The sequence below is a fragment of the Molothrus aeneus genome, chromosome 5 (genome assembly GCF_037042795.1).
Source record: "Molothrus aeneus isolate 106 chromosome 5, BPBGC_Maene_1.0, whole genome shotgun sequence".
In the NCBI taxonomy this organism is placed as follows: Eukaryota; Metazoa; Chordata; class Aves; order Passeriformes; family Icteridae; genus Molothrus; species Molothrus aeneus.
This window is the reverse complement of record NC_089650.1, coordinates 23204565-24357997: the sequence shown is the minus strand read 5'-3', so window position 1 is coordinate 24357997 and position 1153433 is coordinate 23204565. Positions and strand designations below refer to the sequence as shown.

General features: G+C 38.4%; 14 protein-coding genes, 1 long non-coding RNA gene and 4 other non-coding genes across 36 annotated transcripts; 12 read left to right on the top strand and 7 right to left on the bottom strand.

The window, feature by feature from the left end:
• The first annotated feature begins 143328 nt into the window (after positions 1-143328).
• Positions 143329-143400, top strand: TRNAD-GUC (transfer RNA aspartic acid (anticodon GUC)). The gene has a single exon. It is a non-coding gene; the product is annotated as a tRNA-Asp (tRNA).
• Positions 143401-143508: 108 nt separating this feature from the next.
• On the bottom strand, positions 143509-143580 carry TRNAD-GUC (transfer RNA aspartic acid (anticodon GUC)). Its single transcript has one exon. It is a non-coding gene; the product is annotated as a tRNA-Asp (tRNA).
• Positions 143581-144029: 449 nt separating this feature from the next.
• TRNAW-CCA (transfer RNA tryptophan (anticodon CCA)) lies at positions 144030-144101 on the top strand. The gene has a single exon. It is a non-coding gene; the product is annotated as a tRNA-Trp (tRNA).
• Positions 144102-150848: 6747 nt separating this feature from the next.
• Positions 150849-171986, top strand: TMPO (thymopoietin). 6 transcript variants are annotated; one of them, XM_066550178.1, is made up of 9 exons: positions 150849-151236; positions 158803-158929; positions 160563-160718; positions 161894-161994; positions 166551-166670; positions 166779-166874; positions 167420-167530; positions 168712-168803; positions 170082-171986. In XM_066550178.1, exons 1-9 carry the CDS (start codon positions 150994-150996, stop codon positions 170377-170379), a joined length of 1344 nt encoding a protein of 447 aa, XP_066406275.1. In that variant the 5' UTR covers positions 150849-150993; the 3' UTR covers positions 170380-171986. The 6 variants fall into 6 exon arrangements, with proteins under 6 accessions (XP_066406275.1, XP_066406277.1, XP_066406276.1 ...); XM_066550180.1 differs by lacking the exon at positions 166551-166670; XM_066550179.1 differs by lacking the exon at positions 167420-167530.
• Positions 171987-176656: 4670 nt separating this feature from the next.
• SLC25A3 (solute carrier family 25 member 3) lies at positions 176657-189092 on the top strand. Its single transcript, XM_066549557.1, has 8 exons — positions 176657-176757; positions 176911-177067; positions 181667-181788; positions 183971-184150; positions 184268-184449; positions 185156-185328; positions 185784-185894; positions 186004-189092. The coding sequence occupies exons 2-8, from the start codon at positions 176917-176919 to the stop codon at positions 186162-186164; spliced, it is 1080 nt and encodes a 359-aa protein (XP_066405654.1). The 5' UTR covers positions 176657-176757; positions 176911-176916; the 3' UTR covers positions 186165-189092.
• On the top strand, positions 184622-184861 carry LOC136557392 (small nucleolar RNA SNORA53). Its single transcript, XR_010783765.1, has one exon. It is a non-coding gene; the product is annotated as a small nucleolar RNA SNORA53 (small nucleolar RNA).
• A 2642-nt stretch (positions 189093-191734) lies between the features above and the next one.
• IKBIP (IKBKB interacting protein) lies at positions 191735-200086 on the bottom strand. Of its 3 annotated transcripts, none has more exons than XM_066549554.1 (4): positions 199869-200075; positions 197517-197745; positions 196712-196829; positions 191735-192783 (listed from the first exon to the last, which is right to left on the bottom strand). In XM_066549554.1, the coding sequence occupies exons 2-4, from the start codon at positions 197708-197710 to the stop codon at positions 192028-192030; spliced, it is 1068 nt and encodes a 355-aa protein (XP_066405651.1). In that variant the 5' UTR covers positions 197711-197745; positions 199869-200075; the 3' UTR covers positions 191735-192027. The 3 variants fall into 3 exon arrangements, with proteins under 3 accessions (XP_066405651.1, XP_066405649.1, XP_066405650.1); XM_066549552.1 differs by lacking the exon at positions 191735-192783 and adding an exon at positions 193750-195825 and having other exon boundaries at positions 199869-200086; XM_066549553.1 differs by lacking the exons at positions 191735-192783; positions 199869-200075 and adding exons at positions 193750-195825; positions 198603-199027.
• Positions 200087-201410: 1324 nt separating this feature from the next.
• APAF1 (apoptotic peptidase activating factor 1) lies at positions 201411-230277 on the top strand. Its single transcript, XM_066549551.1, has 26 exons — positions 201411-201548; positions 201826-202015; positions 203241-203438; positions 204443-204626; positions 207569-207681; positions 208200-208331; positions 208737-208975; positions 209918-210085; positions 210879-211010; positions 212858-212971; positions 213526-213704; positions 215097-215223; positions 217151-217276; positions 217862-217993; positions 218665-218790; positions 219841-220002; positions 220271-220399; positions 221168-221293; positions 222188-222307; positions 222952-223077; positions 223431-223556; positions 224974-225093; positions 225423-225548; positions 226301-226426; positions 226864-227010; positions 229992-230277. The coding sequence occupies exons 1-26, from the start codon at positions 201411-201413 to the stop codon at positions 230133-230135; spliced, it is 3750 nt and encodes a 1249-aa protein (XP_066405648.1). The 3' UTR covers positions 230136-230277.
• A 15730-nt stretch (positions 230278-246007) lies between these two features.
• ANKS1B (ankyrin repeat and sterile alpha motif domain containing 1B) lies at positions 246008-654614 on the bottom strand. 6 transcript variants are annotated; one of them, XM_066549544.1, is made up of 26 exons: positions 654466-654614; positions 608747-608827; positions 604954-605110; positions 596193-596489; positions 588693-588768; positions 586442-586543; positions 578164-578274; positions 574959-575134; positions 554599-554739; positions 537552-537717; positions 514626-514762; positions 501132-501312; positions 459156-459736; positions 457150-457222; positions 435349-435455; positions 408512-408610; positions 398679-398831; positions 295409-295516; positions 289984-290163; positions 278760-278834; positions 273442-273570; positions 269210-269281; positions 258497-258583; positions 253781-253918; positions 249070-249237; positions 246008-247932 (listed from the first exon to the last, which is right to left on the bottom strand). In XM_066549544.1, the coding sequence occupies exons 1-26, from the start codon at positions 654597-654599 to the stop codon at positions 247822-247824; spliced, it is 3840 nt and encodes a 1279-aa protein (XP_066405641.1). In that variant the 5' UTR covers positions 654600-654614; the 3' UTR covers positions 246008-247821. The 6 variants fall into 6 exon arrangements, with proteins under 6 accessions (XP_066405641.1, XP_066405642.1, XP_066405643.1 ...); XM_066549545.1 differs by having other exon boundaries at positions 278760-278831; XM_066549546.1 differs by lacking the exons at positions 457150-457222; positions 459156-459736; positions 501132-501312; ... (9 more) ...; positions 608747-608827; positions 654466-654614 and adding an exon at positions 438166-438183.
• Positions 654615-669577: 14963 nt separating this feature from the next.
• Positions 669578-717253, bottom strand: BLTP3B (bridge-like lipid transfer protein family member 3B). Of its 2 annotated transcripts, XM_066549678.1 has the most exons (22): positions 717085-717253; positions 709871-710017; positions 703988-704150; positions 702844-702882; positions 700266-700357; positions 698537-698726; positions 695450-695590; positions 694676-694846; positions 693202-693382; positions 691737-691820; positions 689415-689597; positions 689195-689313; positions 687284-687425; positions 686287-686480; positions 682856-684354; positions 682204-682379; positions 680754-680890; positions 679922-680072; positions 675685-675941; positions 673466-673574; positions 672359-672528; positions 669578-671640 (listed from the first exon to the last, which is right to left on the bottom strand). In XM_066549678.1, the coding sequence occupies exons 2-22, from the start codon at positions 709891-709893 to the stop codon at positions 671515-671517; spliced, it is 4347 nt and encodes a 1448-aa protein (XP_066405775.1). In that variant the 5' UTR covers positions 709894-710017; positions 717085-717253; the 3' UTR covers positions 669578-671514. The 2 variants fall into 2 exon arrangements, with proteins under 2 accessions (XP_066405775.1, XP_066405773.1); XM_066549676.1 differs by lacking the exon at positions 709871-710017.
• Positions 717254-721334: 4081 nt separating this feature from the next.
• Positions 721335-722955, bottom strand: LOC136556965 (uncharacterized). The gene is made up of 2 exons (XR_010783720.1): positions 722826-722955; positions 721335-722633 (listed from the first exon to the last, which is right to left on the bottom strand). It is a non-coding gene; the product is annotated as an uncharacterized lncRNA (long non-coding RNA).
• A 94-nt stretch (positions 722956-723049) lies between these two features.
• Positions 723050-732294, top strand: ACTR6 (actin related protein 6). Its single transcript, XM_066550416.1, has 11 exons — positions 723050-723266; positions 724105-724222; positions 725926-725994; positions 727326-727449; positions 728225-728360; positions 728451-728507; positions 729169-729267; positions 729431-729509; positions 730202-730373; positions 730942-731080; positions 731878-732294. The coding sequence occupies exons 1-11, from the start codon at positions 723199-723201 to the stop codon at positions 732005-732007; spliced, it is 1191 nt and encodes a 396-aa protein (XP_066406513.1). The 5' UTR covers positions 723050-723198; the 3' UTR covers positions 732008-732294.
• A 1760-nt stretch (positions 732295-734054) lies between these two features.
• Positions 734055-746433, bottom strand: DEPDC4 (DEP domain containing 4). The gene is made up of 9 exons (XM_066549984.1): positions 746349-746433; positions 744414-744840; positions 743742-743893; positions 743009-743195; positions 741230-741456; positions 740254-740396; positions 739935-740060; positions 738632-738710; positions 734055-736286 (listed from the first exon to the last, which is right to left on the bottom strand). The coding sequence occupies exons 1-9, from the start codon at positions 746431-746433 to the stop codon at positions 736069-736071; spliced, it is 1644 nt and encodes a 547-aa protein (XP_066406081.1). The 3' UTR covers positions 734055-736068.
• A 122-nt stretch (positions 746434-746555) lies between these two features.
• SCYL2 (SCY1 like pseudokinase 2) lies at positions 746556-781097 on the top strand. 2 transcript variants are annotated; one of them, XM_066549821.1, is made up of 19 exons: positions 746556-746702; positions 750495-750698; positions 754610-754767; positions 758663-758807; positions 759448-759597; positions 760217-760438; positions 761298-761414; positions 762753-762878; positions 764351-764527; positions 767795-767806; positions 767939-768061; positions 769287-769400; positions 769847-769979; positions 771736-771854; positions 772474-772574; positions 773125-773191; positions 773304-773390; positions 774496-774615; positions 775211-781097. In XM_066549821.1, the coding sequence occupies exons 2-19, from the start codon at positions 750522-750524 to the stop codon at positions 775859-775861; spliced, it is 2799 nt and encodes a 932-aa protein (XP_066405918.1). In that variant the 5' UTR covers positions 746556-746702; positions 750495-750521; the 3' UTR covers positions 775862-781097. The 2 variants fall into 2 exon arrangements, with proteins under 2 accessions (XP_066405918.1, XP_066405919.1); XM_066549822.1 differs by lacking the exon at positions 767795-767806.
• Positions 781098-792590: 11493 nt separating this feature from the next.
• SLC17A8 (solute carrier family 17 member 8) lies at positions 792591-817512 on the top strand. 2 transcript variants are annotated; one of them, XM_066550019.1, is made up of 12 exons: positions 792591-792706; positions 799294-799546; positions 801618-801736; positions 805073-805187; positions 805652-805739; positions 807597-807683; positions 808608-808747; positions 810228-810377; positions 811919-812051; positions 813339-813449; positions 814805-814932; positions 815566-817512. In XM_066550019.1, the coding sequence occupies exons 1-12, from the start codon at positions 792606-792608 to the stop codon at positions 815902-815904; spliced, it is 1764 nt and encodes a 587-aa protein (XP_066406116.1). In that variant the 5' UTR covers positions 792591-792605; the 3' UTR covers positions 815905-817512. The 2 variants fall into 2 exon arrangements, with proteins under 2 accessions (XP_066406116.1, XP_066406117.1); XM_066550020.1 differs by lacking the exon at positions 810228-810377 and having other exon boundaries at positions 792606-792706.
• A 21784-nt stretch (positions 817513-839296) lies between these two features.
• On the top strand, positions 839297-869406 carry NR1H4 (nuclear receptor subfamily 1 group H member 4). 3 transcript variants are annotated; one of them, XM_066550345.1, is made up of 9 exons: positions 839297-839381; positions 847361-847723; positions 852975-853115; positions 856832-856965; positions 857479-857577; positions 858129-858228; positions 859178-859324; positions 867981-868094; positions 869168-869406. In XM_066550345.1, the coding sequence occupies exons 1-9, from the start codon at positions 839297-839299 to the stop codon at positions 869404-869406; spliced, it is 1422 nt and encodes a 473-aa protein (XP_066406442.1). The 3 variants fall into 3 exon arrangements, with proteins under 3 accessions (XP_066406442.1, XP_066406441.1, XP_066406443.1); XM_066550344.1 differs by having other exon boundaries at positions 852975-853127; XM_066550346.1 differs by lacking the exon at positions 852975-853115.
• A 6529-nt stretch (positions 869407-875935) lies between these two features.
• Positions 875936-884935, top strand: GAS2L3 (growth arrest specific 2 like 3). Its single transcript, XM_066550506.1, has 8 exons — positions 875936-875953; positions 876933-877101; positions 877490-877608; positions 878316-878457; positions 881031-881094; positions 881759-881897; positions 882741-882848; positions 883565-884935. Exons 1-8 carry the CDS (start codon positions 875936-875938, stop codon positions 884933-884935), a joined length of 2130 nt encoding a protein of 709 aa, XP_066406603.1.
• A 42884-nt stretch (positions 884936-927819) lies between these two features.
• ANO4 (anoctamin 4) lies at positions 927820-1115117 on the top strand. Its single transcript, XM_066549687.1, has 29 exons — positions 927820-928008; positions 983274-983480; positions 998864-998974; positions 1004359-1004495; positions 1009222-1009380; positions 1034448-1034548; positions 1034805-1034906; positions 1037660-1037704; positions 1052221-1052352; positions 1061845-1061951; positions 1063809-1063864; positions 1064392-1064513; positions 1070875-1071009; positions 1071754-1071850; positions 1072372-1072432; positions 1080070-1080152; positions 1085479-1085619; positions 1087630-1087794; positions 1091757-1091793; positions 1094181-1094292; positions 1095319-1095376; positions 1098063-1098160; positions 1100547-1100689; positions 1101687-1101839; positions 1103088-1103235; positions 1105643-1105762; positions 1108514-1108619; positions 1111437-1112289; positions 1114467-1115117. Exons 2-28 carry the CDS (start codon positions 983411-983413, stop codon positions 1111626-1111628), a joined length of 2991 nt encoding a protein of 996 aa, XP_066405784.1. The 5' UTR covers positions 927820-928008; positions 983274-983410; the 3' UTR covers positions 1111629-1112289; positions 1114467-1115117.
• Positions 1115118-1118592: 3475 nt separating this feature from the next.
• Positions 1118593-1143951, bottom strand: SLC5A8 (solute carrier family 5 member 8). Its single transcript, XM_066550151.1, has 15 exons — positions 1143619-1143951; positions 1141430-1141495; positions 1137477-1137528; positions 1135899-1135966; positions 1134898-1135052; positions 1133363-1133503; positions 1129264-1129393; positions 1127759-1127847; positions 1126345-1126457; positions 1124969-1125036; positions 1124565-1124651; positions 1123266-1123459; positions 1121988-1122091; positions 1120203-1120288; positions 1118593-1118724 (listed from the first exon to the last, which is right to left on the bottom strand). Exons 1-15 carry the CDS (start codon positions 1143949-1143951, stop codon positions 1118593-1118595), a joined length of 1818 nt encoding a protein of 605 aa, XP_066406248.1.
• Between the last annotated feature and the right edge of the window lie 9482 nt (positions 1143952-1153433).

Here is a 1153433-nt window from a genome sequence, read left to right as displayed (position 1 = left end):
TTTATCCTTCAGTGGGAATAAAATTGGACTATAAGAATGAAAGATTTTAATACATCTCTATTACAATATGGTCTCCTAATTGGTATTGATCTTCCCTGTGGTACCTGAAATGAGAGAAATTATTTCAGCAGGATTTGAGCTAACAGAAATGGGAAATGGAGAGAAAGATTGACACCAAACAAGGTAGGGGAGAAGAGTAGGGACTGGCAGCATGTATGGCTTCATCACCAAATAAAGAAAATTATTTTTACAAGGCGAGCGAGTATAAAACAATCTGAGATTGAAATGGAGATGATAAATACCTTTAGTAGGAAAGAAATTTAAAATACCTATATATAGAGTATGGAAAAAAATTAGGAGTCTCTAAAGAGAAAAGACATCATTTTAGTGAGCTAGCTAGGTGAACAAGCTTTAAGAATGGATTTGGTTGGGAACTTAGCTCATGTCCAGCAAGATCCAGTGAGGTGCTACAACACCCTGTTGGAAGGTCAAAGGCTCTGGAAAAGAGCCAGTGCCAGAACCCTGCCAAGAAACACCTCTGCAGGTGGCAATGTCCTACAAAGAGGTAAGATTAAAAGAATTCCTGAGATTAGCTGAAGCATATCTTGTCATTTTTATTTAGTTTTTCTTGCCTCCAGTTCATTCTATGAAATAAAAAATATCCTAAACTCCACTGTGTCAAAAAAGCAGAGACAGACTCATCTAATGCAAGCAGTGCTTGACAACCCAATGGGCTGCATCCAAGATAATATTGTTTGCTAATAATACAATCACAAATGTATTTATCTTGCAACAGAGCACCAGGTAAGTAATTAATTAAAAAGCTGATACATACAGCTTTCTTAAAATGGAGAACAGCATTAGTTCTGAAATGTAAGATTTGTAATTTAGTAAGGATATTCAGCATTCTGTGGAAAGCCTGGTTGATTGCACTTTTTCAAAAGACTAATCCCATCCTTGTAAACAGAACAAGGTAATAATGAGGCTCTCTGTCACTGTGTCATAGTAGAACACAAAGGGCAAAACTTCATTACACTCTTTGACTCCCCTTCCATCAATATGAGAGAGATAAACAGAGGGGCCCAAAACATTCCCATCAGTTTCTGGGTGTGTTATTTAGTTGTTTGGTAAAAAGTGCATTCTTTTTCTGTGATGGTGGAGGGAAACCAGTGGGACAGGAGAACCCACAAACATAAGCAAAGTGGACTGTAGATAATTTTTCACAAATGGTATGCAGTTTTGATGTGCAGGTCTTAAACAACTTGAATAACTTGAATGAGGCCTTTTTTTTTTTTTTTCCTTTTCAGCCTTATTTGTATGTATTATTCATCCACATCCTTTGACAGTTGTGGAGTTACTTGAAAGACAGTACTGCAGCTAGTTGCTGAGTTTTGTCTCTGAATTATTTCTCTTTGCCAGGTGAACTTCAGAGTCTCTACGTTATTTGTGACTGATGTGAATGCAAAGGGACGGGAAGGAGTTTTGGCATGAACACTCAAAAATGAGAAATCACATTTTGCAAAGAGTCAGAATACTACTTTTTTATTCCCCCCCCCCCAATCAATACAATTTCTGGCTAAGCAAATCCTTGTTTCTGGGCCCTGACATCCAGCCAACAGAGGGAGCACTAGTTTAATTATAAAACCCAATCTCCCCCATTGCCAGTGCTGCCGCTGGCTGCACAGATAAGAAGGTCATTATGAAAAGCTGTGCAAGCCTTTTCCCCTAAGAACTGGTGGAGGACAAAATCTTTGCCAGTGGTACAAAAAGGAAACCTTGTGAGGAATCATTTACAAGACATTGTATGCATGTGGCACAAAAAAAAGGGACACAAACATGCACACACACACAAATATGAAGCCTTGCCCATTAAAACAAATGGTGTCTCCCAGGGAGCAGCCCAATCCTGGAGTTCAGCTGCTACCCATGAACAAGCAGAGCCCCCTGAGCCAGTGCAACCTTGTATTGGATCTGGGGCCATCTGTCACCTCATTTATTAGAACTGGTTAAAAAAGGGATGAAATTCTTTGCAGAGTCCTTCTGGTGAATTTTGGCTTTTTTTCCCAGTGAGGACTTAATTGCAAATCTTATTTATCCAGTCCATAGGTCTGTCACTCTGCATGGTAATATGGCTGTAAACTGCAACTGTGGGCTGAAAACCAAACTGAGCTAAATGCATCTTTGGTTTTTTTCTTCCTAAAAAAGGTCTTTAGTATTTACAGGCACTTGTACTTTGAGATTTAAACCCCCTCAATGTTTTTCATGTTCAGGGTTTATTTGCCTGCATCCTTAACTCAGGTTTATTCTTTCCATAGTTCTGAAGGAGAAATTAAATACATCAAATCAAGATATATACATGTATCTCCTAAGAATTGAGTTTGTAAGAAACTGGGAACTTTTAATTAGGAAGTTCTCTGGTCCTAAAATCTACTAAAGAAATGAATAGGGACACTTTTCACAGAGGAGTTGCAACATTATAGGGAGACAAACATGGCTGTATCATAAAAGCCCTGTGGACACACTCCTATCTTTTGCCTGGGTTTGTGGGGGTTTTTGGGGAGGGGGGGGGTTTGGGTGCAGAGCCCTGAAGAAAATAACACAAGTAGGGGAATTAGGCCCTGAGGTAGTGAGACAACTGAATATAGCCAACACTGAGCAAAAGCTTTGTTTTATTTGGATTTGTGGTGATTCAGAAAAACCTTCCCTCCTGCTGATTAAAGGCTTATTTCTCTGGCTTCTCTAGTTTTCCAGTCTTTCCTCTCTGTAAAGACTGGAAGAGCCCTTAAAAATACCTGGAAAACATAAAACAAGAAGCAAAAATGGGGAAGATGCAAACAGGAGGTTGATAATGTAGGATGTAACACCTAAGAATAATGAAAATGGCAGAGACAGCCATATATGGATTAAAAAGAAAGTAGTCTTCATGCTAAATTTTTATTTCTTTTTATCACTTATTCAAATTGTTTCCCTTCTCTTATGTTTTGATTACATTCATATTTATTCTGTAGACTGATCTGACTTACAGCTTCTCTGGCTTGGTTGTCTAGAAAAATGATCAGAGGGCAGATGTTTTTAACTCTGGAAAGTTTTCTTCCACACACATTTATCATTCTCTCTGGAGACCAAGGATACAAGGAATGGGAGCTACATCCAAGCTCACTTTATCACCAAAGGACTCCTAAGAACTGCACACATTTCCAAACAAGATCTGGCTGAACTCTTGACTGACAGGCTGGAGCTGCTGTTTGATATCAGTGTATTCAGTTTCCTGCTGATAAACCTGAGCTCTAATGTGGTGCTTTGAAATACCAATATAGACGTACTTTTAATTTTTTTTTTTATTTTTAATATCTCCTATTCAATTTCTGACCTTGCTGCTATTCCATTACAGTTTTGGGCAACAACATACAACAACATGAATAACTGAGAAGTGGTGCTGTTTATGTAAATCTTCTTACACCTTCCCCAGAAAGGATTTTTTCAGTATACTTTCTGGATAGTATGTTCAGTTTGAAATAGTTAAATGTAATCCATGTATTTTTGTGACTTTGTAAAAATGTAAGTAGAAATCTGCATTACAAGGGGGAAAAAACAGGGCTAGAGGGTGAAGGGAAGAGGATTGGTGAGTGGAAGAAGTTGTTTGTGAGATGCTTGTTACACTCCTGGATCTGAGCATAGTTAGAGGGATGAAATAGCAATGCAGTTTAGACACCCATTTGAAATTATGCTGCCCTGGCACATGGAGCATGGGGCTGCTGAGGTTGTCCCCTGAATTGTGCTGTACTTAGGAGATGGTCAAAAGCAAGGAAGATCAAGGCTGTGTGCAAGGTCTTCCAGTGTTACGCACCACCCAATGGAAAGCAAGAACGCCAGAAACTGAGGCTAGCCTTGAAAAAGCACTGAGGACAAATGTGAAAACACATACTTTTGTGCCCGTGACCCTTACCTCTCATCATTTCCTACTGTCAATTTCTTAGTACTTTCTTTGCAAGAAAGCAAACTTACTTGAGTGTAGAGCTCAGAATGAGCTCTAGGAAACACTTAAAAAAATACAGCCATAGCTTGCAAATATTGCAGATTCAGAAAACTATAGCTGAAAAGGTTGAACAGTTACAAGGCAATTATTTGATATCTTAGAATTTGAAGACTGCAGGTTTCTTAAATCACATTACACCAATATGTTATTTAGGAGTCAGTGTCATCCCTAGAGCAGCTAACTTACCAACATGACCAAAAATGTTATGAGGAAGATGTAAACCCCAGCCCTTTACCCAAGGGGACTTCCTGCTGAATGTGGACTTGCCAAGCTGCTTTCAGCTTGCATTGTTGCAGTCATTTCTAACTAGTCTTGTAAATTTTACTTCTGTAAAGTGGCCTCATGAATCCTCTTTGCACCACATAAATAGCTAGTGTGAGAGGTCAGCACTCATATACACTATTTTGTTCTTTTCCACCTTGTCTTAACTCTGCCATTTCAATCAGCAGCCAGCAGTAGAAATTTTTTGATCAAACTGAAAATCCTCACATTTAAGTGGAGTTTGTTTTGTGAAAGTTGAGGGAACAGGCTGAGGAGTTAATACACCCACTCATCATCTAACCTTGACACTGGCTCACACAAAAGTACAAGTGAATAAAACTACATCATTTTCTGCTAGTTTCTGGAGGCTTTGAGATCATTGGTCCTGGGATTTGCTTTGACACTCCAGCTGTCGCTAGCATACTTGTGTGATTATTGTACATAATAATTGATTTTGAAAGATTCATATTCTCTGCGTTTTTTTATTGATTGGTAAGGAGCGATTTTATTGAAGGCAGAAAAGTACCTTAAGCTATTGAGGGGATGTGAAAGTCAATGCAACTATGGGTACAAGAAGTCTACTGGGTCCTTTTTGATAAAGTTGTAGACAGTCAAAGCTGGTACAGAGGGAACTTTCCTTCCACACTGTGAAGGTAATGAGAAAATCAGCTAATGATTTCAGACAAATCCTCAAAGCCTTGGACCTTCTAACAGTATAAAGGTTATGGAAGATGCACTGATGCTTCTTTATTTTGCTTGTTTGCTTTTTAACTCCTTGAGTCCAAAATATGTTCAGGTAAAGGAAATTCCACCTTTGGAACATATACTGTACAATGGAAAGTCAAAATTGCTAATGGTAGTGGAGAAATTAGGTGTTCAGTCTAGCTCCCTGTAAGTTTAATTTCATTTCACAAGTCATTAATGCTAGTCTTCTCTATGGTTTCTGATTCAGAAACAGTCACCCATTCATTCATCATTCATTGTTTAATAATAAGCAAAGTCTGTACTTGATGTTATTCAGAACTTGCTTTGAACTGTTAGCAGTTACCACACAATTGAAAGGCCATAACTTCCCTATGGTTGTTCTTTTAAAGGGAAATAAATTACTTGGTTTTAACTTAGTGGTGCTGCCTGTAAAATATTCAGTTAAATCTGTGAGCAATGGAATACCCTCCCCTGTTGAGGATGAAGAGCCAACAAACACTGCAACCATGCAGCCACTCTGTTAAACAAATCCTCTCTGGCTCTCTGAAGAGAATGTGTTCAACAGTTAAACCAGTTAAAATAGGAGAGAGAGCTCATCTCATTTTTGCTAGCCCTTGTAGTGGAGCTTCGAATCATGCAGTAATGCAGGAAGAGGCCAGTAACATGAGGACAAATATATCTGATGATAATTTATGTCTTCAGGCAAGCTCATTGCTGAGAAATGAGAATAGGCATGTTCAGTTTGTAAAGGCCTAGAGAGCTGCCTCTGATGAATGAATAGCGGGGCAACATCAAAAGCACGTTCCTTGAAATTATGGAACACCTGATAGAGGTTCCTGCATCCTGGAGGTTTCATGATATTTGAGAGAGGTTTTGTATGGAAAGTGAGTCGACCTGGTATTCATAATTCACCACTGATGAGCCATGATCTACTGAGCAAACAAACTGAAGATAGCAGGCCCTCAGCTCGCCATCAGACTTGCTCACTGGCAGGTCGAAGAATTACAGAATGGTTTGGGACATTATAGAAGGGACAACTTCTACTAGAGAAGGTAGCTCACAGCCCCACCCACCCTGGCCTTGAACAATTCCAGGGATGCACTATCCACAGCTTCTCTGGGCAACTTGTTCCAGTGTCTCATGATCCTCATGGTAAAGAATTTCTTCCTTAAATCCAATCTAAATCTAGTCTCTTGGAGTTTAAAACCATTATCTCTTGTCCTGCTCCTACAGGACTTAGTAAAAGTCTTATTGTATTGAACGGCTGCAACAAGGTCCCCAGCATCCTCTTTTCTGCAGGCTGAACAACCCCAATTCTCACTCTTTTTACAGGAGAGAGGGTCCAGTCCTCCTGTTATTTTCTTCTGAGATTTCAACTGGAATATTCCCTGAAATTATTTTCTGTGATATTTTCTCGTATCTTTCAAATCTTGCATCTTTTCTAACTCTGTTTTTTCCTCTCTCTTTATCCAAAAGCTGGTCTCCTTTAAAGAATGAAGTCTCATTTCTTCTTCTTTCAGAGTGTAGCAGCATTTTGTGGCTGCGAGGGAAGCATTTGTCTGCAATGGAAAGATGACAGATATAGGCAGACTGAGCTGCAGAGATACATGGATATAGCTATTGCCCTTCCTAGTGGCTTGATGAGTTATCCCAGGTGATAGCTCTGGGATTATGTATCACTGTGACTTTTTGGCAAGGTGATGATTCTATAACAAGATGACATTCTTCTATTTGTATTTTAATTCCTTTGTCTCATCCAGGATATGGGGGAAACAGGGTGGACCTATGACTAGAAATCCATCACAAGTATTGCCATACAGATTAAAGTTTACCACAGTTTTGCAAAAAAGTAGTTCCTGGATGTTTGCATGGTTTAGCTGACAACATGCATGCTCCTGGTGATTAAATCCCAGCTGTAAAGCCCGTCCATTATAGTACCCTATAGCTGATAATTGTGTCTGGGTGCAGGTGTCAAGAGCAGTCTGAGGCACGTCCATGTACTTTTTCATCCTTTCATTGATTCCTCAGCACCTAAAAAGCCACAGCTGCTTCCATTTCAGGGGATGTACTATAGTTCTTTTAAAACAGTGTGACACAGTTCAGTAGCTGGAATGGGCTGCAGAGCTGGGACTGCTAGATAGCTTGTTTTTAATTTTCTCCACAGGAAAGAGTAATGTGTAACTTCTCAGCAGAGTAACTGTCACAAAGAAAGAGGATAGAATAAAAGACATATTTTGGCTCATGTCAAGATAAAACCGAACAAAGAAAAAATCTTTTTTGCAGTTCTGTCTTTATAACTCTGAAACTGAATTTATATCAAGATTTCTGGTTCAAATGAGAAGCCAGCCTCAGATGGTCATTGGAGATTTTGGAACAATTCAATCTTTCCAAGAGTTTCAGTGTGTTGATTTCTGTATTTTTATTCAAATAGGTCTCTAATTAATACTGTAAAAGACTCCTGTAAAGACATCACTATCAGCAGAGAGTGCTGATGCAAGCATAGGGAAGAATAGTTAATTGGGGAAGAACTTCATTACACTTTTTCACTTTGCAAACTGCCTTTCACCAATACCTGGGTGGCAATCCTAGCACTCGTGGGCAATGGCTAGCAGGGCACACTGAAGCAATAGGGACTTGACCTCATTGCTTTATTTGCTAAAAATGTTTTAACAACTGCTTTTAGACATTCGGCTGGCATTAGAAGTAGTGATTTCTTTTTAATTAAAATCTCTTAAAAACTGATGTGACAGGATTCTCTGAAAAAAAAGAAAAGAAAAAAGAAAAGAACTGGAAAATTAATTAACTAAACTAGAAGGTCAGTTTTAAAATCCTGCTGCAGCCTAATTAAATCCTAGACACTGACATTTTTGGCTAAAGATTGCAACCATAGTAATTAGTGTTGCAGGAAATTTCCATATGCCATTGTGCCAAATGAATGAGAGTATTTCATAATTGTTCCTATAGGACTTCTTGCAAATAGCTGGGAGGGACATGATCCTATTGTAGGAAATATGCAAAGGCAACGTAGTATTTTCATTCCTGTAGTAGAGTCTCTCCAGGTCAGTAGTGTGAAGAAGGGAAAAGTCTGATACATGATAGGAATATTATAAATTACTATTATTATTATATTGGCCTCTCCTTATTGTCTATTTAAAGAATCAATCACTACCTAAATAAATAGGGCAAGCTGTTAGTCAAAAGGCTGTGGATAAATACATGCTGAACAAGCAATTAAAAATCATAATAGCGAACAATTTTATATGATAAAACAAAAGATGCTGCTAATTATTTTATTTGCATGTATTTTAGTTAGCTCCACAGAGAGATTTCTTTTTTCTTTTTCAATCATTAACTTTTTCAGGACTGCTAAGGATTTGTTAAATGTCAGGCAGTAAAATTAAAATGTCATTATATGACATATGGGTCAAGTAGACTTAATAAACTTGAACTACATAATTCCACATTTATTTCTAAATTTTTCTTTTCTATTGAAAAATATGGTGAAAATGTGGTAAAAATATGAAATTTTTTTTGTACAATCCATGTGGATTTTGAATAAAATGGGCAGAGTTATTAAGATATTTCTCTTCTCAGAACATTGTGCAAACTCCACTCAAAGGGAAAAAGACTGCTCCCTTCCTGAGAGGCACTTCTACAAGAAGATGATTTTTGTAGCTTTTTCTTTGACAAATCTGTCTCTGACAAATCTTCAGAGAAAATTAAAATACCAGAATAAGAAAATTACTGACATACCCCACAAATAAAATGAGTAAATATAAGTGACTGCTTCACATGAGAAACGAAAAGATAATCCTGCCATGCGGAAGGACCAGCCTGAAGAACTGGGAGCCCTAGGTTTGTGGATCTTGTCTGTGTGCCTGAAATGGTGCTCTCAGATGGCCCAGCTTCATCTTGTTCTAAGGCACTCCTCGTTATTATGTCCCTCTTTTATTCTCCACAAAAGCGTGATGATTAGCACTTGGAAATAGTTGACAGCCTTCTCTGTGGCCAGTTAAACTGCAAAATGCTCAGCAGTGAATCACTGTATGAGTGAGGAGAGAAACTTTCAGAGTGTCTACAAGCCCTGCTGGCCTAATGTCCTCAAGTCTCCACAGTCAGTCTGCAGTTTCCTCTTTCAAAGACTAATGTGATGGTTGGTGACTGACTGCAGCAATCAAAGAGCATTCAGGTGCATGTAGAGAACAATTTTCTGGTTGATCTGTTCTTTCAGGTGAACTCATTCAGTGAAGTGACATTTCAGACTTCTCTTAGAAAATTTCGGGGTTTTTTTTATTTTTATTTCAGGTGGAGAATATATGTTTGTCAAGCTATTGTTTCAGGCTCTATGCAAACTTAAGTCTTCTCAGAGTAAAACCTGGCATAAGATTGAGGAGCAGGTGGGAATAAACTGGAGTCATAATGGAAGAATTTCAGACACACACGGTCCTTTAAAATTCAAAAAGCGGACAAAGGGCAAGTGTATTTCAACTGCCAGGTGATCCAAATTTTGCACAGGATCTTGAAGTTTTGGGAGATTTACATAGGGGTCATTCCATGGCATTGCCAAATCCATAGTCTACACTAACAATTTTTGAGCTATACTAACAATTTTCCTATCCAGCCAGTCTCCCCTGAACTTCAGAATGATTTTTGGCTTTGGGGATGGTCCAGCTAAAGTGATGCAGGGCTTCCTACTCCTGGAAAAAAAAGTAGTTTGAGAAGTTTTTTAAAAATGTGTTCCAGTGCTAAATACTGTATAAACATACACCTAAATAGAAATAAATTTGATAAGCCCGGGTAGATTTTGCAAATATTGTGGCACATGTTTTTTCTGGGTGCAATAGCATTGATTTTTCCTTTAGGGAACTTAGTTCAGCAACAACCTCCCTCACTACCCATGAGAAATGAGCCCATCATAGCCTCTTCTACGTTGGTGGGACATTACTCTCTCAATAAGCTGTAAGGAAATTTGCTCTTGTGGCATCAAAATGAGCTGTTGATCACAATATATCATTCATTTTCCCAATAAGGCCATGGTTTTTTATTTTACATCATTAGTGAACATTTTTGTCCTCTTCTAGGAATAACCCTTCAGGCTTTTTTAAACACTCAGACAGAGGAAGAGGCTATTTTCTGTTCTTTTCCCCCCAAACATTTCTGTCCCACATTTCTGCCAACATTTCAACTACAGGACAAAATCTCAACAAAAGTGGCCTTGTGATCTTCTGGGATACAAGAGTCAGATTCAGGACCAAATCTGGGGCAACAAATATTTTTTCCAGTGGCAAATGTTGCTGTTTACTTGATTTTGCTGTTGGGAGACACCACCGCAGGAATGCATTTAGGTCAGCCAATTAGCAATATTGGATTAGAGCACAGAGCAAGGAAATTTTGTAATAGATCTGCTGTACAGTGCTATGACAGGTACCTTACAACTCTGAGGTTTATTTCCTCAGCCTGAAATGCCAACACTGACACTAAGCCATCCCTGCATCATACACAGTTTATAAATGATGAGGGTACCTATTCTGTGTTATAGGCTTTGAAGTCTGGGAGGAGAAGAGAGAAGACTGTGGAAGGGCTTTGACAAGCACAATTTGTCTTTTTGCAGCTTTCAGAGCACCGCAATATATTTTCACAAAAGACCTGTTTATATAAAGCTGTCTGAAAACATTTTCAGCACAAGTGTATATCTAATGCAGGCACGATGGTACAGTCTCTGGATTTTGAGTGCACATTTAAAATGGAAAAAACCTTTCAGTATCTTCAAATAGCAGCAGGTTGCTGGATAATTTACATTGTACCTCATGCAGGCAGACATGAAATCCAGCACCCTGAAACTGTGCTTGCCACACACTGAATGCTAAGAACTTACTTGTGTTTGTAGCATATTTGAGAAAAGAGGCTGCTAAACTCACTGAGCAACAGTCCCTTTCTTGAGACAGAGTTCATCCTCTCTAAAGGCTTTGGAACAGATGAAGCTGAGCTAATCATCAAGAAACCCTCTAATCTCTATCATTACTTAGGTTTTCATGTTAGTCATTGTGACAGCTTTTCCCCCTTGTCACCAGGGGGAGAAAGCAGCGGTTGGCGCTCTCTGGCAAGGCTGGAGCCATTCATGACAGGCTGAGCTTTTCCAAGTTAGTATTCAGGAGCCATCCACAGCCAGGGAACAGAGACACAATCCCAGAAATGTGTTGTGAAGGGCCTGGCACAATGTGGGGCTTTTGTGGCATTCCTCTTGGCTGACTGTCAAACAAAGGTAGAGCCAGCCATTACCAAAGGGTATTAATGTGCAAAGAAATACAAAAATAAGCTGGCTACTTAGGGCACTAACTATTACAGGCAGAGAAATAATACAATAAATCACTGAAATGAAGAAAGAGTGGCAAGAGGCACTGAAAACAGAGATATTTTGTCACTAAATTGCAGCATTAATAGCGCTTTGAAGCCTCACATTTAAATTGCCTATTTCTGACACTCAAAATGCACATTAGGAAAATGATGCTTATTTTATAGTTACTCATTAAAAGGAAGGGGATAAATAAGAAGGAGTTTTAAACCATAAATCTCTTTCATAACGAACAACAAATAAGAACACGTGGGGCAGACAAATAAATGGATAGTGAAAGAAAGATTTTTAAAATGCTTTTGTAATCTGGGGTGTAAATGAGCAACTGTCTCATCTGATTGAGGATAAGTAATTTTTAGAAGGTCTGGGTATGATTGCAAATCCAGGAGATACTCATATGTTACTTGATAATGAAGAAGAACTAGAAATAACAGAAAAGGTTGTTTCATTTCCTTTGCAATGATTCAGGCATTGTGCAATTATACTATTTGTCTCTTCTGTACATGACTGCAATGCTACATGTATTTCCCCACCTACAGATATATCAACTTTCCTCACCTAACAAGGCATAACTCCAGATTACCTCTGAATAGCCTGTATGACAAATTCAAGGAAAGAGGCAGAAGGAAATTACACATCACTTTGGCATTTAGTCTTCCTGGAAAGGTCTTCATGATCACCTATGTAACTTCCCAGCACTCCTTAATGGCTGCCCAGTAGCCTTCTGCTGCTTGACTATTTGCATAGCATCTGCATTTATCTAATCTTTATTTATATTTTAAAGACTGCAAAGTTACAGCTCATTTGCAGTGCTTCAGGATTTGAGTATTAAACAAAAATGCAAATACAGCAGTAAGCCCTTAATGAGATGTACCCAGCTCATTTTTTTCAGCATTAACTCCATTCTTTATCTTATTTTAGCATCCACAGTATAAACTATTCATCAGGTCCAAAACTTCATTTTATTATATTGCCAGCTTCTGTCATATATTTTACAAGTTTAAATTCTAATTTTATCCACAATAAGAATAATAATGATGTTTCAAACTGGCATTTATTGTCTGAAGGAAAATAGCTCAAATATTGTAACAAACCATCTTTTCTTCTGAGTTACTGAGCTAAAATGCAGTGTTACAAACTTCTGGGTTTGTGGTACTTGACTGCTACTTTGCACTAATTTGAAAGATGATAAAGTCACAAGGTAAGGGAAATGCTAGTTCCACACACTTGTGGCCATAAAAGGAAATCCGCTTGAGGCAATTTAAATACCCTGAGGAAAATTCCTACCTTTGGATGTATGTGAGCATACACCACATTTTTATTTTCTAATTTTAATCTTCTAATGACATAAACCAAACTTTTGCCTCCAAGAAAAGGCAACATGATTCTCTGATTAATGCTGCAGTGTGGATAAAACCCTCAGGCCTCGGCCACAGAATCACTTGTGGTGAAAACTGTGTCTCACCCTAGGAGTTCTCCTTAGCGTCCAGGTGTGCAGCAGCTCTTCCCCAGAGCTCTCAGAGACCTCCTTCACTCTCTTCATTTTTGGGCTGGATTCCCAGGGCTAAGGAGAATAAATGAAAGGGAGTACTTATAGTATTGGTATTTATTTTTTTTCAGTAGTAGTATTTCTGTACTAGTATTTTATTTTTTTTTGGTCTCTACTGACATAGCAATTGCCCTGGAGAGAAGAGTGTGAGGTTCTGGATGCCCATAAATACAACATGTAAGGACCATCAGGGGTCACACCCTCTCCCCATCACTGCCAACAACATCCATCTTTTCTCACCACTTTGATAGCAGTGTGAGAATGATCCATAATATAGTTTGCTGACACTGCTGCAGAGTCATTCATGCCCAGAAGGATGATAAGTTCTTCACGTCAAGCTTTCTCAGCATTTCCTCCACGATTATGTGGTCTGCAACAAGGACTATCAGTCTCTCCACCAGCTTTGGGTGATCAGGTCTGTCTCTAAACATATTGATGGTCCTCACTCTACTGCTTCCCCTCCACCCCCCCCCCCACCCCCAAAATTAGGAAAGGAAAAACAAGCTTTGGAGCTGAAAAAATACCTGAGTGTTCTGGGTTTCATTGCTGCTGCTTCTATTGCAGCAATGACACCACCTAAGCTTCTATGCCAAAGTCAACTCCACTGTGAGCTACAGAAGCCCTTATTTTTTTCTCAGAAAATGTTCCTGGTTCAGTTTCAGCTTAATTTTTAGAAAACTACGGCCTCTTTCCTCCTGTTCCCTCCATGCCTCATGCTTAAATCTGCGGGTTTGTACCGATTGTAGTTATGATGAACAGGCTATGCTGTGTGGGGTGCATATTGCTCTGAGTGCCTCAGAGAAAATTTTTATTTACATTCATTACAAGCAAAGTCTATAAGGCTCTACAGGTTTCTCTTTGCAATTTTAAAATGTGTATATGTAAGTTACTGAATTTTATACCCAGGTTGGCTCTGATGGTTAATGTGTTTATTTGAGAAACAGAGTGCAAAACTTTGTCACTGTGACAACTTTTACAGCATCTTTGGTATCTTGCTTGGGAAAGAACAAGGTTTTGCAATATCAATTTGTTGGTCTTAAAATCCTCAAGAATAAGATTTCATTGATGCATCAACAATAAAGCTGATCATATAATATATATGTTAATATAATAATATCATAAATATTATAACATCAGTAATACAATAAAGATGGTAATATAACACAGTCCTAGGGTTTTTTATTTCCAACATTTTGTTTGGATGCCACAATGTTTCTCAAATTTCACTGTGGAAAATTTCATAAGTGTCTTGTCTTTATTGTTCGTTCATTTGCACTAAAGAATTATCAGCTTCACAAACTTCTTTGTAGCTCCCAGCGGAACTAGCACAATTATAAAGTTGTGCCAAATTGGCTTCTTAGCAGAAGGTATCTATTGGAAGAAAACAAATCCCTACATTAGATTCCATCATGAACAAACAAATCGTTTTAATTGGCTGTGTAATGAGATGGCCTTTTGTAGAATACGTGCTTGGAAAGTTCGCTGTTACAGTGGATGTCCCAAGTTCTGCACAGGATGAGCATGACAGCAAAACTAATTGTATGAAATACAGCACGCCTGTGTTTTGGCTTTTGAAATGTAGATAGCTCATGCATGGCTTTTCATTATCTCTTTAGTGTTTTTCAATAATTTATCAGACTTTATATTCCCACTATTTTACAAAGTTATGTACTTGGAGTTTTATTTCTTTAAGCAATAATGGCAAAGTGGTGTACTGCAGTTATAGGTCAGCTTCATCTTAAAATAATTTGTATTTCTCCAATTCCTTAAATATAGCTGATTTTAAACAGACAACTTCAGGGTTTCTAAGATACTATGTTTAGATCACTTAATTCTACTGCAGCCTTTCTGTAGATTACTAATCGTGCCAACCAGTGGGGCAGGGAAAGCTCCTACCTTCAAGGTTATGGGATCCAACCCCACAATAACTTCATAGCCCTTTGTAAAATCTTTCTAATCCCCTCCTTGTAGTGAGCATTGCTGGTGCACACAGCAGCATCCAGCCCCACAGCACAGCAGAAACGAAAATACAGACAGTGGCAAATTCCCCAGCTATTCCCAAGGTCACAGATGTGGGCACATGCATGCAGGTTGGACTGAGTGAGAGGAGAGTTTTAGGATATAATTGGAAAGAACAAAATGTCCTGTGACCCATCTGCCCTGTGATTTTGTTGATGAAGCAAGTAGTAAGAACTGAACTTCTCATATAGTTGTGTGCTTCAGCTGCCATTTTCATAGGAAAGATGAAAAAAGTAGATTGGCTTTGAGTTATAAAAACAAGTTTTATAAATGCATTTCAGAGTTCTTATGCATTTGAGTGATAGGTAGCTCTTACTGGGCACTTTTTGTCTATCCTCAGGCTCATAGAGATTGCCACATGGTGACGTGGCTAGAGCTTGAAAAGAGGTCACAGAAAAAAATCAGAAGGGTCCTTATAGGATGTACAGAAACATTTTATCTGTTCTTCAAAATCTAAGCACTAAATATTTTTTGTCCTGTTAGGTTTATCTTTCTAATGAAAAATTCTACTGATTTGTGCATTGTACTCCCTTAAACTTTGATTATGTAAAGTGTATCCAAACATGCTCACACATCTACTACTGCTGAGATCCCTACTGTTGAGTTAAAAGGTATCAGCACCAGCCCTGCAATGGCTTCAGTGTGGTTTCAGCGTGGTTTCAGAAGACATGACCACAAAATAATTCTCAAGTAAAGAGAAATATTAGAAATGTCTAAATAAAGAAACTGTGTCAATGGAATTAAAAATCAAGCTGTAATTTTAATGCAAGTATTCCATCTAATTTTTTTAGCATTTTCATAAGGTATATTAAGCTATCATATTTCTCTAGTCATTATGAACAATGTATCACAATTTCTGTAACTTCTGCTTTACTATATGTTTTTTATACTTTTCTATACTCATTTTCAATATCTAGAAGATATCACCCCTGCTTGGACTTTCTTGCCTTCTCAAGGAGCTGTTGTTTAACATTAATTAAGCAAATAGAAAGATATATGTGAATCAAGATCTTTAAGATCTTTCACTTCAGTGGAACTGATCCCCTGAGAGTGTTAAAAACATATAGCTGAAAGCTCATGAATAGTCCCCTTAACATGAAAGACAAGTAGCTGGTGTTCATTTTTGGGTGTTCAACTTTAGCCTAAGTTCACGTTAACAACAAATTGTTTTTCGTGACTATTTCAGTGCTATGTGAGAAATGGGATGGCTTGCTTCATACCAGTGCAGGAATTGGCTTGAAGAAAAGAAGAAAACAAAAAAGGAGCAGGATGGGGTGGGTGGAGGAGAGGAGAACAGAGAGAACCCACAACAGCAACAACAAAATGGTACTGTAATGTTCAATAGCACCTTTTAAATAGACAGGTGAGAGATTAGGTGGGCCATAGAAGTGAGCAACTTTTATGGCTTTGAAGTGGCTTCAGGGTCAGTGGGCAGCATACTGCTGGGTTGGCTGGCTGCTACTTTTGCTGTATTTTACTGGTACCTTTGGTGCATTTGTTTGGGCGTGGGGGAGAAGTCAGAATTTCCACTGTGGTGTCTTTCAGAGGCACTGCATTCACCAACACTAAATATGTCCCCAATTTTATTTCAAAAGTAAGTACTTCTTTCTGTGGTAACTAAATGCAATATCAGTCATCATATTTATCATTCAGTTGACACTTGCCTTGACCTCACCTCTTCAAGCATCCAAAGTTTGTTCCTTTGCTTATCCACCACAGATCTCAAAGACTTTGCAAAACTTCAGCTAAGCTTCTTGCTTGAAATGCATCCGTGCTGATAAATTACTAGGACATGGGATTGCAAGGGATACTTAGCAAGTTTGCAGATAATACAAAACTGAGAGGAGCTGTTGACCCTCTTGAAGTCCAAGAGGCCCTGCAGACAGACCTCAGTAAATGAAAGAGATGGGCAATCACAACCATGGGAAGTTCAACAACGGAAAATGCCAAATTCTGTGCCTGGGATGGGGCAACTCTGTTGGTGTGGTACATGCAGACTGGGGAACGAGGCACTGGAAAGCAGTGCCATGGAAAGGGACCTGGCAAGCTGAACATGAGCCAGCAGTGCCCTGGCAGCCAGGAGGGCCAACCCTGTCCTGGGTTGCATCAGGGACAGCATCACCAGCAGGGCAAGGGAGGGGATTGTCCCCTCTACTGTGCACTGGGGCAGACTCACATCAAGTGCCAAAGGAGGGCCATGAGGATGGTGAAGGGCCTTGAGGGGAAGCCATATGAGGAGCAGCTGAGGTCACTTGGCCTGTTCATCCTGTAGAGAAGACTGAGGGGAGACCTCATGGCAGTCTCAGCTTCCTCATGAAGGGAAGTGGAGGTGCAGGCACTGACCTCCTCCCTGTGGTGGTCAGAGACAGGACCTGAGGGAATGGCCTGAAGTTGTGTCAGAGGAGGTTTAGGCGGGGTATTAGGAAAATTTCTTCTCCCAGAAGGGCACTGGAATGGTCACCCCATGGAAATGGTCACAGCACCAAGCCTGATAGAGCTCAAGAAGTGTTTGGACAATGCTGTCAGGCACACGGTGTGACTCCTGGGGATGGTCCTGTGCAGGGCCAGGAGATGGACTCGATTATCCTTGTGGATTACTTCCAACTCAGCTTATTGTGTAATGGTGTGATTCTGTGAATATCAAGTTGTGGTCTCCCTGCTGAAGCTGAAGCTGGACCTTACCTGGTGCTGGCATGGAGGAGCCTGGGACATCAGGGCACTTCTTGACCCCAAAAGATCCCAGTACAACAGCAGTCCCTGTTGCATCTCCAACACTTCAGAAGAGGCAGAAATCTTGAAATTGGTATCCAATATCTGTTGCATATGAAATTATATTTACAGGTCATTTAGATGTGTTTGCATGAATCAGATATGTTTGAATTATTTACAGGATGTGGTGGCTTCAAAGAACCTAATTAGAGTAGAGTAGCATGTTTTAGGACCTGAAAAGGCAAGCTCTGCTCCTGCAAGTAATTACTGCTCTAATGAACAAACTCAGGAGAGTGAAATGCATAAGCAGATTCTGTGGGATCAGTGCACAGAACATATTTTCAAGTCCAAGGAGCATGGCAGTGTAATAGCTGTGAAACTGTAAAAGTATTAGTGGTGAAAGAAATAACAGCACTAAAACTTTATAGTGCAATATAGTCTATTCAACGTCAAAGAGACGAAGAGGCATCTTTTTCAGTATGAATTAATAGAAAACCAGTATTTATTCACCTACGATGGAATTCAAATATTTGCAGAAAATACTGTATTTTAATTTTACAACAAAATGAATCATACTTAGCCTCTGTGCTGCTGACACACCTGCTATCTCAAGTTCTTTGTCTTCATTTCAGCAGTCACAAACTCTACCATAAACCTTAAGGACTTTCATATTCCAGAATTCAATTTATAGCAGTTTCAGTTACTATAAGAATTGTCCTTATGAAAATGACATACAAACACTCCCTACATATTCCTGCACCATAAATGCCACATGAATTCACTCATTTTTAAAGTCAATTCAAGATTTTTTGATCAAGAATGGAGATTTAGCCTTAAAACTTCAAGTTAAACTGTTATTTCTGTGCTTTAAGTATCATCGCTGACTATAAAAATTGTCAAATAAAAACTTAACTGAAAATTCTCCAGGGAAGTGTTTGAGTCAGAATGCAGTGTGTTCATGTGTAGTTATATTGTCTCTATTCTGGTGACAGAAAGAAAAATATGGGTTTTTTCAGTAAACTGAATGCATATCTTTCAAAAATCTTGCAGAGGATTGTTATTTATAGCACTGAGCTTCCATTTTAAGATGAGTATTTTTTATTTGTTTGTTTTTGATTGCCACCAATAATAAGGATGCAAAGCAGCAAATCAGGTCCTAAAATGGGCATTTTACCACTTTCATTCTTGTTGGTGTTTTAGGCAGTAATCAAGAACTTCTGTTGCGATACTAAGGCTGAAATTTGGACCAGTTCAGATCATTAAAAAACCCTGGTCCTAAACTTATCATGTCTGAAAAATATAGCCATGTTGGTGATCAAAAACCCCTCATGTGTGGACAGCTGTAAACCTATTTACTTATTACTGTTCCTAAAACCCTGCAGGGTGAAAGAGAAATGAAAGATATTATAGCTCTCTCGCTCTTTTATTTTTTTGTTTGTGGCATGTCTGACCTGCACCTCAGCCCTTCAGTTATGATTTCACTGTGCACCATTTACTACGCACAGGTAACAGCAGCCTACCTTGTAATCTCCCAATCAAAATCTAAAGACCTTCTGTATGTCAGGGATATTCTGTTATTAAACCCCAACATTATTAGTTTTTCTTTCCTTTTGACAACAGAAATAGAAACGTGTCAGTGAGAGAAACTCCTCAATTATATGGATTTTTTTGAAGGGCAGATCTGAGCCTTCTGGACCTTATCCTGTTTTTAACACTTTGCTATAAGTAGGGAAGAAGTGGCCTGGCTGGTTGCCAAATCCTCCAAATCCAACTTAAACACGCATTCACTGGCTTTGTCTAGACTAGGGGATTCATTTGCAAATGTTTGCTCACCCTTTCTAACCTGTGTAAAAATTCGGGCACTTTTAAGGCAGAATGCCCATAACAAACACTGCTCTGACCCATCTACTGTGTCCCAGATGTCTATGGCCCTGGTCAGCCAATGAAGCAGTGGCTGTGAGGGCATTGGGTATTACTGCCAGACACCAGTTCCTTGTTCTTATGCAGCTGAAAGCATTACATCAGTGGATTTCTCTCTCTCTCTGAGTGCAGCATTAGCTCCAGGTGCCACTAATCTGGTCCAAACTAAGCCAGCAGATACTGCATTGAGGCAGAGGAAAGGCATGGAAACCTCTGCACATGACGCAGCCTGAAAAAATTCTTTGTGTGGTGTCTGCTTGATCAGCTTAACAAAATCCATAGACTGTGGTGAGGGTCTTCTCTGGGGCACAACTGCAGGACTATACCTGGAGCAAATATTCAAGGAAAGAAAGTCCTCAAAGAACATGGAGACACATATATACAGTCAGGGAGGTGAACCAAAAAAAAGGCACATGGTCCTTTGTCTTGCCATGTGCGTGATCTTCAGGGATTTATTTAGGCAGAGCCAGACTGGGTCTACTGAAAGTCATAATCAAAGCCTGTGGGCACCCAGAAGCTGTAAACATTGAGCCGAAGGTCAGTTTCCATGTTTTACTGTGAGTTTCTAGTCTTCCTCTTGAAATCATGGCCCAGCTATTAAATTATTATCTCAGGGACTTGTCCTAAATGTTATAGGCTTTATATAGTCTCCAACCAATCTCATTGCCCTTAGGACCCCAGTATATAGAAACATCACTTATGAGGATGCTGTATAAGGTTTTTCTTCCTTATGGAGAACCTCACTCTTGTGAGTGGTAAGATGTTTGTCACCAGCCTGCAGAAACCCTCCTGCCAAAGAGAAAATTGCTTGCTGACTACCAAAGCCAGAGGAACAGAGAGAGGGGGATCAATGGAGGAGTGAAAAAAGGGAGAGGCCAGCCCTGAAATGGATGTTCTTTTCCGTTGTAAAAGCCATCCTCATTATTTTTGGAGTCCAAACGGTTACATAACAGGACATTCCTTTGGCCACTGTTTATCTCAATTTTAAAATACAACTTTCATAATGTCTTAGAGCTCAATATTATTTATAAACATAAGTGTTTGCATTGCTTCACCTCTGACCTAAACTTCAAGCTGCTGAAGTGGAAATTGGTTTCTGTTTTTAACTTGGTGTGATTTTTACAAATGATACTTGCTGGATTTGCTGAAGACTTGTTCTACAGATTATATCTTCTGAACAGGAAGAATGGGCCAAATAAAGGGAGGAGTGGAGGAAAAGTTGTTTCTTTGACAGACATAATTGTTTCTCCAACATGAAATTTTGGCTCATCCTCTATTTTGAACAGGTGGATGGATTCTTTGAATCCCTATTAAGAAAAAAAAAAAAACGTGATTCTGGTTCCTTACCTTGAATTAATTAAGGGTTTTCTTAAAATACTGGAACATAAAGCTTGAGTTGCTAAGTAAGGCACATGATTAAGTCTTGAAATATTACATTTTTCTGCTTTGCAAATATATCTGAAAGGTTAGCACCCAGTGAAGCATGTAGAGTCATCATAATGAAACAAAATCTGAGGTGCATCCATAAAGACTTTTTTCTAAATTAAGACCTGATGTTTAAGCAGGTGCAGCTTCCCCATTATGTGAATGGAGTTTGCCATAAACTGCAGTCTTGAGTTATTGACATTAAAGAACAGGAGGAACAAGCTTATCCTGTTTTAATTGGACTATAATACTCTCTTGTTAGAAAGCAAAGCAGCCACCTTGGCATCACAGACACAGAAATCATCACAATTTTCTGCTGCCCGGAAAGGTTAGGAAGCTGCCGCTTTCTTCTTTTCTTGCCTTTTGATCAGGTATTTACAGCAGAAACCTTACATTATGTTTCTTTCTCTCCCAACCCTGGTGATTTTTAGTACATTTTTTTCTTCCACAGGCTGTGAAGCCTGAGCTCTTTCCTGGAAGAAGAAAGTAACCATTGTCCCTTGGTGACTATTCAGGCGTGTCTGCAGCTTTTGTTGTTAAACCCAAATTAGCTTGACCTGAGCTGCTGGGCAAATTCTTGAAATGCCACACACTTAGTGTCAGAATTAAGAATCCACTTGGTGGTGTTTAATGTATGTAGGGGTTTTTTATGAACAGGTATTTATAGTTTTTATATAGATGATATCTGAAAAGGAGAAAATTGTTTGAGCATAAAGAATGTGACTGAGATTCATGGGATTCATGTCCTCCTCCCCACTGCCACTTACTTCCCATCTGACTTTTGAGCAAGTCATTTACATCTCTTGGCACCTGTTTCCCAGTGCACATAGAGTTTACAGGTACTTCAGAATAATTAATTAATAACATTAGTATTATTTCCTATCTTCCCTGTATTGTTCCGTTGGGATAGAGACCCTGTGCCTACACAGTAACTGGCAGGAGAAACTCTGCTACAATTAGTATTTGTATAGTCTAGAGTTTGTAAGTTTTCAATTAATGAAAGCTTGTTTGCCTAAAATATCCCGCCATACATGTGGATGTGACACATGCCCTGGCAGTGAGAGACCTCAGAAAAATGGTAATTTTCCACCTGTCACTCATCTTTCACCTGCCTCTGTTCCACTTTCAACTTCCTTTCCAGTGGTAAGTGGGGAGGCAATCCTTCCATTTATAGCAAATTCAGGCTACAGACACAAAGTCTGTTCATTTCCACTTTCCATGTTACAGCCATAGTGATCAAACACTTCTGCAGTGCTGCCTGCTCTGTGCTCCCCATGAGGATGGAGAATACTCAGGATTTCTTTGGAGTCCTTCAACACCTTTCAGGTTTGGCCCCTTGGCAATTAATGAATGGCTTGAAAGCTTGCTAGGAAATGTTCTTTAGCACTGCAGCACTTCTTCATTTAGTACTTTGCCAGTGAGTTGTAAAAATTTGCCCTGGAGACAGGGAAATGCAAATATAAATTAGATGGAGCACTAATAACATTACATTACAGAACAATGCAAACCGTTTTTGACACCCCACAGAGAAGAAATCCATGCATTCCTTTCTGAATCATCTTTATGGAAATTTCTGTAAACGTGGTGTTATTAAAAGAAAGTAGCAATTATTTCCTTCTTTGGTTCATCAGTTGCAGGGAGGGGGAGAATAGGCAGGGGAATTAATTTTGTTTTCTTCCCTCTTCTTCTCTTTTTCTTGCATGTCCTTGTCAGAGAGCTCTCACATGACAGGAACCAACAGGATGGAAGCCACCACTGGCGGAAGAGAGAAAGAAGGATGGAAGAAGTGTTCAGCATTGTTAGAGATGGGGCTCCATAGCTGGAAGTAGTTAAGAGAATAGCAGAAGCAGAGAAGGTTGTAGCTAATAAGGTTGCTCAGGAAGCCAAAGCTATTAAGACATGTTGACATAACATTTGCAAGCTTCACAGGGGCCATCGTTGTAATTTAGATTTAGTATTGATCAGTCCAGCATCAGGGCTGGAGGAAAACTGAACACAGTGCTCTTTACGAAAGTGGCGCTTCAGACACTGCCTTCTTACTAACAGAGAAAAGCAGAAATCCCCCATGCCCTGTCTGATCTGTGACTGCTGTCCTCTCCCTTGGGGCAGACAGAAAGTTGCAGTCACTTGGGCTTGGTATCATCTTTCAAAATTGCAGCTGCAGTCATAGCAAGGACATTAAAAATGTGCCTGTGCAATACCAGCTCAATGCAACACATCTGCACATGCTCACAGCTCCCTGCTAATGAAGCCTACTGGAGGTTTTGCAAGCATATCATTTAGGATGAAAACTGGCTGGCTGTGCATTACAGGGTGTGCTGGGGAAGGAATCTGGTGATTTAACACATGGTGAGAAAGCAGCTTGTGAGGCTCATTGGATCATTGGGGATTCCAGCCTTATACCTCAATTATATGCCCTCTCTTCTAACATTTGCCTTTAACTGTGCAACACCCACGCCTTCCTCTTTTTTCCTCTTTTCTCTATTTCTTTTTCCCCTCCTTTTGTTCCATCAGTGCATTTTCATGCCTTTCCAGTAAGCACCACCAGAGCAGAAAATACCTGAGGTTTACAGGAAAACCAAAGGTAATTTACTGAGCAGAACATTTATTTATCCAAAATGATTGTTTCACTGTCCTCTGTATGACTTGGCAGTGTTTAAATTCCCAAAGAAAATTGCTGCTGGCAGTTTGACAAGCGTGCAGGGACTGGGTTCTCCCATGCCAAACCCTGAATAACATGTACCTGGCAGGGGGAGATGATGGTGATCCACCACAACCCTCTCCAAGCCCCCAGCAGTCAAACACCTTTCCTGTGGTGCTGAGATTGGTGGAGATTTTTCCCCTGCCTGATTGACTTGAGGTCCAGAGCTCTGAAGTGAGTGCAGAAGTGGGATGGTACTATCTCCACTCCCCTCTTCCTAGAGCAAGAAAAGAGTGTCATTGTTCTGGGTGTGCCTCCACACTTTCTCCCTGATCAGGGACTTTCTGAGTCCTTGGCTGCTCACCACGCACAGTGTAGGTCTTGGTCCCTTTTCTAACACTGCCCAACACCATTTATTTGGGGATCCCAAACAACATGTCAGCTGTGTAAGGATTGAATTTTGTGTTCACAGTGCCTCCCTGAATGTCCAGCCCTCCATGGCTTGCTCTCCCCAGCTCTCCCCAGCCCCAGACATGGCACAGGGCACCTCTGGCACTGAGCAGATGTTCATGGTGCCCCGGGCAGGACCAGCAATGGCCTTTCCTTACACATCTCGCCTCACCCTTCTGGACTGCTGGCTCCGCACACATATCCTGTGCTTTAAAACATTTGATGTCCATTGGCAGACAGGAGCCACTGTTTGGTCTTAGGCAGCTGTGAGCTGCCACTGAGTCCCTGGAAACAGCTGCTGTTAAAACAGAGAAATCCCTGACACGACGTCAGCATTTAGTGATTAATACTTAGTGAAGTACAACCTCCCACTTCCTTGCCCTTGCCTGTGAAGAGAGATGAAGATCCAAAGACAGTGAGACCCATCTGGGCTTAGCCCCGATTCCTGGGGAGCTTTCCAGACCACTGCCACTGCCTTCCACTCCTCCAACCTCTACCACCAGAAAAAAGCATCTTCTCAGTGTCATTTCCAGCCCTTAGGTCTCTAGTGGGCCCAGGAAAATGAGAAATGTCCTTCTGAAGACACATAGAGTAAGCCAGGATTGTTCTGGGGACCTAAGGGGTGGCTCAAAAGTAAATTAAAACTTTTAATTAGGAAGGACTGATTCTCTGCCAATCCCTAAAGCACCAGGCTTCAATGAACCTTATGGGGTATTTTTAAACACCCCTTGGCTTCAGAGACGTGCAGGGCGTGTGGCCAGCATGCTGGCAGCCGTGGCTGGGAACCAGGGAAGGGGCCAGTGAGGAGCACCATGTGGCCATGTCCTTGAAAGAGCCAAAGCAGAGTATGTCAGTCACCTCTGCTCTGCATCTCTGCCCGTGAGCCACAGCAATGAATTACAGCTGAGTGCGGAAGCTGCAGAGAGGCAGGGACAAAGGCCAGTGGAGGGAGAGGGGCTGCCAGCATCCTCCCACCCTTGCATTGTGGTGGCATGAATTGGGGTGCTTGAGTGCCCCACAGAGAGGGCCACGAGAAAGATGCTCTTTAAATGAGACTTTTTAACCCTTTATGCCTCATCTCTTCACCCACAGTGCTCCAGCAAGGAGCAGAGACTGCCCATAAATTGCACTTGAAATCCATAATACCTCTGCACTAGACTGTCATGAAATGGTTACAGGTAAAGTAACGAGACAAAAATGAAGTCTGAAGAAGGATTTTTATTGCTTTTCAAAGGTCTCTTGCAAGTTGCTTGCCTTTTATTTCAAAGACAGTGCTGAAGAGTATAGAGAAAGCGAGGGAAATACAGCCCCCACATATGAAGTGGGGAAAAAACAATATTTTATTCATCACTCCTATTTATAATGTAATCTTTCTTACATTTTGTTTCAGTACACCTTTTGTAACCATTTCTCTACTGATTTTCTGGAAGATTATGCTAAATGTCAAAATGTCTCTTTGGGCTCATAAAATGATACCATAATAAAGCATCATTTCAACTTAGAATGGGTAAAACAACCTATAAAATAAAATGGAACATTTTGACATTAATTGAGAAAGTTACCAGCTTTTTTAGTTTCATCAGATTCATGTCAGCATTAAAGAAAAAATAAATTAGGTTACAGTTTATTACAACATGCGATGACCTTTAAGTAATTTTATAGCACTTTATGGTTCTGCTGCAGTCTTCTAATCAGCATTGTGTCTGAGGGAAATTATAAGCAGACGTTCTTATTCATCCAAAGTTCCATTAATTTGAATCCCTACACACCAAGAATTCCTGCTGCAGCCAGGTGAGTCAGCTTATAGTACAGTTATTTGAGCCTTGTAATGTCTTCCTGATGCCTTTTTTTATTTCACATTTATTAACTTTTGAGAGTTTCAGGCCTTTTTTATTGCCAACTATATGTGAGTAAAACCTAAATTTGGCTACTACAGCATTCAGACCTGTTCCTCTAACTTTGTACTCCAGTAAATAGTTCTGCTAGAAACTGCATAATTTTTCATCACAAGACTTTCTTGTACTCGCTGCCATTTATAGAATAAATGTACCCTCAAGGTAAATTTATACTGGCAGTCTTGATACATGTTTACAAAATGCACACTACACAAGCACATACACAGAAACACATGCTAGGATGGTGTTTTTAAAAGGCTATAAAATTATATTAGAAAGTCTTTGCAAAAAGGCACCCTGCAAGTTTTCTAAGTCATTTTTTGTATTTTTTTTAAGAAGAGAAAAATGCATTAACTAAATGCTTCTAGCTGAAATTAAAATGTCCATGATATATTGCTTGAGTATAGTAAATTCACCCCTTCTGTTTTTCCTATGATCTAGTTATAACTGTCTTAGAATATAAAAGAAGATACATGATTTAAATTACAGAGGTCAGAATTGAACATTCTTGAGAGTTCAATAAAAAGGAGAAGAAAATGGTGGTGAAAAGCTGGAAAACAAAGAAGCCAGCAACCAAAAAGTCAGTGAGGGACTGATGCTGCTGCCTTCTTGGTATGGGCTGGTAATGGCTCCTAAGCCAGAGGAAACCTCAAACCTCAACTGACTGCTTAGATCACTTTTCCTCCCAGCATATATCTGATCATTTCTCTTCATGTGTTGGAGCTGTTTTTATAAAGCATTGTAATTTCCACTGTCATACAACTAAGAGAAAATATTTCTAAAGCTTAGCAGTAAGAAGATGTTATAGTTTAGATTCTATTGTCATCTTTAATCTGCTGAAGCGTTTAATTCCTTTTGTTATAATGAAAATACTGTATTTCTTTTATCATGTCCCGAGAATTCTGGCAAAAATTATAAGTTTTCTCAGAAAAAGTAGTGTTTGACTATTTCTCTGATGAGGTGAAAGGCCAATTTGCTTATAGTTTCCATGCTTCATTAAAATTCAGCTTCTGTGCTGTGTAATGTGGGTAATATTAATTTTCTAAACATTGATGTACAGCAGCTGCTAACTAATTTCCATAATGGTTGTTCTATTCTAAGGGCATTAAACCTGAAACAAGGTGGATCCAAATGGAAAAAAATGTAGATGATTACTGGCCATCTGCCAAAAAGATGCTTGGGGACGTGAAATTTCTGGAATCACTGAAGCTTTATTTTGATCAAATATTCATATTCTGAGCCATGTGTCAACAATTTTACTGTTTAAAGACAAGGAGGTTGTGGATGGAAATATTGACACCATTCTTCACATGGGAGTTTGCTTTCAGACTTCTGATAGAAAAAAGAATGTATTGCTAAAGAAGAGTGAAGTTAACACTAGAAACATAAAGAAAGGTGCAAAAGAATCCAAGAATTTCTTCCCTTGGGAAAAGGCAGAGTGCAGGGAGACAGGTCATAGAAATGCACTCAGCTTTGAAGTCAAGCAAAACCATATGCATGACCCTTTGGGAAATGCTTCATGTATTTTCATTTCCACAGAATCGTTATACTGATGCCAGTAGACAGAACTATTTTTTTAACTGAGGGAGCCACAGTCCTACCTTAATAGACACACATGCTCAGGAGGAATCCCAGGCTTGGGGTCCTGAACTGGTAAACCAGCCAATACCTTCTGATTTCTTTCTCTTTGTCATCCTTCACTGTCTGCTCCCAAAACACCTCCTTCTGGGAGAAATTTATTGACAGAACAAGAGGACACAGTCTCAAGCTACGTTAGGGAAGGTATAGGTTGGATATTAGGAAAAAAAATTTCACTGAAAGAATAATAAAGTACTGGAATGCTCTTCCCAGGGAGGTGGTAGAATCACCATCTCTGGATGTGTTTAAAAAAAGACTGGATGTGCACTTGGTGCTATAGTGTAGTTGAGGTGCTAGGGCATAGGTTGGACTCGATGATCTTAGAGATCTCTTCCAACCTCATTATTCTGTGATTCTGTGATTCTGTGAAATTGCCTGCTGCATGCCATTCAGTCCCACCTGCATATTGTCAAATAGTTCACCAAAGATCCACTTGTGATCAGCAATGATTTTCTCCAGCACACTATTTTTCTATTCCTCTCTTTTTTCGCTAGTGGATTTGATAAGTGATCTTACTCAAACGTGTTTTAGCCCACAAGGCTGGGAGACCATGGTTGTAGGATTTGTCTTCATTACTACTCTAGTTTGGCTGCACATCTTGGTTGCACAGTGTCACACATGACAGAGGTGTTTGGGTCCTTCCCTAGATGACAGCAATCTCATTCCCAGGGCTTTTTGGCTTGAGTTTGTCAGAGATAAAACCCAATTCCAACACTGGACTGTGGGTAGAAATAAGGTTTTATACCTGCTCCTGAGTGCTCTAAATACCAGGGGATTGCATGTGGGAAATGTCAAATACAGCTTGAGAGTGGTCTATTTTTAACCTTTAATTCCCTTGCTGTCTAGGCTCCCCTGATTTCAGCCTTTCTCCCCCTCCCTTATTCTCACCCTAGCAATGATTATGTCAGCCATGATAGGATTCGGCTATGTGTAACCCAGAGTGTGAAAGTTTTCATGAACATCAGAAGCAGCTGCCCAGCTTGTCTGGGAACTAAACCCACTACTTCTGAATATTTCTGTGCCCTACCTTCCTTGTCAATGCCTTTCCCTGCACATGTGCAGACCTAACAAGAAGTTGCTCCACTGAACAACCTGGACAGAGCTCTGTGTGCCAGTGCAAAACATGGACTTCATACTCCCAACCCCTAATGGTGTGTTTAGCATTGTCAACCTGCCTGCTGCAGCAATGCATGCCAACGAAATCCCCATGACAAATACTTTCTTAAAGCTATTTTTGGTTCTTTGTCTTCTGGTTTTACAACATTAAAATGCCAGGCTGCATGCAACTGTGCCTCTAAGCCATCTCCCTCCAGTCTAAAGCAAGATTAAATCAAGGCAAGAACCATGTGATATTTCAGTTTTCAGTGACTTTAGTGACTTAACTTTCTGGCTCCTGAAGCCAAAAACTGAGTTTACACCTTTGTGGTTAATAGTCCTTAATGAATGTTTCTTTTGTTAATTGAGCTAACTGCCCTTTCAACTGGTTTATACTATGGCCCCTGTAAAAAGAAATGGGAAATGAAGATTTAACTAATAAGACTACTCACTCTCTTACTTCTTTATCTTGATATCATTTGAACAGAGGTGTTACACTTTTTTTACAGCTCTTTTATGAAATTAGGAGAAACATAATGATTCCCAGCAAAAATGTAGTATTTCAGGAGATACAGACATTTCTGTAAATAGGGACTATGAAAAAAGGAAAAAAAAAGTCTTAGCTTTAAATATATCACTGTAATGAAAGATTATAATGTAGAAAATTAGTGACTGTGTTTCACTAAGCAGACTGCTTCTCCTTTTCTGCCCTCAGAGTGGCCATTTGATTTTAACCCTGCTAAGAGCATCACATAAATAAAGGTATCTGTTGGGATGAGCCTGGGGAAAGGGCAGTGGGCAGGCAGGGCTGGGGACACTGCTCTCCCTCTGCAGGGCTGCACCCCCATCATTCTCTCCACATGCACAGGACTTGAGGACTGGTCCCCATTAGCTCTTAATACACCTGTTCTCCCCAGGGAAAAACAAGTCCAGAAATAGTACCCATGTTTTATAGGTAGGAAAAGTGAATTTTTGATGTAGAAAAATATGTATGAGCTGCACAGGCATTGTTTTGGCAGAGAACTAACAAGCTGGGAATGCCAATACCCTTTACAGGAGTTGTGCTCAAAGCAAAGGTGTTACCAACAAGAAGGAGAAGATCATTTTGTGTTCTCCATTAAAACTGTTTTTATGGTGCTCTCTGTTCTGTTACACATTTTATTAGGGTTATAATTTCAGTAAACTACATCTGGCTTTCCTGAGGGTGGCCCCTCATGTTAAACAGGCTGTCTAAAAATATCTCGGGTTTTTTTAATGTTCCTCCTTTTTATCTTCCTTTTGATGGCTTTTCATTTGAATTATTTCCCTTCTTTTTTTTAAAGATTACATTAGCACGTTTTCCCTCTTAATTCTATAATCTTTTCAACTCTAGGTTCCTTTGTACTTTGTGCTTTTATACCCTTTTCTTCTCAAGTCCTTTTCATGTTTCCTCCCTTTTGTTTTTCCCTGGGAGCCTTTATTGTCATTTTATTCTTTATTTTTAGTCTTAAGCTGTAGAGTAGGAAGTAATGCTAGGAAAATAAAGAAGGAAAAAGCTGCATAAGCCAATGTAGTAAAGAACTGAGCCACAGAACAACTTACAAATGAAGGCACAGTGGTGAAGCCCATGTACTTTGGTCTCTGTGGTGCAATACTCATGAAAAATAAAACAGTGACACTTCCTTTAACCCCCCCCCCCAAAAAAAAAAAAAAACAAAAAACCAAAAAAAGACCAAAAAAAACCAAACAGTCAAGCCAATAATCCAATAAAAAAACCTACACCTGTGTGTGACTATGACTTTGCTATAAAAATGGCCTGGAAATGGACCTCTTCCTGATGAGAATCAGAGCTAAATCCCCCATGCATTGAGATAAATGTATTTTTAAGGCACAGATGTGAGAAAAATTGCCTGGAGACTCCTACCAAGTGATCAGAACCTGACAGTGACTGATTTTGGCTTGTGTGGAAGCTGACTTACTGTTTTATGAGTTAACAACTTATTGTTTAAATGCTTTAATGCTGATTTATGCCAAGATTGCCTGCTTTGTATAAAGAGGTATAAAAACTGCAACCTTTTATATAAATCACATTCCTGATAAAGTCTCTTTTCAATTGAGGAGACAAATATGGCCAAATAATATTGGGAATTTGGCAGGCTGTTGCCACTATGAAACTGAACTACCTCTGTGCATCAAATTCCTTCCTCCTATTTTACCTTTTCACGCTGCAACCGAAATTGAAGGAAAATGGAAGTTAAAAAGAGGAGACTGAGCAGCAGCTCCCAGGGATGCTGCTGCATGGAGCTGAGTGTTCAGGCAGGCTCCCAGTCTCTCCCATCATGCCTGGGGAAGTGGAAGCTGAGGACACCCAGCACCTGCCCAGAGCACTGGGACTGGGCTCTCACCATATCTAATCTCCTCATGATGGCTGACAGAAAGACCCTTTCTTCTTGCTTTTTGCTTTTCTGTCCCCCCTTATGAATGGCTCCATCGGTGCTGTTGGTACTCAGCAAGCCCAGAGCCATGGGCAGGTCCTGTCTCCACTTCACTGTGGGAAGAACAGTGCACTTCACTTCTACACTCTGGAAAAGCTGTTATACCACAGCTTATTTCAGAGTTTTTGATAGCATTAAGTATTGTTAAGACATACATGAAAGTAATGCCACTGCTTCAGCATGACTGGGTGCAAAATCATCATCTGAAGCTATGAACTGGGAGGAAAGAACAGAATTGGGGTTTGGGTTAAGTCAGTTCAAGCATTTTCTCATCAGTGTTTAAACCATAAAGGTGAGGTAGGTGCTAGAAACATCCAAAGCAATAGGCAGCAGGCCTGGGCTGGAATTCACCCTCTGGTGTTTGGAAGGAGTCACTCAGCAGCACGTGTACCCAGCAGGGCAATGTGCAGGTACAGACAGTGTCTCATCCACAGGCTTGAGCTGCAGCTCAGGCTCAGGCTTGTACCCCCTCCACTGCTCATCCCCTTTTTGCACCAGGGCACTGTGGGAGGCACAAGGCACAAAATGCCCAAAGAAAAGTCTAGATGGCTTCCACCATGGATGTATGGGGAGGATGCGATTAGCCAGCTGCATCCAACTGTTCTATAAATATGTGCCCCCAGACAAAATTCATAAATAACTATCTAAGTTAAGTTCTTCCGTCAGAAACCCTGGCAGAATGATTCTGTCATAAATTTTTATGGAGACATAACCAGAGATGATGAGTTCTTGGGTTATGATGTTTATTAAAATGTTTATTGGGACCTTGTGGTACAGTAACAAATGGTATCATAAAACAAATTGGGCTGTTTCTAATCAGCAAAACACCACCAAACTGGGATATCTGAGAAAGATATATTTTTTTCTTTCAATTTCCATTCCATGAAAAATTGCAAATATCTTTCTTAAATTCTTCAATCAATTTGAATTTAGAGCACTGTATTAGCAAGGATGCCTTTTCTTATATCCCATATATATTTCACCATCTATGCTATAATTATTTTGGCCTACTTCCGAGGTGGCATATCCCTGGCTAAAATTTTCAACAGTCAGGGGTTAAAAACTCAGAGGGGACTATGGTGAATATTTAATATGTCTTTATGTTTTATTCAGACTGTAACATCCGAATTTTTTTTTATTTGAGCTAGGTGTTTAAAGAGTTAAATTCAACATTTTTGAGGATCATGTGGCTTACCATAAAATCTTGCAGCCCTGCATTCTCTGAGTCATGGTCCCCAAGCCATACCCTGTCCTTTTTGAGATGCAGGTCCATCTTAGCACATCTAGTTCTGAAGATGTCACTGATGTCCTCTGTGTTGGGCTGTCATTTTTCTTCTCTCTGCTTTCCTGTTTCCCTTCTCACAAACCTCTGCTCAGCCTGTCTGCCGAGACTGTAAATTCTTTTTTGCAGCATCTTTCATGGCCAGAGCTTTTGTCAGCTTTTCAGGGCTGGTATCATGGTGCCGTGGAGCTGGGGCAGAGCTGACAGCTCCAACTTGCTCCCCATGACTTCTCAGCAAGAGCTTGGGCTGGCAGAGCATGGTCAGAGCTAAGACATCAGAGGGGCAACGTAGGAATACTTTGCTCAGAGGTCAGAAATATTTATGTCAAGTGCACAGGCAAACCCACTGTGCAAGCAACACCCAGGCGCAGAGTAAGGATTGTGTGGAAAGGCACATGTTGGCTGGGGCAGAGATAGCAGGGACAGGAATTGCCAGAATGTGGGGAGACAGGAGAGAAGGAAGTGGACTGAATGGTGCAGAGGCCTGCAAAACTTCAGTGGTTTTTGGAAGCTCCAGAAGATTTTTGGTGGTGTTAGGTGGTGGTATAGGTGTGCTGTCTCCTCCTACTTTCTCCCCGTGAATCTGTGCCCTCATACAAACAGCGTGGGGAAGGAGGGGGAAGGTACAGACATGGACAGTGGCCTCGTGATGAGCCTGTCTGTCTGTCCATGCTGGTGAAATCTCCTCCAGCTCCACACCCTGACCCCAACTACAGGGCAGTGGCACATCCAGCTATGTAGGGAGGAAGATGAGAGTAGCTCAGGTGTCTCAGACAGCCTATTCCCATCCCTTCCAGGAGGAAGGACAGGCAAAAAACGGCATTTGTGCCAAAGCTGTGGAAGCCAGGGCCGATCACGATTTTACAGCCACCTCCTCTGCCTGTGCCCCAAGTTTGCCCAGCTGATCTGAAGGTGAAGGGATGATTTGAAATTATAAACTGTGTATGTGTATCTACACACAATAAGGGATATCTTATAGCTTTGGAGACTGTCAAGTGACCTGGGAAAATCACTTTAAATAACATGAGATGTGGAAGCAAATTTGATCTATTTATCAGCATTTAATCTAAACTTACTAATATCTGCTTCTGAACATCTACAGATGCACAATCGAGGTTTAGAATGAGTGGTGGTTTAGGCTGAGTGTATTTGTCCTAAAAAAAAATCATCTTTTCCACAAACAATGCCTTTGAATTTGTGGAAAGAAGGCTCATGCTCACCCCAGCATGAAGGAATGCTGAAGCTGCTGTCACACGCACTGTCACATCTCCAGCCACAGTCTTGCACGAGTACACAGTGCTCATTTTTCAGCCACAACTTCTACAGTTTCCTGCCTAACACAAGCTGTGAAAGGGAATATCTCCCTTTGACATGCAGATTTTCTGTTTACATATGTAACTTTTATCTTGGAGTACAGGAGGTCCATCCCCATCAGAATTTTATAAACCTTGCTAAGATTTTTTCATTCTCTTTTAATAACAGTATGAATAATGCAATGGAGGTAACTACAAGTTTCATTCAAATTTGTTGCAATATGTACTGTTTACATCATGCAATAGCTATTATAACATATAACAAAGTTTCCACAATTTTTCTTTCCTATTTTATTTCTAAGAGTCTGGAAGGCATTGCTGATTTCTCATGGGTCAGTGCACTGGCACAGTGGAGTCCTCAGTGGGGATTTTGCTGGTTAATCCTTGCAGAGATTTGCATGTGGTGACAGGGGCTAATCATGAAAAGGACCACATTGGAGAAAGTCAGGATGCTAAAGGCCTTTTTTTCCCAACACATAACAATTTAGTACTCTTAAATTATTAATATTATCTTGACAATGGAAAGGGATTATCCTGACCTATAGAAAATGGCTTTCCTTGTGTTTTGTCAGACAAAGCTCTCTTCAACCTCCCTTGTGTTCCACATGCACATTCACCACCACATCAAAAATTTTCTGTTGCAATCCCTACCTGTTAAAGCTTGCCTTTTTCCATGAGTCAGCCCTAGGGTGAAGTTGGGGAGATTTACAAAACTCATGTTGAAATTTGGCTAAAAGTTAGCGCCTTGTAACTTAGCAGAGAGGTCAATGCCATCAACCTCTCTGTAGAGGAGATGTTTTATTTTTCTTAATTTAAACAATACAGAAGTCAACTAGAAGGCTCAGACCTGGCCCAGAGATACCAGGTGAATATGTGATTAAAAGCCAAAATTTGATAATACTTTTTTTCAACAATGCAGAAAAGAAAGATCTGGGAAATCATAGCAACATTTGCCCCTGTTATTCTCTAAATATTTCCTTGCTATTCCAATTCAGTCACACCCATAATTGATTTCCCTGTCCAACAAAAGACAAAACTGGACTTTTTTCATAAAATGGAGGCAGGGGAGGGCAGGTACAAAAATAGGAAAATGCCATAGCTGTGCTCTGAGACACAAGATGGGGCAAGGCCAGAGCTTGCAGAGGAAATGGAGAGCTGGGGATGTGGCAAGGGGCTACCTGGTGTAGGTGGCATGGGGAGAGCCATGGGTGAGACAGACAGGATTGAACAGCTATGTTCAAGAAGGTCTAGAGGGGAGGAAGTGTAATCAGTGTTAATTAATTATGCTGGGTTTATTTTTACTCTGTTATTCAGTGCCCCAGGTGCTTTACTGGTGGAGAGGGAGGGCACACTAATAAATTGGTATTGTTGCTTATTATTGTGTACTAATTTGTAGCAGCAGTTTGTGGGCTTTTTTTTTTAAGCAAGTCAATAAAGATAATATTCCTCAAAGGTGTTTTCCAGATAAGAAGGCAGTTTATCAGTACTCCCAAATTTCATCCAGCTGTCATTAAGTGTGTCTCCTCTGCTTGTGAAGGGCTTTGTAGCTGGGTCAGGGCTGCTGGAGCCAGCTGCAAGGTTGCTAAGGGAACCGCTCTGTCCTGAGATTCTTCTTATGCATCAAACTTTCATCTTGAAAAATTTCTGCAGGCAAATCACTGTGAGATGAATGCTAATATGCTACACAACTGGGACAAGTGGGCTGAGGTATCTGGAAGGACTGAATCACATTTGTTTGATTTCATTTTCATATTAGGTGTGTGCACAGTTGCATATCCAAGAGGTCATGAATATATGGTATTACACGTGCATTTGTACTTCTGATACCACAGGGACTGTACCACAGGGACTGTCTTTAATAATATTTGGGTTGAGGGGGGGGACACCTAGAGTGTAATGGAAGGTGTCACACCAAAAAAAAAAAAAAAATCTATATAAAGGTTAAAAGAACAACCTTAATTTTGATGGGTTTGGATCAAGCTGAAGTGCAGTCAGTCTCACTAACTCAGGGGGTAAGAGTCACTCAGAAAAGCAATACAGGTTGAACTGCACAGCTCTTGGAGCTGAAAACTTTTGGACATGAATTTGAAACAAACTTGTCCTTGAGAAAAAGGCAGTAAGCCCTTTCATGTGTGCAGAGTAGATGGCATGTCTCTTTTTCAGGTCTCACCTTACCAGAGAGGTCCATAGGTAGATTAGTGCACTGCACACCATTTATCTGCCTCAAAAAGTAGAAGGGTTGAGTCAACCCTGTTGGAATTTAAATCTTTGTTTCCAGGGCGTCTGGATATTTCAAAGTGGATTCTGAGACTACTAAGTCAACCCCTCTGGCTTGGTTCATTATACAGTGGAGCGGCTTATAGTGAACTCTGACCTACAGTGAAACTGTTGAAAGTGAAAATCCAGAACAGCTCCAAAGATGGTGCTGGCTTCTGCAAGACTATAACTGGTTCATAAACAAGCACAAAAGTTGCAGGATTTAGTGCATTTTAACTATTCTTTGCTTCAATCCTTTTAACACAACATTCAAATTTTTATCTTAAATTAGTCTTGCATTGAAATGACTTATCTATGACATGGGATACAGTCCATCAAGAGAGGACCATTATTCCCTTTTAGTCTCAGAAGCTCCCTTGCATTTCCAGCAACAAGATAATGGGCTGATTTAAAATCAGTAAAAAATTAAAAATTAAATATTTAAAAAGAATCCTTGTCAATCAAGATCACTAGCCCTAAAGAATACAGGTTTGACAGACTAGTATAAATTGCTCAGCTCTGCAATTTCCAAGGCTGCACAGAAATCTGCTACAACAAAGTCCTGTGTTTGTGCTGAGGAGTCTGAGATTGATGCAGTTCATAAAGACAAACAGGTTACTTTCAAAGGCTGACTTACATCAGCCTTCAGCAGATTGTAAGAAGTAAGTTTTGACCTATATCAGGATTAAGACCTGCAGCATTCCAAATTGAAGTAAAGTAAACTTTGTTTTATATCACCTGGCTCCAATGAAAAATGAAGTTTACAGGCAGAGTCTGGGCATGTGCCTTCACATATGGAAATGGGCGGCATTGGACGAAAGGATTAAGCAATTGTTTAAAAAAACATGTTTCTTTCAAATTGTTTAATTCATAAAAGTGGCATTGTTGTTGAATCATGATAATCTATGAATATAATGGTTGAAAGGTTTGTAAGGGAAGATAATACCTTTTATTAGACCCAGCAGATAGCTGGAGAAAGCAGACAGCCTTTCAGCTCTGAGAGCCATTTTTCAAAGCTGAAATAAATGCAGCATCTTCAGTGTTAAAGGCAACAGTGGTCTGAGGTTAACTTTATTATGTTAAATAGTTAGACTATCTGGGCAAGAAAGTGGAGGGTACCTGAGGAGCAGATGGGTAGTGTGAGCAATGAAAAAGCTGGTAAGGTCATTAGCTCCTGGTGGGCAAAAAGAGAAAAGGACAGGTAATTCATTGCCTGTGAAAGATAGAGGGGTTTGGGGAGGGAATTACAATGTGCTATAAAGCCAATCTCTCCATTTAATCTGTAATTTTTAGTGTCCAGCTGGGGTGTGTATTTTGCTTCCTACACTCCTCTTCTGAAGGTGCTCTGCACATTTCCCTGGATGGTTAAGCCTGAACAGGCACAGATGAAACTGCTGCTTCGTGAAAGAAAGTTAAAAAACAAAATAAAACCCTAAGCTCCTGCTAACTGGAAGCTCCTGTCATTTACTGTTCATCTCTGTGAGTTTTTCCAGTGTGTGGTTATTGCACTTTTACTGCCATGGAAACAGCCTGGTAGCTGCCTCACTGGACAGTGCATAGTGTGTTCTGGTTTGTGTTTGTGCAGGAATCAGGGGTTCTGATGCTTCTGTGGTGGTGCATTTAACATTATGGACATGGAGATATGTTGGCAGGTCTCACATGTGTTGCTCACAGAGCCATAGGAATTTTGATTGGAAGAGTGCTCAATTGGTCCCAAGTCCTGCTTAAGCAGGTGTATGGCAAGCACCAAATCACATTTTGTAGCTGTGTCAAGCTAAGCAAGTATTGAAAACTTGCTAAGACAGAGATTCAACATCTCTCTGGGAAGCCTGTTCCACTGTTGTCATATGCTTCTAGTGAATGTCATTCCTGATGTCCACTCTGAACCTTTAAATCTGTGACTTGTGGCCATTGCATGTTTTTATGGCATCTGCTGTCTGCTAGAGGATTGTGGCTCTGTTGACTTGGCAATTCCCCTTCAAGCTGTTGTAGACTACTCTTGAATTCTGCTTCTATGGGTCCTCTTTAGCAGACTAAACAAACTCAGTTCCTTCAATCTTTTTTTATTGGCCATATGCCACAGGCTCAAGGCTGTCATGGTGCACTCCACCAAACCTTCCACAGCTTTTAGGAGGTGCATTCTGCATCATCATCCCTTTTGCTGATGAAAATACTGGACAGTACTGGCCTCATTATCAAACATTTGAGCACTCTGCTGGCTGCTCTCTTGACCTTCAGACACTGATTGCTATCTTTTCAGCCCGATGGCCCAGACAATCTTCAGTTCATTTAGGAGTCCATTTGTCCAGCCTATTCTTCCTCAGCTTCCAGACAGAAAGGATCCAAGCCCACATGAACCACTCAGTATCCACGTCACCAGTTCTTTCATTACAGACAGGAATCAAGCTGTCTAAACACAGAAGCATAAAAACATTGAAGGGTTTTTGCTGGAAGTAAACTCAAGATTGTACTGTCTAGGGTCCCGGTCAAGGCAGGGCTGACTTCGAAAGTGAGATCAGGGACCTGCCCAACTGAGCTTTAAATATGTCTGATTATTCCAGTGACCAAAATTGCAATTTCTATAGCATGTACTTTTGCCAGGCACTTTCAAGAAGTCTTTGCCTTCTTTATACTTACCTTTTGGTGGTAGAAAACAACAATCAGACTTCCCTGTAGCCTTTTATTCTCTGTGCCACAATCCTTCCGGTCATCCTGGAGACCCCCAAGACACACTTTTAAAAAAAACCCTGACACTTTAACATGTCAGGGGTCTTTTTAAACTATGGATATAGGTGTGGTCAAACTGGTGTTCTAGATGTGACCTCACAAGTGTCAAAAAGAGGGAAATAATCACCAGCCCACCCTGCTACCTGTGATCTTTTAATGCAGTCCACACCTCAGTCCAAGTTCAGAACTGTGATTTGCTCTGATAAATCTGTTGATAGCTCCTCATTGCTACCTGTCATTCCTGTGCTCAGAAATGGATGTGCTCTGTTATTTTTCTAAGGACTGAAGTGAGGCTGATCAGCCTGCAGTCATCTAGATCCTGCTTCTTGCCTTTCTTAAAGCTGGGGGTAACATCAGCCCAGTCATCTGGGATTGCCCCCAAAAACTACGATTTTTCAAAAATTATGACAAGCCTCACAAGCATATCAGCCATATCTTTCAGCACCTGCTGAGAAGTCCCATCCAGACCTATGGATTTTAATACACTGTTGGCTTCCCATATAGCATTGGTGGGTGCAGACATCTGGGAGCAGGTTTTGGCTGACAAAAAGCCATTGAGCAGCCTTTTCCATACTTTCCATCACTAGGTTTTCTTCCATTCAGAAATGGACTCACTCTTTCTCTGAGTTTCTTTTCACTTCTGACATGCTTGTAAAATCACATCTTGTTAGTTTTTATGTTCCTGTCCAGTTTTAAATCCAGCTGGGCTTTAGTCTTTCTGGTTTTGTCCCAACATGTCTGATCAGTACTTTTATACTTTTCCTTTGTTGTTTGCCCTTGTTTTCACTTCTTATGTGCTTTGCATTTTAGTTCATTAAGAAGCTCCTTGCTTAGCCAAGTGGACCTCCTGCCAAATTTCCCAGTCATGCTGAACAATGCCCTGAACCAGTGGTGCATGTTGAACTTCAGGAAATTTTCTTTGGGCACTGAAGTGAGTGAGACTGGAGGGGGTGGAGAGGGTAAGAGGGAATGTGCTGCCAATTTATTTTCCAATAAAGGAAATAGATGCCAACTTTCTTCAAGTGTGGATGATAATTCAGAGTTATTTTCAAGGCTGGGGTGTAACACAGGTTGCTGCATACAGTCGAGGGGATTTTTTAAATGAAGATACTTTGTATACGGTAGTGTTGTGGTTTGGTTATTATGGGGTACATTTTCACAGAATTGCCTTAAAGGTGATGATCCTTTTTTGGGAGATCTGGAGAAGGGGTGGGTTGGGTAGGTGTAATATTTCCTCAAAGGTAATACACTGCATTTCAGGTTCTGAGTGCATACCCCAACATTTTTGTTTTAAGTTATTGATTGGTGGATAAATTATTGCAGAGGTGGGTGCACTGATCTTGGTTTTGTGTGTATTCCATCTGTTCTTTATGCTGCTGCTTGTGACCAGGAAATTAGTGTTTTACAGAAAGTGATTAATGAAGCTGTGGTGGAAATCGATAGGTATTCTAGGTTTTCAATCCTGGTGATGAAGTTTGCTTAGATTTGTTGGTAGCTATTTAGAATCTCTTTTTCATGGTGACCCCTACAGCATACTGGGGAGCACACTGTTCTTCCAGCTGTGAAAATGTCTGAAGAAATGTGTGCTACTGAAGGCAAAGTTTGAGGGGCTAAGGGTAAAATGCATGAGCTGATCTTGGTGCCTGGTATTACTTCTCTCTACAATGCTCTTCTTCCTGTCAGCCTCTTTCTTGAGACTGTAAAATTGGATCCAGGACTCAGCTGTGGTCTCACTGGTACTAAGTGTGGGGAGACAACAGCTTCCCTTTCTAGTCTTGCTGGCTGCACCCTTGCTAGTACAGCCTGTACCTGGCTGGTTTTTGAGGGCTCACTGCTGAATCAAGTTCAACTTCTTCTTCACCAAAGTCCACAAGTCCCTCCAGCAAATTTTTCCAGTAAAAAATGAGGCTGAAAAAAGGGAATTTAGCACTTCAGTCTTTACCATGCCTCCTTGACACTAGGTTTCCTGTTCCACTGAGCCATGGGGCCCCCAATTTCATTTGTTGGGTTGTTTTGGTTTTTTTTGCTACCAAATTACATCTATCTGCCCTTCAAATCACCTGATAATTTCAGCTCTCATTGAATTTTCTTAATTCCATCCCTGCAGACTCAGGCAATGTCTCTCTGTTACCTCTGGGTAGATGTTTCTATTTCTTCCTTCCACACCCTTATCTGTTTCACTTAACCAGGAGTTTCCTGCTCATTCATGCTGGTCACCTCTTTATTTTCTTGACTTGCTGCTAGTCTAGAGACAAAATGTGAAAGAGGACTTGTGTTCAGAAGAAATCTTCCTCTAAGCTTCAAAATTTGATAAATTCAGGCCTCAAGTAAGAAAAAAATTATTCTAAGAACTTTCTTTTTGTTTTCAATTTATTTGATCAAAAGAATAATAATGATCTCTACTAAAATAAACTCTCTTTCTACAAAAAAAATGCAGTATGGAACTAAAAATCAGCCAAGAAGGCAAAAGTGACTCTCTTCAGAATGTTTTTGAGTTAAGACATCCAATGTTGAAAAACACTTTCTATAAACCTTAAAAAAATTGGTGTGGGAGAAACAGCTATTCTAGGTCTCTTACTTAGGCAGGTTCTTAAAAGTCTGCTGAGACATGCTTTATTTACCCTTGCAGTTTTCTTTCAGTTTTATTTAAATATAAATTTTATATTTTGAGTCTCAGTGGCTTGTGAAGATATTTAAAGCATATTCTGGTTTCACACCTAAAATAGTACTCATGACATTGTATGTAGGACTTGATTTTGAACAGTAAATCTCCTAGAAATTTAGTAATAAGTGTAAAAAAATTTAAAATACCTGAAAAATCAGTTATAAGCGTGCTTGTACCTTCAGCTAAATACAAGCAGAATAGAGTCATGCCCCAGCTCTTCAGTGATGCCATCCCACACCCTTTGTTCAGGATCAGGTGGAAGAATGGTGAAAACAGTTCCTGAGGTAATTCACAGGTGTCCCATCACATGCACATGCAAAGGTGTGATCTGTCTTATGGAAGTGAGAATGGTTCTCTGGTCTAAACCAAACTACTTTTTTTTCACATTCTTTAGGAATTTGTAACTTCTCAGGGGAGAGGAAGAATGAGTGATGTGTTTTTTTAAAGTTTATAGTTCAAGGTCTCTTCTGCTTTAAAGAAAACTCTATGAGGGAATGTCAGCTCAGGCTAAAAAAGCTAACAGCCAAAAAGAGAAACCTGTGACTTGGGTGAGGACCTTGTAGACCATGTTAGCAATACAGAGAGCCCTTGTATAGCAAGAGACTGGATTTAATTTTAGTCTGCACTATCAATGTTTCTACTTCTACTGTTTTCTGTCCTCTTGGTTGGAGAGAAATTATGTACAAAATGAAACACACATGTGCAAAACAGGAAAAAACAACGGAAAAACCCAGACATGTCCAGGACTGACTGAGGACAGAAAAAACAATTATTCAATTTCCATGTTTGTTACAGATGAGTGATTAATATCCTTCACTTTTGATAGGAGTATAATATAAAGAGACATATTGAGAGTGGTGGAAGATCAGGGACTGGCCGCCGGATATCGCGATGTTACGGGCAGACAGAACCCCTGCCCTTTACCGTTACTTAGCCCCGCATGTTGTTAACCGTTAACCGTTACTTACCCCGCGTGTTGTTAACCGTTAACCCCTGTTATAAATGACCCTGTCCAACCATTAATAAATGCCATTTACCGTCCACCACATTGGTATATGAGAGTACTTGGACCGAGTGGCAAAGGGGGTTGCCGCCGTGCCGTTCTCGATCCAGGCCGCCTTGCCTCAAGCGGAGACAACAAAGTGGTGCCAAAACCTGGGGGACGGGGGACACCTGGATGGGTTAACGGCGGCCACAGTGGCTGGACCAACTTCGGCAGGGAGGACACTCCCAAACCAGCGAAGGAGAAATGGAGTCTCTCGCGAAGGTCGTTTTTAAAGTTCATAGGCAGTGGGGTGTAGACTGCGAGCCAGGAGATTTTATCCTCATAGTATCGAGGCTCCTGCAAATTGGCGTTATTGGGCAGCCGGGGCATATTCTCCACCCGGAAGTGTGGGATAGATGTACCAAGGCCCTAGCCGAGGAGGTGATTTCCTCAGGCTCGGGGCGAAATCTTAAATTATGGGGAAGAGTCATGCAGGCTCTGCAAAAAGTTCGGCTGGGGCAGGAAATGTGGAAAGCCATGCAGGACTGTTTGCAGGCGGGGTCCCGTCTGGGTGTGGGGGAAGCCGCGCAGACTTTGGATGATCATGAGCTTGCTGAGTGTGGGGATTTACAGCCACAGGGACGCTCTTCGCGGCTTCCGAGCCCAGGCGCACCGGCTATGGGAAAAAAGCAGTCATTTTGGGACGGAGTGTTAGAGGAGGTGCAAGGCACTGCCGTTAACTCAGAGGCACGAGGTGCTGCCGTTACCTCAGGGTCTGATGGAGCCTGGGTGGGGCCTCTGCCTTATGCGCCACAGGATGGTGAACCCCAGAGGCAGGGGAGCATGGACACAGGCGTGGTGGGCAGGGGCAGAGAAGGTCTGCGGGACACCACAGACACGCACGAGCAAGAAAGAGGTGAAAGACACGGAGGGGGAGCTGAGGCAGCTCGGAGCGCGCGTATGAAAACTTCTTTTCATAAGAAACTAGCCTCCCCCGGCAGGAGACAGGGCGAGCCTAGAGGGAGGGAGCGGCCCAATGCTAGGAAAAAGAGGCGAGGTCAAAGCCTGACGAAAAGGTCCTGGAGCCCGGAAGTTTCCAGTCAGTCGAGCTCCGGGCCGGAGTCGGACTCGAGCTGGGACGAGTGGTTCCACAAGTGGTCTATTGCCGATCCCGATTCTGATTTCGATTCTGATGAAGAGGGAGTGAGACCACGCAAGGGTAGCCATCACAATCCTCCTGCTTGGGTCAAAGGAAAGCTAGGAAAAGAACAAGCTCCTCTTACTGATTGGAGGAAAATAAAAATAGCATGTGCCGAGTGGGCCCCATCAGTCATGCTGGCATCTCCTGTCCGAATGGGGGGGCCGGGCGGAAATCAGAGAACCTACACGCCAGTAAACCCCAAGGATATACAGGCAATTGTTAAAGCAATTGCAGACAGGGGGATTGATTCAGCAATGGTCTCCACTCTTATAGATAGTGTTTTTGGAGGGGATGACATGCTTCCATTTGATATCAAGCAAACATGCAGAATAATTTTTGATGGGGCAGGGATGATTGTTTTCAAACAAGAATGGGAAGATAACTGTGTAAGGCAACTGGTCTTAGTGACTGGGGCAGACCACCCGCTACATGGTTCCAGCATACAACGTTTAATGGGCACAGACCCAACTATGATCACCCCCCAGGCACAGGCTGAGGGCCTTCGGGCCCATGAGGTCATGACAACAACCCAAGCTGCCAGAGAGGCTATTTACTCCGCATCTAAAGTTATTGCCAGACCATCGCCATGGTCTACTGTAAAGCAGAGCGAAAGTGAAAGCTTCACACAGTTTGTGGACCGCCTCCAGGCAGCACTTGACTCCTCCGCTCTACCATCAGAAGGAAAGGGCCCTGTGCTAGCGGAGTGCCTGCGCCAACAATGCAATACCACTACCAAGGACATCTTACGGTCGCTACTGCCCGTGTCTACCATTGCAGACATGATTAGGCATGTCGTGAAAGAGGAGCATCTAGCCCCAATTCAGGCAGCTGTCCACACTGCAATAACTAGCATGATGGCATGCCTTAAGTGTGGCCAGGCAGATCACATTGCAGTGAACTGCCCTCAGTCAGGATACCCACCAACAGCTGTTCCCCCACGCCAGATGAAATCTAGGGGGCCATGCTGGGCATGTGGAAAGACGGGGCATATTGCTAAAGATTGCAAATCCAAAGATCAGGGAAACAGGAAGTGGAGGGGGCACCCAGGCCACACACAGCCCCCTCCCACCTGGAACATGAAGCGGCCCGGTTGTGCCAATTGTCAGTGGGGTGCAGAGCTCCCGCACCCACTGCCCCCTTCCATGGTCAACTTCACAGCTCAGCCAACAGCCCAGCCAAACCCATCCACACCCCAGGAATACCAAGAATGGCTCCCTGGGGACAAGGCCCCTGGGTGGCCCTGGCCATGAAGGCATGGGACCGAGACCCATGGGTGGCTTTTGCTGTGAAGGGGGGCAGACACCCACTGATAGTGTGGGCTGTTTGCCGTCTCTATAACAACCCTGATGCCCCTGCAATCTGCCTTCCCTTTTGGGTTGACACGGTATCAGATGTCACTGTTATTCTGAACATACACTGGCCTTCACAATGGAAGTTGGAAGAAGCGCCCATGGTAGGCGGGGTTGGAGGGCTGTCTCAGGCCCAAAAAAGCACCCAGCTTGTTGCAGTAACGCTTTGCACTGAGAGGGGACCGGAGAGAACCATCATCCTCTCCCCATATGTAATGTCCGAATGTCCACTCTTGTTAGGGAGGGATGCCCTAACCTTGTTGGATGTCAGAATGACAAATTTATTCTAAGGACTACTGCTGCATACCCACAACTACCCATCAAATTAATATGGAAATCACTGGACCCAGTGTGGGTCGAGCAGTGGCCCTTATCGAAGCCTCGAATGACTGCCCTTCTTGAATTAATTACCCGGGAGCTGCAGCGAAGCCACATTGAACCCTCCACAAGCCTGTGGAACACTCCCATCTTTGTTATACCCAAATGGTCTGGTGAAGGCTTCCGTCTCTCACACAACCTACGAGAGGTGAACAAAAAAATCCAGCCAATGGGTCCTGTGCAAACTTTGTTGCCGATGAATTCAATGGTACCAAGAGGACACCCCTGTGCAGTGCTCGGCATCAAAGACTGCTTCTTCTCCATCCCCCTGCACGACGAAGACAAAGAGCGGTTTGCCTTTTCCATCACCTTCCCGAACAGCCAGCGGCCCAACCTGCGCTTCCAGTGGCGAGTATTGCCTCAGGGAATGGTGAACTCCCCTGCCATTTGCCAAATCACAGTGGACCGAGCACTAGCGCCAGTCCGGCAGAATGATCCCACTGCAACCATTATCCAGTACATGGATGACATCGTTGATTGCCACGCCATCAATGAGCCAAGTAGACCGGCTAGCGTCTGCAGTCTCAGAGACCTTGAAAGCAAATGGGTTCGAAATTGTGAGTGCAAAGGTCTCAAAATCGATCCAAGCCTTTCTTTCAAAATGGGGCATCACTTTAGTACATGGTATCCCATAGCACCAGACAGGCCATTGTTGAACGGGCGAATCAAACTCTAAACTAGAGGTGATGGCAAAACCAGAGGGTTTTACAAGTTCCATTCCCCCAAAAGACCAAGCGCACATCCTGGCAACAGCTCTGCTAGCATTAAGTCAGTTCCCTAGGGGAGACGAGACAAAAAGCCCTGCCCAGAAGCACTGGGCCACCCGAGCACTGGAGGAAGGCCCACAGGTCATAATTAAAAATGAACTAGGGGAATGGGAACAGGGTTGGAGACTGGTACTCACAGGGCGAGGGTATGCAGCCGTTAAGAAAAATGGTAAAATTAAATGGTGCCCGCTTAAGTCAATCAAACTGGATCTTCAGGGTGAAACTGATAAAACTTGTGAAGTTTATTTTGCAGGACTGAATCCTTAGACAGCCCCGTGGCCCGTGTGCTCTGCTTCTTTTGAAGGCCGTGACAAATCGTCAAGCAGCCCAATGGCAGACCATACCGGGGTCATGAGAAAATCCATGGCCAAACTAAAAGAAAGGCTAGCACAGAGAAGGACTGGGGGAGAGGCTCAACAGAAATGTTTTCAGTCGTGGTTCAAAGTTTCGGAGGAATTCAATTGTATAATGGTTTGATTGCCTATTCGTAATTGCTGTTTTTAAAAGTCTTGTAAGTCTTGTTTTAAAATGTAAGTGATGTCCATCAAGTAGAGTTCGAACTCTGGCCAAGTTCTCGCTCTACTTGAATGGAAGGATTGACAATCATCCCAGAGGTTTTCTGCATCAAAAGGTTCAAAGGCAATTTGGAGAACCAAGAATCAGGACATGAGTTCTACAATTCTCTCTTGTTAAAGTTCATCAGTTGTTGCAGACTCTGGGATGATGGGTCAGTTTTGTAATGACCGGTAATTGTATGATTTCAGATCATCAACTGTGTTATTAATTATGTGTCTTACCTGATTGATTGATTTGTTTCTGATTGATTTTTGTCCCAAGCATCAACAGAGAAGCCTCTGCAAAAGTGCCAAAAAAACTGAGGAAGAAGTCCTGCAAAGATATTTTGAGTCATGGTTCAGTCAGTGCCCATGACTGATCACCCTTGGTTCCACCTTATTAGGCCCTCTTGCTGCAATGCCCCTGGCATCGATTTTGGGCCTTGCATTTTAAATAAGTTGGCATTATTCGTTAAAAATCAGTTAGAAAGAGTTAACATTTTGTTTGTTAGACACAGTTGCTTTGAGACGAGTTAAGGAAATGTTCATTGTTTTTACCAGTTGTCAGTTTTTTACCACGTTTTGGTTGGCTAGCCTTTATGTTTTTATAGCCTTTACACTTTCTATGTTTTTGGTTAGTTATAAGAGGTGGGGGGGAAATGTGGGAGATCAGGGACTGGCCACAGGATATTGCGATGTTACGGGCAGACAGAACCCCTCCCCTTTACCGTTACTTAGCCCTGCACGTTGTCAACCCTTAACCCCTGCTATAAATGACCGTGTCCAACCATTAATAAATGCCATTTACTGTCCACCACATTGGTGTATGAGAGTACTTGGACCAAGTGGCAAAGGGGGTTGCCGCCATGCCATTCCCGATCCAGGCCGCCTTGCCTCAAGTGGAGGCAACAGAGAGTATTGAGACAAATGGAAAAGGAAAAGGTTTCTCAGATTTGTCTGGATTTCATTTCAGTCTGCATTAACAATATTTCTACCTCCACTGTGTTTCTGTTCTCTTGACTTGGTGATATCCTTTCCTTACTACTAACCTTCTCCTCCAGTCTGAGGGCTACATGAATCTTCCCAGTCCTGTCACAAAAGTGCTGCTGGTACAAGTAAATGTCCACTCACTTCATGTAATACCACAAAGTGATTTTACCCCCATTATACCTACACTGCTTGGGAACAGAGTAGAAATTGTTCGAGTATTTCAAGGTTAAGCAAGCAGTGGTCTGCTGGCAAGAAACTTAAGTTCAGATTTCAATAACCATTTCCTTTTTGAGTTGACTGCCAAAACGATAACAAAGCCAAAAACTTTGAAGAGAGCAGAACAGATGGCATACGGGTTTGCAGATCTCTGCTATGATGCTGGTCCTAGTTGATGCCAAACTGTTGTGCCTTAATTGTCAAATGTGGCTACCTCGCAGAGAGGATATATCCTGAGAAACAGACCTTGATGGCAACCAAAAATGAAGGCAAAGTATCTTCTCAACCAGAAGTCATCTGGCTCCATTTTGCATTCTGCGAATTAACACCTCAGTGTCCATCATTACAAGTCTGGGGAATGACTTGGTCCCACTAAAGTGTTTTCAAGCAGTTAACTACAAAATATTGCTGGCACCAGTTGAAAAGTCCCTGAAATCAGCTAATTGCTTTACTCCCTTGCTGTGAGCTCCATGGGTTGTTCTGCTTCTCACACCATCCATCTACTTTTGGTCTTTCAAGCCTCAGCCTGCTCACCCGCACGGCTGCAGGAAGGTCAGAGTGGACACAGAAAACCTCATTCAGCCCCAAAACCTTTTATTAAAGTCTGCACGATACTCTTACAGATGAGCCTGTTGCAGACCACTTACCGACAGGACAAATGCAAGGAAGTCCCTGCTAGCAATGGGGTAAGTGCTTCTGGGATGCTTCTGGATCAGACTTTTTGGCAGCCCAGATGGCTTGCAGCAGGGTGGAAGTAGAAAAAGCACTGAGATTCTTAGCAATGAGGTGAATGAAACAAACCTTCCCAAGTATTAAGTGACAGAACAAAAGGATATGGCCTCAAGGAACACCAGAGGAGGTTTAGATTGGATGTTTGGAAAAATTTCTTCACTGAAAGGGCTGTCAAGCATTGGAACAGGCTGCCCAGGAAAGTGGTGGAATTGTCACCCCTGGAGGTATTTCAAAGGTGTGAAGATGCCTTGCTTAGAGGCATGGTTTAGTGGTGGGCTTGGTCACAATGGGTAACACTTGGACTCAATGACCTTAAGGGTCTTTTCCAACCTAAATGATTCCATAATTTTATGAATATACATGAGGGCCCTTGGAGGCACCACAGTGCCTGCAGGAAGAACATGGATGGTCATCTCTGCTGTGCTGTGTTGACCGTCAACTGAAATCATACAAGTGTCTGCCTGAAAACATCACCACATACTCAAGTGTGCTGAAAATCTGCCAGCGCCTCCATTTTAACTCAGAGTTACCTGAGAGCCTAAACAGACATTTCCAAAGGTTCTAAAAAATATCATGTGTTAAGAGAAATAAACCTCCACTTCAGGGCCATTGCACTTGTGAAGTAACCCAGCCTTACTCCTCAAGAAGGCCCCGGCAGATTTGCTGTGGTCTCAGCACTCGCTCTTCCCTTGCCTGTGATGAGCTCAACTACACCTGCAGCTGTATCCACCTTTGGCACAGCAGCTGGTGCAGAAGCCCAGCCTGTGCACTGCTTCCCTGGAGCAGTGCTCTTCAGGAAATGTTAGGAGCCACCTCTGTTCCCATCCAGCCACAAAGCTCTCTCTGAGAGCTCCTCTGGAGCTGTGCACTTAAAACTTGATCGCTACACTTGGTGCTGCTTCTCTCTCCTTCATCCCTCTCCAGCCATCCCTGCTCCTCATAAAGAGACTCTTGAGCAGCAAATTCCTCTCCCCACACATACACAAGGCACGTGGTTTTATTTTGGCTGATGCAGCAGAGATGACAGTGTGTTCAGGCCCTGCTCAAGACAGCTTAGCTACTCCTCACAGCTATCCTCAGTGAACACTAATGTTTACAGCCACATGATAATGCTAAGGAACAACTGTTCTGCTTCTTCTCTTTTCTGTTTAAAAATAAAAATAAATAATAAGATCAAGTAAGTAGAATGCAAAAAATTGTCCCTGCAGTTCAAGAGAGAGTTTTAAGGTTGGAAAGGGCCTCTAAAGGCATAGAACCCAGCTGTTATCCCTGCACCACTGTGTTCACCACTAAACTATGCCCCTTAGCACCATGTCTAGATATTTTTGGGTAATACCATCACTTCTCTGTGCCTTTCAAATTCTTCAAAAGGACAGAATTTGACTTTCCAAACTGACTGAGCCCTGCCACAGGTCTCCTATTCCTGCTTTTTCTAGTACTCAATAAATATACTAAGACTGTAACAACCGCAATACTTCCCTAAAATATGCTCATGACTTTGTACCCCACAATTCATCACGTCATTGCTTATCTACCAACAACTGCAGTACAGAACATATCAAAATTGTACGGTAAATCAAAAAGGGTAATAAATGACCAGTACCACTCTCACACCGACTACATGTGTGCTCCTCTTAAAAGTTTATCATATATTCACTCCCTATGTAGACAGCTGTGCCTTTCTGGTTAAATTAAAACAAAGACTGTTCATTTCCATCTCTAAAATAACACACAAAGCAAATTAGAAGGTAGGATAATCCTCTCTGTTAAAGAATTTGTAGATATGAGAAGCAATGACACACTGCACAGCCTGGCTAAGGTTCTGTATATTTACCTTCACAAAAGAAGCAAAAAATAATCTAATTACCTCCCAATTAAAATAACAATAAATGTTCTTATTTAAAGTTTTACAATTACCAAATTTTCTGTACCTTGGACTGTTCTCTGCCTTTCAGTGTTTGGCATGACTAACACCTTGGATACTGATAAAACATCATCTTTTAGAAAACCCTTTACAGATAGAGTAAGTGCATGCCAGATTTTGAGATCTTTTATTTGTCTTTCACTAATCTGGTTTCCTTTTAAATAGGATTTTTAAAACCCACATCAGAATATATTAATCAAGGAAATCCAAAATTGCTTTTCAAGCTTGTATATCAGTCCAGGCAAGAGGTAATTGCTTTCTGCATGAATTTTAAAGACCATTGCTTAGTGACAATGAGCGGACATTCAGAAGAACTATCTTAAACATGCAGGCAAAGAAAAACCAACAACATGTCAGCAGTCAGCAGTGCTCTTAGGGACTGAGAGGCGAAGTAGAATCCTCAAGGCCCAGCTCTGTCTGATCTGTCAGAGGAGAATGCCAGGGGAAAACACTGAACTTAAAAAATAAGTGATTTACAACCTCATTCTCATGAAATGAGTGTCACTGTTCTTACAGGCTAAAAAAGTGGTGCAAATATAGTGGGCAACTGAACTAAACAAGCAGTACAAATGAATTTCTATAATGTCAGCAAGTAAAATCCTGCAGCTGGGAATATCTTAGTCCTGCAAAGCATTAGGCTACCCTTGATATAGGTATCATGTATCTGTTGAATGAATTGGTACTTCAAAAATACATTTTTAATGTAGAAAAATGACAGGCAGGACTTGGAGATAAGAGAAAACATAAGGATTAATTTTGTGTTATTTTACCATCTTTTCATTTGCCCTTTGTCTGCCATTCTTCTCCTTCTCAAGGATTTGGGCACTAAAAGCCAGTGTAGTGATTAAGACTATTTTTGTGTGGTTTGTATAAATTTTTTTCTCCCCTCTATAATCTGTATGTCTCACAGACAATGCTTGAATCCCAAGCAATTACTTCAGTGTTGCTTTATCATATGTGTCAATAGGGTTTAATCCACTGCCATTCATTGAACTACTGAATCTGGGCTTGGGAAAAAAATTATCTTTTGTAAACCATATACACCAAACAGCAATGATAACCAAAACTCCCCTAATCAAATATTCCCCTATGGTCCTTTTGGAGCTTCTGTTCCTCAAGCTTCACAAGTCTTTTGCTTTGAGTCATTCCTGCAGCCCACCCTAATTTAAAGCTTCTGTATAACACAGAAGATACTTTATAACATATTTGTGCTGCTGCAAATTATGCTGATTTCTTATTAGTGCACCTGCAGATCTCTAAATCTGCTGTCACAAATGCCCAATGAGTAACTGAGAGCTTTGCAGCGTGAAGAATGAATTTCTAAAAACACAAATGTGTACCTAGTGGGATTTTCAAATGCCCATAATCACCTAGATCTCATTGCTTTTATAATTTTGTCTGTATTTTCAAAAGATAGTTTTAACTCTTTTTCAGGCCTTTAGGGTCAAGCTGGAACACAAACTAAAAACAAAGAGAGAAATTAAAATCAATTTTTGCAAAGTTGACGACATGTGAAACTTGGAACTTCTATTTAGGCACTGTTAAAAATGGAAAAGCCCTCCTTCTATTAAGCCATCTTGTTTACCTAATAAATAAACTATGACTTCTGGTTTTAGAAGAAATTTCTATTTTCTTACAGTTTCTCATAATATTTAAGTTTCTGCAGAGCTACTGCATCATTTATTCAAACTCACATAAAACAACAAAAGAAATAATAAGTACATAAATAATCAGAACAGTGCTTATTAAATCATAGACATTGTCCATCTGCTGATGGCAAAGAGCTGATATAACTTGATACAGCCTGGGGGCTGTACTTGGCATATATCATGACATCTACATTCTGCAAATATGTATATGTATAACTGGAATTTCTTACAACAAAAGAAACAGAACCATGACTAAAATTTTGCAGATTAGGATCATATAAAATGCATGGATTTTGTAGAGTCTCAAAAAGGTACATAACTAACTTGTACTGCTGTCTCCTGGCTAGTGAAGCCAGCAGGAGGCTGAACATCCTTTGGGCCACCAGATGTGCACAACCATAATTGCTCTGTTTGTAGCATGTCAGGATCATACCTGGAAAACTCTGGTACTTCACCAATGAATAGCAACCACCCCATTTTATTTTGTACAGAAAATGGTTCTGGGTTTCAGCTGACAGATCTTTCTTTTGACATCTCTTTGTGCCAGCTCCTTTTTCCTCTCCAGCCAGTCAGTGAGGAAATTGTGGATTTTTGGTAGTAACCAAGCACTGAATGAAAGAGATCAATACAATCAAGCATAAAATATCAATGCAAGTGACCATAGTGGTCTAATGTCACTCCTGCCTTCAAACATATCAAATATATGCAATATTTAAGACTGAAATTCTTCTTTTTATCATAGTTTCCCCAGGAAATGAGGAAACATATTTGCAAATACATTGCATCTTCATATAAATTTCCTTCTCTCTTTCTCCAAACCATTTTGAACCCTAAAGGTCAAATTTATTTAATAATAATCATATCTAATATGGTGGTCTGAAAACATTCAGCTTTGGTAAGAAGAAAGATTTCACTATAGACTTCACTCTACTGATTGCATGGAACCCTCCTCTTCCTACAGACAAGAGCAACCTCATAGTTAAGGCTACTTCCCCAGCCCTCTATCAGCATGCCACAGGAGCAGAGCTTACCTGAAACCTCCCCTTTCCAAGGGATTTGGATCACTCATAGAAGTGGAAAGATTTCACTGAGATCTACCACGGGAATTTTGTTTTCAACAGGCAGTTTTCATTTTCTGGAAATTTCAAACAAGTGAAAAGATCAGTGTGTATTTTCTGCCAAAAGAATGCAAAGCACATAATCAGAACAATCAAGACAGTGTAGAAAACATTGTAACATTAGGTACATTACTCCCACACCTCCAGGAGCACGATTTTATTTTAAATATTGCATTGCAAAGTATGCATAGAGAAGCTAATCCCCAATATTTCTTTTACCTCTTGACTGGTCCTTGCATCACCCTTCACTGATCCTTGCACCATCACATGATGGAGTGCAGCAAATTACATCCACCAACAGTCAACTCCAGATGCTAACAGCTACTAATTAGGGAGAGAGGGAGAACACTGCTTTGCTACCTGTTGCCATAGCATTTAATAGACTCTGCTCCCTCAAACCCCAGTTTCCCCATCCCTCCTGGCCCACAGGTGCCATTAGTAGAGAATAATGGTTCCCAAGCTGAGGTCTGCAGATCACAGATGAGCTGCAAAGCCGCACTTTGAAAGGTTTCCTAATTGGCAGCACACACGTGTTTTCCCAGCTGCTGCAGAGTATTATGCTCCTGCCTTAGCTGGGTGAGAGCAGGTATGTTCTCCAGCTTGTGAAAGGCCCATGTCAAGTCCAGCTGCTGCTTATTTGTCTGGGGAACTTAGAGCAGAGGAGTTCAATAGAGGAATTTCTTGTTGAGCAGCAGCAATATGTTTCTTCAATAACAAGCTGTGTCTAGAAGCAGTACTTCAAAGCTTTCCTGGTTCATGTTATGAACTTTCAATACTATCAAACCAGGACAAAACCTGCATGTTGTCATGTACCTTTAAAACACACTCATGGCATTTCTGAAATACAATTACACAAGACTTCTGTTTGTTCATGTGTTTGGGTTTTGACTGTTTGTCTGTGCTTTCTGAATATCTATTTGTACTTGGGGAAAGTGATATTTATTTGAAAGAAGCTTATTGCTGAAAGTCAAGGTCAACCTGTGTTATGGTTTAAACCCAGAAAGCAACTAGCCCCCACACAGCCAATCAGTCATTCTCCCAGAAGCCGAGGGAGAGAATTGGAAGTGTAAAACTGAGAAAATTCATGGGCTGAGATAAAGACAATTTAATGAGTAAGGCAAAAGTCATGCTCACAAGCAAAGCAAGGGATTCATTCACCTCATCCCATGGGCAGCAGGTGTTCAGCCATCTTCAGGAGATCAGGGGTCCACCACATGTAATGGTGACTGGGAAAGACAAATATCATCACTGTGAACATCCCCCACCCCTTCCTTCTTCTTCCCCAGTTCTGTATGCTGAGCACAATGCCATAGGGTAGGGGATATCTCTTTGGTCATCAAGGCCAGCTGTGCCTGCTGTTTTCCCTCCCAGATCCTTGTGCACTCCCAGAGTCCTTGCTGGTGGGTGGGGGAAGAAGGTGTGTGAACCAGAAAAGGCTCTGTGTAAGCTCTGCTCAGTAACAGCTAAATCAGCCCTGTGTTGTCAATACTGTTCCCACCACAAATCCAAAACACAGCCCCATACCAGCTACCATAGAGATAAATAACTCTATCCCAGCCAAAACCAGCACACCTGTCAGATGCTGAGTCTCCAAGACACAGAGATAGCTATTACTAGTATGTGCAGGGGCACCATGAAATCTTTCTTCTACAGAATTGGTTTACATGAGAAAGATTTATTTAGTTATGTGTTAAGAAATCCAAGGATGGCCTGTTTTTTTATATTTGTTCACCAGTATGGGATCCTGTTAGTTTGCTACACAGAAGATGGAACATACCTATTTCAAAATATCTATATTAATTCTATTTGCAAAGAATTTTATGAGAAGTACTAGTCACAGAGAAATACTAAAAAGACAGGAAATCCTTAAAAACTTTTATCTCTAGCAAAACAGAGACAGCATATAACTTGATCTAAAAAACCTGTTCTATTATTCTGAAGACATATCCATTATAAACATAACAGGAGGGTTCATCATATTCATCACTCTGCATAAAGCAATTTGCTACTCTAGTTTTTCAATGCATCAAATTTGTAACTTTGTAGATTATATTTTTGTATTCACACGATCAGCTAAAATTTACACCATTTCAAGAGAACATCTTTTTTAAAAGTTGTTGAGCAAAATATTACCATTCTCTAAAATTTATCCTGGATGAATTTTCCTTCTGTATTAAATGGGTAAATATGGCAAGAAATGGCCTTCCTCCTCCAGTGCCCAAAACACAGTTTTTATGCATAACTGAAGCTTTCTCTGCCATTGTAGACACAGTGGTATTCCTGGCAGTCACAGCAGAGGATGGAGGGATTGCCAAATTTCCCTGTCCGTTCTCTACTCTGGCCTTGTCTCCAGTTTCCACTTTCTTGCATGATCATTTCCTACACTCCTCTTTGTGTTACTGTAGCTACTCCTTCATTATCTCTTTCTTTATCTTCCTCCTGTTCCTCTTCACCTGACTGCACCTTCATTTCCCCACCTTCTCTCACATTATAAAACCATGGTTCCTGAGGCATTCCAGCTTCCCTCATGCCCTCTGTGGCATCACTGGTCTCTTGTTACATGTCCATGCAACACTGAGGGCACAAATAGCCACCACACACTGAAGGAAGCTGAAGCAGTCCGAAGAATATAAGCATGGGAATTAACTTCAGTGAATTGATTTTAAGAACCAGTGGATAACAACCCCTGCTTTCCTTCCCCAAATCTCAGACCCAAGTGCCAGCTCCCATAACTCTGTTTTTTAATCAGTTAACTTTGATGAAAAATTTAGCTGAGTCCAGCTCACTTGCCCAGGGGAAAAGGACACCAAAGTTAACTGCCTTCACATCCAAGTTGGCAAGAAAACTCTGGAGTTTCAGGAGATGCCTGGGCTATTACAAGTGAAAATAAGCCCCAGCAGTGAAATCCATTAAAGAAAATCTTATGCCATAGCCTTTCACTATCCTAAAAATCTCTTGCAAATGTTATGGAGTAGGCTGATGAGCTGTCAAGGAAGAAAGAAACATTGTCAAACTCACATCATCTCTCCAGATTCCTGTCTGCTGGGAAGCTTTTCCAGATGATGACAAATGGCCACTCTGCATGGAAAATGAGACTCAGCCACTGTCCCAAAAGTAAAAGAAAATAGAAAAAGGATCATAGGAAAAAGATCACCTTTGTAAAGTTCAAAACCCCTCCTTTACCCATTAAATCCCTGCATTTCTGCTGAAGGTTGTGGGTGCAAAATGGCACTGGCTGACTTGGGCATCAGCCTGGTGGGTTTTAAACTCTACTGAGAAGTAATAAAATACAGCTAGAAAAATCTACCAAGTAAGACAAACTTTTTACAAAATCTCTTCATATAGGTACCAGGACATTAATCCCTTAGAATATTTCCTCTCAATAAAGTAATGCTTGTTCCTGTTTCCACCTGACAGGAAACTGCAGTCAGGCAGTTATCAGTTATCCAGTCTCAAAGGGCTGGGTTTCAACCAATATAATTACCCTCCTCATGCCAGGAGCTCCCACTTCATCAAATGGTTTAAATTCAGGGGCCAGTCTCCTGTGTAGCAGGTGCTGCCATCCCATGATCTCAGGTTTTAAAAGAGCATGAACATCCAAAGTCCAGGAAAAATGATTTCTGGAGCATTGTGAGGAGTCATAATGCAATGGTACTGAGAAATGAAAATCATCGTTTCTTCACAGAAGTGAACTTTTCATCATCTGTTAATGCAAAGGAAATATTTTTTCTGCCCAGCTTGTTTGGTATTTTTTCCTTATGTTGAATATACAAGCTCAGTTTTCAATTAAAATGTTTCTTATTTCTGGTCACTGCTTAGAAATCAAAGAAATGCGCAGTATTGACTTAAAGGGAAAAAAACAATGGTTGACAAGCACAGGACTATCAAAATTAGTTTGTTAGGCTCCATTCAAACTGTGTTTCTTGCTATGCTAAGTAACCAATGTTGTTTAAGGATTTTGAAATAAAATTGTTAATTGTTTGCTTATTCTTTCCTCTTTCTGATACATTTCTGCTTTGATAGTCTGAGAATACTATGATAATTGAAAACCTTTCAGAAGATCTCAGTCCTACTCTAGAGTCTGCAAAGCTATGAGACATTTAAACAAAGTGAAATGGAACATATCCAGTTGGGGAAAGGCTGTTACTCATTACAGCAGGGATTTCAAGTACCACATGATCACCCATCTCCAAAATACTCATTATCTGCCTGAAGTATCTGTCAAAGTATATTTTCTCTATACAAGTTACTAGAAAAGGAAATCATAGAAACCAAATACTGTTGTTGAAAAATACTTGGTGGAATAGATAGAAAGGAAAAACTATCCAATAATGGGGTAAAAAAAATTAAAACAGAGAAAACGGAAAAAGTAGCTGGAGAATACTGTTTGGGAGTTATAGAAAAAGTTAAAGCAGGATACCAAAGCTGAAATGTATAACCAGGATAGTGGTGATGGCAACAAAGCAATGCACACCAAAATTAGGAAGTGTTCAATGTTTTTTGTGGGGGGAAAAAGGGAGATATACTGCTTAGAAGAATATATGAAAGTGTGTTTCATAAAAAGCATTATGGATTCTCAGATTTAAAGACTATTGACTCTTTACAGAGACTAAAAGTCTGAGTTGTTTCCTGGCAGTGTATGGATACAGTTTTAGGATACAGAAGAGATTGTCAAAGGTTCAAATTTGGAGTAGGAATATTGAGAACATAAAAGCTCTTATTTTTTACCAACAATGTACACTCATCATGGTGCTGTGCATGTCACTTGTGTGTAAAATAACCTAACATGCAAGGGCAGAGAGTGTCTGTGCATAATGAGGGAGTGGATAAAGAGCAGAGACAGAACATCTGCAATTCTTTCCCAGCTCTGGAAGCACAAATATATTCCCTCCATTGCACAGCATCAGAAGCACCAAACCTGAATATCCTCACACTGAAAGTATCCCAGAATTTCAAAACTGAACAAAGGGGGAAAGTAAACAGCATATGGAAGGAAATCCTTTTTTAATTATTGCAGTTTTAATTATTTCTGGTGGTTGCAAGTAACCCTAGAAAATACAATTTAGAAACATTTTCTCCTTTAACATATTGTTTAATGTAAATCAATGCTACTCATCACTATATGGTGCTAGTGGATACACCACCCAGCATGTTTTATGGTATATTTAAACCAGACAGCTGGAGAAATAGCCATCAGAGTAGTTATCTCAAATACCTATTGTAAAAACAGACTTAATAAAATAAGAACAAATAACAGTGCTGGCAATTACCCTTATCATGTGTATTCTGGCAAGAAAGGTCAGTAGGTTGTTAGTCTGTATATATATGAACTGATTTTCTCTAATACAGTTTCTCACCTGATTTCCCATAGGTTTTTAGAGGTTTTTTGTTTGAGGGAACAGGGGGAGGAAAAGTTAGGTTAAGCTGCACTCTGCTAGACAATAATCAAGTAACTAATATGAGAAGCTGGTCCCCCTACCAGGTAGTCACTTATGTTAACAAAGAAAAAAAATAACCTGTCAGAGTCTAGAAAGCTAAAAGGTGCAGTAATTTCACAGATTTTACAGATATGTACAGATGTCAACAGAGAAGTCACAGTCTCAGCTTTACTATCACACCAAATTTAACTATGAATTTAATATTATTTTTTTGTTATAGAACTATTCCAGGAAATATTATTTTGTTTTTTTCTTTTTTTTTTTTTTTCATATGGGTTCAGAGCAGAGCTAATATCTGCTGTGTGCTGCTCCAAGGATCCCAGTGCTCAATAACTCCAGAAGTATAATCAGATAGGAACTAAAGTAGTAAATACACTGAAATAGTTTAAATCACTGTACAGGTAATTCTCCTTTTCTCATAGTTCAGAGCCAGCTTTAGGGAATTTCTATGAAGATGGTGAAGGGGGGTAAAATAATATTGTTGTGTGAGGGGAATCTCAACTATTCCTGCTCATATCAGTTTGATGCCAGTGTCAGCAATAGGTACCCAGAGTGTGAAGAGTGATAGTAGGTCGGCAGGAGAGCACCTGAAGAACAGCACAGAGGAATTCCAGTCTTTCCAGCCAGTAGGTTACCTTATGGGGGCCCCTGAAATGCCTCTATGGAAGTGAATGTAGCATGAGAATCAAAGAAGAGGAGTTAAAGATGTGCACAGGCTTGCAGGGCTGTGATCCTAGTGGCATCACAGAGACACGGGGGGATGGATCTTTGCTAAGTAGGAGTGGAAGGATACAGGCTCTTTAGGAAGGACAGGCAAAGGAGATGAGGAGTGGGCATCATCCTCTGTGTCAATGCCCAGCTGACATGCATGGAACGCTGTCTGGCGATGGATGAGGAGCTCATGGAGAGCTTATGGGTCAGGATTAAAGGAAGCTCCAGGACAGGTGACAGAATAGTGAGGGTCTGCTACAAGCCACCTGACCAGGAAGACCAAGCAGGTAAAGTCCTCTATAGACAGAGAGCAGCAGCCTCACATTCACAAACCTGACCCTTGTGGAGGATTTCAACCACTCTGACGTCTGTTGGAAGGACAGTACAGTCAGGTGCAAGCAATCCAGGACATTACTGGATTACCTTGGTAATAACCTCCTTCTCCAAGGGATAGAGGATCCAGCGAGGAGAGGTGTCAAGCTGGACCAGCAAAGGGTCTGGTGGGGGATGTGAAATTCAAGGGTAGCCCTGGCTGTGGTGACCATGAAATAGCAGAGTTCAAGTTCTTTAAGGCAGCAACACAGGAAGCTCACTACACTGGATTTCAGGAGAGCAGACTTTGCCTCTTCAGGGATCTTCTTGACAGAGTATGGTCAAAGAAAGCTGGCCAATATTCAAGGATCACATTTTCCTGACTCAGGAACAATACATGCCAACAAAGAGGAAGCCATGCAAAAATGCCAGGGCATCTGCTTGAATAAGCAAGGAGGTCCTGGGAAAACTTAAAAAAATAAATTTAAAAAAAATTTTTAAAAAAAGAGAGAAAAAGAAGCCTACAGAAAGAAGAAACAGACAGGTAGCTTGGGAGGAATACAGAGAGATCATCTGAACAGGCAGGAATCTGGTTAGAAAAATCAAAGCCCTGATAGAATTAATCTGTCTAGGGACAACAAGCGCAACAAGAAAAGCTTCTATAGGTGCATTGGTGATGAAAAGAAGGATATGGAAAATGTGGCTCCTCTTCAGAAGGAAACAGGAGACTGGGAAACCAGCATACAGAGAGGCTGAGATACTCAATGACCTTTTTGCATTCTTCACCTACAAGTGCTCCAGCCACAGTGGCCAAGGAGCAGAAGGCAAAGGCAGGGATTGGAAGAATAGAGAACTGCTCTCTGACTTTGTAAGGAATGTGAAAGTGCACAAGAGTTAAAAAGGCCCTGAAAGAGGGCTTTAAACTGAAGATATTAGGAAGAAATTATTTACTGAGGATGGAAAAACACTGAAACAGGTTGCCCAGAGAAGTAGTAGATGCTTCATCCCTGGAAGTGTTCAAGGCCAGGTTGGATGCGGCTTGGAGCAACCTGGTTTAGTGGGAGGTGTCCCTGCCCATGGCAGGGGGTTGGAACAAGATGATCTTCCAGATCCCTTCTGGAATGACCCAAGCCATTCCAGAGTTCTAAATGCTTTCCTTAAAAACCAAAAGATCCCTTCTGGAATGACCCAAGCCATTCCAGAGTTCTAAATGCTTTCCTTAAAAACAAAAAAGAGTGTAATTTTTTTTTCCAGGTTGACTTTAAGGAAAATTAATCTGGATTAATTCAGGCATGAAAAGAATGTTGGAAAGTTGCAAAACTATTTTTCCTTACATATGCACTTTAATTCTGGAATAAGAATGCCCTTCTTATGTTTGATATTAATCCAGGATCTGTGTGGACAATTAATCCAGACTAGCTATCATAATTAATTTCCCTTGGTAGATATGCCCTGAACAAAAGAAATTATCTTTTCTTATAAATTGTAGACAGATAGCTCATAGATGCTTTCCCCATATATTATATATAAGAAAACTTAAGCTCTTCACCTAATTCAAGTTTATTTCTCTCTAGAATCCATTATAGTATAAATACTTGTCTGCATTTATGCTTATACTTCCTTTTTTTTCTTTTTTTAAGCAATGCTATGAACACTGCAGTGCATCATCATATTGCATGGGCCAAGAAATATCTTATGGTTCCAGGAAAATGAAAACTAATTCTTAAATATTGCAGCAGACTGACCTACAGGTACACAAGCTTTAATTACAAGTTGGATGAATATGTTAGTGAAATTTAAAAAAAACCCAAAGCATAAATCCCTTCTCAGATGAACTTCATTTAGCCCCTACACTATTCTGAAATTAAGACCTAAAATGGACTGGAATTTCACTAATGGTTTTTTGAAATTTATAGTCTATTTAAATATCTTTTTACACAAACCAAGCAAAAGCAGGCTGTTATTGCAGAAGAGCCTTATTCAGATTATATTCATGTTTCTTGACTATTTTTTCCTTGATTTTACAGAAAAGAGGCAAAGGAATTAGATGAAATTTGGGGAGCATTCTCATTGTTGTGAGGAAACATCCTGGAGGATGAATGAGCTATTAACATTCTCTCCTCAAGCAAGAAGCTGTCCCAGGAGATACATAAGAAAGAAGAAATAACAAAGATTGAAAAACAAATTGATGAAACTAGAGATGGCTGCAGACGTGCAAACAGCTTTTCACACTTTCACAGTTACTGTTTGAATTGAATAGTTTAGATTTGCAAATAGATGGAGAAATCCACTAATTTCTTTAAAAAATCCTTGTGAAAAACATATTTCACATTAAATCCAATTTTAAAACAAATAACAATGGTTATATTTAGTCTGCAAAATCATATCTTGTGTAATATTAAGGAACGTTGAGGGGACAAACCACAACAGAATTTGAAACATTGGTTTTAATATTTAAGCTGGGATTCATTGTTTTAGTGCTCACAAGTTAGGTTTCTAATGTTTTGCATAGGATTAGACTGTAAATCAGTCAAGTATGTTTATTAGCTTCTCCTCTACCCTGGTTTACATCAATTCCATGTATCAATACTCTTTGGCCTGGTTTATTTATCTCATATCAGTCCCATTTACAGCAATGAAAAGTCTAATTCATTACACAGAGGATCAGCAACGTTACAGATCATTATACATACAGATGTATTTAAACATACACACCATTATAGCAAATTTAGGAAATGAAAGAGCTTGGAACTATCAAAGCCTTTAGCAGACATAAAAATGCAAATATTTCATGAAAAATATTTAAAACCAAGCAGTGATTAAACCATATTGAGATTTGTCCTTGGTGAAACCTGCTGCTGCAGACACCCTGCTATAATTCTTTTTTTTCTCTCCTCACTGCAGGCTGCTGTTGATGTGTAGGTTCAAGTCATAAGCTTCAGCATTATTATGACTATTTCCCTTCTCACAAAAGACACCCTCATGCAAGAAATCTTCTCAACATCCCAAACTATTACAAAGAAACAATAATTATGGCTAATTACTCACTCCCAGTACACTTATTTGTGGTTTACAATTTCAAAGGAGTGAATTGAAGACAGGTGCATAAAATAGGCTTAATGAGAACATCAGAAAATAGTTGCTTTAGCTGTAAATCACTACTTTTACATTATGTATTTTATTTTTAGAAGAAAATGTGTTGCTCATAAAAGATATAAAATTAGTTGGGCTAGAAACTGAGGGTTTTTATTTCACCCCAGAAAAGGCATAACATACTACAGTGGTACTGAAAGCTTGCTAATGACATAATATTAATATTCACTAATACCTGGTGGGGTAAAGTAATATTGCTTGGCATTAGCTGTAACAAGCACCAAGTCCCACTGCCTCTCTCAAAGCAGAACTTCTATATTTAGTGCTTTCTTTTATGATGTAAGCTACACCATTTCTCCTACTATGATTCTTTTCCCCTCCCTAACTGAGAAACTGTTCTTTGCCCTGTCTCTCCTTTTGGTCTTCTCTTCTAAGCAGGGACACCACTCTCTTGTGCTTTTTCCTTCTGAGAAAATCCTTCATTCAGTATTAAGTTTCTGCCTTTGTTCTGGCTCAAACAGAGGTTCCCCTCTTTTATGATACATAATTTTCCTCCCTGTTTCATAGCCTCTATAAATACTGGTATTTTTTCTCAAGGCTCCCACCTACGAGCTCTTCCTTTTTGACTTAGCAAGGGGCAAAGCCTTAGGAGCACACATCCATGCCCTGCACTGAGTATAAACATTGATGTAGGATGAAGCCATTCCCCTCTCTCCTGCCTTTGTTATGCCTCATTTTGCAGGGAGTTTCTATCAGCTAGATGCTAGATCAGACAACACGAGACAAGAGACAGCAGCTGAAAGCAAAAAAGCTTTAACCTGTAGTGAGAGGCTTGCCTTTTAGCTGCAGATAATTCCTCCTTGCTTTCCTCATTCTCCTGTTTGAACAGCTCTGCAGCCTCAGGTCAGATTTGCAGATGCAAAACCAAACCTTTGTCATTGAGCAAAGGCCCGAGACAAAAGCATTCTCTTTGCCTTCCAAGGATAGAAATATATTTTGATCACAGTTAATCTGAGCCAGACTCAAAAACACTCCCCAAAAGATAGAAAACTCTTCTATTTTAACAGTTATACTGAATATCTCTTAACTTTGTTTCCTTTTGCTCATGTAGCTATTAATAACAAAGATTAACTTTGCTTTTGGGGAAAGAATTAACACCTTCAGAAATCATTGTGAAATTACTGCATAGCTGGGTGCCTACTTAGTTTCCTGGAGGTCCCAAGGCAATCCCCCTACTCTAAGGCAAGGACAAAGTATCCTAAGATTCAGGAAATACTGCCTGAGATTCCCTGGCTTGCGTACTGCTGTTCACCTGGGAGACCACAACACCACCATCTGGTCCTCAAGTTTATGAAGGTACAATGGCCCTTGATTAAAAAGAAGCAAGGAATTACCAGGAAAATGATGATGAGCTGCAGGCTGGTTTTGTACTCCAGCTGTGGCCCACGCACTCCCGGTTACTTGATGTGGCTGGAAGGCTTCCCCATTAATGCTGATGATGGATTATCATTAAAGCTTCCTGTAAACACAGGATATGTGTAGGTAGGTATGAGTGCAGGCATGTGTTATTTTTTCCCTCAGCTAGATTCTCTCTCAGAATAGTAAGCACTTGAGGTTTGATTTTATCACAATGCACTTTTCTGCCTATCTACAATCATAATACCCCTGAACTTCATGAGGTAACCCGTTAGATTTAGGAAGTACTTTCCTCAATTTGTCATACAGAGCTGATATAATTTGTTCAACATTTTCATCCCTCAGCATAAGTAGTAATGAATAATGTCCTCAAAACAAGAGGTAACATTTCTTAAATTATCATACATAATTAAAATTTCTAGTATCTTTTACATTTTATTCTCTCTGGAGGTAAAATTGGTCTTAGATTTTAAAGAGTCTATCCTCAACATTCAGTATTTGATAGATCCTCATTGTTGACAGTAGGAAGTATCTCTTTGCCTTGTATATACTCAGGCTTAAGTCACATCTTTCTAATTGTTTTTTCCCATTAATTTAACTGTAAATGAGGAAAATTTGTGGCATAATTTGGAAAATTGTTTCCTATCTGAATTTCTTATGGTCAGTATCTCATGGCTTACAGATTTCTGACTGACCAATAGTTTGAATGTGTCAGAAATTCTCAATGCAAAAAATAAGACAGAAATGAATACTGTGTTCCCAGCTGTTTCCTAGACTAATCTAAGGGGAGAAGAGTGTAATTTCATTATGTTTTACAGTGGTTGTATGAGTCTATCTGTAACAGATCCTAAAGGATTTACAGCACTATTTAGGTGCCAATACTGATAAAATTTCAGCAATATTCTTTTACCTCACAAACTACAGAGCCGTGCTATGTATATACCTAATATATGCTAATATGCTATGTATGTACCTAATATACTTCTTGGCATAGTATCTCTGTACTAAACACATATTCCTTCTTCAGTTCCCTAGCAAAAGCAAGCCAAATCCAAATTCTTTGCAACAACTCTTCAGAATGCATTTTGCAGATGTCATTGTCACTTGCTCCTTGTTTCTTCTATCAGCTGTCATGGCTACATCGGAAATGTGTCCTGTGCTGAAGGTTTATGCATACCTGGAAAAGGATATCATAGTCTGAAGCATGGGGATTGTCCCAGCATGCTTCAGAGGACAATCCCCTGAATGCAGATGTTAACACGCAGGAGTGTTGTGGGATCTCAGCCCAAGTGGCATCAGATTTGAGCAGTGTGCCCTCGGCTGCTGTGCAAAGGGTGAGCCAGCTCCTGGCTTCTCTGCCTGGTGCTGAGGTGCAGAAAGGCAGAGCCTGATTATTTGATCATCTTCTTTAGTGGCATCATGTTTTACTGTCTGGTTTACTTTACTGCGCTAAGGACATTTTTGTTTTTTCAATTTTTAGTACAGAGCTCCATCAGGAGAGAGAGTTCTCCATAAGGAAGGATAAAGGTTACCAGCACAACAAAAATTAACACTAAACATTGTACAGTGGTCTTTAATCTGTCCTTCTGTATGTTGTGGCCTATTAAATGTCATTCCAGTACTGTGTAAAAAGCTCATAGACTGTAGCTTTACATTTCCCACAGAAAGCCATGTTGTGGGTCACTGAGAAAAGCAGCTGAGGTCTCACAGCTACCCAGGATGGACAATTTCAGAGAAATGCCCTCATAGCCATGTCTGAGACAAGACACAAGATGTAAAGGAGGGTTCTGTGCTCCTCCAGGCCGCCAAAATACTCCTTCCCAGGCTTGACGAGGCCATCACACCTACCCAGATGCTGGGCAGATGCCCAGAGGGTGGCTCTGACCCCTGAAAAGCAGCAGCCCTTCCACTCAGGTCCTGCTTCTGCTGTGCAGGTTGAGTAAAGAGCCATGCCTCCCTGCAAAGGCACACCAGAAACCAAAGAACAGAAATATTTAAAGAAATCAAATGTAGCCCAAGAGAAAGATTTCCTTATTTACCTTTCAGGTGAGCATCTGAACCCAATTTTTTCAAAATTATTTCTGCCTGCATGTGAAGCTGTTAGCACTGGTGACCTAAAGGCAGGGGGGAAACAGAGGATCATGCATCCACAGAGCCCAAGACCAGGAATAAACACTGCAGCCCACCTTTGTTCCTTCATAAAAAAATTAGAGCCAGGCATTTTAAAAGTTGTTTTTTTTTATCAGATGATCAAATTTAAACAGCAGCTTGAGCTTGAAGTAGTCATGTACAGGAAAAAGTGGAATTTATTTATTTATTTATTTCTCTTCCCTGTGCCACTCAAGTGTTGTTTCAAACAGGATTATTTTGTCATTCAAGTTTCAAGGTTAAGATTTGCTGCTATTTATGACTCTAAAATCCTTCAAACCAGTAAACTACCACAGTAATTCCAGAAATATAATGAAAAAAACGAACTGAGAATTGAGAATCCTGTGGGCCACAAGGAATGGAATATATTAACATTCACCTCTAAATGCTTTTCTTGGTTGCTTATATATTAAAATATAATTATAAAAAAAACTCCTTGCAGCATCTATGTGATTGCATGTTGGTGTCCTTTTGAGAAATACAAATTACCCTTTATTTTTCTTCTCTGTGAGGGTTTGCAGCACAACAAAAGCACAGTAAACAGTGATGAATGGCTTTTCCTTCTCACTGGGGGAGCAGCTTTGGAGTGTCCACATGCTAATCCTGCCCTTACCTGGCTGAAAGATAAATCGGAGGGTGAAATTTTCTGACTTTCAACCCCTCCTCTAGCTGAATGAATCAGTTCTGTTCACATGTGAGTTAAAGTATTTTGTTTTCCTCTTTCATTTTTTGCCTTTGAAGAGAAAGTAAATTGCAACAGGCCATGCCTATTACTAAGAGCCAAAGAGAAAATGTTTAAATTAAAGATTGTACAAACATTCAAGCAGCAGTGTAATAAGCTCCATTTGGGAGGCAATGCAGCAAGTTTTGTATTTTTTATGTTGTTCATTACTTAAAACTAAATAACAATTGCTAGTTGTTTTGCTGCCATTTCATATGCTGGGATTTTCTCTGTTGGTGTTGAAATCTAGTATGATTTCAATTTTTTTTCTTCTTGACATTTTACTCTACTAGTTTAATATTGATCAGCAGATACATGCTGTAATCTCTACTTTCTGCAAGCTGTAACAGAGCAAGAAAATAAAAAAATCCTCTGGAAAAAGCCTAACCACACTGGTTTTTATTGTAATATAAGACTTGCATCTGAGACTACCACACCATCCCTCGGTTTTATTCCACTTTTTATCCTGAATTAATTACTTAATGATGGGAAGCAAACCTTTGCTAAAAGGCAATGTGGTGTTTAAATAGTTAGACCAAAATTCCAGCAAACTGTACTTACTATTTCTGAAAAGGACTGTAAAAGGAAGTGCCATCTTCCAAAGCTGCTATTTTGAAATATGTTAGAAACAGAGTACAGGACCAATTTCATCACCCGCCCATTTGTCTGTCTATACATTTCTGTCTGTCTATTTACTTCTCAGAAGCTCATTTGATTCTAGCCCTCAGAGAGAAAATTTTTCCCCTTAAAAGTGTTTTTTGCACCAAACACTTGTCACAGCCTCAAATGCTTAGATAGAGCTCCTGACAGAGATGCAGTGTTACTTTGGCTTGGTTATTAAATGGAATGCCATGAATGGGTGCCTGGTATAGCCTCTCTTTCGTGCAAGGTGCTGCAGGGGACCCAAGGACACTTTGTGCCTTTCATTAATGCCATGTAGGTGGAAAAGTGAAACTTCAGCACAAGCCAAACTAGCCAGAGGACTGGGAGAGAGGAAAATATTTCAGAATCTCTGCTGCCTCCTTGTTGGCTGGGACTGTAGGTAAGACATGAGGTATGTACAGGGAAGTTGGGGTATGTTTGGGTGCAGAACCTGGCAGGAGAGCCAGGGACAGATGGTGCCAGGAGGTGCCCAGAAGTAACACCCATTTAATGTCAATTACTTAGCAAGAAGGAGATGGGGGGTTTTGGGGTGGTTTATTCAGAAGTGAGAATTCTTGAAACTGCACAACTTGGAGCAAATATTCTTGAAGGCTTGTGGGGTCCCTCCTACCAATTTTATCTTCTTGTTGAAATCTCACAGCTGGTAATCCCATAAATCTTCTGAAAAAGAAAAGGTCTGTTTGTTTTTCCAAAGATTTTTTTTCAAATATTGCACTAGCAAAATTTCTTAGATGTCCGTTTCCTGAAGGCTGCAGTGAAAGCACCTAAAGAAAGCATTGTTTGATGTGCTACAAGAGATTGTGGTTTGGGAACTACTAGAATCAGTGATTTTAGGGAAAGAGAAAATGAATGAACAAAGACAATAACTAAGAATTTTTTCTAGCTAAAAGGCAGGCATGCCAAGAGAGAGAGCCAGTCCTTTCTGCCCTAGGAACAGCAAAGTCATTACTCACAGGACTTCTCTGGGCTGGAAATCACTTTAAAAATGCAAAATGCCTTGGCACAGTCCCAGCACAGAACAATTCTTGCAGTGAGGAGCTATCAACCTGCTTTGTGAAAAAGAACTTGACATTTGGGATAGTCTATCAACACCAAGAAGAATAAGCTGGGAGTGCAACCAAAAGCACAAACCCATTCTCACAAAGTACAGATGGGGCCTACAGAAATACCAAACCAGAAGGATTGAATAAGTAAGTTACTCCTCCCTCTCACCCTCTCCCCCTCTATCTGTGTCTGTTTTTAACCATCCTGAGCTTTAGAAATGCCAGCTTTTTTAATCTCTAAAACCATCTGTGTAGCTTTTCTCAGTGGTATCCTTTCACTTACATCCTGTGTCATTGGTTTGTCTGTCTCTCCTGATGTTGATAATGTTGTTAGCAGCTTCTCTTGAAGTATCCTATGAGCATACTTTGAATGACAAAGAGGTGTAGGGGAAGGACAGGCAAGGCAAAGCAAGTACAGAGCTGATTTATATAGCCTTGAGCATATTGAATAAGTTTAGTTCTGTCTTGGTCTATTTTTCTTCAGCAGCAAAATTTTTAACCACAGAGAATTTTGTAAGAATGGGCAAAGTCTCCCCAGCCACTGCCCCTCTGCCCTGCAGCAGGCTCCTCAGGGAGGACCTTAAGGCACTGTAGAAGTCTGGCTATTGTGATACCATTGTTGTTTATGCAATTATTTAATAAAAGTCTCCATGATGTTTTCTCAAGCTGCATACGAAAAGGGTCCTTTAGCTAACCACCTGAGACAGGGGATGCTCTTAAAATCAGGGTGGTTGTCATTTTTCTCTTTTTTCTGAACAACAAATTAATTGTTTTGTTGTCATGGAATCCTGATATTGAAATAATACTTCCTGATTAATAATAATTCCTTCCTTCTACACTTCTCTCTGTGTCAAGTCTTCCTTTTTGCAAAGACTAAGAGGCCCAAAGGCACTTAACCGTAGCCCACAGTCTAAGGGCACTAAAATCCCTTTATTTCCCCCACTCCTCCAGAAATCCACACTAGCACTTTTCCTTGAAAACAGCACATTTTGCTGGTTATGTCTCTCTGGTGCAGAAACTATGCTGGTTGTATGAGGAGTGGTTAATTCCACAGTTAACCTCTCTCGATCTTTCTGCCACGGCAGATAAGTAGGCCTCAAGATCAGGAGGCCAGGGAATAGGGTGGTGAAGCAGCTATCAGCTCTAAATATATATTATGTTTTGTTCTAGTCTCTTCACACCATGCCATTTCCATTCCATCCAGTCTGTATCATCAGCCCAATGACTTAACTCTTTCCAATCGATCTCCCTTCAGCCCTTGGCAAAATGAGCAAGTCAGACAAGTGCAGCCAGCCTAGCAACTGTGTCAGGGCTGGGCAGCCTCCTCCAGAGAGGCAGTAAAATGGGAATGGCAAAGCTGTTCAGAAGAACTTCTGTGCATCTTTGGCACTGATAATCCCTGCTTCAAGGGATTACAAAGGACAAGACCCCTTCTCAGCCTCTCATCCCAGCACTGGGAGGTCTGTGCGCACCTGGAGCAGGACTGTGCTGAGGTGCCAGCTGGGCAGAGGCAGCAGACAGCAGACAGCAGGAGTCCTGCCCACTGCCAAGCTTACAGGCAGCCCCTAGAGCTATCCTCCCATCCCTGTGGCACCAGCAGCTAGGACAGGTGTTAACTGCTGGATGTGGATGTTGCTCCAAGCCCATCTTCTTGCTGCTCCTGGCAGGTGTGGAGTGTCACACTGTGTCTCAGCCTGTATTTTCCCTGCCAAGAAATAGAGATTTCTTTGAGGAACTAATAAACTAGCTGCTTTCTGTGTGTTCACTTGGCTACATGCCAATGAATACATAAACAGATGAGGAGAGATTTGACCAGTGTTTTCTCCATCTTGGGTATTTCCAAGTGTCCTCTGATGTTCATGCTGACTGCTAGGAATCGTGGGCTGGTTGGACAGGCCAAGGACTCCTTGCTCTCCCTCCTCTACATGTCTCTTTCCATTTTGCCTCAAGATTTCTAATAAACTTTGGAAACTCATATACCTCATTGGCTAGGAAATATGATCATACTCATGTGAATGACTTACTACTAGGTCTTCAAACTCTGCTACCCAGGGAAGTCAAGGTTGGCTTTCAACATCAGGGACTCACAAAGGGTTTTCTGAGTCCCCTTTCACAGCAGTGGAAATTCGGGAAGTGACTTGGGGACTGACACCTCCTAAAATACAGTGCTCTTCTCTGTCCTCGGCAATCCATGCACTTTACCAACTTTCTTCCTAAGAAGTCTTATCCAAACAGGATAGTTCAAAGTTTCAATTATTGCACAAAGGGGCTGATGCTCAGACTTCCCAGTATTCCATAATTGGAACAAGCCCTTTTTGTCAACCAAGGAACAAAACCAAGGCCCTGAGACCTTGGTGTTCTGGCATACATAGAGTCCTTACAATCCTCCACTGTCAGAAGTCCATGATCTTTTTCCCTGCTTCCCATTCACCCCTGCAGTCTAGGTTTTTGCATGGAAAAGATCCAGCTCTTCTCACAGACATAAGAGAGTGCAGAGTTTCAACCCTCAAAGTTGCCTCCACACCGTGTCTTCAAACATCTGTCTGATCTTTCCTGACAATTCCATTGTTACAAGCCTCCAATTGTACAGTGATCAGCCATGTACTTAACTGGAATGTGCTGGTTTAAATACAGCTTCTATTTGCATGTCTGTCATTGTACTTCCACAACTAAGCATGAACAGAACGGTTGCTCAGCAGTTAACAAAACTGATTTTACTACCACAAATTCTTTTTAAAATTCATTAGAAATCAGGATCATTAATGTTTTGCAAATTTTTGCACAGCCTGGAAATCTTCTGCAATCACAATGTTGTGTTGGGCAATACAAATCCCATGCAACAGCTTCTGCAACTTTGCTGACTGGTCCTTCCCTCCTCCTGCAAAACTATGCTCCTAGCTCTGATGTAATGTCTCCAAACAAGCAGAGAAGGTAGAGTAGAAGTAGAATTTATAGGTGTAGAAGGGAAGGAAATGGGGCATTTTCCTGTAAAAGGCAAATATTCGCATTTTTTTTCTTGATAAATATTTCAGCAATAATTCATCTAGTCAAAAAAAGCGGAAAAATACAAGTGCAGAGAAACACAACTTTCTGGACTGCTATCTGATGTAGATAAGCAGCAAAACTTGTCCTGGTTTCAGCAGTGCAAACTCACCCAATTACTGATTGGAGGATACAATCAGTGTAAGACTCCTCCACTGACAAAGTCCAAACTCAGAGCACTTGCTGCTTGCTTCACCAAAATGGCATTTTATCTTCTAAATTGAAATTTCTCCCATTTGAAAGAATTTCTCCAGCTTAATACAACATCATGTTGCTCCCACAATGCTGATTAATACCTTCTTCTGTAGAGTAGGATGGAGACAGACAGCAAGATCCAAGGAAGTGGGGTAGAGCTGTGGTTTCCCAGCCATAACAGAGGGCAAATAAACTGTTCTTCTTTCTGTCAAGAAATCAAAAAAGGGAATGGAGAGACCTGCCTTGGGCAAAGTGACAGTACAGGGATGGCCTGAGAAGCGCAGAACAGTTAAGCACAGGCCAAAGACCACAGTTTAAAATATCTTTGACTCATCTTCTCATCATCTTAATTTTGAGCTTTCCAGAAGCCACAGGGGCTTACCAGGGATGCCCAAGTGACACCCCATCATGATCCCCTCCCATGTGCTGCAGCCCCATGCCACCATGTTAAGCCCAGACACTTCACCCTGAGCAACTGCAATCCACCACACTTGGTCATCTCAGGAGCAACACCAGCCACTTCATTGAAAAAAACCTGGTTCCTCAAGCCAAGTTGGGCTCATGCAGAGGAAGGAGTGACAGGCACCACACAAACATACAGGTGGCCAAAAGGAGCTTAAGTCCAAAGAGGATTTGATGTCAAAGCCTCCAACTGGAGTGCTGATGACTGGCTTATTAGTCAAAAACTCTGTAAGGGGCAAAAACTCTTACCATTCTTCAAAACTATGTGTCATAGAAAGCAATGGTCATGCTAGGAAGATTAGGGGAGGAATGTGTCAGGATCTGATCTTTCTACCTTATGGTTGAAGCCTGTATTGCTCACTCTCTTCAGACCCAAGGGTCCAGTTTGGCTTTTCAATTTGTAATTCACTAATCCAGATACAGCTCATAGAATATTTGGGATCCCCTATCAGAATTTAGTGATATTATCTCACTGATGTCCAATAGTTGTGACAACTTGTACATGTTCACCTGTAGGAGATAAGAGCATACAGGCACTTAGCAGTGAGAGACTCTTGGACTTGAGAGCATCTCAACAGTTCTCAGTACTGAAATCTCAGAGCTGGAATTCAAACTAAGGTTTTAAAACACTGAACAACTTTATTATTGTTCTGTTTGTTTTGTTAGCAGGAAAATGCAAGTTCTTTCATGTAGAGTTACTGATAACAGAAGCTGGCTAGTGCCGAATGCCCTGCTGAATTCACAGTGGGGCTTGTGGAATGCGATTGTATAGCAACAAATGCCAACTGCTTAATGTCTCACTGAATTGTAGATTTTTACTGTTTAATAAGAAGGAAAACAGTTAAGGTGGTTTCCACTTAATTTTGCACATGTATAAAAAGCATGGGACTGACACTGACAACATAATTCAGGAGGATTAAATTACTGTTTCACACTCCTTGCAAATCTGAGCCCTTAATAATACATACATTACCCCCATTTATATTATGCATTAAGATATAATTATTATTTAAAAAAGAAAAAGCAGATCAGATTTTAAAAGACCTAACACTTTTTTTTTAAGCAAATGAGTCTTTTTTTCCTCCATGTCTCAAGATTTTCCCCAAAAGGTGTTAATGCATTTCAAAAGAGGAATGACAGCAGTAGGTTCCTTTGCTTTGTACTTAATTTTTTTGTATGAGTCTGTGTTTACCATTTAAATTCAAGTAATTTGAATTAGGCTACAGCATGAGCTTTAAGCAATTCTGCATGGGTGAAACATGAGGAGGCCCTAGTTTGTTCAGGATTCCATCCATCACTGGGGTGGGAGTCACCTTCTGCCACAGTAGGTATGCTCAGCACGGTGCACAATTAATGCCATGGTGTTCTTCTGGATTTATTCAGCATTGCCTTCTGATGGGTTCTGCTCTCAGCAGCTGAAAAGTTACACCAATTTTATACAAACTCCTGCCGTTTTCACCAGCTCACGATTAAAGCGAACTGTCTGCAAGATTAAGCTCTACGGAAAAGAACAAGTAAAATAAATGAGAGGGCATCCAGCATCCTGCTAATTATTGTGCTTGTGCATGCACACACAGTCTGTGTGTGGGTGCATACGTGCGTGTATCTGACTTCTTATTAGCAGCAAGGCCACTACAGAAAGTACTTAATAGTAAAGTCATCCAGGATTTGCCTGTTTCATCTGATAACATCTTTGCTAGACTTTAACCTGTTGGACTGAATTATTCTAGGCAGATTTTCCCACAGGCTGTATACTTAGGGAAATATCCAATTTCAGACTGTTGGTTTGTTTCTTTTTCTAAGAAGAAGTTTAAGGAAAAAATATATATCCTACCCTCATCTTGAAAGGTTAACAGTGCATTTGCTACTCCTGTGCAAATCAACCCAAATCTGACCATGCCTTTCTGAGATCACACTCCAAGCACAGGAAAGCAGTAAAATTCCTGAAAGAGTCTGTGCTTTCAGGGCATGGGCCCCACTGGGGTGCCTCGGCATCGCCCAGCAGCTGTTGTCCAAGGCTGCTGCTACTCGGCTGGAGACAGTGACCAGGGCTGGCAGCAGAGCCCCCGCCTGGCTCGCTCTCAGGGATGACACTGCCCTCTTCAGCTAGAGCCAGGGTGGGCTGCTCAGGGATCATTGGCTGGGGAGGGGGGACAGATGAACCTGTGTGTGTCTGTGGTGTGTCTGTCTCGAAGAGTTGGGGAGGCACTTGAGGCTCCAGCACTTTGGGGCTCCTGTGCTTTCCCTGTCAGCAAGTGGCTGTGATGCCTGCTGCCAAGGCTCTGCGAGCACTGAACCACATAAAGGCCGTGGCTAACTCTATGAGCTTTTCACAAGGGTAATCAGCAGAGATCTTTAGTGGCTGAAATTAGCGACATCTCTGGACCACAATCCTCCTTCTTTTTTTCCACCTGAAAAATTAAGATAACAATGTCCTTTGATCTTAGAGAGGGAAAATAGAATTCAATGTTATTTGTGAGTCACCTGAAAACAATAGCAGTGCCTGCCACCAAAAAGCTGCTGATGGAATTAATAATTATGTATCCAGATCACAGCTTGAATAGAGGGCAATACCCGAGACATGGGGCCACGTGCTGAACTATGAAGATAAAACAGAATATTGAAAAGCTGCCCAGCAAGTGATCCTAATCCATCCCAGCCACCTGTGGGTAAAAAACATGTAGCTGTATGATGGAGCACTCATTGTAATGTGAACAGAATTCAATTAAACATGCACAGGCAAACTTGATTCTGGTATTTCCTAAATTCTAAGGGCTTGCTTTTGTAAACAGTAATTTCTTTTCCATGTGTATTTTTGAACATGATATATGTATATGTCTTGTGTACAAATACGGGTATGAATGCACATACCTGTGCATTTGGCTTTGTTCCCTCATTTGGCTTTCATCTCACTCTGGAAAAAAAGATTGCCTACACCTCGTGGGGAAGGAAGGAAGGGAGGAAGGAAGGAAGGAAGGAAGGAAGGAAGGAAGGAAGGAAGGAAGGAAGGAAGGAAGGAAGGAAGGAAGGAAGGAAGGAAGGAAGGAAGGAAGGAAGGAAGGAAGGAAGGAAGGAAGGAAGGTATACTCAACCTATTAAAGTGAACAGTATACAGCTAGTGATCTCCAGTGCTTTAAACAAAGAGTGCTTATTTGCATGCTCAGCCTACTTCCAAAGCCAGAAATATTACAAAATATTACGTGCCTGGACATATACTTACCAACCTGATTATCACAGCAATCTCAAAATCTTGATCACACATTAAATTGGTGCAACTGTCATGAATATCCTTAGGTGTACAGTTGCTGATGCCAATAATATCAAAGTTCAGCACATCTTTATTTTCCATATGCTGAAGATACCAGGGCAATCACTTTCAGCTGTAGAGATAATTCATCCTGTGCAATTTTAAGCCATCTCAAGAGATTAGTGTTTGCAGCACTCCTAAAAAATATCCAAATTGGGGTGCTTGGTTTAGCCACTTGGAAATTTAGTCTTGGGAGACATTTAACTCTTGGTTTTGCTGCAGAGCAGCTGTGGCAGATTAGCCATTTGCATCAGAAATGGCCAGCTCTTGTGGATAAGGCAGCAGCAACACAAAGGGGAACAGTTTGAAAGAACCCAAGTGCAGGACTTCCTGAATATGTAGCTCCACTGATTAAAAATCAGCAAGACATTCACTATTCACAATCACTGCCACGGTGGCCTTGCTGGGTTTCACAAGTTTCAGAGGGGAGATTTATTATTGACTTGATCCCACTTGTGTCATCTCTGCAGAATCCTGGTCAACATGCTGCAGAGCATCTCATCAGTGACCACCCAAACACTGCATGGACACCCTGGGGCGGCTGCTCACAGGGTGTTTGTGGAAGAGGACACCTGCAAACACACCCCAACCTAACGTACCATACTTATGGGAACTGAAGAAAATACCATCTCAGCATAATTTTTTTCTTGCAAGAATTCTCTAACCAGTAATGGTTACATTATTTCAGTAATGAAATAGCATTAATGAAAATGTTCCATAATAAAAATTCAAAGTCATTACTCTAAACACTCTAATGATTTAGGATTACTGAGCAATTTACACAAATTAATTGGAGGCAATAAGTTAAATGCAGTTTTCTACTATTTAATCAAGCCAAGCTTTTGGGTCAGGAAGAAATCACAAATACCTGTAGCAAACACATCCCTGCCTTGCACTCCTGATGTTCCCTCTAGCACTGGAACATCCAGCATTTGAAGCTCAAGTGACACATCAGTGCTGGACTAGTGTGCCTGTACTAGTGCAAATTACTGCCTAGGTAGTTTGTCCAAAGTTTTCCAGCAAAACCTATAATCCAATCTGTTTGTATAAAATCCTAAGGCCACCTTCATTATTGGGAAGAAAAAAAAAAGGAAGTAGCTTTTCTTTTGGACAGGAAGTAAGCCTTACCTTGTAAACACCAGTGAGGATTTATTATCTAAATGAGTTCTTCCCATGGTGAACTTCTCAATAACCTGCCTGCCAATACTAATGAAATCAACCCACCTTTTTTGTTTTGAGCAGTGCCTTTAAATTCCTAATTGGGTCCTCACAGCCGTGTACTATGCCTGACCAGTCAAAGCTCACATCTCTAACAAGTTTAGGCTTTCTCAAACTTTGAAAAAGAGTTCAGTAGCTATCTCTAAAATTGCTGAGGGCGATAAAGTTGAAAAAAAATCTAAAAATAGATCTCGTTACTTTATCTGCCTGAAAAAAATCTTGGTATACCTGACATAAATGCCCCCAATATTTCAAAGGTGAAATACAGACAATTCATTTCAAGATTCCTTATCAGAAAGTTCTTATCCCATGCTAAAATAATGAAAATATTTTTACACCTGAGAAATGAAAGTGGGCAGTGACAACACCTACAAATCAAGAATATTTTCTCAACCAGACAACTTCTGATTAAAGCAGAGATTACACTAGTTTTTGGCTTCACTTTTTATACCTATGTATAAATGTAATATCAGGGTATGATTTTACAGTTATTTGGGCCTTTAGTTGACACCCCCTTCAGCAAAGGATTAATAGATCAGAAGAAAATGAAATTAATCTAATGGTGATACAGGTTGTTTGAAACATGATGATTTTCCTGAGTAGCCAAACTCCTTATTCCATATGTTCCTGTTACAAAAGCATGTATAATGTGAATTAGAGAAAGAAAAGGAGGCTTGTATTCACATCTGGACTTCTAACTGTTACCATTTAAAAGGGCTGTGAGGTACCTGTAGGTACAACTCATTCTTTTGTGATCAGTGCATTTAGCAGTTTATTCATCTTAGGGAGAGTTTATTTGTTATTTTGCAGGCTGGACTTCACTGGAACTTTGTGGCTTTTCTCAGTGGAGCTTGATTTCCTGCTGTCTCTCTTCATCACCTTTCTCCTTTTGTAGATTCCCCTGCCATTCTCCTGCTTGTATCTCTGAACAGTGGGCATGCTTTTCATTTTAAAAATTACTCCTACTGTGAGCTCACTTAACGGGGTTGGACATCCATGATTTTTCTCTTCAGTGGGTCTTTCTGCTTTTGATGAAAGAGCTCAGGTTAGGTGTGTCCTGGTCATTGCTGCTTCCATCCAAAATGAACTGCATTTATCCTTTTTTTCCCTGGTACCTCCTTGTCTCATCAGTTTTGAAAAAGTCACTGTTTCTGGTAGACTGTACATGCAGATACTTTTTAATTCTCACTTTCCACCCAGGAGACCCACACACACACACACACACCATTCATGGCAAATACCTGCTGGGCCTGTTAGCCAACAAACTGAGACATCAAATTGGAGGTCCTGTGCAGAGAAGCATTTCCAGGCTTTGGACTATCATGGAGACACTGATGTCACCAGTTTTTGGCTCCTCACCACAGCACTTGGGTGCTTCCTCAGCAAGGCAGCTTGCTTCTGACAGCCCCTATTGGCACTTCTGGCCAGGTGTTGCATTGTAGCCACCCTGCACAAATCTCCTTTGATGCCCTAAAGAAACACCACTGCTGGTCTTAAGAAGCAGTATCACATATCAAATGACAGCTTGTGGTGATTCTTCATTGTGCTATATCAGGCAGTTAAAACTCGCAAAATTGGTATTGTTTTTTCTACCTATTCGACCTACCACTCAGTGCCACTCTGGTGGTAACTACAGCCTGGTAAAGCACCTTAGTTACCTGTGACTAATTTTTATTCTGCTCTTTTCATTCTTCCTTTATTCACTGCAAAGTCCAGCATGTTCCTTAGTCAATACTCAGTTGTTCTTCCTCAGCTTAACATGCTTGCACAGGATAAAATGCTTGATGCACTGCATCTCTCAAAAGAAATATTGGAGCCTTGGAACAGAGATATTATCCTTTCACCCCACGTTTTACTTATTCCATGACAATGCTATTTCCAGGGGGGTACTACAGTGTTCTTTAAAATGCATACATGTGGGTTTCATTTCAGATCTTTCAAAGTTGGGTACGTGCTCCTGGGAAAGCAAAGGTCTCACAGTAAGTACAGTGCACAGGAATCACTGTGATTAGGCAAGTTTCATTCCTGGGTATTGAGAGCTCTGGACTGTAATGCCCAAGTCCTAAATAGGAAATGAAAATTACAGTAGCAGTATGCCAAGTGAAAGTCTTTAATTCTCTTAGATATCCTCCTACTGTACCTGTAAATTTATTTTCTTTAAAAAAAAATCTTTTGTAACAATTAAAAAGGTCAAGTAAAATTAGAATGTGGAAAATGAAGGTTAACAGAAGAAATCTCACATAATAGTTCCTTCCTTTTCATCTTCATGTGTTCTTTCAGGATGAAGGTGAGGGATTATTACAGCCCTTGTTTGCACGAACATAGGTGGAATAGCATGGGTAGAGCCCTCTTCCACAGCCCTAGAGATGTGAGTTCAGGGCTTTCTGCCCAGGCTTAGACAACACCTCTCCTAAATAATGTTCTTTATGGGAAGACAGTTGACAGCTACATTATCAAACACCTCAAAGTACAGTGTAAAGAAATAAACTTGGAACTGTGAATTCTATGTTACTTGTCACCTCCAGGCCATATATTCAGACAGTTCTTTAGCTTATTCATTGGTTTCTGAAAGGTCAAAATTAAAGCTGGATGTTTCCACCACCTTAACAACAACATTAGAAATTTTGGTGTGATTTAAGGGCATCTAGCCCTGCTCTCTGCAGGCCTAGGATGCAAAATTACAATATTTTGTCTTTTGTACACCAATCACATTAAAAGTAATATTGGATATTGGTGTAGTGTCATTATTTTTGAAACCCTCTACTAGGAGGGCTTGGGACCACAGACTCCATTATCAGGCTTCTATATTACCCAGGAGGAAGTAACTACAAATCTAAAGGTATGAGTTGTAGCAGGGACAAGATCAGAAGAAGAAAAGCCTCTACTCCTCACTGTATTCTCAGCTGCTGACTTTAAATAGCCCCCATGGTAAGGGATCACTCCCTGGGGATCTGTGGTGTGTGGGAGCAAAAACATGTCTGAGGATACACACTTCAGAGAAATAGCAAGGAGGCCTTTGGGACCACAAACATAATGAGCTGAACTCACCTGTGTGACGCTGGTACAACCTCCTTGGATCAGAAAGCAAAGAGCTGCACTTTGCATGTTAGCACTGAAATTTGCTGCTCTCAAAGGATCCTGTGAGAAATGATGATGACATGGTATAAAGCTTATTTTGAAAAGAGAGGGATTTTTGAAATCTAGGCTAGAGGTTATGACAAATGACAGTGAAATCAAGATTCAATAGCTACAGAAAGATAAGAAAAGCTGAAGATGTGATAAAAGAAGAGAACTGTACAGTAGGAAGCTGACTGGTAGCATTGTACCTCATGAGGAAGCTAAGAATACTTTACTGCACAATTAAAGGTACAAAGGATAAAGAAAAAGTAGCTTAGTGTTCTTCAAGTCAAAGCTAAAGATGGTGTGCATGATCAGAAATTATATCATTCCTTCTTGGAAACAAGATTTAGTGGAGACTTTTTAATAAGTCTGCTCTGGAACATTCTGCTAAAATAAGCACAGAAAAATCAGGTTGTCCTGGTTTTTTTCAGAGATGCTCTTGTCTTTTCAAAGAAAAGCTTTCCTTGTCCTTCCACAAATTGTTATTGTCTGTCATTGGCCACTACCATTTAAAAAGCATGTTTCTCTTAAGTGCTTTTTGTTCACAGAGCACCTTGAACCTAAAAGAAATGGAGACCTTTAGAAAGCTAATGGAAGTTTAAGGAGCTCAACACCTGTGATGAGAAGGTTCTGGTTTTCTAGTTTCTCTCTACTCCCTTTTAAGCTACCTTTAATAAAATAATGTTGAATTGCTCAAAGTAATGTACACACACAGGACCCTGGCTTAACAATGCTTCTCGTCCTTTGTTTCTGATGTTTATGACACAGCCCTTTACTTTTGTTTCAGAAAGCTGAGAGGAAAAAGCAAGACTTACTGTAACAACACAGTAAAGACAGGAACCTGAAAAGCTGTACAACAGATTCAAAATAGGCAGTCACCTAATGACTGTTCCATTCCTGGATTTATGCTGAAATATGAGGGAGAGTGCCAATGCATTTGTTGAATGCATAAAATCTATGAGGCTGTCTGTCAGGTGGGAATCAGTCAGGAAGCCTGGAGCAAGGATACCCATAATTATGCCATCAAAAAGCTTGCAATAAGCAGCAGAATATTTTATTTGCCGTCAATCCTACAAAAAGTCTTTTATAACATCTGTGTCAGCAGATTCCAGGTCCCAAGAGGTGCCACATTTTGAAAGCAGCAGAGAACTCAGTAAGGGTTTGAGTTGTGTTTGCAAAGTACATAGTGTGGAAAATGTCACCTTAATGAAGTTGTAGGCGGCAAAGGATATTTCAGTTTTGCCTGTGTTTGAGGCATTATATCTCAAGGTGAGCTGGACTTTCATGTTGATGATGCTCATTTAATTTTCATTGTTAGTGATTCTCGTTATCTAATACTTGTATTTCAATAGCAGCTGAAGTCTTTGAACAGCCCCCTCTCACCCTTGTGCTCTTCAGTGTGCAAATGCATAAGAAAAGTCACCTCTCTTTATGTGCTAAACTGACACATAAATCCTGAGAGAGGATGTGCTGATGGGAGCTGCACCATACAGTCATTTCCGCCAGCAGAAACCCACACCAAAACTTCCACACAGGGATGATGTCAGTGTTTACAGGCTAAAGCTCTTCCCATGAGCTGCAACACCACGGCATACCGACATCGCCTCTGGGTACAAGCTGGCTCATAGCTGACAAGTGTACATCCTTGTCACATCCTTCTGCACATCCAGTTCAGGAACTAGCCCAAAGGAAGGCAGTATTTCATAATTAGCCATGGCTGCTGAGAGGCTTTACCAGGGTAGAGTGCTCTAACACAGCCAGGAAGTTCAGTTATCAATGCTTTTTACTGGAACATTTGTTTTGGCACACAAGACAGACATCGCTCCTTCTCTATCTGATATTACAAGGCACATCCGTATGAGTAAATAGGGATCATTCTCCAGCTCTGAGATGCACTGGCACAGCACTGTCATTTGTATGGCTACATTTCTTTGCTAAATGGGGGGTCACATCTGACCTGCAGTCAGGCAGGTCCTTAGCCTGTGCTAGCCCTCAGACTGTGTCTGAAACCTAGGAGGGATGATAACTGACACAGGTCAAAACCATGTCAAGGACCTTGTAATGTAAATTCCAGTATGGATAATCCCAGGCTAATATGCAGACCCATACCCTGGCCTGGTTCACTGCCATAGACAAAGCCATATATCAGTAGTTTAAAAATCTGAACTTTTCATTTTGGTGACTGTAAATACAAATATCCCACTGTACCTCAAAGAAGTTGGAAAACACAGTTCACCATTTGCTCGCTCTCTGAGTACTCATATCTCTTAATTTATTTCTCCTGCCTTGATAAACCACTCTGAGGTCAATAGTATCAAATTCAGCTAAATTGTGTCATAAAGCCTCTCTTATGACAATTTGTAGTTACGATGTAATTATCTTAATATTGTCTCTGATGAGTCTCTTTCATAGATAGAGGTTTTGATTGACTATATCTGTGCCTAAAAAGAAAAAAAAAAACAACAAAGCCATGCCTTTTTTCACTGACTGTTTCATATGGTGCCTGCTCTACTGGAGTTCTGTAAGTGGTATGTGAAGCAAAAGATTCTGCTTGTCAGCCTGCTGCACAGATCCACTGAAAATAAACACATCAGACATTGAGCTGAGCTAATGGCACACTTGCTTCTGGTTGCTCATTTTGTTTTGGGTTAATGTTGTGCTCCTGCACGTACCATCTGGAGGGAGGAAACAGATTTAATCAAAAATAAAAATAGCTGGTTTAGGCTTAAGTTTTTCTTTTGTACTATGAAGTGCAGGAAGGGAAAAGGAAAGGGTGTCATTTGCTCTGACCATTGAATAGAATAAGAGCAGTGAATGCCAGCAGGTCTGCTTCTCACCCATGAATCCAGCACTTCATTTGTTTGGGGGAAAAAGCTCTGCACACCTTTCCACTGAACCTCAGCAGTGCTTCTCAGTATAAACAATAGCTCATATTGTTGAGGAGGCTTATCGAGAAAGTTATGTCAGTAATGATGGGGATTTTCAGCTGGCATTCTCGGGGATTTGTGAAGCATTTGCTGCCGGTAAGTGTGCTGATAAGCTGCTTGCTGATTAGAATATTCTATCTGCAGTGCAATCGAGCTTCTGTTTCCCTGACATGTCTCCTCTGTGTCTTAAAAATACCAGAAGCACATCAACAGCTTATCACAAGAAGCTATATGAATTCAGAACATGATTCTTTTGCAAGATTGTTCAGGTTAGGTGTCAGCACAGACTGAAAAAACAAGGCACTAGCAAAAGGTGAACATAACAAGCATATCTCATAATCTTTCAGTTGTTATAGCCCTCATTCTCTCATTCCTGCACTTTTTGAGTATTTGTAGCCTTCACTATCCTGGTGTCTGCTTTTGACTGCAGACTCCTCAGGCCAAGTGTGCCTTTGTTTCAGTAGTACACTCTACCCACTAATGGCGCTGCACAGGCAGTAATGAGCAAGCCCATCACAAGCAGCCACAAATCCAAATATCAGCAATAGCTTGGATGCTCTGCTCTGTATCAAGATGCTTAAATCAGAATCACCTGATAGTTTATCTGAATAATCACACAGGGGACCTGTATGTTTAACAAGTCTAATGCAAATCCAACAGCAGTCATGCAGGAGACTTTCCCATCCCCATCATGGCATCTAATGACAGAAGAGCCATAAAGGACTGACTGCAGTGATGACTCCCACATGGAAAGCTGACATGCCTAAAACAATCAGCACTGTCTGGGTTCACTTAAATATTGTGGTAGACTGTGGGCTCTTGAAAACTTCACTTCTCCTTCTCTTAGTAGATGTGGAGAAGGCCAAGAAGAAATAGACGTGCACACTGACACACGTTTGGCACTTGTCAATGTTGTTTACAGTTGCAAATATAAAATGTCACCAGTGTTGAAGCCCTCATCTCAGGAGCTAATTGGTGCTCACTGTTAGGGCTTTCACTCTTTTTTTCTTCTAAAAGCTCTTAAAATTGGTAGAATTTTGCTTCAGATTTGAAACTGTTGTAATATCTTTGTAGTGTCTAGCGAGTGAGCTTTCCTGTGTTGTCTTAACAGCAAATGTCTTCTCTGCATTTGCCATGTATGTATACAGAAAAACAGACTGACTCAGCCAGATAGCTATGGTTTCAGTTTTATCTGCTGTACTTTATCTGCTATATGTATATTTTAAATAATTTAGGTAATTTTTGATATATTCAAATTCTCTGAAGCCTGTAGGGTGAGAATTCACCTCACTCTCTACCTCTGAGAGTCCTGAAGTCCTAACTCGGATATGTGGAATAGCCATGGGTTATGTTGAAATTCAAATAATCTCTGATCAATCCCCTCTTTGTCTTTTCCTTCAAGCAGAGAGACCTTGGGCCAATCCTGGGAGCAGTGAAGAGGATTTCCCCTGCCAGACCAGGAGGGATAGCCCCTGTGTTGCAACAATCTGGAGTGGATTCCCTTCTCTTCCCAGCCCCTGTGTGGAGCTCAGATGAGCAAGCTGCCCTGCCTGCTGCCTTCAGCCAGGATATGAGGAACACACAGACAGATACCCTCATATGAGGAGCCCACAACCAGAGCAAGACAGAGCCTATTTCTCTCTCAGTATAAACTCAAATTTCTTTTGTATTTTTGTTACAGAAACTTCCCTGATGCTGGCAGTCACACCCACACCACCTGAGCTAGGACAGATCCCTTCACAGTACCTGACAGGTGCCCTGCTTGACTCCTGGTACTCACCACACTCAGTCAGATCAGGATTCCTTACCAGTTCAACCCCAGGTTTCCCAGAACAGTGTCTCAGACATCCCAATCCTTAAAATAATTTAGTCATGGTGCAACAACAGCATAAGCTCAAACTGGTGCCTCTGAGGAAGGACCCTGAACATGAGAATCCCTGGATTTTTGTACCCTTACAGTCAGTCTGAGTGAGTCTGGGCTCTTCCTCAGCTCCTGCCATGTCTCTGAGTGTTTGGTCCCCCAGCTGGGCCACAAGTCCCTTGTGCCCTTTGTTGTGCAAAGGGTTGGCACCAGTTTACGGCCCCTTGCCGGGGCTCCAGCCACCCAGAGCTCAATCTGCAGCTCAAACTGCCACTGTAGCCCAAGCTACCTGCACTAAATCCATTCTTCAACATTTTTTTCCTCTCAGACTGCTCAGGCCAAAATTTCCAAAAAGTGCAATACAAATTTCTATAGTATAAAATATTTGGGGTCTGACTGATCACTGTTTGTGTTTTCGTTAGAGTATTTGTTCAGAAAAAACATTCAATACAGCATCTCAAATCCACTTTTAAAATATGGGTTCTGTTTTTGAAAAACTTTTAAATAGGCTCCATTCTAGTGCCATGGAGATAAAAACCTTCCAAGAAGTTTGGTTTTTTTTCCTCTGTGAAAAGTTTGTTTTATTTTAGCTAAGAAGACCTTAGAACCCCATGTATTTATTAGTGTATTTATTAATGGCAAGCACCTGTACCTGCAGCAGAGCTACAACAACAGCACCGATATACCCTGAAGCAATTTAGCACAGCCAAAGTAAGGGGGAGGACATGTCATCTCTGATTGATATGTAGACTTTTTTTTGTGGGAATAAAACTAGGACACCTTGACTGCACAAGGAACTTTACATACTCTGATTTTCTCCCTCTGACAAACATTTTCACCTACTCAGTGGCTATAAGAAGAGTTTGGGCTGTTCTCTGTATGCTTTTCTCATCTCACCTGAGGTCTGGAAATATCTGTGGAAAATCTGAGGGGGACTGACCTAGGTATAAATGGAATTCCTAACCATCAAACCCTTTCTTCCCTTTTTTTGTAGTTGGAAGATCAAGTTCACCTTTCCATTTGTAAGTTACCCCTACATTTGAACAAAAAAACTGCTTTTATTTTCTAGAAAGCAGAGGGCTAAGTCCACACTAGTGCTGAAATTCTGCATCTAAATGCAGGTATTTGTAAGCCCTGTTCATTTTACTCCAAAGCACCTGCAGGCTGTGTGTATTTTCCAGTTCAAACATCACCTTTTATTCGTCCAGTATCTGACTCTGACTCATCCAAAGAAGCCTCTGTCTCAGCCTCAGTGAGTGGCTCAACCCTGACTTAGACAGGAGCACAGTCAGGAGTCCCAGATTAGGGGATGTGCTCTTCTGCAGTGCTTGCTGCAGTGGAGGTACCCCAGGGATTTTCTACCTGGGACTCAGCTGAGTTGTTGCTATTACTCACCTGTACCAAAGGGGATGAACTCCTTGCAGTGCCTGACAGGCTCAAGGATGCCCTAACCCTTGCAGTTTGGACTGCCTCCCAAGCTGGGTTTGGATTAACTCTGCTCTGGGCAAGTTGTGTTCTGTACAGAATAATCAAATACTTGTTGGAAATGGGAGAAGGAAAGGTGGAACTTGATGCTCTCCTCATATGATTCAGCTCTTCTTTGAAAGCAGAAAATATGCAGTCTGAGGTCCCAGTTATCTATGAAGTATTTAGTAGTCAGTACCAAAGAAGAGCTTGGGAGCAAGAGCATCCTGCTATTCAGAAGCTTGAACATGCTTTTCACGTTAGCCTATCTCCAGAAAGGAAGAGCCTTCCTGAATACATGGCCCCTTCCTGCAGGCTTCCAAGGGACAAACATTCTTTAGACATGTGCACTATTTGGCAGTGTTAGCTGCTGTCTATCTTCATCTTCTCATGGTAGGGAAGAGAGGGGAAGAGAGACACAGAGTCTCCTTGGACTCCACCTCGAGGCAGATACATCTTTCCATGTGCTGGACAGGGAGCCTAGCACAGATGTTGGGAATGCAGCAAGGTGATTAGGAACAAGGCTGTGATCCCCAAGCTAACTTTCTGCCACCAGAATTTCTTATAGGGGTCTGAAAGCCTGTCCATGTTATGAATGCCAGATAATATTTTTATGTTCCATTTTTCCTGTCCATATGAGATGATTATTTCTAGACCCACATGACCATCAGTGTATATTGTCAGATTAATTTTCATGCAAATTGCATTCAATGAGGCTGTTATCTGAGATCTGCAACATCACCATGCACACAGCAATCATTTTTAAAAGAATAAAGGGCTTTTAGCTAGAATCTCATCAAATCAAAATTACTTGTCTACAAAAATTGATACTATGTTTCAGAACACATAATTGCACTTGCAAAACTAGTTACAAAAAATTAGAGCTGGGTTTTTTCACAAAGACCACATGAATTTAGCTCTTGTTTTGTGAATTGTTGGCAAACTGCATAAAATTTTTTTCACCTCAATGCAATTCACTGCTAGAATCTATTTGTCATATAATCCAAGCATATATTCTTGATTTATAGTTTGCTCAGAGAAATTTATGGCAGCACTCAACATTCTTTGTTGAGCTCTATTGGTTAATATTGATTGATAGTGCGTATCAGATGATAGTTTTCTGTTGCCTGATTAGATGACATTCTTATAGAAAGAGTATTCTAATGCCAGTTCTAATGCTTTTTAATCCCAAAATTACTTTTGTTGAGAATTCTCTTGCAATCATTCAAAACGTCACTAGATTTTCACCTATCACTCTTGCCAACTAACATGTATCATAGAGTATTCAAACAAGGAAAAAATTTAAAAAATGAGCAAGTACAAAAAATGAGCAAGTACATCTGGAACAAAATCTAATAGAATATGATGAATTTGTCACCTCCAAAAAGAAGCCCAAACTTATTCACATCATTGTACACACTCATAAGTTGTAATGTTTCTAAACTCGGGATTTAATAAGTCTCTAAAAAATAGGGGGATCAATTTCCTCTCCTCCAAGGAAAGAATATTTCTAAGATAACTATTCCTGAGCATACAGAGGCTTAAACAAATCAGCGCCCCACATTTTTCACCCCAGAGGCAGAGAGCAGGATGTGAGGACTCCCTGTATCTTGAACCCCCTATCCAACGCCACGTTGGGAGGCTGAGAGAATCCTGCCTCAGGCCGGGATGCACCGCGAACACGCGTGTTTGGGCTGCTTTAGCACAGCCCAAGTGTCACACTCGGATCGGAGGCAGCGCGCCAGGGCACCTGCGGCTCTGTTGCCGGGCCGGCCGCGCGGGGCGGGCCGTGGCGGTGCGGGCAGTGCCATGTGGAACGGGGCGGTGCGGGGCCGGGCAGTGCCATGTGGAACGGGGCGGTGCGGGGCCCTGGCAGTGTAGGCCGTGGATGCGGGGCGGTGCGGACAGTGGCGTTGCGGGAAGTGGATGTGGAGCGGCGCGGTGCGGGCAGTGGATGTGAAACAGAGCGGTGCGGTGCAGCTCGATGCGGTGTGTTTCGGTTCGCTTCGGTGCGGTATGGTTCGGGTCGGTTCGGTGCGGTGCGGTACGGCGCACTGAGGGCCGGCGCGCGGGTGCCGCAGTGCGCCACCGGCCCGCGTGGCCGCGGCGTGCGGCCGGGGCGCGGCCCGGCGGGGCCCCTGGGCGGCAGCGCCCCCTGGTGCCCGAGCGGCCCCGCGGCGCCGCCGCCCTCACGGCCCGGCCGGGCTCAGGGGCGGCTCGGGCCGTGGGGCTCCGCCCGCACCGTCGGTGCTGGGTCGTGCCGGTGGATGGGTGCCGAGCACTTGGCCCGCAGGACTGGGCCAGGCTGGCAGAAGAAAGCCTCTGGAGTCACAGTCACCTGGAAAACAGTCACTGAGGGACAAATGGCATAGGAGCCTTGTCACGGAAACACAGCATCCTTTCTCCTCAGAGCAGGAGTAGGGCCTGCCTGAGTTCACGTGCTGGACTTTGTCAGCTAATGATGCTAGACCCAGAGTGGGGCTTCAACAAACCAAAGGGTGGGAGGAAAGCATCCTGTGAAAGGGCAGTCATTTGTTGACCAGTCAGGCGCATGAGAAGAGTGAGATTAAAGACTACTGGAGGTTAGCTGTAATCAGATGTTTCACATGTTATTTGTTCAGCTGAACCGTGAAGACTCCCTGATTTGCCGCTGCTGTTGGGTTGGGGGTTTTTTTCCCCTAAATTTAAGTTCCTTTCCTCCAGTTAAAATTTCCTTTGTTTCCAACACAGGCTCTCCATTCACAAAGAGTAAAGTGTAGTTTCTCAAGGGACACCAAAGTTACTTGTTTTTCCCAGTGTCAGAATTTTTATGTCAGGCTGAAAGCAACTGCTAACTTTTTGAGGCCAGCCCAACATTGCTGCTGCATGGGTTATCCTTGTCATTCAGCCAGAGTCACCCTCCTAGAGGATGGACTTCTGCAGCAGTTCCCTCTGAAAGGCCTGATGAGCTGTAGAAAAATTGCCAATATCCAAGGACATCCATGTGCTAGAAGCCATATGCTGTGCTAGAAGCCATATGCTGTGGTTGTCTCTGTGCAACAGTTCACTGTCCCTTTATAGCCCTTTGTGCTTTAAGAAATCTGTTGCCATGGGCTTCTTCTCTCAACTGCCCTGAGCTTTCTGCCAAAGTTGTACCTGGTCTTAACTCTAGGCCATGGCTTCTTGCCCCTCTAGAAAACTTCTTAAACAGCTCCTGATTTTCAGTCATGTTTTTCTGCCTTTTATCCACCCTCTAGTCAAATTCTCTTTAATGTTCATTAAGGATGAGAAGTTTGTTTCTGTGAAGCTCCAAATATAAATATTACTAGTTAGAACTGTCTTTGGTCCATAATGAATGTAACATAAGCCTTGATCAACAACTTGTAGTCCTAGTATTAATGTAAGAATGAGCCTCCAAAAGGAGATTGCTGTCACATGCAATCTCCTTTCGTGGAAAGAAAAAAAAAATTCAATCTCTAAAACTTGTAATGTTTTACTACCAGTTGTATGAGATCCTCCATACTTAAGTTCTCTATAATAATGCAATTTTTATCCTTCAGTGCAGACAGATGCTTTAGGAATAATTCATCCTACTTTCTAGTTTGATTTAGTATTTTGTAGCATATCTCATCACTTCATTACTCCTCATTCCCTCAACTCCTTTCTGGAGTTTATCATTTGCATGTTTTCACACTCCTCCAGTTACTGATCATTGAAAAGGGGGTAGAGCAGAGTGCCATCCCTCCCCCTCAGTCCTTCCCACAAGAACTACGCACTGATTTCAAAGACTCCACTCACATGAATCACCCTGTTAATGCTCTGCAATGACAGCTACATCAGACTTCCTCTCATCAGTGAGAATTTCAGTGTCCTTTAGCACAATAACTACCCAGCTATTATTTACACATGAGCTATTCACTTGCTCTTCTTCCCAGCCAGCTCCAGCACTGCTCAATATAAATGTGACTTCCTAAGGCTGAACTACATTTTGCTTCCTAGTGTCCTTCATCTTTCAGTCCCTCCTAGTTGCTCTCCTGTTTAGACTATCCCTTTCCCCTCTCTTGTTATGTTTTCTTGTCTGGAGGGGAAAGCACTGCAGCCCTGAGGCATGATGGCTGCTGTGGGAGAGCAGCTCCACAACTGGCAGGGAAGAGTTGCCTGTGTCCCCACCTAAAAGTTTTGGGAGGTTTCCTAACAGCAAAGCTGGTGCATACTCTGTTTGTCAGTGCAGGGCAATGCCTGTAGATGTGCTTTCCTGCTGAGGCTGAATGTTGTGCATGGCACACTTGGCTATGCTGGGCTGCTCCACTGAGAGTAAAGCTCTGAGAGTGCAGTGTGGCTCTCTGTATCCTCGGGAGAGGCTCCAGTCCCAGAGGTCAGACTCTGCCTTTCATTAGGCAGTGAATGGGAAGAAAGTGAATGTCTCAGCTGGTTGCATTGAACATCACATCCCAGCACCCAGAGTCCTCCCTGCTACTCTGGGCTGCCAGCAGCTACCTCTGAGGCTGCCAGCACCAGCACTCTGCTCTACTTCCAGCCTTTGTAATTTCTGCTCAGGAGCCCATGGGGGAATGAAGCCCTAATACAGCACTGCCCAGGGCTAAGCAGCATGATGCAAAATTATCCATTTGCAAATACACATTCAGCTATAAACCACTTGGGGTTAGAAGCATCCCCTGGGAAACTGTGGAGAGTGTGTAAAGCTTACATCCTGCATAAGCAAGCGATGGTGGAGCTTGCAGGGAGCCTTAAGGCAGCTGAGTAGAGAGGGATCAGGGACTAATCATTAGAGGGAAAAGACAGTAGGACAGACCTGTGCAGAAGACCATGGAATTCAGTCAACCAACCCAATTTGGAGAGAAAAAGGCTTTCCTTTCCTCACATCCTTCCACTTCTGCTGCTATCTGCACAAAAGAGATCAGAAAGGCTGCCTCCTCAGCAGAGGCACATTGAACTGACAGTGTTTAAATTTTGCAGTTTGTGAATCCCAGAGGATTTGTGACATGTGTGCCTGCGATTTAGCCTGAGCAGCACAAGCAGAGCAAGAATAAACACGGCAGGTGAGTGAGAACTTGTTGGCTCTACACACATCTTCTGTGCTGCTGGGGTAAACAGGGTCTATATGACTTCCTAGGAACCTGAGTCATGATGAGATCCACAGAAAATGGTGTTTTGGAGGTTCCTGGGTAGGCTATTGAGCTGTCAAAAAGGCAACCCTTCAAAGTGATACCCATATCTGCTTCCTTGGCCACCTACATGTTGGCTTTTGGTAGCTGGTACTATACAGGTAGGGTATGATCAAGACTCAGCTAGTGCCTGAGGGACATTACTTCACTTTGAGCTGCAGGGGTGGCAGCACAGACTCTTGGATTGAATTTGACTTTGGATCCTAGCTGTGGTCTATTATATTCACAGAAACTTCCTTGAACTACTCAGTGGTATATTAAAGTTTCATTTAAAGGTTTATTTTAGACTCACATTGAAAATATTTAAGCATTCAGGAGAGAAAAATTCAGAATTCATTCATTTCTCCTGTCCTGGCTGTAAGTCAGCTTTTCTGCAGTGGGATTTCCAGAGCCTTATTATGTTTCTCTCCCTTCTTCTCTGTGCTCATTTGACTGAAGCAGATCCCCAACTTCACATTTACATTATTCACTTCTTTAGAGACCCATTTGCCTTTAATTAGCTTCACAGATTTGCTGGAGTCTTCTGTTAATGTACACAATAATTGGTAAGTCCTCAGAAATCTCCAGGAGACTTTTGGATAATCCAGACTGTGGATTCAAGGCCATGATGAATGAGTGGATGATAGTTGGTGGTGGGATAAGTCTTATGGCCTATTATCAAATTGTTTTGTATCCTGTAATGGTTTTAGTGGATTGGCTGACCAGAAGTTTGCTCTTAGGGAAAAGACACATCTTCACTAGACACATGTGCCAATATTTCTTGAAGACTTCCTAGTGAAAAAAATTAGGACCCTAGACTTCTCCAGAGGTCAATTTGTTTAGATGTTTTCTGTGGTCTCTGACTTGGAAGATCCAGGAGAACTGTGGTTATCATCTTCTAAGATTTCTGAGGGGATGAAAGCATGGCTTTGTATTGATGGAGACTGAGAGGGGGGACCTCAGGGCTCCACTGCTTCCTGATGGCAGTGAAGCATAAGGCTCAAACAGGGAATCAACATTCCCCTAATTTTTTACAGCTGAAAACAGTCTGGATCTTTTGATCTAAGTGACTTTGTAGTCACTGGTCACTGTGCTCTTCTGGGCATCACTCAATGGAAATAATAAAGACACTTCAGAGAGCATGTTAATTAGCACCCACTCATCTTCCAGCAAAGTAATCTTTTATGACTTCTGCTTTGGATGCCATATTCTTCATCTGCCTCACACCTTCATAAGATGTAACAGCTCTCAGGATGGTCTACATCTGCACTTGGATTTCAGATCACTTCCAGAAGTTGGCTGTTAATAGGCTGCTCTCAGACTTGGGTATGGAGCTATTTGTGACTATCCTGCTGCAGGACTGAAGTTTTAAATAATGAATGTACAACCAAACACACACAAATTCTTGGATATATGCAAAATAAATGCAGAAAATATTTGATATTTTCACTGTAATAGGACATATGTGAATACCACTCCATGATAAGATAACTGGGTCTGGTTAAAACATGTATTTTTCCCCATAATATTATCCTAGTGTTTGATAATTCATTTTAAGAGAAAAATATATCACATGAATTTTAGATATGCTGAAAATTTGCATCTGAGCACCTTTCTACATAGAAGTCCTTCCACAGCCCTTGAATATGAATTAATCTAAGTTATTTCCATAACACATTGAACGATTATGCCAGTGAATGAAAAGCACCTCCTAAAGCTGTCAATTTATGTTTCAGGTTGTATAACAGGAGCACAATCATACTGCAAAAGTTTCCAAAGCAGGAATACTTACATACAGTGTGCTGTGTGTTAGCCTAGTTTAAAATGGATTTTACTTACTCTTGTGTTGGTAAAACTGCACCTCACTGTAAATACTTCTGCAGTGGTGGAGAATTTCTTTCAATCTCTTTATTATCAGTCATATAAAATTCAGAAGAGAGACTATTTCTGAATTTTCCCATCCAAAACAATAATCCTGTCAGGCTCATCAGTAAATATTCTGAACATTACTCTAAGAAATTACCTGTGACACCTGCAGTATGTTCTCACATATAAGGAGCAATAACATTGTCACTAGAAGCAACTTATTAATAGTGCTTCTTGTAATGCAGAGTTATATTTATTACAGTTTTGTGCTACACTCCTATCTATTAGTCTAAAACCAAAAGCAGGAAAGTTGCTTAAAATATATCTCTAGCTGAAATCATCTGCATTCTTAATTATTAAATGCAGTTTTCTGAACAACAATGCAAACTTTGTTTGTTTTATAGCCTCCGGGGCTATCCTGTCAGAAGTTCAGCCCTGGTCAATCAGCTTAACCTACTTGTAGGTCCTAGGGATGAAGAAAATACAGGGAACTTTGTTTCAGTCTGCCAGCACCAGACCAGATATACTATTTTGTCCTGCAACCTCAGCTCTGCTACACAGCTTAAGAAGCTGAGATTAGGACTTTGTGAGTGGTAGGAGACTTGGGGAAATGGCAACTTTCTAAACGTTTATTGATTAGTTGACTTTAACCTTCCTTCCTGCAGATTCTGTTTAAATTCCTGATAAATTTCTTTCCTCCATTAAATTTGGTACTCTGCTGAGACATCTTTTCTCTTTGAAGATTTATGTCACTTATTTGACTGCCATTTACTTTGTTGTTCATTCACTTTATTACATTCTTTGGAGCTTTTTCTACTACCATTAAGTCTGCAAAGCCTCATATTCCAGACCCATCTTCAAAGATTAATTCCTAAGGCAAGTGAAAAATCCTACTGTCTGAAAAGTCATTCAACCAGGACACCAAAAACTATTCCAAACTTACCACTTAAAGAAGACATGATAAATTCTTCCATCAAGCGTCTAAGGAAACAGCTACCTCCTCTTTGAGGGATGTAGTAGCATGGCCCAGGTTAAATATCTAACATTTACCCTTTTTTCATAGTTACCACAAAAGATGACCTTGCTAACTTTATAAATAATCCCTGCTGGGAGCCCAAGAGGACCTGTTGGGAAAAGCTGAGAGGGTGGGAGGCTGAGAAGTAATGAATCCAGCAGACCTGCAACAGAGATTTGCCAAAGCAGTTTTGGAGGCAGCTGCACAAGAGCCAAAAGTCCAGTTCTTGTCTCTCACTTCAGGATGTAGGGTTAGCAGTCTCAGCAATGCTGCCCTCAAGGTTTGGCTGTCCCCTCTTAGACTCTGAGTCACCTGGGACGCTCTGTACACTCTTTCCCATCATCCCACTCCAGGTCCTGCCTGACCAGGAAGTTGCACATCCCCAAATCTCTCCTCTCCAGCCACGGAACCAGGACTGCAATCAGCTTGTCTTCCCAAAGGGAATATGAGGAAACACAGTTCTTCTGTCACATTAAAGCCCCCAGTAGTCGGTATTTTACCAAGAGTCTTCTCCTTCAGTCTCAACAGTCTTCTTACTTATCTTTGTATTCATAAATCTTTTGGCATAAACCCATTTGTATGAAAACTGTCTCTTCCATGGGCCAGATGGCCTTTAAGTGTATTTTAGTATAACTGCTGACCATCTGGGCAACAGGACAGAAATTACGCTCCTTTTCACATCTCTTATCAGTGCATCTTAATGAGGTAAAGCTTCTTAAAAACACCTATGATCAGATGGAACAAACTTGGTTAGAGTTTTCTGAGGAAAAAAAGAGCATATTCATGAAGAAGAGGAAGGTACATGACACCAAAACTGTGCGTCATCTATCATTGCTTCTTCTTCAATTTCTTCAAAAAAGAAATTGAAATTTGGCTTACTTTTGCACAAGGATTTTTCATCCAGCATCATGTGCTAGTTCCCAGGCTTCATAATTGCAAAAAAAATCTGGCTATCAAGTGTTACAAATATCTTAAATCAGGATAAAAATATTTTGAAAAGTATTTTATTCCTAAACACTAATCTGTCTGAAAGGGGCAGCTAGCAATTCTGATGGGTTCAGAAAAAAATGGTGAAATCAGAGAAAAAAAGTGACTTAAATCCCTGACTACCTGGGGAAGAAAAAAAAAAACAGGCAAACCAAAACAACCCTACAGTACGATAGGGTCTGATTTGTTGAAAACATTTCAGTTTAATGCTAAATAATCTATATTTTAAAACAGCAATACATGTAAGATATGATCAAGAATAATAGGAAGAATATATTTGTTTAGGATATTAATGCAGATATTTCCTGCAATTCAGCAATTTCTGAACAACAAAATGGGTCCATTTGCAGTGAGCTTCTGACCTGCAATATAGCTGTAAAGATACCTTTGAGATTTGTCTGTTCTCCTAGAGCTAATCTGCTGGCTTGATTCCTGAGGTTTGTTGAGGAACGTGATTGGTATTGCATGATAAACACTACATAGAGGGTTTTCTGAGAAAGAAGGATTTTGAGACAGAATTTTTCTGTCTCAAAAACACAATAGGGACATTTTAAATGCCAAGATTTATCAACAGGTAGGAAATAATAAGTAATCACTCAGTTCAGATTTCTTTAATGCCTTTAATCCAGCAATGGAAATTCAGGACAGATGTGTATGGCTGGGAAAAAAGGAGAAGCCTGATTCTTCAGCAAAGAATCTAGGTGAATCCTTCTCACATGCCATTCTTCTTGAAGAATATTTATTATCCATTTATTTGATGTGCACAAAATCTCTAAGATACCTGGGGGAAAAATTGGTTCTTATTTCAAACCTGATCAGAATTGAAATTACTAGAAAAAAAAGTATAAAAGAGCTTGTGCTCAGGAGATCTGTTACCTGATGACTAAACTGAAAAGATCCACAGAGGAGAAATAGAATTAGCCATAGACCTTCTGAACATCTGCCCAAATCGACCTCCAAAGCTTTGGAGATTTCTCTCTTCCTACTTAAATATGACAAGAAGAGATATTTCACACCAAATGTTCTTAACTCTGTCCAGCTTGGAGAAGCCCCCAGGGCCCTGCACTTCACCCATTCTAATTCTAAAGAACTGAAGGACTTCAGACTGCAGGATGACAGCCTGGTTCCAGCAAAAGTGTGGGTAGAGCTCTCACCGAGTTCTATGGAGGCAGAATTTCAGACTGAGGGTATCTGTTCCCATTCCTGCCCCACATGCTGCTGCTTACTTACATTTACACACGTGCACACATGCACACACTCACACACATGGCTCTACTGACATTGTACAAAGCCATACTACAGGCTGGAACATTACTGGCCGGGGAGAAAATTTGACCTTGCTTCCTCACATTTCTAAGGAAGCAAACTTCCTGAAATCCAGCGGAACCAGAATATCAGCATTCTGACACTGTTACTTTTGATTTGCATTTCAGCCAAGCCTTCTTTCCAGGTTAGCTTTTAAAATGGGAAGTTGGGATAGCAACAGTATTGCTGCAAAAGGACAGTATATCTGCAAAAGGGGAGGGCTTGTCACAATGAGCATGGGAGTCCTTCTGACCTGCGACAATTTCCTGCATCGGTCAGTGCTCTGACTTTAGAGTTCAGACCCACTGGCATGCATAAAACCTTTACAAGTTTTATTTGGACAAGTAATGTAGAAGCAGAAAATGCATAGGTTGTGTGCTTGGGGAAAGAAGAGGGTGTGCTGTTCATTGCATTCAAATTAGGCTGCCTTTATGGACAGAAGTCCTACTTGTGTGATAAAAGGCAGGGCATTTATCAATGTTCCTCTTCCCTATTGCTATTCAGTCCTTTATGAAACTCAGCCTAGGAACATCTGCTGAAACTCTCCTCCTCTTACAATGTACCTGCTTTAAATAAAAAGGACTTTGGATAGGGCTAAACCATTTTCTTCTTCCATTGTTAATACTGACTTTGCTTTCCAGTTTCTGAAATCTGTCTGCAGCTCACTGCTTCCTTTTCTGAACATGTAGTTCCAAAACCTCCTTTTTTAAGCAAAGAAGATTCACTTGGGGTCTGTCTCCTAGGATATTTAGATGAAGATTTAGGAAGAACATCTCATTTTAATCAGAACTGTGCACTTCGCATACAAATAAATTGTCATGTAGCAGTGAAGGTCTTCCTATTAATAAGAAAATGTATTAATGATAAAATGGAAGCTACTAGCACAAGAGGTTGGCAGACATTTAGATCTTATTAATAATTAAAGCGATCAACAAGTTGACAGTTACTCCAGAATGATAATCAGATTTAAATAGAGTTTTGATCTAATGCAACACCACTAATATCATAACCTGCAAAATAAGCCAATGAATAGTATTTATGTTGTAAGGCAGTCCTGTATGCAACACTTTTGTCAGGTAAATGCAGAAAAAACTCATTGAACTAATCCTAAAATTCATGGTTATTCAGTAGTTTTCTTGCATTTTCTGTGTTTTATTTCATTGACTACTTGACAAAAAATTCTGTTCATTAAGTGCAAACATCCCCACTCACAGAAAAAATATTAAACCAGCATATATCTGTGAAAAGGGCTTTAAAAGACGATAGAGGTTCTGTTAGTCTGAGGGTAATGAAGTTGCCATTACAGCTTTTTCACCTGTTTTTTATGATCTTTTCATAGATTCAGGTGGATTAAAAAAGGTATGTAGCTTTGAATTGCCAGTTTTCCCTCTGCAAAATTGGCTCCGTGTGCCTGCTGTGGCTTGAAACAAAACCCCTTCTGAGCAGGAATTCCAAATCTTCCAAATCACATTAGGAAGGAAGAACTTGGTATCAAAAGGCCAAGCTGTCACTATTTCTTCCTGATGACTCTCATTTAACAGCCATTAAAATGCAAATAGAACTATGATTTTCAGATCACAAAATTAACATTAACAGCTGGAATGATTGATTAAAGGTCATGGCAACTGTATAACTTAATTTCTTATGTAATTGTGTTCAGTTTTCTACAGATTGTTTGGATTTGTGAATTAATTTTAGCTGTTGCTGAACACTGACAGGTGCATTTATTAGTCTCTCTTTTTTGTTAATATCTTCCTGTGTGAATGATTCCCTTCTTTCAAAGAACAAGAAGCATACCCAGAGGGGACACTAAAATTACTATATTCAACCAACAGGTTTTGCAGCATATTAGCAGATCTCTCAGAAGTTTTTTATTGACCCAGACAAGACCAAAATGACGTTTCATGGGTATCTAACAAGTTACTCCTCCAGGAGTTTTCTCATGCATGTGTTTACAGAACAGAATACAAATGGCACTTAAGTTCCCAAGAGGCTTTGAGCTAACAGCTCAGATCCTATCTGAGCAGACCATCTTAGATATAACTTGCTTTATTGGATGAAATAAGCCACAAATAGACCAACTTTCATATTACTTTTGAGTCAAGGCAATGGCAGGATGAGAAAGGAAAGGTTTCAGACAGTATCTGCCTGTACTGTTCCTTTTATGTGCAAAAATGAATCTCAGTTGTAATTCTTATCCTACTGCAAGAGTCAGTCATTTTTCAAAGGCTTTTAGAGCAGGATCTGCAAATACTCATCATCTGCAAATGCAGCCAGAATTTCAGAAGAATTCAGTCCAAGAGTTTGAGCTTTTTTTGAACTCCACCTTCTTATTTCAGTGCTCAACTGAAAGCACTCTTGAAAAATAGAGCCCAGGGACAGGTGCTAAAAATTTCCAAAAATTATCCAAATGGGTAGGATTGGCGGCCTGGAAGCTAGCATAAGATCTCTTTCCCACACCCCAGCAAGAACATGACATTGGCTTCAATGCCTGCACCTCTTCCCAGTGAGAGCTCTGTCCTACATCATTGGTCACTCAGTCCAGAGTGTGCCTGCTAAGACATGCAGTTATTGTGTCTATTGGGAGCCAGAAGAGATTGCCAAAATATTTTAGTGTTTGAAAAACCAGGGGTGTCAGTCTGAAGTCAGGGAGAGACAAATTGGCGCAGGGATAAAACATGACATATTTTATTTTTTACCTGCCTTGGTACCTCTGGGGACAGATCTCTTTCAGAGCCATTGAGACTTTCTTGACTGATGAACTCCATGGACTCTATTGTGAAAGCACAAGGCAGTGCTGATGATGAGAGCAGGCAATGTGCCTGCTCCTATCCTCGGGCAAAGAGTAACTTCTGAGCCTTCTGCTCCTTGTCCTGAACTTTGTTATGGAGTGTTGGAGAGAGTTTGTGGAGAACAGGGGAGGCAAAGCATCTGGGTTGCATGTGCCTGCAGGCAACTTCCAAGCTTGTACTGGGGTTTGGGTCCTACAACTTTCCTTAAGAACTCCCTCTCACACCCTGCCCTTTCAGAAGGAGAAAAAGCAGATGCAGAACATGTGCACCAGGACAGAGAATGTTGTCATAGTAGAGCTTAAGCAATTCCCCACATGAGGGAAGATACTGGATAGTTTTTATTTTTGTAGGCTTCCTCACTCTTTGAAGTATGAAGGTTTAGCTGTAAAAATCCAAACTGCTTCAGCAATGCCCAAAAGTCTAATTGTTGTTAAAATCAGGAAACACAGATTCTAAAATTACCCTGTTCAGGCAAATGAGAGCAATCGGGATATAGAATGGTTAGTTTTCCACAGGCAGACAAAAGGACTGAAACAAAATTAGCCTTTAAAGTTTTGTCACAGAAAGCGGGATAATGAGTCCTTTTCTGCTTAAATGAACTGTGTGTTCTCACAGCAAAAGTCTCATCTCAAAGCTACATCAATGCTTTCGTTGTCATTATTCTCTGCTACCCACCTTCTGAAATGGCTCATACCTGAGTGAGAACAGAGGATCTTGACACTTATGAGAAGAAGATTTTACCTTGTGGGTTTACAACTAGCACTTGTAAAAACCTGAACTTCTGCCCTTGAAAGTCTTTGTTTGTCAGTCAAATACAGATTGCATGAGGAGCATGACAAAAGCAGTCCCACAGCCATTGTCCACGTAGTATTATCCCAGTACAGAAGGACTATCTCTAGTGAGGAGAGGATAATTATTTTCAGGCACACTAATTCGTGATTTCTATGGCAAAATTGTCAAAGCGGGGCATCAATATTGGTTGTAATGGACTTGACTGCTCCCACATCCCATCTTTTACATATGCTATTCAACAACTGTGGATAGAATCCTGTTGGGTTATACAACGTTATGGATAAACCAGCCTCTCTTCATGTGAAATTGAAATACATCAGTCACATTTCTCAGGATTTCATTAACATAGAGAGAATTTAACCCCGTTTAAAAATTAAATTTTATTGTCGTACAGGCTTGTTATTATATAGCTGTCAGAGAATGTTAGGAAACTACCACAGTGACTTTAGCTCACATCAGTGTAGATTATACACTTATGTTATACAACACCTAATTACATGTATTAGAACTATGTTTTTAAGTTAACTTTTGGAATTAATTTTTAAAATATCGATTATTAATATATAGGGAGTATTGATCTGTACAAAAATAGCTTTGAATTTTTACAATACTGCAGTTTGTGGATAAAAGGACTTGTACTTTTGCCTGCATGGAAATACTTGACAAAACTACACTTATGAAAAAACTTACTGGCCCAAGAATATTTTGTATTTAGTACCTAAAACCTTTGTGAGGGCACCTAAAAACATGCCTGAAAAGATATGGTTCAGAAACACAGCAAAATTTATAGAAAACTGACATTTCAGGATATAAGGTCAGTTCTGAATAACACAGAATTTTCTCTAAGTGCAGAGAATCTTTTCCCAAGATCAGTACTAGTGAAAACTACAGTTGTAAAATATGACTCTAAGAATCATGCCAATTCAATTAAAATGTCCTTTTGGCTTAAACTGTCTGAGTAAATGGTTTCTAATTTGCAAAAATGTTAAGGCTAAGATTATGCAAAAAGGTGCAGTTATGTATATATACATATTTGAACAACCAGAAGGATTAATTAGGTCTTAGTAAAACACACTCATGGAGCTTGAAATATGGGTGATCCAGACTCAGAAAAGGAAGTTTTTAATATCCCAATATGAAATCAAATAACATTTTGATATGCATGTTGACAATACCCCTTTTTCTTCGCCCACAATTTTGCTAAATTGCACTAGCACTGAGCCCTTGGCAAAAATGTTTCCTTCATTATGTAAGTGATAAGTAGTCAGATTATTATTCATTGAGATTCCCTGAGTGGTTTTATTTTTGCAAGTGCCGGCTTGCTTTGTTTGCAAAGTTTGTTAGTTGTTTACATTTGCAAGTGCCGGCTTGCTTTCTCTCTTTGTTTTGCCAATATATTCAGTACCTGTGGGTCTTCAGGGGGGAGGAGGGAGGAAGGTTTTGTATGACAGACATTTGGGTGGTTTTGGATGCTTTATTGCTTTTCTTCAGTACTCATATATTTCATATATACTCCTGCAATATCTCTCTAATTGAATTTGTAAGTCAGAAGTTTAAGTGCACTTTATAGGTATTCTCCTCTTCCTGCTACTTGTTTTCAAGGTAAAAAACCCATATTTTTGTTTTGTTAATAACGGTTCATATTTCTGTAATTGTTCATATTTTCATTTAAGGTTTTGACATTCTTCTGAAACACTAACTGAAGCCTTGCAACTATTTCAGAAAGAAATTAGGGCTATAAAATAGAAATATCTTGTCCAAATTTACAGGCAAAGTGAGGATCAGACTTGAGATTAGATGTTTCAGTTTCATTCCCATTCCCCTGAAGTCTGCAGATGATCTGCCATTGATTTCCTTTGACTTTTGACCGAGCTCTGTCTCTTCTCACTCTGATTTCATATGGTGCATTGCTGCAATCTTACTAGGGGTTATGAACTTCACTCTTTTCTAAATTGCAGTTAGTGCATGCCCCTGTTATGAGGGTCTTCAACTACCTGGTGAAATAAATAAATAAATAAATAAATAAATAAATAAATGAAATTTGAACTGATCCTTGAATGGATGGAAGCACCCCTGGCTTAAATGCAGGGTACTGCAACCACATCAGGTAATGTAGGACTGTGCATTTTGCTAACCACAGCTAACAAAGGCTGCTGAAGCTTTCTTTCACTTTGCTGATAATTCTGTGGCTGATTCTGCCTCTATGTGACAAACTGTTCTTGCAAGTGGAAAAGATATATGATTTTTTTTTACCCTGTTATTATTTGACTATGGATTTTTTGAGCGTATGCATTATTTCAAACATTATGTTGACAGTTTACTCAAAAATAAATTCCTGTCTGCATTTAATGCTTACTCCACAGAAGAGATTCAATGTTTGAAATGTCATGTTCTAACCCTTTGGATTTAGTATATAGTTTTCTGTGCATGATTTTATACCTTGATTACATATTATAACTTTTAGAATAGTATTTCTACTTTAAAAGCTTGCTTTTTTATTTAAATCCAGTGATCTAGGTGGTTTTTTTTTTTTTTTTTACTTATGGATTTACTCATCAGTTTATAAAATTTTACTTAAGATATGAGCTGTCAATAAGCAATCTTGCCAGAAATTCTTTTGACAGAAATTAAATTTTGAATAAATAATCTGGCTGGAAGTTTTGGAACAGCATTTAAGAGTTAAATACTAAGTTTGCCAATGCACATAGAAAACTTTTAGGGATATTTATCTGACCCTCCTACTTCTATGAAGAACACAAGCCACTGATAGGCTTCCGTTCTGGCTCTAAGAGAGAGTGTTTTGTAGCAGATCCCTCTGCAGATGGAATTGTAAAAGCTCATCAGAAGTAGAACTGAATCTTTTGACATCACAGACGTGATCAGTGTGATTTGATTCCTCTCTTCTTTCTAAGACAAAGCACTTGTAGGAGTTAGAGAAATTAAAAGCTTTATTCAGCCCTGTCTTGGGGAATATGAAGTGGTAACTTTATATCAATTTTTCATAGTGGCTCATAATTGGGAAAAGAGTGTATTTTTGTAACAGAGAGAGACAAAAGGGACAGGGAAAAAAGAGGGAAAATTTTGCAAACATTTGTTCCAAAGCTAGTAAGCCCCCTGTGTTTTATGCTTCAAGTGTAACTTTGAAGTTCACACTCTCTTAGTTGTATGCTTTCACTATATTTTGAACACTGAAAGAATACTAAGTAATACTGTATTACTTAGTATGTAATATGTAATACCATAACCAATTATTAACAATAGTAACAAGCAACCCCAAATTTGATTCATATGATTTGCCAATCTGACATCTTAGCTGTCAGTAAATATTCATGCAGTCAAGCTTCACTTCCACTGATGTTCAAAACATTGATTTTCACCTTTGAATGCTGAGTTATTCAGAAAGCAAACAAAAAAAACCCAACACATTTAAGGTTGATTGTTATAATTTTTATTGAAATGGGTGGTTGCCTAAGCCACTCAACCAGAAAGCAGAAACAATGCATGCGACTTACATAATTAACACCTGGCTGGAAAGTAGTAAATGTTTGTGAAACCTTTTTCTGTGCAATTCCAGTCGTGAAAACATATTTGGGAAGAAATTCTTAACCATTTAAAACATATGAAAAGTAGACCCACTTTATTCCTTTTTTTCACTGATCTTTCTCTGGATTAGCAAAATTGCTGGTAGAGATAGCCATAAAGTAGTCAATCACTCTTCTCATTCGCTTCAAATTTTTAAAAAAACAGGGTTTCTCCATGTTGCTTAATAAAGACTGAGCTCCCAAAAGACTTTGTGTCTCAACCTTGCAATTGGCATGGGACTAGGAGACACTAAAGCTGTTTAAAAAGAGGCAGCTGCCAGCATCACATAACCTGCCATGACCATCTGATCCCATTATGCAAACAAGAGGGTCCCCTGGCAAAGAAATCCGACAAGCTCCAGAGTGTATAGCTGGACTTCAGTCAGTAGCTTTGAATGAAAACAATAAATTGCAGAAAGGAAAAGGTGCTGTGTGGAGGTACTTTTCATCTGTCCTCTCTCCAGAGTTGGTGGGTGAATGTCAGTCCAACCTTTCCTGGAAAAGGGAGTTATTAATTACAGGCATCAAAGGATTGTCCTGCAAAGCCAGCATGGACCACATGCTGATCTGAGGAGTGAGCTGTCTTTGGAGTGCCTTAGCTGTGAGCATAGTCACAGTGATCTGTTAACTTGATTGTGAGAAATACCTTAAAACCACATCTGTTTCCTGTTAGGCTTTCACAGAACTGCTGACAGGGAGTGATGATCAAACTTCCCTATGCCCACTGAACTCCAGACAAGCTGATATAAACATTTCAGTGGGGAAATCAGCCACCCACTGATCCCTTCTTAGGTTCCAGCAAACAAATTAAGCAAATATAAAAGTAATAGGGGCATTAAACAATCTAATTTGAATGGAAAAGTCAGAATCATAGGAAAAGGAAAAGCAAGGTGTACTAGAGGTCTGGACTCACTGAACAAGATTGTCTTTTTCCTGCAAAGAACAATCTTATCTTTGAATTGTATTTCTTAATTCTATTTCTCTCACAATCCTGAAATTACACAAGTATGATTACCAGAGTTGCCCTGGAGTAATCCAGGCAATTGTCAGTGTCTTAAACAGACCTCTTGACAAATCCATCATTAGCATAATTTTGTACAAAAAGTTTGAATTGCTGTTAAGAACCAAGATGCAAATTCCTAACATAGAGTAGGACTTTTCCAGAGGAGCTTTTGCTTTGCTTCCAACCACTGCTCAGACAGGCTAACACTAGCACTGCAGAAAAAAATTCATTCTAGCATTTCATCAACATGCATTTTTACTTCTCACTGTCCTGATCAGTGAAGATGTTTTGTTTCTTTATGCAGCATGACAGGCATCTGGCACCTCACAAAAAAGAAAGATATAAGCAAAAGATCAAGACTCCTGCTGATGGAGCTTTTGAAACCCACTGGAGCACTAACCTCTGGCTCTCTCAGGTCATTAACTCAAATTCTGTTGCCACTTAAGCATCCAAAACCAGGCTGTGAATCTGTACTCTAAGTATGTCTAAGACTAGGCTCTGCAAAGAACCAATCCTCTTTTGCTTAAGGATAAAAAAACCCCAACTATTATGGAAATAACTAGGCAGGTTATGACAAATTTCTTGGACATGATATAGTAATGTTGCTTTCTTTCATATGAGAAATATGTTCCTCTGATCCAAAATAAAGCCTTCCTAAATATAGAAATGTCTTTGGTTTTTCTTTCTTCTCTTATTCGTAAGTCATAATGTAACAGACGCTGTTCTCTGTAGCTTCAAACTGAAAGATGTTTTGCACTTTCACTATTTTTTAGATTCTGAAAATGCTGCAGCTGGTGATTTTAAACTTTCTATTTCCTATCAAAGTTGCTGAGACTGCAGAATCAATCTCTGCAATGGTTACCATCTTCAAGTCTGTCCCAGATACCAGTAAACAGGTATATAGTTTTCTAGTTTTTCTGTTTATTCTCTTGTGTCCAGAATTAAGGTGAAAATTAGGCTTTCTTTATAGATTCACAGCTAAAGGTTTTTTCAAGATATTGTCAAACAAAGCTAAGAAACAGTACAATTCCACAGGCTGTTGACTAGAAGCCATTTATTGGATTAAAATTGAAGGGATTGTTTTTAAAACTATGAACTGCTAAGTGGCATCACAGCTACAGATTACCAGTGCAAAGTGCAACCAGAAATCTTGTCTGCTCTGAAAACTGAATGTGAGTACAAAATCACAGCTCTAGGCAGGAGAGCAGCAGTGAGAGAAGGGCCACAACCATTTAGCATATGACTCTCTGACACTTTAGATACTGTTTCCAACTTTTCTTTATAAGCCTGACAGAGCTTCTCTGAAAAAAAAAAAAACAAATCTGTCAGTCCACTTTGCAAACTCTGGTGTAGACCAAAAAAAATGAGAAGAGGAAATGGCAAAATAAAGAGTTTAATGGAGATGGTGGCAAGAATGGGGAAAGAAATGGATGAAAATATTCCACTAGGAAATGAAGGTGCATAAAATAGCTGTTGAAGCCTTTTGTTGCCTAGTAAAACACATAGTTGCTGCTGACAAAATAAAATAAAAAAATATTCCCTTTTCAGCCTTCAAGACACTTGGTCTTTGGCTTACAAAACCCCAAAACATCGTCTCCATTTTACAAGTTTTCAAACAAATTCTTCTCTATTTCATTTCCCATAGGGAAAAACAAGCTTCTGCCAAGGCATGAAGTATTTGATATTTCCCACATCTAATTTACAGTGCAACTAAGAAAACAAAAAGCCAGCTTCTTTTTGAAAATTTTCAAGCTTCCATCTCTCTCTGCCTTCCACTCTCGTTGCAGAAGGACTGGTCTCACGGATTTCCTGAGAAACTTGCCTCTGACCTCAGTGGTTGCAAGGTTTCATATTCCACCTCTTTTTCTCTTCTATTTACAGGGATTTTTGTCTTCTCTATCTGCTTTTGAGATGTTCTTATTCCTCCCACAGCCGTCAATAGGCAGGGAAAGGACATATTTCTGAAATGCCCTCATTGCCCACAGCCTCCCCATTGGCCAAAGAGAGGAAAAGCCACAGGAACACTGTTCTGCCTGCATCCATCTGACACTGAGTGGGAGGTGGCACAAAGTGCCTTGTGGTGGGTGCCATCACACGTGGGATGAAGGTGCAAGGCAGGCCAGGGAGCCGGTCGCCAGGAGCCTGCTGGACAATTTTGAAGGACCACAGGTCTGGTGTCCTAATGACACTTCCCAACCCTTGCTCAGCCTCAAAGCAAGGGTGCTGGGCTGGCATTCACTGGTGACTCTTCCTTTCACATATCTCTGCTTTGTAGAAGATAGTGTCAACTTCCTCTCTGGGGTGTCATACTTTGGGGAAAGAAGCACCATTTTCCTAAAGCAGCCTGGAGGGAAAACACTATTCCTGCATTAAAGAGGATAACTGTCTCCTAATCACATTCTTCCTGCAGAGCTGATGAGCCAAGAGCTGGTAAAGCAAAGGAAGACATTTGTCTAAAAGTTCAATTGTTCTCCGATTATCACATTTCTTGAAGCTTCCCTCAAAGCCTCAGGTATGGAGTAGATGTCAGCTCCTGGAACAGCTGAATCTCCATCCTGGCAGTCCTTCTGTCCACTCAGTTCTACAAGCACACATCACTAACAGTATCCCAGATCTTATGTGTCCTCCCATGCAGCCTGGTTCTTTGGTTTTTTCCCATTATTTAATGACTCTTGGATTTGACAACTATTATCCCTAAACAGAAGTCAGTACAGACACAAATCTGATGTGGACAAAGTATCAGGATATTGTCATATTCAATAAGAAATAAATGAAATCTCTCAAGTCACTTTGATGTCATTAATATTGGAAAAAAATGCTAATAGTAATAATTTATATGATGATTTTGCTGCATTTTCAAGTCAATCTATCTCTCTAACATTAAGCTGACGTGGCACCGTAAAAGTTACCACACTGAAAAATTCCAATCTCATTTTACATACTGTTTCACAATGTCTCTGGTTCATTTCTGTGTTTGGTGGTGATGTGCTACAGAGGGTTTCCCTCTAAGAAAATCTTCCTACTGCCTCCTAGAATAATTTTACTGGGCATTAATATCTCAACGCCACTTTAATTTTTGCAATTCCACAGGAAATACACTTCTCATATCCAAAAACCTCTCAAAAAATAAGTTTTAAAGGCCCTCCTTCTTTCTGTCCTGAAGTCACCCCCAAGTTTTACTTGTGGAAGTATTGTTCTTCAGTGTTTTCTGATCTTCCTTGATTTCATTTTTCTTCCTGAAAGCTGACTGTGTGCTTCTGTGGGGAGAGCATTTTAGAACTGTCTTCTTTGATGACAAGGAGAAAATTACTAGTTTGTTTGACTTACCACAAATAGTGGGGAAAATGTTACACTTTTAATTCAGGACAAGTCCTGTTGACTTCCATAAGAGGTTTGCAAAAATGTTAAATTAAAGGTACCATTTCTAGAATTCTGCTTAATGTGAGCCACCACAACATACTTGACCTAAAAGCTTGATGCTGAAGACTTAAACCTGCATGATTAGCATCAAACAAATGCACAGTTAATTCTGGAACCCTTTAATACCTGAAGGAGTACTCTGGGACAACTCTAATTGTGAATTGTGTCAATATGTAATCTATCCTGAGTCAAGGCCTCAAAATAAAATATTCCATTTTTATCCAGAGATGCAAACATTGATGTTTTTGAAAGAGAAAAAAAGTAATTTGAATCTTTTGTTATTTCAGTATCACAGAGTATTCCTGTGTCCCTGACAAAGGGCTCCTATATGATTTTGGGCAGGGCATTTAGACTAAAATGTTTATCAGTGATCACTATTTACCTGTTCCACATGCACAAAATGTGTAATGTGAATTCCCTGGGCCAGATTTGGATGCATGGCTACAGCTGTATATTAGACCTGAACTTACTCATTTCAGTAAAATCATTTACTTAAAAATGTCAGGCTCTGGGTATTTTGAGCAGGGTATGTAAGTGGCTGTTGAGTGCTATTGAGACTTACCCTTTCTGTATGACTGACCTACTGCATCAGCCAAGAACCTGAGTTGTGAGGCTGTCAGTAGATACTTGTTAACAAAAATCTCCTTATTATATACCCTTTAAAACATATTTTGGTAAAATGTTAAGGGTTTTAATGATCTGCTTTCATTGCTTTTTTGTAATTTGAAAGTATTTCCCTTTTTAAATAATTGACTTAAATATATCCAAACTGATGAAAGTCCTGTCAAAACAAATATTCACACTCATATTACTAACATCTGAAGCAATAGTTCCTTGGAGAAATGGTGACCTTATTAATGAATTTCAGTGATGCAAATGGTATCACTATGCTACTTCTAGGACTAGGTTACATTATTTTCTCAGAATGGTCTAGGTAATATAAGTCTAATTTATATTTTGTTTTCTGTCCGGCCACAGCTCAGATTTGTGTCATAACATACTATTCTGGCATGTCACTGTTTATGATCAAAAAATGTGGAAGCACCAAGTTTGGAAAGGTTTGATCAAGTACAGATTCACCTTCTCAATTTAGCTGTACACAGCAGCAAAGAAAAAGAAATGGTGTATTTCCCAGACAGAAGCTTGTGTACAGTGTGAGAGTGCCTGTCAGTATCAGAGAAGTAAAATGTAAGAGCACTTTAACTGTCTAAGAGAGATATTACAGAGTTAGGGTACACATTGTAAGACTAAACTGAGAATGCTTGAAAGTGGAAATGATCTTCAGGTGTAGTTCTAATCTTAGCTCTCTTCCACAGCAATACCAGGCTTTCAGTCCTCCCCTTTGTGTACCTTTTTATCTGCTACACAAAAGCGCTGGGAGCATTCTCTATGATCTGTAGAAGTAAAGCAAAGGATTCAAAGGTTGTGCCAATATAGGAATGAGATTGGATTTTTCCCATATAGAGCCATTCTGAATTCTCTGAGGGCAGGTATAAAAAGCTTGTTGCTCAAAACCAGTGGCAGAGTAGAAAGTGTATCCGTTCCTGGATGATTGCAGCATCAAGAAATATCTCAAGAGACAACTGTCTTCCAAAGGAGCTGATTTCCTCAGATGCAGTAAACACCATACTAAATTGACCCAGGCAGGGAGGAATGAGCTATAAACATGATTCCCACAATTACTACTCAAACCTGCATCAAAACAAGAAACAAAGATTTGTGGATAATTTCTTTTGCACAGTGATTTTCTGTTTGCTGGCCTGGCATATGGCATACCTGTCAGATATGTGCTGGTCAGCAATAGATAACAAGAGCAGGTGTATGAAGAGAAAGGAGGCTTTTGCAACATGGTGAGCAAAACAAAGTAAATAATATCATCAGGGATTTTAGTGTTTTGATTTTTCACAGTGAATACTTGTAAGGATCAGGATTCTTCAACTTTCTTATCTCATATTGTCTTCCAATGTTCCTTTTTTTAAGGAGTGAAAAACCCCAGTGTATGGATATGCCACCTTAATTCTCTAAGCATTCAGCATTTTCTTTTTGATCCGTGTTGGTCAGCTCTAATTTGCCAGCCAAGTCACCCGATTTGTGCTGTGTTTGTTTCCTAGCTGAATCCAGGTGTGAGTGCTCTCAGCATGAATACTGACAGATGAGTGTAAAAAATTGCTTCCTCAGAACACCTGCACCTGTCACTGTGTTACTTGTCACTAGATTTTCATTTTCTGAAAATGTTCAGAAATGTTAGGTGAATTTCACTGCAAGCAAATATAAGGAAGGAAGGGTGAATTCAGCTGTAGGAACTTCACTTCCCATTTTACTCAATAAGCCTTACAGATCCAGCCTGTGTTTTTTCTGGGGGGGGTCTTGAATTTCACAGAAAGTTTCAGAGAAGAGACACTGCAAAAAGTTTTATACATTTTAACACCAGAGTGTCCACAGACCTGAACCAAATAAACACCCGGCTTAACTTATCTGAAATGGGAACAAAACATCTCTCTTTCCTGCTTATTGTGGTCCCAATATGTGAAAGAGGAATAGTCTTTACTGAGAATTTCAGAGTTGAGGCCAAGATTGAGTTTATAATGAAAAACAAGTTTCGACCTTAGCAATGCAGAGCCAGTAGCCTCTCCATAATACAACTGTCAGTTCAATTTCTGTCAGCGACACAAACATGGAATTGAAATAAGTGTTAGACTAGGATTTGGATGAAAGTTTTAATCAGATGAGCACCTGCACTCCAAGTCTTATTAAACCATTGAGACTGAAATTGTGTGTGAAACATTGCCATCCAGTGGCTGCTTGTACAATTTCCAACCTGCCACGAAAACATTTCTGGAAGAGAAAAATATTGCGGATTATGTCATTCCTCTTCTCTTTCACAAAATGACAGTGGTCTCTGCATTAGCATCACAATTCTAGGCAGAAAATTCAAACAATTATGGGCTGAAGTTCCCTGAAGCTTTCATTTTAAGTAAACATTTGTTTCTTACAACAATGCATGGTATCAACATTTATGTTTCAGAAAAAAATTTCACTACTGCATCTGCAGTGTATCCATCAAAAGAGGAGTTTGCAACTAAGGGGAGAAAGCCCAAAGAAATGAAACATCAAAGGCCATGCAGCCCAGATCCTGAAATCACAAGAAAATGTTTTTCTAGCTGAATGGCATTGCCCACTCCCCTTTATGCCATACTGTCTGTGCCTGGGGTATTCTGCTATTTCCTCCTTTCTTGACAGACCCACTTCTGATTTTTTTCCTTATAGGGGTTTGAAACTTTTGAAAGCTGCACATGCTTCTGTAGGGAACTAACTTCTGCTTTACCAAAAAAGAGCTGGAGCATGACTGATAGTGACTTTTCTTTTGCCACCTTGTCACCCGCACTCAGCACTGATCTGATGGGAACAAATTTGGTCTTTATTAAGTCCTCTGTCCCTCTGCTACCCTGGGATTTTCTGACGTCCAGAATGAGGCACAGCTGCAAAAATTCAACCAAGGGCTTATTTCTGTGGAGAATACCACTGGTTATCAATAAAATCATCTGCAGCAGTAGCCACATTTTGCAATGGGAGTGCTAATCCAAAGGAAATGAGATTGAGTGTAGCTGTATTAGTTACTGCTATGACTCAGTTTGTTTGGCCCATACAAGGTGGAAATTAAGAAGCTCTGCTCCTATTCCACATCCATAAACCCACTTTTCTTACCACCACTTTCATCTGTTGTCCACCAGGTTGTGTTCTCATCCTATGCCTGTTGCTATGCCTGGAATCCCATGACCTGATCCCCATTAAGGAAAGCTGATGCTCACAAGTACAACCATCATGTCACCCAGCTGAAAAGCAGTCTTTGTAGCAGAAGACTAGAGCTTGTTCCTCACCTCTATAGAGTTGCAGCACTCAAGCTGGATGCTGCGAAAGGACACAAGACCTTTGAGAATAAACATTTTGCTCTCTGTGTCAGACCAGGCTGGATTGTACATGGCAACTAGGTTAAAGGTCACACTTATTACTAAAGATAAGAGGGTTAGTACAAAAATGTAATTGACTTTGTTAAAAATAAAAGTGACTACAGAAATTAGAATCTTTTAATAGGCCTGAACTCCCAAACTGTCTCAAGTTTTTCCTTTTGGAAGTCTGGCCTTGGCTAACCAAGCTCAGGAGCAATCTGGCAATCCTATTAAATGCTATCCTAACAGAATAAATCAAAAGGACACTAAATAACATGTAGCTCTGGGACAGATTCATGAAGCATTACCCTGTCTTATAAACATGCCTTATAGATTATTCAGCTATGCATCTAAAGAGTCAAATTCACCAAGCAGTAACCCATCCCCTCCCATAAAGAAGAGGAACCCATGAGTCTTGCTGTAAATCTGCAGAACATCAGAGGATTATAGTATTTAAACAAAACATCAGAGCCTTTCAGGTTCTCTGTTTTCTTTGCTTTGCTAATTAACTTCTGTGTAACTCATTGTGTTACCTAGCTGCAACAGGGATCTGGCACACTAATCCATCTGCAAGGTGACCCCTGTTGTGTGCTATGCAGATTGGGATATTGATATGCTGTTGTGGACTGCAAGACATATCTGTTTCTGTCCCTTGCCTGTCATTTGTAGATACAAAGGGAGGAATGGCTGAGTGTTTAACAAGAGAGTTTGATCCCACTGTGTGTCTAGGCTAATGCAGGGAAGAATAAGGCTGGGATAACCATCCTCACTTAGACATCATGGTGATTGGCTTCGATGCCATGCCTACGATTGATCTGTGCTCTGAGAGACTTAGTTAAATCAAAGCTCTAAATAGATATAGCTTTTGTCATTGTTAATTTTAAGACTGGATTCAGTGGTTTTTAGCTCCTAGGCTTATCTTTGCTCTCTCTGCATTTGACTCTATATAATCAAATTCCCTTTGGGAGCTGTGACTTACTGCAGTCAGACGCACTGCAGTTATGGAGGCCCATAGAAAAGATCAACACTTTTTATAAGTCCTCTGGACTTACTGTAAAAGCATCTGAAATGATGATCACTATAAATATTTTTCAGAGGGATTTACTCTGCAGTGAAAAAAAAAATGCAGGTGTTAAAGTTATTAGAAGTACGTCAAAAGTGTGCCACTTAATACCAGCCCAGAGGTATGTTTACCAATGATAACACCAAAAATAAGGGAAAAAAAGTTCTGCAGGAATTAGGATTTGTCAGGTTATTTCAGAAAGTTTGGGATCATTTGGTGAAAACCAATTTTTAGCAGAGAAGGCTGTATGAAAGCAGCATTTCAGCAGTCAAGATTCTCTAAATCCAAAATGTAGGAAACCTTTCTTGCATGAAATAGTTTGTTTCAGTTTCTAGTGATATCTTTTAAATAGTCAGTCAAAGATTAGAGAGTTTACTTGCCCTGGGATCCCAAGGTGACAGCAGAAGTGTGGACGATGACTTGTAAAACAAGTCATCTTCCACCTGCACAGATCCCGGGCAGAACCAAGACTTTCCTGCCATTTCCAACACACTATTTGAAATATACATCTGAACATATTCCTTGTTTGTACAGTGCCCCATCTTTATGCCTGCCAAAGAAACAGGAGTAATAACAGATTTGAGAGCCTGTATGACTACATAGAGATTGTTCTCATATGTATTCTACCCCATCAAAACATTACTACATATTCTTAGTCCCCAGCTCAAAAAAACCTGCCACCTAGTTTATTATTTCAAAAAGAGCTATGCACAGATTTCTAGTAATGACTTTTTCTCCTGCAACTGCTACAGTGGTCTTTTGAGCAGCCCAAATTTTGTAGCCTATTGGAGTGGGGGGAAAGGAAATTAAAGGCCAGAGAGATGCAAATTAATTCTCTGGAATGTTTTGAAGTGGGTTTTGAGTGTAGGTTACCAAGAATGTGCTCTTTTAGAGAAAGAAGTGATTTTTGCTGAGAGCAGTGAGTGTTACTGATTTACTGAAGTTGATATTGACTAAGCTGCCTGGTTACAGTCCCAGGCACAGAATTATTTGCCTTCCAGGCTGCCAACATTAAGTCTTTCAACTCATCTCTATTTACTTCAGACACAGTCCAGGAGGTAGGAAAAGAGACGCAGACTTTCAGAAAGTCAAGACACAAACAAACCGGGAAAACAATGGTTACATTCACTAGCAGTTACAGTTTTCACAGGTTTGATCCAGATGCTGCAAGTCCATGTCTGGATCCTACAGAAAAGGATACAGGGGACTACTGCTGTGTCTCAGAGAGAAGTGGGATGTCATGCAGGCAGTTCTTTGTAGGTTGTGTTTATCATGGGAAGACTGATCTGGTAGACTGAAAAAACTGGTGGCTTGACTTTTTCCTAATACTTAACCAAAGTACCATTTGCTGAAACTTCAGCTGCCATTTTCCTTGGTTTGGGGTGATGAGCAATGAAAACAATTGATCACTGTTCTCTTTCCTTATAATAATCTTTTAAACTTTACAGAGTTGAAAGGTTGTCAGCATTACTTCTCCCAATCATGTTATTTCTCTTCCAAAAGTTAACAAATCCTTTCCTCTTTCATTTCTCACAAATAGCACTTTTAAAATGCCTCTGACTATTCTCTTTGCTCTTTTTGGGCATGTCTTCCTTTTAATGTCTGGTGCTTTGACCTCTCCAAATAATGTCACACCAGCATTGCAAAGAGCAAATTCTGCTCAGTTCAGTGACACTCTTGCTAATACATCCCAGAGGGAGATTGATTTTCTATATCACAGTATCTCACTGACTGGCTTTTCTTCAGTTTGTGACCCAGTATAAGCACCAGAGCCTGGTCTGCAGCTCTGCTACCTTTCCAGGCATTGGATATTTTGTTCTTGATTTCATCTTATTATAATCTTCTACAACTTACTTCTACAAAACTCCACTTTGTTGACTTTAGATCATCAGTTTCTCCATCCAGGCTGGCTCTGCATTTGGTACAAAACCAACAATTACAGTTGCAGGCACTGTTTTCACCTGTAGAGATTCTGCTGCTCAGCAAGTGTCCCAGAAAAGCAGAACCAAAGCTGGAGCTGGCCTCTCCAGGACTGGGGTCCCTCATTAAGGAAGGCCCCTCAGGAGCATGTAGAGGAGAAATAGCAGTAATGATTGAGATGTACCACTCTTTATATTTTTTCTTTTGTTATAACACTAAGAGTGAAAAAAAATAGGAAAACTATCCAAAGCCCACCTTTGTTCTTCTGCTGGTAATGTCCCTCAAGGTCTTTCAGATATTAATATCTGCCCACAAACAAAGGACTGGGTCCCATCCATGCTCAGCAGGTCACAGCAGAACTGACCCCTTTTAACTGGCAGCCTTCTGTAAGCAGTTCACACGCTAAAGGAAGAGAATGTCACAGCCCAGGAAAGTCTCTGTAGCTCCATGGACCTACCAGCTAGAGACAGCACACTTTATTGTACTGAGTAGAACAGGTTGCTTTTAAAACACAGCTGTTGTTAAGACCTGTACATACTGAATTAGACCTAATGTATGACTTTTAAAAGTGATTAAACCAGCAGATTGAAAAATTAAAAATAATGCCAATGTCTGTATTCACCAGATCCTTGGATTTTAGGAGAATGTAGTTTCCATCAAGGACCACTAATAGAGAAAATATATTCTTGAACTTCTTGAAAGACACAGCTGGCATAATGTTACTGTAATAGGCAGGAATCAGTCTAAATTGCTGTCCCAGTGGCCAAGTGGTGCTGCTAGTAAAATGCCTGCATAGATACCCTTGTCACAGCAGATGACATGAACATTCCACAGTGCTGAAAGGAACATTCTGTCTCTCCACGCCCAGCAAAAAACAAAGACACTGTTTACTGCAGTACTTAATACATTTAAGTACAATACTCAAGACTGAAGAGGAGCCTTTTCCTCTTGACTCATCCTAGCTTCCTTATATTTTCTTCAATAATAGCTACCTGCAAGCATATCCTGTATATAAGAACTTGAGCCAAGTGTCTTTGACCAAGTGGGTCTTCATTTTATCAAGACAACTTATAAATAAAAAGTTACATATATACTTCTTTTCATTTATAAACTGAACCACAACCGAGTTTTTTCAAATTGTGTTACACTGGCCTAAGATCCTACAACTGAAAAACTATCCAGAACTGCATTTCACTTTATTACAGAGAACACCCCAGGCATGGGCAGGGAATTTCCCCCACTGTCTCTGTTTCTCTTGGCTGCTTGTAATTCACTCTCTAGAACAGAAGTAAAGTATTCACATATAATACCATTCTACTTTTAATTTCCAATAGCTTGCTTTGGAGTCTGGCTCTTGTTTGGATCACAGATTGAATTCTCTGTAGCTGATAACAACTGAAGTTCCAGTCCAGCCAAAGGAGAATACCTACTTTTGCTGCAGCCAGGGCCTTAATATGCCCCATGAAACAAGGACTCAGACACTTCTTGATATGCCTGCTTTGCACACACACCATCACTGCTTCTAGTTAGAATGAATATTAAGAATGGTGTGAATTCTATTTTATGGATCAATCGTTACTAAAAAAAAAATTACACGGCGTTAGGCAGCAGCCACTTTCAAAAATGTCATTATCACAACTGCTGGATTAATCTAAAAAGGAATACCAAAGTGATTCATTTGTATTAAGAGGGGATAGACTGCAGGCTTTGACTTCAAAAATCAATTTTTTCAGACACAGAAATAAAACAAATGTATTAAAATGCAGCAGCTTGTTACAAAACAGTCTCACGCAGTTCTGGTGACATGCTGTCAACACCACCAATGGACAAGAAGAGCTTTGTCAGTGCTCCTTTCCAGCCATCTGTACCCAGTCAGTACTCTGGGACCAGCAGCCATGGCAAACATCTCCTGAAAAATTACCCTGCAGGTTCAAATATAACAAAAGGCATATTTGCAGTGCATGGGGAGTTTCATTCTCATAGATCTGTGTTATAACTTTCTGGGAGATTCTTGTCCACAGGTGAGGCAACAGCAACAGCTGTTGTGTGTGGTGGCTCTCAGCCATTGCACTTCAGACTCCAGTACAGCAGCTTAAGCCACTATCATTGAACTCAAACGGTGCAAACTAATGTATCAGGTGTTAAACCAGCTGGGAAGCCACAACATACCAAATCCTGAGCCACACTGTGCCAACCAGTGCACTGGCTACAGCACCTCCTACATCCCATGGGCAAGGCGCACAGCCCCAGGCAACGCTTCCGAACTACCGCAACAGCTTTGTCTGCTGTGGCACTGATAACACTTCCTGCTTCAGACTCCTGTGCTATTTTGGTGGTAAGAGATAGCAAAGGCTAAGGGTGGATGGAATGGAGGTCAGGTTGAAGGCAAGCTAAACCAGTGTAGTTAGTTCCCTACCAGCAGTTCAGTGCGAGACATTGTTTTTTCTGTGAAAACACAGACTCAAACTGCATAACGACTGTGCCCTGCAGATATTTGAATTCTGTCTAGCTTTGATTTATAGGCTAAATACATTACATAACACACAGAATCTGTTACACAAAACCTGAGACAGAACTGTCTAATTTCATGCATTCCTTTCAATATAAATGTGCGAGACACAAAGAAAGACATTCCCAAACTTACTGGGATATGAGATAAACCTAAAGATACATTTAGGCCATGACTGTGCAAAATAAGTCTATTTTCTGTTGCAAATGTGATTAGACATGTGTTAAATATGTGGATATTGTTAGATATGGTCTGTATGTTAATAAATCAAGCAATAACAGACTAGCAGAGGACCTACCATTCTCTGCAGCTGGAGGAACTTTTGTTTCATTGCAGTTTGGCCTGATTTCACCATTTTTTTCATGTTTTTCTAGCTCCTACAGTTGCCCTCTTTGTCTTGGCAAAAATTCACCTACTGATTACTCTTATTTTGTCTCATTTTGAAACATACAATATCTCTCTCTGAGGAAAGAAGTGTACACAACCTGCAGTACAAGCAAATTGTGCAGATTGAAAGAAAGTGGTTTAAAACACAGTCACTGGAAGAAGAAAGTAAAAGAAGTCCTGGAATTCAAACTGATCATGAAGAAAAGCACACATGGTTTTGGAGAGCCTACCCAATAATAAATGTAGAGGACAATAAACAAGAACTTGTTAGTGGGATAGTCTTTCCACCTGGAAAGTAAACTGAAAAATTCTAATTTTAAAAGTGCAACTCAAAAATTAATGTTTAAAGATCAAAGACAAACCAAAAATGTTACCTTTCAATGTCATATGAAGAGTTCTAACAGTAGAAAAAGGGTAAAAACATATATGTTTATATATATATATATATATAAAGCCTATGACAGGAAGTAGAAGAAAATCCTCATAAAACATCATAAAACAAAGTAATCCATGTTCCTATATCCATACCAGTATCAGAGGCAAATGTTTTTCATCTTCCTTAAGCAATATACTGAAACTAAATCCTAGGTGGAAGTAGACTGAGCAGGACTTTTTTTTCATTAGTATCCCTGTATATATTTTTCCAGACAGGTTAATAACAGCAGCCTAGCTGAAATCTGTACAGAATTCTGATGAAAAGTTCAAGTTATTTTAAGCTGCAAGGATCAAGGTTTCAAGGTGGTCTTTTAGGCATAGCAATCTCCATCAGAAAACTGTCTTAAAATTTCCATCCACAACTCTCAGCTGTACAATGCCACAGGAGCTGGACATGCTGCTAAGGGTACATCACGTCAGCAAAATTCATGGCCACTAATTGCATTACTGGTGTTCCTGTAATTACTTCTGCCCTACTGTGGTAGAGCCTGTAGCCTCAGGATCTCATTACATTCAATATTGCATAAGAATATGAAAATTAGATGGTCAGGTGTTTACATTGTGTTAATAGAGATGGTGGCACAGAGTGCAAGGAAAGAGTTAGGTGGTAGTGCTCACTGATATAAAAGGTGTGCACAGAACAGTGGGTGTCACCCCAATCTTGGGATTTGCACTGAAGAGCTTAAAACAAGATTGTGTAGAAGTTTGGTCAGCAAATGAAATAATGTAGTAAAGTATTTATTTCTATTATAGTGAGCTGATATATCAAAACAAATATTTAATTTCAGTGATTGAAACAGTAAGGTGCACATCTGTTTACCCCATCTACAGAATTAAATTGAGATAAAACACAAGGGTCTACACTTTCCATGTTAGTCTTTGTCAGATCCATAAAAAGCAGACTTTACCAAGTTCAGTCAGCATGCCCTTCATGTGACTAATCTCAGCTTTCTACAGTAGAGTGTCAAAATGTGACCATACTTATCTATTTTTAGAAGTAGATATAAAACTGAGAAAAATCTGAGAAAAAGTAGATATAAAACTGAGCCTTATTGTGGTAGACTTTGAAGAAACACAATGTAGATATTCCTTAACACAAAAGGGCATATGAAGAATGTGGAGAAAGCACACAGAAAGCTAACTGCAGGCTTAGTAAATATCTTTTAAAGTGCAGAGCAGAGCTGTCTACTACCAACTTCCAGAAAAGCCCAGTATGTTTTGCATTGCTGTTCCTCCATTTTGCTCTTTTCCTCCATCCTTCTGTATCCCTGGTTAAGATCACAGTAATTTTTGACAGTGTGTTTTCCCAGATTCTCCTTTTCCTCTTGGACACATTTACCTTTGAGGAGTTGCTGTGTTTGGGATTCCATGTGTCTGGTTGACAGAACTGTACAAGCTGTGAGCAGGAATCTTGGTGATTGCCACAGCATGCACGTACCGTGCTGGTCCCTGTGCGACATCTGTGCAGCGCGGGTTCAGTGTGTCAGACACAAGGAGAAACAGAACTTGCACAGGTCTCTCTGCCAAGGACATCCTCAGCAGGCACGTGACAGTCCATCCTGATAAATTATTGCTTTTTTGTTCCTGTTCATGATGCTGCAAAGAGCCCGATGCATGTCAGTGTGAGGACAGCAGGACAAACGTAGGTAGCTGGTGACACCATCAGCTCTGAGCAACCTCTGTGGGCAGGCAGCCCCAGGGACCTGCTGCTTATCCCTCCTTAGCCAGGCCACCACACTGCCACCCAGCTGCCTCCTGCCCCTGGGTACTCCTGCAGCACTTGAAGGGGCCCATTCAGCCTGGTCCCCTTTCATCCTAACCGCATTTGGCCCAAAGGCCTGTAAGGCTAGCCTAGGTAAGGCCTGTGTGACCATGCTGCAGGCTCCATTATTGGTTCACAGGTCGTATTCATAGAATCACAGAATTATTAATGTTGGAAAAGACCCTTAAGGTCATTGAGTCCAACCCTTAACCCAGCACTGCCGTGTTCACCACTAAACCATGCCCCCAAGTGCCACATGTATATGTTTATTGAACACTTCCAGGATGGTAATTCCACCATTTGCCTGGGCAACTTTTTTCAATGTCTGACTATTCAGTGAAGAAATTTTTCCTAATATCTAATCTAAACCTGCCCTGGTGGAACTTGAGGCCATTTCCATTTGTCCTACCACTTGTAATTTAGGAGAAGAGACTGATCTTCACCTTGATACAACCTCCTTTCAGGTGGTTGTAGAGGTCAATAAGATCCCACCTGTGCCTCCTTTTCTCCTGGCTAAACCACCACAGCTCCCTCAGCTGTTCCTCATCAGACTTGTGCTCCAGCTAATTCACCTGCTCCATTGTCTTACTCTGCACATGCTCTAGAACTTCAAACTCTTGTCCTGTAGAGAGAGGCTCAAAACTGAACATGGTATTTGAGGTGCAGCATTCAAATCACTGCATGCCAGCAGCATCCAGCTCAAGAGGCTTTGTTGTGCTTCCTGCCTTGGGTTACATTTCCAGTGCAAGTTTTCATCCCTGATGCAAGTTACACTCTGTCCCCTTCCCTGCTGACACAAAACACACTCCACATGGAACAACTTTCATAGAATCGTAAAATAAGCTGAATTGGAAGAGACTCATCAGGAACATTGAGTCCAACTCCTGACCCTGCGCAGGACACCCCAAGAGTCATATCCTGTGCTTCAGCACATTGTCCAAATGCTTCTTGAGCTCTGCCAGGCTGATGCTGTGACCACTCCCCTGGGGAGCCTGTTCCAATGCCCAACCACCCTCTGGGTGAAGAACCTTTTGCTGGTACCCTATATAGGGTATATACATCCCCTAACTCAGTTTCGTGCCTGAACTTTGCTGAGGCTGATGGCTGTGGCTCCCGGATGTTATGTCAAAGAGAGACTAAGTCTCTGTCAATGCACACCTGTGACTGTGGTCACAAGGGTTTTCAGGATGAAGAAGAGACGAGAATGTTGACTCCATGATCGGAAGGCTTGATTTATTATTTTATGATATATGTTACATTAGACTATACTAAAAAGCAATAGAAAGGAAAAGTTTCTTCAGATGCTAGCTAAGCTAAGAATAGAAAAGAATGAATAACAAAGATCTGTGTCTCAGACAGAGCAAGAGCCAGCTCTGCCATGAGTGGTCAAGAAATCCAAACACCCACAGGAGACCAATCACCTGTTGCATTCCACAGCAGCAGATAACCATTGTTTACTTTGGTTGCTGAACTGCAGCTTGTCACAAGGAAAAATCCTAAGAAAGGATTTTTCATGAAAGATGTCTGCGACACACACCCATTGCAGAAATGCGATTTTTCATAAGCCCAGCTGAGCTCCCGCAGCCGCCCAGCCCAGCTGGGAACAGGGATGTCTCTCCTCTCGGTCTAGCGGGGGTGGCCGGCCGCGGGAGGCAGGCGCGGGCTGCCGGCGGCCGGGGTGGGCGAGCTTCCCCCGCTGTCCCGAGGTGTCCCCCTGCCCCATCGAGGTGTCCCCCTGCGCCATCGAGGTGTCCCCCGTGTCCGCGAGGTGTCGTCCCCGCGCTGCCCACGAAGTGTCCCCCGCTGCCCACGAGGTGTCCCCCCGCTGCCCACGAAGTGTCCCCCGCTGCCCGCAAGGTGTCCCCCCGCTGCCCACGAAGTGTCCCCCGCTGCCCACGAGGTGTCCCCCCGCTGCCCCGAGGTGTCCCCCCGCTGCCCGCAAGGTGTCCCCCCGCTGCCCACGAGGTGTCCCCCTCTGCCCCGAGGTGTCCCCCCGCTGCCCGCAAGGTGTCCCCCGCTATCCCGAGGCGTCCCCCCCTGCCCACGAGGTGTCCCCCCGCTGCCCGCAAGGTGTCCCCCGCTGCCCGGAGGTGTCCCCCGCTGCCCCGAGGTGTCCCCCCGCTGCCCGCAAGGTGTCCCCCTCTGCCCGGAGGTGTCCCCGCGCTGCCCATGAGGTGTCCCCCGCTATCCCGAGGTGTCCCCGCGCTGCCCACGAGGTGTCCCCCGCTATCCCGAGGTGTCCCCGCGCTGCCCATGAGGTGTCCCCCGCTATCCCGAGGTGTCCCCGCGCTGCCCACGAGGTGTCCCCCCGCGCCCGCACGGCCCCGCAGCGCCGCCCGGCAGCGGCTGTCGGCCCCGGCGCGGAGCTGCATTAACTCCTCGGGCTCATGTTGGTGATGATCTCTGTTCCTCTCTGCGGTCCAGCTCGGGTGTCCGTGTGCTGAAACACGGGCAGGCTCCGGCTGGCGGGTTGGGAGCCGGAGCGGGGTCTGTGCAGTCCACGGATCACCACAGGGGTCGCTTCTCTGGAGTGGTGCTGCTGGGCTTTGGACATCCGATGAGATAAATGAAAGGCTTTATACTAGAAACAGTAAAAGGGCAGAGAGCAAATAGTGTATTTAGCTAAATATTAATATTATTTATTAATATTATTATTTATCGTATTATTTATTAATTGATTCTGATTTCCATTCATGTCCAGATTTTGCCAATGAGGCTGGCAGGCACCCTCCCAATTCCTCTATGCTGCCCTCAGCCAGATAGGCAATAATTTCTGTATAAAACCAGAGGCAACATGTGACAGGCAGAGGGTACAGAACAGAACAAACCAAAGTGCAACTGGTCTGTACATGGGGTCATATCCCAGCCAGCATACAAGGGTGACGAGAAAAGCCATGAGAGGGTGCTGCAGGTCAGTGTCAGCACGGGGGACCATCTGTTTTAAATTCCAGTTTGAAACTCACATTGCTTAGCCTCTGTACTCAGCAACCAGAGTTTTCTGTCCCCACAGGCAGATACAAGTAGGTAGAGGAAAGTACATCAGTAGGTTTTGGATATGGTCCAGTGAGCCCAAGCCCACAATGGATGACCTCCACTGGAAACTGATCAATTTTATGTATTCAAATAAAAAAAAGGTAATCCTACCTAACCTTTCTAGATTATTCTCCCACAGCTGTGGAAATGTCATCACATTCTATTTATCTCCAGTGCAAAGTTCACATGACATTACATGGTATTCACAGCATTGGCTTTCTTTAAAAAACTTATTTGCATTCAAGGATAGACAAGGGAATATATGTGGCACTAAAATAGTAAAATATGTCCAACTGTTTTATAATTTGGGAGGCAAATATCCTTCACTATTGAGAAAAATGCAGAAATGTGGTTTAATTATCCCAAAATTAAACTGAAATTTGAATACAGCTCTCAATATTTCAGCCATAAAAGACCAGTAGTAGCAACACTTACACATATGTATGAATATTGTAGGCAATATGAAAATGAACTATTTAAATACTAAAAAGATAGAAGGGAAAGTTATAAAATTTTGAACATTAAAGGCATTCATTCTAGTTCCTGGTATGCCAGTATTAAATTCCACATATGATTAACCATTAAGAATCATAAGAAATTTTCTGAATAAGTACTTTCCAAACTTCTGGTTGAGAGAAAAGCCTGACACAGACTTTGGAAATTATGCATCCAATGAAAGAAGCAAAATCCAGATGAAAAGTGAGGAACCCCTAAATACTCTTCTACTTCTCCAAACAGGCTCCTACATTTGTAAAAAGATAAGAATACTTCTCATTTTAAAAACTAATATCACACCAACTCTCTCTTTAGACATTTATGAACTTCAGATTACCAGAAGAAGGGAACATGTATTAGGAACTGCAATTCTACACGTGCACTTTTCTCACATTCCTTTCCAGTTTCCAGCTGTACAAACAGGCATATTTTGGCCAATCAAGAATTAAAATTCTTATGTTATTGCCCAGCATAGTTCAAGGAATATCTGATAATCACAGCAGGATTTTCAGTGTGATTACTGGGGAAGCAGCACAAGGTTAGAATAAACTGGTGGACAGCAGCCTCAAGAAAGTGAGCAGCTCCCTTTTGATAATTATTGCTCCTCTTCTGAGCTTACTCCTCACACTCTTCCTCCTGGCACTTTATGAGATGTTTTAGATAAGCTGGGGCAGGTCCTGAAGCATCTTGAATACAGACACCAAAACAGTAAACTGCACTGAACACTATAGAAAGTGCTTATAAGAGACAGGAGGCCAAGTCTGAAAGACAGCACTGATCCACCCTGTATCAAGCAAATTTTCATTCTTTACTGATCAGAGTGACTAAATACTGAAAATTTCAAGTTCTAGTAAACACAGTACAGTAGCCAAGAATTACATCATTGTATCACTTTAAAAGAGAGTTAGAGCTTCAGGGGAAAAAATAAAGCTCATCCTGGCTAAGTCATACAAATTTATTATGTATGATATTATCTTACCATTGTAATTATAGGAGTTTAATCGTGTAGAGAATTATTTAAGTTACCTTTGTGAGCATCTCTCTTGTTTTATATAACTCTTCAGTATAAAACAATATTTAAAACAATGCTTTTCCGTTTCAAAATACCTTGAATAGTAGGAGGTTGTGGTTCGGCTGCCAAGTAAATTACAGAGATGAGGATGAGTACTCTCCTTGGGTAAGAACAAAGGAGACAGCTCAATAGCAAGCTTGTTCAGGGAACTGAGAGTAGTTATTTCACAACTTCTGACTCTAGATCTTTAGAGTCACTGTTCAGAGGAACAGAGAAGATGCTCTGCTTGTGCTTTGTCCAAAGGCAAATACAACAAGGTGAAACTGCAAGTCTTAAATGCAGCAACCCAGAGATGGAGAGAGTGGGACAAGGGTGTGTATGTACCCCAAAACTCCTGTAAATAGCATCTACTAATGCATGCATTCTTAAATTCCTTTCAAAAATGGTATCACTGCAATGTGGGATTTCTGTTTGGCTAGTCCATACCATACTGCTTGTCAGCATTTCCCCTTGGTAACTGCGGCTGTGTTTCTCATAACTTCTCTTTTCATGTCTGAAATAGGTAGGGTTTAAAAAACCCTGTGCAGACAGTTGAGAAAAAGGGAAGCTAATGCTGTATACATATTGTCCATTGTATAGTCACAGGAATTTTTCTGCTGAATGTAAAAGGCCTCTTGTCTTTCAGACTAAAAACTTCAAATTGTCACAGCAAAGAAATTTCAAAATCATGGTCTTCAAAAGTACAGATCTCTTTGTGTTTTTTACCTTCCCACAAAGCTTCCTCATGTTCCCCAAGCCTTGCTACACCAATGTTTGGGGTAGATGGGCAGTTCAGGGCTGAACACTAAGGATTTCCCCACTGCTGGCAGTCCTGAGGTGAAGTTTGTAAAAGCTGAGAACAGAAAAGCCAGGTTTGCAAGGAGCTGCATGCCAGGCTCCAGAGCTGTGAGTTCTCAACTTGCCATTGCTCCTTGCTCCATCAAGCTGGCAGATTCTCCTCATGCCTCCTCAGCAGATAGTTGTCCTCAATTTTTGCTAAAACATCTTCCCACAACACACTCCAATTTTGATAAGTCAGCGCTTTTAGATGAAAAGTAGTTCTACCTAAAAATAAACAACTAGCTTCAGCTTTGAGAGCTGTAGATTAGTTAATTGCATCAGCAAGTGCTGACTTTGAAGCTTAGATATAAACACCTTTTTCATACCCAACCAAACCCTGCTAAGAAAGGATGATTTATAGAGCAATGCAGAAGCTGGCACAGCCTGAGGCTTGAGATTAAACCCTACCTTAATACTGGCTGATAATACTGCATTCTATGACACCCAGAAGGGATGATACAATGCAGCAGAGAGAACCAGGGGCTTTTGATCATTCATGCTGTTTTCTGTTCCTGTTAATTATCTCCTAGGTCGGCGTGCATGTACTCTGCATATGCACCTGCTAATGGCAGAATCTGTTACAGTCACAGTAAAAACATTTTGCAATCTGACCTGAGTAATACGATAGGGCAATGCTATGTTTTGTTTCATAAAGAATGTTCTTCTATTTGGGCTCACTTCACCAATTACATTCAAAATGCTTTTATCACACTCTACTGACCCCTAAAAGTAAACTCTAAAATTCATAGCTAACTTCCTCTCCCATTTCAACAAAACTGGGGAGAGGCTTATGTCTTTTTATGGGAAGCTGTGATGAGATATTTTTCTTAGAAACAGTTAACAGTAACACCTGGAAGATTTAAAGTTCATGCCACCTGGCCACTATGTGGATTATATTCTCAACATCATGATTTTAAAGTAGGGGAAATGCATCAAAAGCAGCTGAATGTGTGAACCTGATTGTCCTCGGTTTTATGCAGCCCTGCACAGCAGAGGGAGCACAAAGGTGCTGAAGCCCTTGGTTCCAACAGGCACTGAAGTCTGGAAGCATGTGAAAATGCAGTGGCTTGATATTGACTCAAACACATAGGTTAGACATAGATGGTACTATGAATGTGAACATAGACTTCTAGGGCAGTGGTGGGAACACAGATTTAAAAACTCTAAAATATTTCTGTGAACTGCTCTGATCCCATTACTGTGGTTGTACAACTCTCTGGCTCCATGTCTAATTGCTGGATTTTCTCTTTGGATAATATGCAAAAGTCTAATCTACAAAGTGTATCCTAATCATTTGACATTCTAAATTGGTTTTAACTTCAAAACAAATGAAATTAAAATTGAATTTGGCAATATCATATTAATGATATGCAATATCTATTACATATATTATTCAATGTGCATAATATTTCAGAGTCTTCGAGCAGCAGACCAAAGTCTCCATATCACAAAAAGCAACACCCCTGGCATGTGAGGAGAAGGAACATCAGCACAGGCCCACAGGCAGGTGGTTACACTATACCCACAAGGTCCCACTGCCTCCTTCTACCAGCTGAGGCCAGTTTAGATGGGCAGCTGAATCCTTCTGTAGACCTTCTGTCCCACGACATAGCTCTGGTGACTGAGGGTGAGAGCACAGTGCCACTGATATAGTGCCATTGCTAATCCATAACACACTGTGTGACACAGAGCCATTGCTAATCCATAACAGACTGTGTGACACTATGCCACTGCTAATCCATAACACACTGTGTGACACTGTGCCACTGCTAATCCATAACACACTGTGTGACACAGAGCCATTGCTAATCCATAACAGACTGTGTGACACTGTGCCACTGCTAATCCATAACACCCTGTGTGACACAGTTCCACTGCTAATCCATATCACCCTGTGTGACACAGTGCCACTGCTAATCCATAGCACCCTGTGTGACACTGTGCCACTGCTAATCCATAGCACCCTGTGTGACACTGTGCCACTGCTAATCCATAGCACCCTGTGTGACACTGTGCCACTGCTAATCCATAGCACCCTGTGTGACACTGTGCCACTGCTAATCCATAACACACTGTGTGACACAGTTCTACTGCTAATCCATAGCACCCTGTGTGACACAGTTCTACTGCTAATCCATAACACACTGTGTGACACAGTGCCACTGCTAATCCATAACACCCTGTGTGACACACTTCCACTGCTAATCCATAACACCCTGTGTGACACTGTGCCACTGCTAATCCATAACACATTGTGTGACACAGTGCCACTGCTAATCCATAGCACCCTGTGTGACACAGTTCTACTGCTAATCCATAACACCCTGTGTGACACAGTGCCACTGCTAATCCATAGCACCCTGTGTGACACACTTCCACTGCTAATCCATAACACCCTGTGTGACACTGTGCCACTGCTAATCCATAACACATTGTGTGACACAGTGCCACTGCTAATCCATAGCACCCTGTGTGACACAGTGCCACTGCTAATCCATAACACCCTGTGTGACACTGTGCCACTGCTAATCCATAACACCCTGTGTGACACAGTTCCACTGCTAATCCATAACACACTGTGTGACACACTTCCACTGCTAATCCATATCACCCTGTGTGACACTGTGCCACTGCTAATCCATAACACCCTGTGTGACACTGTGCCACTGCTAATCCATAACACATTGTGTGACACAGTTCTACTGCTAATCCATAACACACTGTGTGACACAGTGCCACTGCTAATCCATAGCACCCTGTGTGACACAGTTCCACTGCTTATCCATAGCACCCTGTGTGACACAGTGCCACTGCTAATCCATAACACCCTGTGTGACACAGTTCTACTGCTAATCCATAACACCCTGTGTGACACAGTTCTACTGCTAATCCATAGCACCCTGTGTGACACAGTGCCACTGCTAATCCATAGCACCCTGTGTGACACAGTTCCACTGCTTATCCATAGCACCCTGTGTGACACTGTGCCACTGCTAATCCATAACACCCTGTGTGACACAGTTCTACTGCTAATCCATAACACCCTGTGTGACACAGTGCCACTGCTAATCCATATCACCCTGTGTGACACAGTGCCACTGCTAATCCATAGCACCCTGTGTGACACTGTGCCATTGCTAATCCATAACACACTGTGTGACACAGTTCTACTGCTAATCCATAACACCCTGTGTGACACAGTGCCATTGCTAATCCATAACACACTGTGTGACACAGTTCTACTGCTAATCCATAGCACCCTGTGTGACACAGTTCTACTGCTAATCCATAACACCCTGTGTGACACAGTGCCACTGCTAATCCATAACACCCTGTGTGACACAGTGCCACTGCTAATCCAAAGCACCCTGTGTAACACACTTCCACTGCTAATCCATAGCACCCTGTGTGACACTGTGCCACTGCTAATCCATAACACACTGTGTGACACAGTTCCACTGCTAATCCATAACAGACTGTGTGACACAGTGCCACTGCTAATCCATAGCACCCTGTGTGACACTGTGCCACTGCTAATCCATAGCACCCTGTGTGACACTGTGCCACTGCTAATCCATAACACCCTGTGTGACACAGTTCTACTGCTAATCCATAGCACCCTGTGTGACACAGTGCCACTGCTAATCCATAACACCCTGTGTGACACAGCACCAGTAGAGCAACTTCAATGGCTCATGAATTGCCGAAGGCTCTCAATCCCCATGGGACAGAAGATATGAATTATGAGAAGGCTGTGAGTTTGAGCCAGTGTTAGTACTCACTAATGAGCAATTTCCCATCTGAACACCAGGCAAAGGACAGGAGACATTCACTGTCCCGAAGTTTCCTGTAGTTCAGCCTACCCACAGAGGCTGTGCTGGTCTAAAGGCTGCTGTAGTCACTTTGGTGGCATTACTTATTTAGTAAAAGCTCAAAGGAATTTGATAAGCCTCTCTGGCCCCTATCATCCCTAAGTTTGTCACAAGACTATTTTCTTCAATTCCTACAAGCTGTGGCAAGGCAGTGTGTGTAGCTTAGGTGACACTCCTATGCCAAGGCACCTCGGGATGGTGCACAGTAGCCTACCTTACCCTCATTGCACAGCAAAGCTACCTTGTCTGCTGCAGCTGCTGCAACCATAAAGAAGTGCTTGCCCCAAAGCATACTTTAAACTCTATTATTACTTTTTTCTTTCTTTATTCAGAAATTTGGTTTTTTATCTCCCAGATCTCTCCTAACTTCTATCTGCAAGAGTTAACTACAGAACAATTTAACTATCCCTCTGCAACACTTTGAAGCTATTAAAGCATGCAGAGATTAAAAAAAGGGTAGAAAATCTGGTCCAGAGAATGGGAGAACTGTTGAAATTATGGTGCTGTGTTTTGAAATTCTCCTTGAAAGAAATACATTGCTGAGGATACCAAATATATGTGCTGGTTATTTAAGAACTCCCTGCTTACATATCTTTGCCCCGACAGTTAATACTTATATTTTTATTAAATATTGCCACTTTCTTATTCAAATCATGTTAAAACTTAATTGGCAATGCTTCTTTTTTACATATTTTTGTTTACCCTATTTTTCTCTTCCTGCAGGCCAGCTGGGTTTAGCCATAGAGCACCATTCCACTAACCTCGAAAACAACCCATTCCTTTTTATATCTTTATTTTTTCCTGTTATTGTGCTGTTTTATCCTGTTGAGTTTTTATTCCTCTCCAGCTACCATATAATTTTTCCTGAGCACCAGCATTATATAGGCTTGAATCTTGAGGTAAATGTAATAAGTCCAAAGAGTTTGTACAGGTATATCTGTGTTCTGAGGCCTTAAACTAGAAATGAGCACCAAATTTAGATCAGCTCCGTTACACAAATCACCATTTTATCTAATTTTTTTTGCTGGTATCCTGAGTATCATAGTATCCTGCGGTGATATATGCAACCAATAGAAGCCAGTTATGTCTGTAACACTCACTGTAGGTTAATAAAAAACAGAAGGAACACACTGAGATCTCATCATCCTCATCTGTGTCAGTGGTGAAGACCTGGTTGTAATTAGAACCCTTAGATCTTCTGAATGTAAGTGTTGAAGGGCTCTTTAGTGCTTTGGAAGGACTTGCCTGGAAGGATTTGAGATAGATCTGGAAAAGAGTCCTTCCTCCCTACAGCTTGTTAACTAGTACCATTATGGAGGGAATGTATTCTATGTTGATAAAAGTCTACACCTTCTGTTCTACCCAGACCTTTGAGTGAATATTAAAATCCTGGCTCAGCCACAAAGGGAAATGGTGAAATTCTTAAAAACATATCAGAAATGGTGAAATTCTCAGCCACAAAGGGAAGTGGTGAAATTCTTAAAAACATATCAGAATCCACTGGTACCTGATGAGCTAAAGGCTTTTTTCTGAGCAGAACAAAAAGTAATTACTTTAATAAAATGTTACATCAAAAATCTAACATGGGTAAAATAGTTGCATGCAAACCCTTAAGACATAAGATAGAAGGCAAGGACCTACATGTAAAATTAGTACATTTCCTTATTAAAAAGCTGCATTTAGTTCAGCCCAAGTTATTTATGTTTTCTGTTTTGTAAATCTTGATTACAAATGGCTTTTCCCTAAAGAATGCTTGACAATGCTTGATCATTTATTTGCCTTCCAATATTCTTCAAGGCCAAATGAATTAGCTATGTTTCCCTGAGTTAAAAATCAAAATGGATCCGTCTTGGCTCCAAGTAGCCAAGTTGCAAGAAAGATGCTGCCTGACCTAAATGCCCTCCACACTTGGATCAGAAGAATGAATTTTGGATGCTGACCACAGACTGACCAATATGTATTTGTAGGCTGAACATTTAGTTGTATTTGTAATGGCTGAACATGGATTGGCCTCTTTATAATTTGTCTTTCTATAATTTCCATTAACATTTTCTGTTTGTCAGGTAAAGCATTAGCATATGGTGACCTATAATACATTTGCCACATAGTGAGGCTAATGAACACAGAAGTACTTTATCAACTTCATCTATTGTGCTTTTACCAGTTGATAATTGCCATAATGGGGCATTTGCTATTTTGATCTTGTAGAGCATGAAGCCCCATAACACTCATACACTAATCTGGGCTCTCTATCAGTCCCTGCTCACATCAATAACTGTTTGCAAACTCTGTTCCAAAATACTTTGCCTCATGCTCTTTTTTTCCTGTGGTTTCTGCTGCTTCCAGCACACCAGTTGTGTGACTCCCCCCCTTTCCCAAACCCCTCCTCCTCTAAGACGTACTCCTCCTGTGAGCCCATCATACACGGCTGTGTAGAGGAGAAAATGATGCTGTTTGCAGAACAACAAAAAATCCTCTCCCACCACAGACTGTAGAAGAGCAAATAGTGGGTATAAAAAAGGTCAGCTATTTAAAGTACTTAAAAAGATGATGAAAAATGTCTCCCCTTCAGATAAATCTAGAAACCATAGCTAGATGCTTGATAGAAGAATCCTTCATGATAAAAATATTTCTAAAACCTTTTTGAGTCTTTCTTCTCATGCTACATTCTGCTACAAACCTTTTCTCTATTCCAGTCATTCTGCATTTGGATTAGAGTCATACAATAAAATTAAGTCATATAATATCTTTACTTGCTTAACAGCAGTCTCATCTATGAAATTCAGCCTCATCTATGAAAATGTATCTTTGCAATTTGCAAAGTTGGTAAGATGCTTACATATTCCAGAGAAAAATGGAGTTCAGTGACTTCAGCAGATACTATTAGGCATCTGCTGTACAAATGACACAGTCATTGCATAAAACAATCAGTCCAGCTGGCCAGAGTTCCTATGTCCTTTGGATATGGTCTTTGATGAATAGACCCTCTTATTTTTCATCTCCAATCTATTATTAATAACATTCTCTGTGATCATCCAGACACAAAGAATTAAGACAATAACTCTCTAAGTGAATAACTTAGAGTTAAGAGCCTTAGCTTGCCCGACAGAATAGCAGCCATTAAGCTTCTGCCAAAAGACCATTGCTTCAGACAGAAGGATGAGCAATTGCCATACAGGCTGGAAAGTGTTCATACATAGTATATTAAGCTAAAACATTCCCTTTTCTTGAGAGTTCCTTGTGGTAGCACCAAATGCATCAATTAAATTACCTAATGAAAAGAATTTCAATATAAAACAATATTCACTCAATGTAACTGTCTCTGTTGTAGTAATATAACAAGAATATAAATGAAAGTTTTTGTGAATGACAATCTTCTTACAGACAAGTTTAATAAAAAAAAAGGTCAAGGTAGATATTTCTATGTCACTGAAACAACAAAAATTCTAGAAACTATCTTCTTGAGATGAGGAGGGAGATACGAAACAAAAAACAACAATTTCCTTGTCAACTAGCTTTCCTTTATCCCACCTGACTTTGGACACTGCAGGCAGCCCAGAATAACACTCTGGTAGCCTCACACTGAAATGCTGCCTCTGTCACTCTCAAGTGTTGTGGCTTAGCCACAGCCAGCAGCTAAGGACCACGCTGCTGTTCGCTCAGTCCCTCCAGTGGTAGGGGGAAGAGAATGGGAAAAGTGAGAAAACTCAGGGGTTGAGATAAAGAGAGATTCTAACAGATAAAGCAGAAGTCACACACACAGGCAAAGCCAAATGAGAAATTAATTCACTGCTTCCCATGGGCAGGCAAGTGCTCAGCCATCTCCAGGAGAGCAGGGCTCCATCACATGCAAGGCTTCCTTGAGATGACAAACACCATCACCCTAAACATCCTCCATTGCCTCCTTCTTCCCCCAGCTGTATATCTGAGCTCCTCCGGCATGTGGTCTGGAATACCCCTTTGGTCAGTGGGGTCAGCTGTCCAGCTGTGTCCCCTCTCAGCTCCTTGTGCACCCCTGGCCTCCTCTCTGGTGGAGTGAGAATCAGAAAAGGCCTTGGTTCTGTGTAAATTCTGCTCAGCAATAACAAACAGATCCCTGTGTTATCAACACTGTTTCCAGCACAAATCCAAACCACAGCCCCATAGGAGCTACTGTGAAGAAAATTCACTCTCCCCCAGGCAAAACCAGTGCAAGTGCCTACACAGAGAGGGAGTGCTCACAGTGTTCTCATTAAGGACTGCAGTTAGGAGCTAAGACAGGAGCAGTCACAGTGTGGGCATATCATTGTCATGCAGAGAGGGATGAGGAATGCAGGCACAGGCACCTGCTGAGATCTCTGACTTCCTGACAGTGTGCATGGCACACCTGCTGCTGTTGGACAGCCCCGACACCATCAACCACCCCCATCCTTTTTTTGTACCATATCCATCTGTTTAGGACCAGCCATTAAACTGCCATTATTCATGCATAACGTCATGCTTTCAGAAAGTGACCTGTCAAAGGCAGACAGCACACTGCACAACAATCATTTCTTGCCTGAGTTATTTGAACACATGAAGGAAATACAGGCTGGAGAAACCAGAGTATCGGCCTTCCAAATTTCATATCCTCTTCACATGTGTTCTGTGTATATTTTCCTCTTTATAACTTTCACTACCTTGTCTTTTCAAAACTCATGAATCCTTTTTATTTCACTCACCAAAATCTCAAAGTAATTGTTTTACCACAGAGGAAGTTTAAATATGGAACTAGCACAAGGCAACACCCAAATTCAGAATGCATCCTGAAACACAAAGGCATTAGAATCTGAGATATGTATCTATCCACAACATCCTTCTCCCAAGTATCTCAGCCCAAGTTCTGCATCCGGTCTGCAGAACTGCAATGCTCTCCTGACCCTCCCTAAATTATAAGGAAACTCAGGTCTAGATTTAAACTTTACACACAAGCATGTGTCTTGTTAAGAGAACAGAAATATTACGGGCCTGGTAGTGCCTGTTTTTGAATTGTTCTTTCATTTGCAAATGTAGGGAAAACAGATTGCTAGACTGCAGTTACAGGAGGTGGCATATGATAAGAATGAAAGCTGTAGAGAATGTTCATAATTAATTCACCTACAAACATTCCCCAAACCTGTACATTTTGTATTTTAACCTCTCATCCAAAGAAAATATAATGTTATTCAATGGAATAGTCAAACTGCAGGAGCTCTCTCCTGTGCATGGCAAGGGTTTTGTTTTCTGAATAAGAGTGATGACCAGAAGATTGCTGAATGAATCCATTGCTCTATCTTCTGATACAACTTCTGCCCTGAATGTATGTCTTTTGGTCAGATTCCCAGACTGATCTAAAGAATCTCACAAAGCTGCATCCCTTAAACTTTTAAATATTCTACGGGGTTGTACCCATTGATGGACGATGTAGAAGTGATTTCAGGTTTAGGGATTGACACACCCCTAAGAGTTAAATACCTTTGTTCTTCCCTTCACATTTTTCACTTATCCTGAAATTATCCTTTATATAACCCAGATCATTACAGAACAAAAATGCAGAAGCTTGCATTCAGCATTTTACTGGAATTGAGACCCTATACAAAGTGTTTGTTTTCTCTCCTTTGTTTGAAAAAATGCCTTCAGGAAAAGATACATTCTGAATATATTAATCTCTATTTATTTGATAGGGAGGGGGTTTTTTATTAGTAGTAATTAACTACTATTAAAAACACTAATATACTTATTCCTTATCAGTAAATTTTAAAGTATTATGAGTTTACATTTTTAAGTCTCTATAGGAGGCAGAGTTCCTTTACAAATAGTTGCCGATAATTTTACCTATTTTAGCTCTTTTTGCCTGCAATTTTTACAATTTTGTGTATCTAAGTCTTTTAGATACATGCTTTCTGGTTTCTAAATATTGTTTTCATTCTTCTTTTCTTTTCTCGCACTGTACAGGTGTCTTTGGCATACACCAAACCTAGGAGTGCACTATCTATCAGGTTCTCTGATTAACCCATACAGCTCTTGACAGAGCCCAGCTGAAAATAGTCAAACTCAGCTTTTAATCATATATTATGAATGTTATGAATTACTTTCAATTCTTAATGCACAGTTGCAATAACTTTTGCCTTTCAAACACAGCTAAAAATTTCTTATATACTCTTTTGGCGCAGAAGCTAGAGTTATTTAAAAATTGGTAACTTCTGACTGGTTCCATTGATTTTAAAAATAAAAAAGCATTGTCCAAAACTAGTGAGGTTTATAGATGTAAACAAACATTCACTGTGGAAATGTCAGGTAAGGAGTTTGGTGAACAATATAGGACTTGTGCATAAGAAGAAACAAGATTTAACAATACTAAAGTCCATATCAAATGTTTGACTAACATGTTGGCACATGCAATATATTACTTATCTGATGTTGTGTTTCTTACAGGTTAAAGAAGTGTTCCAAGAACTTTGAGGTGTGCAGAATTATATACACTAGTCACAGCTCTTATAGTTCTTACTCATAATACTGTTGGTTGTGGAGTTCTTGTGAAAATCTGAATTAACCTGTCCGAAATAATTCTGAAAAGCTGAACTTTCAGACTCACTGGAACAATATGTTCATTTTTTAAAAGTTATCTAATAAGTTTGTTTAAATTCTTTTCTTTAAATAGAGAAGTATGTAGGGTCAGGATTTTTCCCATGTCAGACTGAGGAGAAATTTGATATCTTCAGCAGAATTTTGTCAAAAGTGTAAAATATTATTGATATTTAGCACTGAAACCCTTTCAAATAGCTCAGTCTTAATGCCACTTAGAGAACAATGGTTCTAAAAATATCTTCAGCATTTCTCTTTTACCTTTCTTAAACTATGTCAGAAAAGACTGTCGCCCTTTCATCCATGTGAACAGAGGAGCCTACATAATTTCTTCCAATATGAACAGACTCTACAGAAAATAATAGACTTTTCCATGTCTTCTTTTTTTTTCAAAGTTTCTAAAGTGCCATAATTAAAAGCATATCAGGGCGTCAACCTGAGAATGTTTATACAGCAGAATCAAATTGAAAAAAAGCACTCCCTTTCTCTGGCTCCAGGCAAGAGCTCTTGAATCCTTGCAGCTATTAGAGAAGAGGCAGGAGCATACATTCATTTGGGAAACCTACCATGTCCAGCAATGAGGACTTACACTGCACAGACAGGGGACTGGGATGGAGTGATGATGCAAGTTTAAACATTTTTTTCCTCTCAGTCAGACTTGCTACACTGAGAAAGGGCAACCACACAGTTGCCTCACTCTAGGTGAAAGGCTTAGCTTCATTTATTTGCAAAGTCCTCAAAAATGTAAGTCCTTGCCACACGCATAAACAGGGGAAATAAGAGTTTCCCCATTTCCTGCTCCTCTTTATCCTTCCTTTTCTCTATTCTGTATTCATGATTAATAACAAATGGACAAATGGACCATGGACTGGTTCAGCTCTGGTGAGAGCCCTCAGGATGCAAGTGGCAACTGCTGCCAAGTGATTAATTTCGAAACGGAAATTCTCCTGTGAGCACTCTCTGTAAGAGACTGACTGAGTTTTGCTGCCAAGTGAAACAGGCCAGTCCCATATTTATGACATTTTTGTAACTCCTTTCCCTTCCAAACACATACTAGCAAAATAGCAGCCATGATTTCAGATAAGAGAATGAGAGGGCGGGGAAATGAAAGATGTTTTCTCCTGCCATTTTGACCCAGATTGCAAACATTTCATTGTATGAGCTCAATTTGAGTAAGCTGAATTGCATTTATGAGATATTATTTTCTTTCCCCCCCCCTATTTTTAATGTAACAATTATATAAAACAGTGACCTCGCGTATCATCTATCAAACTAAGTGTGAGTCAGTAATTTTACTGACGGTAGAGTAGAGCGCTTCAGAATTCCACCAGAGGGAGCCAGTGCGATTGAAAACTTGAAAAGCTAAATTCCAAAAAAAAAAAAATCAAACCCAAAAAACACTTAGGGAAAGATCATTATGCTGTAAAATTGCAGACTGAAAAGAGATAAAGACTGATCTTCAGAAGCATCGTGTTTGTGCCTTTTGAAGCAAAATTCTTCACATGCAAAATAACACATAATTGAGATAACAACATAAATTAAAATTATATTTTAACAACCATGCTTATATTTTTTCCTCCAGGAAGTGCATTATTTTGCATTACACTACACTTTAACAAAACCTTATTTTGATCATTTATTATCACCTTGACAATGTCTCCCTCCCATTTTGCCCCACACCAACTCCTCATCCTTTTTCTCCTCTCTTAAAACGGGCATCACCAAACCAGTGGTTGCAGATCACCATCTCCCCCACAGCAGCTGGGACAGAGCTGTAAAATGTCCTGTGACTCTACCTAACAATGTATCTGATTTCTTTTCTTTAAACACTTTTTCTTTGATTTTACTAGAATTAAGAGTGTTCCGGTGATCGTCAGGCAACGTATTGCAAATACACAGTAGAGTTAAGGTCTGATCTCAAGTAGCTGTGCTCTAAGCACATACTTTGTCTGGGGAAAGATTGAACACAAAGTAGAAAGCATGACAAATGACAGTTTGGAATCTTCTACATGGTATGTAACTTAATGGAGCTTATATAAAGAGTGTCATTTCTGTTAGCAATCTTGCTTGAGTTCAGCTAGAGAAGAGCTTCAGAATGTGATGAATGTTTTGGGAAAAATAAAAAAAGAAAAATATTAAAACCCCCAAAGGTGCTAATAACAGTCAGCAAAAGGCAAAGTTGACAACTTACTTATTTTAACAACCAAACTAGGTCAAAGCTGCCAGCACTCTAGCAATTTGTTGTAGTGCAGGCTTCACTGTGCATTCCTGCATGAAAGTGTGATTTCCAAGTTAAATTCATTGCACATAGACTCATTTATAGTTTTGTAAAACCAACACATATAAAAGTCTCCCCATGCTCTTCACAGTATAACTAATGTCTTTGCACGTGCCTTTATCTCATGACATCTTTGTTGTGCTACCTAACCTCAATCTATGATGCTTCTTCCTGTATTACTTTCTGTGGGTTTGCCTATTCCATATTTTTCCTGCCTCTACACTTAATTTAGTTTTATTATTATCCATGATGACATTCATGATTCCTTTTTTTTTTATTTGAATGACAGTTGTTTACTTCTAGAATGGATATGATGTGAGAGTCAGTCCTGATTGTTATATTGTAACTGTATATCAGAGTATTTTATCTTTTCCACATTTGCCCCTAGAATTTTCCTTCATAGGCATTATGTGACAGGTCTATTTGGAGGCTAATCATTGACAATTTCAAGGTTCTAAGAAATACCATATTTCAAAGCTAGTCAGACCAAAAGTGAAATTTTTGAGTCTACTGCAGTCTTTCATCACAGCTAGAAAGTTATGATTGTACTTGTAGTCATTTGGTAGACATACTGTGGTATCCAGACCTACATGACAATGGAATACTTAGATTAGTACACAATCTATTTGGATTTTGGAGTGTCCTGTTATGTGTCTAAAGATTTTGCTGCATAAACCCACTTTTGAGATTACTCTGAAACAATATATCTCATAAACAAAGAGAGGTTTATTCTGCACACAAACTTAAATCTTCTTTGTTTTAATTACCAAGTCTTATCCTTCTGTTTCTAAGCAGGACCTCTCTCAGTTTTTGCAATTGTAAAGTTGAAATTATTCATTAAAACCAGCCAGCCTCTACTTTTCCCAGCTTTCATTTTCCAATGTTTATGGTATTTCTTTAATACATTTGTCTGGCAATCCCTTCTGAGGACAAGTGATGATAATGCAGATCCCCTCCAAGAAGGAATTTATTCTTATTGGAAGCATCCACTGGATGCAAACCATGCTATAGAAATAAAAATGGCCAGATCCAACTGTTGAGCTTTTTACCTAAGCAGAAAATGCAAGTCAGCATGGGCATTTCTTGTCTATTTAATTTCAAAATTCTTAGGACATAAATATTCAGGCCCTGAGATTTCTCCAACAAGTTTTTAAAAGGCTCCATTTATTAGGCAGTTCACATGACTCAACACAGAGGGGAAGCTGCCCAGCTGTGTGACTGCTTTTAGTACTGAAAAACCTATGCTAGGGGAAATAGTGCCTTAATTAAATAATAAATAATTAAGTAATAGGGGAAAGCCCCTTAAATCCCTCCTCCCACTAATCCCCCAGGCACTGATGTACAGTGTCACAGTCCTCTTTACCCAGAGTTTTTTCAGCTCTTCAGCTGTTAATTTCACAAGGGATGCCTGATCACACCTTCCCTTAAGAGATGTAAATGGATTTTTCTGATAACTTCTTAAACTTCATTTTAGCTGAATCAAAATACATTAGCACAGAAGGAGATCATTGAGCCATACAGACCTCACTACAAATCCATTACACTGGACAGAAATTGTATAAGGCCAAACTATACAGAAAGAAGTCCTTTGAGTTAAGATGCCATATGATAACTCATATGTTCTTACTGAAAAGCTCATTAAATCGTGTGCTGTGAACATCACAGAGTGAGGGTACAGACAAAAACTAAAAGGAAAATAAAACACAAAGAGCAGATGGAGTGTTGGATATGTGTGAATGGGCAGAAAGAAGAGCATACAAAAATAGCTGTGAAGATTAATCAGAATCAAACATTGTCAAGTTGCAGCAGCTGTTCAGGATCATGGCATCCTAAAGGCCACACCCAGTAAAGGGCTTCCTTCCTCATCTAGGATTTGTGGGTTTTCATTGATTTGGAAGAATTAATTTCTGCAGCTACAGGAGGCTCCATCACCGATCAGTGATGCACCTCAACATGCCAATAACAAGGTATGTTACTTGCCAAGGCAAATGGGTATCAGCACATGACTCAGGTGGATGACATCGAATTGAGGGAAGCAGGTGATTCCCTCAAGGCCGGAGATGTCCTTAGCAGGACTCTGAAAGGCTGGGGACGTGGGCCAGTGTGAATTTCTTCCAATTCAATTAAGGCAAACGTAAAGTCCTGCACCTTGGATATAATAACCCAAGCAGCCAGGAGCTGACTGACTGGGTAAACAGCAGCTTTACAGAAAAGTCCCAGTGCACAACAAGGGCAGCCTTGAGTGAGTGATTGCTCTTACAGCAACGAAAATTAGTGATAGGCTGGGAAATATCAGTAACAGCCTAGCTAGATCAAGGGAAGTGATCACTGCCCCCATCTCCTCCTGGCACCTGTGGCTGCCTATGGACAGCTGTGCACAGCTCAGGACAGGGTGAAACAAGAAAGATCCCAACAAACTACAATGAGTCCAGTGAAGGGTCACCAAATTAACAGAGAGCTGGAGCATGTGACAAACAGGGAGACACTGAGAAAGGTTGCTTTGTTCAGGCTGAAGGAGGTTACAGGATTATCTGACTTCTGTCTTCAGCTACCTGTTGGGAGGGAATAAAGAAGATGGAGCCAGACACTTCTTAGAGGTGCAGGGCAAAATGATCAAGTTGCAACATGGCAAATTCCAAGGAGGGGGGTGTGGCATTCACATTTTCTGGAAAAATCCCTTCACCCACGATTTTTCTCCTGGGAAGCTGAGAAGCCTCAGAGAAAAAAGAAAACAATGGTTATCTGATTTGCTTCTCCTGTCTTTTGCTCCTTTGGAATGTGTTTGGAGATTGTTTACCAACAGGTGATTGTTTTATTGGTTTCTGCTGTGGGTTGTTTTCACCCATTGGCCAATTGGGGCCAGGCTGTGTCAGGACTCTGGAGAGAGTCACAAGTTTTCATTATTATCTTTTTAGCCTTCTCTAAGTATCCTTTCTGTATTCTTTAGTATAGTATAGTTTAGTATAGCATTCTTTAATATATTATAGTATCATAAATAATAAATTAGCCTTGACTCCATGAGAATATGGACTCAGAGTCATCATTCCTTCCTGCCATGGGGCACCCTGCAAATACAATAGGGGGGTATGTGGAAATTCTTACCAGTGAGGGTGGACAACCTGTTGTGGCCAAGAGGTCATGGAATTTCCCATCCACAATGAGATTCAAAACTCATCTGGACATTTTGCAAGATGAGCTTCAGCTAAGCAAGCTGACGGGGAGGTAACAAGCATCCAGCCACAATGATGTGCTAGATGGCAGCCCTGCTCCTGCCTGTGGCTGTAATGGGCCTCTCACAGGTGACTTTCACCAGCCATGTTTTAGCAGCCTCCAGGGACAAGCTAAACACAGAGCTGATGCAATGATGAGGAAATGGTGCAACAAGATTGTTAGAACTGGACACATGAAATAACTGCATGTAGATCCTGAGGAGAAGATGGAGCCTCCACAGATCCTGGAGCATTGATCATAACTTCCAGTACCTGTTCTGCTTTGCATTTGCATGCCTCTGTGACAAATCAACAAGGAATGTATTTGCTCTGTAACTGCAAATCATTGTAGCCTCATAATAGTCCATCCACTTCAAAACAGCCCTTTTGCTGCACTGACTCACACCCCCATGTCTCTTCTTGCTTCCCTTCTAAAATATTTTTTTATAAGTTATCTTCTTCTTTGGGGTACATAAAGATGTCTGAAGCTCAGCTCCCTGACCACAAGGGTTAATGAACAGAAGGAAGTGAGAAATTGCAGGCAAAAAGATCTAAACTACATGTGTGTGATCCTATAAAATGCAAACAGGCAACGTTTGATCCACCAGAAAGTCTCTCAGCTTCAAGCAAACAATTAACATCTTTTGAATAAAATTTGAACGTGCACAGCAAGTGCAGACCAGCCTGGAAACACTGGTTTTGATCCTGCTCTGGGAGGTTTAAAGCCTATCACCAGATCATAGCCCTACAATATGTCTCATTACAATATATCTGAAGTCTTGAAATTGTTATGAGACTGTGGTTGTTATTTTTCACTTTCCAGGACAAAATTTAAATCTGTTGCATCCACTGAGAAACACATTGAAACATTTAAATTAGTTTAAATTCCCAGAAATGCATTATTTACAGATCACTTATATTTAGAAGTCTTCATAAAGGAAGCTGTTTGCTCTTTAGCTATGATTATCTGAAAAAGCTAAGCTGGGGTTCATTTATGCTAATACTAGCAGTAGTGGGCCATCAAAAGAGAACACCACTTGCTCCAATCGCTTGTTTATTATGTGGTGTTAATTCTTCATCTCAGAAGTCAGCAAAGTAAATATAGTTCCTTGTCTAATGTCACTGTCATACAAAATTACAACCATGTTTCTGCTGACCGGGTCAGCATCAAGCCAGATGGTCAGACCATGTCCTTCTGCCTTTTACTCTCAAATCTCAAAGTAGCTGGTTTCCATTTCCCTCGTTCCTTTTTTAGGTAGGTAAGGAGCAGGTGCTCCGGTTCCTTCACCTCAAGGACTGCTGACTCCAGCACTTCTCAGGTTCCCGTAAAAAGAAACTCTGCGTGAACGAGATGCAGAACTACAAACGCAAAGACACCCGAGCTGCCGGCGCTGCTCCGCTCCCCCCGCCTCCAGCCGGGCACTTCCCGCCCGCGGCAATTTCCAGCGATCCGTGCCCGCAGCTCCGCGTGCGGCTGCGCGGCGGGGCCGCGGCGGGGCGGGTGTGTGCGGAGCTGTCCCTGTCCCCATGAGCTGTCCCTATCTCTGTCCCGCTCCCCCCCAGCCCCACCCGCGCCCCGGGCGGAGCGGGAGCCGCCCCGGCGGGGGGAGAGGAGAATCCCAGCTCCTCGTTAGTATAGTGGTGAGTATCCCCGCCTGTCACGCGGGAGACCGGGGTTCGATTCCCCGACGGGGAGAGCTGCGCTCGCGCGCTCATTTTTATTGCTCCGCCCCGCGCGAGACATTTTTATGACGCGGGCGGCAAAAGGCTCCGCCCGTCGGGCGGAAAAAGAATACTCTGCGGCCTCCCCGTCGGGGAATCGAACCCCGGTCTCCCGCGTGACAGGCGGGGATACTCACCACTATACTAACGAGGAACTGCCTTGTGAGAGCTGGCTGCGGAACTGGTTTTAGCAGTAAATCCGCACAACCACGTCCCTTCTGGTGGATTATCAATGCTGTGCTGTGGGCGGAGGGACAGCAGGGGCGACCTCCGGCAGCGGGAGCATGGACCCACGAGCCTGCGTAGGGCGGCAACGGCGCGGGAGGCGAGCTCGGCACCACCAGAGAGCGAGAGCGGAAGACCCTTGCTGCTGCGGACCACTAGTGGGGGTGTGGGTGGGGAGAGGTGGCGTGCTTGCGCGGGAAGGCGGTAACGGAGCAGTGCCGAAGCAGAGGGGCCAGCGCAGGGGTGCGGCGGCGGACGGGCAGGGTCTGGGGCCGCGTCGGCCCAACCCGCCCCTGCCCTGCCCCTCCGGCAAAGGGGCTGCACTGCCGGCGGCCCCGGCGGCCGAGTTGTAAGGCTCTGATTGCCAGCGCTTAGCAAGACCTCGTGGCGCAACGGTAGCGCGTCTGACTCCAGATCAGAAGGCTGCGTGTTCGAATCACGTCGGGGTCATTAGATTTTTCCCCTTTTGTCAGCTTTTACCGCCTTCCTCGCGCCTGAAACCGAGGAACGTTATTGCTGGTTGGCGTTTTTTAATGTTTTCCCCTACAGCTTAAGGTCTCCTCTTTTGCTTGAGGCTGAGAGGGCAGCGCGACACAGAGGATAAAACGAGGGTCAAGGCAAGATCCCATTGGATAAAATTGTAATTGTTTTGTTTATGGCCTTTGTGTGTATTGGACTGTTGGATTACATGCTTAAACACAAAAGGCAAGAATGTGTCAAAGGTTTACTTTATTAAGGCAGCCGACTCTGTGGAAATTATGAGAAAGCTTCAGAAAGTTGCATAAAAAGAGTAACTTTCAATTTTAAAGGGGACAGAGGCCCCAAAAATGGAGATAGCATGTTTTCAGGACAGAAATTCACATAACAAGGAGTAAAAGTAAAGGCAGAAGCAGCAAACGGTCTGATGGAGCCAAGAGTTCAGAGAGATCTTGAGAACCCCACAGAAGAATGAAACCCTGAGAGGGAGAGAGAGGGGACCAGGGTGCCGGTGGGGGGAACCCTCGAGGGTGATGGGGGTAGGCTGCAGAACAGAAGAGCTTTCTCAGAGTAGCTATTTCCACATGCTGAGATTGACAGGTACCCATGGCAGAAAGGCACAGAGGGGACTTAGCTTTGATTTAGACATGAGATAGCAAGTCTTACTTTAGTGATTTAGACGGACTGGAAAGTTTGACACTTGATGAAATTTAAATGGGAGGAAAACAATCATTTGTCAAGGGCCTCAATTGAGAGAGAATGCCAGAGATACAATTCTCACTTTGTAAGACTGATTACTAGTGTTGTAAACCACAGAAGAAAATGAATACAGGAGTCTTGGAAATCATACTCAGCAGACTCCACAAATTATTTGGGGGTTATTAAACGAAATACATTGGCTTTTACAGGCTATTGTTTGTTCTATATACCCTTAAAACCTTTTAAATACAGAAATTCTGGATCTTCCTTAAGTGATTGGTTGCAGTACTTTGCTCTTCTTATGACTACAAAATTAGCATATGTAGTTTAACCCTGATGTCTCTTTTACCTTGACTTAAATCCAGCCCTCATGTCATTGCACTGGAGAACAGTTTCTCACTTCCTTTTTATAGGTACTTCTTACATATTTGAAATTTGTTATGCCTCTCTATAGATGTTCCAGCATAACAGACTATGCTTCTGGGCCTCTGATTATTTTATCGCTTGCCTCTGGAGCCTTTCCAAACCAGCTGCATTTTTAAGCGCTCAGAACTGGTCACAATATTTCAGCTGACTCAGATTTTACCAGGTCTGAATGGACAAGGAGGATTGCCTCACATGTTGTGCTGACAGGAATTCCACTTAATGTGGTTAGTCCTTTTTTTCTTTAATGCACAGTCTGTTAGATGGATGCATTTTCTATGAGATGCATCATCTGTTAGATGTTTCCCTGGTCCAACATAGTACCTTATCTCTCAGCCTCACCACCCACCAGAGAGCTGGATGTAAGAAGTGGCAGCAATCTGTTTGCATTCCTGTACCTCTGCCAAAGCAGGTGCCCCGCTCTAAACATTCCAGATTGTTGCCAGACAATATCTCTGGCTTGCAGTAAGGGTAATATCTGCTTATAGGAGTCAAAGTTTTCAGAGTGTGGTTTGCACTAGTATACCTGACATGTGCAGGTTGTCACAAAACAGTCCATCTCGCTCTGCCCTGCCCATCCCTGCCTGTGCATTTCCCTCCTTACACTTGGATCACATCTTGCAATGCCATTGCAGCAGCTGCCAGCTCAGCATGAGAATCTGGTGGCACAACTCCTAGTTCCAACACAGGAAAAGCACCAGGAGCACATGGCCTGGGACAGGATAGAGCAGGATCATCCCCTTTGGCAGCAACCACAAATACTAGTGGTTCAGTTTAAGATTTTGTCAGCTGTTTTTTGGGAGGAGAGGTCACTGTCCCTAAATCAAAATCATTTAGTTATGTTTCAAAACTAAATGAAAGAACTAAATGTGCCTTAGCTACCTACAAACTCTCCCACTCAATTTCCTATTGGTGAAGTGGGGATAATAGTTCCCTTTGACCTTACAGATGTTTTGTCAGGGTGACTCCATTAATTCTGAGGCATCCAAGGATGCCAGGGGGGTGTTTGTCTCTCACCAGCATTTCAACAGCCCATGTGCTTCTGTGCTTTTTGTCTCTTCCTGACTTTAAAATACTGCATTTTGTAACCTGACTGTTCTCTTAACACAGTTATTTTTTCATATGGAAATGTTACTAGCTAAATATAGACAAAAACTAAAATCCACTTAAGCCTCAAAAAACAGTGGAGCTGAAATAATAGCCTATATATGGTAAATATAACTATTGTATGTGTTTGACAGAAATAAATATCCTAATAATTCTGGTTTGGAAATTATTCAGCGTAGAAAATCATCCTGAAAACTGTCCATTTCATTAAGTATGCCAGCATACTTAAACAGGAGCTGACACTTCTGTTTTTAATCCTTGTTGGTATAGGCCTTTGATTATCATAAGATCAGCAGTAAGAGGTTTTAATGCAGTTGTACAAATTTCTTTCCTTGCCTGGGCACAGCCATACAGCGCTGGGCATCCCTTTATTCACGTGTGTGTTCACTGTTTCAGGTGGCACTGGCAGAGCAGCGTTCCCACTGGCTGCCAGCTCTGGAACTGCTCTAGAAGCAATATGCTCCATTATACTAAGGCATGCTTTCTTTCTTATCACTTTTCCCTTTCTACTTCAAAACCAGACAATTCTAATGAGAAAACTAGAGTTATTTAAAAGCCACCTAATTTTTCTTAATTAATCAAGATTGTGAAAAAGAAATACTTGATTCTAGAAAGTATAGTTATTCTATGCTATAATGATTAGACAACTGCTTATTTTATTTCTAGTAAAGCTTTCCAGTTTCTATTGCATTTCTCAAAGGAAATATCATTTTTATAGTGAAACCTGCCAAGACTGAATTAATACTTCATACAGCTTTTTTACATTTCCTTGTCAGCTCAGTCTAAGACAAGAGCATGTCTGTAACTCTTGTTTTAATGCCTTTGCTATGAATTTATAGTCGTTATGTTATCTGTTGTGAGACAAATGTTACAAATGAATGCAAATTATTCATCTATACTTCATTATAGGCCATTTTCCAGACCCTCCACTTAATTTAGGTTACTTTTTTGAAAGCACATTTATAGAAAAATCATTTTTTCAGCATACTGCAACATAAACCATTTGTCTTATTTTCATGGTTGGCATTAGAGGTTAGAAATCACAAACTTAGGGAAACTCAAGCCAGAAATCTGAGACAGTTTAAAAGGTATTCAGTGTTTTCATGTCAAAGATGAATGTATGCTTGAAAAATCTCTTTCTCATGCTCAGGAAAACTAAGAAATTCCAGACATTTGGGAGGGTCCTACAAAGGAAGGATTTTTGGCTTCTCCTTTCAGCATATTTCACATTTTTAGGCAAGCTTAGAGCACTTTTTTTAACCACTGGAAATGGCCATATTCTCACAATATTTTCACATTTTTTCCTAAACTTTGCTTTTGTCAGCATTTATACTGACAAGTAGGAAACTGTAACTACCTGTTTCTCAGGTAGAGGCAGGTATTCTGGTCTTCAAAAACCAGAACTTGCAGTTAGGGGTAAACATTCAAGTACTGGAAAGCTTCACAGAAGGCATGGTAAAACAACAGTTCCATGCTCCAACGTTTACACAGCAAATTATTGAATAGGCATAGGGACCAGAGACTTCATATTTGTGGGTTTCCCCCCCACACTGTAACAACATTAGAAAGATTTTTTGAGCTCATTCATAATGAACTGGTTCCCTTCATCCCTTTGACTGCTGCCTCGTGCTACAAAACGTGACTTCCTTTTTCCTTCAAGCAGAACAAACAATAAAGGTGCAGGTGTATTAAGGTCTAATTGTGGTGACACCTGCAGGTTCCAGTGTCAATTATCATGTGTTTGCACATTTAGGTGCTTTCTTATGCTACTTTCCCTGTCTTTGCCTTGCCTGGAAGATGCCTGTTTGTCCCAAAGTGCGACAGTAACAAGTGTAGAACCAATAAAGGACAGTTTTGTGCCAAGGACTGTTAGGGACTTGGCTTCCTAGAGAAGTCTATTGCTGCAAAGAAGAGTGACACTGAAGTATTGTATCATGCTTCTTTAGGTTTGGCTGCTTTGGAAGCAACTAGAGGTAACCAATAAAAGAGTTCCATGTCAGTGCAAGGCAGTTACATCAGGGTAACAACATAATAGAGAAAGTAATCCACAATAAATACACTTTTTCTTTATAGTTGGGGAAAATAACTTTCAAAACTTTAATGGACTGTAAAGACAAACTTTAAGCAATATTAATCAGAGCCACAACTTCAGTGGCTCTACAACAACAGTACTGGAGTTTGAACAAATAGCCAAAACATATGATATGTTTCTGCTATCTTTATGCTTCTGTGCCAGTTTCATCTGACAGCTAAAGCAGAAAAACACAGAGCCAAGATAAGACAAGTCAGCCCATCCATTTGTTTTGACCAAACCTGAACTGAGTGTAACTATAGGGATTTACCACTTCATACCATATTCCTGTAGGGTTTTTTTATGCTACATTTAATGCATTAAAACCAGGCCTACCATCAGTGTAGACTTCAAGCTCAGCAGCTGTACTTCTTTCCACTCCTGAACTGTTACTCACAAGAAAAGCCAGCACCAGCTGTATTGCAGAATCTGAACAGTACAGTGAGTGGAGAATTGTGCCTGCACTAAGAAGTACTGCCAAAAAACAAGCTGCAGGGCTGTCCTACCATTATTTTCTGTGGGGATGTTAGGTGGTGACTGCACCAAATTTTTAGATTGTATTTTCACTATTAAGTTTGGTTAAAATTTCCCAGACCCAGTTCCCCCTTATGCTGCTTTAAAACATTTTAGCCTTGATATGAATTAAAGTTATTATTTTCTACATTAGTATGATAGGTGAAGAACGTCTCTAAAGTATGCTGTGCAACTAGTTCCATACCTGGAAAAGAAGCAAATTCTTAAAGGTAGAGGAAAGACTATTTCCCAAGCCACCTAAAAGCTTTTCAAGGTGAAAAATACTATCTATGCTTTAAATTAGTACTATCAATTTTGAATAGGAATTAAATTTCCTTTAAGCATTTCCAAAACACCTTTCATGTAATACCCATGTTCCTGGTAAAATTTTGGTAAGATATGCTGAAAAATAGACAGAACCATCTAATTTGTTCTATTCAAGCCTAAAAGTAAGTGATAGCAGTCAATACACATTAATACATTACTTTTTACTGTGTACGTGTGTGGTGTCAATGGAGGAAGATGTTTCTACCCACTGTTCAGCCTCATTGCCAAACAAACGGAACAGGTAAAGTGTGTGCACCAAGAACCGAGCACTTTCAGATCCAAATTATAATGAACTTCAGATGACTGCCACCTCACAGAGCTACTAGCACAACTAGGCAAATTCAATGCCCCAAGCTAAGCTTCTCCCTCCTCTTCATTACTTTGTTACACCACATCAATCCTTCGGTGGGAAGAGTCAAGCTTCCTGTGGGTGGGTCCTTGATCTGTCTCGAAATTACCTACTACAAAAAATAATCCTCATTGCCTTCATCTAGCTGATATTGAGGCTATGGTAAGGTAAATAGGAACAACAGGCACCAGGACAGCTTCATGATGGAGCACACAACAGTAGTGGAAATCCCCAACAGCAATTTATAACTCTTTCTGGAATACAAAGAGGAGAAGGTGCAAACACCAATAATCCCGTTTCAGATCCATGACTGATGGGAGAACTAAAATAGCCTCATTTAAATCCTTATCTCGGGTATACTGCAAGGCAGTTGTCAAAAGCATAGGCTATGCAGTCGAATCTAAACACTGAACCCTTGTCATCAGAAAACAGAAGCAGCGCGCGTTCCCAGCCAGCAGCGTGTAAACACAGAAGGATTTAGCCCACTTGTTTAAAGATTGTAAAACTGCAGTCTTGAGCTCAATCGAACTCTCTCAGCAGGGACACACTCGTGACATTTTAGAAGTCGGCTTTACAAATAAATAAATAAAACAACTACCCGCCTTTCAAACTCTGCGGCACTATAGATGCGAGTTCGGGGTTTTTTTTGCGTTTAAGTCACCGCACCGGCGGCAGTCACACTAAGAGATTAGCTACCAATTTCCCAGCTGGATTCCTTCTGGAGCCCGCCAGCCAAAGGGCTGGGCGAGGGCGGCTATCCCGGGGGAGCAGGAGCTGCCGTGCCCGCCCGGTCTGCGGTACTGAGCGCGGGAGGCACGGCCGCCAGGCCCGCAGGTGGCTGGGGGCAGAAGTGGCGGCAGGTGTCGCGGCAGGACACCGGGATCACGGCAGGTAACTGGGATCGCGCTAACCGCCTCCCCCGCTGCTTGCGGCAGGGAGGGGCGCTCCGGGTCGGCGGGCACGCACCTGTCACCCGAAAGGGCCCCGGCGCCACCGGGACCCGCGGGGCGCGGCCAGCGCCTTCACCCTCCCCGGGCCCGCGAGCGCCGCCCCGCGCGCCTCTCCCGCCCGAGCCGAATTTAAACTGCGTTACTGTCCCTCGCGCAAAGCACCAACGCCGCTGCTCCCGCGCGTCCCGCCCCCTTTCCGCCCGCCAGCCAATAGCGAGGCCGCTTCGTTGTCCTCCCCGCCAATCAGGGCGCCGTTTATTGCTGGCTGGGAAGAAGCGCTCGGTGCGCGCGCCCGCTCGCTGTGGAGCTGGTCCCTGGCGCGGAGCAGACGAGTCCTCCTCCTCCTCCTCCCGCTCCCCCGCCCCTTCTCCCCGCGCTTTGTTGGTGCCTCTCCCGGGAGAGCGGCGGCGGCTGCGGCCGGCGGCGATGCCCGAGTTCCTGGCGGATCCGTCGGTGCTGACCAAGGAGAAGCTGAAGAGCGAGCTGATCGCTAACAATGTGAGCCTCCCGGGCGGCGAGCAGCGCAAGGACGTGTACGTGCAGCTCTACCTGCAGCACCTCACCGCCCGCAACCCGCCCGCCCTCGCGCAGCCCGACTTTTCCAGCGACGAGGAGCGGGAGCCCACACCTCTCGGCGCCCGGAGCCGCGGAGCTGCTGCCGCCGGGCGGGTGAGTACTGCTGCCTTCTGCCCGCGCCGCCTCGGCTTCCCGGCAGCCTCGGGCCCGCTTTCCCGCCCGAACGGGGCCGGCCGCCTCCGCCCGCCGGCCGCGGCTCGGGGAGCGCCACAACGCGCCGGGGTCCCCGCACGGGGTCGGGAGCTTCTCTGGCTCGGCTGAGGGCGGGACGGTCCCGCCGCCTGGGGAGAGGGGTAGCGGCGCTGCCGGGCGGCCGCCCCGCGTCGGGGAGCAGCTGGGACGGCGGGGCCGGTGCCGGGGGCCGCCGGCTGCTCCTCCAGGACGCGTCCCTCCCTGAGCGCCCTTTGAAGCGGCTGGCTCGGGGGGCAGGGGCAGCGGGACCGCGCGTGGAGAGTGCGACGGCCCCCCGAGGGTAAATTCGGAGACCTTTACTGTAGCTTGGCGAGCGGTGTCCTAAGGAGACTGTTTCGGTGTTGGAGGAACGAAGCAAGAGAACAGCACGAGGGTGTAACTTGCTCAGGAAAGGACTCCGGTCCGCTGTCGTGGTTGTACAGCAGCCACGCTACTCGGTGTAAATGCTTCTAAATGAAAGGATGAAGCTCTGCGTGAACAGCTGGTTTGCTTGGCTTAATGAAGTGGACTGTTTAGTGTAAAGAGAGTCTGCGTAGTGTAGATGTCTTGCTCGTACCTCTGAGATGTGTATTATAGCAAAGCGCCTCTGGTGCATGTTCAATTAGTCCCCTGTGCTTGTTTTTTTAGACTTTGCACATGTAAGGAAAAAAGGGAAGCTGATGCTATTTGAAATTTTTCTCTTTGGGAAGCTGTGATTTCTTTTTTTAATTTTTCATAAATGGACTATAAATTAGTATATCTTGAGAAAGCAATCTTGTAATTGATAATTGTAAGATGTCTGGTCTCGAGAAAAGGCTTGGATTATGATTATCAGCTTCCGGAGTCTTAATGTGTGTGATAGTGAAACTATTTAATTGTATCTTAGATACTGTGTTTCAAAGGTCATTAGTTGAGGGAGTGCCGAGAAACGGAGTCCTTTGAAGGTCTTTCACTTTCACGCTTTAACCTTCAAAAGCTCAATAAAACAGTTATTGAATTAAAAAATTGAAAACTGTAGCTTCAAGAAGAAGAGATCTCTAAAACCAAATTATTTAGCTTAACATCTGTCTGTTTCAGACACTTAAGTGGCATTCACTGAATGCAGTTACAGTTAAACAGACATTTTCCTGACTTACAGTGTTCTGCTGATAGCATTCATAAGGTGCTTTTGAGTAAAACTGGATGAGCTTGAATCTGACTTGTTTTATGCTTGTTGGAGGAGGAACATCTTAGAACTGCTAGTTCCTATCCTAGATCTGAGTTTTCCTTTCCACAGTGCTTAAGTTTAAACAATTATGGGTGACTTTTTTGATGTTTAGAGAATGGGTGGTACTCCTACACTTTTGTTAACAATATCTGGAAGGCTCTGCACTATTTATGCTTATCTTGTGTGTTAGAATCAGAGCACTGTATCATCAGAAGTTCCAGAACTTCAGCAAATACTCTAGTGCTCAGATTTGGGTCCGTTGTGCCCCGTGTTGTGTCGCCTTCCCCTTAACCTCCCCCCCAACAACCAACCCCAACCAAAACACTCAGAAAAATCCCAAACAGTACCTGCCAAGTAAAACACATTTGGATGATATGTGCTTGTTGCCTCCTTTGTGCTACTTGAGTAGTTCTGCAACTACTTGTAGCCGGAGTAACTGTTGTCCCTGTTAATGTCTTTTAGCATAAGCGTGTTTCTCTGATCTGCTGTCCTTCAAAAAGATTAGCATTCGTGTCTCCAGAGCAATTTGCTCTCAGAACAATTGGAAAGAAGAAGAAGAGTGAGGGAAAGCTGACATCCCAGGGGACCTGGATTCTGGCGAAAAACTAAAGCAAAATATCTTAATAAGAGTAAGAGAGGACAGGAGGGACATAACACCCCTTAGACATAAGGGGCAAGGGAAGAAGCTGGAACTGCAAGGATTTATGGAGAGGATGAATAAAATAAAAGCATGGGCTTTCCACCATTCCTCTCTGTGCCTGCTTGCCCTTCCCTTTATTGCGAGCACGTAGTGAGAAGCCTCTCGGTCAGAGGCTGCAGCCCGGCTGAGTTGCAGCCCTCGTGTGAGCAGGGCAGTCGGAGGGTGGGGCGGCGCGGGCGGGGTCGCGGCCCGTGCGCGCTGCGGGCCGGGCGCCAGGGGGCGCGCTCCGAGCGGCTCCTCCTGCGGCACCCGCGGGATCGCTCGGCTGCCTTAGCGGCCCTGGAGCGGGGCAGGCATCGCTTTTCTTAAAGTGCCTGGGAGCAACAAGTGCAAAAGAGTCATCTCAATGTCCGTGCTGCAGTCGCTGAAAGCTACACCAGCTCTCTTAATAGTGGAGTTAGAGCTTGGACACGGCTGTAGTCATGAGTAATTTTGAACTGTCTACGCTGTCATTTTAGTGGGGTTTTCTAAGTTCTGAACATTGATAATGCATTTAGGTGCTTTTTGACTATTGATAAAAGCTGTGCAGAGACCAAATCCCATAGTTTGAATTCTGTTGCAAATTATGTGTTTTGAATCAGTCATTCTTCTGGCTTAGCTCTATTCAGCCCAAGAATATATAGCTCACTTTGGCTACATATTCCTACCAGAACAGGAAGAGCTTTTAAAATCATGCCTGTTTGTACCTCAGTCTGATAATATTGTCTGGAGGAGCCAGCTTCTCCAGCTCTACTAATATTTTTGAGCAACTTTTTTGCTTTTTTACCTTAAGCCTGTTTAGCATAGTGGTATGTGAGGACGGTGACTAGGTATGCAAGACACTGTTTTTTCTGCAGGGTGAACCATCTGCATCTGAATGCCCCTTGTCCTGGTTAGTTATGGGCTGAATGTCAGCAAAGGTAGCTCACAGGAAAAGTAACTATGAAATCACATTTTTGCCTTTCTAGGACCATTATTTTAAAGCATGTACCAAAAATATTGTCTTGATGCTGTTGTCAAACAGAAACTGTTCAGAGCTTAGAATGCATGGATTATTATGACTGAGCTTGTTGTGTATTTCATGTCCTGGAAGAATCACTTCTAAAGCATATATTGAGTGATATTTTTGACCTTTAAAGGGGTTATATGAAAAAGATCAGTCAAATGTCTCCTGTTAATGAAGGTATGATGAGAATATCTGGACCTGAAGGGCCTGTTTGAAAGGTCATACATGAGACCTATCAGGTCAAGATGTTGGGTTTGATGGGGGGAAAGTTGTTTGTTTGGGTTGTTAAGGTTTTTTGTTCTAATCAAGTGCCAAGTAACTAAAGAGCCAGCTCCAGCTTTTCATAGTCAGCATGCTGTGGTTGTGATATCTGTAGCCGAGGTAACAACAGCTTCAACCCCTTCCCTATCAGGAAAGAGAAGTAATAGTAAAAGTGGTCGTTTATGAAGATTAGGTTTGTGGAAAGTGTACTGGATAGGTGAGGCAGTGTAAAGCATCTGTGTGTGCCCAGTGAAGGCAGAGAATCTATTTTGTGTTTCCTGTGGCTGTATGTCTTCATTACGACCTGCCACACAAACATCACACAGAACACAGTTTAAATCCTTTATGGCCTTTTAAAAAGCACTCATCTGCTGGCTGAGAGAAAGCTGTGAGCAGCAGGGATGAGATGACCAAAGTAATTCCCACTACAGTGAGAAGTCCTGCCAGGCTGTTCTGCACCTTCAGACTTTGAGAGGGTGTATTTCCTTCACCAAGTAACATGGAAATTAGTGTCCTGGAGGAGAAGGGGGTGGTAGGGTTGAGTCGTCCTTAATCTTATAGTTTATGACTGTTACTGTACATAGGCTTGGAAATTTTAAGTCTGGCACTTACTAATTAAGGTTAAAAGATAGTGAATTCTCTAAGTTGTGTGTATCAGTATCTTTGGAATTGCTGCTGCTTAATTCTCTTTCCATTGTTTATTTTGTCTGTCCTGTAGCTCTTGGTAAATATTGTCTCCAGGCCTTTAAGGTTAAAAAGTTCAGTAGGACTTGATTTTTAAAAAAGGAAATTCTGTTGCAAGAAATGAGTGTGTATGGTAGGTCTTTGTTCCCCTTGTACTTTTCATTCTATCTATTTCACATTATAAATCTATTATTAACAGTTTGCATATCCAGTTCCTTAACTTTCCTTAACTTCTTCCTTAACTTTCTCCTAAGAGAAATAATTATTTGTTACCAGAGGGAGCCCTGCAAACTGGAGAATTAAACAGCATTCTGTTGGTGAGATTTGGGCTTTCTTTAGCCTATCTTAACCTCATTCAGAGAAATCATAAATAAGCCCTGACCCTTTTTGTGTCTCGTGATGAAGCTGCACTGGTTTGGGATTAAGATCCTTGTGTATCCTGATGTAGATGCCATTTAACTTGGGATTTGAAAATAGTTTTTGGTGATGTCCCATAGTTGTTGGTTTTATTATTTAATGGCTTCTTCAGCAGTTTCTTATGCTTGTCTTTGGGACAGTGCCGGGACTAGTACAGGCGCTTATGAAGTTTGCCTAATTAACCTGGTCTCTGGCTGTTAATTTCCATTCAGCAGGAATGCCTAAGGTAAGGGGAGGTTCTGAATTCTGGTTGCTTGCATTGTCTGCTCTTCTTGCTAGCAAAAGGTGAAAGCTTTGTGTTGTCAAGAGATGACACTTGGAGAAGATGAACTTCATTTATGCTGTTGTTTTTCTGTGGCCCTAGTACTGAGAATGCTGTGTGGCAGCCCCATGCTTGTAATTCACTTCAGTACTTGTCTGAAGAGTTAGTTCCTAGGCAATTGGAAACCAAGCCTGACATGTACCACTACCAAATTGCTATCTCTGATGTGAACAAATCTCTCTCAAGTGAAGTATGCAGATAATCTTCCATCTTCTGTTTTCTAGAAAATAGCAATGACTAGAAATATTTTTTTAATGCTGTGAACTCTGGATCGGATTAGAAGATCTTCAGATAAGGATTTATTGATTTGGGTATATTGTTGCAAAAATATTTACATAGATTTGGGTGTATTGCTGCAAAAATAATTACATTATGGGCAAAGTGGTCAGTGGCACTACCTTGCATTGGCAAATTCTGCCACAATTTCATTTCAGGCCCTTCATCTCTGCTCCGCAGTAAGACAAATTCTGCTAGTGGTCTTAAAACAGGTAAATGAGATTGTAAATTAAATACAAACAAACCCAAAAAACCTCACAGTGTTAAACTTTTAAGCTATCTCTTTTGATCTCTCTCATGGTGTAGTCCAGCAGACAAGCTGTCATGATCACAGGAAGCATAGTGATGCATTAGACTATAATGGTAGTGGTAATTAAATTTAGTGTTGTTGCTGAAGTTGTTGCTGTCATACCACAGCTGAGGTGTGAGAAATTCTTCTATCCAGCCTTATACTTCTAGGGACTCACCTTGTGGTCCAGTGAATGGTTAGATGGCAGCTTTCTACTTGTACAAGGGAAATCATTTGCTCCTGCGCTAAGGAGAATAGGTGTTCAAAAGTAAAAGCTGTGACCTTGCAGAACACAAAATGAACACATCTGGCCCAATTATTGAAGAACACAGATTCCTTTCAACTTGCTTCATCCCCTCCCTACTCTTTTTCTTTGCTGAAACTGGCTGTTTTGATGATCTCTGTTTGTGACAGTAGTGCTAGAAAAAGTGAAATGGTATTTTGAAGGAAAAAAGCCACAAAGAAACCATGAGATATGTGAGTTTACTTGTGTTAGAGTACCCCGGTAGTCATTAGTTAGAGTTAGATTTCTGATGGCAAAGATTTCTGTAAAGCATCCAGAATGCTGAGTAGTTTTTCTTGTGTATATTGTTGTAGTCTCTTCTGTGGTCTCTAAGTGAACAAAGGTAGAGATACATTACATTAGGATTCCAGTTTCTCTGAAGTGTCATTGGAATGTTGATTTCCTGCACCATAGTAGTTTTTTTCTAAAATATGGACTAGCGTTGTGATTAATCCGCTTGGTGATGCGGGCAAACACCAGAGCTGTCATTAGTCTAAACAGATCTGAACAAGAAAAGCCAACTTTTTTTTCCGAACTTTTTTCTGTTTGGACAGTCCAGTAGCCCAGAAAAAACACATTGAATATGAAATTGAAGTTAATGCAATGTTTAACTTGACATAATGTTTATGACCAACATGTTCAAAAGTGAAAAGTGTCATGCAGCTGCAGGATTGTTTCTTGTGTATGGCTTAATTGCTTCAAAAACTCATTAGGAGTGGAATGACTGATAAAGTGAGTTGTAAATCTGTCTTTAGTCAAATCTGCTTCTTTAATGGTCCTTTACTTTCCTTGGACTGTTTGTAGTTTATTTCGTAAAATAAAGAAATGCCTTGATCCTTAGAGATTCTGTTGCTTTTCAGCAGCTGGTTTTAAGTTTATCATGCTGGAATACCCAGAAGCCAGAGGAAAATTTGGAGTCAGATGTATTTGGGAAACCCTCATTCAGTCCCTGCTTAGTTTTAAAATACCAAGATATTTGAAGCAAGACCAAATTTGCATGCAAACAAATCTTGAACCTGCATTAATAGCCAGATAGATTCTGTTAGCTCATGTAAATCATCTTAGTGTAAAAAAAAAAAAAAAACCCAAACAAATAGGCCTTCCAGACAACTGAGTTGAGAAAAATGCTAAGTGCAGAAATTGTTTCTGTTTATATAATACAACTTTGAGATACAAATATGACTTATTTCTAAGCAGTATCAAGGTCTTTCTTAGCAAAGAGCATGCAAATCCTTAGCATGCTTTTTTGTGTCTTACCTCTTCACTTTTACAATCCCTATTGTAGCAACAGAGGCTTCCCAAGTTGAAGTGTTATGATCACTCTGTTTGGATTGAACAGAAACTGCTAATTTAGGAGTAGCATCTCAGCAGATTATTTTGATAGCCATCTGCATGTGGTGATGGTGCATTGCCAAGTGTTCAAGTACTGTTGCCAGAGTTGGGTTTAGAATTTTTTAGAGCTACAAGTAGCAGAGGCCTAAGCAGACAAGTAGGATTTTGAAAATATGAGACTGTTTCTGATTTTTGCCTTTCCTGTACTCACCTTGTAATATCACGTAATCTCACAGAGAATGACAGGATGAGTAGGAATAGCGGTTTTGGAAACTTGATTGAATGTATGTAGATACTAAAGAACTTGTTCCATATCATTAGAGAAGGAAATGACCTATCAGGTAGAAAAATAATGTAACATACATATTTGTAGTTTTGTGTAGTGATGGTGAAATGGCCAGAAGCTTACTTCTCCAGTCACAGGAAAGCAATCCCTTTGCACTGTATGCTTGAACTTCAAACTAAAACACAAGACCAGAATGAGTGATTTTAAGAGGAGACTTGTAATGGGTATTTCCTTCCTAAGTAGAAAACCTTTGCATTTTTTCTTAGTAGGTGTAAATGTTTGTACTGTTTCACATAGGCTTTAGTAGTGATCATGGGTGAGAATCGAATTAATTTCTTCTGGGTTTACATGTTTAGTACTCTTATGTTTTCCTGTTCCCTTAGAAGAAAAAGATGTGTTCAGTATTAACTGAAAACACCATCTTTCATTTCTCTCTCCTGTTCCAGAAAGCCACAAAGAAAACTGACAAACCCAGACCAGAGGAGAAGGATGGCCTAGATATAACAGAGATGAGTAATGAAGACCTTCAAGAGCAGCTTATGAAGTATGGAGTAAATCCTGGCCCAATTGTAGGTAGGTCAATTAAACTAGCAGATATTGATCTGTTTTATTTCTCGCTATGCCTCACTTGGGAAGTTTCCCTGGTACAGTTACTTTTTATTACCAGTACTGTTGCAATCCTGCTTCCCACCTTGGATATTTTCATTGTACTGTTTACATTGAGAAGTCTTGAAGCATTGCAGTGGAGAAGTCTGCAGTTTGTTTCTCCTGTTCTAGGCCAGCTGGAGATGTTCCAGCTTGTGTTCTGAAGCTGTGTGACTCTTAGTTAAAGTTCAGTGCTGGGGTAGTTAGGTCTTCTGATACAGAGGTTTAGATCTGGGCCCATTTAAATAGAAAATACATCTTACATAATAACCTAATAATATTTAGAGCCAATTAAGAACAGGGAACTTCCCTTTCCCTAGAGCATTTCCTACTCACTGCATTGTGAAGTAATGTTTTCCTTTGCTAATGTTTTTTTCTAGCCTAGCATTCTGTCCTGTGTGCTGGCCTATGTCAGGAGTAGTCCTGACCCCAGCCTAATCTCCTGCCTTGGATACTGTCTGTGATGTGAGATCAAAGTGCCTTGCCTTTCAGATTGTGCAGTAGCCTAATGGCAAGGGAATTTGATTTCACAATTCTTGAAAAAAAGATTGTTCTTTGTAGTATGCAGAGCCTTCTGTGGAATGTTCTTGAATCCTAGGTGGATGGAAGTGTCCATGACTGAGCCTGCAGTCCTGTGTGTATTCAAAGTCTTGTCTGTAATATTTTCAGTTAGCTGATTCTGCATGCCTTTCCATTCATCCTGTACCTCTTGGATAGTACTCAAGAACCTGTGGAGTCCACTGGAAAGGCATTTACATTTGGTCTAATTTATTGCCTTTAATTCTTAGAGGATATGGATTATTCCTTGAAGGGCTGACATTTCTTTTAAATGGTGTTTTCCTCTTATCAGAAAACTTCAAAAGTTAGATTTTTTTCTTTTCTGCAGCTAACAGCTCAGGCACCAGTCACCTCTACAGATTTTTGCCAGCAAAGTCCAGATGTGGAAGTATGTGCTAGACTTAAAATGTTTTAGACAGCTGTTGCTTGTCCCAAGCAAGCCAACCTGATGGCTAGATGGCAGCAAGCAGAAAGTTCTGTTGTTGCTGCTTGCTTGCACCACCTCTGATGCTTATTGGACTGAATTTGCCAACAAGGCAAAGGCAGGGCCATTAATTCCAGGGCAGGGGAATTAGGAGAAGAATAGAGCAATCTGCATGGAAATAGTGCAACGGAAACAATTAAATTCACTCTTTTTTTTTTTTTTTTTTCTGTGAGGGAATAACAACTTGTATATTGCAGCATATGAAGTAGCATATCTAAGAAGCAGATAAATTCCCTTTCCATACATTTCCTTTCTGTAACTTTAAGTGTACAAAGAGGTCTGAGTTTATCTAAGAATTATCTTAAACTGAGAAGTTAGAGGTTTTAGAGGCAGAGTTGTGTACCTAGAGGTAGATGTGTGTGTATATATAGAGAAACACTCTGGGCCATACAAACTGATTAAAAATAAACAAAACATTATGTTCAAAAATTCCCATTGAATATATAACAGCCCAGTTCTATCAGTGAAGTCAGGAAATATTAAAGCTGTTTCTTTAGCATGTATCCTTCCTTGTTATAGCTACTACTAGGAAACTTTATGAGAAAAAGCTTCTGAAACTGATGGAACAAGGTCCTGACCTGAAGGCACCTGTGCCTCTCCCAGCGATTTCAACTACTGAGAACACCAGACAGAATGGAAACAATGATTCTGACCAGTACAGTGACAATGAGGAAGGTAAGACTCGAATGGAATTTGCATGGGAACAGTTCAAATTATACATGAGTAATACGTGCTGTAGAAATAACCTAAGGATGTATGATCTTGCTGTTGGGGGAGGCTGTAAGTTACTGCTGTGGGCCATGTCAGTCATGTACTTGATCATGCAGTACCAGCACAGTGATCCAGGTGCCTGTTACGGGAAAGGAAACCTTTTGCTACTGACCTGGTCCCTTTTTTCCATTTTCCCCAGACTGGATGGAGCCTGTAAATCCAATAGACAGGAGAACTGTGTATTGGGTGTCACAATGTTCTTTGCACTTCATACTTAATGTTCTTTGCACTTCACACTTTTCATACTACAGAAAAGAAATTTCCATGGACATAGGACTGAAAGGGTTGAAATAGAACTAGTAATTGGATTGATCTCCCTTGCATATTTGGGCTTGTTTTTCAACTTTTATATCTTGCACTTTTAAGGGGGAGAGGATGTTAGAGATTGATTTATTAATGTTTGGGACAGCCAAGAGCCCAGTCACAACTGGCAGCTAACTTCTTATAATTACATATGCTTCATATAAATACTGAACTGTTCACACACTGGGGAAAAAAACCTCAAACCCAAATATTCCCTGTTTCCCCTACAAAAAAAACTTAAATATGTTGGTGTAAAGCTATTAGAATTTTAGAAAAGCAGTGGAAATAATACATCCTTTTATTGGTGAGATGACTGCTAATCACTCTCCTTTCTACTGCATCAAAAATGGGGTTTTAGATAAAAGGACTTGTATTAGAGGAAACTAAGCTAACAGCTTCAACCAACATTGACAAGCTTCAATACCTTTACTACAATCAATAGTAGAATGGTACTTTGGTTAAAGGAATTATAATTTGATAGCAGTTTCTAAATGGAACTGCTGGATTTGTCAAAGCTTATCTGAAATGTAAGATTTTTAGCAAAAAAGGTAAATGCGTGGATCAGTGATTTGAAATAATTTTAAGGTTATTCTTCAAAAGTCTTTGTTCTTATACATTTAATAGAAAATATACCTGTTTCACAGCTTTTTAAGGAAATGATAACTCATAAGAGTTATGTTGCCTCTCAAAATGAATTTTTATTAAAATACATTTGGTTTCAACTAGTACAACAACAGTAGTATTATAGAAACTAGTTATATTAAAACTGGTTGCAGATCCGAAGACTGAGCTGAGGCTTGAGAAGAGAGAACCCCTGAAAGCCAGGACGAAGACGCCAGTTGCACTCAAACAAAAAAGAGTTGTTGAACACAACCAGGTATGTTTGTCATAGGGGCTCATGGAACAGCTACTAACTGCTGGTGATGTGCTCACTAAACACCTTACTACCTTTAACATCACATTTGACTAAGTGAGCCATGCTGGTTTTTAAAAGTTCTTTTAGAAAGCCTGTTCTAATATAGCATGAAGATCTTGTGAATTAACTATAGTGGCTGTTTTTAGCATGTCTGATAATGTTCAAAGTAATAGTCTGCTGAAAGCTGTCTGACTTGCCAGCTGCTGCAGCACCTCCTAGAGAAGAATAGTAGGCAACATTAACATGTTTAGTTTTGGAAACCTGGCAGATTAAGTCACGTGGGCTGATGGCTTTCTGTTGGATGCTCGTAATCAACTTGATTTAATAAAAGCAGTGTTTTCTCAAAAAAAGAAAAGTTAGGACAAAGAGGTGTGTGGGGGGTTTTTTTTGGCTTTTTTTTTAAACAAGGGTTTTTAAATACATACATATATATGTGTGATTAGATAGCTACAGATAAATGTATGCATTTTAAATACATCTGTTTAATGACTCATTTAAATGTATTGTGACGTAATGTATTTGGGTATATGCCTATATGTATAGGTGTGTGTATGTGTGTACACACATGTATGCTAGCTATGTAATATTTTTTCTTCAGCTATGTTTGTAGCAGCAGTACTAGAGTAGACACAAATTTGTTGAAAAATTTCTCCTATGAAGAAAAAGAATAGATAACAAGTGTAGATCTCTCACCTGTTCTCTACTTATAAATATTAGTTCTGCTGTCTTGACAGAAGAGGGATTTTACAGAATCACCTCTGATTTTTCAAACTGCTGAATACAGGGTTTGGTAGTTGATTGCTGATCTGTCCTTCTGATGTGAAAGCATCACTAAATGCCCTCTTCCCCAGCTTAGGATACTTAGAGTCTTTAGAGTGTTGTTCATCTGTTCAGTAAGTAGTGGAGTTATGCTGCAGTAAAGGACTCATAAAGAAACATTCAGTGCCTCAGAATCTGGCTTGTTAATTGCTTGGTGTATTTTAGCAGATCACGGTGACTTTTCTCAATACTTTGTTAAATGCCAGATGCTTGCTATTTAGTGTGTGTGTATATGTATAAACATGCTTTAGCTATGGATGTCTCTTTAGCAGGTGAAATGCTGCTATATGACCTTGAGTAATGCAAGACAGCTATGGAGATCCATAACTAGTTTGCTTATTTTAAGTTGGAGTTTTAGGGTGCAAGCTGAACAGATTTTACTTCAAAAAATTCACACACACACACATAGTTCAATGCACCAAGCATTCTTTATTTGATCAGGCAACTTCTGCTTATAATGGTCTCTCTATAATGAGCATATTAATCTTTAGATTCTTGTATTTCAAGAACCACTTTTTTCAAAATAGTTATTCTACCAGAAATTCCTGTCAGCTTCAGTGTAATAAAGATATTTCATTCTGTTGTCAACAAACAAAACTTGTAGTCTTCAGGAACTTGCTTACAGAATAAATGAGATTCAGTGAGGTGTTTTTGTGGTATTTTAAGTGATTATTTGTTTACTCAATTTTTTTGTCATCCAGTTTCACTATATTAGTATCAGGTCATTATTCTTTTGGCAATCTTACATGTGCAGTATAGATGCAATATTTTGCAACTTGTGTATTTTAATTGCCAGGAGTTAATCAAAAGAATAATCAAAAAATTACTTAATGTCAAAATTGCCAAATTCTTCAGAAACTCTCTTTGGTTTGTTAAACCTTTTACTTTTGATCTTCTGGTTGTTTCTTGATTGTTTTTTTTTACTGCAAACAGACAAAACCACCGAAAAAACCCAAAACAAAACAGCCCCACCCACCCCTAGTTAAATTTTGCAGCTGCTTGAAGCCAAGAACAACTTAATGCTTTTGGCTAGCAAATGTGTGTAGTCATGTTTTTTGCTGAGAAAAAAACCAGAACATGGAGATGATTTTTTTTCTTTTCTCCCCTTCTTCCTGTGGAATTCCACTGTAGGTTTTCAGCAATGTATCAAGGGACTATACTAATTTTGCAGAACTATTTCAACTGTTGTGCACTGTGTAGCATTGGCACAAAGATTGAGTGTCTGAAGCATGGTGAGGCTGAGCTGGTGGGCAGACTTGCTAGTTACTTCTAGGTCCTGTGCAGCACTGGTTTTATACCAGGTGTATGTAGCTTACAAGACTGTTTATTTGTCGTTTGGCATGGCTGGATGTAGCTGTTCTCTTGAGAAGAGAGTGCAAATAGATAGATAGTTATTAGGCAGACTGCTGCAAAAGAAATTGGGTGGGGAGGTTGAATATGGGTCTTATCAGTCGGTTAGCAGTGGAGGGCTGGATGAACTTGAGCTCAGCTATTTGTGTTTAATTACCTCTTCATAGGGAAAAGTTGGCAGAAAATCCTAATTTTAAAACCCCCTTCTAATCCAGTAGGTGAATCTAGAGTAGGAGTTCAAAACTGAGCCTGACATGTCATAGTAAATGGCACTGGTTAGAATGAGGCAGGCTAAACAATGTAAATGTTAAGGAGCAGTGCAGAACTCGTCTGTCTCCTGAAACTTTGTACAGTGACATTCTGCATGTGCTGTGTTCCCCTACTCCTCCCTGTATTTTTTTTTACTACCTGTATAGTAACTTGGTAAGTGATAGCTGAGGTAAAGTCATAATCTATAGCTCCACTGCTCATGAGTTATTTGACAGTTAGAAGCAGACACTGAACACTGCTTACATACCACACCATTGTAGTTTCTCTGGTTACATTACAGGGTGGTGGTGTACCCAACATGAGCATTACATTTTGATAGGGTTAGAGGCCTGCTCTGTTGGCAGTGAGGATAATTATAACTGTAGATAACAAGTTTTATTTCTTCTTTTTTGTTTTGTCTGTTGACTGTGTTCCACTGAAATCTGGATGGGTCTTATGCAGTAGATTCTGGTTTTTCCTAGACTTTTCATGCAAGAAAAAAAGTGAAAGTTGGTACTTAAAACATACGATTAAAGCATCTGAAGAAGAGAGGCAGTTATTAGTGAAGTGCTTCTAACTTTCATTAGGAGATAAGTAATTCATAGTCAAATAGTCTGGAATGGGGAGCTCGTGGTTACTAGTATGAGTGAATTTGCCTTCCTGCTTTCCTGAGTAGATTGTTGGAGTAGAAACACTCTGAAATTAGTATTTTTTTCTCTAAGCTTCTGAAGAACACCTCTCAAATAGAAAGTGTATGGGGTTGAGATGGGGAATTGGGATTGTAGGTTGCAGGAAGGAAGAGAATGCAGTGTCTGGTAAATATTTAGGAAGGGGTTAGAAGATGTTTCATCAAAGGTTTCTTAAAATTGTAAAGAATTTTGGAGAATTAGGCTGAAATCCACAATTCTAAAAAAAATCTGAATCTGTTTGGACCTGAGGTCTGCATTTGTTTTATAAAGTACTTCAGTGACTTTGGAATGAAGTGAAACACTTGTGCTCCCTCTGCTGTGTATGTAGTAGCTGTTATACAGAATTTGTCATAGAACCGTAAGGCAGCTCAGCTTCTAGTTTCACTGTCCCCTCTCAATTAATAAATACTTTTCAGCCTGTTCTTTTAACACCTTGTTTTGGGGCTGAAGCTGTTCTAGTGAAGTAATTTCCACTATTGAACCTATAACTGACAGTTGCAGTGTATAACTTTATTTAGCAAGGAGTGTAACTTCTAAAAACTTGGTAATACATCGCTCTATGAGGTGTTAATGTGCAAAGATAGAAGTATTGAAAAAGTAATAATTTTTATTTTTAAACTTAACCAAATAAAAAAGAAAATCGTGTATGTAATCTAGATGAAGCAGATCCACATCTCCCTTTCCATCTTGGAATTAGTTCTGAGGGGAATATTTGCTTTGAGCATGAAACTTGCAGTAAAGCATAGGGAACGATCTGCATTTGTTAATGGCTATGAAAGTTTGGTGCTTCATGCTGTTACTTCAATTTGTGAGAGATCTGTATCAGGCTTGATTGTTTAAACCTGCTGTTATGTGAAAAGTTTTAGTTTCATCCCTGTATGTGGAAACTTTTTAAGATCATTAAGTGTCTCTGCCTGCCCCCTGTGGCTGAAGATTAGCTCCTGTTGAAACATCGGTGGCTGTGCATAAACTGTGCCTAATTCTGCTTGAGAAAATAGAACCCTATCTGTGTAGAGAAAGAGGTGATGCTTTCTGCTTATGCACATAGATTTATTTTTGTATGTGTGTGTAGGCAGGAAATGTAATGGGACTGAAAGCTTCATGTCTGCTGTCCATGAGTTGATGTAACTCCTCATGTTGCTCGCTAGGGCAGTGAGCAGATCAGCAGTTTTTACTGTTGGGCATTATCTATTCAGTTCTGTATTTGAACAATATGCTCAAATATAAGTATTCTGGTCAATGCTACTAATCTAGCTAGCTATTCATTATTGAATGTATTAGGATCCGCAGTTTTTTGATTGTAGACATGTTGCTTCTGGAGTGTGCATGCTATTTTGGCTTTTGGTTGTGAGTATCTGATGTTTGGAGCTGGTTTTCATGTATATGATCATGTGTTTGATGCTCGAATAGACCTATTCTCAAGATGGAGTTACTGAGACTGTCTGGACAAGTGGATCTTCAAAAAGTGGACCTCTGCAGGCATTTTCTAGGGAGTCTACAAGAGTGTCAAGAAGAACACCAAGAAAAAGGGTGATGAGAGGCTTTTATAATAGACAAGCTTTTTTTTTTTCTCTCACTCTTAGGGTCCCAGTGGCTCTTTTATTCAATTGTTGTCTTTTGTTTGTTTTAAACAAACAGGTGGAAGCTACAGCACAGTTGCCTGTAGATGATGCTGTAATATCAGAGAGTACTCCCATAAATGAAACTGTATTGGCTGCAAGCGACGAGACCCTAGTAAATATGCTTAGTACATATGTTTAATTAATTGCGGTATTCTTCTGTAATATATCTTCACTGACAGATTCATTCTGTTTTGGACAAATAGAAGACTGTTTTAAGGAAAGTAAGACTATTCAGTAGTCTTTAAGAACACATACTCGGTATCTGTTTTAGTACCTAATACTCTTCACTTTGAGATGGGACTAGGTCAACACCTAGGTCCCATCTAATGTTGTTTGGGGGGGAGTAAGCTTTACAAGCTTAGATACTTTCTTAATTTATTTAAGTACATGCAGAATATTTGCTTTTAAGTTTGGCTTTTCTTGTGAACTAAATAACTTTTATGTTTCTAAATGGCTTAAGAGAAACTACTTGGAATGATAAGCAGTGTGTTACCTTTGCTGATCTTGGAGCATCTTTTTCATAACCTTCTTCAGTTAACTTCTAACATGCATATATTCAATGCACATAAAGGTTTTGTTTTTTGGTTCTGCCACCTTGCCCCTTTTCATTTTGTATTTTGGCTGTTTCTGAGTTTGAACAATTTTGAATCTCGGCAGGTTGGCAATAGGGTGCCTGGAAATTTCAAGCATGCAGCTCCTACACTGTCAGTCAGTGAACTCTCAGACATGCCCAGAAGAACACCAAAGAAACTACTGATGACAGCTGAAGTAAATAAATTAAACCTTAGATTGCTCTTGCTTACTCTCTGTGAACAAAATTCTTGTGTGTATGTGCTTATTTCTTAGTACAGAGGGGGTAGAGGATGTCACTGCCTGGGTGACACCAGTCAAAATAAACTAGTGTTGTCACATGACATAAAACAGAATATAAACTTATTTTCATCTTCCCCTTTCAGATTTGGGTGTGTGTGTGAAAAATCTGATTTTTCTCTTTTCCTAAGACAAATATGTTTTGATGTGTTATTTCTCCTTGTGCTGCTATTTTTCTGAACAAAATGTAGATTTCTTTTTTTCTTTTAAATTCTTTATAGCTCAAAGTAGAGTAGACTTGGGTTATCTCCCTTTGAGCTTGTAAATCAGCCTATTCTGAAAAAATGCAATGTGCCTTAATCTAGGGAATTAAGTAGTAGAATTACTTTAGACCAAATGCCTGAATTAAAAAAGTATCTGTAGATTCCTGACAGTTATCAAGAAAGAAAAGAATTCTTTTACTGTTAACCTATTCAGACTGTCAAAAATTATCTCTTGGAGAACTGTCTAAAGCACCTGCAAGTATATGTAGTTGTATTAATGTAATACTGTAATGTGGAATTTTACATTACAAGATGCTGTTCATGTAGTTCTAGATAAAGCTGCTATTAACACTTCATTTACAATACAACTGCAATGTAGACTTAGTTGTCAAATAGAATGTTGTGGGTCAACTCGATGTTCTACTCCAAACTGCTGATGGGGTTTTTCAGTCAGTATTTGACTGTACTGTGGTTTATTACAGCAAGAAGAGACAGATTGCCCACATCAGTGCTTTTTAAAACATATTGGTCACAACCAGTCCTGTGATCTGCTCAACACAGCCATGATAGAGGTGATGGTTAAGTTTTTTTGATCATCTACATCATTGGCTCGCAGGTGTATAGGATTTATACAACTTATTCTTTATCTTAAAGGAAACTGAGGTGATCACTGAATGCTTTCAGACGCCAAAAGTGACTGGATGGCTGCCAATAACTAAGGTTAAACTTCTAAAACCCAAGAAGTAAACTTCTTGAATGGCACTGGGTGACTCACTCATTCTTACAAATTGCACATGGTAGTGGTCACTGAGATAGCTATGCAGAAACTTTTTGTTTTGCTGTCTATTTGGCTTCTAACTGTTTTTGGTTTCCTAGGTGCTGGAGAGAACTGCAGAAGAAAGAAGAGTAGAAAGGGATATTCTTAAAGAATTGTTCCCTTATGAAGTATCAACACCTACAGGAATTAGGTAATTCTAAGGTTTATGGGGGCTTTTTCTCAGTTCTTCTAAACCTATTCAAGCTGAGAAATATCTTTTGATTATATTGATAGATTTCTGAGGAATAGTTCTTGCACTCTGGCTCAATGACATTTCGACAGCCACCTATTCTTCTGTTCTATACACATAATTTGTTACCAAAACAGCCCCCTCTCTATTGAAGTTGGAGGAGGGAGAACAGGGTGGTACTATAGTTGGAATTATTACTGGAATTTCTGGGTGGTGAAAGTTAAATGGAAAGGGCTTTTCTGTGGTAATGACTTGCAATATTTAAGTTTTTGACAACATGCAACTGCTTAGGCCTGCTGTAAATTAAGGAAAGATTTGGCAGCATATGTTTGAGTTTTCTTTTGTAAAGCAAGAAAGAACTTTCAGGTAACCTATTTTTTCCTTTAGGTGGTAGGCATATTGATTACTCTTAGTGTGAATAAGGATGGCATCTAGGAAAGGCTGTTACTTGTGCATTTGGGGGTTATTTTTGTGTCTTTATATTTAAACAAAAATTGAAGCAACCCTCTGGCTAATTAGGTAATTTAAAAAATACTCTGTTTAGAGGATATGAGAAAAAGTTTCCCCATGTTAAGATGTGAAATCATCTCCTGTGTTTCCAACATGTGAATTATAGCTTCAATTTAAACTGCAATTGCATAAACTCTTAACCATAAGGAGCATATATAGTACCAGTTGCTACTACTGTAGTGCATCTGCTGACTACTCAAGTTTGCTCTCCTGTTTTGAGGTCTAGTTAAATCCATACCACTTTTTCTTTTCTTTTCAATAAAAATCATGTATGTGTACTTCTTGTATATAGGAACTTGGCAGTGTACATGGGGTTTTTCTAATCCTTGCTGCTTTGTCTTTTGGCTCTGTGTATGGCTTAGCCATCAGTAGATATTTTATTGGCCAGAGATAATCTAATGTTTAGAAATCCCAGCAGGGCTGCGTAAGTAATGATTAAAAAAGTAAATAGAGGGAGCTACTTTCTACAGTTTGATTGCCAGCTATGATCCTTAGGACCACCCTGTGGATAGGGTGAAGGTGCATTTGAGGGTTTTTTAGAGTGTTTGCTTGAACGCTGAATTATTAACTTAATATGTCTACTTGTCAAGCTTCAAAAGTAGTATTACAGGTACTATATTCACCAGAAATAATTCTTAGTTCTTTAATTATACTAAAACTTCCCTATGTACTTTAGACTGCTCCTTTAAATATGCAGTATTTCAATTTGATATTTTTTTTCATTAACAGTGCTAGCTGCCGTAGACCAATCAAAGGAGCTGCAAGCCGGCCTCTAGAGCACAGTGACTTCATACTGGAGGAAAGTTACTCTAAGTATGCGCAGAAATATGGTACCTCCACTGACACCAAGTCGGAGAAACCACCAATAAAAAAAGAACGCCCTGTTGCCCTGTGGATAAAAGTTCTTCTCTTTGTTATTGTTTCAGTCTTCATGTTTTTGGTTTATCAGTCAATGGAAACTAATCAAGGAAATCCTTTTTCTAAATACCTGAAAATGGTCTCTCCGGGCAGGGGCAGTGCCGAATGAGTATCTTTCTGAAAGGCACACCCAATTTGATCTCCTGTTTTTTAATTGTAGAGAACTCTTCTGCCCTCTCATCGGCTCAAGGACTTCTTACAAATAATGTGATTGGAACCTGATAAATTGGATAAATGAAGAAAGATAATATTAAATGGACATCGGTAACTTTCTGGACTTTGGACAAGTAGGAGATCACTGCCATAGGAGTAACATTTTTTTAAATCTTTGAACTTTTTGTAGGCTTTATTTTTTTAATGTGGACATCCTTTAAATTCACTTTTGAGAAAATGTATATTTGTTTTTGCAAGAACTTGGAAGCTGAGAAGGGCAAAAATGTAGTAAAATGTGAAGCTGTGTTTTTAAAGCTTTTCATTTGTACAGAAAAGAAGTTGTACTTCTGTCTCTAGACTATAGCAGAGAAAGATTTTAACATAGGAAGAGGGAAATGCATTTCTTTATGCATTTTTTTCAGTAACAACATAACTGAATTTGATCTCTTAGGATGTAGAGAGAGTACAACAACCTTTTCTGTAGATTACTGTAACTTTTTAGTAAATGTAACTGTAAACCTGTTTGCATTTTTGTAACAGTCTTAGTATCATATTAGTAACTCTGTTTAAGTGTAATTTCATTTAAATGTATCCCTTCATTTTAGTGCTTACAGTGTTGTAGGATCTGAATGCAAATCTAATTGGCAAGAGATCTCTTAGAGGAACTTATTTATTAGTAAAATGTGTGGGAAATAAAAGCAACATCATAATAATTTGCTACTAAAATACTTTTTTGGGTCAAGATTGTTATCTGAAGCAGTTGAAATTCCAACATTAGCAGTGGTCTTTTTTTTTTTTAAAAAAAAAAAAAGCGAGGTCTTTCCAACACAGCTTTATGTGATTATCTTTAAATATTCATGTAGAGAAGTATTCTCAAAGTGTGAAAATTCCATATGAAGTTTTATTCTTGTATGAAGAGGGCATTGCTGCATTTTCTGCTAGTTTCATCTTTTAAGGTGAGATTTACTACTTTCATGCCATTGACTATTTTTCTCAGTGGAAGCATGCTGAAACACTCTCTATTGTGTAACTTGGTTGAGCAGGCAGCTGACTTCACTACTACCAATGAAGAGTGATAAGCAAAAATCTTTTTAAAGTGAATGTATACACTTTTGGTGTGCTTAAATCTGCAGCATACAGATGTTCAGTCTTATTGCTTGGTACAAAATTGCAATAAATCATACTACTTATTCTTAAAGTGCTACTTATAAAAAGCTGAGAACATTAGTTAATAGTCAATATCTTTTTACTCTAGGTACAATTATTGTGTAGACTATAGCTATGGGGAAGCTTTACTTTCTGTGAACTTTGGGACAAACATGGTAATTTGTAGCAAAGCAATAGTTTTGGGGTTTTCTTCCTGTTTAATGGGTTTTTTTTCCTTCTAAACTGCTTTTTTGAGTAATTCAAATAGCTAAACTTGTGTCCATCCTATAGGGAATTGTAACATAAGACATTCACTTTTGGTGTCAAAAATGGAGAAAAATAAAAATGATTTTAATGTGTGTGGATTTTCCTTATCAAAATAAATGCATTGCTGAAAGGCAGCAAAAGCAAGGCAAATGATGTATCAGTGGTGTCATTTTGTGCTGCTACAGTCTTCCATATTGAAAAAAAATTAAAAATCTGCTAATAAACTCAGGTCAGTTAATTCACCTGGTGGCAGGAGTATCATCATATTTGCAGTATCAGAGTTTTGCACCATAGTTCCTTAGCCTATGTCAGGCCTTTAATTTGGATGGGGGGAGAAGATAGCTTTCATTTGTTCTTCAATACTAAAGACCTTCCTTTTCACTTTAAATTATTTCTCACACCACTTTGCATGTTTCAATGTAAAATATAGCTTTCTTTCCTAGTTACATGAAATACTTTCAGTCAACCTCCTCCAGGGATACTACTAGCATCAAAGAAAAAAAGCATGCCACAATCAAAACATACTTCAAACCGGATTTTGTTGCAATTAAATGTCATCATTCTTTCATTTTTGCACTGTTTTGGAGAATGCTCTCAATTTCAGTGTTACCTCACAGCTGGTAGAATTTTCTAGAAAAGTCCTCAAAGTATAATCCACATCTAGTTCAGTTGTGGTTGGAAGGCATTGCATCTTCAAGACAGGAATTTTTTTATATTTCAGACATTTAATGGTGTGAGGTAGCCCTGAGAGTAGGATCTTTCTCCTGGCCCCAAAGATGAATTTTTCATGGTATTCTAAGAGTAACACATAGTAGGGCTATAAGCTGTATGTGCTTAAAACATTCTAACTACTGCAGTATAAGTTAAGCTGAAGTATATAATTATACTGTAGTCTTTGTATCAAAGTGCTGAAGCAATAGGCACTGATGTTCCTTTTTTCCCTTCCTTTTACACATTCTCACTTTTGTTCTATGAGTTCATCTTGTTTTTTAGACAGAGCCAGCTTTAATTCAGAACCAATGACAAAACAGAGCAACTTTATGGACTAGTATCCAAAATTCAGTTGCAAAAATGAGTGGAGTTCTGATGTAGTAAGTATGATTTAAGAAATTCCTTCTAGGGCAAGGACTACAACAAGCCTGGAAAAGGTTTGTGGAAGTTAATGGGCATGACAATGTTATTTTGAGTTTGGGCCTCATAATTGGTCATATTGCTCAGAATGTTAGGCTGAAAACCTGCCAGGTTTTGATTTCCTGTCTGAATTGGAGTTAACACACGGTTTGTATTTTCCCCTTTAAATTCTGTGTTAATCTTTCAACATGCATCCAGTCTTGGGAGCCTGGTATCAGGCTGTGGATCACTAGAGGATTTCACTTGCAGTCTTGAGATTAATCTTATAGCATCTGATCCATGGCGAGAGCATGAGAGCTTCAGTAGTGTCTAAGAGAATAGATTTTCAAGAAGGATCTTAAATTTAAATTCTGTGTGGTTTAAGACCTTAATTTGTATTTGCATAAGAAACAGCATGAAAGAACCTCTTCTCCAAGCTTACTTCCTAACAGCATGCTCAGCACTGCCCTACAGAATTATTACGAATCCCTCCTGGCCTTGGTCTAGGTGTTTTGTTTTGTTTCCTATAGCATAACTTACAAAACTATGGTATTAAAATGTCTGTTAATTACCTTCTTTGCTAGTTTTGTGGACAAGATATCTTAAAAAAATATTTTAACTGGTTTATGTAGATTCAAAGCAGAAAAGCCAAGTACAAAAAGAATGCCTTTAAATAATACAGGTCCCAAAGAAGACTCAGCAGTAAACTTTATGTAATTGCAAATGAAGCTGGTAAAATTGCATGGCATATCTTGTGCATGGTACATTTGACATACTTTGATATGGCTTAAGTAACATATTGGGTGGAATAGAGACAGGGATGCATAAATTTTGTGTTTGCAAAGGTAGATATTTCAGCATACCCTTTGTTGTCTGTTAATGTGGCTTTTATTGTGTGTTTGGTAAGTCTACCTATCTTTGTCTAGAACTGTGGAAACTGACTTGCTTTTCTTTTTCCTGAGGGAATTTACCAGAAACCTGTAAGTACTGTGTATATGCTGATACTAAAAAAAAAAAAAAAAAAAATCCCACAAGTTTTCTGTTCCACCTCACTTTGAAGTTCTTTGTTAGCATTGGTAGCCTGTGGTTAAATCATAATAACTGCACTGTCTTATTTATTTGTTCTTTAGGGGAAAAAAATGGTGATGCTTAAGAGATAAACCATATAATGTGTGGGGAGAATTTAAAAAAATAAATTAAAGAAATATTATCAGACAAGGATATCCATGGCAGCAATTAATTAGAATAGAGGTTTCACTACTTTTTGTGTTGAGAACATGTGACTGCTGTTGTTCAACATTGGAAGCTTGGATCCTGGTGAAGGAAATGCTGCAGGCTAAGGTTTCCCTTGGGCTGTAAAACCTGATCCATGACTGATTCTAGAACCATGGTCTTGTAGTTCTGATGTTGCAACAAGGAAAGTGTATATAAAGTACAAGTTTACAACCCAAGCAGATGCTGCTCTGCTAACGTGGTTATCAAAGGATGGATGGTTGTTTCAGTATCTTGTGTATTTTTGAAAACAAGGTCACCTGGGAAACAAGCTCCTAAGAGCTTTGATTTTGCTTGCAGGCTTCACCAAAATGTTAGAACTGTGAAAAGTTACTTCAAGATAGGAACTAGCCTGCATTTCCTTGATTGTATGCAGTGTGAGGTGAAATTGGGATAGAAATGGAGAGGGTGTATGGTGGGTGTTAAAACAGAAGGATACAAATGAAGAATATTCCAGAGTTGCAAACTGAATTTTTCCTAACCTCATAAAACTTGTATTGATTAAAAAGGTGGATTTAATTTACAATAGCTCTTTTTACTGTGAATTGGACAGAGGTTGACACTAGAAGGTAACATCTTTCAAGTCTTCGCCTATTACTACCTGCAATGTCTCTCAGAAAGTAATTAAATTAATCTAGGTGGTTTGAATTACAGGCTATTCCTATTTTATTCCTTCACATCTGGGAAAAGTGGTAGATATTTTTTGTGAAATTATGTTTCAGCAAGAATATACACTATCCCTGTATTTTCATGGGACTATGCTGTTTAGTAGTTCTTGTTAATACTACTGCTGTTAGAAGTTAATTGTCATTTAAAACAAAAACCAAACTCACAGTTTGTTCCAGAAAAATTCTACAGACAAACTCATAAGCATTTGTATAGTTGTGCCCACAAATTGCTATTAGATGTCTATAAATAGTCATCTACTCATCCTTTATAATTGGGAGGAACAAAGGTTTTCTATATGTTAAAAATTGGAAAAGTGCAAGGATTGTAATAATTTATATGCAGTTTCAAGGTAAGAGCCCAAATCTCAATCACGTTCAGAGGTTACTATCTAATTGAAAATAAGTGTCAGTGTTTGCCTTTCAAATAAAACATTGTTACCAAGAATTGTTTAGAGGCGAGTGAGTAGAGCAGAACAAGTAATGGCAAAATGAACAATTCTGGTTTGTTTTCACTGTTGCCACTGTCAATGAATTCAACAGCACTTTGGGCTGTCAGCTAGTTGCTAAATTTAAGAATTTGGAGAATGCAAGTTTCATTTGTCCTTTTCCTACTTGAGCAGCTGGAGTGTAGTTTATTCAAGAGGCACTTGACCAGCCTTGATATCTTTGACAGTGCTATTGGGCACTTTTGTCATTGTAGGACAGTCTCCCTGGATTCACAACTTCATTGTGAAATAGAGCAAGTAGAGCCAGGGTTTAAGGGCCTTCCTTGGAAGTTTGATAGGAGCCCCTTAGCTGACCAAAGTTGGGGTGCAGTCATTTGTCCAGAAGTAAGAGCTGGGATATTCAGCACATCTCTTGCTTTCCTGGCTTGTGTGTGAATGCTGTTGCAGAGCACCATAATCAAAAGTATATGATCAAAACAATGAAAAAGTGGAGTTATTGCCTCTTCAGTAACTGGAGAGCTGAACTTGTCTGTGCTAGTCTTGTACTATGTAAAAATGAGTGAAATCACCCTGTGCTGGTAAAGGCACACTTAAAGATAGGTAAGGCCAAGCATGGGTCCTGTGTTACAGAACATTCTGCTTTTAACAAACCAGTACGAAACAATTCTATGAGCAGCTGCAGCCCTTGTAGCATATGCTATGCCATGGTGCCCTGCAAGCTGACCCTCCGAAGGTGGAGCTCGGCCAGGGGGTCTGCAGACAGTGCTTGGTGCTAGATCTGACTTGTGCTTGGGCTGGCAGAGTTCTCAGCTGGAAGCCGGTGAGAGGGGTGAGCTTTTTGCAAAGTATTAATGGATGTGATTACCAGACGTGTAACCTGGGGTGATACCGAGGATTTCTTTAACTAATCTTTTAAAATGGGTGAGATGCTAGGGCTTGGACTTCATCTTAAACATCTCTTCCAACCCTGGTGCTTTCATGATTCGGTGTGAGTGCTGCAGAGCACGGGTCAAGGCCAGTACAGGGAACTCGCGTTCGGGCGCGTCTCTGGTTTGACATTGCCCGGGGCAAGGCTGCGGGAGGCACGTGGCGCGAATGGCAAGCGCCCCGAGCCGGCCGGCGATAAGGAAGCACGCGGTTTATCGCTGTAGGGCGGGCTCACCCAGCCCCAGCAGCGGGCCGCAGCGAGTCAGCGCCGGCGGAGCCGCTCCCGAGCCGCTCCCGGGGCACTGCGGGCCGGGTTCAGCCCGGGCGCCTGCGCAGGGTGGGAGGGCGGTGGTCGCGCGTGCGCGGCGGTTGGCGTGGCGCCTCCGCCAATCGCGGCGCGGGTCGTTGCGCGGCGGCCCCGCCCCCGGCGCGGTGAAGGACAAGGTGACGGCGCGGGGCCCGCGTTCAGCCTCTGCCGCAGCGGCTCCATCTTGCGAGGTGAGTCGGGGCGGCGCGGGCCGCCCGCCGCCGGGGACCGGGCTCAGCTCGGGGCGGCAGGGCCGCCTCGCGGCTGCTGGGCCGGGGCTCGGCGGCCGCGCCGTGGCGGGGTTTTCTGGTCCCACGTCGCTCTGGTCTTCTCGCCCCCCTCAGGTCGCCATGTTCTCGTCCATCGCGCCGCTCGCGCGGCACAACCCGTTCTACGCGCCGCACTTCCAGCTGGTGCAGGACGGCGTGAGAAAGCGCCCAGCGGAGCCCGCGGAGGCCTCCGCCACGCGGCGGAGCCTGGCGGCCGCGTCCGCCGACGAAGGTGAGAGGGGGACGGAGGGGCCGCGGCGGAGGCGAGGCCCGCGGGCGTGCGGGGCTGGCGGTGCCTGCGCTGACCCCGCCAACGCGGCCTGTGCCCGACAGGGCGGTGCAGGGGATGTCAGCGCCCAGCGGGGCTCGGCCGGGCCGGGAGGGGCCGGTGCCGGGCCTACGCGCCCGCTTGGAGGACGAGGAAGGGCACAGGCGGGGGAGGCGCTGGCAGTGCTTCCGCTCTCCCGGCGGTGTGTGCTGAGGAGCAGGAGGGATCCGGGTTTGCCGGGAAAGCACATTGGAAGCTTCTAGTGCGGAGTAATCACAGAAACTCCTGTAGATTTTGTCCTGGGGAGCAGAGAGCGCTTTTTCTGACTCTGCACGGCCTGCAGCCTCGGGCACCGAGGTTGTAGGCCTGTACTTCTTTCATCGGTGGAGAAGAGCAGTGACTGAAATCTGTGGATTCGAAAGACCATCTCTCCCATCCTTTTTCTCTTATTTTTTTCACCAGTTTATTCATAGCTGGGTACGTGAACATCTAGATACATTAGGCTTGCTTGCTGCTGTTAGTTTTTAGTTCTTTTTTTCTTTTTACTAGTTGTGGGATGTATGCCAGATAACTTGCTCTTTAAGATACAGGCATGCACTTAAGAGTTAAGTGTAAGTGCTTCCTGTATGTTTCCCAGTTAATTTGTCGACTTCTGAAGGTCAGACCTTGATGATACTTGCAGTACCACAAAATGGGTAAGGGTGGAAAGGACTACCATGAGTCATCGTCATCATCGTTACAGGTCCAGCTTCCCTGCTGAAGCAGGGTCATCTTGGAGCAGATTGCACAGGGCTGTGTCCAGATTCTTGAATATCTCCAGGGAGGGAGACTCCACAGCCCCTTCGGGCAACCTGTTTCAGTGTGTGGTCACTACAGTAAAGAAGTTCAGTTATTTTCAGATAAAACTTCCTGTGTGTTAGTGTCTGCCCATTGCTTCTTGTTCTGTCACCACTGAGAAGAGCCTGGATCCATCCTCTTGACACCCTCCCAAAAGTAGTTATAGACAATGATGAGGTCCACTTTCAGTCATCCTTTCTTGAGGCTGAACAGATCCAGCTCCTTCAACCTCTCTTCATATAAAGGAGGTGTTCCAGTCTCCTCATCATCTTTGTCGCCCTCCTCTGGACCTGCTCCAGGAGCTCCATGTCTGTCTTGTGCCGAGGGGCGCAGGACTGGGCACAGCACTCCCAAGTATAGCTTCACTAGGCTGAGTAAAGGGACAGGATCACCCTCGAGCTGCTGGCAGTGCTCTTCCCAGTGCATTACAGGATACCCTGGAGGAGCGGCCTTCTTGGCCACAGGGACACACACTGCTGGCTCATGGACAGCTTGGCTGCCCAGCAGGACCCCCAGCTCCTTCTCTGCAGAGCCATTTCCAGCAGGTTGGCCCCCAGCCTGTGCTGGTCCATGGGCCTGTGCCTCCACGGGTATAGGATCCTACATTTGCCTTCGTTGAACTTAATTCAGTTCTTTTCTGCACGCCTCTCCAACCTGTTGAGGTCCATCTGAAGTAGAGGTGGATATTAAAATTCTAATTCTTTTAAGCTGTCAGTAACTTAAAAGTGTCTCTCTGGTTTTACTTAAAAAACAAAAAAAAAATAGGAATTACTTTCAGCAAGCTGCCTCTTCTGAAGTACTGTGATTATTGAAGTATTTCAGTGGAGTTGCATGAACATTCATATGATATATGAAAGAGGTTAGTTTTACAAAGTCTTTGAGAAATTATTTGTGGCTTTCAGTGTAGTAATCCTGCTGCCAGCTAACTAAAGCCCTAAATCGCTCTTTGGTATGCTAAATATATTCAGTAGGTGCTCTTATTTCTTCAAAGCATTATGCTTAATCTTCATCCTGTTTGTTGGCAGTTGAGGTCAAAGGTGGCCAAAGTTTTTCAATCTTCATAATCTTTTCTGCTGAATTCATTATTTCATGTACCCAGCTGGTTCTCTGGCTTTTGTGTTGAGAACATAGCACGTTGTGGAAGATATCGGAACTTGCACAAGGTCACACAAAGTCAGTACAAATCACACGACCTTCTGAGATCAGCTCAGGGCATCAGCCACATCGGCGCTCAGAGACCAAGTATTTTATGACCCACTCATGGAATTTGTCCTTGTTACCGTGTCAGATTGGAAGCAGAGATATGAAATAGTTACAATGTAGCTGTCTCAACAGAGTAGATATATTTTTATGCCATATGTATAACTTGTGTACCATAAGGGTGTTTATCTTAAATCATTACCTGGGTATGTTAGAATGACTTTCCTGTCCTCTGTGCAGCATGTTCAGCTGTTTATTTAGAAATTTTTTAGAAAATTTGACTCTACTTCTGAAATAAAAATTCCAATATCATCTGTGGCTTTATTTTCCTAATAGTATTGTACCACTACAAACCTAGGCACCTCTAAAGAGCTCAAGCCTAATTGATACTGGCTTTCTTAATCACTGTACTTGAACACCAGGCTGACAGATCAGTCTGAATAGCACTGTAATCCAGCACATACATAAAACTCTTCTTTTCTCTGGCTACTATAAAGCTCTGTCCCTGTCATTTGAGGAGTATGACTTAAAATTACTGTGAGAAAGGCCATGTGAACAAGCAGTTCTGAGATCTGGCAGCATGTTAGCTGCTGCAGGGCTGTGGTGCTGTTGGCCAAAGACACAGCTAGACAGAGCTGGCCCAAACAGACCTAGAGTCTGTTCTCTGGTTATACCTGCCTGATCTGTGTGTGTTTAACCAGCCATGCTAGAAAGAACTGACTGTTTCTGCTAGCCAAGCTATTTTGGAGCTATGTGTAAGTCCCAGACCAGCATATTACAGTCTTTAGCAGTGTCTCAATTAAAAATAAGTTATTCTGATAACTGATTATTAGCTTTTAACTTAAGTTCACTATGGCATCTGTGAAACCTTATTTTTTGTTGTTCGGGCAATTTTTAAAAGTAAGGTAAAAAATATAAATACAAAATGTAATGCAAAATCTGGGACGTTTGTGGGAAGGAGTTCCTTTAAAAGTTATGTTAGCAAACTTATGAGCTGGATAGGCCTGCTAGTGTTATCTGCTGTTCTGCTGGTGCTGTTGAACATCATTGTCAGCTTCTGTTGATGTTCATAAAGGAATTCAGAACCAGAAAGAAGGCAAAGAAGCTCTACATAAGATAGGCTTTTGCTGTCTTTCAGTTTTCATTAGTGTTTCTTGGAGATACTTACTAAGTTGTAACACTTTAATGATTGTTCCATTATATTGAAGTGACACCAGTGAATTTAGTAGCAAAAGATTGTTTTTCTACTTTGAAGAATATTTTTTACATAGTGTATTATTTTCTGTATTCTTATTCAGTATATTGGATTTGCTTTTACATATTTTTTTAAATTTTGAGCATAGTAGCAGAACTGTGCTGCTACTTTCTGCTTATTTTTTACTGTTCATTGTAAATTTGAGTGTTTCTTGTTTGCACTCACTTCTAGCCTCTGTAGCTTCTTCAAAAATGAAAGAAGAAAATGGGCTCTTTCTTCCAGCTCCAGTAACTTTGTTGTATAGCAATATGTGAAAATTAATTATTCTAAGGTTGGATGGTTTTATACACAGTATATACACTGTATAGGACAGTGCATATGAAGTATCTCTTGAATAAATGTGATCTGAAAGATTCTTTAATGAACCTTGTGTATGAGCATTCAATAGGACGATAAATAGCAATCTGCAGTTTCATCAAGCTGTATACATGTGAGATTCTGTATTAGAAAGACAGTTTACAAAAAATCTATGTAAATAATCTGAGAAATACCTGAAAATATATCTGCATATGTCCAACACCAATATTGTAGCTTTTATAGTCTCTACTTAAATACAGAAGTTAAACTGTCATAGAATATTTAATGAGAGAAGCTTTGTCTTTTGAGTTCTAGAGGAATACTATTCTTATTTCCTGGATATAAGAAATTGTTGGGCATTGCAACTTTGAGTCATAATTTCTGCTAGTAACTTTTGGGATTAATTTCTGTGGTTTTAGTGTGCTCTGAGCCAAAACTTAAGTGTTTCTTCCTTTGCTTATTTAAAGGAACAAATTCAACTTGGAAGGCTTAGAATCAAATCTTTTCAGTCGAAAATGTTTTAATTTAAAGCAAAAGAATAATTTTTCATTATGACACTATATTAAAATAATCCAGCATGGGAGATTATTTCAGTTTAATACTTTAGAGAAAGTAGCATTTAGTTTTGTTTCTTTTCTGATCATTGTTACAATTTATGATTGATCATGTATATGTAATTTTTTCCAATTAACTAGAATACAGCTGTGCCTATGGCTCAAACAGATTCTTTGTCCTTTGTGGCCTTGGTGGGATTATTAGCTGTGGAACAACACATACAGCCCTGGTTCCTCTAGACCTGGTTAAATGCAGAATGCAGGTTTGTTCTGCATGTTGGTATGTGATGACAGAGCATGTTCGGTGTGGTATATTTAATTACTAATGAGATGGAGGCATAAACTATACCCTGGACATGGCTGTCCAACAGTGCATGGAGTTGATATAAAAGCATGGTGTGTCTTTATTTTTTGCTGCAGAATACAGTTGTGAATATGGCTCGCTCAAGTTTTATGCTCTCTGTGGCGTTGGTGGGGTCCTAAGTTGTGGCCTGACACACACTGGTGTCGTACCTCTGGATTTAGTGAAATGTCGTATGCAGGTTTGTATCAACTTCAACATTTCTTGAACTTCTGCTTTCTGTGTAGCCAGCATATTAAGAGTTGGCAGTAGGGATGCAATCTTTTGTGGATGAGAACAAGCAAGCAAACTTGAATTTATCAAATCTACTGCTGTAAGACTAGCAAAATACCACTTTGAAGAGAAGTAAAGGTATTATGGATAATCTGGATGCGTTATTTTTGACAGCATTTAAGGCACGTTTAACTGACTATATTTGCTAAAAGGCATCCACCACAATGTTACTCTGCTGGCTGGTTAGCTGTCCAGCATTATTCCAGTGCTTTTGGAGTAAGGAAATAGTATCTTTTGGATCTGTGTTTTTTAGCCTGGAGTGACATGCATGTGTAATTTGATTCATTAACACCATGGATATAAGTGCATGGCTTATGGATTGGATATTTTCTAATGATGTCACTTTGAACAGAGTGGCTGATACTTGATTTGATATCATGAAGGCCATTGATGTTTGCAACTGCTTTCCTTTAAGTGGTTTTTGATCAATCTGAAAGTTGCATTGCACTTGTGACACATTAAAATAATTTTGTGAACAGCCATGGATGAAAACATACTAATGGATTTATTCAGGCAAATCTGCAAGAATGCAAATTAAAGCACTCCTGTAAATTTCTGGAAATACAGTAGTTCATGATTTCCCTGTTGCATAGCTGATGATAAAAATGGCCATTTTGTTATTATAGAACTCCTGAAATTAGGAGGGAACTCTGAATTAGTCAGACCTCCTTGTCATGCTAGAAGTATGTGTGTGCTGTTCTTCAAAACCATGTTCTTTGGAATGGCCTTTATTTAATGTTTACCAGAGAGACTTTTTCACATTCTTGAGAGCATCTGAAATTCTGGTCTCAAACTAGGAAATCTGTAACACATCAGACATGCTCAGTGTGGGCTACCAGTTCTGGTTTAATATATGGTCAGGGTGGTGGTACTTCCCCTTCCCTCTCCAGCACTTAGAGGGAGCTTCAGGAGGGGGGTTCCATGTGGATTCCAGGTGTGATCTTGTAAAACCTGTCAGCATTTATCTCTTTACAGATCCAGTACAGAGCATGTTACTAATCCTTCCTAAGTTCTCCAGGAAGAAACCGTTTGCCAGCCCTCTCATGTCTTTTTAAGAAGAGGTCATCTTTGCCATGGTTTAACTGAAACCAGGACACCTGTTACACACCTCATAACTAAGCATGGTTCTGACTTGAACATAGTCCCATTTTACAGTGCCTGATTAAATATCCAATTTTCTAAAATGATGGCTCTTTCTAAAATATTTAGGTGAACTAGATCTCACGTATATTGTTCCTAGACTGCAAGACAGTATACCAGTCAGTGCAGGTTGGCATGCATGTTTCATAGCTCTTTCTGAAAGCTTTGATGGGCATCCAGTTTGATATCTTCCTTTTTATCCTTGGAGGAGCTGTAGGATGATGTCAAATATGAAAAGTAACAGTGGGATGTGACGTAATTACCTGTTGAAAAGTTCCTGCTAAATTACTTCCTTTCACCTGAAACAAAATTATTCAAGTCAGTCTGTGTTAAATTTCTGATAAATTAATAAAATCTCTCAAAATTTTATGGGCAGAAGACAATTGCTGTATAGCCTTTATTGCCAAGTCAGAGTACAAGTGTGGAAGTTTTTGATCACTCTTTGATCTGGTTTACTCCGTCTGTGTTACTCTGACTACATGGAGAGATCACACAGGAGAAACAACCTTCTCTGATTAGTAATCATGTGATCACTAGGTTTCTGGCAATGCTTGAGTGTACATAGGTAGAGTGTGTAAAGTAGATGAGATTGCTGACAGGACCCATTAAATTTTTTTAAAATCTGATCTATACATAGTTGAAGCACTGACAGTATTAGAACAGTGATTTCAGTAAGTTTTTTCATTACAGTTGCATTGTTAATTTGGAGAATTAAAGTGAAACAAAATTCAGTTTGGTGGTTTCTGAGTATTGAGGAAGAACATACTGGCTGTTAAAATAAGTCAGGGTTTGAGAGTAGCAAGTAACCATTAGTGTAACTTTGTGGTGCGTATTATAGGAATTAGAGGAAACCAGCTGTCTGAGGAATAGAAAAATTTAAAATTTTGGATGGGGGCGTGAGAAGGAAAATAGTAAGCTATATCAAACATTTAGCTCTCTGTTCTTTTTAGGTCGATCCACAAAAATACAAGAGCATCTTCAATGGATTTTCAGTGACAATCAAGGAAGATGGTGTTCGTGGCTTGGCTAAGGGATGGGCTCCAACTTTTATTGGCTATTCCATGCAAGGGCTTTGTAAATTTGGGTTTTATGAAGTTTTCAAAATCCTGTATGGCAACATGCTGGGAGAGGTAAGCCTTAAATGTTTTTTGTAAAGCTGTATGTCTGCAGCATAGTAGTATTAGTGATAAGGAGTAATCACAAAAGCATGACTCATTAATAAAAATGTGTGTTTCAATTCCTTTCAGGAAAATGCCTATTTGTGGCGTACTTCGCTATATTTAGCTGCATCTGCCAGTGCGGAGTTTTTTGCTGACATTGCTCTGGCTCCAATGGAAGCTGCTAAAGTTCGCATTCAGACACAGCCTGGATATGCAAACACTCTACGGCAGGCTTTACCCAAAATGTTTGCAGAAGAAGGCATCTGGGCGTAAGCATCCCTTCATTTTAATTGCAATTCTTGATTTTCAGTATGTTTTCTTAATGAAGAGCTGGTGCTGTAACTAGTTCTGGCCTTAGCTTGTAATACTTCTTGGTCTTTTGTATTTCAAGATAAGAACTTAACATACTTCAGGTGATTGTGCTGAACTGGCTGTTAATTCCACATGCTCCTTAGATCCATCTTTGTGAGTATCTTTGTGCTGAGTTCTGCTGGATAACTTCAGTTTCTAGCAGTTCCAGTCAGAGATACTCAGCAACTTTCTGGTTGTACAGTCAAAGATGCTTGAGTCATTGGCATGTGAGAGCAATATAACTGCATGTTAGCTTTCTGTTCTGATAGAAGTGGCTGTAGATGTACAGGTCATGTTTCACTATCAGGACTTGGCTGGTATGCAGACATTACCCTTACTGCACTGGTAGTATCAGTACTACATTGCTGCCGTGTATTGTAATCTGAAAAGGGACTAAAGCAACTGCTGTGCAGCCTGAGGATCAGGAAAATTTCAATTTGTGCTGCTGTTTGAAGGTAGTACTTAGGAATTTAAACAACTCTAATTTCTGTGGGATTGACAGCATTACAGGGTCAGTATATAGAAGTTGTATAGCAGCAATAAATAAGCTAATTCATTTCAGGTTAGAAATACACTTTCAATAATGAAGAAAATGAAACTGAGATTGTCTCTTCTCTGGTTAAGTTTCTATAAAGGTGTTGCTCCACTATGGATGAGACAGATTCCATACACAATGATGAAATTTGCCTGCTTTGAACGTACTGTTGAAGCTCTCTACAAGTACGTTGTTCCCAAGCCACGAAGTGAATGTACAAAAGGAGAACAGCTGGTAGTCACATTTGTTGCAGGCTATATTGGTAAGGAATCTTTGAGTTCTACACTTCATTAATGGATTACTGCAAATCTAGAGACCTGTTGCTTTTCAGAGTATTAACTGAAAAGTGACATTAGCAGATGTCACTAACATGGGAGAACTTCCCTGCAGCTTTGAAATGTGCAGGAGAAGTAACTATAAAATCGGTCTGTTAGGGGAAATTGGGTCTGTAATAGGAGACTTCTCTTAAGTGCTCCTATATGTTACCAGTATTGATGGCCAGATTTAAAAATTGCAGCCGATTTAAGTGAAAATTTGCATCTTTCTCAGTCTTGGGAATCTTTCAATGGAAGGGGGGGAATTTTCAATATCCAAAGATTCAGAAGTTTTTTTCTGGCTGTTTTTCTTCTGTTCAGAAGTTTCAGGTGGTTGTACTTAGTGTACACAGTAGTGGTACAGCTAAAACACCACAGAATTAATGTCAAATTATTCTTTCAGCTGGTGTGTTCTGTGCAATTGTTTCCCATCCTGCTGACTCTGTGGTGTCTGTGTTGAACAAAGAAAAAGGCAGCTCAGCTTCACAGGTTCTTATGAGGCTTGGATTCAAAGGTACGTTCTTTCTTTCATGCATTTTGGATCAAGTGTTTCTGGTGTTTAGGGGAGGAAGTATTTTTTTCATGCCATTTTATGCTGCTCACACTTATGGTTTGCTCTCCAGGTGTATGGAAAGGTCTGTTTGCTCGTATCATTATGATTGGTACCCTGACTGCACTACAGTGGTTCATCTACGATTCTGTCAAGGTTTATTTCAGACTTCCTCGCCCACCTCCACCTGAAATGCCAGAATCTCTGAAGAAGAAGCTTGGTCTAACTGAATAGACAACTCATGGACTGACTGCTGGCTGACCCAGTGATGAGTTTCATGAAACTTTTATATATTTGACTATGTAGAAAACAAACTATACAATGTCATTATTGGTTGTGCCCTCATCTCATGTGAGGGTTTAAATTCTACCACTGTCATTGCCTGAAATAAATGAGAAACGGAGTGCTTAGTGTCTGTTTACTACTGCATATGTAAGCTTCATTTCATAGTAGCAAATACCTCAAATACTCTCCTGGCTTCCCCCCTCCCACCCCAAAAAAGTTTTTTAAAAAATACCCTGTATCACACTTAAGAAACTAGAGAAATGTTACCCTTCCACTTAAAATTAGGTTTTCACTGTTTCCAGAGAAGTGCCAAGAACCTGTCCTTGCACTTGGAGCCCACTGATCATTTGCCTGTAATAAGCTGTTACTGTGGAACAGCTGAACTCCTGAATGGCTGAGATGAGACTGGAGTCTGATTGGGCATCCTAGTCATGATATCAGTGTTTCCCACAGAGATAAAAGGAACCTTATGCATACTAGAGCTGTTTCTGCCTTGGGATGGTCATCCCAACTTATGCTTACTTGACTAATTTCTGCTTCTGTTGGCTTTGAACCACACCAAAGAACTTGGCCCTTCTGATTGTCCTGTGGAATTAAACAGTAGTTGCTACCTCTTAACTAGAGAAAAGCTGATGTTAATAAAGATTTTCAAATATATTTGACTACTAATGGTGTACTTCAGCTTTACAATAAAATAAAAATGGCTTGTATTTTACTCTAGAGTTTGAAAAACTTGCCAGTTTTTCCCTACATTTGCTACAGCTGTAGTTTTTTATTTCAGTTATTTTTTTCTGAATTAGTATAATACTGAATTATGGTTGAACCATGTATTTCTGCAGCTCAAGGAGCCATGCCAGGCTTTTTGGACCTTGATGTGAAGAAATACATGCTCCTCAGCACACAAGAGGAGACAATTAAGGCAATGTTAAGGTATTTATTTTTGAATTTTTTTCTCAAGTCTTAGTGGAGGGAGATGGTGCTGCCTTCTGCATTTCACCTGTTCAATAACCCACAGTTGGTAATCACTACACCCTATCCAGTACTACTTTGCTCCCAAAGTAGAGCTGGAGCTGATGTGGTTTTTTTTGCAATTCTGTGGATAGACTGCCTTACAGCATGTGAGCTGTTTATACTGAACTTAGCTTGGCACTTATGTTACACTGCTTCTTCCTCTTGGCTCCTTCAGAGCCAAAAGGACAAATCAGGCAGGTGCCATTGGATATTCTAAATGTACTGACTGCTGCATCTTGCTGGAATCAGATGTGCCTGCTATTGTAGCGCTGAGCTTCTCACCCCCTGGGAAAATCCTCCAACACCCAAGATTTTGAATGATTATGCTAAACAGGAAAGCTGGGCCTTATTTTGAATTGTTGCCTTTCAGAATGCAGAGTAAAAGCTAGAACTACACCATTTCCCTGTCACCATGACAGTAATAAAGACACTCTTGGAGCAACTGGTATCTGCCTGCATTACACAGCAAAGTCAAATTTAGACCCTCAGTCTAAATAAAATACTTGTACAAGTACTTTGTTGTTGAATTAAAATTATCTAATGCTAAAAGTATGTAAATCTTGTTTCCACATCGTGAATGGGAAGCTCTGAAATTATTTAATGAGTCATTAAATACTTGTAAGAGCTTCCTTGGAGAAGAGCCCTTACTATGACTTGTATTAAGACTGTTGATGTTAAATCACATTTTTGAAGTTGTGTGTATGGTGCAGCTTGCTAGGAAAACTCACTTTCGTGTACTGAAAATCAGTTTCTTTAGAGGCATGTTTTTACTCAGTAGAATTTTCTTTCTTTGCTGAAAGTTCCTTCTAATCCTGGGGAAAGTGAAGAACTCAAATTTTAAGGCTGGCAGAAGACTGAGACAAGCTTGGCTCATGTAGTGAGGTAGTCTGTCAAGCAATCTAGTGCCGAGCTAAATTTCTCGAGACTCTTATTCTGTATGTGGAGCAAAATCGCACAATTTTTCTCTAGGATTGAGTCCATAATGCACAGTTGTTACAAATAGGTACAACAATAAGAGCACCTTAAGTCTGTTTTCTTATTGCTCACTGGTAGACCTGAAACTATCTTTTAAAAATGCTTAGATAATTATATCAAGGTAGACCTGAGATAAGACTACAAGGAGCAGCCTGCAGTTCCTCTTCTGTAACTGAGAAAGGGAAAATACACTTAGTGCTCCTTGCAGTGTTGTATTTCAGTGGAAAACCCAAGAGGGGGAGAGAATTGCCTTGCAGCTGCCAGCTTCATTGACATTCAGCCATAGGATTGTTCAGATGCTTGTTAGAAAAGGGTGTTGCTTAAAGGGTTGCCTGCTGGTATTTTAAATAAGCTTCAGTGGGAAAACCGTAGTATTAAAATACAATTTAAAAGGTCTTTGTGCATAATGCCTGGTACATTTTCTGAAGGTTGAGATAGAGCAATGGTGCTTTTGATGGATTTGCCCTTCCATTGCAAGTAAAGTCCTGTATCCAAAAGAGGTACCCCAGTTTAAACTTAGGTAACTCCAGACCCATCAATAAACCCCAAAGTGCTCTGTAAAACATGGATTATGTATATGCTGCTTGTGTATATTTTATGAAGGAGAAAACATACTTTCTTGCTGGTTTTGGAGCTGAGATGAGCTTTCTGGTTTAAAGCATACCATATATATAAATTTGGAGTAACAACTGCATTTGCACACCGTGTTTATATCAGGTTGTACTACAGATGAAATGTGCTGACGCTCACTGATACTTGCGGAAATGTCTGTTGCATATCATTTTAAAATGGGCTGTAATAATACAAATACTTGTAACTCATTTACATTTTTACATAGAAATTATGTAGTTCACAGTGAAAACAATAAACATCCTGCTTTTTTATAGCAAATATGAGTACCTTGGGTAGATGGGCTTAATAGCTGTGTGGCTTTGTTACAGAATACAATTTTTGTAACTCAGTGCTAGGGAGAAAGACACTGCTAGCAGAAAATTCTTGGCTAAGCAGATGTTCTGGTGTCTAAAAGTAGATTTTATTCTTTTGGGATTCATTTGCTCATGTAATTTTTCATCATTGATCATTTAATGCTGTTGCTGGCTTTTGTTGTTGTTTTTTTTCCTTTTAAATTGCTGACAAGTATACTAATTGGCCAGTTTTGTATCTGAAAGCTAAATTAAAAGCAAAGATGGCCTGAATGTCACTACATTTTGGGCTCAATGGGATGATCTGTTTTAAGTAGCATAGCTGTAATTTTCATTATTACCTGAATCACTCAATCATTTGATAAAATTGCAGAGTATCGCTGCATGACCCTAGAAATGAACGAAGGGGTTGTAGTTTCACTGAGCCGATACTCTCCCCAACTGACAGTACTATAACAAGGAGGCAAGTTACCTGCCTGCTTTAAATTTTTGAAAAAGACCTCACTCTCTGCTCACCTTTTCCACTGTCGAAGGAGCTCTCTGCCTCCCTGATGAGAGCAGTATAATTATAAAGCTACTATAAAACTTCCATTTTTTTAGTACAGTGGAGATGTGTGCCCGAAGGGCAAATAGAGATTTGTAATACCTGTGTGGATTATGGGAGAATTTCAGATCGCTCGCCTTACTCCTGAAGTCAGTACAGTGGTGTGACAACTTGAAATACAGATTATTCCAAAATACCTTTTTCAAGTAAACTTTACCTTTGTGACTTAAATTTTTTGCCTTGCTTGCAGCAAGAAAAATATCTGAGAGGATTATCCTGGGAAGTAAGGGTAGGAAGTCTGCACACATCTAAAGGGAAAGGGAAATGAAAGGTCCTGTAACATTTTTTGCATGCTTAACTTCCCTTGGAGACCACACACAGGACTGTACACTCAGCTTTTCACTGGGAGACGTGTTCTAGAATTTGGAGGTTGAAAGTGAAATTCACAGTTGTTTATCCTGGCTTGTTTTCTGGTTGCTGTCCCAAGGAGTAAGTACACTCTTTGCATGCAGACAGACCTCTGCTGTGTCAAGGCTGCTCAGATTAACTGTGCAGCTGGAATGTGTTTTTTTCCACATCACTTGTGTAGATGTTGCTCTACCGGTTCTCCAGTTCTGCCTCTCCAGATTCTTACTGGCTACTGACCACAAATGATGCATTCATAAAATTGAAAGCAAAGTGAATCAAGTGACTGTAGCCTGTGATGCCTTTAATCCACAATATATTTATTATGTAACCCTCAAACCCCTAAAGTGTATGTGCATGTGTACATACATTGCTTCAGGTATGATAGGCAATGCATACTTTACCATGGCTGTTCTTTAATTTTGCTGCCTGCTTCAAATGCCATTTGGTAATTTTCAGGAGCTCACTTAAGAACTGTGTGGAACAGCAAAGGGACAGGGGGTGGTAGAGTATCTGTGGACGCTCCTAGGAAAACCTGTCTTTTGACAGGTTTATTGCCATCTGTCAGGTGGCCTGGAAAGGGGTAGAAGAAAGGGGGAGATAGGAATGGACCTGTACCAAAAAGAGGAAAACTTTAAACAAAGTATTGGAGGTTGACTGTGGGCAAATGAAGCAAAGAAGGTACAGAAGACCAGCAACATGAAGCAGACCAAAATACATGGAATGCTGAATGAGGATGAAAATAGTGAGGGACAGGAATGCTTGTATCTTCCATACCATCATGAGTCTAGTAGTTGCTAGATGTTAAGGTATGGCAAACTGAAAAGTTATAAAGGCTTTACTATATACTTACACTTCTTGATATAATTTCATTTACAGGGATTTTCTGAGTTGCTGTATTGCTTCTAATTGATATTTATAGCCATTTTTATTCCTATTTAATGCATTTCTCTCCCCCACCTTCCTCTGCTAAAACCATTCCCACTATATTGTTACTGCCTACTTCATTTTCAAATGTCTCAAATCTGTTGTTCTGCAGCACCTAAATAGTCCCAGTAGTTCATAGCAGTAGCCTTCTGGGATATAAGCAGCTTCTCTTTGCTAATTCTGCTGCTCACTGTAGTATTTTACAGACTAAGAAATAATGAATGACTAACACTGTTCGGATTCCTGAGCAGACACTGTGACACTGGGATAAAGCCATCAGCAGCATTATTAGGTCTTTCAGAGCATTGTCCCTATAGAGCATTCTGTGTTTTAAAGACAGAATGGTGCTGCACAGTAATTTTGATTTAATCAATTAATCAGTAATTTTGATATAAAAGCCTTTTGTAAGGCTTTTATAATTGTAAAAGCCTTGCACAAAGCCTTATACAAATTATTCCATCTAAATGTGTGACAAACTTTCTGGAAGGCATCAGCAATATTTCTGAGCATTTCTTGCTTCGCTGCATTTACCTTGTAAAATATTATTTTAAAACGAAACTAGTTTACAAAAATCATAGAGTGAATAGAGACAAAGTACTACTGCTGTTGGACTACCTCTTATTTAGCTGGAAACCACAGTTCTATTCCTTCCTTTGCAGCAAGAAAGCAAAACTGGAATCTGTCATTCTTGGGTCCTGCTTTCTTCATGAAAGCAAACTCTAAAGCTAAGGACATAATTTTATACTTTTAACACTGTTTTATTTTACAAAACAAGCAATTTATTAAATATAGCATTTGTCATTCTTCAGAAAGATACATGCAAAGAGGTATGTTTTTTGTTCACATTATTATTTCTCCCTTGAAATAAGTATGATTTTTTCCTGTCCTTTCAAAGGAATAGGACAAATTTCAGGTTTAGGTGTGCTTCTAAACGAAGCCTTTAAATATTGTCTGTCTTCTCAGTACTACACATGATGGGAGTTAACAATTCTCAAACACTATTCTTTAGGCAGTGGCCTTTCAGTGATCAGTTAATGTCTGAAATCTTGGTTATTTCATCTTTCACATCCTTGATCTCGGTTTGAACTCTTGTTAGATTGGCCAATTTCTCATTCAGTAAAGCAATTTCCTTCTCCCGTTGTAAGACCTCCTCCACTAATCTTCCTATTCTCAGTGTTAGGTCATTTATTAAAGGCTCCAAGATGGCAAACTCCTTTTTAACTTTGTACATCTTAGGTTTTAAATCATTAGCAAATGTAACTGTCTTCAGAACTTTTGCTCTGTCACCTTCAAGATTCAAAAGTCTATTGGAATGCTTGTTAAAATCGCTCCGTAACTCAGACAGTGCTGTCTTAATTTGCTCTATTTTCCTTGCATTACTGGATGCCAGGCTTTGTATTTTCGTACTTCGGTCGATGCTACTGGTAAGGAGGTCACCTATGTTTTTTACTGTTGCCTTTTCACCTTTTTCCACTTTATCTTCTAGTGTTTGCAAAGAATCTGTCAGTGCAGTCATGTCTGAGACCAGGCCTGAAATGCGCCTTATGTCAGTTTTTACTGTCACAATCGTCAATGTTACATTTTTTGCTACAGAAGCTGTGTTCTGTTCAGCACTTGAAACTGCATGAAAAAGGCTTGTTAAATTCTTCTCCAGTTCTTCTTGTTTTTTAATTATGCTGCTAGACCATGTTTTCATTGTATAAATATCTTCCTGCAGATATTTAATGTGAGAAATTATTTGAAGATCTTCCAGCTGTTTCATTAAGTTCCAAGTCTTTTCACACTAGAGGGATACAAAAATATTTCTAGCTTAACAACTCAAAATTCAAGCTATACTTTAATGAAATATCTTACTATTCTGACATTCAAGTTGAGTGCAAACCCTGTTTCTAGGAAATCAATTTCTGTTACAACACAACTAGTTTTTTTTTTTTCTTGTCAGTATATTTAATAAATGTTAGTACTTCTTCTATTACAACAAAAAATTACAAGAAGGTGCCATATGACTTTCCAAGGTGACCTCTGAAAACACAAGTCATCAAATGGAATCTTTTTCCATACATTGGAATTTTTAAGTCTCCATAAAAGCTATTTTAGTGAAGGAAAACTCATGCTACTGCTGGATTTTTGTCTTGATTTGCTAGTTCACGCTTTTATATTTATTTTCTTATGATTGGTTCTTGGTTTTCAAATTTGAGAGGAGAAAAGGAAATCATCTAAGTGAAACTATCCAGTTCAATCCCCAATAAGTCAGGGTAGAACTTGGAGAGAAAAAAAAACACCAAACAGGCAAACTGAAACACATTCTATGAGGCTAGAATTAGTTTCATATAAATCCTCTTCTGGACATTAGTAGTAAAAATATCATCACAGAAACCAATATTTTTAACTCTTCAGTAGTGCCAGTCGTTCCTCAATAGCTCAGAACCGTTTTGCTCAAAAGCAAAAGACCAGAATTTAGGTTGTGGAAAGTTGTGCTTTTTTCCTACTTAATACCTCCAAGGATAAGGATTTCATGTTGAATCTCCTGCACATTCAGCTTTCAGTAGGGTTGAGGTTGATGAAAGATTAGGGATCACACCACTGTCACTTCCACCACCCTGCCTCAAAATGATACAAAGTAGAAACACTAGAACTGAAACACTGTGAAAAAAACCTGAAACTTGTGAAAAATATTTAAAAAGCATTTCTTTATATCGTAGTTTTTCCTAATAGGACAGGGAACACTAAAGTATTTACTCTGTACCCGTTCTGGAGGAACAGTTTATTTTGAATTAGATTATGCATCAGGACAGGGAAATTCACTACAATATATTTTTATTTTGAATATCACTGTGAAAATTCATACATAAGCAATAATTATATGAAACCAACACAGTTTTATAACATTGAGAAACACTGGTTTCATAGTCCCTTGAATGGACAGTGTTACTTGTTTAGTGAAGATTTCAGTGGAGTTCTAAAATTAATGTACAAACCCAGACTAATTTAAATTAGGTCTGATTAAGTCATAAATGTGTTCATACTGTTGTACTAAGCAATCTCCTTTCCAGAGAAGTACAAAATTATCAAGCCATTAAATCTGCAGACCATTTGTGTTGTCCCTGAGATCCAAATTTCAATGAACATCTATCAGGCCCACTAGGTAGTATTACATCATGTGTAAGTAGGTCTGTGGGTAAACTGCATATTCCTTGCTCCCAAGCACATAACTCCACTGATTTCATCAATTACTTTTGCAGCTCTTGGTTCAGCAAACTTTGGGAAACAATGTCAGTGACATTGTTAATTTTTTTTTCTTTTCAAAAGCAAAGCAATGTAAGATGTATCATGTAATGCCTAACAAAGAGCATCCTACAGAAGAAAACGTTAAAAGGTTAAAATTTGTTTCTAGAGCACCAAAATGCCCACCCCCCAAAAAATAAAACCAAACCAGGTGCTATGTAAATGCCAGCTTATAGAAACCAGAATACAAGGTTCTCAGCAGGTTTTCTCTAAGGGTGTTGTATCTGAGCTTCAGCTGTTAAAAATGTACTCAGTGCTTTCCTGCAGCACAAAACCATTATGGTGTACAACACTTCAAAAGCAAGGTACAGCTATCTCAGCTGAGAAATAAGTGATTAATTGTTCACTGTGTTACAAGTCTATGGAAAATAATACACAAAGTAACAACAAAAGAAACTAAGTAGTGAAAGCTAAATACAAACTAAAAATATGAACTTTTTCCCTTAAATCTAAATACTTGGCTTCAAATAATTTTTAATAAAAAAGATCTTTTAATAAATAAACTGAAAATAATCCTTAATTTAAGAAAATATTCCTTTCCTTTTTTAACAGAGTATTACTCTTTTGCTCTCTACCCTCTTTATCAACCTTTCAAGCTGTTCCAATGATCTTTAGATCAATGACAGTACATCAGCTAACCCTGACATAGATTTAAATCACATTATTTATAAAAAAGTGCTTTTTCATCAATGAAAAAAACCTAAGACCAAATTCAATTATCCTCATTCTGGTCATTTTCTAAGTGAAACCTTTCTAAAGTTACTTCTTCTGCTTTTGAAGATACTGCTATGTCAGGCCCTGTTTCTAGAACAGCTAGTTCAAGCTGCATTTTGATCAAGCTGCCATTGGACTGGAGGCCCTCAAGAGCCTTCTGCATGGCCACTGTATCAGAAACAGTTTTCAGCATGTCATTTTCCACAGCATACAGCTGTGTCTTCAAGTCCTCTATCTTTTTCTCCATACCAAGCAAGTCACTTGACAATCTAAGAATAGAGTGAATAGCATTTTCAATTGTTGGCAAATGGGTCTTGCACTCCTCAATTTTAGGTTCATAGTTTGCAAGTTTCTGATTCAGCTCTGTGTCCTTGGCTACCAGACTATTCTGTTCTTCTTCTAGCTTTTCAACTGACTTTGCATCCAAGTTCAACTTTTGTTCAACTCTAGAGAATTCATCATCTTCTTGCTTTTTTAGTGTTCTGATATTTCTGGCTGTACTATCCTCCAAATCTTTTACTCTTTCTGCAAGGGATTTAATTCTTTGGTCAACTTCATTGATTTTGGAAGTAACTTCTGTGTGTATGAACTTTGCTTCAGATTTTAAACCACTAGCATTTGTGTTCATTTCATCCAGGCTTCTTCTCCAGGAATTTGTAACATTTTGGAACTTCTCATTAATGCTCTGCATCTTTAGGGATAGAGTCTGTTCATTGTTCCGAATATCATTTATGGTGTTATGAAGAGAAGATATTTCCTGCCCAAACTCAGTCATCACAGAGATGGATGAGGCAGCTTCTTGCAGGATACTTTCAGAAGACTCAAGCTGCATTTACAACACAAAACAACGTCTGTGTCTACTTAACAAAAGTAAGAACAGAAAACCCTTTCCATTTATTAAGAGGTAATGAAGTCCCTTAAAAACCACTGTATTTGTTACAAAGCTCCTCCATGGTGATTTCCATGTTTCATCTTTAAAATATTGTTGATTAACCTAGCATGAAAAAGTCACAGAAAAAAAGCTATGTCTGTTGTTGAACTTCTATAGCATATATGCAATTTCCCATGTTTGGTTTCTTTTTGTGTCCAAAATACAGTAAATCTCATGCAACATTCTGCAATCTGAAGCATAGTATATAAATATCCAAATTACATCATGTATAAATGACATTATTCTGAGATCAGTGCTGAAACAAAATCACTGGCATGAGCCATGCCGTGCTACCATCCTTATTGTAAGGTATCAGGGATAATTCAGCAACCAACACAGCTTTTCTGCTTGGTAATGTCACACGTGGTAATGTCTTTTCTCAGTACTATTGTATTTTCTTATCACTTTATTATGTCTTCATATTATTAGAAGAGGTCTGCTACATAAAAATGCTGGTAAATTTTCTTCAAATCAATGTACATTAGAATTGCACACAAGAGAAGGCTGGTAAAATGAAACATGCATGTATGTCAGTTCTTAAAAATAGTTTAGTTTCTAAAAAATAATACTGAGGTACAACTACTGTATTCACATACTGGAACAATGACATGGATTGACATGCTTTGTCACATGAAATAGTCCCTAAATGCCTCTTCACGGCCAAGTAAAACACATTCTGAAAACTTGTTTTAAAACAGGCAGTTAAATTAACAAAATAATGATGAAGTAAGCAATGGCAAATATTCACCAAAGATCATCCAATTAAGATGTTAATTATTACCTTTTCAGAAATTAGGTTTACTTTACTTCCCACATCCATGATTTTTTCAGCTTCTTGATGTAAAAAATTATACTTTCTTTCCAGATCAGCAAATTGACCCGACTGCTGAAATAGAAACCTGCAAATTTCAAGTAAATAAACAGAAAACATAACTTCTTAATTAGTATATATTAAGTATTCCATGACTTGATTCACAGCAAATTGTTACTGGAGGGATTTGTGTTCACAAAATGTGCTAGATCAATACATGACCAAAAAACTCCAGTATCAAGACAGACCAATTTTTTTTTTTATCTTCTAAAAGAGGTATGACAGCAAGGAAGCATCCATAGATGTCTTTGCTTTTACACTGCATGCTAAGGTAACTAAGGCACTGATGCTGCTAAGAAACGTCTTTAACAAAGGTATTTGACCTTTACTTAAAGACTCCACCTGATGAATGGTTTATTACACAGTTGAGCAAATTATTTACAGAAAACTCTATTTCACTTCTGTCCATTTATTGCCTGTCAAATGAGCACTTCCTGTCAGCCTAAGTTGCTCTCCAGGTAGATGCAGTCTCCAAAGCAGATATTTAGAATTCATGAGCAAGGAACCTCAGGGTGATGTAATAGATGGAGCTTCTACATTAACTCACTGCACACCCATGTTTCCATGCTTGTCAATACTCCTACTCTTTCCTGGATCCTTCTGGCTCTAACAAGTTTCTGTAGACACTTAGCCCAAGCAGTCTGTTAATATGTAAATCATACAGCCCACAGAATACAAAAGAAAATACTAAAATCCTCTTTAGAGAGTTACCTACCAGCTCACCACCAGGCAAACAGCAAGGGAAATGATACTCAAACTTGTCTTTGAGTCCATCCAAAAGGAACTGTGATTATTGCTGGTCCTGGGACTTGCCAGCTTCCCATAATTACTGTGCCTCTCAGCCTTCTGTGAACCTTCACTGGTCTTGGATGAAGAAATACCTTTTTTCCTTGGCTTAACTTCAGACATTTTGTGGTTTTAAAAAGCAGAAGCAAAGGAGAGAGCTAGGAAAAAAAAACCCAGAAAGGACTAGTTTTTACTTCTTACATTTTAAATATCCTCAAACATAAGCTTTAAGTTCACAAATATATCTCCAAACATGTTTCTTTTGGTGCTCACGATGATTCCTAGTTATGTGAACTTTTGTAAAGTACCATAATACTTTCATTTGCTTTCCATATCACAGAGCACTGCTTTCATATTTTCTCCAACTGTGAACTCACTTTCCAAGCTTAAGCTAATTTCATGTTTCCAGAAATATTTCATCTGCTGTAGAATAAGCTATTTTAAATATGTATTTAAAATTACAAGGATTAAAAGTGTATTTCTGTAGCTGATGACTGTGACAATTTCATCAGCAATTTCACTGATGAACTTATGTTTTACCTGTAAATTTGAAAAAGAATTATTACCTACACCACACTAAAAGGGGAAAGTTAATTTTTCAACTTATAAAATAAAATTGCAAATCAAGCTTTAATTTAGTAGTTCTATTGTAATGATTTCATGTCATCTGTAAAATCACAAATGTTGGTTAACAAAAAGTCATGACAGAAAAATTCTGAAGATTCATGAAATCATGCCTCTAGAAAAAAGAAAAACTGTAACTTCCTCTTGATAAAATTAAGGTCAGAATAGATTGAGGTAATATGAATCTCTAGCTCATATTTTAATCATCCAAGTGAAGGACAGAGTGTAGTTTTTAAGCCTAAAATCTTCCACCATACTGCTCAAAATAGACTTGATCCTTGGCAGAGTTGCTTTAGCCTAATTTGAGACCAAACTATTGTGCTGGTTTTTTGGATCACTTTGCAGCACTGCTTAGTCACATATCAAAATATAAATATTTGGAGATACTTACATAGTCATGTACAGGGGTAAAAGACATTGTTTAAAATCTAATCTGTCATGCAGGTAGCTTAGAGCTGTTTGAGCCACAGTACTAGGAAGCACACTCTGAGCTTGAAGCATGGAGGAAAAAAAGTTTTTCATTTCCAAAAAATTCCACAAAAGAAAAACAAAACCCCAAAGAAAACCAAACAAAAAAGCCACCAAACCAGAAAAATTGTATTTTGAAGTTTTTAAAATATCTTTGGGTTCGAGAGCACATACCATGAAGTTAAAGTGGAGGAAAAAAAAGAGCTTTGAATGATAGTTAGGGAAAGAGTTTAACAGAGAAAAGCTCTGCTTTGAAAGGACGGCTGCAGCGCGCAGCCCGGTGCTGCACAGGGGCATGAGCCGCAGCTCCCCAGAGACCCTTCCGGACCGGTCTGCTCCCCCAGAATGACCGACCGCCCCCTCCAGAGTGACCCACATCCCCTCTGCTCCCCCCAAAGTGACCGACCGCCCCCTCCACTCCCCCAGAGTGACCGACCGCCCCCCTCCGCTCCCCCAGAGTGACCCACATCCCCTCTGCTCCCCCCAAAGTGACCGACCGCCCCCTCCGCTCCCCACAAAGTGACCGACCGCCCCCCTCCGCTCCCCCAGAGTGACCGACCGCCCCCTCCGCTCCCCACAAAGTGACCGACCGCCCTCTCCGCTCCCCACAAAGTGACCCACATCCCCTCCGTTCCCCCAAAGTGACCGACCGCCCCCTCCAGAGTGACCCACATCCCCTCCGTTCCCCCAAAGTGACCGACCGCCCCCTCCGCTCCTCCAGAGTGACCGACCGCTCCCCTCCGCTCCCCCAGAGTGACCCACATCCTCTCCGCTCCCCCACAGTGACCGACCGCCCCCTCCGCTCCCCCAGAGTGACCCACATCCCCTCTGCTCCCCCCAAAGTGACCGACTGCCCCCTCCGCTCCCCCAGAGTGACCCACATCCCCTCTGCTCCCCCAGAGTGACCCACATCCCCTCCGCTCCCCCAAAGTGACCCACATCCCCTCCGCTCCCCCAGAGTGACCCACATCCCCTCCGCTCCCCCAGAGTGACCCAACATCCCCTCTGCTCCCCCCAGAGTGACGGACTGCCCCCTCCGCTCCCCACAAAGTGATCCACATCCCCTCCGCTCCCCCCAAAGCGACCCACATCCCCTCCTGACCCACCTCCCCCCCAAGCCTGCTCTGCAGGACGCCCCCAGCCCCAGCAGTGCCTCCCATCTCCCCTCCCTGCGGCCGCTGTCCCATACCCGCCGCGCTGCTCCGGCCTCAGCTGCAGGGGCGGAGGCGGGCAGGGCCGCCCTGCCCCGCAGGCACCACGTTTACAGGCCCCGGGGCCCCTCCCCTGCCCGCGGCAGGCGCATCCCGCCCGGTGCGCCACGTCCAGGCCCGCCCGCCGCGGGCAGCGATCCCGGCACACACAGCCGGGGCTCGGCGATTCCGCGCCGGCGCGGGAGGCGGTGCGGGGCTTTGTTCGGTGGCGGCGGACGGCGAACGGACCGGGCCGGGCCGGGCCGGGCCGGCCTTTCCCCGCCCAGGCCCGGAAGGAGGAAGCACTGCCGGCGCCGCCTTCCCGGGAGCAGCGGCTGCGCCTCGGGGCTCGGCTCGGGGTCGGCGGCTGCCGGAGCTCCGCGCTGCCCGCCAGGTGAGCGGTGTACCGTAGGGACGGACCGGACCGCGAGGGTTCTGCCAGGGCAGGGCAGGGCAGGGGTCGGCGGGCGGGCGGTCGGTCTGAGCGCCTCGGTTTCTGTTTCGTTGGTGGCTGGCACCAGCGGCACGGTGTGAGTTAACTCTTTGTTTTGTATGTTTGTGGAGCGATTTGTTCTGTATTTGCCTCGCATGTGGCAGTGTTATTGTTATTATTATCCGGTTTTCGACCAGGGAGCTTTAGTGTCTCCTTTCCTTCGTGGTGCGGTGGGATAAAGGCTTTCTTAACTACGTAATTTTTAGTGAAAATAGAAAATTCTGTCAGCACAGCGGAAGAGGCACTCTATCACGGGCTTATCCAAAGGCAGCTGTTCTACATCTACCCAGCTCCTGAAGGAGAGAGTGCCGGAAAAGGCGAACGCTTCTGCAGGCACCTGCATGGGTGCTTTGTGGAGGAGTTTGGACTTGTTTATGGGGCTTTCCTGGCAGGAGGGTGATCGGAGAGGGCATTTCGATCAATTGGGACTCTCGGAGTCGCTGATCAGTTCTGGGAAACCTTCATGCCGTAGTCAATAGTTTTCACCTGTTTTCTTCAGACATTTGGTTTTTTATGATATGGAGGAAGAATGCGAGTTTGAAGTTGCGTGTCCAAATGCTGATAAAGGAAGGTATAGCGCACTTATTGGCAGTGTTGGGTGCTCCCTCTTCCATCATATGTCAGCATCCAAGTGTCCTTGTATGGAGTCTTGAGCTTGGAGACAACAATGCGTTTATCCCGTACGATGAGACCAGTCCTCTTTCTCGTCCTGTTGTCCCAACCATATGATCCAAGGACTTAAAAAAAAATTGAAAGATGTAGTCAGCAGGGAGAAGACCTTTCAATAGTGATATTTAGCAAGCTGCTAGTGTATAAGAAGCTTGTAGTCTTTGGTTTTGTAGTTCTGAAAGTGTTCATAATTATAAATTCATAGGAATGGGGAAAAGAACTTCTATTTTCAGAATTAGCTGTCCTTTGCTACTCTTTCTGATTTTAACACCAAAATTTATAAGCTGTTCTAAAACTTCTTTCCTCATGCTTGTAAGTTATGTTCCCATTCTGACTTGACTTCACCCCCTCTCCCCACTCTTTTTCACCTTGAAGAAATATGGATGTCAAGAGTAGAAACTATTTGCTTATGAATCGTCAAGCACTGGAAAATGACATCAAGACTTCTTATATTATGGATCGTATGATTTCTGATGAAGTGCTGACATTACAGGAAGAGGAGAGAGTGAAGCAACAGGTAGAATTCTCTCTCACTGCTATTTCTTTTCCTAGTTTACTCACATATTTTACCTATATTTTATCCTTTTTAAAAATAGTATTTTCTGACTATCTAATTCCTGGCTTTGTCAAATTCTAGCACGCATTATTTGTTGCTCTAAATAAGGTTAAGGGCTTGGTAAGTTAAAGGCTATTTCTATCACTATAAATAGTCTATAATTTACAGAGTGATAGATTAAATGATTTCTGAGGTTGCTTAGTTTTGTATAATACCTCTTCTATTTTTTTTTTCCTAGAATACACGGCAGGAGCGAGCAGCTATGCTAATAAACATTATTCTTACAAAAGATAATAATTCATATAGGTCCTTTTATAATGCACTGCTCCATGAAGGGTACAAAGATCTTGCTGCACTTCTTCAGGATGGCATCCCTGCCGTCTCGTCTGGTAACAGAAAGAGTTCAATGGATGGAATGACTTCCTACGGTCAGTGTAACTGCAGCAATCTCTGTGCTTGTGTGTGAACAAAAGCTGTCTTTTTATTCCTTAGAAAGTGACTATGTGTAATACCTGTTCCAATGAAAAAGGAGCAGTTGGTGCACTTGTTTGTTTTGGTAGTGTAGTAACTACGTCTGTTTCATCTACTTAATATGGCAGGAGAGTTACAATAGTTACAATTTTTATAGGTCATCTTGAAAGTGTTCATACTGAGTAATGCTTATTTTAAAAGGCAGGAGAACTGATGCTCTTACGGTTTTCACTTACAGCAAAAATGTTACAAGTTAGAGAAAGGAAGAATCTCATTTGTACCTATTAAAAGAAAAACTCGTAGTCTCCAAAATTCTGATATTTATCTAGAAGGTTAATCTGGAATCTCTCAACCTACACTTGATTATTGATTAGTTGATCTAATTATTAGCTTACTTAATTCTTTCCACCAGATCTTTTAGTTACCCTAAAAAAGTTCCATAACTTATACCTGAATTTTCATCAGGATCATCTTTGACTGACATGAAATAAATTTGTAGTTTCTAATGGGCAGAACCTTCTAACTGCATATGACTAACTGCCATATTTACTGGCACTCTGCATTTAATAAGTGTCAAAAGCATGTGGAATTCAAGGCTATCTTAGATAATCAAAGTTTATGAGTTATGTCACTCCATATGGCCACAAAGTGGGCAGATGAAGTGCACATTTCCCTTCCTGTTATGCTTTATCTCTTTCAAGTCATGCAATCTCAACTTAAATCAATGGAAGTCTTGCTTGGACCCCAGTGCTGTGCTGTGAACTGCCAAGGAAAGGCCCTACACAGCATCCTTTCTTTTCTGCTGCATCCACGGTGTGGTGACTTCTGGCTGAGAAAGTGATTTCTTTGTTGGGTATAGTGATGTTGAGCTCCTGTGTTTGCCACAGTTTCCATGGGAGATGTTAATTCTCTTTTCACTTCTAGGGATTAGTGTAACAAGCTTTCCTCATGCAGTTAGGTGGGGGGCTAGTTATATGCTAAGTAATTTATTTCGAAATAACAATATTTTTTTTAGTTTTTTTGGTATTTTGAGTCCAGCAGGTTTTAGGGCATTTTTATGGGACATGAGGTGGGGAGGGAGCCCACTAGGTATTTTGACTGAAGAGTTGTTTGGTTGGGTTTGAAGAGATATCACATTTAGAACTCATGTTTTATTTTGATGTTTCTTTTTCTTAACTTTAGTGAAGACCATTCTCTGCGAAGGGGGCGTACCACAGAGACCAGTTGTGTTTGTCACTCGACCAAAACTGGTAGATGCTATTAAAAAGAAACTGTACTGCTTGGGAAGCGACCCAGGTTGGGTCACAGTTTATGGAATGGCAGGCTGTGGGAAGACTGTTTTAACAGCAGAAGCTTTAAGGGATCCTCAGCTCTTGGAAGGTACTTTCAGAAAAATATCTGTATTTTTATAAATATCACTGTAGATCTACACATATTGGACATGTATGGTGCAATATCATATGTCACCTTGGAAGTGTTTTGGATTTCTAAATTTCTTAGGTGATTCTGAAATATTTGCTTGCAACATACAACTTTCATAACCATTTAGTGGTTTAGGACCACTAAGTATTCTCTTAATTTTCAGAAAAAGGTTTAGAATAGCTTTTCACCTTAGAATCTGCATTGGTTTATGAGAGTAGATGCATCCTTAATTAACTTGAAGTTGTTATTTCTGTTAGTGCAAAATAATATATCTAGTTGTATTCCTTTTGGGCATTGCTTGTAAGGTCTTCAGACTCCTCTCCTTGCTATGTGAGTTTAAAAAAATTTTGCTCTAACTTTTGCATAGATTTTAATAGTGAAAGGCATTTGTGGGTGATTAGTATTGCCTTAGCTTAAAGTAGGTTGTAGATGCAACTGTTTAATGGCATTTTTTCTATTTTATTTATTTTTCCTTGCATAGGACACTAGGAGGAGAAAGCAGGACTTGGCATTAAAGAAAATAATGATGTAGGGATAGATACTATAGCATCCTCTGCTGATTCTTCTAGATGTCTCCTTGATCACTGTTTCAGGGTTATTTTTACACCCCAGGTTTTGAACTCTTGCAGTTCTACACAGTTAAAATGTAAATGGTAGGTCAGAGTAGCAGGAAGATGGATGCAGAAGGGGCTGTGGAGGGATGGGAAGGAAGATGTGTAGAAAGGAGGGAGAACAGCATCAGTGATGGTGTGGAAATTCTGTGGGTACTTGCCCTACAGAGTCTACTCCTTTAAAAATAAACAGAGTGGTCTTGTAGAACCACCCTTTGGTGTTAATAGAAGATTTGCAGGGATGGCTTGCAACAGATTTTAGAGGTTTGTTGACTTACTACTGAAAGTTGCTATAAAATATCTAAAATTGTTTAAAATGTATAGCATGATTAATACTTTTTTTCTTTTTAGATTACTTTCCAGGAGGAGTTTACTGGATCTCTGTTGGGAAGCAGGACAAAGCAGGGCTGCTCATAAAACTTCAGAATCTCTGCAGTAGATTGGAACATGACTCCACTCTTTCACAAAGGCCACCACTGAACATTGAGGAGGCTAAAGATCGTCTTCGTTTGCTGATGTTGCACAAATACCCCAGGTGATGTCAGTAAAATCAAATACTATTCTTTTAACTGATAAAACTTTGCAGATTAACTTTGGTCTAATCATCTGAGGTGTCTGTGTTGTGGTTACATGGGTCTTCACATGTCTACATTGTTGGTTTTTTAACCGACTTCCTAACTAAGGCTAATAAGACTTCTATCCACAAAATATGCTAACCAGCTGTGCAGGAGTCATGTTTGCTTGAAAAAGCAAATAGTGAAATAATGAAGGTTTGAATAGTGCAAGATAGGAACAAACAACTGGAAATAAGGATTTCTCTAACTTTCAGTGTTCTCACTGTGTGTGTAGACCACTTCATTGATATGTGAGGATCATACAGCAGAAAAAAGGGTGTGTATCACTACAGAAAATTCTTCTTTCCAGAGCAGATGGTGTCTTTAGAAAGTGCTTGGTCTAGAGGTACCAAATGAAATCAGGTTTTCATGATGTGACTAGTTATTGCCAAGAAACTAGTGTCTTTCTTAGTCATTGCACTGCTTTTTTCACCTTTGAGCAATAGTTTTTGTTATTTGCTGAGGATTTAATTACTCTCTGGGAAAATTTGTACTAAACTAAATGAGCCTGCTTGTCAGTGAGTTATCTTGGGAATAATACTCCAGCCTTGTGATCTTTGTAGATAACATACTGGCATTTCTGTACAGGGGAAAAAAAAATCTTTAATTTGAAGAAAAGATATGTGAAATATTGACAGGTCCTCCAAAGGAATCTATCAGCTGAAAGTGCACTTTTCCTTAAAGGATGGGAAGTGGTTGTCTCCACTGACACATTTCCGTTGTTATTTCTTGTTTATTAACAAACAAAACAAAACTCTTCAATACAGAAGTGGGCATGGCAGGAAATAGAGGGGAACGTGCCTGGGAGTAAGGTTCATCGAGGGTGCAAGTATATGGGAAACAAAACTTCACTGCAGCTTGGGAAGAAGCTGGTTCTGTTTCTCTGGTTCTGGAATTCTCTTTGGCAACAAGAAGTCACTTTAGCTATACCTGGATTCAGACAGCCAACCCAGTGCATCTCTTGGGAATAAAGTGTTAGACAAAGAATTCAAATTTTGAAGCCAGTATGTTTCTTGGGATTAAATTTTTTTTACTAGTCAAATGAAAAATGGAAACTATGGTGTAGTTTAGAATAAGAAATTACAGAATTTAATCTCCTGTGATTGTTTTCACAGGGTTTTGTTTGTTTGGGGTGTGTTTTTGTTTGTTTTGGTTTCTCTTTGTTACAAGGTTTTTAAAATAATCCTAATTAGAATTTAAGTTTTGTTGGTGTGACTGGAAGAGAAAAATCACTTGTGCCTAATGAATGGGAGGACTTTGAAGTCCTCAGATTAATTAAAAACATATAATCAGGCTGTAATTCATGTCACCCATCATATTTTCGATTGTGAAAGTGCCACAAAACGAGCCCTTCATGGCTATGCTAGTATTCTTGTGAACCCTCTGATTTATCAAAAGGTTATTAATAGAAGAGTTGTATAAAAATGAGATAGGGGTAGCCAAGACTTAAATGTATCTTTGAGAATGTAGTCTGGTGTGTATGCACTTCTTTAAGGAGGATCAAATCCTTATTTACAGGCTTTGATGGCGTAAGAGCCACTTAGCTGAATAAAAATGCAGAAGGTTTTTCATGCTTCAGTGAGAATTGGACAACTTAACCAGTAACTAGTGGAGTGGAAAATTCCATCCCTTAAAAAACAAGCAAAGTACATGTAAACAATTTGTAGGATTAGGTGTCAATAGCTAAAACTCACTGAATGCAAATAACTTATTTCTTTTCATACATCTGCTTGCCAGCTGGTCTTTTTGACTTCTTGGTCCCTTAAACCCCTTAAAACTGTTTAAAAACAGTTTTCAGTAATTTCTCTGTCATATATAGGCAGGTGTAGGGAAGTCTACTGTGCATATTCTGGTGAGATTCCTTGTAGGAACCTACAAATGTGGCTGGCCATATGATTGGAATATGTAGTCAGTATGAAATGTCATTTATGTAAGAAGAGCCTTGCTATTCAAGACAATTGCTTCACAAGGGGGTTAGTCTCATATAGCTTTTGAAGATACAAGAACAAAATTGAAAACTCGAGTCAAAAGAAAACTTAAATGCTTTCTCACAAAGCTCATCACTAACCTGTGTCAGAGTTATTTAGTTTTATACAACTCTTTTCTCAATTTATGATACTTAGTGACTTAAAACCAGTAAATATTTCTGGTTTTCCTGGTGTCTACTAATGGAAATGTTTCCCAAAACATTGTTTGGACTTCAGTGGTAGCTATGAAATAATAAATGGTAAATACCTTTTTGAGATAACTGCATTCAGCTTCTTGCACAGTGTTTAATCATAGAATCACCAAGGTTGGAAGAGACCTTCAAGATCATCAAGTCCAGCCATCAACCCAGCACCACCATAATCACCTCTCAGCCATATCCCCTAAGTGCCACATACAGACACTTCTTGAATGCTTCCAGAGACAATGACTCCACCACCTCCCTTGGCAGTTTATTCCAGTGCCTGACCACTCTTTCACAGAAAATTATTTTCTCTAATATCTAATCTGAACTGCCCTGGTGCAATTTAAGGCCATTTCGTCTCATACTTCTGCTTGAGACGTGGCAAAGAGACCATCTCCCACCTGGCTACAACCTCCTTTCAGGTCATAAATATTGATAAGGTTCCCCCTGAGCCATCTTTTCTCCAGACTAAACAACCCCAGCTCCCTCAGCTGTGCCTCTTAGGACATTTTCTAGACCCTTTACCAGCTTTGTTACTGTTCTGTGGGCATACTATTAAGATATTCTGCATACTAATATTAAAAAAATTATGCAGTGATACTTTGTAAGTTATTAAAATTTATTTTCTTTATTAAAATGCAATACTTTATTTTAGCATTAATAGTTGATCTGAAGTATTTCTTCTCTCACTAGGTCTCTTTTGGTCCTGGATGACATTTGGGATTCCTGGGTGTTAAAAGCATTCGATAATCAATGTCAGGTACTGATCACGAGCAGGGACAGGAGTGTAACAGATGCTGTGGCTGGTAAGGAACACTTTCCTCTCCTGCACCACAGATTTTGTGTTTCTGTGTCTGCAGTTTGTTCTTGTGAGCTTTCAAAAGAATCTGATAGAATCTGTCTATCAATCTGCACACAAGTGGCAAGGTTTTAGAATTCTGCTTTGAAAAACTTTATGCTCTTTGTGAAACAAGTGTTGTATGTTATCCCAAAATTTACATGTTTTCATTGATGAGTGCAGTAATTCTCAACAGAAGAAATTAACCTCTGTGACACTGGCACTGTTAGACTGATTATCTCTACACTATTCACCAGTGACTGCTCGTAATGCATTCGTAATTATTAGCTTATAGTCTGTTTTTTTCTGTGTATATATCTCTAATGCAAGCTGATTCTGATAAGTAGAATTTATACTCTTCTTAGTCCTATAAAATACTATGCAAAAAATCATGAAGCTTTGCTCCAGATTTTGCTTGGGAAATACTTTGAATTTCCATATGTTTTTTTGCATTAGTTGAAATTTTTTCCATGTTTCTGTTTCTAGGCAATAAATATGAGGTTCATGTGGAAAGTGGACTTGCACATGAGAAAGGACTGGAGATTTTATCCCTATTTGTGAATATGAAAATATCAGAACTTCCAGAACAAGCTAACTCTCTTGTAAGAGAATGCAAAGGTATTCTAGTTGCTCTTTGTTGTACGATTTACCACTGTATGTAATTTTTTTTTCTTCTATATTTTGACTTAAAAATAGAGATGGGAACATCCTTTAATACTATATATGTTAAGTAAAATACAAGGGCTTGTTAAATATTTTGGGGTTTTTTTAAGCTTAGCAGAAGTCTCATGTTGATTTTTTGGGTAGTTTTCTTCAGTGTATTTTCTCTCTGCACCACAATTACACTTAAATGTGGGGAGTTTGCAAATGTCTACATGGAGCATTTATTTTATTTATCTCTGTTCCACACCTCAAGAATTTAATCAGTGTATTGGGAATATTACCTGTTTCAGTCACGTGACCATCAGCTGTTGGACTGTGTTTCTTGATGACCTCTAAATTTGATTTAATCTTTTCCTTCAGGTTCTCCTCTCGTGATATCCTTGATAGGTGCATTACTCCGAGACTTCCCAAGCCGCTGGGAGTACTATCTCAGGCAGCTGCAGAATAAGCAGTTTAGAAGAATAAGAAAATCTTCCTCCTATGATTATGAAGCCCTTGATGAAGCAATGTCCATAAGTGTTGAGCAGCTGGATGACAATTACAAAGACTACTATAAAGACCTCTCTATCCTCCCAAAAGATGTTAAAGTACCTACTAAGGTAATAAAAGCAGTGCAGAAACCTTATGATTTTTAGTAAGATACAAACAACAACCTTAAAGAATTCTCAAAATTTATAATTGCCACGTATAACTTCTACAGTATGTAGCTTAATAATAATTGCTAGATTGGGTAGATTTGTTCCATTATTGTATCATGACTTGTATTGTTAGTAGTGAAACTAAAAAAATCATAACTGAATAAACATATTCATACAGTTTAAGTTTATCAATGCTCTGACTCCATGATTTCAGAAGGCTGAAGAAATGCTTTATTAACCTATGTTATATTACACTAATACTATATTATAACTACACTAAAGAGGTACTATACTAAAAAGATACTACTTAAGAAAAACCTGTGACTGTCTCCTGACAGTCACGACAAAGCTTTGACCCAATTGGCCAATCAATCCAGGCAACATCACCAGAACCCAATTAACAAATCACTCAGTAAACAATCTCCATAACACATTCCATGTGTGCCAAACAACAGGAACAGCAAGTAGAGATAAGAATTGTTCTCTTCTTCTCTGAGCTTCTCACTGCCTTCCCCAGGAAAAATCATGGGAGAGAGAATTATGTCTCTCTCTTTTCAAAGAATGTGAATACCAGATAAGTTTAATCTGCATTCCGTATAATGTTCTTTAATTAGATTGTAATTGAGCTCACTGAAAGCTTGAAAACTGTTATGTGGAATTTGTCTCCTTTTATGGTCACCATAAATCAGCACAAATAGACAAAAGATAGGTTAACTTCTAACATCTGTCCTGTGGTTTGATATGAAGGAATTGGTAATTTATTGAATTGGTTACTCTTTGTGTCTATATGTGTTAGTATGCATTTTGTTGACAGTTAATTGGTAGCCTTTTATAATATTCATACAAATCATATTACGACTTGGTTCTGATTCTCTTTTCTGGTTTTGTGTAAATATTTTTTAGGTTCTCTGTATTCTTTGGGATATGGAAACTGAAGAAGTTGAAGATATACTACAGGAGTTTGTTAACAAATCACTGTTGTTCTGTGATCGTAATGGGAAGTCATTCCATTATTATTTGCATGATCTTCAGCTTGACTTTCTCACAGAGAAGAACCGCAACCAGCTTCAGGTAATGTGTCAACTGATACTTGCATTCAACTTTACTCTCCAAAGCTGGGCAGTTTGCAGAAAATGTTGCTTTGTTAAATGGTACCTTGAGTATCTTCATAGCATAGGTCCAAATTAAATTTAACTTAAGGCTGAATAACTAAAAATACTAATTTTCGACTTGAAACTGTGGGAGTATTTCTTCATGGTTACATCTGCAACTAAGCGACTAAACTGAGAGAAGACTCTATAACCATTATTTCTCTATCAGATGTTTCCAGCAGGAGATGTAATGTTCCACTGTTGGTTCCAAAGACATCAAGGCCCTACCAGAATATAAGACTACTTTAATGCAGAGAAATGCTTTTTGCTCCTTTTTATTCAATTTAAGGCAGTACTTTCAGGAAGATGACCTGTAAGTTAGGCTCAATTTCAGTTCTGAAGTACAAGGCAGAAAGAGTAGATATGAAGAAAAGGCAAGTTTTTTGTCTTGCTTTAGAAGGGTCCTTTTTTGTTGTTGTTGTTCTTGGTTACCCACATTTAAGATGAAGAGAGATTTGGTAGTTAATCTCAGTCTGAGAAGGAGGGTTAACAGCTTGCTTTTCTGTCCTTCAATATACAGAGAATATTCCTGGAGAAGTCCTTAGCAGTAAATTAGGTTAGGTGTACAGTTTTTGGAAGATAAGCTTTCTTATTTCACTTGTTAATGTATTACAATTGAGAAATAATATTATTCTTCAATGCTATTTACAATGTAATAATAATAAGACTTATAATTCCTCTGTGCCAAAAGTGTGTTTTTCTTCACTTTGCAGGAGCTACATAAAAACATTGTAAATCAGTACAAGAAATACTACAAGCTTAATACACCTGTTCTGTCTCAAGAGGATTGCATGTACTGGTATAACTTTCTAGCATATCACATGGCAGGTGCCAAAATGCAGCAGGTGGGTTCTGACAGGTGTCCTTTGCTTCCCTTTTTTACTCACTCTTACCTCTGCTTTTCCCTCCAGGCCTTCTCCCAGCTGAGCCTCTTTTCCCCTTGACTTTAGTCCAACTGGGTGAACACTCAACATAGTCTTTAGGAGGTCTTCTGATAATCACTGTCCCTTACAAAAACTAGTTTATTTCTACCCTTTGTATCTTGTCTTTTCAACCACTTCTTGAGAAGATTTTCTATTTTATATCATAATGGCTTCTGGTTTTCTTTTCCTTTTCAAGAAGCTTTAATAAGAAGTTTTTTCTCTAAACCTTTTTGAAAACCCAAGCTCTCTTTATTGTGTAATTATACAAGTAAATTGATTTCATCAAAGCATTTTATCAGTTAGTTACTTTATCTTTAGAAGTCTTGTTAGCTTTTTCCTCTTATGTCATAGAGATATGTGTGTAAAAATTCATTATCTGATTTCAATAGCAAAAAACCCCCATCAAGAGTTAGATGGGCAAGTCTCTTGTTTCCAGAATTGTCTTGGCACCTTAAAAAAATTGCTGTCATTTTTGCCAGCTGCTCTTTTTCAGATATTGAGCTATTATGAGAAGGAAATCATGCAGAAAGATTAATAATTGGTAGTTTCACTTGAATTTGAGTTTCAAATGTCTTGAATAATGTTTGGTCATGGTTGTTAATTGCTTTATTTCAGAAGTACTCAATGCTTTTCATTTGAGCTTCTTTCAAGATGGTTCATCTGACTTATCATATAATACACTTAATGGATTTATCTCTTATAGGAACCTTCATAGTTAATGTTGGTTACAAGTCTAGGTGTTTTGAATCATATTTATATCTTAGTATCTTTACTTTCAGTGTGTTGTGAAAATGTTTTTTATGGCAACCTTTCTACATTCTGTAGAATTAGCGTCTCAGAAGTCTTGAGCCCGGCTCATTGTGACTATATGCTTCCTAGAGTTTATATTCTATGCATCAGTCATTTTTCATTATTTAGAAATGATTTCTACTTGTTGGAAAGCTAATGAAGCTAGGAGATATTCCTTTTCTTAGTTTAACAATGATAATATTTTAGTTCTTGTGGTATTTATTGATTCAAAATTAGAATATGCTTTACACCTGTGCAGTGTTGCTGCTAAGCAGTTTTTTTGAGGAAGTCTAAAGAAAACATTGGACCAATGCTTGTTAAAGATGGTCATCTAACTAATAGGGATAAAGTTCAATGCTTTTTTTTTTTACCTGGGTCTTTAATAATATTGACAGACCTTGTGTGCCTCATGGTTTTGAGGACCATGAATGTGGAAACAGGGACTTTTCATTTGTGGGACAGATGTGAAATTGTAAGGGACTGGCTGGATCAGTTGAATGTTCACAAGTCCATAGGGCCTGATATGATACAAGCCGGAGCACTGAAGGAATGAAAGGATGTTATGGCAGGACGCCCTTGATCATTTACCAATGGTTTTAGGAGTTCCAGCATCTCTTAGGAAGATCAACAATCATTATTAACAGCGATCTTTGCTAGACTGGACTACAAGAAGCTTTTTCAGAGTTAAGTAAACAGGTCTCGTGTGCTGCAAAAGTCAAGAATTGCTCTGTACCTCCATCTCCTGTCTGCTTAGCTGTATCAAAGAGCAGTTTAAAATAACAAACTTAGCCTTCTGTACACTGAATTTTTATAACAGAACAATTAAGATGCAGGAAATGGGAAATTGCCTGTTTTCAAACAGAGACAGTTGTACCAAAGTATATTAAATACCTAATCTATTTCCTGTGTTTTTCTTTTTCCTCCTAAGTAGATTCTGTTGTGAAACTTACACTCTGATCTTAAATTTGTATTTCTTTTAGGAGCTCTGTGATCTTATGTTTTCTTTAGATTGGATTAAAGCTAAAACAGAATTGGTGGGGCCTGCTCACCTGATTCATGAATATGTTGAATATAGTTCAGTCCTGGATCAAAAGGTATGATAATAAAAGGTAAATGATCAGTTGTTTCCAAATATAATTTTCTATTTTGTAATTGCATTTTTTTGGATGTATGTATATGGCAGGTATATAGAACACGCATGAAACCAATATTAAATTGAACTTTAACTTGGAGAAGAAAAAAATAAGGAAATTCAGTTTTCTGTTTGTTTTGACTTCAGTGTGTAAGTGGTTGGCCATGGAACTCAATAGCTATAGTGATGAATACCTATGGGTGGATATGTAAGGTACTTTGCTTTTGAGGAGGTGTAGAATTATGCTGACCACTTGGAATAGTCTTTCTGATATTTCACACTGCTTATTGAATAAATCACTATGGCTAGTATTCTTTGAAAAATAAGGATATTGCTTTCTGAATAGGATACTAAAATATTTCAATCTACCGTATGTATTTGCTAATATAACTTAATAGAAAAATAGAGCTAAGGGCTTCTGTAAGAATATTAGCTGTATAGAAATTTTAAAAAGCAAGGAAATAAATCCTAAGATTTATTTTTTTCTGTGTTATCAAACGTCTGCTCTGTATTTAGGATAGCACAGTGCGTGAGAATTTCCAGGAGTTTCTGTCCTTAAATGGGCACCTTCTTGGCCGGCAGCCCTTTCCTGACATCATCCAGCTGGGTCTTTGCCAGCCAGAGACATCAGAGGTGTATCAACAGGCCAAGCTACATGCTCAAAGGGAAACAGGAACATTTTATCTGGAGTGGGTGTAAGTAGCTGCAGCCTGTCCGCTGATATGCTGATCCCTTGACCAAGGAAGTCATTTAATGTGCAACTAAATACCATGTATGGTAATAAAAGGATCTGTGTAAGAACTGCTGGGGTTTTCTCCTGGGGAAAGTAGGTGTAATAATTTTCAAGAACTTGTGGGAGAAGGGGAACTCATGTAAGGCAACAACTTAGCAATAATTACATAAAAATAAATTGAGTAAAATATTTACTTCTGTATTCAATTATTGTTCATTTTTAATAACAATGCAAAGATCACAATATGATACTTTGAATCTACTTTAAATAGTTTTATTTTAAAGTTAGAATTGTAGTGTCAGTATTTGGTATGTTAGTGTATGTTTTTATGTTTTAAAGTACACCGTGACTTTAAAAAGGAGAGCATTTGTGCCAACTTGCAAAGTTTTATAAAGTAGCAAGATGTGAAATAGTAATCTCTACACAATCTTGAAACTTCTCCAATTTAAGCAATTCTTTACTGTTACTGTATTTTTGGAAGTTGTTTAAGGAAAAGATATACAGATCTACACATTTTCACAGCCTTGTCCAATAGTTAGTTGACTACGTAACTCTTTGATTCTGTTTGATATTTCTCTTCTGACATTTGTAGTACTTGGTGCTTATAAAACAGAGTTAGTCTGTGGCAAGCAATTATAGCACAAGCCAGGCAGATTAGTCCCCTGTTTGAATATTTGGTGATTTTATTTAGCAAAACTGCTTGGAAATTGCACAGTTCAGGAGACAATATCTAGTTAGTTCAGGACAGAGATGGTTTGGTCATTATCACCAAGTCATCTCATTACAGTGCCAGCTTTCTGTGTTAAGATCTGGCTAAACAGGATGATTGTGATTGCTACTAACTCTTAAGTTTTTGTTGAAGTGAGGCAAGAGTCATCTAAGGTGAGTTATATCCTGTACCTAATCTGTGATTGAAAAGTGGTGATAGTCACAGATCTTATTTAACTATCTAGTGATAAGAATTGACCCATTGTCATGGAAATTAAGGAAATTTGTGCAGATCTAAGCAAATATACTAGTGTTTTTTAATATGCTTGAAAAGGAAGAGTTCTGCAGGAGAACAAGAATTCTCAGGAAAAAGTCTATATTTGGAAATGGCATATTTCAGATCATAAAACTGTTATCTTTCTTGGTCTCTAAGCTGCAACTGTTGGAGCACAATATAAACCTTTGAGTGAATGTTGGAATATGTGCTTCCTTTATTAGTTCAGCATGAAGGCTGGGTGTAGTGGGTTGGTTGTTTTGTTTGTTTATAAAGCTTGCTGCTCAAGATGTGTGAAAAAGTGTTAATCTTCTTAGAGATTATTTTGAATAATACAAAGGCACTCATCTAAATAATTGTCTTCCCCTGCAGAAATAAAAAATCCTTGAAAAATCTCTACCGTATGGTTGTTCGCCCGCATAGAGATGCAGTTTACCATGCCTGCTTTTCTAAGGACAGACAAAGAATAGCATCATGTGGAGCTGATAAAACTCTTCAGGTAAGACACCTGTGAATGAGTCAAAAGAGATGCTGTTTACCATTTCAAAAACATTTAAACAGTCCTATCACTTTTCTTCTGTTGCTATGTGGAAATATTTGGATCTAGGTTGTAATTGGAGACAAATGATTGAAAAGGATGTATTATTGCAAAAATGCCAAGTTGCATGTTCAGAATAAGTAAGCATTATATTCAAGAGCTGAATGGTGGGATTTTAGGGTTTATGTCCTCACTGCCCTAATGTGTGAACAGAAGATGATATGGAAAAGGTCACAGCCCAGCAATGCACCCCAGCTTATTTAATATTTGCTTGCATAAAATGTTATTTCCAGTCACAGTAGACCTTCTAAGTACTGAGCAGTAAGATGTTTTAGGTACAGCTTTAATATTTCTATGAGATTGTGGTGGATGTTATGCCACTTTAGTGTTTAATTAGTTAAATACCTTAACACATAAGAAATACATCTGTGGAGAAAATGCCTGAAGCAGGGGACAGTATTAAATTGGATACAGGCCCAAAGTGCTTAGAAAGCAGATTAGAAGAGACAGAGAGGAACGTGACTAATATAAATTTGCCAGCAGTCTGCCTGGAGGGGAGTCAGCCAGCTCTCAAGAAAACTAGCAATCAGCCAGCCAGTAACCTGGTAAAGTACCCATATTCAGACAGCCAAAGGTAAGGGAAAAGAACAGCTTTGCTGCAAACCTTTAGTATTGTTTTGGATGCTTGAGAAGTTGAGTACTAAGTTGCTGCTCATTTGGCTACTTACTGTGTTGTTACTGGGTTTTTTATTTGCTTATTTTATTTGCTGGCCTGTACAGAATTATGATCGTGGCATCCACATAGGAGATGCTGGTGGATGTACTCATGCTGTGCTGTAGTTGCTGTGCTGGGCTTCTGTACTTAATGGCCTCATTATTGACACTGCAGATTGCTTATCTTTTTTCTTCATTTTACATAAAAAAAAAAAAATAATCTGTGGATTGCAATTGCATTTAAACTAAACTTTCATTGAAGAAACAATAGGAAAATTAGCCATAATCCTTTTTTTGTTTTTAAACTTTGAGCTTATTAATGTTTTTTTCTAATTATGGCTTAAGCTTTTCAGTTTTCAAGGCTACTTAAAAAAATGATTGCTGGATTAAGAACAGATACTCTGCAGAACTTACTGTGAAGGTAGATTTCCTGTTACTTCAGTACTTAAGTTCCTATTTGAACAAATACCAACCATTTAATTGTCATTGGTATTTCTGTTCAATAAAAAAAAAATCTGAAAAGTTCTGTAAAGAACACCTTGTGGTCTGTTTTAATAATTAAGAATATGTAACCTAAGATGGAAAGGGACACCTGATTTCCACCCCCAGCCCAATCCACACTGTAAAGTTAAATCCCAGAATTTAAGGAAATGGATTAATATGTTGCACTTTTCCCCAACTGTCCTTTCATTGCCTATGTCTAACTTGAGACTGAAATGTGTGACAATTTTCCTGACAATTTTCCCCTATTTATTTTTGGTTTTTTGTTCTTCCAATCATCAATTCTGTTGAAATTCTTTAGACCTATGGGTGTCCCATACATATAAAACTGGAATTTGTAGTTCTATGAATATCTTAGATTTTGTTAATAGGTTGTGTTTTCCAGTTACTGTTAAAATAGGCTGTGAAAGGTCATGGCTCTTAGGTTAGAGTGGGGGTAGAACAAAAATATTTTGAAAAATCAATTTTCACTAATTCTCTCTCTTACAATTTCTATCACCCTTGCAGGACTTTACAATTATGTTATTGTCCCTGAAATTATGAATGCTTTCAAAAATCAACCCATTTTTTTAAGAGCTTGCATAAAGAGAACTGTTTGAGCTGATAAAAGAAACTTGTATACGTGTTTTCAAACTGTCTGCAAGTTATAAGGTTTTACTCTTCCTTGGTTTAGGTGTTTAAAGCAGAAAGTGGAGAGAGACTCCTGGAGATAAATGCCCACGATGATGAAATACTCTGTTGCACTTTTTCTGCAGATGGTGAATTTGTAGCAACTTGTTCAAGTGATAAAAAAGTCAAGGTAAGGGAATGAAGGAAAGATGATTCTTTTTTTCAAACTCATAATTTGAATTTCTGTTTAACCAACTCAGCACAGATTCTTAAAACTAAAGGTGTTTTAAACTGTTTTAAATATTATGTGGATAATTTAATACTTGACAAACTGAAAAGCCCCACTTGTTACATAAAAGAAAAGATACTTAATGTTAACATCATACATGCAGAATTAACCACTTATTTTATTTGTATCATCTGATGTTTCTTTTTAACTAGAACATATGTGAGTCCAGTCCTACTCATAACATGAGATGACTCTACTAATAACTTTTTTTAATGCTTCTTTTCTGTTATCTGTGAAATTGTTGGGATTTTTAATTCCTCATTATACTAGCAAAATCCTGTTGAAATTTCAGAATTTATCAGATTCTAATCTGAATTATGACCTTTCTTTTCATAATGTCTTGCTTCTTTATTTAAATATATAATCTTCCCTCTTCAAAATATATTTGAGGTATTATTAGAAATATTTTAGGCATAACTTCCAGATTTTAAAAACAATTACTTTAAATATATTTAAAAGTCTGTTTCATCTTTTAATTCTGCCTAGGTGTGGAATTCAAGAACAGGCCAGTGTAGGTGTGTGTATGAAGAGCACTCCGAGCAGGTCAATTGCTGCCAGTTCAATAACAAAAGTGGTCAGTACCTTCTGGCCACCTGCTCAAATGACACTTTCATCAAAGTAAGTGGAAAAGGGTGAGATTATTCTCATGCTGTTCGTCATAACAAGGTAGTTGTTGATGTAGAAATTTATCTAAACATGGCAAAGTAATGTTTTTTTAAATGAGCCTGGTAGAAGAGACATGGCAACAGATCACGAGTATTGGCTACAGCTCTGTTATCAGATTTCAGCAAGGCAGAATAGGAGTGTTTATACTCAGAAAAGGAGAATGGGTAAGTCCTCTGTTGGTAGGGCATGAAGGTGAGGACTTTGTCTGATGATAGTCAGTTTGTTCAAGACTAATTTAAGAGATTTCGTTTTTGTTGAAGTGTGTAAGCTACGTAACTCTAATTTAGAAAGCTGAAAAGGAATGAGGCAAGACACTGCTTTTTTCTCAGTCTGAGGAAACTTTCAGTAATTTTGTGCTGGTCAGGGGCCTTGTCTGCACTGTACAGAAATTTTAAACTAGATTTATGTAATTCTGATGTTAATAGTTTTCATGCATCTTACCAGATAGAGGTAAATTGTAGGGTAGGCCAGGGTGTAGCATCCAGTCCATGAGCATGTAAAACTAAGAAAAAAATAAAAGTGGTGTTTTGGTTGCCAGTGTATGATTTTGAGAAGAGCATAAATGATCTGTCTTTAAATAATTCATTATTATGATGATATTTATATGTTTATTTCTCTTACAGATTTGGGATTTGAATGGAAAATACTGTAGAAATACGATGATAGGTCATGAAAATTCTGTCAATCACTGCAGATTTTCACCAAATGATGAGTATGTTGCTAGCTGCTCGACAGATGGAACAGTAAAGGTATACAGTATATTTTTAAATCAGCCCTTTGTTTAGATGATGAATGGGCAGGTTTTGTATCAAATGCAAAATATGTGTAAGAAAATTCTGTGTCTGCAAAATCAGCTTTAATGCATTCAATCCTGAAACAGTTGATTATTGGTCCCATTTGTAATGCAGGATTTTGAAATTGGCTTGTCCAGTACTAGGAAAAAAGTCAACTGCTTGTAGTTGCAAGTAAATTCTAACTAGCCTCATTTTGAATGTTTTTGCCCCCTAATGCACTTTGTTAAGAAAACTTGAGTGGGGAGTAAAAATTCTTTACCCAGAAACAGTAGTATGTTTTTAGGTTAATTGAAAGTTTTGTTGTCTCTGAAAATGAATCATTAGGAGACATAAAAATTAAGAGCAATTTCATCTGCTGTTTTCTTGTATGCACTAGAAGAAAACTGGGAGGTTTGTGTTTTTCTGAGAGTGTAAGTATTTTTATTGCCTTTAGTTGCAACAGAATTATGCTATTTCAGAATTGCAATTCTTAAAACACTCTTATGTTTCTATGTAGTTGCTAAATCAGGAAGGAAGGATTGCTGTAGCTGTTTTTCATAAGGAAAAATGTGGTGAAGGGGACAGAAGTGTTCCCTAGATTTTTGACAGGTCCCTCAATGAAATTAAGGTGCAAATCTAGATGTGTACCAGATTTCTCATGGTGAGTAGATTGTTTACAGAGTTGCAGGGCAGGTGTTATTTTTGGTTTTATCCTTTTTTTAAGGAGAAGTTCAGGCAGCATTGTTGCTGGAATGATAGGAGGGAAAAACCCAAAGAGAAAGTTCTGCTACAGTGTAATTCTCTTTTTGGTTTGTTTTTATTTCTTAATTTTTCTCCTTTTTTTAATATATAAATAATTTGGACTTGTGAATATTCTAATGCTATTTGTTGACTAGGGAAACTAACAAGGGGCTTTCATAGTTTATTCTCTGCCCTTTTTTATTAAGAAGTAGTTGGGAGCTCTCTCCTGTTGTATTCTGTACCTACATCAGCCAATACATTGTGTCTATTTTCTGTTTATTCCAGCTTTGGGAAGCACGCTCAGGAAATGAACTGAAAAGCATTGAGATAAAAGATTTCTTTAAAAATGCAGATGAACAACCAGATGATGTAGAGGTTTTAGTAAAATGTTGCTCTTGGTCCAGAAATGGTAACATGATTTTGGTGGTAGCCAAAAATAAGCTTTTGGTAAGTACCTCACTTAAGTAATCTTTTGGAGGTAGTGTATTACAATATAGGTAGAAATTATGATTACAGATGAAAATCCAGGCCATTAAGTACTTTCAGATAGAAGTGTCTGATTTCAAGTGTGAATAAACAAAAATATGTGGTCAACAAACCTGTGACTAAGAGGAATACCTTTTGAATTCAAGAATGTAGAGTGTTGAGCGTATAAAATATTTGTCGGTAGTGGAGTCATCCAAACAGCGTTCCTATTGTAATTATGTGTTCACAGCTTTTTGACATCAACACCTGTGGTTTGTTAACTCAAGTCATTGTCAGCCATCACAGCACAATCCAATACTGTGACTTCTGTCCTGGGGATGAGTTGGTAGCAGTTGCTTTGTCTCACTGCTCTGTTGAGGTAAGTGTCTGCAATATACCACGGAAGGCTGCTTGCAATTCAAAATGTTACATTTGTCCTGATAGTTTCTTGTACGCAGAGATAAAACACATGCTGTTTTTAGCAGGCTTTTGGTGTGCTCCATTCTTTTTAATTATCATTTGCTTTTTAGATTTAAAATACCAGCTGGGAAATAATGTTTTAAAGTTACATGTTCATTTTGGACAATGGAACCCACATTTATCTAAAACTAGACTAGTCCACTAAGTGTATCTAAAGCTACTCTTGTACTCTCAGGGGTATTGCTAAACTCAAACCAAACCCTCTCTTCTTCTGTGTGCTAGTAAGAAGGAAGGAAACATCTAGAATAACTTTGAGGCTCCTAGCATGGCTAGAGTAGGTCTATACAAATATCAAGTTTGGGGTTGGGGTTAGTTTGGGGTTGTTTTGTTGTTGTTGTCTTGGGATCTTTTGGTTCTTCAGTCTGTACAGTCAAGTAGAACTTGTATTTTCTTTATAATGTGGGTTTTTTTTTCGCTGTATCTCTTAAAATCATGGCAGTCAAAGAGGCTGCTGATTCCATTTCCCTGACAATTGAAATCTGGTAAGCAGGCTCAGTTCTTGTTACATTTGATTTCAGAATAAGAACTAAGAAAATACTAGGAGACATAGTAATTAAGTGTCTTAGTAGTAAGTAAGCAATTAGTAAGTAATTAGTGTACTTGCACTATTTGCACTGTAAATGCATTTAAAATACTTTTGAGTTTTTGTTTCATATTTTTATTGTAGTTATGGAATATTAAGTCTTTATCAAAAGTGGCATATTGCAGAGGACACATGAGCTGGGTTCACTGTGTGACATTTTCACCAGATGGATCTTTATTTCTGACTTCATCTGATGACCAGACAATACGTGTAAGATAACTTTTCTTTTTTTGAAATATCTGAATTTAGATAGGTATTAAGTCACCCATTTAAGGAATTTTTTATTGTAAAATCATATATAAAATACATAAAAATATACTTGTGTATTTTTTGTGTAAGGTTATAGTTAGTATAAATTCAAATATTTGTTATAAAGTAATTTACATGTACTGTAAAATGTACTGGCTTTTTTATTTATTTACTGTTTATCTAAATTTCCTCTTTATATGATTTTTTAAAGTTTGGTTGCACTTTGAGAGTAATTATAACCTTCTATTTTGTTTTGCACTTTATCTAAATTGGGAATTTTGAAGGTTTTTCAGGATTCTAGCAGACTTGATATGTTTCATTGTTAGGTATATTTGCCTGTTAGTATTTAGGATAAATTACTGTAATTGTAATGTCTCATTAAAACCTGTGAAAATATAACTATATCTTACCAAGGTAGCCTTTCCCTTTCTCCCAAGTTAGCACATACATTCTTTCAATTTTGAAAGCAATTGAAATATAGAAATCAGTGGTTTTATATTTCATATTTATATTGTATTTTTATATTTAAATCTGTATTTTGTATTTTTATTTCATATTTTTTGTAATTGGATTTTAATGCTGCTCTTAGAAAATTTTTGATATTACAGCTATGACTCTAAACACAGGGAAGTCTTGTAGTCAGCCTGGAAAAAAAAGTTCTGTTTCATCTGTTGGAATCACTGTAGTAACTGCACAACTTTCTGCAGGATCAAGAACAGCAGAAGCATAATTTTTATTGTTTTAAAAAGTCAGTGTTGCTTAAACTTTATAAACCTTCTGTTTACAGGTGCTGTTACTCAGCAAGTTTTGTCTTGTTCTTTAATAAAGCTAATGAAACACTGTGTTCTTCCACAGATCTGGGAAACAAAGAAGGTGTGCAAGTCTTCTGATGCTGTGCTGAAGAGTGAACTAGATGTTGTGTTTCATGATGGTGAAGTGATGATTTTAGCCATCTACAATCAGAAGAATTTACAAGTAAGGTGTATTTACCGATATTTTAGTACGTTTGACTATTACCAGCAAATCTCAGTAGAAAACTGAGGAAGCACTGAAAGAACCTCTTGTTCTTGGCTTTCAAGAGTTGAATCTGTAGCAGATGACTCAGTGTGTGATAACATTTTTGTATCTAGAAACTGTGCCTAGTTTAGTAAGTGGAAAAATGGGGTTTAAGGGGAAATTTCTATGCTAATGTTGAAACTGAGTCTGGATGCAGAGGACCAGAACTCTTATCCCTTCATGGTAGGGGACTGTGGGCTCTCCAGGTGGCTCAGATGTGCACAGCAATGTGTAATGTGTACAGCACCTATAGACCAGGTGTTACACAGCAAATGATGTGATGCTCCAAAGCTCTGTGTAACAGCTGAAGGAATCATCTCAACCTGGGCCAGTGAGAGGTGTGAGCCCAGATTTGCACTAAAGGAAATAGTGGCTACACTCTCACTACTGTGGACCTGCCACACCAAGTGCTAAGTGCACCAACATCCAAAGTGGTTTATGAAAGTAACTCGTAATTTAAAGTCCATAACTGTTCCCTTTGGCATTGTCAGCTCTATGTTGTAATTTATTTCAGTTGAAATTTTAAAATATTCTAATACCTTAATTGCCTTCCTATTTTACAGCTTATCAATGGAAATACAGACAAAGTTATTATGCAGACAGCAGCTCAAGAATCCCCCATTTCCTGCTGTTGCTTAAGTGAAGATCTTAAATTTGCAGCTTTTGGGCAGGAGAGTGGAACAATAAAGGTATTAAATCCTAAATCTGGTTTGAAAAACAGTAGGAAAACACTCCTCTTTATGCTTTTTCTTTTAAAATAAATGTTATTTGGATGATGTTATACAATAATATTATTCAGTATAGTAACTCAATTTACATTTGTGAATTATGTCTAAATTAAAATAATTTAAAGGTAATGCTAATAATCTAGCTCTGAATTTCATTTTACCCAGACTACACTAATAGGAATTTTTGGTTGTTCCAATCTAGTGACTTAAAATCATGTGTTTGCAATCCATGTAATTTAAGAAAACAAGAACATGCAAATTTTTTTCCTCAAGTGTGTCAAATAAATGCAATTATTGTGTTTTTCGCTGTAAAGGTACTACAGTTGTCAGATGGGAAGGTTCTGAAGTCCTGGGAGGCCTACAGGACATCTGTGCAGCACTGTCAATTTACACCCGACTGTCAGACTCTCATCTCAAGTGCTCATGATCCAGTTATACAGGTTTGGGCAACATTTAAAAAGATAATGCTGTAACTTACTTAAAATAAAGGAATTTATACTACAGATAATGTAAACTCAGTATATGACTACTGTATTCTGCATTGCTCCATCCAGGGGCAAGGGAGTGTAGAAAGTGTAGCTTTTATTTATGCCTTATGTGATAATGAATATTACAGATTTTCTGGTTTTACTGCTGTGGATGCTAGAAAGGCTTTGAGAAGAGTAAAAGAAACACTAGCTGTCAAACAAGGTGTCTGAGCAGTTCTGAAATGAGGGTTTGGGATGCTGTGGGTCTGTCAGTGTGCTTGCTTCCACTGTCTTGGGGAATGATGTAAAAAATCTCTGAGCAGGCTGGTGTGCCCACCCTGTCCAGTGCAGAAAACCAGCTAGAAATAGAGTGGCTGCACTAATGTGGGCTCGAATTAGGAACCTCTGCCTCTCAGCAAGGTGGGTTTGCTCCAGGGATGCGTTCTGGTGTGTCTGTGTTAGCATTATCCACCTCAGGGCTGCAGGTCTGCAGTAAAGATCCGTGTCTCACTTAGAGCTTGCTGAGCCCTGGTTTGTCCTGCAGAGCACTTCAGAGTGCTGGCAGGATCCCTAGGCACGTGGTCCAGCTGCTCAGGAGCCTTCAGGAGCCCTCACAGCTGAACCTGGAGTTTGACCAAAACCTCCAAAGAACTCCTGGGTGCTGATCCTCAGCCTGGGATCCTTCTCCTGGTTGTGCTGTGGGAAGCGTTCCTGCTGGCCCTCAGCTCCCTCTGGTGGGCTGAGCCCCCAGGACTGTCCCTGCACACACAGCTTTCTGTTCACCCTGCTGCAGGAAACCTGCTCCTTTGAAAACTATGAAATCAGTCCTGTTTAAAATAAATTGATGCTTAATTGCTTCTGTAGAAAAAATTTCACGTAAATCATTTTGCAGTGAATAGTTGAATTGAAAATAGAAGTGTCATTTTGTTATAAAAGGCAAAGCAAAATGGCAGTTTATTAAAGATGCCCTTTAAAATATAAAAGAAATCTAATTTAAGTCAGCAAAATATGAGGTCTGCCAGGTGAAATAAGTCTATATGTTTGATGATCAAAAGTTTAAAACCCCAAACTACTGAGGTGCCTGAAAATTATTGGTTTGCTGCTTTTTTTTTTAATTACCAGTGAATTTTAAGTATCAAATTCACTTTGCAAATAAGATTATATGTGTATTATAAGGAACTCTCATATGTTGACCATTAAATGCTATGGCACCCTCAATCTTCAGCATCTCCGTTATGGATCACTTCAATATCTAACATTTTAATTAATCGCCACCACCATCATATGAACTTGTTATTAGTCCTGTTACTTAAAAATAAAAAGTTAGTTCATGCTTCTTATGTTTGCTGTTTCACTTTTTAAAAAGAATGTATTTGATTTTTATGATTAGGTATGGAATTGGCAATTGAGTGAATGTGTGTTTCTAAGAGGGCACAAAGAAGCAATCAAGGACTTTAGACTTCTGGAAAATTCAAAAATTCTCTCTTGGTCGTTCGATGGAACTGTTAAGGTGAGTAACAGGCTGTGAACTGAAGAAATCACATCAAACAATTTGACTCTCTCTTGTAACATTTGGTATTTCCTATATTTTGTGTGGGCACATATTTTACAAATAAATTATAAAGTGTAAGCTGACTTCTAAGACAAAATTGTGGTTTTTCTATTTTCAGTAAGATCTGCACTGTTGTATTATAACTATACCAGTGAGTATAACAAAATGTTGGCCACATTAGAACTATCTAGTTGAGTTTTATGCTTTATATATTGTTGTGTAAGATGTGATTTTACTTTATTACTGTGTTAAAAAAGTAACCATTTTTTTTCCTGTGTGTGTGATAGGTTTGGAATATCACTACTGGAAACCCAGAAAAAGATTTTGCTTGTCATGGAGGCGCTGTTCTTTCCTGTGCTGTTTCACCCGATGGTAGTAAATTTTCATCTGCTTCTGCTGACAAAACTGCAAAGGTTGGTTACCTTCTGTATAGAGATAAAAATGGTGCCTTATTTGTCCTGAAATGTAGTCTGTATTTTTAATTTTGAGGTAACTAGTGATTATTCAAGTTATCCTGTTGTATTTCTGGTTTTAAATTTCCTATATCTGTCAACATGTTACTAAAGCTGTTGCAGTCATTTGCAATTGATCTTGGATATAACTTAAGCCTAGTGGCTTCTGTACAAATAAAATGTGTGTTTAATGCACAGCTTTGTGCAGAGCACTGTTTATTTCTCTGTATCGATTTGTTGATAGCCTGAACTTCTTAATTTGTAAATTTAAGAAAAATTTCTGAAACTTCCAGTGAAGTTTCTGTTCATAGGTTCAGAAAAGGCAGGTGCACAAAGTGTAGTGAGCTGGGGCTGCCCCATTATGTTCCTAAAACATTCCATTAGGTTTCAAAAATATAATTTTCAAGTGATTGATTAATCCTATTTCTGTGAACAGCTTTAAACTTCCTTGTAAATATATAGGTTTCATTAAAAGGTACATTCCAAGGAAAGATACATATAGTCAGTTCAGTAATTCCTAGCAAATTCTTGTGTGATTCTGGTAATAAAAAAGAAAACCAGACTCTACAGTTTAATGCATTTACATAAATCCACCTAAAAATATGCATATGTATAAAAAGTCTTATGTACAGTTTAATGCTAATGCCTTTTAGAAGGAAATCATAACTGGTTTTGAACTTGTCCTTCACTCCTCTGTAATGTTTTCCATTTAGATATGGAGCTTTGAAAGTTCATCTGTTCTTCATGAACTGAAGGACCACGAAGCCTGTGTGCGGTGCTGCACTTTCTCTCCTAATAACAAACTGCTGGCCACTGGAGATGACAAAGGAGAAATAAGGGTACTGCTCTAATCTTGATGTTATTTTATAATTCCATTGATTGTCAGTTCAAAGACAAAAGAGTTCTTATGGCTTTTGTTCTGCAGGTCTGATTCCATAGCTTTGTGGTGAAAATAGCAAAGTTGGCCACATGAGGCAGTAGTTTGTAACCATATCGTTAGATTTATGTCCCATGAATGCTAAGAAACTGATTCGCAGGATTTAATAATAATTCTACTGTGAATTACATGTGTAATTAAATCCTCTATATAAGATACAGTTCTAAAACAGGATTTTTTAAAAATTATTTTGTCACTTCATGTAGAATATATATTTGCAAGGTGGTTGGTGGTTTTTTTTTTTCCTCTAATACAGAAAATGGATTTCAGGTTTCCTTATTTGAGGCATTTCTTTCCCTGTTAAGTTTCCTTCTTTAAATACTCTTTCCTCTTTTTCAGATTTGGGATGTTTTAACAGGTGCATTACTTCATTTCTGCTCCCCAGTTACTGTAGATGAAGGAGAGCCAACACATGGGGGTTGGGTAACCGACCTCTCCTTTTCTCCTGACAGTAAAATGCTTGTGTCATCTGGAGGCTATCTTAAGGTAAGCCTTGAAATAAAACAATACCCTGTCATACCTTACTAAATGGCAGTACTCTGACAATTAAGACTAATTCAATAAACAGACCTGAAACATTTTAGTTAACACAAAGCTGCTTCATTTTTGTGATGGTCTAGCACTTTTCACTTTTTCTTATATCTGCAAGTCCCCTGAAAAAGTCTTCTAAGAATTCAGGTTTGTTTCAAAGTCCCTACATTCAATTTAACTTCATATTTTCATTTGCAATGTACTTCCTAAACACCTTTAAAGATTCCAAACATTTTTGTATGCCTTAATATCCACTCACTTTTGACAGCAATTATGTTCTTTATGATTAACAGAAAAATACTCTATATCAGGCTTCTTTTTTTTTTTTTTTTGAGATACTGAGGTTTAAATTTTCTCATAAGTAGAAATCCAGAGGAAATTACAGGCGATGATTTCTTCCTTGAAAGACATTTTATAAGTAATATTTGGAGGAAATCAGTGTTTTCATCACTCTTTCATTGGTTCATGCACCTACTGGGCATATGGTTTTTGGGAAGGGGAAAAGGTAGCCTTTTTCAGTCTGTGAATGGTTTTTTGTAATTCTAAGTTTCTCATGAGATTTTGTGTTGGTTTTTTTCCCCTTGTGATAGCCAACACCTGTTATTAGAAAGGTATTATCTGTGTGTATGTGTGTGAAATGACAGGTGGCAAAGTTCTAACCTTGGAGGGATGGAATTTTAGCTGATTCTTGGTCAATCTCTTGGTGTTAGATATGCTATCAGACTAATTCTTTGGAATCAGTAACCATGTAACAAAGAGTTGAAATTTCTAAGTTAGTTTTGATAGCACCTTCTGATGTTCATTTTATATTAAAGAATAAGACATACTTTCTGTTTCTAGCTTCCTCCTCATTTTATCTTGTGGTTGCACAGTATGGTGCTGTAATGCTTCTTGGACTGTAGAATGATTTAGAATGTCAGGGTCTTCTGGAATTCTTCTAGTCCAGCCCCTTGCTAGAAGTGGTTTGCAGAGTTAGGTAAAATTGTTTAGGGCCTTGCCCTGTAAAATATTGTCCCCAGTCCAACAGGGTTGCCTCTGGGCCCTGTAAAGAGGGTTATCTTTAACGTGATCTCTGTTATCTCTAACCCTTTTATTAGCTGAAGACATCAGTTAGCCTCCTAAACAAATGTAGTACTCTGTCTTCCATGGCATCTGTTCTAGGTGTCCAGCCACCTCAAATCACTATGTGCTGGTCTTGCTCCAGTGTGTCAGTGTCTTTCTTGTACTTGGGCAGGGCCCCACACACAGTGACTGAACTAACAGCCCACCCAGTTTGTTACCTACTCTGTATTCCACTCAGCCAGTCCTTATCCCTCCAGTTTGGCTGCAGGGATGCTATGGCAGACCATGCTGTTGGCATGGCTAAAGTCAAGGGTGCTCACATCCTCTGCTCTTGCCATGCTCTTTGGAGAGAGACCATTTTTGTCAGCAGAAGTCAATTGGGTGCTTCAGCATGATTTACCTGTGGTGTATCTCTGCTAGTTGTTCAAGATCACATCCTTGTTTTTCATGGGACTTGAAATGACTTCCAGGAAACTTGTTCCATAATAATCCTGGACTTGGCAGTGAAGATTACTGACCTGTAGTTCCCAGTACCTTCTTTGCTCCTTGTGAAAGTGGGTATGGCATTTGTCTTTTTCCAGTCGTGGGACCATGTTCAATCACAATGCCATCTGAAAGTATTGTATTTCTGCTTCTACAGATAGATGTGTATAATGTGCCTGAAAATACACAAACACAGAGCCATTTTGTAGGGAGACACTAGTCAGGGAATGTCCAGAACATTTCAGGAGTCTGCACCCCTAAAGCTGGACTGAGTTGGACTCTAGAGTTACGTGATCAACACCTTTGAATGAATGAGTCATCTTAGTCACAGATGAGGTGTATCCACCTGGATACTATTGAACTTGCTGTGTGAGTGGTACCCACTGCCACAGCACCTGCTCACTTATTCAGACCAAAGGTTCAAAAGCTCATTAAGATCCATTTTTGGTTTGGTTAATTTTTTTTTCTTTTTTTGAGGGGGTCTCCATCAAATAACAGACACTTTAGGAACAGTGGATTTAATCAGAGCATTGTAGCTGTGTAGTTGCAAGTCTGTATTATGCACATAACTATAATGTTACATATTTCATGAGATGAGTAAGCTAAAAAGTAGTAATACCATCTGCTTTTCAATGTGATCAAAGCTGAAGGTAATCTGTTGTGATATTTTGCTGCAGCACTCAAATGCTGCCTGAATAGAAGGTAGAGTTCTTACTGGCACAATGGAATAACTGCTTTGTGCTGGATTGTGTTAGGTCCAGTTTTGCATTGGTCTACAGTTTCTCTGAGAAATGGGAAATTTCAGACTATGGTAAACTGATGGTTGCAGGTTTTTTGGTTTCTTTGTTTTTAGTGCTAACTGTGTATTCTAAAAATATTTATTGTAATCTCACTGAAAAAGAAGTCAGTCCTACTAAAAAAACTGCAAATTATTTCAAACATGTACATGATCAACCCTCTTGTGTGTCTAGCTAAGTTTTTAATTCAGCTATACTTTAAGTTATGTGGTAACATGTTTTATGTATTCATTTGGTTACATGAAAATACATAATTTTTAAAAGTTTGGACATATTGCAGTTTATGTCTATTGATTGCATTTTGTGATGGGGTAAGGGGCAGTACCTGAATTTATTTTGTATATTTTCTTGAAATTTAACAGCTTCAGTCTTTTTGAAGTTTCTTTTCATCTCAAAGCCTTATATTTAGTGATTAGTCCTAAATTTATTCTACTTAAAGATTGTTTTTAATGTTAACTAATTTGATGGACTCTATTTTTAATTCTACCTCTTTGGTAAAAGCAGTCAACAGGGTTAGCCATGCTAAGCCTGTTAACAGATTCTATTCTGAACTTCTTTCACCTAACTGAAAGTGTGTTTTTATTCTTTTTATAGTGGTGGAATGTAACTACTGGAGAATCTTTACAAACCTTCTACACAAATGGAACAAACCTCAAGTCAATACATGTGTCCCCTAATTTCAAAGTATATGTGACTGTTGATAATCTTGGCATTCTTTATGTACTACAGAGGTTCTGATTAGTGGTCTGAACACTGCAAAGATAACTAATTTTTTAAGCTGAAGAGAAAATTTTGCTTTGCCTGACAGTCATTTAGCTGTGAATTATATTTAATTGTTGTATTCATGTATATTTATGTGCTTTTATGCATGTTTTTTCAAATGAACTTGCATTTAATCTTGTTTTTAATAAGAATTATTATGATCCTTAAATCTTGATTTGCATCTTAAGTATGTTGCTTCCAGTTTTGTAAGGAAATTATATTAAGATTTATTCAAATTAGTTGAAATATTAATAGCACTGAAGAAAGAATAAGTGTATAATACTTTGAAATTATATTTTATGCTGAAGTTGATGGTTAAATGCTCTTCAGCTATGAACACAATTGTGCAAGATGCAAAAACCCCATTTTTTTGGTGCAATGCAAGGATTTTCATTTAGTACAGAATGGGAAGAAGCAGGGGCATTGTTCATTTGCAAAATGGAACCAGCCATGTTGGTGCTTGATGTTCAAACCAAATTGAGATGATGTTCAGTTTACAGCAGCTGTGCCTCCCACTTGCAGTGAGAACCTTCATGCTTCAAACCTGTGGAGATAAAGCCCACTGTAACATGGATGAGCTGTTCCTATTAAAGGGAACATCCCAAGTCTTCTTTTCTCATGGCAAAATATGAAATTCAATATTGTAATTGAAGTGGAAGAGACTGTGCCACATTTCCAGTCAAAGGATGAGTACAGCTAACCAGGTAAAATGAGAATGGAAATGGCTTAAAAGTTATGTGTTGAAAATTATAAGAAGGTGTGAATTTTAGATTTTTTTTTCTTTTGGTAATAATACTCAGTTTATACTAAGGAGACACTTTACTGTTGTCAGCTTTGTTTACATGGGACTCTATGCCCAGTTGATCTCTTGCCTGGTAATATGTGATTTTATGTTTTTTTTAAATGTTCTTTTGTAATTTTTACAGTCTATTTATAGATTCAATATAAGGTAGAAATATCAGTGTTTTGTACTAATTGTACTTGACAAGTGCTTTCTGAATAATTGGGTAGCAATGTTTTATTTGGTACCTAGTAAGCCTTTTTCTATTCAATTGCCTCTCAACTGCTATGAGCAACTGCACATTCATTAATATGATTTTCATATTTTTGTAGCTGGCAGTAGAACACTGTCTAACAACTTGATTGTAAAAAGTACAGTAGCAAGTATCTCAACTGGTACAGAATAATGAAATTTTTACTTTTAGTATTTTTTGTGTGCATTTCATAAAATTTAATAGGCATTCTTAGTATTTCCCCAGTTTTGACAATCATCAGTTTTTCCTCTTTTCCAACTTGAAATTCTACTCTTTCTAAGGTGCTGTTCAATACGGGTCAGTATAATCAAAGTACTGCTGGCAGAAATGTAAAGAGAAGAAATTCAATAGAAAAGAACATGATGTTTTGTATTCCAAGTATGTACAGTACTTAATAAAGATGATCCAGGCAATATTGGCCAAAGTTGTAAATGAATTTGAATTCCTGAGTCAGTTTTTTTCATACCTGGGAGGGAGGGGGATGGCTGCATCTTCTATTGGGTTTTTTTTTTTCAGTCTGAACATAATGCTGCTTTACAAACTGCATCAAAAGTGCTTTGAGAGGTGAGCAAGAGTATTAAATATGGATGTAGAAGAAAAAGGAAACGGAGGGAAAACGAAGTCTTGGAATATGTCTGCAGAGGTCAGGACAGTATTGCTTCTGGTGTCCAGTTTGTAGAGAGCCCATCAGTACCCCATGAGTAGCTGAGGATCAAAGGAGCAGGAAGCTTCTCTTAGCCAGTGTCCCTCTATCCCAGAGACTGTGCTCTCCTTACTGCTTAGGACCCTGTCAGGCTGAACTTAGAGACCCAACCAGGGTAAAAGGCACAGGAAAAATATTTCCCATGAGGAACCAGGGCAGAAAGTTCTCTTCTCTGAGAACACTAATGAAATTATGATGATAAGAAAAAAAACGGATCATCACAGTTTAATGCAGAAAGCAAATGGTGCATGAGCAGACTTCAGAGACAATTGCAATTTTAAAGTGACTAGGAAGCAAATAGGAAAGAAACTTGAAGAAATGTGAGATAAATATGACATTCTTGGATGTTCTGGAAGAATGACAGCACAGAATTGCTTGTTGCTGGAACTGAGGAAGCTGTTCTTCACAGAAGGTGATGTTGGGATGGTTGCATTCACATATGTAGAAGTCTGGAGCTGGCTAGTAAGTATTTGAAACTAAGGTGGAAGAGGAATAGTGATGAAAATGTCTGAAGAGCCAATAGATCTGATTTACAGGAAACATATGTAAAAATTAAAGTGAAAAATCATTGAAATAGGAGCCAGGGAAGCAACTATTGTATTTGTGGAGTGCCCCGATGAAGGAAGGAAGGAATGAATCTGATTCCATGTTCTCAGAAGGCTAACTTATTATTTTAAGATACTATATTATATAAAGAATACTATACTAATTAACTAAAGAATACAGAAAGGATACTTACTGAAGGCTAACAAGATAATGAAGACTTGTGACTCCTTCCAGAGCCACGACACAGCTTGGCCCCAACTGGCAAGAGCCAATACAACCCACAGCAGAAACCAATAAAACAACCACCTGTTGGTAAACAATCTCCAAACACATTCCAAAGGAGCAAAAGACAGGAGAAGCAAATCAGATAATTATTGTTTTCCTTTTTCTCTGAGGCTTCTCAGCTTCCTGGGAGAAAAAGCCTGAGCGAAGGGATTTTTCCAGAAAATGTGAATGCCACAAGCTTCTTCAATTTAAAATATTTAAGAAGATGGTTTACTGTAATAAAAAAATAAGTCTTGTTGTATGATCAGATTTGGCTGTTCTCGTCAATGTTACATGTAATGTAAAGGAAAAAAAAGAGAATTTGGCTAAAAGCAATTTTTATGTAGATTGAATATTAGTGTTCTCATTATCTTTTTTAATGTCAGATCAAAATGAATCAGTATATGTTCAAATTCAACTAATGAGCATTGCTAATTTTATCTACTTCTATAACTGAAATTATAATATGCTTTTGTGAAAACAATTTGTATACTTCCTATTAACCATGCCTATCAGCTTCTGTAGAAGTTTTGAGTCTCTTCACTTTGTCAATTAAACCTACAGCTCCTTCACATATCACTTTTCTCTCTTTCCTTGGGAATTGTACCCATGTGTGATACAGCTGCTCTAGAGGATGCTTTTTATTGCCTTAAAGTATACCATTCCTCCACTACAGTGTTCTTCCCCTCTCTTATTCTTATCTTACACAGTTTGAAATAGAATTGTGCACTGAGTGCCTGAGGTTTTTTCAAATAGATCTCTTGTAGTGCTGGAAGGGGATGGGTAGAACTGAAACTGGTAACCTGTTGCCAGTAGAGGACTATCCCCCACCCCAAAATTATTTTGCCTCCTTTTGAAAATTGTGCAGTGAAACTTCCCATTACAGAATGCCGTGCAAATCGCTGCTTTGCAGGGGTTTTTACAACTTTTAAATTCAGTGAAGTCTCTATATGGAGTCCAATTCCCTGGGTTTTATCTAGCCACAACAGAATCTGTCCAAATCACTGCTCTCCCAAAGTGTTTTGAGTGTTTTGCAGAAGCTGATGCCCTTGCAAGTTTCTGGGGAAAGCCAGGCTCAGAGACTCTGAGTGATTTCCTCTGCCCTCCTGGAACAGGACATCACAGGGAGGCTGCTTGCCCTCATCTCCAAGAAGGTGCTAAATCTAGAATGGCAGCAGGGCACAGAGAATTCAGGTATGGTTTTGCAATTGCTAGTAGAACTCAGCCTCCTTTTGAGCTCTTTGGTTGCCCTTTCTCCTTCATAGCAAGTTCAGGTTCCATGGCAATGCCCAGGAGTGGAAAAATCAGCCTTGGGGCTGTATTTGCCTCTGGTAGGACACTTGAGCTCTCAGGTGTATTTGTCCACCTTGTGCTTTCCTTCTTCTTGTGTCTACTATGAAGGCACAAATTTATTTGGGTTCATAGATAGTGATGGTGATGCCCAAGAGCTCTGAGGACTTGGGGCACCTAATTTCTGTCATGATTGCAAGAAAAGCAGAAGCGAAATGACCTTTACTGTTTGGAGGACAGGGAGAGTGCCAGATACTCTGAATACTTCCAGTATGAAGTGTCTTATTTTTCATTTTCTGTGCTCAATTTCACTTTTGTTCTTTCAAGCTAGGAATGGGGCACAGCTACTGGCTCTGCCAATGTGCAGTAAGATGTTAAGCTGAGGCTTGTTTGTGGCTGGAACTCTGCAATAGATTGACAGTGAATTGATTGTGTTTTTCAGCCCTTCCAAAGCTTCCGTGCTGCTATCCATGTCTATGATGGTGTTGATGTGAGCTTTTTTTTTTGGGAGGTGGGGGCCAGTGGGTTTGGAGCAGAGATGCTGGCTTCTCTTGGGTTTTAAGAGGCTGTTCTTCCAGATTAATTCACTAGCCTTCTTCTAGGAGGGTTTTTTATGAGAAACCTTGCAACCAGATTTAATAGAGGCCTAGGCTGAGACTATTAGGGTACATCCTAAAGGAGTACAAAGGAGTCAGATTTTCAGTCTGCATGTGTCATTGACAGCTTCATCACTTCCTATGTCATCTCCTACAGTTGCACTTGAGGGATATACCATAACTGAGTGATAATTGGACTAGAATTATTTAAGTTGCCTCTGTGTGTTTGTTCAGGAGGATGAGAAAGCTAAAGTATCTTGCAAGTGTTTCAATAGGCAGTTTCTCTCTTGGGCCCTGACTGTTTACAGAACAAATTACCTTCCTGAGCTTGTTTCCATTTAACAAACCATATGTTGTACATAGGAGAAGTGCTCTGAGAATGGTTAGATTCATGTCCTTCAGGCTAGAGAGGATTCTCGTTCTGTACTCAAGAGGCATCCTCTGAGTACTACTTTGGATGATGCAATTAGATTCCATGTGTTTATCTGGTATTTTTAATCTCTTACTGTATTAGCTTCCTTCAATTTACTTGTGTCTCTGATTTATTTTTAGTTTTGTTCATGTTTCTCTAATAATGTATTCAAAACTCATCTGAGTTTTGAAAATCATGATGTTTAACTCAAAATGGGGCAAAGACAAATTTACACATTCAAACTCCTCAAAAGTAAATATGATGCTCCTTAGGTAAAGCATGTGTTATTTCTAATGCATAAAGCACGTGAAGTATGTTTGATATTTAAAATACCTTTTATTTTACTTTTCTAAAGCATTAGACTCTTCTAATTCTTCTCTGCAACTGTATAGAAATATAATTTCCATATAACTTTTCTGTAGTACTTTCTAGCACATGGTAGCAGTGTTTTATTTCTAAAAATCATATTATTTGCCTGCCATATCCTCCAAAGATAGTAATAACTGTTCATATTCCTCTTCCTCATTAGTGTCAATATTTGGGTTGATAAGCCTTTGTAGCCTGCTAGTTCAAACTCTTACTTCAGTGCTAAGAAATCTTAGTCTTGACACATTTTGAGAGCAAGTTTTCCTGTCCCGGAGTAACAATAAAAACATTTCTTTTTGTGCTTCCCAGTTATAACCACTTAAATTCCTCCTTTAAATTAATATTGTCATCAGTACTGGCTGTTGTTTATAAGCCCCTTGGCAGAAGTAGTGTAGGGGAAAAAAGATTAAAGAAAGCCTGAGAAATATACTTCTGGTTTAATAGCCCTGAAATAATACCTGAGAGGAAAAGCATATTTTTCATTTGAGGCTTGGAAATGCTTAGAGTCTTTCTAGTAGAGAAGAGATGAATGAACAGACTATAAGCATAGGCCAGTGGAAATTTGTCTCTAAATGCAGATCAAACATTTTGATCCAAAGACTCCAGCCTGAAGCCAATAATCATGTCTTGATGGTTGAGCATGCAGCTGTAGATGTAAGTAAGGTAAGATACTTAAGGAAGCTGGTAGCTCCTGATTTTTTCAGTGTATTTGCACAATTTCTTAAAAGGTGCTGTGAATTTTATTTAAATCGGTACAGGATAGCAATATAGGTTTATATTTCCAGCTGAGATCTTGGAGAGAATGTGTGGTCTTAACAATATGTGCCTTAAATTTCAGAACTAGGAAATAGGAAGAGAAACAGTTTCAAAGAGTTTGAAAAGAAGAAATGTTGCCCAAATTTTACCTCTATTTGAGTATATGTTTAACAAGAGCATGAAAAAAGGTCACCTGAATGTGCCTGATTTCTCAAAATATTTAAAAAGATGTTTTAATGTCTTGCAGATGTTGCACTCTCAATTTATCAAACAAAGAGTTATAGTTTTTCTACTTCAAAAATTATAGAGCAGCTACTAATTTAAAAAAAATAATTCTACAGTATCAAGGATTCAGCTATTAAGTTGTTGTTTTGAGTTAGCAGCTCTTTTTTTATCATCTGGAGCACTGGGTTTGAGGGAGATCTTACAGGTACACATTCATTCAAAGAAATGGTTCAGGGGCCAAGCTGAATTTGTGGAAGATTGTTTTTCACGGTGAAATTGTATCAGTGAATACCTGCCTGAGATAGGTACAATTCAACTGAACTTCATGTGACCTGGAATTTTATTCACAGCGTATCTTCATCATTTAAATTTGGTTAAAAATATATTAAACACAGTAGGTGGCAATAACTGATAAGGCTACCAGTTTGACTGTTTAATCTCTTTTTCCCAGAAATATCTTTGTTGAAAGGGTTAAACTTTTGTTAGCTCTAGAAAAAGAAGTCTATTCCTTGAGCTATGGTCTACTTTTCCTCTTAAGCTTCTCCCAGGTGTGAGCTTTTTACACATTGCGGTTTCTCAAACTCCTGTACTACTCCTTACATCTCATTTTTAGTCCTTAATTAATTATGTCAACCTTCCTTCAAATGAGGGGTTCCACTGTTCAGGGTTCTAGTACTGGTAGTGTTAGGGGAAGACTTGCTGCAGCAAAGTTGGACTTCACTGTTCTTTTTTTTTTTTTTATCACAGAGTGACTCTGTGGAACGGAACATTTTCTCAGTTTGTTTTCTGGATCTCTCTGGTTTCTTCAGCATGTAATAGCAAAAAAAAAGAGTGATCTTTAACAAGCTGTTACATTTATGTGTTATATATCATAAAGCTATTTTTTTGCTAAAATACAAATTTAGGAAATTAAGATCATATTCTCTGAAAATGTTGATCTTTTCTATAGCTATTTTTATTTTGCATACAAATTACATCTCCTCCTTTTCAAAAATTAAACCACAGTGCTTCCAGCTCATGCAATTTGTCCATCCATTTTGCTTTACTTAATTTGCTCTTTATTTGGGTTCTATGATGAGTTAGACATTACTTTAGGATTGTTATGTATCTGCCCATGTGTTTGTTTTGTTTCTCATTTGGAAAATGAGAATTTGATCACAGTGAATACTTTGAGCAGTTAGCAGCAAATACCAGAGGCCTTAACTTTGTAAGAAAGAGTATATCATACTTTAGATATTTCAGCTGGAATTAATACCTATGATAGGAAGCAAGGGGCTTGGAACTTGAGTGTCTTCTGTTTAGAATGTGTTTTTAACTACATTTGAGTTCTAGCAAGATGTTTTTTCTATTGAAACTGAGATTTTTTTTTGTTATATTTCTAAATGGACTGTTCATTGCTGCTGCTTTCCTTGAAGGGAAAAAGAGGAATGTTCATAAACCCAATCAGAATGTCAAAGTGAGAACAGCTGAGTTAGGTATTGTAACCCAAGGACTTGGTCCAAGGGGAGGACTGCAAAAATTCTTCCCCAAAAGAAGTGAAGACAAGACTTGAGCAACCACTGTCAGAGATCAGTGGCACAGATAATCCAGCAGCAGTGGCACACTCAAGGTGTAGCTGTAGTGGTGGTGTTTCTGTGGTGACTGGCAGAAGCAGCACTTTTTTTAGCAGTGAAGCACTTTTCATTTACCATTTGAAATGCAAGGTTTGCTCTTGCAGATTCCTGGACTTTTCTTTTTCATTCTCCAAGCTGATTTTAGAGGCTGTGTTGAATAGGATGTTCAAATAATTCTGGCATTTCCTTAAGGACGTAGTAGAGTTTGAAAACTGGGTACCTTAATCCATCCTTCCTTTTCAGAGTTGTTTTTTTCCCGACAAATTCTTGTTACACTAAACAAATGAAGCCATATAGCAAACATTTCAGTAATCAGGCCAACATGAAGTACTCATAAATTATCACCAAGCAGCTCTAAATCTGTCATAAACTCTTAACTGACTGGCTCACAGAAATGTTTATGTAATTGAGAGGAACTATAGAAAGGAAGTTAAGTCTCCTTTTACAAGTTAAATCAACTACAGCGAGATGAAAAACACCCACACATTTGGCTTTGGATCAGCAGAGATGTTCTTCAAAAGCAAACCTTTATGAAATCTTTATTTTGAAACCAATGTCAATGTGTAAAAAATTATGAGTTTTCCAGGTGTCATTGATTGCACACTGCTTGAATATTCCTTGTACAACAGGTATCACCTTGATCAGGGAATTACAGATTTGGAATCATTCCAGCAAATAAATTTTGACATGGTTGGGAGCACAGATGTAATGTAGGATGTGTAAAAGCTGGAAAGCTTTGAAAGGGGGCCAAGAAGTCACAGTTCCACAGATGTGAAAAAAGCCACCACACCACCAAACCCGCTGCAGGAGATGTTATCTCACACGACATCCCTTTAAAAAAGGTGTAGAAGCTGCAGTGCAACACAGACAAATATATTAAGAGATGATGTTTATAATATTTTAGAGTGCGAATTATGAAGTATAAGAGCAACTGATAAGGGGTTTTAAAGCAAGAAGTGAAATACCAATAAGAAAAGCAAATGAGGGATTAATATTAAACCTATGTAATTAACAAAAAGAAGCTTATTCCATTGATTGCAGTGACACAGTTTTGAAATATGATTCAGTTTGGGAATTATGATTTCAGTTTGGAAATATGGCATTGGAAATTGATAATCTTAGCAGAACAGGTAGCAAGGATGCATTTATTCAAACTAAAGAATTTTGAATCACCAAGTCCAAATGATTTATAGCCATTTGTCTGCAATAGATAAGATGAAGAGTCCTTTGAATCACACCTGGTAAAATTCATCACACTTAAAAAAAAGTGAAATTCCAAAAGGTTGTGAATTGTTGCAGTTCTGTTGTTTTTAAAGAAGTGATCAAGGCAACTACTAACCTGAAGTCATTCCTGAGGAAAATAGTGGAATGACAGATTTGAGGTTACATGGAAAAATAGATTCTACTCATAGCAGCATAGGATTTTTCTAGGCATTACTGACTGCTGTGGTTTTTTGAGAGACTGGTTTTGGCAAATGTTACTGACAGATTTCTAATTGTTTTGCTTATGAATTTTTTTGCTTACGGTTTTTATTTTGTTCTTAACATGTCATTATCAATACATTAACTTTGGATTTCTTGAAGGATTTTGATTTATTATCACACCATATTTTGATCTAAAACAAACTTGTAAAATCATATACAACAAAGTAATTAGCTCTTAATTCCTACATCTCTATGCAATATGGAATGTAAACAAACATCTCAGGTAAACATTCTGTTTCTGCTTAAATGCTTCCAGATGTTCTGTGTGTTTCAAATGTTATGGGTTATTATAAAGCTGAGATGTTTATTTCCTTTCTTTACATGTCTCACCTAAAAATAGGGAACTTCAGAAACCGTCTGATAATGTTCCTTGCCTCAGGTCTGCAAAAGTCTGCTCTAGAGAAGGGATTGTAATGAAACACTAGGATTCAGAGTTTTTGTTGGTCATCTGCAGATCAGGAAGAATTTCATTCTTGTACTGTGTAATTTGATGTTTAATTCTTTTCACCTTCCTGTGAGATTTTCTTTAGGATGTGCAGTATTGAACACAGCTGATCTGTACCTTCAGGTGCAATAGATACTCATATTTTTGTTTCCTTTCAGATTGCATCATGCCAGGGCTAGACTTCTGGCTGGGAAAGAGATATCCCCAGAGTATTGGGCAGGAATTGGCAGAATTCCTGCCAATCAACAGATTGGCAGGAATATTTTCCCCCATATTTTTCTTTGTCTATGGAGCAGGCTGTATGTATCATGAGCTGCAATTACTTAGGTACATCTCTCTAGAGGGCTTTCTTGCCACATCAGAGGCTGGGGATAATGTTGGCACTGTAATAGCTTCTTTTCCCTAGTACTTTAACAACCAATTGAATTTTCCAGGTTTTTGAGGTACTTAGCTTAGTTAACTCTCCATGTTTTATGTAAGTATAACTGAGAAATGGCTGTGACAGAGAGATGGCCATGGTGACTGCGTAATGGCTGTGACTACGTAATGGCTGTGACAGAGAGATGGCCATGGTGAATGATCTAATATCTTTTTATACTAACTTCCACTCCTGCACAGCATTCCCAGACACTTGTATATTTCAGTAGATTCACTCAATTGCAATGCAGAATTATTCACTTAATCCATCACTGATACTTTTATAGACTTACATAGTGTCTGGGGGGTAAATTGAAGAAAAGAATATTAGTCTTTGCAACATTAACTCAAGAAAGAAGTAGTGCTAGCCTCAACTATATACATTAGGATATTTTTGCTTAGGACATGCCCAAGCCTGACATTCTGTAGCCTCACAATTATCACTATCCAATAATCACAAATGGAAGAATGCAGACTGCACTGCATCTAATGTGGTTTCTAAATTAGTGTGGTCTATTTCTTTTTTTTCCTCATGGTGTCACTATAGGATAGAGTTAATGCTCATTGGGTATTCTTGATACTGGAACATATTTCCATTTCCTTTGTCTCACCGGCTTTCTGATTTTCTTTTATATGTTTAGAAAATATGATTACAAATATACTGCCTTCAAATTTGAACACATTCTGTCAGGCACTGGCCTGTCCTTAACACTGAGCATGAATTTTTCTTTTTCTTTTCCTTTTTTTTCCCCTAAGGATTTAATATTAGAATTAATTTAGCTTTATATAAGGGTGTGGAGAATTCGAGCAGTTCTAATGACTTGAAAGTAGGAAATGCCATGTTTAAAAATACAAAAAGGCATATATCTTACAGTCAAGGGAGCTTATGAAGTTACACTTGTGACTGAATTCTTCATCACACATAGAAACTCTATGAATTGCATTGTCATTGTTGGTAGAGACCACAGTGGGCCCAACCTGCCAGCTCAAGCAGGGTCATCCTAGAGCATGTGACACAGGCCTGCATCCAGGCAGTTCTTGACTATTTCCAGTAAGCTTCATCTTTCCTTATGTTGTTGTAATGTGTTTTGAATTCAGCTTTTATGATTGCTAGAAAAAGCAGTTTTTCTATCCAAGCTCAGTGGCAAGAGAAGACAGGAGAGAGAGAAAGAGAGAGAATTTGGTTTAATTCACATACTGATAGCATGGATGGCATTTTTGTCTGCCTAGTTGTCACCACTTCACCCAGACCCACATTCTTGAATATATCTAGGTACCTGACTTCCACAGAAGGAAGAAAGATGTGGCACTCTATAAAGGTTAAGTAGGATTGAAGAGAAATTTGCTTGTGGTCTTTACAAGAGCAGGACCCAGCTGGAGATGCTCTTCCCTATTCATGCAGTTGGAGCACAGCCTTCCTGAGAGGCAAGGGCTATAGGCCATTTCTCTGCTTTCCCTCTTCTGCCTCTTCAGCAGGACAGTGGTGTTTGGGCTGGTTGCACTCAGGCTTGTAATGAGGGTGAGGGTGACTGTCTAGTCAGTAGGAACGAAATCATCCACCAGTTCCACAAAATCTACACCCAGTGCTTCACTTGTGGCCAGCCTCTGTCTAGCTCAGGTTATCAAGTGTGAAAGTTAACTAGAACCAGCACATGGTTAACCAGAATCACTGTGACTGGACAGCAGTAAAGTCAGTTTGCTGATTTAGCAAAGAAGTTGTTCACCTAAAGAAGCCAAAGAACACTGAACAATTGCAGAACTTTTCAGTAGAAGCCTAAGAATTATCCCCCTGTGATTTCCAGTGGGCTAAAATCCTGCCAGGATTTCCAGCCAGTTAAGAGTCCCTTTTTCTCCCACTCTCTTCAGATGATTTTTAAACATGTGATAACAAATATCCCTCTTCTTACATAAATGCCCACATCTAAATATTGTCTCTAATCCCTATGCCATGTCTCTTACTTATGTGTTTGTCAGTGCCACGCAGTTCCTTCCTGGAGGCAATTGTTCTTTGGGCTGGTACTTTGGGGATAGTTAACTTACTCTTTCTGGATGGTTGTCTTGTTGACATCTTAGACACCATCTTCCAGTGAAGTGTGAAGCAGGCCAGCTGGACAGCACATATTGAAAGAAATCTAGAGCAAAATTAGAGTTCTGCATGTGGCACAAACTGCCTGCTTTAATCTAGAATGGGAGATAAACTATTCCACAGTTGTATGTGCATTAGTTGTCTAGCATCTGCTTCTTTTCCAAAGGACAGACAAAATCTTCACAACCTGATGATTCCCTTGCCAATGGTTACCATTTTATGACCATGCCAGTTTTTGATACTGAGATATTGATTTTAAACTGCAAGGCATGAGTACCTTGTGGCTCTGCAGGAGAAGCAGCCTCTCACAAACTTCCTGGTGGAATACCAGCCCCAGAGATGCTGAGTGTTTCTTCCTGCCAGCTGTAGGCAGTGGCTTTTCTGGCTTTTAATAAACACCAGGCCAGTTTGGAGGGGTCACTGCATCCAGTCTCAAATGCAATGTCAACATCTGCTTTAGGAAACCCTCTAACTCCACAAACACAGACGTTCCTTGTTCTTTGCAGGACTTTGTGCAGTTTTAAGCCTTGTCCCAGCAGCAGCTTTTTTACTGTGCATATGTGGTGGTGCATTCCCTCTCACACTGGCCCAGACTATGATTTCAGAAATGCTTGTTAGGCCTTGGCCTTGATGAATGACAGCTCAGCTAAGCTCCTTGAGCTTATCAGAAACACTGTGTGCTCCCAGGAACTTATTTTGGCTAATGAGCTCCTGTATTTTAGTGAACAGTCTTGGAAACCTATTTTTCTTGCCTTCCTAAGAATGCAAGTGTAACACCGCTTTTACAATTGAACTTTTACAGAAAGTTACTGACCTGAATTGTGGCCAGGATGGAAAATTGCTGTGACAAAACACTCTTGCAACCCTGGAAAAAGTGGTTCTAAGTGAGACCCTCTGAGCTCTACTGGACTACAGAGGGCTGCAGCCAGGAATTTACTCTGAGCTGGACACTCCCCCGAGAGAGAAAATTCTGAAGTTCACTGTTTTTGTAGGACCACTGCCAAAAGCCAATGATGGAGCCTGGGTTGACACCCCCACTCCTCAAAGCCCAACTCTTCACCCTTCAGAATGATGCTAAAGGCATCCAACATGAGTACTTCACTGATCCTGAGAGGAATTTTTCACAGGTGTGTGCCCACACTCCTTTAATGTGTGTCTGCCAAGCGTGAATATAGTATTGCAAATCAAACAGCTGCTTCCCTTCTCCCCAATCCCCTCCAGTGAGAAAGGGACAAAAAGGCAGAGATTATGGGTTGAGATAACAATTTACTAGAGAAAAAGCAATGAGAGAAGGAAAACAAACAGTAACAGCAAACAGTACTCATAACAACAGTGTGTAAAAGAGGTGATTTACATACAGAAAGGTGCTCACCACCCCCACCCAGCTCCACATGGGCACCAAGACAAAATGGTGGATGTTACCACAGCCCAGCAGCTACACACTCTTCCAGAAACAAAGGTGTGGCAGATGCTCCCGCAGCTGGTGTCCTCCTTCCCCAAGCCAATGAGAAACAAGGATGCACAAACCTCCCACCCAGATTGTCTGCATGACACTGACTGCACTGACTGCCCTGCTCCATGTCCACACCCCAGGGGTTGTGGGCACGGCTTTGCTCCTCCAGAAAAGAGGAACAAAATGGTGCCATTTCTGCTGCAGGCTCACCTTCTCTTCCACCTGGAACCATGTTCCCCCATGATGACGTGGATGGTTTAGAAGAGCAGCCCAGCCACACCCACACACCTGTAGGCTCTGCCCCTCTCAGCAATGGTGAGAGAATGAACTGTTCCTTGCCAAAACCAGGACACACATGCTCTGTGAGTGCTGATCTCCATAATTCGTAAGTACATTAGATTCCTACATAAAGTAGGCCTGTGTATTACTGTTGTGCTCATTGTAATTTCTAAAGAAACTTAACTTGTTTAAATTAGGCTGTCAGTAAAGTGCTGTTAAAAACTTGAGGCCTAAGCCATTAATCAGGTCTGGCAAACACATCAACTCTGTGGCTCAGCAGGAGGGTCCCCCTCATTCCCTTTTATCCTTCCGCTTTTCCATCCTTAACTTTTTCCTATCCCCATCCTCCTTTGAGTTTGATTGATTTTAGGTTTTAGTCCAATTTTTCTCTGTGTGCTTCAACTATGTAGTTAACAAATAAACTTCATTGCACTTTCATGTTTTTATTAAACCTGCTTTAGCCGATACCTTTGCCAGTGATTCTTTGAGCAACACAAAACACCCATTCACAGCATATTAGAGACCTCACTACTCACATAATTCTCAAGACCCTTTGTCGCCCACATCTCATTTGGATTTCAATTTTCTTTACCTTCTCATGTCAAATGCAATCTACTTCTGTATCAGCTCTCTTCTTTTGCCTGTTCTCCACCTTCCCACTCTAAGTCAGCCATTGGAATTAACTATTGGTTTTCCAGCATCCAAATGCTCCAGCTTTTTCATATGCCCTCGCTGACCTGCCTCTGCTTCCCTTTTACCCTAGAGGTCAAGAACAGCAATTTTCCTGACTTTGTGATCTTATGGAGGTCTCTGGTTTTTCCCTGCCTTCACTCTTAAGACTGACCATTATCCCCTTAATGCCTATGCACTTCCAGAATACCAGGAACTGAAATAAGAAGTCATCTTTTAACCAAAAAAGACAAAAGATCAAGTGGTATCTCCTTTGAATTAGTGCAAGTTTGTAGAAGTCCTTTTGGATCTGAAGAAAGGAGTGCTGAACCACTGTCCCCTGCTAAGGAGACCCCATGGACTTCTCTCCAACTGGCTTACACTAGAATTGGTGAGTAGACAGATATGTTTCCTTCTAAAAATCCCAGGTTTCTGCAAATACAGAAGTGCCTGATGTGTGTTAATTATTATCTTTCCTTCCAGTTTAAATCTGCCTGCTGTGGGGGCTTCAGTTGTTCACTGCCTGTGTCCCAAAACCTTCACACTCAATTCTCTGCACTACCAGTCTTTCATCTGTCTCATCTTTCATCTGTCTCATCTTTCATCAGTCCTGCTAGTTATTGTCAGTCCCTCTTGCCCCAATTATCTCCCCCAAATGAGTTCAGCTGCTTCCTGTGCCACCTTACCTGCCTGACATCTCTTTGATGAACCTAGATCAAATTCTTCCTGCAAGGTGGCAGTTCTTCCTGTTGTTTCACACCTTTCCTTTACATCTGCTCAGAGTTTTGCTGCAGCTCCTGTCTCATCCTTTAATTTTAGGGGTCACTCAGCTGCATAAGAGGTGCCCCAGTTTTAATACCCTGAAAACCTGGCCCATTTGTACTTTATGTGCCTCAAGTGAATGTGTTTTAACATAACTCCTGCACAAATCTTTACAGGGTGTGATTAAATATGGGAAGTCAGCAGTTGAGTAGAGCATGGAAGAACCAGTTAATTGAGGACTTCAAAGTGTGATGTTTTTACCATCTGTAAACAAAATCTGTATTGCAAACCAAAATTCTCTCCACAGCAATTCCTAGGTTTCCTTGGTACTAGATCCAAAGCCCAGTGAAATCAGTGAAACAGGGTGGGGATCTTTCACTGATTTAGTATCCTTTGCATCAGGCCCCTGATTCCCCTTAGCAATGATAAAATGATACACAAAGCTGGGACTGTACAACTTCCTTTTATTTTGTGTGCTTTTATAGGATATAAATAAATGACAAAATTACAAAATTTATAACTGGAAGCCCAAGCATATTTACATAAGTATTTGTTGCAGTGAGGCTACTATTTACTGTTCTCCTATACAATTTTCCTTTTGGTACCATATTTTTAGTGTTATTTTTTTTTTTACCGTCAGTTGACTAAGTACATATCAACAGTGAATAAGCAAAAATATGTACAAGGAACTATTTTGTTCAAGTAAATTGAATACTGTATTAAAAGGATGTCATCACTCAGCGCTATGATTAGGTTTAACTAAACCATATACAGTTATCAGTTTTAAACCAAGTTCAATTATCCATTTTTTGGAATATACCAACTGATGATTCTAACTGAAAAACCTCAGCTGGATATGAAATAATAATTAAAAAAACATTAAGACAACCACACAATTTATCAATATCTCTATAATGAACTTCAAAATGATTCACAATTTGACTGGAAAGAACAATATACGTTAAAATGTCATTTTTCTCCTATAATGATATTTTTACTGTTATAATTTCAGTTCTACATAAATATACATCATGGTATTATACAAATACTCCACAGACATTAAAAAAATTAAAACACTTTAAAGAAAAAGTAAGTAAATCTCATTTAACCAAATATTAAGCAAATGCTTAATTATTTTGTTTCATGAAAACATTTTTATTACTTTGGAATTTTTTTCTTTTTCTTGCTGTTTTTATTTAGAAAATGTTTTGCAGTAGAATTTTATCAACACTCTTCCAAACAAGCTTTCTGTGACAGAAATCTTGATAGCAAAATCCATGGTTTTGACTTTTTTTAGAACCACTGAGATTATTTTTTTAAAAATACTATCAGAATTCATGGCTATAGCAATGTTGAACTGCATAAACTATATGTAGGTGTAGTAGAATGACCATTCCACTTTCATTCCAGACTGATCACACAGAACATCCAGTGCACTGATGCTACAACTCTTATAATTTTCATAATGCTGCAATAGCAGTCATTTACTTAACTTTAAAATAAACAATATTTCTCATAATTAATCTGGCTTCCTTCCATAAATAGTCATATGTTTTCCTATAGTACTTCTCTTCCATAAAAATATCTAATAAATGTTTTCTGTGCATTATTAATACCTTTTTCTAACCATTCATAAAACTCTGATCCTTTGCTACAATGCAAGAGGTTCTTATTTCTGTAGAGGATCAAAGGACATCAATGATTACATATAAAATCAGTGCACACAGAAATCAGGGTGCCTAATTTCTTGTCACTTTAATGAATTCTTTATTCAACACAGTAATTATTAATGAATTCAGTGGTTTCACAAATAATCTATTTATTAATTCTGGTTCTATTTCAATTAAAAACTGCCAAGATTTAAATAAAAAACCCAATCAAATACTCTACTCGTAGGCAGCATTAGTATTAGTTTAGAGACATTTTGTTTTTTTTTTCCTTTAAAAAGTAGAATTCTAAAACAAGAAATCAAAGAAAGCACTGTGGCAGAGTCACAAGGGAGAACTGCACGAAAAATAAGGTTTCTCACTCCTCTTGTGGACTTTAATTTTAAAAGTCTCCATATAGAATCATTCTTCAGTCAGTGCTGCAGGAAGAAGAACATCACCAGAAATGACTGTCAGCCTTTTTTGTTAGTTACAAGGCCACTCATACAGTGCAGTCTTCCTCTCTGCTGGATTGAAACGTTGCCATAAAGGAAAGGCTGTGCTGTGACTGCTTGGCGTGCAAGGCACAACAAGGAACAGGGGGACAGTTTTGTATCAGAAAATTGTAGTTTCATACTTGGTATTAATGCCTCTTTTGGCCTCTTGTCCAGGTTCAACAATCCAGGGTAGATTCGCAAGAGTCTTTTGTTCGGATGGATCTATCTGCTTTAAGACAAATGCAAACATACAGACGGGTTACCATCTCCGTGCACGGCAGCTTGAGCAGAGGGTTTTTCTTTAAACTAACAGGGCAAATCCCGAATTGACAAAGTCGTACAGCAGCAAGTATGGTGGTGTCTACACTCCCATGTACTCATGGCTGCCTTCTTCTTCCTGTTGAGATCAGAGCTGTGTTTACCCCCAAGCTATAGGGTATCATAGTTCATTAAAGCCACACTTCATCCTGAGAAGTCTGTTCGCTAATGAGACAGACGATGGCATCAGGAAATGTTTCTACTTAAAGTTTTATGGAGGAAGATTCTGTGGCAATGGATGACAAAGTGTACAGTCATACATTTCCCCCCCTCCCTTCCCCTCACCCAATAATTAAGTGTCATAGAGTACAGTTCTCACGTTATAGTCAGTCAGTGAATATGATACAGTGTGCGGTCATTTTTCTCCTTTCCCTCCCAAATCACCCTGTGCCTGTGTTCTCACTTAATTTATAATAGTTTTCATAATTTTTTAAAAAGGTCTACTGTAAAAGAATATTTCTGTCATCTCTGCACTTCAGGAGGGCACTTTTATGGCAATCAATACGTATGCTTCAATGAGCTTTGTTTCTTAGAAGTCTGTGATTAATACTGAAAACGAATATTGAATCCCAGACCAAAAAAAAAACAAACCAAAAACAAAAGAAAAAAGAAAAGGGTAAGAAAAGAAAAGAAGTTGCTTGGTCTGACAGGATAACTGTTAATTGATTTGGATTTGTGAATTGATTAGGATACATATGCCGTGATTGTATACAAAACAAGTTAGGTGATAGATTAAGAAAGTCCATGAAACTGCAGAGTTTGAGAGGTATGCATTGATTAAACTGAATTAATTAAAGTTCAGTAATTGCTATAAGACACAAGACTAACCAAGCAACATCTTAATCTGGAGAAATCTGAAAAAAACAGTTATTTGAAATGGCTGCCAGTGTTGTGGTGACACAACCCTGCCAGCTGATGAGCAGAGGTGGCATGATGGAGCATTTCTGACTCAAGAAGTAATTTTATTTGTACAGCTTCTAGTATATAAACTCTTAACTGTATAGCTGAATTTCGTTTTTTTTTGCATGCATTACTACCTTCTACTTACCACTGACTTCCGAATACTAACGCGTGGTTTGGGAATAGGTTTAGAGGGTTTGTTTTCAAAGCTTTCGGGGAGGGTTGAAGAATGACCCCCTTTTCGTGCCTGTAGTGCAAGCTGATAGGCCACCTCAAATGCTTGTCCTAGTGTAAGAATGATTTCATAAGCTAAATTCTGGAACAAAACAGAAACAGTTAAAAATGAGGTGAGGTTGAATTATTGTCAGATACATGAAGTAGGGTAGTGATTTGCAATGCAAATAATTAAAATCAGGCTGGTAATAGGCTCTTCAGTCTCTGTGATGTTTACATCTGTCATTTGATTTCTCATTGATTAAAAATGATCTAAAACTAATTTATTGTATTGAAAGTAATTACTTCTAAACCCCTTGAAAACGTCTTACTAAACATGAAAACATGAGTGGGTGAGTGTGTTGCCATCTCTTTTCAGAACAAGTACATTAACCTTCCCACCTTCCCAACTCATCCCATGTCTCTGTTCTCGGGATCCAGCCCCTCTTGCCCTGCTGCAATGTGACATTCGGCCTTGCTCTATTTCAGAACTCCGGTGCTGACCCTTCCTCCTCCAGAGCCAGCAGCCTGACTGGCTGCTTCCCTGGGCACATGCCTTGGCATGCTCTGTGCTCACCAAGCAGCACAGGAAGAGCTGCAGCCTGGGTGTGATGCTTTCAAAGGGACAAAGAGCCAAGGCTGGAAGTGCGTACTCCGAGTGACAGATGCAGTCGAGGCAGCTGTGCGCGCAGTCAGTGCACTACTTCCAGTGTGTGCTGCAAGTCCCGGGGAAACTTTCTCATGGGCTTGTTTTCTAGAAGTAAAACTGAGCTCAAGCAGTTGTGTAACAACACTCCTGTTAGCAAGGGGAAAGGAGGTTACTGGGCATAACCAAAAAAGTTAGGCTATTATGCCTAAAACCTGTTCAGTGTTATAGGTGGAATATTTTAGATCTTCTTCAAATATGGTGAAGAAAACTTGTTGAAATATTTATAAAGCATGAATGAGTTATCAGAGGGGTTGATATAAATATCTTTTCAGTACAGTTATACATCAATGAAAAAGCAACTGGGAGTTTCAAATTTGACCTTACTCTAAATGGCAATTGAAGTCCTATGGTAATTTTTCTTCAAGTTTGTGGGTTTGTTTTTGTATATTTATTTTCAGGCTCCTACTGGAGCCTATTTTTAGGCTTCTACTAGAGCCTAAAATTTCTGGGCTACTAACTCTGCAATAATCCTTAGAAGCCCTGCAGAGCAAAGGCAAGCCTGTTGGCTTGCCTCCATATGATGTCCTACAGTCTCCTTGGAATAATTCATAAATCTTTGATATGATTCAGATGTTACTCTCTCCTTCCTCAATCTCCATAGTCTATAGTAGGAAGCAATTCTGCATTTTTTGAACCTAGGCAATCCCTTAAAATTCCCTGATGCTTTTTCAAAATGAGTTATATCTTTACTAGTCAAGTCTAACTGTTAAGTTTGCATAAGCTACAAAGCAATGCAATTCACTAGGAATTACACTATTTTCAGCTCCTTCAATCATTAAAGCAAAGTTAAATGGACAAGCACTGTATTTCATGCCTTACAGTTTAATTTCCCTGAAGAATTTCCATTCCTTTTTTATCACTCATGTATACTGATATAATACAGGCTAAATTCAGCATATTTTGCTCATTATAAGAGCTTCTTATAAAGGTGCCAGTTCTGCTCTGTGTTAGGTCAGACAGAAAACAATTATACTCCTGCACTGGGACTTGCTCTCTGCTGTTACAACTACAGTCACAACAGCATGCCAGCCAAAATTTTATAGCTTCCCAAATAAAAATGCCTGATTTGATTGCTGTAGTCTCCACATTATCTCCCCTTTAACTTCAAGGGAAACTGTCCAGAATTGAAAAACACTGAGGCTGCAGTTTGCCAGTGGAATAATAAAAGGAAAACTAAAGAGCCTGTTATAAAGTGCTCTGCCTTTTAGCAGAATGCTGGCCAAGGAATTAAGAGCAACAGAGTATAGTTGTTAAAAATGTAGAGGATAATATAATTTCTAATGGAGTGTAATTTAAGAGGGATAAGAATATTATTCTAAAAAGAGATGTCTTTGGAATCAGCTGTTGTGACAGTAAGAGAGTGTACTATATCATGATGGGATTGTCTGCAGTGGATATTATTAATATTACTGAGGAATACATCAGCAGGACAAGGTGTAGGAATGGCTTGTTGCAGAATATGCAGGCTGCAGTACTAGTAGGACTGAGAAAATACACCACCCAGCTTGGCACACAAAAAGATCACTGAGACAAGGCTGAAAATTCGGGAGATAGGACCAGAGACAGACTGAAAGTTTGCCAGACTGAGCCATAATTTAGTTTAAGTCCTGCATCTTGTATAAAGCCACTATTATCTGTTTTCCTTTGTTGTCTGTAAAATTAAAAAAACAGGACTGCCTGGGACCTGAAAATCATAAGAAGCATGTAACTGCTTCTCTGGTTAATAAATATTTGAAATATAGCAAATAAAATAGAACATCCACTGTTCTGTTCAATATTTGAAATGCAAACTGAGCCATAACTTGCACATAAATTTCATACATTGTATACTGTGGTAGAGCCTTGACAAAGGGACGTCTGCAAATGGAGGCAAGGAGGGCTTTAAAACTGTACCTTGTGAAATTTTTAAAAAGTTATCTGGGAAAAACCCCATAAGTAAATAAACTTGGTTTGAGGAATTTCCCAAATAATAAATCCTCTTCTTCCCTCAACCCTTTTCCCCTTCAATATTCTTTAATAATGTCTCATGTTTCTGCAATTTTGATTGTAGAATTTGAACTCTGAGTTAAAGTTAAATGTACAGTTACTCCTAAATAGTATCAGTAATGCTTGTGGCTGCATGTCACTACACCAAAATACTTCCCTACCTATAAATAATATATTCTTGCCCACATTTCCTGAGAAACTGAAGAACCCAAGAGAGTGATTTTTTTTTCATAACATTGCATATATTGTATTACCAAAACATATATGGTTTAAAATGCCTTACATCTTATTGTGGATTTCTACCATTTTAAACCTTAATTATCTTAAAATGATTGTACTTCTACCCATTGGCAAATGGGGTGAATTGTTTCTATTAGCAAATGGGACAATCAGTTTAACATTAGACTTTAAATAGAAAATTTAATTCACATTGTGCTTGCACTCATAGCTGCATCTAGCATAGTTTTTATGCATCTAGCTAGGTTTTATAGAGCTCGTACTTGCATCAAAAATGCTAGCTACTGAGGGGAAAAAAAAAAACAACACAAAAAGATATTTGAGTAGGTAACACTCAGCTGAGGATTAGGTTGCAGAAGAAAACTAACTTAAGACAGTAAAGTTTCCATATTGCTTAAAATAGCCATTTAAAGTGCTTGGGATATTAAATGTTCCTCCTAAAGTACAGGAAGTGGGCAAAATGTAATTATTCCTGGATCACTTTTCTTCCCTTTCCAAAAAAGGAGATGAATTTCATCTGCAATACCTGAGTCCATATTTCTGCTTGATTACTAAACCTATAAATGAAACTGCAGTACTTCAAAACCTTTAAGTAGAATTTAAATAGACCAGGAGAAATAATAACCTCATATTCAATCAGTCTAATTTCAGTTGTTCACACATCACTAAAACCTATATAATGTAGCATCTTGTTGATCATTTTCTATCTATTTTTAACACAATTTCAAAGTTTTCCTACTCCCTGTGGATACTAAAATGTCAGCAGAGAATTTAAATAACAAAAGCACTCAACCAAAATGCTAGAATTACTCTAACCTACCTGTACATCTTGTTATTTAAATTCTCCCACACATTATTGCTATTTTCCCAGTTCCAAATAAAAAGCTGCAGTTCAAGGTACCCTGTTCTTTTGATTTAACTTATTTATATTCATATAAGCATGTTTCAAGAATTCATGCACATTATACTCTATTAAAATATTTTTTCTTGAATGAGTTTGAAGTTTTAATAGCACTTTAAATTTCTCTTGTGCACAACTCAAAGAGTAAGTTTCCTTGAAAGTTTTGGACTATAAATTTGGTGAACTTAGTTCACCAAATTTAGCTGAAAACTGCATAACTGATTAATTGGTATGTGTTCATGATTTCTTGAAACCATAATAGTTTGTGTGTCCCCACCTGAAAAATATAAGTATACGAAGAAATGACTAATTTTCCATCAATATAACAGGAGTTAAAAGGACTTTTGCTGAAGTAACATTTTGAGATATGTAGGCAAGAATTGCAGAACAAGGAAATAGGAATTAAATAATTAATTTGCTACTTTGAAAATAAAGGCAATCTTTTGGTGTGTACTGAGATTTCAGAATGGCTGACCAAACATACTTGTTACAAACTTTTGGAAGCCTTAGGATTGTAGCTTAGGTTATGAGAATTACATGCCCAGACTTGCATGAAAAGCTACTCACTAAGTTTACAGTTAATGGCTGAGGTGACAGAGGTGACTTATTTCCACTGGGAAATGAGATATCAAAGAAAATCCTTGCTCGACTCCAGAAATGTCCCTTTGCTATCTCACACTGATCTTTTCCTGGGGTAAATTAATGATGCCTTCTATTAATCACCACGAACACATCATGAAACTGTTGTAACAGAGCTAAGTAAGTATTATGAATAGAAAGAACTATTAAATGAAGTATCTTCTATCAACTGACCACATCAAACGCAGTGAATACGTGGCAGTAGTGGTGATTGGTCTTCAAGTCTTTAGTGATGTACGCAAACGTAGAAAGGTCTTCAGGGTCTTGTGCAGCACAGGAAATGTTACGGATTTCATGTTCAGCAATAATATTCTGTTTAAAAAAAATATTTTCAATCAATTTAAGAATTACATTTAAAAAGGTGCAGGTTTAGATTCACATTTGCATTGATCTACTGTACCAAAGTATTTCAGAAATGTCCTAATAAGAAGAGACTTAATATACCCCATGTGACATCTTACACAGGTATGTGGAATTTTGACCCTCTCCAATTGCCAATTGTCTGGTAGGAAACCATTATATTCTAGACTCTTCCCTATGAGACCACTTGTGCTTTGCAGTTTATTCTGGTTCCTTTGACAGAGACATCTTTCCTGGCACACAGGACATAACTTCATAAGATGCTGATATATAGTGCTTCGAAATTGTATTAATAGATACAATTTCAAAGCACTATACCAGCATCTTATGAAGTTCTGGGCTTTTGTATAAAGATCAAAATGGGACACTGTTTCAGTCTACTGACAGACAGGAATCTGCTGAAACCCAGCAAGCTCAATGGCCAGGTTTTTGCACACACTATTTGACAAATTTTAGTTATAGTTCTTCAGGAGGAAAAAAACCCCACCAAACACCCCTTAAAATTGAAACTGTGAGAAATTTAAAGGATTCTGATTACTAAAATGGTAACTACAGCTTATCTCCACTTACTGACAGCAGCATCCTGTAGGAGAGATGTGGGAAAATGAAACTGTTCATGCACTGAGCCACACTACTTGCAACAGCCCATGTAAGCTATAGTACACTACTGGGAGAGAGGGGGGACATGTCTGTCCAATGGAATAAAAAAAGCTGTCTTAAAGCTTTGGAGAAAATGATGAATACTCATTACATAAACTGCTGATATATAATTACTGTGCTCAGGCCAAGGGAACCATGAAGCCAGAGAAGATACAGCAGAGTGGCTTATGATGAGGCCTTCAGCAACAGACAGGTTTCAAGTGGTTTGTTTAAAGAGAAGAATGATTCGCTGAATAGGAATTTACTTAGGGGTTAGTTTATATGATTTCTTGAATTGTAGCCCTGCTGGCTGTAGCTCTGGCATTTCCACAAAAGCCCACAGTGACATATCCTGCTGCAGCATGACATCACTACTGCCTCATGGAACAGGTGACACCTGTAGTGTCCCAGTTCCTCACACAGCCACCGCTTGCTGCTGCCATGGTGACATCTGTCCAAGTTAAAACAATCTCTGAGCATACCTGGTTTTCCCTCACCCCTCTCCTTTCCTTCCTACCTCATTTCCTCCACTTCCTTTTTTAAATTTTTTTTTTTTTTAAATACATGCAACTAAGTTACTTCAGATGCTTTGCCGTATCTTCTCTCATTTGCTAAGTGGCAACTTTCCCCCTTGCGCATAGGCGCCAAGTTAATGAAAAGAAGTATTAACATATCTAATTGAAGAAATCATGACTTAAGAAAAATCCTAATAAAAAGCATACCAAATTTCAAATTATGGAAAAACCGAGATAAGGAAACTTTACTGAAGAAAAGAAATAATCCTCTTAAATTGTTGCAACATACTTGATTATTTCTGTTTAATGCATTATTCATAAAGATGACAAAACCAGTACTTGTGTTTCAATATGCCAATTTATAATGACATGTATAATCTCTGCTCAACAATTGCTTGCTTTTTATGTTACTTGAAGCATTTTATTTTCTTTGTTCTCAAATTGATAACTTTTACCCTCAATAAAGATTTTGATGAGAATTAGAATTATACCAAAACCAGGGATTTATATATCCACAGAGGGAGCTGTAATGCACTGTCATTGATGTAGTGTTGGCAACATTGTAGTTCAGAAAGCAGAAAGAATTCAAGCTTGGAAGGTGTTAAAATCATATGTGAAGTATTTATGCCAAATCATGAGCCACAATGTAATCACCTGAATTTATGCAGCATATGTGGACAGAGCTCTGCTATGCTGAAACTTTTTCTAGGTGACACAGGGATTTGCATTAATTATTTTCATGTTTTAAATTTAAATCAAGTGAATTTTAGAAACATACACATATCAAATCTACTTTGAATAATATAAAGTATACCTACATGAAATCTTCTAGATAGAAATTGGTAGTGAAATTGAGGTTTTTCCTAGCAACTCTAGGATGTCCTCTGTGATCTCCTTTCAAAATTGAACATTTTTCAGTGCATGCCTTTACTGTGTCCTACTGTCACATTTCAGTAGAGCATGGACTTATTCTGTAGGAAGTAGAAGGCTATGAACCAGCTTCCTGTTCTGGGTACATTCCTCAGACACTGACTGACACTGCACAGTTGTTCTAAAAATTGTCTTTCAGTTTGGCAAGAGAAACCTCCAGTGCTTCTCAAAAAGTGGGGAAGCTGAAAGTCAGTTCTGGTTCTGCCAAGGAAATACCTTGGAGAGACCAGGTTTTTGCTAAGCAGCCTTCCTTTTGCTTGCCTAACTCATGCCAGCCAATCTCCCTTCTGGCAGAAATCACCCAGAAGTTAGGGTGAGCTGTGAGCCACAAGAAAATTCTGTGAGTCTGCTTTTTCCTAAGCACTAATTTCTTTCTGGCCTCACTTGCAAAGAAATGGTGTCACGCCAAACTTCGAGGCGCCACTGAAATAGCTGTCATGGAATGAGGTCAGGGCCCCTTCCTCACCTGAAACTTTGCCTGCTACGACTGGGAGGACAAATTCTTGGCTTGGTGGCATAAAGGAAAAGGATGAGCAGCCATGAGAGCCGGGTTTTCAAGCACAGAACTGCCAGCTAGTTTTGTCATTGAAAACAATGCACTTCTTGCTAAGTGGTGCCCAGCACTGTCAGCTCCAAGCTCAAATGGAAGCAGTACAGGTCTGGACAGGCTCTCACCTTATACAGGGCTAATCTGTCTGGGTCTTGAAGGAATTGGGAACAGCACACTGTGGACAAGGATGATAACAATGCTTCTGGGAGAGTTGCAGGCTATTAGCTGGTTTTTACAGAAGGGAAAGGCAGTGCAAATTCTGAACTGGAGAGAAAACAATCTACTGCTTGAGAAAAAACATTGGACTGTGGCATATTTAACTCCATCAAATATATCTGTTGCACTACTAGGTTTCAGTGGGACATCTAGAGTCAACTACTGCAATTTGCCAACCTTCTTTCAGCTTTCCATCTTACATAAGACTCTATGCACTGTGCAAAGAGACACAAGAAGCTCCTTTTGTTCTCCTGGGATTTTTTGTAAACCTAAGGACACCGCAGTTACATCCTTTATGCTACAGAGGAGATTTAAGAGCTGAAATCAGTATTATCCAAGTTGGAGTTAATGCATTACAACATCCTGATTTATGCCCTATACATCAGAGAACATAAAAGGAATGAGGGTTGTAGAAGCTCAATTTTGAATCAATGGAAGGAAAAAGGAGCAGACAGGAATTCCTGGCTCCTCTGCTCTGGCAAACATGCCAGACTTGAAATAACAGTAATTTCACCTCAATTTTCCTATTATGCCATCTTCTAACTCTAAATATGGCTTCCAAACTCTAGCAGAAGTTCACAAAACTGCTTCCATCCACCACTTACAACACAGTTCTAGTTAAACTTAAAAACTGATTTGGCAAGTTTGAAGCATGCTGGGTTAGGTGTACTGTGTGGTCTGAATGCTCAGCAGCACAAAGCTGCTATATACATTACTAACCTGGTCAGGTAGCTGGGCTGTCAGATTTATTTTCTGTATTGCTTAGTCAGTTTTATTCACATAGCAGAAAATATAATTTCTTTCCCGTTCATATAAAAGCACAAGTATGGATTGTATTTCCTTGCCATTTTAGACATACAAAGAAGAGAAATTAATGCATTACTTTACTTCTCTTTACAGAGTTTGTATATTTTACTTTGGCTAAGCAATAATCCATTGCTCTATCCATCACTGAGTTATCAGATCTCTTAACTTCTGCTTTTGTGGTTTTGGTTGGGGTTTTTTAAAGATTTGGATGTATTTAGAAATGTAAGAGACAAAGTGCAGGAGCATTGCCATACAGGAAGATGAAAAAAAAAGGAATAGCAACTATTAAGAAGCTGCTGCAGTTCAGGTAGTTAAATGGCTAGCATCAAGAAAACAGTGGTATTTGAATGTCTGGAAAGGACATTCAAGGCTTGTGTTCCTTATTCTTAGAATGGCCGGCCCTGGATAAAACTGCTTCTTTATTCTTTATTGAGACAGTTTTTCTTAAAAATCAAATTATATTAATGAACACACACACACACACACACACACACACATACACATATTCTACATATTTATGGAACTGTGTAGAAAAGAATATGGTAAAGGATTCCACAGAGGCTCTCTGCTGAACATCTTCTATGATAAGCTTGCATATAAGAGCAGAATGCTGGACACAATGTTCTCCAAATAAGCCATTAAAGCTGCTTCACTTGCTCTCCAGACCGAGTTTCTGGAGAATGACAATTACATTACATCCATTTTGGGCAAGAGAAGAAAGGAGAGGAGAGGAAAAGGAAAAAAGGAGAGGAAAAAAAGGGAGAAGGAAAACACAAAGTGCAAATCTGTTCCCTCTCTGACCCTGCCTTCATAGGTATTACTATTTGTCCTAGTTGTGAGAAACAAAAGGTAATATTCAATAATTGCACATACCTTATTTGTGGCATCAATAAATTTGACTCCCTTGTAAGAGACAGACAGGACAATAGTTGGTACTTTCTTCATTTGTTCTGTAGACTTCTGAAATCAAAACAAAGATACTATTATTCTTAGAGTTGTGTTGCATTGCAATAACAGTGCTTTCTTCTTCTGATTAAATACCTAAGTTAAATAAATATTTTACTTTTTCTTCAGACAGTTGTGCTCTGGGTTTATGCTCTCTTGTAGTTACAAAACTAAAATAATTTTAAGTTTGTTGTGAGGATAGTAAAAATTCTACTTTTTTTTCTATCACAATGGGAAGAAAATAAAGTAACTTTTCCAGGATTAAAAAGACCAGTCATGCAACCAGTGTTTCCCAAAACATGTGTGTTTAGGACATCTATCTGATAAATCTACTGCTGCCTCCCTCCCCTTCTCCTGCCCTTCCCAGCTGTAAGAATCAACAGGACAATACCTCTTGTAGTACCATTTCTTTGCTGCAATTAGTTGTTATTTAGAAATATTTCCCTGTTTTTCCCTTCTTTGCAGCTGTATTTGTGCCATGAGGTATCCTTGCAGCCCGCCAGGCCTGCCAGTCAATCTGTCAGCCCAGTGCTGTATCTTGTCAGTCTGGCTGTCTGCACTTCCAGTGCAGCTGCTACGGGAAGCTGCTATACACATGAATTAGCACTGAGGCTTATTCTGCATTCCCTCAGTGCCAGGTTCTCCTACCTACAGTTCATGCCCTCCTATAAGATTGTTTTTCCTTTTATGCTAGTCTACTTCTGTGTGCCTTCAGCGTGATGCACACAGCAAACATATTTCCCACTGAACAGACTGGGAAAATATTTGGGGCAGATTTAAGTTCTCTGCAGAAAAAAAAAAGTTCTTTGGTTTACAGATAAAATTTACTAGAACAACCTCAAAACCAACAAAACAAAACTCCCAAATTTGGCATAATAGTTTATAACTGATTTGAATTATTTTAAGGTTGACAACAATGATGGACTAGACTATTCTACACATTAGACTATTCTATAGTAACATTCAGAAAATGCTTATTTATGGGATTATCTGCAAACAATCACAGAGATCAGTCAAATATTTTCCTGAGAGGAAATGAACTATTGACAGTTACAGGTAAACATGAAGAAACATCAGCACACAGAAGGAGAGTGTAAACACACTGAGAAGTCTAGAACTGGCACATAGGAAGATCATTAAAGCAGCTGAACAAAAGTAACAGTGGTGGCTTTGTATTATTCAAAAAAAGCCCACAGAAGCAGAGATAGAACCTTGAAAATACAAACTGTAACTAAAAAATATGTTTGAAAAAATAGGCAATGCTAACACTAGAGAGCATATAAAATAAACAGAAACTTAAAACAAAAACCCCCCCTGTGATCTTGTCTCCTTATTGGCTCTCGATCCTCCCAGAATCAAACAAGGCTCCATTTCTGTCAGCATAGAATTCAAAGCTACAGATCCAGCTGTGTTCTGCAATTAGTGTCCATGCAGGCTAATACCTCATATTAAAGTTTCAAGGAGAGCCCCACCCATCTGTGTAACAGAGAGGATTGTTGGATCTCTCTGTATCAAATGACGAGAGACTTGAGACAACAATCAAGTGTCAATTTACCCCATAGAAAATTCCTTTCACCCAGAATGCTCGCCACTTTTGAAAAATGAAAGCTTAAATGATAAAACTTCTTGAAGAATTTTAACAAATTCTGAAGAAAGACACTAATCTGATTTGCATGCCTCTGAACTTAGTGGAGTGGTATCCCTACCAAAAGTAGAGCAGGCAGCTACCTGTGTGTGTATGTGTGTCACTTTAACAGATCTTTAAACAGCTCTTTTAATAAAATTCAATTTCAATGCACAGAAAGCATGACAGTGACTGTACAGAACCTCCAGTACATACATCTGTCAGAATAACAAGCAATAAACCCCATCTATGCTCATACTAGACAAAATAGTCACAAATATGACAATATCACTTTAATCGTTTGGCGGGGCAGCAATCATTCACCTTTTGTCCTTTCAATTTAGTCCAACACCTACACACAAGAGAGCTTTCTTTTCTATTTTGATTATTGTATTTACCTTCATTGCCTTCTTAACAGCAAAATTCCTTTTTTCCAACATGCCATACAAACACAGGTACTAAGTTCACATATTTTAGTTTTTCAGTATAATTCCCATTGTCTGGTATTTGCCATAAAGGTGAAGCATCCTGTTGGCCAGGCCACATTGTATTCATTACCTCTTTCCTCTAGACCTTTAGTTTGTAACTTAATCATCTTCATCTGCTCCACATTCACCTGGGTTTGTCTTGACCAGACCTGACCTCTAGTATTTAATCAGGGTTGCAAACTGCCAGAAGACTGTCTCTGAGTGAAACAGTTCACCAGGATGCTATTAAATTACAGCTGGAAAATTAGGAAAGGAATCGGAGACTGATGGACATTTGTAATTTATTAAGCCAAACCATCTCAGCTGGTAAGGAGCACAGGTTATTCCTCATCAGCTTGCAAACCATACAAACCCCAGGCTTTGTGCTGGAAGGTGTTCTACACTGCAGTCCAGTGTAGAATCTGGGGTAACAATTCTGCACTTGCACTCTCATTGAAACAAACAGCTGGGCAGTGGAATAACATCCTTTGTTATTACAACAGTGCCATCAAGAAAAACATGCAGCTCTATTCCCTGGCTGGAGTCTCAGTGATACAGTAACTGAGGTCCACCAGATAATTATTATTTCCAAGCAGTCTCCAGGCTTCAACAGTTTTACGTTGTCATGGTGAGCTCACACTATTTGCTTGTTGTTCCTTTCTTTTTAATGAAGGAGTTGTCTGCCAGAATGAATTCAGAGATACGGTATGAATACCTTTTGCTCAGGCCCTGTAGGTGCTTTGGCTCTGAATTCTAGGATGCTGAGATGAAGTCCCACAGATTTCTTGGTCAGACATTTCACACCTCTGTGCAGGCCAAGTGGGCATCTCTGCCCATGTCTGTGCCCAGAATCTGAGAAGAAGGTGGGACACAGGAGTCAGTATTCCCTTTCCTCAGGCTTTTCACGTTCTAGCCACTGTACCAACTCCATGAGGACACAATGAGATGACAAAATATTCTTGTCCATCTGGTGTCTCTATGGGAAGCATATGGACTTGAGCCAAAGTTATAGGAGCCACAGCTAAAGGCTGGCATTGGATGTCATGTGCATGCTGACATATGGTCTCATGCTCCAAGGCATGTTCATACCATAGTAGCAGGATTAGATTTCATCTCACAAAGAAGTAATCATAGTGACAGGACACTGTCTTTGGGCAGTGCTCACTAGCCTGGAACTGGTCATAGTTCCTATGAACTCCATTGTTTGTGACTGTTACTGGCTCTTCATTTCAATACACTTCTTTAGGAGAATCACCTGGGTGAACAGCAAGCCTATCCCAGGCTCCTTGCCAGTGCCTGTTGCTGATCAGCTGGTCACCTACGTCAGGACAGATGTGCATGCCCCATCTCCATGGGTGCACTGCTCCTGCAGGCAGGAGCCTCTGTGCTGCACAGGCTGCACTGCCAGAGAGACTGAGCTTTGGTGCACCTCTGAAATCCTTGCTGCCAGACAGGTAAATGACTACGTGAAAGCAGGCCATGTATAATTCAAGAACCATAAAACAGGCTTGTGTGCATATACAGCAAGATAGAAGAAAGTAACACCATCCTAAATCTAATGTGACATATGTGCAGCTTCCCCAGACTTCTCAAAAGACACAGAGCATCTTTCTCTTCAGAACAAGGAACATCTGGAGTACCAGTCTTGTCTGTATTTTGATGCAGTTGCTGCAATGAAGCTGCTTCATCCCCTCAGCACCCACAATGCAGATCAGCTGAGTGGAAGAAGGTAGAAGGTACCCTCTGCATGACTACCTGGTTACTACAGTGACTGCTTTTACAATAAAGGTCTGAACTTAAGACTGTTCTGAGTTTGCATCTGAACCCACTGCTGCCGTTATGTAGGACAGTGGCAAAACCCTGCATAGGCTTGGACAGTGCTGGTCCCAATTTCTCCTTTTGAAATGGGTCACCAAGAGATGCAAGAGCAGTGGTGCTAGAGAGAGCAAGAGAGGGAGTGAAATCTTGCTTCTCATCTTGTTCATGGGTTTTCTTTAGTTTCACTGAAAAAATAAATCACTCTCCTATCCAGAGCCTAAACTTACTTTCATTTTATAGTAGTACTACAAATTGTCTTAAGTAGGTAAAACATTTCCACTTGCATATTGATTTTGGGTTAAAGGCTGTGCAGGACTTCTAGACATTCATTTAGAATATAAAATAAAATCCAACTAATTTGAGATCCACCCTGCCAGCATGCCTAACAAATCTAGGTAGTTAACAATGACTTAAGAGGCAGAGGACTTAATAAAGTAATATAAACTAGTGGTTTATTTAAAGTAATATAAACTAGTGGCTACTGTAATCACAAACCTATTCTCAGCTATCCCCTACATTGGACAGACACGAGTCGAATGAGCCTGAGGTGGGTTCTCTGTCGACACTAACTTGATTCTTTGCCCTTCATTTCCTCCTCCCATTTGTCATCGGAGGCTTCACACTATTTTTAAAAAGCAAATACAAAACCTGCAACCCTGAAGGGCCTTTAACCTTTTCAAGACAGGATTGTACCTCAATACCTTATTCTATGCATTAATTATTCTATGTATTCCTTCAACAATACATAGAATAATTCAACACCTTTGAATGCTCCTGCAGTGTACAAACAAACCATGGTATCTCTGAGCACACACCCACACAAAGCAGCTGAATAAGAAATTCAGAAACACACATAGAATGGTGTCCAAGTAAGATGTTAACAAATTCCCTTGATATACTGTAGCACATGGTGTAACACAGCCCCCTCTGAAAATCTTTCATCTCATTTATTTATTTTCTGCCAAGAGGAAAGGGAATACACTGGTACTTCTACTTTGCCATGTTGACCACTTCAATATACTTATACACGCATTTATAACTGGATTACTCAGCTTTCATACAGTGGCCAAAATAAAAGAGATTTACTTTAAGGTTTATATGTAATTATATTTGATATTGCAAATACACAGGAAAGAAATATTATTCAGCTATGACAAGTCACTAACAACCTCATACATAAATAAATTCCAAGTAAAAGTTTATGAGCCTGTAAAATCTTATGTCTTCATCTTGGCTTTCTACTTTTGCAAATGAATCTTCAGCCCTATATTGATTTTTAATATCGATATGAACATTCTAGCTGGCAACTCTATCCAATTATGTATTGGAATTCACTTCATTATAAGAATCTGAATATTTTCCCAAACTGGTAGCAACTGTTAATTCTAAATGGCATCAGACTGCACATTTTAAAACATGTGTTAGTACCACCTACTATCATACCAGTAAGTCTGGTATTTATTTAAGGCTTATGAAACTTTACTAAATAGTTCACAGAATCAGTGAAATCTCAGTTGGAAGGGAACCAGAAGAATAACTGAATCCAATCCAACTCCTGGCCCTAGAGAGGGCCACCCCCAAAAGTTACACCCTGTGCCTGAGAGTGTGGCCCAAACCCTTCTTGAGCTCTGTGGGGCCGGTGCTGTGACCACTGCCCTGGGGAGCTGTTCCAGTGCCCAGACACCCTCTGGGTGAAGAATCTATTTCTAATACCCAACCTAAACCTCCCCTGACACAACTTCAGGCCATTCCCTTGGATCCTGTCACTGATCACCACAGAGAAGAGTGCCTGTCCCTCCTCTTCCCATCATGAGGAAGTTGGAGAGTGCCATGCAGGAGCTGCCCTCAGTTTCCTCTTCTCCAGGCTGAACAGATTAAGTGTCCTCAGCTGCTCCTCATAAGGTTTCCCCTCAAGGCCCTTCAACATTCTCATGGCCCTCCTTTGGATGCTATCTTACAGCTTTATTTCCTTCTCATAGCATGGTGCCCAAAACTGCACACAGGACTCAAGGTGAGGCTGCACCAGCGCAGAGTAAAGTGGGACAATCATCTCCCTTGACCAGCTGGGGAAGAGGAGCTTGAGTGAATCACTTTGACAAGATCATGCAGGAGATGAAACTGAAATAAAAGTTTTAAGTCCACACATGACCAGTAAGTTTTGAAGCCAATTTGCCTTTTAACAAAGGCAAATTTACATACAATTATACGATCTGCCTTTTAACAAATACTTACTAACTTCTCTCTGTCCAAAAAGTTTAAAAATGCATTACTGACATAATCTAACACTTCTTGGAATAAAACTACATCTGCAATCCTCGTGGTACAAAACACTTTACTGCTCTCCAATTAGTGGATGCCTCCAAGCTACATTGTTAATATGAACAGTGCATTGCACCTGGGGTAATGCACCTAGTTGAGAGGGAGATATTTTTTTATTTTGCAATATCTCTGAACATTCCTCTGCATTCCAACTGCCCTTGAGATTCCTTTCAGCCAGAATTCAAAGACATACAATTCTCTGAACACATGGTACAGCATGATGTGGATGTGCATAGAGACTGAATGTTCATAAGATCTTCCACCACTATTTATTTTTTCCTTTTGAGTAAGATCCATGTGCCTGTTCCACTGTAGGCCCTCTGAAAGCAGTGGCCACACAAGAGAGAGGCAGAGCTACAAGTCTCCAAAGAGCAGAGACTGAAGAAACTAAATCCCAAAATAGTGTTTGATGCTGACATGGTATTTGCCCAGGGAGTTTCACCAGGAGGCATATGCGGACTTCTACTTTTGGAGGAAAAATGAAACAGAGATTGAAAAACAAGAAAGGGTTTAGCAGAAACAAGGAGATTGCCATCTAAACTCAGTTCCTTCCTTGCATAAGAAGAAATGAAAGGAAGAAGAAAGGCCCCAGATGCTGCCTGTTTTCAGTGAGTCAACTCTGCCTCACTTTCCAGAGATAAGAGAATCAGATCTTATAGCAACTCCAACTTTGACATTTTGGTCTTAAGTCAGCAAGACATTTCACCTGCTTTGTGAACAGAATTATATTGCTGGTTCCTCAGAATTTTGACCTGAAATTTAAGAACCTATTCCTAGCAAGAAAATATTTAAAAAGAAATATGATAGGAAGGTGGCAGGATCCCAGAACCAAATTTAAGTTCCCTTCTGCGGCAGTAAATATTTGCCTGGTTTAGACAGTTCAGTTGGTGTATGCAACATCAGTGATTTAACACAGCTGCAAAGAAAGAATCTACCTTGTTGCTGTGCTCATGCCAGTAAGTATAAAACAATCCCCTTCCCACCTGTCAAGGAATTCTGATGTGTAAATGCCAAATTAAGTCTTCTGTAGAGAACAAGTCTCTTTCTAGATCAAATTAACTTTAACCCTTGCCTTTATTTTGATGCAAACACATATTATTCTCCCTTCATGTTCCTATGATAAATTGCAATGAAGGCACCGATCTGATTGAAAACTCAACTTGCAGTATTTCCTATTTCACAATGAAAAAAACGAACTCTTAATTTCTTGAAGGCATCTCTCAAATATAATTAATAAATCTATTCTGGCCAGGACAGCAAGGTTTAATCTCCAAGTAGGAAAGGTCAGTTTATGGTGGGTGGAAATGGAGATAAGGAGACAGCGCTGTCCACTAGAGAGAGAGTTTGTGAGAGAAAATAGCTGGAAACAAGTAAGAAACTGCAAAATATAAAGGAGTGCAAATATATTAATAGAAAAGTCAAGTTCTTGACAAATATCCATAATTTTGCGTGGTTACATGATTCTGCAGTTTGGATGGGGGACAAAAACCATGTATAACCTTGACCCCAGTGTTGAGCTCCAGCTATTGCATCTGCATGACTTTCCCCAAACAAATCCATCATCTGCCCTGCTAGAGCACATTGCTGCACAATGCTGAGAAGCACAGTGGATTTCCAAGAAGAGTTATTAAGGTAAAGGTTCCCAGGTCTTTTTTGTTGTCGCTCTTTTGTTTTGTTCCTTTTTTTAATTATTATTATTATTATTGGTGGGTTTTTTTTACATTATAGAAGATTTAGGCTCTCCTTTTACTTTTAAGCTATAAGAAGGAGGCTGCTGTAAGCCTCTCTGCAAAGAGACGCAAGGGATATCCACATGACACTTCCCTGGAGAACCAAAACCATCAATTGCAATAATTGAAAGCCCTGGGAGCGTCTACAACTAACAGTGAGGGATCTGCAGTCAGCAAACATGTCATTTTTGTTGTTTCCCTGTATTTATAAATGATTAAGGAAGATCAAGATTTTTTTCACTGATACACTTCTTTCATCCTTGTGCACCTGCTGACTGCAAGACATTCAGTGAATGTCAACATTTTTGAGAGCAGCATTAGGTTAAAGATGGAGAATCAAAAGCCACACTGACAGAAAAATTAGGTACCTAATTGCATACATTCTCCATAAAGCCATTATGTGGCTGAGTCCAGAAAGATTAAAAAAAATTGTGGGGAGTGACCTCCACCTGGTACAAGTTTATATGCGACATACTGACCCAATACCCAACATGTTTCAGATTGCAGCAGGCTATAGTTTTGCAATATGTGCATGGAATAACAAATAAAATACCAGAATAAAAAAAATGTTGTTCTATCACAATAGTAAACCCTATGTAAAGGTCTTGCTGATTCTAGAGACACTGGACAAGTGTAAAGAATTCAGTACCTGAGAGCCAGACAAATAATACATTCAACTTTTCACTTCTCTTTCTTGTAAGTGAAATGTACCTTTCAATACATTTAAAGTAAAATGTAACTAAACAGAAACCAGCTTTTCAATGACAACCCAAGGTTACTTAAATACAGTAACAAACATCACAGCAAAATTTCAGGATGACTTTGGACAACCTGGACTCCCAATTCACTGACAAAAACTTTTAGGAGACATCCAGAGAGAGAAAGCTTTGGAAAAATATACATTTTTCTCACTGGGAAACAGGCTAAAATAATAATTTGTTCCCATTAAGTCAAACATTTTTGCTTTTGACTTGAATAGGAACATGATTAAAAGGATACATAGAAAGAATAGACGAAATCCTGATTAAAAACTGCTTTATTCAAATATCTTTGCAATGAAAAAAACCTCAAACCACAAAATAAACACTCTCACAGAAAAATTTTTTCAAAAGAGAATGTAAAAAACAAATGTACATAAAACCCCATCACACTATTATATAAGTATCCTGTATGTCACTATAGAAAACTAGTGCAACTGCACTATTTATATAGGAAATGTGTATTTTAAATTAAATCTATTTTCAAACACTTCGTTTTTTCAGTTGTATAATTTTAATTGGCCAAAGTTATTACTTATAGAAATATATATTAAAATGCCTATAAATTATTTAGAGTGCCTTTTTTGATGTTAAGTCTCCTAGTTCAGTCAGAAAACTTACTGAAGTTGTCATATGCTACTAGAGTGCCAAATTCTGCCCTAATTTCTGAACATGCATATGCCTGAAGAATCAAACTGCTAAGCCTGACAGTTTGAAAACTGGATTGGAAGATGGCATGCCTGCAGGCTCTATTAATTCCCCAGCACACGTGTACGTGATTGTAGATCCCTCTGTGTCAAATTGTTGGGGTTTATTTCAGAGGAGTTTAAGCCCAGGTAAGGAATGATTAGCATGTAATTAGCTGAAAAGCCTCAGATCTTCAGGCAGTCTATAATCGTGAATTACTGCCGGCCCTTAGCTAAACCAGCTTGTATGGAAGTCTGTGTGCTGCACACATGTAACCAGCAGGAAATGGTTGTCTGATTGCATGAATTTTACACATCTTCCAGCTTTCTGGTCTGAATGTCACCTCTAGTGCTCAGAGACATCTTGCATAAGAGACTCATGATACACAGAAGAAAAGATTTTGCTCATTCATCTGGGTAATTGTACAGGTTTGGTAGATTAGCAAACAATTATTTTCTTCATTAATTAGTCATGCCAGCCCATAATATGTTCACCATTGCTGGGAACAGGTGTATTCTTATTACAACTACAGCTGGGAATAAATCAGACTATGGCTTGTTTTGCATTTCCAGCAGCAATGTTTCTTGGAGATAGACTACTGTAATTTTCTACAAACCAGTATCAGGCCAAAGAGCCACAGAAAAACATATTCTTAACAGTCTGAAGGAAACCTATTTTCTTTTCCACCATGAGATGAAAGTGAGTTAGACCCCACTTCACCCTTTAATCAAAAAGCATATAAGTAACTAAAAATTAAAGGAAATACTCATGTGAGTAAAAATTATCCATAGCATTATGTAACTGTTGGATTAGCCCATATGTAAAAACCAATATGCTTGGTAACATGTTAAATATTTACTACTACATATTTAACATTGAAAAATCAATCTAGATTATCATATAAAAGCTATAAATTCTGTTTATAAAACAATTGAATATGGGCATGCTTAATTGTGTGGACAGTACTTTGAAACATACTCAAAGATTCATGAGAAACATAACACAAACCTTTGGGGTTTTTTGTTAGATACAACATGCAAAATAAAAAATTCTCTTTAAATTTTGGTATTACTTCAAATTAAGATATAAAACAGAATAGATTCCCTATTGAATATCAATGTAAAAGCAAGGAAAGGAAAAGGGTAACAGTACATTACAAAAACAAAAAGGGTACAGCCCAAGCAATCACAGTTATTTAATACTATTACAACAGAGAAGGAATAGGTTTACAAACTTACCCTCATCTTTGCACATGCATCCTGTGTTGACTCTGTGCCTCTTAACTCTTTTACCAGCATAGAACCTAAATACTAGAACAGAAATCCATTGAACTTAGATTAACCGAAATTCCAGAACCAACAAACATTTGCAGAAATGCACAAAAAAATGCTTTAAAAAACTACTGGTAGCAATCTATTTCCTAATGTATTGCTTTAGATCTTTCTTACTCTGCAGTTCTTCGACAAATCATTTAAACTAATATGTTAATCAACCCATGAAACAAGAATGCACAGCAACAAGTGTATTGAATCAGCTGGAGCATTTGAAACAATACCTGAAAGTCTTCTAGCTTATCATTTTAGTTACTGAAACAACAAATACTACAGATTCCATCTTAAAAAAACCCATTTGATTATAAAATGGAGAATTTGCTTTTTTTAGCTGCCATCTGCCAAACTCCTATTGTTATGTGTGCAGTCATGCGGATGAGAAGGCCAGCAGTGATCTTAACCTCAGTGTACTCAATTTGGAACTAATTTATGAGCAAATAGAGCCCGATGTCAGCAAAGAGAGACAATAAATCTGCACTATAACTAGCTTAAACCATTATTTTTTGCTAAGGAAAGGCTGCCCCTGAACCATTATTTTGAAGCCCTTAGTGATCTGGAGGAGGCTGTGTGAGAGGAAGCAGCAGGGTGCTGTGTCCTGGCTCAGCTCACCGGGAGGAACCCCTGGGAGGAGCCTGCTCATCTCCAGGGCTAACAAGGCAGGCAGTGCCTCAGTGACACAGCCCTGTGCTACAGGCTCCCCCTCACTGTGTCACTTGCTGGCACACCCAGTCTGAGCCCTCCTGCAGCCTGACAGCAGCCTCTGCTCCCCTGAGGTCTCAGCACCCCCTACACCATGGCTGAATGCGCTGCTCCTCCAGGGATGGATGGATGATGGCTGCATCATCCCTGCCATTCCCACCTAGCAGAGAGGGGTCTTGTTACAGCTACCTGGGCTGAACCAAAGCCACACCATGCTCTGCATCTCTCCTGCAGGTGCCACAGGCCTGCATACCTGTGGGTGTGTGTGTGCCCTTAGAGCTGCTAATTTCTGTATGATGTCACATGCAAGTCTGGCTTAACTGAGCAGAGAGCACAGCAAGGCCCCTCTCACCTGCTCTTCCCCAGACACAGAGGAGTCTCTCTCTGTATTCTCACTGCAGCACAAGGCCACGGCTTCTCTTAAGTCTCCAATTCTAAGTGAGCAACGTGGGAGCTGAAGATAAGCCATGCCACTGTGAGAGTATGGTAGGTAGGCTGCAGGAGGAGAGAAAGCACTGTGGAAGGATGCACCTTCCAGAGGATGCTGCAACCCACCACTGCTGACCTGTCTCACTCTACCAGAATGTCTCCTCTTGGAAACAGCCTAAACTGACCCAACCAGATGGTGAACCAGCTTCAGCTTAGACAAGAACCTATCAAAATGAACTTCAGTTACAGATGAAGCAAGCTGGAACTGAACACAAAGTGTAGTGGTTCGGTTCTCCGGTCTCCTGACCTAAACTGAGGTATTTTCTTTAAGGACTTCAGTTTACACTGTGTACAGCAGGAGTCTCTGACCTGCAAGAAAATGCATAAATATTTCAATGTAGACAGTAGCCAACACAGCAATTAGTGAGAAACACTTTATAGGGCATTATAAATGGGCCAGTGAGCAACCTCAACACTACCAGATAAGCACAAGCATAAAGGAATGAATGAAGGGCATTCCTAGAGGACCGCAGATGTGAAAGATTCATAAGCTGAGCAGCTGTGAGTCCAGCTGGGGCCTTGCTGGTGATGTGAATAGGGCTTTGGGCATTAATTTGATGGGACAGTTTGATGTTGCCCTTGAAGAAAAACAACATATTTAAAGCAAACTCTGAAATTAGAAGAGTAAACAAAACCATATTGAACTTAACTGTATTTTTCTCTGAATCCTGCTGTCTGACACATCCGGAATCTTTAGCCTTCTCTGGACAGATTGCAATTAATGTCTTCAGTTTTTTGGTTGGTTGGTTGGTTGGATGGTTGGATGTTTTTTGTTTTGCTTTGGGGGTTGTTTTTTTTTTTCCTCTCATTTTTCTAGAGACTACAGTAAAACAAATTGTTTTTTTCCTTGAAAGCTACTAGTTGGTCAGGCACCAGGGTAAAAAAGCAGTGCTTTTTGCTTAAGGCAGAAGAGGAAGAAAGAGAAGAGAAGGAGAGCACCTGTCCCATCTGCACAGCAGCAAAAAGCCTCAGCTGAAGGCATTTAGAAATGCTTCCCAAGATGGACTGTGGAATAGACACACAAATCACAGCAGTACCATCCAATTTAGTTGTCAGAAAAATCCGAAACTCTTGGAAGAAATTTTGCTTCCTTTTGACTTTCTGTGCTTTTGGAAACAGTCCTTCTCAAACACCCAGGGCATGTGGGAGCAATACAGAGAACATCCAACAGTTTAAGCGATTGATGTGACATAGAGTGAAAGCTACCCCAATTATAACTTAAAGCTGAGGTCAATACAACTCAAGGAGCTGAAACGAAGGGGTGACACATGGTCCTTAGGAAAGGAAGGTCTTTCCTTAATCACCACTAACTTGGATATTCCTGGTCATTCCAGCTTCATTTCTTTAATGATCCATCTTCCAATCTACTACAAAGGTAACATTAGATTATGAATTTACTGCTGGATCATGCAAAAAGAGAAAAGGCACTCGAGGTAGACATGTTCACTTCACTGAAAACTATGAAAAATATTTAAAGAACTAGAAGTTGCTAACCTTCCTTTTCAATCTGAGGTGAGCAAGGAGGTTTTGAACAGTAGGGGAACAAGACTGAGAGCAGGTGAGATGGTCCTTGACCATCGTGCTGAGGAAGACAGAGGTTCTAGTACTGTCCAGGGATGATCACTGCATGCATGGCAATTTTTAACCCCATGAGTGTCTGATGGAAGATACAGATGTGCTCCAGAAAGACAGGTCTGTAACACTCCTTCTGCCCCTCCTCAGAGGGAGCCAGGCTCTGTCTCACCTGCTTTTAGTCTCTAATTCCTATCTTTCCAGATATGCTTTAAATCTGACCCAGCAACCTCCAACTGTTCCCTAAAATGCAGCATGATTTATTGAACAGAGCATTATCCTAAAAAGCACCAAAGATCCAAGGCCCTTCAAGTGAAGAGGATCTCAACCCCACGTCCTGGACCAGCAGTTAACACCCAGCTATCATCCTAAACTCTCTGAAACTACTGAGCCCCTTGGTACATAAGCCAGCCATAAGGTGGCCACCTCCAGAGAGGACACAGAGGGGGCTGGCAGGCACCTTCAGCAGCTTCAACAATGCTTTCCAGCAGAGTCAGAAGGAGAAATGCAAGCATTTAAAAAGGTGGGCTGAGATACCTCTTCAGCTCCCCGGAAGCTCCAGTCCCCCCACCCTGGTGACAGGGAACTCAAGATTTCAGAAAATTGTTTTTCATTAAAAAAACCACCTTCCAATGACTCTCTGTACTGCAGGAGACCTTTCTCTCCTCCACAAACATTTATAACAGCTAGAGAAGACTAATTGTCTTTAGTTGTAGAGGGAAGCTCTATTTCTCCAGGAATGGGAAGTGGTAACTGCCTGCAGCCACATGGAAGTAAAAATAAGTATTTTTGCCCCGATGGAATTGACTGCTAGTGGTACTTCAAGTAGCCATCAGGTTGGGAGAGGTCTGAATGTGCCCTTGTTCCATAGATGAAAAACACTCAGGACCCTCACTTCCTTTTTGTCTATTGAGGGTGGGACCCTCACCTCCTTTTTCTCTATTTCCTTTCCCCAAAACACCAGTATAAAACTCGGGTGAGGTAACACTTTAACTGCTGTGCACACAGCATCAAGGTAGGTATGAGGTAGGTATGTTTTATTATTCTTCCATAACTACTGGACAGGGATTTGTAAGAAATGAAAAGTAGGGGTCCTTGCTCTCACTGTCACTTCAACAACACTTACCCACTTACTCATAGTGCCCTTTCTCTAACACTAATGCCACATGGACTGCAATGTATCACACAATTCATAGCAAAAAGGTACTGTGCATCCTTGTTTCTCATTTATTACGATTACAGTATTTCAGAAGTAGTGACCTGTCTCTCTAAAAGTGACTGAAAAAATATTATAAATGAAAGTAAAACACAACAGCCTATCAAAATCCAAGTTTAATATATCTACCCCAAATCAAAGCACTAAATTTATCAACACTTACAAAGGCTTTATAATCGCATGACTGGAAGATGAGTTTCTCTGGATGATGTTGCCAATATTGTACAGGCGTTGATGCTGTGGCTTCATTTGGAGGTCGCAAGGTAATTGAAGGCTCTCCCCAGTCTCCTGTCTGAAAATCACAGTAGTTCAAGATGTAAGAGTATGAGCAGGAAAATTCACTATAAAGTAGCCCTCCACTGTTGTGCTCAATTAACAAGGATTTATTTTCTACACACAGAGCCATGTTACTAAAATAAGGGAACACAACTCCTACAACATTTTTCATGATTTAATTTATAATCCAAAGTCATCTACTGTAGTGTTTAATGAGGCTTTAATTAAATCTCTTTGCTTTGAGAATAAAATCATTAGGCACCGGAAATGTTCCCTAAAAACAAGTGTTTACAATACATATATGAGGATGAGAGCACTTGAAAAAAATCATGAGATGCACAAAAATGCCTTTCACAAATTCTGCTATGTGTTTTACAAGATTTTCTGCACAGTTAATACACCTTCCATTATCCAGCTCATATAACCAATAACTAACTTTCCTAAATGGCTAAATAACACAGACTTTGCTTTGATCTGAAGACTTATTATACATTCTTCAAACACATGAGGCATTCTTTAATCTCTTTATGAATATTTACTTTGATCACCTTCTCTTGATGCCTCATTGTGGAGGTACTAACATTGTCCTTCCACATTCATCATTCTCATTGATATAGGAGATTGCCTTTCTGAGCTGTTCTCTCCCCTCTTTCCTCAAAGCCCTCAGAGAACATGGGTAGGAGTGCAGTTTGCTGCCAAATCTCTTGGCAGCACACTTTTCTTCCCTCCAAAAGAGCCAATGCAGGCATCAGTGCAGGAATGTCCCCAGCCTGGCAGCTGGTCTAGGTCTCACTTGCCACTGTATTTTGGGTCATGGCTCCATAGGACCTGAACTGACCTCTCCTTAGGGGCTCCTTCCACCTTGCAGGTCCATGCATGAGCTCACTTTAACTGAAAATGACCCATGCATGGACTTCTCCTCTTCCTAAGCCCTCTTTCCTTTGCCACCACTCTCACTTCTCTCCTATCCTTTCTGGTCTGGACTGCTGCTCAAACCCCCTCTTCTCACAACTCTGTCTTTTTGCAATTACACTTGTCCTTCCTGATCTTCCTTATTCTCCTGCCCCATTCTTCTCTCCCAAACTATTTTACCCTTTCCTACATGATAATTTCAGTTTGGCTTATGCTACTTCTTTCTTTACCTGCACTTATCTCTGTGTATTTTCTATATATGTCATATTGTTAAAATATATGTTGAAACTGACAAGGAATTGTTATCAGCATTTCACACAGAACACGGATAGAAGTTCAGACTTTTACAGCAAAAAGAAGTTAAGCATCAAAAACACATGAAAAAAATCTTATTGAAGACATTCAAAGTCTTGCCATCTATCACAATTTACTAATTAAGTCAAGACAGAGTAAACAAAACAAGTACATCATTTCATGTGTCACAAAATAACAAAATGACACACATTTGCACAGCTCTGCAATGAAAAGCAAGAGATAAATCTGGAAACATCAACATTACCCTGCCAACATGGCAAATTCAAGCAAGAGAACATCATAAAACAAGTCAAACCTAGTTAGTTACTGTTGGCACCATTAGCAAATCTACCAATTACACAGTAGTGTAATTTCTGTTTTGCCTAGTTAAGTTGCTTATATGCCATGGATATGACTTCAGCATGAGATGTTGAAAGGAAAGCAGCAGGAGCAATTGCTCCAATTTTTGGCAGTTTGTATCCACAAAAGTGAATCCTTCTGGCCGCTAATGCATAAAAAATTTCTATCTTATTTAATCTGAAGGGGGAATTTGATTTCTTTACAAGGCAGCTCTTCTCATAAAATAAGATTTCCATCATATTACAAGGGGCAAGGATCTGCATCCTTATTAGTGGAGTCTGTCTTTCACAACAAGAGAAGATGGATTGCACCCATGACAAATTCTCACAGTGTGCTCGGCTGCCTCTTATGAACTGTTCAAGGCCACAGCTAATAGACCACTTGATTTAGTTCTTCTTTTCCCCCTAATAAAGACACACTCCTGCATGTTCTGTGGAGGGAAGCAGAGCTCAGGAGGTACATCCTGGCCATTTAGCAAAAGGTTCCTATGTGGACAGGGAGGAAATTCAGGACAGAAAAGCTACAAAAGTTCATCTTTTGACCGCTGGTTTCTCTGCCACGGAAGCACAGGGATGGCCATGAGGCAGGACCAGAAATCCTACTGAACAAGTGACCTGGGGTAGTGCTCCAAACCCTTCTGTTGCACTGCTCAGCAGGTGGCTTCCCTCACATGCAGGAAAGGGACAGCACTGGCAAATTAAGCAGGGTACATAAAGAGTAAAGTGAGTACATAATTTTACAGTTTGTTTCCCTTTTGCACATTAAGCATGAAAAGTACAGAGAACTGCATTGTTTCTGCCTGGAAATAAAGGGCAGAAAAAGGGGAACAATGATTACCTCTTGTTTTGGCTCAATTTGATAAAGAAATGAGAAATAATCTTCAACCAGGCTAATAAAACTTGTGTATGAGACACTTAGAGCAGGACCATGTGGAGACCATGTTTGTATCCATTGAATGCTCTATAAATACAATCCTCTTACTACCTACTCCTTTGAAATTAGACAAAACAGAATTGCCAAGATTGCTATACATATCTCTAGGATGTTCTAAACATGCTATAGAGCTGAGGTTAGGGGAGTGCAGACATTCAGGATTTCTGCTGTTCCTGACAGACCACTGCCCCTGGAGGCCTTTCATGTACTTCCATGTGTCTTGTAGAGGAAGCAGTTACTAAGAAAAGTTTATAAAATTAAACACATAGATATAGATTATTATGATGGATGGAGAAGTATTATAAATAGGCAAAATTTTCTTTTACAGCTGTATCATTGGTGTTTTTTTAATGTTCAGCACAAGTGGCTCCTGGTTTCCTTTCCTTTTGTTTCTTACCAAACTCCTTAGACTTTTAAACAGTACTACTGTTACTATTCATAACTTATTTAGACTGAGTTGTAACAGGGTAGTCTCCAAAGCCTAGATCCATGAAGATGTTTAGAAGTGTAATTCCTATTACATATTCCCTATGCAATTTCCTTTCCTTTCCTCTTTTCTTTTTAATTTTTTTTAATGTAGGGAAGAAATGCTTTTAAACAAGATTTAGAGAGCTAAATAAATCTGTGTCTAAAAACCTCACCAAGAGTAAAGGGAGTTTCTCAGCTGACTGGCTCTGGTCAGATAGTGAAATTCTGAGATTTAGGATGAGATGATGACAGCTAACATCAGGTAAAATACAAAACAGGACCATCTTTGACCTAGAGAAGACTCAAAATCACAAGGCTCAAGTCGGGGTAGAAAAATATTAATTACTAATAGTCCTAAATCTGAGGAGCTGATGTGGAACAATTTATGGGTGATATATTGAGATTCAAGTCCTTCATAAGCACCTAATACACTTTTCAAGCAGTACAGAAACGTTAATAAATTGCAGTGCAAGACCAACTATAATGTTTGATTTAAGTTTTAAAAATAGATATGATAGGATAAGGATTTGCTGGTTTGAATATTTAATTTGCAATTATAAGAAATAATCAAACATTTAAGCTTATGTATTTTTTATGACACAATATACGGATGGAGATATTTATCTCTCTGATGAAGTAGAAAGGCAAGAGATAATTTCTTCCTCATCTAACTTTACAGCTCATCAGACAGCTGTGCAATTTATCACATGGATTTTTCTGTACTGCCTGTGGTTTAGTATTCTAACCTCCCTATGACTTTAGCCAGCACCTTTCCTCTCTTTGGCCTCAGCTAATTTGAAAAAGAAGATTTTTTGCTCCACATTTTGCAGATAAATTATTTATAATCAGAAAATGGTCTCAAGGCAGGTGTCAGAGAGGTAAGGATTCAATCCTTTTGCAATGACAACTTTTAATAGCCTTGGAGACCAATACCTTGTGCTCTTGCAGTGTTTACTAACCCCAAAAATGGGCAGATATGCAATTCTCAGTGCTCTGGAGAGGGTTGGATGCTTGATGTCAAATGAGCTAGAGAAACAGACTACAGCTATTATTTTCTCTACAATTTTTTCTACAATTGCTGCACATTTTCCTATCTCTTCCATTCTCTGAGAAGTGTATTTGACTCATATTAAAGGCACCTGGATGCAGAGATAGTTGCAGATAAGAAGTAACCTCAATAAATCTATAAAAATCTAACACCTCCCTCGTCTTTTTATAAAAATGTCACGTTAAAAAACCTCCGTGCTAAATGGAAGAAAAAGCCAAGAAGGCCTGGTTTTGAGTGGTTTGAATGTAGTTATTTTTAACAAGGAGCACATCTTATAACTTTTCACCTGTTAAGCCTTATGCCTGGCTATGGTAACGTGTATTAGTCACCATGACAACAACAAATTGGAGCACACATGGATAAAACAGTTCTGGCTGAAAAATTTATAATTATTTCCTGTAAAAATTTTAAATGTTCTGCAGACCAGTCGAATCCTCATTATTTGCTTGTGTTCTAAATCCTAGAGGAAGACAATTTTTTTAGCTCCTAAAATATTTGGCTTTGAAATAATGGAAACAGGTTCATGGTGTACTTCAGATTCAAAATACTTCTGATGCTCGGTGGCCAATATGACCCCTGTCTAGCAGAAATGTTCCAAGGAGGCATGACAGAATGAGGAGAAATCTACAGCTGCTCTCGAGTACTCTGCTGAACAACTGGCTGCCATCCTTACCACACTGCAGCGTGCATCACCAGGTTTGCTCTCACGTGCACAGCGCTCGTGACTGCCACTGAAGTGACAAAAACTCGGGGCACCATGAGTCCAACTCCCCCAAAGGGCCTCTGCCGAGGCAGTGTGCAACCTCAGCTGGGCAAAGCCTCCAGACCGACACAGGGAGAGCAGCAGGACACACGGCGGGGGCCAAACTGTGCAAACCGAGCTGTTTACACGGTTTCCCGCTTCGGAAGAGAGAGCGAACAGAAACACGAGGACCAGAATCCAAAGCTGCCCCGGGCCAGCCGGCTGCTGGCTGTGCCCCCGTCCCGCTGGCACGCACACACGGAGCCGACACACGGCAGCCACACGGCAGGACACACGGACGGAGGGACGCGCGCACACACGGCCCCGCACGGGGCCCACGAGGTACGGACTGCTCCTCACTTCAGCGACACGACACCCGAGATAACACCACGGCAACAGACTGTACATCCAGAGAGGGACAACACAGCCATTCATCGCTGTATCTTACATTATGGACCTGATGGATCGATGAGAAAGGATATCCTGCATTCTGGTTGGTCCAGATCTCACAGACCGAAGACTGCTAATATAAACAGAAAACTGTATCTCATCTTGTAAATAGTAATGCACTGCAACTGCCAAAAGGCAAGAATAATTAGGAAAAGGCTTGCAATAAAACTAAAGAAGGAAGTAAAACAGTTGTAAAAAGTAATTCTATTATTTATTGGCTGACAAAATATTTTTGGACTGACAGAAGAGAAACATAGCTTATTCAGAGACTTTAGAAGAGGTTTCAGACTGTGAGTACAAGAAAACAATTTAGTCAGAAGCACTAATGATGTAGAGATAAAGTTATGCAAGCATAAATAGAAACTGCCTAGAGCAGAAGAAATATTGGTTACTTTCAGTTTTTGGCAGGGAAGAAGTTTGAAGTCAACATCCCAAGTAAGTTTTGAGACTTAAATCTCTCTCTCTTGGAGACATTCACAGGGCAAAAGGAAGGGAAAAATCTGGCAACACGATTAACAGGAGAAATACATTTTCTTTATAACAATTACCAGAAATGAATGCATTGCAATTTAGTGAAGCAGCTGCCCACCATCTCCTTCCAACAACAGTCCCTTTGCACACTGAGATACAGATAATATTACCTTTGGCACTGACCATGACCCCCGTGTGTAGACGCAAGGTTTCAGCCTACCCTCTACATTATCGTACAGAGAATCTGTAGTAGCAAAGCAAAGTAAGCATGTTGTAGCATCTCTAGCAAAAGCAGCAGAACTAGGCAAGCACAGCATTCACCAGCATCTTTTATATATTTCCTTGTTTGGACAATCATCAATAAAGCATCTGTGGCACCTCAGCAAAAGCTAAGATAACATTTTACAGTAGCCAGGCAACTAAAACAAAGCATCAGACATAGGATCTGCCCACGCTATCTTCAGCAGGCAGCAACAAAAGGCAATAAACAGACATGAAAAATGCAACTGCAGCATCCAGAAGAGATAGCAATTAATATTTCAGTAATTTAACAACATCAAGAACGTGCATTGCTGGGTTCTGTCAGCACCAGTAGGAATTTAGCACAAATGCTCAAATCAACCTGAAGAAGTGCAAGTCTTCTCAAAATATGACTCTTGCTCTTACCTTTTGTAGCCTGTACCCTGGCTGATGACAGAACAAGTTACCACTTCTATATACTGTCAGGGAAGCCTGGCATCCTCTGGACTGACTACAGAGTGCTGCCAGACACCTGCTGGCTGTCTAATGTTGTTAATTGTCCCTTACTTCCTTCATCATCTGAAATGCATGAGCACACAACCCTTCCTTCAGCTTCAATCATTTTAATACTTTCATAGATGTGGTTAATTCCACCTCCCTCATCTTGTTTTCGAAGTTCATTGCTTCTATTTCCTGATGTGCAGGGCTCTACATTTTGATAGCATTAGCTAATTAAAATTTTGACTTTTTTTCAGTCTTCTATGTCATCCCCTGCAACTTGCTAGTCCTCCTCCATGTGATGAACACATAGTCTCAGTGCAAGATCAGCAGCAAAACACTGCTGCAGCTTCTTCTGCTGTGCCATCCTTAGGACACTGCACTAGTGGTTACCAATGACTTTTTCTGTGTATGTCAAGAAAACTGACTTATGGATGTTCTGGCCATACCCCATCACTGTGATGCCTATATCTGTTTGCCTCAGGTGGGGAAGATTCCTGAATAGGAATCCATGGCAGAAGATTGTGCCTCTGCTTTGCAAGAGAAGAGCAAAGAGAAGGCATTTCCATGCTGGTGCAGCATGCCCAAACATCTGGTCATCAAGGCAGTCACGGTAGTGAAGAAAACTGATGGCACTGCTATTTGTACACGCCGAGGTACCAAAAGCAGGAGGGGATGCAGCAGGATACTGCATGCTGGCAGATGTTTGATTTCTGCCCAGCACTGGCAAGGGCTTGCCATGATGCTGCCACATTGTGCAGCCGCTTCTCAGCACCATGATATTCTTGAGACAGAAGTATGCTCTTAAATGCTGCCCCTCTCAAGGACTTGCCTTTAGGGACTGGCATGGGGCCTCAGCCAGCTCAGCCCTTCAGCTGCCCCAGTGCTACCTCAGGGACAGGGAACCCCGGAGCACTTGTGTGCCCAGGCTTCAAGTTGCTCCATTTAAAAAGAGGGCAGTGAATGAATCCTCTCTTACACATGTCAGTGGTACCCATCCAGCCCCTCCCTCCCCAGCCCATCTTGTCCCAAATGGAAAGTAGTTTGCAAGTCTCTGCTTCAAGAACTGTTCAAGTGAACTTCCCCCAACAAAAAGATTTACCTTCAGAATTACAGGCTTAAAGGATTTAGGCTTAAGTGAAACCATTTTTAAATACAATCCACAAAAAATCAAGTAGACCAGCAGAGACTGAGAATTTCCCACAACTCCACAAATGCCCAGTCAGAAGGACAGCAGTGCAAAATTCATTACTCAGTTTTGCTTTCATTAATGTTTGAATGACTAAGGTACTGAAATGCAGTGCAGATGGAACAATAATTTATGGATGGTAATGAATTCAAATTCAGAAATCAACCTTTTCCTTGCACCATTGTAGAAATATTTAGCATTTACTATATACATAGTTTATATCTTTAAAGTACTTAAAATTTTTAACGAAATACCCAGGAGAAGTACCTAAAGCTGCATATCCCTGTGGTGGAGGGGAGGGAACCAAGGCAAGGAAAAAGGTTAAGTGATTATCATAGGCCAAAAAATAGGCAGTAGAAAGAAGAATGTGGATTAGGCTTCAAACACTCACAACTTTCAGCTCCCAAAACATATGCTCTCAAAAAAACCCTAAAGAATTCAATCTGTGCATACACTTCCACCACAGTAAACACAAATACACTTGGGCATCCAATACCACTGACACAGAGGTTCTGTGAAAAGAGTTTAACAAAGAACATTTTCCTAAGTAATGTGGCAAAGAAGAACAAAACAATAGCATCATCTATTGCCTGATTAGTATCAAATATGCCATTATCTTAATACTTCCCAAAAGATAAATGCTTACCAGTAAGGTCACAGCAAGACTCTGCTATCATATTCTCTTTGTGGTGTCCCATGCATAAAAGGTTGCCCTGTCTAGTCACGGTGGAACACAACCCTGACAAGCAGGAGGGGCAAAAAGGGTGAAAAGAATTATCCAGGGAAAACTTTAGGCTTCCTCCTTATAGACTAGGAAAACGTGGCTGATAATCTGAAGAAAGAAAGTAACTATAAGACCGATCATAGAAATAATAAGCTTTCTAAGGAGAGGAAGGTGGCAGAAAAGAATACCTGGACAGCACACACAGGAGCAGCAGGAGCCAGGTGGAAGGCAGGCCAGATGTATTCATGACAGCTCAAAGAGTTTCACTCAATGGCATGTTAGGAGATGTTAAAGATTTACCTAAATTAGGACTATTATATATAACTATCCTTGAAAATTCACAGAAGATACTAAAGCACCAAAGAAGGGCTAAAAGAGTATTTAAGATGGGAGAAAAGGAAGGTTCAGAAGGTTACAGCCAGCCTAACTGCAGGGACCAGTAAGTGACTAGAAAAGTTTAAAAATCCAGTCATCATCCCCTGGTTTTCATGATCTTCTGGCATCGCTCCTGCCCATCTGAAATAAACACTCAGGAATATATGTATGCATGTGTATATTTATATCTATGCATACATTATTGAGAATAACAAAGAAAAAGTTAATATTTCCTGCCATGTGCTACCAAGACAGTTTCTATGCACCAAGAAAAATTCAAGATGTTCACAACGAGGTCCTTCAATATGAATCATCTGAGATCAAATTTCCTTCCTGTGTTGGAAAACTGGCCAATTAAACCAGCAGCAGCAAGGAGAAGTACAGCAAGACTTGGGCACTGTGTGACTCCTGATGCAGCATGTTTCAAGGATGATTATTGGTATTTAAGCACAAATGGACTGAACATGTTGAGGCAATCTGCAAGGACCTGCTCCATGCTGTGGCTTGGAGGAGTGCCAGTGCTCTCTAAGGAGGATCCTGAAGTGAGGGACTTCTCGGAATGGGGTAAGAACTGAAAACAGGTCTGATGACCTACAGATCAGTCAGATGAAATTTAGTAGGATTACACAGAGAAATACAATAGCAAAGAAATTAGCAAAGTGATTTAGGTTAGGGGAAGTCAAAAAAGATCTGAAAGTTTCAGTATACTTCAAATTAGATAGAGCAGTCTTTCAAAAGAATAAGGGTATAAATCACAGGCTAATTCATGCTGCAAGGAAGCTCAGGAAAGCTCCACTCCAACTGCAGCTCAAACCAGGAGCATCTGTGAGATGAGACCAGATTTCTCAGGGCTTCATCCTGTCACGTCTTGAAAACCTCAAGGACAGACTCTGTGAACAACCTGCCCCCCTGCTTTCCTGTCCATATGGAGAGAAAGTTCCTCGTGGTGTCCAGAGTCCCTCTTTCAGTTTTAATACCCAAAGCCACATCTTCTCCAGCCAGGCATGGTTGTTCAGACTCTCCTCAGAGGGTAACTGCTTCAGGTCCCAACCATCTCAGTGGCCCTTTGCTGAATTTACTTCTCCCATATGAAAAACCTCAGGTATTTAATAAAAGTAGATGCTGCATCCCTGAATGTTCTCAAAGCTCTGGGAAGAGCTTGCCTTACTAGCAGAAATAACTGCAAATTCTCCTTCCAAAAAAAAGAAAAGAAAAAAAAGAAAAAACAAATCTTCAGAGATTTAGAGTGAAATTTGTAATTTGTATTTCTTTTAGAGAAGCAGAAACTCAAAGTATCACTTCCTATTAGAAGAATTACACACTGTACAGCAGTGTACTTCTGCTGCTCCTGAAAATACTTTACATGAAAATTTCCAGACAACATCTGGGCCCCTAGGACTGGCTCTCTTGCAGGCAAGAAGTGGGTGATGGGTGAGCTCCTCCTCATTGACAAGACCCCTTCTGCTGGTTCTGCCAGCTTCCAGTGTATCGCAGCCTCTTAGCCTTGCAGAGAGGATACAAGGTTCTGGACAACACCAAAAACAACCTCCCAACAACAAAAACGCTCTTTCAGAAAAGCACCCCGAACTCTAAGTACAGCTTTTTTCCAGCAGATCAAAAATGTAAAAGTTAGGTATTAGAATTCAGTTTTCATAAAATCTTTTCAATTTAGAGCTTCTAGTTCACAAGAGTGAGTGTGAAAAGCAGTAAATTAATAAAGAACGTTTGTCCTTTTTCTGGTGTGGTATTTACAGCTAAAGTCTGGATCATTAATACTGAATACAGAAGAGGCTTCCTCAATTCCATTTGCTAAAGCAGCTTGTAGGTATGATCCACCCCACATGAATTCAGTTCTAAAATATTAGCTTCTGTAAAATTCTTGAAAAAATTCTCTCTCTCTATTCAGACAGAAATTAAGAAGACTTCTTACAGTGTCTTTATCGGTTTACTTGTCCATTGCCCAGAGAAGTGTTGGGTACCCATCCATGGAAGTGTTGAAGGCCATGCTGGATGGGGCTTTGAGAAACCTGCTCTAGTGGGAGGTGACCCTGCTCAGAGCAGGGAGGTTGGAACTAGATGATCCAACTCAGTGATGGTTCTGATTCTATGAAATACACAATTAGCAAGGGATCTATGGAAGAAAATGAGCTGAAATTTACAGATCAAGATACAGCCATCTATGGTGTTTGCATCTGTGTGAATTACAAATACAACTGCCAGCAATAGATGTAGTTAAGCATTTTTCTTTTGATGTTAAATTGAAGGTCGTCACAGTTCAGTCATCTTTCCATATTAAAAATATAATGCACCAAAAATATGAACCTTAGGGAATTTTGTTTGGATTTTACTTTTTTTAAAAATAGCTGTCTATCTATCCTCCCAACATAAACTATTTTATGCTTATTAAAAAAAAGGAAAAAAGTAGCCTAAGAAGTAACAAGAGAATCTAGATGACCACATTTCTGTATTTATTGCTTCATAAATCAACAAGTAAAGAATTCTGTTATTTCATGAGTAATTTCAACTATACCTTCTTCACTGCTTCTTAGATAATCTCATTTTACACACCAGTATTCTCTTGGGCATATTTTTCCTCATTCACAGTAATATTTAAATCCTTCAAAAGCAGAGGAGATGAGAAAACAAACATGAAACAAGTAAAAAAAAAAGTCATACTGTGTTTTACAGTTACAAAACTAAAGATGACTATTTTAGGCTCCTTCAAACTTTCTATATCATCCTACTTAACCTGCAACATCCCTGTATGTCAGTTTTCCTAGCTGAAAAACAGAAAATATGATTTTAAATCACAGCCCCACAGCACACTGGAAATATAAATGCATTAATATCTGTGAAGTATTTGGAAGACATTGCTGAGTTGAAAGTATTATTTCAGAAAGAAGCAAAATTATTTCACAATTTTAATATAAACCTGCCTTTGCTAATTCTGGGGTTTTTTTTTGTTTTTATGACATTTCTCCTCTTCTGTAGGTAAAGAATCTGTTTACTAAATCCATTTAAATGATTGTCCCCTGCATATCAATCCTAACCCAGCAATGAATTATTGTATCTTACAAAATAATGTTAAAAGGCAGAATCCCAACAATCAGGACAGATTTACTTAACATTTACTGCGCAGCCATTACAACGACCTTACACTGAAGCCATCTTGCATTTAGGGAAAAAAAATTAAAAAATTTAAAAAAGCAAGAAACCTCAGACCATGTGAATGAAGCACCCAGAAAGGCTTTCAAAATTAAGTCTGAGTTCAGCAACTCTGGGAAAGAACTTCTCCTGTCAGCCTTTGTGAATAAATTTTTCAACTCTCTCAGATCTTAAAAGATCTCTTCTTCCATGACAGCTCTCTCGGGTGCCCTCATACGGGCCATGACTGGGTTTACCTTCCTAGAAAGCTTACTCTGACTCACTACCAGTCTGTCCTGCCAGAGGCAGACACAGGCTAGAGCTGTCTCCAGAGCCCCAGAGAGGCTCCTGACCACTGTCCCCCAAAAGGACAGACCTGTCCCAGCTTGGGCTGTGCCACAGGTTCAGGATGTGTGACAGCATCAGGGGACACCTGCCCCAGCTCTCCTGCTGCAAGGAGTGCCATGGGCAGGGGTGTTTCCTGCACCTCCCTGCATGCCTGCCATGGGAAAGATGGCTTTGTTCCTCACTCCTGGCCCAGGGCAGAGTGCAGAGCTCGAAGCACCACGGCAAGAGGTCTTATGGACCAGGGTGGCTAAAAGCACCATACACCACTGGCTGGTGCCACAAACAGCCAGTGCCTTGGGGCTGGCAGTCTGGAATATGCTTGCAGCTGGTACCTGAAGCTTCTCTCCTGCCTGGAGAATTGCAAATCCTACAAAGGTGGTATTTTGACTGATGTCTTTTAATGAACGTGGCTATGATTCCTTTAAACTGCCAAAGTTCTTCCCTGCACCTATTTCAGGGGTGAATGAAGAGCCCAATCCCTTCAATGGGACTCCTCCTCCTATCAATTTTGGTTCCAAAGTACTCAAGCTTTGCCTGCATGATTTCAGTTCTATTTTAAAGGTTTAGGCAATCTTAAGAACAACCTCAGCTATTTTAAACTACGTTAATTTGATCATACTAACCTGCAGTTCGCAGGCTCAAAATTCAACATCCACAGCTAATGATGACTCAGACTACTAATTTCTTCCTAGATTTTTTTTCTACTTTTTCTTTGGAAAACAAACCATCTCACAACCTCCTGTATTACCATTTTGGCAGTTATGATTTATACAACCAGACATCACAGACTTTTGGAGCTGGATGATCAATGGGGGAGTTGGATGACCAAACCTATTCCACTGGGGAATCTAAATTGGTTAGACTCATTGTTTATATCACAATCTTCTCCTTAGGGCACAAATAGTCTGCTAGGGAACTGTAAATGAAGGTACATGCTGGCCTTGAGACAAAACCACCCACATTAAGTAAATTTAAATCAGTGCTTCCTCCAGGAAACAAAGAGTTGTATTATTTACAAGCAGATTTGATTATGGTTTGGAGAACTGTTTAAACACATCTAAGAAAACAGATTTAAACTGCGGTGCTCCTTGTTTAAGAAATATTGGTTGATTGATGCAAAGATCAACATGATTGATGACTCCCTGTAACAGTTTAGTGGAAACACAGGCCATAGTAAAGATGGAAATATCCACTTTCATCAAAACAGCTTCAGATTTTATATTTTAAATTAAGGATAAGATAGTCTTATTCTAACATTTTTTAAATAAAATCAAGTTCATGAAAGCAATACAACAAATAAGTTCACAATACCATGTTGACCTCTCTCTTCAAGGCCATAAAAACAATCACTAATCTCATCATCCAGAACAGACCTAAAACTTCCAAAACACCACAGCATCCATTTATGCGCATTTGTGAACTATAGCATCCAGTACACATGCAGATTCATACAGCAGCATGCAAACAGCCTAGCAAAGAAAGGGTTAAGACAAAAGAACATTCTCAAAGCAATTCAAATAATCCCTCTAGATCATTCTGTATGTGAAAAGTATTGTAGCTGGGAAGCTGGACTGGTATCAGTTCAGAAATTGTTGCTGATCTGACACAAGCCAAAAGAACCAGCAAACTGCAAGGAGAAAGTTGCTAGATGAAAGAAAAACCCCAAAAAAACCCACAACATACAGAGCAGAAGGTTTATGTTAAATATCAGTTGGATCTCCTTTGCTTTGCAGAAACAATTATTTTACTTTTAATTTCAAAGAGGCTTTGGGGGAAAAGACTGAAGGAAATATAGTTCATTTTGGCAGAGCACACATTGTACAAAATAAATTTAAAAATCTATTTTTGGGCTAGAATGGTTGAAGAAATCCCTGATTAGCCTCTTAATGGGGTGAATCCAATTTATTGAGAACGATCACCAGAGGGAGTCATTGACTTTCCCATTAAAGTCAAAGGGAATTTTACATACATCAGGAATGCAGAATTTGGGGGCAGAGCTGAAAAAGACTTCAAACAGATTGGAGTTCAGGGAACAACACAAACCACGTTTTATGGATTTAATCTGAATCCATTTTCCCCTTTGGAGTCCCAAAGGATGACAGCTATATTCAATGGTTAAAATTAGAAAGTAGGCACTGAAGTCATCCATTCAGTGGGTACATACCCACAACAACAACAGAAAAAAAACCCAACCAAAAAAACCCCAAAAACCACAAGGAAAAAAAAAAATACAACCCCAAAAACCAATCATCCACTCACCCACCCAACCAACCAAAACCCCCACCAACAAAAAAAAATCCCTTAAGCACTTAATTGGTTGTACAGGAGTTTGGAGTGGTGTAAGTAATAACTGTTCAGTTTTCTCTTTGGACATGTATCATATCAGTCCTTCTGGAAATGCAGTATTCAACAACCCAAAGAAAATCTCCTGGTGTCATTTATTAGAGCATGCCATACCTCTTGGGAATATCAGTAAAACAAAGGAGTGAAACGGAGTCAGAAAGAATTGTAAGCATAGGGGTGTTTTTTTGTTTTGTTTTGTTTTTTGTCTTCAATGCTAGTGAGTAAAAGAGGTAGCAAGTATAGGGATTTGTAGCAAAGTGATAAAATGAACTAATTCGACAAATCAGTGTATTCAGCCACAAGCAAGTGTGCATTTTATGCTCAAACACCTAAATTTCATGACCTTCAAGAAATATTTTCATGTTAAGAACCTGTCTTTTCTTTGCTGGACTTCAGCTCAACCATATTCTTGCCACAAAGTCCAGCAGACTTTGGTTTGAAAACAAGCTCATTCACTCAGCAACTTTCTCCTTAATTCTGTACAAGAAAATTTTATAGCAGAAAATTAGATTAAAAAAGGGCAAGGCTACAGCCCCACCCAACCAAATGCAATTTCACTTCCTTAGAAATGTCCTCTGAACAAATGAAATTCAATTTCCTTCTGTGTTCCCAGGTAATGGCAGCACCTCGCTTTGTTTGTTTTTATTTAATTACTTCTTGTTCATGTAATTAGCTGACAGACTGCAGCCTTTTGTTCATTATGATACAGTTATTTGCATAGCTGTTTCCATTTTGAGGCTGCATTTTGGACAGAGCCTCTATTTTGGGTTGTGGCAGGCAGAGCCACTGCTGGGAAGCTTCATGCAGGGAAGCATGCAGCAACCTGGTCCTTCGTGGAATGAGTTGCTCCAGAAACTGCCCTGGCTGCCCATCTGCCTCTGACAGCAAATCAAAGTCCTGTTTCCAGCATGCAGCACAAGACCTGGCTGTCTTTCATCATCATAGGTATCAATGAAAACCAGTTGAGCTCATTCTAAAGCATTTTCACCAACAGACTCTCCATGCATAATTTACTGTGCTTTAGATTGAATATTAGAAAAAATTTCTTCTCTGAATGGGGTGGTCAGGCATTGGAGTGAGCTGTCCAGGGAAGTGGTTCAATCCTCATCCCTGGAATTGTTCAAACAACATGTAGGTGTGGCTCTCTGGGACATAGTTTAGTGGTGAACATGGCAGTGCTGAGTTAAGTGTTGGAGTTGAAGACCTTAAGGGTCTTTTCCATCCTACATAGTTCTATGGTTCTGTGGCATCACTCAGAGTATGCTTAACTTAAAGTTATCAGTACTCTTTCAGTGGTTGGATGCAAAAAATTTAGACATGGAGGCCACCTTAAGCTTTCTTTCATGAGCAGCTTGATTTAACACCCAGTTGAGTCTAATGCTATTCAAATAATTTTTTCACAGTTAAATCTTATTTTTAAATAATCAAAATATATCCCTAGATCACAGTTTTGCAGAATGCTGACCCTTTCCATTAATAAATGCAATCATCACTCTTCAAGTCCTCTGAGTTTCCAGCAGTGAACTGATGCAAGCTTACTTTTATCTACATTGCTCAGAATTTCAGGAATCTGCACCTTATTATGAAAATGAGGGGCAGAGTCAGTGCTGGGGGAAGACTGCACACTCTGGTGCACAGAAGCCACCTTCATCTCAGCCTCCATGCATCTAAACAACCTCAGACCTCTGCCTCTGAGGAGAGGTTGTACACCAACACATCAATTTACACTACTTGAAATATAGAGAGCTGGAACAGACAGCTTGGAAAAATTGTCAACCTTTGTTGTTTACAACTCAGCCTTCATATACAACCCTCTGCTGTGGTCAGGATTAGTCCTGTAACCAAGAGCAGCAAGGCCCAGCCTTTTAACGGCACTGGTTTTAGTCCTACCTGTGCCATCTGCCTCTCCAGCTTTGACCGGGGAATATCATCAAAATAGTTTTCATTTCTTCTTCTCCTTGCATCGCCCTGCATGATAATGTGGGGAACGTCCAGGGAGCCACCAGTAGTGAAAGTGCTTTGGCTAAGTGATGGAGACAACTGAGGAGGAGTGTGGTTACCACTGGGTTCCTGGACAGAGAAAGAAAAATGCAGCATAAGAAGAACAGCATACTGCTGACTTCAAATCACACATTTAAAAGTGCATTTGAATTTCTCACACTAAAAACTTATGGAACAATTCCTGCAGTAGAGGTTATTGTAGATGAACTTTTGAGATTTGCTACCTGAAGTGCAGAGCCCATGTAGAAGGAAAAATAGTTCACTGATTACATGTACTAGTGGCAAATTTCCTCCCTAAAAGCTCCTTGTGTAATATATACTCTCTCCTAGAGATAAAACAGTGAGCTACTTCTTGTCAAGGCCCAAATAAAGCCATTATTTAGGATTAGCTATTTGTAAGACGAAATGCATTCTCACCACTTCTGAGCAGTGAAAGTGATTTGAACACTAGCAACACCTCTTGCTGGAAAAAAAAAAACACATGCCCATTTACACAGGATAGACATTTTGTTGCAGTTTTTATAGGTCTTGCAGAACATCCATTTTAACTTGAAGTACCAGATATCAGACACAAGCTAAATACCAACTCCTGGAATGCATGAAAGCATCAGAGCACAAATATTTTACCTGGCTTTTCTCCTTACCTCTACTGGACTGTAACCTTGTATCAGTCTGTGTGCCATTACCACACAGAATTGATACGTAAGTGCCACCTAATAAATAAACAGGTGCTCCTGGCATATATTGCACCAGGATCTGCCACCACACTGCCCACAGCCAGGCATGGTGCTGTATGCTTGGAAACACCCAGTCTCATGCACATGACATCTCTTGTTCAACCAGCTACAAACTGGTGTCCAGGTCCAGTGTTCCACACTCTCTTGGAGCTCCATCAGCAGGAGCAGGGAGCTACAGTGCACTGCCCAGTGTGAGCAGGGAAACACTCTCACAGCAACTGAATGGGAAATGCTCCTCTCTCGGGATGTAGGGTACTGGCAGAACGTACCCGGGAGCAGGTTTGCTCAGTGCAGACCTTCCCTAAACCACCTGCTGCTGCAATGCTCTATTTCAGTACTCAGCAACAAGAGGAGACCTGAATATGGTGGAGCAAACAAAAACCTGCTCCAGTGTGGAAGGTAAAAAAGTTCTGCCTTTTTATTTAAAGAGAGAATTAAAATGGATGATTCATGCATTATTACACTGAGGCAAGCCCAGTTCTGAAAAGCATCAAGGTACTTTACTCCATGCTGTTAAGAAACAAGATCTGGTGTAAGAAATCAGAGAGTTGTAATCTCTTCCAAATAGAAAGTTCAAGTCATAGTAATGCCTGATGTCAATATTTGAAGTGTAGGAGTCTGTGTCACATTAGTCCTTGCAATCACAGTAATGGATTAGTATTTTTCATGTTGCCAACAAGAAAAATGTTAGGAAAATATAGTTCTTTAGCAATTTTTAATTAACTGGGATTTTAATTTTTTTAAAAAATTCTCTGGTTTTTCTATGATCTGAGACAAGCACTTGACATTTCCCAGGGCAAAGAAAAGAGTATTTTCCTCTTAGGAATAATCTTTTCCCTCCTTCACAAAAATCCACCTACATTTGGCCCAGTTAAAAGCTTCTGGAAAGCTGTATTCTGCACATGCTCAGTAGGTTTGGTGAGGCATAAAACCTTTAAAACCCACCCTCCCTGGGCACACACCTCTAACAACATGGTGCACACACACCTCTGCTCTGAAAATAACCTGAGTACATGGGCACCAAACAAGATCCTCTTTAGTGAGTGCTACCTGCTGCTTCAGCCAGGAGGGTAACCTCTCTCTGCTCTGATCAGGATTCACCCGCTGTTGCAGGACCACCAGTGTATCAAAGTGACAGATGAACATAGAGATTCCAGCCCTCATGGAGCTTTTCATATTTTATCAAACTGCTTATGAGGAGGAAATTCACTCTGAGATCTATATTGGAAGATTGCTGGCAAGGCAATACAGACAAAACTACCAACTCAAGAAGAAAAAGAATTACTGTGCCTCTGCATTATGGAACAGTATGTCATTGTACAATTTTATGCTATTTTCTCAAAGTTGTCCTTCACAGCACAGATGGATCCTCAACTGTGCAGCGTGTTGTCATCTACTCAGCACCGTGTTATCATTAGTTAACATGTAGTCAGTATTTTATTCTTGCCTCGTTTCATGGCCCCAAACCTCTCTCCTAAACCCTTTCTAAATCCTGCTCTGAAGATAAGATGATTAATATCGTTGTAGTCATGATGCTCATAAGTGCTTTACAAATGTCAATCAATTAATTTTCACCACACCTGTGACTTCTGGCATTTCATAATCACTACTTTAGTGTGGGTGACCAGAGACACACAGACAACAAAGGTTAGAAAGTACCACTCACTCAATTACAACATCTATTGCTCCATTTCCCAAGTGCTTGAGTTCCAAACTCCATGTCTGTTTATCTAATTTTCAGCACTGTGTACTCAGCACTTGTATAAATCAGACTCAAGGCTCCAATCAAATATGTAGATTGTCAGTAACATACAATTAGTGTCTGTTTAGGAGGCAATTAATTAAATAACACAAATTATCCAAGTTTTTTGTGGCAAAACCAGGTGTAAGTCTATAGTTTCATAGGTACATTTATTCCTTTAATCATGAGCCTGTCTCCCATTCTTCCTTCATTCTTCTTCCTCACTCCATACCCACCTTTTCACCTCCTTAAACAAAGCTGCAGACCAGGCATGGATACCCTTGCAGGTGCTCCCATGGCCTCAGTGCCACGCTGCTGTTAGTCACCAGATACCCATATTGTGTTTCCACCCAGCTGTGAGTGCAAGGACACATGGCCTGCAGGGGTGTCTGATCACATATTTCACTATAAAATCTGCCTCATTCCCTCTCAGACCTGCTGCTCATGTACACCTGGAACCACAGAGGTCAGGGCTGGAAGGGAGCTCAAGAGATCCTTTCCCAAGCTGCCTGAGCACACTTCATGTCCCACAGATGTTTGTCTAACCTGAAACCAGAAATTCTCTCCAGTGAACAAATTCTTGTCTTAAAATATCATAACTATTGCAACACTTCTTCTCCAAATTTTCTGCCGAAATTGTTGGTCCTTTAGTTAAAATTCCAGCATTCAGTGCTGACTGGGTGAGGAAGGGCTCCCATGAAGAACATGGAAACTGGTCCTGTAATTAAAGATTACTCAAGGAAAAGATGCATTCAAGGAAAGAAAGCAAGATTGCCTAGGTAACCCAAGATCCAACAATTTCTATACTTTTGTGTATAGAAAAGTATATTTGTATAGTGTCTGTGTCTATATATATGCAATAGATATATATAACATATATATATTTGAATATAGTATATTTGAAATCAAAATAGTGTTACACAGTAACACAACAGAGAATAACATATGTTGTGGATCTTTTTAAGATTTTAAGGAATTTTTGTTTTTTATCAATAGTTAACCTTCTACTTTGAAATATTTTAAAAGCTAATACAAAAACAGACAAAAAAGATGAAGCATTAGCATTGCTTAGCTTGAGCTGGGGAACTTAAAAGTAGACTTTAAATAAGAAACTACCTTTTCTACTGATGTAGAGCAGCCTTATCTAGTGGAAAGTGCTCTTGCCCATGGCAGAGAGGGTTGAAACTCGATGATCTTTAAGGTCCCTTCTAATGAAACTGTTCAGTGATTCTATATAAATCAATCTTACAGCAGCAGCAGATGGTTTATTTCAGCCAATTTTCAAGACACAAATTATTGTGGACTACAAACTCAACACTATGTCTTTGTTTCGTGTGAAATGGCATAGTAGCAGTTGATGGGAAAGAAAAACTCCATTCCAAATGCATGTCCTCCTCTTTGGGATTCTCTGTGAAGACTCCAGTTCCAAGAGGTGATAAATGACATTTAGCACTGGCCCGCATCAGTAACTCTAGCTGTGCAGCAGCAGACTACTTTTTATCATTTTGACTACAGATGGAGGACATCCAGTTTTCTCTTCCATATTAACTGAGAATATACAGTCCTGACCAAGATGTGGCCTGTGGAAACCTTCCCACTTGCTGAGTAGGAATTAATTATCCAGTCCAGAGTATTGAAGGCATTCAGCAAAAAAGTCTGCCTTTTTATCTATTTCTGTTTCCTTGGAGTGTTTTAACACCTGCCATGCATCAGGAATCATTCACAAAATACATAAATATAAAATACAAGAAAAACATCCACACATTTATGCAATGTGCCTTAGAGCACATTACAGATTTGTCAGACCTTTTTAAATATGGCATTGGGAATAGCTTGAATTGAGGGCCTGGATCTAAAATGTCTGTATGGGGCATCTGAGAATAAGCAGGGTGAAAACAGGCCGGTCATAGAAATTTTAAATACACTTAAAAATAAGCCCTCATTCTGTCTTTCTGTATTTCTATTTACACCAGGAAATTTAAATTGGGAGCACAGACACCCTCTGACATTTTGAAATTTAATCCCAAACAAAATTCCTGTCAGAAATGCAGCCCCATGAAAATAATAGGATCCAATCAAATGCGAAAGGTGTGACCTAAAATATCAAAATAAAAATGTTGCTATGAACTCTGTTGGAGAGAACCCAGTAGGAAGTGGCCGTCAGACCACAACTTGGTAAGAGTAGCAGACAACAAGTAAGCAAAGGCATTGGATTGGAGACACTGAGTGAAGGTAGTGTAATGAGAGGAGATTAAATGTGGTCAAGTGTGGAAAAACCCCAGGGACACTGCAACAAGGTTTCTGAAAGAGGGAATACAAATAAAAATTAAAAACATGATGAAACTTTTGATATACAGAGACACCTTAATGGCATTTTTATCTCAACACTTTCAAGATGTTCTCCTTAAAAAAAGCTTAAAGCATATGTCTGAAAAGTAAGTGCAAACATTTGAAAACATGAAAGGAAAATGGTAACTCTCCTGCAGTATTGATCAGCTGGGCTGGGAATCCTGTGGGCAACTGAAGACATGCATCTTTTACATCCCTGGTCCTGAGCTAGTTTCCTTAGCAAAGATAAGCTGATACTCTTAAGATTCTACTTATCTCATCCTAAGGCAGACATCTGAAAATGGATCATCCTGTAAAAATGTCAGTATATCTCTGCTGGCCACACGGGGAGGTGTGACAGAGCAGGTCAGCCTAAGGTGTCCATAATGTACAACTCTGAAGGGAGGTAAGTTGAACCACACTCAAAGCAGCCATTGTTTTCATGTGAGGCTTATTAAACCCTTGCTGACTTGTCAAGAAATGCAAACAAATGTTCATGGAGACTCACCCTGAGGGTTATTGACCGAGGTGGTTTCTGAGGAGGATCTTCGTGAAGCCTGTCTCCCAAAGATGCCAGAACACGCTTCCGGTGGCCAATCAAGCTAATTTTTAAGACCTGAAATAATATCAAAAATCCATCATTAAAAGAGCACATGGCAACCATTACCTGAACATCCATTCAGATTGAAGCCATTTTCTCTTTAAACCTTTTAACAAATTAGTCCTTTAGACAGGCTGAGCAGACAGGGAACTGTGCAAGGCAAACAATCAGCAGAGAAAATGAGAGGTGAGATCAGAGGAAAAACACTGTAAAATGAAGGAAGAAACTAGAGCATGTATAGGTGCGAAAAACTGCAAAAAAACAGACTCAAACATGAGTAAAGAGGAAACAAAAATGAAATGAGAAAAAGGCAGAAGAGCAGGAAGAAAAAAGGGAAGGGGATGAGAAGACTGGAGAAGGAAATGCAAAGGTGCATGCAAACAGTGAGTGATGAGGATTAAAGTGATTCATGGGATGGATGAGGAAAAGAGAGAGAAACAGCCAGTGAATGCTTAGAGGAGGCAAGAAGTGAAAAAAGGAATTGTAGTGTGAGTAAATGTTACAACTTCTAAATCTATTAACCATGCCTTTAACAGTGTTGCTAGGAAAGGCTTAAAACTGCAAGATTTGGCAGAGGAGGAGGGAATAGTTTCTCTCAAAGTCACCTTGCAGCTGGGAATGCTAAAATTGTTGGTGTGGGAAAACTCCATTTATTATGCTGAATGTTGTTCATACTCTGCCTGTTTTGAGAAGTGGAAGTCCTGTGGAGAGATAACACACTCTCACAGACATGGGGGAAACCTTGTGTTATAGAGAGGCAGAAGCCCTGCCCTCCCCTCCCCTCCTGCCAGCTAGAATGGAGCCATGTCCCTGTCCCTCTGTCACCTGGTGTGGTTAGCAAGGTAATGAAATAAATTCATCCTTTGCATTTTGGCTGTGGTTTGAGGGTTGCCCTTGGTTACCTGTACGTGTAGATTCACACAAAGTAATCTCCAAATATCTCATACAGTTTGTGTTATTATGTAGAATCATCCTTGTGTAAGAAACACCGGGTGGACAAACTTTTACCCTGAAGTTATATTACTTTATCAGATGCAAAATCTCTGTTGCACAGAAACGGGTCCATCAGTGGATACATTCACACACCTCATGCTTGTCCAAACTCCCAGAACACTGCCAAAAAGTTGCCCCTAATTTACAGCAACTACTCCTCTCATTTGTATTTCTCTGTGTCCTTGCCTCGTACAAAACCACTGCTCTCAGGCAAAGAGGGAGAACAGAAGCAGCCAGTTGGAAATTTTAAGTATTAGTGGGGAAAAAAGCATATTTCAATGGTATTCTTTAATGGCTACAATGGCTGTAGTGTAGAGTGTATAGCAGCACTAATTGTAGCAGCAAAGCCTCTGCTCTGCAAACAGCAGTGTCCTTACATAACTCCTCCAGACTGTACATGTGGTTTCATACTCCAGAGCTGCCTCCATTCCCTCTCAGAAAACAGTACTTCCCACTATATTTAGGACCACCGTGTGTCAACACCCTTCAGCTGAGAGGAAGTTCTCACTCAACCTAGAAAAAGTAATAGTCCCCAAAAAACCTGGAAATGCTGCATCTTAAATGAACAACTACCTCAGCTTAAGTGGTAGCACTAAGAACTGCAATTCATGAGAACAAACAAAACCCAAACCCCAGCAACTCCCCTGCTACATCTCTTAAATGCAGGATCTCAAAATACGGTACAGCAACACGCTGTCATTATTCCAGTATCCATGCCTACCCATCCACGTGCACGTTTCCTCTGTTAGACGTCTCTGTGCTATGTGATACTGTTGAACATCAATAACCTCTTTGCTGCCCACGCCTCCAGAGTGATGGGCTATGACATGGAGCAGATGGAGGCCTTCCTCTGAGAGGCAGCTCACAGGGCTGCTGCAGACCCTGCAGCTCAGCAGCGGGCACAAGCTGCGGTCCCACAAACCACCCTGCTATGTGCTGTCCTTTCAGTCTAAATCTAGAGAAGCACGAGCAAAGCTGAGATAAGGCAGCAACAGAGAAATGCCTGAGGCATGCAGGAGACTTAGTTATGTATTCAGTTTACACCGAGTGTTAAACAGAAGGGTGCACAGCTTATCTCTGTATTTAACTTTGTGAAACACGTGAATGAACCACAGCTGCTTTAAACATTACTCAAGTAATGCACTTCAGTGAACTTGCTTTTTTCATAATGCTTCCCCATCAACAAGATCATTTATCCAGAGATTTTTAAGCCAAGCTTAAAAGTTCTTTGGGTTGTTTCAAGGTCCTCAGCACTCTGACTGCCTTATTAGCTATATCAAACCATACAAAGCAATTTTCTTTGACTTCACAGAGCTGTCGAACAATGGGAGAGAACAAGGCATGGGTCTTGAGGGACTACACACATAAGAGATCAGCAGACAGGTCTCAATGACTGAATTATTTCAAAAACTGTTCCCAATTGGAAGGTAATAAAGATATTTAAACACCACAGGCACTGCTAAGCTTACTTCACTTTTTTTTTTCTATTATAATGGTGGTTGCCCCAAATGTGAATGGGAGGGAGTTAACGATGCAACCTACAGAAACATATGGTCCCCAGGCAACAGGCAGCTGCATCCCAGTCTCATCTGGAGCACATACTCCATTAACTGAAGACAGCTGTATTCTTCTGGAAATTACTCCCTAGCAATTTTCTTACTTGGAAAACCTGTTTCCCAATGTAAAATACTGTTTTCTGAAACACTTCTATATTTGAGTTATGATGGTTTAACAAACATCCTGAAACTCCGGAAACTCGTCCTGTGATGGATTATCCTTGACAGTATTTATCAAAAATGTCAAATATCACAAATATAGGTCAACAGTGTGGAATGCTACAGCTGCCTAAAGCAGTACCATAGAAATATGTTACAGTTGAAAGTCTTGCACTAAAACAGCCCACAAGTTAGCTTTCCTGGTAAATAATTTCTATAAATCAGGTTACAGTGAACACTGAACTAACACTGAATACAGTCAATACAGCGCACATAAGTGTCATGCAGTGAGGCATTTTGTCAAATGGATTGTAGCCCACTTACTACACAACAATGAAATGAGTGTGGAATCAGCAACAACATGTTGTCAAACTGTTCAGAGTAGCTCAAGGCTGTCCACAGTATGTTATTTCATCACTGGGACAAAAGGAAAAAAAAAAAGAAGCATGTACATGACATGCTTCTTTCCACACTGATGGCAGGATACCTGAGACAAGAATGATATTACTCCATTGCACGTATTTGATGTTGCAGTACAATTAAAAGAGAATGGGGCAAGTCATTCATCCAAAGCACTGACACATGCACAAAAATTTAATCTTATTTTTACTTCTGTACTCTGCAATGATTAGCATACAAAATGAAATTCCACTAGGAAATGTAAGAAATCCACAAATATAGCCAATGTAACACTTTGCATTTAGATCTCTGGCTTAGTTGACAGATGTTTCAAAAGATACATGTAGCCCAATAACTCCCTGATGACTGTGTATGCGCAAATGCTGGAATTAACAAGTTATTCCACCTAAAAATGAGCTTTATTTCTGCAACATTCTTCTGCCTGATCTTTTCTCTAATTGAATAAAAATATTCAATACTGTATGATTCTATTTTTTTTTCCAGAATATTACAAAGAGTACTGAAATTCAAGACATTAATTCTCCTTCTTTTGGAATAATCTGAAAAAAATTTGTATGGACTAAAATTAGGATCATAATAGCACAAGAGGTCTGGACTAATTGTGTAGCAGCAACTGGACACTAGGAACCACCTACAAAATATAAAATTGAAGAGTGATCAGAACAATGCTAGTGATTCTCCAGTAGCAGCATCAGACACCAGAATTCGAGGAAAAAAAGTAAATGCAAACCAAAAAAGTGGGATCTTCCTATTTCTGCAAGAAAACAGCTCAAAACACTTGCTAAAAATCAAAATATTAACCATTTTACTGCTGGTCATATTGGAATAAACTCCAAGCTATCTGGAATTACAGATTAAGGGATACTTTTGATTATTACCCCTCTCCTGCCACAATGCTGCCCCACAGGGCTAATCCTAAAACATGGCAGGGCCCAGAAGAGCCAGAAAGTGACCCCAGATCAACTGTACTGCTCACCTGACCAATGGAATTGAAAATTACAAAAGGATTAAACTTACTTGTATAAATTTTCAGCATCAATTTTACAGATCTTAACCACAGAACTGCTGTCAATGTTAACAGTTAAAACAAACATACAAACAAAACCCACCAAACTAACAAAAAAGGTAAAAAACCTCTATATTCTGCATACTGACCAAGATTACTTGGTGTAATAATTGGTATATTTTGAAAATTAAATAGGCCCAAGTAATCTATGATACTTAAACTCAAAGAGGGCAGGTTTAGATTAGATATTAAAAAGAAATTCTTTACAGTGAGGATAGTGAGGCACTGGAGCAGGTTGCCCAGAGGAGTTGTGGATGCCCCATCCCTAGAAGCGCTCAAGGCCAGGCTGGCTGGGGCTCTGAGCAACCTGATCCAGTGGCAAGTGGCATGTCCATGGCAAGGGGCATGGAACTGGGTGCTCTTCAAGGCCCCCTCCAACCCAAACCACTCTGTGATTCTGTGCATGCCCAGGGGCTTTAGCAGCACCAGACAAAGCCAAATCCAGTCAAATCATATCAGACTTCTATTGCATTTTTCCCACGGGGATACTTTATGCTCTTTCTCAGCACATGGCAACAGAAAAGCACCAAAGCATCCTGCTGGCCAGAGGCTTGCTGCAGCTCCTCTGGTGTCCACATTTGCAGGGGAAGCAAGTGTTTATTATGCCTAAGAAGACACCTGTAAGAGACTTGTTATTTCATATCATAATGATTTCACATCATAAGGATATGAAATATATGTCAAAATGCTCTGGAATTAATTACCCAACTGGAAACCGATGCCAGTTGACTTGATGACACAATTTCACAAAGGCCAATGACTGTCTTGCAAGTCCCATTTCTAGATGTTATCATGAGGAACTGATGTTTGTTTGGTCCCCTATCACTCAAATGAATTACTGAGATGCAGATTTCCATTTAAGGGCATTGAGAAGGCAAAGGCCAAGAATTTCCTCCAAGTAAACTAGCCACTGCCACCCCAGGTCAGACTGAGAGAATTCATTACTTTTTGTAGGGGTTCTCAGGAAAGACTTTGTCCTGACTTGGCCAATCAAGCCATTTTTATCATTAAAGTGTTTTCCAAATTTGCTAACAGAAAATACCAGGCGCTAGTATTTTGGCTCCACTAAAGGTAAAAATAGTAACAGTAATTTTGTGCTTGTAATCAATAAACATTAATATTTCAGTGAAAAAAAATCTATTTAATATTTCCTTTTAAAAACGCAGTAAAATGCAGTGAAATAAGACTTGGCTGAAACTGATAGCTGGCCACTTTGACTCCTGAGGACGCGTCTCAGGTTGCATGCTGGACTGTTTCTTAAAAACAATTTTTTAATTAAAAAGTTAAATACACAGCTTCTTAAGAAATAAGTCACAGTTCAATCATTTTACAAGCATCAGATGTAAAGATAAACATTACATATGTGCATTTTTGTCACATTAGTCTCAAACCCCTATAAATCAGAAATCCTAAAGATCTGTTGTACATACAAACACCAAGATTGTTACAATAATGATTACCTATTCTAACAGGAAGGGCTGAAAATATTATTTATGTGCAAAATGGCAAGCACTAAGCAGGTCTGTACATAAAGGAAAGCATTCCATTTTCACAGGAAGTAAGTAGAAAAAATATTAGAGAATTTGAAAGGTGGACCACATTCCCAAATGTGTGCTAGAATACAGATTGTTCCCTCCACTGAGGACTTGCATTTTCACCTGTGTGTTGAGCTAATGGTAGATCCAGTTACTGGTTCAGATCAGATCTGAAGAATGTGTGGACACAGAGACCAGAAGCACTTACTCCTTGAGGTCTTCAGTGTTAATCATGTGGCACTACAGGAGAGCAATTGCAGTACCAATATGTTATCCCACAACATTTTGCAGGATTACTTACACAGCAGATAAATTATAATTAAAGTTACTGGTACTATAACACATTTCATAATGAGCTAATAATTTATTTATCTATTTTTAATAGGCAATTATCAGCAAAGCACATTAATCTGTACACAAGCATGAAATACAGCTCATGTAATGAGAAATAAGAGATGAAATAAAATCTCTATAGAAAATTTTAATAGCTCTAAAATGGATCCTTTTTTTCTGATTTTGATCTATTTTCATTGCAGACTTAATTCCAAGCAAAAGGAAAAAAAACCCAAACATTCAAGCCCATTTAAAGAATGGGACACTTTTCTACTAAGTAAATGGCTTTTTTAAAAAACCTTCTAATAACACAGAGTAATAAGAGTTTTTACTGTATCAGAAGAAGCAAACAGCCATTCACTGTCTGGAGTAAAAAAGCAGATTACTCTAGCTCACCATCCTAACCAAGGCTGTCATGAAAAGGTAGGCTCTGCAATGTATGAATATTATCAGTTAATTATAAAGATATTAATATATTAGGATTGGAAATTGTTTATTTCTATATAATGCAATTATATAATCTGATAAAAATTGCAGCAAAAATAGTGAAGAACCTAAGATGGTGTAATATCTTCTACTACTAGAGTTTAATGGAAGTCCCTCTATGTTTTTTTTTATTTTTCTTTTAAATCAGCATTATTTAGATATAAAATGATTGCAGAAATACTGTTATCAACATACACAAGAAAAACCCAAACACTGGAGAGAAGAACCTGGACTGAGGATCAGAAGTAATGTTGTTAAAGAAATGCTATTCAGAACAGATCTAGCTTCTCAGTATATTTGCCAGTTACCAGATGTATGCATGAAGACCTAATTACTATTGCATCATAATCATTTCAGTTTAATGAAACTATTTTTCTGTATTGTAAAACATTCACATTAAAAGCATTGATTCCACTCCTGAATAGATATTCAAGCCAGATCAAAGTCCAAGCCAGATCTATGCACAGAGGCTGTGGCTTCATTCTGGCTCTGCTATCATAGAGCCACAGAATCATGGAAATCATTTAAGTTGGGAAAGGCCCTTAAGGCCACCGAGTCCAACCACAGAACTGAAACTGCCAGGTCCAACCATGTCCCTAAGTGCCACATCTAGATGTCTTCTAAATATCTTCAGGAATGGTGACTCCACCACTTCCCTGGGCAGCCTGTGCCAGTGCTTGACAATGGTTTTGGTGAAGAAATTTTTTCCTAATATCCAAACTAAACCTCCCCTGTTGCAGCTTGAGGTAATTTCCTCTTGTCCTGTCACTTGTAACTTGGGAGAAGAGGCCAGCCCCCACCTGGTTACAGCCTCCTTGTCAGGTGGTTGTAGAGGTCAGTAAGGTCCCTCCTGAGCCTCCTTTTCCCCAGACCAAACACCCGCAGCTCCCTCAGCCACTCCCCATCAGACTTGTGCTCCAGACCCTTCCCCAGCTCACTGCCCTTCTCTGGACACAGTCCAGCATGCTATGGAGTGGTTCATACTGGACATACAGCAATCCAAAATGTACTCATCCCTTACAGCAGTATATATCCCAGAGTTACGAACATGACAATGCATTATTGTTCTACTGGTAATGTTAATATTTACCACTTTTTAAGGGGAAAAATTGTAAAAGAATTATCATAATAAAAATCTGAAAAGTGTTTGGAGGCTTTGATACAAGCACTGGTAATGTCAGAACCCTACAACTATGAACTGACAGCATGAAGCTGAGGCCACAACCCATCCCAATTCACTGCTAAAATACAGGTGCATTGTCCTATAAATCTCATGAAAACTGTGTGGAACTGCTTCCTTAAAAGAAAGATCTGCAGAAAGAAATACCAGGGTTTGGTCCAGCAGGAGGGGCTCTGAACTGCAGTGGGAACAGTTGCAGCAGAGTGACCTCCCAGGAATCTCACTGCTGGGATCCCATTCACTCCAAAAATGGACCTGGGATATGGACAGGGAGCAGCTCTCTGCATGGCCAGCTCCTCATCTCCTTTGTTCCTTGATCACAGAAATGCTAACATTGGCACAAGTAAATGGGCTGGAAAGTACAGCCAGAGATGTAGGAAAGAAGAAGGGGTGGAAATTTCATTTTCAGCAGCTGCTTGTGCTTACAGCAGCACAAGCCAAACACAAGATGAACCCACTACAGGGAAACTGCAGCTTCTTTCACAATGGACCACCCAAAAGAGAAGGGCAGCTAGGATTAAAAAGACTGCAAAGAGACAGAAAGCAAATGCTTTAACAGAAACCATGGTCTATTAGCCCATGCATTTGAGTACTCAGCAGCTCCCGTCTTAACAACTGTAAGTGTGGACTGATCCTGCTGCAGAGTGTGGCTGCTTACCCCCAGCCATACCTCTGTCGTTGAGTGTTTGGCACACTGAAGGAAGAACACATTTTGTGACACGCTGGTGATAGGCAGCTTTAACTTTGTTTTGGGGCACCATGTGTTTTGCCATCCAGGAATGCCACTACTATCAAGATCTTAATTTCATTAAGCTACAGGGAATATGCACCAACAGATATGTCATGGTGTAAAGAGGATCCTCAACTATTGCTCTACCTGTACTGCAGGAACAGCCATCTGACCAATTTCATCACTTTTCTTCCAGCAAGGACACTCCCTAGAAGAATAAACTTTGAATAACTGATAAACTCAGTATAGGTTGTGACATACAACCTTAGCATAAAAATAATTAATAAAAAAATTGTCTCCATCTAATTATTTTTCCAGACATCCTTTACCATCTTGGTTTGTAATCTTTGCTCACTAAACAATTGTTGAATTAAATGCCAGCCTCTCTCCCCAAGTTTCACGTTGCCATCCACCTTCATCAACCTCACCCTTTAACACCAAATGGAAGAAGCTACTGCATACATAAAAGCTACCAATTAATCTCAACTCCAGCTAAAGTAGTCTACTGATTTCTTTCAGGTAGTCTGATTGATTAGCTGACTTTAAATAAATTAAGAGGAACTCTGACTAATCTACATTGAGTTTGGATTGTGACGCTGCTTGCCAGATTCTTAACCCCAAATCTTGTACACTTTCCAAATACATGATATGGCTTTAAAAAAGCTATTAGTTCTCCCTTATATCCTGGCTTTGTTCGTATCCTTAATGCTGTCACAACAGTATCAATGATAGTCCTTATCTTAAAAAAGGCAATGGCCACCATGGCAGAGCAGAATCATACATCACAGGCAGAGCCAGCATCATCCTGTACTTTGACTCTTAATCTGTGAGGAGGAAGCACCATGGGTGGGAAAGAACAGGCTCTATAAGCACAGCAGGATGGCTGGATTAACTCTGCCAGGGGCAGCAAGGGGACAGCAAAAGCATTTCTCAAAATATCTTTTTCTTTCATGCTTTGAGGTAAGAGGAGGAAGGAATACCATCAAAAAGTGGCATTATAAAAGGATACAAATAAAGTGGCAAAAAATATTCATTCGTCCATAGCTCAAGTAAATTCTTCCCACGTGGCTCTGAGCAACACAACAAATTCCAGCAGAAAAGATTATTGTCTGCATGATTTGAGAGAGATCGAAACCACAAGGCAGTTCAGATCTTACACATCTTAGGCAGATTCCTTCATTAAACATTCAACATTAGTCTGGCTTAAGAAAGAAACATTTTTGTACGTTACCAAATTAGAACAAAGCAAGCTGTACTGAAGAGATCTCCAAACAAGAGGCTGATTTTGTACTATGGTTAAAAAAACATAAACCAAACTCCTTAATAACACTGAAAACTGGCAAAGTTTTGGTGATCTCAAACTTCTTGTCCTTAAAGTTATTTTATAAATGAAAAAGAATATAGATGCATGCTTCTGAATCCACAGTTTGGGCAGATCCATTATTAATGAAGCATTCTGACAAAACCCACAAATGAATGGGTTGTCATGGGAAAGGCTTTCTTGCTACAAATTCTATTTGAATTTTCTCAGTGAGAAGGGCTGTACAGGACTGACTACTCATAGAGGGTAGAGCAGCATGTCTTCTACACCTCGACTCTTTCTCCTTTTTCTCTTCAGCCTTATCAAAAGCCCCCAGAAAAGCAAGGTTCTCTTCAAACGGATGACAAACATCACCTCCATGGCTCATGCTTTGATTTTCTTCTTTTTTATCCTACCTCCATCCAACCCATAAAATAAAGTCAAAAAAAGGAAAGACAGTTCCAAGAATTTTTCCATCAGTAGCAGTAACTTTTCCCACCAGTAGCAGTTACACCAGCAGGTCCTTTTTTGCAGAGTGCTACATGAGGGGATACTTGGACCTCCATGAAACCAAAAAGACTTATCAAACCTGTGGGTTCAGCTAACTGCAGGAGAGTTGTCCCAAGCTGCAAGAAGTCAGATGTCCAGAATCACATCTATAATGATTTCCAAACCACACTGAATGTTGTCAAGAATCTCTCCAGTCTCTAGTCATGTCTTTTTATAATTCTAAATATTGTAATTCAGCAAATATCTTGTCAGTATTAACTTGAACTTAGCTTTGGTAGCTTAACAGTTAGGCTCAATCATCTTAGAGGTCTTTTCCTACCTAAATGATCCTATGATTATAAATATCCTTAACGCAACAACTAAACCCTCTGATTCTTGAATTATGGTTTTTTTTAATATTTAACCTAAATGGTCACTTCTGTATCTCTTCTTCTGTCCTCACTGATTTCGGAAAAGAATTCATCATTATGAACAGTTTTACTTTCTTCTGCAAGTCATTTATTGTAACATGCATACAATTTTGCAAAACTCTCCTACCAAGAATAGAAATTTGTTTTCTTTTCCTAGTTTGTTTTAAGTGGACATAAAGAATACAATGTATAAACATATTATCCCAGGTGAAATATGAAGGGAACTGTGCTAGGGGACAGAAATCTACAAGTTTTTAAACACACTCCTCTTGCTACTATGCACAACATTCCTTTTTTTGTGTTCTGTTGTTGACTGATGTTCAGTCAAATACACAGTAGCTCTTGTCCTCCCGCCTAAGTTATTCCCCCATAGTGCTGTTCAGTGATATACTCAGAGCTCATTATATTCTCATGTGATCTGTACTTTCAAAATAAATCACTTTCACATTTCTTCAATTAAATCTTATATAACTGATTCAGCCCATTTATGCATTATGAAGATCATACTCTATTTTAATCCTATTTTACAAATGTTACTACAGTGTTAAATAATCACCTTTCAGATAAGAAAAAATGCCACGAAAATCCACATTTGCTTGGGATTACAGCAAAATAAGAGATTAGTTTACATGTATGTTTATATCTCTTAATTTATAGTATTAGATGTAATAGCCAGAGGCATTATTGTGAAGACAATTAAGTTTCTATATGATCTTGTCACAAACGTGCACTACTGTACAGATCACATTAACTCACTACAAGAAATCCTGTCATGAGCATTTTACACCAAATCACCACATGAACTGTGATTAATGATGAATCAGAAGAGTAGATTTAAATAAATAACAAGCAAAGAGAAAAAAACTCTTATTATGGACAATTAGATGATAATGTAACCTACATATTTGCTATGTTCTAATATGCAGCCACCTAGGGTATGTTCACATGACTTACTTAAAATGTATTTCTGAGTTGTACTAGAGAATTAAATAACATTTTGGCTTTTCAAATTAGTCACTAAGCCTAAATTTAGTCACTGTTAAATATAGTTTTAGAAAGACTACTATTCAAGCATACATCTCATTTATGTGGGTTTTTTAATTCTTCCTGTATTTGTGATCCAGATCTGGACCCAGAAGAGTGTAAGCTTTTTCTCATTTTAAGAATCCTGACATTTAAACTTACTTGTTCCTGCTGTAAGATCCTCTGAATCATAAAATATTTTCCATTCATATTTTGTGTCCATATTTTCCTTTCAAACAGATTTTTCACAGATTCTCAACTGCATAAGTAAACCAAATTTCTGAACAGAATTGTAAGGAAATGACTGTGTTGATTTAAAATATGCTTTTGAAATGTTATATTTCCACATTAAAAACCACAGGCTTACTTAGCAGTGGGAAGTTTCTTCATTTGCAGGAATTTTCACCCTAAACTTGGTCCAGTGATCTTTCATGAATGAACATTCTCCACAAGGAATTTACCAAGTGCTGATGTTCCCACTGAGCGCCTGGAGCCGGGTGCCCTCCCTGCCTATGGGCCCAAAGGACAGAACCAGCACAACTTTGCTGCAGGCAGGTGTTTGCCATCAAAGTGTGGCATGGATGGACTGGGAAAAATGCTTCAGATTCTTCACACTTGAAGGTCGAGAATGATACATAAAATTAGCAAAGCATTCTCAAATCATAAAACCATAGGATAAGCAGAGTTGGAAGGGACCCATCGGGGTCATTGAGTCCAACTCCTGGCCCTGCACAGGACACCCCAAGAGTCACACCCTGTGCTGAGAGGAGTGTGGAAACACTTACTGAGCTCTGTCAGGCTGGTTCCTGGGAAGCCTGTCCCAGAGCCCAGCCACCCTCTAGCTGAAAAGAAAACACTGCATGTACTGGCTCTTCAGGATATGAAAAGGCATATTTCAGTCTGGAAAACAGGGAGCAGAGCACAGTGCACTAACTAGCTCCCTGGAATTTCAAGACCATTCCCAGACAACAGCAATCAGCTGGCAGAGCCTTCTGGGGACTGACACAGAAGCTCCTGTTCAAAACCAGGATGCTGGTAGGTTTAGGGATGGAGGAGTTTGAAGCACAGTGGAATGCTAGAGTGCACAAATTTTCCTACCACCAGCCCAGTGAGCCCTTCCTGCTTGGAGCTGCTTCGCTGCCATCCTGCAGCTCCACTGCTGCAAACAGGGTTGTGCTGAATGCATTGCCGCATGCTTCGTATCTCTGGCTTCATCTCAGGCATCAAGGAATGCTCTTGTCTTCTCTCTAGAGAGAGCTAGGACTGTGGAACATTACAATCTACATTTGCCTTACACACCAACAGGAAATAAGACCTTGTACAGGCCAGGGATTCCTCCACATCTATGCCTGGGGAAAGCAAACAGATGACAAAACACCATGTGCAAATCATAAATGAAAAGATGGTGAGAGACACCACGAGTTACAATTAAGTACTAACTGTACAAGGAATTATATCTGTTGAGAACTTAAAATGCAAATGTAAAGTTTTGCTAATCTGCTCCATAACTGCAGATACAACCAACGCAAGCTCCTGAAATAATAAAGCAATATGAGAATTTGGAACCTACGAGAGATAAAATGAGTGTCGGAATTTTAAGAGGATGAATAACATGGGAGAAGAATAGGAAGACCAGAAAATGGGTCATTATAGTATTTAGATGAGAAATAGCTAATGGAAGGATTAACATTTTACAATACAATTAAAAAGCAACTATTTGAAGGATATCAGTAGGTGACATCAGAAGGCATTTGTGATAACCAGAGTAGATTATTTTATCTGTCTCTTCTGGCTGTTCGGGTAACTTTCCTATTTTGTTCTTTGCAAATTCAACTTCCTTCCCTCTCTGTCAACCTTCTCCCTCTCTCTCCACATCTTATTTTCAGCTCAAGAAACCCTAAATTCCTTTTCCTTTGCAGCTTTCCTCTAGGTCCCCTTCATTTCTTTACCACCCATCACTCACCACCCAGCTCAGCAACTTATCTGCACTTGCAACCATATTCCCACCTCCTTCAGCCAACCACTGCAGAGGTGACAGGGAAAAATGACAGCAAAAGACGAAAAAAATGACGAGCAAAAACTGCCAACCAGTGAATAAGGCAAAAAGTCCATGGAAAAATGGAAAGGAAGCAGTTGGATTAATAATAAAAATCAGATTTGATTTAATGGCATCTGCTCTCCTCCATAAGCAATGAAATAACAACTTAATGAACATTTTTAATGTATGTTTAACATCTATTCTATATGTTATTTACAGGATAACTGCTCAGGGTTGCAGAAAAAGACTGCCTCATTCTTCAGCAATCTCTGTCCTCATTTTGCAACTCTAGGATACCGTGGAAATGAAAAGAACAAACACCCACATAGGTTTCTATTCTTTCATGGTCTGTGCAGTCTTGTACAAGTGGTGCTGCAAGGAGAACTGCAACCACCTCCCCTCATCAGCTGCGACCTAGGACGACTGAGTTTACTACCACACATAGTAGGATTGCTTAATTCTTTATTGAGATAAAACATAGAGAGAACACAATGTTTTACCAATAGGAAGCATTTTGCAGAAGGGCTGGCTATTCAATAACGTTTCGAAAAAAGAACTGATTTTGTGAACATGGGCTCCAGCTATGAAATATTATTTGTACAATATTGCGTATCTAAGTTTTAGTTATTTAAAATCCCATGAAATCCCCTCACCAGGATACATTTTCTTACTGTCTAAGCCAAAAATTATTACTGTGTCATGATACAGGAAATACTTAGAAAAGATAAAAGTTCACTCTTGTATGTTATCGTTGTATCATTTTGATAAAAAATTTCATAAGCCCCCAGGAACAGGCATGTATGTTAAAATCATCTAGGGTCATCTTTAATAATTTACAAGCTCCAGTGGTTCAGAATTTCATTTTTTTAACAAAATATGGCATGTGTTTGTATCAGCAAGTTTCATCCCCCATTATCCATTTCCCTCCTACACCTTTCTAGTATAAAAACCCCTTCTGCTTGCTGACAGAATACTAATTTGGCTTCATTTAAATGCTAAAGCAATGTAGTCCAGCTATCCCATTTAAAACATATGTAAAGCTATGAAACAACTGACAAACGCAATGAAGAATGTCTACCATAAGACTTGCAAGGAATTATTTTTCAATAGGTGCTAAAAAGCCAAAAGCTTATCCTAACCATCTTTCCCCCCATATATCTCTTAAAATCAGGGAAGGGAAAAGGGCAGTATATCCCTCACAGCTCACCACTTCATATGACCTGATAAGATTAAAGGCCAGGTGATATATATACAGAATACATGTGTATATATATGTAGGTTTCTCTTTGTGCAAGGGCAGTCATTTATTCTTTAAAGTTCAAGCACATTTTTATTCTGCTTGTGTGATAAAGAAATGTGCATTAACAAAGCCTGCATCAAAAATAAATCGAGGGCGGGAAGAATTTCCATATATGAAGAGTATAAAAACTCTAAATACAGAGTGCTCGCTCTATGGATAAGACCTGGGCTGGCATCCCTCAGAGATACCTACTAGTGACCTTCATTTACAAATGTCTCAGACCACCCTCCTCTTAAAAACATAGTTTTAAGGCATAAAATGGAAAGTATAGTGAATCTTGCACTGGCCTGATTCATTGAGTTGATTCCAAACACTTGGTGTGCAATTATGTGGGGTTTAAATAAATACAACCACTCTTCAGTAAAAATGCGTGATGTGCGTTACCATCTTTGTACGTGCGCAATGGCTAGAAAGCAGGAAAGAAAAAATGTGCAAGAGACCCCTCATACTACTGCAGCAGAGCCAGCCACAACAAGCCTGAGAAACAGAGACCCCCAAAGCCTGGACTGGAGTAGCATCAATATCCTCCAGGTCAGAGAAAACAGGGAGGTAAGCCTCATCTTTCTGGGGTACACAACCAAGGAATTACTCATTCAGATGTTCTCATAGAGGCTCACACAATCTATTTTAAATTCAAAGTTGAGGCAGCTTCCTCCACCCCAAACAAAAACGCAGACACAAGCTGCAGTGCTAAAATGTTCCTCACAACAGCAGAGAATGTACATGGACAAGTGAGATAGCAAAACCTGATACAATTTACAACTGAGATTAAGACGAGATAAAAAAAAACCTTTTCTCTCTAAAACCTCTAATTCTTGAAAGGTTAAAAAAACCCCAGAGATTTATCTGCAGAAGAGTCACTAGTAAAAATAATTTCTTTCAGAGAATAAATATAACTTTTGTTGTGCAGGTTGCAAGAAGACAAAAGCCATTGTTGGACACACCTGTATTTCTAGATAGAATAATCTCATTTACAGTTCAGCACTTTAAAGAAACGAATATGTGGAAGACCTGATTGCAGTTCTAAACCGGTTTTGTGCAAAAGACTAATGCAAGACTGACATAAGAAGCTGACCCATATACTGAAAAATAGGATCTAAAATTAAATGGGAAAATGTACATCATTATTTTAACTTGGCTCAAAGTTGCACAGCTAAATCTCTGTGCAGCAAACTGAAAAGTTATCTATACTCTGCAGATTATTATGCACTCAGTGAACACACATTTAAATAATTTTTGCTATGTTAGTTACATTGAATTTTTCATGCATTTTAAGGTTGGACAAATGGTTAAGAAAATAATTCAATAGGTCAGGTGTTTCATTAACTTAAATATTAACAACAAAATCCTCCAAGCAGAATCAAAATGCCATTTCTGGTTGGTTTTTTTTGCCCTTGCCTGTGGATCCATGTACTTTTTGCAGGGCAGGAGAACCCAGTGAGAAGCCTTCTCAGCTTGCTGGAAGTACCAGGGTGCTGGACATCTGGGGCTGTGCAACCTATAAACACTATAGAAACTGCTCATGTTTAGATCCGAGCTAACACTTTATCTTTTGTCTACATTTACACTTATGTTCTTGGTCTGAGGCGCCCTGTTCCCAAAGGAATCTTCGCTTTGTAAGAATTTCTGAATGTACACTGAATACCAGCTTGACACTGTTTAATAACAAAGCATACACGCACTAGAATTTTGAAAGCACTTAAAATATTTTCCACAAGCTTATAAATTACCTGCCTGCAACGATCTAATGCCAGTGAAAGGTTCCCTTTCAAACACCACGTACTGGTAACAAGGATGAGAACCTGGTTTTCTTGATGTCAATGTCAAAATACCATTGACTGGAATGAAGCCAGTGTCTCACTTGGACATGCTGTACTCCAATAAAATAGGGATTACACTGCATTGCAGAACTGAAAAGGATGGGTAAAGTCAAAATGAAATGGTAGAATGAAAGCTGACCGTGTAAAAATAATAATTTCTTATTCAGCAGACCTACCCTACAAATATATTCCATCTCATAACTGCTTATACTCAGAGCTAGAAAAACATCCTAGGATTACTTTTTATTTCAATTTCAGAGATGGCCCAGTTATGGCGAGTAAGCAGATCCTGTATATTGTCTTTCACTCTTCTGATTTCATCACAAGTCTCAACAAAGTCTATCTGCTTCCCAAAACCACAAACTTTTGAATCTCAGCTTTGTTAGGAAGACAAATGCACAAGTCCCATGACTGCATGGACAGTTTTACATTATGTAATTTTTTTTCCCTATAGTATTTCAAGCCCTGAGGTTAACTAGTTTTTCATCACATAGATAATCACTAATTAAAGGACAACTGAACTTTCACATTCTACACACAGGAATAGTCTGCCTGAGCTGGAGCAGCCCTACTGTAAATTGCCACCTTATTACTGTATAAGGGCAAGAAAGAAGTCTTACAGAGACCAAATTGGACTTTCAGGCAACATGCATATTCTAATTAAGAGAAAACTCTTATTTCCAAACTTGACAATTTTTTCCTTTTGGTTCACAAGACAAAATGAACAGGGCACTTTGTAATCCTTCTCTGAAGCTTCAGCTTTTCACAACACTGGGTTGTCAACGATTCTAACTCACTGAAGTTCACGGAATTCACAGTCTCTGAGGGATGCAAAGAAAAGCTTGGACACAAGTGAAATCAAACTACAAAACCCAAAACCATATGCAAAGAGGAGAGAAGTTGTGTGACGTTATCTCTCCCTGACTGTATTCTGTGAAGGGTTCTGTTGAGACTTGGGTGTAAAGGACACTGCTGTTAGTGCTGATCCCCTCCTGCCAACCCACTGCTTCAGTGTGTGAAACAGAGGCAGATCTGAGACAAGCTGGGGACAAGCTGCAGTTTTGATGTGTTTCTCCCTTCTCTACAGGAACTCCGCCCAGGCTGTCAGTGCTCAGAGCACAGATAGCTCATCCCAGTCACAACTTTAATGATATGCTAAGATGAAGATGTTAGCAACTTTTACTAATAGCTGCTCTTGATCCTATATTGTCAACTCAACGTTTCCAGTCTGCTCTGTGAACACCCACACTTTTTTACAGCAGAAGCTTACAAGGATCTTGGGTCTCAATAAGAATGACACCCTTGGTGAAATTAAGACAACTGGACACATCCCATTTGCTAAGATTTGTCCTTGCATCTCAGGCATCCAGGACTTCTACCACTCCAGGGTAAAGTATAAGAGAAGACATGGGCCATAAGGATGAAATGAAAAAGGGCAGTAAACTGAACATCAAATGAGTTTAGAACTGCAGTGCAGGGCACAAAGTACAAGCACTCAGACACAGCCTCCTGCTTCACTAGATAAATAAGAATAGGGTAGAGCAAGGTGATTTGAGAAGAAAAATATGACACAGTACGTTTTATTCCACAGCATGCTAAAAAATGATTAAAGAAATGTGAAGAAGAATAAAAGACTTGTTCTTTGAGCTTTACTTTCAAATACAGCTATATAACACAGAACTATTCTGATACATGGCTGTATGCATCATTTCTATGTCTATTATCCAGCTTCCTAGGAAAAGGAAATCCAAACCTACACATTTTATCTTACAACAGCAGCACAGGTTTTGTGGAGTGAGAGCTTATGAATGGTAAAACACATATTTAGCACAGTGAAAAACATAGTCCAGGCTCAGGGGTCTATTCCCACTGCTTTTATACACTTCTAGTATTCTGGAAAGTTGGTAGAAGCATTAGGAGTAGAATAGACTACTGTGAAATGAGCTCACAAATTAAATTAAGAGAGGGAGAGAGCTATGAATAACTGAATCCCCTGAGCCAGAAGAATGCCATGCTGGAGTGTCACGGAAGCATATACAATATGTGCTTCAGTGCACCCACTTTGCAGTGGACCCATGTAATTTATTAACCTGACAGCAATGCCATACATACCCACAGGCTCTTCCTAACCTCCCTCCTGCCCATCAGCATGCTTCCACAGAGAACTGCCAAGGAGACTGACACAATGAAAATGCAGTGGGTTTGGCTGCTTTTCAACCTTCTATATACCCTGGAGACATAAGGATTACTTATTATTAGCAATTAAGAAATTTAATCCACTATCCTACATTGCATATGATCAAACTTTATTGTACTCTAGTGAGTCTTATCATAGTACAAACATCAGGCTATAAGCCCATTTTTTAATGCATTGACTTTAATTTTATATAGAGTCAACCTTCCCTGTTGCAATGTGGTCACTTGATTCCGTATTGCTGATGAGAGTGTGGCTCTCGAGTCTTTGAATAATGCAAGTGTATGTTTCTATCAGTGCAGAGAGGAAAAAAATACTAACTTGATTTCTCTTTCCTATTTTCTTTTGAACAAATGCAAACCTGTGGATTAACTGAAAAATTTGAGGCTGCAGGTGAAACTTGGCATACTAATAGGAACGAAAACCCTATCTTCTAAATCCTAACACCATGCCTTATTCATGAAATCATCCTGGATTTACTTGCTGTATCCACACAATCAGAATGGGTGAAATACGACCATTAAAAAACATCTACCATGTATGCAGTCTGGCCAAGCACTGTAAGAAGTGATTCACAGTCTTCACTCTCTGGAAGCCTAAAATCAGATGTTCCACACTATTTTCTTATAGTGGTCTTTGTTCTCATTAACTAATGATAATATTTATGAAGGTAACAACACTCTTTCTCATGGAATACTAGTTTAAGTGAAAAATTATTATGCTATATAACAGACATTGCATTTTCTGATCAAAGATATAAAGAAATTCCAAATCAAGGACTGTCCAACATTAATCCTTGTAAAAAAAGTAAAATATCTGATTGAAAATACATGAGAAAGCAGAAGTGAATTTCTAATGTCACCATCTACCACATCACTCCACTGCCTTCCATCCCAGGAAGAAGGCATATTTACCTGCCTCTGCCTTCCCAACACATACATCGAGGAACTTTCCCACCAACCATGGTATTCTGCTCAATCCAGCTCCAATCCTTTCTCCCTGGGCAGAAGACAAGAGTACCACAGACAAGTGCTGGTGGCTGTCATCAGTCAGGGTGCACTATTGCAGTGAGAAGAGCAGTATGAGAAGTCACCTGTAATTGACTGCTTTTATTTAAGCCAATATGCCATTCATCACACAGTGAGCTGTTCTAAAAAGGCAACTGGTGATTGACCAGTACCACCAGCAGCATCAATAACAGCACATTTTCCTATGGATTTTCATGCCTGTCTCCACAATCCTTCCCTTGGCCCACAGCAGAACTCCTCCTCTCTCTGTACCTCTTTCTCTGTATTCTTTTCAGCTTCCTCCATCCTCACTGTAATTTCAGCTTCCCACCTCGGCTTTACTATTCAACTGTGCTTTTTCCTACCCTCAACAGTGCAAGACACAATTTCCCCACCACAGAGAGGATATGAAAAGAGCTCCCTCTACTCACTTCCATGAAAGTTGTGGGAACTTAATACCTCTGAAAGAAACCATTCTTCCCGCTCAAATGGCCAAACAGTTTGAAAGATCAACAGAATAACTGCAAGACCATACTTCATTAGGTTAAAAGTATTCTCCAAAAGGCAACTTTAATGGAGTAAATCAGTGACCAAAAATGCTAAAATATGTGTCTTTTAATAATACAGTTCAGAACAAGAACATCAAATCTTATTTCTTATGTAACTTTACATAACTGCAGTTATTTAATTACACTCCACCTCATCAAATAAGAGTATCATACTACTCTTAATATTCTTTTGCTTAAAACCAAGAAGTTAAAGCACTCCCAAATTTAGATTCAATTCCATCCTTCTGCAACGATTAACACAAGTCAGCATAACAAAGCTGGGCTGTGCACTCGTGTTTACTTAAATGACATGGCATTCATGTAGAGTGAATGTCATTCCATGCTCCTGTCAGAACAGTGATTAATTAAGCAACTGTCTTCAGTGATTCTTCTCACCTTAGCATGCACATCCAGAATTTATACACAGCATTCTTTTGACACAGATTAGAAAGAGACATCTGATGCTTAGGAAGTGCAAGGATCAAACTGATTTCTGAGCTTATAACACATCTACACTAATATATTAAAGTATTTTGAAATCCGAAAAAATTCAGTTCTTTGATGATTTATCCACAAAGGAAAGCATTTTTACCGAAAGAGCCATACAGGTGACCTCCTATGCAGTGAAGAACCAAGTCATCAACCCGGCAGCTCAAATAATGAAAACATCAGGCAGGCAAATGTCCTCTGTCAGTATCATAACTACTACTGGGGAATTTTAAACAGCAATGAAACACAAAGCTCACTAAATCTGGGGAGTTAAGAAATTCCTACAGTCCATGCTAGTGTGCCTCTGATGATGATCCAAGAGTTCTCTAGACACTCCCAGCGCCAAGATAAATCAACACCGAGCTCTAACGCACTACACAACAGGTGCTGTCAGAAGAGGTGAAAGTGAGGTGAGGATGGTCAGACAGGCAGTGTGACCAACCCTGAATGTATGTTTCCTCAATGCATAACTTTCACTTGATAGGACATGAAAATGTAAAAAAAAAAAAAAAAAAAAAAAAAAAAAAAAAAAAAAAAAAAAAAAAATTTCTTCTAACTTTAAAATAAAAGACTTGTATATACTGAAGTCCTTATCCAGGATTGGTTCCATATTCCTTCTTCCTCTGATGATCTACAGAAAAGAACCATCCTTATTCATCCTTTTGACTCATGCTGAAGCATAACAGCTGCTCTTTTTTATTTATTGCAGCATCCATTTTCTCCCATTTGTCCTTTCTGTTTTCCTTTTATTTATTTTGAACTTCTACACTTACAGATCTAGAAACAGTTTTCTAAATGTTATTCTTTTTAACCCTATTGTGCTTTGGCTTTTCTTTTTCTTTTCTGCAACTTTTCAGGAAAGCTAGGTACTGTCAAAGTGCCATTTTGCCTTGTTTTATTTACTCATTGTTTTTGCTGAAATGGAAGCCAAAAAGACAAGGAACACTTTAGTTCTTAAGACACTGTCCAAGCCCGCAGCTATTTACTTATGAAATGATTATGGCAATGACTGTGTTAGAAGTCATTAGAGCTCTAAGGGAAAATGTCAAGTGTGATACAATACAGAAACTACAACAAAGCTGCAATATTACCCACAGCTGCAAACATTTCTTTGCACAGGTAAGGCACATTGAAATAAATTTTGCTATCTCTTCTATCCTGGTTTTGCCTGCCCATCAACTGTCCCTTGTAGGCTAGTCTTGGTCTCCATCACAGACTGCTAAATGCCCCATTTTATTTATATTAAGCAGGATCTTGCTTTGCAAAAAGAACCCCAACAAAACAACAAAACAGCCTGATCAGGACTACCGATTAATAGCCTTTTTAAAGGTAAAACCACCAGGGTAAGAAAATCTCTATGAGTGGAGTGGAGGTGAACTGCAACTTTCTGGAGCTGTATGTGAATATCTGGAACAAAAGTTGAAAGTATAACAGGTAATCCTGCAGGTTAAAAAGAGTTGCAGCTGCTAAAACTGAGGAAAAGCCAATGTTTACTCTAAAAAGAGCAGAATTATACACGTGATTTATTATGAAACTTCAGTCCTTGCAAGAAGGAAAGGTGTCAAAAATTTAGGCAAGGGTGACACAAATTGAAGCACAGGGCCAGGCACTGATCTTTTGTCTTTGGTTATTAGTGAACAGCTGGTTATTAGGTTATTAGGGAACAGCCTGAAGCTGAGTCAGGAGAGGTTCAGGTTAGATGTTAGGAGAAGGCTTTTCACCCAGGGGGTGTTTGGGCACTGGAACCACCAGGGAAATGGTCACAGCACCAGCCTGACGGAGATCAAGAAGCATTTGGACAATGCTCTCAGGCACATGGTGTGATTCTTGAGGATGGTCCTGTGCAGAGCCAGGAGCTGGACTTTGATGATCTGTGGGGGTCCCTTCCTACTGAGGATATTCTAGGGTTCCATGAATCCTACTAAAAAATGTTCAGCCATACCCCAATCACTAATTGGCTAATGCTGAAGACAACTTTCTTCTGAGTCAATATGGCTTCCACCACCAAGAAAGAACAACTGCATGTTTCTGCTTCAGTGTGACCACAGAAATCCTCCTTCATGTACTCAAAAGTCCTCCTGCATCCACGGACTCTTGTGAGACCTGGCATCTCACATAACAGGGATGAAGGTGCTTACCTGGACAAGAGTAACCTGACCTAAGAGGAGCAAGCATCAAGTCAACGGGGACTCCACCAGGACTCCACCAGGACTATGCTTTCCTCTCACAAACAGCAGCAAAACTGAGCAAGATGAACAGCAGTGACATTTTGGCCATGGACACAGCATCCAGCACCACCCAGTCAGTCACCGCGCCAGCAGTGGCAGCAGGTGGCATTAGCATTTACCCTGAAGGCAACTGCGACCATTCTGAATTTCCAGACTTGTGTGAGAAAGGAAGCAGTGCAGTGGCCTGGAGACCACCTGCCAGTCTTCTTGGAGGCAGAACTGGGCTGGCAGCCTGCCACAGGAAAGGAGCCAGCTTCTGCCCTGGTGACTGGCAGGTTTGGCCTTGATCCCTGGAGGAAAATGTATTGCTGCTGAAAAAGCAAGCCTGTCTATGAAAGGCCAAAAAAGCTATGAATGGACAATTATAGGTACACCTTATAAATCCCCTTATTTTGGTAGCACTTTACTACTTGTTTTGTACCTGAAAGAACCCATTTTAAGACACTAAATAAATGATACAGATTCTGGTGTTTTACTAAATAAATGGACATTCTTGGTAATTAAGCATTTATTCTACACAGTAGAAGGAAATATTCTAATGGACTGATTATATATTTTTTCCATGGTATGGAGCATATAAAAATAAGCAATTTCAATAATCCTTATTACTGCTCCAGTATATATTAATACATTTCAGATAAATCATTGCCTCCACTATCAACTCAGCTACTGCTCCTGCAAATAAAGCAATACCTTGTTACCTAGCAACGAAGCAAGTCCTTGCTATGGTGCAAAAAATATATATAAAAAAGGAAATATATATATTTGTATATTCCCGTCATTTCATGTTGAGAGAACATCCATAAAGAACAAAGAATAATCCACTCAAATGCCCTCAAATTCAATACTTAAGTAAAATGTTTGATCATCCACATTTCATGAGTATTTTCAGAAGCTCGGTCTTGATTAAACATGCATAACCTCTTGCTGACAATATAATATTCTTGCTATGTATTTCTTGGAATATTTTATTGCATACATAAGTACACAGCCATAACACATATAAGTCATGACAGGCTCTTAATGCTACATCTGATCTGTAACAGAATAGGAATAGGTATCACAGGGCTTGTTTAAAGTTCGTTTGCTTGTGCTAAATCAGTTCCTCTCCCATTTAACACAGCAGTGCATAGTATCGCCTCTTACTGATGCAATATCTCCTTTTAGGGTGCTGTCATTTGTACAAAATGTTCCTTGAGTTGCATTTAGAAAGAAAATGTACTAAAAGCCCCACTACTTTGTTGCTTTATATTTCATGTCTGTTTCTGACAGATTGCCAACATTGTGTGGACAAAAACAAATAAAAGTAGCTCAGGAGTGCTACTCATGTGGATGAGCTACAGAGTTGGGCAATGTGCAAATCTGACAGCAGCCTCTGAGCTCTGTGGTTACCAGCATGTGTCTGGTACATGCTTTACTCAGAGCTGAAAGAGGCAGCACAAGGATTCGTGGCCCCATGAGCACAAAGTATGAAGGTATATCCTTCCCTATGACAAGGACTGCAATTAAGCTTATGCAGCAGAGAGAATATGAAGTCATGAAAATTGCTGTCCTGAAGGCCTGCAGTTTCATTAGTAGGTTCCCACATCCAATATTGTCTAGGTCATCACATTGCCCCCAGATACAACATGAGATACATCTTAAGATAATGCAAATTCCACTTAAAACTTGGTGGCTAATCACATGCCACTACTTCTACTCACAAATTAGAAGATCAGTAAACACCATACAACAATTTTGAATGTTGCTCTAGCTAGCAACATCTTTAGGGAAAGCATTCCTGAAACATTCTGTTAATGTTCTCTTGAAACTTTTTGAAGTCACCTATCTCTTAGCATGCAAGGATATTGGCTCAGTTAATCACAGCACAAAGGTATACACAATCCATATCATGCTGCCTCGAACATCTGCTGCTGCTGTAATCCCTGATAATTCATAGCAAAAATATTCAGAAAATTGTATGCTTGCACCCAAAGGCACCTTAGTTTTTGTGGCCCTTGCCATTATCTCTGAGCTTTATATACCAGTTGGAAGTTTTTTGCAGCTTGGTGTTGCCCATTTTTTACTACTCTTGCAGTCTTGAACAACCAGGGATCACAGTTCACCTCTCAGAGGAATGTGTGGAGTTCAGCAAAATGCATTATGCATACAGAGGGGGCAAGGATGAAGTATCAGCCACTGCGGTGTTCAAAAGCCTCTTGCAATAAAGATTTTAGGAGTTAGTGTAACACTGGAACTTATACATATCAGAAGGATACAGCAAACATCAGAGACCGTACCCTACAGGCTTTGCATGACGAGGTCTGTGCATATTGTCTCTCCCTCTGGAACGCAGTCTTCAGTGACAGATGGCACAACCACTACCTACAGATGGCTCCAATGGGGGCTCCATAGCTTTGATAAATACTGCAATCAACTCCTAGGATAGGTATGGTTCAGGCAGCAGAGCAAACACAGGGAATAAATCCCTCAAAAATGTAACTGTATAATAATCACACACATAGTATTATCCTAAACAGACAGATGAAAGGCCAGGGCTGTTACTGAGCTGACAGAAATTCAGGACTGCTTAAGAGGAGGTCAGTAGTTTAGGATAAAAGTGTATGAAATGAGCATCACTCAATTTCTTATCCACTTTATCCAGAAAAACATTTTCACTTTCATCATGGACCAAGTGCTCCTGGTGAAATATTCTTGCTTTCCAGTGGGATTTTACTTTGGAGGAGCAATCAAACCTATCGCCAAACAAAGCCTTGGTTTGGTTAGTAGAAAACATCCTTGCCCCAGATGGATGATGCACTACAGTGAACAGAAGTATTTGAATCTACTACTCTAACAAAATCAAAAGTCATGGACTGATACTGAAGCTATTTGTAGCAGACTAGCACAATCTTTTCTAATCTTCTAGAAAAGGCTTGAAATAAGAGCAACTAGAGTGATTTCATAAAGGAACATTTGCTTTAGTTGAGCCAATGCCTCAGAAACCCTGCTCTCTCACTCCTTACTGCTCAAAAAACCAAAGATGACTTTGCAATATCTTTTGTGGCAACACAGAGCTACTGATGAGCCACATTTGCTACAACAGAATCATAGAATATTTTGGGTTGGAAGGGACCTTCAAGAACATCTACTTCCAACCCCACTGCCATGGGCAGGCAACCCTCTACTAAATCAGGTTACCCAGAGCCTCATGCAGCCTGGTCTTGCACACCTCCACTGATAAGAGTCCATAACATCTCTGGACAATCTGTTTCAGTGCCTCATCACCCTCACATTAAAGAATTTCTTCGTCATAGCTAATCTAAGCTTGCCATCCTTCACCTTAAGGTCATTCCCCCTTGTCTATCACTATGTGACCTTCATGAAGAGTCTCTCTGCAGCCTTTTTATAAACCCCCTTTGTCGTTGTTACCCGTCTTCAGCCACTCACACTTTTTAACATTTGGCATAAGAGCTTTCTACCAGGTAGCACCTACCAGAATGTTCTCATTGACCAAGCATTGCAATGCTATGGACACATACGCAATTCAGAACACACCAATTCCATACATTTTAGATATTCAGTTAAAGAATAGGAATATTGCATTTTCAAGCTGATGTCTGAGATGCAGTCTGTAAAAACTAACATGCCCTTTGCTCTGATTTGCATAGTCCATGTAATGTACGTACCTAAGAAAAACGTAACCATGCAAATATCTCCCTGATACGTTAGGGAGTGTGGGCTCGAGTTCCACACGGAGTCTTTGGATTACACAAGTTCCCCAGCCCGCACCTGGAGTATTACAGAGAACAATGTCTTTACAGAATCCTTACAAATGTAGCCCAGTAAGTCTTGTATCCCAGAAAATAAAATAATTTTACCCCATTAGCAGGCAGTATTTCAGTCTTTCATACCAGCCCTAGCAAAATCTAAACAAGAATATGACTACCGAATTCTTGTCTGTGGAAGAAGATACCAGGATACAAATAAAAACTGTAATAATTTAAACCTTGATTGATTATGGTCCAATTAATACAGTATCCAGAATCAGTCCTGAAGACCTGAAGTTTCTATTCCATTCTGCCATCACTGTTTTCCAGATTCCAAACACAAAACTTGCTGTTTTCAACTACTCCTGTTCACAATTTAGCAAGTTCCCTAACTTTCAACCTTCAAAGACTGTAAATACAGTGTACTGTAGAGTGAGGAAGAAGTCCTCTTTGTCATAGCTTTAAGAAGTAGGAAAAAAACTCCTTTATCTAATTTTTTTATGATGATTACTAACTCAACTTTTATCCCTTTTCAGATTATAGAAAACCATGACTGACATTGTTCTCTCTGAAAAACTGCTGTGTAGAAAAAGGGAGACAGAGACTGCTATAATGTCAATGTAATTTTTGAATGCATCACACAATCTTTTGTAGCATGTCAAAAGCATAAACAAAAACACTCCATGTGTCACAGTCTACAAAGGGTTTCACGTTTGATAGCATAATAATGCATGACAGGTCTCTTAATGCTTCCGATGTATCAGTAATTATGTAAATGCCTTCAAATTTGATTATACACTCGCACACATCATTAACGTTTGAGCCAAATTCAAGCTGCTTTATCCATGAATTCAGCAACATGAAGACCTTTAAACCAAACTCAGTTATGTCAGTTTTCATACTGCTGGGCTAGACCCTCTGCTCACCACAGCAATGTGTGACAAAGAGCGACTTGGAAGTTATTCTGTAATGCCCTAATCCTTATCTTGAATCTGTAGGATATGAGGATGCCTCAAGATTGGGTTAAGTTTCAACCACCTGCTTCCTCCCACGGGCAGGGAGATTTCAGAGCTTTGTCTCATCACTGGGGCCCTGTGCTGAGGTAGGAAGTCAGGAACAGGAGGAACAACAGGAAGCCAAATGGTGAGATCCATCTTGGAGACCATCGGTCAAAAGGATTCTCCACACGCACTTTGGAAGGGCAGCACCACCTCTCCTTTGCCCATGGAGCAGCACAAAGTCATCAGGGCAAAATATCAGGATTTGGTTTTGGGAATGGCAGAGGTGAATAATGAAGTACAAGATCCATAACATAAAAGTATAAACTTAGACTAAAAAAACAGGGGGGAAGTAGAAGAAAAAAAACAACTAAAAAACCAAAACTGCTAAAGTCCACTTAGTTTAGACATTCAAATCAACCTCTTTAGGAACACCTGACTGGTAAGGATTTGCTACATTCCTAATGAACTAAAATAATACTTCAGGGATATTATTAGTTTTTAATAAGCCCCCTCACTCTCTTAGTTATGTCATCACTGCATTAGGATCAACATAACAAGGTTTTAAGCAGAACTGGGCTGTAGTGGCTGAAATGAGATATTCTAAAAACAAGATTTATAAAAATGTGACACATCAGCCCCTAGCAATAGCAACAATACCAGATATAGCTTTTGTATAATGCATGAACACAGGATTACTTCCATGAATCAACAGTTTTGCATTAAAGAATAAAATCATCATCACATACAGATAACTAAAAATGAAGATTGCTTAGAAAAGAAGAAATTTTACTTTACATGAATATTTGTACCTCCAGTATAGAAAGAGATTATGAAGGTCAAAGAACAATCCTATTACTTAAGTTACATAACTCAAAGCAGGGTGCATGCCAGTGTAAAAACAACATGGAAAGATGACTGCTGGTTTGTGTTTATTCACTGCTTCTAACTCAGATTGTTTATTTTACAGTACTTCTGTTCTAAACTACTTTTGCAAAAGAAATTTTTTCTACTGTAAGTCAAGAAAGACATTTTTAAAAATCAATTTTATGCGATGCTCTGCAGATAAAACAGGATCTTTCTCTTGCAAAAATCCCAGCATAGATTACCAATCTCAGACATCAAAGAGTGAGCCACTGGGGAATCACCTCCCAGTCTGACCAGGCTACTGTCCTCAGCTGAGGTGATCTGACCACTATGGGCACCACCAAGTCCTCAGGCACCAGACCTATGAGATGGCGCACCGTACTGAGAGTCAGCAGAAGCAAGTAGCAGCTTTGCTTTACTTGTGGAAGTATCTAGGACACTGTTCAAAAAAGAAAGGAGCTTTTAAATTTTCTTGTAACTACAGTCCCTCTAATAACCAAAAACTGAAATCTCAATGCAGTCAACTGTTTAAATGGGGAAGAAGATTGCTATTTTGGGGAGCTATGATTTGCTCTCTAGCTTACGTTTTAAGCAGCATATTTAAATGAACATTAACGATAATTTTAATGAACATTAACAATACTTTTATTACAGAAGTGTAGGCCTGCAATACTACCCTTAAAATATCAAGGCCAAAGGATTTCAACAAAATTCTCAACCTAGGAATACCACTTGCTTGCATATACAGTAGAACATGCCATATTTAGTGAAATATACTTCAAAGGGAAACTTAACGCTCTTCAGCCAAGCTTTCCAGATCAGGACCACCTAACTTTAGTTTCCCATTTCCACAGCTGAGCATTTACAGAGAATATCAATTATACTAACACTTCCTCTAAAGGCACCTTTCCCTTTGAAAACCACATATCGAGTTTCCTCTTCAACATTTCATTTTCTTTGAAGTTTTAGCCGATTAATTGGTCAATGCAAATGAATCAAGAAGTAAATAAAATCATGTTAAAAGATGGCATCTTTAGCAAGACCCCACAGGGCTTCTCTCAGTGTCACAGCTCTCATGACTGTGATAGCAGCAGGAAGATTCTTGCTATCTTCCAAAAGGTACGTGTGAAGCAGGCCAAATGCTTCTTCACCACAGCGATAACTGAACATATTCCATTGCTTGTCCCTCTTCCCAGTATCCAGGAAGATTATTTCTGACAAGGTACCTGAGACATGCTCTTCAGCCTGTGCAGTCAACAGAATCAGTGGTGCTATGACAATTTTCACTAGCTGAGAACTGTGTTCAAAAGCTCTGAGTGCAAACCCTTCAGGGCATGTGACACTTCCTTCTGCCCTACGCTGCCCAGTGCGCATCATCGCTGCAGAGCTGCTCTGCTTAGCCCCAGACAGCTCTGTAAGGAACAAAAATGGTAACAGCAAGGAATGGGCACAGCCAAGAACTACAGCTGTTTGTTTCATCCAGGGCATGTTTCATCCAGGCAAGCCCAAAGATTATCCTGCACTGGTTGATGGAGGCTTATGAAAGGAACATGATGCAGACAGCATTAAACAATTAAACTTGCTATTACTGTGCTGTGACTAACACATACACAAAGTACTTAAAGGACAAGTATGGAGCTGTCTGGTGGCATGCTGAGATGGTTCAGTGCAGGCAGTGATTTGGCAGCACTCAAGTCCCACCATCACATGATGATTCCAAAATCTGTATCTTGTGCTAAGGGTCACACAAGTTAAAGATACTCATGCCAACAACAAAAATTAGGATCAACAGAATTCAAGCAAAAAATAACAGTTGTAATGTTTCATGTTCTTTCCATATTTTAATGCTTAAAGACGTGCAACTTTGCAGTATAGAGACAATATTAAAGATTTATTGTCATTTTGCATAAGTATGTAAAAGTGACATGGATAGTTAATTAATTAAATTAATAAGCAGTGGGGAAATCCCTAGGAAATGGTTAGTGCAACAGGTTTTTAATCCTGTCAACACCTGTTAAACATAACACTTTCATGTGAATTTTTAACAAAGATGAGGTTTGGAAGTTTTCTTATAATGTGCTTCTTGTAGAGCCAATCTTTGCTTCTGAAATACCCAAGCTGGGCATAACATGGATTAGTATTGAGAAGTGCTCACAAAAGCCTATGGAAATCCTTGAATTCTTGTTTCTTGCTAGTGCTAAGAGCCAAATCCCTACCACACTCAGATTTTAAAGAAAAATAATAACTTACATCCAGTTTGTAATGACTTCATTAAAAATACAATGAATCATACAATAATTCCCTTAGGTTTTGCTAAAGTATTTTTCTGTGGGACTATTCACTTTAATATCCACTTACCTCTGTGGTGGTTTATTAATATTGGTACAGAAAACTGAAGTTCTATGTATTTTGATTGTATAATAATAACACAGGTGCTTCACAGACCAATTGCATACTCATTAATAATGTACTTTCCAGGTGGCTGCACTATTAACAAAGTAACACTTTTCCAAGGTTCTATAACCATATATGAAAATATTCCTGGAAAACAAAAGCATTAACAAAGCACAACAGCAGCATAACAGCTCTTTGATTATGGGATCCTGAAGGAGATAATTAGCCAGTTTTCAGTTAACTTAAAAAATAAGTGTTTTAACTATTTGCAAACTGGCATTTACAGCATATCTCTTTACGCTGTGACATTATCTAAGATTGTATAAACAGTAAGAATTTACTAGATTATTTTTACACACATTTTTTATGATTCTTTTCAAAATTATGGAGAGCTTTAATATCACTTTTAGTGGGGTAAGATGAAGCTTGAGAACAGTGAGATGATCATGCATTACAACAGTAAAACTTTTGGAATTTAAATTATTCCTATTATACATGCATATACACATACATAAACACACATTTTAGTATTATATAATAATTCTTGATGAACACTGTAACTGACTTCGCATTTTCCTATACTGGTAATAATTACACCCAAACATTTTTACAGCTCACCAATTTACCAGTGGCTTGTACCATCACTGTATTCAGATACTTAAAGATATTGTGTGTAATAGTGTTCTTCACTGAACAGATACATGGAGAAGAAATAAACTATCTTCAGTATACCCACGGTAAAAGAGTCATATATTCCCACTGATATCACTGCAAAAGCCTTACTTCAAAGTACACAGAACCAACTAAGGCAGCATACATGCAAATACCCAGAAGCACTGAAGGTCTGACCCCAATCTGCACCAGGAGGACCAGTCAACTAACTGAAGAGTTCAGAAAATTATCTACAGTTGGACAAGCAAAACAAATGTTTATCACCTTCCCGTTTTGTGACATTTAAATGTACTGCAAAACAAAATGCTTATTCTTTGCTGTAGAGAAGCACTTTCTGGAAAAAAGAACTTCAAAATTTAAACAATGGTCTAAAATCTTCTGTCAAAGAGGCAAAACTCCCTGCTGACTTCATCTGCTATTATTGCAACTTTTATTAAATTTAGCCTTTTTACAGCCTCAGAACTTAAAACATTCTAAACAATAGAAAAAACTCTCTCAATGTATGATGACTGCAGGAAACAAGAACAGAATGAAGAACAAACCAATTACATGTAACAAACGTCGTATAAAACACGTTGGATTTCCTGCATCAAAAAGCTGAAAAAAAAGTAAGAAAAATGACATATCTTTCCTTAACATGTCCCAGTTTCTTGTTTCTAGAAAGAGGAAACTCCAAAGACAAAGGCCTGGGAGAAAGACCTTTCATCTCAAGCTTCTCAAGACCCCAGCTGACACTTATTTCAGGCACCACCGATAAGCCTACAGAACATGTGGTACATTTAGAAAAAACAGGATGGTTACAATTACTTAGTTCTGGACCAGCTGGAATTTTCAGTTGGTTTTCCCAAAGGAAAGGTACTCTTCTTTTAGCAAGGGATCATGCAAGCCTTGGAAACAAGCCAAGATATGAATATCCACAAGGGAAAAAAAGTACAATCTTAACTGTCCACAGAGTGAGTACATTCCAGTGCTGAAGACTGCTTTCTAACATTGAGCAAGTGCCCTCAAGTGATAGCACAGCCAGAGATTTTAGAAGGTCCTCAGATACACTGTCACTGCTCATTACCTCTTCTCTTGATCAAGCTGTGTTTCAGGCATTTGACTTTAACTCAAACTCAGTTCTCAGGGCACAGATATTCTGGGATTTGAGTCCTAATGAAAAAAGAGACCAAAGCTGGGTATTGTTAACACTGATAACCCTGTGTTCTTGTTATTCCTCTCGAGATACCACAAAGATGCTATCCAGCCCCAAAGGATGTGCCAAGCAGGGACCAAATATCATTTGCCTTTACAAAAGGCATCACAAAACTCTCAAAGATGTTCCTCAGTCTACAGAGTTAGAAATAACCCACCAGTAAGAGGCTGAAGGCAATAAGGAAGGAATGGAGGAAGAACAGATCCTGGGTTTTCTATGTGCTTGGGCATTTTCATGACAACAAGAACCTCTTTGTGATCAGAGGACAGAGAACAATCTCCAAGGAGATGTACCAGCACTCCTCAACCAAGAATGACCATTCCTTTGTCAAGGAAGAGAGACTATCTGCCTGGTGATTTTCTTTGGTTAAGGTTTGTTCAACACCAGTATCATCGCTTCCTTAGGCCAGACATAATAATTGCTATCTGCAGCTAACATGAAGCCATCTGAAATGTTGCAAGATACTTCACTTCAGAAAAATTAACTGCAGGGTGACAATGTCAACAAGATCCTTTAACACTATGCTCAACTTTGTCAGAGTGAATTCAAGCCAAATTTGAGGGTTTTTTTTAAATGAAGAATCTTTGGAGAGAGGAAAAAATGTTTCTACCTGACTGAAGGACTTTTAGAAAAATTCTACTGCTCCAGAGTACGTAAACAGAAAAGAAGGAAAACAACCACAACTGAACACCACCAAGAACACTTGGCAGTATATAAATCCGTATCAAAATCTGTATCAAAAGTGGCCATCAAATATGACCACTAAAATTGACCCAAGAATGCCCCACTGTGTTTACATGTAATCCATAAAACAAGACAATTTTAAGAGCAATTCAAGGTGCAGACTGATACTCTATTAGAGAGCTAAGCAGTAAAAGGTATGTGAACTGCAGTGCCCAAAATACTCAGCATAACATGCTGAAACCCTCTAATGAACTTACCACCTTTTGAATCTTTTCTCCTCATAGGCAAAAAAATACAGAAAGTCCATGGATAGAGACAGCAAGCAAACGAAGACAATGGAACAACTTTCCTTGCTTAATTACCTTGTCAAAGCCATCTTTATCTGAAGCATAACCCCTTGAAACTTGGAACCATGACTACTGTCTTGTAGACAAGCTGGCATAGTTGGCACATGGACTAAAAGACCAAGCACAAGCAGCCCTCTGTTATTGCCTACACAAAGGGAAAAATTGCATTGGATCATAAAGAGTGCCAGTATGGTACAATTTTCTGAAGGTGTTATTCTCCAGAATTTGACTGTGATTTCTTAAAAATAAGCTTGCAGCTCGTAGAACTGTGAAGACAACATTGAAAATGTGAGCTAGTATAAGCCAATATGTTCCCTAATGTACAAACACAAAAATCACATATCTCAGAGTAAAAACTGGTCAGTTCATCACAGCAAGTGTTGATTTGGAAGATTAATATAAAATTTCAACATTTAATAAGCAAAGCATTATGATAATAGGATCATCAGAAAAAAAAAATCTATTCATGATTGGTATTTGGCAAATGAGTAAGCGGGACCCGGAATGATGTCATTCACTCTCATCTCTGCTTTAACCTGTAGTCTGCATGCAGAGCAGGTCTCAGGACCAAGAGCCAAAAGAGCTTAAGTCCAAGGCTTGACAGTTTCTGAGTCTGCCCAAAGCAAGGTGGGAATTTACTATTTGTGAAGAATATTATTCGCTATGCCTATCACTAACATGCAACAAATAAATACAAAGATCCTTACCAAAATGCCAATTGTTCAATGTTAAAACAAAGCAAAACCTCCATCCTTCTGAGTGATGGAAACAAATTAAAATTAACATTTCTGAAATGGAATTCTGATTCCTTCAACAATAAAGTGTCTTTTTCTTGGACTGTTAATGAAATCATGACTGACCCAGGTCACAGCTCCCTCTTAAGTTCCTCAGCAGCAAAACTTTTGCCTAGAGCCAGTTTGCTTTAGGTTCCTACTTCAGTGCAGCCACCTTTGATGGCAGCTTCATTGCCAGTTCTGCTCCCAATTTTCACATCCTCTACCCTGCATTTTTAACTCCATGTGCCCACTTCCAGTTAGGGGTGTCATTCTTCCCTCCCCCCTACCCAAGAAAAACGCAAAGAGAAAAAGCAGCAGACCCTCAGCTTTCTGAATTAATTTTGGGGTACTGCATTTCAATGCCTCCTAAGTAGAATGAATATGTACAGTACATTTTAATTTGCCTTCTTTCTAGATAAATTTATATCTTCCTGACTATCACATCTCCTTTCTCTGGAAAAAAAAATATAAAGGAGCTCACCAATAGTACAGAAACAGAGCTTACTTAGAATACATCAGCGAGCTCTTCCAGATCTCATCTGTCAACCATTTGCAGAAACTCTTGAAATGGAACTTCTCAGGTGTGTAAAGTTAAGAGGGTGTGTGAGTGACAGCACAACAGCAGCTTGTATGTGTTATACTCACATATCAAGAAAACCAAATCTCTTAGTGAGCAACTGCCAACAGACCAAAATTTTCTGCTAAAATAACTTACTCTTCATTTTTTTCAGAGCCCCACTGAAATTTTTAGAATGCTATCAGAATGAAGCTTTAATTCCTTATCCTAATTACACACCATAGGACCAAGGCTTTATACTGAGCAAACAAGTATCAACTTCGCATGAGCGCTTACAATTTGTGATCACATTTATACAGATGTGATCACGTATCACTATCTTTATAAAGATATTCATACGAACAGCCTTCCACTGAGATTTTTTTTCTAGCAAGTGACTATATATTATATTTTGGCATATACAGAAGAGGACACAAATTGGTCCTTAAAGTGCATTCAAATGGCAAGTTACTATCCATCACGCCAGGGTCTAACAGCATTTTGTGCCTCGTAAAAGGAACAAGTTAAAACGTTCTCTAAGATAAGATATGGTCTATCAGTAATCCTGTCAGATAGACACTGTAGCCTCCTCATTAGCACCGCTGCTCTTAACGGCATGGAGTACACCTTGATTTTGGGCACGTTGGCACACATTGCCACTGCTCGCATAGCTAAAGGAATTTTGCAAGGCACATGGCAACATGCATCACTCCACATGCTAAAAATGCTCAGGAAAACTGTTACTGCACGTGTGCAGCAAACTAAATTCCAAATTAAATTCTCAGGTACCGTTTGCCTCCCAATACCAATACTGCATTCTCGCCGTACAGTACAATACCTGCTCATTTCTGTGTATTTTTCAAACATGAGTCTTTTCCGAGACAGAGAAACATAAACCATCATTCTGATCTTTACACACTTCTGCTTTTCATCCCTTTTGTTTTCCCCCCGCCATACAACCGTAACATTTCGCCCAACCAGCGTTCCTGAAACACCGAGCGGACAACCAGCGGTGCCGTGAAGGCGAAACCTCGCGTAGCAAGTTTCGGACCAGGGCACACTACGGCCAAGTTGCCAGACCCAAGTAAGCAGAGCTTTGCAGGGCGCACACGGACACGGCCCCCCCGACAGCCGCTGCTGCGGACCCTGCGCGCCGCGCTGCCGCTCGCCCGTGCGGCACCGGAGGCGGGTGCCCGCCTGCCCGCTCCCCTGGGGTTAATCACTGCTCCGGACGGCTCGGAGGGAGCGCACCGGGGCGGCCGGGGCTGCTCTGTTCCCGCGGCCACGCCGGCCCGGTGAGAACTCACCAGCCGCGAGCACCGGCTCCGTCGGGCGGCTCAAACTCCGTCCGCCCCGCCGCCCACCGCTGCCCCGTGGCCGCCTCCCCGCCGACCCCCGCCCGCCCCGGAGCGCGGCGCCCCGCAGCGCCGCCGGGCGGGAGCTGCCGCCGCCGCCGCTCGCCCCAGCGGCTCCGGCGAGGCGAGGCGAGGCTTGACATAATCCTGCTAACGCAGCAACCGCAGGCGCCGCCGGCTCCCGCCCGCCCGTCCCCCGGGGTCCGCTCCCGGCGCTTCCCCGCGCCCGGGGCCGGGGGGGAACGACACCCGCTCCGGGCCGCGCGGCGGGGCGGGGGCGGTGCCCGGTGGCCCCGTGCCCGGCCCCCCGTGCTCGCCCAGCACCTCCCCTGGCCCCCGGTCTCACCTAGGAGCGGCGGCGGCGGCGGCGGGCTGAGCTGCCGAGCCCGGCGGGGGCGGGGAGGGAGGGGAGAGAGGGGGGCCCCGACGTCTGCTCCGCAGCCGCTACCCCTCCACGCTGAGCATCTTCCCCGCGCCCCGCGGTGAGTCAGGCAGGGAGAGCGCCGCGGAGCCGCGCACACCGGAGCCCCCGCCGCCCTCCCCGTCCGGCCGCCGCCGCGCGCGCGCCCCCGTCGGGCCCCCCCGAGCCCCCTCCCGCTTTCCCCGGGGCCGCGCGCGCGCGCTCCCGGCCGCGCCGCCCGCGGGGGGGGGGGGAGGGGCGGAGCGGGACGGGCGCGCGCGCGCGCTCACCGCGGCTCGGTGCGGTCCCGGCTGCGGCGGGCGGGAGCTGCCGCGGCGCCTCCCCCGGCCCCCGCCGTTACTATGGATATCTATGGATATCGGCCCTGCGCGCCCCCGCGCACTCCGCGCGGGCGGGGCGCTCCCGCGCGGCGCCGCTGCCCCGGGCCTGGCGGCGGCCGCCGAGCGGAGCCGTGGCGGCGCGGGGACCGGGGGAGCCGCCGGCGAAACTCCGTCCCCGCCGCCGGCTGGCGAGCGCCTTGCCTCGTTCCCTTGGCAGAGCCACCTTTTTTTTTTTCCTTTTTTTTTAACACGAGTGTCTACATGAATCACATCCGAGCTCGAATTTCTGCGTTAATACGAACAAATAAGCATCCCACGGGATTATTTACTTCAGTGACTGCATCCCGTTAAGCAGCACCCGCGCTGCCTAATAAATGAAATAAAATACAAAAGATAATGCCCCTATAATTTAACTTTATAAAATGTCAGAAGACAGAGTTGCACTTTCAGTCCCCCATGGCGGCTCTTATCTCTTACTCTGCTTCCCTGAGGAAGTTACACACTTGATGGCTGAGCACATTATCTGACAAGCTCAGCCGGTGGAGACTGGAAGAAGCATTTTACCAGGTCAAAAAATTTTACTCAGTTACAGCAGGTGAATTGATAGGGAGGCTATGGTTAGTAATGCCTGCTGCATTTCTCCAGCTCACTCCCAGCAGATCTATCCAAGACATCAGCCAGGCAGGTGCCTCAGGCCCCAGTCCTGCCTTTGGAGGCTTTCTGTCTTCTGTGAAATAAAATCCTTAATAAACAACTGGAAGAAAAACAAAGTGTTTCTCTCTGGGCAGCACAGCTTTATACAGACAAGTAATAGTTCTGAAATTCAGTATCATTTTCAGCCCTGCAAGAAGAGCAGGGATGGATGATGCAGTAGCTGCAGATCCAGCACACCAGCAAGGCAAACTTTCCAGGTACAGAAGTTCATAGTCAGTCAGACTTCTCAGGGACCTCACACTGACTAAATGGAGAAACCTAATTCACCAGCCCTTTCATCTGACATGTTCAACTGCACGTGCTTATACAGAACTTCAAGCATAGATGGCTTTGAGCACCAAAATAAATCGTACTTGAGGCTCTGAGTGTATGTCCCTCAGAGCATTAATTAGGTCTCAAACTAATGCTAAGCTGCATTTTTTCCAAAGCAAGTCTTTCAAGGAGTAAATGATCATATTTACGAATGGTTCTCTTGGTTACAGAGAGTACAGATAACATGCACATAGCCACGAGCTCAGCGACGTGTAGCGGTTGGACTGACTCAACCACAAGATAGTGCTGACTTTGAATGCACTGCTCCGTGTGTGAGTAAAGGCAGCACTGTTTGCCTATGAATCACAGAGATCAACTGCTGATTATTTAAGAGTTGAAAGGAATGCTTAAAGTAGGAATGAAAACTAGAGATACAGTTTTCTATATCATAGCTGATTTCATCTAATTACTCCTGTCAAAATAATGTTGGGGAACTCTAAGCATTAGCTCTAAAGCACATTTTAGAATGAGATTTGGAAAATTATTTTGATTTTAACTGAGTACTCTCTGCTTCTTTGCAGAGCTCCACTGTTTCAATAAAATCTTATAGATGCGGTCTGGTGTTTATACAGATTTGATGTAGCCCATCTGGAGAAGGACTGAACAGAATACAAAAGTTTAGTTTCATCTTGAATCAGGAGAAAACATAAACATTTTGCAACATATCCTGAACAGAATTCTAAAAACTGAGTCTGGAAATATGAAAATGTCCATTTCAAAACATTTCTTTTTCATCTTTTCAAAACATGTCAATGCAGTTTAAATTTTAACGTCTACATTGTCAGTGCCACTTTTGTTAAAGCAGATGCTTTGGCAGCATTTCCTTAAAATGTTGAATGATGTTTATAGATTTGTCTATACTTTTCCAATACCTTGGGTCTCCACATCTCTATCCCTATAACTAACAAGATTTTTAGCACAGTCTGAACTTGCTTTGTCCTGGATTTTGTGATCTGCATTTTTAAATTGAAATCAGATCTTTAGAATAGGTGGGATGTGATCCATTAACAACTGTCTGAGTTAGGACAATAATTACATGGAATTGCTAAGCCAGAGGAGGAACCAGTTAAGGCTGTCAGCATGAGGCCAATCTGATGATGGCAGAGCATAGTGGATGTGCCAGCCAGTTTCTATACCTGCCATAAACTTCATTACTTCTATTGATTGCAACATATTCCAGCCTAGAGCAGCGCTCCATGGAGGAAAGAAGTGTGTAGCACACAGCAAGTCCTCGGAAAGGCTGAAGGATTCTAGCAAGATGGTGCAAGAAAGGACATTTTTAGACATTTAGAGGCTTAGTGAAGAGGCGAACATGAACCTGGATATTGTAATGTTTTGACAGGGAAGATCTGCATGATTTCACCACTAGGTACATCTCCCATTCAGCCACTCTGACCTTCTTTTTGCCTGGCTTCTTTTCCAGCCAGCAGCACTTCCTCTAAGGCCTGAGCACCTACAGGTGAGCAGGTGCCATGGCTGTGTCAGTGGTGAGTGAGCCAAGTCTGCACCTGCAGGCTGCCACTTGTACCTGGTGCTCACCCTGCTCCTGTGATGCAGCTGAAGAGAACGCTGGTCACTCGGCATCCTGACAGGGCCAGATAAGTAAAGAGAAAAATCAATGAAGTGAGAGACCTGTGTCATAGCAGGAATGTTCTTTGGGATACCTCTCAGTCTGTTTAGAAGATCTGTTACTGTAAAGGGAGAAAAAATTTGCCTCTCTCATGGGCAGGAACAGGCCATTTCTTCAGTTGGTGTTTTTGTGGGTGTTACAGGTTGGACTGAGATGGGGTGTGAGACCAGAGACTCTGGACACACTGCAGTCCTGGCTTGAGGGCCATGTGAGCCATTCTATGTTTCAACAAATGTGATCACTGTCTTTTCATAAAGGCAGAGTAAGAATTTATTTTAGCAATGGGAATCTAGGTAGAAGAGAGAAGGATCCCTTTAATGAGTTTTATAAAATATTTTTTAAGCTTCAAAATCTCGGATGTGTACGTTGAGGCCAAATTTTGTCAGTGGTTGTATGAGTGGATCTGATCACAAATATAATTTTCTTTTCTTAGAGGATCCCTGTGATTTTTCTTGAACTGATCAGCAAAGTATGCTGATGTACTGATCACAATGATCAAAGCCTGGCCCAACACTTCCTTTATCTGTAGATCTGTGGACCACTACAAGGAGCTGCAATGGCTTTCTCCTTTACAGCAATGGGACAACCCTGTCAAAATGTTTGGTTTTGTGAATGGCTTCATATTATTTTTGGGTGCCATTACACATTCCTGCAAGCTTCATCCATTGTGGCTGATTAGAGGCAAACTCCTAGGTGTTAAAAGCTGGAGAACAGTAGACAACATGTGATTCTACTGCCCTGGGAGTGGCTCAGGCTGAGCATCAGTGGTTCTACTCGGGTGTCTTCAGCAATTTCAGATGAGGAGCACAAATTGCTAACCAGCCTCATGGCAAAAGGCTACCATTACTGTCTTTGCCTGAATGAAACTTATCTGACCAGTAGGGCATGATAACGAGGAAGTCTCCATTCCCAGAGAATGGCTAGAACAGGATCTGCTTTCTTATATTCAGCTGGTATCCAGATATGCCTTAAAATCAGGCACACTGGGGAATTCCTCGTTGTGGAAACCACCTGTGGGCAGCAACATTCCATAGATTCTAGACATGAGTCACCTCCACGTGAAAGTAGCAGAAATTTCTTCTACAAATGAGATTGCAGAAATGGGAGGTTTGGATTATTTCTGGAAAAGGATCACCCTAACCTATAGCATAAAAGACAGTTTTAAATAAAGAAACCAGTTACCACATGCATACAGTTACTTACATGCAAGATTTCTCAGGCTTATCACCACACTGCACATTGATGAATAAGTCAAAACAGACCTAGATTTTGAACAAAATGTCCCCTAAAAATTATTTTTTCTGCTGAGAAACAATGCTACGCGAATTTCACAGAAAGTGAGATCTATTGAAACACAGGGAGGAAATCTGTTTTCTGCTTAAAATTCATTGTTAATAAACACTTGATTAGCTTCATACTGGAAGTTTTAGTCATACAAATTAATGTCTTTTAGCAATGAAATTTATTTCTGAAAATAAGTTGAAACAGCTTCTTCTTAGTAAATAGAAGTACTATATCCTGATTCTTCAAATAATGTCTCCAAAGGTTTGTGCTCATTTATTTTCTTTCACCAGTGCTGCAAAAGTCTGCATTATAACAACTCGATTCTTTTTTCTTAGAGATAAGTACTTGCTAATTGAACTGCTTTGCTGATGTCCCTACTCTTACTAGTTCATAGTCTATCAAGGGGTCCAGTGAGTTAAAGCAAGATAAAATTAAATCATGTTTTCAAGTAGAGAAGTGATCTTCATTAAAAAGCAAGATAAAATGATTGAAAATATTTAACCAGACTGCTTTTATAATCTTTTTCCAGAGCCATGTTGATTTTGAATTTCCTGAATTGGGACTGAGCAGATTGGCTTTATACCATAGGTTAGCAGAAGTACACATAAACATAATAATTTTCAGATATTGAGTAAAGAAATTGTTTACATATGTTTACTGAGAAAGCATCATCATAACATGAATCTAAGAGATAAACAGAATGCATATTTGAAAATTTTACTAGTAAATTACACTTGACAAAACCAGCCCCTCTAGCTGGGGTACGTAGCTGGGGTCCCTGTAGCTGGGAGCATACAGGTGAGAAGGGACACGTGGAGAGTTGCAAACAAGAATCACAGGAATTCTCTGCACTTGGTAAAATCTGCTTAGGTAATGCCCGTGCTATATAACTCGACAGAGGCTGTAACACTTGCACCAGGGCTGCAGCAAATCAGGACAAAGGGAATGCAATAACTGAAAATAGATGGAACAGCTGTGTTGGCTCAGTAAGGAGCAGGGACTTAAGTTCAAAGTAAGTAAGAAAAAGAAATTGTCATTTTTTGAACACAGAAAGGTAACAGAATGATGTTTTAAGCAGGGAAATCTTATAGGGAATTTAAGCCAGTCCTGCTAGCTTTATTTTCAGCTCTAGTTCAGCACTCAGATGATGGGATCTTCCTGCATAGGACAAACACTTCTGAAAGCTTAAATATTCTAGAGAAATAAAAAAGTCAGGGACTAGAAAGAAATTTAGGTATCATACTACATCCAGAATTGTCTTTATACATTTCTTTTAATTCCAATCTCAGAATAAGGAACTGAAGTGCCCCAGTTTCAAATAATTCATAATTTATTTTGATTTTTATTCTTAATATTGCCCAATGATAGAGAGCATTTAAAAGAAACGGATAAATTTGGACTATACAGTCCCTTTGGAAAGAGCAAGTTCTAAATAAAGTTGTGTGGGCATGCAGTTATTGTAGGAACCAAAGAGATAACTGCAGGTATCTTCTGGAATCACTGGAGTATCTGCAGGACCTGGTCCTATGGTGTGCTGGGGTTTGAGGAGACATTCTCACTGGGAAACATAAATTATGCCTTCTCCTCCCCAGACAATCTCCTAGGTCTATAAAGAAATAAAGTGTTACTAGAATAAATTTAGTATCTGAGGATCAACTGAATATACACAGAGGTCTTGTCCATACAGTCTCAAACAACATCTGGTTCTTGCTTGCTGAGAACTAACAAATATCTGGGTGCCAAAGGCATGGAGTAACTACAAATCCCCTTTACCTGCCTTTGAATGAAGTGTCAAGAACTGATCCTGGTTAATTACCAATGCTGGTGGTGCTTATAAACATGGAATGTGCTTATAAACATGGAATATTTGTAAAGTCAGTTTCTCTGAGAGCAAAATTTCCCTAAAAGAACCACATTGCAACCTGAATTGAAGCAAAAAAACCCCAAAAACAGATATAGAAATAATTTCTAGAAAACTGGAGAATATTTTCCATTAGGAATATTGATATGAATGTAATGTATAATCTGGTTTCAAGTAGGTTAATGGAAAGAAACAAAGAAATCTAGGAAAAGTACATGGATCCATTTTATTCTTGTCACCACAATGGTTATTCTACCTTTGACTAATTAGAAAAGAAAATAAAGACTTGAGTGAAGATATAATCCAATGTGTGATCAGAAAGCAAAGCAATGAAAAAGAGTGAAAATCTGCTCTTAATCTTGATTAAGAAATGTATAAAGTGGAATAATACCTCAGAATTATAGAACAGAATATTTGTTTCCTAGTAATGAGATAATTAACCATGGACCCATGGAGGGCATGTATGTGAATGTTAATGTGCATGTATTTACTGGGACAAGGGAAACAATAATAGGATATTGAAGTGAAGTAGGGAGACACCCAGCTCAGCCATTTGGTGGTTTTTATGTAGAAAAGGAAAGCATAAAATCATAGAAGTAACTTTGTTCTCTTATTTTTCCTGAAAATGTATAATTTTTAAAGCTTGGAAGTCAGAGAGGAAGGAATAAATGCTTCCCAGAGAGTTAGACAGAGAAGGCTACTTGAGGAAATTAATTTTGAGCTGGATGGTATAGTTAGTACAAAAATACCATGAGATGATCACATTCTAACAGAAAGAAAACTTGACTTTAGAAACACAGGCATATGCATGCAGATTGTATACCAACACTAAATACATGGCTTCAAATATATATATTTACTGTCACTGTAAGATGCATTTAGATGTTTTAAAAAAATCTAAATTCTGAATATTGCTATTGGTGTCAAAGGCCATGCTACAAATAATCACTGTGTTGTAATGGTGGTCGTATTATATTTGAACTATTCAAATATTAGACACAAAGAGTCTATTTCTAAGACTATTCAGCATAAAATTTCTCAAGATATTACAAGCAGATTGAGAGGTGGATTATAAAGTAGAGTGATCAGAAGTTGGAAGAGAATCAAAAGATATACAGTATCCTTACTAGGGGGTTTACAAATGCTGTGTTTTGAATAAGTAAAACAAAATTAAATATTCCATATTAATAACTTCTCTCCAAAAAAAAAATTATTGACTATCTTTCCAAATCAATGAATTTCTCACAGGATCTATAAGTAAGATTTCTGTGTTTTCCCAGAAGAAGAAAAAGAATCCCTTAAATTCTTTTACTACAGTACAAGAGCCCTTCTGAACAAATACCATGGTGAATCAGAGGAATGAGTAGACTACAAACTATTATAAAATGTGTCTATGAATACTGATCCCACATGAAAATAAATGGAATAGTTTAAACTACAATGCTACTATTTTGTTTTTGCCTGAGAATTCAAAACAAATGTCTGTCTATGACCATAATTATGGACATATTATACATGCAGACTATGTTCTGAAAACGTTTTCAGAATACTTTCTCCATTAAATATTTTTGGATTTCAGTTTCTTGTCATGAAACAATTAAAAGACATTTCAAAGTTATAGAGTATTCATTGAATGAAAAATCTTAATATTTATTATTTTAAGAAAAAAAATTTAAAATTTTAGGCATTAGTCAAAGACAAACCCACATTAATGATTCAGAAAATTCCTATCTTTTATGGCCAGAAGGTATTGCTACATAAAAAATGCAAAGCAAAGGTACAGTGACCTTTAGTTCTCTCCCCAGCATCAAATATAAATTTATCCTATATTAATATTTCACATGGCTACAAAAGAGGGAAATGTGTTCTTTTTCTGTATGAAGATACTGGAATGTCAGACTGTAAGTCAATTTATGGCTAGGGGCAGGATCTAAGGAAGCAGTCTCCCATCCCAGGAACACCTGTGTGCAGGAAGGACAGTAACACACCTTCCTCCTGGGCTCAGCAGAACAACAGCAGCTCCTGCTCTTCTGCGGTCACACCTGACTGACCCAGGAGGGAATTTCAGGATTCTCATGGCTGCTGCCTCTCTTAACATCACTCTTAATTTCCCCCCTAAATTGGCCTCTTCCTCCTCCTTGTTTGTAGGGGTCCCTTTAGGCTCAGAGGTTATTTTTCATTCACTCTGGAGAAGCACAAGGCAAACACTGAGCGAGGTGGCAATCACTCGACAGTGAGTAAAGACCAGGGAATTGTCGAGGGATGCAGTATTTCAAAGGATGTGCTCTGGCCAAGCCAGCTGTGCAGACTGGAGCTGAACAGAGGTGTTTGGAAAACAAGATCCATGTGGAAATATACAGCTAAGCAATTTCCATCCGGAGGAAAATGACATAACAAGAACTGTCTGCGAATAATTAAAGGCATGTCATAAAGTAGGCCAGATTTTTTGATTAATCAAAGAAGACTGAGGAACTCAGAACTCATTTAACATGCAGAGGGGAAAATTTAGGTTACACGTTAGGAAAGACTGTATAAGATTTGAACAAATAAGAGTTCATACGCAAACCAGAGTGTGCCATCACTAGCTGAAAGTGAAAAACGGTTCAAGAAGTCTTATTTTCTTTGGGGTTGTTTAGAAATAATTAAATAGACTCTGTGCCTTATAAGAGAAAGCACCAGGTGACCCCTAGAGGTCATCTCAAGACTGAGCAACTCTGCAGCTGCAATCGCCTCTGGCTTTTATAAAAGGCAACAAAACCACGAAACTGATTAATACCTTTGTACTTTATACAGTAACACTGTACTTTAACCACCCTCTGGGTAATTCAGACATCTTCATACTATGTATGAAAACCATTAATTTTCATAAATGGTTTGGTTGAAATACTGTTAGATTAAGGATGTTGGTGTAACCTTATAAACAGAGAGTGGTGATTTATGGGCATAAGTGAATAAAAAGCAGACTGAAAAGCCAGACTATGAAAGAATACATTTCGTTTTGTCAGCAGCAACGTTTTCAAGGCTGCTGTAGAAATCAAATCTAAAGTGTTATAACATAGAATTGTACATGACAGTGGCTACTTGGTCCCTAGTATTGTAATTTGCATTGTGGGGAGACAATCACTGCTAGCATGGTGCAAAGTCCAGTGCCTTCCAAATGACATTGGATGTTGCACATTTTCATCCATTAATAAATATTTCCAAGAAATTACTTTTTTCTCTCTTCCCTTTCATAATCCTGCATTTGGAGAGCCTCCAAATTTCTTTCTTATTTCTAATGAGCTTTTGTGGACAATGAGAGAACACTTTTTCCTTTTTAAAAGAAAAAAGTTTGTTCTTCCCAACTATGTATTAGTCAGTGGCAATTTTAGCAATCACACTTTTGTCAAGGTAAAGTCTTGTAGATGCTTCAACTCATTATTTTAAAATAGCATTCATAATTACCTATTCAAATTATTTCTTGAATTTAGCATGGTATTCTGCAAAGGCCAGAAGGGCTGTTAATTAGTTTTAAATTAAGCTGAATGTGATAGCTTTTATGCATATTTTTCCAGCATAACATTGTACGTATGCATGGTACATACACCAGTAGGAAAGCAGAAAGGGTCTCAATGACAAAAGTCTGTCAATAAATGAAGATGTGTCATAATTCTGTATCCATTTATTTGTGATAGGGAAGATAGGTAGAGTGGAGGGTGGATTGTTTAGCAAATTCAATTGACTGCCTCAAGGGAGACATAAGCAAGGCAGCCCAACCAGGCCATTTTAGATTTTTGTTATCAAAATTCTGGCAGTTGATAAAGTATCAGAGTTTAGCTGGCTGTAGGACTCAGTTTGATTCACCTGTATGATTAGTTTGATTTACCTGTTTTATGACAGTTTTTAATGTCAGTATTTTATATATATAATGTTTTAATACAACATCTGTATTGATGACACCATTACATAACAAATTACAAACTCCAAGAACAAGCACAGAAAAATGAAACTCTTTGGTAATCCATGCTTCTGGAAAACTTAACCTGAAATATTTTTGGTTCAAAAGCCTGAACTCTACCCACAGCTTTGGGGTTCAATACAGCCTCACCTAGAGCAGTCAAAGGGGTTTGAGTTGCTTTTTGTATAAGTTTCTCTCATCCATTCTATTTCTTTCATGTTGTTTCAGGCAAAATACCAGCAAGATAGAGCAGGTTCTTGAATGGATACTGCTTTTTTTTTTTTCTTTTTTTTTGTAGTCAGCAGAATCTGGGCAGGCCAGAAAGAGACCCTGATTATTTTTTTTTTCCTTTGGTAGTGCATAACTTTGATAGTTATTTTTCATTAGAATATGGGAAGATTCACTCGTTACAATCTATAAAGCAATGGCAGGTGGTGATAATGAAATGAGACCTTTCAGGGTGTCAAAAAAGGTAGCTCTAAGATAATCAGCATTTTCAAGTTGTTTTCCATTCTGGTGCAAGAAATCAAGCAGTTTACTATTGATACAGGCAGTTTTGTTGTTGATAGATAAACCTATATTTTGTAACATTTAAATAATGGATATATCAACAGGTATTTACTCACCAAACCACCACATTCTATCAAATAAATTACATATTTTAGAGGACAAAATCAATTTTAATAATATATTTTCTTCAGCTAAAATGACCTAACTAAAGGTAATCTTAAATAATCATATTGGGGGGGCTAAAATAGAAAATTCTAATGACATTTGTAATACTTTCAAATTTGTAATACTATTTTTTTATCATTCTTTCTCAAAGGTACCTTGCATTTTTTCCACATGCACAGTACTAGAGATCTCAGCAAATGAAGAATACCGGAATTACAGAACAGAATATAATTATTCCTTACCAATCTGGAATCTAGTATAGTGATTATAGTGACAAGGGGGCCATGCTACTGGAGCAACCTACCAGAACTTGAAATTATTCAAAAGCAAAACACTTCAGTCTGAGCCTAGAGAGGAACAGAGTCTTCTGGATAAAATAGAGTGGAAAATATGCTAATGGTTCTGTAAAGATGCTCAGTCTGGTTTTGGTAGACAATTAAGGTGAAAATAACTTGTTCCTACAAAACTACTTATTTTTCTCTTTGCTTTTCTTTAGAAGCTACTGCTCTTTTGGGATATTGTAGAAATTAATTCAGCTTTACTATTTTTGTATAGCATTCTATAAAAACACAAGTTGTTGCACTATCTGTAATTATTTTTTGTTATCCAGTGTTGCATAATCAGCAGTTGCATAAATCAACATCTCTAAATTCTCTCTTCCTTGTGTTAGCAGCAGGTGAAACAGTGGTCATTGGAATGAAATATAATGTATATTATTGTGGGAAAACTCAGAGTAACTTCTGACACCAATATGTTCAAACCTAACTATAATAGCTCAATTCCAGAATTAGAGTTCTCTTATGGGAAACTTCTGCTGAAGTTTTAAAAAAGTAAAATAAAGTATCTTCCCTTACCTCTTTTAGATGAATGGAAGCACACTAATCTTTCAAACTTGAAAAAACTGATTTCCTACTCTGTATTTTTCATATTCCAGGAGAAAAACTAAGTTTCTTTTCCACCTTTCCCTGTATTCTTTGGTAACTATATAACACGACTGTCTAGTGGCAGATTTCACACATTTCTTTAGTTAGGCCTATTTCCAAACATGCAAAAAACCTCCAAACCTGTAACCAAATAAAACAGCCTTCTGTATTTCAGTGACATACCAGTATATTTACAGCTACCTATCTATTGTATTGAGTAACAAAAGAAATAAAGAAAAGGGTGACAGCATCAGGATAAGATTCCGTCTTAATGAAAAATGCGTGGTCAGCAAGGAATACTTTGAATTAGGTCTTAAGCAGTAAGAGCAGCAGCAAGGGCTGGTAACATTGCTCTGAACAAAGACTTGCCATGAGCGAGAAGACCAGGCTAGGGCTGGGGTGGTCATCATGAACCAGAGGGATGACTTTCCAGCAAGGAAATAATCCCAAAAGAGAAACTGGATTATTCATTTTCATGGAAATATTGTGGTTTATCAGGTTTGGATAAATCAAAGGCAATCACATCAAACATCTGATGTTCTTCTTCTCCATGCAAGACTGCTGAGGAAAAAATTCTTTAGATCAGTTAAGTAACTGCTGTTATGGTTCTCCAGTGAAGGCCAGGTTTGAGATAAGAAAGGAAGAAAATCTTCCACTGAGAAGGAACAACGAGTAAGATGTTTCCCTGAGAAAGAAGTTCCTGATCCTGATGAAAAGACTGGATCAGTAAGACATTTTGTGTTGTAGTAGTGATTTTATTTAATCAAGCAAGACATTTTGTGTAGTAACAGACATGTTTTTTTTTTGTGTAGTAAGACATTTCATGTGTGTTAAACAAGGAGGAACTCCCCAGCTCATCTAAGTCAGTGTTACATGAGCATCATTTTCTTACAGCCCAGTCAGCTGTTCACTTCTGCCTGTCTGTGCTGAAAATGTCACTTGGCTGGCAAGTATCTGAACATAGTTGGTCCTGGAAATGGTGACTCAATCCCAAGCCCCTGTCACATCTTTCTTAGGGCTCTAAAGCATTGATTTAATGACACAGAAATCCCACCAAACCCATGAATGGCAAGGTAGTTAGAAAACAGCTAATGCCAACTTCATAAGCAACAGACTTTGTCTCTGATCTTTACAGGATCTTTTCTTCCAGATACCAGGGGAAAGGGAGTTGAGACTGTCCAAACTGACCACTACAGCCTACTGCAGCATGATTAAGGAGATTTCACAGCTCTGAATGAAAATTTCCTTATTTTTAATATATATTTGACCCCCTTGCATTCTCTCCCTTATAGAGCAGACATCCCTTGCAGTACACTGAGAAAACTAAGAAATTGAGATTTGTATCAGACATTTTCTGGGTGATATTTGCCTTCCTGATAGGCCTCTAAAAACTTCTTAAAATTCATGGGTGCTCAGAACTGACCCTACAGGATGAAAATGTTGAAGTGCTTTATAATTTTAGAAATTATTGCAGGTTACAGTCTACTAGAATGTTAAACAGCTTTTATATTTATCATTTGGATTGTGTAGCTGCCAGATCTTAGTAATAGCAGTCCTCTTTATTGTGATGGATATTGTGTAAGGAAAGCCCATTACACTGAACAAAATGCTTCTGGTTGTTTAATGAATGGTGCTTTTCCTTGTGAGTAAATAGCAAAGTAGTACACAAACCACAGGCCATATTATATAAACATGATACCAAAGTACTTGCAGTTGGAAGGGGAAAAACACTGTTAAAAGTTTCCAGAAAACACATAAATCTTGCTGATTGACTCTTATTTTGGAAAATTTATTTCACTTTATTCAGTAAATGACCTAAATTCTGTAAGTCTCATACTTTTTTCATTTAATACATCACTCCTCTTGTATCATTATTAATTTTTTCCTGTTATTTCTCCTTCTGTTCCTGCCTATTTGCCACATTTATTTTCTGCACCTTGCATTCTCTGATTTTCACTTAAAACTCTTAAAAAACCCTATTTTAATTAAATAAAACAAGTTTTAGTGATGTTAAAGTACACATAAAATGAGTAAATTACAGATAATTGAATGAAATATAATCTTAATTACAAATCAGAATTTATAAAAATTTCTAGTGAGACATCAAGGAATTTGGTGAAAATGTTCAAATGTTTTACCATTTCTACTAATTTACTAGAATTTTATTTATTATATTTAACTAGAAGTATTTTGGTAAAGGAATACAGACACAGGCAGATATTCCACCAGTACAATCAAAGGATGTGAGATTCAATTTCTGTACTGATAAAAAAAAAGTACTGCTAAAAATCATCAGAGCATCTATATAAAAAAGTTGGAGAAAGTTCAGCAGCAATGAGACTTCACAGTTTTTCTGGGAATAAGCACTGAAATAAACAGGACTGATCCTGTGTGTGGTTGCAGGACAGAAGATTAAGGTGGTGACAAATTACCAGCTATAAAGGGCAAATTTCATACATATAACATATTGCTGCAAACTCTGTGTTAGTCTGAAATGAGTTTTTATTACATCTTCCAAACCATGAGGAGGCTTAACCTCTTGAGAAATTTTCATTAGTTGTACAAAAAAAAAAAAGTCATCAGCCAGCTCCCTTTTGCCAGTCAAGGATTCTACTCAAGAAACACTGTGTAGCTGCTGCTTTGATCTTTGTCCCATTATTTCAGTTTCATGCTTCCTCTCAAAGAGTTTTATAATATCCACTTTATGACAAAAATAATTTAACTGCCAAATGAGAACTCCCCTGATAATTCTAGGCTTTCTGGATGTTTTTAAAAACATGATAGATTACAGCAAAAACTACGCTAAAACACACCCTTTTAACATCTGAAATAAGCAAGATAAAATTCATTAAAAAACAAAGGATTAAAATGGGCATCTGGGAAAAAAGAGCAATCATGGTAAATATGAGCAAGAGTTACATTAAGATCACCTTAGGAACAGTCTCTCAAGATTTGGTATAAATTGTAAATGTGAGAAGATGCTTGGTAGCAGTGAGAAAGTCTGGCAGGCAAGATGTTTCTACATCCAAGATACAGTCATTTTCTGTCCAAAATTTCATGGTAGAAACCCTAACAAGGCAATAGTCACAAAAGCCCAAACAGCAGACATTTGAGGCTCATAAATGAAAGGCCCAGATGGAAGCTGGACTTTTAAATTAAGGTATATAAGAGAAAAATATTGCGAAGTGGAATTGAACATACTTACATTTTTAGTATAAAAATCATGTGACAGGGAACCTTATGATTTTTTTCCCCTTAAGGAACATCAGCATAACAATATGTCCTCATAGGTAAGGGCTTGCTCATCTCTACAAACCTAATTTCCATCTGTAGTGCAGTCCACTGGCCAAATGAAGTATTTTAGGGTTGCCTCACTGGATCTCTAGTTTCTCCTAGATTTCCTAGTTTCTCCTGGTGTTTGCACTTGTGCTTTTCTGACATATCACTGTAATTTGTTTACTTCCCTAACCACAACAAGATATTGCATCAATGACTTTAAATTTCTATTTAACATCAATATTTCAGGTAGTCTTGCCCAAAAATTGATTCAGAGATTTAGAGCTGGAGAAAATCTTTATTAGCGTCCCATTAAATCTCTGCAAATTCAAGTATATTTCGTATATTTCCTAGGGGTTTTTTTCCCCCAGACTAGATTAAAAGGTCCCAAATGAAAAAGTTTTGGCTATTTTCACAACAGTTTTATAACTGCACCTGAATGATGCTTTATGTTACTGATACTGAACTCTCAAGTTTGGTTTTTTTCCTTTACTTTTACTAATGGCCTTTGGTGGCATTTATCCTTTTGTGAATAAATTTATTCTTATTTTGTATTTCAGTCATTTGCACACTATTATGTTACTTCTTGTGTAGGAATAGTTACACAAATATTCCAAAAAGTCTATGCCCTTAAACCAGATCTCTTGAATGCTTTATAATATTTTTATTTAGTCTCTGAAGACCAAGGTTAATTTGCTCCACTATGCTTCCTTTATTTCACTGACAATGCTATTCTCATAAAAATGTTTGATATTATTTTTGCAGCCCATTTCTACAGATGTGGTTCAAAACAAGACACCAGCCTTCCTATATTTATATAATTTCTAATAAAATTTTCAGTTTGGTTTAAATAAAGCATTTCTAAAGCTTAGTGAACCCCCTGCTTTATCAGATTGCCCAATAAATACAGTAGCATAAGAAACAAAAATCACAACACCTACCAAAAGTAGAGCCACTGGGAATTGACGGTGACAAAGTGATGGAAGAAGATATTCTAGAAAGTGATTACAAACAGATACTTCCAATGCAAATAGGTATGTTAGATCTGGAGAAGGCAGGAAGGAATAGACAATAATCCCTAAAAAGCATGCAGAAAGATCATATAAACTGCTGATAGGGAAAGCAACATCTCAATAAAAATCACACTGCACGCTATTTGTTGAGGGCTTCCTGCACAAAGAAGGCTGTAGAACCTTTCATGGCTTTCCTACTCAAAGCCCCATATTCATTTACGTGTCCCCTTTGCCATCCTACTGCTGTTCCCTCTTCCCTGTTTTCCTTCCCCTGCCCAGTGAGCCCAGAGATTCTATTTGCCCATGGTGAACTCTGGCTGCACAAGGGCAAAATAGAAAATTTATGTCCTTGACAAATTGACTGTTTTCAGTGTTCTGGAAAAAATAATGGGAGGGAAGAGGATTGGCACAAATTAGCTAGCTGGATGATAATAATAATAATGAAGTTTAATGGTCTAATAGTGACAGTTATTTTTGACATGTAGTGGACAGTTGAGGAAAGACAAATGAGGAACAAAGTGCAGAGCCAGCAATTTGTTACTTTGTTGTGCCTAATTACTGCCCACAGCTGATATGCTGACAGAACAGGGAGGAGTCCTGCTGCAACTTCTGGCAGAGGCAGAAGCTGTTTGATAAAAGCATATGAAGGGGCAAATTCTGGCAATTCTTGTAGCTTTTTTTTTTTAGAAGTTTTTCTATTTCTGCCATACGTTTGCATAATCCAAGTAAGTCACTTCAGTACTGCTGCTTGTTACAGAAGGGAAGGAATATATTCACCTGTCATACTGAAGAAAACACTTGGGATTTCCCCCAAATTGAAGATGACACAGAAAGACAAAGTGCTGGAAGGTGTTACCAAAAAAGTCATAATCTAGACTTGTGAGGAAATTGTAAGAGAAAACATCCTGGGGTTTTTTAGGACAAATCTTGACTGAAAACTTAATTCCTTGAGAGACTTAATACAATACTGGGCAAAATAAAAACACAAGGACACATTCCTTCATTCCTTGAGCCTTTGTTCAAGTAATTGGAAAGACTAAAGAAAAAAGAAGGTGTTATTGGAGCAGAACTCCTTGCAATACCACCCTTGCTGTACTGCATGTGTGGCCACTGTATAGGGGTCAGAAGGATACAAAATGCACCATTGAGCACAGACTTCCAAGGCACCTCAAAACTAGCCAAAGAAAGGTGAGCAGCAACAATATCCTGCAGTAAAGGCCTGTACATTTCTAACCAGAGAGAAGTCCTCTGCAGATGAGGAAGACATTGCTGAGAAGAGTTTTACTACCCAAGCATGCATTTACTACCCAATACTGCTCAGTATTAACTTTAAAATTAGATTACATCTCTTTATGCTAGCATGTGGACAGCAGAGTAATGCAGTGCTTTTTTTAAATGCCTAGGAAAAAATGTGATATATTTATGAAACTGTATACCAGATTTAAAAAAGGGGCTTTTTTGTCTTTTGGAGAGAAATAATATAGTTTAATGTGAAATGTTGGGGTTTTTTTTAATGGTAAAAGGAGTATACCATTGAATATAAATGGTGCAGTGACACAAAAAAATCTTAGGTTCTAATGTATATGCTCAGTATATGCTCAGTATGCTCCCTTCCACTTTAAATTACTTGGGATCCTATGAAAGAATCATAGATGTAAAAGTAACTTAGAGCTGAAGATATTTTGGTGTTAATTATACTTTAAAAAATAAACTCTAGCTTCACTGTTCTTAGCTGATAGTTAGAAGAATGCCTGTATTTGAATGATGAATTCATACAGGCTGAATTCTGCCTCTAGTTACTCAAGTTCCTTCCCACTGACTCCTTCAGACTCTGGAACTTGTTTAAGCAGGATATAAAGTGGTTCATGGAGTGCCACCAGGCCAATTCATTCAGGGGACTTTATATAATGTCTTTCAATAAGTAAATTATTTGGGGTCAGACACTGATAATTTCTTTAGATTTCAGCAACATTACCACTTAATCTGAGTGCCCAATAACCAAGAGAGGCAGAAGGTAAATTTGAAAAGCTTTTCAAAATCAAAAAAAATAGAGGTTAAAAAAGTAATCTTCTTTTTAATTTCATGGAAACATCTGATTTAATAATTAGCAATCATGTTATTCTCAAAATGCTACTCCTTGTAATACCTGCAATTAGATATGACCAATTATATAATATATTTATGTGTATTATAATTTTTATGTGAACATGTAAAGGTTCGCCTATGAGTAAATTATACAAAATTTCAAGAAAACTGTAATATGCAATAACAACTACACTAGTTAAATGACAAGGTATTTGCCACATTAAATGGTTATTGCATGATAATTACCAGAAATTATTGTAACTCAATTAAGATGTTATTCTTTCCCTATAAACCACTCTTGAGAATGGCTACAGCACATTTCCAATCAGCATCAGAATGTATTATTAGGCCTGAGGTAGTAAGGCAGGTAAGCTTCAAGGACTCCTGTCCAAAGAGCAGGAGGGTATTTGGATGTAGGCAGGGGCTGTGTCCAGGTCTGTAACAGTATGAAAACTCCCTGCATACAACACAAAAACCCCAACAAGTCTAAGGAATTTGTCTTTGCCAGTGAACTTTAGCCAAGTCCTGGATATGTCAGAATAAATTATGAAAGGCAAATACCCCTACCTTAATAGATAACTTACTCTTTTTTTTTTTCATTTCAGTAATGTACAGATTTTGTATAAAATTTACTGTGATAATTCTACCAGTATATGTAATTCAAAATACTTTCATGGCAGTAAAGAATCTTGAGAAAAATACCTTGACTTTTCCAGTTTCTATCCATGGGGAAACAACATAATATGCTTTCAGCAGAACAAACTCCTCAGTTTTGTTCATGTATTCTCTCTGTCATGTACCAATTAGCACTGTTCTATCTTTTCCCCAAAAGGCTCAGCTTCTTTGCTGGACTTCATTCCTTTTGAGTCACAACAAAAAGCAGAAGTAACTCCTAAGTTCAAATACACATGCCAACAATGAGCTACTGTTCAAGACAAGATCTGTAACCTTCAGATTGTACTCTTTCACTTCCCTTTTTCTTCAGCTGACTGAGTTAAGTACTGAGGTAAACTGTTATTCAGAGCTCTCAAACCTTAAACTGAGATCTGATTAGAAGGTACTCTGTGCAAACACACACTTGAAGCATTGTTCTGTTTATTTTTCGCACATCTTTTGGTTTTCGTGAAATAAAATTCGAGTTGTGGAAATGAAGAGCCATTCAGAAGAACAAATGTAGCTATTGACTATAAATACCCTAAAAAATCAGTCTGAAAATAATTAATGCATCCAGTGGCACAAATAGACCAGTTGTGTGAAATGCAAATTTAAAGAATGCTAGAAGTTATTTCTGATGCATCCACTAGCCTTCCACAACAATTTTATTTTGTGAACTACTATATGTAAAGCATTACTATTACTATTTGATACTTAATCAATAATAACTGAAGTATATTTGGAAACATTGGAAATTGCTAGTAAACAATGCCCTTTAAGAACAAACTACATCCCATAAAAGGGAAGCAGTCAAAGCACCAGGATGCATCCTAAATATAAAACCTATTGAGAAAAACAGATAATTTCCTACAGTGGAAAGCATTATCAGTTCCTCTCCACACTCCATTTAGCAGTCCCCTGTACTTATGATCTTTCTTTTAGAGCTCCCCTTTCAGCAGGGGCCCAGTATCTCTCTCTGGATTTATGCCTCCGAATGGCGCCCCAAAGCAAGCCAGTGGGAGCCACACGTACTTGGGAACTTGCTCAGCACTTTGCAGAACTGGAATCGCTGAAGAGTTCCCAGATAAGCACTGTGACAGAGTGAAGTATGGGTCACCATCCCTACAGAGCACCTCTGCACTGCCAACAGTGATACATGAAATTTTATCAGTCATTGAAATCACTCTAGGTTTGATTCTTTGGGTTTTGTGGCAGCTGGATATTGGATTTACGCCACATTCTCTCTCTTTACCATAGGAATTGTTTAGAATTGCATAACAGTCAAAGGAAAAGAGAAATATTTTGTGGGAAAACTGATTTAAAGGGATCAACCTCCCACTGATGTCCATGGACATGGACTCTGAATGGTCCCTTTTGGACCACACTCTCATCAACTTAGTTTAATTAATTTATTGCTTTTAAAAGGATGGGCAGTGAGTTCTAATTCATTACGTTTTAATGACACTTGCTCATACTTGGATCGGACATTCCAAATCAAAGCCTCTCCAAAATAGCTTAAATTGAGCAGCAGCATTATAAAGTAAAAGATCAATGGCTTTAGATTGGTAACATTTTTGAACAAATGAAAATCTCCAAGCTACTATTTGTTTTATCTGGAACTAATGCACATGCCATTAGAAAAACAAAAACAACAGCAACAAAAAAGTCGACAGTTGCTCTGTGGCTCACTGATAATTACTTTCCTTGCCTTTTCATGAAGATTTAGCACCACCATCATGCCCAAGTTTCTCAATTTAAAGATTACTTGGCCTGAAGATGCCAAATCCTTAATTCCTACAGGTGAGGAGGTGTCCATATTGCCCAGCAGTAATTCTTCTGGGTAACTACACTGTGTTAACAGGTTCTCAGGAGTTCCTAGATCAGGAGTCAGTGATCAACATTAAAGTATTACTTATGGTCTTGTCCGCAACAGCAGAAATGAAAAAATAAAGAATTCTAAATCAGGAACCTGAGAAGCTCTTCTGAGGCATATTTCATTACCATTTATTCTGAAAAATTCTCTGCTCAAGTTTTCCTTGAACTTCAAGGGGATTATGGATAAATCACGAGGAGCACACAAATGTTGCTTTAGCTTTCTCAAAAAATGAAAGCATAAATGAAAAGTTCTGTCACTGGGGGTAGGAGAGGAAGGGAAAAAGATGACTAAGCCCTGCAGTTCTGGCACATTAAGGGAAGGGAAGGACTGTCCTGAAGCAGGAAAACAATAACCTAAAAAATAAAAAGAAAAAAAAAGTTATTAAAGCACTCAGAAGAATTCTTTTTTTTATCTGACTCTTAGTTCAGTTCATAATCAGATTTTTTTCTATTTATTTCTGATTGTGAAGAACTGTGGTTTTTATATCAGTATTTTTTCAGTGGGTTCTTTTCTAATTCCAAAAAGAGTTCCAGGGCATGTATTGGGCAGAATGCCACCAAAAAGGACTTCAGTAGTTCCAGAACTTACTCAAGGCCTGGCCATGGCAGCCTTTCAAATGAAATATACACTACCATGCCTTCTTGCAGAAATTTCAGCAACAATCTATGCCTTTGGAAAAAACCATTCAGCTGCTAGCCTGAAAAGAGTTAGTTAGGAAACTACACAGAGCACCCTAACAGCAACTAATTTATGAAAAAATTGGATGAACTGCTAAGAATAAACAGACCTTTTTTCCTCAGGACACTTTTTCTAATTAAAAGTAAACCAACTTCCATTTCATAAAGGAGACCGGTTTCTTTAACAGCTATAGTTATTATCAGCCTCATTTCATGCTTGCAATAGAAAATTCTGTAGAAAGGAGTTCAGATGTCATCTCCAAGGAGACTAATTCCATAATGAGCTGATGGGTTTCAGGAAGATATCATTGCTTTTCCTTCCTGTTGCCATGTGCTTTGGATTGTGCTCATATTGAATTACAAAAAATCCCAGTGGTGACACTTATTCTGGAAAATTTTCATATTATTTGATTAACAACTAGAATAGAGAACTGCACTGTTCACACAGCTTTCTGCCAATCAGGTAGTACAGTGTGAGGAAGGAGGAACTATTTTAAAGTGCTCTAGAGTGAAACATCATTTTTCTACTTAGATCATGAGTTGAATTGATGGTATTATGTTAGTGCTTTGGCTGACAGTCTTTGATAGCCAGTTTCTCCAGACTTAAGAGAGGCTTTTGAAGTCATTGTGAAAGTGCTTTTGATGGCTGCTCCTGGAAGATTATATTGAATTGTGAAGTTTTAACAAAAACTGAGTCCGTTATGCAGTATCATGGTTTAACCCCTGTTGGGATTAACTCTAATCCAGCCAAAACCAGCACATGCACAGAAATGAAGTGTATAGATAGGATTATGGGAAATTTATAGAGGTCTGGGTTTGTTTTTTTTTTTTTAAATTTAAGTCTTTCAGCAAACGGAATATTTTCTATAAAAATGCAGCTCTTGTCTATACATTGAAGATTTTAATTGAAAAAGTGGTAATTTTCACTCTATGTAAAATTAGGCCCTACATTGGTCTATTTCACCCTGAGACAGGTTGTTATTACTATTTCAATCACCTTGTCAAGCAGTCCTCTCCACAACTATCACAGATTACTCCACATCTGCTTTGCTCAGAGAACTCCTTGATCCCTTCAACCTATGACCCACCCCATTCATTTATCTAATTTTTAACTATATGTAGACATATTCAAAACTTGGCAGTTGGTAATTCCAGCACAAGACAGGGCCTTTGATGGTGAGTCAGCTCCATTCAGAAGTCCTGTGCCTCCGAACAGGCATGATACAAGATCCTGATGTTTCATGTCTTTAAGATGAGGCACAGTTAATATCTCATTAACTGTTTCATTGATGTCCTAGCAAGTTACTGTAATGAATCCTGTTTCCAGGGGCAAGTTCCTTGCCAGTGTTCTCAGGGTGAATTACCTCAAAAACTCAAAGTCAAAATGACCTTTTTCAGTGCACATTTCCATACACACTGTGTGAGAAGCTGGACCAGATTTTTACCTGGCTGTCTCCACAGAATCATGATGTGTGTTCAGTATTTTGGGTCTGATTTGAAATACATCAAACATTTCCCTGAGACCATGAAAGCCATCAGAGTGCAGCCAAGAGAAATACCTGCTTTTACCTGCCTTCAGCCTGTTTTCTACCCAGTGAGAGTTCCACCATCAGGCACGAGAAAGATAAGTAACAATATTGTAGAAAGTCTCTAATCCAGGAGGTACAAAGTGCTCTAAAATACCAAGTCTCCCATTGCTGCTTGCCGTATAGGATTTGAAAAATTCCGTGCTACCTCTATATTTAGTAAGTAACGACAGGACAAGACTTCAATGTCCTTCAGTCCTCCAGCTGCTTAGGTGTTTTTCTAATGGTATAGCACCTTCAGAGTATTACTGAAGCAGGAAAACAGAGCAGTAAAACCAATAACATTTTTCCCCCACTACACATTTCAATCCTTTATCTGTAAATCAAATGAGACTTCTCCCACCTTTTCTGATTGGTTTGACCATTTCATCTCTTGTAACTGCTTCTGATCCTCATTTTTCCATTTGGCAATGTAACACATTCAGGAACAAATATTAATGCCCTTGAACTTACCATATATTAGAATAAAAGAAAAAAAGTCCAAGAAATACACTAGCAGAAAATTAACATAAGGTCACAAATTTGGTGCCATACCAAACTTTTAGAGATAATAAGATTTTCTTATACATAAAATGAAATTAAAACTGCACACACTTGAGACTAAATTATTTTTAGCTTTCTTTAAAAAAACATATAAATGCTATAAGCTATTGTTACATAATGATTAGAAATTATTTTCAGTAAACTTTCACTTGTAAGTAACACTTAAATTTGAGCCTTAAGTGTATATACATCATGATCACTAACTGGTACAGATATTGCTGCTTCACTTTGCTTTGGAGTTGGGGGTCATAAAAGTTCAAGCAAAGCAATCTAGAGTTTTAGCTGCATGCTATGTAGGTAGTTCTTCCCCTGTTTCATCACCATCTTGTGGAAATGGAAGTTGTTCCTGCATTTAAATCAGAGTTAAGAGGCAGGACAATGTTTTATACTTCAGGACTTTAACAGCCTTGTGTGCCCCTATTAGTCCTCCCCTCCTAATCATTCCTGCACATCTTGAAAGCCAGGCCACGAAAGGAACACTGTGGTATTTCAAATGACTCAGCTCTTTCTTCTCTGCCAACTTGTGCACCTATTTTGACCTTATTAACATTCTGGTCAGAATCCTTTTCCTTCTCACACAAAAAAGATAAAGTGAATGGAACCTGAAAGTACATGAATATGTTACACCCATTCCTTCTTCAGGTGTCCTGTCCAGACACTGCTAGTCAGAGTAGATTTGAATCACTTTTTAATGGGTATGGAAATACTGTCCTGCCAAACTAAGTAGCTGACCCAGAAGCCATATCTCATTAATACTATTTTGTATAGTATGAATAGAGATCCTTCAAGAACAGGAATATGTCAGAGACTTCCTAACGATATGTCCACTCCTGCTGTCATCAATTTAGTCCAAATTCTTGGAGAAGGAAGAATTGATACTACCCTATACCTCTTATTAATATACTAAGTCATCTATAAAATGACTGAGAAGTAGTATTTCTACAGTTGTCATAAAAGTAGGAGAAAAAACATAATTATAAGAAATAGAAATCTAGGTTTAGAGATTTCTTATTCATATTTCAAATTAACTGTTTATTAACCTGAAATGTGTATTTACATTCACATTTATGAATTTGCAGTCTTGGAAATATAAATAATAAATAAATTCATAAGACTAATAGAGCCTGCCTTACCAAAAGGATTCTAGGGGAAGTTAAATTTTTGATAAAGAGCAGCTGTCACTATAGCTAGCAAATTCCTCTAACTGGAAGATGCCATAAGACATACAATACCTGCTGAAAAATGGATACATAAAATAAAAAAGAACCCACCATGTTTTCAAAGGGATACAGGATATATCCTTGCCAAATTAAGTTCCCATGATAGAACTTAGTCTTTTACTGGTGAGTACAAATTAACAACATCTTTTACACATTTTTAAACTATATCATATGCAAAATTAAATTGATTGTGTGCAGGGATAAAATGTGCTGCAGCTGCTCAGTGATACTCAGAAATTTGTCTAGACCATTTAAATAGACTAAATATGAAAAAAACACATTGTACCGACACTCACATGGCATCAAGATGCTGGTCAGGGTCTAGTTTAAACATTTTGGTCTCATGACAACTTCCTGGAATTGATCATTCATCTCAGAGAGAATGGCTTTTCAAGGAACACTTAGATCCTTTATCCCCTGTATAGTAAGAAAGTGGTTGATAAATTTTCTTGTCCTGTTTATGAACGGCATCTGGTATCACTAGCAGAACACTGCTGGAGGAACGAAGAAACTTTATGTACTTTTTTATCTTGTTCACAGGGAATCAATTAGTAAAACTCTAAGTTATATCTCAATCACATGGTGTTTAAAGGGAAAGATCATTTCTCCAGTGTAATGCAATTTCCCCCCAGTTCAAAAGAATCTGATAATGGCAGCTTATCTTTGGCAGTTTTCAGCTGACAAAAAGGTTAAATATATCTCATTGAACTAGATTTCTTTGTGCCAATTCAAACACACATGTTGTTCCCTGCTGACTTGATCCTCTATGCCATTATCCTTGCCTACAAAAAGCAGGAAATATTGTTTAACACCTATTGGTCACTCTCAATCTTTATGCCATTTGCTAATCCCTTGTTCTCAGGATGCTGAAGAACTTTTAAGTGCATCTTTCCAATTTGTGGAGTTTTTTTGATTAACAGCATACTTTATTTCTGGCTGGTGCTATCTTCAAAGAAAGGACAGCCTGTCTGGGAAGGGTTAAAATGAAGTTACTAGTCTTACTACTTTTAAATCCTTTGCCTCTGCTTAGAAAGATGTGTGGTAATCTTTGAAAGGCTATTGTTAGACTGTATTGCAGGGAAAACACTAGAATAAAAAAAAAAAGAAACAAGAAACATTGTCAAATCTTACTCTTCTTCCTGGAAAATGCTCTTCAGTAAGGGAATCGGAAATGTTTCTTTCTTTTAGCACCAAGTACAGTATAACATGAGGTAAAAAAACTGGTATCAGCAGTTAATACCTTGCTTTATCTGCAGGAGATGAGAAAGGGAATGAAAAAGAAAAATCGTATTGCTTTAATAAAACCGAGCTATGCCTCCAAGTTAGCAGCTGCACAAAAGCAGAAAGGAAGAGTTACATTAGAGAGAAGAACAAGTCAGAAGAACTAGAAAAATGCCAGAAAAAGTCAAGAAAAGGAAGACTGCACAGAAAAAGTTTCATCCAGGAAAAGATACTGCATATGAAACAGTAGAGCTGAGCTCACTGAAGGACAGTGACTGACAATGCATAAACGTATTGGCCTTTCTAACCCTGTTCTAAAACCTGCTGAGGACACAAGACCACTGCAAGTCTTCTACTTACATGGGACAGACAGACCCTCCACTTATTAAGAAATAAGAACAAGAACAGCTATGATCCATGGCTGTACAAATATGCATTCATCCTGCACATTGCCTTTTTGTGTGCTACTTTAGTTTTCCAGTCTACTATGCTGTTACACCTCAAAGCTACAGTTCTATTACTCTGGAAGTGCATTTTACTGAAAAATGCCATTCAACTGCATATCCCCTTTAATGAATTTTATCAACAAAATCAAAACAGGCACTATAATGTGCAATAATTTCCTACCCAATATTAACCACTCAAAACCTAAAATCCACTTTACAAATAAAACACAATGTTCTCTTGGTCATGACCCCAAAGCCCAAGAGGACATCTGAAGAACCAGCGTTGCAGCCTCTTGAGAGCATTCTGACAGACTCTCCAGATTTGGTTCCCATCTATCACCTCTGTGTAAACACCTTTCTGATATGCAGGCACCACAAACATCTACCACATGAAATGAGTATCATTCTGTAATTTGGATACAAGTAACATCTTTCAGCATACAAACAGCAGTAATTTTTGTGAAACAGGGAAGCATGAGCCAAGGTGGGTCTTTCAGAATAAAGTCCAAATAAATTATAGCACCACTAATATCTGTTTCAGGCAAGAGTTTCATTATTCAGTGTTTGGAGAAGAGTGAAATTTCAAAATGTAATTTGAAAGAGAACAAGGGAACTTTAGGATATTTATTAAAGTTCTACAAGGGAACTTTACAGATATTTATGTTAATGGATCAATCATACCTAATCAACTGGTACTTGCAGTGTCTTCTGCCCAGCGGTGCGAGGTCAAATATTAGCTCAGAGAATCACAGAATGGACAAGGTTGGAAGGGATGGGTCATTTGATCCAACCTTCCTGCTCAAATAGGGTAATTCTGGATCACATTGCACAGGACTGTGTCCAGATGGTTCTTGAGTATCTTCAATGAGGAGGACTCTACAACCTCTCTGGGCAATCTGCTCCAGTGCCCAGTCACCTGCACAGTAAAGAAGTTCTTTCTCAGGTGGAACTTCTGTACATCAGTGCCTGCTCATTGCCTCTTGTCCTGTTGCTTGGCACCACTGAGAAGAGCCTGGATCCATCCTCTTGACACCCTCCCAAAAATAGTTACAGACAATGATGAGGTCCACTTTCAGTCATCCTTTCTTGAGGCTGAGCAGACCCGGCTCCTTCAGTCTTTCCTCATACATGAGGTTCCACTCCCCTCATCATCTTTGTAGCCCTCCACTGGACCCACCCAGGACCTCCATGCCTCTCTTGTACAGAGGAACACAGCACTGGCCACAGCATTCTGAGGCCTCACCAGGGCTGAGCAGAGGGATAGGATCACCTCCCTCAACCTGTTGGCAGTGCTGAAGGGCTGCGGAGCACTCTGGAGCATTGGGCACACCTCACAGCTTTGTGCCATCAGTGAATTTGCTGAGAAAGCATCTGCCCCCTTCTCCAAGTCATTGAGGAATAAGTTAAACAATGCTGGGCTCAGTATGGGACCTTGAGGGACACCACTAGTGACAGGCCTCCCACTAGACCCTGTGCCACCATCATAACCCTCGGGGATCTGCTGTTCAGTCTGTTCTCAATCCACCTTGCTGTCTACTCATCCAGTCCACACTTCCTGGGTTTGCCTATGAAGACATTGTGAGAGATGGTGCCAAAAGACTTGCTGAAGTCAAGGCAGGCAATATCCACTGTTCTCCACTCATTCATCCAGGTAGTTGTTTCATTTCAGAAGGCAATCAGGTTGGTCAGGCATGATTTACCTTCAGTGAATTCATGCTGACTATTCCTGATCCCACTTCTGTCATCCATGTGGACAGAAAATGCCTCCAGAATGAGCTGCTCCATTGTCTTTCCAGGGATTGAGGTGAGGCTGACTGGCCAGTAGTTCTCTGTGCCCCCTACCTCTTACCCTTTTTGAAAATCAGGATTTCCTTCCAGCCTGTAACAGACACACCCCATAATGCCACCTTTACTAGTTTCCCTTGTTTTTATTGTGACCCATAAGCTCTTGACTTGCTCATCATCCACCCCAAGAGCTCGATACATTCCAGGTGTTGCCTCACACAGAGGGTAACTCCACCACCACACCTTCCTTGTCTGTCTCTCCCGAGAAGCACTGGCACAACACTGCAGTCACGCAAGGATCATTTCCACCATGCCCCCATAACCACAACGAGGTCAAAGCCCTGGGACTGCCCATGGATCTGTAGCTCCTCCTGTTTGTTCCCCATTCTGCATGCACTGGTGTACAGGCACTTTATATAAGTGTTTGATGGTCTTAGGATCCCAACAGGGGTGGGGGCGGCAAAATGACACGCCACAGTCATGTCTTGTGGTTATGTCTTTGGCTGCTGATGCTTGCTTGACTTTAAAATTTACAAACTAAAACCTGTAATTTATCTTTTTTATGCTGAGTTTTATGGCCAGTGCAGGCATATTTTGACTTATCAGAGTATATGTCTATTAAAACCCCTTCAGTGGTTGATTTGCCAACATTAAAATGGCTGATTATAGGCTGATACAACTGGGAAAGAAGTAGCTTGCCAGATGGCAGGGGCTAAACACTTTTTACGAGATACAAAGTGCACTTTGATTACAGCTCAAGCTACAGCTTCATTTAGGTTGTCAGACCTACGTTCTGTGTTCAGACTGCTGTGCCAAAAAAAATAGACTTGTCCCACCAGCTGAAGCCACTGCAAAAAAATATCCTGTAGAAGTAATGCCTGGTCCTACCTCCTTCTCTTCTTGATGCATGAAGGTGCTAATGATCTTCCATGCTTTCCAAAGTCATCAGTCATCACGACTGCTCATCTATTCAGGGCAATCCATTCATGTGAATCGCACTGTTAATCACCGATGTTCCCACCTGCTCTTTAACATAATGTTGAGATAATGTTTTGAAATCTGTTTTGAAATAATTTGAAAATATTGCTAGCTGGGGGCAAAAAATTAAGGAATTGGTGGAGTTTGATTGTAACTTCAGGAATTTTGTTCTGTAGATATCTCAACAATCTGCGAAAAGATTCCTTAATGCGTCAATATCTGTTCAGAATGTTATGTAATTGTTCTTAAAGGCATTCCTCAAGAGACACCAGCATCCTAACATCCCAATTTCTAATGAAAGGTGGAGAAATGCCTGAAAAAGTTGGAACTTGGCAAAATTTTAATATAAGTAATCTTGCTGGATATTCCCTAAATAAATTTTTGCTGAGTAAAAAAGTACTAAAATTACTGTCTCATACTGGGACCTTATCACCAGGTATCAATTTATGACTATCACCTTATTAAGAGCTTAAAAAATACATAAACAGACTTTTGTGACCGGAAAAGATACCCTTTTTTAAATAATTTTTGGGTGTCACACAGTAAGTGGAAAGTGAAAAAACTACCTTTAATAATTAAAATAACTTGAAATGTATTTTGCCTGATCCCCTACAAAAAATGCAAAAAAAAAAAAAAAGATCCAGATATCTAGGTATACAGTACATGCCAGTATAGCTTAGAGAAAAAAAAAAATATTTTAAAATAATAATCTCTCTGGAGTGCAAATAGCAATTAATCATATAGTAATCTTGAGATTTCTCCCTTTTGATCCTATTCATTATCCATTGTCAAGTGAATTGTTCTTTCTAATTTTCCCAAAAGTAATTATCATTCAGTTTATTATAATAATTTTCTTTTTTGTTGTTCGTGTTCACATTTAACTCAGGTTTCTCTTAACTGCTTCCAACTGTCTATGTATTTCATTAAACCTTTTCCAGTCATTTTGCTCATTCTTTCAAGTTCCCAGTCTCCCACTGGAGAACTGTATCAGTTCCCATTGCAAACTTCCCCACAGCCCTGCCAGCACTCATCAAACCATTTTGCAAGCATCAGCTCCACAGACATGCAGATAATTTTGCCTTTGAGTATACATAGTCTTTAACCAACACCACTGACAATTTGTAACAAATATAGAAGCTGGAATGGCAGCCATGAAATACATTTCACATAGTCCACTCCAGAGTCATCAAACAGCAGTATTAACAGCTTGCTATTAACAGCTTGTGTCAGCTTTGAAGGATTTCAAATCCAAAAAGAAAGAGCAGGCTCTGTATGATGCTCCTAATTCCTCATCTTATCTAGATGCAGAAAATATGAATGTGTATGCATGACTCAAAGGAGTTCACTGTTGTTATTCAAAAACCCAATACCCTCATCAGCGTAGAAATACTACCATCATATATTCCCATACTACACAACTAACAACACTGAGGTTTAAACAAACACAACACTAAACTGTACCAGAATTATTGGGCAGGTATTAGTCAGGATAGTCAGCACAACATAAAGCTTGTTCAGAACCAGGGAGTACTGGTTCTATACAGTACTCCTGGTCCAATATTGTACTTTTCCAATATCTGCTTTTGCCCCCTTTAATTTCTCCTCAAAGCTAGGGACACAGTATCTGATAGTTGTCTCACAGAGTGGATGTACAATGCCTGAAAGACATCATTCTGCACAGCCTGCAGTATCCCTCCTTCTCCCTCACAGCTGCTGGAACAGATCATAGCTTCCCCATGGTCTTAGTGCACTGAGATCAGATTGGTTGGACAGTAGGAGTGAGAGGGAGAAAAACATCTTGCCTATGGCCCTTGAATCCTTGGTGACTCTCTGCCCAAAGATTTAAAAGAACTGTGGTAACTCAAGGCTACCATGATCCATTTCTGTTACCACCTTTATCAAGACAGCATCAAATTATTCAGTTCATTACTAATCCAATGATGTTCCAGTGATGCTCTTCTAAGATACTAATGCTTATCTACTGAGATGTGCTCCATGAGACATTTTCCACAATTATATATCATATCATATCTTGCTACAAGTCCTAAGCCTTAAAACAGGGGCATGGAAACAGGAATAATACTCTAATATTAAGAAACACTCTTTTGTCAGAATTTTTCTTCTTTTAGGAGAAAGAGGAAGTCTTAAGAGGAAACAGAGTCAATGCCTGAACAATGGAATAGATGGAGGTTTTACTAAGGATGTTTTGTTGGATTTCATGTTGATTCCTACTGCCACTTTCCCTCTCTTTTGAAATATTTATTGCTTATCTTTACTCTATTTTTACTTTCCACTCTTATTTCTCAGATGTTCAGTGTGCCACTGTTCTTACAGGTTCTGGAACAACAGCAAAAGTAAACCTGTCTGGGCTGTGCTCCTGTTAACAGCACTTTCCCTTTGGACAGTGATAAAGGAAGGCTCTCCTCAGGGTCATGACATTGGTACCATGAAATCAAGTGCATCTTTAAAAGTCTGCGGTGGCTTATCTCACCGAAGAGAAAAAAACATAAACCCCACTGTATACTCAGCAGTATTTATTCTCATTTTTCTGCTTCTCAGTAGTTTGGTTGTGTTTTTGTTTTTGTTTTTTCCCCCAGTTCTACACCCTTGAATGAAAGATTTCTCCCATCAAAACCAAAAAAACCCAACAACAAAAAAAGCTGTCATGGTCATGTCTTCCTTTCTAATGAACAATTTTTTAGTAGGCTTGGAGTTCTATTGAACTTTGTTTCTTTTCTTGCCCCTACAATTAGACAATAGTGATTTACAATTTCTTTTCTTTCTGGTCCAGTCTCTATGCAACAATGCCTTTCGGACAAATTTTCAAAATTTTACTGTTTTCTATTAGTGTAAGAAAGACTAAAATGTAACCTTGCAATTCATCAAAATTATTGCCATCTCAAATAAAAGCAAATGTGAGATCATTCAGAGTACTTGTAAAATAATTTCAGAAACAATTTTGGAGTCATCTGGGAAAAATGGCATGAAACTATTTAAAAATACCAATTTTTACCCTGAGGCAAACTGCACTGAAATGAAATACTTTTACTTTTAAAATGTTTTAAAATTTTTACCTTAACTAAATTGACTATTTCTGAATCTTATTTGAAGAGAAATGGAGGGAAAAACAGGAAGGAATAACATTAACAGTGCAACTGAGTAGAAGAATTCCTAAGATTAGAAAAGGAAATGTGCACCATCTGGAAAAGAAGTTTCTAAACTTAGGCTATTAGGTTATATGGTTCATGATTAAAATCTGGCAAAAGCCTTCTTTTCTCTGGCAGAACAGACAGTATCTTGACTCTTGAATAATATTCATGATACTGCTTCAGAGCAGGGAACATTAGTTTCTAGGGATATGAAGTTCTGGATCCCCTGGGAAGAGGCCAATCTCTTTATTGAGTTGAATACATTTCACAGATGAAGGGGAGGAAGAAGAAAAAGATCTTGCCTATTTACCATGGATGCTATCAGTTGGGAAAGCAGTTTGGCAGAGCTCCATACAGTGGGCTAGAAAATATCAATAACAGTTTTATTTCTTTGGTTGAAAGGACACAACTGTTTGAATCAGTCCCAGTAACTATTTTACTTTTTAATTTATCAATATTCATATTCCAAACTAGAGCAATTAAAAGATGGCTTTAAATGTATTAAAAATATATCTAAATTTAGAACTACTTTTTTTAGCTGTGCATCTGTTCCTTATTAATGAAATTATTCAAGACCATCTTGAAAAATTTAGGTATCAGAAGGGATTTAGGACGCCTGAGACATCATTTTGCCAGGCACTACACCAGAATTTCTTCTGTGCAAGGAAAAAAGGTGACTAAAATGAAAAACAAGTAATACCACTCAGAATAATGCATGAAGAAAGAAGATATTTTATAATTGCTTAACTTTACACTTTTACCAGAGAAGAAACCTTTTCAATCATGATGAGACAGCACAACTCAGCACAGAATACATCAGTGACTTGCAGCATTGCAGTCACACCAGGGAGGGGATTTGCCTTGTCCAACATACACAACTTCTGGGCAGAACAAATTAAAGCAAGCAGAGTGCAATAAAGCAGCTACATGGCTTCTTACTAGGTAAGTTGCCACTGTCTCCTGCAAATGCCCTAGAGGTTAGGGCTGCACAGAGTTCTCTTCCTCAGGGACTTCAGCTCCCTCTAAGGCTATGTTCTGTGTTTAGCTTGATTATTCAAGAAACTGTATATTTTATTGACATTTGGAAGACTGACATACCCTTATATTTTTCTATTTTTATAGATGATTTTGCAATAATAATGCCCATTATTTTCTTCTAGTCTTCTAAATTCTCAGTTCACAAATTAAAAATATCCAAGAGAAGATATCTTGCTATGTTCTACGTTCTCACCCTCAGATTCTAAAGAAATTACTCACAATGGTAGTATTTTCAGTTAAATGAATGCCCTTTCTTAATCAGTCTCCATGTACACAATAGAATATGAGCATAAAGTGGATTAAAAAAGGTGCATGTGGGACAATTTATTCACCTTAGAGACATTTGGAGAATATGTCTTTTAATACTTAATTATTTTCTTAGATTTCTCAGAGGCTGTGGAATATTCAGGGTCACTTGCCTTTACAAGGAGAACAAGCAGGCCAGAATCCCCTCAGGCCAGGACTATCAAAAATGAAGAATCTTTTTCTAAAACTGATGTGAAAAAAGATAAACCACGACTAGTGAAACAGCATGGTAGTCTAAAGTCTCAGCATGCAGGCTGCACACAGGAATTTTCAAGATCATGTATCTGATTGTGAATCAGGGGAATTAGTTCCATGAATTATAAGAGAAGGTTGGACAGATAAGAGATCATAACTGTTACATAAAATTTGTTGAAAATAATTTAGGAAGACTGGTGTCTGATGGTCTGTTAAAAATGTCGGCAATGCCTTCTTCAGGCAGAATGCAGAAGCTTTTTCCCTTTTGAGGAGGAATGGAGGTTTCTGATTTACTGCAGACCAGCTGGGTGCAGGAGGCACCTTCCTCTAAAAGATGGCAGAAAGCCATTTTTTACTCTATGTCTTGGGCAGCTGATTTAGCAGGGAAGGGAAGAGAATGAAGGTAAAATGAGCTAAAACAGCCAGGAAAGGAGCTTCTAGTATTTGAATGCAGAAATACACGTACTGCAGCTGTGGCATTACAGAGGCAATTAAATGGGTGTTCCATAATCTTAGCTTGAGTCACAAGCCGAATGGGATGTACCATTTTAAAATTCTGCCTTCATGTGCTACATACGTGAATAAGTGCTGTATAATAATGTTCTAGCTCCAGATTAGTGGAGACAACATGACTAAGCGTGCTATTTTAATCACCTTTGCAATGATGATTACTGTAAGACACTTCTGAGAATCTTTAATCTAAGACTAGTCATTCATCTCCATTTCTTTCTTGTCACAATCCACCCAGATGCTGTCTAACATGACCTTTCTGCTCCTATTTCACTGTGCTGTTTGCCAGAAGATTATTTTTGATTCCCATGCTACTTTGTAACAAATATGCCTTATTGCTGTCTTTATATAGACTGAAAAATAGTGGTTATCTCAATATCTATGATAATCTGTTTAAAGAAGTACAGTGAAAGAGATTGCAAAGGAAATGCTTTTATTTAATGCTGCTTCTTCCATCTGCTCTACCTTGGTTTTTAGAAAGGGAGAAAAGAAGCAGATGCAGGATGTTTTTGTGGAAGAACAGGAATTTTGGATAAAACTGCTTATTTACTAAAGGACTGTTGGTAGGATACCATCACTGCAAAGCAACTCACTGCAGAAATAACCTTTATATTCCCTTTGTGCTACCAAATTTGTATACTGATAAATAACAGCGATCCTTAGCTATTCTCTCAGGATGTGAAGCTCATACAGGAAAAAAAAAATTGCAAAACCTGCATTCATTTGATACAAGTTTTTGCTACATCTTTACTATTCATGTAATAAAATAATGCTGATCCCAAACTGGTGATCTCAGAGGGCCTCAGGTAAGCCAGCAACATCTTTTTATGAGAATTATGTTAAAGAGGCTTACCCAAAATTCAAATGGAGGGCTGTGTGTTATCTTCTGTTCTTTACAGAAAGTGTAGAAGAAGTGATGGACCAAAACTTCCTATATATCTGAGAGCTCCCATTCAGCTATGCTCCAACAGATGGCAGGGCTTCCAGGAATTTCTAGGGATTTCCTGCTGGGATCCTATGTAAGGTATGGTTGTCCCTATGCGTGAAAAAAAGGCAGAAGAACAAGCCATCATAAAGCATAAGGGATATCCTTGTGTTATTTTGCTAAATGAATTTATGTAATTTAAGAAAGAGAAAGCTATAATTACCATTTTTGACTGCTAGATAGTGTTGCTGATTTTTTAAGCACATCTCTATAAATAGCAAAATATAAAAGTTCATCTTGTTCTAAAGATAGCATTTGTTGTCAGAGCATTACCTGTTCTAAGTGGTGGGATAGCTCTGGAAAAATAACATGCATTTAATGGTTTCTATTAGATATTCAGGATAATAATTTATTTATTGGGAACACCTTCACAGAGTTTTGTGTAAGGTTGTCAGACAGAGCATCTGCTAACTACTTGAAATAAAAACAAGGCCATTAAGATATCCAGGTAGGAGAGAAATAATAGTCTGTGGAAACTCTGGCAATGCGCTGCCCTCAGATCTCTTTTTGTAGTTCCAATAAGTCTCCCAATAGTAGTTACTTTCTGAAACAAGAAGACTGAAAGCAGTACTTGCTCTATGTCTGGAAACAGGGAGTTAATTTCTACCTGAGATTACAGAGGTGAACAAAAATGAAGGTCAAATACCTGCTTCAATAAATCTGACTGATATTATTTAAGACACCACATTACTAGTTGTCTTGCTGGTAGCAGCAGCCCTAAAAATGCTACTTGAAAAGAGTGGCGAGAGATCATTGGCAATTAAGACATATAAATGAATGTTTCTGATGTAGCAAACTTATAGAATCTCAGATTATGTTGAATTAACTCTGTGATACACTTAGAGCTTGCTTTAAAATATATGTAACTTCCTTTCTTTAGACTAGCATATGTTTGATTTTAGTTACCATAGAGAAGGAACAGCCATAGTGGAAATGACAGACAATTTGAAATTCTTACATATTTCAAGTCTACAGAGCATTTAAGAATATTCTGAATTTTGAATTAGTCCCACTGAAGCATTTTTTAATAAATTTGGTTAGTTATGGTCAAAGTACATGACATTAAATGTCATTATGACCCTAATGGTGTTTGCAGTATAAGTCTGTACTAATGAACATATTCTTATGCATAACTTCCTTTTTAAATTATACTAACCACTACAAAACTGTGGAGTATGTAATCAATAGATTTTGTTATTTCTGTCTCTACCAAAAATTATTAGAGGTAAAGGGCAGGCCAATCAAATTTTAACAAAGTATTTCATTCCATTATGGAGTGTGTGAATTAGGTAATTGGGCCAAAAGTAACCAGCTTAATTCACCACGATGTATCAGCAAAACTGAACAACTGCCTTGGGGTATTAGCGCCTTAGAGTTTAAATTTTTAATCACTACATATAAATAATCACATGTCAGAAATATGCTTCTGATTTAGTATATAATTTAGAATAACAGACATATATATAGCTCCTAAACCTGTCCTAGAGTCAAGTATTAGTTTAAGAGCTGGTTCCTTTAAGTGGTACCAGAGTAGAAAACCTGTGAATGCAAAAATGAGTATACAGTTGCATCCAGATATTTTGGGCTGGTATTCAGTGCTGATGATATGAACTTGGACACTAAGGGATACTAAATTGCTTTCCTTAACTACAGCAGACAATACCTCAGAATTGCAAATGAGCTTTCCTCCCTCCCTCCTCCCCCAGTTTGCAAGATCTAAATATTCCCATGACAAAGTTACTTCAAAAAAAGTATGTCAAAGCACATTTGAAATGGCCAGTTCATGAGGTATATATCTACATGAGTGGAATTTCCAGAAATACTTACTTGAAAAAACGCTGACTCTACTGTGGCTGTGTTTAGACTCATTTTGAGGCTAGTTTTTGTGTGCCTATTCAGGCAAATGAGTCAAATAGCAGGACAGTTAACAAAAGAGAGAATAAGAACACAGAAAATTTTGAACTTAGAACTTAGTCATAAAAATTTATAAGTTTCTTTTAACCAGTCTTGGAACACAACAATACTATGTGACTCATAGATCCAATCAAAGCTCTTTAAAACAGCTTAGATGTTGAATTTAAAGTATTTGCGAAGAATATAAATACTAAAACTTACTCAGAGAAATTTTCTAATGAGTACATTTGAGAAAATTATAATATGTTCATGACAAAAACACATGCAGAAACAGAGCTAAAACTAATTAAATCAACTATTTCCCAGGAATTATTTGAAATGTCTAGTTTCACCAATATCATCAAACTTGTGAAATAAGAGTAATAATGCTTTAAAGCAAGAACACTATCAGTCCCTTCCAACTCACCAAATTCTGTGCTTCTGCAACAGTAGCCAACATTCACAGCCTTGCTTGTGATGATATTATTTACATTTGTTTTTAGCTATGACAGAATACAATCAGTCATTTTTACTTAGTTTCTCATTTTTATTACACTTGTTCTGAAAGAGTTCAGTATTGTTCAGTATTGTTACAACTACTGGAAGCATGCTAGATGACTTACAGTACAGACAGAAGAAAATTAATTTTATGTCAATGAGTTTATTCTAAGAATTTTTTTACTTTAGCTTTCTGGCAATTTCTTATCAGAAAACCCAAAAGAGATTGATTATTTGCATATAATCAATGTGTACTATGTATTTGGGTAATCATAGGGTCACAGACTTCTGTGCAAACAGATAATGAAAAAATAAAAACTTCACTTGTTCAATTTGATATTGTGTGTAAAAATTACTTACAACCCCTAAAACTGTTAATTTAGCATGAAACATTAAACATTAAACATTAAATCATAAGACTAAATGGATATGCAACATTGACCCAACAGTGTAGCTTTAGACCAATGATCTGCAGAGCTCACTTAACCCCCACTAAAATGATTTCCTACTGCTATGTAGTTGCTAGAAACAAAGAAAACAAACAGAGTGAGACAAGCAACCTTCAGATTTGAGATATGCTAATATTTCCCTAATCAAGAACAAATTAGTAATGTGATGGTGCTTTGAGAAGGAGCTGGAAATTCCCCCAGAAGAAATATATTCGAGATGTGCTCCACAGGAAAGAGGAAAGTTGTTTGGAAAGTCAGGATTTCAATTTGAACTTTGGGAATAATAGCCCACAGTAGGGCTTTTGAATGGTTTCTTTCTCTAACCAAGAAACTGTGAGGAGGAGACTGCTCTCCCTCAAGTCCACAAATCACAAACAGTTGCAAAGTGGAACAGCTGAATCAGTAGCTAAATAAAATAAAACAGATTTATTCGAGTAATTTTTTACTACACCTTCTGCAGTTTTAAAATTCACATTTGTATTTGAAGTAGATGACGTTGAGGGTGGCCTGAGAGATAAAGCAATGCAGGAAGACTAGGAGACATGATATCAGGTATATCATACAGGTGGAACCTTTTTGAATGAAAAGGTAAAGAGAGACAGAGAGGGCAGTGCAATGCACTGCAAAGATGATGATTTATTAATGCACTAAATTATTAAAATGGATGTTAGTTGTGAAATGTGAAAACCAATTGCTTCTATAAATTCAGGGCTGTTCTGTAATTCATTCTCATGATTCAACAATGGACATAAACAGTAACATGAAAAGCTGCCAATAGATTACTTCTCATTTCCTCTTCCTTTTCCAGTAGAAGACAGAAGTATAATATGAAGAGCAATAAGCCTATTTATATATATATTTATATATATTTATCTATTCTTATATTCTAATAAGAATATATTTCTATATTTCGTATAGAAATAAAGAAATGGTTTCAGAGAAAAACTAGTCCTTACTCACTAGCAGCAAAACTGTGATTCCCCTTGGTGCTTTGTAACAGTCCTGACATTTCTCAGACAAAATGAGTGAACCTGTGCTTACCTTTCCTATAGTCATAGCAGAATGAAGTTACCAAGAATTGAAAGTTCAGGATATCTTGGTAGACCTACTTTTATCCCCTGAATAAAGGCCAGCCACACTATGCTGGATATGTGGTAAACAGCCAGGCATATGCCACTTCAGGCTGGCATGTCATCAGAAAAGCACAGTGTGGACACAAACCCGGGTATCATTCTCTAAGAAGCAAAAATAAATAAAATACTTTAAGGTTCTAAGATACAGACACCCGCGTTTGTATGACAGCAGGAAGGAACGGAGTAGTTTGAGGCTTGTATTTTTTTTCTAAGTTCTATACAAGCTTGGAGGAATTTGCCTTCTGGAGGGTATGGATTCCTCCAGAAGCTTCTCAGAGCTTTTCAGTCTCAAAAAGCAGAAGCAGGATACTCATGGAATATCACATGTTGCAGAAAAAATGGACTGTTATTCACGTTGAAAGAAAATATTTTTCCACATTTGCTTTTTTGTTCTTTTTCCTACCAATTTAACAGGGGACAAAATTTTTTTGCTTCTCTGCAACTTCAGATTTGATATACGATGCACTTGACAATTTGGCTGTTTTCATTTCTTAAAAAAAGTGATCTTAGGAGATTATTTTCTCTCTATCTTAATTTTTTTCCTGCAGTATTTTTTTTTCTTGTTGCTACTGATCCCCTTTTTTCAGTACTGTTTTGATATGCTGAAGATACAAACTCTATGGAAAGTCAAAGGGGTTCACATCCTATTTTTGTTTACTCTTTTCCCCTTTCTTATTCTCCTGGGCTTTTGAAATTCAGGCTATCTTCATAATTCCTTGCACAAAAGGAGGAAGATGCCTGAGTCTTCTGTTCTTCTGAAACCTCAGTTGCTATGCAGCTGAGCTCTCTCCTGGCTTCTGCTGTTGTATGACCATATGTAATGTCTTCTCACTTGAAAAAAAAAAAAAAGAAGACAGGTATGAGCAGGTTAGCAGTGCTATTGTGTATTCCATTTCTCATCAAGTTTTAGACATGCAACAGGTAAAAGATTGGCATTGAAGCCGCTAATTCAGATCCTCTGGGGATCTCAGTCTTGGTATTGATAAATCACCTTTATGGAAATGCTCCTACTTAGAGGACCAAATCAGGGTACAGCAATAGATAATGCAAACCTGCCTGTTTGATCCTAATCCAGAAGATCCTGTTTGCACTGGTTAGCATCAGTTACAGATTTAGAAGACCTCCTGGCCTCACAAGCTTATGCTATCAGTATTAGTAAATTCAGCAGACAAAGGCAAACTTAAACCAGCATGGGGAGAAAATCTTGATAATGTGAGGTGGCCGCCAAAGTATTTACAGATTGAGAACTAAATAAGCAGCTGTTCCAGTGCCATCATCTAAACATGTTGATCAATTCATTACTAGTAGAGAGACCACAAATAACAAAGTAGGCTGCTTGCTTTCTAGTACATTGATTTAATGTTTTCTATTTCTTCTTTGGAATACTCACATTCTGCAAGGCATTTATCTTTTGCAGTAACAATGAGATACCATCTTTATTCTAGGAGCTAGCATAGTTCTTACATCACAAGTGAATATTAAAAACCATCAGCTTAAAGTGAAACACAAAACTAGGAAATGGTTTATAAAGGGTATTGTGATTGACATATGCAATCATAGAGAGACATTAATGAAACAACACATCAAGTCCTGGATGCTGTCTGCTGAAATTAAAAATATTACATCAATTCCCACAAAAAACACACACCCATAAAAGCTGTGACATTAAAAAGCAAAATACCTTGTCTGGTGGCTTCACTTTTTGATAGCTCTCTATTTCACTTATAGTAAGCTCTCCTGCAGATCCAGAGAGGTGCTTTCACTTCCAGGGGTGCTCTTCCTCTTGATCACCATTTTGAATGCTTTCTGAAATACCTGCCCTCCCCTCATGATACAGGAGATTGTTCTTTGGTGCTGTTCAATAACATGGTAGGCTCTGCAAATGCAAAAAACTTCACAATCTATTCCAAATCATTTAGGAAGAAGCAGATGTATCAGCCTACCACAGAGATTCTTTTGCTTTCCAAACTTAGAAAGACATGGCTTAGCATTTGGTCCCATCACTCCTTGTTGCTGTGACCAACATCTGAATGATGCCTGGAATGCTTGCAATAATAAAGATGAGATGGTCCTCCAAGATGTAAGAGCCACTGCACCTCCTGCTTGGTTGTGGGTTTCAGAAAAAACAGCTTATATAGTAATTACTGACACGTAAATAGGTCTACTGGTCAAAAAGAACCAACACCACCTAGAAATACTGATAATACAGGTTGCAAAACCCATCTAAGTAATCAGAACTAATTCATTAATTCTCAAGAGGTAAGCATTTGCCTCCTCCTGGCTCAGGAACAACCTTTGCTGAAAACCATCCAGATGCAAAAAAAGTCATATCCTCCTGGAATCACTGCTATAGCACAGGAGAGGGAACTGGGTCGGAGTCTGAACGAAAGCAGAAGTCTGGGACTGCAGCTTCATATATTCCTGGTGTTTTAAGCTCTTCTGGGAAAGTAGTCTTTTTTGTGCAGTAGGGAAAGAAAGAATTATAGTTCTCATAAAAACAAATACAGGCTGCTGCAAATCTAATTCACCCATTGCACCCAAGAGTAAAAGATCAGTGATCTGGATTTGATTAGCTACTGTATATGTACATATATATCTTTTTTTTTCAAATTATTCTTTCTTTAAATTCACAAAACTGGATTACTTGGCTAAGTTGATCACAAGTTGCCTTTATTTCATAATAAAATGGAAGTAAGACTGCATGAAAGAGAATAAGTTATAAGCTGGTCTTTTCCTTCCATTTCAGGCACCAGGTTCTGCCAGTGCTCCAACAGAAGGGCTTTCATCAATTTATAATGCAAGGCAAGAAAAGAAAAGCAGCAACCCACTGAACAAGACTAAATCACAACTTGCCTTTGAATCAATGAGCAATGCCCATTAGCAAGCCTGAAGCCTGCAGAGAAAAGCTGCTAATTCCAGCAAGGATAGTTGTTTGTGGCTAAACTGCTCAGTGGAATGGAGCCAGGAAGTGAACCCAGGCACCACACTGCTGATCATACATGTTAATTAACTGATAGCCTTCACCCTGGGATGGCAAATTAGCACTCTCTGTGCCATAATTCTCAGGACAGCCTGCTCCAGAGACCATTCTCACTGGCTAGTTCAGACATCATCACCTGTTGTTTTGGAGGTAAGGATGCGATTTTTGCTGAATAGATGTCAATCAGCTCATGCCATTTAATTTCAGAACCCACGAACAGTCCTTAACCATGTTCAGTTTGTAATCTAACTCAGCCTCTCTGTGACTACTCTCAAAAAATCCTTCTTTAAATAGTTTCTAACTTTACAAGAACGTATCTTACCCTAAGTCCATCAGCAGAGAATGGCCTTGATGGCTTTCTAAAACTATACACTGTGTCTTCATACATAGGACTTAACTGCTTTTCTTTAATCTTTAAAAGGTTCATATGCTCTGCTATTTTGTCAGTGTTCTTACTGCAGTTAAAAATAGAAAAGAAGAAAATTCAAGTTTTGAAGTTGTAAATACTTCATGATAACTGAAAGTGTCAATCAGAGGACTTCCACAGACCAGTTAGCAGCATGAAAGTTGCAGAAATATCAAACAGTACTACATTTCTTGGAGTCTGTATCCATTTTAACATTTAGGAGTTTCTCCACAACTATGAGATATACAACCTTTACCTGAGTGGAAGTATTTTGCTTCAGAAATAAAATAAGCTGCTTTCAAATCTTTTTAGGTGAAACTTCTGCCTTCCCAATTACCCCCACAAACCAAATTTAACCTCAAAAAGCATACAGACTCTGACTCCTCTGGATTTTGCTTGCTTCTTTTAATAGGAAAGAACATTTCTTTGCTCAACTTTGATATATTTGATGTAGCAGAAACAAGAAGCTACTGGATCACTTCAAGAATGATCAGAAACATTCTAAAATTCTTCCTGCTCCACCCTTCAAATCAGCCCAGAGGATCACCACACCACTCAGATTTGGTGACTCACAAAAGTCAGAAGTTTTCTGGCATATTACTCAACATGCAGTCACTGCTATGATGAGAACATTGCTCTCATCCCCAACCACTGCAGAAGAGATCACTATCCAGATGAAAAGAGAAAATTTTCCAATAGAGCAGAGCTCAGTAACATGGAATCTGGATATCAGCACAATTATATTCCCCATCATACAGTCACCATTGAGCAGTAGAGGTCAAAAGCAAAATTTCAGAATAAACGAACAGTTTAGCATGTGATAATTCGCCATGGGGGTACCTATTTCCTTCCACTGACCTTGGAGAATGCCTACAAAGTAGCAGGGATACTAATATGCTTATTTTAAAGAATAGAATTACCAAATTATCTATCTACATTTTTGTGAACTTAAATATAACAATAACTAATATATTTGTTAATAATAAGTACAGCATTTCATCCAACATAACTTATTTTCTTGCATTTGCAACTGAAAAAGAACTAAAGGGTAAGAATGTAATATTTTGTGGAAAGTGTCAACTTTCTCCCAGCCTTCATAGTCTGATCAACTCAATTTTTAGAAACCTATGAAAGTTTGAAATTAATTTCTATAAGTAGAGGTAAAACAACCCAAACAATAAGAAAACCACCAAGCTTCATATTCAACTTAGTTAAAGGTAAAAGAGCTGGACTGTCATACACAAAGGAATGACAAGCCAAGTCAGATATCCTAGAAATTATTATCATGTAGAAACATTTAAAATGTTCCTGTATCCTATATCCTGAGGAGTTTCTCCAAAGGCAAGCTGCTACACCTATGCAGTACTGATCCTCAGTAAAGGTCCCTGTTATATCCAGATTTTCACACAGACGATAATGAAGAACAGAGGCTTGCATGGAGACCTTGTAGCAACCTTCCAGTACCTGAACAGGGCCTAGAGGGAAGCTGGAGAGCAACTCTTCATCAGGAATAAGGAGTAATAGGTACAAATTGAAAGAGAGGAAATTTAGATTAGATATTAGGAAGAAATGATTGTGAGGGTGGTGAGACAATGGAGCAAGTTACCCAGGGAGGTTGTAGATGCCCCAAACCTGGCCATGTTCAGGGTTAGGTAAGCCCTTGAGCAGCACGGTCTAGTGGAAGGTGTCCCTGCCCATGGCAGCAGGGGTTGGGACTAGATGATCTTTAAGGTCCATTTCTACCCCTTAACATTCTGTGATTCTATGATATAACCAAGCAGACTACTACATCCAAATCTCTGAATGTGCCGAAAGATCTAAACAACCTCAAATTCCAATGAAAAAGTAGTGATATATTGAAAACTATATAAACAGCAAGGATGTTACATTCTGGACAATTCTAACAACTGAAGGAAGGAGTCACTAGGTTCATGCCATTGCCATGTTGAATTCAGCTGCTCTACACTTCTGGTGAGGCCCAGAGCACATCCCCTGTGCTGTCCATGGCCTGATTGGAGGCCCCCAGACACCACCATGGGGAAGCTCTGCACAACGACCCTGGGGCCATGTCCAACCCCAGCCCCCACACACCCTGCCTGATCCTGACACCCCTTGTGGGCCAATACCCCAGCACAGCCTGTTCCCTTCCCCAGAAAGTGCCCGATCCCTGGGGCTGTCCTGGTCCCCCGCAGATGCCCTGTTCCTGGCTGGAGTGGTGGGATGAGGCTCGGCTGCCAGGCGCTGCCCTGCTGCCCTGGGGAGCCCCCAGTCTTGTGGAACCCTGTCGCTTCTGGACACTTCCTAAATCTTGTAGTTCCTTTGTCTATTCTCAAAATCCATTCCTTTCCAGCAGCAATGGAGAAACATGACTTTAAGTGTTCTGCAAAGCGACTGCATCAAGCAGACGCCAGAGCTCTGTGACATGTGTTACACATCCGCTTAGCTTAGCTTGGAAACACTACGGTTTTAAATAACAGCGCTCGCGACTTCCGTCGGTATCTCACAGAAAGGTTGAGTCATTCCTGGCTCAGACACTGCCAGTCAGAGGGAAGAGGCTGTGGGCAGGAGGCTGCTGTGTGCCCACACCGCCCCACCTGCCAGGCACAGCTGACTGCTGGAGCACTGTGGCACAGCCCATGCAGCACCAGGCTCCCCCTGTGCTATCCCTGCCCCACCGTGAGGCACAAAGATTCCCAGTGGAAGCAAGCCACAGGCTGAGAGGTACTGAAGCACCAAGGGAACAGCTGCCCAGATGTGTGGCCTCAGCCTGTGCACAGCTACTGACAACACCACACCAGTGGTACCACAGGTTTCAACAGCTATTCCCTCAGATAAAATTTGAGATGGAATAATTCATTTCTAAAGGATACACCGGCTTCCATGGGGTAAGCCAGGATGTATGAGACCTCTGAAATCACACTGTCACGCTGCAGTGCAGGCAAACAGAACCACCCTGGTGATGCAGGACATCTGGAAGGCTGTGTTTTGCTTGGTTTTTACCTCATCAAATGAAAATAAAATTTAAATCATTCATTATAAAATATGGATAACAAGCTAATTTTTCTTCTAGAATGGACAGACAAACTGATTATGAGTCAGAAAGTCACTGTACCAAACACTGTGCAGATAATATGGTGATCCCTCCTCTGAGGAGTTTGCAAAGTTAAAGTAGTTATGTCTGCAGAGTGAGCAGTGGAAGAAGTAGCAGGCTTTAATTTACAGCTGATGGCTACATTAGAAAGCAATCTGAAAACCTGGGTATCACTGAATGTGAGAGAGCTGACAAGTAGAGCAAAATTGTTGGAAACAAGATAATAATGGAAGATATATAACAGCAAGTGCCTAGATTATTCTCACCCATACTTTGTATCAACTCTTAGAGCAATTTTTCAAAATTATGTATAGTGATAAAGTAAAACACAAGTAATAAGGGCAGGCTGCCAAATAGTACTTAGAATACAAATCAAAGGAGTACACATTAAAATTTAAACCTTTCATCTGCTACTTGTATGACAGTATTGTGAGAAAGACAGAAATGGAAAACTTTTGTCCCTAATTAAAACTCCCCATTGAGATGCAAGTCGTTAGAATTTCATATAAAATGTTGTTACAGCAAGACACTAATGAAGATGGGTTTTGGTAACTAAGACAAAGAGGACAGGGAGTTAAAGATAGACATTTGTCATTACAGATAACGGGATATTTTTGAACTGGTTTAATGCATGTACATACTTTATGATACCAGGGTAAAAATCACGCTGAGGGCAAAATTCTCCTGCCTTTTCCAGAATACTAGGATACAATGCAATGAGGAAGAAGCAAAAAAGAATCCTCATTTTTTCAAGCACCTCTTCAGTACTAGTAGGTACAAGCCAAAAGGATACGTGGGTCCTTCTGAATGTGTACTCTAATGCCTGGACACATTTCCTGAACACTGTTTAATTTACTAATATAGACATAACTATGGAATTCACAGATCTGAAGTCACAACTAATTTGGTAACGTACCATAAGCCAGCAAGGTTATGTCTACTGCTTGCAACAAGTACAAATCCACCAGCAAACAGACACACAGAATTAAAGAGGTAGTATCCTGGGAGGCCCGCATGGAAACGAATACAATAACGGCTTGGAAAAATATGGGTGAAATCAGAATTCTAATCAAAACCATTCTTAAATGTTTTCTGTCTCTAGTAGTTTCCAAAGTTCTCTTGGTGTGTCAAGAACCATCAGGGCAATCTGTAATCTGCCAGGCTAGTCTGTGACATTTTATGTGTTTTCCTGAGAAACAACATACCATAAGAGGTTACTCTAGAAATAAAGCTCACAATGACAAAAAATATTTAGGACATAATAGAAATAGTCTTTTGAAATACCGAGAGAAAAGAAAAATACTTACAGGCTTCTCAGTTCAAGGTCAATTCTGGCAATGCACATTATGAACCATATGAAAAAGCTTTTCATGCCAAAATGACTGATCCCTGTGTTTTATATTTTGAGCAAAAAGACAAGTTTGAAATGTCCAAATGTTGGCAGAAGATTATTTTGTTTTCATAGAACGATGTAAGTTTTGTAGATCATTAATAATGGAATTCTCCAAGTATGTACTCTTCCTTTGTTTAAGGTAGGGATTGTGGGCAGAGCTGAGGCAGAGGAGTGTTGTCGCAGCACCAGTATTGTTGCTATTGCACTGCTTAGAAACAAAAGTTAAAAATAATGCTCCTTGCTAGTTCTTCACACTCACAAATGCCTTAGTATTGGTTACTATGATAGTTCTTGGTTATGTCAAGCAACAGTAGTCAAAAGAATTGAAAAGCAAGCTTCTACTAATTGTTAACTCATGAGATTCTGGGGTTTAATCATACAGACTGAATAGGTTTTTTTGTAGTTGAAAGTTATGTCTGGTTCAACTTCACTAAGAAATTCTGGCAGAAATAAATTTTGCAAATTCACACATTTCTGCACCCAATACTGGCTATTGCATGCCTAATTTCATTTGAGTACAAAGAATTTCTGAATTGCAATATCTAGTTTTAGTTGGTTTTACATTTTTCTAGAATAACCAAGGTCACAAGGGTATTTCAACACATGAATCATAAACAATTGCACATTTGATCTTCTATTTACCTGGTATTTTTAGGTAAGCTTCCTAGAGCTTAGAAGGCATTTACATCACACCTTTGTAATACTTCTGATATCGAGGGCTGGCTATGGCAAGATGAAAGAATGGGTTTGAGCTTTAGAAAAAGTGTACCACTTTTTTTTGATTATAGAAAGATGGAGCTTTCTATCTCTGCCAGCCAAATAATTGCTTTTTAAAACATGCCATAGCACTTTTCAGACTGGTTTACTCTTTTTGATGAATGCTTTTTGGATGTTTCAGTCTTTTGAGATCCTTTTATGCAGGGAAATACCTGTACTTCTAGTCTTGTTCAATGACTGAAGTAGATCTCCATTCTACACCTACCATGAAAAGAAGAAGATTATTCTGGCAAAGTGGGGCACCAATCCAGTTCCATGCACAGGTTGTGTGGCATGGCATTAGATGAAAATATCTGATGAGTAGATGATCTGCACCTTTATATTTAACAGAAAAAAAGCTTTCTTAACAGTGAGCTAAAGAAAAAGAAAACAGATACCAGATAAATCATAATTATCAGTAGTACATGATATAAACTCTCATTTCTGGCCTGATGGGAGTCTGTGTTGCACTGTGGACTTGTGTGGGTCTGACAATAATTTCTAGTGTCTCAGTAGGACTATTGTCAATAGGTTTGTATTTGCTGCATATGAACCCACATGCCTACCAGAAACAAGACCACATATAGTGAATGAGTTTAAAAAACATCAGAATTGGTTTTCTGGTGTGCAGACTGGGAATTTATCATATATGTTATGCCTAATTTTCTATATTATTCTCTGTAATATTCCAAAACTCATTCACCAGCATATTAGGAAAATGCAAACACAGCTGAAACAAACTAAGTCCTGTAGTTTGTGGAAATATTTGTAGTAGTTACCTAGCACTAATAACATGAGCCTTGTTTGCAAAAATAACCAACTGTGTAACACTAGAAATGGCAAGGAAAAAAAAAGACAGAAAAGCATTTTGTAGAACCAGCAACCCACTCTAAACCTTCTCAAAAGAGTGGGATTTGTAGTATTGAAAACCACCTTTTACTAGACCACACTGACATATCTGGGAGAAACAGGTGTTTGGCCATAAGGCCTTTGGGTCTCAAACAGCAATTGCAGCCTTTAAAGAAGAATACAAGTTGAGAATATATAAGATTCATGCCTGAAGTTGCATATCTCAGGCCATCTGAGAGAAAAAGTTGATAAGCATAAAGTGATTTTAATAAAAATATGAGTGACTGCACCAGGCCATAGCAGAGCTCTAGAGATGTGTTTAAATCAACATCCTCTTAAGCAATGACCCGTACAAAAAGAAAGTTCCCCTGGTTGCTCACATTCTGTTATGACATTCCACTTTAAGTATGAAAATGTTTCAAATGTAATAAATGTACCAATTTAAAATTCTACTTAGCCTGATGATAATTCCCAGAAAAAATGTAATTCAAAGTTCATTGCGATTACAGTACAAGTTTAAAAATTCAAGCTAACTTTGAGAGCTGAAATAAAACATGGCTCTAGCAGTTTAGATAAATACTAGCAGTAAGATAAATACTCAGCAATGGAATTACACATTATTGAAGTCTCATACCTTGGTCTTATTTAACCAAGGGTATTTTATCCTTAATCAATAAATACAATATTAGTGCTAAAATCCAAAATACAACTATATGTTTGGAGTCTGGAGTCTGACATAATCAGAAGAGTTAAGAAAACAATCAAGAAAATAAAAAAGTAAAGGCACAGAATTACTGTGCACTAACATTCTCGACCCCTGTTAGAAGAGCACCAGATCCACCTAGTGGAAATTTCCTTTATTACAATGACTCGAAAATGCCATCTTGTAAGCAATATCACAATATATGCGGCTTGGTGGGAAAGCCAGTATGTGTTATTGTCACCGAATCACAGAATTTAGGGCTGGGAAGATTACTGCTATGTTTTTTCCTGTCATGCAGGACTATTATTCTGGCTTTCACCTACCTTAAATTTATGAGAGGATGATGTTTACACTGTTCATTTAGAGAGAGAGTTTTCTAATTTTTCTTATGTCATTAATTTTTTTTTTCTTCTAACTAAATTAAATGTGTCTTTTTTGTGTAATCTTTTTGTTTTTAAGCAATTGGATACATTACTCTGACAACTATCTGCTTTTAAACTTCAAACCTATAAAGTTCTGTTATGTTCCTCCTGTACTCCACAGTGGTGTTGGTAACAGTATTAAATTCTGTTACTGCTATAATTTAAACTCTCTGGTGAACTTTTTCTTTTTCTTTGTAATTCCCTAAAACACATAGTTTTATCTTTCTGGGGATATGTGCAAAACTGTACTAAGATGATGCACAGAAATATCAAGGGCACTTAAATATATGTTTTCATCACGTCTTTTTACAACTGTAAGACCATATTCAGACTATTTTGTATTTTAAATTAATCTCAGGAATACGGGCAAGAGTTGGCGATCCTGCATGTATGACTGTCTTTAGCACATAAGACAGCATCATCAGATTTCATTCCTTCTTTGCCATATATATACTTATTTTCTAAGAGAACACTAGAAAAATGTTTATAAAGTTTTCTAGGCCTCAAATGTAAAGCAGCTGAACCGACAACACATGCTGAGCTATACTTTCAGCAACTGCTTGGTTTGACTGCTGAACATAGAATTAATATTTATGATCTTGCTGTTAAGTTTACAAACTAACATCATATACAAAATTTATCCTTAGGAAGTGCAAATGGGTTCAAATCTGTAGGCATAGCAGTAAAGAGCACAGCCCTTATAAAATCAGGTCTGTGCTATCTGAATGGGAGTTTTCTTGCCTGAATAAAAAAAACACAGGTCCTGGATAAAACACAGAAATTTAAGATGGAAATTGGAAAATCTGTTTTACATGGGATTATTCTGGGACTTTTCAGTATACTGACTTGTCAGAAAAAATGAGGTTATTAACTTTGTTCTTTCTATTCATAACTAGGAGTGTGGATTTAAAAAGACATGGTAAAAGTTGTTCTCTTTTGTGGTACAAATGCCATAGAAGTGCGAGCGACATAGTCGCAGGACTGAAAAAGCCAGACATATGATACATGGTGTTCCTAAGGAGTAGGCAGCATTCAGCAGTCTGGTACATCCAGTGGCTGTTAATGATAAAACGTGTTGATGATATATGATGGTGTGCTACAATTACTTTCTCAGAACATAGTGAGACTTTCAAGCATGTTTCCTCAAGTAAGAAACAGGTTTCTAGGGGAAACAGGCTTCATCTCAGGAGTTTTGATACTGGGACTATTTTTTAATTATTATTTTTCCTGTATATCACAATTTTAAGTCAATAATTTCTATTGTATTTTCTCAAGTAAAAGTCCAAACACAGATTCAGAATAATATTAATTTTATGGCATAAAAAATGTTCACAACAGAGATCTCAGTACTCATGTAAAGGTCCCTTTAATTAACAGGGAAAAATAGGCACCCTTAAGGCATGACTCATTTGATATAATTTAGGCTTTTGCTTTAGGACTAGATGAATCACATAAGAGAAATGGCTGCATATCTTCAATGATTATAGCAAGAAGCTAGACATGTATCTCCTATGACTGAGTTGTAAATATGAATTTCACTGATATAGTCAGAAATTGAAATTTTATCCTTCCACTGTTCCTCCTTTTGCTAAAGCAGAACACAATTTAGCATGTTCACTATAGATCAAAGAAAATATTATTGATTTCATTCCAATTTCAAGTGATCACCTAGGTACATGAAATAAACTTTCAAGTTGATTTTTAAAAATATTTAGATATTTTAAAATTATATAGATTTTCAAATACAATTTATTTTAATTTTTATAATAATTTTCAGAATTTTCTTTTCATAACTGTGACACAGTTATGAAAAAGAGTGTCTGCTTCATAAGACAATTAATTTTAGTAAAAACAAAATAATCTGGACAGTTACCAGTATATCCATGGTTGCATACTGTAGGACCAATCATAACAAGGAACTTAGAAATTAACACAGGCATAGGGAAAACATAGTTTTTTCTAATTATGCAATGTCTTGCTCCACTTCCACCCGCTTAATGAGTGGAATATGCAAAATAATAAATATAATGGGCACATGAAAGACACAGTTATGAATTTTGCCCAACATTGCCCTTTATAATTATATAGTATTAGTTGCCCTATATAGTTATAGGCCTAATTAGTTATAGTTGCCCTATACAATAATTTAGTAAAGTTGGGCTGTAAACGCTTTTGAACTTCAATCATTTTGGTAATGGCTGGTTAGAAGATGCATTCTAAAATATCAATAATGTAACTGAGGGTTCTTCTGCTTATCCATGAGGAGAGAAACTGGTTGAGTTAGAGCTCTCCAAGAATACTGTTAGCCTTGTTTATAATTGCTTATGCTGTAATATCATATGAAGACTGGCAAAAGAGAAGTCTTAAAAAATAAAAGCCAGGGGACGGAGGCCATAAGTAAATTAAACATAACACAAGAAGCAGATCAGGATAACATATATACATATATAGATATATGTATAATTCAATGTATATATAGATATACATTGAATTATACCATCCTGCTAAATTATTGTGTAATTTTTTTTTAATAGTCTTTGTATATAGCTTCACATATCAACTGAACAACTCACGGTATTCTACCACCAGAGACATTTGAGTGCACACATTTTAAAAATTCCCAAGAGCCTCATGGCAAAGTAATACACTGAACAAGCATGCTGGGTTCCTAAAGTATCAATAAGTTTCATGAGGAGATACAGAAGAATTCCAAATTTTCAGCTGCTGGCAAGACAGCTTTGGTGAAAGCGCCGAACCTATAAGACCTCCAGATATGCCCCAGAATGTCCATTGCACTGACTGGTGTTTGTTCTTTCTGCACCAGGACCACTTACTCTTGGCATGTCAGCTAAACTGGATTAGGAACTCAGGTGGGAAACTCACAGTGAGAGCAAACGAAGTTCAGAAATGTTTTAATGGGAAACTACCCTTGAGACAAAAAAGATGAAGAGAAAACAAAATAAACAATGAAAAGAATTGATTTCCCACAGTATTTTTCAACTGTCAAAGCCAAGTGTCAGCTAGCTACTAAAATAAATAAAAATGCTACTACTTATTATTATTTTACTAGTTGTAGGTAAAAACTAACTGTGGGTATTGTCATTAACACTCATCTCTTACAATTCAATAAAAGATTTGTTATAAAGATATAGCTCTGTTGATAGATACTTGGGAAAGTTTTTGGGATTTTTTTCCTTATTTTTGTTTGTTTTTAATTTTGTTTTTTTTTTTTACTTACAAGACATTAGGAGGACATGATGAAGACTAAGTTCAAATACAAGATTTCATATATTCAGAATTATGTGTGTTGTGATTCTAATGGCAGTTTTCTGCTTATCAGTAAACACATTTCTGACCCTCCTATTCATTTAAACTTACCTTGACATTCTCCCATTGGAAAATTTATATTTCATAACCTCTGAGTCTATTTAGTGTCTTGATAATTGCTACATGCACAGTCAAACCAAATAGGTGAGTCTCAAGACCAAATAAAAGTCTTCATTTTCCTATTAATTGGTCTGTGTTTAATTATCAGCAGTATCTTCCTTGATTCCTTGTAGAAAAATGCAGCAGCTAATTCCATACTTACATGGAAAAAATACTTAGGTTAACACAAATAAATGGGATGCTAAAATGCTGATGCTTATGGAAAAATAACAAATTGTCAGCAATAAACCCAAAATCTCAGCCATTTTGCTTAAAAGCACCTCCTGCAAAACAGTGTGGGGGTTTTATCCTTGACACATTGGAATAATCTGTGTTAAATCCCTGGGGAAATGCAAAGAAGATAGCAGTCAGATTGCTTCTCTGCCTTATCTGAATTCCAGTGGCCAATAGAAATCTTATGGTGAAAAGCTGAAAATCCGCAGGAAAATATTTTCCCAAGAACATCAACTTGAATGAAACACCTCCAAAGAATCTTTTATAAACTTTTAAACTCTTTCTCACATCAAGGCATTCTTGACACAAATCTTAACTGAAACACTATCCAATGTTTTATTTCTTCTATAATATATGACATATAGTCATCTTTCACATTTTCTGTAAATCATCACCTTCATATCCATAGTATTGTTTATTAATAACACCATAAAAATACTGAGAGAAAGTATAATTTCTGATCATATTTTAGAGAGTGTTCTAGGAGGTCACTGTCAAACCTTGAGGGTGAATCTCTGATGCAAAGGGTCAGCAAGCTGATTTGATTAAAGAAAAACAGAAAACCTAATTGTGAGAGCAATTTTGAATATTTGAAACTCTCTATGTATCTCTGTAGTCATTTGCTTCCATTTTAAATGGACATAAAATAAGGACTGTCATCTATTTTATATGATACTTAGATACTCTTTGTTTCTTCAAAATACATTTGTAGCCATTCTTGCTAAGCCTATTAGCTTCTCATGGCACTTGTTTCTGACTCTTGACGTCTCATCCTTGCATGTATCTCATTTGCTACTAACTCTCCTCAGTTCTCAGCTTCCTCTTTCCCATGCTTCAGTTCTAGCCAATTTCCAAAGCCAACCACTCCATATGCTTAGAGGCATATTAGACTTCTGTCATTTTTTTTCTCTCACATTGTCACATCTTATGCTTCTGATTCCCAGAGAGCCACAAATTACCAAGAAAAAAAGTGTTCACAGATAGAGCAGATAACCTAAAATATTTTTTTAGGTTAGCAGATAACCTAACCAATTTTTTTTTGTGAAGGTCATGTACTAGTGCTACTGTACACTTTGCTATGAAAAGCAGGTGAGAAGAATTATTTCTGCTTGCAAATTGTTGCTCAGCTTCAATGAAAGAAGCAGCACAGATCTATCACTTCTCTTTAATAATGTAAATTTATGAACTAGCCTGGTGTTTTGCCATCCATCCTCCTCAGCTATGGCTTTGATGCTTATCTGTTGCTTATATAAATCTTACATAAATTTAACTTATAAAGCAGGAAACACAAAATACCTTGCATTTGGTTATGTTCACTGAAAACACAGTAGAACCATATTGTGTGTGGGAACACAAATGTTTTAAATACTTAGCTCTGCATAATTCTTCTTCTTGTGCTTTATGTGTGCACATGAGTGCATATGTATTTCTTTGTGGCTTACTGGAGGGAAAAGTATTTTATAGAAAGTCATTATGACTGTCTTTTCTGTTTTCAAGTAGATCATGCATGTAGAACAGGAAAAAATCCTTAGATGATAGAGACTGAAAGACAGTCATCAGCAGCTCATCTGCAACCATGGAATGGAATTATTATTAAATATATTACTTTAAAGGGGTGCATGAAGTCCAGACCCTGAGAAAAGCAGGATGGCCAGGTGCTTGGTTGATGCCTCAAGAGTGATAAAAAATGCCATTTGGAAAACTCATATATGTCCTTCCTTTACTGATAAATGTGTTCATACAACCTGATTAGCTCAGACAGGTTCTGATCCAGCTTTCAGTACGTGAAGAAAAGAATAACTAAGGTCTAACTATATTTTTCCATTAGCTTCTGTCATTAGTGCATCTGAATCAGGCACTTAGTTCATAGATTAAAAAGCACAGATAAAGCATTCTAATAGATTTTGAAACTGATTTTCTGTTTTGAACCCCAGAAAACTAGAAAGCTTTCTAATTTCCTATTAACAGACTCACAGACTTGCAATCTATGCTATAATTCATTATCTGAATAACATTTTGAATATCATTGCACAAAAAAACCCCAAGTTCAACTGCATTTTCTCAAATTATTTTTCATATTATTGAAATGCATTCAAGTCCATACACATATTGCTTTTTGGATGAATACAGCATTTTCAAGATCTCTATGTGGTACGAAGAACAATCTTTAAAATAAGCAATGAGTGAGAAAGTACAATCTGAGGCAGGAATCTAAATCAGGAGTTAAATGTACATAACCTTCCAAGGTCTTGATCATTATGAAAGGGATTGCAAGTACATGCCAATAACTATTCCAGGATGTAAACATTTGGGCTGCCAGTGTGTTATTTACATCTATAGAAAATTTATAACTGGAGAAAATGGTATTTAATTTTGAAATAATGCAGACTGAATATGAAAGGTTTCTTGGCACCAACAGCTATTAGAATTGTGCATTGCCCTTTATGGAAAGTGACTGAAACCTTATTCCTTTGAAAGTTAAAAACAGTGAAAGACTTGAAGATGACTTTAAGGACTCAAGCCCTGTTGGCTGTAGGCTGCAACAGAACCTTTTACAGTTGAGTAAATACTTACTTCCCCCTCAACTTCATTGAAAAAAATTAACTTTACTTCTATTAATAACAGAAGTAATAATAGAATAATATTATTCTGTTTTGAAAAAAATTTACTTTACTTCTATTAATAATCTTGGTATAATACTTTGCAGTCTTTTTTGAAATCCAGGGCTGTATCTGTGTGATACAAATGCAGTGGACTGCAGAGATATCCAAAGTAGCTCTGAAAAATATGAGACAGGAGAATCATGCAAAAGACCCAGGGTAAGGCTGCTGTCCTAATTCTGGAACATTAATCACACTGAAAGGTCTATATGGCACAGCACTGCATTGGCTCTCACACTTGAGAATGTTAAAAAAATCTGTTCTAGAGGGGAAAAAATTTCTAAAGCATTTCTGATCCTCAACATCTTTATAGTTAAAATGACTGCCATTCAGTCCTCTCTACCTTCAGCTATTGAAATCAGCATCAAACAGAAGACAAATCATGCTAGCCAAGATCTGATACACTTGGGAATTTTAACTGGAAATATCAACCCTTCACAATGTTCTATACAGCAATGCAGAAGCAGAAAAAAAATTTGATTTAAGAAGATTTTAAAGAAGAATTATTTCTCCTTTGCACACTACTGAACACAGTATTCTTTGAAAAGCACCAAAATAGTACTGCAGTCCTTAAAAAAAATCATGTAATAAATTCTGCAGCTTTATTTCTTTGAAAAAGGGGATATTTCTTTATGATTTTTATCACTGCACATTGCTTCAAAGTAAAAGCAGAAGTATTAGTTTGCAAAATTAACACAATTATGTTCTTGTTTGCTTTTATGCATCATCACCTTCAAGTATTTTGCATTGACCTTCAATCAACACAATCTGTTTTAATATGCCTTCAGCTAAAACTATGAGAGGTATGTTTTATGGGCAGAAAATGCAAGCATTTGAAACAAACAATTTATTTCAGCTCAAGTATCACAAATACTATCTAGAAAATAAAATACCCATAATGACATTATTTACAGCACCTATCTTTCACTACAATAAACAATTCCTGTTGTAATGAAGGATGCTATCCTAAGCCTGCACATTTCAGAGGTCAAATTCAAAATAAGATATGTATAAAATTTCTGCATTAATATCAGCATGATCTGAAAAAGGATATGATTTTAAAATGGAAATCCTATTTCCTTGCTGGCTCATAAACACTTAAAAGGTTAAGCTGGTAAAATATAATTCTTTATTCAGGCCTCTTCTAAGCTACTGAAGGCAGAACTAGTTGTTGCCTAGGACAACAAAATATTTAGTGACTGTATTTTATCTGTTTTTGTAGAGAACTTGTGGGCTGGCAGAAGAGGTTATTTTCCAGGGGTTTTAAAGGAAATAAGAAGTCTATTGTACTCCCTGGAAAGGAGATCACATTCTGAAACTTGAAATATGAACCTTCTAATAGAACACCAAGATTTTAGAGAGAAAAATCAAATGATAAGGCAATTTATTTGTTCCCTGAATGGAGAGAGATTTTGTTAAGATACTTCAGAGACATTGCTCTCTCTGGCAATAGATAGAGTGGGTTGCTTTATAATGCAAGATAATTTTTTTAATAAATCAATCATTTGTGCTACCTTGTGTGTTACAGGACAAGAAAATGATCCTGCAGATGGAACACAATAGGTGCTAAAATTGCTCAGCTTTGATTATTAGTGCTAAAAATGACTGCCAATCACTACCTGATTATAATTTGTTTTGAAGAGAGTGTGGGGGAAGAGAAGGAATGAAATAAAAGAGAAAAAGAGGGGGGGAAGTTCTGATTTTAAAAATTCTAAGGCAAATGTTTGCCTCAGAAAGGAGGGAAAAGCAAGTGCTATCTGCAAATTTCAATGGCTAGATTTACAAATCAAACATAGTGGTTTTAATATCACTTTTAAATCACAAAACAATATTTTTTTGTTATTGCCATAATGCAAGGAAATAAAAGAATCAGGAAAATTACTTCAAAGTATTTATCTCATGTCTTCTATTAAAATAACCTGTAATACAAAATGACATCAGGTGAATTAGAAAAGAATCATTATGCTACCAAAAGAATAAATGTCATGACATTGTTCACAGTGCAAATACTTCCTTCCTTCCTTCCTTCCTTCCTTCCTTCCTTCCTTCCTTCCTTCCTTCCTTCCTTCCTTCCTTCCTTCCTTCCTTCCTTCCTTCCTTCCTTCCTTCCTTCCTTCCTTCCTTCCTTCCTTCCTTCCTTCCTTCCTTCCTTCCTTCCTTCCTTCCTTCCTTCCTTCCTTCCTTCCTTCCTTCCTTCCTTCCTTCCTTCCTTCCTTCCTTCCTTCCTTCCTTCCTTCCTTCCTTCCTTCCTTCCTTCCTTCCTTCCTTCCTTCCTTCCTTCCTTCCTTCCTTCCTTCCTTCCTTCCTTCCTTCCTTCCTTCCCTCCCTCCCTCCCTCCCTCCCTCCCTCCTTCCCTCCTTCCCACTGCTCTGAACTCTAAGCACTGCCATGATCCAAAGTGGGAGTGGGAAGAGGTAAACACAAGATGTTTAAAGGAATTGCCATGGTTTATGTCATCTCAAGCTCTTTTGCAAGTAACAGTATAGAGGAAAGAGAATGATGTATTTTAAAAGTATTTTCTTCAGAGTGAGGAACAGATGGAAGCTTGCACATCAAATCACTCCCAGGCTGTAAGATCACTACCTATGCAAAACATTACATGCAGAAACTGCACAGAAGAGTTAAACATGTTACAAAGTTAAAATACTGGCACATGGATTTGTTGAGGATACAGAGCTTCCAATGAGATTTCTAGAGACAGCCACTGCAATACTACAACAAAACAACAGTTTCTAAATTAAAAGTAACATCCACAGTAATTTAGGAACTGAATGATGGAGATATTATCAGCATTCAAAACAGAAACAGTCTGACTGCAGAAAGAATAATTTTCAAATGCAAGATCCAAAGGAACAAATTTAGTACATTATTGCAATTGGTACATCTTTAATTATTGCAAAAGAAACAGATATGCATTATTAAAACTGCTTTGAGACCTCTGTGGGTGCCCTGGATAAAGGGAATCTACGTAACTCCAGTATATGGAAAAAATGCTATTTGTATAATAGTGCATGGCTTTTTTTGTATATTTAATGAACTTACTGATCCAGTGTCAAAGGTAAATAGAGTAATTTAGAGTGTTATCCTTTGTATTTGAAACCATAGTGGGTAACAGATGTGAATGTAATCCAATCCACAGCGTTGTCCTACTAATGCAGGAGGAAATGAACAAATCCATATACATCTTACCTCATGAAGAAGTAATGCATCATGATGAAAGCCATTCAGTTGCATACTCATCTTTTTGATATGAAAAACACAAACAACTCTTCTGTTGTCAAAAGAATGCTCAATATCTGGTTCTATTTAATTAATTATATTAATGATCCTAATTAATATAATTAGGATAGCTTTGAAAATGAAGCCAAAGAATTTGAATGGATTTTGAAATTTTCCTTCACATTTTCTCAAACAAACCAAGGTTGACCATTACCCATTTAAAAATTGTAGTTATTTAATATGAAACCCACCATAAATGTAGTAGAAAATGTTTCCCCGAATGTATTCATGCATCTTATACATAGGTTACTACTTTACTAATGAGCGAGAAGACCCAAAGTTCAGTCTGCCTGGCAGAGAATTTTAAAGATTCACATTAAAATTTCAAAAGCTAGAAATATCAGTTCCTTAGTAAAAGAAGAACTCTTAGTAAAAGTAGATATTGTAGGTGTATTAGTCAGCTAAGGCCTTGTGAGAGCTCAGAGCACCAAGTTCAACACGGTGGTTTCCATAACTTAGACCTACAGGCTCAAGCTAGATATGCATAAAGAAATTCTGACTTTGAAATTAGACATGTATCACTGCCACTCTGTGACTGCATTGGAGCTGTAAAGAGAAGGACCAGAAAGATACAGAACAAGGATTTCTGGATGCCTGAAATTACTAAATGATGTAAGACTCTTTGGTTTGCAAATGAGACCATTGACAGGAGAAATGATAGAAGTGTGTAAAATGAACCATAGCACAGAAAAGATACATAGAGAAGGAATTCAAAGATTAATTTGATGTGCTACTAGCAACAATGTGTAAAAACTTGTTATCTGAGGACTGGAAAGTAAAAAAATTGATGTCAGTTTTTGAGACTAGTTTCACGGAACATCCACAATAATACTGGCCCCTACACCTATCCCAGGTGAAATAGTAGGAATTTAAAACTGTATACCAGTAATGCACACATGAATAAAGCCAACCAAGAAGAGCTGAAGTGACTGCATGTAAGGATGCCTCATATCTCAGGAACCTACTGGTGCTCCTTGAAGCAGTCAAAATCACATAGTGAAGGCTAACATGTTCCTTGATCTGCTTGTTTGCCCGAACTTCTAAAGCCTTTTGATGAAGTCACTCTGAAAACCCTTTTACAAAAAAATACCCCAAAGACCACAAAACAGCAGTCATTAAGGATTAAGCATTAAGAAGAGGTTCCTTCATGGAGAAACAGCTGTTTAAACCAGGAAACTGCAGGAGAAATCACAGTTTTCAAGGTGGAAGGTTTCTAGTGAATTCCTCAAGAGATCTGTGAATGAACCTCGGCTCAATTTATTTATTCATTCTATAGGCAAGAAGACCAGCAATAAGATCACAAAATTTGATCATGATAGGAACTTATTCCAGGTTAAAAAGTCAAGGACCAGTTGGGCCTAATTTCAGAAGTTCTTGAGCTCAAAACTGTTATTTTAAGAATGCTATGCAAATAATTCATAATATGCTTGTTCATAATATACTTGCTACATAACCTTCCCTGGTCCTCTGTTTATAGTGATTTTTACAGACATCACAGTGGGTTACACAGACCTACTGATCTGATTCACTATGGCTGCTGTTAGGCTCTTTCATTCCTACAGTAAAAGACATCATGGGCTTCAATAATCATGTACCCGCTTTAAATAAAACGAAAAGAGTCACTTTTTCACCAGTATATAATTCAATTAAATTGTGGGACTCATCAGTGATCTTGTGAAAGGTCCAAAGTATTTAGCTATAAACTAATGGAAGGCAGTCCATTGGTAACTAATTTCTCTCTCTGATATTTTTTGCTCTGATCCTGAACAGCAGCCATTATATCCTAAGAGAAACCAGGAGTGCAATCTGGGAGAGATATTCAAGGATGCTTCCCAAAAAGTTCAAAGTATGGACAGTAATTGAACCATAGCATAAAGATTAATTTTACAGAAGAAAAAGACTGAATCATCCATGGGAAAGAAGTATGTATGTGAAAAGAAGCTCAGAGTGCAAGATGAACTAATTGAGAAGAAATGTAAACCAGGCCACTTCCATGTAACCCTCCTCCCAGGAGTTCAACTATCTGTGATCCCAGACCTACTTTCAGTACAGCGCAGCTGTGCAACTGTTCTCAGCTTCCTTCTGAGAAAATTGCTAGGGCGTGAGAGGGAGCTGTGAGAGAGTGCACAGGCTGGAAGCATTTGAGATAAGAAAGGTAAAGTTGCAGACATAAGTAAGATTGTTGACACAGGGAAAACTGGCACCTCAAAGATTCAAGGAACAGCACTCACATGAAGGGGCATAAAATCCTAACAAGAAAAAAGAAAGGGAAATCAGAAGACAGCAGCTCAGCACTACCAGATCAGTGGTAGTTCAGTGAGCCCCAGAGGCCAGCTCTCCCCTTACCTGAGTGATGACTACTTGCCCATTATACTGAGTGACTCATTTTGTGGGGGTTGATTTAATGCCTAGTTCATTAGTCCTACAAAGTATTGTGTGTTACACGACAAATAATCTGCTTTGTGCTTTTAAGGTGTTTATATCTTGCCTGAAGAATCTCTATGGTAAAAGTTCCCCGAGGAGAGCGAGTCCCACAGGGGGAGGGTTACATAAGTAATCTAGAATAACAGACAAGGATAATATGATTAGTCATATAGAAAAGCATTTATACTTCAAAGCACAGGTGCACAGGAGGGGATTGTGGAACATGCTGGACTTTTTTTTCAGCAGATGATATGTATTTCAGAAAAGTTCCTCATGGCTACAGCATTGAATAAATTATATCTGAATCAGGATACAGAATTTGATCTCTCTAATGAGCCAAGAAACCTGGGAGACAAAAGCAGAAGTGTTGGGAAAGCCTAATATAAGAGAAGGCATTTTGAATACTTACAATCCCAGGATAAGAAAATTAGAACAATGCTTCCCAGAAAGCACATCACAGAAGGAAATGGATCTGGGAAATTTCTAAATTATCTAAATGAAAAATTAATTACTGAAACAAAATCTAAATTTCAAAGTCTGACTTGTTGAAGAAGGACTGAGAACGCTGGTGGGAGCTTACAAGAAACACAAATGAGTAACTTTTACAATTATTCTTCTGATTCAAATGCTTTTAGAAATTGCTGCTTGATTGCCTTTGAAGAAACACATGCTCTATTTACACATAAAAGTTTGAAAGAAACTAGCATGTAAGTTAGAGATGACATTACCTTGCCAGAATAATTTGAAATAACTTTTAGGAATATGAATATTAAATTTGTTTTTTAATGCCAGAGAGCTGGCTGGGGAACCAGAAAAGCTGAGGGAAGATGCCCTTTCCCACCAGTGCCTCAGGACATTCTCCCGCTTGGTGCTCTCCTCACAGTGCTTGTAAATGTGCTTATCTAGATGATAATTTACAAGAATAATAAAACTGTGCTGGAAATAAAGTAAGAACTGTTCTTTTTAGGAAGACAAGAAGACTCAAAGTTCTGATCATTCCAGTGTTCTATGGGAATAAAGGAAAAAACACGAAGGATAACTTAAATCATAGAATCATTTAAGTTGGAAAAGACCTTGAAGCTAATTGAGATCCACCATAAACCTAACACTGTCAGGTCCCACTAAACCATATCTTTAAGTGTGACATCACACCTACATGTCTTTGAAATATCTCTAAGGATGGTGACTCAACCCTGGTGACTTCTGTGGGCAGCCTGTGCCAGTGCTTGACTACTCTTTCTTTTCTGTGAGGAATCTTTTCCTAATATTCAATATGAGCCTTGAGGCCATTTCCTCTTATCCTATTGTTTGTTACTTGGGAGGAGAGACTGACCTCCACCTTGCCACAGCCTCCTTTCAGGTAGGTGTAGAGTGAAAATGTCTCCTCTGAGCCTCCTTTTCTCCAGGCTGAGCACCCCCAGCTCCCTCAGCCACCCTTCACAGGATGTGTGCTCCAGACCCTTCACCAACTTTGCTGCCCTTTTGGGATACGCTCCAGTGCCTCAACCTCCTTCTTGTAGTGAGGGATCCAAACAGAAGATATTATCTCTAGCACCAAACCTGTTCCTACCCCTCCAGGACCCATGCTTGATTTCCCAACAGTTAAATCCAAAGTAGCACCAAATATGAACAAAGGGATTCCTTGAAGCAAAATGGGTACGGCTTTCATGTCAAATTCAGTGGCTGAAACTATTTAAGAAGCTGAAATGAAGAAGTTATCATTTCTGTAGCCCTTGATATTTTTTTATTGCATATTAGGCAAAACTTTAATTTAAATTTCTTGTTCTATCTACAACTGAGGCATCCAGAGCCTCCAAACCAAGGGTACGCTGAATTATTTTTATGATTCTGAGTCTGTTTCTTTCCCTTGTTTTTCAAATGTCTGGATTTTGACCTACTCAAGAGAAGAGTCCTGTTCCTGAGTTAGTGGCTTTGACCTTTATGCATTCTTTTATGAAAAACTTTCTGGATAAGATTTTCTTTGCTAACAACTGAAGAAGTGAGACCTTTGAAATCAATTTCAGACAGCAGGACTGCTGGTTGGAGCTAAGTATCTCATTCTGACAGACTGCATAATGCTTCAAACTAATTTCTTGTCCATTTCTGAAAGATTCCCTCCAAATGAAAAAAAACAGTAATAGTAAATACCTTTCTAAGCTACAGATTTTCTCAGTGAACATAATATCATTACATTGAGCTCCTACTGATTGGGAGGAATCAAATAAGGCAGGATTAAAACAGTAACTCTTATAAGGCAAAACTGTTTTATTAACTTTGCTCTAGAACAATATAATTCAAACCTATCAGGTGGAAAAATATTTATGTCTATAGATTCCTATATCTATAGAAGTATTTATACAACCATTAAACAGCTTCTTGCAACTCATGGCAAAAGGAGGTGTTTTCCCAAGAAGTACAAGCCTTCAAAGTGAATATAATGTTAAGCTTTAAAGTTATAGGGACATAAGGGTTTCATTTATGTAAGTTTTACAGAAGTGTATTCCTGTTAACTTCAGTGCAGGTACTCCCCTTTTCATCAGTTTAAGCATGTTTGGAATCAAACCACAAACCTTTAATGACGTTTTAATGATCCACTTGGGGGAGCTAAAGGGTAATTTGTTTGCAAATTGATTGTGGCAAAACGGGATGCAAAATTACAGAAAACAGTAAGAGCAGAATCTTCTACTTTTTTCAACTCAGTGCTGATTGATGACCTATATTAGCTTCTGAGGCAAAGGGTCCCCAATTCTTATTAAAATTCCAGCAATTTAGAGAAACAAGAATCCCAGTTATAACTAGCATAGCAGCAGACATCCGTAATGCATCAATCATATCCTGACTGCAATTATGTAGCTACAAGATACATTAAATGAGACAAAACACACAAGGCAGAGTTTGGCCATTACACTACATTTTTTTCTGCCAGTTAACATCAACTGTGGCAGCAAGAAAAGAAATTCTAATGTTCCATGGTTTTGTCTTCCAGCTAACATGAATTAACTCCTTTTATGCTTTTCTTTCTTTTGTTTAGATGCTGGTCTCAGGCACAGACACCTGTGCCTTGTGCAGAAGTTACTGTGCTGCAGCAGGGCTTTTCACCATAGTTATGTTCTTTATTTCTCCAGCCTGGGACACAGTGGGAACTGTTTCCTAGCATACAACTACAGCAGCTGCTTTATCTTATGCTTGATTGACTGTGGTTACTGGTAGCCCTTGGAGTGCTCCTCGGACTCCAGCCCTAATCAGAGGCAGAGATGCAGCATCTCCTACACCTGAAGGAAGAGCAGAGCCTTTTGTCTGTGAAGAATCAATAACACATGATATCAGGCTTCTCTCCATGTAGAGGTTGCCCTAAAAGTTAATATAAACTGACATTACAGTTGATTTCAGAAGTCACAGCAAAGCTACAATCCTCAATCTTTTATAAGAGAAAACAACTCACTTTCAGACACATAACTCACATGAAAATTCCTCTGGCAGAGCTGTACTGTCAACGTCTTCACTGTAACATTAGAAACTTCACTATAACAGCACAAACTTCCTCTCATTCCAAATTACCCTGCAGAGCAGTCCACATTAAAGTTTATGGTTGCCCATATGTGGGCATCTAATTAAACTGAGTCATGTAAATGAAGTTTCAAGCAAAATTGATGACTAAATAAAAAACGATGTTTTTTTAGAATAACTTACTAACAATAAGGTTTCCTTATTTTATGTTTAATTCAGCTGGAGCTGTGTTCTTTGTAGCTGCAAACTCCCAAAACATATTTTTAAATGTCATTCTGCCTCCTGAAGGCAAACACAATCATGCTGATTGAATACCATGCTAAAGACAATGGCAAACTAAATGGAAGCAAAGGGTACAGCCAACCCAGGTACAGGCATGAAAGGTGTAGTCATTAAGAGCTACAAGATACATTAAATGATACATTGATGATTGTACTTGTGGTGCAAATTGCTTTTCTGTGTTCTCCTTGATGTACAAGGACAAGTACTATGTAATGTATTTGGGAGGAACTACTGCTATAAATTAATCAACTTACATTAATTAATTCAATCTCCCATATTTTTTTCACAAGGTCCATCGATGTATAGCCATTAATTAGAAAGGATTTGGTATAGTCACCCAGTTCAATGGAATCCAGCCATTCAGCTACAGAGGAGGGGTTGTAACCATCGTGACCGATCTGCTTCATCTGAAAAACAAGGATGAGCAACAATTACTGGTGATACCCATTAAACACCTTTCCAAACAGGAGTTACACATGCTGTTTTCTTTGGGTCACTTATCTTCTTCTCTGATCAACAGTCTTTTAATGGTTGGTAGAACATGAAACAATTTTGTGTTTAAGCAGCAATAGAACTTAGTTTTTGATGCATCTTTTTCTTATGGAATCTTGCCTTTTACACCAGAGTATACCAAGACTGTAGCTGGAGTTCAATTCTTTCTAAACATCAGAGAATCCATAAGTGGGGGAAGGCAAAAGGCTAAAAGAGATATTAATATCCTTACTGCCCAAAAATGTTGGATTTTCACCTCAGATTTCATAGAAGGGGAAGAAATTAGACTGAGAAATGGTTCTTTTGGTATCATACTGCAAATGAAATATATGGTCTTGGTTGCATTATTCCTAAATTATCTTTCCTACCAGGCTATATGTTATTTTCTAACAGCTGAACCTGCACTATATTTTTCCATCCCCAGGGAAGGTTTAAAAAAAGTCTCTTTCCTCTACTTGCTCACATTTTTCATGGCATGGGAATTTAACATGTTTTATATTTCTCACTGTCTGCTAAGTTCCCTGAGATTGGACAACTGAATCAGATATTATTGGAATGTAATTGACAGCATACCATACACAGAAGTGCACCATTTACATCTATATAGAAACACAGCCACCTAATGTCATAAATCTTGTTTTCATAAAAAACTAAGAAATACCTCTGGCATCTAATTTTTCTGAATTTTGTTAAGCTGCCAGGAAGTAAAAGCTGCAATTTCTCTTTCACAAATGCCTCTCGGTGACACAAGTGAAGACTTTCAAGATAGTCATTAAAGCTATTAAAGATAAAACTTATAAAGCCTCTACCTGTGCAGTTTGTTACGCCGCACTGTTATAATGAATTTTAAAGTAACCTACAATAGTGGCAAAAATAAAAGTAGAATGAGGTAGAAAAAGTTATGAAATAGCCTCAATTATCAACACTATTCTGCACATATTGTCTTTCTATGGAAATGTAACTATTGCTAGCTTGAAAATACACTGAACCGGTAAATTATCAAGAAGCTTTAGAGGGTTAGAAATCATGGGTTTTGCATAGGTTCTCCTGACTGTGCAGGGGTGACTGCAAATAGTAAAAGCCAGTCTCCCATTTTTGCCTACTAATATACATTCCTACTTTATGAGAAACAATGGAAGTGTGACAGAAACATAATGCTTTGAGCTTAAACGCTCATATTCACGTTGCAGTGTGCCTGCATCACTCCTCTTTGGCATACTGATTTTACAAAGGGTATGCTTAAATAGACACTTGTAAGGCAAGAACCTGATAAATGGAATAAGAAAAATCTAGTATAGAGAAGTCATGAAGACAGGGAACAGACCCACAGGGAACACTTGAGTTTCAGAAAATATAAGGTATTTTTGTTTCCTTTCACTAACAAAGAAAATTGATGCACCATCAAAACAATTTTCAACCTATTCAGATAGGGCATGTTATGCAAAATATTTCTTGTGTTTCTTACTATTTGATCTTTACATTTAATAGATTGTGATTTTAATTTTTTTTTTTTGGCATCCTGATTTGAGAAAACCCACGCAGTCTGGTCCATACTTCTGCTAACCCATCAGCCTCTATGAAAAGTAAATACAACATGGCAAGTTTCTAAATTCTCAATTCCCACTGGAGATCTCCATCAAAAGAATTGTTAAAATTGATATTCCTCTACTACAACAGAGTTGCAAAGGGCTGCAGGCAAGTAAACACAGGTGAACAATACAATAAACAAGAGAACAACTGAAATGGATGTGACAATTTCAGTGTTTGGATTTGGTGCCAATAGACAAAACTGTTATTGGGTCACTCAATAGCCCACATGAAAAAACACTGGTCTGTTGTAGGGCAGCAGCTGATTCTGCAAGCATTTTCCCTCTCCCAGATTTTTGTCTGCTAGTATTCAAGGCCATGCTGCAGGTAGTGCAGCTGCTTAGCCTTGGATCAGATCTGTGTGAGGAAGAGCAGTGGGAAATTTGGCCAGGGCTTTAGCCAGACCCCACCTTTTGCAGGAGCTGCATCTGAACTCAGGTCCATGTCCTGACACTTACCTAAGCTATGCTGTAGGTATGTCTGTGCCCAGCCACATTTGTTCCTCCTCAAACACTGACTGACCCTCCAAGGTGACCTTGTCCTGTCCCTATCCCTGTGAGTGTCCTGTTGATTTGCCCTGGGATGTGGCTGCTCACAGTCACTGCCACTGTCCCTGCCCTACTCACCTCTGAGCTCCCAGCCCACCTGCCCTGGCAGGACAGTTGCTACTATCACAAAAAATTAATCTCGGAACTAGAATATTTACTATTGTTTTCAGCACAAAACCATTATTTTGCTTTGTCATGAACAAAGAACTACTCTTTTATCTAAAACAGGCTTTCTAAAATGAAAATTATTAAAATTTCAGTATCTGTCCTCTTGTCTCTTTCTGTTTTTTAATAATACCAACTTTATTAACTGTCATTCATAGTTACCTGAATGTTTTCCTTTCAAACAATTACTGACAGACATATTGGTTATCTAGATGTGACAGTATCATTAATAGTATCTGCTTTTCATATAAAATGTTATTGAGTTTTTAAATAAAACCACTTTGAAATATCTGTCTGTAAGTGCTGCCCTTTTACTTTTCCAGAGATTCAGTTTAGCTGCATCTTACCCCAATCTTCATTAACAGGTCATGACTCTTAGACTGTATCTTTTCTTCTATGCTGCACTATTATCTTGGACTCCTCTCACAGATAATTTAAACCCCGTAGGCTTCCTTGTTGATTGATGTTTCTTGAAAGAAAAATTCCCTCCTACCTACTGAGTATATTTCCATGGATATTTCAATCATTTTGAACCAGCTACAACACAAGCACCAGTGATGTCAAGCATCCAAGTAAGTTGCACACTGTTTGATTCAGATCAATGTAAAATCTCTGAGCTGCAAGTCATGACAGTGTTTCAAATATTAACTGCTCATAAATAGGGGCACTATTGTTCTTCCACAGACACTACTACCAGTTCACTCAGCTGTTTAGAGAGCAATACCAATGTCAGCTCTTTCACTGCAGAAGATTTTCATGTACTGACTGTGGAAAAGGCTAGGAATTGAAGCCCAAGGGATTTAGAGAAAAAAATATTTAAGAAAATATGATTCAAAAAAGTATGGAGGAAGATACAAAACATATGAAATTTCTCTCTTAGGTCCTAATGATATATCATCAGTATCACTTCCTTTGAAATGAATAGAAAGCAAAAGCCAGAAAGAGTTCTTTCTCATAATAACATAGCAATGTCAAGTAGTATACTAATGGTTTGAGAAACCCCTCTCAAGAGACTGTCTGCATAACAGACTTTTAAAAAACATATATCACTGCTGTGTTGATAGAGCATTTTACATTAGGATAAAAGGCACTTGAGTTTTTTGTCTCTGAAAGGTGGCCAAATAAACACAAACAGGGCTTCAAAGTAATCACATATGCACTAGAAAAATCAAGGTAAATTCAGTAGCATGGTCTGTTACCAGTTTTCTCTCATCGTCACAGACAGATAGAGAATTAATACTATGTTCTCCAAAGGCAGTATCACTATCCAGTGGAGCTTAGTATCACTATCCAAAAGCTTTTTATGTGTTGTACAAGGAGGATGAGATTACTTGACTTTCACTGCATTTTAAATGGTGGCTATGATTACTGTGAATTTATGCTTGTGTTCGTTTGGAAGAAAGATCTTTTTAGCAAGCATATATGCAAGCAAGCAATGCTTTCTTTTACACTGCTGGCCCATTCAAGAGCTTTAAGGAGCATTTTTGGGAACTTACATGAAACTATCAGCTACCTAGCTAAGAAATTTTAGGTGGTTGTAATAGGGGATATAGCAGTTCTTTCTTGTTTCCTGTCTTTGTCAGCTATCTGTTATATATCATGTACTTCACAAATGTGGTCAGTTGGAGTCCTGTTGTTGGAAGAGGAGATCATTCCTCCTCTAGAGCACCGAAAGAAAAGGCTCAGAAGAGTGACACTTCTGAAGCCCAGAGAGCCTGGCTGGAACAGGGGCACCACACGGAGCTGGTTCCTGCAGTGCCTGGGCAGAAATTGAGCCTGCAGTCAGGGGCAGAGGAGCAGCTTTCACAGGGGATGGGCACAAATGACGAAGGACCTGAGAGGACTTTGCATGTGCTGCTGGTAGAAAGGCACTGAGTGAAACAGGGTCTGCCTGCAGAGAGACAGCAGGTGAGGAAGAACTGTATATAAACTTTTTGGGTTTCTATTCCATCTAGCCTGTCACATATTTTAAAAGTTAACTATTCAAGCTTGTGTTCTATTAATGTTAGACTTTTCTTTCCACTAATCAAAAGCCTTCTGTCTTCTTGTGGAGCTTGTTAGAAAAAGACAGTACAGGCACATTCACTTCACAGCAGTGCTTGATTCAGGATCTTGCCTCAATGCAAGGTCCAGAATACCCCTGAGTTCAATGTTTCCTACCTAAGATTGTCAGAATTGCAGTAGCTATCCATTCTATGGTTTTTTCAGTTGGAATCTGTCTTCCAAATTTAAAGGAAAATAGATGCACACCTGGGGGATTTTGTGTTTGTTTTTTTCTTTTTTCTGGAGAAATGTAAACCATTCCAATCCAGAAGAATGAAGAAACTTCCCAGTTCTTCATCAGATACAATATGTGGGACAAAGGAATAACAGTTGTCATTCAGTGATAATGTATGCAACAGTTTGGACATATCCATTGCATAAAATGTAATCTTAAGAAGATCTAAAGATGAAATTAGTGGACTAAGTGGAAGCTATGACTTTTGATCTCATGAAAAAGTTTAAGTCAGCTCCTTCGGGTTATCATCCCAATCCGGTTACCAAAAAAAGAGGATAGCACTTCCTCTAATGTAGCGTATCTCCTTGCCTGCTGACTATTCTCAGGGCAGCCAGAAGATACTGTGGAGCCAATCGCAAATAAGAAAGTATACAAGAAGCAGGAAAGTAAGTAGGACATCCTGTATGGCAACAGTGGCAGGACCAGCTGCATGCTACTGTTATCTACACGATACAGATAAATGTCAGTATGTCATGTCTAGAATGGCTCTCTGGTAGGCTCAGATAAGAAGGAGAATGTTTATGATACTTCTTTCATCAGTGAGATTTGAAGGACATGCCTGGAGAAGTCTGTGGGACTAGTCTAAAGTCGGTCTGAAGTAAACACCTGGAACTATATCTTGCATGTATCTAATTGCTTCTACTGATTCATTCCTATTGTGCTGCATTACTTAAACAACATAGACTACCCATTTGTATTTCAGACTTGAAAAATTCATGTGTTATACTGGATTCTAATTGCTTTTTTCTGTCCTTGTGGCTAAAGGTCTTGCAAGTGGTGCACTAAGCATGTGAGTGGCCTCCCCTCAAACCAGAAAAGTAACATCCAGAGGCATAAGAAGCAGGGAAAACAGCAGAGTAAAAAGCACGTCCTTGGAATCCCATTTTTCATCTTCACTTCCAGCAGACCAGAAACAAGAAGTCAGAGTCAGAAAGGGTCATCAAGATTTTGCAGCACCTCCTAGTTTGGAACCTGTCTTAGGAATGGAAGTGCTAAATGGGAGGTAATTAAACACCAGGGCTGGCATCTTGCTGAACTCTGCAATGTCTAAGCCAATAGCAATATGGCAGCAGCAAAGATCACATGATGTGATCTTTCTCTCTTACATACACAGCATAGTTAATGAGCACATGCACATGTCAGCACAAAGCAGAACAGTCGTTCTGCTTTCCTAAATGCCAGACTCACTGTGCTTGCACAAGAGTGTTACATATGAGTAATAAGTCCAGCACTTTTGGAAGCAGAGCTTTACAACACCACTTGCAGACAGGATGTGCTCATAGCCTGCTCAAATCCTACTTCTTGTCTCGTTCTGCAAAGCACCCAAGAAAAGAGGCTGGCTGCCTGCACACCACTGCTATTCCCAAACCTGCTTTGTGCTGAGACCTCTCTGTGCAGGAAGGAACAAGCTGCTTTAAGAATAGCTCTGAAGCCAGGAGAAAGCTGCTCTCAGCTAACATCTTTCTTCCATCTGTCAAATGAGAGCATGTGTTCCCATTATATGCTGGGAGAAGGAGCCATACACTGAGCATCCCACACAGAACCAATCCTTTTTCTTGGATAAATTTTGAGATAACCTAGGATAATTGTAATTTAAAAAAAACCAACTTTTTGAAGAACCCACTGAGAAGTCACTCACACATAGGTTTGGGATGCTGAAACAGCTGGCCAATGCTCCTTAGATTTTCTATGTAACCTAAGTGTGACTAAAATTTTATGCCATGACTGTTATTACTTTCTTAGTCAATTAAGCATACACTGCACACAATTCTTTTCTCAGTATTAATTTTTTCTCAATAATTTGCAGCTTCAGTATCCTTTTATATGTTATCCCCACTTCTCAACATATCTGAATTTCCTTTCAATAAAGCATATAAAATCCTCCACCAAAAATTTATTGATTTCATTTTTTTTCATACAAAAGTCTTAAATGCAATAAACTCTGCTATGAAATTTGCTTTAAGACTGATGTAATGTATAAAATACTCCTATTTCAAGAATTAATTTTGCAAATGATATTTCTACCAGACTATCTTACCTTATATTATTAAAATAAGCCATAAAGTGCTCTAGTTAATATTAAGGTGAAACTTGAGAAATTTAAATTACATTGGTACAAGACAAGAATTAGAGCTACAAGCTCTAATCCAACAAAAATGAAGAGTATTTTGGAAAGAAGCATTCTGTCTCAAAGGTTTCAACCTTACCTACCTACTGGTGAACATATTAATTTTTCCTCTTATGAAATGTTCTTCTCAAATACAGAATATAATGGGAAAGAAAACATTTTGAGAAATCCAGGTAAACACACCCTTTTATACCTGCTTAAGAGACCACAATGCTTAATTAATCTATATTTGGCCAAAATGTGAGGGGTTTTTTTTCCTATTTAAAACCACTTCAAGCTCCAGAGAATGGTTCCTAATAAGGATACTGGTTTTTGATATCTAGAAATTCAATACTCTTTAGGAAGGAAGCAGTTATGAGTAAAAAATTTCAGCTACTAAATACCTGCTGCATTTCCAGGCTGCAGAGATGAATATGTATCAGAACAACAAAAAAAGCTTTTAAAAAAGCTATTTTAAAATCTTGATGATAGATTTGTTGCTTGATTTTTACCCTTTTAACTTTTAACTCAGTGCTGCCTGGGGCTTTAAGAAAGTGTTGTTTGATAGGTGTTTTTTAAAGCACTTAACTTCCACCTCAAACTAAGAGCAAAAAAGTATCTCAAGATAGGAAACATGATTGGTAGAACTAAAAATAACATCATCAGCAATGTCATTAAGTTAAAAATGCATGGAGTCATCGAGATTTAAATTAAATGAGGAACAGAAAAGAGGTACATGTTCAAAACAAACAAACTAACAGAATTTTTATCTAATGAGATTCAAATTAGTGAGACTCCAATTACGGTTTGAGGTCTTAATATATTTAGATGGCATGCACTATTTTGAATGCAGGATGACAGAGCTGAACTTATCAACACACAAATAGAAATACAGCAATGTTTAATGGATTGCTGCAGGATGTGAAAGTGTTTTATGTATTTAGCAAGCTGTTGTGAATACAACAAGGGTGTGTTACGTTAGATAAAACTTCCCATGATCCTAATTTTTGGGCTCTATAACCTGCCTTCAAAAGAACTCAGTTTATATAGGAAATTATGTGTTTTTACTGTGTAAGCTCCCTTACATTGCTGAGTCATTTACATGGAGAAACATGATCCACAGCTTCAGCTTGCAACTGCATTTGATTTGGTGTAACATCCTTGCATCAAAGACAAGTTAAAAATGTGGTCCTTAGGGACTGCCTTTTTAGCTCAACAGGGAAGAAGCTAAAAACTATCCCACCATTATCCAGCACATGCTTCAAGCCATCTTGTGTCACTTAACTATCTTTGGTACAGAATTCTTCTGAGTAACTGCATAACCATCCTGTTCTCAACTGGTTTCAAGAGTACCTCCAGATCTCGATCCTGTCTCACATCAAGCAGGTGCGATCCTGTCTCACATCAAGATGTTAAAAGGACTGAGGTGTAGCTTTATAACAGAATCTGCTCTCAGCATTACTAAACTCTCCAAAAGCAGACCATATTAGCAATGCTTTCATAAACACTAGCCACCGAGTGCAGACAGCACTAACATGATGATATATTAACAATAATTTTGAAGAATGTTAACAAAACCACATGAAAGCTGATCTCTCTAAGAAGCATGAGAAACAGTATAAAGATATCATCAGCTACAAGCTCAGCTAAAGATTACAAAATTTTTGTTTGAATGATAGTATTCCTGAAAAATTCATAAATTCATAGATAAACCTTTAATATCTTTTTAAATTCATCAAATGCTACTTTTAATACCCTGCTTCTTGTACCATTTATCTCATTTGTCTAATATGGTACGTGGAAAATGGTTCTTTTTATTGATCTTTGGTGTTTCCATGTGCAAACTCATATTGCAGTATATATGGATTGACTAACACCTCCAGACACAGAAATTGCTTCACAACTTCTGATTTTCCCATACAAAAGAAACCTTTGTGCTCTTTCTTACAAGTCATCCATCCAGGAAGCCTTGATGCATCAAAAAGCCTTTTACATGATCTAAACTGAAAAATCCATTAATAACTCTTGTCATTCTTCAGCATTATGAAACTTCAAGTGGAATAATCTCTATTTACCTCAATTACTTCTGATATGCTGCTACCAGAACACTCAGTGCACTTTACACTTGATTTTATTCCTGCCTTAGTATTTTGCACGAAGTATCAGCATCACATGTGACAGCCTTCTGAGCCCTACTGGTGTCTGCTATTCATCATTCATTCTCCTTTTAAAATTTTCCAAATCAAAGTAGTAATTTTTCATGTTAGGTCCACTATCTCTAGTTTGGAATGGTAGTAGGAGCCTCCAGTGATACATTCTGGTATGCAGAATATTCTATCACTGATTTTAAAATCTAGATTTTAAATTGGCTAGCACTAAAAATGATTGGGAAAATGGCTGCAAGCTTTTCTGTCTGCAGCTGAGAAGCAAAATTCATATACATAGCAGAAAATGAAATATGCAGCCTGCAGGAAGTCTCCGTATGTCACACAAAAGGCAGGTACTAGGAAACAATCTTTCCTCCAATGCTTTTATGAGTACTTATATAAGGGGCAAAGTATTTCCAGGGCAACTCCTATGTTAAGAAAGGCATTCTGGGATTCATGGACAGCCTTATTTACACATGTATAATGGCAGTCTATAAATAGGCGGAAAGGTCAAAAGGAATTCAAATTCATTCTAAACAGCCGTCACGTCAAATTACAGATTTTAGTTCCCTTTGCTTTGTCAACTACATCTATACAAAGGGAGTTCAATACATTGACATTATTTTACACCATATTTGCATACGCAAAAAATGTGTCTACAAAACCAGTAGAGTTACATCTATCTCCATTCCAAAAAGTGTTTTAAATAATGTGAATACTGCAGGGGTTAGTTCCCTCAGTTGCATAATAACAGAAACTATACCTTTGGGAGAAGCTGGATTGCTTGGAGTATTCTCTGTCTGTGCCCAGAGTTAAGGATTCCTATTTCCAGGAGATCCTGGTCCTCCATCACGTTGCTTCCCTAAAAATGGGGAAAAAAAGTGGAATAAAAATTGAAAACTTAACAGATGCCCTCAATACCCTGAAACAGGCCCTTCTGTCACATTTAAAAGAGAACACTTTGCTTAACTTATAGCATGTGACAAGAATAATAAATTACTGATGATTGCATTCATTTTCACAATAATAAAATATGGTGGCAGGTGCTTGAACCCATGGACTATTGCTACACTGCTGGCAGCACTGCTGGTGGAGAAATTGTAGCTCTCACTCAAGCCAAATACCAGATGTGATTGCTCTTTCATTTGGAACCATGGACATGACTACAGAATTGTTCAGAAACTCTCAATTTTTTCAATTCACCTCCTACCTCAACTATCTATTTATGATGTTCATTTCCCTCCAGACTGAAAAAAAATCATCACAGAATAAGATGAGGAGAGTGGATAAGGATAAAATTATTTAGTTCATTGATAGTAAAATGATGAAGAAAGGGACTGGTGTCAACAAACTATGCAGTCCCCATCCCCCATTTAACTGTACCAGTTCAATCCTAACTTTACTTGTCTCTGCTTTTATTTTCCGGCTCGTGGGCAGGTCAAATAGTTCCAAACATTCAAATAGCTGAAAAAGACCATCTGTTCAAATAATACACAAAATAATTGCCCAGAAAAGTCAATGAAATAAACCTCCACAATTCAAGCATCTCTTGATGGATGGCTAGCTAGGAGTTGCTAGCAGTAGGAACGACACAAACAGGACAACACAATTCCTAAATTCAAGGAGTCTGATACCACCTAATAAGTCCAGCATTTGAAAGTTGATGGTCTAAAGAGCTGTCAGTGACTATTGAAGGACTCATTGGAGACACAAGAGTGGCTCAAAAGGGGAATTGAAGACAAGGATCAAGATGGAATAGCTGGCAATCTTGTATTCTTTTTTGAGCTTATCATTTCAGAGAAAAATCTCAGCTTTTTAAAAATATATTTTGTTTTAAGAAAGTTTCTATTACAGTTGAAAATAAAACCTGAAAAAACTGATGACCTGTCCTGATCTCTTACCCTTGTTGGAGTCTCATAACACTAATTTACTAGAAGCAAGAATTCTTACTTGTATTCATTTAATTTGATCACTTTGGCGTTATGAGAGCAAATCCACGAAAACTTCATGTCTAGCTTTCCATTTGGCTTGCTGCTCCTGACTTAGCACAGCTCTTAAGAAGTGGAAAAATGAAAAGCAAATAGGCACATAACAGAACATGCTTAAATGCTTTGCTGAGTCAGGGCTTAATGAAGGATGTGACTTCTTTCTGAAAATAAAATCTCCTGTCCCAAAGCAGCATGGATTTCTTTCAAAAATCACCCTGGAATATGGAAGACTTCACTCTGTTCAGCTGCTAAATTTTCACTCTTTTCAGATGGACTGATTAATTTACAGGTGCACCCCTGAGGATTCTCAAGTGCTACTCCACAGAGTACCCTGCAAAATCTAGGTGATGTCTTTTTAAGGCAATCGAGGAAACTTTGCAAAGCTATTATATTTTAAACTATATTTTACAGTAAGTGGTATGGTTTAAGACTACAAATCTGCAAATCATACCCTGAGACAATCTGTGTGCAGCATTCAGAATAGCGCAGGCAGAAACCTGCTCTACCAGGAGAAGCTGTGCGATGATGCCAGCTTAAGTAGAGCATCTGATATAAGAGTGCCTGCAGCATGGGCTGTGCAACCAGTGATAGTGATTAATGGGGGTAATACCTCCTTCATCTCCCTGGTAAACACACAAAAATATAATTTCCTCTTTCTGCCCTTCTCTTTTAAGTAACCAAAAGGAGGCTGTAAACCTATAGAAAAAAACCATGGAAAAAGCCATCCATTTTGGGCTGAATTCTCCAGCAGCTGGAAATAGCTAGCATAAATGGATTTAAGGGAACTGAGCCAACTGAGGATCCAGTCCAAAACAAAGACTATACATTTCCATTTGTTTTAATAAATGCATCTATTTCGTTTGCAGCTACTGCTTTCACTTCATTTAACAGTTTTTTAGATTTCACCTTCATTACTGCATGATGTTTACACACAATTACGGTGTACTCATCACTGTTTACTGGTGCCAGTAACCTTGGCACACAGCTTCAAATATTACAATGCTTAAAACTCAATTAAACTAACAGGCACAGGAAAAATATTTGCATGTAGTTGCTGCATCGCAGAGAAAGCATTATTTTATTAATTCTTTGCTATTGTTTTTTCCTTATGTATTACTGAATGTATTTTTTTTAAAGTAGGTCAAGGTTACAGAAGCAAATATTTAAAACTCAGGAAAGCCTGGAACTCATGTTGCCTCAATAAGGCAACAACCTTGTCTTTGGATGTGCTCAGGTTTTAGAGCTTTCCTGTGTCAACGTTAAGTATCAACAGGGGCAGACACTCATCCCTCCCGTAAAACTGATTTTATTGTCTTCTGCCATGAAACTAAAACAACTTTTCATCTTTCCACAATAGCAAACCAGGGAAATTTAGATACTCAGTATAATGCACTACTGCTTAGTATAGAGGAATAAACTCATGGCAGTAGAAAGCTGCTGTTTGATTTGCAGAAATACCTGTGAAGAGAAAGAAACAGCCTAGCCCTCACAGTCCTATCTTCCAAGTATCTGCTCATGTTACCCCCTTAATCCTATTCCCTGATTTTTTTTTTTACCTGATTATTCCTCTTGTTCTCTTCCAGTCTCTTTCCACAGGTTCCTACATCAAGAGTGAAGAAAACCTAACTTCCTTCTGCTACAAGGGGAGAAGTTCTTTCCCTGCTCTTAGCTTCCATCTATTATAAGCTGGACCAAATGTAACCTCAATTAACTTTAGAGATGACATGGTAAATATAATTAAAATGAATATGAATGCAAGAATGTCTTGTCACATTATTTCATCCTTAAAAATAGTTGAGCTACATTAGTTGAAATATTCACCAAAAAGAAATTATCCTAGTAGACACCTAGAGAATTTGAGTCCAAAGATTTAACTTTTATACGCTTATGTGCGAAACAGGTTCTTATAACAGGAAATATGGGTGAGCAATCTCTATTGAGCTTTATGCTTTCTATAATGAAAACATAAGAGACTATGTGATACTGCAGTTTCTTAAGTCTACAGGAAAACTTAGTTGGAAGGAAAACTGAGAATTCACAACAAAAATTGCTTATATAAGGACAGGTTCAGATCTCATACACTTCAGCTTACATTGTTGAAATTCCTGTCTTAATTATGCACAATAGTCTAATGAACTGGAAAGATCCTGCTTCTGAAGTTCCAGTTAGGAAAGAGTGCATCTGAAACCCTCCACCCCCTAGATCTGTGGTTCTGCACAACTCCCAGGATCATCATCTTTTTCCCTGTAAGCACACATTGGAAGCTCATCTCCTGAGCAAGAAGGCAGTAGTTTCACAGAACAGTTGGGCTCAAGAGCGAAGGAAAAACTGCATGTGGGAGACTGGAGGCATATGAAAAACAACATAATTTTAAAAAACCAGAAATTTTGCCAAATTCTGAGATAGTTCCTATAAATGAGTTCAGAACAAAATGCATAATGATACATTATGAGATAAAGATGTCACTGGCATTTATATGGGTTGTTCAATACAAAATCACCTCTTGCATTCTCCACCTAAATACAGTCATTCCCAGAAATTCTGGATTAGACCTAAGCACCCATATGCATTCTACCTTTTGCAGAAACAAAAGAATGCTGAAGATTTGTCCCATAAGATAATAAAATATTGAACAACATATTAGAATTGCAGGCATGACTGTATGTTTCACATTCTTCCTTTTGTACCTATGTTTTTAATCTTCCCTGACATATTTTTTGTGCTGGGAACTATCATGAAAAATTCTAATGTCTGGTTCTGTCACCTAAGTAAAATGGTACAGAAGCTTTAAAAGAGTTGGCAGATGTATCACTAGACTTCTCTGGAAATTCAGCCACTAAAGTTGGAAGATATGAGCTGTGGGGAACAAAATGACTGAAAAAGAAAGAACAAATTGACTTTGAATTTAAAGTTTTCTTTCTCCCCTGCAAAGGAAAAAGATTTACATAAGAAATAGAAGATTTGGGGGACTTCTAGCTTTAGGCTGGCAGTGCCACCTTAATTGATTCTTTTGGTGTTCATCTGTGTCAGCAAAGGAGGAAAAGTAGTAATTCAGGTACCTAAAGCTGTGTAAGTGCTGCTGCTCAACAGATTGAGTCAAAGTCATTTGCTGTGCAGCCATTAATGAAACCCAGGTCGGCTGGAGATATCAAGTGCTACAAGGTAACAACAAGGTAACAACTTCTGTTAATGTTTTATGTTTCTAATGTACTGGAAACTGGTTTGACAAACAACAGGATTGGTGTGGACAAGGGAAGGATGACTTCTGAAGTAAGCAGAGGGCTGATGGGGCAGCAGAGGTGCTTGCATCACTCCCAATGTGCAGGGAGCACTTTACACTCTCCATTGTCCCCTCCCAGTCATCCATGTAGTAATCTGCTGCATCACCAAAATAATGAGGTCAGAAGAGACTCTGAGGAGCTGGTACAGGTGGCATCCAGCACACAGCAGTGGGTAGGATCATGGTGTAAGTGTATGACAGACAAGGTCTGGTGGTGTTTGAAGGGCCTTGCCAATGTCTCTACCAAAGTGTACCGCACTGAGCCTCACCCTGATGGACTGAGACCTGGCACTGCAGGAGCACAGCTGGGGCATTTCAGTGGAGCTGGGCAACAGGCCTCATACTTCAGCTTACAGAGCTGCTGGAAATATGGCCTGGCACAGAAAAGAATATCTGCTGGGTTGTACACTTAACTGGAGTGTCTGAGAGTGCCATTATTCCTGTCACTCAGATAAGAGAGGTGGGAGAAGGGCAGGAGCAGATGGGCATGTTCTTCCATTACACATGGTTGGAGACTGGAGTCAGAGAGAGCAGACTCAAACTCAGATCAACAGCACCAAAAAGCTCTATTCTTTCTTATTTTCTGCGATTCCAGATACATAACTGGTGAGGGAAAAATATAAAGCACATCCTCAATAGCTCACTCAAACAAGCCTCCTCAGCTGGAATTTTGGAATTGTTTTGTTTCTCACCCACCTAACCCCAATATCCTTCCAAACTGCATCCTCTTGAAATATTGGACATCTAAATTGTCATCTGTCTGGGAAAAAATTAAAGACATCTCACAATGTAATTAAAAACACACTGAACAACTTTTCTTTTTCATAAGCTAAATTATAAGCCAAAAGGTTTTTTTCAACACAACACAATTTTCCCACAAGATAAAAGAATTTATTTCTTAGAGACTTGCAATAAAGGACTAGAGAAATGTAGCTTTCAGTAATGAGCATTGCTTCTTATTAGTGCAAAAATTTCAGGCAAACAAGAACTGGCAAATGACCAGACTTTAGCAAGCTTCATTATAAGTGAAAAGGTTGCCTCTCACTAGTATTTCCACTGTTAACATGAAAACAAGATCTGTAAGAATGACTACGGAGTTAAATGCCCAACTTGTACTTTCAGGTCAGAAAGATTTCAGACTCCTTAAGATACTGCTGACATTATTTAATCTAAAAACCTGACAAGATTTTGTTAGAAAAATCCCCTGCAGAAGCATGGAATTTTGTTTTGGGAGAAAGATATTGATTATAAAATATGTTCAGATGAAAGGACCAAGCAGGTTGCAAAATAATCATTTGATAATATTCTTCCAAAATTAATTTGCTGTAAAACTACTGACACTCATTCTCAATCCTCACCTTGCTCTGTTTCCAGTCGTTACATTTATGACTCTCTTAGCAATTAAAAAATGAACAAAATCAGAGAAACTGAAAGTTTTCCATGTCAGTCCCATTTAGTCAGGAAGTAAAAACAAGCAACTACTGAAATGTTCACTAAAAAGAGGCCATTTCACTCAAAGATAAGGGTGGGGTGATAGCACTCGTGTACAAATTTGCAACCTGCATGAAAATTGGTCATTTAAGCAAGGTCAGTTTAAAAAGGAGTCCCTACAGACCTGAGGCGCATATGACTAAAGCTTTAAAGATTTCTCTCTGGTTCACATTCAGCTTTTCTAGAAATGAACCTGAAGCAACCAGTGCCATCCAAAGCTTTTCAAATATTGACATTCAAATGATCATACAGTCACAGACCTTTCACACAACAGGAATACTTAATTAAAGTGTAGTGGTAATTAACCAACATGGATAGCTGGGACAAGGATCCTTGTAGGAAGAATTTCTGCTATTTTTATCCCTCCTCCTTGTAGCACTGATTCATTACAAGCAACACAATTGTCACACGCAAATTAGCTGCACAGATAAGGTGGCAATTGAAAAAATTACCTCTGATGTCACACATGGCCCACTTAATTACTAATGCTGTGGACCCAACTCTGTCTACCTATTTAGTCATAACAATTCAATAATATAATTATTAATACTTACCTAAATTACATCTTAATGTCTTCAATGTATATTGTGAAGATAGTTTCACTTCATTTGAGTAATGAAAATTCCAGAGAGTCTTTATTGTACCATTATTCAGATTACTTGCTATAAATGCTGCTTAGCTTGGATGCTAAATTTCTCAAAGGACCCACTTTAAAAATCAATATTACTGTGAGCTAATTAACAGACTTCTAAAGTCTCAGAAAAATATTCCTTTCTCCAGTAAGTGTGTAAGGCTGTGGAGTGCTGGAAGGGGCAAAGATAATATTTTCAGACCTACAAAAAATGTTGAAAACCTACTCTGCATGTAACATGGAGTTTTAACCAGCTAGCACTGTGGTATTGTAATAAATAAGGAGGTGATGATCAAATAACAAATTAACTTTTGTAATAAAATTTGGTGCTGATTGCTGCCAGCCAACATGCCTTCACTAAGAGCAAACAAATTTGGTGGCCTTCTGCAATATGGTTACAGCACTGGTGGATAAGGGAGGGACAACTGATGTTCTCCACCTGGATTGTGCAAAGCATTTGACACTGTCCCACACAACAGCCTTGTCTCTAAGTTGAGGAGGCATAGACTTGACAGATGTGCCTCTCAGTGGGTCTCTCAGTGGGTAAAGAATTGGCTGGATGGCTGCATTCAGAGTTGTGGTCAATGGCTCGATGTCCAAGTGGAGAGCAGGGACAAGCAGTGTCCTCAGGGATTGGTGTGGGGATGGCACTGTTTAAGATCTTTTTCAGCACCATGGACAGCAGGATTGAGTGCACCCTTGTCAAGTTTGTCACCAACGCAGCTGACACCAAGGACAGGGATGCCATCCAGAGGGACCTTGACAGGCTTGGGACATGGGCTCGTGTGAACTTCATGAAGTTCAACAAGGCCAAGGGCAAGGCCCTGAACGTGGGTGAGGGAAATCCCAAGCACAAATACAGGCTGGGCAGAGAATGGATTGAGAGCAGCCCTGAGGAGAAGGCTTTGGTTGACATGACTGGGCAATGTGCACTCACAGCCCATAAAGCCTACCATTTTCTGGGTCGAATCAAAAGAATTGTGTCCATCAGGTCAAGCGAGGTGATTCTGCCCTTCTACTCCACTGTTGTGAGATCCCACCTAGTGAGCTGCATCCAGCTCTGAAGCCCTCACCAAAGAATGACTTGAACCTGCAGTCCAGAGGAAGGTCATGAATATGATGTCAGGGCTGGAATATCTCTTCTATTAAACTAGGCTAAAAGAGATAGGGTTGTTCAGCCTGGAGAAGAACTATGTGATTTTTAAGGTCTCTCCCAACCCAAGCTATTTTATAATTCTGTAATTCTATGAAACATAAAAACTCAGTTCACCTCTCAGAGTGTCCTATACATATATTTCCTTCCCCATATTTTTGTCAATCAGAGTCATATGTTTTAAAATGTGAGCCACCCAAATCACCCCAGAGAGCACAAAATGCAGAGTCAAAGATATTAAAATTCCAGGCAACCTCCACACCTTAAAAATAGGTTATTGCCAGAAGCGGCCTGTCAAATAGCAGCAAGGAAAACATTCCCAACAAAATATGTAAGTTTTCACATACTTACACCCTAAAGTTATGACTGACATCTTCAAGCACTTGTTCACCTCCTGCCTGCAACTGAACCCTGCTCACACTGGTGTCTTTGCCTGTGGGCTGCCTGGTGTTCAAGCTTCCAGTTCAGAGCAGACAGAGCAGCTAGGAAACCCTATCAATCCTTTGTGGGAGTCTAGAAAGTAGGCCCTCCTCTGAAATGTCATCAGGGCTTGATCTGGTAGGAAGTCTCAGAGCATGCCCAAGGCAGAAACAGGAGCACCACATGAACTGCTGCTCTTTCTTAAAATGTGTCAAAAGGAGGAAGAATGGCTTTAGTTTTCTTTCTCATAGAACAGCCTACCTGTTACCTATTCATGCAGAAGGTAGGAGATCAGATTTACCTGTATTTCTCATACTCAAATTTCCTAAAAACAAAGGAAACTATGCAACAACTATCAGGAAAGGGAACTCTGGGGTTGAGAAGGAATTGCTCATTGGTCCTGCTGAAACTAAATTGCTGTGAGGTTTAGTCAGTAAGTCAGAAAGAATATCATCCTTAGGACCAGTGACAGCTGGTTGTGATAAATCAATCTTCTTGTGCTGTTTCTAGAAATATTTCTGGTTTATATCTAGTGACTGCCAAAAAAAAAAAAAAAGAAAAGCCAGAAAAAAAGCTAAAAATTCATTACTTTCTTTCATCCAAGTATCCTAACTTCTAAGCTACAGACTTATGCTTGTATTTCAGTTTGAAAGAACAATGAAGCAGTTGTCCTTATCCAAAGGGTTGATTCACATGTCAAGATCCAGGGAGCAGGACAGGAATTCCAGCTTTCAAATTGCATCTAATGCAGGGATGCAAATTGAAGCAAAACTTCCTGATGTAATTCCTGCTTCAAAGCATCTCACTGGCTTCCTCTGCTTAGCATTGCACACCCTTTTTCTCCTTGCATTTCTCCTCCTATTAAGTTAAGCAGGGTCTTGTTGCCTGTTCAGTAGTAGACATCCTACTGCCAGGAACAGGAACTCTTCAGTCAAACATCATGATACTCACAAATCACTGCAACTCACTGTGAGTTTATCATGGTCTTGGAGGCCTGACTTGGTTGTTTTTTCAGTGCACTGTGTTCTGTGAAATGGAGGCACCTCCTAACTGTCAGGTGCCCAAATCATTTTCAAGACCTAGCTGCTAGTAACTGGAGGTTGTTAGGTTAAGTGAAACTGCTGGTTTGTTTAATATTACTAGATATAATAAAATATGAAGCAGCTCCCAAGAATGACAAATGCCAGAAAATGAATGGTGTTTTCTACACACCACTGATTTGCTATGTTTAAATGTATTTCACAGTCCATCATGCTGCTTTTGATATGCAGCTGTGCAGTAAGGTTAAAAGGTAAGAGACATTGTGAGATAATAAGAAACTGGAATATGCTACCTTTTTCTAGTTAAAAACTAGTGTATTTCATTTGACTGCCAAATATAGTTATTAGATTGAGAATCATTTTAACAAATTCTTACAGATTTTGTTTGCTAAGGCAAGCACAAAGGATAGCAGGATAGAATAAGGTTTTCTCATCTCCCACTGCACACAGATACCTTTTACACATGATTTTTCTTATACAAACCTCTGTGATTTATTTCCACAGTATGTACAGAGGTATTACTAGCCAAATCCCTGAGGCCCAAGAGGTAAGCAGAGATGGTCTCCATTTTCTTCAAACCCCTTCTAAAAATAAGAGAACATTTGATTAAGGGTTGACATTTTTCTTTTCTTCCTTTGCTTGTTCTTGTAATTCGTTTCACATGGGAAGTGGGCTGTGTTTTTCTTATCCCTTCCAACTCAGCAGCCAGGAGGCTGGCTTTGCGGGCCCACTCCCGTCACCACGGCAACCAGCGGATCGCTGCGGTGCCATCCCAGGCGCCTTGTGCCACTACACAGGGCTATTGTTCTCCTGGAACCAGTGGGGAGAGGCATGCCAATATTCCCACCAAGGAGGACTGATTGTCGTTCCACTGGTCATCCTGGGCATCACGCATGGACCGCTGCATCACCTTAGGATGTGCTTCACTTCCCATGCAGCGGGAATGGGGAATGACTAGTTTGCTCCATAAAACCTGTGTTCAGCACCAAGCAGACCCTGCTCCTCAGAAACATTGCAACGAATCTGAATTGATCCTGCAGTTCAGAAGCATCATAAGCATCATCACCATACAACACACTAGGTGAGATCAAAGGTCTCCCCAACTCATTGATTCAGTGTTTCTGCTGTTGGCCAAAACTGCCCAGAAAAGGAAAATATATCAATAGTTTACCTAATGCATATTTTTTTTTTCACTCTCATCTTTCGGCTAATTTAAAGTTAAGCACATGGGCATTTAGCTACACCAGAGACTGAGTGATATAGATACATCTATATATACCCAGCAGAAGGAAGACCTGATTGTCTTAAATAAAAATCTACCATAAATTTCAAGGGATACATGAGATCCAGCAACTCTTTATCATTTTGAGGAAACTGATTTACCATGCCTTTTCTAGACTGCAGCAAAACATGCCTGCACTGCAAAGCTCTTTTTCTTTTTTTCTTAATGTGTTGCAGAGATGACAGAAACACAGACTTTCTTTCTTTCAAATTAACTTTGGGAAGATATATTCCACAAGAAGAGAAGTAAAAGCTCATCCTTCCAAGCTGTGTTATGATGGCAGACCCAAACTTGTAGAGATCATGGCAGAAAGGATATTTCAGAACCAACCCCCCATACTTGGCATTGGTGAGGCCACACCTCAAATCCTACGTCCACTTCTGGGCCCTTCACTACAGGAAAGACACAGAGGTGCTGGAGGCAGTCCAGAGAAGGGCAGTGGAGCTGGGGAAGGGAGCACCACTCTGATGAAGAGCAGCTAAGGGAGCCGGGGGTGTTCAGCCTGGACAAAAAGTTGCTCCAGGGGGACATTACTGCTCTCTACAACCACGTGAAAGGAGGCTGCACCCAGGTGGGATTTCAGTCTCTTCTGTGTTACAAGCAATGGGACAAGAGGAAACGGTCTCAACTTGCACCAGGGGAGGTTTAGATTGTATATGAAGAAAAATTCCTTTATTGGACGGGTTGTCAAGAACAGAGTGCCCAAGGAAGTGGTTGAGTCACAATCCCTGGAGGTATTTAGAAGACACATGGATGTGGCACTTAGGAACATCATTTAGCAGTGGACTTGGAAGTGCTGAGGTAATGCTTGTACCTGATGATCTTAAGAGTTTTTTCCAAACTAAATGATTCTAACAGAGTCATAATCACTGACTGATTTGGGTCAGAAGGAATCTTCAAACATCATCTAGTTCCTGTTATGGGCAGGACAATTTTCATGTTGCTGAAAATGCCTTTCAACTTGATGAATGAGCCCAAAGAATGAGAGAAACACATTCCATGTATGCTAACCTTATCTAAACAGAAAAGGCTCAATTTTGGAAAACAACTGGGTAGCCACTGATATATAAGTGCACTCTGGAGTGATTCACTACATTTCTTTGTATTTCTTTTTCAATTCTGACTACATATTTAGCAGTATCATTTCATGTAGCATAGTCTAGCTACATCACGGCTAATGCAGCAACTGTCACCCAGAACCTATTAAAAATAAAGTCGCTACCACTTTGTAGCTGTTGAGTGGATCTCATATGAATTAATAAATACCACAGGCTTCAAAATAGCTTGCCCACAAATTTCAAGTATCTTGCCATTGAACAATAACATTCATAATTCCAAAACCTAAAAATAAACAAGCACATCCAAAAAATAAACAAATGCAAAATCAGATTTCTGGTTGTGTAAGCCAGATAGCAAGTTGCCTATTTTCTGTCCGCTTTTTTCCTTCATGTCTGCTTCTTTTTTCCTGTGCAACTTATTCCCAGCCAGCCGACATATTTCAAGAAACAGTTCTAATATTGTGACCTTTCTTTCTGTACACATTCTCTACTTTATTTACACCTTTTCACTCTTTTGCAAATGTTCTTGTATTGTTTATCTCAGATGCAACACAAAAGCAGTAATTAGACTACAACAGTTCTGTTTTTACTACTGATACCTGAGTAGTTAGATGCTACAAATACTCACACAAAATGTCATTTTTACACCAGCTCATAAATTAGTTGCATATCTAATGGCAGACATAATCTCTTATTAACAGTGAATATAAGGAAAAAAAAATCCATCTAAAGAAGCTTGTTCAAAGAAACGAGCTATGTAACTTGCGTTCAGCTGAAGCAAGAACTGGCTGTGAAACCTAAAGCCACATATTGGCTTCATACACATAGTCCTAGTACCTTGACATAGCCCTCTGAACTCTCCTGACTAGCAAACAGTATTTGTCTTCAAGAGTCTTTTCTACAAAGGCAAGCTTCTTCTGCTTTTTGACCAAGGGGCTGATTATACTTCTCACAACATACTGCATATTCTTAAAAATCTGAATAAACATGTTCAAAATTAATGAGGGGATAGCTTGATATACTCTTAGGATAATGTTAACTGTACACAGACTAATTCAGCTGCAAAACACTATTGAAGGATTCTGCAACATTGCTACACAGCTGATTTTTTAAGGTGTTGGGATACCTACTGTCAAAGTCCACTAATCTGGAACTCTAGTACCTCATTCCTTCAGTCACAAGGAACCTTCATGCAAGAGTTCACCTTTTCTGGCACCCCTCTTCCTAATGTTGTTGTGATGAGTGTTTCCACCAATCCCTTTCTATACAAGGATACTGCATTTGACAAATAACTAGGGGTCCTTTGGGGCCTCCTCCTATCCTAACTCAAGACGTTTACTGACTCTTTACACATTGCTCCATGAGCTGGATTTTTCTAATTTAATTTTTCTTTGCAGTAAAAATACTGCTCCTAATAGTCTGGCAAACACTTGTGAGTTTCCCTTGTCCCTCACACCTTGTGGTATTTGGTCCCAACAGACCAGTGCTATCAACAAATTGCACAATACAACAGTATGCTCCTGATCCAGTGAGGGAAGATTGTGGGACACTGTGACTTCACTTGATATAATTTCTAGATTTCAGTACACCTTCCTAAAAGGAACAGTCACTTCAATGAATAAAACAGACAAAACAGGAGTTACTAATCCCCACTACACATTATAGGAATGTCATGAAGCTACAAAATACCAGACTGCAGATTGTTCAACATTGGCTAACTACCCTTCACCCCAGGTTACATATCCCACATGGCACCAAACACACACTATAATTATATTTCTGAATAATCCAAGAATTCAGTACAAGAGGATGGATTGTGCTTGGAAAATAAGGCAGCTGATATTTCTTCTTTTAGTCTTTATCATTCTCTGTGTGGGTCCATGTCTTATATATAGCTTCCCATTGAAGACCTCAGCAGTAAGAATGACTCACTTTCTTCAGACTTTTTTTAGACATTCATTGAATTAATATTAGACAGCTCCAAACAATGATTTAATGTATTTTATAAGACTCCATCAAAGCAAGGTGGCAATTTAATATACAGATTTTATCCATTATACAGACAAAGAATTAAAGTAGAAAAAATTAGGGCTAGAATTTTAAAAAAATTACAATATATTAATTCTCAATGCATAAATGCAGATTGCTTTCTTCCATTTCAGTAAGTATTTAGTATCTACCTACATATGTATTCAAGGGACGACTGTAGTTATATTCAGTTTTAGCTGTGAGCACTCATACTTCAGCAAATCAAAATCTGCTCCTTCCCTTTGCCATGTATGTTAAAGGATTTTGAGTGCAACAGTTCTATCAGACAAGTTTGTCACCATTTGTAGTTAGCTGTCCAGGTAAATAAGTAGCCTGAGATACCCTGGAAAATGGAAAAATCTGAATAACGTGGAACTACAAAGCATGCTGGAAAGCATGGCCAACTCTCTGCAAGAACTCATCCTAAGCCCACACAAGGAATTTTTCACTCAGCATCAACTCTGTTGGGTTTGAGGTCCAAGTGACAAGAACATGTGAAAAGAGTTAAATGTTACACTGCTTTTCAACTCAAGTAAAAATGTTTTAGGTCAGTAAAAGAACACAGATGTGAAGCAGACATCTTCAGTTATTTAGTCTCCTTTTTTCCTCTCCTTCCCATCTTCTCTTCCTCCCTTGGACCCTCCCTCCTTTGATTTACAGACCAAAGAAAAAGAAATATGGTAATTTCTACTTAGGAAAGAGGAAATGGAGAAAAGGGGGACTTAGGCTACACAAGAAGAGTCCAGCCTGCAGGAATGGTGAGAAGAAAGAGATCTCAGAAACCAAATGAATTTTGGGGAAAGGGGTCAGATGTAGAGAACCTCAGAAATAAACAGAAAGGAAGAGTGGTAGCCCGCAGCTCCAAAGGAGACAAGAGGAAGGTTAAGAAAGTGTTCCTGCCATGAGTTTGGTTTATGGAATAAAATTCACAACTTAAAGATTAAAGTAATGATAAATTACATTTAGAAAGCTTATATACAGAAAAAAAAAAGTTCCTGATTAATTAAAAAATTTATTAAAATAGCTATTAAATGCTTGTTTGATTCTTCAGGTAATCTGGCTACCTGTGACTCCTTCCCGAGAAAGTGTTCTTCCCAACTAAAGCTACTTAGGAATCTGCATGTCAAAAGTCAGACACAAGCAGATAATTATCCATAAGACAGCTCAAAATACACAGATATTTCTATCCCAGGATCCTCTCTTGATTTCCTATATGTAGGCCAGCAAAGTTATGTAATTTCCCTCCACCAGATAAGGGAATAGAGAGGCATTTTCTCCAAATTCATAATTCAAATAAAAAGATGACCTCAGAGAAGACCCTTAGATATATTGTCCTATGGATTCTCTATGGACCAGGCTGCTTCTGCATGTCCTAGCAAGTTTTTCCTTTATTCTCTTTTCCCCTGAGTCTCCATGTCTTATTTTTGAAGAATGAGGGAAATCAGAATGCTTTTTAAACCAACATATATTTGAAGCAGAGTTAGGAGATAGAGGGAAATCAACCATACAAGCAGTGAGAGCAGAATTTTCTGACAAAAAGCTTGGTATTACTGAGAGTCATAGATTTGTTAGTATGTTGGTTCTTTGGTATAATATACCACTCCACTGCTACATAAAGTTATTTTTCTGAGCAGAAAGCGAAGATCTACTATTTCAATAGGCAATAAAAAAAGTACTTAAAAATCAGAATGTCAGGAAATAAAAAGCTCATGGACAGAACAGACACACTTCCAAATTCCAAGGGAGATGGAAAACAAAATAAAATAACTTGCATCGTCAATTTGTAATTCCTTTCTGGCAACAAGAGGGATGTCTAGGGAGTTCAGAGAAGCTAACAGGGCTATAATATTCATACTATATTTAAAAATGGATCAAGGCTAAACACCAACTCAGTTGTGCCATCTTTTATCCTAATGCAGCATAGCAGCTAAGAACTGCTATTTCTTTTTAAACGCCATCTTAACTTACTTCAAGAAGTGGCCTTTCTATGTGATTAAAAGGGGAGCTGTTTGGAGAGAACAAACCTCAAAAAGTGAAAAAGATGGGAAATAGTTCTGTTCTGAAGAACAGAAGCTTTCAATCATTTCAGAGATTGAAGAGCTGTAACCAGCTGCAACAAATAACATACTTTTTCTTAGTGTTAGCTGTAAGATACCAGTGAATAAACTACAGGCTTTTTCCCTTTCTTTGTGACTGCAAAGGGGGATAGTGCACAGAGGGGCCACTCTTTGCTAATTTTTGGCTGCTAAGTAGGGATTCAGAGAAAATACCATCTGAGATTTTACTGGAAGGTCATTTGATAGGTATTTATCCAGTGTATTTTTATTCATGGTATTCTAGTTTTTAATGTTTATTCACTTCTATTTACAGTAAGCTAACCCCCCCACTTCTGTCACCTGCACAAATACTTTGGCTTTTGTATGTCAAAACTTCCATCTAGGTATAGACTTTCGACCAAAAATATCCAAATAATTATTATCTAATCAAAGACTTTCAACACAAATCTAGAGCAGGTATGGTACATCTTGCAAATTTAACCCATTGATGTTCCCATCAATAATGTTATTGAAGCATTCAATTTCCAATAATTTAATAAAATACTGCATAAGATAAGAGTAATAAACATGTGAAATATGAGGTTTCAGTTAAGTCAAGGGTTGCATTTGTAACAAGTGCATGTGCCTTCAGTTTCAACAGTACTAGCCACTCCAAAGTAAATACAGTGTTTTGCTGTATGGAGATTTTATCCCACATGCACAATAATCGAGGTTTAATGGAAACTGGAAAAAATACAGAATAGAACATGTTCCATAGTGAATAAAATGCTTGAAGTGTTTAATGCAGAGTTTTAAAGACTACAGAAGTACATTATTTGGGGATTAAAGTAGCATTTGTATTTCTTGTTTTGCTGAAAATATATTTCAATCTGGATTGGGCTAAGAACAAGACCAGAGAACAGGTGTGAATTTCATGTGTGACCTTGTTCATTGTACTTACAACGAACAAAAGCTTTCAATTAATTCAACCAATTATGCATATGTGGAATAAAATAATATTTTAGACACAGCAGCTTGCTTTGTCTACACTGGACCTTTACCTTACTTTCAGTAGATTTAAGAATCTATATTTTGTCCCATGTAAAGTCAAGAACATCAAACTTTTTTATAACTGAGCTTGTGCTTTGACCCATGTGAAGCACAGGCAAAGTTTTTGGAGGTGACTTCTGATGCACAGTTCTCAGCTTCTAAAAAAATTGTGACAAAAGTGTTTCTAACTGGATATACTTATTTTCAATTGTCTAAAGTTATAACCTGAAGTACTATAATTTTATGTTTTCTAACTCTTTATAACTCAGTTTCTAAAATGCAAATGCATGCTCAGATATGTAGGTATTTTTTTCTAATGTTCCAGATGAACAACACTATGCAAATGTACATCACTTCTGAATGAGAAAAAAAGGCAGTTTAGGGGGTCTTGTTGTTTTAAATGACTACTGGACTAAGGTCATAAAATTCAAGCAATATAGTATTATAAAAACAACAAAAGGTTTTATTTTAACTGATAGTTATTTGAAGTATGTTTCTATGCATACTCAAATCTCAGTACACTTAATGAGAAAGGAATTTTGAGGGGAAAAATTAGTAAAGAAACCTGTGATTGAAGACTCTATCATAAGGCTTGTGAATGTGAGGGGTGAACTGAGGTCACCTAGGTACTGTAACTCTCCAGTTCTTTATTTCTAAGCATGTAGAATATTTCATTGTAATGAATTGCCTTTTTGTGTAATATGTGAATGCACAAACGTGAGTGTGTGTGTGTGAACAGATAGAATGAACAGCATGGTGACAAAAGCTACATGGGTGTCACTGCTTTTGTCATTGCCAAGGTTAAAACAGATGCTGGGGTGTCAACACCATAAAAAAGGCAAAACATTCACCAATATGTGGGAAAACAAAAGATTTCTAAACTGAAGGACAGTAAATTTAGACACCCAGGAAATTTAGAAGGAGTTCAGCAAACTGTACCAGGCATGTTTGCTTGCATGGCAATTCTGGTACATCAGTCTAAAAGGTAGCTTTTAAAAGGTAGCTGTAATTTTACTAGCAAAATTAAGCTTGTCTCCCTTGTCGAAATTTTAGTGGCTTCTGACAGAAAATAATTTCTCATCAAAATGATGCAGGGCACAATGTGTTGTACAGTACATCTGTTTCTTTACTGGTTCCCTTTAAATAGTTCAGCTCCCAACTGCTGAGTTACTTCATTTAGCTTTATTCTCTTCCCATTACATCCCATTGCAGCATTCCATATACTTCCCCATTTTCCCTTCACCAGAGTCAGTGCTAATGACAGCAATTTTCTGTTGTCAGTAACGCCACCATATATTTCCCCCTTGATTTAGGCAAAGGTTATATGGTGAATGGTTGAAGACAAACAGCCCAGGAGGTTGGAAATCTATCCTGAGGACAAATCCTGTGATCTGACACACATATTGGTACTACATCTATATTTTGGTTGTCCTCTAATAATTTATTCATTCTCCAGAAGTTCTCAGAAATGATTGCTAAATGATTTGGTACTTTCTCTTCAGTTTCTTAGAACTCTTCATCAAATATCACCTAACCTAGATGATTCAGATATTCTAGTTAACCAAGTACTCTTTTGTCTGTTTGCAATATGATTATTCTCACTCCTTCTATTCCTCCAATTTCTTAGTGGTTTTCATTAACACTGTACTTGATCAATTATATTTTGTTCTTAATGCAAAACTAAAATGAATTTTATCTAATTCCAGCAGTGGTTGTAGCTTTTTAAGTAGACCTTTTTGCTTTAGCATATTGATAAAAATTTCTCTGAAGGCATTCTACTCACACAGTTGGTGACATTGCGTTTTCTCTCTTATTTCTTTTTTCCTTTTTGTATTTTATTTATCTGCTCTTTCACAATGCATTCTTTCTTTATCTTATATTGTTTCTATTTTTTGATCAGCATTAATACTTGTTCATGTAACTCCCCAAGCTTTTCTCACCTCATCCAGTCTTCCTTCAAAAAGGATAACATACCAAAGAATCATGCTTATTTCCAGCTATCTCTTTGTAGTCATTAATCTTTCCCTGAAAACTCCTTCAGAGTCCCACCATGCCATTATCTATAATCAAGCCCCTCTGCACTGCTCTGTCCTTTAACTTAGTCAGGGAAGTCTGTCATTGTTTGAAATTTATCTACTGTTCCAGATTCCATTTAATTGCTTCTTGTTGGACAATGTTTTTCTAATCCAGTAATACACACAACCATATACTATGTTGCTTTGAGAATTTCTTTCATCCTGTTTTTTTTATTTATTTAATTTTATTAAAAAGTATTCCCCTATGGAATAACCATGAATAAGCTGTAACTTCTTATTACATACAGGACATTCATTTTAAAACTGTAAATAGAACTAAAAACTGATTGTCCTGTGAATCTTCAGCTTTCTTCCCTAAAGCATAAAACCTCTTAGATTTTTTTGTCTTCTTAAACTTCAAATTTTCTGTTACTTTAAAGAATGTTTATATCCTGTCAAGTTTTCCATAACTTTCATCAGTTATCAATAACATCATCATACACATCACTCTATACACAAACATTTCTAATTCTTGAAGATTTACCATTGTCCCTTTTGGTCAACATAATCAGCTGGAAGATTTTGCCCTTACATAAATACATAGCAAGAACACTTTACTAGCATTACACCTGTTATTTTATGAGTTACTAAAACATCATGCTTCATTCTGGTTATTAGAGTTTTCATCCACTTTATCAAACTAGTTTTCAATTAAATACTTGTGACTAGTTTATCATAAAATCGCATTTAGGGCCCATAGCCAATTCCTCACATATGTAGTCTCAAAATACAGCTCATCAGTGTTTGTACATCAAAATGAGGCCACCCTGTGCACTAGGCAGGCTTTTAGCTTAAACACACTGTTTAACATTAACATTTAACATATTGTTAGAACAGATGGGACTAATTCCAGTCCTCGTGTGTCGTATTCACAGATATATACCATGAAATGGTGTAACTGTTAATGGTGACTGTACATGTGATGGCTTTCAATATCTGCATTTGGCCCTTTGCTTCTAGGGAGGGTATGACTGAGCCCAGTACATTGCTGTGTACCTTGGACAAGCTCTTTCTTCTAAGACTGAACTTAGCAAAATAGCAAATCCACACCAAGTGTCACTAACCTGAATGGCAGAGGTTGAGTGCAAAGACATTCCACTTAAGATACTGGCACCTGGATTGTTGACCAGAACTGCAGCCCAAAGTCCTGTCTCTCTGCCTGGTATGTACAACCTTGCGTGGAACAACATTTAATTGAAGATGGCCAAATATTCCATATATTCCCAATATTCCAGAGCAACTAGAGAAACCCTCACCTAAAGGTTAACCTAGCAGAATGTAGCATACAGGCAGATGGACCCATTCCTGATTATACCTTCAAGATACAATTGCTTAGACAGGTTTAGATGAAAACATACTCCCTCTGACTCTCAAGGGATCCACCATATCCAGGATGTCTTAATGAAGCCAACAGTCTGTTTGGAGGTGTGTTCCTTATGAATTAACGATTCAAGTGAAATACCCAAAAACTTTGTCTCCCTGTTGAGCAATCATTATTGCCAAAACTTTCATAAAGTCCTTTATCTAGTGCAGTATCAGTTTCCAGTGCTGTGTTCTTTACACACATACATTACATATATATATATAAAAACACGAAGCAGATTCCTTTAAACTCCCTTCCCACTGGGAAATGAGCACTACCTCTCTTCCATAGCTGCATGCACTCACACAGGATGATGCCAACTTGCCAGAGACCTCAAGAGAGAATGACAGTGCAAGCTATTATTTACACATGCAATACTGGATAGTACATTAATAAGCCCTTCTGTCTCTTGACTAGCTTGGCTTGAGGAATACCATGACAGAAGCATTAACAGAAGCATGTGGAACAGGATTATTTGTTACACTCACTGCTGTTGCAGGATGACAGGCACAATCTTCAACTCTGGCACCCACCTGAGCTCTAATTTACAGTTTCTATAGTAAGAATTCCTACTAGGATGAAAAAGATCTTGAAGCCTCAGGGCTAGAGGTTCTGAGGGAGGAGAAAAAGCTCTAATAAAAATAATTTGTGTTTTGTTTTCAGTGAACTCTGTATGGATTCTAGCCCAAACTGAACCATCATAAATTTTGTGTCTACATTATAGCTTAAGGAGATCAAGTACAAAACCATCATCAATAGAGCTTAGACAGTGGTTCAGCTGATCAGATGACTCTACTTTAATTTATCCTCAAATAACTACCCTAATAGTTATTCAGCCACCCAGCTAAATTGCATTCTGTGCTCCATTGGCTTTAATGTCTGATTAGGTGCTTCACTTAGTCAACCACAGAAATGAATTTAGAGTCATCTGAGGTGCTGCAAATGTACATCACCTGGAATCTGATTGAAACTCCAGACAGGTATTGCTAGTAAAGTCCAAGCCTACACAGATGTCCCAGACATCTCAATTCCAATGTGAGGGCAACTGAACTGAGTTCTAAACATCTACTGATGCGTAAATGGACATGTAATTGTCTATATCTGAACTTTAAATCTGCCTCATTCACTCTGAGCTAAGGGGAAAGGTGGACCTACAGGTTCAGAGGTTACTGGGGTGAAGGAGAGGAAGACTCATAAGACATCAGAATGACAGAGTCACTTTACTCATGCAAAAAAAACCAACAATGCTACACTGATACTGAGAGGAGCTCCACATTTTTAATGTTAAGTTCTGTAGGTCTGCCATGAAACTAAAAGAAAGTCCTGGGTATGACAGTGAGGCCTTGATAAGGGGACCAAAACCCACATTTTTAATGTTAAGTTCTGTAGGTCTGCCATGAAACTAAAAGAAAGTCCTGGGTATGACAGTGAGGCCTTGATAAGGGGACCAAAACTTGTGGTTCCAGGAATATATTCTAAGATTTTATTACATGTGTAGTAAACCACAGTTTATTCCAGCATCAGTGGTACACAGCTAAAAGTATGGCTTGCTGTATATCACCAACTTATCAACAGCCAGTTTTAAGGTTGCCTTAAACAGTTCTTAATTTCTGGGTAAAATACGCACAGAGAATGTCCTCTTAATCTTCTTAGAGTCCAGATGATGCACAAGTATCCCAATGAGTCCCAGCAGTAGCCATTACAGGCCTGGAGAGCTGACAGCCTGGATGCTGCAGGGGTTGGCTTGTTAGGAGTTGGCTTCTGCAAGTCACCAAGGTCACTAAAGACTAGAACCATTGTCTAAAATTGGCCTCTTTTTCATCAACATGGTCAACTTAAGAAAGGTGTTGGCAGACTGATGGACTCTTTTTTAGCTTTCATCTAATGCCTAAATAATCAATCTCTGCCCTGGATATTTTTGGTGAAAAGATCTGGTGGTCTCCACAAATACAGGACTTGGAGCTAATGTACATAGAGATTTTCTTTTAGGTGCATTTCACTCTAAGGAAATAAAATTGCTTCTGTCCTTTGTACTTGATAGAGTTTAAGAATCCTCAAAAGAGATTAAAGGCAAGAAGAACTACTGTGTATTCCAGAGGAGCAATTCCCAGGAATGATGCCTCAGAGAAGAGAGTCTTCAGATAAACTTCAGCTAATCAACCTCCAGAACTAGTGAAAAAGTGAAAGAAAAGAAACAAAGAAAGAAAGAGACAGAGAGGAAGGGAGAAAGAAAAGCCAAAACTTAACTCAAAACTACATCCAAAGCACTCAGCTAAGGGGAATTGAGAAGGTAGACCATGTCTAGCAGTGAGAAACCTTGTAAATACTTTTGCAGGTAAGTCCACTGGATGAATACAAATACAGAAAATAATTAGAAGGTAAAGAAATGCATATGCAAATAAGTGAAAACTCAAGACATCTATGTTCAATTTCTAGGCATGTCACAAACTGTGTGTAATTTAAGATCCATTTCAGCTGTCAAAGCATCAGGACTCTACAGCTGTCTGAGGGGTTCGGTGATATCCCACCTGAACTTGATAATCATGAAGGGCCTGGTTGTCTCTGCTCCTCAGCAATATCTGTCAACCTTGCCTAAATCTCCTGGGTTCCCTATGGTATTTCAATGGTACTAGACACCCACATTTAAGCAACTGACTTGATCTGTTAAACATTATGTCAGCAGGCATTTTGAGAATTAGTGCCTTTTGTATCAAATGCATAAGAGTTTTAAATCCCACCCCGCAGTGACTCTATGTCTCAGTTTCCCAACAGTGGAAAAGAGAGAATTTAAAAAAAAAAACCCAAACCATTTATGCAATATTTAGACGATTAGGCAATGCAAGCCATATAAGTACTTGAAGCGGTAGAGATGCATGTCTTTTAAAAGCAGCTATGAAAGCCTAGAGTGTAAAGCAAATATTAACTGTTGATAGTGAACAATATTTTAGAATGCCAAAGATATAATGAAATGCTTCATATTTTCTGTTAACTCACTTTGAATGCTGGTCCCTGTTTCTGTCATAGTGTGTTTTATCATAATTTTTAAGACTTTTTTTTCATCAAACTGCAATAATAAGTGATAAAACTTCAGAATATTTTAAATTATTAGGACAACCTACAAATAGATAGTCCTTATATACAGCCCTTAATCAGAACTAGTCCCCACTGGGCAAAAAATTATTTGATTGAACTGCTTTTATCTCTGAATGCAGAATGGAGTGTTTGATGAAGTTTCACAGTTGTAGAAAACTGCATGAGAGCTTTTAGTGACCCCGCACATTTATATATTTACATCTGTTTCTCTGCAAGTCAACTTTTTTTTTTCTCAGCATACTAAGTGATGTAGGCCTGCAAGTCTGCATAAAATTATAACTTGTCTCAGGGATATCCATTGCACCTATGCATCAAAAAGATGCATAAGTTTTGTTTACATCTAATTTTACATCTAATTCATATACTCTGATTTATGACTGGTTTAATTGTTTTCTTCGCTTTGGAATTGGTTTACTTGTGAAGTGGCCTTCACGTTAAGAAACTGCAGTATCATCTGCATCTTCAAATACAGAGTATCTGCACAAAGTCACTACCAATTTCTACATCTGAAGGACACTGCAGCCTATTACGCAACAAATTATCAAAGTTAATGCTGATTGCATATCCATACACATATTCAAGCACATGTGAACCAAGACTTGGGACTGAATCTGCCTGGGGCCTACTAAAATCTATGGAAGTGTCATTCCTGCATGACCCTAACAGTGGGTAGGAGCTGCACTTGCTATGTGCGCAAACATGCTGTAAGTAGAATTAAAGTATTTAATGAAAAAACCACAAATTTTCTAAATACTATGTTTCAATGCATTTTTAAAACATATATTGATAAAGTACTGAAAAATATTTATACTGTAAAGTTAATAGGAATCCAGCTGTTTCTTCATATGAAGTTCACATACTTCAGGTAAGATAAACAAATATTTGTAATTCTAACCACAGTCTAGTGAGTAACTTTCCTAATGCCCAAGGGAGACTAAACACAAGGAGTTAATTTCCATGATCTAATGAATTATTAACCATGAAATCTTTTTATCAGAAAATCACCTTTTTATTAAAATGCTAATTTAATTAATAGAAATTTGCTGTTGAGAATAGTATATATGGGATATATTTGTTCTCAGATGTATGTTATTCCATGGACATTAATTATAACATTGTGATATTCCCTTTTCTATTCTGAACAGCTAGTAAAACCTGTACTACTAAATCATACTTAATAGGAGTGTGATGGTTGTTGCTTAGGCAACAGAATGAATAAATGCAGGTCAGACTGTGCTTCCAGAAAAAAACAAAAGCAGGAATATAGTACAGAATGAATAAGAAATATGTCTTAACTGATTTTTACTGCATTGAACTATTAAGACTTCTTCAATGTAAAGCAGCTAATCTATCTGAAACATTTACATTAATAAGATCTCGAACTCTAGTTTAACATATAAAACTATACCGCTGTAATAAAGGTAAAGCTGTTCTGTCATATTAAGAAAGAATACAATTTACTAAGTTTGGAATAATCTGAATTTTTCTCTTAGCATAGTAGGTATTTCTCCTCTCATTTTCCTATATACTTTCTAAGTTTAATTTTCCCTTTAATATTTTGGCTGGGATGAAAAAGAGTTTTTAAAATACTAGTTTAAATTTTTCAAGAAAGGCTTTTCTTACATAATGCTGATGTATTCAAAGGAGTGATATAAAAAGAAATCATTGTTTTTTTTTCCAATAAAATATAGAAAATATTCGATTTCTGGCACAGACAAAAACTGAAATATGCAAAAGCATGATGAATGGTGAAATCAATAAATTGGAAATTAGAAACTACTGAAATTATACATTTTTTTAATTACAACACAGTTTCACAGCTCTTTTATTGTTATTGGATTTATGAGTCTAATCTTCCATTCAAGGCATGCTAGCTCAGCTAATATTAAGAGTAATTATGTATTTCATCTGTAATATTTCAGAAAAGGCTTAAAATTACCAGAAAACACTGGCTAACAGAGAAGTATGCAAGCAAAACTTAATCTGCCTGATACGTTAGAAGTTTGACTTGCACATTGCATAACAAAATCTTGTATGTAATTTGTATGTTTATATAAGTACAGTAATAAGAGATGCAGGAAAGTCACATAAATTCCCCGAGACCATGGTTCCAGCCCCTCCAGAGCCAGGATATGACTGAAAAGCCCTCCAGGGCAGTTATTTGACTTCTCTGGTGCTCATAATTTACCTGTGGTAGGTGCACCCCTCTGCATTTGTTATGCCACCTACAGCCTCTTGTGAATAGTTTCCTTTTGTAGCCTCTTTAAGACTAAATGATCACCTACTTATGTAACTAATGCTACAACATATATAAGAATATGTAGTTACATTTTGGGAAACTGCAGCATGATACACTTTTTTTTTCTTCCCTATATTGCTGGGCAGACAGCATAGCTTTGTTTTAAAGAATATTTAAAGGTGCAGATGACAATGATTTTTATTGATCTAAGCAAATGATCACATGGTAGCCATAAAAAACAGGAAGAAATGTCTACTCTATTGTAATGTGGAAATGGCAGAGATATGTCTCCTAATTTTTTTGATCAGTAGTCCAAAGGCATATAATAATGTTGGCAAAATAATGTAAAGAGGAAGGACACAGCTCATGTGATGATTTTACAGATAAAATATTCATGCCCTTTCACTTCTGTTTCTTATATGGCAGATAGAAGTTATGAAAAGTTAGAATTGTTCCAAGATATACATGGATACTTAAAATATATTTTAAAGGCATTTTAAAATATTTTTTAAAGACCTGATACTTTTTAAGAAATGCATTTTCTTCGGGATTTTTGGAAGAGGCTCAAGTAGGAGGAATACTGAAGCAGGTAGAGAAGTGATTATATAACAGCTTTACAAGTAAGCTTCTCTCTTTACTGTCAATATTCATTACAATGGAAAGTTTATGCATGACAGGTCTGTTACTTTACACCACATGGTGATATGGTAAATCCTGACCTAACTAAAATTTCATTTCTTTCAAACATACCTGATAAATGCCTAGAGTTAAAACATTAAAATGGAACAATTAATAAGAATGCATTACTTTTTCTCTCAGGGCATAAGTTTCAACAAGTGAATCCCACAGCCTGATTATCTAAGATGCAAAAATATTTAACCAAGACATCTAGAATTACTTGCAGAGAGAGTGCATTTCATTAAATAATTTTCTGTTATGAAAATACATCTCAAGGCAAGAATGGCATTGCATGTTCTTTAATTATCATTACAAGTTAATGAAGAAATAAAAGTAACAATGTGATGCACTGCAGTAAGGGGTGTTTGCAGCTTTTTCATACTATGAAAATTCTGCAATGGATTAAAACAACTGTGCCTTTTTCTTCAATCAGAGGATTGATGAGGGAGAGAAAGAACATTAATACTCAGTTTTTATTTTACCAAATTTCAGGCTAGACTCTTCTGTAATGTGTACAGTCTGGAAGTTTATAAAAAGGCAGTTTATATATTAATTCAGCTACAGATAGGAGAGTGAAACACTAAACAGATCTTAGTGCAATGCAGAATAGCTCTAAGGTTTTACGAGCACATACGAGACAGACAAAAAAGGCAGCTACAGTGTATATACACAGCTAGGCACGGAAGATTTCTTACCATGAATTGCACATTGTCAAATCCATTAGCCAGCAAGTGGTTTTCATACTGAGGTAGCCCAATATTTTCCAACCATTGTCCCACTGTCTGGACAGGGCATCGGGGTCCTGTAGGAGGGTGAAGAGGGAGGCGTTTAAGCAACGAATAACCATCCACTGGATAATAGCGGTAGTCCTGGGCTGAGAGGTGGCATTGCCACATCGTGTTCCTGGAAAAGTTGGTATCAAACGAGCCCGCCAGCTTGACAGATTAATGTTTTCAGCAAACAGAAAAGTCAGAAGTAAAACATAGTTTTCAGGGCAGTATATAATGTAAGGTCTGATCGCAGCTCTACATTTCTTGGTTATTAATCTTTACTACAGACCAGTACGTCATACAGTAGAGGAAAAAAAAAAAAAAAGCATATCAAGCTGTCAGCTAAGCTGCTCTCCGTTATATGTGATTGTTGGAATACTCCACAATGAGCAATGCACTGCCAGCAGCAAGAATTCTTTTTATCAAGTACTCCTACACTCATCAGTATGCAGCTCCATGCTTCTTGCTCCCCCTCGCTCGCTCCCCTTCATTACCCAGCCTAGGCTACACCTCGCATTTTCAATAATAGCCATCAGATAAGGCAGATTTTTTTTTTGTCTGCAAGCTGTAAGCCTGCTGCTGCTGCTTCCTCCTACACACCCATCCAAGCGTCAATCTTGAATGATGAGAGCAGTCAAAACAAATGCAGAAAATAGCAAGATTCAAAAGCAACCTAGAGCACTTAAATCTGAATAGAATCTTCATACCAGCTACGCTTTACATATCTATTTGTTGTAGATTTTTACATTTCACAAGACATTAAGGAACACAGTACTTAAAGCATAGCCCATGGCATGGTTTACTATGCCTTCCCCTTTTCCCTTTTAATGTAAGATAGGTAGTGGTCTGCATCTCTGCTTATATAATAACAAAACCCTTTAATGAATCAATAATGAATATATTTCACAGCTTCTCTCTCGTGTAGTACAGCAAAAGACATAAAAGGCACAACAATTTTAGTCAAAGTAATTAGATTATCTGCATGATTTCTTCAACTGTAAAATTTAAGACACAAGAAAATCTTTATGCTGACATATAATAATTCAAATTGAAAAGGTCACCATTTCAAATGAATAATTAAAAGAATAAAATTGTAAGTTTATATCCTTTCTTACAAAAATGTGAATGATAGCAAGTAGACATAAGATTTGCATGATTTCTAGAGAGGATTTAAATTTTATCAACTATAACTGGAAAAAAAAAGATTATGAATTTTAAATGAGCGGAAAATTCATTTTCTGCATAAGAAACCAAATATCTCATGATGTATTTTATATCTACATTTCATCTTTGAGACAGTTTCTCTCGAGATGGAAATATTTTATTCCTTTGTTCTGAAAGGCATGTTTACTAAACTTCTGTTTTTCATAACCATATGAAAGGACTTAGCAAAAAAAGGCAGTAAATAGGTATATTCAGGGTACAATTCCAGAAGGAACCCTGTCAGTGGTGCTTCATTTATTGAGCAAATTAATTACTTTTTTGTTTTTCTTATCCATTGCGCATCTCGAGCAATGACCATCTCAAAGGAGGAATGTAATTCCAGGCATGAGGAAATTATAGATGTTTGTCAAGGGGATAATATGGAACTGATAGTACTATGGCAGATAATTGTTTCATAGAAAACCAAACCTAGAGTCTGACCAACACATTATAACACAATGACTCTTCCAGTGCTACACAGAAGGTCTCTGAGCATTCACAGAACAGATTCTAAATATATAGAATTAACAATATTTTAAGAGTTTCAACTCTAATCTGACTAGTCCTTGGACTAAAACTTGGATGACCTTTCACTTTGATATTGCTGCCTGGATTTTTGAAACATCTCATGCAAATTGAAGTCCATAATAATTCTGTAGAATAATTTTAGTTGAGCATAGAATGTCTTTCATGAAGTTGGAAAGTTGCTTAAGGTCTCATATTATAAGATCTTCTGTTATTCCAGGTATTCTTACTGACTTAATAAATTTACTACACAAAGTGTGAAAGGTTCATTATGTCTGAAAAGAATACTGAACACTCACTAGGCACTGGTAAACCTGCAGTAGCCAAAGAAACTTTTAGTAGTTTTCTTATTGCTAAATGCATTTCAAATAAATGAATGAAGGATTAATTTTTTCTCAGAGAAAGCAGGTATGCCAAACTGATAGGAAATCTAGGTCTGATGGAGATAGAAATGCATTTGTTCACACAGGTCTGCAAATCATTCCTGTTTTTGAAAAGTTTTCTCTACTATGAATGAATATTTTTGTATATAGACAGATCACAATCCCTTCAGGATAGTGCCCAGGCATGAAGAAGGGTAGGCTATGCTGAGCTGAGATAAAAGAATAAAAGAATAAAATGGTAAGTTTATAGGGGACATCCCCTGAGTAGGCAAATTCAAAAGGCTGGGCAAGATCTTCAGAGTGAAAACTGAGAACAAAGGTATCTTAAATAACATGAGAATTTTATCCTTTATGATTTTTTCTTAGTTGACTGAGAATTAATAAACTTCTTTTAAAAGGATTTCTGATTCTGTCTTTCCCTTTCCCCTGTAAGCAGAAAAATTGATATCAGAGATCTTGCGAAGCATAATCCCTTTGAACAGTTTATGCATGACTGGCTCCTGTATTTCCTATAAATGCAGAGACACAAATGTCTCTGCATTGTGTTCCCCAACACCAAAAATCTGCTGCCCACAAAAAGGCACACAATAATCAATATACTAGTTTCATGGTCGAACTGCTTCTGCCTTACCTTACTATAAACAGCATGGAAGCTATGCTGCCAGTGATGAGTGCTTGGCTCAATGCCTAGCAACAGTGTAGGCAAAATTCAGTTGCTGAGTGGCTCCCCAGACACATTTCCTCATGTAGCTGTTGGTACTGTGTCTAACTGTCTCCATGGCTCCAGCCCTGGATGATTATAGCACTGCTGGTCCCACTGTGCACTCTCTCCAACTCTGTCCTTTGCCAGTATAACTACAAGGCTGAACCCATCAACACAACATAAGGTTGCTTAGCAAGGGGAAAGAAAGCGAGGAGAAACAGTCAGCTTGCTGCCCAGTCCTCACCCCTGACTATTGTTTCATTGCTAAAGTATCCTGTTATCTACAAGGCTTTTCTTCCCTCCTGCTTCCACCAAAGGTTATAGCAAGGCAAAGGCAGGCACAGAGCCAGGACTGTTTGGATTAGGGAACTTGCAGCCCTTTAAGATCTCCAGATCTTTAGCCACTTCAGGTGTTTTACCTTGGGGGGGCTGCTTGGGCAGTTTTTCCTTGCCAGTGCAATGGGAACCTGGAGCAGATGCTCCTGCTTTGAGACTAAAAGGCTGTCTCTTGATTTTTTTAAGTCTATGACTCAGTGCCAGCCCCACCAGTGTGCTGTTGCAGGGAGTGCCTACACTTTGCCTATGCCTAAAGCTGGTGCTGACATTGAAAACACCCTGCAGGCTATATGAGATGGTCTCACCTCGACACAGTTGCACACTACCGTGCTTTCCTGCAATTTCAAATGACAAAAATTCCATGATAATCCTTCTGTGATACCACAATCAAAAAAGATGCATCCATTCCTGACACTTAAGCCTCTTATAGAGATAGCAGTACTTGGCTCTTTCTTCTCCAAGGCAACAGAAGAAGCACACTGAAGTGATGTCTGCAAGAAAGATGCCATCTGGTATGCTATACGATAATTTCTACAAGACATCTTGTTCCCAATGGGATTCAGAATATGTTTATTGTGGGGTTTGGAATGGACTGAATCTGTAATATCAGAGGGCACATGATTTCAAACTTGTTGTAAGGTAGATCTGCTCTAAATGCTAAGTAATTTAAGAGTCTCTCAATTTTATTTTTTCTACTGTTAGCAATATGAATTTTTGCCGGGTTCGGCTCTCTGTCTCTGCCCCGACACGGGTAGAGTGGTTCTTGGGTGGCACACGTTTCAAAGGACGAGTCCGGACTCTTCAGCTTTTCGATCTTCAGATTGTTTATTGTTTCTTATCTACAAAATTTTCTGTCTGCCCAACAGAAGTCTGACCTGCAAGGCAGCCAAGGGCACTCTGACCACCCACGGGGCGGTCATGTCTTTTTATACTAAAATCTACGTACATAATATTTACCTTTATTTTCCAATACTTTTCACCCATGTTAGCAAGTGCACCTTCACCATAAACCAATCCCCAAGTGCCAACATCACCACAGGAGATGGAGGACAAGAAGAAGAAAGAAGAAGGACGAGACACGCCCTGATCCCTCCATCTTGTCTCCATAACCCCCCTGTACCAAAAACCTTAAAGTCTATTTTTCACCCTCTAAATGTGTCCCTTTTACACCCTTCACTCTAAAGTGATTCTCATGTCCTCAAATTCTTGTCACTTCTGTGGATGGATCAAAATCAAGCCACCAAACACTCTTGGCAACATTCCAGGATTTTCGAGACCCCCCCAAGGGTTCTCCTGGCATCTCTGGACATCAGGAACGATGTGCTGAGATCCCACAAATTTTTCTTGATTTTTCTTTGATTTTTTGACTGAGGAGAATCATTACAAACAGAATATTTTAAACAATTCTTTTTTGATATATAAATACCTGTTAAACATTACTAAACTTAAACACTTCTGGTGCTAAGAAAACAAAAAGTGGAGGATTTTAGTAGTGACTAGTAGTGACCAAAAAATTCCTGAGTAGAGAATATGAAAAAATGAATCATTTAGGTAAGCTGGAAGGTAAGTTTAGCAAAGCTGGAAAAGAAATTGATGCTACAATAAGTACTGAAAACTTTTTTTTTAATTAAAGCTTTCAGCTTTGTATAAAACTAAATAGAATATAATTTCTATATTTATGACTTCAGGCAGATACAAAAGTTACCTGTCTACATTGTGACAGCAGTTAGCATGGCAGGGTGCTCTAGTGAATAAACTAACCTAATGCATGTATCCCTGAGAGGAGATAATGATAGGTAGGAACAGGTTGGTGTATGAGAAAAACTACACCAAACATCCAGCAGATTACTACAATTAAAGTTTATTATGCGGGAAGCATCCTAGGTTCCAAGAAAAGTATGCAGGATTCTGGTTTATCTCATGCATTTCAGTTATACTATAAGGCAGCCCCAAAGGTTTAGAGATTTTAAATGATCTTTTTCATAAAACTCTGAAAAAAATGGATGCCTTGCATAAGATCTATAACTTCTGTCAGCAGCCTAGCTCTTTGGATGATGATGGCACTGTGGACGATAATATTTGGTGATGCTGAATATTCCTCTGAAAGTGCTTTTAGAGACATTTTTCATGGTATATACAGAAACAAAACAAAATCAACAGGGACAGCTTGAATTTAAGTAACACTATCTAGTATCTATGATCTAAAGGTTACATTCCATTGCTTATGTGTGGCTCAGAACTCACAAAAATAGCTCTCACATCACAGCTAATCAAGCTAATGGAAAAACCCTCAGTGACTAGGAAAAATAATCCTCACAGCTCTTTTCTGATTTTTATACCAATATTGATTATAACTCTACATTACCACTGTGTAAGTGCTGTATCTTTAATAACTATAACCTCAAAGTCAACAAGGAAAATTCATTTTACTTGACAGATGATTTGTCAGCAGTGACCTGTACTTTGTGAAACACACTGGCCCTTCTACATGTTTGCATTTCTGACTGTTGATGTATTATTTACCCAGGAAGAGCTCAGTCAAAGTACTCCACTGTATCATGAAACATACGTTTATCACAGACACTTCAAAGTTAGAATATTCTTCATGTTCGGTTGATTGCTTTGACAACTTTAATTTAGCCTCCTTCAGAATGCATGCTGTTCAGTCAATGAGGAGCAGATCTTATTGGAAAATTAAAATACCTGTTCTCTAGAGCACAGCCACTGGACTAGGACTCATTTCTATTCAAGAATGTCATTACCATAATGCAGAGAAATTATCTATCTATCTATCTATCTATCTATCTATCTATCTATCTATCTATCTATCTATCTATCTATTGTACTTGGTAACATATATTACCATGCAGCAAGAGTGCTTGAGATACAGTTAGTCTTTCCAGATTTCGATTTTCTATTTTAAATTAATAGATTTTGGGGACTTTTTTTTCTAAAGACATTGGGATAATCAAATATTTATATTATATAGCATTGCAACATGCACAACTTCAGTCAGATGTATATCCTTGGCTTACAATACAAGATGCAGCTACTGAATCACAAGTTAAGAACAGATGGATGTTTTACTGCAAGACCACAGGATCAACTGCATTGGATCAGAACACAGCTTCATTTAGCTCATCTAGCTTCATCATTCATCAGCTTCAATCACAGTGGCTACTATTAGATGACTGCAGAAGAGCATAGGAATAAGATGGACATCCAGCAATCCTTTCCTAGCATTTTCCCAGTTTCCAGCAATTTGCAGTTAAATGTCTTTCTGAAAGAGAAAGTGTCCTTATGCTTAATTGTCCTTTATGTATTTTTCTGGCAGTTTGGTGGTTGAAATATGGTCTAAGAAAGAATCATCCTTATTCTGACTTCAATGGAAGTTAATAATATTTTCTGAAAAAAGGAGTTATTGTCTCAGAGCAATTTCTGTCCTTTTCTTGGGAAGTTTTATGGGATAATAGTAACACTACTCTCACCACCTATGAGTAATCATTTTCACTGCTTTCGTCTAGTAAGGAAAAAAAAAATCCCCTTGAAAATTTACATGACACCATGACCAATCAAAATATTTTACTTAATTCAGTAAAAATTTTAGACTACTGTTAAAAGATAGTACACTGAGTGCATATATATAAAAAAGTGTATACTACATAATCTTGCTAAAAATACTAAGGAAGCTCAACCCTTTATCCTATAATTCCTGGCACCATAAACCCAAATTTATGTAATTTCAAATTTGAGCAAGTCTTTTTACAGCTCTGTGCTAAGCAACACCGGACTAGCAAACAAGCAGAACTAGGTAACACAGAATTGGGTAACAGAGAACTATTTGAAGAAACTGTTCAAAAAAAGATATCTGCACAGAGATATCTCAAGAAGTTACATACAGCTGTTAAATAAACCATAGCCTTGATTTCATAGATTTGGTAACTGCTGCAAGGTGCTGTGAAGAGCTGTGGAAATGAGAAACATTTACTGACACATATTTTTGAAATTCTGAATCATGAAATTATAGATGATGGAAGATTAAAGATTTCTCCTGAGGTTATTTTATAAATCAGATTCAGCCTGAGACAGTGTGGCACTTTTTTTTTCTGGTTGCTTTTGCCTAGCTGGGTTCAGAGGCTTCCTTGCCCCCAAGGAAGCCTCTGAACCCAGAGTGAACTTCTCCTTTGAACAGATGATCAGGTAAATTTCCTTCTCTTCTTTATATTCTTTCTAACTTCATTTTAGAATTCATTTTCTATGCTCCCTGGTTATCTCACTTCTTGTTCTTGTAAATTATGGTCATATGCTCTTTTGTCATCCTTCACCTCCAGCTACTACAATTTATTGTTTTGTTTCACATCAGTCTTTTTCCTTTTCTAATCATTTTCTCCTACTTCCGCTTTCAAATCTTTCAAAACAGGTTAAAAAAAAAGTTCATTTAAAAATGAAATAACTTACTGAGATTAAACTACCCCAAGATTTCTTTCGAGTTAAGGTTGGATTTGGTATTTCAGGTAATACTAACTTAACTTCAGTGGTCAGTGGAGTGTGCCACCAGCACCCGGCTCTGCCCAGCAGGGGCAGACATCCCCTTGCTTTTTGGGAATAACTATCCATCTCTGTTTCCTGACAAAAAGTCAGGTTCTCAACAGAAACTTGCCTTATTACACACAAACTCTATAACCACCTTCTGTAATATTTATCCCCTGCTAACACAGGCTCTGCAGCACCACAAAAAACTGCAGCATCTTTCAATGAATAATAAAGACGTTACTTGAGTGGGTGGCATGCTGGCACAGCTCTGGCAACTCACTGGACTGTTTGCATATGGATGAGCTTATATAAACCCAGTTCATCCTGTCTGTGAGCTCCCTCATGCCAACGGCTCTATTCTCACTCTCCCAGCTCTGGAGCCTAGGGTCTTGTTTCAAGGATCTGTGCTGACGTTTACAACACTGCAAATACCTCTAATGGAATTGTACTTAGTCCTGCATGGCTTTTTGTTTTAGAAATTGGAATGATACAGATGCAACTTTTCAGACAAGTTTCACAAAATGTACTCCAGGAATGATTCCTTACCTAGCTCATTTGTCAAGGCTAAAGGATCTCAGCTTGAGCTCAAGTGGTCGTGCAGGTACAGGTTAGCTGAAAATGCACTGATCAGACTAGTTCCACCAATATTTTATAAATATTATTGCAGGTTAATGATTATTTCCTAAACTACAAAGTAGACCAAAACTAGAGGTGGTTTAATAAGCAAACCCAACACCTACAATGTAGCCTCACATTCTGGTTTAGAGCTGTTTAGCCACATTTCTTGCTACTTGTTTCAAAATTTTCAAGTACATGGATTTTCTTCTTGCATAAATTTGAGAAGAATGGCTGGGCTCTATATAAATGCCATATTGATACACAAATAGGGGGATTTGTGTACTGACAAAATAATGTATTCTTTAGAACAGTGCTCTATGAAACACTTCAAATAGCCTAGAAGAAAACAAAAGTAGCACAAAGTAACATAAGCCATCATACTCTGTAAATAGAAAAGCAAACAGCAGAGTTTGTAAGAAATATTTATCTAAACTCACACATGAAGTGCAAGTATTTATTGTCAATGAATAATAAATACACTTTAGAAGTAGTTTCCAGAACAACTTTAGACTAAACGCTATTTTTAGCATTTAATGGAAATTCATATTATCAATCAATAATTCAACCTCAGCCATTCTCAGAATTGTAATAATACAGTAACCTAAAATAAAGTAATGGATAAAAGTAGAAAAACAGTTTTGTAAAATTCCTGGTATCATGTAGGGCTGGTGAGTAGCATATCACAAATAATTTTTGAAGGATGTGAAGGCATTCTGATGCAGTACCTTCCTGAATACAGGGAAATGAAACAAGAAAATACTGATCCTAGCATTAAAATCATGAACTCAGGTTAACAGTCTGGGTTAGAAAGTAAATGAACTCCCTTTAATAAGTTCAATATTCTGAATTACTTCATTTTCTGTAGGTGGAATGAAAACTAGAAACAATTTGGTGCGCTGTAAATTCTATAATAAGCCAAAGATTTTTCAACTAGCATGTGATGTTCGTGTGATTACTCAAAATGTGATTACTAGAAATATTAATCCAAAGATTCATATCTATTTAAATCCAAGGACTACTAGAAGGAAAAATGAGTGAATCAGCTGGATTTTCAAGAAACCACTATTAATACAGTTTTGGTAGACTTAGATCTCTATATCATTTATGAAAGATAAACTTCATCATAGTCTCACTTGCCACAACATGTCCAACCCTAACATATTTTTGAAAGCAACACTCCTAGCATTTCATACAAAACACCACCAGAGATACTGAACAAAGTTTTAGAGATTTGCCACTAGGAATCACACATGAAAATAAAAAACTGATTATTAAAGCCAAATCTGTAAAACCAATTTTAGAAGTCAGGAATATTCTGCTGCCTTTAAAGTATTTTCTGGCCACAGGCTGCAAAAGCCTCATTTTGCATCAGATATTTTTAATTCCATTGATGTGCTGATTCCTATTCTGCATATGTTTTTTCAACCTGGTATTGAATTTGATCCTGCTTTAGAAATAAACACTGTTCAATTTAGTCAAGCAAATTGAATAATATATTAACATACATATGTGTAAGTGGCTAAATAGTTGCAAGGTTCAGATTAGACATCAAGGAAAAAGCTGAACCTAAACATGTGATTTCTAAAGCTTTCAAGTAATCTGATAATTCTTTTCACATAATTTATCATGTCTTGAAAAAAATATCTCTTAACCTCTGGAATTACAGTAAGATTATTATTAGAGCATTATAGAATGAGGGCATTGTTGGCTTGCTACTTTTTAGGTACAACAGCAAGGACTCTGGCATTAACTTTGTGAAATCCAGCCAAACTGTTTTTGGAAAGTGGAATGGTGGAAAGTGGAAGTGGAAACTTCCCCCACACCATTGTGGTTCAGTGGAGAAACAGTTTTACTGGAAATAACTTTGAAAGTGTTTCAATCCTTTTTTTATTTTCAAGTTCTGAATCCCATAATCTTCCTTGGTTGATCCTTTTATCTCTTATCTAGATGGGCAAAGCTTAGACATATATTCAACCCCATGGTGGGAAAAGATACATTCTATACATCTCAGTGACTTGAGGAACTGGTCTGACAGATGAGAGAACTGACCAGGAATAGCAGAGTGCAGCATTAACATCATCCTCAGATATGTTTTTAAATCCACCTAAGTGTTAGGAACCCATTTACTACCATTAAAACCCAAGAGATAATGTGAGCAATACTATTTTTTAAGCAACTTTCACAACAAACTAATTTGAGATCTAACATGATTTTTTTTATCAGTGTGATTTTGTAAGATTAGGGCCCTAGGCAGGTATATCCAAACTTTTAAAGTGAGAATAACTTTTATTCACTTACTTTTGATTTTCTGTGGAGAAACATAGACAGTTTTTCTAAGCACTATCCCCAAACATACTAAAACATCATAATACTGAACTCTCCATTTTACTATTATTTGTCAGTATTTCTGAGCTTCATGCCCTTGGAAGTCACTGAAAATCTGCTTTTCTGTTTTGCATTCTATATATTCGTACCATTCTGCACTCTATCTCAAAAAACATAGTAGAAGTGTATATAATATAGCTCTATATCATGACGTATTAACATACACATCTTCTTTATAACTCAGTATCTCTCACTTCTTCTAGAAGGAAATTATATATATATTTTAAAATATGAGAATATTTTAAAAATACTGAAACAGGCTTTAATAACAGTGGTAAGCACACTATTTGAATTTCCATAGATTTGAGTAGCATTCAAACTGTACATAACTGTTTCATGTGTGTGGTCATAAAGACTTCTTTTTTAACCATATTTAACAACAGAATGGATGGATTAGCTATTAGTTTAAGAACAAAATAAAAGAAGACATGGTAGGGATTCAGCATGCATTCCTCTTTCTGAGAATAAGTACTTCTAGAAAATAAAAAAAAAAACCCCTTAGATCCGACAAAATTTCCCAAAGAAGAATAAATTGTTGGTATTCTGTAAGGGGAAAAAAAGTTTGGTATCTCAGAAATAATGGTACAGCAGACTAGACTGCTGATGGTTTTAATTTTTATTTTTTAAAAAGGAGAAAATTTCGTATTGGAATAGAGCCTTAATTTCCTATGCTGTTTTAACAGCATGTTAAATCTGATGTGTGCCACTGAAAAGTCCCAGCATATAAGTCAGTCAAAATGACATATCAGTCCTCCAGTTAAAAGAGAGTTTGTAGAAGACTCCTCTGTTGAAACAGTTCTCTTGCAGACCAGGTCTGACAGGCAGTAGTAGACTACACCAAAATTGACAAAAATTAAGCTGTACATTTACTCTCTGATGGATGTCAATATTTATGACATTATAGTTCCATTTTCCTAAGATTCTTTGTTTGCTATCAATATTCTCTATTCCTTCTAGAAGACATATGACAGAAATAATTTATCCAAGTCTGTGAATATAAAGACCCAATTGCTTTCCAACAGTTTTGGAAAAAGAAGCCTAATGCTGAACACAAAAAGCATGAGCAGAGATAAAAGGTAAATGTTGATTGGCACTCCTAGAGAGAGTGGAAATGTAAAAAGAAAATGTATCAGAGTTAAAAACTACTTTGATAAATATGGTCCAATGACTTACATTTTTACTCTATTTTCTGCTTAGCCTGAGTCTTCTGTTGTAGTAGGCTGTTTCAAAAGAAAAGGTTTATGAAGAATATAGAGCTGAATATTACATTTAAAGACACCACAGGGCAAAATTGCTAATATAATAGGAATACTTGAGTATAAGAAAATAAAATAAATGCCTGCAGCTTTTGCATCCAACTCCCATTGCATTTGTTATAAAACATAGCTAAAAACTCTACAATTATCTTGCAGTTCGCCCAGTTTCTGTAAGGTTTGTTTTGGGACTAAATACATCATTAAAACAGATACATTTTTATCTCTTGTTTAGGTTTTTATGACGTAGAAGTAAAAAAAAAAATTAACCCAAATATATGTGATAACTTCTGTAGAATTTATATGATCTTTAGGTAAGTTCAGTGACATGCAATACATTCAGACTATCATGTCCTCAGTAAATAAATGCTAAAAATATTTCTTCCTAATATTTTATAGCTATATGCCTTCTGTTCTCCACTATTTTATAATCTAGATAATTGCATAGATTTAAATTGCCATTCAAATAATTTGAAATGAAGATATTATTAACAGAAATAGAAAGATTGGTATGAATAATGCAGGGGCAGAAATGCATATGTGAAAACACCAGAAAACACAGAAAACACATGCCTCAAAGAGTTAAAGGCATGGTCTGTACTGATAATCAAGGACACTGCTGGCAGTGGTAAAACACTAGGGGATATGTTCCTGTCAAGAGGAGGAGTGTGCTCTGATAAAACAACAGCTCAGACAATTTATCAGCAGAAGACCCTGCACTACAGCAACAACACTACAGCACATTGCATGTGATATTCATCTTTTTGTTATTCCAAAAGGATGGCCTAAAATATCTGAGAAAAAACAATGAGTGCTGCTGAAGAAAATTTTGGATCCAAAGGGCCATACCACAGCAAAGGTTGATTCCTAAAGGCCTATGGAAAGAAAGTTTGCTTGTCCTAATCAAAAAGAATCCAACAGATACACTAAGAATGCCACAGTCAGCCTACCACAACACACAGAAGTGACCATGGACAAGCAACTTGGCCACACACACATGCACACCTCCTTGCTCCTGGGTTCTGAGCTCCATACAAGAGTGGGACTGACTGAAAACCATCTTACCTAAAAGAAAAGTCATTTCTGCCTTCTGTAACATTGCATATTGACTTTGTTTATGCAAATTCCCCCCAGCTGTTCTGCCATTGCAAATAAAATTCCACATTCCAGTAGTTGACGGGATACAAGGAAGGGCAGACCCAAACACAAATGTGTGGCTCTCTTTCCTGAACTGCAGTCCTATAATTGTTGCTAAAGAGTTCAATGACTTGCAGCTTAGTAATTGCAGACTGCATGTGTATTTCCTATTGAGGAAGCATCAAACAGCATGGGCAGCAGACACCAGCTGCTGGAGCTGCCTCGTCTCATCATCTACAGAGGCAGGTTCCTTCTGTCTTTTATGCCAGCTATGAGATTACAGGTATTTTGGTCTTTTAGCACAGCATATCAGCTTCAAAGGGAAGTTGGGAGAGAAGTGGTGTTATCCTTATTGTACTGTCTGGTTGTTGTGGTTGCCTATGGCAAAATTATAGTTATGTGTTCAAAACTGTAAACTTAAGAGGTGTCCCTCTTAGTGAGAAGTTTCATGGCTCATTTTATTAAAATCTATTAATTAAGTCCACTTTATTAAAGATCTTATTTTAACCAAATGGAGATTTAAAAAGGACAAGGTAAATGCTGCAAAACAGGAATTGAATTACAAAAAAAATATACTTTTAAGTCTATAATGTACCACTGTGAAATCTGCCTTATGCCAATGTGCCTACACATATCCAATTAAAATTCTGCCTTAAGTACTTATATTTTATCTGTTTTCAGCTCTTGGAGGAGGGAGGATATTAACAGCTTTGGAGGAAAACCACTTTGCCAAAACTGCAACCATATGGCAGCAAACAGAAAAGGACCAGCCTAACAAGGCTTCATTTGTTAAAAGAAAGCTTGACTTTTCAGTTAATATATTAGCTTTTATAGGCAGAACCACTCTAGGGATGATGAAGGCTTCATGTCTGAGCAGTGGCAGTGGAACAGGGGGAAGACAGGAAACCAAAGCATGTAGCTTCAGGCAGTCAAGGGTTTTGCCCAATTTCAACTGTCTTACAGCTCTACAGGGTGCAACATGAACCCTTACTCTTCTCAGTCAGCTTTTCTGGATATGGCTCCACCTGATTCCATCTTTTCCTAAGCTGGTGAAGTCATGTCTATTTTATTTTCCCAACCTTTGTGCTAAAAGTAATTTCCCTCACAAATCTGAAAAGTAAAATTTCTTAAAATTTTCCCTATACTGCAAAGAAATCATCAATAACAGCCTTGTTTGTGTCAGTAGAGAAGGTAAATAAACAAAGAAAATAACTTTTATATGATGACTGTCTACAACTTTTATCCTGAGATGGAAGATTTGAGAAAGAACACTACAAAATGTACTCTAATTCAATGCTCTGTGACCTACTGTCAGTCCTTGGCATTAAGTTTGGATACAAGACATTGAACCCCAAACATACAGCGGGCACATTGAGAAGCAATAATGTCTTTGTACAAAAAATCTTGACATAAAGTGGAATTGTAGGTTTATTCAGAATACAGCACAATGCAGTGGAGTCCTGCCTTCAAATGAGATACAGCTAATGCAGTCAACTCAGGCATAGCCTTCAGTGTTCCAGAGGCCTTCTGGTTTCAAAGCAGCCCTAAAAGAGCCAACTCATGAGTCTCTCTGAAGCTGTACACACGGGGATACATACTGCTAAAGTAAATATTCCACAAGATTTGCTAGTTTCCTTGAAAATCTTTTTTTTTTCTCATGTGGTGTGATTCTGTTTCATATACCCCTTCCAGTAAAATGCAACATTAATCTTCGAAAGGCGAGCGCTCAGATTGTGTCATTGAGCAAGGTTTGTAGCCTTGATATTGATATCAAGGCAAAGATGCTGCAAGCGGTGCTAGGATTATCTCCAAGCACAGGAATAGGCACTGCTCTCACAAAAGGGCAACACGAAACCCTGTAAAATACAATCTTCCTAAATGCAATAAGAATTGTTTATTTCAGCTGTAACAAAAAAGTATGACAGTATGTTTCAAAATAAAATTTTAGATCAAGAAAATTAAGGTAATTCAGTAAACTCTACCCTTTCTGCCTCTAGGTGGAACAATGAGAGCACTCAAGGGTAGGTACATTCTCAACTGACCAAAAATATCCTGACTTGTATACACACAGCAACTGTTTAGTGCATTTATGGACAGCATCCAAAACAGAATTTATGATCAGTAGCATTATAAAACTGTAAATCACCCTCCATGTGCTAGAACATATTTGACATAAGTGACTCTCTCAAAAAACTAAAATGATTGTTGACTATTTTGATGTGGAATGACTTTCAACAATTATTTTCTTACTCATTATTTTAACTTCTCTGATTTGACACAATGCTAGCTTTAATCATGATGATGATATGATATCCATTACCTATTTTAGTTTGGTTTTTTTTTGAAGTAGATTATTTTTTATTATTCCCTTCCAAGTGATTTGCAAATATAAGTAAACCTTGAGTCACATCTGCACACAGCTACCTGAGACACCTACAAACAGCTACCAAGCTACAACTAACACAGGTTTATTGCTGTGTATGTCTTGAAAGACTTATTGTTGGAAAAAAGTTGTTTATAATTAGGCAAAGAAAATATGAAATTTTAGTGTGTCTTCTTTTTACTTTACTTTGTAGATAGGCTCCTTCTAAATCATGTTATCACAGTAGTCACAGAATCATTATGCAATAGACTCAAAGGGGTATAAACCAGTGATCTATTACATTCTGACTCAAGCCAAGGTCAGTTATATCCCAACTGTTATTCTTTCTCATTCTGGCAACTATTCAAAAGTCTTGCAGATGCTACTGGATGTAACCAAAGTTATAATCCTCCTAATAATAATAATAATAATAATCTGTTTGGATGCTTCACTATACCACCTTTATAATATTGTCCTGCAGAACAGAGGGAGATTCACTTTAGGTAGTTTTAGTCAGCTACATCTGAGGAGCTCCTCTAAGACACCAGTGCCATTTTGCATGCTTCAGACATTTAGACATGATGACCAATAACAAAAAAATGCCTGCTTATCTAACTCAGCATTAATGGCTCACATATGCTCAATGCAGTCCACACTCCAGAAGTCTGAATTTAGACATTACGAATAAGATTAATCTATCTGACCTACCATTACTTTCATCAAGCTCATGCTTTCTTAATTAATCTGCAAGAAAAATGAGACAGTGTCAAAACCTTAAGTGAAGTCCAAATACTGGACATCTACTATTTTCCCTTACCTAATATTTCCTATCCACTCCCAGAAGGGAATTAGATGGCTTTCATAGGTTTGCTCTTGGCAAATCCATATTGTTTATTACTTATTTCTTCTAGCTACTTAAAGAAGTATATCTGTTCATTGACTTGTTTATTAATTGAAAATAATTCCCCACATTCTTCTTTCTTTCCTCTTTTAAAGATAAGATCTATGTTATTCTTATTTAGTCTTCTGGTACCTGATACATCCCTCATGAAATCTCACAGAAAGCCACTAATAGGCCTAAGTTTTGCAGACAGTTAAGAAACCTAACCTATATAGTCTGTTCTTTCCTTATCTACAATTGAGGTTTTAGCTCTAGGATTAACTGTGGATGTCATATATTCACCGACAACCTCTACAGAAAACTCATGTAATAAAAAATCATGGTGTGCTTTTCCCTTCTCTGCTCCTACTCCATGCACCCTTTCCTTTCCTCCAGGAGCTCTCTAAGGTACTGAACATCTCTTTGTTCTTCTATCTATTAATGCACTAATATAATTATGTTATATTAAATCTTGCTAGTTGCTTCTCAATGAGTGCTTTGGCACTTTTGACACGTCTCTACACATATGTGCTATTCCACCATGTTTCATTAAGAGAAATTTTCCTCATTTTGCCTAAGGTGGAAGAAGAGATGAAAATTTAGCTCAGCTGGTCTTTTACACTTTCTTTTCTTCACATTGGTGAAGATTGCATTATGGTCTTTTGTAGATTTCTATTGAAACCCCCACAGATTTGTCTTAAACCTGTGCCCTATATATTTCTTAAAATTAAATTTCTGAATTTGTTGATATCTACCTTTTTCAGCTTTTTTTCCCCTGGGCAGTCTGTCAATGTAATTTCTTACACAAAAATGGCAAATAAAAATCTCCATTTCTATAATGTCCAATGTCTTTGGAAAAAACTCAAGAACAAATATATTCTTCACTGCTTCCCTGGACACCAACAGATATTTAAAAGCTCTATCTAATCCTATTTTTGAGATCTCAAAGCAACTGGTTTTGAAATACAAGCCAAAAGTTCCTCTCTTCTTCCCTGCTTCTATATGACTGTACTACTATTGTGATATATATGATAAAGTACCTACAATGTAAATTTTGTTGTAATATTCAATTAATTCTTGTTTTCCTCATTAACTCTTCAGTTATTTCTTCTCTGTTCCTTGTTATTCTACCATTAGCATGCAAACAGCTAAGATACCTTGCAAACTGACCCATGACTTTCTCTAGTCACTTCTTTAATCTTGTTTTAAATCATCCCAGGGACAAGACTTATGTTCAAGTTGCCTTATTTAAGATAATGATTTTGGTTCTTGCCAAATGGTTCTCATTTTAAATTTCTCTCAGGAGAGAGAAGAGTTACATTTAGGGTGTATCTGACTGATGCTAAACTTGGACATTATCTTGAATCTTCAACTTCTTTATTCACTGCCATAGAGCCTGATAAGAACATTTGATTTGCTAGGATAATTCTTAGCAGAATAATTTTTAGCATTATTATTCTTAGCATTATTATTCTTTATCCTATGCTAATTATTGGTGGAATCCTTTGTGATTTGGAAAAATTTGACTCTCTGAAGAAACACATAAGCCATAATTTAAGTGCCAGGTGTTCTAGATGTTTCCACATCACCTTGAGTAGAAGACCAGTAGCCAGCAGCACCTTTCATTTCCTCTGGGTAACAGGGATTTTTTATTCCTTGGGCTAGTGTTTGGGGCTTTTTTCAGTTATCAAGAGTTGTTCTTGCTTGTTTCCTGGTCAGCACTCCTGCTTTTAATTTCTCAGAGGACATCAACAGTCATCTTCCTCTCTGTAGTTTTAAGTTTGCTCCTCCAGTACCTGTTCTGTTACCAAATGGAAAGCTCTGCTTTAATTTTTTTTGTTCCTGAATGCATGCTGTGGATGAAATCCTCATGAGCATACTCAGTTTTGAATCTCTCCTTTTACTGGTCCTCTAATTGCTTCTTAGGAGATTTCCCTGGAGATCCAAGAGAAGTCTTTCCAGATACTACCATTAGGAAAATATAGGCCAAAGTTCTGGCAAGAGTATTCAAGAATTTCATCACAGGATGTCATCATTGTTTAATTTTAAATAAAGCTATTTAATTACGAGCATACAAGATATTTCCTCTCAAATATTTTCCACTAAGAATGAGATACTATGTAGTACTAAAAGCTCTTTATGACTGATCTAGTATTTGTGCTTGAATTTTACATATTTTTGGTTTTATTAGCAGTTCATGAAAATACTGAAATATAATATAAAGTACAGGACTAAGCAAACACTAAAATGAAGGATTCCATAGGAAGCTACGTTTACTCTTCAGTATTACCAGGAATTTTGTTGCTTGCTAAAAAGTTATTAGGCAAGTGAAGTTGCTTGAATACAGCGCTCAATGATCCAGATGCTTACAGTTCAACAGTAGAAGTTTCTTTGACTTACACACTCTGAACATAAAAATATTATTTTTAAGCTTTATGGATAAGCTTTTTCCACATATATTCAAGTAAAAACTAAAATACCTCATATTTATACATAAAATGATGAAGTATTTCAAAATTATATTATGTGATACCATACTACTTAATTTTTATTCCTAAGCATAGGCCAGATCGTTACCTTTGATTGTGCTATGTTTAAGGAGAAGCCTGCTAGCAGTGAGAAGTAAGAACTCCTTATTTCCTCCTGGATAATCTATTACTTGGTTATTATGCAATAAAAAATAATGTACTTGAAGTATAACATTATAGTAAATCAAGGTGACCCCCGTTACAGGGAGAAATGATGCATCTGACTCTATTGATATTAGAAGGCTAATTAATTACTTTATTATATTATACTATATTATCCCATACTATATTACACTACATTTAAACTGAAACTGCACAAGCACTCAACTCAATAAAATCTTGTGACTGTCTGCTGACCGACAGTCTGAACATGCACTTGGCCCTGATAGGCCAAGGAAACAAAACACCACCACTCTGGGTGAACAACCTCCATATTGCATTCTACTTTGGCACAACACAGGTGCAGAAAATGAGATAAGAATTGTTTTGATCATTCTTTTCTCTGCTTCTCTCAGGTTCTGAGAATGTGAATCCCACATAACATGTTTGATGCATGCAATTCATTTGATTCAGTAATAGTTCCCTTTGCTTTGCTGCCTAAATTGTGTTTGACTAAATCTGGAAATGGCCAAAAGGAATGAAAAGTGGAAGGCATACATGTGAAGCTGCATATATTCAGGTCTATAGTAGAAAGACATGTCGTTATTGCAAGCTGCATATAAAGCAAAATTGATAAAATTTAAGGACAGATAGCTGTACTTCGATTGATCATAACTTGATATCTTAATTAAGAGCAAAATCAAATTATCATCTTAAACTAGCTAAAGACTGTGAAGAAGTTGACAGGAAAGAAAAAAAAAGAAGTTTGTATTTAGAAAGCTGCACACTGAATAGAAAGTAAGTAAGGACTCAATGTCCACACTGGACATTGAGCAGTGTCTGGGAAAAGAAGCAAAGAGTAGATCTTCTGCCATCTGCAAGGGCTGAAACCCCAAATGCCATATTTCTATGTCAAGAAACAAAAGGTATGCAGTAGAAGTACAAAATGGCTGATGACAAGAGTCGTAAGGTATTTTCTGATCTTAAAAATGTAATAAATGAAAAGCAGTGGTCAGTCATGGGAACAGACAGAGTAGTATTTACACATCACCAAAATATGGAAATTTTCAAACATATACTGTTGCTATTGTCTCCCTTTCATGGCTTTTACTTGCTCTGCAGCTTCTTACCCTACATCCAATTTTGCCTTTGGTGCCTGTGTGCTGCTGTGGGAAGCTGACCCTGGCTGGATGCCAGGTGCCCAGCAAGCCACTCCATCACTGCCCTGAGCAGGACAGGGCACAGGAGAGAATAAGACAGAAAAAAACCCCTTGGGTCAAGATAAAGGCAGTTTAATACAACAAAAGAAAAGGTCTGTGTGAAACCAAAGGAAAACAAAATATTTATTCTCTACTTCCTATTAGGAGGTAATATCCAGCCTCCCCCTCCTTTTTCTTAGCTTTTATTGCTGTCCAGCCCTGTATGGTGTGAAACATTCCTTTGCAGCTTGAGTCAGCTGTCTTGGATATGTTCTCTCCCAAGGCCTTGCCCACCCTCTTCCCACTGGCGAGGGGGGAATGTGGGAGAGGCAGCCTTGGTGCTGGGTGAGCACCAGGGTGTTTGACAGGTGAACACCTTTCTAGGTACCCATGCAAAGAACTGTGAAGGCTGCTGTGGGAAAGATAACTCCATCTCCAGCAGACCCAGTACAATTACCATGATAAAATATAAGACACAGAAAATCCTGAATTATTTATAATATCTTCAGAAATTATTCACTGTCTCCTAATGTGGAGTTTGTCTGTGGACAATTCTGTTTTCCAATGCTGCAAGTTGCACAAAGAACAGACTGCCAGAACAACATGCCTAGCATTTCTCATGATATTGCCCCTTACTCTTTTTAGAAAAAAAATAAGCTGAGTTTGCTTGTTTTATCTGCAATTATATTTGCATTCAAATCAGTTATTTTCTCTTTATCCTAGATCCCCTTTTCACTGCGAGCTACTGTTAAAGTAGCTGTCTCAATTATATTTAATTGATAAGACACAGTTTCATCCTGTATATATGTTATGTTCCATGAAATGGACCATTGTTCAAATATATCCTTTTCCCAATTTTAAGTGATAAGGTACATAACATCCTGCCCTATATATAAACCCAATGCAATTTTTAGCAGGGATGTACCAGTACAGCTGAGTAACACAGCTTTGCCTCAGGACTAAATTATTTGGACATGCAAGGCAGTTTTCCCTCCATGAGTTACAGAGAAGACATAATAAAATGCTTTAAAAATTCTTATCAGCACAGTTGCACAGGTTTATGCTGACAGACCAACAGGCTAAGCATGACTTAGGGTTCTTAGTAGCAGAGGTTTTCAAATTTTCCCATCATTGCTAACACCAGTCACTGTCTGTCAGCAACATTTTCAGCCCTGTCAAATATTTCTTCGAAGCAGCATTATATAATGCAATACTTAAAAAAGTGTTGGCAGTAAATGGATTATATATACTAGAGTTCCATCATTCCATACAAAACCTCATCTGAAAAAGATTGCAAAATACCCCCCTAGAAGAAAGGCTTCAATATAAAGACATTAATGGAGTATTTTTTCTGGTAAGATTTCAAAACAACATTAATGACTCCAATATGCTATTTAAAGCAACAGCTCCAGGACACTGGGCCTAATGCATCTCTAACAGTAAACAACATAGATTCTGTTCATGGTTATTCAAATATCTACAAATTATTTCAACACAGTGGGTTACTTAGCAATGTCTTATCCACATTTTCCCTATGGACAATTACATCAAAATTAAACAATAGTTGCTTGTTTTTCCTTACTTGTAGCATGATCTTTCATCTCCCCCAGTCCAGTATTAATTCCAGCATCTATTGAACTCATGATTTTATCAATCTACAAAAGAGAGAACAGTGAAAAATTTGTGGGATCCCATCTTCAGTATTTTATTTTAGTTTTTCATGCATAGATTTATGGCATTATTACCCTCATTAGGAAGAAAAAATTAAAAATGTAAAAATGCATAAATCAAAGGTAGACAATTAATTCCTCCACTTTGATTTGGAGACTGCAATTTGATTTGCAATTTTGTATGTTAGCAAAAACTAAGGCTTAGGATTAGTATATCTTTTTCCATGGTAGAGTTCCTTACATACTGATGACTCTGGTCATCTAGATATGACCACTAGTGGTTTATTTAAGCAGTAATATTAATGAATAAAAAATATTTTGTATGTTCCAAAGTATTTAAAATACACACAATTAGATCAATTGTTCAATTAATATTTCCAGAGAATTTCCTAGCCCCCTTTTCTTTCCATCTGCCCCAAGGGCACTAAATAAGTATGAAACATAGTTGTGTCCCCACATAAAACAGAACAACATTCTCTGTGAAACAACACTGCACTGATCCCAAAACTTGCTCACATGCATCTAAGGCACATTGAACTTACTAGGTCAAAACCACTGTATCTATTTTACTTTCTGTAAGAACAGGACAAACCAAAAAGTGAATCAAAAGGTTGCTGTGGACTAAGAAGATAGACAAACACACCTTACTAAGCTTAATATTAGGACTAGTAGGAAAAGTATATATTAGTCACTGGTGACAGAAGAAAGTCTGGAAATTGACAGAATCTGCAGATTGAGCATAGATTGAGCATTCATACTTTAAACATACACATATATATATATATATATATATATATATATATATATACATATGACACTTTTTTACTTTTAAGATCAAACCTTGATGACCATGTAGAAAGGCCAACCTGGACCTGATTCTAATCAGGATTTTATAATAACATATCCAAGTAGAAAAGATCAAAACCTGATATCCTTAGTACATCTTCACTGAGAGAGTATTTCCCTTACAAAAGTGACTTTCAATGTCCTAACAAATCAGACACTTAGGTTAGCTTGAAACATTTTCCTAGAAAAATAACCAACCACATAATCAAACTTGGGGTTCTTTCTGAACATAATAGCACCCTGGAGATAGATGAATTTTCCCACTGTAGTAGTTTTAAAGAGAAATTCTCTCTTCTCTGTAGGAGCAGCAAAGATCCAAACATTTCAAACTCTTAATTTACTTCGCTGAGATGGGTACTTCTTTGTCTATGAAGAACCATTTACATTCTTGAAATTCAGCACAGGGAAAAAAGTTAAACATATGGTATCTAAAAATTAATTTAAATTGAATTCTAAACCTAAAATAAAAAACCTCTCATATGAGCAAGCATGTGCACTACAAATTCAGTGTGGAAATTTCTGTTAGTAGTTCTGAATTCATTGCTGCTATAAGAGTATTCCCAATTCACACAGCAGCCAGGTATGTGCCAAGCATTTTGCACATAGGCTACACACTAGTTAGAGGATATGATACATAAGGAGGGTTTGTAGAATGCCCAATCAACTCTCTGTTGCTGCCATTTTCTCCTGGCTCTTGCTAATGGGCACTGCCATGGTGGAAATAATTAGAAAATATGTAAACAAAAGGCACAGTTACTAAGGATTTTACCAATACTAATATTGTCAGCGGTGAGGGCTTTAGCAGACAATAATTTCAGTGCCACAAAAATTGCAGAATTACTTCTGGTTAACTTCATTCACTAGGGAAACAATAGACTTTATTGAGTGGGCAGCATTTGAACAGAAATGCTTTGCATTTTGTGCCAGCTGTTGAACTCCCATGAAGTACACTGTGACATTCACTCTGAGGTTTGCAGTGTGGAATATTCACTTTTTATTTTGTCTCTGAAACTGGAAACAATAACAGCGTCTTCACAAGACCACAGTACTTAAAAAATGAAAAAAAACTTACTTCTTCCCACTCTGACGTGAAGGAAGGTGTTCTCTCCGAATTCCCCTTGGAGCACTGTGGCTTTGGCGTGGGTTCACTCCAATTGCTTCTTGCTTTTTTATCATTTGGTGGATGGGTGATAAGATTAGAATCAGATTTTGAAACATTTTTGCACAAATGCATTTCCAGCAAGGTCTTTGGTAAAGATCGTATTCTGCCCAGCGTGCACGCTCGCTCCACAAATCCCCCAGTGGTAATAACCCATTGTTCACTGATCCTTGGTGCACCAACCAGGGTATGATTTTCTGCTGGTTTATTCTTAGTATGAAATATGGTTCTGTTAACAATTGGTGGCTTTTTTTTCTTAACAGGAGGATCAGAGCTGCTCTCTTTCCGTAGCTGTATCTGCTGCGCTGCGCTCTTGCTCAAAATGCTTTTCTCCAGTGGCCCACTGCACAGGTTTACTTTGCTGTACAGCTGCAGTGGATTTTCAGGTGGGTCACATGCAGGTGATGATCCATGAAGTAAACCTGCAAACTGCTCAGCAGGGTGTCCTTCAGGAAGCTCACTTTCAGTGGATGTTTCACCCTGGCTACGTTGCTCTGAAATGAGAGAGTACTTTGTAAACATAAAAGGGTGATAAAATACTGCAAACAAAAAAAAAATCCTTACTCCCCTCAAAATTACTTTTTAATGCTGCTTGGTACATTCTTACGTAAAAAAACAAAAGACAATTATGCCATAAACTGATTTATTATTCTCTTAAAAAAAATCTTAAATATGACTATTTTATCCTGACTAAAATATCTGCTGGTAGAAGAATAGCCAACAATGCTCAGTGCTATAAATAAAACTCCATGAAAAAACAAATTCATAAGATAAAATAAGATAAAATGGCTATTGCTATTCCATCGGCTTGATGATGTCTCTTTTAGTTTGCTATTGAGCTGAAATGTGCAAAAATTATATAGTTTAGTATGATGAATTAGGTAGGTAGTTTGTAGGTGGTAAAATACATGAAGAATCATTATTGTCACGAATATTCTTAGTAATTTTTCTTTTTATAGCCATTATAATAATAGGGAATTTACACTATGATGCCTTTTTACTGACAGTCTCTAAGGAATAGATTTGAGTGCTGTTTTTGTTTTCGGGAACTTTTGAGAATAGTAATAGTAACCATTGGGGAAAAAAGAACACAAAATCAAGTCTTTTCAACCACACTTAATATGTAACTTAGCACATACATAAACACAAAAAGCAACCACAGAAAAATGCACTACTTTGGCAAGGTTTAGAGTGGATTATTAAAATTTTATAACTCTTTTGTATGCTTGTTGCTGAAAGACCTAGGAGGGGGGAAAAGATGGAGGTCTGAGCTGCCTCACTTAAAGTGTTGGTGTGCTTAACATCACTCCACCAACATGGCATTAAGTCAGCATGTTCTACTCAGAATAACTCTGTCCCTACTAATGGTCACATCTCTATAACTACTTTCTTAAAGATAAATAAATTCATCTCATTCCTTCTAGAATTTGTATATTCTAGATGGACTCTAACGGTGGGATTATGAGCACAGCAGTAGCTACCACAAGGAATTGAGCATAGCATCATGACATAATGTGCAAAGATATTGAGCAGTTTTCTCCAATTAACTAAAATATCTGCTGGCAAAAAAAAACCCCAATCAAATCTCAAAATATCCTTTCTAAAAGAAAGAAGTGCTTGACTTTAAAAAGAATAAAAAGAAAGATTTTGGTGTGTACTTCAAAACTTCATCAACTCTTATTAGTCAGCAGCTTAAAAATATAAAATTAAATGTTTTTCTATATTTGATAAAATTTTAAGAACCTAAGAAAATACACATTTCTTCTTTGAGAAACAACCTATTAGAATATACACTTCAGACATTTTGCAACCAAAAGGATGTGAGGTGTTATGGAGAAAGGTTAAATGTAGGACATGACAGAGCTTAAGGGATCAATATACCTCGAAAAATTTGGTTTAGGGGAAATTTCAGGGGAAAAGGATGACATGGGGCATTCTCTCTTTGATTTCTGAAAGTTTCTGATTTATACGTATGTCTGCAATTTTGAAGGTGAATTCAAAATGAGGAATAAATTATGCAAAAAATTAGTGGCTTTGGTGCTTTTCCTTTACATGAAAAACTCAGTAGCTGAGATTCTGCTCCAGATTAAGACACATAATTTTTCTACATGGGTAAGAAGCATGTTAGCTCCCACCATAGTCAGAGATCAGATTAATAAAATGAGTGGAACCTATAACTCTCTGTACTCTGTTAACTGTGCTAACTACACTGCCAGTGACTTATGGGAGACAGCATTCAGTTTGTGTCCAGATACCTTCCTGATATATCTGCCATGAACTGAATCCTATTTCAATGTTCCAGACAGGTACCTCATAGCTGTGTATTGAACTCATTGAAGAAATAAATATTTTTGTCAGGACAAAGTAAACCAGGAGGCAATAAATCAAGAAAAAGAACAGCTTACAGAACCTGGATTGCAAGAATTCCACTAGTAGCTTTGCTACATCTATTTTACTAAATAGTATTGGCCAACAGCTATGATGATCTGAAGGAATTACTAGGTTCATGTCCTTTAAGTTAAACTCTCCTTCTCATGACAGAGCTGGTCCATCCAAATAATTACTGGGAATAGTCTCTGGTCTCAGTTATAACTTGCACTGTGCCTGGGCACTGTCTAGGTGGGTCTATTCAGTATTGGCCAAAGACTGGCAAAACCCAGACAGTTTAAGAGTACAGACTGCCAAGCACCAGTGGCATCTGATGCTCTGACTTTCATCAATTTATTTCTGTAAACAAAGTACATTTTTACTGAGAACTCCCATTCCCCTGTGGTCAGTAAATATATATACTGATAACTACAAAGTGTGTGTGTGTGTGTGTGTCTTTCCAGCAGTGTTGCAGTGAGAGCATATCAAAACATTAATTCTGGTTGTTTTGATAGTTGATGCAGCAGCAAAGACCCCAAATATATTGTATGAGCCTTTTTCAGCTTGATCTTTCACAACCCTTACTACTATGCACACATAAGTATATATATTCTACTTTAGGTATAACTTTCATCTTTAAAATACGCACACAAATACTTTAAGGAAGTCAGGAAAAATTAAAACAAAGGTTGCTTGAGCACACATTAGTCTTCTTATGTGTTAGCAAGTAGTCTATTCCACTTTTTATAAGATCAGTACTAGTTTTCAAAAATACCCTATTTCACTTAATGTTGAGAATGAAGTTGCTCAATGAAGAAGAACACCTCAACATTTCCAAAGAATCATAGAACTGGTCAGTTTGGAAAAGGCCTCTAAGATCATCAAGTCCAACAGTTAAACCAGTACTGCCTAGTCTACCACCACCACCAATCCATGTCCCTAAGAGTCGCATCTTCACACCTTTTAAATATCTCCAGGGATTTATATGAATGGTCTTATTACCTATTTACTGCACAGCATCTAAATTCTTCTTTGAATATCAACTTCTTTAACAGCTTCTCATGTTTTTATGATGTCCACTATCTAAGAAGTTCACAGATATGAACTCACATATCCTTCTAAGGTGAGACTGTAATGTGATATTATGCTAATCTGAAAAATAGGAGATAACACGAGGATATAATGCTGAAAATGCAAAAATGTTTAGGCATCTGATTTGAGATTCCTCAAGATTTTCCTTGTTCAGAGTATTAAACATTTTTAAACACAGAATATTTTTGAAGCATGGTCACTATTCATTTCAGTAGATCAAAAAAATCAGACCCCCTAATGTGTCAAATTCGTAATTCAAAACCCAAGGAATATGATTAATGGCTACTTGGGTAACCTTTGGTCTGTCTTGACCAGAGTAAAAAAAGCCCGGGCAGATACAGCGAGACTTTTATTAAAGAGACTTTTAATAAGAGCTTGTTAATTATGTGGCAATGTAAACAAAGATCTTATAGCTATACCTTCTACACACCATGATTTTGAGCAGTGCAAACCACATCTATACTAGGCAACAAAAAAGACTGGGGCTGTCAGGAAAAAAAAAATCCATGTGGTCATGACGAAGGTTAAGGAGCAGGGTGCACTGCATGCTGCACTGCAGCCCTAAAGCAGGCTATGCAGAGTGGTGCCATCTGCATCCCTGGATGGTTTCAAAACCTGGTTAGGAAAAGACATGTCTGATCTCACGATGACAGTCCTGCTCCAAAGAGGAGGATGGACTAGAAATCCTCCAGATATCCAACAGTTTAGTGAACCAATTATAATTCTGAATATTCTGCCTTTTGAACTGATAACTGTTAAGGTTAATGCTCTTTGAATACTGACTTGCATTATTATTTTAGTTTCCTAAGGCAGTTAATATTTAATACTTTTATGTTCAGCAAATAAGGAGAGCACAGAGATGGACTATAGCACTGCTCTAAATAGTACAGTAGTCTATCACTCCCTGTTGTGTTCTAAAGCAATCACAGAAGGAAAAAATAAACCATACAACAGATAATCGTAAAATAATTTCCTAGAGTATGCTTTTCTGTCTTATTCCAAGTCAGTATTTGTTGACCTAAGACCTGAAATGTGAGATGTTAAATAAGCTCTTCAAACTGCACCATTATCTAAAAATGCAGATTCATTGTTCATGGGAATATCCAAGATCTCCATCTCAAGAACTTAAAGAACGAAAAGCTTTACACAGAATAATACCACTACTATACCCTTGCTAAAATAGGAAACTTTATTAAAAAAAATTTAAATCCTTGCTCTTAATAATTACCCATCTCTGAGATAGATTTTTTTTTTATTTGCTGCATATTTCTGTCATAAACTTCAAGAGAAATTATACTGAAATAAATATTTCTCCTGAGGCTTAGTAGCAATGCAAACATGTGATATTTTATATATTATTTTCTGGTTTTAAACATATAAAAATAATTCTTGTCTTGAATATTGCTGTGTATTGAAAAAAACCCATGCTATTAAACCACTTATTATTTCTTAATTTTATTTATTATTATTATTATTTCAACCAACTTCACTGGCACTAAGAATTTATATAAATAAATATAAAATACATAGGTCTATACTTAGTGAACAGCCATTTAATAATGACAGCTTTTTCTTCTCCCAGACATTTGAGTAAGCTTTATGAGAAGGAACTTTAGGAAAGAGGGTGAGGACACAAGAGAACATGAGAAGTTCAAGCTCTTGGACTCAATCCCAATGGAGAGAAGCAGTCAGCTTATAAGTATTTTTTTCTTTTTGCAAGTACATTTATTTTTGTAATTAAAAAAAAAAGCCAACAGAAAGAGACCTTGCTTCCTTACCAGATACTGTTTTTCTTACCACTTTATCTTTTTACTTGTAAATAGTATCATAATACCAAAACATAAACAGATGTCATTTCTACAGAACTTTAGTGTTATTACAAGTGCACGTACAGCTTATCCATCTGAGAATTACTTCTGAAAATCACTGTGATACTGCCATAGCTGTGTTACAAGGAAAACATTTACATTTGGAACTACAAATAAATTCAGTTGTGCCATAATCTCAAAGCCACAGATACATATTGCTATTATCACCAGTTTATATACAACCAAACTGGTATTTAGGCAGCAGATTGCAATTCAATCAGCTATTTATTTTCACAGCGATGCACCCCAGCACAGTTGCTCGTGGTACATATATAGAACTCCATGGAATACCATTTCTCACTTTCAGTATTCGAGAGTTATAATTTACAGATGCTTCATCAAACTCAGATATTTTTTCCTGATTCTGACTCCAAGACTGCAGAACACATTAAGAAAACCAGAAGCATACTGAATACTGTGAGTTTTGCATTCATGTAAAATTGGAAATCATCTTATTCACATTTGTATCTCAAGAGATTCCATGTTCCTAACTAAAGTACATTCAGGAGAATAACAGTTGTTAATAACACTAATGAAAAGAGCTGTAATAGATAAATTATAATGACAGAGTCAGATCTTTAACAGGCATTGCTGTTGCCATGGCACAATATTTCTAATGTAAAATAAAAATCCACTAGAAAATTGTTCTATAGCTATGGTAACAACTGTATTGTGACATGATTATTCTATTCAGCTTCTGTTTTCATTTGATCCAGAAAGATGTTTTTAGCATCACACTTTGCACATGTGTAATATCTGCCCAAAAATGTATTCTCAACTCCCTTTTCCCCACATTCAGTTGATTGCTAAAACCAACAGTCAGGACTGAGCAATATTTGGAAACTACCCTCTTATAGAAGGATGGGTAAGCATATTTGCATAGTAAAGATTTCTTTGCAAGCACTAGAATACCCTCAGTAGTGAGGATATGAGTTGTATTGCCAAAGCGATATAAAAGGGGATGATCAGCAAGAAAAGGTATAAGATCAAGAAAATTCATAGTATTTAAAAAACAGAAGTAGCAATATTCAGGAAGGCTTTATTTCACACAGCAAAAAACATTGTGCTCTGAGCAAGCTACAGCTCTTTGATGGCAGCAGATATCTTAGATGAGGCAGAACAATGTTTTCTCACTCAAGTCAAAGTTATAGCAAGGTACAGTGGACCTTGCAATGGATACAACAAGATTACTAAGGAAGTGGTGAAGACTGTGGGCTTCTACTGTCACCAGCAACAACACAGAAGAGGAGCAAGAGTGTCCAGCCAGACTGCAGTTTCTTCTTCTGGTTATTCCTAAATCTGGAGAAACCAGAAAAAAGTGGTTGGCAAGGTTGCTGTTGATGGTCTCCAGGCTCTGTGCCCAGGTTCCAACACTGCCAGCTTCTCAAAACCATTCCCTTAGAAATTAGAGTGAGTGTTTCTGTGGGTTGGGAGTTTGCTCTCATAAGCTTCAAAACTGCCAATTCACCCCTTAGCATTGCAGTCTGCACTTGACTCTGTAGTGAGGGGTTTTACCGCTTCACTGTCTCTACCTTCATCGTTTCCCTATGACCCATCAGGAAATGAAAAGATGAGAAAGATTTTCAGGGAAAGATACGGAGTTTCCTGAACATTGCTTGCCAGTATCTAACAAAGAAAAAAGCTTTGGGTGAGGAAGAATATTAGGCAGTTATTACTGCTAATTCCAACCACATTATAATGCCTAAATATAGTCCTTGCCCAAATTTTCAGCAACAGCAGTGTAATATGGTACCACGAGAGTTAATTTTAGCTCTTATTGAGCTGCTTTGTCTCTTCTGTACATCTTCAGGTTTTTCTGATACATGTATATTCTGTATTTGAGGAGGACATAAATGTAATTTTCATAATCACATAAAGGGTTAACCTTTTACCGCAAAATTCAACACAGACAAAAATAAAGAGCTGCAGCTGCCACCTCCATAATGCCGTTTCCATGAGGATTTCTTTCTATGTGACTATATAAGGCTTGGTTCCTAGACATCTTAAAGACAGACAGGCTCTCATGAACCATCACATTCTACAGCACAAAATTCTGCCTTATGCCTGCACATCAAAATAAGGATTCTTCAGAAAAATAACATGTTAACATTTTTATGGACTAAACATATCAGACTGATAAAATAATGGTCAACATCCCTCAGGTGAAATGCTGGACAAATTCAACATTCACATTCAAGCTAAAATTCTGCTGGAATGCTTCAGCTTTGCAATGCAGCAAAAGCAAAAAGAAATCCTCTCAGTCTGTCTGTAACTTTTAGTGAATCTTTCATAAGAAATTCTGAGAGGTGAATGGCAATGGATGTAAAATGTAATTCTGCAGAGAGATCACATATAATCACACTGAGAAATTCTGTGGGGATCTCTTTTTTCAGCAGAAAGCAGTTGAGTGGGTTGTGGCTGTGCTCAGAAAGTACATGTTAATTTGACAATATAGTACAGCAGGGCAGAGTAATACAAGAGGAAATCTCGGTACACTTAATAACTAAAATCAGTGCAAAGTAATATCAGTGTGATAGATGAACTCTTGAAATCGTATCCTTTGGTTGAAGACCGTAAAAAAACCCTGTTACATGTTCCACTCCTGTTATTTCACACATCACATGCAAAGAAGGAATGACAAATTCCTCCACCAAGTGGGAAAAAAACTTACAACATACAAGGCAAAAGAAACCGTAAGAAATAGTGGATGATTCTCAAAATAATGTTTCTCAAAGGAGACACTGCACAACAATTTTGTTTAGAAGGAATTATTTGCCCTAGCAACAACTCAGTTTCCCCCAGCATGAGACAAGACCAGAAAGCAAAGGAAGTGTATGTTTTGCCATTTGCACTGACCATACATTTTTCTTTTCTAACCTCGATATAGAATATATTTCTGATCAGAGCAGTGTTTTTAAGATATTTCAGCTTGTCTCTTTCCTCATTCCATGTACAAGATCATCTGTGCTCTTTTTCAACTTATGTTTCAAATCCAGAAGAAATGGAATTGGTGCTTTCATAAGAAATAATGTAAAATAAAGGTGCCCTACCCCAGTTTTTGCTAAATCTGTTAGGCTGTAGGGACAAAAAAGTATACAAAAATTAAGAATGTATAGAATATATCCCGGGCTGTAGAATGAAATTTCAGTTCTAGACATAGGTACATATACAGTCATGGAAAATTACATTCAGATTTTAAGCTCTATGTGGACCATTCACTGAAATTTTATATAATTGCTTACATGTGACGGTATTGAAACTAATCACTAAAAATCATAGTCTTTTAGCAAGCTTGCAGCTTACCACATTTTGTAGTTATAAATACTGACTGGGGAAAATGAGAGAATAAAACCAAATTAACTGCTGCAAATGATTTATTTGGGGGTTGCAAATGTGACAGGATAGCCATTTAAATTCTTTTGAAAATATTTACGAAACATAAATGATCTTAAAAAAAATTGACACAATAATGTGCAAAATAATTTATCTAAGAATAATAACTTTCTAGGCATATTTAATATCTCTAAAAGTTGTTTACTTTTCACAAGTAACTGTATTTACTTTAAAAAAGTAGTATTACACACAGGATGCTTAGAAGAAGATGTGAAACAAAGAGCAACGATTCAAGTGGCTAAATGCAGACACATATGGCCATTTTAGACACTACACGGTATCCAAAGTGACTGCAAAGGCTGACGGGTGTGACACACAACTTGGAAACCTTTGTCTTTCTGGTGAAGCAGCAAGAGCTCAGAAACAGTATTTCTAGTATCCAAGTTGGTCTAGACACCTGGTTTGGCACTAGAATTGTTAGAGATCGAATGCTAGCAGAGAAGGAGTACTGAGGGTAGACATAGACAATACATCTCAAAGAATCCTTTATAGTAGAATAAATAATTTCACGTGTGCATATACTCCATTTCAGATGACTTAAATACACTTACTTTATATAGGAACTGAAAACTTGTTACTATTATAAGTAATGATTATTGATACTTCTACCAAAATAGCTATCAAGTTAAGAGTCCAGAACACCTGAGTGCCACAGAGCAAGAAAGGCTGGCTGACACCAAGTCGGTTCCAAAAATCAGGTTATGATATTTTGGAAACATATGTGCATTTGGAACATGAAATTAACCTGCTTTAAATCAACTATGACTGCTAGGGGAGTAGCATAGTTAGCAGTCAATGTGTAGCTTTTATTAAGCTACTAGGATGCAGAAAAGCACGTCTCAATTTAGATACAGTTAAAGGAAGAACGAGCATTAGACTACAGTTGCTTAGACATGGAAGAGCGGTGAGTAGTTTTGGAAGACAATTACAAACTTTCATGCTCCACCACAAATGACACTTTACAGAGCTCTCTTACTATACAAATGCAACCAAATAAACAAAAATATTATCATGAAAAACTGTATGATTCATCAGCTAGTTGCAGGACAGAAGCTCCCACAGAGACTGAGAGGCATAATTTAACGTAATTAAAACCCCTCTTACACAACAAACTGGAAAGTCATGCAACACAAATGCTACACATAGAAACTCTGGATAATTTACCTTCACTTAGGATCATATAGGAGTTAGAGGACAGAGTTTCACCTACTGAATAGCTGCAGCAACAGAATAGATTACCACTCACCCCACTGCTCTTCAAACAGAGGGTATCACCGAGCAGCTCCAGGGCGAGAGCTGAGTTAAGAATGGCTAACCTGCTTAGAGGGATAATCAGCTGCCCCACTTTGGGCAGACTAGTTGAATTCACCTGGTTTATTTTGCTTGAGCTGGATTAAAAGTTCTCACACATACCCTTCTGCTGAAGCCATACCTGGGGACATTCTATGAAAGAAGTGCAATGATACAGAGGTGCTGGTCACACCTCCAGCTACTTTCACTGAACTCTGCCATCCATGAAAGGATGATATTCTCTGCAAAGAAGGGTCAACTGTTCTCTCTGAAACACACCGGCAGATATCCCCCAAAGGCACCAAATAGCCCTGCTTTTCAAATATGGTACACCTATTAAAAATAATATTTTCTTAACTAGGGATAATAATGTACATTAATAAACATTAGCAAGGTCTAATAAAGAAGACTAATTTATCAAGCTAAAAGCACTATAATGGTACAGCTGTTTAAGAGTCCAGAAACTGTAAACAGGAAAACAGAAACTCAGTCTAAGGGATCAGAATATAGACTAGTATTTGTGGGAATGATACCATTCTAGTCCCATAATCTATAGTCCAGATTCTGTTCAGCTAACAGTCTGATCAGAATACCAGGAATAATAGATGGTAGAAAACTCTTCTTTACCAAATAACCTCATCCAGTCATTGGCACATCTTTAATAAGTAAATAAAACTTCTTATGTAATTAGATACTTTAGATTTAGAAAACACCTTTTTTGACCATGAGTTATTTACTTCTCATCCACAATGCTTCAAGACAGGTGGTGACAAGTTCTTTAGGGCCTTAAACCAAATACATCTGAAGCAAGGCAGATGTAGAATTTTATTATTGCTTAATTCTGCTCTAATTTATTTATGCAACACTTGGTAGCATCAATAATTTTATTTACCTGTGAACTAAGTCCTCAAACCAGGCAGATCTGATCCTTCTATCACTTATGTATTTTTGCTATTTAAGCAAGTGTGCTTACATTTCACCTGAGGAGACAACAGATCACTGAGATCTTGTTTTGTAGATATGTAGATGGGAAGACTCTCCATTAACAGGGAAGTTCCTTGTAAAAAGCAAGGTGAAGAGATATAGCCAGTTGTCTAATTTACCCATGAGAAACATACCCATGAGAAATGAGAGTGCAGAAGTAGTCTGTTATGTCAATCATAAGTAACAAATTATTGCAGAAACAATATTTTGATTGTTTTAATTAGCACATTCTTCATTTGGAATAAACTGGAAATCAGACAATCATGGTCTCCCGAGAAACTTAAAACAAGTCACTTTTACTCTCTAAAAGCAAAGAAGCATGACTAGCAGCTCAAGATATGAGATAGCACTCTAAGATATACCAGAAAAAAAATCTGCAGATTATTTCTTTTTCTAAATTTTATTGTTAAAATAACAAGAAATTACCATGAAAAAAATTTAATTATTTTTCTTATTAAAAGTGGGCACACACATTTTTCTTGTAAGAATAGGAAAGAGAGAGAAGAAAGGAAGGCAGAGAGAGAACAGGAGGAAAGAAAGAAGCCATTCTGATGACCACAGATAGTAAAACCAGAAACTCTTGATTAGGCTTTCAAATTACAACTGTTCTCAAACTGTTCTCAAAAAGGACTTTTTTGAATGTGCAATGTGATTTTATGGTTTTGTTTTGTTGGGTTTTTTTTTTTTGGTTGTTGTTTTTGTGTTGTTTTTTTTTTTTCTTTTTTAATTAGCTGCAAAAATCTCATGAAGACACAAAGACAAAATGTCAAATCTTTAGACAATGCTTGTTTCCTGAAAGCATTTTTATGGAACCACCTATAATGAAGCACAGTAAAATAAAGCAAAGATGGTCACACCTGGAATAGGTTGCCTTGAATTTTATAGTGTTTTTAGCATTTCACATTAAGTTAGTTAATTATTCCTCCTATCTGCACCAACCTAAATGAAAGAGGGCTGATGACAGTGGCGGGAATAAATTACATGCATTAGGTATTTCCAAGGGGAATAACAGAGGTTCTTAACTGAACAGGGAGTCATCTACCAAATGGGACATGGATACTGGCCTCTTTCTAGCCCAGTTAACAGATAACCGAATTTTCTTCAAGTCTTTAAGATGGAAAAGAAAGCACTAAGCTGTTAAAATCTTCTTTGCTCAGAGAATACATGGTGGGCCAGAATTCAAAGGAATTGAGACAGCTACAGTACTGGTAAACAAAGAATAATCTACACAGAGGAAAGAGACATATAGATATTTTTTTCTTTTAAAACAGCTTCCTTTCTTCCAAGCATAACTTGGACAAATTTTAAAAAACCAAAACCATCTACACATATATGAGGATATACTATGTGTTTTCAAAACAAAATTAACTTCACTGATATGAACATTGATCAGTGAAGTTTAAAAGCAAATTTAAAGTGAAACTTGACTAAAGTTAACCAACAGTTAGTCTATTAATATGAAGCCTAAAAGTCTGTCATTTGTAATTGCTTTCAAATTCTCTAATCAATCTGAATTTCAATTCAGATTGTCATTTGATAGAATCCCAAGACATGCACTAATCATCACAGAGAAGTACAGAAGTTTCAATCAAAATAACTGCCTGCTTCTTAAAAATGGCATTTTTCTTCTACATCAGGTAAACCACACTTTCTACTGGAGCCAACACAGCAATGTTTATCACAGCAAAGACAAAGATTTAGAATAAGTCAGTCATTTCTAAGGTCTGATTCTTTTTGCCAGTTTCTGAAGTCAATTAGTTGAGGAAGACTATTAATAAAGAAAGACCATCACACTTGTACGATTTTACTTCACAGTCCTCAGGTGAAGGGTGGCAGAGTGCTAATCCTGTAAGAACTCCTGTGGGAAAGTAAGAATTCTGAGCTTTGTGGTATGGGTTCTTAATGTATCTTGGCAGTTAGAGAGCCTGAATCATAGAAAGTAAAAACATTTCACCTTCATTGTGGGGATGGAAGTACTGCTACACACCAAGATGTGAGAGGTCTATGGTGACGAGGTGATTTTTCCTGTCTACTCCACTTTGGTGAAACCCGACCTGGATCCAGTTCTGGAGTCTCAGTATAGGAAAAGCATGGACCTGTTGGAGTGGGTGCAGAGGAGGGCCCCAAAAATGATCAGAGGTAGACCGCCTCTCCCATGAAGACAGGCTGAGAAAGTTGGGCTGTTTAGCCTTGACAAGACTGAGTGAAGACATTATTGTGGCCTTTCAATAACTAAATGGGGATTAGAAGAAAGATGGGGACAGAATTTTTAGTACAACCTGTAGCAATAGGTATGGGGGGGGGGGGGGTAATGGTTTTCAACTAAAAGAAGGCATATTCAGACTAGATATAAAGAAATAGTTTTTTACAATGGCGGTGGTGAAACACTAGAACAGGTTTCCCAGAGAGGTGGTGGATGCCTCATTGCTAGAAACATTTGAGTCCAGTCTGGATGGGGTTTTCATCTGGTCTAGTAGATGTCCCAGCACATGGCACAAGTGCCCAACTGGATGACCTTTAAAGGTGCCTCACAACCCAAACTGTTCTATGAATTTTAAAGTTAGGCATCAGGCAAAAGTTCCCAGCTGATTAAAGTGGACCAGAGCTTAAGGCAGTGCTGGCCTTTCTTCTTCATTGTGGTACAATGCCTTTTAGGAAAACACAACAGTTAGTAACACAAAATAATGAATTTAGGGTCAGGAAGTGCCATTTCCATTTGCCCTGCACATAAGAGCATAGAATAATGAGGTTCACCTCCCCTGAATACATCTGACACTGAGACACTAAATATGGAGATCAGATTTCAGTTTTAATAATGGGATATTTCTTTAACAAATTAGTGTTTGTTGAAGTATTTTAAAAAAGCAAAGCTCCTACAAACTCACTTTATTTCTATTTTACATTGTATCCCTATATGGAATATACAAAAAGGATGCTTGAAGATACATGAAAAAGAAACAAAGAAAAAAAAAAGAGAAAACTTGAAAGAAGAGCTACCATACCAGAAAGATTAAAAATATTCTAGAAGAGTAAGCAAGAGAGTGAGAGTAGGGAAACACAGAAGCAGAAGTCAAGGGTGAATATTAATTATACATCTAGAGATATACATATTAATAGTTCTATATGGTTATATATATATATTAATAGTTCCAGGGAGCTCTCACCAGAACTGCACTACTTGACAAGGGCTTTCAGTCTTCTTGCTGCATCTGTCTCTCCTGTCAAGAAACTCCTTTGATCAAGATACTGAAATTAGACTTCTCTGTCTTTCACTTTTGCTATGTTCCTTGCCTGTATTATCACAGCCACATCAACTCTAAATTACTGCCCAGGTAGAAGCTGAGGTTTTCAAGTATTTGTTGAGTGGATACTACTTAGTTTCCTGATTCTTTATACATGAAGAGAATTGCACGGAGTTTTTATTTTTACTGTGCACCTTGCCTGAAGTCAATCATATTTAAATGCAACTCTGCTTACCCAAATAACAATGACATTATTTTCTGTATTACATTTTATTTTTCTACTTTATTTAAACCTATAGATTTGTCATTGACAATTCCTGGACTAAGTCATAATAATTTTCTCAGTATCACATCACAATCATGGGAAAACTTAAGACAAAATCAAGGAGAAATTTACAGTAGCTAAAGCACCTTTGAAAAACTGTATATTGACTCAATTAAAAGAAACAGAATAACCCCAAGTACCTTTTAGTTATTCATTTTAGATGGGGTTTTTTTTGATAACTTAATTTTGACAGATGTCTTTTTTTTTCTTTATAATTAAAGCTTCCTCACATGTTTAGCTATGCCACAGTGAGTTTCTTAGCATATTCCACATTCACTCAGCAATCCTTTCAGCTATGTCATGTGGGAAGCTTAGCCATGCTGTTCTGCGTTGTAAACCAGGTTGTAAAGCCAAGGCTATTGCTAAGCAAAGATAGCCTTCAGTCATGAAGGCAGAATTTTTGCAGCATCATCAGACACTTTCTCAGTCCTTATATACTTATTTCTTTGGTGTGCAGTCTAATATATGGCACATGTTTTGACTCCTGAAGGAGGATTAGTGTATTCCTGGGCCTCAGGTGAAAGAGATAAAATTTTGGTGTTCCAAGTGTTTTCTTCAGTCAATGTAATTTTCCAGAACAATTTGAAAACAAAGAACCTACATCCCAAACCCAATGAAAGAGTACAAAGCTCAAAGCTGGAAGTTTTGGCTTCTGGCACAGTGGAAGTAGGTACCAAGACCATACCAGATTCCTGGACTAACACAAGGAGAAGTCACCACTTTGGAAGAATTCCAACAAAATAAGAAAAACTAAGGGCAGAGGAGGCAGAGCTCAACCAGACAGGTGAAAAGAAGATAGAAGGGGTCAAAGAGAAGGAACAGAATGCTGAAAGTATTTTTAGCCTGTTTCATGAACCTATGCCTTTCTTTCAAAACAAAAATTAAAAATCCCAAACACGCATGCCCATTTCTACATAGACTTGTATTTGCCATCACAGGTATTGTAAATTGGAAGCTACCAATACACACACACACAGAATGTACTTTTTCTTCTGCTAACTTTAGAGAGAGAGCCATAACCTAAAAATGTAAAGTTGCATTCTAAATCCTCATGAGATTACAAACATATTCATGGAGATTGTACACCTAAGAAACAGATTGGGATGGAGGGAAAAAAGGAAAATAGCTTAAGCAGGTAAAAAAGTCATTGGGTTCTATTGCTTTAAAGAATATTACAAAATCTTAGGATGAATTTCAGCCTTTTCACTACACCTTTCAGCTTTTTGACAAAAAGTTTATTTGATGAGCTAGGAAATTATGTAGCCTATCAACTGCATTCTTCAGAAAACAGAAACACTGCTAATATGCAGATCAAATGTTGATGATAGAGCACAAGAAAAGTTTGGAGGTGTTATGCATGAGATTGCTATCGTTCTGCTTCCTCTACAACTTCAAAGCCAGTTAATACAATTAGGCTCCCACATGCTCTTAAATTAAACGTGTGAATGAGACAGACTTCTTCCTCGATTTCATGTGTAAACACCATGATTGGCTTGGAGGCACTACCCATAACTGAGTGCTAGGTGTGACTCTCATCCCTTAGACACCCTCAACCCCACTAAATCATACTAACATAAGGATGGCACACAGAGCCTTTCCTGGGGAACTCTCAACGGCATCAGGAGCACTTAATTGACAGCTGTGATCCTAGAGACACCAAGAACAATTTTTTAGCTGTGGTAGATCATCTCTCACATCCCACTCCCGTGACACAGCTGGCAGTGTCATCGGCCACATCGCTACATCTCCAGTGGCCTCCAAGCATTTGCTGCTCATAATCCTGTCTCCACCCCAAAGCTTTTCATCTTCTTACAAAAGAAATTACCTTCCCACAATTTCAGTGGGAATACTGCAGATCTGTCAGTAAGTACATGGTAATTTATTTTTTTTAATAAATCTGCCATCATGGCAAATTGCCACTCTTCTAATTAAAAAGTATTTTCAAGGTAACAACTGTTTTTTCTTCACAATGTGGGAATGCAAGGCTGCTTATTGGAGGATGGTTTTGCACATGTGACACAGACTAGCTGAGTAATAATAATAATAATACTGATTCAACCACATTCACCAATATGAACCCATTTTGTGTTGATATTTTTTTCACAGCAGAACATTAGAGACCTACTAAATCAAAACTAGAATAAAGATTTTACATATAGAGAAAGAAACTTGATTTTTATATAAGCCACTAGAGAGGAATTGATTTTCTTGAAAGACCTCAAGTATTTATTAGGATTTTACAGACTGTCAAGAATCACATAAATCAGGAGATTAGGATATTTTTCATTTAGTTCTGAAGTAAAATTTTTTTGAAGTATGAAGGAACAAAAATTGAACATAATTTAAGCTTCTAGTCTTAGTATCAAACTCAGGCTGAGTCATAAAAATCACTGAGGACAGCTGTGATTATATAAAATTTACTGTGTACCAGCTGTTCACTGAGAGTATTACATTAAGAAATTGCCCCTTCCAAATATAAATTTATATACAAAATATCTGATGTGGTAGTTTCCCTTCTACTAAGGGGACATAAGGTTCTACACAACTCCTTCTAGATACAAAAGAGAATAAATAGACTGTATTTATGAAACATAGAAAATGTATTCATTATGTGGTTTAATGGCAAATTTGCTTCGGGTCTGAAAGATGCTCTAACTGCCAGAAAAAAATCTAAGAAGTTAAAATTAATTTGAAGAAAATAAGAACATGCATTGAAATTCTGTTAAATACCTGTCTGCTCCAAGTATCAATGCAAGTGTACACTAGAAACAAACTCTGCAATATGAACATTTCAGAACTGTCTTGTTTAATGGCCTACAGAAAATCCACAGAAATCACTTTAATGTAACTTAAATACCTTTGCTTGCATTAAGTTCTCTAATCAGTGGGGCTGAATCACAAGGGGGCAAAGAGGTCATAGGAAAGGTCATCAGGAAGGAAAAAAAAACTACAACACCTTAAAGAGACATGAGATGTGACCAAACAGCACTGACAATAGCTACAATGTTTTGTACACAGCAAGAGAGTTTTAAAAACACCCTACTTGGTTACAGAAACCTTGCAATATCATTTTGGTGCATTGAATAGGCTGTGAAGCTTGCTCCCACCCTGAGCAAATTAGCCCATGTTATGCTGCACTTCAATACCTTCTCAAGCTAGAGGCAGTTTAAAGATGGCACAATTGTCTGTTTTGCAGAAATATTCTCAACAATTTAGGTAAAATACCAGGGCTGCCAGGAAAGACTTAAGGGAATTAGGCTTTGACTCAATTTGCCTATGATGCACAGATATCTTTAAAAATACCAACCTCTTTATTTTTAACTGTCCACAAGAACAATGTTACAAATCATTAAACGGTATTTTTCTAAATTGAAGACTTTCTAATTAAAGCAGAACAGAATAAAGAAAAAAACCACTGTAGTCCAAACTAAAAACTGCTATATTGCAACTCGAGCCACTCCTAGCATTTTCAGTTGTTTACCAGGTGAATTTTGAAAATCACTTTAATATTAGTTTTCCTGAATTTTCTCATCTGCAATAACATCAATCCTTCTAAAGGGCTTTACGACCTGCTAAGGAAAACAGCACTATAGGAAACCTAAGTATTATCAGCATCTTTTAAGATGTTTGTCAGACTTCACCATAAACCCTGAGTTTTTCAGAAGTCCTTTAAAAACTCTTTTACTGTGGTTTTATACTTCTCTAATGTTTGTAGGAATCATTTTTAATATGAAAGAAACTGAATGCATGTGGAAACAAATTTAACTACAGAGTATACATAGATTTATTATATATATAATACATTGAAAAATTGGAGAATGTTTTATAAAGCACTCTGGGTATAATGATGATGTGTTACTCCTAGGCACACATACTTCAAAAGAAAATGGTTATGGTTTAACTCCAACAAAATGAATTTAAAATATTTATAAGATTTGAATGATTAAATATTATTTTGCAAAATGTGATTTTTCACACAGTATGATACATTGGATTTAAATCAGAGGCAGATGGTATCCAGTATTCTCACTGAGAGGACTGGTATGTCAGACAATTTAGTATTTTGCTCTGTTTAAGACAAACAGGATCCCTAGGGTCTTTGAAAGTCATTCTATATTGGAAGGGGAGCTAGAAATATGGCGTTCACTTAAAACATTTATTTACTGCACAAGGCTACACAGAAAAGTAAGGAGAAAAACTGCATCAGGAGTCTCCAATGTTGTCATGAATTCCAGGTTCAATTAAATACCTTGTCCTTTTATGATCTTTCCCACTCAGCCCATCTAACTTTTAGACTTCTATTCATTACCATTTTTTTGGGTAATAAAAACTGCATTCACATGCTTTAATGCTGGCAAGAAAACCCTCCCAAAAATCTCCAAATAACCTCTGCAAATATAACCTTATTTCAGAAGCTGTGGCTGGCTCATTAATGATGACAGAGATGAGCACTGATCATAGAGTTTTCTAAAAAAAAATGTGGTATTTTTTGAGAAAAGACATTTTCAAGAAACTTTCTTGGTAACTAGGCTGTCATTGAGCTTACTGCCTAGAGCCTGATATGATTTAAGGTCATCTGAGTAACCTACAGAATTTAATTCCATACGAAAAGTAACATCCCTTGGGATTTTATACCTGCCTCTGTTGTGAGAATTAACCTTAGAAAATATGAGAGTTGAAACTCTATCAATCCAGCTGTGAAACTTCCATTTAAAACACCATTCTTAATCTTCCCACTGCAAAGCTCCAGCCTCCAAAACAGGGTGTCAACCCTGTGCCATGAAGCCTTTCCTCATTGCTCCAAGTCATGACCCCAAACCAAATCATCTGCCTCCTCCTCTCCTACACATTCCATCTTTCCAGAAACTGACTCAATCCCTATGCTTTCTCACACTTCTTATCTAGTTTTCCTACCAAGGTAAGGACATCGATAAGCAATGCTGCACAGTTGTGGGAAATGCTTTCTCTAACTCTGAATATAATGCAATGCAAAAATAGAAGCCCAGGTACAAGATACAGCCTTCTATGTCAATATAATTTTGTCTGTTTCATGTGCTCTCTCAGGACTAACAGGTCCTCACATAGGTCTACAGGTTAATTGTTTCTATTTCCTGAATTGCTGGGTTATCACACATTCATTGTACAACACAGAAATACTGTGAAATGGAGACAATACTGGCATCTGTAAGTGGTATGAGAAATAGTTAACAAAAAATACATGTTTAAGACCCCGATATTTTTCCACTTTTACTACTATTATTAGCATTAAAGACTATTAAACTATCTTCCAAGCTGTTTCTTTACTGAATACCATCTATTTGCCATTGGATTGAGGGGAGAAAAAGACATTTATATTACCAGAGGATTGCTTTTTTATTTTCAGGTCTCTCTCTTCTGGGTTCTCTAGAGCCATTTCTTCTTATTCCAATAGTGGCTAAAACTTCACAGAGAAGATGCTTGTGTTGTACCAAAATTAATTTGTATTAACTACCATCCATTCACTTCAGTTCCAAGAACACACTGATACTCTCGTGGAGGAATACCATCACTAAAGGCTGCACACTCCCAGGATGGGGTCACTGCATCTAGTCCTTCCTAAGAACAGGCAGCAGTGCTGAGAACACTGGTCTCAAGAGTTCAGAGACCATCTGTAGACATGCCATGAACTACAGGTCCCCAAGCAGCTCCTCAAAACCATTTAAGACATACAGCACACAAAAAAAAAAAAAAAATCAAAAAATCCCCAGAGCTTGCACTGCAGTAAGTTGGCAGGAGAGATCAAGAATACTTTAGATGTCCTTGGGTCTTTCATGCCCACGCAATTCTTTATGTGAAAATACCCAGAGGATCCTCTGCCATACCTAACATTCATGAAGCTGTTCCTGACTAATCCATATGGTGGGAGCATCTGCCACTATTCAGTATAATATTCATTTCCAGAGTGTCGCATTTTCCACAGATAGCATGAATGACTAAAAAATAATAATTTTGTGATAATTCTGCTTCTGGGAAAACATGAAACGGTGAAAAATTGACATTATCTTTGGTATTTGCAAAGCCTCCTGAAGTGAATGAATATATGGTACTGCCTCAGCATACATTTAAGGACTATATTTCTTATCAGGAACATTTGCTCAAGGAGTTTGTAGAAAGATGGGGGCTGGCCTCTTCTCCCAGGAACTGAGAGACAGGACAAGAGGAAATGGCCTCAAGCTGTTCCAGGGGAGATGAGACATCAGGAAGAATTTTTTCACTGAAAGGGTGAAAGCACTGTCACTGGTTCCCCAGGAAGCTGGTGGAGTGACCATCCCTGGAGGTGCTCAAGAAATGCCTGCACGTGGCAGTGGTGCTCGGTCAAAGGTTGCACTTGATGATCTTGGAGGTCTTTCCCACACTTACTGATTCTAGTACTGTGAAGAAACAAATGTCTTTAGAAAGCAAATTGTGTAATGGAAGTGTTCAGAACTAGAATGCACCTTTTTTTACATTATTTAAATGCAGCTTATTCAGTTTAAAAATACTGAAGACTAAATAAATCTAATTTTGTTTGATATTTACATTTGAGTACAGACCTTTTTATATGTGGTCTGCAAGTGATTAGTCAGTTTTCCCCTCCAAGAAGTGAATTCATATTAAAATCACAAGTATAAAACAGATTTGTCCAATCTGCATACAGAAGTATTAGAAGGCTAATAATATGATAAAAACCTATGAGCAGTAATTTTGGTGTCAATTCTATACTTTGACAATTACTCCTTAAACATGATGGACATTTCTTAATTTAATTAATAGAATTTTAAAAATTGTGGAAAAGAATTTTTTCAAGAAAAAAAAACCTTATTACAGAATTCATAGAATTATTTTGACTTTTTTTTCCCCAGAAAAAGACCAAATTTATATCCAGTTATGCATATAGGTAACTTCACTCATTCGAACTGACCAGTGAATTCCAGCTTACATCTGTGTGAGCAAAGCACATGGGTATGGAACTGGCACACAGACTGCTGTCTCTCTACAGACTGTTTTCTCCTGATACTAAAATAGCTACAAGGCTGCATTTTCAGTTTAGCTGTAAGTGTTACAGAAGACATACCACTTCCACCACCCCCACAAAGAAAGGAAATTTTATACAAGCAAAAAGCAAAATCACCACATATGTTAGCAAAAGGGCAGCTTTCAAATAACAAATTAACTCTCTACATTGTTATTTAGTACCAGAGACATGTTGAATAGTGACATGGCTTTTTCATACTCACACCCATCCTGGCTATGGGAAAAAATTTGTGAAGAGCCTCTGCCATTGTGTTTTATTGTTGAGGAGACTGTAAAATATAAATATGTAAAATGTGGGAACTGTTACACTACAGATCATTGTGATGATGGAAGATGAGGAAGGAAAAAAATCCTCAAATCCATCATCTCTCCCTTCAGGTACCAGAACTCTACATTAAACAAGTGAGCTAAAAGCATCCAAGTGCCTTATCCAAATGCGCAGAAAAGTTATGCTCCATTAATTTATGCTAAAATCTAATTTTATTTCCTTCACAACTAAAAGGAGTAAAAAAAGGAATAAAATGTTTCCTTTTTCCTTTCACTGCATATGAGCATGTTCTTAAAATACCATCTTACTGCCTCAGGAAAAGAAATGTTAGCATAAGAATTTCACCTTTTCTCATTGTATAAACTCAACCCCCCCCAAATATTTCTAAAATATAATTACTGTTTTTGATATTACAGCATCTGATCCATGAGTACTTATTCCAGCTAATATTTTCAAGAAACATACCATGGCAATTTTTGATCTCCCATACATTTCAATGTAATTGACTGGTTAAATTTTCCTGTGTATTAAACAAAATTATTGACATTTTTAATTTGCAGTAGAACAAATCAGACTGATAAATTTTCTTGAAGTACTGGGCCTAGCACTTTCTTTCTGTTTAATCCAAGAGAACGAGCAGTTGATTTTTGTCTTTTTATCGAATGAGAGCTCAAGAGTGAAAAACATCAATAGAACTTCTGAAAATAACCTGCCCAGGAACTTTGCTTCACAGAGCTACCTGTATTTTGGGCAACACTTGATCTGCGTGCAGAGAACATGAAGCTCTTACAAGAGTTTGGGATCTTCTGCACATCTCTATGCTGCATGTTTTATGTGTGTCTCTCAACAGGTCACAGCACTTGTCACTGCTTCAGTTTTTTCTTTGACAAATCCCCCTCTAAGAACAGATGGAGGCTCGTGTCCTCAGATATGCACCCTTGGTTCTCTGATTTCACCCAATGCATCAGCTCCAGGTCCATGTTTCTTGGGAGAACCTCCAACACAAAATACCACAGATTTTGTCTAGCCCACGGGAGGTTGTTCACCTTTCACTTAGTAAAGCGTGATGGACAATGCTTTCCTTACAGCTCCCAACACTGGGAGCTCACACAGCCCTAACTGCATGCAGGTTAGAAGTGAGGAAGGAAGCAGTCTTGGTATTTTACTGGTTGCTCAGGCAACCAGCTCCACTGTGAGGAAACAAAACATGGAAAAAGTAATCTCACTGAATGGAAATCTACTTAATTCAGAATAGGTTTCCAGTTTATAAAGTAGTGTGATGTTATGTAAGACCAGAAAAACAGTCCAGATTTGATGCGTATTTTACATCAACAAAATTGTAAAAGAACTGGTACTAACAACTTGTATTATTTCCAAACTGCATTGAATCATCAAATGCATAGAATCACTAAGAAAACTGAATCTAAAACCTGAATTTTAAACTTGCTTTTCAGAAAAAAATAGTCACTGATATTCAGCAACATCTTCATATCAAATAAAGCATTAAAATATTTGTGACTAATTTCTGTGATATCTATGCAAGATTTATGGAAGCCATTCCCTTATTAATGTCACAGGAAGTTTTATGTCAGTAAGAAATAATGGACAAGCTCTTCTGAGTCGAATTACCAATCTGATATACTGAACAAAAGCATGGGCTTTATAAAATCACTGCAATCTAAACACTAGTCCTATTGTACAAATTAGGGTCGTCACAGCACAGTCCTGGTACCAGCTTTTATTTTGCTGACACAGTTCAGGTGATCTCTCACAAAAAAATATCCAGTAATCTATGCTTGCACTTTTAATTAATAATGGAATAAAGAATATTACCTACACCATTAATATTAATTTACCTCCCAATATTTTAGAAGAAATATTTGCCATAAGCCAGCTCTATTTCAGCAGTCATTCTATACCTGTATTTTACAGAGCTTAGTCTTCAAAGATACTCTGAATTTCATTTGAGAAAAAGGCAGATGAATACCATTTGACACAAACAGAAATATAGTAAGGGTATGTTAAGCCAGAAGGACAGTACAAGCAACCAAAGAGTTGACATAGTTACACAGCCAAGAACTCAGTATTTAGCATACTGAATTACATTAGAAAAATAGAAGATGCATGGTCATTCCTCGTATTTTAGAAAGGAGGAATGGATCCCTCTAAAGACAGAGGATCAGTGATAAAGATGTTAGGGAAAAAGTGATTAATTCCAGGCAACTATGTCTTAGAACAATTAATTTTCAAAGCATCAAACACACAAGAGAAAGCTAAATCAAAGCAATGAAGAAAATATTGAAGCTGATGCTACAGCTGCTCACAGTTCTTCTTTGCATATCTCAGTTTAAATGTAAAATGCTAAGAGATGGCACTTAACCCAGTTTCTCACTTACAGGCTAAACATACATCCTTGATTTTTATGTATGATTTTCACTAATAAGAAATCCAACAATAATATGTCACTTACAATAGTGGCTGCACTTCATATTTTAGTGTAGATATGAACTTATGTCCCTTTTAAGAGAAAACAAGCATTGGTCTACTGCTGTGTCACAGATTAGCTTACAGTCAAGGCATATTCCTCTACATTTGAATATAAGCCTTGCGTGTTCTCTTTATTTGATATAAATATTCAAGAAGTTCAGAATCCATACTTTAGGTTTTAAGAGAAATTTAAATTAATACTTATGTATTATGTTTTATTTTAAAATAAAATTGTTCTAAGAATTACGTCTTTGGCTGCTTTATAAACTGAACTGGATCAATCTCTCAGTTTTTCAGGTTTTCCTCTAGTGTTTTACTGCCAGGCTCAAAAGAAAACAAACCCAGAACAATTGTCATTAAACAGCACCTTCATTTCTCAATATCACAAACTGAAAGGCTTATATTGTTTGCCTACACAATGCTATACTATGCATACAAAGAAATGCATGCAATAATTCTCTATGCAAAATAATAATAATTCTCCTTGTACAGAAATAAATTAATATCTAGAAGCACAATCAGTCCCGCAACTGCTCTGATCCAAAGATCATGAAACACATTGTAACTACCCCTAACAGAGGCAGCTGCCTCTGAAGAACACAATGGCAACCATTCAGCAGACTTATGAGCAGCATCACATCTTTTCCTGCCACAGAAATTAAAAATCCACTTTCTTACCTCACATATTAGATAGACAAGGATGTGGCCTATATCAGATAAACCTTGATCAGCTTCCAAATGATGCAGGAGCAAGGAGAGAATTAATATCAGCCATAACTGAAGACCTTTTGTTCTTGGTCTGTTTTCACAGGTTGAATTTGTGTGCTGGAAACTCTAGGAAAACATGACCATGCAGAAGCATACATGACCATGCAGAAGCATACATGACCATGCAGAAGCTTAACTTAGAAGATTCATTCTCTGCATTAAGGTTATAGATATTCTAATTAAGGAAGTACTTTTTTTTTTCTATAGAAGTGTTATTTGGCACAGAATGTGCCATTTATTGTATGAATTAATCCTGATTATTATGTCAATAATGCCAAATTAAATCAGTATGTTTCTATTCTTTAATCAAATCAACATCACTTGCCTTGCTTGAGTCAGTTTGCATTAAGCACATATCAAACATTGGATAACAAAATTATATGCAAAATTTGGGACAAATAAGTCAAGTTGTGAAGACAGCAAACAGTTTAAAACGGTACATTTCAATGTTACGGAATTTGAAGAAAGGTTTATGTTAGACTGATCAATTATGAAGTGACTCAAATATTTCAAAAAACAATGATGAATCCTTTGATTAAAAATATTTTTTAGAAACTAGCACTGCATCCAAAGATCATAAGAAATCTTGCTTAAACTGAAAGAAATGTCTCTATAACTAAATTAACACTGACAGCTGTTTCATAAGGGCATGTTTTTTTACTGATATTTCCCTGAAGAAAGCTCAGTTTCATGATAATACAGCAAAAACAGGTCAAAACTTGAAAGATGAGAATATTATACTGCAAGTTTTTAATGCAGGGTGAGATTAAATTTCCACCTGCAATTTTTATATTCATTTAATCTTCCCTATAATAAATTACAGTACAAATGTCAGTGATTAGAGTACATTGCAATTTTCTTTTTAAAGATGCAAAAAGAGCTTCATGAACACAGCAACATTTTGAGTATCAATTTAAATTCCTTGGAGTGAATTTTTACCATCTGGGAAATGCTTCACACTTAACTTATTTTCAGTAACTCTTTGCAAAATACCAGGGCAGCACAGTTTTCACCAAATCTTTCTTTGTCACAATTCTATAATTCCAATATGCTATCTAATTATATAAAAATATGCAGAATCACACTTGAACTGTAATTGGAAAAATTGCATCAGTTTTGCTTATTCAGGCTTTGAGCTTCAAAAAGCTTTGGTAAATACTTCACTGGAAAGGTACATTTCTATTGATAACTACACTTTTCAAAAGAGTTTTTATGTTTACTGTGCACCTCTGGATCCAGAAAGAGGATCAAAGTGACCAATAGATGGGATCAAAAGAGAATGCCCTTTAACTCCTTTTTCCTTAACACTACACCCTATACCATTAAACGATGCAAACACCTTTCAGATTTTCTATAAGCATCTTCCAGCCCTGTATGTGTCCCCATACAGGGTATTCCAAAGCTGCATATTCTATTTACTGTTCACAGAAATTCGGGCACACAGAAGAGAATGTCACATGTTTAACATGCTTATTCTCAATTTTAAGTTTTATATCATCAACCAAATTCACCACTGTTTTATGTCGACAGAAGCCCCTATGATGGATCCTTTGAAGGATATGTGTCCTCTCCACCCCAACACAGGAAGGAATTGTGGGATTTGCATTAGATCTGGGAAGGTTGTGAACAGAATGGTGGCAAAATTAATAGCTTCAGAGATCCAATTTAGGCACTGAAAGTTCTAGAACTATTTCTAGCATGATTCACAGATCCTAGCCTTAGTGATAACGTGTCCTGCATTCACTTTATGTGAAATCTCCTTATAAACCATTCTAATGTAAGCAGATACAATTGACTGAATGCCACAGCAGCAGAAATGATTACACCAGAGCTTCATTGTGATGATCTTAAAGTTTTCAAAGGTTCAGAGTTATGCGGAAAATTGGTAAGAAAACGTGAAAACCAGATAGTAATGAGACTATAGCTGTGATGGTCTGAACTAGGTATCTTTTTCTATGACTTTCTATTTATATACTGCTCTGAATCTACACAGGGCCATACTGTGTACTGCTCCATACTGATCTACTGTGGATGTGTGAAAGCCTGCCACAAGACCTTACACCAGCTAGCAAGACAGCTGTCCAAAAACACCAGACAGAAACTCTTCCTGAATTCCATGGTAAGGACTGAAGAGATAAACCAATCCTTTTTTTTTCTGGCATGCTACATCTTACACATCTGAAGAAAAGACGCAAAGAGGTAACAGTTCAAATTATTTTGCATGAATTTGCCTGTTAAGTAAAAAATAATAAAAACAACAATTTTTTCTAACACCTCCATGCTTTTCTAACAACTTATCCAAGGAGATTCAAGTTAAATTTATTGCTGGCATAACAAACAGTGGACAACAGTCCCAACTCTTTATTTCCCAGAGCAGGTTGTGCCCAGCTGAGACAGACTTCTTTGATGCACCTCCATCAGAAAAACTTTTGGCTCTGTGCCACTATTTAGCCCATAAAGTTGTCTGGATGTTAAATGTTCAACTTAGAATGCTGAATGTTCAACTTAAAATTAGGAGTTACATATTATTCTATTACTAAAAATGATATTTTTCTTGAGCAGAGATTGACTTCACATCTGAGGAAGCCACAGAGAATGAGTTATTTCATCTACAGGCAGAAATAATTTTGCTTCTGGCATATACTTCAAAGCAATTTTTAGAATCTGAAACAGAAATAAGTGATGTACTGTGCTAAAATGTCCCAAATTGATTGCTAGCCTTAGAAAAACAGGAAGCATGCAGATTTAAATGCCTTTTTAGAGCACAGAATAATCCCAAGTCTTGTCAGTTAAGTGCACCTGTCCAATTCAGATCTGTTTTAAGTCACTGTTCAGTTCTATCCTGCACATGTTCTACTTTAGAATTATAGACTTAGAATGATATCCCAGAATGATATCCCACTGGTTTTGAACTAATGTATTGCCTCCAGTGTTTTTAGAAAGAAAAAGCTCTTCAACACCAGTAATTTTTAATGTGTTGGAGTCTGATTCCATCTGAAATCTGCTATACTGAGTAAGAAAATTTCCACTATTACCAATAAGCTTTGGATGAGGCCCGTAGAGAATCTTAACTGATTATCAGCATTTTAAACACATTTTCTTACCAAATTCCATATATTGTCAGTATCAAATATTCTATGACACCTTTATAGATAACTATATAGGTATGTATACCTATAAGTGTAGGTACCTTGCAGAACATTGTATTTTGCAAAATACATTTGCACATTTTGGTCAAAACAGTGACTTCAAAGAATAATGCAGCATATGTAACTACAGCATGTAATTAAAACTCCTTCATAAACAGTCTAATTTATTTTTCAGGTTATGAATGAATGAGTGATAACATGCAGAATAGTTTGCTATATCCATTAAAAAACAGGTACTTGAAAGTAGGATTTTAAAGTATAGATGAGAATTAGCAATCAAACTGCTGACTATTGTTTTCTCTTTCTTTTTTCTCTCTCAATTTTGACTTATCTATTATTTTTTTCTTGTTCTCTTTCTCATGGTTCCGACATTTCTAAGTCAGAATACAAAATTTCTCACCAGATTTAGCATAATCATATTATGCTAAATTTCTCAACAGATTTAGCCTAATCATATTATAGACATTTACCTAAGAGAAAAACTGGACCTACTGCCATATCTTCAGTTTATTTTTAGTTCTCAGGATTCCAGGGGATGAGGGGTATAAGGACTGCTAAGAATTAAATTTCTTTTACAAGACAAATTACTTGCTTAGAAACCTTTTTCCTTTATTTTCTATCATCACTGCCATTATTCCTTGGATTATCAGATTGAGAACTAAGACAACTGAAAGCAGTGAAATTCAGTTAACATATTTTTTTCTATTTTGTGTATCTTTTCCTAATACTACTTTAATGACAGTATTTAGTAAACAATTCTTTAATCTTAATTTGCTTACAGATATGATGCTAATTGTACAAGATCTGCTGTCTATGGTGCTGAGGCAGAATTTAATTATGCAGAGTGATGGGTGGGTTTTTTATTTGTTCAACACCATTTAAACTCAGTATCAATATCTGAACATGGGGTTTGGAAGTGCAAATGCCCTTACTGGTTGTGACACAGAAGAATGAAACAGGAGGAGAGTGCATATCCAGTAACCAAGCCTGATTTCCAAGTGCTGAGAAGAGTGCAAAGAGCTCCCATAAAAAGAAATAAAGCTCTCATAAGGAAAACACAATATGATATCTAATTACAAGTTTAGAACTTATTCGAGGCATAATAATCTATGACCATTTAAATCCCAAAAGGTGAAGAAAGGCAACAACTATATGACACTTTCTAAAGTAATTGTACTGATTATTTATGCAGCTGATGTAAGCATTTAAGGCAACTCAATATTATCCCAGGAGTAATAGGAGGCAGAGTAGTTTAGACCAAAATATATAACATTACTAATCTCAAACAGTGCAATTTAAAAATCTAAAATATTGAAGTATGTATTAACAGTGTTTACTTCATCAGGATTCCAGGTAAACACCATCATGAGATATTCTTGCTTCGATGTGTGTACCTCATTTTGTGATAGTGGTTTGCTTTCACTGACTGAGAAAAAATGTTTCCCCATGGCTACTGTTGCTATAGGTGATGTTTCAATTGCTGCTTTACTGTGGAAGAATGTTCTTGAGAGAAGGAATATATCAGGTCAGAATTTTCTGAAATCCCAAAATTATCATGTGTGATTATTTCCTGAAATAATCATTAAGACACATTATGACACTTGATTGGAACTTGAAATAGGTCTGTTCCAAAATTTTTCTACAAAATTAAATGAGGCATTTAGTACCTCGGTACTGGTCACCTTATCTTTAATTGAGATTAGTGCTGTTTCCGTTTCCCCCATCATTTTCAACATGTAGCTATATGACAAAAGACAACACATCACTCGGGCATCTTGTAGTACCTTATCAAGAGTTTAAGAGTTTAACTTAGCATTCCCACATGGGTCAAAACCAACAGTGTTCCATCTCTATTGCACTGAAGACAAATTCAGCATTTGCCATAGAGTAAAAGCATGAAGATACAGCAGATGGGGGCTGGCTGCTTGTTAAACCACCAAAGCACAGCTGCCTAAATTCTCTCAGAAATTCCTAAGTGATACACAGTCCAAGGAGAACTTCTCCTGACAACAGTAGACACCTTGTAGGCAGATATGGGCTGTCAGTTCCACTGGCATTACACCATTAAGGGGTTTTCTGCCTATACTAGAGTATGGAATTTTAATATTTTACAATATGAAAAAGAAAACAGTGATGAACATTTATTATTCTGTGGTCATGATATAATACTACCTCCTAAGTCACAAAAAAACTTGGGGGAGAATAGCTCATGCAGTACATGCTGCTCTGAGAAATGTCTGTTTTTAGCTTTGAGAAAAATGCCTGGTAATACAGGGAAAAACAGTCTTCCCTGTTCCCTGAACCTGCATTTTCAGCACTGTTTTTCTTCTTTTATGTTGTTACTCTATTTTTTTTCTTTTTCAGTGTCTCATTTGTCTTGCCTATGAAGATGACATAGAATACCTTTCCAGAGGAGGAGGGAGGGGAATGCAATTTTGAGTATCATCTCACTTTATCTGAGGGATATGAACTAGCTAGCAAGTAGGTAGGGGTTATTCTAATTGCTTGGATAGACAGCAAGCGATTCAAATAATTGAATATTTATGGTTTTAACATCTAACTCCTGGAATTGTTCCCAGAAATGAACAGCAAAACAATAAGCTTGGTTATACAAAACCTGTATCTCATAGTTAGTCTTTCTGATGGTAAAAGAGACAATTACAGCTTTTTCCACAGTTGAAACACTGAGAATCTCTCATTTCTCATTGTTTTCATTCATCTAAATTTTTTTCATGGTTAATAGGACCTCATTTGTACTGAAGGCTTACAGGTGCATCTTCATTAGAGTTTTACCTTGGCTGGGAAATCTCTCCACAGTTCCTATTTATAGTGGTTTTGTTCACATCCTGGAGCAATCTTGAAGTCCCTTCCTTCTGGGTAAAATTAAGTGGGAACGTGGGCTCAAATGTGAGTGCTATACCTTTGTTTACTTTTACATGATTTACATGATCTGTTCTTCCATCATTTTTAAGGTGCCACTAGACTTTCAAAGCCAATATTTTAAGACCCAACAAGGATCTATAAGATTCACAGGGTTCATTTGAAGGATGTTTGGTTTTTACTTTTGCTTTAGTAATAGCAACATTAAACTGCCTCTTGCTGTGTAGGCAAAAGTTGTTTTTTTCTAAATTCAACCATTTATCAGAAACAAAAGTCCCCAATGACCACCTTATAGTCCTACTCTGGGAAATACCAAATTAGAAATAAAAAAGTAAATTCACTTTTAATAATTTGTTACTGAATTCTTTCTATTAAATATTTAATTCAACTATAGTATTTGCTTATAGTATTCTATGGAATCCAGTGAAAACTAAAACTGAATAAACCTACACCCACCTTTCTCCTAATTAATATTCATGTAAGCTGAGCATAGCAGCATCACAGAGTCACAGAATACGCTGGGTTGGAAGGGACCCACGAGGGTCAGAGTCCAACTCGTGGCCCTGCACAGCACCATCCCCAGGAGTCACTCCTGTGCCTGAGAGCATTGTGCAGACACTCCCTGAGCTCTGTGGGGCCGGTGCTGTGACCACTGCCCTGGGGAGCTGTTCCAGTGCCCAGACACCCACTGGGTGAAGAATCTATTTCTAATACCCAACCTAAACCTCCCTGGACACAACTTCAGGCCATTCCCTCAGGTCCTATCACTGGTCACCACAAAGAAGTAATATTACAGCTCTCAAGCATGCCTACATATATATATATATGTATATGTGTGTGTGTGTGCGTGTGTGTCTATGTGTCTGAGATCTTGATACTTTGATAAATTAAAATCAGCTTGGGGAGCATTATATTTGAAGAAAAACTTAAAATTAGATTTAAAAAAGCAAGCATGCTGGTCCCCAGAGATGTATTTAAACTAAACTAGATTTTTAATTAAAGTTGTACTAAAATGGTATGGTGAAATTATTTTTTGCATGTCTTTGTGTTTTCACATATGGATCGAGATTTTGCGTGGAGATTTTTATTTCTTGACAAGTAAACATCTTGCAAACAATTGCACAAGGACATACTTCTCTCTACAGCCACTTAGAGCCTGACTTGTTCCAGAAACACGGATCCCATTATCAAAGCTACAATCTACATGATATTTTAAAGAGAGACTGCAGATGATATTACATCAATCATCAGAAGTGTGACCCAAACTCCTTGGTGTGTAGTGCCTCTACTGTTGACAGAATGGATTCTGGGAGGAAAAATTATAGAGAATCTTGCCATTCTATGAGATATGTCTGGAGACACCAATTCTTAAATATTTTCTTTAAAAATAAAAATCCATAGAAGACAATTAATATTATTCCTTGTGAGCTGTACAAGTTTGATCCAGAGTCCTTTTTAAGAGGGCACTTCAGCATGACTTAAATATTAAGAAAGCATATATAATGCCACTACAGAGTAAGTCTTCAACACTTTCATCCTTGTAAATACAATAAATAAACAATAAATAGCTGCTAATGAGATCTACAAAACACCAACAAAAGTGAAAATAAGACTTTCTTTCTAAATGATTTAACACAGGTCTTCCTTTGATATAAGAAAAATATGCATAACTAGGAAAAAAAAATCAAGAGATCAGTTCAGTTGGTCAGAGAGTGCTGCTAATAAGACCAAGGTCATGGCTTCAATCCCTGTATGGGCCATGCACTTAAGAGTTGGACTTTATGATTTTGAAAGTATTATTGAAACAAAAGATGGAACTCCCTCATTGTGATTCGATAGTTAGTTAAGTGTGTAAATCCTTGCAAAATTCCTTGTGGGAACAAAATCTGCATATGGGTTGCATGGAGAATGGATCCATCCATAGGCATACATCTAGTAAGGTTACATAATACACAGGAAACACCCAGGAGGTGTTTGGGCTTAGGAGGACCTTGGGCTGCAAACACTCAAAGGCAGTAACACTCTGAAGAGGCGTCACTGTGCCACTGTACTGCAATTACACATTTCCCAAAGGTATTCATAATCAGTCAAATAGGGCACAGGGTAGATAAAACTTTACTCTTACTGAGACCAACCACATTATTGTCTGTCCTTCTGTTTTTAGTAAACTTATGAGAACTTATTTATTTGGGTATCTGACAGTTCTGACATATTTTAAGAGTACAGCTGTGTATCTTCCCCAGACATGGCCATGTGAATTTTTCTTCTTCAAATGAATGAGTCCAAGATCCCAGTGAACCCTCTGCACAGCTCTAAGAAGATAATTAATCTCTCACGATGTAAAAATTAGAAATGTAAAAAAATCCTTTCTATTTATTCAACTTTAGCACTAGAGCTACATTACAATTATAAATATGAACTGAAAAGTCATATACACAACTTGTATGATCAAGTGCTAAATTAGGTGTAATATATAGTGTTTCTGTAGATTTTCAAAGAAATGTTGAGAGTTTCAATTTTATTATATACTGAATTTGTACAATCAATCATTTTTACCAAAAGGTAGAAATGCTCCTGAAAGGAAGGAGTATTTTAATTTTTTTTAAACCTGCCATTATTTTTTAAATTTCTAATTACAAATCAAACTAGCCACCGTATAAAAGTTACTCAATATAGCAAGAACCAGATGCAAATTATTTAATCTTGTTTTACAGTAAGATCTACTCAGTCATTCTGAAACCATTCATGCAATTGTCTCAGATTTGTTGACCAAATCCTGCTGAAAAAAGGGTTTTCAAGGCTGGAATCAAAATTCTGGAACTCCTAGCATCATATCCATTTTAGGAAAAATGACAGTGGTTATTCCAGAATGAGGGAGACTGGTGTTCAGTTTTCGTCTTTCACTAAACGGCATCAAAGTTTAATTTTCCACAAGAACACTATCATCAGCAATGTACTCTGATATTTGTCATGTTCACATTGTTCAGCTAGAGCTGTTTATAAAATGCATAATAAATTAACTAATGAAGAAGACTGACTATACTCTAGTTTTTGGATATCCACCAAAGGTAAAGAAGGCTTATTTTCCCACCCCCATTTTTTCATACAGCTTGGAATGACATAAAGAGAGAAGATTGTTATGATATGATACTAGCATTACAATGGGAGAGCAAGAAACAGAAACAAAGAAAGAAATCTAGTGAGTTGCGTGCAAGAAAGAGAAACAAGAATTGTCTTTAATTCCAGAATGGCCTTAGGAGAAAACTTTTTTTTTTTTTTTGTTACTGACTAGTGTGTTATACAGAGAGCTTTTTGTTTTTCTTAAAACTGGACATCACTAATTATACCCAGAGGGCTAAAATTTCTTAAAAAAAACCAGGCAGATTTTGCTATTTCCTTCAGTTCTAATCATCTCACATATGGCTTGGAAACACAGCTGGTGAGTAGAAAGCTTTCTACAAGATGCAAAGGAGAAGAAACAGAAAAGCAATTAAATATTAATAAGAGGACATGACACAGGAAAAGAAAACCAGATTGAAATGTAAGATAGAATATCCTAAATAATGTTACAATCAGTTTAAGTGCATTCACAGGGTAAAAGAAAACTGTAGCATAAACAATATTGTGAGGAATTGAAGACTGAGATATCCTAGGGCTCTTTTTTCATTGCCTTCACCTCACAATGGCAATTGTTCTGACTGATGAAATGAAGAAGTTTTCAAGAGCATCCCTCCACAGCTTGGTCAATCTCATTTACAAAACATCCAATGAAAAGATAAGGGAACAATACAAGGCATGGTGACAGCCTAAAAACTAAAACAATCTCACTCTGCAAATGGTCCTATTACAAGTTAAAGAGTTATTTTGCTTCTGGCTCACTAAAAAAAACCAAACCAAAACAGCAAAGCAAAGAGCTGACTAAGATGACAATCAGATAAGTATGAGTATTGCCCATAGTTACTCTGCTTCTAGAGATGGCTAAGAAGTGTAAATGACACATTACAGAAAATATTTCTTCTTTTGACCTTACATGTCAGGATGGTTATTACACCTGGAAAAAGCTATATTAAATGTAGACAAATAACATTTTAAATTACATTGCTTCTAACAGCTGCACTCATAACCTCAAAAGAAGGTTCCTCAAAAGAAGGTCCTTAGTCCTTATTGACTTAATATAGTAGTATCTGTTGCTCCTTCAGAGAATCATTTTATGGTTTGATGAAGCACTTATTTATCTGTACTGACACCTCTCAAGAAAGGGGAGGTATGCAACTAAATGAAGTGTAAAAGATTTTAATAGCTGCAGATAGACACGTATACAAACACGGATACATTGCAGTAAGCTTTACATTATGCTTATTTCAGAGGCAAAAAAGGATTTAGAGAAATAGCTAACTCCTGGACCTGATAGCAGTGTAACACACTCCTAAGGATCCTGAGGGAAATTTTCCCCAGTTTTAGGTGAGTATCTAAAATTTTCCTCTCCAGCACCATCACAGCATTGCTCTATCTCCTACCTTCTTCCTTGCCACACTGAGGCTTAAGAATACAGGCTTTCAAAATTAGTAAAAATACCTTAAGTATCAGAACAGATTTTTTTCCCCCCTATATTGTAAACAATAGCTAACTGGCTTTATTCAGAGTAAGCAAATAATGCGAGTGAAAAGAGCAAATCCTGTGAAGAATAGCCATTTGAATAAAAGATAGGCAGGCACATGGCTCAACACATGCCTTTCCACATGTGGTCAGATGGTTCAGAATTTGATGTGAAAAGAGATAAGCTGCTCATGTCATTCCTTGTTTGAATAACACATCCACTGCTATATCTGACAACAGAGATTCAAGACCCATCTGCAGTTTTATTCCCTCAATATGCTTGCTACAAATTGTTTTATTTTCATATTACTTTACCATTTTTTAGCAATCTGAACGTCCACATATTGAGTGACATGAGACAGTATGTTTGGAGAGCATGAACAACTAAGTGGGTTTAGCCCACATAATTCCTTTAAGCCTGAGAAAAGACTGAATGACAACACTGCAGAGGCATTACTGAAGGGCTGTCATGAACTTTAAGTTGGAATAATATAGTTAATTCCAAGGAGATTACCTTTAAGTTCAGGTGGCATGAGATTCAGGGCCATATTGTATCTAATGTTTCATGAAGGCACTACCACAAACCAATCTCTTGGAAAAAGGTATACTGTTTTTGACTGGAACAACAGGAATTGGTTTCATCCACAGCTTTCCAGGTATTGCCTCAGAAAGACCTTTCTGCCACTAGATTTTTGGGTGTGTTGAAATATTCGTAACACTGAGATATAATTACAATGAGCTGCATGAAATTCATTTCTTTGAAACTGGACTGTGCAAAGACAATAGTAGTTAATAAAGAAAAGTTTATAATAATAATCAACCCTACATTTCCCTGTCCCTGTGGGACAGACTGCATCCTGCCTTAGATAACTCTGCAAAAGCTGAAATTAGAAGCAGCAAAAAGAAGGGCAACATAAGGAGACCTCAACATGCTACATCTGCTGGACAAGTTAATTAGAACAAAAAATAAACTGTATGAGACAGTACAGAGTACGGTCCCCAGTAGCAATTCCTGGAATAGCTCTACTATGTCTTACTAATTGCATTCAGTTGAATGTAGCTATAAGTTATAGGGAAAAACAAATAATTTTTGCAGATGAAAAGGTTCAAATTAACCTGTTTTGAAGAATGCCTTGGCAGAATTTGTTGCATTGTAATCAAGAAGATGATGAAGAAAATTAAAAACCAGAGAAAAGAGGGCCTGAATTTGACCTTCAAAGCCATTTCATCTGGAAAAGAGTTTTCAATCAATGACAAGTTGGTACAGACTGGTAATACCATTTTTTTTAGATATTACCTCACTGGATGTACAGGTGTCTGGATAAAGGAGGTTGGAAAGCTTTATCTACCAAAATTTTTTGATTATTCTTATTTCATTACAAGCCAATATTTTCCCCTTTATCTGTCACTTGAAAACCATGTGTTCTTTTACTCATTAGTGAGGTTTTGTTAACAAAGACAGTGTACCATGAGCTTGCATACAGCCCACCCAAAAAATGCACTGGTAATAAAAGTTACTTTCTTCTTCTTGGTATTTCTTTCATTTTCTATTTCACTTCTAGTCATTCCAAAACTTTTTATAATTGAAGAAACAAGGCTTGAAGAGTCTAAATAGACATCAGAGTTTGATCTTTTCATATCAGCTCTTAATAAATGAGATACTTGAATGAGAAAGTAATGCTGACAACTACGTGACCTACTTCAAAGAGCAGCTTTGCTATTGTCACATAAAGAAACATTCCTGCACAAGAATAAATTCTGACTGTATAAAGGAATGCAACATAGCCAAGAATTTTAGGCCTGATCTCTGTAAGAAGTTTCTAATTCTAATAGGCCTGTAGTTCTCGATTCTCTCAAAAGAAAAAGACAAAACTACAAGTTCTGAGCTTTTAGGGATGCTTTTGCTTCTGAAATAGGGCTTGTGAGACAGAACAATTTCATCAGATATGTACTGTAAAGAAAGATCTGAAGACAATTATAGAAGGAATGGCAGGTGTGACTCAAATACCATTTTTTCAAAAGTAAAAGAAAAAAAACTATAGTCTACACATTGAGGATTAAATTCTTGAATTGTTCATTCCAGGCTGGTTTAAGGAAAAATGCAGCCTTCTTAGATGTATTAAATGTCTCTCACAGTTAAAGAACATGGCATATAAAAGCAGTAACAGGTACTTTAAGGTCCTCTCCAGTGGAGACAGCCTTTCTAACTAAGGGATAAACTCAGTAAATACTTCTCAGTACCACAACAAGATGAGAAAAATCCGTATACTCGTTTACAATGAATGGCATACTGAACTTACTCAAAATGTACAGATTTTCATGAACTGAAAATAAAGATTGTAATGAGATTACCTTCAGACATCTGCTGGCATTTTTGCTGCATACATGAATCTGAGTACAAATATATTTTGTGAGCTGAAACAGAACAAGAACCTCTGCAGAACTGTCTTTTTAATTTCATGGCCCAATTATACTTGGGACAAGAAGACATAATGTAATTATATGGGTTAGAGAAAGATCCATTATTTTGACTGATCAAGTGAAAATGAAAAAGAAAATCATCCAGACTGGCAGTTTCAGCTGCAAGCATTGACTGTGCCAAGCCAATGTTACCAAAAGGCCACAATTTTGTTGCCTTCCATCTTTAAGTTTTACAGTTTCAAGAGAACTTGAGGGATACAGAAAACAAGGCAGAGAGATCTCTTAGGCAGGCATTTCCCTGAAAGCCCAGGCTGCCCTCTCCTGGAATGAATAATTTCGCACATCTGTGGTCTTAGTTCACGGTCAAAGTAACATGAGGAACATCTCACAAACAACAATCACCTGATTATCAGGTGTTTAATTTCTCATGTGTGTTATCTTACAGAACACCTATTAAATATCTGTATTCAGATGATGAAAAAAATCACATGCATCTTGCTGGGACAGAGTTGCCTACAGAAATGACTCCCTGTGCAATGAAGTGGTCTCACTTTTAGCACAGTAACTTATTATACTACTATGAGTAGTAGCTGGTATTACTGGGATGCACTGGTGTCCAGCTTGAGGTGAAATGCAATGCTATGAAAGCATGACCATGCACTTGGAATTCGAGAATGCTTCTCTGATGTCAATGATCTAGCACCGGACAAAGCCCTGAGAAGAGGTCACGCCAACACTGCATTCACACAGTCTGCCCTACACCACCTGGAGGGACAGAAATGTTGCCAACTTGTTGCAGGTTCTTCCACAAGTTAAAGTTCAAAACAAAGGACAGAACCTTTATTCTTCCATCAGGCAACCTGATATTAAGGTATCTGCTGCCATCCATGCACGCAATGTACCTGGTTTGTCTACTTTACTATCTGACGCCAAAGCTGAAGCACATATTTACCACATATTTACCGGCCTGTTCTCTGGATAACTAATCAGAAAGGTTGACATATACTATCATTCAGATAATATGTCTCAGATATTAAATATATCTGTGAAAGTGTTCCATGTTTCTCTATTTGATAAAAAATCACTTCTTAAAAATCAGGACCTCTGTTTCAATTAGGTGATGTAGGGAATTAGCAAACACCAAGAGTAAAACTGTGATCCCCAAACACAAAAAGGAGCCATCAACAACAGGTTGATTCTTTGGTAGCAGACTATCAAAGGTAGTCTAGACCACCTGAGGTAAAGGTAAAATTTTTACAATAATTATTTTTTGTATTCATCTCTTACTTTTATCTGAATTATAATGAATCATTGCAAAAGACAAAAACATGAAAAGCACTGTAATTGAGTAGGGAAATACTTATGCCTTATTTAAATGGAAGTTTCTGATTTAGAAATCCTGTAAAAAGGATTTAAATTGTTTCACTCAAATGCACACAAATCTTCAATTAAACTAACCAGTATTCTAAGATGCAGACTTTCCATGAATTTTCAGAAGGTAATATTTAGATCATATGAGGAGTTGTATCTGTTGTCACTGTAGATCATGAAAAGAAACAAGGGACCTCTCAGTGAAACAACAGCTATCTAAAGCAGAGAAAAGCTGTAGCAGAACAGAGAACAATGTTTCTGCTGCTCCTTGCTGACCATTATTATTCCAGGTTCAGCTTTTAACATTTTTAGATAAGAGACAAGCCTTAAAGACTTTTCCAAGAAAGACAATTTTGATCTGTTCCTTTAAGATTTTATTCTCTTTCCACATTAGTACTTCTTGTCTCTTGCAGAGTTACCATGCATCATCTATCAGTAATGAATCAAAATGAACTAAATGATCAAAATAAAGTGTGGGTTTTTTCATTCAGAGTAATATTGTGTCTAATACAGGATCCCATATATTACTTAAATAATTCCAGGATACCAGCTGAAAACAAAGGGCAGAAATGTAATTTTAATTGTAATTATTTCATTTACTAATGACAAATTAAGGATTATTGATGGTAAAATGTACTATTGAAAAGCTTGTTGAAGATGCCCTGAACTTCAGTCATTTTGCCTGTTATTTTTTCTTAGCTTTCTGGGCAGAGATAAAAGGAAATTCAGTTTTCACTCAATCCATAAATCAAATAATCCACAAATTAGAAGCATAAAATTCTAAGGAGCATGACCTTAAAGACCCAATCTCAGATAAAATTAAATGCAGTAATTAGAAGTTACTGAATGTAGTCCATTGTAGATTCAACCAAAGAAGACAAGAGTCAAGCGAATCCAGATACCATGAAGAACTTTAACAGAATTGTGCAACAGCAGAAATCTGGAGAAGTGAATTATCTAACGCCAGTGAATGTTCTTTCTGTTTTCTTATCTTTGCTTTTAAACATCAAGCAATATTTATTATAATTCAACTACCCAGAATAAAATTGTGATTGCTGAGGAGAATTTACAGTAGAAAAAAACCCAGTAACAACAGAAAGCAACCAAAACATTAAAGAATCAAATGACCCCAGACCTAGGAATAAAAGATACCATTCAAATTGCTTCCAGTTAGGTTCAAAAATGTTTTCTATATCCTTTATATAAGCACCTTCTTTTAGTTTCAAAGATGACATATATTATCTTTGTTTATATTATAATCCAAAAAATCAATATGAATAATCTCTGATCATTTTAACTCTCTCTTCATCAGAGAAGATAGGATTTCTCACTCTTATTTCACAATAGTTCCCTAAACATATAGTTTTCTATTGATCTAGCTATGAAATTATGTTTTTAAACTCTACCAACTAGGAATGAAGAGGATTCATCTCATTTCAAGACCAATGCTACAAAAACCAATTGATAAGTTTGCACTGAATTGTAACATTTATATTATTTTTATTTTACAGTAATCTACTCCTATTTATATTTTAAATACAATACCCTTTTAAACTTGATCTGCAGATCCTGTAAATTAGCTACCAAAGACATTTCTTTCATAACAGCAGCTTTCCTGAATACTATATCCTTCTGCCACAAATTTAGCCTAAATAAAGCAACTTTTGTATGGAATTTGAAAGGACAAAGGTAAATGCTTGTTTTGCTGACAATTTCCCATTCTTGAAGCTTTGATCTGTGAAAAAGGAAATACTTTATTCCTTTTTACAGCATTTTCATTATGTAAATCTCTGTTTACAGATAAAACCTTCCTTGTTCCATCACTCCATTCAACTGTTATCATGAGAGCAAATACAGTGAAGTTTTACTTTAATGAATCCCATCACTATTGAAGAAACAATCACAGCTTTCCTAGAAATCTTCTCTTCCTCATCTTTACTGGTGGTTACATAATGATTTCTAATTACATTTTTTCAACTTAAAATTCTTATTGGAGTATATTGACCACACAATGATGAAAGTAGATGTATGAATCATCATCATTTCAAAAACTAAAATACCTAAATTCTAGGCAAGTCTGGAAATTAAAGGTTTCTTATTCAAAATATAATATTCAGGAAAAAAGTATGCTTCATAATACCGGTCATAAAATTATCAGAACTCTTTGTAGAGTAGTAAGAAAAAAATCAGGAATAATTCTGTATTTATGATAACAATTCTGTATTTATGATAAATGTATTTTACTACGAAAGACAACAGCAATTAAAAGTTAAACCCAAAGACCTAAAGTTTTATAAAGCTTTGTTGACAGACAAAGTAAGTCTTTTTTCTATACCTGTAAGTTCTTTCTCTTCAAGACTGTATTCCAGAGATCCAAAGGAATAATTAGCTGGACTGATTGCAGGAGTAGAAATAAAACTTGCACAGCCAATGGTTGGGTTGATTTCAAAATAATTGTGGCCGTGATTCATTCGGTGAAATTCCAGAGAAGATACTATGGATGTACGTTGCTTTGGCTACAAGAAAAATAGAAAGTTGCCATGAAAAATACCGACTTTTTATATAGTTTTCATCACTTGACATTTAATAAACCTATTTTTCTTTGGTTTTCCTTTTTTTATTTGGCTCAAAGGTTATAGTGGTAAAAATCATTTCATATGACATGCCTACGTGTAGAGATAATTTCCTTCTAAAATCTGGATTAATCTTTATTAGAAAAAATGTGTGTCTTCATTCTAATCAATTTAATTCAACATAAAATAGGCCTTTACAGCCTTGCATATAATAATTTCAATCATCTTTTGATAAGAAAGGGAGCTCTTCACCAGCTGCATTGCTGGGTACATCTTGCAAAACAATTAGACCGCTGATGCCTGTATAATGAAGTTTACTAAATAATATCAAGTGCCCATCACTCGAAAGCCACCCTCTGCTGTTTATTCCATTTATGAATGTGCCTCAAATATTCAAAGACTGAAATGTCTGGAAGCTTAAGGGAAAAGTGTTAGCTTGAAAAACATACATGAAATTCAAACTTTCTGTATGAGTTTTCATGCAATAGTAAAAGAACTTGGCACCACTTTATTTCAAATATTTACTTTCAAAGGAAACCTCTGAAGAGACCTCATTTAATGGTTGTGCTTTGGATTGCAGAGCAGTTTTAAAGCATGAGAAACTAATTTATTTTGGGTGGATCTACACCATCAGGTGTAGAAATTAAACCTATATAATGTGTTCATCAGGTCAGCAACAACTTTTTCACTACATGGACTTGTTCCCATTGCACTGCACTACGTACTAATACAGGCATAACCTTAGTGGTCCACATCACAGCTTTTAAGCCACAGATCACTGCTGGTTTGCAATGCCATGCTAAATAGCCTGTTGCAGCACTCATCTGGTTCCATACCCACAGTACCCTAACCCCAGAATACTCATTGCTGCCTCAAGATCAATGACCTGAAACATTAAACACGTCTGAAATAGAGGAGGCCCTGCATACGTGTTTATAGCTGTCTGTATATTTCACAATAGAGAAAAACATCTCAGGAAATTCTGCCTTGGAAAACCAAACCTGGACAAAAATAAGAAAAAGAGAATAAAAGATGCGTCATCTCTTCTTGTTCTAGCATGTCAGGCTTAACATATCAGAATATTTGTAAGGGTGAAAAATTTGTTCCTTATTAGTATCATGACCTAATTACTACCTTTGGGAACATAAGATCCTCATTGGACCACAAAGGTATTCATCATCCCTTATCTGTTAAATCTATCAATAGTCCAGTGGAGTGATTTTCAAATTTGTTTTTGATTAAATTTAATTTTCAAATTTTCAAATTTAATTTTTAGGTTACAAGTCCTGCAATGCTTGTGTTACAAATACTGAACCAGGCTGTTTTCACTAAAAATTCACCCTTCATATTGGAATGTCAGACAGAAAAATTCAATAGAATTAGGTTTGTATAATGTTGATTATTTCTTCAAGTTGTATTAGGCATCATATGAATTAACTGTGTCATGTTAAAACTGAGAAAAAAGGGAAATTTTGGTAAGCATCTAGAACTCATCTATAGTCTATTGGGCAGACTTACTTTCTTTAATAATTAAAACCAGTTTCTGATTTGAATGCCTGACTCCTAGGTCTAGTAATTTCATGGGAGAGTTAAATGAACAGGGACAGACTCCAACATCAAACAGTGTGGTTGGAAATCATTGTTTGGGATCTGAGCCAAAATAACTCTCAGATCAGACCAAAACCATTCATCTGTATTAATTAAATCTAAATGGCACACTTTTGCTAGACAACAGATTCACAAATGACCTAATTATTTCTAAAACTGAAAACGATCTCTGGTCATTTAGAAGTACATTTCTGGCCCTTGCCCAGCAATGGTGGCTTTGCAGATCTGCAGGATCTGAACTCCTGTGTTGAAAAGGGGACACTTCTCTTAACATGAGATGTGGTGTCTGGTTATTTTTAAGCCAAGACAATTCTTACCTAAATGAGCACCTGGAATGGTCCATCTTTGTCTCCCAAAGCAGCTCCAAAGGCAACTGCCCTGGCCTTTGCCTAGTCAGCCCTCCAGCCACCGTTTTGTCTGTGTGCCCCTTTCTTAGAGGCAGAATAGCAGCATCTGATACACCATTTGGCCTTTCACTACCTTATTTTGGACTTGGGCATTATTATTACTGATTGAGAGAAACGTATCTCAGTTTAAAGTCTTTCCAATCTAAGGCTTCTGCAGGAAACCTCTCTCAGCCTCTAGTACTGCACAGTATTACACTGCTGCAATATATTTGGAGTTAACAAGGTCCATCCATCAACATGTGCCAATAATTTTTCTATATAATTAGTCAGGAATCCAGCACCTAAGCCTTTGTAGCTAACTAAGAAACTAGAGGAACTAGAGGAATTTTTTTCACTTTCGCTGTGTCCTGTAAAATGTAATGCTGTTAAAGTACACTAGTTGTTCATTAATATATGCTATGAGAGACTCAGTAAACCAGTTTGTGCTGAGCGTATCTCTCTGCCTTTATCTCTCTAAAGCACTATTTGCACAAAAAACAAACTAACAAAAAAAACCCCAGTAGAAATGAATCAATCTTTTTTTACAGTTAGGATTAAATTCCATTCCTGATTTCATCAACCAAATTTCCAGTATAGCTATTCACATGCACCCTAGGTATTTAAGCTCCCAGAGCACTCAGTTGGGATCTAGCCAATAAAATCATGATCTAGTGTGTGTACCATCAAGAGTTCAGAGAACAATTTTCCTCACCCCAGCCCCCTTGGTATTGATGCCTTTTCCTTAATGCAGGTATCTGCCATCACTGCAGATTCCTTAGGGCATCTCACCTGGCCTCCAGCTGCCATTCAGAAGAGTGCAGGTCTCCCCTGTACATGCCCTGTACAATACCTGCACATGTGCATCTCAAAGACACCCCTATAGCACCTCAAATGACGTTAGCTTCTTACTTTTAAGTAACAGAATTTAATCCTGCAACTGTCCTAAGCATGATGGGAGATTAGGACTCTAAATCAGACATAGATTCTTACAGAAATGAAAGCAGAGGTGTTTCAGTCCCAGATTTAATCTCACATACATCTCACCCCTTGAAACACTCTAGAAATCTTTTCTTAGAATCCGACATCAAATTCCGGTCTTACTGGCAGTAAATCCTGACTTGGTTTGCTGATTGCCCCTGCCAAAGCCACTGTTTAACTACATTTACCAAGAACTCTTGAGATTGTTTCTGAAAAATTCTAAGATTATTTACTATATTGAACACCATAACTCAGTCAAGGGTCAAGATTTCATGGTTGTGAAACACAAATACAAAACTCTGTCCCAAAGAGAATGCTTCCTCCATTCTTCAAAGCCAGCTTTGTTATTACATGCCTTCCTTGTACAACTCCAAAGGTCTGGACATGCTTAGATAACCCTTGTGAAATTCTGGCATAGTTTTGGCTTCACTTCACCCCAATAATTATGCTACATAGAATGCAGATTTTTCCTTAAGTAGATTTTGATTCATTGGATTCATGTGTTTAATCCACTTGTTATGTGTAAATCTATTTAATGACTGATATTTACTTTTATATTATTTCAATTGTCATAATACCACCCTAGAAAACCCTATACCATCCTAAAATAGCATATCAAATCATGCTAATGAATAAATCTTTTCAATGCATAAGAAAAAATGTCAGTACAAACCTTTAAAGATAACAATAAGATTTAAATAACTGTTAAATCAGGTATAATAAAAATATTTTCATGTTCAGTCTGTAGCGAACATATATCAATGAAAGATACCCCTCTGAAACTGCAAACACAGGAAAAGCATCAAAATACACATATTTAATTGCTTTTTTGTTCAAAAGACAAGAACTTAATCCTTCCATTAATGGAATTTGCATGCAAGTTCTGTAACGCTACCATGACTGGCATGCTACACTATAAGCAGGCAAGGGATCATTCAAATATTTCTTACAACATTTAGCAGAGGCAGTAGGGCAAAACTCCTTTCTCAATTTAACACCAAAATATTTCTTCAGCTTTGAAGTATACTCTGCAATACAAGCTTCTGACTTCACCTTCTTTTACCTTTGGGATTTGTGTACATAGCACTATCATAGTCTTAAAAAAAATTAATTCTCACAGTACTCGGTACTATGGCAGAGCTAGTTGCCCCATTTTACAGATGCTGAGCAAGGGTATAGATCTTTCCCAAGGGACAGATGTGTGGTTTTTTGAAACAATGAGAACCAACGAGCCTAAGGAAATTCTGCATTTGGCAAAACCTGGCAAATTCCAGCTGCCCTATATAACGTAGAAACTCATTTCAGTTGCAATATATCATGCAGAAAATGTATGATAGAAGAGAGAACTGCACCTACATTCTCAAATTCTAGTTAGCACATAAAATAAAGACTCATCAAATAAAGCAAGAGGCTGCAGGCCCTTCTCCCAGGCTCATCTCACATATTTAACACCATGTGAGTGCACTTATGTGGCCACTTAAATCCCTCATTTTGATATCTGCCCAGATGATTCAATTCTTTCAATTCTCTGATCAACTCACTTCTTCTTCAAAAATTTCCCTTTCTTCAGCTTCCTTCTAAAATCTCATTCTACACACTCATTTTCCCTTTCATAGAATGGTTTGAGTTGAAAAGAACCTTTAAAGGTCATTAGATCCAAACCTTCTGCAATAAGCTGGGACATCTTCAACTAGACCAGGTTGCTCACAGCCCCATCCAATCTAACCTTGAACACTTCCAGGGATTGGGCATCCACAATTTCTCTGGGCACCTCTCTTCTTTTGTTTTCTCCTGTCTATTGTTACATTCCTTCCAAATCTACTTATATTACTCTAAAAAGACCTGCAGAGTATCCAGTTCGTTCCAGTTCTATTTGTTGTTCTAAAATTTGATTTTCTGTTTTCTCTGTGGTTTTGTCATCAAGGTCTCTCAAAAAGACTCCCTCATGGTCCCATCTCACAATGCCTTTAGGGTCCCTACATCCCTTCTCACTATCCTTGAATGCATTCAGTTTTAACCTCTGTCTTCCCTTTCAAATGCAACTTTCACATGACTTTTTTGGTTTCTGCCTTTTGCCTCAACATTCCAGCATACCATCTCTGTTTTTATCTTTGTCCCTTTTGCTCATGTACACTTACATAGAAGCCCAAAACATTCAAAATTTTCCCAGTAAAATACAGTCTGGGGCAGGACAGGCTTCCTTGTTTTCTCCTGTCCCCAGTTTGATTTGCAGAAATCACCAGTTCTGATACATTCTCATCAGTCAATGTTGCTGTCAAGAATTATTTGATTTATAGGATCTGAGCTAAGGTGATCAAGTAGCCTTGAAATTGCAAAAACTGGAGATTACAATGCATCTGCGTTTGATTTATCTATGTCACCTAGAAGTGCAAGACTACACTGAATTATTACTAGACTACTGAATCAATTATTCTGTCAAGGTTCAAAATACCATGTTGAACAAGCTGAAGACACATTTTCTTTTTAACATAGTAATATAATTTTCTCTTTTTTCATTTCACAAAACTTTATCTTATATTACAGCAACAATTAAAAATTAAATATAGGCAGTTTCAGCACGAATCTTGACAGTCTTGATATTACTTGTCAACATTTTAATTAAGTTTAAGAGCAGAAAGCAGAAAATACACAGAGGCTGGCACGTAATATATCCCAAGCAGCCACAACAGGAAGCTTGCAGGACCATGAGACTTAAAAAAAAATTAAAGAAAAATGCTTTCACTGTTTTTTACTGTAGATTCTTTACAATACTAAAAGCATAATGCATTCTGAAACTAAATTGATTTTAATGACATCATAGCGTCAAAGTCCTAGCCATTTCTGTTTGATTGATTATTAATTTAGAGAAAGACACTGCTTGCATCCTGCATGACCAGGAAGTGCATATTACTTTAGCGCAATCTCATGGTTCCTCAGAATACTTGGATCACTCCCCTGTCAGTGCCATGCTCAGGAATGACACAGACTCAGTTCTTTTGTGTAGCCTGTGGTCAGGAAGCTGTGCTGTGCGACTCTGGGGGCCATACAGACACGATGCTTTCTGCTCTCCTCTGCATGTTTTCCTACCTCTGCCTTGAAAGCCTCCCACTGCAGTAAGTAATTAAAGGTCAGAGGGTTGCTGCCCCTTCTACCTGTGGTCTTATCTCAGATGACAAACCACACAGGAAATAAATAAAAGAAAAAGTTGATCTCCCTCAGTTTCTATTTTCCTTGCCTTCTACTTTTATTTTAGTTGCAACCATATTGCAGCTGTGGGTTCTGAGGAGCAGCGATCCTGAATGCCAAAAACTGCAACACCGTTGGAGCAGCTTCCCTCCTTGATAGATGTGACCAGATTTTGGAGATACACAATTATACCTGTCCTGGGAAAACATTGCTTGAAATGAGATCCAATAGCAAGAGATAAAGAGATAAATTTGATAAATAAGAGGAATGATTCCTTCCTCATATAGAAAAATGAGGATCTATCTTTCATAGATTAAAATAGTGTTATTTTCACTGAAACAGTTGGAAAATGGATGTAAGACCATTTTATTCAAAAAAGCTCAGCTTCCAGTTGCTAGTACCATCCCCCTTTTCACCTGCAGATTATGAAAACTACTTGTATTCTGATATTTCTATATCATAAATTTTGAAGGGTCAAAGTGATGGCTGTTTTTTCTAAGCTGCATGCTACAGACAACATGCATGTGTGAAAATGTGCATTATCAGATGATGATAAAGGGTTACTGCGTAACTAAGGTGCTCAAAACCCCCCCATACTAACAGAAACAAAAGAAAATGCTAAGAATATAATGTAAGAAACCCATGAAGGCACAATAGAAAAGGCTTTAATCTTCCATATTCTGAGTGTGTTCTGTTGCCAAGTATCATGTGTACTAGGGCAGGGCTACTGGCATGGATTTGCTCACACCCCTACAATTAAACTTCATTAGGTGTCAGAGAAGGGTCTTCAAGGCAAAATTATCTACCAGGAATGGTGCTTGCTCTATTCAAATCACAAATCAGGCCTGACAGTGGATATGTTTGGAGAAAGAAAATTGTATAGTACCAAAATTGTACCTGTGACTGTGTCCATAATTCAACAGTGTAGATGACAACACTGCAGAGCTAAAGCTCATTTTACTAGCAGAGATGTTCCTTTCAGTATCTGAACTACCTTTAAAACCAGTAGATAACCTGTCTGTTACATATCGGAAAAATGTCTGTTCATATAGGAAAAATGTTCTATATTTCAGCATGATTTGTGTTTATATTGAATTGGTAATCGCAACCTAGAAAATTTCTCCAGGTAAGAAACCAATTTCAACCAAGAAAGACATATGCATGTACAAGTGACATTCTAAAACTTAACACTCCTCACAACAGAGTGTTATTCTGCTTTCATTTATACTTGTGTTTTATTATCCTGTTGAACTGTAATTAAATGCACTAACACACACTGTTTGCTGTTTTTATTAGTACCATGAACTGGGTAGATGTGTTTATGTTTTCTTATTAGACCTAATTAAAATATATAAATAGAATTATGTTTTATAGTTACTTGTCAAAGGAGGTCTCTTACAGTGCATCTCTTTAATAATATTTTGTTTAATGTTGTTATTAAGTAGTCACAGAGTATCCATTATGCTCCAAGGAATTTTTTTTTTCCAAATATTCTCCTTCGAAGCCGTAACACATCTTCTGCCCATGAATGCTGTGATAAAACAGGTGAGTGTGGGGGGATGTGTGCTGGGGGAAAGGGGTGTGTAGGAATCAATCCTTAGAGATAATTCCAACCGTAACTTTTTTTTGTGTTTAGTACTCAGTATTCCAGAATAAAATAATTTCATAATGTCTGTCCTATTTTCAGTCATGCATAGATTAATTGCTAGCCACATCTTAATGGCATTGACAATATACCTATTTCTCTGCTTTGTTCCCTTTTCTTCAAGGGCTATTTAGGAGCTTTATTTTTTATTCAACATCATTAGAATGAGAAGACATCAAACTGTGTGCAGTAGATTTGTACAGACATTCCCTGTCACAGAGAGAATAATCTGAAATATATTTACATAGAATCAAGGTCACTGACTGCTGACAACCACCTTAATGTGCTTGCAGCCCTAAGAGATACACACAACATTGGAAACAATATTTTCCAGGGAAAATCTCCAGACCAGGCACAAAAAGCATGAGCACTAAATCTACCCATGTGTGGACTGTAGAATATATTTTTATTTCAGAGGGTTTGGAGAATGCTCAGCCCTTCCCAGAAGTTCATAAAAGCATGTACACAGGAGTAGCTTTTACCTTGGATATGATCCCCCACAAAAACATAACTCTCAGTAAAGTTGTTTTTTTTCTTAAGTCTTATCTGCCTCTTGTGCTAAGCACAGACAGGGCACAAAGTCCAGAACCAAAACACAGCAGCAGAAGAAGTGTGCACCTGAACAGGAAGCACCATGTGCCTGCACAGTCTTTCTTCACAGTGATTTTCCTGGTTGAGGAAAATCAACGTGGCTGACCATGTTGTAAGTGGAGCTAAGCACAGAAAGCAGCTCATAGGACAAAGAAGTCCCTTGCACCCCCACTGTCCTGTAATCTCATTCCAAGAATGGAGAAGATTTATTGCATAACATTGATCTCCAGCCCTCTTTTTTGTGGCAAAATGGAACAAAATAAATTTTCTGTGCATATGTTGCAAAACAAGTTCAGTAGATGCAACACGGAGTTCTCATGGTGCTGTGTACTGGTGCAACAACCTCCAGCAGGGATTTCACCAAGCTGGCAGAGACAGGGACGTGCCAACTCAAGCACACTGTGACAAGGCGTGCATTTCATTTGTAGACAAGGAAACCACAGCATGGTGCTAGTACAGGGGAGGAACCAGGCAGAAAGAGTTTCATTGTTTCAACATGGGGAAACAGTCACACTAATCCCATTGAAAAATTCTGTTTATGGAACCATTAGTTCTGAACATTTATTTTCTGGAACTGTGATTTTCCAGAGTTTCCACTCAGACGATTTTTGTTTGTTTGTTTGTGTTCAAAGTAATTCCTGCCCCTACCAGCAAAAAGAATGAAAAATAATTTCGTTGAATGTAAATTATAATCACTTTTTAATTCAGCTTGGGAGGCTCTGGAGCACACATCTCCAACAGATGGTCTGTCGATTCATGTCCAGGCTGACACAGGGAGTGGAATGTCCTGGTCTTTCCCTATGCCTTGATGAACCACATAAACACAGGTTTGACGGGCACACTGTGCGTGCAAAAACTGCCATACACCTGGTAGCCCAAACAAGTGGGATAGGTCAATCAAAGGCTACACATGTCCTGCAAGATTCTACTAGAACTTACAGAAAAAGGAGACAATTTCTTTTGCCTACTAATGTTTAAACTATTAGGTGCTACTATATTTATAGATGTCTTAGCCAAATGAATGAGGAGCCATAGATTGAATTGCAACTTTGCTTACCGAGGTTACAAAACAATAAATGGGAAAGAAAACTTTGATTCCTGTAAAGACAGCACATCTATATTGATAAGAAAAAAAAGATATTATGATGAATAGATTATTGCAGATCTTAGCAATAAAACAAGAAAGAACAAGATTATGAAATTTCATCATGTCAGAAACACTGAAATTCTTTGTTCCTTTGTCCTCCTACCAGAAACTCTCTTAACAGCATTGAAACAACACTTTTAGGAAATTGGGTTATTCACATAAAATAGGGGAAATACTAATTCATGATAGATAAAATCAAACTAACTTTTAAATAATCCACATTTTGACATCAAAAGCTGTACCTACAGTAAGCCATTTGAAACATATCTTAAAAAGTCAAGAAGACAACATGCAAATGCTGGACTACATTTAATAACTAAATTTAAAGGTGAGAAGTCAGAATTCAGTTTTATGAGAATTAGCCCAAGACCCAGAAGTAAATAACACTGGCAAAAGAAACACTCTTATAGCGAAAAAGGTGCACCTTCTCCCTCTATGGATATAGTTTATTTTTTCAAATGGAGCTGAAAAAATAAATAAGGAGAAGTTCATTAAATTGAGTAGCTAATACAAAAAATATATGAAGCATCACAAGTAGTTCAGTTTTTTTCAGGCTTCACTTAGACTGAGAACTACAGGAACTGTGATAGAACAAGCTCCATTTTACCGTCACTTTGTAAAATTACAGTCCGATAAGGTGAGTAATATTTTAGTCTATTTACTAAAGTAACTAAGCTAAAACTTGAAGGAGACTTATCTACTTGTTCTCCTACCCCATCTTATTTTGGATCCCATGTGCTGTGAATATACACAGCAGAATATGTCCTTAATTTTAATGTGTATTACTTTCTCAGAGTCTCCATTAACTAGCAATTCAAGAGTTAAAATCTTAGTAAGTCTCATCTGGACAATCAGAAAAAAAAAAAAGATTAAGCAATTTCCAGACCTGAGCTAAATTCTGTTTACTTCTTTTCTGTATATATGCAACTTTGTACAAAACTTTTTTTTCAGAAACTGACCATGGGAAAATTTGAAAAGAAGAAATTTATTTGCAAAATACTAGACCACAAGTACAAGCCATAGCTAAGGTGCACCGATAGAAGAGTACACAGATACCTGTGATACTGTTAAGTATGCCAGCCCCAGGACTGAAGGTAGTAGAGGTAGGTGGCATTGTGGCACTGAATTAATACTCAAATACCTCCAGGGATGATCATTCCACCAGGTGTGATCCATTCCAGCGTGTAATCACCCTTTCTGTGAAAAAATTCCCCCTTATGTCTAGCCTAAACTTTTCCCTGATGCACCTTAAGACTGTGTCCTCTTGTCCTGGTTGCATAGAAACAGTGTTTCTCCTCACTGCTGGTAAAACAGTATATGTACAACCCTACAGGAAAGATAAGTAAGGCTACAAATAAAAACAACTCTATGTGTTGAAAGACCAGACTTCCCAGGCAGTTCCATCCAAGCTGCTAAAGCCTGTCTCATGCAAACATGGCTGCTGAAGCATTTCCCATTCTGCCTTTACTGGCACTTTCCTGCGCTGGATGCACAAGACACAAAAAAGGGAAAGAAGTGACAGCTGTTTTGGAAATCTATATGATCCTTGGTTTAGATCTCTTAGAAATCAATTTATTTTGCTAGAAAAATGCAAAGAGGCCCTGGCAGCAAACAGAAAATTAATTATTTTGCATACATTGTGTAACAGTATTCATTAGTTTTACATGAATGGTGAGAGGTCAGTCAGGAATAGAATCCCATTGTGCTACCCTTCAAAGAGCTTGCCATGTAATTGAATGGAAGAAAGGAATTAAATATGCAGGCAGACTGAACACTAATGGTTAGCAAACAGCACATTGCAAATATCTACAGCTTCTTTGTCTAAATTCTTCAGTTGAGGTCTTAGGGGAAGGTGATTAGATAAAAAGCAAAAACAAAGAAAATAAAGAATACTGGGGGATGTGCATAAAACACATGAAAAAAAGGAGAAGCATAAGGGGATCTGAATGCTACAGCATATCCAACTTGTTGTGTATTAGCACAGAGACTTAAAACATACATTATGCCTGTCTGCTGCTGTTTTCTGTACAGGGAGCATGCCATGTGTAGGGCCACGTGAGAGACATTTTAGGAAATGTGGTAAAGTTCTGACCATATATATCACAGCGCTAGCTTTTGTTCTGCAGAATGATGAGAACACTGTGAGTCAGTAAATGGAATAATTTAATTTGAAAATAGCTCCCCCGAATCTGCTGAATCCATTCAGAGTTAACTAGCAGGAGAGCATCACCATGAAGTGTTCTGGGTCCATCTGTTGGCAATATCATGATGGAAACAGCTTTTTAAATGCTATTTTCAATAAGCTATCACACAACAGCTTGTTTCAACAATATTTCATTACCTTTCTGTTTGTTTGCCGCCTACTATAAAAAACAGCTTGGAGGGAAGGAGGCATTTCAGTACTATAGACTGATGTAGGGTGGGAGGGACAGAGACACTACAGAAACAAGCAAAATGAGAAAAAACTATAAAAATAAAAAATACAAGAAACTGTAATTTTAGACTCTCTACAATCTAGATTTAAACCAGCATGTGGAACCTGAACTGTGGTGGTGTCAGAAGAGGATGGTCTGCACCAGCCTGTCAATCGAATTATTGCAAGGTAACAGTGTCAGCCACAGAAAGCCAGTGGCTCCTAGAGAGCAATGGCAAGTGCACCTAGTAATTGCCTTTAACTCTGCAAGACCTTCTCAACTGTGCACTCCAATGAGAACTGAAAGGAAAAATCACCTCCAACACTGTGACACAGTCTCTTGTGTGGTACCAAAACAACCTGGCCTATACTAGTGCTAGGAAAATATCACTTGTCCATCAGCTTGCTCCTCAAGTAAAACAAGTGCCAGTGACATACTGATGATACAAAGCCTCCATCCAGAGTGGCTCAGCTGCAGAGACCAGCTTAGCAATAAAGAACAGATGGCTGCACTTGAACCCAAAATTAGTAGGAGATGAAGTTCTTTTGGTTCACATTAAAAAAGTTTCACAATTAGTCAATTCAGCATGCAGTTGTCCGAGCTAGCTTTGGCACACCTAATGTCATGGCTTTTTAAACAAGGAAATAGATCATCCCAAGGTTTGTTCTGACTCATCCCATGATCCCACAATTTTAAAATAAACTCCTCTATGCTGATTAACTCTATATTAGTGATTCAAGATCTAACATGTATTTACTTTAAAGCTTTGGTTTTAAAGAGATGCACTCCTTAAAGAATTAAATGGAGTACTCAAGTTTCCCACACATTATGCATCTTGTTTCCCAAACAGTATTAGAAATATGGAAGTTCATAAGCAATATTGCATGGGAAAGTAAAAGAAAAAAGGTACGAAACATTATAACTTCATGCAAATGGAGATGCAGAGAGAAGAAAGTAAACCTGGAAAATTAATATGGAAATGATACTGATAAAATCAAAACATAACCTTGAAATAAGAGTATGCAAAAAACCAAAATACTACATAAGAGTTGATTCATTCTTAGCACTATAAGAAATATGTACTAATACCTCTCTATACATTTGGGCTCATTTATAAAATATTTTATGTTCTTCTGCTACTAAGATGATTTTTAAGATGACAAAGTACTTTGTGTCCTGTTTATGTCTTTTACCTACTCAAATGCATAAAGCCATAACATCCTCTTAGAATACGTGCATCACAGCCTGCTATTGAAAGGAGAAATACAACAAGTAAGAGGATGCTTATGGTGAGCACCTACCTGAGGACGTATGACTTTCACTATGTTTTTAAGTGCAGTGTCTGGTGATGGAGGAGAGCAGTCAGGTGTTGGGCCTGTGGAGCTGTTTCTATGGTTACCAGATCCTGGTGCGGTAATTGCTACCTGAGGTGCATTATCTGTGAATAAAAATAACATCTATGTGAAATTACAAATACTTTGTGTATTTTAAAGTAAAAAAGAACTTTGAAAACAGAAGGTTACTCAGAACACTATTTAAACTTATAAAATCTGATAGCATTTGAATATATTTGTCAAGGAATATATTGATATCTACACTTATTTTTTCAGCCCATACATTCATTCTATGTTAAGACAGGATACAGAATTCTCTCAGTACCTAAACAAAAGGAGGTGGAAACCAAGCATGAATATTTTACTTTCATTACCTTGAATTACTGACAGTGAATTCAAATATTATCACTATAACAGAGGTGACTTGAAAAGAAGGTTTATAATGCAACTTCTAGTTCATCCTGGAAAATCCTAACACATATGACCAAGCTCTACATGTATCTTTGTGTTACACAAACACTTACTAACTAAGAACATGCTAATACCCATCATTGACAACTTTGCTTAACATTGTGATCAGCATAACTGACCAGCTAAATTACATGAAAATATGCTCAGTTTGTCAGGTAAAATTTGCATCTTCCATAGAGTTCTGCACTGCAATAACTTCCCTTCCAGCAGTACCTCAGCTATATAACCTACAGCTGGCTTAAAAATACCTGCACACCTGCATGTGTATGGAAAACTGCATGGGAAACTTCTGTTTAGACATATTTTGATTTACCATTTTATAGCACTGGGAAGAACCATTAAAAGGACTTAAAATATCATTCTTACCTTCTCTAAATGTTCTTAATGCTGTTTGATCAATGTAAAGTTAGTGCAAATCATATCAGAGTGTAGAGAAGACTATGAAATACTTCTCAGCTGTGCACTCAATCACTGGAATGACTTAGCAGAAGGCCAAAAACTCCACATTACTTCAGGCCACCAGAATTGTATCAGTAAAGAAATGCTTTAATTCAGATTCTGGGGAAAGTGCCATTGCCTGTGCATGGTTATGGTGGTTATTACATTGTCTGTGAATTTACTGAGCACCTTTCTTTGTGAGTTACAAAGATGTGCTCCATGCTCCTAAATGTGCTGTTACACCTGAAGCACTGCATCAAGACAATGATGTCAAGTCTCATGTCTGTGGGCTTCAACTGACAGCCTGCAGGGTTCACAGAAGAAAGCAAGTTGTGTTTTTTTTGTGATTGTGGTGGTTCTCCAATATGTGCTTCCACTCTGTGGACAAATTCACTCCAGAAAAACCCAAACATCAATAAACAAAAGCAGGCCTCTGAAGCTGGAGATTTTTTGCCTGATCAACGTCTACAGATATATCCATGAGCTCCTCCCTCTGCACAAGTCATAAATGCCTCTCTGAAAGCCATGACAGAAGCTGCTCTCTCAGTCTTACTAACCTGAAAGAATTCTTGGAAGGATAACAGAAAAAGAAGGAAATATCCAGTTGCATTAACAGAGATAATATAGGATAAAGGGGAATAGTTTCAGGAAAGTAAACTTGATGGCCGTTCCGACTTACAGATACTTTCACAGCATGAGTGGTTCTAGGAAATCTGCAGGATTCTTCCTGCAGAAACACTTCGTAACTGGATGAGGTTTCTAATCAAAGTTTCTAATCAAATACAGTCTGACAATTTAAGTCTTCTAAAACAAATGTTAAGCTGGAATGTTTTAGATTTCAGCAATACCGATACAACACTTAATGAAAGCATAAACAAAAATTCAGATGTCAGATTGACAGACACCCAAAATGGAGACATCCTGTAGATAACTTCAGGTGTTACCTGACAGTGTGAACACTGTCTGCTACAGAAACAGAGAAGTCCAACTTTTTTAAAAAGTATCTCATTGAAATTACCAGTCCAAAAGGTATGCAGTCTTACCACACAGATGAGTTCTTCCTAAATCATCATAAATGTGTACAGAAAGCTTGGATCAGGAGTAATTTATTTAATAAAGTAATAAATGTGTGTTGATACAACATATCAAAACAGTTTTAACACAGCCTTAGAAAAGAACTGAAAATGAATTCTCACAATAATATAACTGACATGGAAGAACTTTGATAGCATTTCAGAAAGCCTTAAGTCTCATATTCTTTCCTGCCTGACCTGGTGTCTAACTTTATAATGTTGTTCACATGCACCATGTAAATGAGTATTGTGTGATATGAAAGCCCAGCTCATCAAATTAGGGATAGGGATTTGGCAAGAAGAGAAACCTCTAAAGCATTGCCATACTCTGAAAATTTCATAGTGAGGACAAAGGCCAGATATACTCTAAAAATCTCACAGTGAGACAAAGGCTAGAGTAACACCTTAAGTGAGCTGAAAGTCTTCATGTCTTTTGCCCCAGACTATGAAACAGCATCTCCTTTCACTCTGTGGATTGACAGAATATCATCAATGAACCTCCCTTACTGAGGAATCAGAGTTGCTCTAAGAGACCCCTGTCCTCTGTTTGGGGAGCCGCCAAACAGGGGACTACACTATTGTCAAGAAATGTGGGAACACAGGCACCATATACAGGAAGGTAAAAAATGAATTCTTGAGTGAGAAATGCTCCACATGAATCCAGCTTAGTGCACTTATTTACTCACTGGTGCGAGAAACAAACAGGATGATTGTCTCTGACAAAAAGCTAAAGCTATAAAGAACACAAACTCCTCCATACTGCAGCAGTCCCTGCCTTTCTGTCCCTATTTCCCTGTGAGCCTGTGCTTAGCACAACTGCCCTTGAGCTACTTAGCATATTAAAGCCTTGCAAGTGAAATCAGGCAGTCTTGCAGATGCAGATATTATCTAGATATCTCAAGGATGGATCACTCAAAAGGACACATCCTAGGAAACACATATTGGTGTCAATGGTAACAAATGCAGCTGTCTGCCCACCAGTTTATTCTGTTTCAAAGCCTTGTTAATTGTCACCTCACCTCAGTTTAACCACACTTCAAATATGCAGAAGAGGGTAACGAGGAGTCAAGATACATGAGCAAGTTTTTGGTCTTTCCATAGGAAAGACTTCTTGTTGACCCTCTTCAGAAGTAGCTCACTTGAAGGCCAGGTTTTCCCCCTTCATATGTGCCACATGAGTAGCACTGAATCGACTGTGAGTGACAGTATTCCAATATTCTTGGAAAGAAAATTTACTGGAAGGCATACAGGAGAGGGAACAGGGCTGTTACATGTCCCACAAGACACAGCTGAGAAAAAATTCTTAGGCCACAATGTGTGAATACAACCATAAACAATTCAGCAATATACACAATATGCAGCAACCTCAGAGAAGATTAGTTACAGATTTTCTTTCCAAGCAAAATTAGGTAGAAATAATAAAAAAAAAAAAATCATGTTTATACAGCCTAAAACAAAGCTTTTCAAAAAGAAGCTATAAATTCTTTTTTCTTAAATAAACAGCCCAGAAAAAACATCCAACTGTTCAGTATTTCACACCTTTCCTTCTTTCTCAAGGGGCTAAGTGTCTGACATGTAATGATTTCTTGTAAACAATTTCTTTATTGTGGACAGCTGTTTATTTTCACAGTAGGATGTTCCCATTAGGCAACCAATAATGATTTACTACCTGGGTCTGCTCCATCAGAGAGAGAACAACACCATCAAATTAGTTCCTGCAACCAATTTGTAGGACCTGTTTATGTATACAGTACTTATAGTTTCATTAAGAGTATCTTTGTATTTATTTTCTTTGGAATTAAATGATATAACAATCATTTTAAAATTTTCCTGGTGACAAAACTAAGGCAATTTTTTCCTTCTTCAGGTAACTATGATGGCAACACTGCAAGTTTCAGAAAAACATTTCATGGCAAATAGAGCTTGGAAACTTAAGAAACTACCAAATTTACCTAGGAGAGATTAGCTCTCATGCTGAATTTCTGATAGGTGCTACAGATGGGGACAACAGGGAAGTATTTACAACTGTCATTCTCTTCCTGGCTCACATTGCAATAATCTAGATGTTTCTGTGTAAGTCACATAACAGCAGGCTCCAGGGATCATCTAGCAGCTAAAAACTAATGAACTGCAGCATGCTCTAACAATACTCCTTCCTTCCTCCATCACACATGAGAAGTTGTCACAAGGTCTATGTAATTTGATCTTATTCTGATTTTTGAAAATGCTTAAATGCTTACTGAGGACTTGACATTCTCCATTTTCTTTATTTCAGGGCAAAGGAAATAGAATAGAACAAGGAAAATGCATTAATGTGGTCTTTTAGTATATCGTAAGAGCAAATGAAGACGTTTTTCTAGGGCTGTCTTCTAAAATGTCAGACAAGAACAAAAATGTCAACTGTTTAACTGAGATGGTAAAAAAAAAGCCATATCAGGGAATTTTGCCTTTTCCTGTGCTGTGTGACATCAGTCATTGGTTTCACATATCTTTTTTTCTCAGAGAGCACTGCACAGAGAAAAAGGCCCTCATGGATAATAAGAGACCATAATACCAGAGTTCAACAAGTGCTTCATTGACATTTTCATCCCACTATCTATGTGCTGTGAGGACAAGCCATAAATCACTCACTGAAACTTTTCTAAGGGATTTTTTTTCTCATAATGCACTCAAAGAAAAGGCACTATATGTATACAATGCCACAATATTAACTATCAGGCAAGACTAAGTACACCAACCAGAACACTTACTGCATCCCAGCAAGCAAAATACCAAAAACCAGACACAGCCCATGTTCCAGAAATATAGTTATAATTAGATTTCACCTCAGAAATAAATCTCTAAAATGGAACACAGAGTTAATCTAGTTTTCTACTTTCATTGCAGAAACATGCTATCATCCTTATCAAAATTTACAGTTATGTCTGTATTAGCTATTATATCAGTTATTTCTACAACTTAGAGTGATGGCAATGGATCAGCAGATCAAAAGTAGTTGATCTGCATGACACTCCATTTAGATTATATGTGGGTTTGAACTTTTAGCACTACCTAGCTACTTATTTATTCTACCAAACACCCCCATCATACACACTCCTCACAACTTCCAGTGTCCAGAAGGACCCTGTGCTTTTGGTGTCCACCTAAAAGGGAGCATCACATCCAGAAGGAATCTGGTTTATGGGCTCCAAAGCTGGCCTGTGACTGAAGAAATTAATAGTAACTGCAAATGATGATTTATTTCATATTCACATCCAGTGCCCTGAGGCAAAATGCAAATTTATACTCCACCTATTTTATTTCCATGTTCCAACTATTTGTGGAGTCACTTAAACACTATAGTCTCAGATTTACAATTTGCTATAAAAATGGAAGAAAAGTGTATTTCACTTTAGAGGTATGGACTAGTAATAGCCTAGAACTAGATTATACACTACACACCTAATACTGTGTTTAAATACATATACTAAATTCTAAAACATCCGAAAAGACAATACTAGGCATGAAGAAAAATACTACACAAAGCCTAATCATTATGACCTGTAGAAATTTATATTACAAACACAGGGCCTGGACAGGTTTGTTCACTGCAAAACTGGGAGAGAAAAAAGACAAGGGTAGAAAATGAATGTGCATGAACATACATACACATAAATATATAGAGATACACTTGCACACATAAATGGACAACAAATCTGAAGGCACACTATTACTAGCAATAGGTTCCTCAAGCTCTGCTTAGTGTAGAATATTTCATGCACTGTTTCAAACGACTTGAATGTGGGTCAAAATCCTCCATCTGTTTTGGACATCCCATCATCAGAGGTAATGCAAATATGTACATATAGGTCCAGATAGCTCAGTGCCATCTGGACTCAAAATGAGCTTTAGTGTGGTAACAAGACAGACCTAAATTTGATCAATTATAGCAGACTCAATTTGCTAGACTATTATAAAACTCTTATCTATTCAGGCAATTTCTATGGGTTTGGATCTGTCTTTGGAAAAAAAGTTGGAGTGCCTTTGTCTGTATATGTTACATGTCCTCTTAACATCAAATGTGTTACATGAAGGCAAAAAGCTTTAAAAAGAACATGGCAATGCTAATGATCTGCCCTGGACAAAAAGCAGTCATAATCCCAATAGAAATCTTGGAAGAGTAAAAAGAAGATAGTATGGAAATAGTACTTATTCTAGAGGATCAGTCTGCAGTGACTGAACTTACATATATCTCCTTGTAGAGAACAGAGCCACCAAAATGGCTAATTTAATTGTCTGGTTAAGATATTAACACATTAATGCAGGTCCCAACATGTGGGGTACCATTAGGAACAGATTTTAATGCTCTCTGATAATGGGGGAATGGTCATCTACTCCTTCTAAAATCTTCACAGCTAGAATAAAAAAAGAATTACCACTTATAATTCCACTGGAGTGATAGATAAACCAGCAATTTCTGATTCCTATGATAATCAAAGATATGGATGCTTTATCAGGAATATGCTGATACTCTCATGCTGATGAGACCAAGAAACTTCCCTGATTCTGTTTCAGGGAATCTTTGAGCTTGATCCACAAGCAAGAGAGAGACACAGGCCCACATGAAGAGTCATCTAAATCTGACTCTGCATGGTAAAGAAAATTCTGACCCAGTGATGCCCTGAATTTTGTAGAGGGCTCATTAACAACCATTTCTAAGGCAGAGCAAGGAGAATCAACCCATTATTCTAAATCCAAACCCACAGACTTCAGTAAAAGTAGGTGTGTTTGTATGAGGACAGGACTTGGGCTCAGTTCATTCTCTGTGGATCACTCTTGGCTGCTGAATTCCAGCAAGAGCAGATTTAAAAGGCAGGAGCCCAAGCCATCAAATAGGAAAGAACTAACATAACCCAAAACTGAGCAGAGCAGGTCACAAAAGAGCAGGAACCACACTGATTTTATCTACAGATGCCATGTGTAAGACTTCTTGAACAGCATGTGTGATAAAAATGTGTTGTCCCCTGTAAGTGGGGGACCCATTGCAAAGAATAACAGAAATAGCCTATAGTAAATTAAGCAGTTCATACAGAAATCCAGAAAAAAAAATCTCCTATTTTGTCAGGGAGATAACAAAAACATTCATGGTACAGAGTAGCCTCAACCAGGACTAAGTAATTTCCCATAGCATAGGATTCAGCTTTAAAATTGTTTTACTTGACTAAATCCTCACAGCAAATCTTCTCTCCTACATGACTATTCAATATGGAATAAATCTACAAGCTACAGATCAGGACAACCGTGTATTTCAGGATTTCAAGGAACAAACATTACCAGAGACATTTCAAAAGAACAGATGGAATAGTGAATAACAGAATCAGTAGGTAGCTACACTGGATGCATAGGGGGAATGGTTGGACTCAACTGTTTGAATTTGCTCTTTTGAATTTGCTTGGTTCCCACACACTTAACCCTGAATAACTGTTGTTCTGAGTAGAATTGTAAATATATATCTGCAACTGTCTTGTTGAAAGCACTCGAAGCTATAACTGCCCCAGTCTTGGATGCGGCAGTTATTTCAGGATTGTATTTGGAATTAATTACCAGTGAAGTGCATTCCAGTGGCAGCAGGGGGTTTGTTTAGTTGTTTCTGCATCATCCAAGAGAGTTGGGTATGACTATTATCAAGTTTTTATTTCCTCTAATCACCCACCTGCACAAACAGACTTTGGAACTGCTTCAAGCCTGCATAACCCTTGTAATACCAGGCAACTGTCTGGAAAAACATCTCTCATTAAGTACTAATGAGAGATGATGGGTGATTTCCACCATTTCCTGAGTAACCTTTTGAGACTGCCTCTGCAAGCTGCTGATGTTTAATTGAGCATTCAAAAACAATACCACACAGTTGCCATCTACCTTTTTTATTTTTGTGTAATAGCTTTTTTGTTGGCTTTTCCATATTTAAAAGGTTTGTAGTGAAATGATTGCACTTGTCTATGACAGGTATTTCACAGATTTCTGTATTTGCCCTGTCTCAACATACAAGCAGCATATTTCTGGGAGTTCAGTGAAAAGCATATGGTATAGTTACATGTGCCAAAATATTTTTGGTTATCTTAGCCATTAACTAAAAACCGGGATGCCTAATAGTCTTGTAAAAAAAATTACCTCAGAAAAGAATGGTAGGTATTGGGGATTTCTGTGCTTATTTTTAAATTTAATTTATCAGTGAGAGGTCACTGAATGTGATCATATGCATGCCTTAGTATTTCATAAGGCTTCTCCTATAAACCAAAGAAAATAACCAAAGCGTGGTGCACATAAAAAATACTCCACCCTCACAAAGGCAACAGATGATTACTGAATCAGGCTACATTGTCAAATTATTTCAGAAAATAAACTACAGAAGGTGGTGAGAGTAAGTGTTCTCAAATTATTTAAATAATGCCAATGATAGCCACACACCCCAGGGATGAAGCTCAGTTAATAAGTAATTTAAGCAGTCTTGAAGATAAAACTCTCAATATACATCTATCTACAGCTACGGTGAAAATCAATTAATGGAAAAAACCTATATTTTCAGTTCTTCTAGGTATCACATAATTAATAAAGCTCTTTATCAGAATACTGAAGTCAAAGTGCTAACCAAAATATTTTAAAACCAAAGACACAGATATGTTTTAAAATGTTTCACAATCCAGTTATTCCTATTTAAAGTATCTAAATTTTCAAGCAGCTTCAGAGAGATTTAGGAAGCTCAACTCTCACCCTGAAAGTTTACATTTTTGTATTTAATATACATTTGCACTGAAAGAAGTATCTTGTTAATATGTATTGCATATTGTGTCATGTATAACAGTTATATTCATTAAGCATAAAGAACTTGTCCAGCAGATAGAATACACTACAAATACACAGTAAGAATTCAGGGATTCTTTATGGGCTTTACTGTTCAATTTGAAAGAGATACCAAAGCATCTGGACCAGAGAGGACCAGACTGGACCATATAGACCAATATGTTGCCCTGATAGTGTCCAAATGACTTGAAAAAGTGAAAGGAACTACTGTGGATAATTTTGGAATAACACAACCCAATTTTCAACCAGCTAATTTTTGGCAGCACAGTATTAAAGTTTCTAATAACTCAAAACCTCAAAAAATTTGATAGCATTTTTAATTTCTGAATTTTCCATTTTATAATTAGTTTGCCAAAACTTTTTTGCCATATTTTATATATTTCATTTGTACCTATCATTTTCACCTGAAAAATACTAAAATTCTACCCCTTTTACTAATATTCCTGCATTAATTTATTTTCTATCTCCTGCAATTCAGATAAAATGATATATTAAAAAATGTTATATATTTAGACATTATTCATCTTCTGACTGACAAAGCAGGATTTACATAACTTCTGAGTGTTTAGAATCTTCTCAATAGATCAGCCTATTGATTGAAACCGTAGGTTTCTCATTTGGGTTTTAGGTTCTGTAAGATCCATACGCTAGCTTTGTAAATTTCTTAAAATTCTTCCCATCATGTTTTCCCACTAATACAACCTACTACATTTATTATAGAGAGCACAGATACCTAATTTTGATAGATTGTTGGAATTTTTGAGGGCTGCAGTTAACTACATAAAGGAGTGATAAGATTAGCACAAAACTGCATATATTGAAGAGGTGAGCCATTTGTATTTGCTATTGACAGCAAATGAAAAAATCTTAATTTTCAGACCATGCAGCTTTGGCCTGTTTGGTTGATTTAGATCAGTCCAAATCAGTAGATTTAGACAAGAAGGAGTATTCCAGCACAGTGGAGCAGAAACAAAGAGGGATCACAATAAAATCTATTAGTAAAACTATTGGGAGTTTGTCAAGTTTTATGGAGAAAAATATGGCTTGAATTTTTCAAGGTTCTGTAATTTACAGTTCATAAATTATAACAAAAAATCACAATTAATCACACTGGAATACAGGTAAGAATTTAACTAAAAGACCCACACAAGTCCTGTCACTCTTACTGGCAGAACTCCTAACCAGTAACAACTTTCTACTGCAAATGGCACTATTCCATAAGAACACACTTTTGTTAAATTGATCACTAGCAAATTCTTTTTGCAGTTATATCAGGTTGGATGAGAATAACTTTGAAAGACAACTTACATAATTGATTAGAAAAAAGTTTTTTTTCAAAATTTACTTTCACAATATTCACAGGAAGTTCTGATATCTTTTCACCATTATGTATGACATAAATAGACATAAAAGTAGTGGAAATGCTCTTGGATAAAACTTTAGTGTTAATCCCAGTCCTATGGGTAAGAAAATGGTTTTAATTGTGCTGCAGTATTTATTATGTATCTTACAACATGAAGAGAATGATTTCTGAAAGAAAAAGGACATGGGGTGAACTGGAGCTAGACTGCAAAGAGTATTCTTACTAACAGCTGGTTTTAATGTCATCATCCAGAACAGTTACAACCACATACAGTGCTATACTGCACTACAGAAAGAACACATTCTGCTCTGGAGCCACAAAATATGAAATGGTCTTTTTGAAGACTACCTGTTTCCTGATAACAATAAAGCAGCTGGGTGTGAACATATTCTTTCATATGGGTTCTTCCAAAACTGAGATATTTTAATGCATATCAGGAAAAAAAAAAGAAAAATACTAATTTGATATTCTGTTGCAGTAGCAAATTATTCTGTTATTAGATACTATTAAATATATGCTTCATCTATATGTTTGTGAATTGGCAATAGAAACCCTTTCCCACCCTATTTTGATATATAGCAAAATCCTACATGACTTGCACACTTCAAGTTTTCTTTTGAGGTGGCATAAAAAGAAAATGGTATGAAAAGAACAAAAACCAAATTTTTGTAAAGTAAGAGAAGAAAACTTTTTGGCAGCAAGCTATACGTTGCCATCAGGACTAGCAAATGTGAAAGGGAGACAGAAGCAGAGAAAATGGAAATAAATGAGTGGTTTAGCTTCAAATAGAATAGGAGGATTTTTTTTTTAATGCAACACTGAGCACCTTCACTAGGAATCAACATTTTTCTATTTTTTAATCATTTATTACACTGAATAAAGCCAATAAATCTGTTCATTATGTACAAAATTGGTTTATTTTGGAAATTGCTTAATATTGTCACAAATATTTTGACTTAAACAAAATTTAGCAAGCTATGCCAAGATTTCTGTTTTCCAAATGTACCAAAGTTAATAGAAAAGTTTATTAAAAATTCTTAAAACATATAATTCTTATTAGAAAGAATTCCCAGTGGAACACATTAAAACATATTCAAGTATTAAATACAATCTCTTAATTCTTTTCACAAAACTACATTTCAGTTGTTTTTTTACTGGCAAGGTTAAGACAGCGGAAATAGGAGTATTTTTTTTTGTAATAAAATCTAGTATTTCAAATCTGATTCAGGCCAATGCTGAAATAAAATTATTAGCATGGCTATTCAGTTGATTGTATGATATAATATTCCAATTTTTACAGAGTCAGTCACCAAATAAATTCTCCTAAAGACTGCCAATCAGAAGAGCCAAAAAAACTTTTTTAGTTCGTTTGGTGGTGAGCAAAGGGAAGACTTACTGTATGGGGTGTCCAGCATGGAGCTGGGATGCACACAGGATGTACCCAGCATTGAACAGAATTCTCATGTTCTGAGATACAGATATAGTCACTCATATTATAGTCTGATGCTTAGGGTTCCCCTGATCTTTCCCATCCCTGATATGGGACATAGAAACACAAGGGATTGCCCAGGTAATCAAATCTAATAGCTAAATCAAAGGTAATCACATAACAAAAACTGTGCTACACATCTACTTGCCATCTGCAGCAAGTTACAAACCATTCCCTAATAAACTGTGTTAAACTTGCAATCTTCAATATAAAAATACCAAAAAAGCTGGAAAAACTATACAAGGAGCCGGAGAGATCAGGAACATCGGTAATGCTGAGAATGTCTAGAGTACCCTAAGATAAGTATATTGTAGTGTCTATTGATTAAACATTTAGAGCTGAGCGGCTTTACCATCTGAAATTAAGAGACCAAACAGCAGAGAAATTAATTTTCCACAAAAGACAGAATTCTTTGTCTGATTCAACACATACCTCTACTGCAGTTCCAGTGTTTCTGAAAACCACTTGAGCTTTTTTTACAATACTTGAATGGCACTGCATTATAGACATAACTCAAGTGAAGCACTAGCTCTTGAGCACTGAATCTCTCAAACTATAGGACTCAATTTCATCTTCATGCAAAATAGCACAGTATCTAGTCTTGAATATAAGAGGATAAAACCTATGAGCTCAAGATAACTGGTTCTTCCCAGCTTCTAAAATGGAGTAAGAGTCAAACTGAAAAGTTTTGTAGAAAATTCAGGGTAAGGTTGGCAGAAAATTCACAGGTGCATCAGGAGACATGTAATATTAGCTATATACCTATTAAGATCTATGTGCAATGCTATACCTATTTCAAGCTTATATTCCTCTGTATGTACCAGATGCATGTAAATTGCAAACAAATTAATAGATGAAGTTTTACTATTACTCCTAATAGTAGCAATTTGGTGAAAAGTAGTTTTTACTTAATACTTTTTATTAATATTTTACTTAATACTATTACAGAAGTATTATTTCCCATTTATCAATTAAGTTACTGCCACTTATGAAAGGCATTGTCATTTACATCTGCTCAATTATCAAACAATCCCATCAGCACTCTGAGATGTACTATTACTTACTAGAATGGAATATGTTCTATGTGGTCTATATATATTCCAGCCCCAACTCAAAAGTACTACAAAGAACATCACAACTAATAGTCATTTAACAAAGAAAAACTCAAATCCTGCTAAATAATATTTTCATGTGGGCTTTAAAATGCAAAACAGCCAAAAATAATTATGTTCCTTTGAATTATTGTTTTGATTTGAAAAAGGGTTTTTGTCTGACAGCATGCAGTCAAGTGTATAATGAGATCATTCTAGACAGTAATCACACCAGGATGGATGAAACTGAGCATTGGTCAGAATGAACACACTTTGATGAGCACTCATTTGCAAAAATTGCCAAAAACTCCTGTGAGGGCTGATTTTTTTCAACTGCATTTTAATGAATAATAATAAAACATCAGAAAAATTTTAACATATGCTGAGCAGAAGCCTTTTTCCTTGTGTTTGTAGAGAAAACGGAAGCTAGTCCTTTGGAAAATGAAATTACTTCAAAATAAACATATTTACTGGAACATAATGGATGGGCAGAGAGTGCATGTATTTTGATAATGAACTGATCCCATGGTATCACCACCTCCATGTGTGTTAACTTCAAATATGACAGAGTATTTTTAAGAATAAGATTTCATTCTTCAGGATATTATCAGAGATGATATCCAGGGGAGCAATTATCCTAATTATATACTAAAAACCTTTTAGAGGGATGATAAGGTCTTAATGGAAAGTACATTAGAGCTGCAATATGTAAGAATTGACACCTCAATTGTGCAACCTCAATGCAGTCTCTTGTGCATAGGCACTCTGAAGAAGCCTTTATGATAATAATGCTGTTTCTTCACATGACTTCTGCTGCATCAAGGTCATAAAAATGTGGGGGAAATGGACAATGGAAGAAACAAAATTATGGTACATCACTCTAGAAATGTGGCAGGGTCAACATTATTATAAACTGAGAGATGAAAAATATTTTCCCTAAATATCAAACAGAAACTCGTAGGATAATATTCCAAATGAATGTTAAATGAGAGTTACTAAAGCTAGAAATTTTTAATCAATATATCTAATTTGTATCCAAGATTTCAAAAAGATCTGGCAAGAATTCATCTCAATAAATGGTGCTGTCTCTTAATAGTACCTGGCATATTGATAAGATTTAAGATTAAAAGGAAGCTAATGGAGTAACCTTGGTCATTATAGGCTTTCAGCCTGAGATCAGGAATAATGGAATAGCTGATATGGATCACCATTAATAATAAATGGAAGGGACACAGGTCATGCAAATGAATGTTATTTCAGAAAAACTGGATATTTTTATTTAAAAACCAAGGTTAAATAATATCTAAAGTTTTTGGAATAGAGGTAAGTACTACAAAAGTAAATTTGGATTAATAAACTTTACTCAAGTGGTCTGTCTTTGCAGTGGCAAAAATTAAAAATTTTTTATACTGAATTCTTCCAAATACATGTGCATGAGAAGAGTGCCCTACCCAAATGGAAAAAAGGTAACAGTTTTACCATCCTTATCCTGCAAATCTACAATGGGTAGGAGTGTCAAAAAGCCTACACAGACCTCATTCCTTTAATGCTCTTTGTCAGGATTCTGAAAGCTGCCAGTTAAATGGGGAAGAGTCAGCCAAGAAAGCACTCTAGAAACAGCAATCATTGAATACTTCTGTCTGTTCCACAGTCTACTTCTCAGTTTATGACAGTGAAGTTTTATTTTAGCCCTGCAGGAAAAATTCCCATTTTTTTCAAAAGTCAAGAAGTTAAGTGAAAATTAAAAAAAAGGTAAAAAAAGCAGAATTTTTTTATTCCCAACACTGCAAAGAATTCATTTTTATCATACTGCTTTGGAGTTAGAGTCTGCCACTCATTTGATGACAAAAGTGGATTATTTCAATTTTCTAGTTATTAATTTGAGAGTTTTATGATAACAAAGGTTTATCCAAATACAAAATTTCACTGTTTAAAATAGAATAACTAATGGAACAGCTGTCTTAGAGGAATCTATGGCTTTATCTCATGCTGCCCTGGACTGCTTAGAGGGGAAGCCAGAGGAAGAACTGCTACTGAAAGTTTCTATTATTTATTTTCCCTCATCTCTTAATTTGTTCTGCTAATACATTTATAATTAGGGTCAAATCCTAATGAAAATGGTGCTTTATTTTGTACAACAAAAGTTAATTTTTTTCCTCTCCCTTTGTAACTTCTAACAAAAAAACCCCAAACATTTCCCACATTGTGCAGAAAATTGAAACAATAAAGCATGGATATTTTCTTCTTTAAACATTAGGGAGGGGAGATGAGCACTGTGGGTATATCTATTGACAGCAGGCTACAGACATGTCAAGAAAGAATATGGGACAGCACCTGTCTACAAAAAGTGAATACAGATCACCTGGGCCTGTTTCTTGGCTAATACCAGAAACCTCCAAACCTGGACAACCTAGGAACAAACTTCACTGTAGAAAGGATTTTCAGGCTGTCTCACTCACCTCCTGAACACTACCCAAATATAGCTAGGGTGGACCACAGCTTCAATATGTTGTCACAACTGGAATTGAAGGAGGTAGTTAACAGAGCAGAAATCAGAGTTACACACCTCATTGACCAGTCTACAGACACTTCCAACTACAACCGTATAGCAGATAATTTGAGAGGCATCTTCTCCTGATCTCAGACAAAATCAGAAGGGCAATATTCTCAAGACAGTACCTCATTCTTCATCTCATAATACAAGAGATATTTTCCCAGTCTCATATCAGTACTTAATTGACTAATTCCTAATTCTAATGCAGCACCTTCTTTTGGAAGATGATGTACACAGTGAAAATCTAACTCAACTGAAATCAGTATCAAAACATGTGCTAACATCAATGACATTAAAAATACATTTCAGCCTGAGACTCAGATCACTTGAAGCCCTAGTTATTGAGACCAGCAGGTCTATAACCCCTAGTCAATAAAATAGTGACCAATACAAGACCACAGGTGAACTGTGCTCCTCTAGGAGATACAGTATTTAAAAAGTCAGTAGAAAGCATCCTAATTAAATAATATCAGGAATAAAAAAAACAGGTATGAAAATATCATTATGATAAGACAAAACTCCAAAGCTTCTCATATTTTGGGGATTTGTACTTAAAAAAAATTAAAAGGAACTATAAAATGCCAGAAGATACTTTAAAACTTAAAAGAAATTATAAAATTGTAATTTCTGTTATAGAAACAGCTACAGCAGCAAATACTCCAGGCATAAGTTTCAGGAATCTTTTCTGGTTTTGAAGGGTGCTTAAAAAAGAACTAGCTGTACTGAAGAAAAAACCCAGCAAAATGCAAGATAGAAGAGCTACTGCATATTTCACTCTTCCATCAGCATTCTCTTGATTTTCATTAAAAGTTCACATGAAATGAAAAATCTTAACTGTACACACATATTAATGTACTAGACAAAATCACTTCTGATAAATGTGCACTATATCCTGCACTACATCCTGTGGCAGTTGGAATGACAAACACAAAATGTGTCACCACTGAAAGTCAGGAGAAGGGTAGTTTGGTTTCTGGTACTGTGTGCCGGCAAAGATGTGTATCTTGAAACTGAATGTGAACCTTACAACACTGTAAATTAACCTGTTAAAACAAGTCAGTTGATACATTCTGTACAATAGCTAAATTATGTCCATTTAGTTCAAACATGGGATAAAGTAAGGAAAAGAATAGGAGAGAAAAACAACGTATAGGTCTTGACATTAAATTTCACTATTAATAAGTTATTGATCAAAAGTTCAGGTGAAAAATTTTGCTAATTTTCAATTTTTACTTTGAAGTAAATTTTACTAAAAAGCACATAAACAGCCAAATCAAACTATTTTCATTTGGACTAAATATAACATTTAATCGGAAAAAAAAAAGTATCTGTTTTCCAGTTCAACCACTTCCATTGGTATAAATATTTTAATCCAGATTTGATTTCAGAAGAGTTCTTGGAGAGCTCCAACTTCTCCAAAGACAGAATTTTAGGATATATCTGTCTTGACTGGAGTTGGCCATGAATACACTGAAGTTGGAAATAAGAAGCTTCTTAATATCTAGCACAGAAATCAGTGATTCTAGTACAGATGACTTTGAAGAGCAACAGGCACAAAAGCAAGATATTTTGAAGATCTGTCTTGAAAGGAACTACATAAGGACTAGAATCTAACTTTTCTCCCTTTAAGGGGAATATTGTCATCGTTTCAGGGCACTGTGAGGTTCTCTTGCTCATTCTTTCCATGGCCTACAATACTCTTTCTGTGCTAGATGTAAAGGGGGATTATATCGTGCAAAACATCCTGAGAACTGGGAAACTTTATTTAACAATGGGAGCATTTGTCTAAGGCAAAAACTTACTTAAGAGAAGAAAATGCTTGCTGCCTAAGATTTGCTCAGCTATTAGGTTGTTATGGAAACACAACCCTCTTTTGTAAGGGAACCAACTCCACCAAAAGGATGCAGGGCTCACATTATGATACCTATGCCCTGTGTTCTCTAATGACAAGCTCTGAGTGGTTCCTTGTTTCTCACTCAACATACAGACCAATTACACTCTTTGGAGATAGTGTCCCCTTGAGTAATAGAGAGAACAAGAAGGGACATTTGATTAGCACTTTTATATCACCACTGAATCACAGAATATTCTGATAGCAATTCCTTGGAAGGGTCAACAAGATCACCAATGTCCAACTCATGGCCCTGCACAGAACAGCCCCAAGAATGACATCAGGTGCCAAAGTGTTGTTGAAACATTTCCTCAGCTCTGGCAGGCTGGTGCTGTGATGTCATGTCAGGTCCTGAAGCACTAGTAAGTTTTAATGGCCCTGATAAGCATTCTGAAGTTCTCCGTTCACATCCCTGCTGCTTAGAAAATTCAGCACTGATGGCAGGCAGGTAGTAATGATTTAGAATATGCACCACAATATCAAAAGCCTTCATGAACAGCCAGTTGTTTCAGAAACATTTGTGTTCAATTAGGCTAAATTTCATAGAGTATTTTCAGCTGGTTTAGACCAACTGTTACCCTGCCTCCTTTATTATGCTCTTCCACGCAACTAAGATGATTTTCTTGATCATTAAATATCTTTCGTAGAAAGTATTTAAGCCTGGGGAGTTAGACTGTAGGTCATGTGTTTAAGAGCACTATATCCTACTATCTCTGGTTTAAAAAGCATACTGAAATGAAATACAGCTCTATTAGCAGTCCTGCTTGAAGCAATACAAGTGTGAGTGGCTTTCAGAAAGGTTTGTGTCTGACCCTTCAGATCAACTGGAGTTTCAAAGTGGTGAAGCATCGATGACTAAAGCTACACTCTTGAACTTCTTTTCATTCAGACAATTTTTTATATCTGGCAGTGTGATGGTTCCTTCTTGTGGCCACTTTTCACTGATTTGCTTATAACTAGAAAATAACTGCACAAAACTGAAGGTATAAATTAATCAAGTTAGAAAATATGTATCTGGGATCTTAGTCTCAAACTGGAAAACTGAAGTGTGCAAATATTAAGGATTACTGAAGTCAAACAGAAACTGATGATCTGACAAATAGAACTTTATTTACCAAGCCAAGTATTTGATAATTTTGAAATTAAGTAGAAGACATATTTTAATGTTGATAAAAATGTTATCACAGCTAGGCTCTTTTTTCTATTCAGGTTTCTGGAGAAGAGACTCCTAGATATCTGTGTGAGACTGCTGACACAGTGTTATACAGCTGAGGTGATATGACACACTGACAAGTTTTCAGGTTCATTTTCCCTGTAATGACAGGAGAGGGATGCCAGGCTGAGAAAGCAAAAAAAAAAAAAAAATTAACCCTAATAGTGCAAAGAACTGGTCAGCTTGGGGACAGTTTGGTAGATTGTATTAATTTAATGTCAACTACTTTTTATTAATTTCCCTGTTGTGATTATGAGGCTATAAGAAGAAGGTATGATTAATTACAGATTTATTAACTGCCTGGGCTTCCTGAAGAGTCACTGGCATTTAAGCACAAACCAAGCAATTTTTTCAGATAACAAAAACGTCCTGACTAACAAAAGCAAGATTGCTTCAAAGTACACTTAGCTGGGCAAAGGAGCAGAATAGCTGCTATCTCTCTATGTTTCAGCTCCTTGCCTTGCGTTTGCCTGCTATAGGCTACTGGCATCACAACACATGTCTAAGGACAATTTTTATCCCTGATAGAATCCATACCTTTGATATAACTGGGTAGAGTAGTTGTACAAGAGCTATCTTTAAAATTACTGCCTTGGGAATTGCTGATTGTGCAGTGGCTGAGAGCTCAGCACAAGTGAAGCCCTATAGTATTCACCTTACTTCTCAGCTGGATTTTGCAGCCCACACTGAGTTCTGCATTGCCACAGCTCAGCTGTTTTTAGAGTTGAAGATGGCTCACTAAGGCATCCCTGACCTGCAGCCACAGTGAAGTAACATAATGAAACATAAGAGGTTCTTGAACTAGAATTCTCTTATCCAACGATGATTCTCATGCAGTTGGCACAGAGAAATGTCTCTTGTCCTTGAGATGCTTTATTAAAACCTTTGTTAATCTGCATAGACAGAACAAATTTCCCAAGGAAGGTGGTTGTATTTTTCTTCCACAAGTTATTTGGGACAGAGTTTGAAAAGTTCTATTTCCTGATGATACTCAAGGAGATCTAAAAATAGTTTAATTATTACTGGCCATCACTCACTATTATTGAAAATTTAACATGTGAACTGTCACCTGGTGTCACTCATAGGGAGTTTCTGCAGTAGAAATGATAAAATCAGACTCAAAGACATATAAATCTCCCTGCTGGGTAGGGACATGCACTTAACTACAACTAAAAAACCCTGATGTAGCTCAGATTTCATTCAATAACTCTCCTAAATAAAATGGATGACACTATGAGGTGCAAGGATGGATTGTGATACAGAATGTCTAAGCTACTAAGGGTACAAGTCTGTAAGGATCTTTAACATCAGAGCCCCAAAGCAGCCCCAATACCTAAATCAGTATTCTGGACTCTATATAAGTGACCAAAACCACACTAACTTCATGAACATCATTTTAAATTCATTTACACCTTCTCCAAGATGATTTGTTCCTATAATTCACAAAATTTCGTTACATCCCTAAAAGCAAAAGGAAAATTCTAATGCATGGCTTATGAACTAATAAAATTTCATTACTATTTTTCAAAGTTAAATATGTCATGTGAACTTTTTGAACAGAAGAGCAGTGTAAAAATTAAAATGAGTAGCAGAAATGCCTAGTTTAAGAAATATTGATACTGTTGGATACAGTACATATCCAACAGAACAATAGCCAACAGAAGAATGAGTCAGATTGATTAATGAATCACTATTTTATATTCATTTTATGAGATGGATCTATGAAATTTTAACCCCAAATTTATATTTTACTTAATGGAAAGAATGTTCTCAAAGAGCACAATATTTCAGACTATTCCTATCATGTGTTAACTACTAATTTAAAAAAAATGATGAGAAATAATTTCTGCCAAACTTATCCTATTACTCTTTTACAGAAAAAAAGAACAGTTTAACTTGGACTGAGACACACAGTCTTTATTACTCTTAAATCTGTGCTAATTAGAAGCAATTGCTTTAACTGTGAGCATAAACCAATAAATGTAACTGTTCCTCTTCCTATATAAACCTAATTTCTTGCAAACAGACATAAAAGTCACACAAAATAGGGTTTCAGAAGTAAAGATAACCAACTTTATGACTACTTTTAATTTCTTTCTATTCAGTTTTTCTCCCTGAAAACAAAGAAGCCTTTACCATTTGTTGCATGGAGTTCTCGTCCTCTGTGATTCCCTACCAGTTCAACAAGACGACTCAGGAGAACTACAGAGCAGTCTGTTTTTTCTCCCCAGAACCCTATATATCACATAATACAGAGATTTGAAACAGTATTCCCAAAGTTGGCATGTCTCAGTGACACAAAAACTGAGGGAAATTCAGGAAAAAAACCCATGCAGAATTAGATATTTATTTGAAATAAATGATCTATAATGATATGTAACTTATTCAAGCAATAATCCATACTACCTAAAGTGGCAGGATGACTTCGCATACAATTACACCTAGCACTAAATACCTTATAACCGAGATTTATTGCTAGATTTATTTATTATAAGATTTATTTCATTTGGTCCATTTCTAGTGTAAGATAAGAGCTAACATGATTCCAGATATGGCTTGCAAGCAAGGCCAGTTAGATAGCTTCTACATTTATAGCTTAAAATAAAACCACATTTTTCTATACAGCCGAATGTTCTTCCCAATAAAATGCCAAGAGGAAAATATCATAGTGGTATATGGAAAATTAACAGAAGGAATTACAGTACATTTGTATTGTCAACTCATTGATCTGTTAGATCTTCTAAATATCATGCACACCCTCATGAATGTCCTACAGCTTCCTTGGTTATACTCTAGGCCTCTGACACACACTATTTTAAACTTTATACAAAACATATTTACAGATTAAGACATAAAAATGTCCTTCATAGGATCTGTGTTTCTTGCTGATCTTAATGAATTTACTATGCCTAAGAAAAATTCTTATGTTCAGCAGACAGCACAATTCCAAAGCTGGTATTTTAACTAGTAAAAGCTCCATCTTGTTTTAAAACATGGGAAGATTTGCTGTTGAGCCCCATTATTAAGAAGACAGGTAATGAACTCCCCCTGTCAAATTATTGGGTATGTGTATGGTAGTCTTTCCACTACAATAAATATATTTATAGCAATTATTCAAGTAGAAGTGTGAAAAACAAAGATAATTTGCTATTTTCTTCCTCTACTGAAAAGCAACCCACAATATTGTCCTGCACAGACTAATTTTGTTTAAGACTATCAGAGCCAAAATCATCAAAGTCAGAAACAAGTAGTAGAAGCAAGTAGTCACGCTGATAGTCAAGTCAGATTCTGGTCCATTCTGTGCAACTATGCTACAAAGATGCTATCCTATTTTGTGCCACCTTTTAGACTGCTGCTAATAATTCAGGTTCCAGCAAGTCTTCTTTAGCCCAAATTTAAAAGAGAGGTAGGAACTACAATCCACTCCACCTTACCTTGCAAACCACAAAGCTGTATCTTGCTATCTGGCCCTCATACACTATGCCTGATACAGCTCTGGCACTCCTTCAATATTAGTTCAGCTGTAAAATCAAGAAGGTGCTTCCCCTCACACAGACCAGAGCAGTAGCACGATGTTAGTCAACAATCATCTGTCATCCTTGTACATTAGCCAAATCATGATTCCTAATCAAGATCACACAGGTCGGAAAGTCAATTGCCTGTTTCAAATAGGTCTCTGCTGCTGAGAACTGTCATTTGTCACAGCAGACTCTCAGTCCAATTACTTAGAGCAAAATTTCTATATTCTGAAATTCCTGTACCAGGCGGTGACTAATGAAGAGTTCAAAACAGGGTAATGGAAGAGATCATATAATTTTGGAGAACACATACACAATTCTTACAGATAATACGATACTTAGAGATAATATCTGACTTAGCATAATTCTATTAGTATTCTATTAATAATTCTATTCTATTAATTCTATTATTGCTTTGAACAGCAATGAGTTAAAATAGTTAAAAACTATGTATATATAACAATAGCAGCAGTATATAACACAAACAGCAGTCTGTCAAACTGTCATTTAATATTTAATATTCTCTTAATTCTCATTCACTATTTAATTTTCAAAAATGGATGAGGTATTCTTTCACATAACATGAAAATGCAGAGTACTTTGAATTTTGAAGTAGTTCCATAATGTTGTTGCTAAGGGGTACTTAGAAAAAAAAGAAACAGGTTGGTTAAAGGATTATTGCAAAAGGCTTGTCTACAAGAAACACTTTCTAATTTGGCTTTTTGAAACCTCATCTTTATCTAGGAAAGTATTTAAACATCTGCTTTGTTTTCACTTCTACAACATTTTGCTATTAATCTTAATTCGGATGTGAAGCTCTTATAGTGGCTAATGGAAGACTATAATCACACTGTGATAAACAGAGAACTGCATGCTTAAAAATATACACCTACATATTCTATAGATTAACCCTTACACCAATGACTGTGTAAAGGATTATTTGGTGATTTACCTGGTCTTGAGGAAGGAACTCTTGCTATCTCTAGGGAACAAGGCTTTTTGGTGACTGCTATGTCTATGGAATCACAAAGACTGCTGTCATTTTCTGAAGGAACTGCATCCAGAGGTACAGAAGGTATTGCTTCCAGTGCATAACCTCTCTTCTTTGAATAGGATTCCTGAAATGCAAAAATTTCAGTAGGTAAGAGAGGTATTTCTCAGATGACACAGGAAAAGGACTAGGCTCAATAACTCTGGCCAGCAGGGTTTAGAATTCAGCAAATTAAATACCACATTCTGCTGAAATCCAAACTGTAACAGACCAGAAGAATAACTTGCATGCTAGAAGAAAACATTTATTTCTTTAAATTTTCATATAATACAGTTCTTTTTCAGTTTACAGAAGAACTTCATTCATCAAACTTTTTATTTAATGAAAACTGGATTACTGCTTTTGCAATACCTGTTTTGCTAGCTTGTAATTCAGGGGATGTCTCATTTTCTTTTTTAATTGTATCTCATGAGGGCAACAATTACATTAACACTACAATTACATTCTCTTCAGGGATAGTTTTACAAAATATTTATATTACATATAAGAAAACTTAAAATACGCCTTGTACATATGGATGGCAGGATCCCAGGCTGTGAATGAAGATGAATTACTGCTCTACATTTGAGCAAAATAATGACAAAAGGTCCCATAACAGCAATCTGTACAGCAAATTCTACTGATTAGCAAATGTTGAGGGAGGAGGAAAAAAGGAATTAGAAGTTTTACTGGTACAGTAATCCAATCAAGCAGACTGTTTCTAGTTTCGACCATGAATAAGAAGATAACATCCTGTTTCAAAAGAGATTTATTTCTTTAATACCAGCAGAAAGCAATTGAAGGGGCAAAGACATATTTCCACATCTTTCTTACATTGGACATATGGATGTCTCTGAAAGTCAAGCATCAGACACAAATCAAATATGATATAATAAAAGGCAAAGGGCAGGAAAGCACCCTGACAGTTAGATATTATCATAGCCCTACTAAGAAAATGACTGAAGAACATGATGTCTAAAACAAAATGTGGAGTAACAATTTCTTCACCAAGAATTTATATTAGCTGAGGTAAGCTATAGCTGTAGGTAACAGTGCCTTTTTGGATAAATGATTTATACTGTTAGCATATAATTACATGACTCTTAGTTTTTTGGGGTTTTTCCTGGTCATTGTGGTCATTTTATCTTTATGTAAGTTCATAGTTTGGCAATAATTCAAGGCTTCTCGAAGAATAGGGTTAAGATGACACCAAGAGTAGCTTCACTTCAAAATTATTGATGACTTTGGTAGAGAAAGATTTAAATCACAGGTTAAACTAACAAATGAGAACTTGAAAATGAGCACTGGTAACAGCGATCAGGGAAAAAAATCGTACAAATAAAATAAATAGAATAAAGAGAATAATAAATAAATATAATAAGTAAATAATAAATTGAATACTAAGATGCATTTGTAATTTAAAAAAATTAGTATGTACGAGCAAACAATACAAAATTGTTGGTCAGCATTCAAAAAACATATCTAAATGAGGAATGAGATTGTATCTCTACCTGTTTCTACCTTTCAAGTTTATACCTAGTCAGATTATGAGCTCTCAGTATTAGTAATCTCACATATATAGACTAATAATAACCAGTTTCAGGTAGTAGACATTATAAGATTACAAAATTTGGCAAGTAGATTTCCTGCAGTTCCAAATGTAACTTTATTAACTTAAGCCATTTGATTCCTTAAATAAAGTTAATAGAAAATTACACAGACGCATCGAAGCAGCTGAAGAGAAGAAATCCTTCCAACCTTGAAAAAAAAGAGAATTTTTATCCTGTCCATTTAAGTCTGCTGTAAAAAGGCAGAGGCAAAAATTTATTTACCAAGGCAATGACTAAAACAGGAGACTTCAATCTAATCCTTGTACCCTTCAAGAAACATGCATTTAAGTCAGAATGCCAAAACCCTAATTATAGTAAATCTGCCTAGAGAAGCCCATGAAGAAATACTGCAGCCTTAAAATTGTCACAAAACACCCAAGGGAAATTCTGTTCAGTGCCTGAGTTCAGCTGCATTAAAAAAAAAAAATTAAAAGTTGATACACCAAACGTTAGAACAGACTTTGGATCATACCTTGTGTCACCCAACATTCTACCTGTAAAGGCAGCCAACAGTGCTGACCTAGAGAACAGTGAAACCAGCCTGAGATTAGGTCAAGCATGCAGTAACTGCTCCTCCTTCTGCAACACCTTGTGGGTCTCAGACTTCATAGTCAAAAGGGGCTGACTTTGTTTCACGTGTGTACCAAACCAACTTTCTAAAATTGCCTTCTCCAGTTGCCTTTAGAGCACATCCCCTTTCATGGTTTGCATGCCTCCATTTTGTTTTTAGCTATCTCACCAAGTTTGACATTGCTGTTTTATACTTTAGATGGCTATAAAGGGTTGTTCTTTACTTATCCTCTCCTTGTGATGTCACAGACATATGCACTTGCCATGTCCTCTCCTTTAGGGACTGAGAAATATTAGCCTACTCGCCCAGCTGTTCCAGGATTTTGACCATCTCTGTCACCCTTCGTCCTCTCAGTTTTCAATGATGTGACAGGGATGACATTTTCTCAGATTTCCTCATTCAAGATGAGGGCTCACCAAGCAGTCATACTGACATAATGATTTTTTTTGTACTCTACTCCTTTCCTAATTGCTCTTAACATTCAATTTGATTTTCTGAATGTTATTCAACATTCTGTAATTAACATTGCATGAATATAAATGTCAGAGAAGAATAAATAAAAATGATGGGATTACTCAGAAAATTGTCAGAATGTAAACTACCAGCAATTAAAGTCTTCCTAATTATCTCTCTAATAAATAAAATATAATAGTATGTCCAGCAAAAGTTAAATGAGTTAGAGCCAAAAAAGAATTTTTAATACTTTAGAAAGCCAGAAATTCTATCAACCCATTAAGTGAAGATGATATACCTTTATTAAAAAGTGCTTATGTACCAAAAAGAAAAAAGAAAATTTCTCATCACTGACATTGTAAAGTCTTTTGGTTGCTGCAAAATGTTCTCCATTTTGCTGGTCCTGAGCATTTTTAGAAATTTCTAAGATCTAAACTAATTCACCAACTTAAATGTGAGCAGATATCGCTCAGGTACGAAGCAATGTGATTCTGTTCTTTTCTTGCAAGCTCTCAACCAACTGCAACAAGTAACTACAGTCATTCTACATGCCCAAGTTATTATCAACTTCATAATAAAAAATTCCACTTTATCTTTAGGCCTGAAATCAAAATCAGAGAATCAAATTTTTGTTTTAAAAATAGAGATTATTCAATCTCAAATTTCTATTAACCACTCCAAATTGCTGAACATGAGACATATAACTGACTACCATCATCAAGGCACAATTTAACCTTATTTGAAATTATAACTTCACAAAAATAATGTTCTGGGCTTCTTGCACATTAAAATAAGTAGGGTTTTTTTGTGGAAAGGATAAAAATACATACACAATAGAAGTAAAAAAAAAACCTCAACATTGAGAGTGAGTGAGTCAATCTAGTGGGAAATCACTAGAGAACAGCCACCCATACTGATCAATGTAAATTAGATTTTTTGTCTTGTAGAAAGAAACAGTAATGTGACACTGAAGTTGCAGAGCACACGACAGGGACACACTACTACCCTTATTCATAGGCCTGCAGTCAGCTGGTTCTCCTCTGAGCATAAGTTTGAAAGTATAATACCTATGATACACTATCTGAAACCTGCACAGGGGTAAGAGATTGTTAATCAGTGGGAATTAAATTGTTCCTAAAATTATCTATTTCTGGCCATTGCAAAGGGTTATACAGAATTGTGAAAAAATGTGCCATAATATGACTAAATCTTCAAGAACTACATGATGTTGAGTTGGACCCTTTTTTTCCCACGTTTTTTCCTTGTTTCTGCCTTCTATATAGTCTTGCCTCCCTTTTAAGAATAAAACTGAATGATGTATGACTAAGGGCTGAGGTATATGCAAGTTTGCGTTTGTATGAGCTATGAATAGAATGGTAGAGGCTCAGGAGACACCTAATCTGAACTGACACTGACCAGAAGATAGAATTTGTACTTTACAGAATTTTTTAAATTCTGTCAATATCCTTTCCTATAAAAATCAAGTCACTTGACACTTTATTACTTCCCTGGAACACGGGACAACACACCAGGGTCACACATGACTCTCCTCTTAAAGTAGAAATAATCTGGGAAACACAGAAAGGAAGAATGCAATGTATCTGCCACCTTTAGAAATATCTTTCTCATTTATACAGATAGTGAAGAACAGCTATTAAATTCTGACATACCCCTTGAGATCCACGAGGGTATGATGCTGTCTCCTCTGGCTTGCTGAAGGCCAGAGGACCAGCATCTAGAATCCAGGTGGCTGCCCCTCTATCATAGTACGATCAATTCTGCCCAGCTGCTCCTTAGAAGAGTACTATGACATTTATTGATGAAACTTTGAGAGTTACTGATCTTATATGCTCCATCAACCCAAAGCTCCTGATTATCCTGTGAGCAATGAATATTGCATTTATCCCATGTATGTCATGTAATTATGGAATGGTTTGGGTTGGAAGGCACCTTTAAAGGTCATCTAGCCAAACCCCCTTGCTATGGGGAGGGGTATCTTAAACTAGACCAGGCTGCTCAGAGCCCCTGACCTTGAATGTTTCCAGGGATGAGCATCTACCTCCTCCCTGGGCAAACTACTCCAGTGATTCACCATCCTCACTGTAAAAAAAAATTTCCTTACATCTAGTCTGAGTGTACTTGCAGACTTGACATTTGTAAACAGACTGATATATAACCTTGTTGGATTGGGACACTTCACACTGAAATATTAATAAGTAACTGAAGGTTGCTGAGAGGAATCAAGAATTCAAGCAAGAAAGAAGTCCTGACCAGTGACTCAAGATAATTAGAACATTTTTCTGACATGCAGCAAGGTGGAAAGGGAAATGTGTGAACCTGAATGGCATTGCACAAGTTTGCCACAATAATGTACTAAGCAAAAACAACTGAAATTATTTCCTATGTCACAACAATCCAAAGTAGATGGTGAAATTTTTATTTTGACTGCCTTTCTAGTCAAAGATATCAGGAATAGTACTATAATTTATGGCTAGTAAAAACGCATTTATCTATTACTAATAATTTAACCAAAGCAAGTTTCATAGTATCACACAATTAGAATATTTTTTCATGAGTCAAACTATCATAAATGTTCATTGTTATGACAGCTAGAAACACTTGAATGTGTAATCTGTCATAGAACATATAATAAGGTTCATGATATACTACAGAATCTGGAAAATCACCCATAATCTCATTTAAAGGTAATGACACCAGAGGATCTACTCTGGTCTGCACAAATTATTTCTAGCACGGATTTTAAAAGAGTAGGGTCTTTTACTCTTTCAGCAAACATCTGAAATTGCAGGTTTGCAGTTGTAGGAATAATACATGTACAGAGTTAAGTGAAATACTTATTTCCCATCAACACCTGAAACAGCCTTTTTAAGTTTCAGAAAGCCTTCCACAGAGCTGAGAAAAATATCAGTTTTAAAAAGTGTGTTAGAATTGTTTTCCTTTTTAGTTAGAAATGTAAATATAATGTTTAGTTTTTCAGAAACCACTCAAAATTTAGATTTGCTTTTTCAAACTTTATGTATGAAAAATTGAGCCTTATTTATCTAACACCCCAAATACAGGTTTATTTTTCTCTTTTTCCAATGCATAATTTCAAAAATCCACCTTTCAAATTTAAAAGTTCATACAAAAGCTGTACAGACATAAATCCCTGAAAGCTAAAGGTTCCTACAATGCCTTACAACACAAAACTCACTAATATAGCCTAAACTATAAATGTGTGAAGACATGGGTAAATTGTGAGCATAATGAATGCAGTGCTAACCTCAGCAGCAGAAACATGTCACTATATTTTATGCAGTGTTTTCATAATTCTAACTGGCAGATATTCAGCATTTCAAATGAAGCTAGATTGTTGTAGTCATGTTACATGCTTTCCCATGCATTCAACACTCAGGCCATGGAAAAGAGCAGATGCTTCCTCTAATAAATAACTCACTGTGACAAAGAATATACTAAAAGTGTACATAATGTGGTTTATGCAAATGTTAGTGGTTGTGTTTGGTGATGTAGTGTAATACAATAACAGTTTTAATAAACAATTCTCAGTTTAGCTGAAAAAAACAATTATAAACAAGAAAGCAATTTCCAGTTTACATATCCTCCTTTTTTTTCTATTGTTTTCATGAAAGATATTTTTAAAAATTATGTCATGTTTGAATTTGAAGCTGTGGGAAAATGCCTCTTTAAAATAAAGGCTATTATATTAAAAAAAAAAGATAAAATGAGCTTAAACCTAAGCTCCATGGAAACAATACTTCTCTGCAAGATGCTTATGCTCTAATGCCTACGTTTTAAACATACACACACAGCTCCAACAGAAGCAGCAAATATGAAAACTAACTCCTCACATTGTAAGGGCAGTAACCATGTAAAATGTTAGATACTGAGAAACCTTATATGAAAGTCAATATTAGACAGCAAATGCAGACAAACAATTAATGCTCTATGTTAAGCAGACTCACATTTCTCACATTTTATAGCTTAATTTCTGTCAACTACTGTGCCATTAAATGAAAAATGTATGTGTTGCTGTGAAGGGGAGAAAAGAACTGAATGCACTTAAGTAAATCCTGAAGCAAAACACAACTGCTCTCTGAATAGCAACCTTACAGCTGTAAACTGATTTGATTGGAAAGCAGATAACTTCACTAAAATTATGGGAGACATTATGGGAGAAATCTTTGAAAAGAGAGATTTAACACCATGTTAACATGTGGTAATCCATTATCTATTACAAATAACCTATATCTTTTTAAAAATATTCTATATCTGCCCCTACATCTTTTTCTGAAGTAAATACTCAAAAATTTGCAAAATTTTTCAATTTTTCAATTCAAATTTTTTCAATTTTTCAATCAATCAAGTAATTGATATCACATATAATGAAATTGATAGAAGAGACAAATAAATATTCGCTACATCAGGAAAGACAATTTCCATGTTCAAAAGTTTTTGACAATGAAGAAAGAAAAATTTAAGTATGTTTGGTATCTAAGTTATTACTGCAATAGCATAAACCAAGACTCTCTTAGAAGAAATCTCTCCTACACATGCTCCCACAGTAAAATAGAAAGAACAAGAAAGTGTTTTTCAAAATACTAAAGTTATGGAGAGTTGTATTGTCAAAGCGAAAGAACTTTGCTGTGAATCATACTTTTATTTGTTACATAACTGAAAAGAAAAGTGAAATACAAAATTAACAGAAAAAAAAGTTTGAGATTGTTCTTTAAAGATCCCAGCAGCATGCAAAGTTTGCAAAAGTTAATACTTCCTAATTAAATAGTACAAAATAAACTTTGCAGATATTTCAGCAATGTGAAAACTAAGCCTAACAGTAAGAGACAGTTGGAGGGAAGTAAGCTACTGTAAGCTAGAAGTAATGCTTAAAAACAGTAAAACAAGTTATTCCATGGCAACAGGGGAAATATGCAGATTAGCAGTAAACACAAGTTAAGAGGATATTGCCTATATCTCCTATATTCCTAAATAACCCAGTGATTTTCTATTTCATACCATAGTTCAGAATAGTAGTTCTGAATGGGAACCTATGAACTCTGCTGTTTCCTGGCCGCAAGTGTGCCAAAGCCCACTAACATTCCTAACAAGGATTTTTAGTTCTATGGATACAAAAAGGTTGCTGTTCTATGGATACATTCCTCAGTGCTCTCTCTTCATATTGCCTATATTCTTGGCAATTTTATGAGGGCTGATGTGGCCATGTTGAATTTCAGCAGGTAAGATAAAAATATAAGTAATAATGTTCAATACATGAACATAATTACTTTATTCATCACTGAAGGAAAACCATTCCACTAAAAAACATGCTACTTCCATATGGCTCTTTAAACAAGAAATCCCACCTTTTTATGTCAAAGTTCTATTGCTTTAATTGTTGCTATGATGATGTCTTAATTCCTTGCAAATTCTCAGGCCTAGATATTGTGAAATGGAAACAGAATGTAAAGACTACATAAAATGAAATTAATGAAGATTATAAGGGAACCTAAATCACATTTTCAATAACATTTGAACTTAAAATTTTTTCTATAGGTTATCTGCAAGATTCCAGTTTGGAACAGTGACCACTCTGTCTATTTAACGGGTCTTGCGTCAGGTTTGCAGTCATACTAGCTGTAATGAATACTTTTATTACAGATACTCTCTGTTAATGTTGTTAATTCGTTCATATACAAACAAACTACTACGTCAAGAGTTTCCCAAAACCAAGATGGTAAAAAGTTCTCAGACAAGAACTTTTTCCCTAATAATTCTATTGCTCTAAGTTCTGATTCATTTATTTTCTTATATTTCATCAAATAATAACTCATCTTCAAAATAGCAATGTAAATGCTAGAAGTTAAAAACTCAAGTAATTTGCAAATTCAAGATCTTTTCAAATTTTCATTATTGAGAAAACAGTGTTGTTAAGTAAAAGAAATTTGCTACTTGGAATGCCGGGATGAAACCACCTAAAGCCAGACAACAGGAAACTCTTGGCAGTGGGTCTTTCTTCCTGGATCAAAAAATGACATTCTAGCCACTAAAAATCCAAACTGTGGAGTGTGAGGAGTTCTTCTTTGATCGTACAGTCCTGATGAGAAATAACTGTCTGTGGGAGAAAGATGTTAAGATTGCTATCCTTGAGAGGCACCTCAAAAATTGCTCAGGAACCTTACAATAGAACATTATTGCATTCAAAAGAGATTATAAAAAAGATACACTCGGTCTGTCCACTTCGCAAGTGGGTAGAAAGGACTGAAGGAAAGCCTTCTGCTTTGTCAGCTGTGTACCCTAAGTGCCCTGGTGTTTAACTTGCACATAAATTCAGCTCAAAAACTAGGCATGTGGTCAAAAACATCCCTAAATTCCTGTCTCACACTGGCTGGCTCACAGTGGCTTCCTGTTCAACAGAAAAGAGCAACCAGTCAAATACCTTCAGAGATGTTGACACTTTCATAATGATACAAGGAGCAAGAATATCCAGATGGGTTTCTGAAGGAACATTCTGCTGTCAATATTTATTTTTCACAATGCAAAACTACTAGCTCTATCAAACCAGTGTGAATAAGGGAGTATTTAATCACCTGCCTATATACAAACATATTACAACAATTCACTAAAAAGGCTTTATGTGTATATAGAACTGCTGTCTGTAGGTAGTATCTGCTAATCAGAAAAGCTAATTAGGGACAAACCTTTTGGTTTGCAAGTAGTTAGACTGTTGGGCTAAAACACTGTCTGAGAGTTATACACCAAATTTTGCTAAATTCAAAATTAGGTAGCTATAAATAAGACTTAGCATTGCCTAAAGGTTTTATTTTCTCTCTTTTTCTTCACAGTATAAAATATTGGGAAACAAAAACTACGACGTTATAAAACTATAGCATCTCCAAAAATAATAGTTGGCATGATACTGTCAATTTATTAATTTACCTCAGTGTCTTCACACTTACACCTTTTATCTCAAAAAAATGCAAAATGCCTGGTGGACTGTTCGTGTTATACAGAGACACATTTATAATAAGTTTTTTTTAAAAAAAGCTATCTCCACCTTTCACCAAAGGAACACAGCTATTCTCCATACTATTAGGAGCATTACTGCGACTTTTTTTATAGTAGATTTTATGAAAAAAAAACTGCTTATTGCTTCTGGAAAGTGAATAGAGCATCTGCATTCTACAGCAATACATATGATGAACATCCTAGGTAAAAAAACATGAAACATGAGATTCCCATTTTCTAGCAGAATTGCCTTTTTAAATGACCTTAAAGTAAAAAGAAGTATTTCACTATAATTGGCAGATCACATTTTCTATCCAAAGTAAATCCAAAATACGTTTTCATGAAAACATGAGACAATGTAGTCTTATATATTTCCCTTTGATGTCTTAAATAAAGTATCCCCCAAATTCAGTTTCATTTATTTATTTCATGAGTTCTTCTCAGCTACAGGTTGCTAGTAGTGAAAAAAATCATAACAATCAGTTTGGGATTTTAAGAAACTCTAAGTCTTCGACTAGTTTTGAATTTTGGTGAAAATATAAGGTATCTCTTTATAAAGTTCCATTTGTATGGAAATCCAAGTGGGGTTGAGCACATTAATGCTTATACTTAAGAAATCCATTGATTCAGGATCTATCCCATTTTTAGACTCAGTATAATGGATACCATCATTAAAGGTTGTCAGTAAATACAACCACCAGACATGACTTTAAACCCAAGCTATGCATTTCCTTTTGCACTGCAAGAGAGGATTCACAGTTAGATAGTATAAAGTTGTTCTTTTAAAAAGTCCAGCTGCCAGTCAGGTCTTTTCTTCAGAAAGAAATCAGGTCTATAAATTTTACAGACTTCTCATGGAGTCACTCTACAAAGACATGATTTTCTGTACTATAAAAACTGAAGTAAGAAAAAAAATATCCTTCATGGTTCCAGTATTAGCTTAGTTCTCAGATAAATTTTTAACATAATTAAAAACAAACAAACAGAAAACCCCATAGAAAATAGGTATTTATGCTCAAAAACAGTCCCAAAATGTCAAGTGTCTTTAAACAGCCCTTCACAGAAATACAACCTGACACAAAGCTTGACTGCATGGCTAATCAGTGTAACAAATCCATGTCACAATCCCCATGTCCAGATATCTCCACTCAACTGATATCTTAACTCCAGACACCTCAACACCAGCACTTTTGTGCATAAACTCTTCCTCCTGTTATGACATAGGAGTAACAAATATAGTGTATCTATGATGGCTTTTTTTCCCCCCCAAGAAACATTAATACTGAACAATTAGTAGCCCCATTTGGTCAGAATAACCAGGAAGATCAACATAAACTTTCAGGTTTTAATATACTGCTTTAATATTTTTGTTATGAAGCAGTTGAAGTCCAAACATTAAGTTTTTAACATTAAGTTGGAATTTCTTTCATGTACAAAACTAATTGTGATGTGCTACTGCTATCTATTCACTGGGCAATTCAAAATAATTTTCCATTTTCCCATAATTTGAGAAGCAGAACTGAAAGCAAAGACATTCCATGAAAGTGTGTCTTCTGGTTGCCACTAAATTTTAAACCACAAAACAATAAAATGCAATATAGTTCTACTATGTAAGATCTTCCCAGATTACAATTGTGACATGTTTCAGTTGGTATGTGACAGCGCTCAATTCAACAGTAATTTCTACATGAATTTGAATACCATTAATAGGAATTAAATTTAATCTTGTAAACCACTATAGTCATTAATATTTCAGATTATTTCTGACATACATCAATAGTTCCAGTACATTTTGACACTTCCCTCCTTTCTTTCTCATCCTGTTTAATTTTGCTGTTTCATGATCACACCAAGAGATAACACATTCCAGCAGTGACCAGATTTACACAGTTCTGGACAGGGATAAAAACCAGTAATTTACAAACTGCAGAGGCAGTCCTAAGCTTTTAAAGAAATAAACTCATCTGAGGTCCCATAGCCTTACAGAGGATTATAGAACATAGGTGTTAGCAACAATGTGAAAGAGATCTCTGGAAGTCATCTTTTCCAAACTTGCAGTTGAAGCATAGCTTGAGAGCTTGACCAGTCAATTCTGAAAATACCCAAGGATAAACAGACTATAACTTCTCTGGTTATACTACACACCTGTGTAGTGGTGTGTAGATTATACAACTAGCACAGTAAAAATGCTTTTGCAACAAGACACTTGCAAATTTACACGGGCTACTCCAAATTTACACTGGAAATTCAGAAGCTACATATGCAATACATACCACATGCAAGAATAAAACATTCAGCTTCATTCCTTAAAACACAATCAGAAAATGTAGCATAGCCCCAAAATAAACCACAATTTTTTCAGTATACTTATTTCCTATCACTGTTCATCAGGGTATAATCATCACCTGCTGGTTCTTTCTAGGCAGAATACATATTGCACTTTTCAGTAGCTCCTTCACTGTGTGGGTGGTGTGTTCCTGAAATTACTAATAAGACTTAAACTTACTGCAAAAGAGACAACATTGCAAATCAAGAGTTTGACAGAAATATTTTTATGGGTAGTAGAGCTTTCCATATTACTCCCATTTATTTAAATTTATAATCTAATCTACTAAATTAGGAAGAAAAAATATTTTTCACTGAAGGTCAGAAACTATAGGAAAGTATTACAGATAATATAACAATCTTAGTCTGGCTATCCATACTCAGGCATATTTTAGGTCAAAGCTTTCCCTACTTTGTCTATATCATCACTAAATAAGGAGACAGGTTTCCTCCCCTGTAACATAGAAATTAGATAATGCCACAATACTGTCTGTTTCTAATTTTGGAGAACTTCAGCACTAAGTAAAATGAGCCAAATCTGCTTCTTTACCAGTCTAGTTTGAAATTTGCTTCCACTGAATGTACTGAAAGGTCAAGTTATTAATGGCTTGAAACACCAAGATGAAATATTTTAGCCATTATTGTTTAATTAAAAACATGTTCTTTGATTTTGCCTGTTTTTATTAAAAAAAGAGAAGAAATACTTCCTCTTTTATACTACCTTCCCTGCACCAGAGCAGTTTAAAAATTACTTGAACATTCATCACACTGACCTTAAAATCTAAGAAAATTTTTGAGGCAACTGAAGATAGAAGGAGTTCAAACCAAAAGAATATGTTAAAATGAAAAGAAATAATGCCAAATAAAATTCCCAATATTAAAATTCTTCAGAAAGAGATAACAAAGACCCATGCTGCCTCTCTCCAGAGAGTGTCAGTATGGAGGGTTTTTTAGTAGCAGATTTGATCTCTATGTGAAAACTGAGTTAGTGCATTACTAAAATACTCCATTCATCTCTCATGTATCCTGAGCTGACTTTGAAAATGTAAAAATAATTGTAACATAATGATTTTCAATGTCAGGATTTCTACAGAACAACCTTAACTAGCTTCTACAATACAAACAGCATGCAAAAATCCCTTCCCATCAAAAATTACTTTTTAAAATTTACTAAAAGAAGTACAGACAGGCAGAATGACCTTCTGGAAGGCAGACATGAAATAAATAACCCTATTAACAGATGCATCAAATTCCAAACTTTAAATATTCCCACCATAGCCTGTACTGATGAAGAAACTATTACATACAATTCTCATCTCCTACAAATGTAGTTAAGGAGTCCACTTTTTCTACCCTCCCTCTAAATAAAAAGGCTTTTTGGGGGGAATGTCTCTCTTCCACAGGAGAACCCTTGATAAAGTTGCTGGAATTCCTAGCTCTAGGAATCCTAGAAATATATAAGCAGAATGTTGATCAGTCTTAAAGGGAAATGTCAAGGTCTCCCAGAATTTCATTCCCTCTTGAAAGATGAAAAGTTGACACTAAGCTAGAAACACAGCATTTAAATATTTAAGTAAATTTGCCGGATATTTTTGTGAAGAGCCATGCTTCCCAGCGACTGGCAACACGAAGATTTATACTTACAGCTTTTGAATCAAAGTTCAATTTTTCCATAGCAACTGCACTGCTCTCTTTACAGACATTATTTTCATTTTGTAACAGAGGTGTAACAAATGAGGGTGTTCCTTGCTGTCATCATGTCAAACACATGGAATCACTGTCAGGATTTTTAAGTTGTACATACAACACAATTCAAGTCACAGTCCAGTCAAGCTGACCCAGCAGCATCTTAAATGGGACAGAGCTAAACCTGCCTTATCTCACAATTATTTTATATCATAATTAGAAAAATATGCTGGCATGACTGTCAAGATTAAGGTGTGTGAACTGCTTGCTTTAAACTGATAATACTGAAGGGATCATATAGAACTCTGCAGCACTCATCTCTTTGACATTGCAGACTGCCCTCTATTTATCTCTGTACATCAGGCCCTGTTTGCCCCTTAGCAAAGAAATATTCAAGGTATGCTATACATGAAAAAGAAAATGGAATTATATACATACATTCAGAGTATGCTGCTCTATTCTCAAGAAAATGTGAATATGTATGTGGGTACTGAATTTTTGAATTTAAACCAAAGATTAACTCCAGAACAAAGCAACAGCCCAAATTAATCCTAAATCATAACCTACAAATGGAAAACACTCTTTGCTAAAATAAAAAGACAATCAGTCTGTCTCAATTCCAGACTCCAAAAATCCAGCTGCATATTCTAAACCCCTGAAATTTTTACAAGGCACAAAGATTTTTCCATAAAGCTCTTCACCAATTTTGAGACTGTAAAAGAGTTGATTGTTCTGAGAACACCTGTATTACTGCTATGCTAGGTCTTAAGTAACATTTTATGCAGAACATTCTATAATAGCCTTTCTAAAATGACACTTCCCAGCACAATAGAGACAGCAATAACACACTGCATGCCAGAAGTACCTCCAGACAAGCTTTTTTCCCTAACTGCAAAAAAGAAACCATGTTTGTCAAGGAGATGACTGCCCTCTCCTTTGGCATACTGAAAACTGTTAGCTCACTAGGTCACAGATGGACATTTTCATAATCTCACCTAAAACTCAATTTCATGTTATCATTGCGTGTCTGACTGTGTATATAAAGCAAGAATCAATCTTTATGTTTGTTCACCTTTGATGTGCAAACACACTATATTTATATGATTGTAAAATCTATTTTTAACTAAAGGAGAAGTGTAAAATGAACTTGTTTGAGTCCAAGAGTAATTGATAGAGACTTTTCCCTATTTTTGGATCTTTAGGAGAGTACAAATTTTAAGATACCATATCAAATACTCTTATCTCACTGTTTCTTCATGATGAAATCTGCACTTTCTGATATGTTAGTGCTCTGACGTATCAGAAACATATTTTTGTACTTTCACCTAAAAAATGCTATTGCACACAATATATAATTTGTTAGACCAATTCCAGATACTGTTCTTAATCCAGAAACTTACATATATACTTTGTGTTTTCAATCCCTTAGAACAAGATGTTCTCTGCTACTTTCTGAAGTAAATGTGAAAGATCCAACAGATTAGCTAACAGCTTGAAAGACTGCATGCACTGATGGCAACAATTTATAAAAAACAAAGTCACGGCCTTTTAGTCTGGAGGTTTTTCACTACCTAAATTTTTCCTTTCTCCCATAAAAAGAAATCAACAAAAGACCAAAACTATCTCTGTCGTTAATTTTTATGGATAGAAGCAATCTAGAAAGGCAGCGTGTCATATCATAAATGAAAGCATAAGAAATATACTCTTTTTTGTATTTATAATTAAAAATCTTATTGTTCTCAGAGCAAGAAGGATGAGATATCATAAGTCTGAGATTAAAATATAAGTACAATGAATAACACTCATTCAGGAATCACTATCTTAAAATTTACATCATAGTTGGAATGACTCTCTCTATAAATAGGAAAGACATACCAACCAACCAACCACACTTGATTACACATTTCAAATGCATGCCTCAATTTTATAGCACCATTTATGTATACCTTACCTAAAGAACAAACAAGGAAAACAAAAATATTTTCTAAAATTAGGAAATAAAAATGGCAAGTATATTCATCATAGGCAAGTTTAACAATAATTAAAGCACAGGTGATATTTAAATAAGAAAAGTTCAATTTAAGAAATATGTTTTGAAACAAATCTTTAAAAATGAGGAATTAGTAACTAGTACTCCGATTGTAAATCAGGATGATTCCGACAATGCCCCACTTTGCCAAATGTCTAAAATGATGGATAGTATGAAGTAGGAAACAGCTTCTGAAAGGGGAAAGGAATATAAAGGCTCCTTATCAAGAGACAGGGCAGTGTTCATTGTTATTCAAGCACATGAGCTGCCATATCCTGTTTCCATTGACAGCAAGGAAGGCTTCAGCATTGACTTCAAACAGGTGCAAGTCCCACGAGACTTAAAGGGAATAAAACATACAGTCACAGTATGAAAGCAACAGTGTATAAAGTGTGGGGAGACAGGATATGGAATTCCAATGTGGTACACAAGAATCTGACAAAGCTATTTAAATGTAGTGCCAAGTAAGGATGCAACTGGAAAAACACCAGCCATTTCTAAACAGAAATTTGGCAGGTCTTCATTCAATGCTACAAAAAAAAAAAGTGCAGGAAAAATGTTACACAAACGAGAGTGCTAATTTATAGTGGGGGGAGAGAACAAGGGAGACCCAGAAGCAGCAATAAGCATCATCCTGTTCTGGAGCAATACAATATCACTTGTTCAGGACACAGCTGCTGGAATGCCTTGGTAGATACTGTAGACTGGTCTGCTCTGAGAGTTGCTGGGACTTAGACTCAAATATATTACCCACTTCTATTTATTCTCTTCTGTATTATGATGAGCATTTGAAAACATTTGGGAATTTTTTCTTTAACTTACATAATCTTAAAAAGAAGTCTTAGGCTATATTCTTACATCAGTTGAGTTATGCATGATGTCCTCAATTAATTCTATAAAGAAAGTAGCTGAGATGTCATTATATTAATTAGAAGCTGGTCAAAAATAGAGTACTTATCCCAAAGGAAACTATGTGACTTCAAAATTTCTTTCCAGATGGAAAAGAAAGCTATCCAATACAGCAACTATCTGTCTAAAATAGGGGTAGTAAACACCAGTCTCCATATTAAACTCTTATGAATAATTATTATAGCAGGATGACTGAACTTCAACATTTAATTTTGGAAGCAGCTTTTGACATTAAAATGAAGAGTGAAAGTAGCAATTTTGAAGGGAATCAGGCAAGACTATAAATAACTTTAAAGGTTAAGGCAGAGATTAAGCATCTCTTCCATAGTTACTAAGTTTTATGATGAAAAGGGAATCACATACCTGTGCAAGCATGGGAAATCCGAGGTTCCTGCATCCATTACAAGGTGTGAGTGCCTCCCATAAACCAGAAGGTCCACAAGTATTTTCAGCTGCATCATCATCTTCTTCCTCCCTTGGTGATAAACGCATTGAAGAAGGCCTCTGGGCATAAAGAAACAATACTTTCAAATTAAACACAGTGATATATACTGTAAAGAAATTTTTTATCTTATGAACTTAAGAGCATCCCATCCAGAAATACCAAAAGATAAACTGCTATTTCAATCCAAAGTACCTACTGTTAAACTGTTGAATGAAAATACTTTCTAAGGAAGGTACATATTGAGCTACCTGCGGTTATACTTTAAAATTGAGTGAACATATTAATATACCTACAAAATATTTATTGTCTTTATTATCAAGAAATTGGCAATTTCTACTTCATTTTACTTAAAAATTTGCTGTAATATCATTAAGTTTAGGATATGCTACAAAGAATAAAAACTAACATTTGCCTGGATGGGTACAATATTTTTGCAGACAAAAAACTACTAAATCAGTCAAAAGATGAGGTTTTAGGTTTTGCATTATATTTATCAGTAATAAATGTGTTATCCTATTTTGTAGGCAAAAGATGTATTTAAAATTACCTGTATTATTTTGCTTTATAGTCTGAAAGGGATGAAAAGTATCAGGAATAATCACTGACTTAGGAACACTGTGGCTTACATAATGATCTGAGTGATAAGGGAAAAATGCTGATTTTTGCTTAAACCAGTATCCTAATTTTCTATGACAGACAGAAATAGGAACAGTGGTCAGTTCCCATATATTTATGCTATTTTGCTACACAGGAAAATCCACCCCAACTGAATTGCACTGGTAATTTTTACTAATTTTAGAAGGAGGAGGAAAGTTAATCCAGTAATGAATGACTTTTAAAATCTCATGTCAACACAAATTGTTACAAGTAAAAAAAAAAAAAAAGTAATTTTCACACACTAATTCTAAATTGGTATATGAAATAGATGTTCTAGCCTGCTTCAAATTTGCTTGAGCAGCCTGCCTGATACTAAATGCTGTGTTTAGGACCATTTCTTTCAGAAGTTGCTTGACCAAAATAGCACTGTTTGAGACAATGGCTGACCACAGCTATCGATCTGATGGTAACATTAACTCTAAAGCGCTGCTATGGGGTCCATGTAAAAATCATCTTAAAAACCCCAACAGCTAATTGCAGTTTATTTTAGCCAATAGAATAAAGAAATGCATGGAGTCTGCTGCAAGGAAGGGAATAGAAAAGTGAAAGAAAAGTAGGAAGGAAAAGAAGTAGAGAAACAGCAGCAGCTCTAAAGATGAACACAAGCTGATGGAAACTGTGGAAGCAAAGGCACCGCACAGACAGGCGCTAACTCAAATTGTGTAACACCTGAGGATCATTCAACTCTTGAGCTAACTTCTTAACACAAAAGTTGTTGGTATGCCACTTATTTAAGCAGGGAAAATATTTAGAAATTCTATCTCAACTGATGCATCAAAGATGAGAAACACAATATACCCCACTCCATTATGATGATTCCCCTCGGTTAGAAAATGGTTGTTCCCTTATTGCAGACTTCATTAATCTATCCATATCTTGTAAAGTTAGGTGGATTTATTTACTTTTTATTTTAGAAGTCAATTTCTAAAGCATTCTTACCATGGTATTTCATTAGGTTATTTTGACACTCTAGTAGCACCACAGAATGTGTTGCCATAGCAACCAGTATTCTCACACTGATTATTAAAAGCATCGGGTTAATTCTGCAGAGTGTAGGTCATGAAAGACTATTATTGCTAGGTATTTGCATAGACAAAGGAAGCAGACTAGAGGTATTTCCCCTCTATTTATGACACCATCTTCCATGGTGGCTGCCCTACACTTGTATTTTAAATCTCAGAATTGCTGTACCAGAGAATAAAGCATTTCTTGCCCCCTGGAGTAAAAAGCAAAGAACTGCAGCAGTGCTCAGCACAGGAAAGCAGGTGACACACATTAGCTGTAACCTTACAAGCCAATGGAAGTGAATGAATACAAAAGTCATATAAAAATGTCAGTGCACCCTGTAAAGGTAAAAAACACACACACATAAGTGAGAGATTTTCAACACAACTAAAGGAAGATGAATTACAATAGAGTCACTGAAGGGGGAGCATATGAGTATTTAGCCATTACAGGAACAGAGTGAAAAACCCCATGCCAAACAATTATTGAACAGTAAAAACAAAATAGACAAGCAGAATGAGAGTTGCACATTTCCCTTAGATGTATTTTATATAAATAGCCTAAGATAGAGCGTGAATCACAGGAATTTAATGTCAATGTGAATGAGAGGAAGTGCAAAGTATCTAGTCAGATCTCCTGATCATTAAAAAAGGATCAGTCAATGCCAGAGTTCATTGGATATATACTGGAACAAACTGGTTCTGTCATGCAACTAGACAACACAGCTATGAACATGATACAGACTAATTTACAGACTATTGTAGATCAGGGTGAGCTCTTTTTATACTTGTACAGATTTCTGCCACCAATAAGGCACTAAAAAGGCACCATTAGGAAAAGTCAATTTGGAGGGTGAAGAAACAGTTATTGCCATCACCTTTCTCACCCATCCCTGCTTGACAGATGCCCAGTTCCTCCCAGGCAGTGGGAGATACGTGGAAATTACTGCAGAGAAAGAAAGCTGCATTTGCAAAGAGGAAGGAAGGAGTTAGTAACTGCATGAGAGAAAAGGGTCACAAGTGCCCCAGATTTGATAGACTGGGGTTGCATACCCTGGGAAGAGGGATGCATCAGGAGGAGGCAAACGAGATACAGAAAAATCTAGAATCCATTCACAGAGTTCAGATTGTCACACAAACCCATAAAACTCCAAACCCAGACCACACAGTTTCCTGTTACTGTCTCACAGCCTTCATTCCTTTCCCAGAACTCCCTAATTTTTCTGTTCTGTTGTACAATTTAATTTTGCCTCCTTAGAGGTCCTTTGAACATGAAAATCTAATTCTGTGTGTGCTACTGGAAAGCCTTGATATAGCCCTGTAGGGAGAATTTTAGTAAAACTAAACTTATTTATGCCCACTTCTCAGAAAATAAATAAATAAACAGAGTAGAAGATATTTCTGTCAACTAAAGAAAAATAGGCACCATTTAGAACCTCTTATTTATGCCTGTTTGGAGTTAAAACAACCCAAACAAATGTAGTTAAAAATGCCATCTAAATCACAGCTACTCAATTAATTGAATTAGACATTATGAAATGGCAAAGCCAATATAAACTGCAGTACTAAGCTTCAGTAAGGGAACTTCTGCCTAAGTTAGAAGAGAAGAGCATAAGAAACATATATCCTCGACAGAACAGACAGAAAACCTTACATGATATTAGATATGATATGCAAAAGGAAAATTTGGTAGAGAAATTGCAAAGGTATTAATAGAGAATTAAAGCTTTATTAAATTTCTGGTTTTTACTGGAACACTGAATCAAGTATTAGACATTGCTTGCAATAGTAAAAGGCTAAGAAAGTAATTTCTCCGAGTAAAGAGAGAATAATAATGATACAGCAGTGAGAGAGTAGTAAGATCTAGCATAAGGACATTCTACCACTACAACTAGTGACAAATTTTCTTCAGACACTACTAAGCCTATCACATCACCTGCCATTTTCATACTTCATGAGTATCTAAATCATGTCTTCCAAAATTTAGGTACATAAGCCTTCCTTTTCATGCGTCCATCTATATAAATGGCAAAAATTTGGGTACTAGGACACTTTGACTGAAGGACACTTTATAAAGAGCCTATTTACTTTCAAAACATGTATGTGCATCATATCCAGTTATTGTCTATCACAATAACTTGGAATCTCTATCCTAATCTAAGAGAGCAAGGCAGTATTTATCAACAGAGAGAACGATGAATACAGAAAGAAAAAGCAGAGCAAGTCTGTTCTACTCTTGAAAGTCAACAACAAGAGAAGGTGAGAGTAGCTTTAATCTTAACAATTATTTACAGTCACCAAGTTCACAGCTCAGCAGTTGTACACCATGCATAAAACATACATAAATACCTTCATGTATGGCCTTCGTTTTATCAAATGTTAACTATCTCCCATCTAATATATGGTCTTATTACCTAGACAAGTTTATTTAAGGAATACAATAAATTATAAAAGATGTCTTATTTCCTTTCAGTCCCTCCATTTTTCTCAGCTTTTACTGAAGACTGGTCTGCTTTCTGCCTTGACATTTGTAAGCAGACACTGCCAGGAAAAATATTACTCAATTCCCTTGTTTCAGAATACATAGGAGACTTTCCTGGACTAGTCCAGTGAAACCTAAAATGAAACATCAAAACCTTTACTTCTTGTATGTGGTTTTTTCACAATATCTTCCAATTGCAGAAGTATTTCATATACCCTTTCAAACAGTATCTGCTAGAGCCAAACATCATCAGCAAATTATTAAAGGTTTAAAATAACAGGACATATACTGTTTGCTATTGCATCATAGCTCTGGAGACATGAACATTCGCTTATCATTTATCTTTGTTAGGAAACAATATTTTTAAATGGAGCAGTAAAGATGAAATCCAGAAGGCAATATTGTTCTGCTTATGGGAGGCAGATAGCAACCAGACATTTGATAAGCCAAGTGCTGCCACTCAGTTTGAAACAATGAGGTCAGTAGGAAGTTTCTTCTGTAGAAATGATTTGTCAAACATGTATTTTTCTATCATCCTAACAGAGATGGGCTTCTAACTCTCCTTGGCCGAAAGGACATGTACCTTACACTGTGAAATAAAAGCAAAAAATTACAGGTCTGTTACCTAGTATTCTATTTTGACATTATCATTACTAATAACTAATAGAACAGGAAACTGGTCCTGAATTTCTTCTATAAATTTGGATGAGCAGGTCTATCTCTGCCACAGCTGTCCCCAGCAGCTGCAGCAGTCAAGCCAGGGACAGAAGAGCTGGAACACTGTTCTGTGCTCTCAGTGCTCCCCCTGCTGCTGCCCAAGCTGCTCTCAGGGGAAAATGCCTGAGGTATGCAGAAGAAAAAAGAGCACTAGGCCATGACATATAATACAATCAGTTACTATTTTTCTACAGCAGCATCCCTGCATTAAGCAAATACACCCTTCTGAGACTGAGTAAGGATCCTGAAAAGGAGGAGCCTCAATTATGACATACATACTATGTCTCACAGACAGTGAAAGGTTTTGGGAACCTGGGCACACTTTTCCCACATCCCCCAAGGCCTTCTCCCTACTAATGATTTTCTGTTTCCCATCCTCATTATTTTGTCTTTCACCTTACACTGCACATCTGCTGCTGTTCTTTCACTAACATGTTCCAAGTCTGCATCTCTTTCATTCACTCTGAGTGTGGGTAGAGTTTGACTGCACCTCCTGTATTCTGCAAAGAGTCAGGAAGACAAAGACAATCTTGTACTTACAGCAGCAGAATGATGGAGAAGAGTACTCTGCACCTGCCTCTGCTTTAATCCCTGTGGGATGCTAGACATGTCATCTCAACATCTCCAAGATGGTCGCTAAGTTTGTGCTCCTGATCTGCTGGCTATGCTGAAACCAAAGGTGAGTTTGCACAAATCATGGGCTACATCAGGAATCATCTTGGGAGACTCTGCGTCCATTCTCAGTAGTATATGAGCCTAAGTACCCTGCAAATCCCAGCTCCAGCAGTCCCAGATGTGGAATCTTGGTTTCTACACCACTGCACATCAGCCCAGTTGCATGTGATATTTTCTGACTAGGGCTCCCAAAGAAACACCACATCTGAAGCAGTTACACCCTTGGAACTCAAGATCACTGTGATATCTGATTCTGAGGAGAAATTCCTGTCACTTGAAGTCAGTAGAGTCAAGTGAAACGACTGCATGTAGCAAACACAAGATGCATTAACTAGGCAAATGTGATTAATTCACATACATTCACATATATACACAACTATGTGGTTGTGTAGCTGCTGCCCCTCAGTGGGGAAGCACCATTGACACCTATCATGATGAGCACCCCAAAATAAATCACTCTGTCTCCAGAGCAGGATCTAACACTATACAGGAAATACATCCTGGAACCAAATGGCAAGTATAATGCACACTGAATAAGGTCAAAATTTTAAGTAAAAATGAGATTATAAAATGAGTACATCTGGACATGTATTGAAAGTAGAGCAATAAATTCGAAATTTTAATTCATCCTTGCATATAGCATAAATAACAAACATTAAGATGATTCTAATCTTTGCACTGCTCTCATAGAAGGATGAAACCCTCCATAAAACAAAAGTTTTAGAATTTAAAAACCTAATAGGTGATCTGTTTTCTCAAGTGATCAGTTACGGGACCCAAAAAATGTCCTGAAGTTGTGTCAGGGAAGGTTTAGGTTGGATATCAGGAAAAGGTTTTGCACCCAGAGGGTGTTTGGGCACTGAACAGGCTCCCCAGGACAGTAGTCACAGCATCATCCTGACAGAGCTCAAGACGCATTTGGATAACAGTCTCAGGCACAGCGTGTGAGTCTTGGGGATGGCTCTCAGCAGGGCCAGAGAATTGGACTTGATGATCCTTGTGGGCCCCTTCCAACTCAGTGAATTCTGTGATTTAATAAAAGTTATATGTTTAATCTATGGATTAAGCTACTTCTCCATAATATATCAAAACATAGGCACTTCCATAACTTACTCTACTCTAATATATGTGTTTGGGACAGGATTGAAAGGCCAAATTAATTTCTCTTTCTTAACATTAGCTAAAATAAAGTGAACCTGTGTTTAAAATACTTGTCTAACTTTGAGCACATACCTAATAATAATAAATCAGTCCATTTGCACACTTAATTTTAAATGTTTAATGTCAAAGCATTTCAAGTGCTTTACTTTACCATGAAAAAGAACTTGGCACATGAAGCATAAAGCCCTAAAATAGAATTCACCCAGGAAGTCATAAAGACTGCAAGGACACTCTGCTACAGAATGCATCTCTAGGAATGCCTTTCCATCCCACAGGCATAGTAGATTTGACCTGTGTTGGTATGTAAGGAAGACTATACACAAATATGGGCTGTGCAAAAAGGGAAGGAATTTGGTACCTTTATTTTTGAGTCTTGAAATTGAACCACAAGAACAGTTGCAATTAAGTTAATGGAATTTCTCATGTTAATGACAGACTTTTGCGTCTCCCTGAATCAATATGCACATGACTCACTCCAAAATGTGACTCACCGAAAAATTCATGCACCAGATGAAAAAGAAGAAACTGATAATGAAGGGCATAGGAGCCCACAGAAAAACAAAATCAAGTGTTAATAATTTAAAAAATATTAAAGAGAATTAAAGAATTAATTAAATACAGAATATTTGCCCTTGCATAAAGGAAAAAAGTCATAATTCAAAGTAATGTAAACCACTTTTGCCTTTAAATGTCTCAGAGAAAATACTGCTTGGAGAATAGTTACAGAGGCATCTCTGTATTTAACAGGCCTATACCATCTGAATGTTATCATATAACATTTGAAAATCTCAGTGCTATCTAATTGCCATGAAAATCAGTTGTAAATCTTGCATTTTTCCTCTTTTAAAATTGTGAAAGAGAGGGTGGGTAAGTGGGTGGCAGTATGATGAAACTTATAGAAAACACATTATTTCTCATGAAATAGAGCAGAAGGAAGAGAAATTAAAATAGGGAAAAATCAGGTGGCAAGAGAGTAGGCAGAAGTCATCACTTTATTACTCCTCCAGTGCACAGTTTTTTATTTAGCACACATATTCTCAGTAGAAATGTGTAAATGAAAATGCAGTTATTATTCCATTAAGCTGCTGTTGCCTTAATAAAGAACATAAAAGAAAATCGTACCTGAATAGTCAAAAGCACTCTAAAGAACTATATGCAGTACTGCATTAGTCATCTGAAGGTGAATGCTAGTTAAGAGTTGACAATCAAAAGAGCTTTGAAAAGCATTTTTGCTATGTGATTTACAGATCCAGCAGTAACAAATTACTTGTGGTTTGCCATATTGGCAGCCAAGTGCTAAACATAATGTAAACACAACACAGTAGAACAGTTAACAGCTGAAATGTCTTAGAAGGCTATAGAAGTTGAAGGCCTAACTAGAAAAGATCAGTCAAAGAATAATCTACCTTTTGTTCTCAGAAGCACAAGCAATGACTTAGACTCCTCTAGAGGTGCTGAAAAAGATCACACACACACGTCCCATCAGAGATGCAGCATACTATCAACTGGAGAGCAGCTCTCAATGCAGCCTGATTGACATGGCATGTGGAAGCAGCATTCAAAATCATCTCCACTAGCAAGGCAAAGTCTTTGCTATGGCCAATAGGAAAATCTGCCAGTGTGAAGTTGACATACTGCAAGTTGCTGCCTTTTCCTGTCTTATATAATTAAACCAGTGATATCACTGCAGTAATCTCAATAACCACTACTGCCAGAAGATGTAGGACAGGGTGTGCTTTTTGTGTGCTAGCTCATTGGTACTGTTTCCTTTTGCCTGTGGTAGATTCAACGCCACTCATTCAGATCCACCGCAGCACAAGCACACCTTTATGTTCTTTTGCAGACACATTCCTAAGTAGCTGAAGACTTAATATTTAAATTCTTTCTCCAGCCATTCATAATATAATGTCTTAAAGCTCCTATAAAATACAGATAAACAAGTCAGTAACAGGCTTTCATCTATAACTCCTGTGAAGCACTGTGTTTCTCAGGAGGTATCAATGACTAAATAAGCAATTGTGAACTGTTAAAATTATTTAGATTTCTAAAAGGAAACACCACTGACAGAGACAAAAGCAAGGCAATAAATATTCCAATACCCGTAAGTAAGAAACTATTAACAATGGAAAGAAAGACCAGCATAGCAATAAAAAAGTAATTATAGTTTAATATGATTTTTGTCTAAGGCAGTATTGAGGCTGCTTCTTTGCAGATTGTGAACAGCCCATGTTTCAGAAATATTAGGCGGAGCACCAATATCAACAAAAATAATAGTGGTAGTATTAATGCAAATTGCTTAATCTCAAATTTTATTTACTCAAGTAAATAAAATTGTAGAACCTCTCCTGAGATTTTTCCCTCATGACACTAAACTGAAACTTACGGTAAGTTTAGGAAGGATAGAGAACAAGAGAAGAGGAATGAAAATAGATATTCAAAAACTGTGTAAGTCACTCAACCTTCACGTTTCTCTGGAAAAATAAAGAAACTGCTGTAAAGACCAAGACATGCATCATGTGACACAAAACATCAAGTAAATCTGGTTTCTGATTCTAATCTCAGTTTAAAAACTTATACCACTGAAGTCAGGGAAGGATTCCAGTTATAATAAAGTCACAGAAAAGCTACGGAGTGCATTTCTAGCACACTCTTGCTGTAAGGGCAAACTTTTCTAATGCATAGTAAATATCAGGCACTGGCCCTTAACTTAATTCCTCAAGATATTATATTCTATAGAGGTATAGGAATCTGGTCCAGCATATTTTTTCTATTAATTTTCTACTTGCTGAGCTTATTAACAGGGGGTGGAAAAATCTGTCAACAGAATACAATAAAACTCTATGTTATGAATAGTCAACTTTCAAGACTTAAGGACAAAAATACTGAATTTATTTTATATGCCTATTATAAAACAAATCTGCTTGTAGCCATTAAGATAGAATAAAAATGAAATTAAACAAGTAGTCCAAACAAACTGCCCAATGCTCTAATTTCAGCTACTAAACAATTTTTAAAGAGAGCATTATTTTGTATTAGTTTGTCATGGGTGGTCATTTTGCCTTGTGAAATATGGCACATTATTTATCATTAACATTATTTGTATACCTCTTACTAAGAAGCAAAGAAAAGAAAGCGAGACTGCAGCTTCTAAGGAACTACCTACTTAGACAACTTCAAAAGAATCATTGAATCAAATATACTGAAACCATACATTTAATCCCCACCCCTTAGGATCCTGTAGAAGTTCACATCGCTCTGATGGATTAGCAGGCTCCATCTCCTGGTTATACCACTGGGATAAAATGATGATGTTCCACTCACCACAGAAAACAACTGAGAAATACCCATACAGTTCTTACTTTTCTCATGCATTTCCTGTCAGATGGTGATCATCAGAGGCTTCACTGCAAGTTCCCAGCTTAATGACTTAATTCCTGCACTAATGGAATAGACATGAAATCAGTGTTGACTTGAGTTATATACCAAAATATTTCATTTTTTCCCCTCTACTCTTTGTAACTTGATGTGTAGGTATAACACTCATTTATTCTGAGGCCCCTATGTATATTAAAGAACAATCAAACCTGCATTGGTACCTGCTGACAACCTGGTACCTGCTGATAAGAGTTCTAAATTATTACAGAAATTCCTATCTCTTAAAATGCAGAAACATCAAAAGCTAAAGTGTTCTAGAACAATGTGGTTTTTGTTTAGATTGCAGGATAGGTTCTCCTTCTTTCCTTATTAACTCAGTTATCTTTTCCCTCAGGTAAATATCCACATATGACTGTGAAAATCAAATCTTCTACACATCTAAGCTCATTCTTCTTATATTCTATCAAAAGCAGTTTTTCCAGAGAGCAAAAAATATGTTTCAGAAATTAAAATCTGATTGTACCTAAATGTCAGCAAAGTCTTTCAAATTCCTTCTAGACCTCGTACATTGCTCCATACTCTATTGCTCAAATGTGATAAACCAATACATCTTTGGAGTATCAGCGTTCCTACTGGTGATGCTCTAAATCACATAGGCAGAACCTGTATTTTGAGAAGACCAAGGAAGATGAAAAGAACTTTTTGTTCTCTTGTGAAGGAGAATCTGAAATTGTGATTCTGACTGGAACACTAGAGAACAGTCTGAGGACAGGAGAAACCCAAGGGAAATGGAGAGCAGGAGTCCATGAGAGATTTTTTTTGACAAACTTCTAATGAAGTTCAGTTCTTGAGGGAAGCAACTCCGATTACCAATAACTTAGTGTTCCTGACAATTTGGTTTTATAATAACATCACAAAGACAGAGTTGATGCTAACATTAAAAAAAGTCACCCGTCTGGGTGGAAATGTCATGGTATTATCTTCTCATTCTGTTCTCCAGAAGTGACTGAAACTCTCTTGGAAGGTCCCAAATGAATCTGGAGACTGCAGCTTAAGTATGGGCATCATGTTGTACACTACTGAATACTCCCAGGATAACAGACCCTGAGGGTAGCACAAGAAATGAAAGAGAAGGGGTTCTGCTGTGCAGCACTGGCAACAGTGGCACAATGGCATGGACAGCTCAAGGATGTTAAAAAAATCATGAAACACAGATGAGAAAGAAGGCTCTCTAAAGCATTGAGTTACATTAAAAAAAAAAGATATTTAATGTAAGCAAATATATTTCATATTGGGAAGATGATTTCAGGATCAGTTCTGACAGAGCCCTCAGATGTTGGCTAATCCTACTGAGATTAGTAGATATCCTTGGTGTTCATCTAAGTATAATGAAACAGAGATGACTCTACATATGTGCTCAGTATTCAACTAAAATTGTTCTTGTAAAAAAAATAAGTCTACTGTAGTCAAGTTAATAAAACCTAGCTATCAAACAGAATTTTTGAGTAGACAAAATTTTACTAATCATTGCCACAGCACCCCAAATTTACACACAGCTTTATAACCACAAAAACAAACAAGCTCTTTGATCTGAAAAGCTTGTATTATAATTACTTTATATGGAAAAAATTCTAAACCCATATCCAAGGTCCTTATGTAAAAGATTCAGCTGAGATGAAAGGGTCCACAGCAGGGCAAGTGAAAGTGCTTGGCAGCATGGAAAGACTTACATACAAAATAAGAAAATGCTAAAATTACGTAGGCAGGAAAAGGAATGCTTTAAGAAAGAACAAGCCTGAAATATTACAAAATATGAAGGGTGGGCACAAAGCATTTGCTTTTTTCTGCTCTATCAGATTTTACCATATAAGAATAAATGGAAGCATAAACTCAGCCAATAAGAGAAAATGCCTGTGTCTAGAGCACACATTCTGCAAAAAAGCAATACAGGGTTTTACACGGTGGTAAACAATGTGACAGACTGGAGCAAAAGGATTAGATACCTTTAGGCTTCACCACTGCAAGCTAAACACATAACAGCATTCAGAGAGATACGTTTGTCTGTAAGCTATTTTCCTGCTAGCACCTGATAGTCAAGGAATTTGCCACACACACATAATTGCACAGACTGCTTAAATATTCCAGAAAATCATTCTAGTGGAAAAAAGAGCAGGTACTTTTTAATGCAGATTAAATGAATTGGTGGTTTGGCCAGCACATTCCCCTAGTTATACTTAACTCCATGTAGTTTAAATCACACTAAGTGTTGTCATGTTTTGAGATCTTATATTCCTAAACAAGCAGTGGCTTTCTGAGAGGGTAGGTCTGTGTAGCTCACGGGAGGATTGGCTAGCAATCTTTCTACCCGAAATCACAGCAGCAGGGAGCTGCAGGCTAATTTAGTCATCTGTGAAGCATGATACCAGGCAAATAATTCTGTGTAGAGTTCCACATAGCTCCTATTAGGACCCCTCTAACATAAATTTTCACAACACTGTGCTGAAGCATAGCCTAACCTACAGATACAGAACATAATCTTTTTTAATAGCTACAGAACACACGTTAGGAAAGGATACTTTTAGAAAGTCTGAACTCCCCTTCACTACGTAGGTCGTAGCCTAAAAGAGGGGGAAAAATTTGTATCCAGTTGGTTTCCTTCTGCTTCTTTGTAATCACTAGCTCATGTTTAAACAGAATTTAGAAATCCTTTTGTAAAGCAGTTTATGGAAAGTATATAATTCCACAAAAACCAAGTGGATGTTTGGTACTGGATGTCCCATTATAAATATCTAATGAAAAAAAAGTAGCAGCAGCAACAGTTCTCAGTGGGAAATACTACTGTGTGCACTAGAAATTGGGAGTAGCAGATGGTTTTTAGTGAGGTGGTAGATTTTAAAATAACTTTTTAAAGTTATATAATCTTAGCTTCAGAGTGTGGGTAGACCTTTTCAACAAGGGAATCTCAAAAAAGTTATGTTTACATATCCTAGGAGAGATGGCCATCATACTTTTACTTCCCAGAGAAATAAGAGTCAGCATATACTTGCAAAATAGGAATCGTAACTGAACTGGGTAAAAGAGCAACTTTATACAAAACTCTTGCAACATCAGAATTTGGCAATACTAAAGTTATCTAACACTATCATAAAAAAGGAATTCAGTAAAGCAGCAATCTTCCAAACACTGTCTCTCAATACATCATAAATACCTGCAAAATGCATTGAAGCTTTCTTATCAAATTTACCAAATGTTACTATATTAAATGATTTAAATTTATCTGTGTCTGTCCTTGAAGCCCCATACAATCAGGCCTGATTATCTTACTATTCCCTAATGAATAAGAAACCAAAATTGTTCTGGAAGGTGTTTTTACTGTATCCTCATTAGTAAGCCATTGTACATACTTCTGGCTTGCTCATCACCATTTTTCTGTGAAATTTTGTATCCATCTCTCAATAATGCATGCAAGTGTGTGGTGTTTTTAAAGGCTCAAGACAGCAATTATTTTACTCGAGCATGTTTGGTCACTCTTAGCAATTATATTTCAATCCAGCCATTATTTATTTAAATTTTATATTAAAAGTAAAAACCAAAATAGTATTCTTGAATAATGCTACTAAACAGTTTACTTCAATATTCAACAAGCTCTAGCAATTACTTTGCGAAATAAAAAAATCCTGTGATTTTTATAAAAAAAATAATTGTTCTTTTCTTTAGAGAAAAAAATTCATCAGAATAACTGACTTCTGAAAAACCATGCATAAATTTTACCCACTCTAATATATTCTCTTAGTCAACTTCTTTCAAAACCACATAATTCTATGATTTTGAATCTCTCCTTAGATATAAACCAGACACGATTATAGTTTTATTGCTGTTATACAGCCTCATATTCTTGATATTCTGACATAAGAGTAAAAATGGTGGTTTTGAATATGTACCGTCACTCTTTTCAGCAATCTTATTATATTTTTACATATATTTTTTTCCACTCTCTCAGCATGCACAAGTATCAACTTCCCACTCTGGATGACAGAAACTGACATTTATATGCCTGTGATGAAATCCAAATCTTTTCCCTGAGACTACACAGAACCTTTCCTCATGTTTAAATTTAAATTACTGCTGCCAGCCTTTATTATCTATTATATAACCACATTAAATTTAAACAGATATGCTGCTACCACTTCTGTGAAATCCCTCTGTAGTGCAGTTACTACATGGTTTTACTATCTTCAGTTTAAAAAAAATAAATTGGGGGCATCTTAAGTTTCTCAGTATTTATACCATGTAATTAAGCAAAATCCTTTAACATACACTCTGCTTTTAAGAACACAGAAAACTCTCAAGAACTCTCTTTAATCTAAACTCATGTCACAAATCCAAAGACAGTAAGATATTGCATTTGCACTTGAAAATCAGTAACACATTTTTTTTTGTTATGCTTCTGAACACAACAGCCTAAATGTAAAAGCAAACATTGCAACAACCTACTACAAAAGATTAAAGAGACTGTTCTGAAGAATATACTTCAATGTGGAGCCTCAGTTCTATTGAAGTGGCACATTTTAAAATTAGTTTTAGTTCAAAAAAAATCTCAGGCGTTCTCAAAAAATATGGAATACTTATGGTTTCTACATGAAAAGAAAACCACACTTTTCAAAATAAAGATGGACATAAACTTTTGAATACAGAGATAAAGAAAAGATAAGATAAAGCCCTTTTTAAGAGAGAATTTTAGGAAAACATTTTTCAAATAAAATATCAAGTTTACTAAAGAAAAAGTCTGAGATTTATTGTACCCAACATGTACATCTAGCAAATGTATATTTACACACACAGGCAAGTGGAGAAGTTCTTAATCTCTAGTTTTTGTTTTGCAGTCACAGGTTGGCCAAAGCAAATAAAAAGTCAAATATTCTTTGAAATCCATAGGAATTTCTAACATGTACAAAAAGCCCATATTTTTATTTTCCAATATTATTTTTGTAAAGAACACAATGTGCAAATACATCGCAATACAGCCGGTGCATTTCTGGGTTTAATTAGAATTCTAAGTCCTGACATGAATACATACACAGGAATCTCACACCTGACAGGAAACTGGCAATGATCTTAGAATGTCATAGACAGAGGAATCTAAAGCAAATTTCTTGTGGGTGCTCAGGATTCTCACAATACACACTTTGACAACCTTCTGTTCATTTTCCTGACACACTTAATTTTTCAGGATCCTTGCTTTGTGCATTATACCTGTTTAAATTTTCTTGCTTGCTGTTCTATTCACACAGATTGTTTGAATGCACACTTGGTGTGTAACCTCTTTGCCATGATACACTTCTAAATTTAGTCCTGATGTTTTAGCTTGTAGTTTAAATGTATGTCATGATGTTCCATACATTTTTCTCCCAGAGGAATTTAAGGTTTTCATTTTGAAGCAGTTTGGACTATCAACTGTGTTAAAATGCACAATTTTAACACAGCAACAAGAAATGTTGGAAAACTCTTATATAAGATGGTTGCTTTTGTTCTTGAAATTACTGAACCAGACTGCCATCTATTGGAAAATAAATATTTTTTAAATTATGCTTTAAAAAAAACAAACCTGAAACTGCAATCACACTTAATTCAGCTTGAAAAAAAACACCTTTTCAAATGAACCGTGATAAAAATCAAGGACTTTCCTATATTTTTTTCCACCTCACATTTTCTGAAATATGTTTTGAAGCACAGTTGCTTTTCTGACTCACAGAACAATCAAATTCTAGGTTTTTTGAAAGATTTTTATCTAGGGAACATAGAAAAACTGTAATATGTCAGCACTGCGCAAAACTCAAGTATAAAGCTTCCCAAGCTTGCCTGTGCAGCACCAGTCAAGGCTTTCCATGCCTTTACATACATAGGTCAACTAAAAAGTACATTCAAGTCACAATGGCCAAAATGGGAAAAACAAAGAAAAGAACAGGAGGCACAAATCTATGAAGTGACCATCACCCAGCATACAAGTAATTAAGAAATACTAGGAATTGCAACTAAAATGATGCATAGCTGTATGAACACCTTTTGGAGCTCTCCCTGAAGTAGAATTGCAAAACTGTGTTCAATCTGGCCTTTGATTTTGTGGAAACAATGAATAGGGGCTCGTTGCATGCTATGTTGTAATGTACATATTTTAATGACTAGGAAACATGGCATTAATATCTGCACAACAGCACACCAAACACAGCCAGAGTGGCAAAAGAAAACCTTTAAATTATGACATTTCCAGTGCAGCTTTGACTTCCTTTAGTTTATCCTTAATAATGTACTCTTCAAATTGAAAGATAACATTAACTTACTCTCATCTGACTTTCTGCTGTTAGCATTCAGTCTTTTCCTCCCTCTTCATTAATCATTCCCTCCAATTCAGGCAGCTAAGACAATCTGTTCTTCTGTCACAGTTCCCCTTTCAACTTTTGGAAGGGAAGCATCCTTTGGGGACATTTTCACTCATCTCCAGATCTGTTCCTATTCATGTCTACACTATGGGTGTACTGTTACTGTCCTTACTCCTACTTACTGCTCTATTGTACTCTCCTTCTCCCAGATGTCATGCCTTTCAGTCCCCAAGATCCTCACCACTAATTTTCCTAGTCAGCTCTTCCATGTCCCAAGGAAATTTAAGAGTCAAAGCTGATTAGTAATTTGGAACTCAGAAGACTAAACCAAAGAGTTTCTTTTTTCATTTTGGTTTTTTTTACTTAACCTCAGAGCTGTGCAAACTCTGCTTCCTATTTGACTTGAAAATACTGTAAGCACATAAATCTCTGGGGTTTTAATGCCTTGTCACAAATCACACACCTGGCCAACAGAAACATATAATACAAACATTTAATGTTTTCAATGCAAAATTAGATGAAAAGAAGTAGCTCCTTATTACAAACATTCCAAAACAACTTGTTATCTTGTTGGATCACTACCTGTCTAATAACACAGCAAATGGAGGAATGGATTCCATTCTGTCCTTGACCTAAAAGACTTCCAACCCACTTCTTTCAAAGAAAGTACAGAATTCTACAAGTGCTGTATCATTGAGCAACAAACCATTCAAGATGCCTAAGACCAGAAAAGAAAGAGAATGTTCCTGTGAACAAGGCATCCAAAGTCCTGCTATCCACATTGCACTGGTATTTTTCCAGTAGCTGTACAATGCAGAAACAATACTAGAAGGGATCATAACCTGATATCTGTACTTTATCTGGGAGACTATACAACCAATGGAAACTCACCCCTATGCCATGGACAGAATTGAGCACCACTTTTCCAGATGGAGCCTTTACTGTCAAGTTACTGTATTAAAAAGCAGACATTCACACTACCCTAACACTAAACAAAAACTGTGAGCCCCACTGTTTCAAACAATAGAGGTTGGCAGTTAAAATTCAGGATAGAATTCCAGCCTGTGCATTCCGGGTAGACAGACACTCCTTTCTGCAGTCCCAAATCAACCATAACCTCATTTAGTCTCAGCAGTTTTGGCCCTCTTGAAAAGAGCCAATTGTTAAAAAAAAAAAAGCTTTGAAATGCACTCTGCTTCCTGATGTCTTCTCTTTCCCAAGCCTATGCTATCCTCAGGAGGTGGCTCCTGATGCTCCTTGCTCCAGCTTCCTAAGTTTATGATCCACAAGTTACTATTCAAATCAGAAATTCCCCAGTCTTGGCCCCCTATTTCTCTAAACAATAGCATGATGCAAAAAATTCAGATGTCTCCAAGCAGCCAGTGCCTTTGCAGAATCTCCCTAAGGGTCACAAAGTGGCATGACTTAGGATTTTGAAACTTTTCAGATTGCTGAACTACATGTAGTTGAAAAGCCTACAACAGTCATCGTCTCTGGAATCGACATAAGTTCAGGAAATGGCACCACCTAACACATTATCAACAGGGACCTAACTTCTACACCTCTTCAGAGCTGATGCCAGCACAGCCAGCAATGAAAGTTAGGAAAAATCTGCTGATTTGAACCTGAATATGAACTGATATGAACCTGAAGTAACTGCTCCTTTGTGGAAGCACACCAAGTGAGGTTCCAGCCCTCTGTTGGAGCTGGTAACTGAGAAAGGCAACACTCAGTCCAGCAGGCAGAAAGAGTCTGTGCTCCACACAGACTCCATAGGGTGTCCTGTGCTGCCCATACTTTCAAAGGGTCTTGGTATGTGCAGTAAAGGCAAATGTGAGGTGAACAAATGCAGACAACAGATAAGAACCCACTTAACCTACTGATTTTCTTACAGAAGCTTCCCATGGAGGAGAAAACTTTAAGTCAGAAAAAGCTGCAAGAATCTCTCTTTAATACATATCCAAGGAATCTATTTCTGACTCTCCACATCTATATAATATACATCTTCACTTCTTTCTCTCTGTATCTTCATGTTCTTATATAAATATTCATTTAAGTTTCTTCAATCATCACTGTACTGTCACACATCTTCCTTGACTACACTTGCTGGTCCTGCCGCCAGAGCAGTTTGGCAGCATTCACCTTTGCAATCATTTTCAGAGCTACACATATCTCTTCACTTTAGCGCTTCTTCCCAATTACTCTTTCATGGCCCCTTACAGAGCATGTTGATTTTCATATCACCCAGGGAGCCTAAACACAAAGGGAAGGCAATACCTGCCCAAAATTAAAAGGTGTATCAAAAATGGAAGCAACTTCCATTTTTTTATGCAAGGTAGCCAGGTAGCAACTGAACAGACTGAATAACCCTAAAATACATTAAAAAATGAAATAGCTGCTTTAGAACAAACAGGAAAATCTCACATCACAGCAAAGAGTCCTCTCCATACAGATCTGTATACCTGGGTTTACTGCAGGGGGAAACATATTCTGCCCTCCATCCTAACTTCATGTTGGGAGTGCACACCCATCATCTTGACTACAGTTTTCTCTAAAAGAAAAGCTGGATGCCCCAGCAGGAAAGCACCATAAAATGTTTCAGTCTCCAATTTCAAAGATTTGTTTCCACATCTAGTTCAATTCAAAATATATGAAATCTCTAGAAAATATATTGCCTAATTTACCTTTATATTTCCCTGTCGCAGAAATTACAGATTTAGTATCTGAATACTTTCTATTCATATTGTACTTCATTTAGGCCTGAGCAGACGGATTTATATGGAATACATTTTCTGCAAAACAGCAGCTGAGAAGATTTAAATAGCAGTTAGCACCTAAATTCAGAGAGACACTAGACAAGTGTCTAAAAATGATTAAATGGGATTAGTATCTTGTTCAAATTGAGTTCAATATGAGTTATGTATCTAAACATTCAAACATCTAGAAGGGCTTTTCAAAAGTATCTACTGCATTTCAGGGTAGCTACGCATCTTTGTAAATCTCATTTTGTCTACATATGTCATAATAAATCCTCCAAAATGTGAAAATCTTTAACTTGCCATGGTTTTCCTCACACAAGTGAGCATAATTTTTCTTAACTTATGAAAAACGTTAACTGAAATTTAGAACTTAGCAGTTTTCCTTTGTTCTCTGCTTTATTCCCTGGGCAATCACATTTATTTAGTGTCACAATTTAAGTTTCAGTCTAAACCAGCTAAAACCAGGAAACCTAATAAGGAAGAGAATTCAATTTAAAAAAAAAAAAAAAAGCTTTGTTACAGTACAGAAAAAATGAATCTTAGAGTACTTTATTCATAATATTAGTAGCAATGAAGTTATCTTCAACTGTAGTTGGAAATCACTGAAGTATCACAACCACCGTTATCTGTATTAGAGATTCAATCTTCAATACCATTAGGCTACAATGAAAGCTATATAGTAATAAAATGTAGAAGAAAAATAACTGAGGATGTTTAGCTGGTTCTTTTGGGGGCATATCCGATCAGATTCTGTTAACATTTAGTATTCAGTATTGAATACACTGATCTCCACTGATTTCACAAAAAACCCCTTCCTTGCCCTCGCCATGCTCAAAACAAGTAACCTGAATTAGTGGTGACATGAAAAGCCATTCTGAGGTGTGGTAAGCAATACCTTTGAGAAATGAAGTGAACATTACATTCTAAATCTGTAAGGAGCACAAGTTATATTTTTTTTATTATAATGTTAACCTTGCACTATTCTCACTCTTTTATTATTTCTTTCTTGAATGTGCTATAAATAAATCAGATGTAACTGAATACATTATCCTTGTATCCCATCTTACTTACTACATTAAGCTTGGTTTGGCTTCCACTGGTCATAAGATCTTCCTCTGATACTTTACTAAAATTTTCCAGATAATGGTCTGATAGTGTATGAGACAGATCTTCAAAAGAGTATTCCTTTTCTTGGCACAATTTGATTTCATCTAAGAGCTTTGATAATTCTCCAGTCACAGCTTCACCTTTAAAAACAGACACACCATTAGTCAGTAATTAGAATACTGGGGTAATTTATGCCTAAAAAGGAAATGCACATTCTTTAAACTTTATCATCTATTATTTTCCATACCTTATCTGCTAAACAATGATCTTCATGCACCATTCTCTGCTCAAAAATAATGACATTTTGTTCCAGGCTAGGAATTTGCTTGAGGCAATCTACATACTTCTGCATTGCCCTATACCTTGCATTTAATTAGGATGAATATATACTTACCCTTTCTATGTTTTCTAATCCTGAAAATTTATAGAAATAGCAACTATCCAAGAATGTAAAATTAATCCAGGAAAAGAAAGTTTCTACAAACATACAAAATCAATATCCCATACTCTGCATCAGGTTCATGTTTGCCGCTGTAATTAATTAATACACTATATAAGATCTGTAAACTGTGAGTGACTAAGAATGCATATCTCTCCCATCAAAGCAGCTATGCTTTATGAATAATTCTTGCTCACTATTCCAGGATTAAATGGAATGGTGGAAGAATATACTGGGCAAACCCGACATGCTTAAAACATGCCTTCCTACAGCAGTCTATCAGAAACCCACACTTAGTGCATTCTGCACTGTGTTTCATGTTTTCTCCTTAATTTATCAGATTTCTTAACTAAATAAATCTGCCAGAACAGTAAGACAATAGGCTTTCTATGTCTACACTGAGGACCACTATTGGAAATAGCAGTAGTAATAAGTACTAGAATCACACTGAGTGCTAACCATTCTGCAAATAATCCACTGGCAGCAGCAAGGCCTCCACAGACTGAAAAGCTACTCATTATGATCAACTACATTGGGTTCTGATTATGTACTCTGTGTGTGTGTTACACAGCTACCTTTAGTAATAGCAATGAAAAATGAAAAAGACCAAGAGTTTCCAGGAGCAAGTAAGAAACCCCTTTTTTAAACTAGGTTTACAACAGTCATATGGTGAAAACTGCAGTGCTTAGACTTGATAAAATACAGATGCTTCCATGTTACTCCATCTTTGGAAATAAAATGCTGAAAAGGAAAAACAGAGTGAGCATATTAAGCTCAGCATACATAAACTAGACTTAAGTACACTCACATAACTACAGAATCCACTGATAAAACTGTATCTCTGCTTGGTCTAGAGCTCTGTTTCATTTTTTTCATAGTTGCTGTTTGCTATGCTAAGTAAACACAAATACTCAAAAATATATTTAAAGTATAACCATGGCCAGTTATTACTAAAATCTTCAGAGACAAGACTAGAAGTTGTGAATTAAAAGCATTTAATCTTTCTACTCTTAGTCAATGGTAGCTTTGCACAAAACTTGTAAATTAAGCAAAATTATAATCGGGTTTATTTATACTCTGCTTTTTAATTAGTAAATTGAAATTATTCCAGATTAATATTATAACTAAAAATTGGAACTAAAATACCTAAATATTAAAAACTATTCCAAAATCATGATACAGTGATTTTTTAAAAAAAAGAACGAGAACTACTGCTTCCTACAGAACTATGCTCATGTCCCTAGTCCCACATTCTCCCATATATGGCCTGCAGTATTTCTTACTGGGCAAGAAGGAGTTCTGTGTGATAAAACTGGACTGACCTGGGTGAAAATGCACTAGCTGACTGGCTGATTGCAGCCAGAATACATAAAAGACAGATTTTGCCTATTTCTTTCAGGGCAGGTATTAATTAGGGCCTTTAGCCTCTATCCAGCTCCCTATTTTCATGAAAGTCACAGAAAGGTAATTGGTACTGCTATCCCTCTTCCAAAGTTGGTTTAAATTATCTGAAATTAGATTGTCAGTGAATGGCAGACAGATGGATGGGAAGCACGATCAAGTACTATTTCTCTCCTTTAGTAACAGATTACAGAATAGACAAGCTAAAGCCAGCTAGCATGTTTTACATTATTTATACCTTGTAAGAGGAAATAAGGAATGTGGGATCATGACCTTATTATTTTAACAAGTAAAACATATTTTAAAATTATTTGCTACTTAATTTCAGAACAGACATTTCTATTGCACAGTTGGCTTCACAATCCTGCTAATCTCAAAGGAGCTATTTATCTTCACATACCACATATGTGTTAAGCACCCCAATGGGAAATACTATAGGAACTACAGCATTTGTTCACTATTACTATGAAGATCATAACCTGACATGCATCAGGAAGCTTCATTCTCTCACGAATAAAAATTCTCCCAGTGAACATGTTAAAGAAAAAAAAAGAACATGTTAAAAAAAGACAAAAAACCCAACAAACAACGTGAACAAACAAACAAAAAAAACACTACTAAGCAAAATAACACCACAACTCACACAACAAAACCAAGGACAGGTTCAGTTATTTGCCAGTAGTCAATTACATTCACTCTGGATGATTACTGAAGGTAGAAGTCAGGTTTGGTTCTACAGGAGGTTCATGAAAGACACCACACTCAGGACATGCCCTGTTTTAGTGGCTGTGGTGAGGAAATGGTGAATTGGAACATAAAATGAAAGCACATGCTCACAAGTGACTGCTACAGTGTATGAAAGCTGTGTTAGAAGACAAATGGAAGAGCAGTACATTTGTGACCCTTGAAAGAGGCTTCCAAATGTGAAACCATTGGTAGATGCACTCATTAGGGAAGATAAAGTAAATTCTATTTTTAACCCAAATGCAAACAATACCTGCAGAGTATTTCAACATATTAAGTATTTTTGTTTTACTTGATTATGCAATGGATAAGGTCAGATAAATTAAAAATATTTAAGATCAAACAATGCAGTACATTGTAATCCATTAGTGACCTGCCCTTTCTGAGAATACAGTTCCTTGCTTTTCTATATGACATGGATTACAGTGTATGTAAATCAAGATAGGTGATTCATGGTAGGAAAAAAACCCATACTTGATATCAATAACTTCCTTAAATTTTTTTCTACTTTGTAAGTTTGTATGAATGTTAATATTAAAGAGAAATTCAGTACAGCTTTTGCATTCACAGAGTACATGTATTTACTTTTAGCCTTTGGAGATGGAGGAACTTCTGGAGACAAAACGCAAGACTGATGTTCTGCACATTCCAGTGGGCATTCCTCTGAAATGCTTGCATTTCCTGTTTCCATATATTCTGCAAGTTAAAGATACAAATACACTTAAAAGCCTGAATTAAGAGGGTTTACTTCAATTGAAAGTATATTTGCTACTGCATTTTTCATAAAAGACTTTTCAAATTTTCATGCTACAACCCTGTAATAATTATTAATCATAACAACATTATTATGAATATTAATATTGTCATCGGCAAACATTAATATCACAACCCTGTAATAATAATTATTCATAAACACTGCTGCAAGGCAGTCATTTGTTGAAAGTACTGTAAAACACTAAAATGGCCAATGCTTCAATCTGTGGAAACAGCTACAGAAATCTCATTGTAAGGGTAATCAGTTGAGACTATCCCTGTGTTTTTCTTGCCTCCTTGAAATATCAACATGACTGTTCTATTACATTATTACAGTTAAAAGACACTTTTATTCTAAGTTTGTGGAGACTTTTTTGTCAAGATATTCAGGATGTTCAAAATCCATACAAGCATTGATATAAGAAAGCCAAATACTCTGCTTGCAGCACAGATACAGTACATGAGGAAAAACAAAAAGCATCCCTGAAAATTTAGTTAAAAATAGCAGTCTAAAAAGCAGTGTGCTGAAATTTCTGGTTTTTCTCCTTAGAACTTCCCTTGCCCCATGTTCACAACAATGTTTATAAAAACAGAAAAATGAAATAATGAATGTGCTAAACTTCAATTTCATTACTGTTCTTTTCTTATAAATATCTACATGATTTTCCTGTGCTTTTCTACACAAGCTACTTCAATGGAAGACCAAAACATTAATGAATTGCAGTGCAATACTAAATATGAAATTAATTTCTGCAATAGTGGCACTTTTTTTTCCAACAGAGTAACTGGTTCTCAATTTGGGCAGTTATTCTGCATCTGCATTTTCTTGAGTTTATGAAATTGTTTAAATAATTTCATTGTGATACCAATAATAGCATATGTTGCAACACACAGAGCACCAAAGTACAATAACGTCTTTCAGAAATACCACACTGAAGGACTAAGGAGTTTCTGGGAAGTGAAATCTCCCTGATTTAATTTCTACAGTCTATAAATGCACTTGTTAAGCTTGCTGTTACTCATGATTAAATAACAAATCCCAAAACCCAAATACAATCTGTGATAAAATAGACATCTGAGAAATTGAAATTGGAAATGGCATAGAACAGCAAGCATTTTCAAAATGCCTTGCAGATTGTTGGGTTGTTTTGGTTTTTTTAAATGGCATGATTTGAAAATGCCATACAAGTTTAATGACTGGCAGTGGTCCCTGGCATTATCTGTCATAAATTTCATCATATGAAAATTTTGTGCTTGTGTGGGTCTGAAAGCAAAGATAAACTGTAGGAGACTATGAGAAAACTAACACCATGACAAAATGCTCTGGAATGTTTTCCAGCTCTGTCAGAGATAGTATTTGTCAAGTTAACGTGTAAGATGGGGATAAGATAAAAAGGAAGCCATACCCAAAGAAAACTAAAAGAAAAAGAAATTCATGAATGAAAAATGTTTGCTTGGTAATTATGCAACTGTCCAAAAGGAAATGTAATTCTATCGGGTGAATGTTACAATTATTAGATTATTACATCTTTAATTAGCAGAGGAAATGAAGGAGATATTGTGAAGAACTCTAACCTTGTTCTCACATAATCATACAAGTCTGTGGTTTTAAATCAATTCTCTATTTTTGCTCTTTGTCAGTCCAAACTTCCAGACCAATTAACTTACCTCCTGGAGGCTAGTTCTGAAGAGGAAATCCCAGGTTCAACATAAGTCTTAAATACTTTAAAAACCACAGAGTTCCTTCCAGAAAACCTTTACAGTTGGCTCTCACAAGGTATGGTAGAAAAGGCTTACAACAGGCTGGCTGCCTTACCAATGTTTTGAGGGTACAACCCTTGAGACTTTGGGCTTTTGTGGGACTACTACTCCTAACTTGGTTTATACTATTGAAAATTCAGATAGAAATGAGAAAAAGACAGAGCCTCAGTTTAAAGAGGCTTATAGTCCAGGTAAATGTATACTTACCCATAATACTGTCAGAGAAAGAGATGCAGAACAGGTGATCTGTATTAAGAACGAAAGAAAAAGCACAGAAAAGCACCAGATGCTTTCACCAGCAGCTGCATTTTAATCACCTGCAGCTGGCTATGAATCCATCTGCAAATCCTGCCCAAACTTACTGCTGGGTGCTTGAGGGTGGATCAGGGTGGATCATTTTTCTCAAGGCAAAAAGAGAATTCAGAACAAAGCTAAGCTTAGTGACTTGTACCACTTCATGACCAGAACAGTGTCCCTATCTGTGGTTTCACACAACTTTAGAGGAAAACCCATCATTCCTACCACAGGGGAGAGTAAAGGCTGTTTAGGACACAACCTGTCAAATTCATAATGGGAAGAATGGACCATTTTACTTCTTCACCTTACCCAGAATGAACTTTACAGCTCAGTGTAAAGAGAGGACTACTGCACTTAATACTAAGAGGTCAAAAACTTGGTCTGTTTAGTAGGATAGTTTTCTTTAGTTACCAGATTTTGTCAAAGCCCCACTCAACCTAAATTGGGTGCTGTGCACAAAAAATAATACCATACAAATGGTCACACAGCAGTGGAAATAAGAACAGTGGGGAATATAACTCAAGCAGGGAACAAGCTCTGGGAAGTTCAAACAGTCGGAACTCCAGCTTTCTTAGTTTCTGTAATACCAGTTAGGCCAATGCCAAAGAGATGGGAAAGTAGGAACATATAAGCAGAGAAAAACAGCTGCCTCTCCAGCATGAAGAGAGCATGGCCCAGCTCAGCTAGAGCTGCTCCTGAACTTCCAAGGAATATAAAAGCACAACTTGCTTTAACTTCAGCTCCTCTTAGATCCTAATTTCTAATTGAGGTGGTAGGGTTAGGAGTTTTGCTTTCTTTACAAACATTGGCTCTTAGAGTAATGGTTATATTCACCTCAGAAAACTTTTTATTTTAATGGAAAATAAAAACCAATTAATTAATACTTATTTTCCTTTAAGTATAAGCTGGTTTCTTTTTTTTATATACCCTATTTCAGCCATGCCATGTGGTAGATTCATATAGAATTCTTTCTAGAACTATTCTTCCCTAGGAAGACCAAAAGGCTCCTTAAAACTTTAAAAAAACCAAAAAGGCCAAATTTGACCAGAATATAAATATGAACACTCACCTTTTTAAGCAGAAGACTCTCCAAGTAACTAGATCAGAGAAATAAAACTTACAGAAACCAGTCCCCTCCATAGCCAATATCCCTGTGGAGGTGCTTACACCTCCTTCACATCTTCCTGAGGGGTGGCAATCTTCGAAAAAACCTCTGCCCTCCCTAAGATCTTCCAGAACCTGTCTGGGAATTCTACAGCTCTGTCAAGTCCTGGCCCAGCCAGGAAACTCTCAAAAAGCTCCTCCCAAAACAGCTCACTTGCCCCCCATGGTAAAGAACCCACCTGAGGCTTTGTGACCCAACTCCTTTTCTCTTTAAAGCAGCTGCAGTAGCAGGAAACTGACTGGGAACTACCATGGGCAGGTGTGCTAAGGTGACAGACAAGCTGGGATGGAGGCTGGTTCACTTCAGTCTCCTAAATTTCAGAGGACAATTTCTAAATGATCCATGTTAAACTGAATCCCAGAGAAAGCCGAAATCAATAGATGTTTTTGTGCATGTGTTCAGGGAAGATAATAGAAACAGGCACTGAAGTACTCCTATGACTGTGAGATAGGTAAGGTTGCAGCTAAACTTTCAGTCACAACAGTAGTTAAATTCATGAAAGCAGTCAATGCTCCACAGCCTTTGCACAAGAGCCTACAGAAGTTGAAAAGGCCCCAGAAAAACAAAACAAAATTAACCCATAAACAAAACAAAAATAAAAACAAAACCAAAACAATGAAGGAGAATTGAGATCTCAATTGTTTTCATCCCATGCAGCTGTAATTAAATCCTTGACTGAAAACCTATTCCATTCTTCCACCCTTGACTGAGGCTGGCCTTCTGCACTCAACAGAATGCAAGATCTTCTTGTCCACAGAAAGAGGAAAGAGAGAGTGAGATTAAAAAAAAAAAAAAAGCCAGTGCTAATGTCACCAAAGCTATTTAAGCAGAGAGGAACAGAAAGGAGTTCTGTTTCTGCAGCTGCTTATGTATTTTCCATTTATGAATAATTTGGTAACAGGTACAATGTTAGGTTCCTAAGCAGCTTCAGCAGAATAGAGGAATGCATTTTCCACTGCATCTCCCTCCATACTGTCTGTGCAGCAGCGTTTACTGGGGCTCCTGCCATTTTTCATCTGTTTATCTACTATCTTCTTTGTTTCATAATAACGAGAATTCTGCTTCCAGAAATAGTAAAAGAGAAAGATTCTAATAGAGAGCATAGTGGGCTGTGCAGAGAGAGTTGAAAGACTGTGCAGCTCGCACCTGCGTCACGTTCACATGTGCTGAAACTAAAACACAGCTGGTTGGTTTAATTTTAGGCCTACTAGCCTTGGCAACATCCCTTTTATCTCCAATGCCTAATTATAAAAGCCCTAAGTGCCAGTACTGTTAACTGCTTCAGCACTGAGTGCTGTTGTTCCACTGCACCCATGAAATGCATCCAGTAGCTTGGTCTTGCTTGGCACAGAATCCTAATTCTCTGCTCTTCCAGTACCATAGTACTTATATATCTATTTATTCCTTACTACATTAAGAATCTAAACCCTAATAAGCATTTGGAGTTCAACGCTACTCAGATCTGATGAAGACACAGAAAATGATGTGACATTTACAAAAAACATAGAAAAAAAACCTGAACTGTAATTTCTATTAATTCAAACTATAATTAACAGGACGTAAAAAAAACATTTAGGTCTTCTATAGCTTACTCAGCCTTTTTCCTGCTGCTCATTAAAGTGATCTTTTAATTTATTTTCCTTCTATCAGATAATGTGCCAACACCTCAAAAAAGGCGGCAGACTTTGCAAACACACACACACACACACACAAAAACTTTTGCAGGAACTTCCATTGCTCTTTTCTCAGGATAGTGAGAAAAGATGTAAAATAAAGACCACAAGAATGCTAGGATCACTTCTAAAACCTTACAAGCAAAAGGCCTTGTTTCTTTAAACCTACAATCTGTAAAAAGTAGTGGTCTAAATACTCTTTAAAAGAGGGAGAACAATTTCTATCCACAATTCTTAAATTCTGGGAGGGCGTTTACTCACAGGTGGCTACCAGCCCTACTGGGTCTAGTATTAGCTCATGGGATTTAGTGTTACTACCTCCATTAACTGCTTCCAAAACCAGAAATTTCTTTTATCTCCTTCAAGGAGTTTCTTATAAATATCCTCAAAGCCAACTGATTTTCTTTCTAAACATTTCTTCCAACTCTCTTATCCCTCTGCATAACAGGTCCACCAGTAATACCAGTCACATAATTTCCTTGCCCATTTCTGCCAGCCTGTTCATATGCATCCTTTAGTCTTTGTTTTAGATTTTGAAAGCTAATGTTTTATGGCAGGGACAAATACTATGCTATGTTAATACTATAAACTGTAAAGTGACACTCAGAACAGTGCAAGTGGGAACCAGAAAAAATTAATGACAATGCTTGGTGATAATATCTTAGTCTATCCTTGCAACAAGGTGAAAGAACAAATCAATCCCACTTTGTCTACATAAAGCACAAAATTAGCAAGAAACTTAAAAAATTTGGCCAGTAATTGTCTGACATCATTAATTGAATTTCTATTTCCTATATGTCTACGTGAAAGAGCCATGTAAGCTGCTCTAGATGACCATCTGAAGACAGCAGCCTTAACAGGAATGTATTTGGAAGCCACTAAATCTCTCTTGGCAATTGCCCTTTCTTAGCATGGAATTAATTATGCACTGAAGTCAAACTCAATTATAGTACATTCAGGATTCCAAAAATTCTAGTGCTTCACTGATTTTCCAGCTACAATAGGATAAATTCCCACACCTTAGTGAAGACTATAGTCAGTTGTCTTTTAGAGATGGGTAGGTCAACTGCATCATCAGTAGTGCAAGTACTGAACCTTATTTTTTCAACTTCAGCTCATGCTTTGATGGATAAAGATTCAGTGAACGTTTTGCTGATGAAAAAGAATATATGTAAGTTCCCCAAAAGAATATATGTGAATTCTGAAGGAGCTCCTCAGGTTGTCTTAGGAGTCAGAATGGCATCTTTGTAACTATTTTTCATTCTTGCACATCACTTCTGATTACAGGCAGAGAGCAAAAATAAACAGCTGCTCATTACAAGACAGTTTCATCACACTAATAAGAGCTGAAACTACTAAGCAGTCATTTTTATACTTCAAGGCACACTTTTGAAAAAGACTGCATGTCAAAGCAACAAAAAGGATTGAAATTAATAGACTTCTTTTTCTGTGTGTGTGGTAAAGACTGAGGGCAGCTACTGATCCATCAACATGAGAAACCCATGAGAGGGAGTGTGGTGCTTATTACTCATATAGCAAAAAAACGTTCATCAGTAGGGTTAGAGACTGCAAGGTTATCACAATAAGGATAAAATGGAATAATAAAGAGGTAGTTAAAATTAAAATTAGTTTAGTTGGTGATGGGATTTTATGATGAATCTTAAATCAGTACCTGAAGGATGATTGATTTGGATGTCTAAGAAAGTGGGAGCTCTGACTGACCATTTTCCTGCCACTGAAGAAGTTCCAGGATGACATTAACTCTCTTTTCCTCTACATGGTACCATGTTCATGCTGCAGCTCTGTGAGGACTTAAAGGTTGAAGTTTGAGTCTGACTCAAATTAGAAACTCCCTTCTGCTGACAGGGGAAGCCCTGTGTCCCCCACACATCTCTTCCTTCCCACTTTTCAATGCACATTACTGTCAGTTACCTGGGACAGAGGTAACTTGGAGACCTGAATCACACAGGAGGCAAGCTAATTAAAACTGTAGAAAGTATAGTTCTATGTTTTTAATATTATTTTATATATATCATACATATATATTTTGTATTCTACCAGTTTGTGAACTGTATCAAGTCACTTTGAAGTCTCATGTAAATGGGGAATATGTAAGGGAACTGTGTAGGTGGAAGTAGAGGAGGAGGAAGGGGGAAAGTGAGGGAAAAGGCAAAAGAAAATAGAAGGGAGAGAGGGAGACCTCAAGGCAATCTGTTAACTGGTTCAGGTCTAACATGAATCTGCTCCTTACAGGAACACCTGTCCTAGAGCTCGCAAAATTTTCATTATACTTACATTGTATCTTCAGTCCATCATCTTACTAGAAAACTTTATGGAAGCTGGTCAATTCTTTGATGTAGTTTGGAAGTAATTCAGAAAAGAAATGACACAGTATGGCTACATGACCTCATTTTCTCTAAGAAATGTTCTTAGAAAATACAGTTATGAGGGAGCCTGTCATGTGTAGAACCAACACTGAACTGATTAAAATGGCTTATTTAATGGTGAGAATAATCAATACAAATCAAGATGCAGCACTGATACCCGCAGGGACCTCCTGTCAAATGCACTTAATGAAAGGCTAAGCTGAAAACACAGGGAACAAATTCCATAGACAAGAAGAAATGACGTTTAACACTGAATTATGTTGTAGTTCATGTTTCATCACTCTATAGCCATCTTCTAGAGTAGAAGATTGAAGTAAACAATGAACTTCCATCAACCTTACACCAGGAACGTACAATGGGGAAGGAGAACAAATCCATGTACAAAAAACTTATTATTTCTCCTACAATAACAAGAAATACTGCCTGGTTTATATTTTTTTTCATTTAAGAAAAATGAAAAACAATAATGAAATGAAAAATTGTCATAATCTTTCAGTCATTTAGTTGCTACAAATCAAGCATTTCAATTGTAGGTTATCATTACAATTTAATAGAACTGCTACTGAAATATTACAATATGTTGTGGTGTAATGAAGAATGTTAAAAGACTAAGTATAAGAGACACACCATGGTAATGTCAGTGGCCTGCAAAAAAGAAAGGGTTTACTCTGAAATTCAGATATTGGATAACTTATTTTTGTTCAACTAGACTTTTTAAATCAAAAGATTGCTCCTTTGTGTAATGAAACATTTAAAGATTAGAAATCAAAATATACAATAATATTTCTCTATTGTATCTAACAAATGTGTAATTGAATATGCCTTACCTTGAAGTAGAGCTGCAATTTGGAGAGACTGCTGAGATGGATGCTCTTTAAGTATATCCAAAACTGTTCTACCCAAACTGTCCTTTATGTTGGTATCAATTCCTGAAAAAGAAATGGATCTGTGGTGGAATATTTAACCCTAAATGCTTTGGATTATAAATGTGTTATATCAGACTGAGTTATCTGACAAATTGAAAGCAAATGGTTTTACAACTGCATTACAGCTGAAGTAGCTTTTTCTGTTTAAAGCTCAAGTAGCCCAAAATTCACCTACTGACATAGATGGTTTTTATGTTTCTGCATATCATGGGGATATAAAGTAACCAAATTTGGGATTATTTTAACAGATTGTTCCTAAAGAACAACCATCCTGAAAAGGATATTTTGTAAAATCAAGAAATTCTCTGAATGTTTTTCCTACATTTCTCTCCAAACTACTATAATTCATTGGGAACTTGAATGAATGTGCTTTGGGAGCAAGACTGAAAAAGTTTTTATCTACATGTTAATAAAGTTGTACTTCATGGCAACATTTTCAAAACTCATGCCATGAATAGACTGAAATATCCATGTGTAGAATACAGGCACTATGAACAGCCACAGGATTTCCTCACAGACCATCCATACTGGTAACAAACTAATGGTTGGGCTTAAACTGTGATTTAAGTTTGAGGCCTGCCCTGGACCAGGACCTGTTGTACTGGGTACTGCATAACTCTACCTTTGCCTTGTAGGTGCTTCCTTGGAAATTTTGCCTTATGGTAGAATGCTAAAGTTGTTTTTCAGTTTAGATGTGCTTTCATAAAAAGATATGAAATGTCCTAGCAAACAAAGTGAAATTCTTCTCAGGACACTAGAGAAAAATAGAGGAAGCGGGATTTAAAAGGACATTCTGAAAGCATCCAGAAAAGGCTGCAGTTTCCTAACCCTATGGACATTTTCCTAATTTGTTTTGTGATAAACACAAAATTTTTTCACTGAAAACAAAACCAAAATATTACTGGGCTATTTTAGCAGTGGCAGTTGACTTTCAGAGGCCAGACATACCAACTCACATCTTTCCTTTGTAGCAGCTACTTATAACATCTTCTGACTCTTTTTTAAGCAGAACTAGAAAAGAAGGGATTGTTAGGTACAAAAGGCAGAAGGTGGGGAGTGTTGCAGAAGTGCAGAGCATTTGGGGTTGAAGGTTCACAGTGAAGATTCTACTCCACTGTCTTGACAATTATATGCTGGTAGAGGCTGTAACATGTATTAATCTGAAAAAGTTGGGCTTTTGCTGTGGTCTAAAGGGCTTCCTATGCTTGTGTGATGTTCTCCAGTCCTTCCTTTTTTAGGAAATAAAAAGGCCTTTTCAAGGGCAGGTAAAGATCCCTTTCAGCCTCCTTCTTTTTCATCCAAACAGAGAAGTAACTTGGAAGGACCATTTTTTTTCTGAAAACAGGTTTGAGGTCAGGGATACACTGACCTCAATTGAGATTGGGATTCAGATGAAGAGCTGTTGAGATTTAGATGAAGAGCTGTGATTAGGATATACCTTCTTTTGCAATATCTATGTAACACCGCAAGAACTGATAATAAAGACCATTGAGATCCCTCACTGTAATGCAAGTTCATGAATCTGCAAGAAATTATTTCTAAGAATTTTCATTCTCATTGGTCTTATCATTTACCTGAGAAGACAGTTGTCTAGATAAGTAATTTACCTACAACAATTCTGAAACTTATTATGCACTAGATGGGTTGTTTGGACTTTATATCCCTGTTCTTCTTTTCTTTCAGGACAAATGCAATTCTCAGAGATACAGTGTCTTCCCCTCTCTTTGCAGGCACTCAGTTTATCCAGGAAATGAAGAAGCAAGCAGAATGGTGGGTATGCTAGGAATAGCTAACTGAAGGAAATAAATGTGAACATGAATCTTCTGGTGTCTACATCAAAGAATATTCTTGGCTGCCTTTCAGAGTGAATAACAAAATTTTATGTAGCCATTTTGTTCTCATAATACATTTATTCTCAGAATACAGTGACATACACTGAGTCATATATGGAATTTCTGAGTCTGAACATCACCTTTGTTCTCTGTGTATAGCAATTTCTTATTCTAAAACACTGTTTTAATGAGAAGTACATGTGATTAGATTCGCAAAGGCTGATAAAGATAACAGTAATTTGTATGACCAAAATTTAAGGACACACCAAATTAGGAAAATTAAGGGTATTTGCTCAGTGTTTCCTGTAAATCAGATTTACCTGTTTCAAGCAAAATGCGTACTACCTCCACCTTTCCAAATAGGGCTGCTTCATGTAGGGCACTCCCTTTTTCTGTCTAGAAAAGAAATATTGTGACATTTAAATACCAATTAATTTTTCTGTAAAGAACACACTTGGAAAATAAATATTTTTTCCCTTCTATTTTACTTATACATTAAAAAAAACATGGAACATGCAAGAATAAATACTAGAATACAAGATTTTTTTTTATTATTGTTCAAGACAAACCAAAAGTGCTATCAGTTCTACTGTAAAATTAATAACTATATAAGAAACTATAGTAGGAATGGAATACAGCTTCCTTTTAACAAGTCTGAGTTTGTGAAAAATTTCTAAACTCCCATTACAGGCAGTGAAAATCTAGTCAGCACCATCAGTGGAACACGCCTCTTCAGCAGAGTCAGACAGTTTACATTTGGACATCTACAAATAGATATTTTAGTGTGAAACTGGATCACACCCTAGAAGGTCAATTCAGTTACATGTGAGAGATGCCCTAGGACATCCTGGGATCCAGCTGCTGGTCCAGTTGATGTTCACATTTGATCTGCCTCACATCTGCCCCATACAGATGCCTTGGATACCCTAAGGCACCCCCAACAGCTTTAGATGCCTATGCTCATGTCATTTGAATTCTAACTTAGCTGTCTGTGAACTTGATTTTGCAGATTTTTTTGACACAAAATTCTTTGTGAGCAGACTTTTGCTCAAATAAAATTTATAGTACTGAAAAGCACACTATCTCTCTTAACAAGCTAGTTTTCTTTATATTTTATACTGCTGTTACTGAAAAATCTGAACAGAATCACATTCCATCCAATAGCATTAGCTAGAGCACTACTAGATCTCACTATCTGACTTACCTCCTTTTTTTGATGGTAAATTAAATTTTGAAATTTATCTGTGACAAATATTAAAGATTTTGCTGCTTGAATTTGTTTTTTCTGTACTTTACCCAGTCATACTTACTATGGTAGAAAGAGCTTAAAGATACACACATACAAAACCCAATTCTGAAATAAAATAGAAATTCATTATTAATTAGTTGTGTCGGAATGCATCAGAGTTACAGCAATGCAATGACAGGATATTTAGAAGTAATCAGAGATCTTGAGATAGGATGTGAGTACACTGTAAGTGTACATATGTCCTACTACTGCTTAGTACATGGAGGTAAAAAGTAGAGCATGCCCAATGACATCTACCTCCTGCACACCATTTATACTAACAGCATAAAAGAGAGAAGGAAGTCAGTAAGAGAATATACATATGAAACACCTATCTCAAAACAACTTCTAATATTTCCATTTTCAGAAGCAATCCAGTTGAAAATTCCCAGGTTTATTTGGAACAAGAAGACTAAATATGCAGATTTACTTAGAGATGGTCTCAGAATTCTTTACTCAAACAATATCTTCAGGATATTTCCAATTAGTGCAATTGACTTCAAAATGGGATAACTCTGCAATGACAGTGCAACCACAGAGCTACACACAGAGATTAATGTGCAGCTCAGAAATTTCTGGGAATGAGAAAAGTTCTCAGAAAAGTCACTGATAGTTATAGCTCTGATTACTGAATGAAAGAGGCTTGACATCAGCAATCTTGAAAAAAGCCTATTATTCTCCTGGTGTCATATTGCATTTCCTTTGGATTGGTCACTTACTGGCATGACTATTAGGTGGCTCTGGTACTACTAAGATAAAGTTCTCTGTCATCAAGGAGGAGTGTTAACAGCAGGTCAAGGGAGGTAGCTCCCCTTCTGCTCACTACTGGGGGCTCCACACCAGTTCAGTTCTGGGCTCCCCAGCACAAGATGGAGATGGAGCTACTAGAGAGAGCCACGAATTGTTAAGAGACAGGAGCATCTCTTCTATGAGAAATGGCAGAGAGAGCTGGGACAGTTTAACCTAGACAAATGAAGGCTTACAGTGGATCTCATCAATGTGTACAAATATCTGAAGGGAGGGTATAAAGAAGTCTAAGCCAGGCTTGGTCATGTCCAGTGACAGAAGAAATAATGGGGGAAAACTGAAACACAGTAGGTTCTGTTTGAACATATGTTTTTTTTTGTTTTTTGTTTTTGTTTTTTTGGGGTTTTTTTGTTTTTGTTTTTTTTTTTTTTGCTTTTCAGGCAACTGAGCTCTGGTACAGGTTGTCAAGGAAAGTTGTAGTTGTAGGGTCTCAGTCCTTGAAGATATTCAATTCAAAGGTTGTTTGGACATGATCCTGGGCAACTTAATCTATGGGATTCTGCTTGAAAGGGGGAGTTGGACCTGATGACCTCCAGAGTTCCCTTCCAAGCTCAAACAAGCTCTGATTCTGTCAAGGATAAGAATTAGTGATGTACACATAAACAATGAAATCCACAGAGGTTCAATTGTTGGAGGAAGCCAGAGCACTAAATTTTATTTCTAAAAGATTGAACCACAAAGATGAAAACCAGTTGCATCTTGACTAAAATTGTAAATATCATTCTGTACTAATAAGAATCCTTGTTTAATGGAAAAAATTGACTACATTAGTGACAACTGTACCATGATCTGAGACTGAGAAAGTTCTGGCATACTGAATCAACAGCTTTGAGGATGAGGAATAGGATTTATCCTCTGATTACCCAGTTAAAGGGGGAAAAGGATCCTGATATGATAATTGGCACGGGCAGCAGTCTTTCTGTTCATCAAAATTCCCCACTGGAGGAAAGGTAAGCAATATTTTCCTTGATGAAAGCACACATCTTGTAAGAAATTGAATTTAAACTAACAGGAAAAGAGGAACTTCCTGTAGATGCGTAAGGCAAACAAATCTATCTGGGGGCAACCTAAGAACCAGAAGACAGTTCTGCTATGCATAAAGGGAGTACAGGAACTTAATCCACCTTTACACATGTAATTCATAGAGTTGGAAAAGGAATCCAAACTTAAATGCCATTTTTTTCCATATATGCTTTCTTGCTTCTTAGTCTATTCTACCATAATATTTCCTGTCATATCAGAACGTGATCCTAAAATGCTTTATAGACATTCCACACTGCCCTGAATTCTAGGGCAATCTGTGCGCTATAACTCTGAGTTATCAGACAATAGTAATGAATGTCGCATCTGGGAAATGAGACATATATTATGAACAATTTGTTCAAAAGAGGAATTTAAAAGGCACACCACATAAACAGTGCAAGGATCTGTACACTACCAAAGGTGACTTCTGAACAAAAGGGGAAATATTACCATGAAACTGAACTAAAACCAATCTGAGAATATGGAGATTGAAAGCACACTTGTAAGATGCAGGCATGTAATCCTGCATAAGATGTCAGAGAGATGAATGCTGACAGAAATCTTAAAAGCCCTAGGCAGGATTTCATGGTAATGGTGAATAACTAACAAGTGAATCAGATCCCTCAACCCAAAAACTATCCAGAAGGCAGAAATGCCCTTGTTACCAGACAGTTCAGTTACAAAATTCTGCTTTAACTTAGAGGGAATGCTGCACCTCAGGATGAACAGGACCAAGAAAACTTCAGACTGGCTAAGTAGATGCATCTCTCTTTTTAGATGTACATGTGGCTTACTACTTGAAGGTAGAAGTAAGTTCAGAATGTTTTATTCTTGTGCATTAGAGCATTTACACAAATCACAAGGATTAAAAAATATAGTCGCAAAAAATTTCTATATATTATTTAAGATGTCCTAGAACTTTTAGATAGCTCTTTTTCACTTATAACAGTGTGCCTGTGCACTAATATATTCTTCTTGTCTATATCACAGCAAGTGAGCTTAAGATTTATAGACAAGTTTCACTGCTTTACTTCCTGAATCTTTCATTGCCTTGGATCATATTTTCCTGGCAAAGTAAACACTACCATTATATTTGGAAAGTCTTTCCCAGTGATACTTAATACAGAAACTGCTGGCAATTTTTCATGAACAAAGTGAGCTAAAGTCTACTTGAGTTTGCTCCAATGGATAATATATTGACACTGGCATAATTTTCTGTATATGGAATAAAGAGAACTAGAGCACAAGTTGTGCTAAACATAATAAAACAGTCCCTGCCCCTGCTTACTACTAAATACAGGTCAGCTGGACACATAAATCAAGCTAGGACAGGAGGACATTGTCAATAGGCACACCAGAACACCCAGGTCAACTTGGCATACAATTTGTAGGCTCACAGAGAAGCATCAAGGGTTTTAATAATTACATAGTTTCTTTTAATCATGTAAATATGCAAGAGCTTGTAATTAGGTCATTTGTCTAGTCCTTATTCATAGGCAATTTGCTATAGTTCTGACATGGATTTCAGACAGAATCTGAAGGACAGAACGTAGCTTAGCAAATTGATTCACAGAATATCCTTCATATACAGTGAGAGCAAAAAGGAGGGGGCACAGCTTTTGGCAGAACTACCAGTGATAAGCAGTGGAAATTGCCATCGTTATTGGAACAGACAGGGAAGGCAAATAGGGATAGATGAAAGTTGGATAAACAGAAGAGGCCAAGATTTTAGGGTATTTATAATTATTGAACTACTGTTTACATGAAACATACTGAACCGTGCAGTGTATCAATTTACTGAAGGCCCAAAGTCTATCACTCAACCAAAACGTGCATTTTTCATATGTTTCAATATAAATGAATACTCCTAAGCATAAAAAGTTGAAGCAGATTTGTATTGCCCACTCCTAAATAATTCCAGATTGAAGGACAGTGGATAGAGCTGGGAAATTAATAAAATATGTGATTAATTACATAAAAATAATGCTCTCTTTCATTAGTCAAATTTTTTGCTGTGATTAAAAGTGCTCAGGGAGTAAAAAAGAGAAAGATGGCTAAAGTAAACCTCCCATTTAAATAAATACATCTCTACAACTACAGAGTGATACAAGACAGGCTACTCCTATTATCATCTCTAAATATTCTGAGATGTCTTTATGGTGATAAACTGAATTTATTTCACATGTTTAAATGTGTGCAAAGTTGTTTATCACATAAGATTTTACTTTGCAAATTGTTCTTTCCTAAACAGTGATGCAGATCAATTTAATTAATAACAAAAGAGTTTTAAGTGACAGGCTAATATTTTGTGCTCTCCTCAGTTTAATAAGCTGCCAGTAATCATCAACAGAATTTTTCAGAGGCTATAGAAGTAATAAGTTAATAAGCAAAATTACCAATATGTTAAGTTGCTGAATGAAAAGAAATATATTGATGGAGACTCTGTATACCAGCAAGAAAATAAATAAATGATATTTCATTATGGCAAGTGGGACAAAGCTCTAAGAAACAAGATAACCTAGTGGAAAAAAAAAAACTCTACCTCTGAATAACTACAAAACAAACCCTAAGAATATAAATCACTTAAAAGCAATTAGAATAAAAAAATAAAAGCAAGTAAGCCCTATAGTTTTAGTATAGATATAAAAGAGATCACCATTACTAAAAGAATCTTTCATTTCTTAAAAGATTCCAGGCACTGTATTTTTTAAAGTCTAGTGAAAAATTTTTAGTATAACTATAGATAAAAATGGCTTAGGAGAATTCACAGTAGTGCTAAAATTATCTAGATTACATAAGAGGAAGAACACATTTCATAAAAGAATTGTGTAATATTTTGCCCTCATGTAACCATCAGTTTGTAAGCTGCCATGACAGAGATTACTTTCCTTCAATTATTCTATTTCTTACATATCAATTGAGGCACCAGTTTCTTTCTGAATTTTTCCTCATTCTTTTGCTAGAGATAAAAGAGAAATTATACATTGAGAAATATGCATTTGAAAGTTCTATGTTGCTGTAGCATTAAACGTTCCTAAATTACTGAAGCTGTAGTAATAGAAAGGAAAGAAAAAATGAGCTGCTTATATTAACCTTTGCAAATGGCTCTTTCTAGTAAAGAAAATCAAATTGAAAGCTTGAGGGATGGCAAATTCACAAAATGCACGAAAGTGTTTCGCTTTAAAATAGTTTGAAACAAGTATCAACACTAACTCAAAATATGAGAGAAGTAATAAAAGAAGTAAAACAATTTTACCACATTTTGCTATGGAAGGCACTTGAGAACATCCACTTTTAATCTTAAAATACATTAATATTTTCTGATTTGCTTTGTTTTGCTGTTTTTTGTTGTTTTTTTTTTTAATCTATCTTTTCTTCCCCACTTCCCATTCTTTTTCTCAGAAGTTGAAAAACATGACCTTGATGGAAGAACCCAGAAATAAAAGTGTATGGAATCCAGGTCCAATCTTTCCATATAAAAGGGAATTTTGTGCATAAAGGAGTTAAACTTAAATGCACCTTAATTAAAGCTTAAAATGGATATAAATTTTAATCAAAGTTTAGACAAAGTTTGCAAGATTTGTTCACAGATTCACACAATCTTCTAAGTTGGAAGTGGCCCAGAAGGATCGTCAAATCCAACTCTTAAGTGAATGGCCCATACAGAGATTGAACCCACAACTTTGGTGTTTTTATCAACAGGCTCTAACCAACTGCTAAGTGGTAGAGAATGTCTGAATGTGACTCTAAAGTAAATGTAATTAATTTTGGTTGCTTGTTTGCTTTATCTGAAAATATATATAAACCTGAAACAACCTTAAATCAAAGCATATTTTAAACAGGGAGAGAGAGACAGCAAGGAAGTTACTCCATTTATGAAGATTAAATCCACTCTACAACAAACACAGTGCCATCAATCAAATCAAGAGAAATCATAAGATTGAGGCAACATTTCAGAACACCTAACAGAATCCAGTCCTCCGTAGCTAAAAGGCCTGGACACCTTCCAGTACAAAGAATTGAACAGAAAATCCACTGCTGCTGTACCTTGTGTCTCTTCTCATCTATGTCTATTTTTTTAAAGTTACCCCTTTAACATCCTTATAACTTACTGTGCATAAAACTTGATGCACCAAAGAGCTGACAGGTTGGAGTCAGTAGCTGGGAGAGTGTATTGCTATAGAATTTTCTCTTAGATTTATACAAGAAGTGTTTAGAAATGCAGAAAATCAAAATTGTTATTACTTAGTAACTTGAATTTAGAATGTAATAATAACAGGAAAATGAGCTCTCAATGAAACACTGTTTTAGATTGCTGTGACCATGAAGGGCCATAGCTCTAGAAAATCAGCTCACCACCTTTACAGCCACTCCTGTAGAAAATAAATTTATACATACCTACATGAATAGTTGATATGATTTGTGTATCTACATATTTCAAGACAACATTAAAACATGCACTCAGCTTTGAAGATATGTACCTTTCTTGAGTTATCCCTTTCCACACATTCAGTTGTAATAAAGTTGTATTATATATCACCTTGCAGCATTTCTAATAAAGTAAATGCAAGTATATCTTAAAGAAAAAAAATGTAAGAAGTAATTTCATTTAAATCATAGTCTAATGGAGGCGGAAGGAAGGAAAGGGAGAGAGGGAGGAAGGAAGGGAGGGAAGAAGGGGAGGGAGGAATCACACACTAACTTGGCAGCTGACATCCATTCCAGCCTCCAGAAGCACCTGCACGACAGCTTTGTGGCCATTTCGAGCAGCAAGATGCAAAGGAGTGTGTTTTCTTGTATTACAGTTCATCAGGTTTGGATAGGCTTTGATGATCATTTTCACAACGCGCAGACGTCCATAAAGTGCTGCCAGATCCAGAGGTGTTTCCAGTTTGTTGTTTCTTATTGTGGGGTCTGTGAGCTCTTCTAGCAGAACAGCAACAACTTCTGAATGACCATACTGAGCTGCACAATGCAGGGCTGTTTCATTTTCATTGTTCTGTTAAAAAAAACCCAAAAGCTTCAGAAATTCATGTTTAATCTACAACAGAAATGCTCAGCTTCTATAAATTGCTTCCATGAGATCACTACAGAGGCAGAGGTTTGTAATATAATGTATGGTAATATATGTTAAATGCTTCAAAATTACTCCACTGAAATTTTAATAATAACACATTAATACTTCAGCTTGCTGCTCTCAAGCAGATGAGCTTCTTATGTGTCTACATTGCTCCCAATCCATTTTAACAACATGCCCCTCAAAACCTTGTAGCTCATGATACGCCAAAATCTGTAACCTTCTTTGATTCAACTGTTCCTGAAATTATGATTGAGTACTTCTCAAAAATACTCTGACAGTGAAGTCTCTCTTCTTGATTTTGCTGGTTTTATACCACAGCAGTTTGTTATTAGAGAAATGGAATTATGGAGTAAAGCTGCAGTGCAAATGCATCAGGCACAAGGTTGATTTCATGTATCACTATAAAAAGTTACTATCCAGACAACAATTAAAACTCTGAAGAAGACAAAACAGCACCTATACAAATATTTACAAATCACTTAAGCACTTGGTCTTACCAGGACTCCAGAGAGAGGTATCTACATGTTTTAGGGCATATGAGTACGTGTATGCTCACAAACCTGTATATGAATAGGTTTTTGCGTTATAAAGCAATGCCCTCCCAAGTGTTTCTCAAAATATTACTCAATAAACTTAATAATAGATATTGAGAATAAATAAACATTATATTTTTTAATTGTTTCCTTCCAATTCTGTCTGTATACTTGCAACACCAAAGAGACAACTTCAGGCAAAGACAAAGGAAATAGTTTATCAAGCTCTGAATTCTATTTCATCTACGTTATTAATATATCATATGCAGACTTCACAAAGCTTTAAAATACACTAGATGCTATAAATTGTAGAAGTATATACATTAACTGCCTCTTCTGATAAATTATTTATAAAATATTGTGACAGTTTAGGAATGTCGTAAAAATACAAAATCAACAAGCTACATAAAAAAATTAAGATTAATGTAAATTCAGAAAAGATACTAAAGAAGGGTAGAGATATCATTCTAAAGGAAGAAAAGGGGGCAAATCTGAATCCATAGGTGTATTTTTCAAGGAGGCAGCTGAAGAAAGTTCAGGGGAGAGAGAACTGAAAATTGAAAAAAACAATTGCCTTTTAAAAGACAAAGAGTCAGAGACTCAGAGAAATGAGGCTTTGGACTCTTACTCAAAAACTAGCTAGGATAAGAATATTCATGTTGCACAGTAAAAACTAGAAAGGAGGAAAAGCGAAGATTTTTTTTTGGTAATGATGTTTCTAATTCTGTAACCAAGAACTCAACTCTTAGGTTTGTGGTTTTAACAACTTGCCTATCATTTTCATCTCTTGCAATCTAAGATGACTCAGATGAACTTGGGAAACAGAAGAGACAGATCAATACATTCAGATAAATCAATGTTGCAGTCAAACTCATGGGTGTCTGCAACACCACACAAGATCTGAGACTGGAGCATGTTTCCTGCTAAACTGTAACACAGAGGCTAGAGAAGATCCAGGTAGAGAAGCTTGCACTGGCAGACACGGCTTGATGTCTAGTAAGTATTTAAATCATTGTGCATCATTCAGACCACCGTGTGGGCTTTCTTTATTGCAAAGCTAAGAAATTCAGATTAAACTATATATACTGTCACAATACTACACTGCTGCAATGTTCCACCAAGTACCTGAAACAAGCTTTTTCTGCTCAAGTGACTTTAATATATCTTTAAATAGGACCAAGCAAAGTAATGTTTTTATGTACAATTGTATGTCCACAGTCACAAGCACAGGTTATTAATTTTCAAATTCTTCAATATTTCATGGACAGCTAGATGAACAGGCAATTGCAGCCTGATTTCACATACAATTAAGTATGAACATCAGATAATTGCACACAAAATGGACGATCATGGTAATTTTTGCCTACAGTTACTGCATTTATATGTCCAATGGACATAGTTACACAAAGACACATATTACACAAAGTTGTGTAATAACTATACAAATAACTATATTGGCATTCTGGGAGGTAAATAACAAAATAAATGTTTACAATTAAATACCTGTCCAATATCTGCTTATATCTGAGGGTTTTTTCAAGAACTTATGGAAATACTAATTGAGGGTTTTTTCAAGAACTTATGGAAGTACTAATTGAACTATTTCAAATCTTGTGCCAATAATGCTAATACTGTAGCTTAAAAGTATTCTGAGTAAATTTTCAAAGAAACAAAAATTAAATTTGCTGTGGGCCTTTTCTCAAAATGTGATAGACAGATACAGGCACAGAAAGATCAAACAGTAGACGCTGCGGCTGCTGAACACCAAACTGGAATTTTCTCCCTCTGGATAAAGAATATCCAGCTGAATCTTCACACAAAGGCATATTGAAAGGAAAAGTACATTTTAAAACAGCCTGATGCACAAAAGCAAAGTAACAAAATGTTATTATTTTCAAATGTATATTGTTGAACATTTTTCTATGGTCTTTATTCACCAAATAAAAGCTACATTTCAGTTCATGACCAATTGAACTGATACAAAATTATAAAGACCTACATATCACTGAAATAAAGCAGAAGAATGCAACCTGGACAAACATGATAATTAAATTACGTATATATACGCTCTCAAAAAAGCATTGTACATATTGTGTTATCAGAGCTGAGAGGTACTACCTAATTAAAACTTGGTAGTAAAACATTATTCCTTCTTCGAAATGCAAATTAATAGCTTCAATTCAGGTAGAGAAGACAAAACTATTTTTTACCTTCAAAGAGTAAATTAAGACTTGTTTAACTGCCCTCTAAATTTATCTACTTTGACAATTTAGTACTACTTATCTAAATCAGCCTAGAATGGAGAGGAAAGGAGAGGAGACTATTGATTTTAAGGTAGTTTGTCTTCATATCTCTAAAGTTACATACTGTTTTGAAACAATATCTTAAAAATGCAAAAAATTCTTCAAGAAACTGGCAATAACTTCATGCCGTTGCCTGTATTTTCAGTTCCAAGCATAAACAATTGTTTCTGAACCACAGAAAGTTTATGTGTTAACACTCATTGCAATGAGCAGGTGATCTGCTAAAAAATATCTGCATGCAAATTACCATTCTGTAATGACAGCCTCAAATTTGATATCCAAGGGCTAAATATTACATCTAGTGCTGAAGAAAAAGACTAGAATCATTGCAGCAATTTTGGATACTTCATGGTATGTTAGCAACTAAAAGACAGATTCTACACCTGAATGGTTCTAGAAAAAGAAAGATTGAGAAGTAAGAACCAAGTAAAGACATACAAAATGTAAGGTAAAAAGAGAAGACCAATATCATGCAAACACAGTATTTTTAAAACAAAAAAAGTCTCTAATATTCATTAATAATAATATTTTTGTCAAGTAGCTACTCTTATGGTCCAAAGGACCTTGACCAGAAATAAGGAAAGCATTCCGTGATTCAGCTTTTAACCTTTTTTAAATTTTCTTCATTTTTTGTCACAAGTGTTATTTCATGGGCAAGATCCTGACCTTTTGCAGGCTTTCTCTGACTCTTCTCTTCTACATACAGCCAGAACTCAGGCTGGTGTGGCTGCAAACTGAACTGTGCCTTCAGAGCCCTGCATCTCATCAGAATTTGCAGGCTGTGCTACATCATTTAGCTGCTAAGGAGGTGTGCCACTGCAAAATGTACAATATATCTTTAGGTCTATTCATTAGAGAGCAGATTAGCAAATACATTATAGAGACAGTTATTGTAGCTTGGCAGTCTGATAGTGAAAAAGTACAGGAAGTATCAAGAGAATGAATGGCTATCATGAATATTATAGAGGCCCTTGTGAAGCCACTATTAGACTGTGGGTAAATTCAGGACATTTATTGTATAGTTGTGAAGTCCTTTTTTTTTTTGCCAAGCAAGTGTTAAATCTCCTAAAGTCCATGCAAGTACAGTACAAGCAATAATAACTCAAGTACTGATTTAACAGAGCTGTCCAAAGGATGCTTAACTCCTTTTTTTATCAAAGTGTTTTGATGCTGAGCTTGAAAAAGGAGACTTCCTAAATCACTGAGCCATTTCTTTGTCACATAATCCCAAAGTGAAGTAAGTGACCAAGATATTTGTTATTAAAAGCTTTTTGCTATTTGCTCAGTTATGAAATGAGAATTTAATTTTAAATTAAAGAAGGAGGGAATAATGGGAGATTCTGGTGGGAGATTCTGGAAACACCTATCTATATGCTGAATATACGCAAAAGTAGGCAACTAGAAGAAAAACAAGACCAAAATAAGGCTTTAATAACTAAATAATTAAATAGAGAAAAAAGGAGCAAAAGAATATATGCAGGACAGAGAAAGGAATGACCTCAGGAGGGTCTTAGTTTATGTATTAAACCAGGAAGACAGGTTCCTGAGAAGTTCCACCAAGAAGTTAATAACTCTGAAAAAATAAAGGAAGTTAGTCTGCAAGTTACTCAGTGTGAATTTAAATCAAATCTACTGACTTCCCATTGAAATGCACTTTTACTTATGTAAACAACATAAAAAAGTAATGTAATATGGTTGACTACTTTGTAAAAACGTTTTTTCCTAATTTATTGCTGCAATTGGCTTAAATTAGAAAGATTGTGTGTGCACTTTTTTTCCTTCTAAAGAAAGTATAGTAAGAGCTGCAAGGGAAACTCTGAAATTTATACACTATAATCAAATTAATTGAGGGGTAAAATCAAATGCAGAATTTGAAAAATATTGGGTTAGCAGGCTATTTTGGAACTGAATTGAACTGGAAGTCCATGAGGTGCCACTGAGAAAAGTCTGTGTTTCATTTGGATGATATGGAAAAGTTCACAAATATGTTAAAATTTAGGTGTTTACACCATATGAATGCATCCTGGACTCTTTCTTCATTTTCCAAAAGAATTGTTGAATAGTTTTAAAGAAGTGGGGGTGGGTTTTGTGGCAATTGCAATTTGATGCAGAGGCAAATTCTACAGCACACTGAATCCATAAAAATTTCAGAAGTATTCACATTTTTTCCTGTAAATTTTTCACAAGTCATATTCTGTATATATATAATTGGAATATATTTTATTCATATTTAATAAGACTTATTTATATTTATCCCTGATGTTATTCACATTTTTTCTGGAAAATGCCAAACACTGCATATTGACCTGTATGCGGCTGTTATTTATTAAACACTTTTTCTTAAATTAGGATTTGTTATCAATTATGCAATTTTATGATGAAAATTGCCACAATAAATGTTTTAGCTATCCAGATCAGTTTTACAGAAATAAACTATAAATAGTTTGACTGTTAACAGCACACCTTTTTATTATCAATTAACAAATATTAATCTCATACTATTTTAATTCAGTTTATAACTTACATAATTTTAAATCTTCAATGAAGTTAAACCCTTACATTTTTGCAACGTCACCGTACTTTGTGATTTAAAACATACACCATGCCTGTCAACTAAGACTCCTACATTAAACAGTGATAGAATTCTTCATACATAATTGTTATGCTCTAACCATTCTCTGTGTGTAGAGCTGCCAGTCTACATTCCACCACCCCCATAATGTAATTGTCATTTAGCTGTTTGTCTCTTTATTGTTTGTTCCAATTTTATGTAATAGGAACAGCAGGGGGCATTCAGAGCTTTAGATGCTGGATATGGTTGCATATGATGCTATGATGCCACTTAACTGCATTTTGAAAGTGTAGAATGCAGTTTGATCAATTTACAATATTACCATATAAAATCCATTATTTCATCTAATATACATTTATGCATCATGAACTTGTCATTTATTTCTTTGTTAAGTTATCCAATCGCTTTCCCATAAGTTTTTAGAAGCATTTTTTTCACATACAATTTCAATCAGAGAGATAACAAAAACATGTTACAAATTAGTTGCAATAATTTTTAAATCATGAAAAAAAAATTTCTTAAAATGCAAACAATTACATCTTAATGTGATCTTTGGAAAAAAAACACCACAAACAACAAAAACAGAGGAAAAAATAGTCTGACTTGAGTGCACTACTTGCTGAGGTGAAAAGTTGTTATGAAAAATGGCTGTCCTTATCTCCAGGTCTCAGAAGAAAAAGGAGAGAAAAGTAGTCCAGGATTTCTTACAAGCCATAGCTTCAGCTCCAGAGAAAAGTTAATAAAGCATTAAGGAGTCACCTGCCTTACAGAGCCTATCTGCAAATAAGCAAAAGCCTCAGAATCCTACAGGCTCATGGGAATGCACAACAGGTTAGTTAGGGTGAGGATGCCTCAGGTGTTATTTGAGGAAACGTGGGTGGAGGTGGCTCTGTAACAACACGACATCCCCTCTTTCTCGGATACAGAGGATATTCTCTGCACAGAGTGCTAATTAGCAGGGGGAAGTAGGTGCCAGCAAAGTAGTCCACATATTAAACCTGGCCATTGTCTAGAGTGGAACACCAAGGAATTTACAAGGTCAGAAAAACTCCGTATATATGAGTTTAACTTCAAAGTTTGATATGATCAAGATGCCCTGAAAAGACTTAAGATGCAACATTTCATGTAAGTATTGCTCACATATTTTCTATTATAAGGTTTTTGGGTTAAATGCATAAACAGGAGGACCTTTTTTGAGTCAGTGGGGTCAGTCAGCTCTATCCCTGCTTATTTGCTCCAGTGATCAAACCAGATACAGCACACCTAATCAAGTCTGACAATATTCTAGAAGTCTGGGGATATGGGGATTGGGGAGAAGTAGGTTTGAATTTACATCTCTCTTTCTGATCTTACTGAAATATATTTTTGACTCACCCTCTCAGAAGTTCCTACACAGCTTCCAGTATTCTGTCAGTAGAATATACGTAATGTCTTCAAGCAAGCGTGTGACACACGATTCAATAGTTGCTTTTTGTTTTTTTGCATAAATAAAACTGAAAACACCTCTCCTTGACAAAAGGTAATCCTACAGTTCAACTGGTTTCATCCTACATAAAACAACTAATGAGAATAACATAATTCTCCAACTTCCTCAATCTGAAACTGAAATCACAGCATGACAAATTTTGCATAAGGTTTTTTTTCTTGAATATGCCAGAGTACTACAGGATATCCCAGAAGACTGCCACATGGACATATTTTATTACTTTACTTTCCTATATTTCCTGCACTAATACTTGATATTCATATCTTCGTTATTGTATGGATTCCAATGGCTAGGTGTATAACCTCAGATATCAAATAGATTACTCAAAGCATGGTGTTTTGAGTGTTTGTAATCTAGGTCTCCCATTTCTTATCTTCTCACAGTTTGCCTTCTGGCCACTCTACTGTAGGCACTGAAAGAACAATTAATTTGTTAGATTGCACTTTGCCATTTGAGGTGTTGTGGGGTGCCAGGTGGGACCATACCCGGATTTCACCACTCACTCCACAAGGACCTGGAAATTCTGAGCACCCTCTGTCACACTCTCAGGCCCATGCAGATGTCTCAGTTACTGCAGGGTCTCAAGATACTGCATTTCTGTGTTTGGACACTTGAATCCCTCTTTTAGTCATCTGAATAGCCCTGTTGGCTCCTGTGATTACACAGCCCAGACCTCTGTGGAACCAAAAGGTGACCATGCAGGAAATGTAGACAATTATAGCTTAGATCTGAATTAGGAGCTGACTCCCACCTTCACATTCCAAGTCTCTGACTACCCTGGCAAACGCAATTGCTTAATGGTTACTGTCCGCATTTCACAGCCTACTTCCAGCTCTTAAGCAGCTCAGCCTAGATGGTATCCAATTTTAATGAGCTTCTTTCTATTTCTAAGTACTAATCCTATGAATGGACCATGGAAGAATATACAGAATAAAAACAGAAGGTGTACCATATGTTTGACAGCAGAATGCAACTTGCTTATACTGCCCTTACACACTATAATACTCTCATCATTTTCTCTTGGTCTTTTTCTTTTTATCTATCCTTTCTGCTGCATGTGCATCCATGCAGCCCATCTGGTTTGATATTTACCTCTGCATATCTGATTATTTACAGTACTCTTAAAATATAACAAGGACATTAATTTTATCTCAAAGATTTTCAGGAACTTAGTATCTCAGAGTAAAAAATTGCAAATTTACAACCATACAAAAAAAGATGCAAAGTTAGAGTATGTCTTGATGTGATTTTTCCAAAGCAAACAGAAGGTTTTTGCATACTTTTTAAATCTAATATTCTTTAAGTCAGTGCCTATTCAGAAGAAAGGTATCTGGTATGCTTATAATGGAAGATTTGATCAATCTTGGAGAAGAAAGTACTGAAACAATGGAAAACAGACTTTTTTAAACTTGTCTATAAACTGGTCAAACCCACAGAATATGTGCTGCTTTTTTTTCTGATGATATACAAGTATTTTTTATCACTTCACCTGTTCATTCACTCTGGAGTGTGATGGTCCATGATGGATGAGAATCTTCACAATATCTACATCTCCTCTCCAAGCAGCCAAGTGAATAGGAAAGTAACCTTTATTATCTGCTACATTGGTTGATGCTTCATACTGAAGTAATTTGAGAACTATATCCCTGGAAAACAGGAGGTAAATCTCAAAATCAACAGGAAACTAATTTTAAGTTTATACATGAACATGCATATGACCAATATTTTTATCCTGGAAAACAGAAAAAAACAAACCTGTATTTCAAGCAAAACAGCTACAAAAAGTGAAGACAAATAATTTCTGAACATTAAATAGATAGTGAAACATAGGCAACAAGTTAATTGTAATGATTCTTACTTATGAATACCATCAACAATATTATCATCAGCTCTCTGAATCTGTTTCTTTCAATAGGATCACCTGGCCATAGAATTATTTTTAGAATTTGCCTGTTAAGAACATGTGCATGTCCTCAAGGCACTAAAGGCAGAGAAGTACTCTTGTCCCCATCACTGCTGAACTCTGGAGGCAGGATGACAAGAGGATAGTTTGATGGACACATTTCTTACTGGAAGGCTAAGTAATAGTCTTTCCTCTTCTTTAAGGCATTATCTCAAAGATATTTAGGAAACAATTCAATGATTATCTAGCTAGATATATGAAATAACTTCTTCTATGTATAACTTCTATGAAATAACTGCTATTCTCATTTTCCACACTCAGCTGCCTTGTAGAAGTGAGGGGAAAAGTGACTTATTACCATTTTAATTCTCTTTATATTCCTTTTGGTGTGGCTTATCATACATTAAGTGAAAGATTAGCATAAATTGGCATATTGCATCCCTGATTTTTAAGCAGTTCCCTGTACTCAACCTCAAAAGCTAAAGTAAAAATCAGCTGTGTGATATGATAACATTACCAAATATGTCAGAAAGTAAATAAATTCTGTCTTGCTGCTGCATTTGTAGTCTCAGTTTGACATAGTCTGGCCTCCTTAGTTATTAAGCTAAGAGAATCTATGATCCAGTGTGGGCAGCTCTATGCACACTTTTTACAAATATGGAAACACTTACTGATTTGGCTCAAAAAAATCAGCGAGGGGAGGGACCTTGATGTAGCCTATGTTATGACCAAAAAAAATTACTACAAACTGACTACAAATTAAGACAGAAAATAACTCTAATGTCATTATTCTTTCAACCTTGACAGAACCTTATTTAATTGCATATTGAAAGAAAAATGTGATGAGTTATGAGGGGAATATATCCAGCACAAAAGAAACTGCCAGTTGACTGGAGTCATCACATCTAAGCTTTGAGGAAAATTTAAGCTGGATTTTGGTTACTCCTGACAAGGTCAAATGCCATGAGAACAGCCAAAAAAGAGCAGGTCCACTACAGAAGATTTCTGTTACACAAAAAGTTCCAGAAAAGTGACTCCTGAGGGAAACTTTTTAGTACATGTAAGGTTTCAGAGCCTTCCCACTAAATAATAGTTTTGCAGCAAATCATCCAATGAGGGCTAGACATACACAACAGTTTCTTTGAAAGGAACACCAAACAAAGGAAGTATAAACTGAAGTAAGTGGAAGAAAATCAGAAGAAAAGCCCTGCACAGATGAAATCATAGATTTCATAGATTAAAACATACAGGAATTTTTGGGAAGAGTCTATTGCAAGATTCAAGTTACAAAATAGAACATGCATCTCCTTTATCCTTCAAGAATGCCCTGACCCATCACACTTATCTAGGGTGAGTCTTTTTTAGTGCTTTGGCAGAACTTTTTCATTTTGTACAAATATATTTCAGAGAGGAGGATACCAAGTCCTTAGCCCAGTAACACTACTGGGCTAAGTGAAATTACTTAGGGAGACAGATTACAGTGCCTGCCCCAGATATAATTTAATTACTTATATAAAGCAGAATAGTTTCACAAAGAAAGAGAATGATCCCACAATGACCAAGAAGGAGGGCATTCACATCCAGTGATCAAGCAAGGATTTGAACAATGGTGTCCAAGTACCCAAGCCACAAATCACATTCTTACATTTCTTGAAAAACTCTGAAATATCTCACATTCAACCTAGTGTAAAAAGTGGGAAAAATTCAAAACCCAGAAGTTTTTAAAGGACAGGGACTTCTCCTAAGTGGCAGATTCTCGTGTCAAATGATTGTATGCCATTTTGATTTTGAATATCAAGTCTGAAAACTCAAATAGAATGTAAAGTAATTTATTGGTTATTTGTAATGACTAATAAAATCAGGACCATCATGTGTCTGTCCAATTCTCTTGCTGGCCATGCTACCATTGCAGCAGGATCAGTATAATGGCTTGGGTAACAGGTCCTGAAACCATCACGATTTATCACAAAATACCTCATGATGTATTTCAGTTTAATATAACAAGGTATAATTGTGATGTCAGTTACTGCTACTTATCCTGCTAAGAGTGTAAGGGGTCATAGCAGCCAACATTGGACTTTTCAAAGGCTGTAGTTATGTACAGCAGCAGATATAAGTCCAAATTTTTAAGTCCTCCCTGACCTTGGAACAAGTTTGGTCAAGACTTAGTCTAAAATCATGATTTGGCTTTTGCATGTTTTGGGACTTCATATTGCTAGAATTCACTTGAACCTCTGATAGTTTCAGTATTTATACAGCAATATTTTTAACTTTGTGTGTAACTATTACTGCACTGCTAGTATGAAATATACTAATTCCAGTTTTCATCTATTTAAAATCAGCAATCTTTCCAAGCCAATGCTTGAGTTTGGTTGGTCAAAAATTAGCAATAGCACAAGAAATAATCCATAAAGCATGAACAAAAATGCTGAGTTTAACAGGCCACTTGAAGAACTTAGACCTAATTATATGGAAGTAAAATATATTAAGTAAAAATATATCAATGGATGATTCTGAACCTTCCTACACAGCTGAAACTTTGGAAAATGCACAATATCTAGTTCAAGAGTTTACTTTATATATTTAGAAAGAATATCCCATATTCATCAAAAGATTGATCCATCCTAAAGGAAACAGGCACCTTTCTAGAATACAATTGAAAACATATCCTAAAGTTTTAATTTTTCCATAGAAGGATGCAAAAATTTTGCAATGAGTAAACTAAATAAATAATAGTTATATATCCACGTGTTATTTTATGGACAGTCCAAAATCACACAAAAATTCATGCTGATCACTCTTAATTTCCACTGGATTTAGATTAATTCCTTGTCTCCTTAAACAGAGGAGTTTAACCAAAGCTTTATGTCAAAACTTTCTTTAGTGAAAATACCCTTTTCCCCATCCTGCTTTCAAGTGTATAATTACTAAATATTCTTTCCATGTTACTTTTGCTTTGATAATGATTAATCTCTACTGTTGTTTCACAAAATTGCTTCCCAAACATTCACACTCTACACATGTGTACATACATACAGAAATATAACACGATATTTTCTGCTGCAATTTCCCAGCGATGAAAACTACAGCCAAGACCAGCAGCAACAATGCTAAATTTCCCCAAAACTGAGGATGAATTTGGAAGAAGCACTATAGAATCAATAGCTTTTAAACTACAGTTCCCATTTGTCATTACTACTTATTGATATTGATGACACTGTCAAAACATCTTATATTCATTTATTCCATTTGGAAAAAAGGCACTTTTAATATGTCAAGGTTTGTCAATTTCTGGTACAAACCTCAGAACTATGCTCGATTTTCTTGCATTACAAAGTTAAATCTCATTCTACATAAAAACAAAATGTGAGGCACTTACTTGTGTCCATTTAAAGCTGCATGATGTAAAGCAGTATAACCCGAACTGTCAGTGCAGTTTATGTTTGGTCCTCGCCAGATGCTGCAAATAAAGCAAAATTGTGATATTAATATTTTGGCTCAGCAAGTACAGAAGTGTCAGAAATTTGATCTACAAACAATCTGAAGATCTCTGCAATAAGTGTGATTAAACTTTAAGAGATGAATTACCTTGAAAGAAAGTTAAAATAGCAAGTGTCATCTTCAAATCAATATAATTTATCTTTAAAAATAATTTTACACATCCATCTATATAAGAGTCATGAACTTTATGTAGGGCAGACTCAAACACTAATAACAGAAAAGTTATTTCAATTAGAACTGTTCTCCCTCTATTACTCTGATAATTACACTGAGGTTATCATCTGATTTTGTACTACTTTTCCACAAGTATGTATTCATTGTCTTTAGGTCAGTTAGTCTAGAACCAAACAAACATCAGATTAGTGAGAACCAATCACATTGCTTAAAGGGCCAGGAAATTTGTTCTTTTTACTTACCTTGATATTTTAGTTCCCACTTTAGCTGATTATATTTTTAAAATAAATTAGATATACTTTCAAAAATAATTTAATTAAGTTTTGTTATCTTGCTGTATTTTACAGACAACCTCATTACATGTCCTGTTTAACCAGTCTCATGATCTATTATGGGCTTTTCAAAAAACAGTAAAGGACATATTTTATTTCAAAGTGGAAAACATGGCTGCTACCAAACCAAAACAAAATCTACCAAAACCAACAACAAAATCAAGCCCAGGAAATTGGATAAAAGAGGTTCTGGTGAGAACCAGCAGGCTTTTTTATCTAACTGACCACATTTGAAACTGATTGTATCCTTTACAGAAGCAATTTACTTTCCTGTAACAGTTTTCATCATTAGTATTAAAACTTCCAGAACACAAAATTATGACTCCTGAATCACAGTCTATATTCATTACTTTCTCATTCAGTGCTAAACAGTCACTGGCAAGACATATTTCCCTTCACTTCATGCATTAGAATTAAGTGCTGTTGTTTAAAGAAAATAATTTAAAGCTAATAAGTGAAAAGAATTTTTCATACTATCATTTTTCATTATCTACATCAGTAAAATGACATGTTATGCTTAACAAATGATTTTTAAGATTTACTATTGAATCTGCATTTTATTACCTATAAAATGGAATATATATATTTGTACATATATATTCCACACAAGGGAATACTGATGTAGACTGGTCTCTTTTTCATTGTGTGTATTTGAATGATTCATTAGCTCATAAACTTAAGCAGTTGTTGTCCTACAAGTAATACTGTGTGCACACAGAATTACTTGTGTGAAACATTGTGTTCTGCACTGAGTATAATTCTACATAATGCTGGGTACCTCACGTCTCCCTGCAATTTAATTTCTTGGAAGAAGAGGACTGAATTATTTTCTTGGGTGCAAAGAAGCAAAGAAAAGAAAAAGTAACTTTTTAAAAAATCTTCTCAGACATCCACAGATGTTCTTTTCTACTGAAGGCAACTTTCAGATAAGAAAAGTCATTCTAATCCTTTCAATTAAAGGAAGTAATTTTAAGTTCATGAAATAGTAAAAAATGAGTCCCTGAACTGAGAGCTCCTCTGCAACAGACAGATGTTATTTTTATGGCAAAGATAATCGTTCCTTTCTATTAGAAGGAAAGAAGTCCTAATGCATTGATAAGGTACAACCTCTCATACTTTCGCATAGTGTTTATCCATTATTGTTAATTTATTGAATTATATTTTCATCCTTTGATATATATACCAGCTTATGGGAGAATGAAGAAGACAAGAAGTGGCATAGAAACTAAGATTTAAGATATTACCAAAAAAAATACACTACCAATCAGAACAATTTACTTAGTTATGATATGGTTATAATTTGCTTGCTTTGACTTAGAGTTGTTCGGATTTGTCTGTTGTCTCTTTTTTTAAAGTGCAAGAATCCATGAATTCATATACTGTTCATGATGCACTAGGCATCATGAATTTAAAAAAAAAAAAAAATCAAAGAAAAACTTTAAAACTCCTACCAAATTCCCTAAGAATATCCTCATTCGTTCCCCCCTAATTTTCTTCTTTAATCCATTCACTAATTAAAACGTTGTTTTATTTCCTGACTCTGGTTTTAGGAACTATTTTTCAACTGAAACTATATGAACTTAAAAAAAAAACCACCAAACCTCTGAGACTTTGTTAGAGAGTATATAAATGCACCTATGTGAAACTCTTCATGACACACAGGTTGGGCAGCTGAGGGGCAAAGGACAAAAGACAATGAGTAAATGCTGATGACTCGGAGACACCAGACAGGATGGACAGACTAATCACTGTCAGCTCCCAAAGGGTACACAAAGACATGCTCAAAATCACAGTGTAGTTATCAAAGTACAGAACACAGCAAATAGGAGCAGGACATGGCTGCAGGCAGCTCTCTTCCCTTGGGCCTGTGCTGAAATCCTCTCCCAGAAGGTCCTGAATTGCAACAGGTCCAGTATATACACAGGATATTGCTTTGATAACTGAGAATCAAAGTAAATTCAAACTGGACATTCTGAACACAAATTCTTACATTCTAAAACTCCCAGCTTCAGCTAGTACTCTTCTCTTGCAATTAGAATGCAGCAGGATAGAAGTCCAGTCATATAAGCTCCATAAAAAGCAGCTGACTTCAAACAAAAGTGGAATAGAGTTTGAGGAAAACCTAAAGATCCCTTCTTTAGTATCATAAACATATATGATATATGAAGACTCATTAAATACATTGATTTATCTGTATATTAAAATATCTGTAAAAACAACAACAAAAAGGAGGATCTGGCAGAAAACAAATACCCCCATTCACTCGCCAGAAAAGAATATTTGTTGAGAGAAAATTAGCAGCTCTTCAGAATACTGTTAATATTGAATGTTCTCAAAAGCATATTTCTTCCAGTGATGCAGCCAACCGAATTTCTTAATGTGGCATGCATTAATAAGTTAGGAATCTGTTTTCCCACGTACATCAGTAAATTAAAACCTTCCCATTACTTAATGAATTTTTAAAAAGTAATTGAACCTACTTTTTGTAAAAAAAAAAAAAAAAATTAGTTTTCATTCAATGGTGAATTAAAACATGATCAATTAGTTTCTTCCATTACATCTTGCCAAAGTAAGACACAAAGAAACAGAAGTCTGTTATACTATTTACATTATTGCGAAAAGCTGAAGGATCTCCTCCTCAACAGTCTGCTCTTTGTGGACAAAGAATATTGACCTTATATGAACTGATGTCAAATATTAATTGAAAATACTCTTTACTTGGTAAGAAAATGACTGTTGTTTTCTTTAATGAGCTTAAGTAGTTACATATAAAGAGTAGAATTTCAAAAGACAGATGAAAATGACAAAAGAAAATGATGGTTAGTCAATTGATTTCTTATTTTGCTATGATTTTTTGAAAGAAATAATTGTCAAGTCCCTGTTGTTACACACATATGAATAGAAAAGGAAATAAAAGCTTTTTCCAGCTAATCATCACACAGACACACTCTCCACCAATAGTACAAGAACTATGCTCGCAAGGTATGCATAATTTTTACATCACATTTCTTCTCTCTCATATATATCTGCATTATATCAGTCCATTATCATTATACTATTTCACGACTACGCAATAATATTTCTGGTCCTTATATGGGAGTTGCTAAGATGAAAGGAAAATATTCTTGGTAAACAAGGATAAGAATTTTTAAAAGCCTTAGAAACCAGTTCAGATTTACACAGCCTCTTACTGTTCCTGTGTTCCACAGAATAAATACACATTACAGGAATTTGTCTTGTTCTGAGCCAAAATCTTCTAAATTTTCCATGCTTTTTGTTAATCTGGCAGAAACACATTGACTAAAGTTTCTTAAGCACATGGCAAGGCTCTTTATTAGTGCTCTGCCTACATTCATACACATGTTCAGTTGCATAAACTCAGTTTATACAAAGTACAGGGACAACTTTACAGAGAATTTTGAAAATGCAATCTTTTACACAATAATATGTATCATCATTCAGATACATAATAATAATATTACTTATTGTGAACAACAAAAAAAGTAGATCCCATTCTCTATTTTATGCACAAATACACCAAATGGACAACTCTTCCTCTAACCCATATAACTTAATAATGTTACTTATCAAATATAGAAGCATATCATTTTAGTACATGTGATATTTTTCTTTCTATGGATTCCTCTTTTTTAGAATCCAGTGTTATGCCAAATATATTATCCTATAAAAATACATATATTCCTTTTTCATGTATGGTTTTACCTATTATGAACACTCCCTCTGCTGAATTTGATGTATGCCTTCAAATTACTTCAAAGAAAGTAAATTTAAATATTTGCCCTCAGTAGCAGAGGAGATAAAACCTTTTTAGGAAGTCATATTTTAAAGCCTAACAAATAACTGTACATGCAAAAAACCCATGAAAAATTTACTTTAGGCTTAGTTTCAAGCAGGTGCAGTTATAGGTATTAATTTTTGAGTAAGGCTATCTTTGATTTTCTGTCCAGTATCAAAACAACCTGTTGCATGAAGCAACTGAGAGTTAAAAATCTCACATTAATATAATGATATTTTTATAATTTTAATTAAAAATAAAGGGAACAGCAAATTTACTATCAATTCAGTTAATAGCGATTTTATGTTAAAAGGTTAATGTATATATAATACTGATTTAGTGCTTTTGTTGTATCAGTGTGAAATGTGACTCAATTTTGAATGCACTGATTTCATTTTGATTCCTCCTGTTTAGCTTCCTCAGTATAAATAATACAACAAAATTCATGATCAACTATTCATGGGATTAAGGATGTTACCCACGTTCAGCTTGTAAAGCAGTTTACTCCGCTTGCTTTCTTTAACCTAGACCTGTTTATAGTCTGGGCCTTAATCTAAGTCTTCAAAACTGGAGGATTCCACCAAACTGTGATCTTATTTCCATACTGAGCGTCATCAATTTGTGGTTTCTATTTGACATAGCAAGTGCAATGCACATTATGAGTTTGATTATTTAGTATACAACCTTTAGTCATTACTATACTTAGAGCTAGCTACAACAGTGGGTTAGAAAAAGGTCTTTTCTCAAATATGCAAACAGCAGGATTAACAGAGTAAGAACAGAAGCATGGAAGTAAAAAGTGTAATTTAAGAAAACATGTAGAAGAACAGGATCATGTCCAACCACGTAAGACTCAAAAAACCAGTATCTTACCAGTAATTATTTCTTTTCAAGTTTTTCAAAGAATCATTGCTAAATGAACACTGATAGATTTAATAGGGTACAGCTGCCCAGACTAAAATTTGGAGTAGGGTGGCAGTATTTAGAAGTATGCAAATAATCTAGTGTCCAACAGATAGCCTCAGAGATACTTGCTCACTTACCATTCTCGCTGTTACTAACTGTATTTTTGCTTGGAGAACGATGATACCCATGCCATCATTAGGCCAACCTGCCACCCATTGCTTCTCCAGTGGAAAGAACTATGAAAAGGTTCATTATAAATGACTGAAAGTCAGTGTGCTGCTGAGCAGAGGCAGAAAGCCAGACACAGAGATACCGAAGCGTTGCAGCACACGCCACAATCAAGAAGGCCACAATACACAGAGCATCACCATACAGTATCAGAAGGCTTCAACCCATACAGAGTAAAACCATACCACATCAGAAGGCATCTACCCAGACAGAGTAACATCATATCACATCAGAAGGCTGCAAACATCTGCCCTTCTTGTTCTTCAGCCCAACCTTTTATATCCCTCATCATTCATGCATTGCACCTGTGTGCCTTCTGCTCCCTCTCGTGGATTGGTCAGTACACCTGGGCACTCCATGTCTCATTACCTTCAATGCTGTTCACCTGCTTTTCACAGCTGTAGCCCATTAGGGATGAGGCTCTGCTGCCAATTACCACAAACTGGGTGTGTGGTAAAGTCCTGGCTATGCAGAAATAGATTAGTCACGATGAGCCTCACAGAGAGACAATATGGACTTATCCTTTGAATAACCTCATAATATTCAATATGGCCTTATCCTGAATAACCTCAGGATAAAAGAATTGCAATTGAAAGAAAAAGGTTTTACAAAAGCATATTTTGATAGAGTTACGACTTAAGAAACAACTTGAAAGGAACTGCTGAGATGAGAAATTATAGAACTTGTAAATGAGGACATTACGATTGTGAAGTACCCAAAGAACAGGCTGGAATAGTACTGAGATGATTGGAAACTATACAAATTCTTATTCACGTGTTAGGTTACGTGATGAACACCTCCTGTTTATCCACAAAGGAGCACAAAGGGACAACAGAAAGTTGGAGAATCAAGTAATGCCCTAGCCCTGCTCCTCTGGAGCTCATCAGAAAAGATCACCAGTGCCGTAAAAGCCCATCCATGCAAGTCCAGCAGAGCACAGCAGCACCACAGCAGGCAAAGACACACCTTTTTGGGGTCTCTCTCAAAACTGTGCTGTGAGAGCCTCCACCCCACTGCCTAGGGGTGACACATATCAACATGAAACAATGCTGGATAGCACTTCAAGCTGAGAGGGCCCCATTGTCGAGGTCTATGGGACATGCGGATTCAGTAGGATTTCCAATGGGATATTTAGGGAAGGAACCAAAGGCAGGGAAAGGAATGGACTTAGGTGATTTGGGGAGGAACAAGTTTGAGAAGATAGAGGGATAAGGCAACAAAAAGGGTTGATCACTTGTGTATAGTTGGTTCTGCAGCACAATAGGCTAGTCATGTCCTGCACTCAATCTTATTAAATTCTGATTCTATTTCCCTGGACAAGGACTTCTATCCTGTGTGCATGTATGAGGGCCAAACTACCTGCACCTGAGTCACATGATGGGTTATTGAGAATATATGTCAGTCTGGCCAGGAAATGGAGCAAACAAGGTCTGCGTACCAGAAACTGGAGGGAGACCTTGGATCAGAGGCTGCAGCTGTAGTGTGGGTGTGTAAGACAGTGTGTGATTGGTTATGAAGACCAAGCTAGATCAGTCAGCAAAGCAGGTGAAGTAGCCTGGGAGCCAGTTGTGTAGCTGTATGTCCCTGAGGTTAAGACATGTATATTAAAAATACTAGAGAAACCAGGTCTTGACATAGACCACTGGGAGGCACGTCCTACAACTCTGCAGACTGGACAGTTTGTGCATGTGTAACTACATGCAAATTTATGTATGCCCAGTTTGGGAAAGAATCTATCTAGAAAAAACATGTTGATGAGCACTCAGTTTCTCCAATTAAGTACTCTGTATGGTAAAATCTAAATAAACTAAACCAGAACAGAAGTCACATGAACTATTTTAACTGAGCTAGAACTCTGTTTACTTGAAGCTGCAATCAATTTCCCTTGAGGGTACATACTTTTATCCTCATAGTCTTAATAGTTACATCACTTTAAATAACTACAAAAGGAGAAACACATTGACTTCAGGATGATGTCACACAACGGAATAGGAAATCAGTTATGCTTTACTTTAAAAATCTGTCATATACAAGGTAACTTTGCATTTGACCTTTATCTAACCAGTCTGGCTTCATCATTCCTTATGGACTACTCATCTAGAAGTACACTGGCTGAGTATACTGCATAATACTGTGGCTATATTCAGAAAGCAAAGTGTTCCTTACTAGTACTGGTTAGCTTTTACAGTCAAGACCAATTTGCCTGGAGTAGTTAAAAGAGAGAAAGCCTTCCTCAGCTATGACATAAGGGCTCCTCTGTATTCTACTTGTCTACAGGGACAAGCTGGGGTTTTGCTTAGTCCACAGAGAACCACAGTAATTCCAGCTTGTCAGTGATGAGTCAGACAGATCTTTGGATTCAATCCAGGCTTCTGTCCTTGAAAATACCGTCATTCTGACAGGAAAAAACATTACCTCTCATTTGGCATCATCCTGCAGAAGAACACTGTAAGAACAACTATTAAATTATGAAAATACACAGTCCAAAACCAGATCAGCAGGCAGTACCTTTTATAAGTAAAATAATTTATGTTTAAGCAATGTAAATCATTCTAAAACCATTGCCAGTGGTATGTACAATCTTAGGTGAACTGAGCAATCTGAAAGAATACCACACAGCTAATGCTGAAGATCAGCACATCAGATGAATTGTTCCTATGAAGAGCAACTCCACACTCATTGTATCCTTAGTTTGGGCTCTCCAACACGTATGAGGTGGTTGGGTTCTACGTATTTGTTATGAATCAGACCTATGCACTTTGTATAAGATCTATAGATTGATTAAGATTAACCAGGAACACAGTCACTGTGTTATTTATGATTAGGCCATATAATAAAGGCTAATTGCCTTGGCTATATCTTTTTTCAGTGTGAATGCAACACTTATGGGTATGTTCATACATTAAACTCCCTTTATAAATAAATACTGGGTTCTTTCAACTCTTTTTAGACAACTAATACTTAGTGAAATTACATAAACAATTATTTTTCTATAATCACAACAGAAATCAGTCTTTTGAGTGGTTGTGAAAACACTTGGATATCTCATGATTTTAAGTACATCAAACACTCACTCACCAGTTGGTTGAGGGAGGGGATTGTCCCATTCTACTCTGCATTAGTGCAGCCTCACCACAAGTGCTGTGTGCAGGTTTGGGTGCCACAATATAAGAATGATATAAAGCTATTAGAGAGCAACAAAGATGGTGAAGGGCCTTGAGGGGAAGCTGTTAGAGGACACTTGGTCTGTTCAGCCTGGAGGAGACTGAGGAAAAACCTCAGTTATAACTTCCTTGTGATGGGAAGAGAAGGGGCAGACACTGATCTCTTCTCTATAGTGACCAGTGGCAGGACCCAAGGGAATGGCCTGAAGTTGTGTCCAGGTTGTGTTTAGGTTGGGTATTAGAACAAGGTTCTTCATCCAGAGGGTGTTAAGGCACCAGAATAGGCTCCCCAGGGCAGTGGTCACAGCACCGGCCTGACAGAGCTCAGGGTGCATCTGGACAATGCTCTCAGGCACAGGGAGTGGCTCCTGGGGATGGTGCAGGGCCAGGAGCTGGACTTTGATGACCCTTGCGGGTCTCTTGCAACTCTGCTTATTCTATGATTTTCAGATTGCATACACTTATATGAATATACCCATGGATGTTGAGGTATAGTATATACATAATTATTCTCTTTTGAAGAGAAGAGCACATCCTCAGAAAGACCATTCTGACTCCTTTCATGAAAAAAGCTGACATTAAAATAAAAATTTTTAAAAGCCACTCCAATATTACTTTTACCAGAAATAAATGGAAGAAAAGTCATATTTCTCTTCCTCTCAAGAATACAGATATGATGATACATTTTATTAGGAAAGATATTCCCTTAGCAATTCTTTTTCCTAGTTCAACTGACCTTGAATCTTGAGTAAGAAAAGAGACTTTTTCCACAATTCATTTTTGGAGATCTAACACAGTGTTCCTATCCAGCATAAATTCATAGTGTTTGCAATTTTAAACACATTCTTATCACAGAGAGGCAAAGTCAATATTTACTAGAAAAGGAGATTTTAAAACCTCTAAATGATTAATTATGCATCCTGGAACACTTACTGACATTTGTTTAAGTGGAATAAAAATTCCTGAAGCTCTGGCACTGGAAGCAGCACTGGGAAGAGTAACAATTTGCATCAAAGATTTTTGAATATGGATGCTACTAGATCTGTGACCTCAATCTAGTACTAAAGATTGTTCATCTTAGAAACCAACCTGAGATGAGACTGTTATAGCTCTAGGACACAGAACAGAGCTTGCTATATATAGAGTCTGCAATTCAGCTGGCTTTAATACCTTGTCCTTCCTCATCTGGGTTTCCTCAAAAGGAGAATAATTCTTTCAGACACTAGCAAAATAGACACAAAAAGAAATGCACAATTCTATTTCCCCTTGATTCTTGAAGGCCATCTCATACCTCATTTTCAATTTATGCTAAGATTTGAAAATGAGATTCAGAAATCAACTATATTAACATTAATCCCTGCATCAATGTAATCAATCCCTCACTATCTTGACATATGAAAATGTAACAGATGTGAGAGTCTCACTTCTGTTTGCATCCACATGATATTAAATGTTATCCACATGATTTCCCATATTCCCTATTCAAAGCTTCCATATCTTCATCTCATCACAGCAGCAATAATGTCCAAGCCTTTTGGACAACCTGCCATAACAGCCTAAACTCAGAACTGTGAAAGACTACAGCTCCAGGAACTCGCTTCCAAAATATGAATCCTGAGATATTAAGGCTCTTGACATCTATCAATGACCTATAACATATGTAGAATATATGCATAACATTTGTGCTTTCCAGTAGACTATTTCCTTAGTTATTCACACTCCATGGGCCTAAGCAGACAGTAAGCAAGTCAGGGAACATCAGAAGTGTGCAAGAGTACATTTTTACAGGATATAAGGTATTTGAAAGTAACCTTGATCAAAATGTATTCAAAAGAGTACTAAAATTCTTTCCTGTTGCCCTGGGGTGACTTTATAATGAACTGTGTAATACAAAACTTGTTTATATTTAATAACATAAATATTAAACAATTTGAGCCTGTTCTTTGGAGAAACAATTTTAAATCACAGGTGCTCTTAATGCATATGCTAGAATGCTGCCATGGAGTATCTGCATATTGACTGCCTCCATCCAAGTGCTAACACTCATTCTTTCCATCAGCTTTGAATTAAGTTCATTAACAAGGACAGCTTAGGAAAGACATACGAAATATAGATAAGACAAATACATTATAGAAATGATAGTCACTGTATAGAAAAAAATTAACACCTGTTCAGATTACATCAACATTTCTTTCTTCTCTTGAATATCAAGTTAAATAAGGAAGTAAGTCAGGGTGAAATTAGCTACTGCATTAAGTACAACTGGGCAAAATCCATCCACTAATTGAGTTTTTGCAGAGCCTTGAAGATTGGTCTTTATCAGACATACTGCAAACCTCAAATGGAATCATTGTAACATCTAATCTTTAACACATAGAGCTATTATAATGTGAAATTTTCAAATGTTTTTGGCATAGCATAGAAAATCTGAATAAGAATGATACTGGATGAAACTATTGCATGATACAAAACTATTAAATCAGATAATGTTATTAACTAAGGACAGTTTGAGCATAAGTTCTCTATCCTATGTTAGCTAGCTATGGTCTAGCTAACTGGAACAGTAAGACAGAAAAAAGCTTTCCAACAATAAAAATATAGAATTAATTCCTTAATTTCTTCTCTCAGCACATGTCATATTTGAAATAAATAATATCAAAACAGAAGGATGCTACTCAGCACACATTTCGTTTGCTGTGCTTTGCCAACAGAGGTCAGAATTACCTCAGCAGCATCCAAAGCATTACTATGATCATGACTAGAAATACTTTTATTTCCAAAAAATTACTTTCACAAAGACAAATAACATACTTTAAATAGAGACTGAAGTTTCACAGTGACATACTATAAAGGTCTTCCAAAGCTTTCGGATATGTAACAACGTCACCACTTAAAATTTCCTGAACGCTGTTACTGAGATAACTACAAAGGTCATATCCAGCACATGACTGACAAATTATTTGGTAAGATATGCTAGCAATCATTTGGGTCACTCAGAAGACATCAATTCATCCAACAAGATGCTTTCTATTGAACAAAATCATTTATGACACACAGCTTAGAAGGCAAAATGCAATTACAGTAAAAATATTAAGTAAATTTTCAGTCTATCTTAGAATTCCCTGTTTAAATCCATTACAAGTTATTGTTTCTACTCTATTTAAAAGCCTTATCAAATGTAGAAACAAAATCCAAAACTAGAGGTTTAAATGACACAGAAGCTTCTACTATAAAGGAAGATTTGGCTGACGTAGACTTTCAAAGAGCTTAAAAAGAACAATAACCCATCACTTATTTCCAGATGTTTCTAAAGTGAACACTGTGTTTTATAATTTTCCAAAAACCAATTATGCATCAAGAAAGAAATATTCTTTGTACCTCAAATAGTTTTACTGTGGAATTTTTTCTAGAAAATGAACCTGAGACCTACTCCAAAAGTATTGCAAGGGCTCCATAGAATTGCAGCTCTCTGGATCATGAACTTCTCAACAATATTAAAATAAAAGGGCTAAATTTGGGGAAATGTATTTAAAGAATAGTCTTTCAGCAACTTCCAGCATCTTTCTGCTCCTTTAAATCGAACTGATAAGATACTTAACAAAATCTGTTTTGGCAAATACCTTTTTGTAAAATATATAACAAGACTCAGCCCATAACAGGAATAATTTAATGTCTTTTCTGAACTGCCTGGTTGGTAAGAGATATCTAGAGAACCCAAAATTGTCTGCAAATAGTCTTCCTAATATCATAGGTTAAAAAAACCAAAACACATTGCAGGAGAGATCCCAGTTCCACAATAAGACATCATGCAAAATGATTCATCACATCTCTCTCTCTAATTTAGCATCAGCACTATGGTACCTGAAGGACTCATGGAACAACTACTGTGATTTTTTTTAGCTGTGTTTAACCCAAATAATGCTCCTAAATCTTTATATAATTGAGCAGGCAAAAACCAATGCCCAACTAAATACCTTAGGTACTAAACTAAATGCATCATGCAAGGCTAGACTGGCCTACAACAAAAAGAAGGGAAATAATACACCAAAAAATGTTACAAAATGCATGTCTAGATAGCAGATTCCATCCTTTCCTTTATTATATATATAAATCTCTCCTTTTTTCTTTCCATTAAAGGTCATACATTCACAGAGAAAAAGGCATCCTTGTTTGTGAAATCTGCAGAAAGCTGTAGGTTTTTAGAAAATGATGGAGATGGGAAGGCCTCTGACATACACATGGGCTAGGTTCTCTAGAAGCTACTTACTATTAACTCTTAAAAGAATCCAGACAAAACCCCCTGAAAAACAGACCCCAACTGAATTTACCTGATTCTGAATTCACTTTAAATTTCAATTATCTTTAATCTTGGAAAGAAAAATCTTTTATTATATCTCATTCTAAGGTCACTTTTATCAAGTAGATTTGACTGTTAGTTCAATCTTGGCTGTAAAATTATTTAGATGAAGCCATCATTTCACCAAAGGGGGCATAGTTGGATTTCAAATAGTAAGAAGAGGGACATTTATTCCCTCCAAGTGCTTAAGGGCTGACCAAAACTACACTTGTCATATTTGGAGTCACACTAGAAAATCCAAATATATATACATATATTCTTCCACTGGAATTAAATTTTAAAAGTGGCCAAGGCCCAGCTAGTTGGTAGTTCATGGCTGGCCCCCCATGGTCCCACCACACAGGCAAAGAAGCTCTGACAGCATAAGTTAGCAATAATCAAGGAACATTTCTCTCCTAGGTTGAGGGGGTTGTAGTAGAAGGTAAATGTTTAAGAACCATCTAGTTACCAGAATATCCATCTCCGGGATTTTCAGGAAGCTACCTGAAAAGAGCGCAATGTGATCTGAAGGAACTTGGCATCTTAAAAGGCATGAAAACTCAACCTAAATTTATATGATCATGCATAGCACATGATTTGAAAAGACACACACAGCACATTATTACTCCTATAATACTGATAATTGAGACACTGAATTAATTGGGGGTACATTATTAGCATAAAGATTCCATACAGCCTTGATTCCATAGAGACTTTGATCATGCCAGTTCAGAGTAGACTGAATACACAGAGAATTTGTAAGTATTTTCTCTAAAAGCATAATCAAAGCTGGAAGGCTAATTTCTCCTTGGGCATCGAAACAGAATACCAGAATGCAGTTCATGGTTGCAGAAATTCTAAAGCTATACCAAATCTACAGCAAACAAAACAGAAACAAAACTTCTGACTTTTTTTTTTTTGTAAAACATAAAACTTTAACAGTCCAACCAATGAAGGAATAGATTCTCATTACATGAAACACAAATTTTAACATAGCTACTCATATAGTTCTGCCACATAGAAGACAAAACTTTAGGAGCAGTCTAGGGTATGAAATAATTTCAGAATAGCTTGGTGGTTTTTTTTAAATGGCAAGATGAATTTTACAGCTTCCGTTTTGTAGCCATCACAGCTACAAAAATCTTAACACAGAGGTAAATTGGTACAGGACTGCATTTTTAATTTTACAAACAGAAACTGATTTTTGTCTTTCCCACATCACCAAGTCACTCGGAACAACCTAAAATCCCTAACAGATTCTCCAGACAATCATTTTTAGGCAGTAGAGTTTTACATACTACTCTTCCATGTCACAGAGGCACAATTGTTTCAGGCCTCATTTACAAAACGGCAGTGGACAGTCTGGGATCTAGAATGTTTATATACTGTTGAGATCAAAGCACAATCTGTATCATTAAAACTATCTGGCTCTGCTTAACTCCCAGAAAATGTCATGGTTGTATGCAGGTTAGGACTCCCCATTCTGCCAGAGTCTGAGTGCCATGTCAGTTCTCTTGTCACTTCAGCTCCGAACCATTTAGGAACTCACGCTGCACCAGCAATAGTAAACTAAACATGTTTGGAACTATTTTCTGGCACTAAGGTCATACTGGCATAGAATGCTCCACACCTACACTACTCAAACCCTCTAAACAGGATAGCTGCATCCAGATTGTCTGTCAGGGCCTAGGCACACACCCATTCTTCAGCTGTGTTTGGTAGCTCTTTGCTTGGGAGAATGCCACATGGCACCTTCCAGTACCCAGAAACGTTCCCTGGCACATTAAAGTTAGATGCAGTCTCACATTCCTGTCACAAATTTGGCAGAAGCCTGTCACTCACCAGCAGCATTTATCACTCAAGGATGCAAGAGCACCACTGTTTTGAGTTTAGGTCCAGACACATCAGGATGAGCCTCTAGCCCACAGTTCATGTTTCTGCTTTATGCCTTTGATTCTCCCAGCAAAGAGCACAGAAGGGAGAAGCATTGGTACACTGACCCCAATTCCTTTTTTAGCTCATTGTTTGACTGCTCAACACCAGGATAGAGGATAAGGGGGAGGAAAGTTGTAAATGTGAAAATCCCAAACTGTTGTTAACTTCTTTTCTCCTCCTTCACCTGCACACTCATATTGATGGAAATTCCTAGCAGTGCATCCAAACTGCATAGTACACCTGCAAGGCAGTCTAGGAGTCTTATTCTGGTAAAAATTTAAGAAAGGAATCCACAATGGACTCAGAATGACCTTATTCCAGGAAAATATTGCTAACAGCTATAGCAGCATGAATGTGTTGAACTTTTTAGCAGAGAGAACACTTACCAAAAAAGCAGTCCTTTTTTTGGTTCAAAAAAATCAAAAGGTAGGCATAGGTATGAAAATCCTTCACACCAAAAAATACCTACATTTAAGTTTTGTAAACAGGGACTCTGGAAGAAACTTCATATTGTACAGAAGGAAGTCAGAAGTGACTGGGTAGGAAAAAATAATTAATCCCACCAATACAAAACAAGTTGAAATTAAAGACAGCCAAAGCCTTACTGAACTGACACATTTCTCACTTCTGATTTCCCAGTCATCACAAATCAAGGAGAAAGAAGCCTTCTTAGGTGAGAGGGACCTAGTTAAACATTGGAAATTTGTCCCACTTAGAGATATTATTTTTCATAATTAATTAAATTGTCTCTCCAGAAGAAAGAACAAATTTCTGTCTTGTGAGAACAGGTCAAGGATGAGAGTTGGATATCCATACCCATGATGAAGAATATGCTGGAACCAGGAATTACCATACTGCCAGTCTGTCATACTATCTCTGAAAATCCCTTAAAAATGAAAAAGAAAGGAAGGTATAAATCAGGAAATTTAAACAGAGAAGAAAGGAACTCCGATGCCTCATCACAGTTGAGGCAGGGCAGGAGACACATTCTATTGATCTCTGAGACAAAGTCTCAGCTTCTGGAAGGCTGAGGTAATAAAATCAAACTACAAAATGCTGTCTTAAATCTCCTACTCACAAACTCACAAGCCTGTAGTAGGTCAAATTGTTTGATAATGTATTTAGAGCTTCCAGGAATTGAAATCTTTAACTGGATATACTGATCAGAAAGATTAGCCAGCTTCCAGTATGGCAGAGAGAATTTTGTATCACTTTGTTTATGGATCACATGGTGGCACAGCACCATTTCCACACCTAATCATTACAGTGAAGTTAAAATGGTGCTCTAGTCCACCTGAGCATGGGAAACTGTAACAGAAGATACTTGGGAGTCACAAAGAGTCCAAACTACAGGACTATACACTGGAATACTCATAACCAATTTTAAGTTAAATTTCCCACAGTTAAATCACATTATGGAAGAAAGACTGTCTTACAAACAAAGAGACACAAATGCCTTCTGTCAATTTAAAGATAAAATAGCATTGAATTTTATCATTTGAACTATTCTTCAAGGTCAAGATGGACCCCTTTTTCTTTCAAACTTGAATGTATCTGGTTTACCATTGGTTTCTTATGCAATAACAAAGGAACTGATTTCTTGGCCACAGTCACAAAAAGTTGAAGGAAAATTTGAATGGTACAGCTATGGGGCTGGGAGGAGAGACTCAAGCAGATATCTTAACCAGTACAAACTAAAACTTCAATAAAAACAAAATGCAACTAATATTGTGTATTAGAAATAAAATTAATAAAAGAAAAAGGAGGAAAGAAATCAAAATTCAGTTCATGTGAATTGAGCTCCTACCAGCTGTATCCTGCAATTATAGTTATTAAAAGATCACAAAGATTTGGTAGCAGACTGTACTACCTTCTTTACACTTGTACATGGTGGATGAAGTGAATTACAGGCACTGCAGGTCAAGAAGGTCTAATTTCAGCTGCGATGTCTTATGTGTGCAGAAATCAATGAACCACAAACTTGTGGTTAACCACAAGATTAAAAATAAGAACAACTCAAGTTAGTTATACTATAAAAGTAGTATTATTTTTTATTCTTCATTTACTATTTTTAGTGATGTGGTTCACTATGTACTCCTTTTATTTCAGTGAATAGTTCTAAACTTAGATCTCGACCCATGGATCTCAAATGAAGTATAAAAAAGGAACAATAATCCATATGAATATAATCCACAATTAGAAACTACCTAGCTATCTCCTTAGCACACTATAAAAGGTAACTTTATTTTAAATTGAACTGATTTTAAATATAGTTACTGCAATAAGCAAAGACAGAATAAACTCAATTGCAAATGCTTCTCCACATACTGTGGAGGGTTTCATTAAGTAGAATATGCATATACTATGATTATTCACTTCTTCCCAAGGCCATTTCCATTCTTGGGAAACTATTTTCACACTTAGACATTGAGCTACATCAAACAGAACTCCTATTTCTAGCCAGAGGAAGAAAGTTTCATATTCTCCAAAAGACAATATGTGGATTTTACCCTTACAAAGGTGACCAATTAGTCTTTTTATCCTGAACACAACCCAAGCACTGAGTGAATACAATATGATACCAAATTCAACATAGTTACTATCAAATCATTATCAATATTTCAGCATTGTAAAGACAGTAACATAAAATTAGGTTTTACTATGACATTTGGTACTATACTATAAAACATAAATTGTGTATAAAATATTTTGAAGTCAAATGAGAGAAGTTACTTTGTCAATAATTAAGGTAATAAAAGAACAGCAATTCCCCATGTTTTAAGTGTTTCCAACAGCATTTGATTCTGTTTTTATTGGTTCTATTGCTATTTCTTTATTCCTGTAGTTAAGATGAAAACATAAGATGAAGGGAAGTTATAGCTGTATAATACATGAACAGTGATTTTTTTTTTCTCCTGATATTTTTCTGAATTCTTTTTATGTAAGGGGATAAAGTTTCTTTAAATAAAGCTATATTTTCAGGATAAAAGAAATCAAAACATTTGACAATGTTTTGTCAAATGTTTTGATTGGATTTATGTCCAATGTTTAATTGGACTTCAGTCCAATTATCAGCATAATTATTTCACAATTGTTACTGAAAGAAAAAACCTTAACTCCCAAAACTAAGGGACTGGAGTATGTCTTAAGAGTAGAAGCTGAGTCTTATAACATTGTTTAGGCTAGAGAAGTCTTGGGGAGGATCTCACAGTAAGTATACAGTGGGAGGGTTTAGAGAAGGCAAAGCCAAACTCTTCTTAGTAGTGCCCTGTGGTAGGACAAGAGGCAATGGACATGAAGTTCAACACATTAAATTCCATCTGGAAATAATAAAATGCTTTTTTACTGTAATTATTATGGAAGGCTTGAGTGGGATTGCCCAAGATTCAGAGTGTCCATTCCTGGAGGTACTCAAGATCTGACTGGGCAACCTCTTTTAGCTGACCTCTACAGATCATGTCCTGAGGTCCCTTCCAACAACAACCCTTCTGTGATAGACATTAATTTTACATGAAGATGTGTGGGAGGATGGAATGCAGGAGAATAGAGATAGTGCTGAAGGAGCTGTGAGGAGGAAGGGTCAGGTGGCTGTGCAAGGGACAGGAAGGAGTCAGCCAGCCATGCGGAAGAAAGAGAGCTGTCAGTGATGAAAGGAGATGCCCATGAGAACTCACAGAGAAGGTATGAAAGTTTTAAACTAAGATTATAAGCTGGTGCCAAGCACTGATGCTGACAAAGATGTATTAATTTTTTACTAAGAGGTCCACCTCTTGATGTCACGCATGAAAGTACATAAAACAGAAAATTGATCTGTAATTTTTTTGCCTTCAAATCCAGAGAATTCAAATTGACCTCTTCAACTATACAGAGCTTCACCTACAAAAATTAATCTATTAATCTAGACACCAGTAAGCAGATTGCATGAAGAGTAACTCACTGATGGAATGATGGACTAAATATACCCAGTCAATCCAAACCAACCAGGTTTTTTCCTTTCTAACACATAAGTGCACTTCATATTCCATTCTACACACACTTCCTAAGAAACTTGGAGCGAGGATGCATTAATAACATCCCTGCTTCTGGCAGTCCTAGAGAGACATGTAGGAGGTACATTGAACTGCATTCAGTACTGCCATAAAGTCCTCCCATTAACCACTGGGATAAGAATAACAAGACTGGTCAAAAGTTGATCAAATGACTTGTACCAAAGTAAGACCACAATACACAACTACCCAAAAAACTTGCAACATACCTATTTCTTTTCTCCTGAACATCTCAATGCTTGTGGTCCAGATGGCAAGACAATTTGAACAACTGCATCTTTTCAGTTTGTGGCAATGTAAATAATGGACTGACTGGGGCAACAGCAGTTCTATCCCACTAAAAGATAACTGTTTAATTTTCAGAGGCTAAAGGAACTTCTAGGTACCAGAACTACTTTACCATGAAGTTGTTTGTGAAGAATGTCACCTTTAACAATGACAGACTGCAAGTGGAAAACAAAGGAACATGCAATCATCTCTATCAACTCAAAATGAAGAAAGTAACAGAAAAGGAGAGTTACTAAATTAGTACACCTTAAATTAGTCAATGAGAAAATACTACTATCAAAGAGATATTGGTAAAAGGGAGGAGAAAAGAAAGGGAGGAAAAAATTACTCTTGTCCAACAGTATCACTGCTTAAGAATCTAAGTAACAGTAGCAAGTAGTGAACATGATTGATCACAATAAATTCTTAGGCCAAGCTTCAGCACCAGAAGAACTTGCAGCTGGGAATATTGTTGCCAGAAAAGACAGAATGCTTATGGTGAGAATTTAACTGTGAAGACTTTCAGAATATATGAAAAGGACCTTTGGAATCATCTCATTCAATCACTTTCTCTGAGATAGGAAAATCTCAAAGGTGGAGCTAATTTTGAGGTTAGTTCAGTTTGCTTTGGAAATTGTGCAGTCAAGTTTTAAGTCTCTTCAGTCATGGATATTACATCATCTCCCTTGCCAATCTTTTGCAGAGCTTGATTACCCTGTGATTTTTATCCATAATATCCAACATAAATTTCCTTGTTGCATTTTGTATTTGCCCCCATTTTCCCCTTGCTGTGCACACCTAATAAGACAGGGGCCCTTTTTAACCCCAAAAGAAGTAGTTTAGTTAAGGACACCTTAATGAGATTCTGGTTAGTGCTCTTTTCTTCTGTCTGAACAAACAGCTCTTTCAACTTCTCGCTCCAGCCTCTTAAGGATTTTGCTGTGTTTCTCTCTTCTGGATTTTCCCTAGTTGGTTTGTATCTCCTATAATGAAGTCCAAAACCATACAAGTCTTTGAACAGAGGTGAATAGGCACTTCCCTCAACTTGCTGGCCATATTTTCTGTTGACCTTCTCTGCTGCAAGGGCACATTGTTGACTTATGTTCTCCTCACAGATGGCAGACAGGTTAGCCAGCTACAAATTAGCCTTGGTAAATCCAGGTTGATGCCTTCATTCACATTCTTGTCCTTTATGTACTTGGATATACTGTCATGAAGAAAATACACATACCCTGATAGGGCTGAAGATATTAAAAAACTGAAGATGATTCAAGAAAGAAATAATAATTTTGCACTCTTTATTCTATACCTGGTTTAATATAAGTCCAATATTATAATGGCTGTCTTTCAAACCTTGATCTTGCTTCCTTATTCATAGACTGAAGTCTGGATATTTTCCATCAATTCACTACTGTGAAAGCCTTTGAATTTTCCAGTTCTCTTCTAAAAAGGAGAGTATACTAAATTGTAAATAAATACTACCTGGATAAAGCTGAAAGGCTACTAATGTTCTGTGCTCTCTCTTCAGGTTCCCATGACCTGAATTTTTTTCCCATTAATTTTAAAGTGCAGTTGTTTTTTTTTCTAAGGCCTAGAATTATGAAAAAGACAGTACATACAGGATAGGTAATATTGTTCTTTCTCCTCAGGTTAAATAAGTTAAATACTTACAAACAAATAAACATACATTGCATTGCCAGAATTAGGCACCTCAGCTAACACTCAGCAGAGTAATCTAAGCAAAGAACACTATGCAGCTCCTTAAATGTAGTCAAGAGGAAATTCCAAGACATACACGTTTCTGAAAACCCCCTCTTCTTTCAAGGATAAAGTATCTTAAGACTAAAGAAAAATGTCCTCGATTTAAAACCCATAGATTGGAGGGACTTTCAGAAATATAAGTAGGCATCTCCCCTTCCTAAGAACTCAGAAAAGCTGACTCCTTTCTTTTCAAGGTGCTCAGTGACGGTGGAAAATACTTAAAAAGGGCAATGAGAGCATTCACCTGGGAAATACCTTGACCTCCAGTCCCTTAACTAGCAAATGATTGTTTCTGTATTTTATCTATAATTAACCAAATATATACAATCATAAGAATAATAAATCCTGGCACAGGCTTTGCAAGAGAACATTTCAAGCATGAAAAAGAGCAAGGATTTTCTCTAAGAAACCTATAACAAGTCTCTATGATAAAGCCTACATTGAATTATGCAGGAGATTCTGCAAATGGCTTGTGGTTTTGATGACAGGTAATTTATTAAAATCTGTCAAACAAAAGTAAGAAATACAGAATTTGTGGCAAGATATTCATGAAAAAAAATCTATGGAGTTACATCAAAGGAAAATTAGCTAAATTTTACCTGCAGTAGCTTTCAAAAGTTATCCCAGCCATATTTTTACGATTGACTTTTCTTGGATGTAAGACTGAGAGATTACTAGATATCAGAAAGCATAAAATAACTATTATTCTACAATCCATAGGAATTTAAATCCTTACAGATTAAGTAATGTTACAAGTAACATTCAATTCTTTAAATTACTTTGTTTCTTCACTACTTAATTCATTTAAGTAATGTTACAAATAACATTTAATTCTACTACTCTAATCCAGGAGGTTCCACTACTTGTGGTCCTCCTTGCACAAAGCAGGAACAGAATCTTTTACAGCCAGCTCACAAGAGAAGAGAGAATGGTCCAAGGACCTAGAATCCTTCAGCATTAGGTTGGTTGTTACCAAATGAATAGAAAAAGTGAATGGAAGCAAACTTCATTTAGTTGTGTAGATTTTAGCTGTGAAAAGAGCAGAAGGCATACTCCCATAAGAGTACAATTGTGCTGAGAGCATATGAAACAAAGCTGGGAACAGGTCTGGGAGCTGTATTAACTTAGAATTCTAAGGACTGAGACATCTCCTTATGGGATTAAAGGGTTAAAGCAACAGATACTCTCATTGCTAACAGCCTGGTCTGTCAGAGTTCAAATTTACCAATTATCCTGAATCCAGCTGTCCATACTATGCCATTCTAAATTTAATAGTCTTGAGAAAATGTTATCTTTCTAAATTAAAATCATTTGCGAAGGATAGGGTAAACCACTATCAAGCAAGATATCCACTTAGGCACACACATCCATCTTTCACTCTAACTGAACACAGTCTCCCTGCTTTGACTATCTCACACTGTACACTTGTTCCTGAAGAGCAGTACAGCTTTAAAGACTGTACTTTTATCCATCCTTTTCAGCATTTTTATCCATTCCAGCTTTAATCCCTTTCTCCTACTTTATTTCTCCCCATGATAAATAAGAGGCTTCTGATAGAAGCTTCCATTATCCAGATGCATATGACTTTGGATGCCTACAGAAATATGAAATTTTTCAGATTTATTACATGCTTGCTTTATCTTGAATTCTGCAATTTCTGATCAACTAATTTTAAAGTATTTGCTCATAAGTTAATGGATAGTCTTGCACAGTCATCTTTATTACAGATTAAAATTGAAGTTCAGTTGAAAGCATCACCATTCAAATTTGATTTTAGGGCAAAAGATCAAGATAAATAGAGAATAATTTCACACTAAAACTTGGTCTGATAATATATTAATAATATGAATGAGATGAAAAACATTAATTATCCAAGTAGGACTTCCTGAGATCTTAAACAAAAATTTTGAATAGTTGATCTATTAATAAAAAAATTAATTATCATTTCAAACCATCCTCTGAACGTTGATTCATTTTAAAGTCTAACAAAGAACAACAGCTTGGATTTACTTTGACCACAACTGTCCCACTTTAGAAGGAAAATCCGACATATAGAAGGTTTTGGGGTGATGGGTAATGTAGATCCATTTAAATTAGGCTTTAATGTATCTGGTTAAACTGTTATCAGTCAACTGTGTGATGTTTCAGTGACGTTGCTTCTTGACACTTCTAATACACTGTCTATTACACTTTCCGGGAATTTTCAATCATGCACTTCACTATACATAAACACCTGAATAGGAAATAGTTTAATACACCTGCCATGGGATAATGTAAAACAAAACTAATGCATGATGCACTCATTCCAACTGTTTAAATATCATACTCCTCTCAGAATAGCAATGCAATACCCTGAAGATGTGCTCAAGTTCCTGTTGACTTCAACATCCTTGGTAATGTACTAAAAGGGAAACATCTCTTTAAGATTGAGAAGAATTTTATTTCTCAGGTACAGCCTCAAGAACCATCATCTGAAGGGGCTTTTTTAGACTCACTGCAAACTGCATCTTCAATATGGAATGACAAATAGGATGGTTCTCACAGATCCAGTGTAAAACAAAGATCTATTTCAAAACATGGGCACCTAGATATAAAGTTTAAATTATAATCAACATGCTGGGTGCTGCAAATAATCACTAATTTTCACCGCAGTGAAAGCCAGATTATCACTAGGTTTGCTAAAACTTCTAAAAATTAAATGGCAAGCCTGTACACAAGGCATAATTTTATCAAGAGAAAGCAGCACATATTAGACCAGCAACCTTCTGCCATGAGAAAATTTTCACCAGTCTGAGGATCTCCCTTAATTTAAAATTCTTTTTAAAATTATTGAAAATATGTCACTTTACTGTCTCAATACATGATTTAAGTAAAAAAATACTATCACTATTTGAGATGCCAAGAATAGATCCTGGTGTATAGTGCTAAATCAGCTACATGTTCCACTAACAAATTTTGTTCCAACTACCTGCAGGTATTGACAGATTAGAACTTCCCTGGGTATTTAAAAACGAAATGAACCAGGCACCAGGATGTGTCCCAGCCACCAACTGAATAAAATACACTATTTTTATTACAGATATCAGAGAAGAGGAACAAAAATACCAAGATGCACCTACTGAAAGTTGAATGGAACTGAATACAAAAATGCAGACATCTGAGGAACTTTAAATAAATATGAACCACTAGCCCATACTAAGAGATGTGAGAAGAAATTACAGTTTTGGTACACACATTTGTCATCTTGAGAAAACTTTGAGATAAGTTGTTGGGAACTTTTCTATTAGTGTCACTTGCCAATACTGTGGGGTTGGTATTGTAAACTGGGACTAAGAGTATTCTTACAGTCTGTTGCTACAGAATTTAGGTTCTTGGAGCTTTCTTGAGATCTCTCAATTCTTTTGATAGTGTAAGAAGTCTATGTACAGAGTGGTTATCTAAAGAATCAGATACCAATTTGTCCACACTCAGTATTCTTTATATATTTTGTGTTTAAATTTTTATTTTTCTTCTTTAAAATATTCTTGGTTTATCAAAAATGTTTGTGTTTAACCCATTCCTGCAGATTATCAGGGTTTTATTATAGTCTAATCCTGTTTTATAAAGCATTTTGCAGTAGTTTCTAGTTTTTCGGTATCTGTCAATTTAACTAATGCAATTTTAGTTTCTTCCTCCAAAATGAAAATTCTTCACAGAATCAAACTTTGGCATTTCTCTAAGTGACAATTTATTTCAAGACACTGAACAAAGGAAACAGACAGGTTAGAGAAACATGGGAACTCTCAGACTGGACTTTGTTAAGATTAGCTTGGGAGTCAGCCACATTTAAATGCATCTTCCTCTCTGTTTTACTGTTAGAGTAACCCTCTGGCTACTAACATTAAACAGAGACTATAAATGGTAGCTTATTCTATCAAACTTTAAAGTCTCTTATCTAGTAACACTTTAATCCATGACAACATTCATGTTCAAGCTAATGCAATGTTGGGTTTTTTCCAACATTAAGGTCTTAAGAATCACAGTATCATTTTATTTACTCCAATCTGATTATATATTTAAAATTTAAAATGTTACATATTCTGCATTCCTTTCATTATCCAATTTTATAATTATCTTTTAAAATGGGACCTAGTTTTACATAAATTATCATTCATTCATAATTAATGTTTTCCATTCAGGTTCTAGATAATGAATGATTTTTTGTTGTTGTTTGTAATATATTCCAAGTTAAATGATAGTAAAATATTATATTAGAGTGAGAGAAATCAATATTTATTGTAATGTTTTTCCCTTCTGAGAGCTATACACCATACCAAGGGATGAGTTCAGTTCTTCACAGTTTTCTTTAAAGAAGAGTTCTCAGATATGGCAAAAATTTTCAAGCTAATAATCTTCATAAATAAAACATCCAGCATATATATACTTTAAAAAATTAGTTATGTAGCATGAATTTTGAAATTTGCATTTTTTGGGTGGAGAAATTTTCCAAGGTCTTCTCCCATTGTTCATCAGTCAGATTCTTTGACAATGTATCTTGCATGGTCAAGATGGATTTATAAAAGTGTTGAATGTACTGACATTCTGAGACTGTTTCTCTACTTGGAACACATTACTAATGCAGAAGTTCTAGTGCAATAACCTGCATCATGCACATATATGCTGGATGTGAGCAAAGCAGCGCTTTTCATGGCACAGAGGAATTCTCCCGTTCACACTGCAGAGTAACTAACCAAAGCAATAAAATTAGCTTCACTCACTGAATGATTTATTGGTTCATTTTAGATATATTTATATATACATACATAAAAATAATGCCTTTTTCCCCTTTTCAACCAAAAACTTTTTGATTCCAACTTTTCAAGCATATTGATGCATGATTTTTTTTGAGAAGTCACTTAAATCTTAAAAATTTCCAAAACTATTTCCATACTGCTTGACTGCAGCATTCCCTTCATTCTACTATAATAATCAGATATTCCTTCATAAACAAGAAGTTCCCCGAGTGTACTATTTACACACTAGTGCACTCTAAGACTCATCCTACCATGCAGAATTAAATAAATCACGGTCTTCTGTACAAACCATGCTAAAAAGCTACTGTCCATCAGTAAAATGCAGACTCAGATATATTCTCTGACTAACTCCTCTTCTTTATGGATGGTGAATTTAGCAAATGCTCTAGCAGCATTGCCTATTATGCATTACCTCCACTCCCCAGTGTAAAAATCACATTTTAATCACATTTTACTTTGTTTAGGCTGCAATGCCACACGTCAGGTTTCTAAGAAAGGTTATCTAGAGTAGAAGAAAACAGGGGATGAGGGAAGAAAACCTGAATTAGTATATTAAGGGAAATTCGCAGGAAATTAAAATAAACTTAAATGAGAAGACAGAAAAGAGTACTCAGGCAGGCAAGACATGAAATTTGGAGGGGGCTGTTAAAATAATTTAAATAGATGAGGCAAAAACTGGCAGGATTAGCCTCCCAAGGTAAAATGAAGAGCTGTGAAAGGATACTAACAAACACAGGATATTTAGAATAAAGTCTAAAGCTAAGAAAACAGTTGGACAGACGAGAAGAGCTGAACTTTCATCAAGTGACAAGTGTCTAACACTTGTAAAACACTCTTCCAGAACACGTTTTCCTAAAGTGAATTCCACAATAACTGGACAAACATCAGCAACACTTTCAATAAAATAATAATGCCCATGACCAGTGGCTACCTGTACCAAGCATGCTAGTCAAGCACACAGAGTTCTGTGCAGCACATCCTGAAGTGCCATTTTTCACTGACCTGCATCAGGTTCATGTAGTTAGTAGCTTAGAAGCTTCATAAGGCCAAAAGACGACTTCTTTGGCCATGAATACTCAGGAGGTTAGCCCCATGAGTTGCTATCATGCAGCTGGTCAGTTGTGATGCAAAAATTGAACAGGCCTAATGCATCTGAGTGTTGATACCACAAACATGATGGAATTGCTAGTTCATCAAGGTTTTTTAACAAAAGAAAAGAAAAAGGAAATTCTATAATTTTGTAAAAATATTTTAAGAAATCCCACTGGAAAGACAAGAAATGGCACAAATAAGTTACGCATGCATTTTTTTTCTTATTAAACCTGCGCCAGCCTGTCTATGTAACCTACTCTAAAGGTAGTTCATGAATCTGTACAACAGAGCCTGCTAAGTGTGAAGTTAAACAGAAAGGGAAATATATTCTGAACAGACTAAAGGACTGCATGGGAAAAATGAATACATTTGTATGCAGGGTAGTGCAATATTGACCTAGAGATGCAGACCTCTTGTACCACAGAGGTTTTCTGACAGTAGAAAAGTCTCTTAAATCAAACTTTATAAGAATGATCATCAAGCATGTAACTTTCAGAGTATCCACTTCATATTCTGAGTTTTAACTGCACAAGCACTATATGCAGTTGCCCTGCTAGTCAGAGGAAATTGTGCTTTGCACTTTTAAATGGTTTGTGATGACAAATATTCTTCAAGGCAGAAAGCAGGTTTTAGGTGTTTTAAATCAGGCATCTAAAATTACCCAATGATGTTGACCCTAGTGTCTCAGGACTTCACATGTCCATTTGTAAGGTGGAGTAATAATACCCTGTCATCAAACAAAGGTTGTTTTTGAAAATAAATGCATTATACTTGCAAAACTCTGCTGTGAAATAAGTGAGGAAAAGAATTCTCTTTATAGAGACACCTACAAGCTGTGCATCAAAGGCATAAGCTAACAGCTACAATGAGAAAATAAAATACTGAATAACATAAGAGAGCACCATCCCTCTCATACCATTAAAGTGGAGTGAATTTTATCTGAAGAACACCATGTGGTAATGTACAACATTCAGTGATACACACAATATGGTACCAACACAGCACAGTTCATAGGCAGACTATCTGCAGACAAATGTGGGTACACAGACATAGGACTGCCTGCAAAAGCCAGTTAGGACTTAGCACTTCTTCGCCAACTGTGTGCATTTATAATGCTCCTAAAACTAGCTAAAGTCTGGAAGAATTATAGCCACATTTGCATGACAACCTCAGCTAAGAAGTCGCAAGCATGCTCTGTGTAGCTCTAGGCTGGGTATCATTGCTCCACACATGTAAACCTAAAGAGAGCCATATATAGATTATTAGATGGCTCTGTTGATCCTGGCACAGATAATGTCAATTACAGATAACATTGGTGTGTGCTACCTCACCATGCTTTCCAGTACTTCAGCATCTAAGAGATCCTAAATTTGCTCGCCCCACTTTCTATGATGCTTTGCCTAGATGTAAAATCTTTAGCAAGGAGAGAAAGAATTTTGAAGTGGAGTGCAGAATGACCTTGAGCTCTGCAAGACAGCTTTTTTACTCATTAACCGATCTATCTCTTTCTCAAGACAATTGCATACTGAGAAGGACTTCCCTTTTGTACCTTCTCTTTATATCTCTCCTAAGTAAGTATCTTTATTCATGCTTATGTTGTTACTAACAAAATCATGTCTCCAGGTTTTTTATAAACCAGTAAATCAGCCAGTCACTGTACTTTTCCTCACTCTTTCTGCTTTTTCATTACTTTAATTATCTTATTCCAAAGCAGCCCCATTGTAAATCTGAAGCACTTATGTGTGAAGTTATTTTGTTTACATTATAAAAAAGGCCCATCCACCACAATCTAGCAAAATCACCAAACCAATTAAAAGGGTGAGATCTAAAACTTCTCTTTACTGCCAGAAATCCCTAGTCACACCTTTTTCTTTTCACACTGTCATCTAAATTATTTCTGAAAACATATCAGACATCCTCATCTTCAGCTCTCTTTTCTGAAGTAGTTTATGTTCTTATCAGGTATTTCCGCATAGGCTTTTATTTTTTAATGAACTTATCTATAATCAGTCAAACCATCCAACAATTCTTTATGATACTTGCTGTCATTATTATGCTAAGTCTTAGTTCATAGAAAAGAGTATACAACCCAAGCAGATGTCTATATTCTAAATAAAACATGTCTTCTCTATTTCACACTTTTCCTTTTCAATGTTGGATGGGATTATGGGTGACTTGCCCTGTTTTAGTCTAATCATACTTGCCATTGGCTCATCCTCAGGAACACCAACTTTTTTCCTAAACAAAGACGTCAGTTTCTCTCTTTTCAGACTACTTTGTCACTGTATCCTTCCATCTTACTAATTTCAGCTCAATAGGCAACGCTTCCTGATTTGTATTCTTGTATTATTTTGCCTCAGGTGATTCTCTTTATGGCTTAAACTGGTGGAGAGAGAGGAGAGAGATGGTGGTGGGGCAGAAGCTGGTGCAGAGATGTGGTGAGAAAGGGATGAATGGAAAGGTAGATTAATGGAGATAGAGTGATGGGGGAGAGAGAGGCAGAGAAGGGGGAAACAGTGGGAACAGGTGGGCAGAGAAACCAAGGGAGAGAGATCAGAGGAAAGGGGAAGAAAGAAATGGAGATACTAAAGAAAGACCTCATGCTCCAAATTGATATATTTCAGTAATGTAATATGTTAATGAACATATTTTTCTCCAACCAGTTCAGCTAGAAGTCACATATGAATAGTAATTACTTCAGCAGATGAAAATTATTGCACAAATGTAAAACTCCACCACAGGCATGAATGGATTGATGATATTCATCTGAGAAAGGATCAGTTTTAGATCTTGTTCAGCGCCTAAACAAATGAAACCTACAACCAATACATTCACAACTGCACCGTTCTGCTAAGTCTATAAAATTATAGTCAGAATACTCTGAGAAGTTCAAAGTCCTGTACTTCAAAGTTCATGCCACAGAGAAAACTGCAGGTCCACTTCAAACAGTGCTAACACTTCTGAACCTACCATCACAGCTCTAACACATTTCTTACTCATTCAAAATGTCGTCACACAAAAACAATCTCATTGAAAGGTGTGGTTCAGAAAGGTTTCAATACAGTACAAACAGAACACTCCCTTACTTCACCACAAATTGCCTTTAGAATTCACTAAAGTATTTGACTTCCAAGTTTTGAGTCTCTGGTAATTCTAGTTTCCTATGTGAAACTTAAACTACGAATCATTCTGAAGTGGGGATTTTTCATGTTGACATTTAAGTATTTTGAACAGAATGTGAAACTCAAGGCTGCTGGATTATGATGGGAAGATTAAACTTAAAGTAACCCTGTACCATTTCTCAAGCAAGTGTCATGTCCAACACTGCTTGTACGTTTTGGATTTAAAATCTTTAATCTCTTTGAATATTTTTACGTAATGCTGTATAATCTTTGGTCTGGGGAACAGTACATGCTGGGTAAACCAGTTATTACAGAACTCCCTTGGGATAAGACCAGAGACTTGAACCTGAATCTCCAAATCAGAGGTGAATTATAGGGTTATCAGCTTCACTACTGTTTTGGGCTCTGTTACACTCCATGCCGTTTCTGTGGTCAGAAACTTAGACCACAGCAGATATAAAAACAACCAAGTTGTTCAACAAGAAAAGCTGGGGGTTTTTTTAATTGAAGATGGCTTTTCATGCACAACTACAGACATACAAACACCTCTATTTTCTTGAAAAAAAAAAAAAAGATATTGATTGGGAGGGAAGAGGACATGCACCTTCGACATCATCATATTATTGATGCATGCCTCTAAGGAAAGGAACTTGGCTCTTTTCACTGAAGCATAGATCTATAAACCAGACACATAACTGCCTAACTGTGACTGAGCTCATTTCAAGATTTTTCAAGGTTTCCTATATAGGCAAGACATAACTCAAATTTATTTGCAAAATGTCTTCAGTATGTTTTCTCCCACTTGCATTATTTTCTGGAGGATGGTGATACCCAGTCCTGTCTCATTAACATTGAAGTAACATCCCGCAACAGGAAAAAAAAAAAAAAAAGGAGATGTGTGAAGATAAAGTGAGCAATTATTTACATTTAAGTTTTTAAGCTGTAGTGGAAAATACTGACCTATTGAGAAATTGATAGGCTAGCTCACTATTGATTAACAGTGAAACACATAAACACAACTTGATAGTGTTTCAATTGGAAAAGAGAATCTAATGATCAAAGCACTAACAGAACTGGAGACGTGTAATATTTAGTGCAGTAACACTCAGCTATACAATATCATTAATGTGGTCAGTGTATAGTTACAGAACGCATTGCTGTTAGCCAAAGGCATTTTCTTCATTTGGAATGTGAACTAATGCTTAGGTGTGCAAGTCTTCAGCTGTTATGGTCAGGATAAATGATCCCAACTTTAGCCTGAAAATCCATTTGAACGGATATGAGGCAAACGTCTCTTTGCATACTGTAATTGCTATATATGCTTACTGATGCCAAAACCTGCTCAAAAAACAATCACTTGAAAATTATGGAAAAAAATCAGGTACTGTATTACATACAGCCAACTTCAGCACAGCAGCACAATACCAAATTAAGAGCCATATTACACTTCAAATGAGAAGTTCAAGTCAGGCTACTTTTTCCTTTTCTGACAATTTTTAAGGTGAGTCACAAATCTCTAATCTTAGTCCCAGGTGTTACCAGGTTTCTAAGCATTTTCAAATCTAGCTAAAACTTCTTTGCATGATGTTCATGAAAACTAAACTTAAAACATCTTTAGAAAGAAAGTAATTCTTCATATATGAATCAAAAATGGTTTAAATGAAAAACAACTACTTTAATCATTCCTATTATTGTCAAGTTCTGTATGCTTAGATGTGTAATAATGTACCCTAATGGAGTTGAAAAGGGAAAGAGATTTGTCATCAAAATTATATTGCATTTGCCTGCAATGACCTGAACATACGGCTGTGTGACTAAAATTGCAGAAGTATGCCCTGAGCAGTGCTCTCACAGTCAGGACAGCCTCCCTTACTGCTCTGGAAAATTTGAAATAGTTCCTGACAACTCCCTACGTGAGTGTCATTCAACTGCTTTGAAAGGCAGCATCTGCCTTATAGTTACAGTGAAAAGAAAGCCATCCTTTGCTGAGTTCTGCATGCTTTACCTGAGGTTCATCTGATGCCCAGTAAGTTTGGTAGTGCAATACTGTGAAATTAATCTGGTACATAGATTGCTTTCTATGGAGCAGAGAAAGAAAATCCCCAAAGACCCAACTCTTCAGGAATATAATGAATTGTCAGTTTCACCAAAAGGCTCATTTTCACGGGGAAAATCTCAGCCATACTCTGGACTTTTCCAAGAATCCCAGAAGACTACAATAATGCATGCTGAATGACAGTTGCATGGTGATACAGCACCTCACAAGTCAAATGAAACTTATCTACAGAGATGCATATTATGAGCTGACCTTCTTCAATAATTGCTCTTGATTCTTCTTTAGGAATTGTGACACTCAGAAATGGTGACATCTTGTGTAATTTAACAAAGTCAGATTTTCAAAGGAGATTTGGATAATTAGCTACTATGAAGATTAGCCAAAGTAGTAAACTTTAAAAGAAAGAAGTCTAGACATTCTGGCTCTATCCTTCAAAAAATAATCCTGAGGCCTGCTTTCTCACTCTTGACTGAACTTTTTTTAAGCCCAAGAACATATTTTACCAGAAATACCACAAAAGGACTGAGTTCCTTCCTTCTGCCATTTTTCAGAGATAGTGGGTTTGGTTTTGGCATTTTCCCAAGTAGCTGGGCAAATTCATCCACATGTGCTACAGGTCTCTTGGGCAAAGAGCAGACAACATCCAACCACCTGCATGTATTTTCTTGTCACTCTCTAAATAAATTTATTTGCCACTTCAAAAGTTTTCATCAGTCTTTGAGGAAGGTTCTGAAAATGGACCTCTACTATTTTGTCCAGGAAATTACCATGCCCTACTTTGTAAATCAGTCCTGTATCCCTGATCTTATATTTTTGATCAGTTCTGTGTCTGTTCTTTCAAACTACCCAATGAATTCTGCTTTATGTTCAATTTTTCCATGCCATTTCCAGCCTAGTGCCTTCCGCATTCACCAAAGTCATTAACCTAGATTTTTTTTTTTCATATGGACTCCCTGGCCTTGAGGTGAGTATCTGCAGCAAGGTTCTCTTTTTCAAGGCTGGCACAAGCAACCTCAGGATTCTTCACATCCTTTCTTCCCCCTTTCAGGCTGGGCATCACAATAATAGTGGGAAAGGAAGGGATGATGAGAAAAAATCCTATGAAAACAATATTTAGTTACTGAGGAAAGGGAAAGAAATCTCTTCGTCCCTTACCACCAACATAATTAGCTGATTTATTCCCTGGAGATAATCTACTGCAATAGGCAGCCTAACAAGGAGGATGCTCCCTTGGCATTTTAAAAAGGAGACACTTCTAAACAAGTGCTTTTCTCAAAACTCAGTCTGTGTCCTGTAACAACCAGTCGAGCTTTAAAGCAAAAGAATGAGCGCAAACATTGCAACAGTTCATGTCATAGCAAAGACTATTCAGGCACTGGAGGCAGATGACAAGATTTCTGCTACTTTTACTCCTTTTATACTATTTATGTCTGCGTAAGTCTTTCTTGCTTGAATGACAGAGACATAGATGCTCAGTACTGAAGCGCCTCTCTTTTTTTGGTTAAGCAGTAGCAACACAGTAAGTACCATGGACCAAGAACAGCTTCTCTTCTGAAGTAACTCATTAGTTCTGGTCCACAGTTTAAGTGAGAAAATGATACACATCCCATTTATGCCTCAAACTATCTTTCTAGGGCATAAGAGGAAACATTCCATCACTGGGGAATGACCTTGCTGTTTCCCACAAGAGAAGAGAGGAAAATAACATCTTTCCCCTACACACAAGCTCTTTCATTTCATCTTCACACTTGACTTTCAACAATTAAAGTTTGATTTTTCTTGCCTCACTTTTGCTATTTCACATAATATAATGGGAATCTGGTGCAAATGAGTATCACTAGTCACTGAAAAGGAAAAAAAAAAGGAAAAAAACCATCCTCCAGTATCTTAAATTCTACATAATGTCTCATAAACATATTAGATACACATCAGGAGTTGTAGTTTTTCCTAAATTATTAGAGGTGTCTCAAATTTCTTTGTGTTCTGTTCACCACCAAATGGGTAGTCCATATTTACAACCTCAAAATAAATAAATTTTTCTCTGGAAAAAATATATTCTGTGGAAATATATACATAACTATATACAAAAGGAGTGTATTAAAAAGTGTTGAGATTGCAAAGGCGAGGATTAAAGTTCTGATGCTCAGTCACCCTACTAACACATAAGTATTAATAATAGTCTTAATCACATGATTTTCTTGTATTGTGCAATGACTGATGTTGGAACAGTTGAAAGCCTATCCCTTAGTATGGGGATGATTGAATAAAAACTTTTCTTTTTGAAAATCAAAGGTATTAAAAGGTGCATTTGTATTTATTAAATCAATTAAATAAGGTAAGAACAGGAACAGCAGTTTAATGCTGCACCACAGAACTGCATTGTATCCATATCTGTTCTCCAGAAACAAACCTCTGAGTATCTGAACAGATCATCATACATTTGAACATATAAATGCTACTTAATTTACAGAGAATGTTCTTCACATAATACTTCATTAAGATGGGAAACCCTTGCTGTGAGATGTCATGAATGCTAAAAATTTGCATTGCTTCAAAGACCAATTGAACAAATGCACAGAAGAAAAAAATCCATTGGAGCTTTTTAATACAAAGACAATACATCTGTTGTAGAAAGCTGCTGTAAATTGCTAAAAGCTGTGAGAGTACACTGGAGAAACTGTTATACACTACGTGTTTGCGTTGCCACTATGTTCTTCTAAGAACAGGCTCTTGACTCACAGTCAAAACTGGAGAAGAGTACTTTGCTAGACAGACATTCATTCTGACCATGAAGAGCCACTCCTATAATTTTATACTAACTATATTAATCCTGTGAAAAATGAGCTCTTTGAAGTCACCAGATGGAAACACCAATTCAACACATACTTCTCACCATAATCTGAGTGCTTCAGTCAGCATTTTTAAGTGCAGACATTAAAACCCTACCCAGTCACTGAAGTACAGGGACAGCAAACTCATTAATGCTGTGAAGCAGTCAGATACCATAGTGACAAACATCACCAAACAAAAAAAGCCCAGGAGAAATATTAATCATTCTTTTTCTAGAGAAGAGTTTGAATTTTGTGCAGAAAATGAGGCTCAGGGCTAAACACTGAGTAGTAAGCCAAAAATGCTGAATAACTGATTATTTAATGAGCACTGTCTAACCTGGGCCACAAGTGAGGAAAAGACTACAGATTGTGTCATTAAAATAAAAACATGTAATGCCTGCATTCAGTGGGATACATAAAAACTTCACTGGCAACCTTAATGTTATCATTCATAAAAAAAGCAAACTAAAACTCCTGAAATTTCACCCTGTAGTGTCATCTTGGCAAAACTTGACTAGATGATTTATCATAACCACTTCTTCCGCTTAAACTAATGTCATGACTGGTGGCCCTTTATTAGCCACTATTATAGGAATTTTTTTTAGCACAAAAAGAAAATGAGACCTTTTGCAAATGCATTTCACATATATAGCAAGGAAATATGAAAATGTCAGGCTTTGAATGAAAACTGTATTTCAGTACATAAACATTTTCTTTCAATTCTGCTGAATGAATTTTTCTTTATTCTGCCCTGCTCCCCATAGCTCATCTCCTAAACTTCTCTCACTGTCCTCAGTGCTGCTAACTGCCATGGTCAGTCTCAGTTCTTATTCCTAATCTCAATTCTTCTACCCAATTCCTTTACCAATCATTTCTTTTCAGAGTTTAACATACAGCCTACTTGCAAACCACCCCAAATACCTTGATTCAGGTCTCCTCCTGTCTTCTATCCCCATTTCCTCACCCAGAACATATGCTTATTCCAAACCTTTAGAGGCTTCATTTTCTGCTTATGACAAGAGGCCTCTCCCTCTGAAATCAAGACTTGCATAGTCTACATGAAAGTAGGAATATAGGGGATAGATTTAACTGTTGTGACAGGCAAACAACAGATTTGTAACATGTATGTATACTACATGCCATACACTTTATTTCCCCAAATTATTTATTTGGTTCTTTGAAGCATTACTTGCACGCATTATGTGAGAATATCCCTGGCAGATCACTTGGTTATGCAAGAGACTGCTCTGCAATAAATGTGCACAAAACAGGAAGCAGGGTGATTGCAAATCACTTATGAGCATATTTTGACAAATTAACTACCCAGATGACAAGAAGGACATGAAAGTGCATAAATAATTACTTGAGAAAGCTGAAAACTAAAAATAAGCACAAATTATGTTTTTAAGAAACCTTACCAATGACTTAATTGAGATTCTGGGGTCAAACTGCTAATATGAATATGCTGGGGATGTTAATTTGCAAAAAATAACCTAAAGATTCACTGTTCATATGGAGTGACATCTAAAAATAGAAAACAATGACCCTAACAAGTCAGTAAGTAAACATCGAAGACATCAAACTCAGGAGTTAATTTTCAGAATACCAGTAAAAACTACACTGGAAAGTATTATCATGAAGGTTTAAAATTCAAGCAATATGCAGTGCTGAAGCAAGCAAAATTCAGGCAATATGCAGAAAATACCTAGTCCAAAAGACAGTCCCAAATCTGATTTATAAAATTCTTTTCTTATTTTCTCCAAAAGACATCTATCTCTTGGACACATCTCATACTGTGACAGCGTGAATATTTAACAACTTAACCTATTTCAGCACTTGTCCAGGCTATGAAGGATTAGGAGAAAATCCACATACCAATCACACCATTCCCACAGGAGAAAGAAGTTACTAATGTGTGAATTCAAAGACTAAGTGTAATATTTGTGGTTTTGTAATGACTAACATGCCAGAAAAAGATGTACAACACAAAAAGCTGTCCAACTCCAGCAAAAGAACCTGCAGTGGTGTAAGAGGCTATTCACTCCCAGCTGAAGGACTACACAGTGTTTTTGCCTGAATTTCATGAGATGCCAATGAGCCTATTTCTCCAGCCTGTCCAGGTCCCTCCTGACAGCAATTCCTCATAAGAATGTTCCTGCTGCAGTTTGGTGTCACCTACAAACCTGCTATATGCAAAACGTTGCAATCCATACTGGCCCTTGAATCTTGAGGAAACCCTCTAGCAGATCCCAGCAGTTGGATTTTGTACTGTCAATCACACCCTCTCACAGTCCAGCCAAGCTTCAACCTTTCTTATCATCCTCTTATTCATCACAAGCTTAGTAAATCCATGCTGGCTATTATGAGTTGTGTTCTCTCACCCTTTGTGAGAACAGAAATTACATACATAAGGATACGCTCAGGAACTTTCTCTAGGACTTAGAATAGACTGATGAGCCAGGTGACCCCAGAACCATCCTTTTGCCCTTCCAAACCACGGCCATGACTGTGGTTACTGTACTGCAAAAGTCCCATACCTTCTTGGTGGTTTTGCATACTCCTCACAGCACTAACTCCATCTCCCACAGAGCCAACAAACTCCAATTCTCTTCTCACCCAGCTAACCCACTCCTTTATAGCACTCATGCTTATTGGACACAGCTGTGGCCTATTAAGGGCAGGCCTGTTCCTAATCTTTGGTGATTAGTACAGCTGCAACTCCTCAGGGGTGAGATTGCCTTCTGCACTATCTCTATTTTCTTACATTCTATGCCCCCACACATGACATTTTCCTTTCTCAGCCATCAGAAACTTCCCATGTTTGACACAATCCTCCAAAAATTAAGTGACCTCACAGTAATTTGGGTTCCTCAAATGTAAATGTTCCCCTGATCTTCCTCTACTGTGGGGACTGTTTCAAAAGCTGGCAAGTCAAACTTTACAGCCAGATAACCAAAGCAGAAAAGACAACAAGTCATTGCCTTGTCCATGAGCTTTGTCACTGGGTCTTCTGCCCCACCAAGCACTGAGTCCATATTTTCTTTTGATGTCAACGTATTTACTTTTGCCTTTCCTATCTTCCTAAGTTTCAACTCCAGCTCATGTTTTCTACTTTGTTTCTTGTACACTTGGAGCACTTTCAATAAACCTCATGTGATACAACATCATGCATTTGAAGCAATTTTCATGTCTCTCTAACTTCAACCATCCAGAATTCTGCCCCTTGGCCAGTTAATCTACTGATTATCGATCAGTACCTACTTTCTACTGCTCCTGAATTAACCCCAACCAGCTATACAACACAGAAGAAAAGAAATTCCACCCAAATTTAGCTTCAACATACCTATAGATCATTTTTAATATATTCTACATATACTTTCAATTACAATTGTTTTCCTGTTCTTCAACGTTTACCTACAAAAATATTTAAATAAGGGATATGTTTCATCTCAATATAAAATAATTCATTATCTACTTTGGAGTGAGCTCAGTCACTCTCTGTGCCCCCTAACTGACTAGATCTCCATTGCCTGTAATAGGAACTTAGACACCCAGCACTGACATCAACACCCACAAAAACATAGCTGCCACTGGCTGTTTTAAAGAGGAACTAAATTGCACTCAAGATGTCATTTTGAACATTTTTTTCTAGCTTTAGAAAATGTATGTGCAATGCATAGGAAACAGTGTAAAATGATTATACTAAAAGTATAATCTTGTGGAATTAAATCTCACAGAAGCTTTCTTACAGTAGATACCTGTACATTAATAGAAATTCATAGATGTTAAATGAGGTGCAGAACAGTTGTTGTATTACTTCTTAATGCAAAGTGATGATACTGAAAATACTGCCGCCAGGAAAAAGTAATTAAAAGTAAAAAAGGTCTTCCAATAGAAGGAAGGTTAAAAAAAATGTATTCCCTACTTCCCAAAAGTGTCCATGTACTTGAAAATATCATATGAGTAAGCAGAAATTAATACTACTTACCATGCCTTAACACATTTAACAGTAAAGCTGTCAATATATTTTACTTTGAAGTATTAGTATAGGATTAGGATGTGTATTCTAACTGGAAATGGCCAGCAGAGAAATTCCATGGCAGAAGGGAACTCCAGCTGCAGAACTCTTGTATCTGTCACTTCCCCAGGTAAGCAGACGAAGCTTGCTGAAGAAAAGGCACTGTAACTGCACTCTACATTACACTGTCCCTTACAGATTATATACCAGTTGCATAAATTAAAGCAGTTTATAGGATGCTTCAACTAGTGGCTTTGTCAAGAAAATAAAAAAAAATTGCCTAAAGCTGTAAGCACTCCTTAGCAGCTCATCCAGGAATACTCATACAAACAGAAATTGAGGCAAATAAAAAAATCTACCTGTAGAGTTTTGGAAACATAGCTATGTCCTGGATCCCTACTGCAGTGACTGTGAAAACACCTGCCCTAAAAGCATCTATATTTGCTCTTCATTCATAACATCTCCAACCTTCACAAGATAGCAGACCTTTCAGATTACATAATTCTTCATTTCCTTTCATTTATTTCCCCTTTTAGTTCCACTATAACATTACTACTTAAAAACAGTAATGTTATGTCAATGTCAAAAATTTACAAAGCAGCATTAATTCTACTGAATTACCAAATCTCTAAAATTATAAATGGGGAAATATACAGGAGGGGTGATCACAATGACTTTATAGGGTCCTCTGTGGAATTAGACACTAGCCATCTAGTGGCTAAGGATTCTATACGAATTCTAAAGGTATTGTTTTAAGTTACAGACACTTCAATCTTCTGAAGGCTGTTCCTTACCTTCCCCTTTTGACACCTTTGTCAAACTTCCCTTACTAGTCTGCCTGGTTCCATCATAAGCTCTATCAGTCCTCCCAATACAGTTCCCATATCTTGATCCTATCTATGGGCAGATAAAATTACCTTGGTAGATTTTACACTAGATCTACAGTTCTTAGTGGTCAATTTTTGCATTTGGTCTAACACTTAAGAAAATTAATAGAACATACACTTCACCAATACTCAGAAAACTATTTCTGGAGTAAGGAGATGTGAGAAGTTTATCCATTGAGTTTAACTACAGAGCTTAAATCTGGGATCATACTGAACTCCTAGGGAAGATTTATTACACAGACTTCATGAATTGCCTTGCCTTAACCATCTGTCTATATCCTGGATATTGTTATATTGCTACCTTTACATATTGTAAATATTTCAAACTAGAGAAGAAATCTAAGGAGTTCAATAGATAAAAATGTTGTCTGAACTTTGATTGAAAGCATTTATCAAAAAGAAGACTAAAAATAAATCCAAAAAGGGTAGAAGATAACAAAATAAAGGCTAAGAGAAGCTCACACATTTGCAAGGGAAAGCAGAGTCAATGCATCAATCAACTACCACTAATACCAAAAAGCATAAACTAACTGTTGTCCTGATTATTAGTTTGCATTCCATACTGAAAGGCAAAAAGAAGAAAGATTAAATATGTCCTCAAAAGAATTAGATTAATTTCTCCAACAGGATAAAGAAGGTAAGTGGGAAATCTGGGAATGCTGGTCTCTGCTTAGGACATCAGTAAAAATCCCTTCAATCATTAAAAGTAGTATAACTAAAATTAGAAATAAATATAGAGTTACTGGATGCCGTATTGAACTATGTAATAAATACTTTCCACTTTATTATCTGTGCTGGTTGTCTGAAATAAATACCTTGGAATCATGTGAGCCCAGAACTCTGGAACTGCAAGTCTCACATGATACTATCTTGTTAAGTTCCCCTTACTTTAAACAATGCTAGCTGTAATGAATAACAGAAATAGATCCCTTATTCTTGTTAAGTTGATCCATTTGTTATTCAAATTATAACATGAAAAAGCTTTAAAACTGTTAACTAAAGCTTCATAAAGTATTTCAACATTTTAAATACTTCCTGCTCTACAAGACCTACCAAGTGTGATCTGTTTTCACAAAGGAAGCTAAATGAATCAGAGGGCTCTGCACAAGGACAGAAGAGGATCTGTGTGGTTTTCAGCACGCACTGAGGCCATCAGGCTAAACTGTGGCTTTGCTGCAAGCAAGACACTGCTCTGAGAAACAGATGAGGAAACAGATTGCAACTCCCAGACTGACAATCTGCTTGCCGTGTTTCTTACACTTTGGAGGAGAAATAACTTGGGCCAGGCCTACACATGGTGTAGCTGCGCTAAGTAAGGCTGAGCAAAGAACGAAACCATTCCCTGCCACAGTGCCAAGTGTGGAAGGGGAAAGAACCAGCTCCAGGCAGGCTGCTCCACCCTCTCATGCTGTGTAATGGCAGCAGCCAACAAAGAGCAAAAAAGGGCCAATTCAACCTTCCCTACTACTCTGTGCCAGTTCATATTAATTAATATTCAATCCCACAGTCCCGTTAAAAAACCAAAGCTCTTTTACCATGTTCAGTTTAAAAGACTAAAAATTAACATATAACAAAAAACTATCCATTCCTGCTAGTAACATGGAAGAAATGGTCATGTGCACGGCTACATGTGGCAAAATGAGGTAAGGTCTCTGATATACATTAAAACCTCCAAAGTTTTTTCTCCTAAAAATTCTTTGAAAGAAATGAAGGCTGTCTCTATCCAACAATGAAAAACTGCTGGTCAATTAAAACATGCTATGTATACAGAGATAGTCAAATTAAGAAAATTAAAAATACCAGGTTTGTTAGAAACACTTTACTCTTCCTATGTGTTAAATCCTTTAATATGCATTAAGAATTTGGGATACAGAAATTAATGATAAATTCTAGAGAGACTGTGGGATTTTACTGTCAAGTTTTGATGTTTACACTAGAATAATATAAGAGCCAGTGAAATCACATAAAAATATGCGAAAATTCTATTTGCAATCTGGAAAAAAATATCCATAACTCTAAACTTCAAAAACTTTTTTTTTTAGTATGAAACTTATTTAATATACTAATTTATGACAATTCCAGTGGAATTCACAAAGAAACAGAAAAAATAAATTTAGACTTAAGTCTTCTAAACTTTGAATGTTTTATGAGGTGTCTCAACATAGTAAAAGAAGACACTCCAGCCCTGCACTAATGTTTTGGGTTAGAGACTGTAGGCAAAACATGTAGCACAGCTTTAGATGTCCTAGTCTATCACATTGGGAATTTAGATGTATCTCCAGAGTTCCTGGTTCTTTGTCAAAGTCCATCATTCAATTCAGAAAACACCTGGGCACCTAAAGTACCACTAAGTACCCAAGTTTAAGCAACTAAATTACATCAGGTGTTTACTTAGGTTACTTGCTCTAGTATGTTGCAATACTTAATGCTGATCTTTGCACCTGAAGAATTCACCCTCAATGTATTGAGCCACAATCTTTATAATACAGAGCAAACTATGGATATTGAGGCAGGGGGCACAAACTACCCAGGGCAGCCCTCCAAAGCTACTCCTGAGCTGAAATGAGTTACAGAATCCACACAGTCAAACATCACTGATTTGTTGTTGTAGATAAACCAATCTGGCCATGAGGTATTATGTAGTAAGTATTACAGATATCTGAGTGCATATGAGGTCTTAATTAAGCATACATCATTTTTATGTACTTTGCACATACTCTAAGCACGTGTTTAAGTTATTGCAGGAATTCCTTCATACATTTATATGTGTGCTTAAACAGCCTTCCAGAACAGAGCTGTTTTCTTCAACTGTTGTCATAATTTAATGACTTAGGAGTTAGAAGTCAGGCCTTTAAAATTTATATAATTTAGTCTGCAATTAGTATCAACAAACAGGTCCAACTATAGAATAGTTTGCATACAATACAATACATACAAAAGTTTGCCGTAGTTTCCCCCCAGGTACTATAAAGCACATTAATAGTTAAGAAAAAAAAGCTGTTATAAAAATGTAAATAGGACATCAGAGGTCAGATAGTTTGTTCATTGGTTCAGATAACAATCAATGTGTGTTTTTCAATGTATGAATATTAAATTTCATTCGCAGGGCACATAATTATTGTAAAGCCAATTTCGGCCAAAAAATCATGTCTGTCCATAGAGCGTTCAGCCACATAAACTGAGTTGTCTTCAGCACTTGGAAGAAATCCAAAGGGACAATGTAGTCCTACTACCTAGACCAATGCATCAGGCACAGTATTAGTCTATAAGCATGCTGAAAGAGTTGGACTTTTCCAACCTAACACAAGAAACAGCACTGCCAAAAGAAGAAAGAAAGAGCAACATGGACAAGAGCAACATTTCTAACCAGAGTGGGATACGTACAGTCCTGGGGCACTGTTTTAGAAACTGAGCAATAATTATGATCAACAAAACAACAGGAGTCAGTGTCAAAATTACTCCTAAAAATAAATAAAATTTTTAAAATTATGCCACCTATATTTTTCTCTGTTGCTTTTTTAAAATCAACTGTCAGAAGTTTTTATTCTAACAAACTGTATGCAAAGATACCAATATAGCTCTACTAGTAAACTTCTTCAGGTTTTCAATTTAAAAAAATCTTTGGATCCCCTTCAAATTCAAACTTTTATAGTGTACAATATGGCTCTTCTACAGCTTTGCTACTATCCATAAGTGTTGATTTCCCAAACAGGATCAGGATGTTCATATGACTCTCACATTGTTTCCATGTTTTCTGTACCAAGATAGATCCAAACTTAATCTTGCATGTCATTCTGGACTTAATCCATAATTAATGGCATCAGTTAGATCATGGAACATTTCCAAAAAAAAAAGGAAAAAAAAGCTATGTCAAAATACCTGTCACATATAATTCTTTCATGAAAAACATTTACTATAATGCATACTAGTTTCTGCTTCAAGCATTCCCGCTGAACCTTCTAAAAAGTCGTATGTTCCATAGTGTGTTAGATTGTGAATATTTAAGCATCATTAATGATGCTTACTGAATTCTTTCTAAATTAGAAATATTTCATCATACAGCTGGATGCAGCATACAGCTGAAAGTTCACTCTTCATTTTTGAAGCTGTGTTTACAGAAAGCCATAGACATTCTTGTTGACATTAGTAAGAAATGCCATAAATTAAACAGTATATGTTTTACTCTGCTTTACTTCTCTTCAAGCTAAGTGCACTCCCAGGAAAAAAAAAAAAGCCAGTTGACTTTACAGCCTAAAATTCTTCAATCCTGAGTAACAAACAAGGACTGTGATGACCCATCTGTATATACAAAACACACGGTTCACGTGTTCTGTGTACACAACAGTGCTGTTTAATAAAGGGAGGCAAGCACAAGCAAATGCACCCCCTCTGGATATACAGAACTCACAATATAAAACACGAAATTAACAGTGCAAGAATACACCACAGGCACTAGCCCTGGAGAAAGCCTCTGCACAAACCATGTGTTAGAACTAGATTATAAATGGCCAGTCATTGTACTGAAGTGAACTTACTTCTGTACTTAGAAAAGTGGGTATCATATTTCAAATTCAACTGACTAGCTGGCACACTTCTTCCTAAGCAGCCTATTCGAGTACAGTACAAAAAGCAATCACATGGTGTGTTTTGATTTTGGTCAATGGGCTAGTAATTTAACAGTGGTGCAATAGCTAATTGAGCAGCGGCACCACAGAACTTTGGTAAACTATGAATACCTGAACTGGTGTTGTTTACAGCAATAAACCTAGCTTTAAAATAGCAAGATTTTATAAAAGAGGTTAAACAGTATAATTTAGAGAGTTAACAATAAATTTTCCCTGACAGGGAACTTGGAAACAATATAAATATCTTGACAAGAAGGTACTGGCAAGAGAAGCACAAATATATTTTAATTTAATCAATTTCCATTGTGCTAGGCCTTTTCTTTCTTTAAGGAACAAAAAAACCCAAACCAAACCCCAAATTTATTCAAGTTCTAGGTCAACAGTGTTTCAGTTCATTTTTTCTTCTTTTGCTATGCCTAGTTTAGTGTTGAACACTAGGACTGGACTGTGTGCTGCAGACCTTCTCTGCTCTGAATACAGTCAGATGCCATAAATGATTGTGACAATGCTCTGACTTAAGAGCATGATGAAACTTATGATCAAAGCTATGCTGGAGATGGCAGGAGATACAACTAATGACTGAAGTTAAGCCCTATCACCCAACATGGCCAGTAACCCAGTTTCACTCCACTAAATCCAGGTACCTTGAAAGTAATGCTGCTCTTACCTAACCTGCTCCCTAAGTTTTACACCTCCTCTGCCTCGATGATCTCCCACAAAAAAAAGATTCCCTTTCTTTGTTTTGTAGGCTTATTACGATGGCATGCCTAATTTCCTCTGCAAGCAAGGGTAGAAGCTATGGGTGAGAGTATGGGGTGAAGCTGTCTTTTTACACAGAATTCCACGATGCAATGCCTTGTCTGTGATAAACACTTCCATCTGTGATTTAAGTAGCAATTGGAAGATGGAAATATCAAAGGAAGGGTAATTAATACATTGTATGTATTAGCCCAGCAGTCAAAACATAAGTTCTGCACCACAGCTAGTAACAGAATGAACAAGGACTCTGCAGACGCATTGAAGGCAGGAAATTCAGTACCACTATATTAATAAAATGACTGCCTGTGACTTTAAACCCTGGCATGCTTGTACTTGGCGAGAGAGTGAACGATTTATTGTTACTATGAAGGATGCGGGAATGGAAATGAAGATGAGAGGGGCGATGATAATAATGATAGGGAAGAACAGGTTAATATCCCCAGCATTTGATGGGGAACGATGTCCCTACCTCAATAAGCTGGATAAGGGAATAGCTCCAGATCCACTGCCCAGGATCCCTCCTTTCCTCCCAGAGAGGAGTTTCTCCACCAGAGCCACATTCCCAGTGCGAGCGGCTTCCAGCAGTTCCTGGTCCTTGCCCATGGTCGGGAACCGAGCAGCCCCCCACGGGAGAGCTGCACCCCGGGCCACTGCGGCCCCCTCCCTCCACAGAACGGTCTCCCCTCCCCAGACCCTGCCTCAGAGCAGAGCACAGCAGAGATTCCTGCAGTCCCTTCCAGACCAGCAGGAGCAGCAGCAGGAGGGAGGAGGAGAATCACCTCCTCCTAGTTTGACTGGATCATTTCTGGGTGGAGTGTGGAAGAAGGGGGGAGGGAGGGAGAGAGGGAGGACGAGGCCAATAAAGAACCTCCCCCCACTCCCATGCACACACAGCCCCGGCCGAGAGGATGGGGCGGGGGGAGCGGGCAGCTTCGGCCCCTATGGCCGGACGGGCCAGCGGGGATAACAGCCCTCACAGACGGATGGATGGACGGACGGACGGACGGACGGACGGAAGCGGGGAGGAGCGGGCGGAGGGAGGCAGGGAGGAGGCGCAGCCCTGCCGTGCCAGGCCCGTTGCTGAGGAGACGCGGCTGGCGCGCTCCCAGTGGCTGCCCGGGCGCGGCGCGCCCTCCGCCCGCCCTGGCGCTCCGTCGGCCCCGGGCTCCACCGCGGCCGCCGCGCCCCCGCCCCGGCTCCGGCCCCGGCCCGCCCCGCGCTCCACTGCGGTGCCGGCAGCGCCGCCCGCCCGCGCCCCGCCAGGTGCGCCGGCCGCGCCCCCCGCGGCGGCTCCAAGCGGCCTCAGGCAGCGGCGGGCCGGGGCCGGCTGCCCGCGCTGAGCACGGGGGGCTGGGGTGGCGCGGGAGCCGAGGGAGGGGAGGGCGGCTCCTGCGGCGGGCGCTGAGGCACGCGCGCCCGCCCGCGGGGCGATTGCCAGCAGGTGCGGGAGGGGCGACGGGCCCGTGGACAGTGTGCGGGGCGGGGGCGCCAGCAGCACTCCGGCCGTCAGGGGCGCGCCGGGGGCCCCGCACGAACAGCGCCGGCTCCGCGGCGCGAAGCGGGGCGGGCAGACAGGAAAAGCCGGGCCCCGCGGGGGTCAGGAGCGAATCGGGCAGGCGGGACTGCCGGCAGCTGCCGCACGCTAGGGTCGCGGCTTCTCAGTGTTTCCAAGGATAAGAAACACTGAGTATAGGTATAACTGAATATAACAATATATTTGGTATCAAATCCAGTCAGCCCTTCTGGAGCTCCCGGTTCTGTTACAGAGACCTTTTAAATTGTGTGACTTTTCCGGGCTCCAAAATTAATCATTCCTCGTGGATTGTGGGTTCTTTCAAGCCATGCTGAAAATTCTCATTGCTGGCCAGCTCATAGGCAGATCCTTGACAAATGCACCGTTTGCTACTGTGCATGCGCAAGAACTGAATTATAGCCTCGTGTTCCTGTTTTAGTTTAGTGTTTGGGGTAGGTAGGACCATAGGTAAATAAGTTATGATCCCTCACCTGTCCCCCAGTGGGATCAGTGGCACTCTCCCATGTGTTCCCACTCTCCTCTTGTGTTCACAAGAAGCAATGGGAGCAGTGGCAAAATAACATTGTGTTAGGCAAGATTCTAATGTTATGTTTTTGGAGAGTATTACACCAAACCTATGGTACATTTAAGGCAGTGGAAAGATCCTTGTTGATTTCACAAATGATTTGTTTTAGTCCCTGACAGTAACAGTTCTACAGATGTTTTTGTGTTTCTGTTAGCTAATTAAGCAATTTTAATATCTTAAAAATTGATAGAAATTTCGTTGTGGGGTCTGATTTTCTCTTAGAAAAGAAAAAAACCAAACCTTATGGAGACCTGTCATTTCAAGAAAGTCATCCACAGAAACAAAACAGTATATTTTAGCTAGAAAATGTAATTTACATAGTTTTTCATTTTCAGGATGTAAAATGATGTCTTCTTCAATATTGTCAGCCGGACACAGAACTGAACACATGCATAAAATTAATAAGGACTCTAACTACAGCTTTTCTTATTGAAAGAGTCTGATATAAATAGGAATTTTAAGGCCTGATTCTGTGATCACAAGTGTTTCAATGTGGTTTGAATATATAAATGTGTAATCACATGAATTAGGATTTATAGTTTAAGTCCTTAGCCACAGCAGTCACAGTGGAAAACTGTAATTCAAAACCAACTAAAAAGTTGTATCTTGTTGGCACCCACTTGAGCATTAACTAGTTCCAAAGAAGTTAGCCATAAACTAAGAGCACCCCTGCATTCTGAATTCGTGTTAAGGGTGCCATAATTTCCCTGTTTTCCTTCCTTGCTTTTGATTTTGTAGGCAGTCACATGCATGGCCTGATAAACACCTTCTCACATGTATCCTCTGCATGCTCTGCATGAAGAGATTCCTTCCAGTTTGCTGAGGGCCTCGGAAGAGGTGCCAGTGTTTGGTGAGGAGCTAATTGTAAGGCAGGAGTGTGTGTATAAACCTGCACATTTGTGAAAAATTAGATTAGAAGCAGATGCTAAGGAAAATCTCAGGTTTTCAAGAATTTGTATTGTTTATGTGGTTGGATCAGCAGATGGCAAATATGACTCAGTATAAATGTTACATAATTCTTCCAGGGAAAATAAAATCTCAAGACTGTGCTCTAATTGAAATGATCGTCCAGAAAGCTGTTGAAGAACAGTAAGTAGAATCAGCATAGAAATACCAATGGAGCAGATGCATTCAGTAGCCAGCAAATTCAGAAAGATTTTATGAATGTAGAAAGGCTCAAGACCCCAGTAAACCCATAGCCTAGTGCCCAAAAAAACCTGTGAAGGCTGAATAGAAGATTTAGTTTCATTAACAAATATGGCAGAGCAGAGTAATTCCATCAATTTGAAAAGTGAAATGTAAGCAGCACTGTTTAATGGAAGGGTTAAATGTGGATAAATTCTAAGGGCTACCGAAGAGAAGAATTGAGAACATGGGCTGGTCTGTTTCCAGAGATGAAATCGACAGTGGACTGTAGTAAGAAAAACAAAGTATCTTGACTGAGTTGAAAGTAAATGGCCAAACCCATTCATTGGATTAAGTGGACTCCTTTGTGTTTTTAAATGTCTTACTTTTTTTGCTCTGGGTAATACCAAGACAAGACTGTGGAGTGTTAAAAGATGTATGTATGATAAATAAGGGAATTAGACACGGAATGTAGAAACCTAGCTGTATAATTTGCAGTAGTTACAGATGAGAAAAATAATAGATATAACAGCAAAGAGATCCTTCAAAATGTTGTCTGTTTTTTGAGCAGTGATGTTCCATATGACAGCACAATTTTGATTCTAAGGTTTTAGTATTTGTAAAGACATTTTAAGTTATGACCACTGCAGCTGTCAGTGTCTAAGTGGCATCACACCTTCAATCTCAGAATTTCTCTCAACACAACATATGCTTTACCTTCTGTTTTCTTCCATTTTCTAAAATACCAGAGAGAGCACTTAGCCTACCTAGAAATTCTTTAACTGGTTTGTCATTTGAAAGGACTAGAAGTGACTGTAAAAAGCAGGGAGTTTCCTTAATGTTTTTACAATGCAACTATCACTCGGCTTTGTTCTCATATCAGGGTGACAACTTCTTCATTTCTTCCTCCTGCAGCCTCCCAGAATTAAAGGCAAATTAAATGGGTGCTTTCTAACATTCCTTGACTTTTCCCTCTTTATTTCCAAGCAAATGCGTGGAAGATAGTATGAAAAACTGAGTTGTAGTTATTGAAGAAAACACTAAATCCATGATATTAAAAAATAGTAGTGTAGAATAGCAAACATATTGACACCATATTTCAGGACTATGTATTATCAGTCCTCTCACGTAAAGATATAGGGAAGGCCTAAGATCCCGATTACAAATTCTGAGGGGTATTCTGAAACAGAGCTCAAAATGCTAGAATAAACCATCAGCTCTTTTTGACAGCAGAAAATAAATTAGCATTAAATAGGCCTGATTATTATTCTAATTTTTGTGAAGGCTGCCCAAGAGAAAGCAGCATTTTTCATGCATCTGGGTGGCAAGTGTTTTTCAGTCTTGATATTGTCTTTTGCTCTTTAGAGTGTATATCTATAGCATAAAAAAGAAACTGAGTTTCAAGCCATGAGCTCTTGAGGCCAGGTGTGAATGCCATCATGTCCTGGTTGCCTGCCAAGGTGGAACCTGGATGCAGGTCAGCCCTCCTCGGGGATAGGCTCAGCAGGTAGATGGCACAGTGGACACGGCCTCGGTTTGGAAAACTGGGACACACCATAATACTCACATGATGCTTAGTGTAGCTCTCACCACTGAAATATGCAAAAGGACTTGCATCCTCCCCCACTGTAAAAGAAAATTATAGAAACTGAAGGTACTAAAACTAACTCATGAGGGATATAAACACACCAAGAGTTCTGTGGTCTTAAAAAACGGCATGGATTCTTGGATTCACCCAATTAAGTAGAAGCTGAAGTAACATGTGAGGAAAAAGCCATTTTTGACACCCATAACAATCCTGTCTCTGACCAAACAATTCTGACTGGATTCCATTTTCTATAAACACTTCCTTTCAAGCATGTTGAAAATTTGCATGGGAAAAGAATGGAAAACCAGTCCCTTGGTAATGTTGCACAACAGCAAGGCGCTGTCTCAGCATTTGCAGTGACCTCATGGCATCATCTTTATGGGGCTCTGAACACGTTAAGGGAGAGCAAGAAATTAAACTGTGATCCTGTCTCACAGCCACAAACCTACAGAGTCATCTGAATATACCATGGGAAGTGTGCTGCATTCCCCAAAGGGCTGAAATGTCCCACTGCTGGAAAGTGTCAAGGACACACAGACTGCAGGTTGTGTCAGTGCTGGAGAGCCAAACCTCCAGAATATGGGCGTGGGATATTACTGACAGAAAGTCAGTACTGTTGCTGTGCCATTTCCAGTACAGCTGTGATTTTGCTCTGATGGCAGATGCTAAGGTTAACTGGGATATCTATACATATCTTTACATGTATTTCTTGTGTCAGAGCAGGTGGGATTAGCAGTATGATTATTCATCCAGTCCTTCTGGTCTGGGTTAGGCTTACATCAGTGTGTTATCAAAATATGCCTGAGACTATTTTTCATGCATTAGAGAGAAATGCACAATCAAATGTGGATACAAGTTGGTAAGAGCAGCATGCTGATTAGATGCCCCAATCCAGTGTGTGCTGACAGATACAGTGCAGTATTAAAGCTTTGCCTGTACTGCTTAATGCACAGTTTATTGCATAAAAAACAACTTGTTTCTACCTTGATACATTGCAACCTCTTTCGGACTATGAAATATTTTCATCTTCTTATCTTCCTTTGAGGATATGTACAACATTGCCTACACATCAGATTCTGACTGCCTGAAAGAAGGATCATAGAGAAGTCTCAGCTGCAACATGCAAGTGACAAGGGACTGCAACTGCAAGTACAGACAGCTGGTAGAATTGTGTGCAAGTGTTATCCTTGCTCTCCATCAGTAATATCCAGGAAATCAGCACAGGGGGCTGATGCACTGTAAGGCAATAGTGTAGCTAGAAGTGTTCTGCCAGGGGGCCTATTCTGGTTTTATCTCCTCTAATAGTAACTATCCTACATGAATACATAGTGGTATATCACTCAGAATTGATATAAATGGTTGAGTGAACACTCGTACATCGTGCATTCTTTAGGTATGTTTGTATTTGTGCATACATGTGGTAATGACCAACAAGGTAGAATGTATTTGAAATTTCAACAGAGAAATACATGACAAAAATATTTGATTAATGTTGCAGTGCGAATTAACCTGGAACCAGATGGACACAGCACTCTTTTTTCTCAGTATAACATTGTCAAATGTACAGTATTCCACAGATTCTCTTACAGGCTTTATTTTACCAAATCCATGCAAGTTTTAGCTTTTATGCTTATTCTTAACACAAATTATGCAGATAGCTAACTTTGCACTGGATTCTTGGTCTGGCCAGGTGTTTTTTCCAGTGGATATAACTATTTGTGGTGAAAAAGTAGTTGACATTTCAACTACCAAGGCTTTTCTTTACAGGACAAGTCCAAGGTGTTAACTGAAGTTACAGTCTCATAAGCAAACGTTTTGTTGAAACAAATCAATAAATAAAAATAACTTGCCTGGACCAGATTCAATTCCCCAAAGAGTCTGAAGAACCTCAGATCTAATACTCACAGAATTAAAATGATGACCTGTGAGCTATTGTTTCAATTGGCCTTGGTACTAGATGAGTGGAAGGTGGCAAATGTGATCCTAATAACTTCTAAGGGGCTTGAAGGAGCCCTGGAGAACTACTGAGTTGATTTGCATGCTTGGAAAATTGGTAGACACCTGCCTGCATACAACAGTGAAGAATCAGTACAGCATTTGGAGAAGGAAGTCATGTCTTATGTTTCTGTAGGAGTCCTTTGGAGAAGTCAAAGAGCATATAGAAAATTGCAAGTCAATCAATAGGTTGTATTAGGCTTTCCAAAAAGCTTTTGACAAGGTCCTTAGAGAATACTTTTAAAGAAATCAAATTGTTATTAAGAGGGACGATTCTCTTGTGAGTGTTTAAAGGAAGGAAAGTAAAAGGGAAAAATGGTCAATTTTCACATTGGTGAGAGGTTGCCAGTACAGCTGTGTAGAGGTCTCTCCTAGGATCTGCACTGTCCAGCAGGCTCATAAAGAGCCTCTGAAGAGACTAAAAAGTGAAATAAAGTAGCAAAACAACAGATTTCAGGATAGCTTGGACTAAAACTGAGTATGCAAGAGTACATTGTTCTAGTAGATAGTAAAACAGAAGGTAGAACTCAACATTTTCAAAAGAAAGGAATAATTCTTTAGTGGAGGGATATTTTGGATTCCCCTTTTACAATTCCACAACTGCTGTTACATCTCCATACATGTCTATAAAATGTCCATTTAATCCTATATGGTAATCAAAACAGCAAACACAATTATTGGGAATTATTAGGAAAGGAAATGAGCAGCAATATGTCAGTGTATAAAACCACTGACTTTGTCCTGTCTCAAAAATATTACATCAGAACTAAGCAAGGTACAGTAAAGGCAAAGAGCTATGATCAGATATGATGAGATGTATAGTATGTACAGTCTTTGTAAAGCCTAAATAGACTAGGCCACTTCAGCTTTAAAAAAATTATAACCATAGGGAGATATAAATAGAAGTATATAAAATAAGGGACATGGGTAAAGTAAATCTAAAACAATTATTTTTCCTAAAGAAGAACTTAGGTATCACAGTGGTCAGGGGACAGACTTAAACCAAGTTAACATATTGTTTTCATTCAAATATTTTAATTTAGAATAGGTTTGGGATTGCTTTGTATTCTACTTGGAAACCCATGCTTTTGTTCTGAGAAATGACATGTTAGCATGCACCTGTATATGTGCACTCTGATAGCAGCACAGCACAAATAACAGGTATGTAAGCTTTGCTCATTGTCTTGCTAATTTGTTTTATCTCAGGTTACTGCCTTGTGTATGTGTAGTTTAATGGACTCTTCATATGTAAATTAAAATACACAGCACAGTGTTTACTGTGGTTTTGTACAGTACATATACAAACGTAGTTATTCTGATGTTAAGGGCACTGCTGCTGTCTGTCAAAACACCAGTTAATATCAAATTTGTCAGAAATGGTGATTTTGTGAAGCTGGTATTTTGCTCCTAGCACAAGATTAGGGCCCCAACATATTTTATGCAGTTAGCCCAACAGTAAAAAGGTTCTTCATTCTTAATTACTTCTTCAATCTCCACAAAACAACATTCTAGAGTGTTAATTAAAATTAGACAGCTAGTCCTGCACTGCCTAGGGAAGAAAGTTATTACTTTTTGCATGAGGACATGGTTATGCAGTGAATTTCTTAATCTCAATTACCTCTTGTGTAACTGGATTACAGAGGAAAATATTAACATGAGTAATTTGTTTGCTGATGTGCAACTCCCTCATTTTGAGCCTTCTAACAATACAATAAGTCTTGGTCTAAAAAATAATTGGTAAAGTCTATGGCTAAACCAGCCAATTAATTTGATTTACACTTACTCATCTGAACTGAAGGTGACTATCAACCCCAGACAAAAAGCCCTGATTTTATTTCAGCAGCTAAGTAAAAGCTAAGATCTCAAAGGAAGAACCATGCACAAAAATTATTCCATGTAAGATTAATGTTTCAAGAACATAATAGTGTACTGACCTACCCCAGAGCATCAGCAGCAAAGGTAGCAGAGAGGATTACAGGAATACCAGCATATCCATGACCTTCTTCTAACTGGAGCTGATTCAGAAAAACAGATCTAGGAATTAATCTTTGCATTCTTTCACATTGGAAGAAAGAAAACCGGTGCAGCTATTTGGGATAGAAGTTCTATTTCCATATTCTATTAAGAGAATAGAAAGTACAGAGACACACTCTGCTATGGATATGCAAATAGGCTGGCATAATCCTCGAAAAATATGCAATAATTAATGCAAAGTAATCTTTAATCAAATAATTAAGTATACAACAAATTGGAGCTAAAAAGATCCACCTCCAATAATGCTGGGTGAATAACTAAAGTAGGATGAATAATTCAAGTAGGAAAATTCTGAAGTCACATGAATCTGATAACTGCTGTTTTCTTACATTTGTTTCCTCTTTTCACACCTCTGGACCCACCACGCACTGTAGTTTTCTGAAAATAGACTTTGTAATGGCAAATTAATGAGCTTCTATGACACTACTATTTATCACATCATTCCTTTTTATATTGAAGATACAACAAAACATTTTTAAATTTGAAACATCAAAATATGGAACTGCCCAGTTTTATCTTGATGCTACTATTTCATCAAACTATTGCTTTTCCCAGCAATATCCCAGTGAGGACACTACCCTGCATTAGCCCAATCCCATTTCACAGAAACCTTCAGGTTGGAAGAGACCTTTGAGGTCATCGAGCTCAACCATTGCCCCATCACTTCCAAGTCCACCGCTGCACTGTGTCCATTAAGTGCTACATCTACACATCTTTAAAATACCTTCAGGGATGGTGACTCCCCTACTTTCCTGGCTAGGCTGTTCCAGTGCTTGACAACCCTTTTGGTCCAGAAATATTTCCTATGTCCAACCTAAACCTCCCCTAGTACAACTTGACGCAGTTTCCTCTTGTCCTGTCACTTGTTTCCTGTCAGGGGAGGCTGAAACATTTCACCACCACCCCCACCATTTGAGCAGGGAAGCAACAGTTCAGATTTGCTGTGGAAGTCAAGTCAATTTCTTTTTTTCTGATAGGATTTTTTTTACATCAAAGCATATTTTCCAATTATTTTGAATGTTTTGATACATTTTGTAATGTACCTGGATCTAATGCACATTGTGTATACAGTAACTAAACATTTGTAGCACCTGATTTAATTATTATTCAGTTTGTCTGTTTATTGTGCATTTTTCTCTTGCTACAATTTTTAAATTTCATTCCATAGAAATTCTCAGTCTCTCTTTTCTACTTCCTTCTAGAATACAACCCTGTATTTCTTGCATCCCACCCTGTTAGGATGGTTGTAGTGAAAATGTACATCATGCTGAAGACGTGTTCGTGCTACAGCTCTGTCTTATCTTTATTTAGTTAAACACAGCTTCAATTAAGTTCTCACAGTAATCACCTCTAGTGTTTAGGGCTCAGATTCTTCTGGCAGGCCCATTTCCAGTGGATATCAGGAATGGTAGAGTGGGTGAGACTGGATCCTGAGTATTTGATACCTAAATTTCCTGTTATTTATAAATCCCACTTGAAGTAGGGTCTCCTTATTGCATAAGAAGTTTCCAAGGGTCCTTAAAGTGAAGGACATCAGCAAAGTGGGAGATTATGACAGTGTTTGTCAGTTAGTATCCAGCAAACACATGCAGTATGATGTTGCTCCATATATGAGTTTTATCACCAGATGGAGAAGAAAAAAAATAAATCTGTTACTGCCTATACATTACTATTTGCTGCTAAGTAAAAATATTCCTTTTGATTCCAGCAGCTGTGGATTTAAAGGCAGCCACACTGACATTAAGGTTGACAGCTATTCAGCCACATAGGAACACATTTTCATGAATAAGGTGATGAGAATTTGTTCTAATGTGTTATTTTCCCTATGCTTATTTCAAACACTCTCCCTTTTTCCTCCTTGACTTACAGTAGCTAAATAAGAGACATGTTTTGCATAATGAAAAGGCAAAAGAGATTAGGTTGCCTTTGCCTGCTGAAGTATTTTGTCAAGTCCCATTTCAAGGAGTCTTTTAAAAAATCTTCTTAATATTATGACTTTGAAGGAATTCTTTCCTGTTGCATAAGCTGAAAAAGCTTCTGATAATAGCAAAGGAAAGTTTAAGAACAGCATTCAGGTCGTGACCTATCTCTCAGATATATCTTCAGATGAGCATGAGTTTGAAACTTGTAGTTTCCACGAGTTACATTGCCAGCTGTTAGTGACTTGGAAAAATTATGGACCCAGCTAAAGCAAATAGCTCTGATACTGCTTTAAAGAATTTCTCAATGACTGTTTGTAACTTACCATATTTCTTACATTACTCCTGAATAGGAAATTAAGTGCTGGGGGTGACATATTTGTTATAATTCTTTAAGAAAGCCATGGTATAAGTACTTTCAAATACACACACACACATACGAACTCAAAAAGTCTGTGAATAGATGGGGGTTTTTTGGTGAATACTCCACCAATAGCAAATCTTATGTTTAGAAGGAAGTGATTTTTCAGAAGACTTCCTGCTATCTTCCTGCTAAGTTTGAGCAGAGAAGCCTCATTTCTACATAAAACTCAGTTCAGGTAAGCAGCTGTGATTTTGCTGGTGTCCACTATATTCTCATGTTCTGCAACATATTCTAGTATTGGCACTGCAGGATGACATCTTAAAAAACTCTCCATTGTACCTATCCTAAGTTTCAGGCTCTTTTTAGAATTAAAAATAAGTGGAAGAAAAAAACTACATTAAGATTCCAATGGAATAAAGAGACAGCTGCTTTCTATGCTATTTTCTCTATTTGACAAAAATAAAGCAACCCCATTCCTACAGTAAATTTTATATAAATTGCTTTCCTCTCTGCTTAGTCATTCTGCCTGTAAGTTTTTGAATAGCCAAACAGGATATAAAAAGAAATAACTCCAGATCACTTAGCACACACTATGGTGTTAATATAAACTGTCATGTTAGATTACCATCTAACATGACAGTTTATATTAACATGCAAAGGTGCATAAGGTAAGCATTTGTAAAGGATTACATTTGGTTATTCCCAAAGAAACACAGCAAATTTTTTTGTTAAAATGAGGGGTTCTTCTAGTTAGCAAGGAAATTAAACAAATAAATTGTTGATATCAAAGTGGACCTTTTCATCTATACAATGACAGGAAAACCAGAAAAATTTATTCTACACTTCCAAGAGATAATGATGAAGCACAAGAAATCTGTTAAAAAATCTTACCATAAAGGTGACAATATGTAGAAAAATAAATTTTTATAATTTTTTTTAAAGCTAAAAGGGGGAAGAAAATCTTTCTTCTGACACTGTTCAGGCAGTTCATGTGATTTACTTAAAGAGGGAAACATACGCCATAAAGACGGCAGTAGAAACAAAGCCAAGTTATGTAGATTTGAAAACAAGCCACCCCTGATTTTCAGTCACGTTACGAGACGGAGCTGGGGGAAGCTGCCGGCTGTCCGGTGACCCTCGGCAGCGCGGCTCCCGCTCCGCCCCCTGGCGGCAGCGCTGCTCAGCGCGGGGAGGCGTCCGCGGCCGAGCGCGGCTCTCCTGGCCGGCGCGACACTCACCGTCATGGACTGCAACGTGGTAATAATTCTCACTGCAAAGGCGTTCTCCAGTGCTCAAGAACTCCACCCTGCTAGAACAATAGAATCACACTGACAGAAGTTGTTTCTGGCAGTTGCAACCTCCGTGGTAGCGGTGGAATGAGGTTTGCAGATTTGTTCCACAGATAGGTTGGGCAGAGGCTGCCTCTTTATCAGCACTTACTGCTTCAGACGACCACTTCCCAAGTGCTCATCTGTCCATGTCTCTGTCAAATGTTTAAAACACTTACCAATTATCTAACTCAAATTAAATAATGGTGGTTTTAAACAGACTCTGTCCTAGGAAAACTGCATTAAACCAGTTCATGCATTATGCTCCACACACTGCCATCTTACTCTCAAAGACACAGCATAAGTACATCTTATTTTTACTTCCAAAACAATGTTCTCAGAGATTGTTAAAACAATATTAAGATTTAATACTGAGATTACACGGCAGAAAGCTTTAGGAAATACATATATTCCACTTCCACTCATACTAAATGAGTGATGGTGACAAAAAAAAAAAAAGGCAGGAAATAAGTGAAGGAATAATAAAATACAAATACTTTAATGTAACTGCTTAGAAGTGGCTTGGGCAATGGCAGACAAAACCAACAGAATGTCCATTTGAAAAAGTTATTATCTACCCATTAAATAGGTGGCAATGCAGAAGTTATGCTTTATTTTGGGAGAGAACATAGGCTATCAAGAGTTTAGTTGATTTTTGAAGGTTTAATTCCTGCAACTTGTTTTAGCTAGCAAGTAGCATGACACATACTTGCAAGACATTCTATAGCATTTGAGAAGCTGAGAGTTGCAGAAAAGTTTTTGAAATATTAAAGTGTTCAAAAATATCTTCCATAAACTTTAAAATCAGAACAATTTTAATTAAGTTTTTATATAAGCATGCTAAAAACACCTAAAACTGTAAACAACTGTAACTACACAGCTTTTATTTACCAGCAATCTTTATGCTTTTCCCTAATTTTATTGAGAGACAAAGCTTTGTTCCTCCAGCAAAGACCACCATTCCTGTCCATGTTTTGCATCCCTTAACACCAATTAGCACAATCGTGGTGCTGCTTGTGCTCTCAGGTTTCCTGCTGTTACTAAGATGAGGGAGGAGCTCACTGCCAGGGACCTCAGCCGGGTGAGCTAAGCACACTGCTTGGTGCTGCCCCACTGGGAGCCACGAGCCTCAGCACGACAGAGCCTGCCACTGGGTTCACAATGAGGCACAGAAATTGGGGCTGCTATTCAAAAGGGGCATGGGTTGGAATTAAAAAAAGATAAGGTTGTATTGCAGGGCTGTCAAAAAACTCATTTCCCTATTGGGAGGGGTGAATTAGTGGATTTCACAGCAAGTGCCCACAACTTCATTGGTACTTAACATATCAGCAAGGTGATGCTCTGTTCCTACAGTACAGAAAAAGACATTCATTTATACCACCAGCTGAATTGGAATCTGATGTACTCTCTAAAATGTGCAGATGATAACAGTGAGCTGAAAGACTACTTGAAGCATTTTGTGATGAACGTTTTAAGAACTATACCAGTGTAAGCACATTATTTTATATAGAAACCATTGTGTCCATCACTACTTACCTGAATATGGTCACTGCAGGGAGTTTGCTTCTGCAATATTTACATACACTTGGTACTCCTGGAATTGTAGATGCTTGATACAATTCTTTACCTTTATTATCACATGTGACCGTATTCGCAGGAGTCCGAGGATGAGAGAACAGACGAGGATCTGACTCCATGTTTCAGAAGGCTTGATTTATTATTTTATGATATATATTATATTAAAACTATACTAAAAGAATAGAAGAAAGGATTTCATCAGAAGGCTAGCTAAGAATAGAATAAGAAGGAATGAATAACAAAGGCTTGTGGCTCGGACAGAGTCCAAGCCAGCTGGACTCTGTGACTGGCCATTAATTAGAAACAACTCTATGAGACCAATCACAGATCCACCTGTTGCATTCCACAGCAGCAGATAACCATTGTTTACATTTTGTTCCTGAGGCCTCAGCCTCTCAGGAGAAAAAATCCTAATAAGTAAAGGATTTTTCATACAAGATGTCTGTGACAATCACATTCTCCATACATTTATTAAAAAATTATTTTGAATAAAGGTAACCATTATCATGGCAGACATAGGAAATTTTCTGCAGCTGGCAGTTATTCTTTAGAGATCATTTGTGATCCCAGATTAAGACTCCCAATTAAATTCCTAAGTGAGACAGTGTACAAACAGAACATGGCTAATGGAAATGGGAAATAAAGGACTTAGGCAGAATGGACCCAAGCAGGTATGATCTCTAAAGAACTCCCTCTCCACCAGGCCTTTTATAAGTAATACTGTAAGGCCACAAAGTTTTGATTTAAAACTGGTGCTTACCAACAAAGTTTGAGTTACAGTGAGAACTGGAACAGCACATGCCAGAAAGATTCAGTGACAATGCCTGGGAAAGGGCACAGCCTCTTTCGGGTGAGCTGATGTGAAAGCTTCATTAGATATTAAACCAGCATTTCTAAACAAGATGAAGAGTGTTAAGCTAAACTGTAGACCAGTTTAAATTTCCCCAGAAAATGTAAAACAAAACATGGTAACAGTTTTCCTGCCAGACTTCTGGAGTCAGTTTTCTATATACAATGAAGATCTCCAAACTATCTTCCATTTTTGTGTTTGCAGAATAAAAGCAAGAGGCTCTACTGATAGTACAAATTTCCTGTCTAGAAGGTTATGAACACAGCAGAGCCTTGAGGATGAATTATGCCTTTTTTTTTTTTTTAATTCTGAGGCTTTTTGTAACTACATTTAGTATAACCTATTAGAGCTCAGTTTAACTTTGTACTTTCAAACATTAATAAATTAACTCTCCCTCTGCAGTTTTTTCAATAGTAAAACTCATTTCAGAATGACACTGTACTATCACTCTCAGTATTGTCAAGCTCACAACCAAGCACACCCATCTCCTCTGAACTGTCCAGAGGTGATGTTCAATACTGTGCAATGGCCATGAAGTTGAAAATGTATCCAGTTACAATGAAGTGCTAGGAAGTGATACCCTGAATTTCAACAATTGTACTGAGAAGGGCTGCTTTGGGCAGTTATTTTGGATTTGGTTTGAAATTGGTTTGTCTCAAAACAAGCAAGCTTTTGTTTATGTAGTAAAAAAACTCCAGACATTTGATATTGCTATTTATTTCTTTTTAAAAATTAGATAATTCTCAATGTAATATTCTAGCAACATGCTACTAAGCATTCTATACATTCCTTCTTCAAAATAATTCCAACTAGATCTTGGCAAGGATAAACCAAATAAGAATTACTTTAATAGTACCAACCAGAGTTAAACCAAAGGAGAATTCCTCCCCTGAATCTGACATCATATTTATGTGAAATTGCACCACTCATATTTAATACTGTGTTGTCTTATATAACTATTTAAATACAAATATTTCATTTCTCTGATAGAAACATTGTGTGTATGTTTTTTCATCTAATTCAGAATAATAAAATAAAAATTTCCATGGGAATTAAGAAGAGTTTCAACTAGGGTTTCATATGGCAGGCTTTAAAATAGTGCCTGAACCAGTTCTTCCACAGAGCTCTTGGTTAAAATCTGCACACTTTCAATAACTATTTCCAGCAGTGCAAATTATGTGTCCTCCAAAAAGTTTTAATGAAAACAATTTAATTAAAACTGGTTTGACAACCTGAGTATGCAAAGTCAAACCACAGGATACTAAATACTTTTTGAGATTTGTTTGCTTATCTACAAACAGAACTTCCCTCCAAGATCCCATGGAGCAGAAACAATTGTGGTAGCAATTAGAAGATTTTCATTTGTCAGATTCAAGGTCACTAGTTAAATTATTCAGTCAGTTTTACTTCCAGCAAAGACAAACTCTTACAGGCATGTATGGTTTTGTACGTTGTTTCCTAAATTGTTAAGAAGCAGACTCTTATAGTCTCTATTTTATGGTGTTGTGCTTTTTTACTTATTCATCTGTACCAGTTTTTAGCTGAAAATTATTGTTCAATTTGTACAAATCACCCATAATTTAAACTGTATAATTGCATTTCATGTAATCTCACAATTTCTTTGGGTAATTAAGTGATTCTCTACAGCTTTTTTATAAAAAAAAAAAGAGCAATATACAACTAATGAATCCCAGTAGGATTTTCCCCCCTCACAAGCACTGACATTATTTATTTAAACACACTGAACCAAATCCTTGGGCATGTCTGATGAGTTGTGCAGGAATCAGACATGCATGCAAAATGGCTCAAAGCTCACCTGTCACAAAGGGCCAGATCCTATATCAGGGCTATATCCTCTTCACAGAGAAAGGAAAAATAAAGTGTGAATGTCTAAATTACATCAACTGTACAGATACAGTGGACCTTCAAGCAGAAGGAAAGCCCAGTAGTATGCCCTCTTATTTAAATTCTCCAGCATTTACTGTTTTATTTTAGGAGTGCATATGGAAAGGATATATGGAACTCTATAGCACCAGAGGATTGTACTTAAAATCCTCTCGGGGCAAATTACACTGAATGTAGGGCCAGTTTAGGGCTGGTATTTTAATTTTCAGTAGCTATACTATTCTAGAGGATCTAGCCTGTATCATCATAGTGCAAATGTAACCTCTTCTATAGATATCTTCTGGTAACAATCAAACAACATAACCTTAGAAAAAGAGGTATGCCTTGTTAGTGAGGCATGGTACATGGACTCTGCTATGTACCCAGGCACCTTCTTTCATTGCAGAACCATCCACTTTTCGGAAAACATTTAAAAAATAACATTTCCTTTGATAATATTAAAAGTAGATGATATGATTTTTTTCCTCAGTAAATTAATAAAGTACAGTATAAACTGATTTTTCCAAAGTCATTTCAGTTTAAAATGGACTGAGAAAAGTTACAATGTTTAATGATAATTTCAGAAGAGTACCTGGTTCACAAACATTTTTTTTTGTAATGAGAAAACTGTCTGTAAGCAAGAAAATAACCACATTTTCAAGTGATTTGCAGACAGTATGTTAAGCGCCACCACCACCTGCACTACGATGATGATGCTTTGTACCAACAAACAGACAGGACACAGAACAGTGTCCTACTGATGATCAACATTCATCCTCTTCATGCGATGAAGCAGGGCATCTTTTTCCATTTGGACCTCAGCAAGAGCCATTTTGGCTTTGGCTAGTTCCTGTTTGAGACATTCATTTTCTTCAATAAGCTGAAATGAAGGGGTTAGAAAAGAAAGCTATTAGCATAACTCCATCCTGATGACTTTTTCCATTTCAGTAACTTCTAAAAAACCAAACGCTCGCATTCATTGCTGGGCAGAGGTTTGCTGAGGCCGAGCCAATTGCAACTGATTCTCAGTCAGTGAGCGTAGAACATGGAGAGAGTTAATGCAATCAGCTCAAAAGGTGGGATAGACAGTGTTTCAGCTGTGCCATTTCCATTCTAGAGTGGAATGGAAATGACCCAAGATTGTGAGCTCTAGGACCAGATTCTTACCCAGTGAGAAAAACAGCAAAATTAATGTGTGGATTCTGTCATCATCCATTCAAAATCTGGTATGACTGATAGATCAGTACAGGTCTAACCAAACAGCTAAGTCCCTTGTTTTTGGTAGCTGTGTTGTACAGGAATGAAGGAGATGGGGAGAAGAAAACTCCCTTATAAAATTTCCTCTGACTTAAAGGAAAAGGGTCAGTGTGCAGTGTATTATTACACTATTTAGAAAGCAGTGTTAAATTGCTGAACCACACCATAATATCCACGATCTGTATCTTCCACTTCCAACAGATTTCTAAATAAAAGTGTATCACAGGCCCACCCCCAGACAGCCTTACAATTATAATTAATAATCATTGTAAAGATAATTGTAAAAAATTGTAAGATAATTTTGAGGGGGGAAAGGTGAAGTCAAAATGAGTTCTTTATACCTCATTTTTAAGGAAGTCAGATGAATCCCTGCTTGATTTAGAAGGTCTGGGTGTTTCCCAAGTAGTTTGCGTGGCTTGGTCCTGTGTTTTACGTTTGACAGATCCCACTGCTTGCTGCAATGTGCTGCTTGAATTCTTCATCTTTGACACATCATTTACTTTTTGATTGTCTGCGTTACAGAAATAGTGTGCAGGGGTTTTGTCAAAAATTTTTTAAGCTTTATTCTTATCAGTACAAAATTAAATCCACCTAAAACAAATATACTTATAATATTAAGTACATTAATATTTGCCTCTCAAAATCAAATTTAAGAATAAAATTTAATTAAAACTCATAACCTTTTCGAGGAAGAAAGAAACAATATGTAACTTCCAGCCTGGAGAAAATAAACACATTTTTATACTGACCTGTATCATCACCACCGAATATACACTCTGAATAATCAGAAATTTGAGAACTATTAATATTGCTATTAACTTACTGTCTCCAGGTCTCTCTGAAGACTGTATTTACATTTAAAGACACAGTGAGATAAACCTGCAGAATCACGTTTTTAAATTAGAAAATAACCTTAATTACTTGCCATTAAAGAAATTTTCTAGCATTTGTAAGTGAAGTACACTATATAATACCTCTTAAAATATACTGTTTATTTTACTGTTTATTTTTATTACTGTACATTAAGGGAAGAAGTCAGGGTCATAGTTTTACAGTAGTTTCTACAACTACCTGCAACACAAAACAATAAAGACAGCAACCACCTTGGAAATCTGTAAAGAAAGGCAATTTTTTTGTTTGCTTTGTAGCAACAAAGGAACCGTAAACTTATCATGATGATGTGATATGCACTGATGAAGCATATCCTGATGACATTATAAGCATACTTTTTATTTCTCCCAGATTGATTCAACTGTGGGTTATCACAGCCAATACACTATTCAAAAAGGTAATCTTCCTTTTTCTGACTACACTTAGAATTATGGCATATGGCAACACAGCTTACACAAATTATCAACAGTTATCATTTCATAATTAGTCACAAGTATGCACAAAGGAAAAAACAACAGGATTATTGAATTGAGATCAAGGTGCAGCAACATACAAACCTCTAATGAGAAAAGTGCCATCATCATTTCTTTCTATCCAGAGTATGTCAATATGCAGTTTTATGGGTACCAGCTCAGATGCCTTAAGATTTTCACGTGGACTGTCATCCTAAAAAACACACATAATAAAAAATGAGTTTACAAGGAAATCAAAATAGATAAGTAGGATGTTTATTTAAACATAAGTGGATTTAATGAAACTTGAAAGGGAATGTTTCAGAGCAGAATTTTCTAATGGGATCTCTACTAAACTTTGGCTTCCTTTTTTTTCCCCCAGGGATTGTTTTAAAGGCTCAAAATTATCTCTGGAGTAAGTCTGCTCAACTCAATATATAGTCCGACTAAGATACTTCAAAGTGTTTTTCCAGACATCGCAATAAGATTATACCCCAACTCAAGACATTTGTTAGCTCAGGAGCCGAGTTACAGATAAGAAGCCTGTGCTATATAGTGTCTGATTTTCCCTTGAACTATTTAAAGATTGAATGGGTACAGCTATCATTCTTGAGCAGATTTTGTCTTTTCAGAATTTAGTTTGGGATGACACCAGCTGCAGTTTAGTTATACTACTGTATTTAACACAAGAGAAACTTCACAAATTACTTCTTTAGTGTCTTCCCAGGAAGTCTTTATAGTTCATTATCCCTGTTAACAGAATAACGAAGCCAGTATAATCAGAAACTATACATATCAGCATTAAATGTGTACCAAGAAAGCTGTTGAGATATAGCTTCCAAAGCTTCTTGAAACAGCATTGAGATTGTAGCAGAAAATGCAAACAATAAAATAATCTTTCCCAAATTTCTCCCCTGCCATGAAACACACTGCATGAAGTCTCATGCAGAAGAATGAATAGGTAATGCAGCACACATTTGAACCATATCTTCTCACTCTGTAATACTCAACAACTCTAGAGAAATGAATCATCTCTATGTCAAATCTGCAGTTTGTCAACCATCATGAGTAACTGCACCATGACTTGTGTGCACTGCTGAGTGAGCACTTTGGTGCTTTTGCTGCCAAGTAGAATCTTGTTGCCAGTTTATTATTGTACATTCGCCATCTCAAGCAGCTGCTTTCCCAAGAACATTTTGCTTAAGTCTGCCTTCTTGCCAATAAACCAGAACAACCCTGGTTTTAAATGCAAGTGACTATGTGTAAAGGTTTTGCTATTTGCATTTAGGCATTCATGTTTGTGATCCACTGAAATCTGAGGAACAGATTCACAGCTCTTACAGAAAATGTTTATGCTAATCCTGTAGAGGAGGAACAACTCTAAGAGTGCCCAAAGATCCTCAGGGGATGGAAGGGCTGTATCACTGAGGGAAAGAATACTGATGTATTTTGAGTGAAACACAAGACAATTGCCTTTCCAGTCAATAATGATCTTGGCAGAATCAAGACCTTAGCCCCAGATGTAGAACTGGAGCTGCTCTTCCAATCCCACCTTGTTCAAATTTGTATGGGTGACTATTACTGTCCAAAGCAATGTAATAATTCTTTATGTTTGTTTGTTTTTCTGTTGTTCTACACTCCTCAAAAAAGTGTCCTTATCTTTAAATTCGGTGGCTGTGCAGCACAGAACTCACCCTCTTATTTAAATGTCTGAAAGAAAGTCCCCTAAGAGATTTGAACAGAAGTGTTCTCTTAATGTTACTATTTTAAGATATGGTGCTGAAAAATGCTTGCACTGTTCAGTATCTGTTTCTAGAAGAACATGAAATTTGGGTTGTGTTCAAGTGGTTTGTACTGGAATTCTATAACCCTTCTCCTTATTTTGTACAGAACTTTCATTGCAAGAGCTACCCTCCAACTAGGAGAGAGAAATAACCTTTAAAATCCATGCTTTGTAATTAGAAAACATATTCTTTGCTAAGCAAAAAAGCCCAACCAGAAAAACCCACATTGTGCCTCTAGAACCTTACATATAAAATTCCCAGACACCATCACTCTACAAGAAAGATTTGGGAGAGGGGGAAAAAGTATAAAATGTTAATTCAGACAAATAGCTCGTTCATGCAGAAAATTCCCCTCCAGGCATACCACAGAACTAACCAAATCTATGGATTTTAAAATTGTTTTAGTGTTATCTAAAGACCTTTCAGAGTATGATAGCAGTTTCTTTGAAGTTAACTGTATCCAGATTAGTAGTTTATCATCAAAGAAACAAGAACACAATTTTTTTTTTGGAGCAGCCAAGTATCTCATTGTTAACATACTTTTAAATTAATCCTTGCATTAGAAACTTTTATCTTCATAGGCATCACTTCTGCGACAGTTTCATCTTCTAGAAAATGCTGAATGTTTGTGAGAGAAGATGTTAGAAATTCAGCACTGAAGTTCTCCACATGACACTGAAGAAACCCATTTTTTACAGCTAGCAGGGAATGTACAATAGCACTAGGCCCGCTTTCCCATCTCAGACTAATCTCAGGTGATGAATTAACAGGTCCAGCCACAGATTTACAGTCAGAACCTGTTGCAAAAAGAAAACAAATTTGCATTAAAATTTTGCATTGTACAGAAAATCAATATGATGTAATTATTTCCACTTCTATTGTCCAACTTATTTCCCAAATGGTATCATAGAGTTATTATTCATTAAAAGCAGTGTTGCAAATACAGAACTTCAGAGCAAATTTCTAAGTATAGCACTTAAAGTACAAAAATAAAGAGTACATAAAAAGGCTAGTACCTCACTGTGACAAGAGAAAAGACAATGCAGAAGTATCACCATCCACAAAAATAAAATTGTTTCCTTGGTGCCTTGACAGTGGATAACCAATTGTTTTTCATACTTTTCCACTAAGTCATTAAATTTCAATTCAGAAAAACATTAAAGTCACTTCACTCTCTCAGGAGAGCAGGTATTTTCTTGGAAAGGCTGAACTTCCTAACTTAGGAACCATGAGCAGCAATGCAGTAAGATAGAGAGTATGACCACATGTGTATTACTTGAGCAGCAATAGACTTGAATGTTAAAAAACTCTGTCACTTTCCTGCTAATTTCAGTATCTTTAATCAGTAAGGACAATTACAACATTCAACCTAAAAAGTTCTGAAAACCATAATAAACTAAACTAAAGAAAACTAAAATAAAAATTTAAGGTAACCAAGTTGCAGGAGGTGGGCAGTGAGCAGTAACCATTTTTTGTATAAAGTAGTTCCCTATGGGATTCTCAAGTCATGGCATCACTATGATGGCTGACCTACAGAAATTATCTCTATGACAAGAAGCACAATCACAGTAACAGAAAAAACAAGCATTGAAAGGTGAAAGCTACCTCAAAAAAGAAACTCAAGAAAAATCAACTGCATTATGTCAATTCATCATGCAACAGACACTGCCTAGAGCTACAGCAGTCTGACAAGGTAATTGATTTGCTTTCCTATTTGTACATTAATTGGGTTCCTCTTCCTGTACAGTGTGCAGGTTCATGGATGACCTGGCACAGCAACAGAGTCAAGACTTGTGCACTTATCTACTGGCACTAGAGTTGGGGTAGATGGACACACTGTCGCTCTGGGCAGACAAAGACAAATGACAAGATGTACATGAGAACCTTCAGCCTCTGCGGTGAACCAGAATCTCTCCCTTTGTTACCTCTATGAATAGGGGTTTCCAGAACACTGACAGCCACGACTCCATCCTTCCATCTTTCCAATGTTTGAGAAGTGCTAAATCTCATATTCCCTTTCTCCACAAAAACCCACTCCAAAAACCAAGCAACCAACCAAAACCATTCTACAAGTATCAATTATCTTTTTAGGCTCAGTCCAGACAAAAGTGAATAAACTACCAGCAGCCCAGGAGAAAGAGACACTCTCCAGGAGAAGAACAATGACCACACTGTTCAATGAATCTCTGCAACTGGTTCAGGAAACTTTGTTTCCCTCAAGGATCCATATACGTCCCACACATACAGATAAAGAAATAAGCAGTAGGTGCCCTAAGTATTTCTGCAACTGAAAAGAGTGCCTGCATCATTGCTGGAAGGATCCAAAGTACAGAAAAAGAGCAGAGGAAAAGAACACACATTTAGTCTCAGGCTTGAGTCAATTTTAGTTATCTTGCAGATACTTGAAAGGGGCAGAGTCAAGGGAAGATGGAGTAAAAAATGCTTTAAAAAAATCTGGAAGCTTCTGTGAACTGCTTTCGCCTTCTAAGAAGCAGGTTCAGCATGATTAGATCTCAGTAAAAGCACAGCCCTCCCACAGTACTTCTGCCCTCCTTCTTTTAGTTTTGCTGCCAGCCAAGATCAGATAAAGTAGCAGTCCTGCATCCAGCCCTGCAGGGAATTGCACAGCTGCCATGTAGCCAACTTAGTCCAGCTTTTAGCCACATTCTTCCCTTTTTACATCCACTGCATTAACAGCATAGTACATTTTAAATGGTTATTTTCATCCAGAACATCTTGGAGACTGTAATTATTAGTTGAGTATTCACTGCATTGCATGGTTCCTCAGATTACTGGTTTCAATTGTTAATGCAGCACTTGAGAAAGTTTTATTAAAGGTCTTGAAGAGGGAGGTTGCTTTTATTGGGATATTATCGTACACATTTGCTCACCTGTTCTTTTAGTTGTATTTTGTTACTATTAACTCTTTTCAACAGTCTCTTTTGATCTGATTCTAAAGCTTTTTCCAAACTTTTTCTCTTTTAGTTCTAATAGAAATGAATATGGGACACAGGGAGCAGGAGCAGAAGATTCCTGACAGTACAGAAATCACAGTGAAGAGAAAAGATCAGTCGAGAGAATGTGTACATTACAGAATAGGAGTGACCAGCAATGCATAAAAAACCAAAAAAAGTGTTGTTGGCTCATCCATTCAGGTACCTGCCAGAAAGAGAAAGGAAGGGATACGAAGTGGAAGTATTTGGAGATTCCAATTATGTTATATCCTTTCTACCCACAAAATAATTAGACAGTGCACAAGCCTCTCATTATCAGCTGAGAAGCATTATCATTATCAGAGGCTCCAGCTGAAAATACAAAGAAGAGCAGGAAGGTGGTATGTTCATACTATTTACTCCCTCCAGCTTTTACAGAGTATATGGCAGATAATCAGAAGTCAATTTGCCTGTATGAACTGAAGGTCAGCCATGAGTCCTCCCTGCTGGACGTTCTCCTAGCCTTCAGATGTTGACTACAACATCATGCAACAGCTGCTCAAGCAGCAGCTGCTGGCAGTGGCTCAGCTTGCCAGAAAATGTGTTCTTTAGCTAGGGGATCAGAGGCTGTACCACCTCCAAAGCTGAAGCACCTGCTGAACAAAAGCCATGCTGATAGAAGTTTGGAATAAGAAAATGGCAGCCAACAGCTGCTACAGCTATTTCCTCAGAAAGGAACTGAACGGAAGCTGGTGCGTCAGGGACCTGCCCAAAAACCCTATAGTGCAACAGAGCTAACATCCAGCAATCCATGTAGAAGGCTGACAGAGGGGAGCAAAGCAGACTGTGACATGAGCTGCCACACCAATACATCATGACAAGGAAAACAAATCATCCACGAGAACTCGGTTTTTCTGGCAAAGTACACATATTGTACTCATATTCTTGGGCATGAGTACAATATATGAGTGAGTACATATACTGTACTCATGCCCTAAAACAGCTCTGAAAGACACCAGTTGATCTAGCTGTGCAAATATTTGGCATGAAACTATACTCTTTGTATTAAGTCAAAAAAACCAAAGACAACCAACCAACAAAACCCCCAAAAAACAAAACAAATAAAAAAAACCAACCCAAAAAACCAAACTAAAAACAGTTGTCTATCTTTAAAGCTCGTATTTCCTGACAGAGGAAATATTTAAAATTTTCTTAAACCACATATTTTAAGCCTGTTTAAACAGTGTGTGTCATTTAATCTAGAGAAACTGATCTTGAAAAAAAAGACACATTCCTTCAAAGGAAGGTACATAAAGCCAAGTACTGTTAGAGTCATAAGGAGTTCCATCTTCAGGGAACAGTAACACAATGCAATGTGTCGTGGTTCCACCCCCAGCAGCCAGGCCCCACACAGCCTCTCGTTCACCCCCCACCAGTGGGACTGGGGAGAGAACTGGAAGGGTAAAAGCCAGAAAACTCGTGGCTTAAGACAAAGACAGTTTAATACAAAAAACAAAATCCAAGAACATAGCCCCATTCCAGTCACTATGAAGACAATTAATTCTACCCCAGCCAAAACCAGCTCATAATGCAGCTTACTTTATTTTCAAAAAAGCAAACTAATGACCAGAATTCAATGCAATGCACCTTTTTACCCACATGATCATATACAGTTCCATTTATTTATTCTTCCTTTTTAATGCATGGCAATGAAGAAAGAAATCAGAGTTCTAAACTAGCATAAAATGGATGCTAGTCTAACATAAAACTGTGTTTTCATTTTTATTTACTTGGTACAAATGTTTCCAGCTCCAATTTCAACACACTGAATTGTTAGTTCTTACCAACAGTTCGGTTGCACAGATATTGTCGAACACCAATATTTCCTAGCTGGTTTGGTATCACTTGGTTGACCTGTAAGCATATTTCTGTGTCTTCTCCTCTGATGTCAATTTCACCATTAATACCAAATACTTGAAAAACCACAACAGACATCTGTCAACAAAACCCAGATAAAACAATATAAGATTATAAAATTATTTTACAGTGATTATTGTTTGTAAGGTATGTCTAAACCTTTTCCATGACAAAAGGAAAACAGCCCTTTGTATTGAAAGCCCTTGCTCACAGAGAAGCAAAAAGTTTTCTCATTTTCTTATTCTTTTCTTTTTGTACACATTGGCTTCATAATGGATTGCTCAACAGCCTGTCCAAAGATAGACACTTGTACTGATGCCAATTCAGAACTGGCTAGAAAAGCCATAGAAGTGAGATAGACTTTCCTTACTGACAGAGAAGCTCATGACCTATGTGATACCTGAAATATCAGGTATCTGACATTACCTACAACTGCATTCAACTTTATGCATATCATAAGCACAACCAAGCACTTGCAGTGCTGAATCAAACCAGGTTAAAAAGCTAGGATAGGCTACTAAACTTTGGCTATCTGCATAGTAGTCGGCCCTTTTTCTCTATTTACAGGGTTGCAGTATTTTTAAAAAAGAAGCAGAAGCCAGTTTTAAGTCAGCTTTGGTATCAGAAGATGTGTATCCATCATCATTACTAGTATTTTGGATTCATTTTTCTAATGACTCAAAAAATCGCTTCTAAAAGGAGACATTTTAATTGTGCTTTAAGGTTTAATTTACAGAATCATGAATTCAATAACATTACCATTTCTTCACTAGTCTCATGGGCATTTTCTGAAGCAGCACTCATGGCATCTGGAGATGACCCATCACAATTTCCCATCACTGTGCCTCCTTCATGGACATTTTCTGATGGGCTTTGATAGTTTGTGGCTGTAATACCTTCCAAACACACATCAGAAAAAATGCAAATTTAGCACAGCATAATCTTAATCACTTCTCCATTAAGAATAAAGTCAGTGACTGTTAGTGAGTGCACACAAATCTCATTTTGTAATATGAGTTGAGTGGCTTATTAAACAAATATTTATAACTGAACTGCCAAATCCATTCCTCTTATAGACAGTTCCAAGTTCTAGATGCTAATCAAAAGTAAAGCAGGATATAGTGACAAAACCAATACAGCACTCTACATGCATTGTTAAAAAAAACTGTGAAGGCATTTTTTAGTCTTCCAAATCAAATAATATAAATGTGAAGCAGCCAGAAAAAAAAATCCAAGTTGTGTATCTAAAATACTTCACAGTGCCTTTAGAGCATATGCTTGTATGTTTAGAGAAGTAAGCTATATATCTTTTTGTTAGAGCAATCATAATCATGATAGTGTTTCCTTGACAACTGGAAAGCATAGATACTTAACCTGCAGTTAAATATTATTTAACAAGCTAAAAAGACATATAAAGGTTATTTAAAATGGAAAGTGTATTTCATGGCATACTCCCACATAAGCACATGCAGGAATACTCCTACAATTCAAATATATAACAGGCTTGCAAGTGAAGCAGTCTTCTCATTATTGCTCTAGACTGAAGAGAAATCCTACAGAAAAAAACAGTCTTATGCTAATTAGAATTATCAGAAAAGAGGTATCAATAAGGTCTTCTTACTCTATTTCCTGACATGGGAAAACTATTTCATCAGTATATACACAGATGAGCAAGAATTGGACAAATACCTGCTATTAGACAGTCAATACTTGGGAAATACTCCTTAAGGGATGAACTGCAAGGAGACTACCAAACCTATCTGACTGGTAATTAGCACAGTGAGCATTAGTGAAAATTTGTTTCTTTTTCATCCACTTCTAAAATGAAAGCTTCTTTACCACTTCAAGTGTAACACTGATTCAGGCTCCAACCTGTAAGTATTGCAGCCAAAGCAGTTGCTTTCAAGCATAGCAAGGAACAAGTTCTGCCTAATTCAGACTTGCAACACAGCACTTCAATGCTCTTACTTTCCTTAAAAGAGGAAAATTAAGCAGTGTTAAAATTAAATAGTGCTGCTTAAGTAGCGCACGTTATTACTTTCCCCTGAAATTATATGTGGTGAATACACTTGATATTACTGGTGAAGGTAACAGAAATAGTCTTGTAAAGTATCCAGGATTTGCTGGACTAGAATCCTTTTGAGCATGACTTCAATAACAAACAACATTTTCATGTATTGCTTAAAAATATTTTGTGAAACCTGCTTACCTTTCTCCAGAAAGCTTTGACTATCACTTCCATCACTCTCTATCAAATGATCCTCTAGCATCATACTATCAATAGAGATGGTATCCAGAGAGACTTGTGATGGACTTCTCTTCATATTTTTGTAAGAAACAGAGAATGCAGGGAGGTTGGACGAGCAGCGTTCCTTGGGCTTAGCACTTTTAAAATAGAAAGATATGAGGAAAACATTATTTATATTAAATAATACATAGAAGTTACATTAAAAATTCCTCTAAACCAAGCAAGATATAAATGAAAAAGTCCGATTATTCAATAATCCTTTGACAAGACAAGGTAAATGTAGAAACAACACATATTCATGTAGGTATTTATGTCAATACTTCTCTCAATACATATTTCCTAACACTTAAACTAAAAGTATATAGTTTAAATCAATTAATTAACACTAATTTTAACTTTCACTGAATGCTGGATACTGCATAACTTTTTACGTGTTTTAAAAATTTTCATCTACTAGAACACAGAATCACAGAACAACCTGAGTTGGAAGGACCATCGAGACCACCTCAATGTTCCCTTCCTGACTGCTGAAAGTACTGGAAGTCTGTTGCCAACAAGATTTCTAAATCTTTTCAAAGAGTAGGAAAACTGTTTTAGTATTAATTTTCTATACCTTGAAGAAGACTGGGATGCAAACATTTTAACTGAAGCCACTTTGTCTTTGTTGATTTCAAGCTCTTCAGATTCTAAGGCAGTTTCTGTTTCCAAGTCAGCGACTTGGTTAGGACAGCCTTCAGTTGTGCCTTCCTGTTCATTTAACTTATTTGAGAATATGTTTCTGTCATCCTCTTTATCAATGAAAAATTCAGTAGAATCTTCTCTCTTATTTAGAATGGACACCGAATCCCTAGGATTCAAACTACTTTTCTCACTTAGAGGTCCACAAACCTCTTCAGAATCACTTCTACTAAAAAGTCCACTGCTTCCTCCTTCACTCGTATCTCCCAAACCTTTATCTGATGCATCATCGGAAAATGACATTGCTTTCTGAAAATCCGTATTACTGTCTGATTTAAACAAAAGAGGATCTATTAAAATTCCCTTATTAACTTCAGCATTCAGAGGCTTGCAGTCATTTACATAACCAAAATTAGTAATACTGGCTTCCACTATCTTACTACCAACTAATTTACTCTCTGAAGTAAGAGTTTCTCCATTTCCCACAGGGGAGAGTTCTGATGCCATGGTACTTCCTTCTTCCTCAACAGGAGATTTACAAGGGCTTCCCTGAGTCACTGGATGGAGCAGTAAGGCTACTTCTGCAGTTTTCAGCAGAATCCCAATGCAGACATCTGTTTGCTTTGCAGGTTTTCCTGTCACTGCCTCTACGTCCTTCCTTAAGTTTTCCAGGAGCAGTACAAGAGATTCATGGAGAAACAGCAAAAAAAGGTACTGGTAGTGATTGATCTGCACGCTTACATGTTTTTGAACATGGACAAGAACATGTACATCTGCATCAGAGGGAGAGCTTTCAGAAAGCACTCCTGAAGTCTCAGACATTTGAATGCCATTGGTCGAAGGCTCTGTCTCACTGCTGTAATACTCCTTTAGAAGTTTCTTACGTTGCAATCTATTAGAGAGATCACTAGATTCACTTTTTGGAATGTTCAAGGCTGTCTGATTACGGGATACAAGCTCTTTTTGTGACTTTGCAAATCTTATTGGCTGGCAAATCCAAAGTGAAAGTGGGAAAGAGTCCACAAAGCTTACTGGCCGGCCTTTCCCGCTTTTCGTTCCTTCGTAATCTATCCAAAACTGGGAAAAATGCACGGCCCAAACATCAGTAGCTGCAGATGTCTTTAATGCATATTTGTTCAATTCTGGAATGATATAACCTTTATAAACATCATGCATTTTGGTATCTTGTTCATGAGCATGTCTCTGGAAGATTGGATGTAAAAGATTAAAATTTTTGGGGGACTTAGGAAAAGTGGTGAAATTTCTACTGAAAAATTCAGAGTCCTTGAAGTTCTGAAACAAAGCTTCTAGATCAGAGTGTCTGCAGTTTGGGGAGCATCTGGTATTCGTAGCAATCATCTCTGAACTTTGAATGGAAAGTGCACGAGGTTGATCTTTATGAATTTCAGGTTTGTTTTCAAATGGGATGATGATCTGCAAGGGAGAAATAAATTTTTTCTAGTTAAAACTATGTAGATTAAAAAGGTATACAATCAAAGAAACAAAATAATAGCCATGACAGCTGATACAAAGGAATATAATTATAGTTTTATGAGAAATCAAGTACAGTGAAACAGTACAGGGATAAGTTGGGCTGACAGACTAAGATTTATGTTCTCTCTCATTTTTAAGAAGATGCTGTGGCATCAATATTTTTACAAAACAGCAGGGTCTCAGGCTTTTCATCAATATTTGCACAGAAACATAAGGGTCTCAGGCTTTTCTTATCTGAAGGTCTTAAATTTAGTTCAGCTATATTAGGCTGAACTGGCTCATTTCCTCAACTCAAGCAACTTGGTAGAACGTTTCTTAAAGTGTTTCCAAAATTTATGGCTTTGAAAAACAGAGAATTATAATTTGGAGTTCAATCTGGTACATCAGATAGGGTTTTTCACCATATCGAGTACTACAGTATTTTATTTCTTTGTTAAGATACAAGCAATCAGTTAGATATGCCACTGCAGCTAATATTCTTAATATTGCAGAATTTAGATCAGGTATTTTTGACAATTATCTGATAATCATAACATATTTGTTTCATCAGGAAAATAATAATATATCTCAACTCCTAAAGAAAACAAATAGTTCAGCACACTGTCATTAACTTGCATATTTTTAGTGCATATATTAAAGTAAACTTATTTTATGCCAAATCCTGAATCTTAAATTGTTAATATGAACCTTGGCCACTCTAGTTTGGCCAACATCAGTGACACTGCTTTCCATCACAATATCTCCATTCTGAATCTAGAAAGTAGGAGTAAAAAAATCATCCCTAAAGACACAAAGATGGGGGTTATTAAGCTTCTTCATTTAAACACAAGGATCAGGAAAAAAAAGAACTAAATAAAACAATTAACCATTCATCAATTTATCATTTGCTTGAATAAAAATAATGCTGTTAATACAGGGTGACATAATTAATTCAAATCAAGGTTTGAGAGATGTTAGAATACTTTTATCCTCTCCTAGTTTAGTAGGCTATTCCCATATAATGACTCAATATCAGATTAATATATATTTGCAGATTCCAGTTGTTTGCTCTTAATAACTGTTTCTATTCAGTACAAACCATGTCCTTGTAAAGTTCCATTAAGAATGTAGCAACAGGTTAGAAAGATAACCATCCCTCCATTTGCTGACTTGTTAGAGCCCTTGAAACCTCTCCTGTGGGCTCCACTGAAGAGACTCATTTTGCTCACCTCTGAACCTTGGAAACCATACAATGAAATGCCCAATGCAAACAGGGTTTGGGTGGGAAATCTATCTGCTCCATTATCCTTTTTTTTACAAAGAAGCAGAAGACAAGGAACAAGCATCACTCCTCTGCAACAAGCATACAGAGAACTCATGTACCTGAACTACACTAACAGCCAGCATGATACAGAAAATGGTGAGAATGGGTTTTAGAGAAGGAAATAAACCTTCAGATGAACTGCTTTCTTTACTCTAGAGCATTCACTGACAAGACAAAAGAGCTTTGAGATAATACAGCCAGAGGAACAAGGGAGGACCCTTGCGTAAATATAGAGTACAGATATTAATTTTTCACTCATCTTTTTACTTTAGTGCTCAATTTCTTTTTAGCTCTGCTATGCCAAGTTCGCTGACCATAGGGAAATAATTTGTTAGTATTCCCACTCAGATCTTCAATACAAAACCAAAATACCCAAACCAAAACACCCAAACCAAAATACCAGGACACAGATGAAGGAGTACAGGAAACAAGATGTCTGCCTTCAAAAAATCATATTCTGCAGAGTTTTCTAGAGAAGCATTTTTTTATTCATTTAGGTATTTGCAAGAGAATAACAAAAGAATTAGTCTTCCAAGGAACCACAAAACCCCTACTCAATGATAGCATACCTTTGACATTAGTCCATCCACTCTCACATCAACATGTTCATCTGATTTTGAATTGTCATTTAACTTGTACATGGCCATGAACTGAATAAGACTCTGTTTCAAATCCAACACAAACTGGTTTAGCCAAAGAATACTTCTCTGATCCAGAGTGAACTGTAAAGCATTCAGCTGGCCATACAAATTTGGACACGGAACTAAAGGAGAAAAAAAAAAGAAACCATGAGAATAAGGAAATTGTTTATGGGTTGGGTTTTCTTTGGTTTTTAAATGATTGCAAACTTACAATTTCACCAGTACTTTTCATCAGAGAAAGAACAGAAACCCAGTCCTTTAGTCTCAAGGAAGAATTGTTAGGGCATACCTGAAGTGATGCTTCTTTCTCTCACTCCAAGAAAGTAACTGAATTTTTGAGTGTATAAAACCTAAGAACAGAATTAAGTCTGAAGAAATGGGGACAATATTCTCATTACAGAAGAAAGGGAAGACCATGGAAATCTGCTGTCCTCAGGTTCCATCCCCAAGAAATCCACTAACATTTCTGTATATAAAATATGGCCAGCCACAGAAGACATTCCTACAATAACTCCAGCAGCTCTTCAGTGCATTTTAAGTATTGTTGCAATAGTTTTTCTTTTATGTAGTCAGACAGTGAAATTGCAGAAACAATATGTGGATGCTGGAGAATGAATAATTCATGTGCCAGTAAAAATGATGCAAGTGGTTTCAGACTGAACAACCATGTTTATATAAACCAGTATTAATAGAAGTTTGTAGGAGGAAGCATTGTGGAAACAGAGCAGTCTTGTGCTCTATCCATTTTAGAAAGCCATTACCTATTTCCAAGCTTTAAGCTTCACAAAGGTGAAAGTAACACACAAAATTTATGTGTCAGTACAACAACAACAACAAACCAAAAAAGAAAAAAACCAGAAAAAACCCCAAACAAACAAACAAACAAACAAACAAACCAAAACCAAAAACATAAAAAATGTCTTACTAGGAAAGTCCTTTCCATCTGGGTAGTAATATTCAGTGAATTCAATATGAATAGCTGGCATTTCTGGTGGAAGGTAAAGTGACTTTTTATTGCAAGAAATCAGAGCTTTAGGGGAAGAACGACACTGGTCTGCTGTTGAAACCTGTAAATGATAAAAGATTATTTCATTAACACATTGCACTTTTATGAACGACTAAGCATTTGTACTTGCATGGTACTGTCCCTAGTAAGGTAACATTCCACTGCTCTTGGGTGTAGGCCCCCAAATAACATAACACAAAGTACAAAGTGCTGATGAACAGTGACAAACAGTTAACTGCCTTGAAGCAGAAATGACTCACATAGAAGAGTTTCACAAGAAAACCATTTTAAAGGTACCAGATCCCCTTCCTTCATATAAGACAAAAGGGAGCAGGTCACTTTCAAAGGTGTCCAGCAGAAGCCTAGAATGATCTGATTTTTAATTGCAAATACTACAGCTTCTGTTTAAGCATTTATGCTTGGATGGAGTATTTCCATACAGTCTGGTCTAGATAAGGGATAGATAAGCTAGGTAAGTTTATTACACACATTAGGTAGTTCTTGTTTTGTCATAAGAACAAATTCCAGTGCACAGGCCGACTCTCAAACTGTGTGTGAAGCAAAGTGTTCAGCATGCACCTGGCAGAGATGTGTACGCTTGGATATGCCTGAAGGTCTGCTTCACAGGAGACTCAAGATGCTATGGAACAGTAATGTCCATTTCTGTTTCCTTACAATGTAAATTATCAAACAAATAAGAAACCAACATTTGATATATATTTGACCTTAAATTTCATTGAAGGCGTCCTAGTTTTAAAAGTATGTTGCCAAAACAAAGCTTTTCCATTCAACAGTTAGTAGGTCAAACTGCTAGTTTGAAATTACCCAATGTATTAATATTGAATACATGATGATGTCTACTAGAATTTCCCTGGAAACATGACCTTTATAAGCCTGCTTCACTTTATGTAGCTGTTTTCAAGAGGCAAACATAACTGCTTAACAGACACAAAAATTCAAGTAAAATGATCTATTTAGAAAAATAGCTTTTAGGAAATTGCATAGAAATAATGCCAATTTAAAAACTGAAAATGTGTTTCTGTAGAGAGGAGGAGACAAGAGCAGAAGGCAAACGGAAACATGAACAGTATAAAACAATAACATAAAACCACTTCAGATCCAGATAAGGCTCCCAGCAGCAATCTGCAATCTCCCACAACACCAGTAGTGATATGGCAGAAATGTGTTGGAAATTGGAAAAAGAGCAAGCAGAAATCACAGTGACAAAGGACACACACTAAACATTTTTGTTAGGACCTGAAATTTAAGCGTAGATCCTCACATATCACTACAATTCTGCCTAATGGAGACACACCTCTATTTCACTTGCCTCAGAACAGTCAATCTGGACCACAACCAGCAACTAAAACTTCTCATTCTAACAAAGGGAAGGGGGACGGAAATGGTAAAAGTGTCTGCTCAAAATATCACTAGAAAGGGAGTGGCTGGAAAAAGATTTTAAAAACCTAATAAAACCTCTTAACGGTTTTTAATGTACTTTGAAAAATATAACAATAAGAAAAGCATAATATACAAAACCACATATTAAGATATTAGGCACATAAGATAGTACAATGAAAAGATTAAATTTGAATTCCAAATTCCTAATTTGGAGAACAGTAGAACTTAGATCCAACACTTCATTGGGATAGGATGACAATTTTAACAAAGCCGAAGCAGGTTCATAAAGGTCTACCCGAATAATGAATGGAAAGTCTCATTAATTTCAATGGGCTTCATATTGTCCCTTAAAAACCACAATTACATAACAGTAAGGATGGAGTTATCCCATCCCTGTTATTTAAGTTTTACTAACTTAAAGAAATGTACCTGATATATATTGAAGTCTGCAAGTCTAACCACAATAGGACTAGACATCAGTTTGCCCTTTGGTTGCTGGGAAGATACAGAGGAAGCCCTAGATGTTCCTTTTGGCATCTGTTCCTTGCCTGTAAGAAAGAATAGTGATGGAATCATTGAAAAAAACAGTCTTTTTTTCATAGTTTTAATATTTCATGGAAGTAGAGAATTAGTGATGTAAAGAAAATACCTGTTTGTAGGTTCTGAGGAGATACAGCAGGTGGTGATTTAGGAGGAGAATCTGTGACCTGATCCTTCACAGCCTGCTTAAGCAATTCAACATTGCTTTTGAATTCATTTAATAATTCTTTGGCCCATCCACTTCTGGTTTTAGTGGCATCACTATAATGCATCCAGTGATCACAGCTGTCTCCTGCAAATAAGAGAAATGGGAAAAATATTAGCTCATTTGAAATTTTGCTTTTAACAGGATAACATGTTCCCACTATTTCACAAGTATTCTTCGAACTATAAGCTCATTGCATGCTGTAATTATAGAACAACAGCAGTCATACCAGACGTTAAAACAGAAGTTATATATTCCATATACATTCCATATTCCAAGTCTCAGCACTTCACGAAATCACGCAGAATATAGCATTACCAGCTGCCTTATAACACCACTAACACTCAAAACATCATTGAGTATTTTCAGTTCAGAGAAATCTTACGACACATTAATGTCATATGTGAGAACATGCAAAAAAATGTTCAGTTGAAAAAAAAAGTGAGAGCAAGTAACAGAACAATGTTCTCATGCTCACTTTTTCCAAGCTTATCTTTCCTGCCAGAACTGTGTCCTAAGAAGTTCCTGGTCCCTTTCCAGAAATGTATTCTTTTTGTCTTGGTTCTCTAGCACCTTTATGGCACACAAACAACAAGGTAAGTTCAAGAAGTGCTGCAGCACACACAACCTTAAAATAAATCCCACTGGAAATGCTTTTGTCCCTGCTTTCAATGCCAACATGTTTCTGTTGGTCAAGCGCTCAAACATCTGAAAAAAATCATGGTATCTTCCAAGTAGTCCCTGTAAAGACATTCTACTAACCTGTTCAATAAGGATGCAATGACAACTTCTATCAGTTGGTACATCACTCTTTAAATACTACCATGTGAAAATTTACTTTATTTGGGACTTAATGACTTTTTGGATACTTACACTGGGGATAAGCAAATATGATTGCTATTAAAATAGGAAAATTATTTTGGAAAAAAAAATTTATTTTAAGTCTAAATGCAGCATCAAATAAACTTTTAGGCTGGTGCCTATCACAAGAGATGACATTTTTCCCCACCCTTCTTCACAGTTATTTGTTATTATCATTTTTATAGCTAAGGAGGAAGATAAAGGAATAGGGAAAAAAACCAGAAAGGGAACAAAAGGACAAAGATGCATTAGACTGAAGCCCCTGACAGTGGGATTCTCCAAAACAGGGCTAGCAGCATGGGATTACTCTAAGCACATGCAAACAGATTCTGAAGGACCTCCAGGACTTTGTTAGCAACACCATAGTGAAAGCTCTAACACTCCTTCTGGGAAGCCAGTTGGGGCAACTGCCTCTCTGAAGTGCATGAACACTAACACATGCAGCAGCATGTGGGAGCAGAGCAACCACACCCCTGTATGCAGTCACATGGCTGCAATCTCATTAGGGTCACAGACACGTGGCAAGACAGCACACACAACTGAAATGCTGCAGGGGATGAACACAGGCTTTTGGGGAGCACAAGAGGGCAGGCAGGGCAAGACCAGTGGGAACAGATGGAGCTCAGCTTTGGCATGGATCACCAGTTAACTGAGTGTTTACAGGTTGGGAGTAGAGGACAGACTAACATGAATGATGACGTGGATTTCTGCTACAGACCATCTGATTAGAAAGATGATCAGACCCTGTTTTGTTGTCACATGGTCTGTAATGTAGCCTCTTTTAAAATTTTTAGATTTCTACTAGAAATTTATGAGAAAGACTTTTCTCGTAAATATTTTTGTAAGAAACACTTCTTTGGAAATTGCTAACATTTTTTTAATAACATTGTTTAACAAAAGGCTACACAATTGAGCCTCTACACACTGAGGTTTCTGTTCAGCAAAATAATGTAAAAAGCAAAACACTGATTGGAAATGGACATAAAATGATAGTATTCTATATATGAGAAAAATCTAACAGATTGATTCTTGCTAATATCCAATTACTGAATTCTCAATATGCAGTACTGCCTTCCTCTGTCAACACAAAATTCTCTTCATGTCAGAAATGTGTAAACACTGTTTTGTTGACCGAACAAAACAGTGAAAAGCCTTTGGCCTAAACCAGCTCATTCGCAGAAATTAAATTGGTTCCCAGATTGTTGGTTTTGTTGTTTGTTTTTGCATATAGAAGGAAGTAAAAAGGTGCCTTTCAAATGGTTTGAGCACGATTATCCAAGCTGTATATGTGTATGCACAAATTTTTTTGCTTTCAGACAAGATAGTCACAGTCACAGGTAATTCATAAAAGACTTGCTTTCATACCTGCTTTGTGGAATGGATAATAATCCACTGTTAAATAGCTGAAGGAAAGCTGCATGGCCCCTCCTGTAACACGTCTGTTTGGGTCTGCAAAACAAAACAATGCTTGGCCCGGCACACATTGCATTTAGCGTGTTAGTTCTCATGCTGCAGTAATCCTTTAAACACCTAACACCTTCTTTCTTCCCCTTACTGTCTCTCCTTACAACCTCATTATCTTCCCTCAAAATTTTCATTCTGATAGTCTTCACTGGTTTCTAAAGATCAGCTTGAGCTTGTAGAATTCTGTACTCAGTCACTATTTACAAATTGCATGCTGTTTTCAATGCTACTAAAATGACAACATCTTGAAAACACATTACTGCAGTTTTTCTGAAACAAAACTTTTTATGCTGAATATATGATTATAATCAGTCTTTGAAGTCAACGTTTACTTTCAAGAATACTATATAATATAATTTTGACAAATATTGCAGTGAAGGGATCTTCTGAGAATCTTCTCTTCTGACTTTTTCCACTGTTGAATTTAAACTCCAAAAATAAAGGACCAATAAAAAGATCTCACTAGGAGTGATAAATTCCAACCACAGTAGATACACTGCATGTAAGGAAATACATCTCCAGCCAGTGAACCTCATGCTCTACTGTTCTGAAAGTGTCTTTCCTAACCAAGGAAATGCATTTTTGTTAAACCCTACATTTTTCACATTTTTCTTCAGCAGACCTTGTATGTTTCCATAAATTTTTCAGTGACTAATAATATAGTAGACCTTGTACGTTTCCATAAAATTTTCAGTGACTAGATATACAGTAATATCTCACTCCCTATGATCACTTTTGAAAGGCATGAAAAAATGCCCTTATTTGTCTTCTTTTTTTTCTGATTCTAAATGTGACTACATGCAATAGGCTTTTGTTAAAAAGAATCAGTACAAGATTTACACACAAAATTTTAAGGTCACAGGACACTCGTTCCATTCTTTCCATGTGCTGCAGACCATATCAAATTGTCTAAATTAGTAACACAAAGAGTAACACTCTTTTATTAGTTCGCATTTATAAGAGTATTAAAGAAACAGATTGTATAGTGACCCCTTCAAGCCACAAAAATGTTGTCACTGTATTCTTCGTAACCCAGCTAACTTATAAAAGAAAAAGACCGAGCAGTAACAATCAGACTGATAGAATAAGTTCCTAGAAGACAGAAAAAGCACAGAAGTACTAACACTCTTAGGTTTTGCAATTATTCTAAAATAATTACATTTATTAATGAAATGCTGTCCTAACAGAGCCACCTAAATAGCTTTACATGAACCCATAGACACTAGAGACAATTCTAACTATTCTTCTAAACCAAAGTCTCTTGACTTTATTGTATTATTATTTTCTCATTATTGTATTCCTCAAAATGTCTCCCCTGAAGATGATTATTATACATAGACATGCAACTTAAAAAAAAAAAAATTACCTTTTTCTTTAGAGTGGATATCATCACATATATGTAGGTCCAAGTGGGAAATTACTAAGTGATAAGAAGTTTCCTTAACATCAAAATCATTAAACAATTTTACTATTGCATCGTTTTGATCAGGTGCTGCTGTTGTCTGGTGCGCTTTCACCTGCTGGGAGCTGGGTGCAGGGGCAGAGCTCTGAAAAAATATTTAGTCAATCACATCAATTTATAATGTTTATTGTTTTTTTCAAGCATAAGTATCTGTCTCCTTACACAACACAGGCATTTGAAACAAGGAAAAGTTTCAAAAAAACAAAAAAATGCATGTCTGCATGACATGCGTTCCCCCTTGGATCATTACTGAGATTTAAGTTTAATATTTGAGAATAAAGCTAAGTTGATCTAATGGCTGGGTGCACTGTACTGCACTGCCAGGGCACACCCCATTCTCCCCATTCCTCACACTTCCTTACACCCCTGTCACTCACAGCACTGGTATTTTTCTAGCTTTTGTTGCAAGCTGTTCAGGGAACTAAACCAACAGTGGGCTCCATTCTGCTAATTTAGTTCCTCAGGCTACATCACAACAGGGTCAAACATAAGTCAGTGCCAGTGTCAAAGAACAGGTAAGATACAAGTACAGGGCACTGAAGAACCAGAACCTCCCTGCTCAAGAGCAGGTAACCATTACATTGCTGTTGCTAAACCTTCACATCACAGCATAAGGCATCAGGTCCAGCAAAAGAACTGAACTCTCTGTTACAGTAACTGGCTTTACTCTAAGAGATCCTCTACAACTGACTGTACTCAGTAATCAACCATGTTTTATTTTATAGCACTTATCTTCTATAAGTGTACTTGTCCTGCTTCTTCACACACAAGAAGAGGTGCCTCCCCTCAACACTCACAAAGCCCAGCTGGTCTAGCCTGCTCTATGTGCTGAAGAACACCAAGATTTACATGCAGCATCAGCAGCACAGATATGCCAGCAGAAATATATTTAAAGTAGAATTGGTTTTCACTATATATTCCAACAAGAACTGCATGAAGATAAGCTCTTAATAAAAGCTAATTTTTCAGTACCATGAGAACAAACTGGACAAGCACGTTAAATTATTATAGTAACCATATCTACCCACACATTAAGTTTACTTTCATGTGTCTTAATTATTTAAATTCATAACCATAAAATACTTGGAGAACAAATTTACTAAATAGTCAATAAAGAGTTAAGTAAATACAGAAGTCTAAACACTCTGTACATGGGTAAAGAAATAGAACTACTTTTATTTTCTGCAGTTCACATCAATACACAAAATCTTGCAAAGACTATTTTAAACTATGATTAATTCCTGGTATAATTTAAGATATACAGCTGAATGAAAATGAGTAACTGAACATTCTCTAAAATAAAGTAACACAACTAACCACACTGTGTTGTGTTGTAGAACACCTGAAAATGATACAGTGAGACAATTAATCCTCATACCTGGGCTGTTTCAGAAGCCAAGCTTTTCCTCTGTTCTGCTGATTTCTCTATGGCTTCACTAAGAGATTTGGCATACTGCACCATGGCTTTCAATTGGGAATCAGTCAAAACCCACAGCAAATCATCCAGAATCAGAACCAGTTTGGATGCCACAACATTACAGTCTTTTAACTGTAAAATAAAAATTTAAAGACTTTGAACTAAGTACTTATATTTCTTATATTAAATATGTGGGGTAAATATAATATAATAAATATATAATATATAATATAAATAAATATAAATCATATATAATATATATAATAATATGTGGGGGTTTTTTCATGCAAAAAGCAATAACAAGCATTTTTTTATTTTAAATCTTATTCCTCTTACTAATTAAGGAGTACCTAACACACAGTATATTTATGCTTCACTCTATGTATTTGGCACGCATCAGATATTAAACTGCTGCATTTCTCCGAATGTAAGCAGTGTAAATATGACCAGAATCTAGAGAGATAAAACAATGAAATAAACAACAATAAACAAAGCTCTGTGGATCAAACCATTTTATTAATGGGACCTATATAAGGTCTTCATTTTCAAAATCTGTCTGCAGTATTTCTTGTAAACTCTACAGTCTAACCAGTTACATGTTATTATAAATTTAGTTCAGGGAATTCTACATTCAATATAGTCTAAATTTAAAATCTTTACTATGTACATGTATGCATTAAGAGCATGAGTTACAAATTAAAAAATAAAATAAGACTTCAAACTTTTCAAGTTTACCCTTCTTTTAAGCGTGACCCTAATTTTTGATTGGTTAGTAATCAGTCGAACTGGAGCACTCATTATTTCATGCTTAGAACTCTGGATTGCATCAGCTTCTATTCTGATCATCTGCCAGTTGATTTCTTTAAAAGTCAAGACCTTTAAAGACAGAAAAAAGAGAAAAACACCTTGATGCAATATGACAGCTACTTGCACCTAGCCCTGTGCATGTGTATGTATACATCTGTACATATGTACAAAAAAACTCACATGAGCCATATAATCAGAACAAATACAACTCACTTGTTATTCCACCTAAAGGTGTCAGGAAGCCCTTACCCTGCTTGTCACAGAAACATTAAGCTACTTCCAAGTAGGTTGAGGTAAAAAGCAGCATGTCAAATATTCAGAAGAAAATAAAGGTCACAGCTATTGCATACTAGATTGCTTTTGGGAGAGGAAAAAAATGATAGTTTAGTTTAGTTTAAAAATGTTAAATAAGAAAAGGGCAGGGGATGAAGCAAAGCTACAGGATAGGAGAGGTTTTTTTGGAGTGTTTTATTTCAATTAAAAGAGAAAGTTAAACATTGAGCACACAGCATGCCATGCAGACCCCACAAGCTCTGAATCCACTACATGGATATCTAGAAGGCACAGGAAGCAAATGTTAGAATAATGATGACACAAGAGCATCAAGTACAGCTGGACACTGAAAATCAAATACGGAAAAATGAACGACTGTCCAGCAGGAACATCATGGAGAACATCAAATGAACAGGATATCAGTAGGGAAAACCAGTAATTCTAGTTTACCTAAAACTCGTTCCTGTATGATTTCGATGATGGGATCAAGTTCCCCCAGTAAGTTCACAGACAACACTAAGCTGGGAGAGACTTGATCTGCTGGAGCATAAGAAGGCACTGAAGAGGGATCTGGACAATTTGGATTGATGGGCCAAGGGCAATTTTATGATTCTCAGCAAGGCCAGGTGCCAGGTCCTGCACCTGGGTCACAACAACTGCAAGCAACACCATAGGCTGGGGGCAGACTGACTGTTCAGTACGGGGTCCTTCACTTCAGCACAGACACAGAGATGGCTGGAGCATGCTCAGAGAAGGTAAAGGGTCTGGAGCACAAATCTTATGAGGAACATCTGAGGGAAATAAGCATGTTTAGCCTGGAGAAAAGAAGGCTCAGAGGTGACCTTATTGCTCTCTACAACTGCCTGAGGGGAGATTGCACAAAGATGGGGATTGGTTTCTTCTCCCAGGCAGGAGACAAGGCTAGCAACAGGACAAGAGGAAATGGCCTCTAGCTGCACCAGGGGAGGTTAAGGAAGGGACATGAGGAAGAATTTATTCACTAAAAGGCTGGTTAAGCATTGGAATGGGCTGCCTAGGGAATTGTTAGAGTCACCATCCCTAGAGAGTTTCAAGAAATGACTGGATGCAGCACTCAGTGCTATGGTTGAGCGGGCATGGTGATGTTTGGTCAAAAGTTGGACTCAATCTTGCAGGTCTTTTCCAACCTTAATGATTCCATGATTACTCTCTGAAGAAACAAGGATCAGCCATGAGTAAAGAGCAAGATGGAAGAATTTGTTTGGTATATGACTTATTCTTACTTGTCATTCTCCTCTTATCAATTTGAAAACCTTACACCATATGTCCTGAGAAATGCAGAGACTTAAGTAAATCATACCCAGTGTGTCTATAAAGGAGGTACACTCCATCAAGTGAGCAAGATGCAAAGTGCAGTGCAAAGCATCCTGAAACACTTTTTGCAGAAAAGCAGAATACATATCCTCTTCATACAGGAGATGCAGTGTGATCAAAAGCTTTTAAGTATTCTAAGGAGATTGCTTATTATATTAATAATGTAGCTACAGTGCAAAGCTAAATGATTATGCCCTAAATATATGGTTTAGCACATGTTATCTTCAAAGCACAGCACTGATTTTGGTTTTTCACCTTTTCATGCAATTTGCTGCTAACAAATCATTCACTGTAATATCTAGAAATTTGTTTCTGGTATTAATTGGATCAGAAAGAAACACTCTCCCAAGGAAAGCTCTGTTGTGTACAGGTCAACTGTTCAGAATGAAATTCTTCCTAAAAACCACAAAATCAAAAAATCTGCCAATACAAAACTCCATCTAGTCAAAGTTTAATTCTTCCCATTCAGACCTCATTAACATGGGAGCATAAGCATACAGATAAGCTGCAGGAAAGGAAAACAGTCAGAAAAATAGTTTTCAGCTTCTTACTTTTGTGGTATTTTTTAACTGATATTCTCTTGGGGTTTCTTTCCCTACAAAAAAATCAACTATTAGACTCCTTAACTCTGGAGTAAGCTGGCCAGATGTATGATGCTAAAACAAGTCTCCTTGAATACAATATTTATAATCAACCTTGCACTCAGTATACAATTAACATTGGTTAGCTGGAAGAAGGCAAATGAATAATGTACAACAAACTAGCACTTCCATGTGCTACTCTCCAGGACAGTAGAAACATATATACTTTACTGCTATTACTTTTTTATATATAGATATGGTTTAGGTATTCCCAGAAAATAATTGCACAAGAACTTGACTAAATTTCATTTAAAACTGCTTTAGAAAAAAAAATCCTTATCAGGCAAACTCTCACAAGCAAATAAATAACCAGATAAAACTTTTAAAATATAATTCCTGTTGCTGTTGTTGTTATTATTATTACTACTAATAATAATAACAACAACAATTACAAAAAGCACAACTTCTTATCCTTCCCTATTTAATATACCGTTCTTTGTTCTTTCAGTACTCTCCAAGTCTGGCTCAGTTTGCATTTTAGAATAGTCATTCACTTGGAGGACATAAGAGGGAAACCATACACCTGCTTGCCTTGGTCTTTGTTCTTGCCTAAGCATCCACATTGGCTCTTTGATCTGACTCACATCCACAATTTTTACATATTTGTGCTCCTAAAGAGCAACTGAAATTAGTGAGCACAGAATGTCTCCATTCCTAGTAATGTTCTCTACCCTTTAAAAGGTTGAAATTCAACTTCCTCCTTTATCACAAAAACAAGGGAAAAAAGTTAGTAAATGCTATTATTTACCTCTCCACGTTGAGCTTCTTGTATTCTGGTAAATCTAAGGTCAGCATGTTCCCAGTTTGCATTTACACTATATATTCTCAGCTGGGAAAGTTCAAATGAAGCATTAAAGGCTTTTGCACCAATCCTTATAATAATGGAGTTCACAGAAACTGAAATGCCTTCTACCACTTTTTCAGCAAAGCCATATTCACTAAAAAGTGAAATGCCAACATATTAAATATAAACCGAGTGAAAGGGCACAAAATTAAACAGATTAAATAAATTATGAAACAGATGTTAAAATAAATGAAGTTACTAATGTATTCTACAGTTAGCAACTTTTGCTCAATATACTTGATGCAGTTTACAATAATTTTCACTCTGTGATCCTGATCTCTACATAATTAAAGAACATCTATTTGACTAAGATCAATGTACACAAATTATAACATTTAATACATTCCTTTAAAGTTAAATTACATGGATGAGATGTTAAATTACATGGATGTATGTATTATATGTTATTATACATACATTAAAAAAGCAGTCTACGTCATTATGCAGAAAGCCTACTCTTCTTTATAAACATAAGGAGCAATTCATGTCAAATTAATTACTTGACAATTCCAGTCTGGTTAGTATTTATGTCTATAAGCCAAAATATTTTGTCCATTAAAAATAATAACTTTCAGATATTCAAAATAGTATAAAGTATTTACATTATTTACATTATTTCACTCTGTAAAGAAAGGCATCCTAAATGGTGGCTACACTTCTACAGTAAATCAACATGCATTCCAGTATTAAAAAAGATTAAGCTGTTGTAAATAATTTTTAAATAAAAATCTTATATGTTCTGAATGTTTTAGATTAATGTATGGAAAACTGAATATTAAATATTATTTTAAAATGTAAAAATTTCCACCCTTTTGTTTTCTTGTGGATTTTTTCTGCTTGTTTTAAAAAAAAACCTTGTGTGGTTTGTCATTCCTTTTCCTTTTTCAACTTTCATTCTACACAAAATCTCTAGGGCTGTGATTATCAAGCTGTACCTTAGGAGACACAGAGGCCCATGGATTTCTATACATTGCATAGAAGTTACTACAAGAAAAAATATTGTATCATCAAATTTATTTCTCTGTATATAGGGCCCTGTGACAACGGAAAAATGTTTTGAGTCCATGTAAAGGAAATTATTAGGGTGTAGCAAGACATAAAATCACTGATATAATGTTGTGTTGTCCCATCAAATTGCTTAAGTTTTGGGCTACACAGTGTGTGTGAAGTCTTTCAGTAAGAATCAGCTGATACAATTAAGGAAATAGAACTTTAAAACACTGCACTAACAAACAACTCTTAAAACTCTTTAGACAAAACAAAAAAGAAAAATATTTAAAACACACATGAACATTATATGTATTTTCCAAAATGGATGAAGGCAAGATATCATTCATTTTTTAAAAACTTAATATCAATTAAACTCAGAAAATATCTGATATAGCAGTTGCACCCCTATGGAATGTACCTTGCAAGCTCTATATCTAGTTCTCCAGGCTTGGGCCTGGATAACTCCACTATCACTACACTACTTCACACACAAGCAATAAAATAAAATTCTGGAGGAGATGGGAATGGCGGGCTGCAACCCTATATACTTCTAAAAATTTAAATTTTCAGAAGTACATAGTCAATCTGTTTTACATAATGCCAAACCTTTTTTGACCAATTACATGTAAGTATCATCACTGACCTCTGCCCAGATGCAGTCGCTATAGGAGAGGGTCCATTAGGGGCACGTGGCTCTTCACATGTGCTCATTTCCATTACAACTTTATCCAAGGACTTGAAAAACAAAACAAAACAAAATTGGAGACCTTAGAGGTAATAAAGTAAATAGATGACATTATGAAGAACCAAAATCCAAACAGAAAAAGGTCACTTGAGAACTTTTTCTGAAATATACATAAAACATTTCCTACCATGTAAATTTTTCCACAAACTTTTGTAATGCACTAGAACTATCTTTTTTAAACTTTTTCTTATGCTTTTGAGTTCTAACACACATCTCCAGTCAAATATTGTATCTTAAAATTCTTGATTCCTGAATATTATTTATCCAACACATAAATTTACAAAAATCATATTTCAAAATGGACATGCTTTAATGTGTAGTTATCTGAATTTTCTTTTTATATGGCTGTTCTTTCAATGAAATACTTAATGCAAGCTGACTCAAAGCACAACAGTTAAGATTTTTTTCCCTGTCTAACTGCAACTTTCTACCAGCCCTTCTGAATTCCCCCATTTATGATCCTAGGTCAGACAAATACCAAAAACCCCTTTGTCCTCAGTTTTAGATTTTTAATGATTCAACCTGCCTTAGCTACTAGATTATTATCATATTGTGTTAATCATGCCCATTGTCATAATCTGCTTGCTCAACATTTTTCTGTGCTACTCTTATCCATGATTACATGGATAAAAACCTGACTACAACCAAAAAGTTAATAAAGTGTCTAGTCTAGATTTATTTGTATTTGACTGTATTTTGATGCTTAAAGAGAAGAATAGCTGTTAAGAGTAAATTTGGACATTTTAGAATTATTTTTTTAGCTGTCTCAATGACTATCTTTCCTTGAAAACAACAGAGAAAAAAAACCAAGAAAAACCCAATCCCTTAGTTTGAGGATGGTGGGGGGAAGCCAAGATTTCTCCTAGTTATCCTAGCAGTTTTGGATGTTTGACCACTCTTTTAAAAATTCTCTTTACTACATGACTAGTGCACAGATCAGTAGGACACAGATTCAAGGAGACAGCACAATATAAAAAAGAGGTAACGAAGAATGCCTGGATGCAGATCTAAATCTTTTTTCACTGGCAACTTCTGTACTTGGATAGAGTAAAAACTGCTGCAGATCATCCCTGGGGCCCAAAATCACTCCTCAAAACTATCCTGTTTATCATATAAAACCAGAACTGGGTCATGAACAAACAGTATGTGCCACTATGTCAACAGACTGATTCTCACAAAGGGCAACTTAGCTTAGTGAAAGTCCTTTTGGCTAGACAAGTGGGTTCTAGTTATCCAGTAAGCTGTGCTAACAGAGGATGCTATTCCAATTTAATTCAACTCTCAGTAGCAAAAATATCCCCTCTCCCCATCCCTGCCAAAATACCAGAAGTTCAGTGATGTAATGAAGGGCTGAGGTTTGGCACTTGGGCCACTATATTCACATTCCTTTAGAAATCAAAAAGGCTGTTGTACAATCTACCATTGAATAGTGAACTTTAGTTACATATTTAATGCACTTGTTCAAGGACACCTTTATGTAAAAAAGGTTACCTTGAAAGTTATTTCAGCCTCCAAGAGTGCTAATGTAAGTCCAACAGGAGCTAACCAAACAGCACCTTGGTACCACAGGTCAAAGTGTGTCATGTTTAAGAATAGCACAGCTTAAACCCATTTCCTAATTCGGCAGTTGCATCTCACAGCCAAGTGGTTGAATCATCCCACCTCGGCCTTACCAGGCTTTAAGTTCTGCCTGTCAGGAAGAAGCAGTACAGATGAAGGTACATTCCAACTGGGTCACTAGCAAATGCATCAATTATTTAAAACAACATGTCTTTCCCAAGTCTGATTCAGAATGAAGGAATTACAAGCACATTCACTGCAAGACTGTGAATGTTCAGCTAAAGGAATATTCACTGTTAAGCAAATGCAATTGAGAAAGTTTACTCAACAAATACATTACTTCTAGTGCTACCACAATTGTTAGTATATTTAAAATTAAAGAACAAAGGAGAACAAATGCAAGAATTAATGTGACTTCTAATTGCTGTTGAGTTCTATTTACACATTTTACCTCCTATTTATATCCGGGCTGAATCCTAGGTGGTTACAAAAACCCTATAAATGCTATGTGTGTCAAACCTGCTATAGCTGAGATCACTATGTAAAGTACAGATGTAGAACTGAAAAGTCCCAGAAAAGGCTGCTCCAAAAGAAAGGCAGGAACTTGTAAAAAGGGAGACTTGGACAAATAACTACCCTTCAGGTAATCCCAAATGAACATGCAATGACTAAAAACGTGACAGAAGTGAGCTAACAGTCAAACATCAGTGATTACACTGAAACCACAGATTAAGAAAATAAACCTACCAAGGAAAACATTAAGGTGTTTTGCCTTGATCTGCTGCTACCAGAGGACACTTCGTAAAGGCCAGTTAATGTTTCAGCTATTTCCATAATCAAATCAAGAGAACTATATAAATATTTGATATAGATTCTGCTACACACAGTACATTTCAGAGTTTATTTCAGAACTCACCAAAGAGATGGGATGTGTTTTCAATTTTGTCCATGGTATCTGCAAGAGAAAACACTAATCTAAAGCAAATTAAATATTAAAAATACAGTGAAAAAATCACACAGAATGTGTTCTAGGCATACAAATTATATTTCTAGCTTCTGAACTCAGCATAATATTACTTTCAAAATATTAAGTTCATCTGAACATACTATGTGGTAACTTTATGCACACTAGGTGTTAAAAAGTTTGAACTTCAAAATCTACTTATCACTGAGTAGAAAAACAGAGAAACAAAGTAGAATCTGTCTCTTTAACAGTGAGTTGTCAAGCATCAGAAAAAGCATCACAGCCTTACACATTATTTCCTTTAAAAGGAAAAACAAATATGTATATTTCCTTTGTTGACCTAGAACTAATTAGACTCCTGCAACAAAACATCAAGTTCACTGCATTTAGAAAAATCAGGACAATCTCCCATAGTGGGAAAAAAAAGCAAAGACAGAACACCAAAAAACCATAAACAAACTCCACCAAAAGACTAAGGAGGCATTAATGTTTGACCAGATTGTAACTCCAGTCAAGAACAAGCCAAAGTTCATTTCTTAATCCCACGTTCATACAACGTGGTAGAGATGATACACATTGTTTCAATTACTCGCAGCCACAATGCCCAAAAATGCAGTATATCTCCTAGATTTACTGTGCTTCCCACATTTCCCACAGAGATCAGAATCCTTCCAAAAGGTATTTTTGGAAACAGGAACAGAGCAAGAGGGAAAGGAATAAATGAAGAGGAGTGAAGAGAGAACACACAAAAAAGAGAATTAAAAAAATAATTATGATAGACTAAATACTGTAGACAAATACAAACTTTTACTTCTACATTTTCAAAACAGGCAGGAATGAATTCTCCTCAGGAAGAAAAAATAAATTAAAAATAATCACTCTTATTTTCATTATTTCCAGATGTATTTTATGTCATCACATAAGAAAGAAAAATAAGGAAGAAATTATTGATGATAAAATCTTCATTGTTCTTTAAAATTTTATCAAGCACTTATTAGAATTTCCTAATACAAAGTTACTTGAAAGTTTTTACAAAGACAAGACGAAAAGAAAAAAGAGTTGGTTAATTACCACTCTAGCACAATAAAACACTCACCCTAATGGATGCTTTATTACAAAACACCTTGTTTATAGCCAGCCATGTTGGAAGATCCAGCATGTTCTGGAGTACTTCTTGATCCAGCTCTAAATTGGTCAGCTGACCTTCTCCCTTTAACGTGCTCAGGTTGATCTTGTCAGGTGACAAATTTTTGGTGAACCTAAAAACAAACACACCTTAAGTAAATACATATAAAGCAATCAAAGTTATCCTCCATATCAGTGACAATTTAACTTAAAGCAATGGTCTGGGGGTGAGGAAATCCTTGATAAATTTCACCCAGGAAAGAAATGGTATGATGTAATTGATTTGTCCCTTCAATTTTTCCATCTCATTAGCTCAATTTATAAATACATAAACAAAAATATATTGTGAGATATCTTCTAAGTTTTGTGTCACCCAAACTAACAAATGATCCTTGACTCAAACTATTGAACAATTTATTTTAAACTATATAAAGTAGAATTGAATCTATTTCACTCTTTAATTTTTTTGAAAGGAGAAAAAATCCCAACCCCCTAAAATTACTGTCATAAACATTACCTTTCTATATTTAGTTAAAATCTTGCAATAAAACAGTTTTATTTACAATATTAATTTGATTTAGTCATAGAATTTAAAGGCCAATTAGAAATACACATACAACAGCATGAGGTATATAAAATACTGGATGAAAACTTGAAAGCTCAATATGATATCCATGTGGTAAAAAGTGTAACTAGTTAAAAGCGTACATATAAATTACTTTATATTTCAAATGCGCTAGTATTTGATGATACAATGAAACAATCTGACAATGTGACTGTGTCAAATGGTTCACATCCTTGTGAGGCCGCATGACAGAGCCCATGGGTACCCTACCTTCAAACCAACAGCTGTAGCATTGTATCTACCATAAGCTATGAACAGGCTATACTTTGCCACACTTTCAATCTGCCATGAAAAAATTGTTTCTGCTCATGAATTGAGTCTAGTTTTGCAAGACCAGGGAGTAGAAAATACTGCTGTTGGCAGTGTGCTTCGTGATTTTTCCCACCAAAATCTCCTGGTGCTGTTATTCTCCAGGCAGAGAGCAAAGGGGTTTGTCTGTCCTCAATGATGGAACATCACTCTGCAGCGATGCCCCAGGAGGTGCAATTCCAGCATTTCCTTTCCATTCAAGAGACCAGCTTCTAACTGAACTACAAGGTCCTCATTAAGTCTGATTCTGGAGGAGATGTGGAAGAAGATGAAGAAGGTCAGCAAGCTTTTTTTTTCCTCTTAACAGTTTCCAAATACAGCTTGAAATAGAGAAGGCATTTTTTGAGTCCAACTCCCCGACTCCATTCTGGGATGGTTAGCTTTGAAAATGCATTTACCTAGCCTAACAAAATACAAGTAGTATGTATTTGCAAATAATGCTAGACATGGTTTTTATGACAGAAGTACTGCAGTTGTTACTGTATTGCTTACAGTCATAAATTATCCACAAGCAATGAGATGTAATCTGTGAATAATATAGTTTCATAATTTCAGTACTAAAAATATATTGAGATAAGGGTATTGATATATGTATTCTCCTTGGTAACTAATGTACTTTTAAATGGTCTGTTTAGAAACATTATGAGGGGAATAAAGGACTTGAATTATTTTTTCTGGTTACCCTTTTTTCTTGCTTTCAACAAGAAAGAATAATGACAAGAGCTAAATAACCTTCCTCATTAAAACAACCTATTAGTAACAGCAAAATATAAAATTTCCTATCTCAGAAACCATTGCAAAGTCTCATCTGACTCAGGTAGCACAAAATTCCTAGAAGATAAGAAGCAGTCATTGAGTGTTTTCAGTCACCTGGTAGTACCTCTCACTCTTGACTTTCTACGTAAGGGTCAACATAAGAATTACAAACTGGTGTCATTTAAAGTCACATTTACACAGCAAATGCAAAACCATTCTGCCATTACACACACACAAGTCTCCTGAGACACATGCTCTGTGAAAGAAGTCCCCCTCAGAGTTCCCTGTAGTTCAGCCACACCAGAAATGCCTCTCAGATTGGAGACAGATCTAAGCATTATCCTGGATCACAGCTGCAGACACATAAGAGGAAACACACAGGACCTACAAGAAGAGGTTTTCAAATTCCAGAGTAAGAAAAATACCAAAATACCAATCAGGGGGAGAATGGCAACAGCGAAGCCATTTTTGAGTTACTTTCCATATCCTTCCAACAAACAAAATAGAAGCCAGTTTCTCTCAACATGGAACAGGACAGGGAAAAAATTCAAGGACCATCACTTTTTCTATATACATTTTTTTTAATTCTTCATTCAGAAGAGACAGACATAAGAGGACCTCTGCCTGTTAGGACTGTACTCTTCATGGCAAAAGTCATGGAAGGAAACTCTCAACAGGTGAGCAGTGAGAAGATATTCTTTGCATAATTGTTTTCACGGATTGATTTTCAATTTTACAAACTACACTTTCTTTCTCAAAACATATCTGAGGTATGAATTACTGTGTGATAGTATAGATTTCAATACAGCTTTAATATTGAATTTTATAAGTAGAATAATGCTGTAAAATATTTACAGTTTAAATGCAAGAATCCAGAAATATGAATTTGTCAATATCACAAGCTGCCTGACATAGCTCCTTTGGGTACATCTACACACCTACACAGTTACAGATAAATGGTTCAACTTCAATTTACAAAGTACAGACTAAGAGTTTTGTGCAAAGCATAAAAGACTGTACAGTAACAGTGCAGTATTAGGAATCAAAGAGGAGTAAGTTACAATCAATGTATTTTGTCAGGACACAACAGTTCTTTCAGTTCTCTCCCTCTAAAATAACTCAAAACCCATATAAAAGATGCATTTATTTCCTTGCCTAAAATATTTATTTTCTAAAGGTTTGTTTGTAACACCACAGGCTTGGAGCTCCACCATTCTGGCAGAGAAGATGGCCAAGAAGTTGAAAACAGAAACAAAAAACACCCCAAAACAGGTAGAGAAAATGGGAAAACACTCTTCTGAAGCCACAAGCTTATGGTTTGTATAGGGAAGGCCACAAACCACATGAAGCTTAGAGCAGTGCTCCCCAAAGGTTTGGAGCGAATACCAGGTGCCTTGTTAAGTTTGACAACAGAAATTCCAACCTCTGGATTTAGTAGAGAAATAAGAGAAATCTGGATCACATTTGGACACAGATTCTCAGATGTTTGGCACATCTTCTGAATATACAACTGCTTTCCCCAGGTCTACCATGTGCCTTCCCTGCTTTTTAAATAAAATTTCCTCAGCAATATGAGTCTAAATGTATGCTCTAATCATGATAAATTATTAAATCACAGTATGTACCACAAGTTTTGCTTATCTCCTTGTTATGAACTCAAACTGCTTAAACAACAGGCTTTGAAAAAGGGAAGCATGACCTACTAAGGACAGGCAACTGGATCAATAATAGAACAGCAGAAATGGAACACGAAGATAACTGGGGTTTTTTTACTGTTTCACCTGGCTGAACCATGTTATTTGATCACTAAGGAATATTAAACCATTTCTGAAACAAGAAAAATGGTCTTTTTCAATTGAGTTTCTCAGGAAGATGTTTCCTTCCCATGACTCTAAGTAACAGAATGAAGGAAGTCTACTACTATTTAGCTCACTATACCACTTCAAACTTGAGGATTTCAAGTATGGAAGAGGAATAGAACTAACTCTCTGTCAAATTTCCCACAGGAAAAAAAATATTGGGATCACCAGTGTATACTGTTACAATTGAGTTCCTCTCATCCAACACAACACCACAAATCATAGCTGATCTTAAGTAACTGGCTTGATCAAGTACACCCCTCACTATCTGTGACACCCAACTGTCACCCTCTTACACCCTCCAACATCAGCTTGTACATGAGAAAGGTATCACCCCTTTACCCATCAGTATTGTGGCTACTCTCCACAAATTCCTACATGCTTTATCTAATCTCACCATGAACATTTGCAGAATTGTCTGATATGTATTTGGTGTCTGAGTGCAAGATGGAGAACCCTCCATGGCCTGCTGGATGTCCAGCATGGAGAGGATCACCTCCTGCAAAGCACTTTGTGAAGGTTTGCTCATCACCCAACCCTTTGGAGCAGGACAGGGCATTTCCTTGTTTACACACCCAGCTGGACCTACTGCTCTTGGGCTGGCCATGAGTTATAGCACACTGGACAGATCCAAAATAGCACCTACAACCCTACAGCTTCAGGTGGGACTTTTCATGCTACTATATAGGACCTCAAGCACCTAACAGTTATCAGGCTTCTTGACCTATCATAGTCCAAGAACTAAACTTCCTTTCCAGGGAGATCACTACTTAGGACCTTGGCTCAACAAGGAACCCATATGTGTGTAACACATCTGGTGCAGTGTCACACCACCTCCTGATCCATCCCATTGTAGGAGCCCTGAATAGTACATCTGCTTTGCTGACACTTTTCAAATAATGGCTTCCATTTCATTACAACACAGAAGGACTTCAGCACAGACTCCCACTCCAGGTGACTTCCTAAAGACGTCTTAGAACACTGCTACTCACTTCAAGAGCTGTTCCACACTTTCTCAAATACTGACATCCCCACCAAGTATGTAATGCCTCCCCTAGTTAATTCTGTAATAACACATATAGGACATTATTTTCTTTCAATTTAGAAAAGCTGTATTGCTTGCTTTTTGGGTACAGGCAGAACTGAGACAGCTGCTGTCATCAGTGGTTATTATCTAATTATGTGTCATGAAGCAGATCTGCAGAGACACAGCCAAGCACTGTGCATAAATGAGGAGCTTGCACTGCACAAATGATAATCATGTCGCAAGTAAAACATTGCTCAAGCAATTTACCTTTCATTTATGATAAACCCTCACACAGATCAATATTAAGCTTTTCTATTCCATGAGTCTTTTCACATCAAGCAGATAAATGGCCAATATGATCAACCCAAAAGAAATTTATTCAAACATGACAATCCTATACATCATGCTTTAACGATATAGTGAGTACAAGATAATATAAAATCCTGAATATATCAAAAAATATGTGGCAATACATACACAAGTTCCCCATCGCAGGCAGCAAAAAAACCACCTTAATTTGCTTATACTTGATAACTATTAAATATACTTAAACTATTAAAAAAACCCCAAACTTATACTATTAAAAAATACCACTTAAAATACAATATTCTGTACCTAATGCAAAACAAAAAAAAGCCATTTAATGAAAAATAACTTCAGAAATTTAAAATCATTAAATAATGATACAGTGTAAAAGCATAACAATACCTGCTTTTTGGAAATGGTATCATTTATTTATATGACATTAGCAGGTATCTTTTTTAATGGTAACTGATCAGATCTCACAACAAAGTAAGATCTTTTTGATTAGATATTAACTATAAGAACTCTTAATTTTAAATAAATAAATAAAATCAGTCACTTTCTTCTGTAAACTAGTTTAAGATCCTTCAAGTATATCAAATACAAAGCTAATACACAATAAGTAATGAAAAAGAATTAAGTAGATGCAAATAATAAACAGTAAATGTCATATAGCCTAAAGATATTGGGAAATACCCAGATTACATTTAGAAACTACACGTCAAGGTATGTTTATAATGGGATTGCTGATTTAGTTCACAACCCCAAATTTAGTTTAGGACTTACAAAAATCCCAAAGAATCCAAACCACACGGCTGCATACAAACAATTATTTTTTGCATAATTTTAAATTACAAAAAGAAACAGGAGTGGAAACTCAAGTAACATTTTATAGAGCTCACTTCACTCCTAAATTTATATAAATACATACCACCTCTTACATTTACTCTACAAAGGTGGGAGAGGGGAAGTTACCTGAGGGCAAGGTATTCAGACATAAGGCCCCTATTCCTGGTGAAAGCAAGTGGTCAGTTGCCACGGCTTCTGAGAAGCTTCTGGTACTCATTTTGGTAGTAAGGATATTCACAGCAAACCAATCTCCACCAGAGCCAGCTGGGATCGCTGTAGGGAACGGGACACAGGGGACACACAAGGGATCAAGTTCAAAGGGAAAAAGGAGTGATACAATAATGTAAGAGAGTTTTAGCTGAAGATCACTGCAGTTACAACAGTTTGTTACACATCATGACACTACAGAATTCAAAAGGAAACAGGCCTGTGTAAAACACTAGATTCCTGTGAGAGTATCCCTTGCTGTCTGATACTACAGTACTGGAGCCCTGTTTAAATGAACAGCTTATGAATAAAATTTTAATCAGCAGCAAAGATCGATACAATGTAGCCAAGTCATTTCAAGGATACCCAGTAAGTACATTTGGAAGATGAGGAAGATAGCCCAAGGATGCAGCATAAGAGGGTTTTATTTTTAAATGGCAGACAATTTTTCAGTTTTGTTTTGCTTAGCCTGAGATTTCTCATATTATTTGTTCCTACTTACAGTGTCTCAACCTCAGCTATTCAAAATTCACACTAAAGAAACCTGATTCTAGAGATGTAGGGGAATGGGACTTCTAGATTTGTTTTTGTGTTTGGGGTGGTGCTACAAAGACCTGCACACATTTGACAGTCTGATTTTGCAGGCTATGAAATTTTAGTACAATCAGCTCTTCAAAAAAAAGTTCTCTGCTAACTGTCTTCACTTCAAAGAGGTACTTCAGCTTAAATATAATTAATTCCTACACTTTCACCCTTTTGGTTGCAACAAAATGCAAACATTTGGACAGTGACCTTGGTAGGCAGTTCACTGAGATATCAGAACAGAATTTAAGAGATTTATCACTAAAGTGACTTACAGGTACCTAGTTACAAATTATTCTTCTTCTCAGGTCTCCAGACCCCCAGTAATGGAAGAAACCACGACATGAAAACTATTTCAGAAGTAGGCAACCATGTAACTTTCAGATTCCTGGGTGGCCGGATGCAAGTGTTACTTCCTTGAGAGTCAAAAGGAGCAAGTGTCTCTGAGGTAAAAAACCCAAAACTCCGGTGTTTTCAAGCTGAACGGTAAAGATGCATGGCAGAGCTGCCACCAAATCTGTGCTGGGGACATTCTTCTTCCAGCAAGGCTCGTACATCCATCCAGAGGAGGCTGGAAGAACTAAAAAGCACAGCCCAGCTGGAACTCTTTCCTCTCCTGTGTTTCCTTACCAAAAAAGAAGACGACAGAGAGATCCGAACCTTGGTTAGCACCAGCTCCACAAAGGTGTACTCCTACAGGAGTTACTGGATTGAGAAACCTGGGTTGTTGTGCAAGTGGCCAAACCCAAGATACTCTTGATACAACTGAGTAATTACTTGTTAGCAATTATTCTGATGATTCACAAAAAACCTGTGAAGTAAATCACTTTGCATAAGCTTTTATAATTCCATTAATGTCTCATCAGAAATTATCTGATCTCCTTCATCCAATCTTCTTGTAGAAAAAAAGAAAAAATATAACAAGATACTTTAAAAAGCACCTCTCATTCTTGGAGTTATTTAGTACTGACGTTTATTCTGCTTCAATATTAAAAAAAAACCCTCAAAACACTAAGGCTTTGGCAGGAGAAATAACAAATTTTAGAAAAATGCAACTGTGGGCTAGTTTTGATTCTTACATACTCCATAATCACTTGACCTTAAGAGACAATTTTATTCCTTACAGGTTTTATTTAAATACCCGTTTTTCCCATGGAATACTTCATACTCGTGTGTCAGATACTTGAACAGAGCAATCTTCAAGATCATTTTCATTGTGAAACTTACTAGTATTCTGAGAACTCTTTAAAGAAAATGATCACATACAACTCAAATGGTGCTGATTAATTCCTCTTGATTGTGCAAATGTATTAGTTTTTATTATGTATGCACAAGAGCTGTCTGACTTCAACAAAGCTTCAGCAGAGCTTTAATTGTACAAATACAATGTCTGTAGAATTAGCATTTAGACTTATAATACATTTGCAAAAATAATGTCAAACAAACTGAAATGGTCAACTCAAATTCTGAGTTTATTTTATTAACCCAAATCCTACTGAAAGCTTAAGAGATCTTTCTGAGACATAACACAAGATTTAATATCAAATCTTAATAAAGGTAACAATTTAGAATTTTTCCAGAAAAAGCATTATTGCTCATTTATCTCCAAAATACATGTATACTTTCATAAAGCACCACAGCAATTTCAGTTTGAATTTTGGAAGATGTTCTGTTACAGAATATTAAAATGCAATATGATGCATGAAGCTACTAATAAAAACAGAAGAGAGTGAAAGTTTTTTATTTCTGTTTAAAAAAGCATTTATTGATTCCTACATTCTCATCAGAACATTACTAAGACATTCATGCAGAAGAAATTGTTGGCACGAAGTCTCCACTTAAATACTAAAAGTATTGATTTTCAAGCATAAGGGAATTTAAGGAATACAGGATTACAGTGAAATTTCAAATTGCTCTTTCTCCTTCTTGTCTACTGTCTAAAGCAGTTCTGCTTTACTACTTGTAGTTTTTTAGGCTTATTCTTTCCCTAGGTGCAGCATTTAAGACAGATATGATGCTAACACCTTCTGCAAGCATTCAGATACAATACAGACTTATTCAGAATAAGAGAGATTATTATGTCTACATTGTGTTCTGCAATTTTCTCACATACTACACAAGCCAATGAAGTCAGTCACCTAGAATACACTCTGCAAAATTAGTATAAGCAAAAAGAGAAGCGGAAAAGTACATACGTTGTGTTCTTTGGCTGGCTAAGGGAATTGGATAACTTTCCCAAAACTAAAGTGACACAGAAGTAGAATACACAAAACTGAAAATAAGCAAAAACCTACTTATTTTGCTACTAGCAGAATTTTCAAAATTCACCCAAACAATTTTGGTCATTCACTTTCAGGAAGGAAATGGCCCATTCTAGCCCAAAAAAGGTGCTGCACTGCTTTACCCTAAAAGAAATCAGATCCCTTGAGAGGACAACATTCCTCGCCAATCAGGCATGTCTGACTGGCTTAAAACCAGGTCAATATGCAGGGTAAATAATTTGGTAGGATGCATATCAGTTGTACCAGCTGATGTAGGATATCATTGTTTATATCAGTACCAGCTGATTCCTGATATTCATACAATTAGGATGCTATTCTTTGTACAACCATTCTCCATATGAACTTTAGAATGGCTTCCTAATTATGAGACTGTCACAATTGTCCAAACTCACTCCAATTTTCCTCTATTGAAATCTTAGTATGTTCACATCTATTGATTCAGATAAGCAAAAGCAAAGGTCTAAGTTCATGCAGAACATTAACTAATGACACAACTGAAAACAATTTCTGCCATACCAAACACACTTCAAAACCTCTTACTGTTTTCTTTGTGGAAAATATTGAGTAAGATGCAAACTGAAACTCTTTAAGTTGAACTATGTGTTATCATTAATAAACTTATGAGTTAATATTAATTGAGGTGAAGACTGTCATATTCAGTGTGGCTACTTATCAGACCAGCAAAGTTTATAAGCTTGCCTTCCATACTTCTTACACATAAACAAAACTGTTTTTCACAGAAAGGTATGGATCATGCAAATACACAGAAGACTCAGACTGCTCATTAACTAGGAAGGGAATTTCAATGTGACTAGAAGCCAAAACTAAACAACACTTGAAAACACACTTATACAAGTCTGAGTTAGTAATACCTGATCTCTGTATGCACCTCCCATCCAAAAAACCCAAGATTGAAACCCCTGCCATGGAGATGATCCCCTCAAAAACAGAGATAGTATTACAGTAACCCCACAGTGAACTTGCACAGGGCAATCTAAATTCCTATTGGAAATCTTTAACACCATTGTTTCATACACTTGTCCACCAAGTCTGAGAAAAAAGAAGGAATGCTGAAGGATATCTGCAATCATCATAGCAGAGCACTGAACAGAAAATTTTGCAATAAAAAGGCGGTGTTCAACAAGAATTCTCTCACCCACTGAAAATTTTTAACAGCACAAATGAAGATACAACACAAGTTCCAGTTCAATGGGGAAGGCCTTTACAGTACAAGTAAGTGATCCCAACACTACAGAGAAGATTTCTCCTAGGGATGGAGTATCTTTCCTACCTCTGTAAAGGATGATGCTGTTACCCAGACACTTGTTTCACTTTAGGGCACATATGAAATAAAGACATTCGGTCAAGTGCATTCAGTAAAACCACACCTAATACAATGTGGAGATGTAAAAATTTCAAGCCTCCAAATGGCAAACTCATCTCTTCAGTTTAGTTGATACATTTAGCTTCATATCCTACACCAAGCACCACATAATGTGAAGTACAACAAAAACAGATGTAATTTGTTCCTAGCCCTTCCCTCCTTCTTGTTTTCTACCACAGCCTTGGGAAAGAACAATGCATGTTGAACATAGAGGACATTTTTAATAATTTTAAAAGACTGAAAAGGCAAAAAACTCATCACCACATCCTGACATGAGATAAAGACTTGTTACAAACTGAATAAAATAAGCTTTATTACCTTCACTGCTCTTAAACTGTAACACAGCAACAAAAACCCCTTTATAAAGGTAAAAAGTAATTTGGATATCAAAATCATTTCAAAATGCAGCTTGGGTCGTCTTCTTATTCTCAGACATTAAAGACTCATACCCATGAAACATTTTCACTGTCTAACAAACGTAGAATGATGAGGGCTCCTTCTACACCAGTGCCCATTATCAGTTCATCTAATAAAAGCACTGTGAACTGCTAAATGGAAACTGCATTGCTGAATGACACAATGCTTCCAAATTTGCAAATACAGTACCTAGATAGGAAAAAGAGTAAAAACATGATTAACAGATATTGCAGTGATCTTCATGGCAAACATTGCCAAATCAATGATGATTTGGGGAGCTGGACAAGATTTAAAGATCCCTTCCAACCTCAACTGTTCTGTGGTTTGTGGCAAAAAATCAAAGCACTTCTCTGTAACTCAAGTTATAAATTCATATCTTTGTTCAAACATAAAGGGAAATAAAATATTCAAAAATGAAAATAAATCAAGATAAGAGGGTAATTCTTTCCACTATATATGTACCTCTTCCAATAAATTTTAGTCCTGCCACTAATGCCTGCTTAGTTGAAGCAGGCAGCAGTTGCAAGAAATTATGAAAACTGCAGAACAGCAACTATTATAGTAAGAGTAAAAAAGTGAAAACGTCCTTTGGCACTCTCTATTACAGGAAATTTGTTATGTATTTAGCTCCTTAGTCACATTCTCACAGAACTTATTAATGAAAATTCTGAATGAATACTTTTATATTTTTTGCAGAAAAATCAAGGTCCTGAAATTTAAGCTCATGTCACTTGAATTCTGCTTTCCTGAGTAATGAGCTTCTGAAACTACTGAAACACCTGTTCTGCAGGAAGTAAAAGTATTATCTGAACATGTAATGAAGAACACCCATAACAAGGGGCTTAATAATACTGTCTACAGTTTAGGTATCAAAAATACTCTTTGAATAGTATGGATTACAAGCATCAAGTTCAACATGCAAGCCACATACCACTGGATATATCCCATAAGCTTTCCAGAAGTGATAAAATCTGTCATAATCATTTGACAGAGCCTTGTTGAGTAAACATTATCACAACAGACAAGAGAGGAATCACAAAAATGACAAAGTACTTATTTCTAATCTATTCAGCTGCTCATTTGAAAAACTGGACAAAAACCGACTCATCTTACTCATGCCAAGTTCCCAGATACTTTTTAGAGTTAACCTGTACCACAGAGACTAGAGCCCACTTCTCTTCCCGTACAGCTTGCTACATACATATCACTACAGGAAACAAGCTGCTAAATCCAGCTATTCCAAGCACACTGCTGATTAGAAAAGTGACTCAAGGCTGATGACATCTTCTCCTTGCATTTCCATTCACACGGTGCTCTGTCATTTTCATGCGAAGAGATTTCTTTGTCAGCATTCCCTGCTACATAACTCATGAGCAGGGCAGAGCAGAAAAATTATTCTACTACTGCTCCATATATCACATTTAGCAGATAGATATCAAAGGATTTGGAATGAGAATTACGTTCTCCATACGCATCAAAAACAGATTAGTCAAATGACAATCTGTCACTTCATTTTGTTTGATTTTCTCTATAAACACTTTTCAGATATACTACACTAAAGTGGAATAGAACATTTTGTAAGAAAAAAAATATTTCAGGTTGTATTTTTTAAGATATAAAAGTAAGCTGTGAAGAATTAGCAACGCTATGGTATTATGACAGATCAAGTACCTAACAGGTTTTTGCCTTTCTTTAGAAAATGGGAGAAACCTGATGCGGCTTTTTAAAACTGTATGAATCAGATTGTGTACTTTCTGTGATTTCTCCATCTTTCAAGCACACGACATTGACAGCTAAGAAATTTACAGGAGGTTTGTTTGTTTTGTTTTAGGCCGCGAGGCACCTTAGACATTATTTCAGTCACCCAGAACACCACGAACTTATTTTCACCTCTCCGCGTGCACCTTTCTGTTGCCCGGCCTCACCTGCTGGGTGTCTCAAGAGCTCGGAATTGGCGAGCTGAGCTGCAAGGACACAGGCCGAGCTGCCCCAGCCCGGCCAGCAGCGCACCGCGGCGGCTGCTGCTCGCCCCCGCCACCCGGGAATCACGGGGGTCGGCGTCTGCCCCGCTTCTCTGCCCCCCGCACACCTCGGGCAGCGGGGGCGGGCACCGTCAGCCCGGCGGGGAGGCGGCCGGAGCCCGGCGGTGACTCACTCGGTGACTCCCTCCTGCGCCAGGCAGACCGAGCCCCCTCCCCGCCTGCGCCGCCGGGCACCGGGCGAAAGAGCCGGGGGCCAGGGGCCAGCTAAGCGGCTGTGGCCGCCGGACAGCCCCACACGAGCGCCTAGCCACCTCCTCCGCCTCCAAATCACTACGAGGAGGCGTCTTCGGTTCCCCCTTCTGCGCGCAGAATGGACCCGGTGCCCCCGCCCAGCGCCCAGACCGGGGGTCGCTCACCGGGACAGGGACCCGCAGTCGCCCCCTCCCCGCACCGCCTCAGCTGCCCGGTGCACCGCGCCCCACTGACCTGGAGAGATGCTTCAGGATCTGCTTCTTGATAATCCCCGCCATGGTGTCTGCCTGCCCGCGCCCCTCACGACGACCAGCCGGGACCGGGAACGCGCCTCATCCCTGCGCCCGCCCCTGCCCGAGGTGGGGAGAGCGCCGGGAGTGGAGCCGCTATCCCCACTCGCGCTTACTCGACGCCCGGCGCCATCTTGGCCGCAGCATCGCCTGGTGACGGGGGCGAGACGGGGCGGGACGGGCCCGGGGCCCCCGCCCCGCGCGGAGAGCGGCGGCTCCAGGCGGGCAGAGCGGCGCGGGGGACGCGGGCACGGCCCGGGGACAGGCACACGGGCACTCGTGGCGCCATGGGCAAGAGCAGTGGTGCCTCCGCCCTTCGCATGTTCGCAAAGTTCCTGCCCGTCTGCTCAGCATCTCCGTCCCCATTCAGCGCCCAAAGCCTCTGCCCCCCTCAGCCCCACCGCCTACCTTCCCCCCCCCCCCTTCCGTCAGCTGTTTCTTTCGTCCCTCTTCAGCCTTCCCATCTCCAAAATTCTGGAAGCTGTCTCTGCATCCCCGCCTGTGGCTCCATCCCTCTCCCGCCTGTGGAGCGTGTCCCAGCACCATCACACCTTTGCCTGGGCCTGACAGCGGCCAAGCCCAAAGATAGGACAGCTGCAGCTTCTACAGCACCACACAAAAGAAACAAGGCTGGATAAAATAAAGAGCTTACCGACAGAAACTTACAATGCTATGGCAAGAAATTCACATGTATATGCACACACATATAAATATCCTATATCCGAATTGCTCAAACCCAGAGACTTGTAAAATCAGGTTGTTCCTCAAATGCTTACATTTTGCTGGGTATCTGTGACAAGTATATAGCCTATGAGTTATTTTACTTTTGAGAGAACAGCCTCTCATGCTGTAGCAAAATCTCCAAGTCAGTTAAGAAATTAATGTCTTGTAGTAGTTTTGTTCATCCAAACATGGTTTTGTAACCCTTTTCCTCTGGCACTCCCTCATTCATAAAAGGCATCTGGAAGAATTTCAGTGGTGGGTAACCAAGTACCCTAAAAATATTAACTGAAAAAAAAAAAGAAAACGAAAAAATTATCAGTCAGAAAACTAAAAACTTGCAGATGTGTCCTCCATATGCAGAATGGGCCTCTGTAATAGAGCTTGAGCTGCAGAGGAAAGACATCAGATACTATTTTCTCTGCTTCTCATATACATAATATTAATAATTTACAAGTGATGAACCAAAACCCTAAGGACCTTTAAGTCAGAAATATGAAGCAGCATAGAAAAAATAGGTCAGGAGATGAACATTTTCAATTGATTTTTCCAGACATTTAAAAATCAGTCAGTTGTGTAATACTGACCTTATTATATTCTTAAGGAGATTTATAAAGTAGGAATGAGCTGTGTGTGAAGCTAACACTTTTATGCCTGTTTTACATTCAGTTTTCTCAACTAGGAAAAAGTTTACCAGTATCATGGAGAACAGTACTCATCATCATGATAGGTCATCTTCTCACCAAGAGAGCAAATACAAAGGGCAAGGAAAGCAGGACCCATGCCATACGTTCTCTTTCAAGTGTCCTGCAAGCATAGCTCTGGAAGAACAGGGGAAGTCCTGAGGCTCTTCACTGATGTCAGAACTGAAGACCAGAAATATTTCTGTCCAGCAGGATTGATTTGAGTTGTGACCTCATGTTGCGTCCCCATGTCCTGGAGCATACTGTGAGGAGGAGCAGAGGAAAATGCACAGATTAACAGCCACCACACACCACACCCTCCTCACCCAGAAGGGAATTAGAAGGGCAACAATGTTGATTTCAGACCTTCCCAGTCACCGTGGACCTGCATGATGATCCTCAGACTATGTCTGGCCCCTGCTAATCCCACCAGTCCTGATCGTGATTGTGACCAGAGGATTGTCTTATGTGCTTGATGTTCCACCTGCTTCATTGTCATGTTTTCTTGATAACCTGGGCTCTGGGCTTCACTCCCATGCCTGTCTGCCTTGCTCCCTGGCTGGGGGTGGTGGGACAGGCCCTGGCTAGGAAGGCCCTGCCCTGCTGGCCACAGTAGCCCTCCTAGCTCCTGGGTTCTCTCCCTCTCAGAACAGATGGCAGTCATGTCACTAAGAAAGAGCCCCACTTGTGAGCATATCCAGGATGCTGAAATGATCTCAAGGAAAAAAATTGTCTTGTATTTGCCATAGGTATTCTTAGGGCCTATATGCAACACAACAGAATTTGTGAATTCAACAGAACACTCAAGAAACCTTGGATGTGGAATTTTCCATCAGGCAGTCATCTCAACCAGCACCCTGCCCTTCACCATCACACAAATACAGGTACACGAAGCACTGTTCATTGATGCGAAGTCCAGGATAACAGCCCTCTGTGTCAAAGAGTGCGGTAACTTCTTCCTCAAGGTAATCTTTCTTTGGATGCTCTAAACAACCTGGAAATTCTGTACTTGGCATCACTCAGTCATTCTGAGGCTGCTTGTTCCCACAGACTGGAGCACCTGTGCTTTGTAGAGGGTATGCACAGTGAGTTTGACTCTCTCACAGTTTCATGTGTTCATGGAGATTTCTTAACTGTAAAAACTGGAATGGAGTTGAGAGGAAAAAAAACAAAACCAACTAGAGTTCAAGCAACTTCAGAAACATGAAGGTCACAGAATTTTTTTAAAAATTGTTTTTCCCATTAAATAAGGCAGTAGGAGATGTAGTATGAGAACAAACTAAATTTGAGCTAAGTTTCAGTGAGTGCTTTGTATAGTACTTGCAGAATGAGAAATCTGGCATGCCTTCTTATAGATAATGCAAAAGATAATGGTCTGTCTTCAAATGCAGATGTGCTAGCTTAAGTAGTCTGATACACCATTATTCAAAGAACATCACAAAATATCAATTCTCACTATTGTAAGGGGCAATGTACAAGGTTTGCTACCACATGGACTTTTGAAATTCCTATTTGTGTGTCCTTGCTATGTGGCTGACTTGGTCTGTGTTACCTACTCCAACAACAGCAGAAAGTCTTATCAGAAGTGCCATTGGAATATATGGGTGAATGTGTAAACAATCTCAATAAATATGTGTGAATTGCCCTCAAGTAGCAGTGACAGTAAATACACCAACTTTAGTTTGAAGATATTTGAAATATTTATGTATATTAACCACTCCATATAAATCTAAGTAAAAGCCTGGCACTTGTCCTACATCCTAGGACAAAAAAAAAAAAAAAAAAAAAAAAAAAAAAGCAAAAGTAACTCCTAACAAGTCATTGGATGATAAGAGATGAAGCTTCGTAGAGTTGGAGCTAGTATTTAGAAGGGAAACAGTAATTTACTAAAATCTGGCTTTCACTTTTATATTCACAAGGCAAAAGTTAGCAATAGATATTAGGACTTTTTGAATCTAAACAATTATTCTAAGAACTTTATATTAGTAAAAGGATAAAGTAAAAGTTATGCAGTTTTAAGAGCAGTATTTTATGTTTCTCTGTAGGTTCACTGAGTACCTAATAAATTTGTTACTGTTCTATGTTTTGTGTATTTTGGATTTTAATTACAAACCCAAAATTTACTATGAGTATACCTGTCAGTAGGCAAAGAAGGAAAACAACCTACAGTGTTCTTTAAAAAGCACCCAGGAGCTCCTGAAGTTGAAAAACAGGCTTTTGATTGTCGTGATCAGTGGAGGAATTGCCTCACACAATATGTGTGAACAGCAAATCCCAAAGTTTATTGATAGCTCACACATATTTATATTGGTGTTAATGAAGCTTATATATATTGCAAAAGCTGAGCTCATTATTGGTTAAAGCACACTTAGATCAGCCACACCTACTTCTATGCTCTAATGATTATTTTGTTTCTATGTTTACATTCTTATAGCTACTCTACCTAGGCTATCTTCATTTTCTGGCAAGCGATTTTCTCCCCCATCTTCCTGTTTCAGAGAAGGTCACCATGACCTTTGTCAGTGATTGGACACTGGTTGCTTAATCCCCAGCTTGTTTCCCCTATCCTTATCCAACGGTATCACATCGAAGTGGCCTTTCTCAGCTAGCCAATTATCCACAAAGCTCTCCACATTTGATAATTCCTGTGACCTCTTCTCAAGAATCAAATAATGTATCTGCTATGGTCAGGATTAAGGAAGCTGTCCTTAAGACACACTTCCTTCACAAGCACATAAAGAGGATTTGTCTAAAAGCAGATTGCCATGTGTTCCAATGAACATCCCACCTCGTGGAAAGACATCTTTTATTTGTTAGGGAGAAGAGTCATCATACAGAGTAACAGTTATTTTTAAGTTCAGGAAAGTCAATTACACACAAATACAGAACTGTAATGCTCTTTTGGTTTTACTGGAATACAACAAAGGAACTAGTGATGGCAAGTAAAACATATAAATAGAGGAAAAAATCATCACCAAGACAAATGCAAGGTGCTGCACCTGAGATGAGATACGCACAGAGCCCAGTGCAGGCTCAGAGCTGTGTGTCACAGAAACAGCCTTGTGGAAAAGGGCCTGGGGGTCTGGATGGACATCAGGCTGAACTGCACTTAGCAGTGCACCACTGCAGCAAGCAGATCCTGGGTTGCATCCTCAGGGGCATTGATAGCAGGGACAGAAACTTGATCATCCCACCCTGCTTGGTGCATTTCAGGCCACACCCGGAGTATTGTGTCCAGTTCTGCTCCAGGCAGTTCCAAAAAAATTGTGGACAATTGGAGAGCATCCAAACTAAGGCCATAAAGGTGATCAAAGGCTCAAGAACACACACTGAAGACTGAAGGACTTTGTTTTTTTCTGGAGAAGCTCAGGGGGACCTTATCACAGTATTGTGGTACTTACAGAGTGGCTACAATGATGGAGGCTCTCTCTTCACAAGACAAAAAACAAGTGTTAAGTTGTACCAGCAGAGCTTTTGTCTTGATATAGGGAACTTTTGCCCAGTGAGAACAACCAATCACTGCAAAAACCATTCCTCAGGGAGCTCCAATTGCAGGTTTTCAAGATGGTGTTGGACAGGGTGTTAGATTATCTCATCATGGTTCCCTTTACTATGAAAGGTTGGACCAGACGATCTTTCAGCACTCTTCCACCTGGTGCTGTTCTATGGTTCTATGATTCTATAAAGGTGTGTGCTGCTACACTACACAGACTTCAGTAAAACAAAAGCTGGTCAGCAACAGAGAATTCCAATAGCACTGTTTTCCATACTATTTATAATGAAAGTGTTAATTATGCATGCTTTGAAAGACTTTCTACATGAACGAAGGTTGTAGGCAGCTGGGGGCTGGTCTCTTCTCCCAGACAACCAGGGACAGGATGCGAGGACTTACTCTTAAACTGCACCAGAACTTGTTGTTATTGTTTCACAGAAATGGTGATTAGACATTGGAATGGACTGCCCAGGGAGGTGGTGGAGTCACCGTCCCTGAAGGTGTTTAAAGAAAGGCCATCCATTAGCGTCATGGTGTTCAGTCATAAGTTGAACTCAGTGATCTCAAGTCTTTTCCAACCGAATTGATTCTGTGATTCTGTAACAGTAAAACAATGATGATGGAATTTAGAGTTGTCCCCCTTTCCACTGTGTCACATTCTTTCACAGCCCAGGCCCGTGTTGCTCCGCATTTCTCAATGACATCGTCACTCAGCACCTTTATCTCGAGGCGCTGCGCTCCCGCACCGCAGCATCCCGAGCCGGCAGGGTCACCCGAGGCAGTGTGTACCTTTAAACCACCGCCACACCGGGCTCTCGCCCTAACCACCCTCGCCTTGTCCCCAGCCGTCGGTGCCGCCGCCGCGGGACTGACGGCGGCGGGGAAACGCGCTCCCGGGCCGGGCGCTGACCGCGGTGACGCCGTGTCACCTCCCCGCCCACCGTGTGACGAGTGCTGCCGGGTCACGCCCGGCCAATGGCTCCCGCGGCTCCGCCAGCGTCACCGGCAGGGCGCGCGCCTCGCGGCAGAGGCGGAGCGCTGCCGGCACTCCCGCGTCCCGCGGCCACGCGCGCGCTGCTCCTCCGCTCTATGGTCACCGTACAGATCCACGGCGGTGGCGGATCTATACTGGGACGGCGGCGGCCGTGGCGCCGTGGGGAACATGGCGACGCTGGTGCTGGATAACGGCGCCTACAACGCCAAGATCGGCTACAGCCACGCGAACGTCAGGTGAGAGGCCGGGACGGGGCGGGGCGGGCGTTGGGCGTCCCCTCACGGCTTCACCACTGCCGCCGCCGCTCTCCGCCGGCCCCGCTCCCCGCGCCCCACGGCCGCTCACCGGCGCGCGGGCGCGCAGCGCGCTTGCGCTCGCTGCGGAGAGGCGCGGCCTGGCCCCGCCCCGCCCCTGCGGCGGCTGCGGGCCCGCCCCTGCGGCGCGCGCTGCGCTGCGCACTGTGCCCCTCCCTGTCACACCGTGCATCTGTGTGTCACACCGTGTAGCTGTGTGTCACACCGTGCACCTGTGTGTCACCGTGCACCTGTGTGTCACACCCTGCCCCGCCGTGTCACACCGTGCACCTGTGTGTCACCGTGCACCTGTGTGTCACACCGTGCACCTGTGTGTCACCGTGCACCTGTGTGTCACACCCTGCCCCGCCGTGTCACACCGTGCACCTGTGTGTCACCGTGCACCCGTGTGTCACACCCTGCCCCGCCGTGTCACACTCTGTCCCTCTGTCACACCGTGCCCCGCCGTGTCACACCGTGCCCCCCTCTGTGTCACACCGTGCCCCACCGGCCGGCGTGGGGGGAGAGCCCCTGGCGCTCTTCCTGCTGTGCAGGAGGTGGCGGAGGTGGGGGGTGGTATTTGGTTTTCCAAAAAGTGTCTCGTCTGTACTGGAGTTGTCAGAAATTAAAGATTTCCCTCACGACTGGCTCCAGCTAATGGACTAAAGCCAAAATACATCAGCAAAAATATTATTGAAAGTACACTGTTTATGAAAGTGGCTTAAAGAAAGTGAATGTGTCTCATACCATATTTAATAGGAAACTTCCCAATCTTTTCCAGCGTTATTCCCAACTGTCAATTCAGGTCAAAGACTGCACGCTTGAAAACCTTTACGGCAAATCAACTGGATGAAATTAAGGATCCCTCTGGTCTTTTTTATATTCTTCCCTTTCAGAAAGTAAGATATCTTCAGTTTAACATTAAAGCCCAATGTGAATTGTTCTAAGGAATAGTTTTCATACTGTATGTCCCAACTGTGGGTTATATGTGGTGTCATACAAGAATCAGTCAGCAGTGTGAAGTTTAACAGTCATAGAAGTGTTTAGGTTGAAAAAGACCTTTAAGATCATCAAGTCCAAAAGTTAACCCTGCACTGTCCATGTCCCTCAGTGCACATCTGCACATCTTCTAAATACCTCCAGGGGTGGTGATGCAGCCAGTTTTCTGGGCAGCCTCTGCCAGTAGTTGACAGCCCTGTTGGTGAGAAAATATTTCTAGTCTAAAATTCTCTGGTGCAACTTAAGGCCATTCTCTCTGGTCCTGTCACTTGTTACCTCGGAGAAGAGACAAAACCACCACATCACTATAACCTCTTTTCAGGTCACTGCAGAGAGCAATAAGGTCCCCCTTGAGCCTCCATTTCTCCAGGCTAGACAGCCTCCCTCAGCTGGTCCTCACAGGATTTGTTCTCTGAACCCCTCACCAGCTTTGTTGCCCTTCTCTGGACTTGCTTCAGTCCTTCAAAATGTCTTTCTTGTTGGGAGGGAGCCAAAACTGAAAGAAGGAGTCTAGGGGTGGCCTCGCCAGTGCCTGGTGCAGAAGGGCAATCCCTGCCCTGATCCTGCTGGCCACTCTATTGCTGATACAGGCCAGGGTACTCTTGGCCTTCTTGGCCACCAGCCACACCTGGGCTGTGAAAGAATGTGATATAGCTGGCTCACGCTCAGTGGCTGCCAACCAGCATCCCCAGGTCCTTTTCCACTGGGCAATGTCCCAGCTATTCTGCCCCAAACCAGCAGTGCTGCATGGGTTTTTGTGATCCAAGTGCAGGACCCCACCCTTGGCCTTGCTAAACATGAGAAGATTGTCCTCAGTCCATCAATCCAGCCCATCCAGAAATCTTTACAGAGCTTTTCTACCCTCCAACAGATCAACAGTCCTACCCAACTTACTGCTTTCTGTGAACTTATTGAGGGTGCACCTGATTCCCTTGCCCAGATTGTTGATAACAGGGACCCCAGTACTGAGCCCTGGGGAACACCACTGGTGATGGGATGCCAAGTGGATGTGGCACCATTCAGTGCCACTCTCTGGACTGGACATCCAGCCAGTCTTTTACCCAGCAAAGAGTTCATCCACCCAAGGCATGAGCAGCCAGCTTCTCCAGAGAATGCTGTGAGAACTGCTGTCAAAGACTTTACTGACTTTGGTAAAGTCCACGTAGACAACATTCACATCCATTCCCTTCTCCAATCAGTGGGGCACCTTGTCATAGGAGAACAACAAGTTAATCAAGCTGCATGCTGACCAGACCTGATCACTTGTATGTCCCCTACATGCTGGGTGGTGGCACTCCAGGTAATCTGCTCCATAATCTGCTTCCCTGGCACTGAGGAAGACTGACAAACTTATGCCAAAAACAATAATGTATACAGAAAACATCATGTACATTGTTTTTGTAGTGCAGTAATCAAAGTATCAATGGGGAATATTTGTAACATACCTTAATCCTATGTAACAATTACTCCTTAGCCTAAAAATGTAAATTTAGACATTTTAACTCTCAATTTTTTAATATTACTAGTCTCAATTGTTGACTGTTTTTTTAAAGTATGATTTTTTTTTTCTAAATAGTGTAAATTTGTTTCTAAATTCCTACAGGGTTACTTGGTGAACTGGGATGTTCAGAGACAGGTTTGGGATTATCTCTTTGGAAAAGAAATGTACCAAGTAAGAGTCTTTTCTTAACTACATATTTTGTGTAGATTAAATACTGACTACTGGAATTAACAAATATTAAGTAGAACAAGTGATCTTACTGTTCTTTTTGAAAGTGCCTGCAATTAGAAATCACAGGGATTTAAGTTTTTGCAAACGTTTTTGAGTTCTGGTGTAGAATTTTGAAAATTATTTAAATTTTTTAGTCTTGTAGGTATGTACTCAGTGCAGCTCACATAAGAAATTCATATCAATATAATTAAGAGGTCAAGTTAATAAAAAATAATCACAGACAGATACAATGTAGTTAAGAGACCAAGAAATAGTAAATGTAAAAGGGAGGGATGAGCTGGGTCAGTAGGCCAAAATACATACACATTTAGTAATCATCTTTGGCTAGCCATTTTCTACCTCTGAATAACTTAAATGTATAAAATATAAATATCTGATGCTTTATTTTTTTCATATCACACAAGCTGGATTTAGCACAGGAAGTCTATTAAGACTTTCTTTTAATTTTTTTCTTTTAAAAATGTTACGTTTTCTGGAAATGCTTGAGTTTTTTCCAACACCTGTGTACTGAGAATGAAAGTAATCCCTCAAATCAACTTAGTCTCTGTACATTTTTATATTTAAAATATAAAGTGCTGGCTTTTGATACATAAATTCCATTTTCATTTTGGAACTGTATTCAATGTAATTATGGTTTTGAGAATTTGTTTTTAATTCTTCTTCACAAGTGAAGACTACAGAGAGATACAGCTGGTAATGTTTTTAGGGCCATATCCAGTTATGATTGAAGTAACCGTATTAAGTCCTCTCTAACAGAGTGTTTTAGATACTGGTAAACATGGAAAATCCAGGATCCTTTGCTGGCCTCAGTAGAGGCCACTGGGAGTTTTATTATTGTTTCTTCACTGTACAGGGCTTTGGTTATTAGACAAGTAATCTGTGGTGCAAGTGCTGAGCTGTCAAGGAGACTTATTTTTCTGTAGCTGACAGGATTAGTGTAAAGTATTTTACATTAAAATTGTAGTGTTCCTTTGTGTTGTCCCTTTAAAATGTTGGATTACAATTTGAAAGGATGGAAACAGAATCAGGATATGTATGAAAGTGTTGCCTTCTATTATGTTTTTTACCCATTAATTAGATAAATTTGTATCACTGATCATGAAGCCCTTAAAAAGATAAAACATTCTAAGTCTAGCTTCTACAAACAGATATGGCAGGTGGTAATCATGACTTCAGATTCACATGACCTTCCAGTGCTACAAAAGATGGTAAGGGATTTTTATTTAATTTTTACCTTTTATGTACTGACAATCTTAATATGTTTTTTATAGGTGGATTTTGTAGATACCAATATAATTATTACCGAACCTTATTTTAACTTCACTTCAATACAAGAATCTATGAATGAAATTCTATTTGAAGAATATCAATTTCAAGCAGTTCTTAGAGTAAATGGTGAGTATGTCTCCTTCCAGTTTGCATTTATGTATTTTGAAACTTAACTCTTTAAATAAATGAATTAGCAAGCACGCATGCATACACAGATATATATATATATATAGTAAAAAATATTACTTCAGTTGCTTCCTGGCTCTTGAGTAAAAGTGGATTAAACATTTTAAAAATTATATCTTTTACAAATTCCAGCTGTAGTCCTGTATTACTTCCTAAAGAGTATCATGGTATATAAGGACAGGAAATCTGAGGAGAGTAAGGATGACAGAAATAACAGATGGATTTTGGATCAGGATAACATGTAAAGAATTCTATCAAAACTTTGCATGAAGTCTTTGATAGCTTTCCTTTTTTAGGGGGGTAGGATTGGTTTTTTGTTTGGTTTTGTTATGTGTTAGCAAATAAAATACAGCATTATGATTATGAAATGTATGGTGTCTCCAAGGGAATGTGTAAACAACCATACCACCCTTCTGACAGGTAACTGGACACAGGATACTCCTTTTGATAAGTTTGATAAGTTTGTAGCATGATCAGTGTGATTAGACTTAAGAGGAAATGGAACATGGACTGGAATTCCTGAAAAATATTAAATAGGACCATATATAATAATTTTATCCACTGCCAAAATGAATTAATGCAGTGGCTGTATTACTATGTATTGAGGTCTTGAAAGTCTGTCAAAGGCATGTAAAATATGAAGCAAGTACACCTTCATATCACTGTGAATTCTAAATGTTCATAAAAAAATGGAATTCAATCTTTTGTATTTCAGCTGGAGCTCTTAGTGCACACAGGTATTTCCGGGATAATCCATCTGAGCTGTGTTGTATCATCGTGGATAGCGGATACTCTTTTACCCACATTGTACCTTACTGCAGAAGTAAAAAGAAAAAAGAGGCAATCATCAGGTATACTGCAGTATATATTTTCTAGAAGAACTGCTTGCTGTGCCTTAAGTTAATAATGACAGAATTCCTCATGCTATTCTTTTTCTGTAGGATTAATGTTGGAGGGAAACTCTTAACCAACCATCTAAAGGAGATCATCTCTTACAGGTAAAGAATCCTAATTTTCACTCTGAAACTTGGTATGAAATGAGCTAGAAGTTTATGGGGTATTCTTACTGGTTCTGTGAATTTTAGATTAATTGCTGTTTAAAGGAGAAGGGAATTTTTTGTCTGTTATAATCTGCTAGCTACCATCTTGACCTTAAGATCAAGATGAATTAAGATTGAAGAATTAGGCTGTTATTTTTCAAAGTGCCAGTGTTTTTGAAGTTGTTGAGGTTACCTGTTCACAATTATACAAGTCTTAACATATTTTCTGAGTAGATCATCAGTCAGTTTGCTGACTGATTGTATCAATACTGCAAAATAAAATGCAGTAGGATCAACCTTTCATTGGGATCCTTCAGCTTCGAAGTATATCTAGGTAAAGGTCTTTACCAAAGAGCTACTGGCAGGATTACAGCTGTGCTTGTTAGCAAGACAGTGGGCAAATGCAGGTTGATGTATTTACTGAACTGTGAAACAGGACAATATTAAGCTCCAGTAGGTCAGGAATGCTTTTGTAAATTGAATGCAAGTTTAGATATTGAGACAGTAGCTTCCTGTGGCTGAAAAACAATGGTTGCTCAGTTCCAGAGCAAAACTGGACAGGAAAGGGAACACTTAATTATTCTCAAACTTCTGTGGTTTTGGTTTTTGTTGTTCACAGGCAGCTACATGTTATGGATGAAACACATGTAATTAATCAAGTGAAAGAAGATGTGTGTTATGTTTCTCAAGATTTTTACAAAGACATGGACATTGCCAAGTATGTATGCGATGGTACTAAATGTAGAATAATCTGTTTGTACAAACAAAACTGTACTCTTATCAGAAAACTTTCCAGCTAAGTTAAAGAAGTCTTGTTCGTATAAAATAGCTGGAACTTAGAACTTGTTTTTTATTCCGTTGAATTTTACATTCTTTTTCAGATTGAAAGGAGAGGAAAATACTGTAATGGTAGATTATGTTTTGCCAGACTTCAGCACAATTAAAAAAGGATTTTGTAAGGTAATAATAATTCTGAAGTTTTTTGGCTGTTTCCTGCACAAGTCTAGTGGAGAAGTTAAAAATACTCCCTTTTTTCTAATACTGTACTGTAGCATCTTTCTTGCTATGCATTAATTGGTAAAGTTTTTCCTCAGTAAATTGGGATGACAACAAAATACTGTTTTTTCAGCATAGCATTTTATGTTCTATTATTTAACAATTGTAGCTTTCTCTGTTTGTGCTCTGTCATATAACTTATCCATATCATTATTAAGATTTTGAACATTAAGTTAGGAAATGTTTTCTCTGCTCTGATGTCTTTTTTTGTAAGTTTCTCTGAATTACATTTAAACACCAAATAAGGTTGAAAGTTCAATGTTATAGAAGAGCCTGAAATATCAGTGAAGACAGTTTAACAGTTTTATCTCATTTACTGAGCCAGCCATAGTTTTGAAAGCAGTCCTATACTTTAAGGCTACTCTCATGCCTACCTAGCTTTATTTTGCTTTGGGCAAAACTGCAGGTGGTAAGAGCAAAGTCACTTCAGATTTAAAACTGGAGTGTGCATTATTTTTAAAAGAGTTGCTGATAGATGATATGAGAATGGCAGCATACACTGCCTACCTCTGGAGGACATGAAATAGATCAGCTGAATTTTCTAGGATGTGATTTCTTTTCTTAAGCAGTGGATACTATTCATGTCTTTAATTTAGCCAAGGGAAGAGATGGTGTTAAGTGGAAAATACAAGACCGGTGAACAAATACTTCGTCTAACAAATGAAAGATTTGCAGTTCCAGAAATACTTTTCCATCCTTCGGATATTGGTATTCAAGAGATGGGAATTCCTGAAGCCATTGTTTATTCTATTCAGAATTTACCTGAAGGTATATCCTGAAAGTATTTTGAAAAGGACAGGGGAGTGGGAGAAGGAGGGATGTTGTAATGGCTTGGTTTCATTTGGTGGGAAACTGACCAAAAGTCAGTCATTTAAGCATCAAAGAGTAAAACCTTTCTGACTGCTGTTTGTCAGAAGTAATACTAAGGCTTTAATTTCATAGATTATGTATAGGTAATTATTATTACAAAGAAGATTTTCATAGGTTTTATGATGCCATGTTAATATGGCAGCATTTAGGCTATTAATGTAGTCTTAAAAAGCCCTCGTTTAAAATCCCTCTTGAAAGGGGAATTGTGTTGGTGATTGTGAAATTTAATAAATACAAGAAAACAGTAGTTATCAAGGCCAAACTCTGAAATCAGAGAGAACATAGGGTGATTGATCACCTTCTCATATTTCTGTTTAACTGATATGCTGTTTAGGTGATCATAAATTTTTGTATGCATATTTCTTACTTCTGTTTAAATTGATAACAAAATTGGAAAAATTACCACCTTTAATCTTTAGATTTATGTTCCATCTCTTAACTACATATTTACATAATTATTTTACAGAAATGCAGCCTCATTTCTTCAAGAACATAGTTCTGACTGGGGGAAACACCCTTTTTCCAGGCTTCAGAGATCGGGTTTATTCTGAAGTTAGATGTCTTACGCCAACTGACTATGATGTTTCTGTTGTTCTTCCTGAAAAGTAAGTCCTAAACTAATAAATAGAAGGGGCCTTATCTTTCTAGCAGAACAAACAATAAAGTAGGGTTTCTTTTGCTGATTAAGAAGGTAGATTGAGTAAAGGCAGTAATTTAAATATTAACAAAACAAAACAGTGAACAAAAATTGTGCAAAAAGGATGTTTTAAATCAGTGTACACATCTATATTTATATGGCTTTCAGACAAGCCATATAAACTAGCGATCACCTCTTTGCTCTGTACTTTACCTAATAAAGTTAAGGAATTGTTTTTAGAGTCAGCCTTTTTACTGCAAACAGATAAATAAGACTGTATTGTAAGTATGTAAGATTAGAACTTGGTCTTTTACTTAGAATTTTCAGCATCTGAATGCTGCCGTGTCATTATCAATACACCACTTCAGGGGTTAGAAGGGGTAACATCTTTACAGAAAGAGTGGAGACAAAACAAGTATATTTTGAATATACCAAAAAAAGTCTACTTTTAAAAAAGTATTTTTAAGGAGTATTTTTAAATACTATTAAAAGATTATTATCTGTGCAAAGTAAATACAAAGCATATCCATGTTGTTCCCTCTTCACACCTGCCTTCAAAGAGGCCCCTTTTTAAAACCCAAGTCAGCTAGCCCTGCTAAAGTTTCAGACTGTGTTTCATAACTTCTCTGGAGCTGGATGGTTTGATTTAGCAATCAAAAATGTAGTTTAAATAGGTATGGCTAAATAAAAGTCTTGGAAATCATCACTGCATATTTCTATTTTAAATGAATCTATAGAGCAGTAATAATAACTTTCATTTTCCAGCCCTATCACTTATTCTTGGGAAGGTGGGAAGCTCATTTCTGAAAATGATGATTTTGAAGACATGATAGTAACTAGAGAAGACTATGAAGAACATGGACACAATATCTGTGAAGAAAAATTTGATATATAGGTAGCATGGTTGGATATGTTGTTATTCCATTGATTTACTTAGAATGGAATTCTTTGAACTACAACCCCTTTTCCATCAGCTAGGATTGTGTTTTAGCTTTCCTGTATTGAATTGGGTTGAGAAAAAATAATTTTAAGAGTTTAGAAATAAAGTTTTACAAGTGTAATACTATGAAGTAATATGTTCGCTGTAATTTCCTTATGTTTGTATCTTTTCTGATAGCTTCATTGTATTTTTATTGCAGAACACCTCAGTGCATGAGGCAATAAAAATATCAAGTACTTGTATTGGTGTGATGCTAATACACAGTGAGAAGAAATGGGTTTGTTTTTTCTTTTTCAAAATGAGTATTATTCTAACTCACATATTCCACTTAAAGGGCATTAAATGTATCTCAGAAGTAGCCTTTGATGTTTCCTTTCCTGCAAGAAATACATGAGTTTTATTTTTGGTTATTTTAGTCAGTAGCTATGAGGGAAATATACTTGAAATGTGACCACTGCTATTGACAATATGCTTAGGCTTTGAGAAGAGAGTAATTTGAACAATTCATTTTTCTAAAGGGTTTTTAATTTAGTAGGTTGTGGAGTTTTTTGTTTGTTTTTTGTTTTAAACAATGCCCCAGCAAATAAGCTTCCTGCCACTCCCATCTTTCTGATAAGAAGTTGACACAAAGGTGATGAACAAAGCTTGCAGCTGTGTTCTGAGTGATGACCCATCTGTGTCCTCTCCAGGCATCCTAGATAAACACAAACACCCCAGATAAGATTGGTATTCTTGCATCAGAAGCTGTTACTTTGCTATCAGTTGTGCAGCATGGCATGCAGGAGGGAGAAGAGCCTGCCCTAAGAGGCAGAAGGCTTGGAGGGCCAGGCTAGATGGGAGTGCCCCACCTGGCCTGCTTGCTTGCCAAGACAGAGGCACTCAGATAGGGTGGAAAATGGACACTGGAGCGTCCTGTTGTGTCTCATATTCCCTCTCTTGTCTATCCTAACATAAAGCCAGTAAATATTCCTACACAGTGCACTTACCTGGCTACCTTGCTTAAGGGCAACATTGAAGAGCAGCCAGTGCTTCGGAGGGAGACAATCTTACTTATTGAATGTGGCTTTTTTTTACTTTGGAAGAAGCTCAAGGTTGCTTTCCTCTAGTCTAACCTGCTGAAAGGAATGAAAGGAGTACCTTCCTCCTGCTGTTAGCAGCTAGGTTATGAAGGTGTGAGACCAGCACCTACAACTTGTTGGACACAGATTGTATGACTTTGTTAGGACATGAGTAAGTCTGGTACACTGTCACTTTGACAGCCACATGGAGAAGCCCTTGTGTCCAAGCTCTAGTTTTTTAACTAAGTGCTTCATGAAAGTGTTAGCATACTTTAGCTGGGACTTAAAGAAACATACACATTCTCATGAAAGCACTAATGAACTTTTTGTAGGAGCAAACATGAATGCTCTGTGAATAGAAGCAAGCCTCCTTTGAAGGTGGCACCACTTGTGCTTTGATAAGACTGTACTGAAAAGTACCTTGATTAAACTCTTCACTCTGAACACTCTACTTCAAACAAATTCATACTGGCAATTAATTTGATAGCTGTATGCTAGAAATCATAAACAGAAATGAGTGACAGGTCCCAAGTTTCCTTAGCACATGATTCTGTGTCGGATACTGTTAAAAATATGTGACAGAACTTTCTACAGTCCAGTAAAATTTTTCTAATTTTGGAACTTAACTGAAAACCAGTAGTCTATAGTTCACCAAACCTATTCTGTGGGCCCTTAGATGTAAAATAACAAGCTTCTGTCAAGAGAAGATGAACAGGTAAGTAGATTCTCTGTTAGGGTATGTGAATAAAACATGGCTCTCAAGTGCTCTTCCTTTCCTTTTCAGAACTAGATCAATTTAGCTTCTTCTTTAGTCCCATGAACTGAAGGGAACCACAGGGCAGCTATAAACTGCTGCTCAGAACACTTCCTTACTGTTTAATACCTGGTTCTACCCCCCTTGACCTGCCTCTTCCCAATGAACACACTATGAAATGAAAGGCTCATCAGTTTTTATACAATTATTTATTACATTTAAATTACCACAAGAAAATTCTAAATCAAGTCACAAAGTGCAAGTTTGTTTTTTAACAACACAGTTTTTCCCCAAAGCAATTCCCAGCCCATCCAGCCTACAAATTACCATGTTATCACCCCTCCCTGTTACCAGGTTTAGTATTTTGAGTAAGACACAGTAAACAGACTGAAGGCACAGAGATTAGGAAAAAAAACCAACTAAAACCTCTTTCTTCTACTACACAACACCAGAAGCACTTAGTCAGGAAAAGCTTTCCTGTTTACAAGTCTCAATAACCTGCTTCTGTATATTCTCCCTCTTCTGGGAGAGTGACTAAAATCCCACACAGGGCTAGAAAAAGAATACATGGCCCTGTAGCATAGGAATTAGGGCATTGAAAGGGGAAACTTGGATGTGTTTCCTCCTCTAGAAATTATTTATTTCACACTGGTGAGTCACACGTAAATAACAAGTGCATAAACATGGATTCATGGACAGAGATTTCAACTACATTCCCTGATTTCTAATAGGGCCAGGTAACTTAAATAAGGCTACTTCAAATATGCAAGTTAACTAAGTGCACAGGTAATAAGTTGTGTTGTTTATATCTTACAGTGCAACTATTTTAATTAAAAAAAAAAAAAAAACAAACAGCACTTGTTCTAAGAAAGCTTTGGTATCCTGCTCACTTGACTGTATTTGAGCCTACAGGAGGATGGAGACACCTAAAGCAGCACACTCACAACAGAAAAAAAAATAAATCATTAAATCATGCTTATAGTGGAACTAGTCCAGCACTGGGGCCAAGAAAATGATAAAGTAGAGGATCTGTCACACAGGGAAGAGGCTGAGAGTGCTGTGATTGTTTAGCCCTGAGAATGCTCATGGGAGGGAGTGAAGAAGACTGAGCCAGACACTTCAGCAGTGCCAGTAAAAGGACAGGAGGCAGTGCAAGAAATTCTGCCTAAGCATAAGGCAGTTTATTTTGGTTGGGTATTTTCTTTCTTTTTTGTGTGGAGGTAGGATTTGTTTGCTTGTTTTTAAATACTGTGAGACTGGTGAAAGTCTGGACCAGACTCACCCAAGAGGCTGTGGCATATCTGTTTTTGTAGATACTCTAAACTTAACTGGAAAAGTCCTTGAGCAGCCTGCACTAATCAACTCCACTTTCAATCTGGCTGGTGAGAGTAGACCAGAGGTCCCTTCCAATACCAAGTCTTTGAGCCTTTGTCCAATACATGACTAAATGTCTGTTGCAAGGATCAAAGAAATAATGTAACCTCTCACACTATATCACATATTTATTTATTATTAAAAAAAGGCTGAGAGAGCATGAAAAAGAGAAGGCTTTGGGGTGACCTAATTGTTGCCTTCCTGTACCTTAAGGGAGCCTACAAAGAGACCTGGAGAGGATTTCTTCAAAATGTAACTTTTTCCTTGAATTAGCAGAGGCTCAGTCTGCCAGAGTGGGGAGGCAGTAACAACAGGTTGTAATTACTGACTGCAAGCACTCACAGCTCACTTGCCTAATAAATCCTTCCTGCTGCAGATTCAAAACCCACTGACCTGCTTCCAACATTTTTTACACACTTCATGCACTTTTACAATACCCAGAGGAGTCATAACCTATGTTTAAGATGAGATTAAGTTATTATTAATTAAAGATAGAAAAGATTAAAACCCCCTACTGATTATCAATCCAAGCATGGCTCAGAACATAGATGTGGCTCAGACAGAAAGCCATGGGGCTGTGGGACAGATTGAAAAAAGTGCCAAACCCTGAACTCAGGGCAGCCCAAGCAGTGAGCTGTTACTACTTACTTACAAATAATTAAGTATATTTTGCTTAAAAGATAAATTAGATTTAATGCTTTATAGCAGCATAGTAATTTTGATAGTTGTAGCTTCCTGAAACTGAAGATAAAAACATTTTTATGAGCAATTTTCATGTGCCTCCCTCCTTCACTCTTTTAAAAAAATATTAAAAAAGGCTGTATTGAAGTCTAACCATTTGGAGTACAAAATTCACATGTAGTTTTACAACCACTACAGTAGACAAAAGAATGGTATTTTCGAAATTCTTTGATTAACTTCTTCTTTTGCTTCAAAGGAACAGTAGGGTCATTGTCTATGTCTTGAACCAGTGCTAGAAGATACTGATTGGTTTGTTGCTTTTGATCTTCATATTCTTTAGTCGTAATGCGTTGACAGAAGGTGAAGCCTTTGTGAGAAATCAGAGGCTCAGATTAAGTTTCGTGCATCATGTAAAAGCCTTGTTACAAAATATGATAAGAAACATAGGTGTATTGATATTTTAGTTCAGATGTGATTACATCTACAAGTAATGTGAAACATACAGCTCTCCACTGAGAATGGATAGAAATCTAAACACGAATTACAAAAATAAAGTTGAAAAGCAGCGTTACAAGTACAGTATCATAGAAGATTCTGTATTGCAAAACAGGCCTGCAAGAAAAAGAGCAAATACAGTTCTCACACAGAGACAAGAAGAACATTACACAATAAGAATGGCACCTTGCATTTGTCAGGATCCAAAGGTTCTCTGTGACTAAATCAGATCTGTAAGCAAGGCTCAGTACCTAATGCAAGTGAATACATACTTTGGAGAAATAGTTACCTCTAAACCAGACTACAAAAATCAGGAACAGAATTTAGGAGCTTCTACATGAGTAGACATCTGAGCATGGTTTGGGCACCAGAAACAGAGGTGATGCAAGAGGGATACTTAACTCAGCACACCTTAGCTATTGAAAGGTTGTGAATCTGCAGTAAAGTGCTGCCCTGCAAGGACTCAAGCCCCCTCACTGGGCAGGTGAGTTCTGGCCCGAGCAAAGACAGGCATTCAGCTACTCCACAGACACTTTTTATTCCTATACATATTAGAGAGCAATTTGTTTGAACAATTGTCAGTTGCCTAAAGGGGAAAGACTTCTTATTAATCCTTTACAAACACCATCATCTTTAGGCTTCACATAGAGAGTAGTATTAACCTGACCTGTCAGAGTTTTCATGTGGACCTGTCCTTCCCTTCTTATAAAGTAAGTTTGTCAAATATCAATATTTTTATGGTTTAGTAGAATCAGATGAAGAAAAAAGACAGCTCTTTTAAAAGGGAAGGCTTAACAACTGACAAAGAGATTAACTCTTAAAACTTCAGTATGGATCTTAAGTTCTGTGGTTTCAAGTGTCTTACTAGATTAAAACAAATTCCAGAGTTCTCTTGCTGGTTTTAGTATTTTTTATTTCCAGCAGACCTAAGGATTACTTTCCTGCAATTGACAGACCCCTTTTCTTGTGTGGGTCTCCCAGAGTTCCCTCCTGCTCCCACCTGAACTTAAGAAGTTCACCAGCTAAGAATGCTCAATAGCTCCTAGGAAAGATTTTGGAAAAAGGGAAAATGACACCAGCATATGAGGCACACAGGAAAACAGAAATATGCCATGCCAGAGAGCTTACAATCAGATCAAACTATTTCAACAAGTCGATGGAACCTATATGCATTTATAGACTGGAACCCCAAAACTTAGTAAGAAAAATGGAATATGGGGTTTGTGCTTCTGTTGTCTCTTCAGGGTGTCAATGGAGATCACACAGACTCTGAAAATATTACAGACAGGCAGCTCTTCCCACTGCTGCTCATTTCTGTATTCTTTGGCTTCATAATATGTGATTCTCAGAACACTGAACCAGAAGGAATTTGGCCTCATTCCAGAATCCAACACAGATGGTAAAAGATTCTGTACCAAACTACTTCTCCAGCAGCTGCTGTATTAAATGTAATATTACACAGCAAAATAACTTAGTGCAGTTTGTTTCCCAATGGTTTCTCTTCAGTGTTTAAGCACACAATGCACTGGCAATACAGGAGTCAAAGAAGATGAAGAGTCAGAGAGAAATTCAATTATTTAAGCCAACCCTATTAATCAGTATTGGCAGCAAGGCCAGACAGAATGTTAGCTCAAAAGAAATAAGCTGAAAAGCATTAACTCCACATACATAAAGGTATTGTAGCCTAAAAGGAAGGCATTTGACACCTGGTGCCTAAGATCTTAATAAACTTTAGGCTTACCCAGAAAAAGGAGAGAGTTCTTCTAAACACTAAACAATCAAAGTCTGTACTCAAGTCATCTATAAGAACCTGGAACTACTGAGTTCTGTGACAATTTATAGGTGTCTTGTGGCAAAAATAAAAGACTACTGCTCCTAAATACAAAGTCTCATCAAATTCCCAAACCAAATTAGAAGCAAATCACTTCAGGAAGCACATTTTGCACTACTATTTCCAGAAAGAAATTATTTGGTAAAAAAAAAAAAAAATTAAAAAATCGTAGCATATCCATAGTAGATATTAATAGAATCCTTGCTCTCCAATATTCAGACCAGTTTTGCAGATAGCATATAATTTAATATTTAGTGCATTAGCCACTAATGCCCCTATGCTTCACTTCCAACAAAGAAAAAGAACTCTACACACAATTATAGGCAACTGATGATAAATTAGTTCTTATACAATAATTTAAATAAAAAATTTATCCCATCATCTACCTGAATTGATATCTGGATCTTGCTCTTCTAGCAAACTCTGAAGTCTCCTACTCATTAGTTCCAGAAGAGTTAAAGGAGCCTGAAAATACAATCCAACAAAGAAAATATTACAAAAGCAATACTTCTATATTTTTATAATGTAAAGCTTTCAGATAACCAATTTAAAAACACATAGATAAATGCAGAAGAATTTATGCCCACATTTTTTTTGTACACATTCAAAGTCTCTCACAGAATTGCACTAAAATACATAGTTTTACTAAGATACATGTGTTTATTTCTGGTATTTCTGGCCAAAGAAATAGGAAGCAAAAATTCTAGATGCTGCTTTCCATGGCAAAAACTGCAGTTTAAAACAAGCTGATTTCAGCTTTCACACAAGGCTCTCAATTGCAGCTGTCAGAGTGAACCACCATCCTGCTGTCACTGCTGCACAGTTCTGGCCCTAACTCCAGTGGGGAATCAAAGGCCCAACCCTCATGTCAGAACCCTTAACACAAATTAAAAAAGGGGAGTTGGCTGTGTCTTAACAAATATAAAACCCTCACTAACCACTTAATGCTTTCAAAATAAAATGGAGCTAATTAAAAAAAAAAAAGTTCTCCCATGTCTCAACCTGAAGTCAGAAGTGGAAATCAATGTGTTGTATAAAAATAAAAACCACTATTTTACTGAAACCAAATTTCTGTGAAGCTTATTTTTATAGAGTATGGTAAAGTTTCATCTTTTCAATGTGACAATATGATGAAACATAAATTAAGGAGATTATATGTGCATATTTACACAACTCATCAAATTTAATAGAAAGGCTACTAGTATTTTGTGGTTCTGTTTGTTTTCTTCAATTTAGAAGTTAACATTCCAAAATGCTGAAAGATCTTTTAGATTTGTCAAAGCTATACACATACACTGGGGTACAAGAGCATGCCATTTTTCTACCACTCATAGTATGCCAGTGAACTTCTAAAGGAGAAATACATTAAGATACTTAAATATTTAGTAGGCATTCATTACCAACAAGGTGCCAAAATGACTCTATAAAAATTATTAATATTTTAAATATTTTCCTAACAGAAATCATTCAAATACAAAGAGAGGATATAACTTATAAAGGATTGAAAAGCTCTCAAAAATCTGTCCTGTATAGTCTGGAATAGCTTCTCACCCTGTTTGGCTGTACTATTAAACTGTAACAAATGGAACATTAAACACAGCTCCTCAGACTTGTCGTGCTCAAAAAAAGGCAATTCATGGCTTTTAACATTTAACATGACAAAGCCAATGATGTAAAGGAGAACGATACCTTGAAGAGCTCGGAGTGATTGTCCATCAGAAACTGAGTCAGCAGTTCTGCCTGTGGCTTTGACAGTGTCCTGTTTTGTAAGATGAACTTTGTACAAGTCTTGATGATCACAAATCTGTTCTCAAACTAGAAAAATAGTACCCGGATTTGGCATTAGACCGACTTGCAGAGTGCTAGCAAAGACTAAGTGCAACGGGATGCTATCAGTGGGAAACAGATAACATGGAAAGGCAGTAAACAGAATACTTCTAACTAGACAAAAATTTAACTTTACTATGACAAACTGCTATTTTTCACATTAAGCAGAACAGATACTTACTTGTTTTTGCAATCTGTAGCCCTCAGATTCCGATGCAATGGCTAGGAATGTAAGGAGCCTGTGAAGTTCTTCCCTGATATTTGGTGCTAATAATTTTAAATAAAGTTGTAATGCCTCTAGAGCTTGATCTGTTTTTCCTTTTTCTGTCATGGAGTAAAACAGCATATCCAATGTTACTACTCATTTTCAGAGCCATGAATACTTATTTAAATCCCAATAATAATCCCAGTTTTGGGGGTGTTTCCTTCCAGACAAAATTTCATGTTGTTCCAGTTATCAAAGGATTCGTTCCTCAATCCACAAGTTTTAATTTTTCCTCCCCCACCAGGGGCAGAGTGGCAGCAGGCAGTGAGTGAGCAGCTTTGTAGTACTTAGTTGGCAGCTGGGGTTAAGGCACAACAACCCAACAGGACTGAAGCAGCAGCACTAAAGCCTATTTAGGTAGGATAAATCCTAAACTTGTACTTAAATGAAACCCTTCTGGTTTACTTCTGTGCATATGATGGGAGGGCTCTCAATAGTCCCTTTTATAATTTTAAATAATTTCTATTACTGAAAAGGACCCTATGTTCATAACTTTAAAAACCTTATTCTGGTTAACAGGAAAAACTGTATAGCAATGATTTTAGTTTTATGTTATTACTTAGTAGTAGCAATAAGGCAAATTCTGACCTGGGGTAAGTAACTTTCACAATGGGAGTAGTTACATATTGAGTTACCCACAGAGGATGGTGAATCTCTATCCTTCCAGATTTTCAAAATTCAGTTGGACCAGGCCCTAAGCAAATTGATCTAACTTTGAAATTTGTCCTTGTCTTGAGTAGAGGTTCATAATAGTGATCTTGAGCATTTCCTTCAAACCTAAAAAGTGCATCTGCAATGGCACTGCAAATGGTGTCATGATTCAGTCAATTGATACTTAGTGACTTCCTCTACACAGCTTCCATCTTTATTTTTTGTTCCAGGTTGCTCTTACCTATAAGTTCTATAATTCCTGAATGAATATCAAAATCCTGAGTGGCAAGAAGAGAGTCCTTCTTTTGGTTGTAATACTTCATAATAACATCAAAAAGAATCTTCTTGTATGTATTCAGACTGCTGGGGTTGTCAGTGCTTTGAGGTAACTGCTGACTAACCATCACTAGGAATTGGTCAGGAAAATACTCCAAGCACTCAATTGCAGCATAGAGCCATCTGTCAAGCCTGCAGAAGAAAAAGGTTGTTTTAGTGCTTGCTTTAAAATGCTCTACCTATTTTTATTTTCACAGATTCATAGAATATTTTGAGTCAGAAAGGGACACACAAGGATCATTGCATCCAACTCTTAAGGAAATGGGATTGAATCTGTAACCTTGGTATAATTAGCACCATGCTCTAAACAACTGAGCTATCTCAGGGTCCATTTAATCCTCTAAAAGAAAACTAGATAGAAATAACCATGCAGGTATAGTCACATATATGAACCACAATGCTGAACTGGTTTATTAAGCAGTTTGTGTAACTTATTTCACTACAGCAGTTCAAGAACCTGCTCAAAATGGGCAACTTCCATGTTTTTCTAATGCTAAAGGCAATACACCTGAGACAAACCCAGATCAAAACAAGCTGCAATCATGCCAGGCTGTCACTGACCCCAGGAATTCAGCAGTATTTAAAAACCATTACTCCAAGACACACATTGAAAACCCACCAGGGCTAACCAGGGTGAAAAAACCTGATCTTAACAGAAGAGAAAAAGACAGTTAGTTTGAAAAAAGAGGAAAATAAAAGTTGGTTAAATCCCAGAGGGCTACAGAAGCAGTTTATTATATAACCTACTATAAAGGTATGAGTTTTCACAAGCATCTTTTGTCTGTATATCTTAACTAAGGAAAGAAAACATAACCTAATTATGCACCTAAAATTCGGGTGCACAGTTTATTGTTGAAAGAAGCCAGAAAATCAGAGGAAAAAGTCCCAACCATTTTGTACAGAAGGAATATAAAATCATGGAAATGTGTGGGGCAGAAGAACAATAGCTTTTACCTGATTCTGGACCTAAAATAATTTGATCTGAACCAATGACAAGTTGCAAATATAATTTAAGATCCACAGAATCTTATTTTTATCATGGAGAACAGAAACAAAGATTGTTAAATTACAGATAAAAACTGAATTAATTTGACAAAAATAGTAATTCCTAAGACATTCACATGAGCCTTGACATATTCATTAAAAGTATATGCAAGATAGAGATCAGCCTCAGTACACTAAACAGGAACACTACAAAAGTAAGAGAAGACTTAAGGAAAAGAACATTGACAACATGCAGCCACATTTATATTCTCATTATATAAGCATTCTTCAGTGCTACAGCTTAGTTTCTTCTTTTCTCTTGCTAACAATAGATGCACTATTGACTTTCTATCTTCACACCACAGCCACCAGGAACTGCTACAAAGACTCAGAATAAAGTTTTCAAGTTCTGGTATCTGTTACAGAGGCCTAAGAGTAAAGAATCTGATCTAGAAACTAGGCATGTTTACAACATTCAAGGTTAAGTTCTAATGTTTACTTAAAATGCTCAAATGTCCAACTCTAAATATATACTTTTTGTGAAATCACTTAGCACTTCTGAAGTCAATCACACTTATGTCACCTCTGTCTACAAGTACACAAACATAATGATGTCTGTTTGTTCACTTAACACAAATATTTGATCAAGAATAAAATAAAGCCTTTACTAATAAATTCATTTAACAGATATAAAACTTACTCAGGCAAGTTTAAGCTACATGCAACCTCTCTGTCCAGGAAAGTATTTGAGATAATCATGTCTTCTTCTTTGCCAAAACTCTCTGACTTTGTCTTCACTGAAGACACCAAGATATCTTCTAGAAGGGGAACATCAATTAACTGCAGCAGTCGTAGCAGAGCTTGCTGTTTCCAGACATCTTCTATTACTGATACCATAAACAAACAAAAAACCTTCAGAAACAAGATCTTACATAAACAACTAACCTTTGTTTTTACTCACCAAAGAATCTTTTAAGTGTTCAAAGAAAACTCAGTAACAGCATAATGTGAAGTTGCTGTGCTGGGTAAGAAGGGATCAAAATAGGAATGCTAAAAAAAATATAAATGTCTCCCCCATCTAGGATTCAGAATAAACTAATTAGTAGAAGAAAAAAAAGACAAGTGAAAAGCAAAGGAATCACATAATAAAGATAGTCTTAATCTTAAAACCTACTGCCTTCTGAAGTAGTATTTTCATAAATAGCACATTATGCAAAAACGTAACCCTGTTGTGTTTCCTGCTGTTTACAAGCATTAACCCCTTTAAGGCTCATTTAGATATTTTGTTATTAGCGACAGGTTAACTATAGGTCTCTGTGGAGCATTGTTGTACAGAAATGGGGCACTCACTACAAGATACAGTGTTGCAGTGTGATTTCAAATAATACAGTGAAGAACAATCAAGTTTTAAAAAGAAAAAATTCAATCCTCACCTCCTTTTGAAAGCAGGCGAGTTGGTTCATTAACCATGATCTTTGGAGGTAAAGATGCATGAACATGTATTGATTGAAGAAGCTCCTCAATCCTTTTTTTATCAGCTGCTTCCAATGCTAATGGGTTTGAAAGTGTTGTGCCACACTTTTTGCTTAGGGAGGGGAAAAACAAAAGATGTATAACAAATACTATTAGAACACATTTGGCTTTCTGTTACTTACTAAATTGCTCTTAAATCAGAACTTTATGGCTTCATTATATCTGGAGTCTATCCTGCTACTAGAATTCCTACCATCCACATCTGCTTTGCGGCAAGGGCAAGGATATTGATTCCAAATACTGTTAGCTAGTTCCACTTTGTTTACTGGCTTTCAGTAACTAGCTCATTCATGCTAAGTTTCAGATTTCAGCACAATTGATACCAAAACCAAATTATTCCAAGGCTTATGCTATTGTGCCAGACTATTCCAAATAACAAAGAGCAGATCAAAATACTTTACTCAAAAATACCTGGAAACATCTACAATTTAGACATAATGTTTCTCAAAACTGGCACATACTTTTCAGAAGTCTCCAACACCTGGTTTAGTCGGACATAACTTCATTTAAAGGTAACCCTCCTTAACTTTTTTTAAAAAAGAGAAAAATGGGAATAGTCCAGAATAACTCACTTGGAACACAGTTTTGTTTTCTGTTTGTAGATTTGCTCAGGAGAGAAGCTTTCATTGTCCTTACTCTTTCCTGGAAGAAGAGGATCAAGACTGCTGTTTACGAATCTATAGAGACTAGTGTCCGTGTCTTCAAACTCTGTTTCCTTCCCATTCTTGAATAAGTAAAGCTTGGCTCCAACTGGCTCAAACACTTTGTGATCCATCAATGCTTGGCATACACGGACCCCCTTCAGCCGAGAAATGTCATTGCAGCTTAGGTACATGCTTTGCATAAGATGGCTCAGTACCACATCAACAGCATTGGAGCCGGTGAAGCAGTTTCTGTATGTTTTCAGGTGTTGTCTACGTCTTCTGATTTCCACTTGATTGTAAAGGGCATGTATAATACTATTCCACAGCTGAGTTGCTTGAAAAGGACCATCGCAGTCTGCAAAATGTTTATGTGAAAGTTGTACAAATTTAAAACCTTTAATACTTAAAAAAATACACTGTGATTTTAGTTTTATATCTTTTTTTAAATATTCAGAAATCAGCTGAATTTTACAAACACAAAGATAATATTTCATGACTCAGTCCTTCTTGTAAGCTGACTCACGCCCACTATGGTAGAGTCAAGAGAAGAGAACAAAAATCCACTAAAAACAGGGGACGAAGGGGTTTTTTTGTCATTGTTATGACCACACGTATGTATGTGCTGTGTACATACACATTAAATCATTAGAGAATCACAAAACAGCCGAGGCTTGCAGGAACCTCTGGGGTCTATCTGGTTTAACCTCCTTGCTCAAGCAAGGCCACCCAGAACCAAGTTTTGAATATTTCCAGAAGCCGAGATGTCCACACAAGATATCACAACCTCTCTGGGTACCACTGAAGAGAGTCAGTGTAAAAAATGCTAATCACTTGTTTTTAAAATTTTAAAAGTTTAATAGTAATAAAATGGTTATAAAAATAGTAATACAATTACAGTAATAATAATTTGGACAATTTGAATTTGGACAATATGAGACAATAGAGACAAAGAGTTACGGATGTCCGGGTACCTTTTTCTGGGCAGCACGAGCCTGAAAAAGGATACCCATTAACAAAGGATTAACCCTTAAAAGCAATAGCCTGTTGCATATTCATGTACTTCATACATGATGCATAAATTCCATTCAAATACAAGATTCTGTCTGGTCATCTTCAGCTTCTTCCTCTGAATCCTAACAGCGCCTTCGAGGCGGGAAGAAGTTTGTTTCTTCTGATAAGAGGGCAATAAATTCTTTTTCTCTGAAAGATTTAGGTGTCCTGTGGCTGCTATTTCGCTGCAAGTCCTTTCTTTAAAAAAAGTATCCTACATAGCATAGTTTCTACTTTAACACTTTTTATAACCTAAAACTATATTTAACACGCTACTTAAAGAGAATTAATACAGCATTACTTTCTAACACAACACATATAATATTCATTTTAATATTTGCGAAAGCCAATCATAAAATACATGCATTTTTCACAGTCTGCCTCCATCCTCTTTGCACTCTTGCAAAGACACCCCCAATCCTTCTCTTCTCCCGGCGGAGCAGCCCCAGCTCTCTCAGCCCCTCTGGGGGAGATGCTCCCAAGCCCCCAGTTGATCCTCACACATGGCACCCAGCTCAGCAGACGACAAACAAGTGTTTGAAGAGCATTAACCGCGCCTGGCACCCAGCCCAGCTCTCCCAGCGGCGTCCCCCGTAAGCTCAGCTCCAGGGGTACGGCCGGAGGAAGCTCCTCTCCCCCCCGTCCAGCTGCCGAGCCTCCCTAGCCCCGTTCTGCCCGCCGCCCCCTCCCGCGGCACCGGCAGCCGGGGGTGCAGCACAAACAACGGGGAAACGCCGGCCCCTCGCAGCCCGCTCCGCTCCCCGGCCCCTCCGACGCTGCGGGGGAGAGATGGGGATGACGCTCGTCGCCCACCTCGGCGCCGCCCGCTCCCCCGGTGCGGCTGCAACTCGCTCTGGCTACGGATCCTCCTGAAGCGCGGAGTCAAATACCCCGCCATGGCCGCGGCCGGGCGCCTGGCGGAAGCCGGCAGAGCGCATCACTTCCCGCCCGCCGCCCCCGGCCGCGCCCAGCGCCGCCCCTGCGGGTCGGAAGTGAGCCGAGCTCTGGCCGCCCCCGCCCCGGCGCCGAGGCTGCTGCCGTCACTATGGAGTAGTCGCGGCAGGACGGGGTTCGAGCGAGAGACGGAGCCGGCGTGACAGGCGGCCCGCCGGGACCACAGGGTGACGGGCAGCCGGGCGCTGCGCCGGCAGCTTCCCGCGGGCTCAGGTGAGAGGCCGCGGCCCGGGTCGGCAGCGGCTGCCCGTGGCCTGGTGGCGCTGCGCGGGGCGGGCAGGGCCGGCCGGCTCCGCGGGGCCGGTGGTCTCGGGTCCTGGGTGCCCGGCGCTGAGGGCTGGAGGGGAAGGGCCGCCCCGGAGGCTCGATCGCCGCGCGGGGAGCGCTGAGCTGCCCGAGCCGGCGGATCCCGGGTCACCTGCCGCCTGTGGCCGCGGCCGCCTGTGCTCGCCCCCGGCGCGCTGCTGCCGGCTGCCCCGCGGAGCAGGGAGCGCAGGCACCGGCCCTGCGGCGCGGAGCGGTGCGAGTCCGCTCTCGCTGGAAATAACAGTAAATACTTCATCCCGGAGCACTGGCCCGTAGGAGGCTGACCGGGGTTTGTGCAGTGCACAGGCTGGGTTTCACCTGTCACCAGGCGACAGACAGAACCTTGTTCATGGATCTCGTTCCGTGAGGTTTTGGTAGAGATTCAGCTGAAGCTCAGTACCGAAATGGTACATGAAAGTTAAGAAATTGATGTGCGGCGAGGGCAGCCTTGTCCAGTGCTTCATGACATTTGATCCTCTCGATGTTTTGTAACAAATGCAAAAGCTTGGTTTTGCTTTAAAAATGCTGGGGTTTTGTCCTTTTATTTGCTGTGACTCAGTTGTTCCAGCACTTATTTCTGTGGCTTGATCCTGGCTCGGGGCAGGTGGGTAGGATGCGGTTGGGCAGCACGAAGTAGCTGTGCAGCAGCCTGCTGGTCTGGGCTCCCCAAGGGGGATCCCAGCTTGTTATAGTTCAGAGTAGTGGTAGTGTGTGTTGTACTGCTGTGCGGTGTGCACTCACAGCCATACATCAGATGAAGCTGTGAATTAGTTTGAGGTTAAGTTTGAGGTTAAACTGCTGGGTTTGCATTATGCAGGTTGTTTTTTTTTTATGTGTGAGAATTGAAAAATGGTGGGCAGTCTTTGTTTTGGATTTCAGCAGCCAGTATTTCAGCATTTTGAATGTTCTGCCTCCTTTCTGAGTGCAGTGTTGGTTGTTGCTTACTACCTTGCTAAATGATTGTTCTCATCATGCTGCCTTATGATTGCTGATGTACATCAGTATAAAAACCATTACTGATTGTGAGGGGCATTCATGAAAAAACATATTGAACATTCAGAATTTTTTAGGATTAGTTCCAGATTTTGCAGAGTCAGAATCAGTAGCACTGATATTACTCATGAAATTCAAACAGGAAGAGTTCTTAAACATTTATTGCATGTCCTGTGTGGCTTGTACAGACACTGTTATGCTTCCGATTTTGCATTTGTCTCATTTATTACCTTTTAACTTGAAATGCAAATTTCATTGTGGGTGACTGACTTTAATGCCACTTGGTTATTATTTTTTTTGGAAATACTAGACCAGTCTTAACTGAACAAACAAGTTTTCCTACAGCAGAAAACCAGACTTGTGTATTTCAGATGTGGTTAACTTGTCATGATTTGTGGTATTAGAGATCCTATCCAAAACAGATATTTTTGGTGGGGCATGGATTTTCTAGATACCTTGTTCCTGTTGACATATATAGATTTTTTTACTGAAGTTGGTGATAGCAATTTTTTTTATAAAGCAAAATATATTATTTTAACTTATATTCAGATGTTGATAAGAGGATTTCTACAAATTTACGGTTAGGTAGATGTAAGCTTTAAACCCCATCTGCTTATTGAGAAACAAGTTGCTTGGTACTGCTTGCTCAGAAGCTAAATTAAACAATAGTTTACCTGCTGTCAGGCTGGAGGGGAACAGGTTGGACAGGGTCTGCCAGGCTTGAATTTTAAATTCTGGCACTTCAGATACTAAAGTGCTGTTGACATTCTCACCTAGTGGCTTTTTTAGGCTACTCACTGCAGTTTGTCTGTCACCCACAGCAGAGGACACTTCTGATTTAATGAATACTACACCATTTTCCCACCATCTCTGTAGAGAAAGTTTCCTTTCAGATTTATACAAAGGAATTTGAACATGCATCCACATGTGTTTTCTTAATAATATTTCTGCAGTTAATTTTGCAAAGTGTTTGAGAGTCCTAACAAGATGGTGTTGCATTGGTACTAGAGAAGATTTGATGGCTGGGAGTGAACAAAACAATGGAAAAAGCATGAGATCTACACCCAAGTAAATTAGATTTGGGATTATCTTAAACTCATTAGGATTGATTTTATAGTCTTTTAGCATATAGAGTTTGCCCACAGAATAGCTGCTGAATAAAATTGCTGAGAGCTGGAAATGCCTACAGATCCTTTTTAGAATAATCCATGATCCTTGTTTGTGCCTATTTATTAGGTTAATGAAAAGTTTCTTCATACAGGGATATTAGCCAGTGTCTTACTAGAAGTTTGGTGTAGGGCTGCACAGTTAGGACTTGCATGTGTTTTTCTATATAATGAATCAGAAAGTAAAATTAATTTCTTGTGATAATGAGATTTAAAATACTGAAATAAAATTACTTAATAAAGGAATTCTGTGTTTCCATAATTTATTTCAAGGTTTGTTCTCAACAAAACACTAACTATATAGCAAACAAGTTTGTACTTATTCTTATTCTTGTCTTGTTGATTTCAGACACAGTTTCTCATATCTGAAGACTCAAGGTAGAGCAGCACAGCTGTTCTACGTGCAGTGCTGCGCTAAGATTTGCTTGGGGCTTGGCTAATACTGTTACACACAATTGCACTGGAGGGAATTGTCCCATAACACAGGGAACTTTTTAAACAGTTTTGTTTAGTATATTTATTACCTCTTTTACATTTATAGAACTCTATTACAGGTCTGTCTTTGCAATTGAAACCTAATCAGGTTATTTGTCCTGATTTGTAGTGGAATCAAATCTATAGTACCAGAGAGAGAAGGAGTGCATGACCAGGTAACCTCAGTGTGGTTGATTTTGGTTAAGTTTGACTGAAGGATACAGATGTTTTTACATCTTACTTGAAAGAGAGACTGAAGAAATATCCTCAAGTGTTGCTTTTGAATATACTGCATAATACTGATTCCAGGAAATAATTTCTTCTTGCATTCTCTTTTTCTTTGCTCACACAGATAAGGAAGCTGAATGTCTATATCTTTTTTTCTGCCGTTTGTTTGCTGCCTTCATTCTTTCTTGTGTACACATTATCAGAGAAACAATTGCATAAATGGCTTCAGAACTTGTATCTGGCAGACTAGGCAAGTCAGATTTATTGAGAAAATACAGAAAACTCTGAAAGTCTACACTACAGGGGAAGATGAAGTAAATTGGAAGCTGCTACAATCTTATAACTCTAAAATTTGAAAGTTGATGTGAAAAAAAGTTTCCTTGCACAGTTTTGGTAAAACATAGAAGGATGGATTTCTTGTTTCCTTCCCATGCACTTGATACTTAAGTTCATTAATTGTTGGGTAATACAAATGGTAATGTCAGCAGTCTCATGGGCAAAATACTGAATTTTGAGCTTGTGTTTTGAAAAGCACTGCATAGGAAAGAATATTTCTGTTTTTTACTTGCTGTCTGTATAATACACATCCATTATTTTGCTGGCCTGGGATCTTAAGCAATCCTTCACTTCAGACAAATGAGTAATTCTGTGAGCACTGGAATTAAAGGAGTCTGTTTTCCTTCAGATTTGTTTCTCTATTTGATGGATACTAATACACAGAGTGTGAACCTTTCCTGTCGGGGGACAGTTTACAAATCCTTTGCATTATTTGATTACAGTTTCCAATAAATGGTTGAACTGAGAAGACTGTGAAACCTTTGTTTTCTTATCTTTGTAGGATAAGCCATTGGTGCAAACTGAAACCATGGAGTCCATGCTGAACAAGCTGAAGAGCACTGTCACAAAGGTGACAGCTGATGTCACCAGTGCAGTCATGGGAAATCCTGTCACCAGGGAATTCGATGTCGGGCGACACATTGCCAGTGGAGGTAACGGGCTTGCTTGGAAGATATTCAATGGAACTAAAAAATCAACAAAGCAGGTGAGTTACCAACTAAAGCCCTGTGTTTATAAGCATTAGATGACAGATTGATAGGTAGCAGTTGGAAAGTGGCAGTTAAAGTCCAACTGGACAGACTCATGTTAAGGGTAGTGAAATGACACAAAACCTCAGCATTATTTAAGTACATTGTTCTCAGATATATAAGTATTACTTCCTTTAAGCCTTTTGTCGGAGAAAGAAGTGGTTCTACATTCATAGCATACAATTTGGAACCAAGATCAAGAATTCTTCCAAGTTAAAAGTGACCTGACAATAAGTTTACTTTACCATGGATTGGTTCCCCAGTTTGTTGCAGCTTGCAGGTTTTTTTGGTAACAATTCTGACTTTTTACAGTTTAAAATGACCACGAAGTATGTCGTCATCTGTTGTCAGCAACCGACACTGTAGTTTTTTGCTCAGCTACCATACAGAAATTGAGCACTTAGAAATGTTAAGTTATGAGATACTGTAACAGGAAGGCATGGGATAGAGGAGGAGGTTGTGAAGGAAGTTATGCTTTCCGTGTGCTGCTTTCAGATCTGTATTGTTCCTTTTTAGTTTTGTTAAAGTATTAGGGTTTAGAGCACCAATACTCAAGCATTTGACTCATTTGAAATTACTTGTATAAATGAATATGGGACTGTGACTTCAGAAGAAGGTTTGCAAAAAACAGAGTTTAAAAGTTATTATTACAAAAAATTATTTTGTTGCACTGGAGAAATGTGAAAAGTCTTTTTTCCAATTCGGGGAGGAAATAAAAGTTTCAAAGTGTAAATGAAGTGTTAATAAATTATGGTCTTTAGTTAAAAGTAATGCTAAGAAATGTGAAGTCACTTAGACAATGCAACAGCTTGCTGCAAATATACCAAAAAGAAATGGACACAAAGGAATGTCGTTGGAAAATGTTTATACAATCTGTTAGATAATAAGCAAATAAACAGTAGCAAATATATATATAATAGATAGAATAAATAATCTGCAAGGAATGTGTGATCTGATTCTGTGTGACAGAGTCTGAACAATGTTTAATCAGGTATTTTTGCCATGTTTTCATTTTTTTAGCTGGTGCAGAGCTCTGTGCTTCTTTTATTTACTGAATTTACCCAACATAGCTGTTCATTTAGGCTTTTTTTTGGTCTTACTCAGCTATACACAGTAATAACATTGGAAGCATGGTAATTTTGATATGTTTTATACGATCTATGTGCCCAGTAAACATTTGACCTGTAGCAGGTATATCCTTAAGGTCTGGGAGAGTTGTAGCAAGTTTCTTTGACTGTATAGTTGACAAAGTATATGTAACTAGTTTCCTGTCAATCACCTTTTTCAAGCCTTGAATGGGTGTTCTGACCAACAATTTTACAGAGTTTTAGTTCAGGTACTCCATGTGGTCCTGCAATATATCTGTAAACCCGGACTAACATCTGTGCCGTTGCATGCCATCATTAGTAATTAAAAATACAGCAGCAGTTGTACTGCATGGAATTTTAGATGGCTGGTCTTTTGACATGCAGTTACCATTAAGTATTAATATTACCAGTTAAGTAACACCATGTCAACATTCACTTTGCCATTGCAAAACGAATTGTGCAGCAATAGAGGCTTATGGTGTGTTGTATTGCAATATATGTTCTTTAACATTTTTTATTTCTCTCCCATGTACCTTCTGAATGTTCTTTGGGCTGGCTGTCATTTTCCAGGTGATAGCAGTCACTTTTGTGAAGTTGCACGTATTTGCTGTATTACAAGTGTGTATATCTAAGTTGAAGCTACAAGGGTTTTTTTGCAGTGTGTATTGTAATCAGACAAGTAGGATGTAAGGCCTTGTTGTTGTCACTTTACCACAACACAATAGTTTAAGTCTTATAAGTCTAATAGGCTTGATAGTTTAAGTCATTGTAGCCAGATAAAACAACTAAATTTGGAGGTTTTAATGTTACAGCAGTAGAAATCTTTGTTTTCAGGATTATTTTTGTTCCTGTTTTGAGTCAGTGGACAGTTACAAATATTCCATCTCTGGTGAGAGTAGATATCTCTAACTTTATTCTTCTTTTCCGAGTTCTGCCTGGTTCCTCCCTTGCTGCTTTTCTAGAATTTCTGAATGTTTATCTGTTATTATTTTTTTAATGGACCTTGTCTTTTCTTGCTTGCTGTGTAGGTGACTTAGTAACAACCTAACAGAATGTGAGGAAATTATTTACCTGTATGCATATGTTTGTCTGGTGCTATTTCATAGCTGATCTGCTGCTGTTTGAAAGATTTATGAGTCACTCTGGTTATATATAGGTGTATAATTTCACAGTATAGTATATATTTCAGCTCATCTTAGATTTATTAACTTAGACTTTATGCGCTTGCATTTTTTTTGGCACAGTATGTCACTTGTCCTTCTGCTTAGAAAGTGCAATCATAAATAGATAGGGTAAGGTCACAAAGCACTTGCCAGCTCAGTTGTAAAGCTAGCAGAAATCAGGTAAGTCCCAGCAACAAGGCTACAGACAGTCAAGAGGGCCCTAATGGCCTTGAATCAGCTGGTTAAGGATCTGAAGCACAAATTGTGTTCTCTTCTGCCAGGTGCAGGGAATTATGAGTTTAAACAAACCGTGCAGGATTGCAGCAAGCACCAATAGAACTTACTTAGACTCATCACAAAATATTCAAACCATAGCTGATTTAAATACTTTCTGATTCTTTTCACTTGTCATCAAACAGAAGTTTTTTCAGAAGTGCAGTCTTAGTTTGAAATTTTGTTATTGGTCATGTACTGCTCAATGTATGTCTTCCATCTCCTGTCATTGCTCTTTTCTACCTTGTGTTAATATTTGATCCATCACACTTAAAAGCTGGAAAAGGGAGCCAATATGGATAGAGGCAGGAAAAGTGTACTTAGTTGAGTTAGTTACAAGTATTCACCTGCTAAGGACTTCATGAAAATAGCTAAAAACCAATTTTTTGTGCATTGGGCTGAATTTCATATTTTAGATAGCCTATTTCTAAAAGTTTATAGGGTTTTATTTAATTAATAATGAAGTTGTTCCTATGAGATTTTAATTAGAGTAATGGTTATAAAATGTGCAGTAAAAGAGCATCGAGTTCCTCTTGGGACTGCAAACTGTATTTTCATATTATTTTCTCCTGTTTTCTAACCTTTATTATTATTCATAATGCTGTTGTAGCAGCATATAAAAGTCTGTTTAATGATGAAAGGTTTTAATTCCTTGTTTTCGTCAGTTGATAAATTTCACATTAACCACTTCCCAGATGCTGATGTAATCTAATTTTTTATTTTACATCGACCTCTGTAATTTCAAAGTTTCATACAGATTTCTTAATTTTCTCCTGCTCCAGTTACAGAGGTTGGAGAGGATTTCTCTGTTCTTAATGTTTTTGGTTTTTTCACATCTTTAAGCATTACAAAATTCTTAGTGTTTTATCATGTGAATGGTCTGATCAGATTAATAGACTGCTGTGACTCCTTTGACAGATTGTACTGGTTTGGAGCAGAACACTAAGACAGGACTTGGTTTAATAAAGCAACATTTGATATATACTCAGAATATTTTAACTGATCATAGTAGATATAAATGCTTTGATTCTACTTAAAATCAGGCTGATTTCTGACTGTGGGTCTGCTGCTTTGTCACTGTGTAGGTAGGGGTTATAGTTTGCTCATTACTATTTATACAATAAAGGAACATTAGTACCTTAATTCAAAATGCCTGTTTCAGGGTTTATCTACAGTAAGGTCTCCCATGACTGGGACTAATTAAGAACAAGTCAGTTTCTTTGTTTGGTTATTGTATTGGTGGGATTGTACTGTTGATTCAAAAACCACATTTGTATATAATTGTGTATAGGCTTAGATTTTGGCTGTGTTATATACTGAGAGAATTCTGTTGCTTATTTTCAGGAAGTGGCTGTTTTTGTCTTTGATAAGAAGCTAATAGACAAGTACCAAAAATTTGAAAAAGATCAGATTATTGATTCCTTAAAACGAGGTGTTCAACAGCTAACTAGGCTTCGACACCCTAGACTACTTACTGTACAACATCCATTAGAAGAGTCCAGGTAAGCTGTAGTAAAGTAGAGAACAGTTACTTTTAATCATTGTTTTGGTAGTGGTTGTAAACTGTCTGGAACATTCAATACATACATTTGATGAGATTCAAGTTTAGTTTATTTATTCATATGACAAGGTATTCACCCTATCCCCATATTCCCCACCCCCCACCATAGAATGCAGTTTGGGTGTGAATCAAATTAATAATCTGTTGCTTGATTTTAGTCCAGATGCAGCTGTAAGGCTACACATGACCATTACAGCATGAAAATTTGGTGCTTTAATTAATTTTGCTTTCAAAGAACTCTCTTAAAATAGTTTTCTCTCAAAAACTTATTCATACATTTTGTTCCATGTATGAGATGTATTTAGTACATGTGAGATCAGAGATTTTTGATAAACTGTATGTGTTGTAGCTAAATATGTGTTGAAAAGGCCCTCAAGTGCCTATCAAGGAAGACAAAATTCAGCATGTTCTTCTAGTGCTTATTTGATTTTTGAAAGGTTGGTCACTAGGAACAATAACTGGTTAGTCTTACAGGTTTATTGTTCAGCTGTAGGGATAACAGCACACTAAAATCTAACATAGAAAATCAAGCTTTTATGTTAAAATAGGAAGCTGATCCTGATACTACCAAAGAAGGTCATGGAAGTTTTAGGGTTTTTTTCCCCAAAGAGGAAGGGGGCTGGACTAGATGATTTCCAGAAGTGCTTTCTAACCCCAGCCATTCTGTGATCCTAATTGTAGCCTGATAAAGATTCATTATATAATGTCCTTCCTTTCTGTTTTGACTTTTTCCAAATTGTTTCTAGGAGCTGCGAATACTGTAGGAATGCTTCTTCATCTTTGCAATGGCTGCTTTGAGACAGGTTTATTGGATTAAATTGCACTTTCATATTCATATCTATCTTTCCTCCAGTGCTAAACACATTTCACATTAACAGCAGTTCAAAGCTGTCATTGCACCTATGATCTAGGATGTCCCTTACAATGGCCTAAAGAAAATCAATTAGGTGGTTGAAGACAGCTCTCAGTACTCTACAACAGTAAACAAACTATTACATGCTAAATGGCCTAGGGTCATCTCAAATTATAATGTATGCAAGTGAATCCCAGAGTATACCTCAGCCTTCTTCCTAAAATTGTCACAGCTTTCCAGTTGACTCAGCAACTTTCCCCCCGAACTTTGCCTTTCAGAAGAAAACACCCAGATTCATACCTTTAAGAAACCTTTGGTGGTGTTCTTGTGAAGCATTTAAGCTTTTTGAGTGTAAGTGTAGTTACATCACAGTTCTTGTTTGTGAGTCTTTAGTAATGCCTCACACTTGGCTTCTGCTGTATTTGTTTCCATACTCAGCACACTCAGCTGCTGGTAGAAACACCAGAAGCACAAAACCTGTACAGTTGCTTGCTGTGCCAGAAATGGATATAACAATTTCTGGAGAAGATTAATAAAATAAAGGTTTATGTAGAATATATGTGTATGTAACCTTGTGCAAACATACTGTAAGATTGCTTTAGGATTTCAGGTCTTTCCAGCATGCCTATTCTTGAAGAAATCTCTTGTGAGCCTCTAGCTAGACTGTACCTGATCTTTCTTTTTCTTCCTTTTTTCTTATTTTGTGTTTCCCCAAAGTAGCATACAGTTGTAATGAACTGCTTGCAGGTCACCCATTATATTTCTCCTATATGATGCAAATAGATACTTGATGCCCCTGGAGGGATGAAGTAGATATGGAAAGAAAGGCCATACCTTTCTGACCCTAGTGTCTGGATAGCTTTTCCACTATTAATAGAATGTTTCTACTACAAATTATTGGTATCCAACATAGTTATATTTAATATAAATGTGTGTAATACATAGAATGATGTAAAACCTCTTAATGTTCATTTATATGAGTAACTCCTTATTTATACCAAGTATTTGAGTATGTTTATTTAAAAATGGTCTTGAATTCCATTAACAGCACTGGAAAGCATTATTAATTTATATTTAGCTTGTTATTGAAGAAAAGGATAAAAAAACAAATTGTGGGTTAGCTCATAATATCATTCCTACCCTTTAAAAATAGTAGTAGTGTGAATTGGCCCTTATAATTTACTAGACATTGCATTTGTTACATTGTTTCCCTGTAGAAAGCATATGTATTTTTAGCTGTCATTTTTTTTTTTAATGTTTTTATCTTACTCTTTTGACTTTCATGTTGATATTATTCAGGAAATTGTTAAGGCAGGTGCCTTGTATGGCAGACATCACCTTCTGCAAAATTCTACTATTTAATTAGAGTTACTGCATCCCTCCAGTATTGTGGCTTGGGCCCTTTTTTTAATTACCTCCTAAAGTAAAAAATAAACAGCCATATTTTTATTGCCTCAAACCAGCAGTAATCAGAGAGTTTCTTATGAAAACCATGGAATAACTGTTCCCTTGGTATTTTCATCTGTGCCTTAACCATTACTAAATGGATAAGCTCTATGTGAAGCTGAAGTCAGACTGAAAAGAAAGTTCTTTGTCTTTCTATGTTCTCGTTTTGAGTTGTGTTTATAACAGGAACAAGTTTTATAACCCTAGCCATATCAATAGAAACATAAAAGGTATGTTATTATCAGAATGGGAGGGAGGAAAGCAAGCAAAAAAATTCTGTCAGGTTGGTTGGCACTTAGCATTCAATGTATTTTACTTTTCAGTTGTTTTTCTTCTAGAGAGGCAGTAGATAAAACTACAGTCTGGATGGATAGTAAGAGGTTTGCATGTTAGAGCAGCCTTATTTTACTTCAAAGGTCAAGCTTGTTAATTATTGAAATACTAAAAAAATATGTGGTAGTTTCATGCTGAGACACGTCTTCTGATGTTTTTATGGAGTGATCAAAAAGTTAGGCTCTGTCTTCTTGCCTAGAACTTTATATTAAAAAATATATCTTTGTTACTGTTTTTTGGTTTGTTTTCTGTGTCCATACTGATGCAGTATTTAGTGTTCTGATGAATTAATGATCCTTAAAGCAGGTATGTGTGCTACCATCCATGTAGTGCTTTCTCAAAAAAAGCCCTTTAAAACAATTAAGGAGTGAATTGCAATGGCTGTCCAGGGCCTCCACTGCTATGCAGAGCAGTGTGAAGAATGCACATGTAAATAATGACTATGTCTGTGTTGCATGAAGCTTGGGAAATTGAGACATTTATTGGTTTCCAATATATAAGACCATTTCTGAAATTTGAAATTTTGACAGTGATACAACCGGACCTTATGTATGGAAGTTCGCTTCTTCTGTGCTTTTCAAACACAATTGACACAAAAATGCATAAGCAAGACCATTAATTTTTCATGAAGAAAAAAAATCAAGAAAATAATTAGAGAACAATCACTTCACATGCGAACTGCTGTTCATATAACAAGTGTATTTGTGTTTGCGGGTCTTCCTTGTCAGTTGTCAAAGTAAAAGAATATTCAGGTGCTCCCTTATATTAATTTAGTTTCTGATCATTGTCTGACCTCATTAAGTACTGCTTCAGTCAGGGATGTGTTGGTTTTAGGCATAGGTAGAAGTCTGATTTTACAAGTTTTAATAGCAGTAAGAATTACTTGATCAATTTGTCCTGGATCAGGACAAGGAAAGCATTATTTTTTAAAAAAATATTTATGAGGCATTGTGTGAATCATTAGTGATTTATATGAATGTTAGAGAATAAAATATCCTAATTCTAGTAAGTTTTTCAACTTCAGACATTTATGTGTTTCTCTTTAGTATAATATTAAAAGAATTCAAAACCTGAAATATAACATGGCTTTTGGTAGCACCAGGTGCTTTGGCAATATATTTGATATTTGTATGGTTCTTTATTTGCAGTCAAGAGATATATTACATTTATGTACAAGAAATTTTTTAATGCATTTCCTATACAGGGATTGCTTGGCATTTTGTACAGAACCAGTCTGTGCAAGTTTAGCTAATGTTCTTGGCAGCTGGGACAACCTACCTTCTCCTTTACCATCAGACATTAAAGAATACAAACTTTATGACGTGGAGACCAAATATGGTTTGCTTCAGGTATGGTATAGGTTGTCTTTATAATTTTTTTTGTGCTTTTAGTGTTAATGATTTTTTTGATGAAGTCAGTACACTGCCAAAGTTTTGTCTGCCTATAGTAAATCAAATAATTGTGAGGTGAGAGATAATAGTGCCCTGATCTCTCTAAGTGTAAAAGAGGATAAACACTAGAAACTCTAAGGTGCTACTCTTTCTTTGATTGTTCTGACATGTAAAATAGAAACTTAATTTTTATTTTCCATGTAAATGTCTATGCTACATCTGTCTCTTCCATATGTGAATCTTTTCTTTATGTTCTGCACAGAACCATTAGCTCCCAGGTTTTGTTTGGTGAATATTGTTGACCAGCTTCATAAAGCATTTTTGTTCTTCTGAGATGGTGTGGCCTGAGAGGAGAGGGGAATGCACCACCACATTTATGCTGTCATAGTTGATTAACACTAGTAATCTCACTTGTTGATTACCCATCTGTGTTTAATTTCCTTCATGCGTAATTTTTAAGGCATAGGCTAAAATAGGAAAAATTGTTTCTTAGTTAACTTCGGAATTTAACTGTGACCCTATGAACAGAATTTTTGTAAATGTCTTATAGGACGTTTGGGGAAATACTTAACCTGAAATAATGATCTTTTATGAACAGGTTTCTGAAGGTTTGTCATTTTTGCATAGCAGTGTCAAAATGGTCCATGGAAATATTACTCCTGAAAATATAATCTTGAATAAGAGTGGAGCATGGAAAATTATGGGCTTTGATTTTTGTATCCAATCAACAAATCCATCTGAACAGGAGGTAATCATCTTAATATTTATTATCATTCAGCTTCAAATTCAGGTCTTTGCCTGGAACCAGTTTCATGATTTTGCATTCCAGTATATAGCCATTTATTTAATATTCACCTCTGTATTTCGTTGGCCAGAAGTTAGAACATATGGCACAGGTCTGGATTGAAGTGCTGCATTTGATAGTCTCAAAAAGGGCCTGAGTGAGCTCAGTGGGGTCACAGTAGACTAGTGATGGTTTCAAACAGAGGCTGGAGCCTGTGCCACTTCTGCTCCCCTCTATGTTGGAAGACTTGCAAGCCTGACTTAGTGTGTTGCACTTACTCAGTGCTTAACTGCTACCCTTGAAAATTAATTCCATCATATGTCATGTTTCCCCATTACAGCAGTGCTTTGATTTTACATTACACTTCCCAGCTCTAATATTCAGATAAAACTGCAGCATCAGTGAATCACTTTAAGCTGCAGACAGAGATACTTAACAGTTTTGCCTTACTGTGTTGATGTTTGATTCATAATTGAATTTGAGTGGCTTAATTATTTTTTGCTGCTTGAGTTTCTTTTTGAAAATGGTCTTTAAAAATCCTTGATAAATGTACTTTGTTTTGCTTCTCACACTTCTCTTGTAGCCAAAGTTCCCTTGTAAGGAATGGGATCCAAACTTGCCATCCTTGTGTCTTCCAAATCCTGAGTATCTGGCGCCAGAATATATTCTCTCTGTGAGCTGTGAGACAGCCAGTGATATGTACTCTTTGGGAGCTGTTATGTATGCGGTGTTTAATAAAGGGAAACCAATTTTTGAAGTCAACAAGCAAGATATTTATAAAAGCTTTAGTAGACAGCTGGACCAGGTATTTATTCTTTTTATGGTTATTGTTTGTTGATTTTTGTATTTGAAAAGTTACTACTGTAAAATAGATTTAAATATTGAGAACACTATCAGTGCTCCAACATAAACCATCTGACAATGGTATCTTACCCTGCATACTGTTGTTATAACAAGGAAAAACATCACAGCAAAAGATGAGAAATAAAAATATGTTTAGAGGAGGTTACGTGTACCAACTTTATAAACTAAAAATTGCATTTTTCACCTAATTCCTCTGTAAACCTGTTGAATGTGGTCTTGTGAAATAATGCTTACCTGTTGGGGTGAACAGTATGAAACACCTGGCAACAAATTACCTGTGTAGGACCACTGAAGAGGGCTGGGTTTAGAGTGATTTGATCACTTGACATGGCAGTTGGTATCCACTTAGCTATCACCATTTCACATTCTTTGTGGACTGTGAGTATTAACAGACAGCATAACAGACAGCATCACAGTTAATTGGATTAGCTGACATAATGTCTATTCATATGCAGGTTTCCTTTGTTGTAAGTTCTTTTGGTGCCCATTGCCACACAGTATGTACTGTGTTTTAATGTTTGTAGACATCACCTCAGATAATGACATTTGCCTGTTTAAAATAATGTGTTTGTGTTCTCTGATAAGCTGAACTACAGTGGGAAGTTTTAAAAACAGAGATGGGGCCTAAAACAGGTAGGCTCTTGGGAAACAGAGGAGACTGTGAGCAGGAAGAGAAGGATATCAAATGCGTGGATAGAGAAACCATCAAGAGAACAAAGTACAGGCCTGTTGTATATTGGAAATAGTTACATGCAAAGTTTTCTGACTTCATGGTGTTCATGCTTGAATTACTTCCACAGCTGAGCCGTTTAAGCTCCAGTACTCTTGAGAGCATACCCGAGGAGGTGCGTGAGCACGTAAAGCTCCTCCTAAACGTAGCTCCAGCAGTCAGACCAGATGCTGATCAAATGACTAAGGTCAGTCCATGGAAAATACAGCAGCCATGGGAAAGAGAGAAATTACTGTTTGATTTGTAAACCTATTTTGAAGTGTTTTCTGCTAATCATTTTATTTGAAATGTTAAATATTTTTTAACCATTTAGATGTAATGTTAGTTGATGCCAAAAGTTATCCTTGTGCTGATATTTATTTATAGGGAAAAAGTGGGTGCTGAGACAGAATTTGAAAAAAAATTATTCAATTATTCAAAAATTATTCAATGCAACACTGTTTTATTCCTTTCCATTCAGTTGGAAGCTTTTTGGTGCTATGGTTTTATACAATTCAGTCTTCAAAATTATATTGGAAGGATTTGAAAGTGAGGAAATTATAAAGGGCAATAAACGTAAGGATTAACTTTTGTGTATTTTTAAGTATCCAGAATAATAAATTATATTCAGAAATTGTTAACCCCAACAAAGCAAAATTTAATTGCAAGTAGGAAATAATGTAAGTTTTAATTTGTCAAAACTGTTGCTCCATTTTTCTATCTGAAAGTAGCATTGTTTTTCCCTTGTCTTATGCCCCATTTTCTCCAATCTGATAGCTTTTCAGATTTCTGCTTATGGATTTGTTTTGCTAAAGGATTTTTTTTTTTGTGGTGTAAAAAGATGGTATGCAGAGATAGGTATCAGTGTTTTAACTGTTTTTGAAGGAAACAAAGGGGGGCAAAGAAGTGAGAGGGAGCAGGTGATGGTTTTGTGCATCTATATGCTGAAAGATGGGAGTGAGGGAATTGGCAGATATTTCTTAGGTATCAACTCAATTTTCTGAAGGACTACAACAAACAAATCTGTGAGGGGTTGTATTAAGCAGTATGATTTTATAAAAATATAAAATCTTTTATATTTTACCACATCTGCACACTGAATTATAGGGTAGAGATACCAGAGCTTCCAGGGTTTCTGGAGTTTCCAGGGGTGGGAGCCAGATGTGGATGCCCTAGTAGGTCATCTTGTGTTATAATATAATATAGCATAATTATTCCTAGAAGAATATTTATTCAAAGTTTTTTTTACATTACATTTTTTTGTAAGCCACTAAATGAAATAATGTTTTAACTTAGATACACATAACATGCATGAGTTTTTGAAAAATGCTAGGAAAATTCTGTCTTAATAATAAACCTGTATCTGAATATCTTACTACCTGGTATGTATAAATTTAATTTTCTAATTGTTAGTTGCAGACATGTCATTGTAAAAGCTTACTGTCATGCATTGAAAGGACAGGTAATTATCATAGGTAGATGATAATTATTGTAGCAGTGTCAGTATTGTCCCCCTCCAGATCATAACCTTTAGTCTTATTTTTAGATACCATTCTTTGATGATGTAGGAGCAATGACGCTTCAGTATTTTGATTCATTATTTCAAAGGGATAACCTGCAGAAATCACAATTCTTTAAAGGACTACCAAAAGTTCTGCCAAAACTACCTAAGGTATGTCTTGTAATGATGTCTTGTTTAGCCAGTTTGAAACATCTGTTAGCATTTTGAGTCTGGAAAGCTGGACTTTCTGTAGCATTGTACCATAATAGACTGCCACGAGACTGTCAGAATGGAGTAGAAGGAAATAAAGGGAGATTAGAACCTGCTTATTCTGGAAGTATTCCTCAGCAATCAATAATACTTTAAATGGGAAATGGCAAATAAGCCAAATAAGGAGCCATCATTTGCGTGTCCTGTTGTAGTTCATCCCAGTTTGAAAAGGAGTTGTCTTCTCTCCACTTAAAGGCTTTCCCTGTGTTTTAGATGCCATCAGAGCTCTTTGAAGCCAATTTGCCACCTTTTTTTCCTTTAAGATTGCTTCAAGTTTTTTCATAGCAAGGCAGTGCTTTAATGTTGAATGATGCAAAACTTTCTTCCCTCAGTAGACTAAGTGCTTTCTTGTGCTGGCAGTGCTCAGAAATCTCAAAGGCAAATGCCTGTCATTACATATTTCTCTTGTGCAGTATTAAGCAAGATGTCTAGACAGGCTCCCTTTCCTTTTCTGGTATACCTTAATTTATATAAGCCGTAATGCACATGGGATAGTAAAATAGTATTAGTTTAATACATAATAGAATAACTGAGCTTCTCAACCAGTGCATTAAATTTCTGATTTTTTAATTCAGTTTTGCAGAATTAAAAATACAGAAATTTAAAATTAAATTAAAACTACACAGTGCAACATTTAGACTCCATAGTCAATACTCGATTCTTTTTAATTTAGTAATTTTTTCGTTTGATCAGATATGGTTGGTGCTTTGAATTTGGAAATAAGTGGCATGTATTTCACCTAACTTTAGACAGCCACTGATTGATCAAATAATCTTTTTTTTTTCTGTCTTGAAAGTATATTTTATGAGGCAAATGACTATGCCCTTGAACCATATATTTCTGTTTATTGACTTCAAGAGCATTTAAGGATGTCTAACGCTACAGTAGACATCCACAGTTTTAATATCTGTTTCATCAGTAGAATCCTAGTTAGGGAATGTGTCTGGAGTTTTGCAAAAAGATACAGTAGGATTATGTGTTTGTTCAGTGAATTATGGGGATCAGAAACAAAAAAATTACTAATTTGGAGGGTTTATAGGGCATTATTAAGGGTCTTGTTAGGGTATTTTTAAAGAAAGCATATGGAGCATGGTTTTCATAACTCATGTGTGGCTCAAAGTCCTATTTTCTGTACAGTTAATTGCTTTTTGTTGTTCTTCACAGTTGTTAATTTTGAGTGCAAACACAAAATTAAACAGAGTAGCACAGTGTAAATTAACTGCAGTGTACTGTGCCAATAAGAGATCAGAACTGAAAATTACATGTCTACTTTTTTATAAATATCAGGCTAATACAAAAGCTGCTGAACTGGCACAATGGTAACTTACTGTGGTGCAGTACATGATTCATACTTGGGGTTTTTTTTCTTTTAGCGTGTTATAATTCAGCGAATTTTGCCTTGCTTGACTTCTGAATTTGTGAATCCGGATATGGTGCCCTTTGTCTTGCCTAATGTTCTCTTAATTGCTGAAGAGTGCACCAAAGAAGAATATATCAAGCTCATTCTACCTGATCTTGGTCCTGTTTTTAAGCAGCAAGAACCAATCCAGGTATGTTAATATTATTCATATTAAAATTTTTGTATTTGTTTTTGTTTTCCCTGTAAAAATGACTAATTGTTCTATTTCCCTTTTCCAGCTTCACACACATTGCCCAGTCTGCTCTGTAGTTGTCCAGGCAGTCTTGATTCATTCAAAATTGATTTTTCCAGGAAATTTTCAAAGCCTCTACCTCTGCTTGTTTAGATGAATTCTGAGGGTATATTGCATTTATAGATAAGATGAGATTTGCAAAAAAGGTTTCATTTACCACTTGGTTTTGGTTGATTGTAGGAGATATATTTCTATGCATGTTAACACATAGCTTGGCAATCTGAGCAGGATTGTACAGTACAGTTTGCATATATTCTACCAGTAGATGAACCTGGGGTTTTTTGAGTTGGGTTTTTTCTTCTATCCAGTTTGCTGACATTTGGATCGTGGGGTGGAAAAATTGTAGCATTGACACTCTCTAAGAAGTGCTCTTTATTCATATTAAGAGTAGCATTTGTTTGAGGACTGTGCAAAAATTTGTGAAATTAATTTCATTTTTATTTGGCAATTGTAATAGGTAAGTAAAATATGCTGTTTTCCCTGCTGTTTAAATGTATAACATTAAGACATAGTCATTACTGTAAAGGAGCAAAAATTTGCATCCTTTTGTCATCACCGTGATGATTCCTGAGAAATCTGTCACAAAGTAGGGCATTGTACCTCCACAGATGAGAGACAGGTATGCATTCCTTCTAGCTCACTCCTGTGTGCCATTATTTATCTGCAGAGTACTTAAAGGGCAAGGTAAACATAGCAGACCTTTGATTTCTGGATTTCAGAAAACTGGACCAGAGAAGTGTCATTACACTGTGGAGGCAGGGAAGGAGGCAGCTGTCTGAGAATACCTCAGGAATACCTTGAACTACTTAATGCTGTTTATACTTTGTACACCAAAGCTTTATGTTAGTTCTTTTGTCTTGAAAAAAGTCAATGTTTAACTAACCAAAAGCCTGTGAACATCTCATTTGTGCTGTGTCATCCTAAAAGGTAAATCTGTGTTCTGTTGCCTTTAGCATTAGATTTGTGACATAATCCTTGCTCCAGAAAGTTTGTAGCAAAGTTACATCTGGAGCATAATGGACACAAAAGCTGTTTGTATCTTGAGAGATGAAGGAAGCAAAATACAAACCTGGAGTCAACTCATAATGGCAGATCTTTGCAAAGCTTCTCTGTGACTATCTAGAAACTATTAAATTCTTATGCTGGTATTTTTAATGCAAAGTACTGCATGACTTATTCAACTATTACTTCTATGGTCTTTTTAGTATGGCAAAGTTTAAATAATCTAGGTCATGTTTTCAAAGTTAATATATCAGGAATTCCAGAAAAAATTAGAGGTTCAGAATGCCAGAGGATAGATTTCCAGGTGTGGCTATCTTTCTACAAGGCAGAAATTTCTGGTTTCTGTGTGCTTCTAACTCCTGGAGAAGGGTATTCAGGGAAGATGCCAGTGTTTCTTCCAAACACTTTTTCAAAATGTTACAGATTTGTATGAGGGGCCTGTTGCTTGTCTTTAGTAGGATATTCAAATTAGGAAATGAATGCATCATAGGAAACTTGCTCTAATTCAAGATGAAGAAATTCAGGTAGTGTTCACAATGTCTTTTTGTAAGGGAATTCATAATATGAAAATGGAATATTTAGATAAACTTATTCTTCTTGTTAGTGTGGAGTAATGTGTGCTGTATGTTAACATCCTAGCTTACTCTGACATAGCTTCCCAGACAAACCCTTAATTTGTATCTACAGGATTCCATAGACAGCATAGGATGTGCTGTAAATTCATTTTCTAGTTCACTACTCAGAAGTGGTCCCTGACAAGTACTGGGCCCTGCATTAATGAATGAAGGATTGTTACTTAGAGTGCAGCTGCTGTTAATTGCTTAGTAAATGGTGTGTGTGAATCAGTACCTTCTTAATTTTTACCTAAATAGATAAAAAGTATCAAATGGAATCCTAGAAGCTTAAACATAGAAACTGTAATTCCACATTACGTGGTTAGGGTTGTTAGAGAAGAGCAGGTGTTAAGAGAACATGTAAGGCTTAAAAACTCAAGTTTAGGACAAAAATTGTGTATTGAAGAAAACCATGAAATTTAGCTTTAAAACTAGTCTCGTCCATTTCACACTGATTGTCCCAAATATGGGGATATTACATCAGAATCAATGTTCATGGAACAAATGAATGATTTTGTGTGTGTGTGTGCAATTTGGGAAATTACACATTTCCAACAAGAAAACACATATTAGCTGCACTATAAAAATCTATTTTTCTTCTCTGTAAAGAGAAGGGGGAATAAATAAAAGGGGAAAATTTGTAATGGGGTCTTGGTACATTTCTGTTTCTACACTTCAGTGCTCCTGTTTATTTGACATAGAAGACATAGAATCATGACATACATGATTGCCATGTATTTTTAGACAAAAATGTAAATGTTCCTATAAAATATTTGGCTTTTTGTTATAAATATGATACTTCTAAACATAATTTATCCATCTAGTTTAACCTGTTTTCTGAAAGGAGTTCTGCTATCAATGGATGCTCACTGTCCCCTCTGGCACCTGTCCGAGTTGTGATACGAATCTTATGAGTGCTCTGTATTTAAAACTGAGCTGGCTGAGTGATTTAGAATAGTGTTTAACCTTTAGATGGCTAATCTTAAGCAAGATGGATCCCACTATGCACATCCACTATGCAAGATGGATCCCACTATGCAAGATGGATCCCAATATGCTATTCTAGTTTTTAAGTTAATGTGATGTGAATATTTTATTTGAGGAATATTTTATTATTATCTTTTTAATTTTAGGATACACCATTTCCATGTTAAATAGAATAAAGGCTTATTTTTCCATCTAGTAGCCATTATATTGTTTTTGTTATGTCCCTATTTTGATTTTAGACACATGGAATACAGCTGTATATGTGGAGTTGTGATCAAGTGCTTTGAGGACAGAATTTGAGTTACTGTTTTTTGGAAGTTTAGCTTTTGTAGCTGTGATGTGTGTATAAAGATTTTCTGTGGGTGTATATTAACAAAAGACAAAGAGAAACAAGAACTATTTACAAGTTCGTGTAAGTAGAAACAAGAACTCCTTACTGAGTCATTATGGTTTGTTATTTCAGAAGAATCAGTCTAGAACATACATATTTTGTTGGATTTGTATTTGCTGTTTTTAAAATGCAATAACATGTCAAAGTGTTTTTTGTCTTCCATGCCTTCAGGCAAGCAACATGGTAAGTGACCATATTTCCTGAGTTATAAGAAAACTTCTGAAGTTTTTTTGATATGATACAACACACTTTAAATTGTAAATATATCCTTTGCAGTTAAAACTTTTGGCTTCTGAATTGTCTTTCTTTGAATAGATATTGTTAATCTTCCTGCAAAAAATGGACTTGCTTCTAACCAAAACTCCACCAGATGAAATAAAGAACAGCGTTCTGCCAATGGTTTATAGAGCCTTGGAAGCACCTTCAATTCAGATCCAGGTATAGTAGTTGCAGCCTTTATTTAAAACTTTCTTTTTTCCTCTTTCAGCTGACATGCCAACTTTTTGTGTACTCATGTATTTGTTTACTTAACAAAACCCCGAAACTGTATAATATGCCTGAATGTTGAAAGAGATGAATGCTTTATTAAGGAACATTTGTTTCTGTTAATGTAAAATTTAGTTTCCTTGTTTTCCAGGAAGGTAACCACTTGGCTGTTGTTCTAATGCTCTTATCTTAGATTCCTAGTAGCCACCATAGCAGAAAGTAGGATATGCATTTATATTTCACTGCCTGTGCAGCAGAAACCATGCAGGCATGCATGCTTTACCAGTCAGTGAGAGGTGGCTTGTTCTGAGCTCCTGCTGGTGAGAACATCTGTGCTGACAGTTACCTCAGGAGACCTGTGCTGTAAACTCGTATTAATCTACATTCTGGTGACATTTTTATATATCCATGATTTTTTTTCTCCTTAGTCTTTCTCTACCTTTCTAAAGTTCTTCTGGGGATTTTTTTTTAATCATTCAACTGCAGTTAACTTCCAGTTACCCAAAAACGTTCAGGAGCGGGAGATAAAGAAACAAAATATTTCTCAAAGGCAGTTTTGGATAATCAGATGTGACTTCTGCCTTTGTAGTATTAGGGACAAAGGTTTTATTTCTAAGTATCTGTCATGAGTTTCTTTCTGCATCAGTACTTTGATTACTGAGGTGTTTACTTACAACATATACTTAGTATTGCTGTTTCTTTTTTTTGAGATTGGTCTGAAATTGTGTTTATTTTTTCTCTGGTGCTAAAGTATGGTTAATCTTGACATGATATTTTATCATTCAGTCTATCATTTTACTGCAGTATTATTGATAGTACTCATTTTCTTGATTTATGTAAGAGATTGGTAGTTTGGTGCAGTAAAAGCTGGGTTTTATATAAAGGAGCCTCATGAAAATGCAAGATGTTTTTGCTGTTTAAATATTATGAATTTAAGAAGGCTCTTTTTTAATAAAATCCGTTTTTGAAGATTCTGTACACATGCCATGATGCTTTATTATTATAGCTATTTTTAGGTAAGTGTGATAGATTAAGGGCAGCTTAGTTGAACAGATTTCCTTAAGAGGAAAGCATAAGAAGACACTTCAAACTAACTGATATTGAGTTACATTAGTACTAATTTTATAATAAATGTGCATGTTTCTTTTTAAACTTGTGTGTTTTTGGTTTTTTTTAGGAGCTTTGCTTAAACATAATTCCCACGTTTGCCAATTTAATAGATTACCCATCAATGAAAAATTCATTAATTCCAAGAATTAAAAATGCATGTTTGCAAACTTCTTCTCTTGCTGTGAGTATCATAGTAACATTCTCTAGTGTTCAGAAAATATTGTAACCTTTAATTACTTTGGGTCTACCATGTTGCATCTTTAAAGAAAAGCCAACCATTGTGTTCTGATTTCTTACTGAATTTTTTTTAAAAAACGTCTTAAAAGTGCAAAAGCATCATTTCTTTGCTCTTACAATTTTTTAAGTTGTTAACAACTTACCATGTTAGTAATAGTGTAAAAATCACTGAAGTGAGTTCCACAGTAACACACGTTGACAATGTTTGTCATGCAGAAAAGCTAAGTTTTTGTGAGCATAAAAACAAGTGTTTTTCTTTCATGATACAAAACCTTTTTTTAACTTGTCTTGAATTTTTCAGTACAAAGATTTTCTTACGAGTTTTGTAAATTTGTTTTGGGTTTTTTTCTATAAATAAAGACTTTGTTTAATTCTTATCATACTTCACAGGTCCGGGTAAACTCACTAGTGTGTTTGGGCAAGATCTTGGAATACTTGGATAAATGGTTTGTGCTTGATGATATTTTACCTTTTCTACAACAAATTCCATCAAAGGAACCTGCGGTGCTCATGGGAATTTTAGGTAACTAATACTTCCAACTTTCTCTTTTGTGTTTTGATACTGTAAACCCATGAGCTTTCTGTGTTACCATTGAACATGTTTACATAGTGTATCCCTAAAATGACTATTAAAAACTTTCTGGTTCTTCAGTATGTCCCTGTTCAGTTGCCTTATGTATGACATATATGACTAGTACATATATTTTCAGTCCTCAGGACCCGGTGCAGTTCTGAGTACTCACTGCAGTTCTTGGACTGCAACACTTACATGGACTAGGTGCTCCACAGAGTCAGAGGTGCTGTTTTCTTCAGAAGAATATATGAACTGTCATCTTTTAGATGCTGGAGCTTTTGAGATGTTACTGTTGCCTTCTTTTACCACTCTTGCATAGCAGATGCTGTAAATGATGGTGAACAAATCTGCTGTTCCTTACTGCAGGTTTTGTTAGACTCATTTTGTTGGATATTTAGGCACACAGTTGTGCCTATGGGCAGAAGTGGAACACAGTCTGAGTGAGGTCTCCTAAAATGACTAACAAAACTCGATGGTACTTCTGCGAGGGAATACCTCACTCCCACTTGAGCTTTCCTACTGCCGCTTGGTGCTTGCCTTTCGCAGGGTGTGTGATTTTAGCAAATTGAATGGGCTTAAGGAATCCAGATGACCAGAGCCACTGCCAAGGAAGAGTTGTGACTCCTTGGCCAAGTCTGGAAGGCAGTGACTGTTTCCCCTCCTGACACCAAAGTGGTGTAGACCAGTTGTAACAGCTGAGCTGCACTGCCAGTAACCCTCATTAAACACTGTGCTCATGTGTGATGGCAGCATTATTTTTATTTGCTCAAAAGCAGCAAGAAGGCCTCTTGTCTGTACTGATCTAAAGCTGCCTGTTTCCCTTAACCCTTGCAGCTTCGACTTTTATTTGCTATCTAAGTATAAGAGACTCTATTTTTTGCTTTAGCTCTGTTAATTCTGAATTCTACTCAGATACACTAAGTGAATCCTGGTTTGGAAATGATGGGCTGAAATCAGTTTTATATACTCAGGCTCTCCTTTCTTCCATAATCATAATACAATCCTTCACTGTCTTTGTCTTGGTGACAGCTCTGTTCTACTACCATAGCAATTGAGGAAAGCTGCTGTGTCTTTTATGCTAGTATGTTCAGTGTTTGCTACCAGAGCTGGACTATTTCAGCAGAGGATTCTTCCTGTCAGAAACACTCCAGAACATTTGGGCTTAACACTGGGTCTCTCATGCATGTCAGGATTCTTTTCCCAGTGAATTTGAAACAGATAAAGATTATGCATGAGTTCTGATACTATGTGTAACAGTCCAAAACTTATAGTTGACAGTTTTTGTAAAAAACCATCAGAGAGCAGGATGATAGTTAATCCTAGCTACTTGTAGTGAGCCAGGAGAGAGAGAACACACCCTTAGTTGATGCAGCTTGATTCCTCAGTGGCAGTGTGTCAGTTTGTGGCAAATCACTTGCACATTCAAAGATGTATATTCTCAAATAATTGGCCAGAGCAAGGCTTTCACTAATACCAGGTTTCATAGCTGCAAAGTGAGACTTTGGACATCTTGTTCTGAACTGTAGCAAAGCCTCTTGCAGTTTGTGTGGATCAGTTCTTAGCCTTTAAGTCTCTTGGCCACGTTTGTCCCTGCTTGCACACAAGCACAGTGCTTGCTCAATACATATATGAGTGTGCTACTTCGAGTTTGTTGACATTGTTTGCTAAACTTAACAATTTCTCTTATTTTGATGTGCTGTGTTAGGTATTTACAAATGTACATTTACTCACAAGAAGCTGGGAATTACCAAAGAACAGCTTGCAGGAAAAGTATTACCCCATCTGATTCCTCTTAGTATTGAGAACAATCTTAATCTCAATCAGGTAGGAACACAACTGTTTTGCATGCTTTTCCTTGACAATTATCAGAGGATAAATTTAAACTGTTGTCATAAAAAAATTCATTCATTACTGCATGTCTGTGTCTATTGTGAAAATAAACAATACAAAAACCCTTCCCAATTTTACTGTATTGCTGTATTTGAAGCTTGTTATCTTTTAGTGTATTTAACTGATCTGGTGTAAAATTTCAAAATTAATACTGTCACCTTCCAAATACCCTGCAAAAGCAGTTAGCTACTAACATAATAAGTATTAAAATAAAATGTTATGATGCTATGAAATATTGGGAAAGGGAATAATAGGTTGGTTTGTTTGTTTGAAAATGACTCTGGTAATACTCCTGTGGAGGTTTTGTCTGCATTGGCCCATTTCAATTTTTTTAGTGGCATGTATTTTTCCATGTTTCACTATGCACTCTGCTTGTAATTTGCTATCTAATGCACAAGAATGAAGGTGGAGTACAAATTATTTATCTTACATTGTGTAAGATGACTTTATCTTACATTGTGTATTGTAGGTTTATGAGGTATTACCTGCTAAGTTACACCTATCTGAATTCCATCACTGCAAAATCCAAACTTCTTATGTATTTTTTTTCCAGTTCAATTCTTTTATTTGTGTTATAAGAGATATGCTCAATAGATTGGAAGCAGAACATAAAACAAAACTTGAGCAACTTCATGTCATGCAGGAGCAACAGAAGTAAGTGTTAATATTTTGTGTTGGAGAAGTAGTCATTTTTTGGCAAATGTTAGAGAACTCTAGCCATAGCAATAAAAAAATCAGGTAATTCCAAGTTCAGTAGTTGAGAATTATCTCAAATAAGCACAGTTGGCAGAAGATCCACTTCTATGTGCTAAGCTGCTTTCCTGTACTTGCTGAGAAATAAACCATATCAGAGAAACATAAACATTGCAGCCTTTTAGAAGGCTGTGATATTTTGAAGTACTTGGTGCTATTTTATGGAGCCTGATATGAAGTGAGATTTCTAAGACAAAATAATTTGTGATATCTGAAGTCTGGGTCACCCTGCTCAAAGGGAGAAATGAAGACCAGGGGAGATTATTAGGAGATGTTTACTACTTCTCAAAGGAACATTTGCCAGTCTCCTGAAGGCATTATATAAAAGTGGTTGCTCTCAGTGCAATTGTTTGGTATTATTTAAATGCAGAAGAATGATCTGCATTGTTAGATTAATGTTGTGGCTGTGATTGCAAAGTTGTCTTGTTGTAATATACTCTGCACTGTGTAGATCCTTGGACATTGCCAACCAAATGAGTGGGGGTGAAGAGGCAAGATCTAGTGGTACAGGCAATCAGGTAAGTAATAGTATGTAACTTAGACATAGAACATTGAAATTTGTTGATATTTACATAGCCTTAAATTGCAGTATTTCAAATAATGAAGCTTTTTTTCTTGGAACTTTAACAGATTGACAAGGTATTTAATAATGGAGCTGACCTTCTGACTAGTGGATCTGATAGTAAAGAGAATGAGATGTCATCAATACAGAGAAAGGTGTGCTTTGCTTTTTTTTTTTTTGTAATTCTTTTTTTTTCCATCTGTCTAATCCAAAGCTGATAGGGTTGCAGAAAAAGAGTGTGTAAATAGGTACAATATTTAAAGCTTTAGTTGAAAAACTAACTGCTTTATATAGTCACATGAGAAGGTCCATGAAAAACATTCAGATCATATCCTTCAGTTTTCATGTAAGCCTTTCCTTGAAAATATGTTTGTATGAAGCAGGCAGCAATTAGGATTATAAATTTGGGGTCATTTTCTTTCTCCTTAATTATAGATTTAAATGAAACTGAAACTTCACCACTGGATATAGGTACGAAGAGTAAAGTGAAGAGCAAAGTTAGACTCTATGACTAATTGAAAAATGACAAAGAGAAATGAAGATAAAATGTAGAATTTTAAGTAGTAATAGAGACTAAATTTTACTGTACCTTTCAAAGTTAAGTGAAAACAGTCAATATGTGGTTAAATACAAGAAGTAAAGGAAAAACATAGCATAACATAAAATATAAGCAGTAATACTTAAGCTTTAAGTATTGTAAAATTCTTTTTGTACTAATTATGGAAATGCTGCCCAGAATCTATGTTTTATCATTTTTCTTTTTAGTTCTCTGAATCCTTGCATTAATTTTAAAGTAAGGGGGAATGATATAATTATTTCATCCTTCATTATTAACAGAAGTGGAGTTAAAATCCTCAAAATACTCGAGCAGTTTTAAAATGAAATTCCCTTTTCAACTCCACAGTCAATTGAATTTCTAGATCAAGTTAGTAACCATATAAAAACAAAAACTGTGAAGAACACTTTTTCTTTTTCCAATATTAAGGAAACAAAGCTAAATTGGTTTTGCTGATGTCTCTCTTATTTGAGATCTGCCCAAATTTCTCATTATGCTGCTCTTAATATTATATTTATTTGCTTGAAGTACTTTCTAGTGATATGGTAAATATTATAGTAGATTTCACTTACTGCCTTTCTCTTTTGTGTAAATAATTATATTTACCACATATTATTGAAACAACAGTGCTAGTATGAAATAAAAATATGAGTGTTAGAATAACCATTTTGTACAACATACTACCAGTACTTTCTCTTTTAAAGGCCTCACTTACACTGGAAGAGAAGCAAAAGTTAGCTAAAGAACAAGAACAGGCACAGAAACTGAAAAGCCAGCAACCTCTTAAGCCCCAAGCAACTACAGTGACACCTCCAGTGAAGCAGGTGAGAGAGAACAAACAACTGCACTGTTTCCATTGGAGCTCTGATGCTTTTTCAAGGGCTGTGTGCATTTAGCATATTTTTCCTTCTGTGAGTCACTTTTTTTTTTCTCCAGTGATACAACAGCACAGCTGAGAAAAGCTAAATTAAATTTTCATGTGCCTTCCATTTGCATAATTAGCAATATTCCCACTTTTTAAATTGCTAGAGTTTCTACGGGTGTCATTATTATCAGAAGGTCATGGTATTAGATAAGAAAAAAGGATATACTAAGAAAGGTTTTTTCTCTGAAGAGTTTCTTAAGGAAATATATATAAGATTTGGGGATAGGAATGAGGCATTTAAGCAAACAATCACAGTAGTGCTGTGTGTGGAGTCTTAGATGTCAAATTAAAGCTGCATAACAATTAGTTCTAAGTAGCAAAGAACACAAATAATGTAATTTCTCTTGTGTATTATTACATTTCATGCACAATTCCTTGCAGTGAATTCTAATTTCTGAAAAATTAATACCAGGTCTGCAGAGGTAACAATAAAATACTGTTGCCAGAGTGTCTCTACAGGGAAAACATTTAACTGCATTTTATGTATTTTGCAGACAAAAGACTTGACAGATACCTTGATAGATAATATGGCATCTTTGACCAGCCGTCCTATCAACCAAGCTCAAGTTGCATCTTCAAATAGCTTCTCTTCCGTTCCCTCTATGGGTGTTGGCATGGGATTTTCATCACCCATTGACAACGCAAAGAGAAATATGACAAATGGACTAAACACAAATATGGGATTTCAGACTGCTGGATTCACCATGGGAGCAGGTCTCGCCACTCAGAATTTCTTCAGTGGTCCAAGTGCAACAGGAGCAACCAAGATGAACATGGTACCACCTGCCAATATGCCAAATTACAGTCCTATGAATGCTGCATCTGCAGTTTCTCCACTGACACAACAAAACAGACCCCCAGATATGTCTGCTTTAGATAATCTTTTTGGTCCTCAAAAACCCAAAGTTAGCATGAAGCAGTTGGCTCAACAGAAATCAAGCCAGTGGGTCAATCAGTTTGTGCCACCTTCAGGGTCCCCGAATGCGAGCAATACAGCCTTGGGACCTCAGATGAACATGCTAGCACAGCCAGGCTTTGGCATACAGGGTAATCCTTTCTTTTCTCCTCAGAACTTTGCACAACCAGCAAACACAATGACAAACAGCAGCTCAGCTAGCAATGACTTAAAAGATCTTTTTGGGTAAAGTGTTTTGTTTTCTTCTTTCAAAGATTGGTGAAATTTGGATCATGGGTAAGCTGATTAACATCTTGGTTTTATTAATAAAAGCATGACTTTGGGAAACTTTCAACCCAGCAAAGTAAAGACTTCTGGGCAGGAAAAAAGGCTGATGTTTCATTCGCCTGGTACTGCAGTGGAATTGTGTGAGTGCAAAGTCATCTTACATGCTAAAGATTTCCTGTCTCTTTACCAACATGAGAGTGCTGAAGGTAGGATGCGTATATTCATCTGAAAAAAAAGTATATTGAAATTATTCAGAGCTGAACTCAGTCAAGTCCAATGAAATTCCCTACAAAATTTTACGTTCAGCAAAAATGCTTATGGGGTATAATGCTGCTATTGGATGCAAACCTGGAGAATTACTCATGTTGCCTGAATTTGTCACAAGCTGTCATTTTGTCCTATGACAGTTTGCAAAAAGAAAATTTTTATGCTGACCTAAAAATTTTGATAGCCAAATTATACAGAGAGCACTCTAACCCATAACTAAGGGCGAGACTAAGAAGGGAGCGTATTTTGACTTTCTTCTCTCATGTAAGCTAATGTAATGAATGTGGTAGTAAGATCTAACAAGATTCATGAGGCATAAGAAGTTGTTCTAAAATTCGGTTCAAGTTTGGGACAGAGGAAGAACACTGCTTCAAAGGTCATGCTGGTTTACAAGCTCTTCTATAATGCCACATCCTTGTTACAAGCCCCATAGCAAAAGCAACATACCACTTAAGCAGGATTTTAAAATACGTGTGGTGATTTCATCACATTTACTGTATATTCCATTGTTTTGGCTAGTATGATGCTGCTTCTAACTGATGTGAAAAAAACCCTGTAGTTATGAAACCTCAAAAAATGAATGTAAATGTGAAATTCATGTTGACTGCCCCAACTGTGTAACTAAACACATGTTACGTAGTTACACAGAAATATCTTGAATTAATTAATAATTTTTGGCTCAATTGAGACAATGAAAAAGGATCACCTTATACAATTTGCACAGGGTTTTATGAAAAAGCAGACTGCCATAAATTGCCTTGACTAAGAGTGAACTACTTCATTTTACTTTTGGTTTAAATCAAGTCCTTATGAAGGATAGATTGACATGAAGTGATTTCTCAAATACGGATTTGTAAGCTCTAGAGTGTATGATAAATACACAGGTATTTCAGATCCTTTTTATTGTATTATGCTAAATTCAATAAAGGTCTCCAGAAATCCAAATAGTAGTTTCTTCTACTTCCAGAAGGTGTATGTTCAGCTTGCCCATGGTGGAATCTCTGCTCTGTCAGATACTACTGTTGAGTTTTAACGTCTTTTTCCCTAAGAATTTCAAGTGCTTTCTTACCTAGTATTTTGAAGACTATAAATGGTTATTTTGAGAAGGAAAGAACTAGTTACCTTTTTTATGGAAAGCCTACTTGCTTTATTTTTCAAAGCCTTTCACTGAAGAAACTCTTCTTTCATTTGCTGCTTAAGAAACCAAAGGGCCTTATGCTGTAAATATGACTTGTATTTTGTTATACTTCCACAGTTCTAAGCCGTGATAGCATTAAGCATATTTCTTAAAGAATTCTTTGTGTATAATTGCTGCTGCGTTAGTCCTATCATTTTAAAATACCTGGGACCAATAAATTTGTGGTCTGGAAAACAATACCTAATACATTGTGATGCTTATGTGCTCTTAATATTCATGGTAAGCATTGTAGCTTATGTTAAAATATCCATGTAAATTGAAGTACAGTACTAGAACTGTTGAACTATTTAAATTCATTTACAGTTGCTGGCACTCTATACTCTCAATCACACTCATGTCTTCTTTTATGTCAACCCTTCGAAGCTGTGTTTTGTTAGGGTAACCTAAGGCAAGTCTTTGAAGAATTACTTGAATCTGTATTCCTCTAAATTATTAGGAAAATAAGTTTATGTTAAAAACATCTCATAGGACTCTAAAATGTATTAAATTAATACATCTATGACAAAGGCAGTCTTAAAAGTCAGTGTCCTGATGTCTCTGGACTGGGAGCTTCTCAGAACTGGATTTAGTTTAGCCTATTGCAGGGAAAGTAGAAAAAAAATGATCTGATTTCATTTACTAGACCTCTTAAACTGTGTGGTTTGGGGTATGTGCTTTTGACATGGGCTATACCAGAACATACACTGTTTTGTAAGAACAAAGTAAAAATAAATCCTACAGGTTCAAATTAAAATAAGCTCTTTTTTGAAGTGGTAATGCAATGGAATAAGGTCTTTATCTGACTCAAGCAATAGGCCTTTTTTCATTTATATGTGAGAGCATAACTTTGATTTCTCTTGTTTGCTGCAATTTTCAGAATGCCCAGACTGGAAGAACAACAAAGAAAACTGGAAAGGGTGCTTACAAAAGCCCTAACAAAATTTTCCAGTTATTTAATTTTTTTTTCTAAACTCAATGCAACAAAAGCAGCGAGTCCAATCCCTTTTCCACATAGATGCTTCTTGCTTAGTATGTCAGGAAACTCAGTGTGTTTGAAGTTCTCAAATGATTTCTTCTTAACTTAAAGGAAAGAGCACTTGCAAGAGGTAAGTCACCATGGCCACATGCCACTTGGCTCCTTCTACAATAGTTTTTCTTTAGGAATCTTTGGCCAACTGATCTCTCCCCTTAGACGTCGTTGTTCTGAGGCCCTGCAAGAGGCTGGAAGACTTGTTTTGTGGCCAGAGTGAGTTGTTTGAGAGCAGCAGTTGTGCTTCACATCCAAGTTGGTTTTTGGGAAAGACAAAGGGAAGGGACAATGTTACAAAATGTGGGTGTTCCAGGAGCCTCCTGTGGCTGAACTTGGATGGAAAGCAGTGCTACATCTAGCTTGGCCTGAAGCAGAGGGGGTCTGTCTATTCCTCATGCAAAGTAAAGTGGAGAACACAGGTTTGGAATTGGTACGTGGTTAAGAAACTACAAATGCTGTTAATGAAATAGTAACCTGGTAATAAGTTATTCTTTACAATGCCTTGAGGAAGACAAGGCACTAAATTACACTGAAGTTCTGCCCTTCATATTCAACTTAATTTAAAGGAAAAATGTGAAAGCCTGTCAGGTTGTATCATGACAGCAGCCACTGTGCACCCACTTGGCTCACCCACTGTCAGCATGTCTTCATTCTACTGTGGAAATGAGGACAGAGTCTGGGCTGAAATGCCCAGCCCATCTAGTTTACATTGATTTGTAAAGGGAAGGGCATAAGTTCCTATTCTTGAAGTGATTCATCTATATTTTGTTTTCTAAAAAGGAGAAGCTAAGTGAAAATAGCTGCACAGCTTACATCAGTTGTGCTTTTCCTGCTCTGGTGTATGCTGAATGAACATGACTGCACCACGACAGCAGTGTTTTCCATATTAGAGCTCTTGGTTCCATTTGGGTTTAAGTATTAATGTGTCTGAAGCATCCTCTCAAAACTCAGTCACAGAAAACGAACTAATCCTGCTAGAGGAAAGGATTGTAATAAAGAAGCTTGAAAAACCTTCTCTACTTGGGCTAATGGAGAACCTTAAAACTACTGAGTTTCAGATTAGCTTAGAAGCCCCTAGTTCTGACTCTTGAGAGAAACCAGGAATGAAATGGCATGGGTGTCACTGGGGGAGGGAACTGCTTCTGTTCCTTTTCATCACACAAGTGGTGTGACTAAGGCACGGAACAGCCCTTGGAACTTGCTTATGCAGGAGGGCAGCAGTACCAGTGGAGGCTTTTGAAAGGTAAAGGAGTTAACAATTATTTGGGAGATGGGGGAGAGAAATTCTACTGGGAGGATGCTAGTTTGTTTTAATGAAGATACTATGTTCTCCTCACTGTGAATAAGAAATGTTGTGGGGAAGTTGTGGCCTTACACAGGTGTTAAGTACCCCAGGTAAAAGGCTGAATTTTTGGATGTGTAGGTGCACAACATTTCAAGCCTTATTCTTTAAAACTTTCCTTTTCTGTTTCATCTTTTTAGCAACAACTGGTTCACATTTATGTGGAACCTTAACAAATACCCTGATTGCCTTTTAAAGTAAGAAAAATGTATGTTGACTTTTGTATTATGACCTCTGTTGTAATGTTATCTGTGTCTGTAGATAGATAAGTGTGATTATATTCTAGATTATAGGATTTTTGGATTTTTCAGTTCAACTGCACCAAAAAAAACAGATTAAATGAGAAGTTAGGTTTGAATCAAATTCCATAAAGCTTCCATACAGGCTAAGAATTCTATGATACTTGTGTTATCTATTATTAATAATACATGCTTACTCTGCCTACATCTGTGTGACTTGAGCAGAAAAGGAAAGTTTTTTAAACATAAGTTTATGAACACTGGATCTTGCATTACTAGATTTTGCATTGCAATGAAGTTTTTGGACTTTGGAGTGACCTTTGCTTATTGATTAGGGTTTTTTTATTGGGGTTGGGTGGGATATTGGTGATTAGTGCCATTTCCAATGAAAGAAGGGAGGGGAAGTACAGAAAAAAATAACCCTGCTGCATATGTAATCCTTCTTTTTCTTTGTTAAGAGATATGCTGCATTTTATATACTCATTGTGAACTTTTCCTTTGGAAAGCTGTGAGGAAATCTGTCTGGAGAACTTCAGATGAGTGAGCTGATTTTCAGTTGAGGTTCTGCCTTGTACATTACCTTCAATTAAGTTTTGACTGCTTTGCAAGAAAATGACACAAGGCAGTAAAACCTTGGATTCATACACCAAATCCTCTTGCCTTTCAGGCCTCACCCTTGTATCAACATAACAAATAAGCCCTGAAGCTGTATTGTCTTCAAGTTCTCTGGAACAGGTCTAACTGCTGTACAGATTTCTGAGATGAAGCTGTAAATCAAAATGTGTTATAGTGAACTCAGGCCTTGTGCAAAATATTTAATACTTGTTTATTTGTCTAATTGTACAGTCTCTGTACTAGTGGCAGTTTTATGTTCTGATTGTAAAACATTAAAATTCTCATGGGATTTATAGTGATGTTGTTGTTGTGTCAGCCGTGATTCATAAATAGAACTGTCATAGCATGGCATTAGTGTATATCTGATTTATTGGACAGCTCTTCAAAACCAAAATTATTCTTGTATCAACTTTTAGATCAGTTACTTTAAAGCTATGTAAAAGGTACAGTGACAGTTTTGAGAAATACACATCACTTTGTACTCTGAATTAGGTTGCCTATGGAAATAAATGAATTTTCATATTTTCACGTTGGAAGATATTTTTATTGATAATTTTCATTAAATTAACTAACAGTAACTTCTACAGGACACTTTTCCCCTGTACATTTTGTTTGAAATACAAACAAAATATACTTCCCATGTACTTCTGAGTTCACTTCTTAGAGATTGTGGTCCAGACATTTGTCAAATGTCATCACATATTGTCTTCATGCAGTGAATTAAAGTTCTGGGGGAAAATTACCACACTAGATGCCTCTAAAATTAGCATTTACTTTTTCTGATGACACATAGTGATCTCAATTTGGATTTTCACAGCTCATTGACCCATAAACCAGCCCTTTCTCTAAACCAGAGTTTCAATATACACTGCTCTGGCAGGTTAGAGTTTGCCAGCACTCTGAAGAAATGTAGTTTTCAGCCTTTTGTACGGTATAAATTGTTAAAGTACAAGACATCTGATGTCTGATCTGCTTAGAAGCAGAGATGGTGTGGGAGAGGAGAGTGAAAGAACAAAAAGATAGATGAGGTGAAAATGGAAAGGTAGTATCAGCTGGCTTCAGTTCTCTCTTTGATTTCACTTGCTGAGGATGAGAGCAGCCCCTTTCCTTCCACAGCTGTCTCCATCAAGTGAGCACAGTCCTGTCATATGCCAGCTCCCTGCTGAGAAAATGCCTGCCTTAAATTGCTCAGCTAATCAGAGTCCTGATCTGACTGGCATGTCCTTCACCCTGGAAATGTTCTCTTTGTCTCTCCAGTTCTGGATATTGGTAGGATCCATAACTCCTACCTGTTTCTTAAGCTAGAAGGTTTCAAGTGCTGAAATCCACATGTTCTGGGTTGGTTTGTTGTGGAGTAGAGTTGACATTTTTATAAACTCTTTCATCAATCCAGATAGCCTAAATCTTCAAACAAGGAAGCTGGAGATATTTGCAGTTGGTTTTTCGTCGCCTGGAATTCTTTGATATTGGCAATGAAATTGTCTGTATTTCATCAGATAGTTCACTTAAATATCTCTAGTCCAACCTTTGGATTTGTCATACACTAGAACTTCAATTAATCTTTTTTTATATCGGCCTTTGTAGAGATGTGTTACCAGCTGGAGACCACTGCAGTTGCTCAGAGGACTGGAAAATGGTTCATAAGGTAACAAGGTGGATTCTGATTCCCTGTGCCAAGCTGACAAAGCAGGAATTCAGTTTATACTCCTATCCTTGCACAAACCCAAAAGCACCTCAATAAATACTAGTTATTCAGGCTCTGAAATAATTTACTAAGTATTCTAGACATAAAATTTAAACTCTAGGCTTTTTTTAAAAAGTCTTTTTTTTTCCCTCTGTATGAAATTTGTCTATGAACTGTACTATTATGGATCTATTGCAGTTTCTTCCTGCAAATTAAGGCTGTTCTGGGTGTGTAATGATTGGAAACTCAGAAACAGGTAGAAGTTTAATGACCTACCTACATTTATATACCAATTTTTTAAAGGAGTTTTTTTCATTGTTTCGCTTGTGCCTTATTATTTGGCCTTTTATGATGGAATTTCTTAAAATGCTTCACCTTTTGCAAAACATCAAAAGACTAGGTTTTACATTCTCCTGCAATAATTAGTCAAATAATCAAAGAAGAACCTCCATTTGTAACTACATCAATGAAAACATTGTTATCTTTTACCTGGGAAGCAAGGGGTTTGGGAGCTGAAGTTATAACACAGGCAGCCTTTGTTCATGTCAGTCTGATTCTCCTTGATGCAACCTAGTACTTGTAAGAGTAAATAAAATCAAAACCTCATAGAGCTTGATTTCCAGCAGGTGACTTTAGAACCACACACCACACAGAAGAATAACTGCTTATCTTCTGAACAGAAAAATCAAATACTAGAGCAGAGAACTAAAAAAAACCAAGAATTGGAATTCCTGCTATTGCCACGCAGATGAAATAAACACTTACCTGTGGTACCAAAGCTGTGAATAAGCATTTTAACCAATGTCACAGCAGTGACTTCAAATATTGCAAATAAGAAAATGCTAATGAAGCAATCAGAGGCCTCTGTAATTACTGTAAATTTCATTTGAAGAATCTATCCTAACTTGGCAACAGATAGATATTTTTATTATTTCTATTTTTAAGAATTTCTAAAAATAATTGTGTCTTACAATGATAATCTTAAAAAATCAAAGCAGGAGAATCAGGAAAAAATAAAATTAGACTAGAATATAATTTTCATACTTTTGTTGTTGAATGGGAAATTCAATTGTAGATCTTCCTCAAATAGCCTTATGCTACAAACCCTGGCTTTACTTGGCTACAAAATAGGAAAAAAAATCAAAGTATTTGTAGAGCTATATACAATTTTGATGCAAGCTGTGCTTAAATTATTGATCTGTTATATAAAATAGCAACAGAAGTATTTTCTGTGTAATTTTCTGACTTGATAGATACTAAATGTCATTTCTGCAATTGGGGTGGTTTCACTATAAAGTACTAACATTTTAATCATTATTCTGTGTATGATTAAATTATTGTTTCTCTATTTTTATTATCTAGCAAGCAGAAAACTGTTAAATTAGCTGATTTTTTTTTCAGTTTGATTGTTCTTACTGGTTATATGTTTCCTAAAGAATTCATTGCTTGAGTCTTACTGATTTACAGCCATTACAAATAAAAGATTTGCAGTGAAATAGCAAATACCTCTTGCAATATCTTCATTGCTACATTTTGCAAACCAGAGCCATACAGCTGGAATACTTTGATTTAGCAAACAGTAAATATTTCTTAATCTAACCAGATCATTAACTGGCTGCTGGGTAGGAAGTGTTACCTTATTCTATTCATGACATAGATAGGACAAAGCTGTGATTTCCGGCACATTGCAGAGATTAAATAAGTGTGTCTTAAATTGTGTGAGTCTCTTCACACAAAATTTCCAACTTAACTGAGCTCAATCCCACATGTAGCACTTCCTTTGTCAGAATTTTCCTTTGGACCATGTGCCTGCTACTTTTCCAGGCCCCTTTTGGTGAAGGCATTTCTTGCATCTACTTTCTCTTCAATTTTTTCCTGCATCAATGCTCCCTAGCTTTAGAAGTAGAAGGGCAACCAAACTCAAGGGCGTCTGACAATTTCTTTTTTCTGGTGATGCTTGGTAAGGGAATGCTGACTTTATGACAGTGACAGTGACAGGCTGAATTTTGTGCTTGTTGCATTTCAGCTGGAGATTGCTGCTTTGCCATGAGGGGCTGCAGAAGGGAACCTAACATGAGGCTCTGCATCTCAGCTTGATGGTCCAGCTCTGGCAAGGCAGTGGAGTGGCCTGATGAGTAGGCATCTGTTTCCCTTGTCATCTGTTCTACAGGCAGTGTGAGCCTGAAGTAGAAGTGTTAAGAGCAGCTGCAGGTGAGTGACCTGAAGGATTACTGAATCCAGGTGCCAGAGTGATAGAGTAACCCTTCAGTGCAGAGAGGCAGAGTTCATGGAATTGTTGAAGGAAAAAAAAACCCAGGAAGGACAGTGGAAACTGTCATCTGCAAAATGCCAGAGTACCTAGTGCCTGCCCTGCAGAGTTGGACCTGTTTTCTTTGAAACTCTATCTCCTTCCCACCTGCTCTCTTCACATTCCTGGGGCCTATGCAGGGAATGCTGCTGGATGCTGTTTTATGGAAGAGCCTGACTGGTCCTGACAACTATTACTGCTGCTGATGGGCAGCTGCTTGACAACTCTGATTTAATCTAGTCTTAACACTCTTATTGGAATGTTTCATTTCTGTGTTTGCTTTTTGTTGGAAGTGATTACCTTGTTAAATTGAATGACTGCAATTAGGAAGTTGAATAATTAACTTTTTTTCCCAGTCCCTGTTTTGCTGTAGCAGACATTTTCTAGTGAAAGTTAGGTCAAATATTCAGTATGTAAATATACATAAAGATTAGAGACATTAGAAAGGGACTGTATTAAGTCTGTGTGTTTTAAAACAAAATTTATTTGAACAAAAGCAATAGTAATTAAAAGTACTGTCCTGAACTGTGAGTTACTAGTCACCGTGTCCTTCAAGAAGCTACAGTTGTTTAATTTCATTTTTCTTCAGTACATTTTAATGCAGGCATTGTGAGGGAAGAAGCTTTGCTTTATGTGTTGCTCTTAATTTTGAAATACTAGTGATTTTAAATTGAAATAGAGCTGGTTTCCCTTCTGTTCTTTCAAAAGAGCTGCAGGACATGCTAGGTGTTTACTCAGTCATTTCAGCTACCTTAGCAATGGAAATACCTTTAAAATGATGGCAAAAGTATGTGGGTTTTAATTTTTTAATTTATAGATTGTAAAAGATTTGACATATTTAGTCACTGACATCTGTTAATACACTTAACAGTGTATTAACTGACATCTGTTGGCACTTAAGATATTGATTTTAAACAAATATCTTGCTCAAAGAAAAAAAATCTTTATCATTTTAAGCTGTCTCTATGTCAATTTTAAAACAAGAAAAGGTCACATGAAAGGTACTCTGGAGCTTATTTTATTCTAACATAACTAAGCCCTAACTGCAGTTCAGCATAAACACAACTCCTCTTTCAAGTTAGCTTGAGCATTTGAAGATTTTCATCTCTGTTTTTAAGATTAATGTGAGTGCTCAGTCATCCTTCTCCCTCATTCCTTCTCAGCCCCTTGCAACTTCAAACCTGCTGCCCAGTTTCCACCCTTGTTTGATGCAAGTGTTGTTAAAATGCCAAAGATAAAGAATTAATGTAAGTTTTATGGTAACTCATTAGAGGGACCAGCTTTGTACCTCAGGTGAGGGAAGGGCTGTAGGTAAAGATAGGTCTGGTTAGACACTGGAAAATTCATGTAAGGGAGAGCCCCAGGAAGGCAGGTTTTATAGTTTCTGTTCTTCATGTAGTAGTGAGTTTTATTTTCATGTCCCACAGCTTTGGTTTCCAACAGTATGTAAAAGGAAAAAAAAATTCCTTAACCTCTATCATGATGTTTTCTTTTAAAAAAATTCAGATCTAGGATTAGAGAAACACACTGAGCTACATTCTATAATTTAGTGAATCAATCAAGTAAGACACTGTTCACAAATTGGTATCACCATAGGTAGTTATGAATAGTATATTTTAACTGTACTGCTTGGCACAGATTATCTGTTAAACGTGGAGAGAAGATAATACCAAAGACTGTAAAATATATTTTTCTAGTAAGAGGAAAAGGGAAAACACAAATTTGAAGAGGTGGAATGATCTTTTGAGTAACTTGTAACTAAAAGAGTTCTAAAAACATCGAAGCAATTCCTTACTGATAGTGACAGGCTGTAAAATGTTAATTTCAAAGTGATCTGTCAGGTACAATAAAACTGCCATAAGGTGTCACTATAACCCAAGAAACTGTCAAATAAATTCCAAACATTATAGAAAGTCTTGTCCAGCTACAAGACTTTTCTTCTATAGCTTTGTGAAAGTAAAAAAGGACCTATTTTTAATTAGCAAACTGTATTCCTTTATGCACAGAAATCATCATCAAATATATCTGTGTTAGTGCAATGATGTAAAAACTCTGCCCATTTTTTTTTTTTTTTGTGGAAAAAAGAATGTACTTCACATAGGAACTTTCCACATAGAAATGCTTTAAAAGCCCTCTCACAGCATAAGGTAAGAAATTAGTACTTAATTAGTAGTTTTCAGTAAGGAAAATTATAAATAGGAATTCTTATTTCTATTGTTATTTTATATGTTATTAACATCCCAGGAGCCACTATTTTTATTTTGTCCAACTGTGATTAGATGTTTTTCATACCAGCAATCTGATCAGGAAGCAGAAACTAGAAACTAAAGAGGGATTTTTTTAACCCTTTTTAAAATTTAGAATTAGTGCTGGTTTTGCTGCAGTTATCAGGGAAACAAGCATGGTTTGGGCTGACTCAACATGAAACGTTTTAACCTGGCAGGAAAGCACTCAGTTCTCCTATATGGTAAAATAGATATCAGGATTCTGAAGTCTTTGAATCTATCCTCACTTATGGCAGAATACTGCAGGTGTAAAGCCATAGGTTTCAAAATCTGAAGGACCAGACTGACCATTTACTCTAAACCCTTGTATAACATGGGATCCCAGATCACCACTTTTATCTTTGACAGCAGATGCTGTAGATCTCAGAGGCTGAATTCCTACAGTGCTCTCTTTTTGATGGAATGTTACAATGCCTTTTACAGGTGCCAACAGAAATAGGGTCTTCAGTACACCAGACACTGTACAAATACAAAGGAAGAATTGGCTTAAACCCAAAATTTTGTGCCTAACAATAAAATATGCTTGTCATCTGAGTGGACTCTTAGGCACTGCCTAAGGACATGGTTTAGTGGTGGACTTGCCAGTGCTGAGTTAACAGATGAACTTGATGATCTCAAAGGTCTTTTCCTGAAAGAATGATTCCATGATTCAATGGAATCTACCAGACAACTTTTATCAAGGCCTTGTTCTTGGGCACAGCATTGTCAAACTCCCAGTGCTGTAAACATTAAAGTCTGCCAACCCTAAGACCTATGTGCAGATGAAACCAATATTCATTATCTCTGCTTCATTACTTTGCTCCATTTGCAAGAAATGGAGGCATTTAAAACTTTCAAAGATACTCAGTTTTGAAACATCAAAATTTTAAAATTCAGTTTAATTTTAAGAAATCTTCCTTACTAAGAGAGGTCACTCAGGATTTTCTAGCATTTGAGCTCTTGGTAAGAGCTAAATAGGCAAAGTCATCTTGCTCTAACAAAAGAAGGTTCCTCCAAATAACAAGAGCAAATTATGTTCTAAAAATCACTTCACAAGCACCAGGCATGTGATCACATGGCCTTGAACTGAAAAGAAACTGATTAAAAATTGACAAAGTCATTCTTGTGTATTTCCACCGGAGGAGCCCAGCAGCCTTTGGTTATTGTTAAGGTTGATCACAGCACAAAGTGAAGCATGTTTATGCTAATTCAGCAGACACCAAAAGGTTAAATTTTCTTTCTCAGGGTGTTGGTGTCAGGGTGTCAATTACTGTGATAATTAAATGCTTGTAAAGAGATCAAAATTTTATATTTTACAAGCATTGGGAGAAGTGACTGCTTGCAAGACAATCACCACATGAAATGTATATGCTATCCAGTCTACACTGAAAGCAGTAGCAAAAATCTCTTTTAAATGTGGCAAAGACTTTACCTGTCCATTATGGTGAGGAATCATCAGTAGGAGCAGCCTAAAGATGGTATTTCAAGGCTTTTCAACAAAAGAAATAAGTGTAACAAATTAGATAGCCTCTAGGTGTACATTTACTTGGACCTGTAAAAAGTACTGTTCCACATAAGTTATGTTTATTGCTAGTTAAGTTATGTTTATTGCTAGTTCTGATATTTGCAAGCTTGGTTTTCTTAAGGGGTTGCTGAAACTCTGAATCAAGCCCTATGTCTGCAAGGCACAGCTCTTGTTAGGAAGGCACATCTCCTGTATGTGCACTTGACCAGTTTTGGGTTTTCTTGCAGCTCGCTTTACTCTTAAACACCTGAGGTAGTGATGGTGTTATGTGCACTCAGCAGTGCCTGTCTGCATGCTGGTTTAGGTCTGTGTTGGGTCTAAAATATGGTTTTAATACACTTACTAGTTGTCTCTAGGGATAGGACAACTGTAGTTTCAACAGTAGTAGTTCAATTGAAACTTGTAGTTTCAATCTACAAGCTATGTGAGCCATATAGTTTTAATTTTGCAAAGTATTTCCTTACAAGTGCAAGCAAATTCTGTATCTTGGGCTTAGCTCCAGCTTGCAAACAGCAGACTTAAAATGAAATTATGTAATACATTGTGTTTTAAGGAGGTCTGAGATAGCAAAAGAAGAATCACAATGTGGTATAATTTCTGAAAAAGAAAATTAGGGCACAGGTTAAAACAGGAAAGAAAAAGGCAGTAACGATGACAGCTGGGTCTATAAGGGCTGTTATCATGTTAGGTGTTATCCAGGAAGAGTTCCTCAGCTGATGCTCTGGAATGCGTGCTGGGATTAGTGCCACAGGCATTGCCATGGCCTCATCCAGCTCATTCCTGTTGGGAATTGGTTGGTTCCCCTGTGGATGGTGCCAGCAGGAGCAGGGCACTGCCAAGCTGCTGTGACAGTCTCTGCAGCAGTGCTTTGGAATCCAGGCAGTTTGTTAGCTTGTGAGCCTGAGGAGGAGGAGGACACAGAGAAGCAGCGCTGCTCCTGTGGAGCTGCCTGCCCTCAGAGAAGCAGGAGTGAGTAACACACTTTCTCTAGACCTTAGAGAAAGGATCTGTGAATTTCTAAAGGGGCTACTGCTGAAGCACTGCAGACGTGCAGGAAGTGAAGGATTCCTGAGAGTGAAGAGGAGGGAGAGAGGAAACCTGCTGTGAGAAATGTGTAATTCTGTTAATGGTGAGGTAAGGTAAGGGGTTTTGCTAATGAGAGACCCCTACATCCTTGAGGGGAGCATACTCTGCCAGGGACCAGCCAGGATAGATCTCTGAGGGAACCACTTGAATCAGCCCCAAATGCATGGAGGACAGGCTTCAGACATCTGTGCTAAATGCAATAGAGAATGTGTGGGTAAGTGAACAAAACACCACATTTTAAGCATAACTCCTTTCTTCTGTCTGCTCTGTGCTCTCTTTTTCCAAACCAGGACCAGAAGACCAGAAAGATGGGCAAGATAAAACCCTTTTTTCCACAGCAGCTGGCAGGTATGGGTTTTGAACACCACTTTCCAACTTGAGTTCCAGTCTTCCAAAGTGAATTCCTTGCACTGGAGTTTGCACCATTTCCAGTTTGGGGCTGGGTTCTTCCATGATTTCAGGTGTTCAGCTGCCACGAGAGCATTCAGAATACTATCTCAAATGCCAGCAAATACCTGTTTCTTTACAGGAATACAATTTTGTTTTGTAGTTTCACATGTATATATTCCCAAACCCATGTGTACCTCTGGTGTCTTGCAGCAGTGCCTGGTGGAAATTGGAGGGGCTGCTTTAATCCACACACGTGGTTGTGTTGGGCCGTGCCATCGTGGCGACCTTGCTGCTTTGCCTGTCTGCACACCCCAATGGTAAACCAGGATTAGGGGTCTGGAGTGAGACCAGGAGGAATTCCTTCTTCTTGCTCAGTTTGGAGATGGCCAGGTGCAAGCCTGAGCAGTGTGAGGAGGAGGAGGAGGTGCAGCTGCTGTCAGGGCAGGGAGATGTGCTGCAGGGAGGGTCACTGGTCAGTCCTTGAGTTGGCAATAAGAGCAGTTGCTGTTCAACCCAGCTAGAGAGAAACTCACCCAGAGAAGCCCTTCCAGGGGCATGTGGGCAGTGCTGAGATCTGGAGGTACCCATGTTCTAAATGCTTGCTATGAGAGGACTGTTCTGCAGGCACAAATGTGTTGGCTGTGCTGAGCCAACGCTTCCTACATCACATGAATTATTCAAAGAGGAGAAGAAACTCTAACCAGTGCTGCAACAAAAGAGACTGCAGCAAAGGCAAACTCTCAGCTCCTAAGTATGCTCCCTCTCCCTCTTTTCTTCCCTCCTGGCTTATACTAGGAATAAAGGATTTCAGTGAAAGCTGCTTGCCTGCCTCACATAACCCCGAGAAAATGTATTTTCCAAAATTGCCTTCCTCAAAGTGGATCTGGGACAATCCAGACATTTGGTGTTTGTATTATGGAGAGTTCTAAAACCCAGAGATTGGGGGTCCATGTAAGGAGCCAGGAGAGGAATGGGTGGATGAATAGTCTGAATAGTCCTTGCACAGCTTTGGCCCAGATTTACATCCCACTCAAACCTGCTCACTCAGTTCAAACACCCAAATGAGGAGTTTTTAGGTGAAAAGAAGTCAGATCCAGTTTGTTTCTCTGGAGGAATAGTTTTCTGGGTTTCTTTTTTTCTTGTGTCTCTCTGTAGAGTCTGGGTAGATCAAGCTCTACAGAAGCTAGGGTGAAAGTGTGGCTCCTGAGCGTGGAAGGATAAGGACAGTGTAGGGCAGGAGAGAGGGTTCAGAGTCACCCACTGGCTCAGGGACACCAGGTGGCCTGTGGCAGAACAGGAGATGGGGTTGGTGGGTGGGCAGCTGCCTGCCCTCCACATGTCAGCTCTCAGCTGGGGACTTCCAGGGGCAATCAATTCTTATTGTGCTGCTGGCCTGATGAGGCACTGACAGGTACTTAATTTCACTTTTCTTGTAGGAGTGAGGTAATGTGCCAAACACAAAGCTCTCCATTTTTCTAACAATCTACAGAGTTTCTGCCTTCCTCATCACCTGAAGGGAGGGACTGATGGGAGAGGGAATATATTAAATGGTTTGTGGCTTTGGGCTTTTTTGTTTGTTTGTTTGGGTTTGGGTTTTTTTTTTGTGCTTTGGGTTTTTTTTTTTTTTTGTGTGTTGTTGTTGTTTTGTTGTTGTTGTTGTTTTTTGGGGGGTTTTTTTGTTCTATTTTTTGTGTGGGGGTTTTTTTTGGGTTTTTTGGGTTTTTTTTGTTTTTTTTTGGTTTAAATTGTCCATAACCCAAATCCAATATCTGAGGCCTTGCCAAGAGTAGAAATTCTTCATTTGACCCCAGCCAATGTGCAGGCATCATGAGTGGAGTGGCCAGCTGCATTTCCACAAGAGTTTTCATTAAGTACTTTCTGCCACGCTAGGAAGAGTGTTGTTGTCACAAAGTCACACTGACTTGGATTGGTTCACCTCTTTAAGCCACTTTGTGTTTCAAAAATGCAATGGATTCAATTTATGGCTGGTCTTCCATTGCTAATTTAAACAGCATCGCACCAATGCCCCTCCATGCCTGTCTGCCTAAGGGACCAGCAACATGAATAATAAATGACCAGGCATGGGAAGGCAGCTTTGGGCTCAAACCAGCAAGGGTGTTGGGGCAGGGGTACACACCCCCCTGAGTGGGGGGTACACAGTGAGTGGGAGCTGTAGCTTGCAATAATTCCCTCCCTGCAGAAAGGTCTCGTAAATATTTAATAAACTTCTGGCCCTTGCCATAGATGAGGTCTTATTAGCGAACTGGAGTGGCTTGAGGACAGGTATTGTGTCTGTTACTATAGCACCACCTTGCACAGGATCTCGGTGTGAAAGAGGCAGGGGAGGGAGGGAAGAAGAGAGAGAGGGATGCACTGAGGATGAGCCCCAGCGAGGCAGGCTGAGGTGTGCCTGTGGAGCAGGCAGCACCTCCTGCCCAGGGAGGCCGGCCTGAGCAGCACCTGCAGCTCCCAGCTGCAGCCCGGAGCCGCTGCCCCGCGCAGGTACCGGCAGCAGGCACCAGAGCTGCTCCCAGGGCCACGCCAAGCCCCTGAGTGCTTCTGGGGGGGCTTTGCTCCACAGCTTTTCCCTTCTGGCTTTGCAAAATCTGACAATTCTTTTTATTATTATTTTTTTACCCACTCCTTTCTTGAACAACTGGTTGTTGTGGAAGAGGTCACCGAGGGGACTGGTGGAGGCTCCTGGCTCTGGCATTGGGAAATATGACAGCAGAAGTGAATGCTCGTTAACATAAGGGATTTACTGAAGAAGAAAGACAAAATGCCTTTCAAAGGGCTTGGTTCACTGAAAGAAAGATTTTTTAACCCAGGAAAGGAAGAGGTGAAGAACACCATTAGTGACTCGCTGGGGAATCTGAGAAGGTAAAACTCAACAGAAAATTCCCAGACAGGTCCATTGATTCCATTTATTAAGAGAAATGTAGTATAGAAAAAAATGTATCAACATAAAACAGACTATAGAGTTGCAAAATGAATATCCGAGTACAGAGAGTGAGACAGCTTGCTGTAAGACAGAAGATGTAAAAGGATCAGTTACAACAGCATATGACTGTAGCTCATAGAATATTTATATTAAACAAAAAAGTTGAAAATAAATTATGAAATAATGTTCTAATATAAAAAAGAGCTTGAAGAACTGTTTAATTAAAAAAACTTTAAATAATTAAATGTGACTAATTCTGTGGTTTAACTTGCATGAGAAAAAGCAATAATTTAATGGGAATTAACACTCCAATGATGCCACTCTTGAAATTAGACTAAATGTTCTTAAATTACAGGTTTGAGGTTTTTTAAAACTTGTTCCAAATCAGTAAGAGAAAATGTATTGAATAGAGATGTGTATGTGTGAGTTTACTGACACTAGCAAATTAGAGAGAGAATAAGAAGAAGCAGATGTTTGCTATCAAAAGCAGAAAAAAGATTTAAGACTTTCATCTTAACCTGATGGTTTTATGAACCAAGAAATGGAGGATTCTTATTTTTAGAGAAATGAAAATCTGATGTAAGAAATGACCAGTTTCATAAAGGGGAAGATATTTCCTATTTAAAGAGAAGCTTATTTACGTTTGTAATGGCTACTGACAACACCTATTTGTGTAATCAATAGATGAAAGCCAGAGAGGTTAGTGGCAATGCTTCAATGCTTGATGTTGTGTTTTAAATCTTTGTGTGGATCAGGCCAATATTTTAACTGAAGGGGTTTCTAGTGACTGAAATGTATTTGCTTTCATATCCACCCCTTTGCCTTCTATTGGGAATGCTATTTTGAGTCAAGAAATAGTATATCTAACCAAGCCTTTGATCACAAGAAAATGTGTAAGAATTTACACATATTATACTGCAGTTATTCTATTTATCATGTGAACAGAGTATCTGTGTTCTATACAGTTTCTACTTAACTTTTTTTAATTTACAGTGTTACAGATGAAGCCTGATGTTTTGCTTCTTTTTTTACTTTTACAATACTCTACAGTAATTCCAAGAAATCTGTTTATCTTTTAGAACATTGATTCAAGTAATTTATTCAGTGATAAATTCTCTTTGCTGTGGGCTCTGCTGGTCAATTTGACCAAATACCTGTAAGGTTTGTATCTAGTGAATACGTGATGTGACAGTACACTGGGCTCACTTTAGATTATTTAGATTGCTCTCCTCTTGTAGCCATGTATTAAAGCTGTCATGCTAGTTTCTACACAGTTGATAGTACAGGCAGCCAACTTCAGCAACACTGCTCCTGAATCAAATTAACCCAAATATCACTTGAGGTGCAAGAAAGTTTGCTGAACTTAATTATTTTCTGTTTTAAACATAGGTATCTCAGAGCCTTCCTTAGATGTACCAATCAGCAGAGGAAATAATCCAAACTGTAAAATCTTTTTATTATGTCTGCAGTCAGATCTAAGTAAGAATTGCTGCAACTTGAGCAGTCTTGTAGGAGATAGGCAGTCATCTTTGAAAGTTTCCATAAATGAATGAAACATGCATGTTTTTAATATGAACTTCATTCTCTACAGCTTAGTCTACAAATGACAGCACACGCTTGTGTTTTTATATGGTGGCACATATACCTATATACCAGCTTGGAAGACAAACTTGACTTTGCTCTTCATCCAATCCAATTGTCTTTAATGCGGTGAAAATCAGCAAAGAATTTGGTTTCTCTTCTAGCATTCATCATAGTTTGATGAATGATTATAATGCACATCCTTGATTAGACCTCCAAGTATGACTTCACTGTCTGTGGTGTGTTGATGTCAAAACTGGCAAAGCGGGTAGAAAAACATGTTTTAGCTTTGGTAAATATGACTGGCCCGTGCCTTCCTGCCACATTTCCTCTGTCTTGCAAACAAGAGAGAAGCAGATGCCTGGCAAGAGCAGCTGCTCCATGGCAATTATCCACAGTCCAGCTCAAGTGCTAAAGCACAGGCAGCATAAAGCAGCTTACTGCCTCCTCACAGGTGTGCTTACTTGGTGGGTGCTGAAAAATAAGAGTCTGCTCACAGGAGGAGACTTTAGGGTGTCTGGATCCTGGAAGGGAGGCAGGGAAGACTGAATTGAGAGACCCAAGAGCCATCCTTTCTTTAGGCTGTTGGCAGCTGTTTAATTTGTGAGATCTTAGAAAATGTTTTAGAAAATGTTGTAAATGCTTTGCATAATTTTTTTTTTAATTCAAAAGTGGATTTTTCTTGATTAATTTTATGCAGTGAGGCAGTTAAAAAAATTAGAGAATTCAAGGCTTGGGTGAATGAATATCAGAGTTGTGGCTCTGTCATCATTATGTTTCTCAGAGAAGAAAGATTTCCTGCAGATCTTCTTGACAGACACGAACACTTTGGTCCTTCTGTGAACTTACTGCAATCAAGGAAAAAACCAGACTGAAGTAAGATATTAGGCTCTCTCTACTCTAAGGATTTCAGGAGTCCTGGACCAGCTAATGGCAACTGTGGGGTTCTTGGTGAAGTGGGAGGTGTTCAAATGGGTTTACAGCCCAATATTGTCACTTTTAATGTAAAAAGACATATGGGCTATGCCACATGGCTGCTGTATAGACTGTAGCTCTGATAGGTCTAGTTCTGACTGCTGTAGATGTCCCTTGGTGAATTAGCCTAAATTGCTGAAAACTGCATCTTGAAGCTGGGTGACAGACACTTGCATTGGACAGGGCTCCTCTGACTGTGCTGGATCATGGAGTTATTCCTCTCAGATTTTCCCTTTGTGCAAAAGCAGGGGGAACTTGGTGCCCCCCAGACTGCGCAGTGCTGTGAACACTGTGGGTGTGCAGACCCAGCAGATGCACAAGTCCTGCCTTTGTAGCACTGTTAGTGCCAGGGCACAGAGCACTCGTGCAGCACCGCAGCAAACATCCCTGCTGAGGATAGGCTGCCCTGCAGCCCAGGAGTGCAGCACCTGGGCCATGCAGTCCCTCATGTCTGAGCCTTGTTGTGGGTTTCATGGAAATACCGTGCAGAAACCAGCAAGAGAGGTCCCATGCCCTGAGTAACTCGAGAGAGTTTGGATATTTGTGCTGGGATTTGGTACTGATGCATCAAATACAGGATTTCTTATGGAAAATTATCACCTGGACAAATCCCCAAAGAATTAATCAGATCTTAGGAGATTGTATCTGCTTTTGGATTAATGATATTTTTTGATAATACTGTATTTCTGGTTATTGATAATGATAATTACTGGTTTCTGAAGTTACGCAGGGATCATTGTAGTTACTGGATTTGTAGGTGTGAGCTTTGAACATTGTGTATGATTGTGCTCCAGCTGCCTGTGAAAGACTGCCACATCTGGTGAAATCCATTCTACAATGTATTTTAACACAACAGATATTAACATTGTTTGTTACTGTACAATCAATGAGTTTTTAATAAATGAAATTAAATTCTAGTACACCTAGAAAAAACTAATTCCTCTGCTAAAACCCCCTAAAATACAGAGAGCTGAATGTATATATGCTCTAGGGATTTTATTTATTACTGATAAATAAAATTTTTAAATTTCTTTCATGCTTTCAAAATTCTGTATATGCCAAAGTAGGCATTCAATAAAAAAAAGAAATTTTGCATAAAGTTTAATGACATTTGGGCACAGAATACAGATGCAGATTCAAATAACTTAGCCCTTCTTACTTGCCAAGTGTTGTATATTTGCTGAAAAAAGCAAAAACATATCTAAGAAGTGAACATGTCCTGTGCAGGAAAATGCACACCTGCATCTCCTGCATGAGGCTGATAATAAGAGGAGAGCACTGGCCCTGAAGCAGTTTCCTTCTAAGTCATTGGTATACAACTAATAAAAATTTTCACTGACACTATGAAAATACATGGATCAATTGGAAGACAAATTTCTCATCATTTCATGGAGTTGCCATATTTTCATTATGTACCTATTCAATAAAAAAAAACAAACAAAAAAACAGTGCAGACACTGGCTTTGTGAATATCTGCACTTCTCTAATACCTATGTGTTTGGACTGCTACTGAAAAATAGTTTTCTCCGAGACAAACCTGGTATAGAGGCATTGAAATTAATCTCTGGGAGTAGGAAACAAACTATGTGGATTTGGGGTGATGGATCAGTCCTCAACTTGCTTCTTTTCATTACTCAAATAAAATAACAAGATAATGAACTTCTCATCAGAGACGATATTGGCCCATAGGTCTAGTCCTAGGTCACCACTTTTAGCACTGCATTTGGAGCAGAAGGATGTTTTCATGCCAATCTGAATTGACAGCCAGCTGAAGACATCCAGATGTTTTGGCTTTGCATGATGTGTCTAATCTTTGCCAGCTGCCCAAAATAATGCACTCCCTAAAGTCTAATGTCTGGTAATATCTGGAAAATTGTTAATTGATTTAATTCCATCAATATCTTATATTCTGTTAGAGGAAGACAAATTATTTCTTTTGGCTTGTTAATAACACTTTGGAGATGACAACAGTTCTAAAAAAATAATTATTCAATTGTTTTTTCACTTCCTGAGGTCTTTATTTTTGGTATCTCATTCTGTTTACCCTTACCTCTATCAGTACATAGAGCATAGAATATTGGTGTCTTCTTTTTCAAGTGCCTGACTGAATTAGTCTCTGTACTGCCATTTCACTAACAAATGCTGTTCCCCTGCAGGTGAATCATAAGATCTCCATCACCCCCAATAACACCACAGTAAGATTACATTTTCTGTGTTACCTTGCTTGAATGGAAAGTCTTTGCTCCAGTCTGACAATGAGCTAAGGATCTAACTTTGTAGTGAGCACTGGTTTGAGAAAGGAATTAAATAAAATAATCTCAGGAGTTCCCTTCTGGCCCAAAACACAGTGATTCTAGTGTTTCTTGAAAATGTGAGCTGATGGATTGCAGCATGTTTCTTTTCTTTTTGCTAAGACTATGGCTGAAACAATGGTTTATATTGTGATGTAAAAAGGAATAATATGGTAAATGATGCTCCAGTTAGCTGTAGAGCTAAAAATGATGAGATTTTAAAGTGGAACTTTATATTGGAAAGACATATTTAAGTGCACAAGAAGCCATACTTACAATCTTTATCTGCACACTGTCTAGTGCAGAGTACTATCTGTTAGATTATGGGTGGTACATTAGACTTAAAGCAACTGGGCAAAGCAGTGATTTAGCCAACACTGTCCCAAAAAAACCAACCCAGTCAGGTGTAGCCCATCCATGTATGCTCTGTCAGCATTTGTTTATGGTAATTTTGATACTGAAAATTGATGTTTCAAATACATATCGAATATATACATTAGATTTCAAATACAATCAGCCAGATGCATGGAAGAAGGAAAGAAGTTATTCCTTATCAGAAAATAGTGAATGACATAATCTCATCATTTTCTATGGCAAGCTGGGCTTCCTTTAGGTTAATTAACTGTTCATATTTTCACAGTACTCCATGGCAGGCACAAAAAGAGCTGGATCCTGTGCTCAGTGCTGCTGATCAAGGCCTCCCTTAGTAAAGGCTTAACCTTAAGCTTATGGTTAGTGTTCAGTGGGTTAGTCACAGCTGGCCATGTCCTTAAGTGTTTCAGCATGTCAGGAAAACCATAATCTGCATTTTAAAATACACCTGGAAAAGTAATGTTAGAAAAGGAATTATTTAGCTCTGGTCTGGTAGGTATGTCTAGTGCTTTCTTACCTCACTTTTCCTGCCACAGACTGCCTGGTCCTGCAGCATGATGTTGATGGCCCTAATCAGATTGAGAGACCAAATTAAATTTTAATTGCCCTATCATGCAATTCCAGATTGCATGAAAGTGCCATTTTGTTTAATATGAATATCTCAGGTAGATTGCCGTAGAAAAAGGAAAGGCTGGATATGCAAAGCCTGAGGAGCTGCACTTCTGTGTTAGTTGGTAGCTGATGGGCAAAGAAAGTCTGGGCCTGTCTCTTTTGTGTCTTTAATAGGGGACCTGATGCCAGAGAGGTTTCTCCCCTGCTGTACAGCCCTGATTTTTGTCTCACGGGAGAAAACAAATTCCAGGAATTTTGGGGCTGAGTGGAACCATGCTTTGTGTTGTATTTGCCTTTTTTCTTGAAACATACTGGCAGCTCTGCTTAGTAAATCTAGTCAGAAATTATGCTTAATTTAAATGTAAATTTTCCAAAGAATCAATGGAATTTATCACAAGAGACCTCCAGTCAGATCTCATAGTTACACTCATGAATAGCCTGTGAACATTGTTGCAGTTGGCTGTCTGGCTAGATGGCTCAGACGTGCAACCTTCAGAATTCATTCAGGCAAAAGTGTGGTCTCTGCTAACCTTTCACAGCCTGTTCAGCATTAGGTCACCTCACAACTGCCTGGAGAGAAGCACCTCACAACAGAAGCTAGCAGGTGACTGGAGCACAGAGCTGTCCATCCGTGTTTCAGCAAATTTTACTGAGACGACAGGGCACCTTCATTTTTCCTTCCCTCATGTGTCTAGGAAGCTCGATGGCACCAATGTGGAGGAGGAGCCCCTGGAGCTGACGGTGGAGGGGCGGCCCGTGGTAGCGAGCGGGCGCCGGGCCGCGCTGTGCGAGTGCCACTGCTGCGGCCTGCCCAAGCGCTACATCATCGCCATCATGAGCGGCCTGGGCTTCTGCATCTCCTTCGGCATCAGGTGCAACCTGGGCGTGGCCATCGTGGAGATGGTCAACAACAACACTGTCTATGTCGATGGAAAGCCAGAGCTGAGGGTGAGAAAATGGCTTCCTTTCACTGCTCTGAGCAGATCCCGCTGCGAGATCTCCCAAATGCCACACAGCAAAGTCCTGTGTATGTACAGATTAAAAAAGCAGAATGAGGGAGACACATCAGTCTTGATGCACGTAGATGAGCAGGCACTTAATTCCTACTTATGTGATGAAGTCACATTAAAAACCTTCAAGATCTGAGGATTTGCAGTGTCATAGAGAGGGTATAAGTACCTGAAATGGGAACTGAATTTGCATGTCTCCCAGGTAGCTGATCTGTCAGCTGAAGACAGATTTTGCTGTGGTGGCAGAAGCTTTTGCTCTTTACTCCCTCTCAGAGAAATGTGCTCTGATGCTGCTGCAGAAGGAATTATCAATTATTTTATGTAGGGCTGCAGCCACTACATTCATATCAGCAGATAATTTTCAAGACCTTAAAGCAGTCATTGGCAATACGACATCAGGTTTTTGGCAGTGTAGATTGTTGTCAGGAGCTATTAAGAGCTAGGTGCCACACTGTTTTCAAATTTGCAGTGGATGGCATGTGGTCCACAGCAGATCCTACACAGCTTTATCAATGCACCCCAGCAGGTGCATTCAATCCATACCACAGCATTCCCCATCCTCCCTCGGTATTTGGCTGTGATGTCAAGTGTCCCTTTGTGGATTTTATGAACTTAAATCTCTACATTTGCTCTACTTGTTGACTTATTTTTGGGTATCTTTTGAATGTTTTTGGCCTAACAAATTCAGAGGAATCTTGACTCTTGAATGAAATGCTGTGCAAATATTTATCAGCTTTTCTCCTACGCCTTTTAACTTTTTGGTAAAGAAGAGTGCAGAAAATGTCTATCATAAATTTCCAATGTTAAAAGTATGCCTGTCTCCATGACTCATGATCATAGGAGCCATGCTTAGACTTCCTGCTGAATTTGTATTTATTCAGTCTAATCCCTGCTCCCCATGGTCCTGCTGGGACTTCCAGGTTCTGTACTTAAGCAAGAGAAAGTACATGCCTGCATAGGTTGGGAAACTCAGAAGAGGTAGTTTCAGAAAATGGGAGTAAATTTCTTCCACAAATCTAAACTCATAGTGTTTGGGTATGAGCATCTCCTGAATCAGGAGGAACCTTCCTCCATATCTCATGGTGTTTCTGCCTTCAGAAATTAACACTACCTAGAAACTGCCAGAAAGTTAGGTGTTTAAACAGAAGTGCTTCAGCACAGGAAAGTGGGACACATCAAAATGAGTATTGATGGGGAAGGAAACCCTTTAGCCTTCTGTAAACATGTCTGGCTAATCAATGCCATCTGGCTGTAGGTCAAATAGTGAGCTGTTTCCCAGTTTGCTTCTTTGTGAGCAAAAAATCAATGTAGTGGGAAAAGCTGTTTTTCTTTTAACATGCAGAAAGTAATATCGAAAAAAGAGATGTCACTACCATTGCCAGTTCTCTGTGGTATTTTAGTGATAACTGCTATTCTGGCATCACTTCTAACAAAAGATAAACTAGTCACTGGCTAGTGCGACCTGGTTTTATTTTCAGATTGCTTTGTCTTCAGATGTTCTCCTTGCCTCCAACTATTTTCTGCTCCATGCCATTTAATGCTGACAGTGGAAGATCAGAGTTGGGCCCTGACAGGGAGAGCCATGAACAAATCTGACCAGGAAACAAATCAACTCCAAGGATTTAAGCACCCTTGATAAACTTGGGAAAATGAATATGTCCATTGAAAGGTATCAGGCCCTTCTTATAACTCTGAGCAGTCTTGAAAGCAAAGGCTTCAAGTTTAAGGAGCCCAAGGGGAAGCAGTGGCAAGTGGCAAAGTTGAAGGTCCAGCATTAGCTACTTTATGGCTGAAACCTTTCCCACTCCTAAGAGTGAAAGCAGTAATCTCACAGGGGAATTGAACACCCTTTTTCCTTAACTGGGGGCTTTCAAGCTTAGCAATCCTGAGCAGCCAGTGTAAAGAGGCTTGATTTGGTGCAATGAGTGGCTTCTGTGTGACTTGTAAGCAACAGTTACCTTACAGTGAGTATGGTTTATCTTGCAGCATGTGTCCCATTTCCTTTACAGACAGCCCAATTCAACTGGGATCCAGAGACTGTAGGACTCATTCATGGCTCTTTTTTCTGGGGTTACATTGTGACACAAATTCCAGGAGGGTTCATCTCAAACAAATTAGCTGCTAACAGGTAAGAAAACAACAAACAAATGAATTAAGCTTTAGAGCCCGACAACTGTTTTACACTGTGTAAATGGGAATTATTAAAATAGCAAATTAGTGTTTCAGAAATGCACATCTGAAGCTGAAAATTCAGTATTTATCAAGAATTATTATTAATAATAATTAATAATTAATAAAAATTATTTCAGAGGACAAGACTTCCATTATGGATCTATTGCTGTTTTTTTCAATTTAACTTGTTCATCTCAAATATTTATGCATTTCTTCTCTAAACAATAATGCTTTCTGGAGAGTTCAAGGAAAATCACACCTAATGCTTCCAACAAAGTTTGAAACATTTGTCTTTAAGAAGTTGCCTTAGTGCTCTTTACCTCAACTTAACATCAAACAATGGTTTTCCAGCAGTGTTTAGTCTTCCTCCTTTAACAGACCACAGTCCCTGTGGACTGAAGCTGGGAATAAAGGAACTACAGAACTATTTATGATCTGAATTCATGAATCTATCCTCATGCACACAAATATCCTTGCTAAGGCTGGATACAGTACTGACTGTAATTAAGATTGCATACAACTTCTAATAGAGCCTCTGATTTCTGCTTGGTGAAGTCTGAGAATCTGCACAGATTTTTTTTTTACCATCAATGTGTTTGTTGGCCAATTTTTATTATTTTATAAAAAATTCAACTGCTTTTGAAAATGTGAATAAGAAAAACTAGCTAATTTTGTCAATGTTAACTTTGATTTTGTACTTTACTTCAGACCTTTGAATATTATCACAAGAGAGAGGGTTGTTGTCTGAAGACAGCTGGTTGTGAATGAGCTCATGAGATGTGCATATTAAGGCTACTTGGGATCTACAGATTAAAATAAAAAAAGATGGCTGGTACTAACTTCGTTCTCTGCAAACGAGATGTGACTTATCTACAAATAGTGTCAGAATTGGAAAGGGTCTTTAAGACCAGTTTTATGTTGTACTTTGCCCCAAATCAAAGTACTTTGCTTTCTGCATTCTGCAAAGAGCTATGAGGGTTACAAGACTGTGTAGATGTTCTTCCCACCCATATGCCCTTGTGGAAATTTCTCCAGAACAGTCATCCCACAGAACTACCCAGACTGTTCAGTCCCACTCTCCTCTGTCTAGAACCAAAAGTTACTCAGAGTTTGGTTTGCACTGCTTCTTCAGCACTGTTCTCATCCTCAATTATTTATTTCTCTACCACATAACAGTGCCTAGGCACAATATTTTTCCATCTGCCAAGTAAGCCAAACAAATTAGCTAAGCTTAATAACTTCTCCAGCCTTTCTAGTCTTGCCACCAGCTTTTGCAGCAGAAGGGCTCCAAAACACAGATGTGCACACTGTTGGCTGAATAATTTGGCATATTATTAGTTTAGCTTTTGTTTCCTTAATTTACTTGCAAGCAGTAAAATAACAATGTTTTCACCATAACTTGATGTGTTCTGTCAGCAGAGTGTTTCCTTAAGTACAGGCTGTTCTCAAGCACAGAAAGCTCTGCATTTATCCCCGTGAGAGTTTCCAACTCAACCTAAAGCTATGCTATAACATCACATTATGGGTTTGCCCATCATAACTGGGTTTAGGAGTAGAATTTGCTGAGGAACAAAAATAGCTCAAGAGCTGAGCTCAAAGAGAATTTCTATTTGCTGTAATAGGATTCACTAAATCCATGTTTTTCCTTTAATCCTTGTTTACCCAACTAATTTCAGCTTAGGTAGGTTCACCAGTGGTGCCAAGTTTCAGTTTCAGTTTCAGGGGTTATTTGCTAAGACACAGGGCAGAAAAACAGGTGTTATGTGGCCAATGAACCTACCTGCTCTAAAGAGAGGAAAAACTTTCTTTTGTCCCAGATGCACTCTGGAAATGAGATTCTATGCTAATACTGACCTTATAGATTTAGGCAAAGACTCCTTTGCCACTTGTTTAAACTGTGCAACCTTGAACATATCTACCCACCCCAGGCACTTCTCTAATGCACATAATTATCTGTAATAGTGAGGGATTCAAATGGATCTCATAATGGCTGAAGATACCGAGTTCTTTATGGGTTTGCACCAACCCCTCTAACAGTACGTAATTTACTCAATACATTCACCCAAATCGATGTAAATCTGCATTCCACCAAAAAGTTCATCAGCCATTTACTGACACCATCCCTTTAACTTGGTGCTTATCCTCAAACATGCATCTAAATGTGATTTCAGAATTGCTTGGTGGATGCATGAAACATGAGGCACCTCTTGATATCAGTTTTCAGGAAGAGCACCCTGCTGGGCAGAGGAGTCTGTAGCTGAAGAAGTCTGTTTTGATCCAAAAGTGGCAGCTGCCCAGGAATTGTGGTAGCAAGGACAGAAGAATACATGAATTAATTGAAAAAAACTGGAATATTTCTTGTCAAAGTGGAGACAAACTTCTTTGGGATAAATGGCAGTGAATTGATGAAAAGATGCTGCCTCTGTGGAAACAATACTCAACCCTTTAAATAGTAGCAGAAGAGTGACTGGCTCCAACTCGATATAAATAATGCATTTACTACCTAGGAATATTAAGAGTTGGCATCAAAAGAAGTAGCAGAGATTGGAATCTCAGTCTTTAGAGATAGCTGTTTGGATAATTTAACATATTCTCTTTGTTACAGTTTCTTCTTTCACATGGTTATTAATTCACATGGTTTGCTGAGTCAATAGTGTTATGATAACAGACCTGATATTCCTATTAGCGGTAAGAAAGCAAAAGGCAGAAGTCTTTTCTTCAGGGATCACAACAGAGAGATAATACTTATTTCTCAGTTAAATGTTTACTTGACTTTTAAAGCAGTCTCCTAAATGTCAAGATATGACTGTGGGCTTTGTATTCCAATTCATATTTTCAGACTGTTTTCTATATAAATCAGTTCCTTTGTCACTTCTCTAAGTGACAAAGGAACTGATTTATATAGAAGCCTGCTCAGCTTCTTTGCTTTTGTGCTCATCTGTTTAGTGTTTTCTTGTCACTCAGATAATGAGTGGGTTGTTGCTTTTGTCAACAGGTGTAGAGGATTTAGAATAAAACAGTATTGTTCTCTGACTGTAAATTTTTCATGCTCTAACCCAACCATTAATCCTACTGTGAATAAGACCAGACACAAAAATGAAGTCACATATATTTCCTGTGAACAAGTTTTCAGAGGCTGAAATGCAAACAATTTAAATACATATTTTAAAGAAAAAGAATTGTAACAAAATATTTTAAAATAAGTTTATAAATATTTATAAAGTGGAACATGAAAACACTTCTGAAGAATGGATAATGATTGTATTCCCTTTCATGCTACTTTCCTCCATAGGGTATTTGGTGCAGCTATCTTTCTAACATCTACACTGAACATGATCATCCCTTCTGCAGCAAGAGTGCATTATGGCTGTGTGATGTTTGTAAGGATTCTTCAAGGTTTGGTAGAGGTAGGAGCACACACCATTTTGGTCCTTTCAAACTGAGCTTGATTTTGAGATTTGGTTCTAGAAGTCGTAAGATCTCTTTTGATCACAGTTTCTCATCAATATACAGTTGCTCCTTTTGAGGTGATAATTTTTTAATTATACTGATTCATATTTCTAAGTTTACTTAAAGTAAAGGAAAATGTATATTGCTGGTGCTGTAATTTGAGTTATTTTAGTTTTCTTGTGCCATCAACTGCATATACTAAACAGTGTTTTTATCTCAGAACATGTTACTATTCAGGTGATAGGTAATTCAGATCAGTGTGACATCTTCATACTCAAGCAGTCAAGTTCTTCCAGACTTACCTTACCCTTCCTGTATCATTCCATGGTGACAAACAGCTAGGCAGTAGGAATAGCATCAGCAACTATTTCAGGTGGAATACAGTGAAAGCAAATAATGTGATGTGTGAAATATCTGCCAGGGCGTCACGTACCCAGCCTGCCATGGGATGTGGAGTAAGTGGGCCCCGCCGCTGGAGAGGAGCAGGCTGGCTACCACTTCATTCTGTGGTGAGTCCATGGGCTTCTATGGTTCGTGTAAGCATGGGTCCTTATTAGATTTATTTTATTAATTTCATTATTGGAAGGAGCTGCACAGACACTCTGCCCTTTGCTACAATCACCTTGTACCCTAAACTTAGGAACTTGTGAGTCCTTTTTTGTTTAATATGCCATCATTTTATCATTTAAAGCCAACACTCAAAATGACTCTCATAATAAATGGGTCTAGAGGTTCACATGTGAGAAATTATATTGTATTTTTTTATTTGTATCATCCTTAGGGATTCCATTTATTATACATACTCAATACTTGGATACTTCCAAACAAGCACACATTTAAAAATTATCTGAAATCATCTTCATTGCTTTAGGCTGGTTGCTCAATATAATGCAGTGGAGGTGATGTAACTTCTTGCCAGCAGCTGCCCTGCTTCATTCTGTTTTGAGTTATGATCAGACATATGCTTTGCTCTCTTCTCTGTGTCCCTTTCCAATGCTGACTGCTGAAGATGAATGTCTGTAGGAGAAAATGTTCAGTAAAGATGTAGAAGTCACAGGAAAAAAAATTCTGTCCATCAGCAGATGGCTGGGGAAAATACAGCACTAAAAAAAGATAGAAAATAAAAGGAAGAGTGGAACAAGTGGAAAAAACCCCATGTTTGTATATTATGGGAATTTTATTTTTACTACAGATGGCTTCAGGTTTTAATTATTTAGTTGTTTTCACTTCCTGCAGAAGAAAAGACCCAAAGAAAAGCCTCTCCACTCTCAGTGTTCCTTCCATGAAATTCCTAGCATAGGATCTCTAGAGAAAGATCCATCCTTCAGCTTGACATCCATTTTAGTAGCTACAGGTCACTGATCCTTGCACTTGAAAGGTGCATTGGAGCAGTGAAAAATTAGGAAAATCCAGGTTAAGCAGGTTCCTGGTTTTTCTATCTACATTCTGGCCTAGGGCTTTTCTGTAGGAAAGCTGTAGGAAAAATTAATTACATGAAGATGAAGAAGGATCACTGTGAACCATTGCAAAGAAGTATTTGCTAATGAGTAGAGCATTAACAAATGTTTATTAACAAAACATGTACTACTCTCAAAACCACAAGTATCTGATTTCCTAGAATAATTCAGAGCAACACTCTTCATATATAAAGCCATTGGCACTGTCTTGCACTGAAACCTATTATCTAGATTGCACTTAAGTACTCGTCTCTTCCCACAAGACACTTAGAAATATATTTCACCAGTATTATATATTTCCCAATCAGAAACCTTGGCACAGACCACATTTTTATCCTCTTTTATCCCCCTGTCAACATTTGCCAATTTATTCCAGCTGTTTGTTTATGTTGATATGAATTAAGCATGGTTACACAGACTCAAGGTTGGTTTGAACACCCTCTCTGCTACAAGCGCTTGTGTGGTCATGGGTCTAGGGCCATGACAAGAGCCTCCCAACATACCTGCAGTCATCAGGATTCCTCCATGAAGCTTCTGAAACTTGGTCTTTTATCTTCTCCAAAACTCACCTCACACACCTCACACAGTGCCAGGTGGGATTTCCCACTCAAGAGCACACACATAGGTTATGTCTCTGCAGTCGTCTGTCATCAGTCTTGGACTTGCAACTCCTATTTCCCTACAAGGCACGACTCTGCAAAAAGAGACTGGTGATGCATGAGGGGTCAGTGCTTCCTGTCACCCCAGTCAAAATTTTGCAGCTTCCATCCCATTCTCCAAGTTCATAAAAAGTCAATCAGACCCATCCCTCCAGTTCTGCTCTCGTGAGCACCTGTCTGGATCATCTGCTCTGAAAGCTGGGCACACCTACCACAGCTGACATGTTTTACACATCTGTTTTCTCTTCAGGGTCTTATGCAGGCGCGGTGGTGGCCATGCCCCTGGCAGGTGTGCTGGTACAGTACATAGGATGGTCATCAGTCTTTTATATTTATGGTGAGTTGCCTAACATGAAGGACATCTGCCACTAGATCAGTACTGCCAGTTGTTTGCTAAAACCTGTCTAACAAGGATGGATCAAAGTTATTTTGATGAATGAAGAGGTTGCAAATGTGTGCTCCAATGTATTCCCTACTTATTGCAGATTCTGAGAGCTTTCATTTTGTAATCATCTGTTACAAAATCTTGTAAAATTGTAATGACCAGGCTGCAGCCCATGGTCACCCAGTGACAGGATTGGATGTGGTTGCAAAGGTTCCTCTTTGCAAGCACAAACACTTGTGTGGAACCTGCCCCAGAGTGCACACTAACAGCAAAAATTACAGCAAATGCTGCTGACTGAGACCCAAATGGATCTGAAAACTTCTGCCCTGAGAAATCTTCCCCATGCTACCCACCTTTAATAAAGCAGTGCCACCTTTACAAAGTGGTCCCATGTGTATGGCCTTGTGGCTGATCTGCGATGCCTCATTCTTCCCCTCAAAGTACATGGCAGAGGTGGCTGCAACCAACCTTGCACATCAGCAGCCCAGTTAAAGTGGGTTTTCCCCTGTCTTCCCTGGAAATACAGGACACAGCACAAGATTTTCCATTGCCATCTTACAGTGAAGTCCCTTCACGCAGATTCCCACCACTTTATGGCCCATCTGCTTTTCTTTTTCCCCTAGGTTCAACAGAGAGGTTTTTTCCTGCGTTTTCTTTGCCCCATGCATAACGTAATAAAAGTGACAAAATGCTCAAATGCTTTGCAAGCAGGCATACAATATACACAGAGTTAGTTGCCATATTTTTTTATTCCCTGGGCATAATTTCTTTGCAGGTTTTGTTTAACTGGCACTTGAAATAAACTTCAAGGCTTGCAGATACTGAAGTGTAGCTTTATTGGCTTTGAAAACCAAGTTGCTTTTCCTGCCTCTTCAGGAATGTTTGGGATTGTTTGGTACGTGTTTTGGCTGCTTCACGCCTATGAGAGCCCTGCTGTACATCCAACAATAACCAGTGAAGAAAAGATATATATAGAAACAAGTATAGGAGAAGGAGCCAGCCTAGCTAATGCAAGTGTAAGTAAAAAAAAAGGCTTTCCTTGTTGTCAGTTGTGAGCTCTTTGCAGAACACGAGCATATGACTGGATGGATACTGTTAGTAGACTTTTCTTTTCAAGAAAATTACAGAATCAGACTCTTGCAGCTGGACTGGATGAGTACAGGAAAACCCGTAATGCTGTTTAAGCTCTTGGCTTATGGAGGTTCTCTGATCTAGGGAGGGAAGGGATGGGTTGGGACGGGAAACCACACATTCTGGTCTCCTGCTCTTGAGTAATTGTCATGCTTGTTCTAAAAAATATTCATGGATTTAGCTAAATAAGAATTTGACTGCAGATATTAAGTTATCTAGCTGCCTTTTGAACTCCTTTTATGGATGATTGCAAATCTAATAGCTTAAGGACTGGGTTTCTGCCCTGCTCCTGCTCACTCTCACAGCAGCTCAGGTCCTTTAAGACTTCTCATCCTCTCTCTGAGAAGATCCTGGAAACTTTGAGTTAAAACCTATTTTCCCATCAAATTTCCCTCTGTTCTCTTAGGCAACTTTTTTGCCAGTAGTGAAAAACAAAGGTGTTTCTTGTTCATTCTTAGCTTTCAGTTTTCAATGCTCTGGAACAAAGTAACTCCAGGTTTTTCCTCTACATGTTTTGGGTAGCAGCAAGGCTGGGAGTGTAAAGTACCAGACTGTCTTTTTGGGCATGCATCTGAAATTCGTCTGATCAAATCTTGGCTGGAGATACACACACACACACTTGTTCCACGTCATGGATGTTCCTTGCAATACTGGTACCGACTTCATGGGTGCAGGCACAACCGCAGGCATATGGTGGCCTGTAGAACACAATTAACATTTTTTTTCAAAAAAAAAGGAGAATATCAATGTGTATTGCCATAGCCACAGATTTCAGCTTCTGATTGGAATTCGATTAAAAATCAATAGGTCTCTGCAGTATGTTTCCTGCTGTATAGAGTATTGGAGCATAATATTAATTGAAAATGCCAAAAAAGCAAGTTACAGAAATTAAATTCTGTAACAAAGGCCTTTTCTTTCTGAATTAAACTAATTAGACTGAAGCAGGTAGCTGCTTATTGCTGTGCTACTGTATGTGCCTTAGCTTGGATAACCCTTTTTCCCCCATTCTTTTCAATAGAATGTCAAACTGCATCGGCCAAAAAGTGGGGAATGGCACAAGGTTTTCTCTAGTTTTCTTTGATTCTTTTGCTGCTCCTGTTATCCCACTAGCAGGATTCCAGAAGACCTCATGTAATTTCAGTAAGCAGGGCAATAGCAGTGCAGTATCCACCTTTAACATCCTAACTTCTAAGAAATATTCTCCACCTCGTTTTTGTCAGCAATTCAAGAGATATATTTTACTTGCATTTTAAGGGATCTGTGATGTAAGTTGTATGCAATGTATCTAATAGACTTGATAATAAAAGATACCGGTTCTTTATTTTGCCTCTATCAACACAATTTTGTGGGTTTTTTTCCCCCTAGAAATTTAGTACTCCATGGAAGAGATTTTTCACTTCAATGCCAGTTTATGCAATCATTGTGGCAAACTTCTGCAGAAGCTGGACCTTCTATTTGCTCCTTATAAGTCAGCCTGCTTACTTTGAAGAAGTCTTTGGATTTGCAATAAGCAAGGTAAATGTCTGAGAATAAGCAGAGACTTAGGAGATGCAGCAGGGGAAGTTCAGGTTGCACATCAGGAAGGATTTCTTCACTGAAAGGGTGGTTAAATATTGGAGTGCTCTGCCCAGAGAGGAGGTGAGCATCATACCTGGAGATGTTAAAGAAATAACTGGGCATGGCACTCTAGTGGTAAGGTTTAGTTATTTGAGGAGATCCAGATAGACCTGGAATCATTACTGTAGATTATTCCCAGTATTTGGGATTACATAATTCTGCTGACCTGAGTGAAATAAAAGTCTGCAAGCATGAAATTATTAGAAAAAGGAAAGAATGGAGAAATTATTTTGGGAAATAGTTGATTAAAAGCCCCCACATATCATGAAAAACCACTAAGTGAGTAAATAGAAATGTACATTTTGTTTAGTGTTGACTCTTCAGCATTTAACCAGGTAATTTTTATCCTCTTCTTGATTTTTGTGACTTTCATTTGCAATGAAGATCAAATTCTTTATGGGTACATATTCCGTACCACCACCATTTCATTAAAATCAGAATTGTTACACTTCCTCTTTGGCGCATGAATGAGGAATACGGAATAGTTGTTTTAGAAAAGTTTTTAAAACTCTTTCATCTGAGAGTGTAAAGAAGATGAAAATAGGCTCTTTTCATAGGAGGTTCCTTCTGAACATGAGGAAAGACTTTTTTGCTGTGAGGAGGACTGTGTACTTGAACAGGCTCCTCAGAGTCCTCAGATCCTTTGATCTTCATTGCTAATGAAAAGTCACAAAAATCAAGAAGAGGATAAAAATTACCTGGTTACCTGGTTGTGGAATCTCCATCCTTGGAGATACTCAGGAGCTGTCTGGACAACATTTCTGGGCATCATTCTTTATGCAACCCAGCTTGAGCAGAAGGAGGGTCCTTCCAACCTCAACAATTCTGGGATTCTGGGAAAATGAAAAAAAGGTGAACATCAGTTTGTAGGCTGTAATCCCACAAGAATAAAAATAAATCAATGTTTTTACATATATGATTATTTAATTATTTGTAAAATTATTTCATTATGTCAGGTTTTATGCTGTACGGTCTTCAGTCCCTGTGCAATGTGCAGGTGCTTCCTTCCTTTACACAGAGGTAGGAAGCAGGGATTGATTTGTTGTTCAGGAAGGAGGTCCTTGAGAACATGAATAACAAAAATATAAAAACACAGTTGAAAACTGAGATAAAGCACTCCAGTATCAGGACAAATGGCAGGGCTTTGTGATGTCTAAAATAGAATTTAATATAAACAGGCTTCTGTGCAACTCTTTAGAGCAACCATAAGTACTTGGGATATTGCATGGCATTTCTAAGGTGAGATTCTCACTTGTGCTCTGATTTCTCCTCCTGGACCACAAGGAGATCTTTCCTCCCTCACCCAGCTTTGAGCGCCTACTGTAATCAGATAAAATGATCCAGGGGAAAAGAGGTGAAGAATCATTATGGTTCCTGTTCTCTTGCCTCTAAATCTTGAAGGAGAAATGACAGTTAAGCACGCATTTGTCTAATTGCAGGTTGGCCTTTTGTCTGCAGTTCCTCACATGGTCATGACAATCATTGTGCCCATTGGAGGGCAACTAGCTGACTTCTTACGGAGCAGGAAGATCTTAACCACTACCACTGTAAGGAAGGTCATGAACTGTGGAGGTACTATTGGATTCTAAAAATATGGCATTTCAATTGTGTGCTGCAGTCAGTCCAAGTATCATAGTTTTGCCCATGTTTAATTTTAACAAGAGACAATTTACTCAAGATTGCATTTATAGCTGGTTAATCTGAAGCGTTAAGTGGAGAGCTGATGCCTCATGACATAAATCCTTACTCATATGAGCATGCTTTAAAAAAGGGAGGAGACAAAAAGTCTGGTTAATAATTGAATGGGCAATAGCATAGTATGATCAAATAGGCCTCATCCTGCAAATTCATTCAAAGTTAACCCCGTATCATGGTCCTGGAGAGACCCTTTCCCAGGGGATATATTCTTGAAGTAACTGGCCATGTTCCCATTTGCTACTCCCAGAAGAGCCCACTGACAAGTTTAGACTGGAAGGTTTAGGGTGGGGGTAAAAAGTGAAAGACGAACAGGAAAATTTTAACTCAGCACGAAATAATTTGTTTCCAATTCCATCACTGAACTGAAAAATCAGTGACATGTAGGGTTGATATTGAATTAGAGAAAAGATTTCAAGCCAGACAGCCTGTGGAGTAGTTAGTTGCCCTCTGCCAATTGCTGGCTTGCATTATTTATAGATGGCACCGACTCCTAGAAGTGGAGATGCCTGCAGCCAGTGATATCACATAACTTGGCTATGCATCTTCAGAAAGGATGGTTAAATTCATTGTATTTTCAGGGCATATTAGTAGTGTCATTAAAACAACAAAACAGAAGGGTTGTAATGTTACATATTAGAAAATATTAATTTCCAATAATGGCAGAGACTGGAAGTTCCCTGTGATGCTCAGGGATGTCCTGTTGTGTTGGTAACACAGTTGTATGTAAAACACTCTTTTTCTCCATTTACCAAGAACTTCTTGTATCACTACAACCATAAGAAATTAAAGGCAAGTGTTTTTCTTCTTTCGCTCAAATGTTTGTGGGTTTGTGAATTTTTCTGCTCTTTGCACATACTTGCTTTCTCAATTGCCTTCCTTTATTGCTCAGTGAATACAGTGAATTAACTTAACCAACTGTTTGGGTCACGTGTACAGCAGTGAATGAGGAGAAAAAAAGAATATATTCTCAAACAATAAATATACAAATACTTCTGCAAATGTACAAAGCTCCCACTTGTGTTCAAGAATAGCTAAAAGATACAAAATAATTTTCTCTCGTTTTAAGCTGCTACTCTGGATAGTGCTTATTAGTATTTTATTATTTATTATTAGGCAACTAGAAATTTAAATGTAATTCATTCTCATGTGTTTCATTGGAAGGCTTTGGGATGGAAGCAACCTTGCTTTTGGTGGTTGGTTATTCTCACACAAAAGGTGTGGCTATTTCCTTTCTGGTGTTAGCAGTAGGCTTCAGCGGCTTTGCAATTTCAGGTAAGAATTAATCTTATTCTTGCTTTTACTATTCATGATAAAACTGATGTTATTATCCTCACTGTTCTTACTGTCATAATTTCTATTATTTTGTTTGCTCTTAATGTGGCAACTTATGGGGTGTTTGTTATTTCTTCCCATATCAGAACTAATTTACTTTTGTATCTATGAAACATGTCGCACACAATACCTGAAGCTTTGAAAAGAACCTGCTCTTTATTGATCCCAATTTACATCAGCTTTATGCTGTTATTTTCTAATATACTTTTACATTGTCAGTCATCTTTTCATCCTATTTATCTGTATGCCTAAAAGGAAAGAGAGAGAGAGAGGGAGAGAGAGAATTACTCTGCAGTGAATAGTTGCACAAAGGCTATCAGTTACAATTCTGTCCCAAACCCTAGCACCCAATTTCTGCTTTCTATGTCAGCCCTCCCTCTGTTGCATCCTACATCCAGCCCTTCTCCAGAAGTTTCTAACACTTTCACGAGTCTCACCCACGATTTGTAGTCTCAAGCTGTTTTGTGGCACCATCAGTACCAGCATCACTGAAAAAAAAGCTCCTTTTGCTATGAAGATTAAAGATTTTCTTAAGATTGAAGATCGTCCAAGAAGACTGCCAAGAACATGAATCTATTGAACAAAATTGACCAGCAAAGTAACTGCTGGTGTTCAGTTATTTCAGGATTCTGCAGATGGGAAGTGGTTTTGCTGCTCAGTTATGAGGTGCTTGCATAACTGTTCATTTCTATCAATCAACTTTTATTGCAGGATTTTCCCAGTAGTCTATTTCTTACTTTATTTATTACCATGCACTTGGAATTAATCATCACTTCTTGTGATCAACCATAGTTAATATGACTAATTTTCATTACCTAAGGAATGATAAATATCTTAGCTGACATTTAGTATTTGTTTTTATTTCTTAATAAAATATGTGCTCAGAAGACACACTACAGTAAGGATAATTGTTTTTCCTACTGGCTTATATTCTGTTTTTTTATCATGTTGTTAAACTGCTGTTAAACCACTCAAGTGGTTAAAACACGGAAAGAAATTAATTAAAAACACTACTACATAAATAAAAAGACAAATGACATTTCACTAATTTGTGGAGTCGCTTCCTTAATTAAAAATATTTGCCAAGTTCACTGTTCCAGTATGAGAAAATGGAAAGTACAGACACTTTAAACAGGGCCAAACTAAACTTTATTTTCTATACAACATAATCTTTGGAGGTGCACTAGGGAGGTTGCTAGCCCTTTTCGTTTTCTTCAGCCAGAATGGCTGTAGAAAGCCCTGTTGGCCGGGTAGTGCAATGCTGTACAGCTGGCTGTTTCTCTCATTTTTTGTAGGCTTCAATGTGAATCACTTGGACATAGCCCCTCGTTATGCCAGCATTCTGATGGGGATCTCCAACGGCGTGGGGACGCTGTCAGGAATGGTGTGCCCACTCATCGTTGGTGCAATGACAAAGCATAAGGTAACATTTCTCCATGTTTTCTAGGAAAATAGTTAGGTAATGCAACAAATTTAAGACATTTTAAAGATTCCTGGGGATGCCATTCCATCATTGGTCTCTGCACCTGCTTTTTGTTTGTCTTAAACATGCACTTTTTAATTACCACTTTGGCCTAATTCTCAGCTATTATAACTAATTATCTGTGTAGACAGACATTTTTTAATACCACCTGAGCCTGAGTCTCTGCAGCATCTCCATACAGCTGTGCAATGCTTATAGGGCTTGGAAAACTCCTCTGCAATGCATCCATACCCCCATGGTAGAGTTTCTAAGTAAACATTAATCTACAATAATATTTGTGTAGTTGTTAGACAAATCCTTGCATTTCCAACTTCACAAATATTTCACATGCAAGAGAGAAACTTTACTGTTAAAAAAAAAAAAAAAAAGAAACCCAATTTTACTATATCTGCTGTAGTTATATATAGTAAAAAAAAAACCTTTGCAATGGTTCTCATACGTTGTTCTATCTTCAGCATCAGGAATCAAACAGTGCTCACAGTCATTCCTCAATATGAGCTAATTCATGGCGTAATTTGGAGAGTGATATTTCTTATTACTGGAACCTTAATGAGACCTGCTCCATTCTTTCAGACCCGTGAGGAATGGCAGAACGTCTTTCTGATTGCAGCCCTGGTGCATTACAGTGGTGTGATATTCTACGCTATCTTTGCCTCTGGGGAGAAGCAGGAATGGGCTGACCCCGAAAACCTCAGTGAAGAGAAATGTGGCATAATTGATCAGGATGAACTGGCAGAAGAGACAGAGATGAACAATGAAACTTTCGTAAGTCCAAAGAAAACGTATGGTGCTACCAGTCAAAATAGTGAAGTACAGAGAAGGGAATGGAGGAAGCAAAAGCAAGTAACTCAAGACATGGAGGAACAGACTTCTTACCATTATGAAAATGGAAATTTTCAAGATTTGTCTTAACACTTGAAACTGTAAGATTTGTATAGCAGCTACTCCCATGACTCCTGCCTAGCTGCCCCAAATCATCAGGTATTCACATTTATTGTCTTATTCAATTATGTAACATCTGGCCACATGGCTAGATTTGAGGGGTGATAGTTCCTTCCCAGTGGTGTGTAAGAAGCTAACAACAATAGGACTGGGATAAGTGATCCTAAATCTTCTCCTAGCCATTATATGACCTTGGGAGAGCTTCTGTGCCAGTTAGATGACCAGCCCTGGCAGGGCTCCTGCTTGATGCAAGCTGTAGAACTTACTGTAGGAGCAAGGAGTTCCCTCATCATCTCATCTGAACAGAGAAAGGACAAGTGATACCAGATGGTGGATCCACGGTGATCTGTGTGATCCCTGGGTCTCCAGTGGTGTCACAGTCTCTAGTGAGCAGACCTGCTTTGCCTTTTTAGGTTTCCAGTAGGGTGGCATTTGAACTGCTTAATCCATGTCAAACCACAAGTTCATGCTGAAAGATCAGAGCAGAGGGAAAAGCAGATTTATGACAGCAGGCTGTAATTAATTAGTAATAGTCACTCAACAAGGGGAAGAGGAACATGTGGCAGAGGTGGCAGGATTGTTTCAACAGTTCCTACAAACTGATTGGCAGATATCTTTATATGCACACCTCACAGAGTATGGATAAGACCATAAAATGGATACTTGTTAAATTTCTCCCCCTTCAAAGATTTTGTGTGGCATGAGATAATTTTGAATTCAAAATCATCGTTAGTGATGCAATATTAATAATCCTTATGAAAGGAAATCTTAGCCCTGTTTTGATTAGGATTCTCACTCAATTCATCATTGCAAAGTAATTTGAATATATTTTTCTAGTATTATACTGATAGAGTTCCTGCTCTCAACACCAACAGTCCTCATTTAGGCAAAGGAGCTTTCTTACAGGAGTATTTAGTTCTGGATCTGTAACTTTTCAATGCCTCAGACTTGTTCTTGCTATGAATGAAGCACTGTACTATTTGAGAGTTAACAGGGTACCTATGTATAAAAGTAATTATCCTCTGCCATTGGTATATATTTGACAGTATAAAGTGGCTTTAGCCTTTTTCTACCATTTTTGGAATCAAACAGTGGAGCATGCTGTATCATCTCAGTTAGGTGCAACTCAGAGACTCATTGTGGCATTAATACTCTTTTCAGAATGGATAATTTCAGTAAGATGTGATTTAATTTGTCTCTCATTATGACTACTGCCTCATTAAATTCAAGTGAAAGCTATATTGTCTGGCCTACGCTGTGCTTTGTGATGTTTCAGTATTATTGTTCTTGTGTACCACATGCAGACACTATGATGCACACAGGATTTGAACATTTCTCAGATGCATTTTGCTATTTTATTGAAGTGCAATTGAATAGCATGAGTGCAATTACACTTGTACATTCATTTGAATCCATGGATGATTTATCTTCCCTACAAACAGGTATATTGGGAAGTTAGCTAATTCTCTGATGTGTCTCTTGTGTCTGTTCTACTCAGCAAAATTCAATCTGCAACTGTATATGGGTAAGAAGGAAAGTGAGTTGAATGCCTAATTTGACTACAGTGAAGACTTTCGATATGAGCAGATAATTTAATGAAAGGGGTAGTTTTATGGCACAGCCCAAAAAAACTTCTCACTTTATGCTGTTATTCAGAAAATAATACTTTTTTTTCAAATTCAAAGACTCATTTTAGACTAGAGTTCCTTATTTCACTACTGATATTTAGAACAGGTACAAGAAAATATCTTATTTCTTTCAGGTGATAGTCAGCTTCTGGGGATTTAATTGGCAAGGACTTGGGTCAAATATTCTCATTAGTCTATCACAGTAGCAGGACCAGCTGCTGTCAAACTATTTTGCAACATTCACCACAATTTACAAAAGAAAGAGGTCCACCACTTTGCATATGTGCAAAGCAAACAGCTTCTTCCTCCCTCTCTGGTAATGTAACATTCATATAGTTGCTACAGGAAGTCTAATAGGGAAAACCATATTATGAAAGGATTCAATATAAGAATCTGTATAAGTATAATCTGAGGGAGAAGAGAGAAGGCCAGACAATGTATTACTCTAGAAACAGTAACTTTTGCTCAGAAGGAGCATCATTTTTCCAGTAATGATGAAGGGTAACTTTCCTGTTGTTAAGAGGAATACAAAGGGAGTGGATGCTGTTGTTATGACAAAGAACTACAAACATCCCAACAGTTTGGGAAATGGCCAGCTGGCCCATGAGAGCTTGGCTGCCTCTCTGGTGAGTGTAGCTGCTATTTTTTTCCTGTTGCAGATGCACCACAGCTGTCACAAGTGACAAGCCACAGCTCAGTTTAGAAGGATCATTTTGTATCCACAAACAGACTGCACTGATTTAGTTCAGTGGAAGTTTGACTTCAGTGGACATTTGAGCATTATTTAATACTATGAAAGAAATAGCTTAAAAACATCTGGAAAACTTTTGCTTTTGAAAACCCCCTTTCTTTTTTGTCTGAATTTAACTGTCTATTAACTCAATATACCAACTGGGTTGATAACAATATATCAACTCTTACCAGTTACATACATGCCACAGTGCTTTTTCAGGCACTCACAGTGAGATGTTCGGGCTTTCTCTCTTTCCTTTTCATTTGTTTAAATATTTCAGGTGCATTGCATGAAGTGTAAACATCAGCACTGGTTGGAAACTAGGTTTTTTTCCTGGAAATCTCTGTACTTAATCAACTCTTTGATTACACAGTGGCTTCCACAATCCTGTATGACAAAGAATAAAGACAACCTGTTGAGAACAAATGGACTTTGTAGCTCCAGTTTTGCTGGATGTTTCTATCTGCAATATGCTTCAGTAGAATTTTTTTTGTGGAGTCTAAGGAGATATGGTCACTGAGGATATTTTTCCTAAAAAATGACTTCTTAAAATATGTCAGAATTTGGAACATTTAAACAATCAGGGAAACTGGTATATCCCACTCAGACTTCTAAAAAGTCATGTCTCAGATGGTAGTGGATGTGAATAATTCAAATGATATTTTCTATGGAGAAATAGTAGTTTGATTACACTTCATTTATTACACTGTTTGAATATTTTTCTGTCCCCATGTCCAATATAACTTTTGCATATTTTCAAATATGACAGTGCTCATACAAGTCAGAGTTTGATTTGGAAATGGCTTTCTGATTGCAGAAGGAAGCAAAATTTTCTTTACACCGGAATGGAGATTTTAATTAAACTAGAGGATGATTCAGCTCTCCATAAGCTGAAATGGTAGAATATTCCACAGGAATGAATTCAAGTCTCAGGAGAAAAAAAAGCAGTACAGTCCCAGGAATATGTTGTTCTGTGTTGTTATCTACTGATCTTTCTTAACAAAGAAAGCTGCAGCTTTTATTTCCTTGACAGTTTATATTTTTAGGCACTACCAGTAGACATTTAATGATAATTAATACTGCTCTTATATTTTTGTAAGAGTTAAAAAAAATGCTCCTTTTAGTGAGAAAGGCCAAATTAATGACAGAAATGATGAAAAATTCACCTGAGTAGGAATTTCTCCAGGGAAATAATCACAGTCCAAAAGATTGTACAGACTTTGGGGTGAAATAGATAATAAGGGCATCCAGATGTTGACAAAGTGCCAGGAGGAGTCTCATGTGTAACATAATTAACTGAAAGCAGGAAGGTAAAAATTAACTGAAGGTCATGCAAAATGTGTTAAGGCTTCACATGTATGTTTCCAACTGACTTCTTTTGACACTTACAGAGATCTGTAAGTTTAGTCATTATTTTAAGGAAAATTTTGTAAACTACCACATTTTTTATCTTAATTTTCTCTTTATTTTCAATTGAAGATCTTAATTTTAGACTGCTATTTAATTATTCATATTTTAAGAAAGAGGAATATTTCTTGGGATTTAAAGAATAGAAAGGGGAATAGAGAAAAAGAGAAAGAAAATTGCTGCCACAAGGCCATGCAGACAGAAGGCTGAGGATGGATAAGAAATCAAATTTCAAATCCTGGAAATAGAACTTGGAGTTCTCTAGATTTTTGAGTTAAAAACCTACAGGACATGTGCCATGGTCTAATATTCTGCATCATCCTAGGGTCCAGGGAATTCACTCTCAGGTCCCATGTCAAAGCTTAAGTCTCATGAAATCAAGAATAGATTAAAAATTCCTCATTCTTATGTCTTCCAAATGTTGGATTAGATAATACTGCTGGAAAAGTAACATTATTAATACTATTGCAGCTCTATGTGTCCATACAGAAGACAGGCTTCCTAGTAAAAAAGCTTTCAACTACTTACATATTGGTATCAGTTACTTCTTAACTTCCATTTGATAACAGTGTTTAGCTGTGACAGAAAAAAATTGTCCCTTTTTTATCTCGACTTTTTTGGTTTTGTGTTTATATGATTTATCATTTTTACAGCTCTTCTGCATGCAAAATTACATAAGTACAGAAGGAAAATTATGTAAGAAATGTAGTAAGATTGTACTTCTTCATGCTGAACTATCTATAGCATAATAAGAGCCAACACATTTTTTTCCACAGAATATTTGAGTATTTTAACTCTTGATCACAATAAAAGCTTGACCCATTTATTTTGTTGTCTCTGTCCCATGTTGTCTTGTACTGCCCCTCAATTTAATTACTGTATTGGATATCTGCAGTAGCTAGCAGACTAAATTTGTTTATGTATAAGCATATTTATCTGCTCAATAAAGTCAGTGCTCAGACACTTGCTGTACAAGTTTTTGACAACGATTTCACTCCTTGTTTTAGACTTAGTTCTATATGCATGGCAAATTCAGAACTCCTCTGAGAAGGTCATGGCTGTTTTGTTAAATATGTGCCAGGAAAACAGTGGAACTCATGAAAAATACATCTCCATTGGCTCAGAGTTTTGGTTGCCCAGAAGTGTCTGACAAATCTTTGAAGCACCAACCAGGAAGACAACAATGTTTATAAAACAGGAAGTATTTGAGAACCCCCAATAAAGATGCCTCTGCCCTCTGAAGCTGGCAGTCATCACCAGAAGCAACATGCCAGGTGCTTTCTCTTGGCTGGGAATAACTGTAATGAACATAAGGGGAATTCATGGGAGAAACTTGCTGATGTGGTGCTTAAGATAAGAAAAATGGGACTTTCTCTTCTTCTAGGGAGGGGACTTTGATCCCATCTGCTTGTTCCCTGCTCCTTCTCTGGTGTGCAATCAAAAGAAAAATGTCTGCAGGTCCTGAGAGACCCCATTTTTTTTCCTTGGCAGTGATCAGTCATGTAGTTTGTACTGGTACAAATCTGCAGGAGGCTGGAAGTGGCTTATGGGCCCTTGCTGATTTATGTTGGGCAAGGGGAAACTATAACACTAACATGAAACTTGAATTTAGACATGAAAGAGATTAACATTAAGGACAAACAAGTGAAGGACAATCAACGTGAATGGATGTAATGTTACTTCTGTGGAATAATGCTGCTGTGTGGTGCAGACATGGGCAACTGGGAGTAACCCTAGCAAGTAGGTATTCCCTCAGCAAGGGAATGTAATGGAATTACCTCTGTCCTGCACTGTTCCCTTCCCATTTCCCAGTGCCCCATACTGCCTGCAAGTTTACCTGTTACAATGCTTGGATGGAGTGAAGAAGATTATTGCAGTCATACCAGACCCCTATCTTTACCTTGTATTTTCTTGTTTTCATGAGTGGCTTCCCTTGACCCTTGCTAAATGATGGACTGGTACACTGGACACCAGGGCAGCCCAAAGCCAAAATTAGCAAGGGTTTGCTTTTTAGCATATTCCTTATTTTAGTTTAGTTTAGTTTGGTTTAGTTTAGTTTAGCTTTATTTTTATTTTATTGTATTTTAATTTTGCTAGGAAGTGGCAAATTCTGCGCCAAGGTTCGTGGCAGCAGAGGCTGGAACTGTGTCCTTGGTGGGCAGCTGAAATGTTACCCTGGCTGGCCAAAGGTCAAGGCCACGCTGGCCTGTCCTGCCCCCTCTGCTCTGCCAGAGCACACAGCAAACTGTCACGCTTGTAGGGGGCTGAAGGGCAAAGTTGCTGACAAAGCTGGGAGGGGAGCTGCAGTCAGGATCTCTGTCTCCTACCCTTGTTGGCTGCCTGGGTACAGGAGCTGTCAGACCATGAGAAACATCTGGTGTTTCTAAGAATTTTCTGCATTCCTCATCCACAATCTTACTATACCCAAGGAACCACTTCTATTCCATTTTAACAGAAAATTGTGAGCAGCTTAAAATGCCCCTTGTCAACTGCCATCTTCTCTCTCCCAAGATGTATCCCAAGCCTGGAGCTCATTATGCATCAGTGCTCCCAATCTCACCCTCCTTCAGTGCCTTTGAGCTGTACCTTTGGTCCATGCACCCCTCTTGTCCCCACCCTTTTCTCCAGCATGGTGGCAGGTGCCCCAGACTGGGAATCATTCAAGGTCAGGGTGGATGGGGCTCTGAGAAACCTGGTCTAGTTGAATGTGTCCCTGCTCATAGCAGTGGGGGTGGAGTAGATTGCCTTTTAAAGGTCCGTTCCAATCCAAACTATTCTATGATTCTATGATTCTTGGGCAATTTTGTGTCTTTCAGAGAAGATATGGTGCTGACTCATGCCAGATATTGGGTAAGACTTACCTCAAAAGAAACGTGCCTCTTCAAAAAACATGCAGGAGAAGTTTGCTAACAGGTTGTTCTCTGTTTGTGTCAATGGCTGGCTTTGGTTTCAGAGGACACAGACACATATTAGTTTGAAAAAAAAAAATCACAAAATGTTTTCTTGAGCCATCAAATTACTGCAAGAGCTGAAGGTCAGCAAGGCTTCCAGCCCAACACACCATACATGCATATTTCCTCACCAGGAATGCCTGGTACAAACCCTACTAGGAAGCAAAGCGTTTCCTCCAGTAATACTTTCTTTAGTGCTTCCCCCAAGAAACAATGAAATATCTAAGAATGAGCAACTGAAGTCCACCAAACTTGCATAGAGTTTGAGTTTCCACAACTGATGTTCTCCCCAAATTGTGGCTTAACAGTTTAATCTATTTAGTGATGCTATATTTGGAGAGATAGGTTTCTGTACTAGGGTCTTAGTGAAAGATGCCCAGGTCAATTTGGCTACTCCACAGGGCTATCCCTCCCCAGCTGCAGTACTTGAAATTCCCTTTGTTGAAGTTTGTAGGATACCTGTCAGGCCATTTCTACAACCTGTCAAGGCCCCTCTGAGTGGCAGCAATGAGGAGCTGTCGCACTAATCGCTCCTGCCAGTTTTGCATCATCTGCAAAGCTGTTGAGGGTGTGCTCTGTCCCATCATACAAGTCATTAATGACTTGTATTAGTCTTTAATGACTGGTCTTAGTCATATTAGTCATTAATGACTGGTCTTAGTCTTTGGTCCTGGGATATACCCCAAATCACTGCCTCTAGCTGGGCTTCCTCCTTCTCATCCCAAACCTTTGAGACAAACAATTTAGCTAATTTCAAATCAAACTCACTGTGTACTTATCTATTATGTGCTTTATGATTTTGTCAATTAAGACAGTGCTGAAAGCCTTGTTAAGTTCAAGCTCTGCCCTTGTTCACTGAACCTGTCTTCTTTTCATAGAGGGTTATTGGGTTCCTTCCCTCTTTCTTAAAGACCAGAGTGGTTTGATTTTTTCCCAGTCATCAGGAATCTCTCCCAGTAGTTACAGCCCTTCAAAGCCAATTGAAAGTGGCCTTACAGTGGCACCAGAAGCTCCCTCAACACCCTTAGTACATTCCATCAGAACCCATAGACCTACGCATGTCCAGTCTGTGTAGATGCTCCTTAAACTGATTCCATGGAGGGCAAGACTTTCTTGGACTTTTATACAGGTTTCAGGTACCTGGAATTCCTGGAGGCTGCTCTTATAAGTGAAGACTGAGGCAAAGGCAGCATTGAATACCTTGGTTTTCTCTCTGTTTGTCAGGTAGTCCCCTATCCTATTCAGCAGCAAACCCAAATTTTCCCTAATTTTCCTTCTTCTGCTTATACACATGTAAAAGTCTTTCTTGTTGCCCTGCACATTTCTTGCCATATGCAATGGCGTGGCCTTTTAACTTTGCTAACACTACTTCTGCATGCATTGCATGCTCTGTATTCCTCCTGGATCATGTAACACTGCTTTTATCACTTCTACACTTCTTTTCTATGATTTTAGTTAGAAACTCCTTGTTCATCCATGTGGGCCACCTGATGACTTTGCTCGATTCATGCTTTAAAGATGGACTGCTCTTTAACTTGGAGGAGGTGATTTTTGAATGATATCCAGCTCTTTTGGACCACTCTTCTCCCCAGGGCCATATCCCATGATATTCTTCCAAACAAGTCCTCAACATGCTGAAGTACACAGAGTTATGGTCCACCATCTTAAGGCAAATAATGGAGACAAACCAAATTTTTAATTAATTTCTAAAATTCTGAACTGGGAAGTAGATTGCTAAAATACCGTTGAATTGTGAAATTAAGTGGAGAGATCAAGCATAGGTACAGGAAAAGAGTGTTTTTCCATACCTCACTCATTGCCTTGAAATAATCCAAGGTCAGTTGTAAATGCAGTCAAGGTCTCATTTCATTTTAGCACCTGCTGGCTGACATTCTGATTAGAGAAATCATGTGTCTCTGCCCACTTTAAATGGTAATCTCAAAAAACTGTATCCAGGCAATTATGGATCAAGATTTTCCACCTGAAGAAGCAAGGAACAGTATATTAACAGAACAGAGATTTATTACATTAAAGAAGCCTAAAATATATGGTTAATTATAGTTAATTCCTGGAATAAACTGATGGTATTCCAAACAAGATTTTATCAGCTTCTTTGCAATACAGTCCATTTTACTGACATGGTGTTCAAAGGTTTCTATTGCAACTCATATTTAGGGGAGTTACATAAAGCTTGGTGTAGGAATAAGTGACAAAGGTTTTGTTTATTTCATATTATTATCTGTTGACTTTAAAAGGCCTAGGTAACAAGACAAGTTAAGCAACAAGTCAATGATTAAACGGATAAGATGGATATCAACTCTGCTAGTTTAAAAAGATATTTAGAAAGTATGAAGAAAAAAACCCACTTCTCTGAGTTGTAAGAAATTTGAAGTACTAAAATGTTTCTGTTCTGCTTATTTAAAGTCTCTGACATTTATTAATTGTCCTCTTTCTCAGGCAATTTCTTTTTTTATCATTTTTAATATTTGAGGAGAGGCATATTTTTGCCATATCCCATTTATAGATCAGCTTTACAATACAGAAAAGTTAGGCTTTGTCAGTTTTCCAAAAAGATTTAAGACTTCTTCAGAGCAAACGTCTTGCAATATAGACAGTATCATGCAATAGCAGTGACATAAAGGTCTTGCAGAGTTTAAGGTTACAGTTCATCACCTATCTGAACAGCAGTTCTGTCATTGGGAACATAGCAGTTCCCTCACATTTTCTAACTTTGACTTACCACCCTTGAACTAAATTGAAAGTGGTAAGAGCTAGGTATATTCTTCCTTTGCTCTCTCTGGAATGAACTGGATGTGGAGAAAAAAAGAATGCAATTTCAGGGTTTATAAACATTTCCAGATTGATATCACATATCCAGTTGAAAAATGTTTTCTGTTTTGAAAGACTAATGTTGCTACCTGCATTTTTTTTCCTCCTCTATTAATCTTTTATTTGGCATGTGTATATATGCATGTGTAGCAGCTGCACATTAGTGAGACACAATCTGAAACAGAATCATCTGCCTGTATCTGGATAATTTTCATGCATACAGGAAGGAATCCCTTTTGTTGTTGTGTTACATGACGGTGACTTTCTGGAGGTATACATTACATACTGGAAGTAATCAGTTTATTAATACTAGAACAAGATTAGTTGCATCTAATAATCACACTGTTATTCCAATATTTGGTAACATTGATGTTTCCATCAACTTCTGCTGCTGAGTTTATCATCAGCAGCTATTATGGGGAAAGACAACTGGAAAAAGAATAAGATATGACTTTTTCCCCTCAGTTGTTGGTGATGTCAATTTAATCACATGTAGAGATTCTCCTTCCTTTGAGTAGAAATAACAACACTTACACATGGACATATGCGTGCTTCACCTTCCAAAAAAATAATGTGTAATTTTGCTGCAGCTGAGACTTATCTGTCATCCTCATGATAACCAGAACAGCAGCTCCCATTATTGGTACTATCTTGTTTTAATTTTTCACTCAAATTTAATAGATGAGAAACTGGAACTGTACTCTCTGTTCTATGTGGTGGCTGGTTCATGTGGACTGGGGATGTTCTTATCAAGCAGTTCTGTACATCAAATGGGTTGGTAGAAAGCCTCCTGAAGCCTACTGGAGCCCATTTCTTTGCTAGTTCCTGCTGGACAAAAGAGTTAACACCAGGGCTGGATGCTCAATCCAGTCACTTCTCTGAAGACCTTCCTAGCTTCCTGTATTTCTGTAACGGTAACACCTTCCTTCCCCCAGTTCCCTTGTGGTAACCAGTTTCTGTGCCCAAAAGATACAAATATGGCTGCAATTGGCTGTGATATGTAGGAATGAATCCTGCAGGCCCTTGAGGATTTATGCCACCACGGATTATCAGCTGAGAAAAGGCCATCTCCTTATGAGCAAAGCACATCTTCTGGGAAGGCAACTCCATTGACCAAGAGGAATACAAGTTTTGGTGGAAGGCTTTTAAATTCAGAGAACTGTAGGCACAGTCCCCCCTAACTTGAGGCAATTTTGAGGAAACCTCAAGGGAAAGGACAGAAACCTGTAATTTGGCTCCATACTTGTGAAGAGCCAGTGCATAGGGAGGAACAATGGCTTAAGTTGCTGATTAAGTTGCTGAGTAGGTGAGCTGCCATGCTTTGAATTGATTTTATTTTCCCCTTTTCCTCATAAATTTTCTTATATTACACACCTCCTTAGAGAAAGAGTTAATGCCTAAAATTCATTGTAAGATTCCCTCCCTTATGAAGGTTTTGCAGGAGGCGGTTACAAAAGACAAGAAACAGAACTAGACAACTTTCCATGCATGCGATCTCCTCTAGATAACATGGTTTTGTTATATGTTTTGTATTTTGGGATGAGATGGTGAGATGGAATACATCAGCCAAGTGAGATTTGACATAAATGAGGGATCTGCCAATGCAAATGATCCCATATTTTGGGATGAGACCAAATTTTCGACAAAAATGGTATTCAGATTAGATATTGATAAATGAAGTTTTTGTTCAGATTGAGCCCAAGCTAATACTGCTATGAGATAAGTAACCTCTCCATTTCCTGATATGCTTTATATAAATTTAATAAGCTTTATACCACATTTAGTTTCTTTCTTCTAAAAAGGAAAGTAAGTTGTTTTCAGAATGCAATGATGTCAACTGAAGATTAGGAAAGAAAGGAAAAGAAATTAATTCTTCCAAGATCTATTGTTCAATATCCCTTTAACTTTCCCTTCAATAACCACACTTTTCCTTGATCTTCAAATCCCTTTCTTTCCTTAGTACCAGCTCTTTACTAGGTGGAAACTAAGAGCATGATCAGATTGACCTGGGCCCTGGTACATGAAACTACTTTTCTGAGTTTGGAAATATCTCAGCAATGTGCAGAGCCCAACATTTACTAATTTCCAGTCCCTTTCATCTCTTCTTAGCTGAGTGGAGTCATGAGTACTCTTCAGCTAAACTTGTGACATATCTCAGTATTTTCTCTGCTGATTGGACATTGAAGGTCTAGTCCTGCTGCTACTCCTCTTGCCTGCCACAAGTGATCATAAGTTCATTGTTTGTCTAAATTCTCTTAGGGAACAAGGAAGAGTCAACAAAAGCTTTGAGAGCTGCTCTACAATAAGGTCCTGAGGTACTACTAAGTTTTAAAACAGCCTCATCTGGAGTCTCCCACATGCCTTACCTGTGGGTTGAGGATGCTGTTTAAGTTCAACCTGGCCTTCTAGTCCTGGTTTGTGTTAAGTTTCTGGAAGTGTGTTTGGTATTGTGTCCTCATGCCCTGGCTAATAAGTGGATTTTTCCCCAGGTCGAATGTAGGTGCTAAGCTGTAGCCTGCAATATCTGCAGTCCTGCCTCTGCCCTGCCTCCTGGAAGGACCTCGGTATGGGGCTGCACGCAAGGTGCTCCCAGCCATGCACCTGGCCCCACCTCTTCCTGCTGCTCTTGGTTGATCCCTGGATGGCCCCTCATTCTGATTTACGATGTTGTCTCCCCTGGGCCTGTTGCCCAGTGTGGAGATGTCCTTAGCTCCAGTTTTATCCCCTCATGGAACAGCTCTACTCCGCCTCCTGCTCCTTCCTGATGTACAAGTGCCTGCCTTGCCAAAGGAAGAAGGCAGCCTCTCCCAAACTGAGCACTGCAGCATTACTTACAGTGGAATCTGATGTTCTCTTTCCTCTCAAATGTCCAGGCAGATGTGATGACATCTCCATCAGCTGCTGAGTGTGAAATATTCCCATTTTTCCCTGGTTATCATGGACTTCTTGGGACAGGATAGGGATATTCCCCCAGGCTTTGTCCTGGGGACCTCTTGTGCATCTGATGCCAGCTCTGCAGCTTTCCCTCTCAATGAGTGAGAGCAGTCATCAGCCTGCAATGCTTCAGGGCATGGTAGAGCCTCCTCTAGAACAATAAATTGTACACCTGAGGGTTTAAGAGGTTAACAGTGACTCTGCCTTGCCAGATAGCATCAGCAGAGCTTGTCCTGCACCTCCACTGCTTTACACTGTCCATTCATATGCTGTCTAGTCTACACTTCCTCTCCCCTCCTGAAAGAAATGGTTCTTAGCTAGCTACTGAACTAGTCCTTTCAAACATCTGTCTTTTCCTTGACATTAGACAAAGTATGAGAAAAAAGTAGAGTTTTAAAAGTTTGCAGAATGAATTTACTTGGTGTGATTATTATAACAATTCAAAAACCCATCTAAAAATATTCTAACATTTATTTATTAATAATACTTCAATTGTCACCTTTGACATTTAGTTTAAGAGAACTACTTATTAATGAAAGGACAGTGCTTTCATTTACTGGAATAGATCAACATTTCTTAACAATTTTATCTCTACAAATATTTACATAAATGAAGGCTAACCCTTATTGAACTCAATCTCTATCACACTGTAAAACATCAAAATGTCAAGAGAAAAAAAACTGTAAGAATAAAGTATATATTTAGCCCGAGGCCTCTAGGACAACTTCTTATCAGCTAATACTGTACCAACATGTTTAATTTATAGCTGTGATTTCTTTAGGAACTTGTAAACTTGTAACCTCTAGAAGGGGGTAAGGGTGGGGAAGAACATGTAATATCAGCGTGTTAATTAAAATTTAAAATAATGAGAGATAATCTAATGTGGAATACCAGAATTTATTAAAAGAAAAACAAATCCAAATTTTCAGTTAAGTTAGCTGGAGGGAAGTAGACCAAGTTTCCCCTACTGAAACTTAACTTTTTGATGCTGTAGCTGATTCCACATATAGTCAGCTCTCCTCTTGCACCCAGGCAGCTGTAAGATGGTATCTTACATATATGGTCTCACTAGAGCATGCTGGCTAACAATTAACTGCCTGTCACCAGGGAGGAATTCCCCCTCTTAGGACAGATAGTTCTGTGGTCATTTTACCCTTCATGATATTCCACTTAAACTATGCGAGTGGCAAAGACAGATTATTTCATCAGGGCAAAATATAAGATTATTGAATAAATTTTGCCTTGCTCAGAAACTGAATAATTAGAGAGCAACTTATAATGAAGAGGGTCTGGTCAATGAAATATTTAATCAACAACTAAACTAATCTTAAAAGCAGTAATTCCTCCACTTTTAAATGCAGGAGGTAAAAAAAAATAAAAATATTAACAGACATAAGAATTAACTTACTTAAACTTTGCAGCCATTCCTTACCAATTTTTTAACCTGTACAGAAACAACCATAGCTATTAAGATTGCTTAATTGTCTTCAGATGATAAAATAAATTGTAAGCATATGATAATCTTGGGCCTCTTTCCAGAAATGAAAAGGTGAGGGTGCCCGAGAGTAAGAAATGCCTGGTTTAAGGAGACAAACCATGGCCCAAAGTGGTGTAGAGGATATGAATCCTCTGGGTAGCAACGATAAATAAGGCGTGCCACAGGGATGAACGAAGAGCTGAGAGTGACTGCTCTTTAGTGGCAACTGTTTCTGGTCATTTTGTGAACACTTTCTGAACTGAAACTGATGGTTTGTGCTGAGGCACAATTTAGTTTGCATAATCTCTCACGTGTCTGCAGTACCATTCATTCCAGGAGATATAAGAATAGGGAAAAATAAATCCTTCAGCAAAAGTAGATCTTGGCATATGAAACAAACACAGATCCAAGGCATCTCACTCATGGCTGCTGCAAATTGGATCTTTTGTCAGGAATGCCCAGGTATTTTCAAAGTACTGACAGCTCCAGGTGCCAGTTGGAAAAGCTGAATTATCCTTCAGCCAGACCAGACCTACTCCTTGTTGCAACTCCCACTTGCCCCAAGATGTTTCCAGAAATCCCTAGGCCAGGATGGTATGTTTTCCCACTGGCAAGACAGGAAGTTTCTCCCTTTGCATCTTGGAGAACAGAGAAATTAATCCATTGGCAGAGATCTATCTGGCTTTAGATCCTCATCCTTACCTTCCCTGTGGGAATGGCTGTCTAATGCAGGAAAGAATCTGCCTCCAGTTGTGCCAGGGGTGATTGAGATTTAATTTTAGGAAAACTTTCCTCACCAACAGGGTTGTCAAGCATTAGAACTGTCTGCCCAAGGAAGTGGTTGAGTCACCAACCCTGGAGCTATTCAGAAGTTGTGTAGATGTGGCACTTATGGACGTGGTTTACTGGTGGATTTGGTGGTGCTGGGTTAATGGTTGGACTCATTGACCTTAGAGATCATCTTCAACCTGAACAGTTCTACAGTTGTCATGTGTACAATGTTGTTGGAGCTCCAGAAACCTGGCTGTGAGTAGTCAGTAAGCTTTTCAGCTGCTGGAAGAAAATTCTGAGCAAAAGGAGCAGGTACTGGTTATTTGTGGGTGTATTATTTTTGTTGGTTTTTTTTTTAATGTGTGATGATGCATTCATTTGGATGTGGAAAGAAGGAAATGTTAAAGGTGTACACCCAGCCTACTTTTTTCTTCTTTCCCTCTATCTCCTTCTGTACTACATATTTCCCACCCACACTTTTGATGGCAAACTACTTTGTTTCCAGGATTTGTCTTGCCTTTCCATGAGGTACCTTGTCAGTCAAAGTGTGGAATGGCATTTATTTCAGTGGAGAAAAGACAGAGTAGCAAGAGGAGGAGCAAATGAGCTATGGCAAACACCCCCTTTCTTTCATGGAATGTGAAGTTCATGAAGTGGTATCTTCTAGGCAGACAGATTTCTAGCTCTGAATGTTATCTATGTCCCTGGTTTTGTTGCTGAACATGTATTTGGACTGCTAATGACATAGATGTAGTGTAGAACACATACTCTTTGTCAATTACAGAAGTAATGTTACTATTGTCTGGAAAAGTTTCAGGATGTCAGATAATATTCTGAAATTTAAAAAATTTTAGAATGCAATGCTATCTTAGAGGAGATATTCCATTTATAAGTATCTGTGTTTGAATATTTCCTCCTTCTATTCTCTCCCTTGATGCTGTGTATGTAATCTCTTGAAACACCACAGAAGATATATTTAATTTGCTCCAATTCCTTTCTTTTCAATTCTCATTTGTACATGAACCACAATAAATATGAACACCTGGCTTTAACCAGTAGTGCCACATGTCATTGCTACAGGCAACATCTCCTCTTTTGATTATGTGGATGATTTCTTTGCTTTTTCCAATAATATCTTGAATATATTGATTAATGGACAAAGCACCACTTTGGCACTTGCCTCTTTATTATTGTAAGGAAAGGAAAAATGTTTTAATGCAACAAATGTGTTGGTGAATAGGGGCATTAAATTCCATTTCCTTTGTGCTAAACTCTTAGCTGTCTGACAAACAACATCCACACAGAGGAAAATGCTTTTTGAGAAAGAACATTTATTGAAAGTTAGTCTCTAGGGACTTCTAAAAAGCAATTGCTCTGTGCCACCAACTATATCAACCCAATGCTGGGGGAAGCTGAATGATGAAAAGGAAATTTCAGATCTTTGAAACCTACCAAGAGACCGAAAGCTCCACGGCACATAATATGACATTTGTTGGATTTCTTGCCTCCACTTCTGCTTTTTCTCCTGGTGTGGGACAAAACCCATCACTGGCCTCAGTATGACCAAATAAATTGGCTTTTTTGGCATACTGAAATGGCATGTGCTTTCTAGGCACCACTGGAGTAGACATATAGTGGAAAGTGTCAGATGGGCTGTTGGCATGCTTGGTTGAAGAGACCACCTGTCTCCTGTGGATAGGGTTGTTTTGGAAGAATTCTCTTACTTGAAAGTACTTTGTCAATTTTGCTAAATATTAATTTGTCAAACAGAAATCTCATTGTTTACAGGAGTGAGATGGTGTTCAGAGAGTCAGACATGAGGACTGAGAGAGCCTTAGTCTTAAATGCATTTGTCATGTGTCTAGTGCCTGCTGGAATGAGTTGTAGGCATAAATCCCTGGAAACAGTAGTCTCTTGGGAGTAAGTATCCAGTGACAGCCTTATGGCATCATTCTCCCATTGCTCTCTTCAGAAATCTGTCAGACCAGGAGTGTTTGGGTGGCTACCAGGTGAATTTGCAAGGGACAGAACACATAAGAGACTCATTATTAATAATATTTTCATGAGAAATATTGAGAATTTATAGAAAATTTGAGTTGCCCTGATAAAAGCTTGAGAGCTTGAGGATTAATATACCTTTTTCAAGTATTTTCTTTCCTCTTAAAATGAGGGAAAGTGGAGGAATTTTATTCTTGGTAATTTTAGGGCCAGCAGCTCTCACTTTTCTCAGAGAAAGGACCGTCTTTTTTGCCCAGTGCCTCTCTTTGCTCAAGTAGAAGGCACAGCCTGTGTCTCTGTGTATTCAATCTTTCTCAGACAGTGTAAATATGTAGGGAAGGATGGACATCATATACTGTGTGGCAATCATAAACTCACCATGAGTGATGCTGTCAGTAGTCTCCTCTGACTGAAATTTGTCTCAGTACCACTGTCAGATCAACTCATGCCCACTGGGTATGTTTAGCAATGCAAACCAGGGAATTATTATGCTTCCTGTGCAGGTGGGATGTTGAAATAAAACAGCCTCAATCCATTTGTCTTCACTTTGATTCCCTCTGCAGGGTAAATTGGGATGTGGTAGTTCAAGGTCCCCTTTCTGTCGGTGACAACACATCAGCATTTTCAGATACAGTGCAACCCACTCAAGGATGTGGTTTTCCATCTACAGGTACTAATTTCTTCTCCCTGTGCACGCCTAGTGCATGAGTTTGATAGATTTAAAATTAAGGGCCTCAGTTTTTTGTGTAAAGCTTTATGTGATGAGCCCAAATCAAAATGATGCAATTTTTTAGAGATTGTTGCAGATACAGGAATTAAACTTCAATGTCCTTGCATCCCTGTGATGGTGAAATTTATAGCCTATTCTGCTTCAGTACTCAGTGTAATGCTCAGTCTCCATAAAAGGTATGAAAAAATAACAGAAAGACTTAAAAAACAAGTTTATGTCTTGGAATAACATCTAGGCTCTTTGGATGGGAAAGACAAGGAGGCTGAAGATGTCATAAAATGTACATGTGCAAGGAAAGTGTTATAATTAGCAACAAGGTACTATCACCCCAGTGTCTGAGTTAACTTCCCCTCTGCACTCGATCAGAGTATTAACGAGCATCTCAAATCTCTCTGCTGATGGTCAAGCTGGAATTCACAACATTTTAATACAGTCCATGTTTGGAGAGTTTCGCAAAGGAAGAATTGTTAATGAGTAATCCTTGTCCATTAGGGCACTGAGCCAATAAACCCAAGCTTTGATTCATTGTGTTATCACTACAGGCTTCTGCTAAACATGAAAGAAAAACAAAACAAAAATGTTCCTATGTGAGAATCATTAGGATACTGAACTGAGTGCAGAACTGTCTTACATCCTGCCATCTGCAGTCTTCCAGAAAAGAACAGTAAGTAATAATTCCTTAAACTGATAGCTTCTTGCTGTTGTGCAGTATAAAAGTAATTTTATCACCTGAATTATTTAGTAGATGTTAATGGATTTTTTTATCAGAAACAAAAATTGAAGTGAAGAATAATTTAAGAAGTCATTTCATCCACAAAACTGTCTCAACAGCAGGAATTCCCTTTGGGAAAAATGATAAGGTGAAAAATAAGGTCATGTTGAAATTTTTCTTTAGAATCTGGATTCTGTGTGTCACCGGAACAGAAGGTGGAAGTTTGATATTGAGACTTTCTTGCAACAGCAGTATCTAGTTAATTGTGTGCATTAGCTTTGAATTTTTCTTTTCTCCTTTTAGAAAAAGGAAATATTTTCAATGTGATTAATGGGAGAATAGAGAAAAATCCAGAAAGGGAAAATTATATTTGTTTCATCCAATTTTTTCTTTCACAGTTCTGTGTGTGTATTTCAAGTGCATTTTCCAAAGTTGAAGATTTTAGCACATATTTCACATAACTAGGAGAAGTAAAAGGGGGTTTCAAATTTCAAGTGATTTGAATCCATTGCTAGTTTTTAAGAAAATGTAATTCTACTCTGAGTGTTTCTGCTACTCATTTATTTTCAGAAAACTATAACTGTGGCAGAACACATTTCACTTCTGTTATTTTTATTGCTATTGCTTGTGTTACAGAGAACCTAAAGATTGGGAAATGTATTGGAATTACACTAGTCTAAATGGCAGTCCAAAAACAAGTTAGGAGTGGAGGGCTTGCAGGTTTTTCAGGTGAGACATGAAAAACATGCTGGAGAAAGCAAGAAACACACAGATGGTGTTTAGGCAGTAATCCCAGGCAGAGTCAGAAGCTGGCCCCGCTCTTTGAAGTCACTTACCTGCTTACAGAAATGTCATTGATACTTCTCATAGAGTTTTCAGTTCTACTTGGGACGCAGAATTAAGAAGTAGGAATATTCTATTTTTTTTCCTGTGTCCTGTGTCTCTTTCCTGCTCTGATTTTAAACACCATATTAAGAAATGTAACAGAAAATTTCAAATAAGCCAAATAACGCTCGTCCTGACTCCGCTTCTCAAACTTGCTCGTATGGTTGCTCGCATTTTACAAGAGTTGCTGTGTAGTTGCCTGTAGTGCTGCGCTTGCCAAAATGACCTGAGAGCAGCAGGCTGGAAATAGAGAGCATGAATCTTCCTAATGCTTTCAGGTCCCTTTGATACACTTTAAAACAAATAGGTAAGCAAATAAAATAGCTTCTCAAATAACTGAGGCACTGCATTAAATATTTTACAGAAAGGCTATGAGGCCACATCAAAAGCCTGTGAATGAGATGGGAATCTATCTTCCCATTGATGTTAACAATGTTTGGATTGAGCCATAGATTAATGATGTTATTGAAATTTCTCTTTGGGCAATAGGCAGTCAGATGTGTGAAGAATAGGAAAATATTATGGGACAGATGGAAGGAAATGTACTTCACTAATATTCGTGAAAGATTTTGCATGTGCTTTGATACATCTTCCTTTGCTGAGTAATTGAAATAGATTCAACCATTCTTCTGAAGGTAAACCACAATTAGAGCTGTCATGGAGCTTTTCTGATGATCAAATGTATTTTTACATTTACCTGAAAGTGTGAGGCCATTATGCTTTCGTTTTCAGTGAAGCCAGTTGATTCAACTTTAATTATTTCAGTAAGAGACCTGGCTTTGCTGGCACAGAAGCCAGGGAAAGCTTTATATTGACCATAGCAAGGTCAGGGTAGTGCATAGATAAGAGCTGACAATACATCTGAAACCCAGAGTTCAGTGGTAAGCCCAATTGTCTCTACATACCTATTTGTATACCTCAATGAACATGCATCCCATAAGAAATCTGAATAAATAGGTATATACACCCACACAGTGGAAAAACGAGCCCCATATATAATAATATACATGTAAATTTTCTTAGTTAAACATAGAACAAGTAAACACACATTGATTGTTCTGAAGTATGTTAAAGGTTACATGTAACAAAATTTTATGCAATTCCGAGCTTCTAACATGCAGTTGAAGACAATAATTTCAAGCAGTTGTTCGCATATTTTACTTTATACATGCTGATCTCTGTTTTCCTTTGCTGTATATTTTAGCCTATGAAATAATCTCCAAAAGTGGTGGAGTAAATTGGTTTATTTAAAAAGTTAACTAAAAATTATTTGGAAAAAAGAATTTTTAATTTATCACATGCCTTTTCTTTTCTCCTGAAGGGCTCTTATTTTGGAAAACATATTGATTTCCTGTGCTACTATTGCCTTTATTTCAGCTTTTACATGTCAGATGCTCTTTGTTTCTGTTGTTACACCTCAAGATGGAGTATCAATCCAATATAGTGACCTACATTATTTCCCAGAACTGAACAATTATGGAGTAAGTGTAGCTTCAATGCTCTGTACTGTGTACCTACTGTAGGTCTTAGAGCTGGAAATTAGCACCTGCTCCTTTTAAATACATGTGAAATTAATTATATGGATACATCTAATGTAGGCTAGATAGCTCACAGCAGGCTGGACTCAGGAGAAAATCAAAGCCAAATATCAATCAGTATTTAATAAAGAATTTGGTTCAGTGAAATCTCCAGTACCAAAGTTATATGCATTGGAAAATATATTTCTGGTCTTTTTTTATGGTGATCTTGTGGCTTGCAGAAAACCCAAGAAGATAGGAATAATCTCTTCCATGAAATCTAGTAAATGGTCTACATCAGCTGGATATATTAAAGAAGATGAGGTATTAAAATGGTGGGAATGGAAAAATCATCATGAACATTTGGCTTGAACTGAATCAATCCAGACAAAAATATATGTTGAAGAAGGCATAGAGTTACAAAACTTGAAATGTCCTACAATAGTGCAGATTATAACAAATATGTCCTCAAGATTCTTACTATCAACAAGGCAGTATTAATAACATGAGGGTTGGGTCTTTTTGTGTGCGAAGAAAATAGATTCTAAGGAGTCCATCTTGAGGTTAAAGAGGTCATTATACAATGACATGTTGAAAATGGAATGTCCTCAAGGAAACGAGAAAGAAGTTTATAGACATATCAAAGAGACTATAAAAACATAGACCTTTAGAAAGTTTCTAAAGGCTTTCTATAAGCCTTTAGAAACATAGCTTGCCCTCTTTCTTCTTATTTGCAGCACAAACTAGCAGGATGCAGAATATAGAATTTACAAGCTAAGAATCTATGCATTGAAAATCTGAGGATATACTGGCAGTAAATACTTTTAAATAGATGTCTTCTTGGGACTGTATTTAAAGTATTTTGATATAGCTTCCAACATTCCCTGAGAAGATAAATTCTAGGCTCTGTATTAACATAGAGGAATTCATAATCCCAGTGCTGATGTTAGGTGTTGCAGTGTTAGGCCCTCAAACAGGGGCTGATGAGGAGATATGAGAAGTAGGATGGCAGTGGTGGAGCAGTCTTCATGTCTGGCTGTAAGGTGAGCTGATCCTGCAAGGAACTCTAAGGGCTGCACTCCCATGGGCTGCAAGGAAGATATTCAAGGGCTGGGACATGAGGAGAGGGAGCTGGTGGTCTCTCTTCTCTGGTCTTCAACAAGAAAATCCAGACAAATATTCATTAGCCCACTGAAAATACCTCATTTTGATGCTTTTCTTGCCTTCTCCCATCACAGAACACTTCTAATGGGCTGTAAGAGGACTCCCATTCTAAGGGTTTGTCATGGGTATTTCATGAGAAATCTGTCTGTCAGGAATTTTAAGACCTTAAAGCCATGTGAGTAGCCCCACATCTTCATTTCAGCAGATAACTTCCCTGGAAAATGAGGCAGCAAGGCAATAAAATGGTTGGAATTAAACATGGACGTAGTGGGGTGGCTGGGCTGGTTGCCAAACCCCATCCAAGATACAGGGAGTTTTTTTGCTGTTGCAAAACTATGTTTCTGTGCTAGATTTGAGACTGTGTTTATATGTGATTTGCCTCAAGAACCCTATCTGGTCTGTGATACAAGTAGCTTTTGACATTTCTAAGTAAACTGTTTAAATTATCTGTGGGCAGACATTTAAAATGCATCTGTCTAATTAGAGGGCCTCTGTTTATGTTAAAAAAGAACTTAATGAATCCTTACAGACAAATCTGAATATAATTACAGAGTGTGCTTGTCACTCACTCTCACAAGCTACTTCCCAGCCTGCTCAGCACTGGGGCCTCCTTCAGCATTCACGTTTTTGTCACATGATTTCATTTCTCCTCGAGAAACATGCTGGGCCCTCACTGAGAAGCAGACTGGGCTAGAACTCTCAAATGCCTTCAGTGAGTGGAAATGCAGTCCCAGGGACAGTCCCACGGTAATAAAACCAAATAAAGAATTAAGACTGTAAAACAAAGTAAAACAGATTGCTGACAACTTTGTGCAGAATCTTCTTGGTGTCTGTATAAGCCCTCCAACATTTCCTCATTGGAGCTCCATAGTCTCCTGCTGGTCCTGCCTCAAATGCAAGTCTGGAGTTGGCCCAGTGCACCCAGGTGAGCTGGGCAGGGGAGCCCCTTTCACTCCTCTCCCAGCCTCCCCACGGCAGGCTTGTGTGGCTGCTTGAGACCAGAGAGAGAGGGTGGGTGAGCCTGGTTATCAGAGCAAGGCTTGGCTTTCTGCTGTTTCTGTGTTTCTGTGGTTTTTTTCCCATCTATCTCGTTCAGTAATTACTGAAGACAAGATAAAGAGCTGGTCCCTCGAAATTAAACTTAAGTTTCCCATCTGTGTTCTTCTGATCTAACCATAAACTTACACTTTTTCAGGAAGTGAAAACAATGAAATGATGAAAGGGTGGTGAAAAATAATGCAAACAATTGGTATTGCATGGTAGGGGGGCTGGGCAGCATGCCCTCAGGAGGTCAGGTCAGTGCTTCAGTCTGAATATTTGAATAAATTCAGGCATGAACCGCTCTTAATTTAAAATTACCAGAAAGAGGGCAAAAAAAAATATGCCACAGCAAGGAAAAAACAAACAGGCTGGATGTAGCTTTTTATTTAAAGGCTGAATTAGGTTTTGTAATTTCAACACAATATTTTTACAACAAATATTGAAACAACTTCCTGCATTCTGCTTTACACTAGGTACACAAAAGTTAGTTGTCTTGTTTAAAATATTCTTTTTTGCTTCATATTTTTCAGGGTCTCTTTTCAACCTCCTGTTTAATCAGCATATTCCTCCTGAACTGAAGAATAAATGGGATCTGAAATGAATTTAATAGGACATCATCAGCTAGCCTCTGCTGATGGATTTCCTCTTGCTGAAGGTCCTCATTTGTTTGGTAAGTCACCAAACTGGGTTGAAATAGCAAGCTGTCCTATACTCAGAAACCTAGGAGAAAATGGACTGAAATTTCAAGTCAAGGATATTAGGCTGAAATGTGCCAACCTTCTTGAATCTTCAATACCTGTGAGAGGAATAACAAGCAATAGATCTGTGGTGTTAATGCAATCCTGCACATTCTTGCTCTCATCACTGCTCACAGTCTCACCTACAACCTGTAGGTTGTTTTTGTGACACTCTTCTAATACTGGAGATCATTTGGCAAAAACAGACCTTTGTATGGAGGCTGGATGTTACCTTCATGTGAGTCACTTAAATCAAGCTGAGCAGATATATTTCCAGTTAATCTGTAACAAAGTTATAGTGCAATGTATTTGTATTGCCATATTATGCAAATTTATGAAAGTAATTTCACTTAAATTAAAATCCCTGTCTTATTACGGCCGTTAAAAACTTATCCTATTAGCTTCAGTGCACAAGAAAATTTATAAAGCAGGCTGGAAGATTCTCCTTGCTCCAGTTTCACTGGATTTTTCAAGGCTAAGCATGAGTTTGTTAATAAGTGAAAAATTCTTGGTCAATATTTTATAAGCATGGGTAAGTTGTTTTCTGGTATATGTACCACTAAGAAAAAAAAAAAAGTTAATAATAAATTGTTTTAGCCTTTCATTTGACAAGACAATAGGTCCTTCATTGAATAAGTTATGATACATTGAGGGCCTCACACACAATACAGACCCCTACAAAATGCTGCAACACTTCAGAAGTTTGCAGTCCAAATAAGACCAGAATTCTGCCTTTTTGAGTGCTGGAAAGACCGAACACATTCCAGTTTCACCTGTCTGCAACGGGAGTATGGCCTGGGGCCTGGAAGGAAGGGCTCTGGCACGCAGAGCCACTCCAGCTGCAGAGCTCCCAGGAGTCAGGACCATCTCTACAAGTCAGACCACTTGCAGTGTCCTGGCTCCACACAATTAAACTAAAGAATTATCACTAATGGTAGGCAGAACCCATTCCATTATTGAGTGTTACCAGTTTCTTTTCCTCTTTGTTTTGGGGCTTGGTTGGAGAAACGTTTTGGAGTTGTTGAAAAAAAAAAATATGCTAACAGCTAAAACACTCCTTTGCTACCTTTTAATTCCAGTGTCAGGCCATGATATACAGAGAGGAGAATGATGTTCAAATTTAGGGTGCCAAATTTTATATCCAGTGATCTTTCAAAACTCCTGCATACGCGAGCTACTTCAGATTTTTATCAATACATTCCTCCCCAATATCTACTTTTTCATTAATTATTTCATTAATTAAAGGAGTAATTATAAGGTTGCTTAAAAATACAAGGAAGAGTGTTAATGTAAAATACTTTCCTTCCACAGGGTAATCTTACTTACAAATTGTGAAGCTTTCAGAAGAGGCAATGTCTCTCATTAATGGTGTTCAGAGCTTAGCACAATGGAGATTTAATTCAAACTGACATTTCTGTAACATAAAGAAATAATTTACTAAGGAGTTGAATCAGGGGTCTTATTAGGAAGAAAACTTAGGACTCCTGCTGTGTTTCACTTAAGCTGACTTTTCTTTTGTGGGGTGTCACTCTAATATGGTGTCTTTTTTGCTTTTATAGCTGGAAAAAAGCCTATCAGAAATAATACGCAACTGAGTGCACAGAGAAAATTACTCATTGTGAAAATATGACTCCATCCCCACAAAACACTTGTAGGAAATGGCTTTGTCTCTCAATTCTTTATCTTTGTAAATTATTTGCAATTTTTGTCATTCCATTTTGGCAGGAAGTGACTTGTGAACCCCAGAAAACAGGAAGAAAGTTTTTCTTTTAGATGGTCCTTATAATGCATGTTTCTTTTAGGTCTTCTCATACATTTCAGCTCAAAAGTTAAAAATTGCTGGCTTACAGACATTACCCTTTACACAAACAGTCTCCTTTATTCAAAGATGCACGCTCTCATTCTGTAAAAAAACCTTGGAAATATATTTTGTTTTCACTCTGCTTTATTCAGTCGATGGGGAGAGTGTTCTTAGACCTTCAGATGCACATCTAATTGCTACTCCAAACATTAACTCTGGGTTCAGGTCTTTCAAAAAGAAATGTTGTCAATTCTGAGTTGCTTGTGCTTTGAGCCTCATCACCATAGAAATTCCAGGGCACTTCTACATCCTTTGCCTCAAGACTTCTAGATGCAGCAGGTTTCAGAAAAGAAAAGGTTGTCTACCTTTCAGTAGATGAAAATTGTATGTTGCCATTTTAAGAGTATGTGTCTAAGGTAAAGTATCTCTGGATGTCTTTGGAGGTAGTGTGTTCTAACCATAGTTTTTCACTTCTGCAGTTATGAGTCCCTGGGGAAAGGGCCTCAAAATGCAAATGAGGAAGGATCTTTAACCTAGTTAAATTCAGAGTCCTTCCCTTCCACCCTGTCTTCTTGCAAAACTGCTTTTTTTTCTAACTCTCTACTCAGAAAGGTTATATATTTGTGTGGCACCTGAAATATATACAGTATGTGACTCAAACTGTCATTTCTATGAGAAGTGGTTAGCTCCATTTTATTTTCTGTGAAAGCACCTCATATACAAGTTGCTAGTATGCAGGATACTAAGTGTGAAACTTCAGATATCAGAAACTGAATTATTTCTAAGAAACTGAAAAGAAAATAAAATTCTTAGTTTGAATGAACACCTATTTCAAATATTTTCAAGTATTTCAAGTATTCTTGATGGCCTGAAAATGTTTTCTTGTAATGTGATGCTAAAATATAACAAGACAAGAAATGCCAGCCTCACTGTAGATGTATCTAGCTGGGAAAGAAGGTTTTGAGGGAAATGAACACTCTTAAAAGCTGTGGAAAGGATGAGGAACAATAAGAAAAAAAATGACGTGTAACAAAGGGGGTAAAAAAACCTGTATACCTAAACTTCTTAATGAAAGAACAACAAATATAATTGGAAATTAATTGTTGTAGACACAGAACCGGGCCTAAGAGTAGCTTAAAAGACTGACTCCTTTAGGTAAATCTACTTTTTTTTTTCTGCTTTTTTTCTTGGCTTAGTTTGGTTTGGTTTGATTTGTGGTTATTTGGGTTCTTTTAGTTGTTGTTTTGTTGGGGGTTTCAGTTTATTTTGTGAGGATTTTTGGTTTTGTTTTTTGGGGTTTGTTTGTTTGTTTGTTTTGTTTCGTTTGGTCTTTTTTTGTGTGTGTGTATTTTTAAAATAAATAAGAGTGATGAAAAAGTTGTTAGGGTCAAGTGTCCAAACTGATTAAACAGCTTCAAGATCATAAGATATGTTAAATAACTTCTTGTCTTTGGCACCACCTGGCAGTTGATGCAACATCTGGCTTCATCCCTGCAGAGAAGATAATTAGGCTCATAACTGACCCCCAAATCAAAAGGAACAAACCAGCACAAATTAAAACAGAAAACATTGTATGCATAATAATTATTAAGAGAGCCAAACCAAACAGAGTGGCAATGTGAGTAAAAAAATTAATGAGAAGGACAGATTGGATGTGGCTTTCAGCAACCTACTTATGAGGAAGGTATCCCTTTCTATTTCAGGGTTTGGAACTAGGTGATCTTTAAGGTCCCTTCCAGCCCAAACCATTCTGTCTTGTCATACAGGTGTGTCCAGTATGGTCTGAGCTCTTTGGCCTTTTTTTGAGAACGCAACATTTCTCCACTTAAAAAACCTGCTTCCTGTGATACTGGAGTGGTTAATCTATTGCACAGAACCACCTGACCTTACCAAATATTGATTGATAGAAAACTTGTTTGTAACAAAACCACAATAGGTACAAAAATACAATGGCTAGACTACTTGGAGGTATCCCCTCCAAGTGGTAGCCAAATTTTATCCAGGTAAATCCACACTGGGAACAGACATTGTTTCCGGCATCTACAAACAAGTTGCTCGTAATGAAGTTAATTAGTAAACTATACAACCCCTGGTCTGTGTCACTCCTTTCTAATCTTAAAGAAAGTTCTCACAGTGAACAGGACACAGACAAAGCAGAATTAAGAAGTTTTATGTACATGTAGACTTTGGGAGGTCAAAAAAGGAAAAAGAGAGTGAGAGAAGGACTGCGGCACCTTAAGGAGAGTATCTTTCATCAGGAAATGGACAGATTGAACGCAGCCTGAGGTAGGATATTGCCATATTCTCCCTGGGATATTTTTGTTATCTATTCTTGCACTCTTCCTTGAAATTGTAGGATGCTAGTAGGCTTTTTACACCAAATGATCTTTAAAAGATGCACAAATAATTTGTTTGGAATTAAACCAGGATTTTGATAATGGCTATGCCATGGCTTCCGAATTACCTAATTCTGGATATTGTTATTTTATTATGTTCCTTGATGAATAATGAAAGAGAGCCAGGGGTTCATATTTTAAACCTGCTTAGAATTTAGTTCTCTTTGTTGAACTTTACATTAGTGGAACAATAACTTTTACATTAAAATGTGATCTCATTGTAATTTCTGTAATATTCTGCATAAAATCATATTTAGCTTGCCCAAAATCTCAGTATCATTCTGTGAACTGAAAACAATTTCTTTATTCCTGCAAGGAATATTTCTACAAGTCAAATATTTTTTGAAGCTTCTTGTAAAGTATTCAGTGTAAAATTTAAAGTAACAAAAGTAAAACTCGCTAATAAGTTTCAGTTGCAAGTAGAAAAAAATATTTGTAAAACAATGATCATACACATGTGAAGGTTTCACTTTGTTTTTAGTAAGCGGTCAATATTTTTGTAAAAGGTTTTAATTGAAAAATACTTATTACAAAATATAAGATTTGCAAATTGAAAAAAAATGTAGATGTAATAAACTTAACATTTGTGTGTGCTTAAATAGTCTTTCCTTAAAAATCTGAAAGGTATCCTTCCAAAAGGAAAAAGAGCTAAGTGGTTCAAAATATTTAAGACCACATAAACAAAATGTCGGTGTAGTCCAATGTGCTCATTTCTGATTTCACTTTCACTGCTCATGCTACTGCCACTACAATGATTTTACTGGGCTGCTCATGCTTTAGTTGCATGAGACCAGTCCATGCCAGACCTCTATTATATATATATATCTGGAGAAAAGCTTATGTACGTTCTGCTTGGTAAGATAAGATTACTTTTCTTCTGTGATAAGAAATTATTTAGTCCAGACTCTCATGTACAGGTCTACAGGTACGTCATGCTCAGGTCTACTTAAAACAAACCAAATTAAAACCAAACAAAAAACCCTCAAGACTTCAAGCTAAACTGGGAAAACCTACATATTTGCCATCTAATTATCTTCAAAAATCATACTGGTCTTTAAGCACTTCCCAAAGCTTAAGCTGTGAGTCTGTTTTACATAAAACAAGGCCATGTTCTCTCAGTCTCTCTCAAACCTGTCTGGTTTTCCTTTTCCCTTCCATTGCTCTGAGCATGGACTCAATCAGCTAAATTGTTTAAAGTGTCTGATGGAAGGAGAAAGGAGGTGATTTGGGCTGTTTGGCTTTTTTTCCTTTTCTAAACTTAATTAAGACTCTTTTTTTTGTTTGTTTGTTTCCTTTGGAAGCAGAGTAGAATTAATGACTGGGGAGATTTTTCTAAACATACTTGTAACCCAAATGGCTCTACAGTTCTTTAAATAAACCCCCAGTATTGTCTCAGGATGTGCTGCAGTCCTTTAGTAATCTGAGTTTTTTAACAAGCCCTGATATTTTTTTCCATGGAAGGAATGTTGCCTTCTCTTCTTGCTCTTTCAGAAGCCCAAGCAGTTCAAGAGGCTGGTATACAGCTGTTGTGGAGTTTCCTGTGTATGACAGAAAGCAAAAAGCTAAAAATCAACAGTTTCTTCCTTTTAATTTTGGGATTGTCCCACTTTCTTTTAGCAAACTCACCTAATTACCAATGAGCAAGTGAAAACTTAGATTTCCACAGTGAACAGTTTCCTTTCCAAAGAGATACTAAATGATTGTGTATCCCACAATTAACCCCATATTTACCATCATCAAGGTACCTGAGGTACCTTGACCAATCTTCATGAGCAGCAGTCTCTGCAAGTGGTAAATACAGCTAAAATACCACTCATTAAACCTATACAGGATATGAAATCTTTGCTGTCCTCACCCTTTACTTGTTTCATCACTGCTGTGGCTGGCAGGTATCAGTGACAGTCTGCATCTGATGCATGAAGCTGTAGTGTCACTTCCAGGCTCTTTCATAGAGTCCCCAGATGCCCTCTGTGTGTCTATACTCTTTGTTTAAATGGCATAACCTTGGATTCAGGGAATGCCTTCTGCTACTCTGCTTCTGCCACTGTAGCACTTGGTGCCCTGGCCTCTTCCAGAGCAACAAAAAGCAACCATAATTAAACTAATTGCTGGTAATAAAGGGCACCATTATTCTCATTTGGTTTTGGCTCACCTTTTTCCAGACATACATCTCGCTGCTTATTCTGGAACTGGGACCTCAACACTTGTGATTGGCAAAGATGTGCTGTGGGCTATAATAGAGAAGCCACAAAAACCCAAAACAGTCGCATGGCTTCTGCAGCATGGTAAAATAGGAAGGGCAGAAAGCTGCAGAGCAAAAGTGTGAGACCTTGAAAGTGAAAAAGCCAGTGTAATTAAAAGGTCAGTTCCTGGCATTAACTGAAGTGAGACAAAGGAGAGGGAAGGATCCCCCACAATAGATTTTGTCATTACAGATGTTCCCTGTTCTTAACTGTTGGCATTTCTTCATTGTTTTTGATTCCTCACAAAAGAAGGACACTTGTCCGTGACCAATTTTATGTCAGCAAAAATGTTTTTGGAGTTCTTCTGAAGTACTGTTAAGTGATGGTCACCAATGAGCATTAATCTATGATTTTCCTGTAAATACTGCTGTTGATTCAAATAAGACTGGACTGATCATCTTCCTGGAAATATGTACTCTTTTCCTCAGACTCTCTTCTTGGAACTATTGAAGGAATTGAGTCAGAGTTTTCAGGAAACCACAAGATGTGGCTCTCTCCAACAGAAAATAAGAAATAGTTTGCAAATAACTTTTAAATTCAGCTTTTCAGTTGTTTGATGTGGACTGGATTTTACCTATGCCATCCAGGGACTGCGAGATGTTGCTGTGCTTGGAGTACAGAAAAGAGGGTTCAGTTGTCTGCAATTTAAAATATGCTATTTAATGAGCAAGGTTAAGGTAACCTCCAGATACCGTGTTGATCCCAACAGGAAAGGTTGCCACTCCTTTTGCCACTGCCAGCTCTGTTGCTGGCTCAGAGGTGACTAATGCTGGCTTACAGAGGTGCTTCCCATGACAGCCTCACTGAATGGCACAGGGGCTGGGGACCAGGCTGCAGAGTCTGGCTGGCCACTGGAGGCTGGATGGTGAGAAGGTTGCATTTCATCACTTACATTAGGAATATCTTTCTTGTTCTTTCCTGGTAACCTCACCTTCTTATTTCAGGCTCTTCTTGAAGGCTTATTTCATGTTTTCAGTCTTCTAATTAAGCCTCACCCTTGTCATTTTTCCCTAGTGAAGTTTTTGTCTGTCATGATGTGTTCATTCATAATTAATACAAATTAACATGATGTTCGAGTCTTGATTTAGCCTTCACCAATACCATGGGGTTTTTGCCATTTGTTTGGATTTCTTCCATTCTGTTTTTAGGCCTAATTTGGATTGTTAACTTCTCTGGGGTGGGGTTGCTCTTTCTAATAAACTGAACAATTATATGATTACCTGCACAATATTTTTCGAGATTTTTTTATGTAACTGCCAGTGCTGGACATTTCCACCAATTATAAAGGAATGTTTGAGAATGAATAAATTATTTTTAAAACTTCTTGCAGTGTATTTGTGTAGCAAATCTGAGTTTAGATAATGCAATCTTTGTGCCTGATTTTTGAGATAGATGTCTGGAAGCAGAAACTTCTCTGATAACTAAAATTTCATGGTAGTAATAGAAATTGGTTTTGCATTATTATTTTCCAGGTGTCCTTTCAGAACCAATGAGTTCTCCAGTGCAAGAGGCAGATGTGTCACCTTATGCACAGTACAACAATGTGCCATTTCCTCAAGTTCAGCCTCAGATCTCGTCGCCACCTTATTACTCCAACCTAGGCTTCTACCCTCCACAGCATGAGGAATGGTACTCCCCTGGGATGTATGAACTCAGGAGGTTACCCTCAGAGACCTTTTTCACAAGGGAGACAGAGATAATGGACATCCCTGCAGCCAAAAAGCCTAGACTGGGTCACTCCACGGGAAGAGTGAAAGGAGAAGAGCTCTGTGTGGTCTGCGGTGACAAAGCCTCTGGGTATCACTATAATGCCCTGACTTGTGAAGGATGCAAAGGTAGGATGAAATCAGCTAATAGGCACAGCAGCTACTCAGGTTTTTTGGGTTTGGTTTTTTGTTGTTGTTGTTCTGTGGGGTTTTTTTACTTTTCTTGTTAATTTTGTCCAAATCGTCAAACATACTAGAGATTTGCATCCGGAGCCTGTGTACCCTGTTCTGCATTTCCCCCAGGGCAGACTGGCAGTGTCTTCTACCATTGCCCTATGATTATTCAGCATAACAGGCCAACCTCCAGCGCTTGAGCACCATTAGCTTTTGGTGAACTGAAGGACAGCTTTCTCTGGAGACTGGCAGCCTGGCTCTGCTCTCTGTGGAAGCTGCTCATGCCATTCTCTGCCTCTGGAAGGAACATGCCCATGGCTGCCCTAGAAAATGGCTAAAACCAGCCCAAGTGCCTCATGTAGTATGCATTGAAGGGAAGTAAAAGCTGTCAACCCCCACCTGCAGGCTGTTCCCAGGGACTCTCTTTCCCCCAGCTCCCAAAGGATATGATGGGCGTCTTCAGGTTTGTGAAATTAAAGGATTTCTAGTTCTGTACTTTCTTCTCAGGGTAGCCCCTATCTGTAGGGAGGGAGCTTCTTCAGGAGAAGGTTTTATCTGTAGGACAAATATCTTGCTTCTTAGAAGAATATTATTCACATAATATTATCAGGATAAATGTGATGTAGAAAATCATTACTGTCATGGTAAACATGATTGTCAGATATTTTAGCAGAGAGGGACAAGAGATTATGTCAACTATCATACCTGAAGAAGTATAATATAACTGTGACAAGGCTGAGGTACATTATGGCCAGAAAAATAGTGCCCGATTTTTTCATCCTGTTCTGTGAATAAATATTTCAATAAAATTTCTGTTTTATGGATAAAGACTAAAGCATGGTCACTACCAAATTACTAAAATATCTTAATGTGGAATTCACTGTTATAGAGAGTGGACCTGGACCTAATGTGTGCTTTATCTATCACAGAATCATTTGTGAGGGAAAAACAGATCACAAGATTCGAACACTCGAAACATGAATACAGTCAAGGCTCACACAGTTTATTTCAATAATTCTAATAAATAAGAGATTCATTTATTTCTGCTGTCTGAGTGAATAGTCTCCGAGACAAAAACTGTGAATTAACTCATATTAATGCTGTCATTATAAACCAGGTTAAACTCAATTTTGATGTGGCAATTCCAAGTAATGATACTGTTAAATTAATTCTGTTAGTAAGCTGTTCCTCCTCTTTATTAACTGCAGTATTTAATGTGTGAGAAACTTTTCAAAGACTTAAAATTACAAACTTTGAATTTTGTATAGAATGTTTCTGGAAGAGAGGTTAAAGCTATCAGGTAAATATTCAGACTAAAACCCATGGTAAAAGGAAAAGTGCATCCACTTCCCTACTGATTCAGTTTGAATCACTCTATGTAACCATAATTTTACTGCTTTATTGGGATAATCTATTTTATATTTTTGTTCTGTTTCATGACTGCAACATCAATTACAAAGAATAGTACCCTTGATCAAACATAGTAAAAGTTGAATTACTTAAAGATAATGGATTCTGTTTCTACAATAAATTTTAAAGGTGACTAAAGTACCAGCTGATTCAGTAAAGAGATGTGCTGAGGACAGTAATTCTGTCTGACAAGGCAGAGCAGATACTATGTTTTCTAGATTTCTTGATCATTCTTGTTACCTGTGGAGTTTTTCACATGGGTATACATTACCTTCAAAGCATGGAGACCAAAATTATGCTCGGCACTTCAGTTGTGCTCTTATCAGTGCAGTATAATAACCACCTCACGTGTCTGTGTCTTGGACCTCAGTATGAGATTATCCCTTCTTTTTGCAACAAGACTGCTAATTCATGCTCAATGTGTGTCCAAAATAATATGCAGGTCCCTTTCTAGTGCTCACCTTGGAGCACCTCTGCTCCATTGATGCAGTGGATGTTCTTATTCAAAGGAAGAAGCTTTGCACATATTTTTATGGGATTCAATCCTCTGTGATGAATATGTTTTTTTTTTTTATTATTTCTTTCATGGGTAATGTATTCAGCAACACTTTCCATTCTCTTTGGTTTTCTTTCTTGTGCAGATGAAACAATATTAGGATCTTATCTATTGTCCTTATGAGAATATTCATCTGAAGATATTGGCAGGAGTATATATTGATATATATATACATTTCTTAATGTATTGCCATCCATAAACAAATATGTATGAACTATTTCATTGGTATTTTACAAAATATTTACAGCACAAGGAGCAATACACTATGTTTAAACTTGCTACTGTGGAGACCATTTCTGAAACAGTCTTTGCAGACTAACATCAAAGACATTCTAGTACAGCCTCAGCCTGGACAGTTATACTGGGTTTTAAGGGCCATTCTTAGGTGTTACAGGACAAGTGTAACATAATGTTGTGCTTGTTTAATTAAGCCACAGAATGAGTTTGGTTGAAACAAAAAGCGCCCATCTTTGAGATCCCTTTCAACCCCAGCCATTCTGTGACTCTATGAAAAGCTAGTTACACATCCCCTCCATGCAGGCTTGCAGTAGGAATTTTTGCAGTATTCAAACCACTTCTGTGCTGCTTGATGTGTCTCACACCAGACTAGAATTCTTCTTGCAGAAAGGGTCCCTCTTTAACCTTCTCCTGACACTAACACCCACCATGGGGGCATGGGGCAAAAGAATGCCAGAAGATGTCTTGATGGTCTGACAGAGCAGAGCAGGTGCTTTGTTAGCAACTGTGAATTTCAAAAACTTTTAAATTTAAAACCCTTCAGAGTGCCAAACAGAGATATTTCCAAAGCTTCCATCCAATCTTTTTACAGCTTCCCTCCTTCAACTTTCATAATTTCCATGAGAAAAAATCAGCATCAGTAACATTGGAGCAGCTCTACCATAATTAATCATATTCATGACTATCTCAGAGCAAAGCAAATTCAACATTTCCAGCCAACATGAGCTTTTTGTAATTTGGCGAGATCAGATAAAAATTAGACTGTGCCAGAAAAACCTTCAGCTTTTGGGATTGCTAACCCTTTGTTAGTTTAACCTATGTTGTTTCAGACTTACCTTTAAATTTTAGTAAAACTTCTCCTGTTATAGAAAGTCACATTTCTGGCAGTGTAAATTCATTTTGAATTAGTAGTGAATAATATATACAGAAATTTCATTCATACCAAAAGCTAATTTCCAAATTAGTTATGAAGAAGTCTGTTCAAAAAGACAATGATTCAAGAGTCACTTCACAGAAAACTGAAGCAAGAATAGGGTTAAAACTAGTGTTTGCCAAAAAGAAAAAAAATATTTTGCTTTTCATTTCAGATAATTTCACCTTTGTTTTCAAGAGAAAGTATTTGACTGCTTGAATATTGTTGGTTCCTAGCTTTTGCATCCATATTTTTGCCTTTTTCTTTCTTGTATATCTTTAATAAATTATTTATCAATTTTTTTCTTTCTTCCATCATGAAGTAAATGCACACCTTGTGAATAGGTTAAGTGATAAAGTCACCAATCAGTCTTAGAATGTTATAAATATTGGTGCAGAGCTTTTCAGTGTTTACTACTAATTAATGTATCAGAAACGATACGATTTTAAATTTGCAAATAAATTTTATAAAGCAGATGCAGTTGCCTTTAACTGACAGTGAGAACTTACAGCTTAAATCCAGGCTTTTTTTCCTTCCCTGACCAGTAAATGGTAATGTATTAGAACCATGTGAGTGATGAATAAAAATAATGCCTGGGGCTTCTGGAGGCTCTAAGGAATCTGCATTTCAAAAGAGACTGATGCCAGTCAACTGTATTTGTTTGAAAAGCAGCCAATAAGACACACAGCATGGAAGAGATTTCAAGCAGGAATTACTGAAGATTCAGAGAAATGCCAGATTTTTTGAGACCAGGTAGTGGAATTGTTTTACTGGTTGCTACACACCAGTGCATGGAAGAGATTAGGCAACTATAAAACTATGGGGCAAATTTGGGAAATTGTCATGTGACAATGCATGATCCTTCAAACACACAGACAATTCTTTAGATTCACAACTGAATGTGCTCTATGATTTGATTATGGGAGACTGGCTCTTATCTGGTCCTTCTTTTAATGCATTAGAGTGTCAGGTTGGAAAACAATAGTTTTATTGTGCCAGGCAGCGGTGATAAGAAAGCAAAAGCTTTTTGAATAGCTCTGGTTAATATAAATGTACACAGAGCTCTAGTTTGAAGTACAGTATAATCAGTGATGTGGCAGCAGAAGCTCCCAGGAGTTTATTTCAGAAACCTGCCCTCACATGGGGAGGAAAACTGATTCCCACTGTAGCTGATGCTAAATAGTTTCTGCCATGTGAAGGACAATGTAAGAAGATTATAATGGCACAGTGACTAACACTAAAAATTCAGGAAACATTGACAGCAAAGATCCTGTTGCTTTGTGATGACCCTTATTTAATCACATTTATTATCTTGTCTACCCCATGTTTTGCCCACAGTGTCGCTCTCACAGATGGGCAGCAACCAAATAGGAGATTTGAACAGACTTAGGAAGGGTCCTCTCAATTTTTTGTATCAGTTGCTATTTGCAGCTATAACTGTGCAATTTTTGAGTGAATACAGTGACAATACCAGTAGAACTACCTGTGCAGGTGAAATTAACTCATCAAGTGGACAGTACTTAGTGAATAAGGCTGGAGGATCTTGTAAACAGGGGCGGAGGCCACATGTACAATAGGCAGATACAGTGCAACTTCCTTATTAAACTTGGGGGTGGGTGAGCAGAGCAGTATGTGGAGCTTCTGTTGCTCCCAGGAGCAGGGGGAAGGGTGAAGAATTACTCATCTCTCTTTCTGCACATTCTGTACATTCTGCACATTCTGCACCTCAAGAGACTTAACAGACTAGCATTTTTTTTCACTGGCTATTTGTATGGTATCACCCTACGGCTCTAGTGCTGGTGCTCAGCCTGCTACAGGCAGGTTTCAGATTTGGGTCTGAATTTTCCCAAAATTCAGAGTTACAAGACTTTACTTTGGACTAATGTCTAGTGCTTGGGCTCATTTTTTAAATTATATGACTTGAATACAGTTGTCAGTACAAGTATCAAGATTTTAGTCATCCAGGCACTGACATAAATTGTTGATCTGGCAGAACATGCGTCATTTCAGTGCAGATGGGGGTGAACTTCACCTTGGTGACTTTGCTTCTGAGTGTTTTCTTTCATCTATGTCACTGCTGTTTTGTGCAGGATTCTTCAGAAGAAGCATCACAAAAAATGCAGTATACAAGTGTAAAAATGGAGGCAACTGTGAGATGGACATGTACATGAGGAGAAAATGCCAGGAGTGTCGTCTAAGGAAGTGCAAGCAGATGGGCATGTTGGCTGAATGTATGTATACAGGTATTTGCATCATGCAGTCAGAGAGTGCATTAAATACTGGATTTGCTTGAGTGTCTGGGTTTGACAGTAAAGTTATAAAAGATGTCATTTGGCAGGTGGAAGGTGTATGAAAGAAGATGCTGTGCCTGTGCATCAAACCCTGTTGAAAGACAAATGCACTTTTAAACAATGGGATTTAACTGGTGGTCAGGGATATGAGGGCATAAGAGGTGAGCAAATGGTGAAGGAAGGCCAGTCCTGCACTGGATGACAGCTCTTAGTCTGCTTAAGTGGGAAGGAGCAGGGGAAGTGGGTCTGTGGGAGACTCCCCAGGAGTCAGGGTTTTGCAGTGTTATGGAAGCCAGAGCAGGAAAGTCCTGGTGTTTTTCTTTCCTCCTCTTTCTGGGGCTCCCCCTGTCAAGTTCTTGCTGGCCAAGTGAAAGTTTTGGCACATACACAATGCCATTTTCAAGAAAAGAGCGGGAATGTTGCTAGCAGGAAGTTTCTGTGGACTTGCCAAATGTATGTTCCCAGACCTCACCCAGCAATCAGGCAAAGCCGGGTAAGGGCTGGCCCTTTTTTATAGTCTCATTAGCTTTCTTCATGGTGCTACAGGCACATAGGTAGAACTCATGGACACATGGGTCTCCAGAAATGAACCAAATGGATTTTAATAATGTTGCATATAAAGCAAATATTATATTCAGACTGACAGTTTATAAATTTTATTGAGCTTCAAGCTGGATAACTTAGAGCAATGGGGATATTGAAGTACAACTTTGAACATGTTTAAATCTCCTCTTTGAGTTATTGCACTGTTTTTGTAAGCCTGCTCCTGTAAACACTCTGTAAACATCTGCTCCTTTGCCTTCCATGAATAAGACTACAATTTATTCTTCTTGATGGCTCCAGTCACTTTAGCATACACGTATGTGTGAAATCAATTTAGGTTCATACAGGAAATTAATCTACTTGGAATTTTTAATATATTTCTATCCTTCAATCTGATCAGAAGATGCTATAGTAACTGTTGGTTATATGAGAAACAATAAGCTCCATCAATATTTCGAAGGTGTTGCCAGCATAATGTAATTAATCTTTCATTCTGCAAATTGAACAGGCTGCAAAGATCCTGAGATAGGACATATTCTTGTGCAATACATAAATATACGAGCAGACCCCACTTTGATGGAAGAACCAATGCATTCTGCATTGTCAAAGGAAAATAATTCCCCTGTGGAGCTCACCCCTGATCCATTGCTTCAAAATTTTGAGAATTCAAAATAGCTTGAGTCACTCAGTGCAGCAAAAAAACCCAACAACCCACTGCTGAAAAAATAAAACCAGGTCAGCGTAAATAATACTGAGTGGGACCACATGAAACTTTTACACTGGCCTATCATTTTCACAAGCTGGCATAGGGGAAATAAAAGCCAGTGGGTGCTGCTGCCATTTGACTCCCTCTCTGCAATGGAAACACGGGGTATCTTGTGTTGCTCATGACTTAACCATAAGTGTGCTCTAATGCACTGCAATGAGGATGTTTGGCAAGGCACCATTTAATGGCTTTAAAGTAGGAGTGTGTTGTATAATTGCTTTTTGTTCAAGGCAATCTAGGACAGTAAAACATGAAACTTCTGGTAGTATAGGGCATTTATTTGAAAAAATATGACTAGGAAATAAAAGGTTACCTTGAACTTTGTTTCACTTACTCATTTTGTAGGATTGTAATTGCAAGCTCTGGGGATTCTTTTTTCTTTCCCTCTGAACAAGGAGCTAAAGTATTATAAATATTTATGGCACAGCTACTCAACAATCTTTCTCCTGCCCTTTATGTGCAAACTACAGACAGACCAAAATTACTACCCATCAATTTCAGTCATTTGCTGTCATTTGGATCTAAACTGCAAGTTTCTTGGGTGAAATGTCTACCTAGGGAAGACCCAGGTTCTGCCACTCTTCTGGAATTTAATACCCATTGAAACCTAGCTCTCTATGAGCTAAAAAGTGATGTCCTGTCTCACACACAAGTTTTTCAGATGACTTAAATGGAGCCAGAATAAGATATCAAGCTAATACTTAGTAGCAAGAAGCATGAGGAAAATCTGTCTTAATGCTTAAGGTAATGTAAAGCAAATTTTCCCTAGAAAGGCAATAGACCAGAACCTAAGCTGGTGGAAAACAGCACAAGCCCATTAACAGCACCAAAGGATGCACTGAATAATTTAAAAAAGAAATCTATGGTGCTGTGTGGCACCACAAATTACATGGCTCGATACCAATTATTATCTCTATCATTCCCATTCCCTCCTTTCAAGGTATTCTTTGCAGGTCTTATTTTAATCATGTAAATTTCCTCTTCTCTCAGCAGTTCAGGTAGGTCATTTTATATAGGGCTTAAACAGGAAATTAAAAACATTCACAACGAGATTCACTGGTTTCATGGTATCTTCCTCCACATCATATACTCGCTGAATGGGCCTCTTTTCCTGCTCTGCATTTTTAAAGGTGAAGAATGGGAAGAATACTTGAGAGAAAAAAAGAAAGAAAGAGAGGAAAGAGAGAAAGAGAGAGAGAGAGAGAGAGAGAGAAAGAAAGAAAGAAAGAAAGAAAGAAAGAAAGAAAGAAAGAAAGAAAGAAAGAAAGAAAGAAAGAAAGAAAGAAAGAAAGAAAGAAAGAAAAAGAAGTCCTATGCTTAAAATAAATAGGTTTATTTTTAGATGAATACTTAGGTGTTTACTTGTTCATTGGTGACTTCTGACTGTCTTCCACAGATTGTGTAGGGTACCTCATGTTCCCTTCTTTTGTTAGAACAAGAAAATTGATAGTTTTTAGGACATCCAAACAAGGATGCTTCCTGGTTCAAAGTACTGAAATGTAGTCTAGAACAAAAAAAAAAAAAAAGAAGAAAAAATCCCATACCACAAATTCAAAAATCATTTTTTGCAAGTGAAGCTCTATAATCAAATCACGGCTTTATGCACTTCTCTAATACAATGAAAAGTAAAATAACAAGACCAGCTGGGTAACTTCTTAAATGCATTTTAAAGGTATTTTGCCAGTCTGAGTTACTTCTGAGTTTACGTTTTCAGCTTTGGTCTACCTGTGTAGGGAGTTAGTAAAGGCTAAAGCCTGGGGATGCCCTCTTCTGTGTGGACTTTCTTTCCAAAAATTGTGCACAACAGACCTAATATTGCTTGAGGATTATTGAAAATATCCAATGCCGTTCGTGTAAGAACAGCTGCACCTCCAGCACTGTTTTGGATCAAAGCAAAAGAACATTACTTTGATGACAGTCTTCCAGTTGTTCCTATTTTTTGCACTTTGGTTCAGGTCTTGGAGCACAGGAAAGGCTTTTCTCTTCTATAAAACTGAAACAAATACAGTATACTTCCAGCACTAATGGGCTTTTTTGCCTGTAAGAATAGATTAGACCTGGTCCAAAGCAAGACCCCTGGTATGCTCAGTGTGTGGATTCTGGGCCAACAAAGCCAACTGTTTTCCTCTGCAGATAAGCTCCATGTGGGGTAGACCACTCATAGTGTGTGCCTAGCTTGTCTCAGTAGGATCACATCCAAAGATAGTGAGACGTTCAGGAGATGATCTGCACAGGTAAGAGGGTTGTTGGTGTAAAGGGCATTCATGGGCATGTCTAAGTAAAGTACCTCTTCAGTACCTCAGGCATATATAAATCCAATTGCTTTGTGTTGCATTATGTGTCCTAGGTCTCTTAACAGAAATACAGTGCAAGTCAAAAAGGCTACGGAAAAATGTGAAGCAGCCCCCAGATCAGACAGTCAGTGAAGACAACGAAGGCCATGATGTGAAACAAGTAACTTCTACAACTAAAATATATAGGGTAAGAGAATTCTTGTAATAGCTCATTACTATAAGGTAATATGATTTTTGTTAAGTGCATCTAGTACAGTGAATAAAGGGCATTGAAAACCCTCTGGAGCTGCCTGTGTTGATTAAAACTCTATCTTCAACTAAGTCAAGGACATACCTTGAGTGTAGATGTACTTCTGATATTTTTAGTCAAAACCCTGTAAAGCATCTGTAAGATCCATGCAGTATCTTTTCTGTGGTACATATATCACATACATTGAGGTGTGATATTAAAACTTGAACACACCTAGTCATTTGCTAATCATTTCCTTATTTCTGATAATTAACCACACAAACCTATGCCGTTTAAAAACATTATACACCTCTCTTCTGTACACTACAGTGACAAGAAAACCTCTTATGTCCTTAGTCTCCAAATGGTGAGAAATGGATGTATAGCTTTTGCCTAAAGCAAGCGATGCTACATCTTCACTATGACTGCATTTCATGATGGGCTTTTTTTTTTTTTTTTTTGCCAGTATAGGAGAAGGTAGAACTTACCCCAGAGCAGCAGAAACTTCTTGATTATATTATGGATTCATACAGTAAACAACAAATACCCCAGGAGGTGTCAAAAAAACTAGTAAGTATATTGACAAATTCATTTTTGAAACAGTGATAATGAAGTTGAGGATTCCAAGGCAAAAAACATAGTCAGCACAAATAGATGTAGTAAGTAGAGCAAACTGTGGGCTTACACTTTAAGTATGCTGAAAGTGGGGCAGAATCTTTCCCATTCAGTCAAAAATTAGACCACATCTTATGAAACTTAAATGTTAAGAAAAATCTTTCAACTGTAGGATAAGACTCTTATGATCAAATCTAATCTTTGCTGATTGGAGCTTTGTTTTTTCCATTTTCAGTCTAGGCAATGATTTGAATTTGACTTGCTGTCAAGCTTCTTTTCCTGTAAAGACATCAGTCTGGAATCTTGAAAATATTTTCTAGAGTAAAAGACACTGTCTACTTCTTATGCTGCCTTCCAAAATACTTGGTTTTGACAACATTGGAGACAAATTACAGTGTTTGGCGGAGCTCTTGCCTGGTCCAATCCAGCAGTTATTGTATTTTATGCTTCTAAATAGGAAATGTCAGTGAAAATTAACAGATTTTGTTTGGTTTGATTTTCAACAGTTGAATGAGGAATTCAGCGCTGAAGGAAATTTTCTGATTTTAACAGAAATGGCCACCAGTCATGTGCAGGTTCTTGTGGAATTCACTAAAAAACTACCAGGTACATCGAGGGTGTTGGGGAAATATTTGTTATTGCAATGCTTACATGCCTTTCTGTTGCCTTTTGGAAAGATTTGCATATGTTTTAAAGACTATTTTAAAATGCCTGATCCTTCTACACACTGTTTAGATATTGTATAAAGTAAAGGTGCTTTGTGGTCAGAAGAATAGTAGTCTGAACAATCCAAACTCTGCTACTCCAAGATGTGGCACCCTTTAGCTATCGACAGAGAAAATGCTCAGAGAAGGGATTGCGTCTGTAGAGAGATTTTATTTTTATATATTGCTGCAGTGCCAAATAGCCTGCCTCTAAATTACCATTAACACTTGCTAGACTCGACTCCCTTTGCTGCTTTTCTAGCTATGCTTCTAGGTTATAACACCCACTGAATTGTGAGTCCCACACAAGAACTTTCTCTAGCTGGTGGCACCAATATTTATGGTCCTTGCCTAGTGTGTTATGGACAAGTACTGAAAATCTGAGTTTATTAGCATTTTTTTAACTCTCAAGTTCATGTTACCTCAAGACTGAACACTGGGCGTATGGTAGAGGTCCCTTTAACTAAGGAAGGTGCATTGTAACACTGAAAGCAGCATGGCAGTGGGAAAGGAGTGTAGAGAGCTCTGGTGGAAACACAACAGAAGATGTTATGGAGCAACATCAGGTTAGACAAAATTCTCGCTATTGGTTATGCACCACCACCTTTTGCTGATCCTCTAAAATACCATGAACACTGAAATACGTGTGTAATCCTCATAAAATCTGGGGAGGTTCAAATTAGTGTCATGTGCTGAAGTCCAGTTTTGAGTGTCTGCAGCAATTAGCAAGCCTACTGACACCAGCATCGAGGTTATGCAGATGTGTGGCACCTCACATGCAGGAATTGCAGGACAGAAAGAAGTGGGAGCTGTTTCTGCTGCTGTCTGATTTGTCTATAATGTGTCCTCAGGCTTCCAAACCCTTGATCATGAAGACCAGATTGCTTTGCTGAAGGGCTCAGCAGTAGAAGCCATGTTCCTCCGCTCAGCTGAGATCTTCAGCAGGAAACTTCCCTCGGGACACACTGTCCTTCTAGAAGAGAGAATTCGCAATAGTGGTAGGTACCTTGTTCAATGAGGCAAAACCAAACCACACCATTCCACTTCTGTGTCAGTATTTGGCCCTTGGGAAGCTGGTAAGATTGTTTAGTAGCATTGAGACAGATTTATCTGAATGTTCTTTACGTTCACTAGAACAAATCTAACTGAGCCTCAAGTCTAAAGTTCATAAGGTAAAGGATTCTTTACATGTACCTTGCAACTTTTATGAATAATGCAACATCAAATAAACCTAGTGCATGTCTCCAGTGATAAAAATGAAAGAATGATGAAGAAGAGCTACTACAATTTCAAATTGTTCACATAAAGTATTGGTAATTATGCTTTCAAAGACAATCCCCATAAGAGAAAAAAAATATTGTAGGATGTTACTGAAGATGACTGAAGGCAAGCACCTATTCTTAGGGTTGTTCTGGTAAAATTGAATCACACTGAACAAGGTCCATAGAAGAATTATAAATACAGCAGGTATTGAGTCTTTTTTTTTATTCTTAAAGTCCATTGAAAGCTCAGTGACTCTGATAAGTTCCACTGGTTCTAGACGTAAATCGTAATAATTTTGAAAAGCCAAATGGGGCTAGATATTGTTTGTTCCTTATAGCAGAAGTTGTGTTGTACATTATTATGTATTCTTTGTGCTCCACCAATACAATGCTGAATGTTTGCTTTTTTTGGTATTGACCAGCAGGCTTTATCCAACCCTCAGAAACCTATCAATGAATATTCAAAGGGATCAACAATTCTGAATGAGAGAGTCAGTCTATAGATTCTGCCTTCTGACTTTCCTTTTTAAGGATCTGAAGGAGAAGGGACATGTAACCTTAATATTAGTCATGGGAATGGGTTTGAACTCAGTTCAGAAACTACTACTGATGTAGGCAAAATTAAGCCAATATTTACACAGTTGATCCACTGAAAAGGTTCAGAAAACTTGAGAATAATTCACTAGCTGAACATATGTATTTATTTTGGCTTGGCACACTCATGTATAATTAGTAGTTTTTTCTATTTCTTTCATTTTCATTGATTATAAGAGGGTACTATTTGATGGACTGGAAACAGTGATTTCCAGAGTGATATGAACAACTTCTGGTCCAGGTTCTGCAGGCAGAGAAGTATGCCAAGAAGGCCAGATATGTTTCCTGGAAACTGTAATGAGTTGTCACAGATCCAAATGTCTTCATTAAGAGATTTTTTAATGGATTATAACCCAAATTTTTGATAAAAATAGGTTTTGGAGAAATGAATCCATAGGCAACATGATTACTGAAAACTTCTCTAATCTGTACAATGAGTATGAAACTTCTTTGTTCCAGGTATCAACTATTCATTAAAAAAAAAGCAAAAAACCAAACCCAAAAGCAAGAAATACTTTAATCCAGAACATTGCATAAGCCCTTATATCATACCAATAATTTTCCTTAGTCATAATGTAAAAATATTCTGTTCATTTTCTGCAGCTATGGAATCCAGATGAGATGCAATATTATATTTTACAAGTTTGTGCTTGACTTCATGATAATACAACTGGCTGGAATACTACATTGTATCCTACCTCAGTATTATTTACCTGTCATGTTGCAGATTTAAAACAAACACATTTTGTTTAGAACAATTTAGAAGAAATTTGTGTAGAAATTTCAAGACAAGTAACAAATGTGGTATGTTTCCTGCAATTCTTTTTTTTTTTTTCTGTGGGGGAAAAACTCCAGGGTAAATTAAAAGCAAACTCTTAGAACAAAAACCTGGGCTGAATAGTTCCCAAAAAATGAAACACAATAACTTTTTAAACCTGTATGCATGTATAAATACAAATGTGTAACTTCTTGCTCTTGGAAGAAGCTTTCTAAAATATCTTCCCTCAAGCCAGGATCAAGTTGAAGACATAAGAGGAAATTCTGATGTTAGAACTTCCCCCCCATGTATTACAAAAGGATACTGTATTATCCAGCTTACTGCTGCTGACTGCATTTTTTCCTTCTATTAATAGCCAGAATAAAAGAACTCATATATTTTATTTCTTTACTTAGTGCAAATTCAAACCTACTTTAAAAGATTTTCCTTTGCTGCATTTAATGGGGCTGTGACAATAAAAAAAGCAGCTTGTAAATCTTTGCATTTCTAGTTTAATTACTGCTACTGGACCTATTTAACTTTTAAATAAACTAAACTTTGAAATAGTTTTAAAATATCTACTATGGAAATAGCTTATTTTTGCAGTTTAAATACTCATTATTTTCATGTGTCAAAGTTTAAACAAAATGATAGAAAGGCATCCAAATTCTTCTGTTATCATTGTTTACAGATACAACTTTCAACAATATTTCAATAATCTGTAATATAAATTATAGTAAAATTAAATATTACAAGTATTCAATATTAAAATATTAAATATTATGCAGTTCACACCCCTGAATGTCATAGAACTCAACACCAGGGCTCTAGGTTTCATGGTAGCCTGTACCAAATGTGACATTAGAGTAGAAATGTAAACAATCTTTTCCAGTCTTAACCAGTAAGGACAAATGCTACTAAAAGCTGCAGCTGCCCATTATCATGTTATAGACTGGTCCAAGAGACAAGAATGGCCAGAAGAGATTAAACTCCTCTTTTTCCATATGCCTCACTGGAAAACAAACAAATAAACAGAGAAACAAAAAAGGCTAAATGCAGCAAACTGAAAAATATAAAGACAGCAGAGAGCATCAGAAGAAATTCAGTGATGGCTGAGTGGGAGTTTGAAAATCAAGATTATTGGTAACAAATGAAAAAATAGCATCAGGATTATTTATGGCTCCTAGTGAGGTCCTTAATATTGTCATGCCAGCAGCCATAAATTATTGCTGTTAGTCAGAATTTCTGTCTGTATATTTTTAGGTACCGACTAATGTCTGAATATCAGAAGTTCTATTGTCAAGCTTTGATGCCTGTATCCATAAAATCAGGGAGGGTGGTGATGATTCTGCCTAAAAGTCACAAGCTGTCCAGCATTTTGTCACCTGCCACCATGTCCACTTTGAAGCTGCTCTCATCTATTAATATTTATGTCTTCTCTGCTCTGCCTGTATGGAATGTTTGGGGTTTTTTTTTTCCTGATAAAGAAGTCAGAGATCTGGTGGTGATGACCTTTGAGCATTATCAGCATTCATTTTCATTCACATGCTGATGAGGCACACTTTTATTTCTCAGCTTGTGCATATTGCTCAAGTCCTGCTGCACCTCAGAGAATGCCTTGGTTGAGCCCTGATGGTCTTTCTCTGTAAGCCATTAGGAAAATTCTTGCATTATGTGCTCCTGTGACTGAAATCCTCTCCTACACACCCTAATATTGAGACTTAATGAGAAATACAGACTTTTTAAATTGAATGTTACTGAGATTTGTTGCCATTTACTCATCTTATTTGGTGCTTCACTATGCATATACCATATGTGATTGACTCATTCTGTGAAAGGCTGACATTCTAGTAATTTAATGCTTAGTGTTTTTCTGTTATTCTGAAAGTAAATTCTCCCCATTATTGAGCAGTACACTATTTTTAAAAAAGAGAGCTGAGATACAGAAATTTTTCTCTGTGAGTATTTGTAGTTTTGCTAAAGATACCAGGTTTCAGTAGTCATGAAAAGATAGAGATTTTTATTTCATCACTTTACTCTACAGAGCAGTTCTACGAATTTGAGTATTGGGAAATAAAATACTGATATTGACAGAAAGGGAAGAATCTGGACCCAAATTTTAAGTTGGCAGCAGGAGCTCTGACATTGTGAAACACACTGCTGTCTTCCTGGATGGGTTACAGGTGCTGAAGTACACTCAGATCCAAGGGAAAAAAGAAATAGCCGCACTTTCAAAGCATTGGCAAGAGGCCACCTCCTGCCATCGAATATGGGATACAAAGTTCCCACTGATTTGGATAAGAGGCTCCTGCAACCAAAAGCAAAGTTTTATATTGGAGCATGGATACTGAATAACTTCCATTGCCCTTGTCTTTTATAATTTGGTTATTAGTACTGAGCAAGAGTAGTGCTTCAAACCCCCCTTGTGCTGGGGTTTATGCAGAGGAACAAAATGATCTTCACTGACGTGTCCAAAGTGTCCAACCCTCCAAATGGTCATGTGCATCCTCGTGGAAGGAGACACATCAGCCTGTGACTCAAGGCAAAACTGGCACACTGCCCAAAACATTAAGAGATTTTGACCACTCTAAATTGCAAAATATAGGAAAGAGCTTTTCTGTCCACACACCTTTCCTGCACAATCTACCACACCGAGTCATCTGGTTCTAGGTACCTGAACCACAATTCAAGTTGCTAAAATTATTTAAATCATATCTACACAATAGATCTACACCCATGAAAGCAAAACAGATGTTAGGAACCCAATCTCTTTTCTTCTGCATAAGTGTGTTTCTTCAGGCCAAAAGCATTTTTAGACTGTGCCTATGAAGACTAGCTCAAGGCACTGCAGATGCTGCTACTGTGTGCCAGACCACATTTCTCTCTTGACTCTTGACTCAGGCCACTGCTAAAGGAGGGTACGTGGAAAGGTCATTTGCACCCTCCTTACAGGCTTGGTTTGGTTTTTTGGTTTTTTTGTTGTTGTTGTTTTTTTTAACTGGGGTTTTTTTGGGGTCGGAGGTTTAAACTAAGGTTTCTTTGCTTGCAATTATGACTTAACAAAGGTCCTATAGATTGCTTTAAAGAAGAGGGGGGTTTGGTACTTGGTTGTGAGTTCTGCTCAACACATGCTAAGTCTCATTTAAGTTGGCCATTTAACCCCTACAAGACAACAGCAGACAGAAAAGAATGTGCCCATGCTCTGGTGTGTCTTCTCTCCTGGCTAGATTTTCCCCTGGTTTGGCACTCAGCATCACAGGGGTGAATTTGGTCAGTGTTTAAAGCACCATTTATGCATTTGAATAGCTCAGAAGAGAGAGCTAATAAGCAGCATGAAAAACAATTCTGGTAGATGAAATAATGTGAAAGATAAAATGTAAGTTTGAGTAATTAGAATATTTTATTTGCATAAAGCAGCTACTAATATACCCTTGGTTTCATATTCACTAATGTTTAAATGTTTATAAAGAAAAAATGATCTCTATCTATATTAATAACACAGTGTTAGTTACTGTTAATTAGCATTTACTCTCAAGCTTTCTTGCAATAGATTAATTATTCAGTTTTGCAACACAGCCAAAGTAGAAGAGAGAATGCTGCCTCAAAAAGCTGGCAATACTGACCTGATATCACAGTAAATACACATATTCCAGAATTATGTTAAACAGATAATTATTCAGGGCCTGAAACTGCAAACCTTATGATATCAGGTATCAGTCATCTTACCTTTAAAGAGTAATCATAGCCACAAAACTCTAAAAAAGACAAGATCTAAAGTAATGCTGTGCCTTGAACTACTGATGGGCATGAAGCTGTGCAAGTAAGGGATGTTGAATGAATAATGTTGATGGGTTTAAATCTGCTCTAGTTAGATGCTGCAAAGCTGCACTCAGTAAAGCTTGTATTTCCCAGTGACCACACTTGGATTTACAGCCAGACATGCATGAACACAACACAACAAAATAATCAAATGATCTGCAGCATCTTCTGCAGGTGTCTGAGCTGGGTAAGGTAGGAATTTGTATAACACAGAAAGATGCCCAATGGCATGTGAAGGATAAGCATGTTCTTACTGCTGTAATTCTGCCTGAAACAAGGTTTTTGAAACCTTTTTAACCTTTTTGAAGAAAGTTAGGAAGGAGGCACTATTAGCAGTGACCAGGAAGCTCTGCCTGCCTGACAGCACTGTGCAGGGCTCTCATCTGATCTAAATATAGAAATATAGAAGGTAAGGCAGAACTAACTTTTCTGTTCTCAATGAAGCCAGAAATATAATTTCATTTATTTGATTTTTTTTTTTTTTTGAGCTATAACTTTGAGCTATGACTTTGGAAAATCATGTAACTCACTACTTCTCTAGCCTTTCCAGTTACAAGCACAAAATCACCTTTAATTCTTGTTCTGATAATCTGAAGTGGCAACATCTCATACAGTAGCTAGGAAAAAAAAGTAAGAACTATAAACATCTGTTTCCTGTGTTTCCCCGTTTTTTTTTTCTTTCTGTTGGAGCTTATTAAATCCAAACCGAAGCTTTTACAATCACATTAGAAAACAGCTCCCTCTTGTGACAGAAAAGCAATGTGTGTAACGTGCATGCCGGAAGATGAACTAATAGCAGGGAAACTTCAGCATAGGTGGGATGACAGCAAAACTACTAAGAGAAAAGATTCCATTATTCTAGTTCCAAAATTGCTCATTTTTCACGGATTTTTTTGATAATTGTCTTGTGACATATATCAGTTTAAAGATTTTGAAATTCTGTTCTCCCTTGGAAAAGTGGTAAATCCCTTGCATTGCTCAAACATCCCTTTATAATTCCCTTTCATTTCTGTGGTTCTATTTCTTTGTTTGCAGTACACTGATGCAGAGTTCTCTGCAGTAATTTCATTTGCTTTCACATCTATACTAATTTTTTGCTTTACCCTTCCATACTTAATGTTACCTTAGAAGCTGTCTGGGCAGGGATTGTTTCACTACATGCTTAGGCATTGTTTGGAGCAGTGAGGATGTGAATTTAGGTCCTCACTAGCTTTTCCATATCCTGCTTGCTAGCACCATTTTCATCCTACTTCTGCTATACAGACAATAGGATTTGAGGAGTTTGGGGTCACCAAAAGCAATAAATCAATCTAGCTGAAAGCTAGCCTGACCTTCGAAAGAAAAGAGGAAAAACCTTCAAATTATGAATATGAGAAACAAATGATGGGAGTCAGCCACAGCCCACTTCCTACCATTTCTTGTTTCCTGTCAAGATGATTATGCCCAGCAGCACAATACCTTGCACAGAGACTTCTAAAAATATCAACTTTGTCTTAGACTTTTCTCATGTTGCTGCTGAGCTACTCATTTCCATGAAAGGAATTAATTTGCTCTGCTTTAGGGCCCAGCTTTTCACTTCTTTTTTTTCTACTTTCATGCAAACTTTAAGACTTTGGTGTTCCATATATATGTGCTACTTACATATATAAGGAACCTTGGCATTTCAAACCACCCGAGAGGGAGACAGGGGGTCCCCAAAAGTTAGCAATAACAAGTATTCAAAATTCTAAGTAGTTAATAGTGATGACTAACAGCATAAGCCTTGCAGCACATTAGATGCTATGACTATTGTTTGCCCTGAAAGAAGGGCCAGCTGTGTTACTAACTTCTAAAGGACAAGCTGACCCACATTATATATATCCCTTTAATTGACTTAGTAGTATTGAACTCATCAAGGAAACAAGATTTGTGGCTTGTAGTCTGAAGTGAACATAGGTTGCTCGTGTCATGTGTTTAAAAACATGACTCAGCCGTGAAATAAACCACACCCTACAAGGTCATTCCTTCACTGTTGGGACACATAACTATTCCACTGCTTGAAGTAAATTCACTGTCACAGGAAAATGTGACTGTTTCATAGTTGAGTCAAGTCACTTCATGTTTCCTTTCTTTAGGTTCCACATGCTGAGTTTCAGTTTGAATTGTGCCTACTGGGGGCACTCCAAACCGCACTAGTCCTGGACTTCAGCTTGTTGTTGTACACAACACTCAAACCCACATTCATTCACATGGTTTCCAAAGGAAGTTATAAAGACTTCTCCGAGAACAGCTCAAAATTAAGATTAAATCTACAAGAGATCCTGTGGCCCTCATCTGTGGGAACCGAGGAGGTTCCCATCCTTTCAGCCAAGGAAGGCCAAAAGGTTCTTGCTGCAGAACCACTGGTTTGGATGTCCACACTGCTTCAGAGCTGCAAGCAGCCACTGTCAATAGTTTAATGTCTGCTCTGAGTGACTCACATATCATTTAAAAAAGGAATAATTTTGATGTTACAGAACTTCTCTTTTACACCAAAGAGTAGGATGGAGTACATCTGTAATTCAAGGCTAACTTAGAACATTGTGACCTGATGACTAAAGTCAGGCTTCTGCCGATGGTGAATCACATGATCATATTCTTAAATAGGCCTGGATTTTAGCTCTGTATTTTATAATACGTTATTTTATGCTTTAAGGTAGTAGTGGTTGCAAGCAAGTTCATCTTGGACTGCAGGTAATCCTAGACCTAATGAAAGTTTCAGGCTACATAAAAGGAGTAATTAAGTGTCTTTATGGAGAAAACTGAAGCAACTGCCCAAGGCAGTTTGCTGTAGAGTTGGGCTGGAATTAAACCATACAGCCCGAGAGGTTTCCACATAACTAATGCAGAGACAGGGAACACAGGGTCTGCTTCCCAAAGAGGATTATCAACAGACAAGGAAACCACCTACGAGACTTGTCCTGAAGATCCAGATGGACAAACCTGCAGAGTGAAATGAATTGTTTGAAAAAAAGACTTTGAAACCATGCAAAAAGAAATTGCCAGTGTTTGCCTATGTCTAGTTTGCTCTGGAAAACAAGAAGTGCTTGCACTTCTGTAACTAATTGTCTTGCATCATGATTTCTGTAGTAGATTTCTCCCACCAAGACAGTCAATATGAAATATGAAATAATTGCTGTGTAGCAATAAACCAGAATGCTTCAATAATTAAGACATACTATAACTATTTTTTCATTCTCACAGGTATCTCAGATGAATTCATAACTCCCATGTTTAATTTTTATAAAAGCATTGGAGAGCTGAAGATGACACAGGAAGAATATGCACTGCTCACAGCCATAGTTATCCTGTCTCCAGGTAACTTCTCATCCAGAATTAAATTTTAGTGGTTCTGGAAAGAAAGCGTGAGGAGCAGATGTGAGATTTGTAAAAACTTACATTCTGCATGGAGTAAGTCAATGTGCATGCTCATTATGTACATTCAATTGTTAAACCAGAAAAAAGCACAGAAATGCAAACTCCAATGTCCTGCTACACCATTTGGTTTTGAACACAAGGAAGAAACTGCTTAAATAACGTTCTTTTAAAAATTACGTGTAACTCTTCACTGCTTAGCAAAACAGGCTTCTTCCTTCAGAAAACCCCAAATGTGGCTTCATAAGCACATTACCCCTGACCACTGTGGAATGCTACTTATTTTAAAGGGGAATTGGGAAACCCTATAACTTAGAATAACCTAAGAGTATGGCAATGGAGGTCTTCAGAATTTATCAGGAGGTTTCCAAACCAGGTTTCAGGAAAGATGGGAAGGTGAAGCATTTCCATCACTCTTTGAGTCACTGTGTCTCAGGAAATTTTTTTACACCAAAAATCTCATCCTTCTCTTCTCCTCCCAATCCAAATATTCAAACACATTTCCATATGAACAAAATAAAAATACAAGTATTTTCTAACAAGGAAATTTAATCTGAGGATGAAGATGTTTGATTTCCCCCTGGTGACCTGCTTTTACACTCTTCTCTTCTGGCTAAATTCCCCAGTACTACACCTCCAAGAACTTAGGGTGTTGCTCAGCTTTTGAAATTCATTTTATGACATACTCTGGTGCAGAACCAGAGTATGGAGGGATGATGACAGAACTCCAGTGAAACGTTGCAGAGTTAAAACAGTTCAGTTTTTAAGAAGGTTAAAAATTTTCTCTAGCTAGAAGTGGGAAGCTTACATGAAAACCCTAAATTTATGCAAAAATAGAGCATTAAACATTTTTATTTCATATTAATTTGAAAATAAATATTCTTTGTAGGTATGAATATCAGCAGCCAGTGTAAATATTTGAATATTTTTATTTTAACTTTTCAGTGTAAATAATTGCAATGTATAAGGGCGTATATTTGCTAATCACTTATTTTCTTTTTTAAAATCATAATCAGATCGACAATATATAAAGGACAGAGATTCTGTGGAAAGGCTTCAAGAACCACTGCTGGATATTCTACAAAAAGTCTGCAAACTTCACCACCCAGATAACCCTCAACACTTTGCATGCCTCCTGGGCCGTCTCACAGAATTACGGACATTTAACCATCACCACGCAGAGATGCTGATGTCATGGAGAGTGAATGATCACAAATTCACACCTCTTCTCTGTGAGATCTGGGATGTGCAGTGATGGATACTTCTTTATTTTATTTTAGGAGAAATATCTTTTTAAAGGACCACATAGCACTTATTTTCATAGAGAAGTTCCCACGGTGCATTATATTTTCTTTACTGCATTTTTATGCCATGGATTCATAAAAGTCATTTTATCCACTATACACAGAATATTGTATAGCTATCCGACCCTCACACGTGAGTATAACTTTTTCTGTATTTATACCCCTTGACCAGAAAGAGCCCACCAGCTCTTCAGAGGAACCCAATTAATTCCTGCTGCAATTAAGTTGATTGCAGTAACTGTTCCTCTGTAAGGAAATGGGGAAATTTAAGTTTCCATTCATAATTTTTCATTGCAGTGTTTTTTTGTTCTTTACCTCTGACAAAGAATATAATCCAGATTGTTACAGTAATAAACCAGCTGAAATGGTTAATGTCATAGTCATTTGCTGTTCAACTCTGAAATGCGTTCATGTTAAGGTACACAAGATATTATTTCTTAACAAGATGAAAAATTATGTAATGGAGAAAAACCACATACACACAAACTCTTTTAATGATATAACATGTAACTTCAATTGCAATATTATTTTGAAGTAAAAATTATAGCGTATCTTCACTTTGTGAAAGTGTGTCACGGGTTATTTTGCTTTATGACTCAGATTGCTTGTGCTTAATAGCTCTCAGAAATACCATCGGCAGCACCCCTGGGACAGGTAAGCGTATCTGGATGCCGTGCGCGGAGGTGCGGATGCCGCCGGGCGCTGCCGGCAGGATGGGGGGGACTCTTCGTGCGGGGCTCCGCTCCCAGCGACGGGGCAGCGCTGTGCCGAGCGCTGCGGGCAGAACGCCGGCTGCCGGGGGCTCTTCGGCTCCCAGCGCCCGGGGCTGCAGGCAGGCCGTGTCCCAGCCCGAAGGCGATGTCCCAGCCCGAGGGCCATGTCCCAGCCCGGGGCCCATGTCCCAGCCCGGGGCCCATGTCCCAGCTCGGAGGCGATGTCCCAGCCCGAGGGCCGTGTCCCAGCCCGGGGCCCGTGTCCCAGCCCGGGGCCCGTGTCCCAGCCCGGGGCCCGTGTCCCAGCTCGGAGGCGGTGTCCGAGCCCTGGGACCGTGTCCCAGCCCGCGGCCGCTGTCCCGGGAGCGGGCGGTGCCGCGGCTCCGGGCCAGGTGCGGCGGGCACGGCCCCGCCCCCGGCGCCGATTGGCGCTTTCGAAAGGAGCGGCCGGCGCGGCGGCGCCCGCTGCGCTGTGAGAGCACGGAACAGCACAGCCCGGCCCGGCACGGCACAGGACGGCACGGCAGAGCAAAGCACGGCGCGGCGGAGCAAAGGACGGCGCGGTAGAGCGGTGGGTGTGACAGCAGCCCGCATCGGGGGGTGGCGGTGGCGGTGGCCCCGGCCCGCGGCGGAGCTGCGGGGGCTGAGGGGCCGGGCGGGCAGCGGGGCGCTGAGGCGGAGCCCCGCTCTCCGCGGTGCCCCGGGCGCGCAGCTCCGGAGCGGCGGCGCTCGGAGGGTCCCAAGCTGCAGGGGCAGCGCTGGGAACGCGCTGAGAGTCCCGCGTGTCGGGGAGCCCCGGCAGAGCCCGGTGCTGGGCGGAGCCGCTCGCTGCCATCGGCCCGGTCACACGTCCAGCGGCAGCAGTTCATCCAGCGTCTCAGTCACGGATGTCGGAAGGGAAGTGCCTCGAAACTTACCCTGGGGAAGGGAGAGGGGAGAGTTTTTGCATAACCGCCTTCAAACCAGTATCTCCTGTGCCCTACGCAGGCGTTTGAGGATGTAGTGCTGTTTCTGTAGGAAATTTGTCCCAGTGCTCTTGGCTAAAACACTCATTCATTTTGCTTAATAAGCCGAAAAGCGTCTGGCTCTTTTCTTTGCCCAAAAGCTGGCCGTGTTCCAGGGATGCTGTGTGTCACCTTTGGCATAGTACCAGATCAAGACATGGGAAAAAGTACATGTATTCCTTTGGGAGCTATAAGGCCAACTGGCCTATGCATTTGAAATTGTACCGGGTGGATCTTTCAGAATAATGCATGATTCTATATTTAAGTCATAATAAACTACTCCTGACTGTGGCCAGCCAGCAGCCTGCTGAATGGGCATCGAAAAATGCTTTGCTGGAAGAAGTGTGGGTTAGAAATGGGAGGGAGAGAAGAATTTACCTGTGTATGTGAGGGAGCAGCTGGGGCAGTGTGTCTGGTGTTAACCAGCCTCTGCCCAAACTGGATGCTCCTGTGGGAAAGCAGCCGTCTGCATGTCTCCTGCGGAGATGGCAGCTGTTGAGACGAAGTGCTCCTCCCTGATTTTGAGTGAGTTTCTCTGCTCTGACAGGTGTACCCGGGCCCTTTGTTGCCATTTGGTAGGGGAGAGCATGTTCACTGCCTCTGTGTGCACTTCATGGACAGGTGTGGAGAGGCAGTATCTGGGGAGAACAGTCAGCGTGCTTTAATGTAAGGAGTTGGTTGCCGCCTTAAAGCCCATCACCTCGGACTGACCAGTCTGGTTCTTTCTCTTTCGTGCCTCTGAGGCCTCCCCAGGGAAGCAGAGCTCCTGCTGACTCAGTAATGTAACAAAAAGGCTCTGAAATTGCTGTAGTGATGGAATAGCACTCCGTTCAGTCTCTTGTGCCTACCCCTTTTCTTTTGCGTGTTGGTAGACGTGTCTGTAAAAAAAATCTTGACTATCCTGTAGTATGTTTCAACAGATACTGACTGACATGACAGCTTCTTTCATTTCGGTCTGTTTATAAACATGAGTTTCAGTAGGCACTGTCAAGACTAAGCCAGTTGCTCTGGGTTAGACTGTTGTGACTACCTTTGGGTGTTGATGGAGTAGAAGATGATATTATATATCTTAAATATAGGGTGAAAATGTAGAAGCATTTCTACCCAAGTGTTTTCTTAATGAGCCTGTTAACAGAAGGCAGTTTAATGAGCCTGTGAATTCCTTTAGGTTCCACTTAAGCTAGGTCAATGGCTGCTTCATCAATGTTTTAGCTATCTGTAGAGTTGTGGATTCTGTTTGGTTGTTTGTTTACATGTAAACTGTTCAGTCAAGTAAAATGGGATTTGGACTCGGTTCATCTTGTGCTACAGAATGGGTTGTAATTAGTGTAGCATGTCTTGCTGGTTGGGGCCCACTGAGTGATCCATACATCCTGATACAGCTGATCCTAAGCAGACTATCTCACGGAGTATCTAAGAGCATGTGTTAGCACCCTGAAGTATTTGTGTAAAGTGCTTTAGTATTTGCTGACTCTGCTGTTTCTCAGAGTGTCTGGGGGCAAAGTGCTGGGCATCTCTGTGGAGAGCAGAGGCAAACTGTGGTCTCACAAGTCTGTGTGGGTCATGTCCAAGGGTGTGTCTGCACCCCCTTTCCTGAGGAATGCCTGTCCCTATGCCATGTGTCAATAGATAGGGATGTTTTTCTCATCTCTCTTACCTGGTGTTGATCCATAGCTCTAGTCCTTCACTGGAGGTTTGGCACTCAACCAGCTGAAAGCAATTCTTGCCTCTCCTAGTATATAATTTGTGGCTGACCACCTGTCTCCCAGTAAATCAGTGTCTCTCTATTGATCCAGCTGCAAGGTGTGGCTTGGCGATAGCTCCTCTCCTTCCATCCCACAGAGCCATTGGCAGCAGAAACACTAGCAAAAAAGAGGGGTTTTCTGAAGGTGGGGTTGGTGGTGGGGGATCTCTATGCTTACTGAGCTTGGAACTGGGCTGGTTGCACCCTGGTTGGGAAAAGATAACATTTCTGGTTTTTTCCTTGTCTTAAGGGGTGAAGCAGGGAGGGGAAAATGGGGAAGAAACAGCACCAGAAACAGTAGGGGGAAGGGGAAGAATTATTAAAAGAATTGTTTCTGCTGTGATGGGCTTATTCAGTCCTCCGTCCCAAGGGACCTTGAGGATATCAAGGTCTGCCTGGAAATGAGAATGGCACGGCCTGAAGCCGTGCGGGGGATGTGTTACAGTGTACTTTTATTCTGAGCTCCTTTCTTTCACAAACTTCAGTGTCTGAACACCAAATGCCTGTTGAATGAGAGTTGATAAAACTGGCATGTGTAGAAACGGATGCAGTCCTATCTGGAGCTGCCAAAATTCAGTATCAGCTACTTACTTCATTCATTATGTACAGCTTTTTGATGCAGGGAACCCAACTGGTTTTAGAAGTCAGATTTGGTTATGACTCTGCCTGGTACTGCAGTATTCACCTCACCACAGCACCTTCTGCACATTTACAGGCAGACTACTTGAAGGTGGCAGACCTGGGTCTTCTCATCCTGTGCCTCTCACAGTAAGTGATAAGGCTACATTAATCTGTATTCCCTGCAATCTCTGAGCTGAACACTTTGGCATCTGAAAATGGCCAATTGTTACTGTATTCCTTTTCAACTCAAAATTTATGTACTGTAGCTCGCATCATCAGAGGGGTTTTTTGTTAAGTGTTTTTCAGATGCCCTGATAATAAGTGAAGCCTTTTGGCTTACTAGGGAGCTCTGACATATGGACTTACAAAATAACTTGTTTAAGAAGAGCAGGCCCTTGGAGTTCAAGTGCCACAATTTCCCTCAATCTCCTATTTTCCTTTTTTTTGGCAAGACTAGTTTTTGTTAGGCATGCCACAAAACTGCAGATGCTGAGCATTCCTGTGATAGCTGCAGTGTGAATATTTTGCTTTGTTCATGTTTTGAGTGCTCCCTGTGAATTAGGCTGTCTTTTGTTTTCCCTTGGCAGTTAATATGCTAGAGCTCTTGTTAGCCTATATGGAACTCCTTATTTTAATGAGACCAGCTTCTCTACTGGCTGTTCTGCTGTTGTTTTATTTATTTTTTTTTAATCAATGAAGCCTCTTATTGAGCTTCTCTTAGGACAATAGCTTTCTTATGCGAAAGGAAAATGTATTCCCCTGGACAAAGCTGTGGGAAGCATAACATGCTCATTAGTAATGCTTGGTATATACCCTTCCCTTCCCTTGTTCATTCATAGAAGGAAAAATGACATCAAGGAGAGGATGTCTCTTTCTTTTTTTTTTTTTTTTTCCTTCCCTAGAAATAAAAGGAAGGGGAAAGATATCACTGGAGTGTCTCTGACAAGGTCTGAGAAGTGCTAGCAGTCCTGGTACAAGGAAGTGTCTTCACCTGAAACCAAACTGGTTGCTCATTTGCCAGTCGTAGAGGTAAGTTGTTTGAAATGCCTACTACGTGTGGTCCCACATAGTCTGTGAGGTTTAAGGCAGTGGGAAGGAGCAAGGGGGAGAAAATGACACTATTCTGCTTTCTATGTAGGATGAAAGGGTGAGAATTTTTTTACAAGAATTGTGTTTTCTGTGATGGGCATTTCAATATTTTGTCATAGGAAGGCCAGGTTGTGCAGGAGAGAAGATGCCACCTACTTACAAAGCCTAAATATCAGGGACAGGAGAGGAAAAATACTTAATTTTAAATGAAAACAGATGAGTTAAAAATGTCTGATAATGTCTTCAATATGGTTTTCAGTTTAATCTGTAAGATGCAATTTTATTGCAGCTATTGAGTAACAGAGCAAGTAAGTCTTTTTTAACAGGTTTCAAGACGCAGATAGGAACTTTTTGACATTGTAAAATACCACTGGAAAATGATGATGGAGAAATACCCTCTGTACACATGCATGCAGCTAACCTGGCAATGCTGCACATCTTTAGTCCTGGAGCCTCCAAGGAAAGACTTAGTAATCCTTAGCCCAGTGTAGAGCTTGTGCTGGATTTTCCCATGGTTGAAAGTATTGCTGGAAAATACAGTGTTGGCTTCAGGAGAGAAAGAGACTGGATTGTATCTAAAGTTTCCTTAATGTTCCTTTTGCCAGGGATTTGTACTGATAACTATGTTGCTGCAGTAGTTTGCAGCATTCTGTTGAAAACTTAGTGCATGCATGCTGCCTGCAAAGTCACAATTGCAACAGAGATTTATAAAAACATTGATTTCTCTCATGTGTCTATGCTAGAACTTGATGATCTTTGAGATCCCTTCCAATGCACACCATTCTATGATTCTGTAAGAGAAAATCTTATTTGTCAAAATTATTTCTTTGTTTTAAGGTTTTCATGATATTCCAAGTATTTAATGTGAACTCAGGATGCATATATCTGTCTGCACATATGTATGAGATGCACTTGTGATAACTTGGAAGGAAAAATCAGAGCCAACAGTGTTAAATCCAAGAATGGTTTCAAATATGTGCATTACTCTTTGACAAAATAAATATCATACAGTTCCTAAAAATCTTGCCAACTTTGGAGACTGTTTTTGCATACAAAGTTATTTGCTACTTTTGCTGTAATAACTGCATTTTTATCTAAGGGCAGAGAACTGAATTTGACTGAGTACTGGATCAAAACTTTAGCTACTAAGATATTTCTCTCTTTCCCCTTCCCTTCCTATTAGACACATTCTTATTTTTCCAAAACAGCACTGATGGGTTTTTCCTCAGGATTTTCATGAAAGCAGGAGAGATTGCAATAAAAATCTCTTTTTTCCCCAGGAGGAGAAACTAATGTAAAGCAGGTGACCATGCAGAATGCAGTTCAGGTAAATGCCTTTTGAAGTGTTTAAATCCTGTATACATGTATAATACTTTTTCTTTTTAATACAAAAGTTTACCCTGAAGCAGATAAAATACTAGATTCCCCAGTTACCTCTGATTAAAAAAAAAAAGTAGTTGTTTTCCCCTTTTACAAGAAGCAATGTGACAAGGATAATCCACTGTTATTATCAGATAGATGACCCATTCACTTCTTAGTGCTGTTAGCTAAGGTTTTGAAGTCAAAGCCTGAGATTATTGAAAAATTTCCATCATGATTAAGAAGTGCTTTTTTAGTAACCTATTATTCTAATTAATCACTTAAGTATAAATAAATAAATGTATTTTACATACACACTGAACTAAAGGAAAATAGTTAAGAGTACCAGAAAGATTCTGGTATTATTCAGTCAAAAATTATTCAGAAAAAAATCTGGAAATTTTTCTTCAAAAATTTCAGTATGGTCCTTTTCTTGAAGTGTAAGTTACCTTTCATTTACTAGATATACAGTTCTGAAGAGAACTGCTAAGTGTTTGTGTTCAAGAAATATGTTATGTCCTTGCATGGAAACATTTCCTCTTTTAATGCTATAATTTTTAATGATCTAAGCACAAAATGCCTCTGAAACATTTGATTAAGAAATCAGTAGTAAATTATATGATAATTTTCAGATTTCGTGACTTAAAATGTGCTGAGTTTAAAAAACTCAAAGCATTTAATGCATGTTGTTTTTATTCTATATTCAGGCAAGTATGTCATTTTAAATCCAAGGGAGTCAAGAGGAGGAATGCAGTGGTATATTGATGCAGGAGTTACTAACAAGAGCAGAACCATTTGATTGCTCTGTTGGTTTGCTATATCTGTTGAGAGGGAAGCGAACACTCTTTGAATAACAGTTCTTCAGTCTAATTCAGAAGCACAGGTTTTTGCTATCTGACTGCAAGTATTAGAGCCTCCTGTCTTCAGCTTACTGGACTCTTCTGCAGGTGTGGTTTGGAGATGAGCTTCCCTTGAGTCCCCGAAGTCCCCTGACTCCGAGGCATGGGCCAGGTCTGGCAGACGTGTGCCTCTATGACCAATGGATATCTGTGAGGCACGAGGCCACTTTGGTGCCCATGCAGGAAGATCTCTCCATTTGGCTGTCTGGCTTGCTGGGTGAGCTTAAAAATAAATCACTCTCTCATGAATTTCAAAGCACTTCCAATGTTCTAGTCAGCACTGATGTGTAATATCTATAGTACTGTTAAGAGCTGGTGTATTTGAGTTTGAATGGCTGGGAGAATTGCATTAAAATGCATGCTTTGATTTCAGTTTTATTAGCTGCCACCTCTTAAGGGTTGCACAATTAATAATTCTAATTTATATTTATGAATCTTGTTAGTCTAATTAAAATCTAATTAATCTAATATTTGATTTTATTTTACTTGTATATTTCTTGTATTTTTCAGTCTTTAACACTGGAATGCTGTTTGATTTGCCTCTAAGTTCATATAAAATTCTTTACCTTCATGGAGTAACTTTAATATTGACCTTTTTCTTAAAGGAATGGAAGTCAAAGCAGAGCAACTGCTAGAAGAACTTGATAATGGGGTACTGCTTTGCCAATTGATTGATGTTCTTCAAAACACAGTTAAAAAATGTTGTAGCACAAATAACTTAAGGGTGAGTTTTATAATGATATTTTAAAATACAAAGTCCTAAGTCTCAAGCAGTAGTTACAGGGGAAGCAGATGAGTGAGGCTTCCCAAAGAATTGTTTTGTATGCTGTGTAGCCAGAGACTGATTAACAGCAAAGTGGCTTTATAGATGGATAAACTCATCCAATAAATTGCTTGCTTTGTTAGTCACATCCTAAGGTCTTTACTAGGTTTTTGGTTTGATTTCAGTAGAAATCTTACCAGAGGAAGATCTAATCTAAGTCTGGAGTTTGTTCCCCTGACACCAGTGTGGGTTGTTACTGAGATATCCATTTGCACTTGGTGATATGTTTTATGCCAGAAAGTGGTGGCTGAACTCAGGTGTACAGGTCAGCCATAAAAAGTATCCAGACCTGCAGGTGGGCTTCAGTGTTTCCATTGAGAGGCAGTGTTCAGTTTAAGTGTGAATCTCAAGCAAGTCTCTGTTACTTTGGAGTACAAAGGCTGCAGAACTGAGGACTGTTCACTCAGTGACTGTTCACAATGATAAAGTAGAATGCCTTCTATATTAGTGTAGCTTTTTTCATGGAATACATAGTGAGGTGAACACAAAATAGTTACAACTGTTTCTGTACCCTGAATTTAGGGTGTATTTTCCTTTGCAAATATGCTTTGAAATCTGTTGGCAATGTTGATGTGTACAATGTACTTTTTGTTTTCTTCTCTTGCCAGAATTTTCCTATGAGAAAAGTTCCGTGTAAGAAGGATGCTCCATCAGGATCTTTTTTTGCCAGAGATAATACAGCCAACTTTCTTAACTGGTGTAGAGCCATTGGAGTTGATGAGACATACCTCTTTGAATCTGAAGGCTTAGGTAGCTCTCTCTTTTTGTTAAATTTGCTTTGATCTCTGTGTGAATCACTACCTGGTCAGGGAGATGCCTTGTTACAGACTTTTGAACTTTTTCTCTTGACTCTGCATGTGTTGTGCAAGCTCTTATTTATTTTAAGGTAGTGTCCAAGTAAAAGCATTGAAAAATCAGTTCAGTGACTAATATAACTTGCATGATGCTTTTGCAAACTTCTCAAAGTTACTGTGTGGGATGAAGTGGGGACTGAGAGCTGTGCAACAAAATACCGTGTTTTTCTTCAGTAAAAAGAACCACTGAGAAACAGGAGAAAAGTGTGGTTTCACTTTCTGTGTGTGGGAAGACCGCAGGGCCATGGAGTCAACTCATAATAAGATCCTTTATTTGGTATTACAGCTCATTCTTCTTACAAAAATCCCTCAGAATAATATGTTTAAGATGGTTAAATTTGGTAATGACATCAGGGCATTGTATCTGAAGTGGCAACAGCCTGTTGGTAATTAACGTTTACTTCAGGACACAACATTACTCTAAACCATTTGTATTTTTCCGTTTATAAGATAGTTATAAAAATAAATATTACCAACTATGAGTATGCCTGCCTCAGTGCACAACTGGTGCTGTACAGCATCTTCTAGACTGGCACGATGGAATAAAATTTTTTTGACTGCTAGTTAAGAAGATTGTACTTTCATCACATAATAAATAAGGAAATGCTCTTTTACCAGCTATTATGTCAGTAAAAATTAATTAATACAAAACTTTCTATGGCAAGCCAAATTCTGTTTTTTGTTGTTTGGCTTTTATTTTTTTAGTAAGTAAAATATCTGCCTGTCAGCAGACTAGCAAAAAACTGAGAACTATCTTTGTTTTCAGTAATTCTATGAAATTGTCATAATATTTACTGTATTTTGAAGTCTTTGTTCCATTAATGCTGTTAATTAGCATTAATGCTAATTAAATGCTATTTACATACTGGCTGGACTGCCCATGCATCTCTACTGGATAAGTCATCTTTTAAAACAGTTGAGAAAACTCCATCATTTGCATGCTTCATTTTGATTAACTAGTGAGTGCATCTTTTTTCAGTGCCAGGAAATACAGAGTAGAACTGAGTTACAAGAATATTTGAATTTTTTTTTTAGTTCCTTGTACTAATTATATTGCTTAAACATGTTAGTTCCTGTAAGTGGACAGGTAACTAGGACCTGTTTAGCTTCCCTGTGATAAGCAGACATGATTTCCTAGTGCTGTGGCTTTCACTCATTGCAAAGAAGTGTTTTGAAGTCTGTAATTCTTGACACAAGCTTGCTTTGTGGCATAAATATCTTTTGTGAGCCTTTTTGGCAGTTGAAATGAGCAGACTTGCAGCCTCCTAGATGAAACATTCTTTCCACTGATGTTTTTCATCAGACTTTCAAGCCATTCTTCATGAATGAAACAGGGGAAGAATAAGTTGAAAATTGTCTTTTACCCATTAGGGACATATAGCAGCACCTCCTGAAAAATGTAGATGATTGGGAAGGAAATAAATCAAGAGGCTCCTGAGACAGCAGAAATAAAGAGTAGGCATTGTGGGGTGCCCTTTGACATCAAGCCAAAACAAATGTCTTGATCCTTGCTAGGGTTGTATTTGGATTTTTCCCTTTTGGACTCAAGCAAATTAAAACACTTTTGTTACAGCTGGCAAATTCACACGCACACATGCACATACACTAAAAAAGAGATTGATTGGCCTCTAAAAGTAGCTTTGAGATTATGGCTTTGTCAACTTTCTATTCTAGATTTACCCTTCATAATCAGATCTTTTTAACAGCAGACTTAGAAACTGGAGTAGATGATGTAAACATCATCAGAAAATCTGACTTCATACTTGGACTATACTTTAGGAAACACTTTTAAAACAAAGGCATTTCAAATATCAAATTGATATCAGAGGGATGTTGGATTTCACCTGTAAAGATAGAGCTGGAACTTTTGAAGCAGTGATAAGAAAAGATCTTACTTGTTGATTACTGAACTGGTAACAATCACCCAGATTGTTCTTTCCCAGCAGAGGTTTAAATCCACTCAGGCTGACTGGCTGTGTAGCCATCCACTTGTGAGCTGGGGCCCTTGCAGTGTATCTTTTTGTGGATAATAACCTCCAGAGTGCATGTACCTAGCTGTGTCTGTAGGCATGAGCATGAACCGATCTGTGTATTTTCCTTTTGGTCTTTTTTAAGTGCTCTTCATCTTTAAGACTGTGATATTGCATTTGGGAGTAGGGAATGGGAAGCATTCATGTCTCTTTCTTTCCTGTTCTCATCAAGAAAGGAGATTATAAAACATATTTCTCTTAGGAGGAAGAGTGATTTCAGGAGTGCCAGGATGGGTTTAAAGATTTTTATGGAATAGAAAATTAGAGTTGTAAAGCATGTAGTGCATTGTCAATGATAATGTACCTTGCCTCTGGGTAGGATGATGGGAAATTTATAGTCACAGATAACTCATCTTCCCTTCTCTTGGCTGTACCTAATTGCATAGGCCTCCTGCAATAAATATGAACTATAACTCCTCTTTGTTCTCTTCCCTTTTAGTGTTGCACAAGGATCCAAGACAAGTGTATCTTTGTCTGCTGGAAATTGGGCGCATTGTATCCGGGTAGGTGATCCACACACGCTCCCAACAAGAAATTGAAGGACACATCCTACTAAGTAGAAGCTAAGACAAAGTTAGGACATTATTTGCAGCTGTCAAGTGATGTTAATTCTGTGCAAAAAGTAATGAGTAGCTTTTCTAGGACCATCATACAATATGAATGTTTTTTTTAAATATTTATTGGACTCTTTCCTTGGAGAGGTACTGTTCCATGCTGGTTTTTATAGCTGTGTGTTTAAGTTATACATTCATCCTATAGATAATGTGTACCTCTTGGAACAGCTTACTGAGCATTAAATATGATTCTAAGGGTTTCAATTTTTCAGCTTTTTGGAAGGTATCTCTTTATTATCTAAATGTAGACTTAATTTATTTCTAGTGCGGAGCTGGAAGCTTTAAGATAGTCTATCTAAATTGGATGTGACCTCAACTGTATAGTTTTGGCAGTATTTTTACTGCATCCTCTGGTAACACCAAGGCTACCTTAGGAAGGGCTCCTGCTAGAAACTCAGAGATGCTCCTTCTTTTGGATTATCAAGGCAATTACTCCTCTGATTCAGATGTCCTTGTCTGTCAAGCCATTATAATTTTACAAGTTTGTTATCATTCATTTCTTTTTGTTTTCTTTAATAAATTAGTAATTAAACACGCTGCTTTGGTCTTTGAGGTATGGAGTTGAACCTCCTGTACTTGTAAAACTAGAGAAGGAAATTGAGCTAGAAGAAACCCTGCTGATGACCTCTGGGCCACCATCACCTCTTAGCACACCAAAGTCATGTTGTCACCATGGGGAGCTACACGAGGCAGTAAGTACTACTTGCTTAGTGGGATATAGGCTTTAAATTAAACTCTTAGTTTTGAACTTGTATGATCTGTCTCAGTATGGACAGGCTGGTTTTCATCTAATATGTGTGAGCCTCCTCAAACAGAAGGCTAGCACCTCTTTTAATCAATTTTTTTTTGTTTTGTTTTGAAAATATAACTAAAATGCTGTTCTATGTGTTTTGGAGTTCATAGAGCCTACATTGTTTTCCTTTCCCCTCTTCCTTTTCCTTGCTTCTTTGAGTATAGGGAATGACCTCATTCCATTTTTCTGGTGTCAATGTTCTATGACTGCAATGAATGTTGCTCTTCAATTTGATCTTTTCATAAAACTTCATCAGGTGTTAAAGTAGGCTTTGATGAAAGTCTTTTGAAAGAAGATTTTTAAATCAAACTCTGTAGCTGTACCAATTGGAAATGAATATGTATCCAGAAAAGGAAATTATTTGTACAGCTTGTAAACTGGTCCAGAGGAAATGATGAACAATTTTCCTATTCTGCTTAAAAATTCATTTGTTTTAAAGGTCCTCTGTGTTGTAATGTAAAAATTCTGTTTCTTTGGGAATGTCAGCCACCAGATTCACTTTCTCTGGAAACTCACTATTTCTCCTTCTTGGCAATAGTCTCACCCTTCCAATTTGTTGCATTTCTAAGTGGCTCTTAGAGGAAGATCTTCTCTAACCCAGCATTTCTTTGGGGACTCCTTTTCCCCTTTTTTCATTTGTTTCCTTCTTGGGTCTTCCATCTTAATAGAAGATTAACTCAATAGATGGTTAAACTTGTGCTTCTGTCAAAATACTAACAAATGCTTTCAATTTAATAACTAGGTAAAACATATAGCAGAAGATCCTCCCTGCAGTTGTTCCCATCGATTTTCAATTGAATACTTGTCAGAGGGACGTTATAGGCTGGGAGATAAAATACTCTTCATACGAGTAAGTAGTTTTTTACAACTCCAATTTATATTTATTTTGGGGAGAGAAATGCTTTTAAGTGAAATACCTCATTTTTATGGAGTTGTTTTAGAATTACAGAATTATTTAGGTTGGGACAACTTGACATTCAATCCCTAATTCTAAATGGGTTTAATTACTCCATTCTTTAGATCTTTGATCCACAACCATTGATTTTTACAACCACACTAAACTAAGATAATATTTCTCTGTGGTGTCTCTAAAATTTCAGTAATGACTTGCAACATAAATATGGAAAATGCTATAGAATATCCGGAGAATGTTGCTTGTTCAAAACCTAGATTCTTGGGGTTTATAATTTGCAGGGTTGTTGAGTACTCTCGTCAGCAATCATAAGAGTTTGTGTTGCAAGGACATAATCTAAATTCAACCCATGCCCAGAACTACGCATACTAAACAAAGATTCTTACAGAATGGTTTAAAGGTCTTCTATAAAGATGTTTCCATTATTTCCTGACACAGAATTACTACCTGTGCAGGAGAAGCTATCCAATAAAATAATTGGGAAGCAAAAACCTTGTTTATCACATAATTTCTATTTTGAAATGTTTCTCTGTAAGAAAGGAAGTGCTATTTTTAGTCAATTTCAATAGGTGGCAATGTAAGATGAAGAAAAATGAAACAAGATAAGAATTTCTCTTGTTCTTCTGCTCCTCCTCCCTCTTCCCCATTCTCAGATGCTACATGGCAAGCATGTGATGGTACGTGTTGGTGGAGGCTGGGACACTCTTCAAGGTTTTCTGCTCAAATATGATCCATGCCGAGTGCTTCAGTTTGCAACTCTGGAACAAAAAATCCTGGCATTTCAGAAAGGGGTCACCAGTGACAGTGTCCCCAGCTTGTCAGCTAGAAATCAGGAGCCTCCTCTTATGAATCCAATGTCAGCTGTCAATATGTTTCAAAAGCAGCCATCAAAATCTCCTGCTCCTGTTTTAGGTCTTGGGGCCAGTGCCAAGAAGGCTTTAGCTAAACGTCCTCAGTCCCCTGCTCTGGCATCACCCAGAGTGACCCCATCTTCCACTGCCAAGTCATCCACAGTCAGGTCCAAATTACAAGGGTCCTCAGCAACAGGTGTGCAGTCTCCTTTCAAACCATTAGCTGGCACCTCAAAGAAACTGGAGTCTCCTGCGTGCAACTCACCAGCTTCTGCTCCTCCACAGCCTGGAAGCAAAAGTTCTTCACGTGCACGAACAAGGACAGCTCCTGCTCCCTCTGAAACATTGCGCAAACGTATTCGGTCCCCCGATGCTACCAAGGTGAAATTTGCCCTGCCTCGGGGCTCCCCAGCACCAGCACTGCATCGTGCCCCCTCACCCTCTAAAAAACAACCATCTCTCTTGTCTGGGACAGCTGGAACAACCACTTCAAAACAGAAGTGTGTCCCTGCTAAATGCAGACCTGTATCTGTCACTAAAACCAAGGTGAATTCAGCTGCTCCCGGGGCTGCTCGGCCACCGGTTACAAATCTGCGCACTGTTGCCAAGTTTGCACATTCCCAGCAACTCCTTGCAAAACCTCCTGAAAACGATATTCAGATCTCAGGTGCTGGGTCTCAGCATCCTCTGAGAGCCCCACAAACAACTTCTCACCTGGCAAGAAACTTGAAAACTGCTTCTGAGCTAAAACTTTCCACTTCTGCACCTTCCCTTGCAGTCAGCAAAGCATCAAAGTCACCACCTCCATTGTTACCTACAAGCAAAAATGTGTCATCAGCTGGCAGCAAGCAGCCAAATGCCAGTAATCCCCCTCAGGTTGGAGCCTCTTTATCCAAACCTGCTGAACGCACACCTTTGTCTGTCGTACGGCTTCCTCAAACTTCAGCCAAAGCAGCAGTGACCAAAAAGCCAGCACAACCTTCCACAAAAGGTCAGCATTCAACCAAAAACTTGCAAACAAACAAAAGCTTGACCCCAGGAGCCAAGAAGCCACTTCCAAAGGAACAGGCATATAACAAAGGAACACCTGGTGCATCAAAAGTTCCTCTTACGAAGAGCAGGCAAGATGATCACTATTTTGTTATGACAGGAACTAAAAAGCCCAGAAAGTAAACTAATTTGTTACTTTCTGGGGAAGTCCCTGTCTTGTTCAAAAGGGCCTCTTGTAACTGCTACACCGAGGACAAGGAAAAAAAGCTAAATAGCACTACATTTAATATGAAATATTAGGTATAACATGCCTTTGCTGCCTAACTTACTGTATGAACTGTGTTTATTTTGCGGTTTAGAAACTTCTATTTGGATATGTTTAGAAGTAGCTTACTTGCTGTGTGGCACTGTGGAATGGCAAATATCCTTGATCTGCTGCAAAAAATGTGGGAGAGGAAAGGGGAGTTAAGGCTGATGCATTTGCAGCAGAACTCTGGTGGTTCTGGCACATCTGCATTGAGGTGTGTGGCAAGTAACAGAGCTGTGCAAGCTGTAAAATTTCTAATACCTCAATGCAACAAGCTGTAAAATTTCTAATACCTCAAACAAAAGGTTTGCTTCACTGGTATCCCAGAACCCAGTCTGGGTCACATGTTTTAGAAAGAGAAGAATTTTCTAGTCCTGTTTAGATTTGACAGATGCTGTTATGAATGTTCATTGTGTCCCCCACATATGCCTTAAAGTGGATTCAGCTCACTTGGAAGTGGAGCTTGGTTTGGTTTAAATTGGACACCAATAATCATGGCCTTGATTGCTCACTTTCATTGTGCCTTAGCCTCTCAAATTCAGAACAGAACTCTCCAGTGAGCAATGCTACCTTTAAAACCCCGGGCAGATAACCTTGCTTAGTCCATATTCAAATCTGACTAGCTTTCCTAGAAAGCCCTTGCTGCATGGAGGGATGTTTCTGTGTTCTAGAGAAGACACTTGCCCCTGGGCTGGAGCCCCACACCAGCTCCTCCTCCTGGGTTTGAGCCCCAAAACAGCTCCTGCTGCAGCAACACTGAGCTGCAAGCACTGACCTGTTCCAGCAGAGCTTTACTGCTCTGCACGAGTGGCCTTTGCATGGAAGACTGAATTGCCAAATGCTTTTCTCAGTGCTATGGGTTAATTTTTGTTGGCACTCTAGTCTGCAGTGGCCTTTCTTGTTTTGTTTGTGGACACTTCTTTCCTGGCTCTCCTCTATCACTCTCTGGAGGTAAGAAATAGTTTCTCAAAGAGGAATATAGCCTGCATTTTCCTTTAAACATCTTAAAGTGCCAGAAAGCTATGCACTGTTTATACCCAGCTCCTGAAGTCTTTCAGTGAGTTAAACATCTGTGGTGCTCAACACCTTTACCCTTGGGGAGTGAGCTTCATGGTAGATTGAGAACTACTGTCTTTGGGACTAGTGCTGTTTGGGTTATTTTGGTGTTAAGGAACAGTTGTCCCTCCAGACTCTGAGGAGCTCTGAAGGTCTTTGAAGACACACTGGTGGTTTCCACAGACCATCACTTCTGCCCTTCTTTCCCAGTCTATTTATGGGCAGGAGTGGATGTCACTGCCATAAAGGCTCCTGCATAGTGGAACTGGGAAGTCTTTTTAGAAGGAGAAGAGTTCCATGGAATATATACTTTCTGTTGTTAAGGGATTTTATTTTAGTTTTTTTTTTTCCTGGAACTAGTGTAAGCAAACATCGTAAGCTGAGTTCTCTTGCGATGTGGCAGAGTCATAGAGCTGCTTTTCTGAGCACCTTGTTAGCTTATTTTATTTAATTTATGATTCTATTTATGCATATCTACTGTACAATACTGCTCACAACCTGCTGGGAGTAAGCAGTAGATGCCAGTATCCAAACTGTAGGAGGAAAAGAGATCTGTTTTGATAACATGGACACAAGTCCCACAGGATCCCATACAAAGCTCTATGTTTGGGGAAGGCCTTGGTCTTGCTTGTTTTAAATGTACGCTGGTCAAAGCCACTGCTACAGTGTTAGGCAGAGTATTGACTATAGTGGTTTCCTGTCAGGTTTGATAAATCTGGCGCATGGCTTCATGTGCTGAAAGTGTTTTACAGTAGATGACTTGCTTTTTATTTTTGGGCTTCCAAATGGTGAGTTACATGTGATATATCTCATGCAGATTAGCTGACTTGGGGTTTTCTTTCTGTAATGGGTCTGGAAGAGATGGAGTTAACTTTCTTCATAGCATCCCCTATGGGGCTGTATGTTAGATTAAAATCTAAGCCCATGTTGATAACGTGCTGTTGTTTGGGCTGTTGCTGAACAACCCTTCCAGAGTCAAGTCTTTCTTTTTCCTGCTCTGCCCCCACAGTGAGTAGGCAGGAGATTGGGAGTGACATGGCTGGGAACTGGCCAACCTGAACTGGCCAAAGGGCTATTCCATATCATAAAGCATCACCTCAACAATAAAAAGGAGGAGGTAGAGAAAGAAGGGCGTGCAGGTTGTGTGGCTTCTACGATGGTTGTTTGCCAGCTTGCTGGGCATCACTCTGTCTGTGGGAGTAGTGAAGGATTGCCTTTGCATCACTTGGTGGTTTACTTTTCATATCTTTTCTTCATTCATTAAACTCTTCATCCCAGCCAGTGAGTTTTGCTTTTGCTGCTCCACTTTCCTTATCTTGCTGGGGGTGGAGGAGAGATAAGGAGAGTGAGGGGAGTGCGCAGGTACTTGGCTTCTGAGTGGGGTCAACCCACAGTGCCTTTTAAACCATTTACAGAGTTCTTAGCATCAATCTAAACACTGAGGCTCTTAGATCATGGTGTCCGGCAACTTCTGCCTTTCTGAACTACAGAGAAAATGAAGCAAATGGCTTCGTCTTTGTCATATATAATGTCATTTAATAAACTGAATTTTAAAGTTCAAAATTGAGATAAAAATGCATAAACTGTTACAGTTGAAACCTAAATAAGCTAATCTAAAGTTACACATGGGTAGACTTGTTTGGTTTTATTATAAAAATACTGTATTTGAGCGTGATCCATCTTCTGTGGAAATTGTTGTCTCCAGCTGCATAGTCATGTAACGTGAGGTGAGCCAAGAAAAAAGTGTAACAAAGTACCTCCTAATGGAAATGGATACTATTTTTATGACAACTGTTGCCAAATAGCAAGTCTAATCTTCAGTTTATATTACCTTTTATGAGGGAAAGATAATTTGGTGGGATAAACTGACTGAATTCTCCATGTGATATCAATGTCCTCTGTATGAGTACTTATTTAAAATAAACATACACTGCACCTTTTTATGTGCACACGTTTCTTCTCCTGACATCTTTTTGCAGGGAGGGAAAAAGAATGCATTTCAGAAGGCTCATGTTTTCCCTCTGCCACCAAATAAATTGTAGATTCCATCTCTGGCATAAATAGCTGAGTCTAATTGCTTTGTTTGGAGTTCAAGACATTTTTACTCTGACCCTGTTGTCAGTCTGACTAATTGTGGGGAAGGGGCATCCTCATCTAGGAATGACCTTAAGTAGTTTCAGATATACCAAAAAGTTGTGTTTTCAGCTCTACTTGAAATATAAAGCATCTGCGTGCCGTATTTTCCCTTCTCATATCTTGTCAACAAAAGATCTCTCTGTCTGTTGCCATTAATGACAGAAATTTAATTAGTTTTCTTGGGTGGAGAATTGGGTGTTCTCACTGGAACCACCTAATTAACTTTTTTCTCCCTTCCCTATTCTATTTTTTTTTAAACTCTGTTAAAGCCTGCCTTTGTCTGCTGTTCCAAAGTGTCTTCAGTTCCTGGCAGTCTGGTGCTGGTGCCTAATCACACAGACTTACCCTTCCACTTCAGCTGTGACTAGTAAGCACGTGCAAGTGCCATCCACCATCCTTGTTCCTACAGGACCAAGCTCTGCATAGGTGTTAGTTGCGGCTGTTTTTTTAAAGAGATGCTGTTACAGCTGGCCCATAAAATGCAAAGGCAGTCCAAGATTTTCTCAGGTAAGTATCCTAACGCTTTTTTATATATCCTAATCATATCTATCTATCTACCTGGTAAATTTCAAGGCAGTTTTCCTTCTAAAACTTGAAGCACCCATAACTGAACATCAAACTAGGCAGCTCCTTTTCTTTTTCCCTGCAGGGAAAATGAAGTCTGTTAGGTGAGTGAATTCTATGGGGTCATCTGGTGTCTGTTAATTTTCTAGACTACTCTGACAATGTAAACCCCTTAACTTTTCTAGAAATGCACAGACAAAACTTTTCTCTTTGATTCAAATAAAACCTTTAGCTAGCAAAATCCAGATTTGGCATGAAATAAGTAATGCAAGAGACATTTAATGCTCTAAGACCCTTTCATTTCATGCACGTACATTCTTGAAAACTTCCTTTTCATTATTTTTTTAAAGCCAAAATTGAAGCTAATTCCTTAATAAAAGTTTTGAAAAATTAAATTGTCTGAAATGTAGATAAGTTCAACACTTATACCTTTCCGCCATTTTAATAAAAAATAAAGCATTGAAATATTTGAGGGGTGAGATCTGCTCACAGTTCAGATCTAGCTAGCCAGCAATCCCCATTAACTGAGAAATGAACTTTCAGGGGTGTCACCTGGTGGGAGTGCCAGCAGTGGACAGCTTTCTACTTGGGGAGGGGTACTGATGTCTAAAGCAAAGCTATTTATGGCATTTTGTGTGAAGTATTTTGTTCCAGATGGAAGAAAACCCTTACAGGATGGGAGCAGCTGGCCATTTCTCCAAAGAATGTAGCTAGGCAGAAAGTATTGACAGATTTGTTGTGCTAAGAGTTTTTAGAAGGTAAGATTGCAGCACAGAACTTTGATGTAAAATTGGCCTATAGTGCTGAGTCAGAAAGTACTGTGCAAAGCTGAGGTCCTATTAAAGAAAGCCAAACTTGCCTGCTTCCTCAAACACCCTGTTAGGATATTCACTCAGGAAAAATGGAATACATTAGTGTTTGTCAAAATACTCAGACAGGGCACCTCATAAGAACCATGTTAAAGTCAGTTATATGCATCTTTACAGTGAAAGCATATACTTTACCTCTTGCATTCTAAAATAAAAGTAATTGTTGAAATTCAGGTTGAGAATCTTCTAATTTGCTGAACTTTTATTTAAGCATTATTATTATTTACTTTTCTGAAGCACTGCTGCTGTAACAAAAAGTGCCTTGTAGCAGAACCTATATTCCCAGAAGAACAGAAATAATTACTGTGATGTGTCATCCTGATGAACAATATGCTGCTTCACAGCTTTTTTTTCCTTTTTGCTGAATACACTGCTCTATAGACACCTGTGAAATAAAACTAAAATAAATTGCTTTTACTGTGTACACATTGCAGCATTGACCCTTGAAGTACTGTGATGTTATTTATTGCTGCATCCAAAGAAAAGAGCAGCAGGATGAGTTTATTTAAAAATCAAACTAAATATCTTTGTCTGGATCTATAGCCCTGGAATTAGGGTCCACTATAATACATTAGATTTGGGAGGTTTTTCTGACTACGCAATTGTATAGTCTGGATTTTAAAACACTTAGCTGTAGTAGGATATTTTGCTAGGTTAAATGATTTACAAACATATCCATGCAAAAGCATTTTTGGTGATGTACATGACAATGGCCATAAGAATGTCTGCTAGATTTAATTGTTTAATGAAAAATATTGGTAAGTTTCTTTGTGATTTCCTTCTTAAAACCCCATGAGTTTCCCCAAGACTTGGGTCCTTAAGTCACAGTTCATTTACACTGGTGTGTAAAAGTAACATATTAGGTCTGTGAAGTCAAACATTCACAGTTTAGAGAAAGGTGTAATTCAGATGGGTACGTGTTACTGTTTCACTGGCATACATTAAGCACTTGGAGTACTGTGCTCAGCTCTGGGGCCTCAGCAAAAAAAGAACATGGACCTGTTGGAGCCAGCCGAAAGAAGGGCCATGAAGATGATCAGAGGGCTTGAGCACCTCTCCTATGAAGACATGCTCAGAGAGGTGGGATTGTTGAGCCTAGAGGAGAGAAGGCTCTGGGGAGAGCCCATTGCAGCTTTTCAGTACCTAAAGACGGCCTTCAGGAAAGCTGAGCAGGGGCTCTTTATGGGGGCATGTAGTGAGTGAGAGGATAAGGGGTAATGACATTAAAGAAGGTAGGTTTAGATTGGATGTTAGGAAGGAATTCTTCACTATGACAGTGGTGAGGCATGGGTTGCTCAGAGAAGTTGTGGTTGCCTCCTCTGTGGAAGTGTTCAAGGCCAGGCTGGATGGAGCTTTGAGCTACCTGGTCTAATAGAAGGTGTCCCTGCCTGTGACAGGAGCATTGGAGCTAGATAGTCTTGAAAGTGTCTTTTAACCCAAACCATTCTCTGTTTCTATCATTTTGACACAGATGTCCATTATCAATTATGATTTCATCAGAATGCTGTTTCCCTTAGGCTGTAGAAGAGACAGCTCTGCCTGCATAGGCAGTTGTTCAGGATTGGGGATTCTCTCTGTACATCAGTGTGTGGCCCCTTGCCTTATTTTTTAGCCTGTGCTGAAGACAGTAAATCATTGTCATATGGGCATTTGCAGGATCTTATCCCAGCACCTGAATGTTTCTTGAAGCTTATCTCCTTAAAAATTGAGAAAAGTCAGGTCTGAAAGTCGCTGAGATTAAAGTATCCATTCAATTGAGTCAATTAACTTGCACTTCAAAGTAGTTAGTGTGATAGTGTGGTGATACAGGACTGAATAACTTTGAAATTTCAGGTGGGTTGGCTTTATATCTTGGGAGTGCTTAGCAGCATTGCAAATTTGAGTAATGGGCTTAAGTCAGACACTTATAACAAGAAAGTAAAGTAGCTCTTTGTGAAACAATGAGCTTATCTCAATTGTCTAATATCATGCAGGGAGGTAGAAAGAAAAAAGAGAACATATAAATCTTGTTCATAGAAAGAGAAATTTTTTACTTGAAGCAAATCATAGAGCTTTCCTGTATTCTTTCAACATGTTCATCTACGTCTCCCAAGGATGCAGAACCAATCTTCAGGAATTTACAGTTCATCTCATCTTAAATGCATGTAAGGGATCTGTGTTCAGGAGCTACAAGCAATTCTGACCAAATTATTTCTGTCATTTCCTAAACTTATAATATCTGTCTCTGAAATTATTTGACCATTTTGTATGTTGAAGAAGACATTCTGTAGAATGAAACTAAAAGTCTCTCTGTTCCACAATTTCTGGACCACACTGTAAGTATTGTTGGACAAAATGAATGGCATAAGTCCATTCCAATTTAGCTGTTCTGCTCCATGTCACCGCACATGTGCTCCTGTTCAAATCAAGCAAAAGTAGGTGCTTGTACTAGTGAAAGATATAGCTAGGTTCAAACAATGCTTGAGTTATTCAGCTGGGTTTGGGCTATAACCTAACAGTATAATGCCAAAGGTGAAGGGAAGAAAACAAGGAAGAAAGACTAACTGCATACAACATACAGCTGATGCTTCACTATTTACCGTTTTTTATTATTCACCTTCTTAGTCACTACCAATTTGGTTAACAAACTTCTTGTGTACATTCTAATGGAAATGGGTGCCTGGAGAACTGTAATTTGTGAGAGAGTGTTGCTCTTGCTGTGACTGAGCAAAAAGGCATTGTGATTGATTTTCCAAGAATTGGGTTGAGAGGGTTTTATAAAGCTTTAAAATAAGCACATAAGCTTAATTTAGGTCTTTTACTTTTTACTGCTTTCCCCTCCCTCAATAAGGAAATTATATTAAGCAGTCATGAAGTCATACCTTCAGTCTCAAAAACCTCTGCTGAAATTTCTACAGCAGCCCTGTTCAGGCCTTGCCTTCTCCCTCTTCACCCCCAGACCTCCAATCACAACCTACAACCACCACAACCACATAATGGGGCAAGCAGCATTGTCTCATTTGGAAGATTAAAAATCTGTATCTATCTCCAAAAAATAAAGAAAATTTTGACCAAGAACAACTTGGTGACTAGGTGATTGTCAGTGGGTTGGATGACAGGATCTTGCCTTTGGAGTGCTAGATGCTTCAGTAAGATCTCTCTGAAGCAAAGTTTGCAGGTGAGCTCAATCTTGTTCTCAGCTCAGGTTTTTGCTTCTCTGCAAATGCTCTTCTTGGGAAATTCTCATCACCAAATGTTCTAGTAGAAAATGAATTATGGTAGTGTTTGTTTAGTTTGCCTTTCCCTTGACACAGGGATACTCCAATTGACTGAATGTTTGAGTTAGGAAGAGACATCTGTCTGACACACAGATAAACAGAAAGGAGTTTTTTAAAACCAAATTAGAAATGTGTGTTTTGGAAAATACTGCAGTGTCTTTAAAAACACTGAAGTGGTATTGTGACAATAAAGCATTTGGTTTTAGCTGAACAAGTACTGCTCTCAATAAAATCTGATTCTGCATAGACTAATAAAAATTCAAGGGCATGTGCTGTTACATTGCCTGAGTCTTCACAGATTTCTGCAATTCATAAAGTAAAAGACAAACATGAGATGTAGTGATGTCTCTCAACGCTGAGTGAGCTCAGTGTTTTAGGAGGAGCTGGGTATGTAGTGGTGTTTTGAGAGGCTCTTTGGAAAGAAACAAGGCTCAGGCTCTCTGTCTGCATGCTTTATTCCTATACAGCAGGAATTCTCAAACTGTACTCAAGCCAATGGGATCCTTAAGCTAAGCTCAAGCCCAAGAAGTTGCAAAAACGTACCTTAATGAGTAACCTCATAAAATGCAGTAAAAACCTATGCTTGCCCTTCAATTCAACAAGTGAAATTCAGCAATAACAAATGAGAGTTTGTTACATTTAAAGCAGCTATTTTTGTACATGTTCTTTTTCTCATAATCCTATTCCAAGAACTAGAAAAAAATCCTTTGATTTTTTTTTAACAGTGAAAATTGCTTATGACTCAATTATTAAGGGCTAAGCAATGAAATAGCAGGACAGAAATATGTGTTTTGAAACAGAAGTAAAAACATTAGGTGTGGGGCATAGAATGTAAGAAACTAGAGATAGTGCAGAAGGCAATCTCACCCCTGAGGAGTTGCAGCTGTACTAATCACCAAAGATTAGGAACAGGCCTGCCCTTAACAGGCCACAGCTGTATCCAATGAGGATGAGTGCTACAAAAGAGTGGGTTAGCTGGGTGAGAAGAGAGCTGGAGTCAGTTGGCTGTGCTGTGAAGAAGAAGGAGTCAGTGCTGTAAGGAGCTGCCCACGAGAAATCACTGAGAAGGTACGGGAACTTTGCAATAAGGTGACAGTGGTTAGGAGACTTTGTGTGGCTATGTGCTGAAGTCAGGAATGAGTTTGGAAAAGGAGAATAATCATTCAAATTTCGATGAAGTTTTCACTAAGACTACATTACCCAGTGACAATGAAAACTAAGCTTTGCCATTTGCTATCTATCAAATTGTTAATTTTATTCTGACAAACCTGGGTGGCATGTGCTGGAGCCCACTGCATTCAGAATGTACTCTTCTTGCAGAGGAGCAAGAGTACCCTACATTCCAACATTAGCATCTGCAAAGGTGGGGCAGACATACCTCAGCCTTCTGGGCCTTTGGAGGCAACAGAGACTCTGGAGGTTTGTGTGGAGTCTGTGTAAGACAGGAAATTGGTAAAAGTTACCAAGCTGAGGAGAGGATTTGTTCTACTCTGTGCAATGGGAAGGCTTAGTCAGTTTGCTTTGCTTCCAGAGCAGAGGCCTTTCTTTAAGGGCGTAATTTGTATCTTATACAAGGAAACTCTGCTGTAGAATTCAAAGCCCTTCTGTTTCTCTGAGCATGCACACATTCAGGCAAAGGTGAGGCCTAGGGTGCCAAGGCTCTTGGGACAGGATCTGTGTGGTGACTGATGATGTAGGTTACACATTTCAGGCAGCTGGCACTCTGCAACTCAGTCTTCACCCCTGTTGACTGAATGTTTGAATTAGGAAGAGACGTCCATAACTTGTATCTAATACACAGTGAGGTTTTCCAAATAGATTTTGATTGATGCTCAATTATTTTTTGTCAAGGTCTATAGCAAACCCTGTGTTATCCATTTGTCAGCACTCACAGCAAAGCTGTTTTCTGAACAGAATTCTCCTTATCAGATATGAAAACTTGGTTAAATAGAGAGGACTGTGTAAACTTCATGCTGCTGTGAAGTCTGATCTTTCATTCTCCACTTCCATAGTAAAAATTAAAGCTTTTAGGATTTATTTAACTTTTATTCAGCTGGTATATCACAGTTATTGATGGGAAGAGAAGATGTTAAGCTTAAAGACTTCTTCCTGTGCAGGCTGTAGAATGCAGCAAGCCAGTCTCTTCTTGAGCTACTTGTCTTTTCATTAAAATGCCAATATATGTCACCAGTATGTATCTTTAAAAAATTAAATTAATAATTAATTACTTAAAACTTTATGGTGCACTACTAAGACAACTCATAGCTCCTCATCTTGAGTCATCTAGGTTCCGCATGCTGAATGCTTTCTGCTAGAATTTGGCCTTCACTGCCTTGCATCAAAATTTTCAGGAAAGATGTTTATAGTCATTGTTCTCCTGGGCTTTTTCTGCAGTGGGGATTTTTAATGATGCAGTCCCTAGTGTAAATATAAATTATTGTTGTGAATTAAATCTGTTTGCCATGCATTATGCTCCAACTCTCCCCAGCCCCTCTGCTATGGTATGTCTAAAGCAGTGATTTGCAATGCTCCTACCTCATCTTGTGCAGCTAAAAAGACGACCAAAAAAAAAAATCCACCCTCTCAACCACACCACTAATGAAGTGGACATCCATAGCAGTGTATTTTATTGCACTAACATGAAAAGTCACAGCAAGGGCTCTCAATCAAATTGAAGTTATCTGACAGATAAGCAGTCTGAGGTGACTAGCTAAAGATCAAGGCTTTTGTTAGTGGCATAGATCCTTCTGTGTGTAAGCAGAGAAAAAGTCTTGTTGTTCTCTTTTAGATATTTCCAAAACTGCTATTTACACTTTCTCCTTCCACAGGAAGCAGTCTCAAAATCCTTAGGTAAGAAGACAGGGAAACCCCTTGTGGCTTTTAGTGCTTTGTGTGTTCTGGCTCTGCCAGGTGTTCTACCCACTCCTCTGCAGTGAGACAGGTGGAAGCAACACCTTTTCCTTAATAATTTTTTTTTTTTGCCTCAATCTGTAGAGATCCAGGGTGATTTCCACCATCTGCCTATGATTTGCAATCTCTCCTGATCTTGATGGATGCCCAGTGTAGAGGAAGACAAGCTGTGATATTGGAGGCTGGTACTGCTCTTCCCCACAGAAGTAGACAACACACTTGTGGAATTGTCTCCCCAGAATAAACTTTTAAGTGCTTATTGAATCCAGAAAAAAATGGAAGGAGACTGGATGACAAAATGGATACACTGGGTCATGGTTTACGTTTCCTATTTCAGGAAACCAATTTAGCCAGCTAAATTAGGTAGCTAGTTTCCTTGTGCTGTATCATTACTTAATGGTAAAGAAAAGTAAAGCTCTTATCAAGAATTTTTCCCAGACTAGACTTTTGATCTTACTACATATTACTCCAGTTTATCCTTCTCTCTTCATTTATGGGAGAGACTTATGGAGGCTCACCTCCTAAAGCAGCTAAGTGAAGCTAAGCAGTGACACGGTCTGCTGTGCGCCTTTTCTGTGGTTGAGTGCAAATCTCTGTCCTTGGATGTGCATCTATAGTCTCAACATGAACCAAAGGAAATGACTCACATGTCAGCAGATGCAATGTGAGTATACATTGCACATATGACTTTCATGTATATATGTTTTTATTTTCAACCAAAAGTTAATATAAATATCAGTTCTTGTCAAAACCAGATATGAATTAATAACAGCCATGGGGAAGATCTGGCTCACCCTTGGCAGCAGATCTCCTTCAAGGAGAGGCAGCTAAAGGATAATTCCCTTTCTACAAAGGGGAAGGGATAGAGTGATTGCTAAGATGTAAAATAATTCAGTCATATCAAATCTATACCATGCTCTTTGTATCTGGTTATGTGTTAGCCAGTCTACTAGCTAACACCAATATTTGAAACCTGGACAAGGAAAGGTTAAGATGAAAAGTTTGAATTGGGGCACACGTAGATAATAAAAACCTAAAAGATGTTTTTCTGCTTAACCTAAACTTTGAAAAAATCCCATGTATGCACTTTCAGTTTTATGCTGTGTGTGAATGTCAAATATGCTTAGCTGGAACAGAATTTCTTGAAAGTAATTATTGTTGTCCCATTTGGCTAGATATACTGATAAACATACCAGAAGTATGCAAGACTAGAAAATGCTGATATAGACTTAATAGTTTGGGGGGGTGGGGTTATTTGAGAACTGGTACTCTTTAGTCTCATACTGTGAATTTTTTTGCCATGTTAGCTATATGTCATCTATTCCCAATATGTATATTTTAAGTGGAAAGAAATGAATAAAGTGGTTTATTCAGAACAGATTATTTCAAAAAAGGAAGAAAAATTTAGGAATAAGATGTCTCAATCCTTTAACCTCTTTGAAGGATCAGAGAATTGGAGAACCTTTTCCAGAGCAGGTAGCCCAATGCAGTATTTCAGGTCAGATAAGCAAGCTGAGCCGGTGGTAAGGCAGGCTCTGATGCCAGGATTGGCCCTATCTCTCTTCTGCCCTCCTTCCCTACACTGCAGAGCTTTTAATCAGATTCCTGGGCTAAAAAGAGCAGTTAATACAACTGGGAGAGTTTTACCCTGGGAGAAAATGGGTGTCCTGCTTTGCCTCCCTAGCGTGTTGAGGCATTTCAGGTTACTGTTGAAGGGGTTAAGTGGGATGGTCTGGGAGCTTCAGGAGTTTCCAGCAAGTTGCATGCTGGCCACCCACAGCTTAAGCTTTTGGAGGAAAGTGTCAGGATGTGTGACTCAGGTGGCCACAGTGTGCCTCCCATGGCATTGGTGAAGGAGAGGAGTTGGCTTGCTGCTGACCTGCAGTAAAGCTCAGGCCCGGATAATCTGTTGAGCTTTCTGCCTCCTGCTCTGAACAGGAGCAGGTGAGGTGGAATGGCATCTCAGGTGGAAATGTAGCAGTAAAACTTGCCACTGGAGTCTCTTGGACTTGGATTTGTTTTGTTATAATCTGTATATTTGTCTCCATATAAACACTTCCTTTTAATGTCCCATCTTTTGTGCAGATGTATTTGGCCCACCCTGCAGCAGCCTCATTTTCCTATGCAAGGGCTGTGTCTGGTTTTACCACCACAGCTCAGCGAGGGTTTAGCAGCAAAAAGGAGTTAAGTGAATAAATATATGTGTGTTTTTGCAAATGTGTTTGTGCCTTTTTCTGATCCCACCTCCCTGAGGGAGACTCTTTCCCTATGGAGCAGCCTGACTGGAGCAGCAGCCATGTGAAAGAACAGCAGCTCCTGCTCCACTTCAGCTGCAGGAGAGGAAAGGTGTGTCTGATTGTGAAGATCGGGATTAGCTGGAGAACTGGGAGAAGAGAGGAGAGGAGGGAGGGGAAAAGAAAAGGAAAAAAAACCAAAACAAACCCAAGCCTTTGAATGGCAAGGCTGCACTTCTAACATGTGGCCAGCATGTGCCATGCAGGCTTCAGGAGGCAGCGGGAGCACAGGTGAGAGGCACTGGCTGGGCAGCAGCAGCAAGAAGCATCCTAGCAGGATGGGGGATTCCAGCACCCCAGGAAACAGGGGAGGTCTGGAGGTGCACAGGCCAGGACAGACAGACTGCTGGTGCTCTGCAGCAAACCCAGCCTGGAGCTCAGGCAGGGCAAATGCATGGACCATGCAAGGTATGTTATTTTTTCATCTCTCTTACTTTTGGCTTGTTACATTATAAGGCAGAAGCAGGAGAAGCACTGAGTTATGTGCTTGCTGTATAGCATTACTGCATTTATGGGGTAAGAGGAGCATTAGGGGATTGGTTTTGAGTATTACTGCTTCAGGAGGATATACAAAAGTTTAGGGTTTTGGGGAGAATTTTTGAGTGTGGTGTGTCTGCGAGAGAACAAGGCTGGGAGTGATCAAGCAGAGAGAAAACTCAGAGATGCAAATCCACCACTTCAGAGAAAACTGCAGAGAGAAAGGGAAACCTGTCTAACGGTAGAACAAGTGCACAAAACGTGGATGCCTGACAGGAAAACCTGAGGGACTAGGATAGCCAGGTTTGCATCCATGTTCAAGCTTTAAGGTTTGCTCTTCAGGGCATTGTCTCTGCAATGCTCTGAGGGACTATCAAGCCCCTTTCAGTCCTCTTCACTTGGAAAAATTATTCCAAGGTGTACAATTTAATTTCTGTATTGCTAGTAGAGGGTGCATGTGTTTGTTTTTCTGCAAAGCATATCCAAACACCTGGGAATGGCATTAAGCTTGTGGCTGGAACAGTGTCTGTGGATTCATAGTTGTCCTCTTGTTTCCAACCTCGATTCTATTAGGCTGCTAAAGAGTCTCCTGCAGCACATCTCAGGCAACCCTTTCCCTGCCTTGATGTTGTGAAGTTCTGTTGAGAGCTGTATACTGCTTTCCTTTGCTGTTATAAGATTAAAATTTTTGGTATAACTTAAAAGGTATGTGACCACAGCAAAAGTCTCTTTTTTGGGTTCTTCTGGTTCAGCTGCTGGTTTTCTGTCAGTTGAAAAGACAGGCAGAAACAGCCTGTGCATGGATCATGTAGTTAAACACATTGTTGTGCTGCTGCAGGGTTAGCCAACATTCCTTGTATTTTGCAATGATCCCTGGTGTTGCACTCACCTTGAAAGACATGTCTTTTAACTATGACAACTTTGTCAAGTGGCTTTTTTTGTTCTGAGTTGAAAATTTTCAGGGAGTATTTTCCCCCCTTCCAAAGAAAAACCCAATTGAAACTAAAGTTTTCTGCAAATGAAACAGTTACGGCTTTGAAATTCAAAAATTTAAAACTCTTGTATTTGCTTCTCATACATACACTTTCATGGGTATGTGTGTTTTTATATATATTTTCATATCTAGGTACCCATATATATTATTGATATATACACACATATGTGTTCTATATGTGTTATTTTAATTAGACATTTATTTTAATGTGACTACTAGAAATGGTTATGGTGAAAGCTATTCCTAACTGATGTGACTAATGAGATTAAACAAAGTCAAAAACTTGGATGGCTTGTATTCACTCAAGAGTGCTGAGTTGTTCTATTTATGAACTTTTTATAGTCTAGCTTAGTTTTTCAGCATAAGATTCTGTGTGTAATATGCTTACAGCTGCAGCATATGCTCTCTCACAGATAAAAATGAAAATTAGGGTGATGGTTTTAGTATAGGCAAAATGGCCCTGCAGTGGTGAATGGATAAATAAGACAACTAAAAGTCTCTTTGATGTGATGTATCTGTGTTGTTGTTTGTGTTTTGTTTTGGTTTTTTTTCCTCAGAAATGATCAATTCAATGCACTTGCAAATGAGTTTTTGGAATGATTCTTAATTGGTAAAAGTGAAAATCAATGTTTACCGGAAACTATACTGGACAAAGGAGTGGCTGCAAGGGTATTCAAAAATCTGAACATAAATCTTTATGGATATTTTCATTAATATATCAATAGTTAAAAACAGCCATAAATTTCATATCCTGTGTACACAGATATATTTTAATGCTCCCATTTTCCTGAGCCTTCATGATAAAGCAGTCAAGTACTATGGGATGATCACAGTCTTTATTCTGTGGCTATCTGTATTAAAACAAACCTGAATCACAACTAAGAAAGCGGAATAAAACCTGCGTCCTTTTAAGCTAGCTGGGCAAAGCTCCATGTTCTGTAAAATTGATGGTCTCAAATGTGCTGAATATTTGCAAGAGAGATAGAACAATATATTGGCAGCTAACTCCCTAGAAAATGCATCAATTTATGTTTAAAAAAAAATGAGCCAAAATTTTGTATTAAAAAATGATGAAGGTAGGGAGGATGATGGAGCTTTTCTGTTAAATGTGATGTCAATTGCAGTACTGTCTAGTATTGAACATTATTTTACTACAGTTCACTGAATGTTTTGCAGTGCCACTGAGCTCCTTCTCTGGAGTGGACACACTTGAAGGTCCTTGATGTATGGGTCTGTCTGTCTAGTGAAAAACCCAAATAGTTCTGAGGGCGCACGCACTTATTTAAAGGGGATTATTTCCTAAATGCTAGAGGCTCCTCTTCTGAGACAACTGATGGAAAATCAGTTCTTTTGTTCCATTTTAAGGGACCTACTATTAGACAACTGCTGCTCTTCAGGTGCTTATTTTGATGCTTAGTTACAGTGACAGAAATGTGGTTAGAGCAACTGGAATGACTCTTGCAGTAGATACTCTCAAATTGCTGTTGCAGGACTTATGAGCCACTTCTGAGTCACCAGCTCCATTCAGGCCTGCTCTACCCTTACTTGGTTTTCTGCAGGTGAATTCAGGAACTCATTGCATGATCATGACTGAGGTATGAGTTTCTGTGTTGTATTTCAGCCCTGGCTTGATGCAGCAGCCAAGACTACATCAGACTTGTAATCTTGTTGAGAGTGTTGCCATGATGGCCTGAGGGTGCTTGTGTGACCATCATAGGTTTGATTTGTCTGCATTTGAGAGTCCAGTTTTGTGGATGGGACACTTTGTATTCAGATGCTCCTAGTCTTGCAAGTATCACAAACATGAGAGTTAAAATTAAGAAACTACTTGTAGGAGAGACATATAGAAATCCCCTTATTTTGCAGCTATAGGTATTTTTTTTTCTTTTTCTGTGTTTTGGGATGGGATGCTGGTGAAGCAGCAGAGGTAATATCATGTGCAGCAGAGTAATCTCTTCAGGGAATCTCTCCTCCACAGTCCTGTGCTACAGTGTCAGAATAAGCCCCATGGTTTTGTGTCACAATGTCATATGCAGTTGAGCTTTTAGTAAGATGGAATAATAATCTTCAGAAAGTGCAAAATGGAAATCTGAAATAGACAGAAGAAATCCTGAACCACTGATTGGTGGATAAGAGAATTCCTGAGGACTGTAGCATAGGAACAGAGAAGTGCATGTGACAGTGGGATGGCTGTTTCCCATTTCTTGATTTCCACTGAGGTCTGAACCCTACAGGGGTCAAAGAATCACAGCAAGCTGGTGATTAAAAAATAAATTAAAAATTCAGCAGTGGCTTTCCACTTCTACTTGAGAAATCTTCAGATTGTAATGTATGAGTGAGTTCCTGCAGAAATCCAAGTATGAGCAAGACCACCACAATATGTGAATTCACCTATCAATTAGAAGGTTTATTTCACATTAAATGTTTCTTCTTCAGTACAAGGAGGACACATACTGAAAGTATTCTTTCAGCATTACACCAGCATTTAACAACATCACTGATAGTGGAATATCATATTACAGAATAAAATATGGCATTCTTTTCCAGGGAACAGACAAACTTAATGGTCAAAACAGGAATTAACATTACCTTGCTATAGCTTCCTTGTCCAAAATTACAAGCTATACAATACAAGGAGACAGGTTTTAACTCCAGGTGTTTGTTGTCAGGTTCTGAAGCTGGTGGCCCTCTTGCAATAGGACTGCTTCGCTGGAAAAATCTGTGTGTGTATGGGAACCCTCCCCTTGGTCTCACTGTCCCCGAAGATGCCTGTGTTCCTGGGTGTCAATGTTTTGCTACACAGAATGACTTCTCATGTCCATTGTCCTGTCCAGCATCGCTTTCAATCACTCCAGTGCCTTCTTACAACAGTAGTAGTCAAGAAACTTTGAGTCAAGACTCCACAGGTAAGTGAGCCTTTGTTTTTCATGTGTCCAAGCTTAGTTTAATCAGCAGTTTTCATGGTCAATATAAACAGCTGTCTCTGCTGCCAGTGCTTTGATTGCTCCTAATTAAGGATCAGACCACAGAAACATCATTGAAAGGGTTTATGGTTATGCAAAATAATGCTTAATCTAACAATTTCCCGCGTGGCTGAAAAAGTGTCAGAAACAAAGATGTTCTCAGCAACAATAATACCATTAGTGTACATTTTCTTTGAAACTGGTAGGCCAGCTGTTTGATGAGGGTGTATGTGTCACGAACATATTTTATGAAAAATACTTTTGTAAGGATCTTTTCTCCTGAGAAGCTGAGAGACCTCAGAAATTAAATGTAAACAATAATTATCCACTGCTGTGGAATGCAACAGGTGCATCTTTGATTGCCTCATGTGGTTATTTTTAATTAATGGCCAATCACAGTCCAGCTGTCTCAGACTCTCTGGTCAGTCTCAAGATTTTATTATCATTCCATTCCTTTCTATCCCTTGCTAGCCTTCTGATGAAATCAGTCTTCTATTCTTTTAGTAGAGTTTTAGTATATAATTTTCTTTTAATATAATATATATCATAAAATAATAAATCAGCCTTCTGAAACGTGGAGTCAAGATTCTCATCTCTTCCCATGTTGGAGTTGCCTGTGAATTCAACAGTGCATCCATGTTAGCATTTGGAGGCATTTGAGGACAGTCTCTTCTGTGTCTGTCATAAAACTTCACGTGATGGAGGATGCCCTCATATGTCTGTTGTGCTCAAAATGCTGCTAGCAGCTGGCTAATCACAAAATAGGGCGTACAAGGAGCATCCAATTATATCCGTGGCAATGCACTTCTGCTCCCAGCCTGTTAAAAGGCTGACATCCATCAGGAGCTATCTTAGGCAACAGCAGTATGCTGTTCACTGGTGGTGTTCTTTTCTGCTGAGGTTTGGAGGTCTCAGGGTCTGATGGAAAGATGGCAGCTGGTGAAGAGTTGTGATGTCAGGACAAGCCACTCGACCCACAGTCCAGTTGCATTTGTCTCTGAAAGTTCTTAATGATAATGATAGGAAGTGGGTCATGAGCTCAGTGAAAATTTCTGGCTATCAATGAATCTCTCATCTATATGCTTCCTAACTGAACCCCTGTAAAAGGATTTTGATTTCTGCTGCCTAAGTTGTGTTACTGAGTGAAGAATTAAAAGGTTCTTCCTAGGTGCCAGGTAAAAGAAATGAGAGCAAGGTATTAGTAGATCCAGTATTGAAAGGCATAATGCTGGAAAAGTCTAAATATTCTGAAAAGTCTGAATATTCTATTCATACCTAGAGCTGCTTCGAATACCTAGTGCTGATCTAGTTCTTAAAAATGTAATAATTGCTGGCAACTATGGCTGAATATAATTAGTAAAAGTGATAATCAAATATGTATATTACTGTGGCTTGTATTACTGTTCTTTTCATTTTAAGTATTGCAGTACATTATTATAATTTAGTGTAGCTGATGAAGGTATTACTGCATGTTGCCAAAAAATAATGGGCCTGAAACTCTATGGTGGTGCTGAAATCAAATCAAAACCCATTTGTCCCTTCCCAGAACTCTCTGATCTAATGACTCAATCCTCTGAACCTGTCTGGATGCTCATGGCAGCTGGAAATCCCAGGTTCCAGCACTTCAAGCCCCATTCCTAATATCTGCTTTGATGGTGACACTTGCTAAGCAGGAGCATTAGGGCAAATGCTGCACAGCTTCAGGAAGGTCAAATGTTGTGGCTTTCATTTACCTTTTTTTCTGCTTTACCTTCTGCTTTTTCTGCTTAAGAGCCGTGTAAATATGCATGTCCTTCTTCAGTGCAGTGTTGATTGTATGAACTCTGTGACTATATTCTGTAGGCTTAATTTTCATCTTGGTTTACATTACCATCTGTTTTACTGATACAAATACTGTGTGACACTTATTTTTCCCACATGATGAGTGACAACTCTGGGTTTAATTTGAAGTGGTTTTGAGACAGTGAGGTAGCAAGTGAGGAGGCACTTGACACCTAGAGGTGATGTTGTGGAGAAGGGAAGAAGTGTTAATTTAAAATAAAAGAAAATAGTAGTAGCATAATGAAACAGTAGTAAAACTTGATAAGAACCTGTTACCATTGCAGGACAATTTCCCAGTTCTAAAGTATGGATGCAAATAGCCAAAGACACCATTAAGATATTATATTAGCAAGCCAAATACAAATGCCCTAATTTAAGAAGCTACAAGGTCTTTGAAGAGTTCACACTGAGATGTTTGTGAAAATGTCATACTGAAAAGCAGCATGGTGTCAGGTTAGCACTCAAGTGATGTCCATTTTCAGCAGGGCAGGGTGCTCCTGGTTCAAAGTTCTAGCACAAGAAGGTACATTCTTCATCCTGATAATTAATATCTTAATTTCTTTATCCAATGAAACAATGTATAATCAGTGGGATTTTTCTAAACCTAATTTTTAAATCTAATCCTGCAGCAGAGTAGAGGGTACTGTATGTAACCAGTGTTTTACCACTACTGCTCAGGGGTAGAGCAGTGTTGTGCCAGCAGCCACTCCTTAAGGCTGGATGTCACATCTGCAACTCCAGTGCACACCCTGCTCCTGGGCTTCATTATAACACTACTAGTGCAAAGAGTCCTCAAGTGTTTTAAACTACATCAATTTTCAGGGACTGTCTTGCTATGATTGAAAAGCTGGTTTGCAGCATACAGCACTTCTGTGGAAGCTCAGGCAAGAGTACAGTGTCAGCTGAAATGGGGGAGTTCTTGAAATGACAGGGTAACTGAGGGACAGATTAATGAGGCAGGGTAAATATTAAAGATATATCCACACTCATTTATTTCCAGGACTCCTTGATCAGATCATTTACAAAAACTTGAAATGCACAAGAATGCCACAGGTTTACTGTGCTGCTTCTTGTCTGTGCATTTACAATTAAACTCTCGATAACATTTTAGAGGCAAATTCTTTAAAAAACAAACTGAGCTAAACCACTGGTATATAATGCACTCAACTCACACAATATACTTCAAAAGAATTCTTTTTTTAACTACTGATGGTGGAAAAATTCTGTCTGCTTCCATTCAAGCAGCGCATGCTTGGGACCTTGTAATAAACTGTGCATGATGATGTCTGAGCTGGATTTCAATGTTCAAAATAAGATGATGTAAAAAAACCTCAGTGTATTCTGATACAAAGTATGAAAGATAAATCTGCAGCTAGTTTTAGTGGGTGCTTTGCATAGTACTTGAAACATTAGTCTCAATTTAGTGCTTTTGTTGCTTTGCAGCATTTTGTAATGCTAGATAATTTGCAGAGTAGTGTCAGATTTTGTCCTTGGGTATAGGAGTATAATAGAGACTAGAATTAATCAATTTCATGGACTGTGGAAAGGAATTGTTGAATTTCTAGTATTAGTTGTCATTTGAAATAATGGGGATTTGAGAGGATTGCTCTGGTCAATAAAAGCCAGCCTTCTGTTTAGAATGGACAAAACATGAGTTATGCTTTGCTCGTTTTATAACTTAAAAAATTTGTGAGGGAGTACCAGAGAGGAAGGTAATTGTGGTAAATATTTCACAACTGCATATTAGTTTTTAGCTGAGTCAAGAAGAGTTCCTTTTGATTAACTTTGTCTCTTCTTATGATCATTATTCAATGCTTAATTACATTGAACACGGTATTCCAGAATGTACAGAAGATTTGCTAGACAACACCAGCTGGATTGAGATTAATAGATTTGCACTGGGTAGAAATGAGTCAGAAACTGAACAATATCTGTCAAATTTGTGCCAGCTACAAATTTTAAAGAAATAAAAAATACCATAATTCATTAGAATACTGGATATAACAAGAAATCTGTGCCTTTTTGAAATGTATTTCCCATTTTTCTGATAATAATCTGAATAATTTCATTCAACTGCTTCTGACCTGAAAGTAGTGCACCTTCATCTAGACTGTATTTCTCTTGTTTGCTCATTACAGGGACCTGTCCCCTTGTCTGCTAGATCAGCTGTTTTGAAAGCAATTATATTGATTTGCTATGAATTGTTTCTGAAAAATATGTCAACTCTTTGTTATCATCTTGTTTTCTTCAAGGTGGTTAAAGACACTTGATTTATTGCTTACTTACTATTTGTCACTATCTCTTTTCAAATAATGATGTTTGTCTGACTGGGCTATAATTACCTGAACTACTTTATTTGCCCTTCTTCACTGTTACGGAACCTTACTCCATCCTTTCTTCAATGGAATAATCCCAAAAATGCATTTAGGCTGCTAAATCCCAGCGAAGCAACTGAAAGGTAAAGTAGGCAGCTACTTTATTTTCCTTGGTCTGAGCCTGGTCCCTGGTGTGTGAATGTCCAGAGCAGAGCTATTTCAGGAGAGCTTGTACTTCACAGCAGAGACAGGGAAAATGTAGAGGACTCAAGATGGACCCTCCTCAGGGATGCATTTGGGCCTGTCTTACAGTCAGACAGAAACACAAACTTTGGAAAAAAATAATACTATGATCATAGTACACAGCTTTTGCAACCATAAGTAAACCTGAAAGAGAGTTCCAGGTTTATTCCTCAAAACTATTGGAAGTCTGGCTGCAGGTCATGTCCACTCTTTTATTTACATAAATTCCTGTGACCTCTTTATTTTATTTTGCATGCACAATCATGGCCTGAAACCTTTGCCTTTTGTTACTACACTGCAAGACATTGCACCTGCTGTGAATGCTGTATTTGACATAGGCAAAAATAAAATTATTTTTATACGTGTTTCTTGATTTGTAAGTAAGTGCATACTTATATGTATTGTCTGATTCTGCAGCTGTCTTGTCTTGTGCAATTTTTAAGTTTTAAATTGTTCAATAACAGTAAAAACCTATATATAGAAACCCATATATATAGATATTTGTGATGGTGCCTACTTTCTAGTGTGGTATAGGATTCCAGTAATATCTATTTGATAGGTTAGATGCAAAGGAAGTAGATCCAATGTTAACTGGATTCTGTAAAAGGAATAATATTGGCCTGCTTAGGAATTTATTTGTTCCCCTAAGAAAAATGAGACTTTGAAGAATTGTGATGTGAATAAGGTGATGATTGAGGGGGACATGAAAACAGTCTTGGGACGGGGACTGCTAAACAGGAGAAAGATGAATAGAGGAGTTTTCCCAGTACTGGTTTGGAAATAAGGTTAATATTTTTATGGAGGATTTTTGCCTGGAAAAGAGGAGTGCATTGGTAAGATGTGCTGATGAGTCTAAGGTGGGAGGCATCATCACTGCTAGGGATATTCAGAATGTCAGGTAGGAAGAAATTGATGGCTTTTTGGAACAGAATAAGGGAAAAGTTATGGAATACAATGGTGCAGCTTTTGCTACTGTGCACAGCAGGTTTTTTTCTTTTTCTCCAATAAGCTGTGAGTCTTCAGCAAGAAATAGTAGAGAAAGATAAATAAATTCAACTACTAATTGGAGGTGGGCTGCAGCTATGAAAAAAGCAAATGGAGGCCTGGCATGTGTCAGGTGAAGTATTTGCTACAGAGGGAGAGACAGAAGATTTTTACCTAAACGGACTGCTTATTTTCAGTGAGAGTAGAGATTTGCTGGGGCTTAAGCAGAGGAAAAGCTACCAGAACAATAAGGGAGAAGAGAGTAAAAAAATTTGCTGTGTTTAGACTAGCAAAACAAAAGCCATTTAAAGAAAGATAGCCCAAGCTGTAGGTTTCTGTTTCTGTTTATTTAATAATCTAATGTTTGTAAAGTTTGGGGAAATAGCTGAGTCTGAAGAACAGGCATCTGATCCATCTATTTATCCTGACCAGCAGCCTTCAGAATCTGAGGAAACTGCAAAGTGACCCTAGAGATGCAACTCCTCATTTTAACTCTTACAGTGTGTGTTCCAGTTGCAAGTCTTAATATGCAGGGGTCATAAACTGACCAGCTCCTGGGGATTCTGTATGAAAGTGATAACCACAAGATGGTGCTGGTACTCCTTACTGTGGTTGAAGGCATTGTGAGAGATTTAGCAGAATATGCAGCAGCAATAAAGTCAGTGGATGACTTCAGGCTGCAGTTTGTGGTTAAGCATTGATTTTTGGTAAAAAGTCCTAATGCATTCTTAGTATATTGGAGGGAAAGAGGGAATTAAAAAGGTGATGGTTATTTCTGAGGTTGTTGTTTCATCAATCAGTGATTGATGAAATAATGAAATTGAGAAATAGAAAAAAACCATATCTTTGTTATCTCTGATTAGAATCCTTGAATTTTGGTGTCTTTTAAATGCCAAGGACAAAGTCTGCTGTGCCCACAGTGTTGCTGACTGCTTGTGATTCTCTGTTATTTTCCTTTTGTGCTTGCATCAGGGGAGGGACTGTTTTGGGAGATTGGCTTGGTGATCTCCGTACAGCATCTTGAAAGGAGTGAACAAGAGATAGACAGCGAGGAACTGCAGAAACCTAATAGAGAGCTCTTGGTGGTCTTTATAAAGAGGAAAAACACTGTTGGCAAAAATGTTCCTTGGGAACTTTGTAGTCAGCTGAACCCAAGAAACAATGAAGTCTAGTTGACAACTACATAAACTTGTCTCACTGGCCTGAGAACAGCCTGCCTTCCCTACCCTTCTCTCCTGTCTGCCAGCACAAGCTCATGCCTCTGTTCATTAATCATTGTGGCCATGAAGAGGGGAGGCTTATCTTTGTCAATTCTTTCATTCAGCCACCAGCAGAATCTTTCACGGTTAAGAAAGGCAATGGTTCACTACTTTTCTCAAAAATGAGAGGAGTGCACTTTCAGAAGTGCTAAGCACTATGGAATGCTTTTCTTCCAGTGCTATGTCATCTTTTGCTCATGAAATGCATCATATGCATTTTTCCTTTTATTAAAATAAGACTAAATGTGTTTAAGTTTATACCTGAAATGGCTGAAATGCATACTGCATTCAATAAATATGATAAATTAGGATCTTGCAAAGAATGTCCTTGCTGACTCTTGGGACAGAGAGGGCCATTAAATCTATACTTCCAAATAACTAAGTGTGCTTACTTAATCAGTTTCAAAACTTTGGCTACCAGTAGAATTGCTTTTATGATTCAAAGTGCAATACTGCTTACTCAAAATTCTGGCTGACATTAAGTGCATAGACCATTCTAAAACACTCATGTTTAAAAGAAAGAAAATAAAACCTGTGAAACTTCTGTACTCTTCTGACCTTATTGTAGGATCGAGTCTAGAAGCTGCTGAACTTCCTGATTTGGATCCAGCAAAGCAATGAAGTGGATGCTTAATGAACTTGAGAGTTGACAATTTATCTGCTTCTCTAATTATTCTTACCGCTTATGAGTGAGAAATTAAAATGTGTCTAGATACAATGAGCTGGTAGTTCCTGTAAAAATGTATTTGGAAATGCCAGCCAGGACTGATCATGCTGTTGGTTCAAGGCATTTAAAACTGGCAATGCTAGCACGTGTCTCCTGAACTGTTGTACCAGTGTGCTTCAAACTTGTCTTCAGAGAGCATCTTTAGAGCTGGAAGTGCATTTACTCTCCTGCATTCTCTTTGTGCTAATTTTGAAACTAGCTGGAAGACCTGGCCATCCTATTTATCTACAATGTGGATATTTGCCTTTTTGCTGATCTGAGGTTGGCACATCATTGCACAAGTTCAAGCAGGAATCTCATGTTATCCCTGTTTGCTTCCTGCTGGTCCTTTGTGTGAACCTAAACTCAGGAGGAACTGTAATACTCAATCTCCTCCTCACATCACCACTTAGCAAACACAGACTTAGATTTATAACATTTAATTCTTTTTGATTGCCTTATTTGGATAGGCAAATTTGGATGTCCAAACTTATTTGGATAGTTTTTCTTGGATATATTTCTACACTGTCGATTGAGAACCATTGGGGCAATAAGAATTACTTTGAATATCAGACTTCATGGAGGCTCCTTTTCTCTGGGCAATATTTTGGTTTTGTAAGCTACTCAATTAATGAAGAAACGGGTTAGGATGGATTTTGAATCAGTAATTGAAGAACTGGTTTTTACCTAAGGATATGTCTTCCTACCACTCTTCCAATTGCAGCCTTCTAGTGCTAGAGGATCTTCAAGGCTTAGTGAAAGAAGGAAATGTTTAATTAGTCCTTTAAATCAAAGAAGGGTTTGTGAACAGCAATCTGTTTCATTCTCCTGTCAATGACATGCCTTTCCCTGTGAACAGTGTACTTATCTTGCATATTTTATAACCAAAACACTACTAAAGAATAAGCATAAAATTATTATTTAGTATCTGCTCGTTAACTTTACAGAATCAAAAAAAGACTTTCCCAATTTTACTTCCAGAGAAATTAAGGGTCTAACAATAGAGTTCTTTTAATTTTGTTTCTCATTAGAGAACATTACACAATTAAACCTTGAAGTGTTCTATATGTAAGTAACTGATATATCCTTGAGCAGGAAAAAAACCCTAACTTTATAATAAATCCACTTTTGATAGTCACATCAAAGAACATGAACCAAAAAACCCACTCAAATATCTAATGTGTTTTCTTTATTTTTTTCCAGTGTTTTTTTAATGAGCTGTTTCATTTTTCTTTGGATAATGAAGCCTTGGTCCTTTAAAAGAGAAAGGATGTGTCAAGAGTTTCAGATATCAAGTGGGAAGCGTTCATGTGTAGCACTGCAGTACAAGACTGAGCCAGAGAGCAGGAGCTGTATAACTGAAATGGAATTAACTGCATAAAATAGCTCCAGTAAAGCCCTTATTTCTTTTTCCTCTGTTGTTAAACTCAGTTTAAGGTAACCAAACTTTGTATCCCATTACTCCCCTCATTGAAAGAAGAGTAATGAAGTTCAAGGAAAAAACCTGGAATTACCAATTTGAAAAATGTCATCCTGTCTACCCTTTCAACTACTGTATTTCCTTCTTTTTGCTCATTTTTAACATTTGTTTTTATATTTCTTCCTCTTCAGTCATTCCCCTAATGGTATACCTCTGAAAATCTCTTTTCCTTCTCCTTCCTGCCCACCTCTTTGTTCTGTGTACATATTGTGAATTTGTTCCCTATTTTCTACCTATTTTGCATTCTTCATTTATAGCATTTCCAGGGAAGGGGAACTTCCAGCTATGCATCTCTGCTTGCCCCCAGCCTGCTTCTGCTCAGCTCTGAGGAGGTGATGGCTGGAGGAAGCTCTAGTATGTAGCTTTTCCTCTCACACTGCCAGCGGTTTCCCATGCCTGGATCACAGGTGAGGTGCTTGCTTCACTTGAGACTTTAGGAAACTGAAAGGTTCAAACTGAGACAACAAGCACAGCAAGCCACTGTGGTGCCTGTACCTCTCATTCAGTCAGGATGGAGGATGCCCATGGTGGTGGCGGGCTGCTGCTGAGGGCCGAGGGGAGGGTAGATCACCTCACTCCAAAGAGCTGGTCCATGGCCAGCCTCTAGCTGGGAGCCTATTCCGTAACAGATAAGCAGAGGACTTATTTGCCAGATGTTGATCTGGTGTCCAGTAGAATATTTGCTCCTGAGTGCTTGTGTCTGATTGCTTTCAGCTTTGCCATGGTATTTATGTCTAAGCCATGTGTTTTGGTTGAGAAGACCAAGTAGCATTCTATTGTAAAGGGCAAAAAAACTCTTGGACAGAATTCCTAAATGTACTGACATGCTTCCTGTTGAATCCCGATTACTCTGCTGGAGCCTCCTTAATCCTGAGTTTTATCTTGCAAGTCAGGTCTTTATTTAAACTCTGTTAGAATCAATGGAAAAACTCACTTGCAGTGCAGCATGAGGTAATTGAACCTATGATAAACAAAATTTCTATTTAAATATACAGCTGCTCTCTCTGTCTGTGCTTCCTTTTGTTGATTGTTTCCTACCTCATTTTTCCCTTCTATCCTGGAAATAAAGCTGCAGTAATCTGAAATGGGTATTTGACTATCTGTTGTCTGCACAGAAAAAAAATGAGGTGCATGTCAGACATCACTCTGGAGTTACAGAAGTAATTGCTGCTTTTCCAATGACGAGTTCTCAAAGCCCAGTAATCTTTTCCACATCAGGACTAAAACTTACAAATACACCTCATGCAGAAATACCTACATACTTCTTTCTTATTCTTCTAAGTGCTTCCCCTGGGTGCCTCTTTCTCCCTTGCCAAAAATACTGTCATTCACATCCTTGAAGCACTTCAGCTTTTAAGATGAAAATATTGAAGAGTGAAAATAAATTATTGGAGATTAATTTTGTGGGAGAAGGGAGTGTTCATGTAGGTCTGTGCATAAAGATAAGAACATGCTGTACCTCAGGCTTGCTGAAAACAGGTTTTATTATTATTTTTTTCCCTTAGGCAGATATTACGCTATGCCATTCTGTGTATAGTAGGCGAGGGAGAAAGAAAGAAAAAGGTGGAGCCATTATTCAACTATTCTGCATGATCACAAGGGTAGTGTTTATCAAGTCCAACCAGAAATCAGATGTCTCTAGGTGATCTTCAAGTTAGCAGGTTAAACAAAGTCTTATCTCTTGTTATCAGTACAGCTGGTTATTGAGAACCTGTATTAGTAAACATCCAACGTTGCATTAAAATAAAAGGCATCTTTGGCAGAAATTATAAGCAATGAAGCTGTAAAAGTAAAAAATTGTAGCTGCATATTTTACTGGTTTGAGTTATATAATAGTCTTGAACTGAGACTGCAAGAGGGTGAGGATGAAATTAAATGAGTCATTGTTAAAAATAGGATGTGGGATTGAATTAAATGTTGAATGTGCTGGGCAGCTGAATAGAGGATGAAATTTGCAGTGAGAAATAGACAGTGTCTGTATCATATAAACGTTGATTACTATATAAACACATGGTGACTAGGGACAAGAAAGGGACTGCAGAGGCAGGAAAGGCATCTGACTGGTCCAGTGGTAGGTGTTTCCTCCCAGGCAGGGAGATGAGGCACAAGGGTTTTTAGTCTTTCTTTTTGTTGAATGCCATGAGTAACAAGTGGGGAACTGACTGTAAAAGCCAACTGGAAGTAGCAAAAGTAAAATTCAGCTATTTTGATATATATAGAAAATCATGAGTTCAGCTTGGTTTTATGTCTGGTTAGAATTGGGTTTTTCTCATGGCTAAGGGATGCAGTAGTTCAGTTCATGGGGTGAAGGAAGAAGTGGTCACTTTCAATGATAAAGGTGGCAGAAATGATGATCTCTGGCTATTACTGGGAACACAATGTTTCAGCCAGTAGACTAGAAGGCCTCTAGCCTGATCTAGCACACCAATTTTTAACTTATGTTCCTACAGAGTTTAAAGGTGTTGAGCTTGAGCAGTGGTTCGCCTGCTTGTCACTGTCATCCATATGGCTTAAAAAAATTCCTTGATGAACGTTTTTGTCAGAGTAGAGTAGCTACTAGTAACTGTGTTGGATGAGCAAGCTTTAGATAAAAAGAATGATGCATTATGCTGATACTGTGTGGGCATCTAAGTCCTCAGTTTGGTTTAGATACTGTAGGGAAAAAAATCACATTTCTCTAAGCTTATTTTCTATCCTAATTTTGGGAATGGGTGACATTAAAAAGCAAGTTTTTTAAAAAAATTAAACAAACCAGCAGACGATGTGCTGGTCACCGTGGAAACCAGGCTTTTGATGAAGAGGTTGTATATCTGGTAATACTTTGTACTGACTTCTGATTACAACAAAAATCTACATTTCTTTAAAATTCTTACGCATGCTCTTCTTCTCCACACTTTACTTTTTAGAAGATAGAAAGGAAGAAGCTGTAAAATAAGATATTTACTTTTAAAGTACAGAAAAGTTCCTATTTCAGCAAAATAGGAATCTATTTTGCTGAAACAAGGTTTTTATGTGAGGCTAGAACATGCAAATGGAAGTGATGGTGAATGAATTCAAGGCTTAACAACTCTTTGGACATGCATCAAACTTAAAGGCCAATTGCTTCAAAGAATATGTCCAAAACTCTGTGAATAAGGCAGTGCCTAAAACTGGACATTTGCAGAAATAATGCCCCTAAATTCATAAACATCCAGTCTCATGATCTCAGTGAAGTTATTCATGCACACTGTGGGCTTAGTTCAGAAACACTGTCTTGTATAACTTAGCAACCCTGAATTTTGTGCTATGTTAAAAGCTTTTATTAAAAATATTATTGATTTCTTTCAGTTGAGCTCAGATATATGAATCAGGCAGTGAATATCTGAAAGCTAAAACAGAAGAACCTGTAATGACTGAATTAAAATGGTTTTACACAAAAATCTTGGGATTGACTGATGTAAGCTTCAGTAAAACAGCTTCTGAGATAATTCAGAATAACATCATGTAAGGTCATCTTCATAGGAGTGGGAAATTCTCATTTTAATGAGATTATGTATATAGGAGAACTGATCCAGGACTGATGTAGTTTCTGTGCATCTTTTCAGATGCAGTTGTTATGTTGTCCTAAGACTCATAAGCAAGTGATAATGTTCTTGCATCATGAACACACTGTTCATTCTTATTTTGAACAACTTAACTGAATACTAAAATAATAGTAAAACCCACTGCGAAAAAAAACTAAATCTAAATTTTCATACACATAAATGTGACGGATAATATATTTTTCTTAAAATAAGGAATTTTTATTGTAAACTATTATTCCTTTACCAAAGTTTATTTAATTTATATCTGAACTATTTATACTATAGTTTTAATACTATGCTTTACTACTTTTAATTTAATATGATGTTTTTTAGTGTATTATTTCCTGGTCAGGTAATAATATTTCAGATCAGAACTGCATCTACATTCACGTTACTTTGTGGACTTTCAAAGTCTCATCTTCCTTCTTTAGCTGTGGAAAGTACTCCAAGATTTGCCACGTTACTCTTTTGAAGTTGCCATGGTCTGTTGATGTTCTGTAGAATATCTTGCCCCTACGACCTCTATCTCAAGAGTAATCAGACACATTTTTACCTTTATTGATAGAACCTCTTCTTAGTGGAAGACTATAGAACCTTGTTTCCCAATTCTTCAAAATATAGCATATATAGAGGAGAGTTTGGCTCAGAGAACAAAGGCCTCATTTTTTTCTTTCAGGCATACTGTTTAAAATTTTCTTTGGCATCTAAGGAGACTTGACATAGACTTGAAGGTTTTAGTAGAAGTATTTTTTCTTAATATTGTTTTACATTGATTTAGAATTTGAAGCGACCTAGCAATGCAAAACACTTCAAGCATGTCAGTGTCTAGAAATTGTTTGCATACATGATTAGTCGCAGTTTTGCTATTTTGGTATTTCATTTAAAAATGTGATTATTCTTGTTTCAACATTTATACGACAAATAAATATTTGACTCTGCAGATCCTTTGCATGGCTGTCTTTCAAAAATGACAAAGTCCCTCCAGCTCCATATGCAGCAGTTTGTTTTTCAATAGTATTTGTTTTGTTGCATAAAAGACACTGATTTTTGTGTTAAATTCATACATTTCTTTCAATCTGTTCCTTGTTTATACAAGGTAAAAAAGCTCCTCCTTCATAAATCTAGGATTTTCTATGGTGGTGACAAATATATTAATTTAATAAGCTGGGCTAATTTTCTATATTAATATATCTTTATGCAGAGCACTTCTGGAAAAAGTAAATCAGTGTAATGTGTAGTTAATCAGTGTAAATGTGTTAGTAAACCACTCTGAAAATACTAATATCTGATTATTCACATTTACATTACTTTAAGTTATTTAAATAGTTGGTTTTACTTTTGTAACTGAATTAAAACATAGGTGTATTTTTAAGGTCTAGACCTTCCAGTCAGTCCTCTGTAAAGGCCTTTCATTTTCCAAGAGGAATAAGCTAATTAATCATAAATACTGCTGGGACCATGATGGATGACCTAGCAAAATATTTAAGCTAATGTGTACTTTTTAGCATGCAAGCAATCTTTTTACTTTAGTGGTTCTTTCCTGAGCTTTTGGTTTGACATTCAAGTGTTTTGATCATTTAAGTCTCAAATGTTCAGGGTGGTTGATGCCACTCTGGTGACAGGATTTGGCTGTCTTTGCAGATGACCTCAGAGTGCACCTTTGCTTGTTGTAAGGAAACTTGCCACTTGAAGTCTTCTGGGAGGTTTTCTTTATAAAAATTTCTTTGGCAGCTGAAGTAATGAATTAATTTAGTCTGCATTGAAATAGAAACAAAGTCCTTTTACGAATTCCATAACTTTTTGCCAAGAGGTTCGACTTAACAGTCTCATTAATTTATTCTTGAGAAACGTTGACATTCTGCAATGTTGCTGCAGAAGCACGTGTGCTTGAAAATCTTCAAGTCTTCTGATAACTGACATCCACTCTGAAGCTTCAGAAGGTTTTTCCCTCTTCATTTTATTTTATAACAATTTTCAGCTGTGAGAAGCTCTGTGGTTGGCTCCATTGTGTGTGAAGGTAGGTGTGCTGAGGAAGTTAGTTTCTACTACGAGTACAAATTTCTCTGAATTGGGAATCAAAGGGACAGCTGGAAGACTTCTTTTACAGGCCAGATCTGTCTCCTATATATTTTTTTCTGCAATGTGGTTGATCCCAGTGGAGAGCTGAAAGCAGACTGAAAATGGAAATATTTGTAAGGTAAGCATGCAACAAATATTCCAGATGGTTTGTTATTTATCAAAAAGTGAGATGGTCCTGAGGGGACTGAAAATACCTCAAAAGTTACCTAAGCTTGTAGAAATGTATTAGAGAGCATGATGGCACTCTGTGATCAGAGGCCTGGAGGGCCAAGAGGGACCTCAATCCTGCACTTTGATATTCTAGAATCTGGGGAGAAAACTTGGGAAATGGCAGCAGCTTTACTGTTAAGGAAAAATAAGCCAGGAGTGGCTTTGCTGCTAGTTAAAAAGCAGATGAGAACAACAACAGAAGGTCAGGAAGCTGCCAATAAATGTGGATATGGGAGCTGGGAGGCTCTGCTTGGGCAGGAAGAAAGTGGTTGATCCAGCAGCCCCTGGAATGCCCACAGGGCTCAGCTCTGGGGGAATGCAGCTGTCCTCTTTCCCCTACAGCAAAAAAGGTGCTTCAGGAGTTTCAAGTGATAGCTCAGGGAAAGTTCTGTCATCTTATAAAATAGGGTTTGGTTCTTTTGTTCTCCTCTGCAACTTTGTCATCAGAAACCAGCTTTTGGCTCTGACAGAATAAAATTGTACTGCTTTCACCTTTTCAAACTTGTTATTAAAAATGAATCCCAATGAAGCTGGCAAACTTAATGTACATTACTCCTCCAATTACAGTCAGTATGTACAGGCAGGCACTTGGGAAGTAAAAAGGACACCTTCTGCCAAACTACAAGGACAGTTTAAGGCCTGGGATCATGACAGGCCAAGTTATAGGGAGAAATCTTCCTGTCTGGCAGAGATTAGTGTGTCCTCACACCTCACAGAGGTTGTGGAAAACCAGCTCAATTCTTTCTTGGGTGCCTCATGTCGTGTTTGAAAAGGGTGGTGTGGAAGCTGTAATTGCTTTGCTTCCATGCTGGTCTGTTGAGAGGGTTTGATTTTTGCACTGAGGATTCACTTGTGCTGTTCTGGCACAGCCACTGGGATCTCATCAGTGGGGTTTGTGGTTTGCCCTTTGGGAATGTGCTGCTGCCTCAGCAGAGGCAGAGCCACCATGGGGGCAGGCATGGCAGGAGGGACTGTGCAGGAGAAGGAGCAGGAGCAGCAGCACTTTTTGAGGTGACCTGAGCCTGGCCCTGCTGTGATGAAAGCTGCAGGCTGACCCATGCCAGTGTCCTTCAGCTCACTCCCCACGTGCCCAGACACGTGCCCACTGTTTGCTGCAGGCACATGCAGGGGGCTGAAAGCTCAGCTCAGCCACAGAGCAGAGCATGGACACTGGGCTCTGCCCATGGTGCTCATGGGGTGGTCTCCCAGTCACCTTCCTCACCATCCTGACTTGGTGGTGGCAGGTTGTTCTGTCATTGCTTTGCTCAGATCCCTGCTGGGACAAGAAAACTGAGGTGTTTCATCTAGTCAGGAATTTATCACCTGATCTAGCTCTCCAAAGGGAAACCAAGGGTAAATAGGAAGATACAGGGGAGAAAAACCCATCTCACTTTCTGGCAGTGCATGCTTTAGTGGCAGCAATCACGACAGCCTGACCCCCACATTGTCCTGGGGACATATGAAATCATAAATGTAAGTTGTTTTTCTGACTTTAACTGTACAATGAGTTTTATTCCCTGTAAACTTAACATTTTTTTTTTCTTAGTCTGTGGCTACGAGACTAATGGTTCTGCTGCATTATGGAAATTTAACAAAATCTTCCTTTCCAAGCCCCAGGCAACAAAGTGACAGAAATGTGAGGAAGGAAGGTGAAAGGAGAGAAAAAAAGAGCTTTATAGCAAAAGTTGATATTCATCATTTGTTTGCTTTATTTTCTGCATGTCATAGATTATTTGAACCAATTGATCAGTCTCATTTGGTGTTCCATATGCGTAGGTGAAAAATGATCTCTTTTCTGGCTTGTCATTACCTCTTGCTCTACAGCTACTTGTGGTGATCATATTTTCTTAAGTCACTTTCTTCCTGATGGTCTTTGTTTAGTGTGGAAAGGGCGATTAATCTGAATAACCAAACCATTACTTCTTTCAGGGCCACAGTAGCACTCAAATCCCAGCTCCTATATATAAAAATGAGGGGGAAACAAAGCAACATTTGAAAATTGCTGTTCTGAATCTGTGGCTCTAGGAAGAGTGGAGCATGTCAAAAAGTCAATATGGAGAATTTTTTGATTTTAAAGAGCCTTTCTCAGGTGATGACAGGAAAAGAGAAGCAGAGCATGGCTGCACACAAAACCTACTCCCACTTTCAGGAATGTCTTCAAATAGTAATATTTGAAATAAATAATATTATTATATTATATATATAATTATATATGTATTCATTATGTATATATAATATATACTATATATATTTATTATATATATAATTATATATATTATATATATTATATATAATTAATAATAAATTAATTTATTGAAATAAATTAATAATATGATTATAATTAAAGAATATTTATACAATTATATAGTATATAATGAAATAATAAATATTTATTATAAATTATAATATAATTATATAATTATATTAGATAGTAATATTATTATATATTATCTAAATATATATAATTAAATATTATTGTTATATTTAATAAAATTAAATATTATAGTAATATTTAATTTGAAAAAACATAATAATAAATGGATGTCAATATTTCCATGTGTGCACTGGTCATTCATCATTCTTTGGTAGTACTGGGGAGGCTGAGAGTGTACCACAATAAGCAGGCAGTGTTTGTTTGGTTTGTGTTTCTAGCCTCTCTTCCTCATTATCTCTTGTACTTTGCACAGGACATTCCCCCCACAGTGTGCATGGGGAGCTGCAGATGGAGAGTTGTGAAGTATCCTTAGTGCCAGCTGGACACTGCTGCTTGCATGATGCTTTAACAGCAGAGTAATCAGCACCTAAGTCAGCAATCTTTCCATCCAGTTGTACTTCCATGTCATAGCAGCAGTTATCAAATCTCTAAGCAACACAACAGCTTTTTCCACCAGGGATATTCAAGTCCTTGAATCTTCTTTCCTTGCATATGATTTATGGGGATGTCAGGCAACTCTTGCTTAAGACCTAAAGCAACTTTAGCTCCAGATATCAATATAGATTCATTGTAGGCCCTTACAGGAACAGCTTTGTTGGCTTACATGTGGATTTTCTTCATGAATCTTTCCGTTGAACTGTGTAGGATTTGGTGCTTTTTCAGTCTTCCAGGGCTGGCACATCAATGTGTAGGTGTCTTCCATTTTGCCAGCAAGCACTGCTTCCTTTTCTTCACTACAAAGGAGAAAGCACTCCCAAGTAGGTGAAATGTTTTTTAATTAAATATAACAGCAGTTACACTGGAAATAATCATAAAATAGTAAATTATAAGTGCTCCACTAGAAGGGATTTGGATGTGTGTGTGTATGCAGAGGAGAAATGGGAACTAAAACAGTGTATACAGATCAAATCTAGTGAATGGTCGTATTCAAGCAGAACTGTTGCAATATCAGTGCCTTTTTGCTTCTCATATTTCAGACTGGGGTGTTCCACTTGGGAAACTTTTTGGGAAACTTCCATTTAGTATTTTTTGTTCTTTTTTCGCCGTAGATTAAAATTCAGACAGGTTACAGCTCTCTCAAAACTTGCTAGACTAGTCCTGTCTAAGCAGCAGATCTGTGGTTATGTGTTGGAGCTATTGTACTGCACCTTTGACTTCTAGGTGAACTGAGGTTACCAATTTCCCACTGAGCTTCCATTATAAGTGTTGAAGTTGGATGGCAGAGTGCAGTGCTACACTACAGAGACAACACTAGTCTCTCATACAAAAATATACTTTGACATTTTGAAAAAAATTTTGAAATTCAATTTTTTTCAGTTTTTTTTTTCCACATTAAAAAAAGGAAATGCATCTAAATTGACAGGGAAGGGAGGAAATCAATACAAGGGTTTCATAAGACAAGAACTAAATAAAGCATTTCTGTCTGCTTCAGTCAAAATAGCTCACACTGTCCCATAAAGATTCTTCACTTAACTAAGCCAGAAGAATCTGTAAAAATATTGCACAAAACCTTTGTCTTCTTGTCCTCGCTATAACTCACTCTTCAGTTTACCTGGCAAGCTGAAGAAACTGGTGTGCTGACATTTTTAGGCTCTTTCTACACTGGAGAATCAAGAGCAGTCTAAAAGTATTGTGTATTTTAGTTCACAGGTTTTATGTATCACCATAGGATACAGGGATAGTAATCAGTAAATACACACAAAATACTGAGTTTGTCACAAACAGATACTAATTTCATTGCATTTTGTTGATTTCATTAGGTCCTAAGTGCCGTGTGGTGAGATTTATTTCTTGGTGGGAGCCCAGTTCTTTTGAGCTCCTTTTATAAGGCATTTTACAGGGGGATACAAGCTGTTATTAAAAGGTTGTATTGAATTACTGTTGTCTGTGCCTGGCAGTATTTATGAATGTGTCCTGAAGAGATGCATTTACAAGTATAGTTTCAGTTATATGCACTACTTAAGGATTTCTATTTTCATTTCTCTTGCTTTTGGTGTTGTAGAGATCCAAAACAATTAGTAATGGTTATATTTTTAGAATTTCTTTTTCTTATATTAAGAATCCACGAAAACCTAGAAAGCCCAAATAAATAATCAATTTTGTGGTTATTTTATTTTTGTTTCATACCTAAAATTTTAATGGTTGGATGCCTGAAAATGGTCTGTGCTTCTGAATGAGCTGAAATACTGAACCACCTAATTAGATAGTAAGTTAATTTAAAAAATAACTTCACTTTCTGCAAGAACACTCAATAATCCCATTACTATTTCTAAGATTCACTTAAAATATTTCTATAGAAGAAAAACTCCTTTAAACTTCAATAAAGGAGACTAAGATATGGGGAGCTCAGCCCAGCCTTGGTAGGTGTGGTGGCATTGAAAAGGTCAGCATCACATGGAGTCACTTTCAGAGTCTGATCAGCCAACTTTTGAAACTTCTCAGTGTGAGATCTTTTATGTAAGTCCTTGCTGAGAAAAAGAACCCCGTACAGAAATCTCTTCTTTTCTTGGCTCTGCCTGAAACACCTGTTGAAGGAATTCAGGCTCTTTCATTATGATGTGCATATGTGTGTGTATATTCACCAGTGGATATTATTATTATTTAGTGGTTATCACTAACAGTTTTGCTGCTGTTTGTTTCTATTTGAGAGATTTGCTTGGCTGACTGTTCTTGAAGCTTGGTGGGGTGTTTTAGAGTTGTAGAGTAATTTAGGCATCTTGAAATAATCTTGTCCAGTTCCTATATCAGGAACAGCTTAGATCAGTTCAGATTTTTATTGTTTCAAAAGAGATTCATTCCTACTTGTTAATAAAGGTACGGTAAACTTCAAATCGGAAGTTAATAAAGCACTTTGTCTCTTCACAGAGATCATGCATTTTTAATTATTATGTTTTATTTAAAGTATTATTTATTTAAACCTCTAAAAGGTCAGCAGTGAACATGCCAAGTGTTTAACAGTCTCTACTATTGTAAGCTCTTAAATGTTTGTCACATGTGCATGCATCATGTCGGGGTGTCTGACCCTAAAGGCCCTTCAAATCTCAATGGCCTATTCATGACATCTAATGCTTTCCCCCATATTCCTGTGCTGCATTCTTAATGTTCTGTTTGCAAATCCTCTCACCATCTAGTTTATAAATTGTGCTAGAAGTAGGTCTGGATGCAGCTATGAAACAGAATCACTGAACCAGCAGTACACTTGGATACAGGGCAAAAATTAGCAGGGGATGCTCTGTTGGGGCTGCTCTGATCACTTACCTGTGCTGGGTCCTTCCTCTATGCTTCAGCACTAACTTCAGGTCATGTTTTACTTCCAAGAAGTTGAAGGATTAGTATATGGTCATCTGCAATTTGACTAAAGGTCTGACACAACTTTAAGGCACCTGCTTTAAGAGAGGGCTGGAAAGCCTTTTTAAGTGTCTGGGGACCTGTCTGCTCCTGCAAGGTGGCCCCCTGCTTTCTAGATGTCAGCTTTCCCCTTATTCCTCTCAGGACCTCAGCATTGCAGCCTCTCCATCCTGTGTGACCTGATGTAACCTGCCTGTCTCCTTGCAGATTAGAGAAGTCCTACCAACTCCTCTCTAGTCTACAGTCTGAAAGGGATCTGTGTGATGCATATATATATATAAAGACTTTTTTTACTTGCTTTGTTAAAGGCTTGTTGTTATTTCTGAATTTTCACCAACTTTAGCTCACTATCTTCTACTGCTGGTAGTTCAGTGCTTAAAATCATTCATAACAGTAGTTTTCTGTGGGCTATCATAAAACTTGTTTTGCTGTTATGAATTTCATTTACTTAGTTAAGGGAATAGCTAGAAATAAATGGAATATTCTGTACCATTAAATTGCAATCTGTTAAGAGTGCTTTAACTGCTTCATATGTTATAACATTCGTTTCTTGTTAGGGTGCATGGTACAAAATATAGTTAATATGGACTTATGTAGAGGTAGTATAACTGATTTTTTTAAAGTTTTAAAATATTCAATATTTTCCCCTTTTTGAAGAATAACTTAAATCAAAACTACCATTTCTTGGCCTATGTATGTTAACAGCTTATACCTACAAGCTTAGGCTTCAGACAGCAATTGATTTGTTAGAGCCCTCTTGAAGTTACTTTAACAAAACCTCTTCTTTATGCTTTAAGAAATATTACCTGTCTATAATTTTCTTACTTGATTTATGGAAAGTCTTATTGTGAGGTCCTGAGTTGGAGACGAATGATATTGCAGATATTGGAACTGGTAATAGTATTCTTGGTATGAGTTGTCCCTCAGCTACCTCAGTCTGGTATTGATTTTACTGTCCCTTTAGGAAGGAGAAGAGAAGGTGGCAAGAACATTCTCACTGTCTCTTCATTCCAAAATTGTAGAATTTTGGGGTGTTTTGATGTGGATATTTTTGGGTTTTTGGTTTTTTTTGGGATTTTTTTTGATAAATGTGGGTACCTAAGCCACTTGTGGGTACATGGATAACCACAACGAAGCTATTTCTCTCATATAAAACATCCAGGAAAATTCTCCATAAGTGAAACAATCCCTAAATAGCATCTTGCTACTATTCCCTAGTATTCCTTTTAGACAAAGTCTCTGGAATGCAGACAGGGCCATTACTGATTTTTCAGCTAAAGGATGACTAAGAGACATAGGTTTGGGGGAGTTTCTTGAGGTTTTGGGGGTTTCTTATGAACAGCTTTTCTGCCAGGGGGTTTGGCTTTATCATTGAAAAGCTTGTTTGTTGTTTGCTTTTTAAATTGTTGCAGCAAAGGTCTTTGAAGCTCTCTTACCACAATGAAGATGCCTCAGTGAGTAGCAGCCATTCTCTCCATGCAGTCTTGTCAGCTCTGTACTGCTTCCCACCTGCGTTAGACTGAAACTTAGACTGCAGAAATGGAAGCGTCTCTAGATGATTACTTGTTCTCTTTTCCTCTATCTCGATATTTTTAGTACTTCAAAAATAGCTGTATGGATTTATTTTTTTTTAATTTTATTAATGGTCATTTTGATTTTGCTGAACTAACATCTTTTGCTTGAAGTCCATCATACTTTTTAGCTTCCTTTCCATATGCATGTGTTGTTCAGAACCTCCCTTATGCAATTTCAAATGATGTAGCAGCAACATAAGCAAAAGCTTTGGACCATCCACTTCTTGAAAAAGAGATTGATAAAATTTCTACTTGAACTGACATTGATAATTCCTGTTTCATGGCTAAGAGATTTGAAAAATGAAGTCACTTTTTTATAATGATGAATTTTTTGTTGTCTGGAAGTCATTTAAGAGCATTTTATGTTTTCCAAGGAAATGAAATTTTGAAGAATGAATTCTTAACAATAAAATGATGTTAATCTCATAACTGTAAGATAAAAAGGATAAAATACAAAAAAAATTGCTGTATTGACAGCCATCAATATTAATGCATGTTTAATTCAGTAGAAAATAAATAAGTTTTCTCTTATAACTGGAAGTAACAGTATGTTAGGAATTGATTTTTTACTCAAAATGTGTTGGTCTGTTAGAGCTCTGATGTAGAAAAACAGAATTTTCCATGAGAATGTTAAAAGGAGATATATTCAGTAAATATTTCTGTTCTGTATTAAAAGGGAAAACTGATATCATAACCTGAAATACTTCATTCCAATACTCAATAGTTTCTAATTAGAAACCACCAATTATTTTAGAATAAGTAGAAAGATAACTTGTTTTACAGTGCTTTAAAAGAATTGTTTAAATTCCTAATTGAGCTGAAAAAAGGTACTGAAAAATTGCAAAGGAGCCATATGACAGAGGAAAAGATCAGAAAACATCTACATTTACCAATATGACAACTAAGCAGGGATTTTTGCCAATTCTCAATAGATCAATATAGAGGTTAAAAAGCTGATAACTGAAAGCACTTCAATTTAATGCATAATAAAAATAGAAAAATCAGAAAGTTGAAGGATGTTCCAGTTGAGCAGTACCAAGAGCTGATTTTCCTAAGTCACTTTCAGGCAAGATCAAGTTAGCAGAAAGCTAACTTTGCTCTCATCACCCTCCTCAATACCAGGCACAGGATCTGGGCTTGGGAACACTCACAGGTGTTAAGTAGTAATCTTTCTGTTAGCATTGCAGTCTGTTTTGAAAGCTTACTGCAGAGTTTAAATATGTTTTCTTCTGCTGCTTCCTTCTTTTCTCATGTTTGCCCCTATATTGGCTATGTTTTTAATTTTGGTTACCTGTGTATGTGTTATTATCTGTATATATCTTAGTGCATTAGTTGGAAATGGTAATTGCCCTCCTTTTTCATTTGCTCTTTTGATCTGCCTTCACCTGTGCCTACTCCCTCTTGAGCAGATCTCATGTTTTTTGGGCTAATTATGTGTATGAAAAGGGAGGAATAAATATCATGCATGTCCTGTTGACAGTATGAAGCCAGCTAATTAAAACCTAAATAAAATGTAAGAAAGTAATGGGCTTTCCAATGTCCTGTCATCAGAAGGGAAAAAAATTTTATTAAAAAAAACCTAAAACCAAGCCAAAACAAAAGAGAGAAAAAAAACCATACAGAAAGGTGGTATCTTCTGACCAATATGGGATGACAGCCTAGAGTTCTGCTGTTGTTACTATTGCAATTTGTATGTTCTTGCACTATTTACACTTTCAAACATTTTGGAACAGATTAGTTGTATTAAATTGGCCTTTAGATTTTTAGTCAGTGCTTCAAAATGTAGAAGCTGTGATTTACTATTTTTTTTTAACGTTGTTGTTGTTAGGCCTCCTCTTTCCCTCATAGGTTTATGGTGTTACCTGGTGTGATCTCCAAGTACCTGATACTGATCAAGTAATATGGGTACCACTGCTGGGAATGCTTTTATGTCTGTTTTCCCCATGCTCCCCCCTTGCACTACATGGCCTTTTCATCTTTTGAAATGTGAATATCGGATGTATGATATTCATGATTACTTTGTGATACAGCAAAAATTCAGGACTGACTGCTCTAAAAATGTTTTGGAAAGGTAAGCATCTAACCTTTTCTACTGGCAGAGTGTCAGCTTTAAGTAAACACAAATTTCCATGCTGTATTTATGTTTCCTCCACTATGGACTGCATTGTGAGCAGGATTAGAATAATTTCTTCCCCATTGTCAAATGCAGCCACTTGTGACTTAGAATCAGGAACATCCCTTGTAAATTACAGTGCTTAGCAGCTTTAAATCTGACTGCATCACCTTACTTTTGACTTGGTTCAGTGGTTTAAATACCATAGGAATACTTCTCTCCACATCCTGGACATCATTATTGAAAATTAAGTCGAGGTCTGGGGTCTTTTAACATCTTTTTTTGGTGTCAAATAGTATGGTAGAAAGCAGCAAAACACTTAATCCAGTTGTCATCTTGGCAGGTGCAGGGAGAGGAACTTTGCTCGTGTATTTTCTGTGGGTTTGATGCTGGGGTCTGGGGCCTGTGATGTCATGTCAAAACCAGCACTGGCTCTAACAGGGCCATTCACAACAATGGGACAAAGCTGTAAAATCTCTTACAGACTTCTTTTTTCTTCAAAAAGATACCTTTGAAGAGGAAGCAACGATTAATGTATGTTTTATGTAGGGAAGGTACCGGCTAATAAAATTACAAGGTAAATGACGCTGATACCCAAACCTCCAAACTTTTCTGGCCTCTGTGGGACTGCAGAGGGGCAGCAAGGCGCCTGTCAGAGCACAGCCAGAGGAGCCTGTGCCTGTCTGAGCGCTGCTGCCGGAGGCGCAGGCGGGGGCCCGAAGGCGCTGGCTTTGCCCGTGGGTGCAGAATCCCCCGCGGGGCTGCGGGCACCGGAGCGCCGGTGATGCCGGGCGCGGCAGGACGGTGCCGGCAGCTGTCGCGTCGGGCTGCCCTGCCTCGGACAGCTGCCACGCTGCCACCCCTCGGGTCCTCCGATTGGGTGCTCCCAGCGACTGATTACAAATGCTGATGCCGCTTCTGTGATCCTTTCCACTCGGAGGAGAAATCTCTTATCCCCACCCCCAAGCCCACCTCTAGAATGTAAGTCATGGTGAGAAGATGAGGATGAAAACAGTGCGCTATGAGTGACTGGAAATCCAGCAGCCCGGTTTAGCTGCAGTGTTATGTAGGAGTCGTTTCCAGACTTCTTACCTTTGGTTTTCCGGCACAAACTGCTTGCAGGTTTTCGAAGGCTGTGAAAGGACTTACCGTTTGTGTGCTTGTGCTTTCTGTGCATCAGCACATTACCTTGCTTTTCCCCTGGACAGCTGTGTTCAGAGCTTCATGTGGCAACCTTTCTACTGAAGAGAGATAAAAAGGATCCTTAATCTGATTCTCTTTGGATCTTTCTATTTTTATGGTAAGTGCCAGCATATATTGGCAGAGCGCAGCTTCTTTGCTGCAGTGCTCGTGCTCTCTCCCTCTCTCTCCCTCTCCCTCCCCCTTCCCCATCTGTTTTTCTCCCCCGGTAGTCTTAGATAAGTCTCGTGACCTTCACTTAATATCTAGTCATAATTTTCATCATCTTCGTAGCAGATGCTGGCTAAGTAAAATGCAAGTTTTCTCTTTATTTTGCTCTTTCCCTCCTCTGACCCGCAGCTCTGAAGTATTGACTGCAAGCTGAGTACTGCCTCTTTGTCCTTGAAACGGGAGGCTCCAGCATTGCTCCCGATTGCCTGTGGCAGCAGCGGGATACGCTTCTGGGGAGCTGGAATAGAGACTGGGTAAAGGTGACAGGCTCTCTTCTCTAGGTCTGTACCCTTGCACTGAGGGCACAGACATCCCCTGCTTGAGCAGCCACCTAGAAAACTCTGAAGCCCCTCAGTGCTCAGGTGTGAGCATACATGTGATTTGAGCTGGTATTTGCTCTCCTTGGCATGGGACAGATGGGCTCTTTCAGCATTTTCTGTATAAGCCTATGTCATCAGGTGTTTTTAAGTTGGGCATTTGCATCTTACAGGTGCAGAATAGCTGGGACAAGAAGTTACAGAATAGGCGACCTAATAACGCTCATCCCTATCTGGTCTTTACTGTTGCAAATTCTTAGCTTTTTGAAGTGCTTTTACATCTCTGCAGTAGAAAAAAAAAAGTGCTTTTAAATGTCTGAAAATCTGTTCTGGCTTAATTTGTGCTCTAAGCTATTTTAAAAGCTCTGATTTTATAAACAGGAAAGGTTGTTATTTAGACCACAGTAAACTGTGTCCTTAGTTTTAGTTTGGTTGGTTTTTGTGGGTTTGTTTTCTTCTTTTTTAGTTTGTTGCATGAGATTTAAAGTAAAGCAAATATACAGTTTCTGGTAGAGACATGTTTTCATTTGTTTTTGGTATGAGAGAACTACAAAAGTATTTATTTTAACTTGAATGTGTTTCATGCTGTGGATTCATTATGTGGATTGACTATGCATAGCCCTTGCAGCCTGCAGGAATAATAAAGACTCTGCTACATCTTCAAAGGTCCACTGAAGGCATAGATATAGCACTGGCTCAAACTTGTCGCAGGGTGGTCTGACTTCAAGCAGAGCAAAGAGGAGATGTGTTCTTATACCTTTGTTTTACTGAGGTAGGATAAGAATAAAGCTTTTATTCTGTCTCTGCATTGCCTTTTCTGGGTTTAACAAGAGATATGCTGGTATCTGGGAATTTTTTTCTTGGTTTAATGTAGCTTATGTCGTGACTTAAAACAATTTATTCTATATTTCAGAGCGTTTTGCTTCACATGAGCTGATCAGTTGAATTGAGTTTGTGTACCTCCTTTTCCCTCCCTAATGAGTAAAAACTTCAGAAAATGCTATTTTCAATACCCTTAATTTCTTTTCTGTACTTGGGTGTAATGTCAAGCTGTATTGACAAGCATGTATGAGTGTGGTGGGGGAGAGGGAAGCCCAGGTTAGACAAGAGGCATTGGGAGAAGGAGGAGGCTTCCCCAAATCTGCAGGTAGAGGACTTCATGGTGCAGTGAGGTACCTGCTGCATTGCCCTCAGAGCAAGCAGCAAGGGCCAGCACGTAGCTCAGATCTCAGTGCTCTGAGTCATCTCCCCCATCAGATCTTGTGTTTTGGCATCATGAAGAACCCACTGGTGCAGTTGATCCTGAGCCTGGTTTCCCTTCTCACTGATGCAGTGAGGATGTGCTGCAAATCTCCTACTCTGGTAGGGAACAGGCCAGTTTTGGCAATTGTGCAGCTCAAGGAACTGCCTAAAAACGTTTCCCTCTAGAGCAGCTTTCCCCACTGTCTCCTTCAGAAAGGCTTTGGCACCATGACTGGTCTATGTGTTACTTAACTCTTTTATACCAGTAATGAAGGTGCCTGAGTTTGTTCTCTTCCAGTTTCAGAGTGCTGACACTATGACAGCAGCAAAGAAACTTTTTGCTGTAGAAGATGTGCAGGGCTCCTGGTAACTCACACAGAGAAGCAGTCCTGAGACCCTGCACAACCTGCAGGTTGTGATAGTGCCTTGGAGGAATTAGGCTTAGGCTTTTCTTGATTAAATGTGAATAGTAACTTTGTGCATGCATTTGAACTTGGAGTTTTTTACCGTTTTCTCCATATAAAATGATGGTAAACATAAAAAACAAATAGTTTTGCAAAATGCATGCACCACTTAAAATACCCTGAAGACCTCACAGTTAATTACAGAACTGCATGCTATTATGCTATAAAATATTATTGTAAATTCAGATATTCATATGCCCTAAAATGTAGATACATTCCTACCCAACAATTTCTCAGAAGTGTTGTTGTCACTCAAAAATTACTAATGTTTAAATAAAATGATCTTGTAAAAGCTAATTTTGAACATAAGTGCATAATCATATCTGTCTTTTCCCATAAAAGTTTAAAAGCCAAAGTGCTTTTGCAATAACCTTGAGGCAAAAGGAAGAGAGGAAAATGATCCTGAAGTATTTTCTCCAGTTTAAACTATATGAGCTTGCAATGGGATGTTTGCATTTGGAACCTAACATCTGAGTACTGCAACAGAGAAGTCTATGCATCTAAAATCCTTGCCAGCACATCTTGTTGCAGGCTAAAGGCTTGAAAAATAAAGATGCAATCCTCTGTAACAGTCTTGAGAGGTATTGAGAAGAGTGAAATTCCCCAAATTACATGAAATTCAAGTAGGTAGATGTGCTGTTCATTTCTTGGGAATTCTGTGAATGCTCTGATAGGCAATGCATGCATAGCACTTCCTTGTTTCACAGCGTGGTGTCATGTTAATTCCTTTGCAGGGTGGCTGAAGACTGCATGGAAAACAACTGCAGGGAAAGGAAAAAAAAAAGGCTCTGTTCCTCAGCCAGCCAAAATCACCCAATGGTCTGATGAAGTCATTGCATTCTTTTTTTTCTTGTATATGATCAATATGCATTCTTCATCCACTTGTCTATAGAAGCAAGTTTTTAAAGCTTTTTTACTCCACAAGTACTTAAACATATACATTTATGTTGGGAATATAAATTGGTATGTTTTTACAGAAAACTCAGTCATTTATCCATACTGCTTCAGTAATTTTATGCTTTCCATCTGCTCATATCCTTTCTGACAAAACTTATGCAGACAGCTATTGATTATCCCTGGCTGAAGAATTCAGGCAGTGAATTAGCCATGCTCCAACTTCCCTCTCTGCCCCAGACTGGAAAGCAGTACTGAGATATGCATGTTGCAGAGCTGAAGTCATCAGTACCAGCAGCACTCTGGCTGGTGATTTTTTTCATGCTGTATCAGTTGTGCTTTTACCTGGCAGTTTCTTCATCCATCCTGACCCACTAATGAGCCCCACATGAATAATCAAAACTCAACTGCACCTTTTAGGCTTTCTCCCTTATTCATACAGCTAACTTTAAAGGTGTTCCTGGACATATTATCCCACTGAGTCTGCAGATTTTGTCCAGGATGATTTCAAGGACTTCGTAACTCTAATGTTGCAGGATTTACAAACCTGTCTCTATATATTTTGCAGCTTTAACAGGTGAGCTCTCTTCAGTGCAGCTGCTACTTTTGCAGTTTATGGGAGTCTGGAAATGCTATGTTTGAACACTGTGCTGCATAATCTGTCAGAAGTTTGGTGCTTTGGGGAAGTGCTAGGCAGGGTGTGTGTGTGTGCTACGTGCTGTCTCTATGTCAGTGGGGAAGGATTGGCTTTCAGACATTATGTGTGTCCTGTGTCTCCTGTGCATACCCTGCCTTCTTATAAGTGCTTGCATCCTGTTCCTGTCATATCTCAGGAGGGGATTGCATTTTCTGCTTCTGTACAAGTGCAGAGTGCTTTGTGTAGATCTGTCTGGTTCTTCATGGAAACCATGGTCTTTCATTTCATGTTGTGCAGGTTTGTTCTTATGTAACTTCTGCACAGGAAACACTGGACAATAGAGAGGTGTTCTGTGTGTTACAGAACTTTCTCCTGCATAGCAAAAGTCACAATTATATTATTCCAGTCTCAGTGTGGTAACAATGGAGCAGCACTAGGCCTGTTTGACTTGACCAACATTAGCTGTTTGCATTCTGGTAATGTGAGATTGGTTTAGAATAGAGAACTTCTCATTGTATAATATAAGGAGAAATAAAAGTTTTGTTAGGAGTTATGGGTTATTTCTCCAGTATTCTAGTAGAAGGGGTCTTGGCACTGGAGCAGGCAATGCAAGTGTTTTAATCTTTATGAAAAACACCCTAAGCAGGATGAATATCACTAAAGCTGCAATTATATCCCCAAATAAGGGAGCTAATGGTGGGCAGCTCTCTGCACATGCATGGATTTTACTCTAGGAGAGCACAAATCTGAGAGAATGTTTTCAGAAAAGCCTCATATTTCTAAGAGCTGTATGTGGATTCTAATAATGCTGCAAGACCAATCCTTCAAAACAGTTTCCCTTTATGACCTCAGGAGGAGTTACAGCAGTCTGGCCTCCAAATTCAGCTCTGAGAGAAGACTAGTTCCCACCAAATGGTGAACTTTGAACATAAATCCAGAGATTTCCAGACTCAGCATTTGCAATCTGATTGTCCAAAGGAAGGCTTGCTGTCCATGAGCTTTGGACAACTTGGTCCCTCAAAAGTCCATGCTAGCATAGATAAATATATTTTAAAAGAAATAGAGATTGAATCTCCTGAATGCATTCTCTGGACATGAGTGAGTTCCAAGATTCCAGGATTATGTGGGTATTGATGATGGTCATAGGAGATGAGTTTCTCGTGCTCTCTATAGAGGTAGAATACCAAAAATTTGCACTTTCAGAGGGTGGTTGGAAACATGCCTAAAAGAGATGTCCTAATCTTCCTTAGAAAATTATTGCTGTTTAATATGAAGCAAGGAGGAGTAGGCTTCTGTATAATTTATCTATAGGGTTTATGTCACTAGTGCTGGGAGATTATTAAAATAGTGCCCGCATCAAAACAGCTTTTCTACCTTCATCCATTTGGTCTTGTTGCAGCCCCCTGCAATATTGACATTAATTTCCTATTTTATATAGTGCTTGCAGCCTTCAAATATAGAAAAATTTTTCTGCCTTCCTTAATTTTTGGATGAGGAAGTTAATTAACAAAATCACTTGAGAAGAGAAAGACAGAATCTCCTCTGAGCCAGTTTGCTGTATGGAAAAACTGGTGATTAGTTGGCTTGGTGATTAGCTGTTTTGGATCAGCAGGAGATTTATTCCCATTTCAGATCATTTTCTTTGAAGAAACTGGTTTTCATTAAGATTAAGCATAATACTTTATACATGATGTATTAGACCACCAGAGACTTTTTCTAAATGGGCTTGATAGTTCTTGGGAAACCATTCCCTGTAAAATGCCAGTCAAAATCCAGAACTTTGTGAAGTCCATTGGTATTTTTCTATATATCCTGGTAGACATACAACCTCTCTACATCTTCTTCATCTATTCCCCAGCCTCAATTAAATTCTTTTCTTGTTTGTGCTCTGTGTCACTCACTCTCCACTGTTTTCCCTTGGTATGTACTTTTTTGCCTTTTTACATGTTGATTTGCCTTCACATTTTTCTAGGTTTTGGTTTTCTTTTGTATTGAGGGCTGGGGAGAGTTATAACCATGCTAGTTGCCATCCTGTGCTGAGTTTCCTCTAGGCAGAACACTGCTCTGATTCAGTGCCTAGGGAAATGCAAATTTTGTTCTTTCAGTGTTTGTAAGACCTTGGTCTGCAGTCACAATATATTGTGAACCATGCATAGAAAAATGGAGAACAAAAGGCAATGACAAACAGGTTTGGCAGGACAAAAGGGCTGGAACTTAGGAGTTAAGTAAAATATCATCCTCGTTAACATGGATATTCTTTTCATTCATCTAGCAGGAAAATAATATATTTTGTAGCTGTGGAATCTGAGATCAAAGAACCATAGCAAAGAAGAATTAAGCAGGTGATACTGGTCTGATTATTTCAACCTCTCTTGCAGTTTCATGCAGACATTGCTGCTTTGGTTTATGTTTAGTGCTTTTGAGGCTATTTTCATAAAAATTCTTTATTTTAGATGAGGGGGAGAAAATGAATTAAGTTGAATGCTCCTCCACCCTCAGGGAAAAGTACTACCTCTTCTAATTCCTTGTTGTCCTTTGTTCCCAGAGAAATATCTGCAGCATTTGATGTTCTAGACTATGTAATTTAAATTAACTTTTCCAGACTGGTGAAAATTCCTGATCTCATATAAATTAAATACAGGGTAGTCAAGTTTCTACCCACAGACTTTTGTTTTGAATGATGCTGTGTGCTTCTAATACTTGTTCTATTCTCTGCCTCTTTATGATAACCACCAGATGAGCCTAGGCATAAGAAGTCCTTTTTAACTGGTCACGCTGAAATTGCTGTTGAGACATAGACAGAATTTCCCTATTTTCCTTTATCATGTAGGATTTGTGATTTTGATTTCAGAAATGCCCTGGCAAAAGTTTGGTTAGCCTTCTACTTCGGCATGCTTCATGAAGTTTACTTACTTTATATTTCTAATAATAATAGACTCTGAAGTATTCTGATTAGTATCTTATGGTGCAATTCTGATGATACAAACAAGTTTCCATCAGTAGTCAGTGTCCCATGATGAAGTTGTTACCGCAACTTCTCATCGCACTGTTGTCACCTGGAGCAGTTCTGCAAAAAATATATGCATTCTCATGTAAGAAAAATACTACTTTATTTTCCTTTTTTACCTAAAAACTAACATGACTCAATTGTTTTCTGATTACTATATTATGTTAATAGATACCACAACTTTTGTGACAAAATTTGGGTCTAAATTATCCAGTTGCTTCCTGTAAAGCTCAGTGATATAAGCATTCAGGTAACTCTTTTTCTGCAGTTTTAATTCTGCCTCTTATATTTCTGCTTCTATGTCTGATCTTATTTCTTACAGTTCTGCATTTTGTGCTTCTGCTTCTTGCTGGACCTCCTGTCCTTTAACCCTCTTTCAAGATCTGCTCCATTCCCCCTCCAGCATTTCTCTGTCTGCTCCTTCTGTTCTTTACTTGCTCCTCCAGACTGTGCCCAGGTGTCCCACTCACATACTGGTGTTTGTTTTTTGCTTGTAATTTTGAGCCTTAATGAAAATATGAACTCAGACCACTGAATTGTGGTACTTCAGCAGCACTTGTTGTGCAGGTCACCATTTTTTGCAACAACCAAAACTTTCCATTAATTTTTTGTTAAACAATGCAATGGGTTTTACAGGTGACATTGCAATGAAGAAGTGGGGGCTCAGATATCAATATTACTAAGCCATTTCCTTACCTTAAGATACACTGCTTGAATTGAAATTTAATATATGTTGCAGTGAGGAGGCATAATAGGTCTGTGCTTTTCCTGGTTCTCCTTGTGGGAGGTTGGGTATCACCTCTGCTTCTAAGTTGAGAAGGGAGATAGGTCCAGGACATGTACTCCCTTTCAGTTCCAAGAGGGACAAGAGAAGAAAGAAGAGAGATGGATGTGGCTCATATCCACTGGGGTTTGGGGTGGGTCTTTTTGTTGGTTTTTTTTTTGGCGTTTGTTTTGTTTTATTGGGTTTTTCGTTTGTTTGTTTGTTTGTTAGTGTTTTATTTTCTTTTTGACATTTTGCTTCAGGATCAGGTTGTGATGAAAGAAACTGTGCAAATTTGGGAATTTCTGTGTGCTTTCAGTTATCATGTGATAGCATGGCAATTATTGCACAGGAGGCTGTTCATTGTCAAAAATTTAAGTGTCTCACTCAAGATCACACAGAAATATATGTCTTGGTTCAACCCAGGACTCTTGAAACCTGTGACACTACCAGCCCATGCCAGGCTAGCCTGTTTTCCCAGAGTGACAATATAGGGGGAGCGAAAATTTTAATACTAACAGATAATTCTAAATAAGCTACATTCAAATACAAAAGGTCAAGAAAAAACTTTCAGTCTTCTAGTTTCTAAAACAAGTAAAGGACCTCAAAAATTTTTTAAAAAATGAAAAGTTGTTTTTTAAAGACAAAATTATATTGTTACAGAGTGTGGAGAAATATTTAGGATATTTGCCAAATAACTTTGATAACGCTACAGCTTGTCACTGCCTGTCTAAAAATTCCAGTTGTTTGTTTCCAGGGCATACCATGATGCCTGGTTAGTTTTTGATGTGCTCTGATTGCAGTGCACCCCAGGCTAAATAACTTGCAATTGTTGTGTTTCTCTTTCACTGTTGTCAAGCATATGTTGTGTTTGCTGAATGGAGTCCAGGGGAAAACGTGTTCTGAGGCCATGCTGTCAGCACTTACATTTTTTTGAACTGCACTTTTAGAAACGTCTGTAAGCCTGTCAATCAATTTTAAACTTTGGGTATGGCTTTGTGAGTACTTCATTGCACTCTTGGGTGCTAGCACTGCTAGTTTTATTTTACCGAATACTGTGGGAGGAAGCAGCTTTGAGCATTTAAGAATTATTAAATACCAGAATATTGGTTGCCTGTATTTATGCGATAACCTGGAGATTTTAGTCATATGTTGACATGCAATGTTTTCCTTGAATTATCTTGGTTTCTTTTTATTTTACTTGTGAAATATTTCGTTCTATGATCCAAACCAGGCTCCAAACAAAAATTTACTGATATTTGTGTTTTTATTGCAATCACCACAACTTCTGCTAATGTCCAGATGGCAAACAATTATCCTTCATATAAACTATGATGTAAGAAGATGTTATTTCCATTCTTAGTGTCATCTGTTCTTATTACTTCATTAATAAGGAGCTGAGGTTTTTGATGTGAAAGAGAGAAATTCTCATTAGGTTAGGGTTCTGAATGTAAAATGTCAAGGGCATGATTTTTTTCATGTCTCTATCACATTATAGCGTTTTATATAATGAAAATAAGACTTCAGTGGACACTGACTGTAGCTATGAGCACCATAACTTTGGTGTTGTCTGCTGGGTGCTTGGACAGTGACATACCCCCTCTGAAGTCACTTTCTTACCAGCACAGAAAGCAGAGGAGGGTATGCAGTTGAGTACCTCAAATTAAAACCTGAATTCTTTGATCCTGAGACCAACCTTTGTCTTCAGGCAGATTTAATGTGTGTTTCTATATGGCTTTTCCTGTGCACAGAGACTGGGCAGAGGCCAGGTGGAGCTCATGCTTATCACAGAAGTGTCCATCCTAAGTGCACACTGAGGATAAAAATTTCTGTGTGGTCTGAAATTAAAACTCATATCATGTTGCATAAGCACAGAAGTGCTGAGTCTATTTCACAGATGCAGCCTGAATCCTGGCACTTCTTAGGCACTTGACACTGCAAACTCAACAGCCTTCTGATATAGTTGTATTATATGTCAACACCTAAATATTTTAAAAGACTTTATAAAATCCAGTATTTTCATCCTCTGATATTGAGAAAAATGTTGGCTGTATATGTAAGGTATTTGAGAGCTTCAATTTTCGTCTTCCTTGTCTTGAGTATGGTCAGGGGTCAGCTTGGTAGCCATGGTTGACATTCCAGGGCTGGTAGAACTGTCAGAAGAGGGAAGTACATCTTTTGCTACAAAACTCCCTGTTGATGGCATTTTAATGGAACTAAGTGTCCTCTACTGCCACAGACCTTTTTATCTTGACATTTGTCCTCCATGATGTGATGTGACTGCTAGCTCTCCTGGAAGTGAAGGTCTCTACTCTTCTACCATTACAGTGATGCCCTTGAGCTGTAAGAGGGGGAAAAATACACCACATCAGTTGCTGACAGAAAAAAAAAATAATTAGGCAGCCTAAAACTTTAGGTAATCTTATTTTTTTTACAGTGATAACCATCTCTCAGAGATAGGTATGTAGATAGATAGATGGATAGATGGATAGATGGATGGATGGATGGGTATTCACAGAATCAATTAGGTTGGAAAAGACCTTGGAGATCATCAAGTCCAACCTGTGACCTACCACCACCTTGTCAATCAGATCATGGGGCTGAGTGCCATATCCAGTCTTTTCTTAAACACCTCCCACCAGCAATGGTGACTCCACTACTTCTGTGGGCAGCTCATTCCAACGCCCAACTCTTTCTGCCTTACTCTTTCTGTGAAGAACTTCTTCATAATGTCCATCCTAAACATAATTTTCTCCCTCTGAATTTCCAACAAAGTTGCTTTTAAATTTGCCTGAGCAGATTTCCCAATTCAGAAATGGCATTTTAAATCTTGAGGCATCTGTGTTTGTATATGCATGGTTAGTGATTTTATAGCATATTCATTGATGTGGTTAATACTTTAAAGCTGCTTTTTAAAATGAAAAATTGATGTTGATTAACTATTATGTGAGCACAAATTCTATCTTTACAGTTTCAGTGTTATAAGTAAATCCAGTTAAATTGTGGAAGTGTTTTCATTCCTTCTCATTAACATAGTTTTAGCAAAGGACTTTACACAAGTAAAATTGCAACTGATCAAGTCCAAAAAAAATTTTTAAAAAATCTTCTCTCCTGCTTTGTGTTGTGAGTAAAGCAATTAATACTTTGCTCATGTTCCCTTGAAAATAGCCTGGGCACTGCTCTGTTTCAGAGGCTTTGCCATCATCTGGCCAGTCAGCCAAGGTTATGGGAATGCAGATTTTGAATCAGCAATTGCCTACTAAATGCTGCTGGAGTGTTGTTGGCAGGAAGATGTCACAGCATGGCATCCTACAGTGCCTGTGGCTTTGTGGTGGTTTGTCACCTGCATTGTGCTGTCCCAGGGCAAGAACAAGAATTCTATTTAATGCATAATCCCAGGAAAGGGCTTGAACCTGTCTCCGTGTTGGGGTCTAGTATATACCTTACTCTGGCTGCAACTGAAGGAGCTGCATAAGATAATTTTCAGGCTTTACAATAATTTCTTTAATTACTTTAGGGATTGAGATATATCAAGGGGAATACAGTGGGCTGAATATACTCTGAAGCCAAAACCAGAGAATTGCAGAACTCGGGTCAGAGTAGTAAGGATGTTCTTCCAGTCATTATTTATCACTTAGAAATGTAACTTGAATGCATCATTTAAATGTTTTTACATGTAATCACACTAACAATTGTCAGCTAAAAATACTAATGCTCAGGAGGTGGAGAGGAGCCATTTGCATAAATAGAAGTATGCAGAGCAAGATAGCAGGTTCATTTACTCTATATAGCAGTTTTAAGGCGCTTAGCATCTAATTCTGTGTCAAGGAAATTAGAGACTTATTGATTTCCTCAAAAGGAAATACATAAAATGCTCATTTTCCCACACAGACCATTTCCTTTCAGCATAAGCAGGCATTTATTAGTTGATTTAGGGCAAGCCAGGCTTGCAACCTTCAATAGCTAAGCCAAGGGTCACCTTTGTGTTGAATTTCATGCTTTTTGAAAGACTGGAGAAATTTTTCCTTACTCTTCATATGAAAATCCTGACACACCACTAATATTATACCCTGTTAACTGCTAGATGCTGAGCACTTTGGTGCAATGTTAATCCTCTGGGTCTAGTGCTGCCATTTTGCTGAGCAAGCTCATATTGCAAGTGTGATAAAATAATTCAGAGACAGGTGCTTTCAAAAAATTGAGTCATGCAAGACACATTGCAGATCTTCTGTGTGTCAGTAGGAATTGATGTAATTGAAAATCTTTGAAAAAGTGAGAGAGAATCCAGTGCTGCAGTTTGTTGGGAAATCAGTTGCAAGTAAAAATGCATGCTTGTCTTTTCCATTCTTGCAAAAGTATTGCCTGGCTGAGGCAGAAGCAGCTGCTAATTGTAGTGAGTAAATTTCAACACCCCAGTAGTTGTAATTTACAGTGTACAGTGATACCTGTCTGGTTGGTTTTAGAATAAATTAACAACCAAAAAAAATTTAAAATTCAAACCTAGCTTGGTGCAATATTTTTGATTGTAGTCACATCTTCCTTAATGGATGGGTATCAGTTTTTATAAAGCACAGCATATTATTTTGAAAGTTTTAGCAAATGATCCATACAATTAACAGTAACAGGGAGCGAGTGAGAGCAAATGAGCTTTGTCTCATTCCTGCTTGGCACATTAAATACCCCCTAGTCTCATTCTTTTACTCAATTTGTCTCTTTCATACAAAGACAGTAAGCATTTGAGACAAGAGATTTTTGGTTTTTTTAAAAGCATGTGATGACTAGATGTGTTCCTCCAATCATTGTTTACCACTTAGAAGTGTAACTTGAATGCATCATTTAAATGTTTTTACATATAGTCCCACCTGAGATTGTGGGAACTTGGACCCTGTTGGAAACCTAATAATTTTTGTGCCTTGTACAGATTTCTAAGCTCCTAACATTCTTTAGGTCTGTTTTGGGTAATGTCAAAGTGCTGACAGAGAAAACTACATTCCTTACAGAAAGTCCCATAAAATACTGAGGTCAACACAGCAGCTGGTACAGTGGGGACAAGGATTGAGCAACTCTGTGTCTGGTTTGCACAATGAATGGTTGTCTTGAGTAGAAATTCTTTGTGGAGTTGAGACACAAAATCTCTCCTCATTTCTATGCAATTTTTTGACTAATTCTAATTTCTGGTGCTTGAAGAGGAATGAAGCTGCTAATGCAGCAGAAATGAATGGCAGTAACAAGTGGAAGTGAGAACGATGGGGAGCAGCAGGGTCAAGATTTTTCTCAGCACAGTTTGCAGTTTGTGAGCAGCACAGATGTAGAAAACTTGAATCTGGATCTTTCTGTGGGCGTTCAACTGAGGTACCTGGGAAACAAGCAGAACTGTGTTTTTGAAATTTCTCTTGCCTGCAGCAGAAAGGTCACTTAGTGATGTTAATTAGCAGTTATTCATGGTGATGATTTAGTCTCACTTCATAGATCATCCAGCCTCCTGGACACTCTGGAGTCCAGAGGCAGGACACCTGGTCCATACAAGAAGAGTCTGAACAAGCAGTTACCTGATGTAGGAACAATGTACAAGGCTATGAAAATCAGTGCTGTGTCATTTTTTGTTTGAATCAACTTTTATATTCCTCAGAGTTGAAAAATAAATAATAAGGTGAGAGGGGTGTTTTTTTCCCTTTCTCTTCCTCTAGGAAAAAATGTGTTTTATTTTAAAAGGGAATTGAACATAAAGAATGATGAAATAGGATAAGAAGTATATTTTAGATATAGAATTTGTACAGAAAAATTGTGGAGTATATGAATGAGGATAGGATATATTGTGATGAAAATTGCATTGTTCACTGCTTTAAAGCTTTTTCTTGATGTACATTTTTCTCTTTCAGAACCATACTCAAGTCAGCAGAAAAAAAAATAGGTAATTAGTCAAATAAATGGTCTAAATCTTCATGTTATAATCACAGAAGACCCATGGATTTTATGGCTCTAAATTGTACATTGAGTTTCAAGGCTAAATTGCTAGAAATTAACAATTTCTTGCTTAAAGTCTATTGAATGATCAACTAAGAAAAGAAAAGAATACTTTTCTGCTTTAATAGCATTATTTCAGGATTATTGGATAGAAATAGCCCTGAATTAATCAACAGCTTAATTTGACAATTCATTTTTTATTGTAGGCATTCACTTGCAGACAGAAAAAGTGCCTTTGTTCTAGCTAAGACAATTGCTGGATGTGTGTTCTGGTCATTGGAGATAAAGACCCTGACAATTTTGTTCACACACTGCTAACTTTATTGATGCTGTCCTCTGTGCTGTGGAATACACCCTTTGCTATAATTTTTGATGGAGAAGAGCAATTATTCTGTTTTCTCTGCACTGAAACCTGCATGCTTCCAGATTGCTGAAGAAAACTAACCTTAAAAGTTTTCATGCAATCCTGGCCTTGGGCACGTTCCCAACCAGAAGGGACACGATTTCAGTGGGCTTAAGTCAATGTGCTTCCACTGCAGAAACCTCAGGTGTGACAATTTATGTTCAGAGATGATCTGATTTAGCCCATAGTCATTCATTTTGCAGTTTCCAGAGATGAACAATGGGACAATGCTTAATTCAGGATTGAAGTGGAGAGTGTTTCTTGCCGTGGTTGTGTCTGTGAGCTTGTAACAGAGGGGTCTCTGAGGAACTTTTTTGAGGAAATTGGAAGGGGGGAAAAAAAAGAGATTATTCTACCACAGCATGAAACCAAGAAAGATTTCCATCTCTAGACCTACTGATGCTGACCATGCTTAGCTTGGACAGTCTCAATGTTTGCTGACAGCCCACAAGGGAAGCTACCTTAGCATGGGCAAAGGCACCCTTCAAACCAGGCAGGCTCAGTGCAGATCCTCTGTAAACCTGCACAAACCTTGCAGGTTCAGTTTGCACAGAATTAATTTGAACATAATTTAAGTACTATCATAAGGAAGCTAAGCTCTTTTTAAAGTTTTTTGCTACGAAGTCATTTTTTCAACGTTGTCCTAAACAAGGTTTGGATTGCCTCTCTTAGTTTATTTTATACTGATGTTAAAATAAATACATAGGGGAAAACCTGGCACTAAATAATTGTAATAAAGCTAGTAAATAAAGACTAAATTCTTCCCATAAAAATCTTAAAGTATCTGGACTGGACCTACACATTTTTATATCTCCCTTATGCAGTGAATGAACTAAAATAAGGAGAAAAGTAGAAGACAAATATAGAGTTTTAAAAATACTGCAGCTCCCATGCTGACCTTTTCACAATAATAACATGATGGTATAAGAAACATAAAATATGAATGCTAGCTTCAAGATGTAGGATCTTAGCAATTTTTAAAGGAGTGTTCTTGAAAATCTAGATTGAATTGAAGTTCTCTACCTTTTCACATAGCACTTGTGATAGAAACTGCTTTTTTTCAGACTTCTTTCTGACTTGAAGAAATAATTTGGAACAATAATTTTAAAACAAAATTGCCATGTATATGATCCTGGTTTGAAACTTTTCAAAGAAAGAGAAAACAAAATATTGAGATTTAGGCAAGGAGTATAAGTAGTGATGAAAGAATTTTTGAGCTGCTCAATGCAGTTTCATGTGGGACATATATGTGTGTATAGGATTTTAGAGGGAAATCCTATATCCACTAGGATGTGATATATGGAACAATCAAGGAGTCTTGCCAGGGAGATCTAATTATAGGTACAGTAAATTGTCTCTTGTTCAGAAACCCACCCCTAAGTGTAGCAAGAAATTTCTACTAGTTGAATCAGTTTCAATGGATTTTGCAGTGTGTGTTTGAAGCTGTGGTGCAAAGCAGTCAGACTCCTTACCCTGCTCTTGAAACCCAGATCCAGAGGAGCTGCAGGGACACTGCACAGGCTGCAGACTAGGGGAGAAAAGCACTGCCCACTTTGGCTAACTTGTGATGTGTGGAGATAATTTGAGTGCTGTTTCCCAGAGACAATGAACACACAGACAGTCTACGTTGCCGTTGATTCATCATCAACTTGAACAAACTTCTTCACTAATACCAGTCATACTAAACAGAACAAAGCTGTGTCAGTAGCAGGATGATGACAAAACTATCCTAATATATTAGTAGATGCAGGAAGATGAGTAAATTATAAGTATGAACTTCTTTGGGCTACCTTTTCATGAAAATGCATTGTTGGTAAATTTTTTTAGATCAATTTCCCATTACAATGAGATCAGTATTTGAAATTTTAGTGAATCACTGAGGTTCTCCTTAATTATTTAATGACTCATTTATTTTAATATTTTTTTCTGGAGAGATACAGAAAATGAAGTGGGGGTCTGATCTCAGCGTAGCATATCTGGAAGATGGGAACCTTCTCTCTGGTTCCGCCAATATTTTGCTATTTGAGTTTTGTCAAATCACTTGGACCTTACTACAGCTTTGCTGATTAGGCTCAGTGACAGACACTGTTATAGCTGCACCACATCCATATAGGAATGAGCAGCACAGGTGGGAGAGATGCAGCTTTTCTTGTTCTTCTTGTGTGGAATCACAAGGAGAACACATTCACCACTAATGATGTTACACTGATGACTGGAGCAGAGACAGTCCTTCATGCCTTATCTTCTTGTATGTAAAATAAAGTTTGTCTTGTGGGAGAGGTTTGAAGGATGGATCAGCCAATGTCTGAAAATAGAGGATAAATGTCTAAATTGGAAGTTGTAAATTTCCATTGAGAATAACTTGGTTCTAAATTGCGCGGGAAATAGCACAAGTTTGCATAATTTAATTATCTGCTAACAGGCATGTTTATCTGTAATAGCTGTACCTGATCAGAATTTAGCATCTGCAGTGGGCTATGGGAATGAGAGTCAGAAGAAGGTCACTGGTGATGCAGCAATGTGTAGCGTGCAGATTCAGCACTGGATGCTGTGCCGAGCACAATCCTTGAGTTAAACTGGAGTTTATTACCTCACTTTTAGTGCATTTTTACTTAGGTTTGCAAGTGAGTTAGAGAAATGTTCTGCCATGCTGTCAAACCAATGACATCCAAGACTTCCTGAGCTTCTGATAAAAAGAAATTGAAGGTCGCTTCTTAAGATCAGCAGGTTTATCTCTAATCCAGTGCAGTAAACTAAATTGACTGTGTATTTTGCAAGAACAGCAGAAGTTCCAGAAGAGCTGTGAGTGTAGTGTCTCATCCATTGCTACAATAATTCACATTTGAGAGAATCATAAGGAAAGGCCACAAGATTTTAATGATGTCTTAAAACTAATGAACCTCCAGAAAATGTGGTTTTGTTTTGACTTTCAACTCAATATCTGAGTTGTTCTTACAAGTTCACTCAGTCATGTGGTGTTTCTGTCCATATTGTTGCTAAGACCTCCATTTCTACACTATTCTTGCTGAGGAAGATATTTCAAGTTCTGTCTTCATCATATTGTTGTATTCTGGAGAACACATCCAGGGTCATGCACAAAACAAGTCTTTACAGCTGAAGCCTATTACTAAATTGTAAATGGATTTCTGTCTTTATAAGGAGAAGTATTTAAAGTATTAGTCTGGATTTTCTCAAATGCTGCTCTTCTCTTGGAAGAAGGGTAAAAATAGTTTGAACAGCAGTTCCCAGTTCTTGTACTACCATCTTGATAGCTGACTTAGCAGATGCCTCTTCTTGGTCAGCACCAGCAAAGAGCAAGCAAGGGTTTCTGCCTTCTGCTTTAACCCACTGCCTCTGCCCGCTCTGCAGGGCACAGCAGTGACTGCTTTCCTGCCTGCTCAGTGTTCCCCTCCACCACTGCTGATGTCCATTTGGCAGCCAGTGCCAAGTTATGTCCTATTTGTACTTTTCAGATGATGTAGAGGTGAAAGAACTGACGCTGCGGATTTATGATTAGTTTGGTCAAGACCACTGCAAAGCCTGGCATTTCTGTTAGTTGGCATTTCGCATTTCTGGTCAACACCACCAATGACAGGGCTTTATTTCACAGGGGAGTGCTGCTACCCTAGGGGATAATCAAAACATTTCTTATTCATTCCCAAAGTCAATTAAAAAATTAAATCCAGGACTCTTATCAGTGCATGCACACACACACAAAAATAAAATCGCTTAGAATGTGGCACAGTTAGCTGCTAGCTGATTTCTCTTTATATACTTATAAGGGTGAGCAAACAAAGGAGCACATCTTCAGCTTCTAGTTGAGTATAGCACACGTGATAAACATATGTTTCAGTTTTGGATAACAGTTGGTGATCCTTGTATTTGTCTTTCTGAAGCCTTTCTCGCTGATCAACAAAGAAATACTGACAAAATTTCTAAACAAAGCATCTTCCCTGGGAAATGATTCCTCTTTTGTCAAACATGGACAAGGCATCAAGGAAAGGGAGTTATGGGCAGTAAAGTAAGGAGACATTTACTCAGTTATGCTTTAAATCTTTCCCCCCCCCACATTTAGTTGTGGCAAAAAAAAAAAGCCCATGTTGAAGCTCCAGGAAAAATGGTACAAGATTTTTATCCTCCTGCTTTTTCTGATTTGGAGGTTTTAATGTGTTATCCTAAGGCAAAGATAGTTGGAGGCATTGCGGCAGTACCTATGAAAGCATCCACAGTGCAAAGACCGGTATTCTAAGCCAGTCCACAGGAGTGAGTAGGCCTAAGAGAGTAGGTACTTTATCAGCACATGTTCACTGGTTGCTGTATTTATTTGGTTTTTTTGCTGCTTGATTGTGCCTTAAAACCTACCCAAGGCTGGAGGTCACCCTTCTAATGGTAGAAGAGAGATAGACTGATGGTTTTTGTTCTGCTGCAGCCATGTCTAAACCAAGAACTGATGAGCTGCATGGATATTGGCATGTCTCAAGAACTTGAACTTTGCTCAAGCCAGTCTTTGGTGCTTATGTTGCAGTGCTTAGTCTGTGACAAGTTTGTTATCACTGGAAATTCTGACAGCAGGAGGAAGCAGATGAGTGTGAGGAAGCCCCATCTATTTCCATCTGGACTGTATGACTCTTCAGAAATGCAAGTCAACTTGCATGTTACACTGGATAGTGTAAGATAACAACAATCCCTTTTGCTTCATAGGGCATTTGAGCCTGCGAGTAAACTCTGGGAGTAAATTCTGCAAGCACTTGATAAAGGCTTCAATTAAGTGTTCATCTTGCAGCCAAGCACTAAATTACCTGCCTTTCCAGGTCACTAGCTATTTGCTGATTAAGCTCTGATCTCCATTTTGAAAGGATTGCTGTCATTGAAACAACTGCTGTGTCACCTCACAGCTGATGTGGCACCTTCTCCTGTCCCTGTGCTCTGCTCAGCTCCCAGCAGGCAAACCACAGGAGCAGGAAACATTGCTGGGAAATGAGAATGCATCCTCCCAGCTATTTAAATTCCTGACTCCTCTGTGTTTGGTGAGGTGCAAGGAATCACTTCCATGTAATAAAGCTTGTGCTTGCTCCATAATTATTGCAGCACGCATAAAAATTTTACATAGGCATAAATTAAAAAAAAAATAATTTTGCTGAATGAGAAGGCTGCATCGAGCTCTGCCATAGACAGGACAGCCACAGCTGTGCCAGGAAGGCAGAGCTTGTAAGATATTAATGCAGGAGAACACTTAATGAAAAAAAGAAGTCAGCACACTGGGAAACACACCATATGAGGAGGGCTGTCCAGTGAAAATAGAATATAACTACTCATTAGACAGAAAATACCATTTCCTTCCTCTAATTCTGCACATTTTCAGTAATCCCAGGCACTGCTTAGGGTAATGGTAATTTAATACACAGCAGTGTAGTTACAGAACATCTCTTTACCTACAAAAACCAAGGTCCTGATGGAAAATTTGAGATTATCAAGAGAGTACTGTAGATTAAGCAAATCTGTGAATGCTACAAAGTGGAGCAGAAACTGCTAAATCAGACTATTTCTTCATTTACATCAATGTGGTTGGCAATGGACTGCTCTTAATCCTCTAAAGAAGAGTGAAGCTTCTTCAGAATAAATTATGGTTATATAATAGATTGTAAGATTAGCATCATATTATGGTGATACTATGGTGATACTTGAGAAAATTAGGCCTTTTTTACTCTTTGAGATGAATAGTTTATCTCTCTGAAAGAAAAGGTCTATTATCTCATGTGGTATTCATTGTCAGAACTTGCAAAATTGCTAACACATTGATTCAGGACATGTAGGAATAATTTTGTGCTGTTGGCGTTGATGGTGCTTGTTTCTCAGAATATTGTCCATGTAATGGATCTAAAATGAGCCAAAAACCCTGTTATTGATCCAGTGGCTTCAAGCCAGCAGTTCTTAATGTCAGAAGGGCAGGAATCAAGACCGAGGAAGTGGAAATAAATAACAGAACTCGTATGAACTGTCCTGCATTTGCATAAACTTGAAGGACTCTTTTTTACCTGGTGTCTTAGCCCTGGGATATTTCCTTCCTGCTACTTTGCACTGAAAGGAGAATAGAAACCTAGAGGCTCCCAAGTGAGAGACAAAAGGAGTATTCCTTTCCCTCTGAAAATCAGCCACGAGGTAGGATGTGACCCCTCCCCTCTACCAGCCTTGCAGAGAGCCAGGGAAATGGGGAGACAGTAGTTAATTAGCAGGAACTTCTATGCAGGAAGTTATTTTAGAATGAGCTGCTCTCCCTTGGTAGAAGAGCTCCCACAATGTTTGTTTGTGGAAAGAAATGAGCATCCAAAGTCTGTGGAGGTATTTTTAGAAGTCTTCAGCTGTGAACCTTTAGGCTGTGCCGTCTATTAATTTTTGTCTAGTAGCTCTTGGACCCGCAGTCACTCTTGCATTAGGAATATTTTGGTAGATTTTGCTTGCCATTACGTTTGTTATGTTAACTTTATTTCTTGAGCACCAAAATTGAATGTAGTGCTGTGAACAGAATAAGGTATTCTGTGACAAGGAACTTGTAGTCTAATTCAGGCACAGTGACGCACAGGCATACATAATATACATGATAAGGATGCAAATTCAAAGTATTAGAGGTGTCTTGGGAAAAATCAGTGCTGCAGGCTAATTTACTACTTCTGAAGAGCTACTAGACTGCAGAGCATAATGAAAACATCGAGCAATTCAAAAGATGTCTTTTCCTTCTCTTTTCTCCTTTTTTCCAAAATGCTAATTGCTGATGCATCATCAAATGGAGGGACAATGCCAAAAGAGAGATAACAAAATTGGGATCCTCTCTATATTCCTGTTTTCTGAACTGGAGCCCAGAAAAGAAAATTGAGGATTTCTTTACTTTCTCAACTGGAGTGTGCCTTGTGAAATTAGAATTTCATTAAAATAACAAAAAAAAGGAAGACAGGTTGAACCTGGATTACATCCACTATTGATGTAACAAGAGTCCTGTTGGCAATGTACTGTGAGCTTCTCAGAAAATATTGAGTTTCTACTTGGCTTTATGTACACCTGTAAGACTGAGACATTGGACACTGCTTTTCTTGCTGAATATACATGCACATGAGTATACATCCTTTTAGGGTCATAAGAAAATGATTCTAAAAAATAGATAGATACCAGGGGTACCCAAAGCAAACAAATCCAGATTTTAATCTGTTTCCCAACCTTAATGTCTAGTGGGAACCCACACAGTTACATGCACAAGCAAAACTTGGGAAGCAGTGATCCTATTGAATTTGCTGGCAGTCTTTTACTTTGCATTTGGACTCTTGATTTTGTGCCATTTATGGTGATTCTCTTTCAGGAGTGTCACCCAACATTTCTTATTGTTTGTGGGTCTAATCACATTTCATTTAAATGTTCAGTGATGACAGTGAAGGAGCTGTCAAAAAACAAGCTTTGTATTCCAAACTCATTAGCATAATGTAGCAATTTTGTCACTGAAATTGATCCTTCAAACCACACCTGAATCCAGAAGTAACTATAAGGTCAGAAGAAGCAGAAGGAACACAGCTAAAATGTGTATGGGCAGAGAATTTCTCTGCAGACTTTCAAGTGATGGCTGCAAGTCCTGGCACCATCCCTGACATGCAGTGTGTTCTCAAGGGGACCACCTGACTTCTCAGGAAATATACTGGTTCCAGTTGAAGAAAAATGTGAAATACAGGACAGCTTTTGAAAGACAATGATCAGAAATTCAAACGGAATTTTGTACGCACAGACATACAAACACACATGTACCCATGGACTATTTGAAAACAGAACCACCAATAAACTTAGTTAATTAAGAGAATTAACTAAATATTTCTAGTGAGACCAAGTGTACTTGTTTATTAGCATTTTGATAACACTAAAACTGAGTTAAGAACTGCTTTAATTTTGTTGGTGGGTCTGTGACTGACTCTTGTGGTAGATAAGCTATTAGCATGGCAATGTTGAATTTTTCTACTTTTCTGAATATATTTATTTTCACTTTGCTATGTCTATAGGTTGAAAGTGATGCATTTAACAAAGTTGCGTGGACAGGTGTTCACAGTAGATGTTTCTGGATTGCCCATATTCTTCTAGGGTGACCAAAGGGGGATCACTGAGGTTGTGTGCATTTAGCAGTGTAAGTAAGCAAGGAACTTTACTGTCTCATGTTTTCTTTATAAGGCTAAACCCATTAAAGACTCTAAGATATTCAGTTCCTGTGGGCACTGAGTCAAATACCTCTCTAGGATTGATTAATACTAGGAACAAAAGCAGTATGTCTTTATATGGCATCATTTCATGAGGTTGAAGTAATTCTTTGATGTCTTTTTAAAAATGCGATTACCATAGGTTGTTAGAAATCTCACAAGGTATCTCACCTATTTGTGTATTCTTATGTTCACATTACACATGTATTATGTTGTCAGTGAAGTACTCCCATCTTTTCTCAGGAGTAAGACTTTTTTATGACTCTGGTCAAAAAAATGCCAGATACTGATTTGAAAATATTCATTTTCATTTGTACTTCCAGCAAAAGGATCAGCATCACACAGGATCAGCAGGGTTTTTCTCTCAATGCACTGGTGTGTTAGCACTGTAAAAAAGCTATAGGTTGAAGAACAAGTGGATAAATGTTTACTTTGGTAAATGCCTTTGAAAACAGCAGAGGTGTCTTTTTTTTTTGTTTGATTAAGACAGCATTTTAGAAAAACAATGCTCTCAGGTCTGTATCTTTGGAAATTAAGTAAATTATCTGATTCCCAAGAGAGACAAGCAGTAAGAGCTGTCCACAGACTCCTGCAAGAGAGAGGTTAACTCTGTAATGAGGGTATCAAAAATCTAGTTTGTAGTCTGAAAAGAAGTACTCATGCAAATTTAGGTTGAAAAAACTGTGCCCTAAATATTAACAGTTTCTTAAGCAAAAGCAAGACAAAAAACAACTACTGACTTTAGCAACCAAATACCCATCTGGTTCTTTGCATTGTGTGAAAGCAACATGCTGCAATTTTGCAAACAGAACAATTTTATTATTTAATTATCTCAAAAGCTAAGCAATTCAAAGAAATAAACTGAGTCCATGAAAATTAAACAAAAAAATTAATATCAGCAGGCCTGCTGCTCAAGGGCCTTCCTCATGAATGTAAAAATGACTGATTTTGTTACCAGCCGTGTACTCTGCTAAATAATGGGCTTCAGCTTGCAATTTCCTCTACGTGTGACTATTTTCTCTTCCTTTTTTTAGCCAAGATTACTGAGGTATCTATGAGTTTGGAAGACCAAGCCTATTGAAAAGATGAATGTGATGGGAGATAATATACAGAACCCTTGCTGCCTGGCACTGTGAATGGGAATTCTGGGTTTCTGCTTTTTGTTATGGTGCCTCTTTTGCTGTGGGCATTGGTCTGTCCTGTTCTATGTATGAAGGCAACACTCCTGTGAGGAGTTACTATGCTGGAACAGGTTACCCAGGGCCTTATCAGACTTTTAGGTTTTAAGCTGAGAGTCAGTTTCTAAGAAAGAAAAGTTTGACTTATGAATGTATATGGAAAGTCTGCAAGGCTAGAGGGTCATGGGGTCTCAGGGGAGATGGACCATTGTCTTCAATGCAAATAGCAAGGTGAGGTTAATACCTACCTGTCTAGTCTGCAGCATGTATTGGGAGAGCAGCATCAATTCCTCTCACAGACAAGGAATCCTTCTGGAAGTATTTTTTCATTTGCTTTGCAACTTTGGTGTCAGTTTCAGGGATTGGTGTAGCAGATCCATGTTCACAGAATATGCTAAGTTGGAAGGGACCCACAAGGATCATTGAGGCCAACTCCTGGCCCTGCACAGGACCATCCCTAGGTCAGGATGTCATACTGTGTGCCTGAAAATATTGTCCAAACCCTTCTTGAACTCTGCCAGGCTAGTGCTGTGACCACTTTCCTGGGGAGCTGTTCCAGTGCCCAGACACCCTCTGGGTGAAGAACCTTTTTCTAATACCCAACCTAAACCTACCCTGACACAACTTTGGGTCATTCCTTTGAGTCCTGTCACTGGTTACTATGGAGGAGAGTGTCTGACCTTGCTCTTCCCCTCTTGAGGAATCTGCAGAGTCTGCCCTTAGTCTCCTCCAGGCTGAACAGAGCAAGTAACCACAGCCATTCCTTATATATCTTCCCCTCAAGGTTCTTCACCATCTTTGTTCTCCTCATTTGGATGTTCTCTTTGTATCTTTTTTGTTGTGGTGCCCAGACTGCACACAGCACTAGAGGTGAGTCTGCCCCAGTGCACAGCAGAGGGGACAATCCCCTCCCTTGCCCAGCTGGTGATGCTGTCCCTGATGCCCCCCAGGACAGAGTTGGCCCTCCTGGCTGCCAGGGCACTGCTGGCTCATGTTCAGCTTGCCATCAACCAGGAGCCTCAGGTCCATTTCCTTGACACTGCTTTCCAGTGCCTTGTTCCCCAGTCTGTCTGTACATCCAGTCTGTCTGTTCCATCCCAGTTGCAGAATCCAGCACTTCCCCTTGTTGGACCTCAGTTGGTGATGCCCAGCCCTCTAACTTGTTGAGGTCTCTCTGCAGGGCCTCCCTGCTCTTGAGAGAGTCAACTGCTTCTCCCAGTTTTGTATCTGTTTGCTTATAGAAATGAGCTTTGAATGTGCCGGGTTTACTCACCAAACCAAGCTGTAAATTAAGAAGCAGAAAAACCAAAAATACAAATGTGTTTTCTGTTTGGCTGTTCCTGCTGAAAGTCGCTGCAGACCTAGGCTAGTTGGAAAATGCCTGCTTCTTTTTGTACCAAATATTCTTAATGTCCTTTGTCCTTGCTCACCCATATTTGAGTGAGCTGACCTGATGCCCAGAACAGATCTCCAGGAACTGGAGACAAAATCAGCAGTAGTTGGGACAGCACAGCAGATGGAATTTCCTTAGCCCTCTGTAGCAAATGCTGTTAGCACTACTTTCTGAAAGTCCTATCTCTTATATGTTAACAACAAATTACTTTCAGGTCGTGGCTTTGCAGCTGTCAGCAAGGACTGTGACTCAGGTAGTTGACAGTCACACCAGTAAAGGCAGAAACAGGGCTGTTCCCAGGTGTCCCCCAAGAGAAGGACAGTGCATCAGCTGCTGCTCCTGTTGACAGAACTGTGGGTTGTAGATTGGGTTTCAACCTTCCCCTATGTGTTGGTTATCCTGTACTGCTCCAAAATGCCTTCTCAACTCTATGGTCTTATAGCAATTTACTTTATCTGGACGTTGGACTCAGAAGAAACCCCCAAAATAATAGGAAATTTGGATAAAAAGAGAAAGGTTGCAGTAAAAATTGCAGGCAAGCTACAAATAAACATTAAGAATATTTGTGCTACTGTTAATATTGAATATAATGCTTCAGTGCAGAAGTTCCCACAGCTGGAAAGACATCTAGATAGCAATCATAGAGGTGTTTAAAATGATATTATGAGTAACTTTGCAGCAACTACTGGAAAAGAGAGGTTTTTCTTAATGCATAGGAGATTATTAGATTTTGCTTATATTCTTTTCAGCACAGTATTTTTGAATGCCAGGTTACCCTACTGTATACTCTGAGCAGATCACGTATTTGTGGCAGGATTGAGGAAAACCAGTAGCAACCTGAATCAGCTGGAAACGGAAATAAATTTAAGTATTTATTTAGAGCATTAATGTAGTTGTCTCTTTGGAACTTAAAGCAGTGGCACCATAATTCAGTGGAACTCCCTCTCACCTCTACTCAATAGCAAAACAAATGCTGATCCATGAAGTGTGCTGAAACACAGTGGAAAGAAAGGTGTTTCATCACTATGTTGTCCCTCTGCTCCCCTAACTACAGCAGTAAGGACTTACCTTGCTGCTTCCTCCACATTTTTTTGCAGTAAGGGCTTCCTGACATTGCCTTTTTGGTTTTTTCCTTCTAAAATTTACAACTTGCTTTGGTGAGTAACACCATTTGGCAGGGGAGAGCAGTGCTTGCAGAGAAAGGCCACAGGTTATAGGGGAGAGAAGCCAAGGAAAGCTTGGCACTGTTGATGTTTCTCTTACACCCTCTACCAGCTGGTCCTTCCATTTTTCCTCTGATTGTTAAAACTTGTATTGAAAATTCACTTGTATTGAAAATTCAGGCACTTTTGCAAATATTTTATTTTATTTCTCTGATTTCTTTGTGCAAGTGTGACTGTTGAAAAATAGCACCATCTCTCAGAAACTCCAATTTCCATTACAGTATATATCCTCTTAATTGACATCTTTAGTTGTTTTTTTTTAAAGAAATGTGAATAATTAAATGCTATATTTTTAGCCTATCACAAAGATAATAATACTGCTGTTAGACTGTATCTCTGTTATTTCTTTCTTGTCTGGCAAATGATTCATCTACTCTCATTCATTCTTTTTGTCCTGTTCATCTTCAGTTTGGCTCCCCCAAACTCCCACACCAAGGAGTTATCTGTGATCAATATAAGGCATACAATGTTCATAATATATCCTGCAATCCATTCATGAAGATTTTTGACAACAGGGCTGAGTATCAGCCAAGTCAACATCTCCCAAAAGAACATTTTCTGTATTATTTTTATGAATTGACACAAAATAATTTGTTCTTCTACAAGCTGTTCCAAGGAAATAATTTGAAATACTTAGAAATTATTAAATTATTCATTGTAAATGGCCAAAGAAAACATTTATAGGGTTTTGACAAAGTCCTGAAAACTTGCAATTATAGTAGTAATTTTTTTTTCATTAAATGGGCCATGTACTGCAGGGAGCACATATATCTTCCTGGGAGGAACAAGAATTTATTCCCTCAGGCAGCTTGGCTGTAGATAAATAGAAGGTTACATATAACATTTCAGAAGGCAAGCAGAATCCAATTTAGTGAGAAGTAAAATAGATACATAGAGAAGACCATTATCTCTTTGGCAATAGATATGTATAATTTTAAGTTAATATAAGGTAATGAGGATAGAAGCTGTGCAAAACCAGGCACCCTTAGATCACAGAATGAAAATGTCTGGTGGAAAAGATTAATGCAAAATATCTAAGCTAATCCAACATTAGGAAAATTCAGGTCAAACCAGGGATTAGTGCTTTTTGTTCTCTACTGATAACCTTGATGTTTCCATGCTTACCTTCCTCACTCTCATACAGTTACTTAAGCCCCATATTCTTTATGTAAAAAACCCCAAATCATGCCTCTTTCAGCTCCTATCTCTTCTGCTAGGAGCAACAGAACAGTGCTAGCCTGGTGCCTTGAAAAGCTGCAGATGAGTAAGTATCAGAGATGGCACTGAACAGCTGTTTCTCTGGGCAAAATTCATCTGTGCATCTGTGAGCAGTTGGGCTTTTTGTTATTTGATATGTGAGTGGCAGCAGCAAAGTGAGGGTGAAGGAAGAGGGCAGATTACATAAAAAGATCCCTCCGTTTTTTTCTGCCAGATATTTTTGCCTCTCTGAAGCATCTGCTCAAGTATTTAGTTATTTTTTATACCATTATAGAAATGCTGTTTTGCTAATGTTCACAAGATCTTAATATAAATTCTGTTGAATTGTTTTTGAGAATCTTTTCTTTCTAGCAAATTTTTGGTTTGTAACAAATGCTTTTTGACAGATTGGTATGTCTTTGCTGCTTTGATGAAAAGCTATCCACATTTCGCTGAAACAGAAAACCTTAAAAATCAGAATTAATTCATAGGCAAAGGAAAAATTATAAAATAGTGCTTTGAGAGAGGAAAAAGAGGCAAAAAGCAAACATTTCAGAATTTACTTGCCCAAAACTAAATGACAGCATATGTAGTTTTATGTTGATTTAAATTATTTGCAAATTTAAGTCCAATTCAGCAGTTAGAGCCTCATGAAAGAAATAGAAACTAATTGAGGAGATTACAGTTTCTTGAGATCTTGTTTCAACAGAAGTGAGGCCCTTCAGCCTGTCCCCATTCACTTCAGCAGCAAAATGTTGCTGGGTTCTCTAACAGAACAAAGATAATTTTTAAAATCTTCCCCCCCCACTTCCCAAATTCTGATGCTCACAAGGTAAGGTTACATTGGAGGGCAATTCAATATTCAAAGGAAACATCTCTCTAAAATTACAGAGTCTCAGTATTCTGGCACTTCCAAGGTAAGGGCTATGGGCCAGACCTGTATGTAAATGAAGTAAAGACCCCTCTGAGCAAAGTGCTTCAAAGCCAGGCTAAAATGCCTTTTAGATATTTCAAAACAAGTGGTTTCCAATTGTGGAGTCCTAGTAGAAAGTGAGTAGATTTTAACAACTAAAAGAAAGACACTTTCAAAAGCAGATACGAGAGAAAGAGGAGAGACTGGCTTAAAAAGAGCTATTTAGTGTAATGAGAGGGAAAACACAGTACTGCCAAGGCAGCTTGCCTGTTCTACTGTTCAGGCAGAGGAGCTAATTTGATGCTAATATGTTAAAGAATTATTGATAGAGTACAGGACTGTTATACTGTAAAAGAAAAAAAAAGGGGGGGGAGGGGAATAAATTGCACCTTTGTGAAGGAAGAAAAAGAGAAGCCTGGAATTTGTTAACTAGTTAGTTTGGGATTAATCCCTGAAAATAAAAAGCAGGAAAAGTTAGTGAGCAAGTAAGCAAGTTGGTTCATATTTAGAAGGTAACAAGGAGAGGAGCAGCAGTCTTTAGATTATGTAAAGAAGAAATTTCATGGAAGCCATCTGATTTGGAAGCCATCTGATTTTCTCATGTGAGAGAACATCACGTTTACTGGATATGGGAGAAATAATAATCAACATATTTCTTGGCTCAGTAGCGGTTTTCAAAGGGTCCTTCATGACACTCATTTGCAAACTACTGAAGCCTAATGCTCATGAAACTCTTACAAGGTGCAATATTGTACTAGAATGTTCTGAAAAAGAACAGGCACAGATTAGATGTCAAGCCAGTTGCCCTGAAATAATGTGCAGCACAGAACTTTTTACAGAGGTCACCTGGAGTTTGGTGCTATGCAGTTACTCATAGAACATGACAATCTATGGCATATGTAATATGATATTCCATTACATCTTTTATATCTATTCAATTCTAAGTACATTTACACATTACACAGACCAGTTAGATATGCTGCAGGAATGTTGAAGGGCAGGAGTCAAACTCAGATAGCCATGATAAACTACAAAAATGGTCTGGAAAATGGTTGGATGCTATTTGGCTGGGATGACCACATTTAGGCACAAAAAAACCAACTGCAAGTGTGGAGGATGGGGAACAAGAAGTGGCTGCTTTCTGGAAAAAGATCTGGGGGTGGGGGAGTTACAGTGATACAAAAACTGAGTGTGAGCCAATAATGTTGTACTGCTGCAAACAGGCAACATAGTGGGGTGTAGGAGGAGGATAGCTGTGAGGAAGATACCTGGAGAAATCCTCCTTCTGTTGCTGGCACACAGAAGATCTCAGCTGTAGTATTTTGCCTAGTTTAAGGCAGTCCCTTTCTAGGAGGAGGTGAAAAGCTGATGGAAGAAATTTTGGGAGAGTGCAGCTGAAAAACAAGGTGTGCAGGAGTTCAGCCAAGGAGCTGCTGGTGCTCGGTCTGGCAGAGTGGAGACTGAGAGCGAGCGTGTTTGTCCCTTCTGTAAGGTTACACCAGAGGTGGTGGCAGACAGGAAAGGAGTAGTCTGATCTCTCTGTCCACAGCAAGTAGATCAAGGAGAAGAGACCTTAACCTGCAGTAAAGGAGCTTCAGACATGAAGGAAAACTTTCTAATCATGAGGAGAGTGAGATGTTAGAGGAGACTGTCTGGGAACAGACAGCCTGTGCCATCTCTCCTGGAAGATTTCCAGGGTGGGTTAAAGTAGCTGCATGATCTAGGTCTCTCAATAGAGAAGGTAGAGGAGAGCCTGGGTGATCTTGCAAGCTCCTTTACTCCCTGTTTCCTGTGTTGCTCTGGCCCTAGCCCTGGCAAAGCAGGATTTGTATTTCCCTGAAAAGTCACCTGCTTAACTCCAAAGCAAGACAGCTCAACACAAGCACCACTTGTGACGGTATTCGCAGGGGTCCGAGGAATGAGGGAAGAGATGAGAATGTTGACTCCATGTTTCAGAAGGCTTGATTTATTATTTTATTATGTATTATATTAAAACTATACTGAAAGAAGAAAGGATTTCATCAGAAGGCTAGCTAAGAATAGAAAAGGAATGGAATGATAACAAAAGTTTGTGTCTCGGACAGAGAGTCCAAGCCAGCTGACTGTGATTGGCCATTAATTAGAAGCAACTCTATGAGACCAATCACAGATCCACCTGTTGCATTCCACAGCAGCAGATAACCATTGTTTACATTTTGTTTCTGAGGCCTCTCGGCTTCTCAGGAGAAAAAAATCTTAAGGAAAGGATTTTTCAGAAAATATCATAGCTACACATCACTCATCTGGTGCTGTTGGGGCACAATTACAGCACCAGAATTTGGGCACCATTTTAATGTCATTATAGCCTCTTGCTCTGGTTAAACAAACAAGGTCTCAGAGTATCTTTTATGGTGCTGCAGAGCAGCTTTACGTCAGACTAGACTCTGACTTTTTGGATCCAGGCAAGCTGTCAGGCTCTGAGCTAGGTGTACTTTCATGTCTGTGGTCCTTGTGATGCTTTGTGTCTGGTAGGATTAGTGCTCTAACTCCTGCTAATGTTTCAAGTTTGCAAGGTGTGAGGCTTCTTTAGGGTGCATGTGTCCAGGTAGTACTTTAAAAGAGCCCCAGTTACTATGTAACCTCATTTTATATAATGAGTTTGATCTTATGTCTTACTTTTTAAATATCCCTTGCTACATCTGAGAACAGCTGTGAGCTCAGAAACTGTGTCTTCCTGAAAGGTTGCAGTGGAACATCTCTGTGAGAGTTTGGCAGCACCTGCAGTCACTCACATGCTGTCACTACAGCACTGTACAACAATCTGCTGTCTTTTGGGCAAATACCACTCAGTGTTTCAAAGGTGCTTGCCTGGTATAGAGTGGTCACATTTTCACTGATAGTTTCAAAAAAATCTTCATCCAATAAAAGCTGGTGACAACTCAGTAACATCAAACAGGTTTAAGTAAAATTATTAGCAAAGCTTATGTGCTTTAATCAAGAAAAGGGATGGATTCTAAGGGTATAAGGTGGTAAATGACATAAAACTCCTTGCAAGGAACTTCTGCCGACATTTAAATTCAGATCTGTGTTGACAACAAAAGGGTTAGTTCACCTGGCATCTTTTATCTGTCTTCAGCTTTTGTATAGGCTCAGTATCTTCTATTAACTTTGCCTTGCTATTGTGAATTCTGAAGAAAAGTTTTATAACATGTGTAGAATTGGATAAGCAATGCACTGACATTTTTAAGAACCGTATAGCAAAATCATTCTAGAAGCATCCCAGGTGGTAATTATGTAGTCAGAAATCACTCCAATCAAATTAAAATGAATCTTCCTCTGTGAGGCAATTTATGAGTGAAGAAGGCTCCATTAGTTCATTGTGTTTCATAGCCTACAGGTAACAGAATTTTTCACAAGGAAATTTGAACTTTGTTGCAAAAGATTTGGGAACAGTAATTTTTACTCTATTTGTGGGAAATACAATAGTGCTAGAGAAAAATATATGTTCAAGAAAGGATATAATGTAAAAATGGTCTCTTTTGTCAGATTTCTTAGTACAAAATGAGCGACTTTTTATCATTTCAAGTTCTACATTTGTAGGAAGGCTCCCAGTTTTGGCAAGAGACCCATCCTGCACATGTCTCTTAACCCCACTTCCCTCCCTGATTTCTCTTGGTCTTTATATTTTTATCAGCTTATGCAAGCTTACTTACACACTGCATATTTTTCAGCCTTGAAATGACTTTTCTTGCAGTCAAAAGCTCTATGTTGCTCAAAAGCTCTTTGTTGAACGAACCCATGTTACTAGAAATGGTCTACTTTGCTAAGGGTCATGCAAGTTAACAACCTTATGGGTAACCTTCAGCTCTGGGATGTTCTGTAGTTTTGTTTGGAAGTGTTGCTCTACCTTCCTTGTCATTATTTTTGCAACTTTTTTTGAAACAGATTACCCTGAGGTAATTGTGCAGTGATCTACATTTTGCTGTAGCCTGGCAGATCTTCCTTCTTGCCATAGTGTTCCCTAATCAGGAATGTTAATGTTGTTAGGTGTAGAATATCGTTGTGACTATATTTTGTAGAGATGGCAAGTATGACTGCTACTGTAGTAATACTTATGATGACTGATGACTTGTTACATATATGTATATATATACACATATATATATATGGGGTTTTTTTCAAAGGTGTGTAAGAGTATATTCACAGAAGGAGAGAGGCAGAAAAAAATCCTTGTTCTGCTTGATTTCGTTTTCTGATTAATTTCCCATGGGTAGGACAGAGACTTTTAATAGATGATTTTTATTCTCTAGGTTTGTTTTTTATTGTTGGTTTGGTTTTGGGGTGAGTTCTTTGTTTGTTGGCTGGGTTGCAGGGGAGGGGGTATTTAGCATGTTTCTTTATTTTTTTCATTTAAAGAAAGGTGAGTTTTCTCTGGAAGCCAGGCAGCCTGAGGTAGAAATATGTTGTGTATGGATTTGGTGCCTAAGGATTTACCTGCATATCAGGAGAGGAGTGGGCCACAAAGGCTTCAGAACAGATTTGTCCTGTGTTATACTTGTCCCAGAAGGGCTATTTCCCAGCTGTTAAAGGAGAAGCAGGCATCTGCTTTCATTAAATAATATATCTAAATAATACTCAGCATACTGAAATATTTGTGAATAACACAAAGTTTACCACCTGCTAGAAATGTTTTTTTTTCCAAATTCTGATTTTAAAATGTAATTAATAGATATTTTTACTGAGGGCAGTTATATGAGAATGTTTTTGTGCTTTTTGGGAGTAAATTGTTTTTATATATGAAATTTATATTCACATTTTGGCATTTAGGTGTTGTTTGTATCTGAATGTAATACTTGAAACAGTGAGTTAAATCCACAGCATATTTCAGAGCTACTTTCCCAATGACAGCTTCATTTCCAGCACAATCTAAAAACCTTCCTATAATTATATGATGTCCTGTAAATAAGCTGTCTCCAGAAGGCTTTAGAGAATTAAATAACCAAGGCAATATACATCACAAAAAATAGTGCTGCAAAGACATTGTACTGCACTTGAACAAAGGCAACCAGATTAATTAAAAGATCAAAGATAGAGGAAATGGAGGAATGTACATTTTAAGGGATCTGAAATGAGACAGAGAACAAGTGAAATGCAAGACTTTTTTTGAAAGGAAAATCTTTGAGTGACAAAAGGGTATCAGGCTCCCAAGAGGCAGAGCTGCCCAGGAAGCCAAAGCAGCCCCAGAGATGATGCAGCATGAGTTAGAATTGAGCACAGCAGAGTGCCAGGAGGACAGGGCTGGCTCCTGACTGGGGTACCTTGGGCAATCACTGAGCACTGCAGGAGGGAACAGCCAGTTTTATTTTCTGTGGTTCTGCCCAAGCCCTGGATAGGAAAGACATGGGGACATGAAGCAGCACCATTTCAGGTTGAGATGTCTTCTCAGAAATAAGGTTGCACTCCACCCCTTCATCCCCTGGGCAGAGCAAGAGACCCCAGCTCTTCCTATTTTGGGGCTGGTTTGGCACTCTGTTGTCTCAGCTCAAGGTCACAACACGGGTGGCATCAGCCTGAATCAGGGCTGCCCCTCCCTGTCAGCAGCTCCTTGCAAGGTCTTTGCTGCATTGATGGCATATTTCTTCTGGGTAACGGGCAGTGAGACCTCCAGGATGGCACTGCCACCTTCACATTTTAAACAAGTCATTTGCAATTGAGCTGGCTAACAGGATGTGTCATTAACAACAAGAGCAGAGCCTCTCTGGCAAACGGGGATACTTGCTATTGGAGTCACTTGTCAGTGATTTACTACTTTCTTTTTTCCTTGTATAAACTGCAGATCAAGATTATTACACCATCAGCATGAGGTATGTTAGCATGAAACCATAAATGTCTGCATTCAGAGAAAATTACAGCATGTCAGCAGTACTGCATCGTCTGTGACAATGTGACATTGCTTATGGTGTGACTCTGCTGGGGAAAAATGACTCTTCAGGAGTGAAAAATGATTAATAGGCTCCCAAACAAGTCTCTTACTAAACATACATAATAATTGGCAGGGACCTTTCCTTCTTTTTCTTTGTATTTTCCCTCTGTTTCTGGGGAGAGGGTCTGCCCCTCTCAGCTTTGAAGGTGGGTGACTTCCACAGGGAGATGTGTAAGACAGACAAATCATCACCTTCACTGTTGCTTCTTCTTGTGCTGTTTCCTGAGTTGCCTTGCAGTGATTTTTTGTGATTTCAGGTAAACCTGGTGAGGAGAATCTGTGGTAAATGGTTCTACATCTGTTCTTACCTTTGCTTCAATGTGTGTAGTAATATTTATAGTAATTTTAATATTTAATATGAGAATATTTATTACTTTCTCTGACACTATATATTGCAGGCTCCAGAACTGGTAGATACATGACTGAATTTTAGAGGTTGCATACTTTCTATTGTCTTTGATAATTCATCAGCAAATATAAAAGCAGGAAAGGAGAATTTTTCTTTTACTAAATACCTAGGGAGGAAAAATGAGAACTAGAGAAAACCAAGAATTACTAAATACAGAAGTCGAACACAGCAGGAGAAAATTTAAGCTCACTTTTCTTTTAATAACTTCAAAATTGTATTGTATATGTAGAAGTAATGTTCTCATCTTTCCCAGCAAGGAAAAGAAAATCCTCCTTGTTTGTGAGTCATGTAAGAGTGTGCCCCTGAATTAGCTGTTTGCAGAGGTGTTGGATGCATAGCTGCAGTGCCATCCACTGAGACACATGTAGACTGATCAGTCTTCAACCTTCAACCCTTCAAATAGTATGCAGGTTGCTACAGGTTTCTATTTTAATTTTTGTCTTTGCTGGATGGATGTGGTTTTATTTTGAAAAAGTTTACTCTTTTGTTGAGGCCAGAGGTTGCTAATGCTTCATAGATAAACCCAGGCTTCAAATGCTAGGCTTCAAATTCCTCTGAATAATCTACCACTTCTACTTCATCTTTCTGAGAGACAGTAAAATTCTGTCTATCATCTTAAAGATTCTCTGCTGGGTTGCATGGAATTGGGGAGGTTCCCATTGGCCCTCCATGGGCCTGAATTAGAGAACATCCAAAGGAGGGCAGCAAAGATGTTGAAGAGCTTTGAGAGGAAGGTGTGTGAGGAATGGCTGAAGTCACTTGCTCTGTTCAGTCTGGAGGAGACTGAGGAAAAACCTCATTGCAGTTACAACTTCTTGTGAGGGGAAGAGGAGGGGCAGGCACTGATCTCTTTTTCAGAGACAGGACAGAAGGGAATGGCCTGAAGTTGTGTCCAGGGAGGTTTAGGTTGGGTATTAGAAAAATGTTCTGTTTACACATGATATTTCTAGCCAAAGGATCAAAATGCATTTGCATTGGCCAGGTCTAAGAATGTGAAGGAGTCACCTGCTGTGTTACATGCCTCCTGCCACTGAAAGTGAACAGACCCTCTCTGTCTTTTCCCAGACTGATGAAGCCCCCCTCTGCTCTGTTCCTCAATTTGCACTGTATGATACCAGCATATGCCCTAGGGCAGGTTAACTGATACACTACTTTGCTTTTCCCTGTCCTTTCTTATGAGATGCTGTTCATCTCAGGATGTCATTCCATAATTCTGCTGAGATAGTGCTCAAGTCCCCTCAGACAAATCCAGTCTTGAAGGGAGGCCTCATCTCTCAGCAGATAGAAGGAGATACAGGATGTAGATTTTGCCCCTTGCTATCTGCATAGTCACACAGTGAACATTTTTGATTACCTGTTAGAGCACTTAATTTTTGCCATTTCCCCAGATTACCTTTAGCCTTCAGCAAGGCATGGTAAGTTATTGACAGAAGCTCAGTCTTTTTCTTCTGTTATAAGGATTAATTTTCTTCTGTTATAAAGACTAATGGTGTGGCAATGTAGAAAGTTCATGCTGCTTGGTATTTCTACAGCCAGCAATGAGCAAGAAGTTTCAGTTTCTGGATAAGGCCTTCTGTTTCATCAGAAACTGCTACTATGTGTGCTGAGCTAGTGGCTCTGAGCTAAGGCTGCCATGGTTGGCCTCTCTGGCATTGTGGTTCAGTACTGATTTGTTCCTGGGTGAGCTCTTCACTAGTATAAATCATAAAGTAATATGATAGGATTACTGGTTTGCTTAGTTCTTCGTTAACCCAGACAAATGTCTGGTGCCAGGTCTTGGACTATCCCCGTTGTTCACTGGCAGGTGTTAACTGCCTTGAGCATCCTCAGAGTCTGCTAAGCTATGTGAAGGATACAGAGATGTAACTGATTGTTATTTGAGCCCTTTTCCCTCATTGGTCTGAGCATTTCCTGGATGACTTGGCTGGAGTCTTTCACATGTCCTCAGATACCTGATGTTTGATGGATAGACAGACCCACCCCCTTTGAGGTTCTCCAAATACCTGTAAAGATTTGAATATAACTTAATGTCATGCTCCTGGGTTGTCTCTACCTCAGCTCTATTTCTCCTGCAAGTGTCCTTGCTGAAGCTTTGACACTTGGTTCAGTTTACACTTCACTTCTAGGCTGATGTTTAAAACAGATTTAAGTCAGCACTGCTTATGAAGTCTCTGTCAAATATACTGATGAGCCTCATTGCCTTTCTCAATATGATGGGACTTCACCACAGGAAGTGATAATTTTGTCCTAGGGTAAGCAGGGTGTTGTGGTTTTGTTAGGTCCTGGATAGGAATTTTTCCTACTAATTAGGAATTTGTATTCAGAACTTAGGTCCCTGATTTCAGGACTGTGAAGCCTTCCAGCCAGAGAGTCTCCTCCCTGAAAGTAGGCTGTTGACTCTCTCAGCAGGTGTGATTGCGTTACTGTCAGACCAGTCTTAATGACTCCTCTGTGGTTAGTACAACCAAGTGTTTCAGGAGGTTTGGGCTGCCTAGAGAGAAAGCAGAAGACTTATTGCTTGAGCTCTAATCACCCAGCACCTTGAGGGCACCATCTTGCTGTCATCTGCCAGAACTGCTCTGAGACCTTGGCTTACCCTGCATTTCTGCCATGTGGAGGGTGTCCCCCATGTTTATTTCTGCAGACACTGAAAGGCAGCCTGCTCTTTCATGGCTATCCTAGGGGCCATATTTTTGTGTAGCAGTCACAGATTGCCTCTGTGACATGTTAATAATGCTTGGCCACCATTCTTCAGGCTAATTGTGCCACTTAGCAGTGCTGCAGGAGATTACATTTCAGTGATTCCCCAATCCAGCTAGAAAACTAGTTGGTCATACTGGTCTAATAGCAAATTTCAAATTTAACAGCTGAATTGCTGGCAGCTTGTTCTGGTAGTGCTGAATACTTTGTTCTTTGCTGCATTCACACTGCAGCTCACTCCCATCTGGAAAGGGTGAGGTACAACTATGGTCTGGATTGGAAAGGAAGAGCTTGGACAGCCACTGTTCAGTGCTAATGAGGAAACACTGGCAGAAGGGAATAAGCTGTATCTTTCTCCCTTGACAGGCAAATTCATTCCTCTTTTCTTATTTCTGGGCTCTCTCAGTTTAAGCCCAGACTCCTCATCCTGTGCCATTAACACACCTCATTTTGAGTTAGTCCCACAGAGGCCTTCCTATCTGGAAGTATTTATGTATGTTTAGATTGTGTCTTTTAAGCGCTGCCTTCTAAGCTGGAAACATCCACAAAGGTTTTGTCTCTGATTAAGTGATTCCTTTGTTTTTCCAAGGTTATCTATAGCATGGAACTTCCAAGTTTATAATGTAAGTATTTATTTCTTGTGCTGAGTCTTTCCCTCTTGTTTGAGAGTAAGGTAAAACAATCCAACATCTGGTTTTTCTTTAGTCCCATTCTATGCAACAAAAATTGTCCAGAACTTTTACTGTGCATTCAAATGTTTCAGACACTGTATTCAGCCACTGTGTCCTCACTTGCTTTGTACCTTCATGTCTGGGTGGGCAAGCTCCTGGGAAGATAGCAGATACATCTTAAGGAGGGGAGGGAAATCACAATATGATGCTGGGATGGCATATGTGTCTGCCTGTGTTGGCCCAGGGATTTCCCAAGCTGGTTCTACAGTCACTGCCCCCAGTGCCATTCTCTCTTCCTCTGTGTGCTGGGTTTTCTTGAATTGCTTTTTGTTTTAGTGCAAGGAGCTGGTACTAACATATTGGTGATGTCATGAGGGAAACATCATCAGCTTGAGCAAGGGTGATGAAAGAGAAGGTTCAGCTAAACCCACTACATTTTCTTTTGGTTTATTTGGTTCATTTAGCCTTTTATTACATGAAAAACACACTTTCAACTTCAGGCTCCAAAGAAATTCTCAAACACTCTATTTAAGATCCCTTTACTGTTCTGCAGCTTGCTCATGTTGAGTAAATGAGAAGCAAATCATGGCCTAAAGAAAATGCCAGTCACAAGAAAGGAAAGAGACACAGGAAAAGTAAAGAAAAATATGGGTGAAGAAAAAAGGTACCAAGCACACAAATGATGGATGCTTCACTACTCTTTGTAGCTTACTCCTGAACATAGAATTAGCCTCAGCCTTCAAAGACACATCATGGAGTGGTTTAAGTGTGGTCAATCTCAGCTTTGTTCTGAGCTATTGGTGCTCTGTGGAAACCTTCAGCCACTTCTCTGCTATGAGTACATAAGGAGGTTGAAACTCCTAATGATGACTGTCTGGAGTGTGGCTTGTCTCCATAATTCTTACAAAAACCCTTGTTCAAGAGACAGTGTGAAGAAAATTTGCAGTTTAAACTAACTACATTCTCTATAAAGATTAATGGGTAAAAGGATGAATGTACCTGTTAATGACAGAGATGAAAGCCTTGAAATGTTTATACCACTCTAGCTGTTTGCACATTGAACTACTGTTCTCCCTTTGCTCAGAAAATCGATCTTTCATTGGTTAAAATCTGTGTGCTGAAAAACACAGATCTCTGGGACAGTAAAAACAAACTAGATTTTCTTTAGGAAGCATGCAGTTGCCAATAGGTGTGATCTGTCCCTGCAAGAGAAGGCAAAAAGGTGTGGGGAGCACTAATTTAGGAGTAGCATTGCTGCTCTGGAGTCTGGGGAATGAGATGGTGACTGTTTCCTACTCTATTTGCATTGTATTCATACCTGTAACTCTGATGCCATGCATCAGGGATTTTTTTTTCCCTAGAAGTCCTAATAGATAATTACAAAGCACATGGATTTTACTAAACTTTATAATAATGGCAAAGAAGTAATAGTAATAATTTGCATGTTCTGCCATTTTTAAAAAGGTGTTTTCTTCTGTTACCATCATGACCACATGTGTTGAGTGAAAAATAATTCTATATAACTTAGACTATTTTACATTTACCATGTGGTCTTATCACTGATGTGATAAGCTCAAGTAAAGAGGCTTTCTTGGATAGTCATTCAAGGTAAAATGAGTAATGCCCAGGCACTGCACCACATAAGTCTCAGCCTGGTTTTCCTTCTGTTGATTTAAACCATAGAGCTTTAAGGTCAAGCAGGTCTCTGAAACAAATTTGATTCTTTGTATTAAAATCAACTCTGTCTATGTCAGACGTTTTAATTGTGCATGTACAGATACTTTTGCCTGGAGAGAGAAAATATTAAACACATAATGAATAATGCAGCTATCTCACAGTACTGTGATCTTTATGTGAATAAAGAAGCCAATAATTGCCTGGGTATTGAACTGGCACAACATTTCCCAGTTTAATTTGCCAGTGATTTCTGCAGTGACAGCTTATGCAGGGGCAAGTTGGATGACGTAATGTTGAAAATTGTATGTTTTTTAGAGAAGAAATGGTACTTTTCCATCTCCCAGCGCAGGAACAGAGCTGTGCAGTTGTCTGTTCCCTGACAGCTAACACAGCTGTGTAGACAGCCAAGGTTTAATGTAGCTTTGCACATCACTGGGGAGAGGAGATGTTGATAGATGGAAACACCCATGTGAAATTACATCTTGGGCCATGGAAATAAAATGGACAATGCCTTAGGTAAAGAGCTTTTCAGTAGTGACCTTTGGTTTCTAGCCTTCTCTTTGGGGATGCATTTCACTTCTTTCTCTTGCCACACAATGTCACTATCCCTAGCTGACTGCCAGGTTTTCTATTGAGTTTCAGCTACCCCAACCATTCTTTCCTTGCCTTTCCTCCATCCTATCAGTAGTATAAACTAGCCTGCTGGCTACATCTGACCACTAGAAAATGTTGCTTTTTCCCTTCAATTCTTTTGCCTATGGATGTACTTTTTCTTTCATTTTTAGGTAAAAATAGATATTTCCAAAATTTTTCTGAAAACATCTCTTCTTCTGAAATTGTAGTTACACAGAGGTTATGTCCTTTAATCTTCAGGATTAAGGTGGAATTTTCATTCCCATTTGTCTTGCTGAGAGCTGAGCCCTAGCACATTTCTTCTTTAAAGAAAAAACTTTAAAAAGGGAGAATTTCACTTTTAAAATTAATCACCATGGCAACCTTTACAGTGAGTTTCCAAACATAGGAAGTTGCCTTTAAGAAGCATCCTCAGCTAAGAGAAAGGTGAGTTTTTACAGCTTCTAGCAATGTTACCATAGAATATAAGGTTTTACAAGAATCAGTTAGAGGGACTTTTACATGCAAAAGGAAGTTAAATGACTCTGGTGGTTTTAATTTTATTTTTTATAAGGATGCTGCATGCTAACTAATCTCATCATAATGCTGGCTTAAAATAGACTTGGAGAACTAGATAGAGCCTGGTGGTAATACTTGTGATATCACTAGATTTCATCTAAGTAGATATTTAGTTAACAATTTGCCAACATTTCTCTCACACTTAAAATATTATTTTTCTTTCTTCTACTTCTGGACTGCCTTTTCATGCATATTCAGAATCTTAGTGAGAAATATTTTTAAAATTGGAAAGCAAAGTGAGGTAACAGAACAGAGGAGGAGAAAACCAGTTGTTTATGCATTAAAAGAAGAAAATCCTTCACACGTTAGAGTTCAGTGAAATGTAACTTTAACAGTCATATCTTATTTCTCTCAGTACTCAGCTTGATTATCTTATATTGTATTTTTAGTATGTGTTAGATCCAAGGAATATGTAATTTCTTTTCCCACTGGAATTTCGCTAGTGGGGAAATTGTACTGATATTGTACATCAGATGGAATTTCGATGTTTTCCCTGAAATGGTAGCTCTGGTGTGTCATTCTGAAATAATCAAAATTAGAGCATTTTAGAATTAAACTTTCTATGTCCAAAGTAGTTCTTAGACTGGGAGAAGGAGCTTACATCCAGAGAACTTGAGTCTCTGGGCAGATTTCAGATTTTCAGGTAGGAGGCCAATGGACTGGCAAGAGAAAGCCACTTTTTATCAAATTGCAAAAATACCAAGGAAAACTAAAAAAAAAAACCCAGCATGCAGTTGTTTCTACCAAGGTTGACTATAATGATCCAAAAGTGTACCAGGGTGTGTGGGAGTGTTCCCACTCTGCATGAAGGAATCAGGAGGGCACGTCAGAAGAGGACTTTCTTTTTGCCTTTCATGCAATCCATAATTGTGAGGTCTTGAGCTGCCCACGGGAGGCTGTCTGAGCCACACGGCCAGAGTCTAGGGTGGGCTTCATCCATGAGCTCACCACCCAGGTTTATTTATTTAGCTATATGGCTACAGTTGTATTTCACTGGTCTTGCTCCCTGCCTGAAAAAAGCAAGCTGGTTCTACTGGGATTAGGGCTAGCTGGTGCTGTAAACACTCCAGAACTTCTCCATGCACTATGTATCTGGAAGAAGCAGATTACAAAGCACATCTAAGCAGATGAAAGTTTTAGAAAGACTTTTAAAATTTATTAGATTAATATAGCAAGTCATTTAAAGGTGACAGCCTTAAGTTCAGTACCTGAGTAGCTCAATTAAAAATAAGCGCAGTTAAAAATAAGCTCAATTACTGCATTACTCATGTTATGTAATATCTTCAGAAAAGTTTAACTTTTAGAGCAAACTTAGCAATAAAGTTATTAGCACTTATCTGAAATGCATGTTCTTTTGAGATATTCTGCCATCATGCAGTGGTATTTTTATTTAATGTGAAATGTGGGTAAGTAGAAGATTATCTTTTGTGCTTTTGTAATGGAGGATAGGATCACTGTGATCTGAAGGGCTGTTTTTTCTTATGTGTACAGGGTCCTGTGAAGAGCTTTATATTAAATTCCAAAGTCAGATGAAGCTTGACAAGGTGTTAGGTCAGCAAGCAATTCAGTAAGCTGTATATTTGAAAAATATCATTGAGGCATGAGATGGTGTCTTCAAGAAAGTTGATAGTGGGTCATGCCAAGTGACTGCAAGCTGAAACAGAATCTTTAAAAAAAGGAAATGACTGTTGTGAATTACTGTGGCCAAGTTTGTGAAAAATTGGCTGATGGCTTGGCCGTATGCAGGTTGGCAGATGTTCTCCTTTCCCAGCCCTTCTGATGGATGGGATTAGAGCTGGGTCACAATCTTTCTCATAATATCCATCAGCATGTAGTAAAACCTAGCGCATAATCCTTTTTACTGAGAAAGTCATGTTTTCCTGCACTTACAGACAATACATGTGCATTTCTATTGAAAGGATGAACAGTAGACTTTGTGCATCATAAATAACAATTACAGTTTTAGAATAAAGGAGATGAGATGAAATGAGCTGTGCCCTAGCAGAGTAAGGGAGGAAAAAAATAATTGTCATACCTTTAGAGTATCTTGCACTTGTGAAAATGAGAAAGACAGCAGAGAGGGATTTATCATTTTGCATGAATTAAGAACATATATGGTCTTTGTATTCATTGAATGTGATTTTAGAGTCAGTGAAAATAATCATTGAATTCTAAATTGTAGATATTCAGAGACTGGATTGAAGTAACTGCTTTGAGATATTTTCTTTTGATTGAAGATAATATAGAAAACATTTTGACATATACCATTAAATTCCAACAAGGAAAAAACAGTTATGGAACTGATAGGAGCACCAGATATCTCAAGCATATTTGGACAGTAATTTTTAGGACTTACGAATGTTTATGCATCCTCTTTGTATTTGGCCTCATGCTTTGGTTCTGATATATTTATCTATGAAATGGATTGTTAACTGGAAGACTTGAAAGAAAAATAAAGAAAGGCTCAGTATTGTCAATGATGAAGCTATTTTTATCTTGACTGCCTTAGATTCACTTTTTAAAAAAGTCCCATAATGGAAAAATGCATTTTGAATGGATTAAGTTTTCAGAGTTGCAAAGGCAGAAACAAACCCAAAACCCAGCAGTTTTTGAAAAAGAGAATGTGTCACAAACAGTTCCTTGCCATGGCTTTATCACTGAAGGTGTTATTGTCAGAAATCATTAAATGAAGACAATGCCCAGTGTTCAACAAGGAAAGGTGCCACATAAGGAGATGGAAAACATCATGAACATTATCCAGAATTAGAGAAAATGCTATTCCTATCAAATATTCATTCTCTCACACTTTCATCTACTTCAATTCTAACTCATCTATATATTTGACTTCTAGACAGACAGTATGCTTTATCGATTGAAGCATTAAAATCATATATGGAAATTTATTCCCAGATTTCTGTTCATGTAATTGTAATTATGACTGCTGTGATTCATCAAAAACCTCTTGTTAGCTGGCTCATACTGCTTTGTAAATGAAGAAAAATATTTCTGGTTAGTGGTTAACTCTTCATAGAAATTTAACAAGAATATTTTTTCTAAACCCAGATTAAGGATTTTTGAAGATTTAGAATTGTGTTCATAAAGGATTAGAAGGAAGAGAGGAGTCCAGTGGGACCCATGGTTTTCAGTGCCATTTTGATTCTGTAGATCAGATACAATGTGAAAAGGTACTCTTGGCTCTTTCTTTCAGGGAGTACATAAAACAGCTTTATGGAGATATGTATAACCAGGCATCTCCTCTGGGAAGGAATGAGACAGGTAGATTGTTTGGGGTTTTTTATGTTCTTGGCACTTGGCTGGTTTGGGTATTTTTAACAAAAATGCATTTTGCATGTAGAAGGTTTGATGTTATATTTGTTTAGTTTGGTTTTTTTTCCACTGACTAGCTGCCCATCAGTTTCTCTGCGTTTAATTCCTCTACTAACAGACTATTCTCTTGGTTTCTCAATAGGCTGCTGCCTGTGTATTTGAGTTCTCTTTTTGTGGATGTTGTATCACCATAGGAGGAGCATGCACAACCACTTTTAATTGTTCAGATACTGTGTATTGCTCAAAGACAGACCCAGTTACAATATGTTAAGATCTTCTCAGAATCGCTTCAGGATTTTATGGGCAGTTTTGGTGATGAAATTTCAGTTTTGGATTTGTTCAAAAAGATTGTGTTCTACACATCTTTTGGTGAAGGTACTCAACTATGGACAAAATGGTACTTGTGAAGAGAGACTGACTCTCTGCCTGAACCTTCTGTTGGCTTGAACCCTCAAAACCACTGTGACATTCAGAACAAATTCAGCATCATTGTCCAACTGGAATGTTCTTAAAAATAAAATTTTCAGTATACTTGCAAGTGTAACTTAGAGGTATTTGTAATATTTTTACATATGCAGTGAGATTTTTTTTTAATTATCTTTTTTTACTTTCACTTGGTGGTTTTTGAAATTAATGACATTGAGTGTCAGGGTTAAGAGTGAAGAAAGGAAAAGTTCTATGAAAGAATACTCATGAATGCCCTTTCACTGAGAAAGTATCAATCACAGGAGCTAAATTAGGCACTGGTTTCTATTATTATAGGTTCATTCTATAATCAAGCTAGTTTGGATGGATTCAGAAAATTTGTGTCTCTTCTGTGCCTCCTCTTAAAAAGTAGTAACATCAAATTAATATCCAGTGCTTTATGTAGTGCATAAACATACCTGAAAGTCTATCTTGCATTATATGCTTTTTTTTTTAATTGCTAACATATCAGAAAATCATTTATGAAAAAACAGTGAGCCTTGCCCTTGTACAAGGCTATTATTCAGTAAAGGAGTTAGAAGATGGACTGTCTTTTGAAAAACCAAATCTGTTCGATACCTTACAGTACCCTACAATGCAGCTACTGCATTTTTGTAGTGTTCTACAATTTCTTCTCAGTCTACTATAAAGAGCTCAAGGAATTGAAATGGTATTTATGAATAGAGAGCTTTTTTCCATGTCTATGGAATCTGCCAAATTCAGACAATCATTATGTAGCTACTGTTGTCTCTCAGGGTTTATTAGTCTTCCATCAGAAATACAATCTAGCTCAGAAGAATAAGCAAGCCCTGTGCTTTGTTCTGTCAAGGTGAGCATAAGCTGAGAACAATCAACTGGATGCCTGTGAGGAACATATATGTAAACATGGCAGGTTTATGTATTCTTTTCAATGGTATTTTGTTACTGTTAATGGTCTGAAATGTTGCCAGAAAGATGAGGTGGCCGATGAACACAGACGTTCATTGGCATCTGCTGCACACTACATCTGCCACCTCTTCTGGGGATCATCTTCACTTTATGGCCATTTAGAAAGCTTGGCACCATAGGCTTTATTACAATCAAAATCATTACTTGCCAAGAGGGAGTGTGCTGAAAAGTAATGATGTGCAAAAGAAAGACAAGTAGTACACATGCCTCAACATTTCTGGTAAAACTGGCCCTTGCAAATATATCTGCCATGGAAGAACCTCATCCAGACACAGGTGCTGCAGCAAGCAGGGCTGTGGAGGCTGATGCCTCTTCCTTGCAGAGCAAGGCCCATCCAGGCTCTGACGGAACCTACCACAGCACATCCTTCCAGCCCATATCAGGGCCTTCCCCAGGAGGGGTGGGGGACTTCTGCACCTCCTCCCACTGGGGATCCAGCATCAAATCCTGCACACATGAGATGCTAAAGCCTGGGACATGCCCACAATGGACAGCTGTTTCAAAGGCCAAAAACCCTCTCAGGTGTTGGACTTGACCCACCACATGACCAGTTGACCAGTTTGACGTGGCCAGGTTTGACATGAACACTCGACCAATTTACTCAGATACATATGTGTTCAGATGCATGTTTGCTTTAAAAACATTTTAGTAAAGTTTATACTTTGCTGCAACATTATCTGTAAGATAATATTTTTATTTGGCTGAGGGAGAAGTTGAAGTAAGTTTTGTTGTGTTATGGCCTGCCCCTGAAGACATTGGCTGCGTAATTTCAATGATAATATATCATTAAAAGTAAAAGTCAATTGATGGTTGATGAGACTAACTGTGAGCATGGAGGATTTAGACACCATGCCTGGTAAAGGCCCCACATCCAGGGCTATAGCACAGGCTGGGTGAAGGCAGGGAAGTGCACTTGATCTGCTGCTTGAGAGTGCCCCAGAGACCGTGACCAGGGCCTGACACTGGAACAGCAAGAGGGCACTGATGACAGGCCAGTCCCCTGGCATAGGATGCAAAAAGAGAAAGTTAAATTAAGCCTAGTTGCTGTGCTGAAAATCATTACTATCTGTGCCATGGAGCAGACACATTCAGACTTATCCTGAGATACCTCCTTTCCCCATCTGTGAAATCTCCTGAGGTGTTTATCCTGTTTCACAGATGATGTCTCAGATTGATTGCACTGCTCTGCATTATGGAGAATATCCGATTAAATCAGATAAAATGAGTGATGGTGATATTTGCAATGTAGCAGTTGACATTCAGGCAGCAAATTAAAATGGAGAGAAAAAAGGAGAATTCTCTCCTTTTAAATCTACCTACACTTAGAATACATCTGAGTGGTTAGTGCTACTTTTTATTCCTCAGCCAGTAAAAAGCATCTGGGATTTGACTTAGTGCTTTGTTTCACAGAGCACTGTGGTTTGCCCCACTGTCTGCACCATGTATTACTGCTGTGTATGGGTATTATTCTATGGGTAAAAAGCTCAAAATCAGCACAAACAGATTTAATGAGAATGCTCTTGATTTTGAAGATCAGAATAAGAGCTACTTGCTAAGAAAGAAAATGATCTTAAATGCAGTGCTTACCACAGGTGAAAGTAAGTTTTAAATCATCTCAGTGTTGAGTCTATTTTCAGCTAGTAAATGCTGTGCATGTATAATAAATAATAAGACAAGATTAACTGCCTCTTAGAGTTTCCAAATCAATAAGAGGCACTTAAGGAGACAGATTCAATCTTCAATTATTTTTTTTAGGAAAAACTGCCTCAAAGAAAGAAGTGTTGATGTGATGTTATTTGTTGTGACAGAAACTGAAATATGAATCTATTGTTTTTTGTATGATCCTACATTCATTCTAATGCAAGTCTATTCCCCTTGATTATAGAAACAGCGAATCAAAATCTGAAATATCCAATCCACAGAAATTCTAATATTCTTGCTTACTGTGCCCCCCCTCTGAATTTATTTTGAGCACATTTCTACATAATGCTTAAAATATTTCTATTAGGATTTGCTTCTGGACAGCTAAAATGTTTCATCTTAGTTGGATTTCTTGTATTTGTTGCATTTTATTATATTATTTTGATTTGTTTTGCTTTCTGGTTTGGATGTTTATGGTTTTAATTATTTCTTACTATTTGTATATTAAAGTAAAATTAATTGATGATTGGCAATACAGACAGTGTTTCAGTAATTGAAATGATAATGGTTTTTTTGGCTTGCTCAGAGGTAACTGATATTCTACATTGTAATTTGTGTTCTACTCAATTTGTTAGATTACCTTTTACAAAGCATCAAGCAGCTTCAAAAAAAAAAATGCAATATTCCAGTCCAGATAAGTTCAGAATAATTTTTTCAACAAAACTTTTGACAGCAATTCTTGACTTTGGGGTTTTCTTTTCCTGAAAAAATAGCAATTTTTTTGATAGAAAAGCACTTTACTAAAAATGTTTTATCAGCCTCAGTTTTTGATTTCTATTGTGTTTATCAGATTTCAAGGCCAGGTGTTTTTCCTCACGGTGATTTTCATAGTGGGCCAAGCAAAGGAACTTTTTTGAATGCTTTTTTCCTTTTATTACTCTTCAGCATGCATGTGGTTCTAACACTCATGGTAGTCCAATAGGAACAATAAAGTAAATCAAAATAGATACTAAACAAACAGAAAGAGAGCAGTAAAAACTGAAACAATAAAAATGCAGGCAATTTCCAGAAGATTTCAGGCAGCTGGGATGGTGACAAATGACACTGGTTTCAGGTTGCTGGGTGAACTTAAGTGAGGCACACTTTGCACACAATTGTTAGGCATTTATTCCAGTAGCCTGGTAAGTATAACATATATGCACTCTACAGTGTGTTTGTTTTTTATACAGAGGAGCTAAAGAATGAATTGTCAGACAGAAATAAAAGTACAAGGCTTAAAAATTAATCAAGTTAGGCAACTTGGGGGTTGAAAAAACTTTCATTTATTCTCCTGGGTTCATACAACTTGCATAGGCATCACCCTGTGTTCAGCACCATGGCCCTGCAACACGGCTGCAACAATCACCACTAGTTCAACAGCAGCCCTAAAGAGCTTTATATTCACCTCATATATTCATATTCACCTTTATATTTACCTCAGCTTTATAGCTGAGGTAAACTTTTCACACTAAAGGAAGACCAGTGGTTTTTCAGAGTGCCATGTAGACCATTAAAGTAGGACTATTATGACTCTCTCCAAGATATTTTCATGACTTCAGGTTGTAATCTTGCCTCTCCTTGAGCACTTTGGGAGTTTTTCAGTTATGCTAAATAATCACCATTGAATGTTAGCTTGTTGTAATTCAATAAATCACATTCAGGGCTATGAAAACAACCCTTTGATGGCAGGCCTAAGGTGGTCGTGATCTTTTTATTCATTAGGATTTCAACAGACTTAACTGAACGCTGGCTCTGGATGTAGTTTTACCACAGGTAGCATAGCCACTTTTGTAAGGAAGAATAACATAGGAACCTCAAGCAAATGGTTAAAAGAAAGACTCCTGAGTCACTGAAAAATTCCCCAAAGAGCTGGCAAATATGACAGGGAGGCAGAATCCATCTACAAGTATCTTTGGGCAACTGAAATTACAAGAGAAAGAATAAAACGAGAAACTTCATTGTGTCACTGTGTAAATCCTCAGTGAAAGCACAGCCTGAACATCATGGGCATTTCTGATGTTGCTTCTTGAACCTTTCTTAGGGTGCATTTCAGGTCTTCATCCTTTGAAAAAGGCAAGGAACAGAAGAGTGACCAGGGATGATTGGAGACATCCAACAGTTAATTAGAAAGGAGCAACAGTTTAAACTAGGTCTCCTAAGCTCAGGAAGAAGACAATAGAGCAGGGGATATGATAGAGCTCTGTATTATCATGGAGAGGGAAAGGGAAGAGGTCATTCATGATCTCTTTCCGTACAGTACTTCCATGGATACCATGTTTCAGACAAAAAAAAACCAAACTTATTCCTCCACCAACTGTATCTCTAAGCTCTGTGGTTTGTTTCCAGGGAAAATTATATGTGCTAAAAATGGATGTAAATTCAGAAGCGAACTGGAAAAAAAATTGATAAAAAATAAGAGAAAAAAGTAACATTTAGGCAACATCACCTGAAAATGCTACAGATTTTGGAAATCCTGTAATGTCTCCAATATTTAGGAGGAAGAGGGTTGGGAGGAGCAATCATAGAAAATCTCAGAAAACTGAATATGTCGTTTGTCAAGATGCAAAGTATTAGTCCTTCTCTCCAGCCAGTGAAGTTCCTGGGAAATTCTGTAGGTAGTAGCTTTTCTGTTTGCTTACCTGAGGGCTTGCAGTTGTGAGGTTTTTTACATCTAATGTAGTCACAAGTATTTCAACATTTCCAAAGCTATACTTGAAACATAACCGATCTTAGATATGATTTCATAATCACGTTATCAGTGGCAACATACTTGATGCTGCATTAAAGAGATGATATTTAAACTTTTAAGAACTGTTTTAATCTAATATGGGAATCCTAATGATGTTGTAACATTTTTCATCAAGTTAAGGATGATTTCTGGATGTATTTGTTACCTAAGTAATACATAGGGTGAGAAAAAAAAGGGAACTGCCTTTAGACTATGCTTTCAGGCATGTGTACAGAGGACAGCAGGAGATTTTTTCTCTAATGTTCCTTCATTTCCACCTAGAATTCAGAGCAAGCAAAAAAGTCCATCATGGCATCAAGTACAGCTGTTTGCTGAATCTCAGATTAAACTGGGTTTGCATGAGAAACCTTTTACATCGCTTCCCTTTCTGAGATCCCCTTTATCAAAGCTATCTTTAAAATGTGAAAAAGCTGAAGCAGTCTGCAGAGCATCATTGACTTTAATGGGAAATGTGGCAATTTGCACAAGGAAAGGAAAGAGTACTTAGTTTATTAAGGTGGACAAATTAGCTCACTTTCTCCTTCCCTGTGTGTTGAAAGCAACTAAATATCTAATTTTCCCATTTAAATACTCCTTAAAACCTCATTTTCTGCCCTCTGCTCATGCTTACAAAGTGCTTCCTTACAATCTTGCTTATCTCTGCCTTGATGACTGCAGACTTTTTCAGAGCTGCTTTACTTTTTGTGACCATGTGTGATAGAGTTGCTCACATTTTCTCCCTCACTTTTTGTGCTCCCCTATACTTGGTCGGCTGTGAAAAGGCCCTTGAAAAAAGGGCCTGCCTCAATCTGCTCCTAAGGCCCTCCACATAAGGCTGAAACAAAATAAAAGACACACATAGAAAAGAGAAATAGATGGAGTAATTGGTCTCCAACAGGAGCACTGACACTAATGATACAAAAAAAAAGGACTTCCTGCACCTGCCAGAACTACTTTGTTATCTCACGAAAGATCTACAAAGCAGGTCAGGACACTTGAGGCTAATCAAACACTGTTAGCTAATGGATTGTTTGTACAACTTTGTAACTCTGCACTGTCTTATTATTGCCTATTCATGTTCACATAATCTTTGTCTAGAGACAAACACTTCGGAAAGGAACCTATAAATACATGCCTGCGACCCAAAGTGGTACAAGATGGAAGAAAACTGGGGCTGACACAAACCTGACACTGACTGTGAGGGTGCCTTCCCAGGTGGAGAGGTGTCAGTCCCTGCACAGTATAATTTGGACACATGGCCTTTCTGACCCAAATTCAGGTGCAAAAGTCTTCTCCATCAGCACCAGAGCCATGTCACTGTGCTCAGTCCCATAGCAGAGGTGCATGGTGCACAGCCTAGCAGAGGTGCATGGTGCACAGCCAAAGCAAATGTCCATCAGATGCATGGGCAGAGTGATTTCTGAGTAGTGCAGGATGTTGCTGTTCATCTTTGAAGCATCTGATGAGCCAACAAAACAAATAGTCACACAAAACTTTGCATTCAGGCACACTGTAGTGTTTGGAATGTTAATAATTTCTCCCTCCTTTTTCTTTTTTATGTTTGATTTTATTGCTTCATGACTTGGAAGTACTTCATTACTCCCTTTTAATGTTCTCATATGCAGGTTTTATCTGGAGCATTATAAATCCCTAAGCGTCATAAGCATATTACCACTTTATAAGAGACAAAATATGCTCAATGTGGAAGGATTGATGGTTTAAAAAATTCTATAATAAAAAGATTTATCTTGGAGCAATAGCATTTATCCAGAAGCAGAATAGAAGCTGCTCTTCTCTGCTGGCAAACTGCACACCTGAGATCTATTGGCAGGAAGGTAGTGAAGGTGTTTGTCTTATATGAACCTGCAAGCTCAGAGTCATGGGAGAATGAAAGGTCAGTAAGAAGAGCAGCTCCTTATGGAGACAAAAAGCTTGTATTAGGAAAAAAAAAAGGATGAAAATACAGGTAAGGAAGAGAAAGGCACGTGGATATTTGAAAATACAGAGAAAGATTTTTGATGCATGCAGGAAAGGAAAAGAACTGAGTGCTATGTATAATATGTAGAGGCTTAAATCTCATCCAGCTTCAAAACACTAGACTACTTCCCACTCTTACTGCAGCCAGCCAGGTGCAGGTGGCTGAGTCCTGTCCAGGAGCCAGTCCTCCAAAATGAAAAGTCAGCTGTGGATTCTGGACAGTATTTAAACCTTTCACTTGCATTTGAAGCCCTGGCCCAAAGTGGTGTTCGTGAGCCATTACATTAAGCCAGAGGGCAATGCAGGATAAACCCCTGATCTTTTTAACATCTGTGCTACTTGTCAAACATACCAGTGTGATTGCACCCAGCTACTGAGCATGAATGCCAAGCTCACTTAAAAATCACCATGCTGCAGGGACAGGTACAACCAAAAGCCATATGGCCAGGCATGCAATGGTCAGGGGATTTGGTGTCAGCAGCTATATGGCCAAGCCTAAAGGCAGAAGAAAAACTCCTGCAAGTACAGTTAGTTGAAGACCCCGACTGCAGTGTGCTGCTGGAGAACTTCTTTCTGGATGTCTTGTGTGAGTATTGTCACGCTGCAACAAAGTAATTGATGTCAACTTTAAAATCTACTCTTCAGAGACCTCTCTGCTGTTTTCTTACATCTCTGATCCACAAACCCTAGGATTCAGCATCAGTGTGGGTTTTTTGCAGGAAGAATAGGGAGAGTTTTCTCTAGAGTCTGCTTAGTACCAATAGTTCACCAGGTTTTCCTCTGCCATAAACTACAAGCATTGTTCCCAATCTCTTTTCTACTTCTGATTCCCCCTCCCTGTCTGTGCTTTTCTGCATGTTATCTGGGGATGTATTTTTGACTGCCAATATCTCTTTTAGAAGAACTTTTGCCCACATGAAAACAAGGTAATGCTGCAGCTTGTGGCAGTATTACTGTCTTACATTTATTTAGACTTGCAGTTTAACAAAAGAAATGTACATAGAAAAGAAAGACCTGATCTTTCTCTGGAAAAACCTGAAATTATAATTAAATAAGGGTACTTGCATCTTTTTTCTGTAGCTCATTCTCAGAAAAATAATGGAAATTAATTCTCCTAATAAAAAATTCTCCTAATATTCCATGAAAAAATAACTGCAGTATCAATGGGATTGGAGTGAAAAACTTCCAAATATACTGTATATGTTTGTGACACTCTTTGTGTGGTTGGTTTAAGGCGCTTTTAAATTTTAAATATGTCTAAAGAAAATTGTGAATGTAAAGTTTTCAGTGATGCTGGAATAGTCTTCCTCATGTAGTTTGGAGGTATGATTTATCGTCTTTCTTTAGTGGAAGAAGCAAAAGGTTGCATATAACCAGCCGCAAATTTTTGATGGAACCTAATTTTGGATGTGATCAATCTGCAAATTCTGCAGCTCTTAGGAACAGCAATCTGGCAGCAGTATCCTTTATTTTGATGTCTGAAAAAGAACATGTTGCAGAAATAGTTTAGGAAGCTCAGTCACAGCTGCACAAGAGTTTATAGACCGTTTTCAGAATGTGAAGAAGCAACTTAACTTGAACCACTGAGTAATGTAGCAGTCAGTTTATGTTTGGAACCAGTTCCTAAAATAAATCTCTATTTTCATGACCAAATGAAAGCACAGCCTTACTGAGATCCAGCAGAAAGCATGTGTTGATGACAGGCTCAAGTTTAGTGCTGAACGTTGGGTGACTCCACCGTAAGCTTCAGAGGGATGATTGTTTTAAATGATGCAACAACCTGTGGTGATGCATAAACAAAATGGTTGTAGTTAATTTTGTAATACCTTAGGGATAATTGCTCAATATTTTGAACATCACAATGTTCTAGTGACTGCAAAATTAGTTAAGAGCTCATTTTACAGCTGGGGCTTAGCTTCTCACCCTTTGAAGCCTGTTACAGCTGGCATGGTCAAAGAAATATGTTGTCCAGGCAAGCTCATTGTCATTCTGTTCACATGGATTGGTATGCTGCCTTTCACAAGAATAAGGTGACTGGGATTTGTTCTGTGTCCTAAGGATGTGATTTCAAGTCTTTAGAAGCTGGCAGTTACATTAGCCCTAAAACCAGGAAGCAGGTGAGCAGCTGCTGCAGGAAACTCCTCATGCCTTCACATTTCACATTGCAGGAGAGCAGCTCTGGAGTCAGGAAGCAAAGACAAGTATCGAGCACTCAGTTTCGATTCTGAATGCACAAAGCCATCATAAAAGAAAGCAGTTTGCACAGCCTTTGCTCCTGTGTGCAACCCCACTGTTTTCAGCAATTGCCTATGGAAGTGGTAGCTCTCTTCCCCTTGGTAGTATATTATGGATCAAAGTGTATTAATATTTCAGAGATTCTAAACCTCTTCCATGACCTGGAGGTTCACATACATTGACTTCCAGGGGAGCTAGAAGAGCAGAGTCATTAATGCATTCTTAGACATTTCAATTCACAAAACTGAGCAATCTAATCAATAATATCCAATGATTTTGAGCGACTGCACTTTACAATGTGCTTACAATATCCACAATTTAAGGCTTTAGGGTCTGCTTTTCCATCTGTTTTTTAGTTTGCTTATTTATATCTGGTTAGGGTGTTTCATTTGGTTTCTTCAAAAACAAAGATAGTTTGCTGACAGAAGCAATAAGAGTCACAAGTAAATTAAGCGTAAAACAGTAGCGTAGAACTATCATTCAGCCTTCTTGCCCAAAAGAGATTGTCTGAGTGTTTTCAACCAGAGTATACTGAAAGCAATTCAGGTGGGGTTGGAGCAATTGCATCAATGTGAACAGGAGGAAGTCAGAATCAGCAATTTACTGTAAGATAGCATTTCTTTCTAAGACTGTCCATTAGCCACAAAGGAAATTTCCATTTTGCTTTTTTCTTTGGAAAAATAAAGCCTTGTTTTTAATCACAATTTCAGTATAAAAAAATTATTATGTGACAAATTTGAGATTTTTGGTGTGAAAGACAATTTCCAGTACTGACAATAAGGTTTCACAAGACTGGAGAAAGTGGAATTTTTTCCAAGCTTAAGGTCTTACTACTGTCATGTGTAGCCTTACTGCTTTCCTCAAAACAGACTTTTATTTTTTCCTTAAAAGCTAGTTAATGCCTCTAGCATCTTTTCCATATGATGAGACTTCCTAGTATTGGGTAAAGGTTCAGAAGAAAAGAAATAATTTCTGACAAATTCTAAACCAGCAATCAGAAAACTGTCATTTAGTAAACTTTGTGGTAGCTGCCTCATTAATATTGTCCTTTGTGAGCTGTGTGGTTATTTTAAAGGAATGGAAGATATTTCCTCCTGCAGACCAGTAAATTGGTAAACCATAACTATGTATTAATTTAGATATCTATTACTATGGCTGAATCTGATCCCTACAATACAGCAGAAAAGGTGTTCACATTTTTAATTTTCCAAGAAAATTAATCTTTTAGAGTTCTCCTTTTGCTTTTCTGTTTTTTTTTTCTTTAAGGACGTTCTTGCAGCTCCATTTTAAACCTTGAAAATTTTTATTTTTGTTATTCCATATTGATCTCTTGTATCTAACAGTACTAATTCTTATTCCTGTCAGGTATAAATTTGTCTATTCATGGGGCTGAAAAGCGTGTGCAAGTCTGTCAGAGGAGAACTGCAGCAAGCTACCCAGTGTCACAGCATCCCCCTGTGGATGGGCATCCCTCGATCCCACAAGCCAGAGGGTCAATAAAAATGGAAGCCTCATCTTCTGGATCTACGATTTCATCAGTCACTGGTAGAAAAGCAAAAACCCATCAGACAGGTAACAGATTTGCCTTGATACCTTTTCCAGTCCCGTTTCACATGTGATGTGCCATGACATGGCAAAGCTGGTGTTAATAGCACAAGGTCATCCTTCTGTGGAGAGCAACCTATTGATTGTCAGAATTACTCACTGACATTTTGTTCACATTTGATGTTTTTGTCAATTATAGATTGTAGGGAGTAACAGCAGTTGGGACAGCTGAAAGAGGAAAATAAAAATTTAAGTTTAATCATAAAAATCCCTATAATGTGTAGTGGTATCCAAAATGTTAATGCAAAGAGGTTTGGGATATTGCTTTTTAATACTGTTTCCCTTATATATATTTAATTTTGGTAAGCCTTGAACTAATTGCTCTAGAGGCTACAGACATCCCCCATGGAATTCAATAATTGACACTAAAATTGGTTTTGACCAAATACACAATCCAGGGTGTAGATCAAACTCGTTCTTGCTGTAACACTGACAAAGCTTGTGGATCTGCACAACATCTTACAACGTAGATTAACTGGTTAACAAAATGAAACTTTTCAAAAGAAAGTCAAAATCTCCAGGGAACCATCAAATTCTAATTCGCATCATGAGTTCATTCCTTGTTATGATAATTGAAAGTGCTATTTTAGAAATACCTTTTCTCATAGCAGTGAAGTACATTTGTACTGGCCATGCTCAGTGACTCTTCACAGTGAAAATTAGACACCAAATTTCTTTCCTGAGCAAAGCAAATTAAAGCTGCCCATGAAGTCAGTTTTGTAGCATATTTATTGGAGGGTCTCAATAATCTTCCAGTGTTGCTGCCCAGAAAAGAGCATGATCTATGATGTATGCAGCTACTTGGGTGCTGGGAGGCAGAGTCTATTTGTGTGAGACAGACAGTTCTGCCTGCAAACCCTTAAGTTGCAGATCTAGTAAATGGCTTGATTTTTATAGAAGTTTAAATTTTAGATTCTTTATTGTAAGTTGCTATATAGGTCTATTGCCATGAGTTTCATTCACTCATAGTATTTAGTCACCATAATCTTTGTCAACACAGATTAAAGAATTTACAGTGACTCATAACCATATGCTTTGTTTATTTTAGTTTTTCTGTTCACTTGTTTGTCCTGTTTTTTCAACTTCTGTGTTCTTCGTACAAGTAGAGAAATTGCTACTACTGAAATGTTGCTGTTGCTAAAGATATATAATGATGTATACAGAATGTTAAGAGATTGACAAAAAAAGTCCTGCACCACAGTTTTTAAAAAAAAGTATCTTGAACATGCACAATAACACTCATTTTGAAATGCTGCATATTCTACAGCTATCTGTTGATAAGCAGGGTCTGTGCTTTAATATTAAATGGTGTTCATGCACCACATGCTTGTGCACAGGACTCAGATTGAGAAAAAGATCCCTTTTTAACTAGACCCCAGAGGTTTCCTAAAATGGAGTTCATTAGTGACCATTTGGATAATGATTATCTTTCAATATATGAGTTAAGTTTTATCTGTCTCCTCTTTGGACAGTAGGAGCATCTGAGAACCTACTGAGAACCCATTTTGTATGACAGGAGTCTTCTCTTGACTTACAGTCCCATTTTTTCATCTGAAATGAAAAATCTTTTCTATGATTTGTGTCTGCCTTTTCAATTCTATTTGAGACCACTGTATTTGTGTTTGTATCCAGGTTAAACTGCAACCATTTGAGCTTTGTGCAAGTAGAACTAAGAAAGATTATGGTTGGCAGCAGCAGCAATAAATAGCAGTCCTGAGAGGAAATTCTGATTTAAACAAAAAATCATATGTTCTTCATTCAAAGTCAGTCACAAATTAACAGCTGTAGATTCATTACCAAATTAAGGCATCAGTTGTCCAGTGGCAGTACCTTATCTCAGATATCATAAGCAGCTTGATATTTTAGAAAGACAATGTTCTTATGTATATTAACTACTCAGATACCAGATCTTACAGCAGTCTTTTCTAAGCTGTCATCCTGCTACTGCATACAGTGTTTGTAGGGTTTTGTTCCATCTAATTTTAAATAGTTCATATAATTTGGGTTTTGCCTTCTGTTGGACTGCTGCTATAATCAAGTAGCTCTCACTGTTGGAGTAGTATATGCTATACTCTGAAATTTTCTTTGTCCAGTTAGCAAATACTCCAAACATGAAGGCAGTCTAGCATAATAGAAGGTATTTCTAGGACTTAAAATGGCATTTTAATTCTTATCAGTAAAAGAGACTAGGACCATGGAAAGAAAAGATCCTTGATAAAGTACAGGTTGAGAGTATTTCTCTTTTTTGATAGCACACTACTTCTGTTTTCTTCACAGTATCTTTTTTCCCTTTGCATCGTTTCTTCTTTCAAAAATGACAACTTTTATTACCTGTCATGAATGCTATTTATTTGACAGTAGTTGCCTTTGAATGAAGTTCATATGTAGCTGTATGCTAAGGACAAGAAATAATAGATACTGTTCATTGTTCCACCATTCCTTTCCAGTTACTTCCCTGCCAGTTTTATTTGTAACTAGTAAGGAGCCTGAGGCTCATGACTTCTATTATTAATCTGGGTGTTAGAGTGGCTAGGGAGCGGTGAGTAGGCTGCACTGTACCTTATTTAAAAATAAATACACTTTAAAACTTTTTTGTGCAAGCTTGCAAAGAGGCACTGCTCAGCCATGAGCAGAACTACAACATCTGTGCTTGTATTTTAAGCAGATATAAAGGTACCAAGAAACTGAAACAAAACACAGAGGAAAATGGAGAAACAAGTGGAAGAAAAAGGCTATTAATGGGGAAGGGGAGACTCCTGACACCTTTGCAGGTGCACCCACACAAGGGAACTTCCTCTTAAAAGAAGGAAAGCAAAGATGAGTATAAGCAATCAGATGATAAATTTAGATGTAATGGGATTAAGGCAAATATGCATTTCTTTTCAAAGTCAGGAACAGCATGGTTTTAGTTTTGAGAAACATATAGTTATCCTCTTGCATCCACATGAGCAGTTGTGGTGTGCTGTGGCTAGTGGGGTACAAGGCTGCTGAAGCTGAGAGTTCAAAGCCATTGTTGGCTGCAGTGAATTGGCACAAGGCTCCTGAAGACAGTGTACAATAGTCGGGTCTGCGCTGTGCACAGAAGGCTCATTTTGAAAGCAACAGTATCATCATTTAGGCTCTCTGTAAGAGCAACAGAATGAAGCATGAAACAAGCCTAGAGGGGGTTAAGCTGCCATCCCAGGCCATTCCCTCAATGTCATGGTTAGGCAAATCTGGAGACAGAAAAACACCTCACCTCCCTTCTGATGGCATTGCGCCTTGGCTGTGCAGCAAGCAGTACTTTGGTTTCTGGGCTTCTGCCTGCTCTTTCCATTGTCAATCTACTCCAAGTCAGGACAATGCTAGCTTGCCTCATTCTCTTGGTGACAAATTCCTTTATTTTCAGATTCTGCAGAACTTGTCAAGCCTCATATTTCTAGGAGTCCCTAAATTTGCTGGCTGTGGAAAAATATGTCTTATTTAATATGTCTAAGCAGCAGTAAAGTAAATTCTTTCATTGTGACAAACTCTGGAATCTTCTTAGTTATTCTCTACTTGCAACATTTCCTAACACTTGTTACCCATTTTGTAATAACAGGAATTCAGAGGTTCTCTGGCAAGGTTTTCTCTCTCTGTGCTTCTGGTAAAACCTTAATGCATTTTGAGGTTTAGATATATTAGTGTATATACAGTGACTTATATCACTTATACAAATCAGTACTGCAGGAAATCTACAGGAGCAGAAGAGAGGGTTGTCTTTGAAATAATTTATTTCCAAAATTTAGTTAACATGTAAAGATTCTTCACTCCAGGAAACACATAAAAATATTCTAGAAGATGCTGCTTTCAAAAATTTACTGTTCAAAAATATCTCTTTCAAAGCCAAAGAACTGTATATTTTGGAAAGGACATTCCTTGCTACCTGAAACTATAAAGACATATCCATGATACTTGAAAGAACTGTATGTGCTGAAAGGACTGGTTCCTGGCATTATGGTGAAAGTCTGTTGGGGTCATTGGAATTTACTGAGGAACTTTTCTTGCACTCTCTTGCTTTTTGTGATAAGAAATATTTGATAAATTACAAGCTTAAAAGAAGGCACGTTTGCTTTGGACAGGTTTTCCTTTATGTTTGGGTCCTCTTTTTTTACTGCTTATCAGTCTGCAGCATTTTTATTGATGACTCTACTTGCTCAGCTTGTAAATAAGAAAGAAGAACTAGGGGGCTTGGCCAACAGAAAAACTGACTTGGGAGGCAAGTAAAAAGGCCTTGGTTCTTGAAACTAGCAACAAAGGAAAAAAGGAAATGTGTTTAATAAGCTTAGTCACAAATTAATTAGCATTGAATTATCAAAAGATCTTGGATTGAAGCCTTCAACAATGATAATTTACTGTGCAAATATATCCTTTTCTCATCACAAAATATGCATATGCTTGTTTGCATTCACATTTGATTGTAAATGGTCTTTAGAAGATCTATGTTAGTTAGGTGTGACTTGCTGGTTAAATCACATTTTCTTTTCTTTGCTGACTGGCAGGACATGTGGCATGCATCTCTCCTAGGTTAAAAGACTAAAACCCTGCAAATAATTCTGCCAGGAAGCTCTGTCATGCAAGTACTTCTTGGCAGCAAATGCATGCATGGCATGGGGATGGCTGATGTAAATTCATCTGGAAATTTGAATTCACACTGACAGTAATGCTGTTATCTTACTTGTCTAACATTATTAAGGGAACAATCCTTTTCAATATGCCTTCTGCTGGGTGTACACAGAACTTTCTGTCATGTGGAATGAAGCATAGAAAATGCAAGCATATTTCAAAAAAGTTCAGTATTCCCCTCATTAAGCTAATTTTCATATTAAAACCCCCACATATTTACAAGAATCATTCCTACGCAGAAGGACTTTAATTTGGACATTAATGTCAAAGAGACCAGCCTGCATATTTAACTTTTCACTTTCTCTACAGCCTGTGTTCAAAGCAATGTAAGTTCAATGCACAGAGCAAAATTTCTCCCATGTTGGTACTTCAAGTGTGATCAGTGAACACCTCCCTGCTGAACACAGACTGTGTTCATTCTCCTGCCTCTGGGTGCTCTGCAGCCTCTGCAAAGCTCCTAACGAGAGGAGCAGTTTGCCTCATTACCATGAGGACCTTTCATCACCAGACTGAGTGCAGGACCCCACATGGTGATTATTCAGTACTTTGAAATTAAGAGCTGAACTAGCCAGGAGATGATGCAGAGCTTGAAATCTTCTGTCACTTTGCTTAGTCATTCAGCCTATTTCATTCAGTCTTTTACCTTTCTATGACAAAAGTAACTTTGAAAATTTAATGTATCAAGTCTCCTGGAATGTTCATTCTAGCACTTTGGAGAACACTTTTGCAACAGCATGCTAACAAAAAAAATTTAGCCTATAAAGCACTGTTTTTAATGCTGTCTTGCTTAATTTAAATGCAATTTATGCAGGCAGAAACTGCATCCCTCTGTATCAATTTGTGCTGCATGTGACACACGTAACTATTGAGTCTGTCTGGGAGGGACCTGTGCATGCCCTCAATAAGGGGCTTCAAAAATAATATTAATAATTTGAAGTGGTGACTTTGAGGATATTTTGTGTTTCTTTGAGGGTGTTTTTAAACTTAATTATTTTCAAATGCTTTTTTTTTTCCTTTCTGCTTTGATAACTCTCCTATTTGCTGTTATAAAACATTCTTTCATTCAGCCCTGAAATCCATTATGCATGTTTACTTTAAAATCGGTACAATTCACTCTCAGATTTCAGCTCTCCTGGCTGTTGTTAGTTTACAATATGTAGTCACCTCACAAAGGCTGCAAAATGCCACTCTCTGTGGACATCTGTTCCTGATTGTTCTACCATCAGAGTGTTTCCTTTCAAGGGGAAAAAATAGGAAAAGGCTTAGGATTAAACTCACTGATCCTAAAGCAAGGTTATAATGTCCTGAAGCCAGTGTAACTTGGCTGTTTTAAAATGACTTGACCATTCTATTCTGAAAAAAAAAGACAATATATAAAATTTTGCAAAGTTTCTGAGAAAATAATGACCCATTTAATCTAAAAAAAAAGCTTATAATTCAAGGAACAGTGAGAGAGACTTTGAATAATCAGTTATTATGTTCCTGTAATGCTTGACTGAAAAATGGGACTTTTTCTTAGCTCTATAGTTCTTGCTTAAAGGGGTTTAGCATTATGTAAGACTCTATTTCTAATGTTAAATATGTTACATATATTCCAAAGAAAGATTCTTGCAGGAAGACTGTCAAAAGAAGGAACAAACTAGCTTCTACTTTGGCAGAGATACTTTTAAAGTCAGAAAAGGGATTTAACTAAATTAGGGCTGCATAGTGTTATTAATTTCTACAAAAGGTTTGTAGAAAGTCCAAAAGATAGCAATACCTCTTTCCTAAGACCAAGTCTGCTGGTTCATTCTGATATCTCAAAATTCTGCCAGACCTTCCTATACAATTATATAAAAAAAAAAAAAAAAAAAAGAGAAAGTAAAAAACAAACAACCCAAACAAACAAACAAAACCAAAAGCAACCCAAAACCAACCAACCAACAAAAAACCCAAGCTAAACCAAAACAAAACAAATCAGCAGGGGGGCTCTTATTCCTTGGATGTGTAGACATGCTACACGTAAATGCTTCTAGGATTCTAATGGACCCACTAGAAATTCCAACCAATGTACTGTGGTGCCAAAAAAGCTCAAAAGCCCTAAAGAGTTGCATAAACTTAGACCAAGCATAAGGGCAGCAGCAAAGCAAAAAGGTGAAGTCATTTCTAATCTGTCCTTTGTTTCTGGGAACTTCCTTTGGTCAAACAGACCTCTGACCGTTCCTGTGCCATGAGTGGGTGGATGTGTCAGGAAAGCAAATGTGTCCTCTGTGTGTCTTCACAGAGGCACAATATTTGCTGCTCCCATCCTTGGAGTGCAGTTCTGTACTATTTTATGTTTTAGAGGTCCCATAGAGCACAGAGCATCTGGCTTTTTGAGGTCTTCTTCATTACTGGTAATATTCAGGGTGGTTAAAATAGAAAAAGGGAGATGCCGCTAGAGTTTAGTACTTTGTTTAGACCTTGCTTTAGGAATGCACCAAACACAGAAAAGGAATTCAGGACCTATTAAACTGATGAAATATTTTTAAGGATCATAAAAACTGCACATTTTTTCAACTGCACCTTTTGTGTTGCCAGAATGCCTGAAAATTATGACCCTTGCTATTCCAATATTCTCCTACTGCTTGTGAGGAAGACTCTGCTTAGAGCCAGTTGCTGAAAATAATCTCTTTGGGGTAGGCATCTCATGTGAACAGCCCAATACTACTCCATGCATTTTAATGTCAAAGTGCTCTCTTTCTCCTTTGCAGATTTTGGTAATTATAGTAGGTTGCAAGGCTATATAAGAAAGGCCAACTGCACTAGTATAGACAGCATGATTCCTGCTGTTTGTAAGGTTCTCTCAAAGACAAATTAAAATTTTGAGAAAGAATATTTTTACAAAATGTTCTACAAATATTGGTCCCATTCTTCCACTCCAGTTTGTAACTGAATGATTGTATTTATCATAACCTCTCCCTAATTATGTCTCCACACACCCAGACTGGTAGGTCAGAACCATATCCTCTCTCTGTAATAGCCTAGGGTGGGATTCATTGATCTGTGTTTAGTTTCTGTACAGAAGGTATATTTAATGGGGTCTGCATGGTAGCTCTAGTTTGAGACAAGAGTAGGAAAGACTTTACAATGACAGTGGATTTCCGGGCTTCGTGGCCCTGGCCTGGGAAAGGGCTTATGATGCTGTAACTGAGGGGCAGGCACCCTAGCTCATGAAAACTGGAAACAAGGTAAGTAAAAAGGGGAGGGAGGAATTTGATGATGACCTGTTAAATCAAAAGCGATGTAGAATATAGAAGGAACAGATTTGTGGGAAAAAGGATGTTGGTAGCCGGGAATGTTTACTATCCAAATGAAACCTTCCAGAAATCTCTAAATCTTTCCAAACTGGAAGGAACAGACTGGGGATGGACTGGATGTACTTGCACTGTTCTTACTCCCTTTGGCTAAGTACTTGGTGTCAGAAATAGGATCCTGCCCTGCATAGACCCCTGTTCTGCTATCATATCTTCAGGATAACCATTTTCACAATCCTGTATTATATTCATTCCTCAGCAGTCTTAGGACAGCTGAAATTCCCCAAATGGTTTAGCTGCTGGTACTTTTTGCCAGAATTAATTACCAGCTTATGTTCAGACTGTGAAGGCAGTGCTGTGGTACAATGTGAGTATAACTGGTTGTTACATTAAAACACACCTGAAAGAGACACCTGGGTTCTTTTTAAAGCTGTCTTGATGTCCCACATTATGATAAAGTAAATATTTGTGCACTGAAGTTTTCTGTTAGATTGTTCCCTGTGCAGCCAGATTTTCTGTTTGTCTCATCAATAGAGAGAACTGGGTGAGGGTTTTGCAATAAACTGTTGGTTCAGCAAAGGTTTTTCTCTCCTCCCCTTTATGAATGGCCTGATAATGACTTCTGATATTTGTAAAGGGATTTATCATTCACAAGTAGTTTGATTTTTCAAACATGGACAAATATTTGAAGATCACATGTGATGGTGATCTTTGATAGTTTTGTTTTTATATGTGTGCTCACATATAAAAAGAGGAAGAGAGGAGAGGCAAGAGGAAAGAGGAGATGGTAACAATCATTCTTACTATTATTTTTCCAGAAATAAAGGTAGTAGGAAATGGACTGGATTGCTCAATGTGTTTAGATCTTAGATTTCTTTCAAGATCCTTATTTGCAATATACAGCTGTGGAGAAATGTCTTTGCTTAGTTATATTTCATTATATATATATTAAATGGCTTTGTGCCATTTTCAGAGTATATCTTGTGAATACCCATCTCAGGCACTGTGACACTCGAAGAGAGTAGTTTTGTTCCCCATAGGAGAGACACTTTGCTGCCTTGTCTCTTTGTATAATCACTGAAGCCTTTTTAGGAGGTAATTCCAAAGGCTTGTTGTGCAACTCTGTTCCTCTACTGATTGCTGAAGAATCTGAACCAAGGCCAAATAGAGCCGAGTGATTGGAAATGTTAGTCACAGGGATGTGCTTGTGTTCAGTGTGAACATTCGGGTTCTTTCAATAGTCAGAAGATGGAGGCATCTTCTGAGCATGGATGGGACATGAAGCAAGAGGTTGTGACCTTTTACAGAGCTGTCCAGTAGTTTGCCCATATGGGTTCTGCCCATGTGGCAGACATGGATTATCAACTCTCTGCAGTTGTTGTCCTGTTCAAATTTGCTACTTAAGAGGTGCCTCCCCTTTGATGACAGGAGCACAGCCTTTGTGGGTTTGACAGCACTCAACAGCTCATTCTGGGCAGTGATGGAATTGGAAATATGAGAATTGAGGGCAATCAGGACCCTGTCCTATAGTCTGGTGTTCAGGCTGTTGTGACAGTAGAGGACATTTTCAAGGTATTGCTTTGCACCAAGGGTTATCTGTCCATTTTTCCTATGGTTGTCTCTGGAAAAGGCATTCACAGCATGAAAGAAAAAGAACAAGTGCTGAACATAGAGCTCCCTGCATCTCTAGGTAAATGGCACAAACTCTGTTTGATGCCAGCCAGAGTTTCATGGAGGGAAGAGTGGAGACCATATGCCATCAAAATACCACAGTCTGTGATAAATCAGTTATATCAAGTGTTCAGAAATCTCCCTTTCACTACTACTGCTTCTGGAAGATAAGAAAAGAGTTTGTTCTAATAATAATTAAACATATGTCATGTCTTGCATGTGTCATGCATTACAATGCAAAGTGAATATATTTTTTAATTGCTTTTCAAAAATAATACCAGTATTTTTATTGCTGTGCCTTTGACATGACCATGCACAGATAGCTATGGCATAGGTACCTTGATTTAGCCAGAATGATTTGGGGTTTGAATTTTTTTTTCCTAATATTCCTTGGACTTTCTCATTGAAAATGAAGAAGACCTATATTTTTGTTCCAATAATTTTCAAAACTAAAAAGACATTTTTGTGCTTTAACACTCCACTTGGATGCTAACAGTCAGATAATGTTATTTTATTCATAAACAATGGGAAATCCATTAAGATAAATGGTGTTTTCTGCATACTAGAAGAAGATGTGTTTAGCTATACCAAATAGTGATAGATGACACACTTTTGTTTCAAGGTAATTAATAAACCAATAAAGAATATCAAAAGTTATATGGAAGTTCTTATGTATTTATAGGCATCTATGGCAATCTACAAGGTCAGAAGTTTTTCAAAGGTCTGCAAGTAATTCCACAGGGTACCCAATCTTTTCAGTCTTGGAAACAGATTGTGTACTAATGCTATTATTATGGAGTACTTTGTCTTAAATGAGAAGTGTCCAAAGGCCACTCAATGTGTATCATTAACAGTTATTTAAAACTTTTCCAAAAATGTGGATGTTTGTAGCTAGTCGGGGCAAACCGTATGGCATACATTGGTAAAAGTAAATACCTTGTATTGATAAAAACTGACACTTAAGATATTCCAGTTTGTCACTACATGTGCATTTGTAGATGTGGCGGACAGCTGGTCTTACTCTGATGTTACACTGCATTACATGTAAAAATATGCCAGCAAATTCTCAGAATCAGAGAATTAACACATGAGTATTCCTGCCTTACCCCCACTGCCATCTTCAAAAGGAGCCCAGAACTGGAAACAAGCATCAAAATGAAAGGAGAAGGGAACTCACCACACATACCCCACATCCTTTGTAAAAATCTGAAATTGTGTTGAAGGTGTAAGGTAGAGGAAGCTTAGTGCTGCTGGCGAGGAGCAAGGTTGGAAGGAAAGTTTCTGGGTAACAGTCTTTTTCCAGAAAGGAGTCAAGTGTTGGGCTGGTGAGCTAAAGTTGCAGTTTGCAAACAAAGACTTTCTCTACTGTGTAGAGAAGAGGAAGTGCAAGGCAGGACATAAGACACGTTTCTGCATCCTGCTCTGAGAACATACTTAGCAATGATAAGTTTGTGTTGTGAAACTCTGCACTACTGTACATGAGAGATTTAAAGGCAGAAACAAAAAATTAAATACTTTTGATATATTAAAATCTATCTAATGTAATCACTGAAGTGCATTTGATGTGCACAGTATTTACCTTATGCTGCAGGAGAGAAAAATGCCTAAGCAGAAAGAATATAGCGATACTGGTTGGTGAGGACCAAAAAAGAACATGATATAAGATTTCTAACAGAAAACACTTTCTGACCAATGTAGCAAAAGCAGCTCTCTCTGAAAGATTTGATATGGTACACGTCAGCCTTCCACTTAATGAAATAATTATCTATCTCTGAGCTACTGCTTTCAAGCTACTGCTTTATCTTGCTAGGAAGACGTGTATGTTAATGTATATTTTCATACATTCTATGACTCATAGAACAGCTTGTGTTTTTTTCTGAAGCAATAATTGAACCAAAGTTGTTTTCATCAGGTGCAGTTGCACTGTCCAGTGCAGTCATGGGGCAGGTCCTGGGAAGGCCAGCTGTGCTGTGCATTTTGTTTCCACTCCTGTCACAGACATGAGAAGTGCCAGAGCTGAGAGCAGTAAAGCTGTGCTGTACACACACGTGCAGACCCCTGACTAACATGTATAGGAAATGCTTAATGCAGTTTCCCTTTGAAACTCTGCTTTTGATGCAGATGATGTGCTGAGAACTCACAGGAAGAAGCCAATAAAAAATATGCCTGAAGGGATGATTCTTTATCCCTTGTTGACATGGGTTAGCCTAGAGTGAAAAGGGCACCATGCACAGCAGCTTTCAGCTTGTTTTAAAGGGTCTGCTAAGAAGGGGCAACTTCTCAGTCGAACTTACATGCAGTACTTAGTGTAGCAAAACAAACCTGCTCATGTCAGAATTATATTTGTTCTCGCTAAGTATCGCCCTCTTAGAGGTAGATGGCTCTGTGAAAGCAGCATCCACCCACATGGCAAAATCTCTTTCACTACAAGTTGGAATGCCCTTGTTTAACATCAGTACTGTATTAACTATGCTGGTACACAAATTGCTTCTCTGATACATTTGGTCATTTTTATATTTAGAATTATGTTAAAATTCTGACTGAGAACAAGCCATCTCATTTAGCTTCTAAAATTAAAAGTCTTTTAAAAATCTTGTTTGTTTTCTTAACCTAATTAATTGGGACCCTACAAGACAAATAAAAGAAAAAGTATGTTAGTTTATACACAGCTTTATGCATCAATAAGTAAATCAGAGGAGTGCCATAAGGTAATTTAAAATATTATTTCTCTTGAACTAGAAAGTCTCAATAAGCTGAGAAAAATTTGAGACTGATCTTCACAAAAGAAAAAACATAAAATTTTTAAATCTAATATTTACTTCACTTTTGTATGTGTCTATTTCTCATACTTCTGTGGAAAGAGAGTCTTTACCATCCTCTCAGACAATATTGCTTAGATTTTACTCAGTGGGATATGTAATTAATAAAGCATAAATCAGCAGCTGCTAAAGCAAGAAGGAAATGCTAAAGGCAGGTGAGTGATCCATCAATAGCAACAGTGACATCAGATACTGTCTTTGCATGTCGTATTGAAGATCTGTGGTAAGGCAAAGAAAATAAATCTCTGGAACATGGATGAGGTCACTGTGGCTTTTTCCAAAGAGCTACTGGTTTAAAACCTCTATCTGACAACAAGCCAGAAAGCATTAATTTGGCCAGTCCACGGCCCACCACATAGGTGGTGTTTCTCTCATCTAAAAAAATATGCAGTAGTCCCTCCTGAAAAGTAGATGCTGACAGAGGGAGGAGGATAGAAGCCCAAGTGCCCTAATTCAAGTCTTTATTGACATCACTAAGGTCATGGGAGAAGAAAGCATTCCTGCAACCCCTACTATAAAAGCTGTGCTGTCTTTTTTCCCTTGTGTTGGTGAAGGCAAGTTTGTAATTAGCTATGTGTTTTATCACAAATGATTGGTAGAAGATTACCCCTAAAATTTTGGCTGATATTCAGACTGGATGCTGTTATAATCTGATACTTGTGCAGTGAGGCCAGATATTAAGGTTATTGTGAATCTGACAACCACAGAAGACTGTCATTTCTGTGCATTGCTGAAAACTCCCTATACTGCAAGAGGATCAGATACAGGAGAGGAATTTGAGTGCAGCAAAATTGTCTTGACTTCATTGTCTGAAACACAGGTTTAGGCTGGTCATTTTCTGACCACTTCCTAGGCATTTTGGGTTTTTTATTTAAAGAGAGGCTTTGAAGTCAGCTGTGTACATTCTCCAAGAGTTTAATTTTATTAACAGGTCTATGGTTAGGTAGTCCGTCAGATATCTGCACTTTGGGACGTCCATAGCTGACTGCCACTTCCTTTCTCCCTGGCCCAATTAATTCTGATCTGCTGGAGTGCTGCAGGGATCCTACTACCTTCATCTCTTCTGAGGAACAGTGACTTAAATGTAACAAGGATGGAGGGCTTGAGGGAGCAAAGGGTATTTTATATTTGTCCATATTGTCATTAATTTGCTCTAACTAGGGTTGAAATGTAGAACAAAGGCTCTTGGACATGAGGATGCAAGTATGAACTGGTGTATGTTAAAAGTAGTAGCTGAGTATTTAAGAAGAAACAGAATGATATAATTTGTGAAACTGCTTAAATAAATTGCTGTCCATTGATTACTTTTCTACTTCCATCATATTATTTGTATGTATTTTTCAGCAGTTGCAGTATTTTTTCTTGGGCCTTAGAAATCTCTTTTGGGGCAAATCTTAGCCTCTCATCTCTGAGGTCATCTGAAGATTTCCTGAGGCTGCTATTGTATGAATAATCAGCTGTCTCCCTTAAGAAATTCTCTTTGTTCTACATCATTAAATGCTGACTCCTGCTGCTGCTATGACAGATCACTTTGCAGGAATCTAAAAGGGGAGTTGTCTCTGATCTTAACAGTGAATCTTTGCTGCGGAATAAAAGAATACGCTGAAGCAAGCATGAGACAATTTTAATTTTTAATATTTTAACACTGAAAAATAATAAAGGATGAAGCTGGTCAAAGTGTACCCATTTTGAGATCTGTACTCCAAAAAGTGAAGAAGGGTCTCTAAAACACTTTTGAGTAATTTTGTGCCTAGGAATATTATTTGTCACTCCCATCAAGGCAGTAGTGAGATAGTAATTTGGCAAGGAGAAGGGGAAAATACAATAGGCTAGCCCAGAATTCTCAATAAGGGCATCTTGCTATAGGCAGCCTGTAGATGAAAGGAAAATGCTTCTTTCCAAAGCATGAGTGATAGCTTCTAGTGAAGCACAATAACCTAAATGACCTGAAGTTTTGTTCTTTCACCTCAGCCTTTTTGTCATGAATTCCTTTCCACATATTTCCCTGACCACTGAAGGTGTTTGCTAACTCTGTGCTTTAGGTACTCAAGAGCACCATGTCTAACAGATGCCTTTGTTAAAAGCTTTCCTGCTAATCTTCAAAAAACAGAGATATTCCCAGTAGTTCCCTCTTTCTCTCTGTCTGTATCCAAATACCGTGTAGCCAGCATCTTGTGCCTGTTTGGCCATTTTCTGTCTGCTCTCAATATGCAGCCTCTCAATATTTCTCTGTTTTCAAAATTTCCTGCTTTCTTTGCTAATGTTGAAAGAGCACAGAAATGGGCAAATCTTGTGCCTATTTTTGTGTGTAAATAGGTTTGAAACTGTGACCCACCAGAATAAGTTTTTATTCTGCAATGCTTTTTAAACAGCAACTATTACATACCAATGTGAATCCATTTGAAATGGACTCCAGTGCTGGACTCCTTCCTAGGCTATATCATGCCATCAGGTTGGCGTACAAGATCTTACGGTGCCCTGCATCTGAAACACACTGTCCACGTTCTTTTTGTCCTAATGGTTGTTTTCTGTCTTGCAACTTACTTTGTGTGTGTGTTTTGTTTCAGTCTGTTTGTTCCTGTGCCATTTGTAACAACATCTCTTGTGCCATTTGTAACAACAACATTTGGGTGCTGGTTTTGTAGATGGTATGGTGAGGTGATGCTCATGGCATGGCAGAAATGGTCACCTGAATGAGGGACTTGCCAGTGGTGACTCTGCATCGTTGCAGATAGCAGAGAATGTTGTTGTTTCATTCTATTTAGCTTTAAGTCAGTCCATGTTCTATCTGAAGCTCCTTGGTTTGAAGAAAATTTGGTTCTGCTAAGGAGGAAAAATGGAAATACCTTCATTCAATGTGTATGTTTCCTCACCTGAAGCCCCTTGGCTGGATTTTCTACTGCACTGTCACAAACCCCATCAATCTCTTCAATTTCTTCAGAAGGAAGAGAGGATTTGCAGGTTAACCAGCTGGAAACGCAAATATGGATAAAACCAGACATACAGAAGACAGATGTGGACTTTTCAGAAATTCTTAATGCAATACAAGAAAGTAAGTTCTTCCTTGGATGCAAAATTGTGTTTACAGTAGAAGATTCAATTGAGATGTATTGAAATTATGACTGAAGGCAGACCCAAAGTGATGAACTGAATGATAAGTATCTATTATTAAAATCTCTCAGGAAGTTCAATGGATTATTGGAGGCTAGTTAAAAATCTTTTACTATCAGAGAATTCATAGAAAGATTTGAATTACTGTGTGCCAAAGGATTCCAGCAGTATATATTTTCTATGCAGACATAATCAGAAATAGTAAGATTCCTGGTAGTTTATTCAGTGCTTTGCACTCCTGAGTAGCTGTGTGAACTAATAATATTATTAAAATGATGCAGTTGGGGTTTGAAGACTGGATTTGATGTTCCAGTTCTTCCAAAGTTTTGGGCTGTACTCACATTTTTGCAGCTGGTACTTTTTGGGAGAGTCATGAGGTTGTCACAACAAGTGAAGGTCCATGTGTCTTAGATGCTGCACAAAATTATCTCTTTTTATATGTAATGGGCTGTGGACTAAGAATTAATTGGTTCACCCTTCTTAAGTCCAACTGCAGAATGATCTCAACACTTGTGCTATAAGTAGAGCTACTCTTGTTAATAACAGTGGAAGACACCCCCCCTACCCAAAACTGATGCAATTCTGGAATCCAATAAAATCTGGAATTTCAGTAAGAATTTTTCCTAAGAGTTTGAAATTCTTATGCAGGCTGAGAGTCAAAATGCAAGCCATGGCTTCCTGGCTTCCTTATTTTCCAGTTAGATTTTAAACTGGGTGTTTGGTATAGCAATTTTCTAGAGTGGGAAACAGCAGCTTACATTTTAGAGTGCTAAAGGATGAATAAGAATGTATAAAAACCCAGACTCTGCCTGATATTTGCCACACGAATAAGGAACCACACAGTGGTAGAATCAGGCTGTTTAGTGGTGGTACTAGTTTGGGGGTGGAAGGAAAATGCTCAGGATAGATGATGGGGGTAATAATTTGAAATTGAATCACCTTATTACTTAAGCTACAGGTTTAGGATGAATTCCATCTTTTCTGATTAAAAAGCTTTTCCCATCAGAAATCTTAATGTGAGGTTTTGTCTTCTCCCTTCTCCACACCAGCACAGGCCAAATTTAGGTCTGGGGGGCAAGGGGCAATCAGGATGCAGACTGGAGAGGCTGAAAAGGCACTGCAGAGTCTTTCAGAGGTGAATAGACAAAATGGCTAAACATGGATAAGCAATTTAATCTGGGAGTGCTTCAAGAATTTACATTTTGATTTATGGATTATTCACAAGCATTTTGAGAAGTATGCAGCTTTTACAGCCTGGGAGAGAGTGTTTTTTCTTTATCCAGACACAGGTGCTGTGGGGAAGTTAACCTCTATGTCCTTTAGCTACATCTCCTTCATCAAAGACAGAAGGAATTCTGTACAACCCGCTTTGCAGAGGCTTGTTGTGTGCCATGGGGGGTGTTGTCACCTGCAGTCTGTTGCAAATACCATCTAATTGGGATAATATTTAGACATTTCATAATGTCTAAATATTCCTTCTAGGGTAGTTGCTCTGAACAGTCAATGTTACTTTTATTCCCAGTTGTTAGCATTGAATGATAATTTGAAAAAGGCTAATGATGCTTTTAGAAACCAAATATTTTTTTTTTCTTGCTAAAATAAGCTTGGAGCATTGATCTTCAGCTAGCATTATCCAAAGTGAGAGTATACCTGATGGCTTGGTGGGACTTCTGCTCATAAAATGACAATGAACAGAAGCATGATCTCTGAGCATATTTCCATCTTCTCACACAATAACATAGTCAGGTTCCACTTTTTAATGAAAGTTCTTATTTTTAGGCACTTCAGTTTCAGCATCCACCTTCAGAAAGTTAAAAGAATTCTCTTGTTTTTTGAGTCCTACCTTATATCAGCATCTTGATCTGAAGTGACTTGTGGACCTATTGAGATGGTGTATGGACTCCTGCTCAGAATTTATCAGCATGCAGTTTTCAGAATATTTAGTTCTACTATATTTTGGATAAAAATATTTCTATACACACTTTTTTTTCCCTTTTATTCTTCAAGGGATTCTGAATTATCAAGTCATTTTATATTTTTTTCCTGCAAAATAGAACATGAGGGGGAGAAAAGAGTTTGCATATTTAAGCTGATCTAAAACCAGAGGGAGAATTTTTAATATCTCCTGTAGCAATGCATGTGCTGCTCTGTATTCCTGTTACATTTCACTGCTTAAAAATACATGACTGTACAGTAGCAGCAGTCTGTCTCCCAAATAACATTTATGTATATAATCAAGCCATTATATATCATTCTGTTAAGGACATTTGTGGGTATAAGCACTCAGGGTCTGAAGGGGACAAGAAAGATGGAGCCCTGATCATCCTTTTAACAACATTTGGCTATAGAGGTGTTCAGTCCATTGGAGTGGAAAGGCTGAGCTACCTACAAGCAGCAGGAGAGTTTTGTTGGAAGTACCATCACCATTACTAATGTAAAGCACACAGGAATTGCTATATAAATTATCTACTTGATTTTGTAGAACAGTATTTTATTAATTTATTTTTAAGAATATAAGGAGACTTGGTATAGAAAAATTGTCTCAGCAAATGTTGGGGGCGCATATTTTCTGTAATGACCAACCAACATGCCAATTATCTGTGTATCTCTGATATAAACAATTTTTCACTGCAGGCACAAGTCCTGGTACCTAATTTCACTAACCAGATGAGAGTTGCTTCCACGACTTCTTCACTGCTGAGATGGATTGTATTTTAATATGATCTTAAAATAAGATTTTTTTGGCTCCTCACAAGTCCTCAGGATAATCCAGTCATTCAGTGTTTCAAGGCCACTGACACATTCACTGTCATACGCACCAAACTCTGTATCTCAAAACATCCACTTAAAAACGATGAATTTTGCAACCCAAAGCATTACCAGCACTTCAAGAAGCAGCAGTTCTAGTATCCCAAAGGCCTCATCTTTTATACCAAAGCAATGTTAATGTCAGAACAAAGATAGTTTAAATTCCCTTGGGAGTATAGCGAACAGGCAAAACTTTTGTTTTTACAGCTTTCATTGATGCTGTCTGCAAAAGATAAATAATCTTCAGAAAGCTTCAGTATTTAATTATGTTTTGGGTTTTTTTCACAATTGTTTTCAGATTATATGAAGTTTTAACCGTATACAGACTGAGGTGTCACTGTCATGGAGGCACTGATGAGTTTCAATTCAGTGAAATTCAAGCAATTCAAAATGTTTTCTGTTTCAGTTATTCTTTCTGTTGAATATTGAGATTTATTCTTCTCATATGAACATGTGTGCAAAATCTGGTCATGATCTACATCCACATTATTATCTGATGGGGTGGAATGTTTCTAGTTGTGACTTTTGAAAGAGTAGGGACAATGAAAGACATGAGGTTAGGCTGTGCTGTGCTTTGTTGCGGCAGTTCACCTCCCTTTTACAAGCATCTCTAGTATGGTTTTTGTGGACTGAAATGAATTAAGATGGGAAAAAAAATCTGTAATATTACTGCTACATGTGCTACAAATTGGAATCTCTTTGTTGCCTTTTAAGTCTCCTAAAGCCTCTGTGGTTTCCCCTAGGACACTGAGGAGCTGCAGGCTTTCATTATATATAACTAAACAAGACCAGAAACTCAGAATCTCTCTTACAAACTATGCTGCTTAGCTTAGCACATTAGCCTATTATTTCGACATGAAGACTTTGTTGTTTCTGAAACTTTTAGTTGTTTTCCAAACAAAACTCTTGTAGTTAAGAATACAATGTCTTTCATTAACCTTGTCCCTATTTCATGCATGAAAATGAAGATGAAGGATTCTTGAATATTTTGATAGGGTTTTCTTTTTTTATTACCTACGGATGTAATAATAGACTTTGGATGCTCTAAATGACACGTACAAAAAGGGAGAAAACTTTTCCTCATGCTCATGATTGACAGGGAAAGAGTAGTATATTTAAATTGCAACATATGTCTGTTTTAAGGATGAATATTATGGATAAGACTCTCCTGCTTGGGAGCATGAAAAATAGGCCACCTGCAGAGACTGAGAGTTGGTATCATCAGCGATTTTTAAAAAGGATTCTGAAACTGGGCTATGACCCCTGAAGAAGGGAAAGGTGAAAAAGAGGTCACAAAATGCTCATGATCGCTGGGAACAGTTAGTGGCTGTTAATTTCTGGCAGATTTCCAGTCTCTCCACAGTGGGGGAATGGATATTTACACCTGCAGCCAGTAGTTAGAAATGGAACTAAGATGCTGCCAGCAATTAGAGCATTTTGGCTGTTACTATAGATTCTCACCAACAGGAATTACAATTGCCTGTCACTAAATTAGGGGAGCTGAGGACAAGCAAAAGCAACAGGAGTTTATTGCACAAAAGAAGAATGATTCCAAAAGTCAGTCAAGCTTGCAAGAAATGTGAATAGGGATAGACTAATTTCTGTCAAGATTATTAGATATTTGCTCCCACTGTAGTCAGTGCAAGAGGCTCAGTAGCTAGGACCTTTGGAGCTGCCTTCTAACAGGTATAAGTCTGCTTTGATAATTTTGGATTTTGTCTACGAGGCATGAGATTGGAGCGCTGAAGTCCATCCGCAGCTGAAGCGTGATCGTCAGCTAAGGCATTTCTCTTCTCCTGGCACACAACTCTTCATCATGTTTTTCACCAGACCTGTAGTGCATGGAGTGCAGAGTGAACCTGCCTGCCCTACTCCTCCCATCTGGCAGTCACTCCAGAGTTTAATATCTATGCTTTTTGTTACTTTTTGTCAGGGTTGGTTTACAACAGCTTAAATCTGTAGTTGTAAGCAATTGCTTCAAGACTGAGGGCTGCGTGGTAGGTGGATCTGAAAGTGTCAGATTTATATGTATCAAAACATGCCAAACTGTGAAAAGAGAAATATCTGCCCAGGTTTGTTTACTCAATGCCTTTCAAGAAACAGTATTTATTTAAGGCTTTCTGCCTCTGGCTGCCCCACGGGTCTGCACAACTTCGAACTCCACACTCTGTATAGTAGGTTAAAAATCTGCCTCCTAAGAAACTTCCAGAGACAATACTAATCCAGAAGCTAGTCATTTAAGCCATTTGCCCCAAAAGAAGCTGAGAGGATAGCTAATGTCTGTTTTATTGTGACAGCAGATTGCTTATTTTTCATCAGAGAGGTGTTGTGGTGTCCTAAACCTTTATGTAGCTCATTGATGAAGAAAGCATTCCAGCAACACTCATCAGATTTTAAGATTAAATGGTATCTAATTATACCAGAACTAAAAAGTGAAATTATTGATGGGTTAATAGTTGCTGTCTTCATTTGGTTCAGAGGTGATTTGAATGTATATTTTTGTTTTTTGTTTTTTAGTAGCTAAGGATGTGAACATTTTTTTTGATGAGTTAGAAGGTGTGAACAGCCCTTCCAAAGATGATGATTCCCTGCTTCACCATGGTAACTTGACCAGTACTTCTGACGATGCCAGCAGGCTGGAAGTTGTGGGAGAGGTAAGGACACACAGAATTATTAAAACAATATTTATTCATGCCCATTATAAAGATGTAATAAATGTAATTTGATTTAAAATCTCATTCTCTACATCAAATTGTGTCTAATCTTTCCCATGAGAATTGGTTTCCCATTCTAAGATTATCATGCTGAAATATAGAATATCTCAAATTCAAAAGTTTTGATTTCATGCACCCTCAGTGAAACATCTATACTAATCTAAGGCTTTAATGCTTCTGAAAATTCTAGAAAAGTTTTCCCTATATCCATCCTTTAAGGGGAAAGAGTGTGGAGGGGATTTATCTACAACTCCCATGAGAAGCATTGGGTGTCAGTTATGAGATGCATTCCCTTTCAATGAGGAACAATTATCACCTGATGGTGCATAATGGTGATTCAGAGAACATACAAGGGAGGAAATATTGAGAACACAATCCCTTTTAAAATCTGTCCTAAAGCAGGCAAAGTGTCATGGACCCATGATGAAAATTTGGGTCTTAATTTCTTCCTGTGTCTTTAATGAAGAAAGGAACAATATGCCCTTTAATTTTGCCTCCCACTGCCCTGACACCCATGGATGTTATGGTTGTTTCCTCAGCAAGTGAAGAAACCAGGGACTTTTCTCCCTTCCTCCACCTCAGGAATGGAGCTATTTTGAGGCACCTTACTGGACTGGTCTGATGTTACCTGCAAGTTTTTCCTGAGGAATTTTTGGCAGAGGGCTGACTGGAACAGATCAGAACTGGCAGGGACCATGCTAGTAATTAAAAAAGAGTGGAAAACCACAGGACATCGCTGAGGGCCCTGCCCTGACCCTCTTTTGTTTACTAGTTTTGATAGAGTTTAGAAGAGGCAAGTAGAGATTATCTTTTTCAAGAGCTAGAGGGTTTTGTGGTGCAAATTCTTTTGTGCAACACTGCTGAGGAGAGAGACAGAGATTTTCTTTGTTCTAGAAATTCAGTCCATAGAGAGCTGCACTCCTCGAATGTTTAGACAGATAATTAAAGCAACAAAATTCAGGGCACCCTGAATATGTTTGACCTTGCTCACAATTTCATCTTCTTTAATCATAGCTCTTCCTTAGCTTCCTGTACAATGTACAAAAGACTCTCTTTGCCTGCTTGCACCATAATAGGCTAATCTGACATGATAGTCCCATGTTGCATTTTGGGAACATGTACCATATGGTCAGTAGCAAAAAGGAACAGGTGAAAGGCACACGATTTTTGTAAGTTAAAGAGGAAAAAATAACATAAAATTATCAGAAGGACATGCTGGTTTTAATGTAATGATATTGAAAAAACAATACCTCAAAACCTTTTTTTTTTCTCTTAGATGTGTTCTTTTTTGGGTTTTTTTAAGGGAAAGGGAAAACCTTTGAGGAATATGAACAGATTTAAGGGGTCTTTTTGTAATCATAGCTGAGGAAAATAGCAATGTTGGTCACATATAGGTATAAGATGGGGGAAAAAAGGTGAAAATTGAAAGTCTTAATGGGACTTAAAGGATGCTGCAGCCTGCCAAAAAGAGTTTCAAAGTACTTGGTCCCTGCTGAACTCTAGAAGGAAAAGATACACTGTTCAGATGTTGCATGGTTTGTATGGATATGTGTGGGTAAGCCCCTCGGCCTAAAGCTCTCCTAGCATATGCATGTGTATGAGTCATGTCTGAATCCTGATGGTTCCCAGCTGAGCACCTGAGAATATAAAAACTGCTGTATTCCTTGGAAAACAAGTGCAAATTATACAATATGTATTGTATTACAGCACAGTCATAAAGATAGACAGAAATGCTGAGCTTCTTGTTAGAGTGAAGTCTTCATGGTTCTACTTTCTTCCAGCAGCCTTTTTTTAGATGAAAGAATGGAGGTTTGACATACATGACTACACCGCTTTTTCACCAAAAACCAGGCAGATCTAGTGCTATATATTTTTTCTTCATCAGTTTAGGAAAACAGAATTTTGATTTTGTTACACAGGTAAGGGAGATGCAATATCTGGAGGAAGGTAGGACAAGTTTCTGTCTGGCATTGCATAAGCCAAAGTATTACAATACTTGGATGATGCACAAGTCCTGAAGTTGACACTGCTGAACCAGCCCTGACTGTCTCAGTATCATGTTAGATCCTCAAGAGTTCTTGCAAGTCCAGACTCAGTCTATAAAGTTGCCTTAGAGTCTGTAACAGAGAGCCAGAGAAAGGGTCCCTTCCCAGGGACTGTAACAGTCTAATAGGGTTTATTAGTCTGGCTTTGACACACAGTGTTCTTAAAATGAAAAGGATCTTTAAGTACAGATAAGGGTGTTCAAGCTGCCTTTCTGAGTGAAAAAATACAATACTGTAGCTAGTAGTGTTTCACAAGCCCAAGAGAAGTAATTGTCCCCAGCAGTCATATTTGAAGTCCAACAAGCCAAATCCCTTGGCTGAATCTCATAGGTCCTCTTTAGTATAAGGTTCTGCATTCACTGATGAGTCAGTGCAGGGCAAACCAATTTTCTTCAGAGAAAGAAGAAACATAGGAAGGGGAAAATCAATTTTTCCAGTGGAGTCACTCCTGCATGCAGAGAAAGACACACTCCTTATGGTACTCTCAGGATGGGTCTGAGTTCAGATGAGGAGTGTACATTTGAACTGGATCTCTCAATTCCCCCTACCCATGATTTCTTTGTGGTCCAGAGCAATGCTGGATTTTAAACCTGTATTCCTTATGGATGTAAATCCAATGAGTCCTTCAGACCAGATTACAGTGGGCCCAAAGTGAGCCCTTAAGTTTACATAGCATACACAGCAGATCCTCAGCATGGATTGTTTCGCTCTACAGCTGCTTTCCTATTACACTAAAACCACATATGACTCTGACTACTGAACAAGAGGCTTGCCAGGAGGGTTAGAAATCACAACAGGACCACCAAGCTGACCCACAGTCTCCAAATCTCCTGCCACACCCTTCCTTTATTTAAATAACCTTAAATACTCTTTGGGCTGTTGGGGCTTTTTTTATGTCTTCTCGACAGAGAGTTTTAATGGAAAAAGATAAAATGTGTCTCCTGAGCTGTTTTCACATTTAATGTTCTATGAAAAATACTTCTCATATCCTGATAATATCATTTATCAGCATGATATGCAGTATAGATATAAATAGTTTGCTACTGTTTTTACCTTAGAGATTAAATCCTTTTTCTTGCCTTCTTTTTGGGCTCTAAGAACTGCTCCACTGTATCAGGTCTGCCCTAAGTTGTGTCAGGAGTTAGACACTGCAATGAAAGAATGCTAGAAAAATTCCCTTCTTCCTTTAGGGAACTGGATGTACCAAGAGGATGGAACATTTGGGATGCTTTCATTGGTTTTTCCATTTAATCAAAATGCCTGCTGAGAATCAGAAAGATAGCTTATACTAAACTCTTTGAATGGGAAAATTGTTTTGGGAGGTTTTCCCGTAAAAATAATTTTTCCTATTATAATGTTCACTTTGTGGTTTAAATTCAGAAGCAATTGTTTTATGGGGAAAGTATTTTGAAAATTCCCTCCTTCCCCCATATGTGAAAGTCAAAATATTCTTTTTTTTCAGAGACTTGATTGTATATTGTAGGGCAGGGCTATTTTTGTCAGAAATAGTAGAGTGAGTTTTGGAAAAACAGAGGTAAATTAGCTTAACCTTCCCTTCAGCTTAGAGCTGGACTGATCTTGAGGTTCTTGAAGATCCCTGCCCTTTATACTGCTCAGAGGGAGTGCGGTTTGTTCCCATGTATCCTTCACAGTGTACATTTCCTGTATGAGACCATTGCTCCAACCATTGCAAACTGCCATGCAATTTCAACTTGTCTGAAAGTGAAGGCTTAAACTCTGGGCAGAACTTGTATAATATAGAAGTAGTGTTAAATTGTGAGGAGGATCTGTAGAGAATTTCATCTCATGACTTACTGGAAAAAGACCGGTAGTTTGGTATTTTATACCTCAGGAGAGTGACCTGTTCATCCTCTTATTAACAGTGAAATCAAGTTGTGTTTTTCTGTCAGACCAAACATTTGAACAGGCGCTTTTTTTTAATACATAAAGAAAAGAGACAGTACTTATTGCTTTTATTGATTTTATGTGCTGCCACACCTACAAACCAATAGTTCTTTCCAAATAAATCCATCCTCAGCTGTTCCTTATGCAAGGAATATTCAGTAGTTAGTTTGATGAGGCATGGTGAAGTCAGCACAGAACCTTCATATTGTTGTCTGTGTTCTATGGGGCAAAGTAAAGTAAAACCTCTGTGCCAGGTTTTAGTGTTTCTCACTACAGTAAACCATAATGGTAATGTTAATGGTTACTCTTTTCACATGTACAAAGACATTCAGCCATACTAAGTTCTTAATTTTAAATTTACACTTCAGTAACACTATTCTCTCCTCTATTTTATAAGAAATTGTTCCTAAACTTAGGGAGAATAGTGGGGGAGGGAGGTTTGCTTGTGTTTTCTATTCTCTCCTATCCCATCCCCATATGTCCAAGCATTTTCCTTAGACCTCCTGATGCCCCTTGAGACCCCCTTAATAGGGAAGTCTTTGCTCCTCTCAGATGAAGTCAGAAGCACTGTATGTGAAGAGCCTAAAACTTCAACAGCTTGTTGTGATTCCTTATCTCTTCTGTTGAGTAGTACTGAAAACTGATGATGGCAACAGCAATGCAGCAATTATCAAGGAAAATTAACATTACTGAAATGCTTGATTTTCTCTTTGCAGGAAGTACCTGATAAGAACAAAACCAATGGACTATATTTTAGAGATGGGAAATGTCGGATTGACTACATCCTTGTGTATAGAAAATCTAATCCACAGACAGAGAAGAGGGAAGTATTTGAGAGAAATATCAGAGCAGAAGGACTTCAAATGGAAAAAGAAGTAAGAGATATTCCTTAAAAATACTTTCATGTTGAAGTTATATAGAATCTGGGGGTATGATTTGTTTACTCTGAAACTCCTTCACTCTGTTGTAGCAGTAGAAAAATGCTTTTAAGCATGCCTAAATATAGGCCAGAGCAGGGCAAAAGTGTAGCCTAAAGGAAAATCAGACACAGGGACTGAAGGCCAAACAGGCCATTACAGTCATCTTTTTCAACCTTATGCACAAGTAGGCTACAGAATTTCATCTGGTGTGCTGTGCATGACAAAAAACAAGTGCTGGGTTTGAATGGCCTGAATTCTACTGAGTGCAATCAATATTTCTGCACCTACATTTTCTTCCAGCTATGTGCTCCACTATTTGCTGAGGCTCCTGGTACTCTTTCCAGAGACCTAACTATATCCCTGCCTTCCTTTATCTATCAGCATAGGCAAACAGACATGAGAAGTATTTTAATAGTTTGAAAACAGCTTAAAGTTTCTCCTGTCTTAACTCTAAGCATTGAAATAATTGGGCAGTACATATGAATCATTTATATCTACATTATTTCTTACATAATGTCCTAAATAAAATATATATACTCTTTTATGGACAAGAGTGTAGAAATTAATGCTAAGTGTCTAAAGTGTACTGATATGTTAGGTAGCTGGAGCAAGGTTTAAAGAGACCATATCTCTTTTGCCAAGCCTATGATTTTCCTTAAACTTTGATAATGTGCTTAAGCAGGGCTTAAGCCTCACTTCCATCCAGAACAGCCATTGCTTAGTGTTTACTTTTATTTGTGCCTGGTGGACTCACACTCATGCTAATATGCATTGTCATACTGCCACTGATGGAAACAGAAGAGAAATTTTCAGGATATAGGTGTTACACATCTCCCTTTCTTTCGCTGAATTCTTGGTACATGTGTAAATATTCTGTCTGTGTGCTTGACATGCACAGTTCTTTGGAGAACGTTGGGGAGGGAAAAAGGGAAGCCTTTACAGAAAAATGAAAATTTTTCTTTTCTTTAAATGGTTTTGGTTGAACATGGGTACTGTATGTACCTATGTCCTGTATTACTGTGTATGTAAGTGTATTAAGAGCATTTTACTGGTTCCACCAAAAGTTACCCTAAACTATTCCTTCAAATAAGCTGGAAGTCATCATCTTCAGTGCTGCAGTAATTGATAGATGTTTTCAATGCCAGAGATTGTTCATTATTACATTTCCAGTATATGTGCTACTGCCTATAGGAGTTGTAACCCAACATTCAAGAACAGGGGAGTGTTGCTGCAACTATTCACCTTCATATCCTAAAATTCTGCCCTGCTTCCACCAGGGCGAATTTTGAGAGATGCTGACAAAGTCTTTAAAATTTGGGCAGTGTAGAAAACAAATGGGGAAGGAATCCTACCTATTAATACATATGTCCAATGGTTTCAAATAAATTTTTTCCTACTTTGTGGTTTTTGCAGATTTATTACTGTGCTAAGGTCAGCAGTGAAAGCTATGAAATCACTGTATATTTTAAGTATTATGAAACTTATTGCAACAGTCTGTGCTGAAAACTTTTTCAAATTGATGATTTAAGCGCTTGCTATAGAGGATTTTTTTTTTGCTTTCAAGATCATTTATTTGGACTTTGCTGCCTAGGCTGCATTAATGATCTGCCAATTTGATTATTCATTTCAGTTTCTATTTTGCTAGTGACATGCAGTTTTATTTCTTACTGATCTCATTTGCCCTTGGTGTGACTTCTTGCCAGCATCAGTAATTGTACATTTTCTAAACACAGAATGATCAAAATGAGGTTGTGCTACATGACTTGGACTAGTGTTTTTAAAATCAAGGGTAGAAATCTTTTTTAACACTCTGACCTAAAACTAAACTCTGGCATGTACATTTTATGATCATGTTGGTTTCTAAATTAAATTATAATCCTGAAGTAAATATATACATTCTTAGTACACTCCTTCCCCCATCTCCAGAGATTAAGAACAGTGCTGCATCACACTTAGCTTTAAACTTAGCTGAGTGATCACCTAGCATCTAGATTATTTCTCATTATTTTTACTTCTCCTATTTTTGAGACTGTGCATCATTTTGAGTCTTAATTCTGGAAAATTTTAACTGCAGGGTTTTTTTCAAGTTGTTCACATGCACTATACTGCTTCCACTGGAAAAAAGTTTGCTCCCAGATGAAATGAGAAAACTGCCTATTTCTTTGGCTACAGAACAATTTCAGAGGCAATAGGTAGTAACTGTTGGACTGAAAGAAATTTTTTACCTTCCATGAATTTTGTGTGGTTATTGGTTCATTCTCCTTTGGCTACCAGCTGTTCATATCTTGGCATTTGATTGTGTTAGCCCTGTCCTTTTAACATGAAACCATTGGCAGAGAGGAAAATTTACAGAGCTATCCTGCACACTGCAATTTCAAACCCATATGCCTTACTGCAGGGAGGGAAAAGTGCACTGCAGTGGCTCACTGACAAATTCAGCACAGGGAAATTCCCAGGAAGTGGTGAATGCAGGGAGCAGTGCTCACTTAGCAGCATGAAATGAGAGAGGGAATCAGAAACAAATTCACAACAGCTGAGATAACTTCAGGCACAGTGTCAAGACCATGTAACTGAGAAAGGTCTGAGCAGATACATGTTTCTGACTCCAGGAAAAGGTGATAATGTTTTGCAGATATTCCCCAACAAATTCACACTCACAGTCTTCAACTGTACCACACCACTCTGCCTTGGAAGTTCTGCCAGATTTGGTGCTCAGTACATACAGTAATAAACAATGAGGAGATCCCAGACCAAGGAGCAGATAATTAAAATAATGAAAATTTTAACAAAAAAAGAAAAATAATAATAAAGAAAAAAATAATGATAAAATATTTTTAAAGGATGAAAAAATTAAAAATTAGAAAAATAAAATTAAATAGTAAAGATTTTAAATTGAAAACAACACTCTAAGAGTGAATGCTAATTGAGTGGTACAGCACAAGTCATTTTATGATGCTTCCCCCTGCTTTTCTGTGTATATTGGTTCTGGATAGGATGAGTGTGTTGACCCTGTCACAGCCAGACACCTGCAGACCACATTCAACACATGTGATCACATGCAGAGATGCTCAAATAAGGTAATCAGAACTGTAGGTAATTCCTGGAAAAGAGACTGTATTTTCTTTTCAGCCAGGTGAAGCAATTCCTTTGTTGATTTATTCTCTTTTCCAATGTCTCACAAGTGAGATAAGTAACTATGATATCCTGGCTCTGGGATCCTCAATGACCCTGCTGCTCTCATTTTTCAATACTCTTTGAAAAAGACTTATTTGTGGGGAAAATGGAGAGGACATTCTCCAAGTGAAGCATGTTCTTACAGGAGATGAGGTACCAATCGCACTGTAAGTTTGTAGGCACTGATACCACCTGTAAATATCACATGAGACCCATCCCTTACAGAGCTGGTGGGCAAAAGGTTAACAGGGTGTTACTGTCCACATTGTGATGGTACATTTCAGATTTATCTTAATACAAGATAAACCTGAGACTTAGATCAACCCACTGACATGCAGAAGAGAATGACTTGTGATCAGTTTTATGTGAAGAGAAAATATAGATAGCATCCATTCCAAATTAAATGTTTCTCCCTGTGGCCCAGCAATTTCTGGAAAACCTGTTTTTTCAAGAGAGAATGAAGAGTCAGAATTACTTTGAGCACATGGTATTTTTCACAAGAACAAATATTTATAAATTTAACCTCTTGGCCAAAAGTTGGAGAGGTACCCTTTTACCAAATTATTCCTGCAGCATGAATTACGATTTACCTTTCCTAAATGACCAGGTAGAACTCAGTTGCCATCAAGAGTATCTATGCAGTTCTGGTAGACAAATACAGTATTACAGAAATGTTTCAGTAAGATACTTCAAACTATACTGTCAAAATAGGTCATGCATGGAGGTGGCCAGCATGCAGCAGCTAACTTGTATTACTGATTCACTTGCAAACTTTTTAAGCTGCACTGTAAAGTAATGTAAATGCAGGATAGAGGTGAGAAATTTATGCTGGATGAACAAACACAGACCACACTTGCATTAGTAATTTGTACAAGAGAAAAAGAAGAAGGTCATCTTGCATTTAACTAAGAACAGTCTATCCAAAATGAATCTGATGTTGGGTTAGGATCTGATCATGTAGTCCTAGGAACAGACTGCATTTAGTATGAACATAGCATGATGGTTTTGGTTTTTCTACTTCTTATGACTACACCAAACTATGTCATACAGAGTATTTCTACTACTAAATGTACTTAATACATTATGCCTAATGATTTTGTTCAAAGTTTTTAATTTATAGATTATAAGTTGATTTCATGCAGTTTACTTGTGAAAGCTTTCTACTTGACAGACAAGTAGACAGTGAGTGATAGAAGTGAAGTAAATGGGAACTGACCACATGAGTAGTGAAAATAATATTCAGGCCTTTTATTTTGTATATTTTGTATATATATGGTAACTAATGTCTCAGTATAAAAACAATTAACTACTTTAAACCAATAACATTCCTTACTGTCCTGGAACGCTGGACTCCTCACAGACTCCTCCTACTGCACGCACAATGTGCTTCAGAAGCTAACTTCAGATGTTTTGCAAGTAACAGCCAATCCATTTGGACTTCTGCTGGCACACTGATCTTTGCATCTCCCTGATAAATGATGTCAGTGTAGTGCTGGTCCAGCTTTTGGAAGAATCCAAGTTGTGTGGGTTTTTGACTTACATGCCTGATTAGAAATTTAAACTTTGCCACCATAAGTGTCAAGCTGTCACCAGGGCACCTCTAATTGCATTTGCTCCCTGCCTCAAGCAGCAGCTGACATTTCTGGTGCAACATCTGGCAGCAAAAACACAGCTGGTGTATACAATAGGCAGTAGAAATACATAATAGTTGTTCTCTGGGGAAAACCCAAAAGGACAAGAAAGAAAGGCGCAGTATAAGCTTTAGCTGTATTGTATGAACAAATATCTACTAGTGGGTATACTCTGAGTCCTAAGTTATGTTAACATGACCCTAGAAGTTATATTTTGAAATATTTTCAGTAGTTGATGCAATATAATTACAGAATACTATTCTTTCATGACTTTTCAAGTTTGCAAGCAAATATAGATAGGTTCTTGAAGAGCTATAATAGTTGTATAAAGCAGTTTCTTTTAATGTAGCTGTAACTTTGTGCTAATGGGGCAGGACATAAGAAGCTAGAAACATGTATTCAGTAAGATACTTATATTTAGCAGCAAGTTGGAGTCTGCTTTCAAGATGATGAATGTTGAGGGAAATTACAGCTGACAGAAAGAGCACGCAGAGTATCTCCGTGACTTTTAGCACATCCCAGAGTATAAAAGGAAAATAGACCTATGACCATGTCAAAGTGAGCTAAAACTTAAAAATAAAGAACAAGAAAAAGCTAAGAACTTCAAAGAGTGAAACTTCTGAGCACAGTGTTCAGAAAGTGATGATGTGAAACAGACATTATAATCAACAGCTATTGCATCTGAACTTAATGAAATACTATCAACTTTCTGGAAAAAAATTTGACATTTACTGCTTTTTGTTGTTGTTAGTACTGCACAACCAAAACAGTTATGAGAGACTGATCAGCTTTTTTCTGGTATGTGCGTCATCAGCGCAATTGTTCATGAGATTCCTGTTACATAAATGGTTTTTTTCTGATTGTGATTCATGGGTAGAAAAGAATTGAGCTGACTTCCAGACCCCAAGTGGCACTTGCAGATCTGAGTTAGAAAAGGTGTTTTATAAATGTAGCTTATGTAATTTGGTTCTCTGAGCCACACACAATAAAATCTCAGTGCCTTTATAGTTGATTCCAAGTTTATTTTTTCAGTTATGACTTCATTTTATCCAGTTATTGAAAGAACAATAACTTTTGTGTAGTTTATTGCTCCTATAGATGTAATTTAATCAACCAGGCATACAGTTTAAACCAGAGTGCTTAGTCTATGGTCAACTGACTTTTTACATCTTGCCAGGAGAGTTTCTGTGGTAGCCAGAAGCAAGCTGCAGGTCAGCTGGAAAATCTTTTCCTGACTAAGAGTTTGTATTTGGTGCTCATATCCTTTCCCTGTCTTGTTGAGCTTGCTCTGCACGTATCCACCCTTGAAATTGTATCAGCTGTCCTCTGAGCTTTTTGACAGAAATAAAGATAGCTATGAGCATGCCCATGTGAGATGTGTACTAGGAAGCACTAGGACAAGGGTGAGAGTGGTGATTATCCCTATTGTGCATGTGTGGTAGGTCAAGCAACATGCAGGATGTCACCTGTGGCTAACAGGTTTCCTTTAGGCCAAACTGGCATTTGGACAAAACTAGGCTTTCTTATCTTTGGAGAAGATGAGACCCTGAATTGGGTTTGCATGGCAAAGTTTTGGTGGTAAGTGGGGCTACAGGGATGGCTTCTGTGACAAGCTGTTGGAAGTTTCCCTCACATCTGTCATCACCACACAGCTCCAAGATGAACCTGCTGTTGGCCAAGTCTGAGCCCATCAACAACAGTGGGAGCACCTCTGTGATAAAGTATTTAAAAAGATAAAAAAGTCTGCTGCAGACCAGCAGCCAAAAGAGAGGAATGAGAATAAGTGAGAGGAACAACTCTGCAGGCACCAAGGTCAGTGTAGAGGGAAGGGGAGGAGGTGCTCTAGCTGCTGGAGCTGATTCCCCTGCAGACCATGGTGAGGCAGCTGTGCCCCTGCAGCCCATGGAGGCCCCCAGAAGAGCACATATCCACCTGTAACCTGTGGAGAACCCCACACTGGAGCAGGTGGATGCCCAAAGGAGGCTGTGAGCTTGTGGGAAGTCCACACTGGAGCCAGTTCCTGGCAGGACCTGTGGCCTCCTGGAAAGAAGAGCCCATGCTGGAGCAGATTTGTTGGTAGGACTTGTGACCCCATGCAAGAGACCCACCTTGGAACAATCTGTTCCTGACAGACTGCATCCCATGAAAGAGACACACCCTGGAGAAGTTTGTGAAGAACTGCTGCCTGTGGGAAGGACCCAAGTTCAAAAGTTAGTGGAGCACTGTCTTCTGTGGAAGGGACTCCACAGTGGATCAAGAGAAGAGTGTGAGAGGTCCTCCCGCTGAGGAGGAAGGAGCAGCAGAGGCAACACATAAAGACCTGACTGCAGCCCCCATTCCCTATCCTTAGAAACCACTGGGTAGGAGGAGGTAGAGAAAAATTGGAGTGAAGCTGAGCCTGGAAAGAGGGAAAGGTTGGGGGAAGGTGTTTTAAGGTTTGGTTTTATTTCTCATTATCTTATTCTAATTTGATTGAATAATAAATTAAATTAATTTCTCCAAGTCAAGTCTGTTTGGCCCATGATGGTAACAGATGGATGATTTCTCCTTGTCCTTATCTAGAGCTGTAAGCTTCCTCTTCTATTTTCTCTCGTGTCCTGATGAAAAAGGGAGTGATGGAGTGCCTTTAGTGGGTATCTGGCATGCAGCCAGGGTCAACCCACCACAGGTGTAATTCAATGTTACTCCACTATTGTGACCAGTGTCAAAAATCCCATAGCTTTCATGGACTCTTGTAAGTTGTTTCAGTGTCTTACTTTTCTGATCCTATTATTCAATATGTAAATAGCTAGAGCTAATGAACTTACAGTACAAATTATGCAGCCTGCAGGCTCTGTATTTTCATGAGCAGAATAACTATTATTATTAGCAGGTGCAGCTTGTTATTTAATGTTTTAAGCACTGTGTCTGGTTGCATGCAAAAATCATGGGCAGGGACATCAATATGACATCAACTATGCCTGCAAAAAGAGAACCAGACTGAAATGCAAACCTAACCACAAGCATTATAAATGAAAGTGCTTCCAGCTATTTAGTTTTAAACATTGAGTTATTCATTTAATCTCAATTCAGACAGAGCAAGTGGAAATCAGACTGTCTTATTATCTAATGTACATAGCAAAAGGAGTCTCTGTTCAGCAATGTTTTACAGAAAATGTGTTGGTACAAGCAGAACAATGTCCTTTCCCAGGCAGTATTCTGTACCAAAAACCACAGTCACTAAACAGTGGAGGAGTTTCCAGCTGCTTGAACTTCTGAGGGAAAAGTTTTAGATTTCAGATGCTATGTCCGCTATAAACACAATGGCAATTTAGAAAAAAAAATTAGGAGATAAATGAAATACTGGAGAGAGAGGGTCTGAATTCAAATTTCAGAATGTAGTTTTTAAAGATAAATTTCTTGATTATCTGAGGTGTTGCAGTGCAAGAACCCATAAATGAATATGTTTCTGAGTTGACAATTACCAGCCTTTAACAGGATGTTGTAAAACTAGTAGACTAAACAAATGTTGCTGAAAACTTGATTCACTTTTCAAAAAAAGTGGCTCTTTCAAAGAATAGGGAGGTAATACAGAAAATACATAGATAACTGAATAGGAATTTAAAAGCCCCTGACATAATTCTTTCAGGAACAGGAAAAATTTCTTGTCAAAGAATTTACTGTCATCAACATCCACAAATCAGAACATCAAACATCTTTTGAAGGAAAAAAAACAGACAGGCAACAGATTAAGAAAAAATTACCATGGTTATATATGAGATGTCCCCTACATGTCAAAAGTCACCTTTACCTTTACAATAACTGGTCTTAAATTGCAATTATTTTTGAGGTGTTGTTTCACCTGCCAGAAGCATCAGGAATAAGCATAATGCACAAGGCTACAAACACTTAATGCACAGTGAGAGTTTTCATTGCCCAAAGGTGACATGACTGGTTTTCTGCAACACTCCCTTACAGTAATGGCTTAATAAACAAAAATCTAAAGTTGTCTCTAGGGAACAGAAAGACAGAGTATATAGAAACCCAGCAACAGGCTTTGTATTCTCATTTTATGTTAATGATTTTGGTGTTGAACTGGTTTTGAGAACACAGCACGGTATTTACAGCATTATGCATCTAAAACAAATAACAATGATTGGTCTTGGGGACATTTACATCTTCCCCTACAGCCTGAGGTGGGGTGGGGCTGCCCCTCTGCAAGTAGTGCCAAGAGGGATGCATGAACCTGGGAGGGAGAGTTCCCTTTCCACTGCTCTTGGCACAAGCACTCCAGACCCTCTCATTGTCTGATTTTCTCAGACAGTGAGAGGGCCTGGAGTTATACAGGGTTAAGTCAGTGATGGAGCAAGTGGAGCATTGGTGCTCTGTGCCTTGGATTAACTGTCCCTCAATTGTGGGAACAGAACAAAATATAACTAATTAAATCAGGGCTCAACTTTCTTGAAAAAGACCTTTGAGTTTATGGGTCTCTGGGCTCAAATGAAATGCAGAATTATCCACTGCATATTTACATATATGTTTTTTGCTGCTTGAGTGGTAATGAAGTAGTGTTGTCAATGAAGTTTAAAAAAGCCTGACCTGAGGGAAAAGTGCTTCTGACATAGCCATACCAGCTGAAACTTCTGTCAGCCAGTTAGTCATGTCCTCCTGTTTAAAGTCTTACCTGGTTTACAAAGCTCTCTTCTGTGCACAAATTATCTTTTATTTTGTTATCTGAAACCTCTTGAAAGAATATGTAAGAGTACATTTTAGACAAAACAGTATGAAAGCCCTTTTGTTTCCTCTTGGCGGTCTTCATGGTACTCACTACTCTTCTTAGGTACAGCTTGTTTTTGTTAATATACTCAAATAGACCTTTCCATTTATAACAGGATTGACTCCAATTTCTTAAAATACAAGAACGTTGTGCTTTCTTTTTTTGTTTAAAAGCCATCCCTTACACCTTTTTAACCTTTGAAATTTTTCAGAAAGAATAAACCCTCCACAGTGAAAATGTAGATAGGAGAAGAACAAAATGGAGACATATACATCTGGAAACCATGACTATACTTTGTCTTACAATATGCAAAATTCATGTTCTTCTCCTCAAGAAATTTGTCTTTTTGTATTTAGATTTCTGCATCTTTTTGTGCATTATAAGTTAATAATCTATTCTGTGACCTCATTTTCTGGGGAATCTGGAGAAGCTCCAGACCACTGGTGAGAAGGCATGTCTGAAGGTCAACTTCGTGAAGCAGAGCTGTCACCAATGCTAGATCAGGATGGTCATGGCTTTTTTCTATAGAATTCTATAGGTTTTCTATAGAGAACAGCCTAGCCCTTCATCACCACAGTTCTTGAAGTTGTACTGTGAGTGCTATTGCTATTGGAAACTGTGACTTTCTAAGACTGGATTAAACAAATGTCCTGAACAGCAGTTGAGAGAATAGAAGCTGTGATTTTTAGAACATTCCAGGTCAATGTTCTTGTGCAAATTTATGGATTTTATCATCATTAGCTTCAGAAATTCACAGGAGAGAAGACTCCAAGTAATGAAATGCAGAAAGTACTGACCAAATTCAAGAGGACTTTTTAAGTACAGAGGACACTGATGGGAGGCTTTGTTATTTAAAGATCTGCATTTCCCTATGTCTCCTCTGCGGGAAGAATTAATAGGATGGGATGGGGGAAATGGATGGCAGCCAAGGCCTTGTAAAATGTTCCAGATCAAATGCTGCTGCTGTGATGTGTCCCAGACAGCTGAGCAGTGCACTAGAGGCACCCATGAAGGTGCAGTTGTAGGAAGTAATGTGTCTCTGCTACTGCAGAAGTTGATGTGGGTGGTGAGGAACAGGAGTTCAGGGAAAATAAGGTGGTTTTACTGCAGAGGCCCAAGAGGAAAAAAAAAACCAACATATTGACTGTAGCTGTTGACAATGTATGTAATCTGACTAGGTAGGAACAAGCCCTTAATATGCATCAGTTCATCTAATTCTGAGGAAAATAGAACAAATGAATTACACCTTGAAGGTGCCTGTTCCTCTCCATTGCAGACATCTAAACTTAGTAGCCCTGAATCACACCTGTGGTGTCTGCTCCTTGGGAGAAAGCCTTCAGGGAACTTCTCAGGATCAGTGGGCTTAGAGACATGATGGTGCCAGTGTTTTGATACAAATATAGTGGCCTGCCAGTATCCAGCAGGGAAAACTGGGTCAGATACCTGTCACACACCACATCTACAAACTACTCAAGATAAGCCTTTTTGTTTGCCCTCTGTCCAGGTGTTATCTATAGATTTATATTAATAGATATGTGGATTGCAAGATCATCCCCAGTACGGGTATAATGTAAAGTATGCAACTAATGGAATTGTGTGACAACTGAAAATTTCCATTCTAAAGCCCCCAAGCTATGGAATGGATTAATGTTTCTGCAGTTTTTCCATTATTTGACATTTTTTGTTCTTTGATGTTTTGACTGGGAATTGATGACTGCTTGCCATGCTGATTTACATTTCCATCTTGGGCTGGATTTTTAACTGTCTTATGAAAAGAAACACAATTCATATCTCCTACTAATGTATTATTCCAGCCAAAAGGCACAACACAAAAATTGTTTGGGAAAGGTGAGTCCTTCAGAGTTTTGGGAAAGGGGGGAGTTTAGAATGATGGTGAGAAAGCATAAGAGGATACTAAAATCAAAATGTGGAGGCATATCCACTTTAAATCATGGCAGATCTGTAAGAAAAGCCCCCTTCTCATTGTATAGCTCCCACTATAAAAATGTGATTGTGAAATCTCTTTGGAAATACAACACAAGCCCTTAACATCTTGAAACAATTGTTTTGTATTTATGGTGAACATCTTAACAGAATGCAGCAAATGAGAAAGGCAAGCAATTAATAATCACTAAAATTGATTAGGCTCAGCAAAGAGTTTTAGCTGAAGAAAGGGAAACATTTTGAATATGTGAAAATATTTCATTTAAACAGATTCAGTATTAAATATCTCATATTAAAATGTTGTACTAGTTGTTAAAAATGCTGTCTTTACAAAAGAGAAAACATATCATCCAGTGAAATACCAAAACCATGCTATTTTATAGGGACAGTTTTTTAAACTAAATTAAAGTGAAATTTTCACCTATTTCCCGACAAATCTTTAGAAACCTTGTCCAATTTGCTCAATTTTCATAAAAGTCATTGAGTTTGGTGTTGCAGCAGAATATTTTTCTCTCTTAAACAGCATCACAGCTGATCACTGGAATGTTCATACAGGACTAACCATGACTCGCTAGTGAAGCTTTTATGTGCTATCTTCTTAATTCATTTCATAGATTACTTGTAGAGCATGAAGGACATTTTCCACTAGACAATATGTCACATAAAAGAAAACCTCATTTCCTAAACTCATGACTGGATTCTTGATGCAGAAATGATCTAACAGAAGCCTTTCCAATCAGGGTCTCTGGACTGGAATTTTATTTCATGACACTACAGAAAAATAAAATTAGATCAACGGCCTGGGACATAGTGCTGGGCCACAGTTTGCTTCAGGTCTCATCAGGATGTACTTGGACATGAATAGATTACTTGCACTCACGCTCCTTTTCCTGTGTTCAGAGATTATCACAGTTAGTTCCTAAAACTCCTAAAACTAAAATGGGAGCACCTCAAAATGCGTCAGGTTTTCTTGAACACCTAGAATTTGTATCTTCTAAATAGTGCATATGCACCTTTCTGAACAATTGACAAACATGTAAATCTACAGAAAAGTCCTGGAGTACTGCCAAAAAACTATTACCAATATCCAAAAGCACTGATCTCTTTGATTGTGCTACTCTTGAGTTTCTAGCCTCTTGTAGATTGAGTTGTTTTAAGTGTATGGCTCTAACAAAGGGAAGATATGTTTCTGGTGCCCTTTACAGCTAAATTTTGATCTTGAAGCCTATAAGTCTGAAGATCTCAGAAAGCAATTTTAAGTAAAATAATAACATATTCCACAGTAAGTACAGCACACAGAGATACTGTTGAAACTCTGAAGGATATCGGATGTCCTTGAAGACACTTATGCTTTTAATACCACTTTTGTCTGAGTCCTCTGTGATTTTTTATCAAATAGCTCTTTATTGATTCTAGTATGGTGAAAGCAAAATATGTGTGTGTGGATGTGGACAAAGAGTTTGAGTAAAGAACCATTTCTGCCTTCTTGACAGGGTTTATTACAGTAATATCCTCGTGAGAGCATAATATAGGGCTTCTCCTTTTATCCCAGGCTAAGAACTCTGAGCCACTCATATATTCCTTACAGCCCACATGCCAAGTCCTAGAAATTCTTGTGTGGTGTTTGATAGCATCTGACCTAAACCTCCTCTGCTACAATTTAATCCAGTTATTTCTTGCCGGATTGAGAAGAAAAATGGAGTGCAGTTCATTCCTTCTTAATCATAACTATTCCTTACTTGTTTTTCAAATGTTACTGTGGTCTCTGCTTAGCATTTTCTTTGATGTTTTGAATTCCATCTGTGTTTTGAACAATCCTTTTCCCCTAGGTCAAGTTTCCAAAAATTCTTTATCATTCTTATTGTCCTGCTCTGATTTTTCTTCAATTAATCCATCTATTTCTTACTCAGGCTGTACTTTGCACCCTGCTGAATAGCTATACAAAATAAAAGACTAGGGAATTTGAGTCCTGTATACTCTTAATTTGATTTCCTTTTTTAATCTTTATGCACGTTACTCTGTTCTGGCTTCTGTTTCTGGCTTCTCTTCTTGATTCTAACAGTGATGCTTCTAACAGTGTGTTCATCTCTTCTGCATTTAACTCTCAGCCACCTCTCTATCTTCTGTGCTACAAGAATGTGTTTGTCAGACACTAGAATGTAACATGAGAAGTCATTTGCCTAAACACAGAGCATGGTTTCCCCCTCCCCCATTTTCCTTTGCTCTTCATTATACATTAAAAATATTCATATGTTAGATAAGTGCATCACTTTAGGCACTTGGTGACATTTCCAACATTAGACTTTCTATTTTCTTGTCAGTGTTGCTGCCACTGCACTTTCCACCAATGATGTACAGTGGTGATGACTGCTCAGTTGTTACCCAGAGCTCTTTCCTTATTAGTATTTTGATATTTTCCTGTTAACCTTTCATGTTTTAAAGGGGAGATGGCATCTCTGTTAGATGAGCTCTTCACTTAAAATCTGCCAGAAAAAAAATATTTCAAAGCTTTCAGTTTTCTCCCATTTTTGTGCTTAAATACCATCTGGGCAAAGCAAGAATCCATGCATTCTTGTTCTCTTGGTAGTTTGGGAAATTTAATATATGTGTATTTTATACAAGGTTCCTCCAGTTTGAAAATTAAGATGACTTCCTGTTACTTTTTCAAACTGAAATTTTATAAAATAGAGCTCTGTAATTGGCTGTGCTCCAGAGGCTGCCATTGGCACAGATCTGACATTGGAGCTGCCTCTGTTGTACTATTGTATTTTCGGGGTTCCCAGATGAAGGGAGGAATGATGAATCTGACTCCATGTTCTTAGAAGGCTAATTCATTATTTTAAGATACTATATTATATAAAAGGATACTATACTAAACTATACTGAAGAATACAGAAAGGATACTTAAGAAGGCTGAAAAGATAATAAGAAAACTAGTGACTCCTTCCAGAGCCACGACAGAACTGGGCCGTGATTGGCCAATAAGTCAAAACAATTCACATGAGACCAATGAAACAATCGCCTTTTGGATAAACAGTCTCCAAACACATTCCACATGAGCAAAACAGAGGAGAAGCAATGAGATAATATTGTTTTCCTTTTTCTCTGCAGGTTCTTAGCTTCCCAGGAGCAAAATCCTGGGTGAAGGGATTTTTCCAGAAAATATGACTGTGACATTGTATGTCACACTCAGCCAGTGATGGGCAGGACTAGCTGCCCTCTGTGGGCAGCTCTGAGAGGAACCTGGTCAGAGAAATGTGACTTTGACTGATAAGGAGATAAGCAAGCAAGATGCAGATGGGATTCTGGAGGAGGAAACAAACACTGAGAGAAGTACTTGTCAGTTGTGTTTCTGGATATGTGTGTAAGACACAGAAAGGGGGGAGTTGCTTTGAGATATTGTGGTGAAGAAATTTTGTAATCTTTCCTTTTTTGAAGAGCAATATGGCAATTGTAGACAGTCAGGTAATAATATTATTTTAGAAAAGAAATTCACCAGCTGTGCTACTGTGATAATAACAATTCAGTTCAAAGCTTTCAGTCCCCAGTACCAAGAACTCGGAGAGGTGTGTGCCATACAATTTTAATACCATTTCTTCCCTAACCAATTCACCACTCTGCTCTGACATTCAAAAGAGGTTATGCGTGACACTGTATGTGTGTTTGTAAAGCACAAATAATTGTAGTGACTCTGCAAAGCTGCATCAAATGATGCAAAGCACATTCCTACACTACATTTCTCAGATACACTGGATGTTAAATTTTAAATATTTGACAGGAATAACAGCCTGCAGTGTGTGCGCAATTATAATACCCTAAGAGGTGGTTTGTTGAGATACTGTTCTGCAATTTGCAAAATTTTCCCTGTTTTCTAGTGATGCGACACTAATGGAATTTCCCTTCAATTCTGAAATATCTTTTATAATATTCATTGGGCCCAAAATGCCATGCTTTTAAGAAAATTCCTTTCAACAAAATTATTATTGTCTACAGAGCCATTCATGTATGGGCCATATTGACTTATTACAAAAATTATCTAGGGGAATTCTCATTTTCTTGTCATGAAATCTCTGTAATAGAAGAAAATGTCTATCACAGTGCATCTATAAAGAGCTTGAAAAACTGGGATTATTAAGTGAAGTGAGATATTGATTTTATTTCCATGTTACGTTTCTCTGCTTCCCTGTAGAAGAGAACGAAACAGATTGCTGTAAGCATACATGTTCCAGAGGTACAATAGATGAGAATTTCAATTCCACTCCAAAATTTTGCACTGAATAAAAGGATCTGAATAGTACCAAAGAGCTAAAAACTCTTTTGTAACTTCTGTTATGGGCTGTGAATTCTTTGCTGCAGCTCTGAGAGGCACAGCCCTTATAAGAAATGGGCAAAATACAAAAAAAAACCCCAAAAAAGCTAGAACTATTTATCTCTCAATAGATAAAAAAGACATTTGTACTTTCCCACACTGAACAAGCTGCCTTTTGTAAGCTGGGAGCTTCTTGAAGACAAATTTATTTTTTTTTTATCCCTAGAGAGGACAGTATGGTCTATTAAGTAAAGAATCTTCATTTCAGCAGTTTCTATGGTACAAGTGAATTTGGAAAGGGGATTCTTTGCTAGTGTATGTGTTACTTGTGGCCTTCATTTCACGCATCATAGGCATCTGAAAACTCCAAATTTTTCTGCAAACAATTTCAGGATTAGTACCACCTCTTTGCAACATATGCTATCAAATCAAAACTAGCATTATCTCATGTGATAGTGATGTTGTCTTTCAAGAAAAAGAGGACTGTTTTCTTGTTTTTTTCTGCAACTCCTCTCATTAAATCTGCATATCAGAGCTCTGAACTAGGAGAGGAAATCCTCTCTGTGCTCTATCACATTTATCTGAACCATTAAGATACTGAGCTCCATCTGGTGCTGCTCTGCTCTTCTGTGTCATACAGGAGGTGTTTTCATCCAGTACCTTATGTCAGTAGGCACGCTGGGAGCAGCAATAATTGATCGATAGCAGAGGTCATGTTTAGGTGTCTGCCTTGACAATTCATTGTGCCATGTATGGGCATTGCTTTATCACAATAAATTAGAACAGTCTGAAGCAAATTCATAATTTGCCCTTGTCATACCTCGACCTTGTTTCATTTAAAGCATGTCTAACAAATGAAGGATGCACAGAGGATCCAGAATTTTTCCTTTTTAGTTTAGAGACATTATGTATTTAAATTTCACCTTGTCTCCAGTTAGATTATAATTACTCTGTCTTTGCTTAAGAAAGTGGGGGTTTTCTTCTGTTTCGGATGTGTGGGTTTTTAACATCAAATGATCTAATTACATAGAGGTCAAATTACTTTGAGCTTAGCTGAGCAGACAGGTCATCAATGTACAATCATGTACACCATCAATTATTAGAAACTTCCATTCTGCATTAAACTGTGAGATTTCTTTTTATGATCAACATGAAACTGTGGTTTGCTGAAGACAACACATTAAGATGGATTTGCCTTTATCTCTTGGGGTTCCATATTTAATTTTTTGTGGGAAGTCTTATACAGTCTTAACATGGTTTGGGATTTAAAAGAAAGTCAATTTGTCTAATTTTTTTTAAAAAAATTGTCGACTGAATATTGGCAATTAAGCCTATTCTCAGCATCACATTTTGCTTTGGAAAGAACTTCCCTTTCATGTAGTAATGGTGGTATGCCTGAAGAGATGGCTGCTCTATCATATGCTCTACCATATGCAACAACAATTTACAAGTTGTCTTGTAAATATGGCATATTTACAAGACAACTTTCCTTGTAAAATTTTGTTTGAATCCTTTTAGTGTATCAGATCTTTGGAGTACCTTAGTAAGACTACAGAATGCAGTTGCTCAGAAATTCACTTTGTCCATCTTATTAAAGAAATATAACAACTGTATAACAGTATGTATAAAGTAGAAGAAGAAAGGGGAAATGTCTTGCTCATGTCTCTGCCTTTAAATGAGGAAGGCAGGAAAGTTTTGCAGCAATGATTAAAACAATGTGAACTGAATTATTAGAAGATGGCTCCTCAAACCCTTTCCAGTTCTAGTAATCATTGCAGTAAGGTAAGTAAGGCACAGAAAATTGAGATATTAGATGAGTGAACAAGCATTTGAGTCGCCCAGACTAGCAGAGTTTATGGTAGAAGCTGGTAGAGTTGTGAGTAATTCGCATTCTTCTCATGCATCTTTCCCCTTCATTTAACTGGTTTTCCTTTGGTGCTACTTCTTCCCTGGAAAATTAGAAGCTGTATTAAGTCTGAGAAGGAGCAGTGAGAGTGTAGTCCTGTGAGTTCCCTGCAGAGCAGAGGAACACATGTGTCCTGCACAGCCAGGAATGGTGCAGAAACCTACCCAGGTGTTGCCAGTCCATGCAGTTATCCTATTCATGCCAGCGTGGGACTGCACCCAAGATAACAAGCTGTGCTAACAAGCATTTGCATTACCCCACTGCTTCCCCTACAGCATGGGCTAACGCCTCTGTCTGTAGTTACTCATGTGGTGGTGTGTAGCTGGCTTGAAGAACTTGGGGCTTGTGTCATGTGGACTGAATTGAACTGACAGGGACCTTAAGAGTATTCTCTTCCTCAGCTGTGCTCTCGTTGAGCTCATGCATGTCTCCCTTTAGAAAGAATTTTGAGTTGCACCATCAAACACAGAGGTGTACAGAGAGCCGCAGGGCAGTTCACTGCCTCCTGGAAAGTGTGGGTGCTGAGAGGACTTTGGAGTACAGATTGATAGTCATGTATGTATTTCTTGTCTTCCTTGATTGTATGAGCTGAAAAACAAGACTCTGCAGAGGGAGCTGAACAACCAAAGAGCTTCACACTGCTGGAGCATGGGCAGGTGCTCAGAACCAGGGCTGCTGCCAAGACTTCTGCATCCATGTGGAAGTTCAGCTGTGACATCTTTCTGTCCAGAGACACTCTGGTGCCCAGAGAGGTTGCAAGGTCTCCAGCCACAGAGATATTCAAGACCCCACAAATCACTCTAGTTGTCCCTGCTTAGAGCAGGAGGTTTGACTAGATGGCCTATATTATTCTGTGATGCAATAAGCAGCTTATTCAGTTTTCTCTAAGTTATGTGTAAGAAAAAGCTATCATAAGCCTGCCTGCATTTTTTGTGTGTTTTATTAATTATCATGTTTGTGAAATTAACTGTTGGACAAAATATAAACTGACTTTTTCTTTACCAAAGCAATGTTTTTCCAACGAGCCTCTAAATGCAAACATGAATATTTAATGGACAATTCATTAAATATAAGTATTTTCTACTTCAAGAAAATTATTAATGAGAAATAAATCCATATTGGGAAAATATTGGCTTTATATTTTACACTTGGGATAAATCACAAAGGAAGCTGCCTTATAAAATACAGTTCAATTGTGTGCTGCATTTTTAATGGCCTGTGATGCCAAAAGAAAAATAATGTACTTAAGAGGCCTTTCTTAAGCCCACAGAACAGTCAAAAAGATTTGATGATGTCAACTATGACTACATAAAGTACTAACTTTTTTAATCTAAAATTTGAGCCCATAACTGATGTTTCATTAGAGACAATGTCAAATACTGTTTTCATAAGTAAAAATGCACTATTCTGCTCAGAGATTTTTGCTATCTGCAGTTTAAATCTGCAAATAATGATTTCCCATGTTTCTAGTAATTTTCCAGTCCAAAGGAATTAAAGGATATTTGTCAGATAAAATCCATATTATTAGCTATATTGTCACAGAAATCTTACCTAGATGGGTCTAACCTGCATTCATTCAGTATTTGCTGATGGAATTATCAAGAAATGTTTTATCATTACCTCACAGTCATATCAACCTTTTCCATTAAGACAGTCATGCTGCAGATATTTCTAATTCTTTTCTCTCAGAAGTGCAGTCCAAGTCAGAGGATATTGTTTCCATGGTTGATTTACTACATCTAAGTTACCTTACTGTAAGACCCATTCTGCGGATTTAGATGACATTTGTTGGAATTAAAGACTTCCTTCTGATGTGGTTTCTTATCTTACAGGAATTTGTATTTCTCTACTGCAGATTGTGAGCTCATCATTGCACAGTAAATCTGAGCAGTGAGATAGTATTTGCATTTTACTTCTACTCAAGTAACCTACCCTGTTCTTGAAGCTGTCCTCCCACTCACATATTTTTGTCTACATAGAAGGACATTGCAAGCATTTCCCCTTGCTCTGTTCCACAATTGAGATCCTGTCATATGCTGCCAGAAATTAGGCACTGTAACAATGACACCTGCTCTGATCTGGATTAGATGACACATTGCCTGAATGCTGGCAGGAAGCAGCCACCTGCCTGCATTACTAACTTCACTGGAGCAGGACCTTTGCAAGTACTTTGCAAAGTAAAAGAAAATACACTTTACTTCATCATCATATTTTGTCATGAAATTTAACATAAAAATCATTCTAAATTGTACTCATGTGCCTCTGTCTCCTTAGATCAAGTTGTTCTGCATTTCACATGTCAGTGTCCTCAGGTCAAAATTGGTTTTATCAACAGCTTCCTATTTTTTACCTAGGGCTATCTTTTTATTCTTATTTTCATCATTACTGCTTTTGCCTTACAGTTTCTTGCAAGTCAAAGGCTTCTTAATATCCAAATTAAAATGAGAACAAAATATTCCCCTTTTGCACTAAACCCATGCTTTTGTTGAAGGTACATGTGTGAAACATATTGGCACTGTTGTTCATTAGGCTCCTCAGAAGCATGAACGTGGAGGCTAATGTTTGTGAGTATGCAGTATTTTCCCTGAAACCAGACATATATTGACAGTATCTATATAATTGCCCAGTAGTAATGTATGCACTGGAAAAGCATTGGCAGAATAAACTTTCTGTTTTTCCAGCTCCATGGAATTGCCCACATGAATTTACATTTACTTTGGTTTTGCAGAGGAAGAACAGTTTAATCAACTAAAATTTGCTGGGTTTTGTTTTTCCACTTAATTCACTCCACATGGCAAATCAATATGTGCTGCTAAGTAATTCTCAAAAACAGTGGAACATGTAGTAGTGACTATTTACTACTCTGCACTCAGACATCATACAGAGCTATATTACAGAGAGAATTGTTACTGGAAGAAGTATGTTGATTTTGTCTCCTTTTCTGTTTTTCCCTGCATTATGGTCTTATCAGAAATTTGCCCAAATGTAAAGAACTGTTTCTGTTCTGCATTTTTCACTTGCCTTGCAGGATCTTCCTAAAGCAGATGACATTAATTCTGGTTGTTAAATTGGTTTCAAAATCTTACTTATCTCATTTTACTTTCATGAGGAAGGCTTTTAAATGTGAAGAGAGATACAGCCTTGAGAATTTTTCTCTTAAATGATGATAGGGGAAACACCTTAATGGTAAATTCTGCCTTTTTTTTTCACCCTATTGTTTTGCATACATGAATGAAAACCTGCCTAGTAGCCTCAAGGCAAATAAACAATGGCACCATTCAATTAGAGCCACTGTAATTTTAACCTTCTGCAAGGTTATATGCTCTGAATAGGTTTTCTCAACTTTCTTATCTTTTAGACTCAAGAAATGCTTAAATCAAGGTGAGTACCTACAGCTGCTTTTGTCTTGAAATGACTAGACAATATTACTGATAATGAACTAAAATTAGCAAGGAGGAGGAGAATGTTCAAGATGATATTTGACAAAAGATACTAATCTTTAGCCTTGATCCTGGAAGGCAGCCTGCAAATAGAGCAAAATATGAGCTTTTCAGGAGACATTCCATGTCAGCATAACTCTGCTTCTATTCAGACTACCAATGATAAGTGCAGAATGAGCAGAGTCGGGTCAATAGCAAATACATATATATTTAAATCCTGCCATCAAAAGACCTTAGAATTCTTTCAGGAATACATGGGCGTTTAGTAGCCACAACTTAACCAGCAGTTGGCATCGCTCTGTGCCTGCTTTAGAAGAAGGACAACCTGACCTTTTACAAGCTTTCCTTGACCTAGTTGACAACAGTAACTCACCACAGCAGGTGTTTCTGCTTTTGGAGTTACAGAAATGGCCCATGCTTTAGTCTTTTTCACTCCTTACATAGTGACAATGGAGAAGAAAATGTAGCTTTGTTTTTAAATGTGTTTGCAATTGATTGGATTTCTTTGGGAAATAGCAACATCTTTAAACACTTAATGATAAAATAGAAAGGGAGCCTTGCCAGAAGGGGAAGTCTATAATATGTGTACCTGTAGTACTGCCTGTATTCTAGGACTGGCAGCAATTATATTAATGATGCTTGTCAGTGAAGCCAAAATGTGTATTGACTACCTGTAACTCAGACTCTGGTGATCTGAATTCTACCACACAAACCTATTTTGAAGATCAGGTCAATTAAACTAAATGTACCTTGCTACCACTTCTCAATGAGAACAATGATTAAAAACAGTTCTTGTAACAACTAAGGGTGTTTTTAAAGGAAAACAAGTCTAGAAAGTGGTAGTTTTAAGCCAACATTTCTCTATGGAAGAGAGCAGTTCTTCCACAGAAAATATCCTTTTCTCCAGCTAGTTTCAGTCAGTGAGTTGCCCAAAGGCTGTGAAATCTCTGCCTGTAGAGATATTTAGTAGTCAATGGGACAAGCTCCTGTCTGAGCAGGCTGATCTAAGTTAGCCAGAGACTTAGGCCAGATGAACCCTAGAGGTCCCTCCCACCCCAGATGAGTCTACAGTTGTCTGATGCTGGTAAGTCTCATCATCCTGGCTTTACACTGTTCTGAAGACCACTGAGAATGTTTGTTAGTGACCAGAGGAAAACCAGGTTTTTTATGGATATTCCTCCTCAATAAATCAGTTCAAAACAACAAATTTATTTGAGTATTGGTGGCCTGAGAATTATTGCATTGTGATATGGTGCTACAGGTAAATTCCAAACATTTATTCTATTTCTGTGTTTGCTAAAGTGTTTTATCTCATTGGTCTGCCCCCTTAATTCCTCTTGTTTTCTTTCTTCATTATCTGGACATCACTTTATAGCAAATTGATCATGTCAATAGTAGTCTTATTTAAGTTTCCAAGGGGAGTAATGTTGCATTGATTTTTGTTTGCATGTTCCCATAAGGTGAAATTGAGTTTACTTCTCCCAATCATTTAACAAGCCAACCCTTGAAAGTCAATTATGACAGAAAAATGTTCCTCTATTCTCTATGTTCCTCTAAGATGAAGGACACTGAGTCTAAATACTAATCTAACCAAGACAGTTTAGGAGATTCCATTCACTAAAGTATTTTTGTAATGAAGATGCTATTGTTTTTCCAGATATTTTGGTTAGCTATTTACTCCTTAGATTAGGTGAGTGTGACATCTCATTCAATTTGTCCTCCATCTGGATTTGTTATTCTCTTTTCAGTCTTGTTTTTTCCAGCCTTGCTTTTCTCAGCCTTGCTTAGTGCTTTCCTTTATGAGCACTTAACATGAGAAAACCCAAGAGAAATGGATTTTTATATTAATAATTTAGCATTATTATTTCTTTTTTTTCTGAATATAACTGAACCTGCCAAGTGTATTTTGATTAGATTTTCTGTTGGTTAGACCTTCTGTTGGCAAAGCTGATTGTCATTTTGAAAACATTTTAATGTGCCAACATTGCAAGATGTGGAGTAAAAAAATATTCTTTAAACATCTGTATTGTGATAACCATTCAGAAGTTTTTCTTGTTTCTACATGAAAACACATAACAAATAAGATACCAAATTTAGATAGTGTTCACTTGTGAAACAGCATCTTCACAAGTCATGTGTGGCTCCCATATCTAGTAAGGCTCAAACTACAATATGCTGGAAAATACCTATAAACTTCCTGTTTAATAGCCATCACTAAGTTTAGAAGCTCTTTTTAATAAATTTCCCCGATTTCTCAGTTTTATTAGTCTGTCAGTACTGCAGTTTCTTTCTGCATGTTGGGCTTCTGGGATAGTTCTTTTGAGGCTGGGTGGATTTTGTTCTGTTCTGTTTTGTTTTTTAATCCAAGCTATTTTGGACAAAATTGCCAATCCACTGCTGGCTTAACCTCACCTTTGAGAAAGCAGTTTGCAGGAGATTTTTAGAGTGGCAGAATTAAGTTTTGGTTTTGTGGTATCTCCTTGCTAAATTCGCATGGGAAAATAAAAGCTAATTTGTGAAATGTTCCTATAAAGAAAAACATAATTAAAGCCTGATTTAGAATCCATAAAAGTCAGGGAAAGAGTGCAAGTGAATTCATTGTCTTGGAAGCAAGTCTCTTGGGGGCATTTTGTTGCTGTTGTGTCATTTTTTACTGAAATATTTTTCAAAAATTCGTCAGCAAAGAAGAAAGATTTTTTTTTCCTGCAGTTTTTAGCACCATAAAGTCACTCATTCCTTTGTATGTCAAATCCATATTTGCACCCCAGTAATATTTTGAGTACAAATATCTCTCTATGTCTATTATGGTCCAATACTGTAGTTGTTCATAAAATGTTAACTCTATAGTGATTGGGTTGGGTGGAGTTTTTTTCCTTTTTTTTTGTTTTGGTTTTTATTTGTTTATTTGGTTTTTGATGTGCTGAATAAAATCATATATATGTATCTTAAATGTTGGAGTTTTCATTCCTATCATGTCACAAAGTAGTAATACAATTTTACCCACTCTAAGGACACGGACATGCAAATTCAATAATTTCAGCATCTATCAGGATAGTGGAGGGAGAGTGTAAAAAGTATAAATGTCAGCCTCCCACCTGTAAAGTCACAGTAGTTTCCAGATAAACAATACCAGATTTAAGAACTTCTAGTAAGTTGTGTTAACCAAGAATTTATGTGAGAAACATTGAATATAGGACAATATCTAAAAATCTAGGAAATCATCCCCAAAGCAAACTAACAATTTTCTTGCCTGGTTTTCTGTCATCATATTTTCCTTTTCTCATACTAAGTACACCTTTACCTATTTCTTGGAATGTCATCCACTTGAATGTCTAAAATTGTATTATATGTAACTTCATGAAAATTTATTATTAATTAATATCCATTGGAATTAATAGTCATTAGAATTTGAACATTTAATCTTCCAGTATTGTCATGTGGCTCTCTGTGTTCAGCCAAACCTGCTGTAGCTTTCTTGCAGAGCACTGTGTCTCCTCCTGAATGCAAACAGAGCTAAATTCCTCTTCTCCTCTTTGCTGCACATCCTCAGGTCTTTGCCAGACAGCTTTCTGTTAGGTAGCAGCCATGCTGATGTGCACACCCTGCATAAAGTTTTCTTCATGAGATGCACACTCAGCTAACCCATGGATGCATCTGTCTGCCCTCCATGTCCTCTTTTCCATGTAAAGGAGGCACGCATGGCTTTCAGGACAGCAGAAGAAAAATGGGATGACAAAATACTGATACAACATTTCAAGAAGAATATGGGATTGTGACACATCACATTGACCACTGACTATGGTTTCTTTCTTTTTTACTTATAAAAGTAAGCTCTGGTGGCTGTTTTGTTTCTCTTTTGCAGTCATCCCTAACAAACAGTGACATCATCTTTGTGAAACTGCATGCCCCTTGGGAGGTCCTGGGCAAATATGCTGAACTAATGAATGTAAGAATGCCTTTCAGGTAGGTGTAGCTGTATTTTGTCTCAACCTCCAAAACCACGCTATACTGTAAAGTTAATGTGATAATAACACCAAAATGCCTGTAAAAAAGCTCTTCTATAAGATACCACACACCTTTAGGAAATATAAATGGAGTTCCTTAGATACCACATGCATTGCTGTTTCTTGTTAAAGCCTACAATTTCGGTACAATACTGGTTTGAGATTAAGATGAGCTGTAGCAGTGCAGCTGTTTTCATGGGGTATTCTGTCCTTAGGCCCTTTAACCCCTTCAATGCTGGAGCCCCCTGCATACTTGTGCGCTGCTGTTTTTTAAATGGACATTTCATTGAAATCAATGGGAGGTCAAGAAGATCCAGGTACGTAAGGCAGCACAGAAAGTGCATGTCTGTTTGACGTATCTGGTATGCACCTGTAAATTGCTTGTATAGTATGTAGTTAGTATCCCATAAATAAGTATAAATAAGTATCTCATCTCATAGGAAAACAATTTAAGCTATGAATGGTTTTTTTCTGTGGAGAAAATAGAGAACTTATATTCAATACTACTGATAACCAGATAATTCCACATTGAAATTCAAGCCATTTTTATAATTGATTAATATTGTTTGCATGTTGGGCTATGAAATTTTCTATGTAAAATATTGCTTTTACTCTGCTGGTTATCATAACTCTTAAAGTAGCTTAAAGACTGCTTCTGGAACTGACCACAACCCATGAACTGAGAGGCCTTGACTCTTCTTTCAATTAGCAGGGTTTGTAATATAAAGCTCCATTGATTTTAATGGAATTACTCCTGAACAAGAAAAGAATCAGACCCAGAATATGCAACTAGTGAGCTGGTGCCTTTGTAGGATTCCTTCTGTTTTTTCTTTCCTAAGTATGAAAAATGCCTCTGATATGAGACACCCTGTAGCAGTAGAGAGCTCGTAAGGAAAAGTGGATATGTATAAAGGACAAAATTGCAGGCTTATTTTGTATTTATTTTGTTTTCATTTTCACAGCAAATCTTCAACTGTTCTTCCTTGTGCTTTTATTGCTAAAGAGGAAATTCTGAAAGCAATCACAAGTCATTGGAGGATAGTAATACTCTTTTTTTAAAGTGTTCCAGCCATAGAAACAATGCATTAGGCCAAAAGGGTGCCCTCTTTGACTTCTGTGGCATTCCTTGAGATGGACCTGCTCTGGCAGTGGAGCGAGGTCTCATGATTCAGAAATACACCAGGAACTTTGAATTTAGTCATGGAGCAGCTTATTCTTTCCTGATCACTCAGCAGATAACAATGTAGGTGTCATACAGATTACATAGAAAGCTTTAAAAGACTGAGGTTTTCTTGAACTGCTTCAGGATGGTGGCTTCATTCTTTCCACATCCATAGAGAGAGAATTACTACAGCATTGTTAAGAGGAAATCATGGCAATTCACTAGTGACTGCTGGGCAGGCTCTTTAATTTTTTCTTAAAAACAACAGTACACTTTACCATTTCAAAAGAATTTTACAAAATGTCCACAAGTCTAGGTGGTGTGTTCCCAGATGCCTTTGTCTAAGCCCTTGCTTTAAGAGCTGCTGATTGCTTATTGCTCCTGATTATTCAGGTTGATATTGTGCAATGTCCACGCAGCACTGAATGAAATCCTTGTTGTTTCAAAGCAGGAGGGAAAAAGTGGTGGATACCTCTGAATATTGGAAGCAAAACCAAGAAGTGGATGGCATCTTCAGAAACACTTAGCTTTGACCTTTCTCTGCTGAGAAAGGTCAAGCAGAGCAAGATATTGAGTATATTGAGTTGAGCAAGATAAATAACACTATCCAAAGAAGGCTGGCCAACATGAAATAGTTTTAAAAAATTTACTTCACCAGCATGATATGGACTCTAATAATTAAAATGTTCAAAAGTTCTGAAAATTAACCTGGAATGCTAACCAAATTATTTAATAATTTATAAAGCATTAGTGTTGTCTTATTTTAGAGGACTTGTTTCCAAGGCACCAACAACATTCCTATACAACATCTACTACAATAGATTAGAACATGTGTGGTGTAAGCCTTCATTTTCCAGAAGTGGTACAGTTCTGCATTACACAATGGAACCTCTCAGAATACACAGAAACCACCTTGATTTAGCAATCACCTTCAGTGGATGACAAAGTCAGCCTCTGGAGGAGGAAATCAGAGTCTGGTCAGACACCCAAATTTTCCAGAAAGGAGTATGAGTCCCAAATCCACACTGAAGATCCCTCAGATTTTCTTAACTCTCGTGAAGATGCGATCTCTGTGCTGAAGGCAATGTGTCAGATCCTGGCAGCTGTGGTATGATAGGCATATATGAGAAGAACAAGAGCAGCCAGCAGGGGAGTGGCCCAGGACATGGACTCCTAGTCCTAGATGTACACATGATGGTTAGGGGCTGCTCTGCACAGCAGGGCTGGTCAGGAGAAAGGTTGGGAGTGTGTCCAGCATGTGGCTGCTCGTGTCCCCTTGTCTGCTCACTTGCTCATCATTTGCTCTCACACAAGCTTATTGCACTGACAACAGAAACCAGCCTGAATGAGGGGCAGAGGGAGTGGCTGCACACTTGGCAGGGTGCTAAGCACATGTGCATTTGCTTGTGTAGCCTATATTCTGTTTCAAGGGATGTTATCCCAAGAGGAACCACAGATCCCGCTCTGTACTGCATGTGTTACAGTGTATTGCAGCATAAGGTACAGCTTTCCTGGCTTTTCTAGTGATTCCCCCTTATGTTTCACCAAATGCAGCTTTAATAACTCACTAGTAGATATCATATAATTTATCCATACTTGTGTCAGTCCTATGGAATTCTTGCAACAGTTTATGAACTCTGAAATAGAAACATCTTCGAATCCCCATCTTCCACACATGACAAATAGCAGAAAAGGAGGAGACAATGGGAAAATTATGACCTTCTGGCAATTCTAATGCCACCAGTTTCTGTGTGGCTTCCTGTGATGGCTCTGTTAATCTCTCTTTTAGTCTCTTCCTCCACCTCTTACAGGCTTCTGTCTTCAATCTCCTTTCCTTCCTTGCTAGTTCATACTGTAACTGACGATGGGTTTTCTTCTCGACTGGCTTCATTTTTGCTGTTCTTCCAGGAGAAAAATCTATTACCTGCATCGCCGATACAAGTTCATGAATAGGTGAGTACAGCTCTCATGCCAGTTTATGCTCATTTGGACCCAGTAACAAAAATAATGGTTAAAGTCAAGCTGGATGGAAAAGTTAATCAGTTGTGTTTCTAGAAATGATGAAGGGAGTGGTTATACACTAGAACATCTGCAAAAAAGAACAAACAGAAGTTGCATTTATAAGGCATCCGCATTGTGAAAGAAGCAATTAATTTTATCAGTTTTGCTTTTTTTAGGAATAAGGAAATATTTTTCAACTGATGGAGTCTTTAAAGAAACAGATGTTAGGGCAAATGCTGTACCTCTTTCTTTCCATGTAGCTCATAAGGGAGTTTCTTGGGGTTAGAATACCACAGTTACAGGGGTTTTTCCATTTCCATGAACCCTGCTTACTTGTAATAGTGATGGCATTATTTATTTATTGTTTCCTCCGTGGGGATGCTTAGTACTTTGTAGATAGGAAGCCAATGAACCAAGCTTGAGAGATTAGTATTTTCCAAGAATCTTTGAAGTGCTTTCACTCAATTATTAAATACCTTTAAGGTTATGCTTGATGCCTAGGTTATGTCTCACTTCAAGCAGTGAAGTGCTTTTCCTGCAGCAGTTTGCATTTTCTTTTTGATACCTTGGAAAATTAAATGAAAATATCTCCAAAATGCCTAAAAACTGTACAGACTTGGCAAAACCCAGATCATTTATATATCTACAATTATCTCTCTCAATTATTTCTCTCACTGTATGTGGTATTTAATGCCATGGTACTCTTGATGCAGTTTTCAAAGGAGTCTAGCCCCTAATTACTGAGGTCAGTGGAAATATTCCCAAGAACATCTAAGAGAGAAAAATTAAATTTGAAAAATCTGCATTTTGGAGTAAACAGCCATACCATTTTTCACATAATGTCGATACACTTACATCCATGGGATGATCACTGTGCAGTATGAGCATAATAAAAAGCATTTTGGATATTAAGTTATGTAACAGTGTGCTGGTAACTTGACAGCACCAGCATTGATATCACATTATGGAATTTGTTTTTTCATATTAGTAAGCACCAAATGAGCCCTTTGTGGAGTTGAGACATTTTATCCCTCTTTGCCACACGGTAATAATTGCACACAAATCTTCTAAAACTTGTTGATGCTGCCCCACTTTCCATTCCCACCTTACAATAGGTACTATAGCAGCTGTTAGCTTTGGAATTGGTCTTGTGGAATGGCTGCTTTGACTAAAGCAAAAGATAGGAAGGAGAAGGTGAAGGTTCTATCATTTATATGTGTTATATGAAGTTTTGCTTCACATTCATTTTCTTATGAGTCAGGATGAAATTTGAAGTCAGGATGGGAAGAGGTATGATATTTTTCTGGTATTTAGTTCCTGAGTGATGAGAACACTAAATTCAGTTTTTATATTCAGGTCTATAAATAGCTACTTGAGGAAGAAAAGCTGTAACTGAATGGCCCCAGAGGGGAAAAATAAAATATATTCAGCTTGATTTTCACTTATGTGAAACTTAGATATATGGCTTCAATAAAAGTATCTATTTTCTCTACTCATAGTTCAGTGTAGATTACAAGTACCCAAAGCCTTTCTCCATTTTTTGAGTTAATACAAACATTATCTTGACATTTGGGCAAAATTTATTTTAGACAGGAGCTTCGTCACAAGGCAAAGCCCAGAGCAGGTCTCTTGCAACTTGTGAACCTAACTTGAATTTTCTCTCTGAAAAATGGTGGTGATCTCAACACTTCAACTTACAAAACTTCCCTACTTTAAAGGAAAGGAGGGGTATCAGACACCTTATATCACCTGCAGCACAGTTTAAAAGTAAACTAATAAAATAGCTAGCACCAAAATATGCATAAATTTCTACAAAAGCTGACCCACTCATAAAAATCATAAAAATCAGTCTCAATTCAAAACCTTTTTTTCTTTTCCTAACTTCCCTTTGAAAAACGTTTCTATCCCTATCCTAATTTATGGTGAGAAAACAGTTTCATTTAAATTATTTGAGAAACTCTTTGTATGAGTTAAACACAATATGTATCTTTAGAAAGAGGGTTCTAAATAAAGACTAGGCTTAGAGAGCAGGGGCATGATTGAAGTGGGAGACACTCTGTCTTTGAGGCACTGTGTCAGGCAGCTATCTCTTTATCACTCCATCACCCCATTGTTCCTGAGTAGGTCACACTGCTTTCCAAACACTATTCTCCTATTCAGCTGAGTGTGGAGAAAATGAGGCATGGATTAGCCTTGAAGAAATGATAAAAAAATAGATTTTTAACACTTGTGTCTGTATTTGTTAGCACCAACACCACTTTTTCAGCTTTTTCCTTTTGCAAGATGATCCTGTAAAGTACAAAACCTGCAGTGCTGACTGACGGCACTGTTGGAATGAGCTGGAGGAAATTTTAAAACTTGGTCATTTTTCTTTTCCAAGGAGATAACTAGAGGGGCTTGCTTTCTCTGCAGAAGGCTGGACTGCATGTTCTGTGCTTTGCAGTAAGGTTTTGCAACCTTCTCAGACCCGTTTGCCAGCAGGCTGACTGAGCATGCCAAGTAATCTGAGTCTTGGGAATGGCAAACCACTTGAATTCTGGGTACACTCAGTGAGAAGCCAGCATGGATAATGCATTGCTGTTAAGTGGGGAAAGCACTCAGTCCCTTTGTGCTGTGCTTGTGTGGTGTGATAAACCTGCAGCAGGCAGTTTCTCAAATGTGCACATTGACTTGCAGCATGAATGGGAAAGGATTGCAGATGGGCAGGGCTGTTAATAGCTTAGAGAATTCAAATGAGTTTAATTAACAGGAATGGAACAGGATATTTAGAAAAACCCTCTTCTTAATCCCTCCTCCCTTTTCCACACCCAGACGCACTAAGCCTGTTGAATATACACAGGGCTTACTGAATTTACAAGGGAAAAAACAGGCTAAAGGACAGGGATTTCTCCTGAACTTACTTTCCCTTGGCATTTCTATCTGCCTACACAGACTAGCTCAAGGCTGTCAGGATGCTGCAGCTGGAGAGTTACAATGGATCAGGCCCTTAAGAGCCCTGGGATCTGACATCTCACCTGCATTCAGCACAGACATTTGCAAACCACCTCCTCCTGTGCTCAAACTGCTCAAACTCAGTGCAAACACTGCCCATGGAGAGGTTATGATTAATTAAGTAATTAAATCTTATATTAAGTTTACATGTATATTCCAGTTTTCCCAAACAGTCCTGATGATAAATTTGCACACATATGCAACATCTGACACCCCTTGCCCCATCATGCTATTCCAGATTGGAAGTGCAGAAATGAGATTTAAACAGGTACTGCTGATGTATTTCTAATTTTGAAATGTGTTCATTGTTATAAATGGTCAAATCGGAAACCAAATTTATAAGAAAATTTAGCAATGCTTTATTAAATCCTTAACAAAATAGAATTGTGAGAAAAACCACCACAGCCAAGGCAGCGTCAGCCCTGGGTGTCGGTGCCGCGTGAACCTGGATCAGACCAACAAAGTGTCAGCGTCTCCCTGCTGGTTCACCCCAACTGCTTCATGCAGTGTGCTTATATACAGTTTATTCTGCCTGAGGCAGAGATGACCGAATGTTCCTTTGTGTCCCTTCACATGTAGAACTGGGGCCATACATGTGCGGGAATAGACAAAAGTGAGTCCAGGTGTCTAGATGGTTGTCTGAACACTTCAGAAGAGTCCGCATTCACATGTAGCAGAGTGGCACCAGTGCTTGAGTGAGGTAGATGCAATCTCCCAAGTGCAGGTCTCTTGTGAGTGGCCCTGACATTCCAGGGAAGTCAGCAATCATGGCCTGGGAAGATTTCATTCATACGTTAACAGACTTGATATTATCTTAAGGTTGTCCAGGAACTAATTGAATAAACATCAGACTCTGCTCCCAGCCGGGTGGTCAAAGACATAGCTTGGATTTTGCAATATTTTATACATAAATAGCATGAATTATCTCTATCATATGCTACAATCCCTTCCCATTTATTTCACCAATTTAATTCATGCTCATAAATTGCTAAATTTTTAATTTCCTACATCTACCCATCACCACTAAGGGTTCCTCACAAACAGAGTACTTCCTCACACTATTCGGTACTCCCCTTGTGGGATGCCCTGATACACCACATTATTCGTTTTCACAGTTGCCTGATTCTCTAACTTTGCCAATGCCTCTGCAGCATTGCTGGCATACTTTCTTTCTCCCAGCCACATGATCTTAGATGCGTTGCCTCCGGAAGCTTCCTCTGAATCCACGGGAACTATAGCAATCTGTATTCCCTGGACCACAGAGTGGATCAGTCTGATAAAGCATGGAATCAGACAAGGGAGGAATAGGATTCCAGATACTGAACAGAGCACAAAGAGCATCACTTTGTTCCACCATGCCCCATCAAATAGTTTGTCCCACCATGAAGATTGTAAAATTGAATTCCATTTTTGGACAGGGACATGGGCCACCTTTTTGATTTCGGCCGCCAAACCTCTTATGGTTTCCCCATAGTCATCGATCTTGATATAACATTCTGATTCATTGAATTTTCCACACACTCCCCCTTCCTCAGCCAGCAAATAGTCTAAAGCTATTCGATTCTGGTACACAAAGGCCCGTACCTGGGTGTTCTGCCAACTCAGTAAATCCAGGGCCTCAGAGGTGTGATTTGAAACAATTTCCATAGCTGCTTGCAGCCTAATCAATCTGTTTTCAGTAGGTAAATCGGAGTCCTATACCCATAGCCTCCATCCTGAGCCCACGTGGCCAGCCCATAATAATCAATTATTCTTGCCGCTGGCCACTCTTCCTCCTCCCAGGTTTGTTTACCGCTTATCACAGGTATCATCTTTTTCAGGCGTCTCCTCTCCCTTCTCAGGGTCTCATATAATGGAGCCCCCAACAGATTACTTTTTGTTTTCAGGAGGGTAAAGAAGACTGGTCGGATCATGCCTAAAGTGCATGACCCCTTCCATCTTGGGGGTAACTCACTGTATGCTTTTTTCCCACAAATCCAGTAAATTCCATCAGGGGCTTTCCATTTAATATTTATTTTCCCTGGGTCTCCCCAGTATTCTCTCATACCCTCCAAGGATTGGAAAGGGTTGGCTCCTTTGACCCAGCACAATCCCATCCTTTTGTCCCATTCACAATTTGTCTCGTTCTTCCGGCTCCAATACCCCAAAGGGGGTTCTGGCTGCCAGACCTTGCTTTTCGTGTCTGAGTTCACTGTCAGGGTAGATGCACACAGAGTGTATCCCACCATCTTGGTGTACTCTCTTCCCTCTCGACTGACACAGATTGTACTAATTACCCTTTGATCCAAAATCCACCCCTCGGGTCTCTGTGCCAATTTTGAGACCCTCGGATTGTCCCATTTTAAGAGCTGCTCTGGAGCCAAACCTTCCCCTTTCCAAGGCCATTTTTCTGCAGATTTCAGCCCCCCACAAATCCAACAATTCGACAAACCCAATTCTGTTGCGATTTCTTGCATCAAATCAATGAACAGGTTTCTGTCTGGGGAAGGTAATTCCCCATCAGCATTTTGTCTTTCCAGTATTTCATACTGTTCACCCAATGTTTTCAATCATTCCTGATCGACTCTGTTTCCTCAATTCTGACTCCCTTCGTTTCAGTTCCTGAGTTCTCTCTCTCATCCTTCCCTCAGGGTCCTCATTATTTTTATTTTTTGCAAAACAAACAACCCTATCATATTGTAGGCACACTCTGTCATCATTTGCCAGTGCCAGGTCCAATATGAGCGGGTCCTTGTTCAGGGTAATTTTACTGTCAAATTTCATATTCTTTGCCATCCAGTACATTGTCCCATTCATCGTGCATATTCCCTGCCTTACATTGTCATAACACAATGGGTTCACCTGGTGATATGCAATAAAAATAGATTCTGTCTTCCCCTCGACCCACATGGTTTGGTTACACTGGTTACAAATGGGGATTGACATCGGTTCCATGCTTCATTTCCTCATTTGATGCTTGTGATCACTTGACTACCCGTTCCTTAGCCCAGCCTCGGGATTGATACAGCAAGTCCTGATCTCCAATTCACATAATTTTACTCGAGTGCCATTCTTCCAACAGTACCTGCCAGTTCTCTTGAGACATTCTTTTGGGGCTTGGTATGCTGAGTGTCCCCCGTCCCCTGCGACTGGGACCACCTGAGTGTACTTTCCGCACTCATCTGCGGAGCTGTTGCTTCCGCCTTTCCTTGGGACCTCAGTGCACAGACTCTGCGTCCCGCACACAGCTAGGCTCAGCCCAATCAGGATTCCCACCAGATGTACTCCTCTGCCTTTGCCTCCACCCTCTGGGGTGCCACCAGCGGCAAGGAAGACCATCTTCACGGCAGCAGGCGTATTCTTTGGGGAACACGCCCTCAGACCTAGCCGCATACCTCCTCTTAAAGGCGCCCCACCGTAACACTGATGGCATCGGAACTGCACGGGACCCTGATGGATTTCTGGCACTCCACATCCAAGATTTCTGCTTGAGATCTAAGCTTCCCACACACCACATTTTGAAAAATGTGAAACCACTCCTGCGAGTCCAGTTCAATGATACCCAAATTGGTGGCTAAGGTCAGGATATGGTCAGTCAATTCAAGCTCCTCCTCTAAACACTGGGTACACAGTCCCTTTGGCCTCTGTCCCCTTCTACAATGAATAACAAAAACCCCTTGACATTATTCACACTTAAAGTGTACAAACGGATAGCATACACAATCTGACAGTATACAACTTACCTGCTCGCTGTCAGTCATTTACGAGGACTTTGGAGTCTGATCTTCAAGTCACCAGGGGAAGGAGTAACCCTCCACTCGGGTGCTTCCTCCTGCTGTTTGATGTTTTTCACCCTAGACGCGTGTGTCCAGCCTTTCTCCGCTGTCCGAATAGCCGTGTCTGTTGTCAGGAGCACAAGAAAAGGACTTCCCAGTGAGAAGAGAGCAGCACCTCTTTCCACACTTTCACAAACACTTTGTCCTCAGGTTCGATTTTGTGAATAGCGACCCCCCAGAGGAGCACTCTGTGGCACTATTCCCTGTTTTCAGAGTTCCTGTAAATTCCTGTTGATTGCAACCAGATATGGTTGAATCTGACCATCCACAAATCTGGGGTGTCCCACCGGCATTCCATGTTTATATGGCATTCCATATAGCATTTCAAACGGTGAGAGCCCCATCTCTGAGTGAGGCATGGTTCGGATATTAAGCAGTGCTGAAGGTAGACACTTCAGCCAGGACATCTTTGTTTCCAAAATTAATTTGGAAAGTTTTAAAACTGTGCCTTCAAGGTCTGATTCATTCTTTCCACTTGTCCTGAACTCTGGGGTGCCATGGAGTGTGGTACTCCCATCGGATGCCCAGTGCATCAGCCATCTGCTTAATAACCTTTGATGTGAAATGTGTTCCCTGATCTGAATCAATGCAATTCACTACCCCATGTCGGGGTACAATTTCCTCTAACAATTTTCTGGCCACAGTCTGGGCCATTGCTTGTGAGCTGGGGAAGGCTTCTACCCAATGAGTCAATTTGTCCACAATTACCAGTATAAATTTTAACCTTCCCACTTTTGGCAATTCCATGAAATCAACTTGAATTCTTTCAAATGGTCAGTACGCAATGGGGCGACTCCCCAGGGCAGCCTTTTTGGCCCTTGACATGTTTACTTTTTGACAAATCAAACACCCTTGTACCTCTTGTCTTGCCAATTCATAAATTCCCTTGCACCTGAAAAATTTCAGAAATTGCTCTGCCAGGGCTTGTGCACCCCAGTGCATTTTCTGGTGCAATTTCTGCAAAATCCTTCTGGTAAAACCTCTGGAAACTAATTCCCTCCCATCAGGTAACCTCCACTTACCTTCCTTCAATTTACCTCCGATCTTTTCATAGCATTCGATCTCCTTTTGGGAAAGCTGAGGAGGATCATCAGGGGTTTCTTCCCTTTCGATCTCCGGGGTACTTACCACCATCAATGAGGTTTTAGCCTCCTGGTCCGCCAAGTTGTTCCCTCTGGTCCAGAACTGAATTCCTGTCTGGCGTCCCTTCACATGGACCACCACAATTTCCTCCAGCCCCCTTAGACCTTCTAAAATTTGCCAGATTAACTCCCCATGCATCAGTCCCTTTCCTCCCGTGTTGATCAGTCCCCTCTCTTCCCAAATTTTCCCAAATGTGTGAACCACCCCAAAGGCGTACCTTGAATCTGTGAAAATTGTTCCCTTTTTCCCTTTCAGTCCCTTCAATGCCCTCAAAACTGCGTACAATTCACATGCTTGCGCGGACCAGCTCGCATTCAGGGGACCTGCTTCTATCACCTTTCCCATTTTCCCATCCACGTCCGTGTATCCCAATTTTCTTTTCCCTTCAATCACTCTGCTTGACCCATCCACTAACCACTTCTCCTCCTCATCCAATTCTTCTTCTTCCAAATCCTCCCTGAACTTCGTCTGCAACTTGACCACCTCCACGCAATCATGAACCAACTCCTCTGCAGCCTCCCCAAACAGAAACTGCGCAGGATTCTGCGCAGTCGTGGTTCTCAACTCCAAGTCCTGCGAGTGAATCAAAATGGCCTCATACTTTAACAACCTTGCATCAGTGAGCCATTTGTCTGCCTTCTGCTGTAGTATGCCCTGCACGTTGTGCGGTGCAAATACTACCAACAGTGCGCCGAAGGTTACCTTCTTTGCCTCCTCCACCAGCAATGCTACAGCCACAATCACCTGCAAGCAGGTGGGCCAGCCCCTGCTGACCGGGTCCAAAAGCCAGGACAAGTAACCCACAGGTTTCCTGACCCCCGCCCAGTCCTGCATCAACACCCCGTGTGCCGTGTGACTGCTCACATCCACAAACAACTGAAAGGGTTTCCTCACGTCAGGGAGGCTCAGCACTGGTGCTGCCGTGAGTGCTTCCTTGACTCCCCTGAATTCTTCCTCATCTTTTTGTGTCCATTTGATCCAGTCTGTGGTGAGTTTCTCATAGAGAAATTTCACCTTTTTGCTGTAACTTTCAATCCACTGCCAGCAATACCCCAACAACCCCAAAAGCTGTCTGACCTCCCTTTTTGTCTGTGGGGGTGGCAAGGCAATAATCCCTGCCACCCTTTCCAGGTCCAGTTTCTTTTTGCCCTTGGTTAACCAGTGTCCCAAGTACCTGACCTCGGGCTCTGTGAACTGCAACTTTGACTTTGAAACCTTCAACCCCCTTTCCCCCAAAAAATTCAAAAGCTCAATTGTGCTCACCCTTACCTCCCCCTCCCCCTGACCTGCGACCAACAAATCATCTACATACCGTAGAAGCTTTGTCCCTCCGGTTGCTACAAAATTACTTAAAACCTGTTCAAGTGCCTGTCCAAATAAGTTTGGAGAGTCCACAAAGCCCTGAGGCAACAAAGTCCACCTGAGCTGCTGCTTCCTGTTTGTCTCTGGGTCTTCCCACTGAAACGCAAAATAATCGTGGCTGTCCTTGGCGAGAGGGCAGGTCCAGAAAGCGTCTTTTAAGTCAATTACACTGTACCAAGTGTCCTCAGGAGTGAGATTGTTCAGCAATGTGTAAGGGTTTGAAACTGTGGGGAACAAAGTTGTAGTCCTCTGATTCACAGCCCGTAAATCCTGCACCAGCCTAAAGCTGCCATCTGATTTTCTCACTGCCAGAATTGGGGTGTTGTGCCGAGACATGCACGGCTCCAGTGTGCCTTTCTTTATTAATTCATCAATCACTGGTTTCAAACCCCTCCTCCCTTCCATGGAGTTGGGATATTGTTTGACCCATATGGGGTCTTCTGGTCTTTCAATTTCAACCCGAATCGGCTCTATGTCCAGACTCCCAGCTTCCCCTGGAACATACCACACCCTCGGGTCTATCTTTTTCTCGTCTGGAACAGTGAGGCCGTAAAGTCTCACCTTGAGCCAAGGTTTTTCCTCTGCCAACCCAATCCCCAGGGCCACCATCATGTCCTGCCCCAGCAAATTAAAGTCCGCACCCTTGGCCAATAAAATATTTCCGCTGTGTTTTCTGTTTCCTGTGTCTATTTCTATGATTTTTATGATTGGAACTTCGAAAGGATCCCCTTTTGCCCCAGTTACCATCATAGAGTCATTGCTCAGAGAGCACCCCTTTGGTAACTGTAGCACTGTTGTCCATTCCGCCCCCCAATCCACCATAAACCATGTCACTTCTTTGTGAGGTCCCACTCTTAATTTTACCAAGGGCTCCCTCGATGTTCTGGACCCCAAACTGAAAAGCCCCTGACACCCCTAATCTTCCTGGAACATTGCCTGGTCCTTGGCTTTGTTGGGACAATTCCATTTGATGTGCCCCTTCTGTTTGCAGTAAAAGCACTCAACATCCCACTTCTGTTCGCCCGAGCCCCTCCCCTGGCACGGACTCGGTTTGTTTGCTGGCATCTTTTTCGCTGTGTCCTTCCCCTTTCCTGCTTCTGAGCCTCCCTTACTGCCGCCATGAGAACCTTGGCTTGAATCTTTTGTTTTTCCTCATCCCAACATATGTATACTTTCTGGGCTTCCCTCAGCAGTTCTTGTAACCCCTGCTCTTGCCACCCATCTATCTTCTCTAGCTTTTTCCGAATGTCCTCCCAGGATTTCACCACAAACTGTGTTTTTAACAACACCATTCCCACTGGGGAATCAGGGTCTGTTCTTGAGTACATTCTCATACCCTTTCAGAGTCTTTCCAACTACTCTGTGGGGGTTTTGTCTTTCCCCTGACATTCCTGGAGCACCTTGCTCATGTTCTGCCCCTTCGGTACCGCCTCCCAGATACCTTGAATAACCATATTTCTTAAATTTATCATCTTTTGCCTCCCCTCTTCTGTCTGGGCTTCCCAAGACGGCTTCTGGTTTGGCCACCGTTCCTCCCCGGCCCCCCCATTCGGGTTCTGTTTTCCCCAATCCTTGATTGCGGCTAACCGGATCATGTCTCTCTCCTCATTAAACAGTGATCTTAAGATCGCATGGAGATCCTCGTAGGTGTATATGCTGGTTCCCAAAAACTCTTCCAACCTCTCCACCACCCCCAAAGGATCATCCATTAATTTTCCCATTTCCGTTTTGAATGCCCTCACATCACTGGTGTCGATCGGGGTGTGCATGTATCCAATCACCCCCAGAGCTGTTGGCACCTGTCATAAGGGATAGATGCTGGGTTTTTCCTCCTCGTCCTCACTTTCCCCCATGGTCGCCCTCCTCATTCTCTGCCTTGTCCGACGTGTCAGGTGAGAGATGACCCTAGAAACTTCTACCTTTCCTTCCTCAATTTTCGGAGATGCCTGTGGCAGCGGCTGCACTGCCGCCGTGTGGCCATGCGGGAAAGCGGATGCCGCCACCTGCTCTGGTGGCAGCGCGGTGCGGTCATCTGAGCTTGCGGATCCCCCACCTTGGGAGGCATTCCTGGTGCCACTGGTGCCTGAGCGGGATCAGGCTGCTGCGGGGCCACAATGTAGGGGGGTGGAAGATTTTACAATGGTTCCCATTCCCTGCCCATTTTTGCCGCGCGCCGGAGAGCTCGTACTGGGTATAGACCCAAACAAGCATGCCTCCACATGTCGGCGTACTTGATTTCCTCAGTCAGGATCCCGTGGGCTGCGACCGGCCACGTCGCGGTCAAAAAAAGGCTCACAAGTCCAGGTTTTGAATGTGCTGAATATCAACGAGAACCACGTATTTTCCAATCTCCCTCCCTCCCCATTTTTCCATAGAAAAATGGATCATTTTCTCCTTGGACTTCCCCACCCTCCGCGGGTTTTTGTCCCAGTGTTCCAGCATCCACCCCAAGGAACTATCTCTGGGGATTTCTGGTAGAATTCTTCCAAGGACTTGGGAGGGTTTTTCCTGAATTTTTTCTGGTGTCTGCTGTTTCCCAACCCCATTTTCTCAAGGAATATTACGATTTTTCTTACCTTCTCTCGTTTCGCCGGGATGTCCATCACAGGTCCCGTCTCTCTCTCCAATGTTGGGTTTTCCGGCTCACAAAAAGCCACCAGCCTGACCAAGTCACTCTGCCAACTTTTTGGGCTGTTTTTCTTACCTGCTTCCTCCAGTTTCAGAAGGCAGACGGGTTCCCAGAAGTTTCCAGGCTCCTGATCGCAACCGTGACCGGTTTTCCCCCTAGACTCCCCCCGAGTCCCGGGTCTCGTGTGTTTTGAACAAAGAGCCTTGCACTTCCCTCTCGACTGATCACGTCCCTCGTGGGATGGTGAAACTGCGGTCTTGGGGTCCGCACTCACCTCGTGACAAAGTCACATCTCACACACTCGTCCGATCACGCTCCACCCAACCACACAGTACTTATGGTTATTTTTCTTGTGTGGATCTCTTCGTGCACATTGAATTTTACAAGTGAAAAAACCTCGGGTCTCGGAAATCTCTCTAGATCTTTCCGAGCTTTGCAGAGAATTGGGCCCTCTGTCTCCCTTGGCTGTGATTCTTGTTGCAGCACACGGCTCCAATTATGGTCCGCAGCTCCAATTGGGGCTCTTTGTGGATCTGATTGGTTTTTCGGAATCCAATCCTGCTCGGGCCACTGAAATCAGTGGGGCACCCCCTGGATGGGAAAGGGGTTCCCGAACCCCAGTATGAGATTACGTTTGGCTTGTCACCAAATTGTTATAAATGGTCAAATTGGAAACCAAATTTATAAGAAAATCTAGCAATGATTTATTAGATCCTTAACAAAATAGAATTGTGAGAAAAACCACCACAGCCAAGGCAGAGTCAGCCCCGGATGTTGGTGTTGCGTGAACCTGGATCAGACCAACAAAGTGTCAGCGTCTCCCTGCTGGCTCACCCCAACTGCTTCATGCAGCGAGTTTATATACAGTTTATTCTGCCTGAGGCAGAAATGACTGAATGTTCCTTTGTGTCCCTTCACATGTAGAACTGGGGCCATACATGTGCAGGAATAGACAAAAGTGAGTCCAGGTGTCTAGATGGTTGTCTGAACACTTCGGAAGAGTCCGCATTCACATGTAGCAGAGTGGCACCAGTGCTTGAGTGAGGTAGATGCAATCTCCCAGGTGCAGGTCCCTCGTGAGTGGCCCTGACATTCCAGGGAAGTCAGCAATCATGGCCCGGGAAGGTTTCATTCATACGTTAACAGACTTGATATTATCTTAAGGTTGTCCGGGAACTAATTGAATAAACATCAGACTCTGCTCCCAGCCGGGTGGTCAAAGACATAGCTTGGATTTTGCAATATTTTATACATAAATAGCATGAATTATCTCTATCATATACTACACTTATGTTTAAAAATGAACGTTAGCTTTCTTGTCCATTTTAAAACCTGGTGGAAGAAGGCTGAATATTCCAGGAATAACTCTGTGAATTTTAAATGAAAATATATGACATTTTCACATCACTTCACCATATATTCAGCTGCCTGGATATGGGTTGTCTTCCCTCAAACTGACTGCGCAGAGGTACTGGCATTTGCTGGTCTTAAGAGTTCTTATGTTGGCCGTTTCAAAAAAAAAACCCAAAAAACCAAACAACTACAAAAAACCCCAGAAAACAAACAACCCCCCCAACCATATTTCCAGTCCTTGAGTTTCTTTCAGAGCTGAGCTTTAAGTTCAAAGGAAGTAAGGGAAGTAAATTCTTATCCTTTAGCTCCACTTCTGGAAACATTCATCCAGTGACTGAAGTATGGGCACACTCCATAATTTGTAGTCCATGATTTTTGCAGGGATCAGTGGTTAGGACTTGGAGCAGGAGTCACTGTGCTAAGCACAGTTTCCTTGGGAGCTTTTCATTATAGCATTCTAGTATGGATTTGAATTTGGTTTAGATTGTCTTCTGCTATGAGGTCTGGTTGTTCCCTTCATTTCACTGTGTATCTTTGCATGAATGCACCTGTAGTTAAATCTGCCCTTCCTCCAGCTCAATCACTGTTTGTTTTCACCTTCGAAATGTAAGAATCTGCATAGCAGTCACTTGTTAGCTTATACACCCAGAGTTCTGGTTTCATGGAGGTTATAGTGTTGCAAGAAACAATGAAATGAACAAAGTAGCCTATTTTGTAATAGGATGAATTGCAAGGTAAGAATCTATACGGAGAGCAGTAACAGGCTGTAACTTGCTGGGTTTAGCTGCCAAAGATTTTTGTCACAATCCCCACTGTTCTAATGTTTAGATGTCCAAAATCTAACGTTGGTCAAGCCTGAATTTTAAACTAACTAAAAATGTGAGAAATAAAGATTTAGAGAACATGCCAAGCACTCACTGGGCTTCATAAGATTTATGGCAGCATGTACCATCAGCATTGCTTTTCTGATGAGACAAAATAAATGCTCCTCTGCAGAAAGCTGGTTGTGAGTAATCGAGTTCAGCATATGTAATTTGGTCTGCCTCAACAAAAGTCAAAAGATATTGCACCTTTCCTAATTGTATATATTTAGTGTCCTGGTTTGATAACCTGTACTTCATAATGTAGTGGAAAAACCCATTATCACAAATGCTCATACTTATCATGTGCTGCAGGATCGAGAAACAGATAAGCAGGTTCCGAGGATGGTTGCCCAGAAAGCCAATGAAACTGGACAAGGAAACACTGCCAGATCTGGAGGAGAATGACTGCTATACTGCTCCATTCAGCCAACAAAGGATCCATCAGTGAGTATTCTAGCATATATTCTAGCATCTCAGTGGCAAGGTGAAAACTTTTCCTTCTGGATTCACCTTGGAAAAAATTGATTCCTTTGTTCATGTCTTAAGGACTAGTGCCTTCATATTAGCCCTTTTTCACAAAAAGGAAGAGATAGCAAGTCTATGTTTCTATTAATTAAAGTTCCAGCTCAAAGCTAAGGAAATCAATGGGAAAGTTCCTTTTAATTCACTGGAATTTCAATTACATCTTTAAAGGGATCAAATGGCTATTTTCTCTCAGGTCAGAACTGCAGTTGTTCTTTTTCACTTAAAGATGTGATTAAAACTTTTCTCAGCATTCCTTATGTATTTAGCATAACCAAAACTAGTCCTTCATCACTGATGTTTGAAATATTGATACTTGAATTTCATTCCTAGTTATGACTGTAGAACAAACAAAACTCTAAAGAAAACAGACAATGTCAATTTGATTGCATTTCTCTTTCAATTTTATGGAAGCAAAACTCCTTGCAAAATGGCAGTGTTCAGACAGTGTTTAGACCTAGCAGTGACACTTTTCCACCAATGACACCAGTGTTGGACAAATGTCAGAGAAATCACTTGGCTACAAGAAGCCTTTATTCCCTTGCAAAATGCAGAGCAGAAAAAGTCCCACATAACTTTCATAACTCATATGAAATTTAAGGGATGTCAAATTTTTGATGCCTCATGGGTAGTTAGAGAGTTTGTGATATGGGAAACAGTCATTGACTGAGAGCAAAACCACAAAGATTAGGCAGCACTGTTGAGGATACCAAAAGAAGACAGAGAATGAATTATAGGTTGCTCCAAATTCTGAAATATGTGGTTTTATTCAGGGAGAAGCCAGGTTGACAAAGCTCTAAAATACCTCATTTTGAATGAATAATTTTTGCAGGGGTTTGATTTACTAGCTGCAATAAAAATGAGTAAAATAAACCTCTGCCACAAATGGCATCTTTCCAAATACAGCAGAAAAACAAGAACAGGTGCAAAACTCCAGGAAAATTTCAATAGAAGTCTGTTTGATACAGAGATGGGTCAGTTATTGTGCCCTGCAAGAGGAAGAGTAGGTGCAAACTAGTTTGAGAATAACTAGTGATACTAAAAAACTAATAAATCGGGATGTCAGCAATAATGTTTTTATTACCAGTAATATTAACTGCTAATGTCCCTTACAATTACTGCACATAGGAAAGGGGTTGGTAGTTTGTTCTGAGATTTGTTTTTGTGGCTGAAAGGAAGATTGACGTTTATGAAGAGTATTTTTAGAGTATTTTTTTTTCATTCTTCTGCCTTGCTCATGTTCATGTTGGTAAACTGTCAGGAGAGTTTATAAGTGTTAGTTTCATTAACACTCCTGCTGTTGTTTGACGCTTCTTTTACATCATGGCAGCCTTGGAAATTTTACTCCGTGGCAGACCTGACATTTTCTGCTTAGCTTTCTGTATGTAGTCTTCCTATCCTTTTGTGTGGGGCTGATAAAATGTTGGCTGAGCTGGCCTCCTCCTCCCAGAAGATGCTGACTCTGACAGCAGTGGTGTTCCTATTGTGCTTCAGCCTGTTCCTTGTGCCTGACTTGTTTTGTTTCACTAGAATTTTGAAATACAATGACTTGTTCAATATTTTTCTACTGAGTTGCATGCAGGTATTTCAATTTTTTAACCCAGAGACCCACAGTATTGTTTTAGGACTGTGAAGATAAATAATCACTGAAATTCTTGAGATCCTGAAAAGGAGAATTGCCATCAACAGTAATGTTATGATAATTTAGTTTCCATTTTGTCAGTGGTAAGAAAAGTCCATACACTTTGATATTTGGGACAGTTAAGGTTTTGCTAGTATGCTCTAACCATGTGACCAGTACAATGTAATTATACTGGAGGCTACAAACTTGTCATGGGTAGTTACTTGTGGAGTTCAATGTTCGAAGAGCACAGCATCCTACAGTCTAGAAGAGCAGTGACAATCTCCTTCCTACTGTTGGGCCTTTAGCTGTGACTCTGCCTCCTCTTCCATCACACAGTTGTGCCAAAACTGATTCAGAGAGAACAAGTACAGGACTCGAGGGGTCCCAGTACCAACCCAGTGTTCAGCTAGCTGACCTTGGAGTTAAGACTTTTCATTGAACATATGGCATTTTTTGAGCAAAGTAAATGTAACTCATTCAGTTCTTGAAGTTCTCAGAGGATGCAGAATAAATGTGAGTTTTTTAGTCCTTTTGCACTGTATTAAGGTGGTAGCAGAAAAATGCCACCAGTGTCTGCTTTTTGTCAGAACTTATGTACAGATTTTGAGTTTTAAGTTTACAGTAGAAGCCATACAATTTTCCTGCACATCTAGAATCCTAAGTGAGAGGAAGAGATTAGTGGGAAGTACAGTCAACTGTTCTTTGAGAAATACCCACAGGAACCTAAAATATATAATCAGTCTTTTAATTACACTGATGAGGATTTTTCTGGCTATTGTACAAGTATTTCTGGAGAGCAAGATATGTACTTCTGGCAGTTGAAAATATTTTGGGTTTCTGTGTTGCCATAAATTACTGTTTATCCAAGATATGCTTAATGAAGACCATGAAGTGAATCTCTCACAATTACAACCATCTCGGAAGCACAAAACTTAGTTTTCAGATAAGATCTCCATGGCCTCACAGTAGATTTTGCCACATATCCTACCTGAAGGCTGCCAAATTCTTCCTTTTTTCCTGGTTTTATGTGCTTTGCATCTTCTAAAATATTATGCCTTAAATATTCATATGAGCTTGGCTGCATTTGAAATATTGCAATTTGGGTCTAAAATTCCTTATTTCTTCCTTTCTTCATAGCATCAGATGTCTTTCATGTCAACAAAGAACAGGCAGTTTATCTTTTGTGATCTAGCCACAGTTTCCACATAGAGGGCTCCAGTCCAATACAGATTTTACAACATGACTTGAGTGGAGACTTCATTTGTGATAGTTTCTTTTAAAAGCACGGAAGACAAAGAACTGACAATACTTACAATTCAGTGTCTGGGGTGGAAAATAATTAAGAAAAAAACCTTACCTGAGCTTATTTCCATAGGAAATAATATTTTAAAAATAATCATGTACAAGGAGTGTATGCAATTTTAGTAGATCATTTCAATAGACTTGTTCTTTCTTGCATTTTTCTTTCCCATTCAGATGGAAAAAGGCCAGTTGTGGAGAAATTCAGCTTTCAAAAAAAAACTAAGTTTGTTTTAAGAGGCACAGCTAGCCATCTCTCCTTCCTCCAAAACTGGCAAAGTAGAAAACACAAGAATGACATTTGTGAGATATGACTATAACTTTTGCAGCACAACTTCAGGTTTTCTTTTAAAAGCATTATGGCATATTTCATAGGGTATATCTCAAAACTGTCAGTACAAGAGAAGACCAAAATTCATCTTATTTCTTAAGTAATAGAAAATCTCTTTTTGGAGGTAAGTTCTGCCAAGCACTTCTTCTTTTTTTTTTTTTTTTAATTTTGTGGAATACAAAAAGATTATTTTCAAGATAGACTTCTGAGTAGTGTCTCTTTTTTGCAGCCACACCTTGGAAAAGGCTGTGCTTATACCAAAGTATTTCTTCTGAAAATTGTCTTTGACAAGAATGCACAAGATGTGAGAAATGTTTACCATTAGACACACTCAGTTGTTCTTCTACTACATCTTATTTATTTATCATGTAGTCAGCTGCTAATCACTTGGGAATAGTAACAGCAGCAATTAGCTGCAATTTCTGAGATAACTGTACACTAGCTAGGGAAATATGTTAATTGCTGTTTAGAGATATCAAACTCTATATCAGGAGCTATTTCCCCTTTGTTTTATCTTTCAAAGGCAATAAACTCTCTGATTAAATATTAACCTAATACATAATTGAATGACCACTTAAAATAAATATTTGTTACTTAGTGAAAATAAGATTAAAAATTTACTCAATTAGGAGGACTAGGATAGTAACATGATTAATTAAGCAAAAAATGCCCCTGCATACCAGAGGTTAATAGATTTCTTCTCATTTATATTATGTCCCCTTGTGGTACATAAGTCTTGTATTTTTTCCAGATTTCCAAGATATGTGTCTCTCAAAGTGGAGCTGCTTTTCAAGCTATTTCTGATGTTCAAATTGATCTTAACAAACCCCGTCTCTACCAAGATGATCTGTGCCCATGTTCCCTTGAGTCCCCTCGCCCCAAAATCATGGATAGATCAGGGAACTACTGCACCTGGAGACATGGCACAGGGCTGCATGGACACTTACTTGTTTTGAACCAGGATGGTCATTCTGGTGTTTAAATACATCTACAGAATAATAACTATCCATCTTTAAATGACTTTTTATAAATGGGGAATCACAGTTTTGCAAATCCTGCTCTCAAACAAATCTTTGTGCTGCCAAACTTGGACATGCCTTGCAATGTTTTTTTTTTATTCCCTCTGATTCTGGAAGTTTCAATTGCATGAAAAATAGTAAGAAGCAGGGCATCCCTGAAAAATACAAAAGGCTCCCTCTTTCTATCTCAGGTGAATATTTCTAAGTGAACTAATTTAAATTAAGAAGCGATCTGGGGGGAAGACATCTGGGGCAAAGGCAGAGGAAGGTGAAGGAGGGATTCAGCACTTTCATGACTTTCTATTTTACTTTGGCAGTTTTGAGGCTGTGGTGCCAAATTAGAAACGGAGAGAGCCACTGCAACATTCTTCGTCCCTAAGTGACCCTGTTTTAGGCCCTGTATGATATGAAAACCTCCTATTAACTATTAATAAAAATGTCCTTTTATATAAAAAAGACAGCTAGCTGCAACCTTAAAAATCAAGCAAAACAAAAATCAGCAAGTGCTAATAATATAGCCATTTTCAAACAAATAAAGTAGAGAAATGTGTGGTATTATTCTCAGGGGAATACTGCAGACTCACATTGTTGCTGTTACTCCAGCTGATGATTTACTTTCTCTACGTTAAATTAGCTAAAAACCTGCTATTACTTCAGCCAACAACCGGTTGGCTGTTGGCTCTGTGATTTACCTGGGAGTACAGAAGGTTGGGCATTTTTCATGTGCTAAGGAATACACTACTCACATAGAGATCACTACTTCCAGCAACCTCTGTGCTCTTAGTTTGTACTGCTTCCAGCAGAAGGCAATTTTAGATATGGTGTCAGACTGTTTCAGTGTCTGTGGACCCACAGTGCAAAGATACACACGGATCTGTGCATGCATCCATCCTTCCTTTGTGTCTTTGTCAGCAGGCCACAGGTGTTCAGATTTCATCTTTTTTTATCTTGTCACTAAAGCAGAAAAGAGCCTTTTCCTGCCTTTTGCTTTCCCAAAATATAAAAAGTAAAATAAAGCAAGAAAAACAAACCCACTTTTTTTCAAATGTGTATTCAAAGATTCAAGAGCTAAATTTACCCTTTAAGGGTTTGTACAACCTGCAAAATTACCAAAGACAATGTGTGAACAGGAATTCATTGGTAATTTTTTCTTGGTTGAATTTGCACTAATTTGAGGTCTTTCTTTAGACAACAGTTAGCTTTGCTGTGCTTTGCTATCCACAGAAAGATAGTTTGAAATTTCCAGTTCACAGTTTAGTTAAAAAGGCTACAAATATAGCTTCAAAGCAATTAACCTTCACTGACTCTTCATGTCTCTTACAGCATAAATGTAAGAGCAGTATTTCCAGAATGACATTTTTGAAAGGGACTTTAATTAAGGATCAACTCTGGAAGCTTTCCTTTCAAAAGTACTCTCATTATCTTCATTGGGATTTTCTTTTTGAGTAAGGAGAGCTCACACAAATAAGACTTACAGGACCAAGTTAATGATTATAGCTGTTGTGGAACAAATCACTGGCTTTATCTACCTATACATTAACTTCACAGGTAAAAAAAATTCTAATACATTAATCCTTACTTATTTTTTGTCTTACAAATGAGGTGACAAAATTATGAAAACCACCAGTGAAGAGTCTCATAAATAAAATCTAAACTCTTACTGAGCCTGAACACAAGCTGTATTGCTCTTATGAATATTCAAATCCTTGTGTTGAAAATATAACAAGGGCAGCAGAAACAGAACAGCTGAGGAAATTCTTCCACCTAAAAGCAACAAGGGTTAAAAAACTTGCTAGAAAGCCTCTGCATTATACAATTCATAGCTCAGTAATGTCTGATAAATGTTTATGTGTACCTGGTTTGAAATTGTCTTCAGCTCTGGCCCCTGTGAACTGAAATTTGAAGTGTGAGATTCTTCACAGACTGAGAAAATCTTTCTCATCTGAATTCTTTGTTGGATGCTGTAGAACATGAAATAGCTTTGATGGTTATTGTTTGACTGTGGATTTACCACCCACACTCAGAAATAAGACAAACTGAAGGACAAAAAATTGGGGGGAAGAAACATCCATGAAGCATTGGAGAAGGGGTGGTGGTTGAAAGGGGTAAGCCCTACACTGAGCTTCCTGATTCTCACCTGACAAGAGCAACTCCTGTGACTTTTGGGATAAATTGAAACCTCCCTGACATTGTCCTAATTTATGTCAATGTTGTAACACAGATACAGCTGCCTGGGATATTCTCAACCTTTCAAGGCCTTCCACTCATGTCTGCCTCTTTTTGTTTCCTGTGCTAGAGGTCCCTGCCCCATTGATTATGGTGATGCTGCTCTTTCTACTCTACAGACAATTTCACAGAAAAAAAAGGATATTTGAGTTAAGCAGATTTTAAGAACCCTATGACTTTTATGTTCAAAAATAAGGAAGAATTATTCTTTAAATGCTACTACATGTTTTAAATGATACCAAATGTTACCACCAATTCTATCCCAAAGTAATGATATTGTTAGGGATGGTCCAGGACATCCAGAGGACTCATTTTTGGCACTACTTTTTCACCTTTGCTGAACTCTCGCATCTCTTCTTTATCCATGTCTTCATGAATAACATTCATATATTGGAAAACACTCAAGGGCATGTTTTTGACCCACTCTGATCACGGTGAGTCCTTCCTCTCGTCTCCCCCTCCTGCCCTTACTGGCACAAGACTGGGCAGGGCAGAACCTCTGCAGCTCATATTCTCACAGGTGTTTTAGGACTGCTTCAGCTATTCTGGAACAGGCAGAGTTTTTCATGGCAGTTCTCATACTGAGGTGTTTACATCTGCTTCACAGGCACATCTGGTTATTTCTTCTTGCCCATGTAAGATCAAAAGCTATAATAAAACAATTACTAAGTTTTCCAATGAATGCAAATTACTGAAGTGTTTCTTTAAACAAGTGATTATTTCTTTGTTTTTTAGAGTTCCCGTAATCCCTGATTTTTGCCTTTTTGCATTTATGACTCATGAAAATAGAAATTCTTAAATACAAACAAAACTATTAAACAAATTCTTCAGAAAAGATGTTGAAATGGCTATCTCTAGTTGCAGTATAAGACAGTTGTGATAACAGATGAGAAAAATAAACTTGTATTACAAAGAAAATAGATTAAGGTGTTATCTGGTTCCAGGTTGCAGGTGTCCCAGATAAGCTGATCCAATTCGCAGTTGAATCCTACAAGAACTCGTCAGAATGACGAGTCAAGCTAAGTCAGAATGAGAATTACTGTGCTGTTTTGGTATCTGAGAAGTTATCTTCACAGTTCTTTAACTGTCTGGGAGGTGGGGTCTTGGATAGTCAGGCAGTAAAAGAAAATTAAATAAAGAGCAAAAATCTCTAACTATTCATTTCTGTTTTACTCCTGCCTTTTCATTTGTTTCTGCTGCTACACAAACAGCCTGTTACAGAGTTCCAGCTTCAGCTGAAAACAACACTGTTCTACCTGTTTCACAGTTTAGATTTTATAAAATATAATTTCTATCAGCATTAAGATTTACATGAATACAGTATGTTTTTTCTCTCAAAATACTTTTTGTAGTCATTATTTCACATACTGATTACTTTCAGCTGAATTTGATAGAGATGTAGCAGTAAAGATGCATCTTTATATCCACATATCTTTCTGTATCTGAAAGATAAGCTCAGTCTTAAATAACTTTTGAGTAACAGCAGCTTGAAATAGAATAGTGGCCCCAAACAGTTCCTATACAGAAAAGGCTGTGGCCAGTGGACACCACTTGCATTTGCTGTTTGGTATCAGCCCACTGGTAAATCAGCATGCACGTGGTGGTCAGCCAATATGCATAAATCTAATTAACTTTGGTAGGTACTGTAGGGCATGAGTAGGACTTTGGGAATAGCAGGGAAATGGGAGGAAGCCAGAAGTACTGAGTACAGTAGTGAGTAGATTGTAGACACAAAAATGGCCTGTGAGTATCTGGGGTGAAGTGGCAAAGGAAACATAAGATAGTAATCTCTAGAAAACCAGGTTTTATTACTTCGGGTGCTCTTGGAGCAATTTGTCTTACATACCTTTACTTTAGGATTTTTTTTTTTACTGTCAGCCTTTGAAGCAGAACAAAAGGATCTTATGTACACATTGTATTGTATTGAAAATTCAGCTGAGAATTTTGATAATAAAGAGGGAGTACATGAAGTTCTCAAAGTCCAGAAGTTGGTCTCCTCGTTTTTCAAAATTACTGTGGAGGTGCAAAGCTGTATATTATTTCCCATGAGTAAAGATTGATTCTGGAAAAAAAAAATTCATTTGGGTTAAATTACCTGAGGGGAAAACTGAGAAGTGAATCTCACATTGTGCAAAAGAGAAGGTGAAGTGAATCCACACCAAGCTCCTGATTAAGATGATCTCATTTAAGGTCGTATTTGTCTAGTGTGCTCTCCTACAGACTCATCTCTCCATGCCATCTCTGTGACCTTAACATTTTATTTATCAGTTTATTCAATTCTGCAGCTCTTCAAAAACACAGATGAGGAAACCAATATTGCCTCCTATCCACAGGGTTTGTTGGGTTTTTCAAAATTTATTCTATCTAACCTATTGAACATAGAACCGGTATTCATACTTAACATAAGTGGCCTCTTAGAGCTAATTTTCTACTGCATTTTATCTTCCAGGACCAAATGTGGGAGTATATGATACTTTCAATTTCTAACATAGTATTCAGTAACAGTTTTCAGTAAGCATGGTTTACCAAGTAGATGGTTCCAACTGACTCTTAATGGTAAAGCATAACAAAAAAGCCTGGAACAGATGTGAAATTCTACTGCTGCACTTACAAAGATATGTTTTTGCAATTTTTTGTGCAAGAATTTTGTAGTTTTCAGTGAATTATCTAAAAGTGAGGCATATCATAATGAATACTTAAATATCTCCACGTAATTCTTTGTAAGAGAATGAATACTGTTACTGACAGCATCTCACCTGGCTAATCATCTCTTAATCAAGTGTCTTTTATCCTCCCTGCACTTGCTTACATACTGTAGATTTTTAGAGTGCTAAAGAAAGTAATGGAAATAAATATTTGCCTTAAATGTGCTCTTACATGTTTCTGAGATGCTCTTGGTTTTTATTTTCATGTAGCTTCATAATACACAACAAAGATACTTTCTTCAATAATGCTACAAGAAGTAGAATTGTACACCATATCTTACAAAGAGTGAAATATGAAGAAGGGAAAAACAAAATTGGTAAGTACTGAGCAATGTGCTTTTAAATATGCCTTTAAAAAAAGAAAGAAGAAGTCTGCCTGGCCTCATAAGAGGCTCTTTTCCTTCCTTTTTAATCACCTTGATTTTGACTGTTTCCATCTCACCCACTGCTGTGGTAGGGGCTTTGCCTTGGAAGATGTGATCATCTCCCTGTAATACCAGTCAGCTTTCACAGGCACATCACCACATGGGATTTATCACCTCTGCAAGGGAAGAGGCTGATTTAAACATGAAATATTAACAGATTAGGAGCAGTGAAGCAGACAGACTCATGCAGGAAAACTTTTATTCTTTCATTAAAATGTGCTTGGGAGGATGGCAAGATTTGTGCTGCTTTACATCTCAGGCTACAGGGCTTCTCCCTGGATACCTATCCATCTCTAAGGGAGATGGAGGACTCTGTATCTCTGGTGTTGCTGTAAGTCAAAGGAAGTTCACCATTGATGTCCTCAGTGCAAAGAATGCTATAACTGTGGCTACATTTTCAATTAGAGAGTGGACTGGAAATTTGGAGAGGCACACATGCAGGCCCGGGAGAGCAGGCAGTGACAGAGGAGGGATAGAACATGAAATAGTGGCCACCTTCTGCCAAATCATACAGAGCACATACAGCTTGAGTCCCTCACAGAGACAAATGTAGAGACAAATCTCCATAAAATTCTGCAATCTATTTCATTTCCCTGAAATAGATTGAACCTCACCTTTCCTGAAGAGGAAAATATCCCAGAACTTCACTTCTTTCTTTCTTTCTCAGCTGCTGGGATGAGGGCAGCAATAGCCCCGAGCAGAGCTGATGTTGCATCTTGCCCAAACACCTGCAATCCCTGCCTACCTAAAGATCCCAATCTCCCTCACATGTAAACTTGTGCTGTACCTGTAGTAAACACAACCTTGCACTGATCACTGGGCAGAGCAAAGCCCAGCTCTGCCGTCCAAGTTTTACTTTTCTGACAGAGACATTGGAAGAAAACATATTTTGCCAGGCAGATAGTGATGCTACTGCTGAAAGTGTTATTCATGTTGACTTAATACTTCTCATTGCTGTGTTCTTGCTGCTGTCTGTCTCCTGTGAATTAGGAAAGGAATCAAGACTCTATGCCTCTTGGTCAATAGGGTTCAAATACCTTCAGGTTCTTCATGTGGATTGTTTTGCATTGCTTGGTAGCAGTACAGTCTTATTTTGGTGATTTTCCAAGTGCAAAGCACCAATCATCTCAGCAATCATTATTTCTCCAGGCTCTCATTGAAGAGAGACATGGCCTGAGTGAGTGGGTTGTATGGTTACTTTTTTGTGGTAGGATGGATAGGAATGATTTTATTTTCTGGTCTTTTAATGCTGCAGCTTGTCTTGTTCCTTTCTGTCTGTTCAGCAATTTTCATAAGACATAAGCTGAACACATTTTAAAAAGTTGTTATCATGTGGAATTGTGAGTTTCTGTTGCTTTAATGGTCTGCAATTCAAAAATGTCAAGACCTATCCTGAAGATTTTAGCTCCCAAGATATGCAGCCTTTCATCTAAATAGCTTTGTTAGACCATGTTTTATAATGTCAAACTTTAAACCTGGTGTAAAGTCTCCAATTTCAGTGAAGTTACTCTAAAGATGGATTTGGCAAATTAATCTTTAAGCCTCTAGCATAATAAATGATAGATTCTGATTAATATTGTATTATTTCTTAGTTATCAAAATCAGGGGAAGATTAATTTTTCTACATATATTGTGTACTGTCAATTGGCTTCCATCTTAATTTAGCCAGTTTATGAAAATATGTTTTGCTTTTTACTTCACCATTTTTCTGCTCCTGTTGATAAATAATTGAATACATTTGATTCTTAGGTCTGAATCGATTGCTCAGTAATGGCTCCTATGAAGCTGCATTTCCTCTTCATGAGGTATTTTGCCCTTTTTTTTTCCTTTTTGAATGGACATTTCCCACAAAATTTATTAATTATTAATTGTGTAATTATTTATCCTTAACCTTATTAATGTCTGCCTCTGACATGCTTCCATTTAGCAATGCTTTTTTCCTTGGGGAAAAATTAGGGGCATTTCTTGCAAAAAGAGATGAGGAAAGAGGGTTGTTCCAGTTCTGTTCTGTAAAAACTCTTTGAGTTGATATATCAGTATGCTTTCAGAGAGGAAAACCACCACACTCTGGGGTGGCTTTTTGAGATTCTCCAAAGATTTTCTTTGCATTTATAGGCTATGACTTGAATATAATCTATTATAAATTTCTTAGTAAGAATATTCTCAAATCTTAGTGACATCAGTTGATTTTTTTTTTTAATGCCATATTTAGTTTTTGGAGCACAAGTATGTAGTTTGCATAAATTGTGTTATCCATGCTGCTAGTAAGAGAGATTTCTTAAATATTCATTTTTGCTGCTGTTATTCATTAATGTCCAGATTTGTATTTTAGGGAAGTTACAGAAGTAAGAATTCAATAAAAACCCATGGAGCAGAAAACCACAGACACCTGCTCTATGAGTGCTGGGCTTCCTGGGGAGTGTGGTATAAATACCAGCCCCTGGATCTTGTAAGGTAAGACTTGCCTGCTTTTGCTATGTCACATTAGAGATGCTTTGAGCACAGGTTGTTTCACTTCTGATAAAACCATGAAAAGCTTATTTAATTCATGTGGTTTTTAAAAACTGATCCTGAAGTAATGGGAAACCATTTAGTTCATGGTGACACTACATCCGAAGAAATATTTAGAGAGGAGTTTGTAGAAGGACCTGAAAGTGAAAGTTTCCTTCCAGAGTTTCCTGACACCGTAATTTGTAATGAAGTGTTTACAGGATATTTAAGAGGAAAAAAAAAAAGGAGGAGAAGGATCTGTGGAGGCTGGGTATACTTGATTAGACATCTGTCCATAGGAGGTGTTCTTTCTCCTTGGAGCATGGCTTTGGTGAAAAATAGGCTCTCACCAACTAGATCTTCTTTTTCCAAAGAGCAACCACAGAATGAGCTCTGGAGGAAGTTTCATGATGCTTACAAATGGCACAGAGCAGAGCTTACAGTTGCTGATTGTGCTACTGTGTTCACAACACTAGTGATGGAAGTCTCTGCTGTACCACTGCCCTTTAACTCAGACCAGCTACATCACCAATGTCCAGATTTTTGTTAATCTTGGAAGTAGTCTGCAAAGAAGAAAACACTGAGAAAGTTGAGATGTGATTCCAAGTTCTTACAGTCCCTTTAAATAATGTTTTCAAATAGCCTTGCATGCACTAATAGAGGATTACATAGATCTTGTGCATATAGAGAGAGCCAGAGCCTTTACTGATCATGATGGCAGAACTAATATTGGACAGTAATTGGCATTTTCTACGTGAAGAGAGGAACATGGAGCTACAAGGGCCTGTTAATAAAGTCTTCAGATGTACCAGGAGCACTGAAGATAGATTGACCATCAGGAAGGGTCATCCACAACATTCAAATGGTCCAGCTTATTAATTGCCTCTTTCATCAGTCCTGTGACTAATAGAAAACTTTGCTCTTATTTATTCTCAAAATTGTTTCCAGATGAAAGATTTGTAGAGGGTAGCCCTGGAGACAGACAGTGTTACTGATTAAGGCCATATAAAACCTATCCATTTCATAAAGCAGAGAGTTTCTTTTCCATGGATAAAAAGCTAACCAAGAAATACAATAAAAATTTTTACTGATTCATGTAATTTTTTTACTCCTTTATGAAATAATTTATTAAATCTCATAATTTAATCCCAAAAAATTTTTTTATTTCTTTTTTTTAATAAACTGGATAGACATTTGGTTTTTTTTTTTACAAATTACACCATAGAAATTGCTGATTTATGGAAGAGCCAACAGTTATACTGAAGGGGTTTTTTGCTTTTAATTTCCCAGTACACAACAAGATATTATTATCACAGTACAAACAACTCATCTCTATAGAGTTTTATAACCATTTTTCCATAGTGGTCAAGGCTACTGTTCTTCATCATTTCTTGTTTATGAAAGTGCTCTTGAGGCAATATCTGGTGTTTGGTTTAATTTGATGATCAGGCATCTGAAAGGTTTGTGAAAGTATGAGAATAAATGGTAACAGAATAAGCAAAGTTAGAGATATGATTATTCTAGACCTTGATAGCAACCTTCTTGCATTGCCTGGGTTTAAAGATTTTTAAAGAAAGTTTATTTTTTCATGAGACAGATTTTTCAAAATCTATTTAAAAAAAAGGCAATTGCTATAGACGCCCTAGCTGAAGTCAGGAGTGTCCTGCTGTTGTTGAGAGCAGGTGTTTACCCAAAGAGGAGAGGGACAGGGGGAGCTGTAAGATTCCCTGAGCATTGGCAGCAGCCTGAGTCACAAGACACCAAACTCAGCAGGTCCAAAGCTGCAGCCCCAGCCCAGCCTGCCATGTGCTGCCTGGAGCACATCCACAGCTGTGATGAATTCACTGAAGGAGGGTGACAACAAAGTGAAGGGAATGCCTTTTCCTTCTCACTTCACAGATGCTGGATTACTCACATTTCCTCAGCTCCTGCTGAGTTTTCAGAGGATTTGAAGATTTGGGAGGAGCTAAGGAAATGTGAGTAATCCAGCATCCATGAATGAATCTTCCCCTTCTACAGCCACTCTCAGCAGTTCACATGTCTATTGAGCTGGAGACTTTTCCTTGAAAAACTGATGACACCAGCAAGACCTGCTGTTCATTTCACTTGGAAGTGTCTCAGTGGGCACACTTTAAAAAGAAGCTTTTCTCAGTGCCAGTTCTACAGCAGGGAAATATCTTTTTTCCCCCCATAATAAGAATTATGTAGGATTGTGCTTGAAGGGTGTAGTGTGGTCATCTGTACAAAAGGAGCGACTGGATGTTGCTTCTTCCACAGACATCTGGCCAGAACTTACACTGCTAGCTGACATTATGCTTTAAAAAGGCTAAGAAATAAATTAGATGTAGATAGTACATTTATGTCACCAATAGATGTGCTATTACTACCCTAAAGTCAAGTTACCACAATGGTAAGTGAAAATATTCATACTCCAATGCTGTTTTATTTTTTCCTTAGATGTTAAAATGAAGTTTCCATCTCCTCTGCTGCCAATTTGGCAACTGCAGATTTCATTTAATCTCATCAGCTGGCTGTTATGGAGATACTAGTCACTAAAAATAAATGAGGAGAAGTCATTTGAGGGAAATTGCATGATTCTGCTTCCACTCTGCTTTGAAACGTGGCAGTACGATGGCACAGAGTTGGCATAATTTACAAAGCCACTCCTATTAGACAACAGATGTGGTACCACGACTTTAATTATACATCTCTTGGAATTTAGTGTCCATAGATGCTTTAAAAGAATAATTTGTGACCTTTAGAATTGATTATAATTCGTATAATTGATTATAATTGATTATAATTCTTCTTATAATTAAAAAAGAAACAGGTCTCAGTATATTTATATGCTTTGGGACCATGTAAATCAACAGAAACAGTGGCAGTGATTCCTGGGGGCTTTGGATCACCTCCTTCACAATTCTGTACATTGTTGCTTCCCTCTTGATTGTGCACAAATTGCTCCTGCTGCTGCTCGTGCATGTAATTGACAGGACAAAAATGCAGGGAGGAAACTGGTTTTTAAGTGATTGTAAAGGTATCTAAATGAACTTGGAAGCAAAAACTGATACCTGAGTAATCTGCATTTTGCTCCATGTTTCCATTAAATATCTTGACTGCGAGCTGACTACTCCCTTTCAGTCTCCTGTCAAGCCTTCCTACCCACCCCATTGCTTCTGACATGAGAGCTTCATATGTCCAAAACACCTGCTGGAAAGCTCTAGTTTCTGTGGTGTAGAAAGTTCTGTACAGGATTTCATTCTTACCTGCAAAAGAGTTAATGAAAATAGATAGGTCCTTGGCTTGAGCCCTGATATGTCTATATTCTAGATCCATGACTTCCTCCTAGGCATATCAAAAGCAAAATATTCTGTAATGAGAGTCATTAAGTATAGGATAATCCAATATCACATTTCATAGGTTGGAAATTAGACTTTGTAGCTTAATACTTTCCAAAAATGTGCCTTATTGATAAATATTAATATTGAAATCTTGACCACTTAAGTCATAGCTCTACCACTGAAATGGGTTGAGGGGATATACAGTTCACCATTAGGGTAACTGGTATTGAAGGGCTAGTATACAGGCTAGCTTACAATGAGAAGCTGAAATTACATTTTTATTATTATTTTGTTGTTGCAATATATATAAGGATAGGAGAGATGGATTATTGTGTTAGGTGCTTGGGGATTTTTTATGTCCCTCCTTTTTAGGTTAGTTGTGGAGGAAATTTTCTGTGGGAGAACCATTAAAGACTCAAACAATTTTTTTCTGTCCATATTAATAATCTGAAAAATTGGATAGTAATTAATTAGCAAAGTTAACAAGAACACAAAGATGTTATCAACACTGGAAAATTTCAAAGAGGCCTTGAAATGAGTAGAATGACAACAGGTTAGATTTAGGTATAAGTCATGCACAGTGATGCATTCTGGGAAGAAACTTCTGGAATTCTTTGTGTACATTGCTGAGCCCTGGCTCAGAAAGAACTGCCATCACTGAAGCAAGCTATATGAAATTTCTGTTCTTGACATAGTGATAGAAGAAGAGAAGGAACAAATTTGTTCTTCAGACAAATATTTGGGGCAAATTGAAGAGGGTGACAAAGGCATCCACACATTTTTCATCTCCTGAGGGTCATGACGGTCCAGACTAGCTGAATTACATATTGGAGTAAATGTGGAACTCCTCTGAATATGGCACCTAGGCCTCCAAAGACCTTCTCACTGGCATAGTTTGTTTCCATAGCATTTAACTGAGTGGTATCTGAGCAGAGACTAAAAGGAGAAATATGCAAACTATGGGGCCAGAAGACTTGATATATTAAATTGATCCTGATGCAATTTACAGTAGTACAGCCTGTGCCTGTAGAGTACCAGCTGTGTTGCAAAGGGCAATAAGGGAATATCGATGTTGTTTATCGATATTTAAACCAATATGCATCAAAGTAATGTCAACATCCTACATTTAATTTTAAAACCCAGCTCAGATGCCTTTTCCTTTCTTTTCAGAGATGGGTTTCTCCCCATCATGGACAGCCTTCTTTATGCACACACTGAACTTTGCTTGGGTCTTCATCTAGGATGAAGGTGTTTGATTTCTAGATCAAAAGGAATACTATGATTTGCACTGTTAGATTGAAGGGCTCAGAAGGGTAGGGGTTTATTTTTGCCATTAATGCTTGTCAGCTAGAGGGTTGAAACAAGGAAGCATTCATCCTTGAGTGTAGAGAATGAAGTAAAAAATAAAGCTTGATGAAAGTTAGGTGGACTTCACTCCTTTGAACAATGTACGTGGAGAAAACTAGGTCATCCATATTTAGTGGAAGTAAGCTCAAATGTGAGTTTGCATTTTTGGAGGTGCAGGCACAGACTGACATCCTGGATGTCAGGAAAATAATCAGGCCAAAAGTTTCATGTACACTCTTAAATCAGGTCTTAAAAAGCAGTTTGCAGTGTGTTTTTTACAATCAGAGCTGCTGCCCTTGTCAGAACTGAGCATGTAAGCGTTAGCTTACCATCTCTTTAGTCTGGGAATTTGAGTCTGTTGAATGACAGAAGAATAAAAACAAAATGACAATACTTGGCTTCTTATACAGAGTTGGTAAACTCAAATGAAAATAGTCACTGCAGATCAGTATCTTCCATCAGAGCATGAGCTCAGGCAGAGAGATGTTTCCCACACTGGAAATTTTTAACAACAACTTGAAAACTGCTAATTTTGTGCAGTCCAGACCAAGTGTCCTCCAGTGCACCCAGTGCTAGAGACAGTCCTAGGGCTTTCCATTCTGGCTGAGAAAATTTGGCCAATGATGTTTCCTTGGTAGAGTAGAGGAGCCAGCAGTGCTGGCTGTCTGCACTTGTTCTCTGGATACATCAGAAGTTGCATCATTAGGGTGGAAGAGAGTTTCCAGTAGCAGCTATTTTCAAACTGAGTGGATATGCAAGTTTAAGTTGTCTACAAAATGTCTGAAGCACAAGCATACCATCCTGCATCATTCTTTAGAACCAGCCTTGCAAATAATCCCCTAAAATCTACTGTGCAGAAATCAATAGGACAGTACATGAGCCTGCTCCTCTGCTGATGAGTTCAGCAGGTTTTTGTGTGCTTGATGAATTCTCTAACACATAAATAAAGGGTTGGTTGTGTTTGGGAGGAGGTAAATTGCTAATGAATATGTATGTAGCAAGATAAAACTTTCTGGCTACTTTGCTGCTAGTTTTTGAGTAATATATCTAATAAATCAGGATCAGTTCAGACTGCTTTCCTCAAATCATTGCAAGATGATGGACCTCACTTGCACTTCACTTTCCACTGCAGTAGAATCGTGAAATTAGTTTTGCAGAAACTGAGCTAAGAAAATAAATAATCAAATGAAAATAAACTGTATTGGAGAATGAACTCTGGCTAATTAATTTCTTAGAACTAATTTGAGCTCAAATAATTTTTGCTGTTATACAAGCTTTAGGGATAAAATTTATTTCAATGCAATTATTCAGGCAGTAAAATCAAACAGCCAGAATCAAAGCACACCATCAATTTCCCAAATACAAAGAACTAGCTTTCTAAAAGTAACTCAGTGTTTCCTTCACGAGGTCACCACTTATCTAACTGTAAACTGTGGTTATTGAATTTTTAAATTAATGTTTTAAGTTCATTACTGAGGCAGGTCCCTCAGTGTGTATTTAGAAGCTTAGTTGAAGGCTTTTAATCCTCTTTAATCTACTCTTCAGATATGATAGAAATATTTTTTTCTACTAATGAGCAAGATTAAGTAGATTATTCTAATTAGCAGGTAACTTTGTTGTGTTTTGTTTTAAAACAGACGGTACTTTGGTGAGAAAATCGGGCTGTACTTTGCCTGGTTAGGCTGGTACACAGGGATGCTCTTCCCAGCTGCCTTCATTGGATTATTTGTCTTTTTGTATGGAGTCACCACTTTGAACCACTGCCAAGTCAGGTAACGTGGGAACTTGTAAAAAGAAATCGCAACTGTGGGTTATTATGAATAATTTGAGAGATCTTCCCACAAGCTGTTAATTATTTCATTTTAAGCTATTGAATGAACAGTCAAGAAAAGACTGCCTAGTTGTCATAAGGTACCTGGTATCAAACTTCCCATGTTTTATGCTCCTGAATTGGATGAGAGGAAATTCTTCTTTCCCAGTTCCAGTTGTTAATGGTGCTGGCAACTCAGAACAAAATAGGGGAAAAGCAGACTCCTCCATTACTTTTTAAGAGGCCAGCACAAGAGTGGGGAATTTTCACTCTCTATAAGGCTTTTCCCAAAGATCCACCACAGAGAGGCATTCCTCAGATGAAGAAATCCCTGGACCTTCTGCTGAGTGCTGCATCTCTAAGTTTTTGTGCACTTGAGTCACAAGAGTAACTTCGTCTGAAGTTATCCTCACCCTCCTCCTACCAAAGGTCACTCTGACTCAAGGAGAAGCTGGAAATGGTAAAGAGATACTACTAGGTTGTCCCTGGAGAACTGCACTCTGCAGCTATGACTAAACTCTGTAGTCTTAGACAGTCAGCAAATATTAATTATACACATGCCGTTATGAACATCTTGGCTTCAGTTACAGACCAGTTTTGTTCAATAAGTAACTGAATATTGGCAAAGCCTATCAATCCAGACAGATTATTGTGCAGATTGTTGTAGTAACCAAGCTATTAATTTTTGTCTTTTCTATTTTTCCAGTAAAGAAGTCTGCCAAGCTACAGATATCATAATGTGCCCTATATGTGATAAATACTGCCCCTTCATGAGGTTGTCAGACAGCTGCATATATGCCAAGGTATGTTCTAGGCTATGCAAATAGAGATACTTCCTGGTAAAAGCATGAATTTTGCCTTTTGCATTTGTCTTTAGTGAGCCTGGGTAGATGAAATCTTGAAGGGACAGATCAAGTTCAGCCAATATTAGCACTGTCTTTAACCAATGTTTAATTTGGGTTGTAAAATATTTGAATGCAATCTGCACTTTGAAATTCAGCAGTGTCAGAGGTCGTGTCCTAGAGCTATGTGTTACTGTGTCCTTGACATCAGCCTTTATCTTCTCATCCATCCTCTCTGTGTGGCTCCATAAAATTAATGCTTTGGGTCTGAAATGATGCTCACATCTGGTGTTGGCAGGGGTCAGTCCCAGCCCAGGCTGGCAAATAGTCCTGTCAATTCACAGGTGGATTTCACATGTCAAGGGAAGGGTCCTCAGGATTGTCAGGCCAGCTAAACTCATGATCACATTCATTTTAGTTAGGAAAATAAAAAATAAAGGCCTATTATCACAAATTTATCACATTATTAATATATCTCTCAGGTAACCCACCTCTTTGACAATGGAGCTACTGTCTTTTTTGCTGTTTTCATGGCAGTGTGGGGTAAGTTTTCATTTTGATATTAAGTAATTGCACCATCCTTTTCTTAAAGAATATGATGCAACATAGGACTTTTTATTTTCCAGCACATTTTTATCTGACACTAAGAAAAAGAATATAGGCTAGAGACTTTTCTGTTTCTGCAAAAGGAAGACGCAATTGGTTAAATCAAGATTTTATTTGATAATAATTTTTAAATTCAAACAGAACCATGAATGCAGTTATGTAGTGTCTACATAGTACATATATATATATATATGTATATAATTATATATATATATTATATAATATATATATAATTATATATATATATAAGTATATATATATATATATAATTCTGTGGGAATTTCTAACCATTTTTAAATCCTTTGGTACTAAGGCCTTCTCTCTATTAGTGCTCAGGACTTCTCCTAGCTTAGGGCAGCTCAGTTTAGTGTCAGTATTAAAATGGAGTAGCATTTTTCCCCACCTTACAGAAAGGCAGTAAAACTTAAACCATGTAAGCTGGTTGCAGTGAAAACAAAGCTCTGATGAAATAAATAAAAGATTTCATTGAATGGCAAATTGATCCGAGTGTGGTCTAACTGTTGCCATGGAGGCTGAATTTTGCTCATAGAAATGTTCTATTTTTGACTCAACTATTTTTCCTACTATGTCATGTAGGCAGAATTGAAGGCAAGAGGAACCAGTAATTTCTGGCAGCACAAAAAATTATTTTAAATAATCCCTGAACATGCCCAGCCTCTTAGCTGCTACCAAGCCATTGTGAGAGAAGGTTAACAACTGTAGAAAATGGCTCAAGAAGGGGACTCAAAACCAGCATCCAAGTCCTTGAGCTACCCAGATTGAGTCATTGTTCTCCTGTTCTTACTCACACATCTCCAACTGCTTTGGAAAGGTGTCCAAGTAATTATAATCGATTTTAAACTGCAAATCTCTTTACTGAACCACAAGAAATATCCAGGAGGCACCATTTGAGCCACCAGAGCAACATAGATTAGCTTACCTGTCTATCTCAGTTCCTTCCTCCAATCAAGCCTATTTATGCCATTTCATGTAATACTAAAAATATTCAAATATTACAAATCACACTTAAGAAAAATCCACAGATCATGCAGTCTTTATGTTTCTGCTTGATATTTCATCTTTGTTTCAGAGCTACACAGAGCTAAGGATCACCAAAAATTTCTAAGCCTTAAAGATTTCCCTTAGATACTTACTCAGCTTTTCCAAACTCTTTCTCCAAGTAGAGAGTTTCCAACACAATATACAGGCAGGGAAATCTCTAGGTAGGAAAATTGATGGGTTAACATTGCTGAACATCTCTGGCAGTGTTCCTAACTGCTGGTGAGCATTTCTTCAGAGTGCAGATTTTGCACCAGTGTTTTTGTTTCTCCTTAACAATAACTGTTTTCAGAAAACAGCTGTACTCACAGCATGGTTTCTGTGTCTTAGCAGTGCCCAGATCCAGGGCTGAAGGAAAAGCAGCTCTAGGTAAGGGGAGTCCCTCACAGAGGTCACCATGCCCAGTTCTGCCTTGTGGTCACTGCCTTTGAGACGCCTGAGGAGGCTGAACATGCCTGCTACAAAATGTTGTAGGCCCTCTCCTCTCCCTTTCCTCTCTCCAGTCAACAGGAACCACATCTCTCTCTGGTTAGCCTCTCCTTCCTCCCCTTCCTTCAGCATCACTGTCAGACCCCCAGACCCAATTCCCTCCAGGAATCTCCACACCAGCCTGCCAAGACTGAGCAATGCACTGCCCACCCATGCACCTACAGCACCAAAGTCCACAGTGAGATGAAAAAAAAATACAATAGAAGCTGCCCCCAGATGATTTGGCTATTGGAGAAGAGACTCTAGGAGAGCAGCTGGGGTGAGAGCTTTCCCCAGCACTTCTGTTGGCTTACACTGTGCTTGGGAGCTGACTGGCAAGAGGGAGGGAGGGCAGCACCAGCAGGAGCTGTGAGTGTAGGGTATGGCTTGGGGAATGGGGCAATCCTCTGGCTCCACACAAACCACACTTCCTTAAAGAAGAGTTTGCAGAGAAAACAGTGAGATTGTGGAGATATTGTCCATGCAGATAGGGCTGAAGCAACATTCAAATAAGGGAAGTCACACTTTCCAGGGATTTTCTGCTCCTGTATTTAGGAGCTGGCTTACTGCCTGTGTTAAATGGGATTTCAGTCTGCAGTAGGCCTACTGGCAGCTGCAGGCATTGCCATCATGGCAGTAAATCATAGAGGAAGAGAAGAACCAATGATAGCAGTTTGATTGTGGAAATGTTTTTTCTGTCAGCATGAAACAACTGGCAAGCTCAGAAAATATTGGCTGTGAAAAGTTCAGCCTTCCAGATGATCCAGTTTGACAGACACTGACATATTAAATAATTATGGCACTGTTTTCATAAAAAGAGAATGAAAGTAAAAAGAAAAGGCAACTAGAACCGTGTTACCTCTTTAGCCAGAGCTTAGATGCTGTTTTATTTTCTAAAGTATTTTCTTCACCATCTTTACATCCATTAGTAAGCTCCCATGTTGAGAGAGAAGCCTCAGCCATTTGCTTGGGAGTTTCAAAACCAGCTGTGGCCATTGGTCTTTCCATGAAGAGGTGATCTGTTTGGTGCTTTCATCCTTTTGCTCTAAAGACATCTTTAGTTGATGAATTAAGTTATCTGCTCCCATTTTAAATATAAATAAAATATATCTCCAAGCGATGAACAAACTTCTGTGGCCAGGCTGCAGAGAGGAATTACTGTGACAAATGCTGGCAGGGGGTGCTTGATTTGTGGAGCAGCAATGAGCCTGACTGTAGGGCTCTGAAGCTTGGGGACCCATCTTTCATAATGCTTCATTGTGGCATTAGTGAGACCCATCAAAGAAAGGTTGGAATTGTTAAGTGTACCAGGAGACACTGGAATAGAAGTACACTTCTCTTTAAAAAATACATTGACCCTTCACCTCACTTATTTAATTTCTGCCTGGTGTAAGCAAAGTAAAAGTAATTAATAAAATAAAAAAAAAAGCATGATACTTACTAAAGTATACCCGACAGCCATATGACTTAAGGAAACTTTCATTTTTAACTGATTTATCAAAGGACAAAAAGACTCCCTTCAGTGCACTTAGGGAATTCATTATCAGTTTGTATAATTTTTTCTGTATTGAAGGTTCTGTTGAAAGGAAATACTCTTTCAAATAGATTGAAGCTATAAATCTTTGTTGTTTATAGGGAAAAAGTGAGTCCCTGTAATCGCTAACATTTTTTAATTTTTTTTTCATTGGTGAACAGATTGCCATTGATGCTCACTGAGATGCGATCATCTCAGAAGCTGGAAAATATTTTTTTCTTGATGACATTTTCCAGATGTTCAAAGCTTTCAAAAATAGGGAAGCAATATCATGGTTTGTGTTTCTGTACTAGGGAGAAACACTTCCACTTTGTTCTTTATGTATGCCTTGAGAAATGTTTGGCTTTATGATAAAGTAGGTCCCATATCTAGGAAAAGTTCCTCTCTTTTTACTGCCTAAATTAGATTTTTACCAAAGACAGAAAATGAGAGAAAGATGTTAATTCAAAAAAATGTTGACAATTTAAGTGAAGGAAAAAGTAATTCTCATTAAAAAAAATCTAGGTAAATTTGACACTCGGTTGACTCCAGCATGTTTCAGGAAAGCCAGATGGAATTGTAGATTTTGATTTTCCAATTGAGGTACTGGGGAAACCTATTGCAAAGCTGTTACTGCCTAGATGTTTCCAGAAACTCTAGAGCAAAATTCTGTAACTGTTCAAAAGGAAAGTCCAGCAATTTATCATTTCTAAATCCATGCTGAAGGCAGAGTAGGCTGGTGGTAGTTTCTCTCTCTGTGCACATCTTTGGGGAGCTAAGGGCTGGAAGATAAATGCTTTTTGAAATTTTTTCCTGTGTAGCATGTTTCCTTTGATAAAAGAAGTAGCTTTAGAACACTCACTGAAAGGCAAAATTGGGAGGGCAAAAAGAGGACTGGCATGAAGAATTTAACACTTTTTTCAAGCAATAACAAAAGCCAACATAAAACAAATTTTCTGTATGTATCTGTTAGTCTAATAAAAGATATTACTTTCCTACAAATCTTGCCTCTAGCATAAAACGTTGACATTAATCTGCTCTCCAAGGAGATAGAATTTAAGGGTGTTCTTCAGCAGGACTCCCAGTATATAGAATATATTCTAGGAGTCAGGATGGATATATTAAATGGTGCTCTGAAATACAATAGAGAGAGGATTTCTGAGAGAAGGTCAGGGTAAAGCTATTTCCTACAAGAGGCCATTTGCATTACGAGATAAGATCACAACTTGTTACAAAAGCATCTGAGGAAATGATGTTAAGACAGCTGCTTGTACAAGTGGATATTGAGGACCCAGCTGCAAGGTGGAGTTCTGAAGTAGGACAAATGTAGTATAGGAAAAGCTAGTAAAAGATCTGGGAGCTAAGGCCAATAAGAAATGCAAAATTCCAAGCAGGAATTATTGAGAAAACTCAGGATCTGGTTCATACAAATGGGAAAATACAACTGTGTCCTACTGAATGTCAAAGTCAGAAAAGAATGCCGAAGTTTGTATAAGGTATTTATAGTTAAAATTACAATTAGAGAATAAGCAGAGAAATTTGAAAATGCAGTTCTTTTAGAAGACCTCAGTAGCACAGTGAATCAATCAAAGATAGTTATTTATAGCACATTTTAAAATATCTAGCAAGGGAAAGCTGCATACTGACCTGAATAGAGAGAGAAAAGTGTAACACAGTGAAAGCTAAAACAGCACTGTACAGAGCATCATATTTGCTACTTAACAATTAGAAAATAACTTTCTAAAGAAGCTTCAAGAACTTCACATACTTACTCTGACAGGTGCTAAATGTGCTAAATACAATATGCATAAATTCCTCACTCCAGGTGTGGGAAAAACAAGAAAGAAAAGAAGTATTGTTCACTTCTTCCTCCTAGGTTTCCAAGCAGCGCAGGACTACTTGTTTAGCCTGAACAAAATAATTCAATATGAGCTGACAGGAGAGAAGCAGTTCTACCAGGAAAAAATCAAGGAATGAACCATGTTTGTGGTTCAGTAGCAGGGGAACCTCATTAGTACTTACTGGTTTTGCTGATCACAACCAATTATACTGCAGCTATTACAAACATTTATAGAAGCATTAGGCTCATGACTCTCTATTTGACTAAAATCAAAGTGCTTGTGACTTGGTGTAACATAATTCCAGCTTGCAGAACAATAATTACGTGATATATGAAAATGCCCTCAAACCAAATATCTGCTTCCTTACACATGCTTTTGATACCTTACCTTGTCTGCTTGTACTCTTTATTTCCTAAGCACACTTTCACTGCACTAGCTAGTACAATAAAACATAATTCTTCCTGTCTAAAAATTAACTTTTGCCAAACTGACGCCAGTACTTAGTATCAAATCCCATTTTCATCAATATGCTGCAGTAGGGCAAACAGCCCATTAAGGAGACACTTTTATGACTGGATGTGAATTATATTGTCAGATGATTGTGACACTGTTACAGCTGATACTGTGCTAGCTCATGAACAAAGAGGTTTATGTTCTCTGGGTATCAATCTGCTGCTTCTCAGTGAGCAATAAAGGGCAGGCTTCCTCTCCACTTCACAGTGGGAGAAGAAGCCTGTCCATTGATTTGTGTTAACTTTAGGTAGTTTCTACATCCTTTACATAAAATAAATGTTTAACACTGCTATAACTTTAAGCAGGCTAAGTATTAATCTTTGGATTATATTATGCTATTACTGTTTCCTTGATTTTTTTTTCCATCACAAAATGAAAGCACAATTGTCATATCAAAGTGGGAATTTCCTCAAAAATCCTTTACATTCGACTGGTCTGTCAGTGCTCCGGGAAAGCCAATACCTTTGTGTCTGATCACTCTGCCAATGTCCTGTTACTCTCCACTGAGCTGCCCACTGGGTCAGAGGATGGTTCCACTGACTTGTTCAGGGACACACACCAACAGCAGAAGAAAGACCCCCTCCCAGGTCTTCACATTCAAGTATTGCCCACTGCTGACAACTGCCAGAGCCCTTGAAGGACTCACACCAACAGTTTAGGGGACAACACTCTTTATTAATATACACAGTGTGAGTGGAAAATTGTGACAGGTTAAAATTCAAAGACAGTGACAATGACAGTAGCTGACTGCAAAAATGAATTCAAAGCAATACCCAGACAAGCTCTAATCACCAATCAAACCTAGCTTAAGATGATCATTCAGTGAGCATAGAATACAATTATTACCCAATAGACATTCCTTAGGAGGAGGAGACAGGTTCAGCCCATCCCCTGATCCCAGAAGATATGATGGAGTCTTCTCTAACTTTTCCCTATTCTTAACTTACTTTTATACTATTTGTTTACATTTAGATGAAGCTTGAGTGGCTCTAGTGATACATACCTTTGCTATTGATAGGTGTAAAATTCTCTCATTTCTCTCTTAAAGATATAGTCAATGAAATATAAAGTGTATGCCCAGTGAGGGGAGGTTGTACCCTGAAGGTGGGTAAATTTGGGATGGAGGTCTGTGTTAATATTACAGTTAGGTTTTAATGAACCCAGTTCATCCAGGGACAATGATTTCACCACAGTTTCTGACTCAGCAACAAGACACCTTCTCTTATCTCCCCTGGCTGAGGGGTGCTGTGCTGTTTATTGTCTGCACAGTACCATCAGGTTCCCCTCCCTGCAGGGATTACTTCAGAGCCTGACCTCTGTGTCTCCATTCTGCTCCACCCTCCATTCCATTCCCCTTAACATGTGCTAAATTTCCAGATTGGGTATATGGGGAGTCATGGTGGAATGGGTTTCGGGCATGCCACCCACATTCCATCCAGGCAGCAGCAATTCTATTTTACCCTATAATTTCTGTACTGTTCTAACTTCTGTTCAGAATGTGAATACAGCCTCCCAGCTTTCTCTAATTTTACTCCCAGTCATCTTCCCATAGCAGTCATGTGCATGTTACTCCATCTTGAACTCCATCAATAAGGGCTGTAGTACACAATGTTTAATTATCAGACATAAACACCACACTGCTCATACGAACTCACATACTGTAAAAAAAAGGAGTTGAATTAAAAAGGTGTAAACCAGAAGTTCCCATTTCCCCAGTAGTACTCTGCACATTTTCAAATGCACTGGACTGTGCTTCCTCTGGGTTCTGGTTTCTGTGTCATGTAAATGGTCTTCAAAGAAAGAAAGTTACTCCACTATGTGCAATGGCCCCAAGAAACCTCTAGCTTCATCAGAAATCTGCTTTATCGAGCAGTGATGACTCACAGGAATGGTTTTATTCTTTGAGAGCACTCCCTTGGTTGGTTAGAAATTAAACATTCCCATTTAGCACTAAATGAAATCTCTAAAGCCTCAATCATACTTGAAGCAAGCAAACTAATCCTTAGAAAGCAATGCTTTTTGAAAGCAGTTTTGATCATCAGCATGATTTGCCGTTCAAAGGAACCCATTTATGCAAATAAATTAAAATAATGTTGCAGCTTCATTCAACAGTTCTGTGATAGTCATTAACATTTTCTTACTTAAAAACAATTTTGCATCTTTTTCCCTACTTGCTCTAGCCACTGTTTTTCTGGAGTTTTGGAAAAGAAGGCGAGCAGTAATTGCTTATGATTGGGACTTGATAGACTGGGAAGAAGAAGAGGTTTGTATAAAAACATGTAATCCTTAACCTTTAATACAAAATTATTTGGTTGAAAATGTATGGTTTTATTTTGCATTTATTTTCAGTTCATTCTTTAAATCTTTATAAACTATGAAGTAAGGATTTTTCTCCTCAGATGTTTCCTCTGGAATGTAAAGAAACTTTCTCCAGGCCAAACTGTCCTCTTTTTTCACACTTTTGTCAATCTAAATTAATTTGAGAGATTTCAGGGAAGAAATGCACTATGGGAGAAGTGCATTTTTATTTTGAAAGGTGGAAATTATTGACAGCCCAGTGTACCGTGAATTTTGGCAAATGAGCTTTTATCTATACTTTTAGTTTGTCACTGAGAGTATTGATGGAAGGAAAGCCTTTGAAGCTTGCACCAGCTTCTGAACCTTCAGATGCTGGTTATCTCATAGAGAGAGAGAGAGAGAGAAAGAGAGAGAGGACTTAATTCATTCTGTGTTGGTACAGGAAATCCACTTAGGGAAGGCGCTAAACTTCAGAAAATAACCTTAATCTTTTCCTCTCTAGTGGTCACCAGAAAGAAAGCACATGCTCTTGGGACTGAGAACTCAGGTCTAAATAGAACTAGAAGGTTTTATTTTGCAGGATAAAAACAAGATTCAGTGTATGTTGAAGAAAAAGTGCTACTCCAGTGGGATTTGGACATATAGGTGTCTATAAACCTGCTCTCCTTACTCTACAGAAGCTCTTAGAGTGATGGTAAGAGGCTGCTGTAGTGGTCTCAGTGAAGTTGAACCTCTACATTGCTGCTTTGGTGGAAGATTTTCTTTTTTATCAATCTTGCCAGCACAGAATCAGACTTCTGAGTTATGGGATTTTTGTGTGTATGAGGCAAAGTAGCTCAATGAGGCCATGAAATGGTGGAATTGCTGGTAGGATTTTCTTTTAAATGCTTAATTACTAAGAAAATAACCCAAGAACGTAACATGAAATAACTTACACATCTGGAAATTGATTTCTCTGTAACAACAGGAACTTTGTTATCTGTGCACATATGCAATCAGTTCTGGGCGACACCCCAGGACTCTCTTCCTAGTTATAGGAAATACTTTAATATTGATTCAACTCTTCTGAGATTAGCAAGCTGCTCTTGCCAAGGCTGGCAAGTCGCTGAGACAGTCCTGCCTCAGGCTCACACAGTGGTCAGGATTGGCTTGCAGGGATCATGTCTTCTCATGGCTAGTTGCAAAAAAAGCCACTGCTGCTGATGCTGACAGCTAAGAAAAAGTTTTACCAAATTGCAACTTCCGAGTCACAATTATAGTTTCCTCTGTGTCCCTGGAATGAGAAGGAGCCTTTAAACAAACAAAATAGAAAAGTAAGTACAGTATGAGACCCTCTCTATGTTTTTTCCCAGGAAGCCTGGTCTTGCAGATGTTTGTAGTTTGGGATCTTATATATCTTCATCTTTCACCATTTAACCTACATGGATTTGGGATTATGCTGATTTATAAAGCCATCCACCTGAATCTCCTATGATCAGTTCATTTACAAATATTGAATTTCCTGGTAAGGTTGTCCTTAAGTGACACTTGTTTCGGGTTTTTTTTGATAAGATACATTTCTATTCCTCTGGCAGATTATTTCAGTTTGGCCTGCAGGATGATATTTGCATGTTGGTAATTTTCAGAGGATACTTGCTCCCTGTTGATGTCAGCTGGTCTTTTATTCTCACACCAGAGTTCTTCCAGTAAGCTGTGTCAACAAGACCTCTGTCAGGAGCAGTGGTGATTGTTCCTGCTCCAGAGCTATTCAGTGCACCTCCTTTCAGTTCTAGAGGGAATCTTATAAGTTTCTACAGCAGGAAGAAGAAGTTTTCTCAGAAGCAGTGTGCCAGATTGTACCTTTCTCAAATTAGAGGATAAAGATGCCCATAGGAACTCAGCAGGCTGCTTCTCAACAATTTGTGTGTCCAGTAATTAGAACATCAGTATCTCATTGGCATTTGAGGCATCAGTTCCTCCTTTGTTCAGCATGCAGTGGCATTCAAAGAGTAGCAGCTGATTGCCTCCCAGAGGTATCTTTGTGAAGATGCTACAGCCCCCAGTGCCCAAACCTATGGCACAGCTAAGCATGTGCCAGCTTCGGGGTCAGCCCAATGGGCACTGCCTCCTTTGCTTGAGTATCTAAAGCTGTAGTTTTCCATTGGAGCTGCACTCTCCCCCTGAGAAAAACACAGTTTGGAAGCAGGTGCTCCAGAGGAAAGTGTGGGGAAAAAATGTGGAGGCCATTTCCCTGCTCTGTGGTTCAAAGCCCACCTCTTCACTTTGCCATTGTCTTCACCTGCAAACCACAGGCTTTGCTTGGAGACTTACTTCTGGGGATGCTATACTTGTACTGGTGATCAAGATTCAAATTTTCAATCTACAAATTCTTTTTCTGGGCTATAGAGGACAATATGCTTGGACTAGGAAGGATGGGACTATTTCAATAATTTACTTGTTGAAGGATTAGAAAATTCTTGGCGAAAAAAGGAGGTATTTCACAAAAAAATTTAGAGTAGCTCTTCAAGAGCACAAATACATGGTCTAAGGCAATTCACATTACTCCATATAATGTGTAATGTGAATACACACATATAGGGTTTCTCTTATGAAATAGGGTTTTCTTATGAAAAATTTGGAATTATCCATGTGTGAGAAATGGAAAGGAAGGAGAACAGTCTGTTTTATGTAGATTGGAAAAGATTCATCTTGTGGAGTTTCATTGGGAAGTTGTATGTCAGTGAGACACCAATGAGAATTTTTACTCCAGAAGGTGAAAATTTTTCTCCTAAAGTGCTACTTTCTAATAAAATCACTGCTAATTAAATTTCCTCTCTGCTTTCCATTCAGTTATCACTAAAAAAAATCAGCTGATGGCTTTTATTAGTTATTTCAAAGACATCGGTTAAAGAGTTCTAATTACCATTTTAAATCTCAAGCTATTGATAATGAAGATTGTTATTTTATGAACAATATGTGTCTAGCCTTTGCTTGCTTTAACTTTCATTGTCAAATTGAAAAATAAAGGTTTTCTTACGAAGGGATATTTATTATTTCCTAGCAATAATATACTGAAAAAACAGAATTTATAAGGCTTCCTATCTCTTTGTTATCACCTTCATGTTCTAAATGAAGAGACAAATAAAGGAAACAATGAAGACAATGGAAAGGAGAATTGCACTTATTCAGATATGCAGCCTTGTGAATTCCTCACCACTTTAGATTCTCATCCAAGAAAGGTATACAGCAACCCCTGCAATGTTGAGGCCTCTCAGTCTGGGGATTTGAGCTGAGAGTCTCCTGCCTCTTTTAACCCTACATATCTGGATTTCCTGCTCTTGCAAGCCAGGTGCAAAGTGGGAGACATGGAGAGCAATGGCATCTTGGGTGGGCATGCCACAAGAAACAAACTGCATGCAGTTCCTGGCACTCCCAGATGAAATCTGGCTTCTGTTGCTATTTGTAGCATATTTTTTCTGTTTCTTCAGTGTCACTTTCTTTGTATCATTAACCTCAGCCAGACATAGTACTGTTTACTTGCCCAAGCATTGCTGAGTATCATTAAACAGGTACAAAATGTCATGCCAGATTTACAATTTTTTTTTGAGAATGTCTAAAAATAGCATTTGCATTACTTGCATCACTTGCATCAGCTGGAGATTTTAGGACATGTGGATATGATAAGAACTTCCCTACATTGCAGATTGTAAAAGATAATCAAGCCTTGGCTCAGAGAGGGATGCAGAGAAGTAAAGGTTTCTTGCCTATGACAAGCCAGCTGGCAGAGCCCTTGCGCAATCTACAGGGTAAAATTCTCAGAAGCCCTGCTTCACATCTATCACACTCTGTCCTTTTTCATGCCCCTGAGCACACAGGAATGCTCCTTACATTGTTCCTTCTGCCAGACTATGGTCTGCTCAGATTCCTTCAGCCCTGATGTGGCAGGAACAGCTTGAGCAAAATAGAATAAGAACAAGGTATTACTCTGCCTCCACAGAAACATGCTTAGCCTTTTTGTATAGCTGAGGTAAGGCTGGTTCCCTCAAGCACATAATTAGTTACAGAGGCATTGCAGCTAGGCATACATGCCTCTTCATTTTTTTTTATAACTTGTTACCAGGTTGCTGCATGAATTTGGAAATTAACTGTGTTGAGAAAGCTCTTCAAAACTTGGAAGGAGGAGAATGAGACATGACTTCTTCCCCCCTTCGTCTTCAGGGAATTTTTAAAAAAGGATGTAGGATTTTAAGATATCTCACCTTTATTCACATTCTGAAGACTTGTGTGAGCAGTTACCATTCACCTATTTCAGTGCAGTCATTTAAGGTCTGGGCATTTCCAACTTCAGTCAGTCAGAGTTCAGTTACATGCAGCTGAAGGGCTGGAAGTGACAGAAATGTGTAAGCTGGTTCTTGTCTGCTCCCTTGTAGCCAGCTGTACCACAGAGCAGCTCTCCAGTATACAGTAGAGTACTACAAACACTGCTCTAATATCTGCCAGCATTTGTGAGAGCCCATCCACCCAGCCTGGTGCTTTATCTCACCTCTGACAGTGTCCTGGATGCCAGACTGGAACAAGGTGACACAGCACACGTGGCTCTTGGTGATGTTAGGGCAGAGGGGTAGCACTACTGCAGGTGTCACCTGCACCAGGGGTGATCCTGTCTTCTGGCAATGCTGTAAACAGATGTAACCAAATCTCTCCCCAAGTAATCTCCAGGTTTCATTTCACAAGAGGGTTTTTGCTTTGACGTATCTGCTGCTGAAAGATGTTCCTGCTAATAATATTGTCCAAGTTAAGAAGTAATTGAGCAGCATTAGATGGCATGGATCCTTCTTCAAATGCTGAGAAGTTTTGTTGGTAGTGGAAGCGTAACCAAATGCCTAGCAATCAGCAATTAGGCTTGGGAAAAGGAGATTTGGTTAGGGTTTATTTTTGTTCTTCTTTTTGTTTTTTCTTAGTTGTAAATTTCCAGTATCAATAGGATAATGTCAGACTGAAAAATTTTGTGGTATCAATCTTAAAACGATTTGTCTTGCAGCCACATAGTTTTGAAAGAGCATTATTTAGAGGAATAGCTAATTGGGGATTTTACTAAATACTTTCAATACTTACTTTTATGGGTACAGTGATTTATTCTAGTTCTCATGAAGGAGACCTGATTTCCCAGCTCAGCTTTTATAGTAGCTGTGCCAGCTGCTGAATTCAAAGATGTAATTCCCCAGAACAGTGATCTGATAAAAGATCTGAAGTTTCCTACAGAGTTTTTTCTAGATGTGCTGTATGTGAACATTATCTGTCTGCTCTTTTAGGAGGAAATACGTCCTCAGTTTGAAGCCAAATACTCCAAGAAAGAACGAATGAACCCCATATCTGGGAAGCCAGAGCCTTATCAAGCATTTGCAGATAAATGCAGCAGACTCATCGTTTCTGCATCTGGAATATTTTTTATGGTTTGACAACATTTATTTATTTAAAAGTACAAAATATCATTATCTCTGCTAGTAGAGTAGGTAAATATTGGATATGACTGCTTGAAAGTGGAATGAGCTCTATGCATGTTGAAAATCTACATAGCAAATCACTTGAGTTCTGTCAAGTCTTACACTGGTTCACTCTTCACTAAGTCTCACAGATAGCTAACCCCTTCCTTCAAGGCTGCACCTGTGACACTGTATGTAGTGACACAAGCCAGAATAGTGACACTATCACATTCAGGCACCAACTTGAGTTGGCTGAACTAGCTCACTGGTAACTTTGCCTGTGTAGGCAGTGCAGAGTGATGGGGAAAGCATAGGAGAAGCAGTTTTTCTTTGTAAACTTCCCAGAGAACATAAATAGGACGCCTAGAGTGCTTAATGATGTTAATAAAATCTAGTTTCTCAGTGTGTTGAGGACATGAGGAAAGAGTTCATATTCCTAGTGCAGCTGAAATGGAGAAACCAATGTTCCTTGACTAAAATGATGCATTTATCCCTTTAGTTATGCAAAACTAAAAGGAGCAGCAAAATCTCTCCTAATAGAGAGCTGCATGCACTTCTGCAGAAACACCCCCATCCCCTAATTTCAGTGAAGCAGATGTGGGCTGTTATTCACATGACAACAGGAGTGGTAGTGCTGCTCTTGAAAGCACAGTGCTGGTCTGGAATCAACAGACTGTTGCGGAATTTACTGGGGCTTTTCCAGGAGACAAGACAATGATAGATGTGTACAGCCTCAGGAGCTGTGGAGAGCCAGGTAAGTGAGCAACAGGGCAGAGGACATTAGGAAATTGATGGCTCTAAAATTGTCCAAAACTATCTAGGTCAAGAAAGGCAAGAGCATTATTGAGATGAACTGTGCTCTGGTACGTCAGGTGGATGGACACCCTGACTCAGCCCTTGAGGACACATACTCAGGACTGCAGTCTCTGCTCAGAATTGATACTACAACTCCCATATTTTGTGTATTTTCCCCATGTTTTTTTTCTTGAAGGGTGGCAGTAATTTACCTTATGCAAACTCAATCATTAATCTTCTTAGACTAGTGATAGATCTTACTCAAAGTTCCAGAGAGAGTAGCCTTGCATTAAATTGTGTGTACCACAAAATATTGTCCCCATAACAGCCCTTAAAACAGGACAAAAATTATTTTCACTGAAGTTATTTTTACTGTTGGCATAGCATGGGCTTCCAGCAAGTTAGAGAATCTACACTTTTTTAACCATTTAGATAAGATCCTTTTTTTTATTACACCTATAACAGGAGATATACACTTACCAAACTTCAAGTTAGAGCAGTTCTCAAAATTACTCAGCACAGACTCTCACAGTGTAGCAAATAATACAGCTCAACTGTTGCATGAGGAACATTAAGTCATTAAGCAGCAGCTGTGGCTTTCTCATTCTAATTGTCACATTTGCTGAAAGTGTCATCAGACAGGAAATCACAAAAGCAATCAAACTGGTTACCTTCTCTAGATAGAAACTTCCCAAAACTGTAGGAAGAAACAGCTAGCTAGGCTGGCCTGGCAGGGCTGTTTTTGAGGCAGTGCTTACAAATGGAGACATTTGTGTGAAGAGTGAAGTCCATCAGTTCACAAAATCCATCCCAAGTATGATACCATCAAGCTGCAAAGGCAGCTTGAGACTAACCCCTACACATCATGTGCAGATAAGGAAAATTTCTAATTCCCAGAGCTGGCAATACTGTTTCCCGCATTAACACTAAGGGCAAGGAAGATTTTCAAGAAAATGCTTGAAACTAAAAGTTATTTTAATATTTTTGGTGATATTTTTTGTTATGAGACATAACAAGAACTTAACAAGAAGAAAAATTATCATGTTGACACCTTCCTCTGGAATCAAAAAGAATACACTTTTAAAGTCTTTAATTTCATTTAATTTTAAGAGTTTCAGGGACAAAGTAACTCCTGTTGCACTGGAAGTTTTCAGGTTCTTCTCTCTGATTTTTTCCTTCCCTTAGATCTGTGTGGTGATTGCTGCTGTTTTTGGCATTGTTATTTACCGCGTTGTGACTGTCAGCACTTTTGCTGCCTTTAAGTGGGCTTTAATCAGGAATAACTCTCAGGTTGCAACTACAGGGACTGCAGTGTGCATCAACTTTTGCATCATCATGCTACTGAATGTGGTGAGTAAAATTAACATATCCAAAGTTATACCTAAGCCACCAGAGCAGTAGATGTTCTCAGTCAGCAGACAACCAAATGCTTTCATTTCTTTTTTTCAGCAGGAGTGGAGTGTCATGCTGAGCCAGACATGGAATTATTGTTTATGGACATCATTTACTATTTATATAAAGTGCAATTCCAACCCCAAAATATTATGCAAAGTATGTTTGAATATTCTGAAAATCTTTTAGGGAGATGATCATACCCTTGCTTTATCCTCTGCCACTTCTTTCCCTTTTACATATATGCAGTTTTCAGTCCACTTCATTAATACCCTTCTTTTTAATTATGTTTTGATGGGTTTTTTTAATATAGTGACAAAGCTAATTCATATTTACACTAATTTCAGTAATTCTAATTTCAGCTGTCATGGTGGTTTTCCAGTGAGGATATGCATATGCAGACCTGTGACAGTGTTCACAGGGGTTCTTGGATGAGGGAAGAGATGAGAATGTTGACTCCATGTTTCAGAAGACTTGATTTATTATTTTATTATATATATTACATTAAAACTATACTAAAAGAATAGAAAAAAAGGTTTCATCAGAAGGCTAGCTAAGAATAGAAAGGAATGATAACAAAGGCTTGTGGGTCGGGCTCTGTGTCCAAGCCAGCTGGGCTGTGATTGGCCATTAATTACAAACAACCACGAGACCAATCACAGATCCACTTGTTGCATTGCACAGCAGCAGATAACCATTGTTTACGTTTTGTTCCTGAGGCCTCTCAGCTTCTCAGGAGGAAAAATCCTAAGGAAAGGATTTTTCATGAAAAGACGTCTGCAACACAGACCCAATGTCCATAAGCAGAACTCTCTTGAGCTGAAAGCTCCAGAAGGCTTGAGCAGACGTGATTTGTTCCAGAGCTGTCCATGGCCTTTGCCAGCGTGCACCAGAGACATGGCCTGGGTGCGCTGCAGTGGAGCTGGCTGATGGCAGCTATTGTTGTGGGCTGGTTTGGAACCAGACTTGGGACAAAGACAAAAATGGAATTTCCATGTGGCAACAGTCCCAGTAAGAGAGTAGAGCATAGATTAGATGGGGAATGAGTTCCCTCCTTCCACTGAGATGCTGATACTCCTGTATGCTGTTCTGATAGCAATGTGTCTGCTCTTTGTTGCTCTTGGCAAGATGTGTATGGCCTTCCCCTATCAGGTTTTGTCAACTGACATTATAGAAATGCCTTTTAGGGGAAGGAGGGTTCAGCCTACAAACCAGACGGGCACTGGAGCCAGAGTGTATCTCTGCCTACTCAACAGCAAGCATCCTCTGCAAACAGCTTGTTAGGCTTCACTCCAGAAGATACGCTGATTTACTTCCCAGGGAAAAGATGAGATGTTATTTCAGGTCTGCTCATTTCCAAGGCTGGCTTAGAGACTTCTTTCTTCTCTATGCAATATCCAAGCATTTACATAATCTAAAAATTCTTTTTGATGGGTCCTTTTTTATATGGCAGGAAATTCCAAGAGTGTTTGCTGCAGGACTTTGCTTCTTTCTTTGAAGAAGGAAGAAGGCAAGACTGGATTAGTGACTAAAACAGTCTATCCAGAACTGTTGTTTTTCCTATGTTTTCCCTTAGGTGGGACTGTAGGCTGAGAAAGGACAGAAAGGAGGAAGCTGATTTTCTGTCTGAGATTGTACTGAGGGCTCTCTTCTTTTATGTCATTTTTATTTTATTGGGTTTTGTCTCTAGCTTTGGGTGATTTTCTTTACATAGAGCACACAATAAGCATAAAAGAAAAAAATTGAAAACTATATATATATATATCTATGCCAGTGCAACATCTATTTTCAAGCTCTCGGTGTAAGTCATTGTATATGCAGTGAAGCAGCAACAAAGAAATGCTGCAGAAATGAAATTTCTTCATTCCCAAAGAGTTTAACAGCTCTGAGATTTTTCTTTTAAATAATGGAAGATTGCTTGAAGGTGCCTTTTGAGAAACTTTGTTTTATTTCTTAAAATTATCAAATAAGTGGAGCACTGCAAAGATGGATTTCTCTAGCCTCATACGCATCACCATTCAACAAACACCACAACCTTGGATGTGGATATAGCTCATGGAAGAAAAAGATCCACAAATATGAAACTGCAGGAGTTTTTCAAAGGAAGGTTTTAGGAGCATAATCCCTTGCTTCCCATGATGGATTAATGTAGTTTACTGAAGGGCAATCGTGGGATTTCTTCTGGGAGAAGAAAAATCCCCAGGAGCAATTCAGGTAGTAGAATCCTGCATGAACTGTGATTCAAGAAAAGCGCCAGAAGAGCAAGAAAAGATACAGTAATAAAACCAGAACAGGCCAAGATGTGCATAGCAGTAGAGAATTCACTGCTAGAAGACTTGAAAACCAGCAGTGATTTTGATACAAGTTGACAGCCTAAGCCTCTCAAAGCATCAGGGGAAAGGTCCAGACCACAAGTAAATTCCAGACCAGACGTTCTGAGCACACAACAAAACAAAATGACCCTCGAGCATAATGTCTCTCAGATAATCTTGCAGCCTGACCTGGAAACAATCAGTAGCTTTACCTAGGCTATGTAAAACTGTTAATTCCAGTAATATTGCCCATGGAAAATATGAACAGAGAACAGAATATGATCCCAAACAGGGTCCCTTAAGGGTAGTAGTGATAAACGACAGTAGCAGACAATTAGATCCAATCATTGTTAACAGAATCTCTAACACAGTCTTACTGTTCCAAATGGAATAGCAACAAATTGAAATTTTAATAAACCCTTCTGTAGAGCAGTGAACATTTGTAAAAAAACCACACTCCCTGCTGGGATCAGGATATAAATGACCCAGACATTTAGCACGTTTACAGTTGCCCTTAAGAGATGCTTTTAAACCCAGAAGAAACTACCTTTGTCATTACTTGAAACAAAACCATTTACTCCAAAGGCAGTGGAAAACTATTCTAAGCATGAAGTGGTTGTTAACATGGATGAGAGATTTCAGGATGACTTCAGCTCTTAAGCAGGCAGTTTGGCCTGTAAACAATACATAACTCAATTTAAGCAAGAGATTCTAGGAATAACTGCAAATAAAAAGAAACTTTGCTGATAATGCACTGTAGGAGTAAGTAAATACTTGAGCTTGAAATATGAGAGGCTTTGTATTCCTGCAGGCATCAGTGAGAGTTAAGGACATTTAGCAATTTGTAGGAATAGGCTCCAGACTCATTTAAAGCAAATGGAAATAATTGAATTCATTTACTCTAATACTGATGGCGTTGGTGATGTAGTTAATAGGTTCAAAACTCCTTTGCAAATACTGATTGTGAAAACCCTCCAAGTTAGTTTTGTAATCTTAACAAAGTTTGGAGTCTCCTGGAGAGTTTGAGAGCATGGTACCTGAAAGTGCAGAAAGTACCACTTAGGATCTGGAAAAATGACACTGGCTCAGAGTAAGAAATGTGTCTGGTGGTGGGGATTACTAAAGATTTTCTCTGAAGTAAACCTGACACCCCAGTGTTTTTCCTCTCAGCACCAAAGTGCCAAGCAAAATCAAAAAGCCCCAAATAAACAACATATCCAACATACCATAGCATGCTCTTCTAGAGCGATTTTTCCCTTGTGAGGTGAATGTTCCATAAGTAACTAAAACAAAAATCTCAGTCATGCTGTTGTTTCTTCTTTTCTTTTTGGAAAAGTTCTCTCACCCTTTTTCACTCTGTATATAAAATAGGAACAATGACAGCATTTCTTCTCCATATATTATGGATAAGCATTAGATATAAAAACTCTACTCTTCCTTGTTTGATTATATCATTGTTGTAATATTATGTAGTTTTATTGTCATTATCAGAACATCACAGAAATCATCTGCATGTCAGATTTAACATGTTCTCTTCCTAGATTTAACATGTTCCCTCCATTTTTGAGCTGGCCATGTAACTAAGAGGCTGTTTCTTCTCTGTTACAGCTGTATGAAAAAGTTGCTCTTTTCCTGACAAATTTAGGTAAGTAATGTTAAATATAAAATTGAATAATATTGTCCTTATTTATTGGTCCATAGACCATGATAAAATTCAAAATGTCTGCATAAATATGAAAAATCCTAATTAATCTGCAATCTATAGGAATTAATGTTTTTCTTATGTTTGTAAAAAGAAAGTATATAAACTAAACTACTGTGCCATTTAACCAGTGGTGATAAGTCATCCACCTTTGTTCTTGTTTCAACCCCCTACCATCTAAGAATATAAAAAAATTGTTTACTATAAGTACATGTAGAATTTTTACCTTCGAAGAAAAGACATGAGTTTTCAGACAGACTTAGCACTCACAACCTCCAGGGTTTGTAAACATGGAAAAGGGGAGCCACTTCTAGAAAACAAATTCATAGCTTAAAACTAAGGTGCTGATTGGCTATCAAACATCTGCCTTTAAGAAGGGCAGTAAGGAGGGAAAATGACGAGGTGAATCATCAACTCTACCTACACCTAAACTACATGACGCTCTAAATTTCAGTGATCCTTTCAGCTCACTTGCAAAGGCAGTCTTTATGCTAGAGCAAGGAAACATGTTTTCTAAGGAGAACATCCACTGTCAATGGGGTAACAACAGGCTGTCATTCATATACCCACGGCTCAGACAGGATCTGTGAAGATCCTGATATATTATCCTGATATATTTGGAAGATTGCAGTAGTTGGGGGCAATTGGCAAGGGCTCCTTAATGTCAAGAAGCCTGAAATGAGACTCTGGCTGAAGGCCTATTAAGCAAACCATATTATTGCACATATACAAGTGGTTTGAGGAGGTTATTTTGAGCTCCTGAAAACCAGTGTACATTGATGATGCTCAGTAAATTATTTTGTACCAGACAGACAGATGTTGATGCTTTGATGCTCAAAGGAAACAACTGATTTTAGCTTCTCACAGGGCTTTTCTACATCTGTGTAGAAAAGAATTCTATTCATTTCTTAGTAAACTGAGAGTCCTCATTTGTATGCTGTAGTTTTAAAATATTTTTGCTATCCTGTATCCATGGAGAAGATATCTGCTAGCTACAGCTGGGAAATATGACTTTCAAGTTTGTGAATTGTACAAGCTATATCCTGACAGCCTGGGGACAGACAGTAAGATATATTCTAGAGACCTTGAAGCCTGATTATTTTCTGTTAGGTTGTCATCAAGGTAGGTCTGCTTTTTGCAGAAAGCACTTGTATGAAAATTCAGCAGGTCAAGTTTTTTCGATCCTGTTCAGATGGTTTTGTGATTTTTATTCTGGTGGCCAAAGGAACTGATTTGATTTGAATTATCTTTATCAGTGTAATAAGCTCAAAGTAGAACTGGCAGCAAAAGTACATTGAAGACATTGAGGATGTCCTTCTTCAGCTTTTGCACGACCTTTTTCAGAACTCACATCTGTGCTCCTCCAGAGCATCACCATTGTCTCTGATGGGCATGTGAGCAAAGCTTCAGCTGCAGCAGCCTTGTTATAGTCAAACTTGTCCTTCCTGCAGACTGGCATCTAATGAAAGGACAGCTCCAAGTAAAGAGAATCAAATTTATTGCTTTTTCTGTACTTCTAGTACTTTACTGGAGGCTGCTTGGGAAGCAGTATATGATTACTATCATTTTGATACTCAGAATCACCATTAGTAACTCCACTTCTCTGATTACTCCTGTTCACAGGAATGGTCAGCTAACAACAAGCTCCTGCCAGCTGGAAAGTAGTTCCAGAATATGGAACTGGTGTGTTGGCATGGACATTGTTTTGTTAACTTCTGTCTTGATATTTCTTGAGATGGAGAATAAGGAACAGTACCCAAAGACAAGAATATGTCTTCCCCTTTCCTGTTAGCCTTAGCCCATCCACTGAAAAATTTTTTCTTGGATTTTTGTGACAAGCTCCCTGGAACAAGGAAGGGGAGTCATGCAGCAGCACTCCTCTGATATATGTGGGCAAATCCATGAAACAGAATCACTAGGAGGATTTTCTTCAGTTCAGTGTGGCATCAAAAAGGCATTTAAATAGCTTTGGTGAAGTGGCAATATCATTATGGTAGGATACAGAAAATTATACAAGAGAGGAGCCTGAGCCTGTAAAGACCACTTAAATACAGGTGGGATGTTTAATATATACATTACCTTGACCACTTTCTTACAGTCTTGGGGGAACATACATATATATGCAGACACCAGAATAGATTTCTAAGTCTCTACAAGCTCACTTGCTGAATCCTGCTTCTGGGTACAATTTCCTCTGCCAGGTTATATTTTGAAAACAGCAGGCTAATTTACAAATATCTTGCCAGCTCTTACAGCTGTGTGCAGCCTTTGTGCCAAGGGAAATTGATAATCTGAATAAGCTTCTGAAACTCTGATCATTTTCTTCACAGAGCAGCCTCGTACAGAATCGGAGTGGGAGAACAGCTTCACTCTGAAAATGTTTCTTTTTCAGTTTGTCAATCTGAACAGCTCTACCTTTTATATAGCATTCTTCCTTGGAAGGTAGGATTGATGTCTGCACACTCATATGTGCAAAATGAAGTAGAGAGAAGAAATAAAATTGTTTGTAATGAAACAAAATGGACCATATTATCACACATATCAAAATGCAAATTCCAGCAGAACAGATTGCAGTTTTGTACTCCTTTCAAAAGCCCAGAAACAGATGCAGTTTTCATTTCCTATCACCACATGGTCTCAATATTAACTTAACAATTTCACTATTGGAAACAGATGCATCTCACAATACTATACATGCAGGTCATTTCACTCTGGTTTTATGTGTCTTATTTGTACACATAAATAAAGGATAGGATAGGATAGTTCAGTCGGAAGGGACCTGCTCTGATTAGATGATCTGAACTGTTAAGAGTGAGTTATGAGCTATCATTTGAGGGGGGGTTTCCACATATATATCTATTATATATTATATTTTTATTTTATATTTTATATACATGTATTTTTGTGTATTTATGTGTCTATCTAAGTATATATTATTTGTTTATCTCTTCCTGGTAGTCTCCTAAAAAAGGACCTTTTTAGTAGAGAAGGTTTGAGTGGAAGAATCCATTAGTATGGATTATTTACATATGGGAAAAACTTTGGGGGAAAACACAGGAGAATAGTTAGAAAATTATGTTTTTTTACTTAAAACTAAAATTTTCACTGATTTCACAGGAAGGCAGACATCACAGAGCATTTTATGTTGTAAGGAAATGGACTGGCAGTTGAAAGCCATTTTCCAAACTGATGTGAGCAGTTTTAGTCAGATTTTCCCTCTGCTCTGCCTGTGTTGAATATCCAACAGCAGAGCAATGGTATTGAAACAAAACTGCAGCAAAAATATCTGTAGTCCTTCATGAGGATTATTCCAGGAATACCCATAAAACTTTTTACAGCATAACATCTTTTATAGTTACACCAGTCACATTAAGATAACACCAGATTAAAATTAGAGTGTGAGCTTTCTTGTACTACTGTGAACAGACTGCTGACACAACATAGTTGATCTATATTCCTGTGTTAAAGATTTACAGGACACCCTGGTGCCTACTTAAGGCTGATAAACCGGTGGAGGCTGGAAGAGGTGAGTGTTTGATAGCTGCATGCTGATTGATCTGCTGCCCACAGATGCCATGGATGCAAGCAGAAGCAGACACAGAAATCTGCCCAGGCAGTTTTGAGTGTGTTATTGGGTTTTCAGTGGCTGTCTAACTCCAAACTATTGACACTTCCATCTGCTGCAAACACATCTACATATTGATATATATATATATATATATATATGTATGTATTTCCTTTTCAAGGCTAGCAGTTCTAGTGTTGGCATCACATTCAAACAGTGGTATCAGATGGTTTAAAGATTCCTCACATTGGAAATATTTTATCCTTGGAATGAATCAAAGTCAAATACAAATGTGACAACTTTTTTCTTCAAAAAAAGTCCTTTCTTCTCAGTTTTTCTGGCCTTGAAGATCAGAGAGCTAAAATAATAAAGTAATGAATGAAAAATCCAGACACATAAAATGTATGTGAAATTTGACCAAAACAACTAAACAAACTTCCCAAACAAGCTACTGGCATAATGTCTCATGTCTATAAAATCAAATTAATATGAAAAGCAATGAGAGTTTGGCTTTGCAAGTAACTCAAGGAACCAATTCCATTTTATTTATTTTTTTAAATAAATACATTCAGAATTCAAAGCCCATTTGACAGTTATAGGAGGTGAACAGAAGCAGTTTCTGGACCAGTCATTTACTTTCCAGTGCTGCTATGTGCACACTGAAATCCTGTGGTTTCTCTCCTGCTTTACAGATGAATAATTGAAACAGCTTTGCAGATAAATGACAAATGGCAAGTGGAAAATGCCTGCCAGCTTGAATTTTCAAACATATCTGGATACATAAATATTTTGGTTAATAAAGGCCATTCAAATAATAGCAAAACAAACAAAAGGATTTGAATTTTAATAAAAACATCTTAATTTTGTTGAGAATTCTGTTAATTCAAGGGAAGAATCTTTGATAAATAGGCCAACAGAATTTTGCTTAACATCCCTCCAAAATCTGTCTGGAGCTAAGCTGACTTGCTGCTGTCAAAAGAAAACAGTTCTTGTCTTCCTTCCTCACTCTGAGACTTGCTCCTTCCTCTTCCTCTGCATTGGTTCTCACTTGTCCAGCCCTGTGAGGAGCTATTCAGTTCATTGTATCAGCAGTAAACTTCCTTTTTCTGGCTGAATCAGTCTTCTGCTGATTCAATGGGCTGATTCATTTCACAGAGGGATCAGAGAACATGGAAAGAGACTCATCTTTGTGCAAGAGAAGAGATGGAAGGAAAAAAGAGCAAGGTGCAACAGGAGGTGTTACAGGTTGGGTTAGTTGCTGGTGGAAGCTACTCTGAGTAGTCCCTGTTTAGCTTTTCTTAGAGAAAAAAAGAGTTCAATAATAAAAAAAAAGAGTCTAATAATGAAAAAGTTATTGACTATATCTCTGCTAGGTCTTATTAGAAATAACCTGCTTTAGAATACCATGTCCAGATATTCCTCTAATACCCCTCTCTTCACCTGTCAAATTTTGCCAAGTCTAAGACATTTAGTTACACTAGTCCAGTGTCCATGGACATGCTCAGACCACAGTTTATGTATTATTGATGTTATGGTTGTAATATTGCTGCTACTTCATTTACACTGCACCCACCTCTCTCAGGGTATATTCATTCATGTGAACGATTCCTAAAAACAGAAGGATGATGATTTAGTAATACCGAGAGAGAAGAAAAACAAAACAAAACAAAAAAACTAACAAAAAAACCCAAATCCCCCCAGAAACAACAAAAAACCCCAACCCTGTCACTCTGTTAATCTAAAGAGATGCTAAATTAGGTCAGCAGACCTCAGCAATGATCCATGTTCTGAGAGCTGGATAACGAAGTATGTATAAGAAATTAATGTCTCATTTTATTCCAGGTCATAATTAATTTTTCTCCCTAAAAGTTAGAGAGAAATAATTCCAGTTCTGTGGCAGTGATTTGTTTGACATATCTATAACACCCAAGATTGTAAAATACAGTTTGAACGACACTGTTTGGATCTGCAAAGTAGAGAACTTTTCATGTCTTTCTGTTTTTTCCAATACCAGATAAAAAATTACCTAAATTTGTACTATCTGAAGATCTCTCCCAAAGCAGCACCACTGCTTCAGGGTCTGGAGTCACTGCTAAAGCAAGCAAGCACTCAGCAAGAAACACTAAGAATTGTTGCTCAGCAGTGAGAGATTTTTAGTTCTTCAAGAAGAGAACAGCTTTGCATGGTCTATTCAGCTGTAGATGTTAAATAGTACTCAATTAATAGTTCTAGGTCTATCCTCTAGGCATAAACTGTTTGGTTTATGTGCAGCTAGGAGGAATTCTCTCTTCATTCTTTGGCTTGATGCACAGTCACCCTCCCCAAAAGCAATTGAAATCAATGGAGAAACTTGGTGGCCTTTGCCCCTGCCCTGCCCACAGTTGCACAGCACATTAGAAGCAATGCTGTGAAAACTGCATTGGTTTCAGCTGACTCTGACCTCTGCAGAGAATTAGGTGATAAGCTTAAAATGCTGACAGTATGATACAGTGTCATCTGTTCCCATGAGTTTACTCTTCTTTCAAAAATAAGGAGAATGCATGTAATTCTCTTTTAGTAAATGATCCAGTATCATTTATAGCATTAATAAATGCTTTAAAACTCATTATAATTCTTGTTTAACATTTTTTCTTTTTTTTTTCTGTAGTGCCACCCTAGTGGATGCCTTATTGATCTCTGTATGCAAATGGGCATTATAATGGTGTTAAAGCAGACATGGAATAATTTCATGGAATTGGGATATCCGTAAGTAAATATAATACCTATGCTTCTGTAGGTCACAGAATATTAAGTTTATGTTTTCCTTACCACCAGTTAATAAAAGCAGGATGCAGTAGTCATTAGAACAGAAAATCTCCCCAAGGATACAGAACTCCAGACATATAGATGATGTTTGGGGCTTTTTTTCCAGACTGGACACAGTTTGCAGAAGTGAAAGTGTAATATAAATATTAACAAATAAGTAGTACATGGGAAGTACTTTATTTTGTTAAATTGTATTCTGTGTTCTTAAACTCCTTAAAAAATACTGTGTGACTACTATGTTGCTTACATTAAAAATATTATATGTATCATTTCGTAGCTATACTAGTAAGGTCTAAATTCTGTTTCTTGTTGGGTGACAAAAGATGTCTGAAAGAGCAGGTATGAGCTAGAAAAAATGCACTGCTGGCACATACACTCTGAAAGATAGAAAAATGACTGGTATGTAGACAAGTTCCCTTGTGATTTTCAAGGTAACATGAAGCTGTGCCCTAGCTAAAAGGTTGGAAATTACTCATTTCTTATTGGTTTATTCCTTATTGATTAGTATTTAATGAGCATGTTTAATATGATTAATATAGGTTTAATATGATCAGTGTAGTTTATGCTAGAGAGAGTGTGGATGGTCATCAAGGGAAATTAGCAAGAGTGAAAATCTAAGAGAGAGCTGACACTGTCAGAAAGTTTGCCCTTGCGAAGTTCAGAGGGATTTGCTATTTCTCCATCCTTCCTGGGCCTAGCACTCCTTGTCAGTATCTTGCAGCTGTTAGGGCTGCAGGGATGGGCAGGAGGGAACAGTAGCAGCAGTATTGATCCTTCTCTTTCCATTCCCTACCACTTTTGCCAGTTTTCACTAGAACTTTCTGCTTTCTATTAATACAGATTTTGAAACTTAACAAAGAGCACAGAAGAGAAATAAAAGAATGTGATTGATAGAGATAGGAGGAGATTGTTTAAGAACGAGTGGTTTAATAGGAATAAACTGCTTCAGGTGAAATGAATCTTCTCTTCAGAGTCACAAGGAAAACCACAATATAAAAGACACGGTCACAACACTGTGAAACGCTTCAACTTATTCTGATGAGAGATGTGTTTGCTCTCCAGACCCTTCAGTCCATCTTCTAGCCCTGAAATGCTGCAAGCAGATGCATTTCCTTTTTGTGTGAAAAACACCTTTCTACTAAGAGCTTGATGGCAGCCAACACAATGTGGATGGCCAGAGGACTTGGAGGCAGCCCTGCACTCTGTACCTGAATTCAGTTGAGCTGCACTCAGTTTCACCTACACTTCTTTAAGGAAGACAGGAAAAGCTGTAATCTTCCTGATAAATTGCGTAAATGGAAACATAATCTTTGAGATTCAAGAAAACAAGCAGCTGTCCAAACCCTTACCCAAATCTAATGACTACTGGCAGTCACTTTGCACCATTCACAGACCAGACCAGGCCACTGTGAGGGGAAGAAGTGAAGCATTGTCAGGAAAAGGACTGAATTATTTGGGTGATCTATCATGCTTTTTCTTACTGAGACAAAGTGGCCAACCACAACTTCAGAGAAAATCTGTCATTGTGATGAAAATCTGTCATTTGGGGTTTTTTTTCTCTCTACAGTAACACTTAACTAGTGTCCTTTGTTGGCCATACCAGTGCAACTCCCTGAAAAGGTGTTTATTTCAGATGTGAGAATTCATTTCACTTTTGGCTCACTGCCTTCCTCAGTGCTCTTACACATGCATTTCTTTGGGAACAGTATCTTCCCCCTGATGTCCAGTACAGGTCCCCCATTTCTTGAGATGGAGATAGCTCCTACGTCAGCCATCCATCTCTCAGCCACCATGGTAGTTCAGACATTTCTTTCTGCCTCTTTCTCCTCTGAATATTTGGCTGCAGACACCATTCAGGTTTCCTTTTCCCTCCCAGGATTGCCCAGAGACTGTTACCCTGCACTCTGTAGAGCCATGCAGAGATGCAGGGTCACACACAGAGGAAAGAATCCAGCAGCATTATTACCACTCTTATTTACTGAGCTCAGCTATCTCCACACAGCACTGCATTCTGCCACATAAACAAACCATGAAGTGATTTGCCATTCTGTGCAGAGAAAAATAAGTAAATAAATACTGAAAATATGTCAAAATCCTTTCATTGTTTTAACAACATATAGGCTGGGATTACAGCTCATCAGCTGCATCTGTTTTCATACCTATTATGCTGTGTCATCATCCACATGTATTACCAATGCTCCGTTTTCCTGTACATTGGGAAATGAATTTTGCAGCATATGTTGTGCCCACTTAAGCTATTCCAATTTTGTGATAAATAGCCATTCATATTCTTTACTTTGTTTCTTTTCTTTAATTTAAAATGTAGGCTAATTCAAAACTGGTGGACCAGGAGGAAACTACGGCAAGAGTATGGCACACAGGGAAAAACAAGCTTCCCACAGTGGGAAAAGGACTATAATCTGCAGCCTATGAATGCTTATGGACTCTTTGATGAATACCTAGAAATGAGTATGGCTCTAACCTTCATTCTCTCTCTTTCACTATATTTTAATGTTGTTGGTATTTTGTTGATGTGGGCTGGTGAATTCTTTTAATTATCACTATATGAAGCTAAGGAGACTGCAAAAAGGTTTCATTCTCACAGGTCAGGTGAGGAATGGGAGTCAGTTTTTAAGAACCAAACCAATGTAGTTAAGCACGTTGCTGATGATTTGCTAACCTCCCATTTATGAAACATTTCCCATTCTGGATTTGTTTCTCAAAACCAGAGCCCAGTTCTTTATCTGCATACATTTCTGAAGAACTTTGCTGTTATTTTCTAAAAAAGTTGTCCTGTGTTTTTCCTTTGAAGTGTGTGGTACAGACCAGCATGCTTATTTATGTTTAAAATCCTCCCTCATTTACTACCTCACATGAACAAAGTAACTTACTGCCAAGAAGGCATTGCTCTATCAAGAAGAGAGAGGAGAATAACTGCTCAAAAAAAGATATTTTAAAAAATGAACTTTTGCCCTATGTGACTAAACTGCATATGTCATGATTGGTTTTTCCTTTTCTGCCTCACACAATTCTTTTCAAATTAATGGGAAATCTGATACTCTGAAAACCTACCTCTAGAAACTTAAACAGAATTTCAAACTGTTTCCCATCTGAACTATTAAAAAGAATGCATTCATCCCTAATCTTTGCAAGTATTGAGAGATCCTAGCTGATGCTGGAGTAAAAATGTCCCTTCCTAAAAGCGCAGTTTGTCCCCCTCAGAACTTCATTCCAAATTACAAAATTTACATCGTGCTGTTCATTCCAGGGGTTTTTTATTCTTTCTTCTAACTTATGACAAGGACTTGCTGTAAAATTGCCACTAGACCATTATATAGTAGGACATATAAAAAGTGTCTGTATACTTTGTATATACTGCTTATTTGCATACACTCTTTGGTATTTTAGACCTTGGGATTGGATCCTAACTGTTATTCTGTGATATTTCCTTTTTTTTCCCCCCCAGTTCTTCAGTTTGGGTTCACAACCATTTTTGTGGCAGCTTTTCCACTGGCACCACTTCTGGCCTTACTAAACAATATTATTGAAATTCGGCTTGATGCTTACAAATTTGTTACTCAGTGGAGAAGACCTTTAGCTTCAAGAGCCAAAGATATAGGTGAGCTCTTTGTTAAGAGGTGTTTGTTATATATATGTGTTATTCATCAAAGCTTTGACCACTTCAAGTAAGAGCAGATTAAGGTATTGTCAGTCATCTTCCCAATTAATAATACACCCCTTGACTGTTCAAAAAAACTTCAAGTATCTGATGCCAATCAACTTATGCAATTAATAGTCTATGATCTTTTAATGATTTTCTGGAGGATTTAACAGCCAGGGTGTAAAGTGATCAGTGTCCTCTGCAGGTGCTTTTTTATGGCAGACACACTGTGCCAACACAGGCTGCTGCTCAACTTGAAGACAATAACCAGACATATCAGATGAAACATGCAAGTCAAGTTAAAGTGGCCACCATCCTGTAAGGAACCTGTATGATTTATGTTTATCTGGCCAAAACCAAGCTCCCCTGTGACTCAGGGGCCGTGCCCACCAGGTCCCTGGTGGGTCAGACAGGGTGGGTCTGGATCCCAGCAGACAAACTTGCTCTCAGAGAGTCACATCTGCATTGCTAAACACAAGGTCCACACAACCTGAGGTCATCCAGCCACACACTATTGCAAAGGATCTCTGAACTTATTTTGACTACAAATCTCTTCTGTCCTTGCAGTATGCAAAAGCACAACACCTTTAGGAAGAACTCAGAAACAAATTCATCTGCCCAGCACTGAATCCCTGGTGTTTTCAGAGGGGCAAATAGGAAACCTCAGTAACTTAACCAAAAATATTGCAAAAATCCATAGCCCACACCAAGAAATAGCAGAAGCTCAGGTTTTGTGCTCTTAGAACATTATACCATGTGCCTAAAGTCTGTGTCTGATTAAAGCTTTGAATGAGAACAGTGTGGGTTCTGGCACAAGCCTGGACAACAGCCATACATGGTATACACTAAGACATAATTTGTAAAAAAAACAGTTCTATACTGTAATTAATAGAAGCACAGAAGAATACTTTTTTTTTCATGTTGATTCAGATGTGATTTCTCAAAATAAATTGCATTCTAGCAAAGTTTCAGGGGCAATTCAATGCCTCATTAAATCAATGGGTATGTCTAACCTTCCTTTGGTGCGATTCACAGTGATGAGGTCTCACTGTTCAATAAGAAAATTTATTTTTACTCAGTGACTCTTGGATAAAAACTACATAAAAACACTTTGTGAAGTGGAGGAAACTACTTCAGATCATGCAGTATTTCAGGCACTTTGGTTCTTGTTTTTCCTGGAGCAAACATGCTGTCCTTGTTGAACAGGCATCTGGTACGGGATCCTGGAAGGCATTGGAATTCTTTCAGTTATCACAAATGCATTTGTTATAGCAGTGACATCAGATTTCATCCCTCGCCTTGTTTATGCCTACAAATATGGACCCTGTGCTGGCCAAGGAGAAGCAGGACAAAAGTAAGGCTTTTCTTTTGGAGGGGGGAACAGATGTGCATGAAAATCACTTAGTACTTGAATAGATGCAGTATAACTATGTTCTGATTCCACTAAACCAAATGTATTGTTTGTGTTTAGGTAACAGGTACCAGATACCATAGGTACTGATGCTCTGCATATTCACAGAATGGATTGCTGAGTGACTGTGATCCATGAGGTTACTTCAAGGCAAACGTGGCAGAGCTATTTCAGAGATTTTGTGTGTGTGACAGGATGCTGCCCAAGCTGTACTTCCCAGCTGGTAGTACATGGATATAATACTGTTTTTTTTCTGAAGCAATGCTGATATGAATCAGTAAAGAATTGTTGAGTATCTTAAACTTGTACACTGGGGAGTTTCCTGATGTAATATTCAGCATGTATTACTTTAAAAAGTAATGTCTAGCAAGAGGAAGAAATTTCCAACTAATACATCAATATATACTCACAGAGGAAAGCAATTTGTTTTTCTTCTAAAACTAGAGTTCTTAGATTAAATCTTCCAGGAGACATTTGTGATCTGAATCCCTGCTGCCTAAGTGGATTTTCTCTCAGTGTTGCTAAACACTGAGATTATTTTAGCATGTGCACACTACCAGGAAGCATGAGATAGTTACTGCATGGCCACTTGTGAAATCTCAGCTGCTGTGCTCCGGGAAGGTCACTGAATCCAGCCAAACACAGACACAGTTTGCAAATGCTCAAGCAGTGCCATTAGCAAGGAACCCTGCTGTACAAAGAAACCCAGGCTAAACAGTAGACAGGGACAGAGAGCTTGCATTCTGCTATTGGACATATGGTAGATTGATTTTTTTACTCCCTGCTGCAGAAAGTGAGTTCATCTGTTGCTGCTTCTTTGACATCTTTTGACTGTCAATACATTTAATCATGCTGACAGAAGAAGGGCATCTGGTGTGGCAGCTCCTGATTAGCAGACCTGCCAACTCCTGTCCTGCAAGGATTTGGGCGTTTTAGCTGGGGCTAGGAAGGATGTTCTGTTTACTTTCATGAAGAGTTCAAATCCCTTCAGGGGCAAAGTGGTCTGGTGCCAGTTGTTCCTGAGCATGTGCCTCTGCTCTTGCCATTATAAAGATCTACAGGACATTGGGGCACTATAAGCAACTCTTATTGCTAAGGAAAGCATAAGGAAGGATTTTCTAAGGACTATTGTGGATGAAAAACAATACCTTTAGAAATATTTCTCTTAGGACTCAAATATGACTCAGTGGCTTTGAAACTAGTTCTGCACAGGGGAAGTAGTTTGGCTCACAGTTTGGCTCTTATCTTCTTTTCACAAACCTCTAGTACAATGTTTTCACACTTCTGCTTTCACACTTCATTTCTAGATGAAGCTGTCAGGTAATAATATTTTGAAGGAGCTAACGTGTATTTAAACTGTTTATGTCAGCATTCTGAATAATGTTATTAGTAAGTACTGTTACAAAAGCAGGAACATATTCAGAAATCCACAGGAATAGTGAGTTTTCTCAGATTAAGGAGTGAAGACCCTCTGTTATTGAATAGCTTAAAAGAGAGAGGGACTCTTTTCTTTCAAAAAACATCTGTAGGTATTAGATCCACATGACACACAATGATACTAGAAAAATACTGGAATTAAATTAAGTTCCAAATGTAATCAGTATGGAGACAAAGCCAGATGGTGTTTGAATATAATTTCTCAAACACTGTCAAGTCCATATTTAGGAAAACCCAACCCAAAACCAAATCCCCCAACCCTTACTGTGCATTATACTCTACACCAAGATACGTATTGTGTCTACCCTTACCTGTGTTTGGGCAGTGCAGCATGACCAGCACAACACATTTTGGTCAGATCTCTTCAGCTTTACTAACACAAACTTGACACCCACAGCCCTTCAACAGGGGATAATTTCTCCTACTCAGTATTCTCTAAATTTTGCCTGGCCCTCACAGTGTTCAGTCACGCTGGGATCTTCTAGAACGGAGTTCCTCTGATCAACTGGGCATTTTCTAAAAAGCTGTTTAAGTGTACTATCTTTCCATCTGATTTAGTGTCCCTTTGTGCTAGTACCATGAGTGTAACAGTGGGAATATTTTGATTATCTTCCTAACACTCCTCATTATTTTCTCTGCCCCTATTGTTCACCATTTAGGTGACTTTTCAAAAGTAACTAGTCCCAATCTTCACCATTCCTTCTCCCACAGAAATCTACCATTGCTTCACGTTTATTGTTCATCTGACCTACTTTAGCATTTCTTTTATATTGCTTCACCATCCCTTTCAAATATTAATAAGCACCAAAATTGTACTTTTGGATTTTATGAAACCCAAAGGACATCCTCCTGGGTACAACAGTTTATGGAAAAACCTTGCTGTGTCCTGCTGACAGCATTTTGTCCCCTCTAGGTGTATGGTTGGCTATGTTAATGCCAGTTTATCAGTATTTCTGGTGTCTGACTTTGAAAACCGTTCAGAGCCAACATCAAATGGAAGTGAATTCTCTGGTTCACCATTAAAATATTGCAGGTAAGTTTCTGTTCAACATACTTCTCTGCTTTAGGACATTAAATAGAGAAGCATAATAATAAATCTGGAGTTGAAACTAAATTTTAGAAGTTAAAAATTGAAAGTTTTAACTGTGCTGTTCAGAGTCATGCTCTTCTTGGTACTGTTTCACTGTTACCTGCATGATTCCTTCCTCAGATAAAAGAGAAGCCAAAAAGTTGGTATCTGGAGGGTGTTCCTAATGCAGGATTTTTATGGTGTCATAGCTTGACTCAGACACAATCATCATGGATAAATATGGTATCAAAGGGCCAGTAATAGGGGCCTGATTACTTAGGTACCAGTGAGACCCAATTGTGATGAGATGATATCACAGGGCATGCACAGGAAGTCAAGGTTGCACAGGAGAGGCCACACTGAGGTGTTCCACAGGTCTGACAGACATAAACAGGCTCTGTCATAAGCTGGCTTTACGAAACCTCAAATCCAGCATTTCCAAATTGTGGAATGGGTAATATGTTTATGTCATTGCTTACTGGTGTAATTATTAGTAATAATCATATACTTGTGGTTTGAATCAAAAGAAGATGAGCAGTTAATCATCTGCACATCTTTGTCCTCAACAACAGATTGGAGAAATTGCAGTCTGAGAAAAATCTGTAATGGCTGATTTGTACCTGAGTGAATTTGATGGCCAAAAACCCCCAAGGGTCTACATAAAGGTCTTAAATAGTGTCCCAACCAAAAATACCAAACAAATACAGCTACCATTTTTTAATTGCCATGTTACATTACAAGCATGAGACCTGGTAGTCTTCAGGAGATACACTTAGTCCCAGTATTTTTCATTGTAAAGAATTAAAAATCCTTTTATGAGTGCCTAAAGAACAAAAGATACTTTGTGATACCACAGAGGTCTGTGATACAGCAAAAGTCAGTGATACTTGCAATATTGTGATGTTTTTATGAATAGGAAGACTTTTGAGTGGTATAACATAATAAATGGGGGGAGGGGCATGAAGATGCTGCTCCTTCAATTTTAAGATGGAAATCCCACAATAAAAAAAAAAAATTGTCTGCTCAATATCCCCTAAACAGAACACTATTAAATTTGGTGTGATAAATCTCCAAAAGATATATCTGTCCTTTTGGGAGACACTGAATTGTTGTGTATATCTACCCTTGAAAGAAAATTAACATCTTTCTTTATCTGAGTTTATCAGCTTCTTATCAAATTCCATTCTACTAAAGCATCATTTTAATTGCACTTCAGAGCAGACATTAATAGGGAGGTTAGGAAATATTATGTTCTACTGTGTAATTGTGTATTGTGTAGGCATTTTTCCAGGAAGGCAGTATGTCTGAAAAAAGTCCCAGTTAGCTTCTGGTTGCCTGGAACACAGATAGTGCTGTGCTATTCTGGTTGTTTATAAAAGGTTTCCCCATTTTTTCATGGGTAACAATGGATTCCTAGTGAATCCTAGGAAGTAGAATGCTTAGAATATTCTAAAACATCCTAAACTATGAAGTCAGAATGCTACTTGCACAAGGAAAGATCATCTCAGTTTTTAGAACTTATTCTAGAAATACTGCAATTTCTGAGAGATTTGATGCTAAGATGTCAAGACAGTTCATTTCAGTCTGTATAGCACCTTCTACAATGTAAGAAGGTGAAGCTTCATGGAGAAATACAGATTGTCATAGGGATTAAATAATGTTTATTTCTTTTATTCATCTGCATTTTCATTAGTTTCTTAAAACTAACTTAGTGATCAACCTGTATTATTTACTATGGTATTTTCAATATTTTTTTACAGTGGATTTTCTGTTCCATCTAGGAAACAGATGAAGAAATGAACAATTTTTACACTACTTTTAAATAAGGTTTCCACAGTTCTATTTTAGAATTAACAAACTGGTAGTAAAAATGGACTCCAGAATATGTGACTTAAACAGATTCATGGTTTGTAAATACAATCTTGGAGTATTCCTGGATTCAACTCTCTCAAGAAATATCTACAGTTAAATTTTGGAGACCTAAATTCTTCTAAATAACACTATGAGAAAAGACAGGAGATCACTTTCTCACATGGTCCTCACCTCTTGATATACCAACAGGTGTAGTGCTGGCTCTGCTCAAGTCAGGATGAGTCATGTTTTACACCAGGGTTGGCCAACTAATTGATCAAGGGCCAGGTGGAATCCATGAGGCATTTTTATATGGATTTTGGGAGAACCATCAGGCTGACAAAACTGGGGACATTTATGGGTTCAAAATGTCCTTGAATAAAGGGAATAAAGTGTCCCTTAAATGAGCAGAGCATCTCACCCTTCTCCAAGTTCTGAGGAGATGCCTGAAAGGTACACGTTGTGCTGCCAAGGGAGATGCTGTAGGGTCAAAGCTCCTCCCATCCTCTGTATTTGTTTCAGGGGTTTTTCTTCAGACACTGGTTTGGGTCCTTTGTACCCAATTTTTATTAGAACTCCTGGAGTGCATCCTACTGGTAGGTTTCAGCTGAAAGTCAGTCCATCTGCATGAAGAAAAGCGTGGGAAGTGGAGGTGGTCAGCACACTTGCTTCAAAAGCAGGCACCTGACCTGAAATCAAGCCCAGCCTTTGAAGCACGCAGCATTAGAGTAACCTGTGCAGTTTGGACTGAGCTCATTTTTGGTGCAGAGAATGTAATGATCGAGAGGAGATAGGTTTTGGGTTTGCCTTCACCCAGGCAGCAGTGTAGAGGTTGCTAACTCCCACACTGTGCTTGTCTTTCAGGTACAGGGACTACCGGGACCCTCCGCACTCGCCTGTGCCCTACGGTTACACGCTGCAGTTCTGGCACGTCCTGGCAGCGCGCTTGGCCTTCATTATTGTGTTTGAGGTCAGTGCCCATCCAGGTGGCAGAACAAAAACAAAAAGAAAACTAATTTCCCTCTGAAGCTTTGCTTTGGGCTGATCTATGATGGCAGCTGTTGAGGTGGTTTTGTGGTTTTTGTCTTAGTTTCTTCTACTTATATCATGCTTTGTATTCTCGGCTTTGTTTTCTGAACAGTCATAGGAATGTAGGTTCTTATAGGAAAGGGCATATAACATTGAAAACTATAGCAGTGATTTGCAAAGGGGGGAAATAAATGAAGCCTTTATTTCCTTTTTTAGTAATTTGTCTAGGTTGGGAAGGCATATGCTGACTGTTGCATGAGGATAGGGGTGAAGGAACATGAAAAAAAAAATATTAAATCTGAGCAACTGAGAAGCAATAATAGTTAAAGTTACAGTATTTACACATCTAGCTTTTTTTCTTGTTTTTCTTTTTAATGCCTTTCATTCCTCCAGAATGGTTGGCATCACAAAGATGATGACAATGAAAAGGATTCAATATCTTTGTCTATGTTCATAATATTAGTTTTTACTGTCAGTATTTCAGTGTCTTTAAGGCAAACCAAAGGAGATAATACCAACTTCACATGACTGGTGTTCCCATGCTGATTTTGAAAAAAAGAGCCAGAAGAGTAGACAAATAGGATAAGATGATTTACCAGAAAAAAAAAAAAGCAGTTTTTAAGGCCTAATTTCAAGAGCCTGAATATCCCCACCAGAATCCAGGAGCTCAACATTTCTTGAGCACAAGAAGTTTAAAATATCTTTTACACTGTGAAGAAGCCAAAGAAGGAACACATCATTTTAGAAAACATTTTACTCAATCCTCTGCTCTGAAATCATAGCAACAGGGCATTCAGCACACATATGGAAACTGTAGTCACCATACTGGCATATATGTAATGTTCATGAGCACATATTTCATTCTGACTCACAGAAGAGTGTAAATTCATTCTGAACTGAGCTTTCAACACACCTCTTTGGATAACACAACAGAAGCATTTGTGTTAGAGCAAAGGTGGAGAAGAAGCATTTTCTAGATTATTATTTCTATTCCTTGTGGCTCAGCAGAAGCCCAAGGACTTCAGCAAATTCCCCATGATTGCAATTTTCAGACCTCCCCAGGTGAAGGAATATGGCACTGCAAGTTGGGGTCTATTTTTCCTTTACACTGGATAATTTATTAGTTTCCAAGGAGACCATTTCTTCCATCATCTGTTCCACACTCAAGGAAATATTAAGGGAAAGAAAGAGAGAAAGATTTAATAGAGGCCTGTTGGGCTTAATCCCTTCTAGTTTCATGAGCAGTCAGTACTGAAAGTCAGGGTATGCCTCTCCAAAAAGAACTACAAGAATAGTCTTGGAAATTCAGCCTAAGAATTTTAAAGACTGAAGAGAGTCTGGCCTCTTGATACACACTTGACATAAAGGCAGCACAGCGTAGGCACAAAGAGAAGTCAGGCAAGAAAAATGAGCCCTGTTCAAATCTCAGTGTCCAACCAAATGTGTGACCAACTGTGGAATAACTCTTAGTCTTACCGGGCACATCTGAGTTGACTTTGCTTTTTCTCAACCAAAGCCATAGGCTGGCTCATATCTGCCTCCCTCAACATGAGCCACTCTGTTTAGTGACACTACAAGCTGTCTCCTTAACTATATCTCTGGAATCAAAAAGGTAATTGCAGCAGAAACCATGACCTATTTTTTTTGAAAACACTAAGGGTTGTATTGTGATAGCCGCAGTGCTTACAATGAAGATTGCACAAAGATACAGGGGATTCAAGATAGGTTTTTTCATAAATTAAGTAACTGCCTAGGCTCAGGCCCCTTTTTGGCACTCTGAGTGTGGTTTGTTTTGGATAACTTAACCTCCTTTGAAAACGAACAAAAGTATTTCCTATCACTGCAAAAGGAATTCTTTGTCCAGGCTAAACTGACAGAAGAGGCTTTTTCCCCCTCTTTTTAGGTTTGGCAAAAAACCCTAACAATTAGAGTATTGTGAGTTTATTTATCATGAGGGAAGAATACATGGGAAAACATTTTACATTCTCTTTTCAGTGGCTTTCAAAAGAAGGGTTCTGCTTGGAGAAGAAAAAATACCTTTATTTCTCCAATCTTGAATGTATGTCCTTTCTGAGATGGAAGATTTTTTTGTTTATCTGTTCTTCCTCTTAAGTGAAGGGAATAAATCTCCAAGCAGCATTTCTGATCAAACAGAAAAGGACACTCATGCAATCCTTGGGCATCAAACTCAAGTTTTGCTGTGTCATGCCTAAAATAGGAGGGACAAAGGGTCAGTCAACTTCTGTTTAACTGTGGTGTTTGCTAAACAGGAATATGTCTTTGGATAAGAGACACAGAGTAAGAAAAAATGTTTAGGTTTTGTTTTGTATAGATATATTACTGCTTTTGTATAGATTCAACTACTTCAAATTTTGATGTGTTTATGGCAAAAGGAAAGTGTTACATCATTTGAGCCTCCTCTTCCTGCAGAGCAGGAACTAATACCAGTACTAACACCAGGCTCTGTCCAAACAACCTTACAGCAAATCATGACCTCTGGGCTTTGAACACACAGGTCATAGAAGAGTTTTGAGGCTTTCTTTTAACCCACCTGCTCATAATTTCTGCTGTGACCCACACTTCACTGAGTGGCTGGAGTTTTTGTGGGGGAAGAAACTTCATTGGTTTTTTCCCTTAAAATTTAGTCATGGATTTAGTTTAAACACATATCAGAAAGAGATGGTTTTCAGAAGATACGAAAAGTACTTGTTTTCTTCCTGAGGTTTTAAATTTTTCTTTCCTTTTTTTGTGTTCACAGCACCTTGTCTTTTGCATAAAGCATCTGATCTCCTACTTAATTCCAGATCTTCCAAAAGATCTGAGAGATCGAATGAGGAGAGAAAAGTACTTGATTCAGGAAATGATGTATGAAGCTGAGCTAGAACGTCTGCAAAAAGAGCGGAAGGAAAGGAAAAAGAATGGAAAATCTTATCACAATGAGTGGCCATGACAGGATGTGGAAGAAACTGCTTAAAAGAAGATAAGAACTCTTGTTTAAAAAAAAAATCCTGATTTTCTACAGCAGAGAGTGCACTGAAAGGAATAGTCAGTAACGTGTGCATTTTGCACGTGTGCCCCTCTTCAAAAGGGTGGATTTTGTCATAAGCCTTTTGAAATTAGAGGTGTTTCCAAGGCTTAGTCCTCTCCAGAGCTGATGTCAACACGAGCACATCAGACCAATACTAAGTCTCTGCACTCTTGCCAGGAAGTTCCCAGGCCCTGACTAAAACTCAGGGCCCTGAACTTCAAAGCAGTTACACAACTTCCAGTGCTTTACAGAACTTGGTGATCTTCCGGCTCATTCTCATGAAGTTGCTGCTTCACAAGCAGTGACTGCGCCTTGGCAACGTGGCAGTGTTTGTCTGTGTGTGTGGCCACCACCTGCAGCACGTGCATGGCAGCGTTGCTCTCTTCCACAGCGGACCCAACCGCGTTAGTTTGCATTTGCCACCGGTTAAGGTCACGTAGCTGGACCATTTCCATTGCTCAACAATACTGAAGTATTATCTAGAAGGAGATGCATGATCACGAGTCTGATCAACTGGCCTGACAATGCTGAAAAATGTAGGCATCAGAAGTGCAGATAGCCAAGCATCTAAATGTGGCCAGAGGTATCTAGCTATAGGATCATTTATTTGGAAATGACACTGTGAAAAGTTGGTAATATATATTAAAGTTTTGAACAGTGCCTTTTCAGCTATAGGACTGTCTGATGTCTGAAGGAATGAAATCAGGTTAGGGCATCTTGCCCAGAACTGCCCACAGATTTGTGTTGCCAGATCACATTGAGGCCTAGTCAGGAATTAGGGTGTACTTACACATGTAACACATCAGACAGTGTCTTAAAGACCTATCTGCCTAAGTAAAACAAACAAAAAAAGGCAGATGAACAAGGTGAGCAGAATAAAACACAGTCATCCAGAATATCTACACTTGTAGCACTTTCTGTATTCATCATTCCATTATCTATGAAGGGGTGGAGGGAAAAAACAAAACAACAGACTGTAGTATGAAACAGCTTGAAATCCTTAATGCAGAGCAATTCTGCATAGGCTGCAAATGAGACTTGGGTAAAATAAGCCACTGTCAGTATCCTTTAGCAAATTCCTTAATACTGAGAAATTTAAAATTTCTGATTTAATTAAGAAATTCAAAATTTCCAGACTATTAACCCAAAAGAGTGGACTTGTAGCTTTGAAGACATAATAACTGTTGGATAGAGCAACATGAATCAAAATACTGAGTGTTGTGAAAGCTCTTCAATCAGTTATTTCTAAAAGTTATTCTAGAAGTAATTTGATAGAAGGAGTAGAATTTGCCCTTCTGGACAGACCACACAATGCAAGATCCTACAGATGGATACCTCAAGCTCCACATGACAACAGGACCATTTGCACCAAGACAAATATCAGCAAATTAGATCTATTAACTTTTTTCCACTGCAAAGGAGAACTGTGCTATTTACATGAGAGGGGGGAGCTTTGATGAAAGGCAATATGACTTGAGGAAGGAGAGGGATGAAAGAAAATGTGAGCACCCTCCTCTCTGTAGCCACTGCCTGCCTACACAAAAAAGCAAGGAACCTCCTCCAGTAGTGACCCTCCATCCTACCTGAAGAGGATAAATGACATAGCAGCTCCCTTTTATCAGATCCTGGCCCAAGCCTGAAAGTCCCATGAGACAACATAAACACTGAAGGAATATCAGGATTAGTCTGTTCTGTGTTGTCTTGGTGCCAAACTGAGTGGGGAGCAAAAGTAGTGGCTGTGGGGTAAATTCCTGACTAATGGGGAAGTGAATTTGTTCATCTTTGCTCACAGCAGCTGTGGACACAGCCCCCAGGACAGTGGGGAAATAGAAATATTTCTGTCTCTGTAAATAGGGGGTGGGGATCAGGCAATGTTGACCTCCAATACACACATGCCAGATGGGTTAGTATTTACCATCCACCACCTACAGCTGCAGCCTGGGAATTTTGAGGCAGGATCACTGTGCAAAATCATATTCAGACGAAATTCACATGAATAATTGGATTGTTTTGGATACCCTTTGTTTAATGTCTAAACCAACAGATGACCAGAGCTTAGAAACTGTTTACTAAGTAGTAAAGTGAGACATGAGCCATGCATAAAATCAGTGTCACCCATATGAGCAAAATGGACCTTTGCAAATCCCTGCAGTAAGACGCAGCTTTGTCAATTTAGATCTCAGTAACTCTGAGAACTGAACTGAAATACAGTAGAATATAAACTGACTTCCACTCCAGAGAAACCACTGCAATAAAATGTGCCAAAACAAATAACGTGCAGCAGAAATGCAACAGCTAATAATTGCCTTTGAGAGTAGTTTTCAAGATAGCTGCATTAGGATGAATTTTCCTGACAACACATTGCTAGAAGATGTGTCCTGCTCTGCTCTAAATAAGATCATAGGTTGGCTGCTTGCCAAGCTTGTGCTGAGGATGATGCTGCAAGGGGCTCTGACCTCCCTGGCAGACCCTGAGTACATCTCTGTCACTTCAGTTTGACCAGCCAACCCATCGAGGTTTCTCTGCTGCTGGTCTGATGAACAGATTTCCCGAGAGTCCTTCAGAGCTACATAGCAGAACACTCAGGAAAGATGCCCCCTTTTTATTTCCTAGAAAAATAAAATACAAATAATAGTATAATAATAAATGGAATTTTAATAGTCTCTAGAGAACTAATTTATGCCATTCTCTTCCTGATCTGATGATGGGTTTTGTTTAAATCTCCATGTGACAGTCCTGTATGTTGTTTATTTATTCCAGCTCCACAAGAGCACTACCTTCAAGAGAATGAGAAAAAACTGCAACCTCAATGCATGGCACAGACATTTTACATAGCAAGCAGGACAGCACACATCAGAGGATTTACTGTGAAATCATCTTGCAATCAGCATAGGATTGCTCTCCATAGGCCATTCTTGACAGCAGCATGTACTTCATGAGCAGTTACACACCAGTTTTTAAAACCAAGGAAAAAATGTATATTGGGACTGTTTTTCAGCCCGTTTGCTAAGTTTTTTGCATTCTATCCCATGCTGGTTTTACAGATCTTAGAATAAAAAATGTAAATGAACAACCTGGATACTCTGACAAAAGAAAAATCTAGGAATAGAGCATCATCTACGTTCAAGTCACCAAATACTACAACAGAAAACGTGTTTACAAATCAGTTCTTTTTTATTTTAAATCTTTCTGAGGGGAGTTACATTATTGACCATATATATTATATATATATACATATATATAAAGTATATAGAGAAATTGTTTATTTGTAAATAGAAAAATTAAAATTCTATGGAAAAGAATGTCAAGTTTTCACACTTTAAAAAAAATCATCAACATAAAGCCATGTTTAATGCTTGTACAATGTGATGTAATAAACTTTAAAAATAAATAATGCACATGAAATATTTACTGCTTGTCATTCATGAGTTTCTTTCTGTTTACCTTATTTGTTCAGCAAGCAAACTGACCAGTCAGATAGAAGTAAAATTTAAATGCAGACCAAAAAGAGACAAAATCTGTCACTATTTTCTCTCCGTGGTTCTTTTGTGTGTTCACATAGTCAAATATTGTTACTGTTGTGGTTTTATGGTTGGGGTTTTTTAATGTTTTTTACTTAAACAGGTTCCAAATTGTTTTGTCTCGTGACCCTGCCAGATGCTCCATGTAATTTGGACACTGTGGAGTGCTCCCACTCCTGTGAAATGAGTCAGTTTTGAGCATCCCACATTTCTTTATCAGGAGAGTATCAGGAGAGCTTTTAGCTGAGAGAGATGAAGGATCAGGATGCAGGAGTATGGTGGAGACTCCAAGAATTATCTTGCTTTTACACAGACAAGGAAGGCCTTGGCTTAGAGTTCAGCTAGCAGAGGACAGTATATTTTCCCAGAGAAAATATTATTGAAAAACAATTAATTGTTTTAATTAATGATATCAATTAAGAAGAATATAGGAAAAAAATAAAGCCAAAAAAGTCACTTTATAGCTCTGCAGCAGTTATGGGAGGTTAGATAACAAGAAATGGGGTAGCTGCTTAGGTCACCTGCAAAGCCTAAGGGTGTTTGTCTCTAAACTGCTTACTGAAAGATATACTTCCCAGTGAAAACTCATCTTGATGTTATGATTGAGGACCAATAAATATCACCTGGCCCAAACCCAAACTTCACTTCATACCAAAATTCAAGTTAAATGACTGCTCAGTGCTTAAATAGTGACTTCAGCAATAAAGGGGAGGTAAGATGGTAATTAACTTGTTTCCTCTGTTTTAAAAAACTAAGTGAATTCAAAGCACAGAGAAGAAAACTACATTTTTTAAGTCTGACAGCCAGGAAGATTAGTTTTCATGAACAAAACAGGTAGAAGCTACAGATGATCTAAGGCAGCATCAACTACAGCACAGTAATTTCAGCACAGAGTGATGCAGAAAGGACATGCTGATTTTGTTTCACACAGCAGTGACCAGTCACCCTCTGGAGAAGCACATTCAGATGGGAATTCAGCATTTGGATTGGGAGGGCTGTAGCCATACTGGCAGGCACACAGATCAAGTGCTTGCTACAGGCTTCTGTTCTCTGTTACAGCTCTCTCACAAAGCACAGGTACACAGAGGCACACCAGTCCACTTCAGCACTCTGCAGCAGCATGGAGATAGCAGTGCCTACCCTCTTTCAGATCTATGGGCTGAAAGTACCAGGTAAGTATAAATTGTTATATTCCAAGGCTGAAGAAGTATTCCATAGCACAGAATGCAGTATCTGTTTCTGGGTCATGAAGACAAGGCACAAGGTGGAATGAGCTGCACTTATCTTCTGAGACTTGAGAAGCATAGCCAGCTGATTCAGTCAATGGGCTAATTGTCTCAGAGTAACTCAGACAGTCCCAAAACAGAGATATTCCTGTCCTGAATCCTAGAAGACTTTATTCAGGATGCTATTGTTTGTCTCAGATCTCAGATAAAGGGACACAAGACATAACTCATGGGATCTATCCCACTTGATCACAGCCCTTCCACACAGTGGCTTTAGGCACTGACCTGAACCAGAGCTACAGCAGTGGAGTGGGAAAAGGGGCTGGCCCTAAAGTCTGCACTGGATAATGCAAAAAAATGCTTCAGGAGGCATGGGGGAAAGCTGCCTCCATCACCACATAGTTTTGCGCTGGGTTAGCCCATGGAGTCAAGGCCTTGGTGGCACCCACAGAGTGTCTGGCTGCCCTCTTCTCCAGATATAGTCCCTAGAGCCCATTTTTTCACCTTTCTTTTCTGATCCTAACAGTTCATCTTATACAGTAGATCATCAAATGTCCTCTGTCACAAAGGCACAGAAAAAAATTGATTTAGATGCTACAGGGCCCCAGTCAAGGTAACTAAGCTAGCATTGCGTCATTTTCCAAGTTACAGCAGCTCAGTACTTGGCACAAATGCAGTTTAATTTTTAGAAAGCCATTTAAGGCATGAAGTCAGTTTTTCACTTGATTCCCAAGCATGACTGCCTTCTAAGCATCACAGCTCAGCTTTCCTGCAATGGCTTTAATTTTCCAGCTTAATTTTGCTGCTGTAGAAGAGTTTTAAACATTCCTGTATAGCCATAGTAAAAGTCTGAAGCACAAAAACAACACAGTGGGTCAGTCTGTTCCCCACTGTACCCAAAAGCAAGCAGGAGAAGAAAGCAATGGGGGTTTTCACTCTCCCAAAACACCAGCACAGGGCATGGTCTCACGTGGATGGGCTGTTAACCTTCTCTTGGCAGCCCCACCAGAGGATAGGCCATTCCATAAGCCCTGCAGCCCTGGAGAAGCCTCCACCATGTGATATCATCTGTGGTCCCTTCTCCATCCCAGAGAATTGTGCAGGGGGCTCTGCACACCTGCAAAACACAGTATGCACTTGCCTGATCTGAACCAACCTTGAACATGAATTCCTAGAGTGAAAACAAGGACTGCAAGAACACAAAGAAAGTTTCAGCGTATAGCTCTGGAGAGAACTGCTGTGGCAAATGCAGATGCAGCCTTCACTCTTGTCCAGTACAGCCAAAAGGGAATCATCTTTGTTAACATCTCTGTGCACTGTGCCCAGCCCAGTGCAACAATCCTAGCCCAGCAAGCTGGGCATGCAGCAGAAGGCTGCTGTGGTTCTGGTCTATGGCACTGAATAAAAAGTGCAAATAGATTATTTCCTTCATGAGGACCAGCTCTGTAAGGGCAAGACAGAGGAGAACAGGGAGATAGGGCATGAAAGGACAAACAGTACTGACTCTTGCCTCTACCACCACCAAAGTCACTCTTGCAGCTCACAGCAGTGAGCACAGAGGAGAAGCTGCAGGTAGCCAAGAAACAAGTGGGTTAAAAAAAACATAGACAACAAAACCAACAAAATAAATATGCTCTCAGAATCAGTTCTACAGAAGAACCATATAGTACTAAATATACCTCCTATACAAAAAAAACCCCACAGTTTCTTGCAATCTGATAACGTCCCACACCCTAATCTCTTCATACTTTCAATGCCTTAAAAGAAAAAAGAAAAAAAAAAAAACAAGCCAGAAAAACAACCATGTCTGGGCGAACAGTACTCTTTCCAAATAAAAAATTCACTCTGAGGGTGAAATGAGATTAAAAGCAGATATTTTCCAGGAAGCTCAAAATATCAGGCAAATATTTCACATATTGCTTTAGGCTCTGTCACCAAGAATCAGAGAGAGTGAGGAAGCGCAAGAAAAACCTGATTCCTTTCTTGACTAATGTCAAGGTCATGCAAAGGCGATAGTGCCACAGAGCTCAGCAGATGCCTGCCCCTGACCCCAGCAGAGCAGGTAACCGACCCAGAACAGGAACATCAACAGTGCTTGACATGAACAAAACTGTCCTCATGGGCTGACACGGCCTTGTGTCATATGTGAAGACCATTGACTTTATTCTTGTCACTTGCAACATCCATTTCAATGTGGCTAAAGGCAGGATTGTCAGTTCCTTCATTTGCCATGGTAAATGGTTTCCAGTTCAACACTTCCACTTTCTCTGGCTAAAAAAACAAAAGACAAAAGCCATGCTGTGAAACAGAAGAAAGAGTCTTCCTCTCTTTGACCTCTCTTTGGCCAGCAGAATCAGGCCTGACATACAGGGTTGCCTTGCAGGAAAACATGTTGGCTGCTGACAGAGCACAAATACTTATTCATTGCAGTAGATGTTATTTTTCTAGGGGCACTGAAAGTTTTGTATTGCATAAGGTACTTATTGTGTAAAATGTTCTTGTAACACAAAATGTTCTTGTCCTGCAAATTGGTCTGGGTGTGCAAAGTTCTAATTGCTGTTTTCATGTCTACTGATATGTCACCACCAGGTCTTTGAGCTATTGACTCCCAACCCTTCATCTTTGCCCCATCTATGACAGGAAGAGCAGATTAACATGCACCATTGCTTTGATGTCACATTTCTATTATGGAAATGGAATGAGATATTGAGCTCCTCATGTGCAGAAAGTTGCTTAGTTAGCTCTGATTTTTTATCTCATCAACTTTCTGCAGTATTTTTGATTCCAACCACTTGTTATTCAGCTCTTAGCCATATAAGAGACAGACACATAAAGAGACTTGTTTCTGACTCCAGGCATAAAAAAGTATGGCTGTGGACATTAGCTTCCATATGGGTGGTGGATTGTTTTGTTCTTTTTCAAAAGACTTCAGGGATTAAATTCCCAGATAGTAGAAACAGATGTTGACCCATTAAAGGCAGTGAATGACAGTAACTGGATAGCTGATCTCCAGTACTGACATGGGCAAATAGCATTACAATAGTATGGTATAATATCCCTTTTTTTCACTGGTGTTCTTATCCAGAAGCTGAAATACATTCTTGAAGGAGTTGTAAGTATCAAGAAAAAACATTTTGCAAGCTGGACCATCTTAAAGATATGATTATTGCCTGAACTACTGAACAAAGCTGAACTTGATTGCTCAGCTGATGATATTGACTGAAAAGTGATCGGTAGTTTATTTAAAAAAAATAATTTCCCTGTATTCTCCCTTCTAATGGATGTTATTACCCAATAATACTTCCCCTTCTCTTTTTCTTAGGATGAGAGGTATGAAACAGATACACTGACTAGAAATGTTTTTTCTCAAACAGTGGCCAAAGTTACAAAAAAATTCCAGCCCTAGAGAACACATGTTCACAAAAAAAGGAATCTTTGCTGAGTCCAAGGTGTGCCTTGGGGTAGCTTCCCAGAGGCCAGTTAGGGAGTATTCTAGCAGAAACATGGAGAAAACTGTCCCTTTTCTAATTGCTTCTCTGTTGTTGACTGAAGCTAAGCTATGGCAAAAGCGCTTCCTTGCCTTAGTCCCACCTGCCTTGTGCTCTCCTACTGCCTTAAAGCAGATAGTCCTATCAGGCAGCATCAGGTGCTATTCATCCTGATTGGAAAAACATGAGCCAGGAAATTTGTTTGCCTTTGTCCCCTGGAGGAAAGACTGATTTAAATCAGAGATGCACAGTTACACTTACTTGCTCAGTTTCAGACCGTGAGAAGTTGGACAGAAAATCTTCCTTGGTCAGCAGGAATTTAGGATCTGTGTTCTGCTTTAGTCCTCCTACAAAATAGACAAGCTTTATTCAGCCAGCTTTACACATGCAAGCCATGTGTCAGACCTCAGCTATGGGCACCAGGCCAGGCAAGCAGGACAGAGTCATGCAGCAAAAGCCATCAAGCAATCACAGACCTTAGGGATCATTTCTTTACAAAAATGTATACCCTGCTCCTCTCAATATATAAAATAATCCTTCAAGGTCTATTTGAAATGCCTTAGCTATTTCCCAGCTTCCTAAATCCTCCTTGGATTTCCTATTTTGGAAAAAAAAATTGAATCTGGCAATCACCAGAAAAGAAAAAATTGCATCTGTGACTACTCTGCCAGTCCAGGAGCTCTGGCACCAAGTGCTACCCTGAACCCTGAGCTCCAGTTCTCAGCTCCCTATCAGCAAGACTCCTGTCTCCAAACTCACCAGCAATTTTTATAGTGAATTGTTTAAGAGCATCCCCAAGATGGGGGGATGAGGGTTAATGGAATGTCTGGGCATTTTTAAGGCATGGAAGATTAGCTATTCTTGGGTGGGAAACAAAACTGATGTAGGTGCTGGGAATTAGCTCTGCTTGCTATCTGAGGCTTAAATGGAATCTTGCTCCATGAGAAGCAGGGTGACATTGTGACTGGGTTAATTCTTTTGTGTTTCTGTCCTTGGGCTGAGTATTTTCTCATCTGGATTTAGAGAATTGTGTGGTTTTCATGCCTTGTTTCATGGCCTATAGGTAACCTGATCCCAACCAGGTAAAAAGTGAAATTTGGATTCAAGCATCACTATAGCAATGGGAAAAGCATGTGCTTGAAGATAAGTGTGGAGCAAATCTAAAAACTGAGAAGAAAAATAAAATTAGATAAATGTGGCTTGTGCTTATAAGTTGCAAGGCATAGGGAAGTTAATGTGAGTTTGTCTACTGAGTTTGGAGTTTCATAGTCCTGGAGCCATTGTGGAGCATTATAAAAATTTGAAATCGAACTGCCTCCAAGATGAGGGCTGTTATATGAATCTGGCTGGGGATACTGGGAAAAGCTGTGAGAACAGCTGCTTCTTTGCTGTTTCTGCCATGCATGAGGTAAATGACAAATGTAGCTTGCATCTGACCTGGATGCAAAAGTAGTGAGGCCATGGGCTGGAACTGAACTCCCCATTCTTACCCATGGCAAGCTGCTTTTTCCCTTAGCACAAAAGTACTGGGAAACTGAAAAAGAAGCTAAAATAGCCATGCAGAGGATGTGCAGCTCTCAGGCATGTTCTTGAGGAATGTGGTGAAAAGCATGCACTCTATGGATGCAGACAACAGCCCTTGAGTGCTCTGAACTCACTCAAAGTCAAACTGCTTATGTCCTCTAGAAGCATGGGTGTATTTCCTTGCTCGGAGTTGTTGCCATGTTCAGGGACAAGTCTTAAACCTCCAGTCCCTGCAGGCATCTAATAAAACAGGAAATACAGATGTCTTTTTATCCTTCTTTTTATGACCCTTAGGTTTAAAAATATGCTGAAACTTCTTTCTCCTTAGAGATTTGTAGTAACTTTTGCTGTGAGCAAAGACCAGGAGCAGGATGCAGAAGCGCTGAGGGGAGGAAATTCGATTTAAGATGGTAACCTTTACACAGTGTTTGCAATAGGTTACTGGCACTTCCTGTGGCTCTCAGGACATCTTAGTTTAAAAGAGATCTGAGACACATTCAATCACAACTCTGAAACTAGTACCTGTTAGGAGGCTGATAATTATCCCCACAACTACTGTGACGAGTGTCCCAAGTGTGCTGAAGTAAAGATAAGACAAGGAATACCAGTTGTCTGCCAGGGCAGGCCTGAAATAAAGCAGAAAAAGGGTAATCTCTCCTTTTCTGTTCCAAAAAACTTGAAAGTGCTTGTTTCCAGACAGCGTATAAATAGAGATACTTTTGAACCAAGAAACCTGGTAATCTTGAGCTACCTCCATACAATCATATGTGCACTGAAAATTTGTGCCAAAATTTGCAGAACAAGTTCCTTTGTAAGAGACAAGGCTAGCCAGTACAGTGAGGCAATGCATGAGACAGAGCAGGTAAAACAGGACAGTCCTGTCTCTGCTAGGAATCTAGTGCAGAGCTGAACACTCTAGTTATCCAGATGAAGGGATTAATTTCTTTAGCAAGGGTGGTGTTATTTAAAGGAAGGGGCACAAAAAAACCCAACAAGGAAATCAACCCTATGCAGCTCTAAACAGCCAGAAACAACAGAGCAACTGTCTTTACACGTCATTCTGCTCTCCCTGACTATGTCCTCTGTTGCAACAGGTGTTTCCCAGCAGCCAGGAGCAAAGCTGGAGGGCTCATGCAAGAGGTGTGGTATACGAAACCGGATGTTGGGCACCCAGTGTGTCAGGGTATGTCTTGATTGTACAATGCTCTAAGGTGTAAGGATTTGGAAACCCTAGAAATGTGTTTTTTCAGCTTTTTTTCTGTTCCTGCTGTTCTCTGTATTGCCATTCATGTTAAACTTAACTGTGATCATCTAGAGTAAGACATTTGGCAGTTGAAAGTGGAGGAAATCCCATATATTGTGCCCATTCTGAATGCACTGATTAGAACCATTCTGCACAGATAAGTTGCTGTAGGTAGAGCTGCTAACTGGCATTTTGCCCTTTAACTGCCAATTACTCTAATTCATATGACAGATTGTGGAAGCTAATCCAATAACTATAAATGATATCTTTGTTTAAAACTGTGGTCCACAGTAAGGCATGTCCAAGCCTTTGAACTCAAATATTGAATGGAAGCTTTTCAGATTAATAGAAATATTCACTTTGACTTCTGTTGTGGGATAACTCAGACAAACTACTTCAGTCTGAGAGGGAAAAAAATATCAGAGAAAACTGCTGCATCTCAAAGAGTGTGGTAGACAGACCAGAGGATCATTATAGTAACCCAAATACTGTACAGATGTTCATGTTTCTTTAAAAAAAATGCATACTTCGTTACTGTACTTGATGAACTCATATACCTTTCTGCACCTGGTGTGCTGAAAACCGTTGTTAATGGAATTTCTGTTGATGTTAAATTTCCTAAGGATATATTACAGCCCACAGTTGAGAGATCGAGTGGCTTGGTTCTCTCTGGAAGTGGAGGATAAATCTGGGATCCAATTCCAACCCAAAGTGAAATAATGAAACCACTGACAAGACCTACAAATGCTCCCTGCAAAACAAAAAGTGAAACTTGGATTTACATGAAAAGCAAAAGATATTTGAAAGAAACAACAATTAGATGAGTAAGAAATAGTCAAGATAATCTGAACATAAGTCTCCATAGCAAAAATGAAATATGCAGTTGGGAAGTGCTGGGGAGTTTACTTCATTCCCTTTTGGGGAAATACAATGTTTTCTCACAGCTCCTGAGCACACCTCTTTTTGTTTGGCCACTAGGTCTTTACAATCAAAGGATAACTTTGGTCTTCATGGTATATGGTATTTGAGGCCCTCCTTGAACAAATACAGAAGTAAATTTTCAATTTTCTCATGTGACCTGTTTTAGCGAAAAAGTCTCTCCTACATCAGAGGTAGGTGGGGTTGTGGCTGAGAGCTAATAATTTTTAATTATTTACTTTAGTATATATATAAAATTTTCAACTGCAAAGAGGTAAAGATCAGTGATTAGTAAACCTGTAAATGGTAATAGTAAAATATTATACTAATATTAATATATTAATATATTATTATAATAATATTACTAGAATAAATTCGGAAACCTGTAAATAGTAATGGTACAATTACTAATACTAAATAGTAATCCTGCAAGACTAAACCATGGACCATATCAACAAAGTCTGTCAAATCCTTTTTTTGATGGAAAAGGTTTTTCATCTGAAAATGATAATTTTACAATATGGAAGCACTCTGAGAATACCCCAATTTGGTCTGCAAGTGCCTAGACCCCATTTTCCTGGCCTGACCCCCTTTTGCTCAGACAGGCTAGCATTCTCTGAGCCTAGTGGTTGTTCAGCTGTATCTCGAGATGCATTGTCCCTGCTTCTAAAATTGGTTTTAAGAATCCTTGTCAAAGCCTCATTTTTATTCAGATTATTTCCCCCATCCAAATCTCTTCATGGGATGGAAATTCAAGTTCCTATACAGCTCTGACTGTCATTTCCTTGGGATAAGGAAGAAAGGGAGCAAGGGGAAATGTCCTCACAGAAAGTACCAAAGACATCTCCCTTGCTGCCCAACATCAAATTATTAGTGGAAGAAGAAGCCCAAAATTATCAATACATTTTGGATGAAAAGGTCTTTAAATTTCTACTTACAATTCCATTTGCAAAGGAGCAGAGGATTCCCAAGGCAAACAGTCCTAAAAGGGGGCCACCAACCATTCCAAAAATGCTGAGCGCTGCCTGAGGAAGGAAGAAAGTCTGCTATCAGGTGCTGTGCAAGGAAGGTAAAGCTTCCAAAATGACAAGAAGAGAAGATGTTCAGAAAGAAATTATGAAACTTTTTAAAGTGGTGTGTACTCAGTTGCCAGGATTTGATATATGGATGCTTAAAACACAGGCTGAGCCATGGACCCTTAAAACACAGGCCATGGGTGGTTTCACATCAGTACCCAAGAAAGAATAAAAACTAATCTCATAATGGTATTCAGCAATTATTTTCTTACATAATCTATTCTGGGTCATTCAACATGGGCATGAAAAAGCTGTCTGGCACCTACCTGCAACAAGGCTCCCAGAAGAGATGCCACTGCAGCCATAGCAATGCAGACTCCACCATAGAACAGGCCTGTATGTGAAAGGCAGAACAATGTATAAATCTGCCGAAGTTTGAAAATCACTAATGGAAAAGTTTCTGTCTAACCCAGCATGGCCCTAACACCTCCCAGATAAAAGTGCTAACATCTGGAGTTTTTCTAAGAGAGCCTGAATTGGCCAAAAGGTCAGGTTTCTGTTTACATTAAGAAGAGATCACGCAAAGTTGACGAAATCCTCATTCTGTGAATTACTAAAGATTAGGTAATAAATGTCAGCCACATGGATTAAGCATAGTGGCAATAACCCACTTATTGTTCATATGTCTCAGCTAATATCCTGTGTCATTGTCCTTATTTTGAGGGAATGATTTTCACTTCTCAGCCAAAGTCTAGGAAGCGAAAGAGTAAATGCTGGCACAGTGACAGAGAACATCCCAGGTCACCAGGACACAGTGCCTCTTTCCAGGAGCCATAACACTGGCTTACTTGTTTTTCCCACCTCCACCCTTGATGAGTATCACTGCTCGAGCATGAGGTTAATCTCACTATTCATTGTGATGTGTCAGGCAACTCACCATACCACAAACAACAATTTTGGCATAAGCATTGTTTGCAATGTTTAAGAAACTTCTCTCAGGTGACAATATTTAATTCTTGGTACCCTCCCACCAGTCTGCCATGCTCCCTGGTATGGGCTCCAACATGACAGCAAGTTGGGATGGAGGTGTTTTCATTCTTACTACAAACACTTTCTTGGGCTACACCTGCAGCTGGTCACAGACAGTACAAGTAGCAGATGTGACAATTGCATTTCACAGATTTAAATAATCTGTTCAGTCTAGTTCTGATTCTCTTTGAGTTACATTAAGCAGAGGAGCTAAACAGAGTGACAGTCTGAGAGTATATCAGAGAAGATGTGAAATTTCTTGTTCCCTGGAATATTTTTGGGACGCAAGGCTACTGCTTGCATATCAATTTAAAAAATGTTACAAAACAGCTTCCTTTGCTTCTCATTTTTGACAGATGAAAGAAAAATAGGTGTTTAAGTCAGAGGTATTTGGCTTTGTCGAATTGTGAATCAATACTGAACACAGATGTAGTGCGTATTTCCTTAGAAATTAAATTAAAGACCAAACAAGATGGTTGCCTTTTTTCCTTAGACTCACTTGTTCCTCATTTGTGTAAAACCTACACAGCTGATCTTGTCTCCCTCAAATGCTGCACTGACATAGTCCCACTGGTATGAATTACTTACTCCTGACATACACCATCATAAGCAAGGTCTGAATCAAACCTTCACTTTGTAAAGCAAAAGCAGAAAAGATGTTTTCCAAACTTACTCATCCCCATGGAAATCCATGACAGCTTCTTTTCAGAGAGAGATTTGAAGTAGGGCTTAATGAGGTCTTCAACAGTCACAGCAGCCAGAGCATTGATGCTGGAGGACACTGTACTACAGAAGGCAAGATTTATACAATTTTTTTATATCTTAAATGCTGAAATCATACATAACAGGTAGGTTACTGGCACAGAGAAACTGCCACTGTCTAGAACAGCGCCAGAAAACTAATGTAACTGTTATATAGGTTTAAATAACTTATTGCAGAGAATGCAGCTAATAGCTTAGAAAAACTGTTTAAAGTAATTATCCTTGGTGAAGTCAAGGCACATACTGATGAAAAGTTGGGCTGGACCTGGAGAACTGAATAGAAATATCTGTTATATATAGCTAGGCTGTAAACACTACTGGTATACATGATATCTTCACAAATGATCTACAGCATATAACTGGGTGGGTAAAATTCCCACATCACTGTTTACTTTAAGTGCACCCTCAGAGAAGAACTCAGATAATTTAATTATGGTCACCTAAAAATTAGGCATCTACTAAACTACATGCCTATTAAATTAGGCATCTACAAACCAAACTACTGAAGGTTCCCTGTGGGATCAGAGAAACCAGCACTCCTAAGGCACAACCAAGTCATCCTTTGTCTGAATGTACCTTGCTCCTGCAAGCCACCAGCTTTTCTTCACCATGTGAAACTAATATTTTGGCTGTTCCCTCTATTTATGTACCTACAAATATTCAGAATTTTAAAAAATTATTCTGGTGTCCCATTTGTAAGTTTCTTCATTTCTAACTGTTTGCTATTGCTCAGAGCCTTCACTGAGACAATGCTTCTTAAAGATACTCCTTGGGAAAGCTGAACAAAACACTCCCCAGTATGGGACAGAAGGGTATCAATCTGTCTCCTACAGTATATAGTAGGATATATAGTGGTTGTTGTCTCATGGGATTCATTCAAGACGATTGGAAGCCCAGGAACTCTAGAAAAGAAGTCTCTAGAGATCAGGGGTAAGGAAAGGCAGATGGCTTTGAAGTTATGCAGGATGAGCAATAGGAAATTTCCCCAACTGTAGCTATTTGGTGTAACTATCCATCCATAATACTCAAAAATTCCTATAGCAGAGGGGCTTTAAAAGCATAGAGAAGGATTTGTTAGTGTTTTACATGACATGTGGCTGTTTCCTCATGTCGTTAGCAGAGAACTCCAAACTACTTTAAGTCCTAAGAGCCAAATATTGGAAACTGTGGATTTTTAAGCTGCATTATGAAAGAGGTCAGTGATTTTTTTAAGACTAGATATTAGCTAGACAAAGAAATATGTACAGAAGTTTTAGTATAAATACAACTTTAGCTCCAACAAAAAAGGGGGGGAAAAGGTAGCAGTTTACAGATTATTAAATTACCTTAATGTCCCACTGTAGGCACTAGCCACAAAAAGTCCTGGCACTCCTGGGAAATCACGCATGATATCCAGCACTAGGTATGGCATTAGCTGAAAAATTCAGATTAAGAAGTATTGCCATCTTGCTCTAATTTTTCATCTTATCACTGTACTGTTTTTTTACAGCCTTCTCACTGGCATTCTGTCCAGCTGTTCTAATTTTTAATGCCCTATCTTGCTCTATTTATTGATTTTTTACAGAGAAAAACAACCCTAAAATGTCCACTAGAGCTACAGAGAATCTGTTGAGACCATCTAGCTGGGGTGTCATGCCATCAGGACCTTGGTTTCCAGTGACAATTGTAGAGGAAGCTAGGCCTGGGCAGCAAGTGCTCTGTTCTGTACACCACTCCCTTGGGGGGGGCTGGGTGCCACAGATGCTTTTTCTGCTGTTGACTCCACAAAAAGGGGTTAATAGACAGTCCAATAAACTCAGATATTGGTACCTGAGATCAATTTCCATATAGGAAACTGTGTGCCATTTTTTGATGTTTGCAAGATCTGAATGCTGGGAAGAGAGAGGAATTTAAAGATTTTCTTCCCTGAACAATTTTTTTTTTCACAGACAAGTTGGTATTTTTAGTATCTTACTTCCACTTTCTACCAAACTAATTTGACTGACAGGAAAAACTTAATTTTCTTCCATTTTCTACCTTGGGTCTTATTTTATTTTCCTCTTAAAGACCAAGTGGTCCTGCCTCAGGTGCTCCATGGTCTGTGCTCTTCTCCTGCCTTTCCAGCTACTGTCCATTGGAGTATTATCCAGAGCCTGTGATTATCTTAGGCTTAAGCACACAAATAAAAGTTATTTGATTTCGTTGGGCCCTGGCTCTGGCCAGTCTATAGGCTGCCAAGAACTCTTGTTCCTCAGGTAAACCTGCTGCTCAAGGTCTATTTAGGGAGAGGTCATCATCAGTGGTGAAGTGATTCCTCTGCAGCAGAGTCTGATTGCCCATCTCTCCTCTGAAGGAGGGAAGGTTTCACCATCACTAGCAAAGACCTGCCTGCTAATAGCCTTTCTTCAGGTGTGTGCTTTGGGCACAAGTATGGTTTGAATCTGAGAAGGATTTTGCCCTCGTCAGTCCAGGGGAATTTGGGCTGGATGACACAAAGCAGCGCACCAGGACCCACAGTCACTCACAAGGGCACTGCTGCTCTCTTCCCCTCACTTCTCTTCAAAGCAGTTTCCTGCAATGCTGGCACTCCTGAACCCATTTTGAGTGAAAAACCCAGATGTTTGCAGAGGTGGGTGTACTGAGAGCTCTCCACATTGCAGCTCTCCCTGCTGCCCACCTTACCAAGTGCTGAGGGACTTGCAGCTCCAGGAACTGTAGTCTCAGCCTGACACAGGATTCCATCATGTCACTGTTTCCAACCCCCTGACTCTTGAACTGCCTTTGTCTGTTTATTATGGCTGCAGAGGAAGGATACCCTCCCACCAGCTTCCCCTGAGATGTGGGGCTGTACCTGGTCAAGCGCCGACACCTGTTTGGCTGTCCATGGGTCACAGTCTTTGTAGATGGAGTAGAGAGCCAGCCCACACAGTGTGGCACAGACTAGGATTGCCCAGAGTCCCACCAAGTTGATGTAGAGGGACCTGCACCAAGACACATGGAAACACCATGTTAGAGCTCAACATCCCACAAAAGACCCTGCCAGGGCCAAGCAAGGAAGCGCTCACACCTGCACCGAGGAGATTCCCAGGTCAGCGGCTGCCTGCTGGCAAGGGAGTCACCATACAACTCCCACCATTTCACCTGGAGAGAGATCACATTTCTACAAGTACAAATGACACTTCTGGTTTTGGTGTCTCAGTCTGAGCACTTGTCCCCTGGCAATGGAGATGATGGGAGCGCTAGAATCCCACATTTCATCATGTGTACAAGTTGTACATTGCAAGCAGCAGGCCAGAGGATGCTCTTTCCCCCATGCCACACCCCTGACAAACCCCAAGCAGATTTGTAAGGCGGGGTGCCCCAGATCCAAGTGTGGGGTACCTTATAGTCAGCACCAGCATTCTTTTGCCTCTGGAGCTGCAGTATCGTGCTTACACAATGCTGGAGTTGTCTTTGTAAAGCTACAAATCTCCCATTTTCTCCTGAGACAGTCTCTGTGGGAAGCAGCAATGAGAAACTGGGGCCTGGGACCTGGTCTGGAGCTGCCTCTGGATGCCACTTCCAGAGAGCAGGGATTCTCAACAAGCCCAGGGCTTCCCCTTCAGTAACTAAACAACTTGGAGTCTGGTATCATCCAGAAACTCCATCACCTCCCCACGTCCTGATGCAAGCTTCAGTTTCAGATAATGGTGATACCAGACGTGTTTTCATCAGGCATTAATTCTGCCTTTGCCACACAACAGGCAGCTTCTATTGGCAGTGAAAAACACATTGTACTCCTTGCTCAGTGAGGGCTTTTGCTTTCCATCTAAGTCCCTGGTATTCTCAAATGTTTCTAAGCTCTTGATGTCTCCTGGGTCACAAATATCTTGGTATCTCCAGGGTCACAAAGTTCTTCTCACCTAGAGTGGTCATTTCAAGCAAACATACCCACTGGGAGCAAGACCTTGAAAAACAACGTTCCTTTCCAGCAGTTGCCTCCTGGTTATCTGTGTATCACTGATAGTGATTTAACTTCCAGACAGATCACATACCCTGGACCTGTGCCAATTGGTAAGGCCTCCTCTGGGAGGACATTTGGTTTCTGTGAAAATATATCCATGCTTGCAGTGATTCAGGAGGCCTTTTAATGCTTTTGGTTCCCAAGAAAGTAAGGGGAAACAGCCTTTGTATTTCTGTAGAGGACCAGCAGGACGAACAAAGAAGTAAACCTAACTTTATAAGCCTTGTTAGACATTGAAATGGACATTTTCAGAAAGGTATAATGTAGATTAACAAACTGAACTATCAGTTTTATACAATAGAAAAGTTATTGGCAAGCACAATGCAAACTCTTAGAAAAGACCTATATAAATAAAAGCTGATTTATGTATCGTAGGGGAAACTGCATCTTGCCTTGTATTTGCAATTAGGGGGTGGTCTAAACACAGAACCAACAGCACTTTAAATTTCTCTCTAAACTAATTCAGTAAAAATGAAGTAGTCCTCTTCTCATAGATGCTTACATATTGATTGGATGTCTTGCATCCACTTAGCTGAAGCTGTTCCTGCACTGGCATAATCTATCTTGATATACAACACCCAGAAACTGATTTAGCACAAAATTTAACCAATGAGTAAAATCAATCCAACTCTTTTGAGCAGATGTAATAGAAGAATTAGCCTAGAGCCTGTAGTGAAGATTAGAAACTCAAGAGAAACATAGAGAAGTAAAATAAATTGTCTTGTTTTTAAGCAATTCTTGTTTTTAAACTGTGTCAGTGTTTGACAAAGAGCTTTTTTTTTCCCTTCTGATTTACATCCCAGCTCATGGTACACACTATGACTAAGCACTGGGGAATAATAATTGTAGCACTGTTGGAAGGAGGTATTTCCATTAATTCTATGTAAGTAACGTGGGGTGGAGTTTGTGTGAAGTAGGCATTTTGACTGCAGAAAGCTTATTTTCAATTGTTTGTTTCAGTCTGTTTCTAAGAATTTAGCACTGAAATATGCCAGCTGATGACCTTGAAAGGAGAGAAAAATGTGTTAGGAGCCCATATTTTTCTGACAGCGTAGCTCTCCTGCTCTGAGTGCCTCTTATCATTCAGATATAAGCATAACGTTCAATTTGCCTAGTGATTGTTCGAAGATGACAGAATGTGCTCCTACCTACTGGTGTTTCTTGAATGGTGAAATCCTTTCCCAAAGCCTGAGAAAATTCCTGTTCTTGGACCACTGTTAAAGGCTTTCCCAAAACCTGCAAGTTAGGATCTGTGAAGGAATTATTTTCCGAGCTCTGATGTGTTACTGTGCTGTCTCTCAAAAAGCCTTACAGTAAATGACACAGGGGTAAAAAACCCTATTACTTTGACCTGATGACTTCTGTGTACAGATTAAATGACAATAAGAGGTTCAGGCCAACAATGTGACCTGCCAAATGTGTTTAATTACACTTGAATATGAACTAGATAGTCACCACAGAATAGCAGTGTTTATAGTTGTGACAAGCTGCAACTGTTATGCAAAATGATTTCTCCATGCAGAGCAAATATCTTGCACAAGCAAGGTGCCACAGAATCCAACCACCCATGCCAGCAGGATAGGGCTCTACTGATTAAGGCTTGGCAACCATCAAGATGAGAGCCTAAATTCCATTCAACCTCCTACAGAACCAGATAGCTTCCAGCCCTGACAAAAGCTGCTGCAACAGCTCAGAAAAACTACCCTGAGGCTGCCATGTGTCAGATTCCCTCTGGTCACACCCTGCTTGTGAGACACTCTGGAAGTGCCTCTGCTCTCAAAGAGGGTAGGGAGGGCCCAAGAGAGGGGCACAGCCCTGAGTGGAGCAGGTGCTGGGAAGAACAGCCTGACGGGCACACAAATCTGGCACAATGAATGCGTCTGTTCTCCCATACACAGTCATTCCAGGGAGATGTGGGATGTGCCTCCTGCCTCTGCAGTGCTGAGAACCTAGAACCCAGCCATGTGCCACAGACTGCTCAGAAGTGACCTGGTACGCTGGAGATGTGTCAGGGAATGCTGAAGATGTACCAGATAACGAGCATCAGCTCATTCCTGTCTGCAGCACAAACGGCTGAAAGGCAGATTTTCTTTACTGATATAAACAAAATATTTCAGCTGTAAATGTTGCATGATTTTGTGGTATTCTGCTAGCTTATGAAGTGAAAGCCTTCATAAAGCTTCTTCTCTCTATGTCACTGTACCATAGAATGGATAAATGTACAGGGACTATAGTTATGATGTGTGCTTCTATATTTCCTCTATAAATTATTTTCATGAGATCACTTGTAATTCCTAAATCCTGCACTGTGAACTAATGGAATGATTCTAAAGATAAGATAATAGAGTTAGTAAATGTACTCCATTCTAGAGTAAAGGTTCATCAGAAATGTTTACACTCAAGGAAAACATAATCCTTTGCCAGTTTCCACAGTTGATTTCTTAAAAAATATGTCATGATTATTATGAACACAAAATACATGATTGCTCAGCAATTTTATCACTGAATAAGTAATTTCTGGATTTCCTCACACCTATATTCATTGTTATAGGAAAATATTTTAGCTTTTACTTATGCAAAATCCCCACACAATGATTCAGGTTTCATAGTGAAGATACTGTCTTGATATGACTTCAGCATAAGTACTACAATATTTGGTCTTTAGGTTGCACATAAATTTAATGCAGCTATTTCTATATGAAAATACTGGCACAGTGAAAAATTCAGGCACAAAGTTCAATGTTACAGCAAGCACATCTAATTCATATACCAGTAATTACTGTGCCAAATTTCTTCTACCTGGTCCACAAAACAGAAGGCAAAAGTTGTTAGCCTTTATAATGCAATTTATACAGACAAAATACCCACTCATTCCTTTAAAAAAAAAAATCTGTCTTATAAAGAACAGCCACTGCTAAATTCAGACAGTACCTGCAGACAGACTTACAATTTTGCATGGAATCTGTTTTTGCATGCGATGTATCTCTGGACTTGAGACTGGTTAACCCCGTATATACCAGTCCATGTGAAAGTCCCACCTATAACAATCGTCCAGAAGGTGTGTCTTTGCAAAGGATTGGGATCAAAGCTACAATGAAAGGAAAAAAAATAAGAAAATTCATAACATGAAAGTCTTCTTAATATGTAAAGACCTTAATGCTTAGAAGAAATAATTTCCCCATGCTTATTCTAATACAAACTTTCTTAATTTGACCAGATTTTGAACATTAAGTTACTTTACGTGAAGCCATAAAAAGCAAATTTTAAAACTCAGAGCTGACATCCTGAGCCAGTGAAACACTCTGAACTGTCCAAAGGTGAAGCTGCAGAGCTTTATTTGCCTATAAACTACAGTCTTATGTAAAGTTGTATGATGCTTGTGATGGTTGTGATGAAATGATGCTGCAGTAAAAAGTGTAACGTGCCTGCTTATCTAGAGGGACATCAGTCTAACACCAGTATAAAGGTGTGTTTACAATCCCAGCCTTTGTGGACAGAGCCTCTATAAAACATTTTGCTGGTTTACCTCTAAGTAAACAGCAGATTTTAAGTGGCCATGAACAATTATTATTTTTAAATCAAACTTTAATATACCAATAAATTATATTTATCTTGGTGAACACTCTAGTATTTTTTCACCTATTACATCCTTTACTCCTTTTCTTTTTCCATTTGTGAACTCAGTGACTGGGAGAAGAATCAATGCAGTACAACCACTGCAAATGAGCCAAACAGATTGAAATAAATTGCTGTTACTAAGTAGGAAAAATACCCACAGATGAATTACTTACTGAAGAATTTGGTGAAGAATTTTACAGAATAACCTGATTAATATTGTGAACTGATAGGTAAAGGACAAATCACAATACTTGTCATACTGAACTTTCACTCATAGCACTGGGTGAAGGTTCTCAGAAGAATCTTGTATTCATCAAAGGGACAATAACTTTTTTACTTGAAACGGTCTTTGATTCAATATTGTCAGACTGAATATTCTTGAACTTTTAAAGTGATATTTTTAGGCTAAGATTACTTACAATAATGGAGGGTAAAATACTATTAAAACTACTTCTTCTTTTTCTTTCAGGAAAAAAAAATCCTCCCTTTTCCAGATTAGGCAAAAATTATTATTTTCCCATTTGTTTTGGTGCAGTCACTGAAATGCCAAATCAGCTGTTTGCAAATTGTAATTATAAATACAAATGTGCTCTCCTATTTACCATTCTCTTTCAGTGGAATCCCAAATGAATCCTTAAAATACCTACCTGACAAAGTAAAAAGGTTTTTCTCTTTCCAGGATTTTGCATGGAGTAAAACCTAAAAAATATCCCTCAAACTAGGTAAGCTTGTTTAAAAATATACAGAAACTGTGTCACAACTTCTGCCATCCTCCTCCTACAGTAGCAGTTTAATTTCACAGTTAGTCACATGAGCTCTATTTGTAGGAACAGAGAGGCATGTCCTCTGCAAGTACAAACTCACTCCCAGAAGTTTAATCTTCCTCCATGGTAGGAATCATTTACAATGCGTCCAATTCCCTCCTGAACCACCACAGCTCGTATAATCACAGATGAAAATCCAGCAACCATGATTCCAACCTGGAAAACATCTGTCCACACCACTGCCTTCAGACCACCCTGCAAGAGGAAGAGCACATATCAGGTACAATAAGCCAGCAGCACTCCTGCTTTGCACTCACATTCAACTAACAGAAGCACTGCCATCTGTATTATGGGTAATAGATTAATCTTTAATGGAACTAATTCTGTACTGATGTCTTTAGGAATTGTATCCTGGAAGATACTCAGGACATTGTGACCCTTTTTTGAAGTGCACAGGAATTTACTTTGGCCATACACATAGTTTAATCCAGTATTTCCTTCACCATATAACCTGATTCAGAAGTTTGTATCCACAAAGAGATTTTTAGATAGATATATTTTATATAAGTAAGTACTACTAACTCCAGAAGGTGTACCATTCATCTGAATAAAAATAAACATTAGTTAATCCACCATATGCAAATAAATTTGTCACTGAGGTTCCATGTCATCATTTCATCTAGACACTTGGTCAATTAACGCTGAATTAAAGACCAATCTGTTCATGTGGCATGCTATTTTCAGTGGCTCTATTCAATAACACACAAGACTGATACAGTTGCAGTTTGACAAACTGCACGGCAAAACCCTACTAGATCAGAAGAAAAATCACAGGAGAATTTTTAGAAAGGAAAATCTACCTTTTTTGCTATTCTTTCAGCAACAACAGAAGTTTGAGTGTATCATAACAAAATATATTTCAGTTGCATAGAGGCTGTCTATGCATTGAGAGAGGTCCCTGGATGAATATGGTCCTGTGGCTACACCTGTAAAATGTAATTCCATGGAGTAACCTGATTATTAGGCTTCTTTTTAATAAATTCCATATTTGATGTGAGTGGTGAAATGAACCAATTTTTCTCAACTGAAGGGCCCACATACCAGTGTGCAGTAGAATGTACAGACCACGCCAGTCGCCACCACTGCACCCCACAAGTCGAAGCCAGTGACTGAAAGAGAGGGAAAAAGCACCAGTGTGAATGAAGCACTGGGGACAAAAGACTGAAGGCAAATTATTGGAAAAAGCTAGAAATAAATTAAATGCAAAAGTAGGCGGTATAAATGGCAATGAAAAGATTAGTGTGTTTAAACCATGGGATTCACCCTAACCAGCTGTAAAACTGAAACAGTTGTTACAGATTTGGAAACTGCTAAAAAGTTGAGATTTATTTCAGGACAAAAAATAAGGAAGCTATTGCCTTTAATGTGAATACTCCCAAACAACATGTCCAATATGTCCCAACTCAGGAAGGTTTTAAAATATATGTCCTTCCTTGAAATACCTGTGTAGTTGCTACCGAGCCCTTAGGCAGGGATTTAAGCAAGTAAACAGTTTGGGGGTTCCCCACAGCGATAAGGTTGTTCAAACATTGTCTGGAAGAAATGTGTCAGAGCAAAAGCCTTTCTTCTATTCTTCCTTCTCTTGAGGATTACATGCTCCTGCTGTACAACACTGTGCTGTGGCTGACATACAGGTTGTCACTGCCCCAGCTTGGCATGCCCACCTGCTGCCAGGCAGGGCATGGGGCGCTCCCTGACAGAGAGCTCAGGCTAATGAGAAACACTGAAACAAAACTAGTGAAAAACTTAAGTTACTCTGATTAGGAGCCAGCTAAGTCATAGCTTGGTTTAGCATGTATTTGCAAGGCAAATATAAATATCAACGACACAAAACCTGTGGAACTTATGCACTGGAGGAAACCAGTAGAGAGAGAGTTGGGTTTTCTCTTCATTTTTGTTCAATGAACAGGGCAAAAAAAAACATTCAATGAACAGAACAACTGTGACTTGATTCTAGCCAAAATGATTCATTTTTTATTTGCATTTTGTTATTCCCTTTTCTTGCCAAATTAACAAAATTGATGGTGTCAAATTAGAAGTTTAATATGGCTCTTTAGAAAAGCTCTTGCCCTTTTAGAAATGAATGTGGTTCATTTTCAAATCAAAGAGTCATTGTGAAGTAGAAAATGGAAATATTTAACTTTGTAAATATCACAATAAACATCTTAAGTTAACAATCTCTTTGCTGTTGATTTGGTTTTCCTGCAAAAAGGACAGACCCCATTAAACAGTTCCAGGAAGCCCAAAATCATATTTATTTTGCCTTGCTCTCATCTTGAAGAATTGCACTTAACCAGAGGAATTAAATTTGTCTTTACTGCCTGGATTGCCTTAAAAATTTACTTAAGCCTTCTCAACTCTTCTGAATAAGTCATTATCTACAGGTATTGCATCAGAGGTAGAGTAAAAGAGAGCTAGTATTCCCATAAATCTCTTCTGTAATTCCTTACAGGCAGGGATTAAGGGACTAGGATTACAGAGTTCCCATTAAAAGACTTCACAGTCAAGCCCTGAGCTATATTTTTCTGTGTTGCATTACCAAAAAAACCCCACCATACCAATACTACATGAAGAAGAAATTATATCAGTAGAGGAACAGTTACAGTATACTCATTTTACCTTGATTTAGTGCTAAAGCTGGAGCATAAATGACAATACCAGTGTATAAAGTCTAGAGCGGAAAAAAAAAAAAGGAAATATCAAAATAAATGTAAATTCCTAGAAAGGTGATAACTTTCTGACATGATTTCTTTTCAAGTATCTAGGTAGTCTGTATCTTCTAAATTCATAATTGTTGACAAATAATTCCAATTAGAAGACAAATGTCTGAGGCTATTAAGCTCTACAATCTCACACCCTAGTGTTCTTAAAACAAATACCAAGGACTCTTAAATATAAAATCCATCTTCATCTTCTCCTGCCCTTTATAATTAACTTATTCTATTCCTTTAAAACTGCAAAGGAAACAAGAGCATAAGGAGGTTAATGAGGTTTACATATGGTTTGTCAAGGAATCTATTACTATCATTTTCTCAGTCTCGAGATCAATATGCCTTTCACTATCCAGCTATAATTCATGTGAGTAAGAACACAAAACATGATATTAGTTAGTCATTACAGATAGTGTTACAAGGAATTATAACCCTCAGCCTGTAAAACGAAGCCATACACGATTATATTTTCAACCACAGTAAAGATACAGACAAAGGAAGGAGATAGTCTATCTACCTTTGTGGGCACAATGGGATTCATACACTGATATCCTCAATTTTTTTGTATATGGTTTTAAATCCTGTTTACTTCTTTATCACTGTTATTACTGCCACAAGTTCAGCTGTGACATGGGTCAGGAGAATACAGCTTCCAACATGCTGATAACTTCGGTGAAGGTCAATGGTCTTGATTCAAAACATCTGGATCACCAATAGGTCGTGAGCTGACGCGCATCAGCTTTCTATGGCTGGACTCTTCTGACTTTCTGATTTACAGGGATGGACTTGGGCATGGAAAAACAGCAGAATCAGATGTCATCCAGAATTGAGCCAGCTTCTGCCCTTCCTGCAAGTGTCCACCCTAGGCACAGGTGGCAAACCAGAGAAGGATTGCTAACCAGTGAACTACTTGCCATGGCTTTTGAGCAGATCAAAGCCAGTCCCCGAGGTGGACTGGCTACCACATGGCCAGTGGCTATGCTGGGACAGATCCAAGAGGTAATGGGAGTGAGCAGCTCTCTAGCTGTATGAGGAAATCAGTGTGGAGAAGCTTCTTCACCCAGCCTAACCTAATTGCCCTGACCCCCTGCTGCACACCTGCTAGAAGCACATGCCAGAAAGGATAGGGGGGCCATTGGGGAAATAGTTATTCTTACCTGTGTGCTACACCCTGCCACTGTGTGCACATGCTTGTTTCTCTCAGTGCCATGAGTCCTCTCTAGATTTTCATATATAGCTTGCATGACAAGAGAGCTACCAGTTCTGATTAGTCCCTGGTGAATATCTTCTAAAACTACCCATTCCACTTCCCAGCCAGCTCCTGACACCTGTCTAGCCCAGTCAGTGTTTGACTTGCTGTCCATACAGTGACTGTCAGCATGTGCTGCTGAAACATATAATCATAGAATGGTTTGTGTGGGAACCGTCCTTTAAAGAACATCTAGTCCAATGCCCCTGCCATGGACAGGCACACCTTGCAGTAGATGAAAACTCAGAGCCCCATCCAGCCTGACTTTGAACACTTCCAGGGCTGGGTTATCACACTTCTTCCCCAGACTACCTGGTCCAGTATCTCACTATCCTTGTTGCAAATAAATTCTTCTTTCTATCCACTCAAGATCTACCTTCTTTCAGTTTAAAACTATCATCCCTTGTCCTGTCAGTACAGGCCTTGGTAAAAAGTCTCTCTCCACCTTTCTCATAAGCCCCCTTTGAAAGGCTTCAATAAAGTCTCCCCACAGCCTTCTCTTCTCCAAGTTTAACAATTAATCCCAACATTCTCAGCCTTTCTTCACAGGAGAGGTGTTCCACCCCCAAGACCATTTTTGTTTTCATCCTCTGGACCCTCTCCAAGAGGTCCATGTACTTCTTGTGCTGGGAACCCCACAGCCAGATGTAGTACTTCAGGTGGGGTCACACCAGAATGGAGTAGACAGGGAGAATCACCTCCCTCAAACTGCTGGCCACACTTCTTTTGGTGAAGGACAGAATCAGCTTTCTGGGCTGTGACCAGACTTTCTGGCATAGTCAAATTTTTCATCCATCACTATCTCCAAGTTCTCCTCTGCAAGGCTGCTCCTAATCAGTTCATCTTTCAATCTATACTGATATTTGTAATTGCCCCAATCCATGTGCAGGACCTTGCACATGAGTTTGTTGAACTTTATGGGGCCACTCCTCAAGTCTGTCAAAGTCCCTCTGAATGGTGTCCTTTCCCTTTAGCAAATCTGCTGCACCCCTGAGCATGGTGTCATCCACAAACTTGCTGAGGGTGAACTCATTCTCACTATCTATGCCATTAATGAAGGTATTAAATAGTATTGGTTCCAGTACATACAGCACTCATTATTGGTTTCCATCAGAAAATTTAGCTGTTGACTGCAATGCTTTGGATGCAATCATAAAGTTAATTTTTTTCTTTCTAATAGTCCATCAGTCAACATCGTACCTCTTCAAGCCTTTTAATTCAAGGGATTCAGCATGAGAACTTGTGGCTTTCTTATACACAGTGAATAAGTGCCAGAAGCCTTGAATCATTAGAAATTAAAATTTGTCTCAACTATGATCACATTTTTGTGTCAATTTAAATAGGACTGATACAATCTTCAGTAGGGTTTTTTTGGTTGTATTATTATAAATCCTTTTCTTTACCTTATTTTAAGTATTAATATTCACAGAAGAGTTAAAATTGCACCATTAAAATCCTGGGAGGTTTTCTTTCCTCACTAGTATTTAATTTATTCAGGTTAAATTGTAAGTGCTTGGCAGAGAAAGCCACTTATAGATCTTTGGTTAATTTCCTTGAGTATGTATTTAAGTTGCATAGAATTATTTTTCTCATCTTTGCAGGCAAAGATAATGCTTAGCTCTTCCAACTTACACAACTGTAATGTCTTCATACGTGCTGGTGAAACAGTGTCAGGTTTCACACATGCCAGCACTTTTTCCATGAGCTTGTGTATCTGTAAAAACCAGCTAAGCAGCACTGCCCAAATCAGTAATAAGCACTGCATTGGGAACTATCTTACTGGTGCAAATGTGATTGCACTGTGACTTCTGGTGTGCCTTAAAAAATACAAAAATGGACAAAACCAAGCATGTACCTTAAAAAAGCTTTCTGATTGCACAGTCATTCTTACTTTGAATTACCCAAAAGTCCACTTCAAAACTGTGAAAAGAGCACATTTTTGTTCTGGTGCATTTGACATATGCTCACTGACATTTAGAAGCTGTGGTCCTGTACAGACTCTTTGAAAGGGTCAGATACAGCAAACTACCAACAATAATTAAAGAGATTGCTTTAGTTTAACATTCCCCAGGGCAGTAATCTTCTAATTCTCAGTTTACAGACAGACACCTAAGGTTTTTCCAGTGGTGGTGGTGCGAACTCTTGTGCAGTAAGTGACAGTTCCTGACAGCCTTTTTTGTCACCTCTCCCTGATCCTTGAGAATTAGTCAGGCTCTGAGAATCCACCCAGCCGAGGATGAACATTGCCGCTGTAGATAACTGGCACACGTTTGCATTTTGAACTCATGGCAGGTTTCTCCAGCAAGCAAGTGAACGACTGCTCTTAACACAGCTATCCTGTGGTGAAGGGTCACTTGTCTCTTGGCATGGTGCTGATGTCTAGTGACTGCTCTGGGTATTCAACAGTGCCCACAGAGACCCAGGAGGCAGGGAGCCCAGCACCTGCTCCCTACCTCATTGCTGTGCAGCAGAAAGAGCTTTGTTTCTCCTGCTCCCAGCCACCCAGGCACTGTGGTAACCTCCTCAGCTGCTCAGAGAAAACAGCCAGTTACACCCAACCAAATAATTATGGTGGCCCCAAGGACCACAGAACAGCTTTGAGGTTTACTTGCCGTTTGTATTATGAAAAGGACCGTTCCACAGAGGCGTAGATATTTATTAAATCGAAGTTCTAAATACTGCAAAAAAGAAGAAAAAAAAATGCTCATATTGAAATTTGGCACTATTGATAGGACTAGAATGAATTGATAAGCAATACAGAAAGAGCAGAGTGTAGTTTTTACATTTTCATGAATGGCCAAAACTCCTAGAGTCCCCTTGTTTGATATCTCTTCCAACCGGTTTGATATCTCTTTCATCTGGTTTTCTTTACAGACTTCACCAGTGGGTAATAACACACAAACAAGTGAAGCAGATATAAGCTAGTCACTATACAAGGGTGTCTACAGAAAAGACTAGAACGTATTATCACAGAATCACTAAATATGCTGAGTTGAAAGGAACAAGAGTACACAAGTAAGTTGGACTTGATTACACAAGAGTAATCAAGTCCAACTCTTGACTCTGCACAGGGAAACCTAAGAGTTGACAATGACATAGCAGCCAAAAAATAGAACCCACTAGTTTTGTGAAATCAGAGAGAAAAAAGAAAACATTGTGACTATTCCTACATCTCAGTCAGTGTGGAAACTCTGGCATTATGTGTGTCCATTTGAACTGCTGCAAGAGAGGGCAAAAGATTTTCAGCCGTTAGCAGCTTCTCCCCACATTAACCCCACCTTCTGCACTGCCCAAGGCAGCCTGATATAGTCTACTGATAAGTCAAAATTTATCCTTTTGTGAAACAAGAACCCACACTTTTCTATCAAGGCTGGACAGCACAACCTCTAAATTAGTCTGTCATGCTGTAGAGCAGATTTCTTACCACCGTCTGTCCTAAAAACCCTCTCGGTGTGTGGTTGTACAAAAGAAATCTCATTTGCCTGACAAATCTGTCCAATCAACATAGATAAACACTGAAGCATCTCAAGGGTTCACTCACAAACTGAGCATTTAAAATGTGATCTATGAGCATGTCCACACAAGGAAGCAGTTTTCAACCCCTGGACAGACACAAAAGGTTGTTAAAAATCTGGATTCTGTCCAGAAAAAGAAGATATATCTTTTATAGGTGCATTACTGATTCAACACCAAGATAATCAGTGAGTTTCCAGTCATGATCATAAGCCTTTATTTAAAAGAGCCCTATTGAAGTATCCTCATGACAGTCCAAAGATTAGTAGATTAAAATACACTGGAAGACACCAGAGATTTCTGTTGGTGAATTCTTATCTAAATTCACTAACAGAAATCTTGTTTTCAGCCTCCAGTGCTGCAATGTCTCTGTTCAGTGTAATAAAATGCTAAAGACCAAAGTAGCTAGCCAAGGACTTTCACCTGCACCGATGCTCCTTTCCCAAAGTCCTCTGCAAAATGCACAGTTTGCTTCCAAATCTGCAGCTAGGAACTATCTCCATGCAGGAAGATAAACAGGTTGCATGGACATTTTGAATCAGAAGAAAGCACTGACCAGATGCTTCCCCATCCCAAAACTGTCAGACTTGACTGGTGATTATCCCACTACCTCAGCTGTTTCTGTGCTGATGGCTATAACTTTAACTTGCATGCTGTGCTTAAAACCAGCTCAGCCTTATTTTGGTGGAAGCACAAAAACTTTCACAGACAGAGAGTATTTGCTGACCTCCTTGTATAATCATGAGGGAGAAGACATTCAGTAGTGTAAACAGCCTCAGGTGACAAGGAGTCTCTTCAAAATCTCTTGGAACAGCACAAATACATATTCTGCCAAAAGGTGACTTTTGTGGTTGCACCTTAGCTTAGAAACTTATCTGGAGGGAGTGTGATGTGATGTGATAACTCTGGTTCCTATAGTAGATGCTTTTGTGCTCTGGTTTGGGTATATTAATTACAGATGATTAATGACATGTCACCGTCCAATCTGCATTAGGATTACTCCACCTACTGAACTGAGTATCTGGCATGAAGAAATAAATCTAGTCAGACACACGGCTCCTGAGCTAAGGCAGCAGGAGTGAGCATCACCTGCCTGCAGAGACAGTGTGGGCAGACTTGGGGACAGAGAGGGTTGCAGCCTGCTCTCAGGAGTGTGGTGACATAGGACAGCACAGAGTGCAGGGAGTTTGGAGGAAGAGAAGGTGGAGGCCAGACATGTAGAAAGTAGGCATGAGAAGCCTCTCAGTTCCCTAAAAGCTGGGGAGGGCTTCTTCCCACTCCACCTTACCTCATAGGTGCTGGTAATGCCCAGCTTGTAGAAGACAGGCAGGAAGATCTCAGCACTGCACAGCACCACCAAGCCGTAGGTGATGGCAAAGATGCAGAAGATGGCACCATAGCGATAGATCTCAGCAGGGGTGCCCAGCACCGTGACGGCTGACATGAAGCTGGCGGTGAGGGAGAGTGCCACCGGGAGGGCACTCATGCTGCGGCCTGCCATGAGGAAGTCCTTTGATGTCTTCTGCCCTCCTCCCACGAAGGCGTAGTAGATGCCAATGATGGCCGAGATGAGCAGCATAGCCGCAAAGACCACATAGTCCCACACGGTGAAGCGCCCCATTCTGCCTGAGGAACTCACTCACCCTTGGAACCAAGAATCTTCCCCAAAATCAGAGGGGCTGCTGCTGCCTCCGCAGGGCTGGCGCGGGATGGCAGCAGGAGGAAGCAGATGGGAACGGGCCCCCGGGGAGGTGCCCCCCGCCGGGGCTGGGGCAGGCGCGGTGCGGTGACACCAGCGGGACAGAAGCAGAGGTGCGATGCGGTGTCACCGGGTGGGACAGGTGCGGTGTCCGCCGCCGGCACAGGTGCGCTGCGGAGCGCCCCGCGAGGTCCCCACGCGTGTCCCTGGGGCGGCAGCGAGCTGCGCCGGGAGCCGCTGCGCGAGTGCCGCAGCCGGGACGGCGGGCGGGCCTTATACGGTCCCGGTGCCCGCTCCTCCCCGCGGCGCTGAGCGCCCCCGCGGAGCGAGAAGGGGCGGCGATCCCGGGCCAGGGCAGCCCGCCCCGCGCCTCCGGGCTGCGGGATGGCGCCGCGGCACAGCCCCGCCTGAACGCGGTTACACCGCAAGCTCTTGGTCCAGAGCTTCTGGAGGGAAGACATTTCACACGAGAGTTCCCCAGGATGGGGAGCCTACCCTCGCTCATTAGCATATTACACCATCTCCCCAAAGGGCTGAGATGAAAATATAATTTAATGTATACGTTTCCATGAGTTGTGCAATCTGGAAGGGAACTCACTGAATCAGACTTACCAAGACGAGTTGCTGAACACTGCAGTTGTGCAACCGGGAAACCCAACTACCTGCACTGTGCTCACAGAAGTTTTACTAATTGTCTTCAAGTTCAGGTGTCAAAGTGCACAGGAGCATCACAAATGGAGTTTCACACATCTTACCCAGAGAGGAATACATCAAAAACACCTTTAGGATTCTAAGGTCATGCATGTCAAGTGGTGGAGATGTGCCTATTTCTATGGCCAGCAGTAGACACAGGACTAACAGCAAATACCATATTTGGCCACTTTGCCATATATTAGCAACCCCAGATGGGGAATGAAGATAAAAGGATGCCAAAGCTGACTCAGATGTGCTTGACAGCATGCAGCCACATACAGCACACCTTGTGGCAGAGTTTAGAAGCTTTGCACAGTAGATTTCCATCTTGAGCTGTACATTGGCAAAGTGCTATGCTGGAGGTGATTACCTAGTAAAAGTCAGAACCAGCTTGAGGATTAAAAATTACCCTGTTTTCCTTCATGGAAGGTAGAATAATTTTCCTTCCTGCCCAGCCTCTTCTGGCTCTCATCCACAGCTGGATAAACTGGAAGTAGTCTTTCCTGCAAGAGTTCTGTGTTCAGCTCAAGGTGCTCTGAGCTGCCTGTATCTGACCACTTTGAGACATGGTTTTCAGCAGCCATCTTGGACAGAAATGACCAGACAGACACCTGACAGCCAAGCACAGGTGATGGAACACTTCTCTCTCCTTGGGAGCTCTGGAATCGCAGGCCTTTTGGAGTTATTTCTGAGTGCATATTGGAAGGAGGGGGAGTAGGTGGAAGTCTGGTCTGTCAGGATTATTAAGTTGAGCTGTGAAATCATGTCTGTTTTGGACTGGTGTCTAGATGCCTATCTGGGAGTCTGAATGGCCTTGAAGAGACCATGCCACGGTGTGCAAGTGGCATGTCCTATCTCACCACAACAGGTTAGGGCATCAGTTTCTGTGACCCAATTACTCTCTAATTACTTATGCAATGAGTAAGAACTTCCAGATATCCTGTTGAGGAAGAGCAAGAAAGAAACTTATGCTTTACACCTACCAGTTAGGCCATTGATTTTTTGATCATCTGAAGTGGTTGCCCTAAATCAACTTCTGACAAGGTGAAAGATGGTAAGCCTTCCAAGCAAAACTTCAATCAAAACCAGCACATCCCCGCTCAGTGCAATGAACTGGTGTTGTCCAAAAAAAAAGTATTTGCTGTCAAAAAGCATGACCCCTTTTTCACAGGAAGGATATAAGCAGACTCTGGCTCAGACCCACAGCTTCTGCTGCTCAGAGCTTCATGCTCAGTGTCCTTTGTTTGCACTTCTTCAGGAATTATGTTGCTCAAACCATTCAAACAATAACATGCATTTAAAGTATTAATTACACAGGATTAATACAATTTTGATTCGGCTTCTTTATAATTTTTGACATAATGTAAACACAGCAAGTACATGATAACATGATAACATGTACTGGAAAACAAATCATGTTTCTTAACTGAAACACAAGCAGCTATGAGGAAATGCACATCACTCTGGTTTCACGTGGCATCCTTGGCTCTTTTACCGGTAGTGTTAAGCAAATTGTCTTTCAAATGTCATCATGATCGACATGGCATGAAAGGCTGGATCCTCCAATGTGGATGTTTCCATTTTTGGAACCAGCAGCAAATCTGCATGATGGCTATGTTCTAAATCACAGCAAGTGAACCTGGAGAACGGGACTAAATGTTTTTCTGGATTTTTCACACAGGGAACCAAATTAGCTCTATTGGTTTGTGCTGTGTAACAGAGACAGAACTGCAAGTATTTGCTTTTTCTCATTGCTACAATAGATATGTAAATGGCTTCCAAACTCAGAGAGTGTCTTTCATTATCTTCTTGTAACACTTTTGTTCCATCTCCACTGGGTCTTATATGGTGTCTCATCTCACTGTGGCTGTGACTCTCTTTTTGTAAGATCTATTGTCATCCATGGGATTCAGTGTTTAATAGTAAGAGGGATAAGATTCACATCTCTCCAGCACCCTCTAATTAAAAAGGCCATGGATCTGACCAAACAAACCCCAGACTGCCTATGGGTTCCAAATGGGTCCTTCCTTGTGATTGTATTTCCCTTGTGGGCTCATTTCCACTATGGGACAGCTCTGTGAGGTATTACTGGAAGTCTGTAAGAAAGGATATCCCCTTCCTCTTATTTTTCATGTGGATGGGCCACTGCATTGGGAGATCAGTCAGATGTATTTTCTCCTGTGGGTGAGATAAATATATTGAGCCCTGAACTTGGAGACATGCTGCCCATCTCTCTGAACTAAGTTGTGAAAATAGACTTTGAGGGAATTATCCTGCTTGTAGGCAAATGTGGGCATGGGCAAAAACAACTGTAAATGAGGGAGGAGAGCACTGGAGGCCTGGTGACCATTGTTCAGTGGTGATGCAAGACCCTTTACATTTTGCTTTGGCAGCCTGGGAGCTCTCCAACTTCCAGTAATTTTTGCTTCGTTTCAGACTGTGTGGGGTTCAGCTGTCCCTACCCCAGCTGAGCTGAGTTCGCAGATCAAGAACAGTTTGTGGTCAATTTTATTGACCTGGGTAGTGCCAGGACTGGCCATTGTTCTCTGCTGCTTACACAAGGATCAGTTTGGAAACCCTGCCAGAAAATGGCTGGCTGTTGGTAAAAACAAACAAACAAAATAATTTCAAAACAAAATCTGAAAAAAATGTATGATTTGTTAGGAAATCAGGGATGTGGGATGATGCCTTGTATATATGTATATATACATGTATGCATGTGGAAGGTGTTTGCACTTCATGCAATGACCGCAGTATACCATCACCAAATCTAGAGAGATTGGGGCCTCAGAAAGATTAAGGAGCTATCAGTCGCATTGAAGTAGATGGGAAAAAAATGCAGGATCTCATAAATGTTCCTGTTGAAAGGAACACTGCTGCAGGAGCTGAACCTCTATTAGGGGAATGGTGAAACCATTTGAGATAAAGACCTTAAAAACACAAAACTGCAGGCAAAGCTTCTCATCTTTTAAGTTCATAAGCCAACCAACAGTGATATGAGGACCTAGATTCAATTTGCTCCTCTGTTCATGGAGCTAGCAGTTAAATTTCCTTTATGTCACAGTTAGTGTTAGGAATAACATCAAAATTAATAATTTACTCCTAATTAGACTGTCAGATTTTTCTCACAATGCAGTACTTCAAGTAAAAATGCACTTCTTTTACTTTTGGAATATTTTAATTGCAGTAATGACTTCCTATACAGCATCACTTGTCACCTTGAGAAGCCTGGTGAAAAGGAAGCTCATTGCTGATGGCGTTTCATATTTCTGAACATCAGTTAGGGTCAGTTGAATATACCCTAATCTCCTCTACTTGCTGTGCTTTTCTACACACTGCTGTTTTGAATTGCTGGGCATAGTATAGTTAGTTACCTTACTACCACCATCACTGGCTTTGCTTCTCCTGGTTTGATGCTCCTGTTGTGGTTTAATCCCAGCCAGCAGCTAAGTACCACACAGCTGCTCAATCACCACCTTCCCCCCACCTTGCAGTGAGGAGGAGAAATGGAAAAAAAAGAAAAGTAAAACCCGTGGGTTGAGATAAGAGCAGTTTAATAAGTGAAACAAAATAAAATCTAATAATAATATTTATAATAATGACAATATTAATTATTTTAATAAAAAGGGGTGGCAGGAACCCAAAAGAAAGAAGCAATGCACAATACAATTGCTCACCCCCCCACTGACTGATGGCCAGCCCACACCCGAGCAGTAATTAGCGTCTCCTGGCCAACTCCTCTCAGTTTATATGCTGGGAATGGTGTTCTGTGGTATGGAATACACCTTTGGCTAGTTCAGATCAGCTGTCCTGGCCATGCTCCCTCCCGCTTTCTTGTGCATCTGCTCACTGGCAGAGCATGGGAAACTGTCTTGGCTTAGGGTAAGCACAACTTAGCAACAATAAAAACATCAGTGTGTTATCAACACTCATCTCATACTACATTCAAAATGCAGCACTGTGCCAGCTACTATAAAGAAAATTAACTACCCAAGCCAAAAACATGGCAGATATCTTAATCTCCCACAGTCTTGTTTAGTGATTTTCTTAGCTTTCTTTTTAGTTATTTCTTGTTAGCCCTTTTTCTGTTAATAATGTTTGGACATGACACAATTACCCTGAAAGGGGATTCAGAAGAGCATCATCATCATCATCAATCAATATTCTTTGTGAAACTTGGATGAGTTTCTTCACCTGGCACATGTATTTTGAGCACAGGGATTTTCTTTTACAGAGATGTCCCTTAATTGTTACCACTTTATATCCAGTAATATCACTAGGGTACATTCCCAAGCATCCTTTTAGAAACTTTTTTCTAGTAGTAATTTTATAGAAGTGCCTCTTGCACAGACTGTGTTCTGTTTGTGGGCAATAACAAGGATGCAATGATATTTGCAAGTGTTTTATGTCTTAAAAAACAACCATAAGCATAACAAGTTAAATATTTCAAGAAGCATGTTTCCCTAATTCCATGTCTGTCATATTTCCAATCCTAATCCTATCCAAATCCTACATTTGAAGAAGTGTAGAACTGGGAAAGGTCTTTGCTTCAGACCCTAATCATTAGGAAGTCCTTCAGGGTAACAACTTTTTCTTGAAGTGTTTGTCCTCTCATGCTTAGCATGTCTGGGACACAAGGACAGAAAGAGTGACTTGCAAAGAAAGAGACCAACAAGGACAAAAGAGCCAAAGAGTCATAAAAGTCATGGTTTATGTTGACATTTTGAATGACACCTTAGTTGTTTGTTTTTTCTATGTTCACATTCCACTGAAATTCAAATGAATGCAGTTTGCAAGGAAAATAATTTAAATGTGAGTACTTAATGGTCTTGAGAAGGGAACTTTATATTGTGCAACCCACTAATACCAACACACCTTTTAAAATCAATAGTGAGTGCTCCAGGATTGAAGGAAGTACTCAAGTTAGCCTTGACTACTGAGCATTTAAATCTGAATGATCAGGAGTCTATAATGCATTTGCTGGAGAACTCTTCTCTTTCATCTAAAAGAACAAATTTCAAAATATATTTATGGCCTGTCCATGCAGTGAGATCTAGCATACATAAATACTTGATCACAAGAACAATTAGTATGGGAATAAAACTGTGGTACAGATTTTACTTCTTTAACTCAAATGGATAAATAAGTTACATGTTTGAACTTTATTCCCATGGCTTTGGGATCTTTTGTTTATTTAAGGTGTTCAATTCTGCATCAACAGAATTACAATTCAACTAGTTTGCTTACTTGCAGTTAATGTATGAGAAAAGGCTGTCAAATGTTCACCAGAATGATGAACAAAAAAATTGATTTTTTTTCTGAGTAAATTATTCTGAACTTCTGTATTCTGTTTCTGTTGTTTCCCTCTTTTTTTCACTACCTGCTATCCAAACTATCTCAGATCACATGTTCTAGCTGATGTTGTTTTGATATGTTTGCTTTAGGTGTACCATGTAGGGTACTTTGGTTATGCAGCTTGGCTCCCTGCTGAAGGAGAGAGACAGGCTCTGCAGAAAGAAACTGTTGCTTTGATATGCTCCCTGGAGGAGCCTGTCTCTTTGCACTTTCTACAGAGGAAGCCTCTGGAAATGAACCTGGTAACTCTGCCACTTCAAAATACTCTGAAAAATGTTGCCTGCCACTGCCCCAGTGACCTAACTAGCTTTTTGATTATTTTGATTTATTTTTGCATTCATAATCCAGAGTGTCTATCATCAGTTCTGACATCTCCCTTATTATCTGCCTCCCATCCTCCTTTGTAATTGCTACTGCTGAATCCCCTGTGCTCCCTCAATCCTTTCATCTCCACCCCTATCTCTTCACATTAAGAAACTTTCTCTTCCTCCTCCCTCTCACACTTCTTCAAGAATCCCCTTCCTTTAGGACCAGCAGTCCCATGAGGCATTTTCCCCCAAAATTGCTGTTTCCTATCCACTTCATTCTTCCAATTTTTTAATGTCTCTAGGAACTGACTGCCTTGCCTCTCATTTTAACCCCTTTTTGGTCATCTTCAGTTCTTCTACTCTCTGCCAAGGCTGCCCATGCTGAGATCACACAGACACATACATTGCTTGGAAATGTTTGAAAGCAGTTATGCATATTTATACCAGCTCTATGTGTTTAATTGCTTTGTTTGTCAGACATCCTCAAAGCAACATCCATCACCAAAAATAGATAAAGAAGGAGGTTTTTCCCTCAGGTCCAACCATCTGCATCTGTTGACTTTGGCTTGGTTTGTTTCTTCTGTTTCCCTCTATAACGTGAGATTTGTTACACCTATTTCTGATGCTATCTGGACATTTCAAATAGCAAATCCCTGTTATTTTCTGGAGAGTAGAAACACTGCCAGCCTCCTTGGTCTCTCCCAAGATGCTGGGACACACTGCAGGTTTTTTGGCCTCTTGCACTGCAGTCTTATGGCTGTTGCAGGATGCTAAAGAGTGATGGATGGTCTGTGGTGGGTGGGGGACAGTGGATATATGGTCATGTGGATGTTCATGACCAAACTCCATGGCATGAGGATTTTATTAATCCAGGCACACTAAGACTCTTAAAATTAATGTCTGTTGCTTTAGTGTATTGTTTTCCAGTGTTAGCATGTGTTCAAATAGACTACTGGGTGGGGTTTGATGAAAATGTGGATTTGGGGCTAAGGCAATGGGGAAGAAATAATAACTTTAACATGCTTTTTTAAATAGGCAAAAAAAATGTATTGATCTAGCATCATAAAGCCTCCACAGCTTCTACACAGTCAGTTTAATACCACGTGATAGTGTTAGCAGTAAATGGCAGTCGAGGAGAAGCATTTTGGCTGCAGCTGGATTTAAGGCACTCCATCTCTTGGTACAGCAGGTGCTCTGTATCTGTACAGTACCATTAGCTGATCCTCATTTTAAAGGGGCTCATTTCATCTCACACCAAAAGAGGCACTGGTAGGCACCCTGCAAGCAATCTTCTACTGGCTATGAACACCAGGTGAAATATAGCCCTCTGTGCAGCCAGCAGCTATAGCCAGAGAGGTGAACTGCACCCCTGTGCTAAGTGTTTGACCAGTTCAAACAGCCAGGACTTCATCTGCTTCAGAGTCTTTTGGGTTTTCTCTCTTAATTGGAGATGGAGGCTCATTTCCTTTTCCTTTATTACTGAAGTGTCAATCTCCACCTAGATATCTTTTACACAGGGATCTATTATTTCAGTATGTTTGTTTTATCAGTTCTTTCAATGGCTCCTATTTGATCTAATCATAAATTAGACCCACAAATCGGTATTGAAAGCAGCAGCAGTGTCCAAAAACTTACTTAAATTTTATGATAAGAAGGGACAGCCCTAATTTTCTTTTTCTTAGTGTTAGCAGCATCTCTGCAGTGACAGCATCAATAACATTTTTTTGGTGGTTTTTTTGGTTGGTTGGTTGGTTGGTTGGCTGGTTGGTTGGTTGGTTGGTTGGCTGGTTGGTAGGTTGGTTGGTATGGTTTGATTTTTTGGTGTTTTGTTGGGGTTTTTTTCTGCTTTATATAGACCAATATTGGAAATTTCTCATAAAGATCTGTAATTTAGCAGCTGGTACCAGCAGCTTATGACACGGTGGAAGAGCCAAGAAGGGCTGCTTTGTCTCTTGATGTTGTATAACTTTTTCTGCTTTTCTAAGGTACTCAAAAATATTTATCTCAACAGAACACATCAAAATTAGACTGCTTCCTAACAGTCTCAGGTATGTATGTTTAAATGTTTTTCCTTACAGTACACTGCAGAGCTGAGATTATTAGACCCTTTCTTCAGAGTTTCAACTTTTGTACACTATGTCTCTTGGATCTATGAGATCAGGAATGGATAACTGAAGTACTGACTCTATTGGAACCTGAAAGCAAAGTTACAGCTGCATGAATACTATGACAGTTGAAACTTCAAATAAGAAAAGAAAAAGCAGCAAATTAATTAGCCAAAACATCAAACCTACATACCTAACTTGCATTCCATGAATGAGATGGATGCAGAGATATGAAGAACAGTACCAATTGCTTTGTACATAACCTTCTCTTCCATGCCAGGAACATACCATTCCTTTCAGTGAGCCTGGCCTTATTTTTCCCTGAGTGGCATGGTGTAAACAGACTGTTAGTAGTCCCAGACACATGACAGACAGCCTAAAATCCAGAGGGTTTCTGTCAAATCCAAATGCCCCTCATTTTAATGGTGAGCGTGAGATGCAGCGTGAGATGCATTCACATCTCTCTTCAGGAACAAGACTCCATCCTGCCTTTTAATTTTCCTTTCCATGCACCATGATTCCTCTGTGAATCCTCTTCCTGCTGCTTCCATTACTGTTGCTTTCAACAAGGCTGTAGCCAGTTCTGTTGCTGCTGTTGTGGCAGAGCAACAGATGAGGAACAACAGCTGTAGCCACCACTGCAAACCTCTCCTGTCCTGGGTCTCTCTGTGAACATGTGGTCTGTGCAGCAATCAGACCCTTTTTCTTTCTAACACAAATAATTTCTAAAACTTCCTTCTCCACCAAAAAAAAACCCCACCAAGAAAACCAAAACAAAAAATGCCAAAAAACCAAACTAAACAAAACCAAACCACCACCACCAACAACACACAAAAAACCACCCCCCAAAAAAACCGAAAAAACCCCAAACAACAAACAGAAAACCAAAGCCTAAAAAAAAACCGAAAAAACCCCAAACAACAAACAGAAAACCAAAGCCTAA

Coding starts and splice junctions, on each gene's coding strand:
- TMPO (XM_066550177.1), top strand. CDS start 150,994: ATGCCCGAGTTCCTGGCGGATCCGTCGGTGCTGACCAAGGAGAAGCTG. Junction 158,930..160,562: donor AAATCCTGGCCCAATTGTAG/GTAGGTCAATTA, acceptor TCCTTGTTATAG/CTACTACTAGGAAACTTTAT. Junction 161,995..166,550: donor GAGTTGTTGAACACAACCAG/GTATGTTTGTCA, acceptor ATGCTCGAATAG/ACCTATTCTCAAGATGGAGT.
- SLC25A3 (XM_066549557.1), top strand. CDS start 176,917: ATGTTCTCGTCCATCGCGCCGCTCGCGCGGCACAACCCGTTCTACGCG. Junction 181,789..183,970: donor TAGTGAAATGTCGTATGCAG/GTTTGTATCAAC, acceptor TGTTCTTTTTAG/GTCGATCCACAAAAATACAA. Junction 185,329..185,783: donor ATTTGTTGCAGGCTATATTG/GTAAGGAATCTT, acceptor TTATTCTTTCAG/CTGGTGTGTTCTGTGCAATT.
- IKBIP (XM_066549552.1), bottom strand. CDS start 197,710: ATGTCTGAAGTTAAGCCAAGGAAAAAAGGTATTTCTTCATCCAAGACC. Junction 196,830..197,516: donor GTTTGCCTGGTGGTGAGCTG/GTAGGTAACTCT, acceptor TGAAATTTGCAG/GTTTCTATTTCAGCAGTCGG. Junction 195,826..196,711: donor TAAACCTAATTTCTGAAAAG/GTAATAATTAAC, acceptor TTGTAAATGCAG/CTTGAGTCTTCTGAAAGTAT.
- APAF1 (XM_066549551.1), top strand. CDS start 201,411: ATGGATGTCAAGAGTAGAAACTATTTGCTTATGAATCGTCAAGCACTG. Junction 210,086..210,878: donor AGAACCGCAACCAGCTTCAG/GTAATGTGTCAA, acceptor TTCACTTTGCAG/GAGCTACATAAAAACATTGT. Junction 222,308..222,951: donor ACAATCAGAAGAATTTACAA/GTAAGGTGTATT, acceptor CCTATTTTACAG/CTTATCAATGGAAATACAGA.
- ANKS1B (XM_066549544.1), bottom strand. CDS start 654,599: ATGGGCAAGGACCAGGAACTGCTGGAAGCCGCTCGCACTGGGAATGTG. Junction 588,769..596,192: donor GAATGGATGTCAGCTGCCAA/GTTAGTGTGTGA, acceptor TTTCTTTTCTAG/ACAGAAAAAGGGAGTGCCCT. Junction 249,238..253,780: donor TATTCACTGCGTTTGATGTG/GTCAGTTGATAG, acceptor GTTTTGTTCCAG/AATTTAGCTTATGAAATCAT.
- BLTP3B (XM_066549676.1), bottom strand. CDS start 717,128: ATGGCGGGGATTATCAAGAAGCAGATCCTGAAGCATCTCTCCAG. Junction 704,151..717,084: donor ATCCTGAAGCATCTCTCCAG/GTCAGTGGGGCG, acceptor GTTTGTTTTTAG/GTTCACCAAAAATTTGTCAC. Junction 672,529..673,465: donor TGGCACTTTTCTCATTAGAG/GTTTGTATGTTG, acceptor TCTGTAACGCAG/ACAATCAAAAAGTAAATGAT.
- ACTR6 (XM_066550416.1), top strand. CDS start 723,199: ATGGCGACGCTGGTGCTGGATAACGGCGCCTACAACGCCAAGATCGGC. Junction 724,223..725,925: donor ATATTCTTCCCTTTCAGAAA/GTAAGATATCTT, acceptor AAATTCCTACAG/GGTTACTTGGTGAACTGGGA. Junction 728,361..728,450: donor AAAAAAGAGGCAATCATCAG/GTATACTGCAGT, acceptor CTTTTTCTGTAG/GATTAATGTTGGAGGGAAAC.
- DEPDC4 (XM_066549984.1), bottom strand. CDS start 746,433: ATGGCGGGGTATTTGACTCCGCGCTTCAGGAGGATCCGTAGCCAGAGC. Junction 744,841..746,348: donor GGGGAGCGGGCGGCGCCGAG/GTGGGCGACGAG, acceptor AACATTTTGCAG/ACTGCGATGGTCCTTTTCAA. Junction 743,894..744,413: donor AAAACAAAACTGTGTTCCAA/GTGAGTTATTCT, acceptor CCCCTCCCTAAG/CAAAAAGTGTGGCACAACAC.
- SCYL2 (XM_066549821.1), top strand. CDS start 750,522: ATGGAGTCCATGCTGAACAAGCTGAAGAGCACTGTCACAAAGGTGACA. Junction 759,598..760,216: donor CAAATCCATCTGAACAGGAG/GTAATCATCTTA, acceptor CTTCTCTTGTAG/CCAAAGTTCCCTTGTAAGGA. Junction 773,391..774,495: donor TGTCATCAATACAGAGAAAG/GTGTGCTTTGCT, acceptor TCTCTTTTAAAG/GCCTCACTTACACTGGAAGA.
- SLC17A8 (XM_066550019.1), top strand. CDS start 792,606: ATGCCTTTCAAAGGGCTTGGTTCACTGAAAGAAAGATTTTTTAACCCA. Junction 805,188..805,651: donor TTCTTCAAGGTTTGGTAGAG/GTAGGAGCACAC, acceptor AATATCTGCCAG/GGCGTCACGTACCCAGCCTG. Junction 807,684..808,607: donor ATCAGTCTTTTATATTTATG/GTGAGTTGCCTA, acceptor CTGCCTCTTCAG/GAATGTTTGGGATTGTTTGG.
- NR1H4 (XM_066550344.1), top strand. CDS start 839,297: ATGGGATCTGAAATGAATTTAATAGGACATCATCAGCTAGCCTCTGCT. Junction 847,724..852,974: donor GACTTGTGAAGGATGCAAAG/GTAGGATGAAAT, acceptor TGTTTTGTGCAG/GATTCTTCAGAAGAAGCATC. Junction 868,095..869,167: donor CATAGTTATCCTGTCTCCAG/GTAACTTCTCAT, acceptor AATCATAATCAG/ATCGACAATATATAAAGGAC.
- GAS2L3 (XM_066550506.1), top strand. Junction 877,102..877,489: donor TTGGCTGTCTGGCTTGCTGG/GTGAGCTTAAAA, acceptor TTTTTCTTAAAG/GAATGGAAGTCAAAGCAGAG. Junction 881,898..882,740: donor ATGGGGAGCTACACGAGGCA/GTAAGTACTACT, acceptor TTTAATAACTAG/GTAAAACATATAGCAGAAGA.
- ANO4 (XM_066549687.1), top strand. CDS start 983,411: ATGGAAGCCTCATCTTCTGGATCTACGATTTCATCAGTCACTGGTAGA. Junction 1,061,952..1,063,808: donor AGAAGGGAAAAACAAAATTG/GTAAGTACTGAG, acceptor TTTGATTCTTAG/GTCTGAATCGATTGCTCAGT. Junction 1,064,514..1,070,874: donor CAGCCCCTGGATCTTGTAAG/GTAAGACTTGCC, acceptor GTTTTAAAACAG/ACGGTACTTTGGTGAGAAAA.
- SLC5A8 (XM_066550151.1), bottom strand. CDS start 1,143,951: ATGGGGCGCTTCACCGTGTGGGACTATGTGGTCTTTGCGGCTATGCTG. Junction 1,141,496..1,143,618: donor GCATTACCAGCACCTATGAG/GTAAGGTGGAGT, acceptor TCTTTTTTGCAG/TATTTAGAACTTCGATTTAA. Junction 1,118,725..1,120,202: donor CACGGTCTGAAACTGAGCAA/GTAAGTGTAACT, acceptor TTGTTTTTTTAG/CCAGAGAAAGTGGAAGTGTT.